The sequence below is a fragment of the Lissotriton vulgaris genome, chromosome 6 (genome assembly GCF_964263255.1).
Source record: "Lissotriton vulgaris chromosome 6, aLisVul1.2, whole genome shotgun sequence".
Taxonomy (NCBI): domain Eukaryota; kingdom Metazoa; phylum Chordata; class Amphibia; order Caudata; family Salamandridae; genus Lissotriton; species Lissotriton vulgaris.
The window spans coordinates 704,536,977-705,607,509 of NC_141694.1; the positions used below are offsets into that span (position 1 = coordinate 704,536,977).

The 1,070,533-nt window shown below is 45.7% G+C and overlaps 2 protein-coding genes and 2 pseudogenes across 2 annotated transcripts; 1 reads left to right on the top strand and 3 right to left on the bottom strand.

Annotated features, from left to right (window-relative positions):
- The first annotated feature begins 70,586 nt into the window (after positions 1–70,586).
- Positions 70,587–681,819, top strand: SEC63 (SEC63 protein translocation regulator). Its single transcript, XM_086926685.1, has 21 exons — positions 70,587–71,189; positions 165,313–165,412; positions 166,600–166,714; positions 190,344–190,456; positions 238,354–238,415; positions 319,469–319,527; positions 319,872–319,922; positions 326,134–326,242; positions 378,674–378,768; positions 378,854–378,986; positions 405,905–405,997; positions 431,621–431,775; positions 466,381–466,528; positions 487,022–487,104; positions 510,740–510,799; positions 540,812–540,979; positions 559,613–559,771; positions 632,813–632,914; positions 645,457–645,555; positions 655,058–655,162; positions 680,235–681,819. Exons 1-21 carry the CDS (start codon positions 71,066–71,068, stop codon positions 680,370–680,372), a joined length of 2,271 nt encoding a protein of 756 aa, XP_086782811.1. The 5' UTR covers positions 70,587–71,065; the 3' UTR covers positions 680,373–681,819.
- On the bottom strand, positions 445,890–454,328 carry LOC147707871 (F-box/WD repeat-containing protein 7 pseudogene; annotated as a pseudogene).
- Positions 681,820–895,361: 213,542 nt separating the features above from the next.
- LOC147707872 (uncharacterized) lies at positions 895,362–897,055 on the bottom strand. Its single transcript, XM_086925252.1, has 2 exons — positions 896,635–897,055; positions 895,362–896,359 (listed from the first exon to the last, which is right to left on the bottom strand). Exons 1-2 carry the CDS (start codon positions 897,053–897,055, stop codon positions 895,362–895,364), a joined length of 1,419 nt encoding a protein of 472 aa, XP_086781378.1.
- Positions 897,056–997,323: 100,268 nt separating this feature from the next.
- Positions 997,324–997,804, bottom strand: LOC147707873 (protein FAM162A pseudogene; annotated as a pseudogene).
- Positions 997,805–1,070,533: the final 72,729 nt, after the last annotated feature.

Below are 1,070,533 nucleotides of genomic sequence, written 5' to 3' on the forward strand. Positions count from 1 at the left end.
GGGATTTTACTCATTTTTTTTACCAGGAATAAAGAAAAAGGATCCGGATGGTGGCTGATATGGGGCTGGGGCCCAAGGTCAGCTGTGAGATAAGGTGCACAAGAGATGGATGGTAGAAAATGGATAATCAGGGCTGGAAGGGAGTGTGCTGCAGAGTCCGGGGTTAGGTGGCGTTAGTAATGAAGAGAGATTCTCTCTGAAGGCTGGCAACGAGGGAGGCTGAGTAGTGTTACTTGCCTGATACTCCCACCTCAGAAACCTCCTTTTCACATCAAAGGGACCTTACATGGGATGCATTTTAAAAAAGAAAAATTAAATGTCTGTTTCATTTTTTTTAAGAGCAGGCAGCAGTCCGTGGGACCACTGCTTGCTCTTCAAAAATATTTTCACATCCTTTCCCAAAGGGAAAGGGCTCCCCTAGTGACCCCTTCCTCTTTCAAGTGGATGACTACCTATTTGGAGTAGGAGGTAAACTGCAAGTGTTTTGTGACTTTAATTGTGGTCGCAAAACAATGATGCATACAAATGCGGCTCGCTATTAAGAAGGGACGACCCTTGTTAATACCGTCTTGCACAATAGCGTTTGTACATGCGAGCAGGGCAGGGCCACATAGGCCCCTGGCTGGGTGGCATACTGACCAATCACAGCGCTGCTTAGAGCATTGTGATTGGCTTAGGAGAGGAAGCCTGGCTGCCTGCTTCCTGTTTTTTTTTTATTGAATATTATTAAATTGAACCCCTCCCCACCAGACCTCTGCGCGCGACCCCCCGCCAACCCACTATTCCTCTCCCCCCGCTCCCTCCTGCGAGTCGCTACTGCCGCAGTGGCCCACCCGAATGCACTCTAGGACCACCCAAATAAAAATTCCTGGAGCCGGGCCTGCAAGGCGAATGTTAAAGTCGAACACTGCGGGTCTCTTGACTTCATTCATCTGTAGTATATAGTAAATATCGTACAATACATTACTTACCTAAACATACTCCAGCCCAATTAAACAAACCAGATACGTGACCATTAAAAACAAAGTCGTTTATTCGTCGGGTTAATGATGCAATTGTGGTGGCTTCTTTTTCACGCGTGTGTGGCTTTTGCTGTGTACGAAGTGTTCATTCATGCGCTTTTACTGCCCTCTAGCGGTAATCTGTCAGACCGCAGCGTGTCTGTAAACTGTAACACAGCGTTCTTTCGCAGACCTACACAGTAACCGGACATAACGACAAACGTGGAGAAAAGAAGCTCCAGCATAAACAAGCACAGGTAAAGCCACGAGGTCTCACTTTCTTTTTTTAAAGACATATTGGTATTCACATTCGTATGCGCTTGGGGTTATGAAAAAATGCTGTTCTCGTTTTCCTGATGCAAGCTGTATTACCTTGGGTTGTTGGTATCTGACACCAATCCTTGCCCGAAGGCTTAAAAGTAACTTAGGCTGGTTATGCCACATGCAAGGCATAGAGCGTTGATGGTGCCTTGAGTCCGACACAAATTGTTATTTCCTGCAGAAGGCACAGAACTTTGGCCTATTGATAGAGGTGCCGCGAGTAAGACACAAATCCTTCCTTGATGCAGCCAGCAGCAGTATCTTACGCAGTTCCTACGTAGCATTATTCAAACTGTCATCCCGAGCATTTTTTATGCTGCCCTGTTTACATTTTCCAAAATGTTTGTTATTGTTAAACATCATTAAGCCAGGTGCGCGGGAATCTGATTTCTGGTTAAAGGTCCTTGGGCACATCAGGATGATCTCACACTTTGAAAACAGGTTAGGAGTTTTGATGTGTTGCGGTGGAGCACTGAGTCCCGCCATGCCAGGAAAGATAAGGAGGACCTGGCTTCTGATTGATATGAGGATGTAGTGTTGGCACACAGAGTGAGGATTCAAGTATTAAATGATTTCATTATTTTTTTCCTTCTTAACCACTGTAAGCAATGATTCACACCTGCCAACTTACAAATTAATGCCACCATGTGAGGAGGAGGCGGGCCTTGGAGGGGGCGGGACCTCGTGCCAGAGCTACCTAATAGCTACTCTGCCTCTCATCCATCCCATAACCCCTCCGCCCATGCCCTTCTCAGAAAAATAAAAACAAAGGGTCATTAAGGCTGTCGCCAAAGTCCTGAGGTGTTTTCACACCTCTTAATGAACATCAGCTGTTTACAGCCTCCGAAAACGAGCTGAAAATCCACTATGTAAAGTGGTTTTCATCTTGTTTTCCCTGCCAACCTGTGATTTCGTCTCCCCACCGGGTGACCGTGTGAAGGGAGCCAAAATCGTGTGACAAACAGTGTCACCTTGTGAGTTGGCAGTTCTGATGATTGTTCGGATCACATGCACTGATAGATGTGAGGCTGGGCACTCATGAGCAAGATTTTGAAGCAGAGCCTCAGTCAGCGCCAAGAACATGCTGATGGCTATCCCTCTACAGAAATGCATGACATTACAAACGCATGCCTTTACTACGCAGATGCGTTTACAACACATGCCTTTACCATACATGTATAATATGGCAAGTAAAATCACTGACATTCGCCAGTTATAATTATCTCAAGTAACTGTAACTCCTGCCCTAAAGTAACTATAAATCATTATCTTGCCATGTACTGCTTATTACCCCACATATTACATCACTTATGACATGTTCTGTGACATTATTGATAACATCCCTGCAACATCTGTAATTACATCATTGATGACAACACTGTATGGCGTATGTGTGAATTATAGTTACTTTAGGGCACGAGTTATAGCTACTTGAGATAACTATTACTGGGAATTTCACTGGTTTATTAGTTTAAAATGGCATTCTTTAACTGATGTTTTCTCCTAACTAAAACGTCCCTTTAACCTGTTTTTTTTCAGTGAACTTCTAAGTTTAAAGTAAGATATACTTACAATTCCTAAGTATAACATAACTTTAACCTTTTTTTATTTCATAAAACTTAAATATATATATATATATATACACATACACACACTTACCTTTCCAATATTTACCATGCGTGGTAAAGGCATTCATGGTAAAGGCTGCGTGGTATAGTTATCGCATGGTGCAGGTATTATTGTAAAGGCTGTTTCCCTTCTACAGTCATGAGGGAGGGGTCTCCTTATCCCTGATGTGTGAGGCTAGGAGTTTGAGTGCAGCACCAGATAGTTTGCGTTTGACAGAGTAAGGAGGACAGGAACAGCGGGTAACACATCCTGCACTGGGGGGGGCGGGGGGGGGGGGGTTGAGAGCTGTTGTGAGAGAAAGTGACAGCAAGGGGAGGGAAGGTGGTAGCACAATGGCTAGTTTATAGCAGGATCTAATTAAATTTCCACGAAAGCATCCACAAAAAGTCATACCTTTAGGGAAAGTCTACACAACCAGTGGCAACTTGTAAAAAATGCAAACAACCAATGGCTCCTTAGGACTGACCAAAAGCCCACTCTTAGAGAGAGCAAGTGTGTGCATGTGTATGTGTATTGATGACATGATGCCTGGTTAAAGGTCTTAATATTGTTTTTTGATTGTTATTGGAAAATTGCTATTCTTATTCTATTAATAAGTCCCCTCCTATGAGGTAGCAGGCTCAAAACTGACAATTTTCTTGAGCTAACCCTTTCAGTGCCTAATAATTTAATGGACTTGCATGTGGGATACATTTGTTGCCTCTTTTAAGAAGGCTGGGGCCACCCCTGCATTGGTGCTTGATTCTTCCAAAACATGAGAGTTTCGTGATTCACCCTGAGGGGCAGATTTGCAAGCCCCGATTGAGGTAGAGCAGGCTACACGTTCCAGACCCCACAGACTAAAGACTTGTGATAGTAGCTTCCAGCTTTGATTTTTGGATTATGAGCTCCACATGTTCCTGTGTGCTCCTTGCTATGCAATCAAGATACTTAGTTGCTGCATCCAGATTCCTGCTACCAGAGTTGGATCTCCAATGCTATTCTTGGAGATATCCCAGACTTGTGTATTCAGGGAAGTATTCTGGGATAGCATTTCATTCAAGGTTTTAGACTTTGATATTTGAACATTCCAAAGGATATGAAACCAAACTTGCACTATGTTGTCAATGAGAGGAGCAAGATGGACGCCCATTTGTACAGACTTATTTTTATTTTCCTTAGTCATGATATGGTATTAAGATATTGACATAGGTGGGGAAGTGATTGCATGTTGGAAAGATTTAATAATAATGTGTGTTTGTTAAATCACAGCAAATGAACTTTTTACATTAAGAATCCTTCAAGGGTTACTGGGTCTCAGCCATGGGGTCTGGGGTAGTTTGCCTCTGATGTCTCAGTACCGGTCGTACCATTACTCTTCAACCTGGGCCAAGTAGACCCCCTTCAGGACTTGACTCTCAATGGTAGCGATGGTGCGCAATCACAGACTTCTTAGAAAGGTAGAGTGGGGGGTCTATAAAATTGGCAATCAACAGTCACCCATCAGAGCAATAAGTGAATGTCCTACCCACTGCTTTATTTTGATACAAAAAGTATTTTAATCTAAATACTTAAAATGTAATACTTCACACTTCAGGGAAGCTGGCTGCCTAGGTGATACCAGCACCGGTTGCACAGTATTCCTCTGAGTACTCTGCAGAGCACTCCCTGCCTTGGTTGAAGAGAGATTGGAACTGGAACAACAAGTGGGTCAATGGCTCTCATTTTTATGCAGTCAAATCAAATAGGGGAATGTGGATTCTTTGCGCATTAAGAACCAGTTCAAGGAGGTTCTTCTTTCATCTGTCGTTCCAGGCTGTTTTCCAAACAAATCCTTTGCGCACAGCAGGCAGCCTTCAGCCTGGAGTATCCACAGCAGAGACAGAACGAGGTGTGAGCCTTTACCCACAACCTGCTGAATTGCAGTGCTCAGGAGTACTAATCAGCAGCTTCCTTCTAAAGAACCTTAACGAATTTTTAAAGAAGCCCCGTCTCCTCTTTCCTCACTTCACCCTGGGCCTGAGTCTCCCCTTCATAGTTTAGGAATGTCAGTAGCACATTTCCACTGACTCAGAAAACACGCTCACTTTTATATTCCATACAGGAACACGCTTGGGGTTTTCAAAATGGAGCCCACAGGCCTTCGTTACTGTGGTTCAATCATAAAAACAATGCATGCACAGTTATTCCATGGCTGTTCATTGTGGTGATGTTTGTGTTTTTTGGCTGTACAGTGTGGGTGGTGGACCAACCTCATAGCACATAAGTCTTAAGTGAATTTAAGTGATATAAGTTACACTTTGTTGCTGACTGCTGCGTATTATGGTTGTAGTATTATTGTGGGCCATAAATGTTAAATATGGAATTACATCTATATGATGCCACAGCGAAACATAGGTTAGCCCTTTTTTCCTTACTTGCACAATGAAAGTAGTTTGCTGTTTGAGTTGTTTGCAGTTTGCAAGCTGAGAGTTATGCTTGAGAGTGCAATTATTTTCTGGGTCCTGTTGGCAGGATGTGGGTGTGAATGGTGCTTTCATTGGAAGTGTATATACTCCTGGGTGCTTCTAAAGATGGCTAACAGTGAGTTCCAGAGCTTGGTGGCTTGTCACAAGAAAGCAGTGCCTCCTACAGATTTTTTATGGAAACGTGGTATAATGAGTGGTGCAAGCTTGGAGTTCAGTGGTCTGTTTGGTTTGTAGGTATAACAGTTCTTTTCATTGGGAGGCTCTGAGGACAATGCCTGAAAGTTGCTCTTCTACCTTTAGGAAGCTAGTGGAGCTATTGCAGGATGGGAGTCACGAGTTCTCTTGGGTGAGGGTGGAGAAGAAGCCTTACAGTAGCATTTTGGATGAGTTGTATTTCGTGTATAATAAATTTGGGTGCATCAAGGCATAGGTTATTGGCATAGTCAAGCTTGGAGATTACGGGTGCAAGGATGGCTTGCAGTTTATATTGGAGTGTAAGGTATGAGAAGATCCAAAGTAGTGTTTTCATTGTGTAGAAGGCACATTCCCTGACATTAGCATGTAGTATAAGGCAAAGGTCTGAATCTGTGGTTATCTCTTGATGTTGTTGCAGGGGCTTGAAGTCCCCATGGGCCATATTGTGGTAGGCTGGTAGTTTTACCATTGTCCTCATGCCATAATCTCTCTCTTTACAGTATTAAGCTTTAGATGGTTATTCATCATCTATGTGGTTATGGCACTAAGGCAGTAACCAACTTTTGAATTGTAGACGTCTTCAGGGCTATCCATTTTTCATATGATTTGGGTGTCATCTGCATAGTTGTAACAGGTGAGGTTGCATGATTTAGTCAGATTTGGTAAGGGGGTTAGGAAGATGTTGAATAATAGAGGGGATACGATCGACCCCCTGAGACACGCCACTGTGTTGTGTGAGTGGAGATAAAATGAAAGGGGTAGGTAGACTATACTTTGTCTGCATCTAATTAAGTGATTTTCACCCTTTAAATATTATTGTTCACTTTCTACATTCTAATAGCTGTACATGCTATGACAGCTGATGACGTCGGATTCCAAATGGCATTTTGGAATGGATGCAGGGTGCTGCAGCAACCCACCCCCTTCCTTTGTTCTGGATGATGTTTGACATTTTGGGGTTTGTGATTGCCTGCCCTCTTAAGGGATCAGAAAGGACAATATATGGTTTGAAGATCTGTTCCGATTGTTGCTAACAGGGGGTAAAGGGAGCTGTATTTCTGCAGTTGATACCACCTTTCTTTTGATCTGTTTATAGTTGTAGCTGTTAGTTGCTACATGAGCCTTTTCTCTCCATACAGAAATGGGTTGCTTTATAGCCATAAGCAACAGCCTCGAGTGGACGACTTTTATTAGGTGTTTTATTTGCTTAGGACTTTAGGGTGACAGACACGTCATAAATTGGGGTGATGGCACGATCATATGTGCATGGTGGAGACAGGTAGGGGTTCAGTTATGTGTTAGGATTCGTGTCATGGTGCAGAATGTGTCTTTTGCTCCATAATTTAGCCAAAGATAAAGAGGTCTGTGAGTATATAGCATGCCAATACATTTAATGTCCTGGAACATTAGTGGTCTTGAGGATAAGATCAAGAGAGGGTGTGGGTTAGACTTGGTCAGCTGTTTCCTGACAGGCTTGGAATGACCGCGCTCGGGATGTGTCTCAAAATAAATTATGTTTATATTCTACTATTTGACAATTCTGTGAGCTTGAATACAGCTTGTAACCCAATTCCTCCTTAGACATAAACAGAGGTTGATCCTGCTTCAGGAAACACACCTACAGGACAATCAATGCCATTTCATAGCTAGAAGCGGTACAAAAGGGGGTGGTAATGGACGGAGCATCTGAAACACTCACACCCAGTCAAAAGATCTGGGTTTAATCCATCACCGTTCTTTAGCCCACTCAGCCACCCCACTTCAGACATGGCTATATGCAAATCAGTCTGACCCTGTGCCTCATGGGAACAGTCCAGCCCGAACTGCCAAGCCATGCCTTCCCTGGACCGGAAACAAGCTTCCAAAGACCGGTTTCTGGCATTCCAGCCGTCTTCAGCCCGGCTTGCTTGAATCCAGTGGCAAAGTGAGCCGGGCTGAAGATGGCTGGAATGCCAGAAACCGGTCCCAGGGTCAGACTGATTTGCATATAGCCATGTCTGAACTGGGGTGGCAGAGTGGGCTAAAGAACGGTGATGGATAACACCCAGATCTTTTGACTGGGTGTGAGTGTTTGATTGATTCAGATGCTCCGTCCATCACCACCCCCTTTTGTACCATTTCATAGCTAGAGCCAAATATAAGTTATTACCTCATGGAGGTTTATGAGAGGCTCCTGAGCGATGATAATTTCCACATACAAATCTACTCCTTTCATGGTGACAGAAAAACACCTATGCCCTGAAATCCGTTTTGCATCGATTAAGGGATGTTGAAGAATAGATGAGGTGAATATGTTTACCCACATAGAACACTTTTCTTTACCATTGCCGACGCTCCATAGATTCACAGAGGCAGAATATTTTGCACGGGGAATATCTGATCACTCCCCACTGATGATTACATTACAAACAACAACTCCGAGGGGGAAAGGAGATTGGCGAATGGCTACCTGGCGGCTAATGAATCACCTAGAAGGTGAGAGGCAGAACAGAGTCACAGACTTATATTTTAAAGAAAACACTGACTCAGTGAATAACAAGTCTACCCCATGGAAAGTCATTATAAGGGGGAGATAATTTCAGGTGAGGTAGGAGATAAAAGACAGAGAGAGCAGGCTTGTGAAGATACTGAAAGGAATGTCTAGGCGTTAGAATATACACACACTCAAATCCCTACAGAATGACTCAAAAGTCAGTTCGGAAAACAGGCTATCGAACCCTACTGACTAATGACATTAAGCAAACACTCATAGCTTTACAAAGAAGGATTAATGAAGTGGGAGAGAAGCAGTGGCGGCTCCTCCACTATGGCGGAGAAGCGTTGCCCAACTGCTTTCAAGTAGTGCGAGAAGAGGAAACATAAAATGACAATAACATTCAGTTATTATCATTTTATGTTTGTGCTGCTTTGCAGGCGGGTGGGCGAGGCTGCTCTGCTCTCGGAGCAGGGTGGGGGAGGAGTGGTTTACCCACTTTTAAGTGTGCAATGACTGTTTGATCAGCACTCTCAGGCCGCACAAACCAGTCATGCGCAGTTTCCCCGTTCTACATGCGGGCTGCAATACAGCCTGTAAGGAGAACCCTATTCCCTGGTTGAGTATCAAACCAGGATGCTCAAAACCAATTACAATGCTGCATTGTAATTGGTCAGGGGAGCCTGGGCGCCTACCAATCAAAGCGCTGCATTGCAGCGCCGTGATTGGTCAGTGAGGCCTGGTTGTGCTTCCTGTTCCTTGAGGAGTGCAGGCGCAGAGACGCGGAGCCGGCAGAAGGGTAAGTTAATATTTAGAAATATATATATATTATGTGTATCTTCACACGACCCCCCCACCTGTGAACTCCCCGTGCCTGCCCCCTCCCTGCCACCTGCGAGCCATGCTGGCTACCACTAGAGATGAGGAAGAAAACTTTTAGCGTGGTTCGCAGAACACACATTAATGCACTCTTAAGCCCCACAGGAGAGAGGATTACAGTCAGCGAAGCAATAGCTGAGGTAATAGTGGAATATATGCACACTTTCTATGCAAGGAAGATGTCCGCCCAGGGGTCAGATTTACAAGACTTTGTCCGAGACTGCCTATACAGGAAACTGGAGCACCAGAAACCGCTGGAGCCCAATGCAGATCTGAGTGAGAGCGAAATAAAGATTGTGTTTTCTCAGCTGCAGGCCAACAAAAGCTCCTAGCCCAAATGGCCTGCCAGTGGAACTTCTAAAGAAACTGTCTGCCAAAATTGTGGTCCCACTACTTACTACATAAATTATAAGTGGAGGCTCACACAAAGGATGAATTCTCCAGAGATCTAAGACTGGTGACAGTGATACCAATACTCAAACAAGGCTAACCCGTGTACAAATGCCACTCGTATAATCCTTTCTCCCTACTAAATATAGATACCAAAATCTTAGCCAAGGTCCTGGTTAACAGACTAAGGGGAATGATACTGGGCTTAGTTCACCCAGACAAAAATGGATTTATGTCCCACAGATCATCATGGCTCAGTCATCGTAGACTCCATAATAATATAGAACCAGCAAAAGTAGTGATGGTACCATTGACTGTTGTCTCCGTCGAACCCATAAAGCTTTTGTTTCAGTAAAATTGCCCTTCCTGTTGGCAATCCTAGAGAAAATTGACTTTGGCCCGAAATTCTGAGTCTGCCTATTATACTCTAACCCTAGAGCGAGGCTCAAGGTGAATGGGATTCTTTCCACAGACTGCCCGATACAGAGAGGAACGAGGCAAGGCTGCCCTCTATGGCCGATGCTGTTTGCATTGGTGATGGAACCATTCGCTGAATGGGTGCAGACTGATGCCCAAATAGAGGGATAGAGACGGGGCCCCACAAGGGAAGACGGCATATCGCTTTATGCGGATGACGTCTTGTTATACTTAGCAAACGCTGACCACAGCCTGGTAAGACATGGGGAGATATTTGAGATCTATGAGAGGTACTCAGGTTGAAAATTCATTGGGAAAAGTTACTGATATTCCCAATGGGTACATGGAAGGTGAACTCATGACTCCCCATACCACTAAGGATCAAACACTGACACTTCAAATACCTGACGCTGTCAATCTCCAGAGGGGAGAAATCCCCCTACAAAAACAACTTAGTCTTGTTACTTCGGAGGCTGGAGACAGATGTAAGACAGTGGCAGATACTGCCACTCTCCTTGATGGGAAGAGTGTCAATTTTTAAAACCCCACCTAAAATTACATACATATTCCAAAACAGCCCGTATTACATGCCAAAGCTGTTTTTTCCACCAATAAATGCATTATTAAGAAATCTACTTTGGCAGGAAGGCCCACCAAGGATAGCAATATCCACCCTCTAACGCTCAACATATGAGGGGGGCATAGCCCTCCCGAATATAAAAGAGTATTACGAGGCAGCACAGGTTAGTGTAATTAACGAATGGGTATAGGCACCGTGGGAAGATCCAGCTTTCCGACTCATACAGGCAATTCTGAGGGATAAAGGTACATCCATGTACTGTACTGAGGTAAATGGTCTACAGATGCCCCTCTGGCAACAATCATGGTACTTACTGCCTGGTATGCTCTAAATAGAGAAATAGGAGGGCACAGGCGACTAACACCTAAAATATGACTGGGCACGAAGCTTGGTACAGTAACAAGATTACAGGGGTTTCAAAAATGGAACACCATTGATATCTCCACCCTAGCAGAGGTATGGGACAAGAACGGTATTGTTCCTTTTGACTATCTCAGTACAGAATACAACATGTTGACCTCCTAATTCTTTCAAAACCTCCAATTATGCCACATGCTGATAGCAGTAGAGCCGCAGGACGAGGACACTATGGAGGACTCCTCCTTAGGGAACAGACTGCTGGACGGCCATATAACCACTAAGTTGCTATCCCTAGAACACCAAACGTTCCAAAGAAACATACAAGGAGACCTTGGGTACCTAAAGATTCGATGGCAAGAATACGTGGGAGTAATAGAGGATGAGGATTGAGAGGAAGCATTGCAGTTCTCCAGAGCAGTGGTGATCAGGGCGCGTTACTGCCGGATACAACTTTAAATACTAAATCAGTATATTACACTAGTGTCCTCGGAGACGTGGCCAAGGAGCCGATGAAGGCAGACGCGTGAGCCCAGAGCTCCGTGCTGGCCTGCTAATTACAGGCGTGAATCGTTGAAGTCTGCGACCTGGAGCAGCTCGAACTGTGTCTGGTGACATCCGGGAGGAGAAGGACTAAATCTACCAGCCCTGTATCCCAGCGGGCGGCAGCGGCGACTCTTGCTCTGCGAGGTGGCCATGGCCATGTGCTTCTAAGATGGCGACCCAGGAATGAGCGCTGGACGCTGGGAGAGACACAAAGCCCGGGGTCTGCTAAAGCTCGCACCAGGTTCGTGGGCTGTACGGCGGAAGGCTGTGGCGGACAACGGAATCTTCCTGACGGTAGGGAGTGAGGTGTTGCTCGGGACCCGGATCGGGGCTCAGTGGGCAGCACATCAGATTCAAGACCGATGGTGGAGCACAGCGGGGACCCACAGCCCACAAACCAGCACAACATGCAATAAAAGGCATGCCTCAGGTGCCCATTTCACTCTGAATGCCAGAGGGGGGCCTATGGGGATTGCCTGACCCTTGTGCCTGACTACAGCATGGAGGGAACATTTCACTTTTGTAAAGCCTCCTAAAGAAACGTAAATGGAGTTCAGATGGTGAGATCAGCAAGGGGGCACTGCCTGACCCTGTTGGAGGAAACTGGCTGGTAAGGGAGAGTGCTGTGGCTACGAGAGGTGATCCAGGTGCTGTGACTTGGTGCTAATTAGTGTGTTTCTCGAGGGTGGATGCAGCTTGGCGGCCCTGTAAGAACAAGAAACAGACAGGCTGGTGAAGGGGAAAAAAGGCAGGAGCAGGCTGACCCTCGCCCTAGACACCGTAGACTGTGAGAGCCTGAGGCTACGGTGCCCACCCCCCTGGGGCACAACAGAGGAAGACCCTGAACTGGTCTGGATCAACAAGGTGAGACGGCGGGAGAGGCTGCCTCCCTGCCCCCTGGCTTAACGGTGGGTCTGGGTAGTTGCACGGGCGGGGGGGGCGCTACACAGGGCGCGTGGACGGTGCGTCTGTGCCTCCTAAGGGTGGACCCTGTGGAGAGTGGTGTAATGGAGTGGGGTCCCCCCGAAAGCTGAGCTGGTACGTGGCGGTCCAGTGGCAGACTGGGCAAACCTAGAGGTCGAACGACGGGGCCGCCCAAGATCAGGAGGATGATGCGCAGGAGCGGGCTCAGACGGCTCCAGAGGACGCAGTGCAGCAGCAATTAGGCAAAATCTTGGAGGCCATTGCTGATACAAAAGCTACTCTGCCCCAAGATATCAGTACAGTGCGGCAGGGCTAAGCCTATTGCGGAAGGAACACAAGAAACTGTCCGAGAGAGTGAAGGAGACGGAGCCTAATGTTACAGACCTAGTACCAGCGCAGAAGTCTTTGGAGGTGCAGGTGGGGGTCCTGGTGGACAGAGTGAGCATGCTGGAGCGGAGAGCCGAAGATGCGGAAGGGCGCACTAGACGGAACAATATTAGAGTCCTGGGACTCCCAGAAGGGGCGGAGGGCAGCGACATGGTGACCTTCTTGGAACATTGGCTGAGAACCTCCATGGCTCCTGAGGGCCTGTCAATGTTCTATAAACTGGAAAGGACTCACCGGGTGCGGGCCTGGCTGTTGTCCCCGGGGAGACCGCCGCGGCCAGTCGTGGCGAGACTCTTACATTTCCGAGGCAGAGATCTGCTTCTGCAAAGGGTGTGCACTGAGGGCCAATACACTCTGGACAACAGTAAAATATCCATATTCCCCGACTCCACACTAGAGGTGCAGAGAAAGCGGGCCTCATTCTTGGAGGTTAAGAGGGCCCTGAGAGAGGAGGGCCTACCGTAGTCTTTGATTTTTCCACCCTGGTTGCTTGTTATCCTGGATGGGAACACACACTATTGTGACAATCCGAAGGATGCGTGGGAATGGATTGAAACCTGTAAAGTTGGGGCCCCTCAGATGCGGAACTCTAATTCAGCATCAAAGAAAATGATGGCTCTTGGGAAACGTTCTAGATGGCGATCCTGGCGGGGGTCTGCTAAGCGACCGACCACGTCGCAGAGAAAGTAGGAGCGGGCGGAGGCGCTGCAGGCTGTGGCGGCACTCATGTCGAGCAGGAGCCCATCCCTGGAGCTTGAAGTTCACTCATCAAAAGAAACTGAGGAACACGACACAGACGCCTCCCATAGCGACAGCAGCAAGTTGCCGGTGGTGACTGCAAATACAGCTGACGAGATCATTTGAAATGGGGGAAGTATGGGAGCAATACTGGGACCCAGAAGTACTGGTGGAACTATTTGCTGCTGATCCAGGTTCCGAACTGAGTTACATTTTGTAGGGCCGGCGCACCCTAGAAGGTTTTCGCGCCCTCAATTATGTTTCTAATTTTGTCAACCCACTGAGAGTCCAATCAGGTTGCAGCCTCACTTAAGTGCATAATGTTTCACACTCTGTTTGGGCGGCCGACCGTTGTCGGACTGCCCTGGGGATGGGGGGGTTGACCATTTTGGAGGTCCTATTAGAGAAGTAGGTTGTTTAGTCTGCAGAAGGGGTTGGTGGTGCAAGATTGAGCGAGCCAGGAAGGGGCGTGGTCTCCTCGGGAGGTCACTCCAGGTTGTCTTATTACGATGGCATACCCACTAAACACAATACGCTTCCTAACGTGGAACATACGAGGGATGGGGTCCATGACTAAGAGCCACAACATCTACTCACACCTTAGGTTCAGGGATGTACATATTGCCTACCTCCAGGAAACACATCTGTATGGGGAGGGGGCAGAGAAGCTGAAATGGCGATGGAGGGGGCAAGTATTCGCGACTGCCGCATCGGCCTTCGCGAGGGGGGTGTTGATTTGGATTAAACCTGGGGTCCCCTTTGCGCTTGACCGTGTGTCCCTTGACACAGAAGGAAGATACATACTGATCACTGGGAGGTTGGCTGGCCAGCCAGTAACCTTGGGGAATATCTAAGCTGCCAATCAGGATCAGGTGAGATTCCTTGAGTCATTCTCTGCCAGAATGGCTAGCCATATAAATGGTTTCACAGTACTAGGAGGGGATTTTAATTATGTGGCGGATATCCTGGTGGATCGTTCGCATCCTGCACTGCAGGGAAAACAACTGCATCGCACAGCAGCAGGATTCCGTAATTGGGGCCTAGAGAACACCTGGCAGACACAGCACTCGGCGACTAGGGAATATTCTTTCTTCTCACCTGTTTACCAGGTACATACCAGACCAGATACATTTCTTTGCACCACAGATTTTAATAGTACCGTATTAAGTACCAAATATTTGGGTAGTACACTGTCTCCCCTTAGTCTGCTGATAATGACACACCAAATGGCAGGGGGTCGACCCCTGATTCCAACGTGGAAACTTAACCCTGTGGTGATGGAGGATGCTCCTTTCCGCGCCTCATTGCAAGCGCTCATCGAGTCATACTTTTCTATTAACGCCCACACAGCCTGCTCTATATGGATGGAGTGGGAGGTATTTAAGGTGGTTGTACGAGGCCACTGCATGGGGCAACCGATTGGGGCGCATAGGGAAACATGTCGGGAAAACCTAGACTTCGAGGAAGAAATTTGTCAACTAGACAATGCTCAAAGTACAGGGGAAGCTGCCTGGTTAGCCTTATTGGAAACACACAGGAGATACGATAAAGCGCTTAGTCGCCTATGGTGCTATAGCCACATAGAATATCTGGATATGGTAACAGAGAGAGGAGGGCAAAGCGGGCCACCTTTTAGCAAGACTAATCAAACCAGAGCTGGGAGGGGCGCCAACTACCCAGCTTAAAGCAGGGACAGGAGAGGTCATACATAGCCCGGCCGTAATCAACGATTCCTTCTGCTCCTCTTATGAACATTTGTATGCTGCCCCAGCAGGGGTACACCTGCCCAACATTAGGAGCTTCTTGGGTCTGCTGCTGCTCCGCATTGTGGACAACTCGGCATGGGAGGAGCTGGAGGATCCAATAAACCCACAGGAAATCAAGGCAGCCATAGCGGCGTTGGCACCTGGTAAAACGCCGGGGCCTGAAGGCCTACCAGCAGAATTTCATCAAAGATATGCTGACATATTAGTGCCACACCTTGTGAACCTGTACACAGAGGCATATGAGTGTAGGGATTGCCCACTTCTACACAGACCGCATTAGTGCTTCCACTCCCAAAGACCAAGATGCCTATAGCCGGGGTGATCGACTACAGACCTCTTTCCATGCTTAACTTGGATTTAAAAATTTCAAGCAAGTTGTTGACAGGTAGACTACTTCTGCATATGCGTTCCCTAGTCCATCCTGACCAAAATGGCTTTTTCCCCGCACGCAGTACTTCCTATAATCTCCGCACAATTTACTCTCTCCTTCAACATTCGGAAGCTCCTGCCAAGCAACAGGCTGCAGTCTGGTAAGTCAACCTAGAAAAGGCTTTCGACATGGTTAGCTGGGAGTACTTGTTCGAGGTAATGTTACAGATAGGACTGGGTGAAGAATGGTTGTGTTGGATACAGCTTTTATATGCCTTGCCCACAGCCCGGGTCAAGACAGGCAGAACAATCTCTAGACAATATTGAATCTCACGAGGGACCCGCCAGGGGTTCCCTCTTTCTCCTCTGTTGGTCGCCCTGGCTATAGAGCCTCTTGCAGAGAGGGTCTGACATGGCAGGGAAGGGATAGGACTAACAATCGGAGGCGTCAGCATAACATATCTTTATACGCTGATGACTTGCTAATTTATTTGGAGGAGGCTGTTCCTGGCACCCTCACGGCTCTCCTGATTTTGGATAGATTTGTGCTGCAATGCGTCCTTAGGGTCAATAAAGCCAAAGCATCTGTATTCCCTGTGGCGGGCCCTCTATGTAGACCTGAGACCTTGACTGCAAACATACATTGGGCCCAAGATATGTTCAAATATCTGGGCATCCACGTTTTTAGGTCTCGCCTGATACAGCGCGTGCGCTGCTCGGGTGAGACATTTAGTAGCTGGGTTTTAAAAGTGCAACCCAGGCCGGCCACCAGCTTGCTGTTACGCGCAAAGCACGCGCGATGTGCACAGCTGCGCAGAGGCGCCATATGGCTTTCCTCTCGCTCGGCCAAGTGCGTGCTCCTTGCTTCAATGCCCATCCCCCACCACAGAGCGCATCTCACGCGAGGCGCGCGCACGGCCAATGCTTCTTTTCAATTGCTCTTTAAACGAAGCCTGCTCACTGTTAATAAATTACAGCGCTTGCTTTTTTTAAATTTGCACTTTAAACAAAGCCTGCTCACAGTGAGTAAACTACAGGGTCTGAGACCAGGTCTGGTGTCCAAACAAACACGGTCACCCATTGTGCGTTACTTCTCACCGGGATCGTCATTCTCAAATCCTTCCAACGCTTACCTCATCCCAGGCGTTCCTGACACACATTGCTGTCTATGCTTCTAAATACCACACTGGGTTTTATTGCTTGAGAGGCTGACTCTCAACTATCCCACCATAAGAGCCATCACTCACATCCCTCTTTTGCTGCAGTCTGAGCGATGCATGGCCCAGCCCTCCTGTAAGGTTCCTCAACAGCGCAGCAACTTCGTGTCACTACAGGGGCTCTCGACGAGCGGAGGCGGGATAACGCTCTGCGCTGCCGCAGCTCAGTACCCAGCCAGTTCTCGGGCCTTATTTGCTTACCTTCCTTCCATCTTCTTGTTATGGGAAACAAGGGACCCCGAAGGTAATACACTAGGGACCTTGGGCGTTAACTTTTTACAAAAAACAGTGGACCCTGGTACTTGAGAAATCAAGGTAAAAATAGACATACACTGAATAGTTAGTATGTCATTTGTCCAGCCGGACAGGAATTTATTTCGAAGATGCACACAGTGGAAATTAATCTTAAAGTAATGTCAAGAGGGCACAGCCCGTGACCTCCAGTGAACAAGACAAAACAACAAATTCAGGCAAGAGCGAACAAGGAGGTCTGTATACTTATAATCAGTGAACAGACTTGATTACGTTTTAGGGTACCATTGTACAAAGCATTTACAAGCATTTTAGGTACATATGATACTAATGTGTCGACGACGTTTCGATGCCGAAAACTTAGATACATCTTCAGGAAAAGTATATAAATCATGTTAGTCTTGGAATTAGTAACAGTTGCCTTTCATACAAGGTGAGTTGGTTGCCCGGGGACCATACCTCCGTGCGACAAGGACGGTTTAAGGGCAGATGTTAGCGATTTGGTAGCGCTGGTGTGGGGAGATCCCACTTGTTTCTAGGAGACCGTTAGAAAAGCGGCTGGATTTTAACCGGTAGCTGAATCGCGTAATGCGGCATCTATGGCGATCGCCATATTTGCCGCATTACGCGATTCAGCTACCGGTTAAAATCCAGCCGCTTATCTAGCGGTGGTGTCGGGAGATCCCACTTGTTTCTAGGAGACCGTTAGATAAGCGGCTCGATTGTAACCGGTAGCTGAATCGCGTAATGCGGCATCTATGGCGATCGGCATAGATGCCGCATTACGCGATTCAGCTACCGGTTAAAATGGAGCCGCTTATCTAACGGTCTCCTAGAAACACGTGGGATCTCCCCACACCAGCGCTACCAAATGGCTAACATCTGCCCTTAAACCGTCCTTGTCGCACGTAGGTATGGTCCCCGGGCAATCAACTCACCTTGCATGAAAGGCAACTGTTACTAATTCCAAGACAAACATGATTTATATACTTGTCCTGAAGATGATGCCATGTATCTAAGTTTTCGGCATCGAAACGTCGTTGACACATTAGTATCATATGTACCTAAAATGCTTGTAAATGCTTTGTGCAATGGTACCCTAAAACGTAATAAAGTCTTAGGAGTGTTTGATTTGGAGAATACAAATTCAGGATTCAGAAAGTAACACAGTGGTTAGGGTTGGCTTTACTAATAAGAATGCATTCTACCCAAACAAAAACTCTTTTTTAGCAACAATAGGATAACTAAAGTCTCAGAAAAAAACATAACTTTCTAGCCTATACTGTGCAGTTTGTATGCTGCTCTTAAATGACACATCATAGCTCACTGTGCTAGATTATGATTGTAACATATGAACTGCACAGTAACAAAAGGGTCTCTGTGACAAAAGCAGTAACCCACTGAGCTATGCACATAAAATAGTGTTCTGTGATCTGCATGGTACAAGTCCTTTGGAGCAGGCATATAAACCCTCTGCACTACCTTAGATGAGTCAAAACTGCCACTAGACAAAACTCTGATTTCTCTACAGCAGGTACATTAATCACCAGAGTTTTCTTGACACTTTTATTGTTGCCTGAAAATGAATGGATATACAAAGCGTTGCACTGCTACGAAAACAGCCCCAGTAGCAAAACCGCCTCACAACCCTTCCAGCCTCCTGCGAAAACGCCTGATGCCCAATACAGCCAGTCCAGCCTTGACGCTACCTCTTATCAGAAACACCTTGTTAACCTGGGCTTCCCCCTGGCTAAATGGAAAATAGCGCTTAAATAGGGCTCCTCAACAATACCGAAAGTGTAGGACTGGGAAAGAGAAAATAACATATGCTACGCTCTAGAAAATATGATATTTAAAGGCAGAGGTTGTTCCAAAATATTTGCGAAAAGTTAGAGGGGATGGTCGGGAGAGGATAAACGAAAGGACCGAAGACCACAGCATAATTATCGCCGGCGCATGAGAATGGCCCTGGCCATATGCAGGCAACCAAGAGGGGAATAAGGGGAAATGCTGGTTGCAAATAGACTTGTGAAGTAGTTACCGCCTCTGCTTAATGAGGAGAGGAGGTGACCCCAGAGGGACGGGTAGGGAGAAGCAAGGATAAATGGTATCTACTGTGAAGGATTGTTAGTTCAAGCATGATGTTATGATAAACTCAATTAAATACTATGCACAAAAAAAGAATAGATGAGGTGACAGTATTGAGGGTGTATGATCTGCTTGAACACCAAGTTGAAACCTGGGGAAAGTTGGAACTCTCCTGCTTAAAGCAGGCACTTCTGCAGTCACTGTGGGTGGTGATTTTAATGATGTTATGAATGTGAATCTTGGTAGATCTGGTTCTTAATCAGGGATGAGGTCAGAGATTTCCAGTTTATCTGGATTTACCAGTGCATTTGGGTTGAGATATTTCTGGAGATAAATTCAGGTTCATGAGTGCCATTATTTTTTCTACCTGGTGGCCAACTCATCATATTCTAGGCTGGGCTTAAGGCCCACCCTACCTAGGGACCCCCTCTGGAACTCGCCCTCAGTAACCGGATCGATGCTTCGGGATCCGGTTACTGAGGGCGAGTTGCAGGTTTCCAGAGGGTGCCTGGCGTCAAGTGTGGTGTGCCGAATTTGCCACCACCCCCCTCCCGAGATCCATGGTGTGACTCCCTCACACTACCTAAGTGCACAATTTTTGTATGGTCTCTCAAATCGAGAGTACCAGGGAAGGATTTTTCCTTCACTTGCACTTTGTACATATTTTCACTTTCATGTCCCTAGGTAGGGTGGGCCTTAGCGCGCCCATACCGCCAGGATTTAGTCCACTATTTTGGTCCTGATGAATGCCTGGTAAATTTACACCTCTTACGGCAGAAACATGCTAACCCACTTGTAAATCTTTCTGGAAATAGCCAAACAATCTATTTGGCTTGTTTCCCAACACATTGATTTTAATATGTCTAATTGATCAAACATTAAAAATGTCTTTTTGTGATACAACTTAGACATTTTTAAACCACTTAATCACCACTATCACCTATCACTCATCATTTCACAATACCCGCTCCGCAGTAAATCTGGCGTCGTAGCACACTGGGGAGGCAATCGGCCTCTCCCGGTGGAGCCTTATGATGAAGCATGTCACCAACCAGGTTGGTAAGTGAGGGCTTTTTATACAAACCTAATTGGTTCTGTGTATCCCTATTCTTGTGCTTCAGTTGCCTTTTCCTAGAGTTCTTACACTCTTTTCTTGTTTAAACCAGTATAATCGGGGACTAAGAGTGTATGTTTACCTTTTCCCTGCCTCTCTTTTTGTTGAACTAAAAGGTGTTTCATGACAGCACCTGTATAGAGGCGTAGCGGTGCCTACCGATTTTACCACCGGACGGTTAGTGGACAGTGCAGACATGGGGCATCTTAAGCCAAACTGTGGACATAGGGTACAACAAAAGGAGGAGTAAGGGAGGCCCATCAGACCGGCTGCTGTGCCTAGTATAACCGGGGGAGGCAGCTCCATCAGGGCCCAATGATAACGGGATTCTAAAAGGGGGGCCATATCTCTCTGGAAGTCTGTGCTACTCAACACACCTACCAAAGGGGGGGATGAGTGTGGGTGTCAGTCCTGGATACCATCCCGGGGTTCCCCAGGTTTAGTGACCATTTTCTGTAACTTCAACACCATAGTATCCCATTGAGCTGCCAGGGGGAACATACGGATACCAAACAGGTCTTCTCTATGCAGCGTCACTCCTCTGCCCTAGCCCAGTTAAGTAGAGATCAGCACCAGGCTAAAGTGTGAGGTGACAGAGGGGATTTCCATCACTTGGTAATCAAGTGTTTCTCTGTTATTAGACCCAGATCCAGAAAATGGGTGGCAGCCCTGTGCAAGACCAAGATCTGTTATAACACCTAGAAACAACCACATCATATTTTTAAGGGAATGAGTGGGTGGCTGTTCAACAATAGTCTCATAGGAAAGGAGTTGGCCTAACGGGTAGGCCGGTCGACCTTGAATTTGGGGAACTGGGTTCGAGTCTCGGCAACGACGCTGAACATCCTGTTATTCTGGGCAAATCACTTAATCTCCCCGTGCCTAACAAAAAAATGAATGTGTCCTCATGTAACTCAACTGGTGCTATGTAAAGCGCTCTGATACCTGATACCGTCAGGTCAAGTTCGCGCTATATATAACTCCGCAAAAAAACCAGGAGCATACGAAGAAGTCCTTTGTGGCAAGGCAATAACCCAAATATCTCATAGACATAAACAGCAAACCCTAAAGGGGCACTGGAGGAAGCAGCTGTTAATAATAATAATAATTCTGAGTTTATACAGCGCCTGGTTACACTAACCAGTGTGTCCCCGCGCTATTCAGTGGCCCCAGCAATCCCCAAATACAGCTCCCAAACCTACCGCCATCTAACACCTTGGGAACAAATATGTTTTAAGTTCCCTACGAAAGACAGTCTCCGTGGGCTCCATAAGGAGTCTGAGGGGAAGAGTATTCCATCTGCGAGCCGCCAAAAGACAGAAAGATCTACCACCCATTCTGGCCCTACTGGTCTTCGGGATGCACATTAAGCCAGCACCCTGAGACCGCAGAAGCCGAGTGGGCTTGTACGGAGTAAGCAAGTTCCGCAGGAAGCTAGGACCATTGCCCTGAGCAATCGGATGACTAATACAGAGGGCTTTAAACTGAATGCGCTCCCTGATCGGCAACCAATGCAACGTCTCCAAGGCCTTTTTGGAGGGAGAGCTTCTGGGTAGCATCAATACCAGGCGTGCGGCAGCATTCTGAATATGCTGCAGTCGCTGGAGACATCTCGCATTCGCTCCCAAGTATAGGGAATTCCCATAGTCCAGCCTGGAAGTAACCAGGGCATGGACCAGGGCCCTCCTAGCTGACAACAGGAGCAAATCAAGCGTCTTCCTCAGACTGCAAAGAATGCCAAAGCAAGTTGCGGCCACATGTCTAGTATGATACTCAAAAGAGATTTCCGAATCAATCCCAATGCCGAGGTTCTTAACCTGATCCTTAGGTACAGGTAGGGGGCCCAGGGTTTGAGGCCACCATGCAGATGTCCAAACAGAAGGAGACTTGCCTACAATTAACACCTCTGTCTTGTCCCCATTTAATCTGAGACAGTTATTCGACATCCAGCTGGCCAGGTCCTGAAGACAAGACGCAAACCTGCTGGTTGCATGCTCAGCTGGCTATGACAGAGCCACAACTAGCTGCGTGTCATCAGCATATGTCACCACATCCACCCCATGTTTCTCCGTGATCAATGCCACCGGAGCAACATAAAGGTTGAATAGGGTGGGGCTCAAACTAGAACCCTGCGGGACTCCCTGGCTCAGGGCAATAGCCTTTGACCTATAAGGCCCCTGCTTAACACAAAAACTACATTCGTGGAGGAAGGATTCCAGCCATTGTCAAGCCTTCCCAACCACTCTGCCCTTAGTCAGAAACTGTAGCAGAGTGTGATGTGCCACAGTGTCGAACGCGGCACTGAGGTCCAGAAGAATCAGTGCCGCTGTCTGACCCTCATCCGCCTGTTTCCGCAACATCTCCGTGGAGAAGAGTAACGCTGACTCCGTAGAATGGAGGGCACGGAAACCAGCCTGAGTCGAATGTAGAAGTCGGTGAGTTTCAATATGTGCCGAGAGTTGTTGATTGACCAATTTTTCCGTTATTTTAGCAAAATAGGGAAGGAGTGAAATAGGCCGTTAAGACTGAAAAACAGTATTCTGATGGTGCGACCCGTGTATAACAGCAGTCCTGGATGGGTTGAGGTTAGAAAAAAGAGCTGGTGAAGTGGATGGTAGCTGCTTCTTTATTTCCGCAAATACCTAAGATATGTAAACCCTTCGCTGCTAGGCCCCCCCCTTGCTGAGCCTTTTTTTTTTTGCTATTTGGGTAGCTCACGCTTAGGCCCTGGTAACTTTTTGTCCAGATAAGACATCCACGCCAAAGTATGTCCTTTTTTCCCCAAAGTCCTGAGGATTCTAAAGGTACCCAGGGTTTGTAGATTCCTCTGGAATGGACTAAGAAATTAGCCAAAATACAGGTAAATTTGTTTTTTGTTTGGGAAAATGGGAGACAAGTGCTGCAGGAGAAAGCAGCAGTTTTTCCCCCTGTGAATGGTATCAACAAAGGGTTTATGGTGCTAAAATCACCATCTTCCCAGCTTTCAGAAACAGGGAGACTTTTGTCAGAAAACCAACATTTTCTACAGTTTTGGCATTTTACTGGGACATAACCTACTTTTCCCAATTTTTGTGCTTTCAATCTCCTTCCTGTTAGTAGTTAAAATGGGTATGAAATCAACAATGGATCCTGGAACATTATACACTTCTGAAAAGTAGACAAAATTCTGAATTCAGCAAGTGGTTATTTGTGTGGCTCCTTCAATGTTTTCCTATGGATAGTAAGAGTTGAAATAAAAAATATTGAAATTGATATGGCAGATTTTTTACAGCAATATACCGTTACGGCCAGTTAACCCTTGTGGTTGCTGGGATATACAGGTTTGTAGTTTCACCAAGAACCCGAGGTACCTAGAGCCAATAACGGAGCTGCACCTTGCAACAGTTTTTCATTGTGTACCTGGTATACAGCAATTCATTTGGCAAAATATAAAGAGTGAAAAATAGATATCAAGGCAATCCCTGTCAGCAGAGGGGTGCGGCAAGGTTGTGTGATGGCCCGACCTTGTTTTCTCTTTTTATAAATGGGGTGGTGGATCACCTGAGAGAGGACCCAGCGGATGCCCCTGTCCTTGCCGGGGAGAAAACACCCACACTCCTCTTTGCTGGCGACACCCTCCTGTTGTCCAAAACCCCCAAAGGCCTGCAAAAACTCCTTGATCGTTTTAATGTGTTCTGCAAAGACCGTGGGTTAACGGTAAATACTGCAAAAACGAAGTTGATGGTCATGTCCGTAAAAAGAAATCATAGGAAGGTCTATCTCTCCTTGAATGGGTCCCCTCTAGAGGTAGTGGACGAATTTGATTATCTCGGGGTTAGAATCGGCAACAAAATGAATTGGGAATCCCATTTGTGCAAAATGGTTTTAAATCTTGAAAGGGTTTCCGGTGCTATCCTAAAGAATCAACGTCTTTCAGTCAGTAGACCAATAGCCCCTGCCCTAGCAGTCTACGAGGGGAAGGCGTTAGCCTCTGCGGTCTATGGATCCCAATTATGGGGCACTGAGAATATTAAAGCACTGGCGGTGGCAGAGAACAAGTTTATGAGAGACCTAGTCTCGCTCCCTCTCTCGACCCCTTTAAAACCATTATTTGCTGATATGGGCAAAAGATCTATTTCTGAAATAGTCGAACTCCGACCACTACTATTTTGGGTGCGCCTTAGAAGGACCCCGGAATTAGCAAAATATGCTTTAGTGCTGGACGAGCTAATTAGCCTGAATGCTTCAAATAAAATAAAGTGGCTAAACAATTTAAAGAAGCTTGTGATATCTTTAGGATTGAGCGATTCCTGGGCCTCCCAATCCCCCCCACCAAAACAAACAGTGAAAAAAATATACTGGGAGTGGATAGAGGCCAAGGTTCTGCTCAACCCAAATTGGGGTCCCTCAACGGAGAAATTTTTTGAACACAAGCTTGTTGTAAAGTTAGAAACCTTCTTGGATTTCATACAGACCCCTCGAGACAGAACGTTATTTCTGAAACTTAGATATGGCATTCTCCCTCTTAAAAATTTCATGGCAGGATAGAAAGATAGGAGGGAAGAGGACTTGAAATGCCCAGGTTGTCCTGCCCGGAAGAATCCCTAGGCCATTTCTTTTTTGCATGTAAAGCATATAAACAGGCCAGAGATAAATGGTTGAAGCCAGTCTGTAGAAAGCTAGGAGTTAGGGACTATAGATCAGCCCTTCGCATTATTCTTTCCAACACCAGTTGCATGGCTATTGTTTGCGGGGTTGCTAAGTTTTTGGCCAGCACTTGGATTATCCGGTTAAGGTTGTTGTCTCACTCGTGCACAGATCATGACTCAGTATGAATTTAAATTATGTTATTTTCCTTTAGTTTTAATCGTTTGTAATGATGCAACGCTTTTACGAGGACAGTAATACTTGGAATCTATGTATGTATTTTTATGTTTGTACTTTTATGATACATGTATCGAATAAAGTATTACAACAACGAAATAAAAAATATTGAAATTGATATGGCAGATTTTTTAAAGCAATATACCGTTACGGCCAGTTAACCCTTGTGGTTGCGGGGATATACAGGTTTGTAGTTTCACCAAGAACCCGAGGTACCTAGAGCCAATAACGGAGCTGCACCTTGCAACAGTTTTTCATTGTGTACCTGGTATACAGCAATTCATTTGGCAAAATATAAAGAGTGAAAAATAGATATCAAGGCAATCCCTGTCAGCAGAGGGGTGCGGCAAGGTTGTGTGATGGCCCCGACCTTGTTTTCTCTTTTTATAAATGGGGTGGTGGATCACCTGAGAGAGGACCCAGCGGATGCCCCTGTCCTTGCCGGGGAGAAAACACCCACACTCCTCTTTGCTGACGACACCCTCCTGTTGTCCAAAACCCCCAAAGGCCTGCAAAAACTCCTTGATCGTTTTAATGTGTTCTGCAAAGACCGTGGGTTAACGGTAAATACTGCAAAAACGAAGTTGATGGTCATGTCCGTAAAAAGAAATCATAGGAAGGTCTATCTCTCCTTGAATGGGTCCCCTCTAGAGGTAGTGGACGAATTTGATTATCTCGGGGTTAGAATCGGCAACAAAATGAATTGGGAATCCCATTTGTGCAAAATGGTTTTAAATCTTAAAAGGGTTTCCGGTGCTATCCTAAAGAATCTTCGTCTTTCAGTCAGTAGACCAATAGCCCCTGCCCTAGCAGTCTACGAGGGGAAGGCGTTAGCCTCTGCGGTCTATGGATCCCAATTATGGGGCACTGAGAATATTAAAGCACTGGCGGTGGCAGAGAACAAGTTTATGAGAGACCTAGTCTCGCTCCCTCTCTCGACCCCTTTAAAACCATTATTTGCTGATATGGGCAAAAGATCTATTTCTGAAATAGTCGAACTCCGACCACTACTATTTTGGGTGCGCCTTAGAAGGACCCCGGAATTAGCAAAATATGCTTTAGTGCTGGACGAGCTAATTAGCCTGAATGCTTCAAATAAAATAAAGTGGCTAAACAATTTAAAGAAGCTTGTGATATCTTTAGGATTGAGCGATTCCTGGGCCTCCCAATCCCCCCCACCAAAACAAACAGTGGAAAAACTATACTGGGAGTGGATAGAGGCCAAGGTTCTGCTCAACCCAAATTGGGGTCCCTCAACGGAGACATTTTTTTAACACAAGCTTGTTGTAAAGTTAGAACCCTTCTTGGATTTCATACAGACCCCTCGAGACAGAACGTTATTTCTGAAACTTAGATATGGCATTCTCCCTCTTAAAAATTTCATGGCAGGGTGGAAAGATAGGAGGGAAGAGGACTTGAAATGCCCAGGTTGTCCTGCCCGGAAGAATCCCTAGGCCATTTCTTTTTTGCATGTAAAGCATATAAACAGGCCAGAGATAAATGGTTGAAGCCAGTCTGTAGAAAGCTAGGAGTTAGGGACTATAGATCAGCCCTTCGCATTATTCTTTCCAACACCAGTTGCATGGTTATTGTTTGCGGGGTTGCTAAGTTTTTGGCCAGCACTTGGATTATCCGGTTAAGGTTGTTGTCTCACTCGTGCACAGATCATGACTCAGTATGAATTTAAATTATGTTATTTTCCTTTAGTTTTAATCGTTTGTAATGATGCAATGCTTTTACGAGGACAGTAATACTTGGAATCTATGTATGTATTTTTATGTTTGTACTTTTATGATACATGTATCGAATAAAGTATTACAACAACGAAATAAAAAATATTGAAACTGATATGGCAGATTTTTTAAAGCAATATACCGTTACGGCCAGTTAACCCTTGTGGTTGCGGGGATATACAGGTTTGTAGTTTCACCAAGAACCCGAGGTACCTAGAGCCAATAACGGAGCTGCACCTTGCAACAGTTTTTCATTGTGTACCTGGTATACAGCAATTCATTTGGCAAAATATAAAGAGTGAATAATAGATATCAAGGCAACCTGTTTTCGAAAGGGTAACAAGATATGAAATTTAGAAGCAGTGGTTATTTGCACATCTCTGAATTTGTGGGTATCCATACTAGCATGTGAATTAGAGGGCTTTTTTCAAAATCAGTTCTTTTTTACACACTGTCTTACATTTGGAAGGCAGAAATACATAGAAAGACAACTTGTAATAACACTTGTTTTACTATTTTGTATTCCCCAAGGCGTCCCAATAAAAATGATACCTCACTTGTGCGGGTAGGCCTAGTGTCTGCGACAGGAAATGGCCCTACACGCAACATGGACACATCACATTTTTTCACTGAAAACCGATCCTTTTTTGCAATGTGCCTTGTTGTGGATTGTGGGCCCTAGCTTATTTGCCACCTAGGGAAACCTGACAAACCTGTACATTTTTAAAAACGAAATATCCAAGGACATTCCAGAATGGGATGACTTGTATGGCTCTTACCAGGTTTTGTTACCGCAAAGTTTGTCTAAAAAACACATTTTCCTCGCATTTCTGTGATGGAAAGTTCTGGAATCTGCAGGAAGCCACAGACTTCCACCCACCCAGCATTCCCCCAAAGTCTCCTGATAAAAATAGTACCTCACTTGCGTGGATAAGCCTAGTGCCTGTGACAGGAAATTACCTAAAATGCAACGTGAACACATCACATTTTTCCACTGAAAACTGATCCTTTGTTTTTTTTTAAAACTGGACACTCAGGATGGGGTGACGTGTGTGGCTTTCATCAGGTTCTGATATCCAGAATCCCTTCCAAATCTCAAACTTTGATTAAAAAACTGATTTTCCTCCCATTTCTATGATATAAACTTCTGGAATCTGTGGAGAGCCACAAACCTCCACCCACCCAGCATTCCCCCAAGCCTCCCGGTACAAATGGTACCTCACTTGTGAGGATAGGACTAGCCCCCGCCACAGGAAGTGGCCCAAAATACAACGTGGGCACATCAAATTTTTCCACTGAAAACTGACTCTTTTTTGCAATGTGCCTAGCTGTGGATTTTGGGCATAGCTCAACTGCCACCTGGGAAAATTTAGCAAACCTGTAAACATTTTTAAACTAGACACCCAGGGAAATCAGGATGGGGTGACTCGTGTAGCTCTCACCAGGTTCTGTTAACCAAAATCCCTTGCAAACCTCGAACTTTGTCTTAAAAAACACATTTCCATCACATTTCTGTGATGAAAGTTCTGGAATCTGCAGGGAGCCACAAACTTCCACCCACCTAGCATTCCCCTAAGTCTTCTAATAAAAATGGTACCTCACTGGTGTGGGTAGGCCTGGTGCCCGCAACAGGAAATGGCCCAAAACGTACTGTGAAGACATCAAAATTATCAATCACAAAACGACCTACTTTTGCAAGGGAGTAACCTGCGGTTTTGGTCCCTGCACAAGCGAGGGATCATTGTACTCAGAAGACCGAGAGGAACACTAGGTGGTAGGAAATTTGTCCCGGTGCTGTGAACCCACCAAGAAATGTATGTAAAATTAGATTGTTTGGCTACATTTGAGGTTTGCAGGGGATTCTGGGTAAAGAAACGTTGAGGGATCCAAGTAAGTCACACCTCCCTGGACTTCCATGGGTGTCTAGCTTTCAGAAATGTCTGGGTTTGATAGGTTTCCTTGACGGCCACCGAGCCCGGCACCAAAAACTCAGGTGACCCCCTTGCAAAACCAGGTCGTTTTGTGATTAATAATTTTGAATCATCCACAATAGGTTTTGTGCCCATCCCTGTCATAGGCACTTGACCCACCCACACAAGGGAGGTAGCATTTTTATCAGGAGACCTGGGGGAACGCTGGGTGGTAGGAAATTTGTGCCGGCTTGGTGATCCCAAAGCGTTCTCACACAGAAATGTGAGGAAAATGTGATTTTCTTTTTAGCTAAATGTGAGGTTTGCAGGGGATTCTGGGAAAGAAAACATTGGGGGATCCACGTAAGCCACACGTCCCTGAACTTCCCTGGGTGTCTAATTTTCAGAACTGTCTGGGATTGGTAGGTTTCCCTAGATGGCCATTGAGCCAGAGACTAAAAACTCAGGTGGCCCCCCTGCAAAACCAGGTTGTTTTGTGATTGAAAATGTTGATGCCTCCACAGTGCCTTTTGGGCCCTTCCCTGTTGTGGGCAATTGTCCCACCCAAACAAGTAAGGTAGCATTTTTATTGAGAGACCGGGGTATTGCTGAGTGGTAGGAAATTTGTGCCAGTCTAGTGATCCCTCAGCTTTTCCACACAGAGATGTGAGGAAATTGTGATTTTTTTTAGATAAATTTGAGGTTTGCATGGGATTCTGGGTAAGAAAACTTTGAGGGATCCATGCAAGCTACTCCTCCCTGGACTTCCCCAGGTGTCTGGTTTTTAGAAATGTCGGGGTTTGGTAGGTTTGCCAAGATGGCTGCCGAGCCCGGGACCAAAAATGCAGGTGACCACTAGCAAATCCAGGTTGTTTTTTGATAAATAATTTTGATGCTTCCCCAATATGTTTTGGGCCCTTCCATCTGGTGGGCACTTGGCACACCCACACAAGTGAAGTAGCATTTGTAGATGAGACCTTGGGGAATGCTGGGTGCTAGCAAATCTGTGCCGGCCCAGTGATCCCACAACTTTCCCACACAGAAATGTGAGGAAAGTGTGACTTTTTAGCTAAATTTGCAGTTTGCAGGGGATTCCGGGTAATAAAACACTGGAGGATCCACGAAAGCCACACCACCAGCCAAGTGCCATCCAAAAACACTGCCAGCCGAGCGCCATGCATGCACACTATCAGCACACCGCAAGTCCACACACACCACCGGCCAAGCACCCTTTCATGTACATCACCAGCCAAGCGCCATCCACGCACACCACCAGCCAAGTGTCATCCATGCACATCACAAGCCAAGCGCCATCCACGCACACCACCAGCCAGTGCCATCCACACACATCGCCAGCCAAGTGCCCTCCAGGCAAACCATCAGCACAAAGCCAGCCAAGTGACAGTCCATGCACACTGCCAGCCAAGCATCATCCACGCACACCACCAAACAAGCGTCATCCACGCACACCACAAGCACACCCCCAGCCAAGTGGCATCCATGCACACCACTAGGCAAGCATAATGAACGCACAACTTCACCCAAGTGCATTTCGCGCACATCACCAGCCAAGCAACAGTCCACGCACACCGCCAGCCAAGCAACAGTCGCCGCCCACCGTCAGCCAACCGACAGTCCATCACCAGTCAAGCACCATCCATGGACACCATCAGCACACTGCCAGCTAAGAGACAGTCCACACACAACGCCAGCCAAGCGCCATCCACGCACACCACCAACCAAGCGCCATCCCCGCACACCACCAGCCAAGTGCCATCCACGCACATCGCCAGCCAAGCGCCCTCCAGGCAAACTATCAGCACACCGCCAGCCAAGTGACAGTCCACACACACTGCCAGCCAAGCATCATCCATGCACACCACTAGACAAGCGTCATCCACGCACACCACAAGCACACTGCCAGCCAAGTGCCATCCATGCACACCACTAGGCAAGCATAATGAACGCACAACTTCACCCAAGTGCATTTCCCGCACACCGCCAGCCAAGCAACAGTCGCCTCCCACCGTCAGCCAATCTACAGTCCACGCACACCGCCAGCCAAGCGCCATCCACGCACACAACCAACCAAGCACCATCCACGCACACCACCAGCCAAGTGCCATCCACGCACATCGCCAGCCAAACGCCCTCCAGGCAAACCAACAGCACATCGCCAGCCAAGTGACAGTCCACGCACACTGCCAGTCAAGCATCATCCACGCACACCAACAGACAACTGTCATCCACACACACCACCAGCACACTGCCAGCCAAGCAGCATTCACGCACACCACCAGCCATGCTCCACCCAAGCACATCACCAGCCAAGCGCCATCCAAGCACATCACCCAAGTGCATTCCATGCACATCACCAGCCAAGCGACAGCCCAGGCACACCACCAGCCAAAAAACAGTCCTCGCACACTGGCAGCGAAGCACTAGTCCACACACACTGCCAGCCAAGCGCAAGTCCACACACACACCAGAAAAATGCCAGTACACATAGAGCTAGCGAAACGTCAGTCCACTCAGACTGTCAGCCGAACTCTAGTTTACACATGCACAGAAACTTTTCCTAGTGGCTAGTGGTTTTCTGCCCCCCAGGAGGCAGATGAGCCTAAAATATCACTGATCTGCCCCCAATTGGGGGCAGAAATGGCCAAATTGTGTACCCAAAAAAAGAGGAGTGACCCTTGCCTTAGGGGTTGCTCCTTAACTTGCCCATAACCATATTCCTGGTGCCTGGGGGCAGAAAGACAGTGACAATTTGTTTTTGGGAGAGTGGGGGCATTGGCATGCCCATTCTGGGCACCCCCAACCCGCACACTATGAAAAAAGAGTCCCTGGTGCCTTTCGTGGTTTCTGCCCCCCCTAGGGGAGCAGATTGGGGGCTATTGCCCCAGTGTATCCCTGGAGGGGGCAGAAAGACTCTGCCCATTTGTTTTTGTGGGTGTTGGGGGCATTGGCATGGAGATTCTAGGAAGCCCCTACCCCTATTCTGGCTAAGGAAAGGACTTCCTGGTGCCTAGTGGGCTTTCTGCCCCCCACCAGGGAGGCTGATCGGGGGTTTTTGCCCCCACCTGCCCTAAGGGGGGGGGCATAAAGACTGTAGCTTTTTTTGGAAGGAGGTGGTGGCATTGACATGCCCATTCAGGGCAGCCCCACCCTTGATATATATATAAATAAACACGTTCCATCCTCAGCATGGAAGGGGTTAATAAGGACGACCAGAAGTATGCAGTATGTTTTCTTTCAAGAAATGCTCTACCAGTGATGGAGTAAATGGCACTTTCTTTAAACAAATAAAATGTCCCCATTAAGTAAAAGAGTAATCACTACTAGGATTTTAATATTGGGGTAAGATAAAGGAGAGTGTATTTAGACAAAATATCAGAGAAAAAAATATTGTGTGGACTACATATCAAGTCAAGAATATTGAGGACAAAAATATCATGAAGGTAAGTTTCGACAAGTAAGCACAGTTTTAGTATACATAACTCCACATATATGTGCCTTGATGATATGATGATATATATATATATATATATATATCTTCAAGGTACGTAGACGTGGAATTAAGAAGAGTATATCTACTATACTTATCTATTTGCACTAATTTCTTAATTTTTTGGTCCTCAATATTTTTGACACAATATTCTATCCACACAATATTTTTGTTTCCAATATTATGTCAGTGATCCAGTATGTCATGATTTGGCTTGTATACAAACAACACGTTTAGTAATATAATCATGAACATCTCTTTTCAATGTGGGACACCAGGTTTTGCGGGTAACTAATTACTCGATTGGCCATTGGCTTGAATGTCTAGTTGTTGGTGTTTCATGGCACTACACAAAAATGTGTTATTGTTATTCTCTATTACGTAGGTATACTCTATTATACTTGTAATATAATGTTTGGCTAAGTAGTAGTCTACCAAGATCTTCTTTAATCCATTAATCAGGGTTAACTTTTCTTTTGGTTTCCTATACTTTGCTGATGAATTTGTCTACAGGAGAAAAAATGATTGCCACCCCAGGAATTTTATAATGGACTTTTTGTTTTACCCCTTTGTTATCATAGATTCTAAACAAGGCCTCATCCTTCAAATAGAGACTAAACATCACACTACCGCCTAATAAATATTACTATCTATGAACAATTATCCATGAAGAGTCTATACAAATTTCTTAATCACAGTTTATTTTGTAAATATGAAAATAAATCTTTGTTTCATATGTGATTTTCTCCATAAAATACATACCAATTCTATCCATACAAATAATCTAAAAACATTCTTCCATCCTATCAATTACACCCATCTACTTTTATCACACAAATCCACAATACGCAATTAAACAAATTCTCATCTGTACATCCAACTCCTAATCAATACTCTAACGAGCAGATATGGATTTCAATACACAGGAGATCTGTTTGGACACAGAGAGTAGGTTTGTCAATGTATGTTTCGGTTTTATGCTGATTAGGAAACGCCTTCCTCAGAACCAATATATCTAATAATAATTCCATTATGGAGGAGAGATTTGAAAATATTCTATCATGCATTCCCCTATAATCGAGTCATTTCCGTCATGTATTATTAGTTTCTTCATTCAACTACCCGTGGCTTACATCCCAAGACCCTTGGTTTGGCCTTGATAGTTCTCAAGATTGTATAGGCCTTGCCATATCAGTTACTGGCGTCAGCTTTGCCGTGTTTGTAACTGAGCTGATAATTGGACAAGGAGAAGAGTAACATTCACCCAGCATGGCGATGATTTTCAAAGCGCACTCTGGGGCAGAATTACAATAACTGGCGCATCCCTGGATATCAGCAGGGATGCACCAGTTATTATGCACCACGGCTCCGCCACCATGGATGTGCCGCATTTACAATGCGGCGCACCATGGGGCAGAAACGGCACAGATGCGTGACGCATCTGTGCCGTAAAGGTGGCGCATTACTGGAGTTGCGTCGCAAGCGCGACGCAGCACCAGCAATGCTTTGTGGGGCCCTATATGTAAAATACTGCGTCAATTCTTACGCATGCTTCAAGCAGGCGCAGGGTTTTGACATAGCATGGGCGCAAACGTGACTGAGTGAAATCTTGTAGATTTCACTCAGCCACTTTTAGGAAGCGTTCCTGCGCCGGAACGCCCTCCCCTGCGCAGGAACGCCTACTTCTGGCACAGGGCTTTACAATGTGACGCATCTCCCAGATGCGTCACGTTGTAAATACTCCACACCATGGCGCCTCTTTTGCGCTGCCGCTGCGTCACAAAAGTGACTCAACAGCGGCGTAAAAGAGGTGCAAGGGGCTTGTAAATATGTCCCCTTGTGTTTGAGGCATACTCCTTAGCCTTTAGATACCCCACGGGACAGTCCTTTCTCGTAAGGACTACGCCAGTAGATTTTTCCCAGGTCTTACTGTTAAACTGAAAGCTTCCAAAAGTGAGCAAAATATTGTTAAATGCCTCATCTTCAGATTGAGAAGGGCTGATCCCTTCTTGCTGAACTGATGACTTACCTCTGGTTGCCAGTTAAGCAGCGGATCGAATTCACAACAATTTTATTTTACCACATGGCTCTGAATATTGCTGCACATACGCACCTATCCAACTAGTGCTACCTTACCAGTGTGTCCTCCCGTACCTCCATGGTATGGGGGACACTAACACCGTTTATAACCTGAGGGGAATATTTTCCATGTTACATAGAGATATTAGCTTCCACCATCTTTTTGCAATGATGGAGAAATGAAGGAATCTCTTAGCTGGATAACAACATACAAGCAAAGATTGATATATCATACTATATAATAAGAAGGCCCTGAGGAGGAGAACGAAGGGATCATGAAACGTGTGTTGGCAAACGATTCTTATAAATAAAAAGAATTTAATACATTGTTATATAAAATAATGATCTGTACATTGACGCTCTTTTGATTTCTTACTGAGAAAGGGGAAAGTGCACATTCCCATTTCCACAAAATTTGCACTTAAAGATGTTTTTGTTAACTGATAAATCAAGTTAGAATACACAAGAGGAAGCGCAACGCCGGTCACTGATTTGTTATTACCCAGTCATTGTACACTATGATGTATTACCTTTTTAAAATAAATAAACTGTCAGAGTTGGGACTGTTACATGATGGCCCCAGGAATACAGCGGACAATCCCTTACTAATTGATAAAAACAGAGGATATTCCTGATATTCCAGATACAGACTACATACATTTAAACTTTCCACACACATGTAGTAAGCACCAAGGAGGGCCCTTGATTTAGTAAATTCTTCATCTGGGAAGGCAAATCAGGGATTCACAAGTTTAGTCATGTGGGCTTCTGCAGATCTACAAACTAGGCGAGACCATTCATTATGAATTACAATGCATTTACATGTTTTAAAGTAGAACCTCTACTCTTGGGAGTAGCCGTGCGCTTTATAAATTCCAGATAGCATAACATAACAACCAGTCACTGATTAATAGAAGGTGGAGACGTTCACCAATACATCTGCAAAACCTGCCTGCCCTACTCCAGTCAATTATTGGTTGCTTTAATTTTTCTAACAATAAAATGAATAAAGGAATCTTAGCTAAGGGGAAGACTAAATGTCATACTAAACAGAGAAAGCACTCTCTGATAGAGTGGAAATCAGAAACTCTGCAGTAATTTCCAAAGTGGACATTTGGACTCTCTCCAGGGATGTCTCTGCCAGGAACGGGTAAGGTTCAGTAGGTGCCATTCATTGATGTGACGAAATACTGCAACAATTATGAAATCCTGGTAAACAAATGGAAGTCAGATAATGATGTGGTGCAAGCTAAATAACAAGCAAAGATATATAGCATTATTCTTCTTGATCGGTAAACGACTAGAAAATAGCTCCCCTGGCATTAACCCAATTACTAGTGTAATGTGGAACTATCCAACAATAAAATAAAACTCTTTAATGGTCTTATCTCAAAAACTACCGATTTTATTTACACATAGACAACAAAAGCATGATTTCTGAGCAAAGTTATAGTTTCATGCCAAGTTTGGTGTAAATCCGGTTAGAGGTTAAATGGTTTTTGCTGTTAGCATAAGGGAAATTTCCTATGGGAGCTGAAATGGGCAATCATTCCGGTTTTTACCACCCTCCCCCACATACCTTTTTTTCCCTGTACAGACCTATATGCAAATTAAAATTCCAGACCCTAGTCTAATAAGCTAGTGATGTGCCAATTTTAGGCTAAATCCATCCAAGGGGTCAAAAGCTATAGGCAAATAAACAAATGCCTTTTCAATGGGCAGTTTCATCCCCACTCGCAGCACTTCTCTGAACCTTAGAAGGCTGTATCATGTGATCACCCTGAGGCTCACACCTGCAAGGACACCGTGCTGATGTCTGTAGACCTAGAAAAAGCATTTGACACAGTGTGATGGGATTTAATGTTCTAGGTCACGGGTACTTATAGTACGGCCCGCGAGCCGGCAGCGGCTCGGCAAGCCTTCCGTGGCGGCGCGCGGACCCTGGGCATCGTACCCGTGTTTTCAAAGAGTGTCTGCAAACAATCTGCTGCTCTGTGGGGGCCGGGCGATTAATTCCAGTGAGGTCAGAGTGGAGCTGCAGGGGCGCTAAGAGGAGGTGAAATACAGCAAAGCCCCATTCACATGCAAATGGTCGTTTTAAAGACCTGTGAAGTGCTCGGGTGGGGCTGTGGGGCTGTGCGCGCTAAGGAAGCAGGCTGGGAAAGCTGTCTCAGCACAGGTGACACACAGGCAGGGTGAGATGACAGAGGGAGGTAGAGGGACAGAGACAGAGGGAGGGAGGGAAAGTGGGGAAGACAGCGGGAGAGGGAGAGGGAGGGAAAGGGAGACTGAGAAATGGATACAGAGAAAGTGAGACAGACAAAGGGAGGAGGGAGACAGAGGGAGGAGGGCGGCAGAGGGAGGGAGACGGAGTGAGGGAGACGGAGTGAGGGAAGGGGGGAGTGAGGGAGGGGGTGAGGGAGGGGTGAGGGAAGGGGGGTGAGGGAAGGGGAGTGAGGGAGTGAGTGGGGGAAGGGGAGTGAGGGAAGGTGAGTGAGGGAAGGGGAGTGAGGGAGTAAGGGAAGGGGAGGGAAGGGGGGAAGGGAGGGAAGGGGGGAGGGAAGGGGAGGGATGGAAGGGGAGGGAGGGAGAGAGGGGAGTGAGGGAAGGGAGTGAGGGAAGGGGTGTGAGGGAAGGGGAGTGAGGGAGGGAGAGAGGGAATGGGGGAAGGGAAGGGGAGTGAGGGTGAGGGAGGGAAGGAGAGGAAAGGAGAGGGAAAGGAGAGGGAAGGGAGAGGGAAGGAGAGGGATAGGGAGTAAGACAGTCAGAATGAGGGAGAGATAGGGAGAGAGAGGGAGTGAGAGGGAGTGAGACAGTCAGAGTGAGGGAGAGAGAGGGATGGAGGGAGGGAGGCAGAGAGAGAGATAGAGGGAGGGAGACAGAGAGAGAGAGAGGTGTGTATGCCGGGTCTGGTAGCTCAGTGGACGAAGGTGTCTGCTGCAGGGACCTGTGTTCAACCTCATGGTCACAGTTTTTTTGTTGCTCTAGCCCCGCCTCCTCCCCCACTGACCCCGCCCCCACCGGTGTGGCCCTTGGACACAAACCACACTGTAAATTTGGCCCTCGAGAGAAAGTTTGTGAGTACCCATGTTCTAGGTGATGTCATGGATGTGCCTAGGTGAGAACTGGGTTAAATTAGCCAAACTGCTGTATAACCCCCCCCCCCGCCACGCACTCTCCACAATACAGGGTATCTAAAGGTACGAGACAAATGTGCTCGCTGTCCCTGTTGCTGTTTGCTTTTTGCCATTGAGCCTGTTGCTGAGCTGTTTATCAGGTGGGCAGGGGCTCCGACGTGGTGGTTGAGGGATGGAGACATATTATCTCCCTCTATGTGGACAATATCCTCCTCTACTTGAGAGATGGCACCACGAGAATTATGAGAGCATTGGAACTTCTGCAGGAATTTGAAGGGGTGTCTGGCCTCCATTTCAATAAAGGCAAGACACATGTATTTCCCGTGCCCCCTGGCGTAGCGCAGCCATTGGGCCTTCCCCCGGGACTGACGTGGTTGCACACCTCCTTCCGATACCCCAGAATCCAGATCTGTCATTCACTGGAGGACCTTTGCGAGGGCTATCTGGGGAAGGCTCTCCAGTACCTGAGGTCCTACATCCCCTTTTGGCGCTCTCTGAAACATCCCATTATGGCTCACATCTAGGTGTCTAAAATGGGCATGCTCCTGAGGTTCCTCTATGTTTTTGTGAACTTACCAATAGGTATCCTGGTCTCCTGGTTTAAACAACTGAACACATTGGTGCGTGATCTGATATGGGACAGAGGTTGTCAGTGAGTGGGGGCTTGGGTGACCCGGATTTGGAATGATATTTTCTGACTTCTCAGATTCAGTGGATTACACTGTGGCTTGATGGGGCTAATCAAGGGAAGCTCAATGGCAATCCCATGCCTGGGAATACTATTGTCTGTGGCGCTGAAGTGTTGGTGCTGCTGTGTCCTACGAACCACGGGAACAACTCTGTATGCACCAATGCTGCCATTAGTGGGACTCCCCCATGATGAACCCCTCTTCTATTTTACTGCAGGCAAATTGTCAGCCTGCACACATGCTGGGCTGGTGACGGCTGGGAACTGCTATCAGCAGGGAACACTACTGCCATTGGGGGATCTGATGCTGCGTTATGATTTGCCGTCGGGCCAATCCCTTATGTATGAAGCGCTGACTCTGGTGTTCCGGGACCTGTGGGCAGGGGAGCGGGAAGAACCCATGACTCATGCCGTCCTGCAGTTGGTGGTCTCCATGGGCTCCACCAGACATCTGGTGACTTAGTTTTACAGACCTCTTTCAGCAATGGTTTGTGGCCCTTTATCCACTTTGCAGGAACAATGGGAGGGGATCCTACATTGTGATCTAACAGACCCAGAATGTTATAAGATATTGGCCGTCCCTACAAACATTCTAAGAACATGAGATTAAAATAACTTCAATTCAAATATGTTCACAGGACATTCTAGGAAGTCTATGGGGGGAGCCTCGTCTCTGTCCTTAGATGTTGATTTTGCTCATATGGTTTGGTATTGACCCCTTTACGTCCTTTCTGGGAAGAGGTGATTGCCGCCCTGAACTCCACAATTGAGCATCCCTTCCCTGCTCCTTGGAGACTAGTATTTTAGGGCTATTCCTGAGACAGAGCATACCAAAAGTAGCCACACGGTTTGTAGATTTGGCCCTCGTGTTGGCTAAAAGGCATATATCCATGCCCTGGAAATCAGTGGTTGGACCAGGGGTTGGAACCTGGAGAGCTGATGTGACCCAGTGGGCAAGACCAGAGGAGCAGGCATTGGTCAGGGAGGAGGCTAGAGGGGTGAGAAGACGCCCTATAGCAGACAAATGGACCAAGATGTTGGCGACCTGGGAACACCCACAGTGTGACATGAGGGGAGACTCAGAGGCTAGTGATAGTTCACCCGAGGGTGGGTGGGGCATGCAAGAGGATGCACTGGGAAACCAAATGAGAGTGACAGATTAGCGCTGAACTGTGAAGAGCTCTTGTAGCCCCTGCCCCGGTTCCCTGTCCCCGCGCTACGAATAGGGGAGTACTGATCCTTTCATCTTTTACGCAGGACTGGAGATGAGGTCCCGACTGGTGTGGTCATCTTTCACATCGCCCAAGAAGAGCTACGCAGAGGTGGGCTCCTGACTCACTGCCCCCCGCCCGCCCACTTGATAACCAGTGTTAATCACCTACATTAATAACCGGCAGCACAAGCCCAGTTGGGTCATTCACTTGTGCTTGCATGGATTGCTTGTTTATTTCACTATCTTTTCTTTTTCCTCCATCCTTGTCATACCATTGGCTACCTTTTGGGTCGTAATGTATATCCTTGCATTACACTGCTTGACAACTCCCCCTTCGTAAAAGCAAGGGGATATCTCCTGTGAGCAGCAACCATGGGTATTTACTGTTATTACATACAAGACAGGAGTAACTTGTGCAATACAGAAGATAAGTCTTTATTGCGTTTTGGACAGTCTGTTAATGTATGGTACAATGCTGTGAATTTTAAAAGTATAAAAAATGCCAATAGACAGGAGTTTAAAAAAAAAGTATTTTCAATGGAAATTATGCCTGAACCAAAATACATAGTCCCTCATTTAGACTTTAGCAGGCAGTCCGGTCTTTAGGAAAGTGGAGGTAACCACCTCTGCTGCCCTAGCATACTACCACCTGACATATTTAGAAATGTCCACCTGCCGACATGGTATTCCACTACATCTGTGGAGGAGTACCATGTATACCAAATTCTAAATGAGGCCCATAATGCCTAGCTACTATGTTGCATACAAAAGGAACTAGGAGACCAATAATCCTGCCTTTCCCATTTGATTAGATTGTGCGGTTATTGACAATTGACTTTGAGCCACTTCCTACATTCCCTTTTTTATGAAAAAATGTAAGACTGGCTTGACATATACCAGTTTGCAGTGTGCTCTGCAAATGGAAAGGTATTGGCCCAATTCACGAACTGCATTTTGTAGTCCAGAAAATAGTACATCAGTAGTAGTACTTCCTTACTACCAAATGCAATTCACAAACCTATAAGTGCAAATCTCCATCTTTCCTATCTTTTCTATGGGAAGATCCTCACATATGTAGCTTCACTTCTTAATCGTATATGTAGAGGAACCGGGAGAGTCACTAGAAATAGGGAAAGCCTTACTATAAAATAGTAGGGATAAAGGGAAGAGTAAGCCAGGATTTAGGGAGGGTTAAGGGGGTGTAGGGAGGAAGTTACATCCTACTTAAAAAGAGTAAGCCCTCTGCTATTCACAAACTACACTTCTAAAGTTACTAAAGCCAAAAAGTGCCCGATACAGCAGTAGTCCATTTCAGTCGTGGAGTAATTAAAGCACCACACAAACCCAACCATGTGTACTGCAACACTATCCCATAGAAAGTAATAGAGGCAGGGACTTAAAATAGAGCCAATGTTAAAATAAATAAATGTATTTTGACTTTTGAAAAATATTTATAAATGTAATTTATTATTAAAATTAATTACATTTTTAAAGAAAAAAGAAATAATATAATATCATGCTGAAATGTTTTGGTAACCTTTTTATATTTAAAAATAATGTAATTTAATTTAAAAAAATAATGTAAAATAATGCTATACATAAATATTTCAATTTTTTGTGTTTTTATACATTATAGATAAATGTAAACATTTTCCTTTTTTTAATAAATCTTTGAAAAAAAAGTCTGGCACAGGGCCTGGATGAAAATCCCCCGCTGTGCACAGTCTTTAGCCATGAGCAGCGGGGGCATACCACAGGACCTGGCCTGTGACCAAGCACTACGCCACACCCCTGCATGTAGCCAACCCCTGCTGCACACAGACTTCAGCCATGCATTGTCTTCTCCCTTTCATATCATTAAAACATTTTTCGTAGCACAGTATTCCTATGGTGCCCACTACACAAACTTTAACCCCATGGTACCACAGTGCCTTGCAGGCTTCCTTCAAAAAAGTTAGCATGGCACAGCAGTACCATGGGATTAAGGCTCGTACAATGGCTCCTGTGGAAGTACAGCAGTACCTAAGAAGAGGGCTGTGCTGGGTCTCACAAGACCCGTAACACCCCCCCCCCCCTCCCCAATGAATCACTGGGAGGTTGGGGGGGGGTGTCAGGGGGACTCTGGGACTTGTGGGACTCCCATCATGCCGAACAGTGCAGATATCACTAACTTTTGCAGGTCAACTCCTTCATGACCACCCGGAGTACCTTTATAAACACAAATGTCTTGAATTATATTGAACTGGTTTACAACAAATAACGAAAAGCACACTTTTTGAGTCAAGTTCTAACTTTCTACCATATTTTGTGTAGTTGCATTCAGCTGTTTTTTTCCGTCTCACAGAGTAAAGTTATCTATGGAAATTAACATGGTAAATCAATGTTTGGGACCCACTTTTGTGCAGAATAATGGAATGACATCAAAGTTATTGCAGAAATGCCCTTGCTGTGGAAAGTCAGACCTAAATGCACCAAAATGTATTCCCTTTTCCAAATTTCTGTTTTTCATTTTTTTTTTACTTTAGATTGACTTTACTTTAATTTTTAAATAAAAATTGTCGTACATAATATAATTGTTATTGTTTCTAATGTAAATAACACGAAATATATCCTATATTTAATTTATGTATGCCTTTTCATACTAATACACAAACACATATATATAAAAGTACATGCACCCTATATGTAGGAAACGGTTAAGTACATTACGATTTTTTCATACCTATTACTACTTGTCTGCAGGGTAATGCTAATGCAGTGTAGTGACTCGACTCCTGGTGTACTACATGCGATGAAGGAGGGCAATAAAATGTCATTATCTACAAAGAACGTTTAATTTTTTTGCCATAAGAAAGTACGTATGATAATAAATTTGTCACACAATTTCCAGTTCTCTTGTGAATAACCCTACACATAGACAGACCTATTATATGCAGCACCTACAAATGATTCAAAAATGGGGTATAAAGCACTATATAAAATTCTGGCCTTCAGCTTAGCTAGTGATTTTGTGGCTTGCCGCAAGTGGCTGGGATCTCCATTTTCAGCTGAAATCTAGCCCATGGTCATTGTTTGGAGTCATCATTTTAATCCCACAGTGCATTAGTCTATTACCATTATGTACGACACTGAGATGTAATGCAGCGAACATGTGGGCTAGAGCTTTGGTTCGGAATCATTACTTATACAGGCAGTGGGGTGCCTGACTATCTAAAGTGCTTCAAATCTAATTACATTGCGGTTCTGAACTTCTGCTCATGTCTGCAGCTATGGCAGGTTGTGGATAAGTGGGTATGGGGATCAGCCAGTGCTGCAGGGGCTTCAGCTGCTGGAATACACCCTTCTCTCTGAAACTTATCAGCGCGGATGGCAAAGAATCAGCAGCTCACCACCACCTGTTGCAAAAATTCCATGAAACAATGGAAGCCACAAGTGCATGAAAGGACCAGGGCTTAATTTGAGCCAGTGGTTTCTGGCGCTCAGCACCAGCACTTAATTCTTAGCACAGGGCATGTGACAGTCTGCCACATTGTGGTGCTGTCTGCAAAATTTGGGCATGAGCACAACAGCTGTTTGTTAATTTAATATACATTATCAATCACTAATATGTGCCACCCATTCCTGACCTGTCATTCTGCCCGCTAATTTAGATGGTCGGAATTACAGGTCAGTTTTCACTGTCCGTCACTGCCAGGAAAATACTGGAGGTGAGCAACAGTGAAAACTGCTAAATGCTCCCAACACCATGAGAGAGGACTACCATGGCATGATGAGTATTTGATTTTTTATTTTGAAAAGGAAAATCCTGTTTTGGGGTATTGTAGGAAGGCAGGATCCTTCTAGCATAGTTTCCCCCACTTTTTGTGTGAAGCATCCTCTTCCATTAAGGATGGTCTCCCTCTTCTGAACGGTCCCACACTGTTCACAGTAGGAGTTTACTGACTCTAACTAGGGTCTTGAGGACCTCCTCAGTACCTTCCCTATTTTCCATAGCCCCCTGCTCTGTTGTGATTTACATGTTTGGTATCAAACATGTTGGAATCATACCCCAACACAGGTACTGGTGTTGGAGGTATGATTCCATGCACTGGGGGGGTTCCTCTGGTAAGCCCCAGTACTCCTGGTAACAGCCTTCCAGGGTCTGCCAGCAAGCTACTGGTGCTGCCGACCACAGACACAATTCTGCTCTCCTGCTGCTGACCTGAGCTCGAGCAGGATAAGGTAGAACAATAGGTTTCCTGTCACAGGGAGGTGTGACCACATCCCAGACAGGACTTAGTGTATTGGCTGGGGTAGGGGCCTTAGCCAGCTCCACCTGACTGCTTTGAAGGGCACATTTGGTGCCCTCCTTGCATACTCCAGTTTGAGCCAGTTCAGCGAGCCATTGGCTCCCTCCCTAGTGCGAAACTGGAGAAAGGACAAGGGAGTATCCTCCCCTCTGCCAGCCCCTCCTCTGGGGGGGACACTTGAATCGTTCCAACCCTTTCCCTAGGATATTTTAAGGGCTTACCTGTGGATAGCTCTTCAGATTCATTGTCGGACAAGATTCAAACCCAAAACCACTTCAACTTCGACCATCTGGGCACCTGGATAGTGTTGGACTTTGCCTTAAAGGGAGACTGCACCAAGGAAGACTTCTGCTGCTCCTGGTCTCGCTATTCTGCAAGTCTTCTTCTTCATCTGTACCTGTGCTTCTTCCAGGTTCCTCTCCAGGCCTGTGGGCATCAAGAACACCTGAAGTAATCTCCCTTGAAGTGAAGGAGTCACTCCCCTGTATCTGCAGGCACTGCAAAGAAGCTGACTGTTTTGCTGCTTCTGACACCCCATAGACTTCGAAAGGCTCAGCAACACATATGGTGGTTCTGCAACTACCTCGAGGCCTGACCTGTCCTCTCAGCAAGTTTGAGGCCAGGATACCTCGTCGGAACCACTGAAGTAAAAACCCTGTGCACTGCGTTGACTTGCCGTTGCCAAGGCTTGTTGGCTCTGTACTGCTGAGATCTTCGGACTACAAGAAACTCCAGCCTTTAGCAAGATCTTTGTTCTTACCGCATCCTCTGCACTGGGGGCCAGCATCTTTGGTGAGCTGCAGAAGGTCCCCTTCGAGGGTCTTCTTTGGCTTCAGTGGGCTCCCCTGCTTGTTCGGGGCCTGCTCTGACTCTCCTGCAATTGGTTAGTCCCTTCAATCAATCAATCAATGTACTTGTAAAGCGCGCTACTTACCCGTGAGGGTCCCAAGACGCTGAAGGGAGGGAGGGGAGTGTGCTGCTACAGCTCGAAGAGCCAGGTTTTGAGGAGTCTTCTGAAGGTGAGTAAGTCTTGGGTCTGCCGTATGTGGGTGGGGAGGGTGTTCCAGGTTTTGGCAGCGCAGGAGAAGGATCTGCCGCCGGAGGTCATTCGTTGGATGCGGGGGAAAGCGGCGAGGCTGGCGGAGCGGAGCTGGCGGGTGGGGGTGTGGAAGCTGAGTCTGCTGTTCAGGTAGGCTGGTCCGGTGTTGTGAAGTGCTTTGTGTGCGTGGGTGAGGAGCTTGAAGGTGATCCTCTTGTCGACTGGGAGCCAGTGTAGGTTTCTCAGGTGGGGGGTAATGTGGCTGCGGCGGGGGATGTTGACTATCAGTCGGGCGGAGGCGTTTCGGATGTGTTGTAGTCGTCGTAAGTGTTTGGCTGGGATTCCTGAGTAGAGTGTGTTTCCGTAGTCCAGTCTGCTGCTGACGAGGGTCTGTGTCACTGTTCTTCTTGTTTCGGTCGGGATCCACTTGTAGATTCTACGGAGCATGCGGAGGGTGTTGTAGCAGGAGGAGGAGACGGCGTTGACCTGATTGGACATGGAGAGGGAGGAGTTGAGGATGAATCCTAGATTGCGTGCCTGGTTGGTGGGTGTTGGTGCTGTTCCTAGTGAGGTTGCCCACCAGGAGTCGTCCCAGGCTGAGGGGGTGGATCGGAGGATGAGGACCTCCGTCTTGTCCGAGTTCAGCTTCAGACGGCTGCTCCTCGTTCAGTCGGCGATGGCCTTCATTCCTTCATGGAGGTTGGTATTGGCAGTGAGTGGGTCCTTGGTGAGGGAGAGGATAAGCTGGGTGTCGTCGGCATAGGAGATGATGTTGAGGTCGTGCTGGCGGGCCACTAGTGCGAAGGGGGCCATGTAGACGTTGAACAGCGTCAGGCTGAGGGATGAGCCTTGGGGGATGCCGCAGATGATGTCTGTGGCTTCGGATCGGAAGGGTGGGAGGCGGACGCTCTGGGTTCTGCTGGTGAGGAAGGACGAGGTCCAGTCAAGGGTCTTCTCTTAGATTCCGGCTTCTAGGAGGCGTGCCTTTAGAGTGCGATGGCAGACCGTGTTGAAGGCGGCTGACAGGTCCAGGAGGATGAGGGCTGATGTTTCGCCGTTGTCTAGTTGGCGCCTGATGTCGTCTGTGGCGGTCGATGAGGGCAGTGTCGGTGCTGTGGTTTCGTCTGAATCCGGACTGGGACGGGTCCAGGATGTTGTCGTCTTCCAAGTGGCGGGTCAGTTGCATGTTGACCATTTTCTCGATGACTTTGGCCGGGAATGGGAGCAGGGAGATGGGTCAGAAGTTCTAGAGTTCCTTGGGGTCTGCTTTGGGCTTCTTGAGGAGGGCGTTGATTTCGGCGTTTCCAGCTTTCCAGGAATTCCACTTTTTTAGTATATAGTTTGGTCTCCCCTTAGAGACCACTGTGTATTTGTACGTACTTACCTGTTTACAAGTGAAGTATTGTGTGCAATCGTGTTTATATCTCCTGTGTTCGGTGAGTGTGTATTATAAATACACATATTTTTATAACTTCACTGTGTGGTTCTTTTTTGTTTAACCTACACTATATGATTAGATCTGGTAAAACAAGCTGCTTAACACTCCTTCTGATCTAAGCCTGAAGGCTGCTCTCTACAGCTACTACTTAGAGAGCTGTCTATGGTTGTCTTAGACCACTAACATCACAATAAGGGTTGTCAGGATAAGAGCAAGATGCTTCACTTAAGTAAGTGTGCACCATATACTAAGCCAGCCTCCTACAGATATTCTTTTTGAAAATATGAAAAAGTAAACAATGTGGTGCAGGGCTCCGTATTGCTGACAAAGCCCTATACTATACTAAACAGGAAAATGCATTGAGAGGAACAGTGACAGCAGTTCCTGTCAATGCCTTTATGAATGACCACCAGCTTGGTAGTCATTTATAAATTTGGTAGGGGGAATAGCCTCAGTCTGGTGGACGTAAAGTCCTCCACCAGGCCAACAGAGGTTACCCCGTTGGCCACCATCAAAATCAGGCCCTAAGTTTTAAAGTATCCAGCTTTACCTTTGGTTAGACTCCCGCTCATATAAGCAGGATCAGTAAGCTATCTAATTCCCAGAATATTGTCCAAGGTGTCAAACACATCATGCCCTGCAACATATACAAGCATTTCAGCAGTAGTATAATTTCAATTAATTATATTTTCCCATTATGTTGAGGGGTGGACTGGACCAGAAATGTATCAAATTATATAATAAATTAATCACTTGGCTCACATTTAATCCAATATAAGCCTCATTACCATATTTCAGTGCGAATGTCCACCATTGCAGACCAAGTCTGGGAAGTGTACCCTCTCCACAATGTCAGTTGTTTCACTCGAAAGTCCATTTGCCGGTCATTATTTTACTGTTTTTTGCTCTTGCCTGAGTCCTTGCATACAATATTCGTATCCAGGAGAGTATAGTTGGGCCAAAGTTATATTTTACAAGGACTGGGAACAGAAGGTCTCATACCACCTTATTTAATACTTTTTAAATATCAAACTACACCCTGCATAAAACCCGTCAATACTATCTAGGTAGGGACTCACACGTGAGAGTTACCTGATTTGTTGGTACAACTTGGGATGATTCTTCACTGGTCTGTATGAATCAGGCCTATTAAGACCTCTAGTGTGTTTTTTCACTAAGGAACTGCTAAGGGTTTGTTATATTATGGGACCATCAAGAGCAGTCTATATAATTTGCAGTAATCTGGGTCATAGCCTGGTTTTGGTACTACTGCAATCAATGCTTCCCTCATAATATTGGGGAGGCAACTCTTTTCAACTGCTTCATTCCAAAACTCCAGCCGCTTATCTATTACATTTTAAAGTAGGTCTGGTAAACCTCCATAGATATAAGATCCAGGACAGGTGTTCTACTTTTTTTCATCTATTTAAGAAAGGCAATCAATTCCTCGTTTGTCAATGGGCTGTCTATCTGCCCTTTTTGTTCTAAGGACAGGCTTGGTAGGTCTGTGGCTCGAGGAACATTCTCAATCCCTGTGGGTAAGGAGAGTCTTGTTTCGAGTACTGTGTTCATAGATATCGCTCAAAGACTTTGGCAGAGAAGTTACTCAGTCCCAAAAGCTACAGAGTACCATCTGCGTCAAACCGAAGGTCCGCTCGCCTCATTTAGAGGCAGACAAACCTTCTGTGTGACTCCTGTGTCTCCGCCGCCAGCATTCACCCCCGACAGAGTAAGACCAGTCAGAGATGTTGCCATTTTTCCACCCATCCTATTTAGAGTGGGTAAATAAGTGGTACGTTTTTACCATCCGTCACCCCAGTTAAAACCTGGTAGTTTGGGGCAGTGGAAACTGCAACATATCCCCCATGCCACGGGAGAAAACTTTCATGGTGACTGGGTCGTTTTTCGCTTTTTATCAAAAACAAAATCCCACCTTGTCAAAGTTTGACATACGGCTCTGTCATGTCGACGGAGTGTTCTGTCAAACTTACAGGAACTGTTGTGACAGTGGTTCCAGGAAATACAAGCGATGTCCACTGGGCCCAAAGGGATATCACCCCTGCTGAGGTATTGGTAACAAAATCAATGTTTTGCAACATAATTGCGGTTGTACAACATTGATACATATGAGACCAATTCGGTATATAGGTACGGCTACAACACTGTCTTCCAAATAATGGCTCAGTTGCCATTTGCATTTCCACTTTAGGAGTTCCAACTAAAATAGGAATAGTACATAAGTCAAAGCATTTCAAAGGATACAAACACAGAATTGGAGCGTTTATGACATTTAAAATGCTTTGTATATCTGCCCCCTTGTTTACTTAAATGACCAGCTCTAAAAATGTGCATAGATGCTTCTGTGGTTGCCCAGACCAAAAGACATTTAGAAACACTTGTACTCCTTCCTGTCAAAATCCAACACCAGATCCACCTCACGTTCACCAATTTAACACTACAGATTATAGCTACATGCTTTATCCACTATATCAGGGTCCACTGAGTGCGTGCTACTTTTCATTCTTCAACTTGATGTTGTGTTATCATTGGAGATCCAGAGGAGTTTAGATGTCTGCCCCTGCTTCCTTTTGTTGCACAGCTTGTGTGTGACCCTCCTGGCATTACGTTTTTTCTCTCAAGGAGAATGTGTGAAAAAATCCCACAAAATGAAATTCTTTGCTTTTGTTTATCCATCCATTATCTCTACAATGCATATGACTTCATTTTCTTGAGCTTCAGATGATGTTCCTGGAAGCTCTTTATCTGCTGTATCAGCCATTGTTCACTTTTTGAAGAATTAGGGAATGTCTTTCCGAACTGCACATATGTCCTGCTGTTCACAAAATAGTGGTGTGTTTTCGAATGCTATGGAAGAAGTATTTTTAGATTTGGTTGAAGAATATACAAAGTTTCAGCCAATGAAATCTTCAGGATACTCTGTACTTATCAAGAAATTACACAGACTCTGCTACCAGCTTAGAGATGCCTGGCCCTTGCGGCTAGGAGTGACAAGTACCCAAACGTAAACCGGAATCCATGGACAAGAAGTGTTTTTAAAAGTTTCAGTTCATTAGGAACTTACCGCCCAAAACACAATCTGTCCCCTGCCCATTCCTAAACAAAGACTCTAGTGGGGTCATAATGCTCTTTTTAATTTTCAAATGGTGGCCAAATGTGGGAGTTTGTGGACTTTAATGACACAGCAGCCTCACAAACAAGCATTTGCAATGCAATAGGTCTCACATTAGGAAAGTTTGAGCTATTGGTATTGTAAATGACAATTTTTTAATGTATGTGTTGGTTTAGAAAATAGCGAAAATAATAACTTTGTCATTTACAATGCCAATAGTTATAACTTTCGCAAATGTGACACCTATAGCATTTGTAATGCAATATGTGTTGTATTTAAGCAACTTACATGCATTGCTATTACAAATAACAATGGCTTTTATTTTTTAAAAATATTTAATACTTGAATAAAAGTTATTGTAATCTATAATGGCAATAGCTTAAACTTCTGTAAATAACTTTTGTGAAGATTATGTTCAGTTTATTTTATTGTGACGAAAATCCAAGAACAGAAGTGAAATATTAACATCTTTTTGTGACATTTGTAATAAAGCTTGAAACATTTAGAGAACATATTTGAACCAGTGATGCTGCTGAGTGATGCTGTGGTTGCGCTGAGTGATGCTGTGGTTGCGCTGAGTGGTTGTGCTGAGTGATACTGTGGTGACGCTGTGGTGGCGCTGAGTGATGCATTCTTGGCCCTGAGTGATGATGTGGTTTTGCTGAGTGATACTGTGGTGGTGCTGAGTGATGCTGTGGTGGTGCTGAGTGATGTTGTGGTGGTGCTGAGTGATGCTGTGGGGCTGCTGAGTGAGGCTGTGGGGCTGCTGAGTGATGCTGTGGGGCTGCTGAGTGATGCGTTCTTGGCCCTGAGTGATGATGTGGTGTTGCTGAGTGATACTGTGGTGTTGCTGAGTGATACTGTTGTGGTGCTGAGTGATGCTGTGGTGGTGCTGAGTGATGCTGTGGTGGTGCTGAGAGATGCTGTGGTGGTGCTGTGATGCTGTGGTGGTGCTGAGTGATGCTCTGGTAGCGCTGAGTGATGCTGTGGTGGCCCTGAGTGATGCTGTGTTGGCACTGAGTGATGCTGTGGTGGAGCTGAGTGATGCAGTGGTGGCGCTGAGTGATGCTGTGGTGGCGCTGAGTGATGCTGTGGTGGTGCTGAGTGATGTTGTGGTGGTGCTGAGTGATGCTGTGGTGGTGCTGTGGTGGTGTTGAGTGATGCTGTGGTGGTGCTGAGTGATGCTGTGGTGATGATGAGTGATCCTGTGGTGGTGCGGAGTTATCCTGTGGTGGTGTTGAGTGATGCATTCTTGGTCCTAAGTGATGAAGTGGTGTTGCTGAGTGATACTGTGGTGGTGCTGAGTGATGCTGTGGTGGTGCTGAGTGATGCTGTGGTGATGCTGTGGTGGTGCTGAGTGATGCTGTTGTGGTGCTGAGTGATTCTGTGGTGTTGCTGAGTGATGCTGTGGTGTTGCTGAGTGACGATGTGGTGTTGCTGAGTGATGATGTGTTGTTGCTGAGTGATCCTGTGATGGTGCTGAGTGATGCAGTGGTGTTGCTGAGTGATGCTGTGGTGTTGCTGAGTGATGCTGCGGTGGCCCTGAGCGATGTTGTGTGCTGTGTAATGCTGTGGTGGTGTTGAGTGATGCTGTGGTGGTGCTGAGTGATGCTGTTTGGGCGTAGATATTGCCCAACCCCTCGTTGTTTAAGAAATATTCTGAGGTCAGACTGAATTTGTGGTAAGGGGCATATCTCATAAACTGTGTGGACAGAGTGCGAAATCAGTATAATGTAATATATATAGAAGTACTGAGGTCAGAGATAGAGAATGAAACAGCAAGGTAAGTGTGACAGGGTGTGCAGACAGGACACGACTACACCAACGGACTGGTGGTCCACCACCCCCCTCTCACCTTGCCCCTTTTCCCAACAGCTACCAGAATGCACTTGGACCGAAGAACCAGAGTCGGGCTGGCCGGCTGATTTCAACACACACGGCCCCTTTAACTGTCCGGACCACGAGGAAGAGTCCAGGCCCCTCGGCAGCGTCGGACCATCAAAAGCAGGAAGTAGGAGAGAGGCGACGGACGGCGTTTCCCTGGAGGAGGCTGGAGTAGGAGTCGGAGTCGGAGTCAGAGAAAGGCGAGACCAGAAGGATACTGAGGAGGAAGAAGAGACTGGGACCGAGAAGCCAGGAGGCCAACGTTTCCGCTCTTCGCCCCGCCATGTTCCCACGGGAGGAGCGTGGCTTCAAGAGGTACGGGGTCGTGTGGCGGGTTGGGTGGGGCGGAGGAACCAGCCCTGTGTGTAAATCTGTAAAGCCCCGTGTAAAGCTTCCCCTTCCTTCCCCTCACGTGCACTCTTACCTCACGGACTGTATATAATCCTCGAGACGCACTATCACTGGTTCCCCTCACTCCCGGCCCTGTCAGTGCACCGAGGTCATACCAGTCACCTGATCTGATTTTCCTTTCTTTCATGCACCGGAGCTGAGGAGAATAGAGGGGAGAAACATCCCCCTTCCAGAGCCCACCGGTACCCGTCGCCATCACTGGAAGAATAAAGCCAAGCTGGAGCAAGCTACCTTTCCCTTTGATCCTGCAGCTCATTCCAGGGACCGAGCAGCACCCCTACTAAGAAAGACTTATATCCCAATAAAACCCTCACTTAAACCCTTACTCAAGGCGCCAGTGTTTCTCTTTACTCCTAAACCCCCTGTCAGTCAGAGTATAGTAACGGAAAACCGAGGTATCCTGGCCCCCTTGGGACAGTAAGAGTGTCTGTTTAGGGTCAAATAAATAAATATGCGACAAAGACAGAGCTAGTTAGTATTTGAGGAGAGCAATGGAATAGAAAGATACCCAGAAGGAGGAGAAATGTTGACAGAGAAAAAAGAAGAGAGAACGAGTGCTTGTACAGTGGTAGTACAGCACAAGGGTAGATTTCATGTACCAGGGCTTCCAGTTGTATGTTGCTGTGATGGAGTAAGGTTACCATGCACATAAATAATAAATGTATCTTCCCGTGCGCTGAACAACCATTCAAGATAAATTAATGGTAGATTTCGACAGAGGAGCCCAGACTCTCAGAAACATAGGCTGGGAAGGAAGAGCTGATGGTAGACGCAGGTCTGCTGATGCTGCATGGAGCGCAGCCAGATGGAGGAGGACGGGCACACAAATGATAAGTTGTGGGGCTTTATTTTATGTTCAGAAATGTATAACATAACATGTTTAACTCCCCCCGTTTTTTTTTTTAAATAGAGTAACCATGAATAAAGTTATGCTTTCAAATTAACATTGTTTGTAAAAATGCATCCAATGTAGGCTGGAGAAGAAGCAATACAAACCAAAGCACGCCATTTAAAGCACCGTGTGTAAAGTATGCCCCGGGCGGAAACAAAGAAAACACTGCACTTTAACTCACACATTCCTGAAAACATTGAAAAACGGAAAGTATACATGCGTGGGGGGAGCGAAGGGAAGTAAACACAAAAAGATCTGCTACCACCACCACCTCACCTCTAATTCTAAGTGTGGCAGACTCCACTTCCTTCATATCCATGTCTGAGCAGTGGTGCAACGCTGGGAAACGGCGGTCGAGTAAAACAATTTTTTTTTACCGTGTGCACAGAACCATAGGGCCCTGCTTTCAAACTTTAACTACTGCATGAAATAGCTGGCTGGAAGCCTGTGGTATGGGACCTAGTAAGGCCGCAGACAGAGGAGCTTTATTTGGGGGAAGGGGGTGGGAGGGTGGGAGAGGGTAACACAGGCTGCTCAGGAACAGCAAAGAAAGTCCTGATAATGGATCAATGCTGCAGAGTCAATAAACGGTAATGAGGTGGGTTTAGCATCAGCAGACTTGCACGTAGCGTCCCCGCTGAGGACAGAAACCACAGCAAACAATCATGTGTGTGTGGCTGCCATTGTGAAAACTGAAAGCGAGCATTGCGTGCTGAAAATAAAATGAAAACAGCCACCATTGCTCAAGCAGTGTCAAGACAGTGGTGTGTGAGGCCACCACTATTGAAGCGTGGGGTGCCGGGCTGCTTGAAAAACAAGCTCTCTGCATTGCTGTATGGGTGGGCGGGGGAGCAGCAGCAGCCTTTGATGTGGTGTGCCAGCGGAGGGGGGTGGGTGGGCGGCGGAGCAGGGGAGTGAGCCAGCATGGGGTGTGAGTGAGGCACACAGAGGCACTAGACTTAATCTCCTCAGACTGTTTGGAATCCTGCATGTACCGACCCTGAGACCCTATGTCCTGGCTGCACTCCTGCCCCTGGATGCCAGAATTGTGTTCGATAGCATGGAGTGGAACTACTTCTGGGCGGTGCTGGAGCGCATGGGATTCAGACCTAACTTCACTAGTTGGATAAGATTGCTATACAAACAACAGCTAGCCAGGGTGAAGGTTAACGAAACAGTCTCCAGTGATTTCCCCCTGCAGAAAGGGACCCTCTAATATGGGGTATCCAAGTAGGCTATGAGTCGGAATATCATATATCCCTGCATATCGCGGAATCAATAGACAGAATCCTGGAAATATTCCATATTTTTGGAGATTTCTCAGGCTAATGCATTAACTGGGTTAAGTCTTTATGGTTTCCGCTGGTGGGGGCATCCCGAAACTAACCTCCAGATGCGAAGTCCCGGTGGAGCTTGTGGGGTTTAAATATCTGGGAATACATATAACAAGAAATCCGCAAAATTACTATGGCCAGAATTTGTTGCCCTAGCTGACCTGGTTTCAGCGGGACGCCCAGAGATGGAAGGAGCTGCGCTGACTCTGATGGATCGCCATCACTGTTCAAAATGATTACACTCCCCAGGCTGTTATATGTCCTGCAAAATTCCCCCTCTTTGGATTCTGACGAAATTCTTCCACTTAAGTGAGGCGGAACTGCGCTCACTGCTGTGGAACGGAAGGGCATAACAAATAGAGCTTTGTAAGCTACAAAGGGGGGGGGAGGGTAAGAAGCGGGGTTGGCGATTCCAGATGTGAAATTACACTACTGGGCATCCCAGCTGGTCGTGGTGAATGGCTGGGCATTCGGGAATCAGAAGGAGCCAGCTTATAGCGTAGACAGATTATACATGGGAAACAGGAGATATGGCTCCTTACTTTATGACAAAAAGGGAACCAAGGACCTGCTGACACACACACACAAACAGTGACAAAAATTTGGTGGGAAGGGGAAAAATACCTGAGCTGGAGTGATAGACTGACAGGAAGTCAATGCCATGCCATCGCAATGCCTGGTGGATACCCTGAGAGTGGTGCACCTGGAACAAATCGTGGACAGTCCCACTCATACAGGTGGACACCTATTAGACCACATCTTCACTAATCTTGGAAATATAGTATGCGCTCAGCCCAGTTTTGTACCATGGTCAGACCATGCACTACTGTCCTTCTTGTGGTCCCCAGTAACACAGACCCACAAGGCCTCCATTCTAAAAAAGGTTAGTCGAGTATGGTCTAGATTACCCACTGAAAAATGGGAGGCAGCCCTGAAAAGCTGTTCGCCCGCACCCCATGAGGACCCGGTTGCAGCTAATGAAGCCTTTGATCAGTGGATCAACTCCACACTAGATCCTATTCTCCCAAAAAAAGAGCTACGGCATAGAGAGGGTCCCAATAAACAACCATGGTATTCCAGGGAACTCAAGGAACACAAACAACTGTGTAAACGTGCGGAAAGGAAGTGGAGAAAGAACTACGCAGTTGCTGCGAAAAATGAATATAGGTCAACTCTGAGATCCTACAAAACTCTAATAAAAACCACACAAGCCGCATATTATCAGAGCAAAATTGCGGAAGCAGCTAACGCCCCCAGGGAAATTTTTAAAATCTTTCAATCCCTGGCAACCACACCCAGGACTATTAGTCCTATTCAGAATCCACAGAAACACTGTGATGAGTTAGCTATCTTTTTCGCATCTAAGGTGTCTAACATCTATTCCGGCTTTGCATCAGTGACAGACACCCCAGATAATTGGAAGAGTGGAAAAAAGGAGGACCTGAACATGGACTCCAACCCATCAGTAGATCTCAAAGCCTTTCCTCCATTGGATCTGGCTGAAGTGGATAGTCTCCTTAGTAATCTTAAATCTGGCTCCCCGTTAGACGCTGCTCCCCCGGCAGTTCTTAAACAGGTATCAGGGACAGTATGCCCTGTGATAACGCAGGTCATCAACGCGTCTCTGGCCTCCGGTGTAGTGCCCCCCAAATGGAAGAAGGCCAAGGTCAGAGCTTTGCTTAAGAAACCTAGCTTAGACCCTGAAGACCTGGCCAACTATAGGCCTATTTCACTATTACCAACTATCAGCAAAATAGCTGAAAAATATGTGAATCAGATCCTTTCTTCCTTTATTGAATCCACGGAAGGATTGCAACCCACCCAGACCGGGTTTAGAGCAAAACAAGGAACAGAGACAGCCCTGGTAGCAGTAGTGGAGGCAGTTAGGGGTATAGTGGATGCAGGAGGCTGTGCTGCGGTGGTCCTGTTGGACCTCAGCGCAGCCTTCGATACAGTAAACCACTCTCTTCTGCTGCATCGGCTGCATCTTACAGGAGTCTCGGGAGTGGCGATCAAATGGCTCCATTCTTTCTTATCAGACAGAAGCTTCTCTGTCTTTGAGGGAGAGGTGTCATCCAGCCAGCTGCAACTGAATCATGGCGTCCCCCAGGGCTCTTCCCTCAGCCCAACTCTGTTTAATATCTATATGAGACCGTTGGCTGAGGTGGTTCTTCCCTGGGGAATCCAACTCGTTACCTACGCCGATGACACGCAGCTGGTGGTTTCCTTGGTGAGGAACGATGTTTCAAATCAAGGGATCAACAATCTGACCCCGTGTCTCACCAAGGTTCTGGAATGGATGACTTCCTCCTTTTCAAAGCTAAATGGGGCCAAAACGGACATCATGCTCCTAGGTTACAAGGCCCCAATTAATCTTGACACTTGGTGGCCTCACTGCCTAGGACCCCCCCCAGCACCCAAGACTCGTATAAAAAGCTTAGGGATCTGGCTAGACTCCTCCTTAGGATTCCACTACCAGGCAAAAAAGGTAGCCGCAACCTGCTATGGGCTGCTGAGAGTCTTAAAAAAAGTGTTAGACCTTCTGCCATTCGAAGCCAGAAGACTGCTAGTCCAGTCATTGATTATGTCACGGCTGGATTATGCAAACGCCGTCTATATGGGGGCCCCAGTCGGCACCATAAAAATTCTGCAATCTGTACAGAATTGTGCTGCTCGACTGCTCATGAAAGTCCCTAAAAGATGTTCAGCAAAAGCCGCACTTCAATCCTTGCACTGGCTATCCATCAAGGGAAGGATAACTTTTAAGACCATGTGCATGGCGCATAAATCCATCCATGGTGCTGGCCCGCCTATTCTGGATCCCCTTTTTCGTCGCCACCAATCAGTGAGATCTCTGAGATCCAACCAGCGGAACTTGCTGGTAGTTCCCAGGATGAAGCTGGCCCGGATGGGTGGCCGTCGACTTTCGGTGCATGCAGCTAAAGAATGGAACGCACTCCCAGATGTCATCAGGCATGAGTCAAACCACCTTGCTTTTAGGAAGCGCTTAAAGACGCACCTTTTCCAATAGTGTCTTTATTTTCCTTTGTCTTACAGCGCTGGGATGCTTAAGAGTAGCCATGCGCTATAGAAGAAGGTATTCATTCATTCATTCATTCATGATCCCACTGTGACTAACTGGCAGAAGCGTGCAAGTTAAGGGGTTTTGACAAATGGGAACTACTGGGGCTGGAAAAATTGGGAAGATTGCAAAATGTCCTGAGCACAACTCCACATGCAATACAGAGAAGTCCAGTCATTCTTCTTCATCCACGACAATTTTATTCTTGTTGTTCAATAAAATCTTCTGTTAATCACAAATGATTCTCTCCAGATCACATATAGCCAACACGTGTTTCGTCAGTTCCGATGCCTCTGCATCTCTGACTTCATCAGGGCTGTAAATGAATTAACAAAATATTTCTGAGTCATACCAAGAAAATTCACACAGGATCACCTTCACCACAACACCCATGTGCTCAAAGGTGATCACAAAGTGAATCTCAAGTAACTAAAACACTTAATGATCAACACCATTTCCTCATCCAAAGTTGGTCTTTTCAAAAAGGGGCAAAAATGTGAACACAGATCAACAACCATGAACAATAACAATTGGTGAACATTGTGTAATCACCTTACTCTTAAAATGTGTGTCAGACATAAATCTCAAAACCAATATAAAAATCCCAATGCTGATGTTCCAAAGCAGATGAGGTCACCTATTCAAATATCCATCCACAGTCCAATTACAATATTCACCGTAGTTCAAGTTCAAAAATCTTTAATACCGCAAGTGTTCTACTAGAACAAAATGAAGGGTAAAATATATCTAACTGTTCTATTCCACAACATACAACACACAATATCTTAAATTGTAAAAATGTATTGCACATCCTTACCGTCAGTTTATCATGTAGTCCCCATCCAGGACAATAAGTTAACAGAATATGTAATCTGTTACCCACAAATAATATATATAAAAAGAGACAAATTAAGTCTCATTCCGTAGTCAAAAAGACCTGTATTTATACACCTAAACAACAGTCTTAATCAGTATTATATACATCTTCTCTATCAGCTACTTCTTTCCATATCATGGACCCGAAATATCCATTTATCACATTATAGTGTCTGACATGCAACCATTAGCAACACCACATATCTGATAGACCCACATTAACCGTTCTAATACTTTGATTGGTTACAGTAACCAATTCCCTTCATTTTCCAGCCTTGACAAGGTTAAATGCAAGATACCCCATATACTCAGTTTCTCTCGTTTAACCTGTGCAAGTCACATTATTCCTTCATTATCCAGCCTCACCCTAAATATACAAATCCCCATATATCTGTTCAGTCAATCATTAATTTGTATCAAGTTTCATCACATATGTAAGAATAACTCACCCGAGCAGCAGAGAGTGCTCCCCACTCGAAGCAAGCGCCATCTTAAGTCTCCCTTTTATATCATCTCAGTGGACAACCTCCGTATTCTCCATCTCATCCGCACGGACATCTGTCTACATTCTCCTCAAACCCGTTAGTGGGGGCCACCAAAATATGGACATACATTTTACTTGAAATCTAAATCAGTTACAAACTCTGGTAAAACACGTATTTTCACCTTACCCAACATGGCCGCCAACAGCTTCATACCCAACCATGCTATGTGTTTCTCGGAAGCTTCATAGTTTGAAGCTGTCATTCTTAACACAATGAAACTTTATTGCTAATTAACATGGTTATATGTATACACTACCTGACAACGTTAATATTTAATCAATAAACACTGCTAGTACGGAGGACTAGACATACTAGGGAAAAATCGCTCCGATATGTTTAAGCAAGTGCCTGCACGATCGTTCGTCACTACAGTCATGTCATTCTTTACTCCATAGTGACCGCGTTCATTGCTCACCACTGTCATTCTTAACACAATGAAACTTTATTGCTAGTTAACACGGCTGTGTGTATACACTACCGGACAACGTTATTGTTTAATCAATAAACACTACTAGTAGGTAGGACTAGACATACTAGGGAAAAATCGTTCGATTATGTTTGAGCAAGTCCTTGCATGATCGTTCGTCCCTACGGTCATGTACTTCTTTTACTCCATGGTGACCGCATTCTTTGCTCACCACTGGTCTACTGTTAATAATTAAAAAGGAAAAATAAATTATTTAATAAGCTATGTCCAACATTCTCTATATTAAAGGACCCATTGGCCCCACAGTTCAATAAAAACCAAAACCTTAAAAACTTCTCAATTTCTAATTGGAAAGTGACTCGTCCAAAATAAATTGTACCTTCTTCAATCTAGAGGTAAGTGCAATAGCCGGATAATTCAAAATGTCTTAGATACCCAGATTTACGGTGATAACTGTTAGTGAACTCGTCCGCCTGGAACATCAACAAATATTTTCATTTCTTGTAGTCAGGGGTTACGTGACCATCATAAACCACTATATTGTCAAGAAAAGCGAAATCTGACCAAAACCAATTCTTAGGGGAAGCGACCAAACACCAATTCAAAAGCTAATACATTAAAATCACAGTACATGTTTTCTCATGTGCCATACAATGAAATAAAGCAAATAAGGAATGGGATTGATTGCAGATCAAAACATATCAATATATGGAAAAGTGAACATCCTTGTCAATGTAATAACATTTGAGTCCAGATGTCCTATTGGGACCATTAGCATCTTATTAGGAGATAAGCGTCTCTTTATCAAACAACATAACAAAAAATATGATTCCTATTCATCTAGTTGCCACACAAGGATATGAGGCTAAAACATACCCCATTTCCCCATCATATGGCTATCAGTTGTACTTCTAAACAACCAAGTTTTAGGCTCCCAGAAAATATTGCTTTTCATGATCTAAATTCAATCCATGTTTCACAGAATCCAAAGTCATGATCCACCGCGCCTCATTCTGTCGTAATCTCAGCTCCCTATTCCCCCCTCTTCTACCAATAGGGGTTGTTTGTAAACCATGAAATTTGAATTGCAGATGTTTACTCTGGGAATTACAGACACTCATGTGTTGCGCTAATGGGTATCTCGTATAATTTTGTTTCACAGCTCTAAAGTGTTCAATAATCCTTTCCCTCATGGGTCGGATGGTACTTCCTACATAGATCATTTTACAATTGCAAATCAAAACATATACCACATATTTGTTCATACAGTCAATGTGATTCTTGATTTTAAATATGTTTGAGCCATTATAGTCAAATTCCTTGATACCATCTATGGCTAGTTTGCACATGCTACACCGTCCACATTTGAACGTACCATTACTCAGAGTATGAAGCCACGTCTCTGCCTTTAATATTCAAGACAAGAATCACATTGACTGTATGACCAAATATGTGGTATATGTTTCGATTTGCAATTGTAAAATGATCTATGTAGGAAGTACCACCCGACCCATGAGGGAAAGGATTATTGAACACTTTAGAGCTGTGAAACAAAATGATATGAGATACCCATTAGCGCAACACATCAGTGTCTGTAATTCCCAGAGTAAACATCTGCTATTCAAATTTCATGGTTTACAAACAACCCCTATTGATAGAAGAGGGGGAATAGGGAGCTGAGACTACGACAGAATGAGGCACGGTGGATCATGACTTTGGATTCTGTGAAACATGGATTGAACTTAGATCATGAAATGCAATATTTTCTGGGTGCCTAAAAAGTGGTTGGATAGAAGTACAACTGATAACCATATGATGGGGAAATGGGGTATGTTTTAGCCTCATATCCTTGTGTGACAACTAGATGAATAGGAATCATATTTTTTGTTATGTTTGATAAAGAGAAGCTTATCTCCTAATAAGATGCTAATGGTCCCAATAGGACATCTGGACTCAAATATTATTACATTGACGAGGATGTTCACTTTTTTATATATTGATATGTTTTGATCTGCAATCAATCTCATTCCTTATTTGCTTTATTTCATTGTATGGCACATGAGAAAACATGTACTGTGATTTTAATATATTAGCTTTTGAAGAGATGTTTGGTCGCTTCCCCATAGAATTGGTTTGGGTCAGATTTCGCTTTTCTTGACAATATAGTGGTTTATGATGGTCACGTAAACCCTGACTACAAGAAATGGAAATATTTGTTATTGTTCCAGGCGGACGAGTTCATTAAGGTATTACCGTAAATCTGGGTACATAAGAAATTTTGAATTATCCGGCTATTGCACTTACCTCTACAATGAACTAGGTACAATTTACTTTGGATGAGTCACTTTCCAATTAGAAATTGAGAAGTTTTTAAGGGTTTGGTTTTTATTGAACTGTGGGGTCAATGGGTCCTTTAGTATAGAGAATGTCCTTTTCAATTATTAACAGTAGACCAGTGGTGAGCAAAGAACGTGGTCACCATGGAGTAAAAGAATGACATGACCATAGGGACGAAGGATCGTGCAGGCACTTGCTCAAACATCCAAACGATTTTTCCCTAGTATGTCTAGTCCTACGTACTAGTAGTGTTTATTGATTAAACAAAAACATTGTCCTGTAGTGTATACACACAGCCGTGTTAACTAGCAATAAAGTTTCATTGTGTTAAGAATGACAGTGGTGAGCAATGAACGCGGTTACTATGGAGTAAAGAATGGCATGACCGTAGGGACGAACGATCGTGCAGGGACTTGCTTAAACATATAGGAGCGATTTTTCCCTAGTATGTCTAGTCATCCGTACTAGCAGTGTTTATTGATTAAATAATAAAGTTGTCAGGTACTGTATACACAGAACAGTGTTAAATAGCAATAAAGGTTCATTGTGTTAAGAATGACAGCTTCAAACTATGAAGCTTCCGAGAAACACATAGCATGGTTGGGTATGAAGCTTTTGGCGGCCATGTTGAGTAAGGTGAAAATACGTGTTTTACCAGAGATGGTAACTGATTTTAGATTTAAAGTAAAATGTATGTCTATATTTTGGTGGCCCCCACAAACGGGTTTGAGGAGAATGTGGACCGATGTCCGTGCGGATGAGATGGGGAATACGGAGGTTGTCCACTGAGATGATATAAAAGGGAGACTTAAGATGGCGCTTGAGTACAACGCTGTTTGCTTCTAGTGGGGAGCACTCTCTGCTGCTCGGGTGAGTTATTCTTACATGTGTGATGAAACTTGATACAAATTAATGATTGACTGAACAGATATACGGGAATTTGTATATTTAGGGTGAAGCTGGATAATGAGGGAATAATGTGACTTGCACAGGTTAAACGAGAGAAACTGAGTATACGGGGTATCTTGCATTTAACCTTGTCGAGGCTGGACAATGAAGGGAATTGGTTACTGAAACCAGTTAAAGTATTAGAACAGTTAATTTGGGTCTATCAGATATGTGGTGTTGCTAATGGTTGCATGTCAGACACTATAATGTGATAAATGGATATTTCGGGTCCATGATATGGAAAGAAGTAGCTGATAGAGAAGAGGTATATAAGACTGATTAAGACTGTTGTTGAGGTGTATAAATACAGGTCTTTTTGACTACGGAAGGAGACTTAATTTGTCTCTTTTTATACATATTCTGTTAACTTATTGTCCTGGATGGGGACTACATGATAAACTGACGGTAAGGATGTGCAATACATTTTTACAATTTAAGATATTGTGTGTTGTATGTTATGGAATAGAACAGTTAGATATATTTTACCCTTCATTTTGTTCTAGTAGAACACTTTTGTGGTATTAAAGATTTTTTAACTTGAACTACGGTAAATATTGTAATTGGACTGTGGATGAATATTTGAATAGGTGAGCTTGTCTGCTTTGGAACATCAGCCTGGGGATTTTTATATTGGTTTTGAGATTTATGTCTCACACACATTTTAAGAGTAAGGTGTATACACAATGTTCACTGATTGTTATTGTTCATGGTTTTTGATTTGTGTTCACATTTTTGCCCCTCTTTGAAAAGACCAACTTTGGATGAGGAAATGCACTAAGGTGTTGATCATGAATTGTTTTAGTTACTTGAGATTCACTTTGTGATCACCTTTGAGCACATGGGTGTTGTGGTGAAGGTGATCCTGTGTGAATTTCCTTGGTATGACTCAGAAATATTTTGTTAATTTATTTATAGCCCTGATGAAGTCAGAGATGTGGAGGCATCGGAACTGACGAAACACGTGTTGGCTATATGTGATCTGGAGAGAATCATTTGTGATTAACAGAAGATTTTATTGCACAAGAAGAATAAAATCGTTGTGGATGAAGAAGATTGACTGGACTTCTTTGTGTTACATGTGGAGTTGTGCTCAGGACATTTTGCAATCTTCTCTACAGGACTGGGTTAATGGTCCATTTCTGGGGATATGAGTGGCTGTCCCCGTCCTTGGAGCACACTGTAATAGCAGATTGTATCTAATTTAGGGGAACACTTGAGTAACTCTTTGCGCAAGAAAAGCCTTGCCACTCTTAAAAGGAGTGAAACCATAACGAAGCCTCATTAACATGCAAATTGTCTTTTAAAGACCTGTGAAGTGCTCAGGTGCGGCTGTGTGTGTGCCCGGGAAGCTGTCTCATCCCGGGCAGCCACACACGAGGGGAGGAGGGGGTTTGGGGGAGTGAAGCCTTTGAGTCCAATGGGTGTTACGCGCCTGACTGTTTCCGTAATGTCATACCCTCTAGGATAACAAACAATAATAATGTAAACAACTGGTCAATTCAAAATTTGCAAACATACGTGACAAGAATTTTCAATTCTATGAAGGACAAGGAGGCGAGGATTATGCTTTTCTCATTTCTTTATAAGGAAATGCTCAGCAGCCAATAAAAATCACAAAAACTACAGTACCCATGAACACCAGGTACAACCATAGAGTATACAGTATAAAAGGACCTAATGACAGTCTATCTTCCTCTTTCTTTGCCGGGGAACAGTTCAGGTCAAACAGGAAGTCAAACGTAAACCATCAGGACCAGAAGTAAGAAAGCCGCAGATGTCCAAACGAACTGGATGCAGGCAGCAGAAGAACACTGGATCCCAAAACCAGGAAAAAGGGAAACGAAGACGGATGACACCGGCAAAGCTCTACTTCGGTTCAGTACCTGAAAAGAGACATACAGCCGTAATACACATATATAGTGCAAGAATATAAGAATCCAAACAAGGGGGGGGAGAAACAAGGGATGTGAAAATATTCAACATCATCAATAAAGAATACAGCAAATAACAATGCAAAATCAATAACAATGGGTGGGATAATCCTTGCATCCTTGTCCTTAATAGAAATGAAAATTCTTGTTACGTATGTTTGCAAATTTTGAATTCTATGTCAGGACAGGAGGCTCCGATTATGCTTGTTCAAAGCTGATCCACCACCACAGAAGCAATATGATCGATTGGTTTATAATAAAACGATTTGAAAACAGAGTCAGAAGACCAATCTGCGGCCTTCATAATGTCAAAAAGAGAGACACACATGGAGAAAGCTTTAGAAGCCATCGCCCCACGTGCAGAATGTGCACAAAAAAACAGACACATCAATGCCAGCCTCTGACATGAGCCATCGTACCCAGCGTGCTAATGTAGCAGGGGTTACAGGGCGAAATGGTTTCTGCAAAGCAATCAACAATTGACCCTGCATATCTGAACGTAAAGAAGCGGTACTTACTTCGTAATCCTTGACACATTGCACAACGCAAAGGTTGGGATGAGTGGGAAAGGATGGATAGGTAATCGAAACAGTATTAGATTTAGTACGTCTGGAAAGACGAAATGTAACGCCTTCCGGCGTAAAACTGCGACCCGCAAGGTCCAATGCCTGAACATCAGACACTCGTTTGCAAGAAACAAGACACAACAACATGGCCGATAGTTGCTTGCGGGACAGCAAAGAATTAGAAGGCCAAGCCTCTAAAAACCGCAAAACGATGGACATACTTAGGACACGGCGGTTTCATGAGACGGATACCTTTAAGCAATTTGGAAATGAAAGGGTGCTCACCAGCAGGCTTACCATCAATCTGGACATGTCCCGCCGAAATGACGGAACGAAAATTGTTGACCATCCTATAAGCCAGACCTGAAGAGGCTAGGGATGCCAGGAAATTGAAAATCAAGGAGACATCTGCTGAAGAGGGATCAACTTCCCGTTGAACACACCAATCACACCAACACTTCCAAGCTCCTTTGTATCGTTTGTGAGTATTGGGAGACCAGGCCTCACTAATGAATTTGGAAGCGTAGCTCGAAATGCCTGGGATTGACCAGCGTTCCCTGAAATCCGCCACGCCAACAACTGGAGAGTGCCGGACAGAATCAGGGGATGCGGATCCTCGAGGGGATCCAGCAAAAGATTCCACTTCTGGGGAAGAAGGATTGGAACCGCGCAACACATCTCCAGGAGAACCGGGAACCACGCTTGAGCCCTCCAGAGCGGAGTAATCAGAATGAGATCCGCCTGATATCGTTTGGTGTAAGCCAGGACCCTGGGTATCATCATGAACGGGGGAAACGCATAGCACAGAGCCGTCTGCCAAGCCTGAAGAAAAGCATCCGTGGCTAGGGCTAGCGGGTCCGGACTCCAACTGTAAAACCGTGGAAGCTGGGTGTTGAGGCGAGAGGCAAACAGGTCGATGTGACACTGGCCCCAACTCCGAAGAAGAGAACGAAATACGCGAGGGTGAAGCCTACAGTCGCTGAAATCCCGAAGATGCCTCGAGTGCCAATCCGCAATCTGATTGTTGCGGCCGGGAAGATACTCTGCAATAACAGTGATCTTCTGTCGCAGGCAATAATGCCAAAAATCCTTGGCTATCTCCGCTAGAACCTTGGACCGCGTTCCGCCCAGTTTGTTGACATAGCGGACTGCTGATACATTGTCCATTCGGAGAAGTATGCAGCAGTTGGACTGATGTGGAGTAAAGCACTTGATCGCAAAGGAACCCGCCAGGAGTTCCAGGCAATTTATGTGGAGAGATAGTTCCTGAGGAGACCAACGACCCCCCGTCGAGACAGGACCGCACCGGGCTCCCCAACCCCAGCGACTGGCATCAGACTCTATCACTAGTTCCGGCGACGCTTCGAATAGGGCCCGACCATTCCAAGCCTCCATGTGGTCCAGCCACCACTGCATCTCCCACTTCACCTCCTCTGACAGAGGAATCTGATCCGAATATCTGAGACCTTTCTGGAGATGTTGGATCTTCAGACGTTGCATTGCTCTGTAATGCAGAGGACCCGGAAAGATCGCCTGAATGGAGGATGCCAACAGCCCTACTACACGTGCCAACGATCTCAATGACACAGTCCGTCTGGAAATAACGGAAGTTAACTCCCTCTTGATATATCGAATTTTCTGGTTGGGTAAGAGAAGCTGGCAAGCAATGGAGTCGATCCTGAAACCCAGAAAATCTATCGATTGCGTCGGTGTCAAAACGGATTTCTGTATGTTGACCAGAAAACCTAGAGATTGCAATAGGTCGATGGACCACTCCAGATGAGTCAGGAGTTGGCGAGGACAATCCGCCAGAAGTAGAATGTCGTCCAAATAAATAATCAGACGCACACCCCGAGCTCGGAGATGTTCCACGACCGGCCTCAGAAGCTTCGTGAAGCACCAAGGTGCTGACGAGAGGCCGAACGGGAGAACTTGATACTCGTACCAAAGTCCCTTCCAAAAGGAACTGGAGGAACCGACGATGGGGGCCGTAGACTGGAATCGACAGATATGCATCTTTGAGATCCAGCCGTACCATCCAATCCCCCTCGCGAAGAAGATCCCGCAACAGATGGATGCCTTCCATCTTGAAGTGCCTGTAAATGACCCCTCCGTTGAAGTCTTTCAGGTTGAGAACAAGGCGCGATCCGCCCCCTTTCTTCTCGACCAGAAACACTGCGCTGGCGAACCCCTTTGGATGACGGACAGTGGGAAGAATCGCCCCCTTCTTGAGGAGTACGGCGATCTCTTCGAAAATGAAATCCTGATCCTGAAGGGAGAAACGTAAAGGAGTGGGAGGGCGGGCCTGATGCAGGGGCTGGTAAAACACTATCCTGAAACCTTGAACAGTTTCCAGCACCCATGCATCGCTGGAGATCAAGCGCCAATTTTGTAGAAAAAACTGCACTCTGCCCCCCAAAACCACATCGCAAGCAGGAATCAGGCTCACCTGAAGTGTTGGAGTCTTGATAATGTATGAAAAATAACACTCCCAGGCATACACTAAGGAAAGTACACAATAGATTCAACAAACAAACTAGTTCAGTTTAGAAAAGTATATTTTTTAATTTGATTAAAAAGAAATATTAAAATTTAGTGCATTAGTCATAATTGATAAAAATAGCAATATAATGATACATATGTATTCACAAAGCAGATTAAAAAGAGGTTAGATGGCATCCGGTCGACGCGTTTCGACATACAAAATATGCCTTCATCAGGACTTTTACCATCAAAATTCTGTAAAAAAGATCATAACAGGATTTTAATGTTATTGAATTCCTATTGTGACAGATTTGCAACCGAACTAGTTACAGGTTTGTTACACCATTCTATTGGTAAGAATATAATATTCATTTCACATTCTTGATATACCGCTTTAATTAAACATTTCAAAAACCTATGCGTATACATTAATACATTATGTTTACATCAAATATATAGCCATATGCTGAATGAATTAGGGGCAGGTTATCAATAGATGGGATCTTATTAATCAAACTGGTTACAGTATTCATGAGATTGCATTCTCCCAGGGCAATTCATTGTTGAGGCCCTGGGTGAAGGTCTTAAGGGAAAAGATCCAAAAAACTTCTTGTTTCTTTCTTATCTTTTCTCCTCCTTTAGTATTAGGTATATGGATCTTTTCCAGAATGCGCCACCGCAGGTCGGATGGAGCATGCTGAAAGTCCATGAAGTGTGCGACTAATGGTGCTGACAATTTTTTAGTCTTGATTGCTGACCTATGTTCGGTCAGCCGGGTTTTAATTGCTCTAGAGGTTTCGCCCACGTAACCCAAGTTACAAGGGCATACGAGCAGGTAAATCACATTGCTAGTGTTACATGTCCACAGATCATTAGCTGTGATGTTATGTCCATTCAACTGAAATGTCTCTCCTGTTATAATATCATTACAGGATTGGCAGGAGCCACATCTTGAAGTGCCTTTCACAGGGTTCACACCTTGTATCGATTTTTGTATAAAAGAGGGCCTTTCAGAGGTGCCTATGTGCCTTGATCTTACCACAAAGTCTTTTAGATTTTTGTTTCTTCGATGAGCAAACATCGGTTTCTTAAGTTTAGGTTTGGATGGCTCTATGTTCAGTAAGTGCCAATTCGCATTCACTATCTGTCTAATTGTAGCATTCATGGTTGAACGGCCTTTTCCATAGTGCCCTCGACCCTTGCGGGAGGGATAGAAATTCGCTCTTGAAGAATACTCGGAGTCCTGACCTCCTCCTCGTTGAGAGTTTGAGTTTGAAGGGACTGTTGGTGAGAACCTCGGCCGAACGAGCGTCCTCTATGTCGTCCGGCCTTGGGAAAAACCGGACGCATGGCACGTCGCAATGAAGCTTGTGCTTTGTCCAATCCACTGAATGCGGAAACAAATTTAGTCAATTCTTTCAAGAATGGATGGCCAAATAGAAGGCCTTGCGCTTCTGGGCCCGATTCAGAAGTAGAGAGCTCAGCCAACTTGGGGTCTAACTTCAAGAGAATAGATCAGCGTCTCTCACAGGATAAAGCACAATTGGTGTTACCCAATTGGCATATCGCCCTCTGCGCCCATTCAATTAATTCATCTGGGTCCACGAGAGCCGAAGCTTCTTTGGCGAGGAACCCAAGATCTAATATTTTGGTCAAGGGACCCAGTAAATCAAGCAACTTATCTTGACAAGAACGCCAAGATCCATCAAGGCCCTTCTTGGGGTCCTTTGCGTATTTCTTTAAATAGGTGACCATTGTGGGATCAACTTCTGGCGTCTCAGCCAAATGGTCTGCAAGATCAGGCCTCGGACATTCTGAGCGAAGCCTGGCCCGAACATCCTTATCAAATGGCTGACGTATGTGCGCCTGGACATACGCAGCTACTGCAGGCGAAGGCAACCAAGACGAAGAGTGCGGGTGAATTATATCCGCAGGTTCAAAGGTCAGAACAGGGGGATGCTCTGGAGCATCCACGAAATGCTCTTTGCACATTCTCTTCCTAGGGGATGGGCCCTCATGATCTGAAGAAGCGTCATCAGAATCAGTGATAGGATGAGTAGAGGATAAACTCACAGAAGGTTTGGAAGACTCAGCTGCCAAAGTTTTAGCCAATTTCTGAAAGTCCGACCTGTGGGGATTAACAGGAGATTTTGAGGACTTTTTTGAAGCAGGTAGCCAACCCTGTTGCTGCGCATATTTGTTCAAATGGCGCTTCAGTGGATTAATGGCACGCACCTGCGCTTTATTCACTGACTGTTGGATACCCTTGTCCAATTCCTCAACTAAATCATGTTCGAAAGAACCAGAGTCCTCTTCCCCATAATAATAGTCATCATCATCATCATAGTAATAATCTTCCATGGTACACTAGGTGTACAGTAATGCCCACAAGATGACTAGCGGTATCAAAAAATGCCAAAGGCACTATGCAGGGGGAGTGTGAGGAACCCCACAGCAAGCCAGCAGTCCAGGAACAAACCTGACCAAAGGGTGATTAAATGTGGAGGGAGAAGGCCTGCTGTACCAAAGAAACACACTCTAGGCAATGCCTATGCTCCAAATTACTACCCCAGCTCTCTTAGAACTAAGGCGTCACACTGGGTTAATATTCCTGACAGGCAACGACGTCAGGAACGACAGTCTCTAACCAGCGCTATGCACCGACGCCGGAAATTGCCGGTGCGAGCCGCTAAACACTGCTCCCGCTCCACTCTACAAAACACAAAACAATGTAAGGCACAGTACAATTCTCAGTAATAAACCAACATTGCAAAATCATGCATATACCAGTAATAAGGAAAGAAGCACTTAACTGGCTGCGGAGCAGCAAAGAAAGAGGAAGAAAGACTGTCATTAGGTCCTTTTATACTGTATACTCTATGGTTGTACCTGGTGTTCATGGGTACTGTAGTTTTTGTGATTTTTATTGGCTGCTGAGCATTTCCTTATAAAGAAATGAGAAAAGCATAATCGGGGCCTCCTGTCCTGACATAGAATTACTTCTGTATACTCTATTAATGATGTACTGCTGGTGTAATATTGTTGCAATAAAAATATTTATTAAAAAATGAAACGTTTTTACAGACTAAGTTTTAAAACCAACCACACGCACAAGGGCAGGGTTGATCGCGATCTCTATATGTTGGTGTGCGTGTTATCAGCTCTAAAGCATCATTATGTAGGTAATGCAATTCCCCATTTCCGGAAACCCATCAGATGCCTTATCGTGAGGCACAGACACAACTACCGAGTGAAGGCCGCAGTGCCATCCGTATGAGCACCTGAAGAGAGCTCGAAGTACACTCAGAATGGCCCCACAGTCACCAGGTTAGGTCCGCTACAATCTCTACTGTCCCAACGTCCACTAGGAAAATACTGAGACAGTTCTGTATAGCAATACTCAGTGATGGCAGAAGCAGACAACCGGAGGCCCCCAGAGGAGCTATATGTCCTCCTAAGTGGCACCAGCCTGAGTAGCGTCACAGCCGACACACTCAGCATGGGGCTCCGATTCGGACAACTTGCGGTGCCTCGCTCTCTTTCCTCTTATCTCCCCCCACTCCCTGCTTAACTCCTCTCTTCGGAAGCGGAAGGGGAAGGTACCATCGTCACTGTGCTAACTATGCTGCATCAGCAGACGTCATTGATAAATACCTGTTCATTTGAATACTACATGCTGATGTGTTCAAGAGTGTGGCTTACGTAGGTGCAGCTGGACGCGACCAACATCTGCCGTTGAACGTGCTATCGTCAGTGCGTAAATTTGTCAGCCATCTTAGAACGGTGGGTTATAGTACTGCTGAATTATGAACTCTGTCATTTCAAAACAAAATGTGTCAGAATATGACTTGTGATATAGCGAAGTGGGCAAAGGGGCTGGAAAAGTAAGCCTTAAACGCCCGAGTCCGTGAAGATAAGGAACCAGCCTTTTACCAGTCTTTTACTCGGGTTACCCTATCACAGCTTGACAACAGTAAGAAACCAAACAGTGACGTAAGACTTATTCTAGTATGGCTACCACTGAAGACACAAGCCAAGCCGGTTGCTTGGGTGCGACTGCAGCCTTTTCGTTCGTCGGGCGTTTGTGACGGAGTGCGAGAAAGGCGTGTCAAGCGTCGACTCGGCTCCTCCCCTCTACTGTGAGTTGGGGCAGTTGTTGGCTCGCGGCGCCGGGTCTGCGTCAGTGAGCGCGCGCCCCCTGCCCTGCTCCCCTCACCTCGGAGGAGCCGCCATGGCTGGGCAGCAGTTCCAGTACGATGACAGCGGCAACACCTTCTTCTACTTCCTCACCTCCTTCGTGGGGCTCATTGTCGTGCCGGCCACCTACTACCTGTGGCCCCGGGACCAGAACTCAGGTGAGTGCCCCCTCGATAAACAACGTCGCGAGCATCAGCAAAGCCAGGCTCCAGGGATGTTGGTCGATTACATATGTTACACTTGCTGTTGTCACTAGGTACACCCAGGTCCCCCTGCTTCCTCATGTACCTTTGGTCATTGAGGCCTCCAGGACAGGCAATATTGATGTTGCATGACAGTTTTTTTGAGAGGGGCGAAAGGCTACCGAAGTGTGAGGCTTTGTTATTGAAGTCAATTGGCTATATGTACTAGCCAAGAGAGAAGCTCCTGGTTCTTCAAGTGGCAGACCCACTCCCTATTCGGTTCCCTCCAGATTTGCAGCAGTTCGTGGGCATTCCACTACAAATTTTAAAGTTGGAAAAGCATTTGAGTTTCGTTCCTAACTGTGGCAGTCTGAGAGCCGTGGTCACAGTGCTCCAGGTTGCAAGAGTTTTTGAAGATATTTAATGCTGGTTTGTGTGACGCATTGCATAGCTGGTTGGTGCCCACTTCTTTTTGAGTGAGCCATGGTGAAGTGGAGGTATATTTCCATGTTCATTTTATATGTGTAAGTAGCACACCTGAAACGTTTTATTCGTTTCCCCATCGTTTATAGGAAGGGTACCCGTTAACAGCCGAATTATTTGAAACCTAACCTGTACGAAGCATCTGTGCAGTGTAGGATACTCGGCGTACCAAGCCAGCTAAGTGCATGCTGACAGCTGCTGTGTTGTAGCACCCTCTAGCAATCGTCCTGCTGTTAGTAAACCCGGAGAGTTCTTACAGCACCCAGGACGTGCCGGCTTTCAGCGATGTAAAAGAAGGCCTACGTGCACCCATTCACTTATTCGTACAGCTATTAGTGAATGTAGGCATCTTGAGCTGTACATCGGGCGCATCGTCCTTGCAAAATCAGTGCCCATCTGCACCCGTGTTAGCAATTTGAACTTGATTTAGGTTGCAATAGTGTTCAAGGTTTGCTTTCCTTACCTCCCTCCGTTTTTTTCCATGTGTCACGGTCATTATGTAGTCCCTTGAGTTTACAGCTGTTTTCATCTTTAATGGTTCGCCGAATGATCCAGTTTTAAATCCGTTGTTAAATTCTCTTATGTTCTTCTGAATAATTTTTTTTTCGTTGAGTTAGTGCCAAGTTTGGTGGCAGTTGAATTTTACAGAGCTTTAGGTAAACTTATTGGTGGTAAATCAGTTCTTCTGAACGGTGAGAGGCACAGTCCTCGTTTAAATGTACTAAGGACATACGTATCAAAGAAAGAGTAACTAATCTTAAAGTATGTAACGCCTGGTAGGATTTAGTCTTAGATCATGCCAGTGTCCATTCTTGCTTATGACTTCATTGTTGGCGTTTTGACAGGTAGGATTAGAGCCAGTCGTTTCAGTCTCTATCCCTTATTAATGTGTTTGCGCCGCTCTTTTAAACCCTTTGTTTTTTCTTATCGGTGCCCGCGTTTAATGTAATATTGTATATTGGCAAGCAGAATCTCAGCTTACAGAAAGTTCAAGCCTTCTACCCCCGGTACCCGAAACGGTGGCCAGCATATATCCTCAAGGACTGGATTCCTTAAAGATTTTCTGGATAACCTCTGGCAGTCTATATAATTTTCCTTATACATGGATCAATGTTTGTGGTTATCCCGATATCTGTTATGGATCTAGGCTGAACACTACCGCTCTGCACTTAATTGGCTTGTTGCAGCGTGTGCTGCTGGTGTCGGCTTGGATTAGGCCTTCCACTTCTGCAATGATAAGGCAGTTCACCATGTCACTCCAAAAACGTATTTCTAAATCGGTGTCAACGCTTCCTTTGCTATTTTTTTACCTTATTTATGGGGCCACTGGAATTATGCTGCAGGGGAGAACCAAATGATGCAGCATGGTTGACTAAAGGGGTCAACGAAAAGGCAAATTGTGGCAGTATGCAACACTTTTTTCTGGTATTACTTTATTTTTCAATTTTTACATATATTAATACTTTCCTGACAAATATTTTCTCATTAGTACCAGTTTAACTACCACACACAGAAATAAGCAACTGAAAAATGACCAGTTAACCATTGTGAAGGGCGCACAAACACTGATTAGCAATTTTTCAGTAACTTTTGAGCTAGAAACACACCAAAAAAGTCTGCAGATTACGCAGCAGATGAATTATGTGAAAAATGCGAACGATATATAACTATGCTGAAAAACATATTTCTAGTGGCCATGCTTATACCTTCTCTACAAATATGCACTCGGAAGCAGAGCGAATAGCATATATTGATCGCTTTATAAGTTCATATGTCTGTGTACAGGAACTGTGGTGGGTAGTGTGGTATATCTCCCCTAGATGTTTGTGGTGGACGCAGGGAATAGTATTCCCCCACCTCGATTCTTAAATAGAGGCGGAACAATGGTAGACAGACTCTGGTAAGTTATGCTTCATATCATCTAAGTCTTCCTGATGTGGTGTCACCTGAGGAGTAAGCTCTGAGGGGTCTCTATGACATTTGTTTTGATGAATATTTAATTGCAGCCACTGAGGTGTTGAGCCTCATCTAAAATCGGCCTGTTTGTCAAGTCAAGGTGTCAGACCCCGGGTTTAGTTCTCCCTAAGGATGTCCGTGTAATGATATCAACCCCTTACCCCACTGCAAAAATATACTTCCCGATTCATCATTGTGAAGTTTTGCGAGTCTGAAATAGCGATTAATAAGGAATCACTATTCCAGACTCGCAAAACGGGATTCATGTAGGAATCGCAATATTTTTTGCGATTCCTACAGCTTCCTTATTTGCGATTAGCTAATTGCTAATCGCAAATAAGGAATAACTCCCCATTCGTTCCTATAGGCCTAATCGCAAATGAGATTGCGATTTCAAGGGTGCAGGGGTGTCCAAAGGACACCCTGTAACACCCCTGAAATGTAAATTTAAACAGATGTTAGACACACACATGTCCAAAGGACATGTGCGTGTGTAACATGCAACATGTGTGTAACATACAACTTAGAAAAATGCATTTAAATGCATTTTTCTAAGTTTTCGCTATTTACCACGAGGTTTGACTTCGTGGTAAATAGCGGTTCTAAATTGCGAATTCGCAATTTTTAAATGTTTCAAGAATAGCATTTAAGGAATCTCTAATAGAGATTCCTTAAATGCTATTCCTCGCAAATTTGCGAGTTCTTAAATAGCGAATTTTGCATTTGGGATGATGAATCCCAAATGCAAAAATTGCACTCGCAAAGGGCCAGATTCTCAGAATCTGGCCCTTTTGTGAGCGCAATTTTGCTTGATGAATCGGGCTGATAGTCTCCTACGCCTTTGCATATGTCATTGCTTTCCTACCTGTGCTCTTCCTTTAATTTTCGTAGCCCACCCATTTGAGCCCCTGGATTTGGAAGATCTGCATTTTCTCAAAATCAATGAGGTATTTAGTTGTTGTCAACAATAACGTTGGTGGGAAGGGAGCTCTTCTGTTAAAGCAGCTCTTTTTGCGGATGGCCATAATTTTATGTTACGTTTTACTTCCAAAGTTCAAGTAATTTGGACATTTTAACGTAAAAATACTTTCTTTTCGGTTTGCGATTTCTTGCCACCCACCAATTCACATTCAGTAAAGAACATTGTGCAATTAGTACAGCAGAATAATTGGACTAACATCATTTAATCCAGCATCTCAAACACTTTTGAATTCAGGAGTGCCAGGACTTCTTTTACATTAATCTTTTATCCCCCCCCCCCACCAGATTTGACCCTTCTATTTATTTGCCTGGAAAGAATTTTAGTACTGAATGTGATGCATTTTTGGCAGTCACCTGCAGTTGTCAGTAGTATGAGTTAACCCTAGTAAAACGAGTCCTTGCTTCCAGATCAGAAATAATCCTTAGAGAAAATTAGTTAGTTTGTTTGATTTATTATGCTGGTTATTTTGTAATAAGTTTATATGTGTTTTAATAAGGAAATACTGCAAGACGTTTGTTATTTGCTCGGATTATTCATATAGCCTCTGTTATTGTGATACAGGGCACTTCTTTTTAAGCAAAAGACACACAAATGAAGGACGGAATGCTGAACAAATCATTCACCCGCAGTCAAGAGTTCTGTGTTAAATCCATCATTCTTTTGCTCACCGTGCCACCTTTTTTTAGACACAGCCAATTGCAAATCAGTCTTGATCCTGTGCCTCATGGGAACAGTCCATCCCGAACTGCTAAGCAAGGGCCTCCCCGAACCAGAAACAATCATTCTGAGACCGATTTTGGGGTATCACTCCTCATCAGCCAGGCTAACTTGAATCCACTGGCACAGTGAGCCTGGAACCCACGTCTGGGCATACCCGGCGCACTTGGGGCGAGTAATCAAGAGACACAAATGATGGAGGGAATGTGGAACAAATAAAACATTCAACCCCAGTCAAGAGATCTGGGTCAAATCCATTGCTCATTTGCTCACCATGCCACCCCAATTTGGACCCAGCCATATGCAAATCAGTCTTGACACCGTTCCTCATTGCTTTTTGTAGGCTTGGAGTCCACCCATTGTTTACCATTGGCTTGCTTCATGGTCACTCTCATTTACTTGCTTCTAATTGGTCAGCTGCAAGGCTTCCTTCCGCTTTACGTATCTGTTGCTTCCCTTGAGCATAAATGCATTACTTGCGTCCTTCCTAAGCTCATTTTTAAAAAAATTACATTTTCTTCGTTTTTAAGCACTCTACCAGAGTGCACCCTTTTCAGCTGGCTCCCTTGTGTGCTACTTCTTACCCCCTGTGTTCCTCCCTTGTCCATGTTGTTTCTTGCCCAAAGCCCTCCTTCCTTTGATGGTTACCCTATCCCTTCCAGCCTCCTTCCGCTGTCCTTCAGCTTGCCTACCCTCTTGTCCACATGCTTTCTCCAACCACGCCCTCACATCTCTTTTGTCTGGTTTGCCCCTGACTTGCCCTCTATCTTTGTTGTTTCCTACCCTCCCTTTATTTGTTGCTCTCTGCCACCGACATGCAGTAACATTGCGCTGGCTGCAGCATATCGTTTTTTTGACCTCACACCCTTCATTGTCCATGTTGCTCCGCCAGCACTGGCCCGGCGTCCCATCGCTGTTTGTTTTTCTTTACTGTCAGCCATGCTGCACAGCATCTATGCTGCTGTACAAAATGGCAAAAAAACATTGACAAAGCCAATTGCTCTCTTGTAAGCCAGACCTTATGGGTATCTCGAATGGCTTTGAAACCTTTTTAGAAAGACAAATCTGAGAATGGTTTAATTTATGTAAAATATCTATTTGAGTGGTTCCCAGGCATTACCTGCCATCACCAGCCGTGACTATAAAGTCTTATGGTAGATGTACTTCTATATGGTATACGTACACTACCACCAGATTGTTGGGCATGACATTTCTGTTTTGGTATTAATATTGCTTTGTGCTGTTACCAATGCATGAATAGTGCTTGATAATGTAATTGTTTTGCATAAAGGGATGGTTGATAACATGCAGGAGTCAAAAAGTTTCTCAATATAAGTTTGTGCAATCATTGATATATTTACCCACGCACAGGGGAGGATCGTTCGCTGTCTTTAACAAACATGGTTGATTTGTGTTATTTCTTATAGTTGAGGGGGTTTGTCACTTGTCTTTGGATCATGAATAGAGGCATCCATAAATTAAAGTTTTATGCCCATGTTAATGCAGTGCTACTTTATGTATTTAAACCATGTTATCAAATGAGTCTTCATTTCAAAGTCGTTAAATGACTAACAATATTTAGCCAGTCGGTCTAACTGTCTCGTTGCAAACTTTTATAACTCTTTTACTGTCTTATGAAAATAAGTGTTTGTGACTAAGCACTTTATCTAGGCACAGCAATACCTGCTGTTGTTTTTTCCTGAACGTGTGCACACTTTATTTTATTGTGTATCACTTTTCTGTGGTCACTTGGAATCGATAGTTGTGGTGCTAATTGCACCCTGGTCAATATAGTGTACTGTTTGGCAGGAATTTTGTAGTACTGTGTCTAGAATGGACCATGGAGTGATAGTTGTCAACATTGCTGGTCCGCATTTCTTTTTAGAATTGTCAAATCTAGAATTTTAGGTGCACTGCATGGAATCATTTTGGGCTAAAAATAAAGCGTTAAATGGCGGGTCCCTATTTTATGTAATTAAGTGTAACATTATATCATTTTCTTTAAAATCGGTGTAGTTACTCAAATGCAACATTTTAGTTATGGCCCTGCCCCATGTGCGAGAGATTAAGCTATTGGCATTGTAAATGACAATGCCATTTATTTATTTATTTTCAAAACCAACACCTAAATACAAATTTTGTCATTTACAATGCCAATAGCTCAAACTTTTCAAAAGGCGAAACCATTGCATTGTAAATGCTTGTTCATGTTTCCATCCTCTCTTCCAAGTGGATGTTATGACAGTGCATATACCCAGAAAAAACAAGGTGGAAAAACACAAGTTACGTGCATCTCACAATCTCAGGCCATAGACTGCAGAGCACTATATATTTTACAGGTTTACACGGCTAGCCTGACTGACAGGTTATATAGGGTTTTAGCCGTCATGGATTATTAGTCGTAATATAAAGCATTTTAAACATACACAATAAAATGCCTCCACATGTGTCGTGGAAACTGCACATACAAGTGCCAATGGCACCAATAAAAACATACACAATAAGTCAAGGCCACACCTATTGGCTTTGCCTAGATGAACAGTAGGAAAAATCCGACATTAATGAGGCCCGGCCATGCCAGTCAGTGGAGGAGGTGTCAGAATTGTGTTGCTGCATTTGTACCATATAAGCACATTTTGTAGCAAGCTAAGCATCTGCTTCAGTGACATATTTGAGTGAGTAATCTTGTGTGCATGGTATCCATCTGGTTCAGATTGCAGAGACTGACTGCGGTGCGTAAAGCAAAGTATTGGTAAGAACAGCTGTGCTCCTCAGGCAAAGAAAGGATGTGATAACAAAGCAGTGCCTGGTCATTTCTGTGCCGAAAATTGCTGATTCTACCTACAGCTACACGTATGGCTTTACCCTGACACTACTGACTTAGGTCCTGTTCTGCACTTGTCTGCAGTTCTCCTACCATGGCAACAGTACGTTATCACCGGCTCTCTGTAATTCTCGGTGCATGTTAGAGATGAAAAAAAAATCTTGTTTTGTAAAAAATTTTTTAAAATTTAAAGCAAACCAAGGCCCGCCTTGAAGTTGTTTGTATTATTAAAGAGTCTGGTAGTGTTATGTACTATCATTTTTCTATTTTGTGCGATTTTAAGGAATTAAATATAAAGTTGTGTCCTCAATTTAGCTATCGAGCAACCTAAAGATTGCTCTGTCTGTTCTTAGCAATTCCCCTTGGATCTCGAGACCTCCTATACTGATAACCCTAGGGGCATAGTCTCACACTGTGATGTAAGCTGCCTGGAAAGCAATATAATATTCAGCTTTGTAAGTACACGTTAACTAGTTTCTATAAGTACAGCTGTAGGATGCAGCGAACATAGTGTATGAAGTGCCTTAAATTCCTACTTTACATGCAGATGTGTTACCTTTTTGGATGGCAAATGCCATTTGAAAAAGAAGGAAAGAGAAAGAAGGATGTTAAATAAGAGATAAGGGAAAAGGACAGCAGGACTGCAAGAAGGCATGAATGAAAAAAGGCAAAAGAAAGAAAAGAACGAAATAGAAAGAAGGGAAGATGTCCTTCATTCAATCAGGCAGAAGAAACTTTTCATCACTTCCGACTTCTTTTGCTGTGCATATGCCCGTCCACTTGGGATATGGTTTAAGCTAGCTTCTGAGTTTTAGGCAGTGTACCACCACACTAGGAGTTCTGCGCACATACACCAGTGAAGTAGTTATCGCAGTATCCAAATAAATTCATGCAGCATTGCTCATACAGTTCCGAAGGAAACGTGGAAGAGGCGAGCTCACGGATGCCGGCATGCTCCAGTTGTTAACATCCCACTTTTACTAGAGCCCACAGGGAGTTTTCACAAGAGACTATTATCTAATCTCTATTCAGCTCTGGCACTTTTTGATAAGCAAGGACTGCAATGTGATCTTTTTTTTTATTCAAATAAAATTGATATATGTTTACTAAAGCTGCTATTTAATCTCCAGTATCACATGCACCTTGATGATAGTCTAAGCTTTTATTCTTACATTTCTATATTATTCTTTGTTTTTCATGTGTGCTTTTATTGGGATGATTCTGACAAAATGCATTGCTTGTTTTATGCAAAATTTATCCGAAATAAACTAATAATAAAAATAATAATAATAATGAAGTATGTATTAAAGACTAAAACCAGTGCTCTTAGAGATGGTTTGTGACAGTATTGTTTTTTTAAAGTCTATGGTGATTATATGAACACATTAATATTCTATTTATGTGGGCGAACAGTAATGGTTTTATATTTTTGAAAAATGCTGAAAATTAATTATACCCAACTCTGGAAATCAGTTATTAAGAATTGCTGTTTGAATTTTTACCCTTGTTTTACTTAATGAGACTAATCCTTAAATGACTGGACAGTCTTGTTAGATTTTTGCTATGGCAATGGAAAGGTCCCATCGTTGATCTCATGTTGGGGTTGTGAGTATTTTAGAGGAAGTTTAGGAAATGACAGATATTGGTGTGAGCAGCACTGCCAAACAGAAACGCTTTCACCCACCTGTAACGTAATGATGGGCTGATAAATGCATTTGAATTGTACATCTTCCATCTGAATGGCAGTAACCTATTATTGTGGATGTAACATCCTAAATTGACTGTTGGGTCTTTCGGTCCCAGCTAAGGCCATGCACCACACTGACCCAAGAAGATAAGCTGGAATGAAACCTGAACCCTAAAAAAAACTGTACGCGTGTGTATATATTATATATGATTTTGTATTCATTTCTCAGCCACAGTCCCCACTCGGTGCTGCAGGCCCTAACGGGTCAGGTGCTCTGTCGTGTGAGAGTGGATTCTCATGTCTGCTGATCAAATTCTCCAAAGGACTCCGATGGGTTTCTTGCACATTTTTTTTTATTCACCACATGCATTTTGTTAAACAAAAACATCCTTGTGAAGCCAATCGTTTCCCTGATGTGGCGTCTCCAGGTAAATCCTGCCTTTTGCTCCTTCCACGCAGTGCAGGATTACCTGGATATGCCACATTGTGAAAGCGACCAGCTTCAGATAGATGTTTTTGTTTTACACGATTCCGTATGGTGAATAAGGCGATAATTACAGGGAACACATCGGAGTTCCTGTGATGTCCTTTGGAGAGTTTACCATTGTTGAGTGTGAGAATGTGCCATGACACAAGGCAAAGCCCGAAGTGATTCACGGTGCCCCTCCCACTAACATGGCAATGAATAGTATATTATAGTGTGCACATCTGCATGTACGGTTCATGCCTTGTCACTTTTTCATTTGCGTTTCTTGAAGCAAATGTATTTAACCAGATATCTGATTATTAGAAGATTTGTTTCCATTTTTAAAGTAATTGTTACAAATAATCTGCGAAGTAGTAAAAGCGTTTTTCTCATGTAACTTTTGTTGGGGTAATAAACGTAAATTAGAAATTTGCTCTGAAGTAATGCGTGTGTAGTAATGCGTGAATGTGACTTTATTAGTACAGTTGCTTGATTTAGCATAATATATTTATTTACACGGAGTAACCTTCTTTTCAAATGTTTCTCAGTCAATAATGTTGCCAGTTTTCGTGTTATCTACCTGTATTACTTTCATTTTGCTCACCATATTGATTATATCTACAGTTACGTTTTTGTATATTCTGCACAATAAACAGGCTTTGTTATATTGATAAAAACCTTTTCAAATTATAGTGTGGATTTATTGTGTAAATGCGCATTCTTCTTGAAAATAATTTCAGCACACAAATGTATGCTTGGCAGTCTATCGCAAGATCTGATAGTTGCCTTCTCTCCTGGTAAATTGTGAATCATTGCCTAACTGTTTCTCCTACTGAAACTAGTAAATTTGTCAAAATCTGCGCTTGCCGGAGGGCCAAGGAGAATCTTCCGGGCCGTAATTATAAGAACTTTGAAAAAATGCATCATGGTGTCAAGCATGAATGGTGATGTCCACACACTAGTTCATACCAGTTACTACTGGTGCCAGGACATCTGTTTCTAATATTGGATTTGTCCCTTGGTTTAGATAGGAACTCTCTGTTCTGCTGAAGGGTTTGTAAAGCCTTTAAATTAAAGGAACTCCATTTCGCTAAAATCTTGAATCCTCATTTTAATCTGTGCTGAAATGGCAGATGGGACTTTTTAGAAATAAGGGCAAATATTGGACCTGCAGATTTTAACATAAAATGAGATTGAGATGAAATTAGAACATGAATCTACAGATTATGCAGCAGTTGATGGATTATGTGGCAAATGCATTAACTCTACAAACATGCAAAAAAGACGCACAATTGCACAGTTAGAGTGGCCCTAATAAGACTCTAGTCAACATAATGGGTACACATGACTTCTGACTTCCTCTTAGGTTACTAACGGCATAGTCGTCTGGAACGGGCTAGAACGTTTCTCATCTAATGTTTAAACACTCACTTTTAATAAAGATATGGCTAAAGCATAATTTGGTAGTGCACTGTCACAGACCGGACATCCATTAAAATGGCTACAAAATTTCCGACCGACATTTAGTTTTACTGATTAAACTTGCGAACAAACAATGCTTGAACATCGGGTTTCAGCAAATATCTATCATTTTCACTTCACCAAGTAAAGTGTCCTGATTTTTTTTCCATCTCTTTAACATCTTTGTTTCAGTTACACTTCTGAGTTATTAAAAAAGTGGTTTCTCATCTGATGATATATTTTGAAACCTCTTTATTGTTCATTTATAAGCTATTTAACACCTTCAGCGCGGCGCGAATTTTCGCGCTGTGCTGAAGGTTCTAACGAGCTATGTTTGCTGCAAAAGGATCCTGGTTGACAGTGATCTAATGAGATGACGAGCTGTGTATCATCCATATAGTTGATAAATCCGATTCACTGACTACAGAGCATTTGAACCAGCGGGCTAATATATATTGAACAGCGTGGGGCTCAAGGGTGAACTTTTTGGCACTCCAAGCCTACTTGCCCTGAACTCGGAGCAAAAAGGAGGCGAATGTTTCGCTTGCAAGCGATCTTTAAAGTATGTGCCACACCATTGCTGAGATTATCCTATTAGGTAAACCTCCGCTAGACTTGATATCAAAATCTTGTGATCGACTCCTGTCGAAGGTGGCTGACAGATCTGGTAAAACAAGACTACCAAACATATCCTTGTCAGCTGTGAAACGTAGACTGTCCATGGATGGTATCCAAGCAGATTTGGTGCCAAGTGAAGGTCAGAAACCTGACTGAGCTGGGTCTAACAGCAATTTTTCCCCAGATGGTCTGAGATAATTCTGATAAATAGTTTTTCCAGTATTTTCACTGGAAAGGGCAAATGAGATATCCGTCTAAAATTACTAAGCACCAAAAGATCTGATGTAGGTTTCTTCAGTAGCGGTATGACCATTCCTTTTTTCCAGTCACATGTTACCAGGCTAGTAGGCAGAAATAGATTGCAGATTTAATGGTATAGGTCTGCCAATGGCTCCATTAGTTGTAGTCCGATATTAGCAGGAATTAAATCGGACAGTGAGCACGAAAAGATGGATTTAGTTTTTTTTGTCTATATTTTTTGAAATCATGGGTTGTCTGAGCAAAACTGGAAAGGTTTTTTATCCTGTCAAACTTGCTGTGTGATCAAGAAGGGAGGTCAAATGTCAGCTTCTCTTCTAACAATTTGCTGCTAATTTTATTCTGGAGATTGGTGTTTACTTTTCTTTCCTTGACTGCAAAGTTAGAGGTTTTTTTAAACTGTACTGTTTGACAGTCCTGCTGGGCCCGCAACATTTAATTAGCCTGTAAATTAACTGAGCAAATATTTTAAAAATTAGTAAAGCACCTTTTTGTAATTCTGAAGTGTGATGAAAATAGGATTTTAATAAGGGCAAAGCAAATCTGAGTACTTAACTTGGTGATGTGCAATTGAGAAATATATACTGAAACCTGATTTCCACGCTTTACAATTTCTTTAATCAGTAAAACTACATGGTAGTGGGAACATTTGTGTCCATTTCAATGGAAAATGTATGCCTGTAAATGACCGTGCACTACCACTTCATGCTTTAGTAATATACAGAGTTTTGAAATACGAACTGAGAAACATTCCTGCCCCACCCTGATGACACTGCTATACGTGAATTAAGAGTCCAGCCGTGGGTCATCTGTGCCTTTTAAGTGGGCTAGACTTTAAGTATACATTGAGTAAAAGCTTTTTCTTTTAAATAATTTTTTTTTTCCTGAACAGCAGTGATGCTGAACTCTCCTATTTAAAGGTTCTCTTGTAGGTGATAATGAAGAAAAAGGCAACTCTATGTACTAAAATATTTACCCTGGATCACACAATTCGAGATGTGTTTATGGATCATGTTAGTTACTGTTTGGTCCAGTAGATTATTCAAGTCACTAGAAATGCTGGTCTGGTAAACGTTTTCTGATTTCTCGAGGCCTGCTAACTATAACAAGATGTGGATCATTCACATAAATAATGATTGCGACGGATTCAGTTTAGTGTTCTACCACTGTTGTGTATGTTCATCTATATTGTAGTAGTCCACCATCTCCCGATTTGTAGAGTTACCCATGAAAAGATCAGCTGTGACCCACGCTTCTTCCACAATTTACCTGGAGATAATCCAAATTGGGCAATGCACATGTAGAAGAAATCCACACTATAATAAGTCTTTATTAATACATTAATGTCCGGTTTTAGTCAAGAGTACATTAAAAAGCATAATTGTAGATATGCTTATAATCGTTAGTAAAATTAAAGCAATACATGTAAATACTGTGAAAATAGGTAACGTGATTGGCCACAATCTTGAGTGCAATCCATGGTGGAATCGGTTTCAGTTCCTTTCTGTCTTAGTCCTAGCTAATATCTACATTAACACTAAAATCTTGCCAAAAATGAACTTTCTTAATGATAGAGATGCTCACCTGTTCATCTTGATTATAACTGTTTATCATAGATGTTGTTTTTGGAGTGTCTGAAGCTCCTCTCTTCAACAGGTTCTCCCACCGGCTTTATGTAGTATTTCATCATTATTTTGAGAGAAACTAAAATCACAAATCTGTGATTTAGAGCGTGAATAGAAACATGAATTCCCTTGCACATTCGTTCAAAGATACTGTGTGTTTCCCTAAACATATAAACTATACTCTATTACTTTTTAAGAAAACATTGTTTTTGTGTATATAAGCAAGACAACAACCATACATTATGAGATAAAAGTAAATGAAAATGAGCAGTTGAATACATTTACGTTCTAAGGGGGCTCAGAGGAAGAGGCAAGGTATATGACCCCCCCCCCCCCCCCCCCCGATTGAAAGTGCAGCAGTACTAGTGAATGTGTCAGTGGCACAGTAGGTGTTAGAAAGAGACACACGCTAATATTAAAAACACTGAAATACTCTATGACTTAGTGAACGACCTGTAACTTGTGCCTCTATTATGCATTGCTTATGACCTCACACATTGCATCACTCATGTCATATTAAATGCCATCATTGATTCCACTGCCGTGTGCAATAAACTTTGTGAACGGAGGCTACTACAGCAGCCTCAATCAATGGTTGAACTGTTATTCGCTGGTGTGTAAGCTTTCGAAAGATGTAAAAGAATTTAGATATTTCAAAAGCGAAGCACCTTGGATGAATGTCATTGAGGATGGATGCTGTGGGGGTAGGTCACTTAAGGAGAGCTGGCCGTTGAACATCATTGAACAATACACCCTTTAGTCAACTTTCGCTCTTAGGGCTGAAGCCTGAGAATAAGGGTGCATGATGGACTTTTTTTTAATGATTTCTTTTTTTTTTTTTTGTTTTGAAATATAACATACATCTTACTGGTGCCAAATATACTACGCAGGGCAACGCAGGATGTGCTACGGACGTGACTGCCCACCCCCCCATGCAGTGCTTGTTATTGTTAAAGGGTATAAAAAAATAAGGGATACAGAGTCTCTTGGATGCGCTCACTCGATTGGGGTAAATCAGTGCACGGGATAGTACCTTCTACAGTTCAAGATCATCCAGTGCTTTATCATCAGTTTGAACTAGAGTCCTTCTGATTTCTGCTGTTGTCCATTCCATCACAGCCTGTATCCAGCTACGGACCTCTAGAGTTTTTGCGCCATGTGTTGTTGACACATGGCGCTTGTTAGGTGGTCTTAAAGAGGTGGATGCAGGTCCTAGCCATAGGACAAGTCCATAGCCCAACCTCGATTATATGTTGGATGCCGGGTCTGGTGTGAAATCCAAACAGTCAGACAATTTCCACTGTATATGTCCATGGTCAGTGCATAGTAGGGGGTTGGCTGTTTTTAGACAGGTGGGAGTAGACTCTGGCCACAGGCCAATCCAGTGTCAAACTGGTCCTATGTATGGCTAAAGATTCTGTGAAGTACAGGATGATGCTTGTCGAGGGTTGTGTACAGGGACTTGTAGCGTAGGCACGGAGTCAAAGTCCTGATGTGGATTGAATACATAGTCTGGCCAGAGGATATGACAGCTGTCCTTCATTATTTCATTTAACATGTCATGAGTGATGTAATGGTTGAGTTCATTAACAGTGCATGATAGGTTGTGCAAGTTAGTTAGTTCACAAAACTGTAATTGGCGTATTTGAGTTTATATTATTATTTATTTTTTTGCATTAGCTCTGGTCTCATTCCAACACCTCACTAGAAAGTCAATTTAACCGTTGTTTTCTTGGTATATCAACATTTTACTTCTTTAAATCGGGAAGCTGTGAAGCAACTGCAAAGATGGGTTGGCTGAGTAAACTGATGAGAGAAGGTAATGCTGTACTTATGCAGACGTGTTAATCTTTGACTATTTTTGGAACCTGTTGAAGTATATTATGCAACTACACCTAGAAACCCATACATCCTCACATTTTACCCTCCTGGTTTCATGCCTACATTAACGTCTCAATGTTTACTTACTTTAAACTACATTTCAGCTCTATTCCAACAAAATGGGTGTTCAGGAGTGTCTTTTGTCTTGAAAAAACATGTTAGTGCTCTAGTTGTTCATTAGCACGCATTGGTGACACAGTTTTTATCTAAAGAGTTAAGGGGTGATTGCTGTTGGAAATTCATATTTGTCTGCATGTCAGAATGTTTTACTGACATGAATGAGTAAAATATTTAGAACTCATAGAAAATGTGATTTCTAGATCACTAATTATAATTTCTGTGACAAAAGAACCCCCTCATTTTGTTGATAAAATGGCAATATTTTCAGTGTTGCAGCTTTTAATCCATCAAGATGGCTTTCAGATGTGCCATACTCTTGTCATGGATACAGAATGTGGGAGCTGTAGTTGTTCACTAGAGAATTGACTATCAGGATGGTGCTGCTACTGGAAGTACATGTTATGCTCCAAATGTCAGACTTTATTCTCTCATGGCTGAGGGTAATTGTGTGAACGTATGGAAATTGAGCTCTCTGTTTTGCTTCTGGAACATCTTCCAGAACCTTTATGAGAATAACATAGGAAAAAAAGTTTTTGTCTCAAACATGTTTCATGAAATCCCAGCAGAGGGTTAGCATTTTTCATGTGATAAAATCACCTGGGAACTCGTAAGAATTTCTAAAATGAGTAGAACACCATCAACAAACCCTCAAAACTTGGCATTCATCACAATGTATTTCAATGAGGACCATGCCCAAGAGTCCTATAATGGCTGCTGCAACATGTTGCCAATGCCAATGGATAGCAGTCCCCTTGGAGACCCCGCCCTCATATGCCACTGGAGGTCAAGGTGTAGTCAACCAGCCTCCTTTATATAATTAAAACATTTAAAATGTTCAGGCTTAAGGTACCATGTCCCTGAGTACTGTGTTCGTTGACACAACATATTCATTTTGTGGCTAGCATGTCAGGATTGCCGTGCCCCTTTAAAGTGGCCAATCAAAAAAGCAGAAAGCCTAGATATGCCTAACCCCTTTATGACCGCCTGAGCACCTCCTAAAACCCACACTTGTCCAACAGCTAAACGTATTTACACCAAATCATAAAATGCACACTGTCTAAGTAAGTTATAACTTTTACCAGTTCTGTTCAGCCGCCATTTTCTGTTTCCTGTAGGAATTAACTTGGCAAGGTTTTTAGGGACTAGCCCCTAACCTTTTTCTTGGCCACCACTCCACAGATCACCCCAACACTTTCCAGGAAAAGAGCTGAGGTAGATTAACTTTTATTTTGTTAAGGTTCGGCAACGTAAGTTAAATGTTGACAAAGTTATAAATACAAAAAAATCATGCTTCCAGTAGAGACTCTGCTGTACCTATAGCTAAACAGTGGTGACCACCATTGTGTAGAACTTATCTCTTCTAGCAGCTGATTATGTGAATATGTTTCAGTCCACGTTGATAAATGATGGAGCATGGCAATTGCCTCAAGCCTATTTCGACTATGCAGTGTGATTCAAAAATATAATTTAACTATACAGCTCGTTACAAAAAGCAATGCAGTTCAATCCAAAAAGCAAAAAACTTGCGAAAGCTGGTTACTTGAGAACCAGTAGCAGCAACTGATCACTTTTATCTTGTTTAACTAAGTTAATCTGAGCTTGATGGTGAAAAGAAGTGCAATACTTGCATACCGAAGGCATTGAATACAGAATACAAATTTGGTGGCGGTGATTAGAGACAAGTCATGCTAACATTGGAAGGAACTGGGGACACAGGAGGCAGTGGTTGTTCTGAAGATGCACATAAATGACCGAAGGGTGAAGTCTAAATTTGCAGCAGAATAAAACGTCAGATTCCAAATCAAAGCAAGTAATGCCTAAGCCATAGTAGGGATTGTATGCACCGAAGAGCTAGACAAATTGGAATAATGATATGATGCAGCGGATGGTACTGTGGAACATATAAGTAGCAGTGGTTATCCATCAGAAGCATTAATTTATTTGAGAGTTTTATATAGCGCTGGCTAGACCCGAGGGGATCAGAGCACTTTACAAGACATAGCATTAGTAGAAGGATTAACACTTGTCATAGTATAACAAGAGGGGATAAAAACAGTGTAACATAAGATGCATATCTCAAAGAGTAACAGAGAATCCAACACTGGCCGTCTGAGGTATAGATCCTGAATTGGGCCATGTGACCGTATAGTACAGTCCTGTTAGTGTAACAAACTCGGATGTGCCGGGACAGATCTTTCCAGACTTTAAGAGCGAGGTAAAAGGTATGACTGCCAGATCCGGTTTTGTGTCTACAGGAAGTTTGTAGGAGTACGGTTAAGTGGAGGTGTGTGGAAGTTTGTGGTTGTTGAGATACTTGGGGTCAATGTTGTTAAGGCGTTGTGTACATGAGGAGTTTCAAAAGCACTTTTTGTGGATCAAGAGCCTGCAAAGCTCTTTGAGGTGCACAGCGATGTGATCACAAGGTGGGAGTATGAGGGTACACCAGGCTGCTGTGTTTTGTAAGATCTGAAGTCTTCTGGTCAGTTGGGGGTTGATTACAGCATAGGGTGAGCTATCTTCCTAGTAATGTGAGCTTGTTTGATAGGTCTGCAAGTGTTTGTGGTGAGCCATTTGAAGCATCCTAAGTGGGTGGAAGCAGGAGATGGAGTCTACTGGTCATGCTGAGTCATCTTGTCTGTGTTGAGCTTGGTCCAGTTGGTTTTCGTCCTCCTGTGATTTCAATGTCTTGGAAAAAAACAGTTAAAGCGACAAGCATGACATCAAAAGTTGATCGTTAGAGGAAGATGGGAAAAGAAGGTGATAAGAAGATATGAAGATGCAAGTGATCCTGAGGCTGAGGTATGTGGGGTAGAAGTGAGTAATGGAAGAGGCATGTGATGACATTTGATGAGCACCGTTGGATGTAGCGCCATTGTTCAAATTAGTGTCCAGCAATCCATAGGAAGCACAACTTGTTGGGACAAAGGAATGTTCAAGAAACAGTTTGATAGCCTTTAATGCATTGAAAGAGAGGTCGTGGTGTAGGTGGTCGAATCTTGTTAAAGCTTGAAGTCCAGTACTCCCTTAGGCTGGAAACATGTATACTCCAAAGTAGAAATCTGTAGCTTGGCAACAATGTTGCTCAGTTGGATGTAGCTTATCTGTGTTCATTACAGTAGTATGCTATATGATGAGTTGGATGATAACAGAGACCATGATTAAAGTAGTTAAACGCCGCTAAATAGATTTGAAAACAGCAAACCCATCACTGTCACTCCCGAAGTATGTCTGCTGGATTGTGGTGCAACTTGGCTGCTGCACTTGCGGCCGAGTGAGCTGACCACACACTCCTTCCCCTCTGGACCCCCTCCTTCCCTGACTCTGATCTGAATTTTTGGGCAAAAGACAGATGCAGTGGTGATGTAGCGGGATAAACTTACCAGTCCCAGCTGTCAATGATTTGGCGCTCGTGGCTTTGATTGTGGGAGGTCCTGCTTCCCTGCAGGTTAAGGACTCGGAAACCCACGGTCTGACAGCCTCTCTTAGTTTGGCTTCCGGTGTAGTTCCATCCATGCCGGCTTCCAGGAGCCTAAAGGCGAGGGTGCCACGGGCGGACTCTAGCAGTCTGCGCAAAAACTGCTCAGGTCCAAGGAGGAAGTCCTGGTGTTGGAGGATGCCGTTCTGTCATGGAAACACCGGGTGTTGGTGTACAACTCCAGGGCAGGGACGGCGCTGCCACTCGCGCTAAGCAGGCGGTTCCTGCTCTGTTTTAAGCGCAAACTTTGAAAAAACAACCAGTAGCAGGAGTCAAAACTAACACAAAAATCAGTACCTCTCCACCCGCCTCTGAAACTGCCCTCATGGTTCTGGATGCTGCGTTAACTCCGACAGAGTTGACCCAGGGTGAGTCCACAGAAGGGGGGACTTCCGATCAAGGGCCTGATGGTACCAGTGCAGATATCCCTGGTGAGAGTGGAGAAGCCGGTAGCATGACAGGTGTGCTCCTCCTTGAGCCGGTAGCCGGTACATCGCTCGAACAATCAGCCCAGTGCATTCTGGAACATGGAGTTTCTTCTAGTAATGGATACGCTAAAGGGGCTGTGGACCGGGGTCACCCAGGCAGGAAGGCTGACAATTTGCTGACGGGTAGGGAGGAGGATCTAGTGCAGAGCTTTCCAAACTGTTTGTCCCGACACAGTACTGTGGCGCCTGCGAATGGGGAGTGTTTTGCGGGCACTTAGCACATAATTGCTGCTAATTAAGAGAGGCATTCCTGACACTCTGCTCTATGGTCTTTCAAAGACCTGTGAAGTGCCCGGGTGCGGCTGTGTGTGTGCTCGGTAAGCTGGGGTGAGGTGCAGATAAAATCCAGGAAGTTAAGTGCGGCACTTTTACTCATTTATGTACAGTATGTAATGTTTGAGGTAGACCTGCTGTGCAGGATAATGTTTTCCTACCGGATGAGAAAAAAATACTAGTTCCGCTGAGATGGTGTACTTTCATGGTACACTGACAGCCCTGAAGAAACTCACTGAGGTAAAGATAGATCAAGATCACCCCTGTATCCCACTAAATGAAACGCTGCTAATGTGAAACATACAGTAGAGGAAATGTTTTTGTTATTATCGTTGCCTGGGCCATCAATACACTCGAGAGACACCATTTCCACTTTCAATCTGTCTACAGTAGAAATCGTGAAAAAGGTCAAAAGTTGTGGATTGCAATTGCGATTAAAAAATGCCACTGCTGACTCTAGTGTATATACCCACCTGTATTCGCTCAAAGGTAGAACATTTGTTAATAAAAATTGCCTGTTATGAGAAATATGAGATAGAAGAAACACAAAATAAGCTTTGTACATACAAAACAAAAAGTAAATGCCTTCCTCGTTCTTGTAATAATGACGCTGGTAGTATCATCTCATTAAGGCAAGTGCAGCGATTTTGCCACCCTCGGTGAAGGAGGTGCACTGGGCAGCGGATGGAGGCCTCCCACCCACCCTGGGACCCCAGAGAAAACTCTTCATCGGAGTGGCCTGTCCCGCACCGGATCGGGGGGCGCGGACATTCTCAACTGGTTCTTTTGTAAAGCGCTATGACACATTTGGGTAATGTTCGCGCTATTTAAAATCGCATGAAATAAATAAATAAATAAAAAGGTGACAGACGAAGGGAGGAATACAGAGGGAAGGAAACGGAGAGAGAAACAGAGGTAAGGAGGCAGAGGGCGACAAACCGAGGGTGACTGAGGGTGTCAGAGGGAGGAGGGTGACAGAGGGAGGAGGGTGACAGAGGGACCCCCCCCCCCCTTAGGTGGTTCGGGCTCGCTTGCTCGCTACACTGCCTTACTGTGTCACAAAATGATGCATCTCCAAAAAAGTATGTTACCAACATGAAAAGTTTGGAAAGCTGTGATCTAGCGGACAAATTCTACTCCCTGTCATACCACTCCAACTCCTCCGGTGATGACAGCTGTGCAAAAGACTGGGCGGGGGAAGAAAGAGATACTAGCAGCCTGCACCGGGAGGAAGAGTGTGACAAATCCTTGACAAGTCCCGGAACAGTTAGAAAATTGAAAGACCAACCTTCCCTATCTCTGCAGACCGGGGCCGTGATCTGCTCAATGACCTGGGATTGTTCTTTCTCACCAAATTTGGAAGGAAAAGACGCATCAGCTGGAGCTGCATTACCTGGAGAGGCCAGCTTCAACTTCAACGAACATGAAGAAATCACTCTCTCCACTATATATCAGTCTATTACGGCCCACCGGGCGGAAACAAAAGCTGAGAGTTCTCGGACTCAAGGTGTGTGCCGGAAACTTCAGAATGCAATACGTAGGGTCGCAAAGACGTGTTCCGATTTTGCAACAAGAGTTAGAGAGGCAGAGACCATAATTTCCCAGTTGGAAGACGAGCTGGCCTCACAGAAAATCCTGACAGTCTATGCAAGCCAAGAAGGATGATACACTTCTGAAATTGATTGACTTGGAAAATCGATCAAGGAGGAACAATCTTCGAATTTTGGGCATCCCGGAGCGCAAGGAGGGGGCAGACATCCGCCAGTTCGTGATTGAACTTTTTGAGGAGGCTTTCTGAACTCCGACAATGGGACTGGAAAACGCAACTGCAGAGGGCTCACCGTTTCCCCTTTAAGCAGTGGAGAAAAGGGGGTCGGGTTGATAGTCGACCACGTGCTATCCTAATTTGTCTGAATAACTTTTTGGCCATGGAAGCCCTGTATGACTTGGCTAGGCCAGATCGGAAAAGGGCCGGCAGGGGTGCAAATTCTTAGTGAGGCCTGACTTCTGTCAGCCGACTGTTGAAAAGAGATGGCTAATGCGTCAATTAATCCGGTTATTCCAGGCAAAGGGGGCTTACGTTTATTTGCTTAACCCGGCCAAATTAAAGGTGGTCTTTCAGATGCAGACTCATTATTTCCTGTCTGAAATTAAAGCAAAAGAATTCATGCTTTCGCTACAGGGACCTGGGGGCTGAATGTGATATGCATCGCACTGTATCCATTTGACCCCAGGGGGTTTTCAATCATGCTCAATAATTTAAGTAGGGTTTGCCTTTTCTTTTAGTTTTTTTTTTTTTGTTTGATTCTACTCACTGTATCGAGACTTTATAAATATATTATGCTGCGGAATTCCCTTAAAAAAAAACTTTCTTTGCATTTTTGCTATGTTGAAATATGTACATCCTATAGGGCCGATGGCTGGGAAAAGTGAAATCCGAATTTGCTCTTTAAACACTTGAGGCCTTAATGATGGAAAAAAAGAGGCTTACTTTCCAAGCTTATAAGATCTATGAATATAGACGCACTGTGCCTTCAAGAAATCCATATTCCCTAAAACACTCGTAGGTGGCTAAAGGATCTGGGTTTTGATCTCCTTGCATGTTCTCGCCAAGCCACTACCACAAGCACCGGAACGCAGCAGGGTTGCCCCTGTTACCTGCTATTATTTGCAATTTGTATTGATCCTTTACTGAATAAACTGGACGCCAATACATCGATTAAAGCTGTTATGGTTAACAGTACCGCTTATAAAACACTAGCATACGCTGACGATATTGCCGTTTTCACGTTCAATATAAGATCAGCTCTTCCGGCATTACAGGAGTCAGCAGAGATGTTCAGCTTTGTGTCTGGCTACAAATTAAATATTGACAAAACAGAGATTCTACATTCTGCTACTTCATTCCTGGAAAAAGTTCCAACTGTATCCGTAGCAACATACCTGGGAGTAAAGATTATGGCAGCTGTGGAGCATATACCCGAGCTAAACATCTTGCCGATAATAAGGAATATTAATAAGACACTTGAGAGATTAGACCATTTACACCTATCAATGCATGGCCAATGCAATGTCATCAAAATGAGTATTTCCTACATTTTTATACTTATTTCGGACCATACCTTTAGAATTCCCAGCATCATGTATCTCTAAAGCCGAGAGGGCATGCTTTAGATTTCTTTGATGGTATCATAGAGCCAGAAGAGCAGTCAAATGAATGATCTTACCTAGACTCGGGGGGGTGGGGGGATGCCCAGCCTTCTCCTCTACCGTTGCCGCTAGACCTACTATTCATGAGGTAGCACTTGGCGAGGCTGCTTGTCAATGTCTAGTAAAAAGTCTAGAGCTGAGCTATTCTAAAAAAAAAACGAAATTTAAAATCATTCAATCAGCCTATTCTTTTTGGAAAAAGATACGACGGAAGCTTGGCATTTCAAATATTAATGCCTATATCCCGTTTTCGTCATTTAGACTCTTACCCTCAATTTTTCAAGATCCAGCCGATTCTAGTTGGGGTAATTTAGGGATTAATGTCCTGGCGGATGTCTGCTGTGTGGGACAATTCACTTCCTTTTCTAACCTACAAGAGAAGTTTGGCCTTTCTAGGAGAGACTTTTTTTAAATTCTTGCAGATCAGGCGTTACCTGGGTAAAACAATGGCATAAACAGATGCAAACTTGGGTAAAATACCCCTGGTTGACATAATAGGGAATAGATCTCGTATTCGCTGCTGGCCGGTCTCCCTGATGCCTTGCCTATTCAGACTGATAGATGGGGAAGGAAGTTTGGTAAAGAAGGTATTGACTTAGAGTCGTCTCTGGAATTTGTAAACCAGATTTTAACCCCTTCGATGCTTGTGACAAGGTCAACTCGTCATGGGTGTTACCTGCGCTGTGCGTTTGACGAGTTGACCTTGTCACATAACAAGGGATTTTAAAAATTGCAGCGCACCACGGGAATATGCTGTAGCACTGATTTGGTTAATCGCCGGCAGCCTGAGGACCCAACTCTTTATGTCGGTATTTGACTATACTCCGGGGATGGTCTCCAAATGGGCAGGCCTACGGGGTAATTCATGCAGTAGGTGTGGGGCATGGGTTGCCGATACGATTCATGTTTTTTTCCTGCTCCCAACCGTACCAAATTCTTCCAGGATATCAAATTCTTTTTTAACCAGATACTCTGCATACCGGTTTCTTGAACATCTGATTTGATTATCCTGAGGGAAGAAGTAAGCCAGGAGACTACGGCCCGGCCCAGATCCGAAAGTGTTTTTTTATTTGTCGCAATGGCTATTGCCAGAAAGAACATGCATTACCTCTCAGTGGATTAGTCCTGACCGTCCTACATTTATAATCTGGCGGGCTAAGTTATTAGCTACCTATAATACGGAATCAGCTTTAAACAGATTGAAAGGGAGTAGGAGAGGGGAAATGGGGAGGAAAATCTGGTCGCCAATTGCTAGCTGGATCGGGTAAACATCTCTGATTTCGGCTCCTTGTATATTAGCATATTTTATTAGACTTTCCTCGCTCAATGTCTGTATTCTTCTTGCTCCTTTAAGATTTTCCTTTCTTTCTCCCTTTTCCTTTTTTTCCCCTCTTTTGCTCCCTTTCTGTTTGGGGAAATGCGATCGGTGGGATCTCCGCTTTTTGGTTTTTGCTGATGTTTATTTACATAATTTGTATTTTCATGTGCCATGACCATTTGTTAACTGTCAATGATTCAATAAAAAAAATGTAAAACCGCAAACCCAAAATTTCAGGAATCCGTCCAAACAGTGTTAAAGCAAGCCAGCAGATTGGAACCAGTTGTTTTGAAAATATGTGCAATGCCCTTTCAATAGATGTGTGAAATACTGCAGTAAGTAAATTAGCAATGTGAGTGGAAAACAGCATTCCAAAAGCCGCTGTATTTCTGCTGCACAACATGCTGTCTAAAGGTTAACAGTTTCGACTGCAGATTTTCAGAGAACTTTTTTTTGAGTTAACATTTACAATAACTTCTTCATTTTATCAGAGGACAATGATAAGATGAATTCTAGGTCATTGTGTAGCATAGAAGCCCTAGTTGGAGAAAAATACAGCATTACTTTGTAACATGTTACCATTTTCTACGCAGTGAAAAGATGAACATGTCCCGGAGTATGGTCCTCCTCAAAATATTTTAACCATTGTTGAGATGAGCATGATAAGCAGGAATGAAAGATGCAAGTGGAGGAAATAATTTACAAGCGAAGCCAGACTTGGAAGGGTTACAAGAACCATGTATTGTAATCCTCCCTCCCATTGTGATGAGATTTCATCATGCAGATGGCAAAATAAGAGGAAATATTTCTGAAATAAATTTCCTGTTAGTCATTAAGGACATAAGTACCAAAACAAACAGATAAACCTGGCCTTGGTGTTCTGAATTACTTTATACTTTCACTGAGAAGTAGGAGCCAAATTGCACGTAAAATTTTCTCAACCCTCTAAGTCTCTCATCCCCTCCAGGAAAAGGGTGTTGTGCGGCACCTAGATACCAGATTTCCAGCAATTGGGATTGCTTATTCAAGAATCATGCAGCCCACTCTGTGTATTTTCCTTACAAAGTGAGACTCCTAGGGATTGTTTTTGCCTCTGGCCAATGTGCCAAACCCACCCTTTTGGGGTGTGAAAAGTGGTTTCAATGGAGCTAAGCCTAGAACTCTTTAAATTTTGTAAATGTATTGGTGTACACTAGACATTCGATATGTCATCGTCTCTTCCAACTCGGCTGCACCATTCATATTTCTCTAGCTGAACCACGGGAGTCGGCGTGATGGCATAACCAGTTAGCTGCCAAAAAACAGTTAAAGGATGTATTGGCTCAGGAGCCACCCCCCTCCCCCATAATTGAAGTACACTTTTACTTTTATTTGAGACAGGAGATTTTATCCTTCTGCCCGAAAGCTAGCTGCTCAGAGGTGTATGGTCAAGTTACTATTTTAAACGGTTGTCATAGCCCATCTCTGTAGCAAAGCATGAGTAACTAACAACTTGTGATAGGTTTGATAGTGTATAAGAGTGTGCATTCATGTGTTTACATGACAGGCACTTTCACTGGCTGATGTGTTTATCTTTTGATAATTGTGAACTTGTGCCCCTTGAATCCTTTCATTCCTTTGCGGATAAATTGAAGGAGTAGTCACTTACAGATGCTGATAACTTTTCCGATGCACCACAGCTCTTCTAAGAGATATGAGATATAAGAGATCAGTTTTCTTCTTTTTTTTTGGAATGGTAGTGCCCATAACCATATTGTCTGATCATTAGACATTTAGCACTATTGGCAAGTACAATAGTTGACGATACCTACCCAAAACTGATATCCCTGGATCGATAAAAAGAAACCAGATAGTAGGAGGATGTTTCATAGCAGCATTACAAAGCTGGTTGGTATGAAACCATTGGTGGAAGAGACCATGAGAATAGGCACAAATAGTCACCATTTGCCTCTTAGGTCTCTAATAGACTTCTGAAAGGCTTCTGTCCATTTCCAAGAAGTATCAAATACTCAGGATTAGAACGGCCTAAAATAATAATTAGAAGTCCACTTAATATGCATTAACAATTCCCCTGTTCTCCAAGCGTTGGCTGACTTCATGTCCTGGTCAACTGAGATGCAGGGCTGCTTTAGAGTACAGGTCCTTCTGTGCTTCGATTGTTGTGCAGTGTGTGATAGTTTTGTTATAACGGTATGAAGCTGTTATTGAAATTTGTGAAGTATCAGAATAATAATGCTTATCCGCTGAGTAGTTTGAAAAGATTTTGGGGTGAATACCATGTTTGTCCAAGCTGTCCCTCATCTATTTGTTCGAATTTTTCTCCCTATATCATTTTCCCATGCATATCCAGTTTTGTCCAGGCTCCCCCACCACACTAAATGAAAGACAAAAAACTGGAAAGTATTAATTTAGTTCAGCATTTTGCAGAAAATATTATGCAGCACATTTTATTTGATTTAGCATTTAAAAATCTCTAACTGTATATAATCAGCTGAGTGGAAATGCATCACAGTATCTTGTAGAGTAAGGATTTGAGGAATCTTTTGAAGTGGGCTTAATTGTTGCAAGCCATTTTAAGAGCTTTGGATCCTATAATCATATGCCACGTACTACAGCTGATTCCATTTTGAAATATGTATTTCTTTTTGTCTGGATAACATTGCATTGTGCTCTAGGTTTCTCTTTCATTCTTTATTATTTGTATGATGGAGATGCTGTCCTAAGTAAAGGGAAACTTTGCTGTAGGTATTGAGTGCACTATGGTAAAATATATGCCCACTAAACCATTTTTAGGTCCTGCATGCGCTAGTGAGATATGTTTTCTACCAGGGGTTGAAGCCCACCTACTGTTCGTTGAGTTCATTGTCACACTTCTTTGCTTCCTTTCAATTGGCCAGGGTGTGCTAACTTCACTTCCTCTTCTTTCTTGTGGAGCATGGACCAAGTACTGATTGCTTTATCTTGATTAGAATCCATCTCCTGCTGCGATTGAGGTGATATTTTTCTTTTTTTCTGACCATCCTCTTGCTTTTTCCCTCCAACCCCCTTATTGCTTATTCTCTATCACTCTCTCATATTCCTTGTCCGTGTTGCTTATTTCCTCCCACACACCACCGTCCTGTTGTCCATGTTGCATATTCTCTTCCACCCCACCCTCCTCTTGTCCATGTTGCTTATTTTCTTTTACCCCCCACCCTCCCGTTGTCTGTGTTGTTCCCCACTCACCATAAGAAAAGAAAAACGAAATCGTGTGGCCAGTACTGGCTGCATTGTAGCACTTTCCCCCCATCCCTTTGCCTGTTCCGAATTGCGTCCCATCCACCCAAACCCCCTCCCAAACAAATCTGCTCCATAGGCCTTTTTTCGATAACCTCTGCCAAGCTACAAAGCAGCCATAGGCGAGGCATATAGACTGTGTCAATGCGTGTAGTAATTTGAACTCCATCCACAATTTGAGGAAAGTAAACCACAGTGAAACAGATTGAGTTTTAATGTACAATAACGGGAATGTTTTGCAACGTACAGTTCTTCAGAACAGAGTGCAATATTTCATTTATTTAAGCGAATCACTTTCTCCGTAGATTGTATGGCAATGGAATTAATCTTTTGGCATAAGTACTGGAGACAGCTGCAAATTCTAGGGAGATTTCAACAGGCAGCACTGCTCAAAGATCCAAGTGGGAAAATTGGTCTGAAATGTGAAAATTGTGGCCATCTTATCTATAGCCACTCTTTTTTTTGTAGCTCTCGTTTCTCACTCTGCTTGCACCTGGGAAAAAACTCAAGTTAGTCATGGCGTTTGAAAAACCTACACATTTGCAGTGCTGTATGAGGCGGTCGAAGTCTAGTTTAACAGTAATATGACAGAAAAAAGAACTGTGCTTGCGGAATTCGATAAACCGCATAATTGGATAAAATAAGACCACTATTGGCAAAGCTAACTGCTTTGGAGTTTAATGTGCTATTGCATGCTGCTTAAGCACAATAAAGGAAGCAGATGCAGACAGTTGGGTATATAGTGAGGGCCACTGGAATTACGTGACTAGATAATTAGCTAATTTCTGCGTTTTGTCCCATAATTTATCGTCTGCTGCATAATCTCCAGAGTTTAGCAAATAAAATCTCGTTTCTAAGTCAAACAGATCAAAAGGTATTAAAGTGCAGTAAGACATACTGATGTGCAGTGGGAAGGCCCTTTTGCAAAATTTCATTGGTCACCTTTGCTAGTTTCTGTATTTAGGTGCTAAACTGGTACTATTGAGAAGAAATCTTTGCCAAGACAGTGTTAATGTGTGAAAATGACAAAATAATGAACTAATACCATCACCAAATTTTCCGTATTATGCCTCATAATTTGGCTTTTCATGCCACATAATTTAGCCAGCTGTGCCACGTAATTTAGCCCTCCCCTGCCACTTAATTCCTCTGTCCTGACTATAATTGAAAAGGAGGTCCTTGTGCAGTTCACTGGGAACGATTAAATGGAGGCAGAAGTATGCAATCCAAGCCATTAGCATAAAGTGAGAGATGAATGCTCTTTTGGGCTGAGCCAACTAGTGATTAACTAGGTCTCATGCTTTCTTCGTTTAACTAGGTGTATGTTCGATTCCCCATGTTAGACTAATGTTCTGATTTGTTACCTTTGCCTCAAATTGTAAAGCGCCCTGATATCCTTCGGGATCAAGTTCGCGCTATATAAAACTTTATAAATAAATAAATAGTTGGAAGAAAGCAAGTGATTGAGAGCGGTCGACCCAAAGCCCGCTCTGTGTATATTGTAAGCAGTAGCTAAAGAAAAATATGGTGACTAGGTCTAAGTGAGGAACTAGGTGTTGGTATGCTTGCTCAGCTTTTGGGTCCCATCATATGAAATGAGTCTGATACAGTAACTTTTTAGGTCTCGCCTGCGTGGACTGCGCACATGTGCAATGTCGCTGGTGAGATTTTATATTTTTGAGAAGCTTTGAGTATTAGGTTTTAAGCCCCGGCCCTCTTTCCCATTGGCTGGCGTCACCGTTTATGCTAAACGGTGGTCAGTAATTGAGAGAGTTTTGTCTGAGGTAGACTTTTCTCTTTTTCTGCCGTTCCTCTTGGACGGCCTCGCCTACTTTCCTTCTGAAGTAAAAGGTTTCTTATCTTTAAGGGGCCAAACACATGGCCCCATAAAGATAAGAAACCTTTTACTGCAGAAGGAAAGAAGGCGAGGCCGTCCAAGTGGGACGGCAGAAAAAGAGAAAAGTCTACCTCATGGCGAGCACATGTTTTTTTTACTATTTCTGCTGATTTCGGTTGTAATGGAAATACCACAGCACTTTGCAGTGTAATCGACAGCACAAACACCGGGAATAAGAGGCCAATAATATTATTACTTTGCCGGGAGTTACTGTTGTGCATACATACTGCACTGTTCTACACGAGGGCTACGTCAGAAGCACTAGTACAAAAATGAGTGTATGTAACTTTTTACCCATGCTGCACCGATGGCTTGTTCTTTATTTTTTGTGGCCTCTGGTGACGCTGCCGCGCACCACGTATGAATCTCTGCTGGGGATGTGTTCCTTCCTTAATTTCTGAGTCCGGCGATGGCTGGCTATGTTTGTTTGCTCTGGTCGGTCGATCGCCAGGTCTTCGAGCACAGAGTTGGCTCATCGAGGAGGCTGCTGGTTTAATTAAGCGGAGTGCGGCTGAGTTGTGCCAGGCCCACTCCGCAGCACACTTTAGAGGCAGTCCATGTAGCCTGCGGGAAGCTTTGCCCCGGCTCTTGGGGCTCAGCTTCCCACTGCCCTCCGCAGAATGGTGTCCGTGCGCAGCGGCACTGTCTTTTTTTTATTATAACAGCGCCTTGATGTCGGCCACTGAGAGAGACACTTGGAACGTGCAGGACCTCCCCACGCATCTCCCCGCCAATGTTATTCGCTGCCGACATTGTGCGCACTATATCCTTTCCGCTTGTTTTTTAGTGTAACCCTCCCACCTTGTTTTTACTCGCCATTTCTTCCTGACGTACTGTTTAACAATACAGCTGTATTGATAACCAGCACAGAAAGAAAGCGCCCATCCACTGTATATCAAGTCTAAATCGACATTGTCCCGACCAATTAACAAATGTCACAGCCCTGGTTTCCTGCTGCCCTTTCAACAGCCCCACATAATCTGTGAATATAATGGCGCAATATCATAAACATAAATAAATAAGCATATTCATGAGATTCAAATGTCGGCAGGCTGGAACAATACATTCCTCTCTCGGTGGAGCTCTGGAAAAAAAAAAGGTGGGGCCGGCTGCTTTTAGGAGCCCTTCTGCTCGCTAGTCGGCAGTGGCTGTAAAAAGTCTTGGCATTTATGTGGATGACAAGCTTTCCATGCGGAAACAGGTTACCACGGTGGTAGGAACCTGTGTTGGCATGCTGCGTCAACTTAGGAAGATCGCGCCACTATTGTCCCATTCTACCCTGCGAAGGGCGGTTTCTGCTATGATCCTTGCAAGACTGGATTACGGTAACTCGCTCTATCTGGGCTTACCCCAAAAACTCCTGGACAAACTTCAGATGGTGATGAACGATGCCGCTAGGCTCATTCACAAGAAACCCAGGAGCACGCATGTGTCCCCACTTATGCGTGAGCTACATTGGCTCCCAATAAGGCAGAGGGTACTCTTTAAAGGGTTATGCATTGCACATAAATCCCTTTACGGCAAGGCACCAAGCTACATCAAGACCCGCCTGACCCCATATACACCTGCCAGGGTGTTAAGATCTGCTGAAGCAACCCTGCTCAGGCAACCCCGTTTTAGATTGGCGACAGTGGGCGGTCGTGCCATTTCTAACACCCTCCCAGAGGCCTGGAACAGTCTACCGGTGGACTTGCGCAAAGAACCCAATTTGCTGACCTTTCGGAAGAGGCTGAAGACTGTTCTTTTCCAGAAAGCCTGGGGAGGGATATAAATTTCCTGTAGTGTTTCTTTTGGTTCCTGTGGTGCTTACTGGACAAGCGCTTAGAGACCCCGGGGTTATATAGCACTATATAAATCGAAAGAAATAAATAAAAGAAATAGTCGAGGAGCTGCTGCGTTAGCTAGAGTTAGTATTTTGGTTGCTAGATAGCGAGGAAGGAAATGTTAATCGCAAGTTTGGCAGCCTAAAATGTTGGCCATCTAGAAATAGTCCCTCTACCCGCCCCCTCTGTTTTTCCATTATTGTTTTTTTTTTAAACAAGGACGTGAGCAGTTGTGTCCATCTTACAGCCGCTGTATGTTATGTATTATTGCAGCAGGTTTCACAGAACATCAGAGCAAAAGAAACCATAGCCCGGACTGGCGCCTTGAAACGACTTGGAGTGTACTGAGCGCTACAAGTGAATAAAAAAAAACTCTACGCCTATATTTTTAAATAATATATATATATATTTTTTGTTCTGTTAGGATCAAAATCGACTTGGTGCTATTGGTTGCTTAGTTGGTTTGTAGAAGAAGGACTCCAGAATGGAAACATAGCTTAATACATAAATGATCGACCATTTAGTGATTGTGTATATAATTCTAAATTTGCATGGTGTCAATCTGACGGCTGTTTTATTTATTATAGGGGTACGTTTATAAGGGGAGTTTTTGTTGGCAAAAGTAATATTACATTTTACAGGATACTTACTCACTTTTGCTACATGAGCGCCGCAAGACTTTACAAATATATAAATGCTGCAGTACAGTATAATGTTCTGCCACAGGGCATCAATTCTCAGTATGTACAATATGAAAAAAAATATTTAATAATCAACCTTTCCTTGTACTGTGTATTTAGTTACAACCTAGGCCATGCCGGGTGATTATCCTACAATATCGCTGGTCTCGGGGGCATAGGCTTGCTGCATATGTGCTAGCTTGAGGGATAGCTCTGCTGTTTACAACATGGTATGCATAGCCATAGAGTGTATCCACAGCTTCTTAGCAGCTGTCCTCTGTACGGAGCCGGGCCTGTGTTCAGCCGTGTCACCAGCTGGTCAATAATCTGTTGTCTGCAGTTTCCAAGCATATCCTGAATTTTGCTGTCTCTAAATTGACCGTGATAAATCTAGTGAGAGCTCCGCTTTCTCATGAATCCAAGGCATAATCCAACTCTTCTGTGGATTGTGTTTATTTGTTGATCATCTTTGTCACCCAAGTTATCAAAAGCGTAATTCGTATACATTTATTGGAAAGCTCTGCTGTCTCCTGAATCAAACTGCACCAAGCTGTCCACATTTGTAGTGATCGCTTATTGTATAAAAACATCCGACTGCACAATATGTGAACATTTAGAGGCTAGTTCTGCCGGGTAAGGTGTCATTTTAACAATCTGTGCTAGTTGTTGGGGTAGTGCTATCTGGGGCATTGGCCTTTACATTTGTGCACACATATGGATAGCTTGGTTGCCTGGGGAATCAGCCTGCACATAATGTGAACATTTAGGGATTGGCTCTGCTGTTTGGTGTATCAGCCTGTACATTGCTTGCATGTGTAGGAGATACATCTGCTGTCCAAGGTATGAGCTGTACATTGTGTCCATGTGTCAGTAATAGCTCTGCTGCCTGTGGAAATAGCATGTGCCCTGTGTGCATATGAAGGGGATAACTCTGCTGTCTAATGTATAAGCCTGTCCATTTTCTGCACACATGCAGGATAGCTCTGCTGTCTAATGTATTAGCTTGTCAATTGTGTGCACACTTAGAGGATAGCTGTACTGTCTAATGTTTGAGCCTGTCCATTGTGGGCATGCTACTTTTCGTTCGTTTAATTCCTGGTTCAAACTGCACTCCAACATGAAGCAACCTCAGCATCACTCATCACCAGCACAGCACCACTTTTGTAACAGTGCAAAACCACCTCAGCAACAACTCTACAATCGAGCAGCACCAGTCAACGTCACTCAGCATCACTTTTGCATCACTCAGCAGGACAACCTAAGCATCACTCAGCAGCACCTGAGCACCATCTCTGCCCCAGCTCAGCACCAGTACTGCACCATCGGAGTACCAGCACAGCACCACCTCCGCATCCGTGCAGCACCACCAGCACTGTTTGTCCCCTCCCAATAACAAAAAAAAACCTTTAGCAAACGAGCATTAGAATAGGCAGTAAGATTTTGCCAGCATTGCAAAGACAAAACAAGCATTTGCAATGCAATAGGTCCCACATTTGCGTGAGTTGGAGATATTGGCATGGTAAATGACACTGCATTTTATTCATTTGTTTTGAAAATCTGCAAGCGGTGCATAAAAATGCACTTCGTATGAATAATCCTTGCTTACGAGAAGTAAGGCTGGCAGTAAAAGAGACTGCCAGCCTTGCTGTTGATAAGCATAGCTTGCAGGTTTTGAAACGTGTAAATAAAAGGCATTGTCATTTACAAAGCCAATAGCTCAAACTCTCGCAAATTCGAGGCCTATTGCATTGCAAATGCTTGTTTTGGTCTGTCTTGATAGCTCAGCTGCCTGTAAGATGTATTGGTTAGTATTCTTTAAAAGGTACATTGGCATTGCCCAGCGTAGTATTTTTTTTTTCTCTCACCTCATGGTGTTGGCTGTTCGCACCATTCCACTGCCTGTGGAGTCCCTTCTTGCCTTAAAATGCATAATGAAATACTTTACAATGGCAAAGAACACTGAATCTTTGCGCATTATATTTTTTTTATCTAATTTTGCATTGTATATATAAATTAATAATTGTTTTGTTTAATTTGGAATCGTGTGCGAGTGGCACAAATGTGCACGTTTAGCCCCAACACACACTATTCAGTTGCTTATTATCTGGCTTTAATGCAGTAACGTATAAGAACACAGGCATGCACCTTTGCAGAATCCATTCATTATCACATTAGAATAAGCCCTTTTGGCGTTGCCGGTGTTCTTTACAGATTATGTGCAACCAACCTTTGCTGGTATAACCCTTTTTTTCTTTCTCATATTGTGTTGTTTTGAAGTCCCATATACCTTTTTTAGAATTTTTTCTGCATGTGAATGGCACTCCTAGCAGCAGAGCACTTGGCAGGGTTCCCTTGTCTTTGAAAGATGCAACAAATAAAAGCGAATGCTGTTTGTATTTGGGGAGGAACAATGACATTTGACAATCGTCTCTCTAACTTCACTAAATAACATGGATCTGTAACATGAAGCAAGTATCTATGGAAACGGCTTCTTCGAGGCAGCAGTCCTAATGCCCGTAATGATTGTCAAAGCGGGCCTGTTATTTGCCATCGATCTGATATCTGCTGGAGCAGTGGTCGGGAATCTTTTTCTGGCCAAGCAGGTTGTTTTGTATGCTTGAAATACGGTTCTCCGCCCTAGAACGCATCACATTAATAAAGGTCGCAAACGAATAGTACGGCGGGGAGGACAAGCTGTGAGATCACCAATGGTTACTCGGGTGCCGCCTAAATCTGAACATGGATTGTGACCTGTTAACCCAGGTAAAGAATTCCAATTTAGAAGACGGAAACTACTGGTTAAGATAATTGTCTTTTTTTGTTGTCGTGTGCATATGAATCTGTCAATTAAGAAATCGCCAGCTGCTCAGCTAGCGCGTGTGGAAAACCTGTGTTCATTACTTTTCTTTACCGAGCTTATTTTTTCCATTGCTTCTCCCTAAGAAAAATGTTAAGGATTTAGAATAATAGAACTTATGAATTTACCAAGGCAAAAAGTAACGTTGTTAAACATTATATTGGCAGGGAAATATAGAAGTACATATAGGGCGGATTACACCAAAATTAGTTTGACTGAGAGAAATTCGTCTGATGTTCAGTGTGCCCTTTATTACAAACTAGTTTCCCAAAATTCTTCCCTTTTCGTTGATTATAAAGAAGTGTTTTTAATGTATTGACATTTCATGTACTGTTCGTAATCTTTATGTCAAAGCTCAGACTGACTCTTCGGTTTCTGTCGCAGAAGAATGTGAGTAAAAATACACATTTATTTACAAATACAGTGCAGTATTCAACAACTTGTCTGCGTCCAAGGACAACATTCTTAAACCTACTTTCAACAAATGTAATTTTATCCTCTGTGAAATAGTGCTAGTGCAGGTAACTATTAGTTCTCTCTCATGAGTTTATTTTTCTTGATTTTTTTCAAAATCATTAACGTACACAGATTTTGAGGTCTTGCTTGACAGTGCATTCATAAGCATAACCTATTGCCAATTCTTGTTTTCTTATTCAGGCACCATTGATAAAGCTTATATAAGATTTTGTTCTCTGAAGCACGTGCGCACCCCTGGAGCTTCCAATTCACCAAATTTTACTTGCTGTTGTGCACTGCTTCTGTTTGCACCCTTACTAAAGAGAAACATTTTTTTCTCTGATTCTTGGTGTGACTGGAGCAAAGTAATATGTTCATTAGGCCAGTCTCAAATTATCTTGTATAACGAGACTAGGGAATACTAAAGCTTCAAAAACAAGGGAATCGTGCGATTCCCTTCCCAAGCTGCACTGCCAATGAATCCAATAAATCAAAATATTTTATAAACTGCTTAGTTAATCCACTTTTCTCTTCATATTATTCAAATTTTCTCCATTATTCTATTCAATCCATTTTACTAATTTTCTTATCCATACCCGAGTTTTCACAAAAAACACAGGAGCATCAGATTTTCCTCTTGGCGCGATTTATTTTAAAATAGCCCAATGCATTTCGGTGTGACCCTTCGGCAGGGGCATCTATGGAAAATTATTAAAAACGACCGTCTGTGCATTTACACACATATAAACTCGTTATCTATTTCATAAAACATCTGAGTGCTATAACATCCTTCTACATGTTGTTCATCATTATAAAACATCAACCACCTTATCCCCGCGCTGCATATGCCAAATTAACGCAAATTACTTGTGGCCCCGTGTTCACCTGCATAAACCCATTATTATAACTCTGTACTAATGGGATGTCTAAACTCTAAAAGCACGCTTTTAACCCTCCGTTTAGTGATGGTAGCTGCTGTTATTTCACTAACTTCACAATAATTATATAATCCGCTTACCGTGACATATACACTTGGAGTTCTTAATACTCTTTCTTCAAGAGCACTTCATTTCTTTTACACAAGTGAGTCCGTGCTTTATCCTTGCGACTATCGCCCATCGGTATTGGCTGTTCACTGACACTCTTTTTAAACACCCATATTTCCATTAAGGTGATCTACCACTTGTCCTGGAACTCAGACAAAAATGTGGACCAGATTTCCCCCACATGCGCTAACCCTTCGCGCTATCGCCCTATTAAATTTCTTCTTTCCCTGTAGTACTCCATGCTCCAGAATCCTTTGGGAATGTCTATCTGGCTCTCTCTCAGCGCATGCAAACTACGTAATATTGTAACTTGATGAATGATATCTCAAACGTTATATATTGACATTGTAAATATTATACATATTGTACTGTGGTGACGAATAAGTCTCATTTGTCCAAATTAATTGTATCCAATGAGTCTTTTAAACATTATGATGTAAATGCTGGTATTCCTACATGATCAAGAAACTCCTGTGTAATTTATGTATTTCACTCGATCTCCATGTCTCTTGTTAATCTCTACTTAGTTCTCCATTTCAATCTGGGTGCAATCTCACCGGTTAGGATGAAAGGTTAATTCATCATTCAAAAAAGTGGTGGTGTGATGCACTCCGTTTTCTGCTGTGTTTAGTTTATATGTTTCTTCAATTTCTGCTTGTAGAAGGCGTGCAATACTGAAGCTTCCTCATTCTGACAATCTGTGTGATTTTTTTGGGAAAAAAAATGCAGCTTTTTAAAGCGTAATTTACTACATTAATGTATCTTTTTTTGCTACAATCTACACCTATATAAATTCGTTACAGCATCATTCTTTCATGTACATGCTTTTCAAGGTCACACTTGAACCACCGCATCTTTTATATCAGTCCCAACGTCTCTGGAAAAAGTATTGTCACTTTTGTGATTACACCATTGTCAAATCTCTTCACCCTGACACACCTGCCCAACATTGTTAAGTGTTACTTCATGGATTAGTCTTTTGAGACTGCATGGTAAGAGATGTGCACCCCTGCCCTGGGGACCCAGCTCTACTGTTGTCTGGATCACTAATGCAGATTTATTTTCCCCATTTGCAAACACGGATTGTTGGTCTGTCTAATGTCTTGTTGGACTTGGAGAGACGCCCAAAGCTCTACCATCATTGTGGTGGAAGACTACCACCTTCACCAGGAGTTAAGCAGCACCAGTGCAATGATGGCGGCACACTGTATAGTGATCAGTAGTAATTGGGACCTTTTTACTTTGAGTCACTGCAGTGAGACCTCCAAGCTCACTCACCTTTTAAAAAGTTCTGCTGCAGTGTGCTTAAACCGCCTTTCGCCTACATCATGTAAGATGGGAGTGCTGCGTAAGAGTAGTGACTCTGCATTAATTGTTAATGTGCCTGGGAAGGGTACAGTACAAGGATGGAGCAGTACTGTGCAGTGTATGTGTGGTTAGTGCATCTACCAGGTGTTTGTATGCAGAGGAATACATTACATGATATGTGCTGTTCAGTGCATGTGTGGATAAAACATGTGCTGAGTGTGTGTGTGTGTGTGTGCGCTTGCATGGAGTACAATATGTAAAGTGTTGTGCAGTGTGCACATAGTAAGTGTGCTTACAGTGTGTTTGTAAAGAGCACACCCAGGTTAAATATAGACGAGCTTCAGTGCTGAACAGTGCGCACAAACCCAAGTGTGTGTGCAGGATACATGGGTGCATGCAAGGGTACAATGTATGTAGGGTCAGTGCTGGACTGAAGGTGCACTGAGTGAGTGTGCCTGCAATGGTACATTGTATGGAACACCTTGGGTTCCATTTTGGGAAGGCCAGGCCTGCATGATAAAAGCATGAGGAATCACCCCCCCGACAATTTTGTGTGGGAGGTGGAGACACACTCGAGGAAAAAGGAACAGACTTCCTTTACAGTTCAAAAGACTGCTCTTTGATTCAGTGATAGATTACAGGAGAGGGGCCTGGACACATCTCAGGAAGTGAGATGGGGAGGACCAGAGAATCATATCATGAAGAGTAAGGCGGGGGAGTCAAAAATTTGCTAGCATTCGCGACAAGAATTTTCAATTCTATTAAGGACACGGAGGCGAGGATTATGCTTCTCAATCTTTACTGCATAAAACACAGCAGCCAATGAAAATGGATATTTTCACAAAAACAGTAAAACAAACTTCATTTCCCATGAGTACACATGAGTATAGGCACGCCCCCATAGTCCATAAGAACCCCTTGCGTGCTCCCATCATCCTCTTTCTTTGAGGCGAAACAAGTCCAACGAAACTTGAACATTCACAACTCCTCCAACGTGGAAGAACATCTGTAGGTCAACATCCTGACATCCGACGTCGTTCAATCCGACTTCTTATCAGATCCCGAAATAAAGGAATAACACCACCGTAATCACTGAATAATAGGGTGGGCAAGCTTATTACATACTGTACATTAAGCCGGGTGGGATAATCCTCGCCTCCATGTCCTTAATAGAATTGAAAATTCTTGTCGCGAATGCTAGCACATTTTTGATTCTATTACAGGACCGGAGGCTTCAGATTACGCTAGTGTAACGCTGATTAAATACCACTGAAGTAATATCTCCCACCGGCTTATAATAAAACATTTTAAACGTTGATTCAGAAGACCAATCTGCACAACGCATTATATCTTGGATAGTTGAACCCAACCCATATGATTTCGACGCCATAGCGCCTCTCACTGAATAAGCAACAAAGATCTGCGTATCAACACCTGCTTCTTTCATAATGAAGCAAAGCCATCTGGCAATAGTGGCAGCTACCACAGGGCTTTTGGATCACAATCAACAACTGAGTACAGCCCTGGGATAGCAAGGCCTTGGTACATTCCTCGTAAGTCTTCAAACATTGGACCACACATAATTTTTCATTATCAGGGAAAGAATTGTAAGAAATATGTCGAGGCAATGTTTTAGTACGACCTGTAATATGGAAAGAAACCCCTTCTGGGGTAAACACTCTACCTGTTACGTCGAGTGCTCTCACATCTGAAGATCTTCTGAAAGACGATAAGCAAAGCAACATGGCCAATTTCGCCTACAATTGTTTTCTAGACAAAAGAGCATTGGTCGGCCATATGTTAAATAACGAGATCACTAAAGAAACGTCCCATAACCCAGTATACTTGGGTTTGGGAGGGTTAGCCACCCTGATTCCTTTCAATAACTTGCAAACCACCGGGTGCATGCCTACCGGTTTCCCGTCTACCTGAGCATGCCCCGCCAAGATAGCGGAACGAAAATTATTGACCGAACGGTACGCTAAACCGTCGGCAGCTTTCTCGGACAGAAAATTCAAAACTTGGGGTAACTCTGCCCCCACGGGATCCAGGTGCCGCCCCACGCACCAATCCACCCAGTTCTTCCAGGCTGCGGAATAACGTTTCCTGGTGGAAGGTGCCCATGCCTGCTTGATGAACTCGGCAGTTTCGCTCGAAACTCCCGGCAACTGCCACTGTTCCTGGAAAGCCTCCATGCCATCAGCAATAGCCTGCCTTCCAACAGCAACGGATGCTGCTCCTGACGAGGACCCTGCAACAACCACTTTGAGTCCGGTAGTAACCGTGGACGATCGCGACTCCATTGTAACAACGTGGGAAACCATGCCTGTGACGTCCACCACGGAGTCACCATGACTATTTCCCCCCTTTGTCTGATCACTTGAGTCATCACCCTTGGAATCAACAAGAACGGGAGAAAGGCATACTGAATCCCCTCAGACCAATCCTGCAGGAAGGCATCGGTCGCTGCCGCGATCGGGTCCGGTCTCCAGCTGAAGAACCGGGGAATCTGATAAGTCAATCTGGAGGCGAACAGGTCCCGTTTGTAGCCAGTGGACTACCTGGGGAAGCAGCTTCCAGTCTCTGTAATCCCTTAAGTGTCTGGAATTCCAGTCCGCCACCTGGTTGGCCTGACCTGGAATGTACTCTGCTGTTACCGAGATTTGATTCTGGAGGCAATAGTGCCAAAAGTCCTTGGCTATTTGGACTAGAAGAGACGACCTTGTGCCGCCCAACTTGTTGATATACCTCACGCGGACACGTTGTCCAAGTGGAGGAGGATGCAACAAGATGTCTGCTTCGGGGATAACGTGCAAATCGCAAACGACCCCGCTAGCAGTTCTAAACAATTTATGTGAAGTTCGAGCTCTTGCGTTGACCATCTGCCGCCTGTGGAAACCTCTCCACAACGCGCGCCCCAGCCCCACCTGCTGGCGTCTGACTCATTTATCACCTCTGGTTGTGATCCGAAGATCGCCCTGCCGTTCCAGGCGTCCACGTGGCCTAGCCACCACTGAAGCTCAGTTCGGACCTCCTCTGAAAGGGGAACAGAGTCCGTGTATGAGAGTCCCCTCTGAAGATGCTTGATCTTCAGACGCTGGAGGGCCCTGTAATGCAGGGGCCCCGGGAATATCGCCTGAATAGACGATGCCAATATCCCCACAACTCTGGCTAGCGTCCTCAACGTGACCATTTGCTTGTCCAGCAACTTCACAATCCCCTTTTCAAATCCCTCAATTTCGCTTGGGGCAGACACAGTTGCGCTGTCTGGGAGTTGATCTTGAACCCCAGGAATTCTATCACCTGTGTCGGGACCATCACCAACTTTTTTTAGATTTATCACGAACCCTAAGTCCTGGAGCAGCGAAGTAGTCCTGATCAACTGCTGCTGTAGGACGGACTGGTCCTGCGCCATGATGAGAATAACATCTAGATAAATGATCAGTCGCACTCCTCTTTCTCTGAGATGGGCTACCACCGGTTTCATCACTTTGGTGAAGCACCAGGGAGCCGAGGAGAGACCGAAAGGAAGGGCCAAGTATTCGTAGCATTGGCTGTTCCAGAGAAACTGCAGGAACCTGCGGTGTGGAGGAAAAATCGGTATAGAAAGATATGCATCCTTGAGGTCCAGACGGACCAACCAATCTTTTTCTTGCAATAAATCTGCTAACAAATGAATACCTTCCATTTTGAAATGGTTGTAAGTCAGGTACTGGTTGAACTCTTTGAGGTTGAGCACTAATCTGTTGCCACCCCCTTTCTTCTGGACAATAAAGACATTGCTGGAGAAACCGCGCAGGCCTCTCTGACGTAGAGCAATCGCGCCCTTCTTCAGCAAGTCTGCCACCTCTTCGTCTATGAAATTGTGATCTAGTTGGGAAAAATGGAGAGGTGGCGGGGGGGACGCTTGCGCCGGGTGAGAGTAGAACTCCAGCTGAAATCCCTGAATGGTCTGGAGCACCCAAGCGTCCTGAGTCGAGGCTTGCCATTGTGGCAGACAGTGCTGCGTGCTTCCCCCCCCAATGGAAGTAGAGAGACCTCTGTCACACTCACCGGTATTCTGGTTTGACTTGAAGCTCGCTCTGTTGTTTCCCGACTGGAAACGTCCTTTGTTAAACCTTCTTCTGGATGGATAGAAGGTACCACCGCGGGTGGAGTCCCACTCTCCACGCTCGCGACCAAAGTCTCCTCGTTGGGAGCCTTGCTGGAAACCTCGGCCTGACTAGCGACCCCCGCCTCGCCCGGCCCTGTTGAAAACCCCCTGATTGAGGGCGCGCTTGATTCCCCTCTGTGCCTTATCCAAGGCGGTGAATGTCCCCACGTATTTAGTGACGTCTTTGACGAAACGGTCTCCAAACAAAAAGCCCCCCGCTAGAGGGCCTGGTTCAGCTTCGGCAAGTTCCGTCAGATTACTGTCCATCCTGAGCAACAAGGACTTGGGCTTCTCCGAAGAGATTGCGCAGTGCGCATTGCCTACCAAGCAAATCGCGCGCTGAGCTCAGCCTGCCAAGATGTCCGGATCCACAGGAGTCGCCCCTTCCTTGGCCACCAGGGCCATCTCCAGGATTTTCGCCAGGGCCCCCACAACGTCAAGCATTTTATCTTGGCATCCCCGCCAAGCCCTGTCTAAACCCCGTTTGGGGTCCTTCGAAAACTTCTTCAAAAAGGTTAACATGCTGGCATCTATCTCCGGAGTGTCAGCCACACCATCCGGGATATCTGGACGCGGACACTCCGACCGTAACCGGTTACGGACCTCTCTATCGAAGCTTTTCCTGAGGTTCTCATGAAGGTATTTGGAAACCTCTTGCGGCGGGACCCTGTCCGAAGATCGCGGGTGTACTATGTCCGAAGGGTCAAAGTTAAAGGTTTTGGCAACCTTGTCCTCCGCCGTTTTGGGGACAACCTTAGCCTTTTTGGGAGGGGGAGGTTGCTCCACCGAGGTGTCAGTGTCCGTGTTGGTATCTGTATTGGCGGTGGTGGTATCAGTCGGAATCGACCTTTTATTTCTCGCCTTACCACCTGTATGGGGCTGGTCAGATGCCCCTCTTGCCGGTAGGGAAGCCAAGGATTGCGCATGCGGCCATTGCGTCTGCTCGGCCGAACCTGCGGCGGAAGAAGAAGAGGCTACTTGCTTTCCTTTTCTCTTCTTATCGTATCCGTGGCGTTTCGCAAAACCCTCCAGTTGCTTCCGTAAGGGGCGTAGGGCCACCGCAAGTGCCTGTTGCTCTGTCTGAGGGACCTTTGTCTCCATGGCTCGATTCACGGAAGCTTGGACCGAGGCATCCAAAGCTTCCACAATATTATCTTCCAAGACCGCTTCCTGCCGTCCTTCAACAATCTCCTCCCCATCTGCATATTCTTCATCCGGGTACCGCACCCAATTCTCCATGGTGCAGGAATACACCTAACGGTACAAGGGAGAAAACTCTAGAAATTCTCACACCGTGGGGGGAGTAATGGGGGGGGGGGGGGGGGGGTCAGCCCAAGCACACTGGTACAAATCAAAATCCGGCAACGATACCCAAAATCCCTCAGCAAAGCTGTAGTCAATTAGGCCAGGGACCTCGGCCCTTAGATTTCCTGAGCGTGTGAACACCCTGGGCCTCCACTATTTTACAACCAAATATCTCTGGCGATCTAACAAGGAGCACGCCGGTGTGTGGAACGTGCGAACACGTGCGTTCCCGTAAGCCAGGGTATCGCGCCATGGCGCACAGCCCAAAAGCGACCAAAAAACCTACCAAAATAGCCCAATTTGGTCAGCGTCTTGGGCGCGCGCGTCGACCGAGAGCCACCCGGTCTGAACGTCAGGGCGTATAAGGGGAGCCCATGCGCGCCCTCAGGCTGCCGGTACCGGGCTCCACTGAAATGCGCGGGCGGCTCCTTGCCGGTCAAGGACAGTCTTTTTAAGTGCTTCGAAGCGCGCGCTCCACAGCGGAAATAATTACAGCTGAAGCTGAACGGCCCAAAGCGAGAATGAGAAAGAATTAAAGTCAGAGAGTGCAATTATTTCGAACAAAAGAGTACCAATAACAAGAACAAATATGCTAAAGCATTAAGACCCCAAGTATAAGCGGATGATCCCGCAATAACATCAAATCATAGCAATATAAACCCCCAACAGCACCCCAAACCACAAGCAGAGTGAGGGGACCAGAGGGGAGGTGCACTTAACTCTGACTTGTGAGCAGCAAAGAAAGAGGATGATGGGAGCACGCAAGGGGTTCTTATGGACTATGGGGGCGTGCCTATACTCATGTGTACTCATGGGAAATGAAGTTTGTTTTACTGTTTTTGTGAAAATATCCATTTTCATTGGCTGCTGTGTTTTATGCAGTAAAGATTGAGAAGCATAATCTGAAGCCTCCGGTCCTGTAATAGAATCTGGGGTTAACCTTTTTGATGCACAACTCTTTGACTAGGGAAAACAAGAGTTTACAGTGTCTAAGGGGAAGGGGGCCCGGGAGGGGAGCAAGGACCAGGTGTCCAGAAGTAGGAAGAGTGAAGTGGCTCCTAGAAGGAGCAAGGGCCCTCACCCACCCGAGGGGTGTCATGCTTCATCATAGGCCAGCTCCTCGTTCGGCCGGCGCTACAATGGCCAACGGGCCCAGCAGGGGGACTTTTTGCAGGAGGTCTTCTCTTTTTTGCCATAGTAAAGCAAGAGTGGGGCGAGAGTGTCAGGAGTAGAATTGGGAGGGAGTGAGCGTAGAATGAAAATAGCTGCTGGAATCCTTAACAATCATTTTTTTCTTTAGCTGGGTTCCATCGCTATGTCTGTAAAGGACTAAGAAGTTGTGGCTATAGAGGGGCGATTATACCTTGTTTAGCTCTTAAACATGTGTGTTAAGGGCTGGGAGTCAACCGGTTTCATGCCATGTAATGTCCAAAGGATCTCAGCATTTCTTCAGGACCATGAAATCTCTTCTACTCTAATAGGGACGGTATGGGTCAGTCTCCATCAAATCCGTACCTGTAAACAAGAATTTATGCAGTGGTTCTGCGATTAAAAATGTATATATACCTTGAGCGTCTGCGCAGTGATGTGAAATATTGGGCATCATTGCCACTGACACTCCTTGGTAGAGCGGCACTCTACACAATGATGGCCCTCCCAAGATTTTTGTATGCCCTAGAAAATACCCCGTACCCTGTCCCACCGCAATACTTCCAACAAGTGACAGCCTTCGTATCTAATCTACTATGGGGTAACCGCCCAGCACGCATATCGCATATCAAACTAAACAGAAGTTGGTACGAAGGAGGGATTGCCCTACCGAACCTCCAGATGTACTACTGGGCTGCACAGCTCAAAATTATTAACCAATGGATCCACGCGCCTCGGGACGATCCAGCCTACAAAGCCGACAGGACACAATTAGGCACAGACAGCATGCTATCAGTGCTATATAACAGAGGACAGGGGGCGAAACTGATAGGACCCACAAAACATACGACCACACTCTGGCACATGGCGCAGGCAACATTGGGGTGGAAGGGAATACTCTTGAAGCTCGCCCCACTCTGGGACACGAAGAAGCTGGGACACTTCGGACAAAGCAAGGGGTTTACACAATGGGACAACATCGGAATATCTACAGTAGGAGACTTATGGGACAAGGGAACAGTGATCCCGTTCACGCAGCTTCAACAGCAATATGGACTGGGGCCAAATGAAACTTACAGATACATACGGATAAGACATTCCCTGCTGCAGGCAATACCGATAGACACTGAGGTGCCGGAATCCTCTCCGTTGGAGGACAGGTTGCTCACTGACTTCATGCAAAAGGGTGCAACATCACTTACCTACCGCAAATTGGTCAATAATTTAACAGACCCAACATTGAAACTGCGTAGGAGGTGGGTAGAGGACCTGGGCGACATGGACGAGACGGAATGGAATGAGGCATTAGCATCCCCAAGAGAAGTGGGTATTTCGGCCAAGCTCAGATTAGTACAGCTTAAACTCCTACACAGGATATACTACACTAGAACCACACAACACAAACTACAAAGGGCCCGCATCCCTACTGTCTTCGTGGCTGTGGTGTGGAGGGTACACTACTTCATACCCTCTGGGACTGCCCTTTCATAACCGAATACTGGCGACAAGTGATGCGTACTGTGTCACAAACACTAAAGGTCTCCCTATTACCAGAGCCACGTAAATGTATTTTGAATATATGGGATCCAAACGACTTATCCAGATATGGGCAAATATGGGGCACATTGGCAATCATGGTTGCAAAAAGAGACATAGCGCAAAAATGGGGTGCAGCAGAACTGCCCACTTTATCACAATGGAGCAGAAACATGGACATGCTAATGATAACGGAACGAGCAGTATATGTGACTAGAGCGAGTCCACGCAAATGGAACAAGGTATGGACTCCTTGGAATGTATATAGAGGAGAAATATGTGATCCACTGCCAGAAGAAGATACTACCAGCTCTGATGAAGAAGACGATGGAGAATAAGATAGGACCCAGGGGACGGCTGGAAAAGGTTGTGTGCAAAGAAACATGTCATTTGAGGGACTATATTTTGAAATCTTGAATAGATGCAACTGTACATCTACAATTTTGCAATACTATTATCGTACTGAATGTTAACGTGTATGTTGTTACGCTGAAAACTAATAAAATAAAAAAATAAAAAATTATATATACCTTCTGGAAAACCTAGAAGAGAGAGGGTCTAGGGCCCCAGCAGGGACTGCGGGTGTTCTCGCACAATTCACGAGATCCAGGTTCAGATTGGAGCCTTCCAAAGTATGGGACCTACCCACAACCGCACAACACTGGCTCCCTGTGACTGACATTCAGCTCTGGTCACTCCTATGAATTGTGTTGTGGACAGTCACCTTTGGAGTCGTGCCTGCCGTGGCAGACCTCTTTCGTTAAGGAAGATGAAAAAGAGAAGTACCCACTTCAAAAGGAGCAGCACCCCAGCATAAAACCTAAAAAAGACCCAGACTCTGAATCGCATTAGGTGTCTGGAAAAGGAGAGGGTGAGTCCCCAAAAATATGAAATTTGCCAAGCAGCCAGAGGGTCTGTGTGAGAAGGGGAAGCTCTGCAAGACTTTTGCCTGTGACCAGGTTTGAGGGCCAAAGCTGCTAGTCACCCTGCTGCATGAGGGGGCATCACCCAGGGAAACCAAGACCACCTGCTGTGGAGCACCAGCTCCTGCTTGCTTCCCAAGACCAATGTGCCCTGTGAGAAAGAGGAGAGAGTTTTGAGGTAGTGAGGTCCAGTGGGGAGTTCTAACGTGAGGACTTTCTGTGCGAGGTGTGAAGATTCAGCTGTGCACCGATCGGGCTATAGGACATGTGTAAGACTGTTTTCTGCAACCCCTGCATGCCAACTGAGGGTAACAGTAGACTTTGCCAAGTACCGAGATGCTTATTTCTGGGTGCCAAGCCCACACAGCCTCGTTGTGGTAGCCCTATATGCCACAGGGGGCCATTGGTGAAGAAGATGTGACCTGCGTGTCAAGACTTGTGAACGCCAGAGCAGCAACCCCCGTATTACAGAAGAGGCCAGCTTGGTGTGGACCATCCTACCTGAGGGCTCTATGCTGCGCCCAGAAGGTACCACCGCAACCCCGTCTGCCAAGATGGGCTGCCAGGACTAAATCATCAAAGACTTTGGGCCATCGCCCAGGACTGCAGTGAGGCTGTTACCGGCGGGTCTAGTCGCACCGATCTTCACTGTCTGACCCGGTGGACCAGGAGGACGATGTGCCCTCATAGGACTCCATTCAGGGGCTGAATTCCCACCCTAACCCCCACCCCCCTTTCCAGGGAGAACTTGACTTATCTCATTGCTGAGAGCTGCTCAGATTGCTGAAGAGAGCGACTGCACCACTCCGGGGAGTAAGCTGCACCTGCCAACTGCTGCCACCTGCACCGTGAGCAACCCAACTTTGAGCAGGATCAGATCTCGCAAGTGCCTGTGCTGAGGGCACCCGCTGGAACACCAAACTCTTCCATGCTGCAGGAGTTGGTAAGACTTGAACTACGGCCTTGGGGGCCAGGGAATTCACTGCTGAAAGACCCTTTTGACTGAAATCCTGAAAAGTCAAAGGGAAAGTCTTGAGTACGGTCTAATAGTTTGCATACCCTGATGCAGCTACCAGTGAATGGGGAATAACCCTGAACAGCTTACAAGAAGGAGGGTGGGACAGGGATTCGCCCAACAATTATTAGAGCCCTAACCTCAAGGGGGATTGTGTTGCTGCATTTGAATGTTGCATTTCTTTACATGTGTAAAGTTAAAGATAAAAACCTTTATTTTCTTATAAAATTATTAAACTAAACATTGATTTACTCTTCCTACTGTTTGCACTTTGAGTTAGGAGTTGTGGTCACTCATTTTCTTTTATCTACATCCCCTTTGAGGGATCCTTGACTGCTGGACTACAGCTACCACTGAGGGTCCAGGTCAGAAGGGTCACTTGACCTAGTGGACCAGAATCCATATTAGGTTGGGTGCCGGGACAACAGGAGTAAAAGGCCTCAACCACACCATGGTTGGGCCCAGTAGCCCCTGCGTGCCCTGTTACCCTCTAAAAGTGGTTTTGACACATACCGTCTCCCATTTCTTGGAGCAGCATTTGGCATATTGCCTCAGTCTCTTGCAGTATCCCTCAAGGCAAACATCATACCCAGGCATACAAGGTGTTTTATGTTTCAGTAAATTAGCGTCACCCCAAGTTGTGAGGGTAGTCATACGTGGGTTTACATTTACTTGGATCTCACAGAAAGCCACCAGTTCGAAGTGTATCTATTACTAATATATTTTAATGCAAGTACAAAGTCAGGTTGTATGATTAGGAAAAACGTTAACTTTTTCTACACAAAGGTCTGGTTTGCCACTATACGATTGGAAACCTTGTTAGGATTAGGAAGGATACCAATGTCCAGTGTGTTAAGTATAATGTCAAGACAAAAAATGACACCAGCAACAGTGGAATATGCAAAGCTTTGATACAAGTCATTTTAAGCGTGTTGGAACTGGCTACTTAGAGACCAGTATCTCATAGTCCTGACAGATTCTTTGTTTTTCTGTTTTTTTCAGATTTTCTGAGGTCCGGTATTAATGGAATGCTTGCAGTGCTGCTATCAGTGTCTCTGGGTAGACCAAGAGCTAGTGGTAGTCTCCCTCGTGACCAAAACAACAGTGTTCTGACTTGCTCTGTTTCAAACTGAAAACCTGAGTTATTTAGGCCATAGCGTGGGGGATCCAGTGATTTGCTGGTTTTGGAGCCAGTGTTACTGGACTTGGGTTGTGGCACGGAGGATGAAACTCCTAATGTTTAGCAGGCACAATTTAAGAATTCTTTTCTGCTGAGCAGCCGAACCTGGATTCGTAGATTTATGACTCCCGAAAGTTGGTTTGTAAAATAGTTTCAACTTCACTGAAATTCCCCAAGCCTTCATATACCCAGACACATGGGGCAACAGGGACAAAGGGCATTGAAAAATAAAACAATACCACAATGATCATTCTACGTTATCGGTTATTTCAATGACGCCTTTGTCATCAACCATCTATAATAGCTAAGTGCTCCTATACTGAAGTGTGTCAAGTGTTCAAGACCAACGTGCAATATATATTCTTGCAATACAGATAGTCAACCCAAAAAATAGTTCCATCGTCACTGAATAGCCCTCTGCACTCAGCCTCGAACCCTGACAATTATAAGGGTTCTAAGCTTTGGCATTTAAAGATGAAAATTGAAGTCTGCTGGCATCCAAAAATTATCTGGAGTTGCACAGAAACAGTTTCGAAAGAGCACTTGCTTCTCATACCATTCCTAGGTGGCCGGGTAGAAAAGAAGACGGCGAGACAATTGGAGAGTCTTCCTCCAGATCCAACTAAGCCACCTCATGGCATTGACGACTATAGTGCTGAACCAGTTGATCTACATTATGTATCAGTTTAGAAATATCCCCACTAGGTGTGCGGACACGGGCCAATCAATCATGGGTTATGATAGGACAGATATTCCTCAGGAGAGGTGTGCTATTTTCACCCTTTGTTCTAATCATTTCCAGACTTATTTCTTGGAAGTGGCTAAAGGAATTTTCACTCCATTACCACACACACGTATGGTACTTAAGCTATTCTTTGTAATTCTTTAGGGCAGCCGTGGTTTTCAGCAACCAGAAATGCCAGATATGGTACAGCCAGAAAACAGCACTGGTTTACACGTGCACCCTAGCATTTTTTTAAATTCGTTTTAGTGCTATACAGTTGTTTCAATGACTCATAAAAAATCAGTGAGACCAGCATCACTAGGGTCCCACTGTCTGATCTGGAGAGAAAATGACAAGATACAGGGAACCAAGAGTATTGAGCAAGCAGCGTTTACTCCATGACGTATCCTTCTCTTCAGGTATTAGCAGTAGAGGAATTTGAAGACTAAATCCAATATTTACCAGACATATACTAGTGTGGTAGTGGATGGTTTGTAAACCCATGCCTGAAGGCTTAATTAGATATTGTATTGACTAGGAGACAATTGAAGACAGTCAGTCTACTGCCAGTCTTAGATGAATATTTTGTGATTTCAACCCCAAACCATGCTACTAACATGCCATTCACCAGTGGCAATCTTATTGGTCAAACAGTAGATTATGCAGTAAAGCGTATTAAGAATGTAGATTGCCAAGGCCATGAGTACACTTCAGCTATGGGCTGTTTTTTGTCGAACAGTGAGATCTTGACACAGTACCCTTGGCCGAACTTATACAAAGCAAACCTGTTTCATATTGATAGAAGTTGATCAAACTAGTTATAGCCATCCTCTGGTGTCATTTGTTGTTCTGGTATATGATCATTGTTTTTGGTTTGGTTGTTGTTCCTTTACATGATTGTTGAGTTTTGCTCCGCTTGAGTCATTGTGCTCCATCGTCTAGCACATTCTTCGTTCACCCAGGTGTATGTTAGATTCCCCATGTTAGACTAATGTTCTGATTTGTTACCTTTGCCTCAAATTGTAAATCGCTCTGATATCCTTCGGGATCAAGTTTGCGCTATATAAAACTTTATAAATAAATTGATGGTAGACACTTACTCCAAGTATAAATCCTTTTGTGTGAGAGGCAGAGGAAAAGATCAGGGCCCTGCAGGAAATCCCTCAACAAACACTGAATAGCCATTCACTACCGTAATCATATCACCTTTGAGAGGTGACTGAGGTATTCGCCTATCACTACTAACACAAAAACACACGGGTAAATACACTTTTAGACTAGTACAAGAACGATAGTGATCAGTCTACTCTCTGCAAGTCTTGAAGGCCAATGCTCCACCTCTGTTGTTGATGCTGAAACATTTATTTTAGGGGTCTGCAGAGCCATGCAACTCTGGCAGCATTGGCTCATATCCTTCTGTGTGTTACCTTCCCATAGCAATGTGTGCTGATAGTAAATGGCTTACTGTTTCCTTTTTAGGGCTTGCCTAGCGTTGAAGCGCGCAGGCGCTGCTCGCTCTGAGAGACATATTGTGAGAGAGGAGATTTCAGAAGAGGGCTTAAAGCCCCGCCCCTCATTTTCAAAGGATGGCGTCATCGTTTATGGTAAATGGTGGCCTCAGATTGAAAATGAGGCTTTTTTGTTACTGTCCTTTCTCCTTTTGGGGCGACCCATCCGGACTGGATCCTTTGCTTCACGGCTGTCGTGAAGCAATTTCTTATCTAAAGGAGGCATGTTATAGAAGCAAGCCGTGAAGCAAAGGATCCAGTCCGGATGGGCTGTCCCAAAAAGAGACGGTCTGGATTAAAATTGACAGTGATTTCCCTTTCTATTTTCGCCACTAACAGCGAGTGCACATTTGGTTGCAGCCCTGCTGTTGGGTGTGAGGTTTTGCCCATGTATTCTCTTTTACTGTTCGCTGAGTAGGTGTGGTGGGGGTCTTGTGTACATGCTTGATTTAGGGGTGTTGTACGTCATCCAAGTCCCTTGAGCTACAATGTGCAAGCGTGGGCCTCCTAGGAGATCTCTCGTTAATACCTTTATTGGTATTGGCGACAGAACAGTGCCCTGCAGACCGAGGGCACGAGTGCCCTTGCTTAATACCGCAGGGGGAGTGCCACCAATGCACAACCCGGGTTCAGCATTTACTCCATGGGACCATGGTGGTGGGCTTCCTCGCAATGCTACGTTGTAACTGCGTTCGATGTGAATGAATGTGGCCGAGTTCTTTCAACTGATGACAGACCTTGAACCTTTGCAGGTGGCAGCAGCACGTACCCCCCACATAGTCGACCAGGGGTCTCACAAACATTGCTGTGCAGCTGCTAAGCGGCTGCAGTTAGTCACTGCCAAGGTTATTTCCCTCTAAGATTAAATACCCTTTGCAACTTGTGTTGAGGTTTGGGGGTGGGGTTCAACAGCAGCCGGCCCCAGAAGCTGCCGTGCTGAATTGGTTGGGGCGCTGTATCTAATTTGGTGATGGTGAGGCTTTGTGGGCACCTGTGCCAGAATCGCTGGTACCACAAATAGCAGGAGCTATTATAACTAGTTTGGCTGTCCTCTGCGGCTGTAGGACGTTTAGGGGGGTGAGGGCAACTTTCACTTGGCCCAGTGCAGTGAGTCACTGCCAGTTAACTGTGTCTGTACTCTTTTCTTACCTCTATGTGGGCCTTAGGAGTTCTCTTGGCAGCCCTCGGTGCCCCATCGATGAGATCAGCTCTACCCTTCGGGGAGGTCTCCCAAGTTTCAAAACCCGAGCTCGCTGGATGGTGTTACTAAATCCCTCCTACTGACATGTGAGGATTCTATTCCATCCCCGCTACCACCTCACATAGGCAGAAGTAAGAGTCAAGTAAGGAGCATGTCTGCGTTTATTATAGGTGCACATGACTGGGGAGGTCTTGGTATTTACTGTATGTTAAGAGGGTGACCCACACGAGTGCATCCATGGTAAAAAAAAGTTAACTTGTGTGACGTCCTAATCCCAGTATTTAGCTTGGCTAGTGCATCCTTCTTCCACCCGGCCTTGGGTAGATTGTCGGGTGGCAGCATTAGCTGCACTCCAGTGCCTGCACCCTCTAGGGATGCTTTCCTCGCACCCCCTCCTGGTCATGTCACTGCAGTGAGCCAATGTTTACGGTGGGGGAGTTGCTGTGCTTTGCTCGCCCGTGGTTTTCCCTTCCTGGTTGGTATAGGGCCGCATTCTTGTTTTTATGCAGTGCTTACTACTGAGGTTTGCCAAATACCGGGATGTTGGTTATTACAATCAATCGCGTGCTCTCAAGTGCATTACCTCAAGTTACTTGGTAGGTTGGCAAACATTAGGGGCGGGTATGAATGATTATTAGTGGGTGGTTAGGTGTTCAGATGGGCTGGAGATTAAGTAGTGTTAGATTGCAAGAATAGGATTATCAGACCGGTGGTATGAGACTAGACTGGAAGGTATGCAAAGGAGGTCATGAAACCAGGTGGGTAACGGAAGGGAAATCGAGCCTACGCATACTAAGCTTTAGAAAAACATTCATGCTAGTGCTCCGCGTAATTGGGGAGGGGGTCAACTCAAACATGCTAAAAAATGAGTGTTCAGATCCTTCAGAGCCTGCAACTGCAGGGTGCAAGTCCCTTGCAGTTCTTCGAACAGTCAATGGAAATAATCTTCGCTGTTTAATCCCTCCATTTTTAAACATCTGGGTCCCCAGCACTTTCCACACTATTAAACTGGCACCTTTAAACATTGCTGTTTTTCCTTTTAAAAATAAATGCAATCAAAAATCATGACTGTCAAATACTTCCGGCCAGCCAGGTCTTACTAGACTGTAGAAGTATTCATAGCATCATTACCGTTAATTGGGAGGGGAAGGGAATAGTTAGAGTGCCTTCTCCTTTTATGTTTTAAAACCCAAAACATAAATATAATGCATTGTCATTTACAATGCCAGTAGCTCAAAATTCTGTGAATGCGGGACCTTTTGCATTGCAAATGCTTGTTATAAACATACTGAAGTGCAGTATTTGATCTTACAGTTGGGCACAATGGTATATATAGTTCTTATCGAAAGGGTGTAGACATTGAGATTGGCTTTCAATCATTCAAGTTTACTGTTTAGTCTGTATATTTCCTCTGTAGGATTTGAGGTCCTTTGTTATAAGACAACACCCATAGACGTTTTCAGTGCATTCTTTAACCCTTCCAGTGTTTAGAACCGTTTAGATTTCCATGTGGAAAATCCTTTCTCCCAGTCTGTGTAATCTAAACAGCTTTTTCTCATGGAAGGAGGGAACATTACGTCTCTGTGATGTCCGCAAAGAAAGCGAATTTCTAATACAGAATGACGTGCAGTTAACTTGTCTTATATCCAAGACATTTGTGTCTTTGGTCGATATTCACCTGTATCGTCTACTTTTCATTTCAATAAGTGGAAGTGGGATTCTTTCTTCAATCTCTTGCAGTTCTCCAAATGAAATACAACAGTGACTTGAGTTTTCCAGCGTCAGAGCAATCGTAGCCACATGTGTGCTGGTATTATCTCTGCTCAGCAGGTAGAGATGTAGCTGTAACCCTCCATCAATTTATTATTTTTTATCTCTATTGACAGTGAAACAATGGCTACAAATGGGTGTCCGTTTTATCTCTGCCTCAGCAGGTACAGAGATGTAGGTGTAATTCTTCCTTAATACATAACCTTTAATTTCGAAGGAACAGCAGACACAAATGTTAGTTTTATCTTTGCCTCCGTTAAGAAATATAGTACTTATAGAAAGTCTACGCCCACATTCAAAATTGCCATCTTTTTGTTGATGAATAACCCAGAAATAAATTGTATATATATTTTTTTAAATCATTCAACCCCATGACTTCCTAGAAAACATCTATAATGCTGAAGAAAATGTAATTAAAATTGAAAACTGAACTACCTTGGTTGGGTAAACGCACACCCCTCTTATAATTAGCTAGGGGTTAATGGAACACCACCAAGACTAAAGCCTTTCTCGGTAGTTTCTGACCAAGCAAGGAAATTGAATGAAGACTAGAAAGAGTGCAATGGTAACTTTTTCCTTTCTTGTTAATATAAGTATGTTGCTCTTCCAAAGTGTGCACGTGACATCCATATCCCAAGCACTCTACAAGATCTGCCTTAGCCATAAATGTGATGTTATTTATTTATTGTATTAAAGAAATTTGAGCAACCCCCCTCCTTTTATTGGTCTCTTGTGAGACATTCTGTTAGCTTACAATAGGCTTGGAGCTCGCCCATTGTATACCATTGGTTGGTTTTATTTTCACTCTTATTTCCTTGGTTCTCTACTCTTTGAGCAGTACTTGGCAGTTTCACTTCCTTTTTGTGTGTTTGTCCCTCATGTGGAGTGTCCCAAATACTGCTTCCTTCCTTAGTCTCTTTCTACTGCTCGTTCTTTCAGAGCTCCTTTTTAGTTCTCGCCTGGCGTTGGCAGCGCCCATGCGCTGCGCTGGCCATGCGAGGGCCTTTTGGAACCAATACGGATTCCAAAGCGTGCACACGGACGGACAGAAGATGTGCACGTGTGGCGTTTCTGGGGATTACACGTGACATTAGATAGACAAGAACAAGGCATGATTCGCGCTTTCACTTAAAGTGAAAAGCGTAAAGCAAATATAAATAAGTGGCTGCCTTTGCTACCTTTGTGGTAGAAATGCCCCCTTTTCATTGCCGTTTATGTAGCTCACACGGCCCCTGGGCACAGTGTGTCAGCAAACCCGAGTGTGAGACAGTGGGAAGGAATAATATTGTATTTATTTTGAGTTTTAAAGAGAGCTTCCTGAAGCACTAGTGGTGGGAAAGGGACAATGCTGTACAAACGCTGCTTTATTTACTCTCACACACAGACTGCCGTTTAAGATAGCTCCGAGGGTTAAGGAATCTGCTTGAGACATCTTTGGAGCGTTGATCCCCCTCCCACCCTCCCCTCCCTTGGTGACGTTGATCCCCCTCCTACCCTCCCCTCTCTTGGTGACGTTGATCCCCCTCCTACCCTCCCCTCTCTTGGTGACGTTGATCCCCCTCCCCTCCCTTGGTGACGTTGATCCCCCTCCCACCCTCCCCTCCCTTGGTGACGTTGATCCCCCTCCCACCCACCCCTCCCTTGGTGACGTTGATCCCCCTCCCACCGTCCCCTCCCTTGGTGACGTTGATCCCCCTCCCCTCCCTTGGTGACGTTGATCCCCCTCCCACCCTCCCCTCCCTTGGTGACGTTGATCCCCCTCCCACCCTCCCCTCCCTTGGTGACGTTGATCCCCCTCCCACCCTCCCCATCCTTGGTGACGTTGATCCCCCTCCCACCCTCCCCATCCTTGGTGACGTTGATCCCCCTACCGCTCTCCCTTCCCATGGTGATGTTATTCGCCCACCCACGCTCTCCTCCCTTGGTGACGCTGCTCCCCTCCCTGGGTGGCGTAGCACCCCTCCCCTCCCTCTGTGGCGCTGCTTCCTCCCTCCCAGCCTGCCGTCCCCCAGTGGCGCTGTTCACTCCCTCCCACCCCGCTATCCCCGGTGGCGTTGCTCACTTCCTCCCACCCTGCCGTCCCTCTGTTGCTCACTCCCTCCCACCCTGCCGTCCCTCTGTTGCTTTGTTCCCTCCCACCCTGCCGTCCATCTTTGGCTTTACTCCCTCCCTCCCACCCTGCCATCCTTCGGTGGGGTGCTCCCTCCCTCCCACCCTGCTGTCCTTCGGTGGGGTGCTCCCTCCCTCCCACCCTGCCGTCCTTCGGTGGGGTGCTCCCTCCCTCCCACCCTGCCGTCCTTCGGTGGGGTGCTCCCTCCCTCCCACCCTGCCGTCCTTCGGTGGGGTGCTCCCTCCCTCCCACCCTGCCGTCCTTCGGTGGGGTTGCTCCCTCGCTCCCTCCCACCCTGCCGTCCTTCGGTGGGGTTGTTCCCTCCCTGCCACGCTGCCGTCCTTTGATGTTGCTCCGAACCCTGCCGTCCCTCGGTGATGTTGCTCCCGCCCTGCCGTCCCTCGGTGATGTTGCTCCCGCCCTGCCGTCCCTCGGTGATGTTGCTCCAGCCCTGCCGTCCCTCGATGATGTTGCTCCAGCCCTGCCGTCCCTCGGTGATGTTGCTCCAGCCCTGCCGTCCCTCGGTGATGTTGCTCCCGCCCTGCCGTCCCTCGGTGATGTTGCTCCCGCCCCGCCGTCCCTCGGTGATGTTGCTCCCGCCCTGCCGTCCCTCGGTGATGTTGCTCCCGCCCTGCCGTCCCTCGGTGATGTTGCTCCCGCCCTGCCGTCCCTTGGTGATGTTGCTCCCGCCCTGCCGTCCCTTGGTGATGTTGCTCCCGCCCTGCCGTCCCTTGGTGATGTTGCTCCCATCCTGCCGTCCCTCAGTGATGTTGCTCCCGCCCTCCCTCAGTGATGTTGCTCCCGCCCTCCCTCAGTGATGTTGCTCCCCCCCTCCTCCCCCCCCCTCTGTGATGTTGCTCCCACCCTCCCGTCCCTCTGTGGTGTTGCTCCCACCCTCCCGTCCCTCTGTGGTGTTGCTCCCACCCTCCCGTCCCTCTGTGGTGTTGCTCCCACCCTCCCGTCCCTCTGTGGTGTTGCTCCCACCCTCCCGTCCCTCTGTGGTGTTGCTCCCACCCTCCCGTCCCTCTGAGATGTTGCTCCCACCCTCCCGTCCCTCGGTGGTGTTGCTCACTCCCTCCTGTCCCTCTGTGCTGTTGCTCACTCCCTCGCTCCCACCCTCTCGCATTGATGCTTTGCCCCCTCTTGTTTTGTTGCCTCCGAACCCTCCTGACCCAACAGAAAAAAGGCATTTGCAAAAGTCAGTAGGTCTCTACTATGGAACAGCTGTTTGCTTTGTCCCTGGTCTTTTATCTATGTTGTACAGCAGTATAGCTGAAGGTAAAATAAAAAAGTGCCGTAACACAGTAGCACAGACGCAGTCATTGCACTAGTTTTGTTTATTTCCTACTGTCAGCCATACTGCACAGTATCTGCGCTGTTGTACAACATGGCTAAAAAATGTTGACAAAGCCAATAGCTCGCGCTTAGGCAAGACCTAGTGGCTTTTGCAAAGTACTTATTTTTCCTAAGTTGTCTGGTCTTGGGCAATGATAACTTTTGGTCGTTTGTCTGCTGATGCCACATTCACAATTTTGACATAATTAACATTTTTATTTGCACCCAAGTCTGCAGAATAAGCACTTGGCAATTGTAAATTGCCAAACTTGGGTTCCAGAATGTGGATTTGTGCGACTGTTCTTTCCTGCGGTACTCTAATGAATGTAGATATTTTGTCAGTACAGGAGGATTGCTGAATTTGTTTGCTGAGGGTTAGCAGTGGAATTGTCTGCATTTCCATGTGGGGCACACCCTGCTTATGTGGGCGATCGACCAGATGTTTGTGGATATTCATATACACCACCTTCACTTGGGAGATTGTGAATCTTGACTTGGGAGCCAATTAGCCTCTGACGTAGGTGGGTGCCATTGCCTTGTAGCATTGGGCTTGTGGGTGTAGGGAAACGGGTTTCTCGACGTGGAAAATTATTTTCCTATGGTGGACAAATGATAGATGTGCAAATGCATATTTTCATGTGGTCGAAATAAAACCAGGAATGTTTTTTTGGGTGAAGTACTCCAGGTCATTAAGGACTGGTGTGAATTTCCTGAACTACTTTCAGTATTCCTCGTTGATCCTTAAAGTCCAACATCAAATTTAGTATTGAACCTGAAAGAAGCAGGCTTCTGAAAGCTTAGTTGGCCAATTAATTGGTGCTTATAGAAAATGTACACTTACAAAATCTATTTAAGAAAATTCTTACCCCACATCCTGAAAAAGTTTGATTGCGTGTGGGGCGGATTCAAACCTTGACTGGTTTATATCAGTTTATACCACAAATTACAGACTGGATTGGAAATGGTTAAACCTAATGGTAGGACTGCCTATTCTCCTTGTGTAGTTTTAGCATTAGCCAAGACTTTTTAATTTTGCTAAAATTATACATATACTATACTTCTAACTTTCAGCTAACCCTCTTCATCCATTGGTCTGTTGTTGGCATTCACATTTTTCTACTTCTCTACAACATATAGCATGGAGCAAGGGGTCAGTCTATTTCAGCAATTGGCTAACTTCACTGTCAGTGTCAGCAATCTGCTGTTTTTTACAAGGAGCACATCTACAAACAAAATAGTTCTTTTTGAGACCGCAAAATATTTTTGCTTATTTCTTTTTGGGGGGGACGCCCTGAAAACACCCCCCCCCTCCCCCCCCCCCCAGCAACCACCTACCCCTCTCCCACAACACTGTCAAAACAAGCATTGACAAAGACTGGCAGCCAAGCCAACGCCAGACCTATTGGCTTCGTCAATACGAGTTGGAATGATGCACATAAATTGCAGTCCGGGGAAGCTCCCATTTTCTGTGCCTTTGTAGCCTATTACTTTCTTGTGTGGCTAATGTTTTCTACCAAGGACGCTACAAAATAAACCCCAGTTCCTCTATGAATTCTTGCATTACCATATGAAAGTAAAGATGCACCTTATTTGACTGAGTTCTGTTATTCTCCACTGCTTTGAAAGTATGAGGGAAAGGGAGGCAGAGTTGTGGTGGAAACACCAGCGGACTTTGGTGTTGCTTGGATGCCCTGCACAGCATTTCTACCTGCCAAATGTTAAGCTACAAGATTTGTATGGTTGTTCTCGGTAGCAAGTTTATACCCTCTTGTTTGTGGGCTGCCTTTAATTATAGCTCGAAGCTTGTTTCTATTTTTTGTTACATAAATACAAACTTATTTTAGCTCCATTGCTCTTTAAGAACAGTTTGTTCCTCCACTAAGTCATCTCTCTGGTTTGTACTGATAAACTGTGGGAGATTCAGATACTTATTTTCCATATAATTTGGAATTGATTTGTCATGAGTCACAAGTTGTGTATCATGGTAAGATGCGCCCGTTAGTTCAAGCGAATGTTTAAGTTTTCAAGTTAAATTATGCAAATAATTGAAGCTTTAGAGTCTTGATTATGTCTAGGGGTTGATAGACAGCTGATGAGTACTTGCCACAGTTTGTTTGAGATTAATGCCATTTCAAAGTTGATATCTAAAATGTCTACAGTTTTTATTTTTTGTTTTTTGTATAGCATGGGCCAAGTAAATACTGACATTAGAGCTCTATACACAATTCAGATACAATCCCATGCATTGCATTCCAGTGCTATAATACAATCGAGCACAAATATCCAAGCTATTTATATTGCAATGCAGTAATATAGCACATTGTTTACTCAAAGATAACTAGTTCCATATACCCCAAAAGATGCTGCTTGTAATTGTAACTCTGTAGGTTTTAGCTGTATGGCCTCAGACTTTCAGCTCTAAAAACATTATTCAATGCTTTTGGGGAGATTGTGTAAGGTATAAAGTACCCCTGCCATACATTACAAGTATATTGCAAGTCATAGAGGAGTTCCAGGACCATATAGAGGAAGGAGGCCAAAGTCAGAGTTCCTTTATAAAGGTTATGGAACTCCTTGGTGACTTGCAAGATCCATATCATGTACGTCAGGGGTACTTTCTTCCTTATAATACCTGATCACACCATCACCTTTCTCACAAACCCCTTAAATCCTTGGTACGTATCTCTTTCATATAAATGAAAGAGAGCATGTGTATAAACATGAAGAATAAAAATAGAATCTCCAATGCAACATCAAAGCTGTTAGCTATTTGTTGCAAGAAGATGTTAGAAACAGTTTATTATACAAAGGAAGACCAAAAAAACAGCATTAATATCTCCTTTGTTATTCTCCGTGTTGCAGCTAGAAAAACCAAGAACAAGGTTTCGTTTTTGGGTGTGTGGGTTCTGGACAGTCCATTGTTTGTCTTCCTGCAGATCGTACCAGAGCACCCTATGCGTCCCATTCCTTGTCTTTCTATAATGCACGTAGGCTCTCCTTGGGAGAAAAAGCCCAGTCGGTCATTGAGCAGTGCCAAGTGGGAGTCCCAAAAGTGCGTATGGAAATTAGAGAGTGCAATCCTGTCCTATACCCCTCAGTATAGTTGAGTCTCTGGCACCCAGGTAGGGGTGTCTTACAGACTATAAATATATAAATCTGTGGTGAGATATCATTTTATGTGAGGCCACCCAGCCTAACAAATGTATGTAAGTGAATGGCCTGTACTCAACACCTGACCTAAATCTATTTAGGACCCTTTTCGAGTTGCAGTGAGGCTTCTCTGGTAATATTCATGCCTATATATCTGAAGCCTTCTCTGGGTATCCAAAGCAAGTTTGGGTCTGATGACCAGTCTGTAAAATGGGAAATACATGGATTTCTCCCTGCTGATACAGTAGCACAAGTGTACATGAAAAACAATTTCAAAATGCTCCTAAATTATTTTTTGGGATCTGAAAGGTACTATACTGTCTGCATATAAGGCCCACCAGTCAAACGTAGTCCTCTAAGCAAGGCATCCGTTTTAACCCTCCATGCCAACGGCTTGCCAGTAAGGGAAATCAATGAAGGTACCCATAACAGTGACATCCCTGTTGGATACCCCTGGTCAGCGCATATTCTTTTGATAATCTCCCATTCACCATTATTTGCCCAACAAGTTCTGTGCATAGCAGTTTCACCTTCTATAAAAACCCAGTCCGTACCTCCTTTTGTTAACAATAGCGTAAATAAGGATCCACTATATAGAGTGAGACAACTCTTCAGCATCTACAAACAGGGCTACCTCCGGTCTGACAGAGTTCGGCTAAATATTGGAGTATTGAGCATCCTCGGGTTCTGCTTACTTGTTCTGCCGGATATAAATGCTGCTCGGTCTGGGTAGATTAATATATTGATGCGCAATTAGAGCCTTATAGTGAAAGCTTTGGCAAGGACTTTGGTTTCAAAATTTAACACTTAAATTGACATGTTCATTATCTGACTGCTTACCTCTTCCTAATCAGGTCAATTGTGGACCATATCCTCATCTGTTGGCCGTTGAACCACAAAAATGTTTGAAAAGCTCTGCGGGGAAACTTGCTTGGCCTCTGGCCATTGTTCTACCCATCTTTGATTACACTTAAGTAGGGGATATGTTTCCCATGACCTGACCCCACAGGAGCTCTACATTTCTATATAGAAACTGTACTGTATTGTTGATCAAGTTTTTATAGTTTATCTTGGTACAACAAAGGAAAAGGATGTGGTGAAACAGGTGATATCTAAATGAGTTGTTCTGTGGCTTCAAATATCTTTTTAGATATTAGGCATAAGGGTCTGTTTAAAATAGCACACTGGTCTGTCCCAGGCCTTCATTACATTTTGCTTGCTTTTATGGGAGTCTTGAGCCACTTTAATGCTGACGACAAGTTGTTAATGTCCTCCTCATTCCCTCTTCAGTGCGAAGGACATCAATGGCTCATCCTGCACTCAGCAGGAGAAAAGCCCTCTGGTGCTTGCACTGGAAATATGTTCTTATTTGGTTCTAGCCTACTAGATAGCGAATGCACTGTCAGTTATTTGATGTATTGTGGGTTTACTAATAACATACAGGTGCTTGGAGCCTGCCCTGCGCCTTCTATTGCTTAGCTCTCCTTTCACTCTAATTTGGCTACCTGTTATTTGTGTCCCTGCATGTCAATCATACATATGTCCCTCCAATGGTGCATAGCCTGTTTACCATCTTTTGATTGGATGGCTTCTATCCTTCCACTGCTTACTTTTAAAGCACTACTTTTTAGGTCGAACCTATGGCAGTGCGCATGCGCTGGATAGGAAATCGGCCTCTTTGAATCACTTTAGCTTGTGTAGAAGCTAGTACGTGTGGTGCTCACACATGATTGGCCTTTGCGTCTGGCTTTAGTACGCAATTGTCCAAAGGCTTGTGGAGGTGCCAGCTTCTTGTGAAATGTTTACTCCTAGAGCGTTTTGCTCTCGGGAGCCAGCAGCAGCGCGCAGGGGCCATCTGTTTTTAATTAGCGTGCCAGCGCTTGCCTCCCACGCAGTGTCTCCCCCCACCCCTTTGTGCAGGCCGTGGTTCTGGGACTTTCATAGACGTTGGAACAAACGCACACTCATTCATCCTGGTGACATCTTGTTTTGTTAACACGTGCAGGTTTCCCTTGTCTGGTAATTTTATCCCCCATCTGAAAGGGACAGGCCGTTCTCTAAACATAAAAAACATATTTTGCTTACTAAATCTGTTTTTATTTGACTAAACAACAGTCTTTGTTTATAACTTTATGAAACATACTTTACTAAAGCAGAACTTGTTAGTTTGGTTAATGAAAGACGGATAGCTATTGCACATTAGTTATCCCACGCAGCACGACGTGTCACCTGGACAAGATTCTTTTTCTGAATTAAACATTTAATACAGGTTACTAATTACAGTCATTCGAGTATTTATAGAGTCGATTAATTTATGGATTTAAAAAAAGTCATTTTCTATCGAGAGTTATCATAATGCCCCTCGGTAATAAATCTGTATCTGAAATGTACGACTGTCCTCTTATATCTTTAAACAAGCACAGAACAATGAACATGATGTTTTTAGTTTTCAAACCATGAGAGAAAAACTCAATAAAATCCAGTGTCTCACCTTCGGGCCACAAATGTCTCAAATAATTTACAACCGGCGTCCATCACACCCCTGCATTCACATTTTTATTTTTATGTATTTTTTTTGTGTGAGCTGGGCGGATCGGAGACTAAATGTACAATCTGTAAGAGCAGGGTTATCCGAGGACACGTTAAAAGTGTGTCTGTGCGTGTGATCGGGGGGAGGGGTGTGCTGCTCTCTTACCTGCACAGCCCAGGGTGCACACCTTCCAGGGCTTCTGCCAGCAGACACCGGGGGTGGGGAGCTGCTTGTGTAAAGAGCCCACAGACCTTGTAATGCGCTTCAGAATGCTTTGTGGCGCGAGCATGTGACGCAGCCCGTTCCATACCTGTCGGTGCTCCTTCACTCTAATGTTCTGCAGAAACCCCTCTGCAGTCTCCCTCCTTTTTCCTTGAAATATCTTGCAGTGCTCAGGTGAGGCAAACAAAACCATGTGATATTTAAAGTTAGAGAAGAAGGGAGAAGGAAAGAGAATTTAAAATGAGCATGTCGTATCTGTATTCTTCACCATCAAGTGCCCTTGAGTGCTGTGATTTGGGTAGCTGTATAAATTAGTGGCGTGTGGTGATAAAGCGGTAATGTGAGGGTCCAGGTTACTTTCTATAAAGGCGAATAATGCGTCTTAAAATCGCTGCCTTCCAGGATTTCGCAGGGATCTCTTTATTGCTTTTCAGATTGATGTAATTTTCTGTTTTGTTGCATATTTTCTTCACCAGCCATTCTGCTGCTTCAATATTATTAAGCGTGCGGAGGGTGCATGATGGATGGGCAATCAGTGCAGCCTCGGTCTGGGAAGAGCGGTGGGCGTCCTCGCCGTGATTACATTACTAAAGTATTTTTATACGCCCCCATGCCCCACTTTAATTTTAATGGCGGACGTCGCTTTTCTTTATAGCGTCTCGCCGTATTTATGTTAACAATTTTTTTTTGTTGTTAAAGCGCCCCTATGCGGAGCTTTAACTTTAAAGGCAGCCACGCCCCTTTCTGTATGCCACGCTTGCAGGTATCAGTTTACAAAATATTCAGCTCTGTAGGGCGTAGCGGTGTGCAGTGTGTTGCGTCATTTCCTGGTTTCCTCTGCCTGTGTTTCGGTAAAATGCAGCATTTTCATTATTTATGGGCACTTGCTCTAGCTAAACACTTAAAAGGTCCGAAAGGAGGGACCTAGTGTCTATGCTAATGCTTGTTTCTTTTGTGCGAGTTCCGGAAGGTCCGGCGGCTCTGCCAGGTCTGGGCCCAGAGCATCCTTCAAGGCGCTCCGGACTCTGTGGAATTGAAACCGCTGTAACAGCGTCGGGCTATCCACTCCCTGAACGATCTGCTTCCATGTTTTAGCTTTCCCGTCCATAAACCGCTCTCCCGCAGTCTTAAGCCCCAGCTCATGCAGGGCTCGGATCACGTTCTTGTCCCCAATGGGGGCCAGCCACTGCATCCACTCCACTCCACCGCCATCGAGGGGGAGTAGAGCAGCTCTCCTTCCCTGGCCTTTAGTAACTCGTTCCAGGCGTGCTTTGTGGCCGTGATAGAGTCAAGTACTCCGACCCTACGATCCGCAGGGGTGCAGATCGTGGCTGGGAGCGGGAGAGGGTCAGCAAAAAGTTGCTCCATCCGCACGTGTGGGATGTTCCTATCACCATGAATCCACGTATGCAAGTGAGTGGCCTGAGCCACTCTATAGTATCTCTAGATCAGGTGCACCCAGCCCACCCAGCTCGTACGGGAGCGTGAGCGTGTTCCACTTAACCCGCGGCTGCCCACCACCCCAGGCCAAACGAATCATGAGTTTCGTTAGGTTCACAAAGAAGACTTTCGAGAGTATAATGGGCAGAGTGTTAAACAGAAAGATAAATCTCGGTAGTATCACCATCTTCATGATGGCTATGCGGCCCATAAGGGAGAGTGGGAGCTTACACCACCTTTCCACGTCGTCCTCACATTTGCTGAAAGCCACCCCATAGTTCTCATTGAATAGCCCCTCCGGGTCCGTGTGAATCATTATGCCAAGGTATCGTCCGTTGACCAGTGTAAAGGATATTCCATCTCAAAGCAATCCGTCACCGGGGTCAGTGGAAACACCACTGATTTCTCCCAATTAACCTTCAGACCCGAGAGCGCGCCAAATCGCACCACCTCTCGCAGAACGGGGGACAGGTTAATTTCCAGATTCCGCACATAAAGTAATGTATCGTCCGCGTACGTCGAAATGACTATTTTATATGTCGGGAAACTAACCCCCCGGTGCCAGTGGTATTCTCGCAACGCGCACGCCAGTGGCTCAGCAACGAGGGCGTATAGCAGCGGGGACTGTCTCGTGCCTCTGCTGATGTTGAAAGTTTCCGATACGCGATTCCCCAGTCTAACCCTGGCGACAGGTCTCCAATACAGCGTGCCAACCATTTGTAGAAACTGCTCTCCCAGTCCCATTCGACGCAAGACCCTCAGCATGAACGGCCATTCTACAGAATCGAACGCCTTCTCCATATCTAAGAAAAGTGCAACAACCTTCACATCTTGTCGCACATGTTGCATAGTGCCAAGCACAGTGCGTATATTGTAGGTCAAGTTCCTTCCAGGCACAAAGCCAGACTGTTCTGGGGCTACAATCTCTGGCGCTATAAGGGACAGCCGGGTGGCCAGGACCTTGGCATAAAGTTTGGCGTCTACGTTCAATAGGGATAGCGGTCAATACGAGCTGCAGACATTAGAGGGTTTGCCCGGCTTCAAGATGGTAACCAATAGGGACTCTCTCATCGTACGGGGCATGCTACCATCCTCGCATATCTCGTTGAACAAGGACGACAGGTGAGGAATGAGTTTATCTTTGAATGTCTTGTAGAACCCCACTGTCAAGCCGTATATCCCGGGGGCGCTGTGCACACGCATACTAACTAACGCATCAGAGATCTCGTCTGCCTGTATGGGTGACATGAGGAACTCCCTGTCTGACTGAGCCAAAAACGGTAGTTGTATATGTTCCAGGTAGTCGTCCATGTCAGACTCTAGATCTTCTGTTTTAGTAGTGTACAAGGTGGAGTAGTAGTCGCGGAATTCCATGATAATCTCCTCGTCTGTCGTGACCGTGCTCCCCCCTGAAGTGACCAGTTCTGTCAATTTGGGGGTTCTCCCGGGGTTGCGCAATATTCTGGCTAACAGCGAGCTAGGTCGCTCGCTCTCGCCGTAAGTTCTCGCCGAGGCATACTTCCCCATGTAACAAACCTCCCTATCCGCCTCCTCATTGAATTCCGAGATAAGGGATCGTAGTCTATCTGCTGTAGAGGGGTCTGGGTCAGTCACAAGTTGTGTCTCCAGGTCAGCTAATTGGGATTTCAGGGAGCGCAGCCGCCATCTTATGGCCTTTAAGACACTGGAATGTTTGGTCATAGCAATACCGCGAATGTAGACCTTGAATGCCTCCCAGACTGTGTAAAAGGTATCCGCGGAACCTAAATTCTTCTCAAAAAAGAGGTCGATTTCCACTGCCAGTTCCCCTCTAAAGGTGTCATCTAACAATTGGCTCTCGCCTGGACTACGCCAACATTCTGTACCTTGGCCTCCCGGACTATCTTACATCACGTTTACAGATAGTACAGAACGCGGCAGCCCGAGCCATTTTCGGCCTTAACAGAAGGGCCAGGGCGTCGGAGCTCCTCGAACCCTCCATTGGCTGCCTATTAAGAAGCGGATCGCTTTCAAGGCCCTGACCCATCGCCTTTAAAGCCCTGCATGGTCTTGGCGCCCGCTACCTTCGAAAGTGGATCACTTTTTACCTTCCATCCAGATCCCTTCGCTCATCATCACAAGCTAGGGCAGTCACCCCTAGGATACATCGAGCTCGCATCGGCGGCCGCGCCTTCAAACATCTGGCGCCCCAACTGTGGAACGATCTTCCTCTCGCGCTCAGGTCCTGTTCCAATCTCCTGACTTTCAGGAAGGACTTGAAAACCTGGTTGTTTCAGCAATAAGTCTTTTTCTTTTCCTGCTCTGTTTCCCATGACTTATATGGTCTGTTTTTTTTCCATCTGCTCCCCTTCTCGTCTTGGGAGGATCCATCAGCGCCGGGACACTCCTCGGAGTAGCCGTGCGCTATTCAAGCACCATTTTAACATAACATAACAAGGCGTACGGGGGGAATCGCCAGGTGAATGGGGGGGATCCTGCGAGTCGGTGTCTCCAGGACCAGTAGTATCGGTGAGTGTTCAGACAGTGTGCGCGCAAGTACAGTGCATGCCAATATCTGGCCAGTGATGGATTGAGAGGCCAACCAGTAATTAATCCTGGTGTGTATGTCATGAAAGGAAGAGTAATGAGTGTACCCACCCCTGCCCACATTCCTGCTTCTCCACACATCAACCAGGTCCAGTGTCAGTAGCTCTGCCTGGAGAGTCACCGCCGCTGCAGCCGGTTTCCGCATGGGCCCGGAGGACCTGTCTAACTCTGGGTTCAGCACTAGGTTAAAGTCGCCCCCCCAGAGCATGTGTGCCGAGGCATATGTTCTACAGCTCAGGGCTAACTGGGCGTAAAAGTCAGGGCCATACACATTGACTACAATTAAGTCATGTCCTTTTCCCTTGCATCTCGAAATTAGATAGCGGCCTTCAGTGTCCGCTTTAATCAGCCGCAGATCTAGATTGGAACGTGGATTCACCCAAGTCAATACTCCCCTAGAGTGTGTAGTGAAACCCGCCGCTGTAGAGTTCCCCAACAGGCCTCTGTGTTGTAGCATCTTGCTCGTGAGTGGTAAATGGGTTTCCTGTATGAGAGCCAGATCTATATGATGTCTCTGTAGATAATGGAGCACCTTCCTCAGCTTTCTGTGATCATTTAGGCCTCTGACATTCCAGGTCAACACTCGCAAGGCATCAACAGGATTTTCCAAGTTCGTCACAGGGGCACCAGACACCGGAGGTAACATAATGCAATACAATAGTACACGGCTACAATACTACAATCATTTCCCATTTCATCTGAGTAAGTCAGCGAACATCCTGCGAACTGCCCCCTTCCCCCCCCCGTCCCCCACTCTGCCTACCCCCCACAAAAAATTTAACTCCTGCAATACTACACCCCATCCCCCCCGCCCACAGCAGACCCACCCTAACCCGGTCCGACAGTAGTCTACCCACCCCACTCCCCAGCAAACCCACCCCAACTGAGTTCAACCACCACAACAGTGTGCTTAACGCGCGGGGGCCCAGGTAGCCAAGTGTCATAGTCTCTACCTATGTCTCAGAACGCTTGTGTCCCTCCACCCGCTCCCGCCAAGCACAGTAACCATAATTAGTGCAACGTTTCATAACTGTGAAGATTGTCTGATTCGCGCCACGCCTATGCGATGCGCGCTTAAGACCATGTCCGGTAAATGTTCCCAGTTCCAGGCCATTCGCCACTGAATGTCAACAAAGGAGATTCATGTGATAGATCCCAGAGTGCGCAGGCACCGAATGTGTACTGAAATGTAACCAGAGTATCCTCCCTTGCCATGCACCACCACCCTCCCCAGACCACTTATCTGTATAGCTTGCAGTCTTCAGCAGGTACGTCAGGCGTCACATCTCTTCTCCAGGAGGGAGCTGCTCATGTCTGTTCCAGGACATCGTTGCTCAGACGCCAGGATATCAATCGGACAATGAAAGAGATCAATCCTGATCGTCCAGCCGGCTGTCATTCTCGTCGTCCTCGGGGTTCTTTTCAGAGCTCGCTTTCTGTTCCTTCGCCCAACGTTTCATCGCTTGTTGCAGTGCCTTGGGATCCGTGAAGATATGGGAATGGCCTCCCTTGTTGACGCGCAGCTTGGCCGGGAACAGCAAGGCATAGTCCAGGCCCATCTCCCTGAGACGCTTTTTGTGCGGAATGAACTGTTTCCGCTCCTCTTGCACCTTCGCTGTGAAATCTGGGTACAACGAAATGGCGGACCCCTCATATTGCAGGTGTTATTTTGACCTCGCCAGATGGAGCGCGGTGTCTCGGTCCCTATAGTTAAGTAGTTTCGCTATTATAGGGCGTGGAGGCGCTCCAGGCTGCGGTCGAGGGGCTAGCGACCTATGCGCCCTCTCCACTGTAAACATGGCAGAAAACACTCCGTCTCCCAGTAGTTTTGTGAGTAGCTGCTCCATGAAGCGTTCCATAGGGCCGGTAGATGTGCTCTCCGGAAGGCCCGTGATGCGTAGATTGCAGCGTCGCGAGCGCGCCTCCAAATCTTCTGTCTTGTCTCGCAGGACCTGCATCATCCTCCATCTTTCTTTGCGTCGTGTCTAGGTCCGTTTGTGCCTCTTCCACTTCCGTCATTCTCCTTTCTGCCATATCATCATGTCTCTCGGCGTGCTTATCTAGCCGTTCCGCCATCAGGTCCATTCTATATGACATGGCGTCTATCTTAGACCCCAGGGCAGAGATACTGGTCTGTATGCCCTGTTCCATAGAGAGCAGCATGGCCTTAATGTCTGGATCAGTGCCCCGAGCCTCCTCCGACCGCGTCGTAGGGCCGTCTTCCGTAATCGGGCTTTGCTGTAGTAACCGCTTCTGTGAAAAGGGCAACTTACTTTAGGTTCGATCACCTTTGCCCATCTCGCCACGTTGATCGTCTGCAGTCTGCGAGGAAGCGAGGAGCACTGGGGGCAGGCCGCAGAACGTGCAGTCACAGGGCTATGCGACCCGAGGTTGTCTCCACACCCCAAGCCGCCTTCCGATGTGAGCCAGATAGGAGAAATGTCCAGCCCTATGCTATCGCCGCCTCGCCACGGAGGCCAAGCACTCCCTCGGCCCGGGTCTAACTGGATGTGTGCCTCAGCAGCCGAGTAGAGCGGGCCAAGACCCCTCAGGAAAGGCCAGCCAGGGGAGTGATGGGGTGGAGGGCTCGAAGCACTGCCCTGCCACCAGAGGATCCAGCCCTGCGCCAACCAGGGGACGCACTGCACACCAGGCGCGATATCGTGTTCAGCCCTACAAAGTGCCGTGTCTCACCATCTCTCCGTGCGCGAGCGAGGAGGAAATGGTGCGAAGCCCCTCCGGGGGGTAGTCCGCCTCACCGCTCGAGCCGACCAGGGTAGGAGCCCCCAGTTCGGCCCCGACGTTGTCAATCTCTCAGGATGACCCCTGTCTGCCCGCTGTCTCGGGAGGGGCCGCGGCTCCTCTCCGCCTTGCAGCAAATTTTCGCGGTTGCGGGGTCGGTGTCTGTGGGTCCCGCACCGATGGGCAGTGGCGCTCGGGATGCCGCAGTCCTCCGAGACCCCTCCGGTATGCCCCCTGCTCACGGGCGATGGGGAGATCGCTGGACCGGCACCGTGTGTAGCTCGCGGCCGCACGCCTCGCTACGTCGCTCGGACACTGCAGAAACTCCGGCCCGCGGCTTCCCGGCCTGGTTCCTCGGGGGCGCGATCACAGCTCCGTTCAGCCGTGCCTCCTCTCTCTCGTGGCCGCCAGGGCGCCCGCACTATCCTCACGTGCTGGGCAGTTTGTGAATCCCGGAATCGGCCCTCTATTGTTGCTGGTCAAGGATAATATAGGATATTAATGTCTGTGCATGGCGGAGCTGCGGGATCAGGCAGCCATTTCGCTTGCCGGCTAGCTCCGCCCCCCTACGCTGGTAACAATTGTTTGCCTTGATTCATCAGATGCTGTCCATGAGGAAGGGCGCATGCCCGCAATGCGTAGGACGGGAGGATGAGTGAGGAGTATGCCCGTGGTAGCTGCTTTTGCCTATCGGCATGTCCTGCCTGCGTGTGCTGCCCCACCGAGGGGTAACTCTTTTTCTGATATATATATATATATATATATCTCTTTTTCTCTTTCCAATGCACTCTAGTTGGTTGCCGCCTCTCTCCAAACCGAAGGGATTGTTGTTCCTTCAGACCCAACAAGAACAGCCTGCATAATATTCCATTACCACTTCACAACAAAGGATGACAATGCTGTATGTGGTTGCTTGCAGATTTATTGATGTCTGGCCACCATTGTACGTGTTTTGGCTGCCACCAGTGTGTATATGTATACATGTATCGTAATCTTATATATCCCCTCAGAAGAGGGTGGAATTGGCAGGTTTATGATTTGTTTGAATGCTGGAAAGAGTTTGTGGCTGGATATGCGTTATTGTGAACTTAATTTAAATTTTACACTGGTCTTTATGTAGCCTGGAGGTTTTGAGCTTTTTGTTTTAGCGTTCATGGAGCCAAACATCTGCGGTATCTTAGCACCTTCTGCCCCCAAGTATTGATCACAACACAAGAGGTACCCTTTCAACTGTATTACTCAATATTGGATCCCTGTTTGGGTATCATCACAGAAGGGAAATTTCCCAAGCTGGTATCTATCCACTTTGCTTTTAGGTACATCTTTCCTCCCCCCGGCAGAAAGCTCACTCGTGCAAGACATTTTTTTTTTTTGGGTGCGTATGGCCTACCCTAGCATTCAGCCTCTCCACCACCCCATCGTTTTCTGCCACTCCGTGGGTCAGATTGGAACCCCCCCCCCCCGGTGCACACTAGACACCAGAGATATACTGTTTGTTGTAAAAAATAAATAAATGAATGGGGTGGCGGTTTGCTTGCTCGGATATTGAGCGGCTCCCCACCCTAAAGGCCCCAATAGTCTTTCTATACCCCCGAGCCAGTTTGGGAGAGCGTTATCTGCTCCACGGCTCTGGATGCCAGGGATAGAATTGTTTTCCATATGGTTTGGTGCCAGCCCATCCTGTCATCGGGCTATGTCCCCCCACACCTGAAGCCCTATCAGTCTTTCTGTCCTCCTTACAGACTGAGGGAATTTTCCCAGTCTGCCATCCTGAGTATAATTGGGTAGAAAGCCCACTAGAAACTGGGGGTATTCTTGTTATAAAAAAGATGAAATGCGATGGGAGTCGGACCTCCCAGACATATGGAATACTTTCACTCCTAAATGCCCCAGCAGCCTTTCTTCCTCCCTAGTCACAAAGTCCCCTGGATGCAGGGACAGTTTTTTAGGTTTTGCCCTGGCCGTAGCACTGCGAAAGCAGTGCTCCGCCCAGGGCGAAAACTTATGTCCTACAGTATGGGGCTTCGTCCCGCCTCTGTCTTCCATTGGCTAGCTCCATAAATGGAGGCTAGCCATTGGAAGAGATTGGCTGTCAGTCACTATTTCCCCGTCGGAACGTGATTCGGGGGCGTTTCCGTCTCTTTTTTAAGTCCCGCCCCTTGTTGCCGTGTGTCCCAGGCCGCACTGTGATTGGCTGCCGGCCCGGGACACCCCCGTGACGTCATCCCCCGGGCCGCGCTGTGATTGGCTGCCGGCCCGGGACACCTCCGTGACGTCATTCCCCGGGACCTGACTTGTTACACTATGCACTCAATGCAAACATTTATTTAGCGCTTCATACTTGTTTTTTACTGTACTCTCTGTATACAGTCCTCCCTCAAGCTCACATAAAAGTCTGAGTAGTGCCAATAGACAGGCTCAACTGCAGTTTGTCTTCATGTTTTTATAGTGTCCGTCTCTCTTAACCTCACTCAAAGGTATCTTCCTACGTTATGTGAAAGTGTCATCTTAAAGAGTTGTGCAGGAATGCTCTTGGCAATTGATGGGCTAGACTGGAGGGCTGTACCAAATCGCTCAGCAGCTGTGATTTTCTTTAGTGCTGCGTGGCAGGGTCTCTGTGCTTCTCGTCTATGCTGAAAAGAGTTCAACATCATCTTTCTATTTAGTCGTCACTCGTACTTTATCGTAGCGTCCCTATCAGTGTATGCGTGTAATGTTACAATTCTCCACGTTCTGTGGGTCAGCGGTCATGTGTATTAGAAATCTCACTTGCGTTGACAATGCCCCTGTCTCCGGCTCTCACGGATGCTTTGTCAATGACACTGTTGTTCTTTTGTGAACTCGTATAGTGCAGTGCTTCATTAAAGCGCGTCCGAGCGATGTAGATCTCTGGTATTCTCTAGCAGTTTCTCTCTTTCAGAGCCACTCTTAGCCTCTGGTATTGTCAGCTGAACCATCTTTAAATATGCTGTCTTTCTAGGAGATGTGTGTCGCTCTTACTGCTTTCCCCTCGTTTCTCTTCCTTATTTGTCTGATCCCTTTCTTTCTCTGCCATCTCACCTGTCACTACCTCATGCTTTCCCTGCTTGGTTCATTCCCATACAGCTGCGCCCCTTTGCTACCAATCAGTCCTTGGGTTGTTTCTCACCCAGGTCCCTGTTACTGTTTCACACCTTTCCCATTCCGGCTGCCTTCCTCATGCGGTCTCTCGCTACCTGTAAATCCTTCTAGCGTCCCCATTATTTACATTCCCTGCGCTCACCCTCTTCTCTTACTCACACCCCCTAGACGCTTGGCACTCGAGTCTGACTTGCTCCTCGCTGGCTTCTCTGTTTCACGCTGTATGGGGGCCGCCGGCACCCTCTAAGCACGCGCCACCTGTAGCAACTTTATTGTTGGGGCCGGTAGACACTCTCGTCCCAAAATCAATCTCCTCCCCCCAACCATAGCTTCCCGGAGTGCACGTTCTTCTTCCTGTCAGGAGATAGGAACCGTTAGACCGGCCACAGTCCTCCACCCCTGCTCGCGGGCAGGAGGGTGTAGTAATGCTGTGTCCTGTACCCCCCAGTGCCGGCCCAGGGAGCTACACATCCGCCGGCATCCCTGACCCTCCCTCCGGGACCCCCTCCTCACCTCAGGAGCTGTCAGTTCCTGAGCGGCTCTTGCACTCTTCCGACGCCATCTTGGCTGTCAGTGGGCGGGGAGCTGCGCGTGACGGAGGGAGGGGGCCGTGGCCCCGGACCGCTCAACACACCCGACAGTGACGCCTCCCTCGACCCTGCGGCGAGGAGCACACCGGGGAACGCTGAGTGATGCACCGCACATCACTCCGGGGTCGGCGTGCCCCCCATGATATGGGCTACTCCTTCAGAACGTCCTAGGTTTTTAGCTAAGGACACGTTGCATTCTGGGATATGCAGTTTCCTAATGGTGCTCTAATAAACATCCCAGCATGAAGTTGGCCTAAAAGCTGGACTGGTTGATGGTTTCACACATGACCTGGGGGGCACTTCGCAGGTATGCCCCAAATTCAAAGTGCGTTCCATAAAACGTGTCACTCACATGTAATAAGTGCATGTTATTTTAAGTGCTTAAGTACACCCTCCCACCCAAGTTATCAAAATACCTTTTAACCTGTTGAGACTCCAAGAAGGCCGAAGTCAGATTTTTGGCGTATATGCTCCATTTGAAGCCAAAGAGATTAACTATTTGATAGGGCAGGGGTTTGCATAGTGGGTGGCTCAACTAAACGTATTGTTAAACATTTGGCAGCTATCATGCATCAATGTGGCCATCACAGGCAAGGTGTCATAGGCCTAAAATGACCAGCACCATTTTACTGAGCTGCACAGGGTACCATTATACCCTCTCACTCGAAGTAGCATACCCTCCCAGATCAAACAGTACAACATTCATGTGAGTGCAGCCCACACTTTGCAGTGAACAAGACCGAGCAAGCACACATTTTCAAAAGCTTCGGTGATATAGCCATAGGTTTTACTGGGGTTTTGTTTTGACTTATGTGAAAATGAACGTAATATCAGGTCCATAGTGAACAAAAACTGGGCAATTGTACTAACAGATCCAGTTCTGAGGATGAGTTTACCATCGATTCCGACTAGGACATTCAGCAGAGCAAGAAACATGGGTTCTATTCTGAGATAAGATACTAGTCACTGGGTTAGCAGTAGTGTGGCAAGTATTGGCGCCTCTAGGGTTCCCGTAAATCTGAGCAACTGAATATTATCCACGGTGCAACAAGTGAGAGGATAACCCAAAACCTCCGAAGTGGACCGTAGTCCTAATACATGAAACAAACAACTTGTGCACCCGCAATTATTAACAGTATAACTACTGGATGTATCCCATAAGTCACACAATCATGCATAGCCTCTTGGAGTTTCTTGTTGCTCAAATGGCTGTAATTTCTGATATTTTGAAGTTTCCCTCGTCGTCTTTGCATGATTTTTGTCCGTGAGTAATTGCTGTCTGCCGAGCTCGTCCGTAGGGTACAATAGGTCTCACATTTGCGAGAGATTAAGCTAATGGCAAGGTAAATGACAATGCCATTTATTTATCTGTTTTCAAAACCAACACATAAATACAAATTTCGTCATTTAAAATGCCAATAGCTCTAACTTTTCCAAAGGCGAAACCATTGCATTGTAAATGCTTGTTTGTTTGTAGGTTTGGGGTCAGCCTGTCATGATATCAGGCCTTCCATGGTACCCCTAAAGCCTAAACGGACTTTCTCGACCATCCCCTCCCCCAAAGGCAAGGAAAGGGTGAGTGGATTTACCCCAATCTGTCCCTGAGGATCGAATGGCAGCTAGCTCATTGGATGCCAGGGATTTATTTGAGTGGAATGGGAGGGTGGGCCCGGCTCATCCTGGCTTTAGGATGCAGTAAAACTCCAACAGTCTCTCTGGGGCCTAGAGCATTACCATGGCAAACAAGAGTACATTTGTATTCTTCAGGATATAGTTTTGACCCATGGACAAGCAAAGAAGGGGTACATATCAATTTCCTCAATTGCAAGAGTGAGGGTCTTCATTATTTGAAATCTACATCACCTGGCACCCAGGAAGCCCTACCATCCCTGGGTATTTCTGAAACTTCGGAGACGCAGGGAAATCACAGGTGGTATGACTAGCATAGGTCCCAGCAGATTTGTTTTCACTAAATTCTCTGCAAACGTCCCCTCACCCAAAAAGTAAGACATTTGTTGTTCTCAATTGATTTTCTCTCCATTTTAAATGTAAGCCAGTGTGTTAAAAAAAAACCTTTTTTGCAAAAACCCCTACGAGTTGCATGATTGTATTGGGTAACACCAAATTCGAAGTTGTACAATAAAGCTGTTCCTAAACTTAATAGCTTGATTTGCTTTCGCAGGGCCTTTGTCTCTTTTCCTCCTCTGTAAGAGCTCTCAAACTTTCTCTCATGTCTATATTCCTGGTCCCTCGCCTCTGTCTTTCCCCTTAGGTTTCTCCATCTGTATACTCCGGACTCTTTATTGTTGCTCACTTTGCATCCATCCCTTTCACCCCCAGTCTGTTGCTCTTCCTCCCCACCAGGCCCTCTCAATCCCTGGCCTCTCTCCCTGTCGCTCTCTCATCAGTGTATTCCTCCTCCCTCCCTCTCTGTGCCCCTCACACCTCTAGCCGCGTTCTCTCCATCTCTATATTTGTAAAGTGAACTAGTGAAGCGCTTACTGCAATGTCCCCCCCACCCCCCCCTCCATTGCGCAGATTTGACGATTCCACGAGTCATTGTTTTTGGTTGTGCTCGAACCTGTACGGTTTAAGGGGGCATCATATTGGGCTGAGACTCTCTAAGGTTAGAACCATCTACACCCCACTAATAATTTAAATGAGAGAATATCTCCCACCCCCGCTAGGTATACTTTCCAACTAGACGTGATACCACCTCAAAACAGGGTAATGTAACGAAGGCTTTCTTCTGAGGACACACTAAAATCACTATCCAAAAAATACTAACCCTAGTTTCCTGTAGCGTGCTACTCTCCTTAAAGTGCTTCTACTCCCCCTCAGGACAGTAGGCACTATATAAATGCAATTACACAACAATAGCCAAGTCTATTGTTTTATGATGGGAGTCAGCTTCAGAGTTCCCGACAATCATGCTGCCATATAATGTTAACATATATAATGCGACCAGCAGGGCGCAAAGAGAGGCTTAAGGGAAGGAATGCGATTGGCAGGAGTGCTGGGCGAAAGAAACACAAGATTTTGTAAAATAAACAACTTTTTGGGGGACTTTCAAAACCGAGATGCATGTGTGTTTTTGTAGCTGTGCGCATGCACAAATCCCAGGTGAAATCCGACAGGCATCTCACCATAATCGACAAAGACCCCTTTCGAAGCTTCGCCCTTGGTAATGGATTATACTGGGACACGGGTCGGTTAGATTGTGCTATGAATGACATCCCTCTCTCGGTCAATTTTCTTACCTCCCTGTCCCTCTCAGCCTCCCTACCATAGCACCATATTTAATCTATGCCTCTCGCTTCCTCCCTCACACCCTCACCCCCCTCACTCCCCCTCAGCTCCCCTCACCCTCTCTCACCCTCACCCACCCTCTCACTCACCCTCTCACCCTCACCCACCCTCTCACCCTCACCCACCCGCACCCACCCCCTCACACACCCTCACACCCCCTCACCCTCACACCCCCTCACCCTCACACCCCCTCACCCTCACACCCCCTCACCCTCACACCCCCTCACCCCCACACCCCCTCACCCCCTCACCCTCACACACCCTCACACCCCCTCACCCCCTCACACCCCCACCCTCGCAACCCCACACCCTCCCCCTCGCAACCCCACACCCTCCCCCTCGCAACCCCACACCCTCCCCCTCGCAACCCCACACCCTCCCCCTCGCAACCCCACACCCTCCCCCTCGCAACCCCACACCCTCCCCCTCGCAACCCCACACCCTCCCCCTCACAACCCCACACCCTCCCCCTCACAACCCCACACCCTCCCCCTCACAACCCCACACCCTCCCCCTCACAACCCCACACCCTCCCCCTCACAACCCCACACCCTCCCCTCACACCCCCCACACCACTTCACCCACACACCACACCCCCTCACCCACACACCACCTCACCCTCCCTCACCCTCACACCCCCTCACACCCCCTCCCCCTCACACCCCCTCACCCCCTCACACCCTCACCCCCCTCACACCCTCACCCCCCTCACACCCTCACCCCCCTCACCCCCCTCACCCCCCTCACCCCCCTCACCCCCCTACCCCCCTCACACCCTCACCCCCCTCACACCCTCACCCCCCTCACCCCCTCACCCCCTCACCCCCTCACCCCCTCACCCCCTCACACCCTCATACCCTCACACACCCTCACCCTCACAGCATAACGAAACATAGCATAACAAAACAAAGCATAGCATAACATAAAGCATAGCAAGACAAAACATAGCATAGTTTAACAAAACATAGAACAAAACCTAGCATAACATAATAAAACATAGCATAACAAAAGGTTCGAGGCATGTGGGCTGCTAAATTCATATCTTAGCATTAGATCGCCGCCTAGTGTTGGGTCCGGATGATCGCACATTGTTGTCCTGGAAGAGTCTTCGAAGTGTCCTGAGATAGGTGGCTCCTCCCCTGGACTACAGTGCGCATGGGCATCGGCTCCATCCCCAGATTGTTTTTTTCCGCCATTGGGTTCGGATGCGGTCTCGACGTCTCTGTCGGAACCGAGAAAACATAACTTTAGTCGGCCAAAAGGCCTTGTATTTATTACGTCGGTATTGTTTGCGTGCGGTCTCGAGTTCTTCCGTCTCTCGGAGCCGGAATCAGCGGAGTTTTTGCTCTTCGGACATCGAGGCCTTCTCATCGCGACTCGACAACAACTTTTCCAGCATGGAGCGGAGTCCGTTTAAGCTCTGTCCGCTCTGTGGGGCCAAATACCCACATATAGACGCGCACCCGGTCTGTAACAAATGCCTTTCACCAGACCATAACGAAGGAAACTGCAGAGCCTGTGCAAGTTTCAGGTCCAAGAAGACACTCAAGATTCGGCGCACGGTGCGCCTTGAGGCCCACCAAACGGCCCCGGAACCGGACGACATCTTCGACGAGCAAGAAGAGGGCCTGAGCCGTCATCTTCAAATCTCCCCGCCCGAGACGGAGGTCGAGGCGGATCCGGAAGACGACGACGGAGTCGTGGATCAAGGCCTTGAAAACGTCGACGAGGTAGGGGACGTCGAAGAGGTTTATGGGGCCGTGGAAGATAGCTCAGGGGATGAGCTATGCCCGAAGTTTACGGACATACAGAACGGGTCACGGGATCGCCTGTCGGCCTTACCCAAGACCCCGTCGCGCAAGCCACGGCCCCGCCTTTAGGCCCGGCCACGGACATACTTGCTGCACAGACGGTATCGAAACCGAAACTGAAACCTACGGTATCGACTACACCTAAGATGGCCGAACTGAAAACGAAACTGAAACTTAAGGACTCCAGCGTCCCTAAGATGGCGGCCGTACCACCAAAAACAAATAAAAACGCTGCTTCATCGACTCCCTCGACCTCCGGTCCACAGAAATCGAAGAAATCTGTCGATTCCACTGTGTCGAAATCGGTGCCAGAGGAGGGATCCTCTAAAAAGGGCGGTACGCACAGGTCAACCGCTGCGACGCCGGCAAAGCACGCCAAAGACAGCGGCACGGCTCCGACACCAACTGGGACGTTGGTCGGACGCGTGGTAGAGACGGAGCCGTCGAAGTCACACGGATCGAAGGCTGGCACATCTGCGCATCGATCCAGGGCCTCTGGGGCGGCGGACGCAGCATCATCGTCCAAGACTCAAAAGGGCCAACAGAACGTCGGATCCGAAGGCAAGATCAAGGATTCCTCGTCGGTGCCAAAGGCCACTGTGAATGAAACGTCCCTCGTCGCTTCTTCACTACAAAGAATTAGGGAGAAAGCCGCTGCTTCGTCGGCGCCGACGCCATCGCCACAGAAGGCGATAGACGTTCCGGTCAAATCTGCCAGTAAACTCCTCTACCTTCTGCCGCCAAAAGAGGCGCCGAAGGCCTTCTCAACAAAATCAACACCAAAGAAGTCGGATTCCTCAACGGCAGGGGCACTTTCAGGTCGAGTAATCGACTCAGAAGAGGATTCAGAGTGTTTTATCGACGCTAATACAGGCAAATTGACCCTTTACAAAAGGAAAATAACTTCACAGCCGGTGGACTCCTATGTCATCCCCCTGAAGAAGAAAAAGTATCCACAGGACGCCTCAGGCCTCATGGAATCTATCCAGTCCCCTCTAAGAGGGAGCCCAACTCCGTCTCCAGACCCCTCTGACGGTGAGGGATATGGTGAAGATGACCAATACACTTTCCCAGTCAATGAACCAGATGCACAGCCGGATTCATATGATGACTTTGGTGACCAAGACACCCATAATGTGGGACAAGACCCACAGCCTTTCAGTACACGTGCATCCCCAACAGAGGATTCTGCAGGTTTCCATGCACTCATTAAAAGGGCAGCTGCTAATCATGATGTGGACATGCATGCTGACCCTGTTGAAGAGGATTTTCTATTTGACACTTTTTCAGTTTCTGAAAGAACTGTAAAGACACTGCCTATGCTCAAGGGGGTCCTCAAGCATGCGGCGGACATCTTTAAAGAGCCTACCAGGGCGAGGGTGGTCAATCCACGTATTGAAAAAAAGTACAGACCAGCACCTGCAGACCCTGCATACATTCGGGGACAGTTGCCGCTTGACTCCCTGGTGGTCGCAAATGCCCGAAAGAGGGCCAACTCCCAAACAACGGGTGAAGCTCCTCCCCCGGATAAAGAGTCCAAGGTGCTAGAGGCAGGAGGCAAAAGGGTAGCTGCGCAGGCTGCCAATTTCTGGCGTATTGCAAATACACAGGCACTATTGGCACGTTATGATAGGTCGCATTACGACACCCTAGAGCAAATTGTGCAACACCTGCCTCCACAGTTTCAAGAGGGCACCAAAATGATTATACAGGAAGGACAACTGATCTCCAACGCAGCCATAAAGTGCGCACTGGATGCCGCGGACACAGCCGCTAGAACCATTAACACTTGCGTCATGCTGAGACGACAGGCGTGGCTCCGCATATCAGGGTTTAAACCTGACATTCAGACAACCATACTTAATCAACCAGTCAATCCTGATAGACTGTTTGGTCCAGATGTTGACACCACCCTAGAAAAAATTAAAAAAGACACCGAAACTGCCAAATCTATGGGGGCCCTTCAATCACAACAGTTTCGTGGCAATACTTTTCGTCGCTCAGGTGCACGTGGAGTCACCAGAGGACAAATGGGTCAGCAGTCACAATTCTCTAAAGGTGGAGCACAATCCTCGTACCCCAAACAGAACAAGGGGGGCTACAGAGGAAACAGCACCAGAGGACGCGGCAGAGGGAACAACAACTCACGCTCCTCTACCCCAAGCAAACAGTGACTCTCTGTCACTGCCCCCCGACCACTTAACACCTGTCGGGGGGAGACTACAACAGTTCCTGGCCGTCTGGTTCAACATCACCACAGACAGGTGGGTGCGACAACTTGTCCAGTACGGTTATTGTCTAGAGTTAAAATCCACTCCACCCAACATTCCACCAAGGCAAAGGCCTATGTCCGCAGAGCACTTGCACTTATTGCTGCAGGAAGTGGTGGTGATGCTGCAAAAAGGAGCAATCGAGCTCGTGCCAGTGGGGGAGGAAGGCACGGGGGTATATTCCCTGTACTTCCTTATTCCAAAGAAGGACGGATCTCTCAGACCAATTCTGGATCTCCGTCCCCTCAACCTGTATATACTGTCAGAACATTTCCATATGCTTACACTGCAACAGATTCTTCCCTTGTTAAACCAAGGGGACTTCTTAGCAACCTTAGACCTCAAGGATGCTTATTTCCACATTCCACTACACCCGTCCCACAGAAAATACCTCAGGTTCACAATCCAAGGCAGGCATTATCAGTTCAAGGTCCTACCCTTCGGAGTCACCACGGCCCCAAGGGTGTTTACCAAGTGCCTGGCGACAGTGGCAGCGCACCTCAGGAGGCAGAACATCCATGTCTACCCCTACCTGGACGACTGGCTCGTTCAAGCCAAGTCGGAACAACAGTGCGCCGCAGACATGTCGACTACCATTCACCTCCTTCACGACTTGGGTTTCTCGTTGAATTACCCAAAGTCGCATCTTCAGCCGGCACATGTCCGGCAGTTTCTAGGTGCGACAATCAATACCCTGACGGCCAAAGCTCAACCAAACCAAGTCAGGATAGAGAGCATGCAATCTCTAATCCGAAGGTTCAGACCACAACACTCACTTCCAGCGAGAGTGTTCATGCAGTTGATAGGCATGATGGCCTCCTGCATCTTCATAGTCCCTCACGCACGGTTGCATATGCGCTCGCTCCAGGAGTGCTTAGCAAATCAGTGGACACAGGCTCAGGGACAATTAACAGACCTAGTGTTGGTTACCAGTCGGGCATACGACTCTCTGCATTGGTGGACTCCACACAACCTTTGCAAGGGCCGACTGTTCCAGGAGCCAGTGCCACAGATTATCCTAACAACGGACGCATCTCTCCAGGGATGGGGAGCTCATCTGCTCAATTTCACAGTGCAGGGACTATGGACGACGCAGCAACAGAAGATGCACATCAACTATCTAGAACTGATGGCGATCTTCATGGCGCTCAAGTCCTTCATTGTACATCTGTGCAACAAAGTGGTGTTAGTCCGGACGGACAACATGACCGCGATGTACTACATCCAGAAGCAGGGGGGCACCCACTCACCGCAGCTGTCTCATCTGGCTCAGAGCATGTGGAAGTGGGCCATTCAGAGGAACATCTTCCCCATGGCAGAGCACCTCCCAGGGAAGGACAATCAGATGGCGGATCTGCTCAGCAGATACAGCCATCAAATGCACGAGTGGGAGATACATCCATCAGTACTCCAGCCGTACTTCCAAAGGTGGGGTCATCCAGAGATAGACCTGTTCGCCACAAGGGAGAACGCAAAATGCCAAAGCTTCGCCGCCAGGTTCCCACATCCGCAATCGCAGGGCAATGCGATATGGATGAACTGGTCAGGCAAATTTGCGTACGCTTTTCCGCCGACACCTCTGATACCACTGGTGGCGAAAAAACTAAGGCAGCACTCGATGACACTCATCCTAGTTGCTCCAACGTGGGCGCGCCAGGCCTGGTACACCACGTTCCTCGAACTCTCAGTGGTTCCGCATCAAAGACTGCGCCTCACGCCCAGGCTTTTGACGCAGAACCATGGAGAAATTCAGCATCCAGATCCGCAACAGCTCAACCTGGCGATCTGGCTCCTGAAGTCTTAGAGTTTGGATACCTCAACCTACCTCCTGAATGCATGGACATCATCAAGGAGGCAAGGAAGCCAACAACCAGAGCATGCTATGCGGCAAAATGGAAGCGTTTTGTCATTTACTGCACCACCAATGACATCAACCCGCTAGATGCATCTATCCCTAACATCATTTGCTATCTGTTGCATCTTTACAAGTGCAAGCTAGCGTTCACTTCCATTCGGATACATCTATCCGCCATCGCAGCTTACCTTCAAAATAGGCAGCATCTCTCTCTCTTCAGAGTGCCTGCCATTAAAGCTTTCCTTGAAGGTCTGAAACGAGTCATTCCCCCAAGAACACCGCCAGCTCCGGTGTGGAACCTCAATGTGGTCCTCACCAGACTGATGGGACTGCACTCGTGTGAACTACAATTCCTAACGTGGAAAGTAGCTTTCTTGATTGCTATTACGTCACTGAGGCGTGTTAGTGAGCTACAAGCGCTCACAATACAAGAGCCATTCATTCAAATTCATCCAAATAGGGTAGTGCTACGTACTAACCCCAAATTCCTTCCAAAGGTGGTGTCACAGTTTCATCTCAACCAAACTATAGACTTGCCGGCATTCTTCCAAAACCCACAAACGGTGGCGGAAAGAATGCTCCATACGTTAGACGTACGGAGGGCGTTGATGTACTACATAGACAGGACACAACACTTTAGGAAAACAAAACAGCTTTTTGTTGCCTTCTCACCACAACACAAAGGCAACCCGATTTCCAAAGCAGGAATAGCCAGATGGATTGTTAAGTGCATCCAAATTTGTTATCACAAGGCCAAGCGCACTTTAACAATACCCCCAAGGGCGCACTCCACACGCAAATTGGGGGCATCCATGGCTTTCCTAGGGAACATTCCTTTAGAGGACATTTGCAGAGCAGCCACGTGGGTTACACCACATACCTTTACAAAACACTACTGTGTTGACGTGCATTCCAAGCAGCAAGCTGCTGTAGGACAGGCTGTTCTCAAAACACTTTTTCAGGTTTCTGCAGCTGGCACGGGCAACCGCCGCTGATGGAGGGACTGCTATATATTCTATGCTAAGATATGAATTTAGCAGCCCACATGCCTCGAACTGAATATGCTACTTACCAGTATGCATCTGTTCTTGGCATGTAGGGCTGCTAACATTCATATCGCCCACCCTCCTCCCCGGTGCCTGTCGCAGCTGCAGATATACTATTGTATTCAATCATTAGCATGGACATCACTTACACTTTTCACTCCATCTTCTGCCACAATGGCGAAAAACAATCTGGGGATGGAGCCGATGCCCATGCGCACTGTAGTCCAGGGGAGGAGCCACCTATCTCAGGACACTTCGAAGACTCTTCCAGGACAACAATGTGCGATCATCCGGACCCAACACTAGGCGGCGATCTAATGCTAAGATATGAATGTTAGCAGCCCTACATGCCAAGAACAGATGCATACTGGTAAGTAGCATATTCAATAGCATACCATAACAAAAGATAGCATAGCTAAACACAGCATAGCATAGCTAAACACAGCATAGCATAGCTAAACACAGCATAGCATAGCTAAACACAGCATAGCATAGCTAAACACAGCATAGCATAGCTAAACACAGCATAGCATAGCTAAACACAGCATAGCATAGCTAAACACAGCATAGCATAGCTAAACACAACAAAACATAGCATAGCATAGCAAATCACAACCAAACATAGCATAGCTAAACAGAAGAAAACATAGCATAGCATAACAAATCACAACCAAACCTAGCGTAGCATAACAAAACACAACAAAACATAGCGTAGCATAACAAAACACAACAAAACATAGCATAGCATAACAAAACACAACATAGTGTTGCATAACAAAACAAAGCTTAGCTTAGCATAGCATAACAAAACCTAGCTTAACAAAGCATAGCATAACAAAACATAGCTTAACAAAGCATAGCATAACAAAACATAGCTTAACAAAGCATAGCATAACAAAACATAGCTTAACAAAGCATAGCATAACAAAACATAGCTTAACAAAGCATAGCATAACAAAACATAGCTTAACAAAGCATAGCATAACCAAACATAGCATAATAAAACACAACAAAACATAGCATAGCATAACAAAGCATAGATTAGCATAACAAAGCATAGCATAGCAAAACATAACAAAGCATAGCATAACAAAACACAACATAGCATAGAAGAGCAAAACACAACATAGCATAGAAGAGCAAAACACAACATAGCATAGAAGAGCAAAACACAACATAGCATAGAAGAGCAAAACTAAACATAGCATAGTATAACAAAATAAAGCAAAGGATAGCAAAACACAACAACACATAGCATAACAAAACATAGCAAAACACATCAAAGCATAGCATAACAAAATAAAGCTTAGGATAGCAAAACACAACACAACACATAGCATAACAAAACAAAGCATTGTGAAGCAGAGCAAAACGGCATAGCATAACAAAACACAACAAAGCAGAGCATAACAAAGCATAGCATAACAAAAAATAGCATAGCAAAACAAAGCATAGCATAATAAAACACAACAAAACATAGCATAGCATAACAAAGCAAAACACAACACAACAAAACATAGCATAACAAAACACAGCACAGCACAGCATAACACAACACAACACAACACATCATAGCATAACACAACATAGCATAGGAGAGCAAAACTAAACATAGCATAGTATAACAAAATAAAGCAAAGGATAGCAAAATACAACAACACATAGCATAACAAAGCATTGCAAAACAAATCAAAGCATATCATAACAAAGTAAAGCATAGGATAGCAAAACAGCAACACATATCATAAAAAAGCATTGCAAAGCAGAGCATAGCATAACAAAACACAACAAAACATAGCATAGCATAACAAAACTTAGCTTAGCAGAGCATAACCAAGCATTGCATAACCAAGCATTGCATAACCAAGCATTGCATAACCAAGCATTGCATAACCAAGCATTGCATAACCAAGCATTGCATAACCAAGCATTGCATAACCAAGCATTGCATAACCAAGCATTGCATAACCAAGCATTGCATAACAAAGCATAGCATAACAAAGCATAGCATAACAAAACATAGCATAGCAAAACATAGCATAGCATAATAAAACACAACAAAACATAGCATAGCATAACAAAGCATAGCATAGCAAAACACAACACAACAAAACATAGCATAACAAAGCACAGCATAATAAAACACAACAAAACATAGCATAGCATAACAAAGCATAGCATAGCATAATAAAACACAACAAAACATAGCATAACAAAACATAGCATAGCATAACAAAACAAAGCATAGGATAGCAACATACAACACATAGTATAACAAACGAAAGCATTGCAAAGCAGAGCAAAACATAGCATAGCATAACAAAACACAACAAAACATAGCATAGCATAACAAAACAAAGCTTAGCATTGCATAACCAAGCATTGCATAACCAAGCATTGCATAACCAAGCATAGCATAACAAAACATAGCATAGCAAAACAAAGCATAGCATAATAAAACACAACAAAACATAGCATAACAAAACATAGCATAACAAAACATAGCATAACAAAACAAAGCATAGGATAGCAAAATACAACGCATAACAAAAAGCATTGCAAAGCAGAGCAAAACATAGCATAGCATAACAAAACACAACAAAACATAGCATAGCAAAACACAACAAAGCACAGCATAACAAAACAAAGCATGGGAGAGCAAAACACAACAACACATACCATAACAAAACAAAGCATTACAAAGCAGAGCAAAACATAACATATCGTAACAAAACACAACAAAACATAGCATAGCATAACAAAACAAAGCTTAGCTTAGCATAGCATAGCATAACAAAGCATAGCATAACAAAGCATAGCATAACAAAGCATAGCATAACAAAGCATAGCGTAATAAAATACAACAAAACATAGCATAGCATAACAAGCATAGCAAAACACAACAAAACATAGCATAGCATAACAAAACAAAGCTTAGCTTAGCAGAGCATACCAAAGCAAAGCATACCAAAGCAGAGCATACCAAAGCATAGCATACCAAAGCATAGCATACCAAAGCATAGCATACCAAAGCATAGCATACCAAAGCATAGCATAATAAAACATAGCATAATAAAACACAACAAAGCATAGCATAGCAAAACAAAGCTTAGCTTAGCAGAGCATAACAAAGCATAGCATAACAAAGCATAGCATAGCATATCAAAACATAGCATAGCAAAACAAAGCATAGCATAGCAAAACAACAAAACATAGCATAGCATAACAAAACACAACACAACACAGCATAGCATAGTATAACGAAATAAAGCAAAGGATACCAAACACAACAACACATAGCATAACAAAAGATCGCAAAACACATCATAGCATAACAAAATAAAGCATAGGATAGCAAAATACAACAACACATAGCATAACAAAACAAAGCATTGCAAAGCAGAGCAAAACATAGCATAGCAAAACACAACAAAACATAGCATAGCATAACAAAACACCACACTACACATCATAGCGTAGCATAACACAACATAGCATAGGAGAGCAAAACTAAACATAGCATAGTATAACAAAATAAAGCAAAGGTTAGCAAAATACAACACATAGCATAACAAAACATAGCAAAACACATCAAAGCATAGTATAACAAAATAAAGCATAGGATAGCAAAACACAACAACACATAGCATAACAAAACATAGCAAAACACATCAAAGCATAGTATAACAAAATCAAGCATAGGATAGCAAAACACAACAACACATAGCATAACAAAACAAAGCATTGCAAAGCAGAGCAGATCATAGCATAGCATAACAAAACCCAACACAACACAACACAACAAAACATAGCATAACAAAACAAAGCTTAGCATAGCATAGCATAACAAAGCATAACAAAACATAGCATAGCAAATCAAAGCATAGCATAATAAAACACAACAAAACCTAGCATAGCATAACACAACCCAACACAGCATAGCATAGCAGAACAAAACAAAACACAACATAGCATAGCATAACAAAACAAAGCATAGGAGAGCAAAACTAAACCTAGCATAGCATAACAAAATAAAGCATAGGATAGCAAAACACAACAACACATAGCATAACAAAACATAGCAAAACACATAAACATAGCATAGCTTAACAAAACATATAATAGCATAGCAAAACATAGCATACCAAACACAACAAAACAGAGCATGGCATAACAAAACATAGCATAGCCAAACAAAGCATAGCATAATAAAACACAACAAAGCATAGCATAACCAAGCATAGCATAGCATAACCAAGCATAGCATAGCAAAACATAGCATAGCATAACAAAACATAGCATAGCATAGCATAACAAAACACAGCATAGCATAACAAATCCAAGCATAGGATAGCAAAAAAAAACATAGCATACAGCATCACTCCGCACCACCACAGCATCACTCAGGGGCACCACAACATCACTATATGATACCACAGCATCACTGAACGCCACAGCATCACTCGTTCGCCATCACATCACTCCGCGCCACCACAGCATCAATCTGTGCAACCATTTAACAACACCTGGTTCAAATATGTTCTCTCAATGTTTCAAGATTTATTACAAATGTAATTAAAGATGTTAATATTTCACTTCTGTTCTTGGATTTTCGTCACAATAAAATACACTGAACATAATCTTCATAAACGTTATTTACAAAACTTTAAGCTATTGCCATTATAAATTACAATAACCTTTATTGAAGTATTAATTATTGAAAACAAATTAAAAGCCATCGTTATTTGTAATATCAATACATGTAAGTCACGTAAATACAACACATATTGCATTACAAATGCTATAGGTGTCACATTTGCGAAAGTTATAACTATTGGCATTGTAAATGACAAAGCTATTTCGTTACTTTAAAAAACAAAACATAAATAAAAAAATTGTCATTTACAATACCAATAGCTCAAACTTTGCTAATGCGAGACCTATTGCATTGCAAATGCTTGTTTACTCATTTGATTTTACCATATGAATTGATGCATATCTGGTATAAAATGATCATTCGACAGTGCAGCTCATTTGATGGCTCCTGGTGTTAGCTGTTTTAAGACCACCAGAAAACCCGATATATCACTGCGACCAGAAAGGCCTGACGAATGTAACATTATACTACTTTTGTAAATCGCCCAAGCTCCCAAAAATTACAGATAAAAACTGTCACCTATTCCTTCAGTTTTTTTTATTTAATCAATTACTTTCAGAACTATTATCAATCTCTGAATGGCCCCTTGCTGAATTCCAAATCGGTTTACATTTCAGAAAGGCATAGCTTTCTGGATTCACCCCTGGGGTTCACATCTGTTTTAATCACAAGTGGCAATTGGGTAAACCACAAAAAGAGGAAAAAGTGACTAGTACTTAAAAAAAAAAAAAAACAAGCATTTTCAATGCAATGGTTTCGCCTTTGGAAAAGTTTGAGCTATTGGCATTGTTAATGACCAAATTTTTATTTATGTGTTGGTTTTGAAAACAAATAAATGGCATTGTCACTTACATTGTTATTAGCGTAATCTTTGCAGTCTCTTTAACTCTATAGCACTCCCTAGTTACTCTACACTCCCTAGCACTGTGCACTCCCTAGCACTCCCTAGCTTCCCGTGTCACTCCGCACCTCTTAGCATTGTGCACTCCCTAGCACTCTCTAGTCATTTCCTAGCAGTCCTTAGTCACTCTCTAGTACTCTGCACTCCCTAGTACTCTGCACTCCCTAGTACTCTGCACTCCCTAGTACTCTGCACTCCCTAGTACTCTGCACTCCCTAGTACTCTGCACTCCCTAGTACTCTGCACTCCCTAGTACTCTGCACTCCCTAGTACTCTGCACTCCCTAGTACTCTGCACTCCCTAGTACTCTGCACTCCCTAGTACTCTGCACTCCCTAGTACTCTGCACTCCCTAGTCACTCTGCACTCCCTAGTCACTCTGCACTCCCTAGTCACTCTGCACTCCCTAGTCACTCTGCACTCCCTAGTCACTCTGCACTCCCTAGTCACTCTGCACTCTCTAGTCACTCTGCACTCTCTAGTCACTCTGCACTCTCTAGTCACTCTGCACTCTCTAGTCACTCTGCACTCTCTAGTCACTCTGCACTCTCTAGTCACTCTGCACTCTCTAGTCACTCTGCACTCTCTAGTCACTCTGCACTCTCTAGTCACTCTGCACTCTCTAGTCACTCTGCACTCTCTAGTCACTCTGCACTCTCTAGTCACTCTGCACTCTCTAGTCACTCTGCACTCTCTAGTCACTCTGCACTCTCTAGTCACTCTGCACTCTCTAGTCACTCTGCACTTCCTAGTCACTCTGCACTTCCTAGTCACTCTGCACTTCCTAGTCACTCTGCACTTCCTAGTCACTCTGCACTTCCTAGTCACTCTGCACTTCCTAGTCACTATGCACTTCCTAGTCACTATGCACTTCCTAGTCACACATGCACTTAGAGCTACACACACTCCCCCAGAGCCACACACCCCTCCCAGTGCTACACACACCTCCCCCCAGAGCCACACACACCTCCCCCCAGAGCCACACACACCTCCCCCCAGAGCCACACACACCTCCCCCCAGAGCCACACACACCTCCCCCCAGAGCCACACACACCTCCCCCCAGAGCCACACACACCTCCCCCCAGAGCCACACACACCTCCCCCCAGAGCCACACACACCTCCCCCCAGAGCCACACACACCTCCCCCCAGAGCCACACACACCTCCCCCCAGAGCCACACACACCTCCCCCCAGAGCCACACACACCTCCCCCCAGAGCCACACACACCTCCCCCCAGAGCCACACACACCTCCCCCCAGAGCCACACACACCTCCCCCCAGAGCCACATACACACCACCCTAGAGCTACACACACACCATCCTAGAGCCACATACACATACACACTTTGAGCTACACATATATCTCTAGCACTCCCTAGCACCCTGCACTCCCTAGCACTCCATAGCACTCTTCACTCCCTAGCACTCTGCAGTCACTCTGCACTCCCTAGCACGCTGCACTCCCTAGCACGCTGCACTCCCTAGCACGCTGCACTCCCTAGCACGCTGCACTCCCTAGCACTCTGCACTCCCTAGCACGCTGCACTCCCTAGCACGCTGCACTCCCTAGCACGCTGCACTCCCTAGCACGCTGCACTCCCTAGCACGCTGCAGTCCCTAGCACGCTGCAGTCCCTAGCACGCTGCAGTCCCTAGCACGCTGCAGTCCCTAGCACGCTGCAGTCCCTAGCACGCTGCAGTCCCTAGCACGCTGCACTCCCTAGCACTCTGCACTCCCCAGCACTCTGCACTCCCTAGCACATACTCATCAAAAAACCTCCAGGGTGCAGCCACCTTCGGGTCGTGGCGTCAGTCCCAGGTGTATGTGTGCACACTCCTTGCCTCCCACTGTCCCACACTACAATCACACACAGATCCGACTAGCGTCGTGCTTATGTGTGAAGAGTACCCCCCCCCCCCCCCCCCCCCCCACACACACACACACACACACTCAATCACGGCCCTGTGCGCAGCCCCCTTCATTACGCTCTGTCACAAACTGGTGCCTGTGAGGTAAGAGGCCTTGCTTTGACGACCTGACACGCAACCCCGTGTGTGTAACCGCCTCCGAAATGCAGGGTCAAGCTTTGCTGCTCCACACCCAGCCCCCGCAGCCCCGCCCACCACAAGCGTCTGTGGGCACCTATGTCGTTGGAGGCGCAGCCCGGAGTTCTCGTGTGACCTTGGTGTGTCACACCTGTTTGCCATGCTAGTTATCCATGTGTTTCAATCATGTGGCGCCTTGGGTAAAGGGAACATGTCTGAAAGACGTGGGATCCCAGCAGGTAAAAACTCATTGGTGAGTAAAAGTGTCCACTGCGTGGGGTGCGCAGATGAGTCCATGGCGCACATCCGTGGGGCCTCAGCACTGCACGGCCTCGGACTATCAATGAACACAAACTGGCATCTCCCACCCTGTTTAAAGGTATCTGCGCGTGACCTACATCCAACCCCCGCAGAGCCGCGCTCAATTAGCTGCACGCTCACACACCCCGCATTTTCGTTGGTATTTCGGAGAGTGTTTGTACTGACAGCCAATTAATCCTGCTCCCCCCGGCAACAAGTTGTGTTCTGCGATGTGTAGGACATGAAACGGCCCAGCCTGCGGCGCCCGCCATCAATATTTCAGGCTGTGGGGAGCGCACCTCGTCCCACAGAGGAGTGGTGCCTGGGGCCCTTTACGTCGACTTCTCGCAGCCTCTGCAGGCGCCATCCGCCCGGAGCCGGCCTCTCCCGAAGCCTGTCTGCAGGGGGCAGTAGTAGGGTTCGGGTGGCGCAGTCCATATCCGGTAAGTGGCCGTACTGATTGCTGCGTGCCAGGGAGCACACCTCCACGCGACTGGCGGCGCCTTGGCAATCGGATTAACAGCTCTCAAATAGTCAGAGAGAGCTTTGTCTGCCATCTGCTGGGCTCTTCGCCGCTCATTGCATCTTTACACTACTTACACTACAACCACAGGCTGCGCTGCTCGCACTGCAGCCCACAGACATTCTACTTGCCTAAAGGAAGTTGTTTTGATGCCACAACACACATGCTGTGTTCTCACTTGCATTATAGCTCGCAGATGTGCTACTGCAGCTCTATCCACGCGCCACTGTTTACACTACAGCTCACCGGCCTCTTACTTAAAGCTGCAGCTGGATTGTTGCACTACTTACTCAGCCCACATGTTGCAGTACTTGCACTACAACCCCCAAGTTGCACTATTCATGTTATTGCACACATGTCAGGCTGGTCTTTTATCAATGCAATCTGCGAAGTTGCCGTTCTACATTGGCTGTCCAAAGGGTCTGCCTACACCAGACCCCATCCATTGCACGACTTGCCCTTCAGGCCACACGCTTCCCTACTTCCAGTACAACGTTGCGCCATCGCTGTATCTTAGGGTAGGGGGGGTGTCGCTTTGATGAGGGGGTGGAACGCCCCACCGGCCACGCGCGTCGTCCCCTATGAAGACGGCGGAGCACTACCTCGTGCCATCTACGCTCGGGCCGCTTTGGCAAGCTTCCCATAACCTCGGAGAAAACGACCTAAAGCGGCAACCATCAGTGATGTGACTCCTGTTAGGGAAGCGACACACCATCCCTGTGCTCCTCGCTGCACGGCCACCACATGGGACACCACTTCCCTTCCTCGGCCACACCACGTGCACCAAATCCCCACCGCAGAAGGTGGGGCTTGAAACCACGACCTTGATCATGAGTCGATGCCTACACGCAGAGCTACGCGACACAACAAAACAGTGTGAGTAGCCCAGCAGACACGGGCATGAACAAGCGGCCACAAGAGACGACTGAAGCCACGAGCCAAACACGAGCGCATACGCTGAAAAAAAAAACGTGTTAGGACCATACTGTGCAAACAGAAACATTAACACCACGGGCATGTACAGACAACAGCAAAAAACAAACAAAAACGTAAAACCAAAGACAACATGAGACAACCACTTCGGCCAAAGTCTTTTCCAAAATGACGAAAACATCACGGGACCAAAAAAAACAAAACACGCCCACCGCCGAGATGACGCGCACAGAGGGGCGGAGAGGGAAAAAATCGCGGGAACGCCCCCGAATCTGGTCCTGCATTGACGGACAGATCCGGCTTCCAATGGCTAGCCTCCATTTATGGAGCTAGCCAATGGGAGCCGAGGGACGTTCCTATAGCCCATATTGTAAACATTAGATTTCGCCTGCGCGAACTGCTTGCGCAGTAACGCCAGGCGAAACCTAAAAAGGGTAACTGAAATAAAATATATTTGTCATCAAAGTCCATACCTGGAACTTTCTCTTATATAGTTCTTTCACATTTATTTGACCAGCATCCTGGTTGGAAGCAGCCTTACATCACTTTACCAGCGATTAGTGTCCTACAGAACCTCACAGAATGTTTTTTGAGACACAGGAGCCAGATAGGTGGAGCATATTCACACGTTCAAAGCCGGTAGTGGCAACCAACAAGCATTAGAAAAGCAATTTCTTGTTTTATTTAGGATATCTGTTAGAAGCTTTGTTTCTGTATCTAATGTCGTAATATGATTAAAGTGGTAGCACCTTCTGTGTTGTGTAGGCCTACGATTGTCCGGCTATAGGTACGTTTAAGTTGATTTAATTTATTTTGGAATTTAAAAGGAATAAAGACCCAATAAAAGAAGATGTTATAATTAACCCGGGGATGAATATTAGACGTTGTCTCACAAAAATCGGTTTTTTACTTTTCACAACTGAACATTTATGCCTGACTGCTCTTTTAACCAAATGTGTTTTTCCTCTCCAGAGCAAATTAGGTTAAAAAATATCAGAAAAGTGTACGGAAGATGTGTCTGGTACAGATTACGTTTGTTGAAGCCACAGCCCAATGTAATCCCTACGTTAAAGTAAGTTCAGTGTCTTGTGGTTTTTAAGTCTCACATGTTGAATTTGTGTGTGTGTGTGTGTGTTGGTTTGTTTCACTTTGCACATTGTCTGGACCGCTGCTTCTTCCTTAAACTGAAGTTCCTTAACCTAGATTGTATCTTAGATTTAACCCTTTAAGTGCTGCCGTCGGCCAACGGTCGTCACGAGCACTACCTTGCCAGTGCTGCGCACGACCGTTGGCCGACTGGTCCGCATTCGTTATTCGAACGTTCAGCACTGGGCGCTGAACGTTCGACGCTCGGAAGGTGTTAAGGAGGTGTGCATTTTTGTTTGATTACATGTTTTCTTTTATTATCTTCAGATTTTTCCTGTCACTATTAATTTTGATCACGGCTACTTCAAGCTTGTGTCTTGAATGTTTATCTTCATCCAGGCACACTATAGCTAAAGCATTGGCTGGTCTGCCTGAATACACCAGAAGAGCAAAGAAGAATTATTCATGGGGAATATTCACAAACAAGTCTGCTTCATGCTGAAGATTTTCAAACCTGAATGTTGTGTTGACAATGAGGAGGCGTTTGCTGTTTACACTCTTTTTTGAGCATGGGCGAAAGGAGTAGATTATATTGTAAGGAGTTTATACTTGGAAGCCTTCAGGAAATGAATCCTAGATATAGCATCTAGTGTGTGTGGATTATATGTGGGGGAAGCATTTCGAAATTTCAGTGTGAAACGGAATATCTAATTGTAATTGCTCATTAGTAAGAACCAGTAGATGAAAACCCCACTTTTCAGGAGATAAATTAAAATGGGAAACGGAAAGACATTTCTTTGAAAGCTAAGAGACCTGTGCCTATGTTCTTTGTATGTATAGAGATTGACTCCCCAGAAATATGTCGAATTTAACAAATGAGCAAATTACATTAAATGAAAATTATATTTGGCAAGACTTTTATGGTTTCTTATTGGATGGAAAGGTATCAGCTGTACTATATATACTGAAGTAATTCGACCACAGTTATTTGCTCTCCATTTGGTAAATTGACAGCATCGTAATGCAATATATGTCTTAAGCAAAAGTCGTCTTCAAAGATAGGAACTTAGTGTACCATTTTGTTGTAAGGTTTGAATGTTTGGCACTGCATTTACCATCTCATTTGGATGATTTGTATTCCTAATGACATGTTCGTTTTCTGTTTCTCTGCAGAAAAATAGCTCTCATTGCTGGATGGGCTTTATTTTTATTTCTTGCTTATAAAGTCTCCAAAACCGACCGGGAATATCAAGAGTACAATCCTTATGAAGTATTAGGCTTAGACCCGGTATGTAAAGTCTTCTTCTTTTTTTTTTTTTTTTTTTTTTTTTTTTTTTTTACATGAATGCCTCTTGGACATGGGTTTAATTTCTTTCTGTTGAGTATTGTAATTGTGTGTTTAAAAAAAAAAAAGTTGCAGTGGGCATAATTTATCAAAATAAACTTTGGAGTGCAAGTAATGTACTTTAAGTCGGTATGCCATCACTAGCAGTTATAGAGCCTGATCCAAACTAAATATTCATGCACTCAATGCTACGCTACTCGCTAGCCGCCCTACTTCCAAACAAACTTGTATTTCACTAAACCAGGAAGTCCATCTCTGGCTGTCCTCCAACATCAACCGGCATCTGCCGCTAAGTTCCAAACGCCCCATTGCCCATCTCCCTCCAGTGCCTTGGTTCACAAATGACCTGAAAACTATGAAATCTAAATGCAAACAGCTAGAAAGATCCTGGAGAAAGACATATACCTTAAACGTCAAACAAACCTATCGTACTGCTCTTAGGCAATACCATCTAGCCTGCAGAAAGACAAAAGCCTCCTATGTTCTGGAGTCCATAAATAGCGCCTCCAACCGGCCGAAAGCCCTATTCTTAACGGTAAAAAAGCTAGCAGGCTCAAACACTTCCCCTACTCCACCGGCACTGGGAGAGAACCAATGCAATGACATTGCAGTTTTCTTCATTTCTAAAGTAGACATGATCTTCAAATCACTTTCTACAGCCCTTTGTAATACACCTCCTGATCCGTCTACTCCTGACACACCTGACTCCCCTTCCCTGACGGCACAAATCTCAGAATGGCCCCAGCTCCAGTAAAACTCGCTCCGCGATTGTATGGCCAAGGTCAACTCAGGCTCTCCCCTTGACCCAATCCCCATCCATACTCTCAGTCAGCTTTCTCCAGACCTACTTCTAGTTATTCAAGATCTCCTTAACTCTTCTTTACGAGAATCCATAGTCCCGGAGGAATGGAAAAGAGCTATGGTGATTCCTCTCTTAAAAAAAACCTGGCGCAGACCCCAAGACTTATTCTAACTACCGCCCCATTTGTCTGTTCCCAATATTTTCAAAAGTTTTGGAAAGACATGTCAATACTCCCCTTACCTCCCATATTGAGGCAACAGGCTTCCTACATCCATCTCAATCTGGGTTCCGTACCCACTTTTCTACAGAAACCACTCTTCTAGTAGTTACTGAGAACTTACGTTCCCGCCTCGATCAGGGTGAAACCTCGGCGCTTATTCTTTTAGACTTAAGCGCCGCATTTGACACGGTTTCGCACCCTGTCCTTTTGAAAGCATTGGAGGCGGCCGGAGTGACTGGACCTGCATTGGCCTGGCTCTCCTCCTATCTCAGTGATCGTTGTTTCCAAGTTTTCTCCTCCGATTCTGCCTTTTCTGTGCGTTTGTCTGTGCATGGGGTGCCCCAGGGGACCTCACTTAGCCCAATGCTATTTAACATCTACGTGAGACCCCTGGCTACCATTGTGGAAGACTCTGGCCTTTCCCTTTACTCATACGCAGACGACACCCAAATCATATTTTCACTCTCCCCTGCCAAAACTTGTGCCCTATCTGCTCTCAAACTGGGGCTCAGCAGAGTTGCTGAATGGATGCGGACCAATCTCCTGAAATTGAACGGTGACAAGACGGAGGTAGTCATCCTAGGCAAACATAAGCACCTCTGGGGCCCCCAACATTGGCCATCAGAAATGGGGCCTCTACCCCTGCCTGTTACACAGGTACGGAACCTTGGCTTTGTCCTAGACTACTCACTATCCATGCGACACCAGGTTGTCAAAGTGGCAGCCACCTGTTTTTCCAGTCTTTGGTGGCTCTGCAAAATCCTCTGGATGCTCCCGGACTCAACAAGGCGTGCGGTAGTCCAGGCTTTAGTCCTCGCGCGTCTGGACTACGGCAACGTACTTTACCTTGGAGTCACCGCGGAGACACAGAGGAAACTCCAGCTTGTTCAAAACTCTGCTGCCCGCCTACTCTGCAAAGCTCACTGGAGATCATCCATCTCCCCCTATCTCAAAGACTACATTGGCTCCGCATTGAAAACAGAATTAAATTTAAGGCCCTCTGCTTTATGCATAAGATCAAGCAGGGGCTAGCCCCTGCGTATCTCCAGTCTATTGTCCAATCATACACTCCCTCCCGCCCTCTTAGATCCTCTTCTCAAGGGAATTTCCTAATTCCACGTTTCAAACTGGCAAGAATTGGCGGACGATCCTTCGCCTGCCTTGCCCCTAAACTGTGGAATGCTCTTCCGGCTCCACTAAAACTTGAGCCTTCCCTGACACAATTTCGAAAAAAGCTCAAAACCCTGCCCTTCACTCAGTGATAACCCTCTGACCTCATGATCACTGCCTTCAGTCTTGCGCCGGGAGACCCCATGTGGGTAGCTTTGCGCACTATAAATTTAAATACAATACAATACAATATTTGGGATAACATCAAAGTAAGCTTATATGCTAAAAAATAGTATGGCTTTCTTCATACTGATACTTTGGCTAGGCATTCACAGTTGAAAGGAGAATTAACTACGCTTACAGATTGTGGAACCCAAGATGGTTATAAACTTTAATTAATTACAGAATACTCCTGATGGATTTGGCCCGATTTAGATCTGTTTGCTGCTGAAGAAAATCTAAAATCCTTACTTGGATCTCCAGATTCACAGAGTTTTAGTGTCTGCAGAATGTTTTTTATTACGTTTGTTACGTTTTTCTTCTGTCTCACTCATTGCCAAGGTGATTTCCGGCATCCAGCAAGGCAAAGCTGATTCTCTTTTCCCCAGGCACCCAGATCGTCGACACCAGTCCATTTCCACTTATGCTTACACACAGACTAAATATCCTCTCCAGGATGTCTGGTTTGATTCTCCACCCTACCATCATTGAACGTCACTGCCTTGCTGCTGAAGAACTTCTATAAAGGCATTTAAGTGTTTATTTGACTGCATGGCTAGCCTAAAGGCATTTCTTAGCTAACTTATGAGGTAAAACTCTCTTCCACAAAATGGCCATATGCCTCCAAGTCTAAGGTTTCCGTTTGTGTGCTAATGAACAGACCCAGAAACCGGCATTGAGGATACGGTATTACTAGCTGAGTTTAAAGTGCATGTGGCTCTTATCTAGAAGGGCTTTTTTTAAACAAAATTGTCAATTTATCAAGGAAGATTTATCTACGTTCCAAATTATTTTATTGGAAATGTATGCCTCTGGTATTTTTTTCATGAGTAAGGGACTTCGGGAAGTTTGTCCACCCTTTAGTAAACCCCTTTAACATGGGAGTTGAACTTTTCTTTCTTTCCAATGTGATTGGCCATCCCTTTGAGCCACGTTTCTGCATTGTGGCCTGGAAGATGTTTATTTTGTGGATAGCACGTCAGCCAGAATATTGAGTGAGCTTCAAACTTTGTTTTTCCTGCCTTGCCCAATATTCCATGGTAATAAGGTCTCTGTTAGGATTACCCCTTCTTTCCTTCCCAAGTTTCTGTTTGATTTTCAGATCTACCAGCCTGTCTCCCTTCTGCCATTTGTTTTCTTCTAATTCCTACGACCTTCTCTCAGAGGGCCTTTCGTACTTTGAATAAAGAAGAAGGCCTTTTGTTACTATTTGTACATGCATTATGCGAAGACAGGCAATACTTTGCGTTGCATATTCAGGTATGCTTGTTCCAAGCAAACTGTTGCTAGATCGGTGGTCCTTCCCATTATAACTTGTATCGAGAAAGGTGACAAGCCCTTTTCGGGTAAATCCAGGATTCTTTTCATAAGTGGAAAGGCATCCACTGGATCAGGAACGTTCATATTGTACGCATTTGCAGGGCCATTAAATTAAGATTACTTAATAGTCTACTAAGCATTATTGATTGGTTTTAGATTTCAGGACAGACCCTCTATTGGGCCTTAATTTCATAACAACTTGTTTAAATCAAGATTGTTTAAGTGTTCCTGGGTATACATTTTTGATGTTGGTGCCTACTCTTTTCTATCCGTTATGAATGCCAGAGGAAATACTTTTAATTTGAACCCCTGACTCACTTACTTCTTACCCTGAGAGAGCACTTCTCTCAAGATTCGCACGGGGTAATTTTCAGATCTGTTAGAGCATTCTAGCTGCAGATTCCTTAACTGAGAATATACCCAGGCGTGAAACAGGATCCAGATTTTTTTTCCAGCAGCACCTCTACGCGCTGGGGGACCGTGCCACACAACCCAGCCCAGACGTCGTCCTCGTACGTGACGTCAGTGAGGTCATATAAGTCCCTCATGATCCAGAGTGAGCTCCTCTGGCCTGTTTTCAGGCCTTTTTTTTACGCTTCACGCCGGGAACAGTGTGCGATGCCTTGGGGCTTCGAATCTTGTAATTCTTGTTTGCGGCAAATGTCTGCGACAGACAAGCATCGTATTTGTATGTGGTGTCTGGGCAAACACCATGACTCCACGGACTGTGAAGCCTGGCAACATCTGAAACCGAAGTCTCGGCGGTAGCGCCGTATGAAGCTTCTCTCAGCACAGCTGTCCCAGTCGGAGTCATCTCGCCCCCCGGCATTGTCGTCTACTGCAGGTCCCTCTACTGTCCGGTTCTGCCGCCAATCGCCCTCTGGGGTCCGAGGCCGTCGTTCTCCACTTGGTAAGTCGATGCGCTTGTCGCCTAGGTCAACAACCTCACCTTCTTCTGCTGTCAGGGGCTCTGGTTCCTCTGAACTTTCCCGGCGTGCGCTCCAGACGGTCGCACCCCTCTATCCGCCCTTTCCGGGTGTGGGGGCGACTTGGGCCAAAATGGAGGCCTATGCTACGGCCTTGCAAGCCTCCCTTATGTCCTCTCCTGTTCCTGGGGCGTCCTTGGGACCTCCGCTTCTTGTGAGGTCTCTGACGGACTCTCCGGCGTGCTCTCCCCCGGCGCCAATTGAGCCCTTGCCTCCCAGGAACGTTGGAGATATGGTGTCGTTAGGGCACGGCCCGGCTGGATCCCCCTCTACGCTCCACGTAGGGTTGTTGGGGCGCGGCCCACCCGGGTCTCCCTCTTCGACCCACGGCGCCTCTGCCACACTGCATAGCCCCGCGGGGCTCCCTGTGGCGCTGCAGGTGGTTGCCCATGCTCAGGGCGCGGCCCGGCTGGGTCCCCCTCTACGCTCCACGTGGGGTTGTTGGGGCGCGGCCCACTCGGGTCTCCCTCTTCGACCCACCGCGCCTCTGCCACACTGCATAGCCCCGCGGGGCTCCCTGTGGCTCTCCCTCTCCCTCTCCCTCCATTGTGTAAGGACCTTTTCTGGTGGTGTTCTCCACTGGCATCTTCAGTTGCCATTGGGTTTTATCATCAGGGGGTTCGGGTTGTTGCACTCCTGTGGGTGCTTCATATACAGATAATCTCTGCTTAGTCTTCTTTTCTGTTATATGGTACCATTGATTCATGGGAAGGTTCGCTTTCCTCTCCAGTTCCCTTCCCTTCAGTCTGCTCTACTGCCTCGGTGTCCTGGTCTCCTCGTGGTCATCCTCTTTAAGGGTCGGTTGTGCTCTGTTTCTTACCTCTGTGTTTAAAATGGAAAGCCAGTCTTCTCCAGTATTAGGGGTGTCTTTAATAGATTCACATGCCTGAATCATTCCCCGTCGTCGGAGTGGGAGCCCACGGTACATAAAAAAGCAGTAGAATATACCATTTGCCTATAACAAATAACAGTATACCCAACCAGGAAGTAAAATAGCCCCAGCTACAGTAAATAAAACTTCCACCTTAGAGACTATCCAGGTCATTATGTATAGACCAAACTGCAGCCAATCAGGTCACAGCTCCCACCAGAATGCTCTCCCCAGAGACCCAGGCTCTCAGATTTTTTACCGCACGTCGTGTGATAGGGAGTCCCTCTGAGCTCTGCTCAGTTCTTTCTCTACTTGTAAAGTATTCCTTTTTTTTACAATGTCTACTTCAAAGTCCCTGTTCAGGACCTGTGACTCTTGCGGAAAAGCGAGGCTGTTTAAGGAAGAGCCACACACTCGCTGCATCTACTGTTTGTACCCTGACCATCAGGCTAAGGAGTGTAAGATCTGTCGCAAATTTCCTCCTAAGACCCTCAGGGACAGAGAGGGTCGCCTGCTGCTGTGGCTTCAGCGGATAAAGGATAAAGATGCGCCACTTTCTGAGGTAGGAAGTTTTGCCTCAGAGTCTTCTAAAGGGTCAAAGAAGAGGAGGGCTGAGAGTGCTGTGCCTACTCCTAAGGCTAAGGTAGCGAAGCAGACCCAGATCGCTTCAGATGCTGGTGAGCCTTCTACTTCTAAGAGTAAAAAATCCTCAGAGAAGTCTGTGAAGCTTCCAGACTCAAAAAGGACAGAGTCTTTAGTGTCTCCTCAGAGACCTGTGACTAAGGCACCAACAGCTCTGCCAAATTCCAGTCAGGCTGCCTCTGCTATGACTTCTATGACTTTCTCCTCACCTAAAACGTCTATGGTGATGTCCTCAGCCTCCTCTCCAACGTATGTTCATGTCCAAATTCGTCCCATCTCATCCACGAAGATTGTCACACCTCTCGTCGACGATCAGACGTCGACGAAAATGAAACAATCGTCGAAGAAACCCTAGTCGTCGTCGACGGCTTTTCCGTCGACGAAGAAGACCGTGCCGACGTAGACGTCATCGTCGACGGTCCCTTCGACGACGAAAAAGATCCCGTCGACGGACGCGTCGACGAAAGCGTCGTCGACGAAGATGAAAATTGTCCCGTCGACGATGAAGATAGCTCCGTCGACAGTTCCCTCGTCGACGACGAAATCCACCACGTCGACGAAAATAACACCGCCTCTGAAGTCGACGGAACTGTTGTCTTCAACGACGAAGACGACGTCACAAGGCTCGGATTTACCACTATTACAAGATAATCCACCCACACCAAAGCTGTCGTCTTGTACAGACCTGCAAGTATGGTCAGCAAAAAGCACTGCCATACCCCTACCATCTCCAGCCACAACTGCAGCTCTATTGCAGAAACGGTCATCTCAATCCACATCTTTGTCGCCACTCCAAATGCCTGACAGGCTCTTAGATTCAGAGGAAGAATCTGGTGATGACATGTTTCAAGCGGCTGAAAGTCCTTCTGACTTACTTATACAGGTTAAGGATCAGGAGGAGGAGGAACAGCAAATTCAGGCACCTACATTGGTGAATACACCAGCGCCAGGGATGCAGATGCCAATGGCACTTTTTGAAAATTTGCAATATATGCTAAGCGATTATTATCGCCGCTTCCCGCCCTCGGAGTCGGGCGATTCTCGTATCACTTCCCCACAGCCTCAAGTAACTCAAAATGCAAGGGCTGGTATGTCGGAAGAGACACAGCATGCCAGGCCTTCCACACCACTCTCCTACCACCAACAGGAGGATGACAATGCTGATGAGGAAACCCAGGAGGAAGGGGAATTGGATAAATCGGACTCGTCGGAGTATGAAGATTATCAAGCAGATACGCCATCCCCTGATGAACAACCGAAGGCTGAGTCACCACCGGTGGATATAGCGAACTTCCATAGGATTATGGACAAGGCTACTAAAAGATTTCTTATTTCAATGGAGGCTAAACAAGATGAATGTTTTCTGTACGATTTTAAGACTTTGTCTCAAAAGCAGAGTTGATCTATTCCCATTATAGACTTTATCTGGAAAGAAGGGCTTAAGATCATGGCCACGCCAAACTCTTCTCCTGCAGTATTGCCGCGAGTGGACAAAAAATATAGGACGCCCGCCTCTTCACCTGCTTGTCTCATCGGTCAGGCAAAGACGGACTCAGTTATTGCGCAGGCAGCTCAAAAGAGGGCAAGGAACCCTTCAACTCAGATCTCGATTCCTACGGACAGGGACAGGAGACGCCTCGATACCATTGGAAAAAAGGTATCTACTATTGCGGCCACCACAGTCAGAGCTGCAAATTCTTTTAGCAATTCTCGGCAGGTATGATAGTTTCTGGATGTATGGCGATATGTCAGACCACATTTGTCTACCTGAGCCAGACCGCTCTGAGGCCACAAAAATTTTGCAAGAAGGCGAATGTGCTTCGTCTGAAATTATCGATGCGGCAGTGGACGTGGCGGCCACAGGATTCAGACAATTAGCAGGAGCTGCAGTGCTTAGAAGAGAGGGATGGTTAAAATCTACGTCCTTTAGACAAGAAGTACAAGCCAAGGTTTTAAATATGGCTTATGACGGCGAGTTCCTTTTTGGCACACATGTGGACGAAGCCTTACAATCCATTAAGAAGGATACGGAAACCGCACGATCATTAGGTACTCTGCAGTACCGTAAATCTTCCTTTCGTGGTGCTAAAGGAAGGGGTAACTTCTCCAGTAGAGGAGGATATTACCAGCAACGCCCATATTCTAACAACCAAAGCAACCAAAGGTACCAGCCTTATAAACAACAACCTTATGGCCAAAGACTGAGTAATTATACACAGTCCCGAGGTAAAACAACCTATCGGGGCAGGGACAACGCCAACAAGAAGTGAGAAGAGCGTCCTGCCATCACTTTGCCCCAGCCAGAAACAAATTGAAGGAAGAATATCCCTGCATTACTCACAATGGTCAAATATTACCACAGACAGATGGGTCTTGGATGTAATCTCAAAAGGTCACATATTGGAATTTGTAAAGACCCCTCCAAATTCACCCCCAAAAGGACCGCCCCCAGCACATCTCAGGGAGCTGTTCATCCAAATCAATGCAATGATTCGGAAAGGGGCAATCGAGAAAGTGCCTTAACATCAGAGAGGAAAAGGATTTTACTCTCGTTTTTTCTTGATACGCAAGAAATCGGGGGAATGGTGCCCCATCCTCGATTTGCGTGCCCTCAACAAATTTATCAAGAAGTTAACGTTCAGAATGTTGTCACTCCAAGAGATCCTCCAGTTTCTGACGGAAGGGGACCACATGGCAACACTGGACCTTCAGGACGCTTACTTCCACGTACCCATCTTCCCCAGGCAGAGGAAGTTCCTGAGGTTCAGAGTGGCTGGCAGGGACTTCCAGTTCAAGGTCCTTCCCTTCGGGCTGCGTTCGGCCCCGAAGGTATTCACAAAGATGTTGGCACCGGTGGCGGCCCACTTACGGTTGCGGGGTGTTCAGATATACCCATATCTGGACGACTGCCTTATCAAGGCCAATTCCTATGCCACCGCAAGCAAACATATCCAGACATGCCTTTGCCTGTTTCAAAGTTTAGGTTTCTCAATAAACTTCAAAAAATCGAACCTGATACCATCTCAAAGGACGTCTTTCCTGGGAGCAACTCTGGATTCCAAACACGCTCAAGTCTTCATTTCAAGCGAAAGACAAGCAAAGATTCAGGAAATGGCGATTTCGCTCCTCAGAAAAAAGTGCGTTTAAGTTCGGAGATTCAAGTCTTTCCTAGGGATGTTATCATCGTGCATCCTCCTATCCCCAAACTGTCGCCTGAGGATGAGACCACTACAAGAGGAACTCAGCCACCAATGGGTGCAAATGTCCGGTTCCTTCGAAGATATCATCGTCTTAACACCTCGGATGAAGAATGCAATCCTGTGGTGGACTCAAGAACGCAACCTGCAAGTAGGCTGCGCCTTTCTCGCAGAAGTCCCCAGTTTCATCGTAACCACGGATGCTTCGCTAGAAGGTTGGGGCCCTCACCTTCAAGGGATGACAATCAGTGGCAAATGGAACATACAGCAAAAGACATGGCACATCAATTTATTGGAATTGAGGGCCATTTTCCTCGCCCTCAAAGCCTTTCAAGCAACTCTGTCAAACTCGTCCGTGTTGATCCGAACAGACAACACGACGAGCATGCATTACCTGAACAAACAGGGGGGCACAAGATCAGCCCGGTTGTCCCAGCAAGCTCAGGAAATCTGGAATTGGGCCCTGGCACACAACATCAACTTGACAGCAGTGCATGTCCCAGGAGTAGCCAATGTGCTAGCAGATTCCCTGAGCAGATCCAAATGCAGCACTCACGAGTGGGAGCTGCATCAACCAGCACTAGATCGAATTTTCCAGAGATGGGGTCGCCCCGATCTAGATCTGTTCGCGACCTACCACAACAAGAAATGTATTCATTTTGCGAGCTGGATTCCCCACAAGGAATCTTGCGGGGACGCTCTCTCAATGAGCTGGGAACGGCTCTTTGCCTATGCCTTCCCTCCGATTCCTTTAATTCCCAAGGTCATCAAGAAAATGAGGAGGCAACCGTGTCGAATGATTCTAATCGCTCCACGGTGGCCTCGGCAATATTGGTTCACACAGCTTCTTCTCCTCTCAGAGTGCGAACCAGTTCAGCTGCCTCAAATTCCGGATCTTCTGACTCTTCAGGACGGCAAAATATATCATCCAGACCCTCATTCTCTGAAATTATCAGCTTGGCTCCTCAACACCATGAGTTTGCACACTTGAACATTCCACAAGACTGTCAAGAAGTCCTGAACAATGCTAGAGCACCTTCTACGAACAGAACTTACAGGCTTAAATGGAAGTGTTTTTGTGCTTGGTGCAAAACTATGGATTTACATCCTATGCATGCTGAACCAGACAAGATTTTACCTTTCTTTTTACATCTGGCTAAATCAGGCTTGGCACACTCAACACTTAAAGTGTTTTTAGCGGCTATATCCAGATGCCGCCAAGACGGTACGAATTCACTATACTCCTCAAGAATAATCCAGCAATTCTTTAAAGGTTTATTTCGTATGTTTCCACCAGTACGTCGGCCACCTCCATCCTGGCACTTGAATATTGTATTAGCTCAACTCATGCGCCATCCTTTTGAGCCGATTCATAAAGTTGATCTGAAGTTCATCACTTGGAAAGTTGCATTACTACTGGCATTAACATCAGCCAGAAGGGTCAGTGACATGCAGGCGTTTACATCTAAACCACCTTTCTTGCAATTCACGAATGACTCGGTGGTACTGCGTACCAACCCGAAGTACATGCCAAAAGTACCATCGGATTTCCATCTGAATGAGCCAGTCATACTTAAGACGTTTTTTCCAAATCCGCAGACACCAGCTGAACGAACTTTACACTCGCTAGACATCAAACGATGTCTTAAATTCTATCTTTCCAGGACAGCTGCCATCAGGAAGACGGATCAGCTATTTGTTGCGCATGGCAGACCAAGACAAGGCTGTGCAGTGACAAAACAGACTATCGCTAGGTGGGTCTCTTCAGCGATAGGGCTCTGCCATCAACAGGCGGGAAAACCCTTACAGACCTTGCCTAGAGCTCATTCTACGAGAGCAGTCTCCTCTTCAACTGCCTTGTTTGCTGGTGTGCCTCTGCTGCAAATCTGCAGAGCTGCAACTTGGTCCAGCAGGCATACATTCACGAGGCATTACTGTCTGGATTCTTCAAGCGATACCGATGCCTCGGTGGGAAGAGCAGTCCTGCGTAATCTTTTTCAATAAGGTGAGCCTCTGCTTTTTCTCTCCCACCTCCTTTTGCTCTTTTTGACGCCTATATGTTATTGCTTTTCATTATGTTCTTGCATTGCTGCTATGTGCCTTGGCGTCCAAGAGCTATGTATGATGTTATTGCTACTATTACTGCTCACTACTCTGATTCAGGCATGTGAATTTATGAAAGACACCCCTAATACTGGAGAAGAACAATAGTTACTTACCTGTAATCTGTGGTTCTCCAGTATTGGTGTCTTTCATAGATTCACATGCACCCACCCACCTCCCCTCAGAGTCTCACTCAGGCTGTTTTATCTGCAAGTTACTCCGGTACACTCCGGTGCTACAAAATCTGAGAGCCTGGGTCTCTGGGGAGAGCATTCTGGTGGGAGCTGTGACCTGATTGGCTGCAGTTTGGTCTATACATAATGACCTGGATAGTCTCTAAGGTGGAAGTTTTATTTACTGTAGCTGGGGCTATTTTACTTCCTGGTTGGGTATACTGTTATTTGTTATAGGCAAATGGTATATTCTACTGCTTTTTTATGTACCGTGGGCTCCCACTCCGACGACGGGGAATGATTCAGGCATGTGAATCTATGAAAGACACCAATACTGGAGAACCACAGATTACAGGTAAGTAACTATTGTTCTTCTCTTCTACATTGGACTGTTCTTTCTGTGTTCCATTCTTACTGGACGGCAAAGTTCCATATGGCTTTATCAGTCTATTTCTGTCTGTTGTAATGTTCTTCCCTTGTTGCACCCGGGAAGGGGCCTCCGCTTGGCCTGCGGGACTTTCTCACAGCCTCCACTTATATGTGTAGGCCGTGTCTATTCGGTCTTTAGGATGGTGTCTTCCACCCCCCCCTTCTTTATTCACAGAATTGTCATTATTGGCACACTGTTCCCATACTTTCACTGTTTTTAGTTCGTGGCTCCGTGTTGTGCCGCGGAAAAGTTTCTCTGAAGAAAACTGACATCAGCGTGCCGGGAGGGACTTGTATAACCTCGCTGACGTCACGTACGAGGACGACGTCAGGGGAGGGGTCGTGTGGTCCTGGCACGCAGTGGTGCTGCTGCAAAAAACTTCCGGATCCATTCTCACGCCTGGAGATATTCTAAGTTAAGGAATCTGCGGCTAGACAACATCTCTACCAGATACATTGTTACCAAAGGTAAGTAACTCGTACTTTAGGTACAAAAGCGCAGTATCCTACTTTCTTATAGAAATTTTAAGGCAAACTTGTTGCCCCCACATTATTTTCAGTTTAATACATAAATATTTCAAAATCTACCCCGGTATCTCTCGCATGAACAGTGGTAAACTACCTTTAAGAATTCATAGAGAGCACCCTTGATGGAGAACTAGGATTACAATTAAAGGTTTTCCTTCTATTTTTCATTTACAGTTTCTTAATTCAACCCCTGCAGTAAAACTACTTGAGCTTGACTTCCAACTTCTGGAATGCCTTCTGCTAAGTTCATTGTTCCCCTTTCTCAGATATATCAGCTTTTGCTAATTTTTTTTATTTGATCACTTAACCTTTGTTACATTAGGTTCTCGGTTTATCATCGTCTTGGGAGACTTGAAGCTTCACTTAAGACTTCCTCAGTTTGGTCGTGCAGGTAGGCAGGTAAAAAACCGCTCTTAAAAACCACCACCATTACCTCTGATAAGTAAACCCAATTGACTCTATCAAATGCCTTGGTGGCATCCAAGGTCAGTACAGCTAGAGGAAGTGATGTCACCGTCGCCATATCAATAGCACCTATAAGATCATATGTCAGTTCATGTAACTGATGCCCCTTTACAAATCCCTTTTGATCTGTATGTAAGATGTCTGCTGCAACTTCCCCCAACCTATTCGCAAGTACAGACGTAAATTTAGACATACTTTTAAACTCTTGTATAAGAATCCATCAGCATCTTTGCTTGTTAACGGGGAATTATCGGACCCGTTTAATATTACTCGGGGAACCCGACAAGGATGCCCCCTGTCCCCCCTCCTATGCGATCTTTATATAGACCCGTTTGCTCAAAAAATTCGAGACAATAGTAATATCAAGTCTTTTGTGTTTGAGGGCTGGGAAAGGAAGGTTGCTCTATATGCGGATGACCTTCTTATTTTCACATCAGAGTTAAGATCAGCATTTCCAACACTAATTACGTTGGCTAAAGAGTTTGGAGCAGTATCGGGCTACGAGGTTAATGCAGCCAAGACCGACATTATGGTCTGGAATGACCCTGAGCCCGTTGTGGGAGTCCAGACAATTCCAGTTCTTCGATACCTGGGTTTGAACATATATAAAAACATAGATGAGATGGCTCCAGCAAACTTTTTGCTTATCTCTAAAGAATGTCGTAGGCAAATGAGATCATGGTCCACACTGCCGCTATCTTTGTTGGGTAGATCTAACCTAGTAAAAATGATGATCTTACCGAAGATCACATTTTTATTTAATACTATTCCTCTTTTTTTTAATTCTAAAATGATAGCCAAACTCCAAAGTGATATACGTTCTTTTATATGGAATAACCAAAACCCAAGAATCTCCTGGAAGAAGATCAGGCGTCATAGAGAGAAGGGAGGTTTGGCTGCTCCGGATTTACAACTATACGGGTGGGCTTTTCAAATGTCCCATATCAGGATGCTGTTAAAATCTCCTATAAACCTAGCGTGCGGACACATGTTTGCTGCACTACTTAGAGGAGAAAAAGTGGCAGATCATGAATTTTTGTTTAAATTTGGGGACCCCAAGTTTTTTAAGAAAATAAAACTAAAAGTACTTAGAGATGCAGGTAGAACTTGGACTAAACTTAGGTGTACCATTAAAATAGACTACTATTCTGCTAAAGCCCCGTTATGGAATTCCCCTGGCTCTCCGAGTTGGCTTTTGGATAGTCTTGCAATACCATTACGTGAGGCAGACATGGCAATTCGGGGGGACATATTTGTTGAAGGAAGTCTACTACCATGGGAGGTTTTAAGTTTAAAAGTGGGGCCCAGGTTGTCTAGGTTTAAATATCTTCAAATGCAAAGCTGGGCAAATGCAAGGTCCCTTGTTAAAGGTAGATTTCAGTTAGGAGGTGATAGTACATTGGTGTCACTACTAACGGATAGACTCCCATTTCAGAAAGAAGTCTCAGTATGGTATAACCTATTATTAGATGAAGCAGAGGGTGAGTTCTTATTACCAGATCAGCTATGGTCTACACATATGACGGATATTAGTGCTGAGAATATGTGGCAAGAATCTTTTAAAATCATGTGGAACATAGTAAAACCATCTTGGCTACGCCGAAACCATCTGTTCACATTACATAGGGCCTACTATTCGCCTCAACGCCTGTCAAAGTTTACAGACAATATGCAGGTTCTATGCCCCAAATGTGGTTTGGCAGAGGCCTCGGACTTACATATTTCTTGGAGTGCCCATTGCTACTACAATTCTGGAACTCGGTTTTGACTTCAATATCTACCTCTTTGGGATGCCCATTAACTTTATCTTCGGCTCTTGTTATTTTTGGTATTTCTCCAGAGTTCCATGGTCCAGCAAAAAAACAAATTTTCTTCTGTATTTTGTTGGCAAGGAGGGAAATATGTAAGAAATGGAAAGATCCAACACCTCCAATCTTGCTGGATTGGCAAAGGTCAGTTCTACAAACATCAAAGATGGACCTTTCAAGATTAGGAAACCAAAATAAGAGAAACTTCTGGAGCTTGTTAAAATGGTAAAGAGCTTTGGTTGATCTTGGTTTTTTTTTTCCCCCAAGGTCCGATGATTATGCTGCTTGGCATCCTCTTCCCTTTCCGTTTCACTATACCCAATATATTCCAACACGATGGGTATATGAATGCAGCATGTGTCCCATATGGTTATTTCAAATTTGCTTTGTTGAATCACGATACTACTTACTGTGGAGCTAGTAGAGTTGCTCTCTCCCCGGAGCTCCTTCCAGTTTATCTGAGACAGTAAGCTCGTTTCCACATGCTACTAGTTGATCACCAAGGGCGAAAATGAGGACAAAAAAATTTAAAAAAACAAAAAACACCACCATTATCCTAATAATCAAATTAGCTTTATTTCGGCCACTAGGGCCGTAAAAGCACAAGTATAAATATATAATAAATAATTAAAATTGAACATTTACCATAAAATAACACAATTTGAATACATGAAAAATAAAAAACATAAGTTTGACAATATAAGTAGAGTAACCAACATGACATCACATACAATTAGCCAATCGGTCTGCGCAGTTTCCAATTGCATCCAGAAATTTAGCCACTGAGACAACAAGTAAAGGGCTGGGACCGGACCTCAAAATTTGTAGGGTCACACAGTGCTTACGCACGCCCAAGTGTATACAGGTAGTGGCTAGCCATAAACTGCGTGGGTGAGCATAATTTGGGCAAGCAAAAAGACATGAGCGACACTTCACTGAGAGAGTGCAGGCTGGACAAACATCTGTGGACTTAGTAGACCACCTTGCGTTAAATGACCTCGGCAATAGGGTGCCCAATCAGAACTGGAAGTTTAACTTGTGGTCTAAAGAAACAGTGACCTGATCCCTAAATGGCTAACAGACTTAAAATCTAGAAAATCATGATACAGCCTTTCTGAATTCATTTGCCGCTACGGTTTTCCACTATAGTGACTTCAATACTTTCTTGGACAGGAAGGATGAAGAAGTGGATGGTCCCAGAGATCTGCCAGGCCAAGGTTATTTTTTTCATCTTTGAGAGCCATGTTGCTTTGTGGAATTGATTGGCCTCCAAAATGTCCTATCGTGCTAATGCATAGTGGGCAAGCTCTGGTGTGGCCCACAGCCGCCTACAGAACAATAAGTTTTCATTCCCATGTCATAACTAAGCAGTTGCAAAGGGGGAAGATAAGCAAGGTTGCAAATAAATGGGTTCTCCGCACTATAAAGTGGGTCTAAGTTGTAAAAGGCCCACATTTCTGACCTTTAAAGGGCATAGGAGAGGGGTTTGGCCTCAAAAATGCGAAGTGCCAGGGAGATTTGTCTAGTAGGAGAAGAGCAATATTCTTTGTAAAGAGCACACATTACTTGTCTAAACTTAAGAGCAGCATTTTCGAGATGGGTTTTAAATGACATACTTTTAGAAAGCATAATACCCAGATGGGTGAAACAATCAACAATCTCGAAAGTAGCCCCCCTCCTTGGCAACACGTTTTTTGAATGATCTATGTTGATTAACCAATATCAACTTAGTTTTATTTGTGTTGATCTCCAGACCCTGAGCGAGGCAGAACTCCTCAAAATTATAGAAGAGCTTCTGTAATTTACTTGGGGTCAAGAAGAGCAACATCGTATCATACGCAAATAAGAGAATGAAAGTTTTGGATCCAGGCAGCAAAGGGGCATCAGCTTCAACTGACCATAAGAGGCAATATTGTTACAAAACAAAGAATAAAGTGTAGGGGCCAAAATTTCCTCAGTCAGTTCACCCTCGTTCCCCACCTGATTTGGGCAAAATCAGGTGGGGAAGACTTGGGTGACTTGAAGCTTCACTTAAGACTCCCTTACTTTGGCTGTGCAAGTAGTCATTTTAAAAACATCATTTTAAAACAATCTAACTTCAGCGTTTTCAGGAGCTTTGACCCCCCTTGCCCCCTTTCCTCCCCTACTATTCGCTTGTGAAAACTGTTAATATTGTAATGTCTGCAAAAGACAACTGATGAGTTGCCACCCTTTATTTACCTGCCGAATATTAAATGAGCAGGAGAGTTGTGCTTTCAGACTGTTTTCTCCACTGATTGCACTCATGTTTTTATAATGTACTGGCTTCAATATCCCCTGTACAGAAAAATGGTTTGAAGTCTCACACTGGGGGTTGGATTAACTTTGAACTTAAGTACCAGATGTGATGTGTAAAATCTGGCAATGGGAAAGGGCTTGAGGCGAGTAGAGGTAAAATACACAAGAGGTTGATAGTGCCCTAGAGCAGTATAATCTGATAGACTTCTAGCTTCAGATTCCTTTCCTTTGAATTTCCCAGGCATCAGGCTGGATCCGGAAACTTTTGCTGCGCAATAGCGCTTGCGCGCAAAGTCGGGTGGCTCCATTGAGCTCCACGTGATGCGTCGGTTATGACGGTGTGGTGCCTATATAGGGGCCACTCGGGCACGGTGACGTCATTTCTTTATTTTCCGCGCCAGTTAAGGAGGCCGGTCGGGGAAGAGCAACCCGCCTATTTTTAGCATGCCGTTTCTCTACTTTTGGTGAAATTTTTGGAAATAGACTTTGTGTGCTAGGAATGTCTTCGAGGAAGACAGGTTTCAAACCTTGCGGGACTTGTTACTGCATGATGTCGGTTACCGATCCCCACCGTGTATGTCTTCAGTGTCTCAAGCGCAACCACAATATGAAGTCCTGTTCAGATTGTCGGGCGATGGCTCCGAAGACCACGAGCGAGCGATGAAGTTACTTGTGGCCCGGCAGTCGACACTGTCGAGCGAGACTCCGAGGAGGTCACAGTCCTGTTCGAAGAAGAGGAGGTCGCTGGACCGCTCCCTGAGCCCTAAGTCCGTTTCCTCCCATTCGAGGCACAAAAAGAAGAAGTCCAAGCGGACTTTGAGTTCAACTCAACTGGCGTCCTTTGTCAAAAGAGGTAAGGAGCATCGACGCTCTGGGCACGGTTCCGCGGAGCCAGAGTAGCCTTTACGCCCCCCCCTTTCTGGGAGCTAGAGCGACTCCCGCTCAAATAAAAGAATTTGACGAGGTCATGCCCATTTGAGCGGAACGATCCACCTGGCGAGGCTTCGGGGTCAGAAGGAGCCCCATTGGGTTCGACACCATCTGGTCTGGCCACAACGCCGGTGGGGCCTCGGGGATCTGAACCCAAATCCGGTTCAACGCCGGTAGTGCCAACACAACCTTCTCCTGTGTCAAACCCAAAGTCGGTGCCTGCGATGTCACCGATTCCAGTCGGTGGCGCGTGCCCCATCCTCATCCCCGACGACACGAGCTGGAACAGCGTTGATCGACACCGATTCCGACAGAACCCAGAGGTTCTATGTTGTCGTCTGAGCATTTTGAAGACGTGCTAAGCTCAGGAGAGGATTGCGAGGGGCCCTGCTCAACTTCAAAGACTCTCATGCTACGGTTAGATCCTTGGGCCTTTCCTCCACTCCTCGTGGCCAGTCTTCCTTTCCCCCCTTTCGTGGCAATGGAAGGGGTTTCCAGCCACGTCAGCCCTATCCCAGCCACCGTCACACACAGACTGCCCAGGATGTGTGTGGACGTGGACGCAGTGCATTCCGATCTTGGAATGGAGGCCAGAAGTAGTCTACCACACTGTCCTCAGCAGCCACAGCCTCCAAGCACTCCTAGGCTGATACTGCAGGGCCACCCTACTCTAGTTGGTGGGAGAATTTGTAGTCTTCTAACCCACTGGAGATCCGTAACATCGGACAAGTGGGTCTTGCAGATCGTCCAGGAGGGCTATTCTATACCTTTCCTTTCTTTTCCCCCTACTATTCTGCCAAGTCAGGAACGGCTGACAGGGAATCATTTAAAGTTGCTCCAAGAGGTAGTTACAGCTTTTTTGGTCAAGGGAGCTATAGAAAGGGTCCCAGTTTCAGAGGTAGGCAGTGGCTGTTATTTCTGATTCTAAAGAAGGGGCTACAGCCCTTTTAGATATTCGGACCATCCATCTCTTCCTCAAAAATTAGAAATTCAAAATGCTCACTCTGACTCAAGTCTTGTCTGCCCTAGACCAGGAAGACTGGATGGTAGCATTGGACCTGCAGGATGCGTATTTTCACATTCCCTTCCTGCCGGGCCACAGGTGTTACCTGTGGTTCAAGGTAGGTCGCGAGCACTTTCGGTCTACCTTGCTCCTCTTCGGCCTTGCCAGTGCCCCTCTGGTGTTCAGCAAGGTGATGGCGATGGTCGCAGCTCATCTGCGCAATTAGGGGTGTCTGTCTTCCCCTACCTCGACGACTGGCTGTTGAAGGTGTCTTGGTCCCAGGCAGTAGTCTTTCCAACTTCAGACTACGGCAAACCTCCTGCATGTGCTTGGGTTTTCTATAAACGTGCCGAAGTCCCACCTGACTCCTTCTCACACGCTCCCTTTCATTGGAGCTGTTTTAGACACAGTGCAGTTTTAGGCTTATCCTCCAGAGCAGCAAGTCCAGGATATTCAGGCAATGATTCTGATATTTCAGCCTCTATCCTGGATTTTGGTGAGACTGACAGATTGTTGGACCTCTTGGCCTCCTGTTGGTAAGACTCGCAAGATGGCGTATGCGGGCACCGCATTGGGACTTGAAGTTCCAATGGGCACAGCATCAGGGAAATCTCACAGACCGATTTCAGATCTCGGAAGGAACTGCAAAAGATCTCACAGTTGTCACAGATGCGTCACTTCTGGGATGGGGAGGCCTTCTGGGAGAGGTGGAGGTCTCCGGCGGAGTTGGAGCTCCACATAAATTTGTTGGTGCTCTGAGCGATTCTCTGTCACGGGGAAGCTAGTGCAGATTTTCACGGACAGCACCACCGCCATGTGGTACTGCAACAAGCAGGGCGGGGTGGCATCGTGGACCCTTTGTCGAGAGGCCCTGCATCTCCAGACATGGCTGGAACAGTAGAACGTAACCCTGGTAGTTTGACATCTGACAGGTCCTCTGAAACCAGGGCGGATAAACTCAGCCGTCGATGCCTAGCGGATTATGAGTGGCATCTCCAGTCAGGGGTGAAGCAAGGTCTCTTTAAGCGGTGGGAGCACCGCGGTTAGATTTGTTTGCCGCCAAAGAGAACGTGCAATGTTAGCAGTACTGCGCGCAAAAGTTTCCAAGCCGGCTATTGCTCGGCAACACCTTTCATCGCGATTGGAGTTCAGGCCTGTTGTACACTTTTCTGCCCATATCACTTCTTCCCAGGGTCCGGAAGAAGATCAGGAGCGACCGGGCCCAAGTCAGTCTTCTGGCTCCAGACTGGGCAAGGAAAGTCTGGTATCAAGAGCTTCTGAGAATGAGTGTTGAACCTCCGATCAGGCTGCCCCTTTGGGAGGACCTTCTTTTGCAGCAGCAGGGTAGGGTCCTCCACCCAAACTTATCAACTCTATGCCTCCCTGGGTGCAGATTGAGCGGCAACAGTTGATATCCTTTGACCTTCCTCCCGAAGTTTGTAACGGTATTCTGGTGGCCAGACGGCCCTCCACTAGACAATATATGCCTGACGTTGGCCGAAATTTGTATCATTCTGTACAAAAAGGTCCATTGACCCTCTTTCTGCTTCTCTTTCTGCTTCTCTTTATGCTGTCCTTTTATTCATTCTACCCCTTGCCCAGCAGGGCTCTGCCTTGGGAACTCTTGAAGGTTACCTTTCTGCTCTGTCTTCTTTTATTCGGCTGCCAGACCAGACCTCTCTCTTAAAGTCTCCTATTGTAAATAGATTTCTAAAAATGCTGGCTCACTTTTTTCCACCCTCGCCCTTTGTCATGCCACAGTGGGACCTTAATTTGGTACTCACTTACCTGATGTGTGCTCCTTTGAGTCTTTGCACAATTGTCCCCTCTGGCTGTTGACCATCAAAACAGCCCTCTCAGAGGTGATTACATCGACCTGGAGGGTGAGTGGGTTGCAGGCGTTATCAAGCTCACCTCCTTATCTTATGTTCTTTCCGGACAAGGTAGTGCTTCGCACCAGGGCATCCTTTTTGCCAAAGGTTGTGACCGCATTCCACCTTCTTTGCTCCTCTGCATCCCTCTAAGGAAGAGTAGCGTCTCCATCGACTGGACCCAAAAAGAGTGTTGCCGTTTTACCTTGACCACACAAAACAGTTCCGGGTGAATGGCCAACTCTTTGTGGGGTACTGAGGAGCAAAGGAGGAAAGGGCTGTCCAGAAAAGGACCATCTCTCACTGGGTCGTTCTCTGCATCAAGATTTGTTATGCTTTGGCAAAGATGCAGCTCCCTGAGGGATTAAGAGCCCATTCCACCAGGGGAAAGGCTGCGACTACAGCCTTGGCTCGGGGTGTCCCAGTCCAAGACATCTGTCAGGCAGTGACGTGGGCATCTTTGCACACGTTTGCAAAACATTACTGCCTTGATGGGCAAGTATGCAGGGACAGACATTTTGCCCGTTTAGTCCTGCAAGACTTTTGATTCTAGCATTTGACTCTGCAACCCACCGCTGAGATGGTATGGCTCAGGTATCTGGTTCAAAGGTAAGGAATCTGCAGCTAGAGGTCTCTATCAGGTGAACATGTTACTTACCTTCGGTAACGCATTATCTGGTAGAGACCCTATCTAGCTGCAGATTCCTTACAGCCCACCCGTGCCTTCCCGCTTTGCGGACTGATATTGTAGGGTTAGGGTTGTTCTCCTTTTCAGGGCCCTAGTTTTGCACACAATTACGTCAGTTACTTCGTGGCTCTGCGTTTCTGGCGTGAAAAACCCCAAAAATACTGACGTATGCGTGCCTGGATGGCGCCTATGTCGGCACTGCAATGTCCTAACTGACGCTGCCGATGAATTCACGCGGATCCGAATAGAGCCACCCGACGTCGCGCTCAGGTGGTATTGCTTAGCAAAAGTTTCCGGATCCAGTCTGACGTCTGGGAAATTCAAAGGTAAATAATCTGCAGCTAGATAAGTTTTTACCAGATAATGTGTTCCCAAAGGTATGTAACTGGTTCTTCAAGTAAAATGTTAGTTTTGGTATAATAAAATTAAATCGCGCAAAACTTTTATAGAACTTTTTCGCACAGCATTAAAGCAGTCAACTTCTGTGGCAATATTTTCTGCTCCTAAACTGCAAAACTATTGCAACGTATTGACTTTTTTTTTTTCTCTCAATGCAAAATATTTCTACCCTAAGGATCAACTTAACTTGGTGTAATCATTTCATGCTTCGGATGCTCCGATGTTCCCCCTCACAGAATTATGCAAAATCTTTAGTTTACTCCTCTATTAGTACTCAAAATAACAATAGAGAAGCACAAACCTGTCACTGCCCTAACATTTTCTCACTTAGGGCCTGATTCCGAGTTTGGCGGTGCAGGAGCGCCCCACTCCAGCATCGCTACACCCGTTGTAGAACCGTTTGCTAGATTATGAGTTTTTGCCTGGTCTAGAGGATGGTTTTTTGGTGTTTCCAAGGTGGTATCTATAAAATAGCCACTGCAATGGGAACGTTGAAATCAGTACCTGCATAGCATGACTGCTGCTGTCCGTGTTGTGCAGGTACTCGTTTGCAATATTTGCCCTTGCATGCACCCTATGGCCCAGGGCCTTGCTTCCTTTCCACCACGGTTTTCATGGTGGAGAAACCGCCATGAAAGCTGTGGTGGAGAGGAAACTTGTAATATGCTTGGCGGGACAGCGGCGGTCCTGCCAAGCATATTGCGGCCTCAATACTGCCACGCCACTGCCAGGGATTTCTGATCCCTGGGGGTTGAGGCGGTCCCAGGGCGGCCCGACTGCCCTAGTTGTATTAGGGCGGTAAAGACTGCGATGCCCTCGCAAGTCTGACTCTCCACCCAGACTCGTAATTAGCCCCTTAGTCCTGAATGCTTTGCCAGACTTGATTACTCTGCTTCTGATTTTTTTCCACTCATAATCCTATCTGTTAACACTTAATTGAGGGACCTCTCTTGGAGACTTTATGGAGTAATATGCAAGGAACATTAGCAGAAAAGGGAGTGGAAAGGTAGGTAGGGGGCAAATGGTTAAAGAGAATTAGGAAAGGGAGGCAGAGGTGGAGGGTTGCAGAGTTCATGTGAAAGGTTAGAGAGAGTAATGAAATGAAGGAAAATTGAGGTGAATAAAGGACCAGCAGGAGGAAAGAAGGAAGGGGAACGGAGTTTTGAAAGAAAAGACATACTTTCAATGCCCTTGTGTGATGCATATTATCGAAACACCTTATGTAACAAACTTCTCGCTGAGTTGCATTAAAAATACAAAATTTAAATTTCTAATGAAGGCATTTTGCTGCTATTGATTTACGTCAGGCTACTAGAAGTGGCTCTTTTTTTTTGTATTTTCATAGTGTTACAAATATTTGATTATTTAAAAGCAAGATTTATAATATTTGGAATAGATTTGACATAAGGCAGGTGTCGCTTCTTGCTCAGCCACGTATCTGTATTCCCATTGTTCTTTCAAGAAGTTTTATAACATATGCTAAAGGCTGTGGAGTGTTTACTGTTGCTAATGCCAAGATTCTTTTCTTAAGGGTGCCACAGTTTCTGAAATTAAGAAACAATATCGACTACTTTCTCTTAAATTTCATCCAGATAAAGGAGGAGATGAAGTCATGTTCATGAGGATTGCAAAAGCATATGCAGCGTAAGTGAAATACTACCTGTTTTGTATATAATGTTTTTAGGCTAATTCTAGACACTTTTAGGTATCTTATTATTTAAAGGTTGGCTTCAATATTTTTTTTCATTTCCCTGGTTAATTTTGATAGTTTTTCTGAGGATGTTTTAGTGTTTAGTGTTAATATTGATGAGTTATCTTTTATCCTGAGCTTGCTCCTTCTGGCTTTCTTTTCCTTAGGTTATCAATTGTTTAGCATTCTGCCTTTGTTGATGTGTTCTGAAAGCACAACTGTTACACCTTATGTTGTCACTGGAAAAAGAGTTTTAAGAAGCAGTTCTGAGATAAGGGCTTAGGCTCTGTCCACATGTTGGTCTTCGTCTCTCCAAACCTTTGATTCTCAAGAAAATCTGTGTTTCCACTGAGAATGCATTTTGTACTTTTTTGGTGATAAAACGTATGTCAAATGCCATAGGTCTGATTTATTAATCATGAAAAGTTATGACAAGGTATTAGGCCTAACTCAATATTTGTAACATATGTTAAAACCAGTAGGGCTTTAAGTAACAGTTAATAGTACACTGTGATAAAACTTGTAAACAAATATTTTGTTGGATTGCTTCTCGGATTACTCTACTGGGTAACTGCTTTTTAGGTCGAGCGTGGACAGCGCATGCGCTGCTCTGCGAGGCATGCTTTAATCAGGTATGGACTTAATGTCCACCCTTTTTCCGACCATCTTTTCAATTGGTTCCTGTTACTGTCCTTTCTAAATGGTTCCTTTTGATTCATTAATAGGCTTAGTAGTCCCTCCTTAGTACCACCAGATCTCCATTTGTAACCTCCCATGAGGACTGGACTTTTTACTTGTGTTGTTACATGGTATGTTTTATCTGTGAGCTTTGTTTTTTTTTTATGTCTTTATTCTAGCTGCTGTTGCAGACGTAACTGGCTCTCCCTAACCCACCCTGTTTTCCTGACAGCACTTTATCTTTGAAAAACGATCCCTGCACAGCGCAGCCCTTTTGCACACACTATGCTGCTTAACAAATGCTTTTTTGTAAAAGCGCCCCATACTGCGTTTTCACTGTAATGGTGGTCGCGCACCTTGCTTTAGACAAGCCGCTTCTAATGTCGGCCATGCCCCTTTCTTTAAAGTTAAAGTGCAGCATGGGGCTCTTTCACAAACTAGCATTTGCTATGCAATAGGTCTCACATTTACGAGAATTTAAGCTATTTGCATCCTCAATGACGATGCCTTCTGTTTGTTTTAAAAACAAACACATAAATAAAAGGCATTCTCATTTACAGTTCCATTGGCTCAAACTCTTGCAAATGCGAGACCTATTGCATTGCAAATGCTTGTCTATTGGTTACTCCCTGACAAAGCCTGGATGTAAAAGAGTTGCACTGTGCTAATCTTTTTTCGCTTCTCTTGGAAAAGGTTTGTAAATTGTTTTGCCCAATCTTAGATTGTAATTTTAGGCCTGTATTACGAATGGTTGCTTCGTGGAAACGCTTATCCTCTTCTGTGAAGTTCTTTGTTGTGTTTGGTGAAAAGCCAATAATAGCAGCTGTAGGCTTGAATGATTCACTGGAAAAAATATTTCTGATCCACAGATCTGATCTGGTTATTAAAAGTAACGACAAAAGCTAGCTGTATGCCTGAATTTTTTTTCATTGTGTTTAAGTGAATCGATCTTTATGGGCATATTATTATTACTACGCCGAGTTAAAGCCTATAGGCTGTTATTTTGCTGCATGGGGTCTCGGGGATTACCGTTTTAGGGAAGGGTTTTGATTACCCATCTGACAAATGAGTGGGAAGCAGAGGTGGATAGACAATTTGCATTGTGATACTCCTTGTTAGGCCCTCTTATGAGAGGGCTATATATTGTTTTGTCAAATGTAATTAGGTACAGAGTTGTAATGTTATGACTACATGCCAGAAGCGGGCAGGAAAGCTTGTGCTCAATAAAGAAAGTCTGAGTTGGTTATGGTGACATGCTAATGATAAAGGCTTTAGGCATGATTGGTTCATTAGGGAAAGTTGTTGGATGCCATAAGTCTGATCTGTTCCTTATACAAAAAAAGGCAGTAGTCCTCCCCCACAACGCTATGGATGCATGGCCTCCATCTTGGGGGTGCCCAGGAGTGGACGCCTCACAGGGAAAGCCAGATGGGTTCCACAGCGGTATTCGTACAAGCGCCTTGAGACCCTTGCGGGTGAGTAGTGCGCTATACAAGTATCAATTTACATTTTTCCTGTTTATGGTGAAAAGTATTTGTTCAAGTCAATTTCAAGGACGGTTTGAGTTACATTGTGTTAAAGCCTGTTTATGGGTGTTTGATTAAATGAAAACTCGTCATACAATAGCAGGCAAATCCTGGGTGTAGATGATTGTGCATTGGTTAGTGGGTCAGTCCACTTCAGCCATTTGCTGTATTGCCTTGTGAGTCATGGCATTTGACCTGTGCACATCTGTCTGAAAATGAGTGTGCTTTAGTGTTAGGGTTGGGCGTGAGTCCCTTAGTGTCCCATTGTCTACTTTAATGGTCCTCTTTCATTTCTTCACTTCATTTGCTTTTTCTTGAGTGCACTGTATCTCCCCAGACAACCGTGACCAAAAGCTGATTATCACTAATTTGGAACTGCAATGCTCCGCAAACCACCCTGCATGTGCTTTTAAACCACTCTGCCATCTTTGAATTATATACTCCATAGTTTAACAATGTTTTACCTTTCCAAGGTGACTGTCTTATTTAGAAGTAGCATGTTGGCCACCTTGAAATGGTTCACAATAAAATACTGTGCACAGTTGTGAGATCACTGTCCAGTGTGATGTTTATTGGGCAGCCAGCATCAAATTATATTGCATATGGTGTATTATAATTTTTTTCTCTTTTCAAAGAGACCTGGCACACTGCTTCTAAACGTGCTGGCCATGTTTGAACTTTAAACCATGTTACACTATGCACAGCACCATACCAAGATGGCAGTACTTTTTTTTTGTAAACTTTATTTGTTGTGCCCAACACATTTATGATTTGATGTTTATCATTCACAAGCTTGTTGAATTTATTTTAGTTTTTGTTATGGGTGTATTAGGACAGTAAAGTCAGTTGCATGGTGATGGACGTGCCCTGCCTTAACTCCATGCGCGCTAGCGGAATTCCGCTCCTGCGCTGAGTTTTTGTAAATCGCACTTTACGTGACGAGCTGGGCTCGTCATCAGCGTGCGAGGAGGCTACGCCATGACGAGCCCAGCTCGTCATCAGCGTGGAAGGGGTTAAGTGCCTGAACTGTAATAATACCTTGATCTCTGATGCAGATTTATGTTGTCATGGGTGAACACAGATCATAATTTTTCAATGTGCAACATGGTATGGTGTATTTCGCATCTCTGTATTCCATAGTAATACGTCTTTCTGTCAGATCGTCTTCAGAAAAGAGAATGGTAGTGTTGATGTAATGCCACGGCACGTGGCCAGAATGTAGTGTTTGCAACATCCAGCTCAGCATTACTATGGAACGTAACTGCCCATGTTGTAAAATAGACATCTACTGCTGTATTATGTCAATTGCAGAAGACCGACTGTTGCCCAGTGAATACATTCTGGATGATAAAGTGGTCATTCCTTTGTTAACCACAGCCAAAGCCTTTTCCATATTTAGCTTGTTGATCTCACGCAATCTCTCTTAATCTTCCTGCTGAGAAATCTTCTATGGCTCGTTGTATATTCCATACAAGAAGCCCTTTTGACATGGGTTTCTGGGACCTAGTAAAAAATCCCTGAGATCCAGGTCATCAGAAAGAAGGGACAAGTGTTGTTTAATCTGGGAAAGTGTTGAGATCTTTAGCTAATGTAGGCATAACTTCCCAACACTTTATGATGTCACCACCCCTGCGTGTTCTGTTTGTACATAGCGTTAGTCGGGCCTGTTGATCTTACACCCTCCCGTGTTACCTAGGACTCTAGACTGACATTTATTTGTGTCTAGAGGCAAAAGCAACCAACCCAGCTGATCGGGGTCTGAAGTATTGTATGATCCATTGTGGAGCATGGCATCTAATGTGTCCTCACTGTACATTGTGTATTGTTGCCAATGTTCAAAGCGTGCAAGTGTGGGAATGTGAGGTATGTTCAAATCTTTTGCCTTAGCTAAACCATTACAGGAAGTTTGTTGCACTTTTTTATTCAGGAAAATCATTTGATGTGCAATGAGGCATGCTCTAAGTAACGTTTCCTTTCCCTGAACCTGCCAATCTTTTGTTCCCCGGATGGATTTTTTTTGTCTATTTTGTCCTTCCAAAAGTCGAAACCCTGTATAGACTGTTGGGAAATAAAGGAAGAAGAGTAAATCAACTTGGTGTTTGTGAGCATATTCTTCTTTGCAGGTTAAGGTGCAGGCCTATAGTAATAAGAGGCTGTGTCTGATGGGTCAAAACCAGAAAAATGTGCGCATTTTTTTACAAATGTTTTTGAACTACCTTTTGGTGGTGTTGCACAGTGTTCCCATTGGGTGTAATTGTAAACAGCATGTGGGATAGTATTTTTGTATAAAATAATGACAACCATAATGGTGATAGCTATACATACGCCTGTCGCACGTGTTGCAGTCTTTTTGGACTGGGATAGGAGCCCAAAGAGGTGAAAGGCTACTGCTTTAACCAGGAGTTAAACAGCACGAGCGCAGTGGTGTCCGCATACCGTGAAGAGACTATTTTTACCTGGGTCACTGGAGTGAGTCTTACTGGCTCACCCATTTGAAGTTCTGCCTCTGTGTGCTTAACTCAACCTTGGCCTGCATTAGTTAGTTCTGTATTGCTGCGTAGAAAGTTTTTGATGTACGTGTGCAGTGTTTGTGTGCCTGTGAATCGCACAATGCATGAAGGATGTGGTGCGGTGCAGTGTGTGTGTGTGTTATATGCATGTGTTGGGTGTATGTGTGCCTTTGAATTGTACTATACATGGAATATTCTGGGTTCCATTTGGGAGACCCATGGCTAGCTGAAGGAATATGGACTTGGGCACATCTTAGAAAGGAGTTGGGAATGATAAGAGAATCATAATGAGTTGGGCTGAGGGCCTGGGCTAACCTTTTGATACACATCACTGTGGATTACATCCATGTACGAGTCCCCATGGCTTGTGTTGTGGGGCTATCAGAATTGGGGTGGCTCTGTTGTGTAGTTCATAGGAGTCCCCCAGGACCTGTATGTTTTGGATGACCAAAACTGATGGCTTGGTGTCCCAAACGCTTCCCGACACCCCCACAGGATATGTCACCCGTTACACCAGCTAGCTCTACAGTGCCACTACCACCCCCCCTGTAATCTACAGTGGTGTATGTAGTCTTTGGCAACCACTGAACATGACAACCCTGATTCTCCAGTATTGGGGTGTCTTTCATAGATTCACATGCCTGAATCATTCCCCGTCGTCTGAGTGGGAGTCCCACGGTACATAAAAAAGCAATAATATGCATGTAATAACCAAAAAACCTTGGTAATAACCAACCAGGAAGTAAACTAGCCCTAAGCTTCAGTAGCAAAAACGTCCACACTCATGACTATTATGTATAGACCAAACTGCCACCAATCAGGCGCCAGCACCCACCAGAATGTTCTCCCCAGAGGCTCAGGCTCTCAGATTTTCTACCACACGTCGTGAGTCTCCCTGAGCTCTGCTCAGTACTTCACAACTTTGGTTGGTTTTTTCCTTCTTAAAGATGTCATCTTCTTAATCCCTCTTCAGGCCTTGTGAATCTTGTGGAAAGCTTAGTCTTTTTAAGGAAGATCCCCACAAGAAATGTATTTATTGTCTGTATCCAGACCATGAGGTAAGAGAGTGTAGGATCTGCAGGACCTTTCCTCAGATGACCCTCCCTCAGAAGTCCCTCAGACAGGGAGGGTCGTCTTCTCCTGTGGCGCCAGAAGATCAAGGACCAGGATAACCCCCTTTCTGAGGTAGGAAGTATAGCCTCGGGGTCAACTATGTCCTCTGGAAAGAGGAAGGCTAAGGTAGAAATAACTTCTCCTGGGGCAAAGGTGTTGAGAAGAGCCCAATCCTCCAAGGATTCTGGAGTGCCTTCGGCTTCTACCTCCAAAAAGGCATCTCCATCGAAGGTTATCAAACTCCCACCGACGAGCGTATCGTCGTCTAAGCATTCGTCAACGAAAGCCATCCCGTCAACGGGTTCCTCGTCGACGAAGACCACCTTCCTGTCGACGAAGAAGTCGTCGACGATGATTACATCGTCGTCGTCGAAAACATCGTCTAAGTCGACAAAAATTACTGACCACTGGCTCTACACCTTCTCTGTCGACGGCGACGGTTGTACCGTCAACGCCTCCTCTCTCATCCTGTAAGGAGCTACAAGTGTGGTCTGCTGCGCCGTCTGCAGTCTCTTTAGCTTCGCCGTCTACGACCTCTTCCTTATTGGAAAGACGGGGCTCCTCCTTGGCGGTTCTTTCCCCATATAAGTTGCCTAAACAACTATTAGACTCCGAAGAGGATGAGGAACAATCTGAGGAGGATGAGAGGTTTCGTGCAGCTAGGAGTCTATCTGAGCTGCTTATAAAATACCAAGATGAAGATCAAGAAGAAGAGGAACAGTTCCTTGAGCCTACAAGTCTGGCTCCTACCTCGGTACCTAAGGCACAGATGCCTTTAGATCTTCTCAACAACTTACAATATATGTTGAACGACTACTATCGCCGGTTCCACCATAGTAGTCAGGTGAATCTCACCTTTCAACGCCTATGCCTCAAGCCTCTACGGCAGCGTTTAGACCTCCAAGGCACTCTTCTCCATTACCAGTGTCAGAAATACGGGCTGCAGTCCCTCCTTCTCCAATGCCATCTCACCATACACAGGAGGATGACACCTCTGAGGAAGAAAGAGAAGAGGGAGAAGTGGATGATAAGTCAGTGCCGTCGGAGTGGGACGAATATCTAACTCAGACCCCTTCTCCGACTGGTCCACCTGCTGCGGATTCTCCGCCTGTAGATATCGGAGGATTCCATCTTCTAATGGAAAGAGCGGCAAAAAGATTTTTAATTTCCATGGAAACAAAACAGGATGACTGTTTCCTGTATGATTTTAAGGATCAACCTCAGAGATAGGTTAAGACAATACCTATAATTGACTTTATTTGGAAAGCTCGTCTAAAGCTAATGTCTACGCCGAATTCTCTCCCTGCAGTGTTACCTAGATAGATAAAAAATACAAGGCACCTCTCACTTCACCAGCATGCCTTATCGGACAGTCAAAGACGGACTCAGTCGTCACCCAAGCAGCTCAGAGACGACCCAGGAATCCATCTTCGCAGATAACCGCTCCACCGGACAGGGACGGTAGACGTCTGGACTCCATTGGCAAAAATGTTTCAACTATAGCTGCAATTACTGTCCGCGCTGCGAACTTCCTAGCGATATTAGGGAGATCTGATAGACAGATGTGGTCGGATATATCTCCATATATTGAGAAGCTTCCGGAACCTGACAGATCTGAAGCCAAGAAAATACTACATGAAGGGGAATGTACCTCAGCAGAAATGATTGATGCAGCAGTAGATGTGGCAGCGACTGGTTTCAGGCAGTTGGCGGGTGCAGCAGTGCTGAGAAGGCAAGGTTGGCTGAAATCAACATCCTTTCGCCAAGAGGTTCAAGCTAAAATCATAGACCTACCTTATGACTGGGAGTTTCTCTTTGGTCAGCATGTTGATGAAGCCTTGCAGACCATAAAAAAGGACACAGACGGCAAGGTCGCTGGGGAGACTACAATTTCGTAAATCGTCCTTTCGTGGTGCAAAAGGACAGGGCAATTTTTCCAGTAGAGGAGGATACTCTCAGCAACGTTCGTATCAAACCACACAAGTTAACCAAATATACCAACCCTACAGACAACAAACGTACGGTCAGCGAGGAAACAGATATTCTCAAGCAAGGAGGAAGTCTTCTTATCGGGGACGGGAGACCTCCAAAAATAAATGAGATGGACAACCTGCCTCCATCTCTACCCATTCCAAAGTCGAAAATTGGAGGAAGAATATCTGATCGAATTGGTTAAAAGTTATTACGGACAGATGGGTCCTGGATGTAGTACAACAAAGAAGATACCACTGGTCTATTAGTGCGGAAACATATGAGTGAGAGACATGTCTGTGGTAGGTCTGATTGTGTCACAGAAAACCATGAAGTGAATCCCATCAGCCCACCCAATGGCAGAGCTTCATCATCTTGGATTTGAATAGAAAGTGGCCTATATACAGGCAACTCGCCTCATGTGATCGTGTGTTGCCTTGATCATAAACCACCAGTGATGGATCATACCATGTAGTACGTGTTTTGTGTTGAGCTTCTGGTTTTGCAGTGAAAAAGCCAATGTGAAAAAGAAGGAAAAAGTGATTTAAAATTGACTACCATGATATTGAGGATAAATGTATTAGGAAGACATCCTGGTGTCAACGGTTAAAACAGGTGTAAACAGTTTGAAATAATAACTGTTATCAGTTGGACAAAAAGGGTCTACATATTTCAGCCATAATGGGAAGTGCTACCCCACTGGCTTTAGTCAGGACCGCAAAGGTACACTACTGCAAAACAATATATATTAAAGTGAAAAAATGATTATATAAGCATATAGTAATGGATACAATACATCCTACCATACACGAGTATCCGGTGTGTAGGAAGTAAGTTCTCAAAGGATTCTTTCCCAAACTTTCGTGGGAGTATGCCTCACCTGCTTGGCAAATGCTCAGGTGATGAGGCTCCGCTCTCTCCGTCGGACCCCCAGCGAATCCTAAGCCGAAGGGGACTTCGGCTTAGGATTCGCCGGGGGTACCGACATGTCCCTCACACATATGTTTCCGCACTAATAGACCAGTGGTATCTTCTTTGTTGTTATATATTGCTAGTGTGGGTTTGATACCACCAGGTCTTTAAAAATCCTTCCGGTCTTTGAAAATCCTTCCCCTGAGACCCTTGTTTAATATGTTTTTCTTTCCTAGATGTAGTAGCCAGGGGCCACGCTCTGGAATTTGTCAAAACCCCTCCAAATTCTCCCCCCAAAGGTCCATCACCAGCTCATCTCAAGGAGCTGTTCTCCTAAATATATGTAATGATTCGGAAAGGAGCGATCGAAAAAGTACCTCAATTGCAAAGAGGAAGAGGTTTCTATTAGAGATTTTTCCTCATACGAAAGAAGTCGGGGGAATGGCGTCCTATCCTCCACCTGCGTGCCCTCAACAAATACCTCAAAAAATTGTCCTTCCGGATGTTAACACTTCAAGAAATCCTCCAGTTTCTCTCGGAGGGGATCACATGGCAACCCTCGACCTTCAGGATGCTTATTTCCATGTGCCCATCCTTCCCAGGCACAGGAAATTCTTAAGGTTCAGAGTGGCTGGCAAGGACTTTCAATTCAAAGTTCTCCCATTTGGACTCCGTTCAGATCCCCGAGTTTTCACGAAGATATTAGCTCCAGTGGCAGTTAATCTTCATTTGGAAGGTATTTAAATTTTTTCATACTTGGACAACTGCCTTATCAAGGCCAATTCTCTAGAAACAGCAAAAGCGCATGTTCGAAAATGCCTGTCACTATTCCAGTCCCTGGGTCGCTCAGTCAATTTTGAGAAATCTCATCTAACTCTGTCTCGAAGAAAGTCTTTCTTGGGGGCCACATTAGACACTCAACTCACTCAGGCTTTCGTTTCAAAAGAAAGGCAGATAAAAATTTACAAGACTGCTTCCTTACTACTACAAAAAGAGTGCGTTTCTGTTTGAATGTTCAAATCTTTCCTAGGGATGATATCCTCCTGATCCTGCATCCCTCTGATACCCAACTGTCATCTCAGAATGAGACCCTTGCAAGAGGAACTCAGTCTCCAATGGGTACAGGTTTCAGGGTCGTTCGACGACATGATCAACAGAACTCCTCGTATGAGAGACGCGTTTGAGGCATGTGGGCTGCTGAATTCATATCTGTGCATAGATCGCCGCCTAGTGTTGGGTCCGGATGATTGCATGTTGTTGTCCTGGAAGAGTCTTCGAAGTATCACGAGATATGTGGCTCCTCCCTTGGACTACAGTGCGCATGGGCATCCTCTCCATCCTCAGATTGTTTTTTTCCGCCATTGGGTTCGGATGTACTTTCCTTCACTCCAAGTTCGGAATTAACTAACTTCTGTTAAGGCCAAAAGGCCTTCGGTTCCGTCGGTATTAAGAAGCAAGTTGGATGGTGGAACCTTTCTTTAAGAAGCACCTGACCACAATAGCCCAATTAATATTTCCCTTCTAAATATCACCGAGGGAGTAGTGTGCACACTGACAACCACCCACCATCACAATGGCAGTTCTATATAGAACTTTGAGATACGAAACGTAAATTTAAGCAAAGGTGCACCACAACAAGGACATGTGAAAACTAAGGTCTTCTAGTTTGCACACAAGATATATTCAAAAGAAATTTTTCATATGAAACCGGACAATTTTTTTCTCAAAAAAGATTTTTCTTTATTCATTCCAAATGTTAAAGGACACAGCCTACGTGTTTCGTCCCTACGGGGACTTCTTCAGGGCTGTATTACAACAAGACAAAATACATAATGATTCATTATTAAAAATGTAAAGTATTTGCATACTCAGCCGAGCTACAAATTATTACATAATTAAAAACAAACGCATGTCAGTGTCAACATGTCATAGACATGTTTTCTACAAGGTACTAGAATATATTTGGAACATCAGGTTAAAGTTAGTATTGGCAATCAAACAGGGAAAGGAAAAAAAAACAAAAAGCGATTATGTACAATTTTCATGTTCTATCATGTAGTTCATCAAATGGACACTATAATCTTCTAGACAGAATAACCAAATTGGCCTTAAGCATACTGAATTGGAGAGGTAATATTACAATCAGGTCATAACTTCTAAGTAGTTGCTTAGCAGTTCGGTATTGCTAATAATTGGAAAACAGGAAACATATCTACTGGAGTTACAAAACACATATTTCTAAGGGAAGCAAGAATCCTAAGAAATATATGAGGAAGAGGATGTAACAAAGATAGTGAAAGAGAAATAGTTATCGAAAAAACCAACACATGTGAATCAGAAATAGTTCATGGAAAACCCACACCTGTAAGTCAGCATGTCCTGAGCAATCAGTGCGCCGAATAGAGACCTACCAAGATAAGTAGTGGAAGCTCCTTAAGCGCGACGATGTTGTTTTGGAGAAGTCCAGTTGCGACTTCTATGGCCAAATCGTGTGTGGTCGCTGGATCACTGGTTCAAAAACGTCAAGTGTTTCGTATGATTCAATAAATCTGACGGAAGCGAAAATAGAAGTAATGATGAGCACTGGACCAACTATAACTGCGAAGGTGTGCATCAAGTAATGCCAAGTGCTAAGTATACTTACAGCAAGATATTCTGTTACAATTCGATAGGGGACCTACGGTTCCTGGAACTAGCATTCATATGTAGTTTGAAAGCTATTAACACAAGTTATATGCGAAAGTATTATACAAACAGAAATCATTCAAGATATTGTCCATAGAATCTATACTAACGAAAAACTCGATTGATTATGATTTGAACACCAAACCATTAAGCAACCATTGGGGAGATCTGTTAGCAGAAAAATTCTAAAAATGCAATCCCTACTCTTAAAAGACGTATGTCACACCGTTGGAAGAAAGCCTAATGTCATCCGTAGGCTTTAGATTTAAAATAAGAAAATTGTAAATATCACACTTGTGAGTCTTGCAAGTCTATTCTTATAGCCGAGAATCATTTAGCCTCTACGTGTATTACTGGATTTGACCCTCTAAAGTTAACAAAGGGGAGGATAATTTTATGAAGTACATGTTCCCGCTAGATGGATACCCAATGTCATTCGTTGGCCATTTATTTTATAATATAAACAAGTTTATTAAAACCATTGTACTTACAAAACGGATGTGTGTTAAATGATGAGACATCCCATGGGATCAATACTTTCAAGAATTACAGCGAGTCAAGGGATGTGCTGAAAAAAATAATACGGAGAAAGAAGTGTCCAATTACCTCTATGTGAATTGTCGACCATGGTCATGTCGAACTGATAACAGGCGGAGAAAAAAGATGTTTTAACGCACGTATTACCGTAGCCATTTATTCAGTGGCTTCGAGCAGCATGTCCCCTTTCTTGTTTTATCTTGATTTATGGTATAATGTTCAGTGGTCCGTACTCATTCGAATCCAGCTGCAGATTCTGGATGAAAAAAGCGAGTCGTATTGAGAACATGCAACATTGTGGCACCAATAAACCGTCAATTTCAATATATTCGCTGTCTACTCCTGGGGCTTAAATGTCTAGCTCCCGCATTCCAGGTATCAGACAATTGAAAGGCACGAATGCTAGTATGGGCTTGCTATGATGCTCGCCCCCTCCCCTGTTCCCAGTGTGTAACTATGCCGGGGACTTCTACATAGATTGGCTCATCTCACCCCTGTTTGTTGAAAAGGGGTTATAGTTGCTTATGGGCATTCCTCGATTACTATTAACGTGATGAAAATATTGTAACCAATTATACTTGGACGAAATAGAACTGGAGAGCGTGACAACAACTCAGTAGGTGTACGACCCACGTAAAGCATAAACCCAAGCGCTAAGCCTTGGCGAGGAGAGCAATATAGTAAAACAGTTGTCCGTACTTAAACAGGGTTAGAAAGTCAGGATTGCATTTATCATTTCCTGCCCCCTGTCAAATATATGTACACCTAGACCCTAGAAAGACGAATGTTCTATTAGCAACCCTGCCCAGGTTTGGGGCTCCAAGGAACTCCCAGGTGCATCAACTAAATTTGCATGGCCGCTTACCGTCAACCCAACGCTGTTCCAGAATCGTCCGTAGTCGTGTGTCGTCCCCTTCCTGTCTAAACCAGTTCGTATAGAGCCTGGTGAGAGACGAGTGGAGATTTATGGCGGTTTTTATACTTTGTTAAATTGAATAAGTTAATACACGTGTGAGAGCGTAAATCGGTATTGTTTAGCGCTCGGTGCCGAGACACTTCAGTAACATCTATTGACCTCCTGTCGTCGAATCGGGCCGTGAGTCCTTCTCGACACCACGTGGACTGACTGTCGATGGAACGAAGTCCATTTAAATACTGCCCGCAGTGCAACTCTAAGTTCCCGCACACTGATAAGCATCCCGTGTGCAACAAATGCCTATCTCCAGATCACAAGGAAGATAGTTGTCTAGCTTGTGCCCAGTTCCGGTCGAAAAAGACTATCCGGAATCGACGGGCAGCAAGGCAAGAAATGCAGAGGTCGGCGCCTGAACCAGACCACATCTTCGACGATGAGGAAGAGCTAGGTAGCGCCGAAGAATCGGATCGAGACGAAGAACAATACTCTGAGCACAACTCCGAAAATTACTTCGAAGAGGACGAAGATATCGTCGATCTGGAGGAATACAATCAAGACGACATCGTAGCTGTTGAAGACGACTCCGATGATGACGAGGGGCCTACCGTGAGTACACCGCCCCATATAGACACTACACCAATATCAGAGACTCAGGTCGAGGCATCGCCAGTGGGCCTTAGCCAAGATCAAAACTTTTGTTTTAAAGCCCCGCCGTACCGCCCGGCTAAGAACCTATTCGAGAAGTTCTCTGAGACCCGCCATACGGCACCGGTTCCATTGAAACCGAAACTCGTCGACAACACAGTCTTCTGACCGAATGTCGTAGATCCAAAAGTAGTTAAGCAAAAGGTCCTCGAGCCGAAGGCTGTAGTCCAAACACAACCTTCGAAGCCAAAGACAGTCGAGTCGAACTCGAAGACAAAACCTGTTGAGTCGAGCTCGAGGCCAAAAGCCGTCGAGTCCACCTCGCGGCCCAAACACGTCGATCCGACGCCAAAGCAGAAGCACGTCGAATCAACCGCAAAACCAAAGCACGTCGAATCGAGCAAACCAGCTTCAAATATCGACAAAAGGAAAAATACTATTGACAATAGTAAAAGGCCAACGCCCAAAACTAACGTCGAACCGAAAGTGAAACCTTCTGTGGACAAAAACAAATCGGTCGAGCCGAAACCCCTCGAACGGAAAAAAGGCATCGAGCCGAAACAACATACTCCTAAAACACCTAAAGAGACTGTCGAACCAACCAAACCGCTCGGTCCGACAAAGGTGGTGAAGCCAGCTAAAGACATCCAGCCGACAAAAGGTGTCGAAACATCAAAAAGCCATCCAACCACCAAAAGCGGTCGAACCCAATAAATCTGCAGATCCAAAATCTGGCAAACCAAGGGCTGCGGCACCAAAGGCAAGGACTGTGGAGGAAGAGCTTATTCACCCAGACCCCTCCACAGAGGACCAGTCAAAGCTGTACATTGACCCAGCAACTGGCAAAGTGACTGTGTACACAAAAAAGAAAAGGCCTCTACCAATAGCTGACTTTCCTAGAATACCTCTCAAAAAGAAACAAGACTGTGCTACCTCTCCTATCCTTTTTGAACCTATCAGTTTCAGTTTCAGTTTTTTAACGTCTTTATTTCGAATTTTCTTCATAAAAGACATGCATAATAATACAAAACATATAACAGAAATGTGAAAATTTTAAACAGACAAAGAAAGAAAAATTTGTTTAAAAATCTCAATTAAATGTTCGTAAGAAGACGTCTATAAAAAGGTTAAAACAAGTATATATAGAAAAACAATACATTAATACTGCCCAAATATGATAAATAGGCTATAGCAGACTGTTTTAATTATTCAGCTTGAAGTGCTACGAACATACCTTGTTCTAATTAACCAGGCCCACCCAAGGAATTTAGCCAGCCCTATGGATAACCATTCGGCTGTGTTAAATCTCAAGATGATCAGTGCTTCCCTGCTCGCCCGGGTGTTTAGTCTATTACATATTGGCTTCAACCACTTAAGGCGTGGTTCGTGATAAGCAGTACATACAAATAGAAAATGACCTATTGATTCTTTGCTTTCAGAACAACAGGGACAAGATGTGGACTCCGACTTCTGCCAACCACTAGTAAAATCCCTTAAAGGCAAAGTACCTATACGAAATTGATGGTAAAGTTTCCTGTCTAAACTTTTTAGGATAATGTCCCAATAGGTCTCTGTATGTGGAACTACTTTATGAATCAAAAACAAGCCTGTCAGGTTAGGTTTCTCCGAAAGCACAACGTGTTCTTCTTTAACCATGGACCAGAAGAGAAGTTTAAAATCTTTCTTAGATGGAAAGATGTGGGAACCCGGCTCGGACCAAAGCAAAGGAAGGCCCATTCTAGTAAGAATATTCTTAATAGACTTAAACCAGGGTATTTCCCCTGCCCCTTGTTGTGCTTTAACATCCTGTATCTCCTGGGCAAACATGGCAAGTTCCGGGGTGGACCATATACGTCTCCATAACGCCACCATCCTATATTGGGCTTGATGTTTAACAGAATAAAAGCCCATATCCAGCAAAAGTGGTAGTGCTGGCGTTGATGGAGGGAGACTGACTAAATTGCGGAAGAATTTGTTCTGAATCCTATCAAGGACAGCCAAATCCACACTCCCCCATATGTCAGCCCCGTATAGTATAGCCGAGCTAATTTTGGCGCTATAAATTTTAAGCGCAGGTAAAACTCTTTTGGTCAAAGAACACCGTTGCTCCTTCACTAAGCAGCCAGATAAACGAGCAAATTTCAAACTAAGTGCCGCTATTTGTTCTTTCCAGCGTAACCTATAGTCCATTGTAACACCTAAGTATGTCATGACCTCAACCTGTTCTAGGCTAGACCATTCATCGTTACATGACCCCTCAGTGGTTTATTTTTTGTCAGGACCATGAACTTGGTTTTAGAAATATTAATTTCGAGGTCATTATCATTACAAAAGTCCACAAATTTGTTAATAGCCACCTGAAGACCCGTCTGAGTTTTAGCCAGAATTAGGGTGTCATCAGCGAAGATTAAAAGGGGAAATTTGGTCCCACCCAGTGTTGGTGCATCTGTCGGGGTAGCTGAGAGGAACTTGACCACCTGGTTGATAAAAAGTATGAATAGGGTAGGGGCCAGGACACAGCCCTGTCTCACTCCACGGGTCACAGGGAAGGAGTCCGTTACCTGACCCTGGCGACCCCATCTAACTCTGGCGAAATTTTCCTCATGCATCCTGATTGTAAGTTCTAGGAGGGCAGTAGGAACACCCATCCTCCTTAAAGCTGCCCACATCTTTCCTCTGGGGACCAAATCAAACGCAGATTTGAGATCCACAAATGCTGCGAATATAGTGCCTCCTCTCAAGAACACAGTTTTCCAGTAGATCATAACAAATCTGAGAATTTGGTCAACTGTGCTAATATTAGCCCTGAAACCAGCCTGCAAGGGAGACAGGATGTCAACTTCTGTCATCCAGAGCTGGATTCTGCCTAGCAGCCTTCTGGCGATTACCTTTTGTAGGGCGTCGATAAGGCTGATGGGTCGATAGTTTCCCGCATCAGTTCTATCCCCTTTTTTATACACGGGTAATATCTCCGCCCCTTTCCACGAGTCTGGTATCCTAACCCCTCTAGCTATAGCGTTCGCTAAGATGGTTATATAAGGGACCCAGTGTGCTTGAGCAAACTTAAAAAGGTCCGCAGGGACACAGTCCATTCCAGGAGCTTTTCCATTCTGCACTTGTTTTAAAGCTTTAATAGCTTCCATTTCTGTAAAAACAATCTGATCAAGTGAGGGCACCACAGTCGGTACACTGGTATCTTCCCTAATATTAAGGGAGATCCGTTCCGTGTTACTAAACTGTGCCGAGTAATGCTTGACCCATTTCTCTGCAGGGACATAATTAACAGGAACTTGCTGGTCCCCAGTCCCTCCCCATTTTACAACCTCCCAGAATTTTTGTTGGTTAGTAGAAGTACTTGCATTATATAAGTCTAACCAACGTTGTTCATCCCAGTTTGTTTTTGCCTCTTTAAGCACCTTCTTGTAATTAACCCTTTCTAGTTTTATATCAGTAGCTGACTTAGATTTGATAGCAGCTATCAGGGAGCTATGGGCAAGGCGGCAAGTCTTATTGTACCATTTCGCTCCTGTTTGAGCTGGGCCATTTTTTCTTTTTACTGGTTCAATAAATTTTTTTTTAATTTTGTTAAAAAGGGACTCATGAATCATCCCAATTTGTTCCAGTGATGTACCTTCGTTTAATATGGGCACCATCAAATTCGTAGCTTCTAAAACCTCTTCTGTAACCTTATCAATAATGGTGGGATTATCCTGAAACCTAGCCCAGCGTACCCTTCTACAGTCGTTCGTAAGAACAGCCTCGGCAGTAGCAAAATTGGTTACAGTGTCTGTATGCGAGTTCCCATTTATTAATAGGTTTATTACTAGAGGATTATGATCACTTTCTGGCCTTGTGACTATTTCCATATCCTCCAGTAAGTTCCAGAACTCTATCCTAATTAAGAAATAATCAATACGGCTAGAATAAAGGGAGTTGTCAAATGTAGCATTTCCCATCTGATCTGATTTTGTCCTCCCATTCGCTGCTCGTAGATCCCATTCGAGGCAAAGACCTAACCACTGCATAGCAGCCTCTGTTACTTTTTTGACAGGTGGAATAGATAAATGGGGAATGTTCCAAATTTGATCAACTTCCCCATATCCCCCATTTTCCAAATTAGGAATCGGTTCGAATGAACAATTGAAATCCCCTTGCCACCATTACACATTTATCTCTGTCAATGTTATTCAGTAGGGAATCTAAATCATCTACCGTTCTCATTGACTTCCCACCTTCCCGCCCTCTTGCGTATATATTAATCAGGATGATATCTTGGTTGTTTTTACTGGTGAATTTCAAGACTAATATGTCGTTACTTGGAGTAGGAAGGTCTGTGATTTTAAAGCCTAAGGATTGTCTAATCCAAATAACAAGGCCTCCAGAGGGGCGACCTTTTAAACCTTTACAGGCTGGTTTATAAAAATTAAGGTAACCAACCCGATATATGGCATCAATTGACCAACTTTCCTGTAGTATAATTACATCATGTAAATCCACAAAAGACCCCCATTCAGCCTCTGACGTTTTCCCCTTTAGCCCCGCAATGTTCCATGATAAGACCGTGAGGGTATGTGTTGATTTCTTTAGCAAATTAACAGCTGAATCCACAAGTCCCCCAAAGATCAATGGTCTAGGAGTGTGATTTGAGGGTTCACCCCTTCCTATCCCCCCCTGGGTGCTTTCCCTATACTCTGGTACAGTCCCATCCATAATAGATATAGGATTGTTGGGGGAACAATTCACTGCGGCTCCAGTCAACCCAGATACCGAAGGCTCATTATCAAGTCAGTCCACACCTTCCAGACCAGATAAGGGGGCAAACCGGATCGAAAGGTGGGGCTGAAACAGTGGGTAGATAGGTGTTTCAAAGTGAAATCTTCCTCTAGGTCTTTCCCTTCTAAAGTGATGGAACGGTGTTTGGGCTCTATTAGAATATAGTGCGGGATAAAAATAATGCAGGGATAGAGTCTGTACGTCCCCAACTCTACCATATCTTGGTTCCCTACTAATGTATTCAGTAACCCATGGCTCTCTAAAACCGATTACCACACAATCCCCCTCAAGATCTTTTTTGCTGTAACCTACCCAGTCCACCCTTCTAACATTAAGAATTTCCATATTCGAGTTTGGAGGGAGTGGGCGATTTTTATTCAGCCAGAATGTTACCTTGTTGTAAAGATCCTTATGTGTTTCTCTCTTACCATCTCCAAGGGGAGCCACACCAGTTAAGATGATGGTATAAGGCAGTGACTCAGGGGGGAGGTTCACACATTGTTTTCTTGGGACAGATTTAATCCTGGGCCGTGTACTTTGGTCATGATGACTGGTAGGGATTGGGTGTTTCTTAGCCGGGGGATGCGTTGTAGAGACTTCCGTGACCTTTTGCTGGGGTATACTCTCGGTAATAGATTTCTTCTTTGACAGGAACGGGTTTTTGCTGCGGTACTTTTGTGATAGATGGTACAGTTTTCAAACTGTTACCCCCAGCTTTATTATTCACAATGGTAGTCTTCGGAAGAGTCGGGGCTGTTGGGGCTATACCTTTAGAGGCTAAGGTGGCATAAATTCTATTAGTTGTCGCTATATTGTCTTTTACCAGCGTATCTAAAGAGTCAATTTTTGTGTTTAATAATCTGGTCCTTTCAAATAGCGGTAAGAGTAATGATTTAATTAATAACTCTATTTTAGCCAAAAGTATTCCTTCTACAATGTTGACTGTGGTATTATGTTCCTCAGGTTGAACCACTGCCATAGAAGTGGGTATCTGTGTGGGGGATATAAAGGTGTGTTCCCCTAGATCGTGCGAGTCTACCCTTTTACGTTTCCCAGGATTGTGAATGAGTGGGTATTGCGAGTGGATAGATGAATTTGCTCGCTCAGTACTTAAGGTAAGATTTGGGGAGTCTGAGAGACCTGTTTCCTCACCAGACAGGTCGTGGTAAATAGTCCCACCATTCACCATATTATCATGGGCCGTGTCAAGTGCACTATCCTTGCTAACCCCCTCTAAATCCAATGTTTGACTCGCAGAAGCAGATACTGTCACTGAGTCTACATTAACATCAGAGCTATCTTCGTTCAGCAAAGAAAGTGGGACAGGAGAGACAGCCTCATTAATTTTACCAAGTGAAGATCGCTTGCCTGTGATTAGGTCAAGCGAAAGGCGTTTTTCGGCAAGAGCTATTTCCTTCTCCAATATAGTGGTGGTGCGTTTAAAAAATTGATCGATCGTACCTGTAAAAGTGCCATTGGAGGTGGAAACCTGGACTTGCCTTTCTTTACCTGACCGTAAGGTCATTTTTTAACCGTACACAGACAGAACTGGCTCTAAACACAATGTGCAAACGACAATCTACAATCAAATCAAATTAGTTCTTCCAACAATGTGGCCACTACAGTAACATTGGCCAGGTAATACACTTAGAAAACATCAGCTGGTGGATACCAAGTACTACAAAAAACAAAATGGGAAGATATTAGGGGGGTAGCCTGGCCCGGCCTCTACCGGCCCCGGACAGCCACAGACGGTCCCGCCCTTGTCCCGGGCTGCTCCCGCGCAGCGGGTTTGCCCTGGATGTTATTGAATGGCTAACGTAAAGGGGGAGGAGCCTGCAGGAAGAGCTGGCCAGGTGTTGTGAGTTAGGGCGGGCGGGCGCTCCTGGGACAGGTAGTCCTGCGCCTCCCCGCCTGCTCGCAGCCCTGCAGTGTCTTGGAGCTTCAGATTGCTCCACGCCCAAAGGTTCAACAAGAAGTTTCCCTGTCGCCTCCCTCGCGACGCGGGACCCGCGCAGCGGGTACCGCTAGCTGTGGTGAAAATGCTGGGTTAATCAAGCAGAGACCAGGCTGCTTCCAAAGCTAATCCAGTCGCCTCCGAGGTAAGGGTAATGCTGGTGGTTCGCCAAGAGTCCCACCAGTAGTCCGGTGCCGCTTGCTTTTCCGTCGGTGAAAAGGGGGAGTAGCCTGCAGGGAGAGCTGGCCAGGTGTTGTGAGTTCGGGCGGGCGCTTCTGGGACAGGTAGTCCTGCGCCTCCCCGCCTGCTCGCAGCCCTGCAGTGTCTTGGAGCTTCAGATTGCTCCACGCCCAAAGGTTCAACAAGAAGTTTCCCTGTCGCCTCCCTCGCGACGCGGGACCCGCGCAGCGGGTACCGCTAGCTGTGGTGAAAATGCTGGGTTAATCAAGCAGAGACCAGGCTGCTTCCAAAGCTAATCCAGTCGCCTCCGAGGTAAGGGTAATGCTGGTGGTTCGCCAAGAGTTGAAGGTTTGAACCTATCAATCCAGCCATGCCTACAACCCCATATACCACAACATCACCTGACTTCAACCCAGATGAAGATCAGGATGCAGAAGTGGAGTTTGGTTATCCACAAAACCCAACTGGAGACCCCAACCTACAGCCATGGGGTGCAGGAGGAGAACCAGATAATGAGGGGACTCTGCCCATTACAGAACCAGCAGTTTACCCAACTAAGCCATCACCCACTGAAGATACAGTGGCCTTTAATTCTTTACTCGATAAAGCAGCTACATACCATAACGTAAATATGCACTCTGATGCTATTGAAGAAGACTTTCTCTTTGATACTCACAACATCTGAGAGACATGTAAAAACACTCCCCATGTTGAAGGACGTCTTGAAACATGCACACGACATTTTTAAAGACACTGCTAGGGCATGGGTCATCAACCCTAGAATTGAGAAGAAATATAGGGCTGCACCTATCGATCCTACATACATAAAAGGGCAGCTACCCCTGGACTCCGTAGTGGTGTTCAACGCACGTAAGAGGGCTAACTCCCAAACTACCGGAGAGGCTGCTCCTCCAGCCAAAGAGTCAAAAATCTTTGAGGCATCGGGCAAAAGAGTAGCAGCTCAAGCAGCAAACTCTTGGAGAATTGCCAATACACAGGCCTTGCTGGCCAGGTATGACAGGGCGCATTATGACAACTTAGAAGAAATTCTCCAGCACTTACCTGACCCTTATAAACAGCAGGCAGATGAACTAATACAAGAAGGGAAGCTCATCACCAATGCCTCAATTAAATGTGCCCTAGACGCGGCTGATACAGCTGCCAGATCCATCAATACAAGCGTGCCGCTAAGGCGCCACGGATGGCTTTGCATATCAGGTTTTAAGAATGAAGTTCAATCCACTATTCTTAATCAGCCCATCAACCCAGACTTTTTATTTGGTCCAGTAGTTGACTCCATTCTGGACAAAATGAAAAAGGATGCGGACACAGCGAAATCTATGGGAGCTCTCCAGTCCCAACAACACCTGGTTCCTTTCGTCGCTCCAATTATAGAGGAGGAGCCAGAAGTAATACGTCACAGCAATCCTCCACCTACAAAACAAACACGCAATCCACGTACAACAAAAACACCAACAGGGGTGGATACAGGGGCAATAACACCAAAGGAAGGGTCGTGGAGGCAATGCAAATAGATCCTCCACTAACACCGAACAGTGACTTCTTGGCACTACACCCAGACCATAAAACACCGGCCGGGGAAGACTACAACAATTACCCCAGTATTGGAACTTTCATAGATTCCCATGCTTTGTATCATTCCCCGTCGTCGGAATGGGAGTCTCGGTAACAAAAATACCATAGCTGTAGGTACAAAAGACAATGGAAAAAGGCCTAGGCCTCATTACCTTTTGTAGCATATCACTCTCTTTGTGTAAAAGAGACCAAACTTTTGGCCTCAGCCAATCAGAAGTGCCTCACCACTTAGAACCTTCCTGAAGGAACCTCAGAGCCCCAGATTTTCTACCGCACGTTGTGCTAGGGAGTCTCCATTGAGCTCTGCTCAACTTCTACAACTTCTACAGGATTTCATCAGGTTTTTTCTCAGTTTTTTCTTCAGGATCTTTGGATTCTTCTCAGGATTGTTGCTGTTTGCCAGTATGTCGGAGATTGTGAAGAAAAAAGCGCTTTTCAAGCCTTGTTCCTCCTGTGGCAAGAAAAGGCTGTTTGTGGAGGACAAGCATGAGGACTGCATCTATTGCCTCTATCCTGACCATCTAGTGGATAAATGTGCAATCTGTCGCTCTTTTTCTGCCAAAACCCTCCGGGACCGTGAGGGTAGGCTCCTGACATGGCTGCAAAAGCTTAAATCAAGGAAGGATTCTGTCTCCAGCGACAGTGAAGATGCTGGATCGATGACATCTACTAGAAGGTCAGTGAAAAGGGGTAGGGGTTCCCCTTCTTCTTCTGTCAGTCGATCTTCTAAGGCCTCAAAAAAGACCCATAGTGAGTCTGAGAGCCAAGGTCCCAGCAAATCTCCTCACGGAAGTGTAAAGGAGAGGGATGGACCTTCTACGCAGTCTGCTGGCGCGAAGACTTCCACAGCCTTCAAAACGCCTCAAAGCCAGTCTTCTGAGAGGACTTCTAGGTCCTCGACGACGAAGACGTCGACAGCGGGAGACCCGTCGACTAAGTCATCTAAGGCGCCATCGACTGGAGGCCCGTCGGCGACGAGACCGTCGTCGGCGGAGAAGGCGCCGTCGACGAAGGCACCGGCTACACAAGTGTCGACGAAGGAGCCGTCGACGAAGGAGCCGTCGACGAGAGGCCCGTCGACGCCCAAGATCCAGTCGACGACGAAGGCCCCGTCGACGAAGGCCCCGTCGACGAAGGCCCCGTCGACGAAGAACCCGTCGACGAAGAACCCGTCGACGATGGTACCAACGAAGGCGACGACGACAGTGTCGACGACGAGAGTCCCGTCGACGACAATGACGACGATGTCGTCGACGATGGTCTCGTCGACGAGAGCGTCGACGACCACTACGATGACCATGACGACGGCTGGTGTGTCCACAGTCTCGTCGACGACAACGTCCACGACGCCTATCTCGACGGCGTATGTACAACCGTCGACGACGGAACCCACGATCTTGGCCACGGAAAAGCGTATCACCATTTCTGTGACGCGGATTACACCGGAGATGACTTCTCCAAGGGCAGTGTCCCCTCTGCTTCCAACAATGCTCTTGCAAGAGGGTCAGTCAGAGGAAGATGACCAAGATGCATACAGTTATGCCAATAGTCCTTCGCAACTATTTGTCAAATGTCAGGACACCGACTCAGAGGGCGAATACACCCACGAGGAGCATGATCATAGTCATGGTCACTATCAACAACGGCACTCGGACCAGGGAATGGTTTCAGTGCCAACATCTTTCCTACAGGATCTTCATAGAATGCTACAGGACTATAAGTCTAAGGCCAGTAGGCCTTTGCCAGCTACGTCAACACCTGCTACGCCTTCCACGACTCAGGCGTCAGTGGTGCCACCTACGCTCTCGGCTCCAGCCTCTCCGCAGCCTCAAACAAACGTCCCTCAGGATTCCTTTGGGGTACCAAGATCGCATGATGTTGATGACTCTTCGGATGAGGATCAACATTCGGATCACGTCTCTATTCCTGACACGGAATATGATGAGTACATTATTGACAATCCCGCATCGCCAAATCCAGAGCCAGCGGACTCCCCGCCGGCGGATATTGGAGGTTTCCATCAGCTAATGGAGAGGGCGGCGGCAAGATTTAAGTTGGCAATGCCTAAAGTCACCACGGATTGCTTCTTATATGACTTTAAGGAACCTTTCCAGAAAAATGCCAGATCTATTCCGATTGTGGATCATGTATGGAAAGAGGGCCTAAAGACCATGACACACCCGGCGACGGTGGTGCCGGTACTACCGCGTCTGGAAAAGAAATATAGAGCAACCGATGATGCCCCAGCGGCCTTGAAAGGTCATCCTAAACCGGACTCTGTAATCTCGCAGGCAGCGCAGAGGAAATCGCGCAACCCTTCGGCACCGCTGACAACTCCTCCGGACAAGGAAGGACGGAGGCTAGATAATGTTGGGAAAAGATTCTCAGCGATGGCGAGTTTGCTGGTGAGAGCGGCTAATGCCTTAGCCATCCTGGGAAGGTACGACCGTCAACTTTGGTGCGATGTCTCCCCGTACCTTGACCAGTTACCTCCTGAATCAATGTCGGAGGCAAAGAAAGTTCTGAAAGAGGGGGAAGCGACATCGATGGAAATAATCGATTGTGCAATGGATATTGCTACTACGGCATTTCGTTCACTAGCTGGAGCGGCAGTGCTCCGTCGCCAAGGGTGGCTTAAAGCTACTTGGTTCCGACCAGAGGTCCAGAACAAAGTGTTGGATCTTCCCTTTGATGGTGAGGCTCTATTCGGCAAACTTATTGACGACACCCTTCAAGATATTAAAAAAGACACAGAGACCGCTAGGTCTTTAGGAACACTTCAGTACAGGAAGTCCCCCTTCAAGGGAGCCAGAGGCAGGGGTGGTACGTATAGAGGATCCTTCCAACACCAACGGTATTCCAACACAGGATCCGGTTCCCAACAGCACCGCCAATCTTACCAACAGCGGCAAGGCCAGTCTACCAACTACTCCAGGCCTTACAGTAAAGGAAAGCAAGGTGCGCGAGGACGGGACTCGTCCAAGCGCCAATAGCGGCCTCCTGGCTCTTCCTACTGGACCCTCCTCCAGGAAATCAGCAGTTGGAGGCAGGGTCAACAAATTCCTTCACAACTGGTCCCTCATAACATCGGACCGTTGGGTGCTCAACATCATTCGGAAAGGGCATACCTTAGAGTTCACTCAAGTTCCGCCACCCAAGCCCCCGACAGCCACTCCTTCAAAACACCAGCGTCTCCTTCGGCTCGAGGTTCAACAAATGCTCCGAAAAGGGGCGATAGAGCCAGTTCCATCGAATCAGAGAAACCAGGGATTTTATTCCAGGTTCTTCCTGGTGAGGAAAACGCTCGACAAGTGGCGTCCCATTTTAGACCTCAGGGGGCTAAACACCTATCTCATCTCTCTATCCTTCAGGATGGTGTCCCTCCAGGACATCTTGAAACTAATCAACCCAGGAGATTACATGGCCACACTCGATCTCGAAGATGCCTATTTTCATGTTCCGATTCACCCAGCACACAGAAGGTTTCTGCGATTCACAGTAGCCAAGAGCCATTACCAATTCAGGGTTTTACCCTTTGGACTCCGTTCAGCCCCGAGGATATTCACGAAAGTGCTGGCTCCAGTAGCGGCTTTCCTACGGAGGCACAAGTTTCAAGTCTTCCCCTATCTGGACGACTGGCTGCTGAAGGCTCCGTCCAGAGAGGCAGCGCTACAGGCGGTTCAAGCGTGTACCAATTTATTCCGAAACCTGGGTCTCACTCTAAACGACGAGAAATCTTGCCAGATCCCGTCCAGAAGAGCCCGGTTTCTGGGAGCCATCTTGGACTCAAAGCTTTCACGAGCTTTTCCCACTCTGGAAAGGAGGCACAAGTTACAAACGATGGCCCAAGACTTGCAATCAAAAAAGTCTCTTTCAGTTCGCCGCTACAAGTCTCTGCTGGGAGTAATATCGTCGTGCATTCCACTGGTTCCCCATTGCAGACTAAGGATGCGTCCCTTGCAGGAACAACTGGACAATCAATGGCGGCAAGTCCACGGTTCCTTCGACGACACAGTGGCGATCACTCCGGAAATGAAGAATGCGGCCCTATGGTGGACAGACCTAGACAACTTGTCCCAAGGCCTATCCTTCGCAAGCGACCCGTCTCCACAAGTGATAACGACGGATGCGTCGTTGGAAGGCTGGGGAGCAGTGCTGCAGGCACTTCATGTCAGTGGGCATTGGTCGCCCCAGGAGAAAGGCCTTCACATCAACCTGTTAGAACTCAGGGCGATACGTCTGGCTCTGCAATCGTTTCTTCCTCTCCTGGAGGGTTCACAAGTGCTTATCAGGACGGACAACACCACGGCCATGCACTATGTGAACAAGGAAGGAGGGACCAGATCACGCCCATTGTCACAAGAAGCCCAGCAGATTTGGGATTGGGCTATTCAACACAACATGTCTCTGATGGCGGAACACTTGCCGGGCGTCCTCAACGAAAACGCCGACAAACTGAGCAGGTCATCCTCGGTCACCCACGAATGGGAGTTGAATCAAGACATTTTGGAACAAATCTTCAGCCGGTGGGGAAAACCGGACATCGACCTGTTTGCCACCCCGACCAACAGCAAATGCCGGTCTTACGCAAGCAGGCTTCCCCATCCAAATTCTCTGGGAAATGCCCTTTTGATACCCTGGTCGAAGACATTTGTCTACGCTTTTCCTCCCATTCCTCTAATACCACGACTAATCAAGAAATTCAAGATGGAACCGTGCAGGATGATCCTGGTAGCCCCGGCTTGGCCGAGGCAGTTCTGGTTCACGGAGCTCCATCTGCTGTCGATCGCTCCTCCTGTACCTCTCCAAATTCTGCCGGATCTTCTCACGATGTCCGAAGGACAGATTCTACATCCAGACCCTCAGTCGTTACACCTGACTGCATGGCTCCTGAGCAGCGAGAATTTATGAACCTGCCATTGTCTAAGGAAGTTAGGGAGGTTTTGTCCCAAGCAAGGGCCCCTTCTACTAACAAAACTTACCGCCTTAAGTGGAAAAGATTCTGTTGTTGGTGTCGACAGCAACACATTGATCCATTCAATTCCAAACCTCATCAGGTCCTCCCATACCTACTGTCCTTGGCCAAGTCTGGTCTGGCCCACTCATCGATTAAAGTTCATTTGGCTGCTTTGTCACGATTCAGGAGGACGGAATCTGGACCTTCATTATGGTCTTCAAGGATAATCAAACAGTTTCTTAAGGGTCTGTTCAGGGTCTATCCACCGGTGAGACCACCTCCACCAACGTGGCATTTAAATCTGGTCCTTTCTCAACTCATGAAGGGCCCATTTGAACCAGTCCATCGTTCTGACATCAAATACCTTTCGTGGAAATTGGCTCTTCTCCTCGCTCTCACGTCGGCTCGGCGTGTAGGGGAATTACAGGCCTTGACCATTCAGGAACCTTTCCTTCAATTCAAAAGGAACACTGTCATCATGAGAACTAACCCTAGGTTCATGCCAAAGGTCCCCTCGGACTTCCATTTGAATGAACCGGTCATTCTGAAGACGTTTTTTCCTCAGCCTTCCACACCGGCGGAAAAAGCCTTGCATTCACTGGATGTACAGCGATGCTTGAAGTTTTACTTACAGCGTACTAAGGATTTTCGGAAATCTACCCAACTGTTTGTGGCCTTCGGGGGACCAAGTAAAGGCCTTCCACTCTCCAAACAGGGTGTTTCAAGGTGGATCACAAGTGCTATATTACATTGTCACAGAGCTGCTGGTAAGCCTCTGACTGGAAAGATACGAGCGCATTCCACAAGATCTGTGGCTTCCTCCACAGCACTCTTCGCAGGGGTGCAAATTAAGGACATCTGCAGAGCTGCGACCTGGAGCAGCGTTCACACTTTTACCAAGCACTACTGCTTGGAATCTCTGCAGCAGGAGGATGCAGCAGTTGGACAGGCTGTCCTGAGGAACCTCTTCCACTAATGGTGAGCTTTCCTGTCTTCCCACCTTCCATTTTTTCACATTTTGTATCTAATGTTATGTTGTCTACTGCTATTATTTATGATGCAAAATGTGATTATCTTGCTACTGCTTGCTACTCTGATACAAAGCATGGGAATCTATGAAAGTTCCAATACTGGGGTAAGAAAACAAGTTACTTACCTGTAACTTTAGTTCCCCAGTATTGGTAACTTTCATAGATTCCCATGCGCCCACCCGCCTCCCCGGGGAAAGCTCAGCCTACAGCACAGATGGTGTCTCAGTACACAACGGCTACGAAAATCTGAGGCTCTGAGGTTCCTTCAGGAAGGTTCTAAGTGGTGAGGCACTTCTGATTGGCTGAGGCCAAAAGTTTGGTCTCTTTTACACAAAGAGAGTGATATGCTACAAAAGGTAATGAGGCCTAGGCCTTTTTCCATTGTCTTTTGTACCTACAGCTATGGTATTTTTGTTACCGAGACTCCCATTCCGACGACGGGGAATGATACAAAGCATGGGAATCTATGAAAGTTACCAATACTGGGGAACTAAAGTTACAGGTAAGTAACTTGTTTTCTTTCTGACAGTCTGGTTAAATATCACTACAGACAAGTGGGTCAGGCAAATTATCCAACATGGCTATTGCTTCGAACTCACTTCAACACCTCCCAACATACCACCCGTGCACCGTCCAATGTCACAGGAACATATACCATTGCTGCAGCAAGAGGTCCTCAGTATGCTGCAAAAGGGGGCCATAGAACCTGTCCCACTACATCATCAAGGAACCGGAGTATACTCCCTATACTTCTTGATCCCAAAGAAGGACGGGTCTCTCAGACCAATATTGGACCTCGGGCCCCTCAACCTGTACATTTTGTCGGAGCATTTTCATATGCTCACTCTACAGCAAGTCTTACCATTGCTTCGCAAGGGACACTTTCATATACCAATACACCCTGCCACAGAAAGTATCTCCGGTTCACCATTCAAGGACAGCACTACCAGTTCAAAGTCCTACCATTTGGTGTCTCAACAGCTCCACGCGTCTTCATCAAATGCCTAGCTACAGTGGCGGCACATCTCAGAAGGCAACACATCCATGTGTACCCATATCTGGACGATTGGCTAATACACGCGCCATCGGCCCAGCAGTGTGCCAACCACATGTCAAAAACCATCCATCTCCTGCACAATTTAGGCTTCTCGCTAAACTACCCAAAATCACATCTGGAACCCTCCCATGTCCAACAGTACCTGGGAGCAACAATAGATATACTGGCAGCAAAAGCATATCCCAACGCAGCACGGATCAACGGAATGCAAACATTGATCCAAAATTTCAGACCACAACACTCATTACCAGCTCGAGTGTTTATGCAACAAATAGGCATGATGGCCTCGTGCATATTCATAGTCCCTCATGCCAGGCTACATATGCGTCCGCTCCAAGAGTGCCTAGCAAGGCAGTTGAATCAGGCTCAGGGGCGATTACAGGACCTAGTGTTGGTGACCAGTCGTGCATACAACTCTCTGCATTGGTGGAATCCACAAAACCTTTGCAAAGGTCGACTGTTCCAAGAGCCTGTCCCACAAATAGTGTTAACCGCGGACGCATCCCTACTAGGGTGGGGAGCCCATGTCCTACATTACACAGTCCAGGGACTCTGGACTGTACAGCAAAAGAAGATGCACATAAACCTTCTGGAATTGATGGCAATCTTTCAAACCTAAAATCGTTCAAGACACACTTATGCAACAAAACTGTGTTGATCCGGACGGACAACATGACAGCTATGTATTATATTCAAAAACAGGGAGGAACACACTCACCACAGCTGTCGCACCTAGCTCAAGCAATGTGGAAATGGGCCATTCAAAGGAACATGTTCCTCATGGCAGAGGACAATCAGGTAGCCGACCTGCTCAGCAGGCACAGTCAACAAATGCACGAATGGGAGATTCACCCCAAAGTGCTCCAACCATTCTTCCGGAAGTGGGGACACCCGGAGATAGATCTGTTTGCCACAAGCGAAAACGCAAAATGCCAGTACTTTGCCACCAGGTTCCCACATCCGCAGTCGCAAGGCAATGCGATATGGATGAACTGGTCAGGCAAATTTGCGTACGCTTTTCCGCCAGCTCCATTAATACCGCTAGTGGCACGCAAACTACGTCGACACTCACTGACGCTAATCCTAGTTGCTCCCACATGGGCAAGGCAACCATGGTGCACCACATTCCTAGAACTGTCAGTGGTGCTTCATCAGAGACTGAGACTCACACCCAATCTCCTAACTCAGAGCCATGGAGAAATCCAACATCCAGATCCGCAACAGCTGAACCTGGCGATCTGGCTCCTGAAATTCTAGAGTTTGGATACCTAAACTTGCCTCCAGACTGTATGAACATCATCAAAGAGGCAAGAAAACCCACTACCAGGGCGTGTTATGCAGCTAAGTGGAAATGTTTCGTCATTTACTGCAATAACAATGATATAAACCCACTTGATGCTTCAACTCAAAACATCGTTTGCTATCTCTTGCACCTACAACGCTGCAATTTAGCCTATTCATCCATCAGAATACATTTATCTGCGTTAGCAGCATATCTTCAAAACAGGCAACACCTTTCACTATTTAGGGTGCCAGCAATTAAGGCGTTTATGGAAGGACTAAAACGCGTAATTCTTCCCAGACACCCACCTTCACCAGTCTGGAATCTGAACGTTGTTTTAACCAGACTTATGGGACCAACTTTCGAACCACTACACTCATGCGAAATACAATTTCTTACTTGGATGGTGGCTTTCCTTATTGCCATTACTTCGCTTCGAAGAGTTAGCGAGCTGCAAGCACTAACTATTCAAGAGCCTTTCATCCAAATACATGCAAATAGAGTAGTTCTCAGAACAAACCCTAAATTCATGCCGAAGGTGGTATCCCATTTCCACATAAATCAAACATAGAACCAGTGTTCTTTCAAAATCCACAGACAGTAGCTGAAAGGGCCTTGCATACTCTAGATGTCAAAAGAGCTCTGCTATACTATATAGACAGAACTAAGGCATTTCGCAAAACAAAACAGTTGTTTGTTGCTTTCTCACCGCAACACAATGGTAACCCAATTTCAAAATCAGGTATAGCCAGATGGATCGTTAAATGCATCCAAAATTGTTATTTAAAAGCCAAACACACCTTAACAGTTCCCCCTAGGGCGCATTCCTCACGCAAACTAGGGGAATCCATGGCTTTTCTGGGTAATATTCCTTTACACGAAATTTGTAAAGCAGCAACATGGACAACCACACATACATTTACAAAACACTATTGTGTAGATGTACATTATAAACAGCAAGCTGCTGTAGGACAGGCTGTTCTCAAAACTATTTTCCAGACTGCTGCGACTGACACAGGTAGCCACCGCTAAGGGAGATACTGCTATACATTCTATGCACAGATATAAATTCAGCAGCCCACATGCCTCAAACGGAATATGCTACTTACCAGTATCCATCTGTTCTTGGCCTGTAGGGCTGCTGACATTCATATCGCCCACCCACCTCCCCGGTGCCTGTCTCAGCCGCAGCATTCACTCTTTACTCTTCGCATGGACATCTCTTACTGTACTATACTCCATCTCTGCCACAATGGCGAAAAACAATCTGAGGATGGAGAGGATGCCCATGCGCCCTGTAGTCCAAGGGAGGAGCCACCTATCTCTTGATACTTCGAAGACTCTTCCAGGACAACATGCAATCATCCGGACCCAACACTAGGCGACGATCTATGCACAGATATGAATGTCAGCAGCCCTACATGCCAAGAACAGATGCATACTGGTAAGTAGCATATTCCTTTTCGATGGTGGATACAAAAGGGATGTGCATTCCTGACGGAGGTGCCAAGGTTTACCGTCAACACAGATGCTTCTCTTGAAGGATGGGGCGCACACCTTCAGGGAATGACGGTCAACGGAAAATGAAGTGTGCAACAGAGAAAGTGGCACCTAAATCTCCTGGAGCTGCGAGCCATTTTTCTAGCCCTGAAGTCTTTTCGGACAGTCATCGAGGGTTCCACGGTTCTAATTCGAACAGACAATACAACAAGTATGCATTATCTAAACAAACAAGGAGGAACGAGGTAGGCTCGACTATCTCAGCAAGCGCAGGAGATTTGGGATTGGGCCCTGGATCACAAGATCATTCTGTCAGCGGTTTACGTCTCCAACATGTCAGCAGACTCCGTCAGGAGATCTGCAATATCCAATCACGAGTGGGAGATCCATCAACCTTCTCTGGATCGAGTCTTTCAAGAGTGGGGTTACCGCAACCTGGACTGGTTTGCAACGAATCAGAACCGCAAATGCCTGACCTTTTCAAGCTGGATTCCCCACAAGAACTCATGCGGGGATGCGCTTTCGATGAACTGGTTTCAGATATATGCATACGCCTTTCCACCAATTCCGTTGGTTCCCAGGGTCATCCGGAAGATGAAGAGACAACCATGTCGCCTAATTTTCATTGCGCTCAGATGGCCTCGACAGTATTGGTTCACCGAGCTTCTCCTCCTCTCGGAGTGCAATCCCATTCAGTTGCCACCAATACCGAATCTCTTGACAATACAAGGGGTCAAGTTTGCCCTCCAGATCCAGCCTACTTGAAATTAGCAGCTTGGCTCCTCAACACATTGAATTCGGCCATTTAGACATCCCTGCGGTTTGTCAAGAGGTTCTAGCCAATGCTAGAGCACCGGCCACGATTAAGACTTACAAGCTCAAATGGAAGAGGTTCTGTGCCTGGTGTCACTCTGCCAATCTACATCTGATTCATGCTAAACCGGAACAGATCTTGCCATTCTTCCTTCATCTGGCTAGATCAGGTTTATCTCATTCAACTCTGAAAGTATTTTTGGCAGCCATTTCCAGATTCCGGCAGGATGGATCTACTTCTCTTTATTCATCAAGAATAATTCAGCAATTTTTTTTAAAGGATTATTCCGAATGTTTCCTCCAGTTCGACGAACACCTCCATCCTGGTACTTAAATGTGGTGCTCGCTCAACTCATGCATCACCCTTTTGAACCTATTCATAAAGTAGATCTCAAGTTCCTTTGATGGAAAGTTTCTTTGCTCTTGGCACTGACGTCAGCACGAAGAGTCAGCGACATTCAGGCGTTCACAACCAAGTCTCCTTCATGCCTAAGGTTCCCTCTGACTTTCATCTTAACGAGCCGGTGATTCTAAAGACATTCTTTCCAAATCCGCAAACAGCGGCATAAAAGGCCTTGCATTCACTAGACATCAGGAGATGTCTCAAGTTCTATCTCCAACGAACTGCCACATTATGGAAAACAGACCAATAGTTTGTAGCATATGGAAGGCTACGTCCGGGATACGCTGTATCCAAGCAGACTATAGCCCGGTGGGTCTCCTCAGCGATTAGTCTGTGTCCTCAGTAAGCAGGAAGACCTCTACAGTCTTTGCCAAGGGCACATTCTACAAGAGGAGTCTCCTCTTCAACCGCTCTCTTCGCTGGTGTGCATCTCCAGATTTGCAGAGCAACAACTTGGTCCAGCAGGCATACCTTCACCAAACATTACTGTTTAGACACTGCAAGTGATACAGATACTTCAGTGGGAAGAGCAGTTCTTGGCAATCTTTTTAAATAAGGTGAGCCTCTGTTCTCCCTCCTCCTCTTTGCTCTTTATTAGACGCTTATTCTGACATGTTAGTTTCTTTTGCTAAACATGCATGTATACTGTGACACAAGGAGCGTCTAATGAGCATATTGTTTGTGTACTGCTATCTATTCTGATTCAGGCATGTGAATCTGACAGACACCCCAATACTGGAGAAGAACAATAGTTACCTATAATCTGTGGTTCTCCATTATTGGTGTCTTTCATAGATTCACATGCCCCTCAGACTCATTGGCTTCACTCCTGTGCGAGAAAATCTGAGAGCCTGAGCCTCTGGGGAGAACATTCTGGTGGGTGCTGGTGCCTGATTGGTTGCAGTTTGGTCTATCCATAATGACTAGGATAGTCATGAGTGTGGAAGTTTTTGCTCCTGTAGCTTAGGGCTACTTTACTTCCTGGTTGGTTATTACCAAGGCTTTTTGGTTATTGTATGCATATTATTGCTTTTTTATGTACTGTGGGACTCCCACTCAGACGTCGGGAATGATTCAGACATGTGAATCTATGAAAGAAACCAATACTGGAGAACCACAGATTTTACAGGTAAGTAACTATTGTTCTTCCTCGGGGATCGTAGAAAACGGTACAGTTTTTAGCTAAAATCGGTCTGGCCTAACCTGGAGGTGTAGGTGTGAATGCGTATCGCTATGTGTATCTGTAGCCAAGTAACCCCTAGGCAGACCCTCCAGGATTTCGCGATTTGCAAAAAAAATCACGGAATCAGCAGTTTTGTGAAATTGCCGCGATTTTTACGAAATTGCCAGCGAAATTTTTTTTCTACGCCCAACATGGCAACATTTTGCACTTCCCCGGTGTGGCTCTATGTATACTGGACCAGAATAAGGTACAGTGTGTATAGAGTCCACAAACCCCAGAGTTATAACAGAGGTTAAAGCCAAGTGTGACCTTACTCTCAAGTGGTAGCTTGGTCGAGCAGTAAGGCAGTACCAGAGGACAGTGTAAAGCATTTGTTGCACACACTCAGTCAGCAAAAGGTTTCACACACTCAGACTGAACTCCAGGTCAATTGTTTTTATATCAAAAGATATAGTTTTATTTCTAGACCCAACAGGTATCAAAACATACTGTTCTCAATATGAGAGGTCTCAGATGAGTACTTTGCACAGAGGCAATTAACTTTGTAGATACAATAGGTACAGGGGTTGCAGTAGGCAACACAATTCTACACACAATTTAGCATTGAGCTCAATGGATTTCACAGTTGATTACTTTGTGGATTACTTTGGTAATTCCAGGACTGGCTCCTAGGTTCAGTCCTGGGGTCTAAGCTGAAAATAGTTTAGCAAAAACGTTTTAGGTATTGTAGTGATTTTTTAGGAATAAAAAGCTATTTTAAAAGTCCACACTTAAAAAAAACTTTTCAACAGAAATCTGGCAATGTTATCCAATGGGAGAAAATTCAGGTTGCAGGTAAAGTACTATCTTGTTACTTTTGTAATCCAGTACTGGGCTCCTGGGGCCAGCACTGGGGTCTCAACTTAAAACAGGTAATTGCGTTTCAGTATTTCGTATGATTTTTAAAGAATATTTCTAGTTTTCAAAAGTAGACACTTAGAATAAATTTCATAGAAAAGCAGACAATGGATTCCTATGGCGAAAATACAAGTCACTAGTAAACCCGCTAGGGATTACTTTTGCGGTTCAGTACTGGGCTACAGGTTACAGTACTGACTCCTCTCCTGATCTCAGGTGAGTTTTTGCGGAATTCGTATGATATTACATGAATATTTTACGTTTTCAAAAGTAGATTTTTCGAGTCAAACCAGTCAATGTTATTCAATGGCAGGTAAGTGAGTTACCGGTTTCCTGGTGAGTACTCGACTGGTGAAGTTGTGGTTCTGGGCATAGACTCAGGAGTCCCCCAGTGTCAGGTAGGTACAGTTGGTTCACCCTCAGCGGCGTATGCGCGGCCGGGTGCAGAGGTAGTTAGGCCCAATGTTATCCAATGGGGACAGGGGCCTCCGGTTGGTGGCTGCTGAATAGCAGGCCACACCGCTGTGGGAGCTGGGCTCCTGGTCACTTGCCTAGGACAAAGGGGGGGATCAGGATAGGACAAAGGTGGCACAGCCAGCGGCACTCGGTTGGCTGGGTGCAGGGTGCTTTTGAGCCGTCTGGCGCTCAATGTTATCCAATGGAAAAGGTAAAAAGGGAACAAAGGCTGCCGGCTCGGGGGAGGAGCGGTACAAAAGGGGGTGGTGATGGACGGAGCATCTGAATCAATCAAACACTCACACCCAGTCAAAAGATCTGGGTTTAATCCATCACCGTTCTTTAGCCCACTCTGCCACCCCAGTTCAGACATGGCTATATGCAAATCAGTCTGACCCTGTGCCTCATGGGAACAGTCCAGCCCGAACTGCCAAGCCATGTCTTCCCTGGACCGGAAACAAGCTTCCGAGGACCGGCTCGGGGGAGGAGACACTCCAGGGGCGACCAGCATGTCGAGAGGTAAGTTGGGGTCTTGGAGCACAGGTCGGTACCCCGAAGGGAGGCACAGGGGGCTGTAGGGCGCTGGGTGCAGGGATGTCTTTGGGTGTTGGAAAAGCTTACCATCAGCTGGTCGAGGTTGGGGGGGGGGGGGGCCCTGATTCTGAGTCTGCAGGTGTCGTCTGGTTCGTCGAGGAGGGTCTTTGGGCACTGGACTTCGGGTCCCAGTCGCCAGGGGGACGTCTTCGTAGTCTTGGATCACTGGGGCATGCGCCGGCGCTCTGCATGTGCATAGTAGGCTGGTCCGGAGCTTCCTGGCTGGCACCAGGGGGGTTGTTGCCGCAGAGCCTCTGCTGATGGGAGTCCCAGTCTTTAAGAGGGTCAAGGCAGGCAGGTCCTCTGGGTGTCCCAAGGTTGCTGTCCGCAGGAGTTGCCGGGATTTAGGCAGGAGCAGGTTCAAAAGGCCGGTAGGGCTCGGGCCAAGTCAGTTGTTGTCGTCCTGTTAGCAGCTGCTCGTCGTCTTGATCTTCTTTCTTCTTTTGGTTTCGGGATCTGAGGAAGGAAGGTTCAGGGAGCCCCTAAATATTGAAAAGGTCCCTGTCCTGGGGTGGGTACACCCCCTAGCCTGCTCCTCTCCTGTGGGAGGGGGGCAGGAGCCTAGCAGGGATTAGGCAGGGCTCCCCATCTTCAAGATGGCCGGAGCCCGGGGTCGTGCTTCACCTCATCTCCCCCACCTGAGGGGTGGGGTTGGCACAGGCTGGCACCCCCCCCTTCCTGACGTAGTTTTTCCCGCCAGAGTGGGTGTCAGAACTGGCGGGGGCCAGTTGCTGGATACAGCAAATGGTCTGTAGAAGCTCACAGAGGCTGCATGCCTTTGAAGCTTCCCCCTGCCCATCCTAGGGGAAGAGACCTAGCACCTCGCCCAGGATGTGCATTGTTGCAGGCCCAGGAGAGTGGGGGGCTCTCCACCCAGGGGTCCAGCAACATGTCTGCTGTGTGGCAGCCTCTGCAACCACTCAGCTCAGACGTGGATTGTAGGTTAGGTTTTCAGGGGGCATCTCTAAGATGCCCTCTGGTGCATTTTACATTAAATCCCACACTGGCATCAGTGCGGTTTTAATGTGCTGAGAAGTTTGGTACCAAGCTTGTCAGTCTTCAGTGTAGCCATTATGGTGCTCTGGAGTTCGTAATGACAACCTCCCAGCACCATATACTCTTAATGGCATCACTGCACTTACAGTGCCCAGGAATGGCCCTGGGTACTGTAGGGGCACAGGGCTCATGCACCTGTGCCCACACCTCTGGCATAGGGCACCCAGCTAGAGGGGTGACTGAAGTATGCCAGGGCAGACTGAAGTATGCCAGGGCAGTGGGTTCCGTGGGCATGGCACACAGGGAGTGTGCCGTGTCGACTCTTTGTTTTTAGGTCTGTACTTAGACACTCAGCCTGCAAAGGCAGTGTGTGGGTGTTAGGGTACAGGCCCCTGAGGGTGGCACATTAATTGCTGCAGTCCTCAGGGGGGTCTTCTCTGGTCACCATGCCCTGGGTATCTAGGGTACCATTTACTAGGGGCTGACAGGTGGCCAGAGATGCCAATTGGGTTTTAGTTTCAACACAGCTTTTAGGGAAGGAACACAGGCCCTGGGTACCTGGTTGGCAGGAACCCAACGCACACTCAGTCAAAGTAAATCATCAGTTCGGAAAAAAAAGTGGAGGCATACCAGTGCAAGAAAGATGGCACTTTTTCACACCCGGTCACTATTTTTCTCTTTATACCACACCCTCCGGTTCGATTCCGTGCAGTTAGAGCTACTAGGCCAGAGTCCGCACTGCCCCCCCACCCATCCCCTATCACTTCTATAGACACCCTTTCACTCCTCCACTTGCATTTCATTAGCGACTTTCCATCATCATTTGTTTCAGCCAGTTTGCCAGACTACCCATCCTCCCTCCACCCCATCCCTTAAATCGGGCTCCTCCTGCCACGGATAGGCCATGTGCAACTTTAAAGACACTGTGTGCAGGACACAAATCTCTCCCTCCTACAGGTTCCAACTGATATTCATACGTCAGTTTGTGTATCATGACACGCTGCACACTGTGGTACAATTTAATTTCCTATCTACTCTTTGTCAAAGATCAGCATTCAGGAGTCGCATGTCTGTCCATGCTGGCTTTGCCTCATGATAGTACAGAAGTATTCTCTTCCCCCTTCCACCTACGGATCACAGTGCAGCAATATTCCCCGCCTTCCACGTTCCTGGATACTTCATATAAGGGCACAGTAGTCAGTTCGAGCACTTCTCCAAGACTTTGAGGGACAATACAGATTTGCATATGCATGAGGGGGTGCAGCACTTTGTTTCCACTGATGTATCATGGTTTCTGATATTCGAGTTACCTTTAGTTTCACCTGTCCTAGATTTCCATGGATGTTACTACAGTCTGAGGAATGCCACATGCATTACACACCAGAACACTTTCATTTGGTGTCTTAAAAAGCATGAATACTGCCCACACAAGTCAAAGCAGCTCCTTCTCATAGACTCCTAGTCATACAACTCAATATTGCAAATCTGACATATCCATGCATGTTGTTGTAAGGGAAATTTCTCACTCCATCATCCAAGAAATATCACTGAAAAGGGTATTAATGAACCCCCCCCTCCCCAACTTAAGATGTGATACAGCCCACAACATGGGCAATAAGGGCAACTTGTCCAAGAAATATTTCACATTGAGACGCATAAATAATCTCAGCCCCTTCTCTCAGAACCCTGGGATATTACAGATTTGAGCACAGGAGACCACTTAAACCATCGTCCAGGCAGGGTCGAATTGGGGCAGTAAGTAGACCCGGACACCAAAATCAAAGTGGCCCCCATTAGCGATGCAGATAGCTGAAAAAGTGGTAACATCAGAGAAATCAACAGTGAAAACTGGAGCCCACTTGGTCATGAAATCGGCCCACACCTAAAAAAGGACCACACCCTGATCTGTCAGATCATCCTATCTGGCAATGCCTGATTGCCCTAGAGGACAGGTAGACCCTGCACCCAGGCAGTCTTTGAGGTGTCAGTTCACACCCTCTAGCATTTCGCGATTTGGCTGTTCATGAAAAAAAATCACGAAATAAGCTGACTAGCACGATAGCCACGATATTTATAAATTTGTCCACAATATTTACAAAAAAGTGTCTACCCGGAGACCGCAAAACAAACAATGTTTATTGGCTGTGCGCGCATGTCACTAAGTGCCGCCGTCCAATATCTGCTTTTTCCTGGCCAAGATGTGAGAGGCGCAGGGTTGGTTTAGACATGCACAGACCCACCATCAACACCGGAGGTGGTGGTAGGGGGTGGCTCTTTAAAACTCAGATCTCTGTCCTGGGGTGAATGTATGACATTATTCTGCATTCTGTCCATCAATTGTTCTTTTTGCATATGCTTGACACAAAGGCGTATAACTGTCTCAAGGTGGGGTGATGGTGCCTTGACCTAGGTAAACAGGGGCAGGTGCTGCATCACCATTTAGTCGCTGGGTTGCACCTTAACTACACTGTGTTCATATGATGCACTAATAGTACTCTGAGGTGTATGTCCCTTTTAGCTTTTGCAGCACCCCAGGTGTTTTGCTGCATCGGGAACAGCATAGATGGGGTCATTCTCACTGCGCTGAACCTTTAAACATGCCTATTTCACAGTGGAATACTCTGCTAAATCGGATTACATTGATTTAAGGCTGAAAAGAAACTATTACAACTACACTAAAGTTGCGCAATAATGCAGCTAAATTTCTGTTTTTGTGCCGCTAAATTTCCATTTTTGTGCTGCTAAATTTGCAAATCTATGCCGCAATATCCTGGAGGGTCTGCCTAGGGAAGAACCAGCCCTCACCTGATGGTTCAGAACGAAGGACCCAGTCTCTGCTTTGAGGACGACATCCCGCAAGGGATGTCAGTGTCGAAGATTCGGCATGCAGGGACCCTGTCTCAGCTTGGAAGGAATTCTCCTCGGATTTGTAGGGGGTGGGGGGAGGTGAGGGTCTTTTATACTAAATTGATCACGCAGGGGTTTTTTCTAGGTTCAATATGTTTTGAAAACAATCACTGATGCTTTTCTAAACAAGTTTGATCATACACAGCTGGCTGTAGTCCAAGGGTGAAAAAAAGTGGGAACCTTTATACAGAATAAATCTGCCGTGCCTGGGGACATGTTTATGTACGTCAGGTACAGAGATTTATGATAGAATGCTTAGAGCCTGGGGTCGAGGAGACCGGAGCAAGCTACTAGGTAAAAAGGTCACATGTTTAAAATAGTTATTATCGTGTGCATGGAACAATCTATGCAACGATAGGGTATACATTGATGGGACTATCCTAAAAGACAGAAGGTTCCTGCTTTGACAGACTGCTTTCTGGACGAAGAGCAGTGCTGAGGAGAGGGCATTTCAAAACTATCCCACCATAAACTTTTTTTTTTCCACAGAGTTTTATATAGCGCAAACTTGACACAAATCAGGTATCGGAGCGCTTTACATAGCACCTGTTGCATTACATGAGGACACATTCATTTTTGTTAGGCACAGGGAGATTAAGTGATTTTCTCAGTCGCAGGATGTTCAGAGTCATTGCCGAGACGCAAACCCAGTTCCCCATATTAGAGGTCGACCGCCCTAGCCGTTAGGCCAACTCCTCTCCCCTTAAAGACCCTAAAGACTCAGACTGTAGATCACATTTGGTGTCTGGAAATGGACTATAAGAAGGAGTGCTCAAGGCCTCCAAAGTTGTTAACTGTCTAGCAGCCAGTCTACCTGTGCAAGGAGGAGAGGCTCTGCAAGACTTCTGCCTTTGACCAGGACTGGGGCCATGTCCTGTCAGTCTCCCAGCTGGGTGAGGGTACATCACCCATGGATTTAAGAACACCTACCCCTCAGCACCAGTGCCTTCCTGCTTGCTAAGTCAAGTATTCTTGGTGAAGGAGGACTGGCTCATTGCCCTTGTGCAGGGTAAAGTCACCAACAAAGCAGGGAGTGGATCTGGTGGACGGTGTCGATGGAGGTAGGAGGCAGCTGTAGTGACCCAGATGGATCCAAGCTGTGACTGAGGGCAGGCACCAGGAGGGACGCACCCACCACCCTTACTTGTGGGGAGGATCCCAAGGAACTTACCAACATTGGATGAGCATCGGAAAAATTCCATGCCCTCTGCTGCAGCACCAAGTGTGAGGAAGACTAGGACCCCTGACCGTAGCCCTCTCAAGATGTTTGTAGAAGACTTACTGGAGGCAGCTGCAACAGCTTCAACACCTGCGCAGGGGGTGCACCTAGAGACTCTGGTTTCTCAAATCCTGCTGGAGAGGGTAAAACTTAATTTACAAGCCAGGCGGCCAAGGGGGAACTTGCCTGCCTGATCACTCTTTGGCACTGGAACACTTTTGACTTTCATAAAACGCCGGAGTGAGGCCCCTGAAACTCTAACAACTAGTGGGGCTTAACCTGAATGGGGAAAAACCACTACTGCTATTGAGTGGGTAGTGGGAATCCGGGATCAGTCTATAAAACACTAGAGCCCTGAACTCAGGCACTTTGTGTATTGTTTGTGATTGTAGCATTTTACTTTGTGTTCATATATAAATACTCCTTTTTAGGTCGAAGCCTACCTGACCGCGCAGCAGTCTGATTTGCTAAAGACATCGTGGGGACATTCGGAAATCTATGCTGGAAATGCATTCCACCCGTTGCTTACCATTGACTTTGTGGTTTGTAACTCACATTTTCTGCCTTTATGCTTGCCAGCTTTATTTGTTTTAGGCTGGCCAGGGTGAGTTTGTCCCTCTCGAGGAGCGAAGACTTTTTACACCAACTCGCCTTGTATTCTTCCACGAGTGCTCCTCTCTATAAACAGGCCTGTAAATCTTGTTCTTATCGGGTCACATTTGCTGCACATTCAAAGACCGAGGCCAAATGTCTGTGGTCTGATGGAGTTTGGTGTTTACTTTTCTTTCTAGGACTTAAGAGTGAGAGGATTTGTGACAATCTTGTTTGATACTGGGGGTGTGAACATCTTTTTTTCTTCTTCTAGCACACCGCAACATTTAAATGCACTGTGCAAGTATTTCAGAATGTATCAGAATTAGGAACACAGAAATTAAGCAATCAATACACTCAATCAATTTTAGGTACTTATAAAGCGCTGCTTGTCCCCCGAAAGGGTTTTCCAGGCGCTGTGCTGCAGTGTATCGAAGAGACCGGTCTTGAGTCCTTCCCTGAAGTGAGTCAGCGAGGGTGAGGTATGGAGGTGGAGAGGAAGTGTGTTCAAGGATTTGGCAGCAAGGAGGGAGAAGGAGTGTCCTCCAATGCGGCATCAGCAGATGCGTTGTACCTGTGTGAAGGCAGGGTGAGTGGAGGTTCCTGGGTGGTAGGTGGTAGTTCAGGTGGTGGTTCTTAGGCAAGTCCTTGGTCGTGGAGGGCTTTTTGGGCGTAGGGTTAGGAGCTTGAATTTGAGGTCCTTTAGATGCTGGGTGATGTAGGCCTCCTTGTGGGAGGTTGAGGATCAGTCTTGCAGCTGCATTCTGTGTCGTTTGGAATCTCCTTATGAGTTTGTTGGTTGGCCTGCATAGAGTGCTTTGCCGTAGTCCAGCCCACTGGTGACAAGAGCCTGTGTCCGTTTCCCTGGTACTGATGAAGAGCCACGCAAAAAAAATGGAGAATGCAGAGAGTTTGGAAGTAGGCTGAGGAGACATTGTTGACCTGACGTTTCATGGAGAGTTTGCTGTTTAGGATGATACAGAGTTTGCAGGCGTGGTCTTTTGGAGTGAGGCTGGGTCCAAGTTCCGATTGCCACCAGGAATCCTTCCAGAGGGAGGTGTGCCTGCCGAAGATCAGTATTTCAGTTTTGTCCGCGTTGAGCTTCAGGCAGTTGCTCTTCCTCCAGGCTCAAACTTTCTTCATGCAGTTGAGGAAGTTGTCCTTTGTCGTGGTGGGGGTCCTCTGATAGCGAGAAGATGAGCTTGGTGTTGTTGGTGTAGGAAACTATGTTGATGTTGTGGGTTTTGATGATGTCCGCAAGTGGTGTCCTATTGATGTTGGAGGATTGGACTGAGGGATGAGCCTTGAGGGACAGCGCAGATGATCTGCTTGGGTTGAGAAGTGAAGGGAGGGATACGGATTCTCTGGGTGCACCCTGTGAGAAAGGAAGCCATCCATTTGATTGTGTTGTCTGTGAATCTGATCTAGCGCAGTTGATCATGAGTGTGTGGGAGGAGACGTTGTCGAAGGCTGGGTAGAGGTCAAGTAGGTTCAGGAAGGCTGATTCTCCTCTGTCTAGTATAGTGCGGATGTCGTCTGTTGCGGAGATCAGTGCTATCTTGGTACTGTGATTAGCTCTGAATCCTGATTGGTAAAGGTCTAGCAGGCTGTTTCTTTCCGGGTGTTCGGTAAGTTGGAGAAGGATGACCTTCTCCAGGACTGTAGCGGAAAATGGGAGCAGTAGGATGGGATGGTAGTTCTGGAGTTCGCTGGGATCTGAAGAGGGTCTCTTGAGGAGTGGTCTGACCTATGCGTGTTTCTGGCTTTGGGAAAGGTGGCTGAGGAGGTGTTGAGGATGGTAGTGATCTGGCAGCTCATATTGCATCTTCCAAGGTTGAAAAGTTTGTGGGGGCATAGGTCGGAAGGTGCTCATGAGTGTGGATGTAGTTCATTAGAGTATTTGTGTTCGGTGTGCTGAGCTGCTCCCATTTGGTGGGTTGGCAGCAGTGGTTGATGGGATGCTCAGGAGGTCGGTGGGTTGGAGATCGAAGTTTCTGTAGATTGTTGCTATCTTGTTATGAAAATGGTCTGCGAGGGAGTCAGAGATCCTGTGAGGAAGAGATTCAGTTTTCAGTGGCTGAAGGGCAGGTCAACTCTCTGACAATGGCAAAGAGTTCATTGGTTTGGGTGGCACTGCTCTCAATCTGGGCTGTCAGGATCTCCTTTTTCGTGGCTTTGAACTGGCATTGGTAGTTGTTGAGGGCCGACTTGAAAGTGGCTCAGTCAGAGATGTTCCTGCTGGTTTGCCACTTTCTTTCCAATTGTTTGCATCTGTGTTTCAATATGGTAAGTTCTGGGTGTACCAACTGGCTTGTTTGGTGGATATGTGCATTCTTGCAAGTTTGATGGGAGCAACTCAGACAGCGGTGCTCAAGATCCAGGTGTTGAAGTTCTCTACTGCCTGTTTCTGGTCTGTGGTGACGATTAGCTGGTTGATGCTGAGGGCGTTGGTCCATTGATGCTGAGTGACCTTGTACCAGCTGTGGAAGGGGGTGCTCTGACAGTTTGGGGTTGTGCAGGAAGGTTCGGCGATGGGGAAGTGTACAATAGAGTGGTTCGACCAGGTGAGTTCCGTGGTGTGGCTGTATATGATTCTGTTGCTGGATGTGAAGTCTGGGTCCAGCCTGTCTCCTGCTCTGTGCGTGGGATCTGTGGCCAGCTGCTTGAGGCCAATGTTGTTCAATCGTTCCTGGAAGTCGGTGGAGTCGTCCTAGTGGACGTTGAGGTCTCTGAGGTATACAAAGTGTTTGGATTCGATGGAGAGCGGGGTTATAAATTTGGCGATGGTGTTGCTGAGGCTGGTTCGTGGTCCTGAGGGTCTGTAGGCGAGGGTACCTTTGATGGTGGTTTTGACATCGGTGCCGAGCGGGAAGTTAATTTGTTCCAAGATTGGCATGGCCTTGTCATCGGTGGTGGTGCAAGTGATTTATTTTTTGTGTACGATGGCGATGCCGCCCTACGTCTATTGGTGCGGTTTCAGTGTTTCAACTTGCAGCCAACAGGAGTCACAGTGTTGATGTCCGGTGCAGATGCGGAGGGGAGCCAGGTCTCTGTGATTAGGGTCATATCGGGGTGAGAGTGGAGATGTGTCCCAGACTTTAGCTGGGTGTTTGCAGAGCGACCTGATGTTGATCAGGAGGCAGCTGAGTCGTCTCCAGGAGGTCTCCGCAGGTGGGTCTGGCGTGGCGCTGGTTGCTGTGATGGTGTTTGGCACTGGGATGGAGGTGAACTGGCAGATGTTGCAGGTGAAAGGTCCCGATGTTGAGCGAGACTGGGCAACAGTTGTTTCGTCCAGGGCACTGAGCTCTCCGACAGAGTAGCTGTAGAAGTGTGGAGGACCATGGTTTCTGGCGCTGAGCACAGTCCAGCTGCGGACTGATGCAGATGGGCTTGCCTTGCATAAGAAGTCATGGGGGGTGAGAGGGGCTGACAGGGAGGCGGGAAAGCGGTGGGGTAAAAAAACAGCAGGAGCGGGCATATAGCCTGGTCGGGGCTGAAGGGAAAAACAAGCGCAGTAGGGGAGTGAATGAGAAATACATTAAATAACTAGCACAAAAGGGCTAAACCGAAATTACCCTCAACTTTGAGTACGCCTTGCTGTCCATGGAACGGGGGACCGAACCGGCGTCCTAGAGGGCTGTGCAGACAGCAGTCATGAGGAGTTGGGCGGGGAAGTGGGGGGAGCAAAGCAGAGACTGGGATCAGAGGCTACTCGCTGGAGCCACGCAGCAGCCTTCATGAGGGAAGGTGGGAGGGGCTGGCAAGGAGTTGGGAGAGTGGCGATCGGGACAGTGGCGGGAGCAGGCAAATGAGTCAATGACCATGGGCAGGGGGCTGAAGAAAAAAACGTGTGAATTAGAGGAGCACAGGAGGAAAAATATTTCGATGTATTATAAATGTGTGGGCTGTATAGCTTTATTAGTAAATAATTGTCTGTGCAACTGTAATGGTAATTTCAATTGAAAATGTATTTTCTGTAATGGCAGTATGCTACCACACTATGGTCCAGATGTACGAAAATTCAATTTGGCATTTTATAAGTAGCGACTCCATAGGAATCGCTAAATAGGAAATGCAAAATATGTATGAAATTACCGACGGAGTAGGAATCGCAATCAGGAAATTACATTTAGGAAATTCCATGCCACTCGTACCAACGGGCCTGTTTTGCATTCCCTAAATAGCGATATCCTATTAGAAAATCGCTATTTTGGAAATGCTAAACCAAGGATGGCTATGGACATAAGGCATCCCCAGTACTGCTCCCAATAATAATGGTGCACATGTAGGGAGAGCATTCATATGCCCTAGGCCTAGGGGCATCTGTTTTTAAATTGCACATGGTTACCATCGACTTTTGAGTCGATGGTAATTGCATTTCCTAAATTCTCATTTTGCATTTAGGCAATGCTTTGTACATGTGCTAAGTAATCACAAATATTAAATCCATATTTGCGATTTCCTATATAGGAATAGGAAAATGTGGTTTTAACTGGGTAAAAATTGCATTTTGCTATTCCCTAAAGGCCTTTGTGCATAAGAAATGCTGTTTTGCATTTCTTAACGGGTCGAAAGTGCGTTCACGCCTGTTAAGAAATGCACAAGGCCTTTGTACATCTGGCCCTTTGTGTACACTCTACACCACTCTACTCTGCACCACTCCCCGCCACTGCACTCTACTATGAACCACTCTAATCCATGGTATTGCATTCTACGCCGCTGCATTGTTTGACAGTGCATTGTATGACGTTGAATTCTGGGCTGCTGCACGCCACTGTACTCTACGCCACTATACTCTGCAACACTCTATGCCAGTCCACTCTACCCTAAGCCACTCCACTGCAAGCGACTTTACTCTGATACCCCAATCCATGACACTATGCCACTCCACAACACTTTGCCATTCCACTCTACGACACTCCATGCCACTCTCCCATATGCCACTAACTGTTAGCCATGCTGAACAGCAGCCACGCTGATATACAACATACCTAAAACACATTTGCTAGGCCAATAACTCTTGCATAGGTAAGATATATTGGCTTTGCAGTGCTTGTTTATAAAAACAAGTATCTGACTGGACAAACGGGCTGGATTGCTGATGCTAAACATATTTTGCGTTGTGAGTGTGTTCACCTTCCTGTGTCTACTAGCCCTCCCCTTCAAGAAGCCTTTGACTACACCACCCACGCTACCGCTGAGAATCAAGTGCCGAAGAGAGACTGTTACGCATCCATAATAGGCCGGGTCGTGGAACATTAGGAGTGAAACGCCTCAAACCCCTAGGTTGGGCCCAGTAGCTCTTGCTTTCCCCATGGCCATCTGAACGGGATTCTGACTGGGTGAGAATGTACGAGTGACAGTGCACATCTAATTAGATATTGAGTGCATAAGCTCACCAGTGATTGAAGAGAGACTTTAAGTTGTATGCCAGACCTATTGTCATTGCTAGTGTGTTTTAGGGGGCTTTCGCCTTAGGTGATAGAAATGTAGTTATTTTTTCTCTTTTTCAGTAGATGAGGTTGTTTGTCATTTGGAAACTGCCCAACTATATTTGTTTGAAAATATAACCCTGTGCAAATAACTCCATTACACTATTTCTTTACAAATAGCTGACTGTTAGCTCAGTGAAATTTATTATGACGTAGGCTGAGATAGGATGTATGGTAATAGCTAGGTTTAGAGTTGGTGATAGTGCTGGAGTATGAGGGCTTGCCCTTATAAACAAGAAAAATAAACTGCACACGTCCAATTACACTTATAACAATGGAAAGCAGTGCTCGTCATATTTACCATTGTGTATTAACCAATGCTTAATTAATGAATTTGCACCAATTATTTTCAGTAAGTTGATTTTGTTGCTTTATGTACATGTTAACCTACAAAACTATGGAATTTATTTTTGTTGTGTTGGTTATTGTCCTTCAGTTGTCTTGCCATCTTTAATGATTTTTTTTTTAATTTAGTTTAACAGATGAAGAATCTCGAAAAAATTGGGAAGAATATGGTAACCCAGATGGGCCACAAGGTATATATTTTAATGGAAGGAATGTTGCAACATTAGATGCTCTACATCTAATGTGAAAGTTGTTACAGCATGTCTTCTTCTGCAAACATTTTTTTTTTTTTTTTTTTTTTTTTTAAGTTTGAAGTTTATTGAAATCAGAACAAACATAGGCAAGAAATGAAGAAACAGTCATAAGATAAGGAAGCTAAAAAATCTCTCTTACAAAATAATGGCAACTCATTAAAGCTATGTCGTACATAAAAATAAAAATCGTAGTAAATATCAGGTAACGTAAAGGAATAAGGGAATAACTGTAGTAAAGAAGCATAAAAATAGAATGGTATACAATACATGTAATGTAGAAAACATTGTAAGTAAATAAGAAAATGTGCTCACGGTGGTTTACTAACTTCAACATTACGCAAAGGGGAGTTAGGAGGAGGTCTGGCAATCTTAGATAAATAATCTGTGAGGGGAATCCATAAAAGGTCGCGCTTAATTGCCAAGGAGATGGGGGAAACGAAATTAGTATCAAGACGGTGGTTAAAGCAAACTGCATTCCACCAAGCATTAAAGGAAACATCATTAGTTTGTTTCCAATGGGAGGTAATATGGTGAAAGGCAATGGCTATTAAAAGGTCAATCAATTTATGGTTATGGTGCGTGTCGGTGAAAGCAGGGGAGAGAGATCCTAGGGAAATGTGAATAATTGAAAAGGAGAAAGTAAAGCGAAAAATCTTTTGTAATTGGGACCAAACCAAGTGCCAAAAACGTAAAATGTGGGGGCAATCAAATAGCATGTGTTTCAAATCAGCTAAGGGGCAAGGACAGGACCAACAAGTGGAGGAAGTGTCTGGGGAGAATGAAGATAGAGTCGATGGAGTAAAAAGTGTACGATTATATATAAAAAATAAGGTTTGTGTAGTGTTAGCAGCTCTGGATGTACTGTGAATTTTGGACCAGATTTTATCCCACAAAGTGAATGACCAAATTTGAGATAAATCTTTTTCCCAGGCCAACTCAATCTTAGATTTAGTACGTGTAGTAGAAGACTGCAAAGATTTATAGATAAATGAAGCGGAAAGGGATTGATCGAGAGCGTTAGAAATGGAAAGATGAGTGACAGGGATAGAGTTGGTGGAGGGGAGCGAATCAAGGTATCGGGTAAGGGAAGGAGTTAGCGTCAGATATTGTTTACGAGAGGAGGAAGGTAGCGAGAATTGTATTTGGAGATCGTGAAAGGGAAGTGGACGATTATTGGAAACAAGCTGGGAAATCCATTTTAAACCAAGAGAATGCCAGGTTTTCCAGTATAATGAACGGTTACGGATTTTGAGGAATTTATTATGCCATATGGGTTGGGTGTGAATAGAAGAAGCCGAGGGATAAGTGGATAGAACATAAGGACGAAGAAGAGAACAGGAGTGAGAAATGATGGGGGAACGAAGAGATGATACATTGGAGGAAAAGGAGAGAACTTCTGAGAATTCATATGGGTGTAATAAGGAAGATTCCAACGTAAGCCATAATGGAGGAATGTGAGGAAGATCCGAAGAGAGCCAACGCATGGATTGTTTTAAGGAAAAAGCAGTATGATATGATTTAAAGTTAGGGAATTTGATACCGCCTAGGTATTTGTCCTTTTTTAAAGAAGAGAGAGCTATTCGTGCTTTTTTACCTTTCCATAAGAATTTTATTAGAAGAGAATCTATCGATTTGAAGTAGTGATCAGGTATACGAATGGGAATCATGGAGATAGTATAGAGGACCAAGGGTGCCAGCATCATTTTGATGGAGTCTAAACGTCCCCACCAAGAAAGGAAGAGAGGGTGCCAACGACTAATTGATGTAGTAATTTTATTAGACAGAGATTCGAAATTAAATTTAAGAGTATCAGGGATACGAGGGGCAAACCAAACACCTAGATATTTAATCTTAGTGGGCTGCCAGGAGAAGCCAGAGGAGTCAAAGAGATGTTTTTGACATAAGGGGTTTAAGGGTAAAATTTCGCATTTGTCAATATTAAGACGGTAGCCTGATACAGTCGAGAAAGAAGAAACTTGATTAAGGAAGGAAGGAAGAGTTGTTTGGGGGTTTGAACAGTAAAATAAAATATCATCTGCGTATACTGATAATTTAGCTTGCTTCTGAGGTCCATAATGAAAACCAGTGATATTCTCGTCGAGCCGAATTTTTGTTAAGAAGGGTTCTAGGGCCAAAATAAACAAAAGAGGAGAAAGAGGGCATCCCTGACGCACCCCTCTTTGAAGGGGAAAGTAATCGGAAGTCACGCCATTTGCAAAGATTGATGCGTGGGGACTAGAGTAAAGTAAGGAAATAAGAGAAATGAATTTAGGAGGGAAACGAAACCAACGGAGTGCTTGGAACATAAAATCCCATCCTATTCGATCAAAAGCCTTTTCGGCGTCTAGGGAGATAGCGGCAAGGGGAGTAGATAGGGAGGGGGCTTTACTCAAAATATTAAAGAAAACACGGGAATTGTCTGATGATAGCCGACCTTTAACGAATCCGGACTGTTCAGGACCAATGATGTCTGGTAATATAGGATCTAATCTAAGAGCTATAATTTTGGCAAAAATTTTATAATCAGTATTTACTAGGGAAATGGGACGGTAATTTTTACATAGGGTGTGATCTTTATCAGGTTTAGGGATTAGACAAATTAATGCTTCTTGGAAAGTTCCTTGGGAAGATCCAGAAGCCGAGAAGAATTGAAATAACGAAAGTAGTTTAGGGAGAAGAAGGGAAGAAAAATGAGTGTAAAATTCGATAGTAAAACCATCGGGCCCCGGAGCTTTACCGCGACGAAGAACAGAGACGGCATGTGAGATTTCAGATAGGGTAATGTCCGAGTCCAACGGTTGTAAGTCAATGTGAGAGGAATCCGGAGAGGGAATATCTTGAAAATATGCAAGAAGATCAGTAAGGTCAGGAGTAGATTCGGGAGTGTATAGAGCTTTGTAAAACGAAACAAATTGAGCTAATATCTCCTTATCTTTAAACAAAGAAACACCAGCTGGACCTTGTAGGGATTCAATTTTAGTCCTTTCAGTACGTATTTTGAGATAGTTTGCAAGAAGCTTGCCCATTTTGTTTTGCCCGCCGTAGTAGCGGGAGTTGCATTTAAGAAGCGAATTTGAGGCCGCATTGGTGGTATATTTATTAAAGTCAATTTTGGCCGATACCAGTTCACGGAGGGAGGATTCAGAATTCGAATTGTAATAGATATATTCTAGCTTTTTAATTTTATCTAATATTTGAGTTGACTTAGAAATAGATTGTTTTTTCTTTTGAGAAACAAAATTAATAATGAAACCTCTTGCGGCTGCCTTAAATGAGTCCCATATCATGGGAAAGGAGGATTCTGGAAGGTGGTTAAGTGTAAAAAATTCGTTGACAAAAGAAGTAAAACGGGTGCAGAAATTAGAGTCAAGGAGTAAGGAGTTATTAAATCGCCAGCGCCCTGAGTGAGGGGAGTATGGGATAAGGTCAATATCTACAAAGACAGGAGCGTGATCTGATATTAAAATGGAACCTATGTCTGAATGTATAGCAAGTTGCGCTAGGGGTTTGCTGAGAAAAAGGTAATCAATACGGGATTGTGAATGGTGGGTAGGGGAATAAAAAGTGTATTCTCTTAGATCTGGGTTACATAGCCTCCAAATGTCAACCAAAGCATTATTTCTTATAGCTGAGATAAATTGAGAATGCATTTTAGAGGGAACAAATTTAACTGTTGAATTTTTATCTAAAAAAGGATCAAAAACTTGGTTGCAATCACCACCAAAAATAACATACTGTTCATTAAGAGTGACAAGCTTATCAGAAATAGCAGGCCAAAACAATTTATCAACACCTGTAGGAGCATAAACATTAAAAATAGCTAAAGGAATTTTATCAATAAGAAAGTTGACAACAACCCAACGACCATTAACATCGCATTCTTGTGAAGAAACTGAAACATCTAACTTTTTATGACATAAGATAACTGTACCATTTTTCTTACCTAAAGCGGGAGAGTAAAAAACTTGACCCACCCATGAACGTTTGAGTTTTGTAGCCTCCGTTTCTGTAAGGTGGGATTCTTGGAGGAGGGCTACATCTGCTTTAAGTCTAGTCAAATGAGTTAAAACTCTTTGACGTTTAATAGGGTTATTTAAACCCTTAACATTCCATGTAACTACTCGGAATATAGATTAATAAGAGAATGATAAAAAGATAAGCTGAAATAAAAGTAGGAAGTGAGAATAGAGAAAAGGGGAGAGGTAATAGGAATGCGAAGAAAAATCTGTAAGAAAAAGTATACAAAGAGAGAAGATCAAGCAGAACGTAATGAAAAAGAAGAGAAAAGAATAGAGAAAGAAAATAGAGAGAGAGAACAGTAGGAAGATTAGAAGAAAATTAGAAAGGAGTAAAGACATAACAACAAATACAAATGAGAACTGAGGGGTGACGACGCCAGAAGAGGACGACATCAACAACGGAAACTCACGCCATCGAACACCTGAGGAACCAGCTTAAGGTCAAGTGGAGGGAGTAAAAATACACCGGGATGGAGAACATGAGGAGAGGATCTGTAAGAAGACAAAAAGGAAAGAAGATATTAGGAGGACGTATGAATAACAAAAAATAGGAACTGCGCAATACATGGGACAACATATTCTAGGGAGAGGTATGTACAATGGGTGAAGGAAACCGAAACTAGATACAATAGGGTAATGAAAGGATGAACATATTAGTCAAACCGAAGGAGACATGAACAATTAAACAGATCTTGCAGTGTCCATGTTGATGGTTTCATGATGAAGGAGAAACTCTTCAAGGACTTGTGGGTCTTCGAAAGTTGTAGTCTTTTCTTTGTAAGTGACCTTGAATAGGCAAGGATGGAGGAGACCAAATCTGGCACCAAGGTCTCGTAGTCGTGGTCGTAGATCAAGAAATTGTTTCCTGCGGTCAGCTGTCACTTTAGCTACATCTTGAGAGAGATACAAACGGTGACCTTCCCACATAACCTGTTTCTTAGCTTTGGCTGCTGAGAGTACTTGAAGTAAGTCAGTATATTGTAGGAATAACATGATGACTCCGCGGGGTTTGGAGGAAACTCTCGGACCAAGTCTATGAGCACGTTGGATGTTAAGTGTGGAGGAAGGTGGAAGATCCAAAATTTTTGGCAGGAAGGTTTGGAAGAATGCAGTTGGATTAGACCCTTCTGTATGTTCCGGAAGATTGTAAAGGCGTAGGTTATTTCTACGATTTCTATTTTCCAACTCCTCAGTCTGCCGCCGTAAGAGAGAGACATCCTTCTCCAGCGTTGAAATTCTAGAACAGGAAGTTTGAAGAGCTTCCGTAGATTGTTCCACTAAAAGGACTCTGGATTCGAGAGTGGACCATTTGTCATGGAGAAATTGTAGTGTTTTAGTAGTTTCGGCCATGAATGGTTTTAGCGCACGGATTTCTTCAAGGATGAGATCCATGGAAGTGGAATGAGATGCAGAGTCTGGAGATGGAGGATCCTTTTTTAAACGTTTCGTAGCGCCTGGTAGTAAAAGCTTACTGGAGGTGGTAGCTTTAGGAATAGCCCCACGAGTGACATCAGGTTTAGGGGGAATACTGTCATCCATGGTCTGCGTCGTCGAATCAGAGTCCGAGGAATGACGCGGTTTGGTCTTAGCTGTAAGTTTGAGGGTGCGCAGTTTCCCCATATAAGGCAAGGTAGACAGAAGGCAGTGCTATGCCAGATTTGAAGAAAAAAGGATCTTGTGAAGAAGGCACTTTCCAATGTGACAATATTAAATAGTAGTGCTTAGATATATAAAGTAAAAGTCATTGATGTCTCATGCAACTCCACGCACTAAATCCTTCACGGGATAGAAGATTTGAAAAGAGCGTCGCTCCAAAGGCATTATTAAATTAAGAGTGCAAGTACAAGAACCCGGGTTGCATTAAGAAGAGTTGCCAAGGCGCGCAAACAACATTTTGAACATAAAGATTGTATTCCTGAGGAAAAACATTGTTGTAGAAGCCTGAAGCTGAATTCCTGTGAGGAGAGGCGCCTGAACAATAATGCAGCGTGAAACGCTACTCAATATGACGAAAAAAGACTGAAAGCATCAAAGAAGAGTCTTGTTGGGGATTTTCAATGATAAAGCGCAGGTGAACGAAGCTTCTGAATTCGGAAATCACCTTGCGTCCATGGTAACGTTATTTGCCGGCATAGTATGAGCCGCGGCAAAAATGAAGGAAAATGGCGGCCGCCGAAATTGCGAGCCGCGTCACAGAGGAAAAGTGCGCATTGAAGCGGAGTAGAGGGACGCAGGTAACAGTATGCTGCTCACCTCATGCTCCGATGCCGTAGTATGACAACAGCTCCTCCGAAAAGTGCAGGGAAAGTTGTGGAAGTTGCCGGTATCGGCGCTCGATCGACGGAGCTCCGGAGCTACGCCGCCATCTTTTGCGGCGCTCAAGCCACGCCCCCCCTACAAACATTTTTGATTATGGCATATTGATTATTGGTCATTAATGCTGTATAGTCCCTGAGCATTATTAAAGCAGATGGTCAAAAATATCTTCATATGAAGCAGAAAGCTGTGCCTGATGTAAACATAATGTATACCACCTTGTTATGCCTTTAGACACCAGTTATAATAAACTATTAACAATCCCATTCGGATCCTAAAATAGGTTTAACACACACAGCAGCTTTTGTTCCCAAGCCCCATTTCAGGTTTGATTTTCATTAAAACAAATGTTTTAGTTCGCTCTTAAAGCTAGTCCAGAACATCCACAACTTCTGAAAAGGACCCCAGAAAACATGGCTGCTCTTTTATGTGCATGTTTCACAGACATTCTAATTGAAACCATTTTATTATCAACCTACAACATTGTGTTCTTTACAAAAATCTGCTGACAATATTTTTATTTCTGATTTCTTTTTCGGCCTAGGAGATCCCTGCTTTGTGTATTTGATCATGCAGTAGTTAGTTGAGTACACTTAGTCAATAGTTAGACTCATTTTGTGAGTGTGCAATATATTTTTCTCTATTTATACAGGTGTTTTGAGGAGAAAATATTCTCAGCCATTTTAGTGATGAGGAAACAAACCCTTGCGGTCTCTTTTAAAAAAAATATTATAATAATTTTTATTAAACAGTTGTTCGTTACATAACAGAGGATACTATCTGTTACAATCAATGTTACCTGTTCAAAACACTAGGCAAAGCTCAGTACTGTTACAGTAAGAGTATTCATATTACATGTCATGCAGGCATATGTGAGATCTCACACAAATGCTTTGCTCATTAATTCCCTGGATGCCCGAAGATTCTCCCCCCTCCCCCCTCCCCCCTCCCCCCCAACTTCCATGATCAGACCTTTATGTACCTCTATACAAACTCCATTTGTCCCATACTTTATCGAATTTCATTGCACTGCCCGTCAACAATAAATGACCTGTTTGGCGTGTTGGCACCAGTCTAAGTCCTCCTCCCAATCCTGGAAATTCTGGGGTCTACTCGCTCCCCATGCCCTCTCTAGATTTCTTTTAGCCACCCCAGCTGCCAGTTCCTACCAAATTTTGTAAAATCTGGGCTAGGTATCTTCCCCTGTTATTCATAACAGCTACCTGGCTTCCTGTAGGACTGTAAGACTCGTGACCCTGGCCATAACTTGTACCACTCCCTCGCAATAGTGGCAAATTATGGGGCAGTCCCAAAGTATGTGGAAAAATGATCCCACCATGCCGCATTCCCTAGCACTACTGCTGTATCGGCCCAGATGGTGTAGCAAGGATCTGGAATAGTAGGATCTACGCAGTATTTGCAATTGTATCATTTGGGCGCTAGCTCTTATGGCTACTTCACTGGGGCTCTGAATTGCCTCTGCCCAGTCATCTTCCTTAATAAGCCCTAAATCTCCTTCCCGTCTCAAGGAACGCAACAGGTCTGGGCAGTTATTCATTATCTTTTTGTATATCAAAGATATCCCCTTTACTGGCAGTAGGCCTTGAAATAATGTGTCCTCAAAAGGAGTGGACGCTGGCAGTTACTCACCCTCCGGCACGTAGCATCCCATTGCGTGCCCCTTAAGTATTTAAAATGTTCAGTTGCCCCAATTCATTACCCCTTTTGTAGCTCTGCGAAAGCCAGCAGTGTGCTCCCTCTCCAGATGACCCCAAGATACTCAATGCCTATCTGTTCTCAATTACGAAAACACTTCAGAGCCCCAACCTCGTGCAAGAGCGCACTGTCCTATAATGGGGTCATATTTGTCTACTTACCACCCCATCCCAGATATTTATTAGCCTCTCTTCATTCCCTAGCTACCGGGTGAGTGTGTGGCGGCAACAATCTTGTCCCTATTTTATTGTACAGAGTAGACATGTATCCTCTGTCCCCCATAGCACTGCTGTCCCTGTAAGGGGGGTCTTCTATGTCTCCAAATAACCAGTCATTACCAACGGTCAGTTGTGCTGCCCAATATTATAGCTGAATATCTTATATTGCCAGCCCCCTTCATACAACCCCGTCGACTGGTTCGGATGTAATATCTCGCAATTCGGTTAAGACTCCTTCAGGCCCCCTTTCGTTATTTAGTCTAGACTCTATGGCATTATCTCAATCGGTTAGTTTTTTGCATCCAAGCGATCACCCTTTTGGGTAGCGGGTCTTTGGTTCACTCAATTGGCCTATGGGCCATTCCCAGTATACTTTTGACTTTCACTCCATGTATCCTCATACCGACCAACACTCTGTTTGCAACCTGTGCCTCTCACCCGATCATCGACAGGAGAACTGTGACGCCTGCAACTCTTTTAGATCTAAAAAGACTCTTTGAGACTGACCTGCATGGTGCCAAGAAATGCAGCGCTAGCAAGCAGACGATGTACCGGACATCTTCGGTCGACAACAGGAGGAGGATGAAGAAGCTTCAGCGGCACAGGAAGAATCCCTATCGGTCCATGATTTAGAGTCCCAGTACAATGACTGCTCAACCATTCTTTAGTGGGCAGAGAAGCATCGGACAATGAGTACTTATACCCCTGATACTAAGCTCAAAGCATAGTCTGTAACCGAAAAGACTGCTCATGGTCCGCCACTACAAAAAAGCCATGAGGCACACCGAAAAACTGATTCGGAAGCTCCGCCCTGAGGCTCAGATCCAAAAATTCAACCTGCAGCAGGGGCCTCTACTTCTGCCACATCCGGCTTTGAAACCCCTCAATCTTTGGTCTCTGCACCAAAAAAAAATATACTGTTTTGGATCTAACCACCGCTCCAACTAAACCGAAGCTTCCGGCACCAAAATGCTTCATTTCTGGATCGAAATCTCGACTGAAGCCGATCCTCGAGCAATTTCAAGAACGGCTTGACCCGAAACAAAAAAGACTCCAGATTCAGCCTGGAACTAAAAGACTAGTGGTCCAATCAGCAAAACAACAATCTTCAAAAAAGCAGTTGTCTTTTGAAGAAGCTTTGGACATTCTTATTCAGCCTTTAAAGAAAAAGAGGAAAGGTGCTGCCACTAGCCTATTGCACATCCCTTTTCTATCTTCACCAACCCCACAAACACCACCTCCACCATCTACTCCACCACCTCACTCGCCACATTTATCTGAGGCAGGTAACGTCTCCTCACTCACCAATAGGAGAAGATGATCAGAACATTTCACAAAAAATACACCTATGAGATGCTTGGAATGACTGACATTGAACCACAAAGGAATACAGACCTTAATCTATTTCCCACACGACCATCACCACCTGATGATGCCTCTGCATATCAGTATTTGTTAGACTGGGCAGCAGCTTTTCACCAGGTATCCTTGTATAAAGATTCAATAGAGAAGCATTTTCTTTTTGAGACTGTCTAATGCCCAAAGGTGGGAACAGTATTTACCACTCCTTAAAGGCAGGACATGTCACGCAGACAGCATTTTTAGAGTCAATCATTTTTATTATGCGGGAAAGCATCTTGGTACACAGCCCAGCTGCCTACATCAACTTGCCGGCAGTGTGTACTCTCACAGCAATGACACAGCGTCTGGGCCTACACCCCGTAGAGCGACCCCACGTAGATGAATAAGCTCGAAGAGCACCCCCGTCTGAGCTATAACCACCACTTTTTGTAAGAGAACAAACAAGAGAAAGAAAAAAAAACCAACCCCCCTGACCGCCCCCCCTCCCACCCCACCCCGCTCCGCATCAGCTTCTACATACAACCTTCATCCCCTAGGATCTACCAGATCTACCAAGCAGCACTCAAAATAGCAGAAGTAACCCCCTTAGGCTCTAAAGGGATGAGTTGCAGGATTTGCAAATACTTCGGACATGTCACTTCTCAAAGGTCTTTAGAAAGGAGTTGTAAGAACGGACCCCGGAGCTTCGCATATTCAAAGCCCTTCCCATCCATGCCTAGCAAAAGCCGTTCCATGGCTAGTATGTGCCAGAGCCTTTGAATCCAATCTCTGGAGTCTGGTAAGGCCGGGGAACCCCATGGCTCCAATAGAACCTGCCTTGCAGCCAGCGAAGCCAAAGCAATCTGTCTACCCCTCAGCGAGCGCAAGGAAAAGAACTTAGGGTGGGGAAGCCCCAACAGCACATGCTCAGGCATCTGGGGGAATGTAATCTGAAACGCTTCATCCAACTCATCCAATACCATTTTCTAATACCGCCCCAACTTCGGGCAATGCCACAGCAAGTGCACCAGTGTCCCTGAAAGGCCACACCCCCGCCAGCAGAGGCCTTACTTCGTAGCATCCCATGCCCCGACACGAGCTGGGGTATAGTATCAATAGGCCGCCACTTTGTTGGCCGACTCGGTACCCGCAGTGTTAGAAGCTATGTGATGTGCGCGATAGAAAACGTACTCCCACTCCTTTCTCGTCGAGGGACTCCCCAGCTCAGTTTTCCAGCGGACCTGCGCCTTTGTGCGCTGCTTCTTAGGATGGCACAGAATCATCGCATATAGCTCCGAGATAATCCTGTGGTCGTCCTTCTTGCAGATTAACCATTTTTCAAACGCCGTCAAGGGCCGAGACATAGAGGCAACATTGGCTGGTTGGGTCACCCAATGCGCCACCTGTGAATAGTGGAAAGAGTCAGCCCCCGGGAGCTGGAAGTATTTCGTACATCCAGGTCAAAGAGGGAGCCCGCCCTCTTACAGCCTTCCTCTCGCCAGCGATGGAAGACTGGAGACGCGCAACCCGGTGGAAAGTCCAGGTTATCAACTATAGGGGTCATTGGAGAGGGGAAAGTAGTCTACCCCCTACGCTGCGCCAATTGGTCCCACGCCTTTAGGGTCGGGGAAGTCACCGGGGAAGAATAAAGACCCCATGCTCTACGCTTGCGCGGTAACCACAACTCCCGCCATATGTTACAACCCGCCACCGTTTGTTCCATAAAGTTCCAATGTTTACTAGACAGGGGCCTGTTCCATTCTACGATGTAACGAAGGCAGGACACCGTCAACCAGGGAAAGCCCAGCCCACCTGCCGCCTTCGGGGCAGTAGCTATGGACAACGCCAGCCGCGGCAGCTTATTATTCCATAAAAACCTATTGAGGAGTCCCTGTAGCTTCCGCAGAGTGCCCAATGGGGGACTCAATGGTAGCATTTGGAAGAGATATAGTATACGTGGGAGTATAGCTATTTTGACCGCAGCCAGCCGTCCATACCAGGCCAAATTGAGATGGGACCAGTCCGAGAGTGCTTTGGTGACTTGTTAAACAAGAGAGCTATAATTAAGGGACACCGTTTTAGCAATAGATGGGGTCAGTCGGATACCCAGGTATGGGATGTCCGAATGCACCCACTGGAAGGCGAAGTCTTGCCGCAGATCCTGTACGTCTGCATCAGGGACAGAGATGTTAAGAATTTGGGATTTTGAGAAATTAACTTTAAAACCCGCTACCTTCTGAAATTCGAGGAGTTCCGATGACAGTCACTGCAGGGAGGAATGAGGTTGGGTTAATGACAGAATGACGTTGTCCGCATACAGGCTGATCTTGCGGGTTTCAGCACCAAATTTGATTCCAGAAATACCGATGTTGGATCGAACGCGCTGCACGAAAGGCTCCATATAGAGCGCAAAGAGCAACGGGGAGAGTGGACATCCCTGTCTCGTTCCCCTAGTAATGGGGAAAAGAGCTGACCTACAGAAATTCTCTCGCACTGCCGCCTTAGGGGCCGTATAAAGGCACTGGACCCACCGCAGGAAATTGTCCCCCACTCCGAATGCCTGCAGAACGGCGAACATATAATACCAGTCTACACGGTCAAAGGCTTTCTCCTCATCTATAGACAGCAAGAAGGCCTGAGTCCGGGAACGATTAACCATATCCATGAGGTGGAGCAGCCGCTTGGTATTATCCCCCCCCCCATGCCGAGTTGGGATAAATCCCGCTTGATCCGGCTCAATAAGTCCATCCATTAAGGGGCTAAGTCTCGCAGCAGGCACTCCAGCGAACAGCTTGGCATCAATATTGAGCAGCGAGATTGGCCTATACGAGCCACAATCGTTAGGGTCCTTCACAGGTTTAAGCATGACCGTAATCGCCGCCTCGGCCATGGACAGAGTCACTGCACCCATATCAAGAAAGGAATTAAAGAGGCGGGTTAAAAGAGGATCCAGCTCCACGCAGTAAGTTTGATAAAATATGGCAGAGAAGCCGTCAGGCCACGGTGATTTAGCTACCTTCAACCGTGGATTGCAGATATGACCTCCTCGATGCGGATCTCTGAGTCTAAAGCTTCCGCCGACGCCCGGTAGAGGGGCGTAATGCCACAAGACGCCAGGTAGTCCGCCATTCCCCGATAGGCCGCACCCTCCCTCCTATATAAGGTCTGGTAGAACTGTCCAAAAGTGTCCACAATGGCGGCATCAGTGGTATGTTCAGCTGCTAGAGGGTCCCTAATTGAGTGGATAGTGGTTAATTGAGCACACGCCTGCAACCTATGCACAAGCATTCTCCCCCCTTTGTCGCCAAAGAGGTAGAACTTGTGTCGCAAGCGCAATAAAGCATGCGCAGCCCTATCAAGGTCAAGGTGCTACAGCATGCGCCTTTTCGTCTCCCAACTCCCTCCAGACCCTCGGGCCCCAGTCCTCTTGTGAATCGCCTCCAAGCCACTAACTTTCTTCTCCAACTCAGCGTGGTTTTCTTTGCGCAGTCGGGAGTATGTCGCTGCAAGCGCTATAAATTCTCCCCACACTACCAATTTCAAGGCCTCCCAGATCGATGCTAGGGGTGTATCCCCTATCTAATTATCAGCAAGATAGTGGGTAATAGTTTCACGTATCTTCGCAACCACCGAGTCCGAATGAAGCAAGGAGTTGCAGAGGCGCCAGCCTGAAGGCGGCGGCCAAGCGCGTGGGAAGTAAGTAAAACTGAGATAAGCGCATGATCCGACAAGGAGCGCAACACTGTCGGCAGCCGACAGATGAGGCAAAAGAGAGGACATGGCCAGGAAATGGTCTAAGCGCGCGTACGTCTTATGGGCTGCAGAGTAGTAGGTATAGTCGCGCTCCTGGGGATGCTGGACGCGCCATACATCATGTAACCCTCCCTCTAAGAGCCACTGCTCTCCCCCCCCCCCCCCCCGTGACATTGCCCCTGTCTGGTGTGACCTCTGCCCAGACCTGTCCATTCCCGAGTCCATTACAATATTCAGGTCACCACCCACAAGAATCAGGGTGTCCGGCGTCGCCAGCACCTGTGAGAGGGCCGTTTGCAAGAAAGGCTCCTGCTTAACATTTGGGTCATAAATGGATCCTATAGTGAACTGCATCTCCCCCCATTGCACGAGAACCGCCAAAAATACACCCTTAATATCCACCACTTGAGAGATAACTTTGCAATGCGCTCGCGCGCTAAAAAGAATGGCCACCCTTTGATTTTTCGTCGGACCTGAGGACCAAAGTTGTATTGGAAAGCGTTTGTCTGCCATGCGTCGAACATATTTAGAGAGGAGGTGAGTCTCCTGCAACAGGCACACCCCACCTTCCGCATTCTCCAGAAAGGAGAGGATAGCAGCGCGCTTAACTGGGCTATTTAGGCCCCTAACATTGAGGCTCACCACTCTTACGTCCCTACCCTCCATAGCAATAAGAGGGATAGATAGCTGATGCACGCTCCATCTCCAAAGCCGCCACTGTGCTTCAGCTGCTCCCGGGATCCTCGCCCAGGTCCCCCAAAAGGTGATACAGAGCCCCCAAAACAACCACAACCCCCAACCAAACCCCCCATCCCAACCCCAGTCACAGGAAAACGACAAAGGACTCAAAGTTTGCAAATGAGAAGAAAAAACAACAGTTGGTTAAACAGGCCCCAATAGCAGGGGAACATGGTGCCTTAGTCTCACACTCCCAGTTCCTGATACAGGACACTCCACCACCCACTGACATAGGACTGCTACCACACTTCATCAGAGAGACGTCCGCCTCCGCAGTAGACCCAGCTTTTCTGAGCCGTTGGGCCTCAAGAGACCCCAGATGTGTTGGTGACCAAGGCCACAGAGGCAACCACCACCCCCCTCTCCAGTAGACTCGCAGACAAGTTTGATTTTGCTACGGAAGAGGGATTCCCAACATGTTGCCACTCAGTGGAGCGCCTGCGCTGCCTAGTAGGCGACCTGCCTCGTCTAGGTGTGGAAGCAGCCCATTCCAGTCCCAAGATACCGAAGGCCGATTCCAATGAGCGGACCTGGACCAGCTTGCCATTGAACTTAAAGATTAGGCGGAACGGGTGCCCCCACGAGTAGGGAATGCCCTGCTCCCACAAGTGGTTACTGATGGGCTTAAATTCCCTACGCTTGACGAGAGTCGAGGCTGCCAGGTCCTGAAAAAGCGCAGGGTGGTGATCGCGGAAGTGAATAAGATTAAGATTGCGGGCCTTCTGAAGGATCTCCTTCAGCTGAAAATCATGGACACACACACCAGTATGTCCGGGGGAGGGGCCCTAGACCCACGTGGCAGACCGACACGATTGACCTGATCCAATTGAATGCCCTGGACCTCCTCCTCTCCAAGGATCTGGCGGAAAATTGCCTCCACATACTTGCGCTGGTCATCCCCCTCTCCTTTCCACGTAACCGCCCTAATTCTGACATTGTTCCACCGGGATCTATTCTCCAAGTCCTCGGCGTGTGCCTGGACGTCCAGATTCTCTTCCGTGAGGCCGAGCACGTCTTGCTGGAGTTGGTGGATGTCCTCCGCCGTTCTCAGGTCATGCTCCTCTAGGGTCGCCGCCCGCTCCCCCACAGTGTCAACATCACGCCTCATCTCGTGCAGGTCCGACGTAAGTTGTGAGCGGAGCTCTGTAATGTCCTCCTTAATGGCCGAGAACAATTCTAGCATAAAGGCCTTGGTTGCCGGCGCCTCACTGTCTTCAGGACGCGGCGATTTGTCAGTGGATGGAGATGTAGACTGCCCCGCGACCTTCTGAGGTAAGTCCTTGAGGGTTTTATCTTTCAGAATTCTGTCCGCCCCCATCTCGCCCCTTGAGGGGGCCCGCGCCCCAGTGCACGGAGCTAGGGTAGAGGCACAGCCAACGATAAGGGACCCGGCTGAGAGCCCCCGTGCTCGCCCCCAGACACAGGATCCATACCGTAGAGGACCTCCAAAGCTTCTCACCCCTGGTGGGGGGGGGGGTTAGCAGGACCACCACTCTCCCAGGGCTTCGATCAACGTCCCAGAGGCCCAGCTGTCTTCCCAGGTCACAGTAGCCGATCGTCAAAAGGAGAGGGGCATCGCTGGGAAGGCAAGTTCAAAAGCCCTCCCCAAACGCAAGGGCACAATCCATGGGTGGACCCCTACACCCCGCTGTACCGATTTCACAGGCCCCAATCCACAAGCAAGAGTCAAGAGATGCACCGCTGCAGGGACCTGTTCGAGGGCAAGTCCCAATCACACTCCCAATCACACTCCCAGACTCCGCAGAGCGGGGTGGGGGCATGTGCCTCCACAGACCACAACTATTATGTAAGTAAACCAGGTGCTAGGTGCTGCCGTCCGCCCCCACCAGCACTCCACCGCTGCACCAGGCTCCCGGGGAAATCGGCCAGTAGACCTTCAGGCTCCGTCCAAGCTTGTGCACAGGAGCGGCCGCCCCCCAAGCTGACCGACTAGAGGGCCCCCCCACCGATATGCAGGGCAACATTAGACCAGTCCCCCCGTAAGGCTGCCTTTAAAAACTCAAGCAGAGCCGCGGGCCGTAGCCCCCCGGGGGGGGGGGGGGGTGGGGGGAGGCGTCCGTTGATGTCCGGGCCGACTCCCAGCGCTGCGCAACTCCCAGGGCAGTGGGCCCCGTCCAGGCAACAAAGTCCCCGGCCACTGAGTCCAAAGGGCAGCCAGGATCGGGGGAAAAAGGCCACACACACCATAAATGTCGGGGCGCCAGCACAACCCACGCGGGCCCGCTCCGTCCCCAGGCCTGCAGACCGAGTTCCAGGCCTCTCGAGAGCTGCGCCCTCTCTCCTCACCTCTCTACGCGGGCCGGCCGTGAAATGCAGGCTGCCTCCACTCAGGTCCTCGCGGCGCGTGTGCACATGCTCGCCCCGCGGGTGTCTGAACCGCCGCCGCGGTGGGCAGCCGGGCAGCCCCGGACACACCAGCTCCTCCCGGTCAGGCCGCAATGCCCCTCAGCAACCAGCGCGGCTCCTGGTTCAGCAGCGGCGCCCGTTCCTTCAGTCGCCCTCACTGTAGCGCCACACTCAGCACCGCCGCCACAGAACCGGCAGAGCTTCAGCCGCCGAGGCGCCGCTCTGCCAGACACAGGCCTCTGCTCTCCCCGCGGCTCGCCGGGCCCAGAGTCAGCCAGGGCCGCCGTGCACGTATCAGCCTGATTTCTGCTTCGAGCACAAAAATAGGGGTCCAGATGGCATCAGGACAGCGTGGGGATACAAGGCCGCCCCGTTTCCAGCGTGGATGGGCACTAGGCAGGGCGATAAACAAAGCTAAGTGTCTGGCGTCACCAGAGGGACAAGGAAGCACGTCCTACTCCGCCGCCATCTTGGCCACGCCCCCCAGACAACATTTTTAAAGATCCTGTCAAAGCAAGAATCCTAACCCTGCGCTTTGACAAAAGATACAAGGCAGCATGTCCAGGTCCTACCTTTATTAAAGGTCTGTTAACCCCAGACTCTTTAATAGTCTCAAATGCAAGGAAAATGGCTAACTCCCAAACATCAGGAGACATACCACCTCCAGAGAGAGAATCGAAACTAAGTTACCTTTGGAAAACCTGTTGTTGCACAAGCATCTAATCACTGGCGTAGAGCCAAGCACTATTTGCAAGATATGACAGAGCCCACTGGGACGAAAAGGAGGTGCTCCTCCAACATCTCCCTGAAGAGGACAAAAAAATGGGACAAGAAATGAATAAGGGAAAACTCATTACCAATAATTTGCATTAGACTTAGCTGCATCACTGCCAGATGTATGAACACCAGTATACTCTTACGTAGGTATGCATGGCTTCAGGTATCCGGATTTAAGCCTGAGGTAGAACAGGCTACCCTGAACCTACCTTTTGATAAAGAACATCTGTTCGACCCTCAAGTGGATACAGACTGTGAGAAACTGAAAAAGGACACAGAGGTTGCAAAATCAATGGAGGCTCTACAAACCAGTACATATTGTGGTTCTTTTTGTATGCCCAATTACATACAATGTGAAAGATCTGCCTCCTCAGACATCACTGGGTCATACAGACAACACATACAAAACACAAGGACACACCTCTTCTCCATAAACCTTTTACAGAGGTTCTTGCAGAGGGAATAACTTCAAAGGAAGAGGTAGAGGTAACAACACCCATTCCTCTAACACCAATAATAAACAATGACTTCCCTGCCATTCCCCTAGACAACCAAACACCTGTTGGAGGTCATCTTCAACATGTTCTCAACACTTTGAAATCAATCACAACAGGTCAATGGGTGTTGGATATTATCCAACATAGTTGGAGCTCATTACAGCTCCTCCAAATATCCCACCTCGCAGACATCACGCTCTGCAATGGTGCAATCCATAACATCTGTCCAAAGGGCGGCCGTTTCAAGACCCAGTTACACCAATAATTCTGACAGCAAATGCTTCCCTAATAGGTTGGGGTGCACATCTTCAAGACCTCACAATTCAGGGAGTATGGGATTCCAAACACAAAGATCTCCATATCAATCTCCTAGAACTACAATCTGTTCACCTATCAGTGAAAGACTTCCTACCTCACCTACAACACAAAATTGTCCTCGTTCGAACAGGCAATATGACAACTATGTATTACATACAAACACAGAGGGACCCACTCTTCTCCAATTGTCTTAGCACAGAAAATATGAAGATTAGCAATAAATCACAACATTCACGTTCTAGCTGAACATGTCCCTGGACAAGCTATCAAATTGCAGACTTAATAAGCAGGACACAACAACAAGTCCACGAATGGAAACTACACCCCATGGTGCTTCCACCGTACTTTAAAAGATGGGGGTTCCCACAAATAGATCTATTTGCAACACACCAGAACACAAAATACCCACACTTCACAAGCAGGTATCCACACCAACAGTCCAAAGGCAATACACTATGGATCAACTAGTCTGCCATATTTGCATACGCTTTTCACCTCTCCCACTACTTCCATTAGTGGTCAGGAAACTCCGATAAACATCTCTTACCATGATATTAATAGCTCCAACTTGGGCTCATGAACCATGTTTTTCAGCTAATTACTCGCTAGGATGTTATATTCCAATTACAAGATTAAAAATATGGGAATACTGCTCAAGGTAGCATTGGCATACTGGGACAGATGTATTAAACAAGCACCTGGAACGCCACTGTATGCACCCGACCTGCCAATACAGAGTTTGCTATGGATAGGGATAGGCCTCCCCTTCACCCAGAACCGGTTGCGGTGATGGGAGGAGGCCGGAATACTCACAGTCCAGGACTGTTATCATGATGGAGAACTACTCCCCCTAGCAAAATTCAAGGAATTTCACGATCTCTCGCCCGGGCAGTTCTTAAACTACCATGCAGTTCGGGTACGATGGCCTTACTATGGGGGTAGTGATGCATACGAGTCCACCACTCGTATAGCTCTAAAAGCTAAGGATACCCTGGGTCTGGTGAGACACTTAGTGAAATGGCTGTATGCAGCAGTAATGGAGTTGACGGAGACGCCTCTACAACATGTACAAGAAAAATGGGGGGATCTGATTGGGAGGCTAATAACTGATGCGGAATAGAAAAAAAATTGAGGAGCCCCAAAAAAATTTCAAGGAATTTGAATTTTAAAATTATACAGTATAATATAATGCATATGACCTACCTTAAACCTCACAGGCTGAACTTTATTTACGAGACAGACAATAAAAAATGTGCCTGATTTCCAGAACAGGTAGTCAATTTTGCACACATGATATGGAGCTGCCCGGTGCTCCAAGACTATTGTAAGACTATTGTTGAGATCATAAACGAGGTGCTAGCGCACACTCGGAGATGCTGCCCAGAAGTTTGCCTACTGGGACTTTTCCCGATGCCTAAAGCAAAACAAATAGGGCATAGGTTCGTGGATTTAGCTTTCCTACCGGCCAAACCCCGGATTGCCCTTAGATTGGGAATGAATGTGGGCCCCAAGATATCGGACTGGGAGAGGGACATGATGAACTGGATAAGGGAAGAGGAATGGCTTATGTACATGAAGACAAAATAACTAAAAGACTTCACCTGGACGAGTGGAGAAAAATCACAAAAAACAAATGGGCATTTAATATTGTGCAGAATGGTTACGTGCTCAGATTCAGATCCCCGGCTCCATTAGATCCACATCAGGGAAGGTATGTCCAACAACATCACTTGTTACAGGCAGAGGTGGATACCATACTGAAGAAAGACGCTATAGAGGAAGTTCCTTTTTTGCAACAGAGGCATGGAATTTATTCACATTATTTCTTGGTTTGGAAAAGTTTCTACCCAAGAATACAGACCAATACAAGTTAATCTGCAAACAGAGATTTCTGATGTTAGCACTACACCAAATTTTTCCCCAACTCCATCAAGGGGACTGGATGTGTTCCATAGATCTTCAGGAAGCATGTTTTCACTCTGTAATTTCCAGAAAACATCGGAAATTTCTGCATTTTCTCTGTGTTTGTAAAGAACCTTGTATCGTTTTCCATGCAAACTGGGTGGTCCTTAGAACTCCTCCGCGTCTTTTACCTAAAGAGGTCCCGGATTTTCATATTAACCAATCGATCACTCTACTTTATTTCTGAACCCTTCACGCCCTCCGGAAATGGCTTTGCATTTTCTAGACCTCAAAAGAGTTCTTAAGTTCTACCTTGACAAAACCAAGGCTTTAAGAAAATCAGACTGCCTGTTTGTGAACTATGGTTCAATACTTACTGGTTGTTAAGCTTCCAAACAATCCTTCTCTAGATGGATAGTCTCCTGTATTACTTTGTCTTACCAGCTAGTTAACAAACATCTCCTTGGTAAACTGAGGGCTTATTCCACCAGGGGAACGGCCTCTACCAGGGCCCTTCTCAGGAATGTGCCGATTGCAGAGATATGTAAAGCTGCCTCATGGTGATCAGTGCACTCACTCGCCATTATTGTTTAGACTCGGGCAGATGCTCAGTTTGGGCAAGCCTCTTTAAGGAATCTGTTTGGATAATTTATCCTTGGAGTATTTTGTTGTGACTATATTGGTGATCGTCCACAAGATGGTGGGTATGGGCTTAATATTCTATTTGGTGCTTATGACTATTGATGAGTATTCCCTGGAAGAGAAGGATAAGTTATTTACCTGTAATCCTAGTTCTCTTCCAGGGGTATACTCATTAAAGTCATAAGCAACCCACCCGCCTCCCCAGAAGAATACCTGTGGCATAGGAGTGTTTACTTTCTTGCTTAATTATTCCTACATGTTAGTACACTGTAAAAATACCTGACCTATCTGTCACCTGTGGTGCATGATGGGAGCAGGGAGGTTTTGGTGGTCTTAAATGCACGGTGCCAGATTTATACTGTTGTGGTTTTATCTATGCAGCCTATGGCCTGCTGTTACTTGCCTTTTTCTTTGAAAATAAAAGGCTATGTTGGACCACTTGAGGAGTGCATGTTATTTTTTACAGAAATGCTATATATACTTATTTTTATTTTAAATTAAAAATCCAATGCTATTTTGGCAGCTTAGCCTGTTCAATTATTTTAGGCCGCATGTTTATGTATATGTGTATATATATATGTATGTTTGAAGGTACTACATTCATGTTTTTTTGGCTAAACCTACAAATCTATATGTATTTTGTATATACTCCGGGGCCACCACACGTGGTCAGGACTATTCAGTGCTTATGACTTTGAGTATACCCCTTAAAGAGAACTAGGATTACAGGTAAGTAATTTATCCTTTTTGGGACCCTAAACAACGAGACGGATATATGACACCAGACCTTAGCCTCACTTTTGATTTTGTTTTTTCTATCTTTCTCCTAGTTTTATATAGCTCAAACTTGACGCAAATGTATCCGGTATCAGAGCTCTTTACATGAGCGCCAGTTGCGTTACACAAGGACACATTAATTTTTGTTAGGCACGGGTAGATTAAGTGATTTGCCCAGAATCACAGGATGTTGAGCGTCATTGCGAGACTCGAACCAGGCTCCCCAGATTTGAGGTTGACCACCCTAGCCGTTCGACCACATCCTCTCTCCATCCTCACACTGAACCCTGAGCATAAGATAATCTCAAGAACTTTGATCTAAAAGATGCATCTCTTGATTTTGAGGCTCGGGTCCTCTTAATAAGATAATTTACAGTAAAGGTACCTCTTGTTCAAGTTCGATGGTCAGTCCAGTGCCTAATGTATCTACTGACTTTGACATCAAAGATGTAAGTAGCTATGTCAAAAATGAATTAAGTTATTGTCTAGTTTGTGCCTGCGTGATTAACATTTTATTCTCTTGTACATTGTGCCCCTCTGTGCCCCACTTTGCCTTGTGTATCCCCCGCTTGTCCCCATCCACGCTCTTTCCCGCTGCTGCGTACCCGCCCCCCTGAGCTCCAATTTGCCACCACGCTCCGGCCTGTCAGCTGCTCCGCCCTCCCACTCCCCCTCATATGGAGGCTGTGCGGTGGTGAGGAGAGCGACCTTTGACCCGGTCACCAGCAGGTCGCTCCCCCGCACCACCACACAGCCCTCCTGTGTGCCCTGAGCCGCTGCTGCCACTCGATCTGGTTTGTACCTGCGTGATTAGCATTTTTTTCTCTTGTACCTTGTGCCCCTCTGTGCCCCACTTTGCCTTGTGTATCCCCCGCTCCCCCCACCCGCTTGGTTAGCATTGTTGTTGTTCTTTTTTGTACTTTTTGTTCCCCTCTGGGCCCCACTTTGCCTTGTGTATCCCCCGCTCTTCCTCATCCACGCTCTTTCCGCCCCTGCGGCCCCGCCCTCCTGAGCTTCCATTTACCACCCCTCTCCTGCCTCCCAGCTGCTCCTCCCTCCCACTCCCCCCTCATATGGAGGCTGCGCAGCGGGCGCGTAAGGCAAGCCCGTCTGCGCCGTCCGCGCCTGGACCGCGCCCAGCGCCAGGACCCCTGGCCCCCCACAGTCACCACGACGCACACCACCGCTACGCCTCCAGCACCCTCAACGCCGGACGGTCACGCACCTGCTGCCTGTCCACCCCGAAGCGCACCCAAGGACCCTTCTCCTGCCAGAGCTGCAGCTTTACCAGCATCCAGCCCTCCAACCCACCCACCGAAGAACCCAACTTCCTCAGGTGCATCCTGCTCAACACCCGCTCCGCCTGCAAACACGCAGTCGAACTCTGGGACCTACTCGACACCAACGCCCCAGACGTCGCCTTCCTGACTGAGACCTGGCTGGCCCCACCTCTGCACCCGACATCGCCATAGCCATCTCAGAAGGCTACAAGATCACCCGCAAGGACTGCACCAACGGAGTAGGAGTAGGAATTGTCATCGTCCACAGAAACACCCTCAAAATCTCGACAGACGCCGACGACGCCCTCAGCACTGCCGAACACCTGCACTTCAAGATCCACACCGACCCCAACACCACCCTCAGAGGCACCCTCGTCTACACACCCCCGGACCCCGACCACAGTACAGCAAATCAATCGCTGACTTCATCAGCACAGACGCCCTCGTCTCCACGGACTACATCCTCCTCTGGGACCTTAACTTCCACATCGAGAACAAAAACGACCCCAACACCTCCACCCTGATCGGCAACCTCGGACTCAGACAACTCACAACACCCACTCACTCCGCCGGCCACACGCTTGACCTCATCTTCTCAGCAAGCACCCATGTCTCCTTCGACCGCAACACCACTGGACCGACCACCGCTGCATCCACTTCACCTTCCGAAAACACCCCACCCAGATGATGCCTCGCAGCAGCTGGGGCAAGATCACCGAGGACTAGCTAACCACCGCCCTTGCCCAGAACCCACCCGCAGACCTGACCGACCCCGCTGCCGGCAACCTCAGACAATGGATCGACGACTGTGTCAACACCCTTGCCCCGCTTAAGAAACCCAACACCCAGACCAGCAAGAGAGCCAGCTGGTTCACTGAAGACCTCCAGGCCTCCAAGCGAAACTGCAGAAAACTGGAAAAAAACTGGACCCGCAAAAGAACACCGGAAAGCTACACAGCCCACAGGAACGCCACCCGCCGACACCACCAACTCATCAGATCTGTCAAAAGGACCAACTTCAGAGACAGCATAGATAATGCACACAACAGCAAAGAGCTCTTCAGCATTGTGAAGGAACTCTCCAACCCCAGTTCCAACACCAACGACATCCCTTGGTCACAAGTGTGACTCACTGGCCACCTTCTTCTATAGCAAGATCGCAGACATCCACGACCGCTTCAACACCATCAGCAAACCGGCAGCCGCCGACAACCCCCGCTCCCACGACCACCACCCGCACCAACCACCTGCTCGCCTTGACCAACATCAAAGACAACTACACCATCAAGATCATGAACACCGTCCTCTCCGGATCCCCAGAAGACCCCTGCCCACACCACATCTTCAACAAAGCCAGCAGTACCATTGCACCCCACCTCCGAAAAACCATCAACATCTCCTTTGAGACAGCGACCATCCTGGAGAGCTGGAAACACGCAGAGATCAACACCTTACTTAAGAAACCCAAGGCGGACCTCAAGGATATAAAGAACTTCCGACACATCTCCCTGCTCCTGTTCCCGGCGAAGGTCATCGAAAAGGCAGTCAACAAACGACTGACCAGCTTCCTCGAAGAGAACAACATCCTGGACCCGTCCCAGTCCGGGTTACGTAGCAACCACTGCACCGAAACTGCCCTCATTGCCGCCACCGAAGACATCAGGATCCTGCTGGACAACGGAGAAACAGTGGCCCTCATCCTCCTGGACCTGTCGGGCGCTTTCGACTCAGTCTGCCACCGCACACTAAAAGCATGCTTCCACGATGCTGGAATCCAAGAGAAGGCCCTGGACTGGACCACCTCCTTCCTTTCCGGGAGAACCCAGAGCGTCCGCCTATCCCCACCCCGGCTCCAAATCCACCGAGATAATCTGCGGCGTACCCCAAGGATCATCCCGCAGCCCAACGTTGTTCAACGTATACATGGCACCACTTGGCCACGTCGCCCGACGGCACGACCTAAACATCAACTCCTACGCTGACGACACCCAGCTGATCCTCTCGCTCACCAAGGACCCCCAAACCGCCAAAACCAACCTCCACGAAGGAATGAAGGCCGTCTCCGACTGGATGAGGAACAGCCACCTGAAGCTGAACTCTTGACAAGACGGAGGTCCTCATCCTCAGTTCCACCCCTTCAGCCTGGGACGACTCCTGGTGCCCAACGGCATTAGGAGCAACCCCTTCACCCACTGACCACGGACGGAACCTCGGGGTCATCCTCGACTCCACATTCTCCAGGACGAAACAGGTCACCGCCGTCTCCTCCTTCTCCTGCTTGAACACCCTCCACATGCTTCGCAGGATCTTCAAGTCGATCCCCACCACAACTAGAAGGACACTCACCCAGGCCCTCGTCAGCACTAGACTGGACTACGGCAACGCACTCTACGCAGGAGCCCCGGCAACGCACTCTACGCAGGAGCCCCGGCCAAACTCCTGAAACGGCTAAAATGCATCCAGAATGCCTCCACACGCCTGATCCTCGACATTCCTCGCAGCAGCCACATCACACCCCACCTGAGAGACCTGCACTGGCTCCCCATTAACAAGAGGATAACCTTCAAGCTCCTCATCCATACACAAGGCACTCAACGACACCGGACCAGCGTACCTCAACAGCCGACTCAGCCTCTACACCCCGTCCCGCCAGCTCCGCTCTGCAGACCGCGCCCTCGCCACTGTTCCCCGCATCCAAGGTTGACCGGCGGCGGCAGATCGTTCTCCCACCTTGCCGCCAAGACGTGGAACACCCTCCCCATTTGCCTACAGCAGATCGAAGACCTCCTAACCTTCAGGAGACTCCTCAAGACCTGGCTCTTCGAACAGTAGCAGCGTTCCCACCCCTAGCAGCTCGAGACCCTCACGGGTATGTAGCGTGCTTTACAAATGCTATGATTGATTGATTGATTGATAGTAAACAGGTGTTACTGAGTTTGAATCTCAATAACCCCTTCTGTCTGACTACAATGAACGTTTTCTACCTGCTGTATATTGGTGCCTTCAGGCAAAGCTGTAGTACTTTTGACCTCCATACTGCTGTAAAATGTATTTATGGTTGTGAATTCTTTGCTGGGGAAGGAGATGTTGGATGCAACAGTACTTTGGCAACAGGGGATTTCCCCAGGATTCATAACTGACCAGATAATTCTCCTCCCACTAGAGCTTTGAATAAACAAGTAAGGGATGCAAAATGTCTTCTTGAGGACTGATCTTTCTGTCCAAAGTAAGCTGTTCTCCCTAAAGGAAAAAAGAGTTTTAGCCAAGTATAAACTTTTTAAAGTGTTGCACTTTAATGTGTTATTTTTCTGTATGTTCACATTTCTAAATATTTTGAAGACCGTGGAAGTTAGAATGTGTATGTTAAAGGAAAATAAAATGTTCAGTGTTTCCTAGGTTAAGCACAGCAGTGTGAAATAATTCCACGTTTAGTAATGTGTGGAGAATATCTTGCTGGAGAGCTATTGTTACAAATAACCTTTCCTTGCTGTACCCAAACCGGATTGTCACTGGAAGTCCTCTGCAGAATGGCATTCTCAGTTTTGGAAATGTAATTTGGCATAAACTTCAGTTCTGCCTTTCTCCGTTTCTTAGGAGTACAAGTTGGAAATGCCCCGATTGTCCATTGTGTTGAAAAATGCTCATCAGTAGTCCCCCATTTCATCTTGGATCAGACTAACAAAATATGAAAATGTGTTGAAACCAGTAGCGTAAGCAGAATTGTGTTAGCTTTTTGTTTAATTTATGTTTCATACCCCTCATGAAGTGCTGATGCGCATTAGCAAGTGGGTATTGCATTACGCACTTCGGGATTAGTTGTAAAGGGTTCTCGTACTTTTTATTTAATCTAAATTTCTTTATTGCGGTTTGAAGGTACAATCCACATGTATAGACAGTTACATCCTGTAGACAACTCTTAACAGTGAGCATTACAGTTTCCACTCAACAGCAAATTGTCCAATCTAGGCTGCCACTTAAAGATGTTTACCGAACCGACATTTAGTATGGTTGTTTTCATTACTAATAAGATTAACTTTTAACTAAACAACCCCCTCCCAAACCCATCCCCTTACCGGGCTAGAGGTCCATCTAGCAGCAGCTCAATCAGGGGTATCCTCTTGTCTCCCCCCTTGTCTGGGGGACTCATTTCCCACGTAACTATCATCATCCGACAATGCCTGCATAGAATTGGGGGAGCTTCTCTCGATCTTTTGGACCATTAACCCCCACGCCTGCAGTACTTCCGGGAGTTTGACATCTCTTCTAGTACTACTTATGTGCCCCTCCTCCGCCAGTGCCCATTCCCTCAAGTCTGTTTTCCAGTTCACTATCAGCAGCTCTGTTGTGTCCACCAGTGGATCGCTATTCTCCGCTGAGCTGTCACAAGCCCCAAAACCAGGAACTTCCTACTGGTTTTGCGTTTAGGGTCTCGGGGGAATTAAACCAAGGAGACAAGTACGCACTTCTAGGGCAATCCTCCATCCCGTTATTCTGTTCAGGTCCTCTAGGACAGCTGTCCAGTATACCTGAATTGTCGGACATGACCAAACCATGTGTGGAAAATCTGCCTGTGCATAGTGATATCTGGAGCACCTTTGATCTCTCGAACAGTCTATAGTCGGTATGTAGGCGCCTGGGCGAGAGGTATGTCATGTGAACTATATTGTACTGAATCTGTTTAAACCTATTGCACACCGCCACCTGCGTACACCTCCATGAATTTTTTCCCAATCTCGTGGCGTAATCTACTGTGGACTCCCCTCCTGCCATCTTCCTTCTATTTTGAGAGGTGCACATTTTTTGTCTTCCCTTAGCGCCTTGTACAGGTGGGTGACAAGTTTCCGCCCTCCCGCCATGGCAATCATCGTGATCAGGGTATGTATGTAGGAGAGTAGGGTCTGCTATCCTATGGTCACCCCAAATTTAGCTTTTTGCTTCACTGGTTTTCGACTTACTGAGGCTGTGGGCCTGCTAATCAGACCCCCAGCCTGCTGTTCTCTCTCTAAATTTATAATACATGTGCTATAGGTACATACCACAATTGGAAATGGACTCCTTGTCAGCCCCTGTACCATGCACTATAGATGCTCAGGGCATAGGTGCCACCAAGGCCTACCAGGGGCTGAAGCATAGCTTTTGCCACCCCTGGCTGGTTCTTAAATTGACACAACTGGCTGATCACTCAGCTGGGGCAAGTGGGTGTAATCACCCCTTGCTTAGATATAGTATACCTATATCTAAACCTATATCTGGACACATATATAGCCTGTGAGCCACTCCTATGGAAGGCCTCATCAATCCTGGAGGCAGAGTGCGTGGTTTTATGTGAGATGGAGCTCTGGCATGAGCTGAGTTACAACGGGGTAGACCCTGAGAACTCCTTGACCTAGGTCAATTAAAGCAGGTACATATATAAAGGGTCGGAGTCTAATATAAACAATAGGAAAAATCTCAAAATGGCACTTATTTTCTCAGTGAAATACTTTCATTCTATCAAGGGCATCAATGTTGCTCAACAGACGAAAAAATAAATCAATACATTCGGTGCATATTTATTTAGCACATCTTATGTTTGTAAACTGCATGAATTTCAACCCAAAAGGTAGATGATATTGCAATTAATGCATTGGCAATATAAACTTGGAATCAACACATTTCTATGTTATTAAATCAATTCAAAAACGTGTCAATGCGCTCAAGGTGCATAGAGAAAAGGGTTTTTTTTAGAAGGGATGGGTAAGTGGGGGTGAAGGTGGGGACCGGGTAAAGGTGGTGTGACTGAGTTCAAATCACAGTGAGAAATGAAAAAGCCTTTACAGCCTATGTATAGATCTAAAGGTTCCAAAGACAATCTCAAACATAGGTTCCGTAGTTATCCATTATTTAGTCCTATGTTTGGAAACGTGAAGAGTAATGATAGTCGACGTTTCGACCCCTGAAAGGTGCGGGTGATTCAGAACCTCAGGATGGGGTCTTCATCAGGACGTTGAATTATAACAGGAGCGCTTCGCATGAGGCCCGTTTGGGCCTACAGCCTGGGGACCTTCCAAGGTTCCTTAGTGATACTTGAGGTTGGTAGCTTTTCTCAAAGTCGTTCAAACGCGTGGGGTTCTGTCGTCCACTGGACCGGCCGGTCCGTGGTGGAACGCCGTGTGTCTCTGATTAATCGTAGCGCTAGTCTGTCTCTTTCCTCTCCTCTGGCTGTCAGCAGAGGAGAGGAAAGAGACAGACTAAGGAACCTTGGAAGGTCCCCAGGCTGTAGGCCCAAACGGGCCTCATGCGAAGCGCTCCTGTTATAATTCAACGTCCTGATGAAGACCCCATCCTGAGGTTCTGAATCACAAACATAGGACTAAATAATGGATAACTACGGAACCTATGTTTGAGATTGTCTTTGGAACCTTTAGATCTATACATAGGCTGTAAAGGCTTTTTCATTTCTCACTGTGATTTGAACTCAGTCACACCACCTTTACCCGGTCCCCACCTTCACCCCCACTTACCCATCCCTTCTAAAAAACCCCCTTTTCTCTATGCACCTTGAGCGCATTGACACGTTTTTGAATTGATTTAATAACATAGAAATGTGTTGATTCCAAGTTTATATTGCCAATGCATTAATTGCAATATCATCTACCTTTTGGGTTGAAATTCATGCAGTTTACAAACATAAGATGTGCTAAATAAATATGCACCGAATGTATTGATTTATTTTTTCGTCTGTTGAGCAACATTGATGCCCTTGATAGAATGAAAGTATTTCACTGAGAAAATAAGTGCCATTTTGAGATTTTTCCTATTGTTTATATTAGACTCCGACCCTTTATATATGTACCTGGCATGAGCTGAGCCTGTCTGCAGCTGTCGGGAACAACTCCCTAAGCTGATCCGGGATAATGCCATACCATATACTCTTAAGCGCCTTATAATCCTCGCGGTTATATAGCAACTTTGGTTTGGCTTTATCAAAACATGTCGTGTAAGGTGTCATATGAATTGGAATACTACCCCCTCGCCAGTTCTGGCGACGGGGGTAGCATTCCACCCTTCTAGAGGGATAAGACATGTTACTTTACTGAAACGCGGTTGATTTAAAATGAGCCTCAGATCCACAAAATGGATGCCCCTGCCACAGACACGGGTCTGGCCTCCTGCTGCTGACCGAAACTCAGCATATGGTGGCCTGGACAAAGGGTTTCCTGTCGCAGGGCGGTGTCAAACCACCCCAGACAGGAGATAGTGGATTGGAGTAGGGAGGTTTCAAAGAAACCAGACACTGCCTGGGGAGCACAAGGCTGCCCCTTGCATAATCCGGCCAAACCGGTTCTGGGGCCTTCCAGCCCCCGTCCCAGCGCGGCCTGGATCAAAGGAAAGGGGTGTAACCACCCCCTTCCTGGGTCCCACCCATAGGAGGGGACCTAGCAGGATGTCCAGCCCACCAGATTCGAATAAGAGTGGGAGCAGTGCCAATGCAACTCAGATCATCCTGAAGAAACATAAGAAACAAATTCTGGACCCTTCGACTTTCTACTCAACGCAGAAGACTGAAGAATCTCCCTTGTGGTCAAGGAGTGACCACCCTGTGCAAACAGGCAACATCCAGCCCTCGACCCTTGCTTTGTTGCAGTTCCCGCCGGAACTCGAGCGACAGAGATCGACGAGATCCAGCTTGCCTGCCTTCTCCCTGCCCGATCCACAGTTCCTGCAGAGCTGAGACCAGTGGAGGCGACCGGAAGCGTGGGGCACGCCATCTTGAAAAGGCCACGAGACGCTGACCGTGCAGCCCACGAGTGATCCTCGAAGCTGTGCACCGGGGTTTGAGAAGCCCCCACCCCGAGCTACACTTGCACCAAAGCTACCCCCTCCACACTCGACGAGTGCTGCGTGGGGCCCTTCTGCTTGTGGCGGCTCGACGCGTTGGCCCGGTCACTTGCCAGCTGGCTTGTGGCCCCTGTGCCGACGAAACTTCAAATACGACTTGCTTTTCTGGTTGCTCCAGATCTGCACCAGCTCCTGTGAAAAGGAGCCCCCACTCTGACCCTCCTGGTTCGAGTGATAAGCAATCTCCCGGTTCCGCGTGGATTGCTTTTGCCAAGTGCTGTTTGCTGCAATCTTGAAGCCGACGGTGCTGACGGCGAGAGCCTACGTGGGACAGATCGTGACCTGCTCCTGGACGTCGCAGATGCCCCAGAGCCCACGTGACAGCGGAGAGAAGCCTATCGACAACCACCTGATTGCGCCCGACATTGCCTGGTTCCGTCCTGGTTCCACCCTGGTCACTGCTGAGTGACCCAGACTCTGTCCCCTCTGCTTTCAGGTACTTTTCTACTTCAATCCACCCTTGGATCGCACCGGACACTTCTGCTTCACATCGCCTGCAGCTGCAACAGCTTCAAGCACCAAGAGCCTGCGTGTCAAAACCCGACGCCACTTCGACCCTGTGCACCCACGGCCTGTGGGTGAGGTAACATTGCAACGCCGGTGTTCCCACACTGGTACACACCTCTAGGGTCTGTGTCTAAAGTTTTGTTCCTCTAGGTTCAGCGGAAGTATCTTTTAATTCACTTTATCTAACTTTTACGCACCATTGACATTGCATTGGTGCGAGCCGCACTTTCCGTGCTGCACCCGTCTCCTGTGGGCTACTCCCGACTTCAGCATTGCTAGTCCTGACTGCTCCCAGCGAATCTCTAGGCCCTAGGCCTAACCTCTGTTCGATTGGTATCTCTTATACCACTTTCTTAGTATATGGTTTGAGTGGCCACCGGCCCTTATCCAAAATTGTGCAACTTTGTATGTTATACTGTGCTTTTGATTTAACGCTTGTGCCCCTTTCCTCATAAAGAGTACTGGGGAGTAATTTAGAAATAAATACATATATTTTTATAATATATACTTGTGTGGTGTCCTTTCATTTGATTACAGGATTGTATGTGGTAAAACAGCTCGCTTAACACGACCTCTTAAGTTAAGCCTTTAAGGCTGCTTAGTCCATGCTACCACTAGGATAGCTTGTCTAACAAGGTTGACTTACAACCTGACATCTTTGGGGTTTGTTTGGACTGATACCCAGTGGTTCCAGAATTGGAAACACTACATATCAGGCCAACTTCTCACATTGGTGTGCAGCGGTGCGGATTTGAGCTTGCTGTTTGTTTTACCATTGCAATCTTTACATCAAATTGAAAGATCACATCAAGTACCTTAGGTACATATAAATCAAAAGCTTAGCATATTAAGTTCTACTGAACTTAGTAGTTGTAGAGAAAAGGGATTAGCACACCCTGACTACAACTCACTAGCAAGGTACAGTAGGAAAACACTTAGTGTAGGTGAGTGCATCACTTACACCTCACTAGCAGTCATGTCTGATACAGGTAGAGCCTCAGGCTCTGCTCCTGTAATAGTTGATCCTATAGGGACAACATCCAGATATGACAACCTTAGCCACAAAGACCTGAGTGCCTTGTGCACAGCCAGGGGGCTAAAAAAGGGCAGAGGCCCTACCATTCCTTTCCTAGTAGCTCTCCTAGAAAAGGATGACTTAGATAAGGTGAGTCAGGCTCCCTTAGAATCAGGTGAAGGGATACACTCCCCTGAGAATGAGAATCTTCCAGAAGATGAAGAAGAGGAGGAGGAAGAGGAAGGCTCAGATGTAGAAGAGCCTGAAGATCCGGATCAGAGGGTGACCCAGGTACAGGTTGCCAGGCTTAACCAGGCCAACCTAGACCTACATGAGAATGGAGGGGGCCAGCACCTCCCCAGATCTCATAACTTAATTCTCCCAGGCAACAGGAGGGTGAGATCTCCATCAGGGGACTCTCATGTTTCTAGTGCCTCAAGAGAATCTCAAAGAGGGATGACTCCCTCCCAGAGGAAAGAGCATAGGGCCAGAATGAGGGCTGTCCAACTCCAGATAGAGAGGGAAGAGGTAGCCTTGGCTCAAGCTAAACTTGCTTTAGCAAGAGAAAGAAAATTGTGTGGCTTAGATGCCACTGGTGGCAGCAAAGTTCCTAAAGAAAAAGACAGGGCCTATGACAATAGAAACCTGACAAAAATTGTGCCCCCCTACAAGGAAGGGGATGACATCCACAAATGGATGACTGCTCTTGAGAGGGCCTGCATGGTACAGCAGGTCCCTGAGGACCAGTGGGCAGCAATTTTATGGTACTCCTTTTCTGAGAAAGGGAGGGACAGGCTCCTCACTGTTAGACCTGAGGATGCCAAAAACTACTCTGTTCTGAAGAGTGCTCTTATTGAAGGGTTTGGCCTAACCACTGAGCAATACAGGTTGTTGTTCAGAGACACCCAAAAAGCACAGACTCAGGACTGGACTGATTTTGTTGATTGTGCCACTAAGGCTCTGGAGGGTTGGCTGCAGGGAAGTAAAGTTTCAGACTATACAGGATTGTACAATCTTATGATGAGAGAGCAGATCCTTAACTGTCAGAACCAGCTGTTGCATCAATACCTTGTTGACTCTGATTTGACCTCTCCCCAAGAATTGGGAAAGAAGGCAGACAAATGGGTCAGAACAAGGATTAAGCAGAAAAACCAGAACCAAGGTGACCAGAAGAAAACAGACCAGAAGGGTGGGAATCGGAAAGATAAAGAAAAGGACCAGAAGTCTTCAGGCCCCCAAACTAGCAATAAGGAGGGGGGTTCCCAAAATGGAAACAAGAAAAAGAAGAATGATGGCCCAAAGAAACCTTGGTGTAATACCTGCAAATCAGTTTCACACTGGGGCAGTGAATGCACTAAGAAAAATCCAGTACCCACCACTGCAGCTCCTAAAGCACCTGCACCCCCTAGTACAGTTAGCAGTGGTGGTACACAGCCAAAGGGTTTAGTAGGGTTGACCCTGGGTACTGAGGTGGAATCTGGCCTAGTCAGAATCCCCACACAGGCAGTTCTCCTATATGATGTGGACTTATCTTTGACCACTGCAGTAAGCCCCAGTAACCTGGGCAAATATAGGCAGACTCTCTTAATCAATGAGAAACTGGCTCAGGCCTACAGGGACACTTGTGCCAGTGTCACTATGGTGACACCTGACTTTGTGGACCCTGGTCAGATTGTACTAGGTGAAAGTTACCTAGTGACCAATGCAAGCAACTCCACTACTTCCCATAGTGTGGCTGTTGTGAACTTCTCCTGGGGAGGGGTAGATGGCCTAAAGAAAGTTGTTGTGAGTGCAGACCTCCCAGTAGACTGTCTGTTAGGCAATGATCTTGAAAGCTCAGTTTGGTCAGAAGTGGAGTACAGGACTCATGCAGAAATGCTAGGGATTTCAGCTCCTGTCCTTGCAGTGACAAGGTCTCAGGCTAAGAAGTGCCTTCCTGAACCAGTGGTGGATCTTGAAACAATAGACCAACCACAACCCAAGAGAAGGAGCAAGAGGGTTAAGGCTGTGCCTTCCCACTTGCCCCAGCTTGAGGATCAAGTTTCACAGGAAACTGATTCTGCAGTCCAAGAGGAGACTGTCTCAGATGAGCTTGAACCTGAACAGGTTGAGTTTCTGGGGACAGGGGGACCCTCAAGGGCAGACCTGGGGCAGGCCCAATTAGATTGCCCTTCACTTGAACCCCTCAGACAGCAAGCTGCTGCTGAGGCTGCAGGGAATGCTCAAGGTACCCATAGAGTGTATTGGGATGAAGGACTCCTTTATTCAGAGGCTAGAGACCCCAAGCCTGGCACAACCAGGAGGTTGGTTATACCTTTGAAGTTTAGGGGCTTCCTTCTTACCTTGGCCCATGATATTCCCCTTGCAGGACACTTAGGCCAGAATAAGACTTGGGACAGGCTTGTTCCACACTTTCACTGGCCTCACATGTCAGAAAATGTCAAGGAGTTTTGTCGCTCCTGTGTCACTTGCCAAGCCAGTGGTAAGTCAGGTGGCACAACAAAGGCCCCCCTGATACCACTACCTGTGGTGGGGGTACCCTTTGAAAGAGTTGGAATAGACATTGTGGGTCCCATGGATCCTCCAACAGCATCTGGGCACAGATTTATACTGGTGGTAGTGGATCATGCCACCAGGTACCCAGAGGCAATTCCCCTGAGGACCACCACAGCTCCTGTGGTGGCAAAAGCCCTCATTGCAGTTTTCTCAAGAGTGGGCTTTCCAAAGGAGGTTCTTTCAGACAGAGGTACCAACTTTATGTCTGGATACTTGAAAGCAATGTGGAAAGAGTGTGGAGTAAACTATAAGTTTACCACACCCTACCATCCACAGTGCAATGGGCTTGTTGAAAGATTCAACAAGACCCTAAAGGGAATGATAAAAGGGTTACCAGAGAAGCTTAGGCGGAAATGGGACATCCTTTTACCCTGCTTGCTCTTTGCTTACAGAGAGGTCCCACAGAAGGGGGTTGGCTACAGCCCTTTTGAACTTTTGTTTGGCCACCCTGTAAGAGGTCCATTGAGTTTGGTGAAGGAAGGATGGGAGTTACCTCTCAAAAAGCCTAAGCTAGACATTGTGGACTATGTACTTGGTATCTGCTCCAGGATGGCTGAATACATGGAGAGAGCATCCAAAAACCTTGAGGCCAGTCAAGAATTACAGAAAGCTTGGCATGACCAAAAGGCTGTTCTGGTTGAGTACCAGCCAGGGCAGAAGGTGTGGGTGTTGGACCCAGTGGGGCCAGCAGCTCTCCAGGACCAATGGACTGGACCCTACCCTATCATTGAAAAGAAGGGAGAAGTCACCTACTTGGTTGACTTTGGCACCCCTAGGAGCCCCCACAGGGTGCTCCATGTAAACAGATTGAAAGCATTTGTTGACAGGGAGGACATGAGTCTCCTCATGGCCACAGATGGGGAACAGGAGGAAGAGAGTGACCCTCTCCCAGACCTGCTTTCCCAGAACCCTGATGATGGTTCAGTTGCTGGAGTAGCCTTGGCAGGCAGCCTCACTGAGCAGCAACAGGTGGACTGCAGACAGGTGCTGCAGGCTCACAGACATATGTTTTCACTCACACCCAGCCAGACTAACTGGTGCACCCATGAGGTGGACACTGGTGACAGTCTGCCTGTGAAGAATAAGATCTACAGGCAACCTGACCATGTCAGGGATTGTATAAAGGCTGAGGTGCAAAAGATGTTGGAGCTTGGAGTGATTGAGCCATCAGAGAGCCCATGGGCTAGCCCAGTGGTCCTTGTGCCAAAACCTCATACCAAAGATGGGAAGAGAGAAATGAGGTTTTGTGTGGACTATAGAGGTCTCAATGCTGTCACTAGGACAGATGCTCATCCCATTCCAAGAGCAGATGAGCTCATTGATAAATTGGCTTCTGCCAAGTTTCTGAGCACATTTGATTTGACAGCTGGCTACTGGCAAATCAGACTAGCTGAAGAGTCAAAAGCCAAAACAGCATTCTCTACCCCTAGTGGACATTATCAATTTGTGGTAATGCCCTTTGGTTTGAAGAATGCACCTGCCACCTTCCAAAGGTTGGTGAATCAAGTCCTTGCTGGGTTGGATGACTTTTGTGCAGCATATCTAGATGATATTGCTGTCTTTAGCTCCACCTGGGAGGATCACCTGATCCACCTGAAGAAGGTTCTGGAGGCCCTGCAAAAGGCAGGCCTGACTATCAAGGCTACTAAGTGCCAGATAGGGCAGAGCAAGGTTGTGTACTTGGGCCACCTAGTAGGTGGGGGTCAAGTTCAACCACTGGAGAGCAAGATCCAGACCATACAGGACTGGGCTCCTCCAACTACCCAGACACAAGTCAGAGCCTTCTTGGGCCTGACTGGGTATTACAGAAAATTTGTAAAGAACTATGGGTCCATTGTGACACCATTGAATGACTTGACATCCAAGAAGATGCCCAAAAAGGTTCAGTGGACAGTTAGCTGTCAAAAGGCATTTGATGACCTGAAGAAGGCCATGTGCTCTGCACCTATCCTGAAGAGTCCTGACTACTCCAAACAGTTCATTGTACAGACAGATGCTTCTGAGTTGGGGGTGGGAGCTGTGCTTTCACAACTTAATCAAGATGGTCAAGACCAGCCCATTGCTTTTATTAGCAGAAGGCTGACCCCCAGGGAGAAACGTTGGTCAGCTATTGAGAGGGAGGCCTTTGCTGTGGTTTGGGCCCTGAAGAAGTTGAGGCCATACTTGTTTGGTACTCACTTCCTAATTCAGACAGACCATAAGCCCCTCTTGTGGCTAAATCAGATGAAGGGTGAAAATCCCAAACTGCTCAGGTGGTCCATTTCCCTACAGGGGATGGACTTTACAGTGGAGCACCGCCCAGGGACTGACCATGGTAATGCAGATGGTCTCTCCAGGTACTTCCACTTAGAACATGAAGACTTATCTGGTCAAGGTTAAGTTTAATGTCCCTGCGTTTGGGGGGGGGTTATGTAGGAGAGTAGGGTCTGCTATCCTATGGTCACCCCAATTTTTGCTTTTTGCTTCACTGGTTTTCGACTTACTGAGGCTGTGGGCCTGCTAATCAGACCCCCAGCCTGCTGTTCTCTCTCTAAATTTATAATACATGTGCTATAGGTACATACCACAATTGGAAATGGACTCCTTGTCAGCCCCTGTACCATGCACTATAGGTGCTCAGGGCATAGGTGCCACCAAGGCCTACCAGGGGCTGAAGCATACCTTTTGCCACCCCTGGCTGGTTCTTAAATTGACACAACTGGCTGATCACTCAGCTGGGGCAAGTGGGTGTAATCACCCCTTGCTTAGATATAGTATACCTATATCTAAACCTATATCTGGACACATATATAGCCTGTGAGCCACTCCTATGGAAGGCCTCATCAATCCTGGAGGCAGAGTGCGTGGTTTTATGTGAGATGGAGCTCTGGCATGAGCTGAGCCTGTCTGCAGCTGTCGGGAACAACTCCCTAAGCTGATCCGGGATAATGCCATACCATATACTCTTAAGCGCCTTATAATCCTCGCGGTTATATAGCAACTTTGGTTTGGCTTTATCAAAACATGTCGTGTAAGGTGTCATACGAATTGGAATACTACCCCCTCGCCAGTTCTGGCGACGGGGGTAGCATTCCACCCTTCTAGAGGGATAAGACATGTTACTTTACTGAAACGCGGTTGATTTAAAATGAGCCTCAGATCCACAAAATGGATGCCCCTGCCACAGACACGGGTCTGGCCTCCTGCTGCTGACCGAAACTCAGCATATGGTGGCCTGGACAAAGGGTTTCCTGTCGCAGGGCGGTGTCAAACCACCCCAGACAGGAGATAGTGGATTGGAGTAGGGAGGTTTCAAAGAAACCAGACACTGCCTGGGGAGCACAAGGCTGCCCCTTGCATAATCCGGCCAAACCGGTTCTGGGGCCTTCCAGCCCCCGTCCCAGCGCGGCCTGGATCAAAGGAAAGGGGTGTAACCACCCCCTTCCTGGGTCCCACCCATAGGAGGGGACCTAGCAGGATGTCCAGCCCACCAGATTCGAATAAGAGTGGGAGCAGTGCCAATGCAACTCAGATCATCCTGAAGAAACATAAGAAACGAATTCTGGACCCTTCGACTTTCTACTCAACGCAGAAGACTGAAGAATCTCCCTTGTGGTCAAGGAGTGACCACCCTGTGCAAACAGGCAACATCCAGCCCTCGACCCTTGCTTTGTTGCAGTTCCCGCCGGAACTCGAGCAACAGAGATCGACGAGATCAAGCTTGCCTGCCTTCTCCCTGCCCGATCCACAGTCCCTGCAGAGCTGAGACCAGTGGAGGCGACCGGAAGCGTGGGGCACGCCATCTTGAAAAGGCCACGAGACGCTGACCGTGCAGCCCACGAGTGATCCTCGAAGCTGTGCACCGGGGTTTGAGAAGCCCCCACCCCGAGCTACACTTGCACCAAAGCTACCCCCTCCACACTCGACGAGTGCTGCGTGGGGCCCTTCTGCTTGTGGCGGCTCGACGCGTTGGCCCGGTCACTTGCCAGCTGGCTTGTGGCCCCTGTGCCGACGAAACTTCAAATACGACTTGCTTTTCTGGTTGCTCCAGATCTGCACCAGCTCCTGTGAAAAGGAGCCCCCACTCTGACCCTCCTGGTTCGAGTGATAAGCAATCTCCCGGTTCCGCGTAGATTGCTTTTGCCAAGTGGTGTTTGCTGCAATCTTGAAGCCGACGGTGCTGACGGCGAGAGCCTACGTGGGACAGATCGTGACCTGCTCCTGGACGTCGCAGATGCCCCAGAGCCCACGTGACAGCGGAGAGAAGCCTATCGACAACCACCTGATTGCGCCCGACATTGCCTGGTTCCGTCCTGGTTCCACCCTGGTCACTGCTGAGTGACCCAGACTCTGTCCCCTCTGCTTTCAGGTACTTTTCTACTTCAATCCACCCTTGGATCGCACCGGACACTTCTGCTTCACATCGCCTGCAGCTGCAACAGCTTCAAGCACCAAGAGCCTGCGTGTCAAAACCCGACGCCACTTCGACCCTGTGCACCCACGGCCTGTGGGTGAGGTAACATTGCAACGCCGGTGTTCCCACACTGGTACACACCTCTAGGGTCTGTGTCTAAAGTTTTGTTCCTCTAGGTTCAGCGGAAGTATCTTTTAATTCACTTTATCTAACTTTTACGCACCATTGACATTGCATTGGTGCGAGCCGCACTTTCCGTGCTGCACCCGTCTCCTGTGGGCTACTCCCGACTTCAGCATTGCTAGTCCTGACTGCTCCCAGCGAATCTCTAGGCCCTAGGCCTAACCACTGTTCGATTGGTATCTCTTATACCACTTTCTTAGTATATGGTTTGAGTGGCCACCGGCCCTTATCCAAAATTGTGCAACTTTGTATGTTATACTGTGCTTTTGATTTAACGCTTGTGCCCCTTTCCTCATAAAGAGTACTGGGGAGTAATTTAGAAATAAATACATATATTTTTATAATATATACTTGTGTGGTGTCCTTTCATTTGATTACAGGATTGTATGTGGTAAAACAGCTCGCTTAACACGACCTCTTAAGTTAAGCCTTTAAGGCTGCTTAGTCCATGCTACCACTAGGATAGCTTGTCTAACAAGGTTGACTTACAACCTGACATCTTTGGGGTTTGTTTGGACTGATACCCAGTGGTTCCAGAATTGGAAACACTACATATCAGGCCAACTTCTCACATGTGTGTTCTGGGGCTTCCGGGAATGTAGGCCATAGTTGTCGTGCCGTTGCCACTATTTTGGCGTATTGCAAAAATTGCCCCGATCCCAACCCAAAGGTATCTACCGCTTCCTGATATGTTATGAACCGTTGTTCTGGGTAAAGGTCCGACCGCATAAGACAACCTCGCCTTCCATTTTTCGGTAGACATGACCTGCTCAATGAGCGCGAAAGGTGGTATTAGCCAGAAGTCTGCCTCCGGGGCAAACGGTCGCACCTGAATAAGTCTTCTAACCACCCTGATCCAGATGGCAGCGAGCAATCTGCCCAGTGGGGGACACTGTTCCTGTCGCCCTTTCGTTTGCCAGAGGAGCCCGCCCAACTGTTAATCTCCATATGTTCCCGCTAGTAGTGATCTTTCCCAGGAAGGGTCTGTATCTAGCCAGGCTACAGCGTGCTGTAATTGGGACGCAAAATAATAAAGTTCTAGGTCGGGGATTTCCAAACCTCCCCTACCCCAAGTGCGTTTCATGACTTCTAGGCTCACCCGACAGCGTTTCCCGTTCCATAGCAATTGTATAAGCATTGCATCGAGTTCCTTGAATACCTGACATGGGAGTTCAAAGATGGAGCCCTGCATTGTGAAGAGACATCGAGGCAGCACCACAATTTTTATCAAGGCGATCTTTCCCATCAGTGAGGGTTTGAGCGTGTTCTAAAAGGCAATACTGCCTCGGAGACCCCTGTGTATCCTCCCCATATTATGGTGATAAAAGATGTCCCTGTCCCTACTTATCCAGATCCCGAGATAGCGCAGCGTATCTGGCACCCACATAAGCCCCACATCTGGAGTTGGACTCCGCCCCTCTCAGCCTCCGACCCAACCGGATATTGTTGTGATTTAGTATTATTGACGTAGAGTCCAGAGGCCTCTGCAAACAGATCCAGAGCCGTCCGCTATATCTGAAGCGAATGGGCGGGCTGCTGCAGATACATCAGCGCATCATCAGCATATAATGATACAATATGTTCCATGGCCAGATTCGAACGCCCCGCCCCTGGAGGACCCTACGAAGATGACACGCTAATGGCTCCATTGCCAGGGCGAACAACAAGGGGGAAAGCAGACACCCCCGTCGTGCCCCTCTGGCTATTGGCATTGCATCCGAGACATAGCGCCCCGTGCAGACCCTTGCCACAGGCTGAGTATAAAGGAGATTCACCAAATTCACAAACCCTTCACCTATCCCCATTTTTAACAGCACCTGCCATAGATATTTCCATCTGAGCGAGTCAAACGCATCTTCGATATCCAGGAATGCCAAGGTACTCTGTAGGGCCTTGCCTCCTAGTGATTGCATAACATGGCCAATACGGCGAATATTCTGCAGCGCATTTCTCCCTGGTATAAAGCCAGACTGGTCCTCATGCACCAGTTGCCTGAGATACGGAAGTAATCTGCATGCCAGTACCTGACTAATGATTTTAAGATCCACATTTAGCATAGAGATTGGCCTGTAGGCCGGTAGTATGATTGTCTCACCGGCCTCCATTACAATTTCCAGGAGCTTAGGAACCAGGACTCCACCATATTCTTTATATAGCTCGGCCGCCAGGCCATCCATCCCAAGAGATCTAGTTGTTTTCAGGTGAGCGATCGCCTATCTCACCTCCTCTCCTCTAAAGGGAGCCCCCAGGGACTCCTGACTCTCCGGGTCAAGGCAAGGTAGGTCCATCTCAGCAAGGTAGGCTTCCAAAGCCTGGGGGGCGACATTGGGCTTGGGATTGGAATGTATTTTATGGAGTTGTGTTGTAAATACCGTATTAATCTTGTGTTGCAAATAAACCATTCGACCGTGATCGGATTTAAGGGCCAGTATCTCGGAGAGGTTGTGTCTCCAACCTGATCAAGCACGCCAGTAGGCGTCCAGCCTTATCTCCCTCTGTGTACCTACGGTGTCTACTCATGGTCCTATTATATTTGCCCAGTGACTCCCATAGGTCCCCTCTCTTTTTTGTCGTTGTTCCGCCCATTTGGCCGGTCCCTCCAGGTCTGTGGGAAGCTCTGCTTCTAGGGCGGCTAAGCGTTCCTCCTGACGTTTTAGGTCCCGCTCTAGCACTCTCCTCACCCCCACCTCTGTGGACATACATACCCGCCGCATCACTACTTTCATCGCCATGAGCTGGCCGTGTTCCAATTCACTTAAAAATAGCTTTCTTACCCTGCCGCGATCGTCTCTTTATAAACCGGGTCTGTCAAAGCCTCGGTTTTAAGTCTCACAGCGGTATTTTGGAACGCGGGCGGCCCAAATTGTGGCCACCAGCAGGGGGGAGTGATTGGACAGATGTTGGGCCAGGTATTGTCTCTAGTATCCGATTGGCTGCAGCCTCCTGTATAAAGCATTAGTCCAGCCCTGCTATATGTGTTAGCTGCTGGAGTGTGACAAGAGTATACCCGACCATCAGGGTTGCGGTGCCGCCATATATCAAATAAGTGATGATTGGGGAGGAGCCAAGCTCGCGACTGCGGTGGCCGCTCTGTAGCTCGGCTCCGCCAGCCTTCCTGCCCAACACACATATCCTGCCAAACATCCTGCCCCGAGACGACACACTCGGGAAGAAATGGAAAGGTGAAGTGATGCTCGTACTCACCGTCTGGCCCGGGGGCTCCTGCGAGTTGCGGATCTGAAGCTGTGCTCCTGCCTGATCCGGGGCCTTCGCGGCGTGGAGACCGGGGACTTGCCTGTGTAGGTCGGCCGGAGTGACGGTGATGGCGGCGTGCCCCTGGTGGAGGAGAGGGGTCGGCTGGGAGAGGCCGTTGTGCGGTTATGCCGGTGGATACTGACCGGGCCCGGTCCAGCGGCCGGGGGGGCCCCGTGGTAGGGCGCGGCACGCCGTGGATGGGGGAAGACCGCGCAGGAGGATACCCCCTTTGTTGCCCTGTCCGGCCATCTTGAAGCCCTGCGCCCGGAATCGGTGTGTTGCGCCCACGGAGCGGTGGCACCGGCGGGCCCCCCTTTTGGTGGCTCTCCTTTCTGCACCCAGGTTGCCATTTCTGGGGCTCGAGTGAACTCCAGCGGTGGCCTTGTTTGAGAGCCCGCTCCAGAAGTTGAGGCGTGTGGAGACGCGGCTGGACCTGCAAGATGGCTGCCGACGCCCTGGGTCACGGATTTACTCAGGGCGGCGAACTTGGGTCGCCGAGGTTCACGGGGGCCTGGTCCTGTGAGCGTGAGCCCACCCTTGGCGATGTCCCTGACGCCCTGCAGTCTTTACATGCGGCCATGACCCCCGTCGCCCCTGCGCAAGATAGACGGTCTGCCGCCATTTCTGTTGGGCCGTCCCTCATGAACGCGGCTCGACTTCCAGTGTGCGCTGCTTCGTCCCCTTCAGTTGTTGCGGGGAGTGCGGCCGCCGTGCATCGACAAAACTTTACGCCTGCGGCCCCGAATCTCCAGGTAGCCTTGATTGTGGCGGGCGCGGGTGTGGGCTCCACGTTGGGGCCCGTTCCTGCTCGAATGTTCGGGGAGCGATGTGGATTGCCGATTCGATTTGCTTCGGTGAGGTCCCGTGGATACCTTGCGGGGGAGACTTTACTTTCCTGTGCGGCGAGACTGCACCCACACTGTTTGCTGCTCCAGTTGTCACTCATGGAAAGTCTGGACTGCCGTGAAAAAAAGTTCTTGCTTTGCTGCTGGTTGCTGGGGTCCTCTGGTTTACACCCTTGTCCCGTTTTGTTACGATCGAGTGGCTTTTCCACCTTGAAATGTTTGCTGCCCACTACTCTATCACGTATGGTGGCGATGACTAGGAAAGGACAGGGGTGAGCCGGACTAAACCCGGAGGACTACGGGTTAACGGATGAAGATGAGGAATGCCCCAATTATGATAACATGGACGATTCCTTGAGGGTTTACGATACCCGAGACTATGTTGATCTCGCTTTGATGTCGCATAAATGTGTGGAAGGCGGGGGGCAGGGGCCGAATGACTCAATTGATGGTCTCCTCCCCCCCCTGGTTCTTTTCCCTTTTTGCCTCTTTTTGTTCCGTTCCCTCTCTCTGACTTTTTCTATATTTCGGGTTTCCTATTTAGGGCGACAGGCACGCTGCCGGGGGGGTAGGCCATAGCCTTCTGCAGGGGTGCAGGGTGGGGCGGGTGGGTTGGGGCTTCTTATCTGTTCCTTTTTTCCTTAGTTCTATGGCTCTTTTGTATCCCTTTATCGGGGCGCCGTATCTGTGCGTGTCTCCCATGGTGTGATTGCAGGTGGGGATGGGGGGTGAGTTGTTCTTCTTTCTACGTTATTGCTTGCACATATATTATGACTTGCATGCCCTAACCCCGATAGCGGGATCCTTCGTCATTTTGCGCGCCTTTATTGCTGTGGGGCGCGTGCAGCAGCGCAGCGTTCTTTCTTTTCTCCTGTATAATATTCCCCCCCCCCCCTTTTTTTTTCTTACTATTATTTAGGTTAGTATAGAGGATGATTGTAACCACTGTTGCTGTTCTGGTTCCTCCGTTATGTATCAGTACGATAATTAGGTGGTCGGTGGACAAGTGACGGGCCACGGTGGGCACTGACTTGAAATATGGCGTCTATATCCTGATTGATGCGAACTGTTGCTGATAACCGTCTTTATCGATACCTCTGTCTTGATACTTGATTCGTAGCCTGCTATGGGAACTTAGATGATTAAAAACTGCGACTGCTCCTGCTATACTCCCTATTATAAAATTAACCTTCTTTTATCCTGTTTTCAGCGGTCGTGCTCAGCTTTTCTCAGACTGAACTAATTGCTTGCACACTGCTGGGTGCTACCGGGAAACCTCCTTATTGATTTATGTGCTTCTCATAATGTGTCGTGGCCGGCCTGACTGGTTGTAGGCCCATATATGTATGCTCCTATCTGCACAATAAAGGTTTTCCAAAAAAAAAAAAAAAAAATAAGTGATGATTGCTAAGCATCTGGCACATAGCTTCCAGTGTCTTAGGTTTACCATCCACTTTTGGGGGTGCCTATCTAGCTCTCCATCAAAGGCACAGTTAAAGTCTCCCGCAATAATCAGTTCTACATCAGTTCCACATCTGGTGCCAAGTCTAACGGTCCCATGACCTTACCCACAAATACCCCATTGTCCGTATTCGGAGCACATTTGTTCACTAGACACATGTGGCTCCCATCCAATGTCCCCTCCACCACCATGTATCACCCGTCTGGATCAGGACTATATTTTAAAACCTTAAAGGGGGCTCCAGGCGCCACCCATATAAGCGCCCTCTGGCATACCCAGAGTAGGGCCCCTTCACCGATGTTGGACATACTTCAGACAGTCCCCCCCCCAGAGATGTGTCTCTTGTAAAAAAGCTATGCCTATCTTATACTGCCTTAGATATGTCTCTACCCGAATCCATTTGACCATGTTATTGAGCCCCCTAACATTCCATGTTAGAAGTTTATAGGTCTGTTGATCACCTAGCATAAGTCAAAAATCCTACGCGACCACGATGCCTGTCGTATAAGTGGGAGGAACCCCAAAGTGTAGTTTTGGGTTTCCCCCTTTTCCCCCCAAAAGCTCTCAGGACCTCTGGTGACCCGGCATAAAACATTCCCCCCATAGAACAGTAAAACAGAACAATGTGAACACCCACCGCCCCCCACTGAGGGGCAGAAGAACCTCATTCTCACAACCTATCCCTGGTCTGAGGACTCAGGACTCTGCCCCACAGCTGCCACCCTCCCCTCAAGTTTCCCCCGCAACATTGTAAGCAACAACGGTAGTCGGCAAGAACTCTCAGTCCCTGTTCTACAACCAATTTACCTGGCACTGCATAACCCCTCCCGACCAACGGTCTAGCCAGGCCGCCACAGCGCACTACAGTTGGAGTGTCCGAACTGCAGTGTGGCGGAATAGCAACCTGCGCCAACAGCTACGCTCCCACCCCCCTATAGTGCCTTAGGTTGAAGACCCCCCACAAGTGCATATGCATCAGTCTAGTTCCATCACCGTTGAGGTCCGTACTCCCATCGCCACGTACAGTTCCTCAGACTAGTATCTACGATACGGCAGTCACCTTACTTGTTCACAGGTGTCTCAAGAGCCGCCAGCGACTGGGCATGCAGTGCCTTCCGGTTCCGATTGAGTTTCTTGGACAAGGCCCAGTGGGGAAAACGGTTTTTGTTTCCGTATGCCCCCCATCTCTTCCCTTGGGGTGCCGTCCGGCCCCACCATGATGCGACCTCTGTCTGGTATCTCCTGTGGCCCGGGTCGTTGTTCTCCAGTGCGGTGATGCTGGTTCTGTTGTTGACCACTCCGACTCAGGCAGTCATTCTGCAAGTCTTGTACCTTTTTGGTGTAGTCCGGGTAAATATGGATCTCTTGGTGTAACGACCGGATTTTCGGACCAGATAGAATCAGCTCACCAAGACACCACCAACCCGGCCGAAACGTAACCACCTCCCTCCTCAGGACCTACTTACCTCGGTACCTAGATACCTTCTCTGGGGATGGGGAATTAGCAATATACAAGCTTATACTATTAACAACACCCCTAAATCCGTAGGGATTACTAGAAACCATCACGAATGGCTACTGAATTCCATATTCTACACCACACTCATACCTTATAGTCTTGCGGCAGCTCAGGCCCAGACTATGCTACCCTCCTCCTCATAGTGAAGGGGGCAGTTCTGATCACTTGCCATTACACACCGACCTCAATCAGTGCTCACGCAAGCCGCAATCCTGCGGGTATACACATCGTTTCCTCCCGATGCTCTCACTACTGCCACAATCAGGTGGCGTTAAACACCGTATCCTCCCGATGCTCGCGCTGCCGCCACAATCGTGTGACAATACACACCTTATCCCTCCGGTGCTCTCACTAACGCCGCTACACAACGGCGATCACTATCCTATTGTTCTCTTCCAGGGGATCCTCATCAATAGTCATAAGCATTAGAATATTCCCCGGAAGCTTGTTTCCTTCCCAGTATAAGAATTGGCTTGGTAGTTTGGTCTGCCCTGTTCCCATGATGCACTGGGCCAGGGACAGACTAATTTACATATAGCCAGGTTCTGAGCTGGGATGGTGCAGTGAGCTAAAAAACGGTGATGGATCAAGCCCTGATCTGTTGACTGGGTATGAGTGTTCTGTTTAACTCAGATACTCTGTTCATCACCACCCCCTTTTCTGAACCAAGTTGATTAACTGCAAAATGCTAACAACTAGCTGCCGTCTACTAACTGACTGAATGAACTCTCTTCCTCTCTGTACTTTCGCTAATATAGAACCCTCTTCATGCATGGAAATTTCCAGCCAGTAACCTGCCGCCCACCAAATTCTTGTACCACCCCGTGCCAAGGACACGTTCTTAGCCGGCCGGCCTGATGTTGTGTCTTCGACACGAAGAAAAATAGTCATTCGATAAGGGCTAGCTCCAGCCGGTTCTCTCCAAGCGAACACCTTATAACTAAAACATCACATTTGACCTAGAAGCATCTCAAGCAGCTGAGGCAGAAAGAAAGATGGAGACCCTCCCGTTCGAGGCCTACAAGGCCCGAAGTAAGCAGAAAGATGAATACCTCTATCAGAAATATACTAATACCCTTACAAAAGGAAGATATAACACCAATACTAAGGAATCTATCCCCTAACATAAGCTTATAGGCCCTAAAATAGAGAAAAGAATAGGGAATTATGTCAAGATCAATGGATTCATCTTGTAAATAGGCCAAATCTAAGGCTCTAATCCCTCTATTAGAATGATAGTAGGCTAAAGTCACCATCACTCAAAAATAGAACAAAAAACCCGGTCAGAACATTTCACTCTTGACTTTAGGCTACTAATATTCGCTAAGTGGAACTAACGTCTGTGGAAGAATAATATGAAACAAAGTTGACAGATCTGGATCTAGTTTGCCATCTGCAGGTTTGAATTAAAGAAGAAATACACTGAATGCAACAACAAATAGCAACTAAGATACAAATTGCAAGTAGGGTACCCCCTAATATTTGACGTAAAGAATGTAAATCTGGTAACCAATTAAAAAGCCAGTCAAACCAACCCTGGTCTATGTGTTTTCTAACTTCTCTGGTCAAATCGTGGAGTTTGTCAATGTGAACTTGAATCGACCTAGTGTGGTCTGATAGATTGAAACAGCAAAGGCCCTCAAAGTCAGAACAGTCATGACCATGTTTGAGTAAAAGGTAATCTATAGCAGCTTCATTTTGTAGAATTGCCCTACTCTCACCCTGGGCATCTAATAGCAAGTCAGATAGAACCATGGAAGTGTGATTGATGGATTTAACCATCCAGCAGGCCATTTTTCCAATAGATTTAGCATTATACACTGACAAGGCAGGAACACCTAAAATAGAAAAAGCCAAACTAAGATATTAAGATTCAGAAAATAAATGTAGTGAAGAGTCACAATTGTTGTTCAATATTACAGCATCACGGGCAATACGGGAATTCGCATTAGGGTGTGAAGAAAACATTAGCAAGCTTAATCTAGTAATAGCACAGGGTCCTCTGGTAATATTTGCAGGAATATAAGGCCAAGATTATTGCCACAAGAGAAAAGCCATCCAGAAGGTAATAACATTGTACGATAGTGGCTAGGGGTGACTACAAGACTTTTGCAGGTCGTGTTGTTCTTGACTGAAGTACAGAATTTGGGTAGTCTTTGAGAACAAAGTGATCTGTAAATAAAGTGGCATCTTTCAATTTTAGACGAACACATTCAGTTATGGCACTTGGATCACATGTGAGGAAGAAACAAAGATCACCCTGTGTGATATTATATGTAGTTATCTGGGAATGAATTGGTGGTACTGGGTCAGACAGCACCGTACACAAAGGACAGTACTCATGGGTTGCAAAGTCACCTAAAATAATGTTAGGACGGGCATTTGATATATTGAAAATATGGGCAAGGGTCTCCAAAGAAGCTGGAAAGGCAACAAAACAGGTTGCTAATATGTCCGTTATCGAACGCATCGGTGTCGAACATAAATGTGGGGAGTTTGTCACTCTCCGTGCTGGGGTTGTCCAAAAGTTAGATGATGAATCCCACGCTGCAAAGGAACGATGTCTCCTGGTTAGTGAATCAACCAAAGTCTGGGGGTTCTTTCCTTTCCTGGCGTAGCAGGCCAAAAGGAGTCCAGCGCCGGCACATCCTACAACAGCAGTCCAGAAGATGATCTGAAAGGATAAAATCAAATACAGGCATTATTCATTCTCGTGGGTAACATTTATCAGCTGGGATTGCTTTCCAACTATCTTTCCCTGGTCTCATGACAAGTACCGTATTATCATGACTAGTTGCAATAATTTCAGCTTTCTCGGGGATTTTTAGGCGACTGCACCCATACTCTCGCTCCTGGATTATCGGTGGAGCCAAAACCTTTTTGTCCTCGAACAGTTAAGAGTTGGGGCGGTGCCTTTCTGAATCTCGCCACTGAAAACAGGCATGATTAGCAATTGAGCAACTCGGTCTGTCTTATGTATTGGTAAATCAACATCACTGCTATTCAGCAGGAGTACCATAATCTCTCCCTGATAATCACTGTCAATTACACCTCCAAGCACTTGGATGCCTTTTTAAGGCCAGGCCCGATCTCGGGGCAATTAATCCAAAACTTCCTGTCGGTATACTGACACCAATCCCAGTTTCAATGACAGCTCGATCTCTTCCTTTTAAAGTAATGTCATTCATGGCATGCAGGTCTAAGCCTGCGGAACCTGGGGTTGCTCTGCATGGAGCTAGGGCTCCAGGGGAAATTTCCCAATACATTACAGTGTTTTTAACAGTGTTTGGTCTAGCATCAACAGCTGGAGGAAATAAACGCATTAATGGGGAGTCGGCATTTAAATAGGGGTGATTATTCAAAATCAACAGTGCATGAAACAAATGATCTCTCCAATTCTTATATTTGTCATCAGATAATTTACGCAATTGATCTTTTAGCAAACCATTCATTCTCTCCACAAGGCCTGCCGCCTGTGGGTAGTACGGTATATGAAACACCCATTCAATATTGTTTTCCACACAAAATTCCTGTACCAATCTTCCTTTGAACTGGGATGCATTGTCAGATTGTATTTGAAATGGGACACCATAATACAGCATAATTAATTCCAATGTTTTGATGGTATTTACCTGAGTAGCCCGTTTACAGGGAAAGGCTACTAAAAGACCACTATAAGTGTCTACAATGGTGCATATGTATTGACAATTTTTACTCATAGGAAGTGGACCGATATAATCAATCTGCCAAATTTGAGCTGGTAATTTACCTCGATATAATTGTCCTCTAACAATTTGGGGTACTTTTCTTTGTCTAGAATGTTGACAGACAGGACAATGCATTATAATATCTTTAATTACATTTAGAGGAATGTAAATTCCTCGGTCAGCAGCCCACCTGCTAGTGGCTCTTTCTCCAAAATGTCCTGCTTTCTGATGGGCCCATTTCGCCAATCCCGCCAAATCAGAATTCTGCATGTTCACCACTGCCTCAGCAATTTTAGATTTCTCATCTGCAATATTGTGAAAGAATTTGTCAAGGGAGTCTATTGGTGTATGGGCATCCACATGAAAGATGGTAACAGTACTTTGCGGAAGCAATTCCAAAATTTCTTGCCATAATTCTTTACCCCAAAGTTCTTTGGAATGTAATTCCCAATTGCGAGCATACCATGTGGGTAACCAGACCGCCAATCCATTAGCAGTGGACCAGGAGTCGGTAAAAATGTGACACGTACCAGGCAGTTCCTATTTTAAAACTTGGTAAACCGCATACAATTCAGCAAATTGACTACTTTTTCCTTCACCAGTTGTACTCAGCAATTTTGTGTGACAGGATTATAGGACACTGCCTTCCAATGCCTCTTCTCTCCTATGTACCTCGCTGAACCATCCGTAAACCACACATGGTTTCTGTTCTCCGCGGACAGATCATCAAATGGCTTACCCCACTTAACAGGGGATTCCTGTACTATAGGTACGGAGTAATCACTCTCGGTCTCTTTCGATGGCGCCAGCGCCACTTGCTCATGTAACGTCGCAACACCTTTCGGTCCCACACGTGCTCTGTCTTGTATGTACCATTTCCATTTAATCACACTCGCCTCTTGAGCATGTCCAATTCGATGAGTTTTCGGCGAACTCAGAACCCATTGCATAATAGGAATTTCAGGTCTCAAAATCACATCATGTCCCAAAGTCAATTGCTCGGTATCCACCAGAGCCCAATACCATGCAAGTAACTGTTTTTCAAAGGGTGTGTAACGCTCACCAGCATCGGGTAACTTTTTAGTCCAAAAACCTAGTGGTACTTTATTTCTGCCTTGTTTTTGCCACAAACTTTAATTCGCGTAAGGACCTTGCACAGACACATTCAGATCCACATCACCATCACGTACAGGCCACAAATCCAAAGCATCCTGGATCGCTTCTTTCTCCAAATCAAACGCATCTTGCTGCGGTTTATTCCATTCAAACGCATTCTTTTTACGAGTGACTCTGTACAAAGGGGCTAATATCTGACTCAAATGTGGAATATGTTGACGCCAAAAACCAAATAAACCAATGAATCTCTGGGCTTCTTTTCTGTTCCGGGGAACTGCAAATTCGATAATTTTCTGTTTTACTTGTGGAATTACTTCTCTGATTCCTTTATGCCAATTAATGGCTAAAAGTTTTACACTTTGTGCTGGACCTTGTAATTTGTCGGGATTAAATTCCCAACCTTTATTCCGCAAATGATTGATAACCTGGTCTAACTGAGTCTGAACTTGATCCTGTGTTTCACCTTGAATCAAAATGTCATCAATATAATGACTCATCTGTATCTGTGGGTTTATGGGTATTTCAGCTAAATGTTCCGCCACCATCCGGTGACAGATTGTAGGACTGTGTACATAGCCTTGGGGAAGACTTCTGAATGTCATTTGACGTCCATTCCATGTAAAACTGAACTGTTCCTGACACTCGGGGGCAATTGGAATTGAAAAGAAAGCATTGGCAATGTCAATAGAAGCATACCAAATTCCTGGGTGTTTTTGAATTCTTTCAATTAAGGTAATGATGTCCGGTACTGCAACAGTCAAAGGGGGTGTATGTTTATTTAATTCGCGATAATCAACAGTCATGCGCCAAGAATTGTCACTTTTACGTACCGGCCAAACGGGATTATTCCAAGCAGAAGTAACCGGAGTATTAACTCCTGCATTCACTAGGTCCTGAATAGTAGCACTAATTTCTTCATGCCCACCTGGAATACGATACTGTTTTTGGGAAATAACTTTTGTAGCCTGGGGAATTTTTATAGGAGGCATTCTCAAACGGCCAACTCATACAGGTCTGGATGATATATAACTTCTACTTCCAAATTGATAACATCCATCATCTAAATATAAAGTCATACCTTTTAAGATATCAATTCCAATTATGTATTCTAAGAGTGGTACAACCAAAACAGAATATTCTTTTCGGGGAATTCTACCTATTTTCATTTCAACATTTGTTTGTATTGCGGGGGTTTCCTTTCCACCTAAACCAGTAATTGTGAAAAATTGTCCTTTGAATTTCTTTGGTTTTCCATAAATTAAAAGTGGCCTCCGCTCCTGTATCTACCAATGCTCGGGCCCTCTGTATGTTACGATATCTCAAAAAAATTTCAATATCTACATAGGGTCTATTGTCTTTGTGAGCCCAACGGCGTACTGGAGCTTGACCTATTTCCTAGTCATTCTTATTGCGTTCTGACAACCAAGACAGATCAGGGTAAAGACTCAAATTTTTTAGACAATGTAACTTCTTGTTCGTACCCTTTCCGGTCACGAAACGGGTTCTTGTCATCTACATCGTATTGTGAATTACGTTCAGAAAACCTGTGTCGTTCCTCTCTTCTCCTTATTTCGGGAGACTGATCTCTTTCATCCCTGTATCTGTTTTCAACACGCTCATCTCCCCCCCCCTCTCTCTCTCCCTCTCCCCCTTTCTCTCTCACGGCGAGGGGACACATCTCTCTCATTCCGTCGTCTATCACGCCGATCTGAATCATCACGACGTCTGTCATCCCCACTGTCATCAGAATATTCACGATCACAATCATTTTTTCGTACACGTCTAGCACCCTCCTTTCTGTCCAAACTACATTTGCGAAACATAGCCCACAAACTTATTAGTTTCACCATCAATCTCTTCTCTCTTCATGCCATCATCCAACAGGGCAAGAAACATATCACGTCTAGTAAACTGATAATTTCCACCAGTACGACCCTCAGGTCTGGATTGTCTTTCAGGTTCAAGCCATTCGCCCAATTCACCAAGCTGTCGTACAGATTCAAGCACTAAAGACAAAGGGTTACCAGTTTGATTGGTCAACAATGTCATCATAACTTGTTAATATGCAACAGGGGAAGAACGGATAATGCGGTTCCGCACAGAAGACGTCAACAAACCATCCAATAATCTGTCCGATGTACTCAGAAAAATCGCAGTCTTCATCACCTCCTCTTTCCATCTTTGTGCCGCATCTCTCAAAGTATACCAAGGCTTGTCATTCAGAGGCCAGTCAGATTCAGTAGGGTACTTGTGATTACAGCCATCAATCGCTAATTGAAGCAAACTAATTTGACCATTGCCATTATAGTTTCGGAAATGATCCTGTACAGTAGAATCAGTACTCAAGGAACAAAACTTCAAAGCATCTCCCATATCCAACATGATGCCAGCAGCACCCAATTCAAAGAGACTCACCATCCACGTAAGCAAAGCCTCACCGGGCCGTTGTCGAAATCGTTCCAAAATATCACTAACTTCTTGTTGCGTAAAGTCTTCTAAGCTATCCAAAGGAATACCATTAGGATTACCAGGAGCCTGCTGTAACTTTCGTCGAAAAACCGGATGCGCAGAAACCTCAGTACGAGGATCGCAAGGAACCCGATCAACAGATTTAGAGAGACAGTCAGATCGATAAAGGTCGTCAGATTTACAATACCGACCATGCTCACCGGAGTCATCACATTTGTCAGAGGTATTAATTTTACAGTCACGTCCAGTGCGAGAATTCTCGCGTCTGTCAGACTCCTCAGCCGAGGAGCCAGAATCATTCGAGTCCCAGATATTACCGTCCCACTCATCAGGGTTCCAGTCCAGTCCGGCTTTCTCCACGACCAGACGCAGTTTTCGTTTGCTAACTCGACCACGACGATTCTTATATTTGTATTTAGCAATACGAACAGCAGCTCTTTCAGCAATAGTTTAATAAGTTTCAAGTTTGTCGGCAAGCAATTTGTTTTGACATCTCAAGAGTGTGAGCATTTTGCACTTCAACAAACTTTTCTTCAAGATCAGTACATTGACGTTGCAATTTCACAAATTTCTCATGTACAATCCTGTACGCATACAATACAATCCAACCTCTGCGTCCTAAGATAGGAAGCTCCTCGCCCTTCACAATCGGCGCTTTCTGCAAGCAAGCAATCACATGAGCCGGATCCGCCACTTCCAAACAAGAACTCCAATTCCCACTCAAAGCAGTACAATCAGCCCACTCATGAGCCAATGCCTCGTACGGCGTTGATTCCCATCCGGGAATTTCAACGGGCAATTTAAAAGTAGATTTTGACCTTCTCAAAAACATTGTGCCAAAAACAAAAAGATATATACAACTATAAACAAATAATATACAAAATGTACTCCGCACCCGCCGAGCGCAAACCAACAAGATAAAAACAAAACCGCGCTACCAGGCTTACGTAAGCGGTTTGTGACGCCAGATGTAACGACCGGATTTTCGGACCAGATAGAATCAGCTCACCAAGACACCACCAACCCGGCCGAAACGTAACCACCTCCCTCCTCAGGACCTACTTACCTCGGTACCTAGATACCTTCTCTGGGGATGGGGAATTAGCAATATACAAGCTTATACTATTAACAACACCCCTAAATCCGTAGGGATTACTAGAAACCATCACTAATGGCTACGGAATTCCATATTCTACACCACACTCATACCTTATAGTCTCGCAGCAGCTCAGGCCCAGACTATGCTACCCTCCTCCTCATAGTGAAGGGGGCAGTTCTGATCACTTACCATTACACACCGACCTCAATCAGTGCTCACGCAAGCCGCAATCCTGCGGGTATACACATCGTTTCCTCCCGATGCTCTCACTACTGCCACAATCAGGTGGCGTTAAACACCGTATCCTCCCGGTGCTCGCGCTGTCGCCACAATCGTGTGACGATACACACTGTATCCCTCTGGTGCTCTCACTAACGCCGCTACACAACGGCGATCACTGTCCTATTGATACCTTCAACTCTCTCTCTCTCTCTCTCTCTGTTGGGAAGTTTCTCTATGTATCTAATATCTACTGGGGATGTCTCATACACAATATTATACTTTATGTGGCGTATAGGCAGTTCAATCCTCTCACACAAGAATGGCCAAATTACAACATGCAAAGGTTATTCTCTGATTTAGGCGCTCCTTGCTCCCTTGATCAGTTACCACTTACCCGGACGGGAAACACATCCGTCCACATAACAGCATCTGGCTAGAAGAAAGGTTAGTCTCATCATAACAAATAACACCTGCACAGTGGTTCACTAAGAACTGGGGTCTCTTTATTACACAATAGCAAATTATAATAACGATATAACACTGCAATATAACATATAGCCTGAAAAGGAAAGAATTAAGATATGTATGTGCGCGCTAATAAGAAAGGGTCGACGTCACCTTATGAGTACGAAGTCTGGACTCAGTTGTCATCTGGGTTCCCTTCTCGTCTGTGCCTTGGCTCATCTTAGGATCACCCTTGCAATCACGGACACACGTCTGCACCGCTATGCTCTGTCTCCTCTGCTCCCCTCCAAGTCACTGGAACCTCTCTTTTGTTCTGTATCGTCTGTTTCACTCTCGTCGTTCTGCACTACTCCTCTTTCCTCTCTGTCACGGACTATCTTCACCTTCCAACTTCAATCTTATAATTCAGTTTCTGCCGCTCTAATATTCGTCCGCTCCACTAACTTCTTCACTCTGCATGCTCTGATCTCCGTATCAAAGCTCACCAACTGCTCCAATTAAAGTAACTTCAATCTTTCTGAGAGATCATCAGCCTTCGGTCTTTTCAGACTTCAAAATGGCGACTGTCTGCTCCAAGTTGATTAACTGCAAAATGCTAACGACTAGCTGCCGTCTACTGACTGAATGAACTCTCCTCCTCTCTGTACTTTCGCTAATATAGAACCCTCTTCATGCATGGAAATTTCCAGCCAGTAACCTGCCGCTCACCAAATTCTTGTACCACCCTGTGCCAAGGACACGTTCTCAGCCGGCCGGCCTGATGTTGTGTCTTCGACACTAAGAAAAATAGTCATTCGATAAGGGCCAGCTCGAGCCGGTTCTCTCCAAGCGAACAACACCTTATAACTAAAACACCACATTTTACCTAGAAGCATCTCAAGCAGCCGAGGCAGAAAGAAAGATGGAGTCTCTCCCGTTCGAGGCCTACAAGGCCCGAAGTAAGCAGAAAGATGAATAACTCTATCAGAAATATACTAATACCCTTACAAAAGGACGATATAACACCAATACTAAGGAATCTATCCCCTAACATAAGCTTATAGGCCCTAAAATAGAGAAAAGAATAGGGAATTATGTCAAGATCAATGGATTCATCTTGTAAATAGGCCAAATCTAAGGCTCTAATCCTTCTATTAGAATGATAGTAGGCTAAAGTCACCATCACTCAAAAATAGAACAAAAAACCCGGTCAGAACACTTGGTTCTCAAACCTGGGGTGACCATTCTTGCGTATAAACTGAAGGATCATGTCCCGGTCTCTAAAATTAAACAAGCAAGCAATCAGAGCTCTAGATGGCGACCCTGGTTTCTGGGGGTTGGGGGGGGGGAAGAGGGGGGGAGAGAAGGGGATGGACTGAGGGAGCGGTGGGCCCTTTCCACCGCAAACATCTTTGAGTCGCAGACCCGGAAGGGCGGAACCGATCCATTCCTCCAAAAATAGGTCCGCGGCCCTCCGCATTTTACGGAAACCCCAAAAACCGAAGGTTTTTCCTCCTCTACCGCCTCTCAGCATCTTCCGCCCTGTCTTCGAGATGAGAGGTGTGCATTTTGAGTGCGGACACAGTCGCCTGTAAGTGCTGGACTTCTGACCGTAAGGAGTCCAGGTCCCCCCCAGTGGGAGTGACTTGGTCCGCCGCCTTCCGTAGGTCCAGGCGCAAATGATTTATATCCATGGCCATACCATCCATTTTTTATTCCAAAGTCTCTTGTGAGTCTCTAATGGCCTCCAGAATGTCAGCCTTGTCTACGGCCGTCGATCCCTGTGGCGGTCCTTGTTCAGGGTCCGATCTGATGCTCTCAGCTGAGGTTGGGCCCGGCACCGTGTACTGCATAATCTTGTTGGTTTGCGCTCCCCTGAGGGGCCTATCTTTCCCCATCTCCAGTGGGGGGCTTGTAAAGGTTGGCTCTGGGATCCTTCACGCCTCAACCCCAGGCACAAGTATCTGGCTCGGGCATATCCAGGGCTAGGAGGTGTGTATGCAGGTTCCCCTCAGCACTCTACTTCCACGACAGCTGAACACCACTTGAGTAATCGCGCCTCAGTGCTCCTTGCGCCGGGCTCTAAGGCAGTCGATGGCCTTCTCAGGAGTTGTAGCCCAGCAGGGACCAGCTTTCAGCCCCCCACATCTCCTCACAGAGAATACTGGGTGACACCTCCGGCCCCAGCACCGGAGGATATCTTCGATGAAGAGGTTCCCCTCGTTCCCGAAGAAGACTCACCTGATCTCCAGATCGTATCAAAGGCAGACGACGCAGATGACTCCATTCTATCGGGTCAGCGTGTGAGTACTACTGCCCCTGCACCACATACTCTGCCCAAACCGAATGCAAAGGTCAGCACTCCGCCCAAAGGGCCCAGTCGAGACCAAAAATCCACTTCGACAGCCCCGCCATCGAGCCCGGCTCCGAACAAACCAACAAAGCCTTCTAGTGCCTCGACACTGAGTAAACCTCTCCCCTCGGCACCGAAACATAAAGACACCTCGGCGCCGAAGCCAAAAGACCTTTCGGCACCGAAGCCAAGAATCGTACCAACACCGAAAGATAAAGACGTACCGGTACCGAAACCGAAAGAAGCACTGGCTCCGAAGCCGTCTACTTCAACATCTTCGGTGCCGAAGACAAAGAAGCCTGATTCTGAGGTGCCCAAACCCTCGAACATGCCTACAAAGCCGAAAACAACACCTTCGGCACCGAAAACTTTGCAGCGGGACGTTACAACACCTCCCAATGCTAAAGAAAAACCACAACCTCCACCGGAGCCGAAAAAATCGAAGCCCAGGAAGGTTGTAGAAGAGGAGGAACTTTTACACCAGATCCTCAACAAAAGAAGATCTATATAGACCCAAAGACAGGTCATGTGGGCACTGCAACTCACAAGAAGAGAACAGCAGATGCACCACCCACTCATGTGGTGCCTGCCAAGAAGGACTGTGCAACATCTCCTATGCACCCTTCATCTCCTATACCTCTTCTTCTTCCTTCTCCTAAACCTCCTCACATATCACCTCATGGATCTCCTGCACATTCTCCATTATCACATTCCTCACAGCAAAATGATGATGAATATAACTTAGAGGGAGGGGAGGATGAGGAAGAGCCTAGCTCATACGACATAGATGATGGTATATGGGACTATTCTAATCCAACAATTATGGACTTTTCTTACTCTTTTCGCCTAGGATTAGTGGAGCACCAACCCTTGGATATGTTGTAGCTACTGGCAGATTTGATAACGGTTAGAGTGCCCTTTGGGGAATGGCCTTCTTTTTGACTTAGTAATAGGACACATACACCAGGGGCATCAACACGTGGATGGATGTCCACCACAAGATTTGGCCCATCTCTTAGTTTGTCAGGAGGCTCAAGAAAAAGTATTTGGCCTTCATGGTGAAAAGGAACTTCTTGCCTTGACTTGCTAATGAAAAATTGACAAGTCTTCCCTTAGGTTGCTGTAATTACAGCCAAGTCTATTTCTGTTATTTCTGCTAACCTGATTTTGCAGCCTTTGAACAGCCAGTGGTCATTCCATTAAAAGGCAACATATGCTGCCTTCAGGAACTGCTATGCTTCACAAGTCAACATAACTACAAGGACACGTTTAACAGCACCCAGAGCATCAAACCTCGGTATTCTTGGCACCTTGCACACCACTTCTGGATTTGCTTGATAATATTGGCACTCTTTTTGGATTCATGAAGCAATCTGTTCTTGAGGTAAGAATGATTTTCCGTAGCTTGAAGCTCTGAAGATTACTTGGGTCCTATTGACTTTGTTGATGGTGATCCAGATGTTCAGACTTGGTCCCCTTCCTCGCATCAGGACTCCTACCAATCAGGCAAGTGGTACTGCCAGGAAATGTAAAGCTGCTGGACTTGGAGAGTGTTGGGATGATACTTTCTCATGGATAGTCTATTGTGACATCCAGTCTGCCTCTAGTGTGTTCTGGCTTTAACATTAGTTTATCTGCTTCATGCTGTTTACTTTTGTGACCATTTGTTGGCGCTCCACTATGCTTTTGTTCTTTATTTAACAATGTGTGAGATTCCTGTGGGGAGGGGGTCTTGTGAGGTGGGCTCATTCCCATACTCACCAAGCTTTGCTAAGATTGAGGGTTGCCCAACTGGCGCCATCTCAATAAATCTGTGCAGTCTCCCATAAGCGGGACCCCTCTTCCACATGAGTAAGTATGTTGAGTGCAAGGAGAGTATGTGTGGTATGAATGATGTCTCATTACAGGACTCTTTGCATCCCGCACAGCATGTAGTTCCAGTTCTGTGTACAGTTGTTCCAGGTTTACTATCTCTGAAGTAGTCACTAGTGGGAATTGTCGCACTATCGCCACATATCAGTTTTCCCTTCTCTGGTTTGCAATACAGGCTACATTGAGGTTGGAGCCATGTATGAAAAAGAAAATACCTTTATTTTGAGTACTTCATAAAGTACACATTTACTGTTTCTGGTCCTTGCCACTTGGTGGGGTAAATGTGTGGCCAACATATGTAAGGATCTGTTCATAAATTAAGATGGATTACTGTTTGAAGGGGCAGGCTCTGATCATATGTCTGGAAACTGTAAGAGAAGCAAGGGAGCAAATAGATGATTAAAAAGCGTTCCATAAATTGGCGTCCACAACAGGACAGCTATATCCTACAATCGGAGCTTTCCTAAAGTTTAAGCTGAGAAGAAAATGGGTTTTTAAGACCAAAGTTGGTATGGAGTATTGATAAAGCCATCTCTTGATAAAAGCCAAGAATGTTAATTGATGGCAGAATGGACAATATAGAGCACTTTGAACTTAATTCTGCTCTTAGTTAATAGGCAATGCACTCTAGTCAAAAGAGGTTCTAGCGGTATTGGAGTGACAAGCGCATGTCACCAGAGGGGCAGAAAAATTCTGGTTATTTGAAGTTGATGTACCCGACATTTAGGTAATCCCATTTAAAGAGAATTTGAGTGGCTTAGGCAAGAACAATTAACTGTCACAGCTTACTGTTTGCCATTCTTGTTGAGAAAAGGCATGATCTTCCCAAGACAGTGCAAATTAATTCAGCATTGTGAAACTACTGTTGGTACCTGGCAGACATAGTTAGATCTTGAGGCAGTGGTCTCTATCTCATTCATGCAGACATTCCTGTAACAACCCTTGATGAATGCTGCCAAAGACACAGCCTTCCATACAGGTGATCAATTTAGCCACTGTCTTTCATATAAAAGTAACAGCCACAGGAGCAGGTGGGATTGGCCAGTAGCTTGACATAGACCTTGAACAGTTGGCATAAGGCTTACACCTGCAAGGCTCCAAACATAACTGAATGGTAAACAAAAGGCTGTAGGATCACAACTGTTTTCAGTTGGTGAAGATGGATATGGGATGTTCCAGCACTGATCCAGACACCCCCAAGGCCTCCAAGGCAGAGCAGTAGGATAGCATTGTTGTTGGTGTCAAATGCTGCTGACAAAATGAATAGGACGAACGCTCTGCCATGGTCTTACTCCTGTTTTAGATCATCCTGGGTGACTAAGGACTTAGATGAAATACTCTTCATTTCATTAACCCTTTAGTAGTGCAATCACAAGTAAGAATCGTAAGTATAGTTCCAATTTGCCATGTTTTAGACACATTACATATTGTCTGTCCCCCTCGCCCCCCTTGTCAATTGTTACCGCACTCATGCATGCAATTGAGAGGCATAATGGCGGCTTACATGTTAAAATCATCAATGTCTCATCTTGTGTGTCCACAAGTGCATATCCTTTGATTATGATATGAGTGTTTATTTTTTCCCACTTATTCTCAGTGTTATTTGTATCTGCCTCATAATACACTCGGGCATTGATAAACCTAGAAGTAGGACTGTATCAAGTATTCCTGTGCGTGAATCAAAATACATCCTTATGCTCATTACAGTTGCGAAAATGTAATCTTCACGATTTCGTCATGATCATTTCTCTCAAACTCCATAAATGTCAGTGCTATTCTGTTTGTATCAACTACACAATTCACTCTGGCTTTGATAAACATAGAAATAGATTGCATAAAGAGTTACCTGTGCATGAATTAAATACATCTTTTTGCTCATAAAAATCACAGAAAAATGTGACGTCTTACTCTCCATGCATATCCGTACTGCTTTGTTTATATCCTCTTCCTAGTATGATAAACATTTCTGCTAGAATATACACACTTGTTGTTGTTATGTTCTTAGATTCTATATAGCGCACAGCTGCCCCAGCAAAGGGGCGTACCGGCGCTAGCAGCTCGAAGGCAAAAACACACACAACAGCCTAGAAACCATGACGACCATCCTGCGGCCAAAAACTACACTGAAGGAAAGAGAAATGTTTTAATAGCTTTCCTAAAAGCAAACAGGCAGTCTATGCCACAAATTTGTTCAAAAGGGGGTGGTGATGGACGGAGCATCTGAATCAATCAAACACTCGCACCCAGTCAAAAGATCTGGGTTTAATCCATAACCGTTCTTTAGCCCACTCTGCCACCCCAGTTCAGACATGGCTATATGCAAATAAGTCTGACCCTGTGCCTCATGGGAACAGTCCAGCCCAAACTGCCAAGCCATGTCTTCCCTGGACAGGAAACAAGCTTCCGAGGACCGGTTTCTGGCATTCCAGCCGTCTTCAGCCCGGCTTGCTTGAATCCAGTGGCAAAGTGAGCAAGGGACTCACGTCTGAGCATACCCTGCCACACTTATGGCGGTCAAAAGTGGTACAAAAGGGGGTGGTGATGGACGGAGCATCTGAATCAATCAAACACTCACACCCAGTCAAAAGATCTGGGTTTAATCCATCACCGGTTCGGTACCTCTCAGGGCGCGTGGGTGCGTAACCTGAGCTTGTCAGCTCAAAGGCTCGAGGGAGCCATATTTAAGTAGGGTTCAATAGGTCGCCCACCACTCCACCAACCAGCGGGTAACCCCAGGAGCATCACGGTAAATGCAGTTTCTCTAAGCAAGTGCGCTTTTCAAAAGTTCCGAAGTATAAATGCAAAGTTGCAGGCCAACTCTGGACACCGGTGTTTCAGGATTATTGTCCTTCACCGTTCTTTAGCCCACTTTGCCACCCCAGTTCAGACATGGCTATATGCAAATCAGTCTGACCCTGTGCCTCATGGGACTAGTCCAGCCCGAACTGCCAAGCCATGTCTTCCCTAGACCGGAAACAAGCTTCCGAGGACCGGTTTCTGGCATTCCAGCCGTCTTCAGCCCTGCTTGCTTGAATCCAGTGGCAAAGTGAGCAAGGGACTCACCTCTGAGCATACCCTGCCCAGACGTGAGTCCCTTGCTCACTTAGGCTGCAGCATTTTAGACACGTTGCATCCTGAGTATTTTTCCGCCTTATTTGCCCCCAGGAGAAGGGAGCTAGCACAGTCCAGGCGAGATGAAATGGTTGCCTGTAAAATCAGCTGCCGTATTGGCGGATCAAAAAACTTCAAAAGGGGCAGAAGGCCCCGCAAAAGGCCAAAACAGGTGGCAGCAACTTGCCTTGTGTGGGTCTGAAAAATAAGAGATGAGTCCATCAAGACCCCAAGATTTTTAACCGGTGCCTTGGGCGTGGGGATTTCACCTAGAGCAGTCTGCTACCAATGCTCGCTCCACAGACTAGCATTCTTCCCAACCAGCAAAACCTCTGCTTTGCTAGCATTTAATCCAGCAGCCATACATTCTGCTACAGCAGTCATCCCTTCTCTAAATATGGAAGCAATCTGAGAAGACCCTTCAGCCAAGGTGACAACAAGCTGTGTGTCGTCCGCATATGAGACCATAGTCAGGTCCCACTATTTTGTGACAGCAGCCAGAGGCTGAACGTATAGATTAAACAGCGAGGGACTCGGTGCCGATCCCTGGGGTACACCCTGATCGATGGAGTGGGTCTGAGATAGAAATGGGGGTTTGGAAACTCGAAAAGATCTTTAAGTCAAAGAACATCGAAACCATTCCAGACCTGACCCATTTGCACCAGCTTCCTCTAGCCGCTAAAGTAGGATGCCATGTGAAACCGTATCAGAGGCGGCACTGAGATCTAACAAGAACAGAGCCGCACTTTGACCAGCATCAAGAATAGACCGCAAGTGCTCAGTAGTGGCCAGAAGAGCCGTTTCCGTACTATGACCCGGACGAAACCCATTCTGCGAAGGATCCAGAATAATATTGGCATTCAAAAACTGAGTTAGCACGTTGTTGACATGTGGTTTTGCAATCTTGGCCACCCAAGGAAGTAGGGATATGGGTCTAAAATGCTCAGGTTTAGTTGAATCCCACTTGCAGGTGTTTCCTGAAGGGATCTCCTTTACGGTATGCAGTAAAAACTAAAGACTGTTCTCCCCTAAGGAGTATACAGACCAATGGATTTTCACCCATTGGAATCCCCTGGATCGGGAGATGTCCTGTAGAAAATGTTGATCAGCAATTGGTGATAGTGCAGTATGCCATACGATGCCCTGCGAGTTCCAGTAAACAATTCACACTGTGTACTACCTCTGCCCTTAGGGATCGAGGTTTCATTTCTATATACCAACTGTACCATCTACGCCACGCTGAGCCGTACCACTTGAGTGTGTATTTAGATCGTGCCTTCCTGATGAGGACTGAATGCTGGTCCAAAAGGCCAATAATGCCTTAACGTCTCATGTAAGCCTCCAAGCCATTAGTGGCAGACTGCCCTTCTACACCAAAGTGTTAAAGTTACCATGAACATTATTAAGAATGTCCAGGGAAAATGGATTGGAGAATCCAAGGAAAGTTCCAGAGCTAGAAACCAAGCATGCGATCTCCAAACCGGTGGCCCGAACTCCAAATTTGCCCTCTGTCTCCTGAGCTGTGCCGTAGACCTCGCAATGGTGGAGAATGGGGTGAATGCATAGTTCAGTGCCTAACCCCGATCTTGGAAGAAACACATCTGTTGCCACTGCTAGCAGCTCCTGTCTCCAACTGAAAAACTGATGCAATAATTTCTATTTGATACAGAACCCACCTGTTCATAATCCATTGGAAGACAGATGGGTCCAGTTACCATGCACTGAAATCTTTCAGATGCCTGGAATTCCAGTTGGCGATCAGGTTCAACTTTCGATCACCAATTTCTTTTTTTCCAGGCGGAACTGCCAGAACTCCTTGCTCGGATCCGCCACGATTTTCGAGCTGGTATGCCATTTGTATAGCGGACTGCCAATACATTTTCCACCTCTAGGAGCATGGTTCTCTGTCCCTTGTTGTGCGCGTCACCACAAATGAGCCTGCCAGGAGCTGTAAGCAGTTGATGTGAAGTCTTGATTCTCTTTGAGATAAGCTACCTCCAGTAGCCACTTCTCCACACCTGGCTCACCAGCCCAAACAGCTGGTTTTTGATTCAATAACTAAATCCATAACTGACCCAAAGCGGCTCTGCCATTTCAGGCCTCCATGTGGTAGAACCACCATTGTGTCTCGGTCCTGATCTCAAGTGAAAGCCGGACCAAGTCTTCATAGCTGAGGTCCCTCCTAAAGTGTGATTGGTTGAGGCACTGGAGAGATGGATAATTCAGGGGGCATAGAAAGATGGCTTAGATTGAGGAGGCTGACAGGCCCACAATCTGTGGCAAGTGTGGTAACAGGGTCTGTTCTCTTGTGAGTGTTCTTCTGAGTACTTTTGGGATTAGCAATAACTGCTTCTGCTGTAAGCGCAGAGACTGTTGTACTGAGTCGATGGCAAATCCGAGGAATATCCTCACCTGTGACAGCACTAGTGCAGATTACTACTGGTTTATGATGATAAACCCAAGGCCTTGGAGTAAGATCATCACATACTCCTGCTCCTGAGATAACCAGGTGCAATCCTGATAAGAGTTAAAGATGATATACAGGAATCGTCGTCCAGCTCAGTGTGAGTTTGAGATCTCACAGGGCCTTTGGACCTTCATTTTCCGAGAGCCCAATATTCCCCCAGCGGGGGTTCATAGCTTTAGTCACTGGCAGTGTAATGTCTCCTCAAGGGCTCCAGTGCATTAGACACTGAAAGGAATTCATTCACCGCATTGAAAAACTACTCATCTGGAGGAAAGACCAACTGGTCACTCAACATGTCCTTGTACTCCATTTCCCCTCTAGCACCTGCCCTAGTGTTCTGGTCCCATGTCAAAAAAAATGTCACTGGTACCTGATACCTGGACAATATAAATGCAAGTCTGATCACAGGACTTTTGGACTAGATTGATCCTCTGCGCCCAGGTAAGTTGTGCCTACCCCTAGTCACGTCCTGGTACACACCAGGCAAACCCTGTATAGGAGTAATATACTCCCCACTGTTAAAAATTGGCAGAGTTGTCCAAGTAGGGACCACAATCCTATTCAGGGTAAGTCAAATACATACTCTAAATTAACTTGTGCTCACCCTCTGGTGGCTTGGCACAAAGCAGGCAGGCTTAACTTAAGAGGCAATGTGTGAAGTATTTGTGCAACACTAAATACAGTAAAACTGTGAAAACACCACACAAAAATAATCCACATGAGGTTAGAAAAATAGAGCTTAATTTATTGAACAAAACGAGACCAAAAAGACAATAAGTTGAACCGTAGTTATGAATTTTGAAAGATTAAATGAAGATATAGTGCTTAAAAGCATAAAAGCGCCAACCGGGGACACCTCGGTTTGACTGGGGTAAATCCACAAGTTCAGGACTACCGCGATGGAGCACAGGTCTGAATCAGGCACCAGCTTTGGCCTCCTCCAAACAGAACCTCAGTCGACACAGAGGATCCGATGCCTGAAGTCGAGGAGGCGATGCATTGTTGTCTATCCGGCTGGATGCAGGCGATGCGTCTATTCCGAGCTGTGCAATCTGAGGTGCACCATCAGCGGGTTCCATGCAAGTTAGGCGATGCCTTGTCGTCGAGCGGCACAGCTGACGTTGGGATATACTTGGCAGTTGATGCGCCGGTTCCAACTGGCCCAACGACAGTAATGCATGGATTTTGCTGCCAAACTTTAGAAAACCCACTTTCAAGGGCTCAGGACTTGACTGGCACCACTTGGTAAACTCAGTTAGCAGAATCCCTAAAGTTGCAGGAGAGCTGAGGAAGTCTTTGATATCACTGAGACTTCAAAACAAGAGGCAAGCCCTTGGAGTCACTTACGTTTTTGAGGATGCAGGCCCATGTCTTCTCACTCCCAGGCAAGGAGGGGGGCAGTAGGGCAGGCACAGCAGAGCTTGAGTCCAGCAGAATGACCGTCCTTTTAGCAGCACAGCAGACCTTGTTCCTGTTAGAATGTCCTCTGGTCCAGAAGTATACTGTAGTGGTGATGTCTGAGGTCCAGTACTTTTACCCAGTTGTGCCTTTGAAATGGGGTAGACTTCAAACAGAGGTCTTTGAAGTGCACAATGTCCCTGCCCTGGCGCCAGACTCATTATGGGACAGGGCTCGCCAGCTCTTCGTGGGGACAGGCACAGCCCATACTGGTTCAAGTGTCCGCTCCTCCCTCCCTTTCACGGATGACCCATTAGGATGTTAATGGCCCATCAGCATGTGGATGGTCCTCAGGCACACCTAATTTCCCTTTGTGTGTGGCTGTTTAGGGGGAATTAGCTCACAATTACATAAAATTGCACTATTAGAATATAGATTGCCAAAAGAAATTAATGCGTAAGCAAATAATAAACCTTACACCCAACTGAGACAGAGAACTACATAACTAAGTACCTTGATAAATCCCTTGAAGGCACACTTTACCTGTCTAGAGGGAAAGCGCAGAGCCCAGCTGCCACCCACCCCAGATGTGTATTCAGAGACAGGCAGAGGGCATAGAATGGGCAAAGTAAGAAAATGCCACTTTTCTAAAAGTGACGTTTTCAGACTAGCAACTTAAAACCCAACGTTACCATAAAGTTATTACTTTAAATTGTGTGTAAAATATAGTAAGGTAATCTCAATGTTATCTTATCGGAGAGATAGGCCTTGCAATAGTGTAGTGAAAAACAAATTCAATGTTTTTTCACTACCAAGAGATGTAAAACTAGAAAGTACTCGTCCTACTTTTTAAATACCCTGCCCTTAGGGCGATGTAGGTCCTACCCTAGGGGTGACCTATATGTATTAAAAATGAAGGTTGGAGCCTGGCAAGGGGGTTTACTTGGTAGGTCAACATGGCAGTTTAAAACTGCACACAAAGGCTCTGCAATAGCAGGCCTGAGACTTATTTAAAAGGGCTACTGAAGTTGGCGGCACAATCAGTGCTGCAGGCCCACTAGTAGCATTTAATTTACCGTCCCTGGCTACATGTAGTGCACTATACTAGGGTACTTATAAGTTAATTAAATATTCCAATTGGGGATAACCCACTGTTACCATGTGTTAAGTACAGAGCACATGCACTTTAGCACTGGTCGGCATTGGTAAAGTCCCCAGCGTCCTAAAGCCAGCAAAATGAGGTTGTCAAAACAGGAAGTCATAAGGAAAAAAGTAAGAAGAAACCACTCCAAGGATTCCAGGCCCAACATGTCTGCATTAACCCTCGGATGGGGCTATGGTCTGCCTAAACCCGGAAGGGAGTTCCAAACCGGTATCGCCTTAGCTTCTTCAGAGCCCAGACCACAGTAAAGACTTCCATTTGTATTGCGCTCGCCCTCTGTTCCCTGAGAAGTAGCCTCCTACTGCTGAAGGCTACAGGCCCTTTTCACTTAGCTGCTGGAGCACAGCCCCTACACCATGCTCTGAGGCGTCTCTTTTTACAATCCATTCCTGGCTAGGTAAAATGCCCAAATCTAAAGGAATTAATGTGTGATCTTGCTGTGACTGTTCAAAACTTGGGTGTGCACCTTGGTGGAATTCTGCCACTCTGTGCAGAGGCAGTGTTGCTTGCCAGCAGGAGATGCAGTTCTGGAGAGGAGTACTCTCCCTCTAGTGGTGCATGTGTGTCGCCACATGGCCAAGGTACTGCGATTGTGCTGATGATTAGCGGTGAAGAAAACACCCCACATGGCGACTGTGCCTCTGGAGAGCTGCCTCCATGTTTCCTGCTCGCACAAACCTAAACAAAAGGCTCACAGGCGGTTAGCCGAATTTTAGTGGCAAAAATCTTGGGTTAACCGCTATCTTGGCCACACATCAAGCAATGTACACCAGCTTTCCGAGATTTTGATTGCGTCTTGTAGCTAGAGGTAGGCGAGCCACCAAAATAGCATTTGAAGCCAAGCCTAGTGTCTGGCTTGGCTTTGGGAGCCAAAACACAAGCTGAGCTGTCAAAATTTATGGCATGTAAACTATACCACAAACGTTAAAGTATGATAGGCTTTAAAATTAATAAGGAGTCATATTTTCTAAACATAAATCTAGGAACATTATATACCGCCACCCTGCCTTCCCTGAAGATGATAGAATTCCTGAACCAAGAGGTAACTACATTCTAATGTTGTGATTACATATTGGCCAATATTGTTTATGTACAAATAATAGCACAATAGCAAAAATAGTCATTTAGGCCATATAGAAGCAGGTTTTTGTACAGTTCACATCCTCAATGGATGTATTAAAAGAGGCTCTTAAATGTGAAAATGAAGAGAAAGGAGGTAGAGTAAAGGAAGATAACTGCCTAGGATGACACAATTTGGTCAACTGGAGAGCTGGGATTAATCTCAGGTTCCCTGTCTGGTCACTGTGCAGTTGAATCACAGGATGGGTGTCTCCTCACCTCTTACATCTAACTCCAAAGGTCAGTGGTTTGTGTTGAATTCTCCGATCAGCTTATTAGGAGTCTTGTGTAGTTCCACATGTTAAATCCCAGACCCAAGACGTGTTTCTGGGGAAAAGCATAAGTAGTCAGCTAAGTTCTAAGTGAAGGGATGCAAGGATACTCTGTTTTCCTCTATCACAACCTCTGTCAGATTTTACAAAGACAATCACAGTTAGAGTGGCTCAAGCCCCTCAACACTCCAGAAAAGGCAATTAGAAATATTAACAAGATAAAAGGGATTTGTATCCCACAGAGTTAGAGCTCATGAGACAAAGGAGAAATGCACATTTTGGCTGCAGACAGATTTTCACACATGTAACTGCAGTTGTTACTAGTTTTACATTTTTGATTCCTCTCTGGCAGAGGAGGCTGGTGGTTTAGATGGGCGGATGGTCCGATCTGACTGAGGTTGCTTTAAAGGTAAACACAAATCTAAAAAAGCTTCTCTTCTCCCTTCTTACTTACCTCCTGTCTTTACCTGTCTTGCTTCTCACCATCCTCCATTTGTCACACTGTCCTCTAACTATTCACTCTACTTTTTTTTCCTTCGGACTCCCTCCTCACTTGGCACATCCTTCTCTATTCAAGCAGCCAAACCACGAAACCCCCTCCCCCCTCAACATAAGATCCACGGATAACCACTTTATCTTCAGAAAACTACTGAAGTGTTGGCTCTTCCCCACATAACTACCATACGCTAATGGAAATATACAGCATATCCCTCTGTATATAAGCATTTATTTGGACTATAGATATGTACCTATATATGTGTATTGCTTTGTATTAACATGTATAATAATTGTTATTAAAAATCTAGATATTCGTTAGTTCTGCTTATCAAATGTACATATTACTGATAGTTCCATTATTCTACGTTTCCAACATGTATATAAGTGAGTGCATAAATAAGTAAATCTTTTATCGACTATCTACAATTGCTTCACTTTTGAATTCGAAAAAATAAATTAAAGTACAGCAAACTTGAAAACCAGAGTTTATTAAATGCATCTTCATTCTACATATACTTCCTTCTATATATATATATATATATATATATATACACACACACACACACACACACACACACACACACACACACACACACACACACACACACACACACCACCCCTTCCATGTACTTGGGTATCTATATATGAATTACTTTTCTTCTAACTCTACATATCCAATGCACTTCCCAATTTCTCACCCTATACCGCTGTCAATATATCCTCTACCTCCACTCTTTCATCCCAAACCCCATACCACTACTATGATCCCCAAAATAACTTTCTAGAATCTTCCCTCCTCTCCTTCTCATTGCATCATCTAATTCCTCTTTTACTATTCAGATCTCCCAAACAAGCCTTTCTTAACCCTTACCTCTGACTCTTCCCCCTCCACTTCCCTTTTACCCTTCCCAAACCCCTCATAGTGCCAGGTCGTGATGCAGTGTCCTGCTCACGTGAGCAGAACACAGCATCCCGACCTGGCATTTTGCCCAACATTTGAGATACCCCATGATATTGCATCTTTCTAACCACGCTGATAGAACCGATTAACTTCTACTCGCCCTGAGGAAGCCCAGGCCGGATATCCATGTAAGGGGTGAAACACGTGTTGGCTGTTTCTCCTGTCACCTATTCTGATGAATAGAGTACGAATAAAATTACAAATCACCTTATGAAAACCAGTGCGTAATTGGAATTTCTTCCAGGAAAATTCAGAAGAAAAGAATCTTGCCCAGACAAACATGTTATCCCGTTGGGGTATGCCTCACCAGCAGAAATAGAGCTTGGTGCTTGTCCAGTGGCAGCAACACTTTAGATAACACTTGACTCTCCTTCCAGATGACAGAGTACAACATATTTTGAGGACATGTGCATCCTTACTCTGTATTCAAACCAGGAGATTTTAAAGGGACTTGCTACCGGTGATGTATACAAACCAGGAGATTTTAGAGAAACTACGAGATTTTAGAGGGTCTTGCTACGGATGATAGCACAGTGTGTGCAAGTGTGCACTGTGTGACTGTTCTCCTGCAATAAGATTCAATTGTTATGAGGCTTAGCAGCTGAAAATAGGAGATGGAGGAAAAATAGTACCAAAAATAATAGATGCATATTGGGTGCTAAATAATTCTATGGAAAATAGCGGAGTATCAGAGAATGAGGTAGCTTGAATCGATTCTAGATTCACATGCCTTTTCCTGACATCAGTCTTTCAAAATGGGGACCATGATGAAGATTTTCACTATGGTGACATCATGCAGCCACTTGATAGCCTTTGCAAAAAAAACAACAGTGAATGGGACCGATTTAGTGGTTGTCACGAATTACAAAAGCCACTCAAGTGGTGGATGAATGAAAACATGACAAAGGACAGGCCCCCCCCCCCCCCCCCCCCCCCCAACTCTAGTCTTGTCAGTGACCATTATAACACATGCATCACAGGCAGGGTGAAGTGCACAAATAGGGAGACTGAAGGCTAAGGCCTAGTGGACCCAGCAAGAGGCAATCCAGCACATCTATATCTTGAACTAAAGGATGTGATGAGGAAAATGGTGTAGCTGCAAACATGCAACACCACAGCGATGCTTTACCTAAAGAAACAGGAATGCAAGAGATCTCATGCTCTCTCAAAACTAGCATAATAATTTTAGGCATGGGCCAACTAAACTAATAAGAGTTATGGCTATGACTCAACTTCCAGGAAAGAAAAACAAAGGCTTTCTAAGCAATCTGGAAGTTGTGTTGTACGACTGGGCAAGAATATTTAGTTGTAGACTTGATTTTTTTTCAATTGTATGAAAAACTAGAAATAAACATCTTTGCAATGGAATGAAATGAAAAGTCCCACAGCTTTGCATCAGGGACCCACAACCCCATTCCAGGGGAATTACAATGTTTATAAATTGATGCAAAATGTTTGATTATGCTTTCCACAGATACCACTGATATCGATTTGTGATCAGCAAATGAAAACAGGCATACTTGACACTGATACCTTTAGCCTGCAGCATGCACATCTGCCATATTACTTGCACCTAATGAACAAACACAGAAAACAGAATAATACATTTCCAAGATTTACACATGTAGTGAGGGAATGTGTACCACCCAGACCATCTAAACTTAGCATACCAGGGTATCCTTAAAGCTTAAAGTTTGGTAAATTGACAGAGTGCATAGAGGTGATCATGGGGGCTAGATTACTACTAAGGGCCTCATTAGGAAGGCGGTTGACTTTTGTCTGACTGCCACCCATTCGGAAATGGGATCGCCCAACTACAAGTCGGTGGTCCCCCCAGCCGAATAAGGATGCAACCTTTGCGGTGGCAATGTCTTAACTGCCATGAAATGGCTGGTGGAAAGGGGCATCGTAATCCCTACAGTGCTGCCTGGGAGGCACAGCCACTGTTGTAGGAATAAGAGTCCCTTCAACGGACAGACAGGCTCCTTGAGTCCGTCGGATCCGTGGTGGTTGGTCTCTCCGACCGCCATCTATCCGCCACCCATCCTAATGTGGTGGGCTGAAAACACTATTACCATGGTGGTGGAACAGCGACCGGTGGGCTATTGGTGGGGGGCCCACCGTCATCGTAATCAGGCCCTTTGTTCTGAGCTATAAATGGACATGGATGATGATGTGGTGTACAAGCCAGCAAATCCAGGGGAAGTTAACAATTTAGATTGCTTTAAAAAAATCTCATGCATATACTGAAAAGTAAACTGTCTTATGAGCCTTTGAGAGTTTACCGGATATATGTATTTTCACTGAAAACTCATCTGGAAAAACTGGTTTTGATGATTCTTTTTTGTCCAGCCCCTTTTTGGTTAATTTTTTTTGCAAGATTGGATTTCACCATGTTGTTGGTTTTGAGTTTTCTGCTTTTTGAAGGAGCTTGCCTCCCTCTTTTAGCTCCTCTGTCTTCTCTGTATTGTCTTTTAAAGGTGAGTGTGCTCGCTCTTAACCCCCTTGACTCCCTCTACCACAATTCTTTCCACCTCATCCCTCTCATTAAATTCACTGCTCCTCTTCCCTTGAGGTTTTTTTTTCTTACCAAGTCCTCCAACATTTCCACTACTCCATCTATGCTACCAGCAATTCTCTTTAATTTTCTATTGATCCTTTCTCTATTTTCCTGTCTTTAATAGCCCTACTGCTGCCCACTCCAGCTTTACTACCTCTTTTTTCTGCCTGTTTCCTTCTAACAATTTTCTCTATCCACCCATGTCTCCCCCAACCTCTATACCCATCCCCTTTTCCCTTTTAGCTTTGTCTACCTGTGATCAGTCTTCCTGCTTTGTTCTCCCTTTTTTAACTGTCTGGCCACAGTAGACCTAAAAGAAAGACTATGAACTTTTCTTTAATTTCGTTTTATTGGGCATTTACCATTCTATGACAGCGTTCTATTATCATGGAAAAAGGTATTTTGTAATTTTTTAATTTCTGTTGAATGAGGTATTGTCAGATTGATTTTAGCAAGATGACTTCCTTCATTTTTTAAATCCGTCAAAATGATGGAATTCCCTATTTGTCAGCTATAGTGGCATACACAAGGGGCACGGTATGCTCTGGCCTGTTCATATACTCAGTAATCAATTCAATAAAAAAAAAGCTTTATTCGAGTCATTAAAAATAACCATAAAAGCATATACATACATCATCAAAATCAATTCTCATTACATTCTTTTTTAAAAAAGGATCATAAAAAGTCATCGATAAGGAGTAAATTTAAAACATCATACTTTTCCCAGCTTCAATAGATTTGAGCAGAAACGTTGCAGTAAAGAAGCAAACATCTAATTAATTCATTGAGACAATCAGCATCATAGCAGCATCAGTGGTGAATATGCAATATTTAAAAAATAACGGTTTTAAAAAGGCTATACGAAAATGTTTATACAATTCACAGACTAGGAGGAAGTGCAAGGTGCTCTGTTTGGTGTGGCCATCACACGGGCAGGGGGGAGTTGGATATTCTTTGATCTTAGGGAATGCGACCAGGTGGTGCGCAAGCCCAAATCTCACCCTGGTTAGGACATATCTGTGGGATGCTCTAGTAACAAAACTCAAGTATGGTTGGAACCCAACAGCATCTTAATAGCTAGAATAGTAATGACAGGTTTTTAGCTGTTCATTGTCACTACTATTCGCCATAGTTCTGTTAGATAAAAATAGGTTCTTCATTTCTAATTTTGTCAGATCTGGTGTTGTCTCAGGGTCATCTTTTATATTTACTTTAAAGAGGTCAATAAACATTGTACAACATATTTCAGCCAGGGGATCTTATACCAGTTGTCCAACCGGAGGCAATCTTGGATAATTACTCTATTAAAAGGTGTTTCTTCTTTACTCCAGATTAGTCTCCAGGACATTAGGGGTCTAAGTGCTAGTTTATCTGACAAATAACTGATACCTAGTTCCCTATGAAGAAGCTCTGTTGATACCAAACTGGGAAGGCAAAGCAGATTTTTTAAAAACTTATTTTCATTTATTTGTAATTGCTTGTTACAGCCGTGACCCCACATCCCCGCACCATATAGTGCGATGGATGCGCTTTTAGCAAGATATATATGTAGCATGTCCTTGATTCGGCGGTCCCCCAGATTTGCTGCAAATTTAGAAATACCATGGCAACTTTTGGCCATTTTTGCTTGTACATTTAGTTTTTCATTTGACCAAGTGCCGTTCCCGGCAAAAGTTACCCCTAGATAACAGAACTTATCAACTGTTTCAATTTTCTGTCCTTCTATGTAAAAAGGTTTACATAAATTCCTTTATTTGCCACAAACCGTAACATATGTTTTACTTTTATTGATCACCATTTTCCTCCTAGACCTAAAATCAACAAATTAATTGAGACGCTGGAGCCCTAATGGGGTTCTAGATAATGGTACCGCGTCATACGCGTATAGCAGCACTGGAACATCTATTCCATTTACCTTGCATCCGACAAAACCCGTTTAAGGGTTGAGTCTACCCCATTAATAAAGAGTGTAAATAATAATGGGGCCAGAACACAACCCTGGCGGATGCCGCATCTTACCCTGAACTTGGGAGTACATCCTCCTCCCTGGCCATACCGGACAGATGTAAAAAGCCTTTCATAAAGCCTTGCCAGGAAGAAGATTATAGGTTCCGGGGCACCAAGGTCCAGTAGAGTTGACCATAAAATGGAGTGGTCCATTAAATCAAAAGCGCTGCTAAGATCAGTGAAACATAAATAAAGAGACCCCTATTTAGCACAAGTATATTTCCCAATGATGATCAAATCTAAATTGTACATTGTTCCAGGGTGCCTCTGCCTTTTCTAAATCCATATTGACAATCTGCTAAAATCCTATTGTCCTCAGCCCATTCCTCCAATCTCACTAATAGGATCCTGCTCATTATTTTTACTGAGGAATCACAGTGAAATCGGTCTATAATTTTTAGGATCCGATTTCACCACCTTTTTATATATCGGTATTATAGTTGATTCTCCCCATGAATCCGGTGGGCCTTCCGTTACTGCTGTGTTAAATACAATATTTTAAAAAGGTACCCAGAGAGCTGGCAATGACTTATAGACATCTATAGGCACTCCATCTGGGCCTGCGGCTTTTCCCCCCTTACTATTCTTGATGCCTTGTGCTACTTCATCAAGGGTAATGTCAAGAGGTAAGATTGGCCAATTGGCTAAATCAGTTAGATTATTGGCAACCTCGGTTTTAAAAATACTCGATAAGTGAGTTACCCATGCCTCACTGTTTACATTGGATGATAATTCAGGCTGGGATTCATTCTTTAGGAAAGGGGAATTTACAGTTGCCCAGAACAACTGCGTGTCAGAAGTATCTGCAGCCTGGTTGAGCTTATCCCAGGCGTCCTGTTGCAATTCTCTTTTCCTAGATTTAAGAGCTTCTTTATATTCAATCCTAAGTTGCTTTACCATCAACGGGTCCCTGAGTAAACTTGCAAGGGCCTTTTTTAACAAACATAATGAGTGTGTGCATGCATGGTTAAACGAGCCCTTACCCCCTGCACAATGTTTTTTAGATGCTATTGTTAGGATAGTGCTGATATTATTATTTATTTTACAGAAGTTTGTTAAAATCATCCATGGTGAATTGCTAGCATCCAATTTCTCTATTATTTCTTGGTAACTATTTCTGACTATATTTCCCATAGTTTTTTCTAGGTTCACTCCTTTCCATTTCATTCTCACCCCGTTTGACCTAATGGGTGCAATATGATCCACAATAACCGGTATACTCTCATGAGTAGTGTCCCAGATCTCTAGCTTTGTAATTATACAATTATGATCGCTAAGCAAATAATCTTCTAGCCGTGGGGTAATACATTTTTGGGAAATACTACAAGATACTAAAACATGATCAATAATTGTGTTTGCGTTTCTTCCCGTAAAAGTGGGGATCCTTTCTCCATTCTCATCTGTTGCACATGTTAAGATGACTGTCATAATTTGCCATATAGTTGTTAAGCGTTTCCCCATAGGAATTATGGGGGAAATGAATGCCATCATCTCCTAAATCATCTCTAACACCGCAAACCCTGGTGTTGGAAAATAAACAGGTGGGGGTATTGAAATCTCCCAGACATTGTCAAACGCAACCATCATCCCCTCATGTAGCTTAGCGATAGCATTCTCTAATTCCAGGACTACACTAAACTGGGTATTGTCAAACACATTATTATAAAAATTAATTAAAAGTACGTCTCTAACATGATTTTGTTTTAACCACAAAACCTGAGAATGACATCCAATGTTAATGTGCTTCTTTACAATTAAGTCGATACAAGTTGATATTAAAATAACGAGCCCCCCCTTGGCTCTGCCCGGTCCTGATCTTGATGCTGGTAATTCATAAGAAGTAAAACCATTCAAATTAATTGACCCTGTACACCAGGTCTCTTGTAGACATATAATCTTATTGGAGTCAAGAAACTCTGACCATCCTAGCATTTCCTGCTTATTAGATATTCCAGCGATATTCCAGGAGGCTATTGTGACCCCTTTTTCCTGTTTAAGTCCACCGTTTCCTGCAGGTATACCAGGACGACAATCCATATACAGTGGCTGTTCAGTGCTTACCAAGCCTAACTCAAATGCAATCTCATTATCCAACGGGCAGGTTTGTTCCAAAATGACGGGCTCTATTTCCTGGCTACTTCTAGAGCTCTTCCCATCCCCACTTACAGTATTCTTATTATTCAAATTTTTATCCAGTCAGTCAATTTCATCTAAATTGCTAAACGGTTGATACCTGTTAGAGACTGGCAAGTTAAACCTATTGTCCTGTTGCGGGCAAGTACTGCTCTTAGTTCTATCCAGTTCTTGTGTTATCCCACCTAGGCGAATTTGTCTATGGTGTTTATAGAAAAACGCCAGGGGTAATAATGAAGTGCCATGCCCCTTTGATTGTCCCAGGTTTAACCTGTTCAGAGTTATTCCTGCATAATGTCTATTCTTAAAATTAATGATTATGCAATCTCCCTTTATGGTTTTTCTCGATGGGCCTATCCATTTGACTCTTCATGTACTAAGGATCTAGTCTGCAAATGTCGTTGGGAAGTCACAGTAACGACTTAGCCAACTAATACTTTTATTTTTAAGTGAGTCATGAGACTCTTATTGTTGCTCTCCAAGGGGGGGTACATTAGTATTAACTATTACGTATGGGCCAGTCAGGGGCAGGTTAACTGAGCGATACCGCCCCATCTCTAAGCTCCCTTCTCCCGTTCTAGAGTTAGCCTCTAATAAATCATTGTCATTATTGCAATTACCAGGACTCTGGGTTTGCATTCCCCCTGCTGGTCTAGGTACAATTGGGGGTGCCATATTTCCCATAATGCCCTCAGTTGTATCTTCTTGTAGTATGTTCGTCGCTATAGCCACACATTTTCCATTTAGGGCTATTACGGCTTTATCTAGTTTCTCATTTTGGGTGGTCAAATCCCCCTTTAGCCTAGTTATTTCCTCATTGATTAAATCTAGCTTAGGATATAGGGGTTTGAGACCTGCTTCTATCCTCCCTGTAATTACATCAGTAATCTGGATTACAAGTAAGTCATTAGGGTTCCCTAAATGAGTTGTTTCTGTGACTGGTACAATTGTGTTCACTTTCCTGCACTTTCTTATTACCCTTGGTTACTCTGTGTTTTCTTACATTCCCTTCTTGCCCTGGGTGGAGGCAAATCTGTATTAATTATTTGTTTCTGGGCTGTATGGAGTTCTGGGCTCTTATGTACTTCAACCCCCTTAGTGATTTCTGGTAAAAAAAAATTGGGCGAGGTAGCATCATCCCCCGTTTCATTGGGGGTTCCCGGATTATCCGGGGTTGCAGGCAAACCACTAGTACCCAGGGAGATTCGTCTCTCCGCCCTTCCTATTTCCTCGTTGATGGCACTAACTGCCTTTACCATACGATTCTATACTAGACCCCCCATTTGTCACGTTCTTCCGACCTGTCATGATTATTAGACACGGTACAAATAGGACAATCCCAGACGAGATTCAAAGTTGACAAAAACAATTACATAGACCCTCTTATAGCTAAAGTATTAAAATCCTGCACAATATCACAAAGCCGTGAATTGATCCTATATTAGGGCAAGTACATAAATACTGCACAGACTAAATTAATAAAATAATTTATTCACTAATAATTTAAACAGACTCAGTATGTCTATAACCAAGTCCTTACTATAGGGTAGCAGATAAAAAGAATAGAACTAAAAGCTGTGGCCCAGCCCTGCCTTGGGACTGCCTCGAACGGCCACAGACGGCCTGCCCTTTGCCCGGGCTTAGCCCGCGCGCGATCCCGCGATGCAATGGCTTCCCTCGGTTTTAAAGCGCCTCTGGGCGCGTGATTGGCGGTGGCAACTTCTGCCTGCAAGGTGTCCTGGGAATGAAGTCCCCCTCCACACAGTGGCCGCGGAAGATTGATGGCTGCGGCGGCGGGAGGGAGAACTGTCGACCAGCAGTAGCGTAGAAACAGAGGTGAGTAACAGGAGTCCCCCGCTACTGCCCAAAAAGTGTTCGCAAAGCCCCCGCTTTGCCGGGGCTTCCCTCGGTTTTAAAGCGCCTCCGGGCGCGTGATTGGCGGTGGCAACTTCCGCCTGCAAGGTGTCCTGGGGAATGAAGTCCCCCTCCACACAGCGGCCGCGGAAGATTGATGGCTGCGGCGGCGGGAGGGAGAACTGTCGACCAGCGGGTAGCGTAGGAGCAGAGGTGAGTAACAAGAGTCCCCCGCTACTGCCCAAAAAGTGTTCGCTAAGTAATCAAAGGATTTTATGTAGGGACAAAGAGAATACCTCTACTCTAGGTAAGTTCCTCCTCACCTGGTACCTCAGGCTGATGGAACAGCTAACGTGACAAACTTTTGAACCAATCCACAAATCCAGCCTAAATCACCTCATACTTGAAGATGTTTTTTCAAATATTACAAGCAAAGGCTATCCAAAAGCCATACCTTCAAATAAACCCATGTTCTTTAAACAACCAAAGACCAAGTTAGTAAGAACACTCCACACTCTATATGAATATAATTTGTTGCTATGAAAAGCAGATCAGTGCGCCCGCGCGATTAATAACTCTTCATGAGACAACTGCAGTGCGGACCTCACCCTGCCATGCGCAGGCATTGCATACTATCCCTTACTGACCATATAATGCATAAGGATATACCCTGACACTATCATAAGCCATATATGTCACCGCCCGTGCAGCTCACATATGTGTCGAAAGGCACAGCAATCTCAACGGGGGACAGCATAGCAGACTGATGCATAAGGTAGAGGGGTACCACTCTATTACCAGGCTTAAATGTTCTACTTCTATATGTGTTAATCTGTTTTAATATCACCAGTAAGCCAGCTACAGTTGTGGCAGGGGATCACACTACAATGCATTAGATAGTCCTGACATAACTAAGCAGTGTTTGATTCGCGGTAAAGAGATGTAGTCATGACTATAACGTAAATGTAACCTCTGCTTGATGGAAACTGTAGCTATGGAAATTTGGCCATTTCTAATTCTTCTGTAACGTGTTGTAAAGATCTGATCTGCTTTTCATTGTTTTTTCTATCAATTGCTATAAACAGCAGGGGTATGTCTATGTCCAAAGTGCCTGACAAGACGGATTGTGCAAACTATGCAGTTCTGCTACTCATGAGTAAGGAAATATTAGAAGAAAAAGCCAATGACACATACATAATTGAAGTGAGAAGTGGGGTATGAAATTTGCTGTGCAAAAACAAGGAGAGAGTAAGGGATTTCCACAGCGTCGAGGGGAGTACTCCTGGTCCCCTTGAAGTAAACAAACTAAAAGGAGTACCACCACAGGACCTGTCAAGGTCTCAACAAAATGTGGGGAGAGAGAGTGTACAAAAGAAAAATTTTCTTTTGTTAGAAGAAGAATATGTATGACATTTGCTGGCATTATGTGGTGAGATTGTTTGATTATCAAGGTTGATGTTATAATTGAAATCAGTGGGTGAAGTCAAAAGAACAAATCTGACCTCACACAACCATCAAGACTGGCAACTGGAAACCAGGTTAGAAAACAATATTTGCAGAGCGGTGTCCATCAGATCAGCACACAGTGACTTAGGATTGAGTGTCTTACGGGAAATAACCATAGGTCTGATAGTCAATGGACTGAAATTTAAAGCCAGCCAAACCTTGAGTAGCATGTGGTTTGCTTATGAGATGTTTAATTGTTTGCTGTTTTGAGTTGGGTAACGGCAAGCTGAATCCTCAGCAGACATGAGAGAATAATTCAACTTTTCAGACCATCACATCGTTTTATTTCAGCTATATACTAGCCACAGTCTTTTGTGAGAATGTGAATTTTAGTTACCGTCTTGTATGTCTGACTTAATTTTTATTTATTTTATCCTTTGCAGCTATAAACTTTGGTATTGCCTTGCCTGCTTGGATTGTTGACCAAAAGAATTCTATGTTGGTAGGTCTGTAGTTGAAGCATGAAATGTTTTTTGTTTAATTTATGACGTATACCTTTAGAACATGTCTCTTACATCTCTTGATATATTATGTTTCTGGGACAAGGTCGGTGCTCCCCCTTAAAACTGTCTACTCTGCACTATAGGTTAATAAGCAAATTAAATTCCCTCGTTTTTCTCGAATTATCACTCTTCACTGGTTCTCACTGCTAGGTGCTATGATATTATAGACATTGTTTTGTTTACACTGTTTTCATTATGATTTTGAATGCCACCTTTGCCATTAATGAGGTCACACTCTTTATCGTAATTACACTGATATTACATACTTTTCTTTTAACAATAGGTGCTCCTTGTATATGGATTAGCCTTCATGGTCATTCTTCCAGTTGTTGTGGTAAGTAGAAAATAGCCTAACTTAATTTTACCTGAATCATTTTTAGTGCAATGAAATGCTAAATGCTTTCACATTAGTATTGCTGCTACACCATCTGTGAAGATGTTGAGTGGCTAATGGAGTATCTCTGGAGAGATAGATGTGCAATGCAGCACTTCACGTACAGTACATAAAGTATTTTCAACAGTAAGCACCCGTTTGTACTCCTGGAAGGTTGTGAATGGAGTACTTGAAAAATCAATCTATTCTTTGGCCTGTGGATTGGTATATAGTCTGTTGATCCAGTTGATCATGATACACATGCGTGATGCTACAACCCAGAGAAACCTCCCTTTGATTGAATGCTTTCTCAACATTGAACTGTATTGAACCATGAGGCTGATTCTGAACCTTGGCCCAAAGTAACCGTCTGCAGTGTTTGTGAGGGTGGCGGTAGTGCATCCTAATACAAACATGTGTCCCCAAAGATCTTATGGGCAGGATGAACTTGTTCATGGACAGTTGGTTAAATTTTTGTATCAACATTAATTTAATATATCTGCCTATTACTCGTTGGAAGTAGTGAGATTTTGTTCTTGCTTATATTTTTTTATAACTATTTTTCTTGATGACAGGTTTTACACTGAGCACACACTTTACAAACATTAGTGACCAAGGGTGCACCATTTCTGTTAACATTTCTCATAGATCACAGAGCCTGTTCATACCATGGCAGTAATCCATTCACAAGTTTTTCACTTATTCTTTTCCGGGCCTTGCCCCTTTCTCTGCTGCGGGGGCTCGCGTGTACCTCCCCTGTAATTGTTCCACTTTTCCCAAATCTGTGACCACTTGTTGGGACAACCTCTAGATTCATATACTGTCCTCTGTCAACATGCACCAATCCATATCTCTCTCCCATGCTGTTAAGGACGGTGGCTCCTGTGCATCCCTCAGTCTAGCAACATTCAGTTTTGCAAGTATCATACTCAGTCACCGATAGTCTCTCTTTGGTGTTTAGGTCGGTAGGGCCCCATATATTCAGGAGGCACATCTTTATACTGTAATCTATCTCACACCCCATCACTTTTGCCATACACTTTGTAACCTCAGACCGGTACATCTGTATATATGTACACTCCCATAGTATATGCACGAAGGTACCCTCCTGCCGACATCTTCTCATGCAACTTGGTTCCATTCTATAGCCCATCTTTACCATTGCAGGGCCCGCAAGATAGATCCTGTGGAGCACTTTCAATTGTACCAGTCTCAGCCTTGAAGAGATAGCTACCTTGGGGCTACCTTGGGGGAAGCCAGCGCCTCGAGCCATTCCTCATCCTCTAGCCCCGCCACATCATGCTTCCACCTAGATTGAAGTCGGAGGAGGGGATCAGACAGGTTATTAATTAGTTTCTTGTAAGTCAAAGTAATGCATTTCTCTGGCATGTACTCGTCTAGGATTCTGTTTTCTAACGGGGGAGGATTCTGGTGGCGTCTCTCCCTTTGCTATAGCCGCCTGTAGTGCGTTTGATCTGCATATATCTGAAACTGTGTTGGCGAGTTCGTACTCCGCTTGCAATTGGGTAAAGGTGACTACCTCTCCCGCCTTCCACAGATCTCCAACCTTAGAAATGCCGATCAAGTTCCATTGGTCAAAGCCCTTAGTGTGTCTGAGATTGCCATGGACCTGCTCGTCCTAGTGAGGTGAGCGTGTTTTATTTTACCCTCCCAAGCCATGTTCTTAATAGACACCTGCCACATCTGCCCCGCATGCATTGTGGGGCCCGTCTGGTTAAATTTAGTGGGGTTGGTGTATAATGTCCTTGTAAAATCCCCCCCTTGGGAGCAGCCACCTGTCCATTTGATATCCTGGGTCCCCTGAGGGCCTATAAATGCACTGAATAATTGCAGTGAGCTGCACAGCCCAATAGTATCTTTGGATATCAGGGAGTGCAATTCACCCATCATACCACCCTCATGTGAGTTTCTGAAAGGATAGCTCTTTGGGCACCCTCTATGGATTTAAAATCTGCCCCAACTGGGTGAGGAGAGTTTTGCAATACATATATATAGCGTGGTATGGCCATAATTTTGAATGATGCTGCATGTACCAACAGGGACAGAGGGAGAGATTTCCAATGTCTGACATCCAAGCTTATTCGTTGTATCAGGGGCAAGAGATTTGGTTCATAAAAATGGGATGGATCTTTAGAGACATAGATCTCCAGATACTTAAATCCTAAGTTGGCTTCACTAATATTGATACCCAGGGGCAGTGCAGGTGTTTTACCACACAGAACATAGATAACCGATTTGGACCAATTTATACTATAGCCAGAGGACTTCCCAAATGTTATAAAAATTTGCATTGCCCTATTCAGGGAAGCACCGGGCGAAGCCAAATAACAACAGTATATCGTCCGCTTATAACGATATACGATCTTGCCCCCCCCCGGCCTCTAATGATAGGGTCTTTTCTTATCCACATTGCTAACAGCTCCAACATCAGGGTAAAGAGCAATGGGGAAAGGGGGCATCCCTGTCTGGTTCCTCTCCTGAGTGCAAACACTGGGGACCTTCGGTTGTTGAGCACTACTTGTGCCAGTGGGTTTTTATACAATATCTGAACCCAGCTCAAAAAACCTGGTTCAAACCCGAATTTCCTTAACACTGAAAACGTGTAGGGCCATTCAGTTGTGGCGAACGCCATGGCGGCATCTAGGGATACCACCACTGCGTCTTCTTGTATTGTGTGCACACGATCCATCACTCTGTGAAGTCGCCATAAGTTGAGAGAAGTATTCCTGGTTGGCATAAAGCCAGACTGGTCCCTGTGCACCAATTTGGTTATAACTTGTAATAAGCAGAAGGCCAGTATTTACGCAAGGATTTTGACTTTTGCATTAGGTAGGGATATCTGTCTATATGAGGTGCATTTGTTCTTGGGTTTTACGTTTTTGTGAATAAATACTATGGTTGCTAACCTCTGATCTACTGGAAGTGTTTCCACCTCTCGGCTCTCCTGAAACATTGCTGTCCGATAAGGCGCAAGTTTGCCTGGTTGAGTTTGTACAATTCGAAAGGCAAGCCATAAGGGCCCATTGCTTTGCCAGCCCTCAAATCTTCTATAGCTTTTTCATCCTCAGGAGTTTCTAAATCCAGATCTAGTCCGTCCCTGTCTTCATCAGAGAGCAAGGGTAGGGAGATGTCTTTCAGTAATGCATTCACGTCTTCTCCCGTATAAGTCGTTTGGGATTTATAGATCCGGCCAAAGTAGTCGCCAAATGCGTTTGCAATCTCTTGCGGCTCAGTGTGTATAATTTCAAATTATCAAAAATATTAAATTCATCCATAAATTCTACCACAACTCTGTTGGCTTGCTCTCTGCGGTCCAGCCAGGCTAATAGCTCCCCGACCTTGTCCCCAATCATGTAGATTCTACTGAGTGTTACCCTGTATTGTGCTTTGGCAGCATCCATGACTCTGGTCACATATTCTTTGCTTTTTATTTCAGGGTATGCCTAACCTTGTCTGTGTTAGTTACTCGTAATTTACTTTCCAATTCCAGTATCTGTTTCAAACCTTACTAGTGCTGCCTGTTTTTCTTTCTTGGTGCCTGTGATCAGGGAGACCGCATACCCTCGAATTATGGCTTTAAAGGCTTTCCATGGGGGTCTGTGCGGAATCAACTGAGTCTTCATTCTCACTGAAGTAAAGTTTATTTTCTCACAATTTTTTTCTTTATCAGGGGTATCCTGAGATATCAAGGATTTATTGGAGCCATTCTGATCCGTGGCTCCTCGACTTCTATCAGGGCCCAGATAGGCGAATGATCTGATATTCCTCTAGCTAGGTATCTCCCTTCACTGATCTGCTGGTGTTATGATATCTATTCTAGATATGCTGTGGTGGGCACCTGAGTAAAATGTGTATTGCTGCTGTACAGGATGGCGCGCCCTCCATGTATCGATGAGTCCCATTGCTTCCAGGAAATTTAGGATTTGTGTATGGGCATGTGGCAAGTCTCTCGGGGCCAGAGATCAAATATATCCGACACAATTGAAATGTCCATGTGCGATCAATAGCAATCTGGAAGGTTTTCCGCATCGTTATGCCCACTCCTCTAGAACCAGTACCGAACGCTGAGTGTGCCACCAGCCGAAAGCCCCATCTGGTCGGAGCCTTGCAGGCATTCCCCAACAAGTGTGTCTCCTGGAGTAAAATCACATCGGGTGACTGTCGCTTTACATATTGTGTTTATGCTTTTTTAATGTTCAAATCTCAACCATGTTCTAAGGCTGAGATGTGGGGGAGCCATTCAGAATTGCCACGAACAGCCTCAATCAATACAAGAGCTATCATTGAGTAAAATGCTTCATACAATTTCCATGGGGAAGCAACTGCATCAGGCAATTCGCCATTTTGCAGCCAGAGTAACACTTATTGACGTTTAGGAAGAATAAGGAATACCTCCCATATCGAATGCGTCTGCGTCAGTTCTGGCAGACCTGCTTTCATAATGTATTGTTTCATTAGCTCATCTTGCTCTGATTGAATGCTCATTTTTAGGATGAAATGGTAACCCTTAAAATGGCTATTTTGGAGCAGAGATTGAGTTTGATAATGTTCATTCTTCTGTCACTGAATTGCAAAAATGCAACGGCTGCTCTCACCTCTCTAATGATGCTGCTGCATTATTGTTGATTGCAGAGCTGTCTCTGCATTTAAAAAGAACGTGCATTTGCTATTTGACTAAAGCTGTATTTGATAATATATTACTTGTTAAATGGACTTGCTTAATGTCAAGACTATGATCTAATTCTGAATGGCAATTGTGTAATGAGTAATTACAGCCTTCCGAGTGTCTAGAGCAGCTGTACCTTTAACATTATAGAAAACTGTAATAATTTGCAGCAAATATGACAAACAAGCTTGATGTAGTAGCAGAGAATTCTGGAATGTTTAGGTAGGTCTAAATATGCACCCTAGAATATGTTTTATTTCTGGGGCCTTATTTATAAACCTCTACAGTTCGACAGAACCGTACTTTGAATGTAAGAAAAATTTGAGAGAGACCCCTTGACACACCAGGAGAATAGGGTACTTGTAAACAGTGAAATCAGAAAATTCCCTTGGCGAAATTACTGAGAAATTGAGCCCAAATGTTAGTATTGGACACTACTACTAATCAATCATAAACAGAACATTTTTATATATAAAATATTTGAAATGTATTTGTATGTTAAAAACAAAGCAAGTAACACATTTAAAAACAAATTCCATAAACAACTTATACAATATCATCACAGTCACAGTTCATCTAAAATTCCTCTACAATTCGTAAGTTCTCATGCTACACCTATTATTGCAAGCACAAAGTGTCAACTGAATTAAAACAATAACATGAAAAAGTTTTATAATTAAAAAGGGGGGGAGAAACAAACATAGACAGTACAATTTGTCATGAAAGTTTGCACATCAAGACCATAATTCAGAACTCAATCCTAGACTCGCTTGATTTGTGTTGTTCACAGGATGAGCTTGATTACTCGATTATACAGTTTGTGGGCCCCAGATCTAAATATGCTGCTGTACATTTTATATTCCAGTTCATAAGGAGTGAGATGGAATTAGAGTTAGTGATATTATGATGGTAGGCACCCATACCAGCAATACGGGCGCTGAAAAAGAAAGGAGAGAGCGCTGATGGCGTTTCTGCTAAAATAGTGTTTTTTCTCCAGAACTTTTAAAGCAACTTTGAATCATGCTTAGGAAAACTTCAGGTCTAAACAGAATGCTGCATTAAGATTCGAACAATAGATCTTCAATTAGCTGAATGTTTTCTGGTATGGTTGTCATCCATTTGAAGACAATAACAGCATATGTACATGTGCAATTATGTGATAGCTTGGGTGATCTTGAAGTTACTGTTAGCTTAATTGCATCATGTTCATTTCCCTTCTTGCATTATTTCTTCTCATCCAAAGGGTCACACCATCTTGTAATCGAGTATCTCCTCTCGCACAGCGATCATTTTTATATTTCAATAAAAGTTTTGCTGGTCTTTCCCTCTGATGTTAGATTGCATATGAAAAGTACAGACTATTGATGATTAAATAAAGGATTTCTACCAACAGGGACATTGTTGAAGCAGTTCATCCTCACTGTTTATTTATTTTTAGTGAAAAGTGGTTAGTGAATTACACTAATTTATAGTCTACTTTTTCAGGGATCCTGGTGGTACCGATCTATTCGCTACAGTGGAGATCAAATTCTCATCCGCACAACACAAATATATACATACTTTGTGTACAAGACACGAAACATGGACATGAAGCGTAAGTATTTGAAATGGTTAATATGTGACTTGCCTTCTCCAGAGTATTTATTCATTATATTTAGAAGCACATTTCAACAACATTCTATCCTTGCTAGGGTGATAGATTTCAGAATTCCTTGCTTAAGTCAGAGATGTTCCTGAAAAACGTCAATATTGTGTCCCTGCATTTTCCTTTTCCTACCTTATATGTACGCTCTCCCTTGGTGCTCTTCTAAAAAATTATTCACAAAGCTGTTAAAATTAGAGTCTTGTGTGCCTGAAATGAAAAATTGCACTTATATAGCGCGTAACTACCCGGAGGCCTCGCAGCGCTTTTGACTGATTGCTTGTGGCGGACTCCGGGTGGATCAACACGCTTTTGCGAACAAGTGCGTTTTTAAGGCCTTTCTGAGGGACATACGGTTATTGTTCTCTCGAAGGGAAAGGGGCAGAGAGTTCCAAAGCTAGGCCGCAGTATGGGAAAAGGAGCGACCGCCCCAGCGAGCTTTGTTGATTTTAGTAGTAGTTGCAAGCTGTAAAGAACTAGAGCGCAGGGCTCTGGACAGTGCATAAGGCGTAGCTATGGGGTGCAGAATTGCCGGGCTGGTGCGATGAAAAGATTTGTGCACAATGCACATGGCCTTGAACTGCACTCTGGCCGCTACTAGGAGCCAGTGAAGTTCTTTCAGAGCTTTTTGGCTGACTGCCAGCGGGGAATGTTATACAGTAGTTGGGCGGCACAGTTTTGCGTAACTTGGAGCCTATAGGTCACTGCTGCCGGGGCTCCTATGTATAGGGCATTCCCATAATCCAGGCGGGAGAGTATCAGGGCCTGGACCATGATCCTCCTGGCCTGGAATGGGAGCACTTTGCGAAGCATTTACATCAGCCCAATACATGTAGAGGCAGTTTTGGTGGCTTGGTCCGAAAAGTCAAGCGCTTTGTCCAGCCAGATTCCGAGGCTCTTTATCTGGGATTTGGGAAGGGGAGGCGGGCCAAGACATGGGGGCCAGATGGATGCTAGGGCAGACTGAGGAGGGTTGCCCAACAGCATAATGTCTGTTTTCTCCCCGTTAAGTTTAAGACAGGAAGATTGCATCCACCTGGCGACAGCCTCTAGACAGGGACCTAAGGTGGTGGACGATCCCTCAGAGTGGTCGAGAGAGACCACCAAATGGGTGTCGTCGGCGTAGGTAACAATGCGCACACCAAAGGGATTGACTATCCTTTCTAGAGGTTCCATATAGGCGTTAAAAAGAGTGGGGCTTAGGGAGGAGCCCTGGGGCACCCCACAGCTAAGTGGATGCTTGGGGGAGACTGTCTCGCCCTCAAACACCTGGAAGAATTGTTCATCCAGGAAGAAGGTTAGCCATTCCAGGGCCGTGCCCGACACGCCCAAGCCATTCAGTCGCTGTAATAATGTGGCATGGTTGACCGTGTCGAACGCGGCACTGAGGTCAAGTAATATTATGGCGGCCTTTCCTCCCCGGTCCAGCACAGCTCTAGCTTCTTCCGTCACCGCTAAAAGAGCAGTTTCAGTTCCGTGCTGAGGGCGGAACCCTGTCTGAGAGGCACGGAGCAGACTGTTTGACTCTAAATAGTCCACTAAGATGTTGTAAACGTGCCTCTCGAGCAGTTTACTCATCCATGGAAGTAAAGAGATAGGGCGATAGTTGGCCAAGTTGTTCTGGTCCAATGTGGGCTTTTTCAATAAAGCTTTAACCATCGCTCACTTCCATGGGGATGGGACGGATTTAGAAGTGATGGAAGCATTAAGGACATCCAGAATGACCGGACGAATGACGTCAATGACCTTAATGAGAGTCTGAGGGGGTGCTTGGTCGTTGGGAGATCCCGAGGTGATCTTAGGAATCAGCCTATCTAATGTAGTGGGGTCGAGGAGAGGAAATTTGTCGAGCAGACAGGGGGCGGGATAGTCGGAGGCTGTAGGGGTGGTAAGTTCTATGTCATCATTGCCAGTGGTAAATGAGGAATAGATAGCCTGAATTTTCTGGGAAAACAAAGTGGCAAGGTCGTTACAGTGGGTTTGTGCGCCGTCTAATGACGGACGCTCAGGGGAGGGAGAGATTAGGGATTTAACTATTTTGAAGATTTCCTTAGGGGCGTTAACGGCCAGATTAATTTTCGAATCATAAAAGTGGGATTGTGCAGCTTTTATTTCATTTTTGTAGAGCTTTATTGCGGCTCTGTACTCAGCCTTCCTATGTTATGAGCAGTCCTGCCTCCAAGCTCTCAAGTTTGCGGCAGGCTTGCTTCATTGTTCTAAGGGCGGGCGTGTACCACGGAGCGACTTTGGGTCTTGTTATTGATTTCAAGGGGTTCCTCAGGAGAACTTGATCAAGGGTGCTGGAGATCCAGTTATCAAAATTAGTCGTGGCGGTGTTAGGATTGGTCGCCCTCTGAGGTGGGTGTTTGGTGAGAGCCAGTTCCCAGTCAGGGAGCGAAAGCGAGGCCCATTTCCTTCCCCAATGCTTATTGAGATTTTGAGGGGTGGAGGGGGGACTTATGGACCATGTAAAGGGTATTAAAAAATGATCAGTCCAGGGTAGTGGAATAGGAGTCTCAACCGTTAGACTGTCTATGTTACTATAGATGTGGTCTAAGAGGTGTCCCTTGATGTGTGTCGCAAGAAAGCCCTTTTGGCATAGGTCAATAGCCTGAAGGTTGGAACGAAGACTATTGGCTGATATATCACGAGGGTCGTCCAGATGCAGGTTAAAATCGCCCAGCAATGTAAAATTTGCCGAGGTGAGCACAGCATTGGCGGCAATGTCTGTCATGTTAGAGCCAAAATTGTTAAGAGCGCCAGGTGGTCGATAGGATAAGATGAAAGAAAAAGTGGTGGTAGGAGAGAATTTCAAAGTAAAGTGTAAGCTCTCACAGGCTAGTGTGGTGGATGAGGTGATGCGGCATTTATAGCTATCTCTATAAATGATGGCCAGTCCACCGCCTCTGCCTGTCTGGCGATCCAGACGTTTGAGAGTGTAACCTTGGGGAGTGGCCCACACTGTGGTCGGGTCACTTTCTAGCTGAAGCCATGTTTCTGTCAAGAAGAGCGCCTTGGGATTGAGCTCTTCTATCAACATGGACAATTCAGTGTGATGTTTCGGTAGAGACCGACAGTTAAGGAGAAACATTCTCCATGTGTGTAAGGAGTGTAGTTTCTCGATGTATGAGGGAGACATACTCCAATCACACGATTTACAGTGGGACCTTGTATTAATAGGGAGGATCGAGTGAAGGCATAGAGGGTTAGTGGAGGGTCGTAGGGAGCGAAGGGAGGAGAAACTATAAGTGAGGCGATTTCCTACCATGATGTCGGCACAGGCATAAAGCTGGAAGCGTCTGGACGCGGACTGGCGCAGACTGGCTTCTCTTTGGCGCCTCTTCGGCGTGTCTATGGCGCTCCCGCTGCGCGTCACCGCTGCGCGAGTGAACTGGAATTATGTAGATTGGGAGGTGAGGGGAGACTAGACAGTCACCCTCGAAAGATGGCCGCCCGCCGAGGAACAACCAGGAAGTGCAAGCGCTATTCCTCCCTCCACACAAACAGCATGAATTTGCTGCGGTGGACCGGGGAGTCAGCGCGGCGAAACGCAGAGGTAACAACAATTTTAAAGAACAGTTTTAAAAGAAGTCAGGTTAAAAACCCTTGCAGCAAAGAATTTCAATGCACACACTAGCGCTACAATGTTATTAATCAATCTACTCTAGCGCGTGAGTGCAGAGCCCTAAATAGTCAGGGAGGGAGGGGAGACTAGACCGTCACCCTCGAAAGATGGCCGCCCGCCGAGGAACAACCAGGAAGTGCAAGCGCTATTCCTCCCTCCACACAAACAGCATGAATTTGCTGCGGTTGACCGGGGAGTCAGCGCGGCGAATGGCAGGGGTAACAACAATTTTAAAGAACAGTTTTAAAAGAAGTAAGGTTAAAAACCCTTGCAGCAAAGAATTTCAATGCATCTGCCTAGTATAACAAATGTGTATAAAGGCACTTGGTTGCCATGCCTCCTTTTGTAACTATAGAAAGATAATTACCAAAGTCAAAATATGTGCAAAAAGAAAAGCACTTCCATGAACAGACTAAAGTGTTGAAGTCCTTTTCTGAACATTAGCAGGATTGGATAGAGTTTAATGGATAGTGTCTAAGCGTTTGTTATTTTGGGCTCCATAATGGAGAATACTTGAATTACAAGTTTGTTTTTCTTACGTTTGGCATTCCTACCAACAGACAAAAAATAATTTCTATTTGGCCTGAATCCTCCTGCAATAGCTATTTTTTCACGCAAGTAAGCTGGTTTACCTGCAGTGATTACTTAATTTCATGTAAATTAGCCGATTTGGATACTCTCATTTACGTATGTAGCCACTTTGATCTTGCTGGTATTGGCCAAATTTACTAGCTCTCAAGACCATTTAAAAAAAATGTTTTTGAAGTAGTGGGGCCGGGGGGATTTAAGAGTAGGCAGTGGGACTGTAATAGCGTTAAATTGACTCTCCTGGCCAACATGCCCTTGGCCCAGATGTGATTATCCCTAGGCTGAAGTGGCAACATTTCTCTTGAGAAATGAAGGGTCTTATTATGTTCATATGGTGGTTTTCTTATGTGAAATCCTTGGCACCTGTAACTATTTTTCAGAGAGATATAGGACACTTTCACCTCATTCCAGGTCTCATTATACATTTAGTGCAAGATTGAGTCCACTACACTGTTCATATAGTTAAAGGCATTGATGCCTCCTCCAGGCATTCTTCTAAATACAGACACTTCTAAAACACGCTCACCTTCGACATTTTCTGGAAAAATGAAGGTATTTTCGTACCCTGGTGAATTCTGTCCCTGAAAGAATCCCTTCTGTTGCTGATACAAACACATCCCAGGAGGCTGTCATCAGACAAGCTAACAAGTTAAGTATTCCATAATAAGTAGTTATGATGCCCACTTGAGTAATTCTTCTGTGGCACTTCACCGCAATACAGAGTACTCTTAAAACAGGCACTCGAGGTATTCCTAGAACCAGTCTCCGGTAAACCAGCTCCTTCCAGAGTGCAAAAGAAATACAGATCAGCTTAGCAGGACCCACTCTGTCTTTGGATGGATCCTCTGTAAAGATGTGAATACTCCTATATGCAGATATAAAGTTTATTGAGGCAGCACAGTACAATCACCAACAGTAAAATGCCAGCTAGTACAGAATCTTACAGAACCTTGATGAATCATAGCTTTAAGTTATAGAGTTCATCATGCAAACAAGTACTGTGTGACCACCAAAACAACTAAATAGTATAAAAGTAAGTATATACCCCAAAATATAACATATCTCCCCCAGAAATGGAAAACATACAATACAACATGTACAGAGCACATAAAATTATGCAAAATCTTTATATCTCACAGGCTGACGCCTGTTGCAGTAAACTTCCTTAAACCTGGAAGCCACAGAGTCAACAATATCATTTTTCTCTTTGTTTCCTGAACCTCCTGAGAGTGTGCAAGATTAGAATCTAGTACCTCAACCATTTGAGCTGGCAATCATGCATAACCTTGGTAAATGTACTGATCTTCACAAAATGATGTCTTTCATTCTGGTCACTAGAATCACTCCCATTACTTTTTCACTTTGCTAGTCTCCTCACATTCCACACCTTACCATACTTAGTAACCTCACTATTTTTTGTAAATTTTGACTACCCTCATAGCTTTACCAAATTTAGGTGCACACTTACCCACAATGCCAGGTTATCTTACTCTTACCCAATCTCCAACCTCAAACAAAGGTTCTTTAACCTTCTACTTTGCATCATACGCTTGTTTGACTTTCTCCTGTTCTACTTGCACTCACATGAGAGCCATCATTTTATCCTGATTCCCTAATACTTACCCTACTTAAAAAAACATTTTTAGGTTTCGCCTGGCGTTACTGCGCAAGCAGTTCGCGCAGGCGAAATCTAATGATTACAATATGGGATATAGGAACGTCCCCCGGCTCCCATTGGCTAGCTCCATAGCCATTGGAAGCCGGATCTGTCCGTCAAGGCCGGACCAGATTCGGGGCGTTCCCGCGATTTCTTCCCTCTGCATCGTCATCGCGGCCGTGGGCGGGGTTTATTTTTTCCGACGTCGAGGTTAAATTTCTTCATTCCGTGGCCGACCGCCGCCGGAGGAAGGCCAGGTGAGTGCCTTTCTTGCCGTTCCCTCCCCCCTCCCGCTGTCCGTGTGCCTGCCCGCCCCCCTCCCGCTGTCCGTGTGCCTGCCCGCCCCCCCCTCCCGCTGTCCGTGTGCCTGCCCGCCCCCCCCTCCCGCTGTCCGTGTGCCTGCCCGCCCCCCCCTCCCGCTGTCCGTGTGCCTGCCCGCTCCCCCCTCCCGCTGTCCGTGTGCCTGCCCGCCCCCCTCCCACTGTCCGGCGCAATATGCTGCTAATGCTCGTTACACTTGTCCCCAAGTCTCCGCTGCACATGATTATCTCGAAGCAGTGCACGGCTCTCCGCCTCTGGAGTGGAAACAGGTGAACGGGGTTTGCTGTCCTTAATACAGTCCCATCCGTTTTCACTTGGCAACTACAGTAATGTGTGTCAGAGAGTCACAGGGCATTTCTCGACTGTAGGTCAAAGTGCACTCTAGGTTTTTGGTGTCCATGTCAATCAATCGGAATGTTACCTCCCGAATGAGCGTGGAAAAGTCTCACAGCAAGAACGCCATGTGTGGAGGGAAGTAAAGAAAACAGCGATTATTTTCCGTTATTTTAGCATATCTGAAAGAAACACGTTAGTGTTAGATTCCTTACCTTAGAATATCCCCAGGCGTCAGTCTGGATCCGGAAACTTTTGCGTAGCAGTACCCTTGCGCGTCGGTAGGCGTCGTCTGCAGGCGTCTCCTGCGGCTCCGCGTCCGTCGTTGGCGTCGTGCGCCGTGATGACGTCGCTGGAGTATATAGACGCCGCCTCCGCGCGCTGACGTCAGTTCTTCTTTTTTCCGCGCCAGTGGACGCAGATCTGAAGAGCGGTACCCGGTCTTTGACCAAGTTTTCTCTAGTTATTTACTATCTTTGTGCCTGGTAAGGATGCCCGGTTTCAAGAATTGTGACGGTTGTGACCGCACGATGTCGGTCACGGACCATCACCGACTCTGTCTCCGGTGCCTGGGCCCCGACCACGACGTCGACGCCTGCGTCGATTGCCGGGCTCTGACTGGCAAAGCTAGGCGGGAGCGGTCCCGCAAGCTGCTCGAGCTCCGGGTGTCGGCCCCGCGTCGAGAGCGGTCTCGGTCCGGCCGGAGGTCCAGGGAGCGTTCGAGGGAGCGGTCGCGGAGCCGCGCCGGGCGCTCCGGAAGTCGACATCACTCGTCGAGTTCGTCAGGTAAGAGACACAAGAAGTCGGGGCGTCGTCATCGTACCCCCGACTCCCCCCGACGCTCGCGCGATGCCGCCGGGGGTTCGGGTGACCCCAACCCCGCGGCTCCGCGAGAGTCGCCGGCGCGGCCTGCCCCATACCCTCAGGTCCCTGGGCAAGGTGCGACGCCTGAGGAGATAGGGCCCTCATGGCCATGAGGAACGCCTCTATCTTCTCCGGCGGGTTCCACGGCGCCTACGGGCCCAGTGAACCCGTCCGGGGGCCCTAGCGGTCCAGCTGACCCTACCTCGACGCCGTCGGATGCTCCGACACCCGATTCCGGCGCCGCTAGGGCCTTCGGGGTCGGCGCCGGATGGGCGTCCATCCAATCTGGCGCCGATTCCATCGGGGTTACCCCCGACGCCGCCCCCGCGCGACGCCGGTTCCTCGGTGCCGGCTTCGGGCGGCACCGCGGCACCGCGGCACCGCGGCTCCGGGGCTCGGGCTCCGGCTCCGGCACCGGGGCTCCGGCTCCGGCACCGGGGCTCCGGCTCCGGGGCTCCGGCACCGGCTCCGGCTCCGGGCGGCGCCGTCCCCATACCCTCACCGAATCCGGACGCGGAGTCGGACCGGCGTCGCTCGACGCCGGGCTCGACGCCGATGGGGCCTGTCGACCCCGTGGAGCCGGTCTACATGGTTGACACCGACTATGGTGATGATGTAGAGTACGGTGAGGGCTGGGAGGGGTCTGAGGACCCTCTGTCACGCGAGTGTCAGTATGACATGGACTGGACAGGTGATTTGGGGGACGCCAGTGGTTTGGATGACTCTCCTAACCCTGGTTTTGTCTCTCCTCCTTCCGTGGCATCGGAGGAGGGAGCTGCCTATTCAGTGGTGTTGATGAGGGCTGCCAAGGCCTTAAACCTTGAGCTCCCCGTCGCGGCCGTGAGGCCTAACATCCTCACTGAGGTCTTCAAACCGCGGTCATGCCCACAGGAGCCTCTGCTGCCGTTTAACGAAGCCTTATCAGACGTTCTGTTGGGCACTTGGTCCAGGCCCTCTTCAGGTGCGCCTGTTGATCGGAACGTGGCCAGACGCCACCGTCCTTGTCCGGACGACCCCAAGTTCCTGTCCACCCACCCCACCCCTGAGAGTCTGGTGATCCAGGCCTCTACCTCCCAGTCCGCATTCCCGTCGGCCCCGCCCGATCGGGAATCCAAGAGGTATGACCAATATGGCAAGAAGGTCTTCTCGTCCCTGAGTTTAGGACTGCGGTCTTGCAACACCGCTTGCCTCTTGGGCCGCTACACCCACTCTGTGTGGGATACGGTCGCGGAGCTGCTGCCAGAATGCCCCATGGAGGTGCGGGCAAAACTCGGCAAAGCTGTAGCTGAGGGCCGAGATGCAGCTAGATATTCTATTCGATGTGGTCTTGATACGACCGACTCGCTAGGCAGAGCGATGTCCACGACGGTGGCGATTCGTCGCCACGCCTGGTTGAGATCCGCCAACTTCTCGGCAGATGTCCAGAATACTTTGATGGACATGCCGTTCGATGGCTGTCATCTGTTTGGTGACAAGGCGGACCACGCGCTGGAACGCTTCAAGGACTCCAGGGTCACGGCGAAGTCCTTGGGTCTCTCGACCCAGCGCCAGCAAACGGGTTCGTTTCGCTCCTTTCGTGGCCACGGAAGGGGCGCCCCACACGTGCTGCCAGCCACGCACCGCAACAATCACTTCAACGCGGTGGCGGCCGTGGAAACCGCCGTGGAGGCGGTCGGGGTCAACGGCGGGGTCAGGCCACATCTCCCCCCGCAGCATCTGCCTCAAAATCCTCCTAGTCCGTGCTTTCAGGCCCACGTGACGCCAGTGGGTGGCAGGGTTCGCCATCACCACGCCCGCTGGCGCACGATCACATCGGACAGGTGGGTGCTGCAAATCGTCCGAAGGGGCTACTCCCTCCCCTTCGAGACCACTCCTCCAGCCATGCCACCGCAGAACCCTCCGTGTGTCGGGGGACCACTTGCAACTTCTGCAGGAGGAAGTTACGGCCCTCTTGGCCAAGGGGGCCATCGAGCGCGTTCCTGGGCCAGAAGTAGGACGTGGTTGCTATTCCCACTACTTTCTGGTACCCAAGAAGGACAAAGGGGGCCTACGTCCTATCTTGGATCTAAGGAACGTCAACGGCTTCCTCCGGAAGGAGAAGTTCAAGATGTTGACTTTGGCTCAGGTCTTGGCTGCCCTAGACCCGCAAGACTGGATGGTAGCGTTGGACTTGCAGGATGCGTATTTTCACATCCCCGTCCTGCCGGCCCACCGGCGTTACCTGCGGTTCACGGTAGGCCAGGAGCACTTTCAGTTTATCGTGCTCCCCTTCGGCCTTACCAGCGCCCCACGGGTGTTCACAAAGGTGTTGGCGGTGGTCGCAGCCCATCTGCGCAGGTTAGGGGTTTCAGTCTTCCCCTATCTAGACGACTGGTTGTTGAAGGCGGGCTCGCCCCAGACAGTCGTCCACCACCTCCAGATGACGGCAGACCTCTTGCACGGCCTGAGGTTCTCCATCAATGTGCCGAAATCACACCTGTGTCCCTCTCAAAAGCTCCTTTTCATCGGAGCGGTTCTGGACTCGGCGCAGTTTCGGGTTTATCCTCCGTAACGGCGGATCCGGGATATTCAGGCGTTGATTCCCATCTTTCAGCCGCTATCCCGGGTTTCGGTCAGGTTGACGCTGCGGCTGCTGGGGCTGATGGCTTCTTGCATCCTTCTGGTGCATCACGCCCGGTGGCGGATGCGGGCTCTGCAGTGGGACCTGAAGTTTTAGTGGGCCCAGCATCAGGGCAACTTGTCCGACCACGTCTTGATCTCGGAGGGCACTGCGAGACAACTGCAGTGGTGGCTTGCGGACCGCGATTGGGTCAGGGGCAAGTCCCTCTCCCTTCCCCAACCGGAGCACGTTATCGTGACGGACGCGTCCCTCCAGGGATGGGGAGGCCACTTGGGGGAGGCGGAGATCAGAGGCATCTGGTCTCCGGCGGAGTCCCGGCTCCATATAAACCTGTTGGAGCTGCGGGCGATTCGTCTAGCACTGAAGGCATTCCTCCCCTTTGTCAACGGGAGTGTAGTGCAGGTGTTCACGGACAACACCACCGCCATGTGGTACTGCAACAAACAAGGCGGGGTGGGGTCGTGGACCCTTTGCTAGGAGGCTCTGCGCCTCTGGCAGTGGCTGGAACGTCAGGGCGTGACTCTGACGGTTCAACACCTGGCAGGTTCTCTGAACGCCAGGGCGGACGAACTCAGCCGTCGGTGCTCGATGGATCACGAATGGCGTCTGAACTCGGACGTGGCGCAAGGCCTCTTTCGGCATTGGGGAGAGCCTTGGTTAGATCTATTCGCCACAGAAGAGAACGCGCAATGTCATCAGTTCTGCGCGTTGGTGTTTCCAAGACGGCACTCGCACGGCGACGCCTTTCGGCGCGAGTGGAGTTGCGGTCTGTTATACGCCTTTCCGCCTATACCACTTCTGCCCAGAGTGCTGAAGAAGATCAGACGCGACCGGGCCCAAGTTATTCTTGTGGCTCCGGACTGGGCTCGAAGGTACTGGTATCCCGAGCTACTCAGCATGTCAGTCGGTCCCCCGATCCGCCTGCCCCTTCAGGAGGACCTTCTGTCGCAGCAACAGGGGACGGTCCTCCACCCGAACCTGTCCAGTCTCCACCTCCATGCTTGGAGATTGAGCGGCGGCAGTTGAGGCCATTTGACTTGCCTCCTGAAGTCTGTAATGTAATTCTGGCAGCCAGGCGTCCCTCCACGAAATCGGTATACGCCTGTCGGTGGAACAAGTTTGTGGCATGGTGCACAGCAAAGGCTGTGGATCCTCTTTCTGCCCCTCTCTCCGAGGTTCTTCTGTTCCTTCTCTCTCTTGCCCAGCAGGGCTCTGCTCTGGGCACTATCAAGGGCTACCTTTCTGCCCTTTCAGCCTTTCTTAGGCTTCCTGATCAGCCTTCTTTGTTCAAGTCCCCAATTGTAACGAGATTCTTGAAGGGCATCACACACATGTATCCACCTGTTCCGTTTGTGATGCCTCAGTGGGACTTGAACCTGGTTCTAACCTTTTTGATGTGTGCTCCCTTTGAGCCCCTTCATTCTTGCCCTCTCCGTCTCCTGACTTTAAAGACGGCTTTCCTGGTTGCCATCACCTCTGCCAGGAGGGTGAGTGAGCTCCAGGCTCTTTCTGTCAAACCTCCTTTCTTGTCCATCCATCCTGACAAGGTGGTTCTGAGGACTAGACCTTCTTTCCTGCCCAAAGTAGTTTCTGCTTTCCATATCGGGCAGTCCATCACCCTCCCTTCCTTCTTCCCGCCTCCGCATCCTTCAAAGGATGAAGAGCGGCTCCACCGTCTGGACCCAAAACGTGCGCTTTCATTTTACATGGATCGCACACGCCAGTTCCGGGTGGATGACCAACTGTTTGTTGGCTACGTGGGTGCGAAGAAGGGACGGGCGGTACACAAACGGACCATCTCTCGGTGGGTCGTTCTCTGCATCAAAGCGTGCTACTCTTTGGCTCGGAAGGAGCCTCCTGTTGGGCTGAGGGCCCATTCCACTCGGGCCACGGCGGCTACTACTGCCCTGGGCCGGGGAGTCCCCTTGCAGGACATTTGCCAAGCGGCTACGTGGGCCTCGCTGCACACATTTGCGAGGCACTACTGCCTGGACAGTCAAGTCCGGAGGGATGGCTTCTTTGGCCGTTCTGTCCTCCAGGACTTTCTGGTGTAGGAATGTATTGGTTCGCAGACCCACCACCGGGGTTGGTATTGCTGGGGTATCTATTCTAAGGTAAGGAATCTAACACTAACGTGTTTCTTTCAGATGAACAAGTTACTTACCTTCGGTAACGATATATCTGTAAGAAACATTAGTTAGTGTTAGATTCCTTACCGAACCCACCCATCCTCCCCGTTCTGCGAACTGATACCTAGGGTTAAGGACATCCCTTTCAGGGCCCTAGTTTCAAATGGCACCAGTGTTGGTTCTCTCATGGCTCTGCGTCTTCTGGCGCGGAAAAGCTGTGTGCAAAGAACTGACGTCAGCGCGCGGAGGCGGCGTCTATATACTCCAGCGACGTCATCACGGCGCACGACGCCAACGACGGACGCGGAGCCGCAGGAGACGCCTGCAGACGACGCCTACCGACGCGCAAGGGTACTGCTACGCAAAAGTTTCCGGATCCAGACTGACGCCTGGGGATATTCTAAGGTAAGGAATCTAACACTAACTAATGTTTCTTACAGATATATCGTTACCGAAGGTAAGTAACTTGTTCAATTGGAGGGAACGGCCTGAATGGGAATAAAGGTGAGGTCATCGTGTTTCGGGAAGTGGAAGAGGCTTCTGGGATATTTAAGGGCATTCAAAGAGTAAAACAAATATTGACCGGAGATCATGTATGCATATTAGAAACTAGTAATACAAATTAAGAACAAATTACGAGCAGGAATTGAATGCTAAGGATGTTTCGAATGCATCTAGCAAAGATCGATGTGAATATATTTTTGAGTGGGCAATACATTCCAGTTGTTTTTTATTTTTACTTCCTATCGGTGTTTCCTACCAGATTTAAAACATTTTGTTTGACACGGTTGTAAGCAGAGCGAGAACAAGCGTAAGGGAGATTGCATGCCTTCAACAGTGTTTACAGCTGTAGCACAATGATCTTCTTGTACAAAGCGCAAATTGAGAATTGTTTGAATTTGTGAATTCAGGCTTCCGTTTTTCTAGACTGGTGAGTTGGCTGCTCAGAAAAACGGTGGGAAAGTTAATGAATGTATCCAAATAATTATTAATCGTTTCACATTCTTATTAACAACTTTTAGAAAAGCTCATCTTAAATATGGTTCCAGAATACTTAGATTTGTAAGGTGTCCTGAAATTGTGCATCAACATTGGCACTTACACTTTACTAATTGGCTGGTGAAAACTTGTGTTTATACAGCGGCCCGTGAAAGGACTGCGTTCCTTTCAGAGCCCCCCGCCGCACCAGTTCCGTCACATTTTCCCCTCCTCTGAAACAGACTTTTTCGCATTATAATAACTGGCTTAGGTTTGGAAACGCAAACAGAGAGAGCCAGGCATGGAGACGGGGGCCGGAGAGAAATGGATGGACAGAAACTATGCACGTGTATTCCATGGAGAGCCAGAAGAGCTGGGACACGGGCTGTCACGCGGGCGTCGGGTAAATGGGTCGCAGAGAAGGTGTGGCGTAACGGCCAGAGCGGACGACTTTGACGTTAGGGAACCGGGTTAGAGTGTGAGCATGGATGTTCAAACATCCTGTGATTCTGAGCAAATCACTTTATCTCCCTGTACCTGAAAAACGAATGTGACCTGGTGCTCATGTAAAGGGCTTTATACCCTCGGGTCGAGTTCGCGGTACATAAAATTGCAAAAAAAAGCACTAGCTTGTTGGGGTATCCCACGGGTCGTATGCGTTATCTCAAGAGGTGAGGCAGGAGCCCGCAGTGGTCTCTAGTCACTTCTCAGAGAACGTGTGCAAACCGGGCTCCAAGCCCGCAAGGAGTCTAAGACATTCATTGGGGTCAGACACCTTTGTTTTAGAGGCTGCCAGGGATAGACGGTCGGTTCACTCGGAGGTCAGCCAGTCTGCGGCACACAGCCCTGTGTAGGTGAAAGCAGATTAACTTTCTTAGATGTATGCACTGCAAGCCTGACCCCAGGGGTCCCTCTGCCAACCCCACCAATTGCATCTTAAAGCAAACCTAATATGTGTGAAGGGAGAGAGTCACAGGCTTCCCCACAGCCTGAACGAGCTCTCAGACTGAGGCAAAACTCGTGATGCCCGCAGCCCTACCCTGGCCCTGACATGGATTTCGCTCTCAGCTGGTGATTTTCAAGCTGCTGGTTAACCACTGCACAATGCTAAGAAAAGAAAAACAGCAAAACAAGCATTGGCAAAGCCAGTTGGTCTCGTCCAGGCAAGAGTTAATGACTTTGCCAATGTCTGTTAGCAATGTTGTTGACCAGCATAGATGCTGTGCAGCATGGTTAAAAGTTGTTTTAAAAAAGTGCTAGTGTTTGGCAGTCTAAATCATATAACCTAGCATAGTGGCATAATACACCTCTTGTGTGTTGGCCTGAAATTATCTTATGCAAATGTGGCCCTAAGCGTGTCTGGGGCAGAACAAGTACTTTTGATTTCTTGTATATCTGTTGCTTCCCTCCAGACTTTGGCAAACACGTTTTGATAACATTCATAAAGGGTTCTTTATGGCTGAGAGAGGGACGGTAATTTCCTGTTTGTTCTTCGGGCCTCCCCCTTGTGTTTTCCAATTTCGCACAGCTTCCCTGCTTGAGGATTACTTGCTCCCCAAAGGCTGCTTCCTGTCGCGTGGATCAAAGTTGCGCACATGAACACCCGCCAAAAATGCCCACGGTTCCCCCTGAAAACGAAGCATGCAGTGTTTGCTGGCCCGGTGATTGGGCCACTTTGAATGCTGATAGCAATCAGTATGAACTTCCCTATTGCTGATGTAATGATGATGAATGCCGTGACACTGCTGCTTCAGACAGCTCTTCCCTGAGGATGCAAAGAACGTGTTAACACGCACTTTGATTGATGTTTTTCACCTGCTCCTTTCCAAATGTGTCAATCACATGTGCTCCCTACCCTCTCTCTCCTGTTTTCTCTCACACTCTTGGCTTCACTCTCCATCTACCTTTCCATTTTCTCCTCACTCTTTATCCTTCTCTCTTTATCTTTCCTTTTTGCACACCCTCGCTCCTGCCCTCCTTCCTGCTCTCTTCTTCTTTCCTGTCTTCCCTATCCCTTCTGCCTTCTCTCACTCTATTCCCTCTGCCCTCCTTCTTGCTTTCTCTCTTCTGCCATCCCTCTCTCTTCTGCCTTCTTACTCTCTCCTGCCCTCACTTTCCAGCTCTCTCTTCTGCTCTTTCACTTCCTTGTCCTCCATCTCTCTTGTTCTCTCTCCTTTCTGTTTCAATCTCTTCCTTTTGCCCTCCCTCTACATCTCTCAGACTCCTGCCTTTCACTCTCCATCTACCTCCCCATTTTCTCCTCACTCTCTATCCTGCACTCCTTAGCTTTTCTTTTCACACTCTCTCGCTCCTGCCCTCCTTCCTGCTCTCTTCTTCTTTCCTGTCCTCCCTATCCCTTCTGCCTTCTCTCACTCTATTCCCTCTGCCCTCCTTCTTGCTCTCTTCTACCATCCCTCTTTTCTGCCTTACTCCCTCCTGCCCTCCCTTTCCACCTCTCTTCTGCTCTATTTCACCTTCTTGTCCTCCATCTCTCTTGTTCTCTCTCCTTCCTGTCCTCTCCTCCTCTAGCCATCCTTCTCCTTCCTGCCCTCCCTCTCTCTCCTGCCCTCTCTTCCTTTTGACCTCTTCCTTCTTCCTTCTTACTCCTGCTCTCCTTAACTTCTATATCTATCTCTTCTTCTCTTGCACTCAGTCTCCATCTCTCTCCCTCTTGCCCTCTCTCTTTATCTTACACTCTCTCCTTCTTGCCCTCTCTCTCCTGTCTTCTCTCACACTGCTGGCTTCACTAACATGCTAACATGCTTTATGAAATAACGTGTATTCTAATTCACTGTGCATCTGCAACTAATTGCATTATAAATGCAATCCATATTTCTGTGTAAAGTAATACATATCAACGTTTTACACATAATTCAAAGAAGTTAGAAAAGACCATTTGTCAAAAGCAATACCAAAAGCTCAAACTTTAACAAAGGCGAAACCATTGCATTATAAATGCTTGTTTTTAACTACCATGGGTCCACTTGGGCACCAGATCTCTTCCTGTTACCTAACAACTTAAACGGGCTGACTTCCATAGTGGTTTGGAGAGTAATGTGGTACAACTACAGTTTCTCCCTCAACTTATCCTTCCAATACCACCAAAACCACATGCCCATGTGACACTTTCTTTTAAAACCCTGTTAAAACTTGTCACCTGGACATTACCCTGAGGTTCATACAATGCATTAATGACATGGCAAAATGTTTCATTATATAAATAACTCTGTTTCATGGAATTTAAGCTGAACCCCATTATCCGTGACTAAATGTTCTGGGTATTCTTCCCTCGCAAAAATTTCTTACAAAATAAAACCAATATTGTAACTGGTAGTAGCTTCAGCAGCAAACTGATTCTCTGGAATCTTCGAATGATAATCTGCCAAAACTAACGTGGAGTGAGCATCGTGAGGCAAACAATAGTAAGGTTCTGGAATGTCAAACCCCATCTTTTCCCATGGGGACTCTGACCAGACCACAAGGTGAATAGGAGCAGGTAAAGGTCTTGAAATTCTTCCACGGTTAGCACACTCACATTCTCTCAAAACCCTGTCAGCCATTCTAAAATATGTACAGATAAGCCTCCTCAAAGAAGACATACCAGGATGTCCCTTATGAGCCAACACCACAATAACAGCTTGAATACCTTTAGCTGGAATACACATGCCTGCTTTGAAAAGCATACCACCTTCCACCCCCAACGCCATTTTCCAAAAAGGTACCACTTTCGCTGGAACAAACTACTTGCTAAGACATCCGTCCATCACAAATGTTTTAACTTCTTTCAACAGGTCACCCATTATCCGTGACTAAATGTTCTGGGTATTCTTCCATCGCAAAAATTTCTTGGAGAATAAAACCAATATTGTAACTGGTAGTAGCTTCAGCTTTTCATACTTAGTCCATTTTATCTCCCATTAATGATTCTGAACTTATCCCATTCAGATTCTCATTGCTAGCTACCATATCCATCTCAACATATTCAACCTCACAATTGTCAGTATACAGTAGTCTGGACAAACAATCTGCCATTACATTATTCTTACCAGACACAAACTCTTATTTAAAACAATACTCCTGTAATCTTGACGTACATCTGGCAATGCATGCAGTCTTATTCCATACTCCCCCAGGCAAGACTCCTTTATTGTCCGTTCTGAAAGTAAAGCTGGAACCCCAAATATAATTGTGAAAGTGTTCATTGGCCACATGCATTCTAACAACTCCTTTTATATTACATCAATGAATGAGAAATGTATAAAGCGCTGTAATCACTCCTGCAAGGGTATCTCCGCGCTGACCACAGAAAGCAAAATAGGGAGTAGTGGAACGCTCAGTTATTGAAGAGTGCAGTTTTCAATAGTTTCCTGAATTTAAGAAGATTAGGGCACTCGCGTAAGGTGATGGGGAGCAAGTTCCAAAGACGCAGGGCAACATGGGCAAAAGATTTGCCCCCATTTGAAGTTTGTTAACCCCGGGGGCTATTAGCAGACCCTTACCACCGGAATGCAAAGATCTGCTAGGATGATAATGGACAAGTTTTTCCGCCAGATACCTGGGCCCGCTATCATTGATTGTTTTATGGACCAGGCAGCAGATTTTAAACTTGATTCGGTCACGGATAGGGAGCCAGTGAAGATATTTCAGTAACGACATAGAGGCTGCCCTGGGAGGCAGGTTAAGAGCCAACCGTGCTGCTGTGTTGTGAACTACCTGCAACCTGTTTAGCACCACCTCATCTGCTGCTCCGAGAAGTGCATTGCAGTAGTCCAGACGACTGACGACTAAAGCTTGGAGCAGGGTCTTACGGACAGAAAAAAGGGAGAAGATAGAACACACTCCGAAGGAGCTTCAGCATGAAAAAGCATGTGCATGACATGGCAGCCACCTGGTCTTTCATGGATAAAGAGAGATCCAGATATACTCCCAGATTTTTGCGTTCATAGTGGGGATAGGAGCAGGGCCTAATTGTGACTGCCACTAGTCGGGGGACCTCAGAAGTTGTGCTATACCAAACTGAAGAACTACTGTTTTATTGGCATTCAACTGGAGAAAGTTCTTAGTCATCCAGTCGGAAATAGCACGCATACACTCTGCAAAAAGCTGTTTTGTAGCCACCGAATTATTATCAAATGAAAGCAGAAGCTGCGCGTCATCCGCATATTCTCTGATGATTTTTGCAAGTGGGGCCACGTATATAAAACCGCGTAGGACTGAGGCACGAGCCCTGAGGGACCCCTTCCGAAGTGGTTTAGCCCCAGATCGGAAGGGACCCAAATTGACTGTTTGGATGCGCAGCTCCAGAAAGCTGGAGAACCATTGAAGAGCTGACCCTACCCCACCAATTTCCGTCATTCTTTTCAATAGCCTATGATGAGCCTCAGTAGTAAAGGCTACGGACAGGTCTAGCAGCACTAATAGTACTGCCTTGTTATTATCCAGAGAAAGTTTAATAAAAGCTGTCACACCTATCAGGTTGGTTTTAGTCGAGTGTCTAAGTCTGAAACCAGCCTGTGAGGGTCAAGACATATTTGGGTTTCAATGTATTCCATGAGCTGCTAGTTGATATATCCCTCCAAAAGTTTACTCATGAGCAAAGGAGCGAAATAGGGTGATTGTTAAATTGCTCTGCAGAAGGCATTTTAATCTAGTTACGAATTGGAATGATTTGTGCAGATTTCCAAGCCTAAGACACTTTCCCCTCACACAAGGAGTAGTTGAATAAAGAACACAGTGGAGAGGCAAGATGCTGAGCCAGCAGGGTTAACAGTTTAGCTGGCATGATATCTATAGGGGATGCCCGATTTAGCTGCTTTTAACATCTTTTCTACTTTTGAGTCCTGGAAGCGGGAAGCGAGCAAGCACAGCATCTTTCGCGCTAGAAACTGTAGAAGGAGGTATGAGAGTGTCAGAGAAACTGGCATCCGTGGAAAAAGTATCAACGATTTTATTAATTTTTCCATCAAAAAAATTGGAGATTTTGTCACATAGTCTGAGAAGTAAGGATCGGATTGGCGCAGGCAGTAGGTGACGTAAATGATTTAAGAATCGTGTAGAGTTCCTTTGCGGAGTTCCCTGCTACACTTATTTGACTTTGAATATGTCCTTTCCGAGTTAGCTTAATGTTTTTATAATAAGTGGTAACCACCGCTTTAAATACATATTTCTCTGCCTGTGATTGAGTTTTGCACCAGATTCTTTCCAGCTTTTTACATTTAGATTTTTGTCTACGTAGTTCTGGGGAAAACCAGACTGCCTTCTTTCTTTGGGATTTGGACTGTAGTAGCTTAAGATGCACCAAAGGGTCTAGGGCTGCCCCTATAGCATGATGAAGTTCATTAAGTTTGCTATTTATATCCCCGGGTGCCTATATCTGTTGCAGTAACATCTTACTTAGATACATGCATTCATGGACATCTCATTTTACTACTCTTACTAACTCCATTGTCACTCTGCGGGCAAACAATCCAACAATGGAGTCGATGCCCATGCGCGCTATCACCGAAAGGAGGAGTCCCCTACCTCGTGACTGAAAAGACTACTTCGCAGAAAAACAAAGTACAAACATCCGGCCCCAAAACCAGATGGGGATTTGTGCACAGCATATGACCCTACAGCTCTATCTGCCAAGACAGATGCATACTAAGTAAGTAGCATTTTCCTTTCCACTTTTTCAAGTTTGCAAGAGTCCCAATTACCTCATACCTCTGATCCATACACAGCTGCTCTTGCTGCTTGTGCTGTATATATCTCTAGCGCTGGCAAGACAGGATGGTTATAGACTCTCTTATAAAAATTAATTATAGGAAATACCCTATGGTTAAGTAATCAGTACTTTAATCAATTTGTTTCGACCTGGGCTATAGTCCAAAATTCTTATTCCAAAATAACCGAATTGCCATACTCTCTTCAAGGGCCACCCACACATAGAATCATTTTTGGACAATACCTATGTGGATTAAAAACATTCTTTTTGTTTTGTGTGTATTTAAATCCAAACTATGAGTGCAACAAAACATGAACTAGCAGAGCCTGTAGATCTTTTTCAGTTTTTTACATTAGCAGAGTGTCCTCTGCCAAAAGGAAATCTGGCACTTTATTTCCTGCCAAGGTGCAGGAATTGTTGGTACAGGAAAATATAACAAACATATACATCCATTAATAAAAATTAAGAACAAGGTAGGAGCCAAAACATACTCCTTCCATTACAGCAATTATAGGAGTAAGTTCACCTTTGGAGCCCCACCTGGCCTGGGCATATCCATCAGAGTGTAATTGAGTAAGTCTAGGAAGTCCAATTGAATTCCTAGGGTTTGCAGAACTTCCCACAACTCCACCCTTGGGACCATATCAAAAGATACGCAGAGGTGAACAAAGTCTGTATGAAGACTACCCCCCAAGAGATCCACTATCTTCCATTTTATCAGTAAAAAGTGAAACACTCTGTCAGCTGTACTTATATTCTCTAAAGCCAGGATTGGTATTGGCTAATGAGATCTTTTTCCTGCAGCCATGTTGTTAATTTATCAATAATCTGCCTATAATAGCTAATTTGAAGGCTATCAATTTGGCTGATAGGACGATAATTACTGGGATCACGTCTCCCTTCCAAGTGTCTGGGAATGGGGCGCCTGCAGCTATAGCATTCGAAACAGCGTTAATCTATGGTATCCATATGCCATTCTTTGAGCTAAAAAGGTCTACCAATATTTTATCTATGCCGGGTGCTTTACTTGCCTTCTTGGCTGCTAAAGCTTCCATTATCCAGTGTAAAGAAAGTGGACCCTCCTGCAAAGAATATAAGTTCCCGGGGAAGGGAAAATAACACTATCAAAATCCCCGGCAACTAATGACTTTCTAAATAGTTTCCTTTCTAAATTATGGACTCCAAGAGCATGAATCTGGGGTGAGTACAACATTTTATTGACATTGTAAAATTATTTAAAAATATACAGTTGGATCCTGTATCAATATTTTACTGTTATGCAATAGGCAATATTAGAAAATAGTATATACTTAGAAATGCATATTCTTCTTGTGTAGTCTCATTTATACCATCATTCATACATATCGCCCATGATCTTCAGCAGTAGATACAAAGTTTGTTCAATGCTAATGCATAATACGTAACAGAAATGATGCTTTCCTTTAAGTTATAATTTGCTCAACAACACATCTCTATAATTCATTGAAGATCAGCACGTTTTTATTACATATCTATATAGTGCATTTAAGTCAACTGATATTCTGTGGTTGCAACATCTGTGGCTTGTATGTTCAGTCCTCACGTGTCACTTATCCACATCCGGTTCCATTATATCCTTTAAGGTGAAACTAATTCTTTATACACACGGAGCAGCCAATTCAAACCGGGCATTGTCTAGGCTAGAATCTAATTCTGTAAAGCACATGGGGTCGTTCTAGAGTCCTCCATAGTACTTATCCTATTCAACTTAGTGCATTTTTAGTCCTAATGCCCCAATTGTAAGGGCAGAATCCCCTATATGTGCTCTAATAACATTCCTCAGACAAGTGACAAACTCTGTAGAGTGTGGAGAACTTCTATTGTTTACAGTAAGTAAAAAAATGGTTTGCTTGTCCTTACGGTCAACTTTAAGGGCAAGTATATCAAGAGACCCAGTGACAATTAGTTTTACAGTGCAGGCCAGGGATGTCTTAACCTATATTATTAGGCCACCTAATGGCCGGTCAGCAGTGGACATTTTAGCTAACACTTGGTCATTTCTATGACTATTCGATATCTCACCCATAGCCCATGTCTCTTGGAACATATACGCTTTGGATGAATCTACCAAAGGTCCCCAATTCTTATCCCCCAGCTTTGGCTTGATACCTGCAACATTCCAACTTAGCAAGGTTACAGATTGTTTGCAATGAGAGAGAGGGCTTAAGAGTTTTGACCCCATCTGCTAGAAGACCTTGGGGAAAAAACTTTATGTGCAACACAATTTGTGATAAAAACAGCCTCTTTGTCATTCAAATTACTTGGAGGGATAAACCCAGTGCCCACTAAGAGTTGTAATTCCTTGTGTTCAAGTCTGGGTTTAGGGCCTACTACGCTAGCTTGCTCAAATGAATAGGACAGTGACTGGTATAACAAGCCCAGGCAATTGCTCAGTTTGCTGTACCAGGGTTTTTAATGAGTTTCCATTCATGATGTTAAGAGGGGAGACGCAGAATGACAGCGTGCTTGACTACTCTCTATGTCAAGTTGTACCTTCCTCTTATTCTGCTGCCAAGGAGTATTGTGATCAAAACTTGGGACATATGGATTGTCGCTCGACAGCGTAGAAGCAGCTACCTCCCCCAGTGAAGAGCTGCTAGAAACCTTTTAACACTACATTTTTGAGCCCTGGGGAGAGTCGGTCCTAAAGCTGCGAGTTATTAAACCTTCACCTATCCAGGCCTCTTGTAGTGTAATTTTAATATAGTCCCATTGGCCAAAGAGGTCTGGGCGATGTTCTGTATATACCAAATCTTCATGAATTATTGAATAACACTTGTGCACCGATGTAATCCAATGCGCACCACCTTATTTTCTAATGTTTCAGAAACATTGTATGCTCCAGGGCACCGTTTCGGAACATTAACCATAAAGATACCAGTTGCAAGGAAGGAAGCCGACGCAACCTGAGCCGTATTACCCCCAAGTAATAGTGCCCTGGGCGATGGTGTCCTAGGACCCAGGCTCATTGTGCCATCAACAGGAACCACACCTCCCTGACTGTAAAATGGCCCCATAAAATTGCTAGATAACTTTTATGGAAGAAGAGGTATTCTCCCCCCCTTACCGCAAAATCACTAGTTCACGAAATACCCCACAGCAAATTAAAGCGCTTCTGAATATGTTCTTGGTGCTGTGTAAGTGTGCTAGTTTGAACAATGTAGTAGCAAGATATTTTATCATTGGTATTCTCAATGTAACTTATTCCTTGTAAAACAGGTGTTATAGTTATAGTGGAGAAGTGTGGCTCAATGATTAGAGCGGAAGACCCTGATGCAGAGGTCTAGCCCGGGACCAGGGTTCAATTCCCCGCCTCGGCGGGTCTTGGGCTCAGAATTCCACGGACCTGATAATTCTCGCCTCAGTGACTATTCCAATCATGGAGTCCCACTCTGCAACTCTGGGCAATAGCTTGCTTAATCTCCACAACGGCCCCCACAACGCTAAGGATGCCTTGCCTCCACCATGGAGGTGCCCAGGAGTGGACGCCTCACAGGGAAAGCCAGGATGGGTTCCACAGCGGTATTCGTACAAGCGCCTTGAGACCCTTGCGGGTGAGTAGTGCGCTATGCAAGTATCAATTTACATAGTGTGAGGGGCTGAAACCGGTACAAGATCTGTGCAACTTACAATAAGTAGGGCGTAGTTAGTAAGTAAACGAGCTAGATTAACTACACAATAAAAGTGACGATTTCAGTAGAAGTGGGCATCAAACTGTCCTTAGAGATGTATGCAGTTTTGGTCTCCACCCAGCACATTAACGTCCGATAGCTACCTAATGGAGCAGGCACTATCCTGCAACAAAGGGGTAAATCAATTTGTACATGCACCATTAATATCCTGAAAAAGATTCTCACTGGAAGGATAGTCGAGGTGCCATTGGGACTTTGCAGAGATACAGTCGGCTTGTCAAGCTTGACTATAAGGTGCTTTAGCCTTTCCTTAAAGAATTTAGTTAATGCGGTTTGTTTTGTGTTATGGCCTGAAGGCTTCCACTAGTGCAATTTATGTGTGTCAATTGCCTTTGCCACACAGTTAGTAGCAGCAGATTTAGCTAATTTATTTTCGTGTTTTGTTTCTCTGGGACTGACAGCTGCTTTCCTCTTCCTTGTAGTCAGCAACAATAGACTCAGAACACTGCTAGAAAGACAAAACAATCCTCCTAATGTGAACGCCTTAACCGCGGCGGCAATTCCGCCTCAGCGCAGGCGTGCTGATGAGGTGAGTGGTCTGCAGTCTAAGACTCCCACGCTGCAGGATAGCAAGCAATTTTAAATAGCACAGCCTAATAAGATCCTACCAACTTCCGCAAGGCTCCTGGTAGAAGGAAGGAATTCTGGGACAGGTAGTCCCTGCAACTGATGAGATTAGTAGTTTACAGTCTGAGACACCCCTTCATGTACTCAACCTGCCTACAGGTGTTTTCTCTGCTCTAATGTGGGGTTGTACCCTTTCAGAACACCGTCCTATTTTTTTACCTTTCCTCAGACCCTCAGGTATTAATACATGTGATGGCAAATACAGCTATTCTCATACCTTGACAGTTGATTGTTGAAGGCGCACTCTTCCCAGTTAGTTGCGGACCACCTGCATATGACTGTCTTATGGTTGTCCTCTCTGGGGATCCGCTTTTCGTCAACGTGCCGAAATATCAACTTCTGCTCCTGCAGAGGATTCTCTTTGTCGGGTCTATCCTTGATACAGTGGTGTGCATAGCCTATTCACTACTGCAGTGTACTTGAGCCATTCAGGTTATGATGGTGATGTTTCAGGTTTGTTTGTGTTCTGGCGTGAATGGTTGTGAGGCTTCTGAGTCTTGTGGCATCATGTATCCTAATTGTGCCTCATGCCCAGTGGAACCTGTAGGCTCTGCAGTGGAACCTCTGCCTCGAGTTGGCCTTTACTGTGGATGTTTCTCAGACACTATCTGTGTCTTGTAAGAGGTGGCCAGGTACCTTAAGTGGTGGCTGATAAATGCCAGTTTGGCCTGCAACACGCAGTTCTTCTTGCACCAGTTTAAGCTGATAGAGCATAGACTCTGGTTTAGGATGGTCACCTGGATGAGGTGGAGATCAGGGGCCTCTGTTTTCTGGCATGACATGAAATATGGGCAGACATCCAGGCCTCACTGCTGGCCATCAAAGGCAAATTTCTTCAGGTCCTGATAAAAACACGACTGCCAAGTGGTACTGCAACATACATAGCAGCTTTGGATCACAGGCATTGTACCAGGAAGCCCTGTGACTTTGGTGTGGTTGGACCTTCGAAAGATATCTCTGATGGTCAGCCACTTCAGAGTCCTTCACCGTTAGTCAAACACAGCCTCAACATGCATCATCTGGATGACCACAAGTGCCATCTACACAGAGGTTGCTCATTTGTCCTCTTCCAGTGGAGTATGCTCTGGTTAGATCTTTTCTCTACCACCTAGATCTTTTCTATACCACCTAGATCATTCGGTGTCACCCTTTTGCACCCTAAGTTCCACTTCATGATTCCATTGGAGACTGTCTTCCCTCAGTGGTACTCTAGTCTTCTGTTTGCATTTTGCCTCGGCCATTATAGGCACTTAAAGTTAGCTGCAGGAGGTATGGCAGCACTCCCAGAAAATCTGGAAGGAATTCAGATGTAGATAAGACAATAAAGGAACCATTGATTTGTGTTTTTTCTAGGTATATTTGCTGCTTATCTAAAACAGATTGTCCGGTGTCTAGTAAATATTCTTGAGAAACAGTTGCATTTTTTTAACATGGTGAACTATGTTTAATTTACTTTTTTGGGTGAAATATTGGACATAGTGACACTTTGCTGTGGTGCCACATGGTGTTTACTTGAACCAGCGATAGTACTTATAAGGCTGTCCTGACACACTTAAATTCAAACATTTGATAACTGTTCAAAGTAAACTTTTACAAGTATTTCAAATTTATCAGTAGCATGGGAAAGTACTTCTATTAATCCTAAAATATGATGTGGATGGATTTTTTGGGTGGAGTCCAAATCCAATGCTTTATTACTCAGTTAAAAAAATTAAAACCCTAAAATCAATGGGGCATAGTCACAAATGTAAATGTACTTGCATTTATATAGCACCTACAACCACTGACGAGGCGTCGGCCATAAATGTAAGTTTACGACTGCAGCTGCCTTTCCTGCTTATGCCAGAAATCAATAAAGGCATATACCCATTTACTAGTACAGATTTCTTTTCCACACTTGAAAAATCCACTCAATGGGTGGCAAGAGGCCGTTTCAAGATGTGGTTTGCCTTGACAATTTGGGAACGTCCACCACATGTACATATGTGGAAATTCCCAACCTCCTCACTGTCCCCTTTCTACCATGGGGATGATTGGAGATTTACTCCAGCAAACTGCTGTAGAAAAATACTCTTCTAGGGTGGAAGGGGAACCAGGCACCCCAGATATTTTGGTAGGGGTGTAGGGAAAGGGCTTTCATCATGGAACAAACAAAATAAAATAAAAAATGCCAGTTTGCACACACAGCACCATTCCATGTGTGTGGATATTTCCACTCTGGTGAATAGGTGACTTTTTAAAATTACACCCCGGGTAGTACGTCTGGAACCCTGCACCTTTTGCACCTTTCCAAGACTTCTCCTAGCAAGGTATTGAATAAGAAATAAACAGAAAAATATGCACAGGCTGAGAAGTAAATCTCTGCTTGCACTTTTCCATTTATTTGTCTATCTTCCCTACCGGATTTTGTGACTGAACAGACACGTGGTACCAGTTAGCTCCCATTTTTACATTACATAATTGGACCTATTTGAGGTGCTGCCTAAGCTATAACTATGTGTGGAAGACCAATTTCCTCCAAGTTGTGCAGGTGCAGTGAACCCTGCTTAAATTATGCAGTTTAAATCTCACATGTGGGGAAAGGCCTCTTGGACATAGTGCGCAATCAGGAATGAAGTGCATTTTTCGATTTCGTAATTACCGGAAGAAATATGTACTTGACCTGTATACATAGAGCACCATCAAATCAAAAGTGAAGTTGTGCTAGCAACACATAATTTGATTGTTTGCTCATTGAGCTTCTCCACCACTTATTTGTCATAAACGCATATGCAAAATAGATTTGCTATCCCAAAACAAATTGTAGATAATCCTAAACTATCCCTATACCTGTTACTAAGGTTGGCACCATTCTTCAGCCTTTAATATGGATTGGTGAAAAGGAGACACAAATATAGGCACAGGGAGCTTTTGCAATGTGTACTTTTTAGTTTTTCTGTCTGATTTGATAGTGCTCCATGTTTTCTTTATAGGGGGAAAGGGTGTCCTGCCAATATGTTCCAATCTTGCACTCCTTTATAAACAGCAAAAGATGGTGTGTGCTCCAAAACCACTGCTTAGTTGAAAGTGTCCTCTGATAATGTTGTGCGTATCTGGTATTAGCCTGTAGTCCGAGGTGCACAGTTACTTTGTAAAGTACTGAGAAATAATGTTCTACTGAATTGCAGCATTTATGCAACATTATTCCTCCTAGAACACATTACCTCGGGTAGTAGCACTTAATGGAAAAAAAAGTCTTATCCTGGTGAACGCAACAGGCTATTTACGGCACTGTGTGCCGAAACATGCAGACTGATGGAATACAAAGAATTAAGTTGGAGCACCATGCTTTTTAATCAGGTGATAGCAAAAGCAAACTTTTTAGGGTTCATATCTGCACATTAGAATTTTTGTTGTGCGGTCCTACTGTGCTATTCTTGGCGGCAGGAAACAGCATTAGGGATTCAGACCTCACATTTCAAGTAGATTGTTTACGATGTCGGGTCACAACCTATTGGTATGTTCGAAGATTGGGAGAGAACCTGTTTAATTGGGAGGGGAAGGTTTATAGCACAGTGTCAATGTATGTTGATACAATGGTGCCTCTGATCTTTATTAAAACGGATAAAGTAAGTTTTGAAAAGCAACTCTTGTTCTTCCCCAATCCAAAATTAGTGTGTTTCAGACATCGTTTCTGATGATTTAATTGATGGAAAAAGTGCCTCCACAAATGTCAGCACCCTACCACATTTTAGCAGTATATATGTACTCTAAAATTCACCCCTGCACCCTATGCTGGTCTACCTCGCACACTTGCTGGCTTTGGCTCATTTAGTGCTCTTGCAATTTAGGTAGTACTTAATTGGACTTTAGTAATGATGAAGCTGCTGAGCCTTTGCATTTGTCCTCAGTACGGTCTGTCTCTTCCAGAGGAACAGCTGTCTTAGCATCAGAAAAGGATTCTTCCTCCTTAACTTCAAAAACCTACACCTCAATATGTGGAGATTTAGCAGAACCAGCTGAGTCGTTTTGAATTCTCTTCGGAAGTGGTGGTTGTCATCTTGGCAGCTCACCGCCCATTGTCAACTTTTTCCGTTGGTCAAGTTTGCGGCTTGCTACAGGACTTTTGATTCGATCCACTTCAGGGGAAGCTTTATGATTTACATTTATTTGTTCTGTGCTTGGCCCTGGCAAGACCTTGCCCTGGGCACTGATAAAGATTATTTGCAGAAGTTTTTGGCCTTCCTATTGCTATCAATAAGCCTTCCCTATTTAAGTCACCTGTTAGGAGTTTGTTGAGATGTGCACAGCTTTTTGAGCCTGTGCACTGTTGTTCTTTGAGATTGATGACCCTTAAGACTGTTTTCCACTTTGCATTCACTTCTGCCTGCCTTTGCAGTTGACAGATGCTGTTTGTCCATTGTATACCACCTTCTGCCCAGACAATTTGGTAGTCTGGACTTAGGCGTCCTTTATGCTGAGGGTGATTTTGCCCTTGTATCTCACTTCACACTTTCTTATCTCTGCTGCACCGCTTTGAGGAGGAAGAGAGGCTTCATCAGTTGCACCCTAATACGGACCTTATTTTCTATGTAAATAGAATTAAATACCACTGGGTGGATTAGGAAGCTGACCCTGTATATACTATACCAAAGTAAGGTATAGTGTGCACAGAGTCCAGTGGATGCCCAGAGGTATAGCCGTGGTTAAAGTAGATAATACCCTTCTCTCTTTTGTGGAAGTGTGGTTAAGCAGTCGGGATTATCAGAGTGTAGTGTACACATTCAGAAAAGAAATTGTCACAAACTCAACGACTGAATCCAGACCAGTTGTTGCATAAAAAATTGTTACTTTATTTTTATTACTAGAACCATCATCATCAGCATCAAACTCCATTCCGATCGCTATGGATCATAAATGTGTAAACAAACAATACAACAACACTACACATATACATGAAAATACAAATATAAAGAACAAAAATGTATAACCTAGCCAGTATCTAAAAATATAAAAGGACGATAATCACAATAAAATCTACAGCTTAAGTGTCCCACCACAGAACCTCACACATCAAGTGATTCTTTTCAAGTAGCAGACTGTAGGAGTTTGGCTCCCTTAATCCAAAATGCCATTAAAAACATAGCCACACAGAAAACTAAAATCTGTTTGGTGTCACACTGCAGTATTCTAAACATTTCCTGGAACTCCCTACAACCCAAGTTTTTACACAGGGTAACAATCCATTTTGCACGTATACATTTGTAAAAGGGACCGAAAAGCAGTTTATGAATAAGTGACTCAGACCACCCTTCACAGTCTACACACAAATCACCATATGGACCTTTTTCGTGTTGCCATCTACAAGTAAATGATTTTGTAGGTAGAATGCCATATCTAAATTGGAGATGAAGTTTCCTTGCCAGTGGAGGGACAATTTCATCAATAGTAATTTTGTATCAGGCCATATGTTTCTAGTCAATAAAGGACACAGAGAGCCCTTGCACTGTCTAAAATTGTCACTTGCCACACTTTTCCTAAATCTTCCCTTTATGCTGGCCTTGCCAATCAAACACATATTCGCTGGTGAGGTCCAATATTCATTCTATTTCAATCTATGAAGTAGGGCCTTGATCACTCAGAGCCACAGTATTTTCTGTGCATACCGTGGGACCAAAGGTTCCTTAATACCATCATGATAAAGACTCGAGTAGGTCCTCATTCCGCATGAAATCTTGTGGGCAATTTTCTTTTAAGCCATGTCTAAATATAAGGGTGTTCAGTGGTGTACTTGCAAGGAGATTCAGTAGGATTCTTAAAAACCTTTGCTCCACTATGGAAAGGCACTCCGTATATAAATAGCCCCACAGCTCCGCACCATATAAGACCACCCCTAGGGCCTTCACGCTATGCATTTCCAGTGCTAGAGCCACCCTTCTTTTTTTTTTATATTTCTTTTTATTAGAAAAAACAAGCAAGGCAGCAACAAATTATATGAAGTGCATAGACTGTGCAAAGGCGGAACATCATTATATCGACAATGGAATAATCAACACATTGACGGGAGGGAGGAGAGGAGGGAGCATCAAAAAACCTTAAAGCAATCAAGAAGGAATGCGGGGTCAGGGGGAAAGCGGGACATCAAGGACAGGCGTCGCTGGTGGTACACATATGTCACCTCTGTATCGGTTCCAAGGACCCCATATTTTGTGCCACTTCCGGGGACGACCCCGAGCCAGGTATACAGTTTTTTCACTAAACATGCACCGATCCATGTTTTCCATCCACACCTTGAGGGTAGGGGGCCTCTGGGATCCCAATAACTGCAATATTACGTTTGGCAATCATAGCCCCTAGGGTCACCCATTGAGTTTGAGCAACGTTATGGTCGGTGGGCTCCCAGACATTTAGCAAGCAGCGCCTGGCTTCTGGCAAGAGAGCCACCCCCGTGGCTTCCTGAATAACCTCGTGAACTTTCCTCCAATAAACAGCAACTTCCCTGCACTCCCAGATATTGTGGAGAAACATACCCAGCTGCCCGCAACCCCGTTGGCACAGACCCTCTTCTGAAAAGCCCATGCGAACCAGACGGGGACCCGTGACCTATACTCTGTGTAATATTTTGAGTTGAACTAATCTGAGTCGTGCTGGAATCGCGACCTCCTTGGGGGAGGAGATCGCCGACTGCCAGTCCTCATGATCAAGCTCAAGGCCGTCACGGGTCCACTGATCTCGCAATTTCAACAGTAGGTCTGCCCTATGATTGATCAATTTTTCATACACCAGGGAGATGGTACTGTCCGGTATATGACCATCCAACACGTGGTCCTCCAGTGGGGTAGATTCCGGTATCTCCTCCCCAACCGGGAAGACCGAAGTCAATGCATGACGAACCTGAGCATAACGGAAATACTCAGACCCACCCAATTGAAACTCAACCTGCAGGGCCGAAAACGACTTTACCTGTCCCTTGACCCAGAGGTCTCCCACCTTGTTAATGCCAATAAGATCCCACTTGTTGAACCCCCTAGTGTTCCACAATTTGACAAACCTATCAGATCTGAAAAGCGGGGTCGCCAAGGTCAAGCAATCTTTCCAGCCTAACGCACTAGTGGCATCCTGCCAGACCCGAACGACTGCCCTCGTCGGACCCGACAAAGAGCTCACCACCGATTTAGAATATAGCGCCCTATAATAGTTGCCCCCGGGAAGTAACCACCAATCCATGGCGAAAGCAGGGTTTAACTCGGGGCCATGCATACCATGGTTGATGGCCCCTAACTGCGATGCCCAATAGTACCTTTTGATGTCGGGAAGAGCAATACGCCCGTCTTACCACGGGAGTGTCAATTTGGCAATCTCGATACGGGGCCTACCATCCCACAACAGTTTTATCTGTAAACCCTCAACTATCCGAAAGTAACTAGTAGGAACTATGTCAAGCGTGTTCTGAAGGGCATACAAAAAACGAGGAAGAGACATCATCTTTAAAAGGGTCGCTCGCCCAAGCAAGGAAAGCGGAAGCTTCCGCCAGCTCGCAACATCTCGCTTCAACCGATTCAAGGGAGGGAGAAGGTTTTGCCCATATCGAACCCGGGGGTCCATCGAAACATAAATACAAAGATATTTAAACCCCTCTTACGCTATCTGAATGGGACAGTTACGCGGCAAAACATGAGTATCCCCACAGAGGACGTAAAAATAGGATTTAGCCCAGTTGATAATCAGGCCCGAGTTTTTACCGAAGGAAGTCAAAACGTCACACAAAACTATCAAAGACTTCCTAGGGGAAGTCAAGTAAAGTAGGATGTCTTCTGCATACAGGGAGATGCGATCTTCGTACTCCGGAGACCAGTAAATACCCCTCATGGAGGGCTCCCAACGGATCCAGGCAGCGAGGGGCTCCAGGGCCAGTGCGAACAAAAGGGGGGAGAGCGGGCAACCCTGAGGGGTACCCCGACCGAGACAAAACTGAGCTGAAACACGACCATTAACCACAATCTGTGCGAGGGGGTCCGCATAAAGAAGCCGAACACAACCAATAAAATCCGAATTTAGCCAGCACCGCCCACAAATACGGCCATTCCACAGTATCGAACACCATAGTGATGTCCAAAGACGCCAAAATGGCCGGCTCACCCAACGTCGCGGCCCTCTCGAGAACTCCGTGCAGACGCCGAAGGTTCAACGCTGTGTTTCTATGCGGGATAAAACCAGACTGATCCGGATGGATTGAAGAACTAATGGTTTTGATCAATCTATTAGCCAGTAGCTTGGCAAGAATTTTAGGCTCGGCATTTAACAGAGAAATCGGTCTGTATGAGGCACACCTATTATTCGGTTTCCCTTCCTTGTGTATTACAACTATCGTCCCTAACCTTTAGTCGCGGGGGAGAAAGCCACGGTCCCGGGACTCTAGGAACATGTCCCTTAAATATGGAGCAATCTTGTCAGGCCGGAGCTTGTACAATTCTATCGGCAGACCATTGGGACCCATCGCTTTACCGGAACGTAGGGAACGCATAGCTAACGCCACCTCATCGGCAGTAATTGTACCATCCATAAGTTCCCTGTTTTCCACAGAGAGACACGGTAGGGCAATAGCTCGTAATAATAAGCACGAGTCCTCCTCCGGCCTATCAGACACGGAAGAGTACACAGTATGAAAATGATGTGCAAAACACGCCACTATCTCTTGTGGGTCTGTCACAATAGCTTCACTCACTGTCACAATCTCCGGTACCACACGACTCGCTCTATCCTTTCTACCAACCATGCTATCAACTTGCCTGCCTTGTCTCCAACATCATAAAGACGCCCCTGTTGTTCCCGACTAAGAGCTTTCGCAGCCTCCGTCACCAACATCTTATATTCCAGCTGCTTCAATTGCAGAACATGCAATCCAGAACCGGTCATCTCCCGTTCTAGCGCTAGTTCCAAGCCAGCGATCTCAGTCTCTATCTTTACCACTTCTTCCTCTTTCTGCTGCTTGACTCCAGCAATCAATGATAGAGCTTAACCCCTAATAACGGCCTTAAACGCTTCCCATAAGGAGACCGCGGAGGAAACCAAACCTTCATTCTCCCGAAAATAGTGATCCAAAGCCTTTTGCAAGTGCACTGCGTGTCTTGGGATTGCGAAGATACCAAGGGTTAATCGGGGCTACCCGTCCCTCGGCACCCGATGTTAATTCCAACCGAAGCCACAGCGGGGAGTGATCGTAGATTCCCCGGGCCATATGCCTGATCTCTTTAATTCAAAACGCCTGTTCAGCCGGCACCAACACATAATCAATCCTAGTGAGGCTACCATGGGCGCCTGAGTGAAACGTATACTGCAGCTGATCAGAATGAAGCAATCTCCAGCAGTCCACCAGGCCCAGAGTGTCCATGAAGTCAGGTAGCCATCCAAGCGCCCCCCGTAGATCCCTAGGGGGGTGTCTATCGAGCAAACCGGAAACCACAGCGTTGAAATCCCCACCAAGTATTAGAGACCCCCCGGGGAGATCAAGCAAAACCCGTCCCAAAGCAGCAAAGGTAGTGGATTGTAGGCCAGGAGGGACATAAACAGAGACCAGGGAAAGTGTGCGGCCCTCCCATCATCCCGAAATAGACGCATAGCGTTCCCTATCATCAAGGACCGTGGAGTCTATCTCAAGTGGGAAAGCGTTCCTAATAAGAATTCCAACACCCCTGGACCCAGAGGAGAACCCGGCATGGGCAACTAGACGATACCCTTTCCTGTTCCTGTTCATGGCATGACATGTGTTCCCTACCAAGTGGGTCTCCTGCAGTAGAACAATATCAGGGGAGTGACGTTTCAGGAGCTGCAGTACTACCCCACGCTTAATCTTATCCCCCAGCCCGTTAACATTCCAACTCATCAACCTCAACCTCCTACCCCCCATCATGAAAGAGAAAGAGGATCCAGCCCCAAGCAGAGTCCAGCACATCAAAAAGAAAGTCCAGCAATAGAGCGCCTTGCAAAACAGTAACCAGAAAACAAACACCCCCCCCACCCCCACTAAAATAACCCATTACAACACCCCCACCCTGCACCCCTGCATACGACTAGAGAGCCACCCCAACTGGCAGTGTGCCTGTCGCCCCCACATCTAATCTAAACTGCAAGAAGTAAAGCTGAGGAGGAGAAAGACCCACCGATATTCCCGCAACCCCCTGTTCAAACCACAATCAGATGCATATCATTAATTGAATCCATCACAGTAGCAATCCCACAAATGTCCCCAGAAACCGGACAAATGGCACTCATTCCTGCATCCCAAGTCCTCCCTCTGCTCCACCAGGCTGACTCTCTGGTTCCTGACGGGCCGGCAGAGTGTCCAACCAGTCGGCTACCAACTCGGGCTTATCAAAGAAGTGAACCCGTTCGTTGTATTCGATCCTCAGCTTGGCCCGGAAAAGCATGGCATATTTCAGTCCCACATCTCGTAGTCTTCTTTTTACTTCCAGAAAACTGAGCCTCTGTTTCTGGACCGCCTGCGTGAGGTCCGGGTAGAAGCTGATAGAGTTCTCAAACTTCAAGGGTCCACCTGCCCTCGAAGCCTGTAGGATAGCATATCTGTCCCGAAAATTGAAAATCTGTGCTATCATAGGCCTCGGCGGGGCTCCCACCTTTGGTCTACCACCCGGGATCCTATGGGCCCGTTCCACAGTAAAAAACGTGCTCAGTCCCTTGGGGGCTAGATGTTTGATGATAAGGTCCTCAACAAAAAGGCCAGCCGCTTGTTCCTCCGCCTGTTCCGGAACACCAATTATGCGGACATTGTTCCGCCGAGCCCTCCCTTCAAATTCCTCCAGGCGACGGATAGCAAAGTCATTGAAGGATTTCAGGTTACAGACCTCGGTCTGCAGGTCGACGACATCAGCGGGTAAGCTCGGCGTTTTTATGTCCAAAGATTTGACCGTTTCATTGGTTTTTGTAAGGTCCGTACGGATCAAATTAACGTTGATCGCCACTGTATCTAACTTATGAGCAAGAGTCTCCATTTGCTTTCCGAGAGAAGACTTGATACCAACGATGGCGGCCATCACATCCTGCAAAGTCGGTTCAGTTGCCGGAGTCTATGAACCCCTCGCTTCCTCCAGCGATCAGCTAGGTCCACTGGGCGACCCCTTAACCTGAGCGTAGCGATCAATCACGTTGATTTGGGTATAGCCACCTCGTCTGGTGGTTTTCAACCTCTGTTTGTCCCCCTCCGATTTATTCGCCATTTCGGGATAATCCCAGGTATTATCCAAATCAAGAGCAGGGGGGGGACACAAGCAGGCCCTGTCACCCCTTCTTTTTAACCTGTACCTCACCCCCCTGATCCGCTCCCTCCGTGGTAGGAATGTCACTGCATTTAATTATGCAGATGACATTCAGCTCGTTTTCAATCTCGACTCCTCGGATGAAGCGGCTCAAGATTTCCAGTCCACCCTCTGCCATATCAGTAATTGGATGGGCGTTCACCATCTTAAACTTAATCCCGACAAGATGGAGCTCGTTCTTGTCGGAGGCCCATCCAATCCCTGGAATTCCACCTTCTGGCCCCTTTCCCTTGCCCCCACCCTGCTGACAAAGTGAAAAGCCTGGGGGTTTATATCTCCCAGGACCTCTCAATGAAGCACCAGGTCAGTGCTACCGTGCCGTCCTGCTTTTTCCTGCTTCGGAAGATTCGGAAAATAGCCCACTTTCTGACCACTGAAGCCCTCACCTTGGCACTGCTGGCATTAGTCATCTCTCGGATCGACTACGCCAACGCCCTGTACGCTGGCATCCCACAATACCAAATTAACAGATTGCAGCTGATACAGAATCAGGCAGCTCGCCTGATCTACCACCAACCAAAACATCACCACGTCCGTCCTCTCCTCAACGCCATCCTATCTTAGGTGCATCACACCCATCTCTATAACGAGAACCAAGATTGTCTCAGTAGCAGGTAAGTGATACTTTAAATACAATAATACTTTTTAGATGCAGGGTACTGATTTTGTAGGAGTATACAAATTACGTTCAAGGAAATGGGTCTGTAAGCTGTTTAGAACACTTGAAATTACTTAAGATTACTTTCTTGTTACTTTTCTAGTGTGGAGTGAAACAAACCAATAACACAGTCTAAGCATCACAGGACATCAGTAAGCAGGTTAACTCTTTTAAAGACACAAATTTCCTTTTGTTGCAGTACATGACAAGTTCAACACATACCATCCTATGGCTAAAAACAAAGTGTTAAGTTTACAAGTAAGTAAATGGTTTTAGGAATGGTGTTTGGGGGGTAAAACCAAGGTTTCCCGAGGTTCAGGTTGGCACTCAAGGGGCACCGCCAGCAGCACTAGGATCAGCCGGGTGCAGGGCACCATTGTCAACCAATGGCCCTAGGGGGCACTTCGGTTGGGGGCTGCTCACGGGCAGGCTACTTGTGAGGCATGCTCTTGGGGTTTAGGTAAGGGCAAAGGGCTCCCAGGTTAGCACTAAGTCCACACCAAGCACCAAGTCCACACCACCAGCTTAGGAGGTGTCGGGAGCCCAGTCCATTTCTAAGGAGGTTGCAGGTCGAGAAAAAGGACGGCATGCTGGAGCCAGAAGACTAGACAAATGGAATCATCGACTGAAGGATGAATTTGAAGAGTTGCTGGTTACCAGGTCACTCGGTCGGTCACCTCACAACTTGGGGCTGCAGGTGCAGGGGTTTCTTCATGTCGGGTTCTTCTCACTGTTTCCGGGGTGGGGGACCCTTAAGATAAGGCTGCAGGCATCAAAGAGAAGGTCTGAGTAGGTTGTTCAATGCTGGATCCCAGGTACGGATCGCCGGGAGAACCTCGCTAGGATGTTTGGACACTCGTACTCTGGCCATGGGGTGCAGAGTGGTAAGGACTTGTGCTTCCAGCTGGTTTCTGGAGTCCTCGCTTGGGTTGCTGTTGGACAAATCTGGTGTCCACAGGAGTTCTGGGTCTTTTGGGAAGGCTAGGCGGGTCCCCGGCGTTCTTGGAGGCTGTCTGCAAGACATGCAGGGTTCAGCTTGCAGGGGTTCCGAAGCAGGAGACAGGCCGGTATGGCTGGGGCAAAAGCAGTTTTCGTCGTCCTCTTCTTCTGCAGCACAGCTTTTCGGTCCTTCTTCTTCTTGTAGAGATAATCAAGTTTTTTAGTTCTGGACTGCCCCCTAAATACTATATTTAGGGGGGCGTTTTAGGGGTCTCGAGATAGTACCCAATAAGTTACTGTCCTTAGGGTGGCTACACCCTTAGAGTACTCACCCCCTGCCACAGATGGCTCCTCCTGACCTGGGGGAGGTGTGAACACCTCCGCCCAGGAAAGGCTTTCAAGGCTCCCACCCCAGGGGTCCATAAACGTGTCTTGTGGCGGCAAGCTGGTGATCCCCAGTTAGAAACCCATCAGAGGCTGGTTTAGTTCTTTGGCCCCTCTAGAAGGGACCCTGAGTTCAAGGAATAATACATCTGACACTAGGATCAGTGTAGGTTTATTATTCTGAGATGTTTGATACCAAACATCCCAGGATTCAGTAAAGCCATTATGGGGCAAGGAAACTCATAATGACCAGTTTCCAGACCATATACTCAGGATGGCTTTACTGAGCACTTCTAATATCTAAGAATGGCCTTCGATATTATAGAGGCCTAAATGGATAGTTCTTTGTATAAAGATCTGAGAAGTTAGCCGCCAAGAATGAGGGCCTTCCAGCTCATTCCACCAGAGCCTAAGCCACCAATATGGCTTTGAGCAGGGGTGTTCCTGTTGAGCATCCATCCACCCTTTCTACTTGCACATCTGCATCAACTCTTGTGTCTGCAGGAAGAGGCATTTTGCTGTCTTGGTCCTGCAGTACGTCCTGTTGTAAAGTTCACTCTTATGGCCCACCACCTTTTGGAGGCTACTGCTTTGGTATAGATTCTAATGGTGAGGAAGCTGAAGTTAGACGCATCCATCAGAAAACCAGTTGTTTACCTTTGGCAGCACTCTTTCTTGTGTACACTCAGTCCAAGGTTAGATACCTCACCATCTTCTGCCCTTGTTCAGAGGAGTAACTTCTAGTTAATAATGTTCCATGTTGGCTTCTGCACACTGAATCCACTCTTACGATGGATGGGTATCTCAACTATGGTTGGGAGCACCCAGTGTTGATTAAATACCCCTCACACACCAAAAGGACCCTTGGTGTCATGCTTCATCATTGGGGCCTTCGCACCCCTCTACGGGATGCGGCGTGCTACGACCTGCGACTACGCCGGAGCACTTGTTTATTGACTATGTGTGGTGTGTGTGAGGGTTTATGTTTTTGTTTTATGTGCGTGAGTGGTGAGATTATCGACGAGTGATGTTTAAAAAGGGCCTGCCTTGTGACTCACAGCGGTGCCGCGTATGGGGCAGTCAAGAGGGATTTTCTCTGAGGCATCGCAGCGAACCAGCACAAAGACCCCTACGTTCCTGAGGCTCATCAGGCATTGAAAATTAACCCATAACAGTCAGCTGAATAGCGACAAATAAAATCAAAATTGTAGGTACATTGCCTAACCTGCACCATATATCACTTTTGTAAATAACACATTTTTAAAGTAGAGAAACGTGAGTAAGGTGGGGATTTGTGTACCCCCGTCCTGAAGGAGTTCCACACTCCGAAACATGTTGACATACACACACAGGAGGTGATGCACATTGTCCTGCATTTCACACCTCCATTTAATCTCCTCTTTTAATAGCGCCAGCCCGGGGGCCCATTAAAATTTCTTTTGTGTTTACCCCACGAGCCAGGCACTTTTTAAACATTACTCGACGATAAACTCACCTCTCACGCACATAAAACAAAAACTTAAACCCTCACACACCACCACACCTAGTCAATAAACAAGTGCTCCCGCGTAGTCGCTGGTCGTAGCACGCTGCATCCAGTAGAGGGGTGCGAAGACCCCAATGATGAAGCATGACACCAAGGGTCCTTTTGGTGTATTGGGGGTATTTTACCAACACTGGGTGCTCCCAACCATAGTTGAGAAACCCATCCATCGTAAGAGTGGATTAATTTTGTTTATGTAAACTTGTTAGGGAGTACGAATCCACAAAAAACTCTCTCTCCCCTCCTTGTGAAACTTTGGCTTCTGCACACTGTCATGTTTTTCAGTATGTTGTTGAGGCTCCAAATCTAAGGGCACAGTATACTTTATTTGTAGACTGATATCAGCGCACAGGGGTGGAGCCTATATTGAGCTGCCACTTCTGATTAAGGCAGTGATATAATCTGAATTCTACCTATCAGCATGTGGGAGCAATTGCTGTAAAAATTCCAGATCCAGTCTGGTGCCTGGGGAATTTAAAAAGTCAGGAATCGAAATTTCCACCTTTAATGGCGGTAATGAAGGTAACTTGTTCAATTGGAACAGACTTCTTTTGTGCTCCATAATTTTCTAACTTGGGTCCTTGCCCCGATACACAGAGTGCTTTTGTCTGTTCCTTTGCTTTTTTTCTCCTCCATTTCCTTTCTTAATATAAGACAACTTAGTATGCGTTGCTCTGGCTTCAGGTCATGAGTGGTATGCCATCAGTTTCTTGCAGCTGCTGCCCTGTCATTGCTGTGCCCATTGTACTTCCACCGGTACTGAGGTTCCTCCGAAATCACCTGGCTAGCAAGTAGAGCAAACTTCCTTAAACATTGGATTTCGTCATTCGGATGAGAAGTTTGGGTGTAATGTACAGGGTGTCTTCTACTGGCCATAACACCAATTTGCCTTCCTTCTTGTGAGTTAGTGGGGCATCCCCCTTCAGGCACCTTTCTTCTTCCTTATGAATGTCACCACCACTGGCTCTATTCGAGAAGTGAGAGTAACCATTGAGGAAGGTCAAAGTACCTGCCCGTTACTACATTGCCTTCGCTAGGCCCCCAATATCCAATAACTTATGTTCGAGGCATGTGGGCTGCTGAATTCATATCTGTGCATAGATCGCCGCCTAGTGTTGGGTCCGGATGATTGCACCTTGTTGTCCTGGAAGAGTCTTCGAAGTATCACAAGATAGGTGACTCCTCTCCTGGACTACAGTGCACATGGGCATTTTCTCCATCCTCAGATTGTTTTTTTCCGCCATTGGGTTCGGATGTTATTCCTATACTCCAACTTCGGAATCGAAACTAAACTTTTCTAGAGGCCAAAAGGCCTTCGACTTCGTCGGTATTGTTCTCGCTCTGTACTTCTTGACTCGATCAAACTTTCCATCTCGATCCGGTCGTCGACATGGGCCGTTAGGCCTTTTTAACGCCACGTGGTCCTGCTGTCGATGGAAAGGAGCCCGTTCAAAAGGTGCCCACAATGCCACTCCAAGTTCCCGCATACTGACAAACACACAGTATGCAACACGTTCCTATCACCAGACCACAAGGAAGAAAACTGCCCAGCCTGTGCCCAATTCCGTTTGAAGAAAATGATACGGATGCAGCGACAGGCACCGGAACCAGACAACATCTTCGCGGATGAACAAGAACTTCCAGAAGCGGAAGATTCGGATCTAGAGATCGTGAACGTCGAGGACCACTCGGACTCCGATGACGAAATCCCACCGGGGCAAACCGTGAATACATTGCCCCCGTCACCAATTACCCCGTTACAGAAGGCTCCGGTCGAGGCATCGCCTAAAGGCCTTAGCCAAGATCCAAAACCTCATTCAGCAGCCCCGCCGTCCGGCTCTCCTCCGAAAACAAAGATTAAGCCTTCAGAGACCCCAGGTCCAAGTAACGTCCTCCCAAAAAAGGTTCTACAACCCAAAAAGGTCGTCGAACCGAAGGGCGTCGAACCGAAGAAGACTGTCGAGCCAAAGGGCGCCGAGCCAAAGAAGGCCGTCGAGCCAATAAGCGCCGAACCGAAGAAGGCCATCGATCCAAAGAAGGCTGCCGTGCCGAAGGGCGCCGAACCGAAGAAGGCCGTCGACCCAAAGATGGCCGCTGTGCCAAAGGTCGTCGACACAAAGGGCGTCGTACCGAAGCCTGTGGTCCAGCCAGAGAAGATTATCGAACCAAAGAAAGGCATCGAACCAGACAAGTGCTTCTAAAAGACCTGTCGATCCGAAAAAAGTCATCAACTCTACAAAAGACAGTTGACCTAAAAAACCTGTTGAGCACAGAAAGCGTATCGAACCTAAAGATCCAGTCGATCCGCAATCACTCGTCGACCAGGACAAAGAGGCCGAGCCGAGAAGGGCAATAAGGCACCGAAAGTCGTCGAACCAAAAAAGGTTATCGACCCGGAGGCAATAGTCGATTAAAAAAAGACTAAGCCAAAGAAGTCAATGACACAGCCACGGACAGTGGAAGAAGAACTCTTCCATCCAGATCCATCAGAGGATCAGGCATAAATATATATAAACCCTGAGACTGGTAAAGTCACAATCCTACACAGGAAGAAGAGGCCATTGGACACGGACTCTCATTCTCCTATCCCTCTAAAGAAAAAGGACTTTGGGACTTCTCCCTCTAGACCTTTCATTCCTTTCTATCCCACTATGCCTACTACGCCTTTTGCTCCATCCTCTCCTACGCACTCTGGTTACAATGAGGACGAGCCAGGGGAAGATCCTGAATATGATTGACTATCCAGAGGATCCTATGCCTCAAAAGGAACCATGGGATGATCAGACTGATCCATATGACACGCATCCCATCCCTGACACCTCCTCATACCCAACAAAGCTGTCACCTACTGAAGACACCATTGTCTTCAACCAGCTAATAGATAGGGCTGCGCAGTACCACAACGTAGACATGCACAATGACCCTATAGAAGGAGACTTTCTATTTGACACATTCCCTACTTCAGAGAAAAATGTCGGAACACTTCCTATGTTGAAAGGGGTATTAAAAAACGCGCCAGATATATTTAAAGATACAGCCAGGGCACGCGTAATCAATCCCAGGATTGAAAAGAAATATAGAGCGGTCCCTACAGACCCTACTTATATCAGAGGTCAGTTACCATTAGACTCACTAGTAGTGGCTAATGCACGCAAAAGGGCCAACTCACAGACAACAGGAGAAATTCCACCTCCTGATAAGGAGTCCAAAATAAGAGGCCTCTGGTAAAAGGGTAGCATCACAGGCTTTCAATTCATGGAGAATTGCAAATACACAAGCTCTACTAGCTCGTTACGACAGAGCACACTATGACCAGCTTGAAAGTTTAATGCAACACCTGCCTGAGCCTTTCAAAGCCCAAGCTAATGACCTCATACAAGATGGGAAATTTATTACAAACGCCTCCATTAAATGTGCGCTTGACGCAGCTGACACTACAGCCATGTCCATTAACACTAGCGTCTTACTACGAAGACATGCATGGCTACGAATTTCTGGCTTTAAGAACGAGGTGCAATCCACCATTCTTAACCAACCAGTCAATCAAGACTTCCTTTTCGGCCCTGCAGTCAACACCATTTTAGACAAAATGAAAAAGGATACAGAAACTGCAAAATCAATGGGTGCGTTTCAGTTTCAACACAGAGGTTCCTTTTCATGCTCCTCATACAGAGGGGCTACACGGGGCAATACTTCCCAAACCTCGTCTACATACAAAAGCAACACCCAAGGTTCCTTTAACAAGAACTTCAACAGAGGAGGTTATAGGGGCAACAAAAATAAGGGAAGAGAACGTGGAGGCAATAACACCAGAGCCTCCACTGCTGCAAAACAGTGGCTTCATCACACTACCTCCAGACCATTTAACACCGGTCGGAGGCAGAATCCAACAATTCCTACCAGTCTGAAATGCAATTACCACAGACAGGTGGGTGATACAAATTATCCAGTATGGTTTTTGCCTAGAACTCACTTCTACTCCACCCAACATACCACCCAGACACCGTCCAATGTCCAAAGAACACATCACCATGCAACAACAAGAGGTGAAATGCATGCTGGAAAAGGGAGCCATAGAGCCAGTCCCTTTCCAACACCAAGGGACAGGAGTAAACTCACTATACTTCCTTATTTCCAAAAAGGACAGTTCCCTCAGGCCAATATTGGACCTCAGACCCCTAAATCAATACATACTGTTGGAGCACTTCCACATGATCACACTCCAGCAAGTGCTCCCGTTGCTCCAGCAAGGAGACTTCCTAGCAACATTGGACCTCAAGGATGCGTATTTTCACATACCCATCCATCCAGCTCACAGAAAATATCTCAGGTTCACAATAGAAGGTCAACACTAACAATTCAAGGTTCTTTCCTTCGGGGTAACCACGGCTCCAAGAGTGTTTACAACATGCTTAGTGACAGTAGCTGCACATCTCAGGAGGCAACACATCCACGTGTTTCCATACCTAGACGATTGGCTAATACAAGCAAAATCGTACAAACAGTGTCTAAGAGACACGTCTCGAACACTTCAGCTGATACACAGCTTAGGTTTTTCAATAAACTACCCAAAATCCCACCTACAACCATCCCACACACAACAATATCTGGGAGCTACTATAGATACCTCAGTGGCAAAGGCATATCCAAACTGGGCGAGGATAGCCGGCATGCAGATGCTCATTCGCAAATTTCTGCCACAACACTCTTTGCCAGCTCGAGTCTTCATGCAGCTCATAGGCATGATGGCCTCTTGCATATTCATTGTCCCCCATGCCAGACTTCAAATGCGTCCACTGCAAGAGTGCCTTGCAAGACAGTGGAACCAAGCTCAAGGACTACTAAAAGACCTAGTGTTGGTAGACCGTCACACTTACAACTCTCTGCAGTGGTGGAACCCACAAAACCTTTCCAAGGGGCGACTGTTCCAAGAGAAAGTTCCACAACCTAGCGATCTGGCTCCTGAAGTCTTAGAATTTGGATGCCTTAACTTGCATCCAGACTACATGAATATCATTAAGGAGGCAAGGAGACCAACTACTAGAGCATGCTATGCAGCTAAATGGAAGAGATTTGTTTTTTACTGCAACAATAACCAAATCAACCCATTAGATGCTTCCATACAGAATATTATATGTTACCTACTGCATCTTCATAGATGCAACCTAGCATACACTTCTATAAGACTACACCTCGCTGCTATAGCAGCAAATCTCCAAAACAGACAACACCTTTCACTGTTTCGGGTACCAGCAATCAAGGCTTTTACGGAGGGTCTCAAAAGGGTGATTCTTCCAAAACACCCACCTTCACCAGTCTGGAACCTAAATGTAGTACTCACCAGACTCCTAGGACCTCCTTTCGAATCTCTACACTCATGCGAATTGCAATTCTTAACATGGAAGGTGGTATTCCTGATTGCCATTACTTCACTCAGGCGAGTTAGCGAACTACAAGCACTAACAATTCAAGAACTCTTCATGCAGGTACATGCTAACAGGGTAGTACTTAGAACAAACCCTTAGTTCATGCCAAAGGTCATATCCACTTTCCATATTAATCAATCAATAGAACTGCCAGTGTTCTTCCAAAATCCACAGTCTGTAGCTGAAAGCCCTACACACACTAGATGTAAAGAGAGCTCTACTTTATTATGTGGACAGAACTAAATCATTCAGAAAAACAAAACAATTATTTGTTGCTTTTTCACCACAACATAAAGGAAATCCCATATCAAAGTCAGGAATAGCCAGATGGATAGTTAAATGCATTCAAATATGTTATCAAAAAGCTAAATGCACGTTAACTGTCCCCCCAAGAGCGCACTCTACGCGCAAAATGGGGGCATCCATTGCTTTCCTAGGGAATATTCCTCTTGAAGACATATGTAGAGCAGCCACATGGCCTACTATACACACTTTCACAAAACACTACTGTGTAGACGTACAAGCAAAGCAGCACGCTGCTGTAGGCCAGGCTGTCCTCTAAACTCCCTTTCAAACTGCTGCAGCTGGCACAGGTAACCATCGCTAGAGGAGATACTGCTATACAGTCTATGCACAGATATGAATTCAGTAGCCCATATGCCTCGAACGGAATATGCTACTTACCAGTATGCATCTATTCTTGTCATGTAGGTGCTGCTGACATTCATATCGCCCACCCTCCTCCCCGGTGCCTGTTGCAGCTGCAGCATTATCTTTTGCATGGCCATCTCTTTCTTTACTATCTCCATCTCTGCCACAATGGCGAAAAACAATCTTAGGATGGAGAAGATGCCCATGCGCACTGTAGTCCAGGGGAGGAGTCGCCTATCGCGTGATACTTCAAAGACTCTACCAGGACAACAAGGTGCAATCATCCGGACCTAACACTAGGCGGCGATCTATGCACAGATATGAATGTCAGCAGCCCTACATGCCAAGAACAGATGCATACTGGTAAGTAGCATATTCCTTTGGCAGGACAACATTATCATGGTCCAGGAACACGACATAAAGTACCAAAGAGCAGAGGAGTCCTTCGAAATCTCGACCAACACCTCCTCCTTATACTGCAATGCACTGGCATGTTAAATTCAGAGGGTTTGAGCCAGCCTCGCCTTCCGAGTGTTTACTACAGTTCATCTCCCTGTCTTGGCATGATTCAGTGGTCCAAGACAGTATATTTAAAGTAGAAATTTTGGGAAATAGATAGGCTAAACTAGTTTATATTATTCAGATTATCAATTAAAGGTCCACCACCAAGGCCATTGAGTGCCCTAAATAAAAACATGTCCACTTCTTGTTCTCTCCTCGTCCAATTGACCTATCAGGCTTTTATTAATGAGGCAATAAAACCAATTGACTTCAAGATCAAATGAGTAGATAATTTGACCCTTGTTTTCAAAATTCGCTTCCTTTCCTCCTAACCTCTGTGGCTATCCAAGTGAGCTTGGGCAGCAATGAAAGCAATAGAAGGAGATCCTTCTTGCATATTTTCCGTTTACTTGAAATAAGGAAGGTAAAGCCCTCCTATCTTAAAAGTCTAACAATCACAGCAGAGATCCTCTAACAGGACACAAAGTACAAGATCATAGTCCGCGTATCTGTTAATTTGATCTGCTAGAGACCTCTAGCAGCAGATTCCTTACCTTTGTACTTCCAGGCGTCCGGCTGGATCAGGCAGATTTTTCTTAGCAGTTCCCCTGCACGCCGGTAGGTGACGTTGTCGACTGTGTGTGACGTCTTCGGCATCGTGTTAGTCATTGTGGGGACCTCCCCGTCATCAATATAACCGCAATTCTGGTGTGCTGACGTCCATTCTTTTCTTTCTGCGCCAGCCAGCGCGATCCGTTGAAGAGATCTTCTCCTTGCCAATTTTTGACAGACTTTTTTCGACCTTTGTTGACTTTGTTAGTTTGTTTCGGTTATGTCGAGTAAGAAGACTTCGAGGTTCAAGCCGTGTGCCGCCTGTCACCGCTCTAGGTAGGTGACGGACCCCCATTTAGTGTGTCTCTGGTGCCTGGAGTGCGACCACGACTTGAAGTCTTATTCCGACTGCTGGGCCATGGCGTCCGAAGGCTTTGAGGGTGCGGTCCCTACAGCTACTCTCACAGCGGAGGTCGCCTTGTTGGTCTTGGTTCAGGTCTCCATCGAGAAGAAGGTCCGAGCAATGCTCCAATCAATCGAAGTCCTATTTGTCGAAGTCTGGTAAGCAGCACCACAAAAATCCCAAGAAGTTGAAGCGAGTTTCGACTTCGCCCCGTAACGCGGCGGAGGAACCTCTCCACGGAGCGAGTGCTTGGGTCAGCTCCATGTTTCCTTGCCTTTCCAGGTCTGGGAGCGACCCCCCCTACCCCCCCACCGAACGAGTTCTATCACGCCATGTGCGTCCAATATGGGTGGCCTGACCCTGCTGATGTGCCCTCGGGCCCGCAGGCTCAGGAGATGGAGGGACCCCCTGGTTCCCACACTTGCGGCTCTGGCGGTGCCTCCCCAATCGTCATTCCCGACGACACGGACCAGTCGGGCGTCCCCTGACGCCGAGACTGATGCCGACGGAGCCGTACAGCTACATGCTGTTCACCGCACTCTAATCTGAAGGGTTAGGGATGGAGGAAGAGGATTGGGAGAGGAAGCAGGATCCCTTAGTAATCCCACACCAACAAGATGTGGACTTGTACGAGGAGTTGGGTGATTCTAGTGGTTTGGACACCTCCCCAGACTGTCATCCGCCCCCCCCCCTCCACCACCACCCCCCCAAACCTCCCACGCCCCCACCCCCCAGCTGCAGAGGAGGGAGCATCATTTGCCATGGCGGTGCGAAGGGCTGCAGAGCTCCTGGACCTGCAGGTTTCTGCAGTGGCGGTCAAGACTGAGGTCTTGACCGAGGTCCTGCAGCCTGGGGTTTCCAGTTCGGAACCCCTACTGCCATTTAATATGGCCTTTACAGACATTCTTCTGGGCACCTGGTCCAAACCCAGCACAGGTGTTCTTGTGAATAGGGCAATCGCCTGCCATTGCCCCAATTTTGCTAATCGCCCACCACACCCCACAAAGCTTGGTGGTCAAAGCTTCCACTTCCCGTGGCGCATTCCCTTCCGCACCCCTGGATAGGGAATCAAAGAGACTGGAGAGCTTCGGAAAGAAGATGTTCGAGGCAAATGAGCTGTAGATCATATACTTGTGCATAGATCGCCATCTGGTGTTTGGCTTGGATGTTTGCACTTTGTTTTTGTCTTGGAAGAAGTTTTTTGTAGTCACGAGGTAGGTGACTCCTCCCTAGGACGATAGTGCGCATGGGCATCGACTCCATCTCCAGATTGTGTTTTTTCCGCCATCAGGTATGGATGTGATCTGCTACGCACCGGGTCGGTGTCTGTTTTGAACCCCCCTTTGACGCGCATTTCCTCTACACTCGACGGTATTGTCTTGATCGCGGTTCCCTCTAGACGCGCTTCTTTAAAAATAAACTTCTCGATCTTCGACGCGGTCCTTTGGGCCTCTCCACGCCTGCAGTCAATGGAAAGGACTCCTTTCAAAATATGACCCGGTTTGATGCCAAGTTCCCACACCCGGACTTGTACGAGGTTTGTAACCTCTGCCTCTCCTTGGAGCACGAACACAAGAACTGCAAAGCCTGTTTATCTTTCAGGTCGAAGAAAACCATCCGTGATCGTAGGGCTCAACGTCACGAAATGTCTCGCGGAAGCAGCTCGATTCTGTACATCTTAGGAGCAGATCCAATGTCCAGCCGGAGCAATAAGATGATGAAGAAGACCTCTCTGTCACCGAGGCCGACGACTCCGGCGTCGAAGAGGAGACACTCACCCCAGCTCAGTGCTCCGTGAGTACCGAAACCCCTCGCCCAAAAAAAACAAATCTAAGGCTTCGGTAACAACCTCGCCCTTGGGTGGACATCAGCAACATGTCCCAGACGCCCCACCCTTGGGCCCGGCTATGAAACTTAAAGATAAGCCTTCCGGCTCGGATTCGAGCCAACCCAATTCTGGTGCCAAAAAGTCATCTTTGGTACAAAAGGGGGTGGTGATGGACGGAGCATCTGAATCAATCAAACACTCACACCCAGTCAAAAGATCTGGGTTTAATCCATCACCGTTCTTTAGCCCACTCTGCCCCCCAATTCAGACATGGCCATATGCAAATCAGTCTGACCCTGTGCCTCATGGGAACAGTTCAGCCCGAACTGCCAAGCCATGTCTTCCCTGGACCGGAAACAAGCTTCCGAGGACCGGTTTCTGGCATTCCAGCATTCTTCAGCCCGGCTTGCTTGAATCCAATGGCAAAGTGAGCAAGGGACTCACGTCTGAGCATACCCTGCCACACTTATGGCGGCCAAAAGCGGTACAAAAGGGGATGGTGATGGACGGAGCATCTGAATCAATCAAACACTCATTCCCAGTCAAAAGATCTGGGTTTAATCCATCACCGTTCTTTAGCCCACTCTGCCACCCCAGTTCAGACATGGCTATATGCAAATCAGTCTGACCCTGTGCCTCATGGGAACAGTCCAGCCCGAACTGCCAAGCCATGTCTTCCCTGGACCGGAAACAGGCTTCCGAGGACCGGTTTCTGGCATTCCAGCCGTCTTCAGCCCGGCTTGCTTGAATCCAGTGGCAAAGTGAGCAAGGGACTCCCGTCTGAGCATACCCTGCCACACTCATGGCGGCTAAAAGCTGTACGAAAGGGGGTGGTGATGGACGGAGCATCTGAATCAATCAAACACTCACACCCAGTCAAAAGTCCATGGGGGCCTTATAATTTCCTTCCCCTAGAGGCTGTTATCGCCGCTCCTTCTACAGAGCTGGCTCCAAAACCATTGGCTCAGAACATCCCTCTTCATCCTATAAAAGCCCTACTCAAACGTCCTCCATAGGATACTTTCGCGGAGGCTAGAGAGGAAACCATGGTAAGGGAAGAGGTCCCGGCAACAATAACCGGACCTCCCCTACCACCAAACAGTGACTTCCCTGCACTTCCCCGGATCATCCCACTCCTGTCTGGGGACATCTCTCACAGTTCCTACCTGTCTGGAATTTAATCACAACAGACAAGTGGGTAAGACAAATTATCCAGTATGGTAACTGCCTGGAACTCACCTCTACCCCCAACCCCCCCTAACATTCTTCCCAGACAACGTCCAATGTCCTCGGAACATCTACCACTTCTCAAACAAGAGGTTCTCTCTCTGTTACAAAAGCATGTAATAGAACTTTTGCCTCACCAAGGCACGGGGGTTTACTCCCTCTATTTCCTAATTCCAAAAAAGGAAATATCCCAGGTTCGTGGTAGATGATCAACACTACCAATTCAAGGTCCTCTCGTTTGGGGTGACTACTGCACCCAGAGTCTTCACCAAGTGCCTCTCCGTATTTGCGGCCCACTTAAGAAGACAGCACATTCATGTCTTTCCTTATCTGGACGACTGGCTCATAAAAGCCAAGTCACACAGCAGCTGTATGCAACACACACACACAACAATCCAACTGCTTCACGACTTGGGATTCATGGTAAACCTCACCAAATTCCATCTCCAACACTCCAGCATACAATAGTATCTAGGGGTTACAATAGATACTTCAAAAGCTCTAGCATACCCCAACCCAGTCAGGATTGCTACCACACAAGCTTTGATAGCAACATTTCAGCCTCACCACTCAATACCAACGCAAGTGTTCATGCAGCTAATCGGGATGATGGCTTCTTGCATTCTCATCGTCCCGTATGCACAACTCGACATGACCACCCAAGTCAATGCTGTCATCGCCTCATGCTTCCATACCCTGAAGATAGCTCCCAATCCGGTGTCACAAGCTAGCTGGACTATGGGAGCACCCTACATGCAGGTATCAATAAAAACTCACCAAAATGCTGAAGACCATTCAGCACTCTAAGGCCAGAATCTCTTTCAAGCTCCCATGCCACACATATCACACCACACCTTAAGGAGTTCCCCTAGCTCCCCATTCACAAACAGGCAAAATTCAGCCTCCTAACCTACACTTTTAAGGCATTACATAACCGCTTGGCCCAGCATACCTCAACAACTGCATCTGCTTTCACAAACCTTCAAGAAACATCCTCTTGTTCTGACTCCTACTTGCACAAATCCCATGAATACGGAAAGCCAGATCTAACAGTTGAGCCTTCTCCTTCACCACTTCTGAAGCATGTGATGGCCTGCTGCTACAAATAAGAACATCCTCAGTACTTTTTCAATTGTGCAAGAAGCTGAAGACCTGGCTTTTTGAGTAGTACCACTAGGCCCTCGATATGCCTAAACACGCGCCTGCTCAGCCACAGGATACCTTCCGGGTACCTTCCTTTTAAATGTGTTTCAGTTGCTTATAAACCACTCCATTCTTACCATGGGTGGTATTGCTCCTCAGTGGCATGGCAGTAATTTGTTAGGCAAACAAAGGTAGATGAGTACCATAGTTCAGGTGTATTACTTGTATGATCCATCTTCTTTATCAGTACTTGCACACATAAGTTCCATTCCACTGTGATGTTGATTGTGCTTCTTCAAAAAACGGGCAGACCAGACATATCCTTTTTCATAGTTTCAAAATCCCTCGTTCCAAAAGGAGCAGAAACAAAGATCTTGCTCAATTGGAAGTTGTCACGCAGAATAAACTGTTGCCAAAAAGCATTTGACATAAAAAAAGTTAGAATACAAAGAAGAAACCATGGTTAATTATTATATAGTAAATCAACCCCTAGTAACTACTGAGCAGTGTCATCGACTTTTTGAGTATTTCTTTAGAGTACCCAAGTCCTGACAAAGGTACTGGATCATGTGGACCTCAAAGTACATAACCATGCTTACCTACTAAAAGGCTGATAGACATTTTGTTCAACTTTTAATCTTGTGAAATGTGGTTGCCTAAATACAAAATTTCTGCGTCTAAAAACTGTTTTAAGATTATCTACACTGCTTTTAGTACTGTGCATACCTTTCACATTAAGCTTATGGCTTACAACAAGACCTTTCTTTTATTGGAGCAATCTTGTAATTAGAGAGCATCAAAGAATCCTAATCCATCGCAATCATAAATGTTACTAGGAAGAAAATCAAACATAATATAATGAGAAAAAAGAAGGAATAAAGTGGGAAGGAGAAGAAAAAAATTAAAGAAAAGGTGATCACAGAAGGAGTTATAGAAGGGCATTTCGAGGTTGTTATTAAATTGAGTAGTTGCTCAAATGCTTCCAATAACGAGTAACTGTTAAAGTGTCACATGCAATACCAATCTGATGTTCCATTTTATGAACCTCATTAAAATATCTCTACCAGTCAAACTAAGCTGGGGCAAAGTTAAGTCTCTAATTTTTGCCACTGATAGGCATTGAATAAAAGATGATAATATTACTATACAGTCCTAATAAAATGATTTACTCTGAAGTAATAAATGGCAGAGAAATTTGAATGAAGAACTCCTCTAGTCGTCGTGGCTGGCAGGGATCACCTTTCTTAAGCCTGTGTGTATCTTTGTGCTCAGTAGCAAAGAAAGAAGAGGAGGTGACTGAAATAGGGAAGGTAAATGGACTATCGGTTGATAAGCTGACATTTATTGTTGTTTCTTGCAAATTATAGTCAGGATATTATTTTCTTCCTAGATGAACCCCCGCCCTAGAATCAAAACCGTTGGGAGTGCAGCAAATAGGATTGCTGCCCTGCCGTGTAAAATGCATTGGCATGTGTGAGATGAAACTTTAATGCTCCTGCTGTAACAATTTGTGGCCCATTGTCGATAGCAAACATTTAGTTAGGTCTGTATATATATTTTAATGGTTGGAATTTAGCAACTGGTGTGTAAGGTAGGCTACTGATCACTGATGAATAACTTATTCTTTGTCATTCTAGGTCTTATTATGGTTTTGTCTGGAGCTTCAGAATTTGACCCTCAGTACAATAAGGATGCTACAAGTAAACCCACTGACAACATTCTAATCCCCCAGGTTTGTTTGAATGTGCCTTAAGTTTGCCTTTATTTGTCTCTGTAAGGCATGTTAGATAATTCTGTTTTTTTATTCTTTATTTTAGTTGATCCGAGAGATTGGCAGTATTAATTTGAAGAAGAATGAACCCCCACTTACTTGCCCTTATAGTTTAAAGGCCAGAGTTCTTTTACTTGCTCATCTTTCAAGAATGAAAATTCCAGAAATTCTGGAAGAAGGTAATTTTACTCTAGGTATATTTGCAATTGCATGTTTTTCTTCATTTCAATTGGCGAAAGCTAATTTTTTTTAAAGTATTGTATCAAAGAATCAGAGTGTACTATATGGCAATTTGAAACATATGCAATATTGAAATCTTTGTGTTTAATGTTGGTGCACAAGTTTTCCATATCTGAAACGTTAGTGTCAGATTCCTTACCTTAGAATATCCCCAGGCGACAGACTGGATCCGGAAATTTTTGCGTAGCTGTTCCCTTCCGCGTCGGTAGGCGTCGTCTGCGGCTCCGTGGGCGCCGTGATGACGTCGTCGGAGTACTTAGACGCCGCCTCCGCATGCTGACGTCTGTTCTTCTTTTTTCCGCACCAGCAAGCGCAGATCTGGAAAAAGCAGTACTTTAGTCACTTTTTGACTAGATTTTTTGATCCCTTTTGATCATTTTTCTTGAGTCTTGCGACTCCGGACGGTGCCGATTGGGGATGCCAGGTTTCAAGCCTTGGCGTCTGAACTCTGACGTGGCGCAAGGTCTCTTTCTGCAGTGGGGAGAACCTTGGTTAGATCTATTCGCCACAGAAGAGAACGTGCAATGTTATCAGTTCTGCGCGTTGGAATTTCAATGGGGCAGTGAGATAAATAACGGTGATGGATCAAGCCCTGATCTTTGGACTGGGTAAGAGTGGTCTGCTCAATTCAGACACTCTGTTCATCACCACCCCTTTTTCTGAATCGTTTTTGGCCACTATAGGTGTGGCAGGGTATACTCAGACATGAGTCCCTTTCTCACTGCTCCATCAGGATTCAAGCAAGCCGGGCCGAAGACGGCTGAAATGCCAGAAACCGGTCCCCGGTAGCTTGTCTCCTTTCTGGTGAAGAATTGGCTTGGTAGTTTAGTCTGCCCTGTTCCCATGATGCACTGGGCCAGGGACAGACTGATTTGCATATAGCCAGGTTCTGAGCTGGGATGGGGCAGTGAGATAAATAACGGTGATGGATCAAGCCCTGATCTTTGGACTGGGTAAGAGTGGTCTGCTCAATTCAGACACTCTGTTCATCACCACCCCTTTTTCTGAATCGGAATTTCCAAAACGGCACTCTCTCGGAGACGCTTTTCGTCGCGAGTGGAGTTGCGGTCTGTTGTACGCCTTTCCGCCTATACCACTTCTGCCCAGAGTGCTGAAGAAGATCAAGCGCGACCGGGCACAAGCCATCCTTGTGGCTCTGGACTGGGCACAAAGGTACTGGTATCCCGAGCTACTCAGTATGTCAGTCGATCCCCGGTTCGTCTGCCTCTTCAGGAGGACCTTCTGTCGCAGCAGCAGGGGACGGTCCTCCACCCGAACCTGTCCAGTCTCCACCTCCATGCTTGGAGATTGAGCGGCGACAGTTGAGGCTATTTGACTTGCCTCCTGAAGTCTGTAACATCATTCTGGCAATGAAACAAAGTGTTCCCTTGAGCGTATTAAATGAACTAAGCCAGAAGGTCAGGAAAGAACAATAACTAAAAACAGGTTTATATGAAGAATTCTTACAATTTATTGAAAATACAAAAACATTTTTAAAAGAAGTGGACGAGAGGGAACCACTCAACACAGATAAAACAATAAAATGTTGTTCAAATAACATTCAATATTGGCCAGCAAGATTGAAACACAAAGACAGAAAAAACTGTAAGACAAAAAATCTGTACAATACTGGTTGTATATTCGGACTCGGGTTAGAACACCTAAGCTCAGTACACCATAATTTTGTATATCAGCAAAAGATGTCGAGATCATGAATTATACTGGCAGCCAGTATACGCCTGCAGGTGGAACAGATTTGTGGCATGGTGCACAGCAAAGGCTGTGGATCCTCTCTCTGCCTCTTTCTGAGGTTCTTCTCTTCCTTCTTTCTCTTGCCCAGCAGGGCTCTGCTCTGGGCACTATCAAGGGCTATCTTTCTGCTCTTTCAGCCTTCCTAAGGCTGCCTGATCAACCATCTTTGTTCAAGTTCCCTATTGTAAATCGATTCCTGAAAGACATCACACAAACATTTCCACCTGTTCCCTTTGTGATGCCTCAGTGGGACTTGAACCTGGTTCTTACTTTTCTGATGTGCGCTCCCTTTGAGCCACTTCACAACTGTCCTATCCGCCTTCTTACTCTGAAGACTGCTTTCCTGGTTGCCATCACCTCTGCCAGGAGAGTGAGTGAGCTCCAGGCTCTATCCTCTAAACCTCCTTTCCTTTCTGTCCATCCAGACAAGGTTGTGTTGCGGACAAAACCCTCTTTCCTGCCCAAGGTAGTCACAGCCTTCCACATCGGGCAGTCTATCACCTTGCCCACCTTCTTTCCGCCTCTGCATCCCTCAAAGGAGGAAGAGCGCCTCCACCGTCTGGACCCAAAACGTGCGCTTTCATTCTATTTGGATCGCACACGCCAGTTCCGGGTGGATGACCAACTCTATGTTGGTTACGTGGGCGCTAAGAAAGGACGGGCGGTGCTCAAACGGACCATCTCTCGGTGGATCGTTTTGTGCATCCAAGCGTGCTACTCTGGCTAAAAAGGAACCTCCTGTTGGGCTGAGGGCCCATTCCACTCTGGCCACGGCGACTACTACTGCCCTGGGCCGAAGAGTCCCCTTGCAGGACATTTGTCAGGCAGCTACGTGGGCCTCGCTGCACACGTTCGCAAGACACTACTGCCTGGACAGCCAAGTCCGGAGGGATGGCTTCTTTGGCCGTTCCGTCCTCCTGGACTTTCTGGTGTGATTATTGGTTCGCAGACCCACCACCGGGGTTGGTATTGCTGGGGTATCTATTCTAAGGTAAGGAATCTATCACTAACGTGTCTCTTTCAGATGCACAAGTTACTACTTGTGTAACGATATATCTGTAAGAGACATTAGTTAGTGATAGATTCCTTACCGACCCACCCATCCTCCCCGTTCTGCGAACCGATATCTAGGGTTAAGGTCATCCCCTTACAGGGCCCTAGTTTCAATGGCACCAGTGTTGGTTTTTAGCATGGCTCTGCATTTCTGACGTGGAAAAACTTTGTCTAAGAACTGACGTCAGCACGCGGAGGCGGCGGACGCGGAGCCGCAGACGACGCCTACCGATGCGCAAGGGTACTGCTACGCAAAAATTTACGGATCCAGTCTGACGCCTGGGGATATTCTAAGCTAAGGAATCTATCACTTACTAATGCCTCTTACAGATATATCGTTACACAAGTAGTAACTTGTGCTTCTCTACAATAAAAGAAGCAAACATGATTGTAACTCAAGCAGTAATAGAAAATGTTAAATAAATGCATCCTTTCATGTGGTATGAATCTTTTTTAGGGAAGAGACTTTCATGTGTTTTGAGAAGTGTACAAAGTTAGAATTTCCAGAATTTGAAAAGTCGGTTTATAACTTTTGAGAACATCATAAAGTTGAAGTTTAAAAGAAAAATAGATTGAAAAAATGGATAGCAAGATTTAGATTAATTTTGCAGAAGAGAAACCTACTACTTGCTGAAAAATCATCCCATGAGCATTTAGTTGCTTCAGACTTAATGTTTAAAATATAAGTAGCCTTTCTAAGAGGGACAGTTTTTCTCTGTATGTGTATGTTAATTTTGAGTGAGGATCCCAAACCTGCTACTCAAATGTGTTATGCAGCAAAATGTAAACAATGTGTCCACTCCTGTCTGATTACAAATACACCATCTCTGCAATCCTCAGTTAAAGACATCATTTTCTACCTGTTAAACGTACAGGAAATAGGGTTAGCTTACACACCTACACATTAAACATTGTAGCTTTCATGCAAGCATTAATGGCTTGCCCCAAACAGGTGATCTTTCCAAGGACACCAGTCCCAAAAAAAGGGATCCACCATGGCATCCTAGGAAACATAGCACTCAAAGTTAGCTACAAAGGTTTCACGTGGTCCTCACCACACAGGTTAAAAAATATTAGTGTAGACATTTATGCCCGATTTAGCACAGGTCAAGCAGACAGTTCCTAAAACATTATTCTAATAGTCTGCCTCATGCACTGGTGTAGTGGGAATGCACTACTTTCCAGTCTATGCAGAGCAATTGACCTTCGGTTGGTTACCCATGCTACAGATGAACAATTTTTACTTACTGTTTAGCTATCTCCTTGTAGCTTTTAGTTCTGTAGATTCACATTCACTCTCCAACTTCCCAGGAACAGAGCGGATGCTTCACATTACTTAGATTGTATTTTTATATTGCATTTTTTTTCACAATGCACCTGCACACTTTTACTGCCCTGCTTTGCTTCACTCTTTTTCGCTCACCTGTTGGAGGGAAATCACAATCTGAGACCAAGTCTTTGTCCAGATGCATTGTGGGATTCTAGTAGGCATCACTGGTCACCTCAGAACTAACGCCTCATCATCGTGGATTGTTAACATATTCAAGGTACTGTGCGTGGCCTGCCCGACTCGTGTATCTGGCCTGCATTCCCTTGTGCTCGGACTGAGCTTGTGGATTTGTCCTGGTCAAGCGCAACTCCATAGCCCCAGTCGGAGCTATTGTTGCCTAAAAACTAGAACTTTGCTTAATATTGATAACTCCATAACGTGATTGGTGTATGTTGAATTTTTGTCATGTTGGTCAGGTCTTACTCAGATAAATATTGGCTATTTTTATAAACTAGTGTGGAGTACTTCAGTAGTGTTTTCACTATGTTACTTTGTGTGCATGTACAAATACTTAACACATTGCCTCTGGTAGAAGTCGAACTGCTCTTGCCAAGCTGCCAAGGGGGTGAGCACATGTTATTCTTAATGTGTACCTTACTTACCCTTTTCCTAGTCACGAGGTAAGGTGACTTCCTTTCGGTGATAGTGAGCATGGGCATCGACTCCATTGTTAGATATTTTTTTTTCCGCCATTGTTTTCGGCCGTGTATTGCTGCGCTCCGGTTCGAAACTGTTCTTCAGTTCCCTTCGATGCGCAATCCTCTCTACGATATTGTTTTCGTACGCGTTTTCCCACTTCACCGCGTATCGCTTCGGAATCTACTGATCGATCGGAAAGGTTTGTGGACGGCCTTCGTGCCTAACCACGTCGGTTCAGCTCTCCTTGGATGGATCGGACACCCATTCAGAATCAGTGCACAGTATCATGCGAAGTATCCACGCACTGACTTAGACAAAGTGTGTAACTTGTGCTCGTCTTCAGAGGACAAAGAAGAAGACTGCGATGCTTGCAGATCATTTCAATCGAAGAAAACTCTTCGCGATCATCGGGCTCGATGTCTGAAGATGCCGCGTCAAACACATCGAGCATACACCGGACAACTTCGGTGAAGAATCCGCTCAGGAAGATGCTGGTGCATCAGCAGCAGAGGAGGAAGAAGCCTTCTCCGTGCAAGACTTCAAACCGGAGCTTGAGAATAGACCTCAATGCCGAAGAACTGCAGCAGGGACAAGGTGACATGAGTACCGAAGACCCCCATGCTCCATGAGCTCACCCACAAAAAGCATAAGGCTTCTGCACCACCTATGCCTTCTGGCCAAGGTCAGCAACGAGATTAAGTTTCCGACGTCCCTCCTACTGGCTCAGCTCTGAAACAGTCATTCCTTCCAGTTCGGTACCGAGTCGTCAAAAGTCCTCCTCTGAACCGAAACCTTCCAGCTCCAAACACAAAACTGGCTTGGAGCTGAAATCCTTGCCGAAATCGAAACATCCTCTGGACCCAAAATCTTCCATACCGAAAGGCCAGCCCACGCCGGCACTAAAAACGTCGGCGCCGAAAACAAAGGATGCCTCTTCGTGGCTGGATATGGACTTTGTTCCACCGAAAAATGATCTTAAGCAAAAGAAGCTGTATTTTAATACTGAAACAGGCCGTATTCATACTAAAATTCCTAAGAAACACAAGCTTCCTGATGACATGCATTTTAAGATTCCCTTAACTTCTCCACCTTCAAATCCTTTGCAAATCACATCTCTGGATGTGTAGATGTGTTAGCATGTCAACAAGCTAATGTAGGCCAAGCAGTACTTAAAACACTATTTCAGACAACTGCAACATCAACAAATTAGCCACCGCTTTGGAGTATGCTGCTTTGTAGTCAATGCAAAGCATGTGTATCTACAGCACACATGGCTCAAACGAATAATGTTACTTACCCAGTAAGCATTTATTCTTGGCATGTTGAGCTGTAGATTCACATAACCCCACCCGTCTCTCCGGATACCTGTAGTTGTTGCAGTTCTTAATTAAACATTCATATGCATGGACATCTCTATACTTTACTTACTTACTCCATTCTCACCCTCTTGCAGGGAAAACAATCTAACAATGGAGTCTATGACCATGCACACTATCACCCAAAGGAGGAGTCACCTTACCTCGTGACTAAGAAAGACTTCTTAGAAAAAAAACAGCTTGCGAAGATCCGGACCCAACACTAAATGGCAGGAGTATGCAAAGCATGTGAATCTACAGTTCTACATGCCAAGAACAGATGCTTGCTGGGTAAGTAACATTATCCTTCTAAACCAGCCTTCATTGCAATCTGCACTACGCTTACGTCACAGTTGCAAAGACTATCAGGAGCCTGAAGGGTTCTATAATTTATAACTTGCAAGACACTACAGGCGAGGAGATAGGGAAATCGGGAAGAGGGCTGAAGTATCTGAGCAAATACTCGGATGTGAAGGCAACAAGAAGAAAACTATACCGTAAAAACTTGGTCCTTTGATGCATAATCTTGCAAGTGTCGTCAAACGGGGAGAAGGTCAAAAGAGAGCCTGAAACCTAAAATCAGAAATATCTAGGACATTTGAAATTTAAGTTGTGGATTTAAAAGCATACATGAAAGCTAGCTCCACAACAGCAATGTTGGAAAAGACAGCATTCATGCATAATTTCAGTCTATGCCACAGTTAAAAGACAGAAGGAAGAGTTGCTGAAAACCCTGATCAAGATGACCAAATTAAATTATGAATAGCTTTTAACCAATGAGTACAATGACTATGTCCGAAAGGAGTGATTGTGAAGTTTGGAAATTCTTTCTGCAGAGCGGGATTAAATTAGAAATGGTAATCTGTTCTTTTTCTTCTTGTGCTTGCAAGATACATGTATGCATTTCCAACATAGTGACATACAGTTTTACAGAGAGTTGGTACCCCCAAGAGACCAAAGTCCTGAAAAATGGTGAGTTTACGTAAACAACACATTGCAGATGAAGTGATTGAAAAGGGAGTAAAGTAAAGCAATAGTTTTAGGTTTTATTTTGTGCTATCTAGTGATGTTATTACTACTTCAATGCAAAAATATCACACTTGTTTTTGCATAATTACTTATTGTAGCTCATTCTTTAACTTTTAGTGGAGAGGAAGGGTTGTAAAAGGGGATTGATGAACCATATATGTTTTTATATTATGCTTGTAAACCATGTGAGGTTCAACACCATTAAATGTGATAAATAGTTGCAATAGCAGGATAAAGAATGAAGCAACCCATGGAATCTGGGTCCCCTACTTTATTTTGTACCTGAGGGTAGGAAAGAGTAAGGATGAAAGGAAGTCATTGCACCTCAGTGTCCACTCCTCAACTCGCTTAGCTGTCTTGTCTTTACATGGTTTACATTTGCCCCCTATCAGGTTGTTACTTCAAGTGTCCTCAAATTTTATTAAACATTGCAAGTTGATCATTTACCCTGTACATTACTTTACTCAGTATACAACTATTGTGATTTCTACATGTCACTTTTAAATCATTGGCACTGTAGGTGCCCCCCACCCCAGTGACGCAGCAGTCCTAGTTTTGCCGATGCATCTGAGGTTATTATTCACCTCACTTTGTATTATTTTCTTTATCTGTTAGGTCACAGGTGTCCTGTAACAACCTGGGTGAGGTGAGCTAGTTACTTGGGTGTCAGTCGCTGTTGGCCATTCTGCTTATGTTAATTTCAAGTACCTTTTTAGTGGTGTGCTGAACCATAGGGTGTGTAATGGATGGGAAATGCCCACATTCCGAGTGTAGTAGTAAATTTGCTTGGTGTAATATATGGGTAGTCCAGTACCAATAGACAAATATATTTAAATGTAAATATTTTAGTTTAGTCTTCCTTAGTAATGCCTATTCATTCATGAGGCTCAATCGTTTTCAGTATATTCTTTTATTTTTTTTCGGATGGATACTTCTAATCGCAGATTCCTCACCATGTGAATATTTCCCAGGTGTCAGACTGAATCTGCAAACTTTTCAGCAGACCTTCTGTGCGCAGGTAGGTGGTGTTATGTAGCTCTGCACAGACTTCATTCCGCTCCATAAGTGACATGTGAATCCACATATATGCCCCACCCAGTTATGCTGATGCCAGTTCCTGTCTTTCGAGGCTTCAGATGGGGATCTTGAGCTTCTCCCTGGTCTTTGACCAGATTTTTTGTCACAAGATGTTTTCAGTGTGCAAATGAAACGTCGCCCTCTAAAACTACAGGGTTCCAGCCTTGCAGGGATTTGTTGTGAACAGATGTCTGGGACTGACCTGCACAAAGTCTGTTTAGTGGTGCTTAGGGTCGGGCCACTTTTATATGTGTGAGGACAGCGTTCAGATGAACCTGAAGGCCATTCAGGGATGGTAAGCCAAGCTCAAAGTTGTCAAGCACAAGACGATTCCGTGCCATATCCAGTTTAAGTCAAAAGAATGGTCCTGTTCCTGCGGACGAAGTCTTCAGGTAAGTAAAAGAAGCACAAGAACTCCAAGTGGGAAACAGCCTCTTCCCGCCACTCTCCAACCCCAGAGAGGGTGTCAACATGCTGCCCGGTTTCGCACTCAGACTCCATCGTAGCCACATACATCTTGGTTCATACTGACTTCCCAGGTCTACTGGCGGCGTCACAGCAAGTAGAAGCCTTCAAGGAGACTATACTATGGATCCTCAGCACTTTACTGGCTCCCTTTTGCGTGTCTTTGGGCCCGAATTACTGCAGGGGCCTTCAGTTGGGCCACAGGAGGCAAGTCGGTCCTCTGCATTCCTTTGCTCCTTGGATCCATATCGGGTTGAGCACCAACTTTTGTGCCTGCTTGGGCTCCGGCGCAAATAATCCACTTGTATAGATGCCGGTATAGAGGCTAGATGAGGATATACAGCCTGCATTGTACTATCTGACTCAGAAAGGAATCCACCTTAACTGAAGTTGCGTCTGGCGACCAGCTTGCACCTCTTGGCAATCTCTCAGATTCTGATACTTTTGCATCTTGAATTCTTTTCTGGAGCATTATTCCGCCATCCAGTGGTTGGGTCAAGAATTGTCTTTGTGGTTTTTTTCTTCTGTTTTGGTCATCGACTACTACTATTTGGTGCCAGGTATGTCCCCTTTGTGACATCCACCGGCGCCCTGGAGGTTGTTGTACGTGGTAGCAATCTTCAGATTCTTTTTTCTGCCGTTGAGTCTGGAAGTAAGTCTGGAAGCTCAAAAGTTTTTTTTTCAGGATACCCCCGAAAATAGAAAGAAAAAAACAAAAAGTTACAGTCAACTCTACCGAATATCAACACCTCAACCAAAGAGAAGAGCAGTACTCCGGGAGCAACACGACAGACGAACTTCAAAGTCGACAAATGGCGAGGTAGGGGCCATGGAAAATACCCCCTTCAAGTGTTGCCCCGAATGCCACCACAAGTTCGCACAACTCGATCAACAGACCATGTGCAACCCCTGCCTGCTCAAGGTCCATAAGGACAAGGACTGTGAGGCCTGCATGGCATTCCAACCAAAAACACTTAGGACTGCCGAAAGCAACGAGAGGCCCTCAATGCCACGATGTCTCAGACTCCAAAAAAGACTTCCCTTAAAGACAAGCGATGATAAAGACCAAGGAGTGCCTGCAGAATCGACACACGAGGGATCGGATGTCGAAATTCTGTTAGGGGACTCAGAAAACCCCATAAGAAGGCGAGCGACTCAGGGAAGAAGATCGATAAGGTAAAACACCATACACATCCGTCGGAACCACAAGGCCACGAGAACAAGGTGCAACTTAAGGCAACCCGGGTGTGAAGAAAGTCATTTGAAGGTCAGCCGCGATCAAAAAGAACCCCATGACTAACGGCCAAGGGACATCGCTAGGGGATCGGGCGGGACGGAGACTGTGAGAAAGTGCCATCTTTCTTGCATTGGTATGCCCCCACTTTTTGCTGAACTGCTGATGTGCTTTGACTGAGTGTGCCCTGGGATCCTGCCATACAGGTACACAGGGCCTGCGTTCCTTCCCTAAAGCTGTGTTGAAACAAAACCCAATTGGCATCTCTGGCCACCTATCAGTCCCTAGTAAATGGTACCCTAGGTACTCCGGGCATGGTGACCAGAGAAGAACTCTAAGGGCTGCAGCACTTATTGTGCCACCCTTGGGGGCCCTGTACCCTGACACCCACACACTGCCTTTGCAGGCGGAGTGTTTCAAGTACAGAACTAAACAGAGTCGACATGTCACACATCCCTGTGTGCCATGCCCTCAAACCCCACTGCCCTGGCATACATCAGTCACCCCTCTAGTTGGGTGCCCTAGGCCAGTGGTGTGGGAACAGGTGCATGAGCCCTGTGCCCCCACAGTATCCAGGGCCATTCCTGGGCACTGTAAGTGCAGTGCTGCCATTTAAGAGTATATGGTGCTGGGAGGTCGTCAGTACAAACTCCACAGCACCATGAAGGCTTCACTGAAGACTGACAAGTTTGGTATCAAACTGCTCAGTACATTAAACCAGCACTGATGCCAGTGTGAGGTTTAAAGTAAAATGCACCAGAGGGCATCTTAGAGATGCCCCCTGAAACCTAACCTACAATCCACATCTGGACTGAGAGGCTGCCTAGGCTGCCACACAGCAGACTTATTGCTGGACCCCTGGGTGGAGAGCCTCCCGCTCTCCTGGGCCTCCAACAATGCGCATCCTGGGCGAGGTGCTAGGTCTCCTCCCCCGGATGGGCAGGGGAAGCTTCAAAGGCATGCCGCCTCTGTGAGCTTCTCCAGACCATTTGCTGTACCCAACAACTGGCCCCCACTAGTTCTGACCCCCACTCTGTCGGGAAGACTGGTGGGAAACCTTACGTCAGGCAGGGGGGTGTGCCAGCCTGTGCCAACCCCAACCCTCAGATGGAGAGATGAGGTGAAGCACGACCCCGGGCTCCGGCCATCTTGAAGATGGGCAGCACTGCCCAATCACTGCTAGGTTCCTGCCCCCCTCGCACCGGAGAGGAGCAGGCTAGGGGGTTTACCTACCCCAGGACAGGGACCTATTGGTCCCTGCCCTTGCCGTACCTGTAACGCCCCTAAATTCAGTATTTAGGGGCACCCTGAACCTTCCTTCCTCAGATCCTGATAAGAAAGAAGATCAAGAAGACCCGCCGTGCAGCTGCTCACAACACCCACTGACTTGGCCCCAGCCCTACCGGCCTGTCGATCCTGGAACCTGCTCCTGCTTAATCCCGGCGACTCCTGTGGACAGCAACCTTGGGACACCCGAAGGACCTGCCTGCCTTGACCCTCTTAAAGACTGTGACTCCCAGAAGCAGAGGCTCTGCTTCAACAACCAACCCCTGGTGCCAGCCAGTTAGCTCAAGACCTGCCCATTCTGCACCCGCCGAGCCCCGCCCGTGCCTGAGTGATCCAAGACCACTTGGACGTCCCCCCGGCGACTGGGACCTGAAGTCCAGTGCCCAAAGACCCTCCTAGATGATCCAGACGACGCCTGCAGCCTCAGAACCAGGGACCCCTCCAACCGAGACCAGCCGAGGGTAAGATTTCCCGACACCCCGGCGCCCTGCAGCTCCCTGTGCCTCCCTTTGGGGTTACCTACCTCTTCTCCAGGATCCCAACTTACCTCTCGAAGTGATGGTCGCACCTGAAGAATCACCGTCCCCGAGTCTGCAGCCTTTGATCCCTTTTTACCTTTCTCATTGAATAACATTGAGCACCCGACGGCTCTAAAGCACCCTGCACCCAGCCGCCCTAGTGCCTCTGACAGTGCAACCTTTGCCCTATCCGACTTCCCCATTTGCCCTGAGCAAGTGACCAGGAGCCCAGCTTCTACAGCCGCGTGACCTGTTAGCCACCAACCACCAACCGAAGGCCCCCTGCCCCTCATTGGCTGACATTGGGCCGCCTAACTACCTCTGCACCCAGCTGCCCCTGTGCCGCTGAGGGTGAACCAACTGCACCTACCTGACCCTGGGGGACCCCTGAGTCTATGCCCAGAACCCTAACTTCCCCAGCCGAGTACTCACCTGGCTACCGGTAACTCACTTACCTGCCATTGGATAACATTGACTGGTTTGACTCGAAAAATCTTCAAAGTGCCTTCTTTTGAAAACTTAAAATATTCATATAAAATCAACCGAATTCCGAAGTACTCACCTGTGTTCAGGAGAGAAGCCAGTACTGCATCTTGTCGCCCAATACTGAACCGCAAAAGTAAACCTAGTCTGATTTACTAGTAGCTTGAATTTTCTCCATAGGAATCCATTGTGTGCTTTTCTGTGAAATTTCTTCAGTCTACTTTTGAAAACTTGAAATGTTCTTTAAAAATCATACCAAATACTGAAACGTAATTACTTACATGTGTTAAGCTGAGACCCCAGTGCTGGACCTAGGAGCCCAGTACTGGATTACAAAAGTAACAAGATCATACTTTACCTGCAACCTGAATTTTCTCCCGTTGGATAACATTGCCAGATTTCTGTTGAAAAGTTTCTAAGTGTGAACTTTTAAAATAGTTTTATATTCCTGAAAAATCACTGCAATAACTAAGATGTTTTTACTAAATTGTTTTCAGCTTAGACCCCAGGACTGAATCTAGGATCCAGTCCTGGAACTACCAAAGTAATCTACAAAGTAATCAACTGTGTTTATCTAGAAAAAACCCATTGAGCTCAATGCTAAATTGTGTGTAGAATTGTGTTGCCTACTGCAACCCCTGTACCTATGGTGTTTACAAAGTTTATTGCCTTTCTGCAAAGTACTCATCTGACACCTCTCATATTGGGAACAGTATATTTTGATACCTGTTGGTTCTGAAAATAAAACAACTATATCTCTGATATGAAAACAATTGGCCTGGAGTTCAGTCTTTGAGTGTGTGAAACCTTTTGTTGACTGAGTGTGTACAACAAATGCTTTACACTGTCCTCTGGTACTGCCTTACTGCTCGACCAAGCTACCACTTTAGAGAGTAAGGTCACACCTGGCTTTAACCGCTGTTATACTTCTGGGGTTTGTGGACTCTATACACACTGTACCTTATTCTGGTCCAGTATATATAGAGCCACTTTCTCACAACATCCCAATGAACCAAAAGCACAGAAAGTACCTGTGGTTCCTACACAAGGGAACATATCAATTCAAAGTACTCCCTTTCGAAATAAAGGCAGACCACGTGTTTTCACCAAATGCCTAGCCGCAGTTGCGGCACACCTCAGGAGAAGGTGAATACACGTCTACCCCTATCTGGACGACCGGGCTATAAGGGCAAACACTAAACTAAGCTGCCTCAGTCACATTCAGGCAACTATCCACACGCTGCAAAAACTAGATTTTTCAATAAACCACAATAAATAATACACAACCAGAAAAGATACCCTAGGTGCAAGACTAAACTCAAAGAACTCGTGGGCATACCAGACGCTAAAGAGGATACAAGCAATAATGCAGGAAACCACCCTCTTCCAGAAGGGTCAATTTCTGACAGTGAGGATAGTTATGTAACTTCCGTGCATGATGGCATCATGCATCCCACTCATCCCTCATGCTAGACTACATATGGGCCCATTCCAGGAATAGCTAGCAAACAACTGGTTTCAAGCCACAGGGAGTTGGGAGGATCTAGTGGTTGTTACCCACATGCTGCAAGCAGAGATACAATGGTAGGCATCCAACAACGTAACACAGGGCAGACCTTTCAGGAACCCAACTCCCTTTGTGACAATCACTACAGACGCATCCCTCAATGGATGGGGAGCGCACTGAAAACAACAAAGTATGGAGTCAATGGAACAAACTAGATTCCATAAAACATATCAACTACTTGGAAATAATCTGTTTTCTTGGCGCTAAAAACGTTCCAGAAACGCATTCAATGAAAGACTGTCTTTCCCACTTAGCGACTAGCACAGGAAATCTTACAATGGGCAGTATCTGCCCATAGTTAACCTACCGGGAATATAAAACACTACAGCAGATCAACTGAGCAGACAGAACAACTGCTCCCATGACTGGGAGTTGAAACACAAGCCCGTACAGCACATCTTCAATGTCTGGGGAACACCAGTGATAGACCTTTTTGCAACAGTACAGAACAAAAAATGCCAGTTCTTTGCCTCGAGATTGCTTCACCACCTGTCAAAAGGGAATGCCCTGTTGCCAAGCTGGTCAGAGATATTTGCATACACCTTTTCACCAATACCCCTAATACAGAAGGTACTAGAAAAGGCAAGGCAACCAAGAACAAACCTAATTCTCATTGCTCCGCATTGGCCAAGACAAACATGGTACTCAAGTATTGCTAGAACTGTCTAGGGGACAGATGATCAAACTCAAAGCAGACAAGGACGTATTAACAATGCAACAGGGCCAGATCTTTCATCTGGAACCAACCACGCTACACCTAACAGCTTGGCTCCTAAATACATAGTTTGGTCACCTCAAACTAACACAACAAACTATGAAAATTCTAAAAGAGGCAAGGAAACAAACAACAAGAAAATGCTATGCCGCTAAATGGAAGCGATACACCACATGGTGCACTGCTAACAATGAAACAGAATCAATCAACACAACAGAGACTGTATTCATATATCTGACTCCTCTCCTAGACAATCACATCAAGTATTCAAGTAAAAAGGTACACCTCGCAGCAATCGTAGCATACAACAGGGGGGAAACATGCAAGAGCTTCTTTACAAGTCCTGTCATTAAGCGATTCCTAGAAGGATGCAAGAGAATTGCTCCCCCTAGAACAGCTCTGGTGCCCATGTGGAGTCTAAACACAGTGCTCACACAACTTATGACAAAACCTTTTGAGCCCATGCATAAAGTAGAACTTGAACCTATTGCCTTAAAACGGCCTTTCTCATTGCAATCACATCCCTACGGAGAGGAAGTGAGTTGCAAGCATTAACCATACAGGAGCCATACATGCAAATTCACAAGGACAAGATTTTTTTAAAAACAAACCCACAATTCCTGCTGAAAGTGGTATCCAAATACCACTTAGATCAAAATATTACCCTGCTGGTATTCTTCAAAAACCCCAGAATTAAAGGAGAAAAGTCTCCATACCCTGGATGTAAGGAGCGCACTACTGTATTACCTTCAAAGAATGGAACAAACCCGCAAATCCAAACAATAGTTTGTTGCCTATGCACATAACACAAGAAGGCAACAATCTCAAAATGGATAGTCCATACCATCCAGTTATGTTACCCCACCGCCAACAAGGAATTGACGGTGCAACCAACAGCTCACTCCACTAGAAAAAAAGGAGCAACTCTAGCATTTATGGCCAATGTCCCCATGGACACTATATGTGCTGCAGCCACATGGGCATCACCACACACATTTACCAAACATTATTGTGTGGTCATTCAAATGAATAAGGAGGCTCCAATAGGACAAAGGGTACTCCACACTTGTTCGCCACGTCTTCCTCTAACCACAGCCTCCCCAGGACGGGAGAAAATGCTACATAATCTAATGCATAGCATGTGAATCCAGAAAAAAGATTCATGCTGCAAAAAAAAATGGTTACTTACCAGTAGGAGTAGTTTTGCAGCTTGAAGAATTTTCTGGATTCACATGCGACCCACCCGAACTCCCCTGCGAGGAACACAACAGGTGGGAAAATGAGTTACTAAACTCATCTAAATGACCATATAAAGGACCACAAACTAAGAACACATACAGAAACAAGCATTGAAAATGCAACAGGTCTCGCCTTTGGTTAAGTTTAAGCGTTGCTTTGCTAATGGTATTGTATAGCAAAGCAAATGGCTTTAACTTAATAAATGGCGATACCTATTGCATTTTTAATGCTCGTTTCATTCTTACTCTCAAGGAGTGTAATGTTTTCTAAATAAAATATGTTTCACATAACCCATATTTATTCTAAATACCATTTTAAATACTAATATTGTCTTGTTTTTTGTTGTTAAGTGCTGAGCCACCCATGCAGAAGAAAATTCACAAGGCCAGATTTAGCATGATTTCTGCTGTTGTATTTTGGCCAACCCGAACAGCAATTTAATCATCACGGTTTAAAAAGCAAAAATTAGAGTAATATTTCTGCCAATTTTTCTTGACACTGCCCTAGTGGATCAAAGTTCTGTATTGTATCGGTTGACTTAAACATTTTGCTAGCCAAAGGGCCAGCAGATTTTTTTGCACAGGGCTGTTTGTGAGCCAGGGGCCACGCTGCCTTTTATCAGGAAAGCACAGCCCCCTGCTGCCACGGCAAAGAATGCACGGAAAGGCAGGACTGCCCCAGAGCAGGTCGTTAGCACGTAGGTGCGAAAGTCACTCAAAACCGTAAATTGCAGAGAATTTCGATGTAGTGACCCTCTCGGGGCTTTACGTTGGCCCGATTCCGAGGGGTACAGGAGGAAAGCCCCATTTTCCTGGCAGACTGGAAGGTGCAGTTCACCCATCGTTGCTGACTTGAAAGGACCCCAGTCCTATTTAATTGTCTGCTCCCCTAATGAATGGAGGGGTAACTGTGGAAAAGCAATTACCTGTCTTTGTGCGTGTCAGACATTAGGGTGTAAAATGCACAGGCTGTAAAATGTTGTTAGCGCTCTGCTCTAAAAGATGCAAAGCAAGAGCCTTTTCTCCTTCGTGTCGGCTTTCTGGGGCCGCCCCCTGTGTTCACACTTGAATCAAGTATTGAAACACAAACTTGTGCGAGAGAGTTTCCGTTTAAGACTTTTCAATACTAGTTCGAGTCAAGTGAAACTTTATCAAGGGTTGAGCGTGGGTGCAGCGTTCACACGGCCCAGGACGTACACAAATGCGTACAAAACATCGCCCAAAAATCTTCGAAGGATTTCCTATGCTGAACATATGACACTGATGCCATCCTACGTCACACCACACTCGCTAGAGCACAAGCACTGGCAAAGCCAACAGGCTTGGCCTTGGCATGCTGCTGCAATGGTTCATTAAAATAGTGCAAGCACGTGCCATATGTCTGCGATAAAAAAAATTGTAATACTTGAAAAAATAGTGATGTTTTACAAGTTATGTTTCAGCCCTTTTAGCTGTGCCTCGCATTTGACTATTCTTTTTTGTGAGGGCACGAAGAAGAAATCGTCACCCAACCAAGCGCTCAAAGTGAAGGCAGCTACATTGTCACAATGTCACTAAAACGCTTTATAAGAGCAATTTGAAAAGGAGGCAGGGCATCGACATGTAACCGAGGCCATAGAAGATTTCATTGGCCGTGTGGTTCCCCACAACACACTCCCTCCGACGGGCAGGGCTTTCTATAGTGGGCCCAAAGGTGTCCCACAGTAATACCCAGGGCACCGATGCTCACGCATCGAGTCGACACAGGCCCCTCAGGGACCCACCTATGCCAACCAACACTCAGAGCAGCAAACGCCATGGATAACCCGAGTGGTTACTGCGGTGGTAGGGATCCCGTGGGTACCAACAACCGAGAAACCAAGGAAACTGAGGTTTTGACCACGAGGTCCCAAGTGTTCATCCTCAGCTGCAGCTCGACAGACAATAACTCAAGACCCACACAGACAGGGAGTAGGGGAGGGAGGCGTGGGCCGGCCACACCCTGGGGCAGGATGGCGGACCGAAGGCACTCAGTGGAGCCCTTCTGCAAGGGATTACGGAGCAGAGGAAAGAGGTTATACTGCAATATGTATTTCTTTCTCTAAAGAGACCTTCTAAAAGCTCATGGACGACAGGCAATGCCAGCAGTGCAGGCGTCCTCTCGAGAAGCAGGAGAGCGGCAGTACCAAACGGCGTTGGTTTCACTGGCGTACCGTGGTGCAAGCTTCCTTTGCAATCCGATGGAAGTCCAGTATATGTTGCAGCACTGCGATCCCCCCACTCACTGAATGTATATTTGCAACTCAAGCGGCAGCAGTGCAACTTTCCCTTCAGAAGGAGAAATGGCACTGCGCTGTGTGAAGCAGCGCAAGCTTCCCCCACATTACCCGCAGCAGTTGGGGGCGCTAAACAGCGTTATACCCCGCAGGGAACAGAAGCAACAGCAGTGCAAGTTAACTCCTCGGTCGCGGCAGAGTAGGCAGAACATGTAAACTACACGAAGCAGCCGTGTAAACGTGCACAGGAAAAAAAAATGTGCGTAGCGGCCAAATGTGCCTGCTTCCCCTACACTGGAGGCAGGAGGATTGTAACGGCAATGGGACACCCGGGTGGGGTCTGGGACCTGCGGCCTCCTTTGTCCGCTCCTCACCGCTCCTTTCCTGCTCGCACTGGAGTCAAAACATTGTACTGGGTATTGTGGAAGGCACATGGGAGGATTTTAGAAGGTTTAAAGTCCCATCTTTTCCAGAAAGCCTTCCCAACAAGCTCTCGCTAGGCAGCCGCGGCACCCGCGCTTTACTTATACCATTTTACAAGTAAAGAGCGGGTGCCGCGATTATACCTAAATGAAAGAAATAAAAAAAACTACTATTTCTTTCATTTTTGTATAATTGCGGCACTCGCACTTTACTTATAACATTTTGAAAGTAAAGCGCGGGTGCCGTGATTATACTAAAATGAAAGAAAGTTCTCTTTTAGAGCCGTCTCACTTGGACGGGCTCGGCCGGACTTCCTTGCGGCGCAAAAGGTTTATTATCTTCTTTAGAGGGCCATCTGTTTGGATAACACCATTATAAAGCGATTCTTTGCGCCAATCCGTCGCACAGCATTCTCGTGCCTCCTCTGGCAATTTATCCAACAAGTATATCATAATTTTATCATCTTATTAACATTATCACTCGATCTATCCATACTGTTTTCACATCTTTGCATATTCCTCAAACGGAGTGTTCATGCCATTTTCCAGGTTTCTCAAGTTGCCACCGTGTCCATCCGGACCTCTTAGTAAAAAAACGAATTAAGCATTCTTCGTTAGGGGCAGTGTTTATTTGTAAAAAACCCAATGCATTTAGTGCATTATATGCACTTCATCAGGGGTCACTATAGAAAAGACAGTAAACAATCATCAAATTGTGGAATTCTTTGCAAGTCTTCCGAGTAAGTGGGAAAGAGGGGAAAGGTTAAGCGGCGGTTTGGAGCCTCGATTGTCAGGTCTACGGCAACGTTTTGTTATGCGATTGGCAAGCCCAGAACCATAGATATTATTATGAGGCTGCGAGGGTAGTTAACTTGCAGTTTGAGAATAAAGAGGAAATAGTGGTATATTTGATAGTGTAGAGCTGCGCATTGTTACAAGTTGCTAATTTTAATGAATATGTGTAAAGCAAAGAATTCCAAAATTTGATGATCGTTTACTGTCTTTTCTATAGTGACCCCTGATGAAGTGCATATAATGCATGAAATGCATTGTTTTTTTTACAAATAAACACTGCCCTGAACGAAGAATGCTTTATTTGTGTTTTTACTAAGAGGTCCGGATGGACACGGTGGCAACGTGAGAAACCTGGAAAATGGCATGAACACTCCGTTTGAGGAATATGCGAAGATGTGAAAACAGTATGGATAGATCGAGTGATAATGTTGATAAGATGATAAAATTATGGTCTACTTGTTGGATAAATTGCCAGAGGAGGCACGAGAATGCTGTGCGACGGATTGGTGCGAAAAAGCGCTTTATAATGGTGTTATGTTCACGAAAGTGTGTTTGGGCATTACACTTTAGTAGTCTGCATGCATAAAGATGGAGGTAGATTAAACTTTGGAGTAAAATGTTGAGTGTGAAATGCAGGAGTGCATCCCGTCCCCCATGACTGCCATCTGTTTGGACACATAAAGAGTATAACAAACCTTTTACGCCAGCAGTAAGTCGTGGCAGTCCGTCCCACTTGGACAGACAAAAGAGAAAACTGTACGTCACAGGACGCTCTTTCCCAATAGCTGGCCACCATTTATCATGAACAGGGACGCCGGCCAATGGAAAAGAGGGGCGAGGCTCAAAGCCCGCTGGTGAAATATCCTAATTTCACTAAATCTCGCCAGCGAGACGCTATGCTTCGACCTAAAAAGAATCCAAAGATGGCTACCACGTACAACGACCTCCTGGGTGCTGTGACATCACACAGAGGACGTACCTGGCACCAATTGGTGGTAGTCTACGACCAAAACAGGAAAGATAAAAAAAAAACACAGACCATTCTGGACCCTACCACTGGATGGCGGAGTAATGCACAGCATGTGAATCAAGAAAATTCTTCAAGCTTCAAAACTACTCCTACTGGTAAGTCATCATTTCGTTTTTCCTTAACTTATGGTAGGGCCTAGACTTTACTTAACTCTTTTGGTATGGATTTGGAGAATGACAACTATGACAAAGGGGATGATTATTTCTCCCAGTATGATGTGGACAACGGATATGAAGAGCTACCAGATGCCAGTGGGCTTGACACATCTCCAGATATTAGCCTTGTGTTTCCCCTGGGTCCTGCAACGGAGAAAAGGGCCTCCTTCGCTGTTGTGATGTCGCAGCTGAAGTATTCTACTTGGAACTGTCAACCATGGAAGTAAAAACTAATATTATGACTGAATTTCTGCAACCTAGTCCAGTTCCCATCAAAGCCACTCCTGCCCTTCAGTGAGTCAATTACTGAGACTGGGTACCCGCGGCGAAGCCGTGTTCTGGACCGCCTATCAATAGACTGGTTGGCCCTTGCCCTCCACCTGGCGACCCTGCTTTGCACTCCAGAGGGCCTGGTGGTCCAAGTTCCCACCACCAGGCTCCGGCCTGGTGGTCCAAGTTCCCACCACCAGGCTCCGTCTAGTCCAAGCAAATTGAGACTTTTTGGCTAAATAATTTTCTCCTCCACAAGCTTTGAGTTAAGATCTGTCAGTGCCAGCTGTCTTCTTGGCTGTTAGTCCCATGCCATTTGGGATACGATGGCTCAGGTTTTAACAGATTTTTCAGATGACCCTTAGGCGCCATGCAGAGGGTGTTCACGATGGCTGCGATTCGTCAAAATTTGGAATACGTTTAGAACTGGGCACAACTGATTGTCTAGGACGTGCCATGGGCTCCTGTGTAGTTCACCACTACCATACCTGGAGGAGACCCACAGGCTTCTCTATGATCATCCAGGCATCTTTAATGGACAGGCCTTTTGATGGGTCACATCTTTTTGGGGATAAAAGGGACTCTGCCTTGGAGCTCTATAAACAGAGAGCAGAGCCTCTACATTCCCCCTGAACCTGCCTGCTTCCTCAAGACAATTCCACCAGCGGTTTCACCCCTTTATGGATATGGTAGAGGTTTTCGGTCTCTCAACACCAGACTGCTTCTCCAGTATGCCAGGCTTTTCAGCTATTTTGTGGTCGAGGTTGTGGTTCCCAGAGTCTGTGAGGACAGCAGGGGCAACACTCAGCTCAGTCTCCTGCACCCTCCAGCGGCCACATCTGCAAATCCTCTTTAAGGTGTCCTTGCCATCACACAACAGTTCTGTTGGAAGCAAAGCTCTATATTTCCTCCAGGCGTGGCAGGCCAAAGGGAGGGTTCCGGCCTTTGAAGTAGGAACTGGGTGGTATTCCGTCTACCTCATCGTACTGAAGAAAGATGGAGGCCTTCGTTCTATTCTAGATCTTCAACATCTCAATACTTTCCTGCGGAAGGATAAATCCAATATTGCTTATGGTAGCTGAGGTCCTGTCTGCCATGGACCCTGGAGACTGAATGGTGGCACTGGACTTGCAGGATGCTTAATTTCATAACCCCCTCTTGCAGACCCACAAGCACTACCTGAGTTTCATGGTGGGCCAATACTTTTTTAGTTCCCAGTGCTCCACTTTGCGCTCACCAGTGCTCTTTGGGTGTTCACGAAAGTGATGACAGTCGTTGCAGGACATCTCTGAAGGCCAGGATTACCGGTCTTCCCCTACCGCGACTACTAGCTGTTGAATGTGGGCCCACCCCTGGCAATTGTCAACCACCTCCAGACTATGTTGAACCTCCTCACATTGTTGGGTTCACTATCAACAGGTCAAAGTCAAGTCAAATTCAGCTTTATTCGAATGGTAATAATAAAAGCATACAAAGTTAAAATACATCTTCCAGAATTTAATTTCATAGCTAGTTCTTTTTTGCTAAACTGTAGGACATGTGCTGTAGTCTTAAATTTGAAATCTGCATTAATTTCCATTGTTAATCTATTGACATTAGTCAGCCAAGGATTTTTATTACAGTGCTCAAGGGCAAGGCAGTCATTGATCACTTCCGTTGAGAATTTCATGCCTGATTTACTCGATGTTGTGCCAGCCGGTAATCGCACTCAGACCAATTGTATCTTTCACATAAGTAACACTTAGTTCTCTGTGAGTAATAAAAGTGGATATAGCAGGGATATAGCAATTAATGTGACCAAAATAGATTTTCCTGAGTTGGCATGGTGTTTTGCCCCCTTGCCCCCCCCCCCCCCCCCCCCCCCCCCCCCAGACGATTGCACCGTAGGTAGCAGAAGGTATGCATTTACTCCTCCTATTGCAACATTTCACAGATAGATTTGTTACCAACTTTTCTAGCAAACCTAAAAAAAAAAAGCCTTGGTTGATCTAGCAAGTCATGACTTTACTATTTCCAGGTGGGGGCTCCAAAAACCAGAGCTTTAGAAAAGTACATGCAAATAGGATTTTTTTTTTACTTCTATTAATTTGTGATCCCTGACATGGAATGATTTCTTTTTGGGTCTACCTCTTCCGCACACCATGATAAGTTTTAGCCAAATTTAGTTTGAAGTCTTGGTGCTCCATTTATCCTACGAAACCATTGATCAGTTTTTGTAGACCATTAGTGGTTCTAGACATCAGGACCACATTGTCTGCATAATGGAGCACCGGAGTGAATCGGGCTTTCATTTTTAGTACTTCAGCTTCTGAAGTTCTTTATTCACCCCCTTCACATAGAGGGAGAAGAGATTGGCGGCTATAACATACTTTTGTCTTATCCCTCTTCTAACACTAAATCTGGGTGTCACTCCGCATCCAACCCATACCTTACACGTGAGGTCATTGAGGAATACAGATATGTGTAACAATGTCCATAGGGGCGCTCATGTCAATCTGTGCTTTCCAAAGTGTTGAATGGTTGCCTCAATCTAAAGCGCTGGAAAGATCAGCAAAACAAAGATAAATAAAACCCTGCTTCACTAAGTGTACTTGCTAACTATAAGATGAAGATATATATATTATTCCATAGTCCCTATGCCCTTCCTAAAACCATATTGCACATCGGTAAGCATGTGATTGTCCACTATCCAGTCATCCTGTTGGTCTAAGACCTCCCAGTCCCCTATCTTGAATGTGGGAACAATGATGGAGTCTGTCCAGGTTTGAGGGATAAAACCTTGTGCCGCTGCTTTGAAGACATTTGCCTAGACATTTGCAAAGACTGCAGTTATACCTCTTCCGCACACCATAACAGTTATAGCAAATTTTAGTGTGAGGTCTGTGTGCTCCATATATCCTACGAAACCATTGATCAGTTTTTGTAGACCGTTAGTGGTTCTAGACATGTGATCCTGCTAAAGGCTCAAACAACTTTGTCTGGTATAGGTTCATTTTCTTTACAGGCAAATAAATCTGCTAATTACATCTTGCCAACAGTTATAAGAACACTGATGCATTTATTCCCGACCATTTCAAGCTAATGAGCTGGATTTTTTATCTATATTTGCTGACATTAGGATGTGGTCAATACATGAGTGCTGCTGTTTCCACAAAAGGTCGGCAAAGAGATACCCTGTATTAATCAAGATTTCCAAGTTATGCTAATATAATAGCAGATTTAAACAATCACCATATATATTATGGGGGAAATGCTTCAGATTATTACCCTGGATGTCTTTGTGCCCACAAATATCAGTACATAAATGAGCACAGAGATCAAGCGCTTTGTAGCGTAAGGGGGTCCTGCCCCCTCCTTCTCTGTTGGTCCCTCCTAGCGCAAGGATCCCTGGGGTCTGCAGTCCCTACAGGAAGCACAGCGTCCTGCGCTGCTGGAATAGGGGGGGGCGCTCACGCTTTGTAGCACAAGGGTGTCCTGCCCCCCTGCTTCTCTGTTGGCGCCTCCTGGCTCGAGGATTGCTGGGATAGGGAGTCTCTGCAAAAAACACAGCGTCAAAGTCGCATCTGACTCTTTTGCACACGCTCCCTTTCATCTGAACCATTCTAGATACGGTAAAATGTACTTCCTTCACTCTGGAATGGAAAGTCCAGGACATTCTGGCTATGATCCGGATGTTTCAGCCTCTGCCCTGAATCTCAGTACAGATGACTGAGGCTGCTGGCACGTACTGGCCTCCTGCTGCATGCTTTACAAATATACTAGATGGTACATGTGGGATCTGTTGTGGGACCTAAAATCCCAGTAGGCACATCAAGAAAATCTATTGTATTCTATCCAGATTGCGGAGGAGACTGCCAACGACCTGCAGTGGTGGCTACTGGACTACGATTAGGTAAGTGACAGGCCCTTCTCCTTATGGTGGTAGTCAGATGGATCACTGCTGGGTTGGGGATGCCATCTTGGAGATCAGGGGACTCTGTTCTCCGGCGAAGACTCCACTTCAACTTTTGGGAGTTAAGGGCGATTCATTTGACATTGAAGGCCTTCCTGCCCAACATCAAACAAAGGCTGGTGCAGTTGCTCATGGACAACAGTACTGCAATGTGGTACTGCAACAAGCAGGGTAGTACAGAGTGGCAGTTTGGACCCTGTGCCAGGAGGCCTTGCGCCTCTCGAAGTTGCTGGGCAGCTAAGGGCTTTCCATTGTGGTGAACCACATGGCAGGATCTTTTAATGCTAGCGCGGAAGAACTCCGTTGCAAGTGTCAAGCGGATCACAAATTGCAGTTAATCCAGACTTGGCACAGGCAGTCTTCCATCAGTGGGGAGAACCCTGGCTTGATCAATTCGCTACCACCAAGAACTTGCAGTGTCAGCACTTCTGCACTCTGGTGTTTCCAAACCAGCTCTCGCTCAGAGAGACAGACAAGAGTCAAGTTAAGGGCTCCTTTATGCCTTACTGCCACTGTCTTCTGCCCAGAGTTCTGAAGAAGAGTATGAACCACATGTCCCAATTCATCTTAGTGGCACCCCATTTGGCAAGTAGTGTGTGGTACCCAAAACGTCTGGGCATGAGCATCTGTCTTCCGATCAAGGCGCTGCTTCAGTAGGATCTTCTGTCGCACCACCAGGGTAGGTTTTGGCACCCTGGCTTGCACACCTTGCATCTCCATGCTTAGCGATTGAGCGGCAACAGTTGACCTCTTTCAACCTGCACCCTAAGGTTGTAGATGTTATCCTAGTGGCAAGGTATCCCTACACTAAATCTGTGTATTCCAACCCATAGGTGCAAATTTGTGGATTGGTGCTGCACCTGAGAAAATGGTCCCTTGCAGGCAAAGTTGTCTGAAGTTTTGTTTGTTTGCTTTGTCCCACGCCCAGCATGGAGTTGCCTAGGCACTGTTAAGGGCTCTTTATCAACTCTTGTATAAATCTTGTGGTTGCTAGATCAGCCCTCATTATTTAAATTTCCAGTTGTGATGAGATTTTTGAAAGATTTGCAACACTTGTTTTCAGCAAAACCCTTTGTGAGGCCCCACAGTGACTTTAATTTAGCCCTCACTTCCTTAACTTGCATTCATTTTGAACCTGTATGCTTTTGTCCCTTGAGACTTCTGACCTCTGTGATTAGAAGTATCTATCAGAATAACAAGTTACTTACCTTAGGTAACTATCTTTCTGGTGGGTTCTCTATCTAACTGCAGATTCCTCACGGACCCTCCCACCTTCCTGTTCTGGGGTTTGGGCTTTTTTTAATTCATCTTAAAAGGTCCCAGTCTAGAGATCTGCACACTGATAATTCCAGTTTTCTGACGGGCTCTGCGTATGAAGGCACAGAAATCTTAGAAAGCAACTGATGCCGGCGTGCATGGGTGGATATGTAGTTTTGCACGTCACATCCAGAGAGGAATGACTTGTATGGAGCCGCACAACACTACCTATCGACCTACAGAGGTGCTGCTGAAGAGTTTCCGGATCCTATCTGAGGCTTGGGGGAGTATTCACAATGTGAGTAACGTACAGTTAGAGTATCCACCAGGAAGATAAGTACAGAAAGTAAGTAACTTTTCATTTAGGACTGCTTGCCAATATTATCTATTGACAGTCAGGGCATGTTTTGAAAATTAGCGTTCTAAAAGGACCGTGTATAAGCCTTACTCTGTGCTTTGGAATTCTCTCTAAGTCTTAAGATATAATAGGATGGACATCTTGGTGAGGGATTTTTCCTCTGCATTTTCCTCTTTTGCAGAGTTTGGGTTCTTATTAAGTAGTGCACTAGTATGCAAAAACTGTGCCATTAGCATTTAAAATCATTTCAGTGGCTCTCCTTCCACAGTTGATCTAGGTGTCTGATTCTTTTCCGCTTCCAGTGCACTACTTCATTCCCAATCGTAGAGCTGATGAAAAGCAGTAGTTTGGAATGCACTGAAAATAATGATGGGGATCGGTTTATAGCAGCAGTTAACAGTCTGAATAAGTGTAATGTATACACATGGAGAAATTTAGGAATTTCCTTCTTAAACAGTTTTGTCTGTGTTAGTGAGGAATAATGTCTTGTGTTTATATGGCGGTGTGCGTGATATAATGAAAGGGGGCACTCTTTTGCTTTTAGTGATGTAGAAAGAGTATCTTGGCTCAATCCTGGATCAAAGGTAGACATTTCTAATGTATTCTGGTATTGTGTTACAGATCAACAATTTGTCTTAAAGAAGTGCCCTGCACTCCTTCAAGAAATGGTGAATGTAATCTGCCAGCTGATCATCATGGCTCGTAGTCGGGAAGGTAAGATGTTTATGTTCAATGTACATTTAGTCAAAGCTAAGAAATGTGAAAATAAAACGTTTGTCTCTTATATTGTTCATTTAGAAGTCTCTTCAGGTGTTGCAATAGTAGTCTCCCAAATTATGAAAGGCCTCATTATGAGATGCATGAATCTAGGTGTGTTATTTCCACATCACCAGAGTTGACACAGCTGGTGGTGGCTGTGGTGGTAGTAACTTGCAGGATGCAGAGTTAATAGGGATTACCAGTTGATCCCTGGGAATCCCCTGAGTAATGAGGACTCTCTGGTGTAATGTGTAAGGTCCATGTTAACTCTCCTGAACTCATACTTCATGAGGGGGCCAGACCCAGGGTTTGCAGCCCGATCTGAAATCATGGGCTTAATTTTTGCCTTCTCAACTGAACTTTGTTGGACAATCAAAGTGTCATTTGAAAATGAATCCATGTCCTCCTTGATGCTTTCAAAGGAGGCTTACTTCATAAGAACACTCTGTGGATCAAGAAGGGAAAATCCTTATAGTATGTAGGGAGGCTAAAATCCATGCAGAATACAGTGTCTGACATAATCAGTGTCCATGCTCGTCAAAGTATCAGTTGAGTAAACCTCTTGTCTTCAAGGTACGGAATGTGTTTTCAAGATCCTGTCCTGGATTCATCTGGTGGTCTTTTGTGTTCAAAAACCTATGTTCTGACAGATAGTTCTAACTGTAGATTTCTCACCTTTAGAGTATTCCCAGGTTCCAGACTGGATTAAGAGATGCTTTTCAGCAATGTTCCACACTTGCTTGTAGATGGCACCATATGGCTCAGCAGTGACTTCATACCAACCTGAAAGTAATGGAGTAGAGCTGCTTAAAAGCTCCCACCTGCGCGCTGTTGTCTGTTCCTTTCTTTCAGTGCCCTTGATGCGTATCCGAGCCCTGTGAGAAAGTGCCATCTTTCTTGCATGGCTTTGCCCCCACTTTTTGCCAAACTGCTGATGTGCTTTGACTGAGTGTGCCCTGAGCTCCTGCCAACCAGGTGCACAGGGCCTGTGTTCCTTCCCTAAAACTGTGTTGAAACTAAAACCCAATTAGCATCTCTGACCATCTGTGAGCCCCTAGTAAATGGTACCCTAGGTAACCAGGGCATGGTGACCAGAGAAGACCCCTAAGGGGTGCAGTACTTATTGTGCCACCCTTAGAGGCCCTTTACCCTGACACCCACACACTGCCTTTGCAGGCTGAGTGCCTAAGTACAGAACTAAACAGAGAGTCATCCCTGTGTGCCATGCCCACTGCCCTTTATCCATCAGTCACCCCTCTAGCTGGGTGCCATATGCCAGTGGTGTGGGCACAGGTGCATGAGCCCTGTGCCCCTACAATACTCAGGGCCATTCCTGGGCATTGTAAGTGCACTGCTGCCATCAAGAGTATATGGTGCTGGGAGGTCGTCATTACGAACTCCACAGCACCATGATGGCTTTACTGAAGACTGAGAAGTTTGGTATCAAACTTCTCAGCCCATTAAACCTGCACTGATGCCAGTGTGGGATTTAATGTAAAATGCACGACAGATGGCATCTTAGAGATGCCCCCTGAAACCTAACCTACTCCCAGTGTCCTAACTGTGTGGCTGCTGAGGCTGCCACTACCAGACATGTTTCTGGACCCCTGAGTCGAGAGCCTGCCGCTCTCAGGAGCCTGAAACAATGCACATCCTGGGACGAGGTGTCAAGCCTCCTCCCCCAAGATGGGCAGGCGAAGCTTCAAAGGCTTACCGCCTTTGTGAGCTTCTCCAGGCCACTTGCTGTATTCAGCAACTGGCCCCCACCGGTTCTGACCCCCACTCTGGCGGAAAGAAGGGCGGGAAACCCTAAGTGAGGAAATGGGGTGTGCCTGCCTATGCCAACCCCACCCCTCAGGTGGGAGAGGCGAGGTGAAGCAGAACTCCGGGCTCGGCCATCTTGAAGATGGGGAGCCCTGCCCAATCACAGCAAGGCTCCTGCCCCCCTCCCACAGGAGAGGAGCAGGCTAGGGGGTGTACCCACCCCAGGACAGAGACCCATTGGTCCCTGCCCTTGCCCTACCTGTAACACCGCTTAATTTAGTATTTAGGGGCACCCTGAACCTTCCTTCCTGGATCCCGATTACAACAAGAAACAAGAAGACCTGCTGTGCAGCTGCTAACAAAAGGACGACGCCCACTGACTTGGCCCCAAAACCATACAGTCCGGTTGATCCTTGAACCTGCTCCTGCGAAACTCCGGTATCTCCTGCGGACAGCAACCTCGAAAACCCTGGAGGACCTGCCTGCCTTGAACCTTCCAAAAGACTGGGACTCCCACGAGCAGTGGTTCTGCTCAAACAGCAATACCCCTGGTGCCAACCTGGAACCGCAAATCCAGCCAACTCTGCCCCCGCCTGGCCTGTGCCGGAGTGAACCAAGACCACGAGGTTGTCCCCCCGGCAACTGTGACCCGAAGTCCAGTGCCCAAAGACCCACCTTGACGAACCAGACTACGCCTGCAGCCTCGGAACCAGGGACCCACCCAACCGCGACAAGCTGAGGGTAAGATTTCCCGATGCCAAAAGACACCCCTGCACCTGGCGCCCTATGGCCCCCTGTGCCTTCCTTTGGGGTACCTACCTCTTCTCCAAGATCCCAACTTACCTCTCGAAGTGGTGGTCGCACATGAATAATCTCCGTCCTCGAGCCTGCAGCCTTTGTTCACTTTTTAACTTTCCCTTTGGATAACATTGAGCTCCCAGCCGCCGAGTGCTGCTGGAAGTGCACCTACTACCCTACTCTACTTCCCCACTTGCCCTGAGTAAGTGACCAGGAGCTCAGTTCCCACAGCTGCGTGGCCTGCTTGCAGCCACCAACCAAAGGCCCCTACCCTCCATTGGATTGCATTGGGCCTTCTCTCTCTGCACCCGGCTGCCCCTGTGCCGCTGAGGGTGTATCAACTGTACCCTTCCGACCCTGGGAGACCCCTGAGTCTATGCCCAGAACCTTAACTCTACTAGTCGAGTACTTACCTAAAAGCCGATAACTCACTTTCCTTCCATAGGTTAACATTGACTGTTTTTCACTTGAAAAGTTTCTAAGTGTCGATTTCTGAAACTTTAAAATATTCATCTAAAATCAACCGAATAACTAATTCCGAATTACTCACCTGTGATCAGTGGAGAAGTCAGTCCTGTACCTTTTAGCCCAGTACTGAACTGCAAACGTAATCCCAACTGTACTTATCAGTTACCTGCATTTTCTTCCATAGGAAACCATTGACTGTTTGTTTTTCTGTGAAATTTCTTCTGTCAATTTTTGCAAACTACAAATATTCTTTAAAAATCTTACCAAATACCAAAACATAATTACTTACCTGTCTTAGGTAGAGGTCCCAGTACTGGATTACAAAAGTAACGAGAACCTACTTTACCTGTAACTTGAATTTCCTCCCTTAGGATAACATTGGTTGGTTTTTCACTGAAAAGTTTTGAAGTGTCAACATTGAAAATACATTTATATTCTTTAAAAATCACAGCTGTAACAAACGCTTTTACTTACCTGTTTACAGCTTATGTCCCGGGACTGAATTCAGGATCCAGTCCTGTGGTTAGAAAAGTAATCCTTAAAGTAATCAACTGCATTTATGTAGAAAAATCCATTGAGCTCAATGTTAAATTGTGTTGCCTACTGCAACCACTGTAGCTATTGTACTTACAAAGTCTATTGCCTTTTTGCAAAGTAGTTACCTACAGTCACTCATATTGAGAAAAGTATATTTTGATACCTGTTGGTTCTAAAATAAAACCACTATATCTTTTGATATAAAACAATTGGCCTAGAGTTCAGTTCTTGAGTGTGTGAAACCTTTTGCTGACTGTGTGTACAACAAATGCTTTACACTGTCCTCTGATACTGCCTTACTGCTCAACCAATCTACCACTTTAGAGAGTAAGGTTATATCAAATTTTAACCTCTGTCATACCTCTGGGGACTCTATACACGCTGTACCTTACTTTGGTCCAGTAAAGAGCCACTTTCGAACAGGCCCCCATTCCAAACTTTGTCTCAAATACAGTATACTAGGGAAGATATCTCTCCCGAATTCACTCTCCCCACCCACACATACCCTATATATATATATATATAACTATAACTATAACTATAACACGACTGCAGGAAACCTATATCGATCATGGAGCCAATCAAGTTGTGCCATTGGTGCTTGGGCTCCGCTTACAACTCTAATTCATGCAATAAGTGCGCCCTCATGCACTGAAGGCGAGAGGGCCTACTGGACGTTTCCCCATTCGACCACTCAAATGCTGGCAAGAAGTCTCAGATCCATAACTGAAAGGATCTGCTGTCTTCTGACTCCCGCATTTGGTCCTAGCACTTCCCGAATTCCCCAGGGCTTCGCTGTACCTGTAGAAGATAATGAAAAATTTCCTAGCTAACGTAACGGAAAGTTTCAATTCTATTAAGGACTCTGAGGCGAGGATTATGCCTTCTTTCTTCACTTTATTGCATAGCAGCGAAGACAACACAAATTACACTTCCCATGAACCAAAGGGAAGGGAAGTAAACAAAAGAACAATGGCAGCAGCCAATCACAAGTCCCAACACAATGTCCAATAGGGGATCCAGGACTCCAACATAGTCCATCAACTGTGTTCTCTCCTCTTTCGGAGCGCACAGCACAACATCCCTTTACTCTTCAGGAATCTTGCTTGTGAGAATCGGAGCCTGGGAACAAGAAAAATATCTTTACCATAGGCAACAAGAGAGACAAATCTCAACTAGCCAGTTAACATAAGAACATGGTCAGATTGCAGACATGGAGAAAACAAAAGTCAGAAGAAACTTTCCCACAAATTTTCTTACTTACTGCAATACGGGGAGGGATCTCCTCCAGGAGTTCAGGGCGGGATAATCCTTGCCTCCAAGTCCTTAATAGAATTGAAACTTTCCGTTACGTTAGCTAGGAAATTTTTCATTCTGTCTGGACTGGAGGCGAGGATTATGCTTGTTCAAAGCTTGCCCACAACCAAAATTGCCACGCTCAAAATCGGTTTAAAATAAAACTGCTTGAAAGTGGAATCAGAGGACCAGTTGGCGGCGTTAAGAATATCCTCTAAACGCGCGCCTAAGCTGAAAGCCTTAGAGGCCATGGCACCCCTCACGGAGTGTGCGCCAAACTGGCTAAGACTGATGCCTGCCTCTTGCATCACCCATAGCACCCACCTGGCTATAGTGGGGGAAGTAACTGCCTTAAAAGGCTTGCACAAGAAATTAAGAAGTTGCCTCTCTCCAGGAGGTCTGTATTCCTCTGTCATCTCCTCATAAGTTTTGAGGCAATCGACCACATACCGCTTCGGGGAGTCCGAGAATTGTGGATAAGAAATGGATCTAGAATGGCATTTTGTGCGCCCAAGTAATGTGGAAGTAACCCTTCCGGGGAAAAAATCCTGCTCGAAACGTCCAACGCTCGGACGTGCGAAACCAGTCTACAAGAAATGAGACAGAGAAGCATGGCCAGTTTTGCCGACAACTCTTTCCTAGACAGATATCGGTTTGGTTGCCACGACAGGAAAAGGTTAAGGACTTGATTCACGTCCCAAAGAGCAGAGTAGCGAGGCTCTGGAGGTAAAGACAATCGAATGCCGCGCAACCGCCTGCAGACCAAAGGGTGTTCGCCCACCGGAGCACCGTCAATAGGGAGATGATCCGAAGAGATGGCTGACCGAAAGGTATTTACGGACCTGTAAGTCAAACCGTCTGACGCCAACTGAGCCAGGAAGTTTACGACATGGACCAAATCTGCGACCACGGGATCCACACTTCGTCGCACACACCGTGTCCACCTGTTCCATGCTGACCGGTATCTCTTAACGGTACTGTCTGCCCATGCCTTGGAGATGAGGACCTCAGCCTCTCGCGAAAGGCCCTGGGTTTTCCATCGTCTCCTGAAATCCGCCACGCTATGAGTCTCAGAGAACTCGTCTCAGAGAACCCGTGGACACTAGAGGATGGCGAGAGCCGTCCGGAGCCAAGAACAGGATTGGAAAGTGGGGGAGTAGGATTGGACAATCCCAGGAAAGTTCCAGAAGAACTGGAAACCAGACTTGGGACCTCCACAAGGGAGTGACCACCGTCAAATCCGCCCCCTGTCGACGGGCCTGGGCCGAGACCCTCATCACCATTGCAAAGGGTGGGAACACGAAGCCCAGCTCCCGCTCCAATCTTGGAGAAACGCGTCTGTCGCCGCCACCAGCGGGTCCGGACGCCAACTGAAAAACCGGGGAACTTGGTAATCCAGCCTGGAAGCAAAAAGGTCCACTGAAAATGGACCCCACAGGGCGTTATACCAAGCGAAAACCGAAGGGTCCAACCGCCAAAGGCTGGAGTCCCTGAAGTGTTGAGAAAGGAAGTCGGCCTCCAGATTGTCTCGACCCAGGAGGTTTTCCGCTGTGACAGACCGCTGACGATCAAGGCAGTAGTGCCAAAAACTCGCTGCCAAGTCCGATAAGGCCTTCGACCTGGTTCCTCCCAGGTGGTTGACATACCGAACTGCCGAGACGTTGTCCATTTTCAAAACTACACACGACTGCACAGAATCTTTCGTCCAGCACCGTACTGCAAACGAACCCGCCAGGAGTTCCAAACAGTTTATGTGTAGCTTCTGCTCTTCTGGAGACCACAACCCTCCTGTAGAGAGGTCTCCGCACCTGGCGCCCCAGCCAAGTCTGCTGGCGTCTGACTCTATGATCAAATCTGGAGCGGAACAGAAAATTGCCCTTCCGTTCCAGGCTTCCATGTGATCCAACCACCACCTGGTTTCGGAACGGGCCTCGTCAGACAAGGGGACCTTGTGAGAGTACGGAAACCTTTCAGGCGTTTTAAGGCGCGGTAGTGCAGGGGGCCAGGGAAGATGGCCTGAATGGAGGCTGACAAGAAGCCTAACACACGAGCCAGTTGCCTGAGGGAAATTAGTGGCCTGGACAAAACCTGACGCAGTTCGTTCCGTATCTTGGTCACCTTCCTGCCCGGAAGGCTGAGCGTGGATTCTGTGTAGTCTATGACGAATCCCAAGAAAGTAATGGTCTGGACAAGGCTGTAACAACGATTTCTTCTCGTTGATGACAAATCCTAGGTCCTGGAGCAGGGTGACCGCCATCTGAAGATGACGCAGAAGGCGCTGAGGGCAAGATGCCATCAGAAGGAGGTCGTCTAGATAAACAATCATTCTGATGCCCCTGGACCTCATAAAGTCCACCGCAGGTCTGAGCACCTTGGTGAAACACCAAGGAGCCGAAGTCAGGCCGAAGGGAAGAGAAGCAAACTCGTAGACCTGATTGTTCCACAGGAACTGCAGGAACCTGCGATGGGGAGAAGAAAATGGTACCACCAAGTACGCGTTCTTGAGGTCCAACCGGACCATCCAGTCGAAAGGACGGAGCACGTTTCTGAGGAGGTGAAGCCCCTCCATTTTGAAATGGCAATAGACCAGCCACTAATTGAACTCGCTTAGGTTTATCACCGGTCTCTTGTCACAGTCGGTCTTGTCGACCAGAAAAACATTGCTCAAAAAACCGTTGGGGTGTCGGGAAGTAAAGGTGATAGCGCCCTTGCGGAGAAGCGAAGCGATCTAGTCGTCCACTAGGACGCAATCCTGAGCGGAGAACTGCATGGGACGCGGAGGACGCCTCTGCACCTGGTTCCCTTCGAACTCTATATGGAACCCCCTGATCGTCTGCAGGACCCAAGCATCTTGTGTAACAGTCAACCATACTTGAAAACACCCTGCCAACCACCCTCCTATTTCTTGAGGGGAAGAAGGGAGAACTCTCACCTGGGCTGGAAGACGTGGTTCCTCCACGGTAACCTCTGCCTTTACCCCTTTTTCCTCGCGTGGGGTAAAAGTTGCCAAATCTGGACTGGTCTTGGTACTGTCCGGAGCCCTTTTGGTTGGTCTGGCGCTGTTGACGACCGGCCGAGCGGCCCCTTCCTCGGTTGACCCCGCGAAAAACACGGGGGGAACACCTTCTTGATGGTCGACTGAGCCCGGTCTAAAGAAGTGAAAGTATTCACAAATTTGCCTAGTTCTTTCACAAAGGGTTCACCAAACAGTCAACCTTGTGCCACCGGGCCCGCCTCAGAATCCGCCAGGTCCCCAAGCTTTGGGTCAATTTTGATGAGGAGGGACCAGCGGCGTTCAGTTGAGAGGGCACAGTTAGCAATGCCCATAAAGATAATGACGCGCTGCGCCGACCAAGACAGTGTCTCAGTAGAGATGATGGACCCTGACTCCTTGGCCTCCTCGGCCATATCGAGAATCTTTGTAATCGGGCCCAGGGCATCCAGGAGCTTATCTTGGCAGGCCCGCCAGGATCTATTGATGCCCTTCTTGGGATCCCTAATAAACTTCTGGAGGAATGTACCCATCCCGGGATCTATCTCGGGCGTCGGGGCCACCATACCATCCAACAATGTGCGAGGACACTCCACCCTCAAACAGTTACAGGCCTCTTTTTCTAGGGGGCGGCTAATATGGGCGGCCACATATGCCGCAACCTTGTCGCTAGAGGACCATTCTGAAGATCTCAGATGCACAATATCGTTCAGATCCAACATATCCGAGCTATTAGGGTGGTCCTGGGAAGTGCCAGGGGCATCCTGGAGGGCTGGGAACGCTGGGGCAGGAGCTGAGGCAGAGCCCAGCACTGGGTTTGGGGCAGAAGGCAGTGAAGCCGGGGAAGCACAGGTGAGGGGTACGGGACGACTGGCAAGGAAAGCCTGCCTGAGACGATCAAACGCGTCAACATCCACCCCTTCTCGGGACCTCTTCGGAGGCGGGGGACCCAAGGTGTCCTGGGTGGAGCTGGTGGAAGGAGCTACGCTGGAAGGGGCCTGGGTAGGGGGTGCCAGTTGCTGGGACAGCTGGGTAAAGGCTTGCTGAATTTGGCGCGAAAGCCTGTCTTCTAACTGGGACATGGCTTGTTCCACGGCCCTATAAATAGACGTGTCCACCGCCTCATAAAAGGCGTCCCCCCAGGGCACGTCATAATCATCATAGTACTCCATTTTAGGAGGCTCTGACCTACCAGAGGGAACTCCCAGAGGGCCAAGCACAAAGGCCTCACAAGGTTGGGTGGCAACCAAAACTTCTAGGTGGTAAAAACCACTGATTTAACGGGGAAACCCCTGGCACTAATTGCTGGCAAGAAAATATTCAATATAGGAGGGAACTCCCCTGGAGAAAGGAGAACTACCTCAGACCAGGGCCCGACCACAAGACGGGGGGGCAACGGTTGTAACTCCCAGAAGAGAGCTACCCCGTCGCGCCACCCGACAAGACCTCCGCGCCCTCTAGAGGCGGGAGGACCGGGCGCACGCCAGCAACCAAGCCGTGCAGGGACGGAGCGGACCGTACCCGCGGCTGACCTCACCGCGGCGCAGCCCCTACTGCGGGAGGTGTAAAACTGAGACGCCAAGAGTCAACCACAGAGAAGCAACGCGGTCGGCCCGCGGTAATGAAAAAACCGGGGTGGCCGTGGAAACTATACGCTTGCGGCGCTGAGGAAAAAAAAAAACGCTACAAAGAGCAAACCTAGCAGTGTTAACAACACACAGCCTCCGAGCATACACATGAACACCATATAGATCGCGAAACAACGTTAGGAAATACCAGCAATAACAATCTTAAACCAACAAAGCACTGAACAGTGAAGAAGAAACTGAAGAGTACTTATCTTGCTGCGTAGCAGCGAAGAAAGAGGAGGAGAGAACACAGTTGATGGACTATGTGAGAGTCCTGGATCCCCGATTGGACATTGTGTTGGGACTTGTGATTGGCTGCTGCCGTTGTTCTTTTGTTTACTTCCCTTCGGTTCATGGGAAGTGTAGTTTGTGTTGTCTTCGCTGCTATGCAATAAAGTGAAGAAAGAAGGCATAATCCTCGCCTCCAGTCCTGACTATGCCTCCTTGCCTTAAAGGAGGGCAAGATTCACATTTTCTAGATGCTATTGGCTCCCTTTGGCCTGCCTTTAGTCCTCATGGAGCCCCAAATTGAACCTCTACTGGCGTACCCTACCCTACCCTGATGCTGGCTACCTCTTAGCAACATATTCCTGAGACCACACTGAAGCTGGTCCAGGCTTCAACTCCCTAATATCCACGCCAATTCCTTCTGTGTGGATAAAGGATCCAATTGGAATGCTGGTTTCTGACCCCCGAGCAGCCGAATCTCAACTCCAGACCTAAGTTGCAGTATGAAAACGACAAGGCACAACCAGTGACCATGGAGGCCTACTTTCAACCTTACCTTTCCCCCTCAACTCCAGTACTATCCCAGGAAAAGGCCCTTTTCGACTCCTGGCTCAATACCCATCACGTCACAGATGATGAGGGGCTGGACTGTCTGCCCTACCCTCATTACATTGATGAAGGGCTGTGTTTAGGTTTCCAAAATGCCAGTCTGCTAGATACCTCACTAGAGACTGAACTGGACGTGCGACCTTATCTACCAGTGGAAGAAAATGCCTCTGTAGCTGTTACTCGTAGAGCAGCAAGTATTTTAGACTTTTAATTGCCTACTCTAAAAACCAAAGCCAATTTATTGACTGAAATTCTTTAGCCTGGTGCATCTTCATCTGAGCCACTGTTGCCATTCAACGAGATCTTTATGTACACTCTAATGACCACTAGAACTAAGCCATGTACAGTACCTTCGTCAGCAGTCCTTTGGCCGGACGGTACAGACCAGCCCCTGGTTTCCCTGATTCTTTTTTTCTATACACCAAACACTGGAAATCCTTTTGGTGCAGGCTTTGACAAGTAAAGTCAGTCTGAATGCTTTTCCTTCAAACCTCCTCAGAAAGAGGGTAGACTTGTATCAATGTCTTTGGCAAGAAAATATTTGTTTATGCCATGTTTGTGACATATACTCCTGCTATCTAGTGATGTGCTTGGATGTTTGCAACTTGTTTTTCTTCAAAGCCACGAGCTATAGTGACTCCTACCATGACTGGTAATACACATGGGCATCAGCTCTATTGTTAAGATTGTTTTCCTTCTGCTGTCTGGTTGGGACCGGTTTTCGAACAATCTCTGGCTGCAGGCCTCATGACATTTGTCATCTAGGTTATTCGGTTTACCCACTCTCGTTGGTGTGAAAAGACTTTCCTCGTTCCAGTTTTTCTCCTATTCTCAACACCTGTCCAGATTCGGTGACCAATCTCCATTCGACTCCCCTTCTTAGGACCTCCCCCTCGCTTTCTTTTCTTGTCAACAAGACCACATAGTGATGGATAGGACCACCTTCCAGTACTGCCCTCAGTGTAACTCCAAATATCCTTGGATCAACCAACACCAGGTTAGCAACCTTCATCTATCTCTCAAACATGATGAGGCAGCCTGTCCAGCTTTTTGTCTGAAACCAGTATCAATGTGATTAGAGACTTGCACATCATTAAATGCAACCCCAAGAGGTTTATGACGCACCAAACATCTTCAGGGACGTCGAGGAACACTCAGACGGACCCACCCGCCGACAACCCTCTGCAATTCAGTCTTGGACCTAGATCCCAATCCAAGTCTGAAATGGAGGAACTGCAGCGTTCGGACATGCAGCGTTTATAGAAGTGCTACCTCTCAGTCTCATACTGAACACAGACACCGTGCACAGGCCAAGAACCGCGCAGGTGGTTTGGGCTTCGACCCTACAGGCCTCTCCACACAAGACTGCCTCCGGGCCACTGTCTGCACAGACTGAAGGCTTCCGAGCTGATAACGCTCCCCACATTGCACCGAAAATGCCACAAAAACCTGTGTGTGGACGGCTTGGTCAACACCAGTACCATAGCGGCATTGCAAGCCTTTTCAGCTCTGAAACAGCAACTGTCCCCAAGACCCAGGTCAGTGCCAAAAACCCTGCAGAGCCCTTTGATGTCAAGGCATCCTGCGCCGATACCACGGTTGGCGGTAGGCTCAGACGATTCTGAGCAGCTGATACTTCAGCGTCTCCAAGTAGAGCTCAACACTATTCAAAAAAGACTATCGTCCTACAGCCTGAGAAGATTTTGACCAAGTTGTCACGTAAGACTCTGGGCTTTTTTTCCTAGAAAAGAAAGCTAACATTCGAGGAGTAGCTTGCTGTGGAACCTATGCCCTGTCCTAAGCACAGCATATGCCAGGACAGAGGCACTAGCCCACTGCCAGCTCATCCTACAGTACTTCCTCCATCCACCCTTCCCTCCCTTCCACATCTCCTCATCTCTGCCCTGACCTTTGGGGCTACCACCACCTGTGCCACCTTCTCCAGAGGGGGTCATTACATTAGTCTGATGGGGTGGGGTGGAGTGGAGCTCTTTGCACCCCTTAAAGCCCTACGAGGCCCCTATTGACATTGAGCCTAATGATGACCCTTGACACTGTCAAACCCCTGGGGACACTGATCTTAATTTTTATCTGGCCAAACCTCCACCTTTCAGAAGATAGGTTTTCAACCATCCAGAAAGACAAGGGCTTTGTGGTTGAGACACTCTCCACAACACAGTGCTTCCTGCAGTTTGTAGCAACGTTCAAAGGCATGCTTTAAACCGGACCAGACCTTGCCTACTGACCCACCCTACATATGTTAACAGCTTCCACCATACTCCTGTGTGGTCCAATGGCCTGCAGGGGAGTAATGACACGCCATACTCCACACATTGAGGTTGCTCTCAGTATGATAGAGACCACTGGGACTAGCTGGAGGAGCTCCTCTAGAACTTTCAAGACCTGTATCGCCAGCAAGGTCAAGAGCTAGTCTTGGAGGGAAAAATAATTTTCAACACCACTATCTGCTGTGGCCCTTGACACAGCTGATACTTCATACAAGGGGATTAACTTCAGGGTCCTCTTTCGCCGCCATGCTTTGCTTCATGGCTCTGGCTTCAAGCCAGAGGTCGAACAGCATCTGCTAAAGGTGCTATTTAGTTGCCAACATTTTGTTGGTCTGCAGGAGGATCAGATGCTGAAGAATATCAAGAAAGACAATGACATGCCCAAGGATTCTTGTATCACCCCCATGCAAGATTAGACATGTGTCCTCTACAAGACTGCCGGGCGGGACAGTGGTCACAGGCAGAGGGTCAATGACACAAACAAACCAGTGTTGATTTGGGTTAACACCTATCGTTCTCTGCAGTAGTGGAACAGCATCTACCTGTTGCAGGACCGGCCCTTTCTAGACTCATTTCCCCAAGTGACCATCACTACAGACGCTTCACTTACGTGATGGGGGGGTGGGCGCATCTGCAGCACACCATCATCCAGGTCGTATGGATGTCCTACCAACGGGGTCTCCACATCAAGTACTTAAACTGTTAGCTATCCACCTGGTACTCACTGCCTTCTCACATCATATCCAGCAAAAGGTGGTCCTAATCAAGACAGACCACATGGGAGGCACTCACTCCCGGCAACTGTCAGTGCTGGCACAGAACATCTAGCATTGGGCACTATACCAAAGGATACAGCTGCTAACGTAATGCCTGCAGGGAGTGGCAACGACTTTGCAGACCTGCTCAGCACAAGTCCATGAGTGAGAAATTCACGCTCGAGTCCTACTTCTGTATTTCCACCATTTGGGGGTTCCCAGCCATAGATTTCTTTTCAACCACCAAAACTGCAAACTTCAAAGCTTAGCTTCCAGGTTTCCACCCCCACACGCCCTGCGCAATGTACTATGGATTAACTGGTCAGAAATATTTGCCTATACCTTTCTGACTCTCCCACTCTTTCCGCACGTGATTCGGATGCTTAGGCAAATGACGCACCCTTAACCTGGTGGCTCTGACGTAAGCCAAATACCCCTTGTTCACAACCCTTCTAGAATTGTCAGTGGTCCCTCACGAGAAGCTGCCCAACTGGCCAGAGCTCACTCAGAACAAACAAGCTATCAGGTATCCCAACCCCAGGCAGCTCCATCTTGTGATCTGACTCCTTAAATCCTAGTATTGTTACATGAATCTCCCTGCAGAATGCATTTCTATTCTCAAAGAGGCACATAGACCCACCACGCGTGCCTTCTATGCTGCTAAATGGAACAGCTTTATCCACTATTGCTTTCCTAAACACATAGGTCCACTCAAACCAACGGTACAAGCTGTAGTGTGTTACCTCTCTCTCCTTCAACAATCAGGGTTGGCTTACACTTCCATGCACCCCTATTTAGCAGCAGTCAGTCTATTTGTAGAATAGGGATCACTCTTCCCGCTTCTTGGTCCCTGTCATCAAAACCTGTCATTGCTCCTGTCTGAAACCTCAATATTGTGCTTACTCTACTCCTTTTGCGCCCCTACATTTGTGCCCGCTACAATTCTTATCATGAAAAGATGCCTTTCTAGTTACTTTCACATCTTTAAGGCATATTAGTGAACTTGAAGCTCTTACTCTGCAGGGACCTTTCTTTCAAGTTCATAATGACAGGGTGTTATATGGGACCAACACACAATTTCTCCATTAAAGTGGTTTCACTGTTTAACCTCAATCAAAGTATTGACTTGCCGGTTTTCTTTCCACAGCTGCAATTTGTGGCAGAGGGGGCCTATCATACGCAAGATGTCAAAGTGCCCTCCTATATTATATTGATGGGGCCAAGCTATTTATGAAAACACAACCACTCTTTGTGGCCATCACCAAACCCCACAAAGGCCATTCCGTATCCTAAGGGGGCATAGCCAGGTGGCTTAAGTGTATCCAAACTTGCTATGCTAAGGTGAAAAGGCAACTCCTTGCCCTACCCTGACCAGACTACTTGGACAAAGAAGGCCACTCTGACCTTCCTTGGCAACATTGCATTCAATTACATATGTAAAGCAGCTACTTGGTCCACTCCACACACGTTTACTAAACATTACAGTGTGGACATCTTAGCTTGAGTGCAAGCACAGGTGGGTGAAGCTGTGCTACGAATTCCATCAGTCCTCTGCAACATCCTCCAGCTAGCCAGCGCTTATGGAAGTACTACTTTACTGACTATGAAGAGCCTGTGTATGTACAGCTACACATGACAGGACTGAATGTTCCTTACACTGGTAGCATCGGTTTATGGCATATGGTGCTGCAGATTGTTATGGGCCCACCCCACCCTCCTCTGGTAGTTGCTGACGTGCTTTTTTCCTTTACATGGTCATCTGTTATTTCCTATGTTACAATATCATCCTCACTCACCTTGTGACTCAAATGACTTCTTCGAAGAAAATCAAGTTGGACATGTTCAAGCCCAACATTAGATGTCAGGAGTATACAGAATATATGAATCTACAACACCACATACCATGAACAGATGCTTTCAGGGTAGGTAACATATTCTTCTCAGCTAGGCTGGCTTTATGCTTTTTGAGTGTTATGAGCCTTTGGGCAGGTACACCCATGTCTTGTGGGGCATGGCCAGAAAGAGATCTTACCGATTGTTCGGGAGGTCCTCTGTAACCCACTGACTCAATCAAAGAAGGGTAGGACTCTTCAAATTATGTTTTGCGTGCAGGCCTGAACACCACAGGCTGCATAGACTATGGTATTAGCACCAGTGTAGTGCTTAGAAGGAGCATCTAGTTGCGATCAACAAGGTTGGTGGGGATGCCTGGACTTGGCAAAGAGAAAGTGGTACCCAGAGCACCTGAACATTTACCCTCCAAATGGCTCTGCCCTCAGGAGGATCTCCTTTCAGAACAGCAGAGATCATGCATCTGAGTCTCTACAACTTACACCTCCATGCCTGAAAATTGAGCATTGGTAGCTAAGTTCTTTTGACATGCCCTGCGAAGTGGCAGATGTAATTTTTCCAGTTAGACATCCATCCACGTTTGTCACCGGGTGCATGGTTCATGATCTAAACCCCATGCATGGCTAAATCTAGGATTATTTGTGGTTTATTTCCCTCACGAGTTCTCACTCTTTCAATCATCAGTTGTGATGCATTTTCTAAAGTTCCTGAAGCCTTTGTTTCTTCCAAGACCATTTTTCATGCTTCAGTGTGACCTAAATTTAGTTTTTTTTCGTTATGAGCACGCAACTGGAGTCTATGCACAGTTACTTGTCCTGACTTCTTATGATCAATCACTGCTCTAAAATTGATTCAAAGTTGCAGCCACTGCGGGAGCAGAATGAGAAAGCGCTGTTACTTCCTAGGCAGTTTGAAGTTACTGTGGAGCAATTTGGCTCCTTCTCCTTCCAAGTGGGAATCATTGCTGAAAAAATGTCCTGATCTAGTCAGACACCTGGAAATGTTCTAAACGTGAAGAATCTGCAGTTAGACTATCCACCTAAAGAATATTATCGTAGTAACTTGTTCTTTTAGCTTAAAACTTTGAGTATGGGTCTGTAGTTACTCCTCCAGTATTGGAGCTACTGAAAAGTTCCACAAGTTCAGTATACATGAAATAGGACATGTGAGTAAGATTGTTACGTTTATGGCTTCTATGATACTCATAACTTTTGGACTTCTGTAATAGCAGCACCTAACCTGTTTGCAAGGGCCTTTTCATTGAAGTTCAGCTTGGCCTGGCCCAGTATCTGACTTGGTGTACAGCTGTCCGAGGGAATTGCTTAGTAGTTTATGCACCTTGGGCAGGCTTGTTCAGTATCGGCTAAGGACAATTTTGATTAAACATCATTCTGTGCCTTTATTTCTGTCCAGCCTCTAGCTTCCCTCATCTCAGCCCACCCCCCCAAACTGACCAACTCCCCCCCCCCCCTCTCTACTCCCCTCCCTGCTCCTCTGCTCCGTAGGCTTGAAACTACCCACATACACAATTAGCAGAGTGCCTTTCGCCCAATGTTATCCAGAATAGGAAGAACTAGAAGTCTACGAGACCCGTCCTCCCCTCCTGGTGTACCAACTTCCCGGGTGCGTGTGCTGGTCCGGCCCCGCCCGCTGCCCGAGTCCCTCTCCCCCAACAGTAAGGCATGTAATCTGTCCATAAGTCCTGCAGTTTAGTGTGTTTGGCATTCTGTCCCAGCAGTGTCACTAGGTGGAACCCTTATCCCATTGTTGAGCGGCACATTGGAACCTGGTTCAAAGCAAAACATTACAGTTTACCACTCTGCTGCGGAGGGGTCCCTCAGTCTCATGTCCAGCTGCATCGCGGAGTGTGTTCCATCTCGGGCTCACAGAGCGGGATCTCCAGGAGCGTTGACTGTGGCCGTCCAGATCCGATCTCCTATCTACAGATCCCGGAGATCCACCTCGGGTGTCCCTCCAACCTTGACCCTCCGTGACTCTCTGTCCATCCAGTCCTGCACCTCCGATGGTGACATGAAAAAGAAGGATTTTCCTCCGGCAAGGACCTTGAGTTTGGCCGGGAAAAACATCATGTACTTAATGCCCTTTTCTCTCAGCGCCGCCTTGACCCCTGCAAAGGACCGGCTCTCCCTCTGAACCTGGAGGGTGAAATCCGGGAAAAACCTTATTGTGGCGTTCTCGTACCGCAGGTCTCCAGTCTGTCTAGCTGCCTGAAGAACGGCGTCTCTATCTCTATAGTTGAGGATCTTTGCGATGATTGTTCGTGGCGGCGTCCCTGGTTTTGGCTTTGGAATGGGTGCCCTGTGTGCTCGCTCGACTGTAAATATTTTAGACAGACGCTTCGGCCTGAGGTGGTTAAGGATCAGGTCCTCGACAAAGAGTTCCGTACTGGGCCACTCCATTTCTTCTGGCACACCTACCAGGCGGATATTTCTTCTTCGGGCCCTTCCTTCTTGGTCCTCCAGCCGAAGCGCCATCTGGCGGTGTTCATGGACCAGATCGTTCACCCGCTTTTCCAGCTGTTTTGTCGACGTCTGCAGCTCTGCGATGCCCGCCTCATTCGCTTTGGTCTTTTCCGACGTCTTGCTTAGGTCCATGCGTAGAAGGTTAACCTCTATAGAAATCTTGTCTATTTTCATTTCCAGGGATGCCCCCAAGGATTGTATGGCCGTCATGATACTGGTCAGGGACGGTTCTTTCTGGCCCTGTGAGTCCACGGCCGGCTCTTCTGTCCGCTGTGCGCCCCTCTGGACTGTGTATTTGTCCAGGTTATTTGACTGAGTGGACGTACCCTGCTTGGGCCTCATTGTTGCGCACTGAAGTCCTGGGTCCCTCTATACATCGGTGCAGGTGCACCAGACGTCCTCGTGGTAGTGCTCTGTAGATCACCGGGTCTGGTTCTGAGGATGCACTGTTTTCACAGGCTTTCACTGCCCCCTTTGGTGCCGGTTACGGAGTCCCTGTAGCAGAGTTACCTCCCGGGGCACAATGTCACTCAGCAGGCTGTCGCTTGGCGGTGCGGCGATTGTGCTCCCAGCGCCTGCTTCCTGCCATGGGGCCCGCCTGTCCTGGGCGTCTGGCGCAGGTAGTATGGAGGCCCAGCAGCACCGGCCCAACTCGAGTTGCCTACGGGTGCTCACTGTTATGCGGGGTTGGGACTCACCAAGCCGTCGGAGACTGCCCGCCAAAGTTGTAGGCTGTAGAGCGGGTTACCTTCTCCCGCCGCCCCGTTCGCTGTGCTTCTAGTCCGGGCCCTCCGTCCGCCCGTGATGACTCCTCCTCTCATCGGCCCAATTACACCTCCCGTAGGCAGTCGAGTTCTCCACAATGTGTTGCGGGTCCTGGTCAATGTTGCGGTCCCCCTCTGAGGCGTCACACTCTGTTCGGGATTCAACAGGCCTCGCCTCGCTCCATATAGGCCTCAAGCCGGGGACTCGCCTAGGGAAGTGGCCGTCTGCCGCACACTCCCGCTCTGGTTCCGCCCCTGGGCCGCCGCTCTCACGGCCGGTGCTCGGTGATGGTCCTGCGCAGCGGGACCTGAGTTAGACCAGACTGTACCGCTATGCTGGGGAGTTCGATGCCGCCGTAGAAGTACAGGAGTCGGCAGATTTAGGCTGTTGGGGGGGGTTAGGGTGGACGGAGCAGTCGATTCAGGCGACCATTTCTGCCGGCGCCTAGCCACGCCCCCTCGCTCTATCTTTTAAAAGTTTAGTAGATCCTTGTGCATCAGTTACTGTCATCTACCATACAGCGGTTCCACATTTTTTAGTTTATATTTCATACATTAGCTTGTATCTTGGTGTGCATGGTTTAAGGTTATTAACAAGAAGTCCTCTTGCCTGGCTCGATAATTTGAGTGTGCCCAATATAGACCTCCATCTGCTGGAGATGTGGCATACACGAAAACAGGTCTAAAATTGTTACATTTAACGCCATGTAACCAGGCTTTAACAGTAGGTGCTGGTGGTTCACAATGGCTATTCAGGGCCTATGAAATAATAGCAGTATATCTTAATCAGTAAGGCTAGGCCCTATTTAAACTCAAAATACCTCACAAGTGGAGGAGGAGCTACGCTGGCAAGCAAGATGGCCGCATAAGCTCCCGGCTCCGCCGACCTTCGCCAGCAGCTCGTATATCCTGCAGGTTATCCTGATTTTACACCGGACTCCCGTAGATATGAGGGGTAACTGACTCTGAAGGCGCAATCCCAAACTTTAAATCATACCAGGTGACCGAGATATGCCATGTTTCATTCTTGGCCTACCCCGGAGCTGAAGCCGGGGCCTCGATTTCCAACCCATCCGGGCTGGAATTGAACAACATCGGCTGTGAACCTTGGGCTTTGTCCGGTCTCCCGAATGGAGATTATAATCTTCCTGTTTTTGACGGCGATTTCGTATCCTGCCTGCAACACACACGCTACAGCGTGACACATAGTTTGCTGCGGCCCCGTACCCGACGCCCGGAGACATAATAAGCTTGTCGTGGGGGTGCGGACGGGAGCCCTGATCAGCGGCGAAGGAGTAACATCGTGAGGTGAGCGCCCATTGTTGGTGTCCGCTCCAGATTTGCCTGCTACCCCGGAGAAGCCGGCCTCCGGGGTTTGCATCCTGATCTGTTGCTTGCGAGAGGAGATGGAGGGGACAAAAACGCCACCACTGCACGCCGTAATGGCGGCCATTAGAGCGCTCCACTCACAGATCGTCAACTACCAGGCACTGTCGGTAACAATGGACGATCTTGACCGGACAGCAGCTTTTTGCCATCATCGCAGCCAGCGGTGCCACCAACGGAACATCGTATATCCAACTTCGAGGTCCCTGTGCAGAAGCCGGATCCCTTTGGCGTTGCGGATTCCTATAAGACAGATCACGCGCTCGTGAACATTGTCAGCGTCCCCTGCTTGAGCCCTATCTCGAGAAAATATCACTATGGACAACCTTGACTGCCTTAACAGGATCACCTATGACTATTGGAGAGTTTCATCATCCTTCCACACTTTTCTACGCTTGCTTTGTGTAGATCGTGAACTTTTATCCTTTATTTGGCTTGTTCGTACTGACTTGAATTTTCATGAAAGCTTTACTTCTCTCACTGTTGCTGTGGCCTGGGTTATAAGTGCTCCAGTGAACATTCGTACTGGCCAGGGTTAACTTGTGGGGCTTTTCAGGATACGGGACAATAATTTATTCTGCTGCTGGGATTGTGACCTGTGAACTGCGGGAGTCGGGTGGTATGTTTGGTACTTCCCCGGACTGATTGTGTATTTTGCTGCATTTTATTTTGAACTTGTTTCCGGGGGGTCGCATCTGGTGGGGGGTAGGGGAGTCCGGGAGTGTGTTTTTTGTTTCTCCTCCTCCGCTGCTTTCTTCTTTTAGGGACGCTTCTGGGCGACAGGCACGCTGCTAGTGGGGAGTTAAATATAAAATGAAACCTTATTCATATCCTTGATTCGAAATGTTCTCAACACATCGTCTATCCTTTACCGCTACCGGACCCATGGGTTGTCGGCTGAAGAGCTGTGTTATTGGCATTACTGATCCGTGTTGCATACATGTGGTACCGGCCCCTGTCGTTGCAGGGCTACTTTTGTAACTTGTGTTGAACAATATAATAAAGGTTTTCAAAAAAAAAAATACATACCTCACAAGTGCCAGTACTGATGTCACTTGACACATTCAAATCCGTGATCATATAACTCCATTCTTATGATCACCATTTATTTACTCATTCTTATTCTCTTTGGTAGAACATTCTCATATTTAGAAAAATACAGGCAGTTTAATATTTTTCAATACATAGAGAAAACGTAATCAACTAACAGACAGTTTATTTGGGGGAGTGTGCAAATTAATACAACACTAACATAAAATATGTACGATTAGAACATGCAAAAAATCATTTAAAAAATCATCTGATTCAAATGTTTCTTAAGGCCAGGTTCTGACTTTTACACTGCCCCAGGAGCTTCCATTGTTCTCTTTAGTTTATAGCTCCTTGTTAAATGGGCCAAAGCCAAACAGTGCCCATATTAAGCTCATGGGGAAAAACCCCAATACAATTGAGGATTATGTTGGTTCTGAGCTCCAGTAGTACCTGGTTTGAAATGCACTTGTTTGGTAGATGAAACCAATTGACTTGCTTCAAACCTTTATCTTTATTTTTGGGGTTCTCCTCAGGACTCAGAACACGAGCCCTGAAAAATAATACAAAACTACTCCTATGTTAACGAACTCTGCACACCTTCTTGTGAAATCAACTCATCCACCTCACACCGACACATCGTGTTGCCACTTTTGTCCACTTTATCTGATTCTTGCCTCAACTTTGTTCAAAGTTCTCTTAAATCCACTGTTCCACAATAATTTAACCTGAAACAATGAGTGACACCAAATTGAATAATATTTTGGTTCTAGAGACCTCCAAATTGTACCTCTACCCTTCACGGCAAAACAACTCACATCTATTATGGGAATCCTTGCTTCTATCCAAGTATCCACTTAAGGACGGTAGGCCAATCCAACCTGTTCTTTATAGGACACCTGAAACAGTTTTTTAAATAGAAATCATACATCAAAACAAGCACTCTACCTATCTTACCGCCTTAGTTGCTGAGCATCTTCCCAACACTTTCGCTACCCTTTTAATTCAATAGAATCTCTAAAGCGCGTTGGTGCAAAAAGTTTTTTAGCTGGACGCCGTTACACTGGAAATTAGGTATTGTTGCAATTTTACGGCGTGTGGCCAAGGAAAATCTATCTTGCACCCCGCGTACGTGCACTTATTGCAAAAAATTCTGACCTGGAGGTAAACATATACTTGTCAAAACATTTTACAGTTTGCCCTGTTAGATGAGTTCTGAGGGGAAGCATTTCCAGCGTTCAAGAATGTTCAACATATGGCAGGCATATGACTGGAGGCAATTACAGTCTGCGTTCAAAGGCATATAATGTGTCTGGGATGATTTGGCGATAGTTCGTTGTCAGTGTTCACACTAACTCGACCTCTACCCCAGATGAGTGTGTCTGAATCAAAGTATTTATGCCGATCAAGAGTGTCCATACCTTTTTGAAGGATTTAGTCTCTCCATCGCATCCTTCGTGCTTTGCCTGTTAGTTTTCTCTGCACCTTCTGCCAGGTATGACACTCTATTGATCTGGCTGTATCCTACACAGCAGGACTGTCTCCACTCATTTAGACAATATTCTCATGACTAGTTTAGCCTCCACATTTTCCAGTGATTTTTGCCATGTATGACCTGCACAGCAATTTGTTCATTTCAAGCTTAACTTGATCTATGGTCATTGGACGGCTTATTACCAGCTTTGTCATGCCTTCAGACCCAAATATTGAGTTAAAGGCAAGTGATAATGTAGTCTAGCTCCCTACAAAAGGTTTGTGGGCTAGCAATGCCACAGCATCCGAACCCGGCGTTCTGTGAACTTTTAATTTCAAGGTACCAGCAACAACTTTATCGGGTCACATTGCTCTTCCCAGTTCTAGGCTCTGCTCTTCAGTGAACACTCACGCTTGGGCACATTCCATATAAAAATCCACCTCTTTGCCATCTACTGCTTTGGCTGAGTACAGTGTCTTGTATAATTCGTGGAATGTCTGCATCTATACTACAGACCTACCAAGCTGAGTCATTAACTGAGGACACATGTTCAGAGATTATTTTAGCCCGCAATTTATAGGCCAATATTCTCTAGTTTTGTTATCTCCATCATAATATCATTGTCTGGTTTGCAACAGATGATGCTTCACTCTGTGGGTTTCTGGCATTTCCACATGGGCTCTCACTGCAATTTATTTACATCATTCCTTGACTGGGCCAGTAGGTTTGTGAGCCCCTTCCAGATGCTCCCTCTTTTCTTTGTGGTCCTTACTTATCAGATTGCAAAATTAAGCTTCCACTTACACCAGCATTGAGTGTTGTCTATCCTATTCCCCCTATCATTCTCACCCTCTTCAATAGGATAGGCATTCCTGCCCTGCACCACAATCTCCTCACTGTGAAGGAGGCTTTCTGTAAGCCACCACCTTATATCTCTCTGTCCTTATCCAGGTGTCTGTAATGTCAATGTAATGGGTGCTGTGTAATACCGGGAGATGTGGACTATCTCAGCAGATGTTATCCTTGAGGCTGCTACCTCGAACACTAAGAAGTGGTCAAGTCTTGCAGATTTGTGAGTGGCTGATCGAAGAAAAAGAGTAATCTAGGGCTGGTGGGTGATACCTAAGCCATTGTTGCACTCTCACTTTGTGAAGCCATAATTTCCCATCTCCAATATGGAACTTGTGTGACCCTTCCTTGAGACTAGTTTTCCTTGGCTGCATTCATTACTGTGCAAGTCTACCCCGACAACAGTATGCCCCTGGGATGGCTTTGAAAGTACCTCTCATGAGTTACTCTTGGTCTGAGGTGGGTGCATAGATAGATGCTACTGTAAAATAGTACGTTTCCATCTGCATCACTTGTGTAACTTCCTTTCGTGTCTTTCCGTTTTGAGCACCTCCTCCTGGAAGGTTCGTCCTATGAGCACAGACACACCCTTTTTTCGTTGGCGCTGCAGCAATATACTGTGTAGTTTGAACCTCCTAAAAGACCAGTCATTCCTTAGTAGTCTGTTTTGTGTAACAGACAAAAGTCCCTTTTCCTAGCCTGGTACATGTTCAATATTGCTAATTGATTCAGTGAGGAATTCAGATCCTTGCCATTCAGGCTGATCAAGCTAACGTTAGGTTTCTCACCTGGTGTGTCTACACCCACTGACTGTTATATTTGCTATCTTGCAACATTTTTCTTCTGGGAAATAGTTCCCTTCACTGGTGTTACACAGCATGCATGTCTAGATTAGGTTCATGATAAAAAAATAAATGAGTTACTTTCCTATAGTTTTGCACCTTGAAAATCTTCTAGACTCTCGTGTCACCCTCCCACCTCATCTGTGAAGCATGGGAGACTGTGTTGAGAGAGAGAGAAATAAAACGTGAAGAAAGAAGGATCTTGTTACATATTTGGACATAGAAGTCTACAGTAGATGTTCCAGTGAGTGATACTAACTCCTATTTTCAACGCCCAGAGATAGAAGATGCGTTTATTGAGACTACTTACCACAGTGGCCAAGTAATAACGATGGTCTCTTCGTCCCTGGCATTATAGAACTGTTTCAGGAAGAAATAACTCATTACAATGTTAAATGGAAAGACAACAAGGGTTTTTTCAATAAAGATTGCCTAGCCCAAAAGGACATTGAGGGCTGACACCCCATTCTTGACCTATCTAAATTGATCAACTCCCTTAAAAAATCATTTTGGATGGTAACCTTGTAGTGCACCATTGTGTAGCAAGAGGGATTGAATGCAAATGCTTTATCTCAATTTCCCCTGGTCCCGAGTCCAGTAGGTAAGATACAGAGGGACCACTTCATAATCGTGCTTGATTGAGGCAGTACTGATGCACAAACCTGATTCAATAGTACTCCATTCTTCAGATACATCACAACCTCGTACACACGCAGGTTCATCAAATTTTCCATTCCTACCCAGAATGTCAAGCATAGCCACAAAAGCGATCTAGTTTTTTTTTATCAGGCTGTTGGCACGGTTATCATCTTCAAATAAAATAAAATTCAAGCCTTCACAGTCAAAAAATCTTTCCTTTGGGTTCACAGTTATAGTGTAGTGCTCTGCCTGTTGTTTTTAAATGTTCTCTGTGCTGAAACTGGATTGTCATGTGGATTGTACCTATCATTTTCTTTTGCCATGACAAAGGCACCCATTCTCAAAGCAAGCCCTGCCTCTTGACATCTGTATGGCTGATGCACCGAGAAAACAAACACATCTGCACTAATCATCACTCTGTAGAGACAGTCTGCTTTTAGAAAAACTGTTTCTGCAACTGGTTGTAATAAAATGAGCCCAATTAGCCACCAACCAACTCTATCTTTAATACCAATGCTTAGATTGGCGCATTGGGGTGGTACAAGACCATATCCGAACAAATCTCCTACCTGTGATTGCAGTGATATTGTGGCACCGGTATATCCTCTAAAAGGAAGAGAAATAAACGTTTGGAGTGTTGCCTTTGTTATGAAGTTCCACAAGACAAGCTTAAGGAATCTTAAGAGTGGTAATGTGCAGTCATACCAGAGTTTGGGGAGCCTTAGTTGGTTATGTTAATTAGCTTTGTTGTCCACAGTGTTTTTGTCTGCACAACGGTTTATTGGGGTTCTGTTTAACAAGGTTTATACCTTTATAGTAACATGTTTGTAAAACTGTCCCTTTGTGTGACTAGTTGTTTGCCTAGGTAATAAGTTAATGTTCTCTTTTTTCCCTCAAGAAAGGGAGTTTCGTGCTCCATCACTGGGCTCTTTAGAAAACTGCATGAAACTTTGCCAAATTACCGTCCAAGGTTTGCAGCAGTTCAAGTCTCCTTTTCTGCAACTTCCTCATATTGAAGAAGATAATTTAAGACGAGTAGCCAATAATAAAAAGGTACAGTAGGTGGAAAGTTGTTTCATTTCCAGAAGAGTATGGCTTACAATTACAATTCTTCTTTAATGCTGTATTTTTGTTTCTCTCGTATTGGTTCTTGTTTCACGTGTTTAAACAAATTCCCTATTCTAGGCAGATAGTGACTGCAGTTGCAGTAAAACGTGTATGTCTGTATACCACAAGGGAGGTAGCATTGTTGGATAGCCAAAGGATGCAGGCTGAGGAATTTGAGCACTTTGACCTCCTTAGGTTTCTATAGAGGTACATAAGGTCCCAGAACAATGCAGTCCTACGCAATCCTAAGCATGCATTTTTTACAAGTCAAAAATGCTTATTTTGACATGAGATGTGCATTTTGTGATCCGTAGAACAAAGATTAAAACTAAGATATTAAATCCATTGAAAACTGAAATCTTGCTAACTTACACACATCCTGTTTGAATGCCAAACGGGGGGAGCAAACCCTAGGCCCGACCCAGTCAGTGCAAACATCAGTTTGATCATTGCTTCTGATTTCTCTATAATGCCGCAGGTGGCTTTCACTCCATCCATCATCTTAGAGTATTGCTTTTACTTGAAGTAGCAACATTTAAATTCAAGAAATTGGGAAACAGAGCATTTCAGATGCTGGGCGCCCTCCAGTGGATGTCTGGTCATTTGCACATTCACAGGGAGCCTTCTCATTTGAAGTTTTTTAAGAATATGGAAACCTGGTTGTTTAAACATTAATGCTTTCATTGTCACTTTCTTAGTATCCTACATTTTTTATGTGCCAAGAGACTGGATGTTACCTGGATGTTGCACTTTATTTAAAAAAAAAAAAAAAAAACGTTGTGATCTAACTTTTGAAAAAGGAAAAGGGTACATGGGGATGCCTTTTGTTGAATTTGATTTTAACATTCTTGTCAGTAAACCATTGAATCCAGTGAGAGAAATTATGTTAACATTTTAAAGGTTATTGTTTTTAAACAAATTGTTTAATTGCCACTAATGAAACCAGCATTGGTTAAGCCAATAGGAGTCACCTATGCTTAATCTGTTCGCTTTTTCAATGTTTTTTTTACATGTTGCTGTGCAACATAGCTTAAAGAAAAAGGAAATCGCTGTGCAGGCAATACCTACAAATGAACCTGACCTTTTGTAATGTAACTGTTGCTCAGGTAAAGTGATTCAATGCCTTTGGGTCGCCTTTTCGCTATGTAAAACTGCAAAAATAAATATGGCATTACAGCAATAACGACATTTTTATTTGCCGTTCATCAAAGATGTAGCTTTTAAAAAACAGTTTTCTTAGTTTCTGCCTTGGAAGGATGAGAGGAGAGGCTGAGTTGGATTTGGCTGTGTTCCTAAAGGAGAGCTACTATCAGTAGGACAAGAGACCTTCAGGTTACTCCTACAGCAAAACTGCTCTAAAGTGGAACAAAGGGTTTTGAGGTTTTTCTTAGGGGGACACTGCTTTCACTGTTTTTGTGTTGACAGGAAGAGAGCATTTCAGTGCCTTGGGTTGTGGTGGAAGAGGGCAGGTTGAATGGTCCAAGCAAGAACGGGAGGCGAGGGTGCTGGTTTTGACTGGGCACAACTCGAATTTGGTCCTGGTCCACGCATGCCACAGAGGCCAGAAGTGGAGTTCACCCGAGGTGTGCAGGTGGTGTCAATGTCTGCAATTAGACAAACTTGGAGCTTCGGAGCACAGCTGGCTTTACGGTGGACGGCTACGAAATTGCTTTGTGACACAAGTTGTCTAAGACCACATTGTTACTGATCTAATATTTCCATAACTGGATCTTTGTGGATGGATGTTCTTTGCTCTGGAACAGGAGACATTAGCACAGCGTCAAACGCCAATTTTGTTACGGTTTACAGCTGACAAACTCACAATTATCAGAACATTTCAAAAACATAGTGCAGCAAAGAAAAGCACTACAGCCTCTGTTTCTTCATAGTGTTTCCTTGATAAAATGCCTCGTTGAGCTACTGGTAGCAGGGCTGCTGCTTCACAAACACAGGAAGCAAATCCACATAGCTTAAGATTTTTTAATCCGGTCCAACAGAGAGCTGTAATTAACTAAATGCTCCAGAGGTATAACTTGCTTCTCACAAATGTCACTGGGACGCTTAGAATATGTGTCCCAAGCTGCACTTGTAGCACCAGGATAACAGTGAGCCATTATTTGAGCATGTCTATTGGCACTGTATGCTAGTGCTGCTACTCATGCAGGCGCCTTGAGAATCCAGGACTTTGAAAAACTGAAATGGCCATGGTTGGGCACCCAGGGGAGGGGGTCAATGAGCGATGCAGGAAGGGCACCCAACAATCCGGGGCATCAAGACGACGGGGGCAATGTGGAAAGGGGATGCTGACCACAAACACATGCACTCAAAGGGAGTGCTAGGAAGAAAGTGAAAGAAAAGTACCTTGGGAAGAGCGCAGGGGTAGAACACTGGACATGCGGACAGGAAGCTGTCGTTGGTAAATGCTCCTCGAAATGGGCAAACACTGGCTGCAGTAGAGGAATCGGGAGGTGCTGCCGAATCAGAAGCAAGGAAACAATTGGCATGGAAGCCAAGCAGGGGTAAGAAATGGGGGGCTCTTAGCCCTTATTAAGCTTTTCTTTTTCTTTAAAAGAGATTTTGCAAACGCTGTGCAGGCAAAACCTAAAAAGTGGCATGCATCCCTTTCTGGATTTCTCAGCTAATTTCATATTGTATTAAATATTTAAATATTTGTCAAATTTCTAAGAAAAGAAACGTTGAAAATTATCTCTTTGCAGTAAGTCCTCCCAAGTACTTGAGCATCAGGAGTGTCATTAGACCTTCAGGACACCATCTCCAAGAGTTACAGGAAATATCTAGGATATGCCAGAGCAGCATACTTTAAAAGTTCGCTCTTCTTCTGTTTAGACTGTTCTCAGCCCCCAAAGTATTTGCAAAGGTGATGTCATTATAGCTAATCAAGATTTTTTTTTACGTAGTTTATTGATTTTTGTATAATACATACATAAATCCTTACATAATAGTTTCCATCGCATCCGCAAAGAGTCAACCAAAAAAAACAAAAAACCCCAGCAGTTAAATATTACATGATATAATGATATTTTAGGTCTTCGCTATCTATGCACCGGATGTCACAAAACCCTTTGCAACATAACTCTTTCCCCCATTTCCGCTAAAAACTATAGCTTCCGCTAAAAACTATAGCTTCCCTCCCCAACTTCCCACCCCGACGCAGACAATCGTATTTGCTCTCTTTTGAGAGGCGTTCCTAGGAGTGGCTATGTGTTAATCAATTCGATGTACCTGTTATGGTTCAAGGCTTTCCCCCTATTAGTGATCTGCCTCTCTCAATCGTCATGTGGCTCGTATTCCAGTAGTGCCTGTACTAATGCTTCCCATGCCGCTGCTGCCTCTAGTGCCTTATCGTCGTTTTGCCTAAGTGCCCACTGATATTTCAGCTCGCTTTCCCCGGTGGCCCACTTCAGGAACTCCGCCCTCCATCTATTGCTGGTGGGACCCATTGTTGCCTTCGTGTTTTGTAATTTCTCGTTTTGCCAATATTAGCCCCACATCTATAAATTTACTCGTAATCTTATTCTTGGATGTGTGGGGGAACCTATGTAGTATACTAATGGCCATATCAAACTCCAGTCTCCTCTGTTATCGCATTTAGGGTATCACCCACCTCTTTCCAATAGAGTCCCATCGCTGGGCAGGACGAGAGCATATGGTCCAGTTCTACCCCAGCTCTCGTGCATCTGGGGCATGCCGCCTCTTCCGCCTTAAAATATTTCCGGATTTTCCCAGGTGTCAGGTATGCCCTGTGGAGTACATAGAAGTGCACTAGTTGGAACCTTGCATTCCTCGTGCTCTTCCATGCTCGTCGCACTATCTGCTTCTAGGCTGCCTCAGGGATGTCTTTACCTAAATCCGTTTCCCATTTTCCTTTCAATGTATCTAGGGGCGGCAGGCCTTCATTGAGCATTCTAGAGTACAAACATGTGACCTCCTTAAAGATCCCTGCTGCCATCATGGTGTACTGGCAGGCCATCGATGTCTTAGGTTTCATCAGTCCTTCCTTCCAGTGCGCCTGTATCGCTCTAGTTCACGCTGCATGCAGCAAGAAATCTCCTCTTGGCGAGTTTGATAGGGCAGCATAGCCCCATCTTCGTACAGGTCTCCTAACATTTGTAACCCAGTTTCCTTCCAAACCTGTAATTGTGACCAATCTCCGCCGCGTGGCAACGCCGTGATCATCCCAAGCGGTATCTCGGGTGCATATGGATGTAACACTCCCGCCCTGCGTTGAGAGCAATTCCAGCAGAGTCTGATTGTTTTCTCATCTGTGAGAAGGTCCCTGAGTTCTAGCTTCTACTGCAAAGCTATGTATGAGAGGACGTGGCTCGGTGTTCCCTTACCCCTCTTATGCTCCGGTTCTCTGAATTCCCGTGCTATTTCTTGTGTGAAGATCTGCAGTTGAGCCGCTAGATAGTATAGTTCAAAGTCTGGGACCGCCAGTCCTCCCTCGGCCTTGGGTCCTATGAGCATCGCCTATGCTACTCTACACCTGCTGGTACCCCGGAGAAAAGACACTATTAGCGATTTCAATAATTTGAAAGTGGAACTAGGTATCCACACTGGTAGCGTTCTAAAATAATATAGGAAACAAGGGAGTGCCACCATTTTCAAGAGGGATATGCGGCCCATCACAGACAGCGGAAGTGTGGCCCAGAAGGCCATGCTACCTTTCAGCGCTCTCACACCACGGCCCACGTTCCCCTCCAGCATGTCCGCCGCCGTGCGATAGATGTGTACACCTAAGTATTTTAAACAGGTGGGTTCCTAGCTCACTGCTCGGACTAAGTTTGGTTTAGCTTCTCCCTGCCTTACCGGGAACAGACATGTCTTGGACCAATTTACTCTCAAGCCCGAGATTTCCCCAAAGTTCGAGAGCAGGCTTTCCGCCCCTGTCATTGCCCTGTCAGCGTTTTCCAGGAAGAGCAGTAGGTCGTCCGCGTATAGTGATACGTACTGTTGCCCGTCTCTGCTTCCCAGGCCTCCGTAATGTTTCCCTGTCCCTGCTTCCCAGGCCTCCGTAATGTTTCCCTGTCCTAATTTCAACTGCCAGGGGTTCTATCGCCTAGGCGAACAGCAGCGGGGATAACTAACATCCCTGCCTCGTACCTCTCTCCACCGGGTATTGCGAGAATATCAGTGAATCTATTCTCACTCTGGCCACCGCTGACGTGTACAGTACCTTCGTCCATTGTAAGTAGCCCTCTCCCAAACCAAAATGACTCAAAACTTTGTATATATACTCCCATTCTAACCTATCAAAGGCTTTCTCAATATCTACTGATAGTAACATTGGTTTGTGCGTCTCTGGATGATCGTCCAGTAGTTGCACTGGTGTTCACTGTAGTGTTCCGCGTTGGTATAAAGCCAGCTTGGTCGTCGTAGACTAGTGTGGTCATATATTGTAACAATCGGGCTGCTAGTATGCTGCTCAGTATCTTGTAGTCGGTGGTTAACATCGACAGTGGTCTATATGAGGCCGTCTTCTTATTCTCCCTCCCTGGTTTCAGCAGTGGGATCACCAGCGCTTCACGCATTGACTGGGGTAAATGTCCTGACTCTCTTGCCTCTTTATAGACTTCTTGGAGTCTCGGCGCCAATAGATCGACATATTTCCCATAGAATTCTATGGGCAGCCCATCTAGCCCTGGAGTTTTATTATGGGCCATACACTTAATGGCACCTTGAATTTCCCCGAGCTCTATGTCTTTACCCAAATCTTTCGCTTGCTCTTTATCTAGTCCCGGCAAAGTCAGTCCGTCCAAGATGTCAATGGCAGGGTCTCCGATCTCTAGTGTACTTTTATAAAGTGCCTCATAATAGAGCTTGAAATACTGCAAAATTTCGTTTTGAGTATGGGCCATGTCCCCTTCCTCCGTTTTCAAAGCTAGAATAGGGGAACCCCTCTTTGTGGGGTTGGCTAACCAAGCCAATAGAGTCCCCGCTTTGTCGCCCTCCACATGCGCTCTCATCATGTATGCCTTATGGTCAAAACTGCGCAAGCGTTCCACTTCAACTGCTACTGCCTCTCTAGCTGCACTAACCTCTACTTGTAATTCAGGGTGGCCAGGTCTCCCTATCTCTGCCTCTCGAAGTTTAGATTCAGCTTTGTCCAGATCTCCCAGGAGTACTTTGCGTATTCCTGCATGTTTCCCTATGCAGAGTCCCCTGATGACGACTTTAAAAGCGTCCCATTCTGTCGCCCTTGTCGCAGTCGTACCAGCGTTCTCTGTAAAATACTGTTATTCCCTCTTCCAGTGCGGCATGGAAAAGCGGGTCATCTAGCAATTCGGGGCGCAATTTCCAAGTAGGGACTCATGAGATCCCAGCCATCCAATCCATGGTAACTAGCAGAGGGTTGTGATCTGACACCGTTCTGGTTAGATATTCAGTTCGTATAATAGTCGGCATTACTGTTGGGGAACATAGCACCGCATCTAATCGTACGTGCAATTCATGCATGCTAGAGAAATAGGAGTAATCCCGGTCTCCCAGATGCTGCGCACGCCAGGCGTCTATCAGTCCCCAGCGCACCTGCCAATCTAGTCTACCTTTGGTCAAGCGGTGTATCAGGGAATCTGCCAGTAGAAGGGTGTAACCTGTCTATGGAGACATCTGCAACAGAATTGAAACCCCCCCCCATTACTAGAGGACTCGCTCGCAAGATAATGCGCCAGAGCTCCAGATATCCTCGCCAGAAGGCTCAACTGATCAACATTGGGTGCGTATATACTGCAAAAGGCGATGTCCCTGCCTCTTAGTTTCCTCTCAATGGCTACATACCTTCCCTCGTTTGTCTGGTCATTTGGAAAGGGACCCCGCTCTAATCCAAATCAATGTCCCCCTTGCAAATGCAGAGTATGTGATGTTATACACTTGGCCCCTCCTCTCTGCAGTGCTATTCCCTCTGCCTTCGTTAAGTGTGTTTCTTGGAGTAGTGCAGTGTGTATTCCCCTGAGGACTAAATAGGCATGAACTTTGTCGTCTCGTCATAGTGTGAAGCCCCCTCAAATTCCAGGTTACACATCTCAAATTAGTTGAATCAGCCATTCTCCCATAGCATTCTGTGCGAACAAGAACATTCTTCCATTTCCGCGTTGGCGATGGCCCCTCCCCAACTGTCCTAGACCCCCTACTCCCCCCCAGAACAGGAACTAGGAGCTCCCATCCAGTTCCCATCCAAACCATGACAATTGTCAAACAACTGTTAGGCCCGACAGCAGACACTGTGGGCATGCCTTATGGGCAATGAGGGGAGATTGGGTACCAAAGGGTAGCCGCCACCGAATCTCTGAATCGCAGTGTCCCCCTGAGCCCTCTATGATCAGACCCCTCTACTAACCCCCCTCCCCCCCAACAGTCCAGGGCTAGACTCTCGACAGTGCACACCTAGGAGTTTATGCCAGTGCTAGAACTACAATCCAGCTTCCTCTTCAGGTTAGCGTAATTATGTTCCCATATATCCTAGACTGCCTCTTGTTATCTCCCTCCCCTCCAGTCACATATCAAACCTTTGGTAATGAGTCCGGCAATATCAGGGCAGTTCATCATAGGTAGTCCCACAGCCGCCTTAACCCTCGTCCGGTTAAGGTCAAAGTGTGCTACAAGGGACTTAATTCAGAAATTAAGTAAATATAAATCTCTCCGAACTTCCATCTCTGTGTGTTCTATTGTTATCCTTCCATTGATTTATTTCGACTTTATTTTCAGTATGATATCCTGTGGATTCCTTTGAGTGTGTTACACTAGTACAACTCATAACTAATTTCAATTATTGTCAATTAAGTCCCTTGTAGCACACTTTGACCTTAACCGTACAGTGCCCAAGCCTACAAGGGTTAATTGGGTTTCCCCTGCTTACAACATGTTAACCCTCGTCCAGCATCCCATCTGCCGTGGCTGGTGTGACCTTCGGCAGGTGTGTACTGTCCGCCTCAGATTGTTCAGCATCTGATTCATCATTGCCTTTGTCGGAGTCTGTTCGTTCCGGAGATTGTTGGCCCTGTGGGTTCGACAGCGCTATCACCGCATCAATTGCCAGTCGCCGTTCAGTCTCTGTTTCATGTGACAGTGGTCTCTTTGAGCTCCCATGGCGTCGTCGGAGCCTCCTTGATCTCCTTTACGGTAGTGGGTCCGTGGGAATCCGTGCTGCGTGTCCCGTTCCATCTTTACCTGCCCTGTACAGTTCGAGCCATGCACGTACTTCTTCCGGTGTGTCAAAGAAAGTAGTCGAGCCATCTGCAATGATTCGCAGTCTGGCCGGAAGCAGCAGCCAATATTGGAGTCCCTCGTCCCTCAGTTCTCTCTTGACGGCAAAAAGGAGGACCTCCGTCGCTGAGTTTCCTATGTGTAGTCCGGGAATAGGTTTACCTTGCTGTTTCCTACCTGGTAAGGGCCTTGCATGCGTGCTCTCTGGAGCAGGAGGTCTCTGTCACAATAGTGTAGTAGCCTCGTCACTACTGGTCGTGGGGGCCGCCCCTGTTGGGGTGGTCTAGCGAGCACCCTGTGAGCTCTCTCTAGTGGGTAGAAGGCAGACAGGCCCTCAGGAGCTTTTAAGAAAGTTACAATGTCCCTAAAGTCAAAGAGTCCCGTGAAAAATGATCAACCGGGATTTAGTACCCACTGCACTTCATATTCATTATTAGACGCAACCACCAAATACGTATGAAATAGTCATATAAATCACAATAGTTCAGTAATATATAAACCCTAGACTGGAACCCAGCATGCAGTATTAAGAATCACTCAAAGACAGTTTTGTGTGAATCTGTGGCAAGTTTCTCAAGAACATTTTTAACGTATTGTGTATTAAATTGTATTTTTGCTAAACATTATGTATTCAACAATTGTGTGAAAACAAAAACTTTTTTAATCTGTAAAGTCTAATAAATTTATGCTCATTTTTTAATTTATTTTGTTGTATTGCTTTAACTTGCCACAGATTCACACAAAACTGTCTTTGAGTGATTGTTAATACTGCATGCTGGGTTCCAGTCTAGGGTTTATATATTACTGAACTATTGTGATTTATATGACTATTTCATACGTATTTGGTGGTTGCGTCTAATAATGAATATGAAGTGCAGTGGGTACTAAATCCCGGTTGATCGTTTTTCACTGGACTCTTTGACTTTAGGGACATTGTAACTTTCTTAAAAGATACCCTCACCGCCAATGAGTTCCATGTCGACGATCCCTACACAGTCGAAGACTACTTCCTCGAAGACGCTTGCTCCGTTTGCGACAACAACCGCAACAGCAGTGTGTGCATCGACAGCAATGACGGCGATAACTTCATCGGCAATTACCATTATGTCCTCGTCGACGACAGACACCGCTGCTGCAGCCAAAACTGACGACGAGGCATGCTACACCCAGCCTTAAGACTGTTGACGTTATAACTCTGCTTTATCCATAGACGACGTTCTCGTTGACGATAGTAGATGAGGTGTTTTCTTCAAAATCCTTCAGTGATTTCACCTTTTCCTCCTTCAACAATTTTGGAAGAGTCAGATGAGGACATGTATGGCACTGCTCACAGTCCTTCTCAGCTTCATGTCAAGTATCAAGATGATGATGATGATGATGACTATAAGGGATATTATCAACAGGAGTTTCATAATCCACGTGCTAAACTGCAATCCATGGAACCTGCTTGTGAGCCATGGTCCACCTTCCTGTTGCATTTTTTCAAGATTTGCAAGACATGTGGCAGGATTATCGTGCTAGTTTCCCTTCATTGACAAGTCCACCTCCACAGGCATCTCCGCCACGCATGCCTGAACCTTCGCCTAGAATGTTTCCAGGAACAGATAGTGTTCTACCTCCGCAGCAGCATGACACCTCTGATGATGAAGATGTGGAGGAAAGCGAAATTCAAAGTGCTAGACCAGCTGGCAATGAGTGGGAAGACTACATTTTGACCCCTTCTTCTCCAGCTCCTTAAACAGCGGATTCTCCACCGGAGAAAATTACTGGTTTTCACGCCTTGCTAGAAAGGAGCAGCCTTTTGGATTTAGTTAGACAACAGTTAAGCAGTCTAACTGCTTTCTTAACGATTTTAAAGTCTGTGAGGGCAATCCCTATAATAGACCATATTTGGGAGAAAGTTGTGAAAGTCTTGAACACCTTCTACAGTGATCGCAGTTTTACCTAGAATAGACCAGAAATACAAGGCTCCTGATGATGCGCCAGCGTGTCTGGTAGGGCAACCGAAACAAGACTGTGATTTCTCAAGCCGCACAATGGAGATCGAGGAATCCTTCACCACTCCACCAGATAAAGAAGGTAGGCGCCTTGATAACATCGGCAACAGGTGTATCACCCCCTCAGGTACTACTGTGCGCGCAGCCAGCGCACTAGCGATATTTCTAAGGTTTTTTAAATGCTCATTTTTAACTATAACGCTGGTGAAACCTATGGTTTTTTTCAGTGACTTTCAAAGGTTTTTTAAATGATCATTTTTAAATGTATTAATTGTTATATTTTTTTTATACTGATTTACTACATTATTTTAAATTATTTATTTTTAGATATTATTTTTTAAATTACATATATTTTTTTATATAAATTGAACAATAAATGTTTTTAAAAATATTGATATTGTAATATTTTTTTTATATATATATATCTTTTTAATTTATATATATTTTATATAGCAGGCAATGATATCCTATGGAAGGAAATTCATGTTACTTTAACTACAATTAGAATTACTTTTCAGGATCAGTAGTGGGCTAAAAGATGCAGCAATGAGGTCTCTCTCCAAAAGAGCTGAGTAAATCTGAATTCGTAGTTAGGCTGATTTTTGAGGAATTTTTTTAAGTTCCAAAACTCCACACTTAAAAAAATTTCCAAGTGAAACCAGTCAATATTAGCCTATGGAGGAAATTCAAGTTACTGTAACTACAATTAGAATCTTTTTTTCAGGATCAGTAGTGGGCTAAAAGATGCAGCACTGAGGTCTGTCCTGATAACAGGTGAGTAAATCTCAATTCGTAGTTCGACTGATTTTAGAAGAATTTTTTTAAGTTCCAAAACTCCACACTTAGGCTAACATTGACATGTTTTACTTGGAAATTCTTCTAAGTGTGGAGTTTTGGAACTTTAAAAAATTCTTCTATAATCAGTCGAACTACGAATTGCGATTTACTCACCTGTTATCACGAGAGACCTCAGTGCTGCACCTTTTAGCCCAGGACGGACCCTGAAAAGTAAATGTAACTATACTTACTGTAACTTGAATTTCCTTCCATAGGCTAACATTGACATGTTTTACTTGGAAATTCTATTATGGAAGGAAATTCAAGTTACTGTAAGTATAGTTACATTTACTTTTCAGGGTCCGTCCTGGGCTCAAAGATGCAGCACTGAGGTCTCTCGTGATAACAGGTGAGTAAATCGGAATTCGTAGTTCGGTTGATTTTACAGGAATTTTTTAAACTTCGAAAACTCCACACTTAAAAAAATTTCCATGTGAAACCAGTCAATGTTAGCCTGTGCATGGTTTACTCACTCTACCTTTTTCTCACTGTTGTGCCTCTGCTGTGACCCAGAGAACGCCCTGAGACCGTTCCTGCTTATGTTCTTTGTGAAAAACGTTCTTAACGGTAGCAGCATCATCTTTTTGGTGTGTAGAAACATACAGCCTATGTCCACACATGCTGTATACTAGGTGGTGTGAAGGCAAGAGATGAAAATGTAAGATTGCACGTAATGACCAGCCCCTGCTCAAAGCAGATAGTGCAAGAACAGAGGAGAACGACGCACCATCGATGACAGCCCAAAACCAAGACTTGCAAAGGGTGGAGCAACTATCTAAAGAATCAGGATGGATAAGAGTTTAGTCTTACATCATTGTGAAATATGGAGAAAGTCTGAAAAGTAGCGAAGTACAAGAAGGATGTTCCTCAGATGAGAGATTGGATGGACAACAATTTGAACAAAGGGATATTCTATGATACTGTGGATGATAGTGGAGGTTCTGGAAAGCTGTGGAGGATGTATGCAACATTAGGAGCTTGTATGCAGCGTGGAAGTAAAATTCTGTGAATTGTGAAGAGTGTAACAATTCTGTAGGTTGCTGAAGGATAGGAGCCAAGTTCTGTAGTGTCAAAGCACACGAGCGACTTCTGTATTTTTGTGAAAGATGTGAGAGGAGTTATTTGGATTTGTGAGGAATAGAAGCGAGGTCTATGGAACTAGGAAGGATGCAAGAGGAGCTCAAGAAAGCTGCTAACTGTGTTCTGTGGAGTTGCGAGGGATGGGGGGAATTCTGTACAACTGTTAAGGAAACTGAACAAATGGAGGTGACTCAAGAGCTGTAAAAGGCAGCAGATGTGGGAAAACAGAAGACATTCTGCAAATTAGTTAGGGGGAGTTATGCATAGTTGTAAAACATGGGAGAAAATGTCTGTATATTTTGAAGGTGTAGATTTTTGATGGATGGGAAGTATACACTTTTGAAGGATGGGGAAGTGCTATGAAGTTTAGAAGGGGTAGAAAAAGTTTGTAAAGATGCGAGAGCAGTTCTGCAGATTTTGAAACGTGCAACAGTTCTGTATAGTTGTGAAGGATGGGAGGTAGGAGATAGAGTGCGGCACGCTAACCCCTGGGGGCATCTTGGTGCCGAGTACCAGAGGTGGTACTCACTTACTTTATCAACTTTGGAAGGATGAAGGGCTTAGTGGTCACGCCGGAATTGAAACCTGTGACAAGGAGGTCAAAGGGACATTCCTGACCTGGTCAGAAGATAACCGAGAGAAGCAAGAGTGGCAACTACTTGACCCGAAGGAGGTCAGCAAGGGAAGCATTGAGATGCTGTTCAAAGTAGCACTGTATCTTCCTGGCCTGACAGGGTGGGTGAGCTGGTGAACTCAGCAGTGCTGCTGAGACCCCGAGGCTCAAGCGGAAATGTAACAGCGCCAGCACTTGGTGTCCCAGGGGGTCTGATCGCTATTGAGAGGTACCTGTAGTCACCAATTGAAAGTAGTGTGTCACTGCAGTGAAGAGGTGAAAAACTCAGTTTCAAACGAAAGAACTGGAAGCACCCAGTGTCTGACAACACCAGCCCATTTAAAGCAGGCAAACAAGGGACGTCGGTGCAAACCGGCAATATCACTCAGTGACTCCAGGTCTCACTGTAGCCTGCAGATCACAAGACTGAATACACCAATGTCACTCCATGACTTCAGTGATCACTGTGGCGGGAGTGCAGATCACGAGACTGAATCCGGCATTAGAACTCAGTGACTTCAAGGCTCACTGTGGTCTGCAGATGTCGAGCCTGAATCTGGCAATGACTGTCTCCGCCCTTCATCCTTCCGTTGTAAATAGGCTGGGAATCATTACATCTGGTTACGGTATGTCGTGATACTGTCACAAAGCTCACTTTGATGGGCACTCCTCTGACAGAGGCCTGTGTTTGTCAGAGCACCAGAGGAGAGCGTGTCCGCATCAGAGGAGAGGTGTCCGCAGCAGAAGTCAGGCAGGTTTAGGGCAGAGCTAGCGAGCTATGGGGTGGGCTCACAGATGGAGACCCCCATGGCACACTTCACACTCTGCACAGGGCCATGCATACACACTGCGAGGCACCTACAGACACTTCACAACTAACAGACAACCAATCTGGCAACACTGGGCTACAGTTCTAGCATTTACTGAGAAACTCAGAGCAGTGTCATTTTAAAAAAGACAGAGGTCGGTCCCCCTAGAAAGTACAGCAAATGAGATTCTTCACTGGTGACGTTTGGCCAATGAGAGTTGCTCTAATTTTGAAAGCGTGGCTTGGAATGCAAACAGTGCCGGATAGATTGACGTATCCTTCTTCGGGTTGAGAGATGATTGGAAGTTTGAGCTAGAGAGATTGGAAGCGGAAATGCGATGAGAGATATTTGGGCTCCGACTCCCAGTGCTGGTTATTGATTTAATTAAATTGTTGCCGGATGGATATCGAAAATTGGTGGTCTAAGAGTGACAGCAGAGGGGACGGGGTCACGATAGTAGAGGCACAAGGAACGGAATTTGGCAGTCAACTTACACATTTATTATTGCAACTTTGTTTCCTCTATGCCATTTCGACTACTAACTGCACACACTAGCTTAGTATTGGAAGCCCGGATTCGCCATACGACTCCTCCACTACCACCGCTTTCCAGAGTCACCAGGTTACGGATGAAATCGCCTGTCTTCAGGTCCCAAAGTTTAACGGTGCCATCATCTGAGCTTGTTACCACAAACTTCGAGCTGAACTGTAAGCAAGTGACAGCACTCTGATGCTTCTGGGGCCCCTGCAGTGTCTGTAAGCACTGTCCTGTCTTTATATCCCAGATCTTCACAGTGGAGTCAGCATTTCCTGATTTCCTGAGACGAGGGTGTTGTCCCGCAGCTCCATCCCACTGGTCAGGGACTGATGACCCATAAGCGTGTGCAAACAATTTCCTCTTTTCACATCCCAGACACGAATAGAGGTGTCCAAGGAGCTGCTCGCAATATGCTCCCCATCAAACTGCAAGGAGTAGACTCTGTTGGCGTGTCTTGCAGAGTGTGAATGCAAGTCTCCGGGTCCCAGACCTTCACAGTGTAATCATAAGCACCGCTGACCACCTTCTTGCCATCGTACTGCAAGCAGCGAACAGCAGCCACATGACCTGTAAGTACATGCAGACACTGTCCAGTCTCAATGTCCCAGAGCTGCAGGGTGGCATCACGTGAGCCTCTAACAACCCTGCTTGCGTGGAGGTGCATGCAGCGCACTGTGGATGTATGCCCGTACAGGGTGTGGATGCACTCGCCAGAGTCTGCGATCCAGACCTTCAGCGTCCTGTCTGTGGAGCCACTAATCACTATATTATTTCTCATCTGAGAGGACCAGACACCGCCTGTGTGCCCCACCAATGTCTGAACACACTCTCCTGTGATAGCAGACCACACCTTTAGCGTGTTGTCATCAGACCCGCTAACTATCCGGTTCCCACAGAACTGAAGAGCAGTTATGACGTGATCATCATGTCTCTTTAGCACCTTAGGGGACCTGATGTCCCTGCTTTGCCAGTTCATATCTATCTTGTGCTGCCTCAGGAAACCAAATTTCCATGGACTGTACATGAAACCAGGTGTCTGCATCCTCCGCCGTCTCAGGTTGAGGGGCTCATCAATTCCTTCATCTCTGCATTTTTCCCACCATAGCAAATTGTCCTCAGCCAGGATCCTCCAGTAGCTGCAGGTCTGAGCGGCTCGCAGAAGGTCCCAGGGCTCTAAGAAGGATAGTACATACAGGGCAAGCTCTTTGGGTAGTAAAGAGATGAAATCCAATGCGATAGCGAAACATATGGAGAAACAACATGAAAGTCGGTGGGAATGTCTCAAATTCTGGGCCATAGAACAAGTGCCATTAAGTTTCATATTCATTAGAGGGCCTCCTGTTTTCATATCATCATTATAAACGTGTGCAAATATAATAATAAACACGTGTGCTGCAAACAAAAAGTAAATACAACGTTTACAAATCATTGGCTTGCTGACTGTCATGGCGTCTAATACATAAAGAAAACACATAGATAGTTTAGGGTATATGATCACCTTGTGTGGCATCATAAGTTCATTTGTGCCAAAAAATAATAGTAATAATGAATTAGTGTGAAATTTTATCAAAAAAGTCTCTGGGTGAGCCGCGAACTCTTGCCAGTAGCTGAAACCCACGGCAAAAAATGCATGTACTGGTTGAGCTACGCCCCGTTCACATGAAAAGCAGTCAGATAGGTAATATATACCGGTTTACAAGCATGCAACCCTAGTGGGTACAGCCGATATGAGTAAATACCTAAACATACCAGTGCACTTCTCAGTAAACATATGATTTATACACCCAAGTGGGCCATAATAAAAACTTATAAAAAAAATTGCCTACCATGTGACACTGTCAGGGGGTATTTTGCTCAAGTTACCGGAGTTGCCGCTGTTCCTTGCAGCGGAGTCGAGGTCACCAGGGTCAGCGCACCAGCCTGCCTCCCGCCGCCGCTCTCTGTCCCCTCGAGAGCGGCCGCCGAGTGGAGTGCAGGACTACATTACCCAGCACCCTTAGCGGCAGGACGCCGCGCAGCACAACAGCGCGCCAGGAGGCGCATAAATTCCAGCGCATCTCCCCGCGAGGCGGGAGCGCGCGGGCAGCGCCGAGCGAAGCCCGGGCAAAGGGCGGGCCGTCTGTGGCCGTCAGGGGACGACAAGGGACGGGACGGGTCACCCCTCTGAGAAACATCAAATAAAATGGATAAGCGCAAGTTACAAACTTCTGCCAATGCGGGCGGTGTAAAATCCAAAGTGCCACGTAATTCTAACAACCCTTCAAACATATTGTCCTACCTCACCTCTGCTGTGGACAAACTAAATAAAGAAATTGCAACTACTGAACGAGAACTGGGACTTGAAACCTCTATATTAGAACCATCTGAGGCCCCTCTAACTGAAAAACAACCTATTCCTCTGGAGCCTGCGATTAGTATCAGGAACATGAATGACATCTTACCTTTGCATACTATAATAGTCAAGAGAATGAAGAGGTTGCACACATTCCCACCGAAAAAATCCCTACTGGAGAGGCTACAAATGCAGGTATGAAACACGTAAAGAGGCAGACCAAAAAATCTAAAATGCCATCACCTTTTAACATGAAACAAGGACAGTTTATATCTAGACATTTTGAAACTTCTATGAGACATGGTTGAGGACATACTCACTGAAAAACTGGAAACAATATTGACTCAGATTTGCAGTGACATTACTGAAACGTTAAGAGAGTGTGTATTAGAAATTTTGAAAAAATGCGAACGCATAAACACTTTCCTGGCCTCTAATGACCATTCTCCCATTATTGATAATACCAAGTTGGCCGTAAAACAACGGACGCAGCCCACTGTAATAAAGGACTCTTAATGCCGGTATACCACCGACCGATCTGAATCCACCCCATTCCCCTAGGCTTCATAGTGGCACAATATCTGCAGGCCAGGCCAGGGGTCCTGAGGACAGGGGGAAGTCTAGTGCTCCCGATAGTTCACACCCTCACCAAGTGAACCTTGTAGGTAAGAGAGAGCATACTAAGAGCAGAGATATGGAATATATACGTACTATGCATTTACCACCAGAGGCCACACCATATGCGGCTATTTTAGTAAACGTACCCCCTCTTAAAACAGGGGAGATAGAGACACATGAAACCCTGCTAAGAAACATCAAGATTTGGTGCGATGAAAACTGCACGGGGGTAAAAAGTATCTCTGCATGCATAAATATGGGGAGACGGGTGAGTTGGGTGGGACATACCAAAACAAAACCTCAAGGGAGATTGTTTCATCGTGAACTTTAATAGACCTCATGTGGCATCCCCGTTATTCTGGGATGCAGCGGACATGTTCACACAAGAGGGAGAGATAAGAGCACTACCCCTTGGGTTCTTTTATCCTCAACCACACATGAGGTGCTCACAAGAGACTGGGCGAACAGTAATAATAAGAAACCCAGAAATTGTACCACCACCCCTAAACAGCTGGGCCACTAATAAATCAGGATTGCTCCCAAAAGTAGGTAACCATATCAGTAGTGCAATCAACGAGGGCATTGCCACGTCAAATAGATTTACACCTTTATCCCATTTGGGGGATATTGATTGACTGACACGAGAATGTCCATCAAACCTGCCCATATGCCCCATAGTATATCAGGAAAAAAGGGAGCCCTCAGTTAAGCTTATGAGCTGGAATATAGCAGGATTACCCTCCAAGAGGGATAATAAAATATGGATCGAATTCTTGAGGCAGTATGATATAGTGGCGTTGCAAGAAACATGGGATAGGGAGTGCAATTTTTGGGTGGATGGGTTTACCACTTACTCTGTAGCTTCATGTACATCTAAAGCCGGAAGGGATAAAGGAGGACTGATGTTTTTAATTTCGGTTAATATACTAGGTATAGTGAAAGAGCTTAATACCACCTCCCCTAACATCTTAGCTATAGAAGTTTTAATGCCAAATAATAATATAGTGGTATATATTAACTTCTATAATGCAATACAGGGATAGTACCCAAACAAGCATATCTATTCACTAACAAAATTTTTATCTACATATAAAGAAGTTCAAACCACTTTTTTCTGTGTCATCCTAATGGGTGATTTTAACGTTCATTTATGCGACTTAAATTGTCAGTATTTAGATGTAGATTACCCGGCCTACTCAAGTTATCAGCATTTCGAACACTCAGCAAAGGGATCTGCCCTGGAGGAACTACTCACAGAGGTAGACCTGTTCGAACCTGGGTTTGCCGATATAAAGGACCGGGTTCCAACATATAACGCAAAGGAAAGCGAAACCATTATAGATTATATGTTTCTATCTCCTGCATTATTAAGTTCTGTTTTATTTTATAATGCCATTCAATCCAGATTTAGTGACCATAACCCAGTGGTCCTGGAACTGGTCAATACCGCACTTTCTTTTAATAAAATAGAGGTACCTTAAGTAATCACTAAAGTTCTGGCTAAGGACCAGGGGAGGAGAATTAAATGGAACAAAATCATACCGGAGGAGTTCCTATCTACAATTAAATCTAAGGTGGGGAATGAAATTAACACTTGTAGAGATCCACTCAGATTTGGGGGTGATGTTATAACATCCTTTGAAACGATATGCCATCAGGTCTCACTAGATCTCACGGGGAAGCGACAAGCAAAACCAAACCAGGTGCATAGATGGTTTGACCATAACTGCACTAAAATACATAGCGAGCTCTTGCACGCTCTAAATAAGAAACCCAGAGATACGAATAAGGTCTCCTCCTTAAGGGGATTACATAAATCTATATTACAAACACGTAAAAATGAATGAAAACAAGAGGCTTGGGACTCACTATTTAATAAAGCTACCCTAAGGAATAGTTCCAAATTCTGGGCTATCGTAAAGTCTCCCTTGTTCAACGGGATGGAAAACGCCCGGCTAGAAGTTAATATTACAGAACGGGAATGGTTAAACCATTTTGAGAATGTTTACGGGAGCAATTTGGAACTTGACATTTATGAGACACACTCTAAAGAACTAGTGGGGCCCGTACAGAATATTACTATCAAAGAGGTACATTTAGCAATAGCCGAAACATCTGGTCAGAAAGCCCCAGGACCAGATGGGGTACCGTCTGATATGTACAAAGCTAACCCTGAGCTTTGGTCTATAATACTTACTAATGTCTTTAACCTAGCAGCAAATTCTACCCCGGTCATCTTCCCTAAGACTTGGTCCCGTTCCATTATAATACCAATATTTAAGAAGGGACAAAGGGGGGACCCAAGATGTTATCGTCCTATTTCTTTGATTGATTCATCAATCAAAATACTAGGAAAAGTAATTCTGGTCAGGATAAATGCCTGGGCTATAGATAGATATCCTATGTGATGCCCAATATGGGTTTAGAGGGGGAAGAGGTACGAAGATCAATGCCTAAACCTACATTTAATAATCAACAAATACACAGTAGCATCAAAAGGCTCAATCTTCCTAGCATTTATGGACTTATCCACAGCTTTTGACTTAGTCAATAGGTCAAAGCTGTGGAAGATGCTCCTGGAGCTGGGATTAGACCAGGCTCTGGTGAACTTTCTAGCGGAGTTACATAGGGACCTGTCGGCATCAATTAGAATGACGCAAGAGGGAAAATGCACTGCTAAATTTAAATTCGGCAGAGGGGTGCGTCAAGGTTGTATATTGGCCCCAATGTTGTTTACACTTTACATCAACTCCCTGGAAAAGGTCCTGGCTACTGTAACATCGGATATTCCGCGAATGGGAGGAACGCCCATCCCTGTACTCCTATACGCGGATGACACAGTGCTGTTGGCAAGAACACCTAACGCCTTACAAAGATTGCTTGATTCATTTGGGGAGTTTATGGATAAGCTGTACTTGGAGGTCAACACAGACACATCCCATGTCATGTCCCTAGGGAAAAGTAGAAAGCATTTTAAAACAGTTTCCTGTAATGACAGTACAATAACTAAGGTGAGTTTCTTCACTTATCTAGGAGTGGTGTTTGATGTAGGCTCCTGGGCCCCTCAATTACTAAATAAAGCAGCTGCCATAAGAAGATCAACATCTGCCATTCTTGGCTTTGCTAAGAGATTGGGAGGCAAACCGGGGGAAGCAATTCTGTCTATCTATAAAGCAAAATCTGTGGCCATAGCTAGGTATGGGGCCGCAATATGGGGCTATAAGGACACAACTCCCATACAGAGGGAGGAAAATAAATGTCTTCGGGCTCTTCTGGGTCTCCCTCATTCAACCGCCAATTTTGCTGTACATCGTGAGCTAGGGATGGGATATATCTCAGATTATCTGAATATGGCACCTGTCCTGCAATGGATTAGAACATGGATAAATCCCGCCCTGACTTTGAATTACAAGATTATTAATGACTGCATGGCTTTAGATAAAGTGGCAGAAATAAAATGGTGGTTTTATATTAAATCTATATCAAATTATCTTGTGCACCCATAAATCTATTCCAGCCCAGAAAGTCTAATTAAAGCTGATATTAACTGGGTAAAAACCAATTTTATAAAAACCAGGGAATTGGATTGCGACGCATCAGAACTTTGTAAACCTACAGTGAGGGCTCATTACCTGTTGATATTGACAATGGCTATTCAACCTTACTTGACAATTGTCACCAAACCCTTACATCGATGGCTGTTAACCAAATTCCGTTTTAATCAATCGCATGTGTTACTGGGGAATTACAGGGTGTGGAGTAAACCAGAAGAAGCCGACCCCTGTAAATGTGACTATCATTCATACCAGGACACGATGCACTTTGTGTTTTTTTGTTCCTTTTATACAGAGGGAAGGGAAAGGTTTATTACGCCACTGCTGAAAAATAGGGGTTTCATACAAGTAAAACCTGCTTTATTATACCTACAGATGATGGAATCCTCTGCTGTTATGTTTGGGGTAGCGAACTTCCTTGTAACATCTATTCGTAGCAAAAAAGCTAGGCAATTAGAGGAAACATATTGTGAGTAAAAGTAATTTTCAATGACTGAAGAAACTCTAAAGATTTAATTGAACAGATAAATGATTATGAACCCCTGGTTACTAAATGTCGATTTGTAGATAGTGTGTATATTTTGTATGATAATCAGGAAATCTATGCACTTGACGAACTCTGTGTGTTATGTACATATGAATTGTATATTATGTAAATAATATTATTTATTTTTGAATCGTTGTTTTTAATATGTGATTGAATAGCATACTTTTATGATTTTAAATAATCGAATAAAGTGATTTTGACTTGACTTGACACTGTCTGCATATTTGGACATATAACAATAATCAAATACACCACTGATCGAGATTTGGCTAGCTAGTAGCTTATTTGACCCTAGTGGCTAAAAATAACCAGTGTACTAAATGCCTAATGCGGGATCATATACAAACTAATAACAATGTACAAATTGCATATTGTTTCGGCCTCCGGGGCCAGCATTTGCATTATATTGTCAATCACGTTGGAACTGTGGCTCAATGACTTTCATCATATACTGGATTTGAGATGGTTCACAGCGATCGATGAGCTCATCCAATGCTAGCAACCTCTCGGGACCCGTCCACTTCTGAAAGGTTTGACGCTGATGCCCATGGTGGTTGCCATTTTGCAGGTCCCCAAACGTAGTGGCACTGTTTATGCATTGTGCTAATGACCTAAAACTGCTGTACTCTGAGCCTTTGCATAACTTCTTTCCAGGAGATAGGGCTCTCACATCAACACCATTCTCAGACTTTCGTTTCATCTTGAGCCAAACATGACGAATGAGGTTCCCCTCCTCAGTACGCTCCTGATAATCAATCCAGAGCTCATTCATCATATAATAAAAGTAGACCTCACTGCCATCCTCTCCATCTTCGCTCTCTTCCTCCCCTTCATCCTCTCCTCGCACGCCAGAGCGGTCAGACTCTTCCGACTCATCCTCCTCTTCCTCCCCCCAAACGGCCTGAATCTCTGACTCTTCTTCCTCCTCTCTGCCCGTGCCTCTGGAATGTTCCTGATACACGTTGCCATTCAAAGCATCTCCTTTAGAACTGGATGGCCTTGGCTGTGTGTTGTTGTGTGAGCAGTTACCCCGGCCAGTATCACCACTACACTGCCTCTTCCGGCACGTCAGGCGGTCACTGTTAATTTCCAGAATGCGGGTGGTAATCTCCTTCACATGCAGGAGATCTTCTAAGGAGTTGAACCCCTTCAGCTCCTCTCTTCCGCACGAAGCCCCGGGCTCTCCTCCTGCCGATACCCCTCAGCGCCCCCTCCAGCTCCTTGACGCCCGCTCGGTTGATGTCCACCGCGCTCCTCCGCTGCGGCTCCGGATCCTTCATGCTCTTTTTACCCGGGGATCTACTCCGACCGCAGCCAGGAAACTCAGGGGACCTACAGGCCTCTGTGCGCATTAATTATTTTGTTTTAATTGAGCCTAAGTATGCCGAGTTGGAATCCCCATGTAAAAAAAAAAAATGCACATTTTTTTTCCGCCAGGGTACACGAACCCCGCGCTTTTCCCCCCAAAAAACATTTGGGGGGGCCTTTGGGGTCCTTGTGGGACCCCCTGAGCAGGCCTTGGGGTCAGGGTGTTTCTACCCTGCCCCCTTTACATGTTTTCCACCTTTGTTTCCCTGCTTCTTTGTGCCTCCGTCTACAGAGGCACAAGATGGATGCCAACACTGGTTTAGAGTGTTGACAGACAGTTGACAGCCAATTACCATTCAGCTCGTGCTCGGGAAGGTACAGATTACAGAAAGCTTACAGTAAGCTTACCGTAAGTTACCGTAACACCTCCAATATGTATCTATGATTTTACTTTTGATTTACTCCGGAACTACTGAACGGATTTACACCATTTAACAAAAAGCGTGATCTGCAAACAGAACTCTACCTTTTTTTGCCAAGTTTGGTGTAATTACGTTCAGCCGTTCGGGCTGTAGCCCTGGCTAAAGGTCCTATGGAAAATTGCATGGGGAAAACACATTTTGGGACCACCCTTTTTTCTCGTCCCCCATTTGACGAATCATCCCCAAACTTTCAGGGAAGGAGCGGAGCAGGCCATTTTCTTGGAGAAATTTGTGAAGATTCGTCCACCAGCGCCAATGTTATTCCAAATAGAAAGTTCCGGATTTCCTATGGAAACTAGGTTTTAACTATAACTACCTACTGGCGACCGCCAGTAGGATATATATATATATATATATATATATATATATATATATATATATATATATATATATATATATATATATATATATATATATATATATATATATATAGATCAAGATATCATGGTTTGGTTCATGTACATCATTTAATTCATTTTCCACAAGATACCTTCATTGAGTAAAAAAAATAACTAACTGTGTGTGTGTGTGTATATATATATATATATATATATTTCGACAAAGTATCGAGGAATCTTTGACACCAAACGGAAAGTACATGCGGGAGCAATTTGCCAAAGTATAAAATACTTTTAGTGCAGACCCCCCGCTTACTGACAGACGCGTTTCGCCTTGCGGCTTTTTCAATGTCAGTTGCCTTGTTCATAATTGGCAGTATTTCACATCGCAGCATGTCACATGGTCATTCATTAACATAAATGATGTTCTAACATTATGCTGCAAATGGCTAAACAATTGGTGGCCATCTTATAACGTAGTATGTAACTTGTGATTAACATACTGCCAAGTCAAAAAAGAAGAAAAGTGAAATAAGTGACAAATAAAAACTAAAATCGTTGCACATTGGGATCCATATAACTCCATGTGTATGTACAGCTATTCAAATCGCCAAGTTATGTCCAATTGAGAAAATTCATTCTACAATTATAGACCACTGGCAGATAAAAAAAATAAGCTGTCACTTCATGCTTCAAATATATGCGTACACACAATGCTTTGTCAATGAATCCCATTTGTGTCTTAATTACGCCCTCAATGGGCATTTCTCAAGCAGGGGTTTCATATGTGGTTGCACTTGTGTTCCCCACGTCTTTATTTAGCCCCAATGGGCATGCAATTATTTTAAAATCAATAAATACACAAACCATGTACTCTTCTAGATGGTTTTCCTTATGTCAGTGACATTAGTTTGAGGTGTATTTATCATGTCCTATTCATCCAGATGCACCTAGAGTTCTTCATCATTGTTTAGCCCAATAGGGGTCTTTGTCTGAAGATCTATGATTTATCTGGATTCCAGTATACGTAACTTTTTGGTCCTATCTCCTCCTCTTTCTGCCTGGTCTATACAGTAATATTTTACGAGGTCTCTGTTACTCTGGTGGAACTGTTCAAAATGACGTGCCACTGCATAGCTCGCGTCTTTGTTTATCGCGCGCATATGCTCGGATGCGCTTTTTGGCGGTGGTGCCAAAGTAACGTTTTGAACATGGACTTTCTAAGTAGTATAGCACATAATCTGAGTTGCAATTAAGAAACTTCTTGAATGTTCTGGTCAGTCTAGGATCCCCTGGCCTCCCCATGTAGGTAGTTGTTTTTTCCTATATTTACATGCCTTGCAACGTAAACACAGATAAAATCCCAGGACATTTATTTCTTGTTGTCATTGTGGGATAAAAATGGCTATGTATTAGATGGTCACTAAGAGATTGGCAACGTTTATAAGTTAACGGACGAGACTGTAGATGATTTAAGATATTGTCCGTCTGTAAAATATGCCAATTCTTCTGTAAGATATGCACAACAGCACTGGATTTGCTGTTGTAAGTTGTAATCATTCTAACATTGCTTTCCTGTAAAGCTAATGTTTTTGTTTTGGCCACTAGCAGATTCCTTCGATCTAACTTCTCAACTTTGACCTCTGCCTGTTTTAAAGTGGATTTGCTATACCCACGTCATTTGAATCTCTCTATTGCTGCATCTTTCGCTGATTCAAAGTCCCTCTGGATGGAGCAATTGCATTTAATACGAAGCAATTCCCCAAACATAACTGGCTGCGTGTAATACCGCATTACCAGCTGTTGGCTTCCGAAAGAGTCTAGTTTGCAATGTGTTGTTCTCAATAAAAGCTTCCAGATCTAAATAATTTACTGAGACACCACTAATGTGGCCCGTAAATTCCAGATTTAACCCATTGTTGTTCAGAGAGGATATGTGCTCCTCAGCCGAGGAGCGATTTCCCCTCCAAACAAAAAATAGGTCGTCAATATATCTGGCTAACAAAATAATGTTGTCTAGCCAAAGTTAATTTGCTTCCCACCAGCCCACAAATAAATTTGCGTAGCTGGGGGCAAAGAACATGCCCATGGCGGTACCACGTTGTTGCTGATACAATTTGCCAGATAATAAAAAGATATTGTTGTGCAAACAAAAATTCATAATTTCCAAAAGCGTAGTATTGGGAGTATGAAATTTTGGAGCTCTTTTGTTTAAAGACCATTTAACCGCTCTCAAGCCATCTTGGTGGCGAATGCAGGTATAAAGGCTTGTGATGTCAAGTGTTATCAAAAGCATGTCAGGCTCCCACACAATGCCTTCCGTTAATCGTAAGAAGCCTTGAGTATCTCTGACATATGATGCCAGATCTTTGACTAAGGGGCTTAGGAAAGAATCTATGTATAATGAAGTATTTTCCAGGAGACTATTAATTGAAGCCACACTAGGGAGGGTTAACAGGGTCCTTCTGAATTTTAGGTAAATTGTAAAATGTCAGGAGAACTGGTGATTCACAATATAAAAACAAGATTTCATCTTGATTTAACATCCCTTCATCCCTCCACCGTGCTAAAAACATATGATCATTATTTTACGAAGTTTAGATAATCAGTTCTATTAATAACTGCGTAACATTCACTATCTCCAAGCTGTCTCAAGGCCTCTTTCATATAACGCTCTTTTTTGAAAACAATAAAATTGCCTCCTTTATATGAGGGCTTAATCTCCAATGTCAAATCCGTCTTAAGTGTCTTAATTGCTTTCCATTGTTTCCTTGGCATGTTATTGTCATGTCTTGAGCTTGACTTTGTCTTTGTTAGCTCTTTAAGATCTTGAGGATTGCTTCCCTAAAGACGTCAATGGTGTCAAAAGGAACTTGTGGCATAATTTTTGATTTTCTTTTGAATTTACTTTTACCACCTGTCTGTTCGATGTTTGTCTCCTCTATTGATGTACTTAGGGTTGCTTCTTCTGAGCCACCTGTTTCAGGAGTTTGCATTGATAAAAGCGTTTCCAAGTTTTGGCTACTCAGTTGATCCAAAACATTCTCCTCCGTATTTTGTTGGCCAATAGATCCATCTCTTTTTGGGTGTAAAATAAAGATTTTTTGTAACTTCAGTTTTCTTATTTACTTGAATAGATCTATTCTGGTTTATACGAAGTTGTAGTCAGAAGTAGGGCAGAAGGTTAATCCTAATTGAAGGACCTTTATTTCATCTTCTGTCAATGACCTACTTGAGAGATTGATGACTGTTCGTAGATCTTCGTTGTTTACCGTTTCCCCTTTTTCCCCTTGCTACGTGTCATCATCTGGGTCGGTCCTTCTTCCCCTCCCTTTCCTTCCTCTCCTTGTTTTGCGTTTATTTGTTGTTGCCTTCTCTGCGGAGGGTGGGTCCTCTGCATTGGTCTTTGACGTGTTTCCTGCCTTAGCTGATATTCCCGAAAATAGGGAACCTCCTGGTTGCCTCTATTTTCATCCGTGCTTAAAGCCTGCAGTCCCTCAGACATTTCTATGTCAGATTCTGAGGTCTCTTTATTGAGATTGCGGGCAGTACCTTAACGTGTCATTCTTTTTCCTGATGCGTCGAATTTACGCGCAAAGGTTAGGATACAGCAGTATGCAGTTGATATTGTGGGGCCGTTACATGGTGAGCATCAAACTCCGTTTATGTTGGTTTTGTTGGACTTGTATTCAAGATGGGTGGAGGTTAGTTTGGTGAGGGAGATTACAAGTGAGTCTGTTATTTCTTTCTTGGAGTCTGTCTTTAAGCGCGAGAGTTACCCGAACTCTATTCTTTCTGACAATGGGCCACAATTTTGTTCTAGGAAAGTTGAGGATTATCTCAGTAGGTGTGGTATAGTTCACAAGAGGATTTCTTTGTATCATCCTGAGGCAAATGGTGCTTTGGAGAGACTTAACAAGACTTTGAAGGAAAGCATTCAGTTGGCAAGGGTTAACAATTTGGACTGGAGAAGGGAGTTACAGAACAGAATTTCTGCTTATTGATTCTCTCCACACTCAACTACAGGAAAGACTCCGTTTGAACTCTTCAAGGGTAGGGCGCCTAATACTTGTTTGTGTCCTGCCTGGATGGCTGCAGACAAGGGTGTAAAAAATAATGATGTGGGTGCATGGAGAGAAAGGGAATTAAAACTACAGTGGCAAAGGAAGTTGTATGTAGATAGGAGAAACTCTGCAAAAGAATCCAACAGTAGTCCTCTTTGTCTTTTTGAAATTTCTTTTGTTTTCTGTTTCTGATTACAGCCTCATAATCTCAGAGTCTCGCTTCGTTTTACATCTTTGTCTTTTGCGATCATCTCCTCAAGTTCCTGGATTTCGGCTATACATTTTTCTCTGTCGTCCCACGCGTATTTAATTAAAATCTTGACCATTCCTTTTGCAGATTCGGCTGTATACTCTGACCATTCCTTTAGGAGTGCCGGATTGGGATGTTCATACGAGGGGACCTTAAAGATGCGCAGGCCTCTTGGAATACGGTCGCATTCGATATATTTCTCCAATGAGGTGGCCTACCACCATTTCTTCATCTCCCATTCCTGCACCTTTTCTAGAGCCTGGAATAAAATCACAAGATTGCCAGTGGGAATATTGGTGGCATTTGTGTCTTTCTTATTGATTGGCGTGGTTTCACCTGCCGCTTTAAATATGTCTGCCGCCGCTTGTTCACGTTCGATAATACTAGTCATGTTATGTTATTGACGATTTAGTGCACAGTTCAATATGGCTTGCGGGGTCTGCACTAACATAAAACTACCTCAGGACAAGGTTCTTTTTGTTGTTTTACAGCGAAAATAGGCAGTGTTCATTCACCCACCGGGAATCGGCAACGGCTCACTCTCCCCCCCCCGTCTCCCCCCCCCGTCTCCCCCCCTCGTCTCCCCCCTCTGTCTCCCCCCTCTGTCTCCCCCCTCTGTCTCCCCCCTCTGTCTCCCCCCTCTGTCTCCCCCCCCTCTGTCTCCCCCCCCTCTGTCTCCCCCCCCTCTGTCTCCCCCCCTGTCTCCCCCCCCTGTCTCCCCCCTCTGTCTCCCCCCTCTGTCTCCCCCCTCTGTCTCCCCCCTCTGTCTCCCCCCTCTGTCTCCCCCCTCTGTCTCCCCCCTCTGTGTCTCCCCCCTGTCTCCCCCTTCCCTTCCTCTGTCTCCTCCCCTTCCCTTCCTCTGTCTCCTCCCTTTCCCTTCCTCTGTCTCCTCCCTTTCCCTTCCTCTGTCTCCTCCCTTTCCCTTCCTCTGTCTCCTCCCTTTCCCTTCCTCTGTCTCCTCCCTTTCCCTTCCTCTGTCTCCTCCCTTTCCCTTCCTCTGTCTCCTCCCTTTCCCTTCCTCTGTCTCCTCCCTTTCCCTTCCTCTCACCCTCCCTTTCCCTTCCTCTTTCACCCTCCCTTTCCCTTCCTCTCACCCTCCCTTTCCCTTCCTCTCACCCTCCCTTTCCCTTCCTCTTTCACCCTCCCTTTCCCTTCCTCTTTCACCCTCCCTTTCCCTTCCTCTTTCACCCTCCCTTTCCCTTCCTCTTTCACCCTCCCTTTCCCTTCCTCTTTCACCCTCCCTTTCCCTTCCTCTTTCACCCTCCCTCTCTCCTTCCCTCTGTCTCTCTCCTTCCCTCTGTCTCTCTCCCTCTCTCCCTCTCCCTCTCTCTCTCCTTCCCTCTGTCTCTCTCCTTCCCTCTGTCTCTCTCCTTCCCTCTGTCTCTCTCCTTCCCTCTGCCTCTCTCCTTCCCTCTGCCGCTCTCCTTCCCTCTGTCTCTCTCCTTCCCTCTGTCTCTCTCCCTCCCTCTGTCTCTCTCTCCCTCCCTCTGTCTCTCTCTCCCTCCCTCTCTCTCCCTCTCTCCCTCTCTCCCTCTCTCCCTCTCTCCCTCTCTCTCCTTCCCTCTGTCTCTCTCCTTCCCTCTGTCTCTCTCCTTCCCTCTGTCTCTCTCCTTCCCTCTGTCTCTCTCCTTCCCTCTGTCTCTCTCCTTCCCTCTGTCTCTCTCCTTCCCTCTGCCTCTCTCCTTCCCTCTGTCTCTCTCTCCCTCCCTCTGTCTCTCTCTCCCTCCCTCTGTCTCTCTCTCCCTCCCTCTGTCTCTCTCTCCCTCCCTCCCTCTGTCTCTCTCTCCCTCCCTCTGTCTCTCACTCCCTCCCTCCCTCTGTCTCTCTCTCCCTCCCTCCCTCTGTCTCTCTCTCCCTCCCTCTGTCTCTCTCCCTCCCTCTGTCTCTCTCTCCCTCCCTCTGTCTCTCTCTCCCTCCCTCTGTCTCTCTCTCCCTCCCTCCCTCTGTCTCTCTCTCCCTCCCTCTGTCTCTCTCCCTCCCTCTGTCTCTCTCTCCCTCCCTCTGTCTCTCTCTCCCTCCCTCTCTCTCTCTCTCCCTCCCTCTCTCTCTCTCCCTCCCTCTCTCTCTCTCTCCCTCCCTCTCTCTCTCTCTCTCTCCCTCTGTCTCTCTCCCTCCCTCTGTCTCTCTCCTTCCCTCTGTCTCTCTCCTTCCCTCTGTCTCTCTCCTTCCCTCTGTCTCTCTCCCTCCCTCTGTCTCTCTCCTTCCCTCTCTCTCCTTCCCTCTGTCTCTCTTCCTCCCTCTGTCTCTCTTCCTCCCTCTGTCTCTCTCCCTCCCTCTGTCTCTCTCCCTCCCTCTGTCTCTCTTCCTCCCTCTGTCTCTCTTCCTCCCTCTGTCTCTCTCCCTCCCTCTGTCTCTCTCCCTCCCTCTGTCTCTCTCCCTCCCTCTGTCTCTCTCCCTCCCTCTGTCTCTCCCCCTCCCCCTCCCTCTGTCTCTCTCCCTATCCCTCTCCCTATCCCTCCGTCCCTCTCTGACTCCCTCTCTCTGTCTCTCTTCCTCTCTCTCTCTCCCCCTGTCTCCCTCCCTCCGTCCCTCACCCTCCATGGCTGCCAAGGTTTCAGATTGATGTGTGTGACATATTCATTGTTTCAGTATAATTATGAGGGACATTTCCACAAATATGAGTGACACTTTCTCACACACATAATCAAGCACTGAAGACGAGGGAAACTTTTAAATATCAGACATTACACCCATTTGAACGAGAGAAACGGCAAGAAGGTCTTAAAAGTACTGCATAGCACCAAAAATGGAAAAAGCACCGTGGGACCCAACTGTAATAAACAGGATGTGAGAGGCCATACTTCCTACAATTGAGCCTCATGTTCCATTATGCTCTGCCCACCCCACTCCAAGGTATGCCATATCTGAATGCATGTGGGATTTTTCTGTATTATAAATACACAGCAACAAGTGTTTTTTTTAAAGAAGACTCAAGCTTGGAGTTATTGTAAATTATCCCTGCTGCATGGATAATGACGAATGCAGCGCAAGAGTGTAATCCTCTGAGGCTAGGAGAAAGGATTCGCCGACTGTCACCACTGCGTGGGAACGATTTGTTCTATGCGTTTAGCCTGGCACCATGACCTAGTCACCCTGTTCCCTAGAGGGAGACCCTCGTCTGCAGAAAGGACAGTAGGAAAGTAATGTCTGCCAAGCCAAGCAGGCCGAGATTCCAGTACAAAGACAGTGGTGCGTGTAATATGGCGCTTCAAGTGTGCAGATAGCAAGTTGGCACGTTAACTGAAAGGGGGGACACCCGATATAGTTTGAGTTGCTGGTGAATAGATGCGTGTGACAACCAAATCCAATCTTAAGTATTCCTCCTCCTGCAATCCGAGTTTTTTTTCCCTATACTCCAACGTGCTATTTAAGCTGAGTCCTGCAAAGAAGGGGTCGAGTTGGAGGAACATTATGCCATTGCAGGGGAGGCAATGAGTGCAATGCGAAGAACCCACGAAGGAAGCAGGAGATCTGTGAAGGTGTACCTCTGTCTCCCCGCCCTGTGTATGTGTCAGCCCAGGCTGAGACAGCTTCCTCAGCGCACACACACAGCCGCGCCCCAGTACTTCACAGGTCTGTAAAAGACCATTTACATGTTAATGAGGCCTTGTTGTACTTCACCTCTTAGCGCCCCTGCAGCTCCCCTCTGACAATCACTGAATCCCTCTCTCTCCGGCCCCCACAGAGCAGAGTCTCTTGAGTCCGCACTGCTGTGGCGGTATTTGCTAAAACAATTAATTTTTTTTTTTTTTACACGGGTGTCTACAAGGTCCGCGGGCCGCCCAGGAAGGCTTGCTGGGCCACTGGTTGCCCGCGGGCCGTACTATGAGTATCCCTGGTCTAGGGCGTGAGATGAAGGTTTGGAGATGGAGATTAGTTTGACTATCTCCTTCCGGAATGGGATGGAAGAATGATCAGGGTTTAGAGATGGGAAAGGGAGCGCTACTAAACACCCCAACCGGGCAGCTATTGGGAAGAGAGGTGCAATTGATGTCCAGTGAGCGCTTGATCTTGGAGATCTTATCATTGAAGAAGTTGTCACACCGTTCTTTGGATGCCTGTCCTAGGGATGTATCGGGTTTGGAGGTTTGTTGTCTGATGATATTAAAGAGCTCCTTGGGTCTGTTTTTTGCACTATCCAGTGCGGAGCGGAAAAACATGGATTTTTTGTTCTTGATAGGACTGTTGTACTTCTTACGGACTGTTCTGAGTTGATCGCGATGGATGGTAGTAGGAATGATCCTCCAGGGTCTTTCTGTGGCTCTTAGTTGTCCCCCTTCTTAATCAATGTCTGAGTCGAACCATGATGTGGACCGAATTGCTAGACTTGTTTTATTGTTTATTTTTTAATTTCAGGGGTGCTAGTTCGTCAAGCAAGATTACCATATTTGTGTTATAGAGCGAGGTGAGATCAGTTGTGGAGAGGAGATCATTGCCACTGGGTAGGAGCAAATTTAGCCTTTCTTCCATGACTCCCAGGGGAATCTGGGTGAGATTTCTGGACCATTTGGAGGGGGGGGGGTCCTTGTACAGGTGGCAGGGATAGCACTCTTTGGTTGATGTGGAATAAGATCCTGTGGTGATCCGACCAGTCCACTGGAAGAATGTCGTCTGTCGTAATTGCGTCTCGATGGGCAGTGGCATCCAAGGTTGCTCCTTTGTTGTGAGTTTCTTCTGAGCAATGTTGGGATAGATTATTGTCACAGAGGAGATTATTTAGAGATTGAATTAGTGTGTTGTTGGCTTCGTTCCAGCGTAGGTTAAGATCACCTAGGATTAGGTTGTTAGTATCTGAGTGCGCAATTGGCAATCAGGTCGGATAAGTGTTCCCCGAATGTGGGGGTGATGCCTGGTGGGTGATAGAGGAGGTGACAGACTAATGGGCTATTATCCTTAGTCTTTAAGTTGACAGAAAGACATTCAAAGGAGCTATACTTGCAGGAGTCCATTACAGCGATGTTGATGTTGTCCTTATGGATGATAGCTACACCTCCACCTTGTTGATCTTTTCTATCTTTGTTGATGATGGTGAAACCTGGGGGCACAAGCATATCTAAGCATGGTGGAGAGATCTCATTTAGCCATGTCTCCGTGATGAACGCAATGTCTAAGTCCTGAGAGAGGATGGCTTCTGTTAATTCCGTTGCATTCTTGGGGGCTGATCTACAGTTAATGAGCATGCAGTTAGTGGATAGCTTCTTTATGCTAGGATACTTTCCTGATGGGGCTTTCGGTATGGTGGAGAAGGAGGGCAGGGGTATTGTGATTTTCGAGCGGGTAGTCTCTTCTGAAGCCTGTGATCACTTGAATTTGGATTTAGGGGAGGCTGTGGGTGGAGAGTCGTATGTGGAGGCTAGATCCGCTGCTTCTTCAGCGGACATTGCTACTTTAGTTCTAGAAGGTCTTTGTGTCTGGATCTCAGCATCCTTACCTGGGAGACTCTGTACCCTGGACGCGGGGGCTTTGATTCTTGTGTGAGTCTGTGACGGGATCTCAGCGTCTATTTTAGTGGATCTCTGTAGCCGGTTCTCGAGGGCAGGTGAGGGCCCGAAATGGTGTTTTAGAAGGTTGGAGTTGGTCGGTGAAGAAGCCTTGGGTTGGATTGTGTATGAAATTGTGTTGCCTATTGCAACCACTGTAGCTATTGTACTTAAGAAGTCTATTGCCTATTTGAAAAGTATTTAACTAAAGGCATTCATTTTGAAAAAAGTATATTTTGATACCTTGTTGGTTCTAAAATAAAACAACTATATTTTTTGATAAAAACAATTGGCTTAGAGTTCAGTTCTTGAGTGTGTGAGACCATTCACTGACTGAGTGTGTATAACCAATGCGTTATGCTGTCCTCTGATACTGCCTAACTGCTCGACCAAGCTACCACTTTGGAGAGTAAGGTTCTATCTAACTTTAGCCTCTGCCAAACCTCTGGGGACTGTGGACTCTGTACACACTGTACCTTACTTTGGTCCAGTATATACAGAGCCCTTTCTTACACCTGTCTGAGGAAAATCCTATAAATCCACTCGCCAAATACCATCAGCAAAAACGACCTATGGCAGCAGGCTTTTCAACTTCCTGCTCATGAAAAATTCATGAAAATACACTGTGGCTGGATAGGTCTCACCCTTTGCAAACCTGCATCAAACATTACCAGGCAAGTCCTGACCTGGAACCCTCAAGGGGAAATCGAAAGAGGAACTCCAAGAAACACCTGGTGCTGACGCCTCGAGGCTGACTGGAAGGAGATAGGTTACACCTGGAGTCAGATTGAAAGAAGAGCCCATGACAGATCGCTGGAGAGTCCTGGGGGATGGCCTATACCCAATGATGGGTAATAGGCATAAGTAAGAAAGTATATACAAATTTGCTTCGGTGATGCACAAAGTGGTAATGTGGCACGCAGATGACTTCACTAATAGTGATGTTTTGGCAGTTCGTTAGCAGCTGATCTATTTTGGAAAGATGAAATATGAGGGTTTTTTTGCCGCACTCGCGGTATTGTGTTTATACTGTGTTGAAGTATTACAAACACTGTTTAGTGATTCAAATGTGTTCTTCCTCATAATGACAGTTACTAGGTTACATCCTGCTATACGAAACACATATTGGCTGGGCTGAAGTTTAATTGCATAATCGGAGAAGTGGAATAAAAGAGTATTGCACTTGAGGATTTGGCCTTGATTGACTTTTTGTTTGACAAATTAATTAACTGGATTTTTTGTGCCTTCATAAACTTTATTATATTTTATGATATGTCTATTCATATTTGGAGACAATAGGTCTAGTCTCCCACCTTGCTCAGCCTCCTTCCCTGTACTAAATGGATCCTATGCACTTATTTGCTTCTTTTGGGAAAACCAGTTTGTATGTGTACCACAAGTAACTTTGCTGTCCAACCCATATTCTAATATATTTGATGCATGCTCTTTGGTCTTTGTTCTTTGTTTGGGTTCATACCACAGTACAAGATTAAAAGTATTCAGGATTTGGTGAGCTTAAAAGAATCCGATCGTCGCAATCTTCTCCATTTCCTTGAAGATGAAAAATATGAAGAAATAATGGCTGTTCTTGGCAGTTTTCCTCACATCATCATGGAAATAAAGCCACAAGGTAGGCAAGAAACTAAGTTCTTAAACAAGCACCCCTGTCTTCTACTAGGAATTATTTTTGTTTAATGCAATAGATCAAATAACTTATTACTGTATTCATTGGCTACATATTAGTTTATTAAACATCTATATAATACCACGTGTAGTTACACCAGTCCAGAACACTTAAATATTATAGTGTAGGGATTTCGTAACTATGTCAACCTGTTTCTGATATTCTTATGTTTATGTGTGACATCACTTCTCAGCTATAAGAAGGAAATGTATAATGTAGCCATTTTATTGTAATGATTTATCTCGCTTGTCTAGCTAAAGTTTCAAGTGTAGCTGATTGTACTTCATGGCAGTGGAAGGAAAATGTTGCTTTCCAATATATGTCAGACACCAAGGGAAGGGCTTGTTTCAACTGGTGTTTACCCTGCCTAGTCTGGGTCACAAAAAACACATGCAAATCTGTGAAAAGGCTGATGACTGTCTGCTGCCCACCAGGCTTCTCACTGATCTAGGCAGACCACGACTGACTGCGAATTTTAGGTTACATTCAGCTCTCAGAAGAATGGTGTCAATACTTGCCACACTCTCCTCTCAGATTGATATTAGAAAGCTTAACGGGGAGCATAAGAAGGCTGATAGGATGCCGGGTATGTTTTGAATTTGTTTGTGGACCCTTTTAGAGCTAATGGGGGGAGGGTCCCAGGAAGTCAGGTTTTTTCTGTATTTCAGAGGGGGTTGATGTCACCACAGCGTTATTAGGGTGGGTAGCATTACAACAGATATTCTTTATGTGCGGCATGGGGTGGAGAGCAGAGTGAGGTTCTTTAATTTTCTTTCCTTGACTTCTCCACCACGGCACTACTAACCTGAGCAGGGGAAAAATAGAAGTAGGCATATACATAACAAATTCTTGATGAGGAGCAGTCAATAATTGGGTTTTTTTCCAACTCTTTCCCATGTGACAATGACAACGTGAGCTTTGCTTCACTCTCATTGTGATTTGGAATGCATCTGTTCAAAAACATTGCTTTATTGACAGTGATCCATCTGTATTTCTATTCCTTTACAAATGTTACAGAGAAGTTACAAAATAAAACTGCAAACCCCCGGACATTAGAAAATTATGGTTAGCCACTGGAACCAGAACTCGCTCTCCTGTCATGAAAACCATAAATTGCCTCCCAAATAGACTGCTCATGACTTCACACACGATCTAACAGATGCCATCATAAGTGATGTCCATGACATTACATGTCACCTTATCATTGATATGCCATAATTTTCTTTTTTTTGTAATTTGTTAGAACATGTAAATAATATGGCATTTATTTGTATAAATATTGTGAGAGCAGGAGTAATCCTTTTGTGAGTGGATGGGGTCAAGCTAAGTTATCCAGTATTGGGGTATCTTTCATACATTCACATGCCTTAATTATTCCCAGTCGTCGAGATGGGACTTCTACGGTAAAACATTCAAGCAGTGCTGTAAAAGCTTCATAGGCCATAGTGTCAATAGTAGCCTATCTATGTCCTTTTTAAAAAAGGACCCAATGTTGGAACTCAGCCAATCCGCTGCCAGCACCCACTAGAACACTCTCAGCAGAGGCAGGTTCTCTCAGATTTTCACTACATGTCTTGTGGAAGGCAGTCTTCTGGAGTGCTACTCAGTTTTTTCTTCAACTTTCACAACTTTTGGCATCATATCTGACATGAGGCCTTTTCCGCCCATGTAAGACCTGTGGCAAAAAAACAGTACATGTTGATGATCCACCTAAAGCGTGTATTTACTGCCTTTATCCAAGGCATGAGGTGAGAGAATGCAAAATCTGCTGCACCTTTTCACCTAAAACCCTCAAGGGCAGAGGGAAGGTTGTTACTGTGGCTTGAGACCACTAAACACCAGATGCCTTCTTCGGAGAAGGAGAGTGAGAGATCCTCTACACCCCATAAGTGGGCCAGATCTAAAGAATGTTTCTCAGGTTAGGGTAGGAAACATCATAAACCTTACCAGGACTCCAAACCTACAAAAGAAAAAGAAAGAAGCTAAACGATCCTCGGAGGCGGCGTTGTCTGTACCTTCTGTGCCTTCTAAGAAGGAAGGAGATAACCAAAGAGCCGACTCTTGAGATCCTGTGGGGCGAAAATCTCTCAAAAAATAGTTGATTACATTCCCTCCCTTATCAATGACAATGAGTGTTACATTAACGACACCGACGCAGTCATCAACAGCAACATTGGCGTCGGCAATCCAGGCTCAAATACATCTACGAGAGTCTCCATGTTGACAACCAGGACTCCATCGTTGTCGAAGACCATCAGTGCTCCCTCGACGACTAAGGTACTGCCGGCTAAAATCCCATCGACGACCGACTCGTCTAAGAGTGCCCCGCCTTTGTTGACGACACCGTCAACAATGGAATTTTCTTTTCCTGTTGTTTCTGCGCCGTTGACGCCACCTTCGACGGATACTCTGGGGACCAAAACTTTTCTATGACCAACCATGCAAGAATTCAGCAAGGTTTTGCCTTTCCTCCTTTTGCATCTGCTCGAGGGCTATGTGGAAAAGGATGAAGATGATGGACTTTATGGTGTGGCTCACAGTCCATCGGAGCGCCACGTAAACTGTCAAGATGATGAGGAGGATAAGGAATACCATGACGAGTCGCAATACTACCAGCAGGGATATATGACCCCAAGTCACTGTTACCATTCATATGTTTTTCAGCCAGAGCCACGCCCCAGGGACATGTCCCATCTGCCACCATCACTGATACAGGATCTGCATGCAATGCTGGCAGATTACCTGCAGCGGTTCACGCCGCAACAGGGTCAGCCAGACAGACTGGTACATCAATCAGATCCTCCAGGTACGCCGGTCGTTCAACTGCCAATCACATCTGTGAATGTTCTTGACCCCGGGCCAACTAACCCTGGCGCACCAGATGCATCCTCTTCGGGTGAAGATAGAGAGGAAGGTGAGCTGCTGGATACAATCTCTGTTCCTGATCCTCAGGACACTTATGTGATACCATCTCCCTTCCCTCCTCTGCATCTCCCATTGGATTCTCCCCTAGAGGATATTGGAGGATTTAATAATTTAATGCAGAGGGCAGCCAACCGGTTTCATCTGCCTATTACGGTCAAGCAGACCAAATGTTTTTTTTATATATGATTTCAAGGACACCAGAAAAATAGTATGCTCCATACCAATTATAGATTACATATGGCAGGAAAGCATCAAAATTATGAAGGTACCACCATCCATACCACCGGTGCTACCCCGTATTGAGACGCATAGGGTGCCAGAGGATTCTCTATCTTGTCTCATTGGGCACCCCAAGCCTGACTCAGTCATTTCTCATGCAGCTGAAAGACGTTCGAAAAACCCTGCTACTCCTAACACACCAAAACCAAAGGGGATGATGGACGGAGTGTTGAACATTGAAAGCACTCACCGCCAGTCAACTGATCTGGGTTTAATCCATCATCATTCTTTAGCTCACTCTGCCACCCCAGTTCAGACATTGCCATATGCAAATCAGTCTGACCCTGTGCCTCATGGGAACAGTCCAGCCTGAGCTGCCAAGCCTTGTCCTCCCTGTACCGGAAACAAGCATCCTGGGACCGGTTTCTGGCTAATCCGCCATCATCAGCACGGCTTGCTTGAATCCAGTGGCAAAGTGGCTGGCTAATGACTGCTGATTAGCCAGAAACCGGTCCCAGGATGCTTGTTTCCAGTCCAGCGAAGACATGTCTTGGCAGTTCGGGCTGCACTGTTCACATGAGGCACAGGGTCAGACTGATTTGCATATGGCCATGTCTGAACTGGGGTGGCGGAGTGTGTTAAAGAATGATGATGGATTAAACCCAGATCAGTTGACTTGGGGTGAGTTCGACACTCCACCCATCATCTCCTTTGTTTTTACTCCTAACACACACCAGATAAGGAAGGACGTAAGATGGATATTTTGAATGAATGAATGAATATATAGCGCACTTCTACCCTAAGGCCTCGTAGCGCTGTATTCATACCGCTGTGGAACCCTTCCTGGCTTTCCTGTGAGATTTCCACTCCTGGGCACCCCCCAAGGTGAAGCCAGGCATCCAAGCGCTGCTGGGGCTGTTGTACAGATTAAGCAAGCTATTGCCCAGAGTCACAGAGTGGGACCCATGATTAGACTAGGCACCGAGGCAAGAATTATCACATCCGTGGAGAATGAGTCCAAGAGCCGCCGAGGCGGAAATTGAACCCTGGTCCCGGGCCATACCTCTGCATCAGGGTCTGCCGCTCTAACCATTGAGCCACGCTTCTCCACATTTTAGGGAAACGCTTCTCTTCGATGGCAGCAGTGACAATTAGGGCAGCAAATGCATTAGCCATTTTCGGCCACTACGACCGTCAGATGTGGTCAGACGTAGCAGGCTTAATAGACCTCATCCCTGAAGACAAGAGGCATGGAAGATACTTGTGGAAGGGGAGCATGCAGCTTCGGAAACAATTTATTGTGTCCTTGATGTAGCCAATACTGGCTTTAGGCAACTGGCGGGAGCTGCTGTGCTCAGACCGGAAGGATGGCTGAAAGCGACCACCATAAGGCCTGAGGTGGATACAAAAGCCTTAGATATGGCTTTTGACTGTGATTCCCCCTTAGGAAAGCACATTGATGAGGCATTGTTGGCGATTAAGAATGACAGACACCGCAAAGTCGTTGGGCACACTGCAATAATGAAAGGTGCCTTCATTAGGGCTTGAGGACAATGCTTTGCCCCTTACAAGGGAGGTTACCAGAGGGCTCAACAGTATCGGCCATACCAGTCTCAATACCGGAGGTCCTACAATGCTGCCAGTCATCTACAGCTGGTTTCTGTCGCCAGGGAGGCCGCAAACGAAGGCCTCAACAAGGTTGTGACTCAAGCAGGAAGCAATGATCATGCCAGGGTACCAGCTTCCCTCCCCTCCCAACCTGTGGGTGTAAAGATTTCCAGCTATGTCTACCAGTGGCACGAAAAAAACAACAGATCTCTGAGTGCTGGAGGCAGTCACCTTTGGGCACACTCTAGAATTCATTCAGCACCCGCCGACTACTCCACCCAAGGGTGCCCCCCCTCGTCTTCACTTATTACGCGAATAGGCTTTGGTCATCCTCACCAAGGGAGCAATAGAGGAAGTTCCGATTGCACAAAAAGGAAAAGGTTTTTATTCTCGTGTTTTGTCCCTAAAACAAAAGAAAGCTGGAGAATGGCCGATATAGGACCTGTCTAATCTCAACAAGTTTCTCAAGAAACAGACTTTCCAGATGGTAACGCTTTTCGAGATCCTAGGCTGTTTAAACGAAGGAGGCTTCATGACCTCGCTCGATATAAAAGATGCATATATTCATATGCCCATCCATCCGAAACATCAGAAATTCTTAAGATTCACGGTGGAGGTACCCACGACCAATACAAGGTACTTTCAATTGATCTTAAATCGGCGCCAAGGATCTTTACCAAGTGCCTGGCGCCCGTAGCAGCAGCCCTGCGATCTCAAGGGCTCCAAGTATTCCTGTATCTCGACGACTGGCTACTCAAAGCACCAACAGCCCAAAAGGCCGTTCAAGCTACAAGCACCTACCCTCAAAATGTTTAGAACTTAGGGACTCACTCTAAACAAAGAGAAATTTTTGTTCTATCCAAGTAAAGTAACATCCTTTCTGGGAACGTCCATAGATACCATCCAATGCAAAGCCTTCCTATCTCATGAAAGACAGATAAGCTTACGACTGGCGAAGAGTATATCAAGAAAAAAGTCAGTTTCTGTGCGGATGTACAAGTCGCTGCTCAGGATGTGTTCTTCAGCCATAGATCTGGTGCCACTAGCCAGGCTGGAAAATGAGGCCTCTTCAAGAAGAGCAACAAAAACAATGGCAACAAGCCTCAGGATCCTTCAAAGAATGAAATAGAGATCACAACACAAATGGGAGAGGCACTTCGAGGTTGGTTTCATGCACCAAATGTTGTATAAGGCCATACTTTCCTTCAAACTATCCCAGATTATATTCTGACAACGGATGCCTCCGTGGACGGCTGGGAAGGACACCTGCAAGAATTACAGATTCAGGACAAATTATCCTCTGCTCAGAAGCATCAGCACATCAACAGGCTAGAGCTCACAGCCATTTTCCTACCTCTTCAGGCTTTCTTACAGAGGTTAGCAGGCTCCTTCGTGCTGGTTTGTATGGACAATGCGACCAGCATGTATTATGTCAACAAACAAGGGGGGAATCCGATCCATTACGCTATCACAAGAAGCGCTGGAGCCATGGGATTGGATAACGCATTATGGGATCTCATTCAAGGCCGAGCATTTCAGAGGTTGCACAATACTCTGGCGGATACGGTAAACAGAACACAGTCTAGTTGTCCCGAGTGAGAGCTGGACAAAGTGCTTCAAATGTGGGGACAGCCATAGTTGGACCTCTTCACAACATCGGAGAACGCCAAATGCCAGTATTATGTCATCAAATTCCCTCTACCAGGGTCGACAGGGAATGCCCTTTTAATGTGATGGTGGGGAATATATGCTTACGCTTTCCTCCATCCCTTTAATTCCCAGGGTATTGACCAAGATGAAGATGAAAGCCTGTCGTCTGATCCTAAAAGCTCCACAATGGCCCAGGCAGTACTGGTTCCCGAAGCTTCTCTTGCTGTCTGAGTCGATGCCCATATCCCTACAGCCATCCCCATCTCTGCTGACGAGAGAGAAGGGCCAAGTGAACCATTCAGACTTGTAATCTCTTCATTTGCATGTATTTCTCCTGAGTTCCTAGAATTCAGGAACTTGGATATCTCGCTGGAGTGCAGGGAAGTTATTGCTAAATTCAGAGCAGACAGCACTAACCAGACATACCACCTAAAATGGAAGTGATTCTGTTTCTGGTGCCAACGAAACAACCTTCACCCAATTCAATCGCCTCCTGAGCTGATTTTGCCATATCTCCTTTCTTTGGCAAAGCCAGGTCTCCCATTCTCTTAATTGAAGGTTCACCTGGCTGTGATTTCCCATTCTAGGACGTCTCCCCAAGTTCCTATTCTGTGCTTCTAGTCTTATAAAACAATTCATGAGGGGCCTCTTCTGTACATTTCCACCGGTGCGTGTGCCCCCTCCCGAGTGGAAGCTCAACTTAGTCCTCGCACAGTTAATGAAGGCAGCCTTTTGAACCAATTTACAAAGCAGAGCTCAAGTTTCTCACCTGGATGGTGGCCCTCTCACTGGCTCTCACTTCTGCAAGGACGGTTAGCAAGATCCAAGTTTTGAACGTCAAAGAACCTTTTCTTCATTTCACTGACAACTAGTTAACTCTGCGAACGGACCTGACTTTTATCCCAAAAGTACTGACGCAGTTCAACCTCAAAGAACCAGTGATACTTCAATCTTCTTTTACAAATCCATCTAGTCCAGCAGAACAGGCTCTATACACTTTGGATGTTAAGAGGTGTTTAAAAATCTACCTGCATAAAACAAAAGATATAAGAAAAACGGATCAGCTGCTAGTGGCCTATGGACAAGGCAGATAAGGAACAGCAGTAACTAAAGCCACGGTTGCCAGATAGGCCTCTTCTGCAATCCACTTCTATCATTACAAGGCTAACAAGCCTTTAAAAATAAGAAATAAAGCACACTCCACCAGGGCAGTTTCTACATCAGCAGCTCTGTTCGCTTGAGTAACATTAGAGTAAAATTGCTGTGCTGCCACATGGATAAATCTCCTCTATATAACTTTGCTTGCTATGCTATCTGTCGCTAATGTAAGTCTTTATAATGCTGGACGTTCAACAGCATCTTAAAGGTTCTATTATTTTTTTCTACTAAAAAGCTCATTGAATGCATCTTAAGTAGTAGAGTATGTTAAGTTTGCAGGTTTCTTTTCTAGGCATCTTTTTAAAGCTTTCCAGAAATTCAAAGAGTATTTACATGATTACAAATGTCACTGTTCTATTTCAGTAACTTAGGGGGTTATGATTTACATGTCTCCCTCCGTCTGCTAGCGGCAGTATGATTCTGGGTACTTCTTGCTATTCTGATTCAGGCATGTGAATCTATGAAAGATGCCCCAATATTGGATAAGAAAATAAGTTACTTACCTGTATCTACGGTTATCCAGTAATTGGTATCATTCATAGATTCACATGTAACCCACCATCTTCACCATAGGGGTAGTTCTCTTTACTTTTGGGATTCTTACTTCCCACTTGTGCTTAGAAAATCTGACCAGACCTGCCTCTGCTGAGAGGGTGCCTTGAGCGGATTGGTTGAGTTCCAACATTGGGCCCTTTTTAAAAATAAAAATAAAAGACATAGATAGGCTACTACTGACATGGCTTAAGGCCATTATAGCCTATGAAACTTTTAAAGCACTGCTTGAATATTTTACCATGGGACTCCTATATCGACGACTAAGAATGATTCAGGCATATGAATCTATTAAAGATACCAATACTGGATAACCGTAGTTACAGGTAAGTAACTTATTTTCTTTTTCACTGCGGGGTCATGAGTTATGGTTTCTAGAGCCAACCACAGATGGCCAGTTTAAGGGGTTTTTGGGTTCTATTCCAAAACCTTCACTTTAACTGTGATATTATTTAGGGAAAAAACAAAGGTATTTTTAAACATGTGTTAAGTCCTTAGGAGCAAAATAAATCATAAGGTATCATTAACAGTTTTTTTTGGATGTTCTTCTGGATAGACCTTATGTAGAATCAGCCCCCAGGCAATATGCACCCAACTTCCAGGTTGACCTCCCTTCAAATTCAACCAATCTCAGCAGTGTTGGTTTTCAGCCAGACACACACTGACACCATCAGCATTGTTCTGCTTCCAACCTCCTGCGTCCCAAACCCTGGTCAGCAGGTGTTTGTCTCGGGGCCCAACCTGGTGCCAGGCTCTATATTTAAACCCTACCATGTGCCCACTTTCTGCTGGCTCACCACGGATCAACATGGTTTTGCAAGATCGTACATTAAGGATCTATTAGGCACCACAATTCACCCGGACGTAAATTCCTTTTTCTTTACTCCTCTGATGTGCATTCTGAGCTACCTCCATATTTTTTGACCAATTTATTAACCTACGTCTCGGAAAGCACCACAATAGCCGTACCTTATTGCCCTCAAATTCACCAGAGAATGTCTTACACCTAAGTTGTGTCCAGCGTTATCTATGTTCCACTTGGAAGAAGTCCTTCTCTGTTTCTGACCCTTGCGCCTCATGCATTTTATGCATGGGTATTAGACATTGTAATTGATCTGTGCCTATTGTGTGCAGATGGATACGCTGGCTCTAAGGAGAAGGAGACCAACTTTTTTATAGCCAAGGCCTGCTTTGTCAAGATAACCCCCCCCCCCCCTCTCCCAGGTAAGCAATCTAGAGAAAAAAGCATGCAAACTTGGAAATGTTTCATTCTTCTCCTTCACCTTGTGCTCCTGTCAATTCCAACATGGAGCAGGCACCGTCTGCCTTGCTCTCACCTGCAGTTTTTGCTACGTATTGGTAAAAGAGACCCTGAAGGCAATTCCTTACTTGAGCACCATATGAGCAGAAGTAAAATTGAAGAAAAACACACCAACTTCTACCATGATGCCATACATGGCTCATTTGCTGCTAATCTTGGGTCATTTCCTGCTGAGCTGTCACTAACCTAGAAAAGCTGAGAATTGGCCGGAAAAGGCTATTAGGTCTTGAGCATGAACCCTTGGTATAACAAATGTCTAGTTCTCATAGTTTGTGTGTTTCACTGCCATCATGTCTGATTAGGATACACCTGATATGACAGTAGCAGATTATGAGGGTGAATTAGTAGGGGTGGCGAATTTGGATATGGGCAGTCGTCTTATCCTGCATCCTCAGCTGTGAGTTGAGTAGGCATTTCACTAGGGTGACCTGACTTATACACCTGTCCATAGAACCCCATAGTCATTAAAAAGCCAGTAAAAGTGTTGGTTTGTCTGGGCCACTGCTGAAATGAAGTTGCAAGCATTCAACTTTGTGCTTGAAGTCCTCCAGTAAATCAAAATCTAAGTGCAAGCATGAATATGCAAATATGAAGTGGAATTCAACATAATCCTGCCTTTCTAAAACTTGAGCAGGAGCAACAACATCACAAACCGTTTCTTTCGCCTTTACGGTTTGCTGTTGTGCAGTTGTCCCTTCAATTTATCCCTGTATACCCTGACTTTCCCGGGTCATCTCTGCAGTAGAATTAACCTTTTAATGGGCATATGTTAGACTGTAGGTGCAGTTGCAGTTCCCACTAGCATGCCTAAGGGCACTGAGGAACGGCAGGGAGCTCCACTCATGTTACCACTGGCAGATCAGTCCTCTTGTATTCCGATCCCTTAGGACCTGCTGCAGACCCTTACCGACACTGGTGCTGGCTTCCCTTCTGGTCTCTTACACATCAAAGCTGATACCGATGCCAACAGGAGTTACTGCTACAATATCGTACATGGAATCAGTATCCGTCCACTCTCGACCAATGTTGTGCTATGAAATCACAAAAACATAACTGATCGTCTTGCTCTCTGACTCGATGCCTGTATCAGGGCGTACATGCAAAAGAAAGCTCCATTATCTTTTTGGGTCTGTTCAAGGGACACTCCAGAATTTAGATGATGATAGTTATGGCCTTCTCCCCCCCTCACTGCAGAGAGGATGCCTTATACATGGGGTTGCCAGAGGCTTTGACAACTCTCCTGAGGTAGAACTTGAGTCGCCACTTGAGCCACCAACGGAAGACGTTGCCTTTTTTAAAGCAGTGGTCCTTATGGCAGCTGAGATTCTGGATGTACAGCTGACTTCAGTGGAGGTCAAAATTAACATCCTAACAAAACTTTTGCAGCCTGGGCCTGCTACACTAGCTGCAGTATTACAGAATGAGCTTCAGCCCGTTTGTAATACCGTAATGACCTGGGGTGCACATGCTGTGCACGCCACTAGGCACTGTGCCTAATACTGTCCCAGGAGAGAGCTAAAAAAGATACGAGCCTTAGGAAGATAGATCTCCACCATGTGGCACATTACCAAAGGTAAATAACGTATCACTTTGTGAAGATGAGGCGGTGTTTCTTCAAATGTCCAACATTATAATAATGATCATGATAAATACGCGTGTTTTTGTAGATCCCTTTATACCACATTAACATGATTTATAAGCACTGTAAATAGGAAGTACTCTTTTACCCAATTTAATGACATTTAGGTTAACAACCTCAAAAGGATGTAAGGCTCTGTTGACCTTGCTGACATTCACAGTTATGACTGCAGAAGACTGCATCTTTCTGCAGCTAACATTCAACACACCGAGCCATCCTACTTTGTTAGAAAATCACCAGTTATGACAAAGGTACACAAAAGTATGTAATCAGAATGAGAAACAAGGGCCTATTAAGTTGTGGTGCCAGGTTCAAAATTAAAACCCCAGCTAACCAAACTAGAGAGAAAATTCAGGGGCTTTATTCCTTTGTTTTCATGAAGGAGGGGAAGGTGCGGGTACTGCAGATTAAGAAAATGTGGATTCCCAGGAAGAGCAGGTGGATTCCCAGACATTGCCTTCGCTTTTCTAAACAAGAAATGGGAGGAAACAGAAGACTGTTAAACAAGAGCTCCAATCCACATCATGCACACACTTTAGTGGGAGGGATTCAATGTATTTCCAGGTGATTGCAAGCAGAGCTACCAAGCAACAATGCAGGGTTTTTTAGACTTTTGTTGTCAGACTTCTGGCCTAAATGTACATATCTGAAAGAAACAGGTTAGTATTAGATTCCTTACCTTAGAATAGCCACAGGCGTCAGACTGGATCCGGAAATTTTTGTGTAGCAGTACCCTTGCGCGTCAGTAGGCTTCGTCCGCGGCTCTGCGTCCGTCGTCGGCGTCGTGGGTGCCGTGATGACGTCGTCGGAGTACTTAGACGCCGCCTCCGCTCGCTGATGTCAGTTCTTCTTTTTTCTGCGCCAGCAGCGCAGATCCGGAAAAAGTGGTACCTTAGTCGATTTTTGACTAACTTTTTTACGATCCCTTTCGATCATTTTCGAAGTCTTCGACTCCGAACGGTGCCGGTATGGATGCCTGGTTTTAAACCCTGTGAGGACTGCAACCGACTGATGTCAGTACCCGACCCTCACCCCCGGTGCCTTCACTGTCTCGGCGTCGACCATGACGACAAGGCCTGCCCTGACTGCCGAGCCCTGACATCGAAAGCTAGGCGGGAGCGGTCCCGCAATCGGCTCGAGCTCCGGCAGTCGGCCCCGCGCCGCGAGAGGTCCCGGTCCGGATGGAGGTCAAGGGACCGGTCGCGGGGTCGGAGCCATCATAGCTCCGGGAGTCACCATCACTCTTCAGGCTCGAAGTCGTCAGGTAAGCACAAGAAGTCAAAGAGACGTCATCGCTCTTCCGACCCCCCCCCCCTCCCCCCCTCCCCCCCTCCCCCTCCCCCTCTCCCCTCCCCTCCCCCCCCCCTCTCCCCTCCCCTCCCCCCCCCCTCCCCCTGACGCTCGCGCGACGCGGCCGGGGGTTCGGGTGACACCGCCCACGCGTTTGGGTGACACCGCCCACGCGGCTCCGTCGGAGTCGCAGGCATCGCGGCCTGCTTCATACCCTCCGGTCCCTGGGCAGCAAGCGACGCCGGAGGAGATAAAGCGCTTCCTCATGGCCATGAGGTCCCTCTCCTCCGACGGGCTCCGTGGCGCCTTCGGGCCCAGCGGACCCGTCTGGGGGCCCTAACGGGTCGAGTGCTTCGGCCCCAACGCCGGCGGGTGCCCCGACGCCACAGACTCCTTCGGGCCCGGCGCCGCAGGGCCCTGCTAGATCCTCTTCCGGATCTGGGTCGTCGCCAGTTGACCTGACTACCTCGGTGACGCCGTCCCCGATGCCTCCCTCGATCCGGTTCCGGCGTCGGAACGGCGCTGCTGGGTGCCGCTCTCGATGCCGCTTGGAGAGTTCTACTTCAACGAACCGGCCCCATCCTTTGACAACCATGATTTTCAGGAGATGGGTGATGAGGAGTATTGGGAGGGGTCTGAGGACCCTCTGACACGTGATGGTCAGTCCCAGCAGGACTGGACAGGTGAACTTGGGGATGCCAGTGGTCTGGACACTTCGCCAGACACTGGTTTTGTCTCACCCCCTACCGTGGCTACGGAGGAGGGGTCAACCTACAGTGTGGTGTTGACGTGGGCGGCCAGGGCCTTGGGCCTTGAGCTCCCCGTCGCGGCCGTGAGGATTGACCTCCTCACTGAGGTCCTTAAACCGCAGTCCAGCTCGGCTGAGCCTCTGCTGCCGTTTAATGAGGCCTTGCTTGACGTTCTTTTGGGCACTTGGTCCAGGCCCGCTACAGGTCCGCCTGTGGATAGGAACATGACCAGACGCCACCGCCCGGCCCCGGGCGACCCTTGTTTCCTGTCCACCCATCCCACCCCAAGAGCCTCGTCATCCAGGCCACCAACTCCCAGACCGCATTCCCTACGGCTCCGCCCAATCGGGAATCCAAGAGGTACGAGCAATACGGCAAAAAGGTATTCTCCTCCCTGAGTTTGGGACTGCTGTCTTCCAACACCGCGTGCCTCTTGGGCCGCTACACCCACTCTCTGTGGGACGCGGTCGCGAACGTGCTGCCAGAATGCCCGGCGGAGGTCAAGGCTAAACTCGCCCAAACCCTTGCAGAGGGTCGAGATGCGGCACCTTATTCCATCCGGTGTGGGCTGGATACCACCGACTCACTGGGCAGGGCAATGGCAACGACAGTGACGATTCGTCGTCATGCCTGGCTGAGGTCCGCCAACTTTTCAGCCGATGTCCAGAATACACTCATGGACATGCCGTTTGATGGCCGTCGCCTTTTTGGCGACAAGGCAGACCATGCGCTTGAGCGCTTTAAGGACTCAAGGGCTACGGCCAAGTCCTTGGGCCTCCCGGCCCGCGCCAGCAAACGGGTGCCTTTCGTGGCCAAGGAAGGGGCGCCCCCACACTTGCTGCCAGCCACGCACCGCAAACTAATTTCCAACGCGGTGGCGGCCGTGAAAACCACCGTGGCGGCGGTCGGGGACAACAGCGAGGTCAGTCCACACCTACCCCTGCAGCATCCGCCTCAAAACCCTCCTAGTCTGTGCTTTCAGGCCCATTTGACGCCAGTGGGGGACAGGGTTCGCCATCACCTCCTCCACTGGCGTACTGTCACAATGGACAGGTGGGTGCTGCAAATAGTCCAAAGGGGCTACTCCCTCCCCTTCGAGGTGACCCCTCCAGCCATGCCACCGCAATTCCACAGCGTGTCGGGGAATCACTTGCGACTTCTGCAGGAGGAGGGAACGGCCCTCTTGGCCAAGGGGGCCATCGAGCACTTTCCTGGGCCAGAAGTAGGGTGTGGTTGCTACTCCCACTACTCTTTGGTACCCAAGAAGGGCAAAGGGGGCCTACGCCCTATCTTGGATCTACGGAACGTCAACGGCTTCCTCCTGAAGGAGAAGTTCAAAATGTTGACAGTGGCTCAGGTCTTAGCTGCCCTGGACCCAGGAGACTGGATGGTAGGGTTGGACTTGCAGGACGCTTATTTCCACATCCCCGTCCTGCCAGCCCAGCGCCGCTACCTGCGGTTCACGGTAGGCCACGAGCACTTTCAGTTTACCGTGCTCCCCTTCGGCCTTACCAGCGCCCCACGGGTGTTCACGAAGGTGATGGCGGTGGTCGCAGCTCATCTGCGCAGGTTAGGGGTTCAGTCTTCCCCTACCTCGACGACTGGTTGTTGAAGGCGGGCTCGCCCTGGACAGTCGTCAGCCACCTCCAGACGACGGCAGGCCTCCTGCACCAGCTGGGGTTCTCCATCAATGTGCCGAAGTCACACCTGTGCCCCTCCCAGAAGCTCCTCTTCATCGGAGCGGTTCTAGACTCGGCGCAGATTCGGGTTTATCCTCCCGAACTGCGTGTTCGGGATATTCAGGCTCTGATTCCAATCTTTCAGCCTTTATCCCGAGTCTCGGTCAGGTTGACGCTGCGGCTTCTGTGGCTGATGGCCTCCTGCATCCTTCTGGTGCATTACGCCCGATGGCGGATGCGGGCTCTGCAGTGGGACCTGAAGTTTCAGTGGGCCCAGCATCAGGGCAACCTGTCCGACCATTCCTGATCTCGGAGGGCACTGCGAAACAGCTGCAGTGGTGGCTCACGGACCGCGATTGGGTCAGCGGCAGATCCCTCTCCCTTCCCCAACCGGAGCATGTAGTTGTGACAGACGCGGCCTCCAGGGCTGGGGAGGCCACATGGGAGAGGCGGAGATCAGAGACCTCTGGTCTCCGGTTGAGTCCCGGCTCCATATCAACCTTTTGGAGCTTCGGGCGATTCGTGTAGCACTGAAGGCTTTCCTCCCCTCTGTCTGGGGGAGTGTAGTGCAGGTGTTCACGGACAACAACACTGCCATGTGGTACTGCAACAAACAGGCCGGGGTGGGGTCGTGGACCCTCTGCCAGGAGGCTCTGCGCCTCTGGCAGTGGCTGGAACATCAGGGCGTGACCCTGGTAGTTAAACACCTGGTAGGTTCTCTGAACGCCAGGGCGGACAAACTCAGCTGCCGGTGCATGATGGATCACGAATGGCGTCTGAACTCTGACGTGGCGCTAGGTCTCTTTCTGCAGTGGGGAGAGCCTTGGTTAGATCTATTCGCCACCGAGGAGAACGCGCAATGTCATCAGTTCTGCGCGTTGGAATTTCCAAGGCGGAACACGCTCAGAGACGCTTATTGTCGCAAGTGGAGTTGCGGTCTGTTGTACGCCTTTCCACCTATACCACTTCTGCCCAGAGTGCTGAGGAAGATCAAACGCGACCAGGCCCAAGTCATCCTTGTGGCTCCGGACTGGGCACGAAGGTACTGGTATCCCGAGCTACTCAGTATGTCAGTCGATCCCCCGGTTCGTCTGCCTCTTCAGGAGGACCTTCTGACACAGCAGCAGGGGACGGTCCTCCACCCGAACCTGTCCAGTCTCCACCTCCATGCTTGGAGATTGAGCGGCGACAGTTGAGGCCATTTGACTTGCCTCCTGAAGTCTGTAATGTTATTGTGGCAGCCAGGCGTCCCTCCACAAAGTCGGTATACGCCTGCAGGTGGAACAGATTTGTGGCATGGTGCACAGCAAAGGCTGTGGATCCTCTCTCTGCCCCTCTTTCTGAGGTTCTTCTCTTCCTTCTTTCTCTTTCCCAGTAGGGCTCTGCTCTGGGCACTCTCAAGGGCTACCTTTCTGCCCTTTCAGCCTTTCTAAGGCTTCCTGTTCAACCATCTTTGTTCAAGTCCCCTATTGTAACTCGTATTCTGAAAGGCATCATGCACATGTTTCCCCCTGTTCCGTTTGTGATGCCTCAGTGGGACTTGAACCTTGTTCCTACCTATCTGATGTGCGCTCCCTTTGAGCCACTTCACAACTGTACTCTCCGCCTTCTTACTCTGAAGACTGCTTTCCTGGTTGCCATCACCTCTGCCAAGAGAGTGAGTGAGCTCCAGGCTCTTTCATCCAAACATCCTTTCCTTTCTGCCCATCCGGACAAGGTTGTGTTGCGGACTAGACCCTCTTTCCTGCCCAAGGTTGTCACGGCCTTCCACATCGGGCAGTCTATCACCTTGCCCACCTTCTTTCCGCCACCGCACCCCTCAAAAGAGGAAGAGCAGCTCCACCGTCTGGACCCAAAAGGTGCGATTTCGTTCTATATAGATCGCACACGCCAGTTCGGGGTGGATGACCAACTCTTTGTTGGTTACGTGGGCGCTAAGAAGGGACGGGCAGTGCACAAGCGGACCATCTCTCGGTGGGTTGTCTTGTGTATCAAGGCTTGTTCCTCCTTGGCGAAGGAGCCTCCTTTTGGGCTGAGGGCCAATTCCACTCGGCCCACGGCGGCTACCACTGCCCTGGGCCGGGGAGTCCCCTTACAGGACATCTGTCAGGCAGCTACGTGGGCATCGCTGCACACGTTTGTAAGACACTACTGCCTGGACAGCCAAGACCGGAGGGATGGCTTTCTTGGCCGTTCCGTCCTCCAGGACTTTCTGGTGTGATTATTGGTTCGCAGACCCACCACCGGGTTGGTATTGCTGGGGTATCTATTCTAAGGTAAGGAATCGAATACTAACTTGTTTGATGAACAAGTTACTTACCTTCGGTAACCATATATCTGTAAGAAACAGTAGTTCGTATTAGATTCCTTACCGCCCCACCCATCCTCCCCGTTCTGCGAACCGATATCTAGGGTTAAGGTCATCCCCTTTCAGGGCCCTAGTTTCAATGGCCCAAGTGTTGGTTTTTAACATGGCTCTGCGTTTCTGGCGCGGAAAAGCTGTGTCTAAGAACTGACGTCAGCACGCGGAGGCAGCGTCTAAGTACTCCGACGACGTCATCACGACGACGGACGCGGACCCGCGGACGACGCCTACTGACGAGCAAGGGTACTGCTACACAAAAATTTCCGGATCCAGTCTGACGCCTGGGGATTTTTCTAAGGTAAGGAATCTAATACTAACTACTGTTTCTTACAGATATATCATTACCGAAGGTAAGTAACTTGTTCTATAGACTGAAACTATACAGGTAAACTTACAATGGGATCTCTTTGGTTACAAAGTCAGGCAATGAGAAATAGCCTACCTTCCCTGGGAACTTTTTTGGGCTGCATGCATCATGTCTTTGCACAGGGTACTGCTCTTACCACACTTGCACAGCATAAGAAAACCTAAACACACAGCACAAACTGTTTTATATACTGAACACATTTTACCTGATGAGGGTTATTAGTCACCTCTCCCAGAGGTGTGGCTATGAAGGCCTCCGTCTAGCTGCTGCTAACTGTCAATTTGTAACATGGTGAGGTTGAATAGCCACCCTACTGAATGTGTGTACACTTGTGTGCTCCCCTGCCCAGTAGAGCCTTGTGACCAGCTATTGCTAAGGTGTTGAGAAATAAAATCACACTGAGGGCCCAATTAAGACTTTGGTATGTGGGAGGGGTCCGCCACACTGCTGCCCCTCTCGCACACGCCAACGCTGTTTGAGCACTGCCTGCCAGATTACAAGTTTTTTTCGTGGGTGGCATGCGTTTCTTTGGCAGTCCCACAGCTGTGCCTCTGAAAAAGGGCACCGCAATAGGAGCGTCAAAGACAGTTCCTGCATGACATAGACTCTGCAGTCCATGCCGTGCCGGAACTGGGGTACATGCACACAGGAGCACAACATGTGCCCCCCTGCATGAATCTCATGGCCCTAAAAGCCCCCCTTTGTGTCTTCTCCGCCACATTTAATATGCGTGATGATTTTGCTGTGGCACCGCCGAGCGTATTAAGAGTTTCCTCTCCGCCACAGTTTTCATGGCGGGCTCACAACCGTGGCGGAGAGGAAACTCGTAATTTGCTTAGCGATGCCGCTGCAGCATGCAAAGCATAATGCGGCCTCAAGACCACCACAACACCGCCAGGGATCTTTGATCCATGGCAGTTGTGGCTGTCCTGCCGCCCACCTTGTAATAGTGAATAAAGTGAGCAACCCAGTAAACCTTTGGGGGCTTGGGTGAAAGATAAAAATGGGTAAAGTAGCCTCCAAAGGAGTTTATTTTCAAAATTAAATTTGATTGTATAGATGAATTTAGGACAGGTCACTTAGTTGTCCTTAATGAAATCAATTCCAATGAGTTAAATCAAGTGACATATATCTCAAACTACCAAAACATAACAATACTTCACATTAAGACAATAGTTAACATAAAAACAACAACCAGTAGACATGTGTATAAGCAAAAAGGTAGATTTTATCAAAGTTAAATTTTGCAGGGAAAAATACAATAAACCAAAATGTACAGAGTGACGGCAGAGATTCCCCGCTACTTGAACTTTTAGAAATTCAACAGATCGTTCATTACTTGACGATTGCGTTATCATACCGCGATTATTTTGACGTGTGTTATGAACAAGGAGATCATTAATTCTCTTCCTTTTTCGCTACTTTGAAGCTTACAGATTCATTTCCACGCATTACCCGAGCCCCTGCAAAAACTTCGATAGGTGGTCCTTGAACTAAGATTGAATAATCACTACTACTGAAGCCACCAAAGTTTAAAGCTATAAGATACCTGCAGTGATTCTCGCCTCCGGGGAGTTACAATATTAATTTGTATTGTCCTGATGATGGTCTTAGCGAGTTACCCATAGAGACCGAAACGTCGACCTTCAGCTTTATCCGAAAGAACAATTTGTTTACATCTGTATTCTGGATAAGCTTTCCACTGGCTATACAGAGAGTCTGATTAATTTTCTGACACTTGTCCTGTATTCCTGTGTTGCACATTTTGGTTTATTGTATTTTTCCCTGCAAAATTTAACTTTGATAAAATCTACCTTTTTGCTTATACACATGTCTACTGGTTGTTGTTTTTATGTTAACTATTGTCTTAATGTGAAGTATTGTTATGTTTTGGTAGTTTGAGATATATGTCACTTGATTTAACTCATTGGAATTGATTTCATTAAGGACAACTAAGTGACCTGTCCTAAATTCATCTATACAATCAAATTTAATTTTGAAAATAAACTCCTTTGGAGGCTACTTTACCCATTTTCACCTTGTAATAGGGCAGTTGGACTGCAGGTGCGGGGGTAACCACTCTGCCACCTTTGATACGCCATAGTCCTAATCAGACCCGAGTACATCCAGTGGTTTCACAGGTTTTGAGGTTCATTGTGGTAAAAATCCTTGATCAAACAAAAAGAGGACAAAATTGAACAGCTGCCAGTTTTGCTTTTTCCCTTGCTTTAAATAACTTGTTTTTGTCTTTCTTCCAGCATGCCCGAGCACATGGCTTTCAGCTCCTCTAAATTCATACTTTTCATAGTTTTCAGCAGTGGTGAACAATGCCAGTGTCCATGACTGTAAATGCCAGTGGGTTTGTTACAGTGCGGGTGCTGTCCACCTCCTTTACCAAAGAGCTGTTGCCTGACTCCTCGTGCATGTGGCATTAAAAGGAGCGATCAAACATTTTATTAAGCAGTAGTTGAAAGTGCAGTTGTTGAGATGCAGTGTATTTTAGTTTCTAGATACCCTCTAGGTTTTGTATGTGTCAATCTGTTCTTCCTTGAATGTGCACATTAAGATAGTTGCTTCAAAGTGGATATTGGCCATCACAGATACTTTTCAATTCTCCAGCGCTGGATCTTTGTGGAGTCACATGCTTGAATCCTTTCCAGTCATTGAGGCGGAAGCCTCTTAGACAAACGCCGAATAATTCAAGCATGCAAGTTCATCAAGATACCAACGCTCGAGAAGTGCAGTTACAGGTGAGCAGTTTATTTGTTTAAATGTTCTGAATTTGCTGTAAAGTCATTGGAGTGTTTCAGGTAGTACTGTTCCTTGTGTTTTAATGTTTCGGTAGAAACATTGAAAATAAAAAGGATATGCTTAATAAAATTGTCAGCTCACTTTATTTTTTTATTTTTTGTTTCAGTTTTGGACGATGAAGATAGTAACAACATCACTGTAGGCTCCCTTGTAACTGTCTTAATCACATTAACGAGGAAAACAATGGCAGTAAGTCCTGTTTGTATTCCCAGCTTAAACTTTTTAAGGAAATTAGTTATATTAATCTTTGTACAGATGAATGATACTGTTTTGGCATGTAAACTCAACTTCCGGCAATACTAACATACTATTTTTAACATTAAAATTATTTTTTAAATAAGTTTAAACCAACTAAATTGGCACAGGATGATTTATGTTTAAAACTATACTCTCTCTTAATTTCCAGTATGGAGTTAGTTTATTTGCAGTCGATTCATGTTTCTGGTGATAGATATAGTTAATGTCTTCCATCTTTATGCTGATGACATTTAAGAGTATCATTCTGTAATAATTTTGCAACGTGCTGTTGAAGAAATTGTAGTGTGAAATTGGATATTACTGTTAGAGTAGGCTTAATGGTTGCATGCAAAAAAGTGAGGCTTGTGATAGTTTCAGGTCTTAGTCTTATTTTAATTTTACCTATTTGGTAAAACAAAGACGGAACAGTTCACTTGTATGGACATAAATGTTTTATTTTAGTTGAAGAGTGAGGGCATTTATGCTTTACAAAGTGTCATCTAAAATTTGTGTCTGCACAGATGTCAAACAATGCTCACTTGCTCACAAAATGTTTCTAGGCTGAGCGTAGATTTATTTAGCCTACAGTAGAGTAACTATCTTAAAGACATTGCTGTAAAGAATGTGTCTGACCCATTCTTTTGTTTGGAGCATTTTTTAACAAAGACCAAAGGCGGGCGCATTGCTCCGCCCATGGCCTATTGGTGGAGGTTACCCGCACAGCCGACATCTGTTTTGCATTACCGTGCCCAGACTCGTGCGCCATAATGCAAAACAGATGGCCTGCTCCCTCACACAAGCGCGCTCTCGCGGCTTGTTTTACCTTCCAGAAATGTAATTGCTTTTAGGGAGTGCTGGAAAGTCTTAATTGTAAGTAGCGGTAAAAGATACAAACTTGTTTTTTAATTACGTGTTTTTGTAGCGTTCATCTTCTATGCACCTTAAACAGAAATGGGAACCTGTGTCATCCGTCGATCGTGTCAAATCGGTGCTTGTTTTAAGCGCATTGGATGCATTAGTCCACTGTGGACTTTCAACGCTGTCGATACCGCACCCTGTTGCCACAGACTCCCAGACAGTATAAGCTCGAACAGCGAATCCACTGATTGAGGGTCTTGAGCCCCTGCCGTGTGCCGTAGTCTGTCAGCAAATTCTCAAGGAGGGTTAATCCCCTGCCAATGGGGATGTTAATGTAACCCTGTGAATTGCAAGGAGGCGCAGGGCGGAAGCAGCGTTCTGACCGGGATGCCTGTACACAAATTGAGAGGTATGGCAAAAAAGACATGCAGTGCCAAGAAGTTGATAGGCAGCGGCGCTGCTGCAGCATACCAAAGCTAACACACAGTGAACTGTACATTTCTAGATAATTTGTTTACACTTGAATTTTTTTTAAAACACACAGGAACTTAGTCTTGGTCTGTTTTATAATAGTCAGTAAAAACTATTTCCGGTCTTGTATGTGCTTTTACCTCCCGAACAGCAACTCTCATTCTCTTTCAGTTTAAACGCCATCAGGACGAAATTGAGATGGTTTTAGTGCCTGACATCTTTTTCTTCTCTTGTCTAGTTTGGTTATCCGGGTGCACTTCAAGGTGTATGTGTGCGCGTGCTTCACCTCCCAAAAAGCATACTTTCATCCTTTCCCAGTTAAAACGTCTTCGGGACGAAAATGAGGTGTTTTTAATGCATGTTATCTTTTAATTTACTCTTTCGTCTAATTGGGTTACCCGAGTGCACTTCAATGTATTTGTGTGTGTGCGCATCTGAGCAGTCTGATGAAAGCAGGTTGTCACATTTACAATGCAATAGGTCTTGCTTTTGCGAGAGTTTATGCTATTGGCATTGTAAATGACAATGCCTTTTATTTATTTGTTTAAAAAACCAACACATTGATAAAAGGCATTGTAATCTACAATGCCAATAGTTCAAACTCTAGTAAATGCGAGACCTATTGCATTACAAATGCTTGCTTTAATTTGAAGTTGTCCTGCATTACATATTCACCTAGGAGAGATGACTTAATCGCCCTAGCATAAGCAACTGAGTGGGTTTGTTCGAACATTGCTTTAATTGCATTCATAGTCTTCTGCCAGCACAGGAAAGAGATTAACTTGTTTTCCCAGTACATGGACACCATTTTACAGCTACGCAGTCTAAGGTGTGCCTAAGAATTATATGCTGAAATGCAAACGTTTCAAGGTGTTTTCAACTGCGAAAAACAGTTCTCGCATCTGTATCGGTATGTACATTCTTATTAATTAAGTGCTGCCTGACTTTTAACATGCACGTGAGCACCATAAAAGTTAACATTTCCACTGCAGTTCATTCATAATTATTACATTTTTGGGTGCGTTTCCTGGACAAAATGCAGTGGTAAAAAAACCCATATTTCTTGTGAGTCCATGGAATATAGGAAATAGTTCATGGATCTCTGGTGAAATGTAGATTTCAATATCAAAATGATAATTACAACCACCAGACTACTCTGCAAAGCTTTACCTTTGTCAGGGTTTCGATTTTACCGTCCTTGCGGGGTCTACTTATGCAGCAAAAACAAAATTATGCAGTGCATTCTCTGCCAGTTCTATTTGTATCTAGTTGAGCTAGAAATGTTTTTGTGAAATATGCAGATTATGCTAATTATGTGCTGTTAGAACTGGGATTTCTGGTTGGCTAAGGCTTACGCCAAAGTCAGGCAGAAACCACCATTCTAGTCAGGGCAACGGAGGCACACGCCAAGATAACCCCTGCTCACCCCCTTGGTAGCTTGGCACGAGCAGACAGGCTTATCCCGGAGGCAATGTGTAAAGCATTTGCGCACGCACACAACAGCAACAACATCCTAGGCACACCACAAAAGGATCTCCACACAAGGTTATATAAAAATAACTTTTGTATTGTCAAAACACATCAGATAGTAATCACACAATATACATTGTGCCAACTGGCACAGGCAATATTCACACAGGATTATTTACAGGACAGGGCCACATGGACCACTGTCAGAATCAACACTTAGCAGAAATAGCACTTCTAGAACATAGAGTAAGTGTAGCACCAAAATAACAATTATAGACCACAACCAGTAATCACTGGTAACAGGTAGGTACACACTACGCAATACTAATAACCATAGGCCTAGATCACGCATGGACACACAACCTCTCTAATATAAACTATACTAGGCAAAACACAACCACCTAAGAATAAAATACATTTAGGGGTATGGGTCAGAAGCATTACACATGATGCATAAAACCATTCAGTGGTGTAGGTAAGACACATAATGCATAAAACACATTCAGAGGTGTCACAGGCATAATGGCCTAGCCCATTACGCATAACTCATATTTAGGCCTAACCAGTAAAAATACAGTAGGCAATATCTCACTAGTCTAAACACATTAGACTCTCCCCCTAAGCATAACTCACATTTAGGGGCGTGACTCACCGTGAAGTAAACTCTCACTAACATAAACCTACATAGGTAAAATAACCTCATAATCATAGTAACCTCACTTTGCGTAAAAATCACATTAGGCAATTACCATTCTAAGCATAGTAAAATCACATTGCGCAGAAATCACATATCAGCCCCCTGGCCAACTGGCCATCCAAGAAGGGGCTCAAATGCCCTGTGTCCAGAATGTCAGGGCGCGCTGCCATGCAGCGCCAGTCAGGGGTGCGCCACAGGCGCAAACCTAAACGTTGCAGCTGCCCACTAAGTGCTGGGCAGCTGGGAACAGCAACAGGGCCTACACGTTGCAGCTGGCACTAAGTGCTGCGCAGCTGTAGCCGGCCTGGCACCTCCGTGCCATATCCGTCCCACACAGGGACTCTCTCAATTTGCGCCTAAACGGTGCAGCTGACCACTAATTGTTGGGCAGCTAGAGACAAAACTGCGACAGGGCTCTCACTAGCCCCCTAGAACAAATCGGCGTCATCTGTTGGAGCCACACAGGCTCTACATTAAAGGTGCCCCACGGAGCCGTCTGGCTCTGGAAACTAATGGGGGCGAGGGAGCCACCTAGGCTCTTACTACACTCTAGCCCCCTAGATCTGGGAACCACTTGGGACGGTGGAGCCATCTGGCTCTAAAACAAACATGCCCCCAGGGAGCCTCATGGGCTCTAGACAACGTTGGGATGGGCCACTGCCATCCGGGGCCGCCCTAAATGCACCACCAGGAAATATGCCCCTAACCGGGAAATCACGGGCCTTCTAGCCCAGGGAACAATTCTCCCCACGTTGGAGCGGTCCACTGACACACGGAGCCGCTCTGACGTACCTCGCACCGGCACCACAATAATTCATCGGCTCCCTCGTGGAGCAGAAACAGAACTGCCCCCGCATTACCCGGCCCAGCCCTGACTCACTGGACCTCGCGGGACTTCTCTGCCAGGGCTCCCTCCAGGACACGGGAGCCCCACAACGCCTCCGCTCTTCCACCATGCGGCATCGTCATCTTCGGCAAAGGGGTGAGCGCTGAGCCAATCCCACCACGGCTCTCTGGGCGAGCCCCTCCTGACGCGGTACTGCTCCCGTCTGGGCCAATCCCAGCGCAGTCTCACTGGGCGAGCCTCCAACAGTCAGCCAATGACTGCGCTGCTTCTCCGTCAGGCCCCCCCGCCCCCAGAGTGAGCCAATCACAGCGCGGTCGCTCCGAGGCTGATCGCTGGCCCGGGCCGATGGCGGTAATTCTTCGAGGTGCAAAACGAGGGGTAGGCTCCCTCGGTGCATAAATAAAATATAAATGGCGCTATCAAAAGGGGTGGCACCCTCTTTTTAATAAAATATAAATACGGGCATGATGCAGGGTAGGCTCCTGCCAACGCAAACCTCGCAAAAGGCGGGGTGGCCATCCGTAATGAAAAAAAACAATAATTCAACTACGGGCATAATGCAGCAACAGCGCCCAGCGCTGTAAGAGTTAAACAGCGCTCCCAGAGAGAAATAAAGACCTCACCAGGATAGCATTGTTTTAAAAGTAAAATACAGCGTTACCATGCTGCCAAAGGTCCTGGCAAGACTAGCAGCCATCAGAAAAGGTCCCATCAGTCCAGGAGGAATAAAGAGGGAGCAAAACAGCTCAACAAAGAAGAGTCCACCAGCATCCAGGGGCTGGGCAGGGCCCAGGGAGGCAAGCCTTCCCCTGGGCCCAAGCAGCAGCACGCCGCTGGTTGATTCCAGTCAGAAACAAGAACATTTTCATAGTGTCACAGCACGCTTTTTATACCCAAAATCCTTTGTCTAGCAGGGTGCAGGCAGTGTGAGAACCAGCTACAACTGGTTATGGGGAACTCCTTTCACTGGCCAGGCTAGGGACATCAGACGCACCACAGGGGGTGGAGCCAGCATTGTGGAGGGAAAACCCAGCCCTATTCAGGTCCCAGGTGTACCCCTCCCTCACATCAGCATGCAAATCACTCCATTCACCACCGGGGCAGGCCCCTCCAGACTCTTGGAGCCAGGCTCACCAGCCAATCACACGCCAGACACAAATTACACAAACATGCAAACTTCTAGAAGTGGCACTTCCACACTAGGGAGGGCAGGTCACTCTTACCACACACACAGAGAGCTCACACACTTTACACTGTACCACAGTGAAAAAGTGTGCAGAGACCTAAAATCACTAACACCAGGTCACAGAAACCGGCTAGGCAAAAGCAAAAAAGTTTCGGGGTGAACCTGCCAAAAAAGGGCCAGGTCTAACATGCGCCTTGAGGCTAGAGACCCTCATGGGTGAGTAGCACGCTTTATAAACCCCTGATTGATTGAGTGATAGTATGTGGCAAATGGCATAGTCAGGCTGTTACTTAAATCCACCGGCCTTCCCCATTGTCGCTATTTTACCGAATATTTATTCATGAAAGAAACTAGAAAATCTGCTTCCTGTCAGTATCCATTTTTAAGAAAACTGCATTTTACAAGTTCATTACCCTAAAATAAACATGTAATAAAAAAAAGCACATAACGGGTAATGTGTAATATGGTCATATATTGCAGTCGCAGGTTGCCCTTTGGTCCCTTGGTTTATAATGTAACCAGAACCAGATGGCAATATTGGATGATATCGCACAATTACCTGTTATCTTCCACTGAAGTACTTTCTGCTGTACATTATAAGGATGTGGCAAGTCATGCAAGGGCTCTGTGACCGTATAGAGAGGAATAATGTCGGTGGACCACTTCCTTCATAGAGACTTCGAACACTGATGCAACTTGCAATATTATTTTAAGGCACAACAAAGGATGCTACCATTCCCTAAAAAAGCCTAAATCGCTAGCCTCTTCTACATGTGAATGAGTAAAGTTGCAAATATGTGGAACAGTGTTCTCCAACCCTTTCCGTAGTGAGAGCTACTTCTGATGAGTGAAAATTATCGTGAGCTACTGAAGGCTAAACAACTGGCACATTTTTATCAGAATCCCCCACACCCATCTTCATTGACTTTAAGCCCACTGTCCATAGAGCTACTGTGTTTTGAAGAAAATATTTTGACTAGGGAAGGTTTCTCCAACCATTCGATTGCAACCTACCAGTAGCTCGCAGGCACCCTCAGAGTACCTCATAGCCTTCTGTATGTTTTTTAATTAGCACAAGGTCCAATTTTCCTTTTAAAGTTAAGTGAAGGCTGTGTTTATTTTATAATATAATCATCAGGTTGCAGATAAGAGGGCCTGATCATGAGCAGCGCTCAGTCAGATTTATGTTCCAGACTGGGGCACAGAGGTGAAGAACTGAAGCACTGGGGTATTTAACTCTTAAATACAAGTCCTTGCCAACTCCGTAATGGAGCGCGAGAACAGAATGATGTTTCTGAAAGCTTTTAAATGGGAGGAAATTAAAAAGGATAGCTACTGTTCGAGGCTTATGAGCTGCAGTTTACACACTGTGCATAGATCACCATCTGGTGTTGGGCTTGGATGTTTGCACTTTGTTATTGTCCTGGAAAAGTCTTTGGAAGTCACGAGATAAGTGACTCCTCCTGTGGACTATAGTGCGCATGGGCATCGACTCCATCTTCAGATTGTTTTTTTCCACCATCTGGTTCGGATGTACTTGTAGCGCTCCGGTTCGGATGTACTTGTAGCTCTCCAGTTCGGAACCGTTACTGATTCTATTTTCGATGCGCAATCCTTCACCCTTTCACCGGTATTGTCTCGATCGTGATCCCAGTCGACGTACATCTCAACAAATTTGAAGTCCTCGATTCCAGTCGTCGAAGAGGGCCTTCGAGCCTACTTGGGCCTCGGCATCTGGCTCATGGAAAGGAATCCTTTCAAGAAGTGTCCTCAATGTGGGTCGAAGTTCCCCCACACCGATCTGCATGAGCTTTCACCGTAGCACGAGGCCAGAGACTGTGAAGCTTGTGCCTCCTTCTGCTCCAAAAAGACCATTCGAGATTGTCGAGCTCGAAGAAAAATGGCTCGCTCCTCGACTCCAACTAGACGACATCTCCCAGGATGGTGTTGATGTACCAGAACAGGAGAGCGACGAACAAATTCTGGGCAGCGAATCCGAAGTGGAGGAATTCAACATCCAAGAAATCACTCCTGCGCAGCGGGTCGTAAGATCGTAGACTTCAACCCCCTCCTTACAACATCGTAAAAGCCTTCGGTCACACCTTCTCCTTCGGACTCAGGTGCACACCGACACACTGCTTCCAATGCCCTGCCCCTGACCCGTCAAAGAAGCCTATTAAGTCTTCAGACGACTTGTGCTTGAGCCAGCCTGCTGTCGGTACCGAAACACCGGCACAGAAAAAGAAACAGTCTTCATCCTCATTGCCGATTGCTGCTTTCACATCTAAGCACTCTGCAAGCGAAAACCACCGGCACGAACCATCAAAGCATTCGATATCAAAACCCGGAGGCACCGTACCAGCCGGTAAAGCACCACAAAACTGTACCGGAACCGGTGCCTCATAAGTCTACCGAACCGAGAAAGTCTGTGCCGAAAGAGCAGCCTACGCCACAAGAGCTTTTTATACCAGATACAAAACAAAACAAAAGACTCTTGTCAAGGACCCCAAGACTGGTCAACTCACCCTCAGTTAAAAGAAGAGACCTTTGGATGCACCTGCACTAGCCCCACCACCTAAAAAGAGGGATATTGCTACATCTCTCCTCAGGGTCCCTTCTCCACCACCTCCTCCACCACTTCCTTCTCCTTCTCCACCTTCTCCTTCTCCTCCACTTCTCCTTCTCCTCCACCTCCACCACCACATCATTCTCCTACACATCTCCACCAAGGAACGATGATGATACTTCTAATGAAGGAGACGGGGCACATGAGGAACCACTAGGGGAATCATAGTTCACCTTCTTCCCCTGACCTCTGGGATGATTAGAATACACCTAATGTGCCTAATGTTCCACAGGATGACATATAAACCCTCTAGGCCTTCCCCTCCAGAGGACACAATAGGTTTTAACCAGCTTCTTCACAGAGCTGCTCAGTACCATGGGGTTAGCTTACACATAGACCCTGTGGAAGAGGATTTCCTTATGGACACTTTTGACACCTCACAAAATGCCACCTCTATTTTACCAATGCTAAAAGGGGTAATTAAGCATCCACCAGAAGTATTTAAAGATCCTGTGCGGGCTAGAGTTATTAACCCCAGGATCAACAAAGTATAAAGCTGCTCCTGGAGACCCAGTCTATATTAAGGGCCCCGTGCCATTAGACTCACTAGTAGTCTCTAATGCCAGAAAAAAGGCCAACTCCCAAACATCTGGAGATGCTCCACGCCCTGATAAAGAATCCAAGCTCTTAGACACCTCAGGCAAAAGAACAGCGTTACATGCAGCTAATATTTGGCGTATCGCCAACACTCAAGCTCTGTTGGCCAGGTATGATGGGGCACATTACCACGAACTAGAAGCCCTATTACAACACCCACCTAAAAATATAAAAAACAGGGCCAATGATCTTATACAAGAGGGTAAAATAATTACTAACATCTCCATTCGTTACGCCCTGGATGCAGCTGATATCGCCTCTAGAGCAGTCAATACAAGTGTACTTTTGCGTAGACATGCGTGGCTACGCATTTCAGGTTTTAAACCAGAGGTATAAACTGCTATTTTAAATCAGTTTTTTGACCAAGAGCATTTATTTGGTCCTAATGTAGATTCCTCATTAGAAAAAATGAAAAAAGACACAGACTCAGCCAAATCAATGGGAGCCTTGCAATCGCAAGCTCCCAGACGTTCTTTTCGTCGCTCATTTTACAAAGGCACCTCCAGAGGCTACTCCTCTGACAACCCTACTACTTCTTACAAAGCTCCCACCCAGTCTACGTTTACCTGAGGTTACCAAAGAGGTGGTTACAGAGGCAATAACAATAAGGGAAGAGGCAAAACCAACAACACCAGGTCTGCCTCCACCCCTACCCAACGCAATCCTATATCAAAATCTGGAATTGCAAGGTGGATTGTAAAGTGCATTCAAATTTGCTATAAAAAAGCATTCTGATAGATACATCTGCCGTGTGGATTCCTCACCTTGTGAATATCCCCTGCGTCAGCAACATTCGGAAATTCTTTCATAGCTTCGCGCCGACGTGGAACCAGACGTCATAGAGGCACGACATCGCTCGCGACTCCGCTGACGTCTCCGACGCCTATAATAGGCCCACGACGGCGTGAGGACATCAGTTCCCTTTTTTCTGCGTCGTCAACGCTAACAGTTTTCTGGGATCATCTGTAGCCTTAGCTGTAACTTTGTTACTTGCTATTTGTTTCTAGTCTCTTGTCTTCTCTTTCTTTCGACATGTCTTCGAAGAAGACCGGGTTTAAGGCCTGCGGAGAATGTAACAAGGTGATGTCCATCACAGATCCGCATGAATGCTGTTTGTGGTGTCTGAGCTCCGACCACGACGTCGAGGACTGGCAATCCTGCAGGAAGATGACACCAAAGGCCCTCCGGGAAAGGGAAGCAAAACTTCTCGTTGCCAAGTTTAAAGAAGGAAAAGAAAAGAAGAAATCAAGATCGCGGACTCGACGCTCGAAGTCAAGGTCTCGCTCGAGGTCGCGATCGGATTCGTCCTCAGCCCATGCTTCAAGGTCTTCGAGGAAGAAGCATAAAGAGAACCCATGAATCCCGACATCGGTCGAGAAAGGAGTCGGTTTCCAAGCCGAAGTCGCAGGTGAAGCTGGTCGAGAAGGTGGTTTCTTCGGCTTCGGAGGAACAGGAGGCTGAGGCGTCGCATGCGAATTCACCGAGTTCGCCGAAGCAGAAAGCTGTTCCATCTCCGGACCCATCCCATCCTTCAGGTCGGGAGGATGAAGGTGAGGAGGAGGTGGTTGGAGAGGGAGAGGCTCCGCTGCCCGAAGGTCTGACGACTCCGGTGCACCAGCCTGAAGAGGAGGTCGACGTCACATCGACTCCGTGCCCTCGAGATCCGCCTGGGGGTTCGTATCCAGCCTTCCCAGGTCCAGGTCAGGATCCTTCGCATTTTCTGAATGCGATATTCGGAATTTATTCAAGGGCTATGTATCCCTCTGGGGCTCCTGCTGGTCCTATGGGTCCGATGGCATATGGTGTGGGTGTTCCTCAATCCTATGCACCTGCGCCCTTTATGCCGGCTCAGACGCTGCATTGGCATTATCCGAATCCGGCGAGTGCCTCTACCCCGAAGCCTTCGACGCCGAGGTCGGCGTCTCCGATTCCGTCGACGCCAATCCCTTCATCTTTGAAGCCGAACCCTGATCGACGTCGTGGATCTCTTCTTCGTCCGACGTCGGGTACGACTCCGGCACCGGCTCCGTCGGCTTCGATTGTGAAGCAAAGATCGAGGCGTGAGGCCCGGAGGTTGATGGAGGAGGAAAGATATCGTGAGGAGAATCTGGAGGAAGGCGAACTACAGGATTCTGAGGATCCTTTTGAGGACCTTTCTGTTGCTAGTGGCCTGGAGCTGTCACCTGATTGGGACCTTGCTTCGGTTTCTGATGAACCCTCAAGGGATGTGACTCCTTATCATGTAGTGATAAAGAAGGCTGCGGGCTTGTTGAACATTGCTCTTCCAACTGCAGAATTTAAATCTAATCTGCTCACGGAGGTCCTTCATTCACCTTCATCAGTGTCTGAACCATTGTTGCCTTTTAATGATGCCTTAAAGGATCCAATTTTGGAGGTTTGGAAAAAACCTGTTTCGGCTCCTGCTGTGTCTAGGGCAGTAGCTAGGAGATATAGGACAGCTCCTGAGGACCCGGAGTTTTTATCCTCTCATCCTCTACCAGAGAGTTTGGTGGGGCAGGCTGCATGTTCCAAAAGATCTACGGGTGCTTTTCCGCAGGTCCCAGCGGATAAGGAGTCGAGAAACAGGATCAGGCTGCTAAGAAGGTTTTCTCTTCTGCCAGTATGGCTTTGAAATCCACAAATGCTACCTGCTTGATGGGGCGTTACATCCACGCTCTTATGGACACTGTGAAGCAGTTGGTGCCCAAGGTGCCTGAGGAGAGTAGGAAAGACTTCCAGGAGGTAATCTCCAATACTCAAGCTGCAGCAAGGCAGGTTATTCAAAGTGGATTGGACACGGCAGACTCTGTGGCTAGGGTCATGGGTTCTTCCGTAGCCACAAGAAGAGCTGCATGGCTGAAGTCAAGTGAGTTTTCCACAGATGTCCAGGCGGCATTGATGTATCTTCCATTTGACGGGTCTGTATTGTTTGGCAAAAAAGCGGACACTGCCTTGGAACGCTTTAAAGACAGCAGGGCGACTGCGAAGTCGTTGGGCCTTCAGTCCAGGGGCACTTTTGGTAGACGTTCAGAGGATTTGGCAGATCTTCTTTTCGAGCCTATAAGTCAACCCAGCCATTAAAGAAATGGGGTAACCCTGAGGTACTGGACCTGGGTATTGTACTAATATAAACAAACAAGTACCCGCGCATGCCAACAATTTACACACTCCCTAAGGTGCACAAACGCTTAGAAGACCCACCGGGGAGACCCATTATTTCAGGGTGTGGTTCCGTTTTGGAACCATTATGTAAATATATTGATATATTTCTAAAACCTATAGCGATCTCCACTCCCACCTACTTACGTGACACCACGGCAACTATACAGTTGGTGGACGGACTCCAGTATGATCCGGAAACCAGCCTGCTTGCAACAATGGACATCACTGTCCTATACACTAACATTCCTCAGCAGGCAGCATTAGATTGTATAGAGATTGTTTTGAACCGCAGACCGGCCCCACATAGGGTCCCTACCGAGTTTATTCTAAATTTTTGATTAATTGCTTATAAGTCAACCCAGCAGCAGCCGCAAAACACGTTGTATAGATCTTATAGAGGCAAGCAGAGGTCCCGGGCTCGGCCGTAACGCTTCCTCCTCCTCCTCCTCCTCCTCTTCCCCTTCCCAGCCCCCAGCCTCCGCAGCAAAGCAGCCCTAGATCCGCCATTCCGGCTCATGTGGGCCCAGTGGGGGGCCGGCTTACCCATTTTCTTCAAGATTGGGAATTGATAACATCGGATCTTTGGGTTCTAAATCTTGTAGAGAATGGGTATGCGCTTCCTTTTCGGGAGTTTCCCCCAAATTATCCTCCTTGCCAGGGTTATTGTTCGGAGGACCACCTGCTTCTCCTGCAGGAAGAAGTCCTGGCTCTGTTTCGAAAAGGTGCAATAGAGGTGGTTCCAGAGCAGGAGAGGGGTCAGGGATGCTACTCCCGGTATTTCCTGATCCCCCAAGAAGGATGGCAGGCTTTGGCCGATTCTGGATCTCAGGATCTTGAACCTTTACCTGAAACAGGAGAAGTTCAAGATGCTCACCCTTGCTCAGGTTCTTCAAGCGCTGCTGGAAGAAGACTGAATGGTGTCGCTCGACTTGCAGGATGCGTATTTTCATATCCCAATCCTGAAGTCGCACAGAAAGTATCTCCGTTTCACGGTTGGGTCGCAGCACCTCCAGTTTGCAGTCCTTCCTTTTGGTCTTACTACTGCGCCTCGAGTCTTTACCAAGGTGATGGCTGTGGTGGCAGCACATCTCAGAAGGTCAGGGATACCTGTATTCCCGTATCTGGACGACTGGCTGATCAAAGCGGAGTCGTCTGAGAGAGTGCTCCATCATCTGCAGTAGACAACCCAGTTGTTGTATAGGTTGGGTTTTTCGATAAATGTACCCAAGTCTCACCTGGTGCCCTCCCAGCGCAACCTGTTCATAGGTGCGGTACTGGACACTACTGTATGTCGTGCATTCCCTCCTCAAAGGATTCGCGACATACAGGAAATGATTCCTTTGTTCTTCAATGGAGCGGTCGTTCCAGTCCTGAAGGTCCTTCGCCTGCTCGGTCTGATGGCTTCTTGTATTCTATTGGTCAACCATGCACGCTGGCACATGAGGGCGCTCCAGTGGTGCCTCCGCAGGCAGTGGTATCAGCACAACGGAGATCTCAGGGAGTCAGTGAGGATCTCCAGAGAAGCTGCAGCGGATCTATCTTGGTGGAGCGTGGGAGGCAATCTGTCGCAAGGAAAGCCTTTTCAACTTCCTCCATCGGTGGCCACGGTAATAACGGATGCATCCACTCTAGGGTGGGGTGCTCATCTGGGGGATCTGGAGGTCAAGGGTCTTTGGTCTCCAGAGGAAAGGTCGCTTCATATCCACCTTCTAGAGTTGCGGGCCTTCCTCCCTTCCCTTCGCGGTCGGTCGGTTCAGGTCCTTACGGACAATACGACCGCGATGTGGTACATCAACAAGCAGGGAGGAGTGGGGTCGCAGTGTCTCTGTAGAGAGGCTCTGCGTCTCTGGTCCTGGGTTCAGGACCATCAGATTTGTCTGATGGCGAATCATCTGGCCGGGGTACAGAACGTTCGTGCAGACAGTCTCAATCGGCAGTTTTCGGCCGATCACGAGTGGAGGCTTCATCCGGAGGTGGTTCGTCACGTCTTTCGGACGTGGGGGGACTCCTTAGGTGGACCTGTTCGCCACTCTGGAGAATGCTCACTGCCCGTTATTCTGCAGTCTCCAGTATCCGATGCAAGGGGCCTTGGGGGACGCGTTTCAGTTGAGTTGGGAAGGACGACTCCTTTACGCGTTTCCTCCCATACCTTTGATTCCTTGGGAAAATTCGCCAAGACCGGGCCCAAGTGATTTTGATTGCCCCGGATTGGCCAAGAAGGGTTTGGTACTCAGACCTTCTCAACCTCTCCTATCACCCGCCGCTCCGTCTCCCTTTCAGGGCAGATCTCCTCTCCCAGATGGAGGGGCAGGTTCTACACCCCCACCTCCAGACCTTACACCTTCATGCCTGGAGATTGAACGGGGCAACCTGAGTTCTTTTTCTCTCCCGCCTGACGTGGTGGATGTCATCTTGTCAGCCAGGCGTGACTCCACAAAGTCCATTTATTCATGTAGGTGGTCTAAATTTGTCACTTGGTGTGGAGAGAAGTCTTTAGATCCTTTGAGAGCCCATTTATCTGATGTTCTTCAGTTTGCTCTTTCTCTGGCTCGACAGGGGCTTGCTGTTGCCACAGTGAAGGGCTATCTTTCTGCGCTGTCGGCATTTCTCTGCATGCCTGACCAGCCGTCTCTTTTTAAGTCTCCTGTTGTTCTTAGGTTTTTGAAGGGCCTCACAAATAAGTTCCCTCCTTCTCCTTTCATTGTGCCTCAGTGGGACTTAAATCTTGTTTTGACCTTTTTGATGGGTGCTCCCTTTGAGCCTCTCCACAAATGTCCTATGAGGCTTTTGACCCTTAAGACAGTTTTACTCGTTGCAATAACCTCGGCAAGGAGGGTTAGTGAGCTTCAAGCTCTTAATTCCAAGCCCCCATTCCTGTCCATTCATGCTGATCAAATGGTTCTTAGGACCAGGGCTGCTTTTCTGCCTAAGGTGGTAACTCCTTTCCACCTTGGTCAATCTGTTACCCTCCCTACCTTTTATCCTCCCCCACACCCTTCCAAAGAGGAGGAGAGGTTGCACCATCTGGACCCCAAGAGGGCGATGTCCTTTTACTTGGACAGATCTAAAGTCTGTCGGCTGGATGACCAGCTCTTCATTGGCTTTGCTGGCTGCAAGAAAGGAAGAGAGGTCCATAAAATAACTTTATCAAGATGGATTGTCCTCTGTATAAAGATCTGCTACTCTTTGGCCGGTAAGGAACCTCCAGAGGGTATAAGGGCTCATTCTACAAGTGCTAAGTCGTCTACCTCAGCATTAGCTAGAGGTGTTCCTGTTGAGGATATTTGTAGGGCGGCAACTTGGTCTTCCCTCCACACTTTCGCGAAGCATTACTGCTTGGATTCTGAGGTGAGGAGGGACGGCCACTTTGCACGCTCTGTCCTTCAGGATTTCCTGGTTTAGAAGAGTGGACACCCTCCTCCGGGAGTGGGGACTGCTGTGGGACTCTATTCACAAGGTGAGGAATCCACACGGCAGATGTATCTATCAGAAGAACAAGTTACTTACCTTCGGTACCGCTTTTTCTGGTAGATACAATATCTGCCTGTGGATTCCTCACTGACCCACCCGCCTCCCCGTTGTTCACTCTTCTATGCCAGTGTTTCTATTATGTATTTATTTAATTGTCAAATGTTATATTGCATTTACTTCACACGGTGTGTGTTACCTTGATATTGGTACTGCGTATACTGTGTTTATGTCTACTGTCATTGGTCCGTCCGTGTGCCTCGAAGGCACGGAAAAAAGGGCGGAACTGATGTCATCACGCCGGCGTGGGCCTATTATAGGCGTCGGTGACGTCAGCGGAGTCGCGAGCAATGTCGTGCCTCTATGACGTCTGGGTCCACGTCGGCGCGAAGCTACGAAAGAATTTCCGAATGTTGCTGACGCAGGGGATATTCACAAGGTGAGGAATCCACAGGCAGATATTGTATCTACCATAAAAAGCGTTACCGAAGGTAAGTAACTTGTTCAAACGTACCTTAACTATTCCACCTAAAGCCCACTCTACAAGAAAAATAGGGGCTTCAATGGCTTTCTTAGGGAACATTCCCTTAGATGACATCTGCAAAGCAGCTACATGTTCTACACCACACACATTCACAAAACATTATTGCGTAGATGTGCAAGCAAAGCAACATGCTAGTGTGGGCCAAGCTGTACTCAAAACATTATTTCAAACAACTGCAACAGATACTGGTGGTCGCCGCTAAGGTACTGCTATACAATCTACGCACAGTGTGAAATCTGTAGCTCATATGCCTCGAACGAAAAATGATACTTACCAGTATCCATTAGTTCTTGGCATTTAGAGCTGCAGAGTTACACCCGCCTCCCCGGCTCTCTATCTGTTCCAGTATTATCTTATTTAGATACAGCCTACACTGGCATCTTTTCTGTTTCTCACAAAACGCCATCATTTCCCTTACTGGCAAAAAAACAATCTGAAGATGGAGCCAATGCTCATGCGCACTATAGTCCACAGGAGGAGTCACCTACCTCGTGACTTCCAAAGACTTTTCCAGGACAATAACAAAGTGCAAACATCCAAACCCAATACCAGATGGCGATCTATGCACAGTGTGCAACTCTGCAGCTCTACATGCCAAGAACAGATGCATACTGGTAAGTAGCATTTTCCTTAATGATTGAGTTAACTTTATTTAAATGTTCTCTAAAAGTTTTACATTTACGAACAGCAGGCCGCTTGCTCACAGTGGCTAGGAGATACTATGCCATATTTATAGCTGGAAAATGCTGTTTTTTTTTTATGGGATAAATTTAAAGTGATGAAAATGATTTCTATGTAACAAAGTCTTAATGTCTTTATCAGCTCTCAATTAGGCCAATTACGTCTTTGTTTTATAAAGCATGTTTGTTCACTTTAAGTTCCTCCCAATTAAACAAATGGCCGTATTTTTCGGTTATAAATCTGTACTGGTTCTATAGGCCACTGGGAGCAAGATGCCTGGCATTTGTAAATGTGACACTTGGAAATGTGAGAAACTTTAAATGATGAGTTTTATGGAATCCATATAAACATAAATTTAACTTTTCTCTATAATTTTCTCCCATTTCAAATTGGCTCCTTAACACAAAACAGTGTCTTGCGCCTAGTGGTTAGTAGATACGGTGGCATATTTATAACTCAATAATACATTATTTAAGTGACAGAAATGTTTTCCTTATTATGAACATATTTGCGGAACAGGTTTCTGCGTTTGAAATGGGAGAAATTGAAAATGAAAAGTTAACTTTGTAAGTTAGACGCTGAGGCGGTTGGAACCAGCGGTGGCGGACCCTCCATTGTTGGAAGCCAGAGGAGCAGTGGTTATCGCCTGGCCCCTGCAGCCACACTGACAGGTCTGGGGTCTCCCGTAACAAGCCTTGCTCAAGCCCTGAAGTGTGGCGCATGAACCAACACACCTCCTGCTGCCCACTACTGTTTTTGTAGAGGTTGTGGCCTAACTAATGGCCTTCACGATTCACAATTTCAGAGACCTACTTCACCCCGCCCACCCGAGGAACAGGGCACCAGTGGGCTGGCGGTCCTCTTCCTCAGGTGTGTATGCCAAGTCCTGTGACCTCCCTTGCCCTTGTGACCTTTGATAAAATTCTCAATTATCCAGTGGAGACACATGCCTAATCCTGTACCACTGGCTGTGACCTTACAGTGCTCATGATTAAAGGACATTAGCATGATCAGTACGTTTATAATAAAATCCCAAGCCAAGCCCCCCATGACCTTATCACCAGGCAGAGGACATTTTTTGTGAAGGAGATCCACACAGCGGGAATCTCGGCCAGTATTCCTTCCTGCCACCATCACTGGAGCCCCCAGCCTACCTAATCTACTTTGGGACAGCTTTGCCATACCCTGTCTCATCTACCCCAGGGCCGAAATGCTAGAGGCTCATTATAGGGGCCTGAGCCGCCAGAGGCCTTATAAGCACAGTCCTCGTTGACTTGCAGGTTGCACACCACAAGCACAGTATTAGGGCAGATTTTGGATGGGCTGTGGTTGGTGCAGAGTCTGGTGATGGCCATCTTGTTTACGGAGAGTTGTATCTCCAATTCCCCCCACCACCACCACGGGCCATCAGCAGCCATGGGAGACATGGTAGGCATGCCAGTGTTGCTCTCTGCGTAAGGAACTCTGGGTCTCCAGACGGGCTGCTGGGCCATCTATGTAGTGCCAAACTGCAAGCGTTTTCTACAGTCCGCGGCGCCTGACAGAGACCCAGCTGGACCAGCTACCCTTAAGGCATTGCTCCCCAGTTGGAGGGCCACGGATTGACTGTCCCCAGGCTGTTGGTACCCAGACCCCACCATCTGTCAGTCATTTACAGGGACATGCATAAGGGAACAGAACAAACATACATTGATCACCTCATCTTGTCTGGTAAAGTTTCCTTGGTGCTACTCTAGCCGCAAAGTTGGCAGATATTGCATCGTTATTGATCTCGTCTATAAACATTATTTCGTAGCACTACAGCAAATTGTTGGGGAGAAATCTGCAAACATCATACAAAATCTGAATATAAAAAGTGGAAGGGGGAGGGAGGGTAGACATAAATGCTTTCAGAGTAAATTTGTTTAGGTGGTAATGCAGTTATGTAATACGTAGAAGCAGAGTCGGAGATATCCGATCCTGTGTGAGGGAGCCCATATGTGATAGCGCTGCAAGACGTAGGGGGGGTTAGCACTCAGCGTGAATGGGGAAGGGTTCCGAAACTGGTGAGGCAGCGCTATGGTCTTGAGTGGGGAGAAGAGAAGGCGTCGGAGAGCTGGGCTGCAGAGCGAGTAGGTAGGAGTGGTATACATGCCCAAATGTCCTTGGGACGGGAAGTGGGGGGGCTGCAGTCTGGAGTATGTTTGCATGTCGCAGTAGGTCATGCTCCGGAGCCATGCCTCCTTTGTGGGGCGAAGCCGATCTCCCCAATGTACTGCAATTTTCTTCTTAGCTAATAATAGGCCGATAGCTGCGAATCTGCGGTAGCAGATCGGGATGTCTGAGACAATGCCCAACAGGGCTGCTTGGGGGACGGTGCGAGCGTTGTGGAGATTCTGATTGAAATACAGATGCCCAATAGGAGGAGATCATGGGCAGGTCCATGTTATGTGAGCAAAATCGGCTCAAGGCACGTGGCATTTGGGGCATTTCAAGGATTTGGACGGGTCATACCTGGCCAGTTCCACTGGGGTAACCTAGGATCTGTGGACAAATTGAAAATGTAGAAGTTTGTGGCGATGGTTAGGCGATACAAGTTTAATTTGTGCACAGCTGTGAGCCCAGTTTTTGTCAGAGAGTGGATGTCCCAGGACTTACTCCTATCGTACACCTGTTTCAAAGCCATACACAAGTGATAGTTTAGTGATCAGGTGCGAGCCGTTGTAGTCTGTTATGAGAAGTGTGAGAGGCGGAAATTCCACGAGGATAGATATTACTGCACGTATGGTGCTGTTCAGAGTAGTGAGAATGATTGTGTCCATATAAGATAGTTCTGTGTGATGGGATATGTCAAGCAGTGTCATATGTTCGTCTGGGGAAAGGTCACCAAAGGTATTGAGGCACACAATTTCTGCAGGGTGCATAGCATCAATCTCTCGGAGGTTAGGAGAACCACCGGTTGTGGGGTAGCTGTAATTTAGAGGGGTGCAAGGAGTCACATTCCAGCAGTCTGCTGAGTTTGTGCCAGGGCCCAGCACGTAGTGCAAAGCATTTGAACATCAATGGGGTCCAGTCGAATGCCTTGTGACAGTATAGCGTTGACCGGTATGGGGTCTGCTAAATCCTGCTCACGTTTATTGTAGGGTACACGGGCATCGGGATGGAACATATAATATGAAAACTTAGCCTGTGCCACTAGATTGTACAAGCAGAAGTCTTGAACCACAAATTTGCCACGTTTTTTAGGGGAACGTGAAAGTGTCCCTTGCTATACGTGGCCTGTGGCCAGCCCACAGCAAACTGAGTAACTGGCCACATGGCTGTGAGAAGAATACTTTCGTCAGTGGGATGGGTATGTTTACATAAAGATATAAGAAGTGGGGGAGGACATTAATTTTGATGAGGGCTATGCGCCCGGCCATGGAGAGCGGTAGGCTGACCTAGCCCTTCACCTGGGCAGCCAGTTTATCCATGGCAGGGTCAGAATTAAGGCAAATGATTTGGTCCTTGTTTCTATGAAATGTGATCCCCAAATATCTGGTGGTATCAGCCACCCATCAAGGGGGCATTCACTGAGCAGGGGAGTTGTTAAAGCCATCAGTGGAAAATCTCTGGTTTATCCCAGTTTATACGGTGGCCCGACCGGTCTCCAACCAAAATGGGCGATCCTAGATTTTCGGCGCTTCTTATATCCTTTTATAAATAAACCCATCCCACTGACGAAGGCGTTCTTCTCGCAGCTCCCTTTCTGTTTCACTGCTTTTTCACACACTTTTCCCATACTCGCAATTTTGTTTGTGATGGCTCCGCGTTTGGCGCAGAAAAGTTCTCCGAAGAAAACTGGCGTCAGCTCGCCGGGGTGGGGCTTATGTGACCTCGCTGACGTCACTTCCGCAGATGACATCAAGGCGGAGTAACGTGGTACCGCCCCCGGCACGCAGAGATGCTGTGGCAAGGATTTTTCCGGATCCAGTCTCACTTCTAGGGATAATTCTACGTTTAGGAATCTGCGGCTAGAAGCGTCTCTGCCAGATACATAGTTTCCGAAGGTAAGTAACTTGTACATTAAGGAAGGGCCATTCAAGCGAGTTGAATGCATTCTCGGCATCCAGAAGCGCCACTGCTGATATTTTCGCAGGCGACACTCTGTTAAATACCAAGAAGATGGTCCTGAGATTACGTGTGGTTGACCTGTGTGGGATGAAACCAGACTGGACTGGTGAAAGGATCTGATCTAAAAGTAGTGACAGCTTATTTGCCATTACTTTGGCCAGTATGAAGCGCATCTGGTTGATCCTTACCGACCCCGCCTAGTCCTAACGAACTGGAAGCTCACCCCCCTGGAACCTTTAGTAGATCCTATTACGTCTGAAATTGGTTTGGGGAAACTTAAGGAAATAATGGCGGTAGGGCACCGGCTGGAGAACCTAGACCTAAAGATTACTGATCTTGCGGCAGAGATGAAGTCTATCCGCGCAGAGATCACTGGCTTCCATGACAAGGTAGAGGGTCTTGGCCATCGCGTGAACTCTTGAAGTGAGAAATGTGGGTGGGTCCTCAGATTCGTCATGGGATAAAACGCGAGCCTTGAAACCATGTCACTCTTTGACCGTCTGGACACTTGCACTTAGCTGGAATTTGCTGGGAAACCGAAACTGCATCATGGAAGACTCCTGCTGTTCCTGGTTTCGCTGTTCTGCAAGTCTTCTTCATTGTTTGTGTCTGTGCTTCTTCCAGGATCTTCAACAGACCTGTGGGCATCAAGGACACCAGAAGTAATCTCCCTTGGAGTGAAGTAGTCACTCCCCTGCACCTGCAGGCACTGCAACAAAGCTGACCGGTCTTCTGCGCCTGACGTCCCAGGGACTTCGAAAGGCTCAGCAACACAGGTGGAGGTTCTGCAACTCCCTCGAGGCCTGACCTGTCCACTCTTAAATTTTGAGGCAACTTGTCAGAACTGCTGGGATCGAACCCCTGTGCACCACTTTGGCTTGCCGTTGCCAAGGCTTCTTTGCTCTGCACTCCAGAGATCTTCTGGCTACAAGAAGCTCCCGCATTTCTTCCTGCCAAGATGTACATCCTCACTGTATCCTCTGCACCGTGGGCCTTCATCTTTGGCGAGCTGCTCGAGGTGCTCTTACGACTCCTATTCATGTGGCCTCTGGGTCCTCTCAAGGGCCTTCTCCTGCTTCAGTGGACTCCCCTGCTTGCTTAGGCCTGTTCTCACTCTCCTGCACTTTGTGAGGCCCCTGGACCTTGCTGGTCACAAGGTTGCTCCTTCATTGTTTTCCACGTCTTTTGCTGCTGCCCAGGCATATTGGTGCTCCCGCTGGACACCGACACAGTGGTTCTCAACTTCCGACGTGGGACAGCTCGTGAATGGCTCCTGGTGTTCTTCAGCGTAGCCTGCTCCTCACAGCTACAGCGACAAGGTCATCATCCTCACTCCTGCATCTACCGTCATAGGTGGGCATTGCTCTTCTGTGTCTCCTCCGAAAGGCATAGACTCTGTCCCCTCTGCTTGCGGGTTCCTCTCTTCAAGAATCCTCCCTTGGATTCCACCGGACTCTTGCACAGTCTTTGCCAGCTGCACCTTTACTGAAGTCCTCCATTGTAGTCTACGCCGGTTTCCGACATCACTTTGCACCCGTCTTCCCTGGTGTAGTCCTGGTTCCTGGTGTATGAACAGGTGGGAGGACTCCCCAGCCTTCTGTCTTCCACTGGGTTTCTTCAGAGTCCTTCTTCAAACCCGCAACTTCGTCTTTCCTGTTGACTTTTATTGAGGACGCAACTGCGTTTCCACTCTGCACACAGCCTCCGTGGGGTTCCTGGGTACTTACCTTGGGTGGTTTCTTGGGTCCCCAGATCTTCTGAGTATCCTGCTCTAAGTCCCAACTTCAGTAGCAGTTCTCATTCCACTTTCTTAGTATATGGTTTGGTCTCCCCCTGGAGACCACTGTGTATTGTGTTTACTTACCTCTTTACAATTGAAGTATTGTTTGTATTTGTGTTGATTTCTCCGGTTAGGAGATATACCAATGTTTTAGTGAGTGTTAAATAGTAAATAGACATTTACTTAACTACGCTGTGTGGTTCTTTTACGTTTAACCTACACTACATGATTAGATCTGGTAAAGGAAGCTGCTTAACACTCCTTCTGGACTAAGCCAGAAGACTGCTCTCCACAGTTACCACTTAGACAACTTTCTGAGGTTGTCTAAGACCACTACAACCACCATCAGGATTGTCTGAATTACTGCAAGGTGCTTCACTTAAATAAGTGTGCACCATATACTAAGCCAGCCTCTTACAAGGACCGTATCATGCGGGATCATTTTCTAAATCCTAATGTATTATGCCCTTGCAAAAAATAACCCCCACCCCTCAGGGGAATCCTCTATCAGTCTATCAGTGTGAAGTATTCAATCTGAGCACTCACTATGGGTGTCCCTCTGGATCAAATTTACAGTGCTGTGACATGGGCATCTGTACATACTTTCACCAACTAGTATTTCTTGTGCTCCAAAGTGAGGCGTGATGGCCATTTCACATGGGCTGTGCTTTAAGATATCCTTGTTTGACCACTTCTTCACACCGGCTGCCCAGTAGCGGGATATTGTTTGTGTGGCTTAGAAAAAATGGATGTGGAACTGCAATTGGTGTCGTTCTTCAATCGTGGGAATGCAGCTGCTGGCTTATCCTTTGCTCCAGAAGTGTTAAGTTACTCTACATGCAAAGGTGAGACTTGTGGTTGATTTCTGGTCCCCGTGCAGTTCATAATGAATGTAGTGCAGAATGTGGCTCTCAAATGTGGTAAAGTGCAACTGAATTACAATATGAATGTGTGAAAACCTCAACTGAGAGAAAATCTTTTTGTGGATGAGATTAGGTGATTTGTGTTTTAATTTGTTGCTTCATTCATAGTGAATTTTTATAGCTATATATAGTTTGCTGATTGATCCAGTGAAGTATAATGAAATATATTTGATTTTGTTTGGTAGGATGTGTTTGAAAAAGAACAATCAACATGTGCAGCAGAAGATCAAACTCCAGAGGAGGCAGTGAGTACAAATGCAGTTGATTCTCTCTATTCTAATGACTTTGAAACTTTTTTTCCTGGTGTGAAATAACAATCCCAGGTCATTTTGTCAGCTCTAAAGGCCTGTCCAGCCGTTTATTTTGTATCTTCATTCAGTTAGCCACAGTTTTCCCTTCCCCAATGACATTTGTTCATGTGTCTTTGCTCTCAGAGACTTTCAACCTGTCTAGGTCCCGCCACTTCCATGCATTCTGGTGAATCAAAAATAGAAAAATTTACAATCTGACAACTGTGTTTTCTTGGAGGCACCGCTCCGACAGTATCTTTGTTGTTTGAGCTTTTACTAAGCACTATATTGGAGAGTATCCTCAGCTCTCCCCCAAAGAGAGCATTAATCGATTCATTGTTGAGAAAAGTTTCTTTATTGACCTCTTCCATGAAAACTGTTGACTCTTATCTCTTGGGGTTATACAACATCAACATTTGGGATTTGTTGAAATGGTTTGATGAGCTGCTTCCCAGGCAGAACCAAGATTGTAATAGGAGTGATAAAGTCTCTGACTCTTTTCGCCTAAAATAAAGTCTTGGAAGTTCCCTCTACAGGGTCTTTTGACACTCATTCAGGTATTAGGATATAAAGAATGAAGTGGAGATTTTGAAGGCAGTCCGTTTTGAGAGGTGCAAAAGGTTCCCAAAAGATTGTCTTAAAGGTTATGGTAGAGGCCAGCAATGCTCCCTCATTTCATATTGTAAGAGACAACAACATACCCCGTAACAATAGAGCCCCCCTTTTCAATAGGAAAAAGCATCCCGATAACAAGGATTCTAGCAGCATGCTGCAGTTGCGTGAAGTGCACGGAAACAGTTACTACTTCCTCAACCACCTCATAGCATCCCAGAAGGAGTGAGTAATACCAACAATTTCCTTAATGGCATAAAATAACATATCACAAATGGGTTGTTCATGTTATGCTGAATGAATGGAAAATCTGATTTTTCTGCTCTCTTCCCATAATGCCAGCAAATTTGGCCAGTCAGATTATCGTGAAGCTTCTGATGGAGAAAGTGAGCTATTTCATTGACTACTGCAGTTAAGCATTCGAGGGACAAGGACATCTACTCCTGCTACTCAGTCAAAAGTTGCTCAGTACTAGCTTAATAACTATATCAACCAGTTTTGGATTTTAGATTAGGGAGTACATGTGTCAAGGTAAAACTTCTGAATGTTTGCACTGCAGCAGATTTTTCCTGCTATACATTAGGAATACAGAATGTGCTCCATACACTTACATTAAGCTTACTTTTCATGTCCCTATCTGTGGAAACCCCAGTAGATTTATATGTTTCAAAATTCGAAAAACAGTATTAATATAAAGTCTTTTCTTTTGGCTTGATACACCCCCGACACACCTTCAAGTTCTCCACATGCATGTCGTTGGAAGCAACAACGCTTTGCAGGGAGGAGTCTTCACCTGTACTTAACTCAATGATTGATTACTCTAGTCTAGCACTGTTCACAAAGTACTGATGGATTTGCAGACAATCATAAAGCTTGTTTCAAGGCTTCAGATTACAGATGAATATGAAGAAATTCCTCTTCCAACCTATCAAATCATCCAATATGTAAGGGCTACACTAGTCCCAAGAATCGGAAAAGGTTTTTATCTGGGATCTGTTCAGAACAGATGTCGTACATCGAGGACAATGGCCGATGAGTCAGAAAAGTCTTCTCTCGTCCATATGGCAATGCCTTTAGCTTTTTAATATTATTTTGGAATGTGTCCTGTTCCTGGGCGTTCCATTGCAACAGATGCATAAATGGACCCGTGAGGAGCACGTAGATGACCTCTCGTCTTGGGGAAGGGGGGCCCTTTCAAATCACTTTAGCATGCTCAAACTGAAGGCAACGCTCTCATCCCTGAAATCCTTCCTAATCTCTTCTAACCCATCCTTTTTAAGATTGACACACCACAGCAATGCATTTTCTCAAATTGTGGTGAGAATCGGATGCATATACCTTTTAAGGAAAGCTGAAACAATTTCCCATTGGTCTCTTGATAGGACTGCAGTGTGTTTCCAGTAAAATGTATCAAAAAGGCTCATCTTCAATGATTCTCATATCTCCAGACTAGTCAAGACTTTTATGGTGAACTAGCCCTGTTTATGTAACCACCAACCACACAGGAACTTTCATGCAAACCAATTGTTCTTTTTGGGATATCAGGCAAGAATGTGCTTTTCCAGCATGCCAACTCTTAATTTAGGAGTCTGACTCCTGGCTACAAGGATTGGGACAGAATCAGTGGAAAGTGGAAGCAAATCTGCCCTTTTCTGGCTGTCATTTTCAGCAAACTTAAAAAAATAAATTTAAAGGAGTAGGGGTTATCCCTCAGCTGGGCAGTTTGTGGTTGATTGTTTGAGATTAACTAGCCAGCCCAAAAGTCAGGCATTCTGAGTGGGTATGACATATTTCTCTTTTCTGATTAGCTATGTTTCTCCAGTATGGGTCTTTTGTAGATTCACCTTCTTGAATCAATCCCCATTGTCCAGATGGGAGCCTCTGGTAACATATCCAAGATGTGCAGAAAGGAAATAGTCATAAAAAATAAAGTAAGCAGCACTTGATTTAGTAGCCCACCACCTCATTTAAATTACCAAAACGTTTGCTAGAGAGGTGGAAGTGGTCTGAATTCTACTCTCCCTGAGCATCGACCATAGAACAGCTTTCTTAGTGAACGTGATGCGTGCAGGGCTCTGCTCTTCTTTTTTTTTTGATTGAGATTGAATTCAGTCTTTGGGATCAACCTATTTCTCAGTAGTTTTTTTATTTTGAGACTTTTGTCTTTTGGAGCATAGTCAAGGAGCTGTTTTTTTTACGCAAGTACCATCATGTAAGACATTCCTAAGAAAGCTTTTTTTAGGATCATGGGTGTGTGTGACAAAAAGTGCTTTCAAACAGATGTCCCTCATGACTGGGGTATTTATTTCATGCATTCACAGCACAAGCCAGAAGAATACAATCACTGTAGGACATTTTTACACCAAGGCCCTCGGGACAAAGAAAGTTCAGTCCACAACATCCTGAAGTAAGGAAATACCATTTCCTCAGATAAGAAATCCTGGCAGGGTGCTCCTGTGCCAACTCAAAAAAGGTAAAAAAGAGACTGTCAAACTCTGTAAATAATTGTTAGCTCACTTCATAATCTGCATTCATACAAGCAGTCAATGAATTCTTAAGGAAGCTTTTACTCAAACTTTCCCGCCCAAAGTACCATCGGAAAAAATATTAGTCAGGCTTTTGATAAGACCTGCACCTTATCAGGCTTTCTCCTCTACATTGTCGATTTACACTACTCTATATCAAAGCCTCTGTTGATGAGAACCACATGGTCAACCACTCTTATTTGGGAGATCCCAATACCAATTGTACTATTGACAACCTTGGTTATGACAAAACATTGCTGTCTGTATGTCTTTAGAGAAACTTCCAGGAGAACATCTATGACTGTACAATAGATAATCAAACCTGGTTAAAGGTGAAGAAACTACTGCAAACAATGGTCTCTTTTCTTAAGGCACCTCAGCTGGAGAGGAAATACAGCTCTCATGCTAACGCTTATGTTCGTTCAACTGTCCATCCTTAAGCAGACTATGTAATGATTGAAGTGAAACAGAGACCATCATAAAACCAGACTACATGATGCACTGCCCCACCAGATAGGAAATGGTGTTGCCTGGGTGATTTTAGCAAGTGAATGGCAGCCTTATCTGTTAATCCATGAAGTGCATTCCATGGTATTATTGGTAATAGCTGATCACCAGATGTAGGGCAACCTAGTCTAACAAACAATATATCTCCTGTTCACTTAAACAATTTCTCTAATTATGTATTTAGACTTCCAGTCTACACACACTTTACACTACTCAACATATCACTGTTAACCACATAATATATATATATATATATATATATATATATATATATATATATATATATATATATATATATATATATATATATTTGTTAGTCCTTCATTGTATAATATTGTTTCTAAAATATATTTATATAAAATTACATTAAAACATACTCCATGGTGCACATCAATTCCAGTTGGATGCAGCATAACTTTCCTTATTCCATAAACTCAGTCTTTTACTCAACAATTATTTGTTTATACAAAAGAATACAATATTGCAATATAAATACTTTTGACCTAGCGATTCAGTGGACTTTTGGATCTACCCCACCTTCTTCAGGACCAATTAATCAACATTAAACACCTACATTTGATTCTCGTGTTTTAAAACTCTTGTGTTCATATTTGAGGGCAAACTACCTGTTCTTCGTATTTAGCTGGTACAAATTCGCAAGCTCAATGGATCCTCGTGGTGATATAAATTAGTATAGGCAAATCTGATCTTGATCTGCCAGTTGTTTCAGTCCGTGGCTTCAATTTATGCTCCTATCGCCATACTGTATATTATGCTGTGGCTTTGTTGTCCCCAGTTTAGGAGGAGTGCTAATATAGATCGAACAGTGGTCATCGAGAAAACTTGCATAACGGGTTCATGATTTGGACTAAAAACATGGCTTCTTTGTGATGTTATCCTGTGAAGGTGATAACATCACGAAGAACTTGCCTTTAGGTACTTAAAATTGTCCTTTCCAAATTGATCCCCACTCCCTTTAACCCATGGCAGATCTGCAACACATTTCAAGAAAAGTAGGTTTTCTTTTTTCTTTGGCTATAACATCACCCAGCCGGGTGGGTATGCATCAGGCTGTCTGTCCAGAGGATCCTCATGTGTTCTTTCCATTGCAACACTGTTTTAGAACCTAACCCTAATTCCTTCTCAAAGTAATTTTGAAATGCCCTTATAACTCACCCGATTTCCCTCCTGCCATTTTTTCTCCTGCTCAAAGATTGTAACATACTTTAAATTTGAAAATGATTTCAAAATATTACCTCGATAAGACATAATGAATTAAACATGCCAGGCAGTTTTAACTATGGAACTGTCACAACTGGCATTTCGGCTTCTAAGTAGGTTAGATGGATTCATGTGGAAACGCATGTTGCCAGTAGGCTAACTGACCTTTTCTGAGTAAGCATAAGGCACAGATCAGATCTAAACTGTACTGCTTACCTTATTTGTTCTTTTGTGTCGAGAAATTGTTGGCAACCTCCACCTTAAGTTAGTTAGTGGAGCCCTCTGCTGCAGTAATCTTGTCTGATACTTTCTGCAAATCCATGCTGAGGAGGTTCACCTTGGCAGGCTCAATCTTACCCTTTAGTGCCACACGGGAGCCCTGAACTGTAATCAGGATTGCACCCTATGCTCCGCATCTCAGCATCACCAGCTGCTCCCCGATGTTTGAGGGTGGGGTAAACACACCCCAGCGCCGCCACTGCCCCAAGTCTGACTGTCTGCAGGGGCTCTGCCTGCCGCAGCAGCGCATACCCTGGCAAGGGTCTCTGTCTCCGCCGGAGATCGGTCGTGAACCACACCGCCCAGATCAGTGGCCTCGTCGTCGGAACCAATCTCTACCACTGAAGGCCATGAAATCTGGGAAGAAAATGCCCAGAGCGCGCAGCATGGCAATGTGTGAGGGTAGGGTAACAGCACCCCAGCGCTGCCACAGTCCCGAACTTGACTGTTTTCAGGGGCTCTGCCCGCCACGGAAGCGCAGCCCCTTGCAAGGGTCTCCATCTTCCCCGGAGATCCGGTGTGAACCACACCGCCCAGATCAGCGGCTTCATCATAGGCCTGTCACTGCACCCTTGGCCGACAGGCCTGCTACTCGCCAGGACCAATCTCTGTCACTGAAGCCCATGAAAGCTGGCGGAAAACTGCCAGAGGGTGCAGCATGTCAGTTCTGATAGATACATCTGCCGTGTGGATTCCTCACCTTGTGAATATCCCCCTTGCGTCAGCAACGTTCGGAAATTTTCTTCGTAGCACGCCGACGTGGACGACGTCACCGGAGCACGGCATCGCGCGTGACTCCGTCTGACGTCACCGACCCCATATCAGGCCCACGCCGGCGTGATGACGTCAGTTCCCTTTTTTCCGCGTCTCCGACGCTAACGGTTTTCGGGATCTTCAGCGATACCTAGTATCTTTCTGTTTGATAATTGTCACTGTTTCTCTCTTACGACCTTGTTCTTCTCCGGAGATGTCGTCGAGGAAAACAGGCTTTAAGCCATGTAGGTCTTGTGCCCGCATGATGTCTATCACTGACCCACATAAGGATTGTTTGTGGTGTCTTGGTTCGAGTCACGACGTCAAGAACTGCGATTCATGTTTTAAGATGAATCCAAAGGCGCTTCGGGAGCGTGAAGCAAAGTTGCTTTTGGCGAAGGTGAAAAAAGACTCTGGGTGACTTTCGAGATCTACGTCACGGAGATCGAAGTCGAAGCAAAGGTCTCGGTCGAGGTCGGGATCGGCGTCGAGGTCCAGAGCAGGTTCGAGGTCTGGAGAGGACTCGAGGTCTAAAGCGAAGTCAAGGTCCAGAGATAGATCTAGGTCTAGATCTAAGTCGGCTTCCGGTCATGCTTCGAGCTCTTCGAGGAGAAAGCATAAGAGGAGGAAGCACAGTTCGAGACATCATTCGGGGAAGGATTCCTCTGACTCGAAGAGAAGGTCTCACAAACATCGTAAGGACTTTGTCTCTCCTTCACCTGCTTTGTCAAGGGTAGGTTCTCCGGCGCCGGAGCCAGAGCCGGACCCGGAGCCGGTTTCCTCGGAGCATGAAGAAGAGGAGGTGATTCAAGAACCGGCTTTGGCGGAGACTCCTGTGAATCCAGAAGGTCAGGGTGAGGATGTGTCGGGTCGGCCTCCATTGCAACATCCGGTAGGTCCGTACCCTTCCTTTCCTGGTCCTGGACAGGATCCCTCGCATTTTCTCAATGCGATGTTTGGAGTTTATTCTAGGGCAATGTACCCCACTGGAGCGCCTGGTGGCCCCATGGGTCCGTTATCGTACAATCTGGGTATTCCTCAGTCGTATGCCCCTGCTCCATTTATGCCTTTCATGCCGGCGCCTCTTTCACCTTGGCTCGGTACGGCTCCACCGAGGTCTTCGACTCCGCATGCGGCTTCGCCGACTCCGGATCGACCTCGCAGTCGAGATCGAGGTACCACACCTGTTCATGACTCTCGTCCTCCTGCTCCGGTTCCTCGATCGACGTCGGAACCGGCTCCGTCGGAGTCGTTACCGGATCCGTCGACTTCGATTCGAATGGAGTGGTCTAGGCGAAGAGCTCAGCGTCTTCTCGAGCAAAAGGATGATGAGAGTTCAGATGTGGAAGAAGGCGAGCTTCCTGATCATGATGATGACTTCGATGAGCTTCGGGATGCTAGTGGTCTGGAACTCTCTCCCGAGTGGGGTCTGCCTTCGACTTCTGATGCACCATCAAAGGACGTGGCTCCTTATCACGTGGTTATTAGGAAGGCTGCTGACCTTCTTAGCTTAAAGCTGCCCACAGTGGAGTACAAGCCCAACATTCTCACAGAAGTCCTGCATTCTCCTTCTTCGATTGTGGAGCCAACTCTGCCGTTTACTGATGCCTTGTCAGATCCAATTAAGGAGATTTGGAAGAGGCCGTTGTCTGCTCCTGCAGTTTCAAGGGTTATTGCAAGGCGCTATAGGGTGGCTCCTGATGACCCTTCTTTTCTTTCTACGCATCCATCTCCGGAAAGTCTTGTGGTTCAGGCGGCTTGCTCTAATAGGGCTGCAGGCTCTTTCCCTCAAGTGCCAGCTGACAAAGAGTCTAAGAAATTGGATCAGGCTGCGAAGAAGACTTTCTCTTCTGGGAGCATGGCTCTTAAGTCATCAAATGCTACTTGCCTTTTAGGTAGATATGTGCACGCGCTGATGGACTCAGTGAAGCAATTGTCTTCAAAACTTCCTGAGGAGGATAAGAAAAACTTTAATGAAGTGATCTCTGACACTCAGGCTGCGGCCCGCATGGTCATTCAAAGCGGCATGGACACTGTGGATTCTGTTGCCAGAATTATGGGCTCATCCATTGCAACCAGGAGAGCCGCATGGTTAAAGTCATCTGATTTCTCAGCGGATGTTCAATCTACTTTGCTGGACTTACCCTTTGAAGGAACTGGCCTTTTTGGTAAGAAGGCTGATGTGGCCTTGGAAAGGTTTAAAGACAGCCGTGCCACTGTGAGATCGTTGGGTCTGCAGATGAGAGGGTCTACGGCTAGAAAGTTCAAGGGATTTGGTAAATCTTCTTTTCGTCCCTTCAAGCAGGGCCAACAACAGCAGCAGCAGCAGAACCCTCTATATAAGTCCTATAGAGGTAGACAGAGGGGTCGTGGACGTCAAGTCTCCTCTTCCTCCACTTCCTCCAATAATGCCCAACCCCCACCCGCATCAGCAAAGCAGCCCTAGATCCACCATTCTGGATCATGTAGGGCCAGTAGGGGGTCGGCTTACTCACTTTCTACGAGATTGGGAATCGGTTACATCAGATCTTTGGGTTCTCAATCTCGTAGAGAATGGGTATGCACTTCCTTTTCAGGAGTTCCCTCCCAATTACCCTCCTTGCCAAGGTTATTGCTCGGAGGACCACCTGCTTCTCCTGCAGGAGGAAGTCCTGGCACTGTTTCGAAAGGGTGCGATAGAGGTGGTTCCAGAGCAGGAGAGGGGTCAAGGGTGCTACTCCCGGTATTTCTTGATTCCCAAGAAGGATGGCAGACTTCGGCCGATCCTGGATCTCAGGATTTTGAACCTCTATCTCAAACAGGAGAAGTTCAAAATGCTCACCCTTGCTCAGGTTCTTCTGGCGCTGATGGAAGAAGACTGGATGGTGTCGATCGACTTGCAGGATGCGTATTTTCACATTCCGATCCTGAAGTCGCACAGGAAGTATCTCCGTTTTACGGTGGGATCGCAGCACTACCAGTTTGCGGTCCTCCCGTTTGGACTTACTACTGCGCCTCGAGTTTTCACCAAGGTGATGGCGGTGGTGGCGGCGCATCTCAGAAGGTCAGGGATTCCTGTATTCCCTTATCTAGACGACTGGCTGATCAAAGCGGAGTCGCCGGAGATGGTGCTCCATCATCTGCAGGAGACAACTAATTTGTTACACAGGTTGGGTTTTTCGATAAACGTACCCAAATCTCACCTGGTGCCCTCCCAGCGCAACCTGTTCATAGGTGCGGTACTGGACACTTCTGTATGTCTTGCATTCCCTCCACCTCAAAGGATTCGCGACATTCAGGAAATGATTCCTTTATTCTTCAATGGAGCGGTTGTTCCAGTCCTGAAGGTCCTTCGCCTGCTCGGTCTGATGGCTTCTTGCATTCTGTTGGTCAGTCATGCACGCTGGCACATGAGGGCGCTCCAGTGGTGCTTCCGCAGGCAGTGGTATCAGCACAACGGAGATCTCAGGGAGTCAGTGAGGATCTCCAGGGAAGCTGCAGCGGATCTGTCTTGGTGGGGCGTGGAAGGCAATCTGTCTCAAGGAAAGCCTTTTCAGCTACCTCCATCAGTGGCCACAGTGATATCGGATGCATCCACTCTCGGGTGGGGTGCTCATCTGGGAGACCTGGAGGTCAAGGGTCTTTGGTCTCCGGAAGAAAGGTTGTTTCACATCAACCTTCTGGAATTGAGGGCGATACGTTTGGCGCTCAAGGCCTTCCTCCCTTCCCTTCGCGGTCGTTCGGTCCAGGTCCTAACGGACAACACGACTGCGATGTGGTACATCAACAAGCAGGGAGGAGTAGGGTCGCAGTGTCTCTGCAGAGAGGCTCTGCGTCTCTGGTCCTGGGTTCAGGACCATCAGATTTGTCTGGTGGCAAATCATCTGGCCGGGGTTCTGAACATGCGTGCAGACAGTCTCAGTCGGCAGTTCTCTGCCGACCACGAGTGGAGGCTTCACCCGGAGGTTGTTCACGACATCTTTCAGATGTGGGGGAACTCCTCGGGTGGATCTGTTCGCCACTTGCGAGAATGCTCACTGCCCGTCATTCTGCAGTCTCCAGTATCCGATGCAAGGAGCATTGGGGGACGCGTTTCAGTTGAGTTGGGGAGATCGACTCCTTTACGCGTTTCCCCCCATACCTTTGATTCCTCGGGTTCTGAGGAAGATTCGTCAAGACCGGGCCCAAGTCATATTGGTTGCACCGGATTGGCCAAGAAGGGTGTGGTATTCGGACCTACTCCACCTATCCTCTCACCCGCCGCTCCGTCTCCCTCACAGGGCAGACCTCCTCTCTCAGTTGGAGGGGCAGGTTCTACACCCCCACCTCCAGACATTACACCTTCATGCCTGGAGATTGAACGGGGCAACTTGAGTTCTTTTTCTCTCCCTCACGAGGTGGTGTATGTCATTCTCTCTGCCAGGCGTGACACCACTAAGTCCATTTACTCCTATAGGTGGACAAAGTTTGTTTCTTGGTGCAGGGAGAGGGATATTGACCCTTTGAAGGCTCATTTGTCTAATATTTTACAGTTTGCCCTTTATCTGGCACAGCAAGGTTTGGCTGTGGCCACGGTCAAGGGTTATCTTTCGGCCTTATCGGCGTTTCTTTGTTTGCCGGATCAGCCTTCTCTCTTTAAGTCTCCGGTGGTTTTGAGATTCTTGAGGGGTCTCATGAATATGTTTCCTCCTACCCCTTTTATTGTTCCTCATTGGGATTTGAATCTTGTGCTGACCTTTTTAATGGGTTCTCCCTTCGAACCCTTGCACAAGTGACCATTGAGGCTTCTCTCTTTTAAAACTATTTTCCTCGTTGCAATCACCTCGGCAAGGAGGGTAAGTGAGCTTCAAGCTCTTAAGTTCCAAACCCCGTTCCTGACCATTCATGCAGAAAGGATGGTTCTTAGGACCAGGGCTGCTTTTCTGCCTAAGGTGGTGACTCCTTTCCATCTTGGGCAGTCCATTACCCTTCCTACCTTCTATCCTCCCCCTCACCCGTCTAAGGAGGAAGAGAGGCTGCATCGCCTGGACCCTAAGAGGGCGGTGTCTTTCTATCTGGACAGGACTAAGGACTTCCGGGTGGACGACCAGCTGTTTGTTGGCTTTGCTGGCTGCAAGAAGGGCAGAGCGGTGCACAAGCGCACTCTTTCCAGGTGGATAATCCTGTGCATCAAGATCTGCTACTCCCTTGCGGGTAAGGACCCTCCTGAGGGTATTAGAGCTCATTCAACTAGAGCAAAGTCTGCAACATCTGCTTTGTCTAGGGGTGTGCCTGTTGAGGATATTTGCAGGGCCGCGACTTGGGCCTCCCTCCACACTTTCGCGAAGCATTACTGCTTAGATACCGAGGTGAGGAGGGATGGCCACTTCGCGCGTTCTGTCCTCCAAGACTTCCTGGTGTAGCAGAGTGGACACCCTCCTCCGGGAGTGGGGACTGCTGTGGGAATCTATTCACAAGGTGAGGAATCCACACGGCAGATGTATCTATCAGAAGAACAAGTTACTTACCTTCGGTAACGCTTTTTCTGGTAGATACTATATCTGCCTGTGGATTCCTCACTGACCCACCCGCCTCCCCGTTGTCTACTCTGCTATACCTGGTCTTTCTGTATATATGATTATAATACTGTTGTATTGATTTGGTTCTATTTGTACTGTGTACATTGCATATTTGCATATTTGCTATCGTTGGTCCGTCCGTGTGCCTCGAAGGCACGGAAAAAAGGGCGGAACTGACGTCATCACGCCGGCGTGGGCCTGATATGGGGTCGGTGACGTCAGACGGAGTCACGCGCGATGCCGTGCTCCGGTGACGTCGTCCACGTCGGCGTGCTACGAAGAAAATTTCCGAACGTTGCTGACGCAAGGGGGATATTCACAAGGTGAGGAATCCACAGGCAGATATAGTATCTAAACTATCTACCAGAAAAAGCGTTACCGAAGGTAAGTAACTTGTTCTTTACCCCCCAACCACCTCTCCCCCGTTACTCAGCAAATATGGCTCTTAACATGAGGTACATGGCAGGATTATGAAGGATATCGTCGGGGTGTGTCCTGTCTGCCATCTTGTGTGGCTACGCCCCTTGCACTGACCACTAATTATGCATGCTAAAGATTATAGTCCATTCCTATGGTAGAGGGTTTTCCATGATTGAATGCCTTCCTGTGGCAAGGTTCTACAGATATCTCCAATTATCAAATGGAAATCACTACCTAGGCGGGATGCTAGCCCTCTGCTACTCAAGAGAACAGTTGAGTAGGTTCTAGCCCTCTGCTAGCCCTCTGCTACTCAAGAGAAGAGTTGAGTAGGTTCTAGCCTAAGGATTACAATAACAATCTTCAGCTTTAAAAAATGTATGAAAAGTCAAATTCCCTCCACATGTTTGTAAAAAAAATTCTTATGGTATTGTGATCCGATACATAATACTTTGAGGCATGATTATTGCAGTGCAGATCGGAAACCTTGGGTAATATGAGTTTCCCTGTGTGCTGGCTTGAGGTACCTCAGAACATACCTTATTGAGTGATATTTTGCTTGTCCTTGGCAGGCACAAAGTTGATCTTAAATAGATCAACCCTCATTATGAGAGGGCCGATGTGTCTATTCACACTTTTATTGGCCCCATTAATTATAGAGGTATGTGAAGTTACCATGGACCTCTGATGTTTACCCTTGAGATTTATCTGAAAATCTCCATGCGAAAAGGCAGGGGGAGTGAGAAGCTACTGGGTAAGTGGAACAGCCAATTTCCACAGTAATTCTTAATTACTCTGGGATTCTCAGCGTTCAGCCCGAAATCCCTATTATTATTTGGGTATAGTAAACTCTGGTGGCATACAAATCTGAAAGAAACAGTTAGTTATAGATTCCTTACCTTAGCATATCCCCAGGCGTCAGACTGGATCTGGAAAGTTTTCATCAGCAGTACCCCTGCGCATCGATAAGTGGTGTCGGTCGACTCCGCGTCCGGCGTTGTGGTCGCCAGAATGACGTCGCGGAAGTTACTAAACGCCGCCCTTGCGCACTGACATCAGTTCTTTATTTTTGCGTGCCAGCAAGTGCAGATCCAGAGAGAGCAGTACCTCCAGTCGTTTTTTGTCTGACTTTTTGCGACTTCTTTTTACATCTACTCCTGGTGCATGAGGGATGCCTGGCTTCAAGGCCTGTGGTTCCTGTAACCGACTAATGTCGGCAACGGATTCGCACCGTGTGTGCTTATACTGCCTTGAGCGTGACCACGTCCCCCACGTCGTGCTCAGACTGCCCGACCATAGCCCCGAAGTCTTTGCGGGAGCAGTCCCGAAAGCACCTAGAGGCCGGGCAGTCGGCTCCACGTCGTTCGAGGTCCCAGTCGCGAGGGAGGTAACGGGACCGATCGCGGAGCCATCATCACTCCTCGTCTAAGTCTTCGCACTCTGGGTCAGGTAAGTCGAACCACAAGAAGTTGAAGAAGCATCGTTGCTCTTCGACTTTCCATCAGCCAACGCGATGAAGGGTGCAGGATGTGCCACTCCCGCATGCGGAGCCTGCAGGATAGACTCAGGCCTTCCCGGGAGCGACCCCTACCCAGTTTTGTCAACTTAACGGAGCAATGCATGTCATCTTTGGGCAGCCCGACTCAGCCGGTGCGCCTTTGGGCCCCGCGTACTTGGCTGGAGCCCTATGCCTCAACGCCGGCAGGCCCAGCCATGGCTCCACAGGCTCCCCATGGCTCCAGGCCTGGATCCAGATCAGCGCCGGTCGACCTCGTGACACCTCCACCGGCGCCGATTGCACCGGCACCTCGTCCGCAGCCAGCGCCGGTTTGACCTCCAGCCGACGTCAACCCCGGCTACCACCCCGAAGTGGATGCAGAGCGGGACCGGCGTCGAGCGACTCCGGATCGGGCGCCGATGGGTACTTTTATGCCTGTATTCCACCCTGGCCATTTTCAGCCAGTTTGGCAGCCAGTGTGGCAGACCGAGGAGGGTGAGGAAGACTGGGAGGGGTCTGAGGATCATTAAACTGCCCAGCTAGAGTATGAGCCGGACTGGAGAGAGGAACTGGGGGATGCCAGTGGTCTGGATACCTCCCCAGACCTCGCCATGTTGTCTCTTCCTACCGTGGCTACGGAAGAGGGAGCGTCATACGCAGTGGTGTTGCATAGGGCGGCCGAGGCTCTCCACCTCGAGCTTCCTACGGTGGCAGTCAGGTCTAACCTACTGGCAGAGGTGCTTCAGTCGGCAGCAAGCCCTTCGGAGCCCCTGCTGCTATTCAATGAAGCCCTATCGGCCATCCTTTTGGGCACCTGGTCCCGGCCCAACACAGGGGGCTCCTGTGGATAGGATGGTTGCCACAACGCCACCGCCTGGCCCCGGGCTACCCCACTGTCCTCTCCCTTAGAGCAGGGGTCCCCAAACCGGTCCTGGAGGGCCGGATCCATGCCAGATTTTTAAAATAACTACATGTATCTCAATGGGGATATCCCAAAAATCTGGCATGGATCCGGCCCTCCAGGACCGGTTTGGAGACCCCTAACTTGGAGCTTAGTGGTCCAAGCCTCTACCTCCAAGGGCGCCTTCCTTACAACTTCACCTGATAGGGAATCCAAGAAGCTGGACCAACTTGGGAAAAAGAGGTTTTCTTCCTCCAGCTTGGGACTGCGGTTGGTAAACACTGCATGTCTGTTGGGCCGTTATCCCACACTGTGTGGGATACGGTGGCGCAAGTGCTGCCTCAGTGCCCGGAGGAGCCCTAGGCGCTGTTGCCGAGGAGAGAGATGCAGCAAAGTTTACTATCGGCTGTGGGCTGGATACCGCTGACACACTGGGCTAAACGATTGCCACGTCAGGAGCCCTTCGGCGCTACGACTGGTTGCGTTCGACTGGGTTTTCCGGGGATGTCCAATCCACACTTGCCCTTTGATGGCAGTTGCCTTTTCAGTGACAAGGCGGACAACGCGTAGGTGCGCTTTAAGGACTCTTGAGCTACGTCCAGGTCCTTGGGCCCTCTCCACCCCCCGCCCTGCACAGTCTGCCTTTCGTGGCTACGGAAGGGGTGCCCCACTACGTCCCGCTCAGAGCTGCAGGCCGGCGCATGCTATTTAGCCCCAGCACGGCTGGAGACGTGGGAACCACCAGCGTGGGTCCTGGGGCCAACGAGTGGGCCAGTCCACCTCAGCCCCCTCTGCATCAGCCTCCAAACATGCCTAGCCAGACCTTCTAGCGCCACCAAATGCCAGTGAGGGGCAGGATCCGCCATCACCTCCCCCATTGGCATACCATCCCGTCGGACAGGTGGGTTCTGTAGATAGTCTGAAGGGGCTACTCCCTCCCCTTCGAGACTACACCTCCCTCCATGCCACCTCAGTACCATTGCATGTAGGAGGATCACCTGGCCCTTCTCCAATAGGCAGTCTTGGTCCTCTTGGCCAAGGGGGCTGTCGAGCCCGTTCCTGTCCCAGAACAACGTCGTGTTTGCTATTCTCACTACTTTCTGGTGCCCAAGAAGGACAAAGGCCTGCGTCCTATCTTGGATCTCAGAAATGTCAGCTGCTTCCTCCAGAAGGAGAAGTTCAAAATGTTGACGCTCGCTCAGGTCTTGTCTGTTCTCGACCCCGGAGACTGGTTGGTAGTGTTGGAGACTGGTTGGTAGTGTTGGACTTGCAGGACGCTTATTTTCACATCCCCCTCCTGCGGCCCACCGACGTGACCTGTGGTTCACGGTAGGCCACGAGCACTTTCAGTTTACCTTGCTCCCTTTTTGCCTTACCAGCGCCCCTCGGGTGTTCACGAAAGTGGTGGCGGTGGTCGCAGCTCTTCTGTGCAAGTCAGGGGTTCCAGTCTTCCCCCTATCTCGACGACTGGTTGTTGAAGGCGGGCTCGCCCCAGGCAGTCGTCTCCCACCTCCAGACTACAGCCGACCTCCAGCATTTGATGGGGTACTCCATCAATGTACCGAAGTCGCAACTGATTCCCTCTCTGAAGCTCCTTTTCATCAGAGCGGTTCTGGACACTGCGCAGTTTCTGGTTATCCTCCCGAACAGCGAGTCTGTGATGCTTGGGCTATGATTCCGATCTTTCAGCCTCTATCCCAGATTTCAGTCAGGATGACCCTGAGGCTGCTGGGCCTCATGGCCTCCTGCATCCTGCTGGTCAATCATGCCAGGTGGCATATGCGGGCAATGCAGTGGGAACTGAAGTTCCATTGGGCGCAGTATCAGGGGAATCTGTTTGATTGCATCCAGGTCTCGGAGGGCACTGCACGACAATTGCAGTGGTGGCTCATAATCCAGTATTGGGTCAATGGCAGATCCCTCCTCTTTCCCCAAACAGATCACACAGTGGTGACAGACTCATCCCTTCTGGGATGCGGCGGCCACATGGGAGAGTCCGAGCTCCACATCAACCTTCTGGATCTTCTGGAGATCCGTCTTGCACTGAAGGCGTTCCTTCCCTCTGTCCGGGGAAGAGTAGTGCAGGTGTTCACAGACAACAACACCTCCATGTGGTACTGTAATTAACAGGGCGGGGTGGGGTTGTGGACCCTATGTCAAGAGGCCCTGCGCCTCTGGACATGGCTGGAACATCAGGTTCTCTGAACGCCAGGACCGACAAACTGAGCTGCAGGTGCCTGATGGATCACGAATAGCATCTTCACTTGGAGATGATGCAAGGTCTCTTTTTGCAGTGGGGAGAGCCTTGGTTAGAACTATTCTCCACCGAAGAGAACACGCAATGTCAGCAATTCTGTGCGTTGGAATTTCCAAGGCGGCTCTCGCTAGGTGACACTTCATCGCCAGTGAAGTTGCGGTCTTCTATACGCCTTTCCACCTATACCACTTCTGCCCAGAGTGCTGAAGAAGATCAGGCGCGACTGGGCCCAAGTCATTCTTGTCGCACCGGACTGGGCAGGAAGAGTCTGGTATCCCGAGCTGTTCAACATGGCCATCGATCCTCCGATCAGACTGCCTCTTCGGGAGGATCTTCTGTCGCAGCAGCATGGGACGGTCCTCCATCCTAACCTGTCCAGCCTCCACTTCTTTGAGTGGAGATTGAGCGGCGGCAGTTGACGTCATGTGACTTGCCTCCCGAAGTATGTGATGTACTATTGGGAGCCAGGTGTCGCTCCACTAAGACAGTATACGCCTGCCTAATGGAAAACATTTGTGGCATGGTGCGTAGCAAAGGCTGTGGATCCACTTTCTGCCCCTCTTTCTGAGGTTCTCTTGTTCTTTCTTTCTTTAGCCCAGCAGGGCTCTGCTCTGGGCACTGTCAGGGGCTATCTTTCGGCCAGTTCTGCCTTTCTGAGGCTTCCTGATCAGCCTTCTTTCGTAGTCTTCAGTTGTAAATTGTTTCTTAACAGGCATCACTCATCTCTTTCCTCCTATTCCTTTGGTGATGCCTCAGTGGAACTTGAATTTGGTTTTGACCTATTTGATGTGCGCTCCCTTTGAGCTGCTTCACAACTGTCTTCCACAACTCTTAACTCTTAAGACTGCATTCCAGGTAGCCATCACATCTGCCAGAAGAGTGAGCTCCAGGCTCTTTCATTCAAGCCTCCTTTTCTGGCTGTACATCCGGACAAGGTTGTTCTAAGAACTCGTCCATCCTTTCTTCCCAAAGTGGTCACCCACTTTCACATCGGGCAAACCATCACTTTGCCCACCTTCTTTCCACGTCCCAATCCTTCTAAAGAGGAAGAGAGGCTCCACAGTTTGGACCCAAAACGTGTGCTTTCCTTCTATCAGGATCGCACCAAACCGTTCCGGGTGGATGACCAGCTCTTTGTTGGCTATGTGGGCGCCAAGAAAGGTTGGGCCGTACCCAAGCGGACCATCTCTAGATGAGTCGTTTTGTATATGAAAGCCTGTTATTCTCTGGCTAAAAAGGAGCCTCCAGTGTGTGGCTATGCGCCCATCCCACCAGGGCGACGGCAGCCACTACTGCTTTGGGACGAGGAGTCCCTCTAAATGACATCTGTCAGGCAGCTATGTGGGCATCGCTTCACTACTGCCTGGACAGCCAAGTCCGGAGAGACTGCTTCTTTGGCTTTGCAGTTCTCCAGGACTTTCTGGTGTGATCTTGGTTCGCAGACCCACCTCCCGGTTGGTATTGCTGGGGCATCTATTCTAAAGTAAGGAGTTTATAACTGTTTCTTTCAGATGAACAAGTTACTTACCTTCGGTAACGATATACCTGTAAGAAACATAGGTTAATTATAGATTCCTTAGCACCTCACCCATCCTCCCCGTTATGCAAACTGATTTCTATGGTTAAGGGCATCCTTTCAGGGCCCTAGTTTTGTGCACCAGTGGTCCGTGCCTAGCTTGGCTTGGCGTTCCTGGCGCGGAAAGTCGTGTACAGAACTTCCGTGATGTCATCCCGTCGACCACGATGCCGACGACGGACGCGGAGTCGACCGACGCCACCTACCGACGTGCAGGGGTACTGCTGATGAAAATCTTTCTGGCGCCAGTCTGATGCCTGGGGGATATTCTATGGTAAGGAATTGATAACTAACCTATGTTTCTTACAGATATATTGTTACTGAAGGTAAGCAACTTGTTCCTTAACACCTCAACATCCAGCAATGATGTAATGAGGCCCCTGGTATGTGATATTTGAGAACCACCATTTATTTGCAGCCAAACTGCACTGTACATAAGAAGTGCCTAAGAGAGATTAAGCTTTTAGTTGAAATTTGTCTTGTTTTCTTCTCCTCTTAATTCGTCTTCTTGGCTTAAGCAGTGGCCATGAGAGAACTCAGTTGCACTTTCTAATTTGTTCTTGGAAGTAATTTAATAACTTTTGTATTTATTTTATTTCAATTGTTGACTACAGACACATATTTTGTGTGTTTTTGAAGACCTATTGTAGACAATATCTGTATTTACTTTGCTTAGGGTGATATTTCCATTTCTTCCTCTTGTCGATCCCCTGAAGCATATCTTGTTTGCAATCCTCTTAAATGGATAACTAGTATCATTTCACTGCTTGCATTCAGGGGACTCATTTATGTTTTTTAAGCACTTGATATGAGTGCATCTGTGTTCTTGCTCTTTACCTAATGTGCTTCTTCCACACTGAAATCCCCTGTGGTCTCCATGTCGCTAGTCTGTTGCTTCTCCCATCCACACGTCTTCCCGCTCTTTATCTCCTCCTGCACTCTGTGTTGGTTCCCCTTTCATATCGCACTTACTTTTCACACTTGTTTTTAATTTATCATCTGTGTTAGTTAAAAAAAAAAATCCTTATTTCAGCTAACTCCTTTCACTCCATTTGTAAAGAAAACACTATATTATTATTTCGGTTTAGGTTTGAAACTTTGGCAGTCATTCCTATGGTTAAACCACCACCCAGACTTAGTTGCTGAAGTTGTCTTGTTTATTTGTAGTTCTTCAGTAGATTGATTGTTTTGACTGCTTTGAAACAAAGGACAAACTGTGAGACCGAGGGCTGCTTTCTTTGGTAAAGCAAACATAATGACACAGTCCCTCCTGGAATGCACTTGATGTAGGAGTTGAAAGGACTCAAGTTTTCCTGTTTGGGTATTTAGTAAAGAATGGTTGTTTAGTTGCTCTGCCAGTGCAATACTGCCCCTATAATATAATATAATATAATATAAAAAGTACAACTATCACAAAGCATAGTAATATCACTTGAACATCACCACTAAAAGGATGAATGTAACTCACTGAATGTGGTGCTGTGCCAAATTTGTGAAGACACTACTGGATAAAGCAAGCAAGAAATAAACATGAAACCAGCTCAAGTAGTTAGCGGAATATACAAACTCCGTTTTATCTTGTAATATCTAGTACTCCTGCTTTTCACCATGCTGTTTCAAAGCAAGTTGATTGCCTGCTGACAAGTCTTAATCAGAAGTATTTTAGGGTCTCTCCTATGAACAATGTTTTGCTGTCTATTATTTGGAGACCTGTTTTAGATAATACCAGAATCTACAGTGTGCTTGCGTCTGCTCATTGCTTACCACTAGTTGGCTTCCTTGTCGATCTCATTTGCTTGTCTGTTTGATGGTTTTTCTTCTTCTTTATTTGTTTGCCGCTCCCTTGGATCATAACTTCTTTACCATCCTTTCGAATGGATGTCCTGTATCCTTCCTGGATTTCCATCCAGAAAACGTATTTTTCATAGCATGGATTGCTGTAGATACACATCCTCTGCATACTCCTGCTATCTAGTGTTTGGTTTAGACATTTGCAAGCTGTTTCCCACAGTACAATGAAAAGGCTGGTGAGGTGAAATCACCAAGAGCGATTGTCTGGATGCGCTCTTCCAAGAAAGAAGAAATAAACTTAAGTGAGTTGCCTTTAATCCCAAGTGTTTCAAGGTGGTCAATTAAGAGAGCGTGGTTGACAAAATCAAATGACCAAGGCAGCCCCTTCAGCTCTTCCTACCCCTCTGACACACCTTTTGAGTCGGGCCTATAGGCAGCCCTTGGGATGACTAGTACGGGAACCCACCGAACCCCACATTCGACCCGACCAGCCTTCCCCAACACATCTCCCCCTGATGATACCAGGGCCTACCATGAGGTTATCCATCAGGCAACCACCATTCACAAGGTGGACATGCATGTCCTCCTCAGGGAAGACTATGTCCTCCTCGAGATGTTGTCGGAGTCAAAGCAGACAGTACAATTTCTGCCCATGTTAAAGAGCTTGTTAAAGTACACCCTGGAAATATGCAGGTAACCCGTTAATGCCAGGGTAGTAACACAAAGGGTGGCGAGGAACTATAAACCCTTCCCAGTGACCCTGTCTACATCAGGGATCATGTTCCTCCCAAATCTATGGTCTTGCATACTGCTTGCAAATGAGCTTCTGCTGAAGCCACAGGTGAAACCCCGCCACCTGATATGGAGAGAAAAAAGTTGTGCGCAGCCTGCAAGTGTGGGTGTAGGGGCAGTTAACCATGGGTGAAAAGAAACTCCAAAGGACTCCTCTCCCACTATGAGAGAGCCCAGTTACAAGAAATGTGGATGTTTGTCAAAAATCTCCCCGAAGAGTTTAGAAAGGGGAAGAAGAGAGTGCCAAAGTGCCAGGACATTTCCAAGGGAAAAGGATGTGGCCTTATGCTGCAGCGGTCAACCTCGAAGCTGGGGAACCAGGTTAGAGTCTTGGCAACTACGCTCATCATCCTAGGCAAATCACTTATTCTCCCAATGCGTAGCAAAAATTAATGTGTCAATCTGTAACGAAACTGGTGCTCATGTAAAGCGCTCTGATACCTGATATCTATGGGTCTAGTTCGGGCTATATAAAACTCTTAAAACAAAACAGTTCTTTGCACCTTTGATACTGTGGACACAACCTCTTGGTGGGTTAGCACCAGCGTCTGTATTAGCCACCATACATGGCTCCGTATCGCGAGGTGTAAGGCAGAGGTCAGCAGTATCTCCTCAATCTGGTCTTTGATTAGGTTTACTTATTTGGGCCCAAATTTTATGAGATTCTGGAGAAGATAAAGCATATTGATTTCACTAAATGTGTGACCTTCAAACCTAGGCTTCCAGTGGCTCCTTTAGGAGGCAGCAGCCTTGAGAAGGTGCCAAGGCCATCTCCGCTGATCCCACCAATTCAGGCAGACAGATGGTACACCAGGTGTACCTGCAGGGGCAGTTAACAGCAAAGGTAGGCGGAAGTTGTGGCTCCGGCAAAGGAGCCTTCACCCCACAGCACTAGTGCTACCTACACTTTATGGTAAGTGTCAATCATTCCTCTTTGATTTGCTTCTCTTTGGGGTTACCGCTGCTCCAAGGGTCTTTATAAAGTGCCTAGCAGTGTTAGCCAGTCATTTAAGAGGAGGGCATCCAAGTTTTCCCCTGCCTCAACAATTAACTTATCAAGAGTCTAGGAAAGCAACCATGTCTAGCCCACACCCAAGCTGCGATCTCCCTGCTTGACTGCGTGGGATTCACTATTAATGGTGCCAAATATTAACTACAACCCCACCAAGTTCAACCCTTCCTGGAGTCTATACTCGGTGCAGTCATTGGCAAAGGCTACTCCTGCCAGCAGAGGGTTTTGGCATTCCAGCAGCTCTTAACTCCCTTTCAGCATAATCATCAACTTACAGTCAGAACTTTCATGCAGGTCCTAGGGGGCCATGATCTCCTGCATAGCCATAGTATACCATGCCCGTCTCCACATGTGGTCATTACAGGAATGCCTCTTGTCTCCATGGTCACAAACAGAGGGTCACCGGGAAGATCTAATGTTAATGATCTAAGACCATTGCCCATCACACTCTGCAGTGATGGAACAGCAACAACCTGTTGCAGGGCAGACCTTTCGTAGCTGTCCAGAGGGTGAATCCAGACTATATGAGAGAGTAGTCTGTTTAAGCCCCTGTTTCCAGGGGCAGTGTATCAACTATCTGAAGATACTAGCCAAATGCAAAGCTCTCTAGGCCTGCTACTAGACATTCCTCGAGGTGTCAGTCAGCCTCCAACAGGCAGGATTTCAAATGGAATCAAGGCCATATCAGACCCCGGGCAGCTTAATCGAGTGATCTGGCACCTGAGGTCTTAGAGTTTGGCTACTTACGCCTCCCGCAACAATGTATGGACATCTGCATGAATCTCGTGGACCTACCCGGCAGGCCTATACTGGTGCAGAGTTGAAGAGGTTTGTCCATTACTACTTCTCCAATCACCTGATCTCTTTTAAACCCATTGTCCAGGACATTATTTTTTATCTAGTACGTTTGCTAAAGTCAGGCCTCACCTACACTTCAATAAGACTGCATATCTGGGCTATGGGGGCATACATGCAAAACCGGGAACGTTTGTTCCTCTTTTGCATCCTAGAAATCAATGCCTTCACTGAGTGCTTCAAGAGGGCCTCCTAGTGTCTCCCCTACCCCCTGTATGGAACCTCAACCTGCACACGCCCTTATCTCTTCACATGCCGCCCCACTTTACAAGTTGTATACCTTCTGGCAGTGAATCTTTGCACTTTGTTGTTGTTGTCCAGTCTTATTTTAGATGTTACTATTTCATACATGATCATGAGACACTCGTACATACATCATTAGTAAACATATTGGAACTATTTTTAAGATTATCAAAATAATGTGTTTTGTCCTTTTTAACTAGATATTAAGTACTCTTACATGTTCTGCATTAATTCCACCCTGTGGTTGCAATATATAGTCCCATTTAGGAAATGTCTTTTTTCCTTTAAGGTTCTTTTTCTGTGTACTCCCTCACTAAGATATCTGTGTTTTATGTAAACTAGTAATGAATGTAAGTAATCATTCAATAAGATGAACTTTCCATGCTCGACTGATGCTCTTTTTGGGAAAATGCAGCTTTCAGACCAGATGCAGATAGGGGATCGTCTTCAGCAGTTGCAGCCCTGCGATAGGATCAGATGGGAGCTGTTCTTCAGTAGTTACAGCCCCTGTTTGGGAACATGGTTATGTCGACGATAACCGCTCACTCGCCTGGTACACCAAGATCAGGTGGCAGCCGCATCAGTCCAACAGGCACACTGCAGTGGTGCTGGATGGCACGATAGGAGGCTTTGAGCATGATTACTTTATGTGGTCAGCTATGGGAACTCCTCACGATGTGGGTTGTCTTCAGCTTTGCACTCGATGGTAGTCAGCTGCATCTGAAAGTTCCCTATGATAGGAACACGCTTGGCTTCTCCTCATGGTCAGTCTCTCATCCCCTATCTGAGGAGACAGTGCGGCTTCAAAGGTCTAGGCAGCCCACCAAGTTGAGCAGAATTCAGGTGATGTCGCTTCTCTGGGATACTGCCATGCAGACTTGGTTACACAGCAGCTTTTCAAGTACTCTGCAAAGCACTACTTTTCATAGTCAAGAAGAGCATGGAACTGGAACTAATTGGGATGATATGGATCCTACTTTTATATTAATTGTCCAAATAGGGGTTTTAGTGGTTGAGAGGCTCATTTTAAAATGTCATTGTTTGGCTTGAACAGAGACATAGCCATTGTGAATGTTGATAGCTCTTCCAGTAGGTAGTAATGAGGCTGGTTTCAAGCAAGAGTATCCAACACAGTGGAACAATGATGTCTGCGATATCTGCACCCGGCTGATTTTTCTTTGCTCTCTAATGTTATGTTATGTTATAATTTTATTTCTATAGCGCACGGCTACTCAGTGAGAGTGTCCCGCCGCTTTATATAGGCAGCTCAGTGTGAGAAAACATAACACCATAAAACGGAGACAGATAGGGGAAAGAAAGACATCCTAAAGGTTAAAAAGCCAGGTCTTGAGGCTCTTCCTAAACAGGAGCAGATTAGGAGTACGCCGCAAGGCCAAAGGTAAGGTGTTCCACAACTGAGGGGCCCTAAGACCAAAGGAGCGACCCCCGCTGCAGGCCTTCCTCACTCGAGGGACCACGGCCAAGAACAGAGATTCCGACCGAAGAGATCGAACCGGGCAATAAAAGACGAGCCTTCGCTGTAAGTACCTTGCTCCCGAGCCCAAAAGTGCTTTGTGAGCCAAAGTCAAAGCTTTAAATATAATCCGCTTCCGGATGGGCAGCCAGTGAAGCGACTGCACCAACCCGGATGCTCTAGCTCGCCTATGGAGGCCGAAGATGGCGCGAGCCGCAGAGTTCTGCACAACCTGCAGCCGCTGAACAAGATAGTCCGGAAGCCCTAAATAAAGGACGTTGGCATAGTCCAGTCTGGAGCCTATTAAGGCTTGCACAGTGATCTTTCTATGCTCTTCTGTAAGCAGAGGTAAGAACTTCCGGAGCATCTTCAGAATACCAAAGCAAGTGCCCGTCAAACCAAGAATATGTGATCTCAGCGTAAGGTTATTGTCAAACTTGACTCCCAGATTTTTTGCCAACTGAGATGACTGAGCAGGGGGACACATATCCGTTGGCCACCACGCCCGCCATTCAGGGTCCGAGGCACAGCCAAAGAACAGTACCTCAGATTTGTTGGAATTAGCTTTGAGGCTGATCCGCTGAAACCAGTTAAAGAACATCCCTAGGCACCCCCGAATGCTCTCTCCATCAAACTCCTGATCTTTCCTACACGTGAAGAGTAATTGAGTGTCATCCGCGTAGGACATGATCTGGGCCCCAAAGGACTCCACCAGTGCCGCCAGAGGGGTCATAAAGATGTTAAAAAGAGTCGGGCTCAACACAGAACCCTGTGGAACTCCGACTCCCAAAGGCGGCATCTCAGCGGAGCTCTGGGAGGCCCAGACAGTTTGTCGGCGACCCTCAAGGAAAGATGTAAACCATTTGAACACCGTCCCCCTCAGACCAATGTCATAGTCTGGCGAGAAGCGCCTCATGGGGAACGGTGTCAAAGGCCGCCGACAGATCAAGCATGACAAGCATGGCCTTGCCTCCTGAGTCCAATGTCTCCCTAATAACCTCTGACACCTCCAGGAGTGCCGTCTCCGTACTTAAATTAGGACGGAATCCGGATTGCGAGGGGTGCAATAGGTCATTCGATTCTAGAAAACTAGAAAGAACGCTGTGCACATGCTTCTCCCTGATCTTAGCCAGCGCCGGGAGGAGGGAGATCGGCCTGTAGTTGGCCAGAACCTCGGCGTCTAATCCAGGCTTCTTGAGGAGGGGAATCACCATAGCCCTTTTCCAGGACCGCGGGACCCTCCCCTCACTCAAAGACAAGTTCAAGAGAGGGTTGACCAATGGGTTAACCACAGGCGCCATCCTGGCCAAAAATTTGGCCGGACAGGGGTCTAACGGCGAGCCCGATTTGAGATTGGCCAGAAGTGCAAGGGAAGCATCGATGGAAACAAAGGGGAACTCCGCCAACACAGCATACCGCGTGGACGGTGGAACTAGTCCAGCCCCAGTGCTAGGAGACCCTTCAGCAGACCTCTCTGTGAAGGAGTCCTGGATCGATTTAATCTTGTCCGTAAAGAACTTGGCAAGATCCCAGACCCACGACTCAGATGACACTATTTGAGGCAAGTTGGTTCTGGGGGCCGTGAACTCCCTCACCACAGTAAAGATCTCCTTGCATGAGTTGGAGGCCGCCTCTATCCTTCTGGCAAGATATTCCTTTTTCGCGCGGAGAATGTCGCGATGGTAGGCTTTGACCGCTATCCTGTAGGCAAGTCTGGCCTCCCCGTCATACTGAAAGCGCCACGCCCTCTCAGCCACCTTACACTGGCTTCGAGTGATACGCAGTGCCTCAGTGAACCACGGCGCAGAGACCCGCTTGGCCGTGGGCCGGGGTGCCATTACGGGGGCTAAATCATTCAGCCTCTTCGACAGCAACACCTGCATTGCCTCTACGTCCAGCTCCAAGTCACCAGAGAGGGGGCACGGATGGTCCACAAACGCCTGAGCTAACAGCTCAGGAGTCACTCTGTGCAGTGCCCTCGAGGCAGATCCATACTGTGTAGGGGCGCTACTGGGTAGTTGCTCACTCCCCAATATGGAGAACCTGACCAACCTATGGTCGGACCAAAGCACCGGAAGAAGCTCAACATCCACTAAATACTGCTGCTCTCTACTGATGACGGGCTCAACCCAGAAACACGTGTCTAGAGATATACAGCAATGTCTGCACCATCTTTGGTGAAAAACTCCAGCTATTTTTAAAGTAAGTTTGAACGGTGTACTGCATTTACCAGGATGCAAAGGGGCAAACTGTGAGGCAGTGTGCTGCCAACCCCCATTCTGTTTAAAAGGCTCCCTTGACTCCGCAAGCTGACGAGCTATGGAGATGCACCTGTGTCCCTGTGAGTGGTACTGTGACCTGAGAGGAACTTGGCAGCCTTTCCAGCAACCCCAGATGATTTTTCTTTGCTCTCTAAAACTGCTGCTCTCTAAAACTGCTGCTCTCTACTGATGAAGTACTCAACCCAGAAACACGTGTCTAGAGATATACAGCAATGTCTGCACCAACTTTTGTGAAAACTCCAGCTATTTCTGAAGTAAGTTTGAACTGTGTACTGCATTTACCAGGATGCAAAGGGGCGAACTGTGCTGGGACTGTGAGGCAGTGTGCTCCCAACCCCCAATCTGCAATGGGCTGTCAGCCTTCCTTAAGCAGTAATAATGGAATGAGAAAAGTGAAAACCCTGCATAGAAACATCCTAACCTTTAACAGAAAACTGCTAGCCCACATCCCACTCCTACAACTCACCAAATGGTAGAGCTCAGGAAAAACTAATCAGTGGAACCCTGCTGGAAGGATTTCACCGATTTTTTTAAAGGTAGCTCTGTGTTCATCCACCCTCACTTTAGAGTCTTTGTTTCCAGATTTCAGTCACAGGAAAGCAGTTGATACTCTTCTACTTATCTATGCTCCATATTTTGCCATGCTAAACCAGTGACGACAAAGTGTATTCCCACTGATTGCAGTACACAGACTCTCACCATACACAGAATTTGGTCAACACTCATGTGGCACACATACACCCGACATAAACACTCAGCACACACACAGAATGTCAGCAGAATGATCTACGTTTTAAACTAAAGCAGAAGATTACACAGCCAGGGCTCAATAGACCACACTTCATTTCAACCCAGGAAAAAGGTCTGGTCAGGAGTAATTTACAAACTCAGTACACTGAGTGGGTGGGCGATTGAGTGGGCTGGCGGGGTGGAATGAGCTATGACCGCAGCAGCAGGGAGGAGCAATGGAGCTGGGTGGGGAGGGGTGTTTGAAATATGCAAGTAGAAGCATGCACTCATATGGAATGCTGAAAGAAAAAGAAAAGGAATAGGGTACGTAGCCTGTAAGCCTCTGTTCGTATTGCGCAGTGCTGTATTCATATGCCATTTAGTGTTGTGGTCACATGTTTTCAAGTTGTTTTTCTCCAAAGAAAGGGTTTTGAGTCACACGATGCAATGAGACTCCACCCAAAATGATAGGCCGATCTCCCTGTTAGCTTATCCCGCTAAGATTGTAGAACGCCTGGTCAGTAGTGCTCTCTCTAAGTACCTTGAAATTAATGGAATCTTAGAGGATGTGCAATTTGGGTTCCGTCCAGACCAGGGTACAGAGACGGCTTTAGTGACTGTGATGGACAAGCTTTGTATGCGTGCAGACAGAGGTCAAGCTGTGGTTTTAATCATGCTTGACCTGTCTGCCGCATTCGACACGGTCAATCATGCCCCTCTTTTGGAGAGACAAAGAGGTGGGAATAGCAGGCACTGCTTTGAGCTGGTTCCAATCCTTTCTATCTAATAGGAAACAGGCAGTGGCGCTCCCCCCTATCAGTCGGACTTTACTGACATACTGCATGGAGTTCCGCAGGGCTCTGCGCTCAGCCCTATCCTTTTTAATATTTATATGAAACCTTTAATTACTGTTATACGGTCACACAATATTAACAATGTAACCTATGCGGACGATACCCAACTGATTCTCTCCTTAGAGGGAGAACAGTCCACACCGCGGGAAGTGTTTCAGGCGTGTCTTCGTGATACTGCCCAATGGCTGAAGGAGAATTTGCTTCCGTTTAATTCTGAGAAAACCGATATTCTCTACTGTCCAGTGGGGAAGAACCTCACGGGGCTTCCCCCGAACTTCTGGCCATTAGCATCAGCCAGTCCAGTGTTGCCTGTCGAGAAGGTCAGTAACCCGGATGTCATGTTGCACAGTAAGTTGACTCTCAAATCGCATGTTAATAAAACCGTGGGGAGTAGTTTTGCCATTATTAGAGTACTGCGCAAAATTCTTCCGCTTCTGCCAATGCATGCACAAGCATTGATAGTGCAATGCACCATTGTAAGTAGATTAGACTACTGCAATGCCTTATTGCTTGAATCCCCGAGATATTTACTGGATAGGCATCAGAGTATTCAAGCAATAGCAGCTGAACTTGCTCTGGGGAAACCAAGACGTTCTTCTGCCTCCTTGGCTTTGGCTGAGCTGCATGGCTCCCGATATTTCAGAGAGTCCAGTTTAAATCTCTTTGTATAGTTTTTAAAGCCCTGCATGGATTTGGGTTGACACTGCTCAGGAGGAAATTTGCTTGGTATGTTCTGGAGAGAAGCCTTTGCTCTTCTACAGCGAGATTGGTAAAGGTGCCTACGTTTAAAAAAATAAAACTAGGAGGTAGGGCTTTTGGCACCTCGGCTGCACGACTATGGAACAGGCTCCCTCTGGAGCTGAGACAAATGGAGGATCTCCTCCTTTTCGGAAAGAGATTAAAAACTTGTCTCTTTCCTAGTTCGTAATTGGTCACTCTTGCGTCTCCCGGAACACTAGTCTGATTGTACACTGTTGGTTCAGCGCCAGGATGCCTGTTAAGTGATAGAGCGCTCTATAAGTGTTATAAATAAATAAATAAATACGCCGAATCCATGTTAGACTGTTTTTTGCACGGTTGCTGCTTTCTTGCATGTAGAATGCACCCTGGGGGTGAAAGGGAGGGTTCTTTTAGCTTTATGGTAAGCGGTTTGGATGCCCTTGACTATCCATCGGTCAATACTGGCCAAGGAAATAGATTGGCCATTATGAGGTTTCGCAAAGGCTACAAATACCTGCAGGAGAGTGGTTGTGGAAAGGAAAAGCCCCTTTGGGGAGGAACTGAGGTTGGGTCTGAGAACAACCATGTCATTGCGGACCTGAATGAAAGATTGTTGGAGCCTGAGGGCCAGCAACTCACAGATGTGGAACGTTACTTTCCAGGAAAGGAATTACAAGGGGACAGTACATTATTCTGTCTGTTGTTTAACTGTTAGGTTCTGAGCTCTTGTCCTCCTTTAGTAACTCACGAGAAGCCTTTGACTGCTCAACCTCGTTACCCTGAGAGTCCACTGCGGTTCCTTGGCAGAAACCTATTACTATAGACTCAGGACTACAGTGGGAAACTACTTTGTCTCCCACAGTTATGCACTCTGCCCGGCACCTCCACCACCACTCTGAGTAGCTAGTAAATAAGTCGTTTCTAAAGTGCTTTGCACCTTCTATGGCAATTGTTGATAAATTCGAACACACCTTGATAAATTATTAACCTTTTTGTGTACTCCCACTGAGCATATTCATGTAAACTGAAACGGAATTGTTTTCTTGTCAGAGAAGTGGCTTGACACTTTCTTTAAGTGATGATTCATGGCAGTGCACTAAATACTATTCGATTTTTTTTGTCCCTCTCACAGCCTGGAGATATTAACAAAATTAAAAACAAAGGTTGGCAACAAAAGAATAAAGCAGCCAAAAAAACTACAAAATCGAAGAAAAAGAAACCAATAAAAAAGAAGCCAACACCACCCCCAGTTTTGCAGAAACCACAGAAGACAAAGCAAGCCAATGGAGTGGCTGGAAGTGTACGTATGTCTACAGTCTTTGAATGTGTTTTTTCTTTTGAATGCATTGTAAATTAGAATCTACAAATTAGAAAAATGCCAGCAGTAAAATTGGCAAGATTGAAATTGTCACTCAAGCCACCCACAGTGTGGGGAGTTCCTCAGTTTTGTAGTGTGTACATAAACTCTCACAACTTCCAGTCATCAAATGAAATCTGTTGGCCTATACTGTCGGATATATACCACCCTTCCATCCTTAGTGTGCTGTATGTAAAAAGGTTTTGGTACTACTGTTAATCTGAAAGAAAACAATGCTTCTAAGTACATTTTGGCTCACATTGATATTTTTCTCATTCCCTTCAGATACCTGACAGCTCACAAAGTACATTTTTTGCAGTTGGTGAACAGATGGGTGGCAGTATACCCAGCCCTGTCCTATTTTCACCACAGATCTGTGGCAGGCTGAGTACCACCGAGTAGGGTAAATCTTGTTGGTGTTTAGGGTTTTCAAGACTGTTGTGCATTTTCTTTTATTCAGAGTACATTTTTCTTCATTTCATAAGGTTTTCCCCATCCCCTTAATTCCATATTTCTTTTGCTTCCAACTGGGACGTCTGGACTGGGGCGTTCCCCTTCTACAATTTTATTTTCCACAGGCCTCCTTTAAGTTCACTCTCTCCTCATGTTCCTGAGGAATTCACACCAGTATGGCCACAGTCAACAAACATAAGAGGCACCATGAAAGAGCAACACCTTAATCCTGAGCAGCAGCCTAAACAGCAAACCCCATCACTAGGCACTGTGATGTGATTACAACTGTGTCAGAGTAGATGTATGGTATTTGATAGAGACTTCTATCCGCAGATCCTTACCTTAGAATATCCCCCAGGCATCAGACTGGATCTGGAAAATCATAAGCACCTGTACGTTGGTAGGTGACTTTGAAAAGTTCAGTGTAGGCGCTGACCACACCAGATGAGACGTATTGTAATTGCATGTTCGAGGCATATGGGCTGCAGATGGTACATTTATGAATAGATCGCCATCTGGTGTTGGGCTCGGATGATTGCACTTGTTTTTCTCTTGGAGAAGTCCTTTGTCGTCACGAGACTGGTGACTCCTCCTTTGGGTGCTAGTGCGCATGGGCATCGGCTCCATCCTTAGATTGTTTTTTTCCGCTATCGGGTTCGGATGAGGATCGAAGCGCTCCGGATCGACTTCGAGAAAAATGATATTTCGGCGCGTATTCCCTTTCCAATTCGACGGTATTGTTATCGAACGCGATTTCATTTCCATTCCGACGCATTTGGACTCCAACAATAAACATTTTCTTCTACGTCGACGAGACCGGGAGGCCTTTCTCGACGTAGTCCAGCCCGGAGTCCATGGAAAGGACTCCATTTAAGAGATGTCCAACGTGTGGTGCTAAGTTCCCACACAAGGACCTACACGAGGTGTGCAACCTCTGCCTATCGCCTGAACACGAATCCAGGGACTGCGAAGCCTGCGCAGCATTCTCCAAGTCGACGATTGGAAACCGTCGAGCCATAAGACACGAGGTTTCAAGAATGCAGTCGGAGGCAATCCCGGAGCTGTTCGAGGCCCAGCACCTCGAAGAAGAAGAGGAACATGAAGACGAGTCGGGGTCTGAAGTGGACGAGTCTGATGTCGAAGAATTCGACGCTCAACAAACCGTGAGTGACGACCTCCCCTTACCAAAAAACCGACTCCGTGTGGTACCGACCCCGCCTTCGAGCCCGGTCAGACTACCGAAGAAAGTTTCCGACGCCCCGCCTTCGGGCCCGGCAACGAAACAGAAACACTCGGCCTCCCACCATGTCGGATCCGAGAAACGGTCGACATCGACACCGAAGCTCCATACAAAGGAAATTTCGGCATCAAAACATTCCATGTCGAAACCGAAACATGCTTCGACGTCGAAGACTTACTCGGCACCGAAAAAATCTGATTCGAGCAAATTCTCGGTGCCGAAAAAACACAGAACACTGACGGTCAGAAGCAAAGGCACCTTTCGGAACCAAGAACTTCGGTACCAACACAGGAGCAGCAAACAGATCCAAAACAAAAGACTTTGTTTATCGATCCGCAAACTGGCAAAGTGGTGACAAAATCACCAAAAAAGAGGAAGAATGAACAGTCAGATGACAAAACTCTTCCTCCTAAGAAGAGAACAATGGGGACAAATACAACTCTTCCCCTTTCTCCTCGACCTAGAGACACATCCTCTTCTCCTATTCCTCACACTATGCCAGCTATTCCTCCACCTTCTACACCAAGACTATCTACACCTCAAACAGATGTAGACAGTGATACAGGGGAGGGAGAACCTCATGGGGATGACAACACTATCCCAGATGAAGAAGACCCATGGGAGAATTATGATGAAGGGTCAGATGATAACGACCCAGAATTATACCCCTCAAAACCTTCACCACCTGATGATAATACAGGTTTTGTACAGCTGATTAATAGGGCAGCAAAATACCATAAGGTAGATTTACATACAGAACCTCAAATAGAGGATTTCCTTTTAGAAATGCTAACTGCTGCACAAAGAACATCAGGAACACTACCTATGCTAAAGGGTCTTCTCAATCACACAGCAGACATATTCAAAGACCCTGTGAGGGCTAGGGTATTAAACCCAAGAATTGATCAAAAATATAAGGCAGCCCCAAATGACCCAATATTTATTAAGGGACAGGTACCTCTGGACTCGCTTGTAGTCACAAACGCTCGTAAAAGAGCAAACTCATTATCTACAGGAGAAGCTCCTCCTCCTGATAAGGAGTCCAAGCTAATAGATGCATCAGGCAAAAGAGTAGCATCCCAAGCAGCAAACAGCTGGCGCATAGCTAATACACAAGCGCTACTTGCACGCTATGATAGAGCGCATTATGACGAGTTAGAAAAACTCATCACACATCTCCCTAAGGAACTTCAAAAAAGGGCAGACCAGCTTATACAGGAAGGGAAGATAATAACCAACACTTCCATTAAGTGCGCCTTAGATGCGGCAGACACTGCAGCAAGATCCATCAACACCAGTATCATGTTAAGAAGACATGCCTGGCTTAGAGTCTCAGGGTTCAAACAAGAAGTACAAACATCTTTATTGAACCAACCTTTTGATCAAAAAAACTCAAAGGGGTTCCTTTCGTAGGTCCACCTATAGAGGGGGGGTCAAAGAATACAGGCACAAGCCAGCAATCTACCTCTTTTACACCAACATCACCCAGAGGTAATTCAAGAGGCAGTTACAGAGGTAACAACAACAAGAGTAGAGGTCGCGGAAATAATAACAACCGCAGCTCCCCAACCCCAAAACAGTGACTTAAAACAACTCACACCAGACCATATAACACCGGTCAGGGGACGTCTATCACAGTTCCTACCTGTCTGGGAAAACATCACGTCAGACAGGTGAGTGAGACAAATTATCCAACATGGTTATTGCCTAGAACTCACAGCTACCCCACCAAACATCCCCCCCAGACAGCGTCCAATGAGTCAAGATCATCTGACATTGTTAAAACAGGAAGTACTATCACTGCTACAAAAGCATGCTATAGAGAAGGTTCCAAAACATCAGCAAGGGACAGGAGTATACTCTCTATACTTCCTAATTCCCCAAAAAGACGGGTCTCCAAGACCAATTTTAGACCTCAAACCTCTCAATGCATACATAAACTCTGAACATTTCCACATGGTCACGCTCCAACAAGTACTTCCTTTACTGAAGAAAGGGGACTTTCTTTCTACACTGGATCTAAAAGACGCTCACTTTCACATTCCAATTCACAAAGCCCACAGAAAATACCTCAGGTTTGTAGTAGAAGGACAACATTATCAGTTCAAAGTCCTTCCGTTTGGGGTCACAACAGCACCAAGGGTGTTCACAAAATGCCTAGCAGTAGTTGCAGCACACCGAAGAAGACAACAAATACTTGTCTTCCCTTACTTGGACAATTGGCTAATAAAAGCCAAGTCACAGGAAGAATGTCTTCAAAACACACAGAAGACCATTCAATTGCTGCACCAGCTAGGGTTTACGGGGAACTACACAAAATCCCACCTACAACCAAACAAGGTTCAACAATATCTAGGGGCTACTATAGACACAGAAAAAGCCAAAGTATACCCCAATCCAATCAGGATCCAAACAATGATCACGTTGATCCAAAAATTTCAACCACAGCACTCACTAACAGCTCTAGTGTTCATGCAGCTGTTAGGGATGATGTCCTCCTGCATACTGTTAATACCATATGCCAGACTACAAATGCATCCACTGCAAGAGTGTCTAGCGACACAGTGGAATCAGGCTCAAGGTCAGATTACAGATCTGGTGTTGGTAGACGACCGCACACATCGCTCTCTGAAGTGGTGGAACGCAACAAACATTTCCAAGGGGCGGTCGTTCCTAGAACCGATTCCACAAGTGATACTAACAGCGGATGCATCGCTCACCGGATGGGGAGCGCATATGGAGAAATATACAGTGCAGGGAAAATTGAATGTACAGCAAAAAAGACTGCACATCAATTATCTGGAACTACTAGCAGTGTTTCTAGCATTAAAAGCTTTTCAAATGCAAATCCTCAACAAAGCAGTCCTGATCAGAACAGACAACATGACTGCAATGTATTATATTCAAAAACAGGGGGGGGCACACTCTCTCCAACTATCCAGACTAGCACAGGACATCTGGAGGTGGGCCATTCCTCAAAAGATCTATCTGTTAGCCGAACACCTACCAGGAGTTCAAAATCAGATAGCAGACATCTTAAGCAGAGAGTCAGAACAAATACACGAATGGGAACTGCACAACCAAATACTGCAGCCATTCTTCCAAAGATGGGGACAACCAGAGATAGATCTCTTTTCCACTCATCAGAACGCAAAATGCCAAAACTTCGCATCCAGGTACCCACACCACCTGTCCCAGGGCAATGCGCTATGGATAAATTGGTCCAACAAATTTGCTTACGCTTTTCCCCCTCTCCCACTAATTCCATTAGTGGTTCGGAAACTGCAACAACATTCAATGACAATGATACTAGTAGCACCCACGTGGGCAAGACAGCCGTGGTTCACCACGCTACTGCAACTCTCACAGGTGCCACATCAAAAGTTAAGATTATTACCCATGCACATTACACAGAACCATGGAGAAATAATGCACCCAGATCCCAAACAATTCAACCTAGCGATCTGGCTCCTGAGGTCATAGAATTTGGATACTTAGATTTACCTCCAAACTGTATGGAAATCATTAAGCAAGCAAGACGTCCTACGCCAGAGCATGCTATGCAGCAAAGTGGAAAAGGTTTGCTGTATACTGTAACAGTAACAACATCAACCCTCTAGACGCATCCACTAAAGAGATTATTTGCTATTTACTACACTTGCAGCAATGTAACCTTGCTTACACCTTTATAAGAGTACATCTTGCAGCTATAGCAGCGTACCTGCAAAACAGACAACATCTTTCCCTGTTTAAAGTACCAGCAATAAAAGCTTTCATGGAAGGCCTCAAAAGAGTCATTCCACCAAGACTACCGCCTTCCCCAGTCTGGAATCTCAACATAGTACTTACCAGACTAATGGGACCACCTTTCGAACCTATGCATAGGTGTGAAATACAATTCCTCACATGGAAGGTGGCTTTTCTTATAGCTATTACTTCACTCAGAAGAGTAAGTGAATTGCAAGCATTTACAATACAAGAACCATTTCTGCAGTTACACCAAAATAAAGTGGTTCTTAGAACAAACCCAAAATTCTTGCCTAAAGTAATTTCAGCATTCCACATCAATCAGCCAGTGGAACTACCAGTCTTCTTTCCAAAACCACAGACGGTAGCAGAAAGGGCCCTACATACATTAGATGTCAGAAGGGCGATATTGTACTACATAGAAAGAACACAAACTTTCAGAAAGACAAATCAACTATTTGTAGCGTTTTCTCCTACACATAAGGGCAATCCTATCTCTAAAGCAGGCATTGCCAGATGGATTGTAAAATGTATACAAATATGCTACTTAAAAGCAAAGAGAACATTAACTGTTCCTCCTAGAGCTCACTCTACACGTAAACTAGGAGCATCTATGGCATTCTTAGGAAACATTCCTCTAGATGACATATGCAAAGCAGCTACCTGGGTTACACCGCATACCTTCACTAAACACTACTGTGTAGATGTGCAGGCAACACAACAGTCTAGAGTGGGACAAGCTGTACTAAAAACTTTATTTCAGACTGTTGCAACAGACACTGGTGACCACCGCTAGGGAGATAACTACTGTATAGTCTATTCATAAATGTACCACAGACGCTACCTGCATCTTCACGGACGGGCTCAGTTCCCGTAGCGCTGCAGCACCATCAGCAAAGGGCCGGGCTTTGCTCCGGCCGGGCTTGGCTTTTTGGGGGACACAGACGCTACCTGCATCTTCACGGACGGGCTCAGTTCCCGTAGCGCTGCAGCACCATCAGCAAAGGGCCGGGCTTTGCTCCGCCCGGTTCCCGGCCGGGCTTGGCTTGTTGGGGGACACAGACGCTACCTGCATCTTCACGGACGTGCTCAGTTCCCGTAGCGCTGCAGCACCATCAGCAAAGGGCCGGGCTTGGCTCCGCCGGGGGCCCCTCCCACTCCAGTGACGCCCTCACCAGCGCCAGGAGGCGCATAAAGGCAGCGCCAGCAGCAACACTTGTTGGGGGACACAGACGCTACCTGCATCTTCACGGACGGGCTCAGTTCCCGTAGCGCTGCAGCACCATCAGCAAAGGGCCGGGCTTTGCTCCGCCCGGTTCCCGGACGGGCTTGGCTCCGCCGGGGGCCCCTCCCACTCCAGTGACGCCCTCACCAGCGCCAAGGGGCGCATAAAGGCAGCGCCAGCAGCAACACTTTTTGGGGGACACAGACGCTACCTGCATCTTCACGGACGGGCTCAGTTCCCGTAGCGCTGCAGCCCCATCAGCAAAGGGCCGGGCTTTGCTCCGCCCGGTTCCCGGCCAGGCTTGGCTCCGCCGGGGGCCCCTCCCACTCCAGTGACGCCCTCACCAGCGCCAGGAGGCGAATAAAGGCAGCGCCAGTACCCCGTCCCCCGGGACGCGCGCGAGCACGCGCCGGTACAAGGGCGGGGCCGTCTGTGGCCGTCTGTGGCCGTCTGTGGCCGTCTGTGGCCGTCTGTGGCCGTCTGTGGCCGTCTGTGGCCGTCTGTGGCCGTCTGTGGCCGTCGGTGGCCGTCGGTGGCCGTCTGTGGCCGTCTGTGGCCGAAGGAGGCCGGGCTGGGCCACCCCATTTACATCTGCAATTAACAATGGGTAAGCGAAAGAAGGCTATAAATATGGAGGAGGGCGGGAAGAAGGCTAAGGTCCCAAGACATTCCAACTCCATTATGACCTACCTAACATCAGTGGTGGGAGAATTATCCAAGGAAATTGCTAATGCTGAACTTGAACTGGGGCTCACAGCCACCCCCCCCTTCAACTACTGTTGTACCTTCCCCTTCAGTGCTGGGCAATTCACCTGTGACATGTACCCCTCCGGTATCACTCTATCCCATTGTGACTATCGCTACCCTCCCACCCACATGCCCTACAGCTGAGGTCCCCAGCCAATCCGCTTTAGTAAGCTTGCCTGATCTGAGTCAGCAGACAACCAGACCCGTAACTAAGGGTGCACGGGATAACAACGTGGCAAGTCCATGCTTACTTAACATAACAAATGATTTATTGGGCAATAAACTGGAGGAGCTTTTTGTTTCCAGAATTGAACCCCTATTGGTTGGGATAGCAAAGGATATCGTGGACACTTTGAACACTTGTTTAGAAGGTCTGCTTAAGAAATGTACATTAATTGACAGACTTATTGCTAACTCTATACCTAACAAGGTCCCCCATGTTAACACAAAGTGCCACGAGGGTGAGGTTCAGAGGATGGAGGTTGGTACGGTGGACCCGGTACAGGTACCTTGCCCGGTTTCACATCCCCAGGATGGTGGAGGGGTCACTAATACACTACCCCCAGCCTTGGAGGCGTTGCCCTTGTCCTTGGAGGGGCTGCCACATACACAACCTCCACTACGTATCCTCGACCCCGCGAGGTTCTCTTACAGCAAATACAAGCTTAACCTACCACCTGAAGCGTCCCCTTTGGTCGCTGTCTTTATTGGGGTCCCCCCTTTAAGGGAAGGGGAGGTAGAATCCTCCAGGGACCTTATGGTTAAATCTAAAAAATGGTGTACAGACAAATGTTGTGGCAAGAACATTTCCGATGAAATCATATTTTCAAGGAGGGTGGGGTGGATAGGCAAACAACGGAAATCTATCCAAGATGACTGTGTGGTTGTCAACTTCAGTAGGGCTGATCTAGCGGATAGGCTCTTTTGGGATGGCTCTGATATATCCCTAACGGACAAACTAAGACCTGTCCCTTTGGGCTTTTTTTACCCACCACCAGGGCTCATGCTGCATGCTAGAGGCCCCGGGGTTAGCAAGGGGGGAGGGCGCGTACCTTTGGGAGAGGGTATGCCTAAATTACATGCACCCCCGTGTCCCCCAAGGCTCCCAAATATCCCAGTGAGTAACCAACCCCGTGTTCACCAGAATGTTCATGAGGGCCCCGCGTTGGTCATTGCTAACCGCTTTGCTCCCCTGTCAGGGTTGGAGGACATAGACTGACTATCGGATGACCCCACTTGTGAGACAGAAAAGGTTGGGAGTAGAACAAGTGATGCATGTAAGATATTAAGCTGGAATGTGGCAGGACTCAACTCCAAACGTAATGATAAGGGCTGGATAAGTTTAATCTCGGGGCATAATATTATCGCCCTCTAGGAAACCTGGGAACTATCTGCTAGTTTCTGGTTGGATGGGTTTACCAGCTTTGCCAAAGCAGCTATCCCTAGTTGCGCGGGCAGAGCCAAGGGGGGTCTGTTAACCTTATTTTCCCTAGATCTGAAGGGTTCTCTTAGACTGATCAATACTGCCTCACCTAATATCTTGATTGTAGAATGGGAAATAAGTCCCTCTAGGAGGACCCTATATATCAATTTTTATAATTCTTGTAATAGGGACAATAGCGACAATAATGTCGCCAGTTTAGATGCTGTTTTAACACTAGTCAGTCAGAATACATATTTCGATGCAGAGTATATATTGTTGGGTGATTTTAACATTCACCCCTGTAAGCTAATGTGTGGTATAATTCACAGTGAAGGGGGTGAAGGAGCCGAAGGTCCACATTTTGAACACACTACACGAGGAGAAGAACTGGAAGACTTTTTGGCTAATTTTAATTTATATGAACCGGAGGGAGGCCCAAGAACAGCTACCTTTACAGGCACTAACCCCCGGAACTATAATTGATTACATTTTTGTTACACCGGGTATTCTAAACAGGGTCATTTCCTATTGTACAGCTTCGTCTCATTATAGCGACCACAATCCTGTTTTACTTGAGGTAGCCTGGGGAGACTTTATGGGGACAACCCCATGGCCAGCCAGGTCAGAGTGCACTTTGTGCACCTCTGATCAGGGCAGAAAACTCAAATGGGCCAAGGTGATTCCGGAGAACTTCTATGCCGAAGTTCGTCCGAAAATCGAGGCACAGGTGGCAGTGTGTTTAGATATACATGCCCAGGATTGTGAAATCATAGGGGCTTTTGAGTCAATATGCAGGCAGGTGTCACAGGATCTTTTGGTTAAACCTAAGAAGGGAGCACCAATCAAGCATCGTTGGTTCGATGCTGCCTGCTCAAATGCACACAGGTCTCTGATGTCTGCCCTGAAGAAAACACCCAGGATTAGGGATGAAATAGTAAGATTGAGGAAAGAATACAAATTAGCCATAAAAACCAGACAAGAGAACATTAAACGGGAAGCATGGGAGAGCCTCCTTTCCGTGGCCGTCCTGAAGGATAGCCGGAAATTCTGGGAAATCGTTAAACAACCAGCCTTCTCTGACCAAAACAATGAGGTCATTGACTGAGTCATCCCAGACAATAAATGGCTGCACCTTTTTAAAAATGTGTATGGGGACAACGATGATGCAGGCCCTGTAGTACCCTTGGTGACCCTGGACGCTACCCCAATCTTTTTTCATAGCTCAGAGGTGGAGAAAGCTATTTGTGCTACAACCAAACACAAGGCCCCAGGCCCTGATGGGGTGCCGGCTCATTTCTTCATACATTCCCTCAAGCTATGGGCGGGGGTTTTGGCCAATGTATTCTCTGCCGTCAATGGCAACCCCACGCCCTCCTCTTGGGCCATCTCTAACATCGTCCCCATTTTTAAGAAGGGCCAGCGGGACGACCCTGGGTGCTATAGGCCCATATCCCTTTTGGACTCTACTGTAAAGATTTTGGGAAGAGTCCTTCTGTCTAAACTAAGGGATAATGTAGAGAGTTGTGGAGGATTGGCGGAGATTCAGTATGGGTTCAGACAGAAAAAAGGACCGATCGAGCAGTGCTCTAACTTACACCTGTTGATCGCTAAATACACGGTGGCCAAGGAGGGGTCCTTGTTTTTGGCTTTTATGGACCTCTCCTCGGCCTTCGATTTGGTCAACAGGTCTAAGTTATGGCTGACCCTGCTAAAGATGGGGATAGATGAACCATTGGTCAAATTTATGGCGTCTTTGCACCAAGAGCTTTTTGCTGCGGTGCGGGTTACTAACGAAGGAAGGTGCACAGCCCTCTTCAAGTCCATGCGGGGGTTAGGCAGGGCTGTAAATTAGCCCCCCTGCTTTTTACCATCTACATTAATGGACTGGGTGCTTATCTTGTGAAGGTTGAGGGAGACGTCCCGCGTGCAGGAGCTGTTAAGATACCTGCGCTCCTGTACGCGGACGACGCCGTACTGATAGCACGCACTGGCGTCTGCCTTCAGCGTTTACTTAACGCTTTTGGGACATTTATGGACCAGTTAGATTTAAAAATCAACACCAATAAGTCACACACTATGGTCGTGGGTCGACAAATTAGTAAGAGAAAAACCAATACATTTGAGTGCAAGGGTGAGATTGTTTCTAGAGTCTCCACTTTTCCCTACCTGGGGGTTATTTTTGATCAAAAGGGATCCTGGGGACCCCAAGTGAGGGCAAAGAGGTTGGCGGTGACTAGGTCATCGGCAGCCCTTATGGGCTTTGCGGGCAGGTTAGGCGCTAGGCCATGGAAGCGCTCCTGAAAATCTATAAAAGTAAACCAGTTGCCCTGGCCTCATATGGTTCACCCCTTTGGGGTTATGTAAATTTGGAGCCAATCCAGAAAGCTGAGAACAGATTCATACGGACACTACTGTCTGTTCCTCAGTCCACACCGACCTATTCCATCCATATGGAGGTGGGTTTAGACTTTCTCACCGATGGGCTTAACATGGCACCCCTGATCTTCTGGTTGAAGACTTGGCTTAACGAAGATCTGCCACTCAACCATAAGATCATGGCTGATGTTCTGGCCCTAGATCACTTCAATAGGATCCCATGGCTGGCCTATCTGATGAAGACATTCGCAGATCTAGGACGACCAGAGCTCTTTACCTCTCCTAAAGACATTAAGACTCAGGACATCGACATTGTTAAAAAGCAATTCATGGGGAGGGCAAGAGCACGGCGTGAGGAAAGGGAACTAGCGAAACCAGCAGTGAGGAGACACTATCTACTTGTTAATTCATTTGCTTTAGCACCTTACCTTGGTTTCGTCACTATTCCATTTCACAGGTTCCTTCTAGTTAAGTTCAGGTTTAATTTGTTACATTTTTTGGGGGGGAATTTTAAAACATGGGAAAAACCTGAACTAGCCCCTCCCTGCAATTGTGATCATTTCTCCACCCTAGACACCATGCACTTTGTTATGTTTTGTGGTTTTTATTTAGAGCCAAGAAAAAAATACCTGGTTCCGGTATTGAAGGAGGCTGGTTTCACTCAAGTGAGACCAGCCCTGCTCTACTTACAATTATTGGCCAACCCACGTACTACTTTTTGTATGGCCAACTTTTTGGTGGCTGCAACTAGAATTAAGAAACATATTCATTAGTTTAATGACCCCTGTAAAAATGTGTAAATTAAGATGTGAGACCATGGTGTTTTACCAAATGAATTACGTTTTATTAATCCCACGTATACTCTGATTTGCCTGTTGTAAATGATTTGTAAATAATTGCATTGTATATATTTTATAATGTATGAAATGTTTTTATCTCTTTGTATGATTTTTAACTAAATCGAATAAAGATATTTTGACTGACTGAAATGTACCATCTGCAGCCCATTTGCCTCAACGGAATATGCTACTTACCAGTATGCATCTGTTCTTGGCATAGAGGGCTGCAGAGTGGTACATGCCCTCCCAGCCTCCCCGGAAACCTGTGTCTGTTCCAACACTATCTTATTTAGATACACTTACATGGGCATTTCTATCTGTATTCTATCATACTACTCCATCTAACCCTACTATGGCAAAACAATCTAAGGATGGAGCCGATGCCCATGCGCACTAGCACCCAAAGGAGGAGTCACCAGTCTCGTGACGACAAAAGACTTCTTCAAGAGAAAAACAAGTGCAATCATCCGAGCCCCACACCAGATGGCGATCTATTCATAAATGTACCACTCTGCAGCCCTCTATGCCAAGAACAGATGCATACTGGTAAGTAGCATATTCCTTTTCCTTCTCTTGGATATGACAAATCATCACTCTCCTTCACTACCCCCCTCAAAAGAGTTATTGAGGTGTGACTTTTTTTGTCTCTCTACTTCCTTAGCCTCAATATCAACTTTGTAAAAGCAGGGCAGAACTGACATCACCAGCTCCTGTGACTTCCGATGTCACTTTAGGTGGGCTAGCGGCTCCATGAGCCATCGGACAGCACTACATGGTGACTGGTTACAGTGGCAAAAAGTTTCCAGATCCAACCTCAGTTGGTGTTCAATATTAAATCTGCTAGTGTGATTGTTTCCATGTAAAGGAAATATACCAAAGATAATGAACTTATTCTTCATTGCTGTCATGTAGAGTTGATAAGCTGGAAAACATTCCGTCTAAACACCAATGAGCAAAAAAATCTACAAGGGAACTCATCAATAAAAAAATGTCCAAGATTAGACATTAATTAGCCAATGTCGATTTAGGCAGGCAAAGTTAGTCCTTTTTCGTAAGTCAGGCAGATGAAAATGGAGGTCAAACCTGCTGATAGGGGACATCCTTCTCAGACATACCAGCAGTCTAGGTTCAGTGATCTCCAAGTGACCCTTCAGTAATGAAGTAGTTTTGTAGGAACTGTAGTGCAATTCCCAGGCTCAAATTGGCATTGTCTGCAAAGTCCGCAGAATCTAGGATCTCTGGACTTTTTGCAGTGAGATAACCATGGGATGGTAAAAGTAGTTTTGTGGAGTTTGCAGTAAGTGTTACAGAGCCGTTAGAGCTGCAGCAACCCCAGAGATTTTGCATGTCTGCAGACCTGTCGCAGTGAGACTCTAGTACTTAAACTTTCCAAAAAATATGGATTGCCAGCTGGACAACAACAATCTTTTCATACTTCTGTCTTTTTATCCAACTGTGACCAAAACCTTTACTCCTCATGACACACTCACAGCCTTTATAACACAGTAAAGTACCACACAGAGAAGTGATTCCCTATGGCTGTTTTTACCTTTGCCAAACATCTTTCACCATTCACTACTTTACTCCACACATAAAGGTGGGGGTAGATAGGTAAAGGGGCTTTTAGAGTCCTTTATGTTAGATTTTAAGGGTGGGTAGAGGTAAGGGGTAATAGGTGAATTTAAGGTAAAGGGGTGCAAAGTGGTAAATGAAAGTAAGGGGGTGATAGGGTTTTGGGGGTCGGTAGTAGAGGGATTATGGGTGAATTTAGGATAAAGGGGTGGGTAGCTGTAAGGGGGGCATGGTGATTTTAGGGCTAATAGGTGGGTAGTGGTAAAGGAACATAACAGTGATTTTAGGGTTTTAAGGGTAGGTAGAGGTAAGGATATTTATAGGGTTTAGGGTTGATTGGATGCAAAGGGAGGTAAGAGTAATTATAGGGTTTAGGGTTATATAGAAGTAAAGAAGGTAAGGGTGAATTTACGGTAAATGGAGTGGGTAAAGAATGTAAGGGGGTTTAAAAAGGGGGGTTGACTGTGTATACCCAAAAACTGATCTGCTAAATAGAGGGGTTTAGGGGCCAACCCCCAAAAGGAGTCATTTAATAGATATGGAGATGAGCAAGGACGTTATGTCCGAAACGCGTCTGATGGCTTGCACCACAATGAAATACATCATCTTTGAAAATTGAAGACTGGCTTTGGAGTAATTTCGTAGTCTGCATACCTGTCAGTGCAACGAAGCACTAATGGAGGCAAGTTGGAGTCATATATATATATATATATATATATATATATATATATATATATATATATATATATATATATATATATATATATATATATCCATATCCATATCCATATCCAACCACTGATGATGATCACAACCTGTTATGCCTATACCTTAAACCACCATGGCCCCCAAAGTTTGGAAACTCAAATAGACCAGATGTAATGCTGACAAGGGAAATAATTCCCTCAAACTCTGGTAGGCACCTCAAATGGAATAAAGTCGCCATTGACGAGCCAAAGGTATCTGACATTAGAGCCACCTTTAAAGGGGCCTTATATGAGTTGCAAGGTATTTCCATTGATGGAGACGCCAAACAGAAGATACCCTTAATCTATGAGAATACCATTAATAGTTTGGGAACCTTTTTTTATACAACTTTTAATAGTAGGAGACACAATTTGCGCAGTAACACCACTGTCACATGGTACACTGCGTCCTGCAGGCAAAAAAAATCTGCTCTGATTATGGCCGTCAAAAGTAAGTCTCCTTCTAGGATTCTGACAGCAAGAAGGGAGTATAAGGTGGCACTCCTTAAAGCCAAAAAAGAGTGGGAGGAGCAGCATTGGCAAGCCCTATCAGCAGCCAGCCTGGAGAATGATGCTAACCTCTTCTGGAATCTGCTTAGGAAAAAAACGCGCCAGACAGCTAATTACTAACAACATCTCAAGCAAAACTTGGTATGACCATTTCCAGAGCTTATACTGCGATGAAGGGGAAGTTATTTTAGATGGTCCACCAATTGAGCCTTGGGCGGCTTCCGGGGAATCTACCACGTACCCTTACACCGAATTGGAGGTAGAAACCGCCATTCGGCGAATTGTCCCAGCAAAAGCAGCAGGGCCCGATGGACTGCCAGGGGACCTTCTTCGAGCAGATCCTGCTAATTGGGCAACATTTATATCATCTGTAATTAATGCCATTGACAACGGCTGCCCGATCCCAGACTCCTGGAAGGGGGCCGAGGTTGTGCCCATATTCAAGAAGGGGGCCAGGGACAATCCCGCAAACTACCGCCCAATAAGCTTGATAGATTCTATCCAAAAGGTGGTAGGATGTGTTTTGCTGAAGAGAATCATGGCATGGGCGGACGAAAATGAGGTCCTCTCGGATTACCAGGCTGGCTTTAGGGTAGGTATGGGGACAATTGAGCAGGCCTTCAGGTTACTCCTCCTATACTGGAAGGTGGTCCGATTAGGCAAAGGCAGTCTTTATCTCGCTTTTATCGACCTATAGACTGCCTTTGACCTGGTCCCACGTGAGCGCCTGTGGCAGGTCTTGGCAGAAAAGGGGGTTCCTAGGCATATCTTGAACATACTGATTGGCCTTCATGATGGCAACTATGCCCAAGTGAGATGGGGGCTACAAGGGGAAAAAACAGCTCGAATACCGGTGAACAGGGGAGTCCGCCAGGGATGTGTGTTAGCTCCCACCCTATTCTCTTTGTATGTGAATGGGGTGGTTGAACATCTACAGCGAATACCATCTGATGCCCCATCCCTGGGGGACGAAAAAATTCCTACTCTCCTGTTCGCCGACGACACCCTCCTCACCTCAAAAACCCTGAATGGCCTGCAGACCCTCCTGGACAGTTTCCAACGGTTTTGCACTACTAGAGGGCTGACCATTAATACACTGAAGACTAAGTTTCTTACACTAAACCCATCTAGAACCTTCAGGAACCCTCCATTGCTAAACTCTGTCCTATTACCTTCAATTATTTGGGCATTCGTATCTCCGATTCCATGAACTGGACACCACACATGCAGAAAATGCTTCTGTCCCACAAAAGGGTGGTGGGGTCAATATTAAAAGAGCATCGCTCTTAATCGAGCAGACCAATTGCCCCCGCCCTCACAATCTACAAGGCCAAGGCAGTAAGTTCGGCTCTTTATGGTGCCGATCTGTGGGGTTTTTCCAATATAGATCAAATTGCCAAATCGGAGAACAAATTCCTTAAAGATTTAATGATGCTCCCTCAGAGGATACCCACTAAGCCGCTCCTATACGATTTAGGCTGCCATTCGCTCAGGGACACAGCAAGACTTCGCCCATTCTTGCTATGGGTACGCCTGTGGCAGACACCAGAGTTATCGAAATATGCAGCAGGGCTAAGGGAGGTAATGGACATGGATGAGTGGCTTAAGGTCCATTGGCTTAAAAGTGTAAAAAAACTTTTGTACGATCTTGACCTCAAAGAAGAGTGGCAAAACAGAACCGCCCGCCTAAGGCAGAAGTTAAGAGGCTGTATTGGCAGTGGATTACTAAAAATGATCTGCTCAACCCTAAAATAGGCAGGCTCACAGAAGAGTTCATGCACCACAAGCATCTTACACGCTTCGAGTCCTACATAGATTCTATACAAAAACCACATGTTAGAGCCCTTTACTTTGAGTTCAGGACAGGCACACTTCTCACGAGACAGCTGACTGCTCAGTGGAAGCCCCCTCATCAAACTACAGCTCTCTGCCCATGCTGTGAGGTTGCCATTGAGTCTATTGCACATTTTATGTTTGTTTGCCCGGCATACAAAGTGCCAAAGGGGTGTTGATTGAAACCAATATGCAAAGAGATGGGCACCGGTAGCCACCAAGTTGCATTGCACATCTTAAAATCTGATACTCAGGATTTTTACGCCTATGGACTAGCCAAATGTCTCAAATGGGCATGGAGTATCAGAGCGCAAAAAATGAAGGCTAACTCTTGAAGGTTGAAACTTGTAAATGGGCGTTGCCCTCACAAGGCTCCTCTCTTTTGTACCATCACACAATTGCTGAGGCAACTTTTTTATAACTATTTATTGCTGATCGTTTTTATTGAACTGTTCAATTTGAATGTTTTTCTTGTATATTGCATATCTTTTAAAATGTGTGTACTATGGTCTATTTGTATTTCTTTTTATACTGGATTGTATAGCTTTCAAGATATTTTTTTATTGAAATAAAGCTTATGAAATATATATATATATATATATATATATATATATATATATGTATGTATGTATGTATATACATGTACACATCAACACACATACATCAGACATTAAAACACAGGTAAGGGGGCATGTATTGTACAGCACTGCGGGCTATTGCAACGCATTGTAAAGATCAACATGTTGTAATGCCTGTAGTTTTAAGGCATGGGAAGTAAAGACCTGTGTTGTAACGTCTGATATGCATGCCCAATACTAGTTTGGCACAGAAGTTGACATGGCACAGATTTTGGGCAAAGGCTTCGCCTTTCAACCATGCCAGCAGGTACTGGTGGTGATGTATGGGTGTCAAGAAAAGACACAGGCATTGAATTTGAGACATGCTCAAAGATCACAAATTGACTATTTTACCCATTGCGCATGTATTTAGAATGTCTTGTATCTGGACTCTTTGGAGCTTGGTGCAAGATATGAGTACCATACCCTATGCCCATGCTTTCTGGGCAAGGCAATGGTCATTAGCTATTATGGGTTGTGAAATTGAGTGCTTGACATTGCCAGAGGTCGTTCCACTACTGCTGGAATTGTGGTCAGGGGACTAACCATTGTCCAAGGCGAAGGCTTGTGCCCTGTACTAGCCTTGCATGGCTTAAGTCTGTGCTCTGTAGGTACTGGTGGTAGGATAGAGGGCGGCGGAGTTTCAGAAGGTATATTGATGAAGGGAATGATCTGCACAAATACACTAAACATTTTCTTACAAAGCCGAAAATGTCAATTAAACATCTTGTTAGTCTCTTGTGGTTGAATATGACACTAAAAAATGTTTTTGTACCTTCATTTATAATATTTAAGATAATGCTTTGAAGGATGAATTGGTGTATGGAAGCAGAAATATTGATATGGAAAAGTATTGCTACATGGATGCAAAATTATGGTATGTTATTGTGAATGAACAGAAATCATGAAAATAGAGGTGCGGAAACAGTACCAATAGAAAGGTGAAAATAGGCCTATTTATTGAATATGGATTATATTATAAAGAAATATTCTTCTAATGTCAATGTTAATTATAATACTAGGTCTTGTATCTACAGACATTTTGAAGAAAAAATGGATACCTTGGAGGTGCATCTTGACATTTCGCAATATGTTGTGTTTTGTTATAAACTTGAAAACAATAAAACACAAAAGACAATGTTTTGTATTCTTAGGACTGTTCAGATGATAATTGCACCAGTGTCACATTTAAGGCTATGTAAAATTGTCTGGCAGTGTGCTATAAAATAGCCTTACTTTCTTTTTTAGGAAATAATAGTAAAAGAGGAAGAAGAAGAACTTTCTGACAAAGGCAGTGACTCTGATGAAGAGGACACCAACAGAGATTCACAAAGTGATAAGGAAGACGGAAGTGACAAAGACTCAGACAGAGAGCCAGATGAAAAACACAATAAAGATGATGAAGCCGTAAGTCTACTTTATACTCTAAGTGAATGTTTGATTTCTTTTTCATAAAGTACTCATACCTGCGGTATCTAGGCTCTAAGCAATGAAAACAGTCAAGGAAGAGAACAAATTGGAAAAATTTACTAATTTGGTAAATGCCCGTTAATTATTATGAAGTTGTTTTATCAACAACATATGTTACATTTATCTAAATAGCGAATCTACAATGCAGGTTTGTAGATATCTCATAAACCTTTAACAGGAATGTCACAAAAATAAGTGTCATTCTTTAGCAATTGTACTTTCGGTTTAATGCAAAATTAGATTGTGCCCTGATTCATTGAAGCACATAGAAGAAATAGCCATTCTTCAGGGATACAAAGCGAAGTGTCTGAGGTATAACTCCATAAATCCCAGCTTCCAGTCACTCTTTTGGTATCTTTTGGTCAACGCAATATGATTCTTAAGCACCAGAATGTTACGTTCAGGTCTGCACCATCGCTTTAAAACATGATGCCCCACGCGTATTTTTGTGTTTAATTGTAAGACTCATAAACTAGATTTGATTCTGCTAAGGTCCTCTTTCCGCCACCATGCTTTTTTCTGCTTTTGTTTTTCTCGCTCTACATTCCTTCTTAACACCCTTACATTGCTGTCTTTTCTTTCTCAATACTTGTAAACATTAGTTTTTTTTGTTGCCTTTTATTTTTATTCATTGTGATTCTGTTCTGGTATTTGTATTGCTCAAATAGGATTGGTACTAGTAGCAGTCATTTCTGATGTATTCCTCTAACTGCAAATAACTCACTCTTAGAATATCCCCAGGCTAGATGCAGAGACTTTAAAAGCAATGCCTTTTGTGTGCAGATAGGTAGCTCTGCAGTGATTCTTTACTGCCACAGAAGTGTTAGAGTGGAGCTGCATATGAGCGCCACCCAGGCTTGCTAATGTTTCTTCCCTTCTTTTTGGCCCTTGGGCTCATCCGGAGATCCCTACTCTGTGTTTGTCTTCAGATGACCTCAAATTTGACCTCAGACAGTGTACCAGGGGACAAGGTCTCCTCCAAAAACAAGTTTCATGCCATGAGTGCAGAAAGCAGATATTGGTTATGAACCCAATCGACATGTGTCTTTGGTTTCTGATAGATATATCTGCCAGTGGATTCCTCACCTTGTGAATATCCCCTTGCATCAGCAACATTCGGAAATTCTTTCGTAGCTTCGCGCCGACGCACGTCGATGTGTGGGTACTTTGAACCACACACGGGGTAGTACTTGAACGGACTCCGTTCCATTTTATCAACGCCGGGGTCTTGCTGCGTCAACAGGGCCTCGATGATCGAAGAGTCACCGACTCACACGAAATCCCACTCTAAGAGTAGGAATGAACACGAGACCGAACGCGAACAATACCGACGATAGAGTAAAGCCTTTTGGCCTTAATAAAGTTGTTTTATCGATTCCGAACAGGAGACGTCGAAATCACATCCGAACCCAATGGCGGAAAAAAACAATCTGGGGATGGAGTCGATGCCCATGCGCACTGTAGTCCAGGGGAGGAGCCACCTATCTCGTGATACTTCGAAGACTCTTCCAGGACAACAAGGTGCAATCATCTGGACCCAACACTAGGCGGCGATCTATGCACTAGATGTGAATGTTAGCAGCCCTACATGCCAAGAACAGATGCATACTAGTAAGTAGCATATTCATTCTGCGTCGTTGACGCTAACGGTTTTCTAGGGATCGTCCGTAGCTTTTGCAGTAACCTTGTTACTTTGTTATATAATTGTACTTCATTGTCTTCTCTCTCGACATGTCTTCGAAGAAGACCGGGTTTAAAGCTTGTGGGGAATGTGGCAAAACCATGTCCATTACGGACCCACATGAATGCTGCGTATGGTGTCTTAGCTCCGACCATGACGTCAAAGACTGCCCGTCATGCAAGAAGATGACACCTAAGGCCCTTCGGGAGAGAGAAACCAAGCTTCTCGTGGCGAAACGTAAAAGCAGAAAGGAGAAGAAAAGTTTGAGGTCGTGAACTCTGCCCATGCTTCGAGATCTTCAAAGAAGAAGCATAAGAAAAGGACCCATGAGTCACGGCGCCACTCGAGGAAGGACTCTGGTTCAAAGCCGAAGTCACAGGTGAAGCTGGTTATGAAGGTAGTGGTGTCTTCGGCTTCGGAAGAGCAGGACGCCGAGGGTGAAGTGTCGCATGTGAATTCGCCAGGTTCACCGAGGCAGATATCGAATCCATCTCCGGTTCCGTCCCATCCTTCAGGTCGGGAGGATGAAGGTGAGGAGGAGGTGGTTGGTGAGAGAGAGGCTCCGTTGCCTGCGAGTCCGCCGACTCCGGTGCCCCAGCCCAATGAGGAGGTCGACGTCGTATCGACTCCGCGCCCTCAAGAGCGGCCCGAGGGTTCGTAATTAGCCTTCCCGGGTCCAGGTCAAGATCCGACACAATTCCTGAATGCTATGTTCAGAATATACTCCAGGGCTATGTACCCCACTGGGGCTCCTGCTGGTCCCACGGGTCCGATGGTGTTTAGTCTGGGTGTTCCCCAGACCTATGCACCTGCGCCCTTTATGCCGGCTCCAGCGCCGCATTGGCATTTTCCGAAGCCATCGATGCCGAGACCGTCGACGCCGAGACCGTCGACGCCGATTCCATCGACACCGATTCCATCAACCCCTATGCCGAACCCTGAACAACCTAGTGTGAAACTACCTCGTCCGACGTCTGGATCGACGCCAGCACCAGCTCCGACGGAGTCGACAGTGGATCTGTCGGCGTTGTATGTGAGGCACAGGTCGTGGCGTGAAGCCCAGAGGCTTATGGAGGAAGAAAGGTTTAGTGAGGAAGACGGTGAGCTGCAGGAGTCTGAGGACCCATTTGATGACCTGAGGATGGCTAGTGGCCTGGAACTGTCTCCTGAGTGGGATATAGCCTCAGTGTTGTGTGCACCCTCTAAAAATGTGGCTCCTTACCATGTCGTGATAAGGAAGGCGGCAGACTTACTGAACATTACTCTGCCTACTGCTGAGTTTAAATCGAATATTCTCACGGAGGTCCTTCATTCACCATCTTCAGTGATTGAGCCAATGCTGCCATTTAATGGTGCCCTAGCAGGGCCAATTTTAGAAGTTTGGAAGAAACCTTGGTCAGCTCCTGCAGTATCTAGGGCTGTTGTCAGGAGATATAGAGTTGCTCCTAATGACCCGGAATTTTTGTCCACGCACCCTCTGCCTGAGAGTTTGGTGGTGCAGGCTGCCTGTTCCTAGAGATCAACGGGAGCTTTTCCACAGGTTTCTGCAGAAAAGGAGTAGAGGAAACTGGATCAGGCTGCTAAAAAGGTTTTCTCCTCTGCCAGTATGGCGTTGAAGTCCACAAACGCGACCTGCCTGATGAGGCGTTATATCCACGCCCTGATGGATACTGTAAAACAGTTGGTGCCAAAAATACCGGAGGATGATAGAAAAGACTTCCAGGAGGTTATCTCGGACACTCAGGCTGCAGCAAGGCAGGTGATCCAGAGTGGTTTGGACACAGCAGATTCTGCGGCGAGAGTCATGGGCTCTTCGGTGACTATGAGGAGAGCTACATGGCTTAAATCGTCTGAGTTTTCAACAGATGTCCCGTCTGCATTAATGGATCTACCATTCGACGGGTCTGGTTTGTTTGGCAAAAAGGCAGACGCTGCTTTAGAACGTTTTAAGGACAGCAGGGCGACTGCTAAGTCGTTGGGCCTTCAGACCAGGGGCACCTTTGGAAAGCGTGTTAGAGGGTTTGGCAGATCTTCTTTTCGTTCCTACAAGTCAACTCAGCCGCAGCAGCAGCAAAACACACTGTACAAGGCGTACAGGGGCAGACAGAGAGCTCGTCCCAGAGGTCGTCAAGTCACTTCCTCCTCTTCTTCCTCTTCCCCCTCTTCCCCCTCCCAGCCCCCTGCCAACGCAGAAAAGCAGCCCTAGATCCACCTTTCCGGATCATGTGGGCCCAGTGGGGGGTCGGCTTACCCATTTCCTACGAGATTGGGAATTGATTACATCGGATCTTTGGGTTCTCAATCTCGTGGAGAATGGGTATGCTCTTCCCTTTCGGGAGTTTCCCCCAAATTACCCTCCTTGCCAGGGTTATTGTTCGGAGGACCACCTGCTTCTCCTGCAGGAAGAAGTCCTAGCGCTGTTCAGAAAAGGTGCGATAGAGGTGGTTCCGGAGCAGGAAAGAGGTCCGGGATGCTACTCCCGGTATTTTCTGATCCCTAAAAGGGATGGCAGGCTTCGGCCCATCCTGGATCTCAGGATCTTGTACTTGTATCTGTAGCAGGAGAAGTTCAAGATGCTCACCCTTTCTCAGGTTCTTCAGGCGCTGCTGGAAGAAGACTGGATGGTGTCAATCGATTTGCAGGATGCTTATTTTCATATTCCCATCTTGAAGTCGCACAGATAGTATCTCCGTTTCACGGTTGGGTCACAACACTACTAGTTTGCGGTCCTTCCGTTAGGTCTTACTACTGCGCCTCGAGTCTTCACCAAGGTGATGGCAGTGGTGGAAGCACATCTCAGGAGGTCGGGGATACCTGTATTCCTGTATCTGGACGACTGGCTGATCAAAGCAGAGTCGCCGGAGAAGGTGCTCCATCACCTGCAGGAGACAACTCAGTTGTTGCACAGGTTGGGTTTTTCGATAAATGTACCCAAATCTTACCTGGTGCCCTCCCAGCGCAACCTGTTCATAGGTGCGGTACTGGACACAACTGTGTGTCGTACATTCTCTCCTCCTCAAAGGATTCACGACATACAGGAAATGATACCTTTATTTCACAATGGAGCGGTTGTTCCAGTCCTGAAGGTCTTTAGTCTGCTCGGTCTGATGGCTTCTTGCATTCTCTTGGTCAACCATGCACGCTGGCACATGAGGGCACTCCAGTGGTGCCTCCGCAGGCAGTGGTATCAGCACAACGGAGATCTAAGGGAGTCAGTCAGGATCTCCAGAGAAACTGTCTTGGAGGAGCGTGGAGGGCAATCTGTCGCAAGGAAAGCCCTTTCAACTGCCTCCATCGGTGGCCACAGTGATAACGGATGCATCCACTCTAGGGTGGGGTGCTCATCTGGGGGACCTGGAGGTCAAGGGCCGTTGGTCTCCAGAGGAAAGGTTGCTTCACATCAACCTTCTATAATTACGGGCCATACGCTTAGCGCTCAAGGCCTCCCCCCCCCCCCCACCCCCCCCCCCCCCCCTTCCCTTCGCGGTCAGTCAGTTCAAGTCCTGACGGACAACACGACCGCGATGTGGTATGTCAACAAGCAGGGAGGAGTGGTGTTGCAGTGTCTCTGCAGAGAGGCTCTGCGTATCTGGTCCTGGGTTCAGGACCATCAGATTTGTCTGATGGCAAATCATCTGGCCGGAGTTCTGAACGTTCGTGCAGACAGTCTCAGTCTGCAGTTCTCCACCGACCACAAGTGGAGGCTCCATCCAGAGGTAGTTCATCAGGTCTTTCGGACTTCGGGGACTCCTCAGGTGGATCTTTTTGCCACTCACGAGAATGCTCTCTGCCCATCATTCTGCAGCCTCCAGTTTCCGATGCAGGGAGCCTTGGGGGACGCGTTTCAGATGAGTTGGGACTTGCAACTCCTTTACAAGTTTCCTCCCATACCTTTTATTCCTCGGGTTCTGAGGAAAGTTCGCCAAGTCCGGGCCCAAGTTATATTGATCGCCCCGGGTTGGCCAAGAAGAGTGTGGTACACAGATATTCTCCACCTCTCGTCGTGCTCGCCGCTCCATCTCCCTCACAGGGCAGATCTCCTCTCCCAGATGGAGGGGCAGGTTCTACACCCCCACCTCCAGACCTTACACCTTCATGCCTGGAGATTGATTGGGGCAACCTGAGTTCCTTTTCTCTCCCACACGATGTGGTGGATGTCATTTTGTCAGCCAGGCGTGACTCCACTAAGTCCATTTATTCCTATAGATGGTCTAAGTTCGTTGCTTGGTGTGGGGAGAAGTCCATTGACCCTTTAAGGGCTCGATTGTCCAATATTCTTCAATTTGCTCTTTCCTTGGCCCAGCAGGGTTTTGCGGGGACAACTATTAAGGGTTATTTGTCGGCCTTATCGGCTTTCCTTTGTTTGCCGGACCAGCCCTCTTTGTGTAAGTCACCTATCGTTTTACGGTTCATCAAGGGCCTTACCAATAAATTTCCTCCTACTTCTTTTATTGTGATTCAGTGGGACTTGAACCTTGTACTTACTTTCCTGATGGGTTCGCCTTTCAAGCCGTTACACAAGTGTCCCTTGAGGCTTTTGTCTTTCAAGACTGTTTTTCTGGTAGCAGTTACCTCGGCAAGGAGGGTAAGTGAGCTTCAAGCTCTTAGTTCAAAGCCCCCGTTTTTATCCATTCATGCTGATCGAATGGTTCTCAGGACCAGGGCTGCTTTTCTGCCAAAGGTAGTAACCTTTCCACCTGGGGCAGTCCATTACCCTCCCTACCTTTTATCCTCCCCCTCACCCTTCCAAGGAGGAGGAGAGACTTCACCGCCTGGACCCTAAGAGGGCGGTGAGCTTTTACCTGGACAGGGCGAGAGAGTTCAGGTGTGATGACCAGCTGTTTGTTGGATTTGCTGGCTGCAGGAAGGGGAAGGCTGTGCACAAGCGCACGCTCTCAAGATGGATAATTTTATGCATCAAGATCTGCTACTCCCTGGCGGGTAAGGAACCTCCAGAGGGTATAAGGGCTCATTCTACTAGAGCTAAGTCTGCAACATCTGCTCTTTCTAGAGGTGTGCCTGTAGAGGAGATTAGCAGAGCCGCGACTTGGGCCTCCCTCCACACTTTCGCGAGGCATTACTGCTTGGATTCCGAGATGAGGAGGGACGGCCACTTTGTGCGCTCTTTCCTCCAAGATTTCTTGGTATAGCAGAGTGGACACCCTCCTCCAGGAGTGGGGACTGCTGTGGGAATCTATTCACAAGGTGAGGAATCCACTGGCAGATGTATATCAGAAGAACAAGTTACTTCCCTTAGATAACGCTTTTTCTGGTAGATACAGTAGCTGCCTGTGAATTCGTCACTGACCCACCCGCCTCCCCGTTGTCCACTCTTCTATACCTGAGTAATTGTAATGTTATGTGCATGTGGGTGTGTGTATATGTATATATATATATATATATATATATATATATATATATTATCGAAGGAAATGTTTTATTTTAAATGTTTTTCCTGCATTTGCTTCACACTGTGTGTTTATTATCTTGACATTTGTGTACTGTGTATATATATATAGCTACTGTCATCGGTCCGTCCGTGTGCCTCAAAAGCACGGAAAAAAGGGCGGAACTGATGTCATCACGCCGGCGTGGGCCTAATATGGTGTCAGTGACGTCAGCGGAGTCGCACGCGATGCCGTGCCTCTATGACGTCGTCCACGTCGGTGCGAAGCTACGAAAGAATTTCCGAATGTTGCGGACTCAAGGAGATATTCACAAGGTGAGGAATCCACAGGCAGATACTGTATCTACCAGAAAAAGCGTTACTGAAGGTAAGTAACTTGTTCGTTTGGGCTCGTGTCATGAGTCCGTTATGTCATCAAATGTGCCCTCATGCACCTAAAGTGGGTTGACGAGTGAGGTGAAACCTTTTTTTTCCTTCATATAAGAAATTGCTGATGAAACTGAAGTTCCTCTCCTTCTTGGACTCCTAGGTTTGTGCATCCTCGCCAGTCCTAATGCAGGGGTGTGGAATTTAATAAAATATCTACATGTCCTTGGGGCAGGTTGCTTCATAAATCTACTTGTCTTGTAACAAAATCCACTTGTCTCTTTTGTGCCATGTAATGCGGCAGCAAATTATGGCAGCAATCTTATTATATAAGATCTATGATCTAGCCTGTCTGATTATGCCAGGCTCATACCATAGTAGTGTTTGACTACTAGCCATTCCCTTATGTTGCCACGATTCTGCAGATCTACATACTGGGGCTATAGGTAGTGGAAAGCAATAGTTCCAGGGTTGGAATGCCCTTTTGAGTCTGTGCAAAACTACTAACTTAAATGTTTTAAGGATTTTCACCAACTTGTCTTAAATTTTTTCCCATACTGTGAAAGGTTGGAACTTAACTCCTGACGATGGCAAAAGTGATTGGAGGGAAAGTGAACTTGCAAACACACAGATCTGAAAGAGACATGTTAGTGATAGATTCCTTACCTTAGAATATCTTCAGGCGTCAGACTGCATCCAGAAATTTTTGCATAGCAATATCCCTGCGCGTCGGTAGGCGTCGCGGCTCCGCATCTGTCGTCGGCATCGTTAGCTCCGGAATGACGTCGTCGGAGTACGTAGACGCCCATGCGCGCTGACGTCAGTTCTTTTTTCCGCACCAGCTAGCGCAGATCCGGAGAAGCTTTACCCCTAGTCATTTTTTCACTAAACTTTTTGATCATTTCTTTCCTCGAGTCTTCGACTCTATCAGTGCCGGTAGGGATGCCCGCGTTCAAACCCTGTTCGAAGTGTGACCGGCTGATGTCGGTTAAGGACCCCCATCGCCGGTGCCTGAAGTGTTTAGGCCTCGACCACGACGACCGCACCTGCTCAGACTGCCGGGTCCCGCAAGCGACTCGAGCTCTGCCAGTCGGCCCGCGCCGTTCCAGGTCCCACGGGAGGTCGAGGGACCGGTCGAGGGGTCATTGCAGCTCCGCGAGTGGACATCGGTCGTCAGGATCCAAGTCCTCAGGTAAGAGGCATGAGAGGTCCGAGAGACGTCATCGTTCCTCCGACCTACCCCGACGCTCGCACGATGCGGCCAGGGGTTTGGGTGACACCGCCCACGCGGCTCCAAGGGAGTCGCAAGTGTCGCCGCCTGCCCCACACCTTCGGGTCCCTGGGCACGGCGCGACGCCTGAAGAGATCGAGCGGTACCTCATGGCCATGAGGTCCCTCCCTCCTCAGTCGGGTTCCGTGGCGCCTCCGGGCCTAACGGTCCCGGCTGGAGGCCCTAGCGGGTCGGGTGCTTCGGTTCCAACGCCGTCGGGTGCTTCGGCCCGGCGCCGCCGGCGACTTCGGTCCCGGCGCCGCAGGACCTCATCCGCTTCCGGATCTGGGTCGTCGCCGGTCGACCTCACGACCGCGCCGGCCCCATGGGTGGCGCCCACTGTCCCCAATGTTCCCTTAGGTCCGACTCTGGCGCCGCTGGGCGCCGCTTCCGACGGCCTTTGGAAATGTTTATTTCCATGCGGAGGCCCCGTCTGTTAATCCTGTTTTACAGGAGACGGGTGACGAGGGAGACTGGGAGGGGTCTGAGGACCCTCTGGCACTGAAGTGCCAGTCTCAACAGGACTGTACATATGAGCTTGGGGAGGCCAGTGGTATTGACACTTCGCCAGACACTGGATTTGTCTCCCCTCCAACCGTGGCTCCGGAGGAGGGGTCTACTTACAGTATAGTGTTGACGAGGGCGTCCAAGGCCTTAAACCTTGAGCTCCCTGTCGCGGCCGTGAGGACTAACCTCCTCACTGAGGTCCGCAAACCGCATGCAAGCTCCAGCGAGCCTCTGCTGCCGTTCAATGAGGCCTTGTGTGACGTCCTTGTGGGCACTTGGTCCAAGCCCGCCACAGGTCCGCCTGTGGATAGGAACGTGGCCAGACGCTACCGCCCGGCCCTGGGTGACCCTTGCTTTTTGTCCACCCATCCCACCCCAGAGAGCCTGGTTATCCAGGCCTCTACTTCCCAGACCGCATTCCCGACGGATCCGCCCGATCGGGAATCCAAGAGATATGAACAGTTCGGGAAGAAAGTGTTCTCGTCCCTAAGCTTAGGGCTGCGGTCTGTCAATACCGCCTGTCTCTTGGGTCGCTACACCCACACCCTCTGGGACGCGGTCGCGGACGTGCTGCCACAATGTCCGGAGGAGGTCCGGGCTAAACTCGCCCAAACCCTTGTGGAGGGCCGAGATGCCGAGGTGTGGGCTGGATACCACGGACTCTCTGGGCAGGGCGATGGCAACGACAGTGGCGGTTCGACGCCACGCCTAGTTGAGGTCCGCCAACTTTTCGGCCGATGTCCAGGCCGCACTTCTGGACATGCCGTTCGATGGCCGTCCCCTCTTTGGCGACAAGGCAGACCATGCGCTTGAGCGTTTTAAGGACTCCAGGGCTACGGCCAAGTCCTTGGGCCTCTCGGCCACACGCTAGCAATCGGGTGCCTTTCGCTCCTTTCGTGGCCAAGGAAGGGGCGCCCCCACACGTGCTGCCAGCCACGCACCGCAGAAGGTTCAACAGCGCTGTGGCGTCCGCGGACAACGGCGAGGCCTGTCCACACCTCCCTCCGCAGCACCTCACTCAAAACCTTCCGAGTTTTCAGGCCCATGTGACGCCAGTGGGAGGCAGGGTTCGCCATCACCTCTCCCACTGGCGCACTGTCACGTCCGACAGGTGGGTGCTGCAGATCGTCCGAAGGGGCTACTCCCTCCCCTTCGAGGCGACCCCTCCAGCCATGCCACCGCGTGTCGGGAGATCACTTGCAACTTCTGCAAGAGGTAGTCACGACCCTCTTGGCCAAGGGGGCCATCGAGCGCGTTCCTGGGCCAGAAGTAGGGTGTGGTTGTTACTCCCACTACTTTCTGTTACCCAAGAAGGGCAAAGGGGGCCTACGCCCTATCTTGGACCTACGAAACGTCAACGGCTTCCTCCAGAAGGAGAAGTTCAAGATGTTGACTTTGCCTCAGGTTTTAGCTGCCCTGGTCCCTGGAGACTGGCTGGTAGCGTTGGACTTGCAGGACGCTTATTTCCACATCCCCGTCCTGCCAGCCCAGCGCCGCTACCTGCGGTTCACGGTAGGCCACGAGCACTTTCAGTTTACCGTGCTTCCCTTCGGCCTTACTAGCGCCCCACGGGTGTTAACGAAGGTGATGGCGGTGGTCGCAGCTCATCTGCGCAGGATAGGGGTGTCAGTCTTCCCCTACCTCGACGACTGATTGTTGAAGGCGGGCTCGCCGCAGACAGTCGTCAGCCACCTCCAGACTACGGCCGACCTCCTGCACTTGCTGGGGTTCTCCATCAACGTGCCGAAGTCGCACCTGTGTCCTTCTCAGAAGCTCCTCTTTATCGGAGCGGTTCTCAACTCGGCGCAGTTTCGGGTTTACCCACCCGAACAGCAGGTTCGGGATATACAGGCTCTGATTCCAATCTTTCAGCCTTTATCCCGAGTCTCGGTCAGGTTGACGCTGCGGCTTCTGGGGCTGATGGTCTCCGGTGGCGGATGCGGGCTCTGCAGTGGGACCTGAAGTTTCAGTGGGCCCAGCATCAGGGCAACTTGTCTGATCATGTCTTGATCTCGGAGGGCACTGCGAGACAGCTGCAGTGGTGGCTCACGGACCGCAAATGGGTCAATGGCAGATCCCTCTCCCTACCCCACCTGGAGCACGTGGTTGTGACGGACGCGTCCCTCCAGGGCTGGGGAGGCCACATGGGAGAGGCGGAGATCAGAGGCCTCTGGTCTCCGGCGGAGTCCCGGCTCCATATCAACCTTTTGGAGCTGCGGGCGATCCGACTAGCACTGAAGGCATTCCTCCCCTCTGTCCGGGGGAGTGTAGTGCAGGTGTTCAAGGACAATACCACCGCCAAGTGGTACTGCAACAAACAGGGCGGGGTTTGGGGTTGTGGACCCTATGCCAGGAGGCTCTGCGCCTCTGGCAGTGGCTGGAACATCAGGGCGTGACCCTGGTGGTTCAACACCTGGCAGGCTCTCTGAATGCCATGGCGGACGTACTCAGCCGTCGGTGCATGATGGATCACGAATGGCGTCTGAACTCGGACATGGCGCAAGGCCTCTTTCAGCAATGGGGAGAGCCTTGGTTAGATCTATTCGCCACAGAAGAGAAGGCGCAATGTCATCAGTTCTGCGCGTTGGAATTTCCAAGGCGGCACTCGCTCGGAGACGCTTTTCGTTGCGAGTGGAGTACGCCTTTTCGCCTATAGCACTTCTGCCCAGAGTGCTGAAGAAGATCAGGCACGACCGGGCCCAGGTTATTCTTGTGGTTCCGGACTGGGCACGAAGATACTGGTATCCCGAGCTACTCAGCATGTCAGTCGATCCCCCGGTTCGTCTGCCTCTTCGGGAGGACCTTCTGTCGCAGCAGCAGGGGACGGTTCTGCACCCAAACCTGTCCAGTCTCCACCTACAAGCTTGGAGATTGAGCGGCAGCAGTTGAGGCCATTTGACTTGCCTCCCGAAGTCTGTGATATCATTCTGGCAGCCAGGCGTCCCTCCACAACGTCGGTATACGCCTGCAGGTGGAACAGATTTGTGGCATGGTGCACAGCAAAGGCTGTGGACCCACTCTCTGCACCCCTTTCTGAGGTTCTCCTTTTTCTTCTTTCTCTTGCCCAGCAGGGCTCTGCTCTGGGCACTCTCAAGGGGTACCTTTCTGCCCTTTCCGCCTTCTTACAGCTACCTGATCAGCCTTCCTTTTTCAAGTCCCCCATTGTAAATAGGTTTTTGAAGGGCATCACACACATGTTCCTTCCTGTTCCCTTCATGATGCCCCAGTGGGACTTGAATCTTGTACTTACTTACCTAATGTGTGCTCCCTTTGAGCCGCTCCATAACTATCCTCTCCGTCTTCTTACTTTGAAGACTGCTTTCCAGGTTGCCATCACCTCTGCCAGGAGAGTGAGTGAGCTCCAGGCTCTTTCTTCTACACCTCCTTTCCTCTCTTTTCATCCGGACAAGGTTGTGTTGCGGACAAGACCTTCCTTTCTGCCCAAGGTTGTCACGGCCTTCCACATCGGGCAGTCCATTACTTTGCCCACCTTCTTTCCGCCTCTGCATCCCTCGAAGGAGGAAGAGAGGCTCCACCGTCTGGACCCAAAACCTACGCTCTCTTATTATCTAGATCGCACACACCAGTTCCGGGTGGATGACCAACTCTTTGTTGGTTACGTGGGCGCTAAGAAGGGAAAGGCGGTGCACAAGAGGACCATCTCGCGGTGGATCATCTTGTGTATCCAGGCATGTTACTCCATGGCCAAAAAGGAGCCCCCTGCTGGATTGCGGGCTCATCCTACTCGGGCCACGACTACTACAACCGCCCTGGGCCGAGGAGTGCCCTTGCAGGACATTTGCCAGGCAGCTACGTGGGCCTCGCTGCACACGTTTGCAAGACACTACTGCCTGGACAGCCAAGTCCAGAGGGATGTCTTCTTTGGTCGTTCCGTCCCCAGGACTTTCTGGCGTGATTATTGGTTCGCAGACCCACCACCGGTGTTGGTATTGCTGAGGTATCTATTCTAAGGTAAGGAATCTATCACGAACGTGTCTCTTTCAGATGCACAAGTTACTACTTGTGTAACGATATATCTGTAAGAGACATTAGTTGGTGATAGATTCCTTACCGACCCACCCATCCTCCCTGTTCTGCGAACCGATATCTAGGGTTAAGGTCACCCCCTTTCAGGGCCCTAGTTTCATGGCACCAGTGTTGGTTCTATCATGGCTCTGCGTATCTGGCACGGAAAAGCTGTGTATCAGAACTGACGTCAGCGTGCATGGGCGGCGTCTAAGTACTCCGACGACGTCATTCCGGCGCTAACGACACCGACTGACGCGGAGCCGCGGATGACGCCTACCGACACGCAGGGGTATTGCTACGCAAAAATTTCCGAATCCAGTCTGACGCCTGGGGATATTCTTAGGTAAGGAATCTATCACTAACTGTCTCTTACAGACCTATTTTTACACAAGTAGTAACTTTTGCATTTTCACGTGAGCAAATCGACACATGCATATTTGCTCATGCTAAAATACAGTTCACTAATATTTTCTTGGAGTACTATTTCTTGGCCTACTTCTGTAACTTTTTGTGAATTCATGAAAGTTGTATATCTGCACTTAATACAAGGACATATACCATTGGTGCACTTTTTAGACAATTTAATAATTGGGCCCCTAATTAGGTTAGGCGTTAACAATGACCTTATGCGGTTATTAAAATTCCTTCTCTCTCTCTCGGTCTATCAGCAGGCTTCACTGTGAGTGACAGCATTCTGCTCTTTCACAAGGAGCTTATCAGCCCACAAAGTAGTTGTGTTCATTGCCAGGAACTGCTGTGGTAATGTGTGCTTTTTGAGGCGAAAAACTATTTTTGCTTTTGCCAATGTTTGTTATAACTGTGAGGTTCCGGCAGCTCCCGCACCAAATTGGTTTTACAAAAATCATGGCAAACCAAGTCAGACATTGAGAAGTCCAAAAGGCTGACCATCAATTTCAGACCTGCTGGCTTTGTCCATGCATGTTTATTTTTATATTTCCCACAATCTTATTGAAACTTGTTATACCGATTTTCTATTATGAATATCTTGATGCTATGCTCTCATACATCAGCACATATTACTCAATGATGTTGTAAAGAAATGGTACTTAAAATGTTACAGTAGTTTAGCCAAAGGTTTTTTTTTTCCTACTAGTATTTTTTTGTGAACATTTCATTTTGAAAGCAAAGACTCCTCAAGCTTGTTTTCGAGCTTCTGCAAATATTTGCATCTAATCAGAGAGCATTCTTGGAGCATTATGCATAGCCTCATATTGCTAAACTTTAAAAACGTGTGTACACATTTTTATACTGGAACCACTGTCAGTAGTACAGTCTGAGCTTACAACATTTACTTAAAGCACTCACCCTAATAATAAAGGCTTTACATTAATGAACCATAAATACAAGTTTGAACAGCATTGACACACTGACACAAATATTACCTTAACTGCAGACATTGCTCTTCCATGATTCATAATTTGTTACTGTAAACTGGCAGCCAAAGAGTTTGTGCTGTAAGTGGTTAGGCCTACATGTCCCAAGGACAAAATACACATTAAAATCTGTTGCCCCTGCCCCAAACAATACGTCCTGGCCGTCGGGCTATAGGAATTCCACATCCCTGCCTAACGCCAGCAATCGAACCTCCAGTTTCAGTGAGCCCGACGTCAGGGCTGCCTCTCTGACTCATCCAGATATTGCAAGAGACCACTCAGAATCTTAAGATGTGGCAGCCAAGCACCAGCCTTACATGTGGCAGGCCACTCATTCTTCCTTACCTAGACTTTGTTGTTGTGACAGATGGGTCACATGGGTTGGGGAGGTAAGGAGGGGTGGATATCTGGTGAGGGTCACCTGGAGGAGGTGCTGATTCAGAGACCTCTGGACTCCTGTGGAGAGCTTGCTCCATATCAGTCTTCTGGAGCTTCAGGTGGTCCACCTGGGTCTACCGTCAGTCCAGGTAATGCAGGTCCTCATGGACCATATTACCACTGTATGTTTATACAAAAAGCAGGAAAGATGGTAGGTAGCAAGCCGACTGGCAGGAGTTTTGAATGCCAGAGCAGATAAGCTACGCAGATGTTGGCTGGTGACCTCTCAATTCTGAGGTGGCAAGGGACATCTTTGATCAATAGGGCAACTGGTTACATCCGTACACAAGTCCAGAGAACATGCAGTTTCAGAACACCTGCACAATGGTGTTTCCTACTGAAAGGTCACTGGGAGAAGCATTCAGACTGCTATGCGCTAAGGGTCTCCTGTAGGTGTTCTCCCCACTGCTTAGCCTTCCTCAAATTCTGAGGAAAGCCAGGATAAATAGCGCCCAAGTCATCTTAATAGCCTTGAACTAGGCCAGGAGAGTGTAGTAACCCAAACTCTTGAGCATGAGTATTTGGCCTCTAATCCAACAACTTTCTCAGGGGGAACTCCTGTCTCCGCAAAAGACGACGTTTTGACACCAGAGACTCTGCAAGCTACTCCTCCATGCATTGAGATTGAGTAGAAACAGTTAAATGTGAATGTGTTTGATCTGCTGGACACAGTAGTTGTCTTCCTTGTAGCTCGATCTCCTTTGACAAGGTCCATCTATGCTGGGAGAAAATTGTTGCCTTGTGTGTCATTCCTTATGTTGACCCTCTGCATGCCAAATGTTTGACTATATTCTTAACCGTGGGTTTGTAATGTGCTAGAATCGACTCCCGAAGGAGTATCTCTGCGCAGTAGACCGCTGGGGAACCCGTCCTGGCTTTCCCTGTGAGATGGTCCCTACTGGGTATCTCCAAGGTGAAACCAGGCATCCCCGGCGTATGTGGGGGGCCGTTGTGGAGATGAGGCAAGCTAATGCCCAGAGTTGCCGAGTGTGATCCCTGGTTAGAGTAAGCACCGAGATGAGAATTATCGAGTCCGCTGACCCTGGTCCACGACCCTGCCGCGTCGGGAATTGAACCCTGATCCCGGGCCGTCCTCTGCTCTCGGGTCTGCCGCCTCTAACCAGTGAGTCACACCACTCCACTATTCTTGTTTTGTCGTTGGTCAAGCATGTTGCAGTGAGCACAATTAAAGGTATTTACTTTATCAACCCTCTTTGTTTAAATCTTCTTTTGTGATGTGTTTTAACACAGGTCTAACTCGATTGTTTCCCCCGAAGCCGTTCATCATGCCATAATGGAATTTGAATTAATGTTAACTTTACATATTTTTGCACCTTTTGAGCCAGTGCTCAACTCCTCATTGTGACTAGTAACGCTCCAAACTGTTTTCTTTATTACCATTACCCCTGTGCACCCTAATAAGTAAGATCTCCATTAATAATCATAAGCACTGAATGGTCCCGCAGACTTTTAGTGATCCCGGAAGTCTCCCCACATGCGCCTGACTATTCAGTACTTATGATTTCAATGGTGATTCCCCAGAGTAACTAGTATTACAGATAAGAAACTATTCCTTCCTGACTGCCTGTAGGCTCTTGAACATGGCTATAAGATTCCAAGTTAGATTTTGGCATGGTAACCTACAGTTTTTTGACCTACTCTGTATCTGAGGGCATGAAAGGAGAAAGATTAAGAAACTGACTTGTGTAGGTATGGCCCATAAATGGAGCTCCATTACATCACTGCTGGGATTCTATGAAGTCTCTGCAGAGCCAGACCATGCACTCTGAGCCTTGCTGTAAAAGTCTTTGGATCTAGTCTGGCACCAGGCGATATTCTAAAGCTGCAGGAACTCTGGTTGGATTGAGTATTCACCTGAAAGTGTTAACAAAGATAAATAACTTGTTTTGCTACCAAATGTATTGTTGGTAATATTACTGGGATATTACTGGGAGGCATTTAAGCATGAGCTCTAGAAGTCCTCTTGCAGCTGAAGTTTCAGGATAGTTTAATGCCTAACATTTCTTAGACTCTGAAACCATCTATAGAGGCAAGATGGCGGCCGGTCACTCGGCTGAGTGAGCTGGTCTTAACGCGGTCTCCTCCGGTCGACTTGCCAAATCTAGTAGACCCATGGATCATTTGAAGGCAGACGGGGTTTAATTGAACTACTTTTAAAAGACTCTTCTGGCGATACTCTGTATAATCAAAGTGGAAAAGAGACACGCAAGAAATGTTCAGTTGGCCTTTCTTGTATCGGAACCGCCTTACCTGTTGGATCCTTTCCCAGCGGAAGTACTCCACCGCTTGTGGTTCCTGGTGCGGTTCAGCGACTCGGCTGTTGTGTTCCCCACGTCCAGGGATGCCGACGAAAAATCAGGAGAAGAGTGTTGCTTCCACGGGACGCAGTACAGCGCCTCGGAGTCCGCGAAGTCAGGCGGGGCGGCAGCACAATCTCCTGGAGCTCAGGTGCCGAGCGAGAGTGCGGAGGGAGGTTTACGGGCGCCTGTGGAGACTCTGGCTCCAGCAACGGTGAAACCCAGGCAGACTTTTCCAGCGATGTTCAAACCAAAGGCGGATAAAACAAAACGCCGAAAAATTCAAGCACCGTCAAAGGCAGCGGGCCGCCACCTGCGTCTCCCCAAACCTCCTTATCTCCTTCTATTGGTAAGGCTGACAGTGCTGTCTCTTCACCTGCTTTGGTGTCATTGGCCTCGGCTGCAGTTGAGGGAGATCTTTTGGTCAGGATGGGTGGTCTGGAGGCTGGGGGTAGGAGCGACAACATTCCTAGTGATCTATTCAATACTGAACTCCAGGCAGATCTTATGGCTCAGTCCAGTGGAATGCTGGGAGTTGTAGTCCAGTCAGGGCCTGGGATGATCACAGCGACTGTAGTTACTCCCCCTGCCCAAGGGATCACAGAGCCTCCACAGCAGCAAACTAAGATCGTATATGGGAATGTACTCCAAGCACCTTCACAGAACTCTTTATTGAATCCTGATGGAGACCCTGATGCAATAAATTATATTCCTTATTAGACCACACTGGGTCTTCAGAGGATGATGGTGGCTTGGACAAAGACTGGACAGACGACGATAGTGAGCTGGGTGATTGGCGTATCAATGAGGTTCTAAGTTCAGAAGCTATATCTAATGGATTCTGTACTGTTCGTAAGGCACTTAAGGATCAGGGGCCCTCGGTCCCGGGGTCGAGTACAGGTTCCTTAGTCTGGGACTACTCATTTATTAGGCAGCCTGGCCTGGAAGGTAACGCTACCAGTCAATGTAGCAGGCGAAATTACACTTGCGATAATTTACCAGACAATTATGGCACATCGCGAAGAGACCCGGCAGGAGAGTGCTCAAACTCAGGAGCCTGCCCCAGGGTTCAAAACTCCATCCGAAGAGTGGCTAAAACCTGTTCAGATATCGCCTCTAGAATTGGGGGGGGGGGGGTGGAAGAGAGGAGCTCCACTTTGGAAGATGATATGGCCATTCAGAGAGGCATTACAGTCCTAATTAAATCTCAAAGGGATGACATTCAGTGGAAACTTGCTGATCTTGAAAATAGAGCTCGGAGGAATAATCTGAGAGTCTTGGGCGTGCCGGAAGGGATTGAAGGGTCGGACATTAGACATTTTGTTGTTGAATTGTTCTTCGAAGCAATTTGGTTTCTCCATTAGGTTCTCCATTGGTATTTTCACTTTGGCAACGACACTGGGGGGGGGGGGGGGTTTGGGCTCAAACCAGCCCCTCCATCACTATGACCTAGGTCCTGATGCCTTCTTTGGGGGTGGTAGGGCAAGAGGGGTGCTGGTGGGTGGGGTTGAGGGTTGGGGGAAGGGTAGGAGAGGTGGGCGGGCAGGGAAAAATAAAAAAAGCTTGAATCTACAGTTTTATCATGGCTCATCTTTTAATGTTTATCATCAGGAGGCTCCTATTTTCTGAAGGGGGGGTTTGTTATTGCTTTGCATGTATTAGTTAGCTTAGGTTTTTCATCTCTGAGAGCAAATGGCGCAGGGTAAAATTTGTATAGGTTCCTGGCACATCTGTGGGTTGAATGATGGCAAGAAAAGGGCTCGGTTTTCGAGAGTTGCTCAGACCTTAGGTTTAGAGGTAGTACCTGCAGGAAACGTATGTATCCTGGAGCGATCGGTGATTACTTGAAAATTCCCGGGTTTGATTTAATTGGGTGCTCTCGTCAGACCTCTAGGATTAGAGGGGTGTCAGTTTTATTAAGACGTGGATCAGGGTCATACAGGAACACCACCCAAAACAGTAGTATTATAAACCGATTTTGCTATTCCCAAATAGCGATTTATAGGGAATCGCTGTTTGAGAATCGCAAATCGGTATGTATGTAAAAAATCGCTAATACTTAGAGATTTCATAAAATTCTCAGAATTCAATGCGAATACCCGATTTGCGATTCCTTAACTGCAATTTTTTTGCGAAATCACAATTAAGGAATCGCAAAAACGGGAACTGAATCTCAGGTGCAGCTTGATGACATCACAACCAGGAAGTGTGACTACCCATGCTGCACTTGAGTTCCAGAATCAGAGTGAGAGGCTGGAAGGAGGGCTGAGGCAGCAGTGCAGTGCTACAGAGAGTGGAGAAATTGCTACACAGGAGCAGCAGGGTGAAAGCCAGAGAAAGAGAAAACAAAGTTTTCTGAAAGGGAGCAGGAGGTGCTCATTCAAGAAATGGTGCACAGTCACAAGCTGTTGTTTGGCAAAAATTCACTCAGAGTGCCAGAGACCAGAAAAAGGAGGATATGGGCGGAGATACAAGAAAAAGTGAATTCCATTGACGTGACCCACCGCAGCGTGGAGTAATTACGCAAACGCTGGTATGATATGCGCCAGCGTTCGAAAGAAAGGGTTGCTGCCAGGCTGCAGGAGGCAAAAGAGACGGGTGGAGGGACATCCACTACCCCAGCTTCAACACCAATGGAGGAACTGGTGGAGGCTACCTTACAACCGGAGAGTGTGAGCGGCGTGGCTGACCTAGACAGCTCCGACCCCCCAGGACCAAGACAAGGTAAGAAGTATGCCATCACACCCCTGATACTGCCCTACCCCACCCCCACCCCCATGAGAGACCCAGGGGCACATCCCAAATGTCAATCCAGTGCAGGCACACACCTAAACACAGCAATGCATTATGGGAGATGTAGTCACATGAAGCAAACAGTGGAACAGTGAAGCCCAGCTAGTCTCAAGCAGTATGTGTGTATGAGTGAAGGCATTGTACAGACAGTCAGGACCCATGTAATAAAGCAAAAAGTGTAATTTATTGCATTACCAATGCAAGGCTGGATAGTAAATTAATGTGTGCATTTACGTCCACAGCAACACAGGAAAGACAGGGCCAGAGGCGTGGAAGGGAGGAAGAGTCCCACAGCGTTGCAGGACGAGGGCAAGTGGAGGAGGAGGATATTGAAGGCAGCCCAGTCATATCACCCAAACGCCCCCGGCGCATTGCAGTGGCTCCATTGCCACCTCTAGAAGAGGAACTGGGTGACCCAGATGAAGAGGCCAATGAGTTCCAGGGACAGTCTGTGCCAGAATCCACACCACGAGCTGTTCAACGTCCCACACCTGTCATTCCATCCAGGCGCAGGGTCCGTCCTATCCCAGATACATCTGCGGCAGGAGGGGAGTCAGTGTTCCGCGACCTCGAGGGAAACATGCTTCAGGCACAGCTCCTGCAGGGGAGAGGAATACGTCGGATACAAAACCAGCTTAGGTTGGGCTTCAGGGGTATTATGGGTGGCCTGGAGGCACTCTGTGGGGAGATACGTGCAGACCGTGCTGCTAGGCGCAGTGAAACTCAGCGCCTCCACACACGCCTTGAACTATTCACAAGGGCTGTAAACCGACTGGCCTCAGCCACCTCAATCCAGACCAGGCGACATGCGCTGTGGATCAGCTGCGTGCAGTTGCCACAGGTGGGACAGGGGTCCTCAGTTCCCTGGAGGATGATGCACAGTCAAGCCGCAGCAGCCTCACTCCACCCCCAACAGGAAAGGGGCCGTAGTGAGCGTCATGACAGGGCTGCAGGTGCCAATGATGAGGTGAATGTGCACGCGGGGTGCGGGAAAATGGGACGTCAGCGCCGCCGTTGAGGTGTCAGGACTTACAAATGCCAAAGGGTGGAACAACCCAGTGCAAGGATCAGTGACTGATCTTTTTAAATGCACTGTGAATGGAACATGGGCATGATTACACTATACACATTGTGTGCAACACTGGCTGTGTAATGTCATGATTCCTGATTTTAAGGAAATTAAACAGTTTATCCTGAATACATAGCATTGTGTCATCATTTCTCACCTAGAAATAGTTCTGTGTGATGTCATCTCGCCTCTGTCGCCCAGCTGCTGCTCCAATCACACCGCCCCTCCTCATCTGATGTGTCACATTCGCTGAGCTCCACTGGGGTGCCTTTCCTTGTGGCAATGTTATGCAGCATGGCACACGCAACCACCATCTTGCAGCAGGTCTCAGGGCTGTATTGCAGGGCTCCTCCACTCTTATGCAGGTATCTGAACCGGCTCTTGAGGATGCCAAATGTCCGTTCAATCGCACAGCGGGTGGCAATGTGGGCACTGTTGTACCTCCGCTCCCTTGCGTTTGCAGGATTCAGGTATGGGGTCAATATGAAGTCCTGGACTGCATATGCACTGTTACCTGTGAGGTAAGGGAAAACAGGTTACTCACTGTCCTGCCACTGCTGTGCTTTACTGTTGTCACTGTTCCCTATGCAATTACCTAGAAGGTAGCCCTCTCCAAAATCCCCATTAGCAAGTCGACGGTGGATCCCACTGTGGCGTAAGATGAGAGTTGTGTGTGCTGCCTGGGTATTTAGCTACAATGTCAGTGATGATTTGTTTGGCATCACACACCACTTGTATATTCAGGGAATAATATGACTTGCGGTTCCTGAAAATATACTCATTGTGGGAGGGTGGGGATATGGCAACATGTGTCCCATCTATGCATCCTATGACGTGGGGGAATTGTGCGATTTGATAGAACCCCTGCTTGGTCTGGTCTAGTGCCTGTGGGGTGTTTGGGATGTGAATGTGGTGTTGCATCCTCTGTACCATGGCATCTAGGAATGCATGGAAAAAACGTGACAATGCACTCTGTGACACCCCTCCTATTGATGCTATCACCCCCTGGAAGCTGCCTGATGCCAAGAGGTGCAGTGAGCACAGGACCTGTATGTGGGTGGGGGTGGACTGTGTCCTGCGTGTGGGGTGTTCAAGAATGGGTTTGAGTTCCTCAATTAAATAAAGGATGCTCTCTTCATCCAGCCTGTAGTGTGTATGGATGTCCTTCTCAGTCCAATGGAACAGGGTAATGCGCGCACGGAATATCCTCTCCTGGCGTATCCTCCTCTGTGCAGCAGCTCTGAGTCGCAGCCTCCTGGCTATCACGTACAGCCCAGCCATTGTGGTTGAAAAGTCTGTTGCATTGTGGGACTCCTTAAATAGTTTGCACCTGGTTACCACCTGCTCTTACTTGGTGTTAATTGCGATTCTCAAAATTGCGAATGCCGTAAAATCGCTAATTGCGAATTTTTCATACATTCCCCTGCGATTTCTTATTTTGCAATTACTCGTTTGCGATTATCGCAAACTAGGAAATCACAAAATTAGGATTCGCAAGGGAAATCGCAGATTTCTGGGGCTCGCAACGTAAGGAATCGCAAATTTAGCGATTTCTTAATTTGCGATGCGAATTTGCTTCATACATTTCAAATTGCGATTTTTCATTTGCAAACGCTGTTTTTTGCGATTCGCAGCATTTGCGAATGAAAAAAGGCTGGATACATATGGCCCTGAGTTGCTAATTAATGGCAGATTCTTAACCATCTGTACAGTCTATTGTTCAAATCTGGTCGATCCTGCAGCTCTGCATCATCTGAATGTTGAGCTCGCCCTCTGGCCCCACCCTATCTGTTTTTGTGGGGACATGAACATTAATCTGTCGTCCGATTTGAATTTAGCTGGGGGTCAAAATTATGGTGGCAAGAAACCTAGAGTTTTTAGGTCTCTCCAAGCTCTGGTCCAAGAGCATTGTTTGACCGATCTCGGTTTTCTACCATAATAAACACATTGATGGCTATACATATTTCTCTGCTCCCCACAATAAGATGGTTCGGTTAGATTATTTTTTTATGTCCGAACAATTGGCAGATGTTACATCTATCTCAGTCCCCCCTAGGATTCTGTCAGATCACAACCCACTGATTATTGAATGCACTTTCACCCACATGACAAGAATCCCAAGGACCTGGACATTCGTGAGAAAGTTGTTACTGAAACAATCCTATATAGATCATATGAGGAATTTAATTTTGGAATTTTTAAACATTAACAGAGGCACCGCCTCCTGTACCACTGTCTGGGATACGCTAAAGGCAGCAGTTCGGGGGGAACGAAGAGTTTCTCGCACTTTCGGCAGAGGTCTGTTCAGGATCAAACTAATAGGCGGAACTGGGGACCGCAGAGGTTCAATTGATATGTGCGATTAAGGAGAGCCAGGATACAGCTCAAAGCCAGCTGCAGGTAGCTAGAGTTGGGGCCTCTTTGTTGGGAGTATTTTGGCCAGGATGTAGCTTCAAAGTATTTGCAATTCCCCTCTATGATGTTCGAGTTTGGGGAAAAATCTGGCTGGGTTTTGGCCAAACGACTTCAGCAGAGAGGGTTGGCTAATCGTATCACTAAGATCCAGGACTCTCAAGGCCATATTCAGGATACATCGGAGGGGGTCATGGAGGTTTTCCGGCAGTTTTACTGGTCTCTGTACACAGAGGAAGCTAGTGATCTAAATTTAGAATCTGAAGTTGGGGCTTTTCTACAGGACCTCAACACTCTCCAGGTTACTGCTCAGCAGAATGAAGTCCTTTCTGCCCCTATAGAATTGGATGAGGTTGAGCTGGCGATTAATTCACTAGCTAATGGTAAAGCCGCAGGCCCCGACTCCATCCCTTTGGAATTTTATAGTTTGTTTTGCTCAGAGATTCGGGTTGATCTGCTAGCAACTCTCAGAGGGGCATAGTTCGGGGGCATACCGGATTCATGGCGTCAAACCACCATTATTCCAATTAAAAAGAAAGACAAACCGGAGCGGGACCCTTCATCATTTTGCCCGATATCTTTAATCAATATTGATAGTAAAATATATTCCAAAATTCTATCTACTAGATTGGCCTCGGTGATCTCTCCACTAGTTTGCTTACGCCAGCATGGCTTCATTTCAGGTAGGACTGGGCCCAAGTCACACAATCTCCCCTCGGTGCGATCCTGTTGGACTCCGAAAAGGCGTTCGACAGGGTCGCCTGGGCGTTCTTATGGGCAGTCCTACAGTGGAAGGGGTTCAGTTCTGAGTTTATTCATGCAGTCCAATCACTTTATATTGCTCCAGAGGCTACCCTCTTGGTCTCAGGTTTGCTATCAAGATCATTCAGCATCAGCAGGGGCACTAGGCAATGCTGTCCCTGCTCGCCCCTGCTGTTTGCCCTATAGATCGACCCCTTCTTAAGTAAAATTGAGTTCCTTGAACATACTCAGTCAGGGTCAATACATCAGAGTATAAGGTGTTGGCATACGCCGATGACATTATAGTTTTGACCAGCAATGTAGCATCAGCATTTCCAGCTATTAAGAACTTAGCAGAACAGTACGGCCAGTTTTCTGGTTATAAACTTAATGTTATCAAAACTCAGGTTGTTCAGTCAGCGACCTTGGTTCCCTCTGAAGCTCCAGTTGTTCAAAGTGCGTCATATCTTGGGGTCAAAATTACTGCTGCAGTTGACAATATTCCTGACCTGAATATCTTGCCTATTATTGACTGTCAATTCCACTTTGGTAAGACTAGACAATCTACATTTGTCCTTGTACGGTAAGGTAAATGTTCTGAAGATGTTGGTCCTACCAAAGTTTTTATATTTCAGAACTATTCCTCTTTAATTCTCCCAATCTAGCCTTGCTTGTGCTGAAAGGAGCTGTAATAGATTTCTTTGGGGGTATTATCAACCCCGAAGAGCGGCCAAGTGGATGCACCTTTCGCGCCACCGGAGAGGTTGGTCTGTGCCGAATCTGGTGCTGTATTGCAGGTCAGCTTTCCTTCAGCATTTCGCCACACCTCTGTTTTGGGACAGGGCACTGTTGCCACCGTTTTGTAGACCCTCTATTTTCGAAATAGTAATAGGGAAAGATGCTAAGGGGATTCTACTGCGGGTTCTTGAACCCAGTTATTATAAGAAGACTGAGTTTAAGGTCACCATAGCAATGTTCTCAGTTTGGTGTAAGATCCGGCGCAAATAGTCGATTCCGAACATTAATTACTACACATTTTTCACTGCTGCCAGACTCCTACCCCCATCTTTCAATATCAGATAACATTTAGGTGAATGTCACAGGGAATAACGTCTGGGCGATTTAGGGTGTGAAGTGTCAATGGCCTCCTCTTATTTTTAAAGGACAAGTTCTCTCTAAATACGCATGAGTTTTTAAAAATATTTGCAGTTCCGAAGTTATGTAGATAAATTGAAGGACCAAGTCACTATTTTGTTCAATAGGAATTTACTTATGGAATTGATTTTGAGGCCATCAAGAATTGGTACAATATATCAGCATTTGCTCTCTGGTCTCCCCGACGATCTCTCTTCTCAAAACGCTAAGTGGGAGATAAAGCTGGGTAAGACAGGGTTGGATATTTCCCAGGCTTTAGAATTGTCAAGCAGTGTCTTAATATCAGGAAGCTTACGCTCTCAATGTTACATGGCATTATTTGATTTTTATTACACCCCGGCCAAAATTTCTAAATGGGGAGGTAGAGGGGGCCATTATTGTCCGAGATGTGGTCTGGCAGCTACCAATGACGTACATATATTTTTTGCCTGCCCTAAACTTGCCATATTTCTCCAGGATGTACAATTGTTTATTAATTCTAGACTTAACATCTCGGCTGTTCTATCACCAGAGCTTGTCATATTTGGTTCTGAGAGTAATTGTCTGTTGGAGAGAACAAGACACGCATCCGCCTTCCTGTTTATTGCTATGTTTCTAGTGCGGCTTCGCATAACATCAGAGTGGATTAGTCCTGACGCCCCCACCTTTGTAAATTGGAGAGCGAGGATCTTGGCTCTCTATAACTTAGTCAGACGTTTTTCAGAGGTGGGGTAGAAGGAGGTGGGGGCTGGGCCAGAAGATCTGGGCTCCCCTGGAGGAGTGGCTCAGAGACTAGATAATGGATTGTATTGTTCTATGTAATCTTAGGCTTATTCGTTCTTGGTTTTGCTATGCTATGGTGATTCTCATGGTCCCTTTTTTTTCTCTACCCTTCTCTTTTGTTGGGATGGATTCTATTTTGTATGTTCTGTGAATGTATACTGTGTAGCTATGATTCATTCTTGTTAATATTTTGATATTTCCTTCAAGCTTGAACAATAAAAAATTAAAATAAAGAAACTATCTATAGAATGGAGTAAACACAAGTTGGTAGGCATCTAGAGATATTTTGGCATAGGGATCTAGTTTGATATTAACTGAGCATCCATATATATTAACACCTTGGCTATCAAGTTTACTTTCTCTTATGTGTTTACAAAATTATGAAATGGTTTTGTGGATTGATCCAGCAACTGATCTCAGATCCTTTGTCTTACTCGAAATATTGTGGAACTGCTGCTAGACTCATCATGCTCTTTCCAGTTAAAGGCTTCTTGACTTTCTGATGTTTCACTCACAGGATCGGTGACTGATTAATCACTTAACTTCAATTGGATATGCAACAGGACTTGGAGTTTTCATAGTTTTTCTCAATAAAATTTGGGAAACGTTTTGCTTTCTGATTGCAACCTAATTACAAAAACAAAGTGGACTGCTTGTTTGTCTGGTCTGCCAATCTCTCTCTGTATTGTAACATCGAGCTTACTTTCACGGGGGGCATCACATGCTTTTTAAAGTATATAGTCTTTACCTTGAGCAAATGCTAGAATGGGGTGCTCTTACATTCAAAATTTCTATGTTCACTTCTGGATTTTATTTTCTCCCGATTCTAGCTCAGTGGTTGAATTATTACTTGGTTGTTTCATTTGGATGCCTCCTTCCAAATCTGAGGAAGATGCCCCATTCATCACCTGTTGTTGCCCTTGAACCTGCAAATCACCAGAAACCCCTAATTCCCAGCACAGATCTATTCTGTGATATCTGCTCTCACTAGTTGCAAGTCATCTGGTGATTCAGGAAATGCAGGCTCTTTATTTTTATTTGATCCATGTTTTTGCCGGAGATGTAGATACAATCCACTAGCAGGAAATGCACATTTTGAAGCGAATGTCTAACAAAATGCATACAAAATAAGTCAACTCTTGAATTGGTGTAAGTCCTATTCTTCTGTAAGATTTCTGTGCATACCCAGGGTCTGAATAATTTGAGATAATTTGCTATCAGAACCCTTTTTTTTTTTACGTACAATTGAAGTGTAGTGAGTAGCATTTTTAGGACTAATAACACTTTGCTGTTAATGTTAATATCTGAAAGAAAGAGTTTAGTGTTAGATTCCTTACCTTAGAATATCCCCAGGCGTCAGACTGGATCCGGAAAGTTTTCGTCAGCAGTACCCCTGCGCGTCGCTAGGCGTCGTATGCGGCTTCGCGTCCGTCTGTGTCGTGATCGCCGGGATGACGTAGTCGGAGTACTTAGATGCCACCCTCGCGCGCTGACGTCAGTTTTTATTTTTTCCGTGCCAGCAAGCGCAGATCCGGGAAGAGCAGTACTCCAGTCAATTTTTGACTACGTTTTTGATCTCTTTTGATAACTTTTCGAGTCGACCCTCGACTCGCGTTGCCACTAGGGATGCCTGGTTTTAAACCTTGCGAGGACTGTCACCGCTTGATGTCGGTGACCGACACCCACCGTCGGTGCCTTTATTGCCTCGGGCCGACCATGATAAGTCGTGCCCCGACTGCCGGGCCTTGACCTCGAAAGCTAGACGGGAGCGGTCCCGTAAGCTGCTCAAGCTCCGGCAGTCGGCTCCGCGCAGCTCGAAGTCCCGGTCGAGGAGGAAGTCGAGGGACCGGTCGCAGAGCTGCAGTCATCGCCGCTCAACGAGTCACCACCACTCGTCTGGCTCCAAGTCCTCGGGTAAGTCGAGGCATTCGAAAAAGAAGTCGAAGAGGCGTCATCGCTCTTCTGACTCCCCCGACGCTCGCGCGACGCGGCCGGGGGTTCGGGCGACACCGCCCTCCCGGCTCCTTCTGAGCCGCAGGTGCCACGTCCAGCTCTATATCCGCCGGTCCCTGGGCTGCACGTGACGCCGGAGGATCTCAGCGCGTTCCTCTCAGCCATGAGGTCACGCTTTCCTCCGTCGGAATCTGCTGAGGCGCCTTCAGGCCCTGCGGGTCCGACTGGGAGCCGAGCGGGCCAGCGGCTCCGGCGCCGTCGGGCGCTTCGGCGCCGTCTACGACTCCGATGCCGCAGGGCTCCGCAGGATCCAGGCCTTGATCCGGGCCGTCTCCAGTCGACCCCTCCGCTGGCACGACCCCAAGGGTGTCGCTCCCGGCGCCGTCTCGGGACGACGATGACCCCAGTTTCAGTCTGGGTCCGGCGTTGGACCGGCGCCGCTCGGCACCATCTCTGGCGCCAATGGGTGAGGCCTTCACCCTCTTCCCGACTACATAATTTTTACCTGATTATCAGGAGATGGATGACGAGGAGGACTGGGAGGGGTCTGAATACCCTCTGGCCCTGCAGTGCCAGTTGAATCAGGACTGGGCAGAAGAGCTAGGGGAGGCCAGTGGTCTGGACACTCCGCTCGACATTGGATTTGTCTCTTCTCCCTCCGTGCTTCGGAGGAGGGGGCTGCTTACAGCGTGGTGTTGTACAAGGTGGCCACGGCCTTGGCTCTTGAACTCCCTGTCGCGGCCGTGAGGACGAACCTTCTCACTGAGGTGCTCAAACCGCAGGCAAGCTCCTCGGAGCCTCTACTGCTGTTTAAAGAAAGCCCTCACTGACGTTCTGCTGGGCACCTGGTCCAAGCCCTCCACAGGCCTTCCTGTGGATCGGAACGTGACCCTACGCCAACGCCCGGCTCCGGGCGACCCTAGCATTCTGGCCGTGCACCCCACCCCGAGACCCTTGTGATCCAGGCCTCTACGTCCCAGACCGCATTCCCGACCGCTCCTCCGGATCAGGAATCCAAAAGGTATGATCAGTTTGGGAAGAAACTGTTCTCCTTTCTGGGTTTGGGGCTGCGGTCTGTTCACACCGCCTGCCTTTTGGGCCGTTAAACCCACTCTCTGTGGGATACGGTTGCGGACGTGCTGCCACAGTGTCCGGAGGAGGCCCGGGCAAAGCTCGCCCAAGGCCTGGCGGAAGGGTGGGATGCAGCACGATACTCAACGGTAGACAAGACACCACGGACTCGCTGGGAAGAGCGATTGCAACGACGGTGGCGGTTTGCCGCCACCTCTGGCTGAGGTCCACCAACTTTTCAGGGGATGTCCAGGCCTCGCTCATGGACATGCCCTTCAAAGGCCGTCGCCTTTTTGGCGACAACGCGGACAGTGCGCTGGAACGTTTCAAGGACTCCAGGGCTTCAGCCAAGTCCTTGGGCCTAGGCCAGCGCCAGCTAACTTCTGCTTTTCGCCCCTTTCGTGGCCAAGGAAGGGGCGCCCCCACACGTCCAGCCAACCACAGGCCGCAGAACCAGTCTCAACCCGGACGTGGTTACCGCCGTGGGATGCCGGGGGTCAACGACAGGGTCAGTCCACATCCACTCCCGCAGCATCTGCCTCTAAGCCTTCCTCTGCCGGCATTTCAGCCCATTCGACGCCAGTGGGGGGCAGGATTCACCATCACCTCTACCACTGGTGCACCATCACGTCGGACAGGTGGTGCTGCAAATCGTCCGAAGGGGCTACTCCCTCCCCTTCGAGGGGACCCCTCCAGCCATGCCACCGCATGTCGGGGGATCACTTGAAACTTGTACAGGAGGAAGTTATGGCCCTCTTGGCCAAGGGGGCCATCGAGCGCGTTCCTGGGCCAGAAGTAGGACGTGGTTGCTATTCCCACTACTTTCTGGTACCCAAGAAGGGAAAAGGAGGCCTACTCCCTAACTTGGACCTACGGAGCGTCAATGGCTTCCTCCGGAAGGAGAAGTAAAAGATGCTGACTTTGGCTCAGGTCCTGGCTGCCCTAGACCCAGAAGACTGGATGGTAGCGTTGGACTTGCAGGATGCGTATTTTCACATCCCCGTCATGCCGGCCCACCGGCGCTACCTGCGGTTCACGGTAGGCCACAAGCACTTTTGTTTACTGTGCTCTCCTTTGGCCTTACCAGCGCCCCTCGGGTGTTCACGAAAGTGATGGCGGTGGTCGCAGCTCATCTGCGCAGATCAGGGGTTTTAGTCTTCCCCGATCTCAACGACTGGTTGTTGAAGGCCAGCTCGCCCCAGACAGTCGTCTCCCACCTCCAGACTACGGCCGACCTCCTGCACTCGCTGGGGTTCCCCATCAACGTGCCGAAGTCACACCTGTGCCCCTCTCAGAAGCTCCTCTTCATCGTAGCGGTTCTGGACTCGGTGCAGTTTCAGCGTTTAACCCCCCCCCCCCCCCCCCCCCCCCCCCCCGCCGAACAGCGGGTTTGTGATATTCAGGCTTTGATTCTGATCTTTCAGCCTTTATCCTGAGTTTTGGTCAGGTTGGCTCTGCGGCTCCTGGGGCTGATGGACTCCTGCATCCTTCTGGTGCATCACGCCCGGTGGCGGATGCGGGCTCTGCAGTGGGACCTGAAGTTTCAGTGGGCACAGCATCAGGGCAACCTTTCCGACCACATCCTGATCTCGGAGGGCACTGCTAGTCAGTTGCAGTGGTGGCTTACGAACCCCGATTGGGTCATCGGTAGATCTCTATCCCTACCCCAACCGGAGCACGTAGTGGTGACGGATGCATCCCTCCTCGGATGGGGGGGCCACATGGGAGAGAGGGAGATCAGAGGCTTCTGGTTTCTGGCGGAGTCCTGGCTCCATATCAACCTTCTGGAGCTGCGGGCGATCCGTCTTGCACTGATGGCATTCCTTCCCTCTGTCCGGGGAAGTGTAGTGCAGGTGTTCACGGACAACACCACCGCCATGTGGTACTGCAACAAACAGGGCGGGGTGGGGTCGTGGACCCTTTGCCAGGAGGCTCTGCGCCTCTGGCAATGGCTGTAACACCAGGGCGCCACCCTGGTGGTTCAACACCTGGCAGGTTCCCTGAATGTCAGGGTAGACAAACTCAGCCGCCGGTGCATGATGGATCACGAATGGCGTCTGAACTCTGACGTGGCGCAAGGTCTCTTTCGGCAGTGGGGAGAGCTTTGGTTAGATCTATTCGCCACCGAAGAGAACGCGTAATGTCATCAGTTCTGCGTGTTGGAATTTCCAAGGCGGCACTCGATCGGCGACGCTTTTCGTCGCTAGTAGAGCTGCGGTCTGTTGTACACCTTTCCGCCTATACCACTTCTGCCCAGAGTGCTAAAGAAGATCAGGCGCGACCAGGCCCAAGTCATCCTTGAGGCTCCGGACTGGGAATGAAGATACTGGTATCCCGAGCTACTCAGCATGTCCGTCGATCCCCGATTCGTCTGCCTCTTCAGGAGGACCTTCTGTCGCAGCTGCAGGGGACTCCACCCGAACCTGTCCAGTCTCCACCTACATGCGTGGAGATTGAGCGGCGACAGTTGAGGCCATTTGACTTGCCTCCTGAAGTTTGCAATGTGATTCTGGCAGCCAGGCGTCCCTCCACAAAACGGCATACGCCTGCAGGTGGAACAAATTTGTGGCATGGTGCACAGCAAAGGCTGTGGATCCACTCTCTGCCCCCCTTTCAGAGGTTCTCCTCTTCCTTCTTTCGCTTGCCCAGCAGGGCTCTGCTCTGGGCACTATCAAGGGATACCTCTCGGCCATTTCAGCCTTCTTAAGGCTTCCTGATCAGCCTTCTCTTTTCAAGTCCCCTGTTGTAAATAGATTCTTGTAAGGCATCACACATGTTTCCTCCTGTTCCCTTCGTGATGCCTCAGTGGGACTTGAATCTTGTTCTAACGTATCTGATGTGCGCTCCCTTTAAGCCACTTCATAACCGTGTCCTCTTCGTCTTCTGACTCTTAAAACTGCATTCCTGGTTGCCATCACCTCTGCCAGGAGAGTGAGTGAGCTCCAGGCTCTATCTTCAAAACCTTCTTTCCTCTCTGTCCATCCGGAAAAAGTTGTTCTCAGTACTCGTCCTTCTTTCCTGCCCAAGGTTGTCACGGCCTTTCACATCGGGCAGTCCATCACCTTGCCCACCTTCTTTCCACCTCCCTCGAAAGAGGAAGAGAGGCTACACCATGTGGACCCAAAACGTGCGCTATCCTTCTATCGAGATCGCACACGCCAGTTCCGAGTGGACGACCAGCTTTTTGTTGGTTACATGGGCGCTAAGAAGGGACGGGCGGTGCACAAACAGACCATCTCTCGGTGGGTCGTCTTGTGCATCAAGGTTTGCTACTCCTTGGCTAAGAAGGAGCCTCCAGTTGGGCTGCGCACCCATTCCACTGGGCTACGGCAGCTACCACTGCCCTGGGTCGGGGAGTCCCCTTGCAGGACATCTGCCAGGCAGCTACGTGGGCCTCGCTGCACATGTTTGCTAGACACTACTGCCTGGACAGCCAAGTCCGGAGAGATGGCTTTTTCGGCCGTTCCGTTCTCCAGGACTTTCTGGTGTGATCTTGGTTCGCAGACCCACCACCGGGGTTGGTATTGCTGGGGTATCTATTCTAAGGTAAGGAATCTAACACTTCCAGAGCTGGATACAGCAGGAGATTATAGCACGTGAACCCCCCAAACGTCCCCGAAGAACAGAGAAAAAACCTAAGATAAATGCCCCCTGGTTTACGACAGAATTAGCCAAAGCCCATCTATTATGTAGGAAAGGCGAACGCAAGTGGTGTAGAACTTACGACACGACAGACAGACACTCTTATATTCAACTGAGGAAAATATATCACTCCAGTATAAAAACTGCCAAGAAAGATTTTTATACTAATGCCATCAATGATGCCAAACAGAAACAAAAAACATTGTATTCGATAGTTAAGACTTTTACCCACCCCAGAGCGCTACAGCCGGAAATACCCCCATCCCAAGAGTTCTGCAATCAAATAGCCGACTTTTTTGAGGAGAAGATTGACGCAATTCAAAAAACTTTCCTACACCTCAAGTTGCTCAGACCTCCACCCTCTCTGATCAGGGAGTTAACACAGTTGGAAGTCTTAAAACTTTCACGCCGGTCAGTCTAGCCCAAACACTGGAAGTAATTCTAGCATGTAAATCAGGAGCACCTTCAGACCCATGCCCCCCTAGAATTCTCCATCAATTAATTGACGTGGTGAATCCAATCATAAACAAGATTGTTAACTCTTCCCTCAGTACAGGTATTGTCCCACGTGAATGGAAACAGGGAATAGTAAAACCCTGATGAAAAAACCTAATAAATCCCCCTCAGACCTCACTAATCTACGTCCTATATCACTTCTCCCAGTCTTAGGAAAAATCACTGAACAAATGGTCTATAGATAACTAAAAAGTCATTTAGAAGCTTACAACGTACTCCACCCCCAACAGTCAGGTTTCCGTCCCCATCACTCTACAGAAACTGCATTAATTGAATTGACAGACTCTATAAAGCTGCTGCAAGATCAGAGAAAGAACTCTGTGCTGATTCTACTGGATCTCACAGCAGCGTTCGATACTATTTCACATTCCATACTGTTGAGCAGACTGAAAGATATCGGTATCTCAGATGCAGTTCTTGCATGGATAACATCCTTCTTAACTGACAGATCCCAAACCATCACCTTGGGCCCTTTCCTCTCGAAAGAGAAGAAGGTTCGGTCTGGAGTTCCCCAAGGCTCCATATCTGAAAGAAACACGTTAGTGTTAGATTCCTTACCTTAGAATATCCCCAGGCGTCATGTTTCTTACAGATATATCGTTACCGAAGGTAAGTAACTTGTTCTTTAAGCCCTCTACTCTTTAATTTATACTTGATCCCGCTTATCTCCCTGATTGAATCATTCGGCATTCTCGTAACTTCGTATGCCGATGACACTCAACTCATTGTACCATTAGATGAACACTCCACTAAGGCCGAACAAAATCTTAAAAACTGTCTGAAGGCCGTTTTCCATTGGATGGATATAAACCACCTAAAATGCAACGCTAGCAAGACAGAAATCCTCCCTATGGGGAAAAATGCTAATTTCTGTCCCAGCCTATGGTGGCCAGAGGACTCCACAGCTCCCCCCCAGACCGTAGCGACAGCAAGGAATCTCGGAGTCCTGTTCGACACCGAATTATCCTTCGACCAACATGTCAGGCATGTGGCAGGTCGCTGCTTTGGCATCATAAAATCTCTCAATTTTTTTTTCGACTTCTTATCCACTGACTCAAGAAAGGCTGTAACAGTGGCTCTAATCCTCGCCCGCCTAGACTACTGTAATGGTCTTATGGCAGGTGCAAAAAAATCTACACTTAAAAAACTTCAAAGTGTACTACATTCGGCAGCCAGATTAGTTTTAAAACTACCCAGAAAATCTTCAATATCAGCTGCCCTAAAAACTCTCCATTGGCTCCCTTTGCATAAAAGAATATTTTTTAAGATTCTAATTGTCGCATTCCGGGCATTCAATAACACAGGCCCTAAATCTCTCATCAGGCGCTATCCCCACTACAACCCTACTAGAACTCTACGATCCTCCAATGACAATCAAATACAGCTAGCTAGGTTTAATCTCAAAACCAAGGGTGGCAAAACCTTGACTTATCTGTCCTCTAAAGCCTGGAACTCTATGCCCAAAAATCTTAGGTCCCAAACCCAAGAAACCAAGTTCAGGAAGCTACTAAAAACCTGGATTTTTAATCTCCCAGACGATTATACCATGGGCGCCATTTAATCTTCTCTTATGTAACTGATTGCTTACCTTCAAACAGCGCCAAGATGCTCCTTTCGGAGCGACCGTTGCGCTTTACAAATACCACCACAAATTACAAATTACAAACACTAACCTGTTTCTTTCAGATGCACAAGTTACTCACCTTCGGTAACTATATATCTGTAGGAAACAGTAGTTACCCCAGTATTGGAACTTTCCTAGATTCCCATGCTTTGTATCATTCCCCGTCGTCGGAATGGGAGCCTCTGTAAATAAAAAATATCATAACCATAGGTACAAAAGAGAAAACCAGGCCTAGGCCTCATCTCGTAGCATATGACCCTCTGTGAGTAAAAGAGCCCAAACTTTCCTCAACAACCAATCGGAGTAGCCTCACCCCATAGAACCTTCATCTCGGAGCCTCAGATTTTCTACCGCACGTTGTGCTAGGGAGTCTCCTCTGAGCTCTGCTTAGTTTCTATCTTTTAAACTTGAATTCTTCTACAAATTACTTCAAAATTATAATGTCGGACAAGGAAAAAAAGGCTTTGTTCAGGGCCTGTGCTACCTGTGCTAAAAAGAGGCTTTTTGTGGAGGACAAGCATGATGATTGTATCTATTGCCTGTATCCAGACCACAAGGTCACAGATTGCAAGATCTGTAGAACCTTTTCTACAAAAACATTGAGAGACAGAGAGGGCCTTTTATTGATTTGGCTGCAGAAAATGAAGTCACGGAAGGACGTGCTGTCATCTGATGAGGAGGACTCTTCATCTGCTACATCCTCAAGAAAGTCCAGAAAGAGGGGTAGGTCACCTCCCTCTACTTCTTCTGGGGCCCCTGTCAAAGCCCAACAAAAGATCTCCGATAGGTCTGAGAGGGCTAGTCCCATTAAATCTCCTCACTGAGGTGAAAAGGAGAGGCTGGGATAGGCTGCTGAGGCGGACACAGCCAAGAAGGTGAAAAAGGATGTTCCTATTCCTTCACAACCATCTCAAAAGGTGAAGGATAGCAAGAAACTGGCTGCTGTCTCTTAGGATATAAAGCCGGACAAGAAACAGCGTCCGTCGACAACGAAATCAGCAGGTACGTCGATGACTTCTTCTCAGAAGGACCTGAATTCTAATGTAGCTCCGTCGACGGTGGCTGCATCGACAACACCACCATTGATGACTTCGTCGACGTTTTAAGGTGCCTTCCAGCTCGTCGACGATGGCTGTATTCTCGACGTCAACGATCATGATGACGAGGGTAGTGTCGACGGCTGCATCGACGACGAAGATTACGACGACGACGGCTGTAATGTTGATGACGACGAGTTCGTTGACGATTAAAAAAAATCCACATTTCCATGCGGAAGCAGCAAATAACTCCGGAGATGACTTCTCCTAGACGAGTGACACCTTTGCTTCCTACTATGCTGTTTGATGAGGAGTCTGATGACGAGGAGGATGATAATCCATATGGGGATGCCTACAGTCCCTCTGACTTAATTGTGAAGTGTCAGGATACGGACACTGAGGAATATTACGAACGCCAATATGTCCAGCAAAACGCACCTCCTCAAATTTAGGACAGGACATGATCGCTATGCAATCCTCTCTAGTATCGGATTTGCAACTGATGTTTCAAGATTATAGAACAAGGTTTCCAACTCAACCTATAACACAACAGGAGCGCCCTCCTTCACCTGTTAGACCTCCTTCTCCTGCAATCATTGCGACAACGGTGGTCCCACGGGGTGTGCAACCGGAACCCAGGGAGGAAACCCAGGAAGTGGTGGATGATGTTTCTTCTGATGACAATGTTCAGGAAGATCCTACGCATGATCCAGATCTGGATTATGATGATAGGGGCCTTCAAGATCCGGATGTGGCAGGTCAGGATACGGCTACCTCTCTGCCAGCTGACATTGGGGGATTCCATAACCTCATGGAGAGGGCATCTGCCAGATTTGGTCTGCCGATCACGACTGTGCAGTCAGACTGCTTCCTATATGACTTTAAGGAACTGTACAAGAGGTCGGTTCGATCTATATCTATAATTGAACATGTATGTCAGAGGGGGTTAAGGTTATGCAAAATCCGGTGACAGTCATTCCTGTTCTTCCCCGGCTGTAGAAGAAATATAAGGAGCCAGAAAGCAGTCCAGCATATCAACTGGGACAACCTAAGCCGGATTCTGTCATTTCTTAGGCGGCACAAAGCAAATCGAAAAATCCTTCAACGCCCCTTACTACACCTCCGGACAAGGAAGGGAGGCGCTTGGACAATGTTGGCAAAAGATTCTCCTCTATGGCCAGCCTCCTTGTCCGTGCTGCCAATGCTCTTGCCATTCTGGGCAGGTATGATCGCCAGATGTGGTGCGACTTATCCCCATTTGTGGAACAGCTTCCAGACTCAACAAGAGATGAGGCCAGGAAGGTGTTGATGGAAGGAGAGAGATCTTCGTCAGAGGTAATAGATTGTGCTATGGACATAGCGTCTACTGCTTTTCGAGCTCTGGCTGGATCAGCTGTGCTTCGACGTCAGGGCTGGTTGCGGGCGACCTGGTTTCGCCAGGAGGTCCAGAACAAAATCTTGGGCTTACCATTCGATGGAGAAATGCTTTTCGGAAAGCATGTTGATGAGGCCCTTCAAAGCATTTAAAAGGATACGGACACAGCAAAGTCCTTGGGTTCTTTGAACTACCGTAAGGTTCCGTTTAGAGGTGCGAGAGGAAGAGGTTTCTCCTCTTACAGGGGTGGCAACCAACAAAGATATTCATCACAGTCCTCCCAATCGTACAAACCTCAGTATTCCAATCAACGTCAGGGCCAGTTGGCCTCTTTCTCTCGTCAACCACAGAGAGGACGCCAAAATCGTCAAGGACGTGACAACTCCAAGAGGCAATAGCGGCCTCGCGGCTCTTTCTACTGTTCCTACCCCTCCAATGACATCAGTGGTGGGCAGGATATCTCATTGTCTAGACAGCTGGAGAATTATTACATCAGACCAGTTGGTCCTGAATATCGTCAAGAGTGGCCATACGTTGGAGTTTCAACATCTACCTCCAACCAGAGCTCCAGAGCCAGTCAATGGAAACATCTGGGACTGCTACGTCTCGAAGCCCACCAGCTTTTCATCAAGGGGGCAATAGAACCTGTACCTCTCTCGCAGAGAGGAAAAGGGTTTTATTCCAGGTTATCCCTGGTTCGCAAAACGATGGAAACTTGGCTCCCCATATTAGATCTACTGGAGCTCAACACCTATCTCATCAAACTGTCCTTCAGGATGGTCACTCTCCAGGATATTCTTTGTCTTTTAAATCCAGGGGACTACATGGCGACTCTAGATTTGGAGGATGCTTATTTCAATGTACCGATCCACCCAGCTCACAGGCAATACTTGTGCTTCACAGTAAACAAGAGCCATTTCCAATTCAAGGTACTTCCTTTTGGTCTACGGTCGGCACCAAGGATATTTACGAAAGTATTGGCCCCGGTGGCTGCTTTCCTCAGGAAACAATCTCTGGAATTTTTTCCCTACCTGGACGACTGTCTAGTCAAAGCTCCAACTTTCCAGGGAACTTCCAAGGCCATTAGGACCTACATTAAATTGTTCAATCTCTTGGGCCTTCATCTCAACAAGAACAAGCCAGTTCTTCAACCGTCCAGGTCAGCAAAGTTTCTAGGGGCCATTCTGGACACGAAACTCTGCAAGGCTTACCCAACAGACGATCGTCAAAACAAATTGATGCTCTCGGCTCGCCAATTACTCAAAAAGAAATCTGTCAGTACGGCTCTAAAAGTCCCTGCTCGGATCGATCTCATCCTGCATACCATTAATTCCGCATTGCAGGTTGCGAATGCGTCCTCTGCAAGAGCAGCTCGAGAAACCATGGTACTAAGCAGAAGGCTCTTTCGACGACAAGATTTCAGTAACACCAGAGATGAGAAAGGCATGCGACTGGTGGTTAGTGAGGAACAACATAGCCAAGGGCTTGACTTTCATGCTCCCTCCGTCTCCCATGGTTCTCACCACGGACGCCTCTTTAGAAGGCTGGGGAGCGGTGCTCCAGGAACTACAAGTCAGTGGTCACTGGGATCCAGGTCTACGCCAGTGCCACATCAACCTGTTAGAGCTCAAAGCCATCCGATTAGCTGTACAGGCTTTTCTGCCACGAATTCGAAATCATTCAGTTCAGGTCCGAACGGACAACACTATGGCCATGCACTATATCAACAAGCAGGGGGGAACAAGATCTCAAACTCTGTCCAAGGAAGCTCAACTGATTTGGGATTGGGCAATCCTTCGCAAGATTGCTCTAACAGCAGAACACCTTGCAGGTTCGCTCAATATAACAGCGGATGCACTAAGTCGTCATAAGTCGACCAATCACGAATGGGACTTAGACCAGACCATTCTGGAAGGTGTTTTCGGTCTGGGGGACCCCGACCATAGACCTGTTTGCAACTCCGGAGAACACCAAATGCCGGTTCTATGCAAGCAGGGATCACCATCCGGGATCCTTGGGGAACGGGCTTTCGATTGCCTGGTACGGCGCATTCTGTTACGCTTTTCCACTGATACCCCTAATTCCGACGTTAATCAGGAAAATCAAGGCAGAACCGTGCAAAATAATCTTGATTGCACCGACGTGGCCCCGGCAGTTATGGTACACGGAGCTCCTATTGCTCTCTCAAGATCATCCAATTCGCCTGCAACTGGTTCCTTCCCTGTTGTCGAGGTCTCAGGGTCAAGTGCTCCATCCGGATCCGAGCTTGCTTCACTTAACAGCGTGGCTCCTGAATACAGGGAGTTCCGACATCTGAACCTCCCCAAGGAGTGTAGTGACGTGTTGTCTCCGGCTCGAGCTCCAAGCACTAACAAGACTTATAAGGCGAAATGGAAGAGATTCTGCTTATGGTGTCAGAGGCAACATCTCCATCCTTACACTTCAGCTCCACATCAGATTTTACCGTATATCCTGTTACTGGCTAAATCTGGGTTGGCTCATTCTTCTGTGAAAGTTCATCTGGCAGCCATCTCAAGATTCAGACGGGCATCTTCAGGTCCTTCTCTGCTAGGATTGTCAAGCAGTTTTTAAAGGCCTGTTTCGGGTGTATCCCCCAGTCCGTCCTCCGCCTCCAATTTGGCATCTTAATTTAGTGTTAGCTCAGCTAATGAAGGCTCCGTTTGAACCCATCCACAAGGCGTACCTTACATACCTTTCATGGAAGCTAGCTCTTCTGTTGGCTCTGACATCTGCCAGGAGAGTTAGTGAGCTTCAAGCGCTGTCAATAGTGGAACCTTTTCTTCAATTCAAGCGGGATGTCTTAATCCTTCGGACCAATCCAAAGTTCATCCCAAAGGTTCAATCTGAATGAACCTTTGATTTTGAAGTCATTCTTTCCACGACCTACTACTCCAGCGGAAAGATCCTTGCATTCTTTGGACGTTCAAAGGTGTTTAAAGTTCTATTTAGAGCCTATCAAAGACATCTGCAGGGCAGCGACGTGGAGCAGTACACATACCTTCATGAAGCACTACTGCTTAGAGTCTACAGTAAAGGATGACGCTGCTGTTGGACAGGCAGTCCTCATGAATCTTTTTCAATGAGAGTTGAGCTTTCCCTACAATCCCTCCTTCCTGTATGGCACATTTTGTATCTATTTTCGTGTTCTTTCTATGATAACATTTTATGATTTGTTTCTATGTTGTCATGACATAAGATTCATGTAACAAAATGTGCTTTTATGCTTACTGCTAGCTACTCTGATACAAAGCATGGGAATCTATGAAAGTTCCAATACTGGGGTAAGAAAACAAGTTACTTACCTGTAACTTTGGTTCTCCAGTATTGGTAACTTTCATAGATTCCCATGCGCCCACCCTCCTCCCCTGGAAAAGCTCGGCCTTTTTACAGAGATAGTGGCTGTTTGCACAACTGCTACGAAAATCTGAGGCTCTGGGGCTCTCTCAGGAAGGTTATATGGGGTGAGGCTATTCTGATTGGTTGTTGCGGAAAGTTTGGGCTCTTTTACACAAAGAGGGTGATATGCTACAAAATGAGATGAGGCCTAGGCCTGTTTTTCTCTTTTGTACCTATGGTTATGATATTTTTTATTTACAGAGGCTCCCATTCCGACGACGGGGAATGATACAAAGCATGGGAATCTATGAAAGTTACCAATACTGGGGAACCAAAGTTACAGGTAAGTAACTTGTTTTCTTAGAGTTAGATTCCTTACCACCCCACCCTTCCTCCCCGTTCTGCGAACCGATATCTAGGGTTAAAGACATCCCTTTCAGTGCCCTAGTTTCATGGCACCAGTGTCGGTTTCTATCATGGCTCTCCCTTCCTGGCGTGAAAAGCTATGTACAGAACTGACGTCAGCGCACGAGGGTGGCGTCTAAGTACTCCGGCGTCATCCCGGCGATCACGACGCCGACGACTGACGTGGAGCTGCAGACGACACCTAGCGACGTACAAGGGTACTGCTGACGAAAACTTTCCGGATCCAGTCTGATGCCTGGGGATATTCTAAGGTAAGGAATCTAACACTAACTACTGTTTCTTACAGATATATTGTTACCAAAGGTAAGTAACTTGTGCGTTAGGTCAGAAGACTTGCAGAGAAATGTTGTTAGAAACTCTAAAGACTACTTTTGGTATTGACTACCTTTTTATTTATTTATTGATTTATTTATTTAGTTTTATATAGCGCAAACTTGATCCCGAAGGATATCAGAGCGCTTTACAATTTGAGGCAAAGGTAACAAGGCATGAATTCACTTTCTGAAGGATACTTGTAAGTCAGATTCCTCAGCTTATGAATTCCCCCTATCGCCAGACTGGAACCTGAGAGCTTTCTTCAGCAATTCCCTTGCATGTCGGTTGGTGATGTCATGCAGCTTAACTTACCACATTTTAAAAATATTTCCACTGTGCAAGAAACATGTGTCCCCATAAGACGGCAGGTTTAAAACCTTGTAAGGACTGCCACAAACAAATGTCAGTGACATTGCATCACGAGGTCTGTGTATGGGCTCCTCCTATGGCTCAGTTTCTTGCGACCGATGAGCTTGGATGAATCTTAAGGCTATCTAGGACTGAAAGGCCAAGTTCTACATTGTTGAACTTCACGGAAAGGCTTGAGAAGCCAGGTCCAACTCGAACTCAAGGATGCAAACGTGTTCTTGTTCCTGAAGTTGGTCCTATGAGTGCTCTTCTTCCAAGTCGAAGTAATTGAGCAAGTCAAAGAAGAAGAAACATAAGAGGTATAATCATGGCTCCCCCTTGTCCTGCCACTTCCACCATGATGAGTCAGGTGGCACCCGGGGTACCTCCAAGTTGTCGTCACTGACCAAAGAGCTGATTTCAGCTTTGATTCAAATTCCAAAGACCATCAGAGGCACTGCATGTGGTGGATTCCCTGCGGCGACGAGCACCCTGGCTACTCCAACATGGCGGCTGCTGAGACTCCGACCGGATGCAAAAGAAACAATTGATGGACGGAATGCTGGACAATGCAAACATTCACTCCCAGTCACAAAGATTTGGGTTTAATCAATCATTCTTTTGCTCACCACACCACCCAGTTTGGACCCAGCCATATGCAAATCAGTCTTGACCCTGTTCCTTGTGGGAGCAGTCCAGCCCGAAACTGCCAAGCCAGGTCCTCCCTGGACCGGAAACCAGCATCCTGGGACCGGTTTCAGGGCGGAACCTTCATCAGCCAGACTAGCTTGAATCCAGTGGTGTACTGAGCACGGGACCCACGTCTAGGCATACCCTTCCCACTTGGGGTGACATATGCAAAAGAAACAATTGATGGACGTAATGCTGAACAATGCAAACATTCACCCCCAGTCACAAGGATATGGGTTTAATCCCACATTGTTTTGCTCACCACACAGACCCAGTTTGGACACAGCCATATGCAAATCAGTTTTGACCCTGTTCCTTGTGGGAACAGTCCAGCCCGAACTGCCAAGCCAGGTCCTCCCTGTACCGGAAACCAGCATCCTGGGACCGGTTTCAGGGCATCACCCTTCATCAGCCAGGGTAGCTTGAATCCAGTGGTCTAGTGAGCACGGGACCCACGTCTGGACATACCCTTTCCACTCAGGGTGACATATGCAAAAGAAACAATTGACCAGAAGCAGACTGAGCGTTCCAGCAGAACAATCCGGAATACCTCCCGGTAGCAGTGAGCCAAGGGGGCGCAGTCGAGGGACGAGCTTTAAGGCGGTCGACCGCGAACCATGGGGAGAGTGCGCTGAAGACGCGGAGCAGAGGAAAGACTAGGAATGTGACCTGTATCCAGACCGGAGGAGCCGTGGAGCCACCCCAGGTCTCATGTACAACCCAGGGCGAGGAGACCCACACTGGAGGTGACCTCTCCAGGAGCAATACCCACGAGTCCGGTATTCCAGACAGGGAAGTGGAGGCTGTAACTCCCCTCCCTATGGCCCAGGAGGGTCGGTGTTCAGGCAAGTGCCCAGGGTTTTTTCGTTCAGGGGCTGGCGGGCGGGAATACGGGCCACCTCACCCAGTCACCTTAAAACCCTCTTCTGCACTTAAGCCCCTCACAGGACCAAGGCACGGGTGATGTGAGCACTATACACTTATCTTACCGCCAGGACAGCGGCTTGATATTCTTTTTTGTTTTTGTTATTTCCGGTTCCCTCTTGCGGAGATGAACAGAGCCCCTTCCTGTAAGAAGAGCCAGACCTGGGACGAACTACAACGAGGACAGCCTCCCTTTAGTGACTGGCTCAGTTTCTGTTACTGTTTTCTTCCGTTGTGCCCCTATATCTCAAACCTTCCCTACAAAAGGATATATCCAGGAAGTACTGGGATATACATAAAGCGGCAAAGAAAGAAAATAGGAACCCAATATCACCACAACCGTTTCCTGTATAACTGCCTAAAGGTGGGAAGGTGAGCGCCAGGCGTAGCCAAACAATCACACTGCAGTAGCTCCATACTTTCAAGGAGGCCAGGGTGCACATCGGTGGTACTCTAACAGATCTCTCTGGGGCACCTTTGGGTCCTATGGATCCAAGGGAGCATACAGTTGGTCTAATGCCAGCAGATCCATTGTCGAAGCAGACTGTGTCTCTCAACCCTGCTCCGTAGTCAGCCCGACGCTTACCCCGATGCCCCATACAGTGCCACGTCTGACACTAGGGCCCTGTTTGTGATACAATCCCCTATACTGGAGGAGATTGTGTCTTTTCGTACTCTGAAACAAATCTGCTACAACCTCGACCAAAGTCGTACCCAAATCAACCCTTAGCCAAAGCGGAGGCTCTTCCTCTCAATTGCAGATTTTGTGAACAAGAAGATGATGCTGATGACGTCGCCCAAATATACAGCAACGGAAATCTTTTTGGATGTATAGGAGGCCAGTGGTATTGACACTTTGCCTGATCTGGTCTCCACTCCCCTGCTTTTGGCCCCTCCATTGAAGAGTCTGCCTCCTTTGCTGTGGTCATACGAAGAGCAGCAAGAGTTTTAGACCTTAGAATACCGACTAAAGAGGTCAAACAAACCACCTGAAGTCTGGCAGCCAGGACACACCTCACAGAAAACCCTCCTGCCTTTTAATGAAGCTTAAATAGACACACTGAGGGACACCTGACCAGATTTTCCCTTGCAGCACTCATGGTGGAGAGCCTAGTAGTCCAAGCCTCCACCAGCAGGCTTAACCTAATGCTTTTCCGACCACCCTATGAGACAGGGCTGAAACACATTGTGACATTTGCCAAACACATGTTCTCATAAACAAGCCTCTTCCTCAGGTGCGGTAATTCCAGCTTCCTCCTGAGATGACATTTGCAAGCATTGAAGCACATGGTAGCCGACATCTTGCTAGCAGTTCCAGATGACCTTCTGACCAACCTACAACAAATACAGGATCGTCCGAATGCGACTAAATAAGTCATCTGCTCTGGCCAGACACCACTGACGTCTGGGGTAGGGTAGTTGGTACCAACGTGGTGCTTTGGTGGCACACTGTCGACTGGATTTTTCCAGTGATGTCCAACAATCCCTACTGGACATGCCATTTGATGGCACCCATGTATTGAGAGAAAAGGCAGACTCAGCCCTGGAGTGCTTTAAGAGAGCAACACAACAGGCTGCACCTCTTGACAGGTACATAAGCAAGCATCGGTTCCCCAGCAATTTAACCCCTTTTGATGGTTTGAAAGAGGGTTCTATCAGAGGCCAAGCAAGAGTTTGTCTCAGCAACAACCAGCCTTCTAGGCCTTTCAAGGACCCCGCCTTTCCCCTTCACCCTCCAAACATGCCTCCCTCACCACACCACAACAAATTACAGAATACCATTTGTCTCTTCTGCGAGGGGGAGGGGGTTCATGCTTTCTTGGGCATTGAGACATAGAGAATGTGCTGGCATTGGGCGTTGGGACTTCTTTTTACTTCCTGGTGCCAAAGAAGGACACAGACCTCGCCTCTGTTCTCAGTCTTCACCCTCCGATCTTCTTACCCCAAGAAGATCAAATTAAAAATGCTCACCGTGGCCCAAGTTATCTCTGCGGTGGATTCAGGAGACTGGGTAGTTGCGTTGGGTCAGCAGGGTTTCAGGTAGGCCATAACCCTTGTCAGTTTTTCATATTCCCTTTCGGCCTCACCAGTGTCCCTCAGGTGTTCACAAAGGTGATTGTGATGGTCACGGCATACCTTCAGTGGTCAAGAGTAGCAGTTTGCCCCTACCGCAATAACTGGCTGTTGAAGGCAGGCTCACCTCAGTCAGTCGTGGACTGCCTCCAGACAACAGTGAACATCCTTACATCACTAGGGTTTACACCTCAGATGCTAAAGTCACACATGACTCTTTGGCAGAGACTCTTTTTCATAGGAGCCATCTTAGATACAGTGCACTTTAGGGATTTGCCTCTGACTCAAGGCGTTCAGGACATTCGGGCTATGATCCTAATGTTTCAGCCTCCTTCCTGGGTCTCAGTGAAGGTGGCTCTGAGACTTCTTGGAATATTGGCCTCTTGCATCATCCATATCAAGCATGCCAGATGGCACATGCTGGCTCTGTAGTGGGATTTGAAGTCTCGGGTCCAGCACCAAGAGAACCTGTCAGATTCCATCCAGATTTTACTGGAGACTGCACAAGATTTGCACTGGTGGAAACTCTAGTGAAGTTGGACCAGTTTCAGACCCGTCGCCCTGCCTCACCCAGGACAGACAGTCGTGACAGATGCACCACTCTGTTGCCCCACTTTTGTCTACCATTGTCATCCCACCCATGCAGTCTAAAAATCTTCAACATGGGATGTGACAATCAGTTTAGTGTGAGCTAAACAAAAGCATTCACCTTCTGTTGGTTCAAACCTTTATATAACTAAATTTGGAACAAGGAACACCAATAACGGAGGCATACCACACTACGAGGACACCCTTCACTTGTTCAGTTTACCTCCCTGCATGAGAAACATGAACAAGCAAGGGGCACTTCTCAAATAGTACAGCAAGAGAGAAAACCTGAAGTTAACAGCCAGACCTACCTTAAACCAAGAGGGAAAAGGGACCCAAACCCCAACAGCTCACATATTTTGATGGATGCTTCCAGCCGCAGATTACTTGCCTTTAGAATATCTCCAGGCACCAGACAAGATCTGGAAGATGTAAACCACATTCCTTCAGCGTGCTGGTAGGGAGTACGGGGTGGCTCCTCATTGACTTAGTTCTGCCCCTGGAAATGATGATGGAGCCGTATATAAAGCCTGTGCACTGATGTACGTTCCTTTATTTCTGTGCCTTTGTACGCTGATCTGGACGTTGCTCCCACCTTATTCTTCATTAGTTTGAAGAGTTCTTTTTGTCAAATTCTTTATTTCCTCTGTGTGAAAGTACACAATGTTCCCTCTGAAAACAACAAGGTTTAAGCCTTGTAGGTACTGTTGCAAACAGATGTCTGTGGCAGACCCCCATGAGGTGTGTCTCCAGTGTGTGGGTTCAGGGCACGTCTCCGAGTCCTACCAGGAGTGTGCCCTTATGAATCCAAAGGTGATTCTGGAACGTGAAGCCAAGATGTATGTCACCAAACACCGAAAGAATACACAGACTTCTCTTCCAAGGAATACTCCTCAATAGTCATAAGCAGTGAATTATCCCCGCCCACGTGCGGGATCCCGGAGCGTATATATATATATATATATATATATATATATATATATATATATATATATATATCTCAAAACAAAACCCTTGCAGGTAAAGAGTGACACATAAATTATGCAAAAACGGAGAGAACCAGCAACACTCTAGATCTGCTCACCTCAAATGTCTGTTTTTCTACCTAAGTCTTTAAGCATAGGATTAGCACAGTGCCATCCATGCCGAGATAGAAAAGGACAGAGTATCTTGCCATTTCTATAGCAAAGTCTTTAAGCATAGGACTAGCACAGTGCTGTCCTTGCCGAGCTGTAAAATGACAAAAATCATTCATCACTCCAGGCACAGTATTACAGCTTTGAATTGGTAAAATACCAATTCAAGCCAACCTGAAATGAGTAAAAGCAACCTCTGACAGTGTTTCGCTCTAATTAGAGCTATTCAGAGAGGTATAGCTTTATCCAGACACAAGGGAGCACCCAGTATAAGTCAAAATAAAACCCTTGCAGGCATAGAGTGACGCATAAATTATGCAAAAAAAGTAGAGAAATCTCTGGGTGTCTGGACAAAGCTAGACCTCTGTGTTCAGTTAAATGTAAAGATCTACTTTTCAAAAAAAATTAACAGCGTTGATGCCCTGACTATGGTCTATACTAGTGTATAGACTAGTTATATCCAAAACTATCATCAACATGTCTGGCTCCCAACTGATGTTAGAGATAATTCTAATAAAATCTGTGGAGTCCTGGACATAAGATGAGTGTCTTTACAAAGGGGGCTAAAAAGATGACAGCAAATTGGGATAGGTGTTCTCTTAGACTTCCAATGGATGATATTATGGGGCGGCCAGGTGGTCTGCTTGCGTGCTTATGTATTTTTGGCAAGTGGTAAAATGTTGGTAAAACTGGATATGCACAGTTCAAAAAGCCAAACTCATCCTTATCAAGCATTCCACGAGTGAACCACTTCAGTATTAGTGCATTATAGTTGTCGATGCTCTCCATATATATTGCTTTTGTAATTGTAACATAGTTGTTAGGCTCAGATAACTGTCGCATCACCTACATGACATAGTATTCTTTAGTCAATAGAACAATATTGTCCCCTTTGTTCGATGGCCTGCAAACGATCTCTGTGTCCTCCTGAATTCTTTTGATAACTTGTTTCTGTTCCAAAGAAAACTTTGATTTTGGACAATGCTTTCCAGCATTCATTAAAGAATTTGTCCTTAATTGTTGTAGTTCGAGAGACACTGCTGCCTCAAAAGAATAAATTGTGTCGAAGGCCATATTAGGAATGAATTTGGATTTGCTTTTCATTCCTGATTTCATCCGTTTCTGATTAATACCAACACTTTCAATATTAGCTACCTCTTGAGTCTCTGAAATAGAAGTGTCATCAGCCAATATGCGCAATAAGTTCAGGTCTTCACCAGACAATTCTTCAGTTCTTAATTCTATATTCTCAGAATATAGAATATCGAAAGGGGGCCACGGCGCACAATCCACGCTGTTGCTGTTTTTGGCGAGACTGATTCTGAGATGGGCAGAGATAGGCACATCACAGCACATACAGCGCTGAAGGTTTAAATTTACTTACCCATCCCAATTGGGCTGGAGGTATCAGTGTGACACTACAACTCCCAGCAGGCATTGGGACTAGCAAGTAATGAGCTGATTGGAGCGTTGCGAAATAAAGTGTCAGCTGACATGCTAATTGTCAAGTGAGCCTATGATTAAGGGATCAACCGAAACGCGTCAGGCAAAACACTCAGGTTGATGTGCTTCGGATGCCAGAAAAAACATATTGCGGTCTGCGCGTGTGCACCCTCAAATTCTAATTGGAAAATATATATATATATATATATATATATATATATATATATATATATATATATATATATCCCAACAACAATCCAAAAACAGGGCAAACAGCCAAGATTACATCACTTTTACTTGTATGAAAACTGTCTCAAGCTCCAGGATCCTCATAGAAGGAGCCGGAAAAAAGAACTGACCTGTCACCTGTGGGGCATGTTGGGAGCAGTGTGTTCCCTGGAGTTCTTAAAGACAAAGTGTTTATAATCTTGGAAACCTTAAAGGCGTGGTGCTGGTTCTTTTTTCTGTACTAGGACACTTATTCTTATGCAGCCTATGCGCCAAACTGCCTGCAATTATCTGTTCTTCCTTAATGAGAGGGAGACCAAGCTTCTGATGGCGAAGTTGAGAGGTAGAAAAGAAAAGAAGACTTCGAAATCTCGTTCGAGGAAGGCGAGGTCGAAGTCGAGGTAGAGATCAAGATCCCGTACGGCGTCGCCTTCGAAGTCTTCATCATATCATGCTTCGAAGTCGAAGAAGAAACCTAAGAAGCGAAGGCATGAGTCTCGACTTCACTCTGGTAAGGATTCGGACTCGAGATCGAAGTCGCCTAAGAGGTAGCATGGAAAGGAAGTGGTGTCTCCATCTCCAGAGGTCTTGGATCCAGAGGGGTGAGGCTTTGCCTTTGGAGTCGCGGGCTCAGTCACCGACTCCGGTTTCGAATCCAGTTCAGGCGCCGTCTCCGGCTCGAGAGGATGAAGAGGTCCCTTTGAATGAAGTATCAGTACCTGTGGAGGAAGAGGCGAATCCGGAACCTCTAAAGGGTCAGTCTGAGGGATCTTACCCTCCTTTCCCTCCTCCAGGTCAAGACCCTACAGCATTTTTAAATGCTATGTATGGTGTCTATTCCAGAGCGTGGTGCCCCTCTAGTGCACCTTCGGATCCTATGGGTCCTCTGACATTTAATTTAGGAGTTCCCCACTCCTATGCTCCAGCACCCTTTATGCCGCCGCCGCCTTGGCATTACTCGGCGCCACCGAGGTCGCCGACGTCGCCGGCTCCGAGTTGACCTCGAGAACAGCGCCCTGGGCCTTCGAATTCGATCTCGACGTCGATACCGGCTCCGTCAGAGTCGTTCACGGATCCAACGGCTCTGCAGGTGAAAGAGAGGTCCAGAAGGGATGCTCAGCGCCTCATAGAGGAGCAAAGATATAGAGAGGCGGAGGCTGAGATGGAAGAAGGTGAGCTTCAGGAGGATTGTTTTGAGGATCAAGGAGAAGCTAGGGGTTCGGAACTTTCTCCTAATGGGAGCTGCCATCTGTGTCTGATGCTCCTTCAAAGGATGCTAAGCCATACCACATGGTCATGAGGAAGGCTGCTGAACTTTTAAATTTAACTTTGCCTACAGAGGAGTATAAGTCTAATTTCTTGACTGAGCTTCTCCATTCCCCAAGTTTTGTAATTGAACCGTTGCTTCCCTTTAATGAGGCATTAACTGAGCCTATTTTGGAGGTTTGGAGCAAGCCTCTTACAGCACCTGCAGTGTCTAAAAGTGTTGCAAGGAGGTATAAAGTTGCACCTGGGGACCCTGAATTTTTAACCTCGCATCCTTCGCCTGAAAGTCAGGTTATTCAGGCAGCCTGCTCTGAAAAGACTGTGGGTGCATTCCCTCAAGTGCCTGGGGATAAGGAAGCCAAAAAACAGGATCAGACTGCGAAGAAGTCCTTTTCTTCAGCAAGTATGGCTTTAAAATCTACAAACGCCACTTGCCTTATGGGGAGATACATTCATGCCCTGATGGATTTGTTGCGTCTGTTGGCTCCTAAAATTCCTGATGACAACAGGAAGGATTTTGAAGAGGTGTTGGCTGATGCACAGGCGGCTGCACACCAAGTGATCCAGAGTGGGCTAGATACTGCGGATTCAGTTGCTCGCATCATGGGAACTGCTGTTGCTTCTAGAAGGGCTGCCTGGCTGAAGTCATCGGACTTTTCGGCGGGCGTTCCAGCTGCATTATTGGATTTGCCTTTTGACGGTGTTGGGCTTTTTGGTAAAAAAGCTGATGCAGCTTTAGAAAGATTTAAGGACAGTAGGGCTACTGTCAAATCTTTGGGGCTGCTGACCAGAGGTTCATCTACCAAAAGGTATAGAGGCTTTGGACATTCTTCTTTTCGTCCCTACCGGCAAGGCCAACAGCAACAGCAGCAAAATCCCCTGTATAGGTCTTACAGGGGTAAGCAAAGAGCTCGTCCTCAAGGACGTCAAGCTTCCTTCTCCTCTTCCAACCCCAGAAAAGCAGCCCTAGATCCGCCATTCCGGATCATGCGGGTCCTGTAGGGGGTCGGCTTACCTATTTTCTACGGGATTGGTAATCGGTTACATCATATCTTTAAGTTCTCAATCTCGTAGAAAATGGGTATGCTCTTCCCTTTCGGGAATTCCCTCCGAATTACCCTCCTTGCCAAGGTTTTTGCACACAGGAACACCTGTTACTCCTGCAGGAGGAAGTGCAGACACTGTTAAGAAAGGGTGCGATAGAGTTGGTTCCAGAGCAGGAAAGGGGTCAGGGATGCTACTCCTGGTATTTCCTGATACCCAAGAAGGATGGCAGGCTTCATCCAATCCTGGATCTCAGGATCTTGAACCTTTACCTAAAACAGGAGAAGTTCAAGATGCTCACCCTTGCACAGGTTCTTCAGGCGCTGCAGGAAGAAGACTGGATGGTGTCAATCGATTTGCAGGATGCATATTTTTACATTCCTATCCTGCAGTCGCACAGGAATTATCTCTGTGTTACGGTGGGATCACAGCATTACCAGTTTGTGGTCCTTCTGTTTGGTCTTACTACTGAGCACCGAGTCTTCACCAAGGGGATGGCAGTGGTGGCAACACATCTCAGAAGGTCGGGGATACCGGTATTCCCGTATCTGGACGATTGGCTGATCAAAGCGTAATCTCCAGAGAAGGTGCGCCATCATCTGCAAGACACAACTCAGTTGTTGTACAGGTTGGGCTTTTCGATAAATGTTCCCAAATCTCACCTGGTGCCCTCCCAGCGCAACCTGTTCATAGGTGCGGTACTGGATACAACTGTGTCGTGCATTCCCTCCACCTCAAAGGATTCGCGACATACAGGAAATTATTCCTTTATTCTTCAATGGAGCGGTTGTTCCAGTCCTGAAGGTCCTTCGCCTGCTCGGTCTGATGGCTTCCTGCATTCTGTTGGTCAACCATGCACAACGGAGATCTCAGGGAGTCTGTGAGGATCTCCAGAGAAGCTGCAGCGGATCTGACTTGGTGGGGAGTGGAAGGCAACCTGTCTCAAGGAAAGCCCTTTCAACTGCCTCCATCGGTGGCCACAGTGATATCGAATGCATCCACTCTAGGGTGGGGTGCTCATCTGGGGGATCTGGAGGTCAAGGGTCTTTGGTCTCTAGAGGAAAGGTGTCTTCCATCAACCTTCTAGAATTGAGGGCGATACGTCTGGCGCTCAAAGCCTTCCTCCCGTCCCTTCACGGTCGGTCGGTTCAAGTCCTGACAGACAACACCGCCGCGATGTGGTATGTCAACAAGCAGGGAGGAGTAGGGTCGCAGTGTCTCTGCAAAGAGGCTCTGCGTCTCTGGTCCTGGGTTCAGGAACATCAGATTTGTCTAATGGCAAATCATCTGGCCGGGGTTCTGAACGTTCGTGCAGACAGTCTCAGTCGGCAGTTCTCAGTTGACCACGAGAGGAGGCTCCATCCAGAGGTGGTTCGTTACGTCTTTCGGATGTGGGGAACTCCTCAGGTGGATCTTTTCGCCACTCGCGAGAATGCTCACTGCCTGTCATTCTGCAGCCTCCAGTATCCGATGCAGGGAGCGTTGGGGGATGCGTTTCAGTTGAGTTGGGACTCACAACTCCTTTACGCGTTTCCCCCCCATACCCTTGATTCCTCGGGTTCTGAGGAAGATTCGCCAAGACCGGGCCCAAGTTATATTGATTGCCCCGGATTGGCCAAGAAGGGTGTGGTACACAGATCTTCTCCACCTCTCCTCGTGCCCGCCGCTCCGTCTCCCTTTCAGGGCAGATCTCCTCTCTCAGATGGAGGGGCAGGTTCTACACCCCCACCTCCAGACCTTACACCTTCATGCCTGGAGATTGAACGGGGCAACCTGAATTCCTTTTCTCTTCCACATGATGTGGTGGATGTCATCTTATTTGCCAGGCGTGACTCCACCAAATCTATCTATTCGTACAGATGGTCTAAATTTGTCACTTTGTGTGGAGAGAAATCTGTTGACCCATTGAAGGCACGTTTATCAGATATATTACAATTTGCTCTTTTTTTGGCGCAGCAAGGGTTTGCTGTTGCCACAGTCAAGGGTTATCTTTCGGCTTTGTCTGCATTTCTCTGTTACCAGATCAGCCGTCATTGTTCAAATCTCCTGTGGTTTTAAGATTTTTGAAGGGCCTTACAAATACATTTCCTCCTACTCCCTTTATTGTGCCTCAATGGGACTTAAACCTGGTGCTTACTTTCTTGATGGGTTCTCCTTTCGAACCTTTACATAGCTGTCCCTTGAGACTTTTGTCTTTTAAGACTGTCTTCCTGGTTGCAATTACCTCGGCAAGGAGGGTAAGTGAGCTTCAAGCTCTTAGTTCTAAGCCCCCATTCTTGACCATTCATGCTGAACGAATGGTTCTCAGGACCAGGGCTGCTTTTCTGCCTAAGGCGGTAACTCCTTTCCATCTAGGACAGTCCATTACCCTTCCAACCTTCTATTCCCCCCTCACCCTTCCAAAGAGGAGGAGAGACTTCACCGCCTGGACCCTAAGAGGGCGGTGAGCTTTTACCTGGACAGGGCGAGAGAGTTCAGGTTGGATGACCAGCTGTTTGTTGGATTTGCTGGCTGCAAGAAAGGAAAAGCTGTGCACAAGTGCACACTTTCAAGATGGATCATACTATGCATCAAGATCTGCTACTCCCTGGCGGGTAAGGAACCTCCAGAGGGTATAAGGGCTCATTCTACTAGAGCAAAGTCTTTAATATCTGCTTTGTCTAGGGGTGTACCTGTAGAGGATATTTGTAGAGCGGCAACTTTGGCCTCCCTCCACACTTTTGCGAAGCATTACTGTTTGGATTCCGAGGTGAGGAGGGACGGCCACTTTGCGCGCTCTGTTCTCCAGGATTTTCTGGTATAGGAGAGTGGTCACCCTCCTCCGGGAGTGGGGACTGCTGTGGGACTCTATTCACAAGGTGAGAAATCCACTGGCAGATGTATCTATCAGAAGAACAAGTTACTTGCCTTCGGTAACGCTTTTTCTGGTAGATACAGTATCTGCCTGTGGATTCCTCACATGCCCACCCGCATCCCCGTTGTCCACTCTTCTATACCTTAGATAATGACAATGTTATGTTTGAATGTATATATGTTATTCTACTTGAATTACTGCATTGTCTTTACACTGTGTGTGTTATCTTGACTATTGTATACTGTGTATATATCTACTGTTGTCGGTCCGTCCGTGTGCCTCGAAGGCACGGAAAAAAGGACGGAACTGATGTAATCGCGCCGGCGTGGGCCTATTATAGTGTCGGTGACGTCAGCGGAGTCTCGCGCGATGCCGTGCCTCTGTGACGTAGTCCACGTCGGCGCGAAGCTACAAAAAGAATTTCCGAATGTTACTGACGCAAGGGGATATTCACAAGGTGAGGAATCCACAGGCAGATACTGTATCTACCAGAAAAAGCATTACCGAAGGTAAGTAACTCGTTCATCCCACCCCTCTCTCTCAAGCTGCAAGTCACAACCATCAGTGCTTTCACTCTAGAATCCCTCCCTCTTCTGGCACAATCAAGGGGATGGATAGTCTGGGTGTGGGTAGGGGGTTCTCTCAGCATTGTCAGTATAGCTGCCCATGCTTGCAGGTCAGCCTCGGTTCTATCGTCCATCCTAGTATGTTTCATGCGTATTTCCTCAGCTATTACCCTCTGAGATGTCTCTTAGCCAGTCCTTGTAGCCTGGGAGCTCGGGTGCTAACAACCAGATCGTGATGCAGCGTTTAGCCAGCACCAGCCTTAGGGACATGAACTTCGGACTCATTTTCTTCCTGTTCAGCATCAGGAGCAGCCCCAACAACACCAGTTTGATATAAAACTGAATTGTTCCCCGTTGAGTCCATCCACGACCTCCTGCCAGAACAGTATTTTGGCCCGACAGTCCCACGCCACATGCACAAAGTCTGCCTCTTCCCTGCAGCGGGAACATTTCGCTGCTAGTGATGGATAAATAATGTGTAGGGTTTTTTGGGTGATGTCCAGTTGATGTATGTAGTTGTATTGTATCAGTTTAAATCAGGCATTTGATGACACTGTCTACACACCCCCATATATTTTCTCCCACTCTCAAGCTGTAAGTGGCTTGTTGAACTTTGTAATACTTTTAAAAAGCAAGTCTACAGCGAATACCATATGCCTTTCTACCTGTTAGACCCTATCCCCAACAATTTTTCCCTTTTCAAGGCTACCCCAGAGGGTTGTAAAACCCCCTAAGCAAGGCCCTCCACCTTCTTCACAAAAGGCCTTAAAGTCCTTTCTCGGATGAGTATCGAGCAAAAAACGCCAAGGCCACCAGTGGCAGCACACTTCCCAGTCATCTGCAGCATCAGCCTCCAAGCTGCTTCAGTTTGCCCTTAGCAGCACACAACCATCCTATGAACACAAGTGGGTCCTTCAGATTGTTTAACAAGGCTATGCCCTGCTATTCCTTTCAAACCTGCTGCACTTTTCCCATCAGTCTTTCAGAGGAGCACCTATCAATCTTCCACCATGAAGTGCAGGCTGTTTCGACCAAAGAAGCCATAGTAGGGCTCTGGCCCTGGAAACAGGGAAGTGCTTTTTTTCCTGCTAAATTCTTGTGCTGAAGGACTGGGGTATTTGTCCTCTTTTAGATCTATTCCCTCTGGTCACCTTCATGCAGAAGGACAAATTCAAGATTCTCATTTTGGCTCAAGTTTTGTCTGCCCTGGATCCAGGCGACTGGATTGTGACTTTGGACCTGCAGCATGCCTACTTTCATGTTCCCGTCCTGCAGTCCCACAAACACTACATGAGGTTCAAGGCGAGTCAGTACCACTTTCAAATTGTACTCCTCTTCAGCCTCACAGACGCCCCTTGACTGTTCACAAAAGTGATGGAGGTTGTCATATCACCCTTTGGAGGTTAGAGTTTCCAGTTTTCTTCTACCTCAATGACTGACTGTTTAATGCAGGTTTGCCACAACCACTTGTAGACCAACCCCGAGATGACGTTGAACCTCCTAACATCATTTGGGTTCATTATTAATGTACAGAAGTCACAGCTGACTCCTTTTCAGAGGGTCCCTTTCATTTGAGCCATTCTGAACACTGTGAAGTTTTCAGCCTTCCTTCCATCACAAGTCCAGGACATTCTGGTTATGAACCTGAAGTTTGAGCCTCTGTCCGGGATCTCAGTGAGAGTGGCTCTGAGCCTTCTGGGCCTCATGCATTCTGCTTATTGACTTTGCGAGGTGACATTTGCAGGCTCTGGTGGGAAAGCTGTGAAGAATATTATTGCTGTATTCCAAGGGTACCTGTCCAATTCCATCTAGGTTTCGAGGAAGGCTGCAAAAGATCTAAGATCTACAGTGGTGGCTGCTAGACTGCAGTTGTAGCAGTAGCTTAAACTGATTTCAGCTCCATCCAGAGCTGGCATGGTGATGGATGCATTGCTGCTAGAATGGGGAGGTCATCTGGGACAGGTGAAGATTAGAGGACTTTGGTCTCTGAGTCTCGCCCATCAAACTGTACGAGTTGTGGGCCATTCACGTGGCACTGAAAGCCTTCCTACCATTCATCATAAGGCAACTGATTCAGGTTCTCACAAACGGCACCATCATGTGGGGAATATATCAAGCGGGCGGGTCTTGTTCCAGGTGGCACTTCACCTCTGGATCTGGCTGCTACCTCATGACATTTCCTTGGTCCTGAACCACCAGGCAGGGTCTTTGGAATGTCCAGAGCAGATACACTTAGCCAGCAGCCTGTGGCAGATCACCAATGGTGGTTACATCCCAATGTGGCAAGAGCATCTTCCAGCAAAGGGGACAACCTTCCCTAGAACTTTGCCTTAGCCAACAACGTGCAGTGTCAAAACGTTAACACGCAGAAGTTCCAAGAACGCTCTCTCACAGAGATGCATTCCGGATAGAGTAGAGCACAGTACTCCTATGCATCTTTCAAAAACTACCTATTTTGCCAGAGTTCTAGGTAGATTAGGAATTGACTGGGTTCAAGTTATCAGAGTGACTCCTTATTGGGAAAGAAGAGTAGTTCCTAGAACTTCATTACCACCTGTCCTCTGATCATGAGGATCTCCTGTCTCAAAGGTAGAGCAGTATCCTGCACCTGAACCTGTGCATTGTGCAGCTCCTTGTATGGCGATTGGGTTGCAACAACTGACTGGATTTAAGGTTCCTCCTGAAGTTGGACGTCGTACCTGCTGCCAGACATTCTGCTACAAAGTCTTTCTACTTCTGGCCCTGGGACATGTTTGTTTCCTGGTGTGGCACTCTCAACACTGACCCATTACAGGCCAAATTGTCAGATGCCTTATTTGTTTTATCCCTGGCTCAGCAAGTCCTAAGAGTGGACACTTAAAGGTTACTTGACGGTCCTTTACAATATTTTAAGTTTAACCGCATCCTTGCTATAGTACATTCCCGTGCTGCAATTTTCAAAATCCCATGTTATGTGACAAGGTCAACTCTTCAAACGCACAGCGCAGGTAACACCCATGACGAAGTTGACCTTGTCACAAGCATCGAAGGGGTTAACAGACTAGCCATCATTGTTCAAAACACCTGTTGTGATAAAGTGTCTAAAAGGTTTGACTCGTTTGTTTCCTCCTAAGCCCTTTCTGAAGTCACAGTGGAAAATTAAATTGGTCCTTACCGTCCTACTGTGCCCTCCATTCTAACTAATGCAGAACTGTGTACTACCTCTCCTGACTCTGAAAACTGTCATTCTGGTCAGTACCTCGGCTTGTTGCATGAATGATCTCCAAGCATTCTTTTTTGCAACCACCTTACACCACCTTTTTCTCATACAAAATTGAGTTGATGGCCAAGGAGGTCTTTTTGCTAGAAGTTGTCTGGTTTCCACATAAGGCAATTCATCATTCTCTCAACATGTTTTGCTCTGCCTCACCCATCAACAGAGGAGAGATTCCATTGACTGGACCCCAAAAGAGCTTTAAGCTTTTGCATTTTTCACACCAAAGACCATCAGGTGGATTATCAGCTGTTTTTTCAGATTATATGAGACAAAGAATGGCAAGGCGACGCATAAAAGGACATTGTCAAGGTAGATAGTCCTCTGCATTAAGACCTGCTACACACTGAACAAAAAGCAGTCTCGAAGGGGTTAGGGTCCATTCACTCAGGGCCAAGGCTGCTACCACTGCATTGGCATGGGGAGTGCATGTCCTTGGCATTTTTCAGGCCATGGTGTGGGCGTCAGTGCACATGCTTCATGAAGCACTACAGCATTGACAGCCAGGTCCAATGGGGAAGGTCATTTTACCTGTTCATTACTGCAGGATGTTTTAGCTATGAGCCATTCTACAGATGCACCACTTTGGGAGGTAAAACTTTGATATATATTCTAAAGGTGATTAATCTGCTATAAGTATCCATCAGAACAAGTTACTTACCTTTGGTAATGCTCTGTTCGAGGCATATGAGCTGCAGATTACACACTATGCATAGATGGCCACCTAGTGTTGGGCCCGGATGTTTGCAGTTTGTTTTGTTGTAGAAAAGAGTTTGGAAGTCACAGGATAGGTGACTCCTCCTTTGGATGATACTGCGCATGGGCATCGGCTCCATCCCCAGATTGTTTTTTTCCGCCACCATGCTCGGATGTGTTTCCAGCGCTCAGTGTTGGGACCGATTTTCCTTCGGCGCGCAATCCTCACCAACTTACAGAAATTAAGTTTTGAACGCTTTTCCAGTCGACGCTACTCTTAAACACCAAAGACTTCGATTCCGGTCGTAATCGACAGCCTTCGGGCCTAACTAGGCCTCGACTCCAGCTCATGGAAAGGATGCCATTTAAAAAGTGTTATAAATGTGGGTCGAAGTTTCCCCACACCGACCTTCATGAAGTGTGTAACCTTTACCTCTCCCCGGAGCACGAGGCCAAAGACTGTACCGCTTATGCCTCTTTCCGCTCCAAAAAGACTATCCGGGACCGAAGAGCGAGGAGAACAATGTCTCGATCTTCAGCTTCGATTCCGGATGACATCTTTGAAGAAGGCGTCAAAGTTCCAGAACAACGCGACGTCGACAGCCATTCCGAGGCAGAAGACTCCAAAGTCGAGGACATCACTCCAGCACAGCGGGTCGTAAGTAAGCCCGTCGACCCCGACCCTTCCTCGGCACACCCAAAGAAGGCCCCGGTCACACCCTCTGGCTCGGGTGCACACCTACACACTGCTTCTACTGCCCCACCTTCGGGCCCGGCTAAGAAGCTAATTAAGCCTTCAGGCGACTCGGGCTCGAGTCTACCTTCGCACTGTGTCGGCGCACATTTACAGGCACCGAAAAAGGCAACTTCACTGGCTAAGCCGACATCGAAACCATCGGCGCAGAAACATACCACTACTCCTTCGGCACCGAAACCCAGGTCGGAACCAAGCAAACCTGCTTCGGATTCGAAAAAACCACCGAAACCGAAAAAAACATCGGATCCCACAAAAAAAAAAGCTTTGGAGCCAAAAAAGACTCCTGCTTCACGGTTAAAGACATTGCCAAAAAACCAAAACAAACCGCTTCGGTGCCAAAACCTTCCTCGGCACCAAAAGATCGGCCTCCTGCAGAGGACTTAATTCATCAATACCCTGCTCAGAAGAGACTAGCTAAAGATCCAATCACTGGACGGCTAATTTTGGCTTCAAAAAAGCGACCACTGGACACACCAGCTCCAGCTCTGCATTCAAAGAAAAAGGACATGGCTACCTCTCCCTTAAGACTGCCTTCGCCTTCTCTTTCACCTGTACCATCACCACATCCTCCCATACCACAACATTCCCCAGCATCCTCTATCATACCAGACGATGACAACAGGGATGATATCTCTGACGATATGGGGGGTAACATACCTGATCCAGCTACTCCTACAGGATCACCTGACCCGTGGGATGATTACAACACCCCAGATGTCTCAAATGCACCTCAAGATGACATATACCCCTCAAGGCCTTCCCCACCAGAAGACACTATGGGTTTCAATCAATTAATTCACAGAGCTGTGCAATATCATGGGGTAGCTATGAATACAGACCCTGTAGATGAAGACTTCCTAATGGATACCTTTGATAACGCACAAAGGTCCTCATCCATTTTACCAATGCTTAAAGGAGTGATTAAGCATGCACCTGAAGTCTTCAAGGACCCAGTCAGAACTCTGGTCACTAACCCTAGTATAGAGAAAAAATATAAAGCTGCCCCCTCAGACCCAGCATACATTTAAAGCCCAGTACCACTAGACTCTTTTGTAGTTTCCAATGCCCACAAGAGAGCAAACTCGCAAACATCAGGTGAAGCTCCACCACCAGATAAAGTCTAAGCTACTTGACGCATCATGGAAAAGAACGGCGTCTCAAGCAGCAAACATGTAGCGTATCGCCAATACACAGGCATTATTAGCCAGACACGACAGGGCACATTATGACGAATTATAATCATTAATGAGGCACCTCCCTGATAAGTACAAGGATAGAGCAAATGAGCTTATCCAAGCGGGGAAAAATATTACAAACACCTCTATTCGATGTGCACTTGATGCAGCAGATACTGCCTCTAGGGAAGTTAACACCAGCGTTTAATTACGTAGACATGCCTGGCTACGCATTTCGGGGTTCAAACCTGAAGTACAATCACCCCTTTGATGAGCAACACCTATTCGGACCGAACGTAGATGTATCACTTGAAAAAATGAAAAAGGATACAGATACCGCCAAATCTATGGGAGCCCTGCAGTTGCAGGCTCCCAGACGTTAATTTCGACGCTCATCCTATAGAGGTGCCACCAGGGGATAATCTTCAGACACACCTTCTACCTCATACAAAGCCCCTACACAGTCCACTTACAGCAAGTGCTACCAAAGGGGTGGTTACAGGGGTAACCATAACAAAGGCAGAGGTAAAAATAACAACTCCCGCTCTGCCTCTACCCCTGCCCAATGACTCCCTCCCCCTTCCCCCGTCCCATTCCACTCCTGCCGGGGAAAGACTTCAAAAATACCTGCCCGCCTGGGAAAACATCACATCAGACAGGTGGGTTCTCCAAATAATTCAATCAGGCTACTGTCTAGAACTAACATCCATCCCCCCCCAAACATACCACCCAAGCAGCGTCCAATGTCACACGAACATTTAACACTGCTCAGACAGGAGGTAATATCCCTCCTGCAGAAAAATGCAATAGAAATAGTTCCAGAGCATCAGAAAAACAAGTATACTCCCTATATTTCCTAATACCAAAGAAGGATGGATCTCTAAGACCCATCTTAGACCTCAGACCTCTAAACATTTACATACAGTCGGATCATTTTCATATGGTCACACTCCAACATGTCCTTCCACTTCTGGTACTAAACGACTTCCTTGTCACTCTAGATCTCAAGGACGCCTACATCCATATTCCAATCCACACAGCGCACAGAAAATATCTCAGATTTGTGCTAGACGGGCAGCACTACCAGTTCAAAGTGCTCCCATTCGGAGTCACAACAGCGCCACAGGTGTTTACAAAATGCCTAGCAGTAGTAGCAGCACACTTAAGAAGACAACATATTCATGTCTTCCCATATCTAGACGACTGGCTCATAAAAGCCAGCTCATACAGCCAGCGTGTACAACACTCTCACGCTACTATTCAACTGCTTCATGACTTGGGATTCACAGTAAATCACACCAAATCGCATCTGCAATACTTGCACATACAACAGTATCTCGGTGCTACAATAAACACCCAACTAACACTAGCTTATCCCTCTCCAGCCAGGATAACAAGTGTACAAACTCTCCTAACAAAATTCAAACCGCAACACTCGCTACCAGCTCGAGTGTTCATGCAGCTCATAGGAATGATGGCATCTTGCATATTTGTAGTACCTCACGCAAGACTGCAAATGCGTCCACTTCAAGAGTGCCTAGCACGCCAATGAAACCAGGCTCAAGGTCAACTAACAGACCTAGTGTTTGTATACGGTCGGACTCTCGTTCTCTGCAATGGTGGTACACCAAAAACCTTTCCAAAGGGCCACCGTTTCTAGAGCCAGTTCCTCAAATACTCATGACAGCGGACGTATCGCTCTCCGGCTGGGGAGCTCACCTACTGCATCACGCCATGCAAGGCAGCTAGACAAGGGCAACAAAAGTTTCTCCAGATCAACCATTTGGAGTTGCTAGCTGTGTTTCTCGCCCTAAAAGCATTTCAAATTCAAGTGTCAGGCAAAGCTGTCTTAGTCCGCACAGACAATATGACAGCTATGTACTACATAAACAAACAAGGGGGAACACACTCTCTGCAGCTCTCTGTTAACACAGCAGATATGGATATGGGCTATACCACTAAAGATCTTCCTCTTAGCCCAGCACGTCCCAGGAGTACAAAACACTATGGCAGATCTGCTAAGTCGACAAACACAGCAGATCCACGAGTGGGAACTTCATCCGCAAGTTCTTCATCCGTTCTTTCAAATGTGGGGACAACCTCAGATAGACCTCTTTGCCACCCACGATAACACAAAATGCCCAAACTTTGCCGCCAGATACCCACACCCATTGTCTAAAGGCAATGTGGTATGGATGAACTGGTCAAAACTATTTGCATACACTTTTCCTCCTCTCCCACTACTTCCGTTAGTGGTACGCAAAGTACAACATTCCCTGACGCTCATTCTAGTCGCTCCAACTTGGGCCAGACAACCATGGTACACCACGCTGTTGCAGGTGTCTGTAGTACCACACCAAAAACTAAACCTATCTCCACGCCTATTAACACAGAACCATGGAGAGATCAGACACCCGGACCCAGCTTAGCTCAACCTAGCGATCTGGCTCCTGAGGTCATAGAGTTTGGTTACCTCAACCTTCCTCCAGAATGTATGAACGTTATCAAAAAAGCTAGACGTCCCACTACTAGAGCATGTTATGCTGCTAAGTGGAAACGGTTTGTCATATACTGCCAAAACAACCAAGTAAATCATTTAGACGTGTCTATTAAACACATCATAGGATATCTATTACACCTTCAAAAGTGTAATTTAGCCTATACATCTCTGACTACACCTCGCTGCCATTGCAGCATACTTACAAAATAGACAACATCTATCTCTTTTTAGAGTACCAGCTATAAAAGCTTTCATGGAAGGACTCAAAAGAATAATTCCTCCCAGAACACCACCTGCACCAGTGTGGAACTTAAAAATTGTTCTCACAAGATTAATGGGACCTCCCTTTGAACCGTTACATGAATGTGAATTGCAATTCCGAACCTGGAAAGTAGCTTTCCTAGTAGCAATTACTTCTTTCAGAAGGGTTAGTGAACTACAAGCACTTACCATTCAAGAACACTTTCTGCAAATGCATCATAACAAAGTGGTTCTTCGTACTAATCCTAACGTCATTTCACCATTCCATCTAAATCAATCAGTTGAGCTACCCGTATTTTTCTCGCAGCCTCAAACAGTTGCAGAAAGAGCTCCACACACCTTAGATGTCAAAAGAGCATTACTGTACTATATCGAAGGGACACAAACTTTTCACCGCCACATAAAGGCAACCCCATATCAAAATCAGGGATCGCTAGGTGGATTGTTAAATGCATACAAATATGTTACCACAAAGCCAAACGTACATTAACAATTCCTCCAAAAGCCCATTCTACAAGGAAAATAGGGGCTTCAATGGCATTCTTGGGGAACATTTCCCTACATGATATATGCAAAGCAGCTACATGGCTTACACCGTTCACCGCACACATTCACAAAGCATTACTGTGTAGATGTGCAAACTAAACAACAAGCCACTGTGGGCCAGGCTGTACTAAAAACACTGTTTCAAACAACTGCAACAGATACTGGTGGTCGCCGCTAGGTGTGGGTACTGCTATACAATCTATGCATAGTATGTAATCTGCAGCTCATATGCCTCGAACGGAAAATGCTACTTACCAGTATGCATCTGTTCTTGGCATGTAGAGCTGCAGAGTTACACACGCCCAGCCGGCTTCCCGGCTACCTTTATCTGTTCCAGTATTATCTTAAGTAGATACAAATCACATGGACATCACTACCTCTTGTACAGCTCCATCACTTCCCTAATGGCGAAAAACAATCTGGGGATGGAGCCGATGCCCATGCGCAGTATCATCCAAAGGAGGAGTCACCTTTCCCGTGACTTTCAAAGACTTTTCTACCACAAAACAAACTGCAAACATCCGGGCCCAACACTAGGTGGCCATCTATGCATAGTGTGTAACTCTGCAGCTCTACATGCCAAGAACAGATGCATACTGGTAAGTAGCATTTTCCTTCTGGTGGGGACTCTGACCACAGATTCTTCACCACTTTTTCTTTGGGATCATCTATGTTTTCCATTGAAAAAGGTCCAAAACTAGAGAGCTGCACAATGACTTTTGTTGTGCTCCGCGTCCTAGAGCTTGAACAGAGATAAAGAAACTGATGTTGACTCACAGGGGTGGCCCTTGTATGTGGCTCCATCCTCACTTCCATGGCAGAAAGGAGTCCACACATGGCGCCTCCTACCGGTGTGTGGGAGCAAAGCTGTTATTAATCTTCCAGATCCAGTCTGATGCCTCTGGTTATTCTAAAGGCAAACAATATACTGTTACATGGAGCATCCACGGGAAAGAGTATTACCAAAGATAAGTAACTTGTTTTTCCAGTACAAAACCAATAGCAGTATAAAGAGCAATTATCATATGTGTCTGTACTGTCTATAACATTTACAGAAACATACTTTTTTATAGTCAATAATTGAATTACATTTTAAGTTTGTATCTTTTAAACTAGTTTTGAATTTCCATTGTTTAAATGTATTGCTGCCTATCTGCACTCAAAGAAAGATGGATTCCTGTTGGAATCTCCTGGTCCGTTTTACAGTTTTGAGAGTTCAATTTCATGCATCTTTCTTTTACCACACCAATGTATTTGCAGATGAAGCTGTTGCAGATGACACTTCATTAGCAACGGAATACATATTATGGTAACCTGACCTAGCTCCCCGTACTTGAGTGGTGGCAGAGACCCTCCAAGACACTAGTAGGGAGTTATCCAGAACCTACAGACCAGAGATGGCTAAGATAATTGAAGTGTGCTTGCAGAGTTGGAGAATGATCTTGGGGTACTTACCGATCTCACTTTACGGTCCCCTCAAGAGGTGTCTTCATGGCAACCATTTAGAATTGAGAGCAGCGAGACCTGCATTGTAAGCCTGCCTTCTACTGGCACAACAAAAACAAGGCCAAAAAGATCAGCTTGTGTCAGTAGGCTGAAGACAAATTCATTGTTATGCCAGCTGCTCAACTCTCGGAGTTACAACATGATGGCAGATTGCCTATGCCGATTGATTTTCCAGAACACATTGGAACATTTTAAGGAGATGATGGTACATCATTTTCCAACCTGGGGCGAGCCAAACGTCTCCTTACAATACATGCCAACAGGAAATGTCTGGAGCTTTGCTTAGTGAAACCTTGTTTATTAAATTCAGTGTCCTGGGCTTTTGATCTTCATTTTTTGATCCCTGTTTTCCCCCTGATATGGAGAATTCTTCAAACTTTAAGGCAGCTGAAAGCTCCTGTGATCCTTATTGCTCCAGACTAGCTCCATATCCCGACTCTTTTAACCTCCATTTTCACTGCTGTGGCCTATTCTCCTAGTTGACAACCTTCTCTAACAGCACAGAAGTCATTTTATTCACCCAAATATGGGGATGCTCAGCCTTCAAGGCTGAAACTGTTGCCTCACTCTCTATGCATGAATTACAGCAGTGAAGTTGTGACTACACATCCGTTGATAACATTTGATTCCAGTATTGTGAATTTTCATACAATTGTGACTCAATAATTCATTGCATTAATTTAAAACTGAGGTTCTACTTGTACATCCTTTCAATGAGTGTTTTATTTTGCATAGAGGGTCTCAATGAACAGATAGTAAATGGATGTCAGACCAATCCTCTCTTTTTAAGGCACAAATTGTGTCCAGATTCTTAAACGGTCTTCAAAACAACTGTTGGCCTACTCTTCCTAGCGTGTCCATGTGACCTCTTAATCTGGTTCTGAACTTATGGGTGGAACTCTACCAACCTTCATTATTTCTAACAGGAGGAGGGTTTTTCTTTAAAAAGGCTCCCATGATTTTCTCAAGCTTGTGTTGATGCACCAGTGAGTGGTACAGAGACCCGAGAGGACTTCAGCATTTCCAGCACCCCCTACAATGACTTGTTGCTCTCTGCTGATAAAGGAATGATTCCAGAAACACATGTCTAGAGTTGCACTGCACAGGCTGCATCAACAAGGGTAAACAATTAAAGACTACTACTGAAGTATGTGTTATTCTGCACTGCATTTACTATGATGCATTTAGGCAAATTGTGTGGTAGGATGAGGCAGTGTGCTCCCACCCTCCATCCATAATTTTCTATCCTCTCAAATTTCTTATGGGAAAGGTGCTACTATTAGTGGTGATCAGTCTGTGAGAACAGTAGAATAACATTGCCTTTTACTACATTCTAAGAATGAAACCTATTTTTATTTTACTCTAGGTCATTTTGAACTGTAATCTGTTTCATGTTAATTCTTTAAAATTGTGTTTCCTCTTTCTTCTACTGCCCTTCTTCAATAAAGAGGCAGGTTTACCCAAGCTACATATCACATACTACCTTGATAAAAATTAAGATTCTAGACCCAAGGACAGTTCCTATTCAGACAATTTTTTAGGGCAGCTACCTGGGCTGCCTTACACTGCTTGATTGTTTGGATGTAGACGATTTTCTTTAGATGCATAGTGTTTTGCTCAGTCCAACTCTGCAGAGTTCTTAATTGAAATCAACCATATGATGGTACTCCGCCATCCTCTTTTTAGAGATGCTTCAGGAGTTGTTGACATAAGGAATCTGCTGGATCAAGTCTCCAGTACAAGAACAAGTACGTTTGGCAACATTCTTTATAATGGATGTGGAGTTTTCAACAGAATCCATATCACACTCCCCTAATGGAGTGATTGATTTTGCTTTTCTTGGTTTTCCTTTTAGCTCTCCCTGCTGTGTCCTGGTCCTCCGAGGGTGTGTGGATACAACAGGTGGTTTTGACTTCACCAAACCATTTAGAACCTTATTAGGATCTGCAGTATCACGGTCATTGAAGGTTCATCGTTCCATGGCTGACATTGTACAGACTGGCTACAAACATTTCCAGATCCTGTCGGGTGTTCCTTTTAGGAAGCTATGGGAGACTCCATATCTGACAGAAATACCATTACAAAGTTAAATAAGAAGCTTAGTTTGGAAGTTGAAGTGCATCGCCTACTATCGGAAGCGACTCAAGATCTCACTCAAACATTTATTTCTGGCTACATTCATGTGTTTGTAATAGCAACAATAATTTGGTAGTGTGCTGTCCTTGGTTACATTACATTGCAAATCCAACCTTCCAAATATAACCGTTACAGCGATTACCTTAATCTGTAGGTTCAATATACTGGACAGGTTGTTACTCACAGCCTCCCAGAATGTCTGAATCTTCGGGCAGTATATAAACCTATGCAGATCGTCTTCATTAAAACTGCCACACTTAGGACACGCCACCTCTCCTCCAGATCCAAATTTGGATAACCTTTGTGGTGTCCAGTAAGCCTTGTGAATAGTGAAAATATGGTTCCTCTTCCGATATGCAGTTTTCACGGTTTTGTCAAGCATAAACATTGATACTTGCCATTGGTCTTCCAGCGAAGTCTACGGCAAGCATCCTCCCCGCAAATCCTCCGGCAATGTGAAGGCCCCATCTTCCAACTCTAGAATGAGCCAGTACCACATTGCAACTTCCTTTTTGAACACAGCCCCAGACCGCAGTTTTTCCTCGAATTCATTAGGGCTCCTATTTTTTTCACCCGCTGAAAACCAACATTTGAATCTGGAGGAACTTAAACTTTGAAAACCTTTGACCTATTTCTTGTTTGCACCAAACCCAAGAGACCAGCTGACCTTCTGGCAATAACTGCTTCCACCTTAGTATGCCCGCCTCTTATAGAGGTAGTGCCAGTATGTCCTTAGTCCATTCCGGAGAACCTGGCGCCCAAATCGGAGCCCACTGACTGAAATGCAGGATTTTTAAGGTTTTCCTGAATTTATACTACAATTCAGCCAAGCCCTTTAACCCCTTCCCTGCTGGCCCGTTTCCGCCGCTGTGCGGTAAACAAAAGAACAGGGGCGGGCCATGACGAACCCCAGCCGTCATCAGCACACGAGCACCGTAGTGCATGACGGCTGGGGTTCGTCATCAGCATGGAAGGGGTTAAAATTTTAAACCTAACTTTCTTGAAATATTTCGGATCTGCGTATTTGTACATGAACCCCCATTCAGCTCCCTTCTTTTCTTCAACGCTGCCTCCAACATTCTGCCTTACTTTGATTTTGTGGGAGTATCCAGCGACATTCTACCTTTTTTTTGTAAAAACGCCCAAGAATAAAACAACAAATCAGGTAGCACAAAACAGTTTTTTTATGCTATGCTTTTGGCGGACCGAGAGATTTGCAAATTGTGGGTATCAATGGCCCCTCCAGCTGGGGATGGCTGGTTGATATCTATAAGATATATTGCTAAGTTGGATTTTTGGGATCAGGGGAACAAGAGATGAGTTTTGGTCCCCCTTTCTGACATGGCATGATCACCGAACGGTGACTCTAGATCAAGGGTCCAATGATTAAGCCTCTATCGGCCTCAGCTGGTTCAGCCTCTCCTGTGCGAGCAGGGAGATTAGGGAAAAATGGTGTACGGATTGGAAATTGAGGAGGTCTCTTTCTTTGCATCCAAGGGCGTCATCTAAGAGTCTATTCCTGGTTTCCTGTTTCCCAGCAATTGAGGTAACCCAGGGTTGGTATTGTTAGTAGAAGGGTGAAAATGAGGCAAATGAGGACAAAAAACATAATAATAATCCTGTGGTGTTGAGGGGAGGGGGCAGTGATTGCCCTTTTTCCCTTAGGAGGGCTGTACTGTGCTTTTAAGTGGAAGCATGGGATTGCGGATACTCACTATTGGAGTCCAAATTAACAAGCATTTGCAATGCAATAGGTCTCGCACTAATTAAGTTTGAGCTATTGGCATTGCTAAATATTGCAACACCAATTGCAAACAAAAGTCTATAAATTGTAGGCCAAAAAAAGTGTATTTATTTTGTAGCAATGGTGTCATGCCGGGCTTTAGATGAATATGTTTAAAAGTAAAGTGAGCCATACTGCGATTTCTACAATAGTTAATTGTGGATGCGTTAACAATTGATGTGTGCACTGACAGCTGGTGGTGTGTGTGCCTGTAGAAATCGTGCACTGATGGCTGCTGGTGTGTGTGCCTGGTGGAAGTGTGCCCTGATGGCTGGTATGTGTGTGCCTGGTGAAAGCGTGCACTGACGGCTAGTGTTGTGTGTGTGCGCCTGGAGAGTGCACTGACGGCTGATGGTGTGTATGTGCGCCTGGTGAAAGCGTGCACTGGTGGTGTTTGTGCCCGGTGAAAGCATGCACTGACGACTGATGGTGTCTGTGCCTGGTTAAAGTGTGCACTGGCGGTGATAGTGAGGGCAAAGTCTTACGTTTAGAAACCGATGATTACAGCTCCTCTCTGGGATTCCTTCTGGTTCAACTGATCAGCTGCACCATGTCAGGTAACAGGTATTTAGCCTTCTACCAAGTCTCCGAAGCTTTAGTATGCAGCCTTAGTAAACTCAACCAAATCTCTGAAATTTAGTCTTCAACCTTGCTACTTTCCAACAAATCACTGAATTTCTTGTATTCAACCTTAATAATGTCCACCCAATATCTAAATCTGTCGTTTTCAACCTTTATAAATCCCGCCAAATCTCTGCATCTCTGGCATTCAGTCATGGTAAATTTCACCAAATGTCTGAATCCTTAGATATCAACCTTCATAAATTCCACTGAATCTCTACCTCTCTAGTATTCACCCTTCGTAAATCTCTCTGAATCGCCCGTATTCAGCCTCTGTAAATCTCACGAGGGCCCTGAGTCTCGCCGGGCTCTCTGCTTTGCCCATCGGGCCTTTTATGCACATGGTCCCAGATGTATCTTTTCTAGATTCCACGTACAGGTTCTCTCCCCCCCCAGTTTGCTATAGCTTCCTCCTTGTCTCGGTATTCATCCTTTGAGCCAAGTGAAAAGGTGGCAGGGCCTTCACTGGGGTCAGCCCCCAGCTCTTCCATGAATCCCTCATCACAGAACATTCGAGAAGCCCCTGAAGGCCCACCCTTCCTGTTACAACAGGATATCGAGCTAGTTCAGTCTATAACTTTTGATTCATTAGCCCTGGCACCTAGAATCCTTTACGCCACCCGCAGCGCTGTATCAGGAACGCCACTTACCCATATCAGAAGCTTCTTGCTTCTCACATCTGCCCCTGTGCCTGCAAGGCAGCACCTGCCTCTTGCCGCCGGGTTGTCTCTCAATGATCCCCCAGTGTGTGCCCACCTCAGGCCCTAAGATGCACATTCATTGTGCCCTGCTTTTGCCTCTGGCCCAGGTTCTGCCCCAAAATGCCCTCCTTTCTGCCTCTAAGCACAGATGGTTTTGCGCTGATGGTCTGTTTTGGTCCCTCAGTCACACTGACCGAGGCACCCATCAGTTGCACACACCGATCACCCCTCCCACCCCAATGCCATCTGCGTGTGACGCTGTTCTCGTGCCAGCTCAACTGCCCCCCATCACACACTGAGCATCTCCCCCCCGCCCAACCCCCAGGGAAGCAGGAGGGGGGGATGGGGAGGGACACTCCTCCGCTCCCGGGATGGCTCCGCAGGCGGCTGCTCCTGGCGACGGGCAGACGGGTCTGAGCGGCGGCATCCAGTCTCCATCCCGGCACCGAGCAGGAGGGGCTCACCGCAGGGATCAGTCAGTATGTAGAACTGGGGAGGGGCTAAGAGACAGACTCTGTATGAATCTGAAATGGGATGCGACGGAGGGGGCTGTTGCTGTATCAATAATATTGGGGCCACCATTGCGTCCTAATAGGGTTCACTGAACCTGCTGGTGGGGGCTGTTTGTGGAGGGTGAGAGCGAGTCGCACAGGACATTGGCCATGGCACCTCTGAGATGAGGGGCCGTGAGCGTAAATGTAGAGGTCTGTTGAAGGTGGTCGGTCTGAGGGGAGGTGGGGTGCTGGTTGTGGAAGATAGGTGGGGGCTGCTGAGAGAGCTCTGTCTGGGTCTGAAGGGGAGGGGCTGTTTACAAACGCTCACTGCATAGACTTGCCGGTAATAGAGCTGTCTGCGAGACACTCAGCTGCCTCTGGCTATGAGAGAGACGTCTGTGAAGGATGGGGGTGTCTGTGAAAGGCAAGGTCTGTCATGGACAGGGCCGTGTCTCTCTGAGAGCTGTTGCCTTTTCTTAGGCACACACCGGATGTGCAGCACTGAAAGCGATCGTTTTCGCCATCGCTATTTAAAAATAAAATAAAAGACCACGAGTGATGCGCGTGCGAGCGCCACGGCAAGGCATATGCTTTCACTTATCACGCCCGTGCCTGGGCACGATAATTGAAAACATATGGGCTTTGGTGCGCGTAACAGACACCAATAGACCATGGGCGGAGCAACACGACCGCCTATGGCCTATTGCGGGTTCTGTTACAAAACAACACGCGCTCCAAGCCCAATCAGACAGGACTATAGGAAAAAGACACGCATGAGCGTGTTCATTTCCAGGGTCCATTTCTGAAACCCGGACAAAAGGACTCTCGCTGCGCGAACACTTCTGCGCCGTGTAACCCTAGGCGCGAGACCTAAAAAGGTGTCGGTACGCAGTACTAGACAGTACCTGCCCATTTAAAGTACTGAGCTATATGAAGCTAATCTTTTTAGTTAACCCTCTGAAACTGCAGAACCACTGTTCTATTTCAGTAACTTTTTTTTCTTTCAAGTTTTGCACAATTTCGTTATTGTTTAGTGCGTGTTGTTAATTAAAAGAAAGCATATAAAACATTCTCTGAAAACACCCATCAAAGAGAACTGAGTTCTCGCCATGATGTTTTTGTGCAAAGAAAACCCAAGAAACCCATACCCTGTAAATCATTATATGACTGAGCAACATTTTCTTATTAGCTGGCTCTCTAAATATTGGCTCCAGAGTTGTTTATTTTGTTTTGATTGATGAAAGGTTGCTTGCTATCTATTGAAAAGATTGACTTCTCTCGTCGGAGTTTCGGGTGGGCTTTCTCTGCTGCCTGAGTCTGCTGCTGTAGATTCTCAGTCGTCCTCGGTGAACCTCCGATCTCCATGGCGGAAAAAATAATCTGAGAGCTTCACACACACACAAAAGGGAAGGTAGCCTGACCAGGGAGATCAGGTTTCACTACCTCTCAACAACAAAGAAAGAAAAAGAGACAAAGCACTTTCCGACTCCAACCTCTAGATGACGGAATATGCACAGTATGTGAATGTAGAAGAGTCTAGGCTGCAAAACTATTACAGGTAAGTAACTAGTTACGTTGCTTGCTATCTATTGAAAAAATGGACTTGTATTTCATAAACACAGATTAACATGCCTCTATAAATATGGCCTACTTACTGTTTTTAATGGTACTGTAATGTATAAGAAATTACTTTGTTCAGAGATCAGTTTTTCATCTTGCTGCTTTCAACAGGAGTGGCAAGAACTGCAACAAAGTATACAGAGAAAAGAACGAGCACTTTTGGAAACTAAATCAAAGGTTACACACCCTGTTTACAGTCTATACTTTCCTGAGGTCAGTGATTTTTTTAGATTTTATTTACTGTAATATATCATTGAATAGGTATTTGGACATTATAGTACGTAATATGCTTACTGGAGTTCAATCTCCATGGCAGTGCCATGTTTGGGTTCTATATTGTTTCTGATGTAGCTTGCAGTGCTTTAAATGGGAAACATAAGTGCAGGTACTCCTCAAACTGAGTTGGGTGTGACTAGTGGGCGGGGCTAGGGGCGGGGCTAGGGTGGGATATGATACAATAGCACTTATTCCATCTGATGTGTATTCATTTTGTACTTGCATTATCCTTGTTAGTAATCTCAAATTCCCCAAATGTGCAGAATCCCTCTGCACATGTAACATAACACATGCTTAGTAATTAATAGGCATTTTGCTATTATGACCCACTAAAATATGTTTGCAGTCCATTGCATTTAAAGTGATCTTGAGATATTCTGTGTGGTCTTTGGCCAGAAATGTTTTCACACTGCTTAACACTGTGATTTTTAAACCTACCTTGTCTGATCATGAGCCATTGCTGTGATTTAGGCCAGCACTGAGTGATGTTGCGCCGCCATAGTACTATCCAGTGCAAGTGATGTGGGGTCCTGGTTCACCCTATCAGACCATGCCTCTGGAATTTCAGATCTTTGCTCTGTACCTTGTTTCCCACAGAGAACACTAAAAGATCAGGATGAGCTCACGAAGAATAGCACTTAGTTCATAATGGCATGCATGCAAAACTTGTGAAACAGAGGGGGAGACTTAGCTGTAAATTATATTTCAACTTTCACATCTTTTTTCCTTCATTCTCAAGAAAGCTAACAGAAAATAAAATTGAAATCTATCTCTCTAATAACTCTTAGGTATTCCCAATATGTTGACATGTATACATTGGGGGTCTGTAATGTAAGTGGCAGAGTAGAGGCAGTGAATGGGCGGCATCTGTGTTAGTTCATGCTTTTTAGGCGCTATGGAAACAAATCAATGACAAACATTTTTAGTGTCTGGAAGGGGGATGTCAAACATATCAACTATCTCTCTTTATGAGTCATGAATCCAAAAGCCCAGGCGTGGCACAGCCAAGCATGAAGGCAGATGTGTAATTGTGTCTCCCTCACACCTGGTCTCCTTACCTCGTCTTTAGTTGGTGTCAGAAGGTGAGAACATAAATATTCTAGGGTAGATTCTTTGTAACACTATGCACATCTCATTATTTTAGCTCAGTTATCCCTAAAGATGACACATTCTTTGAACAGTATTACTATTCATGCATTACTGCCACCACACTTTAGAATACGTAGCATCTGCCACCCTCCGCTTGAAGCCACCGACCATTTAGGAACTTCTAGGCCCCTCATTCAACCTATCCTATGTAACACATGGAAGTATGTTTGAGGCCTCAAATAAGACTGACTGGCTTTTGGTGTCTTCTGGCACAGAAGGAATCTCATCTTACAACCCACATTTCCTTTTCAGATTTGTGACTTAACAGGGGTTTGCAGCCTAAAATAACACACTATGGATTCTACAAGTCTCTCTGCTTGCTGGACATGTCTTGTATACCCAATTCATCCATTCCCCATCTTAAAGATTGGTACAATGATAATATAGAGCAGAGGATCCTTGTCTTACGACCTACTGAACCCTTTTAATGCATTTTGTGCAGCCATGCCTGATTCTATTGATTGCTGTTTGCTCAGAGACTGCTTTAGCTGTCTCATCAGCCTTATACAATTAATTTCCATAAATAAAAAATACACATGTAGAGGGGAATTTTACTCAACCGTCTTCATCCTGGGTCTGTTCAGCTATCATCCATCTGCTTCCACTCACCACAACAAAAAGCATGGGGTAAAAGCGGCAGCCCATGAATGCAACTAACCACCTTGCACTATGAGTGACAACATTTTTCCTAATCACATGGGCAAATTTGCCTTAACAAAGTGCACTTCACTGCCAGGCTGGTGTGCCAGTATTTTACTTTGGCAGTTTGTATCCATTTTCTAGTCATTGTGTTGGTTTAAAATAGGTCTCCAGGTTATAGTAATTGAGGGCCAAGGTAGCTTTAACTTGCGCCAATAAGAATCATACTACCATGTGATGTATATTGAAACTAAAAAGGGGTTTTAAACCATTTGAGGAGAGGATGTTGGAGAACAACTAGAGTAATTGACCTTGAAGCTGGAAAACCGGGTTCGAGTCTCGACAGGGATGCTCAATATCCTGTGATTTTGGGCAAATCAACTAATCTCCCTGTGCCTCGCAAAGAAATGAATGTGTCCATCTGTAAAGCAATTGGATCTAAGCAGTCAGCTGGGTCGTTTCCTACATCTCCGGGGACAGGTACTCTTAAGACGTTGGAGCAATCTGCCAAGAAAGTTTTCTCTTCTCCAAGTATGGCATTAAAATCTACTAATGTCACATGCTTGTTTGGGAGGTATATCCATGCCTTAATGGACTTGGCCAAGCAGTTAGCGCCTAAGTTACCAGAGAATGACCATGCTTCCTTTTTGGAGGGTTTGGCAGACACACAGGCTGCGGCCGATCAGGTAATCCAGTCTGGTCTGGATACTGCAGATTCAGTAGCCAGGGTGATGGGTTCCTCCCTGGCTACCAGAAGGCATGCCTGGCTCAGGTCTTCAGGGTTCTCTACGGATGTGCAGGCTACTTTTCTTGATCTGCCATTTGGTCCTAGCTCTTTAGTGCAAAGGCGGATTCGGCACTTCAGAGGTTCAAATACAGTAGAACTACTGCAAAATACTTAGGTCTGCAGTCCCAACCTAGGGGTTATGGCTATAGGAGGACTGTGGTTTTGGGAAAGCGGCTTCCTTTTGAGGCCGTCAGCAGCCTCCACAGCAGCAAAACCCTCTGTACAAAACATACAGAGGAAAGAGTAGAGGCAGTCTGTGTGGTGGCCTCTCGGCAACTCTCTTCCTCCTCTTCCTCTCATGCCCCCACCGCTGGTACCATGAGAAAGCCGCTCTAGATCACCCATCTTGGAGCATGTTGGTCCTGTTGGGGGTCGGGTGTCCTATTTTCTACAAGACTGGAAATCCATTACATCAGATCTTTGGGTTTTGAATCTTGTGGAAAATGGATATGCCCTACCCTTCCGAGAGTTTCCACCTCCTTACCCTCCTCGCCAGGGCTGGTGTTTCGAGGACCATTTGCTGCTTCTGCAGCATGAGGTTCTTGCTTCACTTCAGAAAGGTGCGATAGAGGTGGTTCCGGAGCCGGAAAGGGGTCAGGGACGCTACTCCCATTATTTCCTGATCCCCAAGAAGGTCGGCAGGTTAAAATCCGATCCTAGACGTCAGGATCTTTGATTTTTACCTCGTGCAGGAAAAATTCAAGATGTTGACCCTAACTCAGGTTCTTCTGGCGCTGCAGCAAGAAGACTAGATGGTGTTGATCGATTTGCAGGATGCGTATTTTCCCATTCCCATCCTGAAGTTACATCAGTAGTATATCCATTTTAAGGTGGGGTCCCAGCACTGCCAGTTTGCGGTCCTCCCGTTCGGACTTACTTCCGCGACTTGGGTCTTCACAAAAGTGATGGTGGTAGTGGCAGCTCATCTCAGCCTATCTGGGTACTGGCTGCTCAAAGCAAAGTCGCTAAAGAAGGTGCTGCATCATCTGCAGGTAACAGCATGGCTGTTGTTCGACTTGGGCTTCTCGATAAATGTGCCCAAATCTCACCTGGTGCCCTCTCAGCGAAACCTGTTAATAGGGGCAGGACTGGACCACTACTGTGTGTTGAGCATTCCCACCTCCGCAGAGGATTCTCGACATTCAGGAGATGATTTCTTTGTTTCATGATGGAGCAGTTGTTCCAGCCCTGTTCCAGCCCTGAAGGTGCTATGCCTGCTTTGTCTGTTTGCTAACTGCAAACTGTTGGTCAACCATGCACGCTGGCACATGAGGGCACTCCAGTGGTGCCTCTGCAGGCAGTGGTATCAACACAACGGAGATCTCAGGGAGATGGTCGGATCTCCATAGACACTGCAGTGGAGCTGTTTTGGGGGAGTGTGGAGGGAAACCTGTCTCAAGGGAGGCCATTTAACTTCTTCCACCATTGGCCACACGGTGATCATGGATGCCTTCACTCTAGGGTGGTGTCCTCATCAACCTTTTGGCATTGCGGGCGGTACGATTGGTTCTCAAGGCTTTGCTTCCCTCCCTTTGCGGTCAGTCATTTCAAGTCCTAGCGGACAACACTACCGCGATGTGGTACATAAACAAACAGGGAGGTGTAGGATCATATAGTTGCTGCAGAGAGGCTCTGCTGCTGGTCCTGGGCTCAAGGCCATCAGATTTGTGTGTTTGCAAATCATCTGGCCGAAGTGGTAAATGTGCATAGCCTGTCAGCAATTCTCTGCAATCACTAGTGGAAGCTTCATCCGCAGGTGGTCAATCACATCTGCCAGATATGGGGGTTTCCTCGGTTGGACCTTTTCGCCACTCAGGAGAATGCACACTGCCAGTCATTCTGCAGTCTCCAGGTACCGATGCGGGGACCGTTGGGAGATGCGTTTCAATTGGATTGGGGCTCAACTCAATTACGCTTTTTTCCCATAGCCTTGATTCCTTGGGTTCTGAGGAAAATCCGCCAAGACCAGGCCCAAGTTATACTGATCGCCCCGAATTGGCCAAGAATGGTGTGGTACACAAAGCTTCTTCACCTCTCATCGCACCCTCCTCTCCGCCTCCCTTTCAGGGCAGATCGCCTCTCCCAGTCACTGGGGCAGGTTCTACACCTCCAGAGCCCGCACCTTCATGCCTGGAGATTGAACTGGCCAATCTGAGTTCTTTCTCTCTCCCACAGGATGTGGTGGATGTTATTTTATCATCCAGGGGACACTCCTCCAAATCTGTTTATTTTTCTAGATGGGCCAGGTTTGTGAAGTGGTGTGGAGAGAGGTCCATTGATCCTCTGAAGGCCCGTTTATCGGATGTAGTTCGTTTTTCAATATCCTTGGCCCCAGCAAGGTTGTGCTAGGGAGACGGGTAAGGGCTATATTTTGGCCTTGTCGGCCTGCCTTTGTTTGCCAGACCAGCCGTCTTTATTTAAGTCTCCCATTGACATGAGGTTAATTAACGGCCTCACCAATAGTTTCCTCCCACTCCCTTCATAATGCCTCAGTGGGATTTGAATTCAGTTTTTACTTTTCTGATGGGGTCTCCTTTCGAGCCTCTTCATAGTTGTCCTTTGAGGCTGCTTTCTTTTAAGACTATTTTTCTGGTCGCTATTACCTCCGCCAGGAGGGTAAGTGAGCTGCAGGCTCTTAGTTCTAAGCCCTTTTTACTACTAAAAAAACAAAGTCCCTGGCCCACGTTAACTCAGCAAATGCTCTGTTAGCAAAAGTCTCCTGCATTCAACCAAAAGTGTTTAGCAGATATAATGGAATGGACACAATTGTTCTTCAAATTATTTCATCTTTACGACAACAACCAGCCAACACGTGTTTCGTCACACTGGGAAGTATCCCATGACTTCTTCAGGGCTGTCAGTGAAGCATCAGTGTCCGAAGAGATCGCTCCGCCGGTGATAATTCCAACCCGGCTGGTCTGGTGGGGATAGGACAATAGAATAAAGAACCTTTTGATAGTGTGTATTAAAAAAACAGGAAGTTCCGGAATGCCGGAGACCTCCAAGCTAAGAAGCGGAACGGACCAGATAAAAGGGACCGCTTCTAGAGTAGGCTTGCCGGTATAATGGCGATCCATGTACAGAAGTGCCTGTCAATAGTGGTACGGTGGGTTCGCAGAGGTGAACCAGTGCCTGTCATTTTTCTGCCCCTTTTGTACGGCTTTTGGCTGCCATAAGTGTGGCAGGGTATGCTTAGACGTGAGTCCCTTGCTCACTTTGCCACTGGATTCAAGCAAGCCGGGCTGAAGACGGCTGGGATGCCAGAAACTGGTCCTCGGAAGCTTGTTTCCGGTCCAGGGAAGACATGGCTTGGCAGTTCGGGCTGGACTGTTCCCATGAGGCACAGGGTCAGACTGATTTGCATATAGCCATGTCTGAACTGGGGTGGCAGAGTGGGCTAAAGAACGGTGATGGATTAAACCCAGATCTTTTGACTGGGTGTGAGTGTTTGATTGATTCAGATGCTCCGTCCATCACCACCCCCTTTTTGTACCACTTTTGGCCGCCATAAGTGTGGCAGGGTATGCTCAGACGTGAGTCCCTTGCTCACTTTGCCACTGGATTCAAGCAAGCCGGGCTGAAGACGGCTGGAATGCCAGAAACCGGTCCTCGGAAGCTTGTTTCCGGTCCAGGGAAGACATGGCTTGGCAGTTCAGGCTGGACTGTTCCCATGAGGCACAGGGTCTGACTGATTTGCATTTAGCCATGTCTGAACTGGGGTGGCAGAGTAGGCTAAAGAACGGTGATGGATTAAACCCAGATCTTTTGACTGGGTGTGAGTGTTTGATTGATTCAGATGCTCCGTCCATCACCACCCCCTTTTGTACCGCGTGTCATTTTTCTGAAGCACACCCGCTACAGAATCTTTCCTACGGCGAACCCACCGTACCGCTATTGACGGGCGCTTCTGTACGTTTTTTGCTTCATGGCTTCTATTTCATTTTGTTACTTATGCTACTACTGCGATATTTATTGACAACAATATTTTAACAAACATGGTCATTTGCAACGCATAGCTCAAACTTTCAGTAATGCGAGAACTATTGCAACAGCTCCGAAAAATTTATTGCGTTGCAGAAGAGCATATCGTGCCTGCAACAGCAGGTAGGAGAAAGTCCTTTAAGAAAATAGTGCTCACAGAATGTAAATAAGACATAGGCTTTACCATGAATGGTGGCAGGGTAGTCTTTGGTCACATCTGTATAGCAACGGATGTTAATAATACAGTGTTTAAATATGGCTCCTACTGGTATAATAAAGGGCACCTGTATAGGTCTATCAGGTCAGAGTCTCCAGGGAGTTGTTGCTGTGTGCGTATGTGACTGAATTTAGTGTACTCTAGGCCTTTGCTGTTAGTCTCCTTCCAAGTGCCTCAATAGCCAGGTAATTGCATATTCGTGTTGTCTGAGGTTTATGTTCAGAGTTGTGTTGTAATGGCTGCTGTTGTAAGAGGTAATTGGGGTTTTGGTGCTCTGTTAATGCCCACAGCATTCTATTTACTGGTGCGTGCTGGGTGGATGTTTAGTCTGCCATTTGGTGTGGCGTAATGCATTGATTGTGAACAGTGGCGCTCGTGAGCTTGGTGAGGTTCAAGTATACGATGCCATTGCAGTGAGTTAAGAGTGAAGTGCTATCTAATGTGTTCCACTAGAATTTATGACTAACTCAATTACTATGATTTATATCTGCCCTTCCTTAATTTCCTGAATATAGATACTATGTGGCATGGTCTGTTATGTTATTGCTTCTAAACGTTATTCAGACTTTTTGGCTGGAATACCTTTGTAAAGTAATGCAGCTCACTCCCATTTTCCCTCTTCGTGGACACCAATGTAAAATTAAGCAGTTTAGAACTCAGAATTAAGAAACTAAGAAATATATGTGACAATCCCATATCTTCATGCTTACTATAAAAGCAAAATGTTTTAAGAGGCCTCGGTTGTTGACCTATAAATGAAGCACACAAAAAAATTGCATTAAATCTAATGTACGTCAATAAATATGCCAGCTTCTTTCAAAGATGTCAAATTGTTAAAAAATTATAATCCATCACCAAACGGCAATAAAAAAAAGCTTAGGTATATGAAGGGCTAATTCAGGAAAGGTGGTGTGGGAAAAGTTCAGGAAAGAGGCGGTATAAGTTAAAAGCCTGTGGGAGTGAGTTTTAAGTCATGGTGCCCTTTTCCATGATAAAAGCTGCATTCCAAGGAGGGCGACTGGGAGTCGGAAGGCAGCCTATGCCCACTTCTCACTATGTCACATTCAAACCTCTTGGGCAAGCCTCTCCTATAGAGATATAATTAGGGCTGGGCGTAGTTTGCGAAGTAGCGCTATGCAAAGCTACGCAAAGTGCACTTCGCGCTACGCGTAGCACTATGCGAATTGCGTAGTAGCCTCTTTGCACTGTGCAAGAAGCCGTTTTCAATGATTGCACAGTGCCGGATGCTTGTCCGCACTGTGCAATCATTGAAAACTGCATCTTGCACAGTGTGAGCTGTAGTTTTCTGCTGCTCGAGTAGATTTTTACTCGAGCGGCAGCTTTCTCAACGCGGACTGGTAGTTTCTCATCACGAGCGGTCGTGACCACTCGCAATGAGAAACCTGACATCCCCGTATTGAGAATCTCGCCAGGGGGTTTATTATCCACACTCGCGATCAGCAACTTGATGTTGCTGATCACGAACGAGGAAAAAGTTTCGCTGGGATGTCATTTTGCTTGCTCGCGGTCGCCAACTTGACGTTGAGGACTGCGAGCAAGCAAAAAATTACTGCTGCGCTACGCGTGTGTGCACTGTGCTATGTGCAGTTCGCATAGTGCGAAGTAGCGGAAACTTCGCAAACTACGCGAGCGTAGCGTAGTGCTTTGCCCAGGGTTAGATATAATTACAAGAGTGCCAAGAACTCTAGACTGAGATCTTGGGGGCTAATTTGTTTCCTAAGAGCTTCTGTGCTTCTGGCCAGAAGGACATATGGCTTTATGATAAGCGCTCTGGCCCAATAATACCCCTCCCTCCCCAGGCTCACTGTACATATTACTGGAAATTCAGACAAAGAAATAACTTAGGCCAGCTGACACGCACACAGCCCTCTGCAAAGTGTACAGCGAGTCCAGAATAGGGAAACATGAGGCATGGAGAGGACAGCACAGGGAAGGCAACCGCCCGCCATATTTGTACTGGTATATTTCTAAATATTGTTCAGAATAGCATCTAGGCCAGGCATACAACATTGTTTTTTAAATAAACCACAGCTTCTCCCGTGAATACGGTGCACCCAAAGGCACATGTGTATTTAGCAAGTATTTCTCTACTTCTGAGGGCTGCACCAGCATAGTATGAGAACTCTTTTAGCTGTCGTTAGTCAACTGACTGCCCCAGGAGAGGGTATCATATCTAGACCATCAACGGTGAAACTGACAACTGATCTCTCCAGGAAATGTTTGTGGGCTATGATGGGGTGGATGTACTTTTACTGCGACACCAAATAAAGCAAGTCTCTCTCCTGTAATCCAACATTGGTCAGAAACTGAAACTTTGTTAAACAGACAAAACAAGTATATTTTGATGAATACACCATGGGAGACTTTAGGGGCAGTAAAAATAAAACCTGCTCCATGCATGAACCAATTGCACTAGTGACAACAGAGAGGTGTACGTGTGGGGTGTTTGAGACCTCTGAGCTTTACTAATGCCCACCAGACAACCCTGGTGTTATTTGGCTATGCTGTGAAGAATGTAGAACACAACCCGACTCTAAAAGTGCGTTCCCTTTGTTTTGAAAGAGGATCAGCAACACTTGCTCCTTTTAATTTAGCACGCATTTCAGCTGCAGTAAATAAGCATGGAAAGCAATGAGCCGTGTTGCCTACCAGGGGCCTTTTGCGAGGGGCGGGAGGTAACGCAGGAACTTAGAGCCACTGCTTTCTCCTGGACCGTGGCCATCGGGGTATCCAGCAGTGTTCTCGGCATAGGTTGCGCTAGTGTCTCTGTTACGCCTTCGGAGCGCCCCCCGCAGAGCGTGCAGGGTACATTGGTATAGAGCAGCAAAAGTGGATGATTTTACTTCTCACAGTACTTCGGTCCTCGGCTGGAGGAGGGGTTGCCATCTGACATCATCTCGGCAGTTTATGATTAAGCGGTCTGCTTCTTCAGAGCAGTGACTCTGCCCTGATTTTAACAGTTATCCATTAATAAATAAAACCTACTGGGGGAAGGTGGGGTGGCGAGAGGCCCGTGTTTTCTAATAAAATTTTTTTTTTACATTTATTAAAAAATAATGCAAACAAAATACGTGCACAGAAAAGGGAGAGGAGGAGGTAGGACGTGTGGGGCTGAGAGCAGAGCAAAGCCGCGCCATCTTCAAGGTGGCATCGGAAGGCAAGGGAGCAGAGGGTCCATTCAGCACAGGAAGCACTGGCAGCAGGCCTCGTTGTTAGGCGGAAGGTGGGGCCGTGCGAGGCCCGTGTATTTTAATTAAAAAAGTATTATTTATTACCAAAAAAACAAAGACACCATGCATTTAGAAAAAGGAGAGGTGATAAAAAGACAACAGGAGGGGGCGGGAGCAAAGTCAGCATGACAACGGGTGGCACAGAGCTTGGAACACAAGACTGAAACTAGAAGACAAAAACCCGAGGCATAAGAGAAAGTAGTGCGCAGACACTATATACGGCCCATGGTGAAATAATCCAAGTAAGAGGGCCAGCCTGCAGGGCGTGCACAAAGCAGCCAAAAGGCAGGGCAAAGGAAAGCCGTTACCTACCAAACCAAAGGAATTGTGAAAGGCAGCCAAAGGAGCAAATGAAAGTGATGGGCATGGCAAATTCACCCAGAAGGAAATACCACATGTCGTGAGACAGTGAATGCGTTACCTAGGCTCGACCTAAAAATGAGGCAGGATCCAGGTCCTGTAGAAAGCCGGAGAACTGGCATGAGGTTTATTGGAAGAGACCAAAAAAAAGAGCTCCTGGATCATGAAGCCCGTCTGTACCACCGGCAATGGGGTTTAGATGAGAGGCAAACCAATGATGAAGCATGCCATCTAGACAAGGGTTTGTGTCCTTTTTAACTAAGCATACTCAGAAAAACGGCAATTGTAATCAGTGGAAGTACGTATACATGGTACTGGGTTCTATGTCCAAAATGTTCTTTATGATTTTTGTAACACTCATCCTCTTCAGAATTCCAGTGGTCATGGAGAAACTCAAGAGGCTGATACTTCGAAGAACACCTCCAACCCTAGTATCAAGTACACAAGGATAAGGTAGTTCTTAGAACCAGTCTAACGTTTCTACATAGGGAGTCTTACCTTCAATAAAGACCATTACACACCTTAAATCTCAAATGGGCACTCTGTGTATTACAATGGCAGGACAAAGTCCTTCCACAAGATTAACCAGCTCTTTGTAGCTTTTGCTAAACCACACAAAGATCACCCAATTTCCAAGCAAGACATTGCAAGGTGGATTGCCAAATGCATCCAGACTTGCTGTGCCAAAGCTACTGTTGTGCTCACCGCACCTTCCAGGGGGCACACTACATGTAAGCATGGCTCATGGTTTTCCTAGGAAACGCGTCACCAGCAGACATCTGCAAAGCAGCTACCTGGAGTTCGCCACACACATTTAAGTATTATTGCATGGACATACTAGCCCGATAACAGGCTATAGTTTGATAGCTGGTATAAAGAACATTATTCCAAACATTTGCATCCTCTGTTGGCTAGCCACTGCTGAGAGGAAACTGCTTTACAGTTACTGATCCTCAGCATCTTTATCTACAACCACATTTGCTGCAAATGGAAAGTAATACCCTGAAAGCATCTGTTCCCAGCATTTAATGCTGTAGATTCCCATGCACGCATCCTCCTTGCCTGGAGCTTGCAACAACATCAATTTGTTCTGCCCTTTTCAATATATACCAGGTTACAATACACCCGGCACATCATTGGAGTTTTACTCTACACTCCACTTCCCCCCTCCATGTGAAAAATAGTCCCCATGCGCATTGTGGAGTAATGGGGGTTTTTCACACATTTCATAACTCAATGCTTCTTAGAAGAAAATCTAATTTTAACGTCGGAGCCTAATATTAGATTTCAGGAGTATGCAGAACATTCAGGAGTCGGCAGATTAATGCTTACAGAATAAGTGACATTTTCCTTATTGCTTTCAGGGTATATTAGTTCTTCCAAAATTAAAGCCCGAATTTGATAAACTTACAAGCTGATACTTGCCTGCCATATTATTGCATTTCCAAATGTATATCTGGAGCTGATACTTGAGTGATAATCACTATCTTATTGCTTTCCAGCCAGGACCTTGGCCTTTAAATTTGATGTAACATGTCTGATATCTGAACCTGAAAGGTTTGTGTAACATAAGTTGATAGTGTTTCAGCATCTGAACTCTACCTAGCTCTGCTGTTTACTTTTTGACATTAAGACATTCTGTGAAATTGGTTTATTTTTCCATTTTGATCCTTTTAAAGATATTGGTAGTCTTAACATAAGACTGAGAATCTACATGGTAGGAGAAGGTTGGAAAAAAGAAATTATGGGAAATGTGTAATGAAGATAGAATATATACAATTATAGACCATGTACATTTCAGTTGATGAGCTGCCTGCTTCACATGTGGCTTTTTAGACTTTGTTCAAGGAACTTGTGCTGAAAGGCACAATTTGCCAGCATTATGTCAAATACATGGGTTGGAGTGAGCCTCCTGCGCTTCCAGGGAATGTCGGTCTCGACACACCATGGACATACTGGAATATTTTATGAGACAAACATTGCATTGTTCTTACATAGTGTTTCAATCCATTTACATTTTATATGGCTTTTGAAACAATGATTTTTATTACAAATTTAATGTGGTTCGCTTCTGTGTTTCTGAATTTGTTTACAGGAAAAGCAGGAATGGTGGTGGATATACATTGCAGACAGAAAGGAACAGTCCCTTATTTCTATGCCATTTCACGTGTGTACACTTAGAGATGAAGAGGAGGTACGTAATATGACAAATATCAGTTCATTTAATTGCTCTCACTCTAAAAGCTTACATTTTATTTAAATGGCCATACATGCACATGTAACTCAGTTTTTTGGGAAATTCCGTTAGAAATTTTTTTTTCTTTCTTCAGAGTGTTCAACAGTGCTAACGGTTTATTGGTTTAAGTACCCCTATGCAATCTCATGTGATGAAAGAGCTTTTTGTGTTGTGAAAAGCATCACCAAAAACCTGATATTTCTGAATTGATACCATAATAGCTTTCCAAGTGCAGTTATAACATTTCTACCTCCCGTTTAAAATTAATATCATAGTCTTGTTTGGTAATGTTTGAATTTAGGAGATTTGTCTAAAAGAGTGAGGTTAGACTGATTTGTCCACTTGTAACGTGAAGTTCCCAAAGTGCTTTTATTTAATATTAAGAACTTAGAATATTGCCATTTTAGCTAACCTAACTATACCAATCTGATTCCAACATGTCTAAATAGATGTAAGGATTTAATGGGGAAGAAGAGAAAACGAATTATACTTCACACACCTTGGGCCTGTTATATATTTAAAAGGGCATAGTTGGAGTCAGTGAAAGAACCACCTGCAAGCAACTTGTGTATCATTTTACAATCATTTTAAGATTTGTTGAGTCTGAGCTACCTGCTCTCTTTTGTGGTTATTGTTTGCCTGTACTCCAGTGAGAACTCACTCTTCCAGTCGCTCAGCATATTGGAGACTTACGTGGGTAAGATTTGAGATGTGGTTGTGCTCATGGAAGATACGATTTAGCTAGCAGATTACCCTCTAAGCTTGTGGTCAGACTGCATCCATCTCTTTTGAGACCAGAAGACTAACCTTGGCTGGTGTGACAGTGCTACCAAAGTCCTACACTAAGTCCAAGTCCAGTGTATCAGATGTTTATGCCATGGCAGCATAGTACTGAGGCATACCTTCACAATTTGGTAAACTAGAACCAGAAGTGACCAGAGGTTGTGTAGCTTTACAGTTTTTTTCCCTTTTTTTTTTACACAAAGTAGTGCAGGGTCAAAAATGACGGGCCAAAACCTTTTCATCCTTAGATTATCCAAAGTGGGAGGGGGTGTGTTGGGTTGACACGAATGACTGAATTGCATACTATCAAGCAGAAGTCCCTGTTGTAGCCTCTGAATAAGTTACAAAATAATTTGCAAAATAAGGACCCTAAGAATAAAGCTGGAGGTAATATATTGGTGTCAATTGTTTGAAATATCCCAAATGTATGCTGGGACCATTGAGATAAGCAAGCTGCCACAACAGTTGGTGGTACTTATTGCGTCTCATGGCATTGAAGGCCAGAAACAACGAAACAGTGCTTAGAAGTAATTCCCTTTAACACTTTAGTTCCCATTTCTGTCCCACTGTAATCATGATAGCTAAAAAGGAATGGTTTCAGACCTGCAATCCTAGTTCTTTCTCAGGGAAATCGCCATTGAAATTATAAGCACTGCATAGTCCCGCCCACGTGCAGGGATCCCGGAGCACTTCTTTTCAATATATATATTCTTAAGTGTAGATGTTCGCCTTCCTTCAGTAAGGCCCGGATAGGCACTTAAGTTATTAAATGTTTTGCAACCTATAAATGAGGCTGTATTGGCCAATTGCTTGAATTTGCATTTAAAAAAGGGTTACTATATCATTTATAAAACCAGTAAAAATGTGCTGGAATTGTCTAATTTCTACTACCAAATCTCATTCACAAGTCTTTTTTTTAAAGGAAAGTGGTGAAGAAGGTAGAGGCCAGTGTAGACTTATAGGCTGCAACTCTGCATGCAGATATGTAAAGCGAGTCTGTGCCTCGGCTCACATCCCACCAGTATCTCATCATGTCCAGTAGGGTTCAGTTACCTCAGTACTTTTTTTCCGGCTCCTGGTGACAGGATCTTGGAGCACTGAGCTTGGCCTTTTTTTTAAACTTTTTTCTTCAAAAACTTCTCAAAGTTTTGTCAACACCTTTATTTGATGCATTTCAACATTCCCAGTGTTTGTCCGTAATTTGGTACAATACCATTATTTTTTTGTCATTTTGAGGGAAGGGCAATGGAACCTTTAAAACTGGTAGGGGTTGGGATCTTTAGAATACAGTGTGAAATGATGTCTACTTATTAATTCAACCATACGTGGACTAAATTGACACACACACGTGATAAAACATTTTTTAAAAAGCAACTGTTCTGGCTTGCTCGTTTGAATTTCTAATAGACCATTTGAAGAACCTTTGATTTGCTCTTCAGGACGTTGCTTGAAACATATGACTTTTTTTCCCTGCAAAAATTGATCTAGAAATTATCCTTGCAAGCAGTAGCTATATCTAATCCTGTCCCTAACCTGGGAAGCAGCACATTCTAGCAATGCTGGAATGGGGCAAGAAATAAGAGACCAATATCACACAGAACATCAGTTAGAAAAAAAATGTTCCACCTAATGGAATAAGCAATCTTGATGACGACCTCTATCCTTTTGTCAGGAAATAACCAGTCTGAAAGAAAGCCTGTAAGCATCCAGGCTTGACTGCATAAGTACCTTTGTGGATTTGTCGGTACTCTACCTAGTACCCTGAGCGCTACTTCTGCATGCCGCGCTTTATACAACATGGCGCCCGCACCTGAGACGGACGCTTTAGCAACTTGCTTTAGCAACTTGCTTTCACTGTAGTTGCATCCGTATGGAGGCACCTGCCCTCACTTCGGAACTGCGCGTTCGGGCCTCAAAAACGCTGCCTGATCCAAGAGTCAGTTACCTTTGTGGCAGCGGAGCTATGAGTAGGTCATCAGCCAGACTCGCGGTCTACACACAGTGAAAATTACTCTGTTGCTGTGATCCACATTTGGCATTACAATTTGTGCCTGTGTTTAAGAAAAATAATTGTAAATGCCCACAGTCTTTGTTATCCTTTCAGGTGGCATGACTCCAATGTATGTCCCTTTGCTACCCATTGTTGGGGTGTAGTAGTTCTTCCCCCCGCCCGCACAACCCATGGTAAGCCCTGTTGGTCTATCTTTCTGACATTCGTCCATATATTGCGCATTGGTGCTGTCATTTTACTTTTCTGGTTGTTGGGTAACACTCGTCCTTCAATTGCGTTTGTCTCTTTGTTTGACTATGTTCTTATGACCAACTTTTTTCTTGTGGTCAACTCCTATGTATACCTCTCAGGTGGAGGTGCACTCAGCATGCTGAACATGAGAGATATAGCATGCTCATGAACATATGTTCATTGTTTGTTTCATTCCTTTATAGGTCGGTCTATCAACTCAGAAGATATACTTTATACTCCTGTGATTCATTTTGGCTACAGGTCCTAATATCTGGCACTCGTTACCGACACACTTTTGAGTAGCCCAGTATCCTGGTCCTGATAAATTGCTGTGATAATTTCATTGATATTCAATAGGCAAGAAACATTTTGACCTTCACGTATCCATCTCTAGCCAATCTTTGTCTTTATTCATAACAGAGGAACCCAGATATTAAATTGGTTTTTGGGTTTCCCTTAGTTATTTTTAACTCTTGTTACACCAGACTACTCACTTCATCACATTTACACTGTACCTCACATTCACATTGGCAGAATAATCAAAGGAACTCTGGCAAAGAACCCCTCTATGGGGCCCGTTGGGCATTGCAGTGATGGCCCAACGAGGAGTTGCCTGATGATTAAGCATGTCCCCCATCTTGGTGTGTGGGGGCCCTTAATCCTGAGGGATCAGATCCCCTCATCCAACACCTCAGGTCTCCCTGACCGCCTTTTTTCTCTTTCTCTCCATTAGGAACTGCATATCTTTCTATTGACATTACCTGATTGGGGGCCTGTGTGGTAGACCTTTAAATGCCCTCTGTACAGATTCATTTAATTTACTAACCATGTAAAGATGGAAGGCATAGTTTGCTTTGCTGGAATTTGATCTCATGATCGAGATGCTACTGTACATTTAGCAACAGTCATTTATACACTGAGCGATCTTGCCAGGGTGCTGGGTACTCTAACTTCTCAGGGTTGTTCAAAATGTCCTTTCTGATATTTAATCATGTAGCATCAAAACTTCTCGGTATACCCGTCCTGCTTGCGGAAAAGCACTAGAGTATACAAAAAAACAAAGGATTGGAATCTTGAATTAATATCAACCACTGGTAAGTGGGACGGGAATGCCCAGATGTGGGGCCCCTGCACACTGTGTCACTTGAATCAAGCTATACCTGGCTGGTGGGCCCGACTAGGGTTGCTTATGTTCTGGTTCAGGGAGGACCTGGCTTGGCAGTTCCGACTGGACTGTTCCCATTGGAGTAGGGCCAAGACTGATTTGCATATTTCTGGGTCCAAACTCAGGTGACATTGTGCAAAATAATGATGGGTTGGGATGCGGCACAAGTAATAACCAGTGGCTGAGACTAGTTCAAACATTTAACCATCAGTTTTTTGACTACTAATAATAGAAGCACACAAAAGCAAGGAACACTAAACTTGTATAGAACAAAGGATTAAAACCTTATAATATGTGAATGATAAGGTTTTGAGATGCTGGACATCACTTCCTCCATCTCGTATAAAGCCCTGCCATTTTGGAGATTATGTGCAGCACAGTTCATAGCATACCGTGCTCTGTATTTAAAAAGTGGTGTTCCTCAGGTAGCAGCCGTATACAACCTTTCGACAGATCACTTGAGAGGGGAACATGCAAATCACTGTTAATGATTCCACAGCAGTAATCTTCATGAAACTAGAAGCTTTTACTAATTGCCCACTTACTGGGTGTGATAGGATTGCACCCTTTGGTTGCATGCACTTTGTCTAGTTTTTTATCTGGTAATACCCATACTGGAGAGCTCAGGGGAAGCATTAAAAAAAACCTACTTAAAATATCTGTCTTAGTTGAAGAACATTGCCGGAAGCAGGCAGACAAGCTGGTTTCCACATATATTACTCAGTGTTAAGTATTTATTTCCTGAACAGCTGACTTCAGACAGCAATAGAATTGATGTTCCAGCAGTTACTACTGTTTCATTGCCTTTAAGGGTTGCCTATGACCACCCTGTGTAAGAGGGTAATGCCCCGGGCAGCTTGAGTGTTGCGGGCAGCAGCCTCCCCCGCTTTTACCTGCCGATCTAGGGGCGTCTTCTGACGCTGCCCCCCCCCCTCCACACACACCCCTCTTCAGTAGGCCACTGCGGGGCAGCAAATAGAAAAAATCCCGCCAGCAAACCCCCACCCACACCCCTCTTTTATACAGCTGCAGCGGGGCGGCAGACACTTGGACCACCACGGGCGACCAAAGTGCTTGCTACGCTACTGGCCATGGTTTTAATGTTCTCGGTCTACTGATTGATTTGTATATAAGCGACTAAAGGTAACCATCAGCAGTTCTCTATTTTGCTCCAAAAATAGATATTTTCTAGGCAATATTTATGTGTGAATGATTATTTTTTGTCACCCACATCCTTGTAAAACTGAAGAGCATATTCTGATTTGGCTAGTCTAAATCTGATTCAAGTCCATTAGTCAAAAATCAAAATGTCTGCGGGCCGAAAACTTGTGGGTAAAATATTTAAACCTATTTTTAAGTAATCTCCCATGAAAATGATCATCCTGCTATCACAGCAGAACACACCACCATGTCTTCATCACCACAAGCGCACCATATTTTTAAAAGAGGCTGCTCAGCTTTTTTTTCTGGAAATTAATCCAGAAATTCTCATAACCAACAATCTGGGTGTGGTCAGAAACAGCTCAGTGCCTTATGCCTTAACGATAAAAACTCCCCAAATCTTCAATGGGAGCCTGTCGTATTTTTCTGTCCTACAACCAAGCAAAACTCATGAATTCCTATTGGTGGAGTTCCTTTTTATATGTACAACTAGCAGCCCGTCCCGACGTTGTCCGGGTATGAATTGCTGCCGGCCAGTAGTATATCGTTTTGTAGGATTTCGTTTTGATAGCATTTCTTATCTGTGACAGGCCTTTGAAACGCTCTGATTCACAGTGCACTGCTGATGCACTTAAGAATGCGCGTTCAGTAGTGTGTGAACTCGAGTTACCCTACTTTATTTTTCCTTGCAATATTATATAGCGCAAACTCGACAACATGGCATGAGCACAATTTACATTACAGAAGAACACATTCATTTGTGGTAGGCATGGGGAGACAAAGCGATTTGCCTGCAATCACATGATGTTGAGCTGATACCGAGATTCGAACGTAGCTCCCCAGCTCTAAAGTTCGCAATTCTAGAACTTGTGGCGGGAGGTGTGTCTAAAAGTGTATGTCGGTGCTGGACATCAATGAGAGAGACCTGTGCATTTTTCAAATCAGTGGTGAAAAAATACGAGTATGTTGCTGGAGATGTGGGCCGCCGTGCCACCAATGTGCTTACCGGGGGGAGGGTAAACACCCATTATTCCGCAACTTTCTTTCCGCATACCATCACTCCGCATACTTTCATTACGAAAGTACCATGACTCCGCAATGCCATTATAACACATGGCATTACATTTTATTTGCTTTTACCACGCATACATTTACAACGAAATTCGTTGTAAATGCATGAATGGTAAAAGCATGGTTTTTTTAATGTTTGGATAAGGTAAGTATCGGTATAGGGGTATATGTTTTGGGGTACTGAGGTATATGTTTTGGGGTGTTTGGGTATTTTAAGGGTTCAGATATAGTTTTGGGTTATGGGGTACAGGGGTAGTTTTAGGGTTTAGGGATAGGGATGGGTTTTGGGGTACAGGGGTTTTTAAGGGTTCAGGGCTAGGTTTGGGTTTTGGGGTACAGGGGTATTTTTAGGGTTCAGAGGTAGGTTTGGGTTTTGGGGTACAGGGGTATTTTAAGGGTTCAGGGCTAGGTTTGGGTTTTGGGGTACAGGGGTATTTTTAGGGTTCAGAGGTAGGTTTGGGTTTTGGGGTACAGGGGTATTTTAAGGGTTCAGGGCTAGGTTTGGGTTTTGGGGTACAGGGGTATTTTAGGGTGCAGGGGTAGGTTTGGGTTTTGGGGTACAGGGTATTTTTAGGGTTCAGGGATAGGTTTGGATTTTGGGGTATAGGAGTATTTTTTAGGGTTCAGGGCTAGATTTGGGTTTTGGGGTACTGGGGTATTTTAGGGTTCAGGGATAGGTTTGGGGGAACAGGGTTATTTTTATGGTTCAGGGCTAGGTTTGGGTTTTGGGGTACAGGGGTAGTTTTAGGGATAGGTATAGGTTTTGGGGTACATGGGTATTTTTAGGGTTCAGGGCTAGGTTTGGGTTTTGGGGTACAGGGGTATTTTTAGGGTTCAGGGCTATTTTTAGGGTTCAGGGCTAGGTTTGGGTTATGGGGTACAGGGGTATTTTAGGGTTCAGGGATAGGTTTGGGTTTTGGGGAACAGGGTTATTTTTATGGTTCAGGGCTAGGTTTGGGTTTTGGGGTACAGGGGTAGTTTTAGGGTTTAGGGATAGGTATGGGTTTTGGGGTACAGGGGTATTTTTAGGGTTCATGGCTAGGTTTGGGTTTTGGGGTACAGGGGTATTTTTAGGGTTCAGGGCTAGGTTTGGGTTAGGGGTACAGGGGTAGTTTTAGGGATAGGTATGGGTTTTGGGGTACAGGGGTATTTTTAGGGTTCAGGGCTAGGTTTGGATTTTGGGGTACAGGGGTATTTTTAGGGTTCAGGGCTAGGTTTGGATTTTGGGGTATAGGAGTATTTTTAGTGTTCGGCGGTAGGTTTGGGTTTTGGGGTACAGGGGTATTTTTAGGGTTCAGAGGTAGGTTTGGGGGTACAGGGGTATTTTTAGAGTTCAGGGCTAGGTTTGGGTTTTGGGGTACTTTAGGGTTCAGGGGTAGGTTTTGGGGAACAGGGTTATTTTATGGTTCAGGGCTAGGTTTGGGTTTTGGGGTACAGGGGTAGGTTTTGGGGAACAGGGTTATTTTTATGGTTCAGGGCTAGGTTTGGGTTTTGGGGTACAGGGGTATTTTTAGGGTTCAGGGCTAGGTTTGGGTTATGGGGTACAGGGGTAGTTTTAGGGTTTAGGGATAGGTATGGGTTTTGGGGTACAGGGGTATTTTTAGGGTTCAGGGCTAGGTTTGGATTTTGGGGTATAGGAGTATTTTTAGTGTTCAGCGGTAGGTTTGGGTTTTGGGGTACAGGGGTATTTTTAGGGTTCAGAGGTAGGTTTGGGGGTACAGGGGTATTTTTAGGGTTCAGGGCTAGGTTTGGGTTTTGGGGTACAGGGGTATTTTTAGGGTTCAGGGCTAGGTTTGGGTTATGGGGTACAGGGGTAGTTTTAGGGATAGGTATGGGTTGTGGGGTACAGGGGTATTTTTAGGGTTCAGGGCTAGGTTTGGATTTTGGGGTATAGGAGTATCTTTAGGGTTCAGGGCTAGGTTTGGGTTTTTGGGTACCGGGGTATTTTAAGGGTTCAGGGCTAGGTTTGGGTTTTGGGGTACAGGGGTATTTTAGGGTTCAGGGGTAGTTTTGGGGTACAGGGGTATTTTTAGGGTTCAGGGCTAGGTTTGGGGGTACAGGGGTATTGTTAGGGTTCAGGGGTAGGTTTTGAGGTACAGGGGCATTTATAGGGTTCAGGGCTAGGTTTGGGTTTTGGGGTACAGGGGTATTTTTAGGGATAGGTTTGGGTTTTGGGGTACAGGGTATATTTATAGGGTTAAGATGGGTTAGTATTTAAGGGTGTTGGGGTATTTTGAGGAGTACGGGTTGGTTATGATTATGGGGTGCAGGAGTATTTAAAGGGAGCAGGGTGGGATTAGCACACGATAAAAGACATGGTATGAAGGGCGGAACGTACCACACGCCCCCAGCGTTTTTCACGCCCCCCCAGCACACGCCCACAGCACAACGCAGACACGCCCACAAGGGACTACTTTGCTGGTACGGTTCTTTTACCTTTTAAATGTATATGGTGGGCGTCTGCATAGCCTATGTCCTTCTGCTGTAACTGCCCTTTCCAACGCTGTATTGGGTGTTGTGATTGGTGCTGTACTTTTTGAGTTTACCCGCCTCAAAGGTTTAGGCTGTCTCTTTATATTATTAGTATGGATTAAAACGGTCCCAAAAAACTATGCTCAGTGATTGTTCCCTGAGCTCTAACCACACCCCCAGACTCCTGCTGAAAGCCATAAACATGTAATTGGACCATGGATCTTTAAAAGGACGAATACAATGAGGCATAGAAGTTTGATTGAGTGTGTTTGTTTTAAAATTCATTATCTCAGTTATGGTTATAAATCTCCTGTTTTGGCCACCTGGCATGAAATTGTGCAAATGTAATTTCAAAAGTGATTTTCCACAGTACTTCGAATGTGTAACAGGTTTTATTCTAATTTCGTCTCCCAGCATTTGGATTTCTTGAAAATAATCATTCTTAAGTCAGAATCTCCAATGTGTTTTTAAAACTTGTTGGTTGTAAGCATTGTGTGCTCCTGCATAAAATGTGTATACTGATGTTATTAACAATGATAATATTTCAAATTAATATTGTATTGCAGGTAGAACTGAAATTTCCTGCTCCAAGCAAACCTGGGAATTACCAATACACTGTGTTTCTGAGATCCGATTCATACTTGGGTTTGGACCAGATTAAACCATTGAAGGTAATAATGTCCACTTTGCTGAATTTAATATATAGGAGTTACCCCTCTGCAGACTGAAGTTTAAAAAAATTGTTTTAATTTCCAGTTTAGTGTTCTTTAAAATCCCCGTTCTGATGGGTACTATTAAGTGCAGATTCCTCGCCTGTGAATATTCCCCAGGCCTCTGCCAGGATTTATAAACTTTAAAGCAGTACTCCTGTACTCAAGCCGGTTGTGTCATGTGGCTTCACGACAACTTGGTTCTGCTCTGAAAATGAGTGCAGCTGCCTTTAAGCAACCCATGTTCACGGACATCAATTCTTTTATTTTCTGCACTTTCTGATGCAGATCCAGAGTTTCTCCTTGGTCTTTCAGACCACACATTTTCAGTGTTCAAGGGAAAATATCACCCCTGAAAGCCCTGAGACGGTGTTCAAACCTTGTAGGGACTGATGCAAACCGATATGTGATGGACTCTCACAAAGTATTATTATGGTGTCTGGCGGTGTGGATCTACTTTAGGGCCTCTGAAGACTGCATCCAGATGAATCTGAAGGCCGTTGGGGACCATGACACCAAGATTTATAGCCCAACACTAGAAGACTCCATGACTGGACCGATCAAAGCTGAAAGGAAGGTCCCATTCCTGCTCCTGGAGTTATTCCCAAAACCAATTGTCTGGGTGGAAGTCGTAGAAATAATATAAGTTGAAGGAGAAATCTGCTGCTTCCTTCGACTCTTTGACTACAGGGAGGGTGCCAGGGCATCAACATGCCTCCTGGACTCACTCCCAATCTCCACCAGAGCTGATTGAGTTTGGTCCTGATGCATCCTCCAGTTTCCGTGTTTATAGGTGACATTGCAGCAAGTAGCGACCTTCCGAGATGCCATGCTGAGCATTTTCAGCACTGTTCCAGCTCCCTCTGACATCCCTTCTGGCCCCAAGGATCCTTAGGGGCCTCCAGTCAGACTTCCACTGGCTCGTTCGCCGTATGCCCTTCCGTGGAGGCTCCAAACAGGTTTCCCCTAAAAACATCCACAACCTACAATTGCCCGCACACCCAGGCACTCTCAGATAGGTCATTCCAGAGAGTCATATAAGGGAAATAATTCAAGAAGGAGAGTAAAGGTCACTCCCCAAAACCTGCCCTATTACAGCTACCAAACCCTGACTTACCACTCATGCCCGTGATTACAAAACACCTGTTGGGGGTTATTTGCAACAGTTCCTACCCATTGGACATTATACAACAAGGTTACTGCCTGGAGCAACTACACCTCCCATAACACTGTTGTGTAGTTTCCACCCCACGGAAGGAACTGCACGTTTGTGGTCAGCATAACGGAGATAGTACCAGACTGATTCTACACCCCAGCCCTTAGGATATGTGGTCCTATAGGCCAGCTAGCTCACAGTGCCACCATAAGCACCCCTAAACTTTTACAGGTAGCTAATGGTTCCTGCAACCACCAAACATCACAACCCTGATCTCTCCCCCATGCCCCCTGGAATCGTAGTAACAGATCTTGCACCCTTTTGCTCAGTCACTCGTGCTTTCCTTTTCTCCGAGAAAAGATTCAAGGAATACATCCTGGGAGGTTTTCAATATTTATAGAACCAACTTAATTCTTGTACAGAATAAATGTGCTGCAATAATCAATAGAACGAAACCGATGAAAGTGATTAGAAGCACCAAGACAGTGACAGGATAAAAAGCTCCACCATAATGCTAATACAGTCTATGTATGCAGACATATACAACAGTATAAAACAATATAGCATTCTAACCTAGGTGCCTAGGGCATGTGTTTGGCCAAGAATCCCGTACTGGATGCTCCAACCCTAATTACCTGTAGGGAAAGAATGCAAGTCCCAGTCTTGGTCACGAGCTGGACACTCCTGCCTACATATCAGCAAGCTGCTTGGCTGAAGCTTCAGCATGTAGAGACCTAATCAATGACAGCAATGGGCTCCTCCAACAAAACCTGGAAATGCTTGTTTATTTATAGTGAAAGGCAGCCTTGCGAGTCCTGTGCGAACCAGCATTTTGGTATATAGATAGTCATGTTGGTTCGAGGATAAAAATAGAACAACATTTGCACAATGTGAGTTGAGGCCTTGTACGTGGAGTTCAAGGAGTTGTGATGTTACAACTAGTTTTTCAAAAAGTCAAGAAGGAATCCCTGGGATATGTTTGTTAGTCCGTAGTATCTATACCCATACAGTTACACCATAGTACCTGGATTACAAGTTACCATAGATCACTGTTGAACGGGGCGAGATGTGTATAATGATTCCCACAAAGAAAAATATTTGTTAATCTAGTTTTTATTAAAATAAAAGGATCGTTTACAGTAAAAATACACTCATTTAAACTTTCAAAGGAACTTTCCCTGAAAAGTAAAAGTTAATCAATAAAATAACAATAGACAATATGAAACAATAAAACATATAAGTACATTGCATATCACAGACTCAAAGATTATATTACCAAAAACAATACATAGCGTAAAGCAAAAAGACCCCTATTAAAACGGTGGCACTTGGATATTATTACCACTATGGATTTCCAGATCCACTAGCTACAGATGGCATATACACTACTACACACATGTGACAAGAATATATGTACATCCAGTGTGTTTGAGCTTAAAGTGGATTCTCCTATAGAAATGCGTCGACGCGTTTCGGTGCAATACACTCGATAATGTGGCACCTTCCTCAGGACTTCTTAGCAGGGGTTTTCCATACAAAAAGGGCTTCACTTTCCCTGTGTGAGGGGCAAAATAAAATCATATCAGAGTCTATTAACCCTGGGTATATATTCATGTTCTCGATAATCACAATTTTATGTGTCTCAGCGGTATTCAGGATAAGATTGTCAGTTAAGTCACTATACAGCGGTATCTGGTTACTTGAGTATCTAATATTTATACACATTTAGTGGATGGCATCTGCAGTAAATACTTAAATCACAAACTCATCAATTAATTATTGCAGCAGAAATGTACCTTTTTTATGTTTCAATTGATCTTAATCTCACGTTAGAGATTTTGTACAACACTATGTTTCCTTCAAACATCTTTCATATGTGGAAATCATTATTAGAGGGATGCTGTCATCAGTGGTGTGGTATGAATAATATATACAATGGGCAAAACCCGCAACCTCACCTAAGCTGGGTAGTGAGCGCCACTTGTGTTCTTCCAGGACAGTTCTATGAGATCAGTGGCTGTTTTGGCCTAAAGGTAAACATATATATGACAGATTCTTAAAAAGGGGGTCTCGAGAGTATTTCTCACTTTAGGCGATATGGTCATTTATTACCTCTGTGTCTTTTTAAGACTCCTCTAATGGTGTTCTTTTGTCTTCAGATTTATCTGGTCTTTTTCTTTTTCTTTATTTTAAAACACGGTATCTAGTTAAAAGAAATAATATGTTTCTATTCCTTTCTGTTACTTGTTACTTGACACTTTAGTATGATTAGTTTGCTGCCGTTCTTACCTGTAATACTTTTAAAACTTGCTTCAAACGGGCATATGTTGGGGGCCTCGCCGGAACTGGATATGTTCTGGTGGGATCAGAAGAGCATATAATTGGTGGAATGATCACATCTATGCTGTTGAGTCCCTCATTTGCTTGGTTAGACAGTTCGGAGTTCTATGCGGTATTTTTATTTGCTTTAAGGGGATTCGTGCCTATATCTATTCGTGTGGTTCCCACTGTTGCTTCTACGGATTTTGACTCAACAATCATTTTCAGGCGCATTCGGACTCTCCCTAGTGCACCCGCCCTTCTAAACCCAGAAGGAAAAAGTGCTTAATTATATTTTGCATCAGTTTTCAGGGTCGTGTTTGCACCGCCGGTAAGCTGCGCGCACACTTTCTGCATTAGGTTGCTAACGATAGGTGACTGCTGTGTGGCATTTTTATTTATTTATCGGGGATTCGTTCCTATATCTATTAATGCCGTCCCCACTATTGCTCCTACAGATTTTGACTCGACACGCGTTATCCGGCGCGTATAGCCCTGATTATTTTGGACTATCCCCAGTAGGCTTTCCCCTCAAAACCCGAAGGAAGCTCGCCAGATTACATTTTACATTTTATTTTACGGGTCGTGTTTGCACCGCCAGTAGGCTGCGTGCACGCATTCTGATTTGAGCTACTAAGGAAAGGTGAAAGCTGGGCCACCCAGTACAAAGGTCCTGGTAGGGGCGTGATCTGTGCGAGCGGTGTCGCCATCTTGGAATGGTGTTTTGCATCGCTCTATGCCCAGTATATTGCAACAACAGAAAACTTACGAGCGGGCATATAATAGTAACCAGAATGCTCCTAATATGCCGAGCGGCAGTACGAAACTAAGAAAATATAATGCCCTTTACAAACAGAGAATCAAGGCAAACAACATAAAACTTACGAGTGGGCATATAATAGCAACCAGTATGCTCCTAATATGCTGAGCGGCAGTACGAAACTAAGAAAATACAACTCAATACATTAATAGCCAGATTCGGAAATAATATACATTTAGGGAAAAAAATATTCGCAAAACAAAGACGAACCTAAATTAGATATATCATAATAGGATTTAAACCTAAGTGTATTTAAATACTTCTATAAAGAATGACGACTAAATAATAAGAGGTTGCAATATACTGGGCATAGAGCGATGCAAAACACCATTCCAAGATGGCGACACCGCTCGCACAGATCACGCCCCTACCAGGATTAAATTAACCAGCTGTGAGTCATTGACTGACACCAGCCTAATACAAATAGCCGAGCGCACAGCGTATACGCCAGAGAGCAGATCGAACGAGGCAGAAGCAAGGCGCCACGAATATAGAGGTAAGAACGAGGGAGCCCAATGCTCTGAGCATGCCGAGGGAGAATTAGGGATCTCAGGTAGGGGGCACCATTTACGATCTTCGGACCTTTGTACTGGGTGGCCCAGCTTTCACCTTTCCTTAGTAGCTCAAATCAGAATGCGTGCACGCAGCCTACTGGCGGTGCAAACACGACCCGTAAAATAAAATGTAAAATGTAATCTGGCGAGCTTCCTTCGGGTTTTGAGGGGAAAGCCTACTGGGGATAGTCCAAAATAATCAGGGCTATACGCGCCGGATAACGCGTGTCGAGTCAAAATCTGTAGGAGCAATAGTGGGGACGGCATTAATAGATATAGGAACGAATCCCCGATAAATAAATAAAAATGCCACACAGCAGTCACCTATCGTTAGCAACCTAATGCAGAAAGTGTGCGCGCAGCTTACCGGCGGTGCAAACACGACCCTGAAAACTGATGCAAAATATAATTAAGCACTTTTTCCTTCTGGGTTTAGAAGGGCGGGTGCACTAGGGAGAGTCCGAATGCGCCTGAAAATGATTGTTGAGTCAAAATCCGTAGAAGCAACAGTGGGAACCACACGAATAGATATAGGCACGAATCCCCTTAAAGCAAATAAAAATACCGCATAGAACTCCGAACTGTCTAACCAAGCAAATGAGGGACTCAACAGCATAGATGTGATCATTCCACCAATTATATGCTCTTCTGATCCCACCAGAACATATCCAGTTCCGGCGAGGCCCCCAACATATGCCCGTTTGAAGCAAGTTTTAAAAGTATTACAGGTAAGAACGGCAGCAAACTAATCATACTAAAGTGTCAAGTAACAAGTAACAGAAAGGAATAGAAACATATTATTTCTTTTAACTAGATACCGTGTTTTAAAATAAAGAAAAAGAAAAAGACCAGATAAATCTGAAGACAAAAGAACACCATTAGAGGAGTCTTAAAAAGACACAGAGGTAATAAATGACCATATCGCCTAAAGTGAGAAATACTCTCGAGACCCCCTTTTTAAGAATCTGTCATATATATGTTTACCTTTAGGCCAAAACAGCCACTGATCTCATAGAACTGTCCTGGAAGAACACAAGTGGCGCTCACTACCCAGCTTAGGTGAGGTTGCGGGTTTTGCCCATTGTATATATTATTCATACCACACCACTGATGACAGCATCCCTCTAATAATGATTTCCACATATGAAAGATGTTTGAAGGAAACATAGTGTTGTACAAAATCTCTAACGTGAGATTAAGATCAATTGAAACATAAAAAAGGTACATTTCTGCTGCAATAATTAATTGATGAGTTCGTGATTTAAGTATTTACTGCAGATGCCATCCACTAAATGTGTATAAATATTAGATACTCAAGTAACCAGATACCGCTGTATAGTGACTTAACTGACAATCTTATCCTGAATACCGCTGAGACACATAAAATTGTGATTATCGAGAACATGAATATATACCCAGGGTTAATAGACTCTGATATGATTTTATTTTGCCCCTCACACAGGGAAAGTGAAGCCCTTTTTGTATGGAAAACCCCTGCTAAGAAGTCCTGAGGAAGGTGCCACATTATCGAGTGTATTGCACCGAAACGCGTCGACGCATTTCTATAGGAGAATCCACTTTAAGCTCAAACACACTGGATGTACATATATTCTTGTCACATGTGTGTAGTAGTGTATATGCCATCTGTAGCTAGTGGATCTGGAAATCCATAGTGGTAATAATATCCAAGTGCCACCGTTTTAATAGGGGTCTTTTTGCTTTACGCTATGTATTGTTTTTGGTAATATAATCTTTGAGTCTGTGATATGCAATGTACTTATATGTTTTATTGTTTCATATTGTCTATTGTTATTTTATTGATTAACTTTTACTTTTCAGGGAAAGTTCCTTTGAAAGTTTAAATGAGTGTATTTTTACTGTAAACGATCCTTTTATTTTAATAAAAACTAGATTGTTAACAAATATTTTTCTTTGTGGGAATCATTATACACATCTCGCCCCGTTCAACAGTGATCTATGGTAACTTGTAATCCAGGTACTATGGTGTAACTGTATGGGTATAGATACTACGGACTAACAAACATATCCCAGGGATTCCTTCTTGACTTTTTGTCCTTTGTGCCCTGTTCCCTGGCGAAAGTGGGGTAACCTCTCTTTTGAAAACAACTAGTTTTTCTACAGATTTTGACTTGTGGTAAGAACTTTGCTCCATGAGTGGTCCGTATGAAGCATTCAGAATGCCACACAGTAATAGCAAAAAAAAGGCTGCTGTTGTGTAGGCCGTTTACATTGATTTTCTTTGATTTAAATACCATAGCTGGTCTCACCCCCACTTGTTTGGTGACCCCCTATTCTTGGCCTTCCATTAAGCAACAGACATGCAAGAAATATTTTTCTCACCAGGTCTCTCAGCTTCCTGTTGACTTTAGAAAACATTCCGATCCGCTCAAATTAAAAATATGAACGTTCAACACCTGTGACTGAGAAACTAAATGCAGCCACCGTATATATCGTAAAGGAAGCACATGCACTCAGAAGCCAGTTAGCGCTTTCTCAGTGCGCGGGATCAAAATACCATCCATATCTAGAAGAGATGAGCATTGCCAAAGCCAATAGATTGTGCCTTTTGGCTGCCTATATAGAACTTTTGGCTTTGCTAATGCTTCCCCCCCCCCATGCTGTTCAACATCGGCAAAAAATTTGAAAAAAATGATTTTTGCTGATGTTTTGCAGCATTTGCAAAATAAAATTTTGCAATCATGAATTGGCTGTCATTTCGGTTTTCTGTTTGCAGATCCTAGATAGCTGGGGCTAATCCTGGAATGGTAATTGAAAAAAAGGTCAGCTGGGTATGATAGTGCCTTTTGGAGAAGGAGTGATCCAGCAGCAGATTGCAAAAGGCAACACAGAGGGATGGGAAGCGAGGAAGAACAATGATGGAGCTGGGTGGGTGAGGGTTTAAAAGTGAATATTGCTGAGGGGCGGCAGCTGGAGTGTGAGGATAGGCACACAGTGGGTAGAAATGATGTATGTTAAAGCAGCAATAAGCTTGGGGGTTTTAAAAAATATTTCGACATGGAGGAGTGGGGGAAGCAAGTGAAGACTACTGGTGTGGGAAATACATGGAAAGCAGACGGATGGGATTTGAAGGGGAAGCTGCTCTAGGGAGATCAAGAAAACACATGCAATTGTGTTTAGTGCTGAAGTGAAAAAATTAGTGGTTCTGTGAACGTTAGCAGTGGAAGGAAATATTGCTCCCTATCAAAAGGATGGTTAAGAGGCTATGCTCTAAGGGTGGGACAAACCCAAGAAGGGAAGCTGTAAAATAAGAAGCAAGCAAATCAGTGAATTTAAAGCCAAGCAATGGTAATCCGTAGACTGTCCCAAAGCCCACAGTTCGTTTTTGGTATAGTCCACAAGAGTTTCTTTTTACCTCACAGGTACAAGATATCTGTAGGTGATACCTAGAAAAGGAGAGTATCCATGCTAAAAAAGTGGATTTTCTTCAATTCTTTAATAAAGCTCTTTCTGATATTGATTTTTTTTTTAAATCACCATCTTTCTTTCCATTGAAGCCTCAGTGAAGGATGGAAAAACAGGAATATCTAACATCAACTGCACCTTTAACATATAACTCCTGTGATGCTTCGTAGATCGGCAACATGACCCTGGTGAATCAACACTGCCTAGTATTTTTCCATGTTTAGCCTGTAGCTGGGCCATATAGTGCATATGCAGAATCTAGAGGACGTTTATGTATCTGTCAGAAAGACAATACCTTAGGTAATAAACTTATTTAATTTAATTTAGCCAAGCCATATCTTCAAGTCAGAACTGCAAATGCAGATGCACTCCAGTCAGGCGTGCAAACACTTGACCTTCTGCTGTTTTAATTATGCACTCTCACTACTAGCATTAATCAATGGTGCCAAGTGTTTGATCTAATTTTAAATGAGCCTTCTGACTCTTGGAACCTATTGCAAAGGATATCACTTGCCCTAAATATTAGCTGTTTAACACCTTCGCTGCGGCGGCTATTCCGCCGCATCGCTAACGGTCGCGGGGGGGCGCGCGGCTCACCTGCGCGGGTGACAGAACCGTTCCGTCACGGCTCGCGGGTGAGCTGTACTTGTGACGGAACGGTTCCGTCACGGCCCGCCCACTTAGTGAAAGGCGTGGCGAGCGGGCCGTGACGGAACCGTTCCGTCATGAGCACAGCCCACCCGAGGGGCGTGACGGAACGGTTCCGTCAATAGCGTCGAATATGTTAAGACCTCTGTGTTATATTTGACAGAACTCACCCATCAGCAGTCTCAATGTGTTGCCTTTCTGATAGACTTTTAACTGCAGATTCCTCATCTTTTAAATATTCCCCAGGTGTCAGACTGGATCCTTGAACTATTTTCAGCAGTACCTCTGTGCGCTGAGCTGTTCCGCTCTTGAAGTTATGTATGAGGCCCACATATGCACCACTCCTTTGTGCTGACATTAGCTCCTTTCTTTCGGCCCCTCCAGGCGCTGATCCGGAGCTGCTTCTGTTCTCTTCCAGAGACACTTTTACCTCAGATTTATTTCTGTGTGCAAGGGAATTGTTGCCTCCCAAAACTAAAGGGTTTAAGCTGTCACAGGCAAATGTCTGTGACATATTCCCCATCATGTTTGCCTGGGGTTGCTGGGTGTGAGCCACGACACTAAGGCCTGTAGTGATTGCTCATCGATACACCCAAAGTACATACGGGACCGCAAGGTGAAGTTGTAGGTCACCAAGTACCGGAAGACTCCTCGTCAAAATCGGTCCAAGTCCAGAGGTCAGTCTCTGTTTATTTCCCAGTCAAGAAGTTGCAGGGGTCAATCCCGATGTCTATCATAATTACGTTTCAAATCTTCGGGTAAGTCAAAGAAAAGAGAAAAAATCCAAGCAGCACTTGGTCCCTTCATGCTACTCTCCAACACCAGAGAAGACGAAAAATGGTCCCAATCATCTCATTCTTGCTCCCAGAGTCGGTCGGCTTAGAAGCTTATCTCTCTATTTGTCCTGGCACAACCTGAATTTCCAGGGCCGTCTGCAACACCAAGGCAGATCCAAGGATTCTGTGAGGCCATGATTTGGCTTTTCTGATCCTTTCAAACTCCCTATGGTGTGCCTGTGGGCCCCAAAAAGCCTAGAGGCCCTCCATCTGGAATACTGCTAATGGGTTCACTCTTTGTGTCAGATTGACCCTCTGAAAACAAAGCTGGGCCTCCAGCAGCTCCTATCTCAAGTCTGGCAGCATGATCAATGTTGGTTCCTGGAGCATCGACACCAATGCCAACTGCATCAACGTCCAAAGATGAAGTGCCCATTGTGCTTTCCTACTCCGTCATCGCACCTACAACCTCGACCGAGCCCACACTCTGTTTTCATCCGACATGCACTGCTTGACGTCCTATCAACACAAGGAAGATCCCATACAGTACATTTCTTGTTCGTTACCAATTCTGACAACAATTATGACGCAGGCAAATAAATCAGCCAACTCTACCATAAAGAGAATAGCTATGATGACCACCAATAGGCCAGTGGCCTTGACACCTTTCCTGATTCTGGTCTGCTCCCAACCCCAGATCCTGCCACTGAAGAGTGCTTAGTTTGCAGTGGCCATGCAAACCACAGCTGACGTTCTTGACCTCCACCTTCCAACCATAGAGGTCAAAACCAAAGTTCTTCAGCCTGGGCAAACAGCTTAGCCTCTGAACTCTGTATTTTTGTCCCAGCACCCTTTCCCCAAGAGCTTAGTGGTGCAGGCAAACACTTTTCTGACCCTCATCAGCTCTACCCCCCAATAGGGAGTCCAGAAGAGTGGACACCTCTGGGAGGAGGGTATTTTGTTCCATCCAAATAGCCCTCAGGTCTGTTAATGCCAGTTACCTGCTGGGCTGCTATTCCCTTGCTCTTTGGGGGCACAGTTCCTCTGAGGTGACCCAGAAGACCTCCAACCTGTCCTCACCCAAGCTATACTTGACCCCCCACCTCCACCTCCCACCAATGCTTCCGCAACCCCGCCTGCCAAACCTCTTTAGTGTGCCCCCTTAGTGGAGCACAGCCACCCAGTTGAAGGCAAAATGAACGATTCTTGCTGAGCTTGCAGACCCTAACATCAGACCGGTAGGTCTGACAGATCTTCTGATAGGGGTACATTGCCCTTCAATGTCACTCCATCGTACTTTCCACCGTCCCTGGACAACTGACTGAGGACCATCTCTCAGTCTTATGGCAGGGAGTGCAAGCTATTTTGGTCAAATTGTCTATTGAGAGGGTGCCTGTGCTACCGTGGTTGTTGTTCTTGTTACCTTCTGGTGACAAAGAAGGATGGAGGCCTTTGTCCTTTTTTTAAACCTGCTACCTCAATGCCTTCCTCCAGAAGGAAAATTTAAAAATGCTCACACCACCCAAGTTTTGTCTGCCTTTGACCCTGGAGACTGGATGGTGGGTGAATCTGCTGGATGCCTAGTTCCATATACCCGTCCTACAGACCCATCAATGTTACAAGTGGTTTGTGGTGGTACATGACCATTTTTTGTTTGTTGTGTTTCCCTTTGGTTTCAACAGTGCTCCATGATGCACAAAAGTGATGGCGGTGACAGCAGCACCCCTTAAGATTTCTGGGGTCCCAGTCTTTCCCTACGTTGCCATCTGGCTGTCTAAGGCGGCCTTGCCCTAGGCAGTTTTCAACCAGCTCTAGAGTACCTGCTGTCATCTTTGGAGTTTACTATTAACATGATGATGCCACACCCAACTCATTCACTGACGCTTCCCTTTATCTGAGACATTCTGGACACAGTTTGGTTTCATGTTTTTCTCTCAGAAAGGAGAATCCAGGACATTCAGGCTGTTATCCCGATCTTTCATTCTCTGGCATGGATTTCAGTGAGGTCCGCTCTGAGGCTGCTGGGACTGATGGCCTCCTGCATTCTGCTGGTCAAGCACACCAGGTGGCATATGCAGACTCAGCAGTGCGATCTTCAGTCTCAGTGGGCCCAGCATCAAAGGGACCTCTTCAACCATGTTCAGATTTCACAGAACACTGTGAAAGACCTGCAGTGGTGGTTCCTGGACCAAGAATGTCCACAACAAACCCCTCACCATACCCCACCCAGAGCAGACAATGACCGATGCCTTGCTTCTGGGTAGGGATGGACACCCAGCGAGAGGTGATCATAGGTTTGCTCGTCTGCAGAGGCCCAGCTCTATATCAACCTCCTGGAGCTGCAGGCCATTTGCTTTGTATTGAAAGCCTTTGTTCTGATGGATACATCTGCCTGTAGATGCCTTACCTTTTCAATTACCCCATGCGCAGCATTCCACAGAAACTTTTCTCCATAGCTCTCCCACATTGCCGAGGACGTTACAATGGAACGGCTCCGCACGTGACTTTGTGTGGCGTCATCGAAGCCATAAGAAGACCTCGTCGGCGTGCTGTCGTCCGTTCCCTTTTTTTTTGTGCTGTCGACTCGTAACTGTCTTTTTCCAGTGCTCTCCATTTCTGGAATTTTAATGTCGTAGGTTCTTCCTGAAATTGTAGCAGTTAAATTGCTACCTGGAAGAAGTCCGGTTTTAAACCTTGCAGGGAATGTGGGGGTCATATGTCTGTCTGTCTTTGGTTCTACTCGTCGGACCACTAAGTTGAGGGGTATTCGTCATGCAGACACATGAATCCGAAGGCCCTGAAAAAGGAGGCCAAGCTATTTATGGTCAGGGCAAAGAAACAAAAAACGGACCGGAAAAGGACAAGACCAAAGTCCACCGACTCCACATACCTTGAAGTCTTCGTGGAAGCACCAAAAGAAGCGGCGTCATTGATCCAGAAGTCTTTCTTCTAAGGATAAATCACAGAAGTCGGGGTACCCGGTACTCCGGCGTCACCACAAGGATGAAGTCTCACCTTCACCTTTGCCTCAGGTAAGTCCAGCACACACTCTCGCTCCAAAAGTCTCTCCAGCGCCCAAAGAAGCAATGCTTTTGATCTCTGGCCTCTCCATCCCTGGCTCCAGTGTCTGCAGTGCAGCAAACGGAGCCAGTCAGTCAGCTTTCTCAAGCTGTCTCTGTACCGGCAGTACCAGATCAGTACCCACCCTTTCAGCTCCTGATACAGATGCTTTGCATTTCTTGAATGCAATGTTCGGCATGTTTGCCAGGGCGGCTAACCCTGCTAGTGCACCTGTTGGCCCCATGGGACCGCTTTCATACACCCTTGGAGGCTTGTCACCTCATTTTGCACAGGTGCCATTCATGCCTTTCATGACGATGACCCCAGGGAGTTGGCCTCTCTCAATGCCGGTGTAGTCCCTAGAGGGAAGAGTGCAGTTTGAGTACTCTCCGGCTCCAGTCCGGTGCCGACTCAGCCTCGCCCGGCACCTTCAGCTACTACTGTGGAGCCTCCATCCACGCCGGTCCCGAGGTCACAGGCACCGCGCCTGGCGCTGACGATGCTGTTTGAGATCCAGAAGGGAGGCACAGAGGCTGCTTGGAGGAGGAAGACTATCTGGAGCAGCACGAAGAGGCTGAAGAGGTGGGAAATTATTGACCCTATGCAGGAATTTGAGGGACTGCAGGAGGCTAGTGGTTTGGACACATATCGGGAGTGAGAGCTCTCTTCACCGAAAGGCCTACCATCTCAGGAGGTTTCCTCATACCATTCCATAATAAGAAAGGCAGCTGATCTGCTGGACTTGCCTTTACTGTAGAGATAAAGTCAAATATTGAATCAGCGGTCCTTCATCTGCATCAGAACCTCTGCTTCCATTTAAGGAAGCTTTGACTGAGCCCCTTTTAGAGGTTTGGCAGTTGCCTATGACTGCCCCTGCTGTCTCCAAATCAGTCTCAATGAAAGGTACAGTAGCACCTGGAAATCCAGCTTTCCTTTCTACACACCCGTCTCCTGAGAGCTTAGTAGTCCAGGCATTATGCTCTACTAGTAGTCTCAAGGCTCTTTCCTTTCCACGCCTGGAGATCGAGAATCTTAAGAGGTTGGTACAATCAGCTAAATTGGTGTTTTCTTCAGCCAGTATGGCTCTGAAATCCACAAATGCTATGTGTCTGCTTGGTCGATATATCCATGCTCTGAAGGATTCTTCAATGGAGGTGATCCCAAAGCTTACGGTGGACATTCAGGGCCATTTTGCAGAGGCACTATTGGACACATAAGCTGCGGCTTGTCAAGTCATACAGTCAGTGCTTGATATAACGGACTCTGTTGCTAGATTTATGGGTTCCTCAGTGACAATCAGGAGGCACGCCTGGCTAAGGCGGCCTGGGTTTTCATATGATGTACACGCCACCCTATTGGACTTTCCTTTTGATGGCTGTCGTCTCTTTGGTACCAAAGCAGACTCTGCGCTACAGCGCTTTAAAGATCGGAGAGCCACATCAAGATGGTTGGATCTAGAGGTTTTGGTAACCGCAGATTTCGCAAGACCCCTTCCTTTCGGGCCAGGCAGCAACAGGCTAACCCTCTGTATAGGTCGTACAGATGAAAGGGTAGAGGTACCTGCGAGGCACAGCTCAGCAGCAAGTCTCTTCCTCCTCCCCATTCCCTCAACTGGTACTGCAGGGAAGCAGCTCTAGATCCTCAATCCTAGAGCATGTTGCTCCTGTGGGAGGTAAGGTATCCCATTTTCTACTAAACTGGAGATCTGTTGCATAAGGTCTGTGGGTTTTGGCGCTTGTAGAAAATGGGTATGTCCTTGCCTTCCAGGAGTTTCCCCCTACTTTTCTCCCTCGCCAGGGCTGGTGCTCAGAGAACCACCTGATGCTTCTGCAGCAGGCGGTTCAGTTTCTGCTACAGAAAGTTGCGATAGAGGTTGTTCCAGAGCAGGAAAGGGGTCAGGGATGCTACTCCTGATACTTCCTGATCCCCAAGAAGGACTGCCGATTGAGGCCGATCCTACCTAACGACCGCAGCAGGAAGACTGAATGCTGTTAATCTATTTGCACGATGCGTATTTTCACATTGTGGTCCTGAAGTCGCATTGAAAGTATCTCCATTTTACTGTGGGATCTCAATCCTACCAATGTGCAGTCCTCCCGTTCGGTCTTATATCCGTTCCACTGGTCTTCACAAAGGTGATGGCGTTGGTAGCTGATCTCAGGAGATCAGGTATTCCTGTTTTTCCCTATCAGGACAACTGGTTGCTCAAGGCATAGTCACCAGAGATGGTGCTGCATCATCTGCAAGTAACAACACGTCTGTTGTTCTACTTGGGTTTTTCAATAAACGTACCCATATCTCACCTGGTGCCCTCTCAGCGCAAAATATTCATAGGGGCAGTACTGGACACTACTGTGAGTCGTGCCTTCCAACCTCCACAGAGGATTCTAGACATCCAGGCTAGGATTCCAATTTTTCAAAATGGAGCAGCTGTTCCAGTCATGAAGGTCTTACGCTTGCTCGGTCTGTTCACTTCCTGTAAATTGTTGGTCAACCATGCACACTGGCACATGAGGGCACTGCAGTGGTGCCTCCGCAAGCAGTGGTTTCAACACAACCGAGATCTCAAGGAGATGGTCAGAATCTCCAGAGACACTGCAGCGGAGCTGTTATGGTGGAGTTTTCCGGACAACCTGTCTCAAGGGAAGCAGTTTCAACTTCCTTCTCCGGTGGCCACAGTGATAACGGACGCCTCCACTCTAGGGTGGGAGCTCATCTGGGGGATCTGGAGGTCAAAAGCCTTTGGTCTTTAGAAGAAAGATTGTTTCACATCAATCTTCTAAAATTGCAGGCGATATATTTGGCTCTCAAAGCCATTCTTCCCTCCCTTCGAGGTCAGTCTGTTCAGTACCGCGGTGTGGTACATAAACAAACATGGAGGAGTAGGGTTGTATCGCCTTTGCAGAGAGGATCTGCGGCTCTGGTCCTTGGCTCAGGACCATCAGATTTGTGTGATTGCAAATTATCTGGCTGGAGTGCTGAATGTGTGTGCAGACAGTCTCATTCGGAAGTACTTGGCTGATCATGAGTGGCGTCTTCATCCAAAAGTGGTCGATCATATTTTCAGGATATGGATGTTTACGCAGTTAGACCTGTGCTACTCACGAGAACGTGCACTGCCCGTCATCCTGCAGTCTCTGGTATCCGATGCGTGGTGCGTTGGGGAACGTGTTTCCGTTAGATTGGGGCTCACCGCTTCTTTACCTGTTTCCTCCCATACCCTTGATTCCTCGGGTTCTGAGGAAGATTCACCAAGACCGGGCCCAAGTCCTATTGATCACCCTGGATTGACCAAGAAGGGTGTGGTACACAGACTTCCTTTACCTCTCATCATAGCCTCCGCTCCGTCTCCCTCTCAGGGCAGACCTCCTCTTGCAGTCTCAGGGACAGGTTCTACACCCCCAGTTCCAGAGCCTGAACCTTCATTCCTAGAGATCGAACAGGCAACCTGAGGTCTTTCTCTCGACCGCCGGATGTGGTGGATGTTATTTTATCGGCCAGAGGACACTTCACCAAGTCTGCCTATTCTGGTAGGTGGGCCAAGTTTGTAAAATGGTGTGGAGAGTAGTCGGTCCAGCGACCATCTGTGAGATCCCTAAAGAAAATGTCTTTCTCACCCAGGACAATTGAGATTAGCTAGTGAATCAGGGAAAAGCGCAGTACAGAATTCAGTAGCCATCCAAACCACCCTCTCCATTCAGCCATATTTGATGTATAATTTAAATTAATATGAAAATGTTTTACTAACTAGGTTTAGTTTTAATATGTTCTTCCTGTTAATTACTTTTCCATGCAAGAACGATTGGTCGAGGGAACTTTCAATATGCCCATGCGATAATAACTCGCCACAATCCTCAATTCATACCATCCTATTCTGCAAATTTTATGAAATTCCACGCAGACGATGGATCATTCCATTATTAAAATCCATGGGTCTGCGTACCTGCCGCCCTACGTTTTTAGCATTGCAATATCTGGACAATGAGGTACAAGCCAAATCTGTGGCATGCTTTTTGAAATACTGTGTAAATCACAGACCGAATCTTTAAAATGTAATGTCATAAAACTGTATCCGTAATATATAGGATGAATTGATTTGCAAATTTGGAAATTAAATGTTGGAAAATATTTGTCGTAATTCGGATTGTATCAATATTAATTTTTTTATTAAATAATTTTTTATGAACTTTTATGGTGTTTCGAAAAAGTATGGAAACCGAATAAAGATACTTTTGACTTTGACTAGTCGGTCAATCCACTACAAGCCCATTTGTCTGATATTCTCAGTTTCTCTTATTCCCTAGCACAGCTGGGTTGTGCAGTAGCAATGGTCAAAGGCTACTTGTCTGTCTTGTCTGTTTTTCTCTTCTTGCCAGACCAACCCTCTTTATTTAAATCTCCCATAGTCATGAGGTTCATTAAGAGTCTCACTAATAGGTTTCCTCCCACTCCCTTTATCATGCCTCAGTGGGATTTGAGTTTAGTTCTTACTTTCTTGATGGGGTCTCGAGACCCGAGGATTTTTGTTGTATTAGTATTTGGGTCTCCCTTTGAACCCCTGCATAGTTGTCCCTTGAGATTCCTAGCATTTAAGACAATATTTCTAGTTGCAATTACTTCCGCCATGAGGTGGGTTAGTGAGCTGCATGCCCTTATCTCTAAGCCCCCATTTACCTCATTTCATACGAATAAGATGGTTCTAAGGACCAGAGCCGATTTCCTACCTAATGTGGTTACTCCCACCTAGGGCAATCTATCGCTTTACCCACTTTCTGTCCTCCCCCTCACCCTTCTAAGGAGGAGGAGGAGGAGGAGATTTCACCGCCTGCGACCCTAAGAGGGCGGTCAGCTTCTACCTGGACAGGACTAAGGGCTTCAGGTTGGACAACCAACTTTACATTGGATATGTGGGCAGGATGAAGGGCAAGGCTGTCCATAAGAGAACGCTGTCCAGGTTGATCATCATCTGCATCAAGATCTGCTACGCCTTGGCGAAGACGGAGCCTCTTGAAGGTATTCAAGCTTGTTTCACCAGAGCCAAGTAATCTTCGGTTTTAGCTAGAGGTGTCCCTGTTGTAGACATCTGCAACGCGGCAACTTGGGCCTACCTCCACACTTTTATGAAGCATTATTGCTTAGACGCGGAGGTGAGGAGGGACGACCACTATGCAGGTTCTGTGCTGCAAGATAATCCAGTATTAGGGTATCTTTCATAGATTCACATGCCTGAATCATTCCCCGTCGTCGGGATGAGAGTCCCCGGTACATAAATAAAGTAATGTCTCATTAGACATATATAGTAATAGTCAAAAACATAAAGAATCCACAGAAAAGGTATACTTTGTATGGTCCCTACAATCGTGGGGAGCACACTGTGTTCTTTAAATACCCCTCACACACCAAAAGGTCCCTTGGTGTCATGCTTCATCATAGGGGTCTTCGCATCCCTCTACGGAATGCGGCGTCTACTGACCAACGACTATGCGGGAGCACTGATGTAAACTCTGTGTGATGTGTGAGGATATTTGATATCAAGTGAGTAGTGGGGTCATAAGTGAAAAGTGTGTGAATAATGTCCTGTTAGAGATGAAGAGTGGCTCCCCGAGTGACCCAGTCCCCATAAAACATCTTAAACTCGTGGCTAACATCTTGTCAACTCCTCTGACTGACCTCTTGAACCTGTCACTTACACAGGGCATAGTGCCCCAGAGATGGAAAAAGGCTGTGGTGAAGGCCTTATTGAAAAAGCCAGGAATGGACTCATCCAACTTGACCAACTTTAGGCCAATTTCACTTCTGCCTGGGTTCTCAAAAATTGCAGAGAAGTTGGTTAACCGTCAGCTCTCTCACCATCTTGAGTCTAACCACCTGCTAGGAGACTCCCAGACTGGTTTCCGTCCCGGCCATGGAACAGACACTGCCTTGCTGGCAGTAGTGGAGGAGGCAAGGAGCACTCTAGATACAGGAGGGTCAGTGGCAGTGATCCTCCTGGACTTGAGTGCTGCCTTTGACACTGTGAGTCATCAAGTGCTCCTCCAACGTCTGTCAGAGGTAGGTGTCTCAGGGACGGCCCTGAAATGGTTGGGATCTTTTCTATCTGACCGTTTCTACCAAGTCTGGGAGGGGTCAGAGCAATCTGCCCTAATCCCTCTTCAATGTGGAGTCCCGCAGGGCTCATCGCTGAGCCCTACTCTATTTAATATATATATGACTCCACTTGAAAGAGTGGTCGCCCCCTCGGGGGTGAAGATCATCAGCTATGCTGATGATACTCAGCTGGTGGTCGGCCTCACTCAGCTGGCGGAACAACCTGAGGTTTTACATGACTGCCTCGCCAATGTTTATCGTTGGATGTCTATCTCCGCCCTAAAGCTTAATGGAGGTAAAACCGAGCTGATGCTCCTGGGCAATCCCAGTCCCTCCATTATTGCGACCTGTTGGCCTCGGTCTCTTGGTGACCCACCATCCCCCAAGAAGGAGATCAAGTCCTTGGGAGTATGGTTGGAAGAAGATCTGTCCTTCAGGACTCATGCCAGGAAGACCGCAGGGGTTTGCTTTGGCTTACTGAAATCAGCCCGAAAGGTGCTACCTTTGCTTCCTGATCCAGCAAGGAAGCTGTTGATACGTGGCCTCATTCTATCGAGGCTCGATTATGGGAATGCGCTGTTTCTCGGTGCCCCCGAAGCGACCTTCAAAACTCTCCAACAGGTGCAAAATGCAGCTGCGAGAATCCTTATGGATGTTCCCAGAAGGCAGTCTGCTGCTCCTGCCCTCAGAGCGCTTCACTGGCTCCCCGTGAAGGAGCGGGTGAAATTTAAGGCGCTATGTACTGCGCATAAAATTCTACATGGCAAAGGCCCTCCTATTCTTGCTAATATGGCCCGTCCCTATAAACCCCCACGTCTGCTGCGCTCGGACCAAAAACACCTTCTGCAGTCAGCCAGAGTAAGAAAAGCTCGTTCTGGGGGTAGGCGTTTCTCGGTGCAGGTGGCGTCTCTTTGGAACTCTCTGCCCCTCAGGATTCGCTCAGAGCCCAAGATCCTACCATTTAGGAAACTTCTTAAGACCTACTTGTTTCCACAGTAGTGATTAGCTGAGTCTCCCCTTCTGGTCTGTTGCGCCGGGACGCCCCTGGGTAAGCTGAGCGCATTATAAATTTCATATTATTATTATTATTATTAATGAAAATTAAAAAATAACTGGCACGTGAGGTCTAAAAAGACTTTTAATTGGCCTCTGTGCTGGTATTGTTAAAAGGGGTGTGTGGTGGAGGTATTTTGTATTTAATGTACAATACCTCTCATGTACATCGACATGTTTCGAACAGCTTCTTCTTCAGTACAGGGTTTACAGATCCCCACCTTACTCGCGTCAGAATGTGAAATGGCGTAAATTGCCAACACTATATATACACTGAATGCAAGGAATAGACTAAATGTGCCTATTTATTTACTAGTTGCTCATAAGTACCTACAGTGCTCACTGCCCCAACCGTCCCCTCCACGGAGCCGCGGAGGGGACGGTTGGGGCAGTGAGTATCTCGTGATTTTATTGCTAGGAAGCATGTGACCCCTCCGGATTAGGCTCATGATGCCATTCAGATAATGGTAGCAAGTCCTCAATGTAGGTACTTATGAGCAACTAGTAAATAAATAGGCACATTCTGATGTTCCGGAAGGGAGCTATAGAAAGAGTTCCTCCTTGTCGACTGGGGAAGAAATGGAGACCAATTCTAGACTTGAGAAGTCTCAACACATTTTTAAAGTAGCAGTCGTTTGCATGCTTTCCATTCAAGAGGTGCTGCAACTTCTCAACACAAATGACTACATGGTGTCCTTAGATCTTCGGGACACCTATTTTCATGTCCCTATCCACCAGAATCACAAGAAGTTCCTGAGGTTTGCTGTTGCCGGCAGGCTCTACCAATTTCGGGTTATGCCTTTCGGACTCAAATCGGCGCCACGCATTTTCATGAAATGCCTTTCTCCGGTGGCCACATATCTCAGACAGCAACACCATCAATTCTATAGCATAAAGCACCCTCTCTAGAAAGCGCGACCAGGTCTTCCAACACCTGTCTACAGCTTTTCGATCTCAATCAGGACAAGTCCGTCCTCCAACCTTCCCAGCGTATAACTTTCCTGGGCGCTACTCTCGACATGACACCGAAGAAAGCTTTTCCCTCACAAGAGCGACGAGACAGACTTGTTTCCTTGGCAAATCGCATAAGATCCAAAAAAGTCTCTCACAGTGCGCCTCTTCAAATCCCTGCTCGGGATGCCTTCCTGCATTCTACTGGTTCCACACTGTCACCTCTAGAGGTGCCCTCTTCAAGAGGCGCTATCAGCTCAATAGGTCCAATGTACAGGGTCATTCGACGATGTCATCTGTGACCCCTCAGATGGTCAATGCTCTAAAGTGGTGGATTTGCCCTCAGAACCTTTCGCAAGGCTTGCCTTTATTACTTCCTGCTTCTCCATACTATCACAACAGATGCGCCCCTGGAAGGTTGGGGAGCTTTCCTCCAGGAACTCCGGATTATCAGAAAGTGGTCCCTTTCCGAACGGAAACTTCCCATAAATCTCCTCGAGCTGCGAGCTGTTTATTTAGCTCTTCTGACATTCCTTCCAAGGATCAAAAATTCTCTAGTGCTTGTGCAGACGGACAATACCACGGCAATGCCCAAACAGGGAGGTACTCGTTCTCTGACACCCCTGCGGCAAACCCACAGGCGTGGCTACTGCTTTGCCGTTTTAGGCATCCTCAGCTTTGATGTCCCTAGTGTTGTTCCAGGGGCCAGCCGACTGACCCTTGGAGTCACTGCTTCAGACTGGGGCCTGGAATCAATTTTTTTTCCGAGCCAGGAGCTACAGTCCAAATTCACTAGCCCACTAACCCACAGCCTTTCTTTTTGCAGCTTCAAATGCAGCAAGGCACTTCTTTTTAGGGCCTCTTTCCAAATCCAACGTGTACTGAGGTTCAGGGGGGCCTTTTTAACTCAGGAAACTGCCCTGAGGGGACAACGCAGTCACTAGCCAATGGGCTAATAGGTCCCCTCCTCTTTGATGACAAAGTTCCAGTGATGTGTGGCATTTGGCAATCCCAGAGTGCAATATTCTTGCCACTGTCAAGATATCTGACCTTCCCTCGACTGGCAAGAGCATGGTAATCTGACTACCCAAGGGCTACACGCCCATAAGAAGACCAGTTTGGGATGGGTTTTCCCTCTCTGACCCTGTCTCCAACTTGTCTGTAGGAACAAAAGGCACCCTTCTTGGGTGTGTTGCTACACCTGGCCCTGCAAAGGCGGCTTCCCCTTTGAAGCTCGCCTTTTAGGCAAACACCCCAAGTGGCCTTCCTGGTAGAGGAGGTCACACCTCACTGCCTTTGTTCCCAAGCCTGGGAGTCTTCACAAGTCTCCCCAGGTGGGCAGAAAGTTCTCTGTTGGCCAGGGCTTGTACAAAGTCACCGGACTAGCTGGGACACAAGGTGGCAAATATCTAAAGGTTGCTCAACCATAATAGTGAAATTAATCTCAACTTGGGCATCAGTCAGATGTAATGCCACGATAAATTTGGTACCCTACAGTACCCAGTTAGGTATTCTTATTCAGTAGTTAACCAGGTTAGGATGCCAGGTGGTATCCCTGTGTTAGCCAGTATAGCTACGAGCTTAACGCAGCAAAAAAGCAACTTTAAGGGTTTTGCTGCTAAGACAAATACAACTCTGTCTTGCTTAATAGTATACAGCTCCCTGCCATAGGGCCCAATAGGCCTTCCTTAGGGGGACTTGCACATATTATTAATGGAAGGGTGGTGTTGCCGTTAATGATAATAGCAAAGTCGAGCTAGCTTTGTACACACTGTTCTTCCAGTCTGCAGTGGCAGGCTGGTGACCATTTTGTTGATTGTCACACTCAGGGTGGCACAAACAGTGCCTCATCGCTGGGTGGGCACTCTGCCTTACATGAACTTAGAACCCTGAACACCATGTAGTAGGGACTTATAAGCTAGTCAGTACTTGCCAATTGGGGACATTCAATTCACCATACCTTTGTTCTGGGTTCTGGTTAGCAGGTCACAGTGCACGCTGAGTCGAGTTAAATCAGCAGCTAATAGTCAAAATAGGGCAAAAACTGTGGGGAAACCTGCAAAAATACCCTTTTCCTTACATTACCTCTCCCTTTGTCATGCCACAGTGGGACCTTAACTTGGTCCGCACATTTTTGATGTGTTGCTCCCTTTGAGCCTCTTCACATCTCTTCTTTGTAGCTCCCACCCTCAAGACAGTGTTCCTTGTCGCCTTGACATTGGTGCAGCAAGTGAGTGAGCTTAAGGCTCTCTGTGTTAGCCCACCGTACACCACCCTTTTCCCATACAAAATTGGTTATGCGGGCGCAAGCATCCTTCTTGTTAAAAGTTGGTATTCAGTTCCATGTCTTTCAAGCCATCACCCTGTCTGCATGTGCTATATTCCTTCTCACCCCTCTGAGGAGGAATGACTCTATTTCTTGGGCCCAAAAGAGCAGTGATGTTTTACATTGATCGTACCAAAGCCCACCGGATGGATGATCAGCTCTATGTGGATTCACTGGTGCAAAAAAGTGTGTTACCAAAGGTAAGTAACAATTTCTTTTAAACAAGTGATAGTTATAAAAACTTTCTTTACTTATTTAGACATGTTACTCAGTTTTTGTTTTACACTTGCATGTACCAGATTGGTTTATAACAATTCCTACACACATTTTTCCTACATTTAAGATATTGTTTCAGATTTGTTTTCCGATTCTACATGCACCTTTTTTCCTCCTAAGAATAATAATAATAATCCATATTTGTAAAGGGGCAACATATATCACCCCTTAACATTTCAAGGAGCTGGGGGCCATCGGGGAGATTAAGTGAGCTATTGCCCAGAGGCACATGGTGCTGAGCTGAGCAGCTGCCAGGGCCGGGGGTCAAATTGAGTAGGCCTGGGCAGTAAATTCTGTTCCGGTCGCAGAATATGGGTAATTGCTTGTTCTGCGGAGAACGCAAAATTGCCCAAAATTCTACGTTCCGTGGCTTCGCGGAATTTTTGCTTGTTCGCGTTCTCAAAATGCGTGTTCACGAAATATTTCCCCATGGAGCACGCCAACAGCGATCGCGAACAGGAAAAAAGCATTGCAAACAAGCAATTCCACGTGTTCGCGGAATTTGTGTGTTCGCTGAGATTTCTTACCGTTTCGCGGAATTTTAAGTAGCACGACTGCGCAAATTCCACCCACCCCTAATCATAAGCCCCCTGTTCCGGAGTCAGACGCTCTGGCCGCTTCGCCACACCTCCCCCACTCATAGAAACTCTTATGCTCCATATTCACATATATTAACATGGTGATTCCTTTTCACCGGACTTCATTATAATCATGGAAGCAACATTTGTTTACGGTAAATAAGTAGACCTGGCAGTTTTTCATCTGTACTTGACACGAATGCAATGTACAAATTTAAGTTACCATTTCTGTATTTTTCACTCTGTTCTAACCTTTTGTATTTCCTAATAGATTAGTAAATTGAAGTTAACTCTTTGGAGGTCCTCTTCAATTTGTTTATGTGGATTTACAAGCTGTTATGAAAGCTAGTTTTTAGCAATTGCCGTTTCATATCTTTTTAATGTACCTTATATATTGTTGATGTATCTTCTAATTTGTTTTGTTTCCCTTTTGTTACTTGTCTTTTGACTTTGGTTTCCTCTTTACTTCGAGTTTTTTCTCCTTTCCATTATGTATGTAAAATTTTGATATATATATTTTTTTAACGTGGTGTTTTCTTGCAGCTCCCTTTTTTGCCCTATTATTTTTTTGTTCTCCCTGTAAGTAAAAGGGGGGTACTTACCAGTGCCCCGTCTGTTTTTCCCAGTTAATTATCTAGTTTCATTCTCTTCCTTTATTTTATTTTACTTTTATTCCTCCTGTCCATATATAGTTTTCCATACTCTCTCTGGCTTGCCTGATTTCCTCTTCCCTTTTTTTCCAATTTACTTTTTTCCTCTCTCTTTATGTATCCTAACTTCGTTTTTTTTCTTTTTGTTGTTTTGAGTATTTAAATATTGGTTGCTTTTGAGGTGTGGTGGTTAGGAATGTCACTTTCAAAAGGTTGAATTTCAAAGTAACACATTTGGTGTGCTGCAGTAATAATCGGAAGGTTTTTATCATTTCTAATTTGCTTTTTCCTCTTCTCATTTTCTTTCTTCCTTCCGTTCTAATACCTTCTCAAAGTTGGAGGTTCACGAAGCTAAGCCAGTGCCAGAAAACCATCCACAGTGGGAGACAGCCATTGAGGGTGATGAAGATCAAGAAGACAGTGATGGCTTTGAAGAGAGTTATGATGAGGAGGAAGATGATGAGGATGATTAAACAGAACTCTGAACGGACTTCAATATTTGCACACCTTTAGTTCTAATATTGGGACTGTTCCATAAGCCAGAACTGCATTGTGGGAAGGATCAGAAAGTTCAGTTTAACTTCTCTCAGCTGATCAGAGGGTCCTATGTAACTTGCCCTTGGAGCTCAGATGTCCCTTGCCATTGGTACTAACCGGAAGGTGCTTAATGGCTGAAAGCCTTTAAGTGCAAGAAGCTGTATTTATTTCAGCTGGAAAAAGAATAAAGCCTTTTTTTAACGTAAATGTCCAAAATTGTGGGCTGTATATTTTTTATTGTGCCGTCAGCAGAAAATTGAAAAAATGTATTGCCTCTAAGAACATTCATTTACCAAACAGCCTATTGTTAGTAGTTTATTTTTAGAAAATATTTACATATGACTGATGTACAAAATGAAATGTATTATTTTAAGTAGCATTTAGACAGTTTCCATCCTTGGTAAAGTCTACACCACTATTTCACCTGATTAAATGCTGTCATAACATCAGAAATCTTATCACAGCTCATACCTTACACTATCATCTTCTGCACTTCTTGTTGTTTGACCATGTGAGTATGAGATTGTCTGGTAACACATTCCATTCCTTTCACTTGGCTATTTTTTGAAACGGTTGACATGTTACTCAATGCCTGAGATTCCTATTTCTTTTTTTATAGAAAATCTATTGCTGACTTTGTAATTAGAAATTACCCATACCACTTATGCTGATTATTGCTGGATCTACTTCCAATAAGAAATACATCTAAAAATGTTTAAGGGACCACAACATGCAATACGTGGGAAACTTACTCTGAGTACTTTTTGTAAGAGGTGCTTTGGAATAACTGGAGAATAATCCTAAACTTTTTATTCTAATTGACTTGTAAGATTTTTTCACCAAAACAGAACATGCATAGATTGCATGTTTATATCCAATTTAAAGCTTTGAATAAGCTTGTCCAACCATTTGACTGTTTGCATTTGTAACATTTCTTTTTACCCTATGTCAACATTATCGTTGAGAGGCTTACCTCCTATTTCATTTCACTGCTCTCGATATTTGCTAAACTATGTATATAAATGCTGCTGATATAGTAGATATTGCTGTAAAGCCCTGAGGAAATGTTCATAATTTTTTCATGCTACAGCAATATGTAAATTTAAGCTGCTCTGGTCACGATCGTAAAAATGCAAGGTGGGGAGAAATTTTATTTTTTTTACTAAGTGATTTAGAACTGCTAGAGTTAAACTATTGAGGGAAAATATTGTCCGACAGAAGTTCCTTACAAAACCTCTTCATCTCTCCTTGCTCTTTCCATGAAAATGAAAGTGACCCAATTAATATGTTCAGTTAAAAAGGTATATTACTTTAAATGGAAAATGCATTGATATTCTTTTTGTAATTGCACTAAGTGCAAAATAAAATCTGGAAGTGCAAAAATACACTATCCTACTTGTTTTTTAGAATAGTCTCAGATTTTTTGTTTTAATGATTTGTTTTTATGAACTTAAATGTTTGAAATTTTGGTCTTTTTGACATGCATGAATGTCTTTGGAAAATAGTAAAATCAAAAACAGCTGTGCACACCCCTCAAACATTGATTGTGAAGTAGTGATTTCCTTTCTCCTGAGAAACTACCCTATATCCTTTATTGAAAAGAAGCTACATGGACAATGTGTAAAACAAGCACTACATTAATATTTTTGTGTTATGAGGATCATCAAAATGTTTATTTGTATGGTACAAAACGGCATACAATAATATTATCATCATATTGTAGTGCTAGGTATATTTACAGGAATTTTTAATTTCCTAAGCCCCAGTTTTTTCCCAGAGGAAGATTCGGATGATCTCCAAATCGTATCTGTGGCAGACGACTCCGATGACTCCATACCTTCGGGTCAACGCGTGAGTACTACTGCCCCTGGCCCAGCACCAACACCTAAATCGAAAGGCAAAGGTCAAAACTCTACCTTCGTAGCCCAGTCACGACTGAAACACTTCTTCGAAAGCCCCGCCATTGAGCCCGGCTCCGAGGAAAATATTAAAGCCTTCCGGTAGCTCGGAACCGAGCAAACCGCACGTGCCAAAACCACCAGCTCCCTCTGCACCGAAACCGAACGAAGTCCCGGTTCCGAAACACACTCTGAAGCCGTCGACTCCTAAAGACAAGACGGCTCCGAAAACATTGAAGCCTTTTTCTGACGCTTCCAAGCCGACCAAAATAGCTTCCAGCTCTAAATCTTCGGTACCGAAACCCACAAAGTTTGCTTCCGATGCTTCCAAACCCACGAAACAGGCCTCGACTCCAAAGACAATATCTTCGGTGCCGAAAAATACGCCACAGGACACTATACCAGCTTCTGCGGTGAAAGACAAGCTCCTGTACCCTCTCCTTCACCTCCTCTTCCTTCAAACCATTCACCTCAAAATTCTCCTCCTCATTCTTCACCTCCACATACACCATCTCAGTATGATGATGAGTATAACCTAGGGGGAGGGGGAGACCCAGATGAGCCTTTTCCCTACCCAAGTGATACACCAGACGGGGAGTACCCAACCCACAAGATGTACCAGATATCCCAGATCCACATCCATACCCATCCAAACCATCTCCTCCAGAAGATAATATCGGTTTTGGACACTTACTCAATAGGGCTGCCATCTATCATAATGTCACAATGCATTCAGATGAGGCAGAAGATTTTTTGCGAGATACTTTTGAACACTCCCAAAAGTCAGTTCAAATACTACCTATGAATAAAGGGGTCACTAAGCATGCCCCAAAAGTGTTTAAAGATCCTGTACGAGCTAGGATCATAAATCCAAGAATAGAGAAAAAGTACAGACCTGCTCCTGGGGACCCTGCCTACATTAAGGAACAGCTACCCTTATACTCCCTAGTCGTTTCAAACTCCAGAAAACTAGCAAACTCAGACATCAGGTGAAGCACCACCTCCTGATAAGGAGTCAAAAATAATAGACGCTTCAGGCAAGAGAATAGCTGCCCAAGCAAGCAATACCTGGCGCATAGCTAAAACACAAGCCCTCCTCGCAAGATACGTCAGGGCTCACTATGGTCAGTTAGAAACACTTTTACAACGTCTACCTGACCAATATAAAGCACAGGCAAATGACCTTATACAAGAGGGTAAGCTAATCTCAAATGCCTCAATCAAGAGTGCTCTAGATGTAGCGGACACTGCGTCTAGAGCAATAAACACTAGTGTCCTACTTAGATTACATGCATGGCTAAGCATTTCAGGGTTTAAGCAGGAAGTGCAAACATCCATCTTAAATTAGCCATTCAACCAACAACAACTGTTTGGTCCAGAGGTAGACACAGCACTTGAGAAAATGGAGAAAGACACTGATACAGCCAAATCTATGGGAGCTCTGCAGTCCACCCAGGCACGAGGCTCCTTACGTCGCTCCTTTTACAGAGGAGGCTCCAAACAAGCTGGAGCAGACAATTCAGCTTCCTTTAAAACCAATACACAAACATCTTCCAATAGAGGATATTTTAGAGGAGGCTGCCGAGGCAACAACAACAAGGGAAGAGGTCGAGGAAATAACAATAATCGAACCTCTCCCAACAATAAACAGTGACTTCCTTCTGCTTCCCCAACAGCATTCAACTCCTGTAGGGGGCAGACTAACACAGTTCCTACCTGTCTGGAATTCCATCACAACAGACAAGTGGGTAAGACAGATTATCCAGTATGGCTACTGCCTAGAACTTACAGCTACCCCTCACATATACCACCCAGACAGCGTCCAGTGTCTACAGAACATCTAACGCTGCCCAAACAAGAGGTTCTATCATTTCTTCTAAAAAACGCAATAGAAATAGTTCCATTACAACATCAAGGTACAGGGGTTTACTCGCTGTATTTCCTAATACCCAAGAAGGACGGGACACTAAGACCAATTCTCGACCTCAGGCCCCTCAATCTATATATACACTCAGATCATTTTCATATGATAACTTCACAACAAGTGCTCCCATTTTTGCAACAAGGCGATTTCCTTACTACACTAGATCTCAAGGACGCCTATTTCCACATTCCTTCTCACAGGAAGTATCTAAGGTTTGTGCTAGAAGGACAACACTATCAGTTCAAAGTCCTTCCATTCAGAGTCACAACTGCACCATGAGTGTTTAAAAAGTGCCTAGCAGTAGTAGCAGCACATTACAGAAGACAACACATCCATGTCTCCCCATACCTAGACGATTGGCTTATAAAAGCCAAGTTGTTCAATCAGTGTGCCCAACACACATTACAAACGATTCAAACATTGCACAACTTAGGATTCACAATCAACTACACCAAGTCACATCTTCAGCCCTCTCATGTACATCAATACCTAGGGGCTACAATAAACACAGCTCTAGCTTATCCCAGTCCTGCCAGGATACAGAGCATCCAAGCCTTAGTCATAAAGTTTCAAACACAACACTCTCTCCCAGCCAGAGTGTTCATGCAACTAATAGGCATGATGGCATCATGCATTTTTATTGTTCCATATGCAAGACTGCAAATGCGCCCATTGCAAGAATGTCTAGCACATCAGTGGAACCAGGCTCAAGGGCAACTTACAGACCTGGTGTTGGTAGACAGCCGCACACATCGCTCTCTGCAGTGGTGGAACACCAAAAACTTGTCCAGAGGGCGGCAGTTCCTCGAGCCTGTTCCACAAATAGTACTTACAACAGATGCATCCCTAACAGGATGGGGAGCCCATCTCCTACACCATACAACTCAAGGGAAATGGACCACTCAACAAAATATGCTCCACATCAATCACCTAGAGCTGCTAGCAATATTCCTAGCACTCAAGCCCTTTCAAGTACATGTACAGAACAAGACTGTCCTGATCCGGAAGGACAACATGACAGTCATGTACTACATTCAAAAACAGGGGGGGGGGGGGACACTCTCTGCAACTGTCCCAGCTCGCACAGAACATTTGGCGATGGGCCATTCCACAGAAAATATATCTGCTTGCAGAGCACCTTCCAGGTGTTCACAATCAGATATCAGATCTGTTAAGTTGGCAGACACAACAGATTCACAAATGGGAACTACATGAGCAAGTTCTTCTAGCATTCTTTAACAAGTGGGGTCATCCAGACATAGATTTGTTCGCCACACACGAAAACGCAAAATGCCCAACCATCGCCGCCAGGTTTCCACACCCGTTGTCCAAAGGCAATGCGATATGGATGAATTGGTCTGGCAGATTTGCGTACGCTTTTCCGCCACTCCCACTAATGCCACTAGTAGTATGCAAGTAAAGACAACAGTTTCTCAAGCTAATCCTAGTAGCTCCCACATGGGCACGACAGCCGTGGTTCACAACTCTGCTAAAAATCTCAATAGTTCCACACCAGAAACTGTGTCTGACACCATCCATGCCAACGCAGAACCATGGATACATCAGACATCCAGATCCAAATCAACTGAATCTAGCGATCTGGCTCCTGAAGTCTTAGAGTTTGGTTACCTTAACCTACCACCAGACTGTATGAATATCATTAAAGAAGCTAGAAGAGCTACTACTAGAGCCTGCTGTGCAGCAAAATGGAAAAGATTTGCTATTTACTGCAACAATAATCAAATTGATCCACTGGATGCTTCTATCCAGAATATTATCTGCTACCTTCTACACTTACAAAGATGTAGTCTAGCATATTCATCTATAAGGCTTCATCTTGCAGCCATTGCTGGGTACCTACAAAATAGACATCTGTCATTATTTAGGGTACCTGCGATTAAAGCATTTATGGAAGGAATGAAAAGAATCATTCATCTTAGGTTACCACCCTCTCCAGTGTGGAAACTAAACATTGTTCTTACCAGGCTCATGGGACCCCCTTTTGAACCTTTACACAAATGTGAACTGCAATTCCTCACATGGAAAACAGCTTTCCTTATTGCTAGTACCTCTCTCAGGAGAGTAAGTGAAATTCAGGCTTTCACTATACAAGAACCATTTTTACAACTACCCCGTAAGAAAGTCGTCCTAAGAATAAATCCCAAATTCCTTTCTAAAGTCATTACTCCATTTCATCTAAACCAATCAGTTGCCAGTGTTTTTTCAAAACCCAGACTCTGTAGCAGCAAGAGCTCTACACACCCTAGACGTAAAAAGAGCCCTTCTATATTACATTGATAGGACTAAAACAATTGTTTGTAGCTTTCTCACCACCACATAAAGGCAACCCCATCTCTAAAGCTGGAATTGCTAGGTGGATTGTAAAATGCATACAATATGCGATCAAAAAGCAAAACGTACATTAACAATTCCTCCTAGAGCGCACTCCACACGCAAACTAGGAGCCTCTATGGCCTTCTTAGGGAACATTCCTCTAGAAGACATATGCAAAGCAGAAACATGGTCTACAATACATACCTTCACTAAACACTATTGTGTTGATGTGCAAGCAAAGCAGCAAGCTGCAGTAGGCCAAGCTGTCCTCAAAACTCTCTTTCAAAGTACTGCAACAGATACAGGCGACCACCGCTAGGGGAAACACTGCTGTATAGTCAATGCTCAGTTTGAGATCTGCAGCTCATATGCCTCGAACGGTAAATGCTGCTTACCAGTATGCATCTGTTCTTGGCATGTAGAGCTGCAGATTCTCACATGCCCAATGGGAACATGTGCACGTCTGGAGATTCACTCGCGGGAGCCCGTGGCCCATCTGGTCGCAATTATCGCTCCCGCGAGTGAATCGCGTCCGCTCCCGCCTTGCGAGGCGCTCGTGTTTGTTGCATGCGCCTCTTCCAATCTTCAAGCGTATCTTTCTTGAATAATTGGGGTAAGTCGGTGCCCTTAAATCCTTTAGGTTTTGAAGGGTTGATCAAGTCAGAAAGGACTTTGTGGTTTTAGGGAGGTTACGAAATCTGAGGACGGTACACCACACGAAAAGGACCATTTTACAGAAGATGAGAAATTAAGAAAAATCAGTACGTATTAGTGGACTACGCGCAACGGATGGCATTGGCGGTAACATTGACGACTGTAAAAATGTGTTGTGGCACAACCATTGGGTGGTTGTGTTATTCTCCTTTCTGATATGTTATAAAAAGCTATTGTTTTAGCATACACAGAGCGATTAGGATGATATCATATGTGTAAATGAACCATAGAAATACTATTTCCGCGGTTGTAAGGCGAGATTAGAAAATGCCAAATTCGGCCACAAGACGGAGCAAGAGAATTAAAATAAACCAGATATTTCAGCTAAAATGATGTCCAAGAAAATAGTTGGGAAAAGGCAGGTTAATCCCGTTTTGTTTTGTGTGAAACTCAATTTTTTTTTTATCCTTTTGAATTTACTATCCAGAAATTTGACATTAATTTTAATAAATGCATTTCTTGTTAGCTGAAGTAAAAATTGCCACCAGAGAAGCAATGAAGTAGGACTGCCTAAGCACTGCATGCCTTAACAGGATAACCAAACTTAAGTGGTCATCAAGCAGAACATGGAACAAATTCCCTTGGGGATCAAAAACAAATAAAAAAAATACCCTTCCAACCAGTGGTGCTCAATCAATGCTATCATGACTGAACTCATAGAGATTGTGAAAAATCCAAGCGTTACACAAAGGCCAACTATAGCAAATGAGCCACAGCCACTGAGCAAGAGTGTGGTAAGAGTGTAGCATGTAGCTGGTGGTGTATTTTGGAGCACTATATATTGCCAAAAAATGGTGTGTAACGCAGTGTTATTTACAGACAACTGAATCTCTTTCGAAATGGCTACTAAATTTGCCCAAAGCGAACACAAGGAGATGATGGACAGAGCGCTTAAACTTTTTTCAGACGCTCAAAGGATGTGTGCCCTGATTGGTTCGGGGCAGGTCCCGGCCCTATGGCCAACCCCACCCCATCACCACGCACTGCCAAGGGCCATGCAAGAGGTTGATTGCAAATGTATCCTAATGCAACTTTACTTTACGTTAGTCAATCAATCAATTAAACATTATTCAGCTTTTGTAATAAAAGCAGTAAAGTCCATAGTACATCATCGTTACACATAAAAAATACCAAGGGTAAAGATACTACTCCAAAACACATGAAAATTACAGTAGTCAGTTATAAAATATATACAGAATGGCACCCTGACTCAATCACCCCACCCCTTGTATTTAATCACATGTCTTCACAGCTGTAGAGCCCTAAGAGATAAGGTTCCATAGATGGAACTGTTTTCGAAAGAATGTGTCTGCGCACACTGGGCTTTCTTAACTCTGATTCTTCTCTTTCCATCACCCTCAATCTAAAGAAAGAATCCTTTGCCCAAGGCGAGTCTTTCCTACTAATATCAGGGATGTAAAAAAGGTCAGGCCTATCAAATTTCCGGAGTCCTTCCAGTATATAGTTGAACCAGGATATTTGTTGGACATCTAGGCTAAGACAATCCCTTAGAATCTCCTTGTTGATGGTACTAATATCGCATAACCAGACTTTAAGCCAGTAGATTAGAGAACGGAAGGACAACAGGTCAGTCAAATAGGACACACCCAGTTCATTATGAACAATATAGGTGGCTGTGCCCTGTGGGACACAACAGTTGTCTCAAAAACTTGTTTTCCACTATTTGAAGCTGCTTGCAGGCGGTATAGCCCCCGATCTCGCTACAGTACACAACCTGGGATACACACCTGGATTTATAAATCTGTAATAGGGCACCTATAGATTTTTTACCAAGACGAAAAGCAAAATTAACAAGCATTGGCATAGCCAATAGGTCTTGCCTTTGGGACCTTATAAGTGTTCAGCCATGCAACACTTGATGTTGTTGCACCAAGGATATTGTGCTGGATAACTAAACACTTATAAGGTCCCAAAGGTGAGACCTATTGGCTATGCCAATGCTTGTTTCTATTTCTACTAACTCCATCATTTCCCATCATGGCGAAAAACAATCTAAGGATGGAGTTGATGCCCATGCGCACTATCGTCCAAGGGAGGAGTCGCCCATCTCGTGACTTCAAAGACTTCTTCCAAGACGACAGCAACATGCAATCATCCAAGCCCAACACCAGGTGTCGATCTAATGCTCAGTGTGAGAATCTGCAGCTCTTCATGCCAAGAACAAATGCATACTGGTAAGTAGCATTTACCTTATCTGCTTTAACGCCTTCGCCGCGGGGGTAATTCCCCCACGGCGGAGGGGGGAGGCCGCGGCGCCGCGGTACTTGTGACGAGCCCAGCTCGTCATCAGGCACAGTGGAGCTGGGCTCATGACGAGCTGGGCTCGTCACGGCACTGCCCACTGATTGATTCTCCCGCACAGGCGGGGAATCAATTGCGCGTGGGAGTGCCGCGGCCGTTATGACGAGCCCAGCTCGTAATGAGCACAGCTCCACTGTGCCTCATAAAGAGCTGGGCTCGTCAAAAGCATGGATGTGGTTAAAAAGTATTGACATTTTCCTTAGAACAGTATGCTCTGTATACTTCTGCATCTCTTTTTGGGCTCATACATTTGCAAGTTGTTTTTCTTCGAAGAAGTCTTTTGAGACACAAGATGTACAATGACTCCTCCCTGAGTGGGCAGCGCACATAGGCACTAACTCCACGTTTTAATTTTTTTCTTCCAATAGCATGGAACGTGTACCGACGGGGCTCCAAGATCCGATGTGTCTATTTCTTTTTTTTTTTCCAGTCCCACACTGAAAACTTGGACTCCCCCGGTTGGTAGCTTCCATTTTACAGCTGTGTTTACCACTCATTGACCTCCCCTGGGGCCATGCTCCCTCTTTGCCGGCCTTCAGCACTGGAGAAGGTAGAGCTGTAATGGCTGATGGAACAGCCACACTTCCAGTAATGCCCTGGATGCCATACAAAGTAGCCGTAGTCAGACCATCCATAGGTTTGTAACCTCTGCTCCCCAGACCACAACTATGCCACCTGGTAATCTTGCCTCAAGTTCCGGTCAAAGAAATTCCTATGATGCTGAATGGAGAACATCTCTCTTGAGAGAGCCAGGCCTTGAGCCGCACCTGCAAGATGCTACACCTCCAGGGCTCCTGCCGCATTCGGGCACAGAGGGAAGGTGTCAGATCCGAGGAAGGACCTGAAAAAAGGTGTTGACTCCTCCCAGCTATTGGCCAAAGACCACCAGCAATCCTCAATACCACAAGAAGTCATCTAAGATGCCGGCGCCCAGCCCTCTGTCGACTTCTAAGCCAGTGTTGATGCCACCATCGACATCTTCTCAGAGGATTTGAAGCACCCCATGTTAAAAAGAAGCCAAGGGCATGGGGCAGAAGCATCTCTTTAACCACCATCTAATGGGTAAAGTTTCCATAAAATACTCTGCCCCAAAAGAGGGGCTTGTCTTTGAGGAGGAACCCGCATCGGAGGATCCCTCTGATCCAATGCCCAAGACATAGAAGACAAGGGCACTAGCTCTCCAGCTTATGCCCCACCATCACTATTGCTGTTGTCGACCACACTAACTTCGCCAGAGTTCCCGGAGGGATCTCCATGCGCCTTCTCTGACCCAGGCAGCCCCCTTATAGCCAGGGCCTACAGGTGACCACTATGATGTTGACCCTCTAGGTGACCCAGACCTCGACCACTACCTTTTTATGGTGTCCCCCTCCCCACCTCCACCCCCCTCCAGATACTACTGCATATTGTGAGATCATTCACCTGGCAGCTGCATTTTATAAGTTGTTCATGCACGTCTTACGCAAGGAAGAGAACTTCCTTGTGGAAAGGTTCTTGATATCCGAGTGGATGGTGAATTCCTGCCCATGCTCAAGGGCATGCTTAAATCCACACGCCTCAGTCCCGGGACTTTGGATTCGATCATTCAGCTACGCATGCTTGGCAAAACCTTCTCAATCGCCAAGCACTCTCAATACTATATTTCCCTCCCACCCCCACTGCCTGGTGCACGTGGCTCCCAGTTCTCACCTCACCCGAAATGGTGGAAGCCCTGCACACACTAGGCATAGACACTACCGGCTCGTTTTTCTGTGACGGGCAGGGGAAGGATTGTAATGACCTGGTCCCGAACGACTCATCACTTGCCCCCTCCACTACTTTAGAGCTAGGAGTGCATTACGTGTTCTATTGGGGGATGAACTACTAGAATCTCCAGAGTTACTTCCCTTCTCCACTGTACTCCCACTGACTCCCCAACCAGATTAGTCTTGCATATCTATAAGAAGACTCAGGAACTACGACGCAACCACTATGTCAAAGCTAGAGTACAATGGCAGGTTGATTTGGAGCTTACTATAGATGATGACTTGGCGATACTGCTGCGAATAGACTACGCGTATTTCCCTTAACGGTAGGCACCGCCTTATTCAATTCAAATTCTTCAACAGACTATACCACGCACCCGTGTGGGGTATAGTCTGTTACATAGATTTGGATTACGTGATATAAATAACTGCGAGGGATGCAGAGCAAGTGCGGCAGAGTTTAAACATTTGGCTTGGCTTTGTCCCCGTCGCTAACTTCTGGTCACATGTCTTCACTAAAGAAAGTGATATCACGAAAAAAACTATAAAACCCGACCTGCTATTGGCCTAACTGGGCTATTCCAAACAATTGAGAAAGAATCTCAGACGCCTAGTCAATATGGGGATTTTGGTAGTAAAAAGAATTGTACCAATGCATTGGTCACGCGGACCCACACCCACTCTTTCCCAATGGTCTACAGATATATTTTGTAATACACAAACAAACATACAGTGAACTGCTCCCCCTAATAAGCCGGGTGAAAAACTTCTGGAGTCTTTATAACAACTACATCTAAGCACAGAATTCGAGCTGACCACCCCAACTGATCATACACACAGGACAATGCAGAAAAGATTGCTATTCCTAGCCCTTGACAGGGATGGAGAGCCGCGACCTCATATATATACGATATCTAATAATTACTGTGATCAAAATAATCCTTATTTCTTTTTGTTAGGGTTAATTTAACATTAGTTCTTATGTTTGGTTTTTGATCTTATAATACTGAAGAAGCTCCTGACGGTGTGCTCCATTGCGAAGTATAATTTATATTATTTACATTTGTATTGGTTTTTGTCATTATGTTTGTATGTCCACATTTAAGTAAGAAATAAAAATGATTAAAAAAAAGAGTAGCACTAGACCTCCCCCAGCTACCCAGTGTACATGCCATCCTAACTTCCAAGTCCATATTGCCCACAAACTGGCTTCTGTTCAGGTGGCGGGTAATGCACTGCTGCCTGATGGAGAGCAAGAATCTCGACGCAGCAGGCAGAAGGGTCGCTATAGGGGCGATGACCCACTGGCACATAGCCAACTCTGCTATGACTGATCCCAGTCGAAGGAGATGTAGGAGCTGCTCAAACATCTCCAAGGGGAGATGGGGTCCAAGGACAAGACCATCTCCAACACCAGTATTTGTTGAGCCATGGACGATGAGGATACAGCCTTTCAGGGTTTATTGCCAGCATTCTCCTCAGATGTCATGCCTGGCTCAGAAGCTCCAAAAATCCAGCATCATCTTTTCAACCACCTCCTATTTGATGCTGAGCACGTATGTTTGTTGCATGTGCAACTATAAACTTGTTTTTCTTAAGTCTTTCAAATCACGAGGTATAGTGACTCCTATCATTAGTCATCCGCATATCTATTGGCTCCATTATTAGATTGTTTCTCCATCTGTTTTGGATGGGTATCCTCTGAGCTCTGGGTTTACCTTGTGGGGGTCATTATATTCCAGTTGGTGAAAACATTCCTCTATTTCAGTTCTTGTCCTTGTTGCGCCCTCCTTTTGGGCTCAGTAACTGGATTCTACTTGACTTACCTTTTGGGGCCCAAGTCCTTTCTGGGGCCTTGAACTCAGTCTTTCGCTTCAAGAATGTGGACTCTGTAATGGAAAGGACTCACCTCCAGTACTGTCCACAGTGTTGTGCAAAGTATCCCTGGACAGACCTCCATCAAGTCTATAACCTTTGTCTGTCTCACAGCACGACCAGGCCTCCTGCTCCTCCTACTACAAAAAGACCCTGCCACCCCTCGGAGATCGATGCCTTACTTGACACTGTGGCTCTGCATCTGAAAGAAACAGTTATAGATTCCTTACCTTAAAATTACCGCCAGGCGTCAGACTGGATCCGGAAAGCATTTTTTCAGCAGTACCCCTGCGCGTTGAAAGGTGGCGTCAGTCGACTCCCGTCCATCGTCGGCGTCGTGGACGCTGGGACGACATCGCGGAAGCTATATAGACGCTGCTCTTGCGCGTTGACGTCAGTTCTTTCTTTTTCCGCGCCAGCAAGCACAGATCCGGAGAGAGCGGTACCCCCTAGTCACTTTTTGACTGACTTTTTTTGCGAGTTTTGTCAACTCTATTTTTGAGTCTCACATCGACTCCTGGTGCCCGAGGGATGCCCGACTTCAAGGCATGCGGTTCCAGTACCCGACTGATGTCTATGGCGGATCAACACTGCATGTGCCTCTACTTCCTGGAGCGCAACCACGACCCCAAGTCGCGCTCCGACTGCCGAACCATGGTCCGAAGTGTTTGCGGGAGCGGTCCTGAAAGCTCCTCGAGACCCAGCAGTCGGCTCTGCGTCGTTCAAGGTCCCGGTCGCGTGGTAGGTCAAGGGACCGATCGTGGAGTCATTACCACCACTCCTCTTCTAAGTCTTCGCACTGTGGGTCAGGTAAGTCGAAGCACAAAAAAGAAGTTGAAGAAGCATTGTCGCTCTTCACTTTTCCCTCGTCCGTCGGCCGACGCGAAGGATGCGGGTGGTGCCCCTCCCGCGGCTCGGTGTGTGGAGCCTTCAGGGTAGATTTGACCTTGAGTGACCCCTGCCCAGCTTTGTCAATTTTACGAAGCGATGCTTGCCATCTTTGGACAGCCCCCCGCCGCTGGCGGGCCTTCGTGCGCCGCGGACTCTGCATGGGGCCCTAGGCCTTAGACGCCGGTGGCTCAGGCCTCGGGAACGCAGGGCCCCCTTGGATCCTGGCCTGGATCCGGATCAGCGTCTATCAACCTCGTTAAACCTCCACCAGCGCGGACTCCACCGGCACCACGTCCACAGCCGACGCCGGCTGGACCCCCAGCCAGCCCCGACCCCGGCTTCCGCCCCGATGTTGACACAGAGCCAGACCGGGGTCGGCCGATGCGGGATCCGGCGCCGATGGGTACTTTTGTCCCTGCCTTCCACCCAGCCAGAGGAGGGTGAGGAAGATGGGGAGGGGTCTGGTGACCCTTTGACAGACCAGTTGGATTATGATCCAGACTGGCGAGAGGAACTAGGGGATGCCTATGGTCTGGATACCTCCCCAGACCTAGGAATGTTGTCTCCTCCTACTGTGGCTATGGAGGAGGGAGCGTCATACGCAGTGGTGTTCCGTAGGGCGGCCAAGAGACTCCAGCTTCCTACGGTGGCAGTCAGGACTAACTTCCTCATAGAGGTGCTTAGACAGCAGCAAGCTCTTCGGAGCCCCTACTGCCGTTCAATGAAGCCCTATAAACAACCTTTTGGGCACCTGGTCCAGGCCCAACACAGGGGCTCCTGTGGATAGGATAATTGCCCAACACTACCCTCCGGCCCCGGGCGACCCCACTTTCCTCTCCTAACACCCCACCCCTGAGAGCTTGGTTGTCCAAGCCTCTACCTCCAAAGGCGCCTTCCCTACCCCTCCGCCCGATAGGGAATCCAAAAACCTGTACCAACTTGGTAAGATTATGTTTTCTTCCTCCATCTCTGGACTGCAGTCTGTAAACACTGCGTGTCTGTTGAGCTGTTATTTCCACTCTGTGTGGGATACAGTGGCTCAAGTGCTGCCTTAGTGCCCGGAGGAGGCCCAGGCCGTGCTCACCAGTGCAGTTGAGGAGGGGAGAGACGCATTGAAGTTTACCATCCGCTGTAGGCTGGATACCATTGAAGCACTTGGCAGTACGATTTCCACGTCAGTAGCCCTCCGACGCTACGCCTGGTTGCGCTCGACTGTTTTGTCCAGGGATCTCCAATCCACTCCTAAAGACATGCCCTTTGATGGCTGTCGCCTTTTCGTTTCCGGCGACAAGGCAGACAGCGCTTTAAGGACTATCAGGCTGCGGCCAGGTCCACCACCCTCCCTGCGCAGTCTGCTTTTTGCCCCTTTCGTGGCTACTGGAAGGGTGCCCCACTACATTCCTCCCAGAGCCAAGGCCGGGGACGTGGGAACCCTCTACCTAGTTCTGGGGACCAGAGGGCAGGCCAGTCCACCACAGACGCCTCTGCATCAGCCTCCAAACCCTCCTAATCCAACCTTCCAGGGCCACCAAATGACAAGGGGCGACAGGATCCACCATCATCTCCCCCCACTGGCGCACCATCATGACGGACAGTTGGGTTTTGCTGACAGTCCGAAGGGGCTACTCCCTCCCCTTCAAGACTACCCCTCCCTCCATGCCACCTCAGTACCATCGCATGTTGGAGGATCACCTGGCCCTTCTCCAACAGGAAGTTTCGGCACTCTTGGCCAAGGGTGCCATCGAACGTGTTCCTGCCCCAGAAGTAGGTCGTGGTTGCTATCCCCACTACTTTCTGGTGCCCAAGAAGGACAAAGGCCTGCGTCCTATCTTGGATCTCAGGAGCGTCAACTGCTTCAAAATGTTGAGGCTTGCTCGTTTCTTGTCTGCCCTTGATCCAGGAGACTGGGTGTCCAGCCTCCACCTCCTTGCGTGGAGATTGAGCGGCGGCAGTTGACGTCATTTGACCTGCCTCCTGAAGTCTGTGATGTTATCTTGGCAGCCAGGCGTCCCTCCATTAACACGGTATACGCCTGCAGATGGAACAAATCTGTGGCATGGTGCACCGCAAAGGCTGTGGATCCCCTTCCCTCCCCTCTTTCTGAGGTTCTCTTGTTCCTCCTTTCTTTGGCCCAGCAGGGTTCTGCTCTGGGCACGCTCAAGGGCGATTGCTCGACCATTTCAGCCTTCCTTAGGCTTCCTGATCGGCCTTCTCTTTTCAAGTCTCCTGTTGTAAATAGATTCCTTAAGGGCATCACTCCTCTTTCTCCTCATGTTCCCTTCGTAATGCCTCAGTGGGACTTGAACTTGGTTCTTACCTATTTGATGTGCGCTCTCTTTGAGCCACTACATAACTGTCCTCTTAGGCTTTTAAATTGAAAACTGCCTTTCTGGTGGCCATCACCTCTGCATGCAGAGTGAGTGAGCTACCCGCTCCTTCTTCCAAGCCTCCCTTCTGGCTGTTCATCCGGACAAGGTCGTCGTCAGAACTAGGCCTTACTTTCTTCCCAAGGTGGCCACTTCTTTACACAATGGCCGAACCATCACTTCGCCCACCGTCTTTCCGCCTCTGCATCCTTCAAAAAGGAAGAGAGGCTCCACCGTCTGGATCCAAAATGTTTGCTTTCCTTCTACTTGCATCGCACCAAACAATTCAGTGTGGATGACCAGCTCTTTGTTGATTGTGGGCTCTGAGAAAGGTCGGGCCGTGCACAAATGGACCATCTCCAGGTGGGTTGTTCTGTGCTTCAAGGCCTGCTATTCTTTGGCAAAGAAGGAGCCACTAGTGGAGCTGCGCGCCCGTTCAACCAGGGCGACGGCATCTACTACTGCTTTGGGATGGGGAATCCCCCCCTAAATGGCATCTGTCAGGTAGCTACATGGTAATCGCTGCACTCGTTCACCAGACACTACTGCCTGGACAGTCAAGTCCGGAGAGACGGCTTCTTTGGCCGTTCTGTTCTCCAGGACTTTGTGGTGTGAACTTGGTTCGGAGACCCAGCTCTGGGGTTGGTATTGCTGAGGTATCTGGCTGTTCTGTTCTCCAGGACTTTGTGATGTGAACTTGGTTCGCAGACCCACCTCCGGGGTTGGTATTGCTGTGTATCTATTCTAAGGTAAGGAATCTATAACTAACTGTTACTTTCAGATGAACAAGTTACTTACCTTCGGTAACTATATATCTGTAAGAAACATAGGTTAGTTATAGATTCCTTACCGCCCCATCCATCCTCCCCGTTCTGCGAACTGATTTCCAGGGTAAAGGACTGAGTCGACCGATGCCACCTTCCGACGCGCAGGGGTACTGCTGACTAAAAACTTTCCGGATCCAGTCTGACGCCTAAGGATAATTCTAAGGTAAGGGATCTATAACTAACCTATATTTCTTACAGATATATTGTTATCAAAGGTAAGTAACTTGTTCGGCAGGAAGGCGACACCCCTGACCTATTTGAGGGCCCAACTTCGAGGAGTAGCCAATGCCCTTGGCTGAGCAGGCCCTCCACTTCAACCCTGAGCAGAGGTCCAAGACTGAAGAGACACAAATCCAGGAGGTGTAACCACGTGGCAAGAAATGTAATCGGGAGTATGATATCCCTCCCTCTACCACCTCCCTGACACTGAACACAGACCAAACACCACCCCAAGGGTATCAGGCATGAAAACCGAGGCCCTTTGTCAGATTTCTGGTCTGCCACTGCCTGAAGGCCATGCACGGCACCGACTTAAGGCCTTGAATCCGTCTCCGAGCCAGCCACCAGCGACGAAACCACTGCATAAGACTCATCTGTGACGCAGGCACTGATAGTGTCCTCAAAGCCCTCAAACTCCTTCAGAGCTAAAAGCACATTCAGCAGCAGCAGCCCAAAAGGCTCCTTCAGTGCTGAAGAGCTCGGCGCCCAAAGCTCCGTCCTTTGCTGGATCCATGAAACCAGAGCAGCCCATCCTGCAACGTCTCTAAGTGGAGCGTGGCACACATCAGAAGTTGATCTTCATTCACCCGCTGACCCGCAGGGCTTTCACTAAACGTCCTCCAAATCACCAGGAAACGGTCCCTCGCAAGAGGAAGCTCACATTCGAGGAGGAGTTTGCCTGGGAGCCTACATCTCCAGCGAAAATCAAAAAGGACAGGGGCACTAGTCCTCCTCCATTTTCATCTCCCCACTTAACCCCCTCCACAGAGACCTCCTCTGCCACATTCTTCATATGGGGGAAAGCCCCTCATACCCAATAGTTCCCTTCGAGGTCCCATTTGACCTTGAGCCTAGGACGACCCTTATGACTACTGACATCAGCCCACCTGGGGACACAGTCAATGACCTCTAGCCCGCCAAACTATCTGTTCCTGGCAATACCACTTCCTATCATGAGGTTATTCCCAGGACTAACACTCAACATGAAGTGTGGGGCGACATGTAGCCCCACGCCCAGCCGCACCGTTATGATGCGCTATATTTTTCGTGTCAGTTCATTGAATTTTTTGGCGGGTAATCTGTGTTTTCCAATTTTCAAATTCCAAACTATTACTTTCAAGCACTTAATCCAATCCCCCGCAGACATCCTTTTGCCATTTCCCAAGCTTCTTATGTTACTGTAGTGCCCAACCGGGCCTCATACTGAAACACGACTAGTGCAATGTTCGTTCCAGGCAGTATTTATTAAAAACCTGATGCATTTCAGGCCAAAGCCCTTCTTCAGGGGTTAACTATAGGTAACGATAAAAATGTTTACCATTAGCATATGGTACGTTTAAATATAGACAGTACATCAATTGTATCTACTATTTATAAACTGTTAACCATGCATTGTTAAATTCCTCAATTAATACAAAATGTTCTGTGTCACAATTGGCTGCATCCATGTTTAACTTTTATGAATGACTCAAAACGCTACTCCCCTCCTTTTAAAATGGTAATGGTTTCCTCACCATTCACTATGTTACTTTTACCAAACTCCCCTCCTCTCTATCTCCCTTCTATAATCATCCCTCATCACCATTTATATCTCTCTCCACCTATTTGCGAATCCTCTTAATTACCCTTTGTTTTCTTTACTTATCATTCATTATTACGACTTACATCCGTTGTTTACAATCATATTTCTTAATTTTGCTTCATCCACCACACCTTTCTTTTCTCGCCCAAACTCGCTCATTATCTTTAACTTGTGCAAATTTTAGCATCACTACATACTGTTTTTCAATCCCCCACCGGAGATAATTCGTTGCCATGGTGTTTAAAAAACGAGTTATCTTCCTCTATCTCACATCTTCAAAAAGCCATTCGCTACACCCTTACTTCCGTCCGTTTTGATCCCATTCACATCCTGTTCCTCCCCTCAATTGAGTTAAGTAATTGCCCACTTCATTCTACCTCCCCTTACGTTAAGCTACTACATATCCCATGATGCAATAAATTCATCCCGATCGAATCAACCGAGGGATTGTCATTACATGTTCTAAATGTGACAAATTCAACAACGTAATTAACAGTAAAAACAGGTATGATACAAAAGTGTACCAATATGCATTAGATCTTTAACTCATTTCATTTCTTTCTCCTATTCACCAACACCGACTGGCTTAACGAACCCAGTTGTTTCATCTTGCGTGTGGATGATTCCGTTCCTATAAACATTTTTCCTCTTTTTCCATTTTCTTTCTTTGGGTGCCATCCTCGTGTAGGGCAACATATGATACTCATCAGTAAGAAAGACGGCTGCGCTCCTGTTTCATCCAAATGTATTTTCTTTTAGTCTAAGAAATGCGTGCGTTGCTGGAGTACGTGCCTTGCCCAATTGACACTACAGGTTCTAACACTCAACATGAAGTGTGGGGCGACATGTAGCCCCATGCCCAGCCGCACTGCTATGATGCGCTATATTTTTCGCGTCAGTTCATTGAATTTTATGCAACGCACGCATTTCTTAGACTAAAGAAAATACATTTGGATGAAACAGGAGCACAGCCGTCTTTCTTACTGATTGTTATTCCCAGGACTGCCACCTTGCATAAGGTAGAGTTGCATGATGATGTGGGCCAGGAAGGTGAGGGCTTCCTCGAACTGCTGTCCAAAACCCTTTGTTTGGTACAGTTCCTCCACATGCTGAAAGGTGTGCTTAAGACCGCTCCTGAGACTGTCAAAGAGCATGTGAAGGCCAGGGTAGTCATCGAGGGTTGATAAAAAATAATATAAATCCTCACCCTCTGACCCATCGTACATGTGGGGCCAGCTCACACCGGACTCTTTGGTGATCTATACAGCGCATAGATGTGCCCAGGGGGACAGTGGCCAGATAAGGAGAGCTGAAAGATTGGCGCAGCCGGATACTGGGTCACCACCCAATCGGCGAATCACTGGAAAATCGCCAACTTCATCAGACTGCTCTCCAGATATGACTGACCCCACTGGGACTAGAATGAGTAACTTCGCCAGCATTTCCCAGATCAGTTTAAGAAATGGGACATGAGCTTGTATCTGAAGGTAAGGTAATTGCCAACTCCACTATTCTGTGTGCACTAGATACAGCTGATACCGCAGCATTGGTCATAAATTCAAGTATTCTCATTAGGATCCATGCTTGGCTGCGCGTCTCTGGCTTTAAGCTGCAGGTTCAACACTATCTCCTCAATTTCCCCTTAGACGGGGAGCTCCTTTTCAGACCACAGGTTGATCAAATGCTGGGGAAATTACCAAGCATTTACAATGTAATGGTTTCGCCTTTGGAAAAGTTAGAGCTATTGGCTTTGTAAATGACAAATGTTGTATTTATGTGTTGGCTTTGAAAACAGATAAATAAATGGCATTGTCATTTACATTGCCATTAGCTTAATCTCTCGCAAATGTGAGACCTATTGTACCCTACGGACGAGCTCAGCAGACAGCAATTACTACCACACACACACCCAGAGCCACACACACCCACCCAGAGCCACACACACACGCCCAGAGCCACACACACACCCACCCACCCAGAGCCACACACACCCACCCAGGGCCACACACACACACACACACCCAGAGCCACATACACACCCAGAGCCACATACACACCCACCCAAAGACACACCCCCAGAGCCACACACACACACCCAGAGCCACACACACACCCACACCCAGAGCCCCCCACACACACACCCAGAGCCACACACACACACCCCCAGAGCCACACACACACACACTCAGGAGAGCAAGCACAGCGAGGGGGCAGGAAAGCAAGCACAGCCAGGGGGCAGGGAAGCAAGCGCAGTGAGGGGGCAGGGAAGCAAGCACAGCCAGGTGTCAGGGGAGGAAGCACAGCCAGGGGGCAGGGACGCAAGCACAGACAAGGGGCAGGGAAGCAAGCACAGCCAGGGGGCAGGGAAGCAAGCACAGCCAGGGGGCAGGGAAGCAAGCACAGTCAGGGGGCAGGGAAGCAAGCACAGCCAGGGGGCAGGGGAGCAAGCACAGCGAGGGTGCAGGGAAGCAAGCACAACGAGGGGGCAAGGAAGCAAGCACAGCCAGGAGGCAGGGAAGCAAGCACGGGCAGGAGGCAGGGGAGCAAGCACAGCCAGGGGGCAGGGAAGCAAGCATAGCCAGGTGGCAGGGTAGCAAGCACAGCCAGGGGGCAGGGAAGCAAGCACAGCCAGGTGGCAGGGGAGCAAGCACAGCCAGGGGAAGGGGAACCAGGGGGCGGGGGAGCAAGCACGGGCAGGGAAGCAAGCATAGCCAGGTGGCAGGGTAGCAAGCACAGCCAGGGGAAGGGGAACCAGGGGGCAGGGAAGCAAGCACAGCCAGGGGGCAGGGGAGCAAGCACAGCCAGGGGGCAGGGAAGCAAGCACAGCCAGGGTGCAGGGAAGCAAACACAGCCAGGGGGCAGGGAAGCAAGCACAGCCAGGGGGCAGGGAAGCAAGCACAGCCAGGGGGCAGGGAAGCAAGCACAGCCAGGAGGCAGGGGAGCAAGCACAGCCAGGGGGCAGGGGAGCAAGCACAGCCAGGGTGCAGGGAATCAAAGAACAGCCAGGGTGCAGGGAATCAAAGAACAGCCAGGGTGCAGGGAAGCAAGCACAGCCAGGGGGCAGGGAAGCAAGCACAGCCAGGAGGCAGGGGAGCAAGCACAGCCAGGGGGCAGGGAAGCAAGCACAGCCAGGGGGCAGGGAAGCAAGCACAGCCAGGAGGCAGGGGAGCAAGCACAGCCAGTGGGCAGGGAAGCAAGCACAGCCATGTTTCCAGTGCTTGGCTATTCTGAACAAACCATTGGTATCCGGCCTGCCACTCAAACGAAAGCACCTCCCATAATACCTTCTATGAGCATTGGTACCCAGGAACTTGCTCTATCCTAACTGACTTGATAAAGTAACAGTGACCAAGTGGTCTCACTTGTGGTGTGACACCTTGAGCCAGTTAGGACCTTTTATACAATCGCACTTTTGCCTCTAGGAATAGTGGGTCGTTGACTTGTGACTGCAGTATGCGGCTACAGATATCTACTCACATCGCAACAGCTGGTAAACATCAGACAGTATAGTGCTACCTATTGTGTGTGGGAAGAGGGGGTGCACACTAGTTCCAAAATCCATGGGCATATCTTCAGCCCTGACTATTTATAGGTGGGGGGAGCCAACATGTTAACAGGCAGAGCAAGGAGCAAACAAACCATAACAACCCTGCCACTGATAACTGGGTGCAGATATATGGAGCTTAGAAAACCTAAAGGGTGTAGCAAAGTTGTTTGAATTGCCCCTTTCTGCTGGAGAGACTGTATATCTTGATACACTAGATCCACTAGATGTTGGGAAAAAACTAAAGGTTGAGGGGGAGACTCTTGAAAAGGTGTTGCATTAAACTCTATGGGGTTACATTTTAGCTTTAACAACCTTATAGCATGTCCATATTGTTTTCTCCCAAAACCTACAATTTGCTGGCTGACAACTTACCAACTTTAAAACTTTGTAAATGAAAAAGTTTGATATTATGTCACTCCAATTTTTGGTATATTGTTGTAATCACGAAAATGAATATGTTCAGTGCAGTTAAGCGTCATCACTAACAGTATTCCTGTCTATATGATTATTAATCATCTGTGCCTACAATGCTGTGCATGGATCTCTGTGCATGACAAGCAGAAGACTAATCAATGAGAACATAGTGCTGGGTGCTTACAGAAAGCATCTTGGCGGAGTTGAGGGATAGTGTTTGGGAGGCACATGGTGAAGAAAACCTGACACTTAAGTTTATAAGGAACTCCTGATGCACCAATACTTTACCTGAAAATTCCGAAAGCATGGAGTGTTATAAGTCCCGGGTATGCTGATGCCCTTGCATTCGGAAACTGCCCCTGAGGAATGTAGAGCTACTGCTGAAAATGTCGTTTTCACATTTCTGCATTTAATTTCGACACTCTGGGCTATATACATGGACATTGTTTTGCCAGATTTTACCTGGTGAAATGTGTCCTTGAGTATCTTGGGGGTCTGGTGCTACGGAGCTCCTTAGAATCAAGATTCAGGTAGACACTGCAATTTCTATCCAAATTTAATTATACTGGAGGCTGACTTGTCATTAATTGCCCTGGCAGCTGGTATGATGCCGATGCCACATAACCTGACACAGAATACAGTAGAGAGGCATTAGGTCAGTGATCCTAATACAGGCGATTTGTTTATAGACATTGTCACAGTTGTCCACACAAGTCAAACCTTGTTTTGCCTGTTTTAAAAAGAGGTTAATAGAGGTCATAGGATGTTCTGAGAATGTGAGGTTTGCTGAAACCGAGGAATTCGCTTCTTGCGTCTGTTCCAGGTTCTCAACCTTATGTGGTTCTGCCGCCTCTGGCGCTTTGTGGTCAAGCAGAATGCCAACAAACAAAGGCCTCTTACAGTGGCTGCTGAGTGGCGAGTATAGGGTGTCGGCGCTGCGAGGGCACAGGACACAGGCTGTTGAAGTAAAAGTGCGGGCCGGGGACGGGGGAGCGCAGGGGGGCATGAACGACAGGGAACCGGGTCAGGAGCGTGTTATTGCTGCAGACAGTCTCCGCATCCTGGCCGGTTGACATTGTAAACCTAGACACAAGGATTGTTTGAGGGGAGCCTGCCAGATTGACAATGTAAATGTGTAACACGCACACAGCCCGAGAGAGCGGGCGGTCGGCGGGTGGGAGAGCGCTGGCTCGGGGTCGGTCGCACGGAGATTGAGTTTCGTCTGAATTAGATCAGAGCTGTGGGAAACGGCACCTCCCAAACACACACACTCGTGCATTCATGTGCGGGGGGGACGCAGGCGGGCAGCTGTGCTCCACTATTAAGGGCATTTTGCAGGAGCTAACTGCGAACTTAATTACTGTCTAACTCACCACAAGATGCGTGCCAGCATCTACCGTCTGCAGCCCCTGCGATTAAAAGGCTCCACCGGCCATAAACTATTTTAGGAGAGGGAGTTAGAGCCCAAGGATGTCAGCAAGTTCCTATTCCTTTCCGTTTAAAGTGAGCCAAAGACTTTGAAGAGGTACAGAAAAGGGGGTTTGGTTTTTCGGAAGCACTTAATGTGGCACTGGGGGGCTTGGTGAAGCTATGTAAACTAGCTAATGAAACCTCGCGTTTGACTCAACGCTGCTATCAGCAAAAAACAAGATTGCGGTACAGTTAGAGCATATAAATACATATAATGGATTAAACAGCTGAGTGCAGTAGATTTGCTTTTCAGCTTCGACCACTTCCATGGAGATCGACCCGCCCGCCCCAGCTCCACGAAAAAATGGCAGCCACATTGCAGAGAAAAAAAAAATAAACAACTGCCCACCGCCGCATGACGATCGCAAAGGGGCGGGATGAGTAAAAATTGCCGGAACGCCCACGAATCTGCTCCGGCAATGACGGACAGATCGCTCTTCCAATGGCTAGACTCCATTTATGGAGCTAGCCAATGGAAGAGCAGGCGGGACAAAGCCCCCGTACTGTTCTAACATAAGATTTTGCCTGCGCAAAACGCTGCTGCGCAGCTGTTCGCTAGGCGAAACCTAAAAAGGACACTGATACGATCAAGGCGATGGGGAATCTCCAAACGCCTTCTAACTGGGGGATCCTTTTGTAGGTTCTAATTCAGAGGGGGCACCAAGACTACCTGCCCAAAATGTCTGCCTCCTACCAGAGGCTGCAGCAACAACACACACCTGCACTGGGCTATTCCAGGGGAGGCTATGGGGTTACAACTCCAGAGACAGAGGGAGTGAGGCAAAGGTGGTCGCTGCTGCCCAAACTTTGATTTGCTCGCCCTGACTCTCAATTTCATTACACCTATTGGGGAAGACTACAGTTTTTTTTATTTTTTTTATTTAATTTCAGATCTATTTTATTTTTCAGACGTGAACACAGAAAACAGGTCAGGTTACACACAGCGTTAAGCCCACAACCCTACATAGGGCCAGCCGCGTAGGTGAGTGTTTCTCTGGTGACACAAGAATCCACCACTAGGAGCAAGTCTAAACACAGCATCTGAAAGAGACACGTTAGTGATAGATTCCTTACCTTAGAATATCCCCAGGCGTCAGACTGGATCCGGAAATATTTGCGTAGCAGTACCCTTGCGCGTCGGTAGGCGTCGTCTGCGGCTCCGTGTCCGTCGTGGGCGCCGTGATGACGTCGTCGGAGTACTTAGACGCCGCCTCCGCTGCTGACGTCAGTTCTTCTTTTTTCCGCGCCAGCAAGCGCAGATCTGGAAAAAGCAGTACTTCTAGTCACTTTTTGACTAACTTTTTGGATCATTTTGATCATCTTTTCAAAGTTGAACGACTCCGATCGGTGCCATAGGGATGCCTGGATTTAAGCACTGCGAGGATTGCTACCGCACAATGTCGGTCACTGATCCTCACCGTCGAGGTCTACTCTGTCTCGGCGTCGACCACGACGACAAGATCTGCCCCGACTGCCGGGCCCTGTCTTCGAAAGCCAGGCCGGAGCGGTCCCGCAGGCGACTCGAACTCCGGCAGTCGGTCCCGCGCCGCGAGAGGTCCCGGTCCCACGGGAGGTCGAGGGACAGGTCGTGGGGTCTGAGCCACCACAGCTCCGGGAGTCGGCACCACTCCTCCGGGTCGAAGTCGTCATCAGGTAAGAAACACAAAGTTGAAGAGGCGTCATCGCTCTTCTGACTCACCCCGACGTGGCCGGGGGTTCGGGTAGCACCGCCCACGTGGCTCCGTCGGAGTCGCGGGCGCCACGTCCAGCTCCACACCCTCCCGTCCCTGGGCGAGACGCGACGCCAGAGGAGATCGAGGGCTTCCTCATGGCCATGAGGTCCCTCTCTCCTCCGATGGGCTCCGCGGGGCCTTCGGGCCCAGCGGACCCATCTGGGGCCCCTAGCGGGTCGGGGGCTTCGGCCCCGACGCCACCTGCGCCGCAGGGCCCGGTGCCGCAGGGCCCCATGGTCCGGACGCCGCCGGCGCCTTCAGGCCCGGTGCAGCAGAGTCCCACGGTCCCCACGCCGCCGGCGCCTTCGGGCCTGGCATCGCAGGACCCCACTGGACCCGCTTTGTGATCCAGGTCGTCGCCGGTGGACCTTACGACCCCCCCGGCGTCGGTCCGTCAGGTGTCCCCTCCGGCGCCGTCCCCGATGCCTCCCTCGCTCCGGTTCCGGCGTCGGAACAGGGCCGCTGGGTGCCGTTTTAGACGCCGCTTGGGGAGTTTACCTTCTATGAACTGGCCTCATAGTTTGATGACCCGGACTATCAGGGGATGGGTGACGAGGAGTATTGGGAGGGATCTGAGGACCCTCTGACCAGAGAGTGTCAGTCTCAAGAGGACTGGACAGGTGGACTTGGGGATGCCAGTGGTCTGGACACCTCACCAGACACTGGTTTTGTCTCACCTCCTACCGTGGCTTCGGAGGAGGGGGCAACCTACAGTGTGGTGTTGATGAGGGCTGCCAAGGCCTTGGGCCTTGAGCCCACCATCGCGGCCGTGAGGACTAACCTCCTCACTGAGGTCCTTAAACCGCAGTCATGCCCATTGGAGCCTCTGCTGCAGTTTAATGAGGCCTTGTTCGTCATTCTTTTGGGCACTTGGTCCAGGCCCACTACGGGTTCGCCCGTAGATAGGAACGTGGCCAGACGCCACCGCCCGGCCCCGGGCGACCCAGTTTTCCTGTCCACCCACCCCACCCCCGAGAGCCTGGTCATCCAGGCATCCACTTCCTAGACCGCATTCCCGTCGGCTCCGCCGGACAGGGAATCCAAGAGGTACGAGCAGTACGGTAAAAAGATCTTCTCCTCCCTTAGTCTGGGACTGCGGTCTTCCAACACCGCATGCCTCTTGGGCCTCTGCACCCACTCTCTGTGGGATACGGTTGCGGAAGTGCTGCCAGAGTGTCCGTTGGAGGTACGGGTCAAACGCGGCCAAGCCCTTGTGGAGGGCAGGGATGCAGCCAAATATCCTATCCGGTGTGGGCTGGATACCACCGACTCACTAGGTAGAGCAATGGCAACGACGGTGGCGATTAGACGCTACGCCTGGTTGAGGTCCGCCAACATTTCGGCCGATGTCCAAAACACACTGATGGACATGCCGTTTGATGGCCGTCGCCTTTTTGGCGACAAGGCAGACCATGCACTTGAGCGCTTTAAGGACTCCAGGGCTACGGCCAAGTCCTTGGGCCTCTCGGCCCGCGCCAGCAAACGGGTGCCTTTCGCTCCTTTCGTGGCCAAGGAAGGGGCGCCCCCACATGTGCCGCCAGCCACACGCCACAGACTAACATCCAGTGCGGTGGCACCCATGGAAATCGCCGTGGAGGCGGTAGGAGAAACCGCGAGGCCAGTCCACACCCTCCCCTGCAGCATCTGCCTCTAAACCCTCCTAGTCCGTGCTTTTCGGCCCTCGTGATGCCAGTGGGGGGCAGGGTTCGCCCTCACCACTCTCACTGGCGCACTGTCACTTTGGACAGGTGGGTGCTGCAGATCGTCCAAAGGGGCTACTCCCTCCCCTTCGAGACGACCCCCAAGCCCGCAACACCACCGCATATCGGGGGATCATTTGCGGCTTCTGCAGGAGGAAGTTTCGGCCCTCTTGGCCAAGGTGGCCATCAAGCGCGTTCCTGGGCCAGAAGTAGGATGTGGTTGCTACTCCCACTGCTTTCTGGTACCCAAGAAGGGCAAAGGAGGCCTACGCCCCATCTTGGACCTACGGAACGTCAACGGCTTCCTCCGGAAGGAGAAGTTCAAGATGCTGACTCTGGCTCAGGTCTTAGCTGCCCTGGGCCCAGGAGACTGGATGGTAGCGTTGGACTTGCAGGATGCTTATTTCCACATCCCCGTCCTGCCGGCCCACCGGCGTTACCTGCGGTTCACGGTAGGCAACAAGCACTTTCAGTTTACCGTGCTCCCCTTCGGCCTTACAAGCGCCCCACGGGTGTTCACGAAGGTGATGGCGGTGGTCGCAGCTCATCTGCGCAGGTTATTGGTTTCAGTCTTCCCCTACCTCGACGACTGGTTGTTAAAGGCGGGCTCATCCCAGACAGTCGTCAGCCACCTCCAGACGACAGCAGACCTCTTGCACCAGCTGGGGTTCTCCATCAATGTGCCGAAGACACACCTGTGCCCCTTTCAGAAGCTCCTTTTCATTGGAGCGGTTCTCGATTCGGCGCAGCTTCGGGTTTACCCACCCGAACAGCGGGTTCGGGATATACAGGCTCTGATTCCAATCTTTCAGCCTTTATCCCGAGTTTCAGTCAGGTTGACGCTGCGGCTTCTGGGGCTGATGGCTTCCTGCATCCTTTTGGTGCATCACGCCCGTTGGCGGATGCGGGCTCTGCAGTGGGACCTGAAGTTTCAGTGGGCCCAGCATCAGGGCAACCTGTTCGACCATGTCCTGATCTCGGAGGGCACTGCGAGACAGCTGCAGTGGTGGCTCACGGACCGCGATTGGGTCAGCGGCAGATCCCTCTCCCTTCCCCAACCGGAGCACGTAGTTGTGACGGACGCGTCCCTCCAGGGCTGGAGAGGCCACATGGGAGAGGCAGAGATCAGAGGCCTCTGGTCTCTGGCGGAGTCTCTGCTCCATATTGTGAGAAGTTGGCCTGATATATGATGCTCACTAATTCTAGTGATCACCTTGTATCAGTCCAAACAACCCTTATGGTGATTGGTTGTAAGTCAACCTTATAGACCAGCTATCCTAGTAGCGTGGACAAAAGCAGTCTTTAGGCTAAACTCTGAATGGCATGTGAAGCCAGCTGTTTTACCATATATAACCCCTTGAATACCAAATGAAAGGACACCACACAGGTTGTTATGAAAATAAACAGATATTTATTAACTAACAAACACCTCTGAACTCTTTATGAGGTCAGAGGGCTAAGCACATGACAATACTAAAAGGAAATACGAGTTCGCACAATATTTACAAGTGCGCCTTACCATATACTCAAAATAATGGAATGCGAGGAAGGAAAGTACTGTAAGGAGATCCAGAGGCTGGAGGACCGCTGGGACTACGCTACAAACTAGGTAAGTAAGGAGCAGGAGGCCCACGGGGCTCACGTGCAGAGTGGGAACTCTCACGCGGGATGCGTATCAACGTCTATGGATCTTACAGTTTAGAAAGTTACGGATTCCGGACGAACCCGGCTGGATGGAGGGAAAACAACAGTGGACCTGGACACTAGGATAGTGTACACAGACTTCAGCACCTAGAAGCTTTAGTTACCTAACCCACAGGCTGTGGGTGCATAGGGCTGAAGTTGCGTCGGGTTTGCTGCGTTGATCCCGGTGATGCCTGAAACAAGGAGTTGCTGGCAGTCAGCCAGATGGAGGAGTCCGGTGGTTCCAAGGGTGGAACTTAGAAGAAGGAGTCCTGAAAGGGAAGGGGACAGAGTCTCGGTCACTAGCCAGTGACGGTGCTGGAACCAGGAGGGAACCAGATGCTGTTGCCGCAGTCAGGTGAAGGAAGGGTCGCTTCTCTCTGTAGCTGCGCGGACCAGGAGCTGCTCTTCATGGCCAGGCTGGAGGCACGAGCTGTCCCACGTAGTCTGCTGCTGTTGGCGGTGTTGGATCGTCGATCTGGACAACAGGCCTTGGCTAATGCAAGCCACGCGGTGGAACAAAGATGGCGTCTGGTGCGTACCAGGAGGGTCCGGGGTGCTTCTCCTTCACAGGGAAGAAAGGGCCAGTCTGGGGGACCAGACCAGCGGTGTTAGTTTCTTCAGGTCATCGTCTCAGAGGTCACGAGCCAGCCGGCAAGTGACCAGACAACAGGACAAGCAGCAACCAGGCAAAAGGGCCCCACGCAGATCTCGTGGATGCTGGGGGGCTGGTCTTTGGTGCAGGAGCTGCGTCGGTGTGGGGCTTCTCGGACCCCAATGCACTCACTCGAGGATCCCTCGGCGGTCGTGCTGGAAGCGCTGTACAGGTTTCACAAGATGGCCGTCTCCACGTTGCTCGTCGCACTCACGGGTCCCAGCTGTGCTGTGGATGTGGGTAAAGGTCAGAGAGGTCTGGAGGTCCAGGTCTTGTCGAGCTGGGTCATAGGATTCCAGGATGGAAGGACTCTGCAGCAAACTGCACAGGAGCTTGATGGTGCCTGCGAAGCAGGATGGTCACTCCCTGACCATAGGGGAGATTCTTCAGTCTTTTGGAATCAGGAGGTCGAAGGTCAAGAGTTCTTCGTGGAAGTGGTCAAGATTAATCTAGTTTGGAATGGGACCAGCTCCTACCTTTATTCAGCTAAAGGGGGCTGCACTACGACTAGGTCCCTCCTCTGGGTGGGACCAGGAAGGGGGGCGGTTACACCCCCTTTCCTTTGTCCGGTCTTGCGCCAGCTCTGGGGCTGGGGTGCCCCAGGAACTGGTTTAGACCGGCATATGCACAGGGACACCTTGTGTGCCCCAGGCATGTCTCATTCCTTTCAGCCCTGTCCTACCTAATACACAAAATCCTGTCTGGGGTGGTGCTAGCACCTCCCAAGGCAGGAAACCCTTTGTCCAAGCCTCCCTCGCTGGAAGGTCAGACTTGTGTCTGTGGTGGCAGCATCCATTTTGTGATGCTGAGGCTCGAGTTAACTTTAACCGGGGTTCACAGTTACATGCATGTCGTGTCCCTCTAGAAGGGTGGAATGCTAACCCCGTCGCCAGAATTGGCGAGGGGTTAGTATTCCAATTCGTATGACACCTTACTTGACATGTTTTGATAATGCGATACCAAAGTTAGCAAATAACCGCGAGGATTATAATGCACTTTAGAGTATATGGTACGCGTTATCATGGAACAGCTATTAGGACTTGGTCCCGCCAGCTGCAAACTGGCTCAGCTCATGCCAGAGCACCATCTCACATAATTCCAAGCACTCTGCCTTCAAGATTGTTAAGGCCTGCCATAGGAGTGACTGATTGCAATATATGTGTCCATTTTAGGGTTAGATATAGGGATACTATATCTAAAGCAAAGGGTGATTACACCACCTTGCCCCAGCTGTCGTGCAGCCAGTTGTGTCAGATTTGTATGGCCAGCCAGGGGTGGCATAATACATGCTTCAGCCCCATGGTAGGCCCTGGGTACACCTATGCCCTGGATACCTAAGGTATGCTGTACAGGGACTGATAAGGTGGCCCAGTACCAATTGGTAAATGCACCTAAGGTACATGCTTGTCAATTTAGAGAGAGAACAGCTAGGCTGTGGGTCTGATTAGAAGGCCCACAGCCAGGGAAAGTCGTAAACCAATGAAGCAAAAAGCAAAAATCGGGGGTGACCATAGGATTGCAGACCCTACTCTCCTACACATATCAACCTTTTGGAGCTGCGGGCGATTAGTCTAGCACTGAATGCATTCCTCCCCTCTGTCTGAGGGAGTGTAGTGCTGGTGTTCACGGACAACACCACCGCCATGTGGTACTGCAACAAACCGGGCGGGGTGGGGTCGTGGACCCTCTGCCAGGAGGCTCTGCGCCTCTGGCAATGGCTGGAACATCAGGGCGTGACCCTGGTGGTTCAACACCTGGCAGGTTCTCTGAACGTCAGGGCGGACGAACTCAGCCGCCGGTGCATGATGGATCACGAATGGCGTCTGAACTCGGACGTGGCACAAGGTCTCTTTCTGCAGTGGGGAGAGCCTTGGTTAGATCTATTCGCCACCGAAGAGAACGCGCAATGTCATCAGTTCTGTGCGTTGGAATTTCCAAGGCGGCACTCGCTCAGAGACGCTTTTCGTCGCGAGTAGAGTTGCGGTCTGTTGTACGCCTTTCCGCCTATACCACTTCTCCACAGAGTGCTGAAGAAGTTCAGGCGCGACTGGGCACAAGTCATCCTTGTGGCTCCAGACTGGGCACGAAGATACTGGTATCCCGAGCTACTCAGTATGTCAGTCGATCCCCCGGTTCGTCTGCCTCTTCAGGAGGACCTTCTGTCACAGCAGCACGGGACGGTCCTGCACCCGAACCTGTCCAGTCTCCACCTCCATGCTTGGAGATTGAGCAGCGACAGTTGAGGCCATTTGACTTGCCTCCTGAAGTCTGTAACATCATTCAGGCAGCCAGGCGTCCCTCCACAAAGTCGGTATACGCCTGTCGGTGGAACAGATTTGTGGCATGGTGCACAGCAAAGGCTGTGGATCCTCTCTCTGCCCCTCTTTCTGAGGTTCTTCTCTTCCTTCTTTCTCTTGCACAGCTGGGCTCTGCTCTGGGCACTATCAAGGGCTACCTTTCTGCTCTTTCAGCCTTTTTGAGGCTGCCTGATCAACCTTCTTTGTTCAAGTCCCCTATTGTTAACCGATTCTTGAAAGGCATCACACATACGTTCCCTCCTGTTCCCTTTGTGATGCCTCAGTGGGACTTGAACTTGGTTCTTACTTTTCTGATGTGTGCTCCCTTCGAGCCACTTCACAACTGTCCTCGCCGCCTTCTTACATTGAGCTGCTCTGCTGCTCTCTTCCACCAGCCTCCTTCTGTAACTCCCTGTTTTCTTCTCCTGTGCTAATCTGCTGTTCTCTTCCACCCGCCTCTTTCTCCAACTCCCTTTTCTCTTCTCCTGTGCTGATCTGCTGCTCTCTTCCACCTGCCTCCTTCTTTAACTGCATGTTCTCTTCTGTTGTGCTGTTATGCTGCTCTCTTCCACCCACCTCCTTCTCTAACTCCCTGTTCACTTCTCTTCTCCAGAGCTGATCTGCTGCTCTCTTCAACCCGCCTCCTTCTCTACCTCCCTGTTCTCTTCTCCCGTGCTGTTCTGCTGCTTTCTTACACCCCACCTCCTTCTTTAACTCCCTGTTCTCTTCTCCTGTGCTAATCTGCTGCTCTCTTCCACCCCATCTCCTTCTTTAACTCCCTATTCTCTTCTGCTGTGCTGATCTGTTGCTCTCTTCCACCCACCTCCTTCTATAACTCCCTGTTCTCTTCTTTTCTCCCTCTGCTGATCTGCTGCTCTCTTCCACCCGCCTCCTTCTTTAACTCCCTGTTCTCTTCTTCTGATCTGCTCTCTTCCACCTCGCTCCTTCTCTAACTCCTTGTTCTCTTCTCCTGTGCTAATCTTCTGCTCTCTTCCACCCCACCCCCTTCTTTAACTCCTTGTTCTCTTCTGCTGTGCTGATCTGCTTCTCTCTTCCACCCACCTCCTTCTCAACTCCCTGTTCTCTTCTCTTGTGCTGATCTGCTGCTCTCTTCCACCACGCCTCCTTCTTTAACGCCCTGTTTTCTGCTCCTGTGCTAATCTGCTGCTCTCTTTCACCCGCCTCTTTCTCTAACTCCCTGTTCTCTTCTCATGTGCCGATCTGCTGTTCTCTTCCACCCCACTTCCTTTTTAACTCCCTGTTCTCTTCTCCTGTGCTGATCTGCTACTCTCTTCCACCCACCTCCTTCTTTAACTCCCTGTTCTCTTCTCCTGTGCTGATCTGCTGCTCTCTTCCACCCGCCTCCTTCTTTAACCCCATGTTCTCTTCTCCTGTTCTGATCTGCTGCTATCTTCCACTCGCCTCCTTCTTTAACTCCCTGTTCTCTTTTGCTGTGCTGATCTGCTGCTCTCTTCCACCCGCCTCCTTCTTTAACTCCCTGTTCTCTTCTCCTGTGCTAATCTGCTGTTCTCTTACACCGGCCTCTTTCTCTAACTCCCTGTTCTCTTCTCCTATGCCGATCTGCTGTTCTCTACCACCGCCTCCTTCTTTAACCCCATGTTCTCTTCTCCTGTTCTGATCTGCTGCTATCTTCCACTCGCCTCCTTCTTTAACTCCCTGTTCTCTTTTGCTGTGCTGATCTGCTGCTCTCTTCCACCCACCTCCTTCTCTAATTCCCTGTTCTCTTCTCTCATGCTGATCTGCTGCTCTCTTCCACCGCCTCCTTCTCTAGCTCCCTGTTCTCTTCTCTTCTCCTGTGCCGATCTGCTGTTCTCTTTCACCGCCTCCTTCTTTAACTCCCTGTTCCCTTCTCCTGTGCTGATATGCTGCTCTCTTCCACCGCCTCCTTCTTTAACTCCCTGTTCTCTTCTCCTATGCCGATCTGCTGTTCTGTACCACCGCCTCCTTCTTTAACTCCCTGTTCTCTTCTCCTGTGCTAATCTGCTGTTCTCTTACACCGCCTCTTTCTCTAACTCCCTGTTCTCTTCTCCTAAGCCGATCTGCTGTTCTCTTCCACCCGCCTCCTTCTTTAACTCCCTGTTCTCTTCTCCTGTGCTGATCTGCTGCTCTCTTCCACCCCGCCTCCTTCTTTAACTCCCTGTTCTTTTCTCCTGTGCTGATCTGCTGCTCTCTTCCACCCCACCTCCTTCTTTAAAAGTTTAAGCTATTGCCGTTATAAATTACAATAACTTTTATTTAAGCAATAATTATTTTAAAAAATTAAAAACCATTGTTATTTGTAATATCAATACATCTAAGTCACGTAAATACAAAACATGTTGCATTACAAATGCTATAGGTGTCACATTTGCAAATGGTAAAACTATTGGCATTGTACATGACAAAAGTATTAATTTCGCTATTTTCAAAACCAGCACATAAATAAAAAATGTGTCATTTACAAGACCAATAGCTCAAACTTTCCTAATGTGAGACCTATTGCATTGCAAATGCTGGTTTCTTCTTCGGATGGTCATCTGCTTTCCTATGCTACATTTTCATCTTCTACTGCTGTGCAGAAAAACTGTCGAATCCTTGAGCATTACCAGTTATAGGAGGAGTCATAATATCTTATGATTCAAATGACTTCTTCGAAGAAAAACAAGTTGCACACATCCAAGCACAAAACTAGATGGCAGGAGTATGCAGAGCATGTCGGTCTACAGCTGTACATGCCATGAAGAGAGGCTTTCAAGGTAAGAAACATTTTTCTTTGGCTGCGAGTTGTCAGGATGCTTGAGAAGATGGTGATGGATACAGGCATCCCAGATTCAGTAGGTGACCTTCAAACTCAGGGTGCTTCAGGAGAAGCCGAGGCCACTTCTGACCATACCCACTCATAAAAGACAGCAGGAGCCCTACCACCAGGTAAGGGCTACACCAAAGTTGCCTACAGGGGCAATAACAATAAGGACAGGGGTAGAGGAGGTCCTCGCAACGGTCCCTACTCCTCCAAACACTGACTTGCCCCGCCTTCTCACAGATCACGTCACTTGTCAGGGGAAGACCGCAGGATTTCCTTCTCCACTAGGAGGAAATCATTGCGTTCTTGCAGTCATGCTAATGCCTAGAACTTCTCACAACGCCCCAACATCCCAACTTGCACACATATCCTCAGCAGAAAACGTATTTGCCTTCTCCAGGAGGTAGTGCAAGAGCTCCTCAAGCGTGCCCTCACTCCTCTGGGGCAAGAGCATTTACTATCTTTACATTCTCATTCCCAAGAAGGATGACATCCTCGGGTAAATCTTGGGCATCGGACATCTCAACAAATACATCCTGTCTGTCCATTTCCATATTACAACCATTCTTCTGCTCCAGAAGGCAACTACATGGTGGGCTCAGGGTCCATAGAACTGCTGAGACGAGTGGGCTTCTGGGTTTTTGCACCCCCTTCTGCCACCCTTGAGTCTCAGAGTTTGAGCCCGGCACTGTGGCTGGGATTTGGGGGTATGACATATTTGGCGGCCCGGGTATTCTAGAGTCACTGGGCGGGAGGCACAGACCAAGTTCCCTGCATCCCGGGAGCAGGGCTGGTTTGAGCACATGGAGAGGCTGTCCTTACCTGACCCTGGCAATGGGTATGAGAGAATCTGCCCATCTTCCTGCTCCTGGAGGTTCTTTATACTTTTCCTGGCCGAAGTGCTCAGCAGTTTCCTGCAATCGCGGGAGAGCCTTTTTGGAGTTGATTGCAACATAATTTACTGCCCGATTTAGGGCATTATTTGTAGCTGGCATAGTGGTAGTCTCTCACTATGGAGATTCCGAGGTGATACATCCCACCAGTGATTTGCTTTAAACCAGGAGACAACCCTCCCAGCAGCGGGATTAGCCATCGAAGCAACATTGCACATGTGAGAGTAGAGATCGCCCTGTGTGGCTGGGGTGGTGATCAATATACTCATATATGGTCCAATGAATATTGTCTGTACACACTGACTCGTTACATCCCAGTACGCTACATTACAGCTGAGGACCTGATGTTTAAGTAACTTAGTGTAGATGGGATACCTGATCAGAGTCATCCTCTTCTTTTTTCCTGTGAGCTATAGACTAGGGATTTTTTTTATAACAATTTTCATTTGTTTTTTTCCCTGTTTTCTTCAGCAAAGCATTTTTTTCACTAAGGAACATGCATCTCTTAACCTTATAGTTTAAACCATGCCCAGAGTGCAAGAGGCAGATGTCCGTGTCTGACCCTCACTCCAGCCAGTATCTAGGATTTGGCCATTACTTCTTGACAGGTTTGCATATCTGAGCATTTTAGACGCAGATTACTTACCTTAGAGTTATCCCCAGGTATCATAGTGGATCGGAAATATTTTGTGACCAGTACCCCTGCCTGCAGGTAGATGGCGTTGTTCGGCTCTGCGTGGCCTCGACTGTGTCTGCACCAGAAGAGACGAGTGCAGTGCTCATAGAGGCCCCACTCCACCATGCTGTCATCAGATCTCCTTTTTGTGCCAGTAAACTCCGATCTGGAGAGAGCTACCCCACCTGTCACTTTTTTACTGTTTTTTTTAAGGTTTTGCCAAATTTTTTTCAGTGTTCTTCTCCTGTTGTGGCATGGATGTTCATTAAGAAGGCCTGCTTCAAGCCCTGCGGTGCCAGTCATTGGCAGATATCTGTGACGGATCTGCATCTTGTATGCCTCTGGTGCCAGAAACCCAACCACGACATGACGCCTTGCACAGATTGCCATGCCATACACCCCAAGGCTTTGAGGGAGCAGTCCCCCAAGCTCCTTGCTGCCTGACGTGCAGTGCCACAACTGTCTTTATCCTGGTTGAGAGGAAGATACCGGGATCGGTCATGGAGCCTGAAATCTTTGTCGCACTCCAAGTTTTCGGGCTATTCGGTCCACCGCAAGAAGAGTAAGTCGTCTAAGAGGTCGTTGTCTCGTCCGTCAGCCATCGGCCGATGAGACTAGGGAGCATCATCCTTTGAGGCCTGGCTCTGCGGTTGGGCTAGCATCTTGGTCGACTGCGCTTCACTGAGTTTTTGAGAGCCAGAGCAACACTTGCTCAACTCCAAGAGTTTTATGAGGCCATACGCCACATATTTCAGCCACATGTTCCCACCGGCGCACCTGCGGCTTTGGGAAGGGAACCTAGTTGTTCCGACAGCTCTGACCCCACTGCCAGTTGGGCTCCTTGGATCCACAGATGGATCCAGACCAGCGCCAGTCGGACCACCTAGACCTTCCCTGGTGCTGGTCATGATGTTGTCACTCTCTGTGCCGCCCCCATTCTGATACCCAACTCAGATACTAAGTCGGAGGGGCATTGGCTGACTCTGATGCAGACAAGAGCCATGCCTTCCGGGCTGGAGACTGAGCCCTATTGCTATGGACTGAGTTGAGGATGATTGGGAGGGGTCGCTGGACCCTGAGGAATACCAGCCTTTAGATCCCCTAATGGACTGGTGTGAGGACTTGGTGCAGGTCAGTCAATTGGACCCTTCTCCAGAAACGGGCATGTTTTGTCCCCCTACCAGGACTACGAAAGAGGGCTGCATCGTTTGCAATGGTGGTGAGAAGGGTGGCTGAAGTCCTGGACCTTCGTCTACCCTCAGTGGCAGTCAAGACAAATGTCTTGACGGAGGTACTTGAGCTGAAGTGTCCTCCTCAGAACTGCTTCTCCCATTTAATGAGTCCCTTACAGATATCCTGCTTAGGGCTTGCTCCAAGCCCAACACAGGGGTTTCTGTGAACAGGAAGATTGCCCACTGCACTGCCCCAGGGGACCCAAACTTCCTCAGAGAGCTTGGTCGTTCAAGCCTCTGCTTCCCTGTAAATCCTGGCATATTCCCAGATAGGGAATCCAAGAGGCTGGGCATCTTAGGGAAAAAACTGTTTTCTTCCACCAGCCTGGCACTGCGGTCCGTGAACACAGTGTGTCTTTTGGGACGTTATTCCCATGCTCTACGGGATGGAGTTGCGCAGGTACTGCCAATAGTCCTGATAGAGGCACGGGCCATACTATCCCAGGCTGTTGCCGACATGAGGGATGCATCAAAGTTCACAATCGGATGTGGACTGGATACCACCAACTCGCTGGGCAGAGCGGTTTCCTCGACAATGGCCTTTTGGCACCACGCCTGACAGAAAACTGGATTTTCAGGGAATGTCCAAGCCTCCCTTATGGACTTGCGATTTGATGACTCTTGTGAGACAAGGCAGATTTAGCGCTGGAGCGGTATAAGGGCAGCAGGGCCACAGCCAGGTCCTTTGGCCTTCCCATTGCCTCTCACCACCCCCAATTTGCCTTTTACTGCTTTTGTGGCCACAGAAGGTGCTTCCAGCTGCGTCCATAACCACCCACCATGGTGCACATGCTTATAGTCTGCCCTCCTACCATCATACTTATACAAAGAATTACCAGCTGCACATTTCTTTCATGTCTCACATTTAAGAACTACAAACCAATATCAATTGGAGTTTGTAAGGTATACTTTGTTCATACCTATTTTATGTCATTATTTTTAAATGTATCTGTATTGTTTCAACTAAGAAAAAACACTATACATACATATTTACAATTTGTACAAAACAACATATATATTCTACAACATTAAACAATATATAGAGATAGAATTCATCACATAGAGACAATTTCATCAACAGACATCAATTATTGTGAGGTGACCTATCTTGACACCAAGTTCATTTACTATCCATAACAACTTAATGCAAGGGAAAAAGTAAAAAATACTCTAAGCAACAAATCGCTCTATAAGACCACACATGAATTAGTTAGTCTAAAGGACTTCCAAGTCAATTGCTTCTCAATGTGCCGACACGTTTTCGAACCCTCTCACGTCAATTTTCGGGTTCTCATCAGGGCTCTGTTCTTAACTTGTCTGTAGGATGTATATAAAGACAACATTGTTTTAATTAACTACTCTTCCTAATAGTGTCCCATATCTATGCTTAGCTCTTTATGGTTATACCTGTTTTCCAGCAACAGTCGATCCACAGATTCGCTTTCTTTTCTATGAGGGAAGGGTGTCCTTCTATTCTGCTACCTACAATGAAAGTGTGAGGTATCGTCACTCTATGTAGGGGCTAGCAGCTAGGTGTAACAGATGCCAATGCATTTTCTTGGACGTACCTGCCTTTGGTGTCTCTTACACAGGCAGTCCTCTTATTGTGTGTGCTCGCACCTTTTATTTTCTTTTTCTGGGGTTGTTTTTCTTATCCTGTAATTAACAAATTCTTTGTTGAGTGTCTTCACTAAATTTTGCATTCCTAGCACAATTACAATGGTAAAAGCATACCTGTACGTTCTTTAGTTGAGTGCTCTCTAATCATTTCCTGGTTATTCAGCCTGTTTTAGGTATTCCTTACAACATTGGGCCACCGGTTTTGCCAACATCTAAATTTGAAAACAATGCAGGATTGTTTTAAGGAAAATAATCCTATTTTTAAAAAAACTGATTCTGTCATGTTTGCGCTTGTCCTGACCACGGTACATACCTGGCGGTAGATTCGCGGAAACCGCCGATACTTCGTGTTAATTCACGCGCAATTGTCAGCGTCTTTTTCATGGGGCCATTATCTGTAAAAAGGATATTATTTTAAGATAAAGCGGGTCTACGCTCTAAGTTTTTAGGTAAAGGGAGGCAGGTCTGGCAGCAGCTTTCCTGTTTTCACAGCTTCTTAGGGCTCTCTGACTCTATCTCTGGGCGCGGTGGCCATCTTTTAGTGTCTATTTATACATACAGATTTTCTGTCAAGTGTTTCGGCCATCTTTGAACGGGGTTCTTTGTGTTAAATTTCTACTGGGCGCGACGGCCATCTTTTAGTGTCTATTTATACATACAGATTTTCTGTCAAGTGTGTCGGCCATCTTTGAAAAAAACAAAAAACCTCTTACCATCATGGGCACCCAGTGACAGGCAGGATTTTCCGTCAACTTCACCACTGGAGGTCTATAACATCAGACCAATGGGTTCTCCAAATTCTCCAGACGGGATACTCCCCCTTTCATGACTTTCCCTCCACACATGCCATCTTCTTGCGACAGGCTGATGGAGGACCATCCTACCTTGCTCCTCCAGGAAGTGATGGCTCTCTTGGCCAAGGGAGCCATAGAGAGGGTGCAGATGCCAGAAGTAGTTCATTGTTGCTATTCCTGCTACTTTCTAGTACCCAAGAAGGACACCGGCCTTTGTTCTAACCTAGACCTGCTCCCTCTCAATTTCTTCCTCAAGAAGAAGGTAAAAATGCTCACAATCACTCAAGTCCCGTCTGCCTGGACCTGGGAGACTGGATAGTAGTGCTAGACTTGCAGGATGCATATTTCCACATTCACGTCCTGCCTGCCCACAGGCTTTACCTGCAGTTCAAGGTGGGCCACAAGCACTTTCAGATCGCCATATTCCCTTTTGGCCTTACTAGCACTCCTCAGGTGCTCACCACGGTGATGGCGGTGGTTGCAACTCATCTGTGGAGATTAGGGGTGCCAGTCTTCCCCTATCTCGATGTCAGGCTGTTGAAGGCGGGCTCGGCCCAAGGTGTCATCTCCCACCCCCAAACTACATGGACCTCCTGCATTTGCTGGTGTTCACTATCAATGCCCCGAAGTCACACCTGACTCCCTCTCAGATGCTCCATTTCATCAGAACTGTTCTGGACATGGTGCAGCTTCGGGCCGATCCTCCCGAATGGTGAGTCCAGGATATTCAGGCTTTGATACTGATATTTCAGCCTCTATCCTGGATTTTGGTGAGTGACTCTGGGGCTGCTGGGTCTCATTGCCTCCTGCATCCTGCTTGTGACACATGCCCACTGGCTTAGGCTGGCTCTGCAGTGGTACCTGAAGTTCCAGTGGGCGCAGCATCAGTGGAATCTCTCCAACATGGTCCATATCTCGGAGACAACTGCAAAAGATCTGCAGTGGTGGTTTGCGAACCGCGATTGGGTCAGCAGGAAAACGTTCTCCACCAAACCTGTCAACGCTCCACCTTCTTGTGTGGAGATTGAGTGGCGACAGTTGACAGCTTTCGACCTTCTTCCCAAGGTCTGTAAAGTTATCCTGGCAACCAGGCATCCTTCCAGCAAATCAGTATACACCTGCCATTGGGGTAGTACAGGCGTGCAGGGGTACTGCTCATGAAATATTTCTGGATCCAGTCTGATGCCTGTAAATAAATCTAAGGTAAGGAATATGCAGCTAAATAGTCTCTACCAGATAAGGCATAACTGAAGGTAAGTAACTTGACTGTTATGTCCACTTTTTGATCCATGCATTTGTTGAGAAGGAATTAAAATTGAAATTTTCACTAACGGGTAAAACAAAGGCAAAGTAGAGACCCCATAAATGTGTTTTTTCCCATTGCAATCAAGTCATTTCCACATGTTAATAAAGTGTGATCACAAACAACAGATACAGATGAGACAAAAGGCAAACAAATGTGTAGTTGAATTAAACAGAAGCTGGAGTTTATGAAGATGCACAGTTGAGCCCAACTCATCTGTTGCTTTTGGCCACATTTTGTTAATCCATTGACATTAATTGATTGTATTTTTATATTTAAAAGATTCATTAAATGTTTCCATAATCTACATACCTATAAACATGCGGTAATTTATCTATGGACCTTCCTTGGAGATGTGCTTCGGATTTTTCACAAGTCTTCATTGTTTGTGGCTTTTAACACACAATGTGTGCATCTAGGGATAGCACTATTGCAATCTGTGCAGCATCCTTGCTCCTGTAAATTGTTTCACTAAACTAATTGTGTGCATAGTTATATTGAGCCTATACATTATTCTAGGATGTGCGTTTGGCTTATCTACTGATACCATATGTAAAGTTGATGACGCTGGTCTTTTCGGGGTGGAGGTTGGTTCAGCCCTGGAGTGTAACAAAGAAGGTAGGGCCACAGAGAGCTCCCTCAGCCTGTCTATGCCCGTGCATCAGTATCCTCATCAGTGTTGACCCTTTCAAGGCTGCAGAGGGAGTTTGGCTCAAAGACAACACCAAGGTTCACGTCCACAACAGACTCACCAACCCCACCTCCAGCCCCTTTTGAGGCCTAAGTTAGGGATCCAGCTGAAAACTTTCAGGGGCTCAAGGACAGCCCCCTGCTTAGTTCTGGCCACTGCCAAAGCCTTTTAACTTGCCAACAGTAGTTACCGGCCATCCCATTGGAGGCAGGATCGGGTATTACATCCATGGTGGTAGGGTATTACATGCAACAGATGCGTGCTCCATGCAACAAGGATATGTTCTGACATTCCCTTCTGATAAATTGCATATTCCACATGCATCAGAGCAGCTGGCAGTGGGTATTTGTCTATATTGCAGCAGGAGGTTCGGCTCTTTTGGACAAAAGCACCATAGAGTTGGTCCTGGCATTGGAAACGGGGTCTGGATGTTACTTCTATTATTTCTGGGTGCCAATTCAGGATGGAGGCTTTGTCCTATTTTAGATCTTCGCTCTCTAAACTTCATCCTGAAAAAGGTAAAATTCAAATGCTCTCACTGGCCCAAGTTTAATCTCCCATACATCTAGAAGACTGATAAAGCTAGACCTGCAGGATACCTATTTTCACATTCCCATCCTTCAGTGCAATAGGCGTTACCTGAGGTTGAAGGTGGGCCAGGAGCATTTTCCATTCGCGATGCTTCCCTGTGGCCTTACCAGTGCACCACAAACAAGATGATGGCTGGAATGTTGCACAATGGCAAAACATTCACCCCCAGTCACAGATCTGGGTTTAATCCATCGTTATTTTGCTCACAAAGCCGCCCCAGTTCAGACATGGCCATTTGCAAATCAGTCTTGACCCTGTGCCTCATGGGAACAGTCCAGCCCGAACTACCAAGCCATGTCTTCCCTGGACCAGAATCAAGCATACTAAGACCGGTTCCTGGGTATTAGCCGTCTTCAGCCACGATAGCTTGACTCCAGTGGTGTAGTGAGCATGGGACCCACGTCTGGGCATACCCTTCCCACATAGGGTGAACAGCAAAACAAACAAGATGATGGACGGAATGTTGCACAATGGCAAAACATTCACCCCCTTACCAGTGCACCTCCGTGTTCACAAAAGTGATGGCAGTGGTTGCAGCCCATTGTTGAAAGTTGGGGATGCCATTCTTTCCTTACCTTACCTCAATGACTGGCTGTTGAAGCCTGGTTCGCTACAGTGAGTCATAGACCAACTCCAGATGATGGAGAACCTCCTAATCTTTGGGGCTCTCGATCCAAATGCTGGAGTCAAACCTGGCTCCTTCACATAGGCACTCATTCATCAGAAATGTCTTGTATATGGTGCAATTTCGAGCTTTCCCTCCAGATTAAAGCATCCAGGACATTCAGGCTATATTCCTAATGTTTCAGCCTTGGTCCTGATACTCCGTTAATGGCTCCGGAACGTTTTGGCCCCTTGGCCTCCTGCAGCCTAGTGGATTACACCTGAGGGCACTTGTGGGCTCTGCAGTGGTATCTCAAGTATCAGTGGGCTCAGCACCGAAGAAACTTTTTGGATTCCATACAGGTTTCAAATGACACTGCAAATGACCTGCAGTGATGGCTGCTCGACTGCCATTGGACTTTTTAACCCAGAGCTGACCGTGATCGCATCTTCTGTTGGGTTAGGAAGGTCATCTGGTAGAGGTTGACATCAGAGGATTCTGTTCTCCGGCAGAGACACGCTTCCACATCAATATGTTCGAGTAGTGAGCCATTTCCTTGGTGTTGAAGGCGATCCTACCATCCATTAGAGCGGGTCTGGTCCGGGTGCTTCAGGGCAATACCACTGTCATGTTGTACTGCAATAAGTAGGGTGGAGTTAGATCCTGGGTCCTATGCCTGGAGGCTCTGCCCATCTGGAACTGTCTCAGTCCACAGGACATCACCCTGGTTGTGAACCACCTTGTGAGGTCTTTAAATGGCAGTGCGGATAAACTCCACTGGCGAATCCTGTCTGATCAGGAATGTCAGTTCCACCCGGCAGTAGCACATGGTGTCTTCTGCCAATAAGTAGATCTCTTCAACACTGCTGTGGATGTGCAGTGTCAACATTGTTTCGAGTTGGACTCTCATGGAGACACATTCCACCTAAAGAGAAGCACAGACTGCTATATGCCTTCTTGTTGCTGTCCCGAGTTTTTAAGAAGATTTGGAATGACCAGGTCCAGTCATCCTAGTGACTCCAGATTGGGCCAAGAGAGTGTGGTATCCAGAACTTCTGCCCATGAGCATCTGCCTTCGGATCAGGATGCCACTTCAGCAGGACCTTCTGTAACTGCAGCAGGGCCGGGTCCTGCACCCGGGACTGTGCGATATACTCCTCCTTGAGTGGAGTTTGAGCGGAGATAGTTGATTGCCTTTGACCTACCTCCAAAAGAAGTTGATAGCATTATGGCAGCCAAGTGCATCACAAAATATGTTAATGCTGGACAATAGAATACGTTTATGGCCAGGTGTAAATTCCTCTATACAGACCCACTACAAGCCAAATTGTCAGACGTTCTGCTTTTTGTGCAGTCTTTAGTCCAGCAAGGACTTGCCATGGGTAACACTAAAGGTTACTTGTTGGCTCCTTTGTGTTTAACAGAACAACCATCCTTGTTTAAATCATCTGTTGTGATGTATTTCTTTAAAGATCGGGGCCATGTGTTCTCACTCAAACCTTTTGTAATACTGCAGTTGGACCTTAATTTGGTTCTCACTTTTCTCATGTGTGCCCTTTTTAAGCCAATGCTCAGTTGTTCTTTGCATCTACTGACTTTCAAAATAGTACTTCTAATAGCAATAACTGCAGGTCATTGTGTGAGTGATCTACAAGTTCTGTCATTTCATCCACCATACACTACTTTCTTCCAAGACAAACTTGTGTCATGACTAGGGGTGCATTTCAGAAGGTTTTAGGCCTCATTCGACCAGAGCCAAAGCTGCTACCACTGCATTAGCATGTGAAGTACCTATCTTGGACATACGTCGGGCCTCAACACGGGTGTCTAGTCATAGGTTCATGAAGCACTGCTGCCTTGATAGCCAAGTTCTGCAGGAGGAACACTTTGCCTGTTCGGTCCTCCAGGATTTTCTTCTTTTGAGGCATTCCACAGATGCACCACTTTGAGAGGTACTGCTTTGGTATCTGTTCTGTGGGAGAGGAATCTGTAGTTAGAAGTATCCATCAGAAGAACAAGTTACTTACCTTCAGTAATGCTCTTTCTGGTGGATACTCTTAGCAGCTTTCTCACTTCTCTTGCACCACCTTGTTCTGTTTAATGGTTTCTTTTATCCCTCTGTAAAAACACTAATTGAGAGGTCTGCACACTGTCACATCTAGTTACTGGTCCATGTCAGATGGTGTGAACAAAGTCAAGAAATATACTGACCTCAGTGCAAAAGGGTGGCGCTAATATGTGGCTTAGGCATCTGTTCCAGAGAAGCAATGCTGAGGAATAAATTTCCTGATCCTCTCTGGCACCTGGAGCTGTTCAGAAGTTGAAGTATCTACAGTAAGGTAGAGCATTCATCAGAAATAGTGTTTCCGAAGGTAAATAACTTGTTCATCCCTCCAGCAAGTCCATTAACCAATAGAATTACCTCACTCTATCATGCCACGAAACATGATGGGTACAACTAGTTGTGTGCCTTAACTCTAAAGAACTACTTAGCTTTCGTTCTCTGCCTTCCTTGCCAACGAACTAATGCATACAAATCTGGAAGGTGACCAGTACAACGCCCTGTGTGACAGCAGAGTAGCCATACTTGACTCTTCTCTGTCAGGAGGAGGAGGACCCGGACCAGGAGAAGGACCAGGACTGGGAGGGCCAGGAGGGGGAGGGCAGGACAACCAGGACCATTGGCTCCTATGAACGCCAAGGATTGGTTATACATAAAGGCACCTACAGACTTGCTCTGGATCTTACACCAGTCACGTTGATATTAAGTTTGTAATAGCCTGATACGATTTCCATTTTTGACTCCATCCATGACTGGATGCAACAACCTGGCTGTCACATCGTTTTTTGTTTTGTCCTGAAGAAGACCCTATGTGATGTCCATATAATACAAACACCTGTTTCACCATACTATATAATTCTTTCTTTATTCGGTTTTTTGACATTACAAAACCATAAAAGCAGCAACAAGATTCATACATTTACATGTTTAAAACTGTCAGGTATGTCATGAAATTTTTTTTTTTTAGCAAAATTCCAGAGTATTAAAAGGATTGAGTCCGTTAAAATAGTTCAGTTTTTAAAGATTGTTCCTGTGCCTGATAATACATTTTAAAAAATTAAGTACATGATAACTAGTACATTCAGAGTCTAACATCTGTAGAGATAACATAGCGGGACGGCATTGTCTGAAACTTCAGCGCTTTAACAGTGGGAATAACCAGATTTTTCTGTGAGTATGAAAATATTTGCAAAACAATATTGTATGCATACAGGACTGTGGCGACATATCATCACATGGGCAATGAGCCAAAGTTAATTCCCAAGTATTTTTTACTGGAAAGGCTACAAGCCTGTGAAAAAGATTGAGTCTGAACCTTGTCAGGAGGATCTTATCATATGTACTGATTTCTAATGTAAGGTAAGGCTGGATTTGCGGGGTGAACTGCACCATGTTTGCATGTAATACAGATTGTTTGGTCGATAGCAGGATGATCCTGAGAGTCTCTAAATGATTCATAGCTATTTGCTTCAGCTCTTTCTTTGTTATTTCAGTTAGGTTCTCTGGTGTAAGGTAATACTTTTCTAGTCCCAAGTCTAAGAAAAAGTGCCTAACATAAGTGAGCCATGCTATTTTGTGCGCATCATCCAGCGCCATGGAATCCTCTAGGATGTGTTTGGTCAGCACATTTTTATCCGATACCCAAATGCGCCTCCAAAGTAACAATGGCTGGACCTTTATCTGGTCTTCTATGTATGGGATTACTAGTTCCACATGGCAGGCGTAGATAGAGGAGCATTTTGGAGCAGATAGGAGAAATCTCATGAAGGAGTTCTCTGCTATTTGAAGAGAGCCAACATCTGCATGCCCCCATACCCCCGCCCCATACAGTGCAATGGCTTGACATTTTGCTGCATAGATTTTTAGCAATCCAGCAAGTCCATTAACCAATAGAATTACCTCACTCTATTATGCCACGAAACATGATGGGTACAACTAGTTGTGTGCCTTAACCCTAAAGAACTACTTAGCTTTCTTTCTATGCCTTCCTTGCCAACGGACTAATGCATACAAATCTGGAAGGTGACAAGTACAACGCCCTGTGTGACAGCAGAGTAGCCATACTTGACTCTTCTCTGTCAGGAGGAGGAGGACCCGGACCAGGAGAAGGACCAGGACGGGGAGGGCCAGGAGGGGGAGGGCAGGACAACCAGGACCATTGGCTCCTATGAACGCCAAGGATTGGTTATACATAAAGGCACCTACAGACTTGCTCTGGATCTTACACCAGTCACGTTGATATTAAGTTTGTAATAGCCTGATACGATTTCCATTTTTGACTCCATCCATGACTGGATGCAACAACCTGGCTGTCACATCGTTTTTTGTTTTGTCCTGAAGACCCTATGTGATGTCCATATAATACAAACACCTGTTTCACCATACTAATGCAACACTAATCCTTATGGGTTCCAGAGAAGCGTGCTACCTGCCCAAAAAGCGCTTCAAAACCCCATCAGAGGTAGAAAGCGCTATATACACACTAACCTCTTTCCCTCTTCTATCCCACCACCTACCCTTCTCTATCCAAATGACTGAATAACATATCCAGCACTCAAATTACTTCATATTTCACTAAACTAATTTTAAACACTAATCCTTTATGGGTTCCGGAGTAGCGTGCTACATGCCAGAAAAGCGTCAACACCCATTAGGGGTAACAGGTGCTATATGGATGCAAACCTTTCTTCCCCTTCTATCACTCCACTATCTTTCTCACTTCAAATAACTGACTAATATCCACCACTCTCATTACTTTCATATTTCAACATGTTAATTCACCACTAATCCTTTATGGGTTTCTGGAGTAGCGTGCTTCAACACCCCATCAGGGGTAACCAGTGCTATATAAATACAAACCTTTTTTCCTCTTCTATCCTTCTGCTATCCTTCTGAATCCAAATAACTGACTAACCTTTCCACCTCTTAAAATGTACTTGCATGTTTCACTATACTAATTCAACACTAATCCTCTATGGGTTCCGGAATAGCGTGCTACTCGCCGAACAAGCGCTTCGACGCCTCATCAGGGGTAGTAAGAGCTATACAAATGCCATTACAATACAATACTACTTACTCCTGTCCTTTGCCACTGTAACCATAAATAGTTGACACTATGGGTTACTGCTTGAACTTTATAAGTGGACAGAGATTTTTCACCTTGTTTTGTTATTTATGTATTGTTTATCAGTTCATCACCTAAATCATTACGTCACATCAGTCCCTGATTAAATGGTTATCTTGTTCGTTTTGTATGACAGCCATTTCTCAACAAATGAAATGTATAAATTAAATATATATATAATTCTAAATATCTTTGTTGTGTGTTTGATAGTGTGGTTAGAGTACGGAAAATAAATATCTCTTTTGTGTAGATTGCTTTTATTCTAAAGTAATTACCCTCACCCAACTGAACTTTTTTGTAGACTATATTGGGCATGTGTTATGTTATGTTATAAATTTGTTGAAGCGCACAGCTGTCCTAGTTAAGGGGCGTCCCGGCGCTGACCGTTCATTGTACAGGAGACTGATAGGCTGAAAGAAAAAAGGAACCTAGTTCAGAGGAAAGAGAAAGGTCTTAATGGCTTTCCTGAATAATAATGGTTCGTCAATGCAGCGAATAGATGTAGGCAGAGAATTCCACAATTTGGCCGCAAGTAGTCGCAAAGAGCGGCCACCAACACAGCAAAATCTGAACTTAGGTATAGTCACCAAATGTTGGCCCAAGGAGCGAAGGTTATGCTGGGGAATATAAGGAGTTAAGAGAGGACAGAGAAGCTCAGGACTAATACCTTTAAGAATCTTAAACGCCACACAAAGCGTCTTGAACTGAATTCTTGATTGAATCGGTAGCCAGTGTAAGGCACTAATGGTAGCTCTGGCAGAACATCTACGTGGGAGTTACACAAGAGCACGAGCTGCCGCGTTCTGGACCCGCTGAAGTTGTGAGATCTCAGCTTTATTAGCGCCAAGAAGTAAAACGCTGGCATAGTCCAGGCGCGATAAGATTGTAGCCTGGATAATGAGCTGTCGGATGGGAGCATTAAAGAACCTCAGAATGGGACGGAGGCCTCTCAGCAGGCCTACACATGTCGCTGCCACCTTCTTCGTGTGGCACTGAAAATTAAGGTCTGCATCCAGCCAAACTCCCAAGTTCTTAACCACTGGCTTGGCTGTAGGTATGGTGCCTAAGGAAGCCGGCCACCAATGTTCGTTCCAGAGGGAGATGTTCTTCCCTACCAGCATCACTTCCGTTTTTGTGGCGTTCAATTGTAAACAGTTGTCATCCAACCACTGAGCAACTGCAGTCATCCCATCTCTGAACCTTGTGGCAGCAGCGGAGGGGCCTTCAGCCAAGGTGACAACCAGCTGAGTATAGTCAGCATACGATACCAGTGTTAGGCCCCACTCTCTTGCTACAGCCGCAAGAGGTTGTACATAGAGGTTGAACAACATCGGGCTCAACGCAGATCCCTGCGGAACCCCTTGACGGATGGAATGAGCTTGAGATAAAAAAGGCGGTGCCGACACCCGGAAGGATCTGTCCGAAAAAAAAGCATGGAACCATTCCAGAGCGTGGCCCGTGATCCCGATGGTCTCCAAACGGTACAACAAGATGTCATGGGACACCGTATCAAAGGCAGTGCTAAGGTCCAATAATAAAAGCGCTGCACTCTGACTGGCGCCAAGAATGGTTCTTAAATACTCGGTGGAGGCTAACAAGGCAGACTCGGTACTGTGACCCGGTCTGAAACCATTTTGCGACGGGTCCAGGATGGTATTGAGGGTCATGTGCCGAGATAACACCTCGTTCACGTGGGCCTCTGCCAGTTTGGAAACCCATGGGAGCAGGGAGATCGGCCTAAAGCTCTCAGGCAAAGAGGGATCAAGTGTGGGCTTTTTAATAATAGGAGAAATCAGAGCTTGTTTCCAGTCCAAGGGTACAGTAGCCATGGTAAAGGATAGGTTAAGTATCTGACCTAGTGGTTTCTGTACGAGCTCCATAGATTCCAAAAACTGAGCCAGCCTCATAGGGTCAGATGGAGAACCGGATTTGACCTTCTTACAAAGTTTCCCAAGTTTGTCACATGGAATCTCAGGTATCGTGGTCAAAGTAGAGATCCTCTCCCTGACTGTGACAGGACTTGGAATAGGGGGAAGCTGAGGGAATGTAGCGTAAATTTTCTGCACTTTATTCGTGAAGAGGCCAGATCCTCACATTGCTGTGCCGAGTCTACATGGGAAGTTGAGGTTTTAGTATTCCTCAGATCTTGAACAATCTTGAAGATGTACTTCGTGGGATTAGAACTGGCTTTAATATTTTCGGCGTAAAAATTGGCTCGTGCAGAGCAAATCATTTTGTGGTAGTGTTTCAATTTGGCCAGATACACTGATTTAAGATCAATTTCATAGTTCCTTCTCCAAATCCTCTTGCCTCTTTTACATTCCTTTCTAAGTACTCTAAGAGCATCTGAGAACCAAGGTTTGGAGATCGAACTGCGCCCCCTGATCCATCTGGCAGGGATGAGAGCGTCAAGCCCCCCCCCAATCCAGTTACAGAAGGCGGTGTACGCGGCCTCAGGGTCAGCCAAATCTTCCACAAAGGTCTCTCTCAGATAGGCATGAAATTCATTTAAATTACATTTAAATTAAGTTTGTGCCAAGGCCTTTTAAGCGTTAGAGTGGTCTTGACTGTCTTAGGAGGTTGTATTAGCATCCAGTTAGCTTTGATCAAATAGTGGTCAGTCCAGCCCATGGGTACAGGACGATCAATCTGGACATCTGGGATGTTGGAAAAAACAGGGTCCAGTATATGTCCTGCTACGTGTGTAGCATCCTGCACCAATAGGTCCAATTGAAAGGCTGCCAGATCTGCAATCAGGTTACAAATGGCCTGATCCGACTTATGGTCGAAATGGAGATTCAAGTCCCCTAAAATAGAGAAATTGGCAGACCTCACCACTTATGAGCTAACTAGCTCTAACAGGGCTTCACTAAATTTAGAAGCATGACCTGGGGGGCGGTAAATATATAGGCCAGACAGAGAAGGTAAAATGCGGGCTTACATCTAGTCTGAAGCGTGCACATTCACAGCCGCACAGTTTCTCCGCCGTAAAGAAGCAGGGATATTGTGCTCTGTAGATGACCGCTATCCCGCCTCCCCTAGAGTCGCGATTAAGAGTCTTAATCAAATACCCATCCGGAAGGGATAGACCAGTTATCCCTGTCATATCATCCCGCAACCAGGTCCCACAGATAAAAAGAACGTCGGGAGATTCATCACTAAGCAATGAATGGACTTCCATGTAATGTTTAGCTAAAGAGCGCACATTTAATTGGTAAACAATAAATCGTGTTAGACTTCCTAGGACTTTAGTTGTCCGAATCCCGGAGGGAGTACACGTGGAAAAGGCACAAGACTGACATCTCAGCCTTGACTCACCTAACTGTGATGGCAGTTTCGCACAGGCTGTCACACTAGGCTTTAAATTCAGGAGTTGCTCTCTATCATACTTATAGCAAGAGAGCCGGTCCCGAGCAGGGGTACTGGCGAGAGGCGATGGACTGGCGATGACGGGCGCAAACGGGCTTGCCTTTGGCGTGCCTTCGGCGCGCCCGCTGCGCCCGCCCGCTGCGCCCGCCCGCTGCGCCGTCTGGTCCATATGCACATAATATAGGGAGAGGCAGGGAAACGCCAAGCAACTAGAGCGCTGCCCTGGTGTCCACCTAAGATGGCGGCACCGTTTCTACGAGCGCTTTACTACAGTGCCAATATCCACGATTAAAAACGTCACACTGTAAGCAGGTAAGGCGCAATAACAAAGTCAAGCACCACAATAAAATTACACGGAGATTGGCGATAGACAGCGTAAATGTAGGGAATTAAAATTGTGGTGAGTAGCAGCCTAGAACCCCCGGCTCACGCCTCAGGGGAACAAAAGTACAATGAGCACCAATGTTCCAGCAACAAAGGCCAGGAGTGGGTCCTTCACCCAAACTAATGTACCTTCAGTCTTGGACGTTGAATATTAGGTCTTAATCTCTTGATGATGTGGCCGATATCATCTTGGCTGGCAGGAGACTTTCCACAAAAGGTATAGGTGTGCTAAAACTGATAAATCCTCTTAGCTGAAGCTGTATTGAGGCTCCCTCAGTTTTGGAACGATAAGGGATTACTTTGCAACAATTGCTGATTTTTTTTTCTTCAGCTGTCCGATAAGCAGCCATTTTCCTGTTTGCAATAAAAATATAAAACTGAAAATGGGAGATTAACATATGAGGTATAAAATTAGAAAAAAACGAACTACAAAAGAGTGGACTATCCAAAAAACGTATTGGGAATTAGGGTGATGATTAGGTTTAGGGAAAGGTCAAATTGGACAAGACTAAAGTCCTCATCCTGGGGCCCAAAACCTCTGCTGGGGAAGACACCTGGAGGCCTGCCGCATTAAGACCCCCCCCCCCGCTCCACCCATGGACCATGCACAAAACCTTGGCATCATACTGGATTCCTTGCTCATGATGAAACACCAGATCAACGCAGTCTCGTCATCATGCTTCCACAATCCAGACAGATGGTCACTCACCCATGCACTCATCAGCAGCGGACTCTATGCAGGCTTCACCCAGAAACTCCTCAGGAAACTACAGAGAGCTGCAGCCAGACTGCTCCTCAACGTCCCCCACCACTGCCACATCTCCAAACACCTGCGAGCACTCCACTGGCTCCCAGTCAACAAAAGAGTTACATTCAAGATCCTAACACATGCCTACAAAGCCCTCCACAATGCCAGAACAGCATACCTGAACTACAGCCTCTCATTCCACGTATCCAACAGACACCTCTGCACCACCAAACTGGCCCTTGCCACCGTCCCTCTGATCCGCGAACCAGGACTGGAGAAAGATCCTTCTCCTACCTCTCCACCAAAACCTGAAACATCTTGCCTCTAACCCTCAGGCTATCTCTGTTGCTGACCCAGTCCAGGAAGGATTTTCCGACCTGGCTCTTTGACTGAACCTCAGTCAGTCCACTCAGCCAAACCGCCCCTCCACCTCCCCAGTGCCATGAGACCCACACGGGTGAGCAGTCGCACTTAACAAACACTGATTGATTGGTTGTTAGTTTCATTGAAGCACAGGGTGTGGGTGAAGGGTGGGATGGACACTTTCTATAAAATAAAATGACAGCGTAGTGTAAAGGGGAGAAAAGGTTAGCGTAACAGAGGAAGTAATAATTGTGGGTTAATTTAAGCCTTAATGTAGGTCTATACATAATTTACCTCTATATTTCACAATAATAGCGGTAAATTAGTAATTTTCTTTTACCTCTTCATATGTGTTTTACACAGACCTACATGTTAGTCAAAAATGTTTTGCTCTACTTTTTCCATTAGATATGATGGGTTTTATACTCACAAATTATTTAAAGGGTGCATAACTAACAATCAGTAACATAAGATGCTAAAAAGGCAGTGGTGATTTTACAAAATGACACATTTTACCACATTAATGCTGCAAAATTTGTGATATGCATTTCCTTTTTTCCCTTTTAAGTATTGTATAGCCAATGAGTAACTCCAAAAGAAAAAGTGAATGCATGACACTGATGTGAGAGATGCTACGTATTCCTCTGTGCTCAGTAGGCCCACACACTCTTGCTTGATGAGTCCAGAAACCTCAGTCCCCAGTGTATCAAGGAGTTTGAAATCTTCATCCTTTCATGGGGATCAAAGAAGATGATCTTAAGAAGAAATAGTTGATGCACTGTGTGTGGCCTGGCACTCAAGATATTATTTATATACTGAAGTGAAACGGATACTGACACATGTCCCGGATTGAAGGGCTGTTACTGAAGTGCTTCTTGTCTCAAAAGAATGGGGATTATGAATGATTCTTTAGGTCAAGCGTCAGCGTGCATGCACTGTATGCAAGATGTGTTGTAAGCACTATATGAGTGTAATCCCACTTGCTGCTTGCCATAGGCCCACTCCAGCTTCGCTCTTTTTTGCTGGCTCCTCATTGGTTGGCACTCCCTATACATGACTTCCATTTTTTGCTCCGGAGAACCGGCCAACTACAGTTTCCTAGTTTCCTTACATTGTAAGGCTTTTATGTGTTCCTTTTTATCGGACTACTTCTTTTATTTCCTGCTTGTATTGCACTGTGAGTGGCTGTTCCCAGTACTGTGCACCGTTTATTTGATCGCCAATGGGCCAGCTTCACGTGCCGCTGTGTGCATAACTTTTATCTACACAGGCTCTGCGTTTTATGTTTTATCACGGCACCCGATTTCATGTCATTCCACCCTTTTAGGGGTCTATAAAGTAAATGATCTGGATCCGGAAATTTTTCAGCAGTACCTCTGCGTGCTGGGGGATGCGCTTTACGGCTCTGTGATGACGTCGACTCCAGTCATGACGTCAGTGGAGCCACATAAGTCTCCTCCTGCGCGCAGACGTCAGTTTCTTCTTTTCCACAATGCAATGCGGATCTGGAGAAGCAGTTCCTAAGGCTGTTATTATGGCCTATTTCGACAGCGTTTGACAGTGGGAACAGTGTGCCTTTCCTCAAGGTGTTGGGGCTTTAAGCCTTATGGAACCTGTACTCGACAGATGTCGGTTACAGATCCTTATACCATTTGCATGTGGAATTTGGGGGAACACCATGACTCTGAGGATTGCGGCTCCGGCCAGAGACTGAAGCCAAAGTCGCTCAACGAACACCGTTTGAAGTTGCTAGTGACACATCTGTTGTGGTCCTCTGAGACATTACAACCTAGTAGTTGTTTCTCTCCTGCAAAGGTCAGTTCACGGGGTCATTACAGGAGCCGGAGCGGCTCTCCATGACGTCATACATCAGAAACATCCAAGGGTAAGCGCAGGCATTTGAAGTTGTGGCACCAAACCCCCAACTTCGCCGCATGGAGACTTTATTTCCCATGGCTACCCCCGCTCAGTGGTTAAGAAGGCTGCTCTCGACCCGGCTCCATGTCTCCAGATGAGGGAGTATTATAACTCTCTACACCTCATCTTTGGTCCTCCACCTTCCACTGGAGTACACACGGGCCCCAAGGAAGTGAGTGGAATTGCGCCAGTGGATTCACCCTCCATGACGACTGGGCCATTTGAGTCTATAGGTAGGCAGACTCAGTTACAGCACCGATGCACACACAGCCCTTCTGGGACTCCACCTTTGGCGTCTATTGTTGATGAGCCGACTCCGACATTGACGTTGGCGGTGCCTATCGAAGTCTCTCCTCCTCCTATCGACTTCAAAGCGCCACCGCCTCGTTATCGGTCAGGCGCGGAGTCCGTAGAGCAAACTAAGGTGAATGTGGCATTTTCACTTCCTTTTCAGGGAGACTTCGGAGCAAGTTTTGCGTAGACAGGCGTCAGGAATTAGGACACGCAAATATACCGATCTCTCAAGATCTGTCTCGTGAACAAGGAGACTGCGAGCGCACTGCTATGTTGAGAGACGAGAAGGCGGGGTTGAGTGATGGCCACTGTATTATTTCCCACGGTATAAGTGTATTAATTTTGACAACAAATCAAATGCCAGAGTTATGGGAATATTATGAATATTATTTCACCCGTATATGAGGAATGTGAGATCTATATGGAGATATTACACTATAGGATGTTGCTGGTGGTGGTGTTGTTTTTAATGCTGTTGGTGGGCGTATATCATTTAAATTGGACATGGGTATAGTTTGTATGGACACCGTAAGTAGTACATAGATGGGACAGAAGGTGTTCTACATATAATGCATATATACATCTGTTGACAGTTGGTTTAACAGTCTTATGTGATTGATGACCCCCAACCGATGATTTGATCGGAATCAATCTAACCTTTTTAGGTATCACTGGGAGATCCTATTCCCCAGCACTTTACTTTACCAGGACAATATAACCAATTGATGGACCCTATCCATGACCAGGACGTTCATCTGATTATAAAAATCACCTGATTTAATCTAGGAATTTCATGAACTGACCCTCTAAGATCTCCGCTCTGGGAGTAGAAAGAATGTGAATAAATGTGAGGTATGTTGCCATTGTTTCTCCTATTTGGGGATTGAAGAGATGTTCACAGATTCTATGAACATGAATGAGATCTCTTAATAAGTAGTTCAACATCAATATGGTCACATTGGGTGTACTCACCATTCATGGAATATGGATGAGTTGTGCAACCTGAGGGTGTAAAAATAAAAAGTGTAAAAATGGTATTCTCCTCTCCTGTGTTGTGCAATGTCACTTTTGGGAGGAACAAGGCGAGCGAGCCCCCCTCATATATTTTTTGTGGGCTCCTTCGTACACCTGTGGTCCAGTAGGTTATTCTCTTTTGTACCCATGGATACAATATGTAATGTTTTATGTATTGATTCATTGTCATGATCTGATGTCTCATTACACAATAAGGTATGTCATGTCTTAGTGCACTTCTGTCTATGGTTGTGTGACCTGTTCTGATGTTTTATATAATGTTGTATTGTCTGTGAATTCAGTTTGACTATATATGATTTCTTATCTGTTTTTTTGTATATTATTTGCAGCCCTGATGAAGTTCAAAAACCCATTTGAACAAAACGCGTTATCTGGATGTTCTTATGTATGGAAACATGCTTTTATGAATTAAAGGAAGAATACAAATATTTTAAAATAAAACTGAGAATTTGTGGACTACCATTTCCGAAGTTATTTCATCTCAAGTGGAGGCGGGTTGGATATCTGTTCTTGGTGAGGCTCATGAGCTGCAGTCATTTCCAGCATAGGGGCTATTTTCCCCTCCTAGCCTCGCTACTGAGGCAAGTGCCTCCTTTGCATGTGTTGAGAAGAATAGCAGCAGTTTTGGACTTGTCACTGCCTATGGTGGGGAACTCCACAGACCCTCTGATTGATGTCCTTTACTAAGGACAGTCAAGAGAAGAGCCTGTTCTTCTATACAGTGAAGCCCTGTTTGACATATTATTAGGAACATGGGCCAAGCCTGATTCAGGGGGTTTGCTGCACCGTGCTGTATCTCGTGGGCATCTACCTGCTCTAGGAGACCCAGTTTGTCTCCTCAAACATCCTACCATTCGTAGCCTTGTGGTTCAGGCTGCTGCAGCCTCACAGGGTGGGGATTCTGCACCTAAGACTCTGTTAAATAAGGAATCTACGAGTCAAGATGCATGTAGCAGACACATCTTCGCTTCTGCTAGATCTGCATTAAGGTCCACCAACACGTCTTGTGTTTCTGGACGGTTTTTCCTCGCTTTCTGGAATACCATGCAGACCATGATGCCGTCGCTTCCGGATAACCTCTGTTTGGACGTTGAAAACCGGATTAGATATGGACAAAAGTCAGCTAAGCTGATAATCAGATGTGGTGGCATGGATGCTACTGATTCAGTGGGTAGGGCCATGTCATCCTTGGAGGTGCTATGCGTTGTCCATGATTAAGAGCTTCAGTTCAGGTTTTTTAGGCGCGGTATAGGCAACTTTAGTTGATATGCCTTTTGACGGCGCCCATTGTTTGGGGGCTCGGGCTGATTCAACATTGAGGCACTACTGTGATATGAGAAGTGATCCAGGGCCTTAATTACTCTTCTCTGTTATTTTTTGTTTTTTTAATTTTGACCCTATACTTTGGTTGTATAGGTGAAGCTGGAATGTTTCTTTTCTCAAAGGGTCTAACTTTGTTAGGACATTAATATGTCCCTTTTTTCTATAAACACCTGGTTGGAGTTTCTGCGGGGCGCAGAAGTTATTGTTTCAATACTGACTTTAACAGTTAAAGTGGTACAAGGATACCGGAGGTATACCCAATTTTCTTTTTTCCTTTGATGATAGGCTTCATGCTCAAGAGGAGATGTGTCTTCCGGGCAGGAAGTTTAACTTTTTACATGCTTCTTTCGAAGCAGGTTGGTATGTAGATATGCATTACTATTAACTTGCGGTATATCTTATAGAGACATCCTACTTATAGTAAACCGAGACCTTGTATACAGAGTGTATATTTGTTTTTTACGAATACCCTACATTTTCACTTCAGGGTAAATTTGGTCTCTGGTTGTCCAATGCAGTCCTTTTCTCTTCTTTAGCAGAGTGCACTTTTCATTGATTTCAGGTGGTGCACGGATTGCTTTTGCATTGGATACTTGTTGGGTATGATCCCTGGAGAAGGGATCATGCCAGCTGTACTATGTGTTGAGTTCTTTACCAGCACATGGGATTGGTTCCATGGAAGTGTTCACATCTTGCTGGAGGTGTTACATCTTGCAAGCTCAGGGTGTCTGGTGTGTATTCTTCTGAATACTTATAGGGCCAGATGCATCAAAGGGTTTTGCCCATTCTGTGTCTATGGGAAAATGTGTTGATGCATATGGCCCTTAGTCTTTGTTTCATTCATTTTTGGAGGTGATGTTGATGCTTATGTTCGATTTTGGACCATGGTTATTCCGTGAGCTTTGCTTCTGAGATTGTCAGAGATGCAGTGTCTGAATGGTTACCTTAGAGTTCTTCACGTACATGCCTTATATAGTTTTTACATTTTTTTTGTTTATTAGCATTTGTGATTATGCATATAGGTAGCTCAATATATCCCATTGGTACACATCTTTTGCACATCTTAACTTTAGGAACACACTCAAACAACAGGAGGGATCAATAGCCGTAGTGTCCTTTGTTATTAGCTTCTAGCCGTTTTATCTACAAGTTAACACAAATGTGTCTATCACAGCGATCTTATTATGCACCATAATTAACATTCAGTATCTCACAATCAACACATGTTGATGGGGCATCCCTTCGCCCATTTGGGTACTCACGATTGACAGTGGTGGCTGTATCTGTGGCCTCTTGGTCGGCTATGTTACGGTTGTGGGTGGATTGGTGTCTTGGTCTACATTGGCTGTGTCTTTGTATCTGGGTTGTGCATTTCCTCTCATCTCAGCCTCTCTGCAAATGGGGCCCAACTATCCTTTGGTCTGGAGGCTATGGGCATACGTTCCCAGTAAGTAGATAGTTGTGCCTGGAAGTCTACAGTACTCTTAATCCAGGAATCTATGGATGGTCTATGTTTCTCCCCAGTTTTTGGCTACTTCACGTTTGGCTAATAGTAGCATCATCGCCGTAAGCCGCCGTCGCATGCCTGAGGGGATCTCCTTAACATACCCCAACAGGCCCAGCAGTGGTGTGCAACTTATATCAGTCTCGGTAATGGCTCGTGTTATAGTGAATGCTTTGTCCCTATAGTCGGCTACGTAAAGGCAGTACCATACAAGGTGGATGAACGCTGTGTCTGGTGCTTTGCATCTCCAGCAGTGGCTGTCTGCTCTTAATCCCATTTTTTTTAAAGCTGTAGAGGAGTCCTGTATAGTTGATGTAGGAACTTAAAGTGTAGCAGAAACAGTCTATAAATTAGGTGACAGCGATTTCATAGGAGAAGGTTCGTGTTTGATCCTTTTCCGCTTTAAGGGCCTCTTGGATATTTCCATAACCTTTGGTATTGACACTGATTGATAGCCATACTTTTCCTGTCTGGAGGTTGGTTGTTCTCTGTATCCCTGGGGACATTTCCTTTCTCTTTTAACCACTTGTTTTTTTCTGTACCTTACAGCCTTTTAAGGGATCATAGTGTGAGATTATGATTTGATGCTTCATTGTTCTTGGAGAACCAAATATGCCTATATGGGCCCTTGTCTACCTTTTCTTAGCTCATATATTTTGTGGACAATTACTCCAACTGAGTTCTCTTTTTGGGTAATTTCCAGGGACTTGTTTAATTTAATTCATTCTGACCTTCTAGGCCAAGTCTTGTCGTAAGTGATTGCTGATGGCAAAGTGTCATTTTCATGTTGTTTTTTCATTATGTAACACCGGCATTTTAAGATACTTTGGCAGGCAGCATTATCTTGCTGCTAAGTCATTGAGGATGTAATATCTCTCTTGATGCTGTGGAGAAGTGTGGCTCACTGGTTAGAGCAGGCAGACCCTGAAGCAGAGGTCAGACCCGGGACCAGGGTTCAATTCCCGACGCGGCAGGGTCTTGAGCTCAAATGTCCATGGACTCGATAATTCTCGCTTCGGTGCCTGACCTAATCATGGGTTCACACTCTGCAACTCTGGGCATTAAGCTTGCTTAATCTCCACAATTTATTTATTTTACTGGCTTGTATAGCGCTGGTATCGACTCCCTTGGGAGCATCTCCGCGCTTTTGACATCTGCCACAGTACGATCGGGAGAACGTAAGCTGTCTAGGAGCTGAAAAGGAGAGTCTTTAGCATCTTCCTGAAGGGAAGGTATTCTGTGCAAAGCCTTAGGGTGTTGGGAAGGCTATTCCAAAGAGACGGTCCAGCTATTGAGAGAGCTTTACTGCCCTGTCTTGCCTTCCTTGCCCTGGGCACTACTAGAAAGCCTTGTTCGCTCGAGCGAAGTGGGTGGGAGGGCTTGTAGGAGACAAATTTGGTGGCCAGGTATGCCGGACCCATACCATTGAGACTCTTATGTATGGTACAGCATACCTTGAATTTAGCCCTCTGTCTGATAGGTAGCCAATGGAGCTTTTCCAGTAGGGGTTTAGAAGGGGAACGAGGGGGCGCATTTAGGACTAAACGGGCAGCCGTATTCTGGACTACCTGCAGTCTTACCATGACTCCCTCATTGGCAGCTAGCAACAGGCCGTTACAGTAGTCAAGACGACTCATGACTAGTGCCTGTACCAATGTTCTTCTGCTGGCATCTGGCAGGAGGGGGAAGATTTTGCGTAGCATACCAATTATGTGGAAGCAGGATCCCACCACCTGGTTGGCGTGTTGCTTGAGGGAAAGTTCCTGGTCCAGCCGGACCCCCAGGTTTTTTACAGATGGTTTCGGCTCTGGTACTGGGCCAAGGTCTTGTGGCCACCAGTCCGGAGTCCAAAGTTGTCTTACCCCCCCAAACAACATGACTTCCGTCTTTCCAACATTGCATTGTAAAAAGTTGGAAGACATCCAGTGTGCTACCGCTTTCATTCCCAAGGAGAAGGAGTTCCTAACTTCGGGTGTCAAGGTTTTAAAGGGAAAGAGGAGTTGAGTATCGTCGGCATAGGATATTGGAACAAATCCATATGCTCTCAAGATGTTGGCCAGGGGTGCCACATATATGTTGAAAAGAGTTGGGCTCAAGCATGAGCCCTGTGGCACCCCCTTGGTGATCTCAACTTCCTCTGACCGAAAATTGCCCATGGTTACCTGTTGGGTCCGATTGGTTAGGAAACTCCTTACCCATTCGAGGGCTTCATCTTTTAGGCCGATGTTCTCCAGCCTGGTCATGAGAATAGGGTGAGATACGGTGTCAAACGCCGCAGACAGATCTAGTAGTACCAGGATGACGGAAAACCCCCCATCCTGGTACATATGCAAATCGTCTGTGACTGACATTAGAGCGGTCTCCGTACTGTGTTTGGGCCTGAAGCCCGATTGTGATGGGTCCAGTACTCCTGCAGACTCAATGTATCTCGACAGATGTTTATTCACATGTTTTTCTGTGATTTTGCCCAAGAAGGGGAGTAAGGATATTGGTCTGAGATTGTTAAGCTCACTCCAGGAAATGGTGGTATTTTTCCTGAGAGGTTTAACCAGTGCCTTTTTCCATCCAAGTGGGACCTGTCCCGTACTAAGTGAGAGATTTATTAATCTCTGGATGGTAGGTCCTAGGGCTTTAGCTAGAGTGGGCATAATACGTGCTGGGATAATGTCTGTGGGGGAGCCACTCTTTATCTGGGACGTGAGCGCCAGTACTTCCTCAATCTGAATAGGAGGAAATACAGAAAGGGAATTCTCAGGAGGGAGAGGACTAGCAGGGTTTGTTGTGAGGTCGTTTGTAGTACTGTATGTTGAGTTGGAAAGTAGGATTTTGTCATATATGGCGGGATGCCTGGCTTTCACCTTGGGGATGCCCTTTAGGGGCTATCTCAAAGGGAAAAACCAGGACGGGTTCCCAAGGCAAGCGCGGAGATACCCCTTCGGGGGTCGATTCTGGCGCTATATAAGAAATATAATAATAAAATAATAATGCTGTATTGACTGATATTACAGGATCTGGTTTTTCAGTTCCATTTAACTGTGTATGTATACAGAGCATATGTAAAGGTGTTGCATGTGTTTTACATATGCTGTGTTATGATTCTGCTTCACTCAAAAAGAGAATATTCATTCTATTTACAAACAAAACATTTTTTTATTGTGAGATGTGATTTGCGTCTCCCTTCTCTGTAAATTAGGGTTCGGATCTGTATTTATGCGTGGAACGCGGTGATACAGAGCCAGACATATTTGATCGATTTTAATGACAGATTTGTATCTGTTAATTGCCATCTTTCTTTTTCTAAGGGCACTATACATTATGTGAATCTTGATCAAGTTGGCTACAATATGTTCCTGCTTCAAGGATTGGCTTGATGTTAACCTACCTTGATACCTGGGTTGGTTTCCCTGACCTTGCAATGAACGGGTTATTCATCTTGGTTCTAATAAGAATGGGTTCTGGAAAAATTTAAAATTTTCAACTTTTAAACTTATTAGGTTAGGTTTCCTTCAGATATTTCTTTGCTAATGTAGAGACTGCAAGTTAAACTTTATAAATAAATAAATAAATACATGGCATTCGCTTTGCCTCTGCCCCTTCCAGTCCAAGGATTCACTCACCCTTTGGGGGTCAAACGCTATTGTCTGACTGTTGTTAGACGTTTTTTGACAGGGTTTTATCATGTTCCCCTTGAGGCTTTAGTTTTTTTCCGTGCCTGCGGGGTTGTTTCTTATTCACATTGTTTGTGGTCATTGCCCTGGTTTTTATAAAGAGCCATGCTCCTTTTCATCTAATTCCTATGTGCGTCTAGTCTTTATCAATTTCGACCAGCTGATGCTTTTTGAGAACTTTAGTAGGATTAGTTTGCAGACCCTCCTCTGGGTGGGTATAGCTATGGTATTTAATTCAAAAGGTAAGGAATCTGTGGCTAGATGTCTCTATCACATGAACAAGTTACTTACCTAAGGTAACATATTATCTGGTAGAGACACAGTCTAGCCGCAGATTCCTTAGTGCCCTGCCCATCCTCCCCACTCTGTGAACGATCTTTGGTGTAAGGGTTATACCCCTTATCAGTACTGGTTTTATATACCAGTGGTCACTGTTTGACATATTTCTGTGAATCAATGAACCATTGGGTCTTACTTCTTAATCTTGATTTGGTATTACCATACCTTTTGTTTATGATTGCTTTATCACTTCTTTTGGTATTTATTCATTGGCCTAGCCTGAGTATTGTCATTACATTTATTTCCAATTTCTTGTTTTTGTTTTAAAGATACATTGATCTTTTTTGGGCACACTGTTTCCACAGCCAGTCTCTAAGGGAGCTCCACATTCTGGTGCGGAATGTTTCACAGAAGAAACTTACGTCTGCGCGCTGGAGGGGACTTATATGGCTCCACAGACATCACAACCGGAGTAGATGTCACCACTGAGCTGTTTTACTACTGCATAGAGCTACGGCCCTTTTCCACATGCAGTCTTTCTTCAGCAGGCCCTCCTGGCCTATGGGGTTGTCGCCTCACTACCACATACCAGCTCTGACCCAATCAGCACAGCACAACATATGACTAACTTCATGGCAGCCTTCTCCTGGCATACAGAGTTCGCCAACTTTGTCCTGCAAACCAGTAATGACCCAATCGATGCAGCAACCATTTCCTCTACCTTGCACAGGGAGTCCTCTCAACAAGGCTTCCCACTGGAACCTCGCTCCCTCCAATGCTCTCCTCTTTCCCAGAGGGAACACTGGTCTTGGCAAGCAGATAGGCACTGGTGCTCCAGGGCAAGTAATCTTGGATTCTGTGGGTGATGCCACATTACCGTTAGGGAGACAAGCATGCCTTGCCCCTCCAGTCCTGGTAACAGGCAGAAGTCGTGCAGAGCTTTCCCTCCTCAGACAGGCCATCTGGCTGCCCTGGCAGATGACAATTTTTGGGGTCTCAACCTCTTCTTGTTCTAATCCATTTGCAGATACCAAATGTTATTTAGGGGAACTGAAGTGGGTGGTAGAGGTGCCACATTAAGGCACAAGCTAGTGGGTGGGAATGACCCTTGTGGATGCCCTAACCAATGAGGCAAAGGTTACAGGGGCTTTTCCTACCCACTTTAGGCATTTTCAAGAACCAAAGCATCTGAACCAATCAAACACTCACACCTAGTCAAAAGATCTGGGTTTAATCCATCACCGTTCTTTAGCCCACTCTGCCACCCCAGTTCAGACATGGCCATATGCAAATCAGTCTGACCCTGTGCCTCATGGGAACAGTCCAGCCTGAACCGCCTAGCCATGCCTTCCCTGGACCGGAAACAAGCTTCCTTGGAACGGTTTCTGGCATTACAGCCGTCTTCAGCCAGGCTTGCTTGAATCCAGTGGCAAAGTGAGCAAGGGACTCACGTCTGAGCATACCCTGCCAACTTATGGTGAACAAAGCGGTACAAAAGGATGCTTGTTTCCAGTCCAGGGAAGACATGGCTTGGCAGTTCGAGCTGGACTGTTCCCATGAGGCACAGGGTCTGACTGATTTGCATATGGCCATGTCTGAACTGGGGTGGCTGAGTGAGCTAAAGAATGGTGATGGATTAAAACCAGATCAGTTGACTGGGGGTGAGTGTTTGATTTGCTCAAACGCTCCGTCCATCATCCCCTTTTGTATCACTTTGTTCGCCCTAAGTTGGCAGGGTATGCTCAGACGTGAGTCCCTTGCTCACTTGGCCACTGGATTCAAGATAGCCTGGCTGATGAGGATTATGAATCCGAAACCGGTCCCAGGATGCTTGTTTCCGGTCCATGGAAGACATGGCTTGGCAGTTCGGGCTGGACTGTTCTCATGAGGCACAGGGGCAGACTGATTTGCAAATGGCCATGTCTGAACTGGGGTGGCTGAGTGAGCTAAAGAATGGTGATGGATTAAAACCAGATCAGTTGACTGGGGGTGAGTGTTTGATTTGATCAAACGCTCCGTCCATCATCCCCTTTTGTATAGCCTTGTTCGCCCTAAGTTGGCAGGGTTTGCTCAGACGAGAGTCCCTTGCTTACTTGGCCACTGGATTCAAGATAGCCTGGCTGATGAGGATTATGAATCCGAAACCAGTCCCAGGATGCTTGTTTCCGGTCCAGGGAAGACATGGCTTGGCAGTTCGGGCTAGACTGTTCCCATGAGGCACAGGGTTAGACTGATTTGCATATGGCCATTTCTGAACTGGGGTTGCTGAGTGGGCTAAAGAATGGTGATGGATTAAAACCAGATCAGTTGACTGGGGGTGAGTGTTTGATTTGCTCAAACATTCCGTCCATCATCCCCTTTTGTATCGTTCAAGCAGGAGATGACACTTTAATTTAAGAGAGGATCCTCCCAGCCTCCCCTGCATATTCTATCAGCTTCAGCTGGGCCATCTCTGCCCATTCAGGTCAGCATGTTTTTCGATCCTAAGTGAAGTTGAAGTACTCACCTCACTACAAGGGAGCTATCAGCTACTAGGTGACAGTTGGAAGGCACTGGAAAGTCTTCAAAGCTTTAGGCAGGCAAAGAGTAACTTTTTTAAAAGTACCTGTTCTAAAATATTTATTACAAATCCGATTTTACCAATGATTTGGACTTGTAATAAATATTTTAGGAAGCCCAAATATGACCTCTGTAGCCGTTTTCTAAGCGGAGATAACAAATATTACATTTAAAAATGTCTGCCAGGGCTTACCTATGGGACAGCTAACCCTGCTACAGTGAAAATAGTCTTTTGGGCATTTTCATTGTAAGGACATGTTTAACATTACACTTTTACATGGCTTATGTTTAAATACAGTGCACCCTGCCTTATGGGCAGAAAGGCCTACTTAGGGGTGACATATAAATATTTTAAAGGAAGTATAGGCCTGTCAAGAAGGGTTATTTTGAAAGGTCAAATTTGCAGTGAAAACCTTCACTACCAGACTACTGCTGGCAGGCCTGCAGTCATATTTTACTCTGTTACTGTTGTGGTTGGCCCAATGAGGGCTGCAGCCCACTGGTGGCATTTAGGTTAGAGGCACTGGTACAATTTGGGACTTCTAGGTAAGTTAAATATGCCAAGTAGCAATATATTAATGTTACCATTTTGAAAGGAGGAACACAAGCCCTTTAGAAACAAAGATTTAAAGCTGTCAAAAATAGGGTTCAGGAAAAAGTCAGGGTGACCCTGCAAGACGGGCACATTTCCAAGAAGGCCCGTCTTGAAATGCTTGTAACTCTGCTCTCAGACGTGGGTTCAATGTGTTTCACAGATGGGGCCATGAACTCCCAAAATTATCTTTTAGTGTTTGATCTAGGCCCATACTCTACAGATAATTAGATGTGAAGATGCACACTGTAGGGTCTCTAGTAAATATTTAAGGCTTTTCCTCAGTATGCTTTGAGGATGGTATAGAGCACTTAAACATATTTCTGGAATCCGGCTTGCTGGTTCGAAGCATTTGCATACTTTCAATTAGGCTTTGGAGTCCAGTGTATTCTAGTACTGAAATATATAGATTATCCCTTTTGCATATTTGTTTGGTTGTATTTCGAGTGCCTAGTGGATGTTCTGAATAAGTGTGTAAGCATATCCTTATGAAGATTTTTTTGTGATTTGTACTTTAGTTAATATATCACAACAAACTCTGCCCGAATGTGTTTAAGACAGAGAATTTTTCTGGACCTGATCAAGTCCACTTGCTTTTTCTTTCCAATTAACTGTTATCTATGGGATCCTCTCTCCAACTCACACAAAAAGAAGTGGAGCAGCGTAATTTAGGCTCACCCTGTACACGTCTTCTATATATATCTATATGCCTATACCCAACATTTATATTCAACGTGTAGCTTAACTTCATTGACATGTGTGGTACCTTTAAATGAATTAATAGTATGTAACCATTGCAATCACCAAGAATTCACACATAAGTGTATCAGGTTGAACAATAGATTGATGTAATCATATTGATTGCATATTCACGTTTAATAAGGATTGTTCACTTTCACTGATTTATATTACTGTAACATGCATTCATTTTGATTCTCGAGTTAACTTGACATTAGGCCTTAGCTGAAAATGTTTGCTTTAATGCTGCAGTATGTCATTTTCTCTTCTTTGCAAGTGGGTTATCATGGTTCTTGTTAGTTAGAGAAAGGCTTATTGTTATGTATTCGACTGCTGATATAGTATGGCCTGGGAGAAGAAATTTGGCAATAAAAGGAGAGAATGGATGGTGAGAGAACGCCTCCTGTTGAGAGTGTACAAGAAGGATGCACCATCCAAGGACAACAAATGTACACCTGACGATGTGGAGATGGAAACTTAGAGAGTATGTCAACTATCCTCAAATGCAGTTACCTGATTGACTCTCAGTGGTGGAAACAAGATATGGATGTTCTAGAAACTATTTACTGTATATTTAATTGGTGTTTCATAGCCAGTTAGGCAGACTTCATCCTGACTTTGAGAGGGAACAGATGTCTTTCTTTTGGGATTCTCTGACTGTTAAGATTCATGCTGAGCAGTCTTCATGTTTCTCAGAAATTTTCCTGAAGTTCGACCTTAAGTTGACATCTTCTATGCTCCCCTGTAGAAATCGCCATTAGACTTTTGTCTTAGCATAGGGTTAGATTAGAAAGGGAAAGTTTCTTTATAGAACACCTGATTGCATCAATCTGTTTCCTTTGCATTGTGGCTGGTACGACTTAGCTTACTGGCACTTTTTGGTCTTCAGACCATATTGTTATATCTTGTAAATTTGTTCCTGCTTTGCATGTATGCTGGTTGTAATGCTGTTCTAAAATAAACCTTCCTCGATGAACTAATTGGTTCTTGGTTTTCATTGTGGAGTAACTGGCTTCAGAGAAATGGACATGAAATGCTGATGTTAGCTCCCTTACAACACTTCAAGTTGACTAACAAAGATCCATAGGGTCAATGTGGAAATATATATGAGGATTTTGCCAAGAGATTGGGGTTCAGCTATCCACGCACAATCAGGTCGTAGCAGCCTGATGGTTAGTCACTGAATGGTAGGGAGCTAGAATACCATTGGATGAAATCTAGAGTTGCCCGAGACCAGTCTAAGCCTTTAAGTTCTTGTCCCAGTTGGTGGATCAGTAGTTCGGAAGGAGTTGCAATAGCTGAGGAGTGTGAGTATTAATGGGGTTGTGCATTGTAATGGTGTATGTCAAGCTTACAGTATTGTGCTGAGATTCGGTGTTGTGGAGTGATGGCATTTTGAGTTGGTGTGTAGATGTGCTTAATGTTGAGCAGTTGAAGTTGTTAACGGGCTCATCGCAGTCCAAGATCCCGGCATAGAAAAGGGTATATTGTGGCTTAACTTGTTAAGTTTTGTTGCGTCGGTTGTGATGTACCATCAACTGCACAATTGATGTAGAGACTCTAAGTTTGCTGTGAGAGTACTAACAGTGATTGGTGATTGTGTGTGTGTGTGTGTGTGTGTGTGTGTGTGTGTGTGTGTCTCCAGACTACTTCTTGACTGATTGAATACTGTGAATTCTTTAATGGTGAATGCAAAAGTTTTGATTATTGTGCTTGCTTGGAGGTGAGAGAGTTTGCGCTTGTGCAAATTGTAAAGGAGGGTGAACCGCTGCAAGGAGCATGAATATAATGATAGTGTGCAGTACTGGAATTGGACGGTTGTTTTAGGTGCTGCACTGCTATTGGTTGTTACATCATTGAGAGTCACGCTACAATAGGACAGGGCAGACAGTGCCGTGCTGAGATTGGGGACTAGTGCTGGATAGTAGTTAACTGTGGTTGAGTAGGGATTGCCCCTTGTTTGAAATACACTTTTGTTCTTTGACTGTTACAATTGTTATAAACATGAAACGTTTCAGAGCCATTACAGATATAATCCAAGGTGATGTGAGGGTTCCTGTTTGAGAAGGCAAAGAGGAGCTACCGGAATGCATGGCAGGTCATTATATGGCCTTAAATGTGGGACTCCACACGTACATTTGGTTAAGCCAGTGGCATAAGATCACAGACAATGAAGGTGCATTGAGATTTCCTCGATATGGCACATTTAATTTGAGAATTATTGAGAAGAGTATTATACAAGGTGAAACCATCCTCTAGACCCGAACAATATGAAGCACTTAATGCTCGGGAACATGCTACTCATGCTAAGGATAGGGAGAAATATCAGGATAAAGCTAAGAAAGCAGTGCATAATTATGCTGATGCTAAGTGGGATGCACAGCAACAAAAGTGGCAAACAGAAATAATTGAGTGAACTAGGTTGTACCCTGCGTTGACAAATGAGGAACCACAGAAAAAGGAAAAAAGGAAGGGAGACGAAAAGACGGATGATGATGATGCTTTGGGTCATGATAGTGATTCTAGTGGTGACGTTTGTGTACGTGCTGTTGTCATCTCATCCACCATATTATAATGTCGCCCCAACTGATAGTTTGAGTCACACTGTTATTGGTGGCAACCATGAAAGTACCACAGCTCCTATGAATCTTAATCAGAACCTGACAGAAGAAATGCCCTGTGAGTCACCCAGGTTCCCAATGCCAAAGACACAATAAATGTCCCGTCACTATTAGGCAAGTGGTTTCTGTGTATAATCCAGAGTCATAAGAGGGAACAGCTAGTATCACTACGCGGAATTCTGCGGAATTGAACAAAAACTCTGTGAACTTGTTTCGTCACATCCCCATTAATAAAACAGAAACCTCACATACCCTTGATAAAACAACAAGTAACTCTATCTTTACATGAAAAAATGAATATAGTCATCTTACAAAAGGGAAAATGATAACATAACAAACAGTACATTTAGTTTAACAATAATTAATTCTATCTTTTCATGCTAAAATGCATATAGTCATCTCACAAAAGTGAAAATGAAAATATAGCACGAAGTGAGAGCCATGATAATGTTGGGGTCCTCCCAAACCTAGGGAGAGAACCAAGCAGATACCCTGAACACAAAGAGCACATAATGCGGAACGATTCGGTGGTGGTCCAATCCTCCTTGGACCACCCCAAGCACAGTAATGGGCAAAACTACAATCCCAACCAAAGGCCCTGCAAAGCATTATGGGACAATATTCTAGAGTGCATTGAATATTATAGTATCCAATATCAAAACATTCCTCAAGGGGCAGGCTCTCGGGACTCAGCTGATACTATTCTATTTACTGCACTCTAGAATCATGCCCCATAATGCTTTGCTGGGCATTGCGTTGGCATTGTATTTTTGCCCACAACTTTGCTTGGGGTGGTCCTAGGAGGATAGGACCACCACAATCGTTGAGCATGATATCCTCTTTGTGTTCAAGGCATCTGCTTGGCCCTCCCCCTCCCTAGGTTAGGGAGGACCCCAAAATCACCACCTCTCTCATTGCCTTATATTTTTCAAAGCTCACTTTTGTGAATTGGTTATGTGCTTTTTAGCATGTAAAGGTAAAGTTGTTTTATCAAAGGATTGTGGGTGTAACAGCTTACTCCAGAGTTTATGCATGAATTCCGTGTTATGCATATTAATAAAACAGCAATCTTGTGTTTTCAATGTAATGCAGATTAATAAAACCGAACTCACATACCTTTAGTAAAACTTCAACTATCTTTACATGCTAAAATACATATAGTCATCTCACAAAAGCGAAAATGAAAACATAATAAACAGTACAATTAGTTAAACAATAATTCTATCTTTACATGCTAAAATGCATATAGTCATCTCACAAAAGTGAAAATGAAAATATAGCACGCAGCGAGAGACATGATGATTTTGGGGATCCTCCCTAACCTAGGGAGAGAATCAAGCAGATGCCTTGAACACAAAGAGCACATCATGCTGAACAATTTGGTGGTGGTCCAATCATTCCAGGACCACCCCAAGCACAGTCATGGGCAATAATTCAATCCCAACCAAAGGCCCAGCAAAGCATTATGGGACGATATTCTAGAGTGCAGTGAATATTATAGCATCCAATATCAAAACATTCCTCAAGGGGCAGGCTCTAGGGCTCAGCTGAGAGCTAATACTATAAGATTCACTGCACTCTAGAATCTCGCCCCATAATGCTTTGCTGCGTACCTACAAGCAGGACGTATGGTGCAAGCAAGGGCTGGCTCTCACCTGGCTGCAATCTTTTTTGGAAGACCGGGTGTTTCAGGTCTCGGAGGGTGCTACTCAATCTAAACTATGGCCCCTCAGATGCGGAGTCCCTCGAATTCTTCCCTGAGTCCCACTCTCTTTAACATTTATATGGAGCCGCTGGTGGAGATAGTGCGCCCCTTCGGCATTGAAATTGTCACCTATGCAGATGACACCCAACTGGTGGTTGCTTTTAATCACCCTGAGGGATCATCTAGCACCCTGGGTAGCTGCCTTGAAGCAGTAGCCGACTGGATGGCACTCTCCCATTTAAAATTAAATGGGGATAAGACAGAACTGATGTTCCTGGGTAAGGCCCCATCACCCAGAGCAGCCATAGATTGGCCGACTTTTATGGGCACTCTACCGGAACATGAAGATCAGATCAAGAGTCTCGGAGTGTGGTTGGATAGCACCCTCAGCTTCAATCATCAGGCCACCAAGCTCTCCGCCACCTGCTTCGGCCTGATGAGGATGCTGAGGAAAATTCTGCCCCTTCTCCCTTTTCAGGCGCTTAGGATCATGGTGCAGGCTCTTATCTTGTCCCGCCTTGACTATGGGAACGCCCTGTATTTGGGTGCCCCGGTGAGCACCATCAAAAAACTTCAGGTAACCCAGAACGCTGCAGCCCGCCTACTGTTGAGGCTGCTTTGGAGACACTCAGGGTCAGCGGCTTTGGAAAAACTCCACTGGCTGCCAATACAGGCCAGGATCCAATTCAAGGTGATGTGCATAGCCCACAAAGCTATGTGGCACGCGGGCCCTGCTATGATTTGTTCTTTAGTGACTCGTTACCACCCCAGAGAAATCTGCGTTCCAGTACTACTTTTCTGGCAGTATCACGGAAAATCAAATGAGCTAGATGGGGGGGGTCGCTCTTTCTCCTGGAATGCTGCCTCCTGTTGGAACTCCCTGCCCCTCACCTTGCGTAGTGAACCAGACCTACTAAAGTTTCGCAAACTCTTGAAAACCTTCCTCTTTCACTAAATTGCACAGTCTGATTGTTGTCTCCGCTCACCCGTCCTAAGAGCTAGGAGTCCTCAGGGTAGAAGTGCGCTCTATAAACCCAATTTCAAGCTGGAAACGGTACTCCACAGGGTAGAGGTCATGATGTCCCAATTGACCCAAGCACTGAGATAAAATTGCGACATTGAAGAGATCTAATCCTTGTCATTATTGTAACAAGTGTAGGCATTGGAAGTGCGAGTGTCGTCTGAGTCCCAATAGGGGAATGAATGAAAATCAAGGTTAGAATTTGGGGTTTGTGCAGACTCAAAATGGTAATTCAACTCAGCTACTGAATGTGCCAATGCATAGAGTACAATGTACTAACATGCCTCAAGTTCCAGTAATGCAAGTTCCTCAAGCCCCCATGTCAAAGCAGAATATAAATGGTTTAATACTAGCCAGGTTCCATAATTGAATCAGTAGTCCTTTCAGAATCAAAACCTGTTCCAACAGTTCCCCACGTTTTACTCATTCGAGGGTTACCGCTCTGACCAGTCACAATGACGGTACCTGAAGGGGGAGGAAGTTTGTGTACTTGGCTAGGTCTTAAAGGTAGACCAGAGTGGTCCATTCATAGAAAGTGAGGTGAATGGTCACCTTGTATCATTTCTGATTGACACAAGTGCTACATATTCCACTATTAGAACAGCAGAAGTCTCAAACCTACCCCTCTCTGAAAAACGAATTCAAGCTGTAGGCGTTGCTAATAAACAAATGACAAACCCTGTTACCAAAGAAGTTCCAATCAAACTAGGGTCATTTGAAGAGAGCCATGAATTTATGATGTGTGATTCTAGTCCTGTAAATGTCTTAGGACATGACTTATTATGTAAATTAAACTGCACCATCTATTGTACACCAAAAGGTTCAGAAATTCAGACTAATGATGAGGACGTTGCCTTCAAATTGGCAAGCCAAGTGACGACGGTTGGACTGCACCCCATGATGACTACATATGATCTACCACCGGATCTCAAGGACACGGTGATTGGTGAAGGCTGGGTCTTTTCAGGAAAGGATATAGGTTGCATAACAGGAGTTGAAACTGTTCGAATAAGTGTCAAACCTAATGCTGAGTACTCCAGAATGACTCAGTGTAAGTTAACGCCTGAAACAATAGCTGTAATTGCCTCAGTGATTGAGTCAATGATACGGGAAGCAATTTTGAAAGAGTTAATGGGAAGTCCATGTAACTCGCCCATTATTGGCCTGCAGAAACCAAGTGTTAAATACTGGATCGAGCAGGACCTGAGGATGACGAATAACATTGTAGTCCCTTGTAGTCCTGTGGTACTGAATCCAGCTATGACACTGTTTTGGATTCCATGTGAGGCTGAGTGGGTCACTGCGGTCAATTTGTGTCAGGCCTTCTTCTCTATACCCTTGCATGAGGATAGTCGGCTCCTTTTTGTCTTCTGGTTCTAGAAACGTGTTTTGGGAAGGTGCCCAGTTCCACAGGGGTATACAGAGAGACCCTCAATCTTCAATCAGTTGCTTAAGAAGAATCTTGAGACCTTGGTAAGGCCCTTTAATTCTTTTCTAGTACAGTACATAGACAACTTGCTGGTTGCATCAAATACCCAAGAGGCCTGTAAACAAGACACTATTTGTATTACCGAACCACTTGGCTGGGAATGGAAATAAATTGCCTCTGAGTAAATTACTAAATTATCAGAGGGAAGTCCTGTTCCTAGGACACCAAATTGAGAAGGGAGCTAGGAAGGTGTCACAAGAAAGAATCTCTGCAATTCAAAAAATGAAGGCCACCAACAACACAAAGAGAAGTCAGGATGTTTTTGGGAATGGTGAGCTATTGCCAACAGTGGATATCCAACTTTTGCCTTGTGGCCAAGCCTTCACAGAGACTGACACACAAGGATAAACCTAATCTGCTACCATAGGGAAGACTGTTTGGCTTCGTTCCTAGAGCTGAGAGAAAGTCTATGTCATGCTCGGCACTAGAAATGCCCAATTACAATAAAGCTATTATGCTTTTTTGCAGTGAGCGGGAGGGCTGCACTCACTTAGTGCTTACACAAATGCACCAGGATGCTAGAAGATCTGTGCTTATATTTCTGCTACTTTTGTTCCCATAGCCACAGGACTGCCTGGTTGCCTTGAAGCTGTAGCGGCAGTAGGTGTCACCATTGAAAGATGTGAGAGCATAGTTATGGGACATCCTCTTACTGTGCCAGTACCCCATTCGGTTGGGATCTTGTTTACGTGTACAGGCATTGACAAATAGCAGGTTAACTAAATATAAACAGATCATTCTCGCAGCTGAGAGTATCACCCTCAAAAGGTGTGCCTCAGTGAATCCTGCGACCTTGTTACCATTGCCTGAAAGTGAAAATGAAGATGGGGAGGTGAAGGTGGAACATGACTGTCTAGATGTTAGAGAACTATGCACCAAGCCGAGACCAGATATTCGGTATGAGCCTCTGGCAGAGTCAAATTATATACTGTTTGTAGATGGCTCTTGCCTAAGAGATTATGGGAAACTCTGAGAGCCAAATATGCAGTCTTTACTGTGGCAGGAATAGTGGAAGCCTTCTGTCTTTGTACAAGTTGCTGAACTGGTTGCTCTTACTAGAGCGTGCTGTGTTTCAGACCAACTGAGAGTGACTATTTTTACTGATAGTCAGTATGGCTTTGATGTGGTCCATGATTGCGGACAGCTATGGTCCTAAAGGGAATTTCATGACATCATCAGGATCACTCATTAGAAATGGAGAATACATCATGAAACAGTTGGAAGCGTTGCAATTGCCTAAAGATATTGCTGTTTTATAGTATTCGGCACATAAGAGCGGAAGAGACTATGTGACTGTCGGCAATTGTTATGTGATTATGTTGCAGGGCATTGCACTTATGGTCCTGAATAATAAGTACATTGAATCTGAAAAAGAGTCCTACTGTAACCTTTTGTTGACAGTGGCTGATACTTGGGAAGAAGTTAAGAGGCTGCAAGAAGTACCAGAGGCAGAACAACAGGGTTGGATCAGAGCAGGTAGTGTCAAGAAGGATAATGAAATTTGGGTATCAACAGGTGGAAGACCTGTGTTGCCTGATAACTTGCTGTTCCCAATGGCTAGGCATTTTCATGATTCCGCACATGTTGGGAGAGATGCCATTGTCAGGATGTACCAACAAAATTGGTTCAATCCCCGGTTCAGGTTGATGGTTTAGAGTTTGTGTCTCAGATGTGTTGTGTTCCAGCAACTGAACATAGGAAGGAGGACTCCAGTGTTGATGAGTCACATAGGGAGATCAGGAGGTCCATTCAACAAGATGCAACTGGACGTCAGCAAAATGTGTGCGTAACTGACTAAGATATCTCCTGGTGATTGTGTGTATTTTCTTACGTTGGGTTGAGGCCTAGCTGACACAGAGAAATGACTTTCACTGTAGCCAAGCTGTTGTTGAGGGGCTGACCCCCCAGTTCGGTTTCCCAACTTCACTAGAGTCAGTCTGAGGAACTAATTTTAATAATTAAATCCTGAAAATGTTGTATGCAGCATTGCAAGTGGAACAGAGACTGCACTATAGCTATCGGCCTGAGGCTTCTGGCATCGTGGAACAAGTAAATTGTACGTTTAAATCCCTGTTAGCTAAGGTGTATGAGTTGATGTATTTGAATTTGCTGGATGCTTTGCCTTTGGTGCTGATGGGTCTTTGCCTTTGGTGCTGATGGGTTTTTGCAGTATTCCTGACTAGAGAACGGGATTGCCTTCCCATAATATCATCATGGGTCAAGCAATGAGGTTGCCTGCAGTGCTTGCAAATGCTCATGTGAATTTTACAGATGATATGATTCTCGACTACTGCAGAGTTCTGGCTGCTGTGGTGTGTTCTATCTCTCTTCAGGTTGGAACTGCTACTGCTCTCCCACATCAGGAGCACTGCCACAACCTTAGTCCTGGAGACTGGGTTATGGTTAAGAAACATGTTAAGAAGATGTGCCTGGAACTTTGCTGAAAAGGTCCTTTTCAAGTCATGTTGGTGACCAATACTGCCATTTAGTGTGGCGGCTTACCCAATTGGGTGCATGCCATGCACACACACAGAGCAGAGTGGTCCCTTGCTGATGTGACAGTGCCTCTCATGAAAGAGCAGATAGAAACTGCAGGGCCCAAGGAATAACCAGAGGGAAGCTCAAAGAATGAGAGTATTGAGACTCTGCAGTCCAGAAACCTGCAGCAACACATCCTCAGCCCAAAGTCAGGGGAGCAGCCTTGATGTTTTAGTGTCTGGAGTGGTGACAGTTGAATGGTCTAGGTCGTTGGTGCATGTGGAAAACCAACCTTAATCTTGGCAAAGGGCCAAGTGGGGTAACCGGGCCGAGTTGCAGCTGGATTTGAATCTACAAGAAGGCAAGGGAGAGTGAGTGAGTCTGTCTGTTAAAAGCATACCACATACTGTCAAGGAAGAAACTAAAGCTAATGATCGATGTGGCAGTGAAAACGGAGAGCCCACACTCAGGAGATCGAAAAGAGCACTAGTGCCTTGTTGAAGTTACTCAGCCCCTGAGTGGACTTATTTAGAGAACTATGACAGAGACTAACAGACAGATTCATCAAGGTAAGGAATTGCGAGTCCTTAATAGCGAATTTTAAGGATTCGCTATTAAGGACTCGCAAAACGGGATTCATATAGGAATCGCAATTGAATTTGCGATTTCCACTGATTACTTATTTGCGATTAGCTAATTGCTAATCGCAAATAAGGAATAACTCCCCATTCATTCCTATGGGCCTAAGGCCCATAGGAATGAATGGGGAGTCTTTACTTATTTGCGATTAGCAATTAGCTAATCGCAAATAAGGAAGCAATTTCAAGGGTGCCAGGGGTGTCCAAAGGACACCCTGTAGCACCCCTCAAATGTAATCTACATTGGTGTTGCGCACACACATGTCCTTTGGACATGTGTGTGTGTAACATGCAACTTAGAAAAATGCATTTAAATGCATTTTTCTAAGTTTTCGCTATTTACCACGCGGTTTGACCTTGCGGGAAATAGCGGCCCAAAATTGCGAACGCAATTTTAAAATGGTTCATGAATTGCATTTAAGGAATCTCAAATAGAGATTCCTTAAATGCAATTCCTCGCAAATGTGCGAATTCTTTAATAGCGAATTTTGCATTTGGGATGATTAATCCCAAATGCAAAAATTGCACTCGCAAAGGGCCAGATTCTCAGAATCTGGCCCGTTGCGAGCGCAATTAAGCTTGATGAATCTGGCTGCAAGTGTTATATAATTTGGATGATGACAGCGCAGTGCCAATTGAACTGAGAAAATGCAAAATCTTCATTCTCAGGGGTCTTACTAATATCAATAAAGAACTTGGCACAGAAGCTGAAATATGAAAAAGACATCTTTATTAAACTTAATTAAGTGAGGCCACGTCACACAGAAACCGTAGTAACTGAATGAGGTAGTCTGAGGAATACAGAGGACAGAGGCCTTTTATATGTTTTAGGGTTACATGACTCAGCACAAAAGTAAGGGACAGTCCTAGCTTATGCAAGCATGCAAAAACCCCAACATACCTTCTTACACAATCTGGACAAACCCATATCGTAAACAGGTCATAAAAAGAAGGAACAGAAACAGATGAGAGGTAGGATAAGGGGTGTGTATGTGCATACCAACCTTTACAATCTCCTGTGCTCTGATCCTTAATCTTGATCAGCTACTGGACAAGTAACTGGTCTAACAAGGTCAGCTTCAGGAAACAGGGTCAGTTCACTCAGGTCATCCAGCAATCAGCTAAAGTCATCAGCCTATGTGAGGGCAACTACAAAAATGGAACCCATGGTTCAGAATGAAATCTCCAAATACATAGTGAATCCGTGTGTGTAACATAACGAAAACACTCATACTTGCTGAACTCACTGTTTACGGTTCGCTGTTACCAAAATCGTAACAGAACCACGACCTTTATGACCCAGGTTCAGAATTCACGGAACCTCAGACCCTCCTTTTGCCCTTACATAGGCAATAACCTAAACTCATGTCAATCTGAATCCAGGTCTATATTCATCAGATCATCAAGATGTTGCTGGAGCATAATCCTATTACTTAGCAACTCTCTCGGGACACGTTTCCTTACACATGTAGTAGCACAAAGGCCACATATGGCAGGACAAAATAGGGAATACCTCTATCTCTAGTAGGTGGCATAAGATCACACACCCAACAATTAGTGATGTTCACTACTAACTGGTGTTGATGCAGAAGCTGTACAAAAGAATTGCTTACGAATTCTGATCTTCTAACCTGCTCATGTTCAGGAAAAGGGTGAAAAGAGTGCAATGAAGCAGTAGTAGGAAAAGACATAGGTTGGGAAGTGTGTGCAGAAGTCAATTGAGTAGAAAAAAACAATCCCACCCAGAAATGACAACGTCATGTTTAAAAAGACACTAGAAAACACGTTATTAAGAACATATAGACAACAGGAGAAAGTAGTGACCACTATTACAAATGAAATAATAATTTTTCACAACCCTAAGCAAAAAAACAAATCCTAAAATTATCTAGTAACATTTTTAGGGCTCCTATGCATTTCAGTAATTTTTGTATGTTCAGGTGAAACAGTGGTGACCCTCATCAATGCTCTGAGGTGAAAAGGGGGTACTCTTCCACAGAAAATTGACTTTATTCTGCTTTTACTAAACAGAATAGTACTTTAAAACAATGCCAGCAAAACAATCAGTCTCCTAACACCTAGTCTATACAATCACACAGAAACCTCTTGTGAAACCAACTATGCCCAGAGTCCGTTCAAAAAGCCTCTCTGGCAGGCTTCTATTGTCCATCAAATCTTCTTTTGTTGTTTTCTTCCACATGGGCCTCTTCATTCAAGCCTTTCATGATCCGTTGGAGTGCCCTCCTGGCAAACACTCATAGCTCATTCAAAAGTCTCAATGTCTCAAGGCAGTGCACCAGTATCTCTCCTTTGCGGCAGGCACTACAGGTAGTGTGCTCTCCATTGATCAAGGGCACAGGTCATCTCGTGCAGACCCGGGACCATTCTCAGGCTCCAACACTCATCATTCAGTGTCAGAGGACGCTCAGGCTGCTCTTTCATGGGCACCAGAATGTAGTGCCTTTTGCCAATCTTGGATCCGCCGGTGCCCTGCACTTCCATTGGAGCAAAGGAAAAAGGGCTGTGTGGCCAAAACTCAGGCCAAGGGGCTCAAGGGACTGCACACTGTCAGAGGTTACCAGTACATGACAGGCGCTCTTTTGCACTGAAATTCTGGTTCTGTGATATCCAATGCCGTCTGATGGAGCAAGTGCGATGCTTTAAACAGTTCATTGTATAACAAGGGGACTGCAAACAGGTGGCCTGTGATCTTCAAAGGAATGGCCACACGCCATGGGACAATTTTGGTCTAGAATACACTGTCATTTTCAAAAAAGCAATGCAAATAAAAAGGCAATAGGCAAAACAGTGCCTCTAGGCTTTTCAATTGGGCTTCCGTGAAAGAGCATATCCTTCATCATCTAAGGGTAGATAGCGACATGAGAATTCTATCTAAATGGATGTCCTTACACATAGTGGCATCGTCTAATGAGGTAAACACATTTTCTCTCTCTGATTACATGTAGGTGTTCCCTAATTCCTTATCTACAACACCTCAAAAGAGAAATCGCATAATACATATTATCAGGGACATGTAGATACCTCACTTTAATAATTGTGCATCAGGTGGACTATACAATACAAAAGCTAATGATCAAAATGTTCCATGATTTGGAACACATCTAATTCACCAAAAATTAAAGCAGCAGAAAAAAAGGAACTAAAAACCAATTTAGAATAGGCATTGAATTTGTCATATTCAAAAAAAAAATGTAAGGTGTCTCCTATTGAGGTGGAAAACTTATCTTACTATAATATTGAGTCAGTTAACCAGTCCGTCACTACCCTGACAGTTAGACTGGGAAACATCAAAGTAGGCCTAAAGAAAATTCTTAAAAAACAGTCTGGTCATACAAAAGGGAATTATACATAATATGGGGGTCTCTGGTACATTACTGCAATTTGGAAGTGTGAACCTGAAAAATACATCAACAATAATAAAAAAAAGGCTGTCTAGTGAAAGAAATATGGAAAAGAGAAATGGGACTAGGTCACAGCTAAAATCCCCAATAACTAGGCATGATGCGACATTGGTGAGGGGAGTAGTGACAAAAGAAAAATGTATAGGAAGAACAAGAAATTACTTGGGTGATAGTCAAGCATGTGACACAATACCAAGAGTGTGAGTGATACACAAAAAAATCACAATAGTTTAAAAATGTAACTCTACCGCTGGCCGCTACACCATATACGGTAACCTCAGCTAATGTTCCAGTTCCTTCTTCAGGGAAAAAAAAATGAAACCTGGTTTCCTTTATGGTACAAAGCCATACACTACTTAGGAAGCAGAACAAAACTGAGTAATGTAATATAGAAATTAGGTCACCATGTACAAGAGTCACAGATCTATAATTTTATCCTTACGTCCAATCAGGATACATACATTTAGGGCTGCCTGTTCCTTTAAGGGAAGAAGGAGCAAGTGACACATTTTGATCCTGTATATCTTTTTTTTTTCTTGAATACTATTTATAGCCAAATTTGACATACACTGGTGAAGTGTTGTCTGTGTCGTGTTCACAAAAATGAAAAATGAAAATATCATATTTGTGAAATTTAGCTAATCAACCCAACTGTAGTGTAGCGATACACATCGTCATGTATATCCCTTCACAACACAGGTAAACTTGTAATTATATCAAAAGCAGCAACATAAAACAAAAACATGCATAACGCACATGTCAAGCACGAAAAGCATAGACAAAACAATAACATATGTGAATGAGCGGTGACGCACAACACCAGGTCATATACTAACAATATTCGGGCCTGCTTAATTTGTCAGGCTTAAAATCCTCACCCTCCTTTTTGACAGCAAATCACCAGGTAGTGGAGATTTGGCTGTCAAATGCAACTTACTGTGTGTCACTTCTGACACAGAGGACCAGCAGGAACCATTCATGATAGGACCACATACACAAACATAAAAAAAACACATGAACATTTCTTTCCAAAGGAGTTACGCAAAAACACAACTCTTTTCAACCAACCAAACTCACGTGTCTTGTCAGCCTTAAAATCACCCAGAACAATCCATGAATGATCTGTGAGCAGAAGCAAAAGGAAAAAGAAATACACAACACACAAAAGAGAGACATTTCTCATAACAAACAAATATCCTTTATAACTTGTAATCAGAAGACAAAACAGGATATACAATAACAGACACAAAAATAAAATTCCATTACTTAACTGTTACCATCTTGTTAGTCAGCTTGCAACATTAAGCCATTTTAACTTTCCAAAAGTGAAATTCTTTCACTAACACTCCATGTTATCTTTGCGCCACAATTCGTTCTCACTTAGGCATGTAGCCTTCAAAATTTCAATAAAAGACTTCGTCTTATTTTCTGTCTAAGACTTAATGCAGTCCTTCATTTTCTGTCAAATAAAAGCAACTAGCAGACATTATTTTTTTAGAGCAGAGATACAAATGTATCAGTTCTGTGTAGCATTTAACATGATATTGGGACTTTCAAAGAAACCTTGTTTTATATTTTCCCTTTGGAATTAAGTTCTTTAATTGTATTGGTGTTCTTGTGGAGAAACCAGAAATCCCACCTTTCAGAGGCCTGTTTAGCAAGGTCATTCTGCATTCCACACAGACAATTAAAACTAATTTAAAAGGTCACAAATGTCAACATGACAGCCTCTTCCATTGTTTACAGAGAAACTAAAGATAGCATCTCAGCGTGACTTCACAGAACCTTAATAACACACATACCAGTTTTTAGAACAAATGCTTGTTGCAGTGGTGCTTATTTCATCTACCTTAAATGGATCTCACTGGGTCATGTAAAAGGAAAAACCCAAAAATAGGGACAACCTGCAAATTTGTATTATACCTACATGTATGCATTTACTGAAGCCTAACGCACTTTAAAGCTATTATAAATGGCAAGAAAGCTGTTTTAAATTGTCTATTTTACCCAAATTCGACTTTGACATTAGGGGCACTAACAAATAAATATCCTATAATTGTTTTACATATTAATCATCCTCAGAATGTTCTCTACAAATTGCAGATATTGGACATTGGACATATCCCATGTAAATCCTTATAAAAATGAGTTTTGTACACCAGCGCTAAGTGAAATTCCATATGCTAATGTTCTCATTATGCAGTGTAACACAACTTAAATTAAATTATAATGCTAGGAGGTCACAGTATGAGCATTAAGCTTCATAAATAGTAAAAAACGAATTTTGTAGCACTTATCTTTAATATTTATTTTTCAAAATGTATTAATTATTTTTAATAAACCCAATCATTTTTGATAATTCCACATATAAAAGCGAGCTGCATCCCTTGCCTATTATTTTAGACGTATTCATTTATAAGCCTAAGCACAGAAGCCTAACTTATAACATGACAAAATGTTTGCTCTAGTTTTTATCTGTCTTTCTAAAAAGGACAATTTTATTTAGCAACAGACCCACGAATATGCTTACAAAAAAAAATGCTTAAAGAGAGAAAACCCTTAATTGAAATGCCTTCCTGTAATACAAAATAATGAACCTTAATTTTGGAACCTTTTTAAAATGACATTCTGAAATGTAAAAAATGTACCTGTGCAACTGAGGGCAAAGTCATGGCTGAATAAATATTCCTATTTATTTAGCTTGTCTCCTAATGTTTGTAACGTAAGCACGGTGGCTGTCTATTTAAAACTAAAAATAAGACATTTCAAGTTTCAAAATGCGTGTGCAATACAGCAAGGTCCAATGTATTAAGATGATGTATTTGCCTGTTAATATCTAATACAATGCATCTAAGAAAAATGCTGTAAGTTTATTTATTTTTCGCAAAACACCCAATTTCGTTTTTGAGAGCTTTTTATTCCTAGTGCAAGAAAACCACGAACAGACATTGAGCTCATTTCAGACATAAACAGAAAGGGGTCAAACACTCAGGACACACAATACGGCGCGCCATGCATTTTCGTGAATAGCGCCATCGCTATTCACTTACAGAAGTTGCATTAATGGGAAAACCACATAGACATTTAAACACATATTTGACCCACAAATCAATACTCAGGACAGAAACAAAGAACAGCCCACAGACTGTACTTGAACCAAACCATTTGCAAATACTAGTTGTAAGTCATATTTACAAGAAACGCTTCCCAATAGTGTTCCAAAAGACTGCATAAACAGCCCAACAGACTGATGTATGTCCAAGAAGCGAAAATGCACTCAATTCACTAGCTTTGGCTAGCAGAACACCAAACAAAATCGTTCTGCATATCTTCATTCATAAAACTGCGCAGAACAAAGGATCCTTGTTTTGTATTATGTCATATTTTAATTCCCTGGGGATACAAAATCACCAAGGAAGAAATATGTTTTTAAATCTAACCTATTTAGATATTCCCTTTAGGGGAAGCCGGCTAATCCAAACGTATACAAAGTTGGCCAACACAAAGCTTCAAATTTGCTAAGATCAGGCATCTTATAGCTCACTAATCTAGCTTCAAACTTCAAGGGGCTATCTCTATCGATACACTCGTAAATATACAAGACCCTCGGTTTTTGAAAATTGCAATCTTCAAATAAAACTAAGGACCAAACAAACTAAGCAAAGAACCAGAGAACCAAAGAACAAAGGACTGGGAGCGACCCACTTATACTTAACTCTTACTTTTACTAATCAAAACGTTATCCAAATTCTAACTGTCAAGTTCTACATGACCTAACGGTCTTTTATAATACACACGCCAAAGAGGTTCTCAGTCAGGAGTAACATCATGTGGAGGATCAAAATCGGGAAGATCAGAAATATACTGGGCTGCATAATCAAAGAATCTCCAGAATCCCTGTGCACAGAGTACCTTCTTAGAAGAATCCTGATCTTTACTCCTCAGTAGATTTCAGTCTCCTGACAAGATCACTCCCACAGAAAGTCACTTCTCTGATGAGCCCCGCGTTGGCTGCGCCATTTGAGGAAATGCAAAATCTTCATTCTCAGGGGTCTTACTAATATCAATAAAGAACTTGGCACAGAAGCTGAAATATGAAAAAGACATCTTTATTAAACTTAATTAAGTGAGGCCACGTCACACAGAAACCGTAGTAACTGAATGAGGTAGTCTGAGGAATACAGAGGACAGAGGCCTTTTATATGTTTTAGGATTACATGACTCAGCACAAAAGTAAGGGGCAGTCCTAGCTTATGCTAGCATGCAAAAAACCCAACATACCTTCTTACACAATCTGGACAAACCCATATCGTAAACAGGTCATAAAAAGAAGGAACAGAAACAGATGAGAGGTAGGATAAGGGGTGTGTATGTGCATACCAAACTTTACAATCTCCTGTGCTCTGATCCTTAATCTTGATCAGCTACTGGGCAAGAAACTGGTCTAACAAGGTCAGCTTCAGGCAACAGGGTCAGTTCACTCAGGTCATCCAGCAGTCAGCTAAAGTCATCAGCCTATGTGAGGGCAACTACAAAAATGGCTGCCATGCACAAAATGGAACCCATGGTTCAGAATGAAATCTCCAAATACATAGTGAATCCGTGTGTGTAACATAACGAAAACACTCATACTTGCTGAACTCACTGTTTACGGTTCGCTGTTACCAAAATCGTAACAGAACCACGACCTTTATGACCCAGGTTCAGAATTCACAGAACCTCAGAACCTCCAGTGGTCTTAAACCTATTTAACTTTTGAACTTATCCTATCACTGAAGGACTTGCACTGAACTGTTTCTTTGCTGATTCTCAGAACTAAACTTTGACATTTCCTTTGATTGGTGACCATTTCATGAACTGTGTTTTAAAGAATTTGTAAGATTCCCTGTAGAAGGTGCATAAGTGTCATTTAGAAGAAGATGGAGTAAGGATAGAGATGACTCACAAAGATTTGCTGTAAATAAGTTAACCACTTTCATCATTGAACTCATTTTTGCCATGTACACAAGTTAAAACATGCAGAAAAAACCTGTTTGCTGCTATTTCTGCTCAAATGGTCTTATTTTGTGAAGCCAGGGAAAAAATAGACCCAAATAGGCATAGATTTGTAGTGGCGGGAGCATTAATAATGGTTGTTGTAGTGCTATTCATTTTGCTTGTAGAGTTACATTCACCAACCCCTCAAAGTCCTACTAGATCTAAACCTAGACCCAACCCTAGCACCACTGCATCTGCTGTAGGAAACTTGCATGCTGTCAATTTTTAGTTGCTACACACAGATCCTTCAAAGGGAGATCTTTCTTCCAATGCTTATTATAGACTGCTTTATGACAATATTGATACTATGAATGCTAAAGATTGCTACATTTGTACACAGTTACGTGCCTCAGTAGCTGAAGGGATTAACTACCACCATTTTCCGCTCTCTTATAGTATTTTCTGCAGTATTTTGCTTAGACTTTTATAAAGACGAGGACATTTTGAGTATTATTTTTCAAATTATGATTTAGTTTTCTCAGAAGTCCCCATGTACGAACATTTGAATCCATATCCTAATGCTAGGGATATGGACACTGTTTGGAGTTTCTTTCAGCCTATAAGGAAGCTTGACCCTGCTTTGGCCTATATACAGAATTTAACCTGTTCTTAGACTGATGTTGAGAAGAAATTTATAGACGAGTTAGAAGAAAGAAGAAGGGTGACTGAGGAAAAAAAGAAAACGGGACAAGACGTAGGGAACGAGATGTGGGCCAAGGAAGAACTTGAGCTTAAAGGGTTAGGGTTTGAACACATATTGACTTTAGATTGGCAAAATAAAGACAATATATGTGTACATAGGGCTAAGACTGTAGTCCACAATAAATGTATGAGAAGGAATGACTGCAAGCAAGTCTTTGAATTGGGAGGACATTTTGGGAGGATTTGCTCCGGTTATTCCCACAGTTTTGTATGTGTCTGGAGCTCATGCTTATTTTAATATGCCTAGCAATTAGGATGACACTTATCATTTGGCTAAAGTTTTTCTGAAGGTCTATCATGAAGAACATTTAGGTGCTCATGATTTGGGATTTCCTGGTAGACTAAAACACAGTAGTAGTGCTTCTGAGATGGTAGGGGATTTTTTAGTACAATGATTCCTTCTGTTGGTGTAGTACTGAATGAATTTAGGATTAGAAAGCTTTCTTCTATAGTGAATAAATGAGCTACTTGTACTGCTGGATCATTGTTAGCTGTTGATACTGAGATGATAGCTATTAGGTCTATGGTTCTGTAAAACCGTCTTGCGTTCGATAGCCTTCTCAAGAAGGAGGGCGGAGTCTGTAAGATGTTGAACCTCCAACAATGTTTTACCTATATACCCGATAAGAGTCGGGAGATAAAGATGTTTATTAGGAACATTACTGAATAGAAGGAGGATTTGGGGGAGTTGGAAGCAACAAGTGCGTGGGAACCAATTGGAAAAGATTTGCTGCTGTAGGCTGTTGGTTTGGGAATTTAGGTAGTGGGCTTTTTGGCGCTATACTCTGACCTATTATAGTCATCACAATATGTGTGATTTGTTTATTTGTTATGTTAAAGGGAGATCAAAGAAGGGAGGAGGACAGGAGAAGAGAGGTAAAAGAAAGAAAGGACGTTGGACTGGAGAAGAGTCAGTGAAGTTTTTATGATGGGATGAAGGACCTGGAAAGCACATGACGTAAAATGATGAAAACGACAAGGTTTCGAGCTGGTCTCAAGCGAGTGATTCATGTGATATTGTGTTTGCTATCCTAGCCATCAGAGGGGGATTGGAAGAGCATAATTTAGGCCCCACCCTGTACATGCCATGTATATGCCTATACCCGACATTTATATTCAAGGTGTGGTTTAACTTTGTGGTACCGTTAAATGAATTAATAGTATATAACCATTGCAATCACTAAGAATTCACATATAAGTGTATCAGATTGCTCAACATATTGATGTAATCATGTTCATTGCATATGTACGTTTAATAGTGAGTGTTCGCTTTCACTGATTTATGTTACTTTACTATGCATCCATTTTGATTCTCAAGTTAACTTAACTTGACAGTAGGCCATAGCTGAAAATGCTTTCTTTAACACTGCAGTGTGCTGTTTTCTCTCATTTGCAGGTGCTGTAATTGTGCTGCTAATTAGTTAGAGAATGGCTTATTGTTATGTATTAGCTGCTGATAGTCAGGCCTGGGAGAAGAAAGTTGGCAACGAAAGTGGAGTTATGCTGGTTAAAGAAAGCCGCCTGTTCACGGTGTACCAGAAGGATGCAACATCCAAGGCCAATAGACATGCACCTGATGATTTGGAGATTGGAAATTGGGGAGTATGCCTACTCTCCTTGAATGCAGTTCTTTGATGGGCTCTCAGTGGTGTGAATGAGATGTGGGTGTTCTAGAAACTGTTGACTGTATTTGTAATTGTTGTTTAATAACTAGTTAGACAGACTTCATCCTAACTTTGAGAGGGAACAGATCTCTCTCTGCTGCACTTCTGAGTGTGATGCTTTATGCTGAACAATCATCCCATTTCTCTTAACTTCTACTGAAGTTCAACCTTAAGCTGAAACCTTATATGCTCCCCTGTAGAAATCTCCTTTAGAGTTTTGTCTTTGCATATGCTTAAATTAGTAAAGGAAAGCGTATTTTTCAATTTTTTTGGTAAACACAATGTATTTGATTTTGACAAAAGGAGCACAAATATGTAAAAAAATAAACAAATACAAAGCTCCTCATGCTCAGTCCCCCCAACCCCACCCATCCCCAACCACATGAACAGGCAAAGAATCCAACATAGATGACAACTTATAGCTTTCCCACCATTTACCCGAAATGTTGGTGAATTTCTTCAGACATCCCCACGCAATATAGATAGGTTCCTCCTGTTTGGCACCCCAGTTCATGCCAGTACGCTATTTCACCAACTTTAGCAGGCTTGGTTGATTCAGGCTTGTGCTATGTCTCTTTGGGCCACCAGGACTGCTAATCCCACCAGCGCCCAGTCTTCCGGGGTCCCCCCAAAATATCCATTATACCAAACAGTGCTACCTTCTGAGTCCTAGATTGATGTGTCTAGGATCTCCTGATCCGGGACTAGTATTTATTAATCTGTGGGCATTTCCAAACCATGTGAAAGAAGTCTGTGTGGGAATTTGACAGTGGGCACATCTGAGGTCTGAAAGGATGCCTGTGCAACCCATTCACTATGGAGTCATGTAGGTTTGGTGGAGGTAGTGCATCTGGACCAAACGCAGATGGGCGGTGATCGCTAGCTCCTTAGGAGCAAAACATGCTTCCTGCTATTCAACTTCCTCCTCTTCCCCAATCTGTCACTCCCACTTCTGTCGGAGTGAGTCCAATGTCTCCAGGGTGTTACCCATGAAGTTGCCATATAGCTGGGAGATACCCCCGCGGCCCAGACTCCCCATTAATAACCTTGCCTCTAAGGGGCTCAAATCTGGAATTTCCTGTAGGCGAATGTCATAGCACCCGAGGGCGTGATGCACTTGTATATATTTATGGAACGGGTGCAAGAGAGTGAAAATTGGGTCCGAAAATTGGCAAATTAATACATGGTAGATCCACGCCACACATCACCCAACACAGTAATTCTGATTAAGTCTTGGCAGTGAAACACTCTCAACAACCCCCCAAAGTGGAGTTTGCCCAATCAAGTGCTCATCCCAGCCTGTAAAGCTCAATGCCCCTCTCCACAGCAAGAAGATCACTCTTGTAACCTCCAGGAGAGTGAGGGCAAGTGGCGGCCTTAGAAATAGTGTATCATCCCGTAGAGACCAAGGCTGCATAATTCCAACTGGTACGTCTGGTCATCACAGCTGCTTGTCAGCCAGTCATTCATGACCAACAGGTGAGACGCCCAGCAGTAGAGACGGATGTCCATCACCTCAACACCTCCATCGTAAACCAATCGGTGACAATAAGTTGGGCAATGCTAGGAGGACGGCCCCTCCAAAGAAAGGATCAAAACATTGCCGTCACCTCAATGAACCAAGTGTTAGGAATGTGGAATGGGACATTTTAGCATACAGAGGCCCTCCTCCAGGACTGGACTTTAACTAAATACTATTGCAGACTTACTTCAACACATCAAGAGTTATCTTGGGAGGTGAAAAATGTATCGATTTATCAAGATGTCTCTCATACTCTGGTTGCTATATGCACTTCAGGTTTCCCAATCAGAATAGGGAAGGGGAATATGGACAATTTATAGAAACAGTTGTTGAGCAGCATGTGTCGGGGGACACCCCCAGGAACATCTCACAAGCTTAAAAGCTGCTCTGGTTCAGGAGGGTCTGGTGTTCACAAACGTACTGGAGTACTGCACAGCAGCACAACTACATACAGCTGGCAAGTGGCCTAGGAAGGAATGTGATATACATGTGGGTCCACATAAACAAGACCATGGGCAGGAGGTCATTGTGGAATCTAATCCGGTAACCCAGCGGATGCAGAACCCAGAATGTGCATTACTGCGAAATTATGAGCGCCTCACTAGAAAGGTGGCATAGCATTTCAATACACCGAAGCTTTACCTCTTTAGCATTGCCTTTGGCGCAAATAATTAACAACCTTGATTTTGGACCAGCAAGGGAAGGCTTATCCTTTCAAAGATGGAAAAAAGACGAGTGTGGATGATAGCAGATATGATTCTGAAAGGGCAAATAAGGTTCTTCAAGAACTATAGTTAAACATATGGTTTGAGGGAGGGCAGGTAGATTCCACTATCAACAGGTGATACAACTGGAGATGAGGCTAGCTACTACTAGACAACATATCTATGGTGAAAAGCTCCCGAAGTCAAACTAGGGCATAAGCGGCTGTGTTTCCAATTGTTATTGGCTGCTTGTTTTGCCATTTATTTTGCAGATTTCTGTAACACAGGGTCACCAAAGGTATAGATGTGCTTCACAGGTGAACAATAAATGTGACACAGGTGATAAGTTTCAGTAGTAATAAATACAACAATGATTAACGCAGACATGTTAAGGGTATAAGAGCAAGGCAGAGGAAAAGTTGAGGAGGTGATTTTTGTGGATGAAAGGGAGGACGGTAGTCTGGGAGGAGGAAGAAGGAGTCGGCTGGGGTGAAGAGGAGAGGCATGAGGAAGAGGATGACAACGAGAGTAATGAAGGATTATATAAATTCCATGCCCAACAGTTCTGGCAGTGAGGCGAAGTTCAGATTAGTACTGCAAGGTTGCGAGTCCTACTTGGTTAGATATATCTTGAATAGGTAAATTTGTAGCAGACTTAGAAACAGGAGGAGGGTTGGTGCAGTTCTAATATCCGTAGGTAGGGAAGTCCAAAAAGTTAGAAAATAAGCCATTGGCATATGAGAACAGGAACTAGGAACTGACATGAGACCCTGGTTTAAGAATAGGTGCTTGTAGGTAGATGGGAAACAGTGTTAAAGGATGCCCTAACATTTTGTACATCATAGGGGATTCCTTTTTGAAAATCTTGTCCGGTTGGTACCTGATCCCCCTAGTAGACTGCATGCCATGTTTCTGTGTCTGTTAACTGGGTAGGAGTGTTCTGCTTAATTCAGATACTCTGTCCATCACCACCCCCTTTTCTGAATCGTTTTGTCCACCATAAGCGTGGAAGGGTATGCTCAGACATGAGTCCCTTGCTCACTGTACCATCAGGATTCAAGCAAGCCGGGCCGAAGACGGCTGTAATGCCAGAAACCGGTCCCCGGAAGCTTGTTTCCTTTCCAGTAAAAGAATTGGCTTGGTAGTTTGGTCTGCCCTGTTCCCATGATGCACTGGGCCAGGGACAGACTAATTTGCATGTAGCCAGGTTCTGAGCTGGGATGGTGCAGTGAGCTAAAAAACGGTGATGGATCAAGCCCTGATCTGTTGACTGGGTAGGAGTGTTCTGCTTAATTCAGATACTCTGTCCATCACCACCACCCCCTTTTCTGAATCATGTTTCTGTGAATGGCAGATATTGGCGGAAATATGAAGGAGAGTGCACACATGGATGAGGAGCAGCCGTCTGAAACTGAACTCGGACAAGACGGAGGTCCTCATCCTCGGACCCAACCCCTCAGCCTGGGACGATTCCTGCTGGCCAACCACTCTGGGGACAGCACCGACACCCACCGACCACACACACAATCTTGGATTCATCCTCGACTCCTCCCTCTCCATGTCCAAACAGGTCAACGCCGTCTCCTCCTCCTGCTACAACACCCTCTGCATGCTCCCCAGGATCTACAAGTGGATTCTGACCGAAACAAGAAGAACGGTGACAGAGGCCCTCGTCAGCAGCAGGCTGGACTATGGCAACGCACTCTACGCCGGAATCCCAGCCAAACACCTACAACTACTACAGCGCATCCAAAATGCCTCCGCCCGACTGATATTCAACGTCCCCCGCCGCAGCCACATCACCTCCCACCTGAGAAACCTACACTGGCTCCCCGTCGACAATAGGATCACCTTCAAACTCTTCACCCACGCACACAAAGCACTCCACAACGCCGGACCAGCCTACCTGAACAGCAGACTCAGCTTCCACACCCCTCGCCGTCAGCTCCGCTCCGCCAGCCTCGCCCTCGTCGCCGTCCCCTGCATCCATCGAACAACCTCAGGTGGCAGATCCTTCTCCTACCTCACTGCCAAGGCCTGGAACACCCTTCCTACCCACATACGGCAGACCGAAGACCTATTAGCCTTCAGAAGACTCCTCAAGACCTGGCTCTTCGAACAGTAGCGAAGCTTCCACCGCCCCCCCCCCCCCCCCCCTCCCCCCCTCCCCCCACTCAGCACCTTGAGACCCTCACGGGTAAATAGCGCGCTCTACAAGTAGATTGATTGTTGTGTAAGCCACAATTCTCTTCTTTCCATCGGAGAGCAGCACCCACACCCCTGCCACTTGCATCTACCACGAGAATGATACTCTTACATCAAACCTTCCGAAAGATAAAGCCTGGAAAATCTCTCCTTTTGCAGTAGATACTGCTGAGCTCCACGCCTCCAAGCAGAGAAACGCAGCTACTTTCTTAAACAGACATGTTGATTGGTCCGCCATTTTTGCAGCTCTTTCACAATTTGAAAAAAATATTCAGACAATTGAAGTAACAACATGAACTCATTAATGTTAGATGGCTCGGGAGCAGTATTTTGTGCCAGCAGTCACAAGAAATTATAGATTTTCTTAAGGAAATGTTGCTAATGGATGAATGGGCTAATGGAGGTTTTCGACATCTTGGTGAAGAACTACTTGTGAGTGATTTAAAAACAATGTGGGCCTCATACACAATAGTAACTTACACTTTTGTGGTTCAAATCTTTTTACTCAGTTTCTTAAAAACACATGCACACGCTTACACCCAGCAGCCAGTGATGGGGTGACTAGGAAAGAGAAGGGTGAGGAAGAGGTGGGGAAGAGACGGGGATGTCAGAATTAACCAACCCTATAGGGTGGCTGGGGAAGTGTCCATTCCCGAGACTATAGTTCTTTGTGCATGCTCCAAGGACAGGTTTCAGGAGGATTCTGATCCGAGGCAGTCAATCTGCAGTTTGTGGGTCAACTGTGTCCTGTGCCCCTGTGAGAGGGAGTATTTGCTGGTAGGGCAAACAAGTTCACCGAAGTACAGGGAAAGGAATTTGATGTAAGGTCCCCACATTTTATAAAAAACGTTATTTACCCTTTAGTACATCATAGCGATACAAGCATAGGTATTCACTGTCATTATCATTGCAGTTGAGAAAGGTCAAATGGAGCATTAAATGTCAACACGTTAATCAAGATGGAGTGGATCTATTAGAAGAAGCAAACCAGCAAGGCTTAAAAAACACAGTCCTAAAGGCCCAACCCCCACCACGAAAGCAAGCATCCGCCTCCCAGCAGTAGGTCTATGGGCCCACCCGAACCCAACCGCCTCAGATGGGGCTTCATAGTTAATGAGACACGAGTACTGCAGGCTACCACAACGCAGAGGAAAGAAATCAATTGTAGATAAGAAAACCAACTACCCCACCCCCAAAGGGACAATGCCCTGTTCCAGTTGGGAGCCAGAGGTTCGTCGAGTAGCTTCCACGTATGACCTGTATAGACCCCAGATGTCCTTGGGACGGGAAGAGCTAGCCAGCGTACTGGAGTATATTTCGCTATTGGTGTTGCAGTAAGCCAGACTGTTCAGCCAGCCTTGAAAAGTGGGAGCAGATCTATGGCCCCAGTGAATAGCTATTTCTCTTTTGGCCAGCAGCAAACTGAGAGATTTGAACCTTCTGACGCCCCTAGGGAAGTTCGCCACATACCCCAGTAGTGCCACTTCAGGTGTGGGGACGAGTGTCAGCACAGTCCTGTCGCCTAGTGTCATATGTACCCTCTCCTAGTATGACTGTAGTTTTAGGCAGGACCTTGTGAGGTGTGCAAAAGCAGCATAAGGGTCTTCGCATTTACGGCAGGTATGGGGTCTGGACAGGTCCAGTCTATGGGCTCTGGCCAGGGTGATGTATATTCTGCGTAAGAACTTAAAGTGAAGCAGTTTATGCCTGCTGTAAAGTGACACGTCCTTCGTTATTGCACAGCATTTGGCCCACTGGTCATCTGTGATGGGGCGGGCTAAATCTTCTTCCCAATGTTTGTGGATCTTGTCGTCATTGACCGGGATCATCCCAGAGCATGTCTTAAACAGTTTAGATATGAGATGAACCCCGCTCTTGTTTTCAATGATGGAGGGACCCCACATTTTGTAAATTGTGGCTGTTTATGGTCCGGAGAGGCAGTGAGTTTCTCCATAGCAGCTATGTCCCATTGCTTGTGCAGCCAGTCGAGGTGGAGGGGTGTTACACCTATGCTCCGTTTAGCTGTGATGGCTTGCTTGGCTGCACTGAGCTCCATGGCAATGGCCCTTCATCCATTTGAGTGTGGTAGACATGTTATGGCGTTGGGCAGCCCTAGCAGGGTGCAGCTGGGAAAACAAGGGATTTCAGTTTAAAAAATGTTGTTAATGCTTCTTAATACCTCCTCCCAATATCTACGGAGTTTGGGGCAGCACCAAAGAAGATGAGTAAGTGCACCCGGTTGTCCACATTTGCGCCAGCAAAGTTTGGAATTGGTGGGTTTCTATGCCACCTTTGTGGCCTGGGTACAGTAACAATAGTGAGTAATTTTGAGCATGGCTTCCTGCCTCACGGCGTTGAAGGAGGCGATGCGAGCTCTGCAGAGAATCTTGGTCCAGTCCTTGGTAGTAATGCTGGCCTTCCCAGAGCTAGGATTCCATAATCAGTTTGGATTTGCTGGAAGTCGAGCAACCCACTGCGGTCAAAGAGGTCACCCACCTTCTTACAGCTGACATCTTGCAAAGGGAAGAAATCCGTGCCTGTCCCGGCTGGAGGCAAGTGGGGGGTATTAATAATGGGATGAGAGGGTAAGTGGGTGTTGACAGACCCTTCACCACCATGACCCTATCCCAGGCCTCCACTGTTGCGTTGTAACTTACACTTTTGTGTATGTTTACTAATGTTGGAGTATTTACAAAATCTGAGTGTAAATTTACTCCAATAGTGCAATTTACATGTCTCTGTGGAACTAAAGGGCCTGGGGGCTTGTCTGAAACTGCAGGGGCAATTCACAAAGATAACTTATACTTTTGAGTAATTTACATGTGTAATTTACTCTTACACCTTTGAGTGACTAACACTTGGATTTCGAGAATAGACAAAAGTAGTAAAGATACTCGAAAGTGTAAGAGTACATTACTTGTGTTAATTACTCAAAATGGTAAGTTACCTTTGTGAATGCCCTCTGCAGTTTGTGAATAGGCCCCAGTCCCTTCAATTTGGTGGAAACATGTAAGTTACACTTTTGGAGTACATTTACACTTGGATTTTCTGAATAGCCAAAAAGTGGTAAATTACTCAAAAGTGTAAAATACCTCTGTGAAGTAGGCCCTATAAACTGCATCTAACACAATGCAATGGGAGAACGTGTGCTCACTTGCAGAGGAACATGAGACAATTTCCCAAGGGTGAGGCAATGAATAAATGTTCTAATAACACCTGCAAGACATGCATTCACTGTTAGGGGAGGAGGTGGATGCTCCAAAGCAGGGCTCCTCCGAAGTGCTTGAATGAATATTCAGTGATAAATGAATGTATGTTTCTTCTGGATGAATTTGCACTTGAAGAATTCTGTGCATTTCTGTTATTAAAGTGCACATTGTGTGTTGTTTCTGATAGTGGGGGCGTGATCTAATGTGATGTACTGTTTGGTTTGGGGGAATCAAATTACTTTCATCATTAACCAGAAATGCTTCGTCCTGGCTGAAAGGTGGAAGCATCTTGGGAAGATTCCATTGTAGGCCAGTTGGGTCGTCCATTCACTGCATTCTGGAGTGACGTCGTCTCCCAGAAATTAATAATAAAGTAGTAATTAACCATGCACTAATTTCATATTTCAGGTACCGCATACATCTCCTGGACCTTAAAATATGAGCCTTCCAGAAACTTCCATCTGGATAAGAGGAAGCGAACTGAGTGTGAAGCCCCATAGACAAGGCTCTGCCCTAGGAAGACATAAATACCTGCCAACATTCTGAGCAAAAAGAGGCAAGATTTTTCAAGTTTTCAAACAAGAATAAGCATAACGATGATAACTTTGGAAGTTACTCAAGCGACCTGTGGCAGGACGATGACAACACAGGAGTAGACGCTAAATGCTGCCAGAGAAAAGGGCCAAGTGGCTTCTGACGATGATTAAATCATTACAAATAAACGGCATGGCATATATGAGTGACATGTGTGCCCTTAACTATCTCTTCGGCAGACACGGCTTTGAGGTGTAATGATGCATAATGCAGTGTGGTGATGTCAGTGGCTAACTCCACTCGCAGCAGCAAAGCAAGTTGCACTACATTTCTTTTCAGGGGCATATTGCCACCTATTTTCCAGCATAGGGAACCAAGATCGCCTCTAAAATGGTCCAGTCTGCAGTTTCCCAAAATACAATAGGAAGACGCCGAGTAATCTGTTGCTAGTAGGTTTGGCAAAAAGCGGCACCTACCTCCTAAACCGATAGGGTTGGCAAGTATGGACTTATCTGTCCTAGCTGCCCAGGGCCCAGGTGCAGGGACAGCTTAAGGATTTGGGGGGCCCTGGGCCAAACATATTTTGGGGGGCCCTGTTCGAAACAGCTTTATGGACCATTTTAAGCTCTTTCATGCTCTCTTTGGCCAGGCCACTGACAGCACACAGGCACACTGGTCCAAGTTCTGAATGTGTTTCTATTTAATATTCATGCATAGTGACCTGTGTTTTCACTATTGTAACACTGCAGGTGCTCACTAATATTACTGCAAATGATCTCCGTGACACCCTTCCATTTCTCATTTGTGAGGTCTTGTTTTGATCTTAAAGAAAGGTTTTTATGGATGTTGCATGAAACATAAACACAACCTTTCTCTGCAAAAATGTCTATAACAGACTCTCGCGCATCCCCCACAATAAAAATAAAGTAAAACAGTATTTAATCAATCTATTTAAGAATGTAGAAAAAGAGCTGGTTGTAGCAGGGCCACCCTGAAAGGCTGAGGCCCTGGAACAGAGAGCGCACTTTGCCCATGCCTTAAAACATCTCTGTCCAGGTGCACTTTACTGTTTAAATCTTAGATTTATCATTGGCCCTGCAGCTGTCCATTTGAAGTCGAGTTCTACCAGAATACATCCCTACTCCTATCTTGAGCGCTTAGAAGCAGCGACTGAAATGATAGCTATACAAAACAAAAAAGAAACAATGTTGTTTGAAAACGCACAGTGGGTTTAAAGCTGTCTCCTTGTAGTTCAGCTCTTTTACCACTAGAGGCTGCTCTCGGCCTATTGGCCGCAGCATATTTCACTTTCTTAACAGTCCTTAAAATGCTTCAGTAAAAGTGTTCCTCTCGTCCACGGTCTATAGTTTTTTATTTACATATGCATGTGTGCCTATGTGGAATAATCTTTTTTTCCTCTCTTGACTCTAAACGTCATGCAGTTTTTCTGACACAATCCCTAGCAACTGGGTAACCTGGTGAAATACATAAACATATGTATATGTCAAACTGGGGACCAAAGTCGGTGTAATGTGGTATCTAACATTTACCAACAGGTTACAACAAGCACTGGAAAAGCCAATAGGTCTCGCCTATAACAGCTATTGGCTTTGACAATGTAGCCATGATGTACAGCATACCAAATGTTTTGCAGTGTGGCTAAAACTAATTATTGAAAGTGCTATGATGCTTCCAGGACTAATGATTTTTTTTTTAAGTATATTAACCAGACCCCCCAGGATTTTGCGGTTTTGGGTGGCAAATTTAGCGGCACAAAGAAAGCATAATTTGTGGCCAAAATCTCAAAATGTGCGGTATTTTCGCGGTAGGCAAAGAATGTGCCTGCCACAAAAATACCGAAGGCGTATGCTCTGTCACTGCTGGAGGCTGTGCTATGTCACAGTCTGTGACTTTGCAGTCTCCAGCAGCACAGCGCCTGGAATCGGAGGGTGTCTGATGTCAAAGAGAGCAGATAACAATGAGCGAATCTTCTCTTTTCGGCATCAGACAACCTATGTGTGCAGGGGTGGGGGAGATGACAGAGAAGGTTGAGGGTAGGAAAATAAAACAGCAATAGGAGACATGTGGGAGGTTAGTGGTTAGTCCGCAGGGGGCTAAATGCCCAGGAGGGGGGGCTAGGTGCATTTCAAATACTAGAAAATTATAAAGGGGTTCTGCCCAAGTTATCCTCCCATACCTGGGCAAGGGACATCAAAAAGATGAGGAAGTAGAAAAGAAAGGTACTGAGGAATCAATTAAGCATTTACTTTCACAACAAGATATATTTAATTATCCTGTTTTTTACAATTATTTGTATCTGCATCAAGTTGTACAATTTAATAAGGACATATATACGAGTCACAGGACAAGGTGGCACAAAACAACCTAGTAATCAAAACAATACAATATATACAACAACCTACATATACAATATATACACTATATGTACAACAATATACCCTACAAAAAAACTAAAAATAATAAGGGGATTATTTTTTTTCTTTGTATGTCCAGAAGTCTTGGTTGGATTATAACAGAGGTAAAATAACTCTAGTGCATGGATACTCACAAACATTTTACCAGTGACCACAAAGTTTGGTTGGTGGTGCGACGGAGGACCACAATGAGGCTGATGCCAAAAGGGGGATTGGGGGGGCTAAGTTTGATGTATGGAATACAGCGGATGTACATCCACTGTCTGAACTGAATTGCACAATGTGGGACCAGAAAACCTTGGCTTAATCCTGGCTTCCCACTTGACCAAATTGTGTGATTGGAGGCAATTTTTTATTTTACCTTTCTTTCATTATACCATATAAGGGGCCTCAAAATACATGACTTCAGGACATGCGCCATATAAAACCGTTTCCAGTGTTTGATTTAATAAACTATAATGGTGTTCATGTGCACCAGCAAACCTGGTCACCCAAAGGTGCATCTAAGAGACTTGCCTCTTAGTTCACTATTGCCATTGTTGTTAGGGTGGTAGGAACATTTTTAGATTCATGCTTGAAAACTATCACTTTTAAAGAAAAAAAACTTCTCTGTGCTCTGATATAATCTGATTTAGTACGGTAAACGGTTCTGCATGTTAATGAAATACACCTTAGAATCTTGAAGAGCCTGCTGCAAGATGTCTTTATAATGAAGGTGTGCAGGACACCATCATCTCTTCCTCTCTTTAACAGCAATTAACCTTTAAATAAATGCTTCCTCGTTTATTTAACATATTTTTAATGTTAGTGCTATGTCAAGTAAACAGCAACCCACTTATGCTGGTGAACAGGGGGCCCAACAGAAAGGTCAAGAGGGCCACACTTTGAGCATCAGTGTTCTGGTGAAAAAGACAGTTCTGGGAGAGTTCTGTGTTTTGTCCATTCACAGTTTTGACTTTTAAAGTAGGACCGAGGGTAAATGTGCCTGCTGCAAAACGCATTGTGCAACATGCAGATCACAAATTTATATTTTATTTAGATAGGTAAGTGGGCTACTGTTTTTGACATTGAGATCATTGTGTCACTTCCAGTTCATAAGTTGCAACCCTTCCAATATAGCACAGTGGTTAATTTATTGGCATCAAGAAGGTGCATGCAAACTGTAATTCGTGAGTTTAGATCATTTTGTTTTTTTCTCATCTGCTGTTATTCTAAAAGTGGGTTCCTTTATGAAGTAATAAAGTCATATTAGTTCACACAACCACAATCACTGTGTTATGATTTATATCCTGACTCTTTTGGACATTCACTCTTCACATATAATGTCTACAAGTATGGATGATATGTGGTTCCTACACCTTTTTTTATATCCCTCATTGTTTTTATGTAACATTTCCTGTACATTGAGTTACACACTTGTATGATGTTTTGTGTCTGCGATGTAAAGGGGTCTTACACCCTATGTTAGGATGAGTATCACTATAAAAAGGATTACATTTTTTAAAAACAGTAGGGCCCACTAAAGCAATATTTGTGTAATTACTAATACGGGCATATAAATCTTGCATTCTTAGAGTGCAAGCGCATCTCTTATATAGGGGGTTGAACAAAGTTAAAAATCTGCCTACAATAGTATCTCTTAATTAACCATGAAGTGGTAATCAGCTATGTGCCTTTGTTTCCTTTCAGTGCATTGGCATCTAGGTGTTGGGCACCAGCTGGCTTCCAGCCAGGATGATACTTTAACTACAGAAGGGCTGATGACCCTTTAAATTAGGCCTTTGCTTTGCTCTCAGCCAGGAGAAAGCCCCTTCACTGCCTGCAAGTCACTGCACAAAACTGAAGGCAGACAACGTGGGGCGCTGCTGAATTATGTCCTGGTGTCGGAATCTGACACTAGGTCAAATTCAGCATAATTCTCTGGGAAAAGAACCGAATCCAGCCAGTCCCCCCTACTTTCCAGCATTGCCTCTTCCTCTATAAAGCATAGCAGCAGGGCTTTAAGTGGGCCGGGCCTCACTGGTGCTGAGCACCTGCAGTTTTTGAAAGGGGGCCTCGAAACAGGTCCCTGTTGGGCTCTGTTTTGTGCCCTGGCACAGGCGGTCCGTTTTATTCCGGACTCCATTGACAGTAGGCACGTCCATGTGCAGGTGCTCACACTGCTCACTTCTCACTAGCGGAGAAGTTATGGCATGACGTCATGCCAGGTGAGCGTTGTAGGGAAAGGGAAATCCTTTAAAGAGTCATTTTCTCTCTGGATTTCCCTTCTCTTTTTGAAACTCAGGAACATTGTCGTGGTGTCACCAGGGTTTTAAGTGGAAGCTTTTTCAATATTATATACAAACCATAGTTGCTACTTATTTATCTTATGCAACTAACAACCATTGACAATGCCAATAGTTCTATCTTGTAGGTATGATGTTACTTGTATCTTATATCTGGATGCAATGACAGAAGCATCATACAAGTCGGGTGGCACACTATGCTAAGCACAGATTTTTAGCTTACGTGATTTTAAGCCACGCCCTTAAGTACATTTTCCAGGCCCCTTTGAGAGACTCCAGTTTTTTCATCCCATTTAAAGCCCTGCATAGCAGGCCTCAGTGTTGGGGGTGAGTTGGGGGGAGGGTGGGATAGGTGTGATGGATAAAGTGAATTAAAGGACAACCAAGACAGTGGTGGGCATAAACGAACTGATCAAAGAAACAAGTAGTATCTATGTAATATGCCCGACCCTGTCTTTTCTTGCAGCTCTATGCCTTTCAGATAATTGACCAATGCTTAGTAGAAATGCCGGTAGACCAGTTGCGCCTGGTTTTTACTGCTGTAACTTGGGTATTGCAGTCTATGGTGAATATTCTAATTACTTTTGGTGTCCAATTATGGCTATAGGTTCCAGCTGGCGTTTTAGTAAATTGGAATCCATTTTTTTTTCAAGAAGATTACATAACTCAGCCGGGCTAAAGTCAACTTTTGCCGCTAAATCAGCCGTGGAATTTCTGAACAAAAGTGACATCATTTGTTTTCAGGAGACCTGGTCTCTATCTCCATCGCCTCTGCTCGGCTATTACGAACTCTTTCAATGAGCCATCCAGGCCAACTCCCATGGAAGACCCTCTGGGGGCCTCTCTATTTTCATCAAGCACAGGTTTAAGATAGCGGCCACCCCTATTCTTCGGAACTTGAAGACAGGGCAGACTGTACTAATTACCGGCCTTTCATCTTCAGGCAGGGCCTTCTCCATGCTCCTAATTAACTGCTACCATAATACAGCGAAAACTACAAAATCAACTGCAACAGATCTATTGATAAAACATCTGGAAGATCTTCTATTGGAATTTGCATCCGCGGAGGTACTATTACTAGGGGACTTCAACATCAAAGACCTGGCAACCAATGCCCTCCCAGTCACTAAAACCAAAGAGCAAGAAGCTATGACCACCTTTTTATTTAATCACAACCTTCGCTCTGCTCAGCAATTACACTGGAACAGAACCCGGGTGCTCAATTTTTACCAACATTTAAGAACATCTCGACTATTGACTATATCTTCCTATCACCACTTCTGGGAAATAAACTATTCAGGATGGAAATCTCCTATCATTGGGAGAGCGACCATAATCCCTTAATGATAACAATGCACCTGCAAATGCCAGTCGCTGCCGAAACAACTGAAGTGGGGCATTTAATGCAGGTCGAACTCCACACCTTAGTCAGAAGAATCAAATGGGATTCATCGGGCTCTGCCAAGGTGGGCACTTGGCTTATGGGAGAAACTCCAATCCTCAGGCACAATGCTCCCACAGACTCACATCACCGGTGGGATAATGCTATTGTCAAATTACGAGACCTCCTAACAGGTCCCGTGGCTCAACACAGATCCCACGGGCCACGTCCGAAGCGGACATTTGATTCAGTGTTAGCCACCCAAAGAATTGCCTTAAGGAGGGCCGTGCGTCTGCACAAATTGATTGGCACTGCGCACTCTGCCAATAACATGGCCTTATTGCGCAAAGCCTTCAAAAAATCGTCATGGGAGGACAAGAGACTAAAAGAACAGCCTGAGTGGCTAAAAATATTCGCCTTGCTAAGGGGCAATAATCAGTCCCAGTTTTAGACTCACATGAATAAGCTCCGTTCCTCGAACAACAACAGAGGAAATGCGGTTCGTGAAGAAGAATGGGCCCTGCATGTGACTCAACTATACCGCTGTGACGCCCCGGACCCTGTGGTGATCAAACTAAGAGACCGTGTCGATTCCACCCAGACAGAAATCCATGAGCTGACCACTGCAGCTGAGAGCCATGAAAAACGGCGGTGCTCCTGGGCCCAACGGCCTTCCAGCCGGGGTATTCAAATGTGCTCTGGAAGAGTGGGCGGAACTTTTGGCCCCCTTATATAACAATGTGTTTACGACGTGTCAGCTACCAGATTCATGGTTAGGCTCAATTTTATGCCCCATATTTAAGAAAGGAGACGCCACGCTCCCTGCTAACTACCGACTCATTGCCCTATTAGATCTTTAGGCCAAGGCATATGCCCGGTGTCTTCTTAGGTTGCTAGAAAAATGGGTAGCAGAAAACAACATCCTACCATACTTCCAAACAGGGTTTCGAGCCTCAGCCTCCACAATAGATAATATCACAACCTTAGCCATTCTGAGTCAACAAGCAGCACAAAAAAATCATCTTCCCATTTACTGCTGCTTTATAGTCTACAGCGCGGCCTTTGATAAAGTGTCTCATAACATCCTATGGAGGAAGCTGGACAAGTGTGGGATTCCACAGAGCCTGCTAGGAGCACTTATCTCCTTGCACAAGAACGCCTGGGTGCGAATTAAAACTGGCCCAAAGACAGTCTCTACAAAAATCGCTATCGAAGACGGCTTAAAGCAAGGCTGTGTTCTTGCCCCTCTCTTGTTCAATCTTTACACGGCCGACCTTGGAACAATCCTGGAGAACAGCAATCTTCTCCCGCCAAAATTGGGCCCTGCTAAAAGGAATCTGCACATACTACAATATGCCGACGACATAGTCATAATGGACCAGGCAAAATCGGGTCTTCAACGAGCGCTAAGTATGCTCCATATATATAACACCGCCAACGACTTAAAAATCAACCAGGAAAAGACCAAGGTTCTGGTATTCGGCGGATGTAAGAACAAGAAAAGTTTAAAGTGGCATATTGGGCCTGCAAAAATCAATACAGTTTCAAAATATAATTATTTGGGAGTCTGGTTTAGCGAGTCCTCTAGACCATCAGCTCATTTAGCCGCCTTGAAAAAAAGAGCAGGAGCAATAACATACTCCCTGACGCGACTGAACCAGTCCCTGAGCAGCCCTTCCACAGAACCCCTTTTGAAGGTGATTAAAGCTACTCTTCTCCCTGCCTTAAACTATGGGCATCAGGCATTCCCTGGCGCATGCTCCTTTAGTTTTGACCTCGCCCAGGTTTCTACCTATAAAAAAATTCTTCATCTTCCGAATTTCATTCAGCGGGCAAGACTACGTCTGGAGCTGGGCCTACAAAGACAATCAATCTATTGCGAGACAGACACTCTGAAATACTTTATAAGGATACTAAAATCTGCAGATAATACCTTAAAATCCTGGCTAAAAGAAACTTTTGCCAGTCCTGGAAACCCATGGAATCTTCAGATTATAAAGGCCATAAAAATGCTAGAGATTAATTACTCATTACTACTTTCAGACACTATCCCATATCCAGTCTGGAAAAAGGTTATTAACAAGCAGGTCAAACTAATCTCCCATCGGATGGACCTTCAGGCTTTAAAAACATCTACCGTTTTGCTCCCCCCTGAATACCTCATACCTTCCCGGGAAACCGCAATCTTATCTCCTGGAAAATCTAAATGCAGTGGCTCGGAAGAACATAATGTTTATGCGCCTTCTAGGTCTGCGTTCTACGGCCTTTAACCGATGGGCTCCAACAAGCGAGGGGGGGGGGCCTGCAGACTGGGCAACTACCATACCGAATCATGGCTGCATCTTCTGTGATGTTGCCCTGCCCTGGATGGGATGCCCCTAGAAGATTTCTCTTAAAACCATTATATTTAAAATGGGGCATTAGGTCATGCTGGGAGGCATCGGCCCCGTCCACAGACACTCAAGTGCTCGCAAGGACTGGAAAATTTGTGAGACTCTTGGACAATCTTTTTTTACCCTCTTTGGTCCCTGTGCTCCCAGCTCCTCCCCCCAAAAACTCATCACAGACTTTTTTTGTCCCTTGGTTTAGTACCTTCTGTCTTAATCCATTTTATTTCAGGCCTAGCACAGCAATGTGATCACACTGGTAACTACAAGACTGTTTTTATATGTATAGGATCTTAAACCTGGGTAGTTTGTTTTTCCAATTTCGCTTTCTAATACGATAATCGTGCTAATGCTTTTATTTTATAGCAATGGTTTTAAGTAACTGCGCTAATTTAATAAAAACTGAAACTACAGTGGGTGTCACTGGCATAAATGGAGGGGAGCAGTGGCGCAGCGGGTCCCAATACAAGCAAGGAAATTAGTACCTCATGCCTTAGCTTGGTAATAACAAAAAAAAGAATGAATGGGGTTCAATGGGCCTCCTCAGAGACCTGGGTACCATTGCCGCTTCGCCTGCTGCACTCTTGATAGGTAACCCCCTGGTTGAATTGAAGTTACCAGAGAGCCACCGGTTCGATCCCCGGATGCTGCACTCAGCCGCTCATGTATTCCAGGTGGACAAAACTGGTCTTACCTGTTATTACCACCCACCCTGTTATCATCACCCATTTTGTTCGAGGGGTGAACCATTTTTCGCTATTTGTACTGCGCGGCGCCTTCCTCGCGAGCCAACGTTAGCTCGAGCCACTTCCAACCAGCGAAACTCGGCGTGTCTGTTAGAATGACGATTTGTCTGCGCCGGCTGAAACCCGTAATTTCAAATCAGAGTAGGAACCTCCTGCAAATAACGCCTTTGTCCTTCTCCAAGGTCAGAACAGCAGCTGGGTCTTTTGTGGCTTACTTTTAACACGCACTTTGATTAGTGTGGGAATAGTATCTGCACGATTCCTATCTGCTAATGAAGCTGGCTTCAATATATGAAATTAATTTTGGCAAATGGAGAGCATCTCTCGTTTGAGGCTCAGCTATCTCAGAAAAAATGATTTGTCTTTCACCTGCTGCAAATTAAGTTTTTGGGGGGGGAGGAGGGATTGGGTAGTTCTGGTTATGGCGTTGTATGTCTAGTTATCTGGTTTCAGAAAAAAAGGATTCGATTTTTTGTTTTTTGTGCGACGACCCGAGTCTGTTCTTATGTCCCAATAATGGCAAAGTTAATTAGAAAAACAACCTAACCACCGCGGATGTTTCGCACGTCTGCGTGGAAGGACTGCGATGTCGCTGACCTTAGTCATACATTCGAGGCAGTTCACAAAATCTAGGTAATGTGAGGCTTATTTACAAGCCCCTTGCGTCGCCGGTGCGTCACTTTTAATATGGGAAGAAGTGACGTACCGGCGTCGCATGGGGGCTTGTAAATAAGCCCCAGTGTTTTGGTAAGAGACGCTGGGACGGGTCAGGGAAACATCAGTCTGGTGTCTGTACTCTGTAGAGCAGAAAGCTTTGCGCAATTCGTGACGACTGACGTCACCCATTTTAGCATGATTACCAATAGTATCTACTTTCGGTCTTCTAATGCACAATAAATACGTCTCCTACTTTTGTGTGAAGGGTTAAAGCCTATGTATTATTTAAAAGTAGATCGTGCTTTCCGCCGCTCCTAACCACGCTTCCTCCTGTGCAGTGCTTTAACTGGGCGGGGACTGCCTGGTACAGAGTACCTGCACTTCTTTAAACTGAAAAGGAAAAGACAGTAATTTAAGTTCTCAGCACTGCTGCAATGTATTACACGGGAGAGCACCAGCACTTCTCAGAAGCAAACAGGCACTCAAAGTAGTGAGCACCCTCACTTCTATATTTCCATTTATTGCCTTCACTATATCTGTACTGTATTTACAAAACTCTTCTAATAAAATCTTTTGAAATCAAAAAAGCACTACTCCTGTGTGTGGTGTCCTTTGCTCCTTTTCACACCCGTTTGACCTTACTAATGCTTTCCAGTTCCACCCTCGCTATTATCTACCTTTCCAGGGCATTTTTTCCTAATCTCCCCGCCTTTCGATGTGAACTCACACTCTCCCATCACACCTCTGTAATTTTCTCTCCAGCATTGAGCTCATCGGTTCACAATGCTTCCTCCTACCTGCATTTCTCGTTTGCTCCATTACAGACTCACTTAGTTTCATTTTGTATGTTGGACTCCTGTGAATTAGCATTTATATAGCATGAACTTATCTCTGAAGCAAGGGAGCTCTGTACATTACATGAGCGGTTGGGGACGGTTGGATATTATGTTATTTCAAGTGAGGATTACACAAATTCATTTTACGCACAGGGAGATTAATTGATTTGCCCAGAATCACAGGAGGGTGGGTCTATGATTAGAGCATGGCTCCCAGGTTCCAAAGGCAGCAGTTCGACCCACAGGCCAAATGTCTTCTGATAGTATCTGCACAATTCCTATCTGCAAATGGAGTTGGTAGGCCTAGATTTAAAAAAAAAAGAAATCTGTATATTAGAGATATGGGGTTAGGTGTACAACAAGATTTTGCATGTGCAAACGGGTTTGCGACTCATTTGCGCATGAAAAATCTGATAGGGCCATGTATAAAACACTATTTTGCGAGTCGCAAAAAATTGCGACTCGCAAAATTGTATTTAGCTACTCGCAAGTAGAAAGGGGCGTTCCAAGGGCGTCCCTTCCTAATAGCGACTCGGAGCCCTATGTGTAAATGTTTTGCAACCGCAATTGTGGTCGCAAAACACTTGCAATTTACTCTTCAAGTGGGTGTTAATGCAGTTGTAAATGGGAAGGGGTCCTGGGGACCTCTTCCCCTGTGCAAATACAGATGAACATATTTTTCAGGGGCAGGCAGTGGTCCCAGGGACCACTACCTGCCCTTAAAAAACGAAACAAAAACGTAATTTTTTTTTTAATGCATCCAATTTTCGGTTAAGAAAAAAGGGCTGCATTTTAAATAAAACAGTCCCAGACATGGTGGTGTGCTGAGCCCAGCAGGCCACCATACCTAGGAGGGCCTACCATTCTCAATGGGGGTCACAAATTGCGAGTGCCCCGTTAATATGTATGGGGTATGCAATTTTACAACCCCCATTGAGAATCCTAAACAGTGTCTCAGACACTGTTGTACATTGTAAATTGCGAGTCGCAATCGAGCGCTAACTGCGAGTCGCAATTTACAATGGTCGTACATCTGGCCCATAGGTCGGTACAAGTGGAGAATGCAGTATTACAGTATCACCCTAGAATTGCTTAAAGAAAATGAGCTCCGTACATTTCTTGCACAGAATCGTCTAGTCCAGGAACACTATCTCATCATATCGTACATGTATGAAGCAAGTTCTATTTTAATTCCATAACTCTAGAACTGTAAGATTAGAGGGACATGGAAAAAAGCAGGGGAGAGGAAGAGAAAGAGGGGGGGGGGGGGAGGAAGATTGACCTCCTCAGTTTACTGTTCGTTCACAGAGCGACATTAACGCCAATCATCATTATCTCTGACATCAGGTCGTCACTTATGGGGTGGGGCTTTGGGGGGAGGGTTGAGTCTCATCATGCACCCTCAATCTTAGTCAGGTAGGCCTGCAAAGGGCACCAAACATATCTGGGTCGTGCATGGATGAACATTAGGTCCCAGTAGGCTGCCAACTGTCCCTGGCAAAAAGCTGCATCCCGGACCCAATCCTCCACTCGAGGAGTCGGGCGGCGGCCCAGCACATCCTATTCATCCTTTACCAAGCAGCAGGAGCAGCAGGAGCAGCAGGACGAATTTCCTGTTATCCAAGGGAACATTTCCCACATACCCCAGCAGTGCAATCAAGGGGGAATGCTCCGATCCACTACTTCTTCTATTGCATCCAAGACAGCACCCCAGTGGCAGGCTAATGTCGGGGCATTCCCATGACAGGTGCAGAAAATTCACACATGGAGCCATGCATCAGCCGCAGTGCGCATCCTCAATCAAACCCGCCATAAACAGCCATTCCGGTGTCCGATACAATCTATGCAGAGATTTGCTTGTATCAGCAGAGCCGGAGTGGGAACTCACAGCAGCCCTGGCAATTTTGTCTGACCAGCCAGGAAGGTAGGAGAGGGGGGGGGGGGGGGGTTGAAGTTTACAGTACTGCTGCTTTTGTTACTGGTGGCGATATTGCAGCACAATTGGTAAACCGGCCCCCACTAGTGCCAAACCAGCCCCCACCCTTCCTGCCTCCTGGGGAAACGCCTGATGCCCGTTACAACAGCCTGTCCAGCCCTGGGTATCAGACAAAGCCTGCAGTTAGTGGATAGTTTCTGGCCTGGGCGCAGCAAAAAGTCCACCGTTCATCTGCTATTGGTATCAACTGGACCTCCCACTCATGTCTCGTTTTAGGGACTCGCACCGGAGCCGTACTTTGCATTTCTGTGTAGAGCTGCGTTATAAGTTTGCAGGGGGAGGGGTTCTTCAAAAAGCTTTCCAGCACCTGCTGCGTGGGCGGCGCTATTGGAAACGAGGCCAAGCTAGCACGCAGAGCGGCCTGGAGCTGATAATAAGTGAATCTGTCCAGCACAGTGAGCTCCGCTCCATCCAGGGCCTGGTGCTGCGTAATAAATACGCTCTCCGGAAAACCATCTCCCATAACGGTAAGCCAAAACCTCCTCAGTCTGTCGCAGGCACCCGCGTCTTGGGATAAGGGCAGTGTAGGGTGTTTATTTAATGGTACAGAGTGAGCAAACAGCACCTCCAACTGCGCCCCCCGACGCAACTTGTGCCATGCCCATACAGTGCAGCCAAATGTGTCCACTCTGGGCTGCGGTCTAGTTTGCGCCCTATAGAGTACCATATGCAACGGGTGTGGCGCCGCCTGGTCGTGCTCCGGCGCAGTGTGTGCCATGAACTGCATTGGGTGGGTATACCCTATGAAACCCGAATTGTGCCTGTGCGCAGCTATAATAATAAAGGTCCATGGGCCTCATTAATGAGAAGTGACGCTTTGTTGCGTGAAAACAGCGATGCGTCACTTCTCAGTGCGCACTCCTTGCGACATACCTGATGCGTCATATTTAATGTATGACGTATCATGTCGCAAGGAGTTACAGATACGTCAGTATTTCTGACGTATCTGTAAGCGCAAAAGTGACGCATTGCTGGAGTGTGTCACAAAAGTGACGCAACTCCAGCAATGCTTCCTTTCACATGGGGCAAGCCCCATGTGAAAGGGCTTGGGTCAGTCTTACGCCAGCTGTGAGGCAGGCGTAAGATATTGACGCATTTGAGTCCTAGAAGTGGCGCAGTGAAATCTGGTAGATTTCACTGCGTCACTTCTATGACCCTTTCTTGCGTGGGAACACCCCCCCTGCATACATTATACCTGGCGCAGGTATAATGTAGCGCAGGGGTTTACAAAGTGACGCATCTACCTAGATGCGTCACTTTGTAAATGTGGCGCAACAAGGCGCATTTTTTACGCCACTGGTGCGTCACAAAAAGTGCAGCACCAGCAGCATAGAAGTGACGCACAGCCTCATAAATGAGGCCCCATGTCTGGTGCACACACTTCACCCGCTCAAAGGGAAGCGTCAGAGTTTTCCAGGAGGGCCTGGGCTGTTTATCAGCCAATTCCAATGATATCATTTCCAAACGTAGCCCACGCCTGAAGCTGCTAGTAAGAGGGCGAGGGCAATTTAAAGAGTAAGTAAAGAAATTTGGGTAAGATAACCATTTTAGCAATGGCTGAGCCTCCCACCAAAGACAGTGGTAATCGCACCCACTGTTTCAAATGGCTCTCCATCCAGTCCATCAGACGACAGTAATTCGATCTCCAAAGAACGTCATTGTCTCTGCTTAGCTATATGCACAGATACCTCGCCGCGCCCTCAGCCCACCTGAGGGGGAACTCCGATCAAAACTGCTCAGTGGCCCCTGTAAGCAAGAAAATCACATACTTTGCCAAATTAATAAATATACCTGATAATCCTCCAAATTTGATGTATTTTATGATTAATGGACCTAGATTCACGTCCAGGCTTTGCACATATAAAGTAACGTCATCCACATACAAAGCGACAAGTACCACCTGTGGCATGAAGGCCCGGGTACTGTGGGATGATGATGCTAAGGCGACCCGTCAAGGGGTCCATGGCTATGGCGAAGCGGATTGGGGAGAGCAGGCATTCCTGCCTTGTCCCTCGGGAGACCTGAAAAGGAGGGGAGATCACCCTATTAATCTGGAGCCTCACGGCAGGCCTTGAGTTGGCAGACCTAGATTTACTATCATTAATGCAACGCAGAGCTACTTAAAAACTCTCTGCACAAAAATACATTTTAAAATTGCACAATGCTACATTTAGAAAGAGTTGCAGGTAGACGTTGGCATCTACTGACTTAACCCCTTGCATGCTGCCGCGATTCAGCGCCTGTGTGGCACATTCCGATCGCGGGTGCGGTCATGACGGCCCCCAGCCGTCATCAGCACACGAGCACTGTAGTGCATGATAGATGGGGGCCGTCATCAGCATGCAAGGGGTTAATTTGATTTGATTTGGAAATTTATAAAGCACGAACAAATGCCTGAAGGTGTCAAGGCGCTATTGAGGCTAGGCAGCTGAGGAGGGCAACAGCATCATCTCTGAGCTAAGAGGGCATTGAAAAGCAAAAAGCCAGGTCTTCAAGACCTTACAGAAAGGAAAATGAACTTCCAGGCAGGAGATGGAGTAAGGCACCTTGCCCTCCGAAACCTAGGAACAACCATCAGGTTTTTTCCAGCAGAACGCATCTGTCTAGATGATATATGTTGTTGAAAGAGATGCTTAACTCCCTCAGGGCCTGTATTGTGAAGTGCCTTCTGGACAATGCACTGCGCTTGTGCAAACAAAAAAAGGCCTCTTTAGTGCTAAGGCACAAAGGTGAGTCAGCAGTGTCCAGCATGAGATATGTGCGTGAGCAGTGCTGTTATTGGAAAACTTTACTCGGCTACCCATTAATTGGGGGCCAAGATGTGGCAACAAAAGGGGAGTGGAGTCTCAAGGGGCAGAGTCATGAAAAGTAGCCTGACAGTCAATTTATACATTTATTATTTTTAAACTCTGCCACAAAGAAATTAGAAACAAGGAGAAACATGGCAGTAAATGTGTTCTGGATCAATTGGGTTTAAAGGCTGCATTTTAGGATATCCAATGTGGTTAAGGGGCCTACTGCAGAGAGTGTTGTGTGCCCAGTGAATCTCAGGGAATAATAATGGTAAGATAACTCTGGTGATTAATGCACTTGCTGGAGTGATTTATTGTTTGTCTAATCACCGTTTTAACTCAAAGTAGCCGAGAGGGTTAACGTGTCTCCTGAAAAGCACATGTGTAACATGTAGATGACAGATTTGTATTTTATCATAGCTGCCAAGTTTCCCAGGTATATTTGTGATGTGTTGGACCAGTCTAGGTTTTTTTGTCTATGAATCTTGGGACTTTTAGTCCAGTTTTGTATTTGGATAAACAAGTCTACAAGTCCCATATTTCAATGAAAATAGCAGGACTGGACCAGCACATCACGCATGGATCTGGAAACCGACAAAGCATTTTTATGTAGATAGATAACTTGGTTACTGCTTTTGACAGTGTGATTCTTTTAATATCTGCAGTTCATAAATTGCATTCTCCCAACTATTGCACAGTGAGCCATCAACTGGCATCAAGGACCTGTATGTAAATTGCAAGTCATGGGTTTAGAACCTTATTGTTTTTTCTCACTTTGTTGTTATTAAAGGGGTAATTTAGGAAGTAATAATGTCTTATTAGTACAGACAACCCCAGAGTTAGGGTGTAGGAGGTGCCTAGCTAAAACCGATTTTAAGATTACAGATTAATAGTGAATGCATTAAAAGTAACACACTAGGTCTGCGACCCTTAACTGGAAGTCGTGCCTGAGAATATATCTGTGGAGGTAGACCTTCTTAGTTCTTATTCGTGGACCTCAAGCCCAAGTTTGTGAACTATATATATATATATATATATATATATATATATATATATATATATATATATATATATATATATATATATATATATATATATACCCAGAACTTCGTTGTCCGCCCCAAGGAAACAGGAACCAGAATAACGAAACGGACCCAATCAGGTAGATTTCAGCGCTTATTTATTTTTGTGCACCCTCTTGTCCGCCATGACGCGTTTCGGGCCCTGGAGCCCTTGATCACATGACATGGTCGAAATTCACCTCGTGATTTGTAGTGCAGAAAAGGTCACATGTTCCCAAGCCTATAGAAATAAACAAAATACTTCAGCCTAATCCAAACTTATTAACAAAGGCTTTTTCAGAATTCTTTACATTTGTTTTTTCAAGCCATTCCCTCTTTGTTTACTGCTCCACAGACATGTGCAAAATTCACAATAAATAGGATAAATATTTAGAATAAATATATAAATATGTGCAAATTTGCAATCATACTATAATAAATATTTATCAACGTATCAGTTTTAACGCATATAAACCCCAACATCATTTTTCATATTTCATCATATATATACACATACCCTTTAAAACATTATATAAAAATAATTTTATGAAAAGGGTGATTTTTGTGCAAAGTTGGCAAATTAAAGTGCGTATTGTGTAACTGAACTCACTTCAATGTGGAATTTGGTACTCTATGAGGAATTGGAAATACTGCCCCAGTGGGCATTGTCATTTTTTGGATTACTGCTTCTATACTGCTTGGGAGTTTTTGTGTTGTTCCTGCACATCGAAAAGAAATTATGTGGTTTCCCCCTTAATGTGTGATTGAACTGATAAACTTTAAAACCTGGCAGTACTAGATGGTTTAGTTCGTTTGGCGACTTTTGTACCCCAGAATCTCTTTTTGGGCTTATGCATCTCTTGACAGATTCATACCTCTTGTCTTATAATGTTATTCTAGTTGCAGACAAGTGTATAAATCCTCCTTCGCGTTGAGGCCATATGGTGTCTTGGTGTCGAGCTCCAGAATGTAACGGGTTTCCAGTAATCTTAAGCGAGCTTCTCTGTTGCCCCCTCTTCGTAGAGGCTGTACCATGTCTATTGCAAAATACTTTAGGCAGTTCACATCCCCCCTGTGGCATAAATTCACATGTCTCGCCACAGGGTAGGCTTCATCGTTGTTGGTTACTGCCCTCATATGTTGCAATATGCGCTTGTGAACTTGTAGCTTGGTGCTACCAAAGTAACACAGCCCACAAACGCATTCCAACACATAGATAACATGATCTGACTTACAAGTTATCTTCTTAGTAATAGGAATTTCAGCTTCACTAAATGGAGAGCTGTATGTTGTTTTGTACTTTCCTATGGTACACGCCTTGCACACGGCACACTTTAGGAAACCCTTGCTTTTTCCTAGCCAGTTGTCCCTGATTAATACTTCTGGACTTAACCAACATGTCACTCATAGAACGGGCGCGACTGTATGTTATTGCTGGATAGTTCGCCACCGTTTTTCCAATCACAGGGTCCCCTGTGATTATATGCCAGTTTTTCTTGACAATTTTTTGTAATTGTCTGTGTTGGCGACTATATTCCATAATAAGTCTTGGCTGGCAACCAGCATTATTTGCCGCTACATGTTCTGCCCCCACACCTACTTCGCAGGCGGGACCATTCCTGCTTTGTTCGCTCTTTCCATTGCTTTTAGCACCAAACTTTCTGTATAGCCTCTTTGTGTAAATCTTGTTTTGCTCTCATTTTGTGCTGTTAAGCAAGCGGCAACTGTACTACAGATTCTTCTAATCCTCAGCATCTCCCCGTAGGGGATGCTTCGGATTAAATGGTTGGGGTGCTGGCTAGAGGCATGGAGGATTGTATTGCCCGCAGTTTCCTTACGATGTAATTTGGTCTGCAGTCCCCCTCCTTCTACATATACCTCTACGTCTAGAAAATTGACTTTGTTCTTACTTCCAGTCCCTGTGAAGTTTAAATTCAATTCATTCTTATTGATGTCACTAATGAATTGTTCTGCTTCACTCGTTGACCCCTTCCATATTGTAAACAAATCGTCTATGAATCTGTACCAAGTTACCACTTTGTTGGACATGATCTCATCAAAGGCATTGCCCAAGACCTGCTCCTCCCACAGCCCCATGTGTAGACATGAGTAACTGGGATAGAAGCAGGCCCCCATTGCCACTCCCCGCAACTGCTGGAACATTTGATTTTGGAAAAGAAAATAGTTATTATTTAAACACATTTCCAACATCTCTAACAACATTTTGTTATGCTCCAACATACACACTGGTCTTTTGCTGAGAAAATGTTTGACTGCCCTCATCCCATCAGCATGGTTGATGCTCGTATAGAGAGCAGTTACATCTAGTGTGATCAATAGATATTCAGTTTTCCATACTATAGATTTAATTTTTTGCAAGAAGTCCATAGTGTCTCTGATATAAGACGGCAGGGATTTTACAAACTCCTGAAGGAAATGATCGATATATCGGGACACATTTTCAAATGTCCCACCGCGTGCCGAAATAATGGGCCTACCCGGTGGCCTAATACTGTCCTTGTGGATCTTTGGGATCAGATAGAACACCGGGATTATCGGATGATTGGTCTTTAAAAATTTCAATTCATCCCCACTCAGGAGTCCTTGGCCTCTCCATGAGTAAAGTTTTGTATTTAGCTTTTCCCATGCTTGTTTAAATGCCAGTCGATCACTTCTGCTATAGCACAATCTGTCGCCCAGTTGTTTGAGTGCTTCCTCCAGATAAAGGTGCATTGGCCAGAGGACAATGTTGCCCCCTTTATCTGATTGCCTAGTTACATTCTTTTCATCCTCTTGAAGTTTTTTCATTAGGCTGCCAAAAGAATTATTGTGATTCGTTGTTCTTTTATTTTCCATCATAGTCTTTTTGTTTAATTTCTTAATCTCAGTTGTTATCATGTCACTCAACACATCAATATTATCATGTGCCATCACCGGGTTAAATGTCGATTTGGGCTTGAATTGGGTATTACCTGGATTGTTCGTTACAGTTGTACTCACTGTTTCTTGAATGTTATCCAAATCCCCTTCATTTAAAAGGTCTTGTAAGTCGCATTGCAACTCATATTCCCTTACCAACAAGTTGGTTCCCTCCACCATATTTATATCTTGGGGCTTACGTGTTTTTTGTTTATTGACCAGAAATAGCTTCCTAAGTTTTAATTTTCTAACAAATTTAAAAATGTCCATTCTGGTTTTAGCGTAATCAAAAGTGCATGGTGGACAAAATGATAACCCCAGTGAGAGTATTTTCTGTTCCTTGGGACTTAATCGCATGTTGGTTAAATTCACTATAGTCATACTTTCACTTACTTGTGAATTCAGCGGCGATTCCATCTTTTGTACGTCTTCTTTTTTGCCCCTTGATTTGGCTGTCCTGCATTTTCTCAGTTGGTTGCGCTTAGCGTTGTTCCTTTGGTTGCGCCGGAGTTGGAGGCATGGGATCTTAGTGATTTCTTGCGGTCGTGTTGCAGGCACTCCACCTCCTGACCCAACAACCGTTTTGTAAACCCCAACTGCTCCACGGTTGATCTCTGTTCTATCTCGGAGTCACTGCTGGGAACCGTACTGATGTCTGTAGAGGAGATTGAATGATGTTTCTGACTGGTTGTCGCCTGTGCTTGTTTCGGCATTTTATTCTTTGCCGGGGGGGCAAACTTCCTTGAAAATGTGTAAATACGGCCATTTTGATAGTCCAGTTTGTCCCTTTGAAATTTAAATGTTTTTCTCTTTTTAATAATATCCTCTTCCTTGGCCAACCTTATTGTCATGTCATCTCTTAGTTTTTTCTCCAAATCCTCCTCATTCAGTGTCTTGATTTGATCATTTAATTCTTTGATCTGTGTCTGGAGTTTAGCACCATCGCTTTCAGCGTATTGCACAAGTATCCGAATTAGACGACTTGAGTTGTCCAGATTGCATTGCTCCCATTCGTGGAGCATTTTCGGGTCGGGGTTCTCGAAGCTGGGGGCCAGCATGATCCGCAAGCCGCGCGGAACTCTCCCCACCTCCAAATATCTGGTGAGGGATTTCTGTTCCCACCATTTTGCCTGTTCAGCCTTCATGGCTTTCTCAAGTTGTTTGAAAAGATCTTTGATGCGGCTGCCCCCAGTTCCTGGTGTAAAACTTGGCCCCGCCTGCTGGTGCTCCATCACGGGGCTGTCGTCAAACATACTGACTGCTGCCTCTTCTCTACTTCTCTTTCTGACCACCTCTTCGGCGTCCATGACGGTGCACCTGTTGATGTCTGTAAATTGTTTAGCGCACACGCACTCGAGCAATTTAAGTTCGTCCCCAGAGTGGTTTTGCTCTTTTGCGTGTCCTTTCTCCTGCACCGGCTGTTTTGTTATGCGCCCAAAGTTCCCGAATTAACCTCGGAGTTGCGGACTCGATCACGGCCGTGAGAGTCCGATACCACCGATCACTGTTTTCAATTCGGTCTTGCTCGCCGGGGGTATATATATATATATAAAGAGACTTTTAGTATGTACACCATACTTTCACGTAAAACCATAACTTCTTTGAGAAAAAGAATGCCCACATTTTATTAATGTCTAAAGGAAATGCTTAAAGTTTTACTGTATTGATTACATCAAGATGACTTCAGGTGTGCCACAATTTGTCGTAAATTCATAATCTTAGTGCACTAGCTGTTCATTAAAATACTGTGGGGAGGGAGTGTTTGGGGGCACTGATTTGGACAATGGAGGACGGGTTGAGGTATCGGGGGCAGAGGCAGCAAGCTGACCACACCTGGCGGGTCATATCATTTTGGAATTCGCTGTCCATGGCTATAAATTACATTCACCAAAATCTACAATTGGCTTTCTCAGTGTCCTTTTTTTGGATACAAATTACTAAATGAAGGCAAAAGTCTAGCACCACATTTCTTAGAGAAATGTACTCTGTTGCAAACACCAAATGAATAAAAAAAAGCTACAATCACTTTTAGGATTTCTCAATTTAGGTAAAACATTCATACCAGATTATGCACGGTGGGTTAAACCATTGTATGATTTAACCCGTTGCGTGCTCGTGACGGAACCGTTCCGTCCCGAGTCTTGGGTGGGCTGTGCTGATGACGGAACGGTTCCGTCACAGCCTGCTCGCCGCGCCTGCGTGGTGCTGATTTTGCGCCTGTGTGGTGTGTTCTATTAAGCGGGCGGGCCGTGACAGAACCGTTCCGTCACAAGCACAGCTCACCCGAGGCTCGTGACGGAGCGGTTCCGTCACGAGCACGGGAGCGCTGCACGGCTCTCCCTCCCCCTTAGCACTGCGGCAATGTAGCCGCCGCAGCTAAGGGGTTGATTTAGCCAGATTTTTCTGATAAACATTGGACTACTGAACATACTACTATTCTCAGAAATGTACAGACAGATTTGCTTGAATGTAAACACTTACATACTAGTGTTAACACTGCCAACTTGGTGATCCGCATGATTGCAGGCTGCAGTGGTTCCACAGATGTTTTATTTAATGAAGAAGAAACAGTGCTGATTGCTTATAACGCAGGGCATACCAGGCAGCATTGGACGAAGAATACTTTTTTGTTGAATGTACAAAAGAGCAAGCCACCTGTTTCTGTGCAAAGAGAAAGTAAATGTTCTGAAACGTTATAACCTGGAGTGGCACTAGAAAACCTGACAATCATAATATACATAAAACTTCCCATTGAATTCAAAACTGCGTTCTGCAAAAGTGGCATCGCTAAAGCAATCTTTTTTTTCCCAGAAGAAGTTCTTACTTTGTCAGATGAAGAAACTTGAGGCTGTTACAGAAGCATCATTTAAAATATGCTAGTTTCTGGCAAAAAATAAGAAACCATCCCCAGAAGCAGCTCTGGTGAAGAAATATTTCCTTTCAGCAGTAAAATTTTTATTTGAAATTAAAGTAATAAAGCCAGAATTTTAAAGGAAATCACTGCATTACAGCTATCGTATACCACTTGTGCACTCAGAATAGAGACAATGAAACGTCCAGGAGCAGGTGAGCAAAGCAGTCAAAGAGTCACTGTTCTTCAGCATTGGCGTGGATGAACCAACAGATAAAGGTGATGTGGCCCAGTTATTAATTTGGGAGAGGTATTTAGACCAATCAATTGATCCAAAAGAAGAGGTTTTCTGTGCCTTGTACCACTGTACGGGCACAAAAGGAGAGACATATACTGGACAACATTTCTTTGAACCACACAACCTACAATTAAACAATCTTGACAGCATCACAACAATTGGAGCTCCTGCCATGGTAGGCCATGCCAAAGGCTTTGTATCTCTGTTTAAAAAGAAGCTCACCGGGCAGACTATCATAGGCTATCTCTGCGCAATTCATCAAGAAGTTGTGTGCATAAAATTAAAGCCAGGGATAACGTCCTAAAATTTGCAGTGAAATTTGGTAATTTATTTTGTGCCAAAGCCCTTAACTATACACTTTTTAAAGTACTGCTGCAGGCTTCTGAAACTGAATATACAGACCTGTTTATTGACACCAAAGAGTGAGGTCTAAGCAAAGGCAAGTTCTGAAGCAGTTCATCACTTTGCTTCCTGAAATTGAGAAATTTGTAGACAGTAGAGGTCAATCATTATCAGAACAAAATGATGTGAAATGGCTTACCATTCTCCATTTTCTTTCAGATCTCTTTGCACACTTCAGTGCTCTAAATTTAACTCTGCTAAGCAAACAACAGCTTGTTCTCCATGATGAATGGTATTTACTCATTTGAAAGTAACCTTATGCTATTTAAAGAACAACTCTATGATGCTGACTTCACCCACTTTCCTAAATGGTTGGCTGTGACTCAAGCTCAAAATACACAAGAAATACTGTCGAAGCTAAACCTTGTTGCATGTCTTGAAAACATTTCTGGGAAGATTTTCTCAATTCAGAGCCCTCTCCCATCTGTTCATGCTGGTTGAAAACCCCTGAATGGTGAGTGCATGAAATCTTAAAGTTGTTGAACTTATTGGCATGAACATGGCATAGGCAGAAATGAAGCAGATTGACATGAAGCATAATTCAGCTCTCAAAGCATTTTCATTGGGGCATGCAGGCACCAGAAGAATTCTGGAAAATGGTGCCATATGATAAACTTCCTCTTCCTTTTTACAGAGGCCCAGAAAATAATTGTTATGTTTGGGTCAACATATGTTTATGAAAGTTCGTTTTGCCCAATGGGAATGTTAAAGAGTAAACGCAGAAATAAATTTACAAACTTAGATCTGGATTAGCTTTTGAGGCTTGCCGTTTCAGACATAGTACCAGATAATAGTACACTAATAGAAGATATGAAATGTAAAATAAGTTCCTGGTATATCTGTCTCTATTTTGCCTATCTTTCGGAGCCAGTTAAACCCCTGCTGCATTAGACTTGTGTTGAATATCTGGTTAATCTGCATTACCATGCAATGCCTATTGAGATTCCTTTAGTCTGATAATAAAAATGCATTATCAAAATTTCATTAGAATGTGTTTTGTATGATGTGCCAAAGGCCCGGCAGCTAGCCATCCATGGGCAGCCAACCCACCGCCATGCACAGCCTTTGGACTTGAGGTGGGGCGGGGGGGTTGGCCACATGGCTTGGCCCTGCTTCCATTCCCCTGCAGGCATCCAAGCCCCGAAAGCATAGCTGTGTGCAGCACGGAGTTGGCCACAATGACATGCCTGCGAGCAGCCATCGCTACCCCATGTATGGCCTTCTGGCATGTGCAGCATGTAGTTGGTCGTGCAGGTCCTGCCTGCACTCAGGCAGACTTACTGACTTTGTCAAAGAGTCGCAACATGAAAGCAGAAAAAGTAAGCCTATTTGCTTTATCAAGGGGTGATCATATTAATATATCTAAAACAAAACTTTCTAAAAAGAACAAATATTTATATATGTATATTTCAGTATTTCATACAATGCAATGTTTATTAATATTGAATACTATAAACATGGCTGATAAACTTTTAATTAAAAACATGCCTGTGATTTTTTTTTACATAGCTTATATTATTAAATTGTATGGGTTAGAGACATGGTGTTTTTGATAATAAAATAAAGCTAACATATCTCCGGGACTTTCTTTTAACATTTTCAGCTCAGAAAATGTAATCATAAAAGTAACTAAAAGAGGGCATTGCACTCCAGATGAAGAGCACATAGCTCCAGCTAGGAGTGCCTTAAAAATATGGTAACTTCTCCTCTAGGAATGGGTTTAATAACCCAGGAGATGTACTATTTTTTTTTCTAATATTGCTTTGGAGCCCTGGACTTCCTGCAGCCCCCAACAACATAAAAAAGGCTTTGTGGTACTCCTCCCTATTTTAGGGGCACTACCAAGCTAAACAAATTAAACAAAAAAAACCCTTGCAGTGCAGTTTAGGTTGCTCCTTCAAAGAAGCAGTGAATATTAAATTAGCAACTCCTGCCTCACATTTATTATTCTGTTTGGTGTCCCGGTTTCCACTCGGGACACCCTTTTATTATTTATTGGGGAGAGACGCCCCCGCCCAATCCTTTGCAGGCCCGAGGACTTCATTCCCCAGGGCCATATTTTCTTTTTACTAGGAGGTGGCGTGCAGCCCCTCCCCAGGCCTTTGCAGGCCCTGTGGTCCCCATCCCCCAGGGTCATATTTTTTTTTTAAGGGGAGGGGAGCACGCGGTCACCATCCCTGAGCCACTGAGGGCTCTGGGGACCCCATCCCCATGACCTTTTATAGTTAAGGGGTATGGAGTATCACCCCTTGCGGGATCCAGCATTTCTCCCACCAGGCGGTAGCAGCTGGTTTTGCTTGCTCCCCCAGAGAGCGAGCATTCTGAGTTTTCTTATCCACTAGCACAGGCAGGGAAACAAGTCTGTTACCACCCGGCTGGAGCACTATCAAAGTTCATTTCAGTTGGGAGAAGCCAAGTTTCTCTGCCTCACTCTTGTGGCTGGGGAAACTACTATGTCCCTGGGGTGAGCTTCCTAGGATACAGTCCTGGGCCCTGGTGGATGGGGTTTCCGGGGCCTCAGTGAAGCTTGGGGAGAGGGGCCACATTCCCCCTCCCCTTTTATATCACACCAGACCCGGGGGAGACAGGGATCTTAAGGTTGTCACCTTTGTTATACACGGAAGCCACTAGCCGCCATTTCAGTTTTTTCCATATACTGCAATCTTGCCGGAGTCCAGCCGGACACCCGCAGGATTATACCATTAAAAAAATAATATTTTAGCTACAGGAGGGGTCTCTCTGGGACCCCCTCACCCATACAATGGCCAGGGGGGCTGGGTATCCCTACCCTGCACCCATATATTTTTGGGGTGAAACATACTCAGGACAGGGGACGAAGACCTTGAGTCCTTTAATGGACACCTGCAACTTTTTTTTATCATGTTGCAGGCAGCCAACCAGAGCACTCACTCCCATGTGAGCCTGACTCACACGGAAATGAGTTGGACGAAGGGGAAAAAAGCTCCCTGGGTCAGTCAGAATGCTCTATTTTTTTATTGGGTTTGAGGGACTCTTGCGAGAGCCCTCAAACCCAACCATCCAGATGTACAAATATTTTTGGTCACTAATTTGTCCAGAATTAATTAACAGATTAACACCAAATTAAAAATGCACACTTTGTGGACCAAGATCTAGCTTTCTGCCAAATTTGGTGTAATTCTGTTCAGCAGTTTTTGTGATAATGTTCAAAATAGTCTATCAAAACTGCATAGGGATTTTGTGTTTTAGGACCCCTTTTCTTCTCAGCCCTCGCTTGATGGATCACCCCAAAACTTTTATTGTACAAACTAGGGAAAAAAGAGCCCTTTTTTGGAAAGTTTCATGAGGATTTGCCAAATGGCACCAAAGTCATTAGCAAATAGAAAAGGCATTTCCAGAGGAAATGCAGACCTAACTATAACTCCTCCGTGGTGACCGCCTGTGGGTAAAAAACAATACACATATATGTATATAGAGTGGATCTTTTTCATTTTACCCGCAAATTAAGACTACGAAAATGGTTTAGCACTAAAGTAAACACCGAGATGGGAAATAATGAAAAAGAGCCCAGTAACATTCTTGTAGAAGATCTTGAATTTTTAAGAACAATGTATGAAATGGGAGATAACTCCAATCCAGTTGTTAATCCGATTCTTGACTTTATTAATGATGACACTGACATTAACCAGAGTGCACGTAGTGGGTTCAAACCTAAGTCTGTTTTCCTCCCCCAGATTGTTAATGACTCAATTGATGTGTTCGAAAGAGGTGTTATTAAGAAGTTCGATAAACTGTCTAAAAAAATCAAATATGGCAGAAAGAATCTTACCAAAGCACAATTTGAAGCAATTGACAGGCTTAGTAAAGACAAGAGTATTATAATCAAGAAATCCGATAAGGGTGGGAACATAGTGATCATGCCACTCCAAATGTACATTGATGAAGGTCTCTCCCAACTCAGTGATAGACAGAAGTATGAAAAAAGCAATAGAGTGTCCTACAAAACGAGCTGTAGCAAATATCAGGATAAATTATGTGAATGGAAAGACAGAGGTTGGATTGAAAAGGAGGAATTTAACTTTCTCCAATGCAGGAATCCTAAACTGCCTACCCTTTACCTTTAACCTAAGGTGCACAAGTGTCTCACGAAACCCCCAGGCAGACCCATCGTGTCTTCTAGGGAAAGTTGTTGGGAGAACACCTCACGGTATGTTGATTTCTTCCTGCAACCACTTGTGCAAAATCTCCCTTCGTACTTAAAAAACTCGGGAGATTTCCTGAGAAGGATTGATGCCATAGAATGGACGCCCGGGTGGCAACTCGTAACCCTTGATGTTAACAGCCTATGCACCTGTATCCCACACCACCTGGGGATACAGGCGTGTAGTCACTTCTTAGAAGCCAGATCAATATCATACTTGATGCACACGGAAATGATTTTGGACATGGCCCTATGGTGTCTTACCCAAAAAAAATTCATCTTCAATGGGGAGATTTTCCATCAACTCCTTGGGACTGCTATGGGATCTTGCTTCGCTCCCAGCTTTGCTGGATTGTATTTAGGCTGGTGGGAGGAGCAGGTAGTTCGACAGTCCCAGGAGTTCAAATCTAAAGTCATCACATGGCTTAGATATATTGACTCAGTAAGGTGGGGAGCGCTGAATCGCGCTCCGCTCCCGGTCGCACTGCTGGTAGGATTATCAGATCCTAGTCTTATCTCACAAATCTGTTACTCAAGGTTAATCACATTATGTTAACTCCTATAATCCATGTTTGTTCACAATATTTCATCTGTTTATCCTTTTTTCTGTTTTAATCCACCTTTTCCAATAAGTACATTTTGTTGTGTTTCACGTTATCCCGTGTGCTCATAAGGCCTCGTCGAGAAAATGATCACTCCATGTCCCAATAAAATTCAAAGCAGCCATTCTTTAATAGAACCCAATGCATTTCGGGCAAATCTTTCGCCCTTCGTCAGGGGTTAGCTGTTAAAACAATAATTACAAAAAACGCCATTACCTCAGTGTTCTCTCATGTACAACGTACTCAATATACACGTCTATGAATCTATGTAGCACTTTACACATTTAATTCGAAACCTCCTATTTTTAACTTCATCCCCTTTCACACAGTAAACACAACCCGTTATACTCATCTATACTAGTCATTTTTTCATTTATAAAAAATGAGCCCTTTTCCTACCCTCCCGATCCGTTAATAGCAAACTATTATGAAAATCACTTCATCTTCGTGCAAGTCTTATAACAATCTCCTTATTATCCTCCCACATTTCCACAGGTTAATTATTTATCAAACGTGTTATTTATTGCATAATCCCCAGTGGTCACAAAACTCAATACCTGCTATTTCCATACGGTTCCATAACGCACGATGTGCGACAAGTGTTGCTTTCCTTTCTTTCTAGCGGACCCTCTGATTAAAACCCATCTGCTCCTCCCCCTTCTGTGCGTTAATTAATCACATGACACATTATGTTTAGTTCAACTACCTTAACCACAGTCCTCTGCGCTCTTTAGTCCTTTCGCGCTGACTAGTTCTAACAAAAACGGTTCGTGTATGTCCATGTTTTCAATAGGGTCGTGTGAAAAGCTACTCGAGAATTACTTTATGTTTTAAACCAGCATACCATATTGTTACTCTTATCATTAAAAGAATTTGCTGTTCAAACAGTGGTGGATTTCAAAACATTGACAAAGTCCTTCCATCTTCATAATTATTTTTAGTTTTTTCGACTTCATTTTCGGGTGCAAGCCAACGTTAGGCAAACAATTCAAATACATCAACAGGGGGGTAGTATGCACACCGTATTTATCAAACTATTCCATATTTGAGCAATGAACACATTGCGTGCGAGACTGGGTCGTGCATTTTGCCCTGATGCACCAAAGTTGAATCAGTAAGGTGGGGAGCGCTGAATCGCGCTCCGCTCCCGGTCGCACTGCTGGTAGGATTATCAGATCCTAGTCTTATCTCACAAATCTGTTACTCAAGGTTAATCACATTATGTTAACTCCTATAATCCATGTTTGTTCACAATATTTCATCTGTTTATCCTTTTTTCTGTTTTAATCCACCTTTTCCAATAAGTACATTTTGTTGTGTTTCACGTTATCCCGTGTGCTCATAAGGCCTCGTCGAGAAAATGATCACTCCATGTCCCAATAAAATTCAAAGCAGCCATTCTTTAATAGAACCCAATGCATTTCGGGCAAATCTTTCGCCCTTCGTCAGGGGTTAGCTGTTAAAACAATAATTACAAAAAACGCCATTACCTTTGGTGCATCAGGGCAAAATGCACGACCCAGTCTCGCACGCAATGCGTTCATTGCTCAAATATGGAATAGTTTGATAAATACGGTGTGCATACTACCCCCCTGTTGATGTATTTGAATTGTTTGCCTAACGTTGGCTTGCACCCGAAAATGAAGTCGAAAAAACTAAAAATAATTATGAAGATGGAAGGACTTTGTCAATGTTTTGAAATCCACCACTGTTCGAACAGCACATTCTTTTAATGATAAGAGTAACAATATGGTATGCTGGTTTAAAACATGAAGTAATTCTCGAGTAGCTTTTCACATGACCCTATTGAAAACATGGACATACACGAACCGTTTTTGTTAGAACTAGTCAGCGCGAAAGGACTAATGAGCGCAGAGGACTGTGGTTAAGGGAGTTGAACTAAACATAATGTGTCATGTGATTAATTAACGCACAGAAGGGGAAGGAGCAGATGGGTTTTAATCAGAGGGTCCGCTAGAAAGAAAGGAAAGCAACACTTGTCGCACATCGTGCGTTATGGAACCGTATGGAAATAGCAGGTATTGAGTTTTGTGACCACTGGGGATTATGCAATAAATAACACGTTTGATAATTAATTAACCTGTGGAAATGTGGGAGGATAATAAGGAGATTGTTATAAGACTTGCACGAAGATGAAGTGATTTTCATAATAGGTTGCTATTAACGGATCGGGAGGGTAGGAAAAGGGCTCATTTTTTATAAATGAAAAAATGACTAGTATAGATGAGTATAACAGGTTGTGTTTACTGTGTGACAGGGGATGAAGTTAAAAATAGGAGGTTTCGAATTAAATGTGTAAAGTGCTACATAGATTCATAGACGTGTATATTGAGTACGTTGTACATGAGAGAACACTGAGGTAATGGCGTTTTTTGTAATTATTGTTTTAACAGCTAACCCCTGACGAAGGGCGAAAGATTTGCCCGAAATGCATTGGGTTCTATTAAAGAATGGCTGCTTTGAATTTTATTGGGACATGGAGTGATCATTTTCTCGACGAGGCCTTATGAGCACACGGGATAACGTGAAACACAACAAAATGTACTTATTGGAAAAGGTGGATTAAAACAGAAAAAAGGATAAACAGATGAAATATTGTGAACAAACATGGATTATAGGAGTTAACATAATGTGGTTAACCTTGAGTAACAGATTTGTGAGATAAGACTAGGATCTGATAATCCTACCAGCAGTGCGACCGGGAGCGGAGCGCGATTCAGCGCTCCCCACCTTACTGATTCAACTTTGGTGCATCAGGGCAAAATGCACGACCCAATGTCGCACGCAATGCGTTCATTGCTCAAATATGGAATAGTTTGATAAATACGGTGTGCATACTACCCCCCTGTTGATGTATTTGAATTGTTTGCCTAACGTTGGCTTGCACCCGAAAATGAAGTCGAAAAAACTAAAAATAATTATGAAGATGGAAGGACTTTGTCAATGTTTTGAAATCCACCACTGTTCGAACAGCAAATTCTTTTAATGATAAGAGTAACAATATGGTATGCTGGTTTAAAACATAAAGTAATTCTCGAGTAGCTTTTCACACGACCCTATTGAAAACATGGACATACACGAACCGTTTTTGTTAGAACTAGTCAGCGCGAAAGGACTAATGAGCGCAGAGGACTGTGGTTAAGGTAGTTGAACTAAACATAATGTGTCATGTGATTAATTAACGCACAGAAGGGGGAGGAGCAGATGGGTTTTAATCAGAGGGTCCGCTAGAAAGAAAGGAAAGCAACACTAGTCGCACATCGTGCGTTATGGAACCGTATGGAAATAGCAGGTATTGAGTTTTGTGACCACTGGGGATTATGCAATAAATAACACGTTTGATAATTAATTAACCTGTGGAAATGTGGGAGGATAATAAGGAGATTGTTATAAGACTTGCACGAAGATGAAGTGATTTTCATAATAGGTTGCTATTAACGGATCGGGAGGGTAGGAAAAGGGATCATTTTTTATAAATGAAAAAATGACTAGTATAGATGAGTATAACGGGTTGTGTTTACTGTGTGACAGGGGATGAAGTTAAAAATAGGAGGTTTCGAATTAAATGTGTAAAGTGCTACATAGATTCATAGACGTGTATATTGAGTACGTTGTACATGAGAGAACACTGAGGTAATGGCGTTTTTTGTAATTATTGTTTTAACAGCTAACCCCTGACGAAGGGCGAAAGATTTGCCCGAAATGCATTGGGTTCTATTAAAGAATGGCTGCTTTGAATTTTATTGGGACATGGAGTGATCATTTTCTCGACGAGGCCTTATGAGCACACGGGATAACGTGAAACACAACAAAATGTACTTATTGGAAAAGGTGGATTAAAACAGAAAAAAAGGATAAACAGATGAAATATTGTGAACAAACATGGATTATAGGAGTTAACATAATGTGATTAACCTTGAGTAACAGATTTGTGAGATAAGACTAGGATCTGATAATCCTACCAGCAGTGCGACCGGGAGCGGAGCGCGATTCAGCGCTCCCCACCTTACTGATTCAACTTTGGTGCATCAGGGCAAAATGCACGACCCAGTCTCGCACGCAATGCGTTCATTGCTCAAATATGGAATAGTTTGATAAATACGGTGTGCATACTACCCCCCTGTTGATGTATTTGAATTGTTTGCCTAACGTTGGCTTGCACCCGAAAATGAAGTCGAAAAACTAAAAATAATTATGAAGATGGAAGGACTTTGTCAATGTTTTGAAATCCACCACTGTTCGAACAGCAAATTCTTTTAATGATAAGAGTAACAATATGGTATGCTGGTTTAAAACATAAAGTAATTCTCGAGTAGCTTTTCACACGACCCTATTGAAAACATGGACATACACGAACCGTTTTTGTTAGAACTAGTCAGCGCGAAAGGACTAATGAGCGCAGAGGACTGTGGTTAAGGTAGTTGAACTAAACATAATGTGTCATGTGATTAATTAACGCACAGAAGGGGGAGGACCAGATGGGTTTTAATCAGAGGGTCCGCTAGAAAGAAAGGAAAGCAACACTTGTCGCACATCGTGCGTTATGGAACCGTATGGAAATAGCAGGTATTGAGTTTTGTGACCACTGGGGATTATGCAATAAATAACACGTTTGATAATTAATTAACCTGTGGAAATGTGGGAGGATAATAAGGAGATTGTTATAAGACTTGCACGAAGATGAAGTGATTTTCATAATAGGTTGCTATTAACGGATCGGGAGGGTAGGAAAAGGGCTCATTTTTTATAAATGAAAAAATGACTAGTATAGATGAGTATAACGGGTTGTGTTTACTGTGTGACAGGGGATGAAGTTAAAAATAGGAGGTTTCGAATTAAATGTGTAAAGTGCTACATAGATTCATAGACGTGTATATTGAGTACGTTGTACATGAGAGAACACTGAGGTAATGGCGTTTTTTGTAATTATTGTTTTAACAGCTAACCCCTGACGAAGGGCGAAAGATTTGCCAGAAATGCATTGGGTTCTATTAAAGAATGGCTGCTTTGAATTTTATTGGGACATGGAGTGATCATTTTCTCGACGAGGCCTTATGAGCACACGGGATAACGTGAAACACAACAAAATGTACTTATTGGAAAAGGTGGATTAAAACAGAAAAAAGGATAAACAGATGAAATATTGTGAACAAACATGGATTATAGGAGTTAACATAATGTGATTAACCTTGAGTAACAGATTTGTGAGATAAGACTAGGATCTGATAATCCTACCAGCAGTGCGACCGGGAGCGGAGCGCGATTCAGCGCACCCCACCTTACTGATTCAACTTTGGTGCATCAGGGCAAAATGCACGACCCAGTCTCGCACGCAATGCGTTCATTGCTCAAATATGGAATAGTTTGATAAATACGGTGTGCATACTACCCCCCTGTTGATGTATTAGATATATTGACGACATCTTCGTCATCTGGAATGGCACCAGTGACGAAGCCATGGATTTCGTTGAAACTCTAAACAAAAATGAACTCAACCTTTCCTTTTCTTGCCATTTTGACAGTCAGGAGGTTGACTTCCTGGACCTTAAGGTGAAGGTGGATAACAATGCTCTCACCACAGTTCTTTTTAGGAAGGAGACTGCAGGTAACAGTCTCCTCCATGCCCGTAGCTGCCATCCCACGAACCTTGTCAATTCAATACCGGTGGGTGAATTCCTTCGAGCAAAACGCAATTGCTCCAACGAAGGAGATTACACCAAAGAGGTCAAGGTTATGACAGAAAGGTTCAAACTTAGGGGATATAGCGACAAATGCATAAGAACAGCCATTGCCAAAGTCAACACACTAAACAGGGAGAATCTCCTCAAAGAAAAGAACAAAGATACAGGTGATTCAGCAACCACCACAACAAGATTCATCACTGACTACCATGGTCAAGCAAGAGAGGTTAGGAAAGCCTTTGACAAATACTGGAATGTCCTCAAATTGGACAAAGACCTTGCTGCAGGAATCAGTTCTTATCCCCAGATCACCTTTAGAAGAGCCAAATCGCTGAAAGATATTGTTTGCACCACACTTATTCCCAAGGAAACTACAACCAATCCAGTGATGGGATTTTTTGTATGTGGGAAATGCAAGGCCTGCAAACACAGTGGGAGTACTAAGATGATCAAACTGTCAAAAGATCTTCATACATTCAAAATTCGGACGCACACATCATGTCACACCGATAATGCTGTCTACGCCCTCACATGCCCATGTAAATTGAACTACATCGGCAGCACCAAACTTCCAGCCAAAGACAGAGTATTGCAGCACATGAGGGCCATCACGAAAAGAGATAGGAGTTATCCTATAGCTAGACATTTTGAGTCCCATCACAAGAGCAATGCCAACCTTCTGTCTTTCTGTGTCCTGGCGTCGGTCCCCCTCAGAGAAAGAGGAGGTGACAGACTTCAGGAATTACGCAGGCTAGAGTCAAAACTCATCATTAAATACCACACAATGCAACCAGAAGGACACAATTATGGTGAGGAACTGGAAGTGCATTTAGGGTAGCTGTCACATGGTTTCATAGTATTGTTGAATGTTACTATGCGCCATTTAAGCCCGTAACTATTTTTAATGGTCTGCGAGATGTTCGTGTTTTATATTGTGTATATACACTGATTTCACTTCTGCACATTAAGTCACTATGTTTTTATTTTTATCAGATCTCTGAGAGGATGAACAAGAGATTTCACTGCACGGTCATTGACTTCACTTCACGTATGGCAGTTGAGCACGAATGCATCGGAGAACTGGCGTTTTTCTTCTGGATGCCTGAGTTAGTACGCCGCGGTTCGCCCACTGGGGCGAAATTGTGATCACTTATGAACTTGGGAATATTTTGCCCACTTGGGCTTCATTGTGGCATTTTGCCTTCCATTTTTCACCCAGTGATGATTTACACCGAGTTTGCTTGAACGGTGTTCATGAACTCGTATAAGTATTTTTTATGCGGCTGGGACAATCCATTTTCAGGCATACTGTGAATGAATATGCCCACTCGGGCAAAAAATACTCTGTGGTTTAACACTGTTTATTTAAGTGTTCAATCCGCAAATATTGTTTGTTTATTTATTTTGAAGGCGCGAGATGAGCTTTATTCAAACTTTTTGACCGCCAGATCTTATTCCAAGATTGCATCACAGTTGCCTCTTAACGTGTTTAGCATTGCTTTAAATGTTTATTTAACTTATTTTAGAATTTATGAAATGAATCGTGCAATGTAGCTCGACATGTTCAATACCTGTGAGTCTGTTTACCATTTTCAACCATCATGTGACTGTATTTAACTCACCTGTTCACTTACACTCACGCTCGTGAACAAGAGGAAACCTCCTCGAAACGCGTCGAGTGGAGCTATAATAAAAGCTCGTTAAACTGCACAAGCTGGCCGGACATTCCTTCTTTATCTAAATCGATTCTTGGAACAAGTACATATATATACATCAGAACCTTTCCTTTCCATGAAGCACGCCGCCTCTTGGGTGATTTAAGTTTGCTAATCCGGACCCCGTCTCCTACTCAAGGAACTTAATTATGGCCTAATGCACGCAGGGGGACTGAGCCTACTATAGGTATTAATGTTAAGTAGCGTTTCACAGGACTTCAATTACCAGAATGCCGAAAGCATGTCCGGAGTGTGCCGCGCCCACTCAGGGCGGCCTCTTTCAATTAAACCAAAGCATAAATGAAGCGCTGTTGTGTCATTTCTCTCTGAGAAGCCTTCTATGATTACGAGGCGTTCCAGCCTCGAAACGCGTCGGAAATGGTGATATGCATGAAAGGAGTCAGGAAGCAAACTACAGCGAGGCACAAAATTGCTGGAAGGCAAGAGACAGCGACATGTGCTCTTTCGAAGCTCTAGGGCTTTTGTTGTTCCACATATATAAATACATATCACTTTGTCACCAATCATAGAATCCAATACGCTGGATGAAAGGACACAGACTCTAGTCATATTGTGCTACTTATTTTTTTATTTAATTTCAACGATCCGCCATGATGTGTTTCGGCCAAGACTGGACTTGATCACATGACACCGCTGCGGTGGAGTACAAGCCTTTTAAAGTGATAAGTGCATAGATTGTGCTATAAACAATGTAAACAGACTTCAACTCAAACGTGCCAGTTCAAATTCACTGGGGCAATATTTATCATTTGTAGTTAAGTAGCAAATCGAATAATGAATGGATTTCAAAATTAACCTTATTACAGGCATGATAAAAAAACAATTAATATTTTATCATTTCAGTCTGTACACTGTCGGCCCAGCAAGTAAATGCACATGTTTGTATAAATAGGTGCACATATATAAAAACAATGTTGAAATGTAGTATTAAATACAATTGATTGTCCAATGGCTGCATATTAAGTCAAAACTGTACAGATATGCCAATATATCACACAATAGAGATAAGACCTGCAAATCACATTCTTTCTAATATGCATAATTGATAGTTGTCTTTGTTTATTAGGCATATTGCAAGTAGATGATATCAAGTCTTGCCACTATAATGTTGTCCAACATTTTGTGCATAAACCTGCCATAGCCCCACAAAAATTAGCTTTGGTTTATTGCCAATTTTGAATGCTATCACTACATAATTTTCTAAATTGCCCAAAACAATAAAATCTTTACAACCCATGTGGGCCTTGTCATATAGTGTGGCCGCCTATGCAGTCTGTTTAAGGTGTTAAAGTGCAGAATAAAGTGCTAAGTGCCCATATACCAGGCGCTAAAAAAAGCTAAAGACACTGAAAGTGTCTATGTGTGAAAGGTACCTGCAGACTAATAATCAAAGTGCTGGATTTTAATATCCCTTTGTTCTCCCCATCGTTGATCATAGTTGTATAAATAGAAATCTACATAATACCTGGAAACATCCAAGTTGGGCGAAAGGAGCAGGGTAATCTTTATAAAAAGAATCTTAGTTTGTATTTGAAATCAGAGAGCTAATTCAGAAAGCATTGGTAAACAACGGAAACTACTTAAGGGGTATAAGCACAAGATCTAAAGACAGGTATGTAAATCCTCACTCTAGTTAAGCCCATTGGGAGTCTTTGTATCAAGTTCAAGGATGTACTTTGTTTCTAACTTTCTTAGGGCAGCCTCACGATTGCCCCCTCACCTTGAACTTGGTATGGTGTCACGCACATAATATTTAAGATGACTTAAATTGTTGCGATGGGTTTCTTTGAAGTGGCGAGCCACTAGATATGTCGGATCAGAGTTTCTGATTGCCCGTATGTGGTATGTGCTGGAGTATACACTTATGGGCTTGTAGCTTAGTGCTACCTTCATCACGCAGCCCACAGGTACACTCCAACACATAGACTGCAAATTCCGTTTTGCAAGTGAGGAATATATTGATTTTATTTGATCTGTCCTGACACAGGGTTAAAAATGCTGATGTGTTAACATCAAATTGGCAGGCTCAGCACGCATTACATTAAAAAAAACATTCTCTCTGGAAGCCAACTCCCCCCATCTGAAATTTCGGGACTGCTTTTTACTAGAGCGTTGCTCAGGGATATGGCTCTCCTGAATGTTAGGGTGGGTGATCTTGGTAAGGGGGACCAATACCAGGATCACTGAGTATAAGCGGCCAGTTCTTTCTAATGATAGTTCTTAACTGGTGCTCTTGTTTGTTATAGGTCAAAATAAAACTGGTCTAGGGAGGACTATTCTGGAATTGACTAGAACACTCTGAGGGTTCATTTAGGACTCGAAAAGAGGGGTGCGATAATAGGTGTACTGTCGATAACAATGCTATGCCTTGTACAAATAATTTGAATGCGATGACTGTATGTTTTACTGAGCTGGTTTAATAAAAATATTCCCCCCCCCCCCGGTCTCATATCCTCCTTCTTGTCTCTTCACCTTTTTGTTGGCCCAGTTGCTACTTTTGTCAAAGAGAATGTTAGTTCTACTAGCATCCTGTGCTTTATTAATCGCTGAATCTCTTCGCTTTGCCCTCACTTTTGGCTAATTGAAGTTCTATGTCATTACTACAGATATGCATAAGTCTAAGCATTTCCCAGTAGGGGATAATGTGTATTAAATGGCTTGGATGAAAGCTTGTCACATGAAGTACAGCGTTACCTGCGGTCTCTTTTCTATGCAACTTGGCTTCTATCTTATTGTTGGCAATATAAACATGTACATCGAAAAAGTTAACTGACTCAGAACTAATCGTTGATGTAAAATTAAGGTTAATATCATTGATGTTAATTTCAGATATAAACTTGAACGCACTTTCTCTGGAACCCCTCCATATAACATATAAATCGTCAATATACCGCAACCAGCAGATTACGTGTTTATTCAAAATTTCATTATCGTTTGCCATGAGGACCTTTTCCTCCCCCCAGCCCATGTGAAGACACCAGTAGCTGGGGGAGAAACTGGCCCCCATGGGGACCCCACAGATCTGCTGGAAAATTTGATTCTGAAACATGAATTAATGATTTTTTAAACAGAATAGCGTCATGTTTACTAGCATCTTGCTATGTTGAAATAGCCAAATATGTCTACTGCCCAAGAAATGTTCCGGAGCTCTGATGCCATCTCTGTGGTTAATGCTGGTATAAAGCATTGTGACATCCAATGTCAATAACAAGTCATCTTTCTGCCATGGGATGTCATAGATTTGTCTGAGAAAGTTGTTTGTGTCTTGAATATAAGATGGTAAGCTTTGGACATATTCATGCAGTAAGTAGTCACTATAGCGAGATGTATTCTCCAGGAGGGTTTTGCAAGCAGAAATAATTATCGTTGTTGGTGGTCTGGTATGGTTCTTGTAGACTTTAGGGATACAATAAATGACTGGAATAACTGGGAAATCATTCCTGAGATATTTATATTCGTCGGAGCTAAGGAGGCACGCACTTTTCCATGATAAGAGTTTAGAGTATGACTCATTGTATGTTGCTCTAGTCGCTTGAATGCTACTTCTCCTATAACAATCTCCATCATTTAGTTGTTTAAGCACTTCCTCTATATATTCCAGTTTGGGCCAGATCACAATATTGCCCCCCCTTGTCAGCACTTCAGATTACTATCTGTTTGTTATTTTTTAAATTCTCCACAAGCTGTCATATTTCGGGCATGATTGTAATCATTTGTATGCGCACTTTGAATTTGATGGTTCAATTTTTTAATCTGTGATGTTAAATTTTCATGAAAGATATCAATAGAGTCACGTGGCATGATTGGATGAAAAGTAGATTTGGGTCTGAAGGCCGTTGGGGCATTGCCATATGTGTTCAGTTGTTGGTGCGCTATTATTGCTTGCATAGACGATTCCATGGTAGACGCTGAATTCTCATTTTGTAATTTTTGCTATTCCCATATAGGATGAAGATCTGACATTTGCAGATTGATAGGACTCTGAGAGAGAGTATTTGGGGGAGACTGACGGTTGTTGGTGCTATTATCTCGCAGGAGGTAATATTTTTTGAGTTTCAATTTACGAATTAACCTGTAAACGTCCAGCCTTGTCTGGGCATCATCGAAGTTACTTTCTGGACAATAGGACAGACCCAATGATAAAAGCTGTGTTTCTGCTTCATCCAAGGTTATCTGCGACAGGTTGATTATTGCTTGCAGACCACCCCACAAATTTATTTGCACAAACTATGCACAAAAGAGCCAATTTTTGGAAAGTTTCATGAGGATTCATGAAATGGCACCAAAGTTATTAGCAAATAGAAAAGGCATTTCCCAAGGAAATGCAGACCTAACTATAACTCCTCTGTGGTGACCGCCAGTGGGTATAAAAAATAAATAATATAAAAAAATATATATACATATATATTTGTATATATATATATATATATTTTTTTCACTGAATAAAACAAACGTTAAAGGGACGTTGTAGTTAGATGAAAATATCAGCTAAACTATACCATTTTAAATTAACAAAACGACTGAAAATCGCTAGTTATAGTTATAGCAGGAAATTGTAACTTGTGCCCAAAAGTAACTATAACTTGCTCCCCCACCATGTTTAAACTGATGGTTTCAACTAACTATAACACCTTTTTAACCTTTATTTTTTAGTGAAATTAGTTTTTTTTAATGCAAAGTAAAATTATATTACCATACCTAACTGTAACGTCACTTTAACCTTTTGTTTTTTTCAGTGAATTTTATTTCTTTTCATAAAGTAATATTTTATTATCATACCTAACGACAAGCACATCCCCACATGGCCTTTGGAAGTGCACAGTGTGGATTTGTCTGCAGGCCCTGGCTTGTGGCCAGTCCCTGCGTTCAACCCAACCCCTCTCGGGCAGGCAACCACAGCGTGGGGTTGGCCACAGGGCCTGGCCTCTAGTGGGGGATGGGATTGAGAACACGTCTGACTATGTTATGCAGTCAGAACACCAAAATATAAAAAAATGGGCCAATCGGCTTAATGACGGGGTCAGCATACAACACGTATAAACCACACTTATTGCATTTGTCAACCAATCACCAATAATTATAACAGTAGTGCCCCAGGGGTGAGCTCCCCAGGCCACTGCAAAGTTACTGACCCCGGGGATGGGGTCCGCAGCCCCGCTGTCAGCTCGAGAATGTGGGCAGCTCGCCCCTCTCCTACATTTGAAAATGATCCGAGGCCGATGTTGGTTTGGGGAGAGGGGCCACAAGCCCCTCTCCTTATTTTAAAAAGAAACACAGACCCAGGATATGGTCCCTGGGGCGTTAAGAGGCTCTGGAGGGGGACTGCATGTCCCTTTAAAGTGTGTGGTAGCCCCAGGGGATGGGGTCCTGTCACCTGAAGAAGGCTAGTGGAGTGGGACTGCATATTCCAATTCTCTCTAAAAACCCTTATGTTTCCCCTCCTAGGCCCTGGCCACGCGCTTTAAAAAAAAAAAAAGCACAGGAGCCCATTGTTTGCGAATCCGCAGATCAACCACAAATTTCCGGCTAAATATTTCTTACAAAATGCTTTGGCCCCAGGGAGTGACTGACATGGATGAAACTACTGAGAGTTCCCTGTGTCCTTCTCTGCATAACCTTTGTGGAACTGTAAGCCTGAAAGGGTATTGCTTTGACTTACACTAGGTGCTCTCTTGTGTCTGGACAAAGCTATACCTCTCTGAAGAGCTCTGACTAGAGCAAAACATGTGCCCCACCAAGCATTTTATGATTTTTTTCACCATCACACTTTTCATGGCAGTGCGACCGCCATGAAAAATGTGGCGATTTGGAAAGGGTGCTTCACGCCATGTGGATGCACATGTGGGGCACGAGTGCCCCCCTGTGTGCATGTACACCAGTACCTGCACTGCATAGACTTAAGGCAATAACTAGAGTGTTGCGTAATGGTACCATTCTGTCACAAGTATTTGGAAATGGTAGGGCAGCATCATTTGTAGTAAATAGGACTGCAGGAATGCGTTTCCCTGGGGTCTGTTAATAATGCTCCTCGTTACATTCTATTACCATTCATTAGCTGACAGAAAGTGCACTGTTTTGCTGTTTCCCAAATGCCTATACAAAAGGCTTCGTATGACCTTGGGGATTAAAACAAAGAAAGCTTTTACCTCATATAAAAGACATTTAAAGGTTCCTTCTCAAAAGAGACTTTCTCTCGCTTTTGTCATGCAGATATGTATGGCCTTTGAAAGGCTGCATTTGTACTGTGGAAAGCGGCCAATGATTAAAATATTGACATTTCATTTCCCCTTTTTTTGTTCTGCTATTTTGAAAATATTAAGTGGTACTGAAAAGAAGAAAATTAAACCCTCCACCCTTTGTAACACTTAAAATCAAGGAACTCCGGGCTTTTAATTAGATACTAGAATATCAGAGTGAGTCTACAATGTCAAGGAAAACGTAAAGAGCATGCCCTTTCTTTTATCTGCATGTGTTTAGCACACCCACTTCAACTCTGGCCATGCATTGGTAGCATTCAATGCCCCACTACCATTATAGGGAAGTGAATGTTTTTATGTGATTACACCATTGTTGTAATATCTAGATTTAAGGGCATATTGGACTCTGTGCACCGAGGGGGCTGCTTGAACCCACCAAGTGCATGTGCTCAACTCCTGAAAACATCCTAATACAGTACAATTCTAACCGTCGTGCCAAAGAGCTGAAAAAGTACACTTGACTTGTCTCGCGCCTCTGACTCGTTTTTCTAGCAGAGGTTTGCTTCAGTACACCCTACCTCTTCAAGAAGCTGAAATTGCGTGGCACTTTATACTTTTGGCCCTGCTTTTATATTTATATTCTTATACCGTTTTCTGATCTGTTTGGAGACACTACAAAAAAAAGCATAAAGCACCATGTACTTCATCCCCCCGGACTGCCTCTTCCTTACACCTTCGGGTCCCCCAGTAAAGAACGTATGTGGCTTTTAAATCTTTATCATTGCCCGCTTATATATGTAATTTGGTTATTTACACGTTTTATCCTTCATGGATTGCTTGGTCATCTATATAGAATTTTTTTAAATTAATCTGTCAATAAAAAAAAGCACTTTTACTCAGCACATTACAATAGCAGCACAGAAGGCACTTTCATTTATGAGGATTACACAGTACCATAAGCACTAACAGCCAGATTCATCATTGTCCCGTTTTGCCAGTCCTTAATATCGATTATTAAGGAATCGCTATTAAGGACTTGCAAAACGGGATTCTTGTAGGAATCGCTAAATAAATTGCGATTCCTACACATTCCTTATTTGCGATTAGCAAATTGCTGATTGCGATTAGCAATTTGCTAATCGCAAATAAGGATGCGATTTCAAGGGTGCCAGGGGTGTCCAAAGGACACCCTGTAGCACCCCTGAAATGAAAATGTAGACTGATGTTGCGCACACACATGTCCTTTGGACATGTGTGTGTGTAACATACAACTGAGAAAAATGTACAAAAGTGCATTTTTCTCAGTTTTTTCGCTATTTACCACGAAGTCAGACTTCACGGTAAATAGCGGCAAAAAATAGCAAAATCACAATTTTTCAAAGGTTCATGAATAGCATTTAAGGAATCTCAAATAGAGATTCCTTAAATGCGATCGCAATTTGAAAAATCGCAATTATTTGCTATTTTTCAAATTGCGAGTTCATGACCCATTGATGAATTCCAAATGCCATTTTTGCGGGCGCAAACGGCCGAATTTAGCGATTCGCACCGTTTGCGCTCGCAAAAATGCTTGATGAATCTAGCTGTTTATTCCCTGAAAGACCCACATCCTTCAGGAGTTAAATCATGAGGGGATTCTTATTTTAAGCTGGTAGATTTGTTATATTTTGATTGGTTTCATTGCTCTGTTCGACTCATCCTGACTTATCCCGTTATTACATCGTTTTAATTATTAGCCAGGTGCAGCTTAATTTGATTGTATGTGATATAGCACAGATCTTTAATGTGTTTTAATGGACTGGTAATGGTTTTAATTTACTATGCATGATAAATAAACTTGACAAGCCTTACTCTTTAGCAAGCCCACAGAAATAGGAGGCATTAAAAACACCAGTGGCATAAAATTCTGGTGTCACGTGTGACTGCCGGGTTATATCACCAATGAGTGGCTCCAAAAATATGGCATCATGCCTACCCTGCAACCTTGAGCTGCTAGAAGCAGAAACTGCTGCCTGCACATGTCAAATTCAATCATTTGACATGAAGAAACGCCTACTTCTAACATTCGTTCATAAGTAGTGACTCGGAACCCACAATACCCGGATGCTTAATATAAAATTAAGAAATATGCCAAATATCTAATTGGTGTGCCTCTGACAAAACAGGATTCAAAAGGGCTATTAACTGCCCAAGGCTCAAGCAGCCTTCCACATTTTACCAAGGCCTGCTTGAAGATTAAAAGATGTTTTGGGCTATGGTGGGCTGTGGAAGCATGTTCGGGGTCCTGTGAGATTTTCCAAAAATCTAATTAATTGGGTATACTGAACATAGATTTTAGGTAAATATGTCATACAAATCTTTTATTAAAAATGTGTTCATCTCTCCTTCAAGCCCAGTGAGCGGGCCAAATGGCCAACCTGAAAACAGCAGATAAGAAGGCTGAGAGAGCCTTGGCAGAAAAGAGAATGCTGCTGGAGCATGAGAGGAGCCTGAAAGAACTAGAGATCAAAGTAGAACAAGGCTCAGAATCCAGCAATGGTGGCAGCTTACATGAAGTGTCTGAAGATGACAAGAAAGTTTGCATACCCAAAGACCTGGTGCCAAACTATTTGGTGGGGGAAGATATTGACGAGTGGCTTGTTGCACTTGAGGTCGCCCTATGGGAGCACAAGATCCTAGATGAGCACCGGGGATGGCTTGTAGAAGCAAATGTCTACAGTGCAAAGGAATAGATGACCAGAGCAAGTACACCACCATGAAGCCCATCATTGTCACTATGTTTAGGCTGACCTCAGAGAAATACCGTTAGAGGTGCAGGGAAAGACACAAATGTCCTAACCAGTCTTCAATTAGACTTCTTAGATTATTCTAGTAAAGCACTGAATGTATTGGGTGAGGGGCAGCAAAGTTAATGATTATGATGGGCCGCACAACCTAATTCTGAGGGTGCACATGGTTGTTTTGCAGAGCTGCTCCAGCACCTGGTGAAAAGCAAGTTAACAGATCCCAGGAAGCTTGCTGAAGAGGTGGGCATTTGGGTCAGCACCCAGGTGTCCGAGAAGGCATCTGGGGGGGGGGGACACCTAAAAAGAGTGTTCGGTTTCCCACCAGAAGAAGGAGGAGAAGATAAAAACAAAAAGGAGATCTCACAAGGCTCCCAAAACAATTCACAGGGGAAAGGGTCCCAGGGTCCCATTCCCAATGTGGCCACCAAAAGAAAGTTTTTGTGGACAAAAATACTGGCAAGTTTGTCACTAAGTGCCAAGAAGGGCACAGACCCCCCCCCCCGCTGTGAGCAGTCCGAGGGGTTGGCCAGAGTAGCGCTTGGAGAGGAGATGGTTCCAGTCAGTGAAGAGGGGCAGCGAGGTAACCTTAGTGTCCCTGGATGATGGAGAAATGGTACCAATGCCCACATGCCTTTCAATACTTCCAAGTATAGGCAGTGGGTCACCATCAATGGAAAGAGGGTGGAGGCTCTGAGGGGCACAGGAGCCAGTATGAATATGGCTTCTCAAGGGTTCAGAGCAGGTGATACCAGATACTTTTCACCAGATTGTTCGGAAGGACTACTGCCCTATTGCAATGACCTGATGCCTGCTGCCCTCTTGCTTGGGTGAGAAGGACTGAACCTGCATATCTTTGAACCCAGGACCCTAGAGTGAATTCAAGGGATAGTTGATAGGCCTCCAGAGTGAGCCTCAGGGACAGAAGGTTCGTACAACCTCAACTCCAGCACCTGGACTCTGTTGTCCATGAGTCTACCCTGCCAAGTGGTGCCACCCAAGTTCTAGACCCTTAGAAGTGGGCCTAAGGTGCTCTGCCAGCCTTTGTGGATGCAGCAGAACTAACGCATCTCCTCTGCTGTGCATCCAACTCTGAGCAGGACCGACCCATCGCCGCTGCTGTGCATTGCATTGCAGCTCCTCAGATCCAGCACTGCGTGATGCATCTGTGACACAGGCACTCACATCTCTCATCGACTGTAGCCTTAACTACGGTGCCAGATTCCGCATTACAGCCTTGCAGCTCCTCAATCCATTGGCCCGACTGTGTGACAGCAGATTTCGCATCACAAGCCCTTGTCAATGGGATCCTTGATGGCAACGCAAGTCTTCACATCGCAGCCTTCCCACATCTCGTAACTGGCGCATCGCTTTATCTGGTTGATGGATCTTCGATGCGGATCCTTGTAACGCTTGGCAAACCAGGATTTAAGGGACTTAGTTCAGCTTACCCAACTGGGTCCCTATAGTTGACTACGCTCCATTGTGGCCAGCCTGAACATGTGACTTTGTCCCGATTCGGGGCGACCAGATATCCACAGTTGGAACTTTGTGCTTTTTGGAGATATTTTTACTCAATTCTTTAAACTTGCATATTATTGTTTCTACTAACTGGAGTTTTGTTGTTTTGGTCTTGTTTTATTTCTTACAAATTACTTTATGTTTCTAATCTGGTGTGGGATCCTTTTTAGGAGGTGTTTTCACTTTTTTACTGTTTGAAGTGTTACTCAAATATTCTACACATTGCCCCTAAGTTAAGTCTGACTGCCAAGCTACCAGGGGGTTGAGCACAGGTTAATTTGGGGTTTGCTTGTACTTCATCCTGACAAGGATTGTGGTTGCTGCTTGACGAGGACTCACACCCCAGGGAACCACAGCCCAATTTCTTAAAGATTATATTCTGTATTCAAGTACATCTTTATTTATGTGTAATTGGTTTGATTGAGGATTGTAGCTTTACTAATTTCTTAATAAACCTTCACAGTTTGCAGTCTTATTCCTCTCTTTCATTACTGTGTGGCAAAATCTGCCTCACTGGCAATGCAATGTTAACTAATTGGTGATTTCACCCTCCGTTTGAGAAAACTGTCCATCCTAATATACAAAACAGAGTTTGTGAGTATGGGCCAAATTAGCGAGGTGCAAATACCATCATGCAATCTATAGGTGGAAAGATGACTAAAACCTTCCTTTCGACGTTTACCACTAGAAGCGTCCTGCATCATGTGGTACTATAAAACAAACATGAAAGACAGACTTGATACAATTTTAACCAGGCTGACAGAGACCCTTCATTATCTCCACTTCACTGCAAATAATTTAGATAGACAGTAAATTCATTGTGTTCACCACTGAACTCCAAGAAGCCAGACGCTCCTGCAGACGCCTCGAGAAAACCTGGAGAAACAGCTATTCACCAAACCCCCCAGCGAAGCCATAGACATCACTCCATCCCAGGAACTCTGCAACCAGTACAGCGCCTACATCCACTTGAAAATCAAGGCCCTCTACGACAACTTCAGCGAACAGGCACCAGACACCATGCCCTCACCCACCACCGACAAAGAACTGACCATCACTACGTGGAACCCGGCCACCACCGAACTCACCACAGTGGCCATGAGGAACACCCACTCTGGAGCCCCCACGGACCCCTGCCCACCGCACATCTACCACAAGGCTGCCACCACAATCGCACCCGAATTAGGATGGACCATCAACACATCCTTCGAATCAGGCATCTACCCGAATGACTGGAAGCAGGCGGAAGTCAAACCCCTCCTCAAGAAGCCCATGGCCGACCCGACAGACCTGAAGAACTACTGGCCCATCTCCCTCCTCCCCTACACAGCCAAAGTCACTGAGAGACTCGTAAACTCTCAACTGACCGCCTTCATCAAAGAGAATTCCATCCTGGACGCCTCCCAGTCCAGCTTCCTCAGCAACCACAACACGGAGACTGCCCTCCTCGCCGCCACTGACGACATATGCATGCTACTCGACCAGGGCCACACCACAGCCCTCATCCTGCTAGTTCTGTCCACAGCTTTCGACACCGTCTCACACCGCACCCTAGCGGCTAGACTCCATGACGCTGGAATTCGAGGAACAGCCCTCACCTGGATCCGCTCCTTCCTCTCTGGAAAAACCAAAAGGATCAGACTCCCCCCTTCACCTCCAAGCCAATGGAGTACCTCAAGGATCATCACTCAGCCCCACGCTCTTCAGCATCTACATGGCCCACCTCGCAGCTATCATCAGACAGCATGGGCTCAGCATAGTGTCTTACGCTGACTACACCCAGCTCATCCTCTCCCTCACGAAGAACTCCTAAGACACCGAACTCTGTTTCAAGGACGGTATGAAGTACGTCGCCGATTGGATGAAAAACAGCTGCCTGAAGCTCAACTCAGAGAAGACCGAGGTCCTTATCTTTGGACCCTCCACCTCCGCCTGGGACAACACCTGGTGGCCCCCCACCCTCAAGAGGCTGCTCACACCGACAGACCACGCACGCAACCTCAGCATCATCCTCGACTCCTCCCTCACCATGACTCGCCAGATCAACTCCATCAGTTTCAACTGCCTATGGATCCTATGCAAGACCATCAAATGGATACCCCCGAATACAGAAAGACCATCACCCACGCACTCATAACCAGCAGGCTAGACTACGGCAACGCCCTCTACGCCAGAATTAACAGAACTCTCCTACACACGCTCCAAACCATCCTGAACACCGCAGCCAGACTCGTCCTCGGAACCCCATGGCACGAACACTTGACTTAACACCTACGAGACCTCCACTGGCTCCCCGTCGAGAAGTCAGTAACGTTCAAACTACTCACCCACGCCTACAAATCCTTCCACAACATCGGACTCAAATACCTCAACGGGAAAGTCTCCTTCCACGTACCCAAGAGAAACCTCGCTTCGCCCACCTCTCCCTCACAGACCCCCCTCCCCCGAATACGGAAAACCAGAGCCGGAGGAAGGGCCCTCTCCTACATCGCAGCCAAAGCCTGGAACAAGCTACCAGTCAACATCAGATGCTCCCCCTCCCTGCATGCCTTCAGGAGGAAACTCAAGATCTGGCTCTTCGCCTGAGCTGCACACTCTCCCCTCAGGCCCTTGCCTGGAGCCGGAGCTGCTCTTTTCCCCCCACCTTTCCCCCCCAACGCCTCGGGACCCTCACGGGTGAGTAGCAAGCTTTATAAACCACCTGACTGATTGATTGATGGCTTAAAATGTATCCACAAATAAAATTATTAAAAACATTTCTAGAGAGCAGAAAATTCATTCTGAATAACAAAATCCTTGTAGTCTATGAAACAAGTAACCAGTACTTCATTAGTAAAAGAATATGTGCCAGGACGTAAAGTTTTGCCCAGAAGTCCTCGGCAAGAGCTATTGAATATCAGGGGTGCCAAATACCAGAGCTGTATAATATTGAGTTTTCTTCATGCCCTTTCACCCACCATCAAATAATCTCTAGCCCTTTATCTCACTCTTGCATGTTCTTTTTATTCCCATTGTCACTGTTTTACTATCTTTCTATTTTTCATCTATTCCCTTTGTTTTTTTCTCTCTATTGCAATGGGTCAGGGTTAGGATGAGGAAAATAAGTTCCGGTCCTCAAAAATAAGTGCTGGTAGCCCACACCGGCTCAAATTAAGCACGGCAAGTAACACATGTCTAACTAGTAGTATGGGAAAATGAGTAGACATTGGTAAAGAGGTTTTGGTGGGTATGGTGATTGATATTTTTATGGTTTTATGGAGAAGTACAGTTGAGAAAACCTTTGGGAAATATAAAAGCATTATTTACAAAATCAGTGCAGTGTCTGAGTAGCGAATTTGAAAAGTAATTGATGGGGAGATGCAGCACTTCAAATTGAAGATGTAAGATGATAAGGAATTAGAGGAAGAGACATCTATAGTGTACTTTTAGCTGAGATTGAATGTATGTTTATCGAAATGTACTCAGTGAGATGAAATGTAGCTAACATAATCACACTGAAATCTATGTGATTCTTTCTGTGATTTCCATTCACCCTGAACTCACCTTCCGCACAACATCAACAATCCGGTGTCTTTGTTGCCCAGAAATAGTAGTAAATCATTGAAATTCATCTGCACCTAGTCACATGCTTATAACTCTGTCCAAGGCAGATCTGCAACTGATTATATATTCGAAATGTTGTATGCATGTCAGTCATTAGTGCTGCAGGTGCATTCAGCAGCGGCCAATCGTATTGCAAAGTGGTGGGTCAGGGAGAGGGGGGAACACAACCAAAAAAAAAAGCAGAACACAATGATAAATGGAGAAGAAAATAGAATAGCACTTACCTGCTCCAACGGCCACCACCTTGCTCCAGATCCTTGTGTCCCATCCAGGAACTGCTCCACACTGCGTAGGCTCCCATCTCCCAATCTAGTGCTGCTCATATGCTGGAGGTTGGTCTGAGCGCCTCTTTCGGCGCTCCGACATAGACTGGGAGCTTGTGTTGCTTTCTCCACTCTGCTGTACAACACTGCTCAGGTGAAGAAATGCTAAGTGTGCATGGTGGTTTGGCCTGCCTCAGAGGAAGCAAGGGGCGGTGTCCACCTTTACCCCCTCCTATCTGGTGCTGCAGCGGCAGTATGGGTGGCCACGCCCCTTTTACACTCGTAAAATAAAACTATACTAAAAATGCTTTATTATCAATTTATTTCTGTCCTTTGCTTCTGCTGGCTTTCAGGAGGGGTTGCGTGGCTCCTCCGCCATAACAGAAGAGCCGGCACTGGGTGCAGTCCTACCATGGCCCAGGAGTGTGAGTGTCACACTACTCCCCCTCCCAAGTTATTACTGTCTTTTACAATTCAAACAAGGCACAGCATCCCATTTTCTATGCTTACATTTGAAATTGTAATTGCATTATATAGCACTTGCTACACCTGACAAGGCATCAAAGTGCTTATCGGCGGCTAGCACGCTTCGCCGGAACCCAGAAAGGATTAGTGGTGGATTAGTATATGAGTTCATTTGAGCGGTGGACATGTGAGTCTGTTAGTTGGATTGATTAGGATAATGGTTGGATAGAGGAGGGTAGAGTCTAGAGAGGGACCACAAAATCTTGCTTGACTGCGCTCTATGCCATGAGTCTAGCAAGGACACTGGAAATGTCGTATCTCATCACCCTTAAGAACGTCTCATCTTTTTTTTTTTTTGTGCAAATTCTTCCCAGCAAAAGTTATTTCCGTGGTTGTATTGTGTGCTATATAATCCATCCATTCATCATCCCCACTTGTTTTCTGCCACCCTTGCATGCCATCTTTTTAGATTTCACTAAGTGATATGCCCTTTTCCAAATTATCTTCTAAGTACCACATTTTTTTAAAACAAACTTTATTAAGTAATACATCATAACAGCCATGCGTCCTCCCAAGGACGTTGTGAGATTTACATTTTTGTTTTACAATCGTGCACAAGTCTCTTCTTAGTACAGGCTAACCAATAAGGTTCCTATGCCAATACAACTCAATGTAGTCAGTATGAGTATAATACAAGTAATGTATGTCAATCGATAAGCCGCAATAACTCTAGATATAAGTACATTTCACAATTTTAAAACAATTCCAGTAATGTAAACCCTATTTCCCTCCCCCACCCTCCCGGTCTGCCCTTCCCTGGATAATTCACAACCAATTACAGTTACGCATCAGTGATCAGTAATGTCTATTAACCCTGCTGACTTGTCTGTGGAGAGCTAATAGGTTTGGTATGGCGTCCGCTGCCTTGTACCTACAGGGGCTGCTGGGTGGATTATGGAATGGGGTTGAGGTGTGTAGGTAGGAGGTCTTTCTGCCTAAAGTCCTCCAGCATAATGTCCCAGTCCATAGAGATGGGTTGTTCTCGCAGCCCTCTCGCCTCCTCCCGTCGAATGGCTGCACTTTCAGCACCGCCCCATCTGAGCATGTCGTCCTGCCACACGGTTAATGGGGGGCATCTGGGCGATTTCCATCTCATCGTGATCGCCCTGATAGTCAATACTAGGGCGAGGTCTAGAAAGCATAGCTGGACCTTCAAGGCACTAGTGCGCCTGCGGAGTACCAGCAAGCACTCCAGAGTGTTGTCTTGGATTGTGAGGTGTGTGATCTCCCCGAGTGCAGCCCGGACCTTTCCCCAATAATCAATAAGGTGAGGGCAGGCCCAGATCATGTATAGAAACCCCGCCTCACATCTTCTAAGTACCACATGTTGTCCTTTCGGTATCCCAAGTTGCAATATGACAAAACATGTTTCACCTTTCCTTAATGCACACCCACAGAATGGTGCCGAACAGATCCTTATACACCTATCAATTCACAATACTTATACACCAATTAGTACTTGATAAATTCCTACACTAGATGCACAAGGATCCTTGTTTCTTTCATGTGCACCTGAACTTTTACCATCTTAACTTTCGTCCACATTCCATGAGCATCATTCAATGGCCACTTTTAGTTGCATTCCTTTCCTATTGGTGTAGTTGCCTGTGCATTTCTGGAGTTAAACAAGCATTTATGGCGGTGCTTTTTTAATATATTTATTGTATAGTTTAACGACTTTGCAATATACAATGAAAAATCGCATAATATAAACAAATATAATTTGTCTATATATATATATTCAATTACAACAAAGCAGCACTTAGAAATTACGTTTAAACATTTAATTTAAAGTTCCTGACAATAGGAACATCATTTATCTTAATCTGAGTAATCAGAGACAGTGAGTAAGTGGCATTTTAATTATTTCACGCTCAAAGAAGAAAACATGGGCCAAAACAGAGAAATGTGCATCAGGGGACCAAACATGTCCTCACTGTGAAAAGAACATCCATATGTGGAAAAGCCTTTAAATACCGTTTATACAGGGAGTCGTGAACAGGTCCATCCTCGGCGTCTTTGAGACTAGATCTGATTAAATTGAACAGCGAAGATCCTTATGGAAAATATATCTAATTAAACTTTGCTGTAGTTAAGAGGTCTGACACTTTTGTTTCTTTATTTCCATTCTTAGATAGTGGGGCATAAGTGTCAGACCTCTTAACTGCAATACAGATCATTAGCCAAATCTTCAGTAAGGACTTTATCCTCCTTAAGGAAGGCAAATCCGAAATGAAATTCTTCTTTCACAGGGACAAATTGCACACAAAAACGATCAAGATCTTTTCTTATTGAATGTCAAATGCCTGTCATAAAGCTGCTTTTGTTCTAAAATAGCAGCTGCTGTAAATGTGTCATTACCATCAAAATACAGTGATCTTACAAAATAGTAAGATTGATTTGCTGGCATAACATGCCAAGGGGAACAATCCGAATTCTCAGCATTGGCAGATAAGGGAGTCCCTGCCACAACATGTGTTTCCTATAGGCTACACTAAATGATAATTTCTACCCCCAAGGTCATTTGAAGGACAACTTTTCTCTCATATGCTATCAAAAAAGGAGCACGAGAAAGTCCCATGGCGCATAATAAAAGGTTTTTTTTATGAATTGTTATGGCAGAGGATCCAGAGCAGCTTGTGATGGGCATCCCATTCACCTGACTCACCCAGGTACTATCCCAAATGTTTCAACCAAACGACTCTCAATTACTATGCCAATAAAGTACTAACCTTGATATTGGCAAAGATGAATGAGAAGACTAACTAATGTTGCCAACCTTTCAAAGAAAATGATATCTACCATTAATACTTATAAGAAAAATAATCACAAAAATGCTAATTGTTATCGGGGGCAAATCACATATTGATGGAGACCCACTGTCAATCCTAAGCCTATAATGCAGTTGATCAGATCTCAAACAAATGATCAACTGGGTATCAGAGTTTAGGTTTCCAATGGTATTATAAATTCCAGGTAGAAAGATGTATGTATGTGTTTCCTAAAATGAGGTCTGTTGTCCACAAATGACATGAATAAAGGCTCCCCCGTCACAATAGTTGTATACCAGGAGCCTCATTACAAGATCCTGTTAATACTGATTCTGCCTATAAGAGTAGTTACCAGCTGAATCGGGATTATGCTATCAGCTGTAACGCTGGTGGTCTATGGAGTTTCACCGAGAGACGCCAACTACTAAAAGCACTGGAGGCTCCTGGTGAAATACCTCGTTAAAAGGAGGAATTACTATGGGAATTGAGGCCAGAATTAAGAATTCACTTAATAATTCCAACTGTCTATTGAACTCTTATGATCCCACTTGTTTTCTTCAGGAACCCCCAATTTGCAAGGGTGAAGTTAATGGGGAATAATATAGGGACCTTATAATGAGGCAAGAGAAGTGTAAGAAAGAAAAATGTCATGTCGAAAATTGAACTCTATGACTATTTTCCGCATTTTATTAGTTGATCGCAAGAGTCTTGTTCGCGCTATATAAAACTTTCAAATAATAATAATAATAATAATGCTTCCCGAACCCGCCTTGTACGGAAAGACAATACCCAAAGTTGATAGCCCAGTCTTGTAGCCTGGGATGAACTAACCTGGCAAATACTTCACCAGTAGAAAGAAGGGCCTAAAAAGATTCTGAGGAATCAACACTACGTTTCTTGCACACTGTGATAATAATAGCACCCAGCTATAACTAAAGTATAGTACCTAGCTCCAGACAAATATTCAATATATGCAGCAAAAAGCTGAGCCACTGTTCTCACCGGATGTCATTATCAGATTGGTAATGCCAGCCAGACCAGGGTCATTATTATCCTTTTGATTAAAAAACTACCTTAACTGGCGTTCTGCCGTACCAGTCAGGCGGACAGAGTAGACATGGCTAGGATCACTGCCTTATGCAGCAGTACCAATTAATATTCTAGCCCCAAACCATCAAGTGGGCTTTGGATCCAGGGCTGATGGCTCACAACAGTATTCTCTAAGCCAATCATTTATTGAACATGATAGTGCATTGAAGCACCCTGAGCCTGTCGAAGAACAACAGTTTAAGGCACAGTCATGCCAGACAGCTTGCACTCTTACATATCGACATTTTAGAATGTATCTATTGGTTCATTGCAGGTGACACACCTGCAATGAACTGATGTTGCAGGCAGGACAAAACTCCACTTTATTGCAAAGAGTAACTGTAGTACAACTCAAATCATATCAACATTCGAGAAATTACCCTTTTAACAGGTAAACATCTCAGTCTGGGCCGCCATAGTGCACTTTTTAGGATTCATCATTTCGCCAACAGACAACTCTTCCTTTATTTCAAGCGCCCCTCTCTTGTGTTCCTTACCTTTTCTTTCACTCTCCCATCAGAATGATCACCCAACATTTCTGTATTTTCCTGAGCCTGTCAAATCTTTGTTTGTTTCTCATTCTCCTCCTATCGACATTCCTATCGCCATGTTTCTAGCATTCCTTCCTTTTCTGATACTAAGCCACTGTTTTACTATTTCATTTCTAACTATTCTTCAGCACTACGTACAACCTATGTACACTGTCTACGTCTAGAGAGTATGAAAACGTACACACATGACTTCACCTTCCTAAGTTGACCTTCACTAAATCATCAGTTTGAATCCACCTTCTACCTACACTTTCTTTCCACCTCCACATTGTTTCTTCCCATCAACTGCAGAGACAAGTTGGTATTTACTTCTCTTCCTCGCATCCATTGAAATGGGGTAACTCCAGTAACAATACTATGTGTGGTCCGGTAAGACCACATCGTTTGATCTACAGTGTCCCTCACATTCCTTGCTCCACTAATCACCATCTGAACTATGATCTTTACTAAAAGGTTTTCACATTCCACAAAACCATTACATGGATGGCTGTATAATGAAGACCTCAACTGCTTAATCCCATATGTATTTGAATTTTGTTGCATTTTAGTAGAAGTTAACTAGAAGATATACACCTGTATCTCACCCTTACCCCTCTCCTTATTAACTGCAGTGATACTATGATGATTGTTTCAGTATTGACATTCCTTACAAACTCCACAACCAATCACCATGCAAACACATCCATGACAATTACAGCAACGTGCTCAGCCTCTCCAAAGTAGTCCATTGGTCAAATAAAATCCAAGCAAGTTTTCTCCCACGGTACGCTTGTCACTTCATATTCTTCTTTGGGCCTGGTGCCCACCTCATCCTTTTTCACTGTCTGCCCACTTTTCATCCAATCTTCTTACATCTTCATCCAATCAGGCCACTAAAAATTCTCTTTCAACTGTCTCTTGGTTAGCATTTGCTCTAAATGCCCTTCCCTTGCTATTGTAAATATTTTTTCTCTAATACTGCTCGACAGCACACATTTCTCACTTATCATCTTTGAATCTTCAGAGGCACACAAGATCAGTTCATATCTCATTTTGCCAAATACATATTAAATTAAGTCTCCCTCTCCCACCCAGATTTGATACACTTCACAACTTCATGCACCGTAATGCCTTTTTAAAAAATATGTTTATTGATTTTCTTCCAGAAAATATACATCAGCACATATTCCTGACATCGCATTATAATCTATACCAATCAACAGAATAAGGTAAACAAACTCCCCGCCCTCGTCCCTCCCACCCACCCCAAAGCTGGTACCTACACGATTTCAAGGTGGCACAAGCACACATGTAGCTGAATAAGAGCAGTGGAGTAGAAACGGATATTTAAAAGACCTGGAGTCAAATATGTCACAGTCGTGGAACAAAACTCCCATCTGCAACAAAGAGCTTCAGTACCTTCCAACCAAGGAGCATGTTTAGAGAACAAGCGGAGTCCGAACATGGAGCCAGCGCAGGCTAATGTACAGAGAATTACTCTGAGTCTGGACAAGTGAGTAGATATGCTGTAAGTGGAGCCCAAAAATCTTTCGGGCGCGACGCCTCTGGAAGTTCTTCCTCATAAGTGTGTAGCTGAGCCTTACAATATAGCAGGTCACAGAGCCATCTTTTCTTGGTCAGCGCCGCCTTCGCCCCCCAGCATTGTGCCACTGCTCGTTTTGCAAATAGGGTTGATATAGCGATTATTCTCCTGTTACAGGGCTTAAAGCAGTTGACATACCCAAGTAGACAGAGTTCAGGGGTGCAACGTACCAGCTCCTGTGTGATATCTGTTAGCATCTTTGTCACTTCCTCCCAGAAAGGAAACACACGCCCACACCGCCATGCCACATGCACAAAATCTGCGTCTGCTCCTCCATACTGCAAACAATTAGCATTTTCTCTCAAACCATATTTAAAGAGCTGCATCGGGGTATAATAGATTTGGTGCAAAAACTTAAAATGTATGATTCTCAAATTACAATTGGCTGTCAGGCGGCCAGTAAGCGTGCAGCATGCTATCCACATTTCCGGAGTGAAAGCGGCTCCCAACTCCATCTGCCACTTCACACAGGCGGGGCTCTCCTGCTGCTCACGCTCGCGTAACGAAGCATTGTAAAGTTTGGTGATTAGTCACTGGCGTTCTGTGCTTGCCAGCATCGTCTGCAAGGCCCGTAGTGTGGTAGTCACCTCCAGGAAGTACGGGTATGCCATCTTGATGGCCTGCCTCACTCTCACAAACATGAACCCCAACATGAAACCCCTGTCCGTTCCTTTTTGCACCTCCTGCAGTGATTTGAAACGCTGTTGTCGTAAAGGTCCCTGATCCGCTTAATTCCCACCTTGGCCAACTCACTAAGAGCTCACCTTTCATGCGCAGCCGAGATATCCGGATGGGACGCCAGTGGTAATAACGGGGCATATAAATACGATAGTTGAGCTCTGTCTGCAGTTGTTGCCAAGCCCAGGCCGTACATTGCACGGGATTAATCTCAGTCCCAGGCCCACCAGTGCCACCCGAGAGCGTCGCCGCCTGGAATGCCATAGGAAGTACCGCGTCCGCCTATATGGCCATGTGGGGCTGAAAGCGTTGCGGGTAGTGCCAGTAATGAGCGAATTGCGCCTGAGCACACAAATATTATAGTCTGAAATCTGGAGCCTCAAACCCCCCTTGGTCAAACGGCTGCGCCAGAAGGTCCCATCTAGATCACGACTTCTTTCCACCCCAGACGAATGTCAGGAGCACTGACTGTAGATTTAAAAAAAATGCCATATTCAGTTTTATAGGGATATTAATAAAGAAGTATAATAATTTGGGGAGGAAAGTCATTTTGATGACTGCCAGTCAGTCCGCCAATGAGAGTGGTAAGTGTGCCCATCTTTCGACCCTTTCTGTAATGCTCGTGATCGCACGCCCATAGTTCTCCGAAATCACCACTTCTGGGTCCCTATGGATCCAGACTCCCAGATATTTGACAGGGTCTGATGTCCAAGTCAACGGGAAGTCCAGCACAATCTCTTTCGTATGCTCTGTAAGAGGGAAGACCATTGATTTTGACCAATTGATCCCCAACCCAGAAAAACGCTAAAATGTGATATATTCCCGGAGCAATGCAGGCAGATGTACCTTGGGGTGGTGCACATAGAGCAACATATCGTCCGCGTATAGTGACACCACCAGTGGACGCTGACGGAATCGTAACGCAGCCGCACCATGCAGTTGCCTAAGCTTACAGGCATGAGGTTCAAGGGCAAGCGAAAAAAGGATGAGTGACAGCGGGCAACCCTGGCGGGTTCCACCTCTGATCGGAATCTTTGAGGAGACCCACCCATTTACACGCACTCTGGCAACAGGATCATCATATAGCACCCTGATCCATTGTAGAAAAAATGGGGGGAAACCCATCCATAGCAAAACCTTAAATATGTAGGGCCGTTGTAAGGAATCAAAGGCTTTTGCCGCATCTAGAAGTACAGCAACCGCCTGAAAGTCTGGATAAAAGTAATGTAACATAGAAAAAATGGTGCGGAGATTATGTTTTGTAGAGAGCGCCATAACAAACCCAGACTGATCTGGTAGGACCAGCAGTGGGACCAGTGGTTGCAACCGAGTTGCGATCATTTTTGCAAGGATTTTAGCATCGATATTTATTATGGAAAGTGGCCGGTACGATTCACATGCATTTGGGGGCTTGTCGGGTTTCAGGAGCGTCACTATTAAGGCCTCCCAAAGGGTTGGAGGCAGTTGTCCGGTGTTGTACGCTTCCGCAAAGACTTCTAGTAATCGTGGGGCCAGTTCAGTCGCATACGCCTTATAGAATTCACTAGGCGGTCCATCCATCCCGGCTGCCTTGCATGTTGGAAGTGCCATGATAGCCATTTTAACATCCTCGTCATCAAACGGCATCACAAGATATTCCCTGTGCGCGTTGGAGAGCCAGCCCAGCGCTATGTCGTCCAGGTATGTGCCAATCTCTTCAGGAGAGATATCATGTTTGGCAGCATATAAGCGGGTATAGAATTGCACAATTGTCTCACTAATATCAGGAGTGGATTAGTGCGGTGTACCATCGTGGTCTAGCATTTCCGCAATGTGTTCCTGGGTCTTAGGCGCTGCAAGTTTCTGTGCCAAGGTTCTACTCGGGCGCCCCCCTCTCCATAATAGCAAGCTTCTAACGACGGGCACAGTGAAGCAGCTCTTGATCCACCGTTTCATCATGTTCAGTGACGAGGGACCGTATATCTGCCAATGTCTTCGGGGAGGGATTAGCCTCATATTCCCGCTCAAGTGCGGAGATATCGGATGCCAGCTTTTTAATACGGCGCCGGATATCTCGCAGCATTCCTGCCTGCACTCCAATGCACACCCCTCTAATAGTCACCTTAAAGGCTTCCCAGAGCACTCCTGCGCTGTCAACAGTGCCCTCGTTTTTGCGAAAATAGTTGCCAATTGCCTCCGTAACGGTCTGTTTAAAGACCGGGTCAGCCAGCTCCGTAGGCTGCAAGCGCCACGAATAAGGCGGACGCTCGCACGTGTGGACCTGCATTTCCAAAGTGACCGGGGAGTGGTCCGATAGTGTGCGCGCCTCGTGCTTCACCCCTGTCACCCATGAGCAGGCAGTCTCAGAGACTAGCCAAAAGTCTAGATGAGACCAGGACCCGTGCGCTGTGGATATAAACGTGCTTTCCCTGCTGTCAGGATGACAACACCCCCACACATCATAGAGGTTTCCTGCATCACAGATTCCCTGCAACGCCTCGGAAGCTTGCTTAAGGCGCGTCTCACTACTGCCTGTTCTATCCAACCGTGAGTCTAGACACTCATTGAAATCGCCGCCCCAAATAATCGCTGCGGGGGGGAACTCAGAAATTCTACGCCACACATCGGAATAGAAGGATGGGTCGTCCACATTCGGGCCGTAGACATTCACAATCAGCACACTCATACCACCCAAGCGTCCATGAAGGAGTGCTACTTGGGCATCCGTCGCCTCCCTATACACTGTGAAAGGGACGCCCTTTTTTACTAGCACCAATACCCCCCTAGAATAAAAGGAATGGGAAGAAGCTACCCTAATACCCGCCCAGCGTGCTATCATACATCTAGTCGAATCCACAGTGAGGTGGGTCTCCTGCAGCAAGGCCACTTGCACTCCCAAATGATCTAAATAGGCTAAGACTGATCTGATCTTTTTTGGGGAGTTCAGCCCACGCACATACAAGGTGAGAAAGCGAACAGTGTTATTCACACCCATCAGTGTTCTGTAAGATCGCTAAGTGCTCCAGAGCGACTAGATAAACTCCAGGCCATTCAATAAAAACCAAACCATTGCAAGTATAGGACCAATGTACCAACCACATCGTCCCGTGCCATTTCAGGATGCCCTCTCCAACCTTGAAACCCCCCAACCAACCAAGCCCACAACCTCACACCCACTTCAGCACCCCCAACCCACCAAAGCCATCCCAACCCTGAACAGTCCCACCCCAACCCAACATATAAAGTAACACATATATCTGGGGTACTCCCATTAGGGGGCATTGAGAGCTACTGTCCTCCTATCAGCTAGGAGGTAGCTAAGCAACAGTATTCATGTCAAAGCAAAATTCCAGTCTACACAATAGAGCCTGCAGTCCCAGGGCGACCATATATTACGTGATATAACTGCATCATCTGTGAAATGAAGGCTGATCTCCAAACTAAGTCATGCAAAAAGAAAAACATAGGTCAACATTCAGTGAGACCCACACCCTCCCATCCCATACGGTGTACAGTCAAAATATCGAGTAGCAATAATATCGAGTAAAAAATATAGAATAGACATAATATCGAATAGACAGAATATAGACTACCAAAATATCGAATAGAATAGTATTAATATGAATAGAATAGCATTAATATCGAATCAAAAATATAGAATGGACAAAATATCGAATGGACAGAATATAGAATACAAAAATATCGAATGGACAGAATATAGACAACAAAAATATCGAATTTGAGATAAGTTAATATTATTTTTAATATTTGCGTAATATCATTCTGTACCGGGTTGTGGGTTTATAGGGGAATAGGGTGGGAAGTAATTTAATTATAATTAATTAAATATGTTATTTTATTTATTGGTATTTATTTTGAATTCATTGTTAATTAATTATTAATTGGTAATTAATTAAAATATAATTGTTAATTAATTTTGAATAATTGATTAATTGATAATTATGTTAATTTTATTAATTTATTTTCTGTAGTGGGTTGTGGGTTTATAGGGAAATAGGGTGGGAAGTAATTTAATTACAATTAATTAAATGTTTTAATTTATTTATTGGTATTTATTTTGAATTATTTGTTATTTAAATGTTTAATTGTTAATTAAAATATCATTGGTAATTAATTTTAATTAATTTATTAATTGATATTTATGTTAATTTTATTAATTTATTTTCTGTTCCGGGTTGTGGGTTTATAGGGGAATAGGGTGGGAGTAATTTAATTGTAATTAATTACATTTTTAAATGTATTTATTGGTATTTATTTTTAATTAATTGTTAATTATTTTTCAATTGCCAATTAATTAATTGTAAATTGGTAATTAATTTGTATTAATAGGTAATGATTTTTATTAAATTTTCTTATTTGTATTTTTAATTGATTAATTATTATATTATACTAAATTGGTAATTATTTGTAATTAATTTTTAATAGGTATTAACATTTTTTTTAAATTAATGTATGAAGTATTTACTTTCCCTACTGTTGCACTCACTGGAGTGGGAATTTTAAATGTAACCCCTACGCTATCCAACGTTTTCCCTACTGTTGCACTCTCTGGAGTGGGAATAGTACGTTTTTACCACTACGCTATCCAACGCTTTCCCTACTGTTGCACTCTCTGGAGTGGGAATAGTAATTTTTGCCCCTACGCTATCCAACGCTTTCCCTACTGTTGCACTCTCTGGAGTGGGAATAGTAATTTTTACCCTCCCGCTATCCAACGCTTTCCCTACTGTTGCACTCTCTGGAGTTGGAATAGTAATTTTTACCTCTACGCTATCCACGCTTTCCCTACTGTTGCACTTTCTGGAATGGGAATAGTAATTTTTACCCTCACTCTATCCAACGCTTTCCCTACTGTTGTACTCACTGGAGTGAGAATAGTAATTTTTACCACTACGCTAGCCAACGCTTTCCCTACTGTTGCACTCTCTGGAGTGGGAATAGTAATTTTTGCCCCTACGCTATCCAACGCTTTCCCTACTGTTGCACTCTCTGGAGTGGGAATAGTAATTTTTACCCTCCCGCTATCCAATGCTTTCCCTACTGTTGCACTCTCTGGAGTGGGAATAGTAATTTTTACCGCTACGCTATCCACGCTTTCCCTACTGTTGCACTTTCTGTAGTGGGAATAGTAATTTTTACCCTCACTCTATCCAACGCTTTCCCTACTGTTGTACTCTCTGGAGTGGGAATAGTATGTTTTTACCACTATGCTATCCAACGCTTTCCCTACTGTTGCACTCTCTGTAGTGGGAATAGTAGTTTTTACCCCTACGCTTCCCAACGCTTTCCCTACTGTTATACTCTCTGGAGTTGGAATAGTAATTTTTACACCTACGCTAACCAATGTTTTCCCTACTGTTGCACTCACTGGAGTGGGAATAGTAATTTTTACCCTCCCATTATCCAACGTCTTCCCTACTGTTGCACTCTTTGGAGTGGGAATAATAATTTTTACCCCAATGCTATCCAATGCTTTCCCTACTGTTGCACTCTCCGGAGTGGGAATAGTAATTTTTACCCTCCCGCTATCCAACGCTTTCCCTACTGTTGCACTCTCTGGAGTGGGAATAGTAATTTTTACCTCTACGCTATCCACGCTTTCCCTACTGTTGCACGTTCTGGAGTGGGAATAGTAAATTTTACCCTCACTCTGTCCAACGCTTTCCCTACTGTTGTACTCACTGGAGTGAGAATAGTAATTTTTACCACTACGCTATCCAACGCTTTCCCTACTGTTGCACTCTCTGGAGTGGGAATAGTAATTTGTGCCCCTACGCTATCCAACGCTTTCCCTACTGTTGCACTCTCTGGAGTTGGAAAAGTAATTTTTACCCTCCCGCTATCCTACGCTTTCCCTACTGTTGCACTCTCTGGAGTGGGAATAGTAATTTTTACCGCTACGCTATCCACGCTTTCCCTACTGTTGCACTTTCTGGAGTGGGAATAGTAATTTTTACCCTTACTCTATCCAACGCTTTCCCTACTGTTGTACTCTCTGGAGTGGGAATAGTACGTTTTTACCACTACGCTATCCAACGCTTTCCCTACTGTTGCACTCTCTGGAGTGGGAATAGTAATTTTTACCCCTACGCTATCCAACGCTTTCCCTACTGTTGCACTCTCTGGAGTGGGAATAGTAATTTTTACCCTCCCGCTATCCAAGCTTTCCCTACTGTTGCACTCTCTGGAGTGAGAATAGTAATTTTTACCCCTACGCTATCCAACGCTTTCCCTACTGTTGCACTCTCTGGAGTGGGCATACTAATTTTTACCCCTACGCTATGCAACGCTTTCCCTACTGTTGCACTCTCTGTAGTGGCAATAGTAATTTTTACCCCTACGCTATCCAACGCTTTCCCTACTGTTATACTCTCTGGAGTTGGAATAGTAATTTTTACCCCTACGCTATCCAACGTTTTCCCTACTGTTGCACTCACTGGAGTGGGAATAGTAATTTTTACCCTCCCACAATCCAACGTCTTCCCTACTGTTGCACTCTTTGGAGTGGGAATAATAATTTTTACCCCTACGCTATCTGATGCTTTTCCTACTGTTGCACTCTCTGGAGTGGGAATAGTAATTTTTACCCTCCCGCTATCCAACATTTTCCCTACTGTTGCACTCTCTGGAGTGGGAATAGTAATTTTTACCCCTACGCTATCCAATGCTTTCCCTACTGTTGCACTCTCTGGAGTGAGAATAGTAATTTTTACCCCTACGCTATCCAATGCTTCCCCTACTGTTGCACTCTCTGGAGTGGGAATAGTAATTTTTACCCCTACGCTATCCAACGCTTTCTCTACTGTTGCAGTCACAGGAGTGGTAATAGTAAATTTTTCCCTTTCCGCTATCCTATGGTAAAAATATTGTATATTTTTTATTAATATTACATTCATATATATATATATATATGTATTAAAAAATCAATTTGTATGTTTTTTTTAACTTATATTAATTATTTATTAATTGTAAGGTTATTTAAGTATTTTTTTAGTATATTTAAGTTATTTATATTTATTATTTCATTAATTTTTAATTACTTTAAAGCATTTTAAAAAATTCAAAATTTTTGGAACACTGCATCCTTCAACGTTGAACAAACCAAAAACTAATACATAGGATTTTTCGTCCTACTCAGTTTTGGCGGATATTATCCATTCACCTACTCCAGACGTCTATTGGAGGTTTTTTTACGGGAAAAAGGGGTCTGTGTGAAAAGCACGACTGAGTTACTCTAGTATCTAGCGTTAAATTATCGCCTTACCAAACGTTGGGCGCCATGTAGTGTAGTTCCTATATTCCCAATAGGCTCTGCGCATTGGAATAACATATACTATAGTTTAGACGTAGGACTGAGGTCGACTAGGTCTCTATCAAATATATTAAACTTAATTGTGAGTGCCAGCTAGCTCAGAGGTCACTAGAAACTTTCTCAAATTCACAGGAAGGGATTAGTTTCTGACAACCGCATAAACATGACAACTTTGTTTCCCAAGAATAAGAAATCAATCTCCAGAGTCGCGGAAACAATAGATAGCTATTTTACTCAGTTAATCGTGCATGCTTCGTTTCACCAGAGGTGCTGAGAAAATACAGAGATGGGTCTTTTTAATAAAAAGTATTTATTGAACAGTCTTCTTTCTCAAGCATAAGAAATGTACTGCTACAATCGTAATACTGGTTATAAAGTACAGTCCATATAGTACGAAGAGTATTATGAAATAATACTGTAAAAGCATGGTATGGTTTCTAAGCCACATAAAATTATATATAATACATACATTAATAAATAATGACTAAAAGTACTCAACTGGTGCTTCTAAAATACGCCTACCCCGGTGTACCTAACCTAGGTCTAGTACAAGGGAAGAAGTAAGTGAGGTGTAGCTTAAGTTCAATATTCTTTTGCCAAAAATCTATTCCAAGAATTCTCTAAGGGTCTAATCAGCTCCGTACCTTGGTTTAGAATGAAGGAGTTCTTGTATCTCTCTCTCTCAGGACTCGATTTCCCAGCAACCCGCAAGGGTAGCCTGGAAACACCGGAGCTGGATTTCTCGGCAGGAGAAAAGACAGCGTCTCTAAGTGCATCAGCTGGAGGATCGGCTTCCTTCGGCACTTGCTGTAGCAGGGCGTCGGGCAAGTAGATAGTTGAACTGCTCCAAACCACCGTGTTTTTGTCTGGGCAAGTGTGGGCATATTTATACCTTAAAGGTGCCGAGTTTGACGTAAGGTTGGACATATTAACGTCATCAAAGACTCAGTTCTTTGAAAACTCCAGGAGTTCTTGGATAAATCAATATTCAAGCAGGGGGAAGTCCCTGACTGCTGAAGGTGGGTTTTTCCAAGAAATCGTTGTGGATTTTCGGAACTAGTGGAAGTAGCCTTGCCGTATTTGGACTGCTTAGACTAAGTCTAAATATGGTTATGATTTCTATGCCTATATAAGGATTGGGTGATTTATAACTATATATGGGCATGAATCGGGAAAATTACACTACGGTCCTGAATTCCTACACAATACCCACTCCACTTTAATATGTTCAACAGTACCAAATTATAAGCATCTAAACATATCTAAAGCAGGTGTTTACAATCCCAACCAAAAATACATGAAGATGCATTTGAAATGGCTGTATATAAAAAATGAGTATGTCTGCAGTACGCATTTAAAGGAAATGATGTCATTCTAAGCACAAAACATGATATCATCATCTGAAGCTGAATGAATCATGAAATTACATTTATGAAAATATGAAAATGGCTCTAAAATACAGAAGAAAAGGTTGAGACCATTCCATAGCACATTATATAAACTGTTTTTTGTTTTAGAGTATAAGGCCAAATATTGTCTCTAGGAAATTTTCAAACGAATTCTTGTTCTCTAAGAATAGTTCTACTTGAAGCAGATTACTTTGTGCCTTAAAAAGTTCTATTTTTGGAAAAAAGTTCTATTTTTGGAAAAAAGTTCAAATTTTAATCGTAGAAAAATAGACTTCCCAAGTAAGAATGATTGTTTTTGAAAAGTGAAGGCCGAATTTAGTGCTCATGGAACGCTGTGTGCAGATTTCAAAAGTTATTTTCGGTGTCAGGAGAAAACATCAAATCGTCTAGGCCGGCAAAGAAATCGTCTACCACAGTAGGTGAAAGTGGAACTACTTCATCAAGTAGATCGAAGGTGCACAAATGAGGATCATTGCCGTCAGTGGTTGTCACAATAGCAATGTTCGCAGTAGCTGATACCTGTGTGCCTGTAGTTTCATTTATCTCAACCACAGTTTGACTCGCCGGTGATACTTCAATGAATGCCGTCATCAGGATTGGTAGCCGTTGGGGGCAACACGATGCAAGAGTCGTTACCGGACCTAGCAAGGCGTCAACATCCGATGGCAGGACTGATGGAAGTGTACGACAGATGTCCAACACGCATTCTTCTCCGCAAAGCAGGCATCGTAGAACAGGTAAGATGCAATCTTGCCAGATTGGTCTGAATGAAAGGAACCAAGTGGTATTCAGATCTCTTAAATGAGCCAAGCCAAGAATCTGTGTAATCCTCTCACGATACCGCATGGCTAGGAAGGCTTGTTCCATGGTAGTCTGGGTATCGCTGGTGACTGGACTTGCCATATCGGAGCAGAAGGAATAAAAACAGAATTCCTGCTACGAGTCCCAAAATGAGAGGCAGGCCGCCGAACACAGAGTGCACGAAATTTGGAAAAATGCTGTGGACTGCTTCAAATGGTGTTAACAGTCCTGAAAAAATCGTCTTAAATACATGTGCAATGCCGCTGGTATCAGACATGTTTAAGATTTGACCTAACATTTCTGCGAAATGTACTTGGCAGTTTGTTGATAATAATGCATGTATCTCTGCAGAAGTCCTTGCAACTTGCAGATCATACGTTTCCCCGGACGAGGTCAGTGGCACAGTTTCTTGCAAAAGAATGGCTTTCATTCTGCTTAAAGTATCAATTCGTATAGAAGAGATATTCAGTGAAGGCCATAATGCCGTCTCCCTGTCTGTCTTGCTTTTTGGATACAATACTTGCATACAACAAGTGACCCTGGCCGACACACAAACTAGATACGCTCTTCCTGGCAACATGCCACAACAGCTGTAATCATTGAGCATAACGTAGCTGCCATTGGAAAGCTGCCTGAAAACTGGTTCTATCAATGCTGCTGGTGACCCGTGCAGGTGGCAAGAAAGGTTATTTGAAGAACCTTTGCAGGCTCCGTGTAAGTTAATACCGTGACATAAAAGTGTACCGCTCAGTGAGTTCTTACAATTTTTACCACTAAGAAATACTTCCTTTCCCCCACTCCAACATTTGTGTGTATACTGTAAATTCCAAGTTGACTTAATGTATTCTCTACCCAACCTTTCATACAGGCCTGCTGGTATGTGTCTTAAGCAATACTGAAACTGGAAAATCGTCACTGGTATCGTGATAGTGCCATGTGTTATCCATTCCACGACTGGCTTCTCAGAAACAGTTAATGGTAATCTTTCCAGTTTTTCTATGCTCAGCACCTTATAGTCTTCTCCTCTTTGTGCCAATGAGATTTGTCTATCTGTAATGTTAAATACAGAAAACAATGACGTGGTGTTGATTAGACGCCATGGCACGTAGCTTGAACAGAGATTTTGTAACGTCCAGCCTAGCTGCATTATAGAACGTAATTAGGACTGGCCATGTTGTAACATTAGCAAGTTCTTCTCTATTATGTCAATGGCAGATGATACAATGCTGTCCAAAGAATAAATTCTGGAGGACAGAGTCGTTAACCCATTGTCCACTACAGAGAGAGCTTTCTCTAAATTAATACAATCAATTTCTCGTATTTTTTCTGCAGTTTCCATTTGCGTGATTTTCCATGCTTCATTGTAAGCAGCATATATCGGGGTGAATGAAACGTTTTTGTCGTTGTTTGCGAGTAATAAGTCTCGCAAGTCACCGTCTTTTTTAAGTAAAGATAAGTGTTGTTTAATTTCAGGAAGTGTGGATTTTTCTAGCCACTCAAGGCATAGTTTTCCTACACTGTATGTTGTAACTATCCCTGGATGTTGTCTCTGGGAATATCTTGGATCTGACCTAATCATTGCAAACCCTTGTGTTTTGTTCAAGAATCTATCTTGACAGTTATTAATGTCTGTGGGCCAGATTAACCATTTTTTCCAATCAGGAGTAGTTCTTTTGTGATGTAAAATCAGTTTTACGTCTACCTCCTCATCTCTAGTGTTATTACTGTCAGGTGTGGGCTTTGGTATTGACGGTTTGTTTAAATCTTTTATCTTAGCTAAGCCAAGACAAGATGTTTGTTGAACAGTGTTATTTAAAAACATTATTTGTTCCGGGATGATGCAGGCTCTGAATAAGGCTTCTAAACCTTGTACCTGCCAATCTTTTTTGCCCCAGACAGTCTTTGTCTCAATGTTGTCTTTCCAAAAGTTAAAACCTAATGTAGATAACTGAGCATAAAAGTTTGCAGAATACATTTGTTTAGTATTGGTCAACATGTTTTTCATTCCTGTCTTATTCATATTTTTGAAATAAAACGTTTCTGGATTTGTGATGTTAAACCCTGAGAAGTATGAAAACTTTTCATAAAATGTTTTTGAGCTACCCTTTGGTGGCGTTGGACAATGTTCCCATTGATTATAAGTAAAAACATTTCTAGGGTTTGCAGATTTATGCAAATAATGATGACCATAATGATTAAAACAATACATTTGTTCATAATCTGATGAACATTCTAGGTATTCATTTTTTAAATTTAGCTGACATTTCTAAATCTGTCATCATGTTATTAACAGTTTCAAATTCCCAATCATCAGAAAATGTGCTGGGTGAGACAAAGTCACTTTAAAAAACCTTAAACTGGTGAAGAAACTTCAACAGCTCCACTGGGCCATAAATGTCATAATCAGTTTTATCCCATGATATACCACCAGGTATAGGAACGGCTGTGATGTTTACTGATGACAGGTCTCTTCTTTCACGATGAGATGATTTGTGAGGTTTCAGGAGCAGGTTGATGTTCTTACTTGCTGTGTCCATTGTACTGTATTTTCCATCTATCATTCTTCCTAAACTTATCACAAGTATGCACCAAAGTGGAGAAGTGTGGCTCAATGGTTAGAGCGGCAGACCCTGATGCAGAGGTCTAGCGCGGGACCAGGGTTCAATTCCTGCCTCGGCGGGTCTTGGGCTCAATTTCCTCGAACCTGATAATTTTCGCCTCGGTGCCTATTCTAATTCATGGGTCCCACTCTGCAACTCTGGGCAATAGCTTGCTTAATCTCCACAACGGCCCCAAAAACGCTAGGATGCCTGGCTTCACCTTGGGGGTGCCCAGGAGTGGGTACTTCACTGGGAAAAGCCAGGAAGGGTTCCACAGCGGTATGCATACAAGCGCCGAGATGCCTCATGGGTGATTCGTGCGCTATACAAGTACTACTACATATACAAGTACTACTACAAAGCAGGAGGAAAAGTACGCCTAACATAAACCAAAATTCAACCCATGGTGAAACCAGATATGTCTTTTCCAGTTGATGAAAGAGTTTTGTTATTTTTTCTTTGAAAGTTTTATTTGCTGGCGTATTTTCAGGTTCACTGGGATCCTCAGAAAATGTATCAAAGTTTATGAAGTAGCCAGAGGCAGTTCTGTCAATTGTTGGAATTGCATCAGGATTGTTATGAATCTTTGGAGCTGCTTCTTCCTATGTCATATTTGTATAGTCAGATGCTACATCATTGTAGACAGGTGTTTCTTGACGAACTGTTATTTGGGTATCGGGCATAGTCCTTCTTTTCTTACTGTAGGTTTATCAAACGTGATAAGTCTTTCAGTTTGAACCTCTTGGATTGTAGCAGGTTTTAGTCGTCTGCTACATCTTGGGAGTCCACTGGGCCTACTACTTATTATCGGCCACATGATGTGGTTTGACCAGGTCGATGGACACAACTCTGTTCTCCCTTTTACCAGCAAGGGGCGGCAGTAACACTGATCTTGTTCCGTGGATTGCTAAGACAGGTACTGCTTTTCTGTAAGAAGGCCCAAATTCCTTGTTTACCGCGATCTTTTCCCTGACTAGATCCCCAATCTTTGGAATCCAGACAGGTCTTGCTGGGACAGGTGGTTTCTCTTCAGTGGTTGTTGGTTTCTGTATGGTGTTACTCAGACTTCTTCTTGTTTCATTTAAGTCCTGTAAAACAGCCAAACGATCTTTGACATCAAAGGGTTTTTGTTCCACCACTGAAGTTTGACAATCGAGGTCTTCGATTATCATTCTAGTACCAAACCGTAATTCATATGGAGTGATTCCACCCAGAGAATTTCTTGGCAGATTGTTAAGACTACGTTGGATACTTATTAAGTGTTTGGCCCACCCACCACCCGAACCTAATAACCTAGCTGTTATAGATTGCTTTATGTCACAGTTTTTTCTTTCCACTACCGCATTACCCTCAGGATGGAAGGGACTAGAATACCGCAATGGAACGCCCAAGGTAGCCATGGCCTCCTTGTAAGCTCGAGAGCTAAACGCAGGACCCTGGTCAGAATGTAGCGTTCCGATTGCGTATGTGCCGATAAAGACTCACAAATCTTTTATAACAGTTCTGGTGTCAGCCGAGCGCTGGGGCCACATTCAGATAAATCTTGTGCAGGAATCCACTGCGACCATGATATATTTATAGTTGCCATCCCTTTGTAAGGGACCACAGTGGTCCATGTAAACACACGCTAGTGGTTTATCTGAAATCAGAAGGGGCGTCTGTGCAGGTCGTTTCACTGTTGAAACTTTCCTTTTCTGGCAGATTTCACATTCTAGAACATAGGGGCCGATTAGGATTGCGGTGAATCTGCATTCTCTGGGCCGGCGGAAGCCACCGCCGGCCCGGAGGATGCGGATATACCGCTGCGGTGATTCTAAAGACCCCCCCCCCAGATTAGGATGGCTGGGGGATCATCGGCGGACGGGAAGACCGTCCACCACTTTTCCGCTGCAGTCGCCTTCAGACCGCGGCGGAAAAGCTCTAATATGGTGGCGGTGCCTATCAGACACCGCCAGCCATATTAGGATTTGCATAGGGACAGGCCTTTCCGCGGCGGCAATGCCGCCACAAAAAGTCATACGGTATTTTCTTTGGGGGCCCGTTGCGGGCCCCCAGGGTGAAGGAGGGTAAGTGGTGCACATGGGGGGTACCTATGGTACCCCCCTGCATTTACATGCACAATGCAGCAGGCACCGCGCGGTGCCTGCCACTTTGTGCATGTAAATGTAAAACATACTTTTTTAACCTTGCGGCGGGTGCTGCTTCAAGCAGCACCCGCCGCAAGGTCAAAGATCCAGGATGTGACCGCCAGGGTGGCGGTCAAATCCTAATTGCACCGGAGGGACCGCCGCTGCCCCTGCGAATGGTCCCTCCACCTCAGGGGTGGCGGACGGACGCAGGTCCATCCGCCATCCTAATGAGGCCCTTAGTTTCTAGTTTGTTTCCTCATGCGCGGCCACCAGTACCTTTTGTTTTAATAATGATACTGTGGTGGAAATTCCTGCGTGTGCAGATGCGAGTCCTTCGTCTGCTGCTAAGGTCAGCCCTAACCTTTGTTCCATGTTTGGAATTGCCCTCTCCCCCACTCCAGGGATTCGAGCAAAAGGAACATTATTTGCATCAGTTATATATGAGTACTTCACTGGAAAGCCTTTTCGGGAGTGTTTTACCACTGTCTTTTACTGAAGCGGTGACGCCTGCATTATTTCGCTGTCTATCTTAGTTTTTGAACGAGTTATTGCAGCTGCGGAAGCCGTTTGCACAGCTGCCTTTGTGGCTTCGTCAGCCAATGAATTCCCTGCAACGTGAACGCCATCACGCTGATGACTCAGTGTATGAATCACGTGAGTCTTTTGTAGTTCTTTCTGTAATAGAACTATTTGTTCCCAAAGCATTTTGTGCTTAATTGTGCCACCATTTGCGTCTTTGAAACCGTTTTGAACCCAGTTCTGCAGATATTCATTGTAAGACTGGACGCAATAATACGAGTCACAGACTATGAGTGTGGGGAATTCGCGATCGGTATTTTCAAGCGCCTTCTTGAAAGCCTGTAGTTCAGCTCGCTGAGCTGTACAGTCTCCGAGTGATTGAGTTTTAGTGACCATTGGTCTGAATTTACCTTCGTGCCAGCGACCTTTAAAAATCGCGCACGCAGCACTATAGGCTTGTTTACCCCCAATTGCAGGCTGTGCTGATTCGTCTGTATAGATTATACATCCGTAATGTTCTAGAGGCAGAATCTCGGTCGGCAGAGGACATTCGTGTTCGTATTGTAGGAATTCTTGTGTCTTTAAGTAGGAGTCAAAAACGTATTCAACGTCTGTAGCAGCAAGAGAGTTAACCCACTGTATCCATCTCGTATGTAAAGCCTTAGCATAGGGAATGCTTTCTTTCGTTACTGCTTCTAAGGCAGGTAAAGTTGTAACCATCATTATGCGTTTTCCCTGCGTGAGAGCTCTCTCCTTTGCTACTGCAGTTTAAACCGCTGTTAGAATTTTTTCTGTAGAAGTAAATTTTATTTCAGCTTGTGTGTACAAGTGTGATTTGTATGCAATTGGTACCTTTTCACCTTCATTAAAGGTCAGGTATATGAATCCGCATCTCCCTGGAATGATTTGAATCACAAGATTGCACGCATTGTTGCGTGTTTCTAACTGTGTTTTTGATAACATGTCTGTTTGTACTGAACGCAAAATTTCGGTGTGATTTTGAGTCCAATTGGTTTGTTTAAAATCAGGTTGGATTAGTTCATAGAGAGGTTTAACTCTTTCTGCGAAGTTCAGAACATAAGTTCTTCCAAAGTTCAGGAAAACTAGAATTGACTGTAAGTTTTTCAGTGTCTTTGGAGGTTGGAGCAGCGCACATTTCTCTAGAAAGTTAGCTGCCAGGCTTTTGCCTTTACTTGATACCTCGCATCCTAAGAATAGGATGTTGAGGTGGGCAATTCGTGATTTCTTAAAATTTAATTTGTACCCTTCCGAAGCGAACCCAAGTATTATGGTGTTCACTCTTTTCAAGTGCACGTCCAAATCATCGTCTGTAAGATAGATGTCATCGACATAAGATAATGCCTCATCATCATACATTTGTAGTAAGTCTGTTACCCTGGCTGAAAATAATCCTGGACTATTCTTGAATCCCTGGGGGAGACGGCAAAATTGTCGCTGCGTCCCCATTATTGAGAAAGCGGTTAGATGCCTGCCTCCAGGTGCAATGTTTTGACAGAAAACCCCATTTGAAATATCTAATGTGGTTTTATATTTTTTCTGCACAGTTATTCATCAATCCTGCACTGTGTGCATTTTGGACTGCAAATGTTTTGCAACAAGAGTTTAGATGTCTGTAGTCCAAAACTAGACGATATGTATTGTCTGGTTTGGAGACAGGAAACAAAGGATTGTTCATTGATGAGGTGCATGCTTCAATCACCCCTTGGTATTCAAGTTGATTTAAAACCTCCCTGACCTGTTTTTTAGCTTTGTGCTTAACTGGATACTGCCTTTGTGCAGTAGGTTGATTTTTTAACTGGATTTTATGATGAGGAGAGTCCTCATCCCATCCTACATGATTTTTATATAATGCTGGAGCCTGAGCTACTGCCCATTTCCTGGCGTATGTGTATTTTTTATGAATTGGAATGTGATTTGAGAAGGCTGGCATAATTATCTCTTCGCCATGTGGGCACTCCCTAACAAATTCAAGTGGCCAGTCTTGCTCAGCTAGAAGAATATCATAACCCTTAGATAGCTTCTCCCAAAAGAGTGCTTTTATTTTCCTAGGTATGCCCCCCTCCATCCGGAGTGTTACTTCATATAACTTGTGGGGTACACTAACCCTGGTATTGGCAGTTTCAACCTGAATGCATTCATTCAAGTCCACTGCCTCCAGATGACCCTTCAGGATCCTGCAAGCTATGGTCACTTCTGCTGCGCTGTCTAGCATTGTCTGGACCCACTCCCCGTTCTTGAGTTGTGTCCTCAAGATCTTCGGCATGTCTGATCTTTACGCTTGCTACCTTCTTCTTGGGGAATTGAGTTTTCTTATTTTTTGGAACGTGCTGTTCGTCTTTGGACTTCACGCGTTCTTCTTTTTGTTCTGATCGTCCTCTTCTTTCGGATTTCTGCGAGGAAATCTGAAAGGTACGAGAGGAAAGTGTTTCAGTATCTTGATATCTATCAGGTTTTCTCAAATTATCCCTATTTCTGAGGTTATACCTCTTTTCAGTGGGCTCCCATTGGGGAGATCTACCTCCCCGTTGGGGAGATCTTCCTCTGGACTGAGAACGCTTCTCTTTAGGAAGTGTCTGTTTAGTGTTTTCCCACTTCCTTTTAGGAGTAGTGAGATTATTTTTAATAAAAACTTTTTCAGGATTTTCAGTTAGTTGGGGTTTTAATGGTTTCCCACTCAAACTATCTCTTCCTAGTTCTTCATATGATTTTTCAATAATTCTTGCAAGCTCATATGGTTGTTCTGCTATATCTGTTTCTTTTAGCTTTTGGCGGATTGCCACTGATGCTGCTTCACCTTTAATGTTGGCTAATAATATAGCCGAGACCTGTTCGAAATCTTTTAGTAATTTGATACCAAGATTTAAGGCAGGTTCTGGTCCGTATTAATTTTGAATTTATCTTAGGACGTCTGGTATTACCGCCATAGACCGAACACCATGTGTTTTTGTGTAGATTGAAGCAAAGACTGTACCCCAAGTGTCACAGTCCTCCAAGTGTTGTGCTATCCCCATTGGTAAACATAGTCAGAATTCTGTGTTTCTCATGAGGTGTACTATCAGGAAATACTGCCTCTATTTGAGTAATTTTTTGGGATAACCAAAACAGAATTTGTTCCCTTCTTGGGAGCAATTTACCAATGACTGATTGTATAGTCTGTGGTGTGATTTTGTTTGTGTTCCCCTGGTGCGGGGTGTGCTGTGGAATCCTTACAGTAGGTTGGACTGTTAAGGTCCGCATGATATATTGAACCAATTGTCTATGTATTTTAATTAACTGTTTAACTGTGCTAACAGTTGTGGACCTGTCATGTTATCAATGTCAGGATGTGGTGTATAGCTGGCTAGGACCGGCCAAGTTGCTCCTGGTCTACCTAGTGGACCCAGCCTGGTAATGTGATTTTGATGTTGTAGGGTGCCTTTAAACCAGAACTGATGCTCTTGGTAAGTTACTGGAATTTCAACGTCCTCGTAAGGAACGTATTCCGTTGGAGGTTCCTCTACTTTGTAGTAGTGGAACTCGTGTGTTCCTTCATTTGCTGGAGGAAACTGAATCCATGAATAGAATACCTCTGTCTGCCGATATTCATGTGCCTCTATGACAAAGATTACTTTACCACCTCTCGATGATACCCCGTTATTTATGAGTTTGTAAGTTATAGTTTTTCTTACATTTACCGGGATGATTATAACATCCGGGTCATTCTGTTGTAGTGCTCTATTGTCTAAAGCTTCCTGAGCTGCTGCTGCAGCTCTAGTCATTTCCTCGTCACTATCCGACATTTTGTTGACCAAAACTTTGCAGAACAAGTTTCAAGGAAACAAAGATTAGGTGCACAAAATATTTGGAACACTGTATCCTTCAACGTTGAACAAACCAAAAACTAATACATAGGATTTTTCGTCCTACTCAGTTTTGGCGGATATTATCCTTTCACCTACTCCAGACGTGTATTGGAGGATTTTTTTCACGGGAAAAAGGGGTCTGTGTGAAAAGCACGACTGAGTTACTCTAGTATCTAGCATTAAATTAGCGCCTTACCAAACGTTGGGCGCCATGTAGTGTAGTTCCTATATTCCCAATAGGCTCTGCGCATTGGAATAACATATACTATAGTTTAGACGTTGGACTGAGGTCGACTAGGTCTCTATCAAATATATTAAACTTAATTGTGAGTGCCAGCTAGCTCAGAGGTCACTAGAAACTTTCTCAAATTCACAAGAAGGGATTAGTTTCTGACAACCGCATAAACATGACAACTTTGTTTCCCAAGAATAAGAAATCAATCTCCAGAGTCGCGGAAACAATAGATAGCTATTTTACTCAGATAATCGTGCATGCTTCGTTTCACCAGAGGTGCTGAGAAAATAGAGAGACGGGCCTTTTTAATAAAAAGTATTTATTGAACAGTCTTCTTTCTCAAGCATAAGAAATGTACTGCTACAATCGTAATACTGGTTATAAAGTACAGTCCATATAGTACGAAGAGTATTATGAAATAATACTGTAAAAGCATGGTATGGTTTCTAAGCCATATAAAATTATATATAATACATACATTAATAAATAATGACTAAAATTACTCAACTGGTGCTTCTAAAATACGCCTACCCCGGTGTACCTAACCTAGGTCTAGTACAAGGGAAGAAGTAAGTGAGGTGTAGCTTAAGTTCAGTATTCTTTTGCCAAGAATCTATTCCAAGAATTATCTAAGGGTCTAATCAGCTCCGTACCTTGGTTTAGAATGAAGGAGGTCTTGTATCTCTCTCTCAGGACTCGATTTCCCAGCAACCCGCAAGGGTAGCCTGGAAACAACGGAGCTGGATTTCTCGGCAGGAGAAAAGACAGCGTCTCTCAGTGCGGCAGTTGGAGGGTCGGCTTCCTTCGGCACTTGCTGTAGCAGGGCGTCGGGAAAGTAGATAGTCGAACTGCTCCAAACCACCGTGTGTTTGTCTGGGCAAGTGTGGGCATATTTATACGTTGAAGGTGCTGAGTTTGACGTAAGGTTGGACATAATAACGTCATCAAATACTCAGTTCTTTGAAAACTCCAGGAGTTCTTGGATAAATCAATATTCAAGCAGGGGGAAGTCCCTGACTGCTGAAGGTGGGTTTTTCCAAGAAATCGTTGTGGATTCTCGGAACTAGTGGAAGTAGCCTTGCCTTATTTGGACTGCATAGACTAAGTCTAAATATGGTTATGATTTCTATGCCTATATAAGGATAGGGTGATTGTTAGAACCGGCTGTCTCTCGTTGGCAGAGGTATGCACTTCTGACAAATAGGGACCCACCTTTTCTAGTCAGGGCAAGGGGATCACACCCTTCGATAACCCCTGCTCACCCCCTTGGTAGCTTGGCAGAGCAGAACAGGCTTATCTCAGAGGCTGTGTGTTAAGCAATTATGACCACATACAGTAACCAAGTGAATACACTACAAATGGACACGACACAGTAGTATTATAAAAATAGGTATTTTTATATAAGGCTTAGCACAAGACCAAATAACGACAAAACTGTACACAATCGGAATAAATACATTCGGGAAGGAAAAAGGATAGTTCAAAGGTAGTTTTCTTCTTTAGCACAAAAGTCTGTAGTATCAAGCAAATCTTCTTCTTGGAAACACAGTTCTTAGCAACAGGGTAACTCACATGGGAGCTACCCGACGTCGAGGCAAAGTTAATCCAAAGGTTCGGCGTCGACCGCGAGGAGCGCTACGTCGAGCCTGGAATCACACGGACCCCCAACAACACAGTACCTTTAGGAAAATGAAGCACACGATGATCAGCGGCGTCGGGCAATCCGGCGTCGCGTCTTCGGTGTGGATCAGGCCTCAGCAGGCGTCGTCGATGATGTAGTTGCACAGAGTGAGCAGCGCTCACGGCGTCGAAGGGCACACGGTTGATGCGATCAGCAGCGGTGCAGACACGAGGTCCTCTGGAGCTAGAGCCGTACTCCTACTCACTGGCGTTGCTGCTGGCGTCGGTCGGGCCCGGCGGCCGGTCGTCGAGGAAGCGGGACACTGGGGCCGTTACCCACTACGTCGGGCTGGATTCGGCGACGTCCGTCGGCGTCGAGATTGCTGGCTCTTTCAGAGGTGCTGGATTCACAGGTTCCAGCAACTAGCACTTTAAGCAGATGAAGTCCTTTAGCCCTGTGACTTCAGCAGGAGACTGGCACTCTTCCAGTCCTTGGAGATTTTCTTAGCAAGCGTGAGAGTACACACACAGTTCCTCTCTCCTGGTTCCTTGGCAAAAATAAAGAAGCACTGCAGGATTCCCCCAACAACAGCACACTGGCAGAAGGGGTAGGCAAGTCCTCAGATCAGCAGGCCTCTTGTCCTTGGTTACAGGGTTCCTTGTCAGAAGTGATCTAAATTCTTGGTTCAGGGGTCTTTCTCTTATACCCCTTTTCGTCTTTGATCCCTTTGTCCATGCCGGGGATTTCCCAACATCCTGGGTCTGTGGTGGGTGGAGCCAGGCAGTAGCACCTGGCCTATTCACTGAGCAGGGCTGGGTCCTCAGACGCCCAGCAGGAGGTGGAGCCAGCCTTGACACTGGCAGGAGCAGGGCTATCGGCCTCCTGGCAGGAGGTGGGGCTAGGATCGTCCATGGCAGGCACAGAGCCATCAGCCGCTTGGCAGGAGGTGGAGCCGGCATTGTATCAGGCAAGGCAGGCTATCAACAACTACTCTCCCCCTACTCTCAACGTAAATGTCCCACTCATCCCACACTGACTCATCCAGACCTGCGGAGCCACCCAGCTCCTGTCACACACACGCAAGACCAGCAGAAACCAGATATAGTTAGACAAGAAAATAGACACTTTCTAAAAGTGCTATTTTCAAACCCAGAGTCCAAAAACCATCCACACCAACGGATGCGTAATTAAACCCCGAGTTCAGGGATACCAAACTCGACATTGCACCATGCTCCCCAAGCCAGCTGGGATCATAGCATTAATAATCCCGGCGGCCCATTCTAATCAATGGAGAGCAGGCTACCTCGCAATAGTGAAGAACGAAGATGGCGGTTGTTCACTATCAGGACATGCCAACTTGGTCAGGCGTGTCCTACCTTATACTTACAATGCACCCAGCCCGTGGGCCTACTATAGGGGTGACTAACATGAAGTCAAGGGAAGGTTTGAGGGGCTGGCAAGTAAGTATACTTGCGCAGCCTGCGTGACAGTACAAGACTGCACGTGGGTCTCGCAATGACCGACCCGTAGACATTCTTTTACGAGGCCGCTCCTGTGGGTGGCACAACACGTGCTGCAAGCCCACGAGCGGCATTTGTACTTACAAGCCCCGGCACTCCGGGTGCACTAGACTAGGGACTGACAGTAAACCAAATAAGCCAAACATGGATACAATAGATACATCAATTTAACCTAGGGAGCATTCGCGCTGTGGCACTGATCAGCAGTGACACCGCGCCCAAAGCATATACCAGCAAAACATCGAAAAACAGTAGAGGCAGACAGAAAAAATGGAGGAGGGACTCAAGCCAATGATGTCAGGTCTAACACGTGTCCCCTCCAGCTGAAATGTGGGGAGAACTACCCTTGACCTAGGGAGTCCTCATCACTAAGGCGGAAAAATCTGGACAGACCATCAGCATTGGCGTGATCTGTGCCAGGGCGGTGTTCCACCGTAAAGTCCATCCCCTGTAGAGAAATGGACCACCTCAACAGTTTCGGATTCTCACCCCTCATCTGCATCAACCATCTGAGGGGCCTGTGGTCTGTCTGAACCCGGAAGTGAGTCCCAAACAGGTAGGGTCTTAACTTCTTCAGCGCCCAGATCACAGCAAAGGCTTCTCTCTCTATCGCACTCCACCTTGTTTCCCTGGGAAGTAACCTCCGACTGATGAAGGCTACAGGCAAGTCTCGGCCCTCTTCATTCACCTGAGCTAAAACAGCCCCCACGCCATGCTCTGAAGCGTCCGTCTGAACAATGAATTCTTTCGAAAAGTCGGGTGCCTGGAGTATAGGTGCTGTGCACATTGCAGTTTTCAGGGTGTCGAAGGCCGTTTGACAGGCATCAGTCCAGATCACGTTTCGTGGCTGCTTCCTGGAAGTCAGCGAAGTCAAGGGGTGCACAATGTTACCATAATCCTTGACAAACCTCCTGTAGTAACCCGTGAGTCCTAAGAAGGCTCTCACCTGAGTTTGGGTTTTGGGCGGCGCCCAAGCCAGGATGGTATCAATCTTGGGTTGTAGGGGGGCAACCTTGCCGCTCCCTACTTGGTGCCCCAAGTACACCACAGAACCCTGCCCAATCTGGCACTTACTGGCTTTGATTGTGAGGCCTGCTCCGCGCAGGGCCAACAACACTTCCTGGAGGTGGCGCAAGTGTTCCTCCGAGCTGGCGCTGAACACTGCGATGTCGTCCAGGTAGGCGGCACTGAAATCCTCCAGTCCAGCCAAGACCTGGTTGACCAACCTCTGGAAGGTGGCAGGGGCATTCTTCATCCCAAAGGGCATCACCCGGAACTGGTATAGCCCATCTGGTGTGGAGAATGCCGACCTCTCCTTTGCCCCATCAGTCAAGGCGATCTGCCAGTACCCAGACGTTAGATCAAACGTACTAAGGTACCGGGCAGCCCCCAACCGATCGATGAGCTCATCAGCTCTGGGGATGGGGTGCGCGTCAGTCTTCGTGACCGAATTGAGTCCTCGGTAATCCACACAGAACCGGAGTTCCGGTGAAGCACCAGGCGCTGCAGCCTTCGGGACCAAGACCACTGGGCTGGCCCAAGGGCTGCTAGAGGACTCAATCACCCCTAACGCGAACATTTTGGAGACCTCCTCCTTAATGTACGCTCTGACCTTGTCAGTCACCCTGTAAGCCTTGTGCTTCACAGGAGGGCTGTCTCCGGTGTCAACGTCATGGACACACCAATGAGTGACACCCGGAACCAAGGAAAACAGATCCGGGAATTGTCCCAACAGGTGGCGATAATCCTGTTTCTGTTCAAGGGTCAGTGTGTCAGAGAGGACCACACCATCCACTGACCCGTCTTGCTCTTTAGCACACAGGAGGTCAGGAAGAGGCTCACTCTCCTCCTCCATTCCAGCATCTGTGGCTAGGAGCATGCCCACTTCGGACCTTTCTAAGTGGGGCTTCAACCGGTTGACATGCAGGACCCGCAAGGGGTTCCTGGGAGATTTCAAGTCCACCAAGTAGGTGACATCGCTCTTCCTCTCCACAACCTTAAACGGTCCAGTCCACCTGTCCTTGAGCGCACAAGGTTCCACAGGGGACATGACCCACACTTCCTGACCAGGCTGAAGCTCTACCAGAGTGGCATTCCGGTCGTACCAACGCTTCATCTCCTCCTGGCTGGCCTCCAGATTTGCCTGAGCAAGTTCTCTGAAGCGCCGAGTCTGGTTCCGAAAGGCCAGCATGTAGCTGTATACATCCTGGGGAGGTTTCCTGGGAGATTGCTCCCAGCCTTCCTTGACCAGACTCAAAGGCCCTCTTACCGGGTGACCGTATAAGAGCTCAAAGGGGCTGAACCCTAGAGACTTCTGCGGCACCTCTCGGTAAGCAAACAACAGGCATGGCAAGAGGACGTCCCATTTCCGCCTCATTGGTTCTTCAAGACCCATAATCATGCCTTTAAGGGTCCGGTTGAATCTCTCAACCAGCCCGTTTCCTTGAGGGTGGTAAGGAGTGGTGAACTTGTAGGTTACCCCACACTCCTTCCACAGAGACTTCATATAGTTCGAAATGAAGTTGGTGCCTCGGTCCGACACCACCTCTCTGGGGAACCCCATCCGGGAGAAAACCCCCATCAGTGCCCGTCCCACCATGGGGGCCGTCACTGTTCTGAGAGGGATGGCTTCCGGGTACCTTGTGGCATGGTCCACCAAGACCAGGATGAACCTGTTGCCCAGGGATGTCTTGGGGTCCAGGGGCCCAACAATGTCAATACCCACCCGGTCAACGGGGGTGCTGACCACTGGAAAAGGTTGGAGGGGAGCCTTCTGCTTCCTTCCGCTTTTCCCACTTGCCTGGCAAGTGTGACAAGTCTTGCAATGGATGTCTACATCCCTACGCATCTGAGGCCAATAAAAATGGGTGACAAGCCTGTCATAGGTCTTGTCCTGCCCCAGATGTCCAGCTAACGGTACGTCATGAGCCAAACCCAGTAGGAAGGTTCTGAAGCGCTGGGGTACCACCAGCACACGGGCTGACCCAGGCTCAGCAGCCTTAGGCTCGCTATACAGGAGGTCGTTCTCCCAGTACACAAAATGTGACCCTGACTGATCACCTGAGGATTGGGCTGAGGCCTGCTGCCTCATGCCCACAAGAGAAGGGCACTCTTTCTGTTCCACACAGAATTCCTCCCTGGAGGGACCACCATCCTGCTGCCAGTGGGTCAGCTCGGGCAGATCTCCCAGTTCGGCAATTTGTTCCCCTGTGGGCTCCAGGGCACCCCCTCAGGGTCTACCTCCTCCTGGACCACGGGAACTACGGGGGCCGGTTTCCCGCGCCTCCTGCCTCTTCTCTTCACAGCTGGGTCCTGGGCCGTACTTTCAGGCTCCGGGACCCCATCAACACCCTTACTCGCTGTCATCGAACGAGTGGTTGCACACACCCACTCTGGCACACCCAACATTTTCAAGTGCGCCGCTCTCTCCACCTTCGCCCAAGGGGAGTCTTCTAAATCATTGCCCAGGAGACAATCGACAGGCATGGCGGGTCTCACAGCAACCTGAAGAGTACCTGAAACTCCCCCCCATTCAAAGGAAACCTGAGCTACCGCACACTCTTTCTGGGAGTTGTCGGCAGCTATCAAAGGGTAGAATGTGTGGGGAACCACCTGCTCTCTGGACACTAAGTGACACTTGACAGCTGTCACACTCGCTCCGGTGTCTCTGAGAGCTTCCACTCTATGGCCATTAATGGTCACCCACTGCCTATATTTACTAGTGTTACTAGCAGAGGGGGTGGAGGGACCATTTGCATGTCTCCTAGCGAGACCAGGGACATTTCTGCGGGACCCCTCCCACCATGGACAACCATCTCCTCCCCTCCCAGGGCTACACTCGCTAACTGACGGGGGGGTGCACGCGGCGGTGCATTCGAATCCTTTTTGGGACACTGGGGGTCATAGAACCGGTGTCCCACCTGCCCACAACCGTAGCAGGTTAGGGGGCCCCTATGAACAGGTTTACCCGTCGGGCCCCAGGCTTCTTCTCAGGGGGAGGCTGGGAACCTTTCCCTTGGTTCCCTTGGGGATTACTTTGGGGCCCTTTCTGAGACTCCTTCTGTTTACCCTTGTCCCCCCCACTCTTCTGTTGGGGACCCTGCCCACCTTTGTCTCCCACTTGACCCTTGTGGACCCTGGTACTGACCCAGCGGTCCGCCTCCTCAGCAAGTTTTCTAGGGTTAGATATCTTGCTATCAATCAGGTGCTGGCGCAGCTCTGGAAAACAGTTATTGGACAAATGCTCCCAAGCAAACAAATCATAAAGAGCTTCATAACTTTCCACTTTGCTGCCCTTTACCCAACCATCCATGGCTCTGCAAAAATAAGACACATATTCAACCCACGTCGTACCAGGCAACTTCTTACATTCTCTAAAAGCTTGTCGGTACTTCTCGGGGGTTAGGCCATACCGCAACATTAAAGCATCTTTCATATGAGCATACGAAATCCTATCCGCAACAGGCATGTCTAACAGGGTATCTCTCCCCTCATTCACAAAGCGACCCCACAACCCCGCTCCCCAATTCTTCTCAGGGACCTGGTGGGCCAACAATGCTAGCTCATATGCTTTAAACCACTGACCAATATCTTCATTTCTATTGTAATCTTTGATCACATCTTTCGGAAAGTAAAACTTACTTTCTGCAGGCTCGGATGGACTGCTGCCACCAGAGGGATTCAATTCTAATTTCTTAGCTTGGATATCCAGCTCCCTCAACCTGGCTTCACGCTCCAAAGCTAACTTTTCTCATTCAAACTCTAACTTTTTGATCTCCAACTCAGCTTCCCTTCTACCTCTTGCATTTTCTAATTCCAACTGCCCATTTATCTTCAGCCTTGCCATCTCCATGTTGTAAGCTCGCTCTTTCGCCCTTTCTTCTCTTTCTTCAGGGGAAAGACCTTTGGAGGAAACACTGCTTCCGGGAGAGGACTCAGGCCCATTCACTGGCACCTCCTCATCCCCTTCCCCTGTGGGTACCACCACCACATCAGAGGGATTTCTGGACTCCCACCAGGCCTCTAATGCCTTGCGAAAATCATCTTTTCTCGAGAGGCCTGTGGTAGGAACTTTAAACTGGTCGCAAAAGTGTTTCAGCTCATCTTTCTTGTATTTCTTAAGCTTATTCCTCTCAAACTCCTCCACAACAACGACAGCAGGGGCAGTGACTCCGTTGTCACTCATGGTCAAAACTGGCAGTGTTCAAAAAATCAAGTTTCAGGAAAGCGGAGAACAAAAAATAGGATCCTTCCAAAACAGATTGTGACTGCGTTATGGTCTGCTTTCACTATGTAGCGCACACTAATCACTGTACATGGGTCATAAATGCAAGGTCCAAATCCTCACCGCTGCATCCAATGTTAGAACCGGCTGTCTCTCGTTGGCAGAGGTATGCACTTCTGACAAATAGGGACCCACCTTTTCTAGTCAGGGCAAGGGGATCACACCCTTCGATAACCCCTGCTCACCCCCTTGGTAGCTTGGCAGAGCAGAACAGGCTTATCTCAGAGGCTGTGTGTTAAGCAATTATGACCACATACAGTAACCAAGTGAATACACTACAAATGGACACGACACAGTAGTATTATAAAAATAGGTATTTTTATATAAGGCTTAGCACAAGACCAAATAACGACAAAACTGTACACAATCGGAATAAATACGTTCAGGAAGGAAAAAGGATAGTTCAAAGGTAGTTTTCTTCTTTAGCACAAAAGTCTGTAGTATCAAGCAAATCTTCTTCTTGGAAACACAGTTCTTAGCAACAGGGTAACTCACACGGGAGCTACCCGACGTCGAGGCAAAGTTAATCCAAAGGTTCGGCGTCGACCGCGAGGAGCGCTACGTCGAGCCTGGAGTCACACGGACCCCCAACAACACAGTACCTTTAGGAAAATGAAGCACACGATGATCAGCGGCGTCGGGCAATCCGGCATCGCGTCTTCGGTGTCGATCAGGCCTCAGCAGGCGTCGTCGATGATGTAGTTGCACAGAGTGAGCAGCGCTCACGGCGTCGAAGGGCACACGGTTGATGCGATCAGCAGCGGTGCAGACACGAGGTCCTCTGGAGCTAGAGCCGTACTCCTACTCACTGGCGTTGCTGCTGGCGTCGGTCGGGCCCGGCGGCCGGTCGTCAAGGAAGCGGGACACTGGGGCCGTTACCCACTACGTCGGGCTGGATTCGGCGACGTCCGTCGGCGTCGAGATTGCTGGCTCTTTCAGAGGTGCTGGATTCACAGGTTCCAGCAACTAGCACTTTAAGCAGATGAAGTCCTTTAGCCCTGTGACTTCAGCAGGAGACTGGCACTCTTCCAGTCCTTGGAGATTTTCTTAGCAAGCGTGAGAGTACACACACAGTTCCTCTCTCCTGGTTCCTTGGCAAAAATAAAGAAGCACTGCAGGATTCCCCCAACAACAGCACACTGGCAGAAGGGGTAGACAAGTCCTCAGATCAGCAGGCCTCTTGTCCTTGGTTACAGGGTTCCTTGTCAGAAGTGATCTAAATTCTTGGTTCAGGGGTCCTTCTCTTATACCCCTTTTCGTCTTTGATCCCTTTGTCCATGCCGGGGATTTCCCAACATCCTGGGTCTGTGGTGGGTGGAGCCAGGCAGTAGCACCTGGCCTATTCACTGAGCAGGGCTGGGTCCTCAGACGCCCAGCAGGAGGTGGAGCCAGCCTTGACACTGGCAGGAGCAGGGCTATCGGCCTCCTGGCAGGAGGTGGGGCTAGGATCGTCCATGGCAGGCACAGAGCCATCAGCCGCTTGGCAGGAGGTGGAGCCGGCATTGTATCAGGCAAGGCAGGCTATCAACAACTACTCTCCCCCTACTCTCAACGTAAATGTCCCACTCATCCCACACTGACTCATCCAGACCTGCGGAGCCACCCAGCTCCTGTCACACACACGCAAGACCAGCAGAAACCAGATATAGTTAGACAAGAAAATAGACACTTTCTAAAAGTGCTATTTTCAAACCCAGAGTCCAAAAACCATCCACACCAACGGATGCGTAATTAAACCCCGAGTTCAGGGATACCAAACTCGACATTGCACCATGCTCCCCGAGCCAGCTGGGATCATAGCATTAATAATCCCGGCGGCCCATTCTAATCAATGGAGAGCAGGCTACCTCGCAATAGTGAAGAACGAAGATGGCGGTTGTTCACTATCAGGACATGCCAACTTGGTCAGGCGTGTCCTACCTTATACTTACAATGCACCCTGCCCGTGGGCCTACTATAGGGGTGACTAACATGAAGTCAAGGGAAGGTTTGAGGGGCTGGCAAGTAAGTATACTTGCGCAGCCTGCGTGACAGTACAAGACTGCACGTGGGTCTCGCAATGACCGACCCGTAGACATTCTTTTACGAGGCCGCTCCTGTGGGTGGCACAACACGTGCTGCAAGCCCACGAGCGGCATTTGTACTTACAAGCCCCGGCACTCCGGGTGCACTAGACTAGGGACTGACAGTAAACCAAATAAGCCAAACATGGATACAATAGATACATCAATTTAACCTAGGGAGCATTTGCGCTGTGGCACTGATCAGCAGTGACACCGCGCCCAATGTATATACCAGCAAAACATCGAAAAACAGTAGAGGCAGACAGAAAAAATGGAGGAGGGACTCAAGCCAATGATGTCAGGTCTAACAGTGATTTATACCTATATATGGGCATAAATCGGGAAAATTACACTAGGGTCCTGAATTCCTACACAACAACTTGACCATTTGTAAGCCAGTGGATAGATAGGAGAGTTGTAACATACACAATCTTCCATTATATAGGATTTAGGGCTTCTAGCCCCAAGTGAAAAGGTGCTACGATATACGTGCTGGGTGATGGTATACAATATTTAAGATATTTACCAAACACGTTGTTAGACGGAGCCATACTATCATCACACTTGGTTGAAAGCTGAATATATTCAATCCAGTGGGATAGAGTCATAGAATGAACAGCCCCTACTATTTTAAGATGTATTGGGACTGAGAAAACGATATAGTACGTAGTGTATGATCTACATATTCTCAGTGCTACCCATGGTTGACGTACGCCGAAAGCACAACAGAGTGGACAATCCAGCGTTTGCCCTGCATAATATACTTTGGACAAAAAAACAAACAATATATGTGGTAATTAACAGTGCATGGGGAAGTAGTCAGTTATAGTTATTTTAGGACTCGAACTACATTTATTTGAGATAACTCTAACTGGTGAATTTCATGTTTTATCCGGTATTTTCACCTAACTATAATGTCCCTTTATATCTTGTTCTTTTCAGTGAATTTGTTTTTTTTAATGCTAAGTACAATGTTATTACTATACCTAACTATGTGCCACATGTACAAAATAGCATTTTGCGATTACCAGATAGTGATTTTAACCGAATCACTATTTGGTAAAAGCAAAATGCTATGTATAAAAGGAATCACCAAAGACTTAGCAATTCCTTAATATTACCAAATAGCGATTCAGTAAAATGTAAATTGCTATTAGGTAATACTTCTTTCTTAGTTCCTATGGGCCTAAAGGCCCAGAGGTGTGAATGGGTTTGAATTAGCTAATTTGCAATTACCTAATTGGTAATCACAAATTAGCTAATGCAAAGCCAAGGGCATAATGCCCTCCCTGAAGCACCCCAAAAAAAATTTCTTTGCACATGTGAAGGAACATTTAGAGTGGGTGAGGATCGGACCGGCTGTGCCTGCGCCTAGGGTGGTTCATATTTGTTAATCACAATAAAGGAACTTGAAGTTTATCAGAAGTCTTGGCTTACATTACCACTCAAATGATATGACAACTAGTGTCTGAACTTCCGCACCTGTGTGGGCCTATGCGTACCTTTGCCATTGTCAGGACCAGCATCTCTAAGCTGGAGGAGTGGAGAAAATAGGAAGGGGCGCTGCACAAGAAAGCTGGCTGAGGTTCATAAGCATAACAAGAGAAGCACCCTTAAAGTCAACGCTCCACAACAGAAAACGACTTGAACTGCAGGCCATGAAATCTAGCCTGCGTTCCAACGTTACGTGCTCTGCGTTCCAGGAACAGAGCCTAGAGTTAGTCCTTTGTCAGTTTCCAACACTGATGCAACACAGTGAGCAGCCCAACGCTCAATTGTAACCCACACCATCAAACGTCTTCAACTTCAAGGAGCTATATGTATGATGCACATTGCATAGTTTCTCAAGAAATGTGCATCATATTATGCCTGCAAGGAGAAACCCCTCTTGGCAAGGTATGTTTGCATTTATTTTGGGACGTGATGGAACATTTTCTCAGTGCATACCACATATTATGTAAGCATAATTGCACACAGTACATGGTGAGGTGCTCACCTTAAAATACATTTTTGGAACCATCTGGCAAACTTCAGAGGCAATAGTACATTTTGTAAACGTATTACAGGCATATTAAACAGTGTTGTCGCTATTCTGAATTTTCTCTTTCAGGTCTTCTGAGAATATCTACTCAAGCTGTACAGGTGTACATCATGCAGTCAGTTAACCCACTACCACCAGAACCACCTGTTCCTTGGAGACAGTGGTTTGACGTATTTGAAACGTATCTAGGCGCTATTGGGGCATGATTTAGACCAGAACAGAAAAAAATGTTGTTACTTCACTCATTGGGGTTTGAAGGAAGTTCAACATTTAAACATCTCCAGGATGTGACTTTGCAGGAGGGTGAGCAGATGGATGAGTTCCAGGAAGCGGTTAAGAAACTTAAAAACAGATTTGATGTTCAACCAAGTTTAGCTGTCTCTAGGCACAAGTTTTATAAGACAACCCAACGTGTCAGTGAGGATGTGGACACATATATATTATCTGTACACATGTTGGTGGCTGAATTTTAATTTGAGAATTTTAGTGAGCAGCTTATTTACATCCTATTTATTTGCCATTGCACTTATAGAAACAAAAAATGCCAAAAACGTCTTTCTTTAGGCAACCCCACATTGAAGGAAAGCATTAGAATAGCTAAAAGTACTGAAACTTCATTTAAATCAGCAAAAAATTAGATGATAAATTGAGTGTACATGTGGCCCCTGTCCGCAGTAAGGAGGAAAATAACCAAGGGGAAACAACTCAACAGGTGAACTCATTCAATCAAACAAATGTGTTTGTTAGGCATAATATTTTTTGTTTCAGATGTGGGAATCAAGCTCACACAAAAACTGGTAAACCTTGCCCAGCCAGAAATGTGTGTTGCAGGCTGTGCAATAAGTTGGGACATTTTGCTAAAGTGTGCTAAGGAACCAAACGTGCAAGCGTAAAGGTGGCAGTTGACTCAGAGGATAAAAACTGTGATTTGAAGGATCTACTGAATGAAATGCAAGCCATGGTTCTGGTGGTGGGTGATAGTGAAGAGTGGTGATCCTTTTGAGTGTGAGGACCCCTAGGTTGACATTAAGGTTGGGGATACTAAGCTATGCTTATTCGTTGATTCTAGTATGATAATCACCATGATAACTCTGGAGTTGTTCCAATCCACCTGGAATAACAGACAATTATTGCCCACTGATCCCTCACAAGTATCATATGAAGGACACAAAATTGAATTGTTAGACTACTTTGAAGATATTCTGGAACTTAAGGGAAGGCAAATTCAGAGTAAAGTATATGTGGCAGTTAAGGGTCTCAATATCCTGGGGTGGTTCCATCAGGGTCTATTTAGCATGATTCTGAGGCCAGGCAGAAGGAACAGGTGCTGGTTATTAGGAGCACAAGTATGTTTGAAGAAATATTAAACCAATTTCCCAGCATTTTCTTCGCAGAACTTGGAAAGATAAAAGATTTCAAACATAAAATAAGGATCAACGATGGTGCTATACCCGCCAAATATAAGCTCAGATGTGCACCTTTTATACTGAGAGATGACTTAGAAAAAAGAGTTGGAGACTTTGTGCAAAAGGGGCATCATAGAGCCAGTAGAGTCATCACTCTGACTTTCCCCTTTGGTTGTTGCACGCAAAAGGAATGGGGAGCTGAAAGTATGTGATGACCTCCGTACTCTCAACAAGGTGATTTGGGTGGATTCTCATCGCCTTCCAAGGATAAATGAGATGTTGACTAAGGTTGCAGGAGCCAGGTTTTTTACTAAACATGACCTGAACTCTGTGTATCATAAGATTGAGTTGGAGCCAGAGTCTTGACACTTTACTGCTTTTGTATCAGCATAGGGTACATTTCAATACTGTTGAATGCTGTTCGGTCTAGCTTGGGCTGCTTCTGTTTTCCAATGGCGGATGTTCACATTACTGAGAGGGGTAAACTATGTAGTCATATTTCAGGACAATATGTTGATTTATGTGCATGATCATCAGACACACGATGCAGCATTAAAAGAGTTTCTCACTATTTCTCAACTTCAAGGTATTCTATTGAAAAGGGAGAATTGGGAATTCTTGAAAGAGACAGTTAAATACTTGGGTCATTATTTCTAGTTTGAGGGTTCAACCTGGACTAAGTTCAGTCAAAATAATCCCAGATGTACCACCTCAGGTGGATAAGATTTGTGCTGTAATTTCTTGGTCTGTGTGCGTTTTACTTGTGTTTCATCTTGGAAAATACGCCTAAAATCAGGCCTATCACTAATTTGATGAAGAGGAATGTTGAATTTTGCTGGGATGAACAGTGCAAGGAGGTGTTTAGCTGGGTGAAGTCTCAGTTGGAAAGTGTTAAGAAGCTTAGGCCTTCTGACCCTATCTCCAATGCTTTTTGACATTAGATGCCAGTAATCTGGGATTAGGAATGGTATTGACACAAACACTGGGCAAAGATGAATGCACTATTGGGTTTGCATCAAGAGCAGTCTGAGAAACAGAATAACACTATTCTGTCATTGAAAAAGAGCTTTAGACTTGTTTGTGGGCCATTGAGAAGTTTCACAGCTATCTTTGGGATAGACGCCTGCCTCCCGCTTTCCCGCGGGCCCGGTTGGAGATGAGATCGAGTGCGGGCAGAGCCCACTAGAGAGAGGCTCTGGAGCGGTGCTCGAAGGGTCTACACCATGAGGTAGCCGCTGTGATTCCGGCTGATGGAGAAGAGGAGGTGCACTCGACACATGCATGTGCTGACTGGGGCCCCCTGGTTGAGAAGTGGTGACTGTGACCAGCCCCGGTCAAGGAGGTGAGGCCTGAGGACCGGGCAAGTGCTTGCATGTGGCCCTCGTTCCTCTCCTCCATTCCCAACTTGTACTGGCCTTTGCGCGGGGAGAGGAGAGGTGAGCCCGAAGGCCTGGCACTCGTTGTTGGATTTTTCCCCCTAGGGCTGGTGTGAGAGCAGCGGCATAGCGGTTGCATAGACCCCCACCTCCGCCTGTGGACTCTGTTCACTACAAGGTATTGCTGGGGATTGCTGACACTTCTATGCAGCATGGTCAACTGCTGCCTGGTGCTTTGTGTCTTTTGGGGCAGTATACTACAGTCTCCACACGGCTGGTACTGCTGGGGACCACATCACCGGCCCCTGAGGACATCTTCCAGGACATCTGCCAAGACAGGAGGGGAGCCGCTGTAATCCGCAGCCACAGGGAACTACGTGTCCCAGAATCTCTATTAAGACCTTGCCTCAGCGGTTTGACATAAGCGCTATTTGAGAGTGCCACAGCCCCATGGCCAAGGTGCTTGCTCTACAGAATTAGGTTCGAACAGGGTACTTATTTATAAGAGAATTTGAAACACTGTACACATTTGCCTCTACTAGATACATTAGAGCCAACAAGCTGGGGAAATGAAAATTGACATGGGGTTCTGTGTCCAAAAGTGCAAAATATTCAAAATCAAGTAATACCATAGCAAACTATCTGTCAGATGCCATGGGGCAACATAATGATGAATTTGTACATGTTGAGGCGAACTAGAGGCTACCAAAAGTGCATGACAGAGCAGTAGTGTAGAAGTTATTATCGAGTCTAGTGTACCAGACCCGGCACCAAACACAACAAAACCTAAGATATATCAAGCACCAAATCATCGCCATTTGTGTGACTGTGGAGCCACTTAAAATAACAGAACTTTCTTTGACCAATGAGTTAACTTCACCCCACCCCCTCAAAGAAATGTAGACAACCTGCCAAAGGAGTGGGTGAGAGGCAAAAACAATCGTGAAACATTTAAAACAGAATGCTGAAACCGGATCCAAGGTTAAAAATACTTTGGACAGGGTCCACCAACAGATTATGATTCTCATCCATACAAAGGCCTGGAACAATTATTAAAAAGGATACATATTAAAGTAAATAATAAGGAAAATAAACTTCTAACAAAAACAATGGAAATAAAGGATTGTATGGCTATGCTAGAGCAATCTGTCAAATACATTGTGGGGACAAATACTTGAACTTAAAAAAAAAAATACTTTGAATGTACCTCGCATTAGACATAGGTAAACTAAATCAGGTGACACAGCGGAATACGCCTTCACTACCTATAAATGTGTATCAAGTTGAAAAGGCGGCGTCCTCGGGCACTCTATACTGTATTAAAAGATATGGACCAATGAAAGATAACTCTGCCTTGCTTCACCCTCAGTCTACAAATAGAGAGCCGGGACTTACCCAACAGCAGGGTAACAAAAGTGCTGCTGGTGCAACTCATGTAGTTACTGAAACTTTACATTTAACTCCAGGAGCCACACCATATATGATTATTCCAAGATGTGTCCCTCATACTAACAGAGTAATGGAATAATCTACATAATGAAGTGGTTAATTGTCTACCAAATCAAAAGTGGTTAATTGTCTACCAAATCACATATGTGTACCTGGTGCCATAAGCCAAGATATAATCATGGTCAGATGAGTGGCATGGGTGACCCAACAGGAAACAGGGAGAAGGGGATTGTATTGTGGTCAATTTCTGACGTTCACATGTGGTTAAATGTCTTCTCTTTGACCTTCATCATAAACAGCATAATGACAAGGGTCTGAGAGAAAATTACTCCTGCACCATTAGGGTTTTTTACAAACCTAACCCAGGAGGTTCTGCCTAACATGATAACTGTAAATTATCCATCAAGTAACCAAACGAGTAAGGATCTGTGGGCGATCCAAATAGATTTGCACCTCTCAGCAGCTGCGATGACCTATATTGACAGTTAGGATCTCCAGTGAGTCACAAATTACCCCCTATATATTTGGAAAAATTCGATAAAGAAGAAAATGTTTCAAAGAAAGTGCCCATATATTGGCCCACAGGATAAGAAAATATCAGTCATGTCTTGGAATGTTGCAGGAGTTAACAATAAGCTGGCAAATGATGAATTGCATGAGGCATTAAAGCCATCACAAATAATTTGCTTGCAAGAGACATGGCTCAAGGGGGGGGGGGGGGTTCACATCGAAGGATATTCCTCTATTATTACTCCAGCTACTCCGTCAACTCATGGAAGAGCAAAAAGGGTGCTAGCAAAACTGGTATTCACCTTAATACCATTTAAACTGTTGAAAACATATACTAGCATATCATATGCAAAGGAAAGTTTAGGAATTAGATTGATAAAATACTATAACAATATATTTGACTTACCTAAAAGTGTGGTGGTTACTGCCTTACAGAAAGAGCTTGAATTGTTTACTGGTATTAGTAAGGCGCCTTATATGTATGTATTGGTCGGGGATTTTAATACTACAAAATGTGAAAGAGCAAGCAATGAAGTGTGTGGCTATAGAGACCATTGTGGAAATGATCAATCTCACTTTTCACACTATGCATATGGGGAGAGCCTCAATTAAGTGATCCATAAATACAATCTTGAACTAATGACTCAACATACGGGAATGGGAAATGCCACACTGCCTACCTTTCAGGGACTAGGGGGGCATTTTTCGACTATTGATCACATTCTAATATCTAAAAGTGCATGGCAACATTTGACTCATTCAGAGTAATCCCCAGTGCCTTTAGCAATCATTTCCCATTGTTGCTACTTTTTAACATCAAGATCCAATACAAAGATGGAGAACGGTTAGCTGAGCATATTGTAACTGAAGGATTTAATGGCATTGATAAAACTGTCATGTTGGAAATATTATTAAAGTTAATAAAGAGGAATTTCTCGCCTCTATTGAATGGGACTTATGGCCCGTAAAATACTTACGCCATTTTGTAAACTCAGAGCTGCAATAGTGTTGCAGGGATTCTGTGCAAATACAGACCTATACGTAGGATTATGGGGCCTTAGTAAGCCTTCCTACCACCTTAGTACTCATGAGCCCAGGACTGACTAGCAATAGTGTCTCACTTGCTCTCCCACTCACTCACTGAGAAACAAGTGATTAGACACCCCAGACACAATATTCCCTACTTTCTCAGAAATCGTGGTTGCAAGACACACCCTTTCGCTCACACTCTTGTACTTGTCCACAATGAGACCTTGACAAAGACACGAACAAGTGTAAAATATTTATTTTAACTAATGTGCTCGAACATGCAGTATACATGCCACAACAAGCAGGAAAATGCATAACACAAATACAGTAAGCGTAGCAATTAGTCCATAAGTCATGGAAGGAGCTGTCATTATAAAAGACGGTGTAGCCTAATCTCCCTCCCCTTGTACAGAAGCAGAATAATTATATATCAGAAGATCTCTGGTACCTCAGTCTATAGATGGTAGATCAACATCATAGGTGCTGTCTTGCTCTTCTCCCTGGAAAAGTCCCTCTCCAAGTGTGTGTCACCTATTTGTGTATTTCCAATGAGACCAAAGTACGTATTCCCAAACAACAGTTGCATCGGTATGTTTTGTCTAGGTGCTAGGGCCTGACCAGAACAGAATACCAAGGGGCATTGTTGTTCGACCTTGCTTACAATGTTCAGACTAAATCCCAGGATACAGCAGAGTGTGAACACAGCGAAAGGTTCTCATGTGAAAACGGCAAAAGAGGCAGTTGCAAAACAAACGTATGTAGGAACGTGCACAAAGCAGCATCCAATCTGCAGCATGCTCATGCTATCTTAGAGAAGACAACAATATCCCCATGGGCCAAATGAGACCCTCCCCTTGGTCCGGTCAATAGCCCTGAATGAAAACAAAAATCAGAGATAAGCAGAGGCAAAGCATCTTGGAAGAAGGCCAAAGAGCCATTCAAATCCAAATTGAAATCTTGGTGGACTGAAAAATAAAACTGAATGAAGAGAGAATTTTTTTTTCGATGCTCAATTAGTCATCCATTCACAGCGTATCATCTGGGCCAAACATTTATAGCGAGAAGTAGAAAGCCATGAGCTCCAACAAGCTGTCAGAACCTTCAATACTATAAAGGTATGCCATCCAATTCAGCAATTCGACGAACAGACATGCTCCTCATATCCAGAAGCAGTCAGGTGCATTTCAGGGCAACCTGCGTCAACTTCAATGAAACTCTTATCCAAGAAGCGCTGTGCATGAGCACAGGTACTCAAGTCTGCCGATGGTGCAAGTGTAGGATCGTACACAGAGCGCCTACCCTTAGAACAGTCCTGGTTATGGACCATCAACGTACCCATCAACAGTTCACAATCCAGGGCAGCAAGTGACGTATTGGAGAGGCAGACATCCAGGGCCCATTGAAAAGGGCACCACAGGCAGTAGAACACAGGTTGCACGCAGGTGAAGTGGGAATAACGGAAGGTCAGCCAATAATCGATGTTAAGAGCTTCTATTGGCATTAAACCAAAAAGCTTCCGCATCCGGTCACGGTACAGCAGCAACTGGTCCCGGCTTGGCAGTACCACAGGTCGAGCAGCCATTATGGAGCAGCAGTAGAAGTAACAGAACTCCACAAACCAAGAGGAGTAGTAAGGGAAACCCTCCGAAAACGCTGGAAAAAATAGAATGAATAAAAGCAGGAATTGCTCAAAAAATAGTCTGAAATTGGGTGACAATGCCGGAGCCTACAACCTTCAATCAATCAATCAATCAATCAATCAATCAATCATATCATTTGTAAAGCGCACTACACCATCTTGAGGGTCTCAAGGCACCGGGGTGGGGAATGCTGCTACTGCTCGAAAAGCCAGGTCTTGAGGTGGTCTTGAGGTGGGCCAGGCCCGCTGTATCAGACGCATTAAATATTTGGTAAATTCATTCCCCAAAATGTAGGGGGAGATTCATATTTAGTAGTTACTGAATCTCACTTGATGTACTCACCCCCTGGAATTTGAAGGTCTCCTGAGCTGATGTGAGAGCCACTTATTGTTGAAACAATAGTGCTTTGAGTCTGCTTAGCCTTATTGAAATCTGTTTTCAAAGTTGGAATGGAATGCCACAGCGAACTATCTACAATCCCGTGTGGGGGTGGAAACAGGACATTGCTGCAACATGTAACAAGTTGGGAAACTGTTACTATATACAAGATGCCAACACCTAAGCCGCAGCAATTTTGGTTATTTAGGATAAGATAACTGCTGTTAGAAAGCAGAGTGAGTGTGGGAATAATAGCAGGGACCGGGTCCCCTTTAAGAAAGAAGACAAATTAGGGGCTAAAATATTTCAGGAGCCATGAAGTTTTACTTATTACAGACAAGGAAGTGTCACACTGTAGAATCACAATCTTCCCCTGTAAGGAAACATCCTTATCAGCTCACTGACAACGAAATGCGAATGGTAATGACCATAATTCATAAATCTAACTACTTCCGAGCGGCTCATATCTACCTACAGGATAGTGTTTAATGCAAGCTGAAAACTCGAAAAGTGAGATCGGCAAGGAAATAACCCCATGTAATAGCCATACCGCTGAGTCCGTTTCTGCCACAGAAAATGGTAACTGTTCTAGTTTCTCAATGTGTAACATTGTGTTTGCTGCATCTTTCATTAACATAAGTGCTTGTTTATCCGCCAAAATAAATGGTAAAAACAATGCGGAAGCGTTCAAATAATCCCATGCGACCCTCCCATTTTTCAGTGTTTGTAACATCCAACCAAATTGCATAACAGAACGCAGCTGATTCTGACCATGATACAAAGTAGAAACTTCATTTTGGACAATGTCAATAACAGTTGATACAATATTATCCAACTTATATATTCGGGAAGACACAGTATTTATAATGTTGTCAACTACTGCAAGAACTTTTTCTAAATTATCCTGATAAATTTAATGTAAGCGTACTTCTGCCTCCATTTGGGAAAGTTTCCAAAATTCATTATATGCTGCAAATGCAAAACTTTTAGTGTGAGGGGATTTTGGACCTAAAAGAAAATCTGCAAGAACAATGTCAACTGACAAAAGGGAGAGATGTTGTTTCACAGACGACAGCGTAGAAGTTCCAACCACTGCTGACATAATTTACCAACAGAATATGTGGTAACTGTATGTGATTGGGGGTAACGAGGGTCAGGTCTTTTTGAGTGAACCCTGTTGTGGCATTTTTAGAATTCAAATCTGCTGGCATTGGTGTTCGTGGGCCGCAGCAACCAACCCGAGGAGTCAATTGTAGATAAATTAGGAGTGCTGTTTTGAAACATAGCAGTCACATCCTCAATTGAGTAGTTGGTATGTGTATGTGTGAAAAAAGAGAGGTACCCCTTAAGCTAGTCAAGGGAAATGAGGTTATTCCAACCCAAAATTTCAAAGATTCCCTTGAGTCAAATTAAGAACAGGTTCACATAAACATACCTCCAAATGCAAGCAGTACAATCATATATAACACCAAAATTGACAGTTTAAAAATCATTTATTACGAGTACATTGTGAATAAAAACAATGTAGTTGGGCTAACTAATCTAGTGCCCTAATCTAAAATGCATAAAACAAAACAAGACAATCATTTATGACCTGCACAATTGAAGTTAAGGACAGAAAAAGTAAAACATGAGAATTGTTAAATACAGGTTGTACATTCGGACTCCATTATTTTTCCATCAATATTTTGCTACTACAGCATCTGTACGTCAACATCGATGTCAGAGTCTTGAATTATACCAGGAATGGCGTTGACGCGTTTCGGTGGGTTCTAATGGTAATAACCACCTTTATCAAGATTTGCTGTTTATCTGTCACCATAAAGGGGTCAGTGAAATCTCCCTGTTTAAGTCTGCAAACCGGTATTTATTGCGCTCTTACAAGTTAAAACCAGTATTCCTTCTAGTGATTTTTCAAAATGTGACTTTGAGTACCAGATGACCTACAGCGGTATCTTAAAAGGATCAGCTTCTCCCGTATATTGAATATAATTGTGGGTTGATGCCGTCTTGCTCACTCGCTGTCTGGGTACTTGCAGGTACCTACTAGGTCTCTGGTAGCACCGGCGTGTACTGGGGTTCCGTGACGGATGTAGGTGGCCTATTTTACCGATTCCGAATCGGTAAATTTACCGAATCGGTAAAATACCGAATCGGTATTTTTAGCGATTAGGTAATTTCGAAATGTAGGTGGGACTCTTTTGAGTCCCACAGGCCTTACCGAATCGATATTTTACCACCCAATCCAATTGGGTGGTAAAATACCGATTCCAGGTGTGCATGCACATGTGTGCATGCACACCTATGGCATGTGACAGACGGACATGCCCTTAGGGCATGTCTGTGTGCCACATGTCATACATACCTTAAATCAGGGTGCTAGAGGGTGTCAAAGTGACACCCCCTGCACCCTTGCCAAAATCGGTATTTACCGAATCGGTAAATACCGATTCGGTAATGCCCATTGATTCCTATGGGCTTCAATGCCCATAGGAATCAATGGGCATTACCGAATTGGTATTTACCGATTCGGTAAATACCGATTCTTACAGAATCGGTAATTCAATTACCGATTTTCCCTACATCTCCCCCCTTCTATTTTACCGTTTCATAAATACCGAATCGGTAAAATTCGGTATTTATGAATCAGTAAAATTAACTTACCTACATCTGGCCCCAGATTAGTTAGCCCAATTATATTGTTTTTATTCTCAATGTACTCTTAATAAATGATGTTTAAACTGTCAATTTTGGTGTTATATATGATTGTACTGCTTGCATTTGGAGGTATGTTTATGTGAACCTGTTCTTAATTTGACTCAAGGGAATCTTTTGAGTTGGTATGTGTATGCCATTTGTCATAGTCAGACAAGGAAAGAGCTGATGGAGCATTTAAATTCTTACATTTAAAGAAAACCCAAGTTATTGGGTTTAGAGACCTAGTCAAAGAAGGTGGCTCCTAACCAGTGTGATCAGGAAAAACCATGAAGAAAGAAAAATGTTTCTTTCTTGAGTCCCCTCACTCACCAGGGTTTCCCCACGGTGACATGCTTCATCATTGAGGCCATCCCATTTCTCTACGAACTGGGGCGTGCTACGACTTGTGGAATTACGAAGGAGCACTTTCAAGTGGAAGGCTATGTGTGGTGCAAAGTGTGGTTCGAAAGTGATTAAAAATACCTTGCTAATGGGTCTAAACAATTTTTATTCTAGCTCCTAGGTTGGTATATCTAAAAAGGGGGTTACACTGTGAAACCTAACTTTAATGAGTAGGGATTTAGTGTATGATCAACATGTTTCAAGCTACCCCTAGCTCTTCATCAGGACCACACAGGGACCAGCCCTGTGTTTACCACTCCTAACAGACCTAGATAGGAAATTAGAATTAGTGATGTAAAGACAACAAAGTGAAAGCTGCTGCTAATAAAGCATGCGTGTTAAATACATACGTTACCTATGTCACGTTGTATATCTGTAATGGTAAAAAATTGAGAAAAAGGGTTAGAAAGCAGAGCACCCCCTCACCTGGGTGGAGTTACACATAATCTTCTTCCACGTTGTATTGCACTACAAGGGTGTTCTATTCCATAATGAATGGGTGAAGATGCCTTCAAGGGAATTTATTTCATGCGTACTTGATTATTTAGACTAATTTTAGGAAGGATCGATTAGTGATCCTTGTTAAGAATCAATCAAGAACTGTGGAATTTCAATTCAATTTAAACAATTTGTTTCAACAAGACACAACATACAAAAAACAACACAAGGTGTATTAGAAAAATATAATTTTATCCAAAAGAATTTTTAAAGAAATCACTTCATATACAGATAAGTGAACAAACAGAAAATTAGGACTGTGGGTACACACATAAGTAAATTAATACGTGACTCAACAGAACCTAAAAACCACCTATCCCAAATTACACTGAATAAAACAAGACAGGGATAAGATGAAATGTCGACGTTTCGGTTTCCTATGAATTAATTACGGAAACCATCTTCAGGACTGAAGTCAATTGGGATCTGACTTCCTAGCACTGCCCGACTATGATTGCTTGAGGGCTGCCACGGTCTAATTTCAAGGTGGAACCGCTTCTATTTGGTATGTTAGTTGACTTATTGACTTTAAAACAAGTTTGTGGGCTTCACTGTATAGATGCTGGCTTTTATTTAAAAGAAGGGAGGTTTCTGGCCACACCTGTTGATAAGCGGTATGTTGAATGAAGCTTAGACGTGGTGAGCAGAAACTAATACCGGTACATAGAGAAGTTTTTTCCACATGGAGAGTTCAGACACGGATGTGTAATCGACCATACGGCGATAATCTAATAAAAGTAAATTGCAGCGTGGTAAATATTTAGTTCAAGATAGTTTATCGCTGTTCAGCGGTATGTGAAGCAGTGTGTACAGCTCCAAGCCTCGCCTCAAGTAGAAAGTAAATTTCACAGAAAGTATTCCAGTAACCATGCGGTCGTGGTCTAGTCAGGACAGCAGTGGCAGAGTGCTGCGCAGCATGTAGTCAGTTCAGAACAATTAGACCGTGGCAGCCCTCAAGCAGTCACGTATTAATTTACTTATGTGTGTACCCACAGTCCTAATTTTCTGTTTGTTCACTTATCTGTATATGAAGTGATTTCTTTAAAAATTCTTTTGGATAAAATTATATTTTTCTAATACACCTTGTGTTGTTTTTTGTATGTTGTGTCTTGTTGAAACAAATTGTTTAAATTGAATCGAAATTCCACCGTTTTTGATTGATTCTTAACAAGGATCACTAACCGATCCTTCCTAAAATTAGTCTAAATAATCAAGTACGCATGAAATAAATTCCCTTGAAGGCATCTTCACCCATTCATTTTCATTACCCAAGCCCTCAAGGATATACTTGGGTTGCTCACTTTTTGTAAACTATTCCATAATGGCGCTTGCAGTTTGTCTAGGCGAGCATAGTTTTTGTGCCTAGAAATGTTTAAAAACATGCTGGCCAAAACATGCACTGTGAATACTGCACACGTGTGTTTCAACAGTTACACACAACACAAGTGGTGACACACAAACAACACACAATCTAATGAAACAGGTAAACAAGGCTTTGGCATATTTGCAAATCGTTACTGTTAGAACTGCGTATTTCTGGTTGGCTAAGGCTTGCGCCAAAGCCAGGCAGAAACCACCATTCTAACTCAGGGCAAGGGAGTCACACGTCAAGATAACCCCTGCTCGCCCCCTTGGTAGCTTGGCACGAGCAGACAGGCTTATCCCGGAGGCAATGTGTAAAGCATTTGGGCACGCACACAACAGCAACAACATCCTAGGCACACCACAAAAGGAACTCCAAACAAGGTTATATAAAAATAACTTTTGTATTGTCAAAACACATCAGATAGTAATCACACAATATACATTGTGCCAACTGGCACGGCAATATTCACAAGGGATTATTTACACCAGGACAGGACCACGTGGGCCACTGTCAGAATCAGCACTTAGTAGAACTAGCACTTAGAATAACTGTAACACCAAATAACAATTATAGATCACAACCAGTAACCACTGGTAACAGGTAGGTACACACTACCCAATACTAATAACCATAGGCCTAGATCACGCATGGACACATAACCTCTCTAGTATAACATACTAGGCAAACCAAACTCCTAAGCATGAAAACACAGTTAGAGGTATCACAGGCATAATGGCAAACACATTAGACTCTGCCTCCTAAGAATGAATCACATTTAGGGGCGTAAATCATAGTGAAACACAATCTCACTAACACAAACCTCCACAGGAAAAACCATCTCTAGAGGCATCAATACAGGGTGCGTAAAACATACTAAATGCATTACATTTCCTAGCACCACATCACTCTAGCCCATAAAACACAGTAGGCAATTACCACATAAACATAGTAAAATCACATTGCGCAAAAATCACATTAGGGCCTTGCGCCCTACCCACATACCAGCCCCCTGGCCAACTGGCCATCTCAAGAAGGGTTCAAATGCCCTGTGTCCAGAATGTCAGGGCGCGCTGCCATCGCAGCACCAATCAGGGGTGCGCCACCGGCGCAAACCTAAACTTTGCAGCTTCCCACTACTTGCTGGGCAGCTGAGAACAACAACAGGGCCTAAACGTTGCAGCTGGCACTAAGTGCTGTGCAGCTGTAGAAGGCCTGGCACCTCTGTGCATCTCCTTCCCTCACAAGGACTTGCACTCAAATGGCGCCTAAACAGTGTAGCTGCCCACTAATTGCTGGGCAGCTGGGAAACAACAAAACTGTGACAGGGCCCTCACTGACCCTAGAAACCAAACTGCGCCCACTGTTGGAGCCCCCCCTCTGGGGACTCGAAATCAATGAATGTCCCCCAGAGCCTCGTGGGCTCTAAACAAATCGCTCCTGCAAGGTAGGAGCCTCGTGGGCTGGGAACAACTGTGGGGCCCTGGAGCCTCTCAGGGCTCGAACGACTAATGCCCCTGAGCCTCTCTGGGCTCGAGCGGAATGCCCCCTGAGCCTCGCAGGCTCGGCAGAAAAATGCGGAGTCATTGGAGTCCCTCTTGGGGGACTCTAAATCGCCAAAATTCCCCCAAGACGTTAGAGCAGCCCTCTTGTCAACCGGGGCTACGCTAAGGAACCAGGAAACGGCCCCCAAGTTTGCGATCTCACCACTGAGGGGGGGCGGGCACCAGCAATGTGCCCCGACGCCCCCCTCTCCTCCAGGCAGCACCGGGACCTTGGAACAACTAAGGGACTCACCGGTCTCTGCAGGGTTCCTCTGGGTCTCCTCCGGTCGGCAGGACATGCACGCGGGGCTTCACCGGTCTCCCCTGGGCTCTGTGCACTCGGCTTGGCTTCCCCAGACCGGGGGAAGCGGAGGAAGGAGTCGGCTGGTCTCCTCTTCCCCGGGTCTTCTCTTTCGATGCAGGAGGGTGGGGTGGGCTCCCGTCGGCTTCCTGTTGTCCCGCTGGTCCTGCCCCTGGCCTGCCTGATTTCCGGTTCCGAGGACCGCTAATGACAGCGCAGAACTGGGTAGGGAGGCGGGCACAGCACCTCCTAATCAAGCTCCGGGCCGGCGGCGGTGATTTTGAGGGGTAAGCTCCCTCGGGAATTAAACATAAAGTGAGGTGGGCACTCGCTTGGGCAACAGGAACAAGTACCTGCAATAAATGACCAGAATCGGCACAAGTGCGGCGTGGGCAGCCGCCTGGGCAACAAAAAAGCGCCACCAAACGCCTAGTGGTAAAACAAAGCGCTCCCAGGCGCTAGTGCAAAACCAAGCGCTCTCAAGCGCTAGGGGCCAAATAAAACGCTCCCAGGCACTAGGGAATCACAAACACCCAAAGTAGCAGAAAAAGTCCTGGGGCAAAGAAGGTGGAGCACAGCAGCTCCCAACAAAGGAAAGTCCTCCAGTTCCCCCAGGAAAGGCAGAGGGGTCCCACAGGGAGAGAGTTTTCCAAGCATCCCGGATATCCAGGGGCTGGGCAGGGCCCTTGGAGGCAAGCCTTCCCCTGGGCCCCAGCAGCAGCACGCCCCATGTAGATTCCAGTCAGAAACAAGAACACTTTACAAGAGGTCACAGCCTCTTTCTATACACAAAATCCTTTGTCTAGCAGGGTGCAGGCAATGTGAGAACCAGCTACAACTGGTTATGGGGAACCCCTTTCACTGGCCAGGCTAGGGACATCAGACGCACCACGGGGTGGAGCCAGCATTGTGTGGGGAAGGCCCAGCCCTTTTCAGGTCCCAGGTATAGCCCACCCTCCCTTCAGCATGCTAATCTCTCCATTCACCACCAGGGCAGACCCATCCTGACTCCTGGAGCCAGGCTCACCAGCCAGCTCCAGCCAATCACACGCCAGACACAAATTACACTAACATGCCAACTTCTAGAAGTGGCACTTCCACACTAGACACAATCATGCCGCATACATCATTGCGCAGCATTCAATCTCACGAGTTCGCACATACCAAACTCGACCCTGCACTTCCCATACATCAGGAACTACCATGGTCACACATATTCCCCATGCATTCCTATGGGAGAACAGGTCACTCTCACCACACACACAGAGAGCACACGCACTTTGCACTGGACCACAGTCAAAAAGTGCGCAGAGACCTAAAATCACCAGCACCAGGTTACAGAAACAGGCTAGGCAAAAGCAAAAAGTTTCGGGGTGAACCTGCCAAAAAGGGCCAGGTCCAACAGTTACTTAGTTATTTGCGAGGTTTCGCTCCATGGACTCGGGGGGCGGTGTCTCCCTATGAAACAATCCTAGTAAGTGGTTGCGATTTCAGTATGAGCTCTCGTAGTGAAAAAGGTATGGTGAAATCACCTCCTTTGTAGCGAGACCTGTGGAGGCAAGATTTGCTTACTTCAGGGTTGGGGACGCTAACCTTTCCTACCTTCTCATTTACTAGGATTGTTTCATAGGGAGACACTGCCCCCGAGTCCATGGAGCGAAACCTCGCAAATAACTAAGTAACGATTTACAAATATGCCATAGCCTTGTTTACTTGTTTCAGTAGATTGTGTGTCGTTTGTGTGTCACCACTTGTGTTGTGTGTAACTGTTGAAACACACGTATGCAGTATTCACAGTGCATGTTTTGACCAGCATGTTTTTAAACATTTCTAGGCACAAAAACTACGCTCGCCTAGAAAAACTGCAAGCGCCATTATGGAATAGAACACCCTTGTGGTGCAATACAACATGGAAGAAGATTATGTATAACCCCACCCAGGTGAGGGGGGCTCTGCTTTCTAACCCTTTTTCTCAATTTTTTACCATTACAGATATAAAACGTGACATAGGCAACGTATGTATTTAACACGCATGCTTTATTAGTAGCAGCGTTCACTTTGTTGTCTTTACATCACTAATTCTTATTTCCTATCTAGGTCTGTTAGGAGTGGCAAACACAGGGCTGGTCCCTGTGTGGTCCTGATGAAGAGCTAGGGGTAGCTTGAAACATGTTGATTATACACTAAATCCCTACTCATTACAGTTAGGTTTCACAGTGTAACTCCCTTTTTAGATATACCAACCTAGGAGATAGAATAAAAATTGTTTAGGACGACTAGCAAGGTATTTTTTATCACTTTCGAACCACTCCATCACACTTTGCACCACACATAGTCTTCCACTTGAAAGTGCTCCTACGTAATTCTGCAAGTCGTAGCATGCCCCAGTTCGTAGAGAACTGGGATGGCCCCAATGATGAAGCATGTCACCGTGGGGAAACCCTGGTGAGTGAGGGGACTCAAGAAAGAAACATTTTTCTTTCTTCATGGTTTTTCCTGATCACACTAGTTAGGAGCTACCTTCTTTGACTAGGTCTCTAAACCCAATACCTTGGGTTTTCTTTAAATGTATACATAAGGAGGGTGACCTAGTCTTATAGCCTCCACCTCCTCACACATTGTGTAGCATTTAAATTCTTAGCAGTTGCCGAAGCAGGTAGTCTGCTGTATCACCAGATTTATAAATATTAGCTGAGACGGTATTAAACATGCCCGATGCAAGGACTCAGTACCCTGGACCTGCCAACTTTTTGTTCCCCATATAGACTTCAAATCAATCGTGTCCTTCCAATATTCATAATCTTTCAGGGACAATTCAGTTATGAAAGACGACGAATAAACCAATTTAGTGTGGGTAAGCATGTATTTGTTGCAGGTGGTCATATTTTATATATAAAAATAGGACCTCAGGTCTGATAAATAATAACCAGTAAAGTAGGTAAACTTCCTTTTCTGTGTAATTGAACTCCCCTTAAATGGTGTTGAGCAATGCTCCCATTGTCCGTAATTAAATTACGGTCTCTGTGTATGGTCTTGTGCAAAAAGCGATGCCCATAATGTTGGTAACAAAATATATCTGCATAATTTGTGGAATTTAAATTCAAGTCTTCAGTATCAAACACAGTATAATATTGTAAATCCGAAAACAGTGAGTAAACAGCGTTGACATCCCAATCGTCGGAGTGCATTCTAGGTAACACAACATCTTCAGAGGAAACTCAGAAGACATATGGAATTTGCAAAATTTCTGTAGGACCATATACATCAAATGGTACTTTATCCCAAACAATTCCATTAGCGACTGGGAAAGCTGAAATGTTTACTAGGGCTTGATTTCTTTTCATTTTATGAGACGAAGTATGCGGGCTAGAACTTCATCTACCAAGTGAGCAGCAGATCATTCAGGTAAGTAGTGGCCATTAATCAAAAGGAAAAAGACAGTCACAAAGTCCCCATGAAGAGAAACACCATTGATAAGTTCATTTTAACCAGCAAATGAAAACACTAATCTGTGTAGGTGACTCAGGCACTGACGAAGACATCGAAGATGTATCTGAAGAAAAGTTATCTTGGTCCATATAGTAAGCACTCGACCTTAGTTGAAACAATGGGGGCTGTTCCTCACTGGAAGTTGAATCAAGAGTACTGTCAGGAATATCAACTATACTTTCAACTGGTGAGGAAGCATACTCATTTTTCACAGTTGCAGATGTAGAAGGCAAAATGGGCAATAAGTCCATTGTAGTCTCTATATCCCCTTCCAGTACTTGGGGGGAATTTGAAGAAACAGAATGCATTTGATGAAGGGAAACATCCCTCCACGGAAAGCTTGTAGGTATACCATTGAGTATCGGCCATATGGTGTAACTTGACATGTTCAATGGAAACAAAATGATTCTCCTTGCAACCAGGTAGAGGAGGTAACATTACAGTATGGGTGCCTTTTAACCCCAGGACTGGTACTGGTGCTCGGTACGATGGACCAAATACTTTCTTGTTCTCCACTTTTTCTCAGACCAGGTCACCAACTTTAGGAAGCCAGCCTGAAACTGGGATCAGCACTGCAGGATCCCTGGATGATGGCAAATTAGCTTTTGCAAGAGATTCTCAATTCTTTTGTAGATCTTGTAACATAGTACAATGGTTATCTATGTTTATTCGTAATTGCCGAATCCGTTTGTGGCTCGATCTCTGGGCCAGCTGCTTCCTGGTGTGATGCTGTCTGGTGGCCAAGCACTGTGGAGGGGGTGGAGTCAAGGCTGCTACTGGCTATTAAATGCCAGCTGCAGAGCGGGAGCGGGAACATTGAGCTGTGCCGCTGCCCTACGGGACATTTTGCTATGATCTTAGCATCTTTTTTAAACATTTTAAAACGTTTACTCACATTGTATGAATTTGTTTGCACTTCATAATTGCCGATTCCGCTTGTGGCTCGATCTCTGGACCAGCTGCTTCCTGGTGTGACGCTGTCTGGTGGCCAATCAGAGCGGAGGGGGGTGGAGTCAAGGCTGCTACTGGCTATTAAATGCCAGCTGCAGCGCAGGAGTGGGAACTTTGAGCTGTGCCGCTGCCCTGCTGGACATTTTGATAGATCTTAGCATCTTTTTAAAACATTTTAAAACTTTTACTCACATTGTATGAATTTGAATTTGTTTGCATTTCGTAATTACCAATTCCACTTATGGCTCGATCTCTGGGCCAGCTGCTTCCTGGTGTGACGTTGTCTGGTGGCTAATCACAGTGGAGGGGGGTGGAGTCAAGGCTGCTACTGGCTATTAAATGCCAGCTGCAGCGCGGGAGCGGGAACTTTGATCTGTGCCGTTGCCCTGCGGGACATTTTGCTTAGATCTTAGCATCTTTTTTAAACATTTTAAAACTTTTACTCACATTGTATGAATTTGAATTTGTTTGCACTTCGTATTTGCCGATTCCCCTTGTGGCTCAATCTCTGGGCCAGCTGCTTCCCGGTGTGATGCTGTCTGGTGGCCAATCACAGCGGAGGGGGGTGGAGTCAAGGCTACTACCGGCTATTAAATGTCGGCTGCAGCGCAGGGGCACAGCAGACGCACTCAGCCGGCGTGCCGGTGGCGCGCCGAAAGCATGCCAAAGGCAAGTCTGTCTGCGCCCGTCTGTGCCCGTCCATGGACGTCGGGGCTGTGGCCATTTATTATGCCCATAAACTTGCCTACTCCCCGGATGAGCTAAAACAGCTTCACTCATATAAATATACACCCAATCCCTCTACCTGTTCCAGCCTGGTCATGCACAGGATCATGGCTACTAGAACATCCTTTCCTGAACTAGTGTGCCCTATTCATGGGGCAGGACCTCTCCAACTACTAGAAGGAAATGGAGCCCGAAACATATCCGTTCTATATCTAAACACCTGCTCCATGGTAAAGCACTAGCTAGATATATTTCTGATATTACAGCTTGAGCAGCCTGATATCCTTCTGAAACCTGGCTCTCTAAAGATTCCTCACCTGACATTTAGGCAGCCCGACCTGGGGTCTATTACATTCTAATACGCCACAATTGGAAATGCACTACTTTAATGCCATTGGATCTACCATCAGTAGATAACCTTGTCATCAAAATTGAACTCAATGTATTTAGCCCCTTGATTTTTGTTCTACATTATAAACAGGCCCCCTCATTGCATGCCCTCATTCCCACCGATCCTGGGCAAGCATGTGGCTCATGTAACGACTAGTCACGCTAAAATTATGCTGATCGGCGATTTCAACTACTGGGCCAATGACACCTCAGGCAGCCCTCAATCTACCAAACTAGCTGAGCTACTTACAGAGCTAAATTGTATTCAACAAGTGCCCTCTGCCACTCACATCAAAGGGCACACACTTGATCAGGTCTGGACAACCAATCTTACCATGTCTGCCATGTTGGTCACACCCTGCACCTGGTTAGATCACTATCTAATTAAATTCATCATCAACAATATTACCATGGCCAAAACCCCAACCCTTGTTGGGGAAACCACAAGGAACTGGAATAAAGTTGATAAAACCCAACTCCTCAATACTCTAGCCAACTCAGTGGCACCTAATCTCCCCTCTATCAACCACATCGTTGGAAATCTTACTACATGGCTTTTAGATGCCAGCAACAAGCATTCTCTCCTTAGGAAAACTCACCTTGCCCGTCGTCACGAAGCTCAGAGATGGTTCTCTGCTGATTTAAAAGCCCAAAAATTAGCGCTTAGGCAACTTGAGAGAAAGTGGAGACACAATTACCTATCTGAGGACAAAAAGTCCTACCTAGGCGGTATGAAACCCTACAAAAAAGCTATTTTGATTTCCAAAGCTGCCTACTTCTCCTCTAAAATCCTGACCACTACTAACAGGTCTAAGGAGATTTTTTCAATTGTCAATAAGCTGTCTAATCTTGACAGAGTCACAATCAAACTGACTCCTTCTCAAATCCTTTTGAACTCCCTGAATTCATTTTTCATTGACAACATTGCAAAAATCAAGGCCAGCATTCCGGCATGCCCATGTCATAGGCTGTCCCTATTACAACAAAAAATCCCAGTACCTTTACTCATTTTCCGACTATTCGCAACCAGGCCCTCTTGGATACCCTCTCCAAAGTTAGATCAGGTTCACCAAGTGACTGCTGCCCTCCCGGAATATTAAAAGAGATATTCACTGCTTTTCCCAGCCCAGCTCTATCCCTCCTGAACGAGTCATTGTCCCAGGGCCTTGTCCCTGAAACCTTCAAGGATGCAATTGTTGTCCCCCTCCTGAAGAATCCGGGGGCAGACCCTCAAACTTTGACAAATTATCATCCAATATCTCTTCTCCCATACATGGCCAAAGTCTTGGAAGCATACGACACTAGATGCATCCCCGGATTGTTTGAAGAGTCTGGATATCTTGATCATCATCAATTAGGCTTTCGCCCTGCAAACTCCACTGGGACCGTAATACTAACAGGATTAGACCCTCTCCACAGGGATGCCGATAAGGGCTCCCAGCAAGCCCCTGTCCTTCTTGATCTCTCTGAAGCCTTTGACATGGTTGACCACGGTATACTGGTCGACCGTGTAGGAGACGCGGGGATCCAGGGGCCTGCCCTGGGCTGGATCCGCTCCTTCTTGGGAAATCGCTACCAGTGAGTTCGCATTGCCCAGTATACAGCGCCCAAAATGAGGATCACATGTGGTGTTCCACAGGGCTCCCTACTTTCCCCCCTTCTGTTTAACTTACACCTCCTCCCACTGTTCCGGGCTCGAGAGAAAAGGAAGTCTGCACCTTCAAATATGCTGATGACTTCCAGTTAATATTCTCCATCAGCAAGTCCTCCGACTCGGTCAGCCATTTCCAGTCAGCTATTCTATTTATCAGCGGGTGGATGAATAGTAATCACCTAAAACTTAACCAGGATAAAACCGGAATAGTCCTAACCAGGGGCACTTACAACCCCTAGGGCTCACACTTTTGGCCAAAGGAGCTGGGCAAATGCCCCACCCCATCTGCCTCGGCTAAAAGCCTCGGGGTGACGATAAATCAAGATCTCACTATGAAGTCCCAAATTGGGTCAGTGATATCCACATGTTTCTTCCAGTTTAGAAGATATCTTACCCAGGATGCCTTGATCCAGGTGGTGCTTGCCACGGTCATGTCCCATGTTGACCATGCCAACTCGCTATATTTTGGAATCCCACTTTATCTAATCAAACGCTTTCAACTGGTTCAGAACCAAGCAGCAAACTGATCTTTGAACAGCCTAGATATCATCATGTCACCCCCTGATGAGGAAACTGCACTTGCTCCCCATCTCACAGTGCTGTGCCTTTAAGGTATGCTGTCTCATCTTCAAATCCCTCAATGGGAGGAGCACGAAATTCCTGGTCAGAGTGGTGAGCAAAATAACGATGGATTAAACCCAGATCTGTGACTGGGGGTGAATGTTTTGCCAATGTGCAACATTCCGTCCATCACCTTGTGTGTTTTGCTATTCGCTCAATGTGGGAAGGGCATGCCCAGACGTGGGTCTCGTGCTCACTATGCCACTGGAGTCAAGCTATCCTGGCTGATGACCGCTGATAGCCAGAAACCGGTCCTAGGATGCTTGATTCAGGTCCAGGGAAGACATGGCTTGGCAGTTCGGGCTGGACTGTTCCCATGAGGCACAGGGTCAAGACTGATTTGCATATGGCCATGTCTGAACTGGGGTGGCGTGGTGAGAAAAATAACAATGGATTAAACCCAGATCTGTGACTGGGGGTGAATGTTTTGCCAATGTGCAACATTCCGTCCATCACCATGTGTGTTCAGCCGTATCCGTAGGCACATACCCACGCACAACTTGTGCTCGGCCCATAAGCACCTCTTGTCAATCCCTGACTTCAAACTAAAGCGCCTCGTGGTGCCAGGTTTGCTGTTCTAGCTCCCAGACTGTGGAACTCTCCCCCCCAAAATCTGATTATGCAACAACCTACTAAGCTTCAGGAGGCTCATCAAGACCTGGCTATTTAGACAAGCTTATGAGTAAATTGCTAGGGTCAGGCATCTCTCAGAGTAACGCCATGAAACCAGCCCAGTGTATGTGCGCTTTACAAAATATTTTAACATAACATATTGTAAAAATTCTTGCATTTGAAAAGAAGGAGCAAAGAAAAAATGTACATCAGCCGTCGTCAACGAACTAGCCCATTGTGTCCATTGAGGAGGTAATGCTTTAGAATTGGGCACACTAGCCTTTGTGACAGGTTCTAAAGCGGCCACCGGCGAAACCATGAAAATGTGTTTACCTTGAGCAAGAGAGCGTTCCTGAAGGATCGACATCCATACTGCAGTCACAAAAGAATCTGTGGAAGAAAAACGCATCTCAGCTGAAGTATATAAATACGATTTGTAAGCAATTGGAACCATGTCCCCTTCATTGAAAGTTACATAAGTAAATCCTAAAGCACCTGGTACAATCCGTATGACTAACTTTGTGGAATTAAGTTGCGAACAGATCAGACTGAAAAGACCTAAGCACTGCGGTATGTTCCAGAAGCCAACTGGAAGAGGAAAAAGAGGGTTGTATCAACGCGTATAGCGGTTTGATACGCTGGGCATAATCAGGAATGTAGGTCCTGCCGAAATGTAAAAAACCCAGCAACGATTGCAAGTTTTGGAGGGTTGATGGAAGTTGCAATTGAGCACATTTTTCCAAAAAGTGAGGGGCCAACCCCCTACCTTCCTTATTGAGTTTCGAAAAAAGGAAAATGACTGACATAAAGGCAACATGCAATTTCGCAAAATTACACTTGTAACTAAAATGTTTGATAATGCAATCCACACGCATAAGAAGTAGATTCATTTCATCGTCCGTCAAGTATATGTCATCGACGTACAAAAAGGCATCAGGGTCATTTCATGCAAGATTGACATAAAGCGTACCGTAAACACTCCTGGGCTATTCTTATATCCCATAGGCAGTTGTACACATTGTCTCTGATTGCCGAGAGTGCTGAATGCAGTCAAGTCACGGTTTTCAGAAGCCAATGTGTGACTGAAAAAACCATTGGGAATGTCCAACGTAGTTTTACATTTCTTTCAAGCAATGTTGTTTACTAACGCAGAGCTAGGTGTGTTCCGTATCGCGACTGTACGAACCTGACTGTTTAAGCGTCTCTGTAGTCTAAAACTATACGATATGAACCGCCCAGTTTCAATATCAGAAAAAGAGGATTATTCATTGACGAAACACAGGGTTCAATCACTCCCTGATAATTGAGTCAAAATGTCACCCATGGACGCTTTAGCATCTCGTTTATTTGTATATTGCAGTTGGGGCTGTGATGTAGAACGCAAAGGAATAACATGCATTGGTGAATCCTTATTCCAACCAGACTGATTACGTTATAATGCAGGAGCTAAGGCTAGGGCCCACTTCGAAGCATAAGCATTTTTAGTCTCCTCTGGGACATATTAGAAAAAACATGGTAGAATAACATCCTCACTCCTGTAGGAAGTGAGGACAAAGGGGGGAGGCCAATCAACCTCCGCCAGCAAAATATCATAAGATTGCTTTAAAAGTGCGTTTAATATCACTTTCAATTTGGAGGGTTACTTCATAAAGCCTATCAGGAGGAGGAAACGAGTGCTGGCTTACTCAACGGTAATAAAAGTGTCAGTTGCTTTTGCCTCCAGACGCTGGTGGAGTGTCTGTCGCACTATGGTAACCTCCGCTGTGCTGTCGAGTAGGCTTACCTCCCAACTCCTGTCGAGGAGAAGGGTTCTCACCATCTGAGCATATTTTGCAGTTAAAGCAGCAACTTTTTTCTTCAGAACTGGGGCTCGATACTGAGGTGGTTCCTCCGGCTTGACTTTTATATCAAACCGGCACTGTGGGTCACGTCTCACTTGTGTTAACTCACCTTGTCTGCGATCCTGCTGCCCTCCTCCGCTGAATTGTTGATCCGGCGATTACTGAAAGGAATGAGGTGAATGAGGATCAGGAACCTGAAACCTCCCAGGTGTCTTAACTTTTGAGCACTCAAGCAAATGATATCTAAGCTCAGAAGCGTCAATTGGAGTCAAACCAGCATGAAAACCAGGCTTCTGTTGTTGCTGCCGCGCATTTTTATTCAAAACCATTTTAGGAAAGACTGAATGACCCTCCTTCTCAGGAGGGGGTTTATTCTGTGCCTGTGTAAATGGTCAAAAACCTAAGCTATTGTGACCCAAGGATGTATAGACATCCGCAATAATTAATCGCAATTGTTGCTCCCGACCTACATTCGCCACCACTGCTAGGCGCTGGCGTACTTGTAAGCAAACTGCTTCACCTTTAATGTTGGCCAGAATGATATCGGAGCCAATAGGGAACATGCCCACTAACTTCATCCCCAAATCCAGCGCTGGACCAACCCCGTGTTCATCCTGTTCCTTCTTCAGAACACTCGGCAGAACGCTCATGGAGGAGGTGCCAAAGCACCATGTATGCTCAAAGCAAACACAGTCCCCCAGATGGTACAGTCCGTTAAAGGAGGAATGAGACCACTCGGCAAACTCATTGTAAGGATCCTGTGTTTCTCAACAGGAGACTATGTGGAAAAAGGGACCTTTTTGCTGCGAGATACCCTGCCCAGCAGGTTTCTACTTACTACGGTGGGACCTGGATAATTTATTTGTATTTACATGAGCATCGGGTATATTGGTGATTTTTACGTTTGACGGCTACTTATCAGGTGTGGCCAGCCGTCTCACTTGGGTTACTCGAATGGATTGGCCTAGAAGGATTGAAGTGTGAACTGTCGCCAGCACACCAGCCAGCGATTGTCAATTGATTGTTTGGGATACACAATTACTGCCAACTCTATTCTGAGCTTATTTGTCCAACAGCGATAGCAGTGTGTTTGTTTGATTGCATCTGATGGTTCTAATATGACTTTTGGGATAATATGCATCCTTGGGAGATTTGGATTCTTACTAGTCCGTTTGGGGACGTCATATGGTTCTGAACTTTGTGACACGTACTAGTTATATGCTTCGAAAAAGTCTTTTGTAAGACTAAACACGTGTCGGCAAGTCGTGTGCTGGGAGTTTATTTATGGAGATAACTGATTTTTAGAATAAAAACAAATCAACAGCAAGATGACTACGTCTTCTGGATTTTCTGTTTTTAAGGAGTATTGTTGAGAATGCCTTTAGTGTTTAATGAATTGAATGGTACAAACAGACGGTTATAATATAAATGTACAACACTTAATAATTGATACTAGGTGTGCTGATAAAGCCCTACAATCTTTCTTTGTCTTGCTGCACATCCAGGTGTGCTAATAACACCCCTAGGTAGTAGGTGTTTAGGGCAAACATAGCACCCATACGTAATACTTTAAATTGGATATGTATATTGCATGCCTTTACTGTATGTTCTCTATTATGTGTCAACAAATGTGTGGACTTTTCCCTGTCAGGGAACACTACTACCTATTCTTTCTTTTCATTGTAAGAATCCTGTGTTTTTCAACAGGAGACTATGTGGAAATATAGCATCAAGCTGCTCAATTTTTTGTGCGATCCAAAATAGCAAGACTTAACGATTGTGAGGACGTTTTCCCATCACAGAATTATTAATGATGGGACTAATCACAAGTCCTTCGCCCTGACCTGGTGCCGGTGGAGCAGCTCCAGCCAGAGCTGCTTGAAGTGCACGAGCCATAAACTGTATGACTCGTCTATGAAGATGAACCAATCTATACTACTATTATAAAGTAAGAACTTTGAACCTTTGAGGCGGGTAAACTCGGGAACCACAGCGCCAATCCAAACACACGATACATCATTAGAATTGTCAGGGTCTGCAGAGTGACATAGGCTATATATAACCAAAAAATATACGTTCTATAAAAAATATACATTCATAAAAAAGTAGTCCCTTGGAAGTAGCGCCGGGCGTGTGCGCTAACAACGTGAACGTGCGTGCTGACATCATCTAGCGCGGGGGAGCGGCGGACAGGAGCGCGAGGAGGTCGAGGAGCGGTGGACAGGAGCGCGGGGAGGAGTGAGGAACTGAGGCTGAGGTAGGTGAAGCGCGGGGAGGATCTGAACGTGTGCGGCTGAGTGAAGCGCGGGGAGGAGCGGAGGAAAGGACTCGGGCTGAGGTGGGTGAAGCAAGGGGAGGAGCGATCCGTTAGCGCTCACACACGCCTGCGGGAAGTCTCCAGTGTGCGGCAGACAGGAACGCGGGGAGGAGCGGAGGAAAGGACTCGGGCTGAGGTGGGTGAAGCAAGGGGAGAAGCGGCCCGTTAGCGCTCACACACGCCTGCGGGAAGTCTCCAATGTGGTACCACATTCACAACGGAAATAAAAGACAGAACGCAAAATAAAATAATAATAAAGAGAGACATGTGTGCGTGTTTGCACAGGGTATTGGTCAGCCGGAGATGAGGTTTATTGCTAAGAGGTGGAACGCAAAATAACATAATAATAATTAGAGACATGTGTGCGTGTTTGCACAGGGCATTGGTCGGCCGGAGATGAGGTTTATTGCTAAGAGGTGGGTGAAGCAAGGGGAGCAGCGGCCCGGCCCGTTAACGCGGGGAGGAGCGGTGAACTGTGTGCAGGTAATTAGGGGCCCTGAAGGTGGCGGGTGCGCAAAGGGTGACCCCCCCCGGACAACGTCGGGACGGGCTGCTAGTTACTTATATAGTAGATGTAGCTCCACGATAGTAACATTAAGATAATAGGGATGTGGTGTAAAAACAGCCAAAACAGCCAAGGGGCCCAATCGAACAAAAGAGACAGGATGAGGGAGGGAGCCTTTAAACCAAATAGTGTGCTCCCAGGACGTCGATGGAACTTCAATGAAATCATAAGGACAATACGCTGCCGGAGGAGCAGCAGCCGTGTAAGTGTGAAACAAATTATCATTCGCATCTACCCCTGGAAATGTAACCCGAGAATAAAATACTTCGAAGCGGTATGCTAGATCCACCTCGACCACGAAAATAAAGGTAGGTCGCTCATTGGGGACTCCATGTTGAGTCAAGTAAGCTGTAACCGCCACCCGGCTACTTGCTGCTATATTGACAGGTTGTGCCATGTAAAGGCATAAAGAGTCAATGTAACGGTAAAACAAAATTGGGTCCAAATACCATTAAAACATCAACCTTGTAAAACCTACACAAATAGGTGTACCATACAGATATAGGCAGCTAAGCCCCCCGAATATGGACGTCTCAGTGAACCAGTGAGAGGGTGTCATCGACAAGCACAGGCGCTACTCATGAATAAGTAAAAAGACCAAAAGTTGGCGGTGCCATGTGGCCCAGATTCAGTGCAAACACAGGACTATGGGCCAGATGTAGGTAGGCCGTTACCGATCGGTAAAGGCCGAAATTCCCGATTTTGGGCCCTTACCGATCGGTAAACAGCCATCGAGATGTAGGGCAATGAAAACCGATTCGGAATGAGTACCGAATGGGAAAGAATGCGATACGTACATACCGAAAATCGGATATGTAACGAATCGGTAATACACCGAATCGGATGCAAATACCGATTGGGTCCACGTACCGAATCGGTAGTGACACCGATTCGGAAATAATCCGATTCGGTCCACGTACCGAATCGGTAGTGACACCGAATCGGAAATAATCCGATTCGGTCCACGTACCGAATCGGTAGTGACACCGAATCGGAAATTGTCCGATTCGGTCCATGTACCGAATCGGTAGTGACACCGAATCGGAAATCATCCGATTCGGTCCATGTACCGAATCGGTAGATGAACCTAATCGGACATAAGCCGAATCGGAGAACCTACCGATTCGGTAGAATCCCCGATCGGGAAATTCCCCGATTCGGACAGATGGGGAGATGTAGGGAGGCACAGAAACACCGATTTCGGCTCAAAATCGGTAGAATTCACTCGGTATTTACCATGGATTACAATCAGGTGGTAACCAACTCCAACCCATAAAAACAGCCCCAAAATGCATTGCAACTTGCAGGATGGCAGCTTTTTATGTCATTGCGAGGCGGCTACGGCTACAGCAGGAAGGACAGAGGGAATGGCTAAGAAATGAACAGGTCTACAGACAGAGGATAACCCTGTTCATGCTCACTGAGGCTGAGATCCTACAGAGATACAGGCTGGACTCTGACACCATACTTGAGCTCATCAGGGACCTCAAACCATTGTTGGACCACCCCACCCCAAGGGCACACGCCATCCCAGCACACGTCCAGGTGCTATGCAGCCTACACCTGCTGGCGTCTGGCAGCTATCAAAGTGGAGTTGCAGCGGCAGGAGGAGTGACCCAGAGCAGCCTGTCAAGGTTCTTCCACACATTCCTTGACGCCATGATAGACAGGATGGACCAATACATCTCGTTCCCTGCAACCCACGCAGAACTGCTACAAACCAAAGCTGACTTCTACCAGATGGCACAATTTCACCAAATCATTGGCTGCATAGATGGCACGCACATTCCGATATGCCCACCAGCGGACACAGAATACATATACCGCAATCGGAAATCTACACACACCATCAATGTACAGGTGATCTGCAATGCGAAGTGCACCATCACAGACCTGGTAGCAAAATTTCCAGGGAGTACCCACGACTCCTATATTTTCCAACAGAGCGGCATCTATGCACGGCTGATGGCTGGCGAATTTGGTGAAGGATACCTCCTAGGTGAGACACATCATCAGACCCCCATAACACAAAGTAGCTAGGTGTAATACATGTATGCATGTGTGTAATGTTACTCCTTTCCCTTCCAGGCGACAGTGCATATGCCCTCCGCTCATTCATACTCACCCCCTACCTCAACCCCTCCACACCCAGCCAAAGGAGGTATAACCGGGCCCACAAAAGCACAAGGAATGTCGTCGAACGGACCTTTGGCATCTGGAAAAGTCGATTCAGATGCCTGCACAAGAGTGGAGGTGCAAGGCAGTATACCCCCATCACCTGCTGCAAGATCATAGCTGTATGTACAATGTTACACAACCTTGCGGTGAAGAAGGGCACTGAGGTGGAGTTGTCTGACTACGAGGACCATGACGACGACGAAGCTGTGCCACCAACACAGCCAGCTGGGGTGTGTACGCCAAGTGATGGCAGATACAGACGTGAGGAGATTACAGAAAACTATTTCTGAGTAAGTACAGATGCACAGACAGGTAAATGGTTGTGGTGAAAAAGCAATTTTTAATACTGTTGCAACACAGTTACAGCACTGATGTGCAACAAAAAAAAGGTGTAATAGCAAAGAACACAAAAGTCTAAGGTCCAGGTTGCCTCACCCGCCCTTGCAAGGCTATTTCTTTGAGCGCTTGGCAGCCCCACTGGGGTGTCCCTCACCCCCTTCAGGATGGCCAGCGGCTTCTGCGGAGCGCCTGGTGCTCCTGCGTGGCTCTGACGCAGCGCTGACCGGGCTGCTGCGGCTGCTGCTGTCCCCAGCATCCCCCAGGTCCAGGGCAGGATTTGCGGCAGTGTTAGAGATGATCATGGCCTCCATTGCCGTGGTGATGTGGGCCATTCCCCTTGTTAACTCCGCCGTATTTTGTGTGAGGCTTGACTCCATGTTTGCACTGCGCTGACAGAGTTGGGCCGTTGCAGCTGCAAGGCGGCTCATGGAGCGGTTCAGCACCCGGGCATCCCGCCTGCGCACCAGCTCATGCTCCTCCAGTCTGCCACATAACTGGGTTATGGCAGTGGTTAGCCTGCCTAAACCTGCTGCTACCTCCTTGTTTGAATCCACAAAGGACTGAAATCCTTTCGCCATTTCCCCCATCTGCAGGTTGTGCTGCAGGAGCTGGCGTTGGCAGGCCATGATGGATTTCGCCTGCTGCCTTTGGATCTTTACCATATTACCCTCGAGGCCCAGGAAGACACTGCCCTCCGGTGCTGGTGCTGCAGTGGTTGGAATGGCACGGCGCCGAGTACTGCTGCTGCCGGCCTGCTGAGTGGGCTGGGGTGCCACTGGTGGGGGTGTGGTGCTGGCCGGGGCCTGAGCCCCTGCTCCCAGGACAGGGTGTACTGGTGCCACAGCTATGATCGTGGCAGGAGCTGGTGTTGGTGGAAGGAGGTCCCTTGTTGGGGAGTTCTCTGGGGAGAACTGCAAGGGGGGTGTGCTCGGCATTTGTGGGGAGTGCAGTGCTTCAAAGTCTATTACCAGGTCTCCCTCTATACCAAGCCCTATGGTGTTTTCGTCCTCCTCCTCCTCGGCAGCCTGACTGGTGCTCGGCCCGGCGAGTGCAGTGGTGGATGGTGCTGCTGCCTCTGTTGTCATTGTTTGTCCGCCTGATGGTGCCCCTAGGTACAAAGAAGCATTTGTAAATTGAGTGCCGATGTATTACAGTCAGTACAATTAAAGCATTCCACATGTCCTTGCATCTCCTTAGAATGTGTTCCACTGTTTCCTGTCTTGTGATTCTGCACTGCCATATTTTGCTGACTTCTGCTGACTACATGTACCATGATGCTTGTCTCTTGTATGTTGGTCACAGTACTGTGCTGGGGTTTGGCTATGCATTGTGTCTAATGGGGAGGTGTCTGGTAGGGTGTGTCATGATGCGCATGCTTCTTACCTGTAGCTGTAGCTCTGGCTGAGCTGTCCAGGGTCCCAATTCCGGTTACGCTCTCCCTCTCAATGGTGCTGGAGACCATTTCCTCCAGGTCGGTGAGGCCTGGTGCCGGGTTCCTGCCTCCACCAGTGCCTCCAGCCTGCCTCTGGATCTCTGCCATCTTCCGTTTGGTGAGGCTGCGGATGTCATAGAATCGCTTCTTCAGCTCATCCAGGGTCCTGGGAGTGACACCTGCAGCATTGACCTTTTCGGCGATTTCTGCCCAGAGCCTCCTCTTGGTGCTGTCTGGCACATTGAGGGACAGCTTACCGAATAGCTGACGGTGCACCCTCACCACCTCCTCAACCAACACCTGCAGCTCGGTGGTGCTGAATTTTGGCTTCCTCTTCTGGCTGCACTTCTGGCTCTCACTAGGGTTTGCCATCTTGATCAGAACAGTTCACTACCTCCTACTCCCACTGCTGCTAACTGTGAGTGTTCAGCTCAGGCTGGCTCTCCAGAAAGTTCTTAATTAGCTGCACCTGCCAGGGTTGCCACTCCCTGTTTTGGTGGGGGAGGGGGAGCCACCTCATTGGCTGAATCGGCTTTTACCGATTCGGCTTTTACCGAATCGGCTTTTACCGAATCGGTAAAATCCGATTCGGATTTTACCAATTCGGTTTTTCAATGCATTCCTATGGGCTTTTTGGCCATGGGTGTGTTTCCATTCCTCCGATTCGGTAATTGCCGATTCGGATTTCACCGACTCGGCTATTTCCGAATCGGTGGTAGCCGATTCGGCTATTTCCGAATCGGTGGTAGCCGATTCGGTACTTTCCGATTCGGCCTGTGCCGATTCGGTACGTAGCGAATCACATTACCGATGCCGACCGATTCGCTATTATTTCGCGGTTTGTTTGCTACATCTCGTTTTCCGATTTCAGAATACCGATTCGGCCCGCCTCGGTATTTTGAAATCGGAAAATCCCTTTTACCTACATCGGGCCCTATGTGTAGGATTATGGGAAATAGTATATAGGGACTGAGTCATCCTACCACTTGAGTACCCATGAACCTAGAATTGACAAGCTATAGTGTCTCACTTGGTCTCCTACTCACTCACAGAGAAGCAAGTGATTAGACACCCCAAATGACAACACTCCCAAGTCTCTCAGGAATCGTGGTTGCAAAACACACCCTTTCAGTCACACTCTTGTACTTGTCCACAATGAGATCTTGACAGAGACATGAACAAGTTTAAAATATTTATTTTAACTAACGTGTTCTAATATGCAGTATACATGCCACAACAAGCAGGGAAATGCATAACACAAATATGGTAAGAATAGCAATCTGTCCGTAAATCATGAAAGGATCTCTCATTATAAAAGACAATGTAGCTTAATCTCCCTCCCCTTGAACAGAAGCAGAATAATTATATATCAGTAGATCTGTGAGCATTATCTGCAGGCCCCATAGTCTATAGATGGTAGATCTACATCATAGGTGCTGTCTTGCTCTTCTGCCTGGAAAGGTCCATCTCCAAGTGTGTGTTACTTATTCGTGTATTCCAATGTCAAGTCAAGTCAAGTCAATAAATTTATATAGCGCGCTACATACCCAGAGGGTCTCAAGGCGCTTGAAGAGGGGTGGGGAATTACTTGTCAAATATCCACGTTTTAAGTTGCTTTCTGAATGCTAGGTGGTTCTGAGTAAGGCGAAGGTGAGTGGGAAGTGAGTTCCAGGTTTTAGCTGCCAGGTAGGAGAAGGATCTACCTCCCATGGTGGTTTTGTTGATTCCAATAAGACCAAAGTACGTATTCCCGAACAACAGCTATATCAGTATGTTTTGTCTAGGTGCTAGGGCATGACCAGAACAAAATAACAATGGGCATTGTTGTTCGACCTTACTCACAATGTTCCGACTAAATCTCAGGAACCAGCAGAGCATGAACACAGCGAAAGATTCTCATGTGAAAACGGTAAAAGAGGCAGTTGCAAAACGAACTTGTGTAGTAACCTGTGCATGCTAACTTCGAGAAGATGACAATGTTCCCATGGGCCGTAGATCAATAGCAAAAAGTTTAAAACTAGAACCAAAGCCAGCAATTCAGAACCTAGAACCTAAAAAGGGCTTTACAGGCATCCCCAAGAAATAGAGAAGAAGTACAATATTTGCGAACACTATTTAAGCATACACTCGAGAAAATATAGGCCCATCTTTGTGAAAGGGCATGGGAAGATCTAAAGCAGTCAGCAGAATGAAGGGATAGTACCCTATTTTGGAGAACAGTAAATCAGCCGTTTCTAAGGGGCATAACTGCCCCCATGGTCGAGTCCCATGTCCAACAAGAAGACTGGTTCACCCATTTTGGTAGAATCTTGATGATTGTTGTTGCCCCCCACCTACTTACTCCCATTTTCACTGGTAGAAGTGAATCCAGCCTTAGAAAGATGTGCAAATGGAAAGGGCCTAGGCTCTGACGGGGCCCCTGGAGACGCAAATAAGTCACAAAAAGCACTCTGGGGACCTATCTTAACCCAGGTATACATAGCAGCTTCAAAAAGATGCATACCAGCATTGTGGGATGAAAGTATAATCGTTCCCATTTTAAAAAAAGGAAATGGCAGATGTGCAGTGATCAGTGCTATGGACCAATTTCCCTCCCTGATACATCAGTCAACTATTGGGCAGGATATTATTGGAAAGATTGGAGACCTGGGTAACAGTAAATAATCATCCGCTCACTCACTCACAGGTTGGCTTTAGGAGCGAAGTTGGCACCTTGGAGCAATGTATCAAATTACATTTGCTTGTGAGCAAATACACAATAACTAAGAAAGGCCATCTGTTCTTGTTCTTCGCCGACATACAAAGTGCGTTCGACTTAGTCAATGATGCCAAGTTGTGGGAAACTCTGATACAGCTGGGTGCTCCTCTAAACTATGTTTACTTTCTATCGCAGCTTCATGGTCATCTGACTGCCTGTGTTCGTTATGGTGCAAATAGAGAATGCACCTCTGGTTTTAGAGTTATGAGGGGCATAAGACAAGGGTGCATTCTTGCACGACTTTTATTTTCGATGTATGTGAATGGGGTAGATAGTTACTTACAACAATTGAAGGCGAATCCCAACTGTAGTTGATAGACGCCCGACCCCAATCCTTTTATAATTCGATTACCTAGTTTTAATATCATGCACCGCTAATGGCTTGCAATTTTTAATTGATGGAGTTGTCATATTTATCCATACTAATATAATAAAGGGAGAGCCCAAACCTTTGAGGCGGGTAATCTCAGGAAACACAGCACCAATCACAACACCCAATACAGCGTTGGAAATAGCAGTTGCAGCAGAAGGACATAGGATATGCAGACGCCCACCATATACATTTAAAAGGTAAAAGAACCGTGCCAGCAAAGTAGTCCCTTATGGGCGTGTCTGCGTTGTGCTGTGGGGGTGTGCTGGGGGCGTGACAAACGCCGGGGGCGTGTGGTACGTTCCACCCTTCATGCCATGTCTCATATTGTGTGCTAATCCCACCCTGCTCCCTTTAAATACCCCTGCACCCCATATTCATAACCCACCCTTACTCCTTAAAATACCCCAACACCCTTAAACACTAACCCATCTTAACCCTATAAATATACCCTGTACCCCAAAACCCAAACCTATCCCTAAAAATACCCCTGTACCCCAAAACCCAAACCTAGCCCTGTACCCTATAAATACCCCTGTACCTCAAAACCCAAACCTAACCCTGAACCCTAAAAATACCCCTGTACCCCAAAACCCAACACTAGCCCTGAACCCTAAAAATACCACTGTACCCCAAAACCCAAACCTACCCCTGAACCCTAAAATACCCCTGGACCTCCAAACCCAAACCTAGCCCTGAACCCTTAAAATACCCCTGTACCCCAAAATCCAAACCTACCCCTGAACCCTAAAAATACCCCTGTACCCCAAAACCCAAACTTAGCCCTGAACCCTAAAACTAACCCTGTACCTCAAAACCCAAACCTACCCATGCCCTAAAATACCCCTGTACCCCAAAACCCAAACCTAACCCTGAACCCTAAAAATACCCCTGTACCCCAAAACCCAACACTAGCCCCGAACCCTAAAAGTACCACTGTACCCCAAAACCCAAACCTACCCCTGAACCCTAAAATACCCCTGGACCCCAAAACCCAAACCTAGCCCTGAACCTTTAAAATACCCCTGTACCCCAAAATCCAAACCTACCCCTGAACCCTAAAAATACCCCTGTACCCCAAAACCCAAACCTAGCCCTGAACCCTAAAAATAACCCTGTACCCCAAAACCCAAACCTACCCCATGCCCTAAAATACCCCTGTACCCCAAAACCCAAACCTTGCCCTGAACCCTAAAAATACCCCTGTACCCCCAAACCTAGCCCTGAACCCTTAAAATACCCCTGTACCCTAAAACCCAAACCTACCCCTGCACCCTAAAAATACCCCTATACCCCAAAACCTAAACCTAGCCCTGAACTCTACAAATACCCCTGTACCCCAAAACCCATACCTATCCCCAAACCCTAAAACTACCCCTGTACTCCATAACCCAAAACTATATCTGAACCCTTAAAATACCCAAACACCCAAAAACATATACCTCAGTACCCCAAAACATATACCCCTATACCCATGCTTACCTTATCCAAACATTAAAAAAAAACATGCTTTTACCATTCATGCATTTACAACGAATCTCGTTATAAATGTATGCGTGGTAAAAGCATATAAAATGTAATGCCATGCGTTATAATGGCATTGCGGAGCCATGGTACTTTTCGTAATGAAAGTATGCGGATTGATGGTATACGGAAAGAAAGTTGTGGAATAAAGGGTGTTTACCCTCCCGGGTAAGTACATTGGTGGCACGGCAGCCCACATCTCCAGCAACATACTCATATTTTTTCACCACCCATTTGAAAAAAGCACAGGTCTCTCTCATTGATGGCCAGCACCGACATACACTTTTAGACACACCTCCCGCCACAAGTTCTAGAACTGCGAACTTTAGAACTGGGGAGCTATGTTCGAATCTCGGCATCAGCTCAACTTCCTGTGATTCCAGGCAAATCGCTTTGTCTCCCCGTGGCTACCACAAATGAATGTGTTCTTCTGTAATATAAATTATGGTCATACCATGTTGTCGAGTTCGCTCTATATAATATTGCAAGGAAAAATAAAGTAGGGAAACTCGAGTTCACACACTACTTAACGCGCACTCTTAAGTGCATCAGCAGTGCACTGTGAATCGGAGCATTTCACAGGCCTGTCACAGATAAGAAATGCTATCAAAACGAAATCCTTCAAAACAATATACTACTGGCCGGCAGCAATTCATACCTGGACAACGTCGGGACGGGCTGCTAGTGGAGTATAAAGACATGAGACTAAACCTGACCAAATCTTGTCAGGTACAGGCAAAATGAAGAAGAAAACTCTCTTTGCCAAGCGACTTGCATTAACAGAGGTACATAACTTCCCCTATTTGGATATTCAGTTTTCTAAATCTGGCTCTTGCAGCCCTCATTTAAACAAAAGTAAACTGAAATTTATTAGAACATCAGAAGCAATATTCAGGTTTGCATCCAAAATTGAAAATAAAAGAGATGCTGTTCTTGTATAAAGCAAATGTATTCACATTGTAACCTATGGGGCAGCACTTTGGAGGCTATCAAATAGCAGAGTATTACAAACACTGGTGAACAATTATTTGCGCTGACTTTTGGCAGTACCACAATCTGTGTCCTCTCACATTGTTCATAGCAAACTAGCAGCTACTCACATTGAAAACACCATTCACATTAACACACTATTATTTTGGCATAGCCTTTGGACTAAGTCTGGAACCAAGTTCACTAAAGTGATAATTAATGATTGCCTAGCTCTTGACAGTAGAGACAAAATTACCTGGTTTGTTCATGTAAAGAGCGTTTTAATGATAGTAGATTAAAAAACAAATTCCTTCATAACCTGGCGACCATTTTGTGGTATAGCAAAAAAGAATTAAAGATGCTCCTAATTAGCTTTTTGGAGGACAGGAAAGATTCCAGGGAAAGAAGCAAAACTACAATATAAGGATATATCCGAGGCATCTGATAAAATGATATTCCAAACTATATATTAGCTGTAAATAATACAAGGGGGGCTTGGGGGGGGGGGGCAGCCGACCGTAGGGAGGTCCCCCACCTGGGCTGTTTGGGAGGGGTGGGTGGGGGGAGGGGGGATTGCTGCCTCAATGCGGTTTTTTATTTGGGCGTTTTTTTGGTATAGCCCAATTTCAGCCCAAGCTTAAATTGCTTGGTCTCTGCCCTCCGGCCACCATTTTAGGTTTGGTGACCTGGTGGCCGTGGGTGTTTGAGTTGTAGGAATTTTATCCTTTGATTGCAGGTAGTTTTTGCTGTGGTGTTTTTCATATTGGAACTATGTCTTCTGAAGATTATAGAGTGCTGGAAGCTATCAGGCTTCTCAGCGAGGCTGGGAGACTTGACCTGGTGTTGGGCGAGGTGGCTAGGCCTTCCCGGCCTTCTCGTCAGGCGTTGGCTGGCGTAGCAGCAGTGGTTGCCGCCTGTATTTCTCCTAAGTGCCCGAGAGTTGAGGCGGTAAGTGAGAGGTGCCGCCCGCGATTCAGGAAGGCAGCCCCAGGGTCTAAATTGCGTCAAGTTGCGGTGCGGGAGTCGGCCATTTTGGCTGAGCGTCCCGCGGAGCAGGGTGGGCCTTACGCGGGCTGTAATGGGTGTGAGGAGGGACCGTCTGAGCTGTTTTTGGCTCCAGCGGTTCCAGCAAGGGCAGCGTCTGTACCTGCGCAGCGGGGGAAGCGCAGGGCTAAGAGGCGCTCCGCCTCTGCAGCCGCCCGAGTTACTGTCGGGGCAGTAGTGGGAGAGCTTGAGGCTGCGGAGAGGGGGATTATTTCACCTGTGCGTGGGCGGGAGGAGGCAATGGCTTTCGAAGAGGTGGTGCGGGAGGATTTTTTCGTCCCGCCCTCAGTCATGAATGGTGAATGGGTTTGTGTGGTGCAGGATGGGAGGGGGGCTGGTTTTTCTACACCGGCGAGGCCCCCCTCATTATCGGAGGCAGGCATTTTGGGTTCTGGTTTTATACAGACACAAGCGGTTGGTGGGTCTGCTGGTAAGGGGGGGCAGGTTCCTTTTAGCCCCCTTCTTTTCTCTCCTGCGTGTTCCAGTAAGGGGAAGGTCTTTTCAGTCTTTAGTGGTTCGGTGGGGGAGGGGGAATGGGCTCAGGAGGGTAATGTAATGTAAAAATTATTTCTAAAGCGCAACTAACACCTGGTGGTTTCTTGGCGCTCGAGCAACAGGGGGAAGACAGTCTGCAAGACAAAAAGGCGTTAGTGATAGACATTACAGAACAAGTGGGTTTTGAGAAGGGACCTAAAACGTGGGTAGGGAGAGGCAGATTTAATGCTTAAAGGGAGTGAATTCCAAAAGGAAGGGGTAAGAAATGAAAATCTCAATCCTCCATGTTTCTTGCGTTTAAAAACCGGGACCTTAAGTAGGGCCAGGTGGGAGGAACGGAGATTACGGGAAGGAACATAAGGGTGTAGTAGTGAGGAAATAAAAGATGGTCTCGCACCGGCGAGGGACTTGAAAATAGTACAACCTAGCTTAAATTTGCACCGCTCAGACACGGGAAGCCAGTGGAGGGATTTTAACAAAGGACTAACGTGTTGGTGTCTAGGTTGATGGTGAATGAGACGTGCAGCCTGGTTCTGAACGAGCTGCAGCCTCTTCAGTAGATAGGCCGGGATACCTGCATAAAGGGAATTGGCATAGTCAATCCTCGAGATAACTAAGGCTAACAGGAATAGGATAAGGGCCTCAGTGGTCAAAAAAAGAGCGATCTTACGGACCTTTCGCAGCTGGAAGAAGCTAGACGAGACTACAGCATTGATCTGGGGCTTTATCGTGAGATCATTACTGATGATAACCCCCAGACTTTTTGCTGAGTCGACTGGACTAGGGGGAAGACCTAACCTCGCAGGCCAGAAAGTAGGTTTCCATGGGTTGGCAGCTCCCCCGACAAGAACCAGTTCTGTCTTGTCGGGGTTAAGCTTGAGGTGGTTAACCCCCATCCAGTCACTGATGTGACAGCGGGTAGACTGGAAATTAAGAATGGACTGATCCGAGGCGTCAATATTGAAAATCAACTGGATGTCATCCGCGTAATTGAACGCGGTGACATGATTACATATCAAGGACCGGATAAGGGGGGTCAGGTATAAATTAAAAAGAAGAGGGGATAAGGAGGAACCCTGCGGGACGCCACATGTTAGATCGACCCTGTCGGCAGTAAACTGAGAGAGCCGGACCGCCTGGTGGCGGTTGATCAAAAAGGAGCGAACCCAGTCCAGAGCGGCGCTCCGAATGCCAGCCTCCCTGACATGGTCGACCAAAATATCATGGTCGACCGTGTCAAAGGCGGCTGACAAATCCAGGAGCACCAAAACCTGGCTGATCTTAGAGTCCGCCCCTCTCCGCAGTTCCTCCATAACTGAAAGTATGACTGACTCCGTGGAGTGGGCGGGTCTAAAACCGGCCTGTTGAGAGTCAAGATATTGGGAATGTTCAATGAATGAGCTCAGAGTGTTGGTAACATGAGACTCAAGAACTTTACTGAGGTAGGGAAGAAGGGAGATGGGGCGAAAGTTACTCATGACCATAGGGTCCTTATGTTTTTTTTTAAAATAGGCACAACCTCTGCAACTTTAAAAGAGCTGGGAACCAGGCCAGAGGACAGGGACATGTTCAGGAGTCCCAAGTAGGGAAGCGGGCAAGCTGTAAAAGCCTCGCGAAGGATCAAGGGAGGACAGCAATCAGTGGGGGACCCAGAAGTGACCTTACTTAAGAGAGCTAAAAATTCCTCCTCCAAAATTGGAGGGATCTGGGTTAGTTGCTGCGGATTAGGGGATAACAAGGGAAGATCAGGCCTAGGGAAGGAAGGCAGGCCAGCAAGAGAAATGCTATTTTTAATGTTGACAATCTTATCCACAAAAAACTGATTGAGGGAATCGCAGGGCTCTTGGGAGGGGAGATGTTTAATGGTGGTGACCCTATCTGGATGTGACAGCTCCTCCACAATGGAGAAGATGTATTTGGTTTTAGTGGCAGAACTAACAATTTTTTAAGAAAAATAAGAGGTCTTAGCAGATAGAACCGCAGTTTTATATTCTTTAAGCAGAGACATATACCGCAACTTTGTATCCGCGGCATAGCCTCGCCGCCAACGGCGCTCAGCCTGCCTGAGTTCAAGCTTTAAGGCTTTGAGATCCTCAGTGAACCACCTTTGTGCGTCACGGAGACGCTTAAGCTTGATCTGTTTAAGCGGGGCAACAACATTACTGGCTGATTCAAGCCAATGCGTAAGGGCTGAGGCTTGGGTGTCAATAAGATCAGCAGAGAGGGGGGAAGAAGTTTTAAGTAAATTGACAAATTTACCAAGGTCAGCCCTATTCCAGTTCCGGGCCCGAAAATTACTCTCCAGAGCCCTACTAGAATGGGAAGTGGCTATGAGGGAAAAGGAAATTATAAAATGATCTGACCATAGGCAGGGGGAGATAAGGGGAACAGAAATCTCCACATTGGACGTCCAGACCTGGTCCAGAACGTGACCTTTGATGTGGGTCGGTGCATTTATCTGTTGACAACAGTTCATGCCAGATAAAAGAGATGAGAACATAATGAAACAAGCACTCTCCTTCTCATCAAGAGGCCAGTAGTTAAAATCTCCTAGGACTAAGATATTGGAATTATTAATAATTAATTGAGAGAGCATGTCGCCGAACAGCGTCGGGAAGTTAGGCATAGGTTGAGGGGGGTGGTATGCTAATACACAGATGAGGGGTATGGATGAGGATTCCAATCTTAGCACAAGGCAATCAACCAAAGGGATACAGACCGTAGTTAAAGTAGAAAATCTGATGGGAGATTTAATAATAGCTGCTACCCCTCCGCCTGGCCTGCCAGAAGCTCGATTCGCTTGCAGGATATAATAGCCAGAGGGGATAGCCGCAAGAATATCTGGAGAGGACTCTGCATTGAGCCAGGTCTCGGTCAGCAACAATATGTCGGGTTTCACAGAGTCTAGATAATTTAAAATTTCCAACTGATGTCTTACCAGTGAGAGAGTGTTAACCCCTTCGCTGCCGCGGGAATTCCGCCGCAGCGCTAAGGGGGCGGGGGGGGCCGAGCAACGCTCGCATGCTCGTGACGGAGCCGCTCCGTCACGAGCCGCGGTTTTCTTGTGCTCGTGACGGAGCGGTTCCGTCATGGCCCGCCCCGCTCAATGGAACGTCCAGCGCAGGCGCAAAATTCGCGCCGCGCAGGCGCACCGAGCGGGTCATGACAGAACCGCACCGTCATGAGCACAGCTCAACCGAGGCTTATGACGGAGCGGCTCCGTCATGAGCATAGAACGGGTTAAGGTAGCTCACTGTAAGCTTCAAAAATGAGGGCCCTTTAGTAGAAGAGGTGTTAGTACCTAAAAGGTGGGATAAGGGCGGGGAAGCTGCAGAGACTTGTGCTGGGGGAGAAGTAATCTCAGGGAATGTTTCCCTGGCACAAAATAACCCCAGTGACTCAAGTTTCGACCGAGCAATAGAAGTAAGAGGCCATTTAGCATGTAAATGAGTTAGGTCCGAGGATGAGTATCCGGACTAACGGGCAAAGGGACATGCCCCGTGCCCCGACCGGCCACGGGCGGGCGCAGACGGGCTTACCTTGGGCGCAACTTCAGCGCGCCATCGTCACGCCCGCTGCGCTCGTCCGCTGCGCTTCCGGGGGGGCCATTGCAATTTGAGTCTAAACCCCACCCCCAGCTAGACCGCAGATGCGCGTCACCGCCGGGAGCCAGGTCCTCACCTAAGATGGCGCCTGCCCCCCACAGCAATCGGCACGTCAGCCGTGATGGACCGGGGGATCCGTGAGGGATCGTGCAGTTGGAGCAAAGGTTGGGCAGGGCCCAGACTTTATGGTTGGCAAAGTGCAGGGAGCACAAGCGCTTGGTCCAGTGTCTAGGGTGATGCATGCTATGTTGGATTGGAGTAGTGGGGAAGAGGCGGGGGATTCTCCCCCTCTTTTTACTGGTGCGCAAGATGCGTGTGGGGCAGGGAATGGTCGGGCGGGACAGGTTAACCGTCCGTGGTCAGGTGCAGGTGTTTCAAGCAGGCAGGAAGGGCCTGGGGTTTTTAGTGTTGAGGGACCTGGCACATCAGTCCGGCCTTTTTCTCCACAGGTTAGGGATTGTCATGGAGCTGCAGACTCGGTAGGGCGAAGTGCGGCCCATTGGCGCTGAGGAGACGGGAGGGTGGAGCCTAGCGTGGCACATTCGGTACCATCGGGGGATCCTGGCGTGGCCAGCAGACGAAGGTCAAGCGCAACCTCGCTGGCCCCAATGACATTTCACCCACGTCGGACAGGGTCGGACAGAAGATTCAGCAGCAACAGTGCCTAGGAGTGGTCAACGTTTTGGGGAGTACCGGCGGGTACAGTCGGCTCCCCCGCCAGTTCGGAATGGGGCTGGTAAGGCCCATGCTAGTATTGAAGGGTCCGGTAAGGTCCATAGCAGGATGGTGTTGTCTGGCCCTTCACAGATGGAGGAGCCTTTGGTTTTGAATTATGATGAAGACAGCCCTGAGGAAGGGTAGCTGCATGACATTGAGGTTGGGGGTGATCTTCTCATGTTTCTCGTAGTTTGTTACAGGCACCAACAGTAGTTCGTCTCAAGAAGGCTGTGGAGTCCGCACCAAGAAGAGAGCGCGGCCCCTCGTGAGGGTTCCTCCGATGGTGGACAATGTGGAACATATGGCATGGCGGTCGGTGCCGGGACAGGCCCCTTTGTTAGAACCAGGTGAGACTTTTGTACCACGGGCCAAACCAAAAATGGTGTCCGTGGGAACAGGGAGTGAAGCAGCAGGGAATGACGGAACACTGTATAAAGGTTGTTATGTTAAAGATCAAGGGGTAGGTACAAGTGAAGGGGAGGGTGTGTTGGACACTAAGGTGGAGAGTGGTAATAGCAAGAGGTGGTTGAAGTTGTCAATGAACCCATGCATAGCAAAGAATTGAAGATTAAAACGCTTCCTTACATGGGGTTAACAAAACCCCTTGGGGCTCACTTGATGTTATCCACAAAAGAAATAATTTGGAAGGGTGAGCATGTTGAAATTCTGAAATTATTACACAGGGAAGTACAATCGAAAGAGGGTTCAAAGGAGGAAGAGTATGAGTTGGCTAAACGTCCGAAGGTACCATTAACGACGAAAATTGGACGGCGGCATTTTTAATACATGCCAGCGTTTATTGTGAAAAGTTCCCAGAGCGATGTGTTTCCATTTTTAAATATATGGATGTCATCAGAAAAGCACAGATAACAGGTAGTGGTTTTGCTTGGGCCAATATGATGAGGAGTTTAGGGCCCGTATGGACTGGGACCCGGAGGCAAAGTGGGGTGAGTTAGACACTGATCTGTGGCAGCACACAATGGGAGCATCAGCTGGGGGGAAAATGATTTTTACAGCCAGTGGTTTGCCCTTAGTTTATCGGCCCTTTCAGGGGAAGCCCACCCGTGGAGGGGATTAGCTCTACGATGTCAATGCAGTCTGGCACGGGAGCATGTTGGGACTTCAATAAGGGTGCGTGCACCAGAGAATATTGTAGATTTAGGCATAAGTGTTCGCAGTGTGGGAAAAGTACCCCTTGGTTAGGTGTTGGGGGGCAAGGTCTTCAGGTAGCCAGCAGTGGCAACAGCAGACTAATAAAGCATCAGGCCCCCCTCAGCAATCTCAAGGTGGTAGCGGGGGTAAGGCACCTCAGGGAGCTGGGCCCAAAGGCTCATACTCCGGTTAAGATAGAGCTGCTGGCAGTTGGGTTGCAGGAGTATGGGGATGCGAGAGTGAGAAAGATGTCACTTGAGGGTTTTCTGGAGGGGTTTCACCTTGGCTACACTAGGCCGCGGCTGCGGCGCTGGTCAAAAACTTTGAAATCTGCTGATGAACATAAGCTAGTGGTGCAGGAAAAACTGGATAAGGAAGTGAGGGAGGGGAGGATGGCTGGGCCTTTAGAAGATTGGCCTATGGACAATTTGATTATTTCACCAATTGGAGTTGTTCCCAAGAAAGAAGCAGGGCAGTACAGACTTATTCAACACCTATCATGGCCAGAAGGGTCGCCTGTCAATGATTTTATTGATGAGGAGGCAGCGTCTGTGTCATATTCCTCGGTTGACGTTGCTATGTCACTGGTGGTGACCACGGGCGCAACCGCAGAGATGGCTAAATGCGATATAAAATCTGCATTTAGATTGCTTCCAGTCCATCCAGATAATTGGAATCTTCTGGGGATCCATTTCAATGGAAAATGGTACGTGGACAAAGCATTGCCAATGGGTTGTTCAATGTCCTGTGCTCTTTTTGAAGCCTTCAGTACCTTTCTGCAATGGTTTTTCACACACCGAACTGGTCATGTTTTAGTGACACACTACTTAGACGATTTCTTTTTTGTTGGCCCCTCGGGCTCTGAGAAGTGTCAAGTTGCCCTGGTGTCTTTTCAAAAGATTATGGAAGAATTGGAAGTCCTTGCGCGACCATGTCTTTCTTGGGGATTGAACTGGATTCAGTGACAATGCAGGCTCGCCTGCCAGTTGATAAGAAACAAAAAATGTTGGAGCTATTGGAGATGATGTTAGCTAAACCAAAAGTGACTGTCAAGGAGATTCAAGTTCTGTTGGGCCATCTTAACTTTGCTTGCAGGGTGGTCAGGCTGGGGAGGACATTCTGTAGGCGACTGGGTAGAGCTTTGTCTGGACACCATTTGCCTCATCATCGTGTCCGTTTGTCAGCAGGTGTCAAGGAGGATCTACGTATGTGGTCAGTTTTTCTGTACTCTTTTAATGGAGTCCCTTTAGCTAGGGAGGAAGACTGGGAATGGGATGTTCAGATTTTCTCGGATGCAGCAGGCAGTGACGGTTTTTGCTTGTACTGGCAGGGTAAATGGTGTGCGGAGAGGTGACCTGACCAGTGGAGAGAGGGTGCGAGGAGTATTGCCTTTTTGGAACTCTTTCCAGTGCTAGTAGCCTTGACGCTGTGGGGGCAGGAGTTGGCCCATAAGAAGGTCCTGTTTCGGATTGACAAGATGGCTGTTGTGGATATTATCAATAGACAATTATCCAGGAATGAACAGATTTTGAAGCTGCTACGAGTCTTTGTGTTGGGTTGCCTGAGGTTTGATATCGGGCCTTGCACATTCCTGGTGTGGACAATGACATTGCGGATGCTTTGTCTCATTCACAGTGGGAGAGATTCCATGGGCTAGCTTCTGAGGCAGACAGGACACCGACCCCCATGCCGAATCACTTGTGGTATGTAGGCAACGTAGGGTCTTACAATTGGTGGTAGGGTCTTTGTCTGCTTCAACTCGTGCTTCGTATGAGCTGGCTTGGAGGGAATTCCTGGGGTCTGGGGCGTGCAGGCGGTCTGAGGATGTTGTGCAGTTTATACTGGATCTAATGGACATGGGCTTGACTAGAGTTACCATAGCAGGAAAGTTAGCAGGCATTGCGTTCATGGGGAAACTCCTTTGGGGCTACTCCCCATCTGCTGGGGAGGTGGGGAGGAGAATGGTGGAAGGTTGGGCCAGGGAGCGGGGAGTGGAGCACAACGTCAGGAACCCCATATCGTGGCAGATGTTAGCCATGATATTGGAAGCTTTGCCTTCAGTTTGTATGGATCAGTTTGAGGCGTGCCTTTTTTCCATGCTCATGGTTTGGATGTTTTTTTTTAGGCTTTTAGAGTCTCGGAGTTATTAGGGTCTACGTTTTCTAAAGGTATTGGTTGGGGGGATGTGCGTTTGTCAGACTCAGGTGTTCACATTTGGCTTTTAAGATCAAAGACGGATCAGAAGAGCAAAGGGAGAGGAGTGTGGTTGGAGGCGTCATCCCCGGTGGAGACGTGCCCATTAAGATGGGCCCAGCAATGGTGGGGTGTGTCTGCGGGGAATTGGGAGGCTAGCGTTTTTCAGCATGCTGATGCAACTCCAGTCACAAATTATCAGTTGCACATGGTTCTCCGTAAGGCTCTTCAGAGCATCGGCCTGGATGGGTCAAAATATGGGACTCATTCTTTCAGGATTGGGGCAGCAACTGAGGCCTCGAATAGGGGTTGGTCTAGACAAGGTATCATGCGCTTAGGGCGTTGGTCTTCAAATTGCTTTCAGCGCTATGTGAAAAGTGATGTGGGAGAGGCGCCTGCGTCATCCTCTTTGTCTTAAATCTGATACTGCTTTTCTTTTTCAGGTTCAGTGGCTGGCCCCCGCTCGGCAGGAATGACCATATGGATTGTGGGGCATTCATTTGTCAAGTGGGCACATATTAAAGCTTGTAATAGTTATTTCGGGGCATTGTTGGGTTTTAATGAAATTTTGTTTCAGGTTGTCTGGAAGGGCAAAGGAGGAATGCTTTGGAAGGAGTTGACTCCGGCTCTTAATTCTTCGTTGGTCAGGGGCCAGTGCCCGGATGTTTTGGTTATCCATTTAGGTGAAAATGATTTGTGTTCTGTTAAGGGAGTGGTTTTACTAAAGGCAATGAAGAGAGACCTTTCCCTTTTGAAGCAGCAGTGGGCAGGTTGCCATGTGTTGTGGACTGAGCTGGTTCCCCGTAGAGTTTGGAGAGGGGCACTCAAGCCTAAAGCGATTGACAGGGCACGCAAAAAGGTCAATCTTGAAGTTTCCATGTTTTGTAGGGGTTTGGGTTTTGGTAGGATTGCTCATAGGGATATTTGCTATGATTCAGTTGAGTTTTTTCGGAAGGATGGGGTTAATCTCTCCAGAATTGGTATGGATCTAGATCTTTTGCAACTGAGAGAGGTTTTATCCAGATGTTTGAAAGTTCAGGGATTTTCCACCTAGGTTTCTTCTGTTAATTTCAGTTTTTCCTAGCTCAGTTGGGGGGCAGAAAGGGGTGGTAGTTCCTCCTCCTCCGCTTTCTGGGTGGCGGGGGTTACTAGTGTTTTTGCCAGGTTTGGTAGGATTTTGGTTGTAATTTTCTTAGTTGTGGCATCATCAGGGGTAGTTGGGCAGGATAAGTTGTTGGGTGGTAACATAGGCGAGGGGACCATGATTTGTGGAAGGGCAAACCGGGGGTTTTTGTGTAATGGTTGGTAGGAGTTGGTAAGTTGTAATGATTATGCAGGGATTTGCATTGTTTATAGTTTGTAATGTTGTAATGTATGGGTGGGGGGCGGGGCCAATGACATTTTAGGGGTGGGGGCGGTGATTGGGGGTTGAGAAAATGTTATATTTAGTGAGGTTTAGTTTTGTAAGGCTTTGCCGAGGTTTAATTTGTTAATGTGCACCTGTTTCAAAAAAGCAGCCTTTTTCACACACATCTGAGTTGTTGGTTTGCTCACCCCCCCACCCCTCCATCCCAAGGGGGGTTTGGGGGGGGCAGCCGACCGTAGGGAGGTTCCCCCCGGCTGTTTGGGTGGGGTGGGTGGGGGGGGGATGGCTTGCTGCCTCAACGCGGTTTTTTATTTGGGCGGTTTTTTGGTATAGCCCAATTTCAGCCCAAGCTTAAATTGCTTGGTCTCCACCCTCCGGCCACCATTTTAGGTTCGGTGACCTGGTGGTCGGGGGTGTTTAAGCTGTAGGAATTTTTTCCCCTCCCTCCCTCCCCCTTTTTCTTACTGGTTTCTGGAGGGCTTTTCCTCTCATTCCTTAGTTTTTTCCGTTTTTCATTTTTGGATTTTTTTCTTTTTCTCCTTTTAGGTGGTTATTGTTGGAACAGTTGGACATGGGGTTGAATTTTTTTGTATTGTTGCTTGGAACAGATGCTGTGCGGGGGTTACTAGTGTTTTTGCCAGGTTTGGCAGGATTTTGGTTGTAATTTGCTTAGTTGTGGCATCATCAGGGGTAGTTGGGCAGGATAAGTTGTTGGGTGGTTACATAGGCGAGGGGACCATGATTTGTGGAAGGGCAAACCGGGGGTTTTTGTGTAATGGTTGGTAAGAGTTGGTAAGTTGTAATGATTATGCAGGGATTTGCATTGTTTATATTTTGTAATGTTGTAATGTATGGGTGGGGGGCGGGGCCAATGACATTTTAGGGGTGGGGGCGGTGATTGGGGGTTGAGAAAATGTTATATTTAGTGAGGTTTAGTTTTGTAAGGCTTTGCCGAGGTTTAATTTGTTAATGTGCACCTGTTTCAATAAAGCGGCCTTTTTGACACACATCTGAGTTGTTGGTTTGCTCACTCTCCCCCACCCCTCCCTCCCAAAGGAAAGGTTTTACCTCACAAGGCTACGATTAGGTATTTTACATTATGCTTTTGAATTTCCAAAAATGGGTGTGTGGAAAAAGAAATTACCCAAATGTCCCTGCAATGGAATATCTGTGCAATCTACTGAACATTTTATTCTGTTTTGTAGAGTTTTATGCACTCCGCGGAGCTGGCGGAGTGCATAAAACTCTGCTTTGCAATGTGCAGTGGATTTTATTCCCTGCTCGAGATTGTGAACGGTTAGTTCGAGATCGCAAATAGTAAGTTTGCGAGCTGCCGCTCGGGTAGAATTTCTACCCAAGGGGCAGAAATGCCTGCACAAACTGCAGTGTGCACTGCGCTCCGCCACTCGCAGAACTTCGCAGAGTTTTTTTGTAACTTCGCGGAGTTCCGCGTAGCATAACTCCGTGAACTATGCCCAGGCCTACTTAAGACAGCCACAAACCATGGATTTTGATGTCTCGGCTCAAACAGGAGATACCCCAGGAACCGACATCAGCAGCCTGGCGGCAAGCCCTACCACAGACCAGTCCCTAGACCAGCTTAATCAACCTGACCACGATCCAGAGGGGTCAGAGAAAGAAACAGCCAAAAGTGCGACAACAGAAGAGACAGAGTACGATTCAAAGGAAACCTCCAAATTAGGAAACACTTCTCACCTTACAACAGAGGAGTGGGAGACACTATTAGCCTCATACTCCCCAGTTACCCCACAGGAGGTAAGTAGCAAGCGAGAATGCGACAAAAACTCGGCTAAAGAAAAGTCTCCAAAAGGAGTGGACAACTTATGGTCCTCCTTACTAAACACTCTACAGCTATTAATAAGAGCCATGCAGTATCACTCCGACAAAATGGATATTCAACTATCCCTCCTAAACTTCTTAGCAGTACGTGTCTAGCATTGACAACAAGTTAGCAGATATGAATAGCATGATGAAGAGGGTCCAAGCAGAAACAAAAATAGCACGGCTGAGCTGTACTTGTCACACTATCGTGGATAAACTCACAACGATTCCATCATTACTGAGGGGACTTCTGTCTGACCTAAAAAAGGCAACCACAGCTTAAAAAAAGAATTGCACCCTGGGTTCGTGGAAGAATTGACAGATCCATACTCCAGCTATGCAGGGGGATATTTAGGGAGCTTAAATCAGCAGAGACTTGTACAAGAACCCCCCAGCACTCCTTGTTATGACAAAAGAACAACAGAACAAAGACACAAAATGTCACTGCAACAATCATGCAGTACAGGGACGGCAAAAAAGGAGACTCTGACCCAAGCCACCGCAACAAAGCCCTGGGACATTAACGGGCTAAAGGACCAAACCTTCAAGGGGTGGGAAAGGAATAGCACAAACCTATTTGAGATTACCAAAGAAAAAACATATGCTGCAGTTGCAGGAAAAGCCTCAAAGCAGTCTAGAGAAACACAGCAAGAGGAATGCCTTGAGCATATAAACACACAGCACTGAAACACCCAGAGACAACAGGAGAGCGCTTCCGAAGACATCGGCCACCATAGCCCTCAGGGTCAACGCACGGGGAAAGGAAGCCCGGAAAAATCTGGGGAGCAAACCAAAAGATGTCAAAAGCAAAAGAGGAAATGGAGAAAAATGACCACCAACATAAAAGCATTCTTCAAAGCTGGAACAGTGACCCCAGAAGAGGAAGACGAAACTGACAGGCTAACTTCGGCCATAACAACCCCACTGGCCAAGGAGACTGGTCAATCTCAGGAGCCTAAACACATAGATAAAGGCACAAATAGCAAGGGTCATACTGGGAGCAATCACCAGCTAAACAATCCTGTTAGTCCAACAATGGGGGCTGAAATCGCTGACCAACCAAAAGCCCAACGGGCGGGAATACCACTGTTCAGCAGAGAGTGAGTTCCCTCGAACCAGGATTCTCTGCCAGCAGCAGAAATTAAGTTAGTAGCATAGCAGGCAGAAGCACCACCATTAAACAGAACACAAAGAGCTGTCTGGACCCAGGACCAACCACTCACAATAGAACCCAAATTGAGGGACTGCATCCAGGAGGAAGCAGGTAGCTGCACAATCCTGCTCATCCCAGAGTACAAATCAAGAGTTAGGAGGGATATCCTCAATCGAGGCAAAATGCTACGATTACTATCTGACTGACATAAGCACCCACGACTTGGAATCTGTTGAGTTCGAACACTTCAATTACTTGTCAGACCAAGAGGTCAAAAAGACAACATGGGCCACTCAGGAAACTGCTGAGAGAATTTTGAAGGAGGAACGTTGTTTTCATACCTAGGGGATATGACTAAAGCTACTTAAAAAAAATGGGTATCCAGATCCGCTGTCCCGTACACAGCAAGAGAGGGAAGGCGTCAGACTGTCAAACGACCGAAGGACAGGCAAGACGCCATGTGTGCTGAAAGGGGCTTAAAGCACATCTATTTTGCAGATGGAAATCAATCTACGGAGCCCAAAGCAAGAACAAAGAACATTCAGACCAAATGACTGGAAGTGGATAGCCAGGACCATCAATACACGGGTCATGAAAACGTGACAAGACACGCAACAAAATCCCACAGCAAAACATCAACTAAAACTATTTTCCTGGAACATAAATGGTCTAGGAAATAAAGTCAATGACACACAGTTACTATTATATTTTCAAAAATTTGACTTAATTGCCCTCCAAGAGACCTGGTCCGACCAACCACATCAAATACAGGGCTTCAAAGCATACCACCTACCAGCGGTCAGAAATGCCAAATACAGCCATTTAAAAGGAGCTCAAACAATATACACCTCAATAAAGAGCATAAATGAAATAGAGAATTTAGAAGTTAAACAGTCATCAAAAAACTGTATGAATGCTATAAAACTGGATCTAGGGAGAAATAACCACAATCAAAAATTATTACTGCTAAATATATACCTGCACCCTTGAGAGAAAAAAGCAGAGATGAAACTCTTGATCACAGAACTGTCAGAGGAGTCAACATCTAACATCATTATAACAGGGGACTTTATTTTGTACCTCGCAGGGCCCCTGACAAGGGATCCACTTCTGGAAGAGCAATTTTTAGCATGGGTTATCCCACAACAGGAGGCGAGCAAATGGGGCAAAGAATGTAGACTAGCGAGGGAAAGAGTAAAGGACCTAAAACATCTTAATTTAGCAGCACTAAACGGCCGCTTTCCAAACGATAGCCTGCCGGCAGCCATTTTTCAAAACTCAACAGCAAGTACAACCATAGACTATACATTTACATCATTGTCACTGTTCAGTAAAGTCTCTGACTTCCGAATAGTAACAATGGATGCCAGCGATCACTTACCGCAAGAGATCACGCTAAATATTCAAGGGGCAGTGTCAACTATGCCAGCAGCAAATCTGCGATCTTTGCTCTCAGTTATACATAAAAGAATAAAATGCAACACGCGCAACTTGGAAGGGTTTGAGAAGGAAGCAAAAATCCTATTGATAACTTAAGATGCTGGGAGCTATTCACCAACATCCTTGGGGCTGCACACACAAAGAGAAAAACGGATCAAACAACAACTGAAGCTCAACAGCAAAAAGGCCCTCCCCCCGAAACTCATAGTGTGGAAGGCCACGGCCTGTCAACAGAGCAAAAAAACAACCCAATGCTCCTCAAGAGAAACATTAACAAACTACTGCGGTGCTTACGCCAAGCCGGGCCAGAAAAGGCTGTGCAAATGGAATTACAACATTTAGAAATCTCCAATAAGAAACTCATCTGGCACTCAAAAAGGGAAATGGAGAAAGAGCTATGGGCCAAGCTGCTCCATGATGTGAAAGGTAACAACAGTGGATATGTTATGGCTTACTGTGAACATTGTTCAGAATCCAAGAGCACCTTCCATTAATTTGCATCTAACAGAAGAAGCTTGGACTGATTACCTTTGGCGTCATTTTAATTTTAATGTTAGCCATGATATTGGAAGCTTTGCCTTCAGTTTGTAGGGATCAGTTTGAGGCGTGCCTTTTTTCCATGCTCATGGTTTGGATGGTTTTTTTTAGGCTTTTAGAGTCTCGGAGTTATTAGGGTCTACGTTTTCTAAAGGTATTGGTTGGGGGGATGTGCGTTTGTCAGACTCAGGTGTTCACATTTGGCTTTTAAGATCAAAGACGGATCAGAAGAGCAAAGGGAGAGGAGTGTGGTTGGAGGCGTCATCCCCGGTGGAGACGTGCCCATTAAGATGGGCCCAGCAATGGTGGGGTGTGTCTGCGGGGAATTGGGAGGCTAGCGTTTTTCAGCATGCTGATGCAACTCCAGTCACAAATTATCAGTTGCACATGGTTCTCCGTAAGGCTCTTCAGAGCATCGGCCTGGATGGGTCAAAATATGGGACTCATTCCTTCAGGATCGGGGCAGCAACTGAGGCCTCGAATAGGGGTTGGTCTAGACAAGGTATCATGCGCTTAGGGCGTTGGTCTTCAAATTGCTTTCAGCGCTATGTGAAAAGTGATGTGGGAGAGGCGCCTGCGTCATCCTCTTTGTCTTAAATCTGATACTGCTTTTTTTTTTCAGGTTCAGTGGCTGGCCCCCGCTCGGCAGGAATGACCATATGGATTGTGGGGCATTCATTTGTCAAGTGGGCACATATTAAAGCTTGTAATAGTTATTTCGGGGCATTGTTGGGTTTTAATGAAATTTTGTTTCAGGTTGTCTGGAAGGGCAAAGGAGGAATGCTTTGGAAGGAGTTGACTCCGGCTCTTAATTCTTCGTTGGTCAGGGGCCAGTGCCCGGATGTTTTGGTTATCCATTTAGGTGAAAATGATTTGTGTTCTGTTAAGGGAGTGGTTTTACTAAAGGCAATGAAGAGAGACCTTTCCCTTTTGAAGCAGCAGTGGGCAGGTTGCCATGTGTTGTGGACTGAGCTGGTTCCCCGTAGAGTTTGGAGAGGGGCACTCAAGCCTAAAACGATTGACAGGGCACGCAAAAAGGTCAATCTTGAAGTTTCCTTGTTTTGTAGGGGTTTGGGTTTTGGTAGGATTGCTCATAGGGATATTTGCTATGATTCAGTTGAGTTTTTTCGGAAGGATGGGGTTCATCTCTCCAGAATTGGTATGGATCTAGATCTTTTGCAACTGAGAGAGGTTTTATCCAAATGTTTGAAAGTTCAGGGATTTTCCACCTAGGTTTCTTCTGTTAATTTCAGTTTTTCCTAGCTCAGTTGGGGGGCAGAAAGGGGTGGTAGTTCCTCCCCCTCCGCTTTCTGGGTGGCGGGGGTTACTAGTGTTTTTGCCAGGTTTGGTAGGATTTTGGTTGTAATTTTCTTAGTTGTGGCATCATCAGGGGTAGTTGGGCAGGATAAGTTGTTGGGTGGTAACATAGGCGAGGGGACCATGATTTGTGGAAGGGCAAACCGGGGGTTTTTGTGTAATGGTTGGTAGGAGTTGGTAAGTTGTAATGATTATGCAGGGATTTCCATTGTTTATATTTTGTAATGTTGTAATGTATGGGTGGGGGGCGGGGCCAATGACATTTTAGGGGTGGGGGCGGTGATTGGGGGTTGAGAAAATGTTATATTTAGTGAGGTTTAGTTTTGTAAGGCTTTGCCGAGGTTTAATTTGTTAATGTGCACCTGTTTCAAAAAAGCAGCCTTTTTCACACACATCTGAGTTGTTGGTTTGCTCACCCCCCCACCCCTCCATCCCAAGGGGGGTTTGGGGGGGGCAGCCGACCGTAGGGAGGTTCCCCCCGGCTGTTTGGGTGGGGTGGGTGGGGGGGGGGATGGCTTGCTGCCTCAACGCGGTTTTTTATTTGGGCGGTTTTTTGGTATAGCCCAATTTCAGCCCAAGCTTAAATTGCTTGGTCTCCACCCTCCGGCCACCATTTTAGGTTCGGTGACCTGGTGGTCGGTGGTGTTTAAGCTGTAGGAATTTTTTCCCCTCCCTCCCTTACCCTTTTTCTTACTGGTTTCTGGAGGGCTTTTCCTCTCATTCCTTAGTTTTTTCCGTTTTTCATTTTTGGATTTTTTTCTTTTTCTCCTTTTAGGTGGTTATTGTTGGAACAGTTGGACATGGGGTTGAATTTTTTTGTATTGTTGCTTGGAACAGATGCTGTGCGGGGCTTACTAGTGTTTTTGCCAGGTTTGGCAGGATTTTGGTTGTAATTTGCTTAGTTGTGGCATCATCAGGGGTAGTTGGGCAGGATAAGTTGTTGGGTGGTTACATAGGCGAGGGGACCATGATTTGTGGAAGGGCAAACCGGGGGTTTTTGTGTAATGGTTGGTAAGAGTTGGTAAGTTGTAATGATTATGCAGGGATTTGCATTGTTTATATTTTGTAATGTTGTAATGTATGGGTGGGGGGCGGGGCCAATGACATTTTAGGGGTGGGGGCGGTGATTGGGGGTTGAGAAAATGTTATATTTAGTGAGGTTTAGTTTTGTAAGGCTTTGCCGAGGTTTAATTTGTTAATGTGCACCTGTTTCAATAAAGCGGCCTTTTTCACACACATCTGAGTTGTTGGTTTGCTCACTCCCCCCCACCCCTCCCTCCCAAAGGAAAGGTTTTACCTCACAAGGCTACGATTAGGTATTTTACATTATGCTTTTGAATTTCCAAAAATGGGTGTGTGGAAAAAGAAATTACCCAAATGTCCCTGCAATGGAATATCTGTGCAATCTACTGAACATTTTATTCTGTTTTGTAGAGTTTTATGCACTCCGTAGAGTTTATGCATAAAACTCTGCTTCGCAATGTGCAGTGGATTTTATTCCCTGCTCGAGATTGTGAACGGTTAGTTCGCGATCGCAAATAGTAAGTTTGCGAGCTGCCGCTCGGGTAGAATTTCTACCCAAGGGGCAGAAATGCCTGCACAAACTGCAGTGTGCACTGCGCTCCGCCACTCGCAGAACTTCGCAGAGTTTTTTTGTAACTTTCGCGGAGTTCCGCGTAGCATAACTCCGTGAACTATGCCCAGGCCTACTTAAGACAGCCACAAACCATGGATTTTGATGTCTCGGCTCAAACAGGAGATACCCCAGGAACCGACATCAGCAGCCTGGCGGCAAGCCCTACCACAGACCAGTCCCTAGACCAGCTTAATAAACCTGACCACGATCCAGAGGGGTCAGAGAAAGAACCAGCCAAAAGTGCGACAACAGAAGAGACAGAGTACGATTCAAAGGAAACCTCCAAATTAGGAAACACTTCTCACCTTACAACAGAGGAGTGGGAGACACTATTAGCCTCATACTCCCCAGTTACCCCACAGGAGGTAAGTAGCAAGCGAGAATGCGACAAAAACTCGGCTAAAGAAAAGTCTCCAAAAGGAGTGGACAACTTATGGTCCTCCTTACTAAACACTCTACAGCTATTAATAAGAGCCATGCAGTATCACTCCGACAAAATGGATATTCAACTATCCCTCCTAAACTTCTTAGCAGTACGTGTCTAGCATTGACAACAAGTTAGCAGATATGAATAGCATGATGAAGAGGGTCCAAGCAGAAACAAAAATAGCACGGCTGAGCTGTACTTGTCACACTATCGTGGATAAACTCACAACGATTCCATCATTACTGAGGGGACTTCTGTCTGACCTAAAAAAGGCAACCACAGCTTAAAAAAAGAATTGCACCCTGGGTTCGTGGAAGAATTGACAGATCCATACTCCAACTATGCAGGGGGATATTTAGGGAGCTTAAATCAGCAGAGACTTGTACAAGAACCCCCCAGCACTCCTTGTTATGACAAAAGAACAACAGAACAAAGACACAAAATGTCACTGCAACAATCATGCAGTACAGGGACGGCAAAAAAGGAGACTCTGACCCAAGCCACCGCAACAAAGCCCTGGGACATTAACGGGCTAAAGGACCAAACCTTCAAGAGCTGTCTGGACCCAGGACCAACCACTCACAATAGAACCCAAATTGAGGGACTGCATCCAGGAGGAAGCAGGTAGCTGCACAATCCTGCTCATCCCAGAGTACAAATCAAGAGTTAGGAGGGATATCCTCAATCGAGGCAAAATGCTACGATTACTATCTGACTGACATAAGCACCCACGACTTGGAATCTGTTGAGTTCGAACACTTCAATTACTTGTCAGACCAAGAGGTCAAAAAGACAACATGGGCCACTCAGGAAACTGCTGAGAGAATTTTGAAGGAGGAACGTTGTTTTCATACCTAGGGGATACGACTAAAGCTACTTAAAAAAATGGGTATCCAGATCCGCTGTCCCGTACACAGCAAGAGAGGGAAGGCGTCAGACTGTCAAACGACCGAAGGACAGGCAAGACGCCATGTGTGCTGAAAGGGGCCCAAAGCACATCTATTTTGCAGATGGAAATCAATCTACGGAGCCCAAAGCAAGAACAAAGAACATTCAGACCAAATGACTGGAAGTGGATAGCCAGGACCATCAATACACGGGTCATGAAAACGTGACAAGACACGCAACAAAATCCCACAGCAAAACATCAACTAAAACTATTTTCCTGGAACATAAATGGTCTAGGAAATAAAGTCAATGACACACAGTTACTATTATATTTTCAAAAATTTGACTTAATTGCCCTCCAAGAGACCTGGTCAGACGAACCACATCAAATACAGGGCTTCAAAGCATACCACCTACCAGCGGTCAGAAATGCCAAATACAGCCATTTAAAAGGAGCTCAAACAATATACACCTCAATAAAGAGCATAAATGAAATAGAGAATTTAGAAGTTAAACAGTCATCAAAAAACTGTATGAATGCTATAAAACTGGATCTAGGGGGAAATAACCACAATCAAAAATTATTACTGCTAAATATATACCTGCACCCTTGAGAGAAAAAAGCAGAGATGAAACTCTTGATCACAGAACTGTCAGAGGAGTCAACATCTAACATCATTATAACAGGGGACTTTATTTTGTACCTCGCAGGGCCCCTGACAAGGGATCCACTTCTGGAAGAGCAATTTTTAGCATGGGTTATCCCACAACAGGAGGCGAGCAAATGGGGCAAAGAATGTAGACTAGCGAGGGAAAGAGTAAAGGACCTAAAACATCTTAATTTAGCAGCACTAAACGGCCGCTTTCCAAACGATAGCCTGCCGGCAGCCATTTTTCAAAACTCAACAGCAAGTACAACCATAGACTATACATTTACATCATTGTCACTGTTCAGTAAAGTCTCTGACTTCCGAATAGTAACAATGGATGCCAGCGATCACTTACCGCAAGAGATCACGCTAAATATTCAAGGGGCAGTGTCAACTATGCCAGCAGCAAATCTGCGATCTTTGCTCTCAGTTATACATAAAAGAATAAAATGCAACACGCGCAACTTGGAAGGGTTTGAGAAGGAAGCAAAAATCCTATTGATAACTTAAGATGCTGGGAACTATTCACCAACATCCTTGGGGCTGCACACACAAAGAGAAAAACGGATCAAACAACAACTGAAGCTCAACAGCAAAAAGGCCCTCCCCCCGAAACTCATAGTGTGGAAGGCCACGGCCTGTCAACAGAGCAAAAAAACAACCCAATGCTCCTCAAGAGAAACATTAACAAACTACTGCGGTGCTTACGCCAAGCCGGGCCAGAAAAGGCTGTGCAAATGGAATTACAACATTTAAAAATCTCCAATAAGAAACTCATCTGGCACTCAAAAAGGGAAATGGAGAAAGAGCTATGGGCCAAGCTGCTCCATGATGTGAAAGGTAACAACAGTGGATATGTTATGGCTTACTGTGAACATTGTTCAGAATCCAAGAGCACCTTCCATTAATTTGCATCTAACAGAAGAAGCTTGGACTGATTACCTTTGGCGTCATTTTAATTTTAATGTTAGCCATGATATTGGAAGCTTTGCCTTCAGTTTGTAGGGATCAGTTTGAGGCGTGCCTTTTTTCCATGCTCATGGTTTGGATGGTTTTTTTTAGGCTTTTAGAGTCTCGGAGTTATTAGGGTCTACGTTTTCTAAAGGTATTGGTTGGGGGGATGTGCGTTTGTCAGACTCAGGTGTTCACATTTGGCTTTTAAGATCAAAGACGGATCAGAAGAGCAAAGGGAGAGGAGTGTGGTTGGGGGCGTCATCCCCGGTGGAGACGTGCCCATTAAGATGGGCCCAGCAATGGTGGGGTGTGTCTGCGGGGAATTGGGAGGCTAGCGTTTTTCAGCATGCTGATGCAACTCCAGTCACAAATTATCAGTTGCACATGGTTCTCCGTAAGGCTCTTCAGAGCATCGGCCTGGATGGGTCAAAATATGGGACTCATTCCTTCAGGATTGGGGCAGCAACTGAGGCCTCGAATAGGGGTTGGTCTAGACAAGGTATCATGCGCTTAGGGCGTTGGTCTTCAAATTGCTTTCAGCGCTATGTGAAAAGTGATGTGGGAGAGGCGCCTGCGTCATCCTCTTTGTCTTAAATCTGATACTGCTTTTTTTTTTCAGGTTCAGTGGCTGGCCCCCGCTCGGCAGGAATGACCATATGGATTGTGGGGCATTCATTTGTCAAGTGGGCACATATTAAAGCTTGTAATAGTTATTTCGGGGCATTGTTGGGTTTTAATGAAATTTTGTTTCAGGTTGTCTGGAAGGGCAAAGGAGGAATGCTTTGGAAGGAGTTGACTCCGGCTCTTAATTCTTCGTTGGTCAGGGGCCAGTGCCCGGATGTTTTGGTTATCCATTTAGGTGAAAATGATTTGTGTTCTGTTAAGGGAGTGGTTTTACTAAAGGCAATGAAGAGAGACCTTTCCCTTTTGAAGCAGCAGTGGGCAGGTTGCCATGTGTTGTGGACTGAGCTGGTTCCCCGTAGAGTTTGGAGAGGGGCACTCAAGCCTAAAGCGATTGACAGGGCACGCAAAAAGGTCAATCTTGAAGTTTCCATGTTTTGTAGGGGTTTGGGTTTTGGTAGGATTGCTCATAGGGATATTTGCTATGATTCAGTTGAGTTTTTTCGGAAGGATGGGGTTCATCTCTCCAGAATTGGTATGGATCTAGATCTTTTGCAACTGAGAGAGGTTTTATCCAAATGTTTGAAAGTTCAGGGATTTTCCACCTAGGTTTCTTCTGTTAATTTCAGTTTTTCCTAGCTCAGTTGGGGGGCAGAAAGGGGTGGTAGTTCCTCCCCCTCCGCTTTCTGGGTGGCGGGGGTTACTAGTGTTTTTGCCAGGTTTGGTAGAATTTTGGTTGTAATTTTCTTAGTTGTGGCATCATCAGGGGTAGTTGGGCAGGATAAGTTGTTGGGTGGTAACATAGGCGAGGGGACCATGATTTGTGGAAGGGCAAACCGGGGGTTTTTGTGTAATGGTTGGTAGGAGTTGGTAAGTTGTAATGATTATGCAGGGATTTCCATTGTTTATATTTTGTAATGTTGTAATGTATGGGTGGGGGGCGGGGCCAATGACATTTTAGGGGTGGGGGCGGTGATTGGGGGTTGAGAAAATGTTATATTTAGTGAGGTTTAGTTTTGTAAGGCTTTGCCGAGGTTTAATTTGTTAATGTGCACCTGTTTCAAAAAAGCAGCCTTTTTCACACACATCTGAGTTGTTGGTTTGCTCACCCCCCCACCCCTCCATCCCAAGGGGGGTTTGGGGGGGGCAGCCGACCGTAGGGAGGTTCCCCCCGGCTGTTTGGGTGGGGTGGGTGGGGGGGGGGATGGCTTGCTGCCTCAACGCGGTTTTTTATTTGGGCGGTTTTTTGGTATAGCCCAATTTCAGCCCAAGCTTAAATTGCTTGGTCTCCACCCTCCGGCCACCATTTTAGGTTCGGTGACCTGGTGGTCGGGGGTGTTTAAGCTGTAGGAATTTTTTCCCCTCCCTCCCTCCCCCTTTTTCTTACTGGTTTCTGGAGGGCTTTTCCTCTCATTCCTTAGTTTTTTCCGTTTTTCATTTTTGGATTTTTTTCTTTTTCTCCTTTTAGGTGGTTATTGTTGGAACAGTTGGACATGGGGTTGAATTTTTTTGTATTGTTACTTGGAACAGATGCTGTGCGGGGCTTACTAGTGTTTTTGCCAGGTTTGGCAGGATTTTGGTTGTAATTTGCTTAGTTGTGGCATCATCAGGGGTAGTTGGGCAGGATAAGTTGTTGGGTGGTTACATAGGCGAGGGGACCATGATTTGTGGAAGGGCAAACCGGGGGTTTTTGTGTAATGGTTGGTAAGAGTTGGTAAGTTGTAATGATTATGCAGGGATTTGCATTGTTTATATTTTGTAATGTTGTAATGTATGGGTGGGGGGCGGGGCCAATGACATTTTAGGGGTGGGGGCGGTGATTGGGGGTTGAGAAAATGTTATATTTAGTGAGGTTTAGTTTTGTAAGGCTTTGCCGAGGTTTAATTTGTTAATGTGCACCTGTTTCAATAAAGCGGCCTTTTTGACACACATCTGAGTTGTTGGTTTGCTCACTCCCCCCCACCCCTCCCTCCCAAAGGAAAGGTTTTACCTCACAAGGCTACGATTAGGTATTTTACATTATGCTTTTGAATTTCCAAAAATGGGTGTGTGGAAAAAGAAATTACCCAAATGTCCCTGCAATGGAATATCTGTGCAATCTACTGAACATTTTATTCTGTTTTGTAGAGTTTTATGCACTCCGCGGAGCTGGCGGAGTGCATAAAACTCTGCTTCGCAATGTGCAGTGGATTTTATTCCCTGCTCGAGATTGTGAACGGTTAGTTCGCGATCGCAAATAGTAAGTTTGCGAGCTGCCGCTCGGGTAGAATTTCTACCCAAGGGGCAGAAATGCCTGCACAAACTGCAGTGTGCACTGCGCTCCGCCACTCGCAGAACTTCGCAGAGTTTTTTTGTAACTTCGCGGAGTTCCGCGTAGCATAACTCCGTGAACTATGCCCAGGCCTACTTAAGACAGCCACAAACCATGGATTTTGATGTCTCGGCTCAAACAGGAGATACCCCAGGAACCGACATCAGCAGCCTGGCGGCAAGCCCTACCACAGACCAGTCCCTAGACCAGCTTAATCAACCTGACCACGATCCAGAGGGGTCAGAGAAAGAACCAGCCAAAAGTGCGACAACAGAAGAGACAGAGTACGATTCAAAGGAAACCTCCAAATTAGGAAACACTTCTCACCTTACAACAGAGGAGTGGGAGACACTATTAGCCTCATACTCCCCAGTTACCCCACAGGAGGTAAGTAGCAAGCGAGAATGCGACAAAAACTCGGCTAAAGAAAAGTCTCCAAAAGGAGTGGACAACTTATGGTCCTCCTTACTAAACACTCTACAGCTATTAATAAGAGCCATGCAGTATCACTCCGACAAAATGGATATTCAACTATCCCTCCTAAACTTCTTAGCAGTACGTGTCTAGCATTGACAACAAGTTAGCAGATATGAATAGCATGATGAAGAGGGTCCAAGCAGAAACAAAAATAGCACGGCTGAGCTGTACTTGTCACACTATCGTGGATAAACTCACAACGATTCCATCATTACTGAGGGGACTTCTGTCTGACCTAAAAAAGGCAACCACAGCTTAAAAAAAGAATTGCACTCTGGGTTCGTGGAAGAATTGACAGATCCATACTCCAGCTATGCAGGGGGATATTTAGGGAGCTTAAATCAGCAGAGACTTGTACAAGAACCCCCCAGCACTCCTTGTTATGACAAAAGAACAACAGAACAAAGACACAAAATGTCACTGCAACAATCATGCAGTACAGGGACGGCAAAAAAGGAGACTCTGACCCAAGCCACCGCAACAAAGCCCTGGGACATTAACGGGCTAAAGGACCAAACCTTCAAGGGGTGGGAAAGGAATAGCACAAACCTATTTAAGATTACCAAAGAAAAAACATATGCTGCAGTTGCAGGAAAAGCCTCAAAGCAGTCTAGAGAAACACAGCAAGAGGAATGCCTTGAGCATATAAACACACAGCACTGCAACACCCAGAGACAACAGGAGAGCGCTTCCGAAGACATCGGCCACCATAGCCCTCAGGGTCAACGCACGGGGAAAGGAAGCCCGGAAAAATCTGGGGAGCAAACCAAAAGATGTCAAAAGCAAAAGAGGAAATGGAGAAAAATGACCACCAACATAAAAGCATTCTTCAAAGCTGGAACAGTGACCCCAGAAGAGGAAGACGAAACTGACAGGCTAACTTCGGCCATAACAACCCCACTGGCCAAGGAGACTGGTCAATCTCAGGAGCCTAAACACATAGATAAAGGCACAAATAGCAAGGGTCATACTGGGAGCAATCACCAGCTAAACAATCCTGTTAGTCCAACAATGGGGGCTGCAATCGCTGACCAACCAAAAGCCCAACGGGCGGGAATACCACTGTTCAGCAGAGAGTGAGTTCCCTCGAACCAGGATTCTCTGCCAGCAGCAGAAATTAAGTTAGCAGCATAGCAGGCAGAAGCACCACCATTAAACAGAACACAAAGAGCTGTCTGGACCTAGGACCAACCACTCACAATAGAACCCAAATTGAGGGACTGCATCCAGGAGGAAGCAGGTAGCTGCACAATCCTGCTCATCCCAGAGTACAAATCAAGAGTTAGGAGGGATATCCTCAATCGAGGCAAAATGCTACGATTACTATCTGACTGACATAAGCACCCACGACTTGGAATCTGTTGAGTTCGAACACTTCAATTACTTGTCAGACCAAGAGGTCAAAAAGACAACATGGGCCACTCAGGAAACTGCTGAGAGAATTTTGAAGGAGGAACGTTGTTTTCATACTTAGGGGATACGACTAAAGCTACTTAAAAAAATGGGTATCCAGATCCGCTGTCCCGTACACAGCAAGAGAGGGAAGGCGTCAGACTGTCAAACGACCGAAGGACAGGCAAGACGCCATGTGTGCTGAAAGGGGCCCAAAGCACATCTATTTTGCAGATGGAAATCAATCTACGGAGCCCAAAGCAAGAACAAAGAACATTCAGACCAAATGACTGGAAGTGGATAGCCAGGACCATCAATACACGGGTCATGAAAACGTGACAAGACACGCAACAAAATCCCACAGCAAAACATCAACTAAAACTATTTTCCTGGAACATAAATGGTCTAGGAAATAAAGTCAATGACACACAGTTACTATTATATTTTCAAAAATTTGACTTAATTGCCCTCCAAGAGACCTGGTCAGACCAACCACATCAAATACAGGGCTTCAAAGCATACCACCTACCAGCGGTCAGAAATGCCAAATACAGCCATTTAAAAGGAGCTCAAACAATATACACCTCAATAAAGAGCATAAATGAAATAGAGAATTTAGAAGTTAAACAGTCATCAAAAAACTGTATGAATGCTATAAAACTGGATCTAGGGGGAAATAACCACAATCAAAAATTATTACTGCTAAATATATACCTGCACCCTTGAGAGAAAAAAGCAGAGATGAAACTCTTGATCACAGAACTGTCAGAGGAGTCAACATCTAACATCATTATAACAGGGGACTTTATTTTGTACCTCGCAGGGCCCCTGACAAGGGATCCACTTCTGGAAGAGCAATTTTTAGCATGGGTTATCCCACAACAGGAGGCGAGCAAATGGGGCAAAGAATGTAGACTAGCGAGGGAAAGAGTAAAGGACCTAAAACATCTTAATTTAGCAGCACTAAACGGCCGCTTTCCAAACGATAGCCTGCCGGCAGCCATTTTTCAAAACTCAACAGCAAGTACATCCATAGACTATACATTTACATCATTGTCACTGTTCAGTAAAGTCTCTGACTTCCGAATAGTAACAATGGATGCCAGCGATCACTTACCGCAAGAGATCACGCTAAATATTCAAGGGGCAGTGTCAACTATGCCAGCAGCAAATCTGCGATCTTTGCTCTCAGTTATACATAAAAGAATAAAATGCAACACGCGCAACTTGGAAGGGTTTGAGAAGGAAGCAAAAATCCTATTGATAACTTAAGATGCTGGGAGCTATTCACCAACATCCTTGGGGCTGCACACACAAAGAGAAAAACGGATCAAACAACAACTGAAGCTCAACAGCAAAAAGGCCCTCCCCCCGAAACTCATAGTGTGGAAGGCCACGGCCTGTCAACAGAGCAAAAAAACAACCCAATGCTCCTCAAGAGAAACATTAACAAACTACTGCGGTGCTTACGCCAAGCCGGGCCAGAAAAGGCTGTGCAAATGTAATTACAACATTTAAAAATCTCCAATAAGAAACTCATCTGGCACTCAAAAAGGGAAATGGAGAAAGAGCTATGGGCCAAGCTGCTCCATGATGTGAAAGGTAACAACAGTGGATATGTTATGGCTTACTGTGAACATTGTTCAGAATCCAAGAGCACCTTCCATTAATTTGCATCTAACAGAAGAAGCTTGGACTGATTACCTTTGGCGTCATTTTAATTTTAATGTTAGCCATGATATTGGAAGCTTTGCCTTCAGTTTGTAGGGATCAGTTTGAGGCGTGCCTTTTTTCCATGCTCATGGTTTGGATGTTTTTTTTTAGGCTTTTAGAGTCTCGGAGTTATTAGGGTCTACGTTTTCTAAAGGTATTGGTTGGGGGGATGTGCGTTTGTCAGACTCAGGTGTTCACATTTGGCTTTTAAGATCAAAGACGGATCAGAAGAGCAAAGGGAGAGGAGTGTGGTTGGAGGCGTCATCCCCGGTGGAGACGTGCCCATTAAGATGGGCCCAGCAATGGTGGGGTGTGTCTGCGGGGAATTGGGAGGCTAGCGTTTTTCAGCATGCTGATGCAACTCCAGTCACAAATTATCAGTTGCACATGGTTCTCCGTAAGGCTCTTCAGAGCATCGGCCTGGATGGGTCAAAATATGGGACTCATTCCTTCAGGATCGGGGCAGCAACTGAGGCCTCGAATAGGGGTTGGTCTAGACAAGGTATCATGCGTTTAGGGCGTTGGTCTTCAAATTGCTTTCAGCGCTATGTGAAAAGTGATGTGGGAGAGGCGCCTGCGTCATCCTCTTTGTCTTAAATCTGATACTGCTTTTCTTTTTCAGGTTCAGTGGCTGGCCCCCGCTCGGCAGGAATGACCATATGGATTGTGGGGCATTCATTTGTCAAGTGGGCACATATTAAAGCTTGTAATAGTTATTTCGGGGCATTGTTGGGTTTTAATGAAATTTTGTTTCAGGTTGTCTGGAAGGGCAAAGGAGGAATGCTTTGGAAGGAGTTGACTCCGGCTCTTAATTCTTCGTTGGTCAGGGGCCAGTGCCCGGATGTTTTGGTTATCCATTTAGGTGAAAATGATTTGTGTTCTGTTAAGGGAGTGGTTTTACTAAAGGCAATGAAGAGAGACCTTTCCCTTTTGAAGCAGCAGTGGGCAGGTTGCCATGTGTTGTGGACTGAGCTGGTTCCCCGTAGAGTTTGGAGAGGGGCACTCAAGCCTAAAACGATTGACAGGGCACGCAAAAAGGTCAATCTTGAAGTTTCCTTGTTTTGTAGGGGTTTGGGTTTTGGTAGGATTGCTCATAGGGATATTTGCTATGATTCAGTTGAGTTTTTTCGGAAGGATGGGGTTCATCTCTCCAGAATTGGTATGGATCTAGATCTTTTGCAACTGAGAGAGGTTTTATTCAGATGTTTGAAAGTTCAGGGATTTTCCACCTAGGTTTCTTCTGTTAATTTCAGTTTTTCCTAGCTCAGTTGGGGGGCAGAAAGGGGTGGTAGTTCCTCTCCCTCCGCTTTCTGGGTGGCGGGGGTTACTAGTGTTTTTGCCAGGTTTGGTAGGATTTTGGTTGTAATTTTCTTAGTTGTGGCATCATCAGGGGTAGTTGGGCAGGATAAGTTGTTGGGTGGTAACATAGGCGAGGGGACCATGATTTGTGGAAGGGCAAACCGGGGGTTTTTGTGTAATGGTTGGTAGGAGTTGGTAAGTTGTAATGATTATGCAGGGATTTGCATTGTTTATATTTTGTAATGTTGTAATGTATGGGTGGGGGGCGGGGCCAATGACATTTTAGGGGCGGGGGCGGTGATTGGGGGTTGAGAAAATGTTATATTTAGTGAGGTTTAGTTTTGTAAGGCTTTGCCGAGGTTTAATTTGTTAATGTGCACCTGTTTCAAAAAAGCAGCCTTTTTCACACACATCTGAGTTGTTGGTTTGCTCACCCCCCCCCCCTCCATCCCAAGGGGGGTTTGGGGGGGCAGCCGACCGTAGGGAGGTTCCCCCTGGCTGTTTGGGAGGGGTGGGTGGGGGGGGGATGGCTTGCTGCCTCAACGCGGTTTTTTATTTGGGCGGTTTTTTGGTATAGCCCAATTTCAGCCCAAGCTTAAATTGCTTGTTCTCCACCCTCCGGCCACCATTTTAGGTTCGGTGACCTGGTGGTCGGAGGTGTTTAAGCTGTAGGAATTTTTTCCCCTCCCTCCCTCCCCCTTTTTCTTACTGGTTTCTGGAGGGCTTTTCCTCTCATTCCTTAGTTTTTTCCGTTTTTCATTTTTGGATTTTTTTCTTTTTCTCCTTTTAGGTGGTTATTGTTGGAACAGTTGGACATGGGGTTGAATTTTTTGTATTGTTGCTTGAAACAGATGCTGTGCGGGGGTTACTAGTGTTTTTGCCAGGTTTGGCAGGATTTTGGTTGTAATTTGCTTAGTTGTGGCATCATCAGGGGTAGTTGGGCAGGATAAGTTGTTGGGTGGTTACATAGGCGAGGGGACCATGATTTGTGGAAGGGCAAACCGGGGGTTTTTGTGTAATGGTTGGTAAGAGTTGGTAAGTTGTAATGATTATGCAGGGATTTGCATTGTTTATATTTTGTAATGTTGTAATGTATGGGTGGGGGGCGGGGCCAATGACATTTTAGGGGTGGGGGCGGTGATTGGGGGTTGAGAAAATGTTATATTTAGTGAGGTTTAGTTTTGTAAGGCTTTGCCGAGGTTTAATTTGTTAATGTGCACCTGTTTCAATAAAGCGGCCTTTTTCACACACATCTGAGTTGTTGGTTTGCTCACTCCCCCCCACCCCTCCCTCCCAAAGGAAAGGTTTTACCTCACAAGGCTACGATTAGGTATTTTACATTATGCTTTTGAATTTCCAAAAATGGGTGTGTGGAAAAAGAAATTACCCAAATGTCCCTGCAATGGAATATCTGTGCAATCTACTGAACATTTTATTCTGTTTTGTAGAGTTTTATGCACTCCGCGGAGCTGGCGGAGTGCATAAAACTCTGCTTCGCAATGTGCAGTGGATTTTATTCCCTGCTCGAGATTGTGAACGGTTAGTTCGCGATCGCAAATAGTAAGTTTGCGAGCTGCCGCTCGGGTAGAATTTCTACCCAAGGGGCAGAAATGCCTGCACAAACTGCAGTGTGCACTGCGCTCCGCCACTCGCAGAACTTCGCAGAGTTTTTTTGTAACTTCACGGAGTTCCACGTAGCATAACTCCGTGAACTACGCCCAGGCCTACTTAAGACAGCCACAAACCATGGATTTTGATGTCTCGGCTCAAACAGGAGATACCCCAGGAACCGACATCAGCAGCCTGGCGGCAAGCCCTACCACAGACCAGTCCCTAGACCAGCTTAATCAACCTGACCACGATCCAGAGGGGTCAGAGAAAGAAACAGCCAAAAGTGCGACAACAGAAGAGACAGAGTACGATTCAAAGGAAACCTCCAAATTAGGAAACACTTCTCACCTTACAACAGAGGAGTGGGAGACACTATTAGCCTCATACTCCCCAGTTACCCCACAGGAGGTAAGTAGCAAGCGAGAATGCGACAAAAACTCGGCTAAAGAAAAGTCTCCAAAAGGAGTGGACAACTTATGGTCCTCCTTACTAAACACTTTACAGCTATTAATAAGAGCCATGCAGTATCACTCCGACAAAATGGATATTCAACTATCCCTCCTAAACTTCTTAGCAGTACGTGTCTAGCATTGACAACAAGTTAGCAGATATGAATAGCATGATGAAGAGGGTCCAAGCAGAAACAAAAATAGCACGGCTGAGCTGTACTTGTCACACTATCGTGGATAAACTCACAACGATTCCATCATTACTGAGGGGACTTCTGTCTGACCTAAAAAAGGCAACCACAGCTTAAAAAAAGAATTGCACCCTGGGTTCGTGGAAGAATTGACAGATCCATACTCCAGCTATGCGGGGGGATATTTAGGGAGCTTAAATCAGCAGAGACTTGTACAAGAACCCCCCAGCACTCCTTGTTATGACAAAAGAACAACAGAACAAAGACACAAAATGTCACTGCAACAATCATGCAGTACAGGGACGGCAAAAAAGGAGACTCTGACCCAAGCCACCGCAACAAAGCCCTGGGACATTAACGGGCTAAAGGACCAAACCTTCAAGGGGTGGGAAAGGAATAGCACAAACCTATTTGAGATTACCAAAGAAAAAACATATGCTGCAGTTGCAGGAAAAGCCTCAAAGCAGTCTAGAGAAACACAGCAAGAGGAATGCCTTGAGCATATAAACACACAGCACTGCAACACCCAGAGACAACAGGAGAGCGCTTCCGAAGACATCGGCCACCATAGCCGTCAGGGTCAACGCACGGGGAAAGGAAGCCCGGAAAAATCTGGGGAGCAAACCAAAAGATGTCAAAAGCAAAAGAGGAAATGGAGAAAAACGACCACCAACATAAAAGCATTCTTCAAAGCTGGAACAGTGACCCCAGAAGAGGAAGACGAAACTGACAGGCTAACTTCGGCCATAACAACCCCACTGGCCAAGGAGACTGGTCAATCTCAGGAGCCTAAACACATAGATAAAGGCACAAATAGCAAGGGTCATACTGGGAGCAATCACCAGCTAAACAATCCTGTTAGTCCAACAATGGGGGCTGCAATCGCTGACCAACCAAAAGCCCAACGGGCGGGAATACCACTGTTCAGCAGAGAGTGAGTTCCCTCGAACCAGGATTCTCTGCCAGCAGCAGAAATTAAGTTAGCAGCATAGCAGGCAGAAGCACCACCATTAAACAGAACACAAAGAGCTGTCTGGACCCAGGACCAACCACTCACAATAGAACCCAAATTGAGGGACTGCATCCAGGAGGAAGCAGGTAGCTGCACAATCCTGCTCATCCCAGAGTACAAATCAAGAGTTAGGAGGGATATCCTCAATCGAGGCAAAATGCTACGATTACTATCTGACTGACATAAGCACCCATGACTTGGAATCTGTTGAGTTCGAACACTTCAATTACTTGTCAGACCAAGAGGTCAAAAAGACAACATGGGCCACTCAGGAAACTGCTGAGAGAATTTTGAAGGAGGAACGTTGTTTTCATACCTAGGGGATACGACTAAAGCTACTTAAAAAAATGGGTATCCAGATCCGCTGTCCCGTACACAGCAAGAGAGGGAAGGCGTCAGACTGTCAAACGACCGAAGGACAGGCAAGACGCCATGTGTGCTGAAAGGGGCCCGAAGCACATCTATTTTGCAGATGGAAATCAATCAACGGAGCCCAAAGCAAGAACAAAGAACATTCAGACCAAATGACTGGAAGTGGATAGCCAGGACCATCAATACACGGGTCATGAAAACGTGACAAGACACGCAACAAAATCCCACAGCAAAACATCAACTAAAACTATTTTCCTGGAACATAAATGGTCTAGGAAATAAAGTCAATGACACACAGTTACTATTATATTTTCAAAAATTTGACTTGGTCAGACCAACCACATCAAATACAGGGCTTCAAAGCATACCACCTACCACCTACCAGCGGTCAGAAATGCCAAATACAGCCATTTAAAAGGAGCTCAAACAATATACACCTCAATAAAGAGCATAAATGAAATAGAGAATTTAGAAGTTAAACAGTCATCAAAAAACTGTATGAATGCTATAAAACTGGATCTAGGGGGAAATAACCACAATCAAAAATTATTACTGCTAAATATATACCTGCACCCTTGAGAGAAAAAAGCAGAGATGAAACTCTTGATCACAGAACTGTCAGAGGAGTCAACATCTAACATCATTATAACAGGGGACTTTATTTTGTACCTCGCAGGGCCCCTGACAAGGGATCCACTTCTGGAAGAGCAATTTTTAGCATGGGTTATCCCACAACAGGAGGCGAGCAAATGGGGCAAAGAATGTAGACTAGCGAGGGAAAGAGTAAAGGACCTAAAACATCTTAATTTAGCAGCACTAAACGGCCGCTTTCCAAACGATAGCCTGCCGGCAGCCATTTTTCAAAACTCAACAGCAAGTACATCCATAGACTATACATTTACATCATTGTCACTGTTCAGTAAAGTCTCTGACTTCCGAATAGTAACAATGGATGCCAGCGATCACTTACCGCAAGAGATCACGCTAAATATTCAAGGGGCAGTGTCAACTATGCCAGCAGCAAATCTGCGATCTTTGCTCTCAGTTATACATAAAAGAATAAAATGCAACACGCGCAACTTGGAAGGGTTTGAGAAGGAAGCAAAAATCCTATTGATAACTTAAGATGCTGGGAGCTATTCACCAACATCCTTGGGGCTGCACACACAAAGAGAAAAACGGATCAAACAACAACTGAAGCTCAACAGCAAAAAGGCCCTCCCCCCGAAACTCATAGTGTGGAAGGCCACGGCCTGTCAACAGAGCAAAAAAACAACCCAATGCTCCTCAAGAGAAACATTAACAAACTACTGCGGTGCTTACGCCAAGCCGGGCCAGAAAAGGCTGTGCAAATGTAATTACAACATTTAAAAATCTCCAATAAGAAACTCATCTGGCACTCAAAAAGGGAAATGGAGAAAGAGCTATGGGCCAAGCTGCTCCATGATGTGAAAGGTAACAACAGTGGATATGTTATGGCTTACTGTGAACATTGTTCAGAATCCAAGAGCACCTTCCATTAATTTGCATCTAACAGAAGAAGCTTGGACTGATTACCTTTGGCGTCATTTTAATTTTAATGTTAGCCATGATATTGGAAGCTTTGCCTTCAGTTTGTAGGGATCAGTTTGAGGCGTGCCTTTTTTCCATGCTCATGGTTTGGATGTTTTTTTTTAGGCTTTTAGAGTCTCGGAGTTATTAGGGTCTACGTTTTCTAAAGGTATTGGTTGGGGGGATGTGCGTTTGTCAGACTCAGGTGTTCACATTTGGCTTTTAAGATCAAAGACGGATCAGAAGAGCAAAGGGAGAGGAGTGTGGTTGGAGGCGTCATCCCCGGTGGAGACGTGCCCATTAAGATGGGCCCAGCAATGGTGGGGTGTGTCTGCGGGGAATTGGGAGGCTAGCGTTTTTCAGCATGCTGATGCAACTCCAGTCACAAATTATCAGTTGCACATGGTTCTCCGTAAGGCTCTTCAGAGCATCGGCCTGGATGGGTCAAAATATGGGACTCATTCCTTCAGGATCGGGGCAGCAACTGAGGCCTCGAATAGGGGTTGGTCTAGACAAGGTATCATGCGTTTAGGGCGTTGGTCTTCAAATTGCTTTCAGCGCTATGTGAAAAGTGATGTGGGAGAGGCGCCTGCGTCATCCTCTTTGTCTTAAATCTGATACTGCTTTTCTTTTTCAGGTTCAGTGGCTGGCCCCCGCTCGGCAGGAATGACCATATGGATTGTGGGGCATTCATTTGTCAAGTGGGCACATATTAAAGCTTGTAATAGTTATTTCGGGGCATTGTTGGGTTTTAATGAAATTTTGTTTCAGGTTGTCTGGAAGGGCAAAGGAGGAATGCTTTGGAAGGAGTTGACTCCGGCTCTTAATTCTTCGTTGGTCAGGGGCCAGTGCCCGGATGTTTTGGTTATCCATTTAGGTGAAAATGATTTGTGTTCTGTTAAGGGAGTGGTTTTACTAAAGGCAATGAAGAGAGACCTTTCCCTTTTGAAGCAGCAGTGGGCAGGTTGCCATGTGTTGTGGACTGAGCTGGTTCCCCGTAGAGTTTGGAGAGGGGCACTCAAGCCTAAAACGATTGACAGGGCACGCAAAAAGGTCAATCTTGAAGTTTCCTTGTTTTGTAGGGGTTTGGGTTTTGGTAGGATTGCTCATAGGGATATTTGCTATGATTCAGTTGAGTTTTTTCGGAAGGATGGGGTTCATCTCTCCAGAATTGGTATGGATCTAGATCTTTTGCAACTGAGAGAGGTTTTATTCAGATGTTTGAAAGTTCAGGGATTTTCCACCTAGGTTTCTTCTGTTAATTTCAGTTTTTCCTAGCTCAGTTGGGGGGCAGAAAGGGGTGGTAGTTCCTCTCCCTCCGCTTTCTGGGTGGCGGGGGTTACTAGTGTTTTTGCCAGGTTTGGTAGGATTTTGGTTGTAATTTTCTTAGTTGTGGCATCATCAGGGGTAGTTGGGCAGGATAAGTTGTTGGGTGGTAACATAGGCGAGGGGACCATGATTTGTGGAAGGGCAAACCTGGGGTTTTTGTGTAATGGTTGGTAGGAGTTGGTAAGTTGTAATGATTATGCAGGGATTTGCATTGTTTATATTTTGTAATGTTGTAATGTATGGGTGGGGGGCGGGGCCAATGACATTTTAGGGGCGGGGGCGGTGATTGGGGGTTGAGAAAATGTTATATTTAGTGAGGTTTAGTTTTGTAAGGCTTTGCCGAGGTTTAATTTGTTAATGTGCACCTGTTTCAAAAAAGCAGCCTTTTTCACACACATCTGAGTTGTTGGTTTGCTCACCCCCCCCCCCTCCATCCCAAGGGGGGTTTGGGGGGGCAGCCGACCGTAGGGAGGTTCCCCCTGGCTGTTTGGGAGGGGTGGGTGGGGGGGGGATGGCTTGCTGCCTCAACGCGGTTTTTTATTTGGGCGGTTTTTTGGTATAGCCCAATTTCAGCCCAAGCTTAAATTGCTTGTTCTCCACCCTCCGGCCACCATTTTAGGTTCGGTGACCTGGTGGTCGGAGGTGTTTAAGCTGTAGGAATTTTTTCCCCTCCCTCCCTCCCCCTTTTTCTTACTGGTTTCTGGAGGGCTTTTCCTCTCATTCCTTAGTTTTTTCCGTTTTTCATTTTTGGATTTTTTTCTTTTTCTCCTTTTAGGTGGTTATTGTTGGAACAGTTGGACATGGGGTTGAATTTTTTGTATTGTTGCTTGAAACAGATGCTGTGCGGGGGTTACTAGTGTTTTTGCCAGGTTTGGCAGGATTTTGGTTGTAATTTGCTTAGTTGTGGCATCATCAGGGGTAGTTGGGCAGGATAAGTTGTTGGGTGGTTACATAGGCGAGGGGACCATGATTTGTGGAAGGGCAAACCGGGGGTTTTTGTGTAATGGTTGGTAAGAGTTGGTAAGTTGTAATGATTATGCAGGGATTTGCATTGTTTATATTTTGTAATGTTGTAATGTATGGGTGGGGGGCGGGGCCAATGACATTTTAGGGGTGGGGGCGGTGATTGGGGGTTGAGAAAATGTTATATTTAGTGAGGTTTAGTTTTGTAAGGCTTTGCCGAGGTTTAATTTGTTAATGTGCACCTGTTTCAATAAAGCGGCCTTTTTCACACACATCTGAGTTGTTGGTTTGCTCACTCCCCCCCACCCCTCCCTCCCAAAGGAAAGGTTTTACCTCACAAGGCTACGATTAGGTATTTTACATTATGCTTTTGAATTTCCAAAAATGGGTGTGTGGAAAAAGAAATTACCCAAATGTCCCTGCAATGGAATATCTGTGCAATCTACTGAACATTTTATTCTGTTTTGTAGAGTTTTATGCACTCCGCGGAGCTGGCGGAGTGCATAAAACTCTGCTTCGCAATGTGCAGTGGATTTTATTCCCTGCTCGAGATTGTGAACGGTTAGTTCGCGATCGCAAATAGTAAGTTTGCGAGCTGCCGCTCGGGTAGAATTTCTACCCAAGGGGCAGAAATGCCTGCACAAACTGCAGTGTGCACTGCGCTCCGCCACTCGCAGAACTTCGCAGAGTTTTTTTGTAACTTCACGGAGTTCCACGTAGCATAACTCCGTGAACTACGCCCAGGCCTACTTAAGACAGCCACAAACCATGGATTTTGATGTCTCGGCTCAAACAGGAGATACCCCAGGAACCGACATCAGCAGCCTGGCGGCAAGCCCTACCACAGACCAGTCCCTAGACCAGCTTAATCAACCTGACCACGATCCAGAGGGGTCAGAGAAAGAAACAGCCAAAAGTGCGACAACAGAAGAGACAGAGTACGATTCAAAGGAAACCTCCAAATTAGGAAACACTTCTCACCTTACAACAGAGGAGTGGGAGACACTATTAGCCTCATACTCCCCAGTTACCCCACAGGAGGTAAGTAGCAAGCGAGAATGCGACAAAAACTCGGCTAAAGAAAAGTCTCCAAAAGGAGTGGACAACTTATGGTCCTCCTTACTAAACACTTTACAGCTATTAATAAGAGCCATGCAGTATCACTCCGACAAAATGGATATTCAACTATCCCTCCTAAACTTCTTAGCAGTACGTGTCTAGCATTGACAACAAGTTAGCAGATATGAATAGCATGATGAAGAGGGTCCAAGCAGAAACAAAAATAGCACGGCTGAGCTGTACTTGTCACACTATCGTGGATAAACTCACAACGATTCCATCATTACTGAGGGGACTTCTGTCTGACCTAAAAAAGGCAACCACAGCTTAAAAAAAGAATTGCACCCTGGGTTCGTGGAAGAATTGACAGATCCATACTCCAGCTATGCGGGGGGATATTTAGGGAGCTTAAATCAGCAGAGACTTGTACAAGAACCCCCCAGCACTCCTTGTTATGACAAAAGAACAACAGAACAAAGACACAAAATGTCACTGCAACAATCATGCAGTACAGGGACGGCAAAAAAGGAGACTCTGACCCAAGCCACCGCAACAAAGCCCTGGGACATTAACGGGCTAAAGGACCAAACCTTCAAGGGGTGGGAAAGGAATAGCACAAACCTATTTGAGATTACCAAAGAAAAAACATATGCTGCAGTTGCAGGAAAAGCCTCAAAGCAGTCTAGAGAAACACAGCAAGAGGAATGCCTTGAGCATATAAACACACAGCACTGCAACACCCAGAGACAACAGGAGAGCGCTTCCGAAGACATCGGCCACCATAGCCGTCAGGGTCAACGCACGGGGAAAGGAAGCCCGGAAAAATCTGGGGAGCAAACCAAAAGATGTCAAAAGCAAAAGAGGAAATGGAGAAAAACGACCACCAACATAAAAGCATTCTTCAAAGCTGGAACAGTGACCCCAGAAGAGGAAGACGAAACTGACAGGCTAACTTCGGCCATAACAACCCCACTGGCCAAGGAGACTGGTCAATCTCAGGAGCCTAAACACATAGATAAAGGCACAAATAGCAAGGGTCATACTGGGAGCAATCACCAGCTAAACAATCCTGTTAGTCCAACAATGGGGGCTGCAATCGCTGACCAACCAAAAGCCCAACGGGCGGGAATACCACTGTTCAGCAGAGAGTGAGTTCCCTCGAACCAGGATTCTCTGCCAGCAGCAGAAATTAAGTTAGCAGCATAGCAGGCAGAAGCACCACCATTAAACAGAACACAAAGAGCTGTCTGGACCCAGGACCAACCACTCACAATAGAACCCAAATTGAGGGACTGCATCCAGGAGGAAGCAGGTAGCTGCACAATCCTGCTCATCCCAGAGTACAAATCAAGAGTTAGGAGGGATATCCTCAATCGAGGCAAAATGCTACGATTACTATCTGACTGACATAAGCACCCATGACTTGGAATCTGTTGAGTTCGAACACTTCAATTACTTGTCAGACCAAGAGGTCAAAAAGACAACATGGGCCACTCAGGAAACTGCTGAGAGAATTTTGAAGGAGGAACGTTGTTTTCATACCTAGGGGATACGACTAAAGCTACTTAAAAAAATGGGTATCCAGATCCGCTGTCCCGTACACAGCAAGAGAGGGAAGGCGTCAGACTGTCAAACGACCGAAGGACAGGCAAGACGCCATGTGTGCTGAAAGGGGCCCGAAGCACATCTATTTTGCAGATGGAAATCAATCAACGGAGCCCAAAGCAAGAACAAAGAACATTCAGACCAAATGACTGGAAGTGGATAGCCAGGACCATCAATACACGGGTCATGAAAACGTGACAAGACACGCAACAAAATCCCACAGCAAAACATCAACTAAAACTATTTTCCTGGAACATAAATGGTCTAGGAAATAAAGTCAATGACACACAGTTACTATTATATTTTCAAAAATTTGACTTGGTCAGACCAACCACATCAAATACAGGGCTTCAAAGCATACCACCTACCACCTACCAGCGGTCAGAAATGCCAAATACAGCCATTTAAAAGGAGCTCAAACAATATACACCTCAATAAAGAGCATAAATGAAATAGAGAATTTAGAAGTTAAACAGTCATCAAAAAACTGTATGAATGCTATAAAACTGGATCTAGGGGGAAATAACCACAATCAAAAATTATTACTGCTAAATATATACCTGCACCCTTGAGAGAAAAAAGCAGAGATGAAACTCTTGATCACAGAACTGTCAGAGGAGTCAACATCTAACATCATTATAACAGGGGACTTTATTTTGTACCTCGCAGGGCCCCTGACAAGGGATCCACTTCTGGAAGAGCAATTTTTAGCATGGGTTATCCCACAACAGGAGGCGAGCAAATGGGGCAAAGAATGTAGACTAGCGAGGGAAAGAGTAAAGGACCTAAAACATCTTAATTTAGCAGCACTAAACGGCCGCTTTCCAAACGATAGCCTGCCGGCAGCCATTTTTCAAAACTCAACAGCAAGTACATCCATAGACTATACATTTACATCATTGTCACTGTTCAGTAAAGTCTCTGACTTCCGAATAGTAACAATGGATGCCAGCGATCACTTACCGCAAGAGATCACGCTAAATATTCAAGGGGCAGTGTCAACTATGCCAGCAGCAAATCTGCGATCTTTGCTCTCAGTTATACATAAAAGAATAAAATGCAACACGCGCAACTTGGAAGGGTTTGAGAAGGAAGCAAAAATCCTATTGATAACTTAAGATGCTGGGAGCTATTCACCAACATCCTTGGGGCTGCACACACAAAGAGAAAAACGGATCAAACAACAACTGAAGCTCAACAGCAAAAAGGCCCTCCCCCCGAAACTCATAGTGTGGAAGGCCACGGCCTGTCAACAGAGCAAAAAAACAACCCAATGCTCCTCAAGAGAAACATTAACAAACTACTGCGGTGCTTACGCCAAGCCGGGCCAGAAAAGGCTGTGCAAATGTAATTACAACATTTAAAAATCTCCAATAAGAAACTCATCTGGCACTCAAAAAGGGAAATGGAGAAAGAGCTATGGGCCAAGCTGCTCCATGATGTGAAAGGTAACAACAGTGGATATGTTATGGCTTACTGTGAACATTGTTCAGAATCCAAGAGCACCTTCCATTAATTTGCATCTAACAGAAGAAGCTTGGACTGATTACCTTTGGCGTCATTTTAACACAGCACCAAGGGCCAAAACAACCGTGTCCCCCGAACCTACTAGAAGCTCTTCAGATCGGGCCTTATCATCGGAGCCAGCTAGAATGGCCTTCATGGAAAAACAAATTATAAGAAGTATAGCGAAAGGCAAGACAGAGGGGGCACCGGGTCCTAACGGTATCCCCCCATCCTGTACAAGTGGAACCCGGAATATTGGGCAGCGGCCTTATTACCGCTTTACAAACAGATCTTAGAAACAGTGATAGTGCCCGACTCATGGAAGGGATCAATAATAGCCCCAATCCACAAGAAAGGCAGCATAAACGGAGCAAAAAAGTTACAGACTTGTGGCCTTAATTGACAGTGACGCTAAATACTATGCTGGCCTTCTATTAGAAGAGCTAATGGACTGGGCTGATGAAATGCAGTGATACCCATCAACCCGACAGGTTTCCACAAACACATGGGAACAACAACAAATATCCTGGCCTTAACACTTCTAATAGATGTCGCCAAATCTGCCAACTATCCACTCTATATATGCTTCACCGATTTCACCTCCGCCTTCGATAACATCAACAGAAATACACTATGGGAGAAGCACTTCAACAGAAAAATTCCATCAGCCTTACTATCTCAACTGATGCTGCTACATACGGACACGTGGGTTCAAATCAAGCTGGGATCAGACGACTGCTTGTCAAGGAAAATACAGATGACCAAGGGCCTTAAACAATGGTGCGTTTTAGCCCCGACCCTTTTCAATATCTTCATGTCCGACCTCTCACCCGAGCTAGACGACTGCAACTCTCATGCCTCCAAGCAGGGGCGGCCTTAGGCATGTGCAAACTGTGCACCTGCACATGGCCACCAAACCCCAGGGGCCACCAAGCCAATATATATCCTCAATATAATAATCCTCTGAGGATGGATATATATTTGCGTGGTGGTCCCTAGCAGGGATTTGGCAGCCTCCGGCTCTGTTCCACTTCCAAACACCCTGACCCCCCCCCTACACTGGCCTCCGTGCCTGCGTTACTCCGGGGGCCCCCTACCTACAGTCCATGCCCAGGGCCTCCATGAGCCTAGAGCCGCCCCTGCTCCAAGCTGGGAGGTCTCAACCTCTCAAACCTAATGTATGCGGATGACATTGTTTTAATCAGCAGTACGCCGATTGGGTTACAACATCTAATTGATACAACACATAAGTATTTTGCAACAAACTGCTTAAGCATTTATCACTGGAAATTGTGGATGAATACAGATATTTGGGTGTAATAGTTGATAGTAAAGGGACAATACAACCACAGAAAGAATCAGCAGCAAGGAGAGGGATTGCAACGGCGGTTGCATTGAAAAATCTCAAATTGAAAACGGCTGGCCTCAGCTTCACCCCTTTGCTACAGGTGATCCAAGCTAAACTTCTACCGACCTTCACCAATGGAAGTGCATGCTTAAGAGGTGGTGATGCGCGGACCTTGGATAGTACAGTAGCCAGGGCAATGCGAATGATAGTTAACCTCCCTAGGTATACATCTCAGGCACAAATAAGGCTTGAATTTGGCCAAAGTATAGCACGAATGGGCGCCTACGACAAATGCTGGCATAAAATACAGGGAGCCGAAGTAACAACTATGGATCACTATCACTGGAAGGAGTTAGAACGAAAAAAAGGGAGTGCAGCTACAATCTACCTACAGCATACAATAGACACCCTGGTTCTACGAGATCTTTGAGGAAAGCACTGGATGGCACAATACGTTCAAACAACTGGTAAACAAATCAGTAAGGATCCTCTCGCAAGAAGAGGATAAAACAGCGCTAATCAACAGGGCCCATGGCTGGGCTATCATTCAAAGCTACAACAGTGGCTTCCACCAAACCTATCTAGGCGTTGACTTCACTCAGACAATGAAGGAGAAGTTTCTACGACTATGGCTGGGCATCCTTCCATCATTGTATCATCTACCGCCGTGGAAACGCTTCAAACAAGTACTAACTGTTGCCTATGTGGGGATTCAAAAGCGGATATTCTCCATCTAATATGCATCTGCAAGGAACTGGACAAGGAGCGCAGATCCCTAATAAAATCTGCCACAAATGGGAGTAAGAACATGCAGGCAGGCGGTTAAAGCATGTTTTGACAGCAAAAATACCCAACTAGCATGTTGCCTTGTCAAATTTCTAGATAAAGCAAAAAAATAGCTATTCTCTAGTAGGGAGCAATCAGATGATGACATTTTATGCCGTACCGTAAGACTTACTGTCTTTGGCAAGAAACAATGGAAAATCAGCATTATCTGAAATCATATAAACACAAAACTGAACTCGTCTATCCTCTATTTTGTTTTAGCAGACCGCTTTTTAAACCTGGAGGCTTATGAAATGATACACGCTATTCCACAAACTAAGTCCTGACCTTTGATCACTCGGCTGTGTCCATTTTACTGCAACACCCCGCATTTAAAAACAAGCATTTACAATGCAATGGTTTCGCCTTTGGAAAAGTTAGAGCTATTGGCATTGTAAATGACAAACTTTGTATTTATGTGTTGGTTTTGTCATTTACATTGCCATTAGCTTAATCTCTCGCAATGTGAGACCTATTGTACCCTACGGACAAGCTCAGCAGACAGCAATTACTACCACACACACACAGAGCCACACACACACACAGAGCCACACACACACAGAGACACACACACAGACACACACACACCCAGACACACACACACACCCAGACACACACACACACACCCAGACCCCCCGGAACACACACCCACCCAGAGCCCCCCCACACACACCCACCCAGAGCCACACACACACACCCACACCCAGAGCCCCACACACACACACCCAGAGCCCCCCACACACACACACACACACCCCCAGAGTCCCACACACACACACATCCAGTGCGCTGCACGCCTCCGCCCCATCACCCCCATGCACAAACGCTTTCATAATGCACTTATCCACGGTGAGGTGGACGAATCCCCCCCCCCCCACCAGACAAAAAAATGCTTTGGGTCCCCTTGCTACCATTCCAGTTTACTTTGGTGCCCCCGTGGGGTGGGTGCATTACAGCGCCCTTGTATGCCAAGGCAAAGTGCCACTAAACACTCGGGAAGGAACCCCACCCCCTCAGGATGTCCTCGACCCCTGCACCCCCGGATGCAAAGGTCCACCACATGCCTCTGTACCCCACTCCCTGCAGACCTAAGATTCTCACTCGGAAGCATAAGACGCATTGTAGCCAGTCCACCCCACAGATCAAAGGTGCAGTGGAAGAACCAGAGACGTAAGAAGTTTTGGAGCCCCACATTCCCCAGACAGATAAGATTACTGCCCCACAAAGAGGAGAGGCTTTGCCCCCCCCCCCCCGAAATAAGATGATGTAGCCCCGCCCAAGCAGACAGATGTCTCCCCCCCCCACAGGACTTGGGATGCTCTTTGGAGCTCCCACACAGACATAAACGTCATTGGAGCCCCGCTCACTCACCCCGGGATTTTTATGTATTGAATCTACAGATTGACAAACTAAGCTTCCTCACCCATCGCCCCCCCCCCAAGATGCACTTGACCACCAGACATAACATACATGGAGCCGTACTACCCAGCATAAGATGCACTGGCAGGAGGTCCTGCTAACATCTAGCCCCGCCCCCGCACCCCAGGGGTACTCACAGACTGCAGGAAGTGTAGGGTCCCCACATAGTCCTTCTCCGTGTTTAGAATTTCGTTCAGGACACAGAGCCGGAGGCGCAGCTGGCGGTCCGAGTCCCTGCAGCTCTCCGGGGCCGGTGCGGGCACCCCGCCTCCATCTTGGCCTCACTGACCCCAGATAACAGTCCCGTGCACGGAAGCAGAAGAAACTAAGGGTCTTTAATATCCTCCAGGAAACGCGCCTTGTCCGCTCGGTTACCATCCAATGCCCATCCGAAGACTGGCCTCCCAGCTCCAGTCTCACTGACACCACTCCAGCGCCTTATAATGTCAGCTCCAAAAATCTGATCTAGGCGCTGGGGTGTAATCCGGTGTGATGGTGGTCAGACACAGACCGGACCCTTCAGCTCTCATCCGTCTGCTCTCTGTGATGGTTGTCCACACGCACCAGGCTCACGGGTCCCCTCCAGATTTACTTGTCACCGTCCCAGCCTCTCCCTTTGCATCTGTTCCTCCCGGTCCACTCGCCCGAGCCGCTGCCGCTTGACCCAAACTTGAAGCAAAACTTGTGCGTTTCCTGTGGCGTCTAGCTCCCCAGCCTCTAGGCACACGGCGTCTCTCACAGCCGGGTCCGACCCGGCCCCCTGCGCTGCTCGGTCCAGCCCCCTGCAAAGGAGGGGAGAGAGTCACTGCCGGCGAGCTGCAGTTCCGCACACTCTCGCAGTGCCTTCTGGCTGCTCACTGCACGCCAGCCTCGCAGCGCACAAGCTCACAACGCGCTCACTACGTACAGGGCGCCTATCTCACAGCACAAAACTCCTGTTCGTAGTACACACACACACATGATCACAATATTATCACGCCTCACAGCGCAGGAAGCATGCCTGGCTCACCATGCAACACACAAGCCTCCCTGACTGTGCACAGACTCACACTGTGTAACCACGAGCAGCCGAAAACAACGCTCTCACTGTTTACAGAGCGACCATCTCACTGCACAGGACTCCGACCCGTAGTACACGTGTGCGCACACACAATCAACAAAATTGGCGCCTCCCTGTGCACAGACTCACACTGTGAACCACGAGCATCTGAATACAACGCTCCAACTGTTTACAGAGCGACCACCTCACTGCACCGGACTCCGACCCATAGTACACGTGTGTGCACACACACTTAACACATTCACGCCCCCCTGTGCACAGGCTGAACCACAGCACCCGAGTACACAGTACAACGCTCTCACAGTTCACAAGGCGCCCATCCTATCTCACTGCACAGGACGCCGTCCAGCAGTGCATGCAGCACACACACACGCTCTGCTCCACACCAGCACGCCTCAGAGTGCACACCGACCCTCGCTCACAAGCCTCACTCACTGTGCACAGCTCACAATGTTGAGTCAACCCCCCCGCGCTGCACTCCCCCCCCTTGTTTACATCACACCCACTGCACACCCTCTCCCCAGCTGTGCGCTGCTCACTGTTTACACGGCTCAGTGTGCACAGCACACGCACGCTGCTCTCGCGTTGTGCACTGCACACCCGTGCTCACTGTGCACGGGGCTCTGCCAGGACCGGGCTTCTCCCTCTATGATCCCTGGTCCGCCTGCGGCTGGCGGAGGGGTCAGGAAAGTTCCCGGAGCAGCGGTTTCCAGCCCGCACTCGGACCACGGGAGGGAAGCGTGGGCTACGGGAGCCCTTATTGTGCAGCAGCACTGACTCCAGCTCAAGGGAGCGTCTGCAAAGAGCACGCCCTTGCGCGAAGCGCACAGTCAAGGTGTCAGCCACAGCAGCCAGTGAGGCGCGCTGCTGCCTGGACCTAAAGAAGCTCAAAGGGATTTTTTTTAATTCTAAACCACGCGTTCTTGAGCACTATAACCCACATACCTTTTAAAAATACAAGAGATTACCTATCAAAGTCTCGAATTTTGGTTCTTCTTAGCTTGTATCTTTGACGTTAGCATTGCCTGATATCTGATAAACGGTTTCCTGGCATCTGATAATCATAGCCTCGGCCACTCCATCAGCTTACAGCCCCTGCCTTGCCCCCCCCCTCCCCCGGGGCGGGAGGGGGGACGGCGGGAGGAGGGACACGGAGGAAGGCAGGACAGCAGCAAGCACGGCCCGGCCGGACCAGATTTGGGGGCGTTCCCGGCTTTTGGCTGACGTAGCCAAAAGCCAAAAATTCTCGGGAACGCCCCCGAATCTGGTCCGGCCATGACGGACGCCTCTCTGTTCCAATGGCTAGCCTCCATTTATGGAGCTAGCCAATGAAACAGAGGGCGGATTCCAGAGCCACATACTGTAACTCAATAGAATTCTCCTGCGCAAAAGCTGCTTGCGCAGCTTTTTTGCAGCCGAAACCTAAAAATATATGTTTGTTCATTTGAAACTGTTTTTTTCTTTCAATACATTGATTTTATGGTTGCAATGGTTTTAAGTAATCATGCAATAAAGGCTATTATTATTAAAACAGAAATTGTTATATTTTAAGGATGCGCTGAATTATTTATGTAATTTAAATACAGTAGAATTGTGCTCCACAGTATCGACATTTGTTTTTTATGTAATTAAGCGAAGGAAAACGTATTCTCATTTGGAAATATTTCACTGTGGGTCAGATTAATGAGTCTATGCCTCTTTGCATTGTGCTTTGCTCTGATAATCATTACCTGATATCTGCTTTTTTATATTACGATAACAAAGCTGTATTTGCACAATTTTCTAAATTTATTTCATGTACTATGAATTTTAACCTTTTAAACATTTTATGCATAGTATTGTGTTTTCATGTGTATATATCTTTTATGGAAATTTTCCTGAATAAAGATTATTTGAATTTTTTTATGAATGAAGGAAGTCATAAAATCATACCAGAATGAAACTGAATTTTGGGGAAGTACTGTTAAATGTGTTTGGTGTTCTGATTCCTCCAATTGCCGTGGCTTTGAATGATATGAAAATTAGGAAGCAGTGTACTTTGGTGGATCTCTTAGCAAATTGTTGTGTAGTTCCTACAAATCTATATAGGATCAGTAGTTTAGACAACATAAACTAAGGGTTTGATGTCCAGGCTGATTCCAGACACCCCCAAAGGATATGTTAGTCTGTTAGTCCAGCTAGCTCACAGTGCCACTATGAGCCCCACCTTCCAATGAGCGAATACCTTCTGGCAACTATCGAACATGACAACCTTGACCCCTCAGGGATCGTGGAAACAGTACAGTACTTTTTGTTCAGTCACTCGTGCTCACTCGGTCTCAGCGAGATATACAGAATAAACGGTGGGGATATTTACAATAAGTATTTATTGAACCAGCGTCATTCTAGTATAAAATACCTATGCTGCAACAACCATTTGACAGAAACAGATATATATGATTATGAACACCAGCAGAGTAAAGAAAAGGTAGAATTCTACCATAGTGCTAAAACAACGGATATATGCAGGCATAAAGGTACATGAAAGTAATAATACGTACTACTACGATGCAACCCTAACTAGATGTACCTAAATGTACCTAGCATGTATGTAGGTGTATAGCTAAGTATCCTCTTAGGATAGAGCCAACCCCATTACCTGATGTGGGAGAGCGAAGGGCCCCGTCTTAGTCTCGAGATGGGCACCCCCAAGGGATGTCAGACCACTGCGTGCTGGAGTGTCTGCATGCAGGCACCTCAGCGCCTTGCGTTACTGTGTCAGCATGGAAGTATTTCTCCTCTAGTTTGCCCAGCCAATATATAGTGCTTATATACCCAAAAGGAACCCTCAGGGGTTCTACCTAGAAGTGTCCTATGGGCATGTCGGGCGAGGATGACGATAGAGGTGACCCTTATACAGAGTTATTATGCAGAAGATGGTAATCCTGCTGTGATACTGAGAATCTTCATGCATAATAAATTAGGTTAGTTTTCGGAGAAAACCACACGACATTTATGAGGCACCTAACTACTTAAAAGGTCAGCACCAGGCCCGTTATGTAGAACAATGGTAGGAGTCTGTAAATAAAGGGCCGTGTAACTACCTAGGCCTATATTGGGGTACATTGGGGTTCATAACACCCACTCTTCATTTGACTGGACGTTACTAAAATATAGCTGTTTAAAAAGCATCTAAAATATGAGTATAGAAAAACATCTAAAAACAAAAGGTGTATGTAAATAGTAAATAATGTAGTAAAAAAAAAGCTCTATGAGTCCTCTAGGAAGTTAATATACTGCTAGACCTACTGAACACGCTGAAAGTCATAGTGCTCAGGGAGAGCAGAAGAGGAAAAATAAAACAAAAACAATGTTTTCGAATTCCAGTTTTAGTTGTTTTCTAAAAATGCCGAATTTTTCCCAGCACACATAGAGCCAAATGTTTATATGTCCTGTGCGGGAGATGCAACATCACTGTTACCTGCTTTCACAGACGATGGTCCCTGTAACACCTCTTGGATCAGGTCAATGGAGCAAAGGTGATCTTCTCTCGGTCCCACAGCCATTGCTGAGGAAGCACTTGATGCCTATAAGCCTGGTGCAGAGCCAATGTCCATTCCAACAGGAGCGGAAGCATCCCGTGGTGGCTCTAAAAATACTGACATCAGGATTGGAATACGATGAGGACACTGCACTACGTGGGCTTTTAACAGGTCCAGCAGTACATCCATGTCAGGAGGTGCAACCGATGGATGTGTTAGACAGATGTCCAACACGCATTCTTGTCCACAGAATAAGCAGCGGAGTACAGGCAAGATGCAGTCGACCCAGACTGATCTGAATGACATAAACCAATGATCTCTTAGTTCCCAAAGCTGAGGTGTGCCCAGATGGAGTACCAAGCATTCATGGCAATGTCGCTCCAAGAGCACTTTTTCCTTCTTCTTGGAGTTGGGGACATCCATTGCGTAGCAGAAAAAATTAAATCAGGATACCCACTACCAGTAGCAGGATCAGCGGAAGCCCTCCATAAATATTTCCAAATACAGAGTGTATTAAAGATGGAAGAACTCTAAAAACCATCTGAAAGGTGCTTAATAGCCCATAACCTATGATCTTAAACAGGTGTACTTCCCCAGTCGTATCAGACATGTTAAAGATACGATGTACCATTTCTCGTAAATGGAGCGGGAAGTTAGTTCGGACTACAGCCTGTACCTCAGCTGTAGACCTTGCAACCTGGAGATCAAAAGTCTCTCAAGCTGATGTTAAAGCCACCTCTTTCTGTAAAAGCATGGCTTTCAGTCTGCTCAGAGAATCAAACTGTATAAGTGAAACATCCATGGAAGGCCATAGCGGCGCCTCCCTGACTGTGTGGGCCGGTGGAAACAATTCTTGCATACAACAAGGTACCGTGGAACTTACTGTGACCAGATATGCAATGCCTGGCAGCATCCCTCAACAACCTGATCATTCAACATCAAATAACTCTCATTCGAGAGTAGTTTGAACACTGGAGAAATCACAGCAGCTGGGGATCCTTTCAAGTGACAAGATAGGTTTGCAACTGAAGCATTGCAAGCTCTGTCGAAGCATAATATCCTGACAAATTAGAGACCTACTTAGTGAATTCTCGCAGTCATTCCCACTGAGAAATACTTCAGTGTCCCCATATCTGCATCTAAATCTGTATGGTAAGTCCCAAGATTCATGAATGTATTCCTTCCCCAAATCTTTGTGCCTGCCTACTTGGTGGTACTCTAGGTAATATTGAAATAGGAATGTTGTTACTGTTACAATTGGGGTGGGGTCGCACACTGCTGACACACCAGCGGGATTGCCCGTAAGGACTGTGGTAAATGTAGTTCGTGTTCTGCGATGCATCTTCTTTCGATTCTCTGCTATCTTCGCAATCTTCGCCATCCCTGTACACGTGTTTTGGGGTATTTACCCCTCATCAGCAGGGATTAGGCCATCTTCTGGGGTTGCTGGTGGCTGCCAAATATTACCAGGTTTAGTACCACTCCAGGCACGCAGGTGCGGGGTCCCAGGCTCGTCAGCCGACTGCTCGAGGGAGCATTAACATTACAATTGGGGTGGGGTCGCACACTGCTGACACACCAGCGGGATCGCCCGTAAGGACTGTGGTAAATGTAGTTTGTGTTCTGCGATGCATCTTCTTTGGATTCTCTGCTATCTTCGCAATCTTCGCCATCTCATTCCTTGAGCCCCTGTCACAATTCTGCGACTGGTTCCTAAGACCAATTGTACAAAAATCCACCTCCTACCTGAGAGACACAAAGGATGTCCTCTGCCTCCTCAGAGACCTGGAGATCCACCCAGTGGAGCACCTGATTATCACAATGGATATTGAGGCCTTGTACACCAGCATACCCCAGAGATGCACTTTAAGCATGGTGGAACACATTCTACTTGAGAAATATTGGGGTTATATGACACCAAGACATTTCATCCTGGAGTGCGCGGGATTGGCACTTAAGGAAAACTTCTTTGAATATGAGGACACAATATACCACCAGATCAGAGGTACTTCCATGGGGAGCACATTTGCACTCAGCATGGCGTGCCTCTATTACACCAATTTGAAGAAGGTCATATCTTCCATCAGGAAAACCCCTACGTGACCCAACTGAAAATCTGTCGACGGTACATAGACGATGTCATTATCATCTGGCATGGCAGTACTGAGGACTTTGTTAATGGGTTAATAGCAGAGACGAACATCTGAAATTTACGCACTTGATCAGTAGGAAAAGGTGTTTTTTTTAAATCTAATAATAACCCATGACCGAAGACGGAATCAAAACTAAGGTTCACAACAAAAGCATAGATATGAATAGTCTTCTCCTTTTCGAAAGCTTCCATCCGATGTCATTCCAACAAAACCTCCTGGTGGGCCAGACCTTGAGGATCCAGAGGAGCTGGTCAACCATTGAAACCTATCACGACAAGCTGAGACACTGGAGAACAAACTGGCAACACGTCAGTACCGAAGGAAAATGATCAAAAAGGCAGGAAAAAGAGCCAAGAATAACAACCGGGAGGCACTACTTGAGAGCCAAGAGAAGAAGAAGAATGGAAGAGTAGTGTGTCTTACCACACACACCCCAATATCTAATAAAGCACAGAACATTGTGCGTAAACATTGGCACATCCTCAATTGGGCAAAAAAACACTGGGCATGCCACTTTTTGCATTCAAGCGGAACACAAACATATGATACGAGCTGGTCCATGCCAAAATACCACCACCATGAAACCAGATTCAAACCACACTATGGGGTAACCAAAGACCAGTAGGTCATTATCCCTGTGGCGGATGTGTGGCATGTACCTTCACCAGTGGAACAAAGGAGGTAGACATAAAAACCAACAAACCATGGGTACTAAAAAAACTTCAGCAAGTGCAACAGTGAGAGTGTTATTTACTTGATCACATGCCCCTGCAATTTAATGTATGCAGGTATGACCACTATAAAGATTAAAATATGCATAGGTGCAGAAAAACAAATACCAAACTGACACGACATGACCTGGAAAACAACCATAGAGATGTAGGTCTGAGATGGGTAGTGCTTGATGTCATTAAAAGGACGAGTCTGGATATCCAGAAAATACACCACATCAGAGAACAACAATAGGTATATCGTCTCTGGACGTGGGATATTGGACTGAATGATGACATCCCATGGCTGCATATTGGGAAGTAATAAAACTATAAACATACGCGCATTGACATACATTACACAGCTGGGTGGCGCACATACAAGGGAAACAATCTACCTGCTCCATCTGTTGGTATGCCTCTGAGGCCTGTACCCAGCGTACCTGAGCACACGCATATGAGGGTTACTTAACACCCTTAAACAAATGAACTGTACGGTGCACTGCTCAGCATTTTCAAAACTTCTAAATGTAGGTCAGGATTCCTTTTCGAAACATGTCCCTGCTTAATATGGGTTTATTTCCATCTGGGATTCAAATTTCATGTCCCATATTTTCTGGTTACACATAACTGACCAGAATTCCTAAACGGGACTCTTTTCTCTGTAGGAATTTATGGTTCACAAACGGGCGCACATGCACGTTTAAACAATACGCTGATCACAGGCAACCCCATTCAGGACTGCTGAGCTTGCATGTGCACTTGCGAGCAACACCGCTCCATGCCCTCAGCAGACGTGAAGTCCAGGCGAGTCCAGGCAGACTCCGATGAGACACTGGGGAATCACAGGTGTTCCGTGGACAGGCCTCAGTTAGGGCTTCCTGCTGCTTCTCCTAATTTCCTCCCCTTTGCTCCTGATGCGAAGATCAGGCACATGATCGCTAGAATATAAGATGTTTTCCAGACAACAGAAACCCTATTTTAAAAAAACAATTACAATCACATGTGCTACTATTTTACTCATTTTATTCATTAAGGATACTATTTAAAGTCTGAATTTCGCACTCTTCATTCCGCAACGGGGAAGAGGAGCGAACACAACTAGGATCACGGAGAGAGATGCACCTTGATGTGGTAAGAGCATGAATGGTGATGTGGATGGGTACTCGTGCAAACTTTACCATTTCCCATAAGGACATTTTTGGGTGATTGAAGCTGACTTGATGTGTGTTTCTAATTCTATTCTTTTCCAGAGTATGACTACAAGGGTCTCTCCTTCACCTCCTCCCATGGGGTGTGTATGAAGCTTGATTAGGGTAAGGCTGTGAGCTGGTCTCACACTCATGTGCAAGATAAACTGTTTGTGTCTCATGTTTGCAGTGATACATGTTTCACACAAAATAACCACTATATACGTACATACAAGCTTTATTTCGATATTAAAAATATCTTAAAAAGCACAAAACAGTTAAAATACAGTACATGTTTTTTAAGAACACTTCATAAATAATTTAAAAAGACAAAGGTAAAAAAATCATTAAACCATTTTACAGCTTTGATCGTAATTAAAAAAGACAATAGCCTTATAAAATTTTATCTTAGAACTTTGAGTCTGATCACCCATGCCCAGCTGAGAAATTTAGCTACCCCACAAACCAGTGTAGTACTAGGATCTGTCTGAAGGATTCTTAGGGCAGAGACATGACTCCTAGTCTCGAGCTGCCGGCAGACAGGTTTTAACCATTTTGATCTTGGTTTTTTGTAGGCGCTACACACAAAAAAAGGTGCGGTATGGTTTCAAGTGCATCATTACAAGACGGGCAGGTGGCAGGTGTTTAATTGGGGGGTTTCCACTTGGAAGTACGTTCCCGTACCGGTAAGGTTCCCAATCTAAACTGGATGAATAAGGCCCTATCTTTGGGTTTTCTAATGAAATCCATATATGGTTCAAGAGAGTGTACTGTCTTGTGCAGACGAAACTCGTCTGTGAGTCTACCCAAGTTAGCAGCTCTGGATTCTTGGGCATCAACCCACGACCAATAGGCTCGCTTCACCTCCAGTTTAGAAACCGATACACCGGTCTCCCACGCAACATTGAAACCAATAGCCATTACCAACTTCTTGACCTTTGTTAGCCATACAATGTGGTGGGGGCGAACAAACGTCACCGCGATGGCCGTACCGTCTTTCATTTTTAATATCATATAATTGCCTATTAGAATAAATGTATTTTGACAATTATGCTGATTGTTAGACTATCACTCACTATCACAGGCCCCCACTTAGTTTTAGAAGTGCCTCCCTGTCTCCAGGTGTAGGCTCGCTCTCTATCAGACCAGGTTTTTAGAGAGCGAGGACTGCCAATGATGAAGCATGACACCTGGTGGTGTGTAAGGACAGTCCTCCACTTTTTGTGAGATGCCAGCCACGTCACTTAGTATCTTCTGAGTCTCAGTCATTTATACTCAGGGCAGCTTCTTTTGTGTATTCATGCTCTAAATAATGCCTAAGTTCACTGAACTGGCCAAACTTTAGTCCCCCAGACAGATTGTGTGTCTATGGTGTCCCTCCAAAAGTCGAAACCCTGTAAAGACAGCTGGGAAATAAAGAAAACAGAGTATATCTGTTTCATGTTGGTGAGCATATTTTTCTTCGCAGATGTAGGTGCAACCTAATAATAATAACAGGTCGGTTGGAAGTGTAAAACCCAGAAAAATAAGCAAACATTTGTGCAAACATTTGTGGACTGCCTTTTGGTGGTGTTGGGCAATGTTGCCATTGATGGTAAGTAAAAACATTACGTGGAATACTTGTTTTGTGCAAGAAAAGATGACCATCGTGTTGGTAACAATACATGGCGTCAAAATCTTATGTTTCATCATACACTTTGTTTTTTGAAAAAGCAGCACATTGTTCTAAATCAGATAGCATGCTCTTCACAGTTTTAACATCCCAATCATCAGAGAATGTACTGGAGGTGAGGATATAATTCAGAGAAGTTTTGAATACATCTGTTTTTTTTTAAAGTTCAGTGGGACCAAATATATCATAGGAAACCCTATCCCATACTATTGCCTCAGGAATCGGAATTGCTGTAATGCTCACAAAGGACAGGTCACTTCTTTCACGATTAAATGACGTATGTGGTTTCAGGACCAAGTTCACATGTTGTACTGTGGAGCGTTCTGAGAGATAATATCCATTCAGGTGCAGGAAAAAGACAGTCAGTAAACCTATCCAGCGGCATAGGAGCAGTAGATCAATTGCTTTCCAGAGCTGTAGCCAGGGAGAAACAAAGTAAGTCTTTTTCAGCCAAAGGTAGATTTTGTTTTTAAACATCTTTTTATTAAACAATAATAAAGACATTATACAACTCAAAACTGACCAGAGCGCATTGAGTGACTGCAAATGTACACAATAAGAATATAGACCTCCACCAGACACAAATCAACAGAATATAAAGAATATAAAGAACGGACTTAGGTGTCCTCTGGTTCCACACTGTCAGGATCTGCATCAGGTGGCGTACAGACGTCACCCCAGTAAGCGTTCCAAACTCCCCAGACCTTGCCCCACTTGCGGGGTCGCCCCCTTGACACATACACAGACCTCTCCCGGAACATACACCAGTCGAGGTCCTCCATCCACTTCCCAACCTGAGGCGCTCGAGAAGCACCCCAGAGTTGTGCAATATTGCGTTTGGCTATCGCACAAGCTAGTGTGACCCAAAGTTTGCCATGACTCGAGAGGTCGGAGGGCTCCCAAACATTCAACAGACAGCGACGCGCCTCCAACTCGATCCGCACTCCCCAAACTTCACTCATTCTCAGATGTATCCTGGTCCAAAAATTACGGACCTTTTCACACTCCCACAGGATATGAAGGAACGTATCAGGCATTCCACACCCTCGCCGACAATCTCCAGATACGGCCAGCCCCATTCTCAACAAACCAGGACCCGTGGTGTAGGAGCGGTGCAGAATCCGTAGTTGGACCAAACGGAGTCTCATTGGGACAGCCACTACCCTAGGGGATGACACCCCCTCCCTCCAATCTTCCTCATCCAGGACCAGGCCATCTGCCACCCACTGTTCCCTGAGCCGCACCAGGGGATCCTCAGTATGGTTAATAAGTTTTCTATAAGTCAGCGATATTGCTTTGGTGGGCAGATAACCATCCAACAGTCTGTCTTTCAGCGGGGAGGCTACTGGTGGTGTCACTCCACTGGGGACTACAGCATGTAGAGCGTGACTGACCTGAAGGTATCTAAACCTTTCCGTATCATGCAGCTGGTACTTGGCCTGTAACTCCTCAAACGTCAACACCCTATCTTTACCCCACACATTACGCACCTGAGTAATTCCAATCAAATCCCAACGGTCAAACCCTTCCGTTTTCCAGAGAGTGCCCAACATCTCCGAACTCCACAGAGGCGTAGCTAGTGTTATTCGCCCTGTTGGCCTCGTGCCATACCCTCGTCGCCGTCGATGGAGGACCCACCAAAGGGAAACGACCGCACCTCGCATACAACACTCTGGTATACACTCCCCGGGCACCTGGCCACGATCCATTGCATAGCCCGGGTCAACCGGTGAGCCATAAATGGCATGGTTGATAGGAGCCAGTTGGGACGCCCAATAGTATTTCCTGATATTAGGCAGACCAATACCCCCATCATACCAGGGCAACATCAATTTTGACAATGCGATACGTGGCCTCCCCTCCCACAGCAGGCCGCGCTGCAAAGATTCAATCTCGTTAAAATACGACGGAGGCACCGGGTCAAAGGAATTCTGCAGAGCGTACAAAAAGTGCGGGAGGGCCATCATCTTGAAGAGGACCGCGCGGCCCAACAAAGAGATCGGCAATCCTTTCCATCTAGCGACATCACCTCGCAGTCTAGCCAATGGGGGTAATAGATTCAGGCTAAAACGTACCTTGGGGTCCTTCGATATCTGGATCCCCAAATAACGAAAACTGATCAATTCTAACTTCACCGGGCAGTTCACCGGCACTCTAGGTGGATCACCACTTAACATAAAAAGGACCGACTTCGCCCAGTTAATAGCGAAGCCGGAATGCCTCCCGAAGATAGCGAGGATATCCATAAAAACCACCAGGGAACTGTGAGGGGAGGTCAGATACAACAGGATGTCATCAGCATAAAGTGAGATCTTATCCTCCCATTCCGATGTCCAACGCAATCCTCTAATCGAGCGGTCCCATCGCACCCAGGCCGCGAGCAGCTCCAGTGCGAGGGAGAACAAAAGTGAAAAGTCGCGGGATCTATGGTTGTTAACGACCACACGAGACAGGGGAGCTGAGTAGAGAAGGCGAACCCAACCAATAAATTCGGGGCCAAACCCCAACTTCTCCAAAACCGCAAAGAGGTATGGCCATTCCACTCGATCAAAGGCCATTGTGGCATCTAGGGACAATACCGCCGGTTCATGGATGCGAGATGCACCCGCCACCACCCCGTGGAGCTGTCTGAGATTAAGGGCGGTGTTCCGACGTGGCATAAAACCGGACTGGTCCGAATGCACCAGTGTCGTGATGACCTTCACTAGTCGGGCGGCGAACAGTTTGGCTAACACTTTAGGCTCTACGTTTAACAGGGAGATCGGGCATTACGATGAACACTCCAGACGCGGCTTGCCATCCTTATAGATAAGCACGATATTAGCTATGCGTTGATCATAAGGTAACTCGCCGCGGTCCCTGCTTTCAAGATACATGTCTTTCAGGTGCTGGGCCAAACGGTTGGCGTGAAGCTTAAACAATTCAATGGGGAGACCGTTTGAGCCCAACGCCTTGCCGGAATGAACCCCCCTGATAGCCATCGCCACCTCATCGTCCGTAAGGGCGGAGTCCAGAAATTCCCTGTGTTCGGCAGACAGAACCGGCATCAGAATATCCTGATTCATATCTGCATATTCTACCTCTGTACAGTCCCCTGCCGAGGTATAAACCTCCTCAAAATAACGGGCAAATTCATCAACAATTAACCGTGGGTCTGACGAAACCGCCATACCCGTGATGCGCAGTTCCGGCACCAAGCCAAAGGTAGATTTTAAATAGTTTTTCTTTGCGGGACACAGAAGCTGGTGGTGAGTCAGGTTCAATCGGATCCAGAGAAAAGGTATCACAATCGATGAAGTAGCCAGGCGCAAATCGATCTATCTTTAGTAGTTCAGCAAGTTTTGTTGAACTGACAAATTAGTCGTTGTGAGCTATGTTCACATGTATATCGGTGATAGGCTGAATTGAGATCTGTGTTTCATTTGTATTTTGTTGTTGTTCAATTTCAGTAGGCATGAGTTCCATTCCATTGTTGGCAACTCCGTTACTTTGTAGAGTAGAATCTTCAAACGTTGTTAGTCTTTCTGTCTGAACTCCCTGTATGGCAGAGAGAGGAGATTGGTGGCTACCCAGGAGCAGCCCGAACTGCCAAGCCATGTCTTCCCTGTACCGGAAACAAGCTTCCGAGGACCGGTTTCTGGCATTCCAGCCGTCTTCAGCCCGACTTGCTTGAATCCAGTGGCAAAGTGAGCTAGGGACTCACATCTGAGCATACCCTGCCACACTTATGGGGGCCAAAAGCGGTACAAAAGGGGGTGGTGAAGGACGCCATGAGTGTGGCAGGGTATGCTCAGACGTGAGTCCCTTGCTCACTTTGCCACTGGATTCAAGCAAGCTGCGCTGAAGACGGCTGGAATGCCAGAAACCGGTCTGACTGTTCCCATGAGGCACAGGTTCAGACTGATTTGCATATAGCCATGTCTGAACCGGGGTGGCAGAGTGGGCTACAGAACGGTGATGGATTAAACCGAGATCTTTTGACTGGGTGTTAATGTTTGATTGATTCAGATGCTCCGTCCATCACCACCCCCTTTTGTACCGCCAAATTCTATTTTGTGCACAATCTTTTCTCTGATCAGGTCCCCAACTTTTGGGACCCAGGCAGGTCTTGCAGGAACAGCTTTAACTTCCGCAGTGGTGGTGCGTTTTACTTGGACGTTGCTTTGTAGTGTCCCGAATTCATTGAGTTCCTATAAAACAGCTAAATGATCATTGATGTTAAATGCTTTTCCATCCATCACTGTGCTGCCACACTCGAGGCTCAGGTGCCCCATTCTTGTCCCAAACAGGTCCCTGTATGGAGTACGGCTCCCAGAAAGCTTCTTGGCATGTTATTAAGTGCCATCTGGACCTCATATAGGTGATTGACCCAACTGCTACCAAGCCTAATACCCTTGCTGTAAAGGATTGCTTTATGTCTTGGTTTTTCTTTTCCACAATCAAATTTCCCTCGGGATGATATGGAGAGGAACACTGCAATGCTACACCCAAACTTCCCATGGCTTCCTTGTAAGTCCGAGAGCTAAACACGGTCGGAATGTAATGTGCAAATTGCGTATGTCCCTATGAAGACTCGCAAATTCTTAATAACAATTTGGGCATCAGCTGAGTGCTGAGGCCAAACCCACATTAATCTAGAGCATGAATCCAATGCCACCATGTAGGACTTGTAAGACCCGTCAGATTTTAAGGGGCCGCAGTGGTCCAAATAGACGCATACAAGAATTCTGTCTGATATCAGTAATCGTGTCTGTGTAGGACATGCCACCGTGAAACCCTTAATCTGATGACAGATGTTGCATTTGAGGACAAAGCCCTTGGTTTCTTTGGTAAGACCTGGCCACCAGTAATGTTGTTTCAGCAATTAAACTGTTGCAGTGATACCTGCATGTGCTGAACCCAGACTCTTGTGTGCAGCTAGTGTTAAAACTAATCTGCGATCCATGCTTGGTATTACTCTATCCCCCACTCCTGGAATTTGAGTATACAGTATATTTTGTGCATCTAACTTGTAGGAGTACTTGAGTGGAAAACCTTTTGGCAAGGCTGTGCTGTTTTTTCGCGAAGCGATGACAGCTACCATTATCTGTCCGTCTATTCTTGTGCTAGAATGAGTGATTGCAGCAGTGTGCAGCTTCATCAGCCAATGAATTCCCTTCAACATGAACACCAACACGTTGATGACTCAGCATATGAATCAAGTGAGCCAGGTACAAGCCCTTTTTCAGCTCCACCACTTGTTCCCAGAGCAATTTATGCTTTATTCGGCAACCTTTTGAATCTTCAAATTAATTCTGGCCCCAATAGTGAAGATATTCATTGTATTACTGAACACAGAAGAAGGAATCTCACACCATGAGTGTGGGGAATTCTCGATCCGTATTTTGTTAGTTCCAGTGTCAGGACTTTTATTTATTTTTAAATATTTTTATTGAAGAGTTTTTTGGGCGGGGCAGATAAATAAATTCATACACAGACAATTTCACAGAGAGAGTTCTTGGAGATAAAAACATTGGGGTAAAAGCCTATATATTGTAATGAAAGCAGCATTACTTTCATATACAGCATATCAATTCACTATTACCTCAGGATCCCCCGATCTCTGCCTTCCACTGATAGACTGGGGCCCAGATAGTTTTCCACAGTTTCTGGGCCTTTCTGCCTTTTCTTTTATAAATTCCTTTCTCCAGATTAAAAGTGGAGAGGAGCCGGGCGACCCATTGGGAAAAGGATGGAGCCGCGGGATCCAGCCCAGCTGTAGCACTGCAGATTTTAGTCACTGCCATTGCCAGAAACATGAAATACTGTTGAGCACCATCTAATCCTGAGCTATTTACCTACAGTAGCATTAATTCTGTGGTTAAAACTACTTTTACCTTCAGAGTTAGCTCTGAGAACTGCTCTGTATCTTTCTTCAAAGTATCGAGCCATGGACAGGTCGAAAACATGTGAACCACGTCTGCCCTGAGGGCTTGGCAGCGAGGGTAACTAATACCCACTGATCTGCCCCACTTTGCTATTTTATCTGGCATGTAATACAAATCTAAAATCATTTTAAAATGATGCGCCAGTAACTGATGAGCAGATTATAGAATGCTTCTTGTCTAAAGAATCGAGGAAGCCGGATCCCTTTAACCCGAGCCTTTGATCTAATTTATCCACCTACCTCTCTAGATCGTTTAGTTGCATGGCCATCAGCTCGCTATAGATCTGGCTAATGGTACAACCTTCCTCATCCCTCAGCCGATTCATAATAATGTCTTTGGTTATCCCTTTTGGACCCCCTGTTTTCTTCACAAGGGAGCTACGTATCGGTAAATATTTCAAAAAATCTTTCCTGCCTACCCCATATCTATCTTTTATCTCTGTAAATGACTTGATTCCGGTTATACCGCTGGAATCCCCAATCATCTCCACCCCTAAGTCCCTCCACCGCTTCACTGGGTTATCATGACAGACTATCGGTACTGATGGATTCATAAAGAGGGGGTGTAGTAATTTAGTCTTCCTATTCCTATCTTTTTCTTTATCATCCCCCAGATCTGGCCTGCTGCCGAAAAAGTCTTAAACCTTACCTTCTTATAATAACTTGGCTCAGTAAATCTTAGATAAAGGGTTTTAGCATCTTTCCTACCAATAGCTCATGGATATCCGGTACCCTCCCCCGATTCCAAGGATTTAAGGGATTTCCACCAACTAGTCCACACATATATTGCAGGGCTGATGCTAGGACGGAGTCCGCGTTGGTGACCGTGCTGGACAATCTTCGTTCGCGTGTCGACAGTGGTCGGGCAGCCTTTTTAGTGCTGCTCGACATGTCGGCCGCGTTCGACACGGTCTGCCACCGGACCCTTGTCAGGAGACTCGAGGAGTGCGGGGTCACTTAAGGGGCAAGAGATTGGCTGACATCTTATCTTGATGGGCGGCAACAGCTGGTTTCACTTCCACCATTCACCTCTGAACCAAGGAGTGTAGGACAGGGGGTTCCACAGGGCTCGGCCATCAGCCCTATACTCTTTAATTTGTACCTCCGCCCCTTAGTCCAGCTAATAAAATCCTTTGGTATCTCGGCATTTAATTATGCCGATGATACCCAGCTGGTCTTTTCATTGGAAGGGAATAATGCGGTCTCGCTGGACACTTTTCATCGCTGCATGGCAGCCACAGCAGACTGGCTACGAGCTAATTCTTTACAATTCAATAGCTCCAAGACGGAGGTACTCCACTGTTCTACTGATAGGATTCCGCGGGCACTCCCAGACAACTTTTGGCCTAGTACCTTTCTTGAGCCAGTACTGGCGGCGGAATCAGCCCGCAATCTGGGGGTGATTTTTGGCCCTAACCTACAGCTTGACATACACGTCAACAAAACCACTGCTACGTGTATGATGCTGTTGCGCATGTTGCGCAAGGTTTTGCCCTTTCTCCCCGCTCAGGCAAGGCCGGAAGTAGTTCGTGGGACCATACTAAGTCGCCTCGACTACTGTAATGGGCTTCTTTTGGAGGCCCCAAAAAATCTGACTGGTAAGCTTCAGCGGGTGCAAAACATGGCCGCCAAGCTGGCTCTTTCCCGCCCTAGGTCTAGTTCCTCCACTCTTGCCTTAAGAGACCTACACTGGCTCCCGATTCATCTGCGGGTACAATACAAAGCTGCATGCCTTGTGTTTAAAGCGATTCACCAACTAGGCCCCGTCCCTCTGCAAAAGATGTTTGCTTGGTACTCTGCATCGCGACCCCTCCGCTCTTCTACGGCGCATCTTCTTGTAGTCCCGAGGTTTCACAGAGTGAGGATGGGTGGCCGCTCCTTTAGTGTCGCAGCGGCCAAACTTTGGAACTCTCTGCCACTCTCTCTGAGAAGCCACAAGGACTACTTACCTTTTAGGAAAGCGCTAAAAACCCACCTATTTCCATAAAGGCTGAGCGGTTAAAGTTATGGTTCCTGATCAAAGCGCCAGGATGCCCTCTGGGTGACAGGTTAGCGCTCTACAAATACACCAAATAAAATAAATAAAATAATACATAGGTGGTATAATACAAAATCCGGAACAGCCAATCCAGCTCTCTCCCTAGGGAGAGTCATGCATTTCAGGGTCCTGCTTGTCTTCCCGTAGGCCCATATAAATTTATTAACCATACCCTCTAACTTTTTGAACCATACTGTCTCAAATATTAGAGGTATTGATCTAAAAAGGAAGAGGACTTTAGGTAAAAAAATCATTTTAACCACATTACAATGGCCAACCAGTGACAAGTGGAGGTTATTCAGCCCAGAAAAATCCTGTGATCCATTCTACATGAAGGGGCTAGATTCAACTCTACAATTTGTCCTATATTAGGTGATATATTCACCCCTAAATACATTGCCGAATAAATGATCCAAGGCTCATTCAGTCCAAGATGATTGTTAATTAGGATTTGGGTTTCATGTTGATTGGATAAATACCCTGAGATTTTCCGAAATCCAGAGTATCTTTAGTTATTTCTGCTAATTCCAACTGTATAGCCTAAAACTTGGTTTCAAACCCATGATAGCTTATGGCCTTTATACCTGGATTGGCTTTGATCTTGCATATTAGAGGGTCAATGTAACAGTAATGGAGCAAACACAAGGAAATGATGGACGGAGCGCTGAAACTTTTCTGGCACTCACCCCCAGTCACAGATGTGGGTTGAATCCATCATCGTTCTTTAGCTCACTTCGCCACCCCAGTTCAGACACAGCTACATGCAAATCAGTCTTGACCCTGTGCCTCATGGGAACAGTCCAGACCGAACTCCCAATCCATGTCTTCCCTGGACCAGAAACCTGGGACCGGTTTCGAGGTAAACAGTAATGGAGAGCACGGACAACCCTGCCTGGTCCCTTGAGTTCCTTTGTTTGTCCTCCCATCATAATGAGTCTAGCTGTGTGCGAGGCATACAGTATACGTAGGGCCTTGATAAAACCCATTCCGGCCCCTAGCCATTCAAAGACAGCCCACAGAAAGTCCCAGGAGACCCTATCAAATGCTTTTTCTGCATCTAACAGTATACGTGCCATGGGGTCTCCTGCAACTGAAGCGGCATCAAAAAGCACAATAACCCTTCTGACATGATCCATGGTCCCCCTACCCGGTATGAATCCATGCTGTCTAGGCAACATAACTCGCCCAATAACTGGGCTCAGTCGATTCGCCAGGACCTTCGAATACATTTTTGCATCCGTGTTCATAAGAGTAATTGGCCGATATGACCCTGGGTCTATGGCTGGCGTCGAGAAATAACAAATGTAGATGCTCCTGTCAGACCTATATCTAATTTATCTAGTGGCCAACACAAGGAAAAAATCGGGCAATTCCCCAGAAATCTACTAATAATGCTGAAATGTGTAAAAATATATATTACTTTTTAATGATCTTTTTATTTTTTATTTTTAATCATTATAGCATATCTTTTGATACAAATATCAACACAGAACATGTTGGAAAATTCATTCATTATCATATACCAATGCCATATACAAGTAGTATTATTAACTGATAAAATACATGAATAGACACGAGTTGGATCCTGGTTGTTCATATAACAAAAATCATAGACCCCCGTCAAATGTTCTCACATCAAATACCACCACCTCTCATACCACACTCTCACAACACTCACACCCATCTCAAAATTCTCACACAACAAAAAGATACAAAAAAATATGTACATGGAACCCTTAATGTTATACTAGTATTCACCAATAACAGAGATAGTGGGCTGAGTAAATCACAATTTTCAACCGCTTTGGTGTTGTCTTGTGGGTGTTCCCAGCAAATAGGTCAATGCACGTTTCGGTGGGATTAAAAAGCTGCCACCTTCATCAGGACCACTCTTTTGGACTACTTTAAGGTGAGTGGAATAGGGGGTAATCTCATCAATGCTAAATAATGGCCTGGATATTACTGTTGCATATTCTCGGTGTGAAAAATCTTCACATGTGGAATTACGACCCCGGTCAAATGAACAAGTGCTGCTCCGGTCCCGCTAGAAGCTGATAGTGAGCGGTTGATATAGAATGTCTACGGGCCTTCTCCAGATGATTAAGGCCTAGGCTTGGCATCTGCGAGAGATGTATGGTCACACCCTGGTAGTAGCGCCTGGTATCCTCTGCATGAGACTGTGTGCAAACTTGAAATGCCATGGTTACATCTTGTTCCTTGTATCGATCGAAAATGGCATATATGGCTGGCATCCCTTTCTTCAAGAATTAAATGATACTGGCCTGTGCCCAGGACTCCGGGGGAGGCTCCCCATCTGTACCTGGTAGATGATACTGGAAAAATCTTCCCCCAAGAGATGACCAAAAAACCTTAAAAACTCAAGCGGAATTTGGTCTGGCCCTGCAACCTTTCCTCCTGAGAATTCACTGAGGGCTTTAAATATTTCCTTGAGTGAGAAAGAAGCTTCCATGGCTTCTCAGTCCTCCGTGGAGAATTTCTCCTCGCAATCAGAATCTAGGTATTTCCTAATTGCATTCTCCCCACCATCCCTCTCGGAATCATATAATTTCATATAGAACCTATGGAATTCCTCTCGGATTCCCAGAGCTGTAGTAACCAGGTTCCCTTTCTCATTCTGAATTGCTGTTATCTCGCTACCCACATTTTTCTGTCTAATACCCATTGCTAATATGCATCCTACCCATTCACTAAACTCGTAGCATTCCTCCCGTCGAGTCATATATTTCTCAGTGACCTTTGTTATAACTATGTCACCTATTGACGCTTTGGCTAGGGCAAGCCTACCAGGTATACACTCTATAGCCTTTCCAGCCTCTATCGCTCCAACTAGTTCTTATTCTATTACCCATAATTTTTTATACAGATCAGTTAGGTGCTGTCGATGCTTTTTAGTACATTGCAAACTAAAGCCCAGTTTCTCCCCTCGAATGCTTGCCTTGAAGGCATCCCAGTCCATACCAATTCGGACACTACCTCTGGTACTTCCCGAGAAGGCTTCTATCCATTTCTTCATGTGAGTAATGTAGCCTTAAACCACTAGCAACCCCCTTTTGAAGGTCCAATTTTGTTCTGTCCTGTCTCCCCCATCTGCATTATTCCTAGCACTTGGGGGTTGTGGTCTGACATGACGTGGGGATATTTTTCAATACGACAGTTCCCAATTATACATTGAGAAACAAAAAAAGAATCTAATCAGGTGATCTTTTTATGTGGGGCTGAGAAATTGGTACTTCCTGAATTGGAGTCTGCCAGGCTTCTGGCCTGATTATAACCCTGGGCTGTCACCCCACAACACACCAATCCCATTAATATTCAAATCTCTACACATTATAATTGGATTTGGCCACCTTGCTAATTCCAAATTCAGGAAATTGAATACCTCGGAGTCATCCCTTGTTGGCCCATATATTGAACACAGAGTGAAACAGAATGTAGAAATATATAACTCTGCAATAGCCCAACGCACATATTTATCGGCCAGTTGTTTCTTACACACAATCTCCTTTTTCCAAGTTAGGATAGCTACCTCTCTAGTTCTGGTACCCTGTGTGGTATGAGTTATGAGATTATTCCCCAATTGATTTTTTTTTGACTGCTGAAACAAATCATCTATTTGGCAAGGACCACAAGTGATGGAGTGAGAATTCGCACGTAAAGCGACTTGCTCCTTCTCATGAACCTCGTTAACTTGTAACATTGCTAAACAATCCTGTTTGTCATTAATATTACACTTTTACAGTACACACGGTTGTCCTAGAGATGCTTGCATATGTGTTTTCTAATCTTAACTCCGCTTGCATACTACAGAATGGCCGCTTCGCAGAAAATCAGTCTCCGCTTGCGTCGGTCATACCCATGTGATGTGACGCACTCGCAGATTTGGAGGGAGAGTTCGCTCATGCGTATTGTAGCTGACATGGCCGCTTATTTTTAACCACGCGTCTTGCTTGCCTACACTGCTTTGCATTTCTATCTATTTCTGCTTAATCATTAATCGCTATAGTTATTATGAAGTAAGTGGTGCAGTGTAGATTATCATGGTGTACAGTGTGTTCTATTTTTCTGTGTTATTAATTTGTTTTCGCTTACTTTTCATGTACCACGCATCCATGGACCTGGGAGAGGGGGTAACTCCATCTTTGAAACCTGTTCCGACCCTGTCACGTGATAAGGGAAAACCCACACAGCGCAGAAGCAGAACCAAGCCAGCTGGCTTCTGAAGCAAGATGCGCCTGGGAACACACCTCTGTCCTGGGAGAAGATGCTGAATTTCACCTAAAACTGTTACATTTGTTTCTTTCCACTGTGTACACCATTGTCCTCTTCTACACGTATGCCTGGGAACAGGAATGTAAGGGGTGGGTATGAAATTTTAATATTCATCATGGGAAAGTAGAATTTTAGGAGGTAATAATGACCTAATCGCCTCTCCTGACCAATCGTAAGTTGGGACCCTGTCACTTGCAACATTTGTGGGTGGTCTGGGAACCCAAGGAGAGTATATCTAGCCTAGTTAGTTAGGGAAAATTGTCCGACTTGTCCGAATAGCTGACCTGTCACCGACCCTACGACTCTATAGGTGATTGATACAGAGAGCTGCGGAGCGCTCTGTCCGAATTTTCCACAAACTCCAAGGGGTGGAAATAGTCCTAAGTGCTGGCGAAGCACTTTTGCTGGGAGATTCGAGAACCCAATCGGGGTTACTGGCGGATTCCGTGCAGTGAGGGGGTAGCGCAGGCGTTGCATCCGAAGCTGCAGGTGTTGGTCGTGCCCTTTGGTGAGCCCAGTCCTGACCCAAAATCCTGAGGGGTATCCTGTCCTGATTTTACGTGAGCTGTACCTGCTCACCTTCTGGCATCCTAAAACCTTGAGGGTCCTTGTCCTCGTCTTTCACCGAAACTGACCCGTGGCCAGGGTTAGTCCTCATTCCTGTCCTAGGTAAATATACCTGTGGGTGTCCGTCTACTATCCTTTCCTTCTTTCTCTTTAATAAAGCCTCTATGCCCATGATATTTCTCTCTGATCTCTCTACTGATGCATTTGCAAATTGTTTGCTAGCTTGTTCCATGTTTCCCCTTTCCTGTAGAGCATATTTGAAACTGTTTTTGGCTTAATTAAAGTGTGATGAACATTATATATGTGTAGGAACTAAGCTAGATAGAATAAGATTAGGGTTTTTGAATCACTTATAGGCTACAGCAAATCACTGACTGATGTGCTTTAAATTTGCCGTCCCTAGTTTAAGCCTGAAACTAAATAGCATGTTCCCTGTTACCCTTACCCAATAGAATCCCAGTTGCTCAATGGTGTTTTCCCTCATTCATAGTTATATAATCTTTGTGATTCTGCTTATTGACGTTTTTATCAGCATTTGCCTTATACTTTTGTCACTATAATTTTACATTCATATATAAAGACTTTAAAACGCCTCAGGTGTCTGTGGTCATTCGGAAAATTACAAAAGTGATATTAAATGAATAGACTAAGTGTTTAGAATTATCTTGTCGCCTGTTCTCAAACAGCTCCTGATCCATCAGGAGGAGCAAGTGCCTGTGGTAAGTCAGGTGCTATGGTAATAGTGTTACAGGAAGCACACATAGAATACTGATAGTGGCGTGTAAAATCACCCGACTTACAAAATTGTATTTTACAATCACGTCATGGGCCCAAGTGCGTGAAAATCTGGTAAACTTAGAGCCGGGTGACCTGCGCGCTCTATCAGTATTTTCTGGTAGCAGAGCTATGGTTAGGACTAGTTAGGATAGGTAGATAAGATAGTTACTGTTGAACCGTGAAAAATAAAGTGTGCTGCTGATTTTTTATATGCTGCTATAATAAGAATTGTTGTTTCATTTAAATGTCATAGAATAAGTTTATTATACTTCATGAAATATTGAGTATATTACTAACCAATTATGAGTAATTGTTTTATGTTGTGGGGATCCCCGGGGAAAAGTAATAGCAAGTGGTGAGTAGAATCCACTTGGCTGTAAGGTCACTGGTTAAGAGGGAGATTAGTGCATGGTTAGGCAGAACTGGAAGCACTAATTAGGATTTGTTTCTATTGATGTGTAAATGTTAGCTACCAAAACCAGGGTGAAACTCTCGTTGTGATATCACCTAGTAAGGGTCACAAACGGCAGGAGTAATAGGTTCTTGGAGCTTGAATCAAACACTAGAAGGGGACCTGCCCGCACTAATTTTAATCAATGGCCTAGGAGAGGTCCTTAGTATTATAAAAATTGTCCTGAACCCAAGCAAATCATATAACAAGTTTGATTTTATCAAAATTTATTATTTATTTCTGTGAATTCATTGTCATTGTATATAGATATAAATAATTTAGTATCAAAATAAATAAGCATCATGGCAACAATTAAATGGTGGTTCTAACTTCATACTAACATACCCTTAACATTCATACAAAAAACATTCACGCATCATACATCCTACAGCACTATGCAGAGATGGTTTTAGATGACAGGAGGGACCGGTGATCAAATGTCCAGGTTGGTTCAATGGGTTCCTAAATAGGAACAGACGCCAACGCGCGTTTCGGTGTGTAGCCCCGTCCGGGGCAACACCTTCATCAGGGCAAAGTGGGGTAGCGAAGGAGGAACCACACATGTACAGAGCTTCTGTATGGGGAAACATATTAAAAACATATATTTTAGAAAACATACTTGCATGGGTTCAAGGCACAATAGGACAGAAATACGTAGATACTCATACTGATAATGACTAACAGTTTGTACCGTTCAGACTAGGCCCAGAGACAATAATTGTACAGTAGAGGTACCACATCACTATATAGGCTTTTTAGATAAAGAGGGAAAAGAATACGAAAAGACACTTTAACGCATAGATGGAAATATTAACGAAGGACATCTGCTTTAACCTGACATAGCAATTGTGCTATATTGAATTTTACCTACTAGTGGTAGAAGGGGCTGGCGATTGGTTAACCAAGCAGAAGGTAATTTGGTGGTGCCTGGAAGAGATCGCGTTGCCTTAGGTAAATATCTGAGATAGATGGAGTCCTGTCCCCTGTTGTACGTGACGGAGTCAACCCCAAGGGGGGTAACACTTAGATAGGTGGAGAAGTGTATCCCTGAGGTGGAGAAAAAGGGCACATCAATATACTTATCTTGCCCGGGGCTGGTCTTGCCTACGAGTAGAAAGTCATGGTACAGGATCACAATTTTTAAATGCGTACCTTCAAATCAAGGGGAAGATATCATGCAGGACTGTAGATGTATGCTGGCCTTGTTTGCTACTCGTAAAAAATGAATATACCTGAAACGTGGAGAATGGCAGTTTAATTAAATGCTAACTACAAGTATCAACCTAGCTTGGAGAGAAGATACGTGGTAACAACATGGGGAATTCTTTCTGGAGTACCTAGGCAGTTTAATTAAACGCTGGCTACAAAAATCATCCTGGCTTGAAAGGAAAACACCTGGTAGCAACATGGAGAATTGTTTCAGGGGTACCTTTTCGAGGATGAAGCGAAAACCACAGTTGGATTCTGGTCAGTGCTAGGACCGCCGACTGGGAGAGTATAGATTAGGCTAATCTACAATGAAAAAAGAGATGGTAGAGAGAATGAGAATTAGGCTGCACAGGGTGCCGGCACAGAATAAATATCGAGGTGGGGGCTAGCCTACCAATGCGGAAGTCTTAGAGGGATTTAGTCAGTTCTGCCGTCACGGAGTTTTCACGTTTGGTCGGGTCCCTTCAGGATGGGACCTAGGGGGCAACAAACAAGTATTACCAAAATGAGGGTAACATGGGGTAAGGGCGGTTGTGGGCTCGAACCGAGACTACTCGATTTAGTCGGCAGTATGGGCTTACCTGGCGCTTTGGTAGGCGGCAGTCACCAATCGGCGGTCCGGGTCGCGTGCACGAGGACAGGCAGTGCTGGCGGCGTGGAGAGCGTCTATATATACTGCAAACCGGAATCAATGTTATGTTCAGGTGAGGAGGCGCAGGGGAATCCTGGCGTCTAATCGACATAGAGGACGGGTTTACACAGGTACTGATGTACAGCAGCGGAACAGCAGCGGCCATCTTGTAATGGGGACCCCGAATTACAAAACCCAAGTTTAAAGATGAACTCTCATAAAAAGCGCTGAGGTTTAAAGGGGGCGGTCGCCAACGGGCACAACTATCTAATTGGAAGTATTAGTTTTAACTGAATTCCAGCTATTAGCATAAGGATACGGACAAAGAGTATGGCCGGGTGTAGGTAAGTTTACCTGCACTATATATGGAGTTAGAACCCCAGAGTTCTGTTGAATATGGATATGAAAGGACAAAGCAGGGATTGCAAATGGGGAGAAAAAAGATTAAATACTGAAAAAAAGAGGAAAGAAAAAAGATAAGACAATAAAAGGATTTAGGATACTTTACAGTAGTCGACCGACCAGGGAAGTGCACTCAGTAAATCGCGGGGTACAACGTCACCAGAATTTACAGTAGGGCATTCGCCCACGGGCATTCCTCATTCAAGCCCTTCTCCATGCTGTTGAGAAAAAAGATCCAAAAGACCTCTCGTTTTTTTCTTAGCAATGTGGGATCAGTGCCTGCCGGAGTTTGCATCTTTTCCAATATGGACCATCTGAGGTCATTTTCAGAATGCCCCTTGGATGTCCAATGTTCAACTAGGGGTGCTCCTCTTTTGCCAGTGCGGATATTGGATTTGTGCTCTCCAATGCGCAACCTGATTTCCCTTCCTGTTTCACCAACATATGGTGTTTTACATGGACACATGATGATGTAAATACAATTGGAAGACCTACAATTGCTCATTTTAGAGAGATGGATAGTGCGAGTGGGGGTCACTATTTCCTTTCCCACTATTGCATTTGGGCATGCCTGGCATTTACCACATTTGTGGTTGCCCGTCACTAGACCGGTCCCGGTGATGGAACTCTGTGTTAGGGGTTCCGGTCCTCGCATTTTACCTCTCACTAAGTGATTTTTGAGGTTTTTGTTGCGTTTAAATGCAAAGATGGGTTTGGGTAGCGCACCTTGGTCTTGATTTAAGTTAAGCAAAAACCAGCTAGAGTTGATGGCTTGTCTAAGTTGGTTATTTATAGTCGAGTGTCGGGTGATACAAACAATGGATTCCTTGGGGTTAGGATCCCTAGGTTTGAACATGGCTTCTCGGTTGTAGTAGCGGGCCCGTTTGAAACTATCCTTAACCAGCCGGTAAGGATACCCCCGCTGCAGCAACTTCTCCTTCAGTATGTCTCCCTCAGTTAAGAAGTCTTTGATGTCTGTGCAATTCCTTCTAATGCGAAGGAATTGACTGAAGGGGATGTTGTCACGTTGGCATCGGGGGTGGTAGCTTCCATATTGCAGTATGGTATTTCGGGCGGTAGGTTTGGTAAAAAGAGACACGGTGATCTCCTGGTTGTCGTGTTCGACCCATAGGTCCAAGAATTCGATCTTATCTTGACTGAAGTGGCTCGTGAACCTCAAATTAGGGTCCGCTGCATTGAGCCATGCAATATATTCAGTTAGGGTGATATCATCCCCCTCCCAGATAAAGAAAACGTCGTCGATGAAACGAGACCAGGCTCGTACGTTCTCATAAAATGGCGACATCTCGTTATAGACATGGATACGTTCGAATTCGCCCATGTATAGGCAGGCGATGCTGGGGGCGCAGGCCGCGCCCATGCTTACTCCGCCTACCTGATGGTAAAAGTTGTTATTGAACTCGAAGTAGTTCTCCTTTAGTACTATTTTTAGACAGTCCATGATGAAGTTGGAATTTTGTATCTGGGGGTTGGATGTTAGGATGTCCTGTACTACCAATAGGGCACCTTCCTGGGGGATGTTGGAGTAAAGGGACTCCACATCCAAAGTCACCAGGAGTTCCCTGTTGGGATGATATGGGGTTCCCTCAACCTTAGAAATGAAATGGCCCGTATCTTTGATGAAGGAGTCTAGAGCTCCGACCAGAGGTTGGAGGAATTGGTCAATATATTTTGATAGGGGCTCTAGGGCTGATCCTATCATAGATACAATGGGCCTTAAGGGTGGATCTAGTTGGTTTTTGTGGGTTTTAGGAACCCCGTAGATGATCGGTATCCTCGTGAATGAAGGGGTAAGAAACTCGGCTTCCTGTTCGCAGATATCACCATTCATGACTCCTCTTTCGGTCATTTGTAAAATACGACGCTTGAGGGCTGGTTCCGGGTTTCTGGTGATTTTTACATAGTATTCACGGGCTGACAGAAGGATGTTCATCTTCTCTATGTAAGTAGGTGTGTCAAAGATAACGATGCCCCCTCCCTTGTCACAGGGTTTTATGGTGAGTGAGTCGTTGGTTTCAAGGGACTTTAGGGTTTCTTCCTCAGTACTGCTTAGATTTCTGGGTCCCATGGGGACAAATTTCAAAATTTTGTTAATTTTGAGAGTTACCGTTTTTTCAAATGTTCCTACCTCATGACCAATTTCTTCCAAACTGGGGGTAAACGTGGATGGAGGTTTAAGACCTGATTTGTTATCAGAGTCAATCAAGATCGGACGGCTTGAAAAGAATTTTTTGAGGCGTATTTTTCTGAAAAAGGAATATAGGTCCCTCAAAAATTCGAATTTGTTGAAGTGAGTGGTGGGCACAAAGGATAGGCCCCTGGTAAGTAGTCCCACTGTCTCAGGGGTCATGTGCTTGTTGGACAGGTTAAATACCGGGATGGTTTTCACCTTGTCCAATATTGTTGATGTCGGGTTTGTACATATGGCTGAGGAGGACCCTGATGGTAATTCCCCCTGTGGGGGGGTTCCGATTTCTCGGTCTGTAATTCCCCCGGCGGTTCCCTAAAAAACGGTTAGGTCGTGAGGTTCGATCTGTATTGTCCTGTCTACCTGCCAGGGGGTAGTTGGTGTCGTAGTTGGGGTCATAGTTGGGGTTATGTCCATCGTCACCCTCGGAGTCCGTGGTGTCGGAGAAAGTGATTATTCGTTGATTGCCCCGTCTTTGATAACCACTCTGCTGGTCGGAGCTGCTTTGAGTGTTGTAGAAATTACTGGTGAGGAACGGGTATGCTCTCTCTTGGGTAAATAAACGGATATCCTTGCGGAACTTATCCGTTTTCCTTTTTAATAAATACTCGGAGAATGAGTCCAATTCTGCTTCAATCTCCTCAAGTTTCTTTTTTCCTAGATCTACGGCATCTTCAGATTTTAATTTAGCTTCCAATGTCTCGATTTCTTTGGCTAGGAGATCTAAAACCTGCCGAGCGGTCTCTATGATGAGCATCATCCAGTCCCTGGAGCAACGGTTCGCGAAGAGCGCCCATTTCTCCAGGAACTGTCTGATCTCAACAAAGAGACCCGGGATGTTCCTTACTCTGAGGCCAATGGGGATTGTGCCTGCCTTGAGGTAGTCTAGGATAAACTTGGCGTGCAGTTCTGTGCGTTTGGATTTTTTACGGAGATTGAGGAGTTTGGACCAATCCCCTTGTAATCCTTTAGGTAGGGAGAAGGCCGATTCATTACCAGTTGTGGCTCCGACCATTTTGGCGAATTCATCGTCAGAGAAGCCAAAAGATTTAATGCTTTCCATCATGAAGTGTCCAAGAAAGGATGACTGGACAGTAAAACAACAGAGATACAAAAGTTTAGAAGAAAGGGGAGTTAAATTAAATGTGATTCACGCTGGGACCTGTTAGGGTAGAAGAGACAAAGTTAAAACAAAGACTCAATATTCAGAGGGCCTAGACCGGGAGTCGGAAACAATACTGAAGTCATATATGTACCACAGAACAATCAAACCCCCACAGCAAAGGCTGTGAAGAAACTTCAAATCGGAGGGGGACCCCACATCAATTTAGGCAGGTCGATGGGGAAAGTAGCAATCAAACACTAGAAGGGGACCTGCCCGCACTAATTTTAATCAATGGCCTAGGAGAGGTCCTTAGTATTATAAAAATTGTCCTGAACCCAAGCAAATCATATAACAAGTTTGATTTTATCAAAATTTATTATTTATTTCTGTGAATTCATTGTCATTGTATATAGATATAAATAATTTAGTATCAAAATAAATAAGCATCATGGCAACAATTAAATGGTGGTTCTAACTTCATACTAACATACCCTTAACATTCATACAAAAAACATTCACGCATCATACATCCTACAGCACTATGCAGAGATGGTTTTAGATGACAGGAGGGACCGGTGATCAAATGTCCAGGTTGGTTCAATGGGTTCCTAAATAGGAACAGACGCCAACGCGCGTTTCGGTGTGTAGCCCCGTCCGGGGCAACACCTTCATCAGGGCAAAGTGGGGTAGCGAAGGAGGAACCACACATGTACAGAGCTTCTGTATGGGGAAACATATTAAAAACATATATTTTAGAAAACATACTTGCATGGGTTCAAGGCACAATAGGACAGAAATACGTAGATACTCATACTGATAATGACTAACAGTTTGTACCGTTCAGACTAGGCCCAGAGACAATAATTGTACAGTAGTGGTACCTCTACTGTACAATTATTGTCTCTGGGCCTAGTCTGAACGGTACAAACTGTTAGTCATTATCAGTATGAGTATCTACGTATTTCTGTCCTATTGTGCCTTGAACCCATGCAAGTATGTTTTCTAAAATATATGTTTTTAATATGTTTCCCCATACAGAAGCTCTGTACATGTGTGGTTCCTCCTTCGCTACCCCACTTTGCCCTGATGAAGGTGTTGCCCCGGACGGGGCTACACACCGAAACGCGCGTTGGCGTCTGTTCCTATTTAGGAACCCATTGAACCAACCTGGACATTTGATCACCGGTCCCTCCTGTCATCTAAAACCATCTCTGCATAGTGCTGTAGGATGTATGATGCGTGAATGTTTTTTGTATGAATGTTAAGGGTATGTTAGTATGAAGTTAGAACCACCATTTAATTGTTGCCATGATGCTTATTTATTTTGATACTAAATTATTTATATCTATATACAATGACAATGAATTCACAGAAATAAATAATAAATTTTGATAAAATCAAACTTGTTATATGATTTGCTTGGGTTCAGGACAATTTTTATAATACTAAGGACCTCTCCTAGGCCATTGATTAAAATTAGTGCGGGCAGGTCCCCTTCTAGTGTTTGATTGCTACTTTCCCCATCGACCTGCCTAAATTGATGTGGGGTCCCCCTCCGATTTGAAGTTTCTTCACAGCCTTTGCTGTGGGGGTTTGATTGTTCTGTGGTACATATATGACTTCAGTATTGTTTCCGACTCCCGGTCTAGGCCCTCTGAATATTGAGTCTTTGTTTTAACTTTGTCTCTTCTACCCTAACAGGTCCCAGCGTGAATCACATTTAATTTAACTCCCCTTTCTTCTAAACTTTTGTATCTCTGTTGTTTTACTGTCCAGTCATCCTTTCTTGGACACTTCATGATGGAAAGCATTAAATCTTTTGGCTTCTCTGACGATGAATTCGCCAAAATGGTCGGAGCCACAACTGGTAATGAATCGGCCTTCTCCCTACCTAAAGGATTACAAGGGGATTGGTCCAAACTCCTCAATCTCCGTAAAAAATCCAAACGCACAGAACTGCACGCCAAGTTTATCCTAGACTACCTCAAGGCAGGCACAATCCCCATTGGCCTCAGAGTAAGGAACATCCCGGGTCTCTTTGTTGAGATCAGACAGTTCCTGGAGAAATGGGCGCTCATCGCGAACCGTTGCTCCAGGGACTGGATGATGCTCATCATAGAGACCGCTCGGCAGGTTTTAGATCTCCTAGCCAAAGAAATCGAGACATTGGAAGCTAAATTAAAATCTGAAGATGCCGTAGATCTAGGAAAAAAGAAACTTGAGGAGATTGAAGCAGAATTGGACTCATTCTCCGAGTATTTATTAAAAAGGAAAACGGATAAGTTCCGCAAGGATATCCGTTTATTTACCCAAGAGAGAGCATACCCGTTCCTCACCAGTAATTTCTACAACACTCAAAGCAGCTCCGACCAGCAGAGTGGTTATCAAAGACGGGGCAATCAACGAATAATCACTTTCTCCGACACCACGGACTCCGAGGGTGACGATGGACATAACCCCAACTATGACCCCAACTACGACACCAACTACCCCCTGGCAGGTAGACAGGACAATACAGATCGAACCTCACGACCTAACCGTTTTTTAGGGAACCGCCGGGGGAATTACAGACCGAGAAATCGGAACCCCCCCCACAGGGGGAATTACCATCAGGGTCCTCCTCAGCCATATGTACAAACCCGACATCAACAATATTGGACAAGGTGAAAACCATCCCGGTATTTAACCTGTCCAACAAGCACATGACCCCTGAGACAGTGGGACTACTTACCAGGGGCCTATCCTTTGTGCCCACCACTCACTTCAACAAATTCGAATTTTTGAGGGACCTATATTCCTTTTTCAGAAAAATACGCCTCAAAAAATTCTTTTCAAGCCGTCCGATCTTGATTGACTCTGATAACAAATCAGGTCTTAAACCTCCATCCACGTTTACCCCCAGTTTGGAAGAAATTGGTCATGAGGTAGGAACATTTGAAAAAACGGTAACTCTCAAAATTAACAAAATTTTGAAATTTGTCCCCATGGGACCCAGAAATCTAAGCAGTACTGAGGAAGAAACCCTAAAGTCCCTTGAAACCAACGACTCACTCACCATAAAACCCTGTGACAAGGGAGGGGGCATCGTTATCTTTGACACACCTACTTACATAGAGAAGATGAACATCCTTCTGTCAGCCCGTGAATACTATGTAAAAATCACCAGAAACCCGGAACCAGCCCTCAAGCGTCGTATTTTACAAATGACCGAAAGAGGAGTCATGAATGGTGATATCTGCGAACAGGAAGCCGAGTTTCTTACCCCTTCATTCACGAGGATACCGATCATCTACGGGGTTCCTAAAACCCACAAAAACCAACTAGATCCACCCTTAAGGCCCATTGTATCTATGATAGGATCAGCCCTAGAGCCCCTATCAAAATATATTGACCAATTCCTCCAACCTCTGGTCGGAGCTCTAGACTCCTTCATCAAAGATACGGGCCATTTCATTTCTAAGGTTGAGGGAACCCCATATCATCCCAACAGGGAACTCCTGGTGACTTTGGATGTGGAGTCCCTTTACTCCAACATCCCCCAGGAAGGTGCCCTATTGGTAGTACAGGACATCCTAACATCCAACCCCCAGATACAAAATTCCAACTTCATCATGGACTGTCTAAAAATAGTACTAAAGGAGAACTACTTCGAGTTCAATAACAACTTTTACCATCAGGTAGGCGGAGTAAGCATGGGCGCGGCCTGCGCCCCCAGCATCGCCTGCCTATACATGGGCGAATTCGAACGTATCCATGTCTATAACGAGATGTCGCCATTTTATGAGAACGTACGAGCCTGGTCTCGTTTCATCGACGACGTTTTCTTTATCTGGGAGGGGGATGATATCACCCTAACTGAATATATTGCATGGCTCAATGCAGCGGACCCTAATTTGAGGTTCACGAGCCACTTCAGTCAAGATAAGATCGAATTCTTGGACCTATGGGTCGAACACGACAACCAGGAGATCACCGTGTCTCTTTTTACCAAACCTACCGCCCGAAATACCATACTGCAATATGGAAGCTACCACCCCCGATGCCAACGTGACAACATCCCCTTCAGTCAATTCCTTCGCATTAGAAGGAATTGCACAGACATCAAAGACTTCTTAACTGAGGGAGACATACTGAAGGAGAAGTTGCTGCAGCGGGGGTATCCTTACCGGCTGGTTAAGGATAGTTTCAACCGGGCCCGCTACTACAACCGAGAAGCCATGTTCAAACCTAGGGATCCTAACCCCAAGGAATCCATTGTTTGTATCACCCGACACTCGACTATAAATAACCAACTTAGACAAGCCATCAACTCTAGCTGGTTTTTGCTTAACTTAAATCAAGACCAAGGTGCGCTACCCAAACCCATCTTTGCATTTAAACGCAACAAAAACCTCAAAAATCACTTAGTGAGAGGTAAAATGCGAGGACCGGAACCCCTAACACAGAGTTCCATCACCGGGACCGGTCTAGTGACGGGCAACCACAAATGTGGTAAATGCCAGGCATGCCCAAATGCAATAGTGGGAAAGGAAATAGTGACCCCCACTCGCACTATCCATCTCTCTAAAATGAGCAATTGTAGGTCTTCCAATTGTATTTACATCATCATGTGTCCATGTAAAACACCATATGTTGGTGAAACAGGAAGGGAAATCAGGTTGCGCATTGGAGAGCACAAATCCAATATCCGCACTGGCAAAAGAGGAGCACCCCTAGTTGAACATTGGACATCCAAGGGGCATTCTGAAAATGACCTCAGATGGTCCATATTGGAAAAGATGCAAACTCCGGCAGGCACTGATCCCACATTGCTAAGAAAAAAACGAGAGGTCTTTTGGATCTTTTTTCTCAACAGCATGGAGAAGGGCTTGAATGAGGAATGCCCGTGGGCGAATGCCCTACTGTAAATTCTGGTGACGTTGTACCCCGCGATTTACTGAGTGCACTTCCCTGGTCGGTCGACTACTGTAAAGTATCCTAAATCCTTTTATTGTCTTATCTTTTTTCTTTCCTCTTTTTTTCAGTATTTAATCTTTTTTCTCCCCATTTGCAATCCCTGCTTTGTCCTTTCATATCCATATTCAACAGAACTCTGGGGTTCTAACTCCATATATAGTGCAGGTAAACTTACCTACACCCGGCCATACTCTTTGTCCGTATCCTTATGCTAATAGCTGGAATTCAGTTAAAACTAATACTTCCAATTAGATAGTTGTGCCCGTTGGCGACCGCCCCCTTTAAACCTCAGCGCTTTTTATGAGAGTTCATCTTTAAACTTGGGTTTTGTAATTCGGGGTCCCCATTACAAGATGGCCGCTGCTGTTCCGCTGCTGTACATCAGTACCTGTGTAAACCCGTCCTCTATGTCGATTAGACGCCAGGATTCCCCTGCGCCTCCTCACCTGAACATAACATTGATTCCGGTTTGCAGTATATATAGACGCTCTCCACGCCGCCAGCACTGCCTGTCCTCGTGCACGCGACCCGGACCGCCGATTGGTGACTGCCGCCTACCAAAGCGCCAGGTAAGCCCATACTGCCGACTAAATCGAGTAGTCTCGGTTCGAGCCCACAACCGCCCTTACCCCATGTTACCCTCATTTTGGTAATACTTGTTTGTTGCCCCCTAGGTCCCATCCTGAAGGGACCCGACCAAACGTGAAAACTCCGTGACGGCAGAACTGACTAAATCCCTCTAAGACTTCCGCATTGGTAGGCTAGCCCCCACCTCGATGTTTATTCTGTGCCGGCACCCTGTGCAGCCTAATTCTCATTCTCTCTACCATCTCTTTTTTCATTGTAGATTAGCCTAATCTATACTCTCCCAGTCGGCGGTCCTAGCACTGACCAGAATCCAACTGTGGTTTTCGCTTCATCCTCGAAAAGGTACCCCTGAAACAATTCTCCATGTTGCTACCAGGTGTTTTCCTTTCAAGCCAGGATGATTTTTGTAGCCAGCGTTTAATTAAACTGCCTAGGTACTCCAGAAAGAATTCCCCATGTTGTTACCACGTATCTTCTCTCCAAGCTAGGTTGATACTTGTAGTTAGCATTTAATTAAACTGCCATTCTCCACGTTTCAGGTATATTCATTTTTTACGAGTAGCAAACAAGGCCAGCATACATCTACAGTCCTGCATGATATCTTCCCCTTGATTTGAAGGTACGCATTTAAAAATTGTGATCCTGTACCATGACTTTCTACTCGTAGGCAAGACCAGCCCCGGGCAAGATAAGTATATTGATGTGCCCTTTTTCTCCACCTCAGGGATACACTTCTCCACCTATCTAAGTGTTACCCCCCTTGGGGTTGACTCCGTCACGTACAACAGGGGACAGGACTCCATCTATCTCAGATATTTACCTAAGGCAACGCGATCTCTTCCAGGCACCACCAAATTACCTTCTGCTTGGTTAACCAATCGCCAGCCCCTTCTACCACTAGTAGGTAAAATTCAATATAGCACAATTGCTATGTCAGGTTAAAGCAGATGTCCTTCGTTAATATTTCCATCTATGCGTTAAAGTGTCTTTTCGTATTCTTTTCCCTCTTTATCTAAAAAGCCTATATAGTGATGTGGTACCTCTACTGTACAATTATTGTCTCTGGGCCTAGTCTGAACGGTACAAACTGTTAGTCATTATCAGTATGAGTATCTACGTATTTCTGTCCTATTGTGCCTTGAACCCATGCAAGTATGTTTTCTAAAATATATGTTTTTAATATGTTTCCCCATACAGAAGCTCTGTACATGTGTGGTTCCTCCTTCGCTACCCCACTTTGCCCTGATGAAGGTGTTGCCCCGGACGGGGCTACACACCGAAACGCGCGTTGGCGTCTGTTCCTATTTAGGAACCCATTGAACCAACCTGGACATTTGATCACCGGTCCCTCCTGTCATCTAAAACCATCTCTGCATAGTGCTGTAGGATGTATGATGCGTGAATGTTTTTTGTATGAATGTTAAGGGTATGTTAGTATGAAGTTAGAACCACCATTTAATTGTTGCCATGATGCTTATTTATTTTGATACTAAATTATTTATATCTATATACAATGACAATGAATTCACAGAAATAAATAATAAATTTTGATAAAATCAAACTTGTTATATGATTTGCTTGGGTTCTGGACAATTTTTATAATACTAAGGACCTCTCCTAGGCCATTGATTAAAATTAGTGCGGGCAGGTCCCCTTCTAGTGTTTGATTGCTACTTTCCCCATCGACCTGCCTAAATTGATGTGGGGTCCCCCTCCGTCTTGGAGCTTGAATGACAGCAGGAGAGGACATTGGTGAAAATTGACTTAGTATATATCCCGGAAAGAAGTGGATTAGTCAAAAGAGTAGCAGGTTCTCTATTGCTTGTGTGAGAAGGATAGGCGGAAGGGATCTATCCGTAGTGAATGAAAAGTAGACAAAAGTGGTTTACTTGCAGTAAAAGAAAAACTCTCTTTATTTTTAAAACCCTCAGGCACAGTGGCAAACGTTTTACATTGTTAACTAAAATCCGTACTTGCACTTTAAGAAAAATTCAAAGTTTCCGTTACCTTGTGAAGGAGGGAGTCGGTCGCAAGGCTGCGCTGACGTCACTCCGTGCCGCGCTGGCATTGGTTGAGCCAGCGGGTGTGTAGTGAAGCCAGAATTGTAAAGGTGGGGTGAGTGCCACAGAGTGAGACTCCGTCTCACGAAGGGGCCGCGCACCCATTGGTTGACAGATTTTGCAATCTCAGTGCTGATTGGTTGCTGAGAGTTGAAAGACGCACTAGCATTGGAAGCACAGAAGTAAACAAAATTGAGCGAACCGAGCTTATAAACTCTTACGAGAGGTGTATGTGGTATCCTGAATTTCTACCAGATCCAAGGAATCTAGGTTGTCATAAGGAGTTAATGAGTAGAGGTAGACCTCACAATATGTTCGGAGTTAAGAGAAAAATGTCTGTTGCCGAAAAGATAAAGAATTATTTCAAGAAAGACAAGCCCATTCGAACAAGAGAGGGAGTGATCATTCCCCCTCCTAATACGCCCGCCTCATTTATGATGTTTGATAAAGGGTACCATACTTGTGTGTGGTTAGAAAATTGGGTAAAATACACTGAAGATGATGGAGTCCTAGCTTTCCCCCTTGATGGTACTTTTAATGGTAGAATCCTGTTTAACTTGAGAACCCGAATGAATGAATTACACCCCGACCCAGATTAACGCAGTACGAAGCTTTAGAGGAATGGGAGATTGAGGCTCTAGAGCGAGACAGACCCCGAATGGATAAGGGTGTGAGCAAATGGTATCCAAAATTACATCGGGAAACAAAGGAGCAGAAGATGAAGCAGTGGAGACAGAATATGATGGTTGAGGGACTGTTTCCGATGTTTGGGGTAACCGAACTAGCAGGTGGGAAAAAGACAGAGAAAAATCAACATTTAATGGCCACGGGGGATTCGGAGGATGAATATCTGGAGGATTTATTGATGAAAAATCCACCTCCTTATGCTGAAGTTTCAGGAACTCTAAGTTCGAAAAATCCTTTTCTCCACCATTCCAGAAGTAGAAGGGCTAGCGAGACAGATGTAGCTGGCATTGGTAGCAAACCCAGTAATAGTGACGACTTTTGCAGACCCAGTACAGCAGTCCCAAATTACCGACCTTTTGGTGAGGATAGATCAGGGTCAGCCATCCCCACTGCCCCGAATATATACCCTCCTTTGGTGCCCCAACTAATGCATGATAACTCGTCAGAAAGAGTTTTACAAGAACGAGAAAGAGATGCCCTGATTAAGCCGCGAAATGATCTAATTCAGACTATAGCTCAGATACATCCCAGTCCTGACGCCCTGACAATCCCTGTAACTATTGGACCTGCTAAGCCCCTTTACGGGGATAGGCAGGCTAGTCCTAAAACTCCAGTCATTACTCCCATTCCAGCACCCCCCAGAAAAGAACCACTCGTCGTTGATGACCAGGCAAGTGAGTGTGAGTCTGTAATCTCACTGATGGATCTGCCCATAAGAGAACCTGGTACCAGTGAATCTCGGTCAGGGAGTCAGGCTAAAGCCAGGGAAGTCCTAATCGAAACAACATCAGGGATCCGGAGTGCCACAGTGGTGACTCCAGAGGAACTAGATAGATGGACTAAAGAAATGGATCGAGAAACTTCCCCGCCCGAACCGTTGGATATTTATAGGCTAAGGATAGAAATGGAGGAGTTAATGGCCGGAAATGTGGGATTAGACAGATTAAATACTCTTAACGAAGAAGAGTTGCTGTTTATCAGCAAATGCCTTACCCGGAATACTAGAGTGCTCCATGAAAAACTAATGGACACTGCTGCGGACATGGGGATTGACGTAAGTCGATCCAAAGTCCTGCAGAAGCCGTATAGGGCAGAATTCTCAGACAAGGACTTAGAAAACATGAATGTGTCAGGAAAGAAAACTCAGATAAAGGAATTACTGAACATACTGCAGAAATGGGGAGATCTAGATAAATGGAAAGCCAGGTGGGCAAAGAAAAAGGAGGACAGTAGGGCAAAACCAAAAGCTTCTGAATTCGTGTTAAAGGAAGTAGGCCAAGCAGAAAAACTATGTCCCATGAGGGAAGTGCCAGGTGGGAAATATGTGCATGTCCTGTGGTCCCGGCATGACATTGTGTCGTTTACCAACGACTTTCCTAGATTAAGGGAGAAGCCAGTGGAGTGGTATAGGCAGGTGGAGCGGTTTGTGAAGGTCCAAAAATGTCTCCTGAAGGACCTGGATGGGTTCTTTGACATTGTAGTTCCTGTAGATTTATGTAATGATTGCAAGATAGCCATTAATTGACCCAGTGAAGAATTACCAAGAGACTCCCAAACCGGAGCTCCTTCCCCAGATGTAATGAGAAAATATGACCAAGTCATACAATATCTAAAAGACAAGGTGCCAGCAAAGGAAACAGATTGGACTCGAATAGATAGAACTACCCAGGACCATAATGAAACAGTTCACTCTTATTATGAGAGGCTATTGCAGGTATTCAAGACCTACAGTGGCATCGATAATATTGAAATGAAGGATATGACTCATTTCATTTATCGATTCGTGTTAGGGTTAAGACCGGAAATATCCCAGTGGATTAGAGATAATAAAATCTGTGGGCAGGGAAAGCCCATAGATGATGTCCTCAAGTACGCTAAGAACTGCGAGGATGAAATGGAGTACAAAAAGAAGAACCTGAAGGAGAAAGTAATGTGAGCACAGGTGAAATTGGCTGAGCAACAAGAGAAACAGTTAAATAAAATGAATAGCAATGTTCCAAACACTAACTCTGGGGGGGGGGAGGGAAACCTCGAGTAAAGATGAGTAAAGAAGAAGCTAAGAAGAAATTCCCCTGTCACGGGTGCGGGCAGATAGGGCATTGGAGAGATGAGTGTCCACATTTGCAGGCTGGTAATGCCCCCATAAATGGTTTAAATCCACAGGTGCAGAAAGAGGGGCCACGAAAGAATCAGCAACAGGTAAATCCACCTCCATTGCCTAGAGCTCCTAGACCTAATTATAAGAATTAGGCTCAACAGAATGAGAGGGTGAAGTGTGGGAAGGACAGAATGAGAGAAATCAGGCAACCTCACAGTTCCTGTTAAATGATACATTCCTCTGTGATGAACAATACTGACGGGGCCTGAGGGGGGAGGAAGGGGAGTGCGTGCTTGGCGCATCCCTCCCGGTAGACCAGACAGGGCCATACATTGAAGGAAAGGTTGAAGGAAATGATGTCACCTTTCTGTTGGACACTGGTGCTACCCGTTCGACTGTGAGAACAGCGGACGTTCCTAACCTACCCCTCTCGGGAGAAGCCATCCAAGTAGTGGGCGTATCAAACCAGATAATTAGCACTCCTGTAACTGAACCCATGGAGATTTCTATAGGAAATTTCAAGGAAATGCACAGATTTGTGGTCTGCAATTCTAGCCCAGTAAATCTACTGGGACGTGATTTGTTGTGCAAAATGAACTGTACCATCTTTTGCACACCAAAGGGTGTTGAAATTCAGACCCCAGATGAAGATGGCTTGTACAAGCTAATGCTGCTAAGGCCTGATACAGCAGTTAAAACTCAGACCATTCATGACTTACCTGAAGAACTCCAACAAAAGGTGATACCAGAGGTGTGGGATTTCACCGGGAGAGATGTAGGATTAATGGCAAATGTGGACCCAGTTAGAATAGCCATTAAACCCAATGCAACCTACCCGAAAACTAGACAGTATAAGATGAGTGCAGAGGTGAAAGCTGGAGTCACACTCGAAATAAACAGATTATTGGAGGCAAACATAATACAGGAAGTAATGAGCAGTCCTTGTAATTCGCCTATAATTGGAATTAAAAAGCCTAGCGGAAAGTACAGGGTAGTGCAGGACCTGCGAAAGGTAAACCAGATTGTTGTACCTTGTTGTCCGATTGTGCCAAACCCTGCTGTGATCCTGTATCAGATCCCTTGGAATGCAGAATGGTTCACTGTCATAGACCTATGCCACGCATTCTTTTCCATCCCATTGCATCCAGACAGCAAATTTCTTTTTTCATTTGAATTTGACAGCCATGTCTATGTCTGGAATCGTGTCCCCCAGGGGTACACAGAAAGCCCCTCAATCTTTAATCAGATCCTGAAAAGATGCCTTGAATCCTTAGTCCTACCGAAGGAGTCTGTCCTGGTTCAGTACATAGACGACCTTCTAGTGGCGTCTAAAAGTCAAAGCGACTGTGTTACTGATACCATTGCTCTGCTGAATCATTTGGGCAAGGGAGGACATAAAGTATCACCTGACAAATTACAGTTTTGTTAGAATTCAGTAAAGTATCTGGGACACCAAATAGAGAATGGAATCAGAAGAGTTACTTCAGAAAGAATTAGAATAATTCGAGATATGGAATTGCCCAGAACCCAGAAGGAAGTCAGAATGTTCCTAGGAGTTGTGGGATACTGCAGACAGTGGATTCTGGGATTTGCTGTTCTAGCCAAACCTCTGATAAAAAATGACCAAGAAAGGGGCAGACGATCCAGTTAGTTGGGATGATGAAAGCATGACAGCTTGGATAAAATTGCGAAACTGTCTGTGCTCTGCTCCTGCACTAGGCATGCCTGATTACTCCAAAAACTTTGAGTTGTTCTGTGATACACGAGACAATTGTGCACTCTCAGTCCTAACCCAAGAACACGGTCTGACTAGACGTCCTGTGGCCTACTTTTCAGCCACTCTGGACCCAGTGGCTGCTGGGCTTCCCGGGTGCCTGAAGGCAGTAGCTGCCACATACACGAGCCTGGAACAGAGTGAAAACATTGTCATGGGACATCCTGTAACGGTTTATGTTCCACATTCAGTTGTGATTTTGTTAACTTGAACCAAGACCCAGTATCTCACTCCTAGTCGGCTGACTAAGTATGAGAGAATTCTTATTGGTGCAGAGAATGTAATAATTTCCTGATGCAATATTTTGAACCCTGCAACACTGTTGCCCCTCACCCAAAATGCAGAAGTGGAGGGTGAGAGTGAACATAATTGCATTGACCTAACTGAGTTTAGTACAAAACCCCGTCCTGATATAAAAGAAACAGCCCTTCCCATTGAGGACCTAGTGATGTTTGTGGATGGCTCCTGCTTGAGACATGAGGACGGTGGGTTAAGTGCTGCCTATGCTGTAGTCACACTGGAAACAACCCTAGAGGCATCATATCTAAGTGAAATTAAATCTGCCCAAGTGGCCAAGCTAATCGCATTGGCCAGAGCTTGCAAACAAGGGAAAAATAAACGAGTAACCGTATACACTGACAGTCAATACGGTTAAGGGGTTGTTCATGACTTCGGCCAGCTATGGTTGCAAAGAGAATTCATGACTTCCTCAGGTACCATTATCAGAAATGTAAGAGTGGTGCAAACTCTACTGGAAGCAATCCAGTTGCCCAAAGAATTGGCAGTAGTCAAATGTGCTGCTCACAAATCCGGTAATGACGATGTGACAGCCGGAAACAGATATGCTGACCAAATTGCCCAGTACTGCGCCCGATACAAAATGTCCCTGAAAATCAAATTATGGGGGGGGCGGAAACAGCTGCCGACTTATGGTGTTTGAGAATGTATCTACCTGGAGGGAACTGAGAGAGTTGCAGCAAGCAGCAGAGGAGGATGAAAAACACCGATGGGAGACTGAGGAATGTCAGCTCAGAGAAAGGGATGGTATCATGGTTGATAAGACCGGTGTGCCTGTGTTGCCAGATAGTATGGCTGCCCCAATGGTTCGGATGATTCATGGAGATACCCATATTGGAAGGGATGCAATGTGCCGTGTGTTTGACAAAGTGTTCTACAATTCAAAATTCAGAAATATCGCGGAGATAATCTGCCAGAGGTGCCGGGTGTTTCAGCAGTTCAACGCAGGAAAGAGGACTGTGGTAGAGCAAAGTACAATTGGAAAGGCAGAAGGTCCCTTTGTCAGACTACAGGCAGATTTTATACAGTTGCCCATGTGTAGAGGATACAGATATGTCTTGGTAATAGTTTGCCTGTTCTCAAGGTGGGTGGAAGAATACCCAGCAAAGAAAAACAATGCCATTTCTGTGGCCAAGTTGTTACTCAGAGAGCTAATACCTAGGTTCGGTTTTCCAGAGACAATTGAAACAGACAGGGGTGGGCACTTTGCCAACGAAATCTTAAATGAGCTCTATGCAGCATTCAAGATTGAGCCTAAGCTACACTGTGCTTATCGTCCAGAGGCTTCTGGAATAGTCGAACAAGTGAATGGCACTATAAAATCAAGATTGGCAAAAATGTGTAATTCCACAAAATTAAACTGGATAGAAGCTTTGCCCCTTGTCTTGATGGGATTGAGGAGCATCCCAAACCGAAAGACAGGCCTGAGCCCCCATGAAGTACTAATGGGAAGAGTGATGCGACAGGCATGGGTACCTGGACACAAACTGCTGAGTATTTCTGATGATTTGGTGCTAGAATACTGCAGGCAGCTGGGTGACCAAGTGCGTTCTACCTCTCACCAGATTGGAGAGACTGCTGACGAATGGCCAACCACTCCAGCCCATAAACTGAGACCTGGAGATTGGGTGGTGTTGAAGAAACACACCCGGAAGAGTTGCCTTGGACCAAAGTGGGGAAAGCCAAGGCAAGTGATCCTTGTAACTACCACTGCTGTAAAGTGTGCTGGCGTGCCGAAGTGGATCCATGCCAGCCATACCAAGAAGGTGACCGAAGAAGAGGCGGCTGAGGCTGAAGGTGGTACAGCTGAAGAGACTCCAGACGAGGGTCCGGATTTAGCTGACGTAATACTGCCAAGCACCAGTCAAGACGAGTGGTTTCCAGCCGACGACCTGATTCTTGATCCAATAAGAACCAGAAAATATTCCTACCTAGATAGAGAGTGGGATAGTGAGGGTGAAACAGGATTAGAAGAGGATGGTCAGGTTAACGAGAATCACATCAGACCTGATCAGGAATTAGGCCAAGTAGGGACAGACCAAGTCATCGACACTCCTCCAGAGACTCCAGAAACTGGAAAGGGACAGATAGTAGTTAAAGCTGAAGTTCATGCGGAAGAAAATCAAGGGGTCGAAGTGCATGAACAGGAACAGATAGAAGTAGACGAACGTGTTCAGGAAGCAGAGCCAAATTGGTTGAAAATCAAGATCAAATACAAAATATACCTGAACAAGGCCAGCTTAGAAACCAGGCAGAAGAAACTGATGAAAGACCTGGAACTAGAACTAGTAGACAAAGAAGGGGGTTCCCCGAGGGTAGCTTTAGGATGTAGGCAGGTAGTAGGGGGAAAAAACCAATGTAAATAGAAAAGGAGAACACCCTGCCTTAGGATATAGAGGCCCTAACCGTAGGGTCCAACAAATATATATGAAGGGGTGATTAGTCTAGGGGTTGACACAACACATAATAATCACATGGTCAAATCAAGAATAGACAATACAGTTCATATTTATAAATATATATATTTTTTTATTTTTAAGGATAACAACGATATAAATATAGAGTTTTTAGGTGTCACATGTATATATAAGTCATAAATAAGACAAACATAGATAAGCAAACAACATAATTGGGGAAATTCTATCCTACCCAGTAACGGCCACACTTCACACACTCTAGCTCTCTTACTTCAATCTCTACCCACTCTTTCTTATTTAGTATCATTCACCATTCATACTACATTCATTCATCTAGTCCTGGCGAGTACAACACAAGGATGGTTTAACGTGTTGTATAGATCGGGGTGTTTTAATCCAGGGAGATGGTTTTGACTACGGGTCCTGATGTAATAAGGACAATAGCCATTTTCCTGGAGACACAAGCCTGGCTACTGATACTAAATAAGAAAGAGTGGGTAGAGATTGAAGTAAGAGAGCTAGAGTGTGTGAAGTGTGGCCATTACTGGGTAGGATAGAATTTCCGCAATTATGTTGTTTGCTTATCTATGTTTGTCTTATTTATGACTTATATATACATGTGACACCTAAAAACTCTATATTTATATCGTTGTTATCCTTAAAAATAAAAAAATATATATATTTATAAATATGAACTGTATTGTCTATTCTTGATTTGACCATGTGATTATTATGTGTTGTGTCAACCCCTAGACTAATCACCCCTTCATATATATTTGTTGGACCCTACGGTTAGGGCCTCTATATCCTAAGGCAGGGTGTTCTCCTTTTCTATTTACACTGGAACTAGAACTAGTCAGACAGGAAAGGGAAAGGACACTGCCAAAACAATAGTGCCACAACGGAGTGAAAACAAAAGAGTTCACGAGGAAGGCCAAGTTTCCTCGACCACTAAAAGGCTCAAGAAGAAATATAAACCAAAATATATAAAGAGGCTGAAACTAAGACTGAAAACTGTAGAAGAGAAACTAGAAGACCGAAAAAGAGCTGCTAGTGAAAGACAAAGAGACGGAGCTCAACAAAATAGACGCAGTACTAGAGTGAAGAAACTAAATAAAAACTATCGGAGTCCTGAATGGACCTTTTTGGTGTTAGAAGAGATTGACGACCCTGAAGAAAGTGACAGAAGCGATCAAGATTCGATCGAGGATCAGAGCTCTGAGGTAGAGGACCCACCCTGAAAAGTGAAACTGCGTGAGCCTCTTGTAAAAAGAAACAAAGAGGGGTTGGAAAGCCACCTGTAAGCAAAAATGTCTGATTCAAATGTAAATGGAAGACCTAGAGGGAATTGTTGTAAAACTTGCTGTAAGATATGCTTATGCAGTGTAGCAATAGTTATAGTAGTTTGGATAGGACTAACAGTCTTTATACCTTTTATGATAAGTAAAGATACTAACCTGTACCCTACTAAACCGATGACCCCAGATTCAGAAGTTGTACATACTGAAGAAACACCACAAAGTGTAGAAAGACGTGACAATTCAGTCAGCCTGAGACAAACACAACCTGACTTAGAAGCACCAGATGAGGAAGGACTACATTTTCACCACATGAGAAACCGATCACATTTAAATGTCTTTGCAAATCTTTTAGTGCATTACGTAGAAGCTATGGAAATAGAAGATTGTTACGTATGTATGAAGCTACCCACTTCTGTAGCTGAAGGCGTGACCTATCACCATTTACCCCTGACCTATGGAATTTCCTGTAGTATATTAGCAAGCTTATTTTATAGAAGCACTTTACAGTACTATTATTCAAACACTGACGTGATTTTTTCTGAACTGCCTATTCGGGGACACCTGAATATTGTGCATGTCAGAAGTGATGTGACTCGTTACATGGGAGAATACTTTCTGACTATAGGTGACATAGATTTGAATGAAGCTCGAAGAGATAATTTGACTTGCTCATTACATGAGCAAGAGAAAATGTTCTTGAAAATGGCAGAAAAGAGAAGGGAGAGTTTCCAGAGAAAGGCCAATGATAAGAAACAGAAAACTCCTAAATGGGCTGAAAACATGGAGGGCACCTCAAATGGCGAAGCAAATCCTGCGCTGTTGTTGGATTTTGAACGAAAAGGGAAACTCTGTCTTCATAGAGAAAAGACTAGTTACTATAACAATGTATTCATCGGTTCCAGTGAATGCGAACATAATTACAAGGTAATTGGAGGTTGGGGTTTCAAAAATGGGTCAGAACCTGTGTTTCCCAGAATTTATTATATATGTGGAAACAAGGCTTATTTCAAATTGCCGGATCACTGGTATGGAAGCTGCTATTTTGGCATTATCTTCCCGAAAATATACCATGTGAATAACGCCGCTGGAAGCAATGAAAACACTAATGGCTTAGTGCGTAGTAGACGTGAGAGTGTAGGAGAAATTATAGGTGATATATTTAGTGCACTGATACCTGGAATGGGGGTAGTTCTGAATACTCACTGTATCTGCAAATTGTCTACAGTAGTGGATCGGTTGTCAACTGACACTGCTGCTGGATTCCTGCTGGTCAATACTGAAATGGTTGCGATCAGATCAATGGTTTTACAGAATCGCCTTGCTCTTGATACCTTATTGGCAAAAGAGGGCGGAGTCTGCTGAATGCTGAAAGCGCAACATTGTTGCACTTACATTCCTGATAAAAGTGTAGAAATTAGGAAGTATGTGCAAAACATAACTAATCTGGAAAAAGAACTTAAACCATTGGAGGTTGATAGTGCCTGGAAAAGACTGACTGATGGTCTCTCTTCTGTAGGTAGTTGGTTTACTAACATAGGCCGCAGTCTAGTGGGAAAAATACTGATGCCAATAGCTGGAATAAGTCTGATTGTGTTCATTATAATAATTTGCTGCAAATGTCAAAAGTGTAGGAGGAAGTACACGGTGAATAAAAGAGGAGTCAAAAGAAATATTGATGAACTCGAATTAGAGGAATTAAGAAACCAGATCTATAAGAAGGCCAAAGGTTCTCATCCCAATAAGGATGCTGAAAAACGGCTTGACAATAAATTTGTTGAGATAGAAATGAGTGAGATGTGAGAAAAAGTGAAGTTGACATCTGTTTCCATTAATAGTGATGATAGTAAATATCATCAAAGAGGGGATTGATGGAGTGAGAATTCGCACGTAAAGCGACTTGCTCCTTCTCATGAACCTCGTTAACTTGTAACATTGCTAAACAATCCTGTTTGTCATTAATATTACACTTTTACAGTACACGCGGGTGTCCTAGAGATGCTTGCATATGTGTTTTCTAATCTTAACTCCGCTTGCATACTACAGAATGGCCGCTTCGCAGAAAATCAGTCTGTGCATGCGTCGGTCATACCCATGTGATGTGACGCACTCGCAGATTTGGAGGGAGAGTTCGCTCATGCGCATTGTAGCTGACATGGCCGCTTATTTTTAACCACGCGTCTTGCTTGCCTACGCTGCTTTGCATTTCTATCTATTTCTGCTTAATCATTAATCGCTATAGTTATTATGAAGTAAGGGGTGCAGTGTAGATTATCATGGTGTACAGTGTGTTCTATTTTTCTGTGTTATTAATTTGTTTTCGCTTACTTTTCATGTACCACGCATCCATGGGCCTGGGAGAGGGGGTAACTCCATCTTTGAAACCTGTTCCGACCCTGTCACGTGATGAGGGAAAACCCACACAGCGCAGAAGCAGAACCAAGCCAGCTGGCTTCTGAAGCAAGATGCGCCTGGGAACACACCTCTGTCCTGGGAGAAGATGCTGAATTTCACCTAAAACTGTTACATTTGTTTCTTTCCACTGTGTACACCATTGTCCTCTTCTACACGTATGCCTGAGAACAGGAATGTAAGGGGCGGGTAGGAAATTTTAGTATTCATCATGGGAAAGTAGAATTTTAGGAGGTAATAATGACCTAATCGCCTCTCCTGACCAATCGTAAGTTGGGACCCTGTCACTTGCAACATTTGTGGGTGGTCTGGGAACCCAAAGAGAGTATATCTAGCCTAGTTAGTTAGGGAAAATTGTCCGACTTGTCCGAATAGCTGACCTGTCATCGACCCTACGACTCTATAGGTGATTGATATAGAGAGCTGCGGAGCGCTCTGTCCGAATTTTCCACAAACTCCAAGGGGTGGAAATAGTCCTAAGTGCTGGCGAAGCACGTTTGCTGGGATATTCGAGAACCCAATCGGGGTTACTGGCGGATTCCGTGCAGTGAGGGGGTAGCGCAGGCGTTGCATCCGAAGCTGCAGGTGTTGGTCGTGCCCTTTGGTGAGCCCAGTCCTGACCCAAAATCCTGAGGGGTATCCTGTCCTGATTTTACGTGAGCTGTACCTGCTCACCTTCTGGCATCCTAAAACCTTGAGGGTCCTTGTCCTCGTCTTTCCCCGAAACTGACCCGTGGCCAGGGTTAGTCCTCATTCCTGTCCTAGGTAAATATACCTGTGGGTGTCCGTCTACTATCCTTTCCTTCTTGCTCTTTAATAAAGCCTCTATGCCCATGATATTTCTCTCTGATCTCTCTACTGATGCATTTGCAAATTGTTTGTTAGCTTGTTCCATTTTTCCCCTTTCCTGTAGAGCATATTTGAAACTGTTTTTGGCTTAATTAAAGTGTGATGAACATTATAAATGTGTAGGAACTAAGCTAGATAGAATAAGATTAGGGTTTTTGAATCACTCATGGGCTACAGCAAATCACTGACTAATGTGCTTTAAATTTGCCGTCCCTAGTTTAAGCCTGAAACTAAATAGCATGTTCCCTGTTATCCTTACCCAATAGAATCCCAGTTGCTCAATTGTGTTTTCCCTCATTCATAGTTATATAATCTTTGTGATTCTGCTTATTGACGTTTTTATCAGCATTTGCCTTATACTTTTGTCACTATAATTTTACATTCATATATAAAGACTTTAAAACGCCTCAGGTGTCAGTGGTCATTCGGAAAATTACAAAAGTGATATTAAATGAATAGACTAAGTGTTTAGAATTATCTTGTCGCCTGTTCTCAAACAGCTCCTGATCCATCAGGAGGAGCAAGTGCCTGTGGTAAGTCAGGTGCTATGGTAATAGTGTTACAGGAAGCACACATAGAATACTGATAGTGGCGTGTAAAATCACCCGACTTACAAAATTGTATTTTACAATCACGTCATGGGCCCAAGTGCGTGAAAATCTGGTAAACTTAGAGCCGGGTGACCTGCGCGCTCTATCACAAGTACTACCTCACTTGTGAAAATTCACTCCATAAAGGTCTACTGCCACCAACTCTAGAAAGCAAAGCACACAAGGCATCAGCATTTATAGTGTTATGTGCACTAATGCTTGCCTAAATCAGTGCTGGCAGCAGAGCTACAGGGGATGTTGTGAAATGTGATCCACCAAAGCAGCAGATACGAAAGCAATCTCTCAGTAAAGCGCAGCTGTGAAATCCAGTGGTAGAATGGGGAAGACAACAGGCATTAAACCTAGCTCATCTCTGAAAAATACTGTCACACCATTGCCTCTCACACTAAAAAGAGAACACTGCCGCAGGAACAGCATCTGCTAAGCTCACACTCTCCTCCCACCGCACCTTTTTCAATACCATGAAGGTCAACTATGATCTAAGTGCCAATACTTAGATTTTTTTAAGTTTTCTTCCTTTCAGTACAAGGCCGTTGTTGAGTTTAAACCAGATTCTCTGACAGTCCCACTGTCCGTTCACTCCTTGCACTCTTCATTTGGCTTTCGCCACATCTTCTGTGTGAGACTCCTCGCGAAGCGAGCTTTCTTCTCCAAATTCATTCCAGCTAGTGACTCATGATGGCCGACTGCCTTTTTCCAGAGACGACCATGGTGATGCATCCCATGATGGTGAGAGCTATCATGATATAAAAGACTTTCACGCAGACTTTGTTCTTAGCAGAATCAACCATCTCAAACGAAACCATCTCTGGAATATCCTCCTCCTTTTTGAAGCGACCTCCCCAAAGCAATAACCTTTTCTCCCAGTCCGTGGGTTTGTGTCCTGGCACTTTGAAGGAATCCCCAGGTCCTTTAGATTAAGGTGTCGTTTTGTCCTCAGTAGGTTTAGTGAACAGTCCTGCCCTTGTATTCAGTTGCATGCCTGTAATAATTCTTGGTGAGGGGGTAGCATTTGACTGAAATAGCCCTGCAGCTCGCCCTAGGGCTCTGCATGCAGGGACTAGGCTCCACATGGCTTCAGCTGTTGCTGCTGTGAGTAAGGCACTCTGTTATAGTGCTGCGAAGCGCCACTTGGAAGGCATTATACCCCAATTGATCTAGTACTCTTTTTTCTGTGCCCACAATATGTGCTACCTGAGGCAGATAATTTCAGAGTGCAGCATTTTTAAGTCCTCTACCACCTTGAGTTGTTTACCAAGGTCATTTAAAACACTAATATTGACTTGGGCTATACTTAAGTTAATCACAATAAACTTATTTCTGCCTCCCGGAGAGACTTCCCCCCTCCATTGAATACTCTGTTCTAACTCTTCATTCCCCAAAATGTAATAGCTGCTCTAACCTGAAATCTCCTGATATTTGTTGTGCCCCATTTCCTCCCTCTACTTTCCCTACTTCCGGCCCCTCTCCCTCCCCTCTCTGAGGTCCTTCCCCTCCCCTTCCCCCCTTCCCTCCTCTCCACCCAAACAGCGAGACAGACAGACCAAGTGAGGTCTGGGTGATGGTGCATTTGTCCCTCCCCCCTCCGCTCAATACCCATACTTATAACCAATCTTTAAATCTGGGAGCATCTGTCTAAACATCTCTTTGCCACACCATTTTTTGGTCCCATCATCATACAATTGACAGATTATTTGAAAAAATATATATTTTTATTGTTTTCCAAAACAGTAAATCCAAAACAAAATTCAGTTATAGTCACGCAGTGCCAATATTATTGACAGATTTGATTCATTATTTTTAATAAGTCCCTACTTTGTATTTCATACAAGCATGCCTTCCCCTTTATTTTGGATGTGAATACTCTCACTTTATTATTATAGTTTATTTTCAGGTGGGTTGGTTTTAATAGATAAGCCTCTGCTCCCTGCGCTTGACATGGGTGGATCAGCGGCCTTAGGCGCCAGCGTTTTACCACCGTCACATGGCAGAAATCGGGTTGAGTGAAGAACGATTAACCATTTAGACCAGTGTCCAAATTTGTTCTACAACTGCCAACAGATGCAATTTATATCTTTGTGGACTGTATAAATCGAGATCTGATTGCCCTCCACACAAAAGAAATAAAACAGACCAAAAGGAATATGACAAAGGAACAGTGAAAAGCACTGGAAGGATTACAGAAAGATCAGGATATTGTCTACAAACCATCAGACAAAGGGGAGAATATTGTTTTACAAACAAGGGAGAACTATATGAAGGAGGCATTGAGGCAACTACAAGATTAAACGAGCTATGTGCTAAACACCCTAGCAGAATACAATACAAGTATTAACCAATACCAATGCCTAATTTCAAAATGGTATGGAAGAGGAGTGTTAACAATGGAAGAAAGGCAATTCTTGACAAATCAACATCCAAGATTACCCACATTCTACCACCTACCAAAGGTGCACAAGAACAAGGCCCACCTACCTGGACGCCTGATTGTTTCATCTATAGGGGGCCTGACAGAAAATATGTCAAAATATGTGGACCATTTCCTTTTTCCATTTGTCCCAGGGTTAGTGTCATATACTCGAGACACTAAAGATTTTCTGGGTCAATTAGAAGACATTACATGAGAACCTGATTTCCCGATGATTGCGTTGGATGTCTCAAGTCTCTATACTAGCATAGCCCACAAAGGTGGGCTACGGGCTGTGACATTTTTGGATGGTCGCCCGTTGAAATTTTATGACCATAATGAAACGTTGCTTTAGTTTGTGGACTTCTGTCTGAATAATAATATCTTTCTCTTTCAGGACTCACTAAACAGGTAGATACGGAGAACGGCCACGGGCACCTGCTTTGCCCCCAGCTTTGCATACATATTCGTAGGCTGGTGGGAGAAGCAGGTGGCCTGGGCGAACATGAAGGATGTCTAGTTGGAGAATGTATTAAAGTTGGTACAGGTACATAGATGACCTCTTTGTAATCTGCCGAGGAATGGAGGAGTCAGTTACAAAGTATATAGCAGCTCTGAATGACAAGAGGTGAATCTTAAATGTAGCGATGATATTAGCGCTACTAAAGTCAGTTTGGATCTGCAAGTCTTTGTCAGTGAGAACAAATTGTGTTCTTTACTATACAGAAAGCCCACTGCAGGGAATGCGGACCTGCATGCGAGTAGTAGTCACGCCCCCAAACTAGTGAGGAGTATACCATATGGGGAATTGCTCCGTATTAAGAGAAACACCATAAGAGAATGGGATTACCTACAGTCTGCATATGAAAGTATGAGAAGATTCAGAGTAAGAGGTTATAACAAGGGAGTGTTACAGAGTAGGAAACAGAGAGTAAATAAAACAAGTAGGATGAAGCTATTTGAGGAAGATATACATAAGAGCAAGAAAGATATACCTCACTCCTTTAGGATGCTCACATATTTTTCAAATCAGGCCTCTACAGTAAGAAATATCCTACAGAAACACTGGGGAATTCTGAGATCTGATCCCACCATAGGAAAGGATATTCCAAATTTTCCACTTTTGACATTTAGGAAAGCGAGATCCATTCGAGACAGCTTAGTGAAAAGCCATCTACCAGGAAGACAGGCGGAAGCAATTCTGCCACCAGTACAGGGATTTTTTCCATGCAAAAAATGTAAGGCCTGTGAGAATAGTGAGAAGGTTCTAACATATGAAATTCCTGACCTACGTGAGCCGAGTAGAGTTCATAAATTCATGCACTATAACATGACACACACTGTGTACTGCCTGATTTGCCCTGTCAGTTCAGATATATAAGGAGCACTATACATCCGTCATACCCAGTGGCAAGACATTTTAAATCATACCATAATAGCAACAGGAATTTGCAAAAATGATTTTGCCTGGATCATGTAACACTAGAAATATGAGGTGTGGACCGAGAACTAAGACTGCGACGACTCTAGTCCAGATACATCATTGATATGCAGACAAAAATCCCGAAGAGGTTGAACAGTAGTAAAGACCTGGGCGTTCACCTATAATGCAGTGTAGCTGTGATAAAATAAGAAAATTATTGGGTGGCCATAGGAATGAGAGAATTGCACCATACTGGGTTTTGAAAAATCGCATTTACCCTTCCGTTAATAAACAAATAATGAATTATAAGGATGCACTATTATCGTGTTATGATTAATAGAGTTGAATCATGTGTTGCATATTGTATTGATGAATTTGAATGTTTAGTAATGGCATCTAAAGTTACTGGTGTTTTACCGTTCTATATGTGTCCGTCTTTTATTGCAAAGATGCGTAATGTAAGCGAGTTATAAACAAGGAACAAGAACGGCATCTTTCTGCCTTTTGCTGAAACGCGTCTGTGCGCGTACCTCTAATCCAATACTTTGGAATCTACCCCTGTGAGTGCTGGTCCCTTTTCAAGGAGCTGTGAGGAATTTACATGGGAGCACCCCCGTGGAAAGAGCATCTGCCCATGAGTGCAGGACGAATGGTGCAAGTGGAGCCACGAATATGTATATATATACATATATATATATTACCTACTGGCGGTCGCCAGCAGGTAGTTCTAGTTAGGACCTAGTTACCATAGGAAAATCGCAACATTCTATTCTTAATAACTTTGGCGCCGATTGACGAATCTTCGTGAAATTTTCAAAACTTATGGCCGCTTCGGTTCGCTCCTCTTTTCAAAGGTTCGAGGTGATTCAGCAAGTGGGGGTCGAGAAAAAAGGGGGGTCTCAAAACAGGTTTTCTCCATGCAATTTTTCATAGGAAACTTTAGACACAGCTACAGCCCGAACTGCTGAACAGAATTACACCAAATTTGGCAAAGAGGTAGCCCTTGGTTCAGAAAGAGCCCTTTCTGTTAAATGGTGTAAATCTGTTCAGTAGTATTTTAAATATTAATGGAAAAAGAACTATATATATCTGGGCGGAACCTAACCACACATCTCATCGTGAGATCTGATTGTCTGGCAGCACTTCATCCAAGAAATGTTGGCAGCCATCTTGGGACCAATATACATGATAGCACCTCATTAAAAAGCATTGCAGTTAATAGAAGGTTTTAAGACTTTAGTTACATTATAAATCATTTGTTGATGGTACCATAATCATTTTAGGAATTGTGGTGTGCTCTAAGGTGATTTTACCATGTGAAAAGCCTTCTGCTGGGATATCATGAATCATGTTTGAGAGAAAACTATTTTCTCATGCTTTTATCAGAGGTTTGGAAGGTGATCTTTAAGCTAAACTGAGAGCATATGTTCTGTAAATTCACATTATCTTTCTCAGTCATGTGAGAATGAAGTCTGACATTCTCAGTAAAACATGAACATCCAACAAGGGCAGAGACTGTCAGTTGATTCCTTTGTGTTCTACTGCAGCTTCCCAGAGTGTTCTAAAGAACAACTAGAGCGCTAACAGTCCTACTTATGACAAACGTATGGCACACCTGAAGTCATCTTGATTGGAATAAAGTGGTAACTCTTAAAACATTTAATTTAAAAAGGAACAAAATGAGGGGGTTCATTTTGCCATAGAAAGTATGATTATTGCTGCAGAAAGAAAAATTAGGGCACATTTTGAGTGACTTCTCAAATCCTCTTCTATTTCATTAAATAATTCTGACATGCACTTTCAATACCAGCAGCAGACTTCTCTGGTGAGCAGTAGCTTTACTACAGTGATCTAATAAGCAACTAGAGTGCTAACATTCAGAATTAATGGCAAATGTGTGACACATCTGAATGCCTTCTCGATGGAATCAAAGTAAAAAACTGAAAATATTTCCTACTGAGGAGAATGTAGTAAATGAGGAAATTAGGAAACTTCATAACAAATAAGTCTCCCAAGATGGCCACCAGAGACAAAAGAGCCCAAATGTAGCACAAATATCACCCAGATGCAGCCCAAGTATAGCCCAATTACATAATGTCCCAGAGTTTTCTAGAGAAAAACTAGAGCGCTAACAGTCTTACTTATGACAAATGTATGGCACACCTGAAGCCATCTTGATTGGAATAAAGTGGTAACACTGAAAACATTTAATTTGCAAAGGAACAAAATGAGGGGGTTCATTTTTCCATAGAAGTTATGATTAGTGCTGCAGAAAGAAATTAGGGCACATTTTGACTTCTCAAATCCTCTTCTATTTCATAAAAAATTCTGACATGCCGACTGAAACATGCACTTTGAATACCAGTAGCAGACTTCCCTGGTGAGCAGTAGCTTTACTACAGTGATCTAATGAGCAACTAGAGTGCTAACATTCAGAATTTATGGTAAATGTGTGACACATCTGAATGCCTTCTCGATGGAACCAAAGTAAAAAACTGAAAGTATTTCCTACTGAAGAGACTACAGTAAATGAGGAAATTAGGAAACTTCATTAAAAAAAAGTCTCCAAAGATGGCCACCAGAGACAAAAGAGCCTAAATGTAGCACAAATATCATCCAGATGTAGCCCACGTATAGCTCAATGACAGAATGTCCCAGAGTATTCTTAAGAACAACTAGAGCGCTTACTGTCTTACTTATGACAAAAGTATGGCACACCTGAAGCCATCTTGATTGGAATAAACTGGTAACACTTACAACATTTAATTTAAAAAGGAACACAATGAGGTGGTTCATTTTGCCATAGAAATTATGATTAGTGCTGAAGAAAGAAAATTGAGGGCACATTTTGAGTGACCTCTCAAATCCTCTTCTATTTCATAAAAAAATTCTGACATGCAGACTGAAACATGCACTTTTAATATCAGCAGCAGACTTCCGTGGTGAGCAGTAGCTTTACTACAGTGATCTAATGAGCAACTAGAGTGCTAGCATTCAGAATTTATGGCAAGTGTGTGACATATCTGAATACATTCTTGACGGAATCAAAGTAAAAAACTGAAAGCATTTCCTACTGAGGAGACTGCAGTAAATGAGGAAATTAGGAAACTTCATAACAAATAAATCTCTCAAGATGGCCACCAGAGACAAAAGAGCCCAAATGTAGCACAAATATCACCCAGATGTAGCCCACATGTTGCCCAATGACAGAAGTGTGCAAAACACTTTTTATTTTTTTGTGTGATTGCAGTTTTATATATTGCAGGCTTGTCAGGTATTGGAGTGCTTTACATGAGCATTGGTTACATCACACAATAATTCATTTTGGTTTTAGACATGGGGAGATTAAGGGATTTGACCAGAATCACAGAATGTCGAGCTGAAGCAGAAACTCCAACCTGGTTCCCCAGTTGCAAAGTCTGCAGCTCGGAAGTAACACCACATCCTCTGCTCTAAGTGCAACATTTAATTAAGTGGTCAACTGGATAAAAAAACATAAAGATAACAAATAATGTAAGAGTGCTTTGTCGCTATTTGAAAACTCAGAAAATATGTCCTCATTTTAGTTTTTAGAGCACTAACCATAATTATGATGCAAATAAGACCCTCTCATATATGCAATTTATAAATTAAATGCTCTAGGTATAACAGTTTTGATTACATCAAGATGACGTCAGGCGTTCCACACTTTTGTAATACATATAGAATGTTAGCAATCTAGTTGTTCATTAGGATACTGTTGAGAGGCAGAGGTCAGGGACAGGGACTCTGAAAATTGAAGGCAGGTAGGAGGGTGCAGAGGCAATAATTTGACCACACTGGGCAGGCAGGAAGGGCAGTGGCAGCACAACAGACTATGGAGGGTAGTGGAAAGGGGGGCAGGGGCAACAAACCAACAATACAGGACTGGCAAGAGAGGCTGTGGCAATATAATAGACCACTGTGGGCAGAAGGAAGAGGCAGTGGTAGTACAACCATGCATGCCAACAGACCCGATTCACCCATGAAACGTCCAATGTTTTTAAGCCCAAATGGGCTTTAGTTGATCTGTCTCCTGTCTATAATCTCCTCTTTTTCAATGTAAGTCAAAGGGGAAAATCAATACCCCAGTTCTTTTTCAAAATCTCCCTCTTACCAAGTTCAAAATGTTAGCAAGTATGGTACATTGGATCATGGAAGGCAGGAGGAATTGGGGTAGGGACATGGACTCGGATAACAGAGGACAGGAGGGACATGGAGAGGTGCATCAAACTGACCCTACAGGGCAGGCATCAGGGTTTGCAGCAGCACAATACACCACACAGGGCATGAAGGACGGGAGTGCAGCACAACAATCCATTGAAAGCATTAGGGAGGGGACAGGATCATGCACATGGACAACAGAGAACAAAGAGGAAAGAGGCAATGGTAACTAGATGACCATAATGGACAGACAGGAGAGAAAGCTGCGGCATAACGGACCATAAAGGGCAGGAGGGAGGGATCAGGGGCATTACAATGGAACAGACAAGCCAGGAAGGAGGGAATAGGGGTCTGCATATGGTAACAGAAGGCTGGGGGCAAGGGGGCAGGAGCAGCATGATTACCATGTAGGTCAGGCAGGATGGGCACTAGAAGCAAGGCACACCATGGAGACCAACAGTGAGACTATAATGGTATACACACAGACCATGGAGGGAAGGTGGGAGGGGTCAGGGGCAGCTAGCTGACCACACAGGTAAGGTGGGAGGGACTGTGGTAGCACAGAAGACCATGCATGGCAAGCGGGATGGTTAGTGGCAGGACAATGACATGCACAAAGGACCATGGAGGATAGAAGGGAGGGTCAGGACCTGGGCACAGACAAGAGAGTTCAGGGGAAGGGGCCTCACAACAGACCAAGTAGGGCAGACAGGAGGAGCAGTTGCAGCACAACAGACCAGGGAGGGCAGAAGGGTGTGGCAATAAAATGGCCATGAGGGATAGGAGGAAGGGGATAGGGGCATGGAATGTGGACAGTCAGGGTGGAGGTGGCAGGGACAGGTTACAGTCATCTGACAATGCTAGGCAGTAGGGAGGGGAGTCGCAGCTCAACAGAACACTCAGAGTAGATAGGAGTGGCAGGCCCATGAAACATGGTGGGCAAAAAGGATGGAACAGGGGCATGCACACTGTCAGAGGCGCCACCTCAGGAGTCCAGGTTTCTTCCGTCTTGTAGTTGACTAGCCCCAATACCTTCAGGAGCCAGCAAATGTGACAAGTATTAAGAAAACTCTTGGCACAACCTGCTGACCCCCAAAGGGACAGGGAAGTGGGGGACGGGAAGGGGTAGTGGATGGGGGTGAGGAAAGCGAAAGAGAGAAACAAACAACACTGGATCTCTTCTGGGAGATGGGTGTCTCTCTCTGGTTTGAAGCACTCTGGACTTTCTTTTGTAGTCTCGATTCTTAGACAGTGCTGCATTAAAGGTTTACACCAATCACTATTGATTCCTTATTAATCGACAGCTTCTTTCAAACATATACTATAAAAGGATTTTGGTACATACCAACTTTTTAGAAAGCCCCAATCCGGTGCTTCTTATGCTAGTACATGAACATCTTTTTGAATTCTCCGAACTGCTTAGTTCTTAAAGCACCTTCAAAACATAATACACTGAGTAAACAATTGCTTAGCTTAACTGCTTACCAACAATTCAATGAACTGGTTAGTCAAACTGTAAACTGCACTCAACATGCAAATTTGTCTTACCTCACACTGTTTCGTGTGCTTCAATAATTGGGGGTTCTGTGAAAAGAAACAAAAAGAACAAATACTGGCCCCCTAACAACTTTTGAGATGAACCATCCCTTGGTTACAAACTCACTCTTAGTTCTTATGCAGTTTAAGCCACTGCATTACCACAACGTGCATATACAATTACAACTATCAAATAATCAGCAACAATGTTCAAACAATCAGCTGCTATGTCCATCTAAAGAAAATCCTTTTTTCCTTTAGCTTTTATCAAGATTCGCTTTTAGCATTGATTTTACCAAGGTTCGTTTTTTTACACATTTGCCAAGGTTTGTTTGCTAAGTCTCAAAAAACGGAATAGTCTTACTTCAATCCGTGTGTGGGTAGGAAGTCCGTGTCCAGAGACCGGAAGTGAGGAAGCCGGTCCCACCTGAAACGAGCTCCGACTTGAAAGCGCTCGAAAAACCGGAAATGACAGGAACACTGGCACAATGCTTGACGGGGTTTGGAGATACTGCCGGACCGCTCCGAAGATCGGGAAACTCCTTCGGGGTTGCTCCTGGTCGAGAAGAGGAGCAGGCGAGTCAGGCAAGTCGCGCTGCAAGCGGGCGGGGCCGGGTGCTGGAAGACGGGTCCTGGAGGCTCCTAAGCGGCGCTGAAGCTGAGAAGCGAAGCGTTTGTTTTAGGAACCGGCAAGCCTTTTATAGGCTTTTTACACGTGTGGGAAAATATCGGTTGAGCACACCTGCTCAACGTGCTTTCAACGTGCTTCCCTCATGAATAGAGATACCCTCATGAATATGCATAAGCATCCTTCAATCTGTTGGAAAAAACGTTGCACTTTTACAATACTAACAAGCATTGCTACCTCCAAGTACATTTCTGCACAAACATGATTCTTTTCTGCTTTTAACATATTTTCTCCTGGACTGTAACCCATGCTTAAGTTTTCCTGACAGTTCCCCCCCCCAAAGGTCTTCTCAGAGGTCGTGGTTTGCCGGGATTCAATGCATGGAAAGAGCGGATCAAACGGGGGGCGTGAACATTACTCTCAGGTTCCCAGGATCTTTCTGCACTATCATAGCCCTTCCAGTCAATTAAGTAGTACAAACGTCCCCTAAGTCTTTTTGAATCTAGTATTTTCCTGACCTCGTACTCAACATGAACTCCTATTATTAGAGGAGGGGGAGGAGCATCTGGACGGGTGTTAGGTTGCACGGGTTTAATCAGGGACACATGGAATACTGGATGAATCTTATAATCTTGGGGAAGGATCAGTTTTACTGAAACTGGGTTTATTATTCTGTCTATGGAAAATGGGCCAATGAATCTTGGTTTTAACTTTTTGGGACCCTCAATCTGTATGTTCTTGGTCGATAACCAAACCTGATCCCCAGATTTATAAGTTGGGGCAGGCTTTCTGTGTTGATCAGCATAATGCTTCATCTTTTCTTTTTGTTTAGTTAAGGTTTGTTTAATGTTCTCCTGAAATTTGCGTAAACTATTTAGTCTATCTGCAACTGCTGGCATACTGTTCTGTTTCTCAGGGAAAATTACAGGCAGAGTTCTAGGATGTTGGCCAGTAAGAAAATAAAACGGGGAACAACCTAGGGCTGAGTGCATTGTGTTATTATAAGTGAATTCCGCTAAAGGCAGAGCGTCTACCCATTCTGTATTTAAAGTAGTGGTTAGGCAACGCAAACTCTGTTCCAGGTATTGATTCACTTTCTCGGTTTGCCCGTCAGTTTGAGGGTGGAAAGCTGATGACAAAGCTAAGTCAATCCCTAGGTGACTGCTCAATTGTTTCCAAAAATTTGACAGGAATTGCGGCCCTCTGTCAGAAATAATTTTTTGCGGAAGACCATGTAACTTCACAATGTTAGCTATAAACACTTTACTGAACTCTACTGAAGATGGAAGTTTAGGTAGTGGAATAAAGTGACCCATTTTAGACAACAAATCCACTACTACTAAAATAGTAGTCATCCCTGACGATGTTGGTAAATCTGTTACAAAATCCAAACTAATAGTGTGCCAGGGTGTAGGTGGTATCTCCATTGGTTGCAACAAGCCAACCGGAAGTGAGTGTGAAGATTTTTGTCGGGCACACACTGGACAAGTTTGGACATACTGCTGGATATCTGATTTCATACCTTTCCACCAAAAGTGCCTTTGGCACAATTCTGTAGTCTTATTAATTCCAGGATGAGCGGCCATAGCCAAATCATGGTTCCACTTAATCACTTGTTTTCTTAAATCTTCTTTTGGAAGGAATACCTTATTCTTAAAATAGAATATACCATCTAATACTGAAGTCTGTTTTAGTGCAAGCCAATCTTTTGGATCCAAATCTTTATGTTGATCCTTGAGTAAAGATAGAAAGTCTAACTGAGTGATTTCTGCACAAATTTTTTCTACTGGTATTATACTTTGATCCCCTTCTTTAGTCTTCTTGTCTTTTTCGCAAACTAAACGTGAGAGGGTATCAGACAACAATTGTTTTGCCCCTGACCTGTAAGTGATGATGAAGTCGAATTCGCTAAAGAATTGCAACCACCTCATCTGTCGTGGTGTGAATGCTTTCACAGTTGAGTAAAACTGTAGATTCTTGTGATCTGAGAATATGGTTATAGTGTGTTTGGCTCCTAAAAGGTGATGTCTCCATTCCTGAAAGACTGCCTTGATCGCCAAAAGTTCCCGTTCAGCAATCGTGTAATTTTGTTCAGCCGGCAACAGTTTCCTGGAAAAAAAAGCTATAGGATGGTAACTTCCTGAATCAGCAACCTTCTGAAGCAAAACTCCCCCTATTGAGGTTTGAGAAGCGTCTGCTTCAACAAAGAAGGGCCTGTCCGGGTCTGGGTGTGTTAAGATTGGGGCAGACGTGAAGGCTTTTTTCAGAAGGTCAAAGGCTTGTTCGGCTTTTTCATTCCAAAGGAATTTCTTTCCTTTTTGTAGGAGGCTGGTTATGGGTACCACGATTTCAGAAAACTTCGAGATAAATCTCCTATAGAAATTTGCAAACCCCAGAATTCTTTGTACCTCTTTGATGGAAGTAGGGGTTGGCCAATCCAAAATTGCTTTTACCTTTTTAGGGTCCATGACTATACCTTCGGGGGACAACCAGTAACCCAGGAATTCCACTCTTGTTGTGTTAAAAACACATTTCTCAAGTTTTACAAACAGTGAGTTATCTCGTAGCTTCTGTAAAACCGATTTAACATGTGAAACATGCTCCTCTGGAGTTTTGGAAAAGATTAGAATATCGTCGATATATACAATGACGCAAACGTCCAATAGTTCATGCAACACCTCATTTATGAAGTACTGGAAGGCTGCCGGAGCGTTGCAGAGACCAAAGGGCATTACTGTATATTCGAACAGGCCGAATTTGGTACGGAAGGCAGTCTTCCATTCGTCGCCTTCTTTGACTCTGATCAGATGGTATGCCCCACGAAGATCTAACTTGGTGTAAATTGTTGACCCTTTGACCTGATTCAACAGCACAGGAATCAACGGGAGTGGATATCGATTTTTTACAGTGGCTTTATTGATTGCACGATAGTCGATGCAGGCCCTCAAATCACCAGTCTTTTTAGCAACAAAAAATAGAGGGGACGAGACTGGCGAGGTTGAGTGTCTAATAAAGCCTAATTCCAACAACTCATCTAGGTAGGTACGTAGGTATTGATTTTCCGGTTCGGTGAGGGCATAGACTCGACTACAGGGTAACACTGCCCCTGGGATCAAATCGATTCTACAGTCGTAAACCCTGTGAGGGGGCAACTTAGTTGCTTTTACAGGATCAAATACATCTGAAAAGTCTTGAAATTCGATTGGTAATTCCACCGAGTCTGATTGCGTAGCAGCACAGACAAGGGGTAGGTTGGGGTCTCTATTTTCTTGATAACAATGTGTTTTGCAATGTAAAGAATCCAAAGTTACAGTACGCTTCACCCAATCAATTTTTGGGTTGTGAAGCTCTAACCATGGGATGCCTAAGATAACTCCAAAAGCGGGAGTGTCAATCAGGTCAAAAACTGTCAATTCAGTATGGCCATTATCCAGTAGAAGAAGTAGAGGAGGAGTGTGAAATCTGATCAAACCTGACGAAAGGGCTGAACCATCCACTGCCCGCACGGGTTCAGGTTCCTTTTTTGGGATTTTAATTAGATTTAACCTTTTAGCGAATTCTAAATCAAAAAAGTTTCCTGTGGCACCAGAATCGATTAAAACAGGAATACTATGCCTCTGTTGATTTGCCAAGACCAAAACCAACCTTATTGTGAAATGACGGGGTATGTGGTTGGCTATACTAGTAACATACCTTGAGACCTCCATAGTCTTATTTCCTGAGGGATCGGTCTCTTTTTCCCTCGAGAAACCTAGTTTTCCGACTCCAAAGGAGGATCCTGAATTGTAGCCAGGAGTTTCTTTTTAACAGGTCGAATCGGACACTCCTTGGCGAAATGACCAGACTTCCCACAATAAAGACATAGATTGGCCTTCCTTCTCCTATCTTTTTCCTCTTGCGACAAAGGTCCTTTAATCCCCCCTATCTGCATTGGTTCTACTTGAGCATTCTTATCTACCTCTGCATTTTTCCTATCAGACTTGAAATGCAAGGCCCTAAAATCTGACCTAGGTCTTTCTGTTCTCCTCTCTCCCAGTCTGTGGTCTAACTTAACTACGAGATCTTGGAATTCTGTGAAGTCATCAGGGAGATCTACAATATGAGCCAAAGAGTCCTTCAATTCTTCCCTAAGACCCCGATAAAACAAGGATATCCTTTTATCTTCTGGCCACTGGGTCTCGGCTAACAATCGGTTAAAAGTGGTCACATAAGAAATCAGGTCTCGAGAACCCTGGCGAAGATTTAACAACTCATTATCAGATGCTTGCAAAAAGACGTGCTTGGCAAATAACCTAGACATGGCTGTCCTGAACTGTGTTAGATTGTGTAGTAATGGATCATTCTCGTCCACCAAAGGCATGGCCCAGTTGGCCGCCACACCTCCTAAATAAGAAATAATGAAAGCTACTTTAGAGGTGTCTGAAGTGAACACTTGAGGTTTACATAAAAAGTGTAACTGACACTGACTCATAAAGGTTGTGAAGTGAGAACTGTCGCCAGAAAAGCGCTCGGGATTAGCTAGAGGAACAGGCTGTGGAGAGACTACTGTGATTTGAGCCGGTTGCCCTTGACCTATTTCTGTACTAGGTGTTGGGTTCTGGAAAGGGGCCCCGAATTTGGGAGGTGATAGAATTGGCTTTTTAGGCTCCTCTTTGACTCTCCAAGAAGTGAAGCCTTCTCTGGTGTGATCTAATTCTTGTCTAAGGGAATGATTTTCTAACCTCAAGTCCTGTATCTCGTCATTCATTTTTCTTACTAGATCTACCAGCTGGGTAACATCCATGTCTTCCATGGGAATAGTCAATTACAAGAGGGAATATGGACAGTTGTGGCTTCGCTTTCTGTCAGAGGCGCCACCTCAGGAGTCCAGGTTTCTTCCGTCTTGTAGTTGACTAGCCCCAATACCTTCAGGAGCCAGCAAATGTGACAAGGATTAAGAAAACTCTTGGCACAACCTGCTGACCCCCAAAGGGACAGGGAAGTGGGGGACGGGAAGGGGTAGTGGATGGGGGTGAGGAAAGCGAAAGAGAGAAACAAACAACACTGGATCTCTTCTGGGAGATGGGTGTCTCTCTCTGGTTTGAAGCACTCTGGACTTTCTTTTGTAGTCTCGATTCTTAGACAGTGCTGCATTAAAGGTTTACACCAATCACTATTGATTCCTTATTAATCGACAGCTTCTTTCAAACATATACTATAAAAGGATTTTGGTACATACCAACTTTTTAGAAAGCCCCAATCCGGTGCTTCTTATGCTAGTACATGAACATCTTTTTGAATTCTCCGAACTGCTTAGTTCTTAAAGCACCTTCAAAACATAATACACTGAGTAAACAATTGCTTAGCTTAACTGCTTACCAACAATTCAATGAACTGGTTAGTCAAACTGTAAACTGCACTCAACATGCAAATTTGTCTTACCTCACACTGTTTCGTGTGCTTCAATAATTGGGGGTTCTGTGAAAAGAAATAAAAAGAATAAATACTGGCCCCCTAACAACTTTTGAGATGAACCATCCCTTGGTTACAAACTCACTCTTAGTTCTTATGCAGTTTAAGCCACTGCATTACCACAACGTGCATATACAATTACAACTATCAAATAATCAGCAACAATGTTCAAACAATCAGCTGCTATGTCCATCTAAAGAAAATCCTTTTTTCCTTTAGCTTTTATCAAGATTCGCTTTTAGCATTGATTTTACCAAGGTTCGTTTTTTTACACATTTGCCAAGGTTTGTTTGCTAAGTCTCAAAAAACGGAATAGTCTTACTTCAATCCGTGTGTGGGTAGGAAGTCCGTGTCCAGAGACCGGAAGTGAGGAAGCCGGTCCCACCTGAAACGAGCTCCGACTTGAAAGCGCTCGAAAAACCGGAAATGACAGGAACACTGGCACAATGCTTGACGGGGTTTGGAGATACTGCCGGACCACTCCGAAGATCGGGAAACTCCTTCGGGGTTGCTCCTGGTCGAGAAGAGGAGCAGGCGAGTCAGGCAAGTCGCGCTGCAAGCGGGCGGGGCCGGGTGCTGGAAGACGGGTCCTGGAGGCTCCTAAGCGGCGCTGAAGCTGAGAAGCGAAGCGTTTGTTTTAGGAACCGGCAAGCCTTTTATAGGCTTTTTACACGTGTGGGAAAATATCGGTTGAGCACACCTGCTCAACGTGCTTTCAACGTGCTTCCCTCATGAATAGAGATACCCTCATGAATATGCATAAGCATCCTTCAATCTGTTGGAAAAAACGTTGCACTTTTACAATACTAACAAGCATTGCTACCTCCAAGTACATTTCTGCACAAACATGATTCTTTTCTGCTTTTAACATATTTTCTCCTGGACTGTAACCCATGCTTAAGTTTTCCTGACACACACAGACATCGGAGGGCAGGGAGAAGGAGAATAGGGGCAGCAAGCTAAGCACAGCGGCTAAGCAGGAGGTCAATGATGAGGCATAGCATTGGCAATTGAGGGCAGGAGAAGTGGACTGGTACATCATGTTAAATGGAGGGCAGTGGCAGCTTATCAGACAATGCATGGCAGGAGAGAGGAGGCTAGTCCATGGATTCAGACAACAGACGATAGGGATGAGGTGGATGGGGCAGCAAGCTAACTGTTCAGAGAAGGTGGGAAGGCCAGTGGCAGAACAAGGGCCACAAAGGGCTGTAATAAGGGAGCAGGGACATGGACTTGGACAATGGATGGCTAGGAGGAAGGAAGGCAGGAGCAGCAAGCTTGGGTGGGGGCAGCACAATGTCAGGCACTGCTTCCAACCCCCCACCATCCATTGTGAAAAGCATCTTACTTAATGTTTTTAAAAAACTAGAAATTTGCTGAAAAAAAACAAAGATTACAGGGACGGTATAGTTAGACTCAGATTTCACTCATACACAACCAGTGAAATTCAGCAGTTATAGTTACCGAGCTAACTATAACTTACACCCCCACAATGTACTGTTAATGACCTCAGACATTACATCATTCATGACATGGTCAGTTACATCACTCATGACATCACTCATGACATCTCAAATGAGCTGTGAATGGAATGGAACTATAATCGCTAGAACTTTATTTAGGGGTAGTGTGTGTATATTAACACCCCTTTATTCCTTTTCTTTAGTGTAATCCGCAATGTGCCCAGATTAATATGGCCGATAGCCTTTCACTTTAAAGTAATGTGTAGTCCATTGTTTATGTTGTGTTGATGTTTGCAATCCTAAGTATGTTTATTATGAATAAGTCACGTTGACGAACATACAGGTATGGCGGTCACGGGGCAAGATATGCTGAAATGAAATTGTGTGCATATTAATACTTGTTTTCTTTTCTTTATTGTATCAATTCCTGAATTTTCACATTGTGACCAGGCTATATGGCCGCCAGCTTTTTGGATTAAAGTAATATGTAGTCCTTTGATAATGTTGGCAACTTTAGGCATTTGTGCATTTAAATAAGGATGCTACAATGACGTCTTGTATCGTTATCAATGTTCGGACAAGCTGAAACGTGTGGATCCCGTCCTTTGCAGATTAAATACCTCCAAACTACAACCTGAGTGCTGATTCCTTCCTTGTAAGAGAGAGAGGAGATTAAATACATAAATATAAAATTCACTGAAAAAACCACAAGTTTCAGGGACATTATAGTTAGAAATTAGCATTTAAAAAACCTCAGAAATTCAATGAAAAAACCACAAGTTTCATGGACATCATAGTTAGTTGGACATTTCACTCGTACAAAACAAGACAAATTCGGCCGTTATAGTTAGTTGTGCTAACTATAACTTGCCTCCCCGCAATGCGCTGCTGATGACGTTACATATTACATCACTCATGACATGGTCAGTGACATCACTGATTAAATCACTGATGACATCTCAAATGACATCACTGATGACATCATCCACTTGATCATCTTATGCACCTCCTCACACCCTAAAATACAGACTACCATTCTCGAAACCATAGACACACTAATACTAGTACAGCTACAATATTCTGTGCACTATGCATGCAGACCTCTAACCAGCTACATACTTTTGATACGCTCTTCTAAATACCCAGTTAGTATCTATGCAGTCTAGAAATCCTTCTGTCTGCCCCATGCACTTCTCCATTCACCCATCTAGCACTATCTACGTATCCTATCACTCCACCAATACCTAAGCACTTATAAATTCAGCACGCACTTTCTTTGCAACATTGAAATTACTCCAGTTATTAGTTGTATACTTAAAGAATGGCGTAGTCACTAACACAAGTGCAGGTACAGTATTTTATACACTATGCATGCACACCTCTAACCGGCTACAAAATATTGATACGCTCTTCTAAATACCCAGTTAGTACCTATGCAGTGTAGGAATCCTCCAGTCTGTCCCATGCATTTCTCCAATCACCCATCCAGCACTATCTACTTATCCTATTACTCCACCAATACCTAAGCACTTATAAATTCACTATACACTCTGCTTGTAATACTGTAATTATTCTAGTTACTAGTCATGAACTTATGGAATGGCCTAGCTACTAACACAAGTACAGCTATAATATTTTGTGCACTATCCAAGCAGACCTCTAACTACCTACATACTATTGATACACTATTCTAAATATACAATTAGTACTCATGCAGTGTAGGAATCGTCCAGTCTGTCCCATGCACTTCTTTAATCCCTTATATACCACTATCTACTTATCCTATCATTCCACCAATATGTAAGCACTTATGAATTAAGTGTTCACTCTGTTTGCAGTACTGTCATCATTCCAGTTACTAGTGGTATTCTTATAAAATGACCTAGGCACCAACACAAATACACATAAAAGATTCTGTGCATAATCCCTACAAATCTCTCTATCCAACACTGCTGGAACGATTCGACCTACCTAGGGGGGGGCTTCCTACTGCATGTGGCACTGACGCAGGCAATACAGAAGCATTGGAGAGAGGGTCTGGCGGAGCTAAGAACAACAATGGTTTGCCAATATGCTATGATGGCCACAGGAACCTTCAAGGCAGTCACATGCCTTTACTCCAGAATGATTAATGAAGGACTCGCTCCCCTAGAGTCACTGAAGGAAAAGTGGGTGACCGATATAGGTAAGGATATCCCTGAGACAGTGTGGGCGCAAATAGTGTGAAGGGCCTGGAAAAGTACACGCAATGCACGATTCCAGCTAGTGCACTTCTACATCCTCCACCGCGCCACCTGACACCGGGAAAGATCAAAAAGTATTTTGACGTAGATACTGCAGCGTGCCCTCGATGTGCGACATTAGGCGTAAAATTAGGCCATATGCTATGGACATGCCCGATCTTGGAGAAGTATTGGAAGGAGGTGGGAACCACTTTGAACACGATTACAGAGAGGGGCTTAGAATTTGCCATGGCAATGAGTGTCCTACACTGGTTCCCTCATACCCCCAAGAATAAGGTCACTAGTAAGTTTATAGACATGGGGCTCATATTAGCAAAGCGAGAAATTACGAGACACTGGAAAGCAGCGATGGGACCCAATGACACTAGATGGAGGAATGAGTTTCTTAAGTGGGCTCAGGGAGAAAGTATGTTAAGATTTCACACTGCACGGAGACAACGTAATGACAAAGCCCTGGAAACAGCTCAGGCTTGGGACGCATTAGTACAAGCATTGCGCGATTATGATACACGTGACGAGGCGACGGCCTAACACTCTGCCCAGCGCACTCCCCCAAAACATGTCAGGTAAATCACATTGAGCACCTCCCAGTGGCTCCTGTACACACACACTACTTTGTTGACTGCTACCAGTACCCATCGACGATGAGGGTTCAGGGAGAGGGGAGGGAATATGGGATTTCTTGTTAGTTTATTGGACGAAGACGCACCAGGGTGTCTTTGTAGGAGAGCTCGCACACATGGTCTGACTATCATTCTGCTCTACTGCCCCAAAACGTGACTTTGGGGTCTTATTGGATGTTGGGGCAGTATAGAAAACGTAATTGAATTTGTATGTTCTGTGTAGCAAAACCCAATAAAAATATGTTTAAAAAGAAATAATCCCTACAAATCTCTAAGCAGATACATACTATTGGTCCACTCCATTAAATACTGAAGTAGTACCCATGCAGCATAGGATACCTCCTGTCAGTCTCATGCAATTATTCAATCACCCATCCAGCACTATGTTCTTATTGTATCAGTCTGCCAATACCTAAGCACTTATGGGGCAGATTTATAAGCACCCGGCGCCACTAGTACGTCACTTTTTGTAACGTAGTGATGGCGCCAGGCACTCCATCATATTTACAAGGGGAGGAAATACCACTCTGTATGGTTTTTCCTCTCCTTGTAAATACGACCCCTTCATACACACTTTGGGTTGAAGGGGTGATCCATAGGTGTTGCTGTAGGTGTTCCCACGCAACACCCATAGAACAAGACACATCTTTAGATTTATGAGAAATAGTAAATCTGGAGATGTGTGTGAAGGTGCACAGTCTAAATATTGAATCCTAAATATCGACCTACAGAAATATCGAGTTTGTAATATCTAAGGTACATAATATCGAGGTTTGTAAGCTAGAGAGCTAAACGCAGGACCCTGGTCAGAATGTAGCATGCCGATTACGTATGTGCCGATAAAGACTCGCAAACCTTTTATAACAGTTCTGGCGTCAGCCGAGCGCTGGGGCCACATCCAAATAAATCTTGTCCTAGTAGTTATGGGACCGCATCTGTTCCTGGTGACGTCTGCGTGTAGATAGTCTAATGCTGTCTAACAGTGGTGTCTGAACTGGGCTGGCTACATTGTAGTCAGGTATCTGGTGGTTTTTAAAGCTATGATATTCGTAGCAGGTATCACAGTTGATTCCGAATTTGTATACTTGGACGCTCATTCCTGGCCACCAGTACATCTCTTCTAATTCTATTAGAGATTTTTGGATCCCTTTATGTGTCAGACCCTCTCCCATATTTGCTTCTTGAACCAAAGCACCTCTCCGGTTCCTGTTTGGAATTACTCTGTCCCCCACTCCAGGGATTTGAGCAAAAGGAACGGAGTTTGCATCAATTATGTATGTATACGTGAGTGGATAGTTCAGAGGTAACGCTGCATAGCTGCCTTCCATTGAAGCTTTTACTGCTAGCAATGTTTCACCGCCTATCGTTGTTTTTGAACGATTGATTGTAGCTACGGAAGCCGTTTGCACAGCTGCCTTTCCGGCTTCATCAGCCAATGAATTCCCTTCAACGTGAACGCCATCACGCTGAAGACTCAGTGTATAATTCACGTGAGTATTTTGTAGTTCTTTCTGTAAAAGAACTATTTTTTCCCAAAGCTTTTTATGCTTGATTGTGTCACCTTTTGTATTTCTGAAACCATTTTGCACCCAGGTCTGCAGATATTCATTATAGTTCCTGATGCAGTTGTATGAATTGCACACTATGAGTGTGGGGAATTTGCGATCGGTATTTTCAAGCGCCATCTTGAAAGCCTGTAGTTCAGCTCGCTGAACTGTACAGTCTCCGAGTGATTGAGTTTTAGTGACCATTGGTCTGAATTTACCTTCATGCCAGTGACCTTTAACAATCACGCACGCAGCCCTATAGGCTTGTTTACCCCAAATTGCGGGCTGTGCTGATCCGTCTGTATAGATTATACATCAGTAATGTTCTAGAGGCAGAATTTCGGTCGGCAGAGGACATTCGTGTTCGTATTGTAGGAATTCTTGTGTCTTCAAGTAGGGATCAAACATGTATTCAATGTCTGTAGCAGCAAGAGAGTTAACCCATTGTATCAATCTCGGATGTAAAGCCTAAAGCATTGGGGATGATTGCTTTCGTCACTGCCTCTAAGGCAGGTACAGGTGTAACGATCATTATGCGTTTTCCCTGCGCGAGAGCTCTCTCCTTTGATACTGCAGTTTGAACCACTGTCAGAATTTTTCTGTTGAAGTGAATATTATTTCAGCTTGTCTGTACAGGTGTGATTTATATGCTATTGGTACCTTTTCACCTTCATTAAAGGTCAGGTATGTGAATCCGCATCTCCCTGGGATGATTCGGATCACAAGGTTGCGCACGTTGTCGCGTCTGTATTGTGTTTTTGCTAACATGTCTGTCTGTGCTGAACGCAAAATTTCTGTGTGATTTTGAGTACAATTTGTTGGTTTGAAATCAGATTGTATTAGTTCGTAGAGAGGTTTAACCCTTTCTGCGTAATTTTGAACATATGTTCTTCCAAAATTCAGGAAACCTAGAATTGACTGTACAATTTTCAGCGTTTTTGGAGGTTGGAGCAGCGCACATTTCTCTAGGAAGTTTGCTGCCAGGCTTTTGCCTTCACTTGATAACTCATAGCCAAAGAATAGGACATTGAGTTGGGCAATTCGTGATTTCTTAAAATTTAATTTATACCCTTCAGACGCAAACCCAAGTATTATGATGTTTACTCTTTTCAAGTGCACGTCCTAATCATCGGCTTTAAGATAGATGTCATCGACATAAGATAATGCTCATCATCATACGTTTGTAGTAACTCTGTTACTCTGGCTGAAAATAACCCTGGACTATTCTTGAATCCCTGGGGGAGACGGCAAAATTGTCGCTGTGTCCCCATTATTGAGAGAGCTGTCAAATATCTGCTTTCAGGTGTAATGTTTTGACAGAAAACCCCATTTGAAATATCTAATGTGGTTTTATATTTTTTCCGCACAATGTTATTCATCAATGCTGCACTGTGTGCATTCTGGACTGCAAATGTTTTGCAACAAGAGTTTAAGTGTCTGAGGTCCAAAACTAGACAATATGAATTGTCTGGTTTGGAGACAGGAAACAAAAGATTGTTCATTTATGAGGTGCATGTTTCAATCACCCCTTGGTACTCAAGTTGATTTAAAATCTCCCTGACCTGTTTTTTACCTTCTTGCTTAACTGGATACTGCCTTTGTGCAGTAGGCTGATTTTTCAACTGGATTTTATGGTGAGGAGAATCCTCCTCCCATCCTACGTGATTTTTATATAATGCTGGAGCCTGAGCTACTGCCCATTTTCTGGCGTATGTGTATTTTTTATGAATTGGAATGTGATTTGAGAAGGCTGGCATAATTATCTCTTCGCCATGTGGGCACTCCCTGGCAAATTCAGGTGGCCAGTTTTGTTCAGCTAGAAGAATGTCATAACCTTTAGAAAGCTTTTCCCAAAAGAGTGCTTTTATATTCCTGGGTATGTCCCACTCCATTTGGATTGTTATTTCATATAACTTGTGGGGTACACTAGCCCTGGTGTCGGCAGTTTCAACTTGGATGGATTCATTCAAGTCCACTGTCTCCAGATGACCCTTCAGGATCTTGCGAGCTATGGTCACTTCTGCTGCGCTGTCTAGCATTGTCTGGGCCCACTCCCCGTTCTTGAGTTGTGTCCTCAGTATCTTCGGCATTTCTGATGTTTATGCTCGCTACCTTCTTCTTGGTGAATTGAGTTTTCTTATTTTTTGGAACGTGCTGTTCATCTTTGGACTTTACGCGTTGTTCTTTTTGTTCTGATCATCCTCTTCTTTCGGATTTCTGCGAGGAAGTCTGAAAGGTACGAGAGGAACCTGTATGAGTATCTTGATATCTATCAGGTTTTTTCAAATGATCCCTATTCCTGAGGTTATACCTCTTTTCAGAGGGCTCCCGCTGGGGAGACCTACCTCCCTGTTGGGGATATCTTCCTCTGGATTGAGAACGCTTCTCTTTCGGAAGTGTCTGTTTAGTATTTTCCCACTTCTTTTTAGGAGTGGTGAGATTATTTTTAATAAAAACGTTTTTAGGATTTTCTGTTAGTTGGGGTTTTAATAGTTTCCCACCCAAACTATCTCTACCTAGTTCTTCATAGGATTTTTCAATAATTCTGGCAAGCTCTTACGGTTGCTCAGTAATATATGTTTCTTTTAGTTTTTGGCGGATTGCCACAGATGCTGCTTCACCTTTAATGTTGGCTAATAATATAGCCGAGACCTGTCTGAAATCTTTCAGTAATTTCATACCAAAATTTAGGGCAGGTTCTGGCCGTATTCAATTTGAATCTGTCTTAGGACGTCTGGTATTACGGCCATAGACGGAACACCATGTATTTTTGTGTAGATTGAAGCAAAGTCTGTACCCCAAGTGTCACAGTCCTCCACATGTGGTGCGATCCCCATTGGTAAACAAATTGTCAGAATTCTGTGTTTCTCATGAGGTGTACTATCAGGAAATACTGCCTCTATTTGAGTAATTTTTTGGGCTAACCAAAACGGAATTTATTCCCTTTTTGCGGGTGATTTACCAATGACTAATTGAATAGTCTGTGGTGTGATTTTGTTTGTGTTCCCCTGGTGAGGAGTTTGCTGTGGAATCCTTACAGTAGGGTGGACTGTTAAGGTCTGCATGACATATTGAACCAATTGTCTATGTATTTTAATTAACTGTTTTAGCTGTACTAACAGTTCTGGACCTGTCATGTTTTCAATGTCAGGATGTGGTGTATAGCTGGCTAGTACCAGCCTTGTTGCTTCTAGTCTACCTAGTGGACCGAGCCTGGTTATGTGATTTTCATGTTGTAAGGCGCCTTTATACCAGAGCTGATTCTCTTGGTAAGTCATTGGAATTTTAAACGTCCTCGTAAGGACCGTATTCCGCTGGAGGTTCCTCTACTTTGTAGTAGTGGAAATCATGTGTTCCTGCATCTGCTAGAGGAAAATGAATCCATGAATAGAATACTTCTGTCTGCCGATATTCATGTGCCTCTATAACAAAGATTACTTTACCACCTCTCGATGATACCCCATTATTTATGAGTTTGTAAGTTACAGTTTTTCTTACATTTACCGGGATGATTATAACATCCGGGTCATTCTCTATGAGATTTCTGTCATCTAAAACTACTTGAGCTGCAGCTCTAGCTAATTCGTTGTCACTAGTCGACATATTGTTGCAGAACAAGTTTCAAGGAAACAAAGATTAGGTGCACAATATTTGGGAACACTGTATCCTTCAACGTAAAACAAACCAAAAACTAATACATAGGATTTTTTGTCCTACTCAGTTTTGGCGGATATTTATCCTTTTACCTACTCCAGACGTCTATTGGAGTATTTCACTGGAAAAAGGTCTGTGTGAAAAGCACGACTGAGTTACTCTAGCATCTAGTGTTAAATTATCGCCTTACCAAACGTTGGGCACCATGTAGTGTAGTTCTTATATTCCCAATAGGCTCTGCGCATTGGAATAATATTCTATAGTTTAGACGTAGGACTGAGGTCAACTAGGTCTCTATCGCATATATTAGACTTAATTGTGAGTGCCAGCTAGCTCAGAGGTCACTAGAAACTTTCTCGAATTCACAAAAAGGGATTAGTTTCTGACAACCGCATAAACATGACAACTTTGTTTCCCAAGAATAAGAAATCAATCTCTAGAGTCGCGGAAACAATAGATGGCTATTTTACTCAGCCAATCGTGCATGCTTCGTTTCACCAGAGGAGTTGAGAAAATAGAGACACGGGCGTTTTCAATAAAAAGTATTTATTGAACAGTCTTCTTTCTCAGACATAAGAAATGCACTACCACAATCGAAATACTGGTTATAAAGAATAATGCGTACAGTGTAAATAGTATTATAAAATAATACTGTAAAAGCATGGTATGGTTTCTAAGCCATATAAAATAACATAAGATACATACATTAATTAATAATGACTAAAAGTACTCAACTGGTGCTTCTAAACTATGCCTACCCCGGTGTACCTAACCTAGGTCTAGTACAAGGAAAGAAGTAAGTGAGGTGTAGCTTAAGTTTAGTATTCTTTTGCCAAGAATCTTTTCCAAGAATTCTCTAAGGGTCTAATCAGCTCCGTACCTTGGTTTTAGAATGAAGGAGGTCTTGTATCTCTCTCTCAGGACTCGATTTCCCAGCAACCCGCAAGGGTAACCTGGAAACACTGGAGCTGGATTTCTCGGCAAGAGAAAAGACAGCGTCTCTCAGTGCGTCAGCTGGAGGGTCGGCTTCCTTCAGCACTTTCTGCTGCAGGGCGCGTCGGGCTAGTAGATAGTCAAACTGCTCCAAACCACTGTGTCTTTGTCTGAGCAAATGTAGGCATATTTATACTTTGAAGGTGCCGAGTTTGACGTGTGATTGGACATAATAACGTCATCCAAGACTCAGTTCTTTGAAAACTCCATGATTACCTAGATAAATTAGTATTCAGGCAAGGGGAAGTCCCTAGCTGCTGAAGGCGGGTTTCTCCAAGAAATCGTTGTGGATTCTCGGAACTTAGTGGAAGTAGCCATGCCGTATTTGGGCTGCATAATCTAAATAAGGGTATGATTTCTATGCCTATATAAGGATTGGGTGATTTATACCTCTATATGAGCATGAATCGGGAAAATTACACTAGGGTCTTAGATTCGTACATAACAGTTTTTCTTGCCTCTGCTCCCCTGATTGTACCCGATTTTTGTGCCTTCTGCTTCCCTGATTGTACTCGTTTTCTTGCCTCTGCCCCCCTGATTGTGCTCGTTTTCTTCCCTTCTGCTCCCCTGATTGCACTAGTTTTCTTGCCTCTGCCCCCCTCATTCCCCTCGTTTCCTTGCCTTCTGCTCCCCTGATTGTACTCGTTTTTCTTGCCTTCTGCTCCCCTGACTGTACTCGTTTTTCTTGCCTTCTGCTCCCAATTGTACTCGTTTCCCTGCCTTCTGCTCCCCTGATTGCACTCGTTTTTTTTGCCTTTTGCTCATCTGATTGTACTCATTTTCTTGCCTCTGCCCCCCTGATTGTGCTCGTTTTCTTCCCTTCTGCTCCCCTGATTGCACTAGTTTTCTTGCCTCTGCCCCCCTCATTCCCCTCGTTTCCTTGACTTCTACTCCCCTGATTGCACTCGTTTTTCTTGCCTTCTGCTCCCCTGACTGTACTCATTTTTCTTGCCTTCTGCTCCCAATTGTACTCGTTTTCCTGCCTGCTGCTCCCCTGATTGCACTTGTTTTTTTTGCCTTTTGCTAACCTGATTGCACTAGTTTTTCTTGCCTTCTGCTCCCCTGATAGCACTCATTTTTCTTGCCTCTGCTTACTGTACCTGTTTTTCGTGCCTTCTGCTCCCCTGATTGTGCTCGTTTTTCTTCCCTCTGCCCCCCTGATTGTACCCGATTTTCGTGCCTTCTGCTCCCCTGATTGCACTAGTTTTCTTGCCTCTGCCCCACTGATTCTGCTCGTTTTCTTGCCTTCTGCTCCCCTAATTGTTGCACTCGTTTTTCTTGCCTTCTGCTCCCCTGATTGTATTTGTTTTTTTACCTTCTGCTCCCCTGATTGCACTCGTTTTCTTGCCTTCTGCCACCCTGATTGCACTCGTTTTTCTTGCCTTCTGCTTCCCTGATTGTACTCGTTTTCTTGCCTTCTGCTCCCCTGATTGTACCCGTTTTTCGTGCCTTCAGCTCCATTGATTGCACTCGTTTGTCTTGCATTCTGCTTCCCTGATTGTGCTCGTTTTTCTTGCCTTCTGCTCCCCTGATTGTTTTTCTTGCCTCTGCTCCCCTGATTGTACCCGTTTTTCGTGCCTTCTGCTCCCCTGATTGTACTCGTTTTTTCTTGCCTCTGCTCCCCTGATTGTACTCGGTTTTCTTGCCTTTACTTACCTTTGTGCCTCTATGCCACTAGTTTCCCCCCATTTTTTGTGACCTTTCTGCCCTTTCTTGTGACCTTTCTGCCTCTGTGCCACTTGATTCCCCCCGTTTTTTGTGACCTTGTCTGCCCTTTCTTGTGACCTTTGTGCCTCTGTGCCACTGGTTTCCCCCCATTTTTTGGTGACCTTTGACCCTGCATGCAGGCAGGTTGCCCCAACGCCGCTGGTCCTCACTTGGCTGCCTGGTTCCTGCCTCCTTGTTGCCTCCTTGTTTCCTGGGTTTTTCCCTCCTCTCTGCCCTGTGCACCAGTTCCCCCCGCCCCCCCGCCGCTCCAGATCCGACCCTTTCTCACTGCTGCATCCCTGCGGCTCCGCCCCCCTGCACACCCATTCGCCTCCCCGCTCCCGCCTCCCAGCTGTTCCTCCCTCTCAAGCCACATCATATGCAAGCCGAGTAGCAGCGTGCAGCGGACGCGTGCAGCTGGCGTGCCGCTGGTGCGCCGAGCCCATCTGTGCCTGGACCACGCCCAGTGCCAGAACCACTGGACCCCGCGAACACCATGACACCAGAATCCACTACAATCCCAGCACCCTCCACGCACTCAATGCTGGCCGAAACCACACCTGCTTCCAGGCCGCCCCAAAACAGACCCACGGACCCTTCTCCTGCCACACCTGCAGCTTCACCTGCGACAGAACCACCAAACCTCCAAGGACTGGACCCAACCACCTCCGCTGCATACTCCTCAACACCCGCTCCACACGCAAACAAGCAGTCGAGCTCTGGGATCTGCTCGACACCTCCGCCCCAGATGTGGCCTTCCTGACTGAGACCTGGTGGAACGACTCCTCGGTGCCTGACATCGCCATAGCCATCCCGGATGGCTACAAGATCACCCGTAGGGATCGCGCCAACGGAATCGGAGGAGGAATAGCCATCATCCACAAGTCCAACCTCAAGGTCCCCACCCACAGAGACGACACCCTCAACACCGCCAAACACCTGCACTTCCGGATCCACACCGACCCCAACCACACCCTCAGAGGAACACTCATCTACAGAACGCCCAGACCCCGGGCTTAGTTCAGCGACTCCATCCCCGACCTCGCCAGTACCCACGCACTCGCCTCCACGGACTACATCCTCCTCGGGGACCTGAACTTCCACCTCGAGAACAACGACACCAACTCTGCTACCCTGATTGACAACCTCACCAACCTGGGCCTCAGACAACTCGTCACTGCACCGACCCACGCTGCAGGCCACACGCTAGATCCCGTCTTCTCCACAGGCTCCCGCGTCGCCTTCGACCACATCACCGAACTTCACTGGTCCGACCACCGCTTCATCCATTTCACCTTCAAGAAACCAACTACGCACCACCGCACCCAATAGCTGCATCGCCGCTGCTGGAGAATAGACACCGAAGGCCAGTTGATCACCTCCCTCACCAAGAACCCACCCACCGACCCCACCAACCCAGATGCCGCAGCCCGAAACCTCAGACAGTGGATCGACGACTGCGCCAACACCCTCGCCCCGCTCAAGAAACCCTCCAACAGCCACACCAACAAGAGAACCACCTGGTTCACCGACGAGCTCCAGACCTCTAAACGTGCATGCCGCAAACTGGAGAAGACATAGCTCCACGAACGCACACCGGACAACCACACAGCCCACAAGGACGCCACCCGCAGACACCACCACCTCATCAGATTAGCCAAGAGATCCTCCTTCAAAGACCACTTGGATAACAACGCACACGACAGCAAAGAGCTCTTCAGCATCGTAAAGGAACTCTACAACCCCAGCGCCAATGCCAACGACATCCCGCCCTCACAAGAACTGTGCGACTCACTAGCCATCTTCTTCCACCGCAAGATCGCTGACATCCACGACAGCTTTAACACCACGACTGCCCTGACTACGCCAGACTCCACCTCCCCTGTGAACACCACCCGCCTGACCTCCCTCCTGGTCCAATATCAATGACGAAAAGACACGCAAGGTCATGAACTCCATCCACTCAGGATCTCCGTCTGACCCGTGCCCACACCACGTATTCAACAAAGTAGATGCAGCCATCGCACCCCAACATCAGAAGGTCATCAACATCTCCTTCGAAACAGCGACATTTCTGGAAAGCTGGAAGCACGCTGAAATCAACGCCCTCCTCAAGAAGCCCAAAGCGGACCCCAAGGACCTCAAGAACTTCCGGCCCATCTCCTTGCTCCCGTTCCCGGCAAAGGTCAACGAGAAAATCATCAACATGCAACTGGCCCGCCACCTCGAAGACAACAACATCTTGGACCTGTCCCAGTCCGGATTCAGCCGAAACCACAGCACCGAGACAGCCCTCATCGCTGCCACAGACAACATCGGGCGCCAACTAGACAACGGCAAAACATCAGCCCTCATCCTCCTGGACCTGTCAGCCGCCTACAACACGGTCTGCCATCGCACTCTAAAGACACTCCTCCTAGAAGCCGGAATCCAAGATAAGGCTCTTGACTGGACCACGTCCTTCCTCTCCGGCAGAACCCAGAGCGTCCGCCTCCCACCCTTCCGATCCGAAGCCACCGACATCATCTGCGGCGTCCCCCAGGGCTCATCCCTTAGCCCAATGCTGTTCAAAGTCTACATGGCCCCCCTTGCACAAGTGGCCCACCATCACGACCTCAACATCATCTCCTACGCTGACGACACTCATCCTCTCCCTCACCAAGGACCCACACACCTCCAAAACCAACCTCCACGAGGGAATGAAGGCCGTCGCTGATTGGATGAGGAGCAGCCGTCTGAAGCTGAACTTGGACAAGACGGAGGTCCTCATCCTCGGACCCACCCCTTCAGCCTGGGAGGACTCCTGGTGGCCGACCACACTGGGAACAGCACCAACACCCACCGATAATGCGTGCAATCTAGGATTCATCCTCGACTCCTCCCTCTCCATGTCTAAGCAGGTCAACGCTGTCTCCTCCTCCTGTTACAATACCCTCCGCAAGCTCCGCAGGATCTACAAGTGGATCCCGACTGAAACAAGAAGAATGGTGACACAGACCCTCATCAGCAGCAGACTGGACTACGGCAACGCACTCTGCGCAAGAATCCCAGCCAAACACCTACGACGATTACAACGCATCCAAAACGCCTCCGCTCGACTGATCGTCAACGTCCCCCGCCGCAGCCCCACCTGAGAGACCTACACTGGCTCCCCATCGACAAGAGGATCGCCTTCAAGCTCCTCACCCACACACACAAAGCACTCCACAACGCCGGACCAGCCTACCAGAACAGCAGACTCAGCTTCCACACCCCAACCCGCCAGCCTCACCCTCGCCGCTGTCCCCTGCATCCAAAGAACGACCTCCGGCGGCAGATCCTGGCTTCTCCTACCTCGCCGCCAAGCCCTGGAACACCCTCCCTACCCACATACGGCAGACCCAAGACCTACTTGCCTTCAGAAGACTCCTCAAGACCTGGCTCTTGGAGCAGTAGCAGCACCCCCCCTTCCCTCAGCACCTTGGGACCCTCACGCATAAGTAGCACGCTTTACAAGTACTCTGATTGATTGATTGATAGATTGATGGTACCATACTCATTTTAGGAATTGTGGTGTGTTTTAAGGTGACTTTACCATGTGAAAAAGCCTTCTGCTGGGATATCATGAATCATGTTTGAGAGAAAACTATTTTCTCATGCTTTTCCCACAGAGGTTTGGAAGGTGATCTTTAAGCTAAACTGAGAGCATATTTTCTGTAAATTCACATTATATTTCTCAGTTATGTGAGAATGAAGTCTGACATTCTCAGTAAAACATGAAAATCCAACAAGGGCAGACACTGTCAGTTAATTCCTTTGTGTTCTACTGCAGCTTCCCAGAGTGTTCTAAAGAACAACTAGAGCGCTAACAGTCCTACTTATGACAAACGTATGGCACACCTCAAGTCATCTTGATTGGAATACAGTGGTAACTCTTAAACAATTTAATTTAAAAAGGGACAAAATGAGGGGGTTCATTGTGCCATAGAAAGTATGATTAGTGCTGCAGAAATAAAAATGAAGGCACATTTTGAGTGACTTTTCAAATCCTCTTCTATTTCATTAACCACATCATTGCTATTGTATATTCCCGCTGTGCGCTGCCATTTGCAAAATCCCATTGTTTGTGACAAGGTCAACTCGTCATAAGCACAGGGCAGGTAACACCCATGACGAGTTGACCTTGTTACAAGCATCAAAGGGGTTAAATTATTCTGACATGCAGACTGAAACATGCACTTTCAATACCAGCAGCAGACTTCCCTGGTGAGCAGTAGCTTTACCACAGTGATCTAATAAGCAACTAGAGTGCTAACATTCAGAATGTATGGCAAATGTGTGACACATCTGAATGCCTTCTTGATGGAATCAAAGTAAAAAACTGAAAGTATTTCCTACTGAGGAGACTGTAGTAAATGAGCAAATTAGGAAACTTCATAACAAATAAGTCTCCCAAGATGGCCACCAGAGACAAAAGAGCCCAAATGTAGAAGAAATATCACCCAGATGTAGCCCAAGTATAGCCCAATGACAGAATGTCCCAGAATGTTCTAAAGAACAAATAGAGCGCTAACAGTCTTACTTATGACAAAAGTATGGCACACCTGAAGCCATCTTGATTGGAATAAAGTGGTAACACTTAAAACATTTAATTTGCAAAGGAACAAAATGAGGGGGTTCATTTTGCCATAGAAATTATGATTAGTGCTGCAGAAAGAAAAATTAGGGCACATTTTGACTTCTCAAATCCTCTTCTATTTCATTAAAAGCAGCTCTACTGACCTGGTTTCTCTGTCTCCATCAACTCTGCTGACCTGGTTCTTAGGCTCTAGAGCAGCTCTGCTGACCTGGTTCTCTGCGTTATATTTAAAGGGTTGACCCAACGGCACTGGGACCTGGGTAGTCAAATGTTACATACATAGGGGTCCCAGTTGGAACAGAATTTGGTACACAAAGAAAATTACTTTTGAAAAAATCAAGAAAATCGGTATTGTATTTACAGAGAGATGTTTTTAATTCACATCCTCGGTTGTAGATTGGTTACACATACATTTCTCAAAATAGTACAGGTGTCCTCGATGCCCAAAGGGGGGCAAGGTGAAAGAGGGACAGGGGGGAAGGTAGTGCAGGTAGTGCGGGCATAGACAAGTTGCAAAAGAAATCGTGGGTGGTCATTTATACATTTTAGAAATGATACCACAGAGGCATATTCATATTGCCAAACAAATAATTACTCTCAGCATTCATAATCCTATACCAACAAATTAACACAACCAAAAAATGAGCTGTTGTTATTGGCTAGGCGACAGTAGGATTATGTCGACGTTTCGACCCCAAGGTTGTAGGCTGATTCTTGCCCTACTGCGGGGTCTTCATCAGGACCAGTGGGGACAGGGTGGTGAGGGGTTTGGGCGGGTACCTAAAAGCCACTTGAATAGACGTGGCCCCTTCTACGAACGTGCGGAGGGCCCGAAGGCTCCGGAGAACAAGGAGAGCGTCAACCCGAGGGGACGACCCTGGATGTCCTCTTTATATTCTTAGATATATTCAACCGTTGAGTAGACCCACTCTAGGAGCTGTTGGAACTATGACCGGTATCCGAGCACAAATCACGGATTACTAGGCAGTATCATTCAATGCGCACCTTGTGTGTCCACACGTTCGTAGAAGGGGCCACGTCTATTCAAGTGGCTTTTAGGTACCCGCCCAAACCCCTCACCACCCTGTCCCCACTGGTCCTGATGAAGACCCCGCAGTAGGGCAAGAATCAGCCTACAACCTTGGGGTCGAAACGTCGACATAATCCTACTGTCGCCTAGCCAATAACAACAGCTCATTTTTTGGTTGTGTTAATTTGTTGGTATAGGATTATGAATGCTGAGAGTAATTATTTGTTTGGCAATATGAATATGCCTCTGTGGTATCATTTCTAAAATGTATAAATGACCACCCACGATTTCTTTTGCAACTTGTCTATACCCGCACTACCTGCACTACCTTCCCCCCTGTCCCTCTTTCACCTTGCCCCCCTTTGGGCATCGAGGACACCTGTACTATTTTGAGAAATGTATGTGTAACCAATCTACAACCGAGGATGTGAATTAAAAACATCTCTCTGTAAGTACAATACCGATTTTCTTGATTTTTTCAAAAGTAATTTTCTTTGTGTACCAAATTCTGTTCCAACTGGGACCTGGTTCTCTGGCTCGAAAGCAGCTCGGCTGACCTGGTTCTATGGATCTAAAGCAGTTCTGCTGACCTGGTTCTCTCCCTCTCAAGCAGCTCTGCTGACCTGGTTTCTCTGGCTCTACAGCAGCTCTGCTGACCTGGTTCTCTGCCTTTAGAGCAGCTCTGCTGACCTGGGTCTCTGGCTCTAGAGCAGCTTTCTTGACCTGGGTCTCTGGTTCTAGAGCAGCTCTGCTGACCTGCTTCTTAGACTCGAGAGCAGCTCTGCTGACCTGGTTCTCTGGCTCTACAACGGCTATGCGGACATGGCTCTTAGGCTCTAGATCAGCTCTGCTGACCTGGTTCTTAGGCTCTACAGCAGCTCTGCTGACCTGGTTCTCTGCGCTCACGATGCACGCCACGCACCCGACTTCGCGAAAATATATTTACGTTTATTTAAAAATAATATACGTTTATTATAAGTACAAATATATTTTTTTAATGAATATCTTAGATCATCTCTTGCCCTAATATGTATATTAAAGACACATACATATAATTTTGGAACATACATTTTTTTGCGGGAGTCGCACACCCAGCACGACTAAGCACGTATATGATGTCACGCGGGACCCGCCACTACGTACCGTTATGTGCATGTGTCGCGAATGCGCGGGAGCAGGAGTCGTGCACTGGTCGCATACCAATCGCGCACATCACGTAATATTAAATGTATATGATGTAACTGAAAAACACGCCATCGCACACCGTACGCGGATCCTGCACGACTTTTCCGAAATGGTGGCTAGAATACACGCACCCACCGTGATGTGTACGCTTTGAGTTCCCGACTGCGAAAAAAATTTGGGAACAATTTTAAAAAAAAGAGAAAATAATATAAATATATTAAAATAAAAAACTGAAAACAAAAAAAATTATCAATATTTCAGTTTTTTTTTCTTTTTTGCAATTTTCTGAAAAATATATAATGTTATTTGTTGAATAAAATATTTATGAGTTAACAGTTAAAAAAGCTGTAGAAAATCAGTATAAAAAATAGTGAAATTCACTGAAAAAATACATAGATTTCAGAGACGTTGTTAGAAATTAGCATTTAAAAAACCTTAGAAATTCACAGAAAAAACCATAGGTTTAAGGGGTGTTATAGTAAGTGCCCATTTCATTCGTACAAAACCATAGAAATTTCTCTGTTATAGTTAGTTCTGCTAACTATAACTCGCGCGCCCACAATGCACTGCGGATGATGTCACATATCCGTCCATCACCACCCCCTTTTGTACCGCTTTTGGCCGCCATAAGTGTGGCAGGGTATGCTCAGACGTGAGTCCCTTGCTCACTTTGCCACTGGATTCAAGCAAACCGGGCTGAAGACGGCTGGAATGCCAGAAACCGGTCCTTGGAAGCTTGTTTCCGGTCCAGGGAAGACATGGCTTGGCAGTTGGGCTGAACTGTTCCCATGAGGCACAGGGTCAGACTGATTTGCATATAGCAATGTCTGAACTGGGGTGGCAGAGTGGGCTAAAGAACGGTGATGGATTAAACCCAGATCTTTTGACTGGGTGTGAGTGTTTGATTGATTCAGATGCTCCGTCCATCACCACCCCCTTTTGTACCGCTTTTGGCCGCCATAAGTGTGGCAGGGTATGCTCAGACGTGAGTCCCTTGCTCACTTTGCCACTGGATTCAAGCAAACCGGGCTGAAGACGGCTGGAATGCCAGAAACCGGTCCTCGGAAGCTTGTTTCCGGTTCAGGGAAGACATGGCTTGGCAGTTCGGGCTGGACTGTTCCCATGAGGCACAGGGTCAGACTGATTTGCATATAGCAATGTCTGAACTGGGTTGGCAGAGTGGGCTAAAGAACGGTGATGGATTAAACCCAGATCTTTTGACTGGGTGTGAGTGTTTGATTGATTCAGATGCTCCGTCCATCACCACCCCCTTTTGTACCGCTTTTGGCCGCCATAAGTGTGGCAGGGTATGCTCAGATGTGAGTCCCTTGCTCATTTTGCCACTGGATTCAAGCAAACCAGGCTGAAGACGGCTGGAATGCCAGAAACCAGTCCTCGGAAGCTTGTTTCCGGTCCAGGGAAGACATGGCTTGGCAGTTCGGGCTGGACTGTTCCCATGAGGCACAGGGTCAGACTGATTTGCATATAGCAATGTCTGAACTGGGGTGGCAGAGTGGGCTAAAGAACGGTGATGGATTAAACCCAGATCTTTTGACTGGGTGTGAGTGTTTGATTGATTCAGATGCTCCGTCCATCACCACCCCCTTTTGTACCACATATTGCATCATTCATGACATGGTCAGTGACATCACTGATGACATCACTGATGACTTCTCAAATGACTTCACTGATTAAATCATCCATGTGATAATCTGATACACCTCATCATACACTAATATAACCTTTTATCACTCACTGTAAAATACAGAGTACCATATTTGAAACCATTAACACATCAATACCAGTTACTACATACCCACTCACTGATTCCTAAGTCTACACACACAACTACCCATCCAACAACAGAATCATTTATACATGCAGTCACTAATTAATAGAACACTATCAAAATGAACTTATACACATATATAGACATTGACACATCAACAGTCATCTTAGTCGGTTATGCAGTCATCCTACTCACTCATGAAAAAAATGAATCACACTTACATTTACTCACACAATTATCCAACAACACCTCATTTATTCAAACACATAGTAACTCATAGTTAATATGTTAAAAATTCACCATTACAATTATACACTCATTCATATAGTTACTCTCACAATCACTGACTCTTACATATACTTATTTATATACACCAACTCTCACATACAATGCCTTTTATGTTTTTTACTTTGTTGAAGATGTACAACTAAAACATATATTCACTCACCAACACACAAATAAATACACTCAGTCACCCAAACAACTGTTTCCACATGCACTCTTAAACCTATATACCTAGTCAATCAACCATTCACACATCTATGCATAGAGTTACACACACCCCATCCAACCACACACAAACTCAGTGTCCCATACAAATACTCACCTAACTAATCAATAACTAATATACACGCTCATGTAGTTAGTGACCAATTGATGCAGCATGTTATACAACAACAGAGACAGGGATGCACACCTTCACATAGTTTAGTTACTAATCAATGTATTAAGTGAGACACTTTTAATTACTCACCTAAACAGACAGTCAGACAGCTACTAAATCCTCCATCCAGACAGTTATATATCCACTCAATCTTCAATACAGGTTGGTATATATATATAATACATATTTAAATTCCAACTAAACCACATTCACTGGATGATGTCATCAGTGATGTCATCAGTGATGTCATTTGAGATGTCATCAGTGATGTCACTGACCATGTCATGAATGATGCAATATGTGATATCATAAGCAGTGCATTGCGGGCGCGCGAGTTATAGTTAGCAGAACTAACTATAATGGAGGAATTTCTATGGTTTTGTACGAGTGAAATGGCCAGCTAACTATAACACCCCTGGAACCAATGTTTTTTTCTGTGAATATATATATATATTTTCACGTTCACGTTTCACGTTTCACATTTCACGTTCACGTTTCACGTATATATATATATATATATATATATATATATAAAAGCAGTACGTTGTCGTCCAAAACAGCACATCCAGCCGTGAAAAAGACGAGGCAAAACCAATGATGGTGCGTGTTATTTTATTAAGCCGAACACCACTCCGCGATGACGCGTTTCGGCCTAACGAGGCCTTGATCACATGACACCGTCATGGGGGCAGACTTCCCATTTTTAAAGTGCAAAGTGCCATTACAGAGTATGCAAGGCTGGGTTTCCCTTCGTCAAGATTCTCGGCTGGTTATGGACACTTTAATCAGGGTGACCCGCCGGCTGCAAACGAAATTGGAAGGAAGGATTGTGCCGAGCGAGTACCACCGGAGTATACAGGAGGCGCTGCCACTGGTCTTTGGGAGGTTTGCAGGCCTGTGATATATTGCCACTCCAGTGCGCAGTCAAGGTTTGTGGGAAATTGCTTTTCCTACACGGTCGGATATCGGGGACAGGCAATCAGCAGGGTGCCACACTGTTTACGCGGGTGGCCATGTTAAGAACTGACTCTGCAACCGATTCACAAGTCCTTCTTCACTTTTGGTTAAACGCAAATGCATTTAAACCTGGCTTACCTGCTCCTCCATGTTTGCATATGATTAAGACCTGGTGAGGTCGAAACCGGTAATGCTTTTAATGCTGTCCGGGATGTAGAGGATATATAGGTGTTTTAAGAATGGCCGTCGCCGACTCCTGTTTTCATGTCCACAGCCCATGAGGAAGTGCTTGGTAGCACGAAACGCGTCGGGCTAAGACTGTGTGATTCCAGCGCTTGCAGTGTCTTGCTCCCGCATTGCAACCTCCTTTAAAGATTTGAAGCCAAAGTTACCTGTGTGGGCCCTTCCTTTGTGGGCAACCTTGTGTGTTTAATAAAGAGCGGCTTTTGCCTAGAGCCGCAGAAGAAGCCCCGCTGCATGTGAGCAGCCCCGCTGTGATGCCAGCCGGCTCGCTTGCGTGGGACAGGAAGCAGTTTATGGAGGTATGAAGGGGCATGTGAGGTGGCTGGACAGTGCATCGCAACCCACTTGGGATATTTATCAAGACTTTTTACTCAAGGAACGGCATGACAACTCACTCGAGGGTTACAAACAGCACTACAATAACCAACAGGCCACGTGGGTGGCCACGCCCACTAAGGCGGGATGTAGAGGATATATAGGTGCTTTAAGAATGGCCGCCGCCGACTCCTGTATTCATGTCCACAGCCCATGAGGAAGTGCTTGGTAGCACGAAACGCGTCGGGCTAAGACTGGGTGATTCCAGCGCTTGCAGTGTCTTGCTCCCGCATTGCAACCTCCTTTAAAGATTTGAAGCCAAAGTTACCTTTGTGGGCCCTTCCTTTGTGGGCAACCTTGTGTGTTTAATAAAGAGCGGCTTTTGCCTAGAGCCGCGGAAGAAGCCCCGCTGCATGTGAGCAGCCCCGCTGTGATGCCAGCCGGCTCGCTTGCGTGGGACAGGAAGCAGTTTATGGAGGTATGGAGGGGCATGTGAGGTGGCTGGACAGTGCATCGCAACCCACTTGGGATATTTATCAAGACTTTTTACTCAAGGAACGGCATGGCAACTCACTCGAGGGTTACAAACAGCACTACAATAACCAACAGGCCACGCGGGTGGCCACGCCCACTAAGGCGGGATGTAGAGGATATATAGGTGCTTTAAGAATGGCCGTCGCCGACTCCTGTATTCATGTCCACAGCCCATGAGGAAGTGCTTGGTAGCACGAAACGCGTCGGGCTAAGACTGTGTGATTCCAGTGCTTGCAGTGTCTTGCTCCCGCATTGCAACCTCCTTTAAAGATTTGAAGCCAAAGTTACCTGTGTGGGCCCTTCCTTTGTGGGCAACCTTGTGTGTTTAATAAAGAGCGGCTTTTGCCTAGAGCCGCGGAAGAAGCCCCGCTGCATGTGAGCAGCCCCGCTGTGATGCCAGCCGGCTCGCTTGCGTGGGACAGGAAGCAGTTTATGGAGGTATGAAGGGGCATGTGAGGTGGCTGGACAGTGCATCGCAACCCACTTGGGATATTTATCAAGACTTTTTACTCAAGGAACGGCATGGCAACTCACTCGAGGGTTACAAACAGCACTACAATAACCAACAGGCCACGCGGGTGGCCACGCCCACTAAGGCGGGATGTAGAGGATATATAGGTGCTTTAAGAATGGCCGTCGCCGACTCCTGTTTTCATGTCCACAGCCCATGAGGAAGTGCTTGGTAGCACGAAACGCGTCGGGCTAAGACTCTGTGATTCCAGCGCTTGCAGTGTCTTGCTCCCGCATTGCAACCTCCTTTAAAGATTTGAAGCCAAAGTTACCTGTGTGGGCCCTTCCTTTGTGGGCAACCTTGTGTGTTTAATAAAGAGCGGCTTTTGCCTAGAGCCGCGGAAGAAGCCCCGCTGCATGTGAGCAGCCCCGCTGTGATGCCAGCCGGCTCGCTTGCGTGGGACAGGAAGCAGTTTATGGAGGTATGAAGGGGCATGTGAGGTGGCTGGACAGTGCATCGCAACCCACTTGGGATATTTATCAAGACTTTTTACTCAAGGAACGGCATGGCAACTCACTCGAGGGTTACAAACAGCACTACAATAACCAACAGGCCACGCGGGTGGCCACGCCCACTAAGGCGGGATGTAGAGGATATATAGGTGCTTTAAGAATGGCCGTCGCCGACTCCTGTATTCATGTCCACAGCCCATGAGGAAGTGCTTGGTAGCACGAAACGCGTCGGGCTAAGACTCTGTGATTCCAGCGCTTGCAGTGTCTTGCTCCCGCATTGCAACCTCCTTTAAAGATTTGAAGCCAAAGTTACCTGTGTGGGCCCTTCCTTTGTGGGCAACCTTGTGTGTTTAATAAAGAGCGGCTTTTGCCTAGAGCCGCGGAAGAAGCCCCGCTGCATGTGAGCAGCCCCGCTGTGATGCCAGCCGGCTCGCTTGCGTGGGACAGGAAGCAGTTTATGGAGGTATGAAGGGGCATGTGAGGTGGCTGGACAGTGCATCGCAACCCACTTGGGATATTTATCAAGACTTTTTACTCAAGGAACGGCATGGCAACTCACTCGAGGGTTACAAACAGCACTACAATAACCAACAGGCCACGCGGGTGGCCACGCCCACTAAGGCGGGATGTAGAGGATATATAGGTGCTTTAAGAATGGCCGTCGCCGACTCCTGTATTCATGTCCACAGCCCATGAGGAAGTGCTTGGTAGCACGAAACGCGTCGGGCTAAGACTGTGTGATTCCAGCGCTTGCAGTGTCTTGCTCCCGCATTGCAACCTCCTTTAAAGATTTGAAGCCAAAGTTACCTGTGTGGGCCCTTCCTTTGTGGGCAACCTTGTGTGTTTAATAAAGAGCGGCTTTTGCCTAGAGCCGCGGAAGAAGCCCCGCTGCATGTGAGCAGCCCCGCTGTGATGCCAGCCGGCTCGCTTGCGTGGGACAGGAAGCAGTTTATGGAGGTATGAAGGGGCATGTGAGGTGGCTGGACAGTGCATCGCAACCCACTTGGGATATTTATCAAGACTTTTTACTCAAGGAACGGCATGGCAACTCACTCGAGGGTTACAAACAGCACTACAATAACCAACAGGCCACGCGGGTGGCCACGCCCACTAAGGCGGGATGTAGAGGATATATAGGTGCTTTAAGAATGGCCGTCGCCGACTCCTGTATTCATGTCCACAGCCCATGAGGAAGTGCTTGGTAGCACGAAACGCGTCGGGCTAAGACTGTGTGATTCCAGCGCTTGCAGTGTCTTGCTCCCGCATTGCAACCTCCTTTAAAGATTTGAAGCCAAAGTTACCTGTGTGGGCCCTTCCTTTGTGGGCAACCTTGTGTGTTTAATATATATATATATATATATATATATATATATATATATATATATATATATATATATATATATATATATATATATATATATATATATATATATATATAAAAGCAGTACGTTGTCGTCCAAAACAGCACATCCAACCGTGAAAAAGACGAGGCAAAACCAATGATGGTGCGTGTTATTTTATTAAACCCAACACTACTCCGCCATGACGCGTTTCGGCCTAATGAGGCCTTGATCACATGACACCGTCATGGGGGCAGACTTCCCAATTTTAAAGTGCAAAGTGCCATTACAGAGTATGCTATGCTATGCTATGCTATGGTGATTTGTATAGCGCGCGGCTGCCCCAGCGAAGGGGCGTCCCGGCGCTGCGGAAGGACAGAAAACAGTTTACAATGAGGTGGAGACGCTAAGGATGAGGCTATTGTTGAAAGAGGTGTGTTTTGACAGCCTTTCTGAAGGCTAGGAGATCTTGTATCCCACGGATACTTTCGGGAAGACTGTTCCATAACTTGGCCGCTAGGAAACGAAAAGAGCGGCCGCCCATTCTGGCCAGTCTGATGCGGGGAATGATCGCAAGATGCTGCCCCTCTGACCGGAGCGATCTCCTAGGGATGTACTCTGACAGAAGTGGGCGAAGCATTGTGGGGGAGGAAGTTTTAAGGATTTTGAAAGCGAGACACAATGCTTTGAACTGGACCCTTTTGCCCACCGGGAGCCAGTGTAGTTTCTTCAGGGTTCCAGATACCGAGGAATGGCGCGGGAGACCCACCAGAGCCCTGGCAGCCGCATTCTGAACTCTTTGCAATCTAGTGATTTCCGCTAGATTTGCCCCCAATAGGAGGGAGCTGGCATAGTCCAGTCTGGAAAGAATGGTTGCCTGGACGATTAGTTGGCGAGTGCGGCAGTCAAAGAACTTCAGAATGGGCCTGATGTTACGCAGAACGCCAAAGCATGTGGCGGCAACCTTTTTTGTGTGGTGCGTGAACTTTAGAGCAGAATCCACCCAAACTCCCAGGTTTTTGACACATTCCTTAGGCGTAGGGGATGGGCCTAGCGCATTCGGCCACCAGTTGTCGCCCCAGGACGAAGTGTTTTTGCCCAGGAGGAGAATCTCCGTTTTCCCGGCGTTTAATTGAAGAAAATTCGCCGTCATCCAGTTGGTGATGTCAGTGAGTGTCTGCTTAAAGTGTTGTGCCTCCAGACCACTGTTGTCCATAAGTGACACCACCAACTGGGTATCGTCTGCATAAGATACCAGGGCAAGTCCATTTCTTCTAGCCACCTCTGCCAGGGGGCGGACATATACATTGAACAGGGTAGGGCTCAGGGAAGAGCCTTGCGGCACTCCCTGTCCAATGTTATGTTCCTCAGAGATGTGTGGAGGGGTAGAGACTCTAAAAGACCTATTGAGAAGGAAGTCTCTAAACCATCCCAGAGCTGACCCTGTGATACCAATTTCCTCCAATCTCATCAAGAGGACCTCGTGTGACACCGTATCGAAGGCAGCACTAAGGTCCAACAGGACCAGTGCTGCCGTGCCTCCGGTGTCAAGGATGGTACGGAGGTCCTCTGAAACACTGAGCAGGGCGGTCTCGGTGCTATGACCAGCTCTAAACCCGTGTTGAGAGTCATCCAAGATGTTATTGGTGAGGAGGAAATCTGTCAGAATGTTATTGACGTGTGCCTCGATGATTTTGGCAGGCCAGGGAAGCAGGGAGATAGGTCTGAAGTTCTCAGGGAGCGAGGGGTCTAGAGTGGGTTTTTTTAGAATGGGAGAGACCCAGGCCTGCTTCCACTTGGAGGGAACTTTAGCGGTCGAAAGGGACCGGTTGATGATATCTCGGATGTGCTCAGTGATAGATTCATGGGCTTCGCAGAAGGTGACCGGTTTAAGGGGATCTGCCGGAGAGCCTGATTTAATCTTTTTACAGATTTTTTGGAAACTCTCTCGCTCAAGCGTGGGTAGAGAGGAGAGAGAGGGCCTAGTAGGATCAAAAATGGCCAATGGCTGCGGGCCTTTAGGAAAAGTGTCGTAGATTTTCCTGATCTTGTTGGTGAAGAAGTTGGCCATGTTATTACAGAGGTCAGGGGAGGTGATAGTGGTGTTGACCATTTTCTTTACGGTAAGATCTTTCAAAATTTTGAATACAGCTTTCGAGGTGTTAGAACTGTTGTTGATTTCATTGGCATAATATGCCGCCCTTATTCTGCAGATCTTACGATGGTAGGTTTTTTGAAGCATGACATAGTCTAGTTTTAGATTGGCATCATAGTTTTTCCGCCAACTCCTCTCTGCCCTTTTACATTCTTTTTTCAAGCTTGCTAATTCGGAGTTATACCAAGGACTAGCTGTGTGGATGCGAGCCTTGGTACATCTGACCGGGATCAAGGTATCAAGTGCCTGAGTGATCCAGAGGCAGAACTGGTCATAGCTAACATCTAAATCTTCGGTAGGGGGTGGAGGATTTAATGCCAGAAGATTATGTAGATCTTCAAGATGAAGCTTTCTCCATGGTCGTTTCTGGACTGAAGGGGTAGGTACCGCTACAGGTCTCAAGGTGCACGGGATAGACAGAGTAACTAAATGATGATCGGTCCAGGTCATAGGGATTGGCGTACCTGCGGAACAACTAGTGATATTGGAAAAAATGGGGTCAAGGAGGTGACCCGCTCTGTGAGTGGAGCCCCTCACAAACTGAGTAAGTTGGAAAGCCGCAAGATCAGCAAGAAAAGTGGCCATTTTGGGTTCAGAGTCCTTGTCAAGGTGAAGATTAAGATCACCCATGATTGTAAAGTTAGCAGATTTGAGGATATTGGTGTCTAAAAACTGAAGGAGTGAGCTAATGAAGGGAGTATCTGCACCAGGGGGTCTGTAAACTAAGAGCCCCGTCGCGCAGAACTGAGGGTTGGCTTTGATCGAGAAACGCGCACTTTCACAGCCCTTAATATCTGTTTTGCTGAATTGACAATCAAGATGGGTTTTGATTATTAGGGCCAAGCCCCCCCCTCTCGTGTTCCTATTCACAGTGTGGATGGTATAGCCTGTGGGAGTCGCCAAGTTGCAGACGGAGTCCATTTCATCAAGAAGCCACGTCTCAGTCATGAACAGGGCATCGAGAGAGTGGTTAGTTAGGAGGTCAGAGATTTCAGAGTAGTGTTTATGCACAGATCTCACATTAAGATGACCTATCCTGAGAGTGTGGGTCTTGGGGAGTTTGGGTGTAGTTTTTATAGAAGAGCAAAGTTGAGAGGGGTATAGTAAAGGGTGTCGTATGTGGGCTGGGTTTCGTCTAGCACAGGTGCAGGTAGAGTGCTGAAGATCAAGCAATTCCGCTTTAGAATAACACATCTTACCGAGTGACGGTAGATCGGTGGAAAGAAAGAGGCCAGGGGGACTGGCGCCTGGCGCTGCCTTAGCGCGGACGGGCGTGCGTATGAGGGGGTTAAATGTTTAAGGCTTGTTTAATCAATTTTTTCCTGAGATTCTGGCAGCCATTTGGGCTGCAAATGCCGATACACAGCAAGATATTGTTTCATAATGATATTGAATAGCACGATACGCGTAATGATGATGACGTTGTGGTTTCACGACATTATTTGTTTCTCAGGATTTTGAAGTTTGGATGAATTATGTCCACTAGTCTTTAAAGAATGAATTTTCTTCATTATTGTAATTTTGCCGATACACGGCGTGAATCGATGGTGTAACAGCCTATTTTTTTAAAAACATTTCAATGACAAATTGTAAAGTGTAACACACTCAAAGATGGCGCGCAAAATGGAATGACCGCTGAAGTCCACTGTTTGTTTTGATAATTCTAACAAACATTGATAATGGTGCCGCGTAGCGTTTTCTGATGTGAACACTGACGAAGGGATCTTACTCCCGAAACGCGTTTGTTCTGTAATAAATTCCTTTGCTGAAACGCTGCAAAACCCAAGAGTGCTGTATTTCTTCGAACCCGGCTGGGTATCTTAGAAGAAATTGGAGCCGCTATTTGTACACGCGAACACCACCGCGTTACAGCACCCGCTTTCAAGAGTGACTCGTACAAGTGGTGCAACTGGAGCTTGGAGATTTTTGAAATGAGTGCACCACCTTCGCCGGGGAAACTGAAGGAGGATTGAGAGAATATTCCCCTCCGTTGGAACCTACCTCGAATGAACAAACGGGAAGTGCGGGAGCCGGCGGATACCATACGCGGTAAGCCCGCTTATTGAACTTCATATTCCCGTGTTGTTTCTGACTATAATACCGGACGGTATAGCGAGGGGTCATAGCAGCAGATAAGCATCGATTTACTGTTGGTTCCCGGGATCGGGATACCAACATAGAGTTGAAAGAAAATAGAACATGTTTAACATGTCGGAACGCAGGGATGCGGCCGGTGACATCTCTAAGAACAAAAACCCGGACATCTCTAAACCGCCTCCAAAAGCGAATGTGGAGGCTACTAATACTCTGACACTCCAATTCCAAACATTAGAGAAACTCTACGAGCGCGAACTCCGCATGTGGTGGGAGGGAACATCGCTACAGGGATATGTCGAGGTACAGAGGGTACCTCGAGGATTACGGATTTTCACCGTCCCTGTGTATTAGAACCCAGACCCCCTCCTGTTAGAAACGTGGGCTGCACATATAGCCAATTCATGCAAAGGCATGTTGGAGATTCTAATCCAATTCGCGTGGAGTGATCGCGACAAAGTGGTGAAGGAGATCGAGGAGTTGGAAGCACAAATCCTACTAAATACTGACAAAGAGGAACAAGAACAACTGAGGGCAAATATGAAGAAAAGATTACAAAAATACGAGACAAAGATTAAACTGAGAAAACAAGAAAAATGTGACCGGGACGAACGGGACTACGCAATGGGGAGGGTCCTGACCTTTTCCAAAAAATATGACCAGCCACGAAAGGAAGTAGCAAGGAAAAGCCAAATGCCAAAAACCTCAGCTGAAACAAGAGTGGAAACTTCGGACTCAGATCTCACCGCAAGTGAAATATCCGGAGATGAGACGACAGGTCCAGCAACCACATCAACCACCAAAACTCCTTTTCAACAGGAGTTCAAAGTAATCCAAGAAAGTTGGCTCAGAGATGGAAAGAACAAACCCCCAGAAGAGGTAGGCAAACCCGGCGCAGCGGCTGGAAAGGGAAGAGGCAGCGGCCAAACAAAAACAACTTCAAGGGTAACCAGAAGCCAGAGAAGAGGCAGATGGTGAGCACCTCTGAACAACTGACAATTGTGAACTTATCCCAAAGACAATTAACATCAGTGGAAGAGTCCGTTTTGATGTTAGGACTCACGTTCTGTCGGAATAAGAACATGGAATACACGCAAACAAGAATTGACTTGTATAAATTCATTCGGAAGGTCAAATTGCACAAGTTTTACAAGATCAAACCAACTGTAAAAGAAGCCAAATATCTGAGAAACAACAAAAAGATACTGACCTCTTAACTGTCAATGATTTGACAGCATGTGAAGTTCTACAAAACTTGAGACTAGAGGGAGACATGGAAACAAATGCAATGTGCAACACTCTTACACAAAGACTAGCCAATATCAATATCGATCAAGAGGCACCCACGAGTGAATTCAAACTTGCATCTAAGTTTGTCCCTCAGACTGTCGTGGACTCAATTGACATCTTTTCTGATGCGGTCATTAGGGATCTGATGACCATGAAGACAGAACGGAGTCACCAAAAACAGCACTTTAACATCACCAAGGAACAACATTTGGCAATAAAGGACTTGATGGAGGATAAAACAATCATATGCAAACCTTCCGACAAAGGAGGCAATATCGTCATCATGTCCAGATCACAATATATTGCAGAAGCCATGCGTCAACTACAAGACACAACCTGTTATGCCATGATAATGAAAAAAGAATATCTGGCAAGCATTGAGGCTCTACATGTTTTGCTCAAGAAATGGCATGACAAGCAAATGTTGGAACTTGAAGAGTATCTTTTTCTAAAGACTGTGAATCCTATCTTACCTTGTTTTTACCACCTTCCCAAGGATCACAAGAATACTGACAATCCACCAGGGAGACCTATCATCTCCTCCATGGGAGGACTTACTGAGAATCTTTTGAAATTTCTAGATCACCACCTATTTCAATTTGTACTCTCACTGAAGTCTTACATTAGAGACTCATCAGACTTTATAGAGAAGGTGGAACTTATAGACTGGCAACCCTCTTATGTACTGATTACCTTAGACATAACAAGTCTATACACCTGTATAGAACATGAACAAGGCCTTTTCGCTGTGGAATATTTCCTGAGCAAAAGAGAATTGAAATATGCAATGCACAACAAAATGTTGTTGGAGTTAATTAAATTCTGCTTATACAATAATATCTTTCTCTTTCAGGATGTTATATATCGACAGCTCTCTGGTACGGCGATGGGCTCCTGCTTCGCCCCCAGCTATGCAAATCTTTTCGTAGGCTGGTGGGAGGAGCAGGTAGCCTGGGCCCCCAGAAATGCCACGTGGAACAATAAAGTGGTGGCATGGAGCAGATATATTGATGACCTGTTCCTGGTGTGGGATGGGTCTATGGATGAGGCTAATCAATACATACAAGTGCTTAATGAAAATGAGTGTCACTTGAGATTTATGGGTGAAGTGAGCAGTGAAAAGGTCAACTACTTGGACCTTCAAGTTAGTGTGAGAGATGGACAAATTTACACAACACTATATCGCAAACCCACGGCTGGCAATAGCGTATTACACGCTTACAGCAGTCACCCCCGGAAACTCATTAACAACATCCCCTATGGGGAATTCTTAAGACTCAAGCGCAATTGTACTCAGACTGAGGATTTCGAGCAAGCAGCCAGTGATAGTGTCGAAAGATTCTTAGATAGAGGGTATAACTTGAATCTCTTACAAGATGCACTAAATAAAGTCAGGAAATTACCCCGCAGTACTCTCTTTGTGAAAAAGACCCATCCCATTACAGATGGAAAATCCCGCATGATAACACCTTACTCAGCAAATTCATTTAAGCTAAGATCCATCATGACCAAACATTGGCATATTTTAAAATCTGATCAATTTGTAGGGCCTGACATACCAGATGTCCCACTAATAACCTTCAGGAAGGCCAGATCATTACGTGACCATATGGTTCACAGCCATCTGAAGCCGCTTGAGAAACAACAAGGCACGGTGAAAGATGCCAAAGGTTTTTTCCCTTGTGGAAAATGCAAAGCCTGCTCAGCCAGTAAGAGGACTTTGACGTATGATGTAACAGGATGTAAAGGTGGCAGGAAAATCAATAAATTCATGTCTTGCCACACAGACCATGCGGTCTATTGTTTAATGTGCCCCTGCCCATTGAGGTACGTTGGAAGTACCATTAACCCTGTCAAATTGAGGGTGTTGGAGCATATGGGGGCCATCGTGAATAAAGACTTCTCATATCCGGTGGCCCGTCATTTTGCAATCAAACACAACAGCAACAGGGATCTCCTGAGGTACTTTTGCTTGGATTGCGTTGTTGAAAATCCAAGGGCAGGTAATAAATTACAGATACTCAGGAGATTGGAATCTCGATATATTATCGATTTAGAGACCAGGGCGCCAAGGGGTTTGAATATGGGAGAACTGGCATCTCATTTGGGATGAGGAGAGTAATATCAGTATTGAAAATGTGATTGTAGTAAATGCTGGATTGAACAGTAGTATATTATGTCAAATACGAAGCATATGAATTGAAGAAGGGTTTATTATTATCAAAGATGCACCTAGATGTGAATTTTAGTTGTACATTAGAAATGTTTAAGGCTTGTTTAATCCATTTTTTCCTGAGATTCTGGCAGCCATTTGGGCTGCAAATGCCGATACACGGCAAGATATTGTTTCATAATGATATTGAATAGCACGATACGCCTAATGATGATGACGTTGTGGTTTCACGACGTTATTTGTTTCTCAGGATTTTGAAGTTTGGATGAATTGTGTCCACTAGTCTTTAAAGAATGAATTTTCTTCATTATTGTAATTTTGCCGATACACGGAGTGAATCGATGGTGTAACAGCCTATTTTTTAAAAAACATTTCAATGACAAATTGTAAAGTGTAACACACTCAAAGATGGCGCGCAAAATGGAATGACCGCTGAAGTCCACTGTTTGTTTTGATAATTCTAACAAACATTGATAATGGTGCCGCGTAGCGTTTTCTGATGTGAACACTGACGAAGGGATCTTACTCTCGAAACGCGTTTGTTCTGTAATAAATTCCTTTGCTGAGACGCTGTAAAACCCGAGAGGGCTGTATTTCTTCGAACCCGGCAGGGTATCTTAGAGGAAATTGGAGCCGCTATTTGTACACGCGAACACCACCGCGTTACAGCACCCGCTTTCAAGAGTGACTTGTACAAGTGGTGCAACTGGAGCTTGGATATATATATATATATATATATATATATATATATATATATATATATATATATATATATATTACCTACTGGCGGTCGCCAGTAGGTAGTTATAGTTAGGACTTTTTTCAATGTTAAATCTGAAAATTCTATTTGGAATAACTTTGGCGCCGGTTGAAGAATCTGCCTGAAAATTTTCTCAAAATGGCCTCGTCGAGCTCCGGTCCTTCCCTGAAAGTTTGGGGGGGATGCGTCAAGCAGGGGCCGAGATAAAAGGGGGGTCCCAAAATGCATTTTCCCCATGTTAATTTCCATAGGGAGGTCGACCTCACTTTTAGCCCGAACGGCTGAATGGATTACCACCAAACTTGGCAAAAATGTAGGGACTGGTAGCCCGATGTGCCTTTGCTATGTCTCAAGATATGTGCTCCAGTGGATTTTGTGTAATTTAGGTTAAAAAAATATATATATCTATGGCAGCGCCCCGGTACGCGCTCCGGGCGTGCTACGCGACTTGCGCACGGAAAGCTGATTGGCTCTCGGGTGTCTGTAAACATTCCAAACGGTCCGGAGCGGCCGCCATCTTGTGTCTCGGTATGATCGAGACACAAGAGGTGGCCAAAACAAAGGGGGAAAAGACCATTAGGGGGCAGAGTAGACCCCCTGACCCCTAGGTTTCATGTGGGGGCTATAAAAGGGCCCCGCGGGGCAAAAAAATATTTTTTTTTTCCGATTTGCGCGGGGGGAGCGCCCGGTACGCGCACCGGGGAGCGCACCGAGGAGCGCACCGGGGAGAAAAGAGAATGGCAGAGTTTAAAAATGTAAGTCATTTTATATAAATGGGAGGTAGTTCTGAAAAGAACTGTTTTTTTTTCTTTTTGTTGTTTTATCTATTTATTTATTTTTTAACATTTTTTTTACTTTTTATGGCTTTTCTGAACAGTTTTATATTTTTTTGTATTTTCTTGGGGGAGCAACAAAAAACAGGGAATTGTAAATGGCTCAACTGGAGCAAAAAAAATTGTGCAAAAAATTAGGGTTTTTTCGGGCACTTATGGTTCTCCCCAGCACAGATGATAAGTTTAGCACTTTGCTCACCATAGCAAATTAACTTACCACAATATCTGCACATGATTTTAAAATCGTTAAATTTGGGTTGTATGATAGGCATTGTCTCTGTTGCCTCTGAACCCGATGGAGTTGGTTCTTTTGATGTTGAGGGTCTAGATGATGATGGGGGTAGCAGAATAGTTGATTGGGTGCCAACGGATCATGTGCCGAATCATGGTATGATTCCCGAAGGAATATTTTTTGTTAGGGTTCCCCCTGGACAGCTCTGCATCACAAATCAAACAAGTCACCTTCGCAGCGTTGACTTTTTTGAAACCCCTTGGGATTTTGTAGAACTGCCATACGAAGTGCTCTTTTGGTTTGTAGGGCTGATGAACTTCTTGCAGGAACTGCCTTGAGCGTTCCTCCTCTTCCTCCTCCTCCTCCTCTTCTTCTTGACCACCGATGTGATCTTCTGGCGGTCTTTTTGATGGTGGTGGTGGTGGTGGGGCAGATGCTCCAGCTGCTACTGTAGCCATTTTTAAGAAGAATATATTAAAGACAGATCTCCAAACAGGTCTTCCTCAGTCAAAGGACAAAGTCAGAATAAAGAAAAAAGGATGGGGCTTTCACCATTTGGAAGAAAAAACTGTTCTGGACCAATGAGAAGTGTTATTTTCAAGTCACATGACCAGGGCTTTCATCATTTGGAAACCAAAAGTGTTTAGAACCAATGAAAAGTGTTATTTTCAAGTCACATGATCAGGGCTTTCATCATTTAGAAACCAAAAGTGTTGTGAACCAATGAAAAGTGTTATTTTCAGGTCACATGACCCGACGCGCTTATGCTACGCGACCCGGGGCGCGCCACGGAGCGCGCCCCGGGGCGCGTAGCGTAAGCGTGTCAGAACGTTTTGCGATCGTATGCGCATGCGTGCTTCCGGGTGCACTTACGCTGTGCGTCATATGACGCATCACGCGGTTACGCGATACGTCACAATCATGTTTTCGTTCGCGATATTAGCGCTTACGGGACGCTCCCCGGGGCGTGCCCCGGGGCACTTCAAACGAGTACGCTGTCTGGGGCGCTCACCGGGGCGCGCTCCGGGAGCGCTCCTAGGAAGATTTTTTTTTGTTTTTAAAACATTTTTTTAAAATGGGAAAAATTGTAGGGACTGGTAACCCGATGTGCCTTTGCTATACTCAAGTGGTTTTTACGAAAAATAACTTTTTAAAAAATATATATTGTGCTACATTGGGCTATATATATGTTACAGCCCAAATGTAGCCCAAATGTAGCCCAAATGTAGCCCAAAGATGGCTACCAGAGACAAAAAAATACTAATGTAGCCCAAATATCAGCCATATGTAGCCCAACTATAGCCCAATGATAGAATGTACCAGAGTGTTCTCAAGAACAACTAGAGCGTTAACAGTCTTACTTATAAAGTGAGACTTATAGTTAGGAATTTTGCATTTAAAAACCTATGAAATTCATTGAAAAAACCATAGGTTTCACACCAGTTATAGTTAGGAATTATCATTTAAAAAACCTATCAAATTCACTGAAAAAACCATAGGTTTCACACCAGTTATAGTTAGCTGGAAATTTTACTGACATAAAACTATTGAAATTCCCACGTTATAGTTAGTTGGACTCACTATAACTTGCGCGTGTAATGCACTGCTGATGACATCACATATTACATCACTCATGACATGGTCAGTGACATCACTCATGACATCACTGATGACACCATCCTTGTGACAGAGAGACTGACCTCCTTTCACTGTAAAGTAACCCTTGAAACACATATTGAGAAATAAAAACTAACATTTTCCAAAAAAGTGGTGATACCCATACCAGTTACAACAACCAATTCAGTAATACCACCATCTATATACACATCCACTCATTCACCAACAGTTCTACATAGTCACTCATACATATATTCACTCATCATATGTAGTGAAACACCTATACATCCTATTACACACCGACAGTCATCCAAAAGTTACTCACACACATAATCACACATGCAAATAAACTATTGAGCGTCCATTAATTTGCATATACAGCTATACACACACTACCACCTTACTTCTAAGGAAACTTACACATACTCACTCTCTTAAACAATTACTTATAGAAATACATACTTATTTAAACAGGAACTCTTACAATCTCACATATACTCACTTATAAACATCAATACTCACATATATCAGATTAAAACATATGTCGTTACTGATAAAGACACTAGTGAGACAGTCATTCACTCACCAACACACACATATACACACTCATCCACCCATACAGTCCTGCACATATGCTGTCTTCAAAACACATACAAACAGTGAGTCAGTCACTCATGCATCAATGTTGTAAGTAATTCCCACACTAAACAATACAAACACTCATACTGATACTAATAAAACATCTAATAACCCATGTACATACACATGTACCTACTCACCAACCCATGCAGCTACTTATACACAAAGTGAAACACTAATACATATATTTAAAAATTTAAACATTACTCACTAATATTTATTTTTCAGAAAGACACACATTCACTGGATGGTGTCATCAGTGATGTCATGAGTGATGTCCCTGACCATGTCATGAGTGATGTAATATGTGATGTCATCAGCAGTGCATTACATGCGCAAGTTATAGTGAGTCCAACTAACTATAACGTGGGAATTTCAATGGTTTTATGTCAGTACAATTTCCAGCTAACTATAACTGGTGTGAAACCTATGGTTTTTTCAGTGAATATGTATATATATACATATAAAAGCAGTACTTTGTCGTCCAAAACAGCACATCCAGCCGTGAAAAAGACGAGGCAAAACCAATGATGGTGCGTGTTATTTTATTAAGCCCACACCACTCTGCCATGACGCGTTTCGGCCTAACGAGGCCTTGATCACATGACACCGTCATGGGGGCAGTCTTCCCATTTTTAAAGAGCAAAGTGCCATTACAGAGTAAACATAGAAAAAATACCCATATTTTGCACATATATACAGATAAAGTTGTATCGGCAATTGAGAATAAGAATAAAACATATAAATATATAAAATGTTTTAAAATATAAATATTCCATATCATTGCTGAGAACCAACTAAGAACATCCATAAAAGAAACAGTTGTATAAAACATGGCTAACTGTATGCAAATATCAGCACCATAAGCCTATTTCATATCATTATACACAACAAGGATGCTTAAAACATTTCCATTCATCTACTGTGAGGAAAGTGCTTGATAATGCCCTAGTGGGCAAAACTATCTGTTTGTGCAAAATACCACTGTGCAAGTAAATTTATATACATAATTAGTAATGGTTATTTGAAAATAGTGCTACCAGTGAGATAAGAAAATAGGTGATTTAAAATATCATATACTGTATATGGGTGTGGAAATCAGCGGTTTTCATTGTGTAACTTGCGTACTCATACTCTAAGTTAATGTTATTGTTGTATACTTGTAAAGCGCACAGCTGCCCCAGCAAAGGGGCGTCCCGGCGCTGTATACCGCTGGGGAACCCATCCTGGCTTTCCCTGTGAGATGGTCCCACCTGGGCATCTCCAAGGTGAAGACAAGCATCCCTGGCGCTGATGGGGCCGTTAGTAAAGATTAAGCAAGCTATTGCCCAGAGTTGCTGAGTGAGACCCCTGGTTGGAGTAGGCACCGAGGCGAGAATTATCGAGTCCGCTGACCATGGCCCAAGACCCTGCCGCGTTGGGAATCGAACCCTGGTCCCGGGCCGACCTCTGCTTCCAGGTCTGCCGCCTCTAACCAGTGAGCCACACCACTCCACATCATTGCTGTCTAATACGGGTTTCTTCATAAATAAGTATAACAGTCCTCACTGGCATTGAGACCGTTCGGCCTTTTAGTGTCGAGCAGGATAATATGCGTTGTTTCTAGTTTGCGCAACTGGGCTTCACGGTCCCCACCCCTTCTCTGGGGGGGTACAGCATCGATGACAAAATACCTCAGCTCAGTGGCATTCTTCCCATGACATTCCTCAAAATGGCGCGCCACAGGGTAAGCTGCATCTGCATTGGAAATGGCCCTTAGATGTTGCAGGATCCGTTTGTACACCTGTGGTCTGGTACTCCCCACGTACCTCAGACCACAGGGACATGCCAACAGATATACAGCGTACTCCGTCCTACAAGTCAATTTCTGTCTGATCTTAATAGGATTCGTACTGAACGGAGTCATGTACTCTGTACTGCTCACACCATTCCTGCAAGCCTTGCAGGTTGAGCATTTCAGGAAGCCTTTACTACTATTTAGCCACAGATCTGTGGTTCTAACTTCGGGGCTACTGGAAACAAGACTATCCTGCATCGATCTAGCTTTCCTGTATGTTATACTCGCCATTCCTGTAACCAACTTGCCAACGACCGGATCACTTGTTACGAGGGACCAGTTGCTTTTCACAATCCTGTGAATAGCCTGATGTTGGTTACTGAAGCCAAATATGATGCGTGTCTCGCTGGTTACTGTTAAATTGGAAACATTGTTGTTTGCTGCTGCAGGAACCAGCAATTGCTGTCTGTCATGAGAGTTAGCTCTACTGATCGCCCTGTCTATGGTTTCAGTGCTATACCCTCTATTCGTAAACCTCGCCTTGCACTCCATTTGCGCCTTGTGGCATTCTGTGTCACTGCTACAAATTCTCCTAATACGAAGCATTTCCCCGTAGGGGATGCTCCGTATCAGGTGCGCCGGATGGTGGCTGGCAGCATGCAACACTGTGTTGCCCGCTGTAGGTTTTCGGTAGAGCTTAGTCTCCAACTTTCCGTTGTCGACAAAGATCTCAACGTCTAGGAAGACAATGGACGTGGCGCTTATGCTGCTAGTGAACTTTAAGTTAAGATTGTTTACATTGAGTTCATCTATGAACTTGGCAGCTTCACTTGCAGAACCATCCCAAATCAGAAAGAGGTCATCTATATACCTCAACCATTTTTTCACTTTGGAATTCATGATGGTGCTGAAGTTGAGTATGAGGACCTGCTCCTCCAAGTAGCCCATGTGCAGACAGGCATAACTGGGAGAAAAGCAGGCCCCCATAGCCACTCCCCTGGTCTGCTGAAACAACTGGTTAGAAAACAAGAAGACATTATTATCCAAACACATGTTAATCATGGCTATAATCATTCTAGAGTGTTCATAAAAGCAAGCTGGTCTCTTATTCAAATAATGCTGGACTGCCTTAATTCCATCCCTATGAAAAATGCTCGTATAGAGGGATGTGACATCCAGTGAAACCAAAAGGTAGCCAGGTTCTCACTTGAAAGTTGTTAATTTCTTGAGCAGATCTCCTGTATCCAAAATGAAGGAGGGCACATTTTTGACATGCTCCTGTAGGAAATAGTCTACGCACTTGCTTACATTCTCAAGAATGCTGTTGCGTGCGGAAATGATAGGTCTGCCTGGTGGCTGTAGGCTATTCTTATGTATTTTAGGAATAAAGTATATGACAGGTGTTGTTGGACAGTCATTTTTCAAATACTTGTATTCATCCATAGTCAACAGCTCTTTACTCCTCCAGGCCATTAGCTTTGAGTAGATATCATTCCAGGCCAGTTGGACCTCATTGGTGTTGGTCCTTCTATAACATTCACGGTCATTCAACTGGCCTAATGCTACCTCCATATACATTTTGCGTGGCCAAAGCACTACATTTCCGCCTTTGTCCGATTGCCGAATGACAACATTCACATTGGTCTTAAGTTTCCTAATCAGTTTGTGATATTCCATGTCCCTATAGTTGCGTCTCCTGGTGGCATTAGAGATTTTCAGGTGCAAGGCTTTTAGTTCTGAGGCGACTTTGTCGTGGAACATATCCAAATTGTCCTTCAACATTAGAGGACAGAACTTCGATTTGGTTTTAAAGATGCTGGTAGTTGGCACTAATTCCAATCCCCGACCTGGAACTGGCTGTGTCAACGCTTCCTCCTCTTGTAGTTCCAAAAGCTCTTGTGTCAGTGCTAGTCCTGCGCTGGGTGGACTGGACAGCACTAAGGTGGACTGTGCCGTAAGAGTTACTTCAGGTGCTTTATGAGTACAGTGATATTTTTTGAGTTTCAACTTCCGGACATACTTAAACAAGTCAATTTTAGTGCTAGCATAATCAAAGTCCCCCCGAGCACTATATGAAAGTCCCAAAGATAGAATGGCCGTTTCACTCGGGGTAAGCACTATATCCGTCAAATTCACCACTGTATTTGCATCCGTTATTTTGGCACCTGATTGCGTTGCCATTTGCCCCGTTGCTTCTTTTGTATTCCGCCCGCATTTCCTACTTTTGTTGCACTTTCTCCTTTCTGTGCGTTTCCTGTTATTGATTTGTTTGCGGCGCCTCCCCGGGTACCAGAGCGAAGGGTCTGTTTTCGATCCTGCTAGACCACTTCTAGCTCTTGCGCCAGGGTAAATTTGCAAAACCCCAACCATTGGCTGCGTTTTAACTCATTATCTGATTCGCTGTCCACAGCTGAGCTCCCCTCGGAAAATTGAAGAAACCTCCGCTGGTGCAGTACTGGTGGGTTGCCCTGATGTTTTGGTGCTGGTTGTGACTTTTTGGCGGGCTTTGAGGTTGTCATATTTTTGGGAGAAGGTAAAGATTTGGCTGTGATCATAATCTAGCCAGTCCCGTTGAAATTTAGATGCTTTACACTTCTTTATTACATCCTCTTCACGTTTTAGTCTCGCAACCATGTCCTCCCGGTATTTAATTGTCAATGGGGAACTTGGAATTTTCTCTATTTCTTTGTTAATCCTATCAATTTCTGCAAGGAGTTTAACTCTATCACTCTCAGCATACTGGATAAGGATTTCAATAGATCGGCGCGAAGAATCCAGGTTGCATTGGGCCCAATCTGATAACATCTGGGGGCCCGGCTTCTCGTAGGAAGGGGCCAACATTATTCTCAGGCCCCTTGGCACTCTTCCAACCTCCAAGTACCCCGTCAGGGAGCTATGCTCCCACCACTTAGCCTGCTCACTTTTGCAACATTTCTCCAAAGCTCTAAATAAGTCCTTCAGGCTGCTATTCAGTTCCTGCATTGAACTTGATGTTGCTATGAGTACTAGTTCCTCAGCCGGGGAATCAGAAAACATGCCTTTCAATACCTCCACACGCCCCCTTAACCTGTCCGCGGACATGGTGTATGTTTGGGCACAATTGTTGTAGAAATTAGTTCCGTCCCCCTAACCAATGTAGAGAAGTCGGTAACTTGCACACTCCACACAGGACTTACTGCGGAGTGCGAACGGCGTCTCAGGTACTCCCGGTGCAGCTCCCGTCTTCGACCAGCCACCGCGGACCTCTGACCCGGAACTGCTCCGATCCTTCCCCGCACTTGCAGTTTGAGCTTCCGCCTCTCCCGGGGCGCTGGTGGCGTCTCCTACTCGGAGCTGTCTTTTAATTCCAAAAATCGAAATTGCTGCTTCTAGCCGCACTTGCCCTTGATTGTGGAGGGGTTTCGCCGGATCCGAGGGAGCACTCCCGGAGATATTTGCAGTACGTTGTCGTCCAAAACAGCACATCCAGCCGTGAAAAAGACGAGGCAAACCCAATGATGGTGCGTGTTACTTTATTAAGCCCAACACCATTCCGCCATGAGGCGTTTCGGCCTAACGAGGCCTTGATCACATGACACCGTCATGGGGTCAGACTTCCCATTTTTAAAGTGCAAAGTGCCATTACAGAGTAAACATAGAAAAAATTACTCAATACCATACTCACATATTGTGAGATACTCGCGGGTGGGGATTTAAAATGCCACATTTTCCTCATAGGTATCTACCCCACATTTTGCACATATATACAGATAAAGTTGTATCAGCAATTGAGAATAATAATAAAACATATAAATATATAAAATGTTTTAAAATATAAATATTCCATATCATTGCTGAGAACCAACTAAGATCATCCATAAAAGAAATAGTTGTATAAAACATGGCTAACTGTTTGCAAATATCAGCACCATAAGCCTATTTCATGTCATTTTACACAACAAGGATGCTTAAAACATTTCCATTCATCTACTGTGAGGAAAGTGCTTGATAATATATATATATATATATATATATATATATATATATATATATATATATATATATATATAGCGAGAAATCTTCCGACCTCCACACAAGCGGCGAAAGAAGAGGCGGACCCCACGATATCCAGGCAGGTTGTCTTTATTCACGAGCCTTCAAAATGTAACGTTTCGAGTACTAGCGTACTCTTGTTCACACACCACATTTGTATTTGGAATGTTTCTTTTATACTGTTGGTCCTGACCCCACCTTTGGGCCACACCTACCACACGTGCATCACATGGTCCAGCCTATGGCCTGGATTCAACAATTTAAAGCAACAGTGCGTCACTGTGTACATATTTTAAATCACAGATCTTGGATAAAGTTGCACTAAAAGCATTTAAAATCAATAGCGAAAATAATGCCTCTGATGTCAATTTCATCATAGTAATCACCAATGCTTGGGAATTAATATATATTGCTGTATGAATACATTAAAAGAATATTTATCTTTGCTGCACAAATGCATGAAAATTGTCCATAGACTGAATTTTAAATGATGTGCTTCAATGCATAACTCATAACTTGATCAGCTGAAGTCAAAAAATGGAACAATCAAGTATATACATGTATAATGGCATTATAAAAAGATTTAAATGCTGGGCCTAACTACAGTACTGTTGAAACCTGATCCAGAGCTCAACTGGAGCTTGTGAAAAAAAGGGGGACATGCCTCCAAAATGCACCTCAGTGTACACCGTGATATTGAGCTACAGTCCTATATATTTATTTAAAATTTATACATGATAAATTTCATATTTCATAAATATTAAGACCTATTTACAAAAAATATATGTACAAAAGTGAAAAAAGTGCTCAAATGTGTTCCCAGTGGAAAATATACCACCCCCAAAAATGTTTTAACCAATGATTGTTTAAAAGACCGCATTGTTAAAAAACATAAACAACCAATCTAAAAACAGTAGTAGGACTGCAGTTTACCAAAGTTGAGTACATTATTGTATGTTACATAATGTTTAAATCATATGTACTCCAATATGCTGTACACTATGAATGGTTACTGGAACCTCCAATATTGAGGTTTAATGTCCTGACTGCAGTGTGTATGTGATTAATCAACAGTTTTACAAAAAATTGTGCAGATCCTCCGTCGCATTCAACCCATTGGGTTGTTTGCTGTTGAGCTTAATAATGTATCGCGTTTCCATTCGGCGTAGTAGTTTGTCGCGGTCGCCACCGCGTCTGAGTGGGGCAACAGCGTCAATTACATAATATGTAAGACAAGACAGGTCCCTGTTGTGTCTGATGTTAAAATGACGCGCCACTGGATAAGCCCAGTCGTGGTTGACAATGGCACGAAGGTGCTGCAGTATCCTGACATGCACCTGAGCACCGGTACTGCCCACATAGCGCAGACTGCAGGTGCATGTCAGGACGTAATTCGCAAACTCCGTTCGGCAGTTGTAATTGCCACGAATAGGTGTTTCTGTATTCGAAAATGGAGTGCTGTAATGGGTGATGTTCTGCCCAAATTTACAAGCTCGACATGAGAAACATTTATGGAAGCCTGTGCCTCTAAACCATTCATTGGCCCTAGGAAGTTCAGGGCTGGATTTGACCAGCTTGCTGTGCATACTGAATGCACGCCTGAATGTAACCACTGGTCTGTCCGGAGTCATGTCACGTAAAACACCATCAGTCTAAAGTACTGCCCAGTGTTTATTGACAATAGATTTAATTTGGCGGTGTTGCCTACTGTAGGTTGTTATTAATCTGGTAGTGTCTGCACTGGCATTAACGTCAAGAGGTTTGGGTGCTGGCAAAGAGACTCTTGACCTTTCTCTGCTCTTTTCTAGTGCGTTGGATAGGCAGCTTTTACTATACCCCCTTGCCTGGAGTCTTGCCATCATCACAACTGCACCCTCCTCAAACTTCTCCTGTGTGTTGCAAATTCTTTTTAAACGCAACAGTTCACCCAGAGGAATACTAGTTATGACGTGTTTGGGGTGACCACTGCTGGCATGTAAAATACTATTGCCAGCAGTGGGTTTCCTGTGTAGAGATGTACCAATCATAGCACCATTAATGTTGATGCAGACATCAAGAAATTCAGCAGATGTAGTGCTGATGTTTGATGTAAAGAATAAATTAGAATGGTTGGTATTAAGCGCATTGACAAAGAGTTGTGCACTGTTTGTATCGCCCTCCCATACACAAAAAACATCGTCAATAAAACGCATCCAGTGCTCAATATGCTCAAAACCAGGGACGCCAATCAGATACCGCTCCTCCCACAGCCCCACGTGCAAGCACGCGTAGCTGGGGGAGAAGCAAGATCCCATGGCGACACCGCGTATCTGTCTCCAAATGTCTTTACCAAACAAAAAATAATTGTTATTGAGGCACCACTGCACCAAGTCACATATCATTTTGTTATGACTGTAATATGCACAGGATTTACGTCCCAGGAAATGTCTGATGGCCTCTATACCTTGCGTATGTTCAATGCAGGTGTACAGTGACTCGATATCTAGAGTGATAATACACCAATTTTCTTGCCACTGTATGGACTCTAGCTTAGTCAAAAAGTCCCCTGTATCTTTGATGTAGCTTGGCAACATTTGGACATGCTCCTGTAAATAAAAATCAATGTACCGTGAAATGTTCTCACCCATACTTTTGATCGCTGAGATGATGGGTCTCCCCGGTGTTGGATCTTTCATTTTATGCTCCTTGGGAATGAGATACAAATGTGGCATGACTGGATGTTCCACCAAAAGAAAAGCACATTCAGTAGCTGAAATCAAATTGTTTCTTTTGTAAGATAACAGCATTTTTTTAGCGTTGTCTTTAGCGTGCTTGTATTGAACGTCGTTGCTTTTCACATAACAACTGGCGTCTTCTAATTGTCTCATTGCTTCTTTGATGTATTGGTCCTTTTGCCACAAAACAATGTTTCCTCCTTTGTCGGAAGAATTCACGATTACTTCTTGATTTTTTGATAATCTGGCCATCAAATTGTTACATTGTTTGGTTTGAAAACTGGACATGTTTTTTTTGCTATGGATTTGTCTATTGAGTTTTTTCAAATCTTCAATGATGCAGGCGTGGTAAATGTATACTGCGTCTTTTGGCATGACAGGGACAAATTTACTTTTAGGTTTGAAGGGGCTGTCGCCGGCTCCCTTTTGTAGAATGTCGATCGCTCGCAGCTCGCACTGCGTGTCAGGAATATCCGTATTAGATGTTGGTGGGGCTGCTCCGCTGTTCAGATTGCAAAGCGTTATGAGTGTTCTGGCATCACTGGCAGGAACCAGTGGGGATACATCGATTGGATTGGCTTCCCCAGTGGCTGTTGACGGGTTCACATTGGACTTGGATTTGATGGCATAGAACTTCTTGAGTTTTAATTTTCGAATATATAAGAAGACATCAGCTCTAGTGTTGGTATAATCAAAAGAGCTTTCGGGGCAAAAATTAAGACCCAGCATGAGTATTTGTTGCTCAGCCTTGGTTAACGTTATATCAGATAAATTGATAATGGTACTTGCGCTTATCACTGTTTGTTGTTTTTCTTTTTGAACCATTTCTTTTTTTGCGGCTGCGGTGGCTTTTGCACGTTTTCTCCTTGCCCTTCGCCTTGTGTTTTTCCTCTTCCTGCATTCCGTGACCGCGTCCGCGGACCTAGCGATTGCATGTGGGCCTCGACTAAAAAATCAATTTCTTCACCTAGGTCGAGGACGGCGTGTGGTAAATTATCCTAGGGCAAGCTTGTCAATGAGCCGCATGTACTTGATGAGCTGGCAAGCGAAATGGTATCCTTTACCGACATTTCGTGATTTTCCAATGCTTCAGCTGAGTCTTGATGAACTGCCTGTGCCTGGGTTTTTTGCGCAGTTTTCTGAATTTGCCGCTGCTTTTTAGCCTGGTCAAATTTGCGTGCAAACGTGTATATTTGACCTGTCTCATAATCGTTGAGATCTCTGGCAAACTTGTTTACTTTACGTAGCTTTATTTTATCTTCATGTTTCTTTAATCGCTCGCTGATGTCCTTGCGTCCTTTGATAATCACTGCTTGGGTTTCACTATCCGTGAAAGCATCCAGGTCTGTGTTTATTTTTTTAATCTCGTCCAGTAGAACACCGCGGTCCAGAATTGCATATCTGATTAAGAGCTTAATTAAGTTCATAGAGGCTCCCAGATTCAATTCCCCCCATTCACGCAGCATGTTGGGATTGGGGTCCGCAAAGCTCGGGGCCAGCATAATACGCAGCCCTCTCGGGACCCGCCCAGCCTCCTCATACTTAGTGAGTGATTTGTGCTCCCACCATTTGGTAATCTCAGACCGAGATTTCTTTTCCAGCAAGCTCAAAATTTTTTGGGCGTCCTGATTAACTGCTGTGGCGGCGCTAGCTTGTATTTGTCTGCTGCCTGCTCCTCGTGGCACTTGTGCAAACAATGCATCAGCCGCCGCTTCCCGCTCCGTTTCCAAACTGGCTGCCATGGTCTCGCACAATGCTGCCAGGTGGTGTATATTTTGAAGGTTTTTATGTCCAATAGTTTGTTTGTCGTGAATGGGCAATCCACTTGTGCCCTTCGCGTTTCCGCGCTGCCTGCAGAAAATCGCTGCCTCCTCACCTGAAATGACTTGATGATGCGGTCCACGCCCTCTCTGTGATCCGTAGTGGCCGGTATTCAATCTAGCCACAAACAGCCTCAGATTGTAGGCGCCAGTCCGTATATCGCGTGTCAGGGAACTTTTGCGGTAGTATTTCTTCCCGGAATTCGCGTCCAAGTTATGGTTGTAAAAGCAAAAGCCGCTTGAAGAGGAGGGGGCACCACCAGCGGAGACAGCCAGCATCCGCAATAATATAGCGAGAAATCTTCAGACCTCCACACAAACGGCGAAAGAAGAGGCGGACCCCACGATATCCAGGCAGGTTGTCTTTATTCACGAGCCTTCAAAATGTAACGTTTCGAGTACTAGCGTACTCTTGTTCACACACCACATTCGTATTTGGAATTTTTCTTTTATACTGTTGGTCCTGACCCCACCTTTGGGCCACACCTACCACACGTGCATCACATGGTCCAGCCTATGGCCTGGATTCAACAATTTAAAGCAACAGTGCGTCACTTTGTACATATTTAAAATCACAGATGTTGGATAAAGTCGCACTAAAAGCATTTAAAATCAATAGCTAAAATAATGCCTCTGATGTCAATTTCATCATAGTAATCACCAATGCATGGGAATTAATATATATTGCTATATGAATACATTAAATATATATATATATACACACGCACATATATAAAGAGATAGTGAGAGAGAGAGATAGAGAGATAACATGTGCAAAATAGAGAGAGGGGCTACATAAGAGGTAACTCTGTAATATGGTTGCCATTGAGAGTTACTGGTGGCATTTTAAACCATGAAGCTGAAGGCTGAATGATTTGTGATTGTCAACAAAATACCGATGTGGCAATGTAGGGCATCTTAGACGTTACCTGTTATGTATATCCATATTACATGTTTATATTGTGGTAATTAGCTTAAAAAATCTGTTTTTCAGAGTGCAGAAGGCAATATGCACTCATAGAAATTAGAATGCTTAGATTTTGTTTTCTGTCATAGGTTGTTGCTAAAAAATCGAAAGTAGTGTGGGCCAGTGGATGTTTAAGATTCCATGACTGCACTGTTTATGGATTTACCTCATTTGCCGCATAATTTACCTATTTCACAAAAGTTCTTGTTTCTAGCACAAATTAGTGAAAATTATTCTGACAGAAAATGTGCAGCATATTTTGAATTTTGTATTGTCGTACAACTTAGGTACCCCCTCATAATATTAGAAGCCCTGACAATGGTCAAGCTCTGTAGAGTGGTTAAAAGTCTATTATCATTATGATGATGAAACCTGCATTCTGTATTTTAGAGGGAACAGAGTAAAAATGTCCATACCACTGCACAAAAATATATATATCATTTTGACACTATTGACGAATCCTCATGAAAGTGAAATCATCTCAGCTTCTGCCTGGAATGTTTTGGAGTGATCCATCAAGCAAGGGCCGAGAAATAAATTATTGGATGCTCAGTTGTTAAGTATTTACTCTCATTTTTGGTACATGCACAAACTACCATAAATAAAGATCGCAGTAACGCGGTGGCAAGACATATGGAGTCCCATCATGGAGGCGATTGGAAATTACTGAAATTCTTCACAATTGAAACTGTGGACCGCCATGAGCGAGGCGGGGACAGAGAAAGAAGACTGAGGCAAAGAGAATTCCGGCACATTCTAGATTTGCGCACCATATACCATATGGTCTTAACCAAGATGAGGAACTTTATGTATATTTATAACATAATTCCTCAGTATGTTTTGCTTCGAAAGTGGACCAATGTTTTTATTATTTTCACTTTATATCACATGTGCACATTATTCTAGTCCTCAAGCATGTTACTCAAAAAAATGTTAAATGTAATTTGAGTGGAACAGGCCTATTACAACCTTGGAAAAAAGAAAAAAAGAATGTGGTTGTTATTGAGGCGTAGTAAAGGATGAGAAACTTTCTGACTTTGAAAATTGGTTGTAGCTACCCACTGAAGGGGTGGAGACACTGAAAAATAGCTAGAAACCATACTAGTGTTGTAACCCACTGGAGGGGCACACGTCATCTCATGACGTCTTATACGAAATTGATGTGTGGTGGAAAACATTGGATAGACTATAAAACGCTGCAAAGATATGATTAATATGTATAAACAATACAAAAGTATTATCATGTAAATCTTTCCTCTTTTTTTCATTTAGATTGATTGCAATACACAGTTTTAAGCACTGCATCAACTTATTTAAAATAAGTTTTCCCTTTTAAACTACATCTCCCAGAAAGCAAAGCAATGTAATGACAGGAAATGCCCACTGAGTTCGTAATGAACAACAATGTATTTAATTGATCTAAAAGCCTCGTCTTTCGTTAACCGTGAACAAGGACTCTGCGAGACGGAAACGCGTTAGTTTGTCGTATTTGGCCCGTAAAAATCCTTATGGCTGGAATAAAAGGAAATCTTAACCTGCCTGTGAGTGCGACCTGTTCTTCCTTGGAAGTTGGTTGTTGATATAATACGGCCAGAGCGCTGGAAAAGCCAGCAAGGATAAGCTGAAGTGTGGAGGATGTGTATATATATATATATATATATATATATATATATATATATATATATATATATCCACTTAATCCGCTCGTTCACCGAAGGGACGCCAAGCCACACCAGCCAGGTACGTTCAAAGTTTGTTTATTGGGCAAAAAAACAGACGCGTTTATATATATATGAATTAGCTGCTGGCGATCATCAGTAGGTAGTTATAGTAAGGACCACGTTTCCACAGGAAAAGCGTTTATTGACTTGCCTATAACTTTGGCTCCGTTTGCCGAATCTTCACAGAATGTTCCCCGAAACGTGCACCAGTGTTTCTTGTTGCGCATGGAAATTTTACGTTTTGGGGTGATCCATCAAACAGGGGTCGAGAGAAAGGGGAGGGTTGAAAAAGTGTATTTCCCATGTTAATTCCCATAGGAGTTTAGTACATGACTACAGCCGTGCTGCTGGATGGAATTTCACACAAATTGACAGAAAGGTAGATTTGGCCATGCAGTTCACGCTTTAAGGCATTTTGAGTTAATCTGTTGAGTAGTTATTGAGAAATTAAAATAAATCCAAATTTGTTTATTTGGGTTTGCGATGACTTCGCGAATAATACCGAGCTTGAGGAGGGAAATGCAGAGCTCTGATTGGCTGTCAACACTTCAACCAGGAAGTGTTGGCAGCCAACTTGGGAGATGGCTACAGCTGTGTCCAAAAATCAAATGTGGGAAAAAAAGAAAAGGGGGCAGGGTAGGAATACCCAGGCCCCCAAGCCTTGGTCTTCAGGCCCCAGAGGGACCCTGGCAGGGCAAAAAAGCATTTTTTTAAAAATATATGTATAATTTACAGCAAATTTACCAAATTTGTGGGGGAAATGGCGCGGCCTCCCATGTTTGTTTTCAAAAGGTCCCCCGGGTGGGCCAGGCCCAAGGGCTTTGCTAAAAAGGTGGAGGGTGCACTGGTCCCCCCTCCTGAGGCTCTTTGAGTTCCGGGAACCCCTCCTCCCCGGGGCTTTGTTTTTAATAAAGAAGTGGAGCAGCACGGACCTCCCTCCTGGGCTTAAAGTAGCTACGGGGACCACCACCTTCCTGGAGCAATTAAAACAATTGGCGGGCCACGGATAAAGGAGGGGAACCGCGCGGCCACCCTCCTGGGCCGTTTTTGGCCCTGAGGACCATCACCTCCCTGGGGCGGTCCGTGCAAACAGAAGGAGAGGGGACACATGGCTCACCTCTTGGAGCCATATATGGCCCTGCGGATCACCACCCTCGTGGGCCAAATCCTACTATGTCCTGGGGTGCCCACCGTAGGATATAGCTGTTTGCTTTTGCTTGACGGGAGCTTTGATAGCTCCCGCCAGCTGGAAGCAGAGTGTTTGCTTTTGCTTTTCCAAAGTGTTCCCACCTGCTTGAAGACGAGGTTTCATCTATTTCCCTGCCTGCAGACATGTGGGCAGAGAAAGAGATTAAACAGATTGTTCTTGCATGCAGGGAGCTGCATCTCCAGCAGCTCCCTTCATGCAAGAGCAATGCCGGCTCACGAAGGAGGCGGGAAGCCGACTGAGACTGCGGGGGCCTTGAAGCTCCTCCTGTATTTCCAGGGGAACAAGGAGAAAGAGTCAAAATAAAGCTCAGAAACTAGCAGAAAGAGGCAAGATAAAGGTGAGAAACAAGCAGAAAGAGACAAAATAAAGGTCAGCAATGCCCAGAAAGAGGCAGAATAAAGGTCAGAAACTAGCAGAGAGAGGCAAGATAAAGGTGAGAAATTAGCAGAAAGAGGCTAAATAAAGGTGAGAAACGAGCAGAAAGAAGCAGAATACAGGTCAGCAATGAGCAGAAAGAGGCAAAATAAAGGTCAGAAATTATCTGAAAGGGGCAAAATAGAGGTCTGAAACTAGCCGAAAGAGGCAAAATTGAGGTCAGAAACTAGCAGAAAGAGGCAAAATAAAGGTTGGTCAGACACAAGCAAAAAGATGCAAAATAAAAGCAAGCAACGAGCAGAAGAGGCAAAATAGAGGTCAGAAATTAGCAGAAACAGGCAAAATAAAGGTCAGAAGTGAGAAGAAAAAGTTAGAAACTGAGCAGAAAACTAGCAAAACCCACTCAGACAGCCATGCACTGAGATTTCGTAAACGTTTAAAAACTCAGCTTTTTAATAACTAGCCGGTCACAGCATTTTGACTATACACTCTGGTTAGTTTATCAGGGGGAGCCGCCGCACCTAGACACCTTCGGGTATTAGTGCGCGTTATAAATCTCATTTTCATTTTGTTTCACCCACTCACAACTCGGATACATACACCCACTCACAGACCCAGTAAGACTCATGCACCAACTTACAGAATCACTCATACTCTCTCTCATCCACTCACAGACCTACTCACAGCAAAAAAAAAAAAAAACAAGCATGGGCTGCCGCTGGTTCTCGGCCCCAAGGACCACCATCTTCCTGGGGCTGTCGGAAACTAGCAGAAAGATGCTGAATAAAGGTCAGGAACTAGCAGAAAGAGGCAAAATAGAAGTAAGAAACAAGCATCAAGTGGCAGAACAAAGGTCAGAAACAAACAGAAAGAGGCAAAGTAAAAGGACAGAAACAAGTAGGAAGAGGCAAAATAGAGATCAGCAATGAGCAGAAAGAAGCAAAATAGAGGTCAGAAGCAAGCATAAAGAGGCAAAATAAAGGTCAGAAATGAGCAGAAAGAGGTATACTAGAGGTCAGAACCGAGCAAAGAGTTCAAATAAAGGGCAGAAATGAGCTGAAAGAGGTAAAATTTAGGTCAGAAACAAGCAGATAGAAGCAAAATAAAGGTCAGAAACAAGCAGAAAGATTCAAAATGAGGGCCAACAACGAGTAAAAAGAGCCAAAATAGTGGTCAGAAATTAACAGAAAGAGGCAAAACAAAGGTCAGAAGTGAGGAGGAAAACGTTAGAAATCAAGCAGAAAACTAGCAGACCCCACTCAGGCACTCATACACCCAGTCACAGAACAACTCAGACACTCTCACAACTACTCACAGACCCATTCAGATACTCATGCACCCACTCAGAATCCAACTCAGACATGTACACTCACTCACAGACCTAGTCAGACACACATGCACCCACTTACAGAATCATTCATACTTTCTCTTACCCACTCACAGACCTACTCAGAGACGCATGCACCAACTCACAAGGCCCACTCAGAGACTCACACACCCACTCACAGACCCACTCAGAGACTCATGTACCCATTATTCACAGACCCACTCAGACACTCATGCCCTCTCTCACAGACTGACACACTCATGGAGGTACCCACAAACCCACTCAGACTCTCTCACACCCACTCAGAGGCCCACTCAGACACTCTTGCACCCACTCAGACACTCACACACCCAGTCACAGACCCACTCAGACACTCATGCACCCACTAACACACCCAGTGAGACACACATACACTCACTCACATATCCACTGACACATGCACGCACTCACTTATACACACACTCTCAAAGGTTACAGGTTAAAACCTTGGAAATTCACTGAAAAAACAAAGGTTACAGGGATGCTATAGTTAGGCTCAGATTTCACGAGTGAAATTCAGCAGTTATAGTTACCTGAGCTAACTATAACTTACACCCCTGCAAACCACTGCTTATGACCTTACATATTACATCACTCATGACATCATCAGTGACATCACTGATGACATATCAAATGATTTCACTGATGACATCACTGACTACATCATCCACAGAACCAACCACACCCCTATACAACCTCTCATATACCCACTCACACACCGATTTGCAGGCCCATACAAGTACACAATCACTCACTCATCCACTCGATCTAACACACCCACTAATTCACACAGCCACTCACTCATCCTTACAGCTACTCATGCAACCAGTCACTTATCCTTAGTGCCACTCATTCATCCACTCATCCATACAGTTGTTCACACACACACTCATGCACTCATACAGCCACTCACACATGCAGTCACTCATGCATACAACCACTAACTGACCCACTCATTCATACATCCAGGCATTCAGACAACCACTCCCTCCTCCATACTGCTACTGATATACCCAATCACTCACCCATACAGCCACTCACACAGCCACACACTCAACCATACAGTTACTCACACATCCACGTATTCCACAATACAGCCACTCACATACCCACTCACCCATACAGTCTCTCAACACAGCCACTTACTCACATATACAAGCACCCACACACTCACTCACACACCCACAAACCACTTACATACCATTTCACACATCCATACAAGCACCCCCACATCCAGTCACTTACTCATACAGCCATTCTGATACACACTCACTCACCCATACAGTCACTCACACACCTACTCATCCAACCATACAGACACTCACATGAACATTAACTGACCCATAGAACCACTGACACACCCAACCACTCACCAGTATATACACTTACATAGACTCTAACTCACCCACACAGCTACTCACACACCCATGTATTCACTCGTACAGGCACTCAAACACACACTCACACACCCAGTCACTCACACACACCCACTCACACATGCATACATACAGTCACACAGGCACTCACATAATATATATTAGAAGCAGCATTACTCATTATTAGTACACTTTGTATACTAATTTAACTGGTGCAACACCTTAGTATATATGTTTAACAATCATAAATTCTTACAAAATAGTTACACACACTGGATGATGTCATCAGTTTATTGGGATCAAGTGGTTTTCCCCAGGGCTTTGAAGATTTAAAGATTAGCCTAACCAAAAACAACCGTCAAGTGTCACATATAATCCCTTTCTCCCAGGCCTCAAATAGGTTTACGGTTGAGGATAGCCGTCAGTGGAATTGGTTGCCTGGAGTGCTTGCGAGTAAATTTACCAGTAACCCTACATTATTTTCTCATCTTTAGCAGCGGATTGAAAATAATTACATGGAATGCTGCTGGTATAAAAAAACTGCCCGGAGAAGTTGCAGTACCTTTCCTCTTTAAATGCTAACGTTATTTGTTTACAAGAAACGTGGTGTGTGGACAGAATGCCTGTAGTAAAGGATTACTTTTCCCTAGAGGGGGGAGCCAAACCTTCAAAGAGAGGCCATGCTAAGGGGGGTATAGCATGTCTACTCTCAAATCATATAAGGTGGAATTTTTCTCACCACCTGGACTCGAGTAAGCTTTTTCAAGCGGTAACATTGTTTAGTGCGGACAACGTTATAAACTCGAATCCTTTAGTAATAATTAACGCTTACATCCCCCCTGAAGCTTGTTTCGATACTGTTCTAAAACAGGCTTTTGACTATATAAAGACAATCATAGATAAAACCCCCTGCTCCCCATGTAATATTGATGGGAGACTTTAATTGTCTAGTCTCTAACCTAAGTCTGGAACTCTTTAGAAACAAGCTAAAAGAGGAATCTCTCCATATCCCCCAGGCCGTTTTCCCGGATAAGATTAAAACAAACAAGAGAGGGAAACAGTTTTTAACCGAACTCTCCAAGATGGAGGGGATTATAGTAAACCGAAGATTCCCTTGCGATTCTCCCGCAAACTTACGCATAGATCCAAGCAGGGTGGGTCTATTTTAGACTATGTGATTATAGATATAAATAGCTTTTATATTATAAGTGACCTGTTGGTCCTAAATACCACACTTAGTGATCACAATATGATATCGGTATCAGTGTTAATAAATCCGCCTATGACTGATCCATGGACTCTTAATGGCGACTTGGTCAATTTTTCTAACAAGTCCGGAAGATGTTTTTGGAACTCTACGGCTATTATGGGCCTAGCGCCTATTATAGATAGTAAATTAAAAAATCTACAAAATTGGAATAGCTTGTCCCTATCCCTTTTTGAGGACTTCATGAAGGAGGTAACATCTGTTGCTAGAAAATCTACTCGCCACAGAATGAGGAAAATAATTCCTAGTTCCATCTTGTGTCTCAACAGGGAAATTAATAAACTAGTCAGGGAGCAATATCTATGCAGATCCCTTGACAGAAACAATAAAATAACCCTTCTGAAAAGAAGGAGGCATAGGGCAAAAATAAAAATAAAGAAGGATAAAGAGGACAGAATATGGATCAACCTGCGTGAGGCTGCAGTATGCGGGCAGGCAAGGTTGTTTTGGTCCTTAATTAATGAGGGTTGTGGGACAAGGTCTTCCCCTTCTCCAATCCCCATTGCTGAGGCAACTTGGATCAACTACATCTCTAGTCTTTATGCGAGTAATGGTGGTATGAATGTCTTCAGGGATTGTAAAGAAGATAGCCCTCCTTTAGATCCACCTTCTGAGAAGGTTATCGAACGGGCCATAAAAGAATTACGCTCCTCCGGCGCAATGGGCCCTGATGAGCTTCCAATTCTGGTCTTGAAGCAGGACCCTGTTTCTTGGAGCAAGATTTTATTTCCATTATTTAGTTTTTGCTTCATGAATAAAACTGTCCTGCCATCATGGAAGGGAAGTATACTGGTGCAGCTGTTCAAGAAGGGCGATAGGAATGCCCCTAAAAACTATCGTCTTATCGCCCTTCTTGATGCAATCGGTAAGGTCTTTGCTAAATGCCTGCTGTTCCTGATAGATGAGTGGGTGTCTAATAACAACATATTGCCCCTTGAACAGACAGGCTTCCGCAGGGGTCATGGTACCCTTGATAATATTACGGCCTTACAAATAATCACTGACAAATATGTGAGGGTTCGCGGTGGTAGGGTGTACGCAGCGTTTATAGACTTCTCCACGGCGTTCGATAAAGTGGATCGTCCGCTGCTTTGGAGAAAGCTATCAGCGCTGGGTATGCCTTCCAGCTTGTTGGAGCTGGTGTGTGCTCTTCACACAGATACATGGTGTAAAGTTCTTTTAGGGGGAGAAAGAGGGCTATCTAGGGTCATTCACTCTGTTAATGGTCTTAAGCAGGGTTGTTTGTTAGCCCCCATTCTCTTCTCTTTATATATTTCTAATCTTCCTTTGACACTTGCCTCCTGTGAAGGAATAGCTCCTATGTTAGGGGGCTCTGCGATTTCTAGTTTACTTTACGCCGATGATATCTTAATATTGGATCTAACCCCTAAGGGCTTAAATAACCGCTTACATGCCCTCCATTTATTTGCTGAATCTCATTTCCTTAAAATAAACATTTCTAAGAGTAAAATAATGTGTATTGCTGGCAAGAAAAAACAAAAAAACTAAATTGGATGGACTGTTGGGGGACAAATGTTGGAAGTTGTACATAGTTATGTATTTTTGGGAAAATAATAACTAACAATTCTAGTGAGAAACCCCATATTGATAATAACATGCGGAAGGCTGTGGCCCAAGGCAAAAGTTTACTATCCCTTTATACTGCCACTGGGAGGCGACACTTTTCCTACCTGCTGGAGGTATTTCGTGCAAAAATCCCATCCTCCCTACTCTATGGACTGGAAACAGTGGATTTGGGGCAATGGGGTTTTTTGCAGCAGGCCGAGGGGAAGATTTTCCGGTATCTAACTACTACTAACAACGCATGTACAGCAGCGGCCTTCAGACTTGAGTTTGGAGTACGTAGTAGTTGGGCCCAGGGCCTGGTG

Coding starts and splice junctions, on each gene's coding strand:
- SEC63 (XM_086926685.1), top strand. CDS start 71,066: ATGGCTGGGCAGCAGTTCCAGTACGATGACAGCGGCAACACCTTCTTC. Junction 378,987..405,904: donor TCCAGAAATTCTGGAAGAAG/GTAATTTTACTC, acceptor ATTGTGTTACAG/ATCAACAATTTGTCTTAAAG. Junction 431,776..466,380: donor GAGTAGCCAATAATAAAAAG/GTACAGTAGGTG, acceptor TTCATACCACAG/TACAAGATTAAAAGTATTCA.
- LOC147707872 (XM_086925252.1), bottom strand. CDS start 897,055: ATGGCAAACCCTAGTGAGAGCCAGAAGTGCAGCCAGAAGAGGAAGCCA. Junction 896,360..896,634: donor AGCCAGAGCTACAGCTACAG/GTAAGAAGCATG, acceptor CTTTGTACCTAG/GGGCACCATCAGGCGGACAA.